This window comes from Lissotriton helveticus, chromosome 1_1, assembly GCF_964261635.1.
Source record: "Lissotriton helveticus chromosome 1_1, aLisHel1.1, whole genome shotgun sequence".
Classification (NCBI taxonomy): Eukaryota; Metazoa; Chordata; class Amphibia; order Caudata; family Salamandridae; genus Lissotriton; species Lissotriton helveticus.
This window is the reverse complement of record NC_136057.1, coordinates 519,120,095-520,269,186: the sequence shown is the minus strand read 5'-3', so window position 1 is coordinate 520,269,186 and position 1,149,092 is coordinate 519,120,095. Positions and strand designations below refer to the sequence as shown.

Here is a 1,149,092-nt window from a genome sequence, read left to right as displayed (position 1 = left end):
GGTGGTGGCTGTTCAAGTTTCCCTTTGATGCAAAACTTCTTTGAATGTGAATTGAGAATGACTCAATCCCTCTGAACTTGCGCAGCAGAGACCTCACTGCACATTTGTAAAAAACACGAGAACACAGAGCGTTCTGAGTGAGCTGTACCCCCCTTGCAACGTAAACAGGTACTGGTGTAGGGATCACGAGCCAAGTGACCAGACAGTACCTCCTGGTCTCCTGCTGCGGGGACCGCATGATCAGACATTGCCTTCTGGAGGCAATGGTGTAGCTAAGTCAGTGAGACTGTGGTGGGGGTGAGCCTCAAATTTCCCAACTAAAAAAGCAGTGGTCCCCAGGGTGAATAGGTGAGATGATTCATTCTCGGGATGGACTGTTCCATGAGGAACACAGTCAGTGTGGATTTGCATTAGGTGGGCCTCTGGGGCTGATTCAGAATTCAGCGGACAGACACTTTGTTCCAACTGTGACACAGTATCCTGTCCTCCACGCACAAAGTCTACCTGTTCGATTTTGAGTAAGGCCGGCCCCAAGTTAAATGCGGAAGAAGTAACATTTTCTCTCTCGCTGTAAAACACACAGCGATTGCCCAAGGAAGTAGGCGTTGGAGGTAAGCCGACCAACAGTCCACCCTATTAAGAATGGATGGTCGGATGATTTGTTTTTATTGTCTGTCACTGTGAGGGACTGTAAAAAATAATTGTTGGCGCTGTCCGGTTCTTGGGGGTGCATTGATTTGTAGCTCATGTGTCACATAGGCATGTGTTTAATGTTTTTGATTTGCCCGGGGTTTAGGTTAGGTTGTTGTCACCAGGGCAGGGTTCATATTTTACCTGTTCTGCTGACCCTGGAGGAGATTGGTGTACTTGCTGATCCTGCTGTTGCCCATGGTGTTTTAACCCCCAGTCACCCTGGGTACCAGTCCCTAACATGTCCCCTTGCTGACAGCACTATGGATTTCACAAAAAGCAAACATAGCAGTATAGCAATCCATGTACGCCTAGCTCCCAACATGTGATAAAGCCAAAGCCCTTCTCTCCTGTTATCACATAATTGTTCAGCAACAGCTGCGCTTTCAAGCCTGCCCATAAAAAACAAAAAATACCCCCACACTGTGGGAGGAAACGCCCATGGTGTTGAGGTCATTCGTTTTTTTATGTTTCAAAAACAAACTCCCTCTTTGGGTGTTTGTTTTTGAAAAATAAAAAAACGTTCGAAAGGATTGATGGCCATTGGCCATGTTTGACGGAACTGTTTGTCAAACTTTTCATGCACTGACAGGAGCTGCCACAGCAGCCATTACTGCCAATGTACAGTTATGTCCACATAGCTGGTGGACAAATATAAATTTGTCAGGCAGAGTAAAGGGAGAGTTGCAGACATAAAGTCGTCAACCAACATGTCTACCTTTACTCTGTCTGCTACACCCTAAGTCAGGCCCTCTCTCTAGAGTGGCACTGTGGGCAAAAAAAATGGTTCAGAATGCTAGCCCAATGAATTGACAGTGGTTAGACCATTTGCAAGTATTTGTCCCATTACCTTTTGGGAATTTGATTAGCAGTAATTTGCAAGGAAACCTGAGATTGGTGCCGTGTTCCAAGTTTACTACTGCCCATGTTTATGAATTGTAGAAAGTAGTACATTGGCATCCATTCAAGGAGTACTTCTATGGGTGCAGGTATGCTACTTTTTTGGTAAAATGTTCACTATATATATATATATATATATATTTAAGTGCCTGATAAAAAAATGAACACATTAAAATCTCTTGGTGAAATCAGGTTGATGCGAACAACTAACACAGTCATAGCAGTCCCAATTCAGGGTCCTCAGACAAAAGAGCCATGGGTGCAGGCTAGGAATGCATTTATTTGGGGGGGGGTGTAACATCCTAAATACCCTCTGAATCTACATTCCTGCCTGGAGGAGCTGTGCCTGCCTGTGGTCGGGTTAGAGAGTTTTAGAGGGATAACAGGCTGTACTGTGCTGCGTTGCACCACCCTCAAAATAGGGCGTTCATCTGCATGGTGGTTGTGTTATGAACAGATGTAAGCTGTCAGCCTTTATCATGCTGCTTGAAAAAGGGAGGGGAGATACATGTCATTGTGCAAAAATGTAAGATGAACTCGAATTCAGTCCTCACATGAGCCAATTCCTAAAAGCATTTATGAGTACAGGAAGTAGTCCTACCGATGTATGATGGAACCACGCATGCCATTACCACACATTCCATTACCACTCAGCCTTTGCCAAGCAATGCCTTTACCACATATTGCCTTTACCATGCAAGTCATTTTCATTAATACCTTGACAACGAAAATATAAGTATATCGCAGATAAACCCTGTTCTATATATATACATATAATATATATATATATATATATATATATATATATATGTATATATATATACATATATATATATATATATATATATATATATTAATGTCCCCATGATAAGGACGCTACTCCACAGAAAACGGTTTAACCAAACCTTTTATTTCAAACAGATGCTGACATCCAATTAATTCCTTTCCCAACGCGTTTCGAAGCAAACGTGCTCCTTCATCATGGGGGGGGAAGACTGGCAAACCGGAAAACACACAACTCGAATTTCCGCTATTTGCATGTGCTCCCAGGTGAGCAGCATGCCGGTAGTTGTAGTGTCCATTAAATCCTCACAGTGAGGTCCGTGATTTTGTCAGGTAAATTCATGCTTCCATTTCAATGTAATATATAGCCCTCCAGTGGGCTTCAGAAATTCAGCATCTGTTTAATTCGAAGTCCTCTGTGCTGCCATTCAGCTCGGGAAATTTTCCCAAACACGCAGGTCTGTATTTGTGTCTTTACAGATGGTGCAATCCTCTGGAGGGCTATATATTACATTGAAATGGAAGCATGAATTTACCTGACAAAATCACGGACCTCACTGTGAGGATTTAATGGACACTACAACTACCGGCATGCTGCTCACCTGGGAGCACATGCAAATAGCGGAAATTCGAGTTGTGTGTTTTCCGGTTTGCCAGTCTCCCCCCCCCATGATGAAGGAGCACGTTTGTTTCGAAACGCGTTGGGAAAGGAATTAATTGGATGTCAGCATCTGTTTGAAATAAAAGGTTTGGTTAAACCGTTTTCTGTGGAGTAGCGTCCTTGGAGCTTTGGGCATCATGGGGACATATATATATATATATTCACTGAAAAAACCATAGGTTATAGACCATATATAGTTAGGAATTAGCATTTACAAAACCTTGAAAATTCACTGAAAAAACCATAGGTTATAGGACCATATATAGTTAGGAATTAGCATTTACAAAACCTTATTTTACTCACACAAAACCATTGAAATTCGCATATATAGTTAGTTGCACTAACTATATATCGCGCACCCGCAATCCACTGCTGATCATGTCACATATTACATCATTCATGACATGGTCAGTGACATCACTGATGACATCACTGATGACATCTCAAATGACATCACTGATGACATCACTGATGACATCTCAAATGACATCACTGATGACATCACTGATGACATCTCAAATGACATCACTGATGACATCACTGATGACATCACTGATGACATCTCAAATGACATCACTGATGACATCACTGATGACATCTCATTTGACATTACTGATCACATCACTGATGACATCATTCATGTGATAATACGATGAACCTCTTCGGACTCTAATATAACCTTAGATACACTCAGTGTAAACAGACACTCACAGACTGTCACTCATCCATGGAGTTACTCACACACCTAGTCAGTCATGCAAAGAATCAATCACACCTCCATTTCCTCAACTATACAGTTATACACACCTTACTTATTCAAACATATACTAACACATATTTACTCTCTTATACAATCCCTGATACAAGTTCACAATGATCCATACAGCCACTCACACATTCACTGGCTCTTATGCACAGTTATTTATATATGTCAACTCTCACATGTACTGTGTTTTACATATGTACTTACTTTGACATGTAGCACTGAGATATCCATTCACTCACCAATACACTCATGCACACAGTCAACCGCCCATACAGCTGTTTCCACATGCACTTTTGAACCCATACATCTAGTGAATCAACTGCTCACACATCTATGCACAGAGTCATACACCTCCCAGCCACCCACACACACACTCAGTCTCCCATACAAATACTTGGGCAACCAATCAATAACCCATATAGTTACTCATATAGCTACTGATCAACACATGCAGCAGTTTACAGAACAACAGACATAATGATGCACAAATTAAGACAGTTTAGTCACTAACCCATGCACTCAGTGAGACACATTTAATCACTCACTCATACAGTCAGTCATGCACCTACTAAATCCTTCATCCAGACACTTATACATCCACTCATTCTTCAATATGTAAGACATATTTTAACTTTACAGAAACATACAGTCACTGGATGTTGTCATCAGTGATGTCATCAGTGATGTCATTTGAGATGTCATCAGTGATCTCATCAGTGATGTCACTGACCATGTCATGAATGATGTAATATGTGACATGATCAGCAGTGGATTGCGGGTGCGCGATATATAGTTAGTGCAACTAACTATATATGGAATTTCAATGGTTTTGTGTGAGTAAAATAAGGTTTTTTAAATGCTAATTCCTAACTATATATGGTCTATAACCTATGGTTTTTTCAGTGAATTTTCAAGGTTTTGTAAATGCTAATTCCTAACTATATATGGTCTATAACCTATGTTTTTTTCAGTGAATTTCAATGGTTTTTTAATAGCAAATATCATAAGCTGTCGAATGTCAAGTACGTGGTAAGTGAAAACATTTTCGTGTTTATGCACACTGATCTGCTTTGAATGGTGCCCCCCCCCCTCATTTCTATTAGGAGTACTCTCTCTTTGCAGATAGTGAAAGGTAGTTAACGCAGGCCTTTGCCCCCGTTGTAATCCGTCGTGCCTGCTTCTCTCTCCATTTGATTGATTGTTATCCAAGTATTTACTGTTTTAGAATTAGTTCTCTTTGGTTCATTCTATTTACAAACAAACACAGAGTCGCAATACTCTGTTTAGTCTTTGCAGATAACGAAAAATCGTGTAAAAAAAAAGAAAAGGAATCGAGCAAAATCAGTAGGCCACTAATGGGATCTCTTTTTGACCTCGCTAAAATAGAAACATTAGGAACAACCCCTCATGACAAATACAAAACTAGTGAGATGAACTGAACTCCACACAATGATGGCTGCAAAACAGCTCGGCTCCGCCACCCACCCCGCCCAAAATAACGATAAAGAATGGCTGCCATGATTGGTTGCGGAATGACCACGACGGAGCTACGAAATGGTGCTGCTCTCATGCTAACCCCAGCTTCAGTCTGAAACATCCAGAAACACTGTAGACTACCAATTCGATCAGTTCCGGTAGCGCCCCAATGTAACCCGGTAGAGAAGAACTAGCCCTCCCCTCTTTGACTGATGGTTCTTGTTGCCTGTCCCTTCTGTTGTCATTTAACAGAACTATTTAGCCTGCTGAAAGGGGTTGTGTTCCGACCGCTGGTTGGTGGAGACATTTTGACTATATTCTGGACCTGCGTTGTCGCGTAATGCGTCATATGACGCGCCGCGTTAGCGCATCCGGAAGTCATCCGGGGCGCGCAGCGCGTAACGTAAGCATAACAAGTCATGTGACTTGTTAATAAAACTTTTCATTGGTTCATTTTACTTTTCTTATTGTAATGATGAAAGGCTTGGTCATATGACCTAAAAATTACGCTTTTCATTACTTCCGAACATTATTTTTTCTTAAATATATGTTATAATGTTCCAGGCTAATGTACTTTCCCGGAAATTTTACAACTGTCCTGCAAGTAAAATATATTCTTTTTTCGAGAAAAAGAGCGTTTCTTCGTCCCATGACGGAGCCGTTGAGCAAAAGAGGGTCGACCTGCTGTCTTAGTCGCCGATACGCCTGAATATGAGATTCTTATCGATCACTTTATGTTGCAGGAATAGAAAACACAACAGCCCTTGACCATTTATCTTTACTGCGTTCCTTCGTATTATACCTTTTACCCTTCATGTAATTGGTCTGCTTTATTTCACTTGCCTTTTAATGATTCTAAAACAGTCACTATTATTAAAAACTTTACCAATGTATATACTACTACCATGTTTTCTTTTAAAAACCTTTATTGTGAAAATTTCATTATACAAATACGAGCCTATAACCACGTGGGCCTGCCACAGAGCAAACTGTAATCGTATATGATGAATAGACATTTACACTGTAGAGGAACGTAACGGGCGGGCCATTAGGTTGCAAGAACTAAGGTGTCTAACAGTTACGGAATCGGTGGACGTACATTTTATAATTAAAATACGACAGGGCCAGTTACAATAAAATTATCTAGATATACATTTGCGGGCAAGTACCATGGGTGACGTTAATTCGAACTTTCAACAGTACAGTAATCAATAACACATCAGCACTTAATATCAATACGGATGTCGAAATAGTCAATCAATTCTCGTCCCCGCCCGCCATGTGCTTCAAAACTGCATACGTATCTCGTGATTTCAAGGTTCTGCAACCAGTACACAACAAGGAGTTACGAGTCCCATTTATTCCGGCGCCATTTTGGGCGAGGACGGGCAGGTCCAGGATATAGTCAAAATGTCTCTACCAACCATCGACTATGATGATGTTTATATGCTGTATTTATTAGAGTAACACTCATCTGTCCACATGAAATTAATTTGCCACAATCTAAACATGTCATTTTAATCTTTCCAAAGTTCTTCTAAATATTTGGGACCGTTTCCCTTGCCTCTGAAGCTCTCAGTGCCACTTCTTTGATGAATGTACTAGCAGGTCAGGGGTTCTCCTCCAAATCTCTCTTTTATGCAGCACTATAATTAATTGGTGCCACCTCTCCATATGACGATGCATGGTATAGTTACCACAACTATATTTTTTTTCGGTTCCTCTGGAGAGTTCATCGTGGCAGATGAAGCGTGTAACGTACCGGGCATTTACCTTTTTTTGCATGTACAGGAAAGGAAAAAAAAATCGAGCGTCCGAGTTCTAAGGTGTCCCAGGGCCATTTTAGTGGACCAGGCCCAAATCCAAAGAACAGGCCGCCATTTTGAGAGTCCTCTTGCAGCCGCCTGTCGCTGTAGCATCAAGAGCAGCCGAAACTCAGCTGAATGGCAACTGAAACGGTAAAGGGGCCCCCTACTACAGCAGACGAGCCTCCACCTAGGAAGGCCCATTCACGCCGGCTCCCCCCCCCTTCGGGCACCCCACGCCGTTATTCGGAGCAGTATTGTAGGATGGCCACACCAGTGCGGCAACTTGCTAGACATCACCTCGGTGGTAACCGAATCTCAACGCCTTGTGGTGTCTTCTATTAAAAAAACATTGTTATGCTGCCTTCGACCTATTCGCCGCAAGTGCGCACACAACTCAACTGCATAGCTTGCTAGACACCACCTCGGTGCCATCCGGATCTTGGAATCTCAGCACCTTTTGGTGTCTTCTCTTCAGAAAATATTGTTGCGCTGCCTTTGGCCCCATTCGCACATCAGTCCGCTACTGACGCCATCTCACAGGCTAATGGGGCGCCCCACGCCGACTTTCAGCATTGTAGAATGACCACACCAGTACAGCAACTTGCTAGACATCACCTCGGTGCCATCCGGATCTCGGCACCCCACTGCAGATGAAGTGCCTCTCAACTATGAAACCACCACGGTGACATCCGGATCTTGGCGCGTTGTGCTGCCTTCGGCCTATTCGCACATCGGTCCGCTACTGACGCCATCTCACAGGCTAATGGGGCGACCCACGCCGAGTTTCAGCATTGTAGGATGACCACACCAGTACAGCAACTTGCTAGACATCACCTCGGTGCCATCCGAATCTTGGCATCTCAACGCCTAGTGGTATCTTCCATACAAAAAATATTGTTACGCTGCCTTTGGCCCCATTCGCACATCAGTCCGCAACTTAGACATCACCTCGGTGCCATCCGGATCTTGGCATCTCAGCGCCTTGTGGTGTCAGTCAGAAAATATTGTTGCGCTGCCTTTGGCCCCATTCGCACATCGGTCCGCTACTGACGCCATCTCACAGGCCAACGGGGCGCCCCACGCCGACTTTCAACATTGTAGGATGGCCACAGAAGTGCGACAACTTACTAGACACCACCTCGGTGCCATCCAGATCTTGGCGCGTTGTGCTGCCTTCGGCCTATTCGCACATCGGTCCGCTACTGACGCCATCTCACAGGCCAACGGGGCGCCCCACGCCGACTTTCAGCATTGTTGGATGGCCACACCAGTGCGGCAACTTACTAGACACCACCTCGGTGCCATCCGGATCTTGGCGCGTTGTGCTGCCTTTGGCCTATTCGCACATCGGTCCGCTACTGACGCAAACTCACAGGCCAACGGGGCGCCCCACGCCGACTTTCAGCATTGTAGGATGGCCACACCAGTGCTGCAACTTGCTGGACACCACCTCGGTGCCATCCGGATCTTGGCGCGTTGTATTGCCTTCGGCCTATTCGCACATCGGTCCGCTACTGACGCCGCCTCACGTGCCAACGTATTTTCTCCGCATTTTATACCCTATGCCGCATAACAGGTCATGTGACTTGTTTATAAAACTTTTCATTGGTTCATTTTACTTTTGGTTTCCTAATGATGGAAGGCTTGATCATATGACCTAAAAACAACACTTTTCATTGGATGAAAACTTTTTTTTTTTCCCAAACGATGAAAGCCCCACCTTGTTTCTGGATGTTTCAGACTAAACTGGCGTCAGCATGAGAGCACCACCATCTCGTAGCTCCGTCGTGGTCATTCCGCGAGCAATCATGGCAGCCGCTCCCCACCAGAAGCCTGCAGGAGTCGGGGCCCCCAAAACTTTTGATGAATTCTCAAGGCGGAGGGGACGCTTTCGAGAATGGGGTCCAAGACCTAGCAGACAAGCGTCCGATTTCCAAGGTGTCCCAGGGCCATTTCAGTGGACCAGGCCCAAAAAGGAAAGAGCCTGCCGCCATTTTGAGAGTCCTGTGACAGCCGCCTATCGCTGCACCGCAAGAGTGGGCGCAACTCAGCTGAATTACGGCTTTTGACACAGTGGACCAAAAACGGACGGAATGGCAACTGAAACGGTAAAGGGGCGCCCCACTACAACAGATGACACTCCACCTGGAGAGGCCCGTTCACGCCGCCTCCCCCGGGGCGCCCCACGCCGTTATTCGGAGCAGCATTGTAGGATACCAAAACCAGTGCGGCAACTTACTGGACATCACCTTGGTGCCATCGTTCTGCTGCCTTGGAACTATTCGCACAACAGTTTGCTACTGATGACCCACCCCCCGCGACGCCCCACGCCGTTATTTGCTGGGTGGCAACTTACTAGACATCACTTTCGTGTCATCTAGATTTCGGCGCGTTCTGCTGCCTTGGAACTATTCGCACAACAGTTTGCTACTGATGACCCACCCCCCGCGACGCCCCACGCCGGAAATCTGGACGTTGTGCTGCATTGGGACTATTCGCACAGCCGACCGCTACTTCATTGTTTTTCCCTAAAAATGTTTATATGTTATTACTATTTTTGTTTTCTTTTATATATTTATAAATTATTAAAGTTTTATAATCTTACTACTTTGTCGGAGTGCTATATATTTTTAATGTGACACATAATTGTAAAAACTTTGATGTACAAAGAGTCATCCCTGGAATCTTCCGCTTCACGCTCGGTCCCCTCCCCAATCACAATACAGGATGGTTTTCAGATAATAGCAACGCTTCTGCTGTGACGGATCTCATCGAGTGTGTTCCTTGATCTACTATAACTCCTTTGAAGAGGGGTGATTCTTTGCAGCTGTGGCCATAAACTACATCTGCAGGGCTAGCTGATAGCCTAGGACCGGCCTGGACAATCGGACACAGAGGAAAAGGAGTGTCAGAGGGTGCGGTAGTGAATAGGGCGAAAGGGAGGTGTCGGGCGGGCACAGGGTGTGATTCTCAGGGAAGAGCAGCGCAGATGGGGGGAGGTTTATTACCCATGCATAAGACAGAGAGCGGGGGTGACCACTGCCTGGGTGAGATGCTTGCGAGGGTGGGGAGCCATGCTAAGGATCGACAGCGTGCACAGAGTGGGTCTGGTCAAGGCATCTAAAATGGCTGCCGTGCACGACAAAAGTGTGGCATTTGAAAAAAGACAAGATGGCGCAGACAATGTTTTTCAACACTTCCTGATTTCCTTCGAATCGAACGTTAACAGACGTTGGGGCATATTACCAAAGTTAAGCGATATTTATCCCTAACGATGCATTGCAAAGATTTTTTTACCGTCAGAAATTATCGCAGATAAACCTTGCTATTATCAAGGTTTATCGCAAATACGATAAAAAACGACCGGAATGCATTAATATCGCTGAAAACTCAGCGATATTCATGCATTACCGAGCTAATGCTCTTAGCCATGTTATCCACCTCCCATTGCATAACATGGCTAAGAACTGCTCAGGGCAGCTGTTACTTTTTGGAGATATTCGCGCTTATCTCGAATATTTCCAAAAGTTGATAATAGGAGATAGCGATGTTAGCGACTGTTTCCAGTCGCTAACATCTTGGCATGCCCACTTTGCATGTCATTAGTGATAAATGTCACTCACATGCAAAGTGGGGCCCAAGATGGTCGCTATCTCCTACTAGCCGTCGCTAACTGGTGTTAGCAACAGCTAGGTAATACAGATATAATTTTATCTCCGCGAAGCAGAGCGCTGTTACAGATATATATCTTGTTTTTGAACGTTAATTTCTCAAAATGCACTGAAGCACATATATTGAGACCTAGCAAAGGCACATCGGGCTACCAGTCCCTAATATTTTACCAAGTTTCGTGCAAATCCATTCAGCCGTTCGATTATTATTATTATTTTTTTTTTTTTGCCCCGCGGGGCCCTTTTTAAACCTCCACATCAAACCTAGGGGGTCAGCGAGGATCTACTATGCCCCCTTACGGTCATTTGCCCCTTCGCTTTGGCCTCCTCTTGTCTCTCGATCCTACCGAGAGACAAGATGGCGGCCGCTACGTACTGTTTGGAATGTTTACAGACACCGGAGAGCCAATCAGCTTCGCTTCGCAAAGCTCCGTAACGCGAAAAGTACGCGAAGCGGTGCGCTGTTACAGATATATATCTTTTTTTGAACGTTAATTTCTCAAAATCCACTGAAGCACATATATTGAGACCTAGCAAAGGCACATCGGGCTACCAGTCCCTACAATTTTGCCAAGTTTCGTGCAAATCCATTCAGCCGTTCGATTATTATTATTATTTTTTTTTTTGCCCCGCGGGGCCCTTTTAAAACCTCCACATCAAACCTAGGGGGTCAGCGAGGATCTACTATTCCCCCTTATGGTCATTTGCCCCTTCGCTTTGGCCTCCTCTTGTCTCTCGATCCTACCGAGAGACAAGATGGCGGCCGCTACGGACTGTTTGGAATGTTGACAGACGCCGGAGAACCAATCAGCTTCGCTTCACAAAGCTCCGTTGCGCGAAAAGTACGCGTCCTGGGACGCTGCCTGGTCCGCTGTTACAGATATATATCTTTTTTTAAACGTTAATTTCTCAAAATCCACTGGAGCACATATATTGAGACCTACAAAAGGCACATCGGGCTACCAGTCCCTACAATTTTGCCAAGTTTCGTGCAAATCCATTCAGCCGTTCGGGCTAAAAGTGAGGCCAACCGCCCTATGGAAAACTCAATGTTAAAAACACGTTTTGGGACCCCCCTTTTTTCTCGGCCCCCCCTTGACGAACCCCCCCCAAATTTTCAAGGGCTGCTCAGAAACGAAATGTGCCATTTTCCTGAAAATTTCAGCCAATTCCGTCCACAAACGCCAAAGTTATTAGACATAGAATTTTCAAAAATCCCATAGAGAAAAAATCCTAACTATATATACCTACTGGCGACCGCCAGTAGGTAATATATATATATATATATATATATATATATATATATATATATATATATATATATATATATATATATATATATATATATATATATATAAATATATATATATATATATATATATATATATATATATATATATATATATATATATAATTTCTATGGCGAAATGAAACCCCTCATTTTGTTCCTTTTCAAATTAAATGTATTAAGTGTTACCACTTTATTCCAATCAAGATGACTTCAGGTGTGCCATACTTTTGTCATAAGTAAGACTGTTAGCGTTCTAGTTGTTCTTTAGAACACTCTGGGACATTCTGTCATTGGGCTATAGGTGGGCTACATCTGGCTGATATTTGGGCTACATTTGTTTTTTTTTGTCTCTGGTGGACATCTTTGGGCTACATTGGGCTACATTGGGCTACATTTGGGCTCTAACATATATATAGCCCAATGTAGCCCAATATATATTTTTCAAAGTTACTTTTCGTAAAAACCACTGGAGCATATTTCTTGAGACATAGCAAAGGCACATCGGGCTACCAGTCCCTACAATTTTGCCAAGTTTTGTGGAAATCCATTCAGCCGTTCGAGCTAAAAGTGAATCCAACCGCCTTATGGAAAACTCAATGTTAAAAACACGTTTTGGGACCCCCCTTTTTTCTCGGCCCCCGCTTGACGAAACCCCCCCAAACTTTCAGGGGACGCTCAGAAACAAAATGTGCCATTTTCCTGAAAATTTCACCCAATTCCGTCCATCAACGCCAAAGTTATTCAACATAGCATTTTCAGAAATCCCTATTCAAAAAAATCCTAACTATATATACCTACTGGCGACTGCCAGTAGGTAATATATATATATATATATATATATATATATATATATATATATATATATATATATATATATATATATATATAAAACATTTCTATGGCAAATTGAAACCCCTCATTTTGTTCCTTTTCAAATTAAATGTATTAAGTGTTACCACTTTATTCCAATCAAGATGACTTCAGGTGTGCCATACTTTTGTCATAAGTAAGACTGTTAGCGTTCTAGTTGTTCTTTAGAACACTCTGGGACATTGTGTCATTGGGCTATAGTTGGGCTACATCTGGCTGATATTTGGGCTACATTTGTTTTTTTTTGTCTCTGGTGGCCATCTCTGGGCTACATTGGGCTACATTGGGCTACATTGGGCTACATTTGGGCTCTAACATATATATAGCCCAATGTAGCCCAATATATATTTTTCAAAGTTAATTTTCGTAAAAACCACTGGAGCATATATCTTGAGACATAGCAAAGGCACATCGGGCTACCAGTCCCTACAATTTTGCCAAGTTTTGTGGAAATCCATTCAGCCGTTCGAGCTAAAAGTGAGTCCAACCGCCCTATGGAAAACTCAATGTTAAAAACACGTTTTGGGACCCCCTTTTTTCTCGGCCCCCGCTTGACGAAACCCCCCCAAGCTTTCAGGGGACGCTCAGAAACAAAGTGTGCCATTTTCCTGAAAATTTCAGCCAATTCCGTCCATCAACGCCAAAGTTATTCAACATAGAATTTTCAGAAATCCCTATTCAAAAAAATCCTAACTATATATACCTACTGGCGACTGCCAGTAGGTAATATATATATATATATATATATATATATATTACCTACTGGCGGTCGCCAGTAGGTATATATAGTTAGGATTTTTTCCCTATGGGATTTTTGAAAATTCTATGTCTAATAACTTTGGCGTTTGTGGACGGAATTGGCTGAAATTTTCAGGAAAATGGCACATTTTGTTTCTGAGCAGCCCCTGAAAATTTTGGGGGGGTTCGTCAAGGGGGGGCCGAGAAAAAAGGGGGGTCCCAAAACACGTTTTTCCCATGTTAATTTCCATAGGGCGGTTGGCCTCACTTTTAGCCCGAACGGCTGAATGGATTTGCACGAAACTTGGCAAAATTGTAGGGACTGGTAGCCCGATGTGCCTTTTGTAGGTCTCAATATATGTGCTCCAGTGGATTTTGAGAAATTAACGTTTAAAAAAAGATATATATCTGTAACAGCGGACCGGGCAGCGCTCCAGGACGCGTACTTTTCGCGCAACGGAGCTTTGTGAAGCGAAGCTGATTGGTTCTCCGGCGTCTGTCAACATTCCAAACAGTCCGTAGCGGCCGCCATCTTGTCTCTCGGTAGGATCGAGAGACAAGAGGAGGCCAAAGCGAAGGGGCAAATGACCATAAGGGGGCATAGTACATTGTCGCTGACCCCCTAGGTTTGATGTGGAGGTTTTAAAAGGGCCCCGCGGGGCAAAAAAAAATAAAATAATAATAATCGAACGGCTGAATGGATTTGCACGAAACTTGGCAAAATTGTAGGGACTGGTAGCCCGATGTGCCTTTGCTAGGTCTCAATATATGTGCTCCAGTGGATTTTGAGAAATTAACGTTAAAAAATAGATATATATCTGTAACAGCGCTCCGCTTCGCGTACTTTTCGCGTTACGGAGGTTTGCGAAGCTGATTGGTTTTTCGGCGTCTGTAAACATTCCAAACAGTCCGTAGCGGCCGCCATCTTGTCTCTCTGTAGCATCGAGAGACAAGAGGAGGCCAAAGCGAAGGGGCAAATGACCATAAGGGGGCATAGTATATCGTCCCTGACCCCCTAGGTTTGATGTGGAGGCTTTGAAAGGGTCTCGCAGGGCAAAAAAAAAATATACCGTTTTTTTAGTTTTTTTGCGTGGAGTGCGCCCGGTTCGCGAACCGGGAAGCGTTCTGGGGAGCGTACTTTCTTGAAAATTAGTGAAAAAAGTTAGAGTAAAATAATAATTGTGAGTGATCAGATGTAGGGTAGCTCTGAGAAGAGCTTTTGGGTTTATGGTACATTTAGGTACTTATAAGTAGGTACCAATGCACAGTCTTAAATTCAGAGTGAAAACTCTGTTGCCCTCATCTGAGAAGTGAACTCCATCTCCTCTGTAGATATCTTGCATGTAGTAACGCAAGTTATTGTTGTACAGGGAGCCCATTCCATGGTCTCTCATGTAAGCTGAAACAGATTTGTTTACATGCTTCCTCGATTTCTCAATTTGTGGACAAAATTGGTTCGACCACCTCCATTTCTGTCTTTGGCATATATTTGAATATACCAAGGCAGTCTGAGGAAAAAGTGCCATCAATTGCTCAAAGGTGTCCTTTAAAAGCATTTCCAGACCTACCCCAGTCAAAGTGCCCAAATCATTACCTCCACAGTGCACAATTAACAGGTCAGGTTTTGGCAAATGCATAAAGGTTTTCACCAATGGTATCAATTGGTGACATTTTAATCCTCTGTGGCCAAACCACTTAATTTCCACATCTTGTAAATTGAGGTTAGGTAAATTCCTGTTTTCAGCGTACCTTTGAGCCCAATAGATGTAACTATGTCCAACAATCCAGACAGAAAACATGGTGAGAGAAGCTTCTGCTGCAGTCAGATGAAGTGTGGCAATGAAATGGCAGTTGAAAAAATGAGAGTGTAAAATGAAAAAAACTGAGGAGTTTCTGTGTTAATGAAGCAGTAAGAGTGATTGGTGGATTTTGATTGCTGAAAACAGAAAGTTAGTGTGCATGGATGAGTTCGTTGAAAGATGTATTTTGAGTGGCGAAGAAAAAATCATTAAATGAAGGAATGCTCTGGATATGCAGGTGCACTGAGAGTTCAGAGTTCAATTGCAACATTGTTGTGTGAGAGGTCTTGCAAGAGGTGGTTGCTATGCAGAAAAAGCAGAGAGGGGGCAGAGGGGGGAAGGGTTTTGCTTTGAAAAAAAGTGAGGGAAGAGTTTTGATTGGGTGACATGAGAGATATGTGTGAGGAATTACAGCATTTCTGTGCTTTTGATAGCTGCAGACTCTGGAGTGCATACCTTTTGCTCTGCTGAAGACAAATTGGTGTGTTTCTGAGACTGTTTTGAAACTCAAAGTATTTGCTAAGGTGAGAAAAGATTTCTTTAATTTAGATAGAAAATAGTGTGCTTTAAGGAGAAAATTATGAAGAAAGTTGTGTTTTTCAAATGTTGCTTTGTCTCAAGTGTTTCACAAATAGATTTTGTTTCTTTGAGAAATTGTAATTGGAGAAAATGTGAAGTATTAGTACTGACAGGGCTTTTATGTGCATAGGAGCTGTGGAGTGTTTTCAAATTATGACTTGTAAATCGTTTTTGAGAAAAAGCAATGGTTTTAATATTGATGAGAAGGACATAATGGTGTCTGCTTCTTTATAAGGTAATTGAGAGTCTCTGATGTTATTTTTCCCATTTCAATGTAAGAAGTTTGTCTGTGGAGCAAATTGCTTGTAAATATGCTCCCACCTGTGCATGGCAAATTTAGATTTTGAATGTTTCCGTTACATAGGCATGTTAAAGGTGACTGAAACATGCTGCAAAGGCAATCAAAAAATGCTTTTATGTGTCTTAAGGACATTTTAAGTCATTTCCCCATGTGCAGTGTTTTCAAATTATGAGTTGAAAATCGTTTTTGAGGTAAAGGAATGTTTTCAAAATTTATGTGCGCCATATGACCCCAAATTTCTTTTTCAGGGGTGCAGCAGGGTGTTCTTGAGACACCCCTGCACCGTCGGAAAAATTCGTAATTTGCGATGAGGTAATTGCTAATCGCAAATTGCACCTTCATTCCTATGGGCCTCCTGCTGCATGGAAATGAATGGGTAATTTGTAATTAGCAAATAGGTCATCGCAAACTAGGAATGGTAAAGAATCGCTATTTATTCCTTAAAGTTCGCTATTTAGGAAATGCAAAAAACTTTGATGATACATATGGCGGTTCATCTCTAACAAGATAAGAAGCATAGGGATAGATTTATGATGACTGGCGCATCACCAGGGATGTGTTAGTCATTCTGTGCCGCTGTTCCGTCACCTATGGTGTGCTGCATTTACAATGCGGCGCATCATGGGGCAAAAACAGCACAGATGCGTGACGTATTTGTGCCGTAAAGTTGGCGCATTGCTGGAGTTGTATCGCAAGTGTGATGAAGCTCCAGTAAGGCTGAGGGGTGCCCCTGTCGCAGGGTTTCTGTTCTCACACAGAACTGTGGACAGAGGATTGGAACCTCGGCGAATTAGGGTGTCCCAAAACTCACCTTAGTAATCAAAACCCCTTAGCAAGCTAGGTACAGTGTCACATTGGATATAACAAACTCTCAATGTTTAGACAATCCAGAATATGAACTTATAGTACCTCAGGATACGTGGAACTCATGAACAGTCGGTCGTTATATATTTCTTAGAAACCAGAACATGGAGTTAAGAAGAACACATGTGTATTTGAAATGTTTATTTACTAATGCCGTCTTCTCAGGCGTAGTATCTTAGATTATACAAGTACACATATTATCAGTAGCAAAATTACCAGCATAGTCAGTAGTACATAAAAAGCGAATGGTGACAGTATGTTAACATGCTGTAAATGAATAAGAGTTAGCAACACTTATAAGCAGCCGCGGGCCGTGGAGGGAGTTACGGTGGGGCAGGGAGGCGGGGAGGGGGAGGGGCAGGGTGGAGAGGGCTCCACCCTGCCCCTCCCCCTCCCCGCCTCCCTGCCCCACCGTAACTCCCTCCACGGCCCGCGGCTGCTTATATCTCACCCTCCCTAATACACATAATATATTATTTGCTAAGAAGGTCTCTTTGTGTTGGTTTAGGGCGTGCCGATACTTTAGTGTCTTAGATTTGAAGGAATCACATCAGCATACACCAGCTCTCTCTTCATGTGAACCGCATCAAGTGTTGTGTATGTGTGTTCGGCAAAGCAATATAAAACCCGCCTCATGCCCAGAATTGGGAGAAGCTGCACTTATGTTATGAGTATGAAGTCGTGGAGATCAGACCTCATAACAATTCTGTATCGTGTTGTTCTTGAAACTTCAGCACTCGCTGTACAGATATAGTTTAAGAAGTAAAGCAGATAGTAGAGCAATAACATATTATTCTCATGTAAATCACGATGAACTATTAGGTTGAAAGCTAAAGCAACAACTAAGTGTCGTGTGCAGAAGTTGCAAAAAAGGAAAAAATGGCGTTTAAACCGGTAATGAGTCCATGCTAACTTAACACGGTGTAAAGATATCCAGGACCTAGATGACACCTCCCCATGATCCGGAAACGAACTGAATAAGATAATAGAAGTGCCATCTCATGAGAGCAGATTGCAACTTTATATGTGGACGGTCCGCAAGGTAAAACATTAAAAACTAGGAAAATTTAATGCTAAAGAAAAATAAAACAGCCAAGTACTTTATCGAGTCTTAAGCCAATAGGCAAGCTAAATAATAAAAACTTGACAAATAAGTCAATGAATTGTCAATGAAATGCTAGTACTCAGCATATCAAACATGAAAAAGGTCTATGACATAACTGTGTATGCAAAATAAGCTGCAACAGCCTCCAATAGGAAGTCACCGTCTTCATCCGAAAAGAGTTCAGCCATCCAATTTAAAAGCGGAAAAGAACATAAGTGCTCTCCCAGCACCGGATCCTCTATCAACATCAGAGGACAGCTCGGTGGGTTTTCAAGAAAGCTCTGTTCCAAGAAAGACTGTGTTGCCGCCAGTAAATTCCAGGGACCAATTAGTCCATGCATCAATGCCACAGCCATAATCCTTTCGCCAGGACAAACCAACTCGTGAGTAATGATAGGAGTCATCAGCTGATTAAAGTTGACGTCAGGAGAAACCGGTCCGCAGAGACACAAATCAATGGCCCAATCGAAATCACAGGTCAGGCAGTGAAATACAGGCTGGACACAGGTGAAGTAGGAGAATCGAAAAGATAATCCATATGCCGTGCTTAATATCGCCAACGGCATTGTGCCATAATATTCTAGCATGCGATTGCGGAACAGTGTCAGCAGCTGCAGGGCGGGAGCTTGCACAGGAGGGACATCCATATTTAAAAATGTAAAAAAGCACAAGAGCGCCCGCTGGTAATGCAAGTAAAAATGGGAATCCACGAAGCAGAGTGGAAAAAATAGAATGAAAGAAAGCAGGGATGACTCCAAAGATTTTCTCAAATGAAGTCACGAGACCACTGGTAACAACTTTAAAAAAGTGCGCCAGGCCCTTTGTGGAGGACGCGTTAGAGATAGTCCGAACCATCTTGCTGAAATGGAAAGGCGAATCTGTATTTAAAAGGGTCTGCACCTCTGTACGGGTGTTCGCTATGTGAAGCACGAAAGTTTCACGGGCCGAACTCAAGGCCACCTCTCTCTGAGACAAAAGAGCTCTTATTCTTGCCATGCCGTTGAAATGTGCTCCCAAGGTTGGTATTTGTGGCCAGATTGAAAACTCCCTATGTTCATGTGTGGGAGGAAATAGAACATTTCTGCTGCAAATAACCCGTTCATTTACTGTTACGATAAAATGAATACTTTTAATTAACCCAGAACAATCTTCATTATTGAGCATCAAATAACTACCATTTTCCAAGAACTTGAACGTGGGGATGATAGCAGGAACTGGTGTGCCTTGCAACACGCAAGCCATATTTGGTCGGTGTTTGTTGCATGAACCGTGTAACTGTATGTGCCTACACATTAGTGAATGATCTGGCGTCTCAGTGCATTCCTCTCCATTCAGATAAAGTTCTTGATCATCTTTGAAAATCTGTATTTGTATGGAAGCGACCAGACCTCATGAAGAAAACCACTACCTAAAGGTTAATAACGACCTATTGGTATATATTTCATACAATTTGAAAACTTATATAAAGCAAAAGGCAGCGTTATTAAACCGTGGATAAGGCACGTTGCCAAAGCAGTCAACCTTTTGGATTTATACTGGAAATGTTAAAGGAAGAATTACGGAGTAGGGCCTGTAAATCTTTAATGGACAACGAGTAAAATTACTCCAACCATCATATTCCTCTAACTCCGGGATAGTAGGGGTGTTTAATTTTTTAGAAGTAGCCAATCCAAAGCATTTGGTCTGGGAAATTGTTTCATTCACAAACAACATATGATTTGGGATGAGACATGCACGGTGGAAAGCCTCAGTGCCTTGTACCTGCCAGGTTCGTGAACCCCAAACTGATGTAGATCCTGGATATTTTTACTCTGTGTTACGTTAGCATGGTCTCATTACTGGTTTAAACGCCATTTTTCCTTTTTTGTAACTTCTGCACACGACACTTAGTTGTTGCTTTAGCTTTCAGCCTACCTGCGTCAAGATCTATGCCTGCTTCAAGCAGGCGCAGGGTTTTGATGTAGCTTTGTCCTATCTGATTGTAAATGCGGCACACCGTGGGTGGCAGAGCAGCGGTGCACGTTAACTGGTGCATCTCTGGGGATGTGCTAGTTAATATAAATCTGCCCCTTTACATTTAATTATGTGCAGGGGACACAGAGTAGGTGAGGTTTATCCAAGGTTAAGAAGAGATGAGTCCTGTTCAGTGAAAAATTGGAGATAGGCTTCAGTATATTATATACTTAAGTAGTGTGTTAAGTTTTTGATGACTGTTATTAATTTACTGTTGGGTAATAGTGGTTAATAACATTTTTTATTATATTTTACCACAGATTCAACTGCAGATTATTTCAAGATTTTAGGATGCCTAGCAAAGAAAGAGTGAGAAAGGCTGCAAAACGTCAAAGACAGCAGGACCATGGAATAATGCAGCAGTCCTCTAACAAAAAGATTTGTCAAGTCACCAAGAAAGCACCGGGTAAGAGTCCAAAAACAGTCATAAGAAATATGTGTAGTAAAAAAAATATTACTACAGAAAATGTTTCAGTCCAGAAAAGGAGAAAGAATTCAAATGGTAAGGAAAGGCCAATGAGAAATGTTACTGCTAGAGTAAGAGATAACTCTATGCATGAAAGTAGAAGGAAACAACAGTTTAGGGATATTCGTAAATGAATGTTCCGCAACAGGATAATTGGGAATTTGTTAAAAAATATTAAGAAAGGTCAACAGAAAGTGTTTTTTTATAAGAGAAAAAAAATAGTTGAGAAAGTTATTGATCAGGCATTTGAAATTAAACGTAAGTTATTTATTTTGACAATCAATAGAATTAGGAAGCTAAACAAGGTAATTTATGATTTCAAAAGAAATAGTAGATGGAAGAGAATAGTTAATCGTAGTCATTTTGGTGAAGTTTTTTCTGGAGAATGGATGCATAGTTCAAGCTCTGAGGCATTTTTTAATGAGGAGAGTTATTTCCAGGATAATGATTTGGTGCATGCAGTTGACACCAGTGGTCGAGCTTATGAAGTGAAAGATGGTTGTCCAGTTGAAAAAGAAAAAGTTGTGAGAACAGAGATAGAAGAGGTGTTAGGTAATGAGGTTTTAGGGAGACGTCCTAAGGGTCCTGTGTACACCTGGAAGTGTAGTAGTATTTGCAGTGTACGACAGGATTCCATCAATTTGCTTTGTGATTTTATACGGTCATTTAATAAGAAAAGTTTGAAGCAGAAAATGAAGTTCTTGCAAGAATTAGATCCTTGCAGAGTGAGAGAAGTGATAGGTTTGCATGGTCATTCACTGGCTTGTCTTTCCAGGAGAGTATGCCAGAGTGTTTTTCATCATTTCAGGATGCTAGCAGTGCATCATAATAAAGTGAGGAAATTAGTTAGAATGTTGTATTATGCTAAGAGTCCAGCAATTATGCTTAAACAATTATGCGCTGCTCTTTTGCATGGTTCTGAAATAGATGTGAAGAATATATGTGAAGAAATTGAGTTTTGTTACTTTGGAAGTAAAGAGGAGAATGTTGAAATTGACCAAGAAGAAGAGAGTAATGTGGAAAATAGTGTACAGGTTTCCAGTACAGATAATTTCCAGAGGGAAATTGCGACGTTTGAGGTGAAATCAAGCGAGAGGCCAAATTTCACTTGTGTGTGTTGTCGACGCACTTATTATAAGAATCAGACTAAGTTAGTGGATTTATATGGAAAAAGTGAAAGGGAAAATAATAGTGAATGGAAGGATTTTACAACATACTTGATGGTAGAAAATTGTTTTGATTTGGGATTGGATCAACGTGTGTGTACTTATTGTTGTAACAAATTAAATCAAAACCAGATGCCTGCTAGAGCAGTTCATAATAATCTGGAATTGGTTGAGATTCCTTCTGAATTGAAGGATTTAAATACTTATGAATCTATTTTGATTCAAAGTATCCATCCCTTTCAGGCTATTGTAAGAATGGAGCCAAAGACAGGGAAATTGCCTCCATCAGATTTACAGAGAGGATTAAAGGGAAGAGTTGTTTATTTGCCTCTAGATTTGAAGAAAAACATTAACACAATTGGAGTAGAAAAAGTGGAAGAGGAACCTCTTGTTATCTTAGTTAATGGGGTTCCGACAAAGAATAAGAAAATATGGCAAGATTTAGTAGATGTTAGGAAAGTCAAAAGGGCAACATTGTATTTGAAAAAAATTAATAAATACTATAAAAATGTATATGTTGCAGAAGAGGAAGTAAGTGAGGAAGAGGATAGCGATTTGTGTGCTGGTCAAATTGAGAAAGTAGAACCCTGTACTAGTGAAGAAATATATGAACATTATAGTGTTCATCCTTTGCATTCCAAGGAAGTCATGGGGAATGCTATTGAGTTGTTTCAAATGAAACAAGCGAAAGGGAGTCCCATTAGTGTTTGGGAGGAAAGTTTGGAAGCTCGGTGTTTCCCACAGCTTTTTCCAACAGGTCAGGGAGGAAGATATGATGAGCGACCTCATCAAATTCCTGCTTCTGAATACCGGACTTTGCGATTGTATGCAGGAGATCCTAGGTTTCGACAATGCATTCCTTATTTGTTTCATCTCCTGTTTGAAAGCGATCTGTCTGGACTGTCATATGCAGTGAACCACATCTTGAAAAGTGGTATACACATGCAAAACATCTCGGCAAGTGACTTTATGGATAAAGTCAATGTCCAAGACAGTATTTTGGATTCTCACCTGATTAATCTCATGGCGTGTCAGCGTGGTACTAATGAGTACTGGTACCGTCGTCATGGTTATTTAAAATGTATGCTGAGGAACTTAGGAACTCCCACATGGTTCCTCACTTTGAGCTGTGCTGAGTATGGCTGGGAAGACTTACTTGAATTTCTACGAGAGGCAAATGCTAACGTAGAAAACATCGAATTCAAGACACCCGGAGAACTGTGCTCTTTGGATCCAGTCAATGTATGTAGGTACTTCAATCATAGATTTGAAGGTATGATGTCTTTCATCATGAATAAGAAGAATCCACCTCTTGGAGAGGTGTTGGATTTCTTCTGGAGGAAGGAGTACCAAGCAAGAGGTGCTCCTCATATACATATGTTGCTGTGGATCAAGGATGCACCTAAATTTGGAACGGATGCAGACGACTCAGTGATGAGTTTTATAGAACAGTATTCTACGTGTGCTGTTCCAAATGCAAAGGAGAAAAAAAGCCTAAGAGAAAAAGTTCTACGTTTCCAAAGCCATCGATGTGGAAAGTACTGTCGTCGTAAATTCCGGAACAAAGACAAGTTCTACACCAAATGTCGTTTCGGCTTTCCACGATCGGTGATTTCTAAAGGAAGAGTGAACAGTTTGATGTCTTCGCTGCGACATAATGTGATGAAGAAATCACCTAAAAACACATACAATTTGAAGAGGAACGAAGAGTCTAAGTACATCAACGACTACAACCCGGTGATTTTGTCCATGTGGAATGCTAACATGGATATACAGTTTGTGGCTGATAACTGTATGGCTGTGGCTCGGTATGTGACATCTTACATCACCAAAAAAGAGAAGACAGAATTGAAGGATATGTGGGAGGACATTTCCCATGAAAAGAGCCTCAGCAAGAAGTTGTACAGTTTCAGTCTGAAGATGTTGTCGCATCGAGAAATCGGAGCTTACGAATGTTCTGACCGGTTGTCTTCAGCAAGTCTCTATGCCAAGTCCAGGAGTATCGTTTGGGCGAGTGTTGGTCTTGCTGCAACGCGTAATCGAGTTCTGAAACCTGTGCGGGAAATTGAGTATTTGGCGGAAAAGGAGCCAAACAGTACCGACATTTTGAAGAGCAACATGTTGGATACATATTATCCAAATCGAAGCAGTCACCTCGAGAATGTTTGTCTGTATGAGGTTCTTCAAAATTACATATTCAAGAGGAACATCAAAGAAGATACTGAGAAAGGAGTGTATGCTGTAATAGGAAGTGAGGGATGTCTGGTCAAGCAAAGAAAATGCCACTTGATAAACCATCGAAAATTGAGTGGCGAATCTCCTGAAAAAAAGGAGTTTTTCTATTTAGCACTTTTGCAACTTTTTAAGCCTTGGCGTGCAGAAGAGGAACTGCTTGGAGATTTCCTTTGTTACGAAGACTCATTCAATGCTGCCAAGGAGACCATAGAATGTCCTGCTTTTCCCAAATATGTAGAAATGTTGAATGTGGAAATTGAGCAGGAAGCAACGATTGCAGCCGAGATTGCCAGAGACAGTTCTCAGGACAGTCAGAGTTCTGCTTCATTGAGTCAGGATCCACTAGGAGGACCTCTTATCGAAAATGAAGCTGCCACTGCTATGAATGAAGTGGAAAGAGCCATGGCACATGCTCAGGAGGATGCGGTTAACTTAGAAGAGTTGGAAAGACAACTCAACGTTGAGCAGAGGAAAATATATGACGAACTTACCATGCAAATTGATCATGGATTAAGTCATGACAAGAAAGAGTGCTCATGTACGTCGTTGAAGCCTGTCCGACTGTACGTGAGTGGAGAAGCGGGAACTGGAAAAAGTTTCCTTATTAAAGCAATTTCATGTTATTTGCAGGAAAGGACAGAGTCATCGCTGTCTTGTGTTGTCACCGCTCCAACTGGACTGGCAGCACATAACATTAAAGGGATTACTTTACATCGTTTACTGATGCTGCCAGTGGAGCATGACAACAAATTAGAATATCACAAGCTATCTGGAGATGCTTGTTTTGAAGTTTCAAGAGTCTTGAGGAAAATGAAACTTCTTATCATTGACGAAGTAAGCATGGTTTCCAATGTCATGCTTGCCTTTGTGCATTTGAGAATGCAAGAAGTTCTCAAAACAGAGTATGATGTGTTATTTGGTGGCAAACACATCATTGTTTTCGGAGATCTTCTGCAGCTGACACCAGTGAAAGGGCAACCTGTGTTCAAAATGCTCACGCATGAAGATACCAGGAAGTGCTTAGGGAGTATTGGCAACGTCAATATATGGTTAAACTTCAATTATGCTGAACTGCATGAAAATATGCGTCAGGCAAAGGATGAAGTTTACAAGACTATTCTACAAGATGTTAGAATTGGAAAAGTGACCGAGCATGGGAAAGAAGCTTTACATGCACGATTACTGACAAATTTATATCCAGACGAAGATGTTGTGCCTGAGAATATTTTTCAGAAAGTTACTGAGAAAAAATCTGGAATATGTTTGATGCCAACTCTTGCAGAATGTGCCAAATTCAACAACAAAATGTTGCATTTAGAAAAGCAAGAGATTGTGAAATTGGAAGCTATTGACAGAGTAGAGCATATGGGATCAACAATTATTTTGTCTGAGAATCTGAAAACAAAATTGGATTCATTAGAGAAGAGTATATCTAAAACTGCGGGTTTTGAAAAGACTCTGAATGTGTGCTTGAACTGCCGTATAATTTTAAGAAGGAATTTACATGTTGAAAGAGGTCTGGTAAATGGATCAATGGGTAATGTTGTTGATTTTGTGAAATACAGAAATAGAGATGGAATTGAATTTTTAAAAATTAAATTTGATGGCATTGAGGAAGTACAGCTAATTGCTCGTTGTTCTGCTAGATTTTTGCTTGTAAAAGACTTATATGTTCGTCGTAAGCAGTTTCCTGTTTGCTTGGCATATGCGGTGACAATCCATAAATCGCAAGGTTTAAGTGTAGACTGTGCATTGGTGAATATTGGCAGTTCTGTGTTCAAGGAGGGTATGGCATATGTGGCATTGTCACGAGTTAGGACTTTATCGGGATTGTACTTGATTGAGTGTGATGTCACAAACATTTGTGCGGATCTAGATTGTGTTAAGGAATACAATAGGTTGAGAAGAGAGTATGCGCCACATTTGCCTCAGTATCCTTTGTTTGAGAAACGTGTGGTAGGCCGGAAACGAAGAAATGTGACCAATACTGGGGAGGTTGTAGCAAAAAGACGAAAAGTCGATGAACCTGAAATTATAAGCAGAAACAAAAAGGATTCTGTTGAAGATGTTGTTGGTTTTCAATTTGAAAACAGTTCTGGTGTCAACTGCTATGCTAATGTAGTGGTTAATGTTTTGTTTTCTCTAGAAAATGTAAAAGAAGAGATTGTGGTCAATTCTGATCAAAGATTTTGCAGTTTGTTAAATTCTGTGTTAGAGAAATGTAGCACTGATAGAACAAACATAGAAAGTGTGTTTGAAATTTGAAATCTGTTAGACAGATGTTCAGGCCAAACACAATTCTCTCAAAATAGTCAGCAAGATTGTCAGGAGTTTTTAATGTATATGCTTGATGTATTGCATGATGAAGGTGTAGATGTAGATCACCTGTTTGGGCTTTCTTATCAATGGCAGCATGACTGCGAGAACTGTAGGGTATCAAGTACTACTAGTGTAGACTCAGAAAGATTTATATATTTAACTTTGCCAGACAGTAAATCAGTCTCTTTTAATAAGCTAGTAAAAGCAGCTGATCACAATATGGAGTGTAGGCAATGTAAATCTGAAATGATGTCCACATTATTTATACGAACATATGGCCAGTATGTCATTTTAATGTTCCAACGATGTAGACCTGATGGAACAAAATTGACAACTTTAATTAAAAATTTTGTGGCTTCACAGTTGTCAATATCAGGAAGGACTTTTGTAACTGTAGCAATTATATATCATGATGGTCCTTCAATAACATCAGGACATTATACAGCTTATTTAAAGTGTAGAAATGGCTGGTCATTCTGCAATGATTCTGTTTTAATTTTCAAAAAAAAATTGCCATATGACCTTAAAAACTCTTACCTGGTGTTTTTAAAACCAAAATTTTAGGGAAAGAATCTCGGGATGTGCTCTGAGGAATTTCAAAAAGTTCTCATGGCTCCTACACTATTTGGCCTTGAGGATAAGTGTAGTACAGAGACATAACTTTTTACCATAACACTGGACGTCATTGAGAAATACGTGCACTTTGAATGAGTTCAGAAAAACGATTTCTTTTTATAAGCTAATTGAAGCAGCCAATCAAAACATGGAGTAGAGGGAATGTAAGTCTGCAATGCTGTCTACTGTTTTACATTGCTTTGTGATTAAAAGTGATGTAGAGAATTAAATAATTGTACTAGTCATAAAGGTAGTGTAAGTCTGCTTCATAGTAAGCAGTATCAGTGTGATAGGAAATGTAGAACATGATTGAGCAAGAAGGGGAAGATATTACTAGTCCAGGATTGTGTAAATGATCTTCAACATTTTAATTCTGAAAGTTGCGGAAATGCGAAAAGACGGGATTGGCTTACAAGAAATCCAAGAGTTATAAATGGCTTTGACAAGATTTGGCCTTGTGGAAACTTGTGGTAGAGAGCAAGAAGTCATTTATTGTATGTAACATGTTTTTGAAAACGATGGAGGTTTTCTTTCAGAAAGTGGCGGGTTGAAAGTAATAACAGCACAACAGAGTGTAAGCTGTTCATAGGACATCCTTGGCCGTCATGGAAAGTAAGTTAACTTTAAGGAGTTCTGAATTCTGATTTGTTATGTTGTATGTTTTTTTTTAAACACAATCATTTTGATTGTGTTTTTTTTCCCCGCTGTTATATGATGAATACCTTCAAGTCACTGTTTTTAGTGAAATTTGATACATTCTGAGAACAGCAAAAATAAACCATTTAACATGTATCATTAATTCTGTTCTGTTTGCATTTATGATGTACATGTAGAACTGTGTAGGAGGCATGGAGAAGGTGAGGCTTCTGTAAGTGTCAAAGTTGTTGCATACAGTGAACACATTCACACATCGGTCCACTCTTCCTTGGATGTGGTGGAGGTGGTGGGGAAGCACCAGCTGAAGCTACTAAAGAAGCCATTGCTCACTGGTAACAAAGGGTCTTTCTCTCACAATGATGAAAGTCAGAGTGAGGAAAGAAAGAGGGATTTTCATCATTTGGGAAAAACAATAGTTCTCAACCAATGAAAAGTGTTCATTTTAGATTATATGACCTAGTCTTACATCATTAGGAAACCAAAAGTGAAATGAACCAATGAAAAGTGTTATTACCAAGTCACATGACCTGCTGTGTTTATGTTACACGCTTTGCAGGGCCTTCCGGTTTGCTTCCAGAAACCTTTGCTTTGCGACTCGGTAAGCGTACCAGTTCGCTAACGTAGTACGTCATATGACGTATCACGCGACAACGCGAAACGTCATGCGGACGGGAGGCGTCACGATGTTGTTTTCTAACGCGGCAGTTGCGGTAAAGAAACGTTTACTGGCTCGCGGTCTATTTCGCGGCATCAAGGTCAGCTAACGGGAAGCTTCCCGATTCGCGAAGTGGGAACGAAGAAAAAAAAATTTAAAAAAAAAAAGTTATTAATAAACATATAAAATATATTTTGGGATTTAAAGAAGAATACATTTTACAGCTACAGATATTTGCTATTAAAAAACCATTGAAATTCACTGAAAAAACCATAGGTTATAGATTATATATAGTTAGGAATTAGCATTTACAAAACCTTGAAATTCACTGAAAAAACCATAGGTTATAGACCATATATAGTTAGGAATTAGCATTTAAAAAACCTTATTTTACTCACACAAAACCATTGAAATTCCATATATAGTTAGTTGCACTAACTATATATCGCGCACCCGCAATCCACTGCTGATGATGTCACATATTACATCATTCATGACATGGTCAGTGACATCACTTTATAAAAGTATGGTTTAAAGCAACTGCAGTAATACAAATTGTTTTGGAAAATGCAGAATGTATACATAAAGGTTCTATAAACGAATTGCCCTCAACACTAATTTACGTGTTTAGAACCGGAATTGTAGGTCACAATTTTGAAAGGGCAAATACCAACTGTATACATATATTTTTTTGTCAAACATCGGATATTATGATGGTTTGGTACAATAATATTATTGTTGCATATTCTTTTAGAGCACCAAAGTTTAAAAAAATATTTTTATCTTTATTATTATATTTTTACAATTATTCACAATGATGCCTACATTAATTTATGCATAACTTTTTTGCACAGTCCGAATGTAAAAAACTGCTATGAGTAACTTGTTGCTTTCCATGATATGATATATATATATATATATATATATATATATATATATATATATATATATATATATATATATATATTAATTGAAAAACCATAGGTTTCACACATGTTATAGTTAATTGGAGATTTCACTCATACAAAACCTTTGAAATTCCCCCGTTATAGTTAGTTCAGCTAACTATAACTCGCGCGCCCGCAATGCACTTCTGATGACCTCACATATTACATCACTCATGACATGGTCAGTGACATCACTCATGACGTCACTGATGACATCTCAAATGACATCACTGATGACATCATCCAGTGAATGTGTGTCTTTCTGAAAAATAAATATTTTTTTATATATGTATATCTAAATGTCGATGGAAGAATAAATGGGTAAATAAGTGTCTAAATGGATGTTTTTCTTTGTAAAATTGATTGGTTAACTGACTTATTAAGTGTATCTTAGTGAATACATATATTAGCGAGTAATGTTAAAATATTTAAATATATGTATCAGTGTCTCACTTTGTGTATAAGTGGCTGCATGGGTTGGTGAGTAGCTACATGAGTGTGTATATGGGTTATTAGTTGTTTTTTGAGGGGTGAACATTGAAACACTGCAGGGACTTTTGTTGGTTTTCTCCCTACCGGTTCCTCGGTGCGGGACGTTACTTGTACTTTTCCGCTGGGATTGCTGGTGCTCCTCGTTCCCCCTCCCGCCGCCGCAACAGCCATCGCGGCCGTAGAGTGGAGGTGGGGACTACAAATACCATGCTGCCCAGCGGCGGAAGCCGCCAACGATACTTCCGCGCCCGGAGACGCATTTAACCCCAGGTGAGCCCCGGCAGAGCGGGCGAACATTGAAACGCTGCGGGGACTTTTGTTGGTTTGCTCCCTACCTGTTCCTCGGTGCAGGACGCTACTTGTACTCTTCCGCTGGGATTGCTGGTGCTCCTCGTTCCCCCTCCTGCCGCCGCAACAGCCATCGCGGCGGCAGAGTGGAGGTGGGGACTACAAATCCCATGCTGCCCAGCGGGGGAAGCCGCCAACGATACTTCTGCGCCCGGAGGCTCATTTAACCCCAGGTGAGCCCCGGCAGAGCGGGCGAATATTGAAACGCTGTGGGGACTTTTGTTGGTTTGCTCCCTACCTGTTCCTCATTGTGGGACGCTACTTGTACTCTTCCGTTGGGATTGCTGGTGCTCCTCGTTCCCCCTCCCGCCGCCGCTACAGCCATCGCGGGCGCAGAGTGGAGGTGGGGACTACAAATCCCATGCTGCCCAGCGGCGGAAGCCACCAACGATACTTCCGCGCCCGAAGGCGCATTTAACCCCAGGTCAGGCCCCGCGACGCGGGACCGCACACGGGCTAAGCCCGGGCAAAGGGCGGGCCCTCTTAGGCCCTCACAGGCCAGAGGAGGCTGGGCAGGGTCACCCCCTTTGGCTCATTGCTTGTGGACTTCCTCTCACCAGGCTGACAAGTAACAACGTTCGGGGTATTCATTAAGGTTTCACTAACTTGCTGTATTAATTTTGAAGAGCCACTCCCGGAACTGTTATTGAAACCTAAACCTGTATTTGTATTCCATTATAAGTGGGGGATATAGGAAATAGCCATGCCCAAAGGGGTAACAGCGAGCAGGAAATCACTGGGAGGTGGGAGTTTCATAGTCGCTATAGATCATTTTCTGACGAAGGCGGCAAATAAGTTAGATCATGAGATTGCAGCGGCCGAACATCGCCTCTCTATGGAATCACTCTCCAACAAACGATCGTCCCTAGGCTCCCTTAAATCAGTTACCTCGCCCTCCACTCAATCTAGAGGCAATATCGTCATGAACGACCCAGGGATTCCTTTATTGTTACAAGACACCCCAGCATTCACACAACCCCTACAGGGGGATCCTACTACTATAATTAATCTTGACCAATCTCTTAACTCCCCAAGTGAGGAGTATCCTCCACTGCCAACACCTGGGAACAAAACTTGACCCAACCATCAGACACAGGTTAATCATGCACACTCTAAACAGAGGGCTACGTCAAAGAGAAAGAGGGGCGGGGACACCCATATAGGTAGGCGCGCCAAAATATCAAGACCATCTACTCTATCTAGTAAGAAGCAAGCTACGAGTGATATACACCCCGGTTTACTAAATCACTACCTGCGGGCACTTTAACTGATGGGATAATGGATGGCATTGAACATCTTATGAAATCCCTCTTGCTACCTCTTATAGAGCGAGTCAGGAGGTTGGGCGACCAAATGACCCACCTACTGGAATCTACTCACTCTAATGAAGTGGCTTTAAAACAACCCATCTCACAGAACATATTAAATACATCTCGTGGTCACACACCGGTTGCAACTAACCCCCATCGGGAATGCTCCTTATTACCATCTAGGGTCGCCCCGGTGGCTCCTAACAACGAGCAGCCCCAAAAGTTGCCCAGAGAGACACGACTAGTGGGAGCTTCAAATTTGCCAAACTTGCCTAATAGTAACAACATAGCAACAAGGAAGACTCCCCCTCCACACCTGGTTTCAAACAATAGCGGATATTACACTGACCTACCCCTGTCAGCAGCCCACTATGTGATCATACTGACAGGGGTTCCAGTACTGGGGGAAGGCAAGAAAGAAGGCCACACTAACCTCAAAAATAAAGTTATACATTGGCTGACCACCAATAGACCCTTACCCCCGAACATCAATGGGGATATACTCTCTGTTAGGAGACGAAGCTGGTTTGGTCCCCGACCTAAAGACATCGAGGGGGATGTAATAATAGTCAACGTTAGAGACCCTAGAGTTGTCTCTCATATCTCAGACTGGTTTACGGTGAGAGGTGAAGGTGGGATATCACCTCGTGATTTGACCTACTTCTATCCAAAGGCTCTGTTGACCCAGTCAAATCACATGTCATTTTCGGAAACTCGCAACACTCCTTATTGCCCTAATTGTAACTCCCGTCCCTCAAATTCCAGACCACCCTTTTCTACGATACCCTCACTCTTTCCCCCATCACGAACAGACAGGCCTACCTTCTCATATTCTAGCAAGCACCAACATCCGAATTACAACCCGCGATGGAGTATCCCTATAGGTAACCCATTCGAGCCTCTGTCCGATCTCGATGAGCTAGATTGACAGCCGATGGACACCATGCCGAGCCATTTAATTGACTCATCAATTCATACTTTTGATTATCAAACTGATCTGGGGTCTCATCCACCACCTGATAGATCTCCCAATAACACTGTATCTGGTAAAACTTCTCTCGACGGGATGTCACACTGTCCCCTAGAGAAGGATCTACCAAATCTTATAGTGGACGTTAGGACACAGCCCAAACACTCTCCTATCACTCTCCCTCCTTCCCACTTGATCGAGGTAAATCGAATTGACTCTACCTACACCACCAAAAAACTGATAATTTCCCCCCACCCAGTTCTTTCCTGGAATGTGGCAGGCCTGTCAAATAAAATTGGTCAACAGTCATGGCGGGATCTAGTCAATAACTATTCTTTTCTCTGTCTTCAGGAAACCTGGGCTGTAGACCATGTCCACTTACTGGGGTTTCAGACTTTTCATTCCCCAGCCTCGCTAAACCCTCAAGGCTGAAATAGTGGAGGTTTGTGCTCATATTACTAGCGGGCTTATCGTCTCAAGACATGTGCCCTCCGAACATTACCAGATCCTAGTGATCAAATGGAGCATTTCTATTAATATGATTTTAATTAATTTTTATAACAACGTGCCTATTGATAATTTGGAAAGAGTTATTAACAATCTAATTCACAGTGTTCCCTCCTTAAAGGAACGGATAGTTGGGGAGTTTTTTCTGGCCTGGGTAGGCGATTTTAATTGTAACGCCTGTCAGAATGGCCCGAAGGGCTTGTGCGGCCTCGGGAACCTAATTGACGACAATCCGACCCATTTCATCCATTCTAGGTCGGGTGACATTTTGAATATTTTCTTGTTTTATTTTAACTTGTCTTATATTAACGAGCTATGCTCGCCACTCACACAGTTTCAGCCAACCTATCATGGGAGGGGGTGCAACTCTATAATTGATTTTACCCTCCTCTCCAAAACACATGCCCACCTAGTAACATCATGGGAAACCCTAGATGAAATTTATGGTGATCATTATCCTATCTTATTCTAGATAAGAAAGACCGAACAAGAGCAGTCACGGAGGGACACTAGTTTTTTATATCAACAACCAATCTCCCTCGCTTGTAACAACGCTTATACCCTTAAATGGGACAGGGTTGACCCTGCCGGGCTACTAGGAAAACTATTCTTGACCATGAGGGAAGACATTTTTTCCTGCCTGTCTCCCTTTGAGGAACCATCAAAAATGTTGGGCTCCTTTCTAAAGATATTAGCCACCTTAAAATCTCTACTGACCAAACAGTATCGCTCAGATCTGAATCACCCTAAAGGTTGGTTCGATAATAATTACACCACTGCATTAATAGCCCTAAAGAAGGCACTTCATGCTTTACCTAGATCTCCGGATGAGATCCGTCAAGCAAGACGCTGCTATAGTCTAGCAATTAAAAACAGGGAAAAGTATTGAAGCAAAAGGCATGGCAGGCTTTGATCACTGCCTCCAAAAATAGGGATTCAACCGCCTTTTGGAAGGCGGTCAACGCCCCCTTCTTTCGGAATAATAATGCGCCAGCGATAGATATTGCCATAAACGGGGAAACGTGGGTCACCCATTTTCAACAGCTTTATGACATTGTAAATCCAACTGTCACTGTAACTCCCCCACTGACTACCACGCCTGATGAAAAAGGAAGCTCCTGTTTGGGAGTCTTTACACTGGGTATTTTCTTCACCTGTGACGAGGTTACCACGGCACTAAGGGAGAGCCCCACGGGTAAGGCTCCTGGCCCAGATGGCATTCCAGTTGATGTCTTTAAAAATGAAATTCATCTCTGGGCTCCTTTATTAACTAGTGCCATGAATAGTGCTAATTCCCTCGGGTTTATACCAACTTGGATGGAGGCCATTGTGGTCCCTATCTTTAAAAAGGGGGACATACAAGACCCAACCTGCTACCGGCCTATTTCCCTTCTTGATGCCTTAATGAAGGCAGCAGGCCGGATAATTCTGAAGTGAATCCAACTCTGGGCGGAGGAGGGCAACATTATATCAAACCTCCAATATGGCTTCCGCACTGGCTTGGGAACTATCGAGCAGAGCTTGAACCTGTATCTTTTATTATCCAAGTATACTCAGGCCAGGAAGCTGAATCTTTTTATTACCTGTATCGACCTGAGTTCTGCTTTCGATTGCGTGGATCACAAACAACTATGGTCGACACTATCTGACCTGGACATTGATGTAACAATACTCAATTTCATCAAGGAATTATAAAGGGGTGCCGGGGCCAGGGTGCGCATCGGTCAACGAGGTGAGTGTTCGTCAAAATTTTCCATCAACAGGGGTGTGAGACAGGGGTGCATTCTAGCCTCCTACTCTTCACCCTATATATTAACTCTATTGGCGACCACCTCATGGGCCTACAGTGTGATTATCCATCATTTCAGGGCCACCCTGTCCCCATACTCCTATATGTCGATGACGCTGCCATCATGTCACAAACCAGGCTAGGTCTGCAGAGGGCAGTCTCAAAATTTTCAAACTATATGAAAGATAAAGGATTGAAAATCAATATTACCAAAACTTACACTTTGGCTTGTGGGCACGCACCAAGAAAGTACCTTGCCCTATATTCATTGAGGGCAGAAGGATAGAGTCCATGGTCCAATTCCCCTATCTCGGTATCTCCTTTGACAGGAAATGTACTTGGCATACCGCAGTTAAATCTAGAAAGCTAGCTTTTACAAGGACGGTTGGTGCATTGCACAATTTTGCTGCAAAACTGGGTCGCAGTCCCGTTAAGGAGCTGATCTCAATATACAAGGCCAAATGTATCTCCACGGCCATTTATGGTGCAGGTATCTGGGGTATTGAAAATATAACATCGATTCAATTAATTGAAAACCAATACCTCAGATATTTGCTGGGGGTCCCTAAATCCTCTTCAAGCTACCTTGTCCACATTGAACTGGGTTTGCCTTTTATTACAGACATCATAAAGATTGCGCCCATTTTGCTGTGGCATAAGGTGTGGGTCTCCCCCGAAACAGCCTTAAACCGGAATTTAATTTCTGACTGTCTTATTTTAGACAGGGTTAGGAATAATAAATGGCTGTCCTTTGTGGAAACTCTGATGACCGAGATCGTCCACCATGAGTATTTTACAAGCCCGTCCACTATAGAAGCGATTCCTAGGAAAACTTTGAAAAAATTGGCCATGGATCACCGAGCTAACAAAAGATGGGCCATAGAAAAATAAAAGATTACAGTTTTGGCCTTTCAGCAAATCACCACTAATCCAGGGCCCCAACTGTACCTTGTAAGCGACCTAAACTGCTTTTCAAGAATGCTAATATCACGTTTCAGGTTTGGGTCCTTTTTCCATATAGTAGTTCAATCAGCTGGGAGGGTTGAGGAATCTATGTGCCCTTTTCTTTCCCCAGGGTAAGAGCAAAATTAATCAGAAGTGAAAAAGGACACTTGTAACACTTTTAACCATTGGTTGTAGGAAAAGTGATTAGAAAACCCTCAAAGAAATCAATGTAATTTGGGAGTGCGGTATATATGTTTCATCCGCCCCACATTGACATCATGGCAGTTATCATTGGGTGTTCCAATTTGTGATGGTTGCCGGCCTCAGCCAGAGGCACCTCTGGTCTCAAAGTGCAGTGTCAGAGATAGAGGATTTGTTCCCACAAAATGGTGTGAAAAACAAACTTTATGAAAAAAGGAAAAAATATTTAAAAGTGAGGAAAAACACCCAAACAATTTTAATGGGGGTGAGCTCCCACTGGTTTAAAATATATTCATACAAAGGAGATCAAGTTACTGGATCTGATGGTATTATTAAAGAATTGTCGACATGTTTCAGCTCCTTAGGCCCTAGGGGTCTGTGAAGCTTTCGTCAGGACTAACATACGTGTACTGATACTCACACAATTTGTGCAGTATTCTTCAATTGATCATTCTTTGCCAATCGTTGATGCTGGGATCAGCGCTCGTTATTTTTCTGAAAAAGAGTGATGTGTAGACATACAACAAATCGCAATAGTCAATCTATACAGTTTGTTTGAGTTGCAGCAAGTGGCGTTGTTAGAACTTCAGATTAAGTGGGAAAAATAAATGAGGGAAAGTGAGTATTTGTCATCTTCTAATAGTAAACCTTTTTATTACTATTTCTTTTCTTTTGTGTGCATTCTGCTGGATTAAAAACTAAGAAATGGCGACTTCTATGATATTGGCAGTTATTACACAGCGTGCATAGGTGGCAGAGCTCATTGTGTCTTATTATGTCAAAATCTCGTTATTATATCAAGGATGTCGGGGTAATGGGAAACCTCGTTACTCATCGCTATGTGATTGTGGTAGGACGATGTGTGGTTCCAGTACCACCAGCGTTTGTTTATTGATGCATGGGTTAACTAGTACATGATAGTATGCAAAAAGCGGGCACAGGACAATAGAGTATAACAGGGCAAGGCATAATACTCGTTTTGTATCGAATGACCTGTGAAATTATTCAAATAGCGGGCTGTGTTAAGCATGCAGTCCTATGTTAAATCTCTGTTTTTCAAAATTACTGTTTTTCAAAATTAGGGAGAAGAAAAAAGAAACTGTCCTACCTATATTAGGAGAGCGCGTTTCTTCAACGGGGATTCTGCTACTTATAGCGCAGAGCTGAGAGGGGAAGGGAGCCAAATCGTTAGGCTGTCGGCTATCGTATCGTACCAGAAAATTCTCGGTCTCACTGCGAAAGACTCCATTACCCGCGTGGAGTCTTCTCCTCGGACTGGTGCTGACTCTGCCCCCGGATATCGAAGGAGTGTCGGAAGCTACGTTTTTAAAGGGGCCTGCCGGGTTTTTCGGTCCAGTTTTTAAAGGGAACCATAGTTAGATAGAAATGTCATTGCAAGTGTTTAAGATTGCTTTTATTTGTAAGGAGTTCGTTAATCAGAAAGTAAAATTCCAAATAGTAGAATTCAAATGTGTAGACGAGAGGAATTATTACCAAGTATTGGATCAGGTGACATTAGGAAATGCTTGTCGGTGGAGTTATGCCTAACTTGCAAAATGGCAATTTGAAACACTAGAAATTCATCTTTTAGCAAACTGGTGCCATGGGACGGAATCATTCAGACCATGTTCATAAGTGACAAGTCGGTTCACCCATCTTTGTTCCTTTTCGTATAGAATTTTTTCTGGGTTATGTGACTTGTCTGTAAGCATTTCAATTACTGTCCATTGTAGATCATCACAGGAGTGGTTCTGTTCTATGAAATGAGAGGATAGTTTGGTGGTGTTCTTCTTTAGTCTAATGTTGCTTCTATGTTCCCCAATCCTAGTTTTTACTTTTCAACAGGTCATTCCTATGTATTTTTTGTTACAAGGACAGCTAACCATGTAAATAACATGGGAGGAATTGCAGTTAGTATGTTGCCTCTGTGTCCAGACCAATGTTTCTGATAGTTGCAATGTTTTTGAGGCTGTGGTTGTTTTGCACGATACACATGTGCCGCAGGGATAATGTCCCATTAGGGGTGTCATCCTAGCATCTCTCGTTATGGATAGCATTGGTTTTTTTGCGGGCCGTGTATGTACCAAGACATCTTTTAAGTTCTTAGTTCTTCGATTGGCAAATCTGGGTTTTGGCCAATCAAATCTGCCAGTGTTTAGGATGTGCCAATTCCTTTTAACCATTTTTTGTACATCATAGGAGGATGGGTTGAAGGTAGTGACACAAGTGGTTAAATCTTGGGTTGGTTCCTTTTGGTGAATTTGCAATAGACAATCTCTGGGTTGGTTACTGGCTCTTTTTTTGCACCTTCTGATAGTTTGTTCGCTGTAATCTCTGTCCTTTAGTTTGGCACTGAGTTCTTGTGCTTGGATTTTATAGTCTTCATTTCTGGTGCAATTCCTCTTAAGCCGTAAAAATTGACTATTGGGGAGATTGTCCCTAAGTGGCTTTGGGTGGTAACTTTTGTATGATAATAAGCTGTTCTTAGCTGTAGGTTTAGTGTAAGTCTTAGTTTGTAAAATGTTGTTATCTGTAAAAATTGTGCGGTCCAAGAAATCAAGTTTGCTGTTGTTGGAAGTGTGAGTGAACTTAAGCCAGGGATCTAACTCATTTAGCCAGACTGTAAATTGTTCAAGGTCTTGTTCTATGCTCCAAATTAGCAGGATGTCATCAATATATCTCTTCCAGTATAAGATACTGGAGGAGAAAGGGTTTGATTCGTGGAGTACGAATTGGTTCTCGAACTGACTCACATAGAGACCTGCCACCGAAGGAGCGAAGGCACTCCCCATGGAGGTACCATGGGTTTGTAAGTACAGCTTGTCTTCATAGGCAAAAAAAATTTCTTTTAAGACCAGTTTGCAGCACTCAAGGATAAAGTGCCTAGGTGTGTTATATTGCCAGTCTTCCATGTAAAGAACATCTTCAAGCATCTGTATCGTTTCATCTTGAGGTAAACTGGTGAAAAGTGATTCCACATCAAGGCCCACCAAAAGCATTGTTTTTGGATCAAAATGTTTGTCTGAGATTTGTATCAGCAAGTCTTGAGTATCCTTTAAGTACGTTGGTGTTTTCTGCACCAGTGGTTTGAGGAATTCATCAGCAAATTTTGATAAGGGTTCTAATACAGACCCTATTCCCGAGACTATCGGTCGTCCTGGAGGTGGGGACCTATTTTTGTGGGTTTTTGGAAGCAAATAGAAGTAGGATATTTTTGGATCACTGACAACTAAGAATTCAGCTTCTTTTTTTGATATCCACATTTTTGTCTCAGCTTCATACACCATCATTGATATGGTATTTTGAAGTCTCACTGTAGGGTCCACAATAATCCTTCTGTAGAATCTTGTGTTCCATATAATCACCTTTCCCACCTGTAACAATTGGTCGAGGGAATTGCCCACTTGCCCTTGTGACGATTTATCTCCCCAATCGAATTTACACTGTGTCTTATTTTGTAAATTTTATGTTGTCCCGAGGAGGATTATTCTGAAACCTATCCTTAAAGGGTGAGGCCACCGTTCATGCAGAATAGCTTTTGTTAGACTGCAACAGATAGAAAATGACAACGTGGCATACACAATATCCAGCTTTTTGAAATTACTGGTTAAGTTTAGGAACTCAATGAAATAATCTATTTTTAAATACTTGCATTTTTGGAATTTTTAACATTTGGTTTTATAAACTTGGAACCCCTTTTTTATTGTTTGTAATAACATTGTTTGTCTTTTTAATCTCTTGTATTCAATTGGCACTTTTTGAATGTATGTTCCTTTTAATCTGTATGCTTTTATGAATTCGCACTGAACTCGAATAAGCTTTTTTGAATTTAAGTATCAGTATGAGTGTCTGTATGGTTTGGTGGGGGTATTACTTAGCGCATAGATGCATGAATGACTGACTCACTGTTTGTATGTGTTTTGAAGACAGCATGTGTGCAGGACTGTATGGGTGGATGAGTGTGTGTATGGGTGTGTTACTGAGTGAATGACTGTCTCAATAGTATCTTTATGAGAAACTACATTTGTTTTAATCTAGTATATGTGAGTATTGATGTATATAAGGGAGTATATGTGAGAGTGAGAGATTGGAAGAGTTCCTGTTTAAATAAGTATGTGTTTCTATAAGTGACTGTTTAAGAGAGTAAGTAGATGTAAGTTTCTGTAGATGTAAGTGTGGTAGGGTGTGTATAGCTTTATATGCAAATAAATGAATGCTTGATTGTTTATTTGCATGTGTGAGTATGTGTGTGAGTAACTCTATGGATGACTGTCGGTGTGTAACAGGATGTATAGGTGTATCAGTACATATGATGAGTGAGTACATGTATGAGTGACTATATAGAACTGTTAGTGAATGAGTGGATGTGTATATAGATAGTGGAATTACTGAATAGGTTGTTGTAATTGGTATTGCTATCTCCATTTTTTTGAAACTTTTAGTTTCTATTTTTGAATGTGTGTATATCAAGGGTTATATTACGCTGAAAGGAGGTCTGCCACTCTTTCACAAGGATGATGTTATCAGTGATGTCATCAGTGATGTCATTTGAGATGTCATCAGTGATGTCATCAGTGATGTCACTGACCATGTCATGAGTAATGTAATATGTGACGTCATCAGCAGTGCATTGCGGGCGCGCGAGTTATAGTTAGCTGAACTAACTATAACAGGGAATTTCAAAGGTTTTGTATGAGTGAAATGTCCAGCTAACTATAACATGTGTGAAACCTATGGTTTTTTCAATGAATTTGCAAGGTTTTTTAAATGCTAATTCCTAACTATAACGTGTATGAAACCTATGTTTTTTTCAGTGAATTTCAAAGGTTTTGTAAATGATAATTATTAAATGTATTAATTGTTATATTTTTTATACCGATTTACTACATTATTTTAAACTATTTATTTTTAGATATTTTATTTTTTAAATTACATTACATATTTTTAATATAAATTGAAAAAAAATGTTTTAAAAAATATTTAAATTGTAATATATATATTTTTAATTTAATATTTTTTTAATTTATATATATTTTATATAGCAGGCAATAATATTCTATGGAAGGAAATTCAAGTTACTGGTAAGTACAGTTAAATTTACTTTTCAGGAATAGTAGTGAGATAGATTGGGGAATTAATTCCTCTTCAATCCTGAGGTCCCCTGTGAGCCAACTAGCCCACCAGGTACCTCCAGTATGCACCAGGCAGCTGTGTTGCAGAGAGGTGTTCAAAGGGCACGCCCCCTTTTTACAACACTCTGAAACACAGCTCTGTGGCACTTACTGGAGATACCTGTTTGACTAGTTGCCCCCTAGGGGACCTCTGGATTGAACAGGAATTAATTTCCCAACATAAAACGCGCCTCAGGGCATGTTTTCACTCACATCACCTCAAGCCCCGCCCCTACCTTCACCCACCACTGTGCTAACGCGCCCTGTAGAGTGTTCTAAGTTGGGGATTAAAGTCCCCTTACATACTGGGGGTCCCTGGGGGCCAACTAGCCCACCGGAAACATCCAGTATACACCAGGAGGCTACGTTGCAGAGAGGTGTAATGAGGCCACGCCCCTTTTACACCTCCCTGCAACACAGCCCCCGGGCACGTTTGCAGAGGGGGAACTAATTCCCATTGCATACTGGGGGTCCCTGGGGGCCAACTAGCCCACCAGGAATTTCCAGTATGCGCCAGGGGACTGCATTGCAGAGAGGTGTAATGAGGCCCCACCCCTTTTTACACCTCTCTGCAACGCAGTCCCCGGGCCCGTTTGCAGAGGGGGAACTAATTCCCCTTGCATACTGGGGGTCCCTGGGGGCCAACTAGCCCACCAGGAATCTCCAGTGTGCGCCAGGGGACTGCATTGCAGAGAGGTGTAATGAGGCCGCGCCCCTTTTTACACCTCTCTGCAATGCAGCCCCCGGGCGCATTTGCAGAGGGGGAACTAATTCCCCTTGCATTTTTTTTGCCTTAGGGGTCCTTGTGGGACCCCCTGAGCAGGCCTAGGGGGTCAGGGGGCTTCTACCCTGCCCCCTTTTTGAGTTCTAAACGTTTGTTTTTCTGCTTTCTTGTGCCTCAGTCTACCGAGGCACAAGATGGCTGCCAACAATTTCTGTTTGGAGTGTTGACAGACAGTTGACAGTCAATTAGCATTCAGCTCGTGCTCGGGAAGGTACACGTATCGTACGCGTACGGTACGCGCGCCTATATATATATATTTTTTTCCTTTTGATTTTCTCAGGAACTACTGGAGAGATTTATACAATTTGAGCAAAAGCGTGATCTGTGAATCAGACTCTACCATTTTGCCAAATTTCTTGTAATTCCGTTCAGCCGTTCGGGCTGTAGCCATGTCTAATCGTCCTATGGAAAATAACACTGGAAAACACGTTTTGGGACCCCCCTTTTTTCTCAGCCCCCACTTGGCAAATCCACCCAAAACTTTCAGGGAAGGAGCGGAGCAGAGCGGGCCATCTTCTTTGAGAAATCCGCGAAGAATCATCAACCGGCGCCAAAGTTATTCCCAATAGAATATTGCGGATTTCCTATGGAAACTAGGTCCTACTATAACTACATACTGGTGACCGCCAGTAGGTAATATATATATATATATATATATATTGGATATAAGATTACCCACAGCAAAACACCAGGAAATCATCCGGCACTCCAAGATAGCAAAAACTTATTCAGTTTATTCAAATGACAAGTTTAACATCAATGCGTTTTGGGAGTCAAGCTCCCTTGTTCACGATGTTTCACCACCATTTTTTCATGGTTAAAATACACAAAACAGGGGTAGTGGGAAGCGACAAAGGACACATTATTGTGTATTGGATTTCACTATGTCAAAGGTAGGGGCCATTTTAAAACATGTTACTTAGACCAGCATTCATGTAACAGTGCTAACCACAAACTATTTCAGATGCCAAATTTTTTCATTGAACCTCCACTAATATATATTATATATATATTCGTAAATATATATATACATATTACCTACTGGCGGTCGCCAGTAGGTATATATAGTTAGGATTTTTTCTCTATGGGATTTTTGAAAATTCTATGTCTAATAACTTTGGCGTTTGTGGACGGAATTGGCTGAAATTTTCAGGAAAATGGCACATTTTGTTTCTGAGCAGCCCTTGAAAATTTGGGGGGGTTCGTCAAGGGGGGGCCGAGAAAAAAGGGGGGTCCCAAAACGTGTTTTTAACATTGAGTTTTCCATAGGGCGGTTGGCCTCACTTTTAGCCCGAACGGCTGAATGGATTTGCACGAAACTTGGCAAAATTGTAGGGACTGGTAGCCCAATGTGCCTTTTGTAGGTCTCAATATATGTGCTACAGTGGATTTTGAGAAATTAACGTTTAAAAAAAGATATATATCTGTAACAGCGGACCGGGCAGCGCTCCAGGACGCGTACTTTTCGCGCAACGGAGCTTTGTGAAGCGAAGCTGATTGGTTCTCCGGCGTCTGTCAACATTCCAAACAGTCCGTAGCGGCCGCCATCTTGTCTCTCGGTAGGATCGAGAGACAAGAGGAGGCGAAAGCGAAGGGGCAAATGACCATAAGGGGGAATAGTAGATCCTCGCTGACCCCCTAGGTTTGATGTGGAGGTTTTAAAAGAGCCCCGCGGGGCAAAATAAATAAATAATAATAATAATCGAACGGCTGAATGGATTTGCACGAAACTTGGTAAAATATTAGGGACTGGTAGCCCGATGTGCCTTTGCTAGGTCTCAATATATGTGCTCCAGTGGATTTTGAGAAATTAACGTTCAAAAAAAGATATATATCTGTAACAGCGCTCCGCTTCGCGTAACGGAGGTTTGCGACGCTGATTGGTCATTCTGTCACTGGGCTATAGTTGGGCTACATCTGGCTGATATTTGGGCTACATTTGTTTTTTTTCGTCTCTGGCGGCCATCTTTGGGCTACATTGGGCTGCATCGGGCTTCATTGGGCTTCATTGGGCTACATTGGGCTACATTTGGGCTCCAACATATATATAGGCCAATGTAGCCCAATATATATTTTTCAAAGTTAATTTTCGTAAAAACCACTGGAGCATATATCTTGAGACATAGCAAAGGCACATCGGGCTACCAGTCCCTACAATTTTGCCAAGTTTCGTGGAAATCCATTCAGCCGTTCGAGCTAAAAGTGAGTCCAACCGCCCTATGGAAATGAAGGAAATGAATGGGTAATTTGTAATTAGCAAATAGCTCATCGCAAACTAGGAATGGTAAAGAATCGCTATTTATTCCTTAAAGTTCGCTATTTAGGAAATGCAAAAAACTTTGATGATACATATGGCGGTTCATCTCTAACAAGATAAGAAGCATAGGGATAGATTTATGATGACTGGCGCATCACCAGGGATGTGTTAGTCATTCTGTGCCGCTGTTCCGTCACCTATGGTGTGCTGCATTTACAATGCGGCGCATCATGGGGCAAAAACAGCACAGATGCGTGATGTATCTGTGCCGTAAAGGTGGCGCATTGCTGGAGTTGTATCGCAAGTGTGATGAAGCTCCAGCAAGGGTCGGGGGTGCCCCTGTCGCAGGGTTTCTGTTCTCACACAGAACTGTGGACAGAGGATTGGAACCTCGGCGAATTAGGGTGTCCCAAAACTCACCTTAGTAATCAAAAACCCCTTAGCAAGCTAGGTACAGTGTCACATTGGATATAACAAACTCTCAATGTTTAGACAATCCAGAATATGAACTTATAGTACCTCAGGATACGTGGAACTCATGAACAGTCGGTCGTTATATATTTCTTAGAAACCAGAACATGGAGTTAAGAAGAACACATGTGTATTTGAAATGTTTATTTACTAATGCCGTCTTCTCAGGCGTAGTATCTTAGATAATACAAGTACACATATTATCAGTAGCAAAATTACCAGCATAGTTACTAGTACATAAAAAGCGAATGGTGACAGTATGTTAACATGCTGTAAATGAATAAGAGTTAGCAACACTTATAAGCAGCCGCGGGCCGTGGAGGGAGTTACGGTGGGGCAGGGAGGCGGGGAGGGGGAGGGGCAGGGTGGAGAGGGCTCCACCCTGCTTCTCCCCCTCCCCGCCTCCCTGCCTCACCGTAACTCCCTCCACGGCCCGCGGCTGCTTATATCTCACCCTCCCTAATACACATATTATATTATTTGCTAAGAAGGTCTCTTTGTGTTGGTTTAGGGCGTGCCCATACTTTAGTGTCTTAGATTTGAAGGAATCACATCAGCATACACCAGCTCTCTCTTCATGTGAACCGCATCAAGTGTTGTGTATGTGTGTTCGGCAAAGCAATATAAAACCCGCCTCATGCCCAGAATTGGCAGAAGTTGCACTTATGTTATGAGTATGAAGTCGTGGAGATCAGACCTCATAACAATTCTGTATCGTGTTGTTCTTGAAACTTTAGCACTCGCTGTACAGATATAGTTTAACAAGCAAAGCAGATAGTAGAGCAATAACATATTATTCTCATGTAAACCACGATGAACTACTAGGTTGAAAGCTAAAGCAACAACTAAGTGTCGTGTGCAGAAGTTGCAAAAAAGGAAAAATGGAGTTTAAACCGGTAATGAGCCCATGCTAACTTAACACGGTGTAAAGATATCCAGGACCTAGATGACACCTCCCCATGATCCGGAAACGAACTGAATAAGATAATAGAAGTGCCATCTCATGAGAGCAGATTGCAAGTTTATATGTGGACGGTCCGCAAGGTAAAGCATTAAAAACTAGGAAAATTTAATGCTAAAGAAAAATAAAACAGCCAAGTACTTTATCGAGTCTTAAGCCAATAGGCAAGGTAAATAATAAAAACTTGACAAATAAGTCAATGAATTGTCAATGAAATGCTAGTACTCAGCATATCAAACATGAAAAAGGTCTATGACATAACTGTGTATGCAAAATAAGCTGCAACAGCCTCCAATAGGAAGTCACCGTCTTCATCCGAAAACAGTTCAGCCATCCAATTTAAAAGCGGAAAAGAACATACGTGCTCTCCCAGCACCGGATCCTCTATCACCATCAGAGGACAGCTCGGTGGGTTTTCAAGAAAGCTCTGTTCCAAGAAAGACTGTGTTGCCGCCAGTAAATTCCAGGGACCAATTAGTCCATGCATCAATGCCACAGCCATAATCCTTTCGCCAGGACAAACCAACTCGTGAGTAATGATAGGAGTCATCAGCTGATTAAAGTCGACGTCAGGAGAAACCGGTCCGCAGAGACACAAATCAATGGCCCAATCGAAATCACAGGTCAGGCAGTGAAATACAGGCTGGACACAGGTGAAGTAGGAGAATCGAAAAGATAATCCATATGCCGTGCTTAATATCGCCAACGGCATTGTGCCATAATATTCTAGCATGCGATTGCGGAACAGTGTCAGCAGCTGCAGGGCGGGAGGTTGCATAGGAGGGACATCCATATTTAAAAATGTAAAAAAGCACAAGAGCGTCCGCTGGTAATGCAAGTAAAAATGGCAATCCACGAAGCAGAGTGGAAAAAATACAATGAAAGAAAGCAGGGATGACTCCAAAGATTTTCTCAAATGAAGTCACGAGACCACTGGTAACAACTTTAAAAAAGTGCGCTAGGGCCTTTGTGGAGGATGCGTTAGAGATAGTCCGAACCATCTTGCTGAAATGGAAAGGCAAATCTGAATTGAAAAGGGTCTGCACCTCTGTACGGGTGTTCGCTATGTGAAGCACGAAAGTTTCACGGGCCGAACTCAAGGCCACCTCTCTCTGAGACAAAAGAGCTCTTATTCTTGCCATGCCGTTGAAATCTGCTCCCAAGGTTGGTATTTGTGGCGAGATTGAAAACTCCCTATGTTCATGTGTGGGAGGAAATAGAACATTTCTGCAGCAAATAACCCGTTCACTTACTGTTACGATAAAAGGAATACTTTTAATTAACCCAGAACAATCTTCATTATTGAGCATCAAATAACTACCATTTTCCAACAACTTGAACGTGGGGATGATAGCAGGAACTGGCGTGCCTTGCAACACGCAAGCCATATTTGGTCGGTGTTTGTTGCATGAACCGTGTAACTGTATGTGCCTACACATTAGTGAATGATCTGGCGTCTCAGTGCATTCCTCTCCATTCAGATAAACTTCTTGATCATCTTTGAAACATCTGTATGTGTATGGAAGCGACCAGACCTCATGAAGAAAAGCACTACCTAAAGGTTCATAACGACCTATTGGTATATATTTCATACAATTTGAAAACTTATATAAAGCAAAAGGCAGCGTTATTAAACCGTGGATAAGGCACGTTGCCAAAAAACCCGCAATCCTCTGCTGATGATGTCACTGAGCATGTCATGAATGATGTAATATGTGACATCATCAGCAGTGGATTACGGGTAATAGTATCTCTAGTTTACTCCCCTATAGCTGTCTTTCTTTTAACATAAGTGTCTGTTTCCTTCCATTATACTTACTGTTTTTGGTTCGCTTCCGGTTCGCGTACCGGCGAGCGAACTGGGAAGCGAACTAAGAGAAATAGAGGTTGGCACAGTTCCAAATATTGTACCAATTTTTTAATAACGGGGAGGTAGTTCTGAAAAGAACTTTTTTTTTAATTGTTTTTGTTGTTTTATATTTTTTTTATTATTTTTCGGAACATTTTTTTACTTTTTTTGAATTTTTCTGAACAGTTTTATATTTTTTTGGGTTTTTCTTGGAGGGGGCAATGAAAACGATTCATTGTAAAGGGCTCAACAGGAGCAACAAAACAAAAAAAAAGTATTTATTATTTTGGGCGTTTCGTACAAACTTGCATATGATAGTCAATAGCTCTGTTGATCAGAGTGATGCTTCTTTCTCCGTAGCAAATGAATCCATCGCAAAATACGCAGATGTGTTTTACTTCACCAAATTTCATTTGTATATTTGGCACCATCTCCCTGCCCTCTGGTCCCGTTACTTCCGGTACAACAGATCTTCTGGCCATAATAGGGAGATTATCTAGGTCGTTCCGAAACTGTGCAGCACTGTAGTTGTTAGGATGCCACCTAGTCATATGGCGATGCATTGTGTAGTTTCCGAAACTGTATTTTTTCTCGGTTCCTCTGGACAGTCTATCTTGACATATAAGGCAAGTTACGTATCTTGCATTTACTTTTTTCTGACCTTTGGGAATTTTAAAAAATTGCCAAATGAAGTTTTCTTTCCGGTGAGACGTCCTGGGCTGCTCAGGCAAAAACTGCCTCTCTTCGTGCTCGTCGTCCTGTTCCTCTTCTTCCTCTTCTTGTTGAATTATAACTTGAGCAGGTGGTCCACTCTTCCTTGGATGTGGTGGAGGTGGTGGGGAAGCACCAGCTGAAGCTACTAAAGAAGCCATTGCTCAGTGATCACAAAGGGTCTTTCTCTCACAATGATGAAAGTCAGAGTGAGGAAAGAAGGAGGGATTTTCATCATTTGGGAAAAACAAGAGTTCTCAACCAATGAAAAGTGTTCATTTTAGATTATATGACCTAGTCTTACATCATTAGGAAACCAAAAGTGAAATGAACCAATGAAAAGTGTTATTACCAAGTCACATGACCTGCTGTGTTTACGTTAAGCGCTTTGCAGGGCCTCCCGGTTTGCTTCCAGAAACCTGCGCTTTGCGACTCGCTTCGCGTACCAGTTCGGTAACGTAGCACGTCATATGACGTATCACGCGACAACGCGAAACGTCATGCGGACGGGAGGCGTCACGATGTTGTTTTCTAACGCGGCAGTTGCGGTAAAGAAACGTTTACCGGCTCGCGGTCTATTTCGCGGCATCAAGGTCAGCTAACGGGAAGCTTCCCGATTCGCGAAGCGGGAACGAAGAAAAAAAAATATTAAAAAAAAAAATTATTCATAAACATATAAAATATATTTTTGGATTTAAAGAAAAATACATTTTACAGCTACAGATATTAGCTGTTAAAAAACCAATGAAATTCACTGAAAAAACCATAGGTTATAGACCATATATAGTTAGGAATTAGCATTTACAAAACCTTGAAAATTCACTGAAAAAACCATAGGTTATAGACCATATATAGTTAGGAATTAGCATTTACAAAACCTTATTTTACTCACACAAAACCATTGAAATTCCATATATAGTTAGTTGCACTAACTATATATCGCGCACCCGCAATCCACTGCTGATGATGTCACATATTACATCATTCATGACATGGTCAGTGACATCACTGATGACATCACTGATGACATCTCAAATGACATCACTGATGACATCACTGATGACATCTCAAATGACATCACTGATGACATCATGACACACCAATACCAGTTACTACATACGCACTCACTGATTCCTATGTCTACACACACATTCACTCATTCACCCATACAATCACTCATACATACAGTCACTCATTATTACAACACTATCATATGCACTCATACACCTATGCAGACACTCACACACTGCCACTCATCCATGGAGTTACTCACACACCTAGTCAGTCCTGTAAAGAATCAATCACACTTCCATTTCCTCATCTATACAGTTAAACACAGAACACCATACTTCAGTGACATCACTGATGACATCACTGATGACACCTCAAATGACATCACTGATGACATCTCAAATGACATCACTGATGACATCATGACACACCAATACCAGTTACTACATACGCACTCACTGATTCCTACGTCTACACACACATTCACTCATTCACCCATACAATCACTCATACATACAGTCACTCATTATTACAACACTATCATATGCACTCATACACCTAGTCAGTCCTGTGAAGAATCAATCACACTTCGATTTTCTCATCTATACAGTTAAACACAGAACACCATACTTTTTCACACATATACTAACACATACTTACTCTCTTATACAATCAATGATACAAGTACACATTGATATGCACAGAGTCACACACCTCCCAGCCAGCCACACACACACTCAGTCTTCCATCCATCCAATCATTCTTCAATATGTAAAACGTATTTAAACTTTACAAAAACACACAGACACTAGATGATGTCATCAGTGATGTCATCAGTGATGTCACTGACCATGTCATGAATGATGTAATATGTGACATCATCAGCAGTGGATTGCGGGTGCGCGATATATAGTTAGTGCAACTAACTATATATGGAATTTCAATGGTTTTGTGTGAGTAAAATAAGGTTTTGTAAATGCTAATTCCTAACTATATATGGTCTATAACCTATGGTTTTTTCAGTGAATATATATATATACATTCACTGACAGCATGTGTGCAGGATTGTATGGGTGGATAAGTGTGTGTATGGGTTTGTTAATGAGTGAAGGACTGTCTCAATAGTGTCTTTATGAGTAAGTACATATGCTTTAAACTAGTATATGCGAGTATTGATGTATATAAGTGAGTATATGTGAGAGTGAGAGATTGCAAGAGTTCCTGTATAAATAAGTGTGTGTTTCTTTAAGTGATTGTTTAAAATAGTAAGTATGTGTACTTTTCTGTAGAAGTAAGTGTACTGGTGTGTGTATAGCTGTATATGCAAGTAAATGGATGTTTGATAGTTTATTGGCATGTGTGAGTATGTGTGTGAATAACTCTATGAATACGTGTAGGTGTGTAACAGGATGTATAGGTGTATGAGTACATATGATGAGTGAGTACATGTATGAGTGACTATATAGAACTATTGGTGAATCAGTGGATATGTATGTAGATTTGGGAATTACTGAATAGGTTGTTCTAACTGGTATTGGTATCTCCATTTTTTTGAAAATTTTAGTTTCTATTGACGAATGTGTGTATCAAGGGTTATATTAAGCTGAGAGGAGGTCCTCCACTCTCTCACAAGGATGATGTGTGAGTATGTGTGTGAGTAACTCTATGGATGACTGTTGGTGTGTAACAGGATGTCTAGGTGTATCAGTACATATGATGAGTGAGTACATGTATGAGTGACTATATAGAACTGTTAGTGAATGAGTGGATGTGTATATAGATGGTGGAATTACTGAATAGGTTGTTGTAATTGGTATTGCTATCTCCATTTTTTTGAAAATTTTAGTTTCTATTTTTGAATGTGTGTATCAAGGGTTATATTACGCTGAGAGGAGGTCTGCCACTCTTTCACAAGGATGATGTCATCAGTGATGTCATTTGAGATATCATCAGTGATGTCATAAGTGATGTCACCGATCATGTCATGAGTGATGTAATATGTGACATAATCAGCAGGGCATTGCGGGCGCGCGAGTTATAGTTAGCTGAACTAACTATAACGGGGGTATTTCAATGGTTTTGTATGAGTGAAATGTCCAGCTAACTATAACATATGTGAAACCTATGGTTTTTTCAGTGAATTTCCAAGGTTTTTTAAATGCCAATTCCTAACTATAACGTGTGTGAAACCATTGTTTTTTTGGGGGGGGATAATCTTACCATACGCGTACGGTGATCGCACTATACTTTGTACAGTAATTTACTCTGTGCATACACGTCACGAATGCGCTTTGATGTTACGCTTCACATCTATGCTTCCATGTGACGTCATGTACGGTGTCCCGTACGCGTACGGCGTGAAAGTTTCTAATTGTCCAAAAACATATATTTACGTATTTAATGTACATATTAAGGGAAGACTTCATCTGGGATAATCATGAAACTAGTTTTTTTCACTTATAAAAATTGTATATTACTTTTAAAAACAATTGCGCAAATCGCGGAAGTACGTCATTCACACTCGCATCGTAAGAGCACAGTAAACGCACCATAAGCGTACGAAAAGCCAGCTGACTTAAAAAGAAGAGATTAGATTGCTTCATAACACTTCCTATTCCAACTCTTGAAAGACCCCCCTATTTAAATCATTCTACTTTGACTTTCTGAGAAGAAGTATCTCTTCTCTGAAGCCTGTCAAATTAGAACGATGACAACACCTATGGACTCATCTTTCAGCCACTCCTCTGATGGAGAATTTACTGAAGGGGAAAAAAATGTCAATGCACCTCTTGTGACCTGTAAAAGTTGCCAAACTACACTTTCCAGGGTCAATCCTGCAAAAAAATATTCATTTGGCACTGCAAGTATGGTGCGACACGTGAAGATCTTGCACCCCAACAATTTTGCAAGAGCTGCAACACGAAGGTCGCAAAAGGACCCACCTGCTGCTGTAGCAAGTACATCAAGTGCACCACCTCTGGAAAGCAGTCCACAACCACAGATCGAACATGATTTTAGTGAAGTTAAAATCCTCTCCATTTATTGTGATGAACGTTTATGCTACGGGGAACAGACCATCGACCTCATAAAACGCAGGAAGCGTGAGCATCGCTGTCATCGTCATTACTTTTTTTTTTCACATTCCATTTTGTTCCTGTTGGACACTTTTTGAGTTCCTGTTCTATTTTTTTAGTTTGACAAAAAAAACTTGTTAAACAAATACAAAACAAATAGAAAACTAAAAACACAAAAAAACACTTCTTTTTAGAACTACCTACACTGCTCAAAGAAAGAACTACATTTCAATGTAAGTCTGTAAAAGTTCGTCAGAATGAATGTGTAGTTCATAAATGAATGAACGAATACATTACTACTGTATGGTGAATGTGAAACTGCAGAACTATAAGGAAGTGCTACAGCATAAATCTATAAGGTATTTATAGTATAGTGTAGTACTTCCGAAGCACTTGAATGTAACATATCCATATAAATATGTTACAAGTCTATGCTTCAATTTGCACTGCTAGTGAAACTACCTGGGTGAATTTGTATGTGTTAGGAACGGATTTACAATGCCCTTGTGCCTCTTTTACACATCTGTTGCATCACTTTCATGATGCAGCGGTTGTGCAAAAGATGTGCCATAGTGTGTGGTATTCACAATGACATGCATATAGAAGGTGTATCACATTGTTATGTTATGTTGTAAGCTATTTTGTAATGCGCTCAATTACTACCGGAGTATCCTGGTGCGGTATACCGCTGGGGAACCTGTCCTGGCTTTCCCTGTGGGATGGTGCCTACTGGGAGTCCCCAAGGTGAAGCCAGGCATCCCCGGTGTTGATGGGGCCGTTGTGGAGATTAGGCAAGCTAATGCCCAGAGTTGCCGAGTGGGACCCCTGGTTAGAGTTGGCAACGAGGCGAGAATTATCGAGTCCGCTGACCCTGTTACACGACCCTGCCGCGTTGGGAATTGAACCCTGGTCCCGGGCCGACTCCTGCTTCCGGGTCTGCCGCCTCTAACCAGTGAGCCACACCACACCATTGTAAAGCCCTGCGCCAGAAGGAAGCTTTCCTGCGCAGAGGGGCGGGGGTGGAGGTGTTCTGGTGCAGAACCGCCTCCTAAAAGTGACTAAGTGAAATCTATAGGATTTAATTCAGTCACTTTTATGCTTATGCTGCATCAAAACCCTCCATCTGCTTGTAACAGCTGTAAGGATTGACACAGCAATGTAAGTATAGGGCCCCAAGAACATTGCTGGAGCTGCATTATGTTTCCAACGCAAGTCAAGCAATGTGTCACCTTCACAACACAAATACATCACATATCTGTGTCGTTTTTGCCCCATAATACACCACATTGTAAATACAGTGTATCCATGGTGGTGATGTCACAGTGCACAATAACTGGCATATCTCTGGGGATGTACCACTTATTGTACATCTGCTGATTACTGTTTGAATGTAGTGAATGGATTACTACACACTGATTAATGAGTCACTACAAAACTATAACAAGAATGTCAGAGTGTTTTGTGCAAGTGTAAGGATAAAAACTGCGGAATTGAACATATAAAAGGTAAATTTGCAGGTGCATAGAACAGTGCATGCATAGTGGATAGGAGATTCAAGCAGTCCATGCCCTAAGGCCCACTTTGCACCAAGAATACTTAGGTACTACCTGCATTATTACAATTCTGCAAGCACTGTATGTGGCTGAATGCATAGCAGCTTTACTTTTACAACAATGTATAGATAAACACATACTACTATATGGTTCACTACAATACTGTTAGAACTGGGATTTCTGGTTGGCTAACGTTTACGCCAAAGCCAAGCAGAAACCACCATTCTAGTCAGGGCAAGGGAGTCACACGCCAAGATAATCCCTGCTCACCCCCTTGGTAGCTTGGCACGAGCAGACAGGCTTATCCCGGAGGCAATGTGTAAAGCATTTGCGCACGCACACGACAGCAACAACATCCTAGGCACACCACAAAAGGAACTCCACACAAGGTTATATAAAAATAACTTCTGTATTGTCAAAACACATCAGATAGTAATCACACATGTACATTGTGCCAACCGGCATGGGCAATATTCACAAGGGATTATGTACAAGACAGGGCCACCTTGACCACTGTCAGAATCAGCACTTAGCAGAAATACTGTTAGAAATAGCACTTTGAAGATCATAGAATAAGTGTGGTACAAAAGAACAATTAGAGGTAAGAACACATTACACATGATGTATCACAACATTCAGAGGTGTAGGGAAGGAAAACACATGATGCATAAAAACATTCAGAGGTGTAGGTAAGACACATAATGCATAAAACACATTCAGAGATGTCACAGGCATAATGGCATAGCACATTACGCATAACTCACATTTGGGCCTAACCGGTATAACTACAGTAGGCAATCTCCTCACTAGTCTAAACACATTAGACTCTGCCTCCTAAGAATAAATCATATTTAGGGACGTAACTCACAAAGTGAAAACATCTCACTAGCATAAACCTACATAGGTAAAATAACCTCATAATCACATTGCGCAAACATCACCTTAGGCAATTATTATCATAGCAAAATCACATTGCGCAAAAATCACATTACCAGCCCCCTGGCCAAGTGGCCATCTAATAAAGGGACTCAAAAAGCCCTGTGTCCAAAATGTCAGGGCGCGCTGCCACGCAGCGCCAGTCAGGGGTGCGCCACCGGCGCAAACCTAAACGTCGCAGCTGCCCACTAATTGCTGGGCAGCTGTAGAACAACAACAGGGCCTAAACGTTGCAGCTGTCACCAAGTGCTGCACAGCTGTAGCAGGCCTGGCACCACTGTGCCATCTCTGTACTTCCTAGGGACTCTCCAATTGCGCCTAAACGGTGCAACTGCCCACTAATTGCTGGGCAGCTGGGACAAACGGCGACAGGGGCTCTCTCTATCCCCTAGAGCAAATCTGCGCCATCTGTTGGAGCCCCACAGGCTTAACACTCTGCACACGTTGGAGCCACACAGGCTCTGATATAACACATGCCCCCAAACGTTGGAGTCCCCCCTCTGGGGACTTGTGATCAAAAGAAATGCCCCCCTGAGCATTGGAGCCACACGGGGCTCTAAACACGACAATGATCCTGGGGCCACGGGGTTGTCAAATACCACAATGCCCTTGGGGCCGCCAAATACAACAATGCCCCGCCCTTTGGGGCCATCTGTGCTCGGGAGAACGGTGGGATGGCCCACTGCAATCCGGGGCCGCCCTAACTACCATGAGCATCCTGGGCCTTCACCGGCAGCACCACTTGGCCACCCGGAGCCCCCCCCAGCCCTCTAACACTCACCGGCTGTTGCGGGGGCGGGGGCTCCTCCTCTCCACTCGGATGGCGGCATCTCGATCACGAGAGCCTCGCGGGGAACGGGCAGCAATTTCTCCGGTCTCCCTGAGCGCTGGGCCAATCACAGCGCAGGCCCTCAGTCGTGCCTCCTGCAGCGGGCCAATCACAGCGCGGCCCCTCAATTGCGCCTCCTGCAGCGGCCCAATCACTGCGTGGCCCCTTCGGTCTCCGCAGCGGACCCCGGGGCTGAGGGCGAGTTCAAGCCCCGGGCAGCGGCGGTGATATGCAACCCGGGCTAAATGAGGGGTAGGCTCCCTCGCAATCAAATGTACGTTAAGTAAAGGCAAAATAGGCGGCGTGGGCAGCAGCTGGTGAGGAATAAAAGCGCTACCAAGCGCTTTAGGGTAAAAAATCAAGCGCTCCCAAGCGCTACTGTAAAATAAAGCGCTCTCAAGCGCTAGGGGCCAAAATAAAGCGCTCCCAAGGAGCTAGAGGCATAGGCAGGCCCACAGGAACACAGGATTCAGGGACAAAGGGTCCTGGGGGCAAAGTGAAGCAAAGGGGACCCCAGACAAACAGATATCCTCCAGGCATCCAGGTCCATCAGGTATCCAGGGGCTGGGCAGGGCCCAGGGAGGCAAGCCTTCCCCTGGGCCCAAGCAGCAGCACACCCCTGGCAGGATTCAAATCAGAAACAAGAACATTTTGTAAGGGGACACAGCCCCTTGCAAGACAGAATTATCTTGTCTTGAAAGGCGTCACTGTTCAGTGACACAAACAGAATCTAAACCAATAGCAGCATACACCATAGCAGCATACACCATCGCAAACTAAGGAAAATAGGTTAGCGCAATGTCCACATCTTGCATTATTATTTGTACAAAAAATTTAAGTCTAGACTTTTTATTTCAACTAGACTTATTTAAGCAAACTGCTATCAAAATACATCTATATCATTAAATTATTCATGACTACCTATATCTTAATTATGTAGTTTGGAAATAACACAGTCATCAATGCCTCGTATGTATAATTGTAGACATAATACTTTGCACCACGCTAAGATGGCGCCGTTGTTTTTCCGATTGACACAGAGTGCCAGCGCAACTAGATATGACCTTAGTTGACACCACCAATATCGCGATATTTTACTTTTGGCGCGTATTGCAGATCCTTTTTATACCAGGCAAGAACAATAGTTACGGTTACACCAGTTACCGGTTGAAAGGCGCCGTGGATATGCCCAAGATCACGATATATGAAGTAAGTGGTAGCGTAATTGTGAAGGAGGAACTTTTTAAATAATAACGTAAGGGCTCGCGCATTTTTGTAAGCTTACATTCTGATGTGAATTCTGAATAGGTAGTTTCCCTTTGGTCGTCTAAATAATCTCGGTTCAGTAATATTAACTCACGAATCTGCCATTCATCAACACTGGCGATATGGATGGGTTTCCGCATAGTCAGTGATTGAAGGTTTCAGTAGAGAGTGGGGTGGATGTTACATAGATTCCCACAAATGGGCCGTAATGGGGTTTACGAGATTAAGTAGTACGTTGGGGTCAGTAACTGTCTTCTGCCTTCCACCGGCTTTTCATGGATTTAGGTGGGTATTAGTGGATTAAGGTAGATATGTTTTTGTGTAATAGGGTGAGTCGAGGTTAGTGTATCTAGAATCTTCGTAGAGAGAGGTTATTTGTAAATCTAGATATAGTACACTATTTATACTACATGTACCCATTATTTTCATCTTATAGGATATTCTGATACACGGACTTTGATTGAAAACACAGACATTTAGAAGAATTCCTTGCATAAACTATGACGCGATAATTAAGCGAGTACAGGTATGTCCAGGTACCAAGAAGGTTCATCTTTAATAATACTTATTTTGGACTTCAGTAACTGATGAAACGCATGTTTTTTATTATCTTCAATCGTAGTGTCATCTATGGTACCAGCAGGCATAGAACATCCTCCTCAGTATTTTCCCTTACCCTTTATTGGAAGGACATAAATAGAAGTCTCTCGAGTAAGTATATAATCAATTGAGGAGTAGTTTACAATTCATGATAAGAGAGAGTTGGCTTACAATTTTGGTATTCTCTACCTTTTGATTTATCAGATTCCTCTGTTACATACTTATCCTCTGGGAGTTCCACATACGAAAAGCTAGGGCAACTACAGATACGATATCATGCCTTCAGTAAAGTCAGTCTAACTGGACACAATTACAGGTACTATCTCAGCCCTCTAATTATTACTTAGATGGTTCCATTCATTTAGTATCTTTACTTTTCATTTTCAGATGAGGCAGCTTTTATGACTCGTGCTCATACGATCTAGTCTAATCAAACCATTCTATTCAATATTCTCTCATTGAGACTTTCTTTGACTAGCTACCAAATAGAACACAGAGCACAAGCTCGTAGAACTTTGAAATCCTCTTAATAAAGCACAATGGATTGAATACATTTTTCTGGCAGACTTGTTTAGTAGCGATCCTATCTGTAAGCATTGATCGGTTAATTTGAGTGAGCTTCATATCAATAAAGTCCATGATTTATAGTCACATGTATATAATGTATAGAATGTATAGATGAATGTAGTAATTTAGTGAGATATAAGTATGTACTGTAAATATGTATAGCAATGTATGAATATTTATAGTATCGTGATGTGAACTAAGTGAAAATGAATTGTTGGCTTAGCTAGACTGAATACATACGGTGTAAGAGAAGTCCCTTCAATAAATAAAAAACAGATAGAGATGTTAGTAATGTAAATAGTGAATATGATTAGACGTTGACATTCTCTGCAGTTCATAAATAATTTATTGTATTCATTTTTTGTTTCATAGTAACTGCTATTTCGAAAACAATACAGAATTCCTGAGGAAGGCATACGCCGAAACGCATTGAATGGGATTTTGGTTCTGTATTTGATTAATTGTTTTATGAAAAAATCTTTTTTGTATTTTGATTGCAATATTGTAACATTTATCCACATAATCATACTTGTATGAAAAGCAATTTATTCGATGTTTGTATATTTAAAAAAAGGGATAAATTAGATAAAAAGATGAAATAATATTTAATATAATATTTTCATAAAAATAAAATAGAAGATATCATGAATGTATATGGTGGTAATTAGTCCATTTGTACAACGTCTAATGTTTTCATTGAGAAATATGCACAAAACCCGGTGCTACATGTTCGTTTTTTCCTAAGCACAGCCCCTTTCTATACAGTGAATTCCTTTGTCTAAAGGTGCAGGGTGGGGGAAAAACCAGGGGCAGCTGGTTTGGGAGCCCCTTTGATGAGCTCAGCCACCCCTTCCATTCACTAGTCAGGCTAGGGTCGTCAGGGGGCGGAGCCAGAATTGTGTGGGGAAAGCCCAGCCCTATTCAGGACCCAGGTGCACCCCTCCCCTCACATCAGCATGCTAATCTCAACACTCACCACTGGGCAGACCCATCCAGACTTCCTGGAGCCAGGCTCCAGCCAATCACGTGCCAGCAGACTCACTACACACCACACCCATGTCTAAAAGTGGCACTTCCTCACTAGACACATTCATGTCACATACATCATTACGCAGCATTCAATCTCACGAGTTTGCACATACCAAACTCGACCCTGCACTTCCCACACATCAGGAACTACCATGGTCACTCATATTCCCCATGCATTCCTATGGGAGGGCAGGTCACTCACCACACATACACAGAGAGCTCACGCACTTTACACTGTACAACAGTGAAAAAGTTCTCAGAGGCCTAAAATCACCAACACCAGGTCACAGAAACAGGCTAGGCAAAAGCAAAAAGTTTCGGGGTGAACCTGCCAAAAAGGGCCGGGCCGGGTCCAACAAATACCGAAACAGTAGTATGAAAGTGTTTGCTCGAAGTGTAAGGATACAGATTGAGGAATTGAAGGTATAAAACATAAGTTTGCTGGTGCATAGAACAGTCCATGCACAGTCTATAGGGGTTTGAAACCAAAATCTCCTCAGTATGAGGCTGTTCTCTTTCCATAATTTTTCCTTTATGTTCTTGCTCCTTGTATAAAAATATAAACTGTTAATTTTATCACTTTTCGTAATATATAATACAAAACTAGCATTTTCACCTATCTATTTTGGCCTACAAAAAATATTATATAAATACCATCATCTAATAACATTCCATTAGTAGAGTTTTACTCCTTTACAAAGTTATATAAATATAATAACTTATAAGGATATCCTGTTCTTAGCTTTTCTTAAATTTTGAAACCAGTCACTTCTTATGACTATAAGAAAAGACTCAGGCTCCTATAGTAAAATACAGTACTAAAAAATGTAGAATTTGTCTATTCCCCTTACCCATTCCAAAATAGTAAATGTGTTTTAGTAAAATGCAAGAGATACTATTGATTGTCCAGAATAACTCTGTGTATCTGTGTATATTTAGACATCATTATCACACTACTTTTTGAATACTTCATGTGTTTTCACACAAATAAACTCTTAAAGACCTATCCAGTACTTACCTTTTAACATTATTAGAAAGTAGTAATTCCTTATATAAGTTGAAAATACTCACAACAACAGGTATAGAACACTGGTACTGTCAAGAACAGTAAGCCCAGAAACTCTTACCGAATACTTGCACAGGAACAGATGACGCTAGTTCCCAACTCCCCCTCCCGGATCCTCCAGAGACCAAACTTTTTAATCTAATCTCTAAAAAAAACACACGGGAGAAGGGGGATAGGAAAAAATAATAAAGAAGAAGAGACTGGCTCGCAACCTCTGCATTTCCTCCTTGGCATCTTCTCTCTGGCTGTCTTGTTTTATTCACAGACAATCGCCTTCACATGGATACATAACGGAAACTAACAAAGAACAATTATTTAATAACCTACCCTACTCTATCTCTATCCCTTATCTATAACTTAGTCTAACGCTACTAATTACCTACCCCTTGGTCTTTCAAACTAGCCTCTCCTCTAGTGTTAATCTGCAACCTTGTAGCTTGAGGTTCCTTATTTTTCTCACTGCTGATAACCTATAATTACATAACATTCATTAACCTAGGCCTCTCAGTTTATTGTCTAATTTATATATTATTAATTTCCTTGTGTTCTTCTACCAACCTTTCTTTATGCAGTTGCTTGTTATCTATTCTGTCAATCCTTGAATGTCTTGTGTTTTTCACTAATGTTCCTTCTTACTTGAACAGTCTTTCTGGTAATCCTTACTCAATGTGTTCTTTTCCCTTAAGACCTTGCTTATCATGAATTATATCATTTCTTCTTTTAGGTTAGAGAAAATACATCGACTGAGTACATTCAATATTGTCTATAATGTCAGGTAAGTTTAGTCACTCAGTAACTTGTCATACGATTATTTTCCAAGAATATACCTTTGTCAACTATAAGGTATCACTTAGGTTTCTTGTACGGTTTCTTGTTCTCTCTGCTCTTCAGGTGCCGAACATGACTGAGTCCGTCTGCCCAGAAGGAGCCGCGACGTGAAAATCAACTGCTGTGCAATGTTCGGGCTTCTTCCAACTCGGAAACTGAATTCTAGTTGCGGGCACGATAACTAAGGTAAGTTTAACCGGGAACCTTCTTTAACTCTCTCACAAACATTTGTGCTTTCTCTTCAGCAACATCTATGGAGCAATTGAAAATGGGTCTGAACTCGGGAACGTCTTAGATGAAGTGCGCACTCATTAGGGAGCGGGCGCCTCACCAAGGATTCCCCACAGGTGTGTGGTAAATGACTAGTCCACCACCGCGTCATCTTAGAATTCCTCTGTTGCGCTAAAGCACCCCAAGTATGTTTCCTTGCGGATTCTTCATCTCTCCTGCGCCAGCTAGGGTTTAGATAAGTCATTATCGTATCCACTGATTGATTACGGGTTCTGACAGGTACACTCAGTATATAATTTTTGGAAATATCTTTAAAAGATACAAACCATCTTTACACACTTATGTTCTCCATCCATGTTTTGTTACTTCAGCTCGGTTGAAGCACATTCCATCGACCATTTTTAACAGTTACTTGCACTAACCTTAACCATAATAAATAATAAAAAAATTATATATTATAAAATTACCATCTGTGGAAGACAAAACAATACAGTTACAATATCTTTTACAATACAAAATAAGTTGTAAAGTATTACATTTGCCTTTTTTGCTGTTCTCAGAATATATCGAATTTCACTAGAAACAGTGAGTTCAATAGTACTCATCACATAATAGCGGGCAAAAAAAAGACAATCAATCTTATCTTAAAAAAAAACATTCAACATTCTCAATAACAATCTAAAAAATAGAAATAAAACATATCTTAAATGTTTTTTCAAAGCGCAATTTCTTACGTGAATGAATGAATGAAAAATCTTTATTCGATTTTAAAATACATAAAATCATAAAATAAACAAATTCAATATTACACATACAATAATTCATGTAGATACATTAAGAATGTTTAACAAGAACAATTAAATTTAAAGAATATTTAAGCTTTTCCTTTTTTTTAGTATACTTTTTAAAAAACCTGTCATTACGGCCACAGTGTGTACATCATTAAGAGATAAAAGAAACAGTAGGGCCGGCCTGCATTGTCTCCATGTTCCGGACTTTTTTAGAAGTGGTTTAATCCACCTCAACCTTTCATCCGCATAAAATTTACAGAAGCAGATAACGTGCAATATAGATTGAACTGACATATTGTCACAAGGACAACTGCAAAACATCCTATCACAGTTGTCCATGTTTGGGAAAGTTACTAAACTAAAAAAGATGTTAAACCTAAATCTTGTCAATAAATAAAGATCAAAACCATTTGAGCACCAGTTTAAATAAGGTTGGATAGAATATGTCACTAGCGTTACTTGATGATGAGTCACAGATTTCTTAACAAGTTCTACTCCTGCCCTTAGGGTTTCCAAATGGTTCCAGCAAAGCAGCTTCAAGTCCTTCCTGGAAATATTACACTGTGATTCAGGTGTATGATAAAACTCAGGTCTCCCTAGATCATTAGCAAACTTACGTATATAGGTCACCCAGGGGATTCTAGTAGCCCGATCTAGGCTCATACAGTCAGTAACAATGTCTCTGTTCAGGCTGAGATCGGGTGAAGTCCATACTCGGTGCCACAGCAATAGCGGTTGCATGCTAATAAGATCACTTATATACCGAATGCCCAACTCTGCATGACAGTTAAAATTAGGTGTACTTTGGGGGACAACCAAAATAAATTTAAAAAATGCATTTTCTATCTTCTGCATGAGTGTCCGATATTCCCCAGACTCCCGCCCCATATGTAGCTGTGCTAATACACTTAGCTTGATACATTTTCAGCAATATATCTGCGGGTCTTTTCCCCATTTTTTTTGAGAATATCATCAAGGCAGATGTTGCACGTTTAAACATCAAAGACCTGGATCTAATTGCAGGCCCCCAGCTGCCCGTATCTTCTAATACAATACCCAGATAGGAAAAGGTTTTGGTAGGGGCGATCCTCTCTTTCCCTGCTAGCAAACGACACTCTCCATTCCTACGTCTACCACAGGTCATTACAAACGTCTTTCTTACATTTAGTTTCAACCCCCTCATGTCCATAAAGTTCATATATGTATTTAAGGCCGTTTGTAGTCCTCTTTGAGTTCTGGCCATGACCACAGCGTCATCAGCATACTGGAGTGAAACAATTTGATTATGTTTGACCTGGGGGAATCGCGCACCTCGGCCTTCAAATCTTTCTCTAAGTCATTGGTATATACGTTGAAAAGAAAAGGGGCGAGGACACATCCTTGCCTCACACCCCGCCGGACATGGAAGGGCTTAGTGCATTCGCCGTTAGTACCAAATCTAACTTTTGCCCTGGCTCCCACGTAAAGCTGCCTAAGGAAGGAAATTAGGGCCTCGTCCACCTTCAACTCCTTAAGGATCTTCCATAAATGACTGTGATTAACGCAGTCAAAGGCAGCGCTTAAGTCTGCAAATACAGCGTAGATTTTCCCCTCCCTAGCCTGGGTGTATTTTCCTAGGAGTAATGAGAAATTAAGAACTTGTTCGACTGTGCCCCGACCTGCCCTAAAACCATATTGGACTGGCGACAGAATTTCTGCTTCTTCTGCCCATTGCTGCAGTCGATTCAAAATTACTCTCCCAGTTATTTTCATAAAAGAGTCCAGGAGCGGTATAGGGCGATAGCAGGAAGGGTTGTTTCGGTCGCCCTTTTTGAAAATAGGGATAATTATTGAGTCTGACCATGTATCAATAAAACCCAGATTGCAACTGGCCTCAACCACACGTGTAAGGAGCGGGGACCATACCTCATTCTTATATTTAAATAAATCGATGGGTATTCCATCTGCCCCCGGAGCTTTTCCTCCCTTACTTTGATTAATAGCCTCTGTAATTTCTTTGGCAGTAATAGATAGGGACATGGGGGCAAAGCTATCCTGATTCCTCCCTATTAGTGACCCGGTGTCCACAATATTGTCTACCACCCCCGGATTGTATACTTCAGAGAAAAAGGTAATCCAAGACTTTTCGGGTATTGCCACCTCTATTTTTGCCTGGTCTCCAGGGTTAAAAAACGGTGCCCTGACTGCCACCCAGAACGCGGAACTATCCCTATTTTGAGAGGCTTTGTGTAAATTCACCCAAGCCTCATTTTTAATTTCTTGTTTACGTGCCTTCCTTGCTGTATTATACTCCTTCCTACACCTTATTATATCTGCCTTGTTTCTTGGGATTTTATGCAATTTCTTACATAAATATGAAACATCTCAAACAATCATAACATAACAAAACATTATGATTAATTTTCATACACTGTAAATAATGTTACTTACAAATATATGCTGACAAAATATACAACAAAAACTCGTTATTGGTTTCATATACTTTTCTACACGGGCAAATAGTATGCGTCAAATTCCTACTTTGGAAATTATTCAATAGTAATCCAGAGCATCTGCCTCCCAGCCTTCTGATCCGAAAGCACCGACATCATTTGCTCCATCCCGCAGTGCTCATCAATCAACTCGATGCTATTCAACATCTACATGGCCACCCTCACACAAGTAGCCCACCATCACAACCTCAACAACATCTCCCACGCCAACAACACCCAGCTCATCCTCTTCCTCACCAAGAAGCCACATACCACCAAAAGCAACCTCCGTGACACAATGAAGGACGTCACCAACTACATAAAGAGCAGCTCTCTGAACATGAACTCGCACAAAATAAAAGTGCTCATCCTCAGACCCACACCCTCAGCCTTGGACGACTCCTGCTAGCTGACTATACTGTGGACAGTACCAACACCTACCAACCATGTCCACAACCTAGGAATCAGCCTCAAATCCTCCCTCTCCATGTGTAGCAAGTCTACACCGTCTCCTCGTACTGCTATAACACCCTCCACATGCTCCGCAACATTTACAAGTGGATCCTAACCAAAAGAAGAAGAACAGTGACACAGTCCCTCATCAGGAGCAGACTACACTGTGGCAAAACACTCTACACAGGAATTCCAGCCAAACACCTACAACAACTACAACAAATCCAAAAGACCTTCACCTGAGTGATTATCAATGTCCCCTGCTGCAGCCACATCACCCACCACCTGATACACCTACACTGCCTCAATATCAACAAGAGGATCACCTTCAAGCTCCTCAACCTCACTTACAAAATACTCTACAACACCAGACTAATCTACCTTAACAGCAGTAATCCTGAAAGGCCAAATTTTGATCTTAAAATTTTGGCTTTAAAAATATTAGGTAAGAATTTGGTAACTCTTTAGGCAAATGTTGCTTAAAAACTAATTGACTATCATTACAATGTATCCAAACTTTCAGACATTTTAAATAAACAGTGTAATGTCCAGATGTTGTAGAAGGTCCATCATGAAAAATAATTGCAACAGCTAAAAAAGTTCTTCCTGATATTGAAACTTGACCAGATACATAATTTTTAATTAAAGTTTCCAATTTTCTTCCATCAGCTCTACAACGTTGCAGGATTAAAATTACATACTGTCCATATCTTTGTAAAAATTATGTTGATGACATTTCTGATTTACATTGGCTACACTCCATGTTTTGACTTGCTCCTCTAATTAGATTGTTTAAAGATACTGATTCACAGTCAGGTAAAGTCAAATATATGTATCTTTCAGTGTCTATGTTAGTGCTACATGTAAACAAACAATTTTGACAGTCATGTTTCCATTTATAAGAAAGGCCAAAAAGGTTTTCAATATCTATACTTTCATCTTCCAGTACACCAAGCATAAACATAAAAAATTCCTGACAATCTTGCTGAATATTCAGTGTAAATTGACTAGAACCAGAACATATGTCCAAAACATTTAGAATATCAGAAACACTTTGTATTTTACTTTTATCACTACTACATTTCTCATAAACAGAATACAACAATGAACAGAATCTTTCGTCCCGATTTTAACAATTTGAAGTTGCAAACTTTCAAGAACAAAAACAACATTAACAACTACATTAGCATAGCAGTTAACACCACAACTATCTTCAAACCGATAACCAACATTCTCTTCAACACTGCCCTTTTTCTTTTTGCTTGCAGGCGCAACTTCATCTTGTTTTTTTTTCTTTCTCTACAGTTTCACTACAGATATTTTCAAATCTTTTTTTTCTACCTACCACACGCTGTTCAAATACTGGATATTGACCTAAATTGGGTGCATATTCTCTTCTTAACCTATTATACTCTTTCACACAATTTGCATCTGCACTAACCTTTGTCTCATCAAAATCAATCAAGTACAATCCAGATAAAGTTCTGAATCGAGACAAAGCAACATATGCCATACCCTCTTTAAACACGGTACTTCCAATATTCACTAAAGCACTATCTACCCTTAAACCTTGAGATTTATGAATGGTCACGCATATGCCAAACAAACAGGTAACTGTTTTCTGCGTACATACAAATCTTTTACAAGCAAAAACCGAGATGAACAACGACTAAATTGTTGTACTTCAGCGATTTCATCAAATTTCATTTTCAAAAATTCAATCCCATCTCTATTTACATAATTAACAAAATCAATAATTTTACCCATTGCTCCATTTACTAAACCTTTTTCCACATTCAAATTACATCGTAAAATTACCCTACAGTTTACATATGCATACAAATTCTTTTCTAAACCAGCAGTTTTACTTATCGATTTCTCTAAAGAATCCAATTTCCTCTTCAACTTTTCAGTCAAAATAATAGTGATTCCTTCATGTTCTATTTTATCAGTAGCTTCCAATTTTATAATTTCTTCATTTTCTAACTTTAACATTTCTCCATTGAATATAGAACATTCACGTAGTGTTGGCATTAAGCAGATTACAGATTTGTTTTCTGCAATTCTCATGTATATTTTCTCTGGGACAATATTTTCATTTGGAAACAAATTGGAAAGTAATCGTCTCTGTAAAGCTTGTTTGCCATGTTCAGTAATTTTTCCAATTCCTATATCTTGAAGAATAGTTCCATAATCAGCATCATTTGCATGTCGTATATTTGTAATACGTTCCTTATACTCAAAATATGACCAAATGTTTACATTTCCAATGCTCCCCAAAGACTTTCTGGTATCTTCATGCGACAGTGTTTTAAACACTGGTTGTCCTTTTACAGGAGTAAGTTGTAGAAGATCTCCAAAAACTATGACGTGTTTTCCTCCGAATAATACGTCATAATCTTGTTAGACCTGACATCATTGGCGTGAGTCTCCCTTCCATTTTTGACGGATTGCCTCCTCTATTTTGACCTATTGTTGCTGGTTGTATGTTTTAGGCCCTGTGCCACTGCTAATCAGTGCCACAGTGCAAGTGCTCCCTATGTTAAATTGATATACTGATTGGATTCCATGATTGGCTTATTTGATCTACTGTCAGCCCCTAGTACAGTGCACCATGTGTGCTCAGGGCTTGTAGAGTAAATGCCTCTGGTGGGCTTGCAGCACTGGTTACGCCACCCACAGAAGCAGCTTGTAAAGTGTGTCTCAGGCCTGCCATTGCAAGGCCTGTGTGTAGTCTGTGACTACCATGTCGACTTGGCCAAGTGCACCCACTTGCCAGTCCCTAAACATTCTTCATATTAGACACCCCTATGGTAGGCCCAAGGGCAGGGTGCATTGTAAGTATAAGGTAGGACATGCTCTTATTTGTGTAGCATGTTCTAGTAGTATATTACAGCCATTTTCGTTTTTCACTATTGAAGGCTACCTATTCTCATAGACTAGAATGGGCAGGGAAGATTGTTACATCACTACAATCCTAACTAACTCAGGGAACATGGTAGAAATTCGAGTTTAGTATGCCTGAACTCAGAATAATAAAATACATATTTTAGTAAAGTTTATTTTAATATTCTGTTTTTGCAAATACCACTTTTAGAAAGTAGGTATTTGCTTGCCTAACCATTTGAGCCCACCTCTGCTGACTTGTGTATTCCTTGTCTGGGTTTGTGTGTGACAGGGCTGGGGAAATTCCAGGAGACAGTCTGGAACATCCCAGTGGTGAATAGGGATATTTACCTCTAGATGGGAGGGGGAGAGTGCACCTGGGACCTGAATAGGGCTGGGCCTTCCCTCCACAATGCTGGCTCCACCCCCTGTGGCTGATCTGATGTCTCTTCCCTGCACAGTGAAAGGAGAAGGGTAATCCTGTCAACAGAGTGCTCCAGAGCTGCATATTCCCTCCCCTGTGCTGGCTCCACCTCCTGTGGGGCGTCTGATGTTTCTGCCCTGTACAGTGAAAGGAAGAGAAGAGTCATGTAAACACAGTGCTCAGGAACTGGTTTGAACTAGGCAGAGAACAAAGGATTTTGGGGTATAAATATTGGGACCCAGTCTCACAGACTTTAGATCACTTCTGGAACAAGAAACCTTTCTTCCAAGGAGAAGAACCAAGGAAGCTGCAGGAGTTTGGACTGCCCCTCTGCTAGTGTGCTGTTTGCTGGGTTGGCCTGCAGTGGTTTCTTCATTGACAAGGGAAAGGAGAAGGAACTTTGTAAGGACTTTCATCTACAGAATATTCTCCAAGGGCTTGAACTGTGCTTGCCTCCTGCTGAAGTCTCAGGGCCAAAAGACTTCACCTCCAGCTCCCTCCTGAATTTCCTTGCTGGGAATTATGACTCCAGTCACTTGCGTGCCGCTGGGAGCTGGAAGCGCGACGCATCGAGAAGAAGCGTGTCGCCACCGCAGCTGAAATCATCGCAACGCCGGAGAAGCGAGAGTTCGTCGCATCTCCCTGGAAGCGTGTGTTCATCGAAGCTGTCTGCTGTCGCATCGCCGGAGAAGCACGGCGCATCAAGAGAGCTGTCATCGCATCACCGGAGAAGCGCATCGCAGGGCCTGTCGCGGCTCCAAAGTACAGAGTCATCACAAGGCTGCTAGGGTGTCATCGCATTGTCATCGCATCGCCGCATCAAGGGCACCATCTTCTCGCATCGCAACTGGATCATCGCATCGGCATTGCATCGCATCAAGGCGCCATCTTGCGCACCGCAACAGGTCGAGAATCTACGCATCACCTCCGCACTGGTAAGGCTCACGACGAGTCCCCTACTCTGCGCAAGCATTGAGGAAGGACACAACCATTCCCCCGGGTCACGGAGCCGACGCATCTCCCCTTCTGCGAGCCTTTTCTTTACTTTGCGTGCCGCATCCAATAACTTTGTGGAGAACTTTGTCGCATTTACCAACAACTTGAACTAAGAGACTTTTATCATCCTTTAAGTAACCTTTAGTATAGTATTGTGTATTTTTGTCGTTTGTGGTCTTGTGTTTAAGTCTATATAAAGAATACCTATTTTTATAAAACCTGTGTTGTGTCCATCTGTAGTGCTATCATTGTATTACTGTGTATATTCACAAATGCTTAACACACTGCCTCTGAGATAAGCCTGTCTGCTTGTGCCAAGCTACCAAGGGGGTGAGCAGGGGTTATTAAGGAGAGTAATCCCCTTGTCCTGACTTAGAAGTAAGGGTCCCTATTTGGACAAAGGTGATAACCATTGCCAACTACAGACCCCCATATCTAACAACTCTGTTTTAAGAATTTGCTGCATTCTTAAATGCACAAAAGCAAGCATTAAGTTTGATACCATGCTTACCACATCAATAATGAGAAGTTTCATTTTCCTCAAGACTCTTGAAACTTCACAACAAGCTTCTCCAGATAGCTTGTGGTATTCTAATTTGTTTTCATGCTCTACCGGTAGCATTAATAAACGATGTAAAGTAATTCCTTTAATATCGTGGGCTGCTAATCCTGTTGGAGCAGTGACCACACAAGACAAATGCGACTCAGTTGTTTTCTGTAGAAAAGTTGTAATTACTTTAATTAAAAAACTTTTGCCTGTTCCAGTTTGTCCACTCACCTACATTCAGATAGGTTCAAATGAGGAGCAAGAGCACTCGTTCTTCTCATGAAGTAAACTATGGTCAATCTGTTCTCTCACTTGCTCATATATTTCTTTCTGCTCAAGTATTAGTTGTTCTTCCAAGTTTCCTAGGATTGTTACATCTTCTTGAGAATGATACATTGCTGTTTCCACCTCTTCCATAGCAGTTGCTGCTAGTGGGTCCTGACTCAATGGAGCAGAAGTTTGACTGTCTCTAGCAATCTCAGCTGCAATTCTAGCTTCTTGCTCAATTTCGTCATTCAACATTTTCACATAATTAGCAAAAACATGACATTCTATGATATCTTTAGTTGCATTGAAGGAATCTTCATAGCTCTCGAAATCTCCAAGTAATTCCAATTCTGAACGCCATGGCTTGAAAATTTGCAAAAGAGCTAAATAGTAAAATTCCCTTTTGTCAAGTGTTTCGCAACTCAGTTTACGGTGATTAATCAAATGTCCTTTTCTTTGTTTTACCAGACATCCTTCAAAACCAACCTCGGCATATATACCATTATTGATGTTTTCTGTAATATTCCGTTTAAAAATATAGTTTTGCAGCACTTCATAGAGACAAATGTTCTCAAGATGATGACTTCTATTTGTATAATATGTATCCAACATATTTGTTTTCACAATATCTGTACTTTCCGGCTCTTTTTCAGCTAAAGAATCAATTTCTTGTACAGATTTAAGAACTCGGCTTCGAGTTGCAGCAAGATCTAGACTCACCCAAATGATTCTTCTAGATTTGGGGTATAGACTTGCAGTTGATAAGCAATCCGAGCATTCATAAGCGCCAACTTCTCGATGAGATAACATCTTCAAACTGTAAGTATATAATTTCTTACTCAGACTCTTCTCATGGGAAATCTCTTCCCACATTTCCTTCAATTCCCTCTTTTCTGATTTTGTTATGTACAATGTTACATATCGAGCAAAAGCAATGGAATTGCCTGCAACATATTGAATATCCATATTAGCATTCCACATGGACAAAATGACTGGGTTTCTTCTTCTTAAGTTGTAGGTATTTTTTGGAGACTTTCTTGCGATAGTATGTCGCAAAAGGATGTATGACATTACAACGCATGCTTTTACCACGCATGCCTTTACAACGCGGTATTTACAACGAATACCTTTACAATGCATAGTGCTTTGGGGCGCTGGATAGTGAATAGTTTAATTTACTATTCCAACTCCAGTCCCCGTGGATAGTAGGGAAGGTGTTGAATAGTAAATTAAATCTATTCCCTATCCTAGAGCGCCCCCCAGCGCAATGCGTTGTAAAGGTATTTGTTGTAAATACCGTGTTGTAAAGGCATTGCGTTGTAAAAGTTGCGTTGTAAAGGTTGTTTCCCGTCGCAAAGATGACATAAAACTGTTTACTCTTCCTTTCGATATTACTGGACGTGGAAATCCAAAACGGCATTTGGTGCAGAATTTGTCCTTAGATTTGTACTTTCGACAACAGTATTTTTCACAACGATGGCTTTGGAATCGTAAGACTTGTTGTCTTAAGTCCTTATCTTGTGTACTTTTGGGTATATCACATCTAGCATATTCTTCAATAAAAGACAACACAGTATCATCTGAGTCTGTTCCAAATTTGGGAGCATCTTTGATCAATATTAGCATGTGTATGCGAGGAGCACCTCTTGCTTGATACTCCTTTATCCAAAAGAAGTCCAGAACCTCACAAAGAGGAGGATTTATTTTATTGGTGATAAAAGACATCATAGCTTCAAGTCAAGTCAAGTCAAGTCAGAATTTATATAGCGCACTACATACCCAGAGGGTCTCAAGGCGCTTGAGGAAGGGGGGAGGATTACTTATTGAATATCCAGGTTTTAAGCTGTTTTCTGAAGGCTAGGTGGTTTTGAGTGAGGCGGAGGTGGATGGGAAGGGAATTCCAGGTTTTGGCCGCTAAGTAGGAGAAGGATCTTCCCCCCATGGTGGCTTTGTGGATGCGCGGGACGGCGGCGAGGGCTAGGTTGGACGACCGCAGCTGGTGGGTGGGGGTGTAAAAGGAAAGGCGCGTGTTGAGGCAATCCGGTCCAAGTTCGTAGAGGGCTTTGTGTGCGTGGGTGAGGAGACGGAACGTTATCCTTTTGTTGACGGGGAGCCAGTGCAGGTCTTTCAGGTGACCGGAGATGTGGTCTTTGCGAGGGATGTCTAGTATAAGTCTGGCTGAAGCATTTTGGATGCGTTGGAGTTTTTTCTGCAGTTTTGCGGTGGTACCGGCGTAGAGGGTGTTTCCGTAGTCTAGGCGGCTAGTAATCAGTGCGTGGGTGACCGTTTTTCTTGTTTCGGTGGGGATCCAGTGAAATGTTTTTTTGAGCATGCGTAGGATGTTGAAGCATGATGATGAGACGGCATTGACTTGTCTGGTCATCGAGAGTGAGGAGTCCAGGATGATGCCCAGGTTCCGTGCGTGGTCAGTCGGTATGGGGGCTTTTCCTAGGGTCGTTGGCCACCAAGAGTCATCCCAGGCGGAAGGGGATGCACCTAAGATGAGGACTTCCGTTTTGTCCGAGTTCAGTTTCAGACGGCTGTGCTTCATCCATTCGGCTACTTCTTTCATCCCTTCATGTAGATTGGTTTTGGCGGTGTTTGGGTCTTTGGTGAGTGAGAGGATCAGTTGAGTGTCATCAGCGTAGGAGATGATGTTGAGGTTGTGTTGACGTGCGATGGTTGCGAAGGGGCTCATGTAAACGTTGAAGAGGGTGGGGCTGAGTGATGATCCTTGCGGGACACCGCAGATGACTTCGGAGGCCTCTGACTTAAAAGGGGGGGAGGCGGACTCTCTGGGTTCTTCCAGCGAGGAACGAGATGATCCAGTCCAATGCTTTTCCTTGAATTCCAATGTTTCTGAGGCGTTGTATCAGGGTGCTATGGCAGACTGTGTGGAAGGCTGCAGAGAGGTCAAGGAAGATGAGGGCGACTGTGTTTCCGTTGTCCAGTAGAGTTCGGATATCGTCTGTTGCTGCGATGAGGGCGGTCTCGGTGCTGTGTTTGGCTCGGAAGCCAGACTGTGAGGAGTCGAGTGATTTGTTGGTTTCGAGGAAGGCGGCGAGTTGATTGTTGATGGCTTTCTCAATGACTTTGGCAGGGAATGGGAGGAGCGAGATGGGCCGGTAGTTTTTGAGTTCGGTGGGGTCAGCTGTGGGTTTCTTCAGAAGGGCGCTGAGTTTGGCGTGTTTCCAGCTTTCTGGGAATGTGGCGGAGTTGAGGGAGCAGTTGATCACGTCTCGGAGATGGGGTGCGATAACGAAGTTAGCTTTGTTGAAGATGTGATGGGGGCATGGGTCTGTAGGGGATCCTGAATGGATGGAGTTCTGTGGTAATTGGGTTCCAGTCAGAGAGGTTATTCGGAAGAGGCACCGGTTCGGAGGTGAGAGGGGTGGACTGGTTTACGGGTTGGTTGTCAAAGCTGTTATGAATGTCGGCGATTTTGTCATGGAAGAATGAGGCGAGGGAGTCGCAGAGGGCTTGAGAGGGGGTGATGTCGTTGGAGCTGGCGGTAGGGTTGGTGAATTCTTTGATGATGTTGAAAAGTTCCTTCCTGTTGCGAGCGTTGTTGTCTAGTCGGTCTTTGAGTGCTGATTTCTTGGCTGTCCGGATTAGTTGGTGGTGTTTGCGGGTGGCGTTTTTGAAGGCGGCTAGGGTGGTAGTGTTTGGGTCTTTTTTCCAAGTTTTCTCAAGGGAGCGACAGAGCTTCTTGGATTTCTTAAGGTCATCGTTAAACCAGGGGACGTTCTTGCTTCCTTGCTTGATTTGATGTTTTTTCAGGGGTGCTACTTTGTCGGCGGTTTGGGTTAGCCATTGTGTGAGGTTGATAGCGGCTTGGTTAGGGTTTGTTGAGTAGGCAGGGGTTTTTTGAAGAAGAGATGAGGAGATCTGGTCGATGGTGATTTTGTTCCAATTTCTTCGCAAAGTTGGTTGAGAGTGGTTATGGGTCGTGGTCTTGTTGTAAATGAAGTGGACGCAGCTGTGGTCCGTCCAGTGGAGGGGTGTAGTGTGAGTGAAGGAGATATGCTTGCTGGAAGTGAAGTATGTCCTGCGTTATGTGTTGGGCTGTTGACAAGTTGTTTGAGTCCGAGATTGGCGAGATTGTCCAGAAGGGTGGTAGTGTTACTGTTGTTGCTCTTTTCCAGGTGTAAATTGAGGTCTCCCAGTAAAATGTATTCTTCCGAGGGGAGGGCGCGTGGGGTGATGAAGTCAGCGATGTCTTCGCTGAATTTTGTACGAGGTCCTGGTGGCCTGTAGAGGAGGGTGCCTCTGATTGTGGTCTTGGGGTCGGTGTGGATCTGGAAGTGAAGGTGTTCGGCGATGGCGAGGTTGTCTTCTGAGCTGGTTGAGACGCGGATGGTGTTCTTGTGGACGATGGCGATGCCTCCTCCTGTTTGGATGGTGCGGTCCTTACGGATGATCTTGTAGCCGTCCGGGATGGCTATGGTGATGTCTGGAGCTGAGGAGGCAGTCATTCAGGTTTCTGTTAGGAAGGCTATGTCCGGAGAGATGGTGTCGAGTAGATTCCAAAGGTCGATGGCGTGTTTGTGAACCGAGCGGGTGTTGAGAAGGATGCAGTTAAGGTGGTTGGTGTTGGATATCTGTTTGGTGTTTGAGGGTTTGGTGTGGGTCTTAATGCAGGAGAATTTGCAGGAGTGGCAGGTGAAGGGTCCATGGGTGTGTCCTGGTGCTGCTTGGGTGCAGTTAGGGAGTCGGCCGGGGTTCAGTGATAGGAGGGTGGAGGCGTCGTAAGTAATGCGGGCGGGGTGGGTGACGCGGGGGCCAGGGAGTCTGGCGCTGGGCGCGGTCCAGGCGCGGACGGGCGTAGACGGGCTTACCTTTGGCGCACCTTCGGCGCGACCGCTGCGCGTGAACGCTGCGTGAAATATCATCTGTCATAAATGGATAGTGGAGGGGGCGGGGCGAGGGAGGGGCAGCTGGGAGGCGGGTGCGTGTTGTATTTCCGGCCAGGGGGGAATAACAACAACAAGAAAATGGCTGCTAGCCAAAAAGCCGAGACACGATAGGGTATGCACACAGTGGGCGCGCTGCAGACGATTAAACAGGCAGCAATACACAAGACACAACAGAGTTAGTGCGCTCTATGGCAATTTAGCGCTGCAATTCTATTCGTAATGGCAGATCTCAAAGATAATAATTTAACAGATAACGATGATCTAAATCGGCAGTCTAGCGCAGCGATGCAAAGTTAACTTCAATCAGGCTATATCGGTTCTTGTGGAGTAGCGCTACGATACCAGTCTGGGGCTTTGCAGGTAGCGTAGAGAGCAGCGTGTGAGCGTCCGCTTCTGATGGGGATCAGGGCGGTCACAGCGAACACCAGGGAGAGCGACGCATACAGGTCAGTGGGAGGGAGGGGCAGCTGGGAGGCGGGTGCGTGTTGTATTTCCGGCCAGGGGGGAACAACAACAACAAGAAAATGGCTGCTAGCCAAAAAGCCGAGACACGATAGGGTATGCACACAGTGGGCGCGCTGCAGACGATTAAACAGGCAGCAATGCACAAGACACAACAGAGTTAGTGCGCTCTATGGCAATTTAGCGCTGTAATTCTATTCATAATGGCAGATCTCAAAGATAGCTTCAAATCTATGATTGAAATACCTGCATACATTAATTGGATCCAAAGAGCACAATTCTCCAGGTGTCTTGTATTCAATATTTAGTATATTTGGATTTGCCTCTCGAAGAAATTGAAGTAAATCATCCCAAGCATATTCAGCACAGCTTAGAGTAAGGAACCATATAGGAGTTCCTAAGTTCCTTAGCATACATTTCAGTTCTCCATGACGACAGTACCAGTACTCATTAGTACCACGCTGACATGCCATGAGATTAGTCAGCTGAGATTCCAAAACATTATCTTTCTGCAGTACTTTATCCATAAATTCCTTTGCCGAAACATTTTACAGATGTACATCTGTTTTCAATATATGGTTTACTGCATAAGAAAGTCCAAAAAATCACGCTCAAACAAAAGATGATACAAATACGGAATACATTGTCGAAATCTTGGATCTTCTGCATATAATCTTGATGTCCGGTATTCAGATGCAGGAATCTGCACAGGTCGGTCATCATATCGTCCTCCTTTTCCTGTGGGAAACAACTGAGGGAAACAACGAGCTTCCAAGCTTTTTTCCCATACACTAATGGGACTTCCATTTGCTTCTTTCATTTAGAATAACTCAATAGTATTCCCCATCACTTCTTTAGAATAAAGTGGATGAACATTGTAATGTTCGTAGATTTCTTCAGTTCTGGACACATCCACTTTTTCAATTTGTCCAGATGGCAAGTCACTATCTTCTTCTACAGTTATTTCTTCTTCTCTCACATACACATTTCTGTAATATTGATTATCTTTCACCAGATACAACGTTGCCTTTTTCACTTTCCTAATATCCACTAATTCTTGGCAGATTTTCTTACTCTTAGTAGGAATGCCATTAACAAGAATAACTAAAGGTTCATCCTCTACATTTTCAACACCAATTGTTTCAATATTTTTCTTTAAATCTAGAGGCAAATATACAACTCTTCCCTTTAATCCTCCCTGTAAATCAGAAGGAGGCAATTTTCCTGTCTTAGGCTCCATACAAACAATAACCTGAAATGGATGCACACATTGAATAAGAATAGACTCATAGGTATTAAATCCATCAGTTCAGAAGGAATATTTACCAACTCAAGATTACTATGCACAGCTCTAGCAGGCATTTTGTTCTCCTCCAATTTGTTATAACAAAACTCCACAAATACGCTGATCAGAACCCAAATTAAAACAGTTCTCTACCAACAAATAAGTCACAAAATCCTTTGACTCATTATTATTTTCGTTTTCACTTTTTAAATACAAATCAACAGTCCTGGTCTGATTTTTATAATGAGTTCGTCGACAACAGATACAACACTAATTTGGCCTTTCACCTGAAATCACCTTAAACTTTGTAATTTCTTGCTCAAAATTTTCTGTACTACAATGTTGTACATTCTCTTCTACATTTCCTTCTATTAATATCTCAATTTCTGCACTGTCTTCCTCAGGACCAAAATAACTAACCTCAATTTCATCACAAACGTTCTTTACATTTGATACAGATCCATGCAACTTTTTTAACAGTAGAGCTGTACTTTTTGCATAATACAATCTTCTGACTAATTTCCTCTTTTCAGAATGATGTACTGCTAACATCCTGAAATGGTGAAAAACACTTCGACATACTTTTTTAGAAACACAAGCCAGAGAATGACCTTGCAAACCAATATTTTCTCTCACTCTGCAAGGGTCTAGTCCTTGCAACATTTTAATCTTTTGTTTAACACTTTTCCTAGTATAGTTACATAGGAAATTGTGTAATAAATCAATAGATTCTTGCCGTACACTTCAAATACTACTACAATTCCAAGTGTACACTGGAGCTTTAGGACGTCTCCCTAAAACTTCATCAGCTAACACCTCTTCTGTATTTCTAGGAACAATTTTCTCTTTCTCAATAGGACAACCATTTCTAACCTCATAAGCACGACCACTAGTGTCATGTGAAGGACATCTAACATGGTCTTTGATTGGAATTCCATAGAGCATATTTTCAAACCCATAATCTCCACTTTATCGTCAGTTTTCTGCCGATAAATCGGCGATAATTTTATCGCCTGTCTTGATAATATGCCCCATAATTCCTTAATGTACAAAGATGCACCACATACATTCCCATTCAACTTATCAACTCACCTTTCAAATTGATTTGCAGATTAAGAAGAATGCCACTTACACAGTAGATATTCTTATACAGGATCTCTAGTTCAGTGTTTCCAGCAGAACCACTAAATGGAACATTTTCCCTCTCATTTTACACATACATACATATAAACAACCAATTAAAATCCTTCACACATTAATTCAAAACGAAACACACATTTCTATTGCTTTAACATTTCAAACCTTTCCAACTGACATAACTTTCCACCCTACCCCCAACAGATCATGCAAAAGTCAACTGTCAACAGAGGTTAAAAGTTCAGCACTGTATAAAACACTGCTCCTCAACACATTAAGACTATGCATAAGCACTTACTTATAAGTACCAATAAAGAAAAAAGGTCTCATTACAAGCAACCAACATATAAACACATAAACTTGATAGAAATCTGTAAAATATATATTTCTAATTGATTTTTTCTTGCTTATGTACGCTTATGAAACGACTTTCAGAATTCGCACAGTATGCGTACACTAAATACACTGTAAAAAAAAAAATAGCATCTATCACTAATTTTTTATAATCCCCGGGGACCCCATCCCCCGGGGCTCAAATATAACATTCAGGACCGTGGGGGAAGCCCCAAAATCACCACGGTCCCAGCCGGCTCCCTACGGCACCCGTCATTGCTTTTTGTCAGAGAGACCAGCTTACATGCTGCTCTCTCAGACAAAAAGCAATCTGCTTTCCTACTTGAAAGAGAACTCTCACCCTACCATAGCAAACAGCAATGTCCCAAGAATAGGCACCCTGTAACACTACAGGAACCGGCCCTGGGAGGTGGTGGTCCCCAGGGCCATCATAGGCTCAACAAAGGCCATCAAAGATTTTGACCTTGAGGATCATTGTAAACCCCCCTAAGCAGTCCTAGGGGGACAGGAAGTCCTATAGCAAATAGCAAACTTTTCCTGTCAATCTACACGCTCAATTTGCACACATATATACAAATAAATAAAAAATCAAATTTATTCCCACATTAAATCAAAACGAAACACACTTTTATATTGCTTGAACTTTTGCACCCTTTCCAACTGACAAAACTTTCAACCATTCCCCCATTCCACAATCTGCCAGTTACCATAGAAACACTTCAGGGAACATCTAACTCAGCACACAGGTAAAAAGTTCATCATACATTGTTGCAAATTAAAACAGCAAGTATGCTTGACTTGAGAATATACCAGCTTATCTTATGTAAACAAACATTCTTTTCTATCAGTTTTTCTTAACCAATAAAACTCAGGCTTTTAAAAAACATAAACATGCATCCTAGCTTAGTGTAGAATGTTGTGGATCAACCAATCATTTCTTTTCTTTTTTCAAAACTGCATATTGTCCACCATTTTCGAAAAATCTTACTTTTCAAACTGCCATTTCATTTACAGAGACCTTCAGAGTGCATCTAGACCACTCTTCAACATGCTAAGAGTTTGGATTGTGGGACACAGCTATATTTTCTGGAGCCAAAGGTACGCACAACAGAAAAGAATTCACCAAGACCTACGTTTACCAAATGTAGACATTAAATGGATTGGACAGAGAGGATTAAAGCGGCACCAATTGATGCCATTGGTGAAATCCTTTTTACATCTCCAACACCCTGACCTCATAATTGTGCACTGTGGTGGCAATGACCTAGGCACTTTGACAGGGGTAGGTCTGAAAATGCTTATGAAGGACACCTTTGCACAACTGATGACACTTTTCCCCAAAACTGCCTTTGTCTATTCTAATATAAGCCAATGGCAGAAATGGAACTGGTCCAACCATTATTGTCAACAGAGTGAGAAAGCTTGGAAACATGTGAATAAATCTGTTTCTGCCTTTTTCCAAGACTATAGAATGGGATCCATCTACCACAACAATCTGAGTTTCAATATGCATGACATTTATAGGAGAGATGGTGTACATTTTACAGATGAGGGAAACAGAGTCTTCCTCTTGAACTTTAGACTCTGCATTGGTACTTACTTGTAGGTACTAAAATCTCCCAATAAACACAAAGGCTCATTTTAGAGCCACCAAACATCTAAACACACACACTTCATAAATATCTGAAAAATATTCTTCTTTTTCTTCCTTCAGTACGCTTATGGGACGACTTCCAATCTTCGCACAGTACGTCGTCCATACGTGCTTCGTACGTGTATGATAAATCTACCATAAAAAAATAGCCTTTAGCACAAATTTTTTATAATCCCAGAGGACCCCATTCCCCGGGACTCAAATATAACATTGCAGAACGTGGAAAGAGCCCCAACGCCTCCACGGTTCCAGCCGGCTCCCCACTTCCGGTGGGAGCCGGCATTGCTTTTCGTCACAGAGAGCAGATTACATGCTTACATTCTACTTTCAAAGATAATTTTAACAGTTATACATTTTATAAAATAATACAGTACTGCACGCTAAAGGAGAAAAGTCAGCACAATTATGATAGAATAGAAAATAGAAAAAAAATTACTTCTACACTCAACAAACTTGTAAGCAAAGTACACAGTGTAATTTAAAAACACCCTACCACAACTAGTTTTTGAAACGCATTATACAATAAAATGCATCATAAAATAGGCTACATACATGGTGACTGTATCGTAACATCACATAGAAAAAAGAAATCCACTCTTACCCTACCAGGAAAACATAACAACAGTACAAGGCCCAAATTTCCATTGTAGTGATTTCTTAGTTGCAAGTCTAGTTGTCAGATCGACACACACACTCCCTCATGGCTGGTATACACCCACACCACACCTATTCAGCGCATCCGCCTCTACACATGTGACCCTATGTATAAAAAAGACGGAGCGCACGTGTTGTACGCCATTTTAGAGTTGTTCCCAAAGCACCGAACAAGGGGCCCACTACTACATGCGTGGCCTCTTTGGTCACTGAGTTAGTGGTGCCCGAAGCACTGAGCGGGTGAACAACCTGCGATGATGATGATGATGGGAGCACAAGTATGTCGTTAGCCATAGAGATATCAAGACTCTGCACCATATATGAGACTTCTTTTTGGAGATCGGGACTACATCATGAAGAAGGTGTCTTTTCCACGAAAAGGTGAGCAGGGAGGCTTGAGTACGCATCTGAGGGAGGCAAAGGGTTGTAGCTGACAACATACAAAAATGCAAATTAGTATTTTGGACGAACGCACTCCTATATAGTGTATTAATTTACATGCACACATTTTTTCCCAATACCAGTAAAGTTTTTATAATCTCTGAAATGTCCGGAATATTACCAATACAAACAGTTCGTAGAAATGTGAGAATGAACGTGTATAAGAGCGCGATGTTATCTAACTCCAAATTAATATTGTAGCAATTACCAATCCTAACATCTTTCTTTTAATATCTTTTACATGTAGAGCTTCATGATGGATTAGGTAAGAAGTACGACGGCAATGGCACAAGGTGAGCAAAGAAGATTGTTTCCGAAATAACGACAAGTTATCTGTGAAAGGAGACAATGTGTAGTATGCAGCAGGCGTGCAAAACACACATTGGACTAACGGGGCTTCAGCTAGGATCAGATAGCTTCATGGGCCCACACACAGTCGAACCCGAGTACGTCACAAGTCTTTTAAAGACATTTTACTTGTTAATGAGACTTTGATGTCCCCCCCTTACAGCTCCTGCAGCTCCACTCTTCTGTTTCCTTGAAGTTAAGGCCCCCCCAAAAGGAGCTTGTAAATCTGCGTCTGACTTTAAAAGAAAAAATCGCAACTCCAGACTCTGCAAGACAGTTTTAATGTTGTTTTCTTTCTCTTTCTCTCTCTCACTCTCTGTGACATAATTTCTCTTTCTCTTTTAAAGTTATAGACACTGCTGTCTACTTTGACGTGTAGAAGGAAAGGTGTCTTCAAGTTGTGAACTCCGGTGGCCGCAGTGTTTGACCGCACTAAATACACAAGGTAAGCACAGCGGCCTAGATATACAATGCCTTCATTGCAATGCATTAGAAATAAGTCGGCATATTTACAATCCTGTTGTGCCACTTTTGTGTCAGTAATGCAGTAGGCACTTCCATATAGACACCACTTGAACGCAGCACTATAACAGAAGTGAAATGTACCAGGCACACTGCACACGTAAAATCGTAGTGTTACCTTGACTAGTAAAACTTCAGCTCATTTACTCACATCTACATAATTCTAAACTCAAATTTTTTGTTTTGTTTTGCAGATTACCAATTGTACGTCTTTTGTAGTCGCCTCACAATTTGTTTATAATATTGTTTTTTTAAAGTTACTTTTCTAGTTGTTTATAATATAGTTATCATTAAGTTTTGTTTACAGTTATTGCTTTAATAAAAGTTAATAAAAAAACTACATACTACTTTTTCTTTGTGGGGGGTGACGATAAACAATAAAAATAATATTTATTATGTTGAAATACTATAGTAAGATGTTCAAGAGTAGGATTGAAAAGTACCGAGTTATATTTTCTCTGGATAGACAACAACATGGTAAAGAAATCAAAGTAATACGAAACAATGTGTACCACATTTACAAACCTCTTGCGACATTTTCCCATGCAAACCTACCCCTCTACAAAATTAAGTGTGTGGGCCTCAATGATGCCCCTCAAACCACGGAAATAATCACCCCACAAAGATATCTATATTGTATAAGAGGGGCTGCGTGCCCTCCGCTTGGTGCCCTGGAGTCAGCCACGCCCAGACCCAGTTGCAGCAGTGTCCATTGGGGGAAACAGCCATTACAACATGGTCATAACCACGCGTGATAGTCACCACGTAGCCATTAGCACGCATATGGCTTTACCACGCATACCTTTAGCACGCATGCTTTTACAACTAGTAAACATTTACCACGCATAATAAAGCCATAAACATCCTAATGGCTTTGTGGTGACGGACACGGGTTGTAATGGCTGAGGCTTACGTGCTTCAAATTAGTTTTTAGGTATCTGTGTGACTAAGTCTAATAACATCAGAGGCCAAGGACAAACACCGTGGTGTCTGTGGCAGGAAATCTCATCAATCACAGAGAAGATAGGCAGAGGGTAAAATGAAAGTAACAGTTACAATAAAAATAACAGAGGAAAACTACTAAAATGGCGGTGGACAGAGTATGTAATCAACGTTTGGCACCTCGACAATACGTTTCAAATAAATATACATACAATATATTTATTAATATATTACAAAAGTATAGCAGCGGATGACACAAACAGCACGGGAAAAGAAAGCGGCAAATTTAATACCTGAAATGAGGACAGCTTTGCTTGGCGAACTTGAAGAAAAAAAAGAAACGTGGGCTTGGAAACCAAGCTGCGCATGCGTAGAGAGTACAACTGGTGCACAAACAAAACTGAAAGTTTTACATACTATCATAGAAATTTTTGACCAGTAAAGTTAGTTCTCAAAAAGACCTCTTTTTTTTAGCCGCAATGCCCCCACGATCCCAGACGGCTCCCCGTGTCCATACTCCAAAATAAAACCACAGAGGGGTGCCGTTCCCTGGTGCTCGGGGCACCTTACAAGCTCCCCATTATGGAAAAAAATTGCCCCCGGAATTTGCCACCCCGGGACCTAATGAATGAAACAGACTTCTAGCTTGTTTTCCCCTTTTCCACCGCGTACGAGTACGATACGCGTATCCCGCGATTTCTAATTTTTAAAAATAAATAAAAATTGAGCCTAAAGATCCATGTACCACCCCCTGAGCAAGCCTAGAGGGTCAGGATGTTTCTACCCTGCCCCCTTTCCTTATTTCTCAACTTTGTTTTACTGCTTTCTTGTGACTCGGTTCTAGCGACGAACAAGATGGCTGATAACACTTCCTGGTTTGGACTGTTGACAGACAGTTGACAGCCAATCAGCATGCAGCTCGTGCTCGTAAGTGTACGGATTTCCGTACGCGTGCTGTACTTCGTCTCTAGATATCGCTATGATTTTACTTGTAATTTTCTCAGAAACTACTGAACGGATTTACACCATTTAACAAAAAGCACAATCAGCGAACCAAACTCTATCTCTCTGCCAAATTTTGTATAATTCCGTTCAGTTGTTCGGGCTGTAGCCCTGGCTAAATGTCCCTATGGAATATTGCATGGGGAAAACACGTTTTGGGACCACCCTTTTATCTCGACCTCCACTTGACGAATCACCCCCAAACTTTCAGGGCAGGAGCAGAACCGAGCAGGCCATTTTCTTGGAGAAATTAGACCACCGGCGCCAAAGTTATTCCAAACAGAATGTTGTGGATATCCTATGGAAAGTAGGTCCTAACTATAACTACCTACTGGCGACCGCCAGTCGGTAATATATATATATATTCGTCAACAAACAGCCCCAAAGAGAGCGCACTTCGTATAGCAGGTGCCGATGTCGAGAACAGGCTTGTCCTTGCATTAATTATCTCACCAAGGTTCCTTTCTGTAAGGAAAACACCGCACTCCAACAAGGTCGTTATTTCAGGATTTATTTTGTGCAAGTAATTACCACTGACCACCACCAACGCGTGAGCAAGACGTATTGTATGTTGAAAAGCATTGGTGGTTGTCAGTGGTGATTACTTGCACAAAATAAATCCTGAAATATCGACCTTGTTGGAGTGCGGTGTTTTCCTTACAGAAAGGAACCTTGGTAAGATAATACTTACGGGCGATTGCCAGTAGGTAGTTATAGTTAGGACCTAGTTACCATAGGAAAATTGCAACATTCTATTCCCAATAACTTTGGCGCCGATTAAGGAATCTTCGCAAAATTTTCAAAACAAATTTTTTGTTAATATCAGCTCCTATGTTGAAAGTTTGGGGGTGATGAAAAAAGGGGGTTCCAAAACATGTTTTTGCCATGTTAATTTCCATAGGAAACTTTAGACAAGGCTACAAGTTGAACGGATGAATGGAATTACCCCAAATTTGGCAGGGAGAAGGGTCTTGGTCTAGAAAGCACGTTTTGGTTTATTTGGTGTAAATCTGTTCAGTAGTTTCTGAGAAATATCGACATTTACAGATATCGATATTTGGAAATTCTGCCATCTGAGTGGCTGAGGCATTACGAGCACGAGCTTGCTGCTTATTGGCTGCGAGCGGTGTGAACGGTTGCAACTAAGAAGTGTTGGCCGCCATTTTGTGATTGCGTTGAAGCGAGTAAGGGGAAAAAAGGGCCAAAAAAGTAGTATAGGAGGGTAGGAGCGCTGTAACCTCTGTGGGGTATTTAGGGTGTGCTATAGAGGGGGTACGAAACAAAGTATTCATTCCTATCGGTGTGAAAGTGGTGGGGTATGGAAATTAAGTGAGGTATTGCCTAGAGTCTGTTGCTTCTAAGGTGAGCTGGTGTGGGACTTGGGGATTAGAGCGTGAGCTCAAATTGTGTGTTATGCTGTGAAGTCATGAGCATTGGCCGCTGCACTATACGTGTGGAAGTAGTGTCAGCATGTGTTTATACGTATTAGGAGGAACTACTGACCCGTGCTGGTCTGAAAGTCTTGGGATATGGAAAATTGGTGAGGTATTGTCTAGAGTCTCATGGTGCTAAGCTGAGCTGCTGCCGGACTCGGGGATGAAAGCATGAGCCTAAACTGTGTGAGCTATGCTGTGAAGTCATGTGCTCTGGCCGCTGTGCCATAGCTGTCCAAGAGTTGTGAGCATGTAGTTATAGCTACTTGGATGAACTTTTGTTTCAAACATTGTATCTTGTGTATGGTGCTTAGGGGGTGTTATAGAGGGAGTGCAAAGGTAAATTCGCTTGTATCAAATCAATTTTGTATTTGTAAAGTGCAAACTACTCACTGCTACGGGTCTGATGGCGCTGGGAGCGTAAGCTGATCTACTCGGGGTAAAGCCGTTGACCTACTGACCCCTATCAGTCTGAAAGTGCGGGATATGGAAATTAAGTGAGGTATTGTCTAGAATGTCATGCTGATAAATTGCTGTAAAGTCATGTGCTCTGGGCACTGTGCCACCCCTGTCCAACTTGTATATGGTGCTTAGGTGGTGTTGTGTAGGGAGTTCGAAGGTAAATCAATACGGTATTTGTAAAGCGCAAACTACTGACCCCTATGGGTGAGTCGAGCTGGTGATCAAAGCGAGAGGTCTGTGCTGGAAAGTGAGATGGTCTGGCCGTTGTGCCATAGCTGTGTGGAGAATATATTTTGGCAAGGGTCCGGGGAGTTGCCGTTATCTGGCCCTAAAATAGTGGGCCTAAGTTGTAAGTTGTAGGGTAGCTCTAAAAAGGGCCCTTGTGTTCATTAGTTGGAGCTACATATAAGTACGGATGCACAGCTTCAAGGTATTCAGGAAAACTCGGTTTCCCTGATCTATGAAGTGTACTCCATCACTTCTGTACATATCCGCCATATCAAAATGTATATTATTGTTGTATATGGACCCCATTTTGTGGTCTCTGAGGTATGCAGAGACAGCTTTGTTGGCGCTTTGTTGGCTTTTCTCCAAGATTTTTCAATCTGAGGACAAAATTGTTTGGACCATTTCCACTTCTGTCTTTGGCATATATTGGAATATACAAAGACAGTTTGAGGTAAAAGTATCATCAATTGTACAAAGGTGTCCTTCATAAGCATTTTCAAACCTACCCCGGTCAATGGGCCTAGGTCGGTTCCACCACAGTGCACATTCACGAGGTCAGGGTGTTGGAGATGCAAACAGGTTTTAACCAAAGGCAACAACTGGTGCCACTTCACTCCCCTCTGCACTTTGCACTCCCCTCTGCATTTTGAAGGTATGGCTGGAAGGTATGGAAAGATGTCTGTAGCTCATACAGTTCCTTCGTAAGAATAGGAGATAAGTTTAAAGATGGGGAACTAGTTTCTTTTCACATACAAAACGATACCTGATTGGGAGATGAAAACATTGTTTTTTAAAAGTAGGGTGCACATTCGTTTTGTGGAAAAGCATCTTTGTGATTGGTTAAGAAAAAGCAGTTTGAACGTGGAGTATATATTATAGGATAACATTTGATCAACTCAACCACACCTGCTACTTGCGTTTTGAATGCAGTGTTCGAACTTAAAACAATCGTGAACTTTTAACCTGCATGTGCAGTTAAATGTTCGAAAAAATGTTGCAAAAAAATATTGTTAGGTTTAAAAAAAAAGGATGAACTTTTAACCTCCACTTGTAGAATGTTCTAGAAAGTGTGTTGATAGAATACGTTGCATTTCTAAGTTCTAAGTGTACTTGAATATTAAAAAAACTGTTCATATGGAAAATTAGAAAGACAGTAATAGAGAGGAGTTTTGAAAGCTAAAAGTGTCAAGGAACTATTCTAATTTGTTCTTTATTACCTACTGGCGTAGACCAGTAGGTAGTTAGAGAGTTAGGACTGCGTTTCCATAGGAAGAGTATGTTTTGTTTGCTTATAACTTTGGCGTCATTTGATGAATCTTCATGAAATTTTGAAAAACAATTTTTTGTTCATATCAGATCGTATGTTGAAAGTTTGGGGGTGATTCGTCAAGGGGGGCCGAGATAAAAGGGGGTCCCAAAACGTGTTTTCTCCATGTTAATTTCCATTGGAAACCTTACACAAGGCTACAGGTCAAACGGGTGAACAGAATTACTCCAAATTTGCCAGGGAGAATGGTTTTGGTGTAAAAAACACGCTTTTGTGTATTTGGTGTAAATCTGTTTAGTAATTTTTTAGATATATAAAAATGTACAGATATCGATATTTGGGAATTCTGCCATCTGATTGGCTGAGGCGTTACGAGCAGAGGCTTGCTGCTTATTGGGTGTGAGCGGTAGCATTTAGGAACTGTTGGCCACCATTTTGTGATTTCCTTGAAGCGAGGAAGGGGAAAAAAGGTCAAAAAAGTAGGAAAGAAGGGTAGGAGTGCTGTGAGGTTTGTAGGGTGGTTAGGGTGTGCTATATAGGGGGTGCGAAGCGAAGTAGTCACTGTTACCGGTCTGAAAGTGCGTGTTGCTCAAAGTGACTTGGTGCTGATATGATATGGTGCTACCCTCTGGTATGAAACCGAGAGCCTAAACCGTGAGGTAATTGCTCTAAAGTGATGTGGTCTGGTGTTTGTAGCATATGTGTGCAAGTAGTGTTAGTAGACGTTCATACCATGCAGGGAGTGGGAAGCAAATTACTGACCGCTATTGTGTGTTTATAGTATGCGGGAAGCGAAGTACTCACGCCTAGCGGTGTGAAGACTTGGGGATGAAATCGAGGTGATTGCTGTAAAGGGATGGGTTCTGGGCGCTGTAGTATATGTGTGCAAGTAGGGTTAGTAGGCGTTTATGCCATACAGGGAGTGGGAAGCGAACTACTGACCGGTACCGTGCATTTATACTATCCCGGAAGTTGGAAGCGAAGTACTCACGCCGACCGGTGTGAAGACTTTGGGATGAAACCAAGGTGATTGCTGTAAAGAGATGGGCTCTGGGCGCTGTAGCATACCTGTGGAAGTAGTGTTAGTTTGCGTTTATACAATATAGGGAGTGGGAAGCGAACTACTTACCCCTACCGGTCTCAAGACTCGTGGATGAAACCATGAGCTCTTTGCTGTAAAGTCATGTGCTGTGCGTTGTATTTCAATGTAAGTCATAATAGAATGTTAGTATGTAATTCTACTAGAATCTAAGTATGTAATGTTAGAATGTAGGGCTGTCACAAGGGGAACCTTGCAGGGTTTGTACATGGTGCTGGAGAAGACAGCTGCCTTGCTGTCTGCTCCTGATGGTGGATGTTTCAGGTGTCTTGTTTTCCTGTAATAAATCTACTTATTGGATCCACTGCAGTATGCCTCTTCACTACATAAGTTTGGCGAGGAGCGGGAGAAGGTAAAAATAAGGCACCACTCACCAATATTTCAAAATTGCTTGCGTTGTTCTGACGACCCGTTTTCTTTGTGTAGCTGTTTCTACTCATGCCAGGGTCATCGGCTCATTGAACTATGTTATCCGACTTCTGGTAGGATTTATCTTTTTTGATTTTGCGCTTCTTCAATACATTCTAGTCGCTGGACTACACGTGTGTAAGTAGTGTTAGTATGCTTTTATACTAACAAATGCATCATGGTCCTAGGGAGGGTGACCTCTCAGGCGCAGCTCATATTATGTCCCGGGGTGTGCATTCGCGGGACATTTGTGTTTGCTATTAGAGGACTGATGCATGGCTTCCAGCAAAAAGAATCAGTAACAACCCTGCCCGTATCATCTATAGAGGTCCTATGGAGGATCCTATGGTTCAACAAAGGGTGACGTGGAGTAGTGTCAGAGTCAGAACCACCACATAAAGCTTTAGTTTCTTTTCTTATTCATTTCTTTATTGATCATTTCATCAGAGGTTTATTCAAGTATCAAAAATCAGTCATTTAGAATAAATAGCATTACACACATTAAAATATATACAACAGATCAGAAGTAATGATGGCAGTCCCACACATACCTCAAAAATCAGAGCTCACATCACAGTCATATCATCAACAGTTGACTAACTTTCATTCATACCTTCTATCAGACATTCATACAATACAATCACAGTGGTACTTCAAAGCCTTAGTATGCAGTCAAGATGGACAATACTGCATGGATAAAGGTGAAAGAATGTGGAGCAGGAAAAGATGAAAAAGGTCATCTAAAACAGAAGATGTCCTGCCACCAACAAGAACCACGCCAACGCGCTTTTCGGTGTTGGGCCCGGGTTAGGCCGCACCTTCGTCAGGGCGATGAGGTATCACGGAGTGGGGTACAACACAACTGAAAATACAAAAGGAATATATGTACATATATACAAATATGACAAGAATGACTTTATATTTCATCTTTCACTTTACATTGTGTTATCTATCAAAATGTGTTTTGGCTCTGATAACCACTGTCACTCTGCACAAATCTAGCCATATTCAATTAGGGGGAAGGTTAACCTCCGCAGCGCGAAGGGAAACGGGAACTCAGGCATCCACTCATGGGTTGCATAGACCCATCATTCAATCATCTTACATTCATTAGCTTTCAAGCGGTAAAGGAGTCTCATATAGGGAGCCTTATCAGTAATGGGAGGAACTAAATGGAACCCCTCATGGCTTCCACCCTGTGATAGCAAATCCTTGTTTGACTACTTGAAGCGAGAGGAGGAAAACCTTGTATCGTTTTAATAGAGGGGATGCGGATGGTAAAAATGGAGATAAAAAAGAAACAAAACAAAAAAGTGGGGTGTCACCCGTTCATTTAAATGGGGCTCCTGGTGGGTAATGTTCCATGGCCAATCCAATTATTATATTGCGGGGTCTCTGTCGGACTGGGGATCTTAATGTCACATGTAAATTAGGCGTGGAACGGCACAGAGACGTTTTGCAGCCTAGGGGACAGCCACCTTCCAGGGTAATGTTTAATAATTGTTCGTGGGGTTCGAGGCCAACTGAAGTCCGGGGATCGACACACTTCGGGGCTTTATTTAAATATGTAGGGTGGGCCTCGGCAGTCCCTGAAGCCTCAGTGGTCCTAGGCAGTGCCTTACCGGTTCTGTAATCACACGGGCAGTACTCATGATGTTATAAAGTGATACACTCATAGAAGTCTTGCAGTTGTAGAAACACCCAGGCTTAATTTGTGTAATAGTCAGTTAGATTATGTTTGGTAGGTGCACTGTAATATTGGGTTTGCCCTCATATTATCCTATAAACAGATGATTTTCACAGTAAAGTATAGACAAGTGTTGTCAGAAAAAGAAGACCTTTACACTCAGTTATTTATTTGAAAAAAAGTAACCTTTATTAAAACACAAATAAGTAAAGTTTAATGGAGCAAACAGTATAATATAAAAAACATGGGTTGGACTCCAGTGGAAGCAGTATAGAAAACCTGCAAGACAAAAATGAAAAATAGGTATGTGTGCTATGTGGAACAGGTAAAGAAAGGTAGTCCAAATGAAAGGATGATGGTGAGAATGGGAGGGAAGGGCAGTGGGTGGAAGGTAGAAGGGGAGGGAGAGTCAAAAGAAGAGAGGGAGGAGGAGACAGAGCATGGGCCTACTGCACCCAGCCCTTAGTGTTTACCCTTCGTCACCCGTTTGTCTAGGATGCTGGGGTCCGCATGAAAGAGTGTGGTCCAGCAAGTCCTTAAAATGAAACACATGAGGTCAGAGATTAGGAGCCATATTATCAAGGAACGGTGATAACATTATTGATGCTTTAGCAGCAGGAAACTGCCGCCAAAGTGGCGATAAGGGGCTTGATAATATGCCCTTGTGAATTCCCACAGAAGCCCAGGTTCTGGTGTGAACCTGGCCTTCTATGGAAGTTCACAAGGGCATTTATCAAGCCCTTTGTCGCCTCTTTAGTGGCAGTTTCCTGCCGCTAAAGTGGCTATAATGTTATCGACATTATTTGACAATATGGTGTTACATTATTAGCTACAGGGAAATCGCTTGCCTGCACCTGTGCACCAAGGGTGCTGCACCCCAGCCCCTACCCCCGCACTGTGCTCAATTGTAGGTCCTGCACACTGAGGCTTCACTGCTCACCTGCCACACCGGTGTGTCCCACGACGTGCTGGTGAAAAGCTCCATGCCTGGGGTAAGTTTGTACAGTAGGAGACCAGTTCTCCGGTTGGGGACGGTGTCTTGATACCACGATGGAAGGCGTCAGAATGCTCAGGGCATCATTGCGGGGAGAGCTCCTGCTCCGCCCTTCTTGACCCAATCAATTGAATGTCTGAAAAGGAAGAAATAATTTAATGGTGGTAACATCTGGAGGTAAATGGAGGTTTATTTCAAGCTTGATAGAAAATATGAATTGAGTGTATCCTTAATTTTTGAAGTACAATCTACCAACTGTTAGTGGTAATCATGGTTCAAAGAGGAGTTGGAGTGCTCGAGAATTCACAAGGTCAAATATTAATATGTTATACGAATGTTGATATAGAAAGGAACAGAGCGCATGCTAGAAGCATAATGTGCGTGTGTAATGCACTAGAGGAAGGCTGTGTGCATGTACACTTAGTAATGAGCTCACTACAGTGCCCTAAAAGCCAATGCCACATGTCTGTAGGGCAGCGCTGGTTCAGGCCTATAGTATGGTCCAGCAGGTCCTTAAAATGAGACAGCAGTGATTGAATGATGTCAGAGAATCATTAAGCACGGCAACATCGCTTTTTCACACGTGCGCACTCAGGGTGATGCACCCCACACCACCCCCAGCACTGCGCTCAACTGGTGTCTGTAGGGCAGCGCTGCCCACTGTGTCAGGCCTACAGTGCAGTCCAGCAGGTCCTTAAAATGAGACAGACATGTGACTGAATGAAGTCAGAGATCACATCATTATTCACGGCAACATCGCTTATTCACACGTGCTCACTCGGGGTGATGAACCCCACCCCTCCAGCAGCACCGTGCTCAACAGGTGTTTGTAGAGCAGAGCTGCCCGCTGGCTCAGGCCTTCAGTGCAGTCAAGCAGGTCTTTAAAATGAGGCAGAGATGAGACTGAGTTAGGTCAGAGATCAAATCATTACACACGGCAGCATCGTTTGTCGTACCTGAGCTGCCGGGTGAGGCACCCTACCCCTCCCGCAGCACCGTGCTCAATTGGAGGCCCTGCCCACCCAGAACGCTCTGCTTACCTTCTGTCATTGTTGTGTGAGCAAACACTATGGGCAGCAGTGCTCACAATTCAGGTGGAATGATGATTTCAGGATGGTGTACACCTCATGGATCCCTTTTCGAAGACAACGGACAGTAGGGCTCACAATTTAGAGCCAGTGTTGATTGCCAGGATGGTGTATACCTCATGGATCCCTTTTTTTTAATTGTGCATTGTGATATGCAAGGTGGATGCGGCCATATCATCTGAGGCATTGTGGAAGAAGAGGGACGTGTGGCATTGTGGTTATCTTATTTATACGTACACAAAGTGGGCTGGGCTTGCATACACCAGGCCAGCATAGGGGTGTGAATAATTATTCCGGGGACCTGGTTGTTGTTCAGTTCCTGCCTGGCAGGAAGTGTACCTATTTGTGTTTCTTTTGTAGTTTTGACCTCGCAGAGTGTGCAATTTACGTTAGTGTAGCATGGTGTCGGGAGGGCAGCAACTATCGCTAATGAGATGGTGTTTGAAAAGATTGAATGGTGAACATCATATGTCGTTGTCAAGGTTGTGGATCTGCGCAGACACGTATGTCAATGGTGTGTGGTATTATTGAAAGTGTTGCTATCGCGAAGCATACACATGTGAATGTGCTCAGATGGAGGGGGGATCAGCAGTGAGACTATGTCATACACAGTGATAAAGCTTATTACAGTCAAGCAATGCATGTCAAATGTGAATCTGAAATTCTCATATATGACACACTAGTATATTGGTAAAGCCTGTCAAAAGAGCGTCCAGCAAAATAAATCTACATATTGTTGTTTACTGTTTGTGATATGTGATCTGGGATGTGCACTCTGCTCGTGGTCCTGATTCTTCTTAGAGCCACGAATATCCAGGCAGAAAGTGAGCACAATAATGTGCACAAACACACACCAGGGGCATTGTGTAACACATATTTGTTTTTTAATGTATCGTTTGAGATGCATGGTGACCACACGTGGTAGGCTAATGTACAGACCATGAATATTCATCAAGATGACCGTTGCATGTTGTGTGTAGTAGAAGATATGTGTACACAGCAAAAAAACTTTTCAAAAAAGCTCTCTAAGCAGAAGAGGTGTCTCTCATTAAACGCTGTAGAGAGAATGAGTAAAATGGGTGGGTTCGTCCAACTGTTACAATGAGAAATGTTATGAAGCAATGAACTGCTTTTTTTTAAAGTCACATGGCAATGGTTTTGTAAGGCAGAGCTCTTGAGGCGGAAAGCCGAGAGCAGGAACAATTTTAAAGATTACTTTTAAAACTTGTTGATTGTAATAACGTGTATTCTTTTAAAAAAAACGCTATTTACCTCTTGGCTCACCACATCATTCCCTCCCCGCGCAGCCGAGTCAGGCGCTGCAGCGGGTCACAGGAGAATCGCCGGGACCCCCGGTCTACGCCCACTGACACAGGCCACGCCCCCCTTCACTACTTAGAGCGCGCCTTCCCGCCAGCGCTTGTTTGTAAGGCAGAGCTCTTGAGGCGGAAAGCCGAGAGCAGGAACAATTTTAAAGATTACTTTTAAAACTTGTTGATTGTAATAACGTGTATTCTTTTTAAAAAACCGCTATTTACCTCTTGGCTCACCACGTGATTCCCTCCCCGCGCAGCCGAGTCAGGCGCTGCAGCGGGTCGCAGGAGAATCGCCGGGACCCCCGGGCTACGCCCACTGACCCAGGCCACGCCCCCTTCACTACTTAGAGCGCGCCTTCCCGCCAGCGCTTGTTTGTAAGGCAGAGCTCTTGAGGCGGAAAGCCGAGAGCAGGAACAATTTTAAAGATTACTTTTAAAACTTGTTGATTGTAATAACGTGTATTCTTTTAAAAAAAACGCTATTTACCTCTTGGCTCACCACGTGATTCCCTCCCCGCGCAGCCGAGTCAGGCGCTGCAGCGGGTCGCAGGAGAATCGCTGGGACCCCCGGGCTACGCCCACGGACACAGGCCACGCCCCCCTTCACTACTTAGAGCGCGCCTTCCCGCCAGCGCTTGTTTGTAAGGCAGAGCTCTTGAGGCGGAAAGCCGAGAGCAGGAACAATTTTAAAGATTACTTTTAAAACTTGTTGATTGTAATAACGTGTATTCTTTTTAAAAAAACGCTATTTACCTCTTGGCTCACCACGTGATTCCCTCCCCGCGCAGCTGAGTCAGGCGCTGCAGCGGGTCGCAGGAGAATCGCCGGGACCCCCGGGCTACGCCCACTGACACAGGCCACGCCCCCCTTCACTACTTAGAGCGCGCCTTCCCGCCTGCGCTTGTTTGTAAGGCAGAGCTCTTGAGGCGGAAAGCCGAGAGCAGGAACAATTTTAAAGATTACTTTTAAAACTTGTTGATTGTAATAACGTGTATTCTTTTAAAAAAAAACGCTATTTACCTCTTGGCTCACCACGTGATTCCCTCCTCCCCGCGCAGCCGAGTCAGGCGCTGCAGCGGGTCGCAGGAGAATCGGCGGGACCCCCGGGCTACGCCCACTGACACAGGCCACGCCCCCCTTCACTACTTAGAGCGCGCCTTCCCGCCAGCGCTTGTTTGTAAGGCAGAGCTCTTGAGGCGGAAAGCCGAGAGCAGGAACAATTTTAAAGATTACTTTTAAAACTTGTTGATTGTAATAACGTGTATTCTTTTTAAAAAAACGCTATTTACCTCTTGGCTCACCACGTGATTCCCTCCCCGCGCAGCCGAGTCAGGCGCTGCAGCGGGTCGCAGGAGAATCGCCGGGACCCCCGGGCTACGCCCACTGACACAGGCCACGCCCCCCTTCACTACTTAGAGCGCGCCTTCCCGCCAGCGCTTGTTTGTAAGGCAGAGCTCTTGAGGCGGAAAGCCGAGAGCAGGAACAATTTTAAAGATTACTTTTAAAACTTGTTGATTGTAATAACGTGTATTCTTTTAAAAAAAAACGCTATTTACCTCTTGGCTCACCACGTGATTCCCTCCCCGCGCAGCCGAGTCAGGCGCTGCAGCGGGTCGCAGGACAATCGGCGGGACCCCCGGGCTACGCCCACTGACACAGGCCACGCCCCCCTTCACTACTTAGAGCGCGCCTTCCCGCCAGCGCTTGTTTGTAAGGCAGAGCTCTTGAGGCGGAAAGCCGAGAGCAGGAACAATTTTAAAGATTACTTTTAAAACTTGTTGATTGTAATAACGTGTATTCTTTTTAAAAAAACGCTATTTACCTCTTGGCTCACCACGTGATTCCCTCCCCGCGCAGCCGAGTCAGGCGCTGCAGCGGGTCGCAGGAGAATCGCCGGGACCCCCGGGCTACGCCCACTGACACAGGCCACGCCCCCCTTCACTACTTAGAGCGCGCCTTCCCGCCAGCGCTTGTTTGTAAGGCAGAGCTCTTGAGGCGGAAAGCCGAGAGCAGGAACAATTTTAAAGATTACTTTTAAAACTTGTTGATTGTAATAACGTGTATTCTTTTTAAAAAAACGCTACTTACCTCTTGGCTCACCACGTGATTCCCTCCCCGCGCAGCCGAGTCAGGCGCTGCAGCGGGTCGCAGGAGAATCGCCGGGACCCCCGGGCTATGCCCACTGACACAGGCCACGCCCCCCTTCACTACTTAGAGCGCGCCTTCCCGCCAGCGCTTGTTTGTAAGGCAGAGCTCATGAGCCGGAAAGCCGAGAGCAGGAACAATTTTAAAGATTACTTTTAAAACTTGTTTATTGTAATAACGTGTATTCTTTTAAAAAAAACGCTATTTACCTCTTGGCTCACCACGTGATTCCCTCCCCGCGCAGCCGAGTCAGGCGCTGCAGCGGGTCGCAGGAGAATCGCCGGGACCCACGGGCTACGCCCACTGACACAGGCCACGCCCCCCTTCACTACTTAGAGCGCGCCTTCCCACCAGCGCTTGTTTGTAAGGCAGAGCTCTTGAGGTGGAAAGCCGAGAGCAGGAACAATTTTAAAGATTACTTTTAAAACTTGTTGATTGTAATAACGTGTGTTCTTTTTAAAAAAACGCTATTTACCTCTTGGCTCACCACGTGATTCCCTCCCCGCGCAGCCGAGTCAGGCGCTGCAGCGGGTCGCAGGAGAATCGCCGGGACCCCCGGGCTACACCCACTGACACAGGCCACGCCCCCTTCACTACTTAGAGCGCGCCTTCCCGCCAGCGCTTGTTTGTAAGGCAGAGCTCTTGAGGCGGAAAGCCGAGAGCAGGAACAATTTTAAAGATTACTTTTAAAACTTGTTGATTGTAATAACGTGTATTATTTTTAAAAAAACGCTATTTACCTCTTGGCTCACCACGTGATTCCCTCCCTGCGCAGCCGAGTCAGGCGCTGCAGCGGGTCGCAGGAGAATCGCCGGGACCCCCGGGCTACGCCCACTGACACAGGCCACGCCCCCCTTCACTACTTAGAGCGCGCCTTCCCGCCAGCGCTTGTTTGTAAGGCAGAGCTCTTGAGGCGGAAAGCCGAGAGCAGGAACAATTTTAAAGATTACTTTTAAAACTTGTTGATTGTAATAACGTGTATTCTTTTTAAAAAAACGCTATTTACCTCTTGGCTCACCACGTGATTCCCTCCCCGCGCAGCCGAGTCAGGCGCTGCAGCGGGTCGCAGGAGAATCGCCGGGACCCCCGGGCTACGCCCACTGACACAGGCCACACACCCCCTCTTCTGATATATAAGAATGTGTTGGTTTCGGAGGCGCAGCGGACGGGCGCAGCGGGCGAGCCGAAGGCGCTCCAAAGGCAAGCCCGTCTGCGCCCGTCCGCGACCACACGGGACCAGGGGCCACTACCCCTGGCTCCCACATAAACCAGGGCAAGACATACAGCGCGGCAGCCATCCACATCATAGGAAGCACAACTGCTGCTCACTGTACTCACATCTATGCACCATCGGAGCTCCCCTCTCGCTGCCCTGGCTGCAAACACTCCTTTCGCAGCACCACTCCGCCGGCCGCTCCACAGAAATACTGTATGTATGTACTAAACTGTCGATCCTTGCCGAAGCACAGCACACAAATTGCCTTGCTGCTTGAGGAGAACAAGCCAGATGCTATCTTTTTAACAGAGACATGGCTCACATCCCAATCCGACCCAGACATAGTCTCAGCCTTACCCGCTGGTTTTCAAATCCTTAGATTGGACCGGCCAGAGGGGAGAGGAGGAGGTCTGGCTATAATACTAAAAGACCAGTATCGCTGTCGGATCACAGCTGAAACCATTCCTGAGTGCGAGAGTCTTGAATTTAGCATAGATTTTAATGCGAACAGTACCTTCTCCGGCACTCTGATATACCGCCCTCCGGAGCCAGACAAACTGTTCCATAGGTCTCTTCCAGAAATCTTAGCCAAACGACTCATGACCTCCGCTAACTACACGGTCTTAGGGGACCTTAATTTCCATTTCAATTCCCCTTTAGATCACATTGCCACGGAACTAATTGATGACCTAGGAGCTCTTCAATTATCCCAGCTGGTCACAGCCCCCACTCATTAGAGGGGCAATCTACTTGATCCTATTTTTAGCAATTGCACCGACCTGATAGTGGACCAACCCACTCCCCTCCCCTGGTCGGACCATTTTTTAATCCCGCTGACCTGGGTCACCTACAAAACCCCCCTGCCGATCCCCAAAGTCACAACGAGAAGGAATTGGGCAAAACTCCCCTTGGAATCCTGGACAAACATCCTAGACTCCACCCGCCCACCTCCCTGCACAGACCCCAATGTGGCAAATAAAAATTATGAAGGTTGGATCACGAACTCTCTGGACACGATTCTCCCTTTTCGTAGATCCACCTCAAAGAGACTGCATAAATCAGCACCCTGGTTCTCAGATCCCCTAAGAGATAAAAAACGCCTCTGCAGGCAACGAGAGAGAGCGTGGCGTCTAGACTTCCTACCGGAAAAAAAGGTACAATACAAAGAGGCAATCAAGGCCTACAGAGAAGGGGTCAGGGCGGCCCAGGCTACCTATTTTTCGGACAAAATTATGGAAGCCAAATCCAAGCCCAAGGAAATTTTTCACATAATAAAACAATGTACTAAAGTGAACACAGCACCTCCTTTGACTAAAACCCAGGATCAATGCAATGAGCTTGCGGAATTTTTCCACAATAAAGTTTCCAAAATTTACTCGACCTTCCCAACAGCAGCCACAAGTCCAGATACAACCGACCTACCCTCCTCGAGACACCTTCCTTCCCCAGACCAGCCAAGACTTGAGCACTTTCCCCTACTAGACCTTGACACCCTTGGCAAAGTGGCACGCCAAGTTAAATCGGGCTCCCCTCGTGATCCAGCCCCACCGGAAACTCTGATACAAGCAAGCCAAGCCATCTTGCCTGTATTCTTGGAGCTACTAAACTCTTCCATTTCCTCCTGTACAGTGCCCACCGCTTGGAAGCGAGCTATGGTGCGAGCGTTACTAAAAAAAAACAATCTGGATCCAGACGATCACTCCAGTTACCGCCCCATCTCACTGCTCCCCTGGGCAAGCAAGGTCCTGGAGAAGTACATAAACGCCCAGCTAGTCCAGTTCCTTGAGAACAACTTACTACTAGATACGTCCCAAACAGGCTTCAGACCGAAGCACGGTACTGAAACCGCCTTGTTAGCAGTTACCGAAGAATCACGAAGGGTACTAGATCGGGGAGGATCAGTGGCAGTGATCCTCCTTGATTTAAGTGCAGCCTTCGATACGGTCAGCTATGCCACCTTGCTTAACCGTCTATATAACATCGGAGTATCAGGCGACGCATTGAGGTGGTTCGACTCCTTCCTGACCAATAGATCTTTTCAGATCTTTGACGGGGAAACAGTGTCATCCAGCAAACCACTAAATTGTGGAGTACCGCAGGGCTCCTCCTTGAGCCCTGCGTTGTTCAACGTATATATGAAACCGCTAGCTGGGGTCGTCGAACCGCACGGTATCAAAATCATATCGTATGCCGACGATACCCAGCTAGTGGTTTCGCTGGCACAAGAGAGCCACAGGCAAACTCCGGAAGGCCTGCTGAAATGTTTAGAGGACGTCAAGGAGTGGATGACCACCTCCTCCCTCAAACTAAACGGAGATAAAACGGAGCTCATGCTCCTGGGACCAGCCTCACCAGTGCCTTTCACCTCCTTATGGCCCCCCTGTCTGGGTACCCCTCCCACCCCTAAGGAGAGTGTAAAGAGTCTAGGAGTATGGCTGGACAAAAATCTTTCTTTCTCCACCCAGGCCACCAAGTTGTCGGCCACATGTTTTGGCTTACTCAGAACACTGAGGAAGGTTCTCCCGCTTCTACCATTGGAAGCCAAACAGGTGGCAGTACAAGGCCTGATCCAGTCCCGTCTAGACTCGAACAACGCCCTATATGTGGGGGCCCCTGAGATGACTCTTCGGAAGTTGCAGGTGGCACAGAACTGTGCAGCCCGTACCCTGCTACAGATTCCACGCACCCAGTCAGCCAGACCCGGACTAAGAAGTCTACATTGGTTACCAGTAAGGCAGAGAGTGACATTTAAGGCACTATGTATTGCCCATCGGGCCTTCTGGAAGACAGGCCCAGCAATCAATGACAATCTAGTCATTCCTTACCACCCGAATAGAAACCTTCGCTCCACGGAGGCTTTCCTGGCGGTGGTACCCAGAGTAAGGAGAGCTAGGGCCGGAGGCAGGATGTTCTCCCTGAACACCTCGAAGTTGTGGAACGCACTTCCTCTACAACTCTGGTCCAACTCGAACCTGCTCTCATTCCGCAAACAGCTGAAAACCTTACTGTTTGCTAAATCCACCGAGTTCTAATCTCTTCTGCACTGCCCAGCTCCGCCTACTTACTCAGCGCTTGGACGCCCTTGGGCAGCAATCGCGCTTAACAAATCCATATACAATACAATACAATACAATACAATCGCGCAATGAGTGTGCAAGGAGGCCGCACTCTACATGATTTTGGCAAATATATTTATCATAATATACGTGTTTTTACAGTTAAAAATATATAAATGTTTAAAATATTTTATATTATTGTCAGAACCCCTAGTTGATCTGTGTGTGAGGTTAACGCGGTAATTACCTATTTATACCCCAGCTGGTGCAAGAGAAAAGGAAGATCCGCAAAGAATCGCACTTGGAGTGCTTTGGTGCAGAAAAGAAATTCAAAGATGGCCGTCGCGGGGCAAGACCCGGTAGCGGTCTAGTTACTATTTACACACCTGTGTGGAGTCTTTGGTGAAGTGCGCGCTCCCTAACAAGTGCGCACTTCACCGAAGCGTTTCCCGGGTTCAGTCCTGAACTCGAGCATTCTGGTAAAATTCCGAAAAGAAACTGCCAATTGTCTTAGACTTAATTTAGAGTTACAGTTAATGTAGGCAATACCTTTCATTTCTTCGTTCCCGAGTCTGATACTCTTCCTCCGAGTCAGGAGACAGCCGAACTCCGCCCAAGTGTTTATCTTCTTGTCACAGCTCCTCCCATACCGGCGTTTCCAGTCAGACTTAACCCCTGAAGAACAAGGAGAAAAAAGTCACGAAGATAATAGGCTAAGTGACATTATTGCATGGTGAAAGATTGTACGAGGAAAAGACTTTGCATGATAAGTTAAAGAGTGAAAATACTTACCTGAAAATACTGAAAATACTGGAAAGTCTCAGTCGATTTTCTCTAGGCTGTAAATAAAAAAGAAAAGGAAAGTAGGTGATAACATTAAGAGTCATAGAGAAAAGAATATTACTGGGCAACCAACTGCACTAGTGAGTACATTCCTAAAAAGAACAGAACAGAATCAAAGTTCAAGATACCCAAGGATTTATTGAGAAAAGAAAGATTACCCTAAAACTACATAAAGAGCTGGTAGGTGAACTAGGTAAAATAAAAATCATTATAACTAGGAAAAAGGCTAAAATAAATGTTTACTGAATGTTATATCATTATAGGTTAGTAAGCACAGAGAGTATAGAAGAACAGAAAACTCCAGGTTGAAGACACTAACCACATGAAGAGAGGCTAGTTCGTAAGGACTAAGGGGTATGTAGATTCCACAAGTGTTCAGAGTGAAACTATAGATTTAGGGTAAATGTAGAGTAGGACAAGTTATTGAATAATTGTGCTCTGTTAGTTTCCTCAGGTATCATTTTCGAGAGATAGTCTGTTGAATTGACAAGACAGCAAGAAAAGGTGCTAAGAAGGGAATCCGGAGGTCTCGAGCCAGTCTCTTCTTTATTTGTTATTTTGTCCACTCCCCCTTCCCCGCTGGGGTTGTTTGGAGACTAGATTTTAATCAGTCTCTTGAGGATCCTGGAGAGGGAGTTGGTAACAAGCATCTTCTGTTCCTGTGCAAGTGTACGGTAAGGGTCTTCAGTTATCCTAGCTCTGACAGAGTGAAGTGCCCACGTTTTAAAACTTGCACCAAGACAGAAATGGCTGAGGGAATACATTTACAAACCTTGGGTTCGGTGTTAGAAGCTATACAAAAAGAGTTAGTAGCAGTTAGGGAAGATAATCAAAACCTACGACAAGAAGTAATAAGTTCTAGAAAAGAGACTGCAGAATTGGCTCAGAGATTTAGACAACCGATTGTTCTACGAAGAGAGAGTTAAAACCCACCTCCTGGAGATCCAAATAAAGTAACTACGCAAGTGATACACTCCATGTCTCCCGGTATTCCTTTAGGCCCCCCCAGAAAGATTTAGAGGAGACCCCCAAAAGGCCCAAGTTTTCATTACTCAATGTTCCCTACATTTTATGTGTCGCCCTTCAATTTTCTCTGACGCGCAATCTAAGGTAGCCTTTGTTCTGTCGTATTTGAGCGGTGATGCTGCATCATGGTCTATGCCCCTGGTATCACGCGATGATCCACTTTTACAGAAGTATGACCAGTTTAAACAAGAATTTCTTCGAATATTTGACAGATGCAGAATTTTGCAGGCAGTGGATAACGAGTTGCTCGAATTACGGCAGGGAAACAGAGAGCTAGTAGCTCATTTGGCTCAGTTTAATAAATTGGTAATGGAAACAGACTGACCAGAAAGCAAAAGAGCAGCAATATTCTATTGAGGTTTAAAAGATGAATTAAAAGACGTCCTGGCACAGATTAAAAATCGACCCACTGAGGTCTCTGCTCTTATAGACCTGGTATTAGAACTGGATTTCTGTCAAGGTGAAAGAAGAGGCGAGAAAAGGAGAGATTTCAAACCAATAGTGGGACACGATCAGAACCCGGTGGCAGAGGGCTGACGCTAGTTGTTCGTGTGGATGCCCAGTATTGTTTTTATGACTTTGTGTGTAGCAAATTAGCATTTTCAAAACCTTCTTTTCTTGCACTTCATTGTTCTACGCCCTAGCCCCGGTCCGAAGCGGCTGTGTGCCGATTGCTCGGAGGGCTTCTGGGGAGGTCAGACTCACTTCCTGTCAGGTCTGCGCTCTAGCCTATGCGCATCCTGACCTACTTAATTCCCTGCTCATGCGCACTCGCAGCGGACGCGATCAGTACCCAGTGGCAGAGGGCTGACGCTAGTTGTTCGTGTGGATGCTCAGTATTGTTTTTATGACTTTGTGTGTAGCAAATTAGCATTTTATAAACCTTCTTTTCTTGCACTTACTTATTCTACCCCCTAGCCCCGGTCCGACGCGGCTGTGTGCCGATTGCTCGGAGGGTTTCCGGGGAGGTCAGACTCACTTCCTGTCAGGTCGGCGCTCCAGCCTATGCGCATCCTGACCTACTTAATTCCCTATTCATGCGCACATGCAGTGGACGCAATCAGTACCCGGTGGCAGAGGGCTGACACTAGTTGTTCGTGTGGATGCTCAGATTTGTTTTTATGACTTTGTGTGTAGCAAATTAGCATTTTAAAAACCTTTTCTTGCACTTACTTGTTCTACCCCCTAGCCCCGGTCCGACGCGGCTGTGTGCCGATTGTTCGGAGGGCTTCCGGGGAGGTCAGACTCACTTCCTGTCAGGTCGGCGGTCTAGCGTATTCACGTCCTGACCTACTTAATTCCCTGCTCATGCGCACGCGCCAGAGGGCAGGCACTATGCCCATTTTCCTAAATATGCTTCCCAAGTACTAGTTGAGCTTTGTGGCAACTGGACTCTCTCAGACTGTACTCTCTCATGCCTCAAAGACACAGGTATTTTAAACCCCAGCCCTATCATCTCTCTCAGGCCAGCCGATTCATTCCCCGCCTCACGCTACGGCAGTTGTGCCTCCCCAGCCCCCTCCCATTCAGCCTACTTCCACGACAGTGTCAACCTACCTCCTCAACACTCACTCGGCAGTAAAACACCAGCTCGAACTTTTCACATTTTTAGACACGGTCAAACCGGACATATTGTTTCTCACTGAAACATGGTTTTCGTCTGACTCTTCGCCAGACATACTAGCAGCAATCCCTGACCCATATTATATGTTACGTTCCGACCGCCCGGAGGGGAAGGCCGGACGTGGCGTTGCAACTATCATTCACTCCAATTTCCAGTTCTTGCCCTTGCCTTTTCCAACAATTGCAGGGGTAGATTATCTTGTCATCCGCTCCACTTCTACTACGGCCCCTTTAACTTGCGTCCTTTTCTATCATCTGCCACAGTCTATGCCCCTTTTTCTTCAGGCAGTTGAGGAACTGTTGACTACATTGGTGGTAAACAACTCTCGTGCCCTGGTACTGGGCGACTTTAATTTTTGACCCTCCGACCCTCTGGAGGACCCTCACTCTAAAGAATTCACTAACTTGCTTTGCAATCTGAATCTCTCCCAGCAACTACTTTCCCTGACCCACATTCATGGTCACATCCTGGACCAGGTCTGGTCAATTAACCTGCACATCCCTGCTCCTGCCATCAGCTCATGCCCTTGGTCCGATCACTTTCTTATCTCATTTTCCTTCGACCTAGGGGAGGCTAGCCAACCTCCGCTTCCATCCAATACCTGGGCCCTGAAATTGGGGACGAATGGATATACCTCTTCTCCGCTCTTCCCTCTTATCTTCAGCCCCCAACCTACTTGACCTTTCTCCCCACGCTCAGGCTGTCGCAGTCAACAGCTGGCTCTCCTCAGCCTGCGATCAGTCGGCTCCTAAAAAACGCCGTAGTACTCGGCGATCTCATGACTCCAATAGATGGTTCACCACCGAGCTAAAATCTAAAAAGCTGTCTCTCAGGCAGGATGAGCGACATTGGAGGTTGAGTCATTGCCCGACCCTAAAATCATTGTACCTTACTTTGTTACATGACTATAAGAAATCCATCCTGCAGGCAAAATCGGACTACTTCACCTCTAAAATCCTACTCTCAGCCAATAAGCCTAAAGAAATTTTCTCTATTGTCCACGATCTATCCGCCTCTGAAAGAGTCACCCTTAAGCTGTCTTCTTCGCAAGCCCTCTGTAACTCCCTAAACGATTATTTCATCAACAAAATCACCACAATCAAAGTCAACATCCCCCTCCCTTACCCAACTTCTCCTGCCCTGATCCTCCCACAAACCCCCTCCTTCTGGAGCAGTTCCCCCAGATATCTGGGGAAACTTTTTCCTCCTTACTCACCAAAGTCAAATCTGGGTCCCCCTCTGATAGTTGCCCTGTCCATTTACTTAAAGAGATTTTCTCTGTTTGCCCGGACTCCCCGTTATTACTTCTTAACAACTCCCTCTCACAGGGGACGGTCCCTGACCTCTTCAAATCTGCTAAAATGATTCCCATTTTGAAGAAGGTAAGGGCCGACCCATCTTCTCTTTCTAACTTTCATCCTATTTCTCTGCTCCCTTTCTTGGGGAAAATCCTGGAGAGTCATGTTACAACATGTCTCAGCTCCTTCATTGAAAACACGCACTTTTTAGACCCCCATCAGGCAGGCTTTCGTCCGGCGCATTCCACAGAGTCTGTCATCCTTTCGGTGCTGGACGAGCTTAGAGGTGGTGCCGATGCCAGCTCTTCTCAGGCCCTGGTTCTCCTGGATCTGTCTGCTGCCTTTGACACGGTCGATCACACTATCTTGATCGATCGTGTCAAGGGCGCGGGCATTCGGGGATCCGCCCTGGCGTTGATCACCTCGTTCTTGGAGAATCGCCAACAGGCTGTCCAGCTGGCAGGCTTTTCTGCTGCTCCGCGCATTATCACCTGCGGTGTCCCCCAAGGGTCGTCCCTCTCTCCTCTTCTTTTTAATCTCTATATCTTTCCCCTCATCTCTACTCTCCAGAAACTGGATGTCATGGCGTTTAACTACGCCAATGACCTCCAACATATCTTAAATATCTCTTCCCTCTCCTCCTCTGCTCCTAACTTTCAATCAGTTATGACCTTTATCAGTGACTGGATGAACTCTAACCACCTTAAGCTCAACCCTGATAAGACCGAGTTAGTGCTTACTGGTGGTGTCTCCAGTCCCTGCTCGTCTTCCTTTTGGCCCCCTACCCTTGGTTCCCCTCCCTCTCCTTCTGCCTCTGTCAAAACCCTTGGTATTAGAGTTAGCAGTGATCTCTCCATGCACTCTCAAATCAGTGCGGTGGTTTCATCCTGCTTTCTTAAGTTACGTATTATAGGCAAAATCTCCCGTTTTTTCACTACTGCGGCACTGAAACTTATTCTGCTAGCCATGGTTATATCTCACCTGGATTACAGAAATGCTCTGTATTTTGGCATTCCTGCACACGAGCTCCGCCATCTCTAACTAATCCAGAACCAAGCCGCCAGGTTAGTTTATAAACTCCCCAAACACTACCATGTCACCCCACTGTTAAAAACATTACATTGGATACCGCTTTCTGAACGTTCCCGTTTCAAACTTGGATGTTTGATTTTTAATGCTCTTGCCGGCCCAGCGCCTGCCTTTACAACTTCTAAACTCAAGGCTTACATTCCTAATAGGGACCTGCGGTCCTCCTCTAAGCACCTTCTGTGCATCCCCCGTTTCAGAAGGAAGAAACATGGTAGCATGAGTTTTTTTTTTTCTGGCCCCTTCCTTTTGGAACACTCTTCCCCTTAGCATTAGGACTACTGCCTCCTATATGGATTTCCGCAGGGCCCTGAAGACTCAGCTCTTCTCACAAGCTTTTGCTGAATAGGCGGCACCCCCGTCCCCCCCTGTACTTCCGTAACTTTAACTTTAATAGTTCCACGATTCTACAGAATCAGAGTAGATTTGGGAAAGGCAGCAGAAGAATCATCGAACCCGGAGCCAATGCAGATAGAAACTATACGAGGTCCACTTTCAAAAGAAGAAAAAGATGAGAGAAGAAGCAGTAATTCATCTATGTATTGAGGCTCAAGTGGTCATTTTGTGCGAAACTGTCAGAAGAAACCAAAAAAATTCTTTCAAACCGAAGGAAAACTCTCAGCACTACCTGTAGAGGGAGTTGGACCGGTGGATGCTAATCAAAAATCAACTTCAAAAGAACATCAAGTGGCAAACACCTTGCAATCACCGGCATTTATTATTATCCATGACAACAAAGTTTCGGCAAGTTACCCTGACTGGAGTGGTAGTAATGGTGGATTCTGGGGCAACTGGAATTTTTTGTGACCTAAAATTTGCAGCCAAGGTTGGCTTGAGAGCTAATAAAAAACCCAAAAGTGAACAAGTCAGACCAGTGGATGGCACAAATCTATCTTCTGGACTCATTGTGAGCCACACGGAACTGATGCAGATGATTTCAAACGATGGGCACAGAGAAGATATCCAATTTAACCTAATAGATGCCCTACACTTTCAACTCATATTGGGTTTACCGTGGCTCACCGAGCACAATCCAGCCATTGATTGGAGTAACAGACGATAGAAATGAACTCTAAATATTGCAAAGGACACTGTTATGAGGTAAAGAGAAGTACTAAAGAAAAGAACCCATCACTCTCCTTGTGTATGGCAGAAGCTTCTGTGGGCGTTATTAGTTCTAAGGAAATACCTCAGGAGTACCAGGATTTCGAAGATGTATTCAATGAACAAGAAGCCGAGCAATTACCACCGCATCGTGTCTACAATTGTAAAATAGAATTTGAACCGAGGTCAAATATGCCTTGCAGCTGAGTCTATGCTCTGACAGAAAAAGAACACCAACACCTGAAAGAATACATAGACAAATATTCAGCAAATTTATTTATTCGTCCTTCCCAATCGCCGGTATCCTCGCCTTTGTTTTTTGTGCCCAAGAAGGAGGAAGAATTGAGAACGTGTATAGATTATCATGCAATCAACAGAATCACCAAGAAAAATCAATATCCTCTTCCTCTCATCTCCATCCTTTTGGATCAGGTTAAAGGGGCACAAATCTATACAAAATTAGACTTGAGAGGAGCCTACCATCTGATCAGAGTAATAGAGGGTGACGAGTGGAAAACGGCTTTCAGGACAAGATTTGGATTATTTGAATACCAAGTTATGCCGTATGGCCTATGCAACGCTCCAGCATGCTTTTCAGCACTTCATTAACGATGTTCTTAGCTAATTTATCGATCAATGCGCAATTGTATACATAGATGAAATTCTGATTTACTCAGCTGATCAGAGTCAACATCAAGAAAAAGTGAGGAAGGTATTACAAAATCTCAGAGAGAACCGAGTATTTGTGAAATTGGAGAAGTGCACCTTCAATGTGTCACAAGTGGAATTTCTGGGTTTTGTGATCTCTCCGTCTGGAATAAACATGGATAAGCGGAAGATCCAAGCAGTGATTGACTGGAATTCCCCAATGAGTGTCAAAGAAGTTCAAGGATTTATTCGATTTGCAAATCTCTACCAGAGGTTCGTCAGTGAGTTTTCACGAAAAATACTTCCACTTACACGCTTGCTCAAAAAGGGAGTACACTTTGAGTGGTCGATCGAAGCAGAAGAAGCCTTTAAATCCTTGAAAGAAGACTTCACCTCAGCGCCAGTTCTTTTGCATGCTGATCCAACCAAACCATACTATGTAGAGACGGATGCCTCCGATTTGGCTATGGGAAGAGTGTTGTCCCAAAGGCAAAAAGAGACCGCACAGCAGCATCCCGTTGCATATAGGTCCCGGAAGTTGACCCCTGCTGAAATCAATTATACTATAACGTAGAAAGAGTTGCTAGCAATTAAAGATACTTTCAAGGAGTGAAGACATTATTTTATGGGAGCCAACCATGTGGTAACGGTTTTTACAGATCACCGTAATTTGAAATTCTTGAAGTCGGCTAGAACCCTTACGCCTCGACAACTTTGATGGTCTCTGTACTTTGCAGATTATGACTTTGTGATTACCTATAGACCTGGAGCTCAAAACGGGAAAGTGGATGCCTTATGTCGGATTGGACTAGAAGAGGGGAAAGGTTCAACCAAAGATCAAGCAATAATTCCAGACTCCAAAATAATCTGTGCTACCACTTTGATTAATTTGAAGGAACAAATCGCTCAGGTCATGAAGGCAGAGGATATGCAAAAATGGGTCCAAGAAGAGGAAGGAAGAGAAGTTAAAAAAATGTTGCCTTATCATAAGGGAGTTCTGTACTTGCCAACGCGAGAATCACAGGAGCAAGCGCTGTCTGAGTGCAATGATAACATATTGGATGGACACAAAGGAGAGCTCAAAACGGCAGACCTGGTGAAGAGAAATTACTGGTGGCCACAAATGAACAAAGACATTGAACAATATGTTAAGACATGTGAGATTTGCGCTCAGGGAAAATCAGAACGGCAAGCCCCAAAAGGTTTACTACAACCCATGCCTACCCCCCGTTTCCATGGCACACGATCATCTTAGACTTGAGAACAGACTTACCTTCCTGCCAGGGAATTAACACAGTTTTAGTAGATGCATTTTCAAAACTGACTCATTTCTTGGCTCTGAAAGGGATCCCTACAGCAAAACAATTAGCTAGCCACTCTAGTACACAAATAGTGAAACTACATGGATTGTCAAAAGTCATTATTTCAGACTGAGGGACTCAATTCCTGTCCCTCTTTTGGAGAGCTTTCATAGAAGATTTGGGAATAGAGGCCAGACTGTCAACTAGTTATCACCCAGAAACAGACGGTCAAACCGAGACAGTGAACCAAGAGTTAGAGCAATACTTAAGACTATTCCTGCTAAAACAAGATAAAGATTAGTCAGATGAATTGTGGGCAGCAAAGTTTGCCCATAATAACGCAAAAAATGTATCCACTGGATATTCTCTGTTTTACTTGAACTATGGAAGTCATCCTAATTCGACAGTCCAACAAATTGAAATTTCAGTCCCGGCAGTTAAGGATTTAGTTTCTCACCTGAATCAAACTCATCAGACAGCTTCAAGGAACTTAGAACAAGCTAAAGAAAAGTATACAACCTATGCAGACAGGAAAAGGAGGGAGCCCCCTCCCTTAGCAGAAGGAGATGAGTTTGGTTATGCACAAAGAACCTTAGATTAAAAGGGAATCAAAAGTTTCAAACTAGGTTTATTGGGCATTACTTAATCGAGAAAAAGGTGAATCCAGTAACGTACAAATTAAAATCACCACCAAGGCTTAAAATTCATCAAATTTTCGATGTCTCTTTGTTAAAACGGTCTCCTCCAAATTTCAGAAAGGTGTTGCCCCCATAACCAATTCAACTAGAGTCAGGTGTTGAGTTTGAAGTAAAGGAAATTTGGACTCAAAAAAGGTTAAGGGAAAGCTGTACTATCTAATAGATTGGAAGGGTTACGGTCCAGAGAAGTGATCTTGGGAACTTGAATCAGATGTGCATGCTCCTAGACTGGTGAGAACCTTTCATCAAAGGTTTACTACAAAACCAAGAGCGGAAGGACCTTCCTTGTTGAGGGGTACTGTCAGAACCCCTAGTAGATCTGTGTGTGAGGTTAACGCAGTAATTACCTATTTCAACCCCATCTGGTGCAAGAGAAAAGGAAGATCCGCAAAGAAACGCACTTGGAGTGCTTTGGTGCAGAAAGGGAATTCAAAGATGGCCGTTGCGGGGCAAGACGCGGTAGCGGTCTAGTTACTATTTCCACACGTGTGTGGAGTCTTTGGTGAAGCGCGCGCTCCCTAACGAGTGCGCATTTCACTGAAGCGTTTCCCGGGTTCAGTCCTGAACTCGAGCGTTCCAGTAAAATTCCAAAAAGAAACTGCCAATTGTCTTAGACTTAATTAATTGTCTTAGACTTAATTTAGAGTTACAGTTAATGTAGGCAATACCTTTCATTTCTTCGTTCCTGAGTCCGATACTCTTCCTCCGAGTCAGGAGACAGCTGAACTCCGCCCATGGGTTTATCTTCTCGTCACAGCTCCTCCCGTACCGGCGTTTCCAGTCAGACTTAACCCCTGAAGAACAAGGAGAAAAAAGACAGGAAGATAATAAGCTAAGTGACATTATTGCATAGTGAAAGATTGTACGAGGAAAAGACTTTGCATGATAAGTTAAAGAGTGGAAATACTTAACTGAAAATACTGAAAATACTGGAAGGTCTCAGTCGATTTTCTCTAGGCTGTAAATAAAAAAGAAAAGGAAAGTTTGTGATAACATTAAGAGTCATAGAGAAAATAAATTTACTGGGCAACCAACTTCACTAGTGAGTAAATTCCTAAAAAGAAGAGAACAGAGTCAAATTTCAAGACACCCAAGGATTTATTGAGAAAAAAAAGATTACCCTAAAACTACATAAAGAGCTGGTAGGTGAACTAGGTAAAATAAAAATCATTATAACTAGGAAAAAGGCTAAAATAAATGTTTACTGAATGATATGTAATTATAGGTTAGTCAGCACAGAGAGTATAGAAGAACAGAAAACTCCGGGTTGCAGACACTAACCACATGAAGAGAGGCTAGTTCATAAGGACTGATGGGTATGTAGATTCCACAAGTGTTCAGAGTAAAACTATAGATTTAGGGTAAATGTAGAGTAGGGCAAGTTATTGAATAATTGTTCTCTGTTAGTTTCCTCAGGTATAATTTTCGAGAGATAGTCATGTTGAATTGACAAGACAGCAAGAAAAGGTGCTAATAAGGCAATCCGGAGGTCTAGAGCCAGTCTCTTCATTATTTGTTATTTTGCCCACTCCCCATTCCCCCGCTGGGGTTGTTTCGAGACTAGGGGCCATATTATCAAGAACAGGCGATAAAATTATCGCCACTTTATCGGCAGGAAACTGCCACTAAAGCGGCGATGATGGCCTTGATAATATGTCCTTGTAAATTCCCATAGCAGCACAGGTTTTTGTGTTAACCTGGGCTGCTATGGGAATTCACAAGAGCATATTATCAAGTCCATTATCGCCTGTTCTTGATAATATGCCCCTAGATTTTTAATCAGTCTCTGGAGGATCCTGTAGAGGGAGTTGGGAAGAAGCATCTTCTGTTCCTGTACAAGTGTAAGGAAAGGGTCTTCAGTTAACCTAGCTCTGACAATTATTGCTTGTTCTCTCATACTGTGTAAAGTTATTTAGATATACTTTTGAGACAAAAAAAACAAGGGAATGGCGTACCTGACGTGACACTATATGTCTATGATGTAACACAGGGCCTGGCAGCGTGTACTTGTCCCATACGCAACGCACAGTGGGAGCGACCCCATTCATACATGACATAACATGTGGCTTGGTACTGTGTACCTGTCGGATACCAAAGAAGCAGCTGGGGTGACTTCATGCGTATATGATGTTACGCGTGATGCGGTGCCACGAAGTCGTTGGATATGAAATGCGCATCATTTACGAGTTTAGCAACATGGCAGATAGGATTTGCGTGGTGATGGAGCTTGGTACGCTACATACATATTTTTTTGGGAAGATATAAAACATTACATAATATTTAAAGTTAAAAAAGTATAATAGAGTTCCAAAATATTAAAAAAAATATTTGAAAAAATATAGGTTTTAGAAACATTAAAATATGAAATTAACATTTACAAAACCATTGAAATTCACGTTATAGTTAGGAATTAGCATTTAAAAAAGCTTAGAAATTCACAAAAAAAAACATAGGCTTCAGGGACGTTATAGTTAGGTGGACATTTGACTCATATAAAACCAGAGAAATTTGCCTGTTATAGTTAGTTGAGCTAACTATAACTTGCGCGCCCGCAATGCACTGCTGATGATGTCACATATTACATTACTCATGACATGGTCAGTGACATCACTGATGACATCTCAAATGACATCACTGATGACATCACTCATGACATCATCCCATGAATGTGTGTTTCTGTAAAGGTTAAATATGTTTTATATATATATGCCAAGGTGTATTGAAGAATGAATGCATTTACAAATGCCTAAAGGGATTATTTAATGGGTGCGTGACTGGTTTGTTAAATCCTAATTCCTAACTATAATGTGCCTGAAACCTATGGGTTTTTCAGTCAATATATATATATACATATATATATATATATACACATATACATATGTATATATATATATATATATATATATTACCTACTGGCGGTTGCCAGTAGGCAGTTATAGTTAGGATTGGCTACCATAGGAAATCCGCAACATTCTATTGGGAATAACTCTGGCGCCGTTTGAGGAATTTGTGTGTAATTTTCCAAAATTTTGGCCATCTCCGCTGCGCTCCTTACCTAAAAGGTTTCGGGGGGATTCGTGAAGTGGGGGCTGAGAAAAAAGGGGGGTCCCAAAACGTGTTTTCCCCATGTTAATTTCCATAGGACGATCTGACAAGTCTACAGCCCGACCCGCTGAACGGAATTACGCCAATCTTGGCAAAATTGTAGGGACTGGTACGCAGATGTGCCTTTGCTATATTTTCAGAAAATTGCTCCAGTGTTTTTTTTTTAAATTAACTTCAAAAACACATATATATCTATAAGCGCTCTCCGAGCGCTCACAGGTGCGCATACCGGGGAGCGCACCCGGCGTGCTACGGGAGTGCACGAGCGGAAAGCTGATTGGCTGTCGGGTGTCTGTTGACATTCTAAACAGTCCGGAGAGTCCGCCATCTTGTGTCTCGGTAGAATCAAGACACAAGAGGTGAATAAGAAAGGGGGAAATAATTAAAAGGGGGCAGAGTAGACACCCCCTGACCCCCTAGGTTTTCTGAGGGGGGTCTAGAAGGACCCTGAAGGGATAAAAACCTTTTTATTTTTTTTATTTTCAAGGGGTAAGCGTTGGGTGCGCTCCCAGGTGCGCTCTCCGGTACGTGCACCCTAAGCGCACCACGGGGAAAAACAGTGTAAAAAAATAGAGTAAAAAAATTATGTAGAGTGTTTAGAGGTAAGTTACCTCTGAAAAGAGCTGTTGTGTTAAGTGGGTGTTTTTTGTACCTACAAGTAGGTACCAATGCAGAGTCTTATATTCAAGAGGAAAACTCTATTCACCTCATCTGTAAAATGCACACCATCTCTCCTATAGATGTCTTGCATGTTGTAACGCAAGTTGTTGTGGTAAATGGAACCTATACCATAGTCTCTGAGGTAAGCAGAAACAGATTTATTCACATGTTTCTTTACTTTCTCAATCTGTGGACAAAATTGGTTGGACCAGTTCAATTTTTGCCTTTGGCATATATTAGAAAATACCAAGGCAGTTTTTGGAAAAGGTGACATCAATTGCCCAAAGATGTCCTTTAAAAGCATTTCCAGACCTACACCAGTCAAAGTGCCTAAGTCATTTCCACCACAGTGCACTATTAAAAGGTCAGTGTGTGGTAAATGCATAAAGGATTTTACCAATGGTATCAATTGGTGACTCCTCAATCCTCTCTGTCCAATCCATACAACGTCCACATTTGGTAAATCAAGATTGTAAATACCTCTGTTAGCTGCGTATTTTTGACTTCAGTGGACATAGCTATGACCCACAAACCAGACGTTTGTCATTGTGAAGGTAGATGTGCTTCAAGTCAGATGAGTTGAGGAAATGAAATGGCAGTTTGATTATGAAAAAAAGTGGTTGTGAATCAGTGCAGTTGAATAACCATAAATGATTGGAGCTTTGTTAAAAATCTCCACTGAAAATTAGGGTGCATGCTTTTTTTTTGTAAGAAGTCATTTCAATGGTTGAGAAAAAGTCATTTAAAGAAACATTGCATTTCATTAGCTAGTAGATTGAGAGGTCAAACAGCCTTGAAGGATTGTTTTGCAACATAGTATGATGAACTTGTGAACTGTGTGCTGGTTTAAGAGGGAGTTACCATGGTTACAGGGTAAATGAGCACTGGGGGGATGGGTGAATGTTATGTGAGTTTCAAAGGCCTGAAATGTACAACCAATTAAAATGTGCAGTTTGGTTTTGAATTTGTGTGGGAACAATTTTTATTGGCTATGTACAAGAATATGGGTCTGAAATGAGAAAGAATCTGTGCCATTATTGAAAGGCTCCAGTGAAGGTAGCATTATTCAGGGATTCTGCTTAAGAATATCTGTTGACTGTGACTGACACTGTTTTACATCTTCCAAAGCATTTTTAAAGGTGAGTAATGATTGTTTTAAAAAAAATAGAGAGCTTAAAGATTTTTGACAAGTATCATTGTGAGTGTCTGTGTGAATTAAGGAATTATATTTTTACCTCTTTCCATAATGTTAGCTGTGTGTTTATAAGGTAGTCTTCTTTATAAATTGTTTTTTATGCTTGGATTCAATGCTGGTTTAGAAATTGTGTAATGGTTTCATTGACTTGTAAATATGCTCCTATTTTGAAGTGCCTTGTGCAACCTTTAGCATGGGTGGAAGCAGTGAATGTATGGTGAGGGATATGAATAGCAGATAGAAAACCGTATGAAATGGTATGCGAGATGCATAAAGTATTTCAGTAATGGTATCAATTGAGATGGAATATATGATAAAGAGGGGCATATTTAGAAGACTCTTGCGCAATGTTTGAAATGGGTGCAAGCAGAAAATGCATGCAGAATAATACAATTGGCACCCAGACAAGAATATGAAATGCCGTGAGAGATGTTTAAAGGTTTCTTTTAATGGCATAAATTGAGATAGAACATACAAAAAAAGAGAAGCATATTTACAAGCTGCGTGCGCAATCTTTGACATAGCTGTGTGTTTAAAAGGTAGACTTTTTTATAAAAAAAATTTATGCTTGGATTCAATGCTGGTTTAGAAATTGTGTAATGGTTTCATTGGACTTGTAAAGATGCTCCTTTTTTTGAAGCGCCTTGTGCAACCTTTAGTATGGGTGGAAGCAGTGAATGTATGGAGAGGGATAGGAATAGCAGATAGAAGACCATATGAAATGGTGTGGGAGATGCATAAAGAATTTCAGTAATGGTATCAATTGAGATGGAATATAAGATAAAGAGGGGCATATTTACAAGACTCTTGCGCAATGGTTTTACATGGGTACAAGCAGAATATGCATGCAGAATAATAAACTTGGCACCCAGACAAGAATATGAGATGCCGTGAGAGATGTTTAAAGGTTTCTTTTAATGGCATAAATTGAGATAGAATATACAAAAAAAGAGAAGCATATTTACAAGCTGCGTGCGCAATCTTTGACATAGCTGTGTGTTTATAAGGTAGACTTCTTTATAAATTGTTTTTTATGCTTGGATTCAATGCTGGTTTAGAAATTGTGTAATGGTTTCATTGGACTTGTAAAGATGCTCCTTTTTTTGAAGCGCCTTGTGCAACCTTTAGTATGGTTGGAAGCAGTGAATGTATGGAGAGGGATAGGAATAGCAGATAGAAAACCATATGAAATGGTGTGGGAGATGCATAAAGTATTTCAGTAATGGTATCAATTGAGATGGAATATAAGATAAAGAGTGGTATATTTACAAGACTCTTGCGCAATGTTTCACATGGGTACAAGCAGAATATGCATGCAGAATAATAAAATTGGCACCCAGACAAGAATATGAGATGCCGTGAGAGATGTTTAAAGGTTTCTTTTAATGGCATAAATTGAGATAGAATATACAAAAAAAGAGAAGCATATTTACAAGCTGCGTGCGCAATCTTTGACATAGCTGTGTGTTTATAAGGTAGACTTCTTTATAAATTGTTTTTTATGCTTGGATTCAATGCTGGTTTAGAAATTGTGTAATGGTTTTATTGGACTTGTAAATATGCTCCTTTTTTTGAAGCGCCTTGTGCAACCTTTAGGATGGGTGGAAGCAGTGAATGTATGGAGAGGGATAGGAATAGCAGATAGAAAACCATATGAAATGGTGTGGGAGATGCATTAAGTATTTCAGTAATGGTATCAATTGAGATGGAATATAAGATAAAGAGGGGCATATTTACAAGACTCTTGTGCAATGTTTCACATGGGTGCAAGCAGAAAATGCATGCAGAATAATAAAATTGGCACCCAGACAAGAATATGAAACGGCGTGAGAGATGTTTAAAGGTTTCTTTTAATGGCATAAATTTAGATAGAATATACAAAAAAAGAGAAGCATATTTACAAGCTGCTTGCGCAATCTTTGACATAGCTGTGTGTTTATAAGGTAGACTTCTTTATAAATTGTTTTTTATGCTTGGATTCAATGCTGGTTTAGAAATTGTGTAGTGGTTTCATTGGACTTGTAAATATGCTCCTTTTTTGAAGCGCCTTGTGCAACCTTTAGTATGGGTGGAAGCAGTGAATATATGGAGAGGGATAGGAATAGCGGATAGAAAACCATATGAAATGGTGTGGGAGATGCTTAAAGTATTTCAGTAATGGTATCAATTGAGATGGAATATAAGATAAAGAGGAGCATATTTACAAGACTCTTGCGCAATTTATAAAGAAATCTAGCTTATAAACACACAGCTATGTCAAAGATTGCGCACGCAGCTTGTAATGCTGGTCCAGAGATATGTTTAAAGGTTTCTTTTAATGGCAAATTTATAAATTAAAAAATTAAAAAAGATAAAAAATGCAATAGATCTCGCCCTCGGTGTCACACATACTGTTGGCAGAGACAGACATGGTACATTATATCTAAAATCCTATTAATATGCCTAAGACCACACTGTAAGTGAAGCTTGATTCACCCATCATTGTAATCTTAGGCAGAGTCACACATACTGTTGGCAGAGACACACATGGTACATGATATCTAACATTCTGATCATGTGCCTAAGATCACACTTTGACTGAAGCTTGATTCACCGATCACTGTGATCTTAGGGAGAGTCACACATACTGTCGGCAGGGACAGACATGGTACATTATATCTAAAATCTTATTAATCTGCCTAAGATCACACTGTCAGTGCAGCTTGATATAATGAGCAAGTAGAGGGCTAACATTCAGAATTTATGGCATATGTGTGACACATCTGAATGCTTTCTTGATGCAACTAAAGTAAACAAGCATTGAAAATGCAATAGATCTCGCCCTCAGTGTCACACATTTTGTTGGCAGAGACAGACATGGTACATTATATCTAAAATCCTATTAATCAGCCTAAGATCACACTGTAAGTGAAGCTTGATCCACCCATCATTGTAATCTTAGGCAGAGTCACACATACTGTTGGCAGAGACACACATGGTACATTATATCTAATATTCTGATCATGTGCCTAAGATCACACTGTGAGTGAAGCTTGATTCACCCATCACTGTGATCTTAGGCAGAGTCACACATACTGTTGGCAGAGACAGACATGGTACATTATATCTAATATTGCGCACACGGCTTGTAAATATGCCAATGAAACCATTACATTAGCTCTGGACCAGCTTAATGTCAAAGATTGCACACGCAGCTGGTAAATATGCCTGTCTTTTTTTGTATATTCTATCTCAATTTATGCCATTAAAAAAAACCTTTAAACATCTCTCACGGCATTTCATATTCTTGTATGTGTGCCAATTTTATTATTCTGCATGCATTTTCTGCTTGCACCCATGTGAAACATTGCATCAAGGAGGCATTCAAATGTGTCACACATATTTCTAAAATCCTATTAATCTGCCTAAGCTCACACTGTGAGTGAAGCTTGATATAATGACCAACTAGAATGCTAACATTCAGAATTCATGGCAAATGTGTGACATATCTGAATGCCTTCTTGATGGAACCAAAGTAAACAAGCATTGAAAATGCAATAGATCTCGCCCTCGGTGTCATACATACTGTTGGCAGAGACAGACATGGTACATTATATCTAAAATCCTACTAATCTGCCTAAGATCACACTGTAAGTGAAGCTTGATTCACCCATCATTGTAATCTTAGGCAGAGTCACACATACTGTTGGCAGAGACACACATGGTACATTATATTTAAAATCCTATTAATGTGCCTAAGATCACACTGTGACTGAAGCTTGATATAACGAGCAACTAGGGTGCTAACATTTAGATTTTATGGCAAATGTGTGACACATCTGAATGCCTTTTTGATGGAGCCAAAGTAAACAAGCATTGAAAATGCAATAGATTTGTTGTGATGTTATACACATGTCCACCATATTACATGTAATCTACCATCTCTTTCTCTGCAAGCAGTATGTGTGTCTTTGCTTATATTATTTCAAAGTATGTACAGGCCAAAAACAGACCACCTATATATAAACAAGACATAAAAATTAATTAGTTAATCGTTTTTGACAGAAAAGAAAGCACATGTAATGTAAATGAGCCTTTTGTTGTATACTAGTGTTTATATTGTTTACTTATTGTAATTGATGTGTAATATGTTTGTAGTGGTCTATAATATGTTATTTCTTCTTTACTACAGATTATAATCATCTATACAAACAAACAAAAAGATGCCTTCTAAAGAAAGAGGAGATAAAATTCATAAAAGAAAATTAAGGACTAAGGGAAAAGAAAATCAATAACCAACCAAAATAAAATCTTTAAAGAAAAAGAAAAATGCTCCTGGTAAGCAAACTAAACATTTTCTCAGGAAGTTATTGAAATGCCAAGAAAATTGTTTTTTTTTAGAAAGAACAATGAAATACCTGTAATTTCGAAGAAAACAGGATGTCCTTCTAAAAATGTTAGATCTGAACAAGGAGATGACATTTTGCATACCAAACGAAGAAGCAAGCAATTTTCTGAAATACGTAGACGAATGTTTTACAACAGAATAGTAACAAATTTATTAAAAAATGTAAAAAGGTATAAAAAAAGACTGCTTTTTACAAGAAAAAAAAACATAGTAAAGATCGTGGATGAAGCATTTAGATTGAAAAATAAATTATTTTGTTTAGTAATGAATAGAATTCGTACACTTGATAAGATAATCAATGTGTTCAAATCAAAATGTAAGTGGAGGAGAGTAATTAATCAAACTAATTTCTGTGATGTTTTTTATGGAAGAGGTGTGGCGCCGCGGCCAGGGCGACTGACGCTGGAATCTGGGGACCACGGTTCGATCCCCGGCTCCGGCGGCAGGTCAGCCCAGCACCATGTGACTCTGGGCAATAGCTCGCTTAATCTTCCCGACGGCCCCCCAGCGCCTAGAGACCCTTATGGGTGATTGTGCGCTTTACAAATGTGGACTTTACTTTACTTTATGGAGAATGGAAGCATAGTTCAAGTTCTGAGCCATTTTTTAATGAAGAAAGTTACTTTCAAGATAATGATTTGGTGCATGCAGTTGACACCAGTGGTCGAGCATATGAGGTGAAGGACGGTTGTCCGGTTGAAAAAGAAGTGATTGTGCCTAGAAATACAGAAGAGGTGTTAGCTGATGACGTTTTAGGGAGATGTCCTAAGGCTCCAGTATATACATGGAATTGTAGTAGTATTTGTAGTGTCAGACAGGAATCAATTGATTTGTTTCGCAATTTCTTACGGACATATACTAAAAAAAGTGTGAAACAAAAAATTAAAATTTTACAAGAGTTAGATCCTTGTAGAATGAGAGAAAAAACAGGTTTGCAAGGGCATTCACTGGCTTGTCTTTCAAGAAAAGTATGTCAGAGTGTTTTTCACCATTTTAGGATGTTAGCAGTGCATCATAATAAAGTGAGGAAATTAGTGAGAAGGTTGTACTATGTAAAAAGTCCAGCACTTAAACTAAAACAGTTAAAAAGTGCTCTTTTGCATGGAACTGAATTAGATGTCAAAAACATTTGTGATGAAATTGAGTTTTGTTACTTTGGGGAAAAAGAAAAGAGGTCAGTGCATAAATTGATACAGTAATAGAAGGTAATGTAGAAGAGAATGTAGAGATTTTAAGTACACAAAAATTTGAAAATGAAATTATAAAGTTTAAGGTTAATTCAAGTGAAAGGCCTAATTTTTCTGTGTTTGTTGTCGACGAACTCATTATAAGCATCAGACTAGATTAGTTGATTTATATGTAAAAAGCAAAAAGATAAATAATAATGAGTGGAAGGATTTTGCAACTTATTTGTTGATTGAAAATTGTTTTGATTTAGGCTCTAATCAACTTATTTGTACATATTGCTATAATAAATTAAATGAAAACAGAATGCCTGCTAGGGCTGTTCATAATAATATGGAGTTGGTAGACATTCCTTCTGAATTGATGGATTTAAATACCTATGAGTCTATTCTGATTCAATGTGTGCATCCTTTTCAGGCTATTGTTCGCATGGAACCTAAAAAAGGGAAATTGCCTCCTTCAGATTTACAGAGAGGATTAAAGGGAAGAGTTGTTTATTTGCCTCTAGATTTTAAGAAAAATATTGATACAATTGGTGTTGAAAAAGTAGAAGAGGAACCTCTGGTTATTCTAGTTAATGGTGTTCCGACAAAAAGTAAGAAAATCTGGCAAGAATTAGTGGATGTAAGGAAAGACAAAAAGGCAACGTTGTATCTGGTATAAAAATGTGTATGTGGGAGAAGAGGAAACAACTGTACAAGACGACACTGATGGCTCTACTGGGCAAATTGAAAAAGTTGATGTCTCTAGAAGTGAAGAAATTTACGAACATTATAGTGTTCATCCATTGCATTCCAAAGAAGTAATGGGGAATGCTATTGACTTGTTTCAGATGAAAAAAGCCGAAGAAAGTCCCAATAGTGTATGGGAAGAAAGTTTAGAAGCTCGTTGTTTTCCACAATTATTTCCAACAGGTGAAGGTGGACGATATGACGACCGACCTGTTCAAATTCCTGCATCTGAATACCGGACTTCAAGATTATATGCGAAGATCCAAGGTTTCGTCAATTCATTCCATATATGTTTCATCTACTGTTTGAGAGTGACTTGTCTGGACTTTCCTATGCAGTAAACCATATACTGAAAAGTGGAGCACATCTACAAAATGTTTCGGCAAGGGACTTTATGGATACAGTGAAAATGCAAGACAGTGTTTTGGAATCTCAGCTAATTAATCTCATGGCATGTCAGCGTGGTACTAATGAGTATTGGTACCGTCGTCATGGGGAATTGAAATATATGCTAAGAAACTTAGGAACTCCTACATGGTTCCTCACTCTTAGCTGTGCTGAGTATGCTTGGGAAGACGTACTTGAATTTCTACGAGAGGCAAATAAAAACATTGAAAATATTGAATACAAGACACCTGGAGAACTGTGCTCTTTGGATCCAGTTAATGTATGCAGGTATTTCAATCATAGGTTTGAAGCTATGATGTCTTTTATTACAAACAAAAAAAATCCTACGCTTGGAGAGGTGTTGGATTTCTTTTGGAGAAAGGAATATCAAGCAACAGGTGCTCCTCATATACATATGCTGCTATGGATAAAAGATGCACCAAAATTTGGAACAGATTCAGATGAGAAAGTGATGAGTTTCATTGAGCAGTATTCTACATGTGCTGTTCCGAAATGTACAGAAGAAAACAATTTAAGACATCAAGTTTTACGCTTTCAAAGCCATCGTTGTGGGAAATACTGTCGTCGAAAATACAAATCCAAGGACAAGTTCTACACGAAATGTCGTTTTGCATTTCCACGTCCAGTAACATCGAAAGGAAGAGTCAACAATTTGATGTCTTCTCTGCGACATACTGTGACAAGAAAATCACACAAAAATACATACAACCTAAGAAGAAATGAGGAATCCAAATTCATAAATGACTCCAACCCAGTCATTTTGTCCATGTGGAATGCTAACATGGATATTCAAGATGTGGCTGACAACTCTATTGCTGTGGCTCGATATGTCACATCTTACATCACAAATTCAGAAAAGACGGAACTGAAGGAAATGTGGGAGGAAATTTCACATGAAAAGAGTCTAAGCAAGAAATTATACAGTTACAGTCTGAAGATGTTGTCGCATCGAGAAATTGGAGCATATGAATGTTCTGATCGGTTGTCATCAGCAAGTCTATATGCCAAATCTAGAACCATCATTTGGGTGAGTCTAGGTCTTGCTGCAACACGAAACCGAGTTTTGAAATCTGTACAAGAAATAGAGTATTTGGCGGAGAAAGAACCAGACAGTACCTATATTTTGAAGACAAACATGTTGGATACATACTATCCAAAAAGAAGTACTCACCTTGAGAACGCTTGTCTCTATGAAGTTCTGCAAACCTACATTTTTAAAAAGAACGTCACAGAAGACATCAATAAAGGTGTATATGCTGTAATTGGATGTGAAGGTTGTCTAGTAAAACAAAGAAAAGGCCATTTGATTAATCATCGAAAATTTAGTTGTGATTCTCCAGACAAAAGGGAATTTTATTACTTAGCTCTTTTGCAACTCTTTAAGCCTTGGCGTAGAGAAGAGGAACTACTTGGAGATTTTCTTCCTTATGAAGATTTGTTCAATGCAAGCAAGCATACGATAGAATGTCCTGGTTTTTCAAATTATCTGCAAATGTTGAACGAGGAAATACAGCAAGAAGCTACAATTGCAGCAGAGATTGCTAGAGACAGTTCTCAAGATAGTCAGAGTTCTGCTTCATTGAGTCAGGATCCACTAGGAGGACCAATTATACAAAATGAAGCTGCCACTGCCATGGATGAAGTTGAAAGAGCCATGGAACAAGCTCAGGAGGATGGAGTTGACTTAGAAGATTTGGAAAAAGAACTAAACTTTGAGCAGAGACAAATATATGATCAAGTCACACAACAAATTGAGCATGGTTTATCTCATGAGAAAAAAGAGTGCTCATGTATATCATTTGCACCTATCCGACTGTATGTGAGTGGAGAAGCAGGAACTGGGAAAAGTTTCCTGATTAAAACGATTGCAACATATTTGCAGAAAACAACGGAGTCATCGATCTCTTGTGTTGTTACTGCTCCAACTGGGATTACTTTACATCGCTTATTGATGCTGCCAGTGGAGCATGATAACAAAATACAATACCACAAGCTATCTGGAGAAGCTTGTTGTGAAGTTTCAAGAGTCCTAAAGAAAATGAAACTTTCTATCATTGATGAAGTAAGCATGGTATCAAATGTAATGCTTGCTTTTGTGCATTTAAGAATGCAAGAAACTCTTAAAACAGACTATGATGTGTTATTTGGAGGCAAACACATCATTGTTTTTGGAGATCTACTGCAACTAACTCCAGTGAAAGGACAGCCAGTGTTTAAAATGCTTACGCATGAAGATACCAGGAAGTGCTTAGGAAGCATTGGAAATGTTAACATATGGCTACATTTCAAATATGCAGAACTACTTCAAAATATGCGACAGGCAAAGGATGAAGATTATTAAAATATTCTACAAGATGTAAGAATTGGGAAACTAACTGAGCATGGCAAAGAAGCTTTACATGGACGATTAATTTCAAATTTGTTTCCAAAGGAAAATATTCTCCCAGAGAATATTTTTAAGAAAATTCCTGAAAACAAATCTGTCATATGCTTGATGCCAACTCTGCAAGAATGTTCGATCTTCAACACCAAAATGTTAAAGTTGGAAAATCAAGAAATTGTGAAACTGGAAGCTATTGATAAAATAGAACATGATGAAGCAACTATTATTTTGTCAGAAAAGTTGAAATCAAAATTAGATTCTTTAGAGAAGACAATATCTAAAACTGCTGGTATGGAAAAGACTCTGTATGCATCTTTAAATTGTCGTATAATTTTACGACGTAATTTACATGTGAAAAGAGGTTTAGTAAATGGAGAAATGGGTCATGTTGTGGATTTTGTGAATTACCGAAATAGAGATGGAATTGAAATTATAAAAATTAAATTTGATGGTATTGAAGAAGTACAACAAATCAGTCGTTGTTCTGCTCATTTTTTGCTAGTGAAAGATTTATATGTCCGCAGAAAACAGTTTCCTGTTTCTTTGGCATATGCAGTAACTATTCATAAATCTCAAGGTTTAAGTGTTGATAGTGCTTTGGTGAATATTGAAAATTCTGTGTTCTGTGGCATATGTCAGAACTTTATCTGGATTGTACTTGATTGGTTTTGATGAGACAAAGATTAATGCAGATTTAAATTGTGTAAAAGAATATAATAGGTTAAGAAGAGAGTATGCTCCAAATTTACCTCAATATCCTCTGTTTGAAAAGCGTGTGGTAGGCCGAAAAAGAAGAAATGAGAAAAATTGTTGTGAAGTTGTAGCAAAAAGAAAAAAGGTAGATGAAACAGTAATTGTAAGCAGAAAGGAAATGGATTCAGTTAAAGATGTTGTTGGATTTCAATTTGAAAATAGTTCTGGTGTAAACTGCTATGCTAATGTAGTGGTTAATGTTGTTTTTTTCCCCCAAACTGTAAAAGAACAGATTGCTGAAAATCATGATCAAACACTTTGTTGTTTATTAAATTCTGTATTAGAGAAATGTAGCAGTGATAGAACAAAAATACAAAGTGTTTCTGAAATTCGAAAGGTTTTAGACATATGTTCTGGTCTAAATAAATTTTCACAGAATATTCAGCAAGATTGTCAGGAATTTCTAATGTATATGCTTGTTGTTTTGCAAGATGAAGGAGTAGATGTAGAAAATCTTTTTGGCCTTTCTTATAAATGGCAACATGACTGTGACAATTGCTCCTTTTCAAGTAGTACTACAGTAGACACTGAAAGATTTATATATTTGACTTTACCAGACTGCAAATCAGTGTCTTTTAATAATCTAGTTAGAGCAGCAAATCAAAACATGGTCTGTAGTGAATGTAAATCTGAAATGCTATAAACTTTATTTTTAATAAGATATGGACAGTAAGTTATTTTAATGTTCCAACGATGTAGACCTGATGGAACTAAATTGACAACATTATTAAAAAAAATTGTGGCTTCTCAATTATCAATTTCAGGAAGAACCTTTACAACTGCAGCAATTATTTACCATGATGGTCCTTCAACAACATCAGGATATTACACATGTTATTTAAAATGTCAAAAAGGTTGGAAGCTCTGTAATGATACTCAATTGACTTTCAAACAACGTTTGCCTTCTGACTTACTAAATTCTTACCTAGTGTTCTTACAACCGAAATTTTAGGGAAGGTAATTGGCCTATGAAGATTGCAGCAGTTAATATAACTTAGTTTGCTCTTCAAAATTACTTTCTGAATGAGAATGATGAAGATAATAAAAAACATGTAGTTCTCATAGAGATAGTATATGTTTATCATATAGTGTGTGCTGTGAGTATTATAGAAAAGTAAGCTAGAGGTGGAAGTAAAACGCTTGTTTCATAATGTAAAAGATGTTGGAGCTTTTCTTTCAGAAAGTTGGGTAAATGAGACATTAAGAATACTCTGGACTAATTTCCATAGAAAAGGACTTTCCATATACTATTTGGCCTCGTGGAAAAGTGGGTGGATCAAAAGCCCTCCACAAATATCCTGAAAGATATCCTGACTTTGACCACAGGTTCTTGCGGATGAACCTCAGCTTACACCTTGGCTGTTTTCAAAATTTCCTTTGGACTTCGGGAACCGTAGATACGCCGATCTGAGTTTTGGAGGCCTGCCCCACGGCGACACCGGAAGCTGGCACATCAAGAAGCCGGGGAGTAATTGAACAACAGCGGCCTAAGGGGTTTCCCCTGTTGCCCTGAGTTGACTTTCGGTTTTGTTTTTGAGCGGCTGCCTTCTCTGCTAGCGTGATTGCCTCGCTCCCCCATCGGGGTCCAGCCTAACTCTGCTGCCTGACTATACGCCACCTGTCCTGAGGGTTTGGGTGTCGGGCTGAGTTGCTGCTCCTGCCCTTTCAGCTCACCTTCGTTATTTGCAGTGGTCTGGTGGGTGAGCGGCCATTTTCACCAGGTCTCGTGGGGCCCCTCGGGGCTCGCCATTCAACATGACCACCAGGCCTGACAACGAGAAGCGGAAGACTAAAACGCCTCTACGCGGGGGACCGGTTCAAACCAACGTCATGGATCGCTATACCCAACCCAAGGGGTCCCCCGGTGGTGACGGTCGAGCTTTTGAGGGCCCCACTGACGATCCTACTGCGTTGGCCGAATTCACTTTGCAGGACGTCATGGGTGCCATTGCTAATCTGCAGACTTCCATTGGTCAGCAATACGAGGCTCTCGCTCTCAAAATAGACACTGTAGCAGTTGATGTTACTTTGATCAGAGCTGACTTGTCGAAGACCAACGAAAGGGTCAAGTCTCTGGACCTGAAGACTTCTAGCCTCACGACCGATGTCTCTGATCTGCAGATGGAAGTTGGACGCTTGCGCTCCTCCAACGATCTCATGGTCCATCGCCTGGAGGATTTTGAAAAAAGGGCCCGGCGCAACAACATACGCCTTATCGGGGTCCCTGAAACCTCTGGTGCATCGGCAACTGATCTTCTCGTTGAGGACATCGTCTTGAATCACCTGGCCCCCACAGGCCTGAGCAAATTCTTTGCTGTGGAGCGTGCCCATAGAGTGCCGGGCGGGAAGCCAAAGTCGGGCGCCACGCCGAGACCTATCATCGCCAGGATCTTCAATTTTAGGGACAGAGACACCATCCTACAGGCCTCGAGAGTAAGTGGCCCCGTAGAATACGAGAACACGACGGTGAGTTTCTCCCCGGACTTCACGCAACTTGTTCAGAGACAAAGGATGGGGTTTCAGGGAGTGAAACGAAGGCTGAGAGACTTGGGCCTGAAATATGCAATGCTCTTTCCAACCAGGCTGCGTGTCGAATATGATGACCGGACTTTCTTCTTCGATCGTCCTGACGGAGTTAGTGACTGGCTGGATACCCTCCCCAAACAGACTGACTCAACCGGGCATCCGGGTGGAGCCGAGGGCGGCGTATCGGAACGAGGGTGACATTATGTTTCCTGATTTCTGAACATTCACGTATTATTTGGCTGGGTTCGATATTACTTCTATTACTGTGTCTTATTGCTACGTGCCCGAGGGTAACGGGGAGAGTGGGACTCTTTCCTCCTCAGGGGTTTCTTTTCGTAGACTAGTTTAATGATGGGGCGACAGGCACACTGCAAGTTGGAGTGGCTTTTGAGTCTAACGCAGGGGTGCAGGGTGGGGGGCGTTGTAACGGGTTCTTCTTGGGGGTGGTGGGGGGTTCTTGGGTGTTTGTGGGTTTCTTTCAAGGCAACGTATTGTATTTCTTTTTGATTAGGTCATTGTGTTCGTTGTGGGGTGGACTCTGCGTATCTTTATGGGATGGGGTTTAGTAGGTTGAAACTAATGTGCTGGAATGTCAATGGGTTGGGGGACAGGATAAAGCGGGGTGTGGTGTTGCAACTACTGCGGCGCCTCTCCCCAGATGTTGTGTTGTTGCAGGAAACACATCTGGTTGGGAACACGTGCCATGCCATGAATCGGCGAGGGTATCGTCTGGTGGCACACTCTGGCTTCACCTCTGGTTCTAGGGTTGTGGGTATCCTCGTTAGGTCCTCCCTCCCCTTGGCAATCGATGATGTGCTTCTCGACGATAGGGGGCGCTATGCCGCTCTCACTGGTAGATGGGAGGGGTGGACAGTCTCATTTGTCACTCTCTATGTCCCGCCGGGTCTACAGACCTCGACTTTTGCTGATCTTGGGCATGTAGTACTGGGACTCCCTGAGGGCGTTTTGGTGATAGGCGGAGACTTCAATTCGGTTGTCTCCGGTGACATGGATCGCTACCCCCCCAGGGATCTCCCCAAGTCGCAATCATGGTTGAGTGGGTTCCTGGAGACACTTGGTCTGGTGGACTGTTGGAGGTTGCTGCACCCAGATCAGGCGCAATACACCTTCCACTCTGGAGCCCATGGCAGTCTGTCCAGACTCGACTATATTCTGCTGCCGGCGGCGCTGTCCTCCTCCGTGGGGGAGGTGAGGCACCTCGCCCGGGACATATCCGACCACTCCCCAGTTTGGCTTAGCATGGATACTACTATGAGTAATGAGGGACGGGTCGCCCCTATAAACCCCTGGTTTCTTTGCAATCCCAAGACCCGTTCCGAATTGGTGAAATCCCTTGATTGTTATTTTGTAGAAAATGTGGGGTCTGTGTCATCTGCTGTATCGTTGTGGGAGGCGTTTAAGAATGTGCTACGTGGGCAGGCTTTATCTTTGATCGCCACCGCCAAGAAAATTAAGCATGAAGAGGTGGTCCGTCTGGAGGCAGAGATAGCCGCACTGGAGAGTGACTTGGAGTGCGGAGTGTCCCATGCCAAACTTCATTCCCTCAGCCTAAAACAATTAGATTATAAGGCCCTGGTTACTGATGCTGCAAAAGTCATGAGCAGGGAACAGCAGGGTAGGTTGTATGATGTTGGGGATAAAGCGGGAAAATTGATTGCGTGGTTGGACAAGAAAGAAAGGGCGAGTCGTGTAGTTCCTGTTATTGAGAACCTGGACGGAGTGTGCGTTACTGACCCGGCTGCGATTGTTGAATGCTTTGCGGAACACTTCCGAACTGTATATGCTCCGGCCTCTGACAGACCGGAGGCTGACTCTCATTTGTTGCTTCGCGATATTACTTTGCCCTGCCTGTCTGCAGCTGACAGAGACCTGATGGACGCGGTGTTGTCAGCTGATGAGGGGGCTACCGCCATTCGTTCGATCCGCTTTGGCAAGGCCATGGGTCCAAATGGTCTGCCCATTGAACTGTATAAAATGTGCCTAGACAAACTGCCTCCATATCTTCGTGATATGTTTCTAGAGTCCCGCGTCCCACGTGACCAGCGCCTTGCTACTATCGTGGTGAGTCATAAGGAGGGGAAGCCACGGGATCGCTGTTCATCTTATAGACCGATCTCGCTTCTAAAGGCTGAACCGAAAATTCTGGCTAAGGTATTAGCTAACCGCCTGACGAACGTTATCAGCGACCTGGTCCATCCGGATCAGTCCGGTTTTATCCCACACCGTAACACGGCGCTTAACCTGCGGCGCCTGCATGGTGTTCTCGCGAGGGCGGCGTCTCTTCATGAACCGGCCATCTTGGCTTCATCGGACGCTACAATGGCCTTCGATACTCTTGAGTGGCCTTATCTTTGGGCCACTCTCATGAAATTCGGATTCGGCCCCGGGTTCATCAGCTGGGTGAAACTTTTGTATGCGTAGCCACTGGCGCAGGTAGTTGTGAATGGTCGGGTCTCAGCGTCTTTTGTTCTCGGGAGGGGCACGCAACAGGGCTGCCCATTGTCACCACTGCTTTTCGCGCTCGCCCTTGAACCGCTGGCTGCCTGGTTGTGCTGGGAGCCCTCGCTTAAGGGGATCCAGTTGTCCCCGGACTTTGAGGATCGCATCTCTCTTTACTCGAAAATCACTGAATGTTTTGTCCGATGTGCTCACTTCGTTTGGGAAAAATTCGGGCCTCGTTATCACCTGGGCTAAATCCTGTGTGTACGTGCTCTCGGGCGGTCCCCCCCCTCTTGCCTCGCAGATGTCCCATTCGGGTCTCTCCGACGGGCTTTAAGTACCTGGGGATTTTTATATCTTTAGACCCTGCGGCTCGCTACGAACATAATCTGCTCCCCCCCTTCACGATTGAGACTTGAAGTTGTGCGCTGGCGCGGGTTGCCGCTATCACCGCTCGGGCACACAGCCCTTTTTAAAATGATGGCCCTGCCGAGGTTTTTGTACGCGCTTAGAATACGTTCGATATTATTCCGGCGAGCTACTTTAGAGAGGTTGAGAGCCTGCAGAGACGGTTAATTTGGGATGGACGCTCGCGTATTTCCCTCGCTAAACTTACTCTTCCCTGGTATGATGGGGGTATAGCATTGCCGGATATTAGACGTTATTATTGGGCCTCGCAACTGAGTGCGATCAACCATGCGACATATGCGCCTGCTCCTAATCCGGCATTCGAGATGGATAAGTATTTGCTACCGGGCGGGGACTACAGGAGGGCGCTCTACTCCAAGGCAGCGGGCAAGGATTTATCTGGACCTACCAAGATTGCTGTACGCGTGTGGCATGCTGCGAATGTGTCTGTGGGATGGGAAGATCGATTGACTCGTGCGACCCCCTTGTATGCTTCTGAAAGGTTGGGATGTCTCTGTAAAACGAAGGGGTTTGAAAAATGGGATATGATTGGTGTTAGCTGCGTGGGCGATCTTTGGGTCAAAGGCAAAATCAAGACCTTTGCGGCACTACAGACAGAATATGAATTAAGCGTCAGGGAATTTTTCCAATACACACAGATTCACTATGCCTTGAGTTCGGTTCTCCCTGTGGGTGCTGTCGTCCCCGAGTCCTCCCCCCTTAAAGATAGGATCCTTGACGGCCACGTCCCCGACAGTACCATTTCCCTGATATATAAGAAGTTGATTAACACCAGAGTGGATCTGTTAGTGCGTCTGAGGGAGGTCTGGACCGGCGATGGTTTGGAGCTGGATGATGAGGATTGGCAAGCTGCATTATCCTCGCCTAAAGAAGTCGCGATTCCTGCCCGTCTCCGTTTCGTTCAGCTCAAAATCTTATACCGTGTGTATATCACTGGTCCGCACTTGATTCGCATGGGTTATTCCTCGGACGGGTTATGTAAGCGTGGCTGTGGGATGCTTGGAACTTTCCTCCATATACTTTGGGAGTGTCCGGAGGTGGTGCGGTTCTGGAATAATGTGCATGCAGTGATGAGTAGAGTCACAGGGGTGGTGCTGCAGCCCAAGGCCAGGCGATGCCTTTTGAATGTGTGGGAGCCTTTTGCCTTTTGAATGTGTGGGAGCCGAAGTGATTATAGTGTGGCCCAGACACAGTGGGCGACCCTTGGGAATATGATATCCAAAAGAGATATAGCGCAGTTGTGGGGTTCCCAGGGCCCGCCCACGGTATCGGTGTGGAAGGAGAATATGGACTGGTGTATGTTCAGAGAGAAGACTGTGTATGTGGCGCGGGGCAAACCTAGAAAATGGAATAGTATCTGGAGCCAATGGAACGCATACTGTGGAAATCTATGTGCGCCTCCGTTCGTGGACGACCCCGAAGTCCCTCTGTCCCCCTGATCCGGCATTCCATGTATTGTGTTCTCTCTGTTATCCTTAAATTTGTTCCCCCACTGGCCCCCTCCCCACACTATGTACTATGATCTATTGTATAATATTGTGCCTAGGTGTCCTCCTATGTGAACGCATGTCCGTGTACACTGTTTCCTTTTTTGCCTTGTATGTTGTTTTTTCTTCTTTTAATAAAAAAATGTAAAAGAAAAAAAAGATATGTTTTTTAAAATTTTACATTATTTAAGAAATTATTTAATGGGTTTTTTAAACACAATCATTTTGATTGTATTTTTTTTTGCCCGCTGTTATATGATGAGTACTATTGAAGTCACTGTTTTAAGTGAAATTCAATATATTCTGAGAACAGCAAAAATAAACCATTTAACACTCCTTCTCTTTCTTTCTCTGTCTTCTTACTTCTACACTCCCCTTCCCTCAATCTCTTTCTGTTAGCCTCATTCTCTCCATCCCCTTAGTCTCTCACTTCTCTTCTGTCACGCTCACTGCCTATAACTCAGCTATACTCCCACACTCACCTTCTGTCAGACCTTCTCCTTTAGTTTGCAGTTTGCTTCCTCTCTCTTTCCTTCCTTTGCTCCTTCACTCTTTTCTCTTTTCTTACTTTCTTATTCCACTGTACTAACTCCTTCTCTTACTCCTTCTGTCCTCTTATTTGTACACTCCTCTTCCCTCATTCTTTCTCTGTTAGCCTCATTCTCTCTGTCCTCTTAGTCTCTCACTCCTTTTCTATCACGCTCACTCCCTATAACTCAGCCATACTCCTACACTCACCTTCTTTCAGACCTTCTCCTTTACTTTCCTTCCTCTCTTTTCCCATCCTTTACTCCTTCACTCTTTTCCCTTACCTTACTCCTCTTTCTGCAGTTCAGTAACTGCTTCTGTCAATCCCTCTGTCCTCTAACTTACTCACTCCCCTTTTCTCACTCTCTCTGTGTTACTCCATTCTCTCCGTCCTCTTAGTCTCTCACTCCTCTTCTATCATGCTCACTCCCTATTACTGAGCCATACTCTCACACTCATCTTCTTTCAGACCTTCTCCTTTACTTTCCTTCCTCTTTCTTCCCATCCTTCGCTCTTTCACTGTTTTCCCTTCCCTTACTCTCCTTAATCCACTTCACTAATTCCTTGTCTTACTCCCTCTATTCTCTTACTTCTACACTCCCCTTACCTCATTCTCTCCCTCTTAGCCTCATTCTCTCCGTCTCTTTAGTCTCTCACTCCTCTTCTGTCACGCTCACTCCCTATAACTTAGTTATACTCACACACTCACCTTCTTTCAATCCCCCTACTTCACTTCCCTTCCCCTCTTGTCCCTTTTTTTCTCCCTCACTCATTTTCCTTTCCTCTCTCACTAAAATTAGGACTGGGGACGGCAGCTGTGGTTCTCTAATGCTCGAACAATGATCATAATACTTTGTTCCCGTAACAAAGTAGGGCATCACAATGTTTGCATTTGACGGAGGCCTCATTAAAAACAGGCTGAATATTTGGGATCAGCTGCTCTGGTCGCCCCCTCACCGATGCAGTGGTTCCTCCAGTTGAAGTAGAGGCACCATCTCTTGGAGCCTCTCGTGCCAAAGCCCTGACACTCTCCCGGGCATAGTTCTGGGGGTGCCTCCTCTGGACGTGCCGAATCATTGTTGGATTACCAAAACTGTACTTCCTTCTGGGGTCTCCTCTGGAAAGTACAGTATGGCAGATATTGCACTCCACCTTTGGAGCATTACATTTCACTGTCTTCTGAAAATACAAAAAATGGCGGCGATAGTGTACATTAGAGAGAGACAGTGAGAGAAAGAAGGCATGAGATGAAGAAGAGATGTGAAACGCACATTGGAGAAAATATAGTGGGAGAAGGGAAGTAACTGTGAGTAAACTTACCATGTAACACAGAAATGTTGCACTCCATACTATAAGTCTCACTTTATACCACAATAATTTCACTACTATCTCATAAATTACAAATAGAATACTAAAAAATGTCTCAAACAATTTATAATTTCTAAATATAAATTTATTCTTCATAATTTTCATAATTTTGAAGAACTTCTAACATTAACTGATCAGGAATCTCCTCATCAGAAGTCTCCATACATGACTCCTGGATCTCAATATAGTCCAAACATTCGATTAATTCAGCATCCAAATTCTCATCATTAAAATCCTCCATTCCATCTCCTCTCAAAAAAAGGTCTTCTTCATGGATAATGTTATCAACAGGATCATTTAAGACCTCAATAAAACTCGCCTCAACAAAAGTCGCAGAAATTTCAAAATTAATATCAACGGTGTCCTCATTCAGATCCATATTCTTTTCAAATTTCTTGCTGTAAATTGCAGAAAAAAAATCACTTTCATTTATCTTTTTTATTATTAGATAATATTAAACTAGCTTTAGCAAGTATTAAATTCCCCTTACAAATTAACAACTCACCTTTTAGAAAGCAGTAGAAGAGTTAGTACTGTGTAAATTTCACACCAGAAATAGAACACCAAAAATTCCTCACAAATGTACCTCAAAGAGTACTATCACAAAATGGCTGTGTTTCCCTCTCATTTTTCATGTATATTCATGTAGAAAACCAATGAAACTTCATCACACACAAATTCAAAACCAAAGAAACATTTTAATTGGTTGTAAATTTCAAAAGCTAATTGGCTCTTGGGTGTCTGTAAACATTCTAAATGGTCTGCATAGTCCGCCATCTTGTGACTCTGAAGAACAGAGACACAAGAGGTGAAAAATAAAAGTGGAAAACGTTGATAGGGGGCACGGTAGAGACACCCTGCCCCCCTTATGTTTTATCAGGGGGGCCTAGGAGGACTCCGAAGGGCAAAAAAACGATGCATTTTATTTTTGAAAATTTCGCGGAGTAAGCTCAGGGTTGCCGCACATGGGCGCTTACCGGTACGCGTACCCTGAGCGCACCACGGGGAAAAACAGTGTAAAGAATTAGAGTGAAAAATAATAATTTAAAGTGCTTAGACTGCTGTTCCCTTACTCTGGTTCCCTCACTACCCTTCATTCCCCATCCTTCATTCCCCTTCCCCTTACTTTCATCCCCCAGACACCTTCTCTTAGTACCTCTGCTTCAGTCCTGTTCCCCTCTGTTCCCTTCCTTCGCTCCCTCACTCATTGCCCTTCCCTCACTCACCTTACTCTGCTTCACTCACTCCTTCTGTCACTCCCTCTGTCCTGTCACATCCTCATTCTCCTTCCCTCACTACCACTGTCTTAGCCTCACTCCCTCTGTCCCCTCACTCTTTTAGTCCCCTTTCCTCATGCTCACTCCCTTTAACTCTCCCACACTCCCTTACTTACGTTTCTTTGCATACATTACACCTGACGCAGGTATAATGTGGCGCAGGGGTTTACAAAGTGACGCATCTACCTAGATGCATCACTTTGTAAATATGACTCAACATGGTGTATTTTTTACAGCACTGGTGCGTCACAAAAGGTGACGCACCGGTGGCGTAAAAGTGACGCATGGCCTCATAAATGAGGCCTTCAGTCTTCTACTCATGCGTCATATTTAATGTATGACGCATTATGTGGCAAGGAGTTACAGATACGTCAGTATTTCTGACGTATCTGTAAGCGCAAAAGTGATGCATTGCTGGAGTGTGTCACAAAAGTGATGCAACTCCAGCAATGCATCCTTTCACAAGGGGCCAGCCCCATGTGAAAGGGCCTGCTTCACTCTTACGCTTGCTGTGAGGCAGGCGCAAGATTTTGACGCAACGGTGTCCTAAAAGTGACGCAGTGAAATCTCATAGATTTCACTGCGTCACTTCTACGACCCTTTCTTGCGTCAATACGCCCCCTTTGCATACATTACACCTGACGCAGGTATAATCTGGCGCAGGGGTTTACAAAGTGACGCATCTACCTAGATGCGTCACTTTGTAAATATGAATCAACAAGGTGCATTTTTTACAGCACTGGTGCGTCACAAAAAGTGACGCACCGGTGGCGTAAAAGTGACGCATGGCCTCATAAATGAGGCCTTCAGTCTTCTACTCTTACTTTTTCTTTCACTTTCTCTGTTTCTTCACTGCCTTACTCACCTTGTCTCATACTCAATTGTCTTTATCCAGTCTGTATCTCCACTCTTTCCTAAACATCACTGCTCTTTTCTTACCCTTCCACACCACCGTTCTTTTACTACATTTTCTTCACTTATCCACATTCCCCATGTTCACTCTCCTTCTCCTCACTCTCCTTCCCCACACTCACCTTATTTCAGTCCCCCTACTTCACTTCCCTTCCCCTCTCATCCCTTTCTTTGCTTTCTCACTCATTTTCCTCTCCTCTCTCACTGCACTTCACTTCTGTTACTCTTTTTCATTTTTTTAAGAATACAGCTCTTTGATGAGAATTGGAGGTAGTTCTGAAAAGAACTTTTTTTTTCTTCTTTTTTCCTTTTTTTGAACAAAAACAAAAACAGGGAAAGGGAAACTGCTCAACAGGAGCATAAAAAAATAATCAAAATTAGGGCTGGGGACGGCAGCGGTGGTTCTCTAATGCTCGAACCATGAGCATAACACTTTGTTCCCCATAACAAAGTAGCTGATCAAATTTTCTGCATTTAATTATGGCTTCCTTAAAAGCAGGCTGAATATTAGGGATCAGCTCTTCTGGTCCCCCCCTCACCGATGTAGTTGGTCCTCCGGTTGAAGTAGAGGCACCATCCCTGGGAGCCTCTCGTGCCAGAGCCCTGACACTCTCCCGGGCATAGTTCTGGGGATGCCTTCTCTGCACGTGGCGAATCATGGTGAATTACAAAAACTGTACCTCCTTGTGGGGTCTCCTCTGGAAAGTACAGTGTGGCAGATCTTACATTCCACCTTTGGAGCATTTACTTTCTTACGTCCCTCAGGTATATCAAAACATTTCCAGATAAAATGCTCCTTAACTCTAGGCTGATGAACCTCTTCAACTATAAATCCTTCTGCACCTCCTCACACTGTAATCTAACCTTTGATACACCCAGTGTTAAATACAAACTACCATTCCTGAAATTATTGACACACCAATACCCGTAACTACATACGCACTCACTGATTCCTAGGTCTACACACACATCCACTCATTCACCAATACAATCACTCATACATACAGTCACTCATCAATAGAACACTATCATATCCACGTGTTCAGCTCTGGTGGTGTTGGGAGGACGTCAATTTGTGAATCGGAGCCTGTTAGATAAAAAGCAAGATAAAATTGTGCGTCATGCGTCTATCAAAGGAGAGAGGAGAGAGAGAGAGAGAGAGAGAGAGAGAGAGAGAGAGAGAGAGAGAATGAGAGAGTGACACTGGAGAAAATCTTCGCAGCTCACCTTTGTGTCACCAGTGTGTCTCCAACCACGTGCCGGGACATAGTGCACCCTGAAGCTCCCACATCTGAAAGATAGTACAGAATTAGTAATTTTAGGAAAGACCAGTATACAGGAATGAAAAGACAGAGACGGCAATTCTCTTGATGTGGATTAATCCTCAGAACACGTCCTGTAAGCAGCAAGTATAAAGCAAGAATGACTGAATCCCCGTTAACTTCTACCTCCCAACCTTCTCACATTCAAAACATAACATTCCCAAAGCGACGTGAGGCAGCCACGAGCTGTGTGAGGAACTACTAACTTAGTGAGAAGTGAGGCCACGTACTCTAAACTCTAAAATGGCATAGTGCACGTGCGCCCGGTCTTTTTTATTAGCAGGGTCTCATGTCCTGTGAGGTCTGAGCTGGATGGGTGTGGTGTGGGTGTATACCAGCTGTGAGAGAGTGGCTGTGGCATCAGTGTTGCCAGATTGGGCTAGATCATGCACAGCTGGGCTATATTTTTCCGGTTGTGTGGTAACATTTTGGTTTGTGCTCGTTGCCAGATTATAAATTTATATACAATGCTCCAGCAAAGTAGTATGTTAAAACGCTTTATTAGAGAAATATTTATTTGGCATACTGCTGCAACATCAATTCCAATGCATTCACTGCGTGCTTGACTGTATCCCTGCCCCTCCTTCCGTAAAGTAGCAATATTGGGCAGGTTTGGGCTACTTTTTGGTTGGCTTTGGGCTAGAGAATGCTTAAAAAACCTGACAACACTGGGTGCGGGTGTCCGTGTTGGAGTGCTACTGTCATCCGGGTTGCAAAAGCCAAAGTGTCACTCTGTGAGCCAAGTCCCACAATATGGCCAACATGGAACATAAGGGGAATTATTGACCCTATATTCATCCTTAGTTTCACACAAGAAAGATGGTGGACATGAGACATCTGTGTGGATATGAATGTTTATTGCACATTCAGTGGAGTGCTGTAGCTGTAGCAACACAGGGCCATGAAAAGTTGAAGTTTCAGTTTTTGGCACATGGAGGGCAGCCAATTAGAGACAAGGTCGCTGTAGGAGTTAGGCTGTGCCAACATACATACTTATACAATCACTCCGATGATCTTCACGCACTTATAAATTCAGTATACACTCTCCTTGCAGTACTCTAATGATGCCGTCTCTACGTACATACTTGTATAATGACAGAGACAAAGTTACATAACTAAAGTTTTCCCCCACTGTCAAAGGTAATATGGTTGCATAGCTATCCAGGGCACTATGTAATGTGGTAGGGCCTAGGGACAGAATGTTTCATACATAATGAACACACGGACACAGATAGATAGTGGAACTGGGTACGGGCACGTGCGCTCGACTCCTTTTTATTAACAGGGTCACATGTCCAGTGACATCTGTGGTGGATGCGTGTGGCATAATTATAAGCCAACCCTTCAGGAATGGTTGGTGCTGACAACAAGAACAACAGTAATCATTGGATAAGACACAGAGATTCAATCATAAAGTGTCAATGATTTGTGCTGCACTAAGGTACGGGTACCAGATATGAAATCAACCAGAAAAGATTCTATCGTAAATGGTTCATGGCTTGTGATACACTGAGGTAGGACAGCAGATGTAAAATTATACACAAAATATTGTATCAGAAAGGGTGCATGAGTTTTATTCCACTGACGTAGGGGCATCAGAAGCATTCAGCATGTGCGCAGTCAGCGATTATGCGTGGTCTGGGGGGCCACACTGGGAGCAATGTCTCTATGCTATTGGCCTGCATCATCTGCTATTGTGACTCAATGGGAATTGTGAGCCCTGCTGTTCGCAATGTAGGTGGATGGAACAAAAGATGAAACATTTATGAAATACTCTGTCCAAATATGTAGGTTTCAGGGACGTTATAGTTCAAATTGTGAGCTCCGCTGTCCGCAGTGTAGACTGCCATTCAGTGTTCGTTTGGACTTGCAAGATGAATTTGGTCATTATAGTAAAGCTGTAACTAACATAAAACAAGTTCTTGAAGCAAGGATACTAAAAGGATATTTTGTAGATTTGAGGGACGTTATACTTAGTTGGGATTTTCACCAAAAACTACTTTAAACTTTGTAATTTCTTTTTGAAACTTCACGTTGCTATTATCTTTCATCTCTTCTTCAACACGTACACTTATCAAACTGTTATTTTTCTGTAGACTTCTCTTGCCTACCAAAGAAACGCAACTCTATATCATTACAAACTTGTTTTAAATCATATATATTAAAACTCGATTTTGTGCCGCATTAAGACCTAGACTTATCCAGATGATTCCTCTTGACTTTGAATATAAACTTGCAGATGTCTATCAATGCGAACATTAGTAGGATCTAATTTCTTGATGTAAAAGCATCTTCAAGCTGAAGCTGTACAATTTTTTGCTAAGTGTCTTCACCTGCGAAATATATGACGTGAGATAGCGAGAAACAGCAATTCAGTTATCTGCAACATATTGTATGTCCATATTTGCATTCCACATCTTCAAAATCACCGGATTGTTATCGTTAATGTTCTTTGATTGTTTTGTTCTTTTTATATTATAAGTATTTTTGGGTGATTTTCAAGTGATAGTATGCCTCATTGCTGACATAAAACTGTTCACTCTTCCTTACGATGACTTATGGTGCACTGAGTTAGTAGTACCTTTGGCGCTCAGCGTGTATGTACCCTGCAATGATCCGTCGTTCAGGGGGGGGCCACACTCGGACCAATGTCTTTAGTCTATTGAATTGTGCCTTAATAAGGCCACGTGACGATGAGTTATGGTGCACTGAGTTAGTAGTACCTTTGGCTCTGAGCGTGTACGTATCCTGCGATGATGCATGGTCCGGAAGGGCCGCACTCGGAGGTTTGTTTTGTCTATTGAATTCTGCTTCAATATGTCCATGTGGCGATGACTTATGGTGCAGTGAGTTAGTAGTACCTATGGTGCTCAGCGTGTATGTACCCTACAATGATGCGTGGTCACGGGGGCCGCACTCGGTGCAATGTCTTTTGTATATTGAATACTGCCTCAATTTGATTTTCGAGTGATAGTATGCCTCACTGCTGACATAAAACTGTTTACTCTTCCTTGCGATGACTTATAGTGCACTGAGATAGTAGTACCTTTGGCGCTCAGCGTGTACGTATCCTGCGATGATGCCTGGTCCAGGGGGGCGCTCTCGGACCAATGTCTTTTGTCTATTGAATTCCGCCTCAATATGGCCATGCGGCGATGACTTATCGTGCACTGAGTTAGTAGTACCTTTGGTACTGAGCGTGTACGTAACCTGCGATGATGCGTGGGCCATGTGGGCGGCATTGGGAGCAATGTATCTTGCGTGCTGCACTGCGTCATCTGCAATCGCTACTCCATCTGAATTGTGAGGCCTGCTGTCCGCAATGTAGATCGAAGGTAGTAGTCTGTACAGACATAAGTCTGCAGTGCTGTGCCACTGGGTTTGCAGGGGGCCTGTGTCGAGGAGGCCCGTGGTCATGGCGGCAGCCACATGGCAGGTTGAGGCCCGCCGCTCTGGCAGATGCGTTGGCCTTCAAAGTTCACAAGTGAACCACGCCCGGAGCCCCGGCTTCTTCATTCATACTCTTACGCTGGAGTGGAGTACATTGGACGAGCCCAATGCGCTCCCACTTCCAGGGAAGGACAACACAGCTACATGTTCGAGATCCTCCCCACTGCCTGAGGTAACATGGATGCATGTATTGTGCACAACACTACAAGCACCAGCAGTATATATATAGATGTAGAGTTGTATGATCTGTATAGTGAGGTATGCCCAGCACATCACTGCTACAGTTGGTATTGTGTGCATTATTATTATTGATGGGTGAGTTGCGTCCTTCACACATACTTGCTTGCCATATCTAGCAACATTCAAGTATTGTGTGGCTGAGGGACCATGCCATTTTTGGAAGGTCTGCTGTCCTGTTCTGCACTGCTTCAGTGGTAGTAGGGAGGGGGGTGGTCTGGGGGGGACATCCTGAGGCTGGTGGCTGTGAGTGTTGTGGCCTTCATGGGTGTTTGAGCTGCGTGATCAGTAACTCTATGACATATGTTGCGCTTCAGATGTGATTCCGGGCTACGATCCCTTTCACATTGTATGTTGTCATCCTAGTTTACACCAGCAAAATGCAGATGTTAGATTCCTACTGCAAATGTGGCTTATTCGCTGTTTTTGGATCGCATCTCAGATTTGGCTGCTGCTTGAAAATATTGGGAACTGGTGCTTTTGTGTTAATTTATGTACGGGGATGTCTACTCTGTATATTATAACCCTTTGTTGTTGTTCTCATTTGTGACAAATTCTTTTTTGTGGAAGCTATTGCTGGAAAACTGGAGATATTGGCTGTTTTTACTAGGTTGACAATAAAGTGATAATTTAAAATCACTGAGAAAACTATAGGTTTAAAGAAGAAAATAATTAGAAATTAGCATTTAATAAAACATTGAAATTCACTGAAAAAAACCATAGGTTTCAGTGACGTTATAGTTACAAATTAGCATTTAAAAAAACCTTTAGAATTCACTGAAAAAAACATAGGTTTCAGGGACATTATAGTTACAAATTAGCATTTAAAAAACCTTGGAAATTCACTGAAAAAAAAGGTTTCAGGGACATTTAAGTTACAAATTAGCATTTAAAAAACCTTAGAAATTCACTGAAAAAAAACGTACGTTTCAGGGACGTTATACTTAGTTGGACATTTTATCTATATATATATATTTATTTTTTTTCACTGAAAAAATCATAAGTTTCAGGGACGTTATAGTTACTAATTAGCAATTAAAAAACCTTAGAAATTCATTGAACAAACCATAGGTTTCAGAGACTTTATAATTAGTTGGACATTACACTCATACAAAACCATAGAAATTCCACCGCTATAGTTAGTTGAGCTAACTATAACTCGCGTCCCCGCAATGCACTGCTGATGACGTCACATACTACATCATTCATGACATGGTCAGTGACATCGCTGATGACATCACTGATGACATTTCAAATGACATCGCTGATGACATCATCAACGTGAAAATCTGATACACCTCCTCACACTTTAATAAAACTTTTGACACACCCACTCCAAAATACAGACTACCATTTTTGAAACAATAGAGACACTAATACCAGTTACTACATACGTACTCACTGATTCCTAGGTCTACACACACATCCACTCATTAACCCATACAGTCACTCATACATTCAGTGACTCATCAATACAACACTATTATAGACACTCATACACCTATACAAACACTCACACACCGCCACTTATCCAGAGGTACTCACACATATAGTCAGTCATGCAGAGAATCAATCACACTTCTATTTACTCACCTATACAGTTACACGCACAACCTCACTTATTCATACAAATACTACACACTCATCCATACAGCTACTCTCACAATCACTGACTCTCACGTATAGTCATATATATACTCCAACTCTCACAGCTGACACCGGGAATATTGTTGCCGAATCCGCCAGCCATTGCCGTAACGCCGCCAAAGACCACACGGCCCAGGGGGCCCCGCACCAGGAGCCGCGCCTCACCTGACACGCGTGCTAGCTGGAGCATAAAGGAGGACACAGTCTCCCTCACTGCGGGAAGCTGACACCAGGAATATTGTTGCCAAATCCACCAGCCATTGCCTTAATGCCTCCAAAGACCACACGGCCCAGGGGGCCCTGCGGCAGGAACCGTGCCTCACCTTACCCGTGCGCCAGCCGGCGCATAAAGGAGGACACATTCTCCCACACCGCGGGAAGCTGACACCGGGAATGTTGTTGCCAAATCCGCCAGCTGTTGCCGTAACGCCGCCAAAGACCACAGGGCCCAGAGGGCCCATGGCAGGAGCCGTGACACACGCGCCAGCCGGTGCATAAAGGAGGCAACAGTCTCCCGCACCGTGGGACACGCGTAGGCATGCCTGTCTAAGGCCTTCAGGGCCGGGCCACCCCCTTTGGTTCTTAGACTCAGGACTCAGGAGTATCACCTATATGCAAGGTAACAAGAAGCACTCTGCTATAATTGATTCTATTGTGCTGTCTGTGGGTTTTATATGGTTATACCAAGGTCAACTGACCGTCCTTGTTGCACAATGAGTATGCAGAGAGGGGCAGCCGGATCTCTGGATGACTTTATTGTAAGGGCCGAGTCTCTGCTGATGCATGAGATTCAGAAGACAGAAAGAAGACTGTCCCTGGGCCCTGCTGCATTACAGTTACGTCTGTCGCTGGGGGGTCAAACCGATCTTAATATACCAGACACAGTAAAAATATCATCAGCAATAGCTGGCCCTAGTACTCTGAGTCCACTTTTGTCTACTCGTCACCTCTGGACCCTTTGAATACACTTGCCTTAGGTGCACCTTCTACCAATACCCGGGGGAATGCTGAAAAATCTTCCAGACATCACAAATTAGCAGAGCAACCAGCTAAAATGAGGAAAAATGCTGCTAATACTACAAACACCAAGCCTAAATCGAAACCTAAAAACATTAATAATGAGGCATCCATTAGCAGTTCGGAAGTTAACAAGACTGTGATTACAATCTCTGTTGCAACACAGACAGATGATACCCCTAAGAACAGTTGCAATGTGGCTGATATGGGTACTGCAACCTCGGATTCTATAACGGAAGGATTTGAATCAAGGCTGGAATGCATAAAGGAGGCGATTGTTAAGAACTTTGATTTGCTTTGGGGGAAATTGATGCACCTAAACTTAGATATGGATAAGCTTAGCGGGGAAAAGCCGAATAATGTTTTTACCAATGCAGGGGAGGGGAACTCAACTACATCGAAAACATCTGTAGCGGTTAGTAGCGACAGTCAGACGCAACCATTTAGTATCACCCCCCCCCACAGATACCCCCTTTTCTACCTCATGTGCATCTTGCAGGAATCGAGGTGATTGTTTAGTGTCCAACCCTGCCCCCATTGGGAGAGACAGTCAGGCTTATCAAAACTAGACAACATAAGCAATTTGAACTTGGCCATAGGGAGCACCAATTTCAATCAGCCCAGCCGGGCATTACTGTGGCCAATCGTATTAATGACACTAGAGAGCGCCTTAGAAACCCAAATATTAATCCCAATATCGATGTCTTGAACTTACCACCTGCCTCTAGTCCCTATGTACTAGTCCTGACTGGTGTTCAAAATCTAGCTGGGGGCCAGAGAGAGTCTTGGTCAGACCTTCGGAACAAACCTGTAGACTGGTTTTGTAAACATAAGAACTTCCACCCATCCTTAATGATGAAAATATTATGGTCAGGAGAGTAGGGTGGGTTGGCCAATCGAACGAGAGTATTGACCGTGCCCGTATTGTTCTCAATTTCAAAAGACCACAAATGGTCCGTCGCTTAGTAACCATCAGAGAACAATCCTTCACCACCAATACAGATATTAGTGCACTCCCCTTAGGCTAATTTTATAAACCGCCAGTAACATCAGCAAGGGTCCGGAAGCACATGTATAGACAGCTAATAGGTATCATGCACTCTCTGGCCTGGATACCCAGGACTGACTACCACTGCCAACACCCAATATACAGGTCCCCGAGGGGGATAGAGTGAGCACTAGCGCCTTAATACATAATAATATAGGTGAGGCAGTTATACCCAGAGTTAGCAGCGGGGCCGAATTAACCATCTTAAGCTGGAATTTGGCAGGGTTACGAACTAGGCTTGATAACCAGGACTGGCTACGCATAATAAAGGACCACGACATAGTCATGTTCCAGGAGACCTGGGCCACGGAAGACCGATATATTGAAGGGTTTCATTGTTTCAGTGTGGCAGCCTCAAGCCCTAAAATGGGCAGACCGTCTGGCGGTCTGTTTATTGGGATTAATGTGGCTGCTGGTGATAGTTTTAAGGTCCTTCCAACCAATAGCCAAAATTATCAAGCTGTGCTTTTTAAAAGGCAAATCTGTCTTCACTTGGTGAATTTTTATAATAACGATTTTTTTTCTGTTCCTAATAAGAATTTAATTGGGCTTTTTGATTTTATTTCAAATTTGGACACTCAGTTTAATATGAGGGGCCCTACTGGGGTTTTATTAGGGGGCGATTTTAATGCTAAATTCAGTAGTAGGGGGCTTGACGGAGGGACGGGCAATTCTGGGCCATCTGCTCGTAGGGGTGTTGAACTTGCTTTGTTCTTGAGATCATGTGATTTGGTTAATGTCATGGATCTTGTGGGCGGGCTTAATGCAATTGGCCATACACATCCAACATTTAGGGGAAGGGGTGTTGTTCAACAATAGATTTTGTTTTCATCTCCCTTCCACTCAAAGATCAACTAAAGGATGCAGAGGTCAGTGCTAAAGACCATGGGGATCATAACCCTATCAATATATTGTTGAGCTCCGTCCCCAGACCTGTGTTCCAGACAGAACACGGGGCTACGAATCTGATCACTTTGACTTACAACCTAACATTACTCTGGAAGGGGGCGATAGGGGCAAGGTGTTTATGGAACTAATTAAGGGTAATATGCATCTCATTAACACTTGCCTGTCACTGCAACCCATACACACAGAGGTAATCCAGGATTTTACTAAGCTCTGCCATGCTACAAAAACTCTTTTATCAAAACCTGTAACCCAAGTAGGAAGCAGCCCTAGATGGTTCGACCGAGAATGCACATTGGCTAATAGGAACCTACGTAGGGCCTTAACAGCCAACCGGAGGTTCGCCACTGATGTTCAGCTGGCTAGGAAGGAATATAATACAACAATTGGAAATAGGAAGAGGGTTCTCCTGACGGAACGTTGGGAAACCCTCTCTGAGGCAGCCAGTTAAAAAAAAGGCAATATCGTCTGGGCCACAGTAAGGGACCTTAGATCAATGGGCCAGTTATCAACCCTGATCAGTTGCAACATTTCCAGAGAGTCCTGGGTAAACCATTTTTCAGGAATTTATGCCACCCCACAATCAGAGAAAGAACACTATGTGTCCAGTGTGCTGGCCCCTATAGAGCTAACTGTCTCAGAAGTACAAGAGGCCATCCAGCAGAGCTTAGGGAATAAAGCTCCAGGGCCAGACAGGTTGCCAATCGATGTGATTAAATGGAAGCCAGAGTTATGGGCCCCATTGCTTTTGAATGTTTTTAATAGTCTGACTTATGCCACCTTACCTGTAACATGGGCTAAGAGTATTATAGTACCGATTTTTAAAAAAGGAGACAGGTCCCAGCCGAGCAATTACAGACCAATATCTCCAATAGACAATACCCTAAAATATTGGGGAGAGTTCTGTATAACAAAATTTTAGACTAGAGAGAAGCAAACGACATTTTAGAACCATGCCAGTTAGGCTTCCGGAGCAAGGTGGGAACAGTTGAACAATGCCTCAACCTTAATTTGGATATCGGGAAATACACCATTGCGTGGAGGTCACCGGTTTATATGGCATTTATGGATTTGTCCACAGTTTTTGACCTTGTTAACAGGGCGAAGCTGTGGACATTCCTTCTGGCAGGTGGGCTGGATGAGCCGCTGGTACACTTCTTAGCATATCTTCACAAAGACCTCCAGGCGCAGGTGACATTTGGCATGGAAGGAGAGGTTTCGGGAGTAATTGCAGTAGGAAGGGGGGTAACACAGGGTTGCGTCTTGGCCCCCCTTCTCTTCATCATTTATATTAATGGGCTGAACAGTTCTTTGAAAACTGCTACCCAAGATGTTCCCACAATTAGCGGGAAATCTCTCCCTGTGATTTTATACGCTGATGATGCGGTCCTTATAGGCCGCACTCCAAACTCCCTGCGTATTTTAATACAAAACTTTGTAAAGTATATGGATGGCCTGGACTTGCGTGTCAATTTAAAAAAATCTTTTTGGATGTGTAGCGGCCCCGGGAAGCGAGAGTTAAGCACTATCACGGTGTATGGGCAAAAATTGACATGTACGCGTTCATTTGTTTATCTTGGGTTGGTCTTTGCTGCAAATGGCTCCTGGAGTGAGCATTTAGCCCATTCCAGGAGCAAGTTCTCAAAGGCCACCAACTCAATTCTGAGTCTCCATCGCCCTAGGACCACTGGAGCTATTTTAGCCATTCAGAAAATGTATAAGCTACAGTGCACCCCTGTGGCTACATATGGGGCCGAGATTTGGGGTATTGTATATAGTTCAAGTATCCAACAAGAAAAAAACAGGTTCTGTAGGTAACTGTTGGGTATCCCTATCTTGACACCACAGTACATATGTCACAGGGAACTTAATCTCAATTTTATATCTGATTTTATTCGTGCGCGACCAGCTCTTTTTTGGCTTTCAGTATGGAAGAATCATGCTTTCCCTCACACAAGAGATAATTAGGGATTGTATAAGGTGTGATAAAGGGGTGGATATCCCTTGACTGAGGGAAGTGAAACAAAGTTTGCGTAGCATCAACAGGGAACATATCTTCTTAGATTCTAGTACAGTTGATGTTGTGTCCAAAAAGGAATTGAGAGATGCTCTCTACTCCCTATTTAACCCCTTCGACGCTCATGACGAGCCCAGCTCGTCATGGAGCTTCCATTGACTTCAATGGAAATTACATTAAAAGCCATAAAACACCTTAGCATCCAAGTGGTTAACAAAGAAAAGACCGACCTAAAATCTGTGAAACTATCCGTTCGCAACTATATGTCTATTGAACAGTATTGTCACCCAATGCATATATATCTCACCTTACCAATGAGTCATTGGAATAGGAGGCTACTTTTCCGCCTAAGAGCTGAAACCGTCAGATTCGCACTGTGTTTTCCTCTTGGTTACCACCCTATGCTTAATCAAACTCCATGTCTTTGTGATGGGAGGAGTGGTCAATCAATTATCCATTTTTTTTGTAAGTACTAATCAAATACTCTATGTGGGTTTTAAACCCTTATTTTAAAAAGAGACGGCCTATTAGTTTTGTCGAGGCCTATCTGTGTACAGTAACCCTGGATGACACAGACATGATTTTTTGTACATGCACTTTTCTTAGAATTGCTATTAGAACACATAAGTCCATGCTGGATCCCTGAGACTTTTTTATAACTGCTAAATGTTCTTTTGGTTTCAGCTTTATTCTTTCCCAATGAAATTACTTTTAACAGGCAGATTCCGATTTTAAAAATATCATGTAATATTTCTGTATATCTTACATTGTCATGTGTTTTCCAACCCCCTGATTGTTGTTTGTATTTGTCATGACTTTGTGCTTTTATGGGTACCAAAGTTTATGAACTGAACTGAACTACTCCAACTCTCACATACACTGCCTTTTACATGTGTAGTTACTTGAACATGTAGCACTGAGATATCCATTCAGTCACCAACACACCCATACACACACTCACCCACCCATACAGCTGTTTACACATGCACTCTTGAATCCATACACCCAGTGAATGAAGTACTCACACATCTATGCACAGAGACACACACCTCCCACACACACACTCAGGCACCCATATAAATACTCAGACAACCAATGAATAACCCATATAGACACTCATGTAGCTACTCACCAATCGATGCAGCAGCTTACACAGCGATACAAAAACTGATACAGACATTCACACAGTTTAGTCATCTTCAGACCACTAACACCTGAGTGGTCATCCAATTGGTGGCCTTCCTCCTTAGGCTCACCTCCCGAGCCTGTTAGCAAAGTGAGGAACTTAGGTGTCATTTTTGATGATCGTCTTACGTTTCACCCTTATGCTAACCAGATTACCTCCTCAGCCTTCTTCAAATTGAAGCTTATTAAAAAAATTCTCCCGTTTCTACCTGATAAAGCCGGTAAAACTTTGGTTACTTCCCTCGTGCTGTCCAACTTGGATTATTGCAATGCTTTGTTCCTCAATGCACAGGAAGGAGTCTTGAACAAACTGCAAATAATACAAAATTCAGCGGCAAGGCTTTTGGGAAATATTCCCAAACATCACTCTGCCTCCAATACCATCAAAGAGCTGCATTGGCTATCCATTAAAAACAGGATAAAGTTTAAGACTCTATGCATCGTGTATAAAGCATTGCATAATCAAGGACCAGCACATCTCATCCGTAACCTGATTCCCTATCGTCCGTTCAGAACACTGCGTTCATCTTGCTCAGGTGATCTTGTGGTACCCCGTACAAAAACGGTTTCATGGGGGGACAGAAGATTCTTGGTATCGGCCCCAAAATTGTGGAACACTCTGCCACACGTGATTAAAGCCAGTCCATCCTTATGGTCTTTTCGCAAACAACTTAAGACCTGGCTTTTTAATCAATAGATCCTGTTTCATTCTCTCAGGGTAAACTATTCAGATACTCAGCGCCGAGATGCCCATGGGCCTTTGTATGCGCTTTATAAATATCAAAATTAAATAAATAAATAAAATAAATAAATAAACCCATGCATTCAGTAAGACACATTTAATCACTCACTTATACAGTCAGTCATGCACCTACTACTACACCCACTCATTCTTCAATACACCTTGGCCAATATATATATAAAACATATTTAAACTTTACAGTAACACACAGTCACTGGATGATGTCATCAGTGATGTCATTTGAGATGTCAACAGTGATGTCATCAGTGATGTCACTGACCATGTCATGAATGATGTAATATGTGACATCATCAGCAGTATATTGCGGGGGCGCGAGTTATAGTTAGCTCAACTAACTATAACAGAGGAATTGCTATGGTTTTGTATGAGTGTAATGTCCAACTAATTATAAAGTCCCTGAAACCTATGGTTTGTTCAATGAATTTCTAAGGTTTTTTAATTGCTAATTTGTAACTATAACGTCCCTGAAACGTATGATTTTTTCAGTGAAAAAAAAATATATATATATAGATAGAGAGAGAGATATTTATACACGCATATATATATGCGTGTGTATATATATACTCACTGAAAAAAAACAAATGTTAAAGGGACGTTATAGTTAGGAAATAGAAAAAAACTATAGAAATTCACTGAAAAAACAAAGGTTACAGAGAGGAGGAGTTACCTCAGCTAACTGAAACTTACAATGCACTTCGTATGAATGATTTCACACATTACTTCACTCATGACATAGTCAGTAACATCATTGATGATATCTCAAATGACATTACTGCTGACATCATCAACAGAACCAGAGCTTTTAGTATTATCTGCCCTGTCCCTCATTTTCTCTTTTTAGTTCTTGGTATGACCAGTTGCATTTGGAGCAAGGAACGCAAGGGTCTGTTAGGAGAGTGCCAAATGAACAGAGTTTTTAATCTTGATGGCTAGGAAGAGTCCAATGATTTGTGAACCATGCAAAGTGTCTTAAAGCTGATACGTTTTTCAATCGGAAGTCAGTGCAGGGATTATAGTCCCTTCCTGGCAGATTGTTTTCTGGGTATATCCAGAACGAGTCTTGCCAGTGCATTCTGTAGCACTTGGAGATTATGCTGCATACCCTTATTGGCAGCCAGGTATGGTGCTTTGCAGTTGTCGAGTCTGGACAATACCAATGCCAGTGCTACCCGGATTCGTGCTGATCGTGGTGTTGTAGAGCATTTTAGGACCCTAGTGTAAATTTCCCGATTCATGCCCATATATAGGTATAAATCACCCTATACTTATATAGGCATAGAAATCATAACCATATTTAGACTTAGCCTATGCAGTCCAAATACCGCATGGCTACTTCCACTAGTTCCGAAAATCCACAACGATTTCTTGGAAAAACCCGCCTTCAGCAGTCAGGGACTTCCCCTTGCTTGAATATTGATTTGTCCAAGAACTCATGGAGTTTTCAAAGAACTGAGGCTTTGATGATGTTATTATGTCCAACCTTATGTCAAACAAGGCACCTTCAAGGTATAAATATGCTCACACTTGCCCAGCCAAACACACTGTGGTTTGGAGCAGTTTGACTATCTACCTACGCGACACAGCTCGCCGCAGCAAGTGCCAAAGGAAGCCGGCCCTCCAGCAGACGCACTGAGAGAGATGCTGTCTTTTCTCTTGTCAAGAAATCCAGCTCCAGTGTTTCCAAGCTACCCTTGCGGGTTGTTGGGAAAACGAGACCTGAGAGAGAGAGAGAGAGAGAGAGAGAGAGAGAGATACCAGACCTCCTACATTCTGAACCAAGGTGCGGAGCTGATTAGACCCTTAGATAATTCTTGGATAGATTCTTGGCAAAGAATACTAAAACTAAGCTACACCTCACTTACTTCTTCCCTCGTACTAGACCTAGGTTAGGTACACCGGGGTAGGTGTATTTTAGAAGCACCAGTTGAGTACTTTTTTGTCTTTATTTATTAATGTATGTATTCTATGTATTTTATGGATTGGAAACCATACCATGCTTTTACAGTATTATTTTATAATACTCTGCATACTGTACGCATTGTATTTTGCAACCAGTATTACGATTGTAGCTGTTCATTTCCTCTGCATGAGAAAGAAGACTGTTCAATAAATACGTTTTAGTGAAAACGCCCGTCTCTCTATTTCTCTGCATCTCTGGTGAAACGAAGCATGCAAGATTGACCAAGGGAAATATCTATCTATTGTTTCCGCGACTCTAGAGATACATTTCTTATTCTTGGGAAACAAAGTTGTCTTGTTTATGCTGTTGTCAGAAACTAATCCCTTCTCGATTATTCAAGAAAGTTTCTAGTGACCTCTGAGCTAGCTGGCACTCACAATTAAGTCTAATGTATTCGATTGAGACCTAGTAGACCTAAGTCCTACGTCAAAACTATAGTATATATTATTCCAATGCTCAGAGAATATTGGGAATATCGGAACTACACTACAGTGGGATGCGAGGGAAAATGTTTTTTAACATCCTTAAAATCCGGGAGCATGTTGAAATAGGACGGTTAATTTGCATATCAAAGTTGAATTCAATGTCCATCAGAACTCCCGAGTTCTTGGCTTTCTTGCTCGTCGCAGGGCACCCATCTAAGGATTGAGGCCAACAGTTACTATTCCACTTAGAGGACTCTGATCGAAATATTATCACTTCAGTTTTCTCCCCATTGAGTTTCAAAAAGTTAGCAGACATTCATTCTGCCACTTCAGTCATACAACCGGGGATATTTTCTGCCGTAGAGCCAGGACCTTTGTGGAAAGGACCATGATCTGTGTATCATCTGCATATGACACCACCTCCAGTCCAAATGAGTCGATCACCGTTAGCAGGGGTGACACATACAGATTAAAAAGAGTAGAGCTCAGGGATAATCCCAGTGGAACTCCACATGGTAGAATATAGGAGTCTGAGTAGAAAGATTGTGATTTCACCCTTTGGGATCTCCCTGTTAGGAATAAGGACAGGAGGGCTAGTGCTTGCTGCGAGATACCAAGACTCCCGAGTCTGTCCTACAGCAGAATAGGTGAAATGGTATCAAATGCTGCAGACAGATCCAAGAGAATCAGCACCACGCGCTGTCCTTCATCCATTGAGCGCCCGATGTAGTCTGTGACCGATATTAGAGCTGTTTCCGTCCCGTGATGCTTCCTGAATCCACACTGAGAATCATTAAGCCATGATTGTTGTTCTGCTATTTCCATAGGCTGCTTATTAAGATGCAGCTCCAGGATTTTAGCTGGAACTGGAAGAAAAGAAATCGGACAATAGTTCTTAAATCTCCTGGGTCTAAATAAGTTTTTTAGAAGAGGCCTAATGATGGCTTGTTTCCAGCTATGTGGATAGATTCCTGATAGAATGATATAATTCATGATTTTACAGAGCGGTTCCGCTATGGTATTTGCAGCCATATGGAGAATTGCCAATACAAGACTTCAAAATGCCCCCTCAGTAGGTCTGCTAGATGCTGGGGCTATGGCGTGCGCAACCAGTTGTACATCAAAACCAGTATAGATATCCATAATTTTAGTTTGAAAGAAGGTAGCCAGTTAGATGATCACAGAATACTTGTGAGATTAATGGTTCTACTATGAGTTGAGGATATGAAAGCTGTTGGATCAGCTTACATAACTCTTTCGTGGATGATGAGTTTTCAATTTTGTAAGTGCAGTATTTGGATTTATTTCCCCACTAAAGCTGGTTTAAATTCTTTAATACTAGCTTTATATGCCAATCTATCCAATTCCTCAAAGTTTGATCTCTAGGCTCGCTCCAAATGACAGCAGGCTTGATTTATTAGTCTGAGTTTGTCCTTATACCAGGGGGGGCGAAGGACGACATTTTCTCCCAGCATATACTTTCAAAGGAGCCAGTGTATTAGCTGCAGACTCTAACCATATCTAAAAGGGTTCGACACCAAGATTGCAGTCCTCTTGAATAATGAAGGAATATTATCTAAGGTGTTGCCTAAAGTGTTGACTGAAATATCTTTCCATTTTTTAGCTTTGCTAGGCGGGAAAGGGGCTCTACAGTTTACAGCTATAGCGGGGGAAGGAGATCAAAAAATACTACACTATGAGCAGATGGGTATAGTATTTTGGAAGGAAATTCTTAAGTCATTAGAGAAAATTCCATCCAGTGTGTGACCTGCTCTATGAGTCGGAGCTCTTACAAGTTGAAGTAAACCGTTGCTAGAAAGCATCTCTATTAGAGCACTTGAGTCATGGTAGTTCCTCTCCTCCAAATGAAAGTTAAAATACCCCAAAACAGTCAGACGGTGCCTCCTATAACTGGCTCTAAGAGCTGCTTCAATTCTTGAAGGAAAGGCCCTCTAGGTCCTGGGGGTCTGTAGATCAGTAGCCCTCCAAAATTGCAAGTAGCTGAGACAATAAGTTTAACATTGGTGGCCTCACACATAAGGGTATTCATGCCTGCCTCGATAATGCATTTAAATTGAGATTTAAAGAAAATTGCTAACACCCCACCCATGCATCCTACCCTATCTACCCTTTGGGTAGAGTAATTATCCGGGACGGCATCAATTAAATCAGGTCCTGAGGCAGTATTAGCCCAAGTTTCTATGATAAAGATCCAGTCAGGTTCCTAGTCTTCTACAAGTGTCTCGAGCTTAACTTTATATTTTATGAGGGAGCGAGCATTGAGCAGTAGCCCCTTATAACCCCCTGTTTTACCTACGGTATTGATCAACGGTTTTTAATATCTCCCTTTCTGTGAGCAATGGAGGTTCTTGCACAGAGTGGCATGATATATCCGCATGAAGTGCAGGAGTGAAATAAACGCTCCTGCCCACTCTCCAAGGGAAACATAACACATGCTTCATGATTATGACTCTCCCCTTACCTGATTTTCAGTAGTGCTTCCACAGTCTAGGAAATAGACTAAAGGACCTCTGCGCTAAAACGGCCAACATGTCGTGCGCCGGGCACTGTCCTGAAGAAGGCGGACGTGGGCATGTGCAGATAGGCGTGCCAGCTGCGCATCCTTGTTCCCATGTGCACTAAATAGAGGCCCTAGCCTAAAGACACGACCGCTACCCGTGTCCTGGCCCCTCCTCCCATGTAGACCTGAAGAGTACACTGCAATATGGGAAAATTATGTCTGCCCCCCTCTGCAACAATGGAGCAAAGAGAGCTTGCGGTGGAGCGTGGAGGCAGCACTACTCATCACCCCCCAGAAAAAAGACAAGAGTAAGTGCAAAATACACTAAGTTAAGAGCAAAAAAAACCTGTTAAAACAAATTAAAAGTCATGAAATACGTCAAAATCTCTTCAAGGACCTGCAATTCAGGACGGCACAGTCTCCGGTATAGTATATACGAGCCAGCTTCCTACATTGATGGATCAGCAGTGGGATCTACAGCTTTTCATTTGTTGCCATACTTAGTCAACACCCGATCATATGACTACAGTCCAAAATTGCCTTTAGGTACAACTCATGCTTTTAATTGACAATTTTAAAAGTCGTGTTAGGGCCTTGGTTAAGTCACTTGTAGTGTTTTAAAAAAAAAAAAAAGTTTAAAAGCTTACTTTAGTTTGGGAAAAAGTACTTAGAAGTTTTGTTTTAGCCCTTTTAAAAAGACCCCAAGTATTAGTAAAATAATGGATGCAGAGAATGTGATTGGGGAGCTCGTCCTAACCCCATACCTCCATCTCAAAATGACTCAGTAAACTAAAAAGAATCACAACTGGTTCCCATCCTACCAAGATTCATTTCCAGGATGTCTTGGCAGAGTATTCTCATGAGCACCCTTATGAAGAGCAAGACACCTGCAACTGAGTACTGCTTAGTTCTAGAAATAAAATAACCAACTAATTTATTTTTATTCAAACCAATTGGTCTGGATTCAGTCTTTGAGTGTGTGATATAATTTCTTGCCTGAATGTGTACAATACATACTTAACACAGCCCTCTGATAAGCGTAACTGCTCGACAACACAACCATAAATAGAGCTTTTAGTATTCTCTACTTACACCTCTCTAAGCCTTTGGGGATCCACTGGACTCTGTGCACACTATACCATACTTTGATTTAGTATGTTCAGAGCCAGCTTCTCACAGTCACACATACAGTTACTCGCCCATACAGTCACTCAATCGGCCACTTACTCACCCATACAGTTACTCACAAACCCACTCAATTACACATTCACATACTAATGCATGGACTGCCTCACCTGTACAGTCACTGACATAAGCACACACTCACCCATACAGCTACTTTTGCATTCACTCCCCTCCCTCACCCATACAGTCACTCACACACCCACTCGCTCACCCATATAGCACTTATACACCAACTCACTCACCCATGCAACCACTCACACACCTCAACACTCACCTATACAGCCTGTTACTTACCCATTCACCCATACACTACTGACACACCCACTCACTCACCAACACAGCCACACACACAGTCTCTCACTCACTTACCCATACATCGCTTACACATCAGTGCGTGGAGAAGCGTGGCTCAATGGTTAGAGCGGCAGACCCTGATGCAGAGGTCTGGCCCGGGACAAGGGTTCAATTCCGGGCTCTTGGACTCAATTTCCCCGGACCTGATAATTCTCGCCTCGGTGCCTAGTCTAATCATGGGTCCCACTCTGTGATTCTGGGCAATAGCTTGCTTAATCTCCACAATGGTATGAATACAGCGCTACGAGACCTCTGGGTAGAAGTGCGCTATATAAATACAAATACACATTTACATTAGTGCAGCAACTCACACATCCACTCACACACACATACAGCCACTCACACAGCCACTCAGACACCTACTCACACATGGATACACACAGTCACACAACCACTCACTTAGTATGCATACAAAATAGTATAACTCATTAGTAGTATACAAAGTATACTCATTTAACTTTTATAGTGTCTTAGTATATATTTGTAACACTCAGAAAACTTCAGGGAACACTCACAAGCACTGGATGATGTCACCAGTGATATTCATTTGTGATCTCATCAGTGATGTCACAGACCATGTCATGAGTGATGTAATATGGGAAGTCATAAGTAATGCATTAGGGGGACATCAGTTCTAGTTAGATGAGGTAACTATAACTGCTGAATTTCTATGGTTTGTATGAGTGAAATCTGAGCCTAACTATAACAACTATAACATCCCTGTAACCTTTGGTTTTTTTCAGTGAATCTCTAAGTTTTTTAAAATGTTATTTCCTAAGTATAGTATCCATGTAACCTTTGTTGTTTTCAGTGAATTTCTAAGGTTTAAATTTTTTTTATTTGCTATCTATAAAATCCCTGTAACCTTTGTTTTTTTGACAAAGTAAACATCTAAGGTTTTTTCATATTTTATTTTTAAACTGTAACCTGTAGCCTTTGAAAGTGAGTGTTTGAGTGAGCGCATGAGTGTCTCAGTGGGTGTGTGAGTTACTGCCTGAGTGTCTCAATGGGTGTGTGAGTGTTTGAGTGGGTCTGGGAGTGGCTGCATGTGTCTCATTCAGAACACGAGTTTTTTCTTAGTTCGAAACTCTTACATAATGCATGAGGCTTCTTGGAAACACAGCAGGACTGACAGCATGACGAACATCTCCTGTATAATATCTATGTATAAAGTTGAAGCCCAACATCATCCTTTTAGGCCAACACAGTAACACAGCAAGGTATGACCCCTGGGGAGACCTGTGGGTATATATACATCATGTCTTGCTTAGACAGACAAAGGAGACTGTGACTTCCTGGCTGACAAACTGACACACTGACCAGAGATGCTGAGGTTCCTGCATGCAGACGCTGCAGCTAGCAGTGGTCTAACATCCCTCGCGGGGTGTCCAACTCGAGACCAGGATGGGGTCCCATATTCTCCCCATACTCAGGTAATGGGGTTGACTAGACATTAGAGGGATTCTTGGCATAACGCATAACACCTACACCAATGGTAGGTACATTTAGGTACATCTAGTTAGGGAGACATCGTAGAAGTACGCACTTTCTTATCATGTGTTGTTGTATATATTCATGACTACTGCAAAATGGTAGTTCTGCTAATCATATATCTCGGCTACTGTCTAATGGTTGTTAAAGCAAATCTATTCTACACTAGAAAAACAACTGTTCAATAAATCCTTATTGAAATGCCCAGACTGTTTATTCTATGTATCTCTGAGACCAACTAAGTAAGCACGAGTGACTGAGCGAAAAGTAGTATATTGTTTCTACGATCCTGGGGGATCAGGTTTGGCATGTTCTGAGGTTGCCAGGAACTATTCTCTCCCTGATAAGAGGAGATTCTGGTGGCACTGTGAGTAGGCTTATGCAAACAGGCTAACATATTTGGTGGAGGTGCTCGGAACCAGTCTGCCACCAAACCCACAGTTTATGTTATCCGAACGCACAGATCCTGTGTAGGATATATAAGGACTACACGACATGGCGCCGCCAAGGTTGGTTGGGTACTTATTTAACAGTAGAATCTGAGTAATTCAGTCGTGCTATTCTCAGCGACCCCTACTCACAAAAGTCTAGAGACGTCAGGAGTGGGTGGGCACAAACTCTGCCACAGATGAGTAGGTGAAAAATCCTACTTATTAGCTGTTGGTTAATCAAGCTAAAGGACACGGTGTTCCTAAAATTGTGTATAAAAACCATATATTAGTTCCCTTGAACAAACTTCTTCTTTACAAAAAATGACTGAGACCAGGGATAACCCAGTAGTAAATGTACCCATTTCAGCCGGGGAAAAGGATGCAGACGCAATTCAAATTGCAGAAAAATTCAGAAATACAATCACCCTGAAACTGCTAGAGCATGGGTTAACATCTAGGGGTGGCATAGTAGCTTTCGTGATTGAGGCTCACAAATCTAACAAAACAGAGGTAATTTATTTCCCGGTTACATTCCCAGCAGCAGATGCAAGAACACAGACATTTCACTTTTACACAGAAGGATAAGCACACACGGAATATTGTCCATTTGAGGACATAGGGGTTCCGCTCACATACCAGAAACACTTATACTGGTTTAAAGGCGTCCTACACCATATAAGAGGAAGAGGAAGATTAGGCCCGCTTGGAGGAGAAGGGTCAACATGGCTGATATTAGCGGCCTACATTGAAACAATGCCACCAGGCCACTTACTCATACAACATAAAGATTTAATTAAAATCTAAAGAAACATGACACAGCTCGTAATGAGGATTTAGATAGTCCAACCAGCGATAGTTGCAACAAATGGAACTCAGTGTCAGGGTACAGCAACCCAAATCACACCACAAACATTACGTGCAGTAATGGGCAAAAAGCCCACAAAACGTGAAAAAATGACATTCTGGGTAGCTCAGAAAATAACACAGTTAGAGGCAGTATTCCCAAATACTACCCTGTATGAAGTACACAGAATGCTAACAATTTGCTTGCCCATGGGGATAACACTACAAGTAGAGGATTGTACCACTTGGGGTGCAGTATTTGCTGCCATTTATACCAGAACTTATGGTATTCCATCATTAGCGGTGATACATGATGTATTTAGACAAATACAGAACGAGTATGGAGAAGAGCCTGCTCTGAACTTAGGGATGAAGTTACTAGCTAAGTATGTCCAGGTATCAGCAATAATTTTATCTAACATAAAAGGGGAAGCAGCGTCAGTGGCTATTCGCCAACGCCTAAGGGAGTTCAGTTGTTTAGAACACAAACATGAACTGCCAAAAATAATTGAAACTGCGTATGCAGAATTAGGCAGAGAGAGTTTGGCTGGGAAAGCATTAAAACCACAACTAATGGGCATCCCTGAAAAGGACACTCCCAAGCAGACACCTGCTTCTTCTAAAAAGAAGTGGGACAATAAAAAACAACAAACATTTAAGGGAAACAGATCTCAATCCCGAGGTAGATCGCCTCCACAGGAGCCCTCTGAAAAGGGGTATAATCTCAGGAATAGGGATAATATTAGGAAACCTGACAGTTATCAGGATACTGATACACATTTCACTGCTTCCTTTCAGGGTTCATCGAAAAAATCTGAGAGGGAAGGACGGTTAGAAAGACAAGAAGAACGTACAAAGTCCAGAGACAAGCTGCATGCTCAAGATTACACTTCAAAAAAGAAGAGAAGCCAAAGCAAAAGCCACGGTTAAAAAAGAAGAAGGTTGCAGGTCTAAAGATCAGACATGCCCAGAATTCTGAGGACTCAACTACTGAACGGGGAATGGGCTCAGACAATGCTAGACACTGCGGCAGAAGTAACAATAGCTTGCCCAAACCTGATGGAATTTCTGGTGATAGCGGACTTGAATGTGTATATCACGGCAGAAACACCCGATACTAGAGTACGTGTCCCACATAAAGTATATGGAATACTGCTCCAGATGGAGGGGGACAAGTGTAGGAAAGTGAGAGGTCTCTTTTTTGAGAACCTTACATTTGGCTATGACATTTTGTTTGCTGAACGAGATTGGCTGCCAGCATTCATCATTGATCGCCCTAAAGGAGAAATGGTCATTCTACTGGCATTCTCAGATCATATTCCCAGGTATATGCAATATAAATATGCGCGGGAGTGGGCGGTAGCCCAAGCTCTAGCATTATATAAAATCCATGTTGGATGGGATGAGGATTCAACCCACCACATAATTCCTTTAAAAAATACTCCAACTGCACAGAGGCAGTATCCTATAAAGCAAGAAGCTAAAAAACAGGTCAGGGAGATCTTAGATCAACTTGAATACCAAGGGGTGATTGAAACATGCACCTCTCAAATGAACAATCCTTTAATTCCAGTCATGAAACCCGACAATTCATATTGTTTAGTTTTAGATTACAGACATTTAAACACTTGCACTAAGACATTTGCTGTTCAGAATGCACACAGTGCCACATTAATGAATAACATTGTACGGAAAAAATACAAAACAACACTAGATATCGCAAAGTGATTTTTCTGCCAAAATACAGTGCCTGAAAGCAGGTATTTAGCAGCATTCTCAGTGCTAGAGTGCCAGCGACAACTTCATTGACTCCCTCAGGTGTATAAGAACAGCCCGGGGTTGTTTTGGGCCAAAGTAACAGAGTTACTACAGAAATTGAATGAAGAGGCATTGTCCTATGTGGATGACAAATTATCTGATGGACAATGACCTAGATGAACACTTGAACAGGGTGAATACCATAATTGGGCTACAAATTTAACTTTAAAAAATCTAAAATTGTCCACCTCAGTGTCCTGTTTTGACGATATGAACTTTCAAGTAAAAGAAAAAGCCTGGCAGCCAATTTTTTAGAAAAATGCGCGATGCTCCAACCTCCAAGATCATTAAAAAATCTACAATCAATACTGGGATTCCTAATTTTTGGTAGAACATTCATTTTGGATTACACAGAAAGAGTAAAACCTTTCTACGACTGACTAAAATCTGATCTCTCAGCCGAAATTGGACACAGGTACACACAGATACACTACGTACCTTACAAGCTGACATGATAGCTTCCAAACACTTACAGACATGCGTAAACGTACACAACCTAGTGATCCGTATGATTGCGGATTAATCTGGGTACACCTATCTAACATAGAATGAAGGTGAAACGGTACCACAAGTTACATTTGTACACAAATGATGAGATGTGCTTCGCATCTACTGAAAACATTCTGACAGTGGTACAGACAGCTGTAAGAGAAAGAGCACTGGCTTAGAGGAAACGAAAAATAGTAGTGACTCTGGTTCCAGCCTTAGAGGCTGTGACAAAAGCGAAAGTTTCTAACGCAAAAGCCTTACATCAGAGATGGATACAATGGGCTAATTCTCTCACTACAACAGCTGTAGAATACAGGTGCAACCTAAATTTAAAGACAAAAGCATTCCAGCGATACAAACAAGAATATACTCTACCTAATGAAATAATGCCTCTGGATCAGTATGAATATATCATTTACACTGACGGATCTGCTCAACCGGCCATAGAAAGCAAGCAACAATATAGTGCAGCATGTGCAATTGTTAAAGGTCGCATGCGGGAAGGAAAGTTCCATCCGAGTTGCACTAAAACGAAAACTCTAGGAGACTGCATGGCACAGATGGCAGAATTAAAAGTAGTGATACTGGCGCTTGTAAGTACGGATAGAGAATTACCCATACTAATTGTGTGCCATTCCTTTTACTGTTTGTCATATAATTAATACTTGCAATACTGGTTTCAAAGATGCTAAAGGTGGCACAATCAAGCATAACATGCTATGAGAACAGGTAGTGGAGTTGAAATACAAACTACCAAGGACTCACCTGTACACAGATGAAAGGTACCACTGTGCGTGTGTCTACCGAGTCCACTACGGCCCCTTAAAAAGAGATGGGGCTAAAAAGTATATCATGGTAGCAGTGGATTCCTGCTGGAGATTCCTATGGGTGTGGCCCCAGTGCTCGGCTGATGCGCGAACTGTTATAAAAAATTTGCGAGTCTTCATAGAGACATACGCAATTGGCACATTACATTCTGACCAGGGCCCTGCATTTGGCGCTGGGGCTTACAAGGTGGCCATGGGATGTTTGAGTGTAGCATTGCGGTACTCATCTCCGTACCATCCTGAGGGAAATTTTTGGTAGTGGAGAGAAAAAAACGAGACTTAAGGCAATCTTTAACAGCTAGAGTATTAGGCACGGATGAAAGCTGAGTAAAATGTATTTATGAGGTCCAGCGGGCTCTTAATAATATGTCAAGAAGTTCTCTAGGGGGGGTCACTCCATATGAGTTCCTATTTGGGACAAGAATGTGGATACCTGATCTTGATTGTGAAGTCGCAGTGGCGGATGAAAAACCTTTTGACATCCATGAACGTCAATCTAGATTCTTGCGTAGGACCGAAGGTTACAGTATCCATAGACCAAATCCACACTATGTACAGAGAGAACATCCAGGGATAGTGACATCCTACAGTGTTGGGAAGTTGTCTTGATTGGCTTGAAACCTCAACACTCACAGAAGTGAAACAGCACTTAGCCTTACTCACCCGAGACATGGATCTTGGGGATTTTTTACTAAGTCCCAGGAAGCTACGTCAGAAATGTTTCGTATTGAAAAACTGGATAGATTACCATTTACAGTGGCAGAGTCACCATCCACAGAATGGCTAATCCATGGCCAGATAACTATACCGGTCACTACTTTTCAGTTTCAATATTTCCTTAAACAAAAGCAGGCAGGCAAATATGAAAAATTGGGTAAGGAATAAATTAAGGAATCTTGGGAATTACAGTACAGATTTTGATGCCAGAATGGGGATCGAGAAGTGTTTCTCAGTGGCACAAACTGTGAGAGGGCTTTAATTGATCGCTCATATGTCTGTCAGGATATTATGCTAGCCAGGCTTGTAATATTACTGTGGCGAACTTGCCCCGTCATCTGAGGGGTGCCCCAGCTGCCGTGATTACTCCAGCTTTCGGGCTACTTTCAAAGGGGAGTTACTTGATGCTGAACAGTCAAGGCTGCTGTGGAATGCTCCAGGGCATCGCATATCTGGTAACAGTGAGCTCCAGGGTTACTTGTTGTATGCAAGTATTGTTTCCACTGACACATACAGTCAGGAAGGGGCCGTTATGGCCTTCACTGAATGTTTCTTTAATAAGGTTTGATACTTTTGGCAGAATGAAAGCCATGCTACAGAAGGCTGTGCACTTAACCTCCGCTCGAGAGATTTTTGATCTTGAGGTCGCAAGGTCTTCAGCTGAGATACAGACACTTATCCATACAAACTACCCTTTCCATTTTGTAGAAATGGTAAATAGTATATTTAACATGTCTGATATGACTGGCATTGTCCACCTATTTAAGACCATAGGTTCTGGACTTCTAAGCACCTTTCAGACGGTACTTAGAGTTATACCAAACTTCATACACTCCGTATTCGGAAACATCTTTGGAGATCTTCCGCTGATCCTGTTTCCAATAGCAGGTATCCTGATTGTCTTCAATCTCAGCTCATGGAGCTGAAATATAGTGATCGAATGGTACAACATCTAGGCACGCCTCGAATGAGAGAACTAAGTGCATCTTGGTTCCTGTCATTTCGACCAGTCTGGATGGACTGCATCTTACCTGTCCTCCGATGCCTGTTTTGAGGAAAATAATCTTTCTTTGACACTCCCATCATGCGCGCAATCGGACGTGAATGCTCTACTGGACCCGATAATGGCCCATGTGCTGCAATGTCCTCAGCGTATTCCAATGTTGATGGAGGCATTCCTTGAGCCACCGCAGGTAGTATCTCCACCGGTTGGTATGAACACCAGCTCCTTCACTGACACCCAGGCTTTGGACGGCACTTCGGCTGCCCCAGCACCAGCTGTGTACAGCGTGGAACATCATCTGTGCTCAATCAATGTACTCTGCGAGGTGTTACAGGGGCCGACTGCTGCAGAAGCAAGCAACAAAAATGTTGTGACTACCAGCCAGTACACATAAACATTTGACTCAATTTTGGCTCATCGTGTGCTGGAAGAAATTTGCCCTTTTTAATAACAAGCTCAATTTGGAACTCAGATACAAAATTGACATTCCTTTTCATTTATTGGGCATAAATGGCTTTCAAATGCTTATTGTGGTTTGGAAACGTTTAGAGCTAGGGCCCGCAAATTTGATTTTCTCTTATTTTATGTCTTTTTAGAAATGTTTAGATGTTTTTAAACATTTCTTAACTAAAGAAATGTTTTTAATACTTTGGTATGTACCAATGTCTAGTTAGAATGGTAATACACTTATAGGTCACATATGTCGTCCAGTCAGAAGAGGAGTGGGTAGTATATTCCATATAGGTACCCTAGATAGGTGCAGGTAACACTGCTGCCTTTCACCTATATCCTTCCCTACATTTCATACATAATGGTTCATAAGGGACTGACCTTTTACCTAGATACAACCCTGCCTTCAGAACGCAGGTTTTTCCCTAATTCGAAACTCATAAATTATGCATGAGGCTTCTTGGAAGCACAGCAGGAGGAATATCTCCTGTATAATATCTATGTATAACGTTCAAGCCCGACATCATCCTTTTGGGCTGACACAGTAACACAGCAAGGTAGGTACTGCTAATCATATATCTCTGCTACTGTCTAATGGCTGTTACAACAAATCTATTCTACACTAAAAAACAACTGTTCAATAAATCCTTATTGAAACACCCAGACTGTTTATTCTGTGTATCTCTGAGACCAACCAAGTGAGCACGAGTGACTGAGCAAAAAGCTGTATATTGTTTCCACGACCCTGGGGGATCAGGGTTGTCATGTTCTGAGGTTGCCAGAAAGAGGAGATTCTAGTGGCACTGTGAGCTAGCTTATACAAACAGGCAAACATATCCAGTGAGGGTGCTCTGAACCAGTCTGCCACCAAACCCACAGCTTATGTTATACGAACGCGCAGATCCTGTATAGGATACATAGGAACTACACAACAGTGTCTCCATGAGAGTGTGAGTCAGTCTATGAGTGAATGCATGATTGTCTGCATGGGTCTGTGAGTGGGTATGTGAGTCTCTGAGTGGGTCTGTGTGTCTCTGAGTTGGTCTTTAAGTCGGTGCATGAGTCTCTCATATGGTCTGTGAGTGGGCCGATATGTGTCTGAATGGGTCTGTGAGTGGCTATGAGAGTGTCTCGTGTCTTAGTGCATCTGTGAGTGGATGCATCTGCATCTGAGTGGGTCTATCAGTGCATGTGGGAGTTTCTGAACAGGTCTGTGAGTGGGTGTATTTGTGTCTGAGTGGGTCTTTCAGTGGGTGAGTGAGTGCCTAAGTGTGTGAGTGGGTGTCTAGGTATCTGTGTGTCAGTAGCTGAGTCTGTGACTGGGCCACAACGGAATTACACCTGCCCTTTTATCAAACAAGAGTCTAACGTTTTTCACAAAATATCTACCCAAGTTGAGTTCTTTTTACTGGTTAATTACTAAGTGCTACCTCCTTGGGTATGTGTCCAGTACGTATTGTGCACTACAGCTGCGTAATGAAGCATGAGGAAATGTCACCAGTGACCTTGTGAGCGTGTTGGCAATGTGATTGTTCCTAGTTCGTCTTCATCCAGAAATATTTGTTAACATAAATCCTCCTACAGAGAAGACAATAAGACTACAAAGCGGTAAATATCCACCAAACAAGTGTCCTTCCTCTTAATTATTTGTAGTAAACGCTTCTTTGTCTGCTGGAGATTTCCTCATATTCCTCACTGTCAAGAACACCTCACCAAAATCAGTGGAAAACACACTGGGGGGCACTTGTTAAGCTGTCCATCATCATGGCAGAAGGCAGGAAGACCTTTGGAAACCTTTGGGTGTGGCCAAACAGGGAAGATTCCCAGTGATTTGCAGATTTGCATACTCCTAGCAATTTAAACGGAGATCCATGGACTCTGCTCTCACCAGTACAGGACAACAAAGAATCCACTCGCCAGTGTCACTACAGAGTACGCTCCAAATTATCAATGCATTCACCTTCACGAAGGATTTCAGATCATTTTTCAATATGGAGTTATTGAGAAAATACACTTGCTTTGCCTTCCCAAGCCCAGGAGCTAAGATCATTTGTCCTTTACAGAAGTGGAGCTCCAATGGGGCACCTGCTATGTTTATATTTGTATATGTCTCCCATTGAGGTTTCATTTGTGTGAAATGAGCATTAGGGCCAGAACAGCCCCAGAGGCTCATCCCCATGGCCCAACCATAAGTTACTTGGTGAGGGGCATCCACAGCCCCCCTCCACAGGCCAATTTTGGCCAAGCGGACCCCATCTCCAGGGTCCCGGCTGGAATTTAATGTGAGAGAGGGGTGTGTGGCCCCCTCCCTGGGCTGATTTTGGCCTTAGGGACCCCCTTTCCCTGGGCGCAGCCACATTTGAATTGGGGAGGAGGGCTACGCAGCCAAATCCCGGGCCGATTTTGGCCCAAGGCAACACACCCTCCTGGCATAAATCAATGGGGGGGGGTCTCAAGTGGCCTCCCTCTCTGGGCCGACTTCATCCCTAGAGACCCCCAGGGCAGCGTGTTTCCAAACATGGAAAGATATGAAAACTCCACTTCCTGCAAGCTGGAGCAGTTTAACAGCTGCCGCTTGCAGGGAGCAGACTGTTTGCTTTTGCTTGGCAGAAGCTGTCACTGCTTTTGCTTGGCAGAAGCTGACAGCTATGTTCCGGGGTGGGCATCCAGGGACGTAGCAGGAACTGGCCCTGGGGATTGGTGGTCCCCATGGCCGTTAATGGCTACAGGATGTGGTCCGCGTGCCCCCCTCCTTTGTTGCGCACAGGCCAACCCTTTGGAAGTGGTGGTCCCTGTGATTCTACATGGCCCTGGAGACGGGACCACATGGTCCCCCTACCAATATATAAAAAATAATTGGCCCCAGGGAGGTTGTGGCCCCCGGGGTCGTGGGTCCATGTGTACCCACTCTTTCAATGTTTATTTTAGCCCCTGGGAGGTGGTGTTCCCCAGAGCCTGGGGGGGGGTCTGTGTGGCATTCCCTATAGTATCTAATAATTTGAGCCCGGGCAGGTAGCAGTCCACACAGAAATATGAAGCCCCTTCTTTTTTTCTTAAACTAACTTGCGTGCCCTCTGGACCATCTGGAGGCTACAAATAAAACAAGAATGGGAGAAACACACTTTCTTGAACACCCTTTTTTCTCAGCCCCTGCTTGACGATTGCCCCAAAACTTTCAATGCACAACTAGAATCACAGGAACGCTTTTTTGGAAAAGTTTGTGAAGATTCGTCAACCGCTATCAGAGATAAAGGCTTGTCAAAAAAAGCATTTCTTATGGAAACATTATTTGAATTTGAATTTGAATTTAAAAACATTTGTACAGCGCACGCTTACCCAACGGTTTCATGGCGCTAGTGAAAGATCAGTGGATGGCAGCGGCAACGGATTTAGGGGAAGGCTTGAGTGAACAGGAAAGCTTTAAGATTTTTACGGAACAGGGAGTACGAAAGGGAGGTGCGTAGAGCGATTGGGAGGGAGTTCCAAAACGTTGGGGCCAGGACAGCGAATCTCACTCCGCCCGACCTCTGCTTTTTAAAGCGAGGGATGGTAAGAAGGGCCAAGTGAGCCGAGCGGAGTTCTCTGCCTGGGCAATAAGGTTTGATAAGAGAGCAGATGAATTTAGGAGCAGTGCCCGCTCTGGCTTGATAAGTAAGACAGCCGAGCTTAAACAGGGCGCGCTCTCTTATCGGGAGCCAATGCAGGGTCTTGAGTAGTGGGGTGACCCGATGATATCTGGGAAGGCCATGGATCAGACGGGCCGCCTGGTTCTGCACCAGTTGCAGACGGTGGATCATATATGCAGGGGCTCCGTTATAGACTATGTTGCCATAGTCTATCCGAGATAACACCATGGCCATCATGATGATTTTTAAGGCAGGGGGGGAAAAGAAGCGGGAGACCTTCCTAATCACTCTAAGGGAGAAGAAGGATGAGGAGACCACAGAGTTAACTTGTGGGAGAACCGAGAGCTGGGGGTTAAGAAAGATACCCAGGGTCTTCACTTTAGGAACCGGGAGTGGAGGGACACCAAGGGAAGAGGGCCAAAAGGAGGGAGACCAGGGACTGCAGCCACCTCCGGTCAAGACCAGTTCAGTCTTGTCCGGATTGAGTTTGAGGTGGCTGCAGTTCATCCAATCTTGGATAAGGGTCATGGTGGTTTGAACATTCAAAGCGGATGCAGATGAATGGGATAGATTGAAGATTAACTGGAGATCATCCGCATAATTAAATACGGTGACCTCCAGTTGCTGTAACATAAAAATGAGAGGGAAAATATAAAGGTTAAACAAAAGAGGGGAAAGTGATGAGCCTTGGGGGACCCCGCACTCTACCTTGCGGGTGGCTGCTGCAAAATCAGCCAAATGGACACTCTGTGTTCTCTCAGCCAGGAAGGACTGCAGCCAACGGAAGGCTAGGCCCTCAACCCCCGCCGCCCTGACACGGTTAAGAAGAATGGTGTGGTTCACCGTGTCAAAAGCGGCGGATAGGTCAAGGAGAATCAGAGCTTGCGGACGGTTGATGTCGATTCCGTCACGCAGCTTGTCCATGACTGAAATGACCACCTTTTCGGTAGAGTGCAGGGGGCGGAAACCAGCTTGACAGGGGGAAAGGCAGTGATTTGTCTCAATGTGAGTACTCAGCGTGGAGGTGATGTGAGTTTCGAGTACCTTAGCAAGGTAGGGGAGAAGTGAAATAGGACGGTAATTGGAAGCAGAGAGGGGATCGGCGTCCAACTTTTTCAAAATGGGGATGACAACCGCCGATTTATGTGAAATAGGAACGTGACCATGGATAAGGGAGTCATTAAGGAGGGTCAAGGGAGGGGAAGGGCAGACTGAATAAATTTCCCTGAGTATGTTAGCGGGGGCAAAATCCTGAGGCGAGCCTGATTTGACCCGTTGAAGCAGGGGAACAAGGGTATCAGTGGTAAGGAGTGGGAAGCTGGACAATTTAGCAGAGGGGGGGGGGGGAGAAGGATCCATGAAAGTGGGGGAGGGGGGGGGAATGTTATGTTTAATCTTTTTAACTTTATCTATAAAAAACTCATTGAGCGAGTCACAGAGGAGTTGGGACGGGGGAGTGGTGGACGTGACTCTGGTGGAGGAGGCAAGCTCGTGAACAGTGGAGAAGATTTCTTTCGATTGAGACTCCGCAACCAGTATCCGGTGGGTGTAATATTCAGCCTTAGCTTCCAGAATGGTCTTTTTATAGGTATGCAGAGTGGCCAAATAGATGGTTTTTAAGGCAGGATCGTAAGTTCTACGCCAGACTCTTTCAGCCCTTCTAGCAGCAAGTTTTTTCTCTTTCAGATCGGGGGTGAACCAGCGGTTGGCTGCGTGGGCCCTTTTTACTGAAAGGCGCCTGAAGGGGGCGAGTTCATCTCCAGCCCTCGTAAGCCAGTTGTTAATCGCGGCAAGTTGAAGGCCAGCTGTCAGGCCAGTAAGGACCGGGCAAGTCGTGGCCAGGGCCGAGCAGAGGGAGGGCATACTGACCTTGCCCCATTTCCGAACCCAGGTATTTTTAGGAAGGGGGGGCTTGATCGGGAGTGATAAACCAAGGGAGAAGGTGATAGTGAAATGATCTGACCAAGGGCAGGGTAAAATGGTGGGCAGAGTGGATGGAATGTTTAGTGTCCAAATTTGGTCTAACGTGTGGCCATGTTGGTGGGTGGGACTGTGGATAAGCTGTACAAAATTCAAATTTTCCATGAGGCTAGTGAATTCCTTGGACTGGGGGCTTTCGGCCGGGTCGGAGGGCCAGAAATTAAGATCCCCAAGGACAAGAACAGAGGAGTAATTTACTACCAGAGTGGCCAGCAGAGTCTGAATCTCAGGAAGGAACGAGGGAGTGAGCTGGGGGGGGCGGTATATGAGGACAAAAGTAAAAGGGGCTTGCTGGGAGGTTGAACGAGCTACAAGAAGGTCAACGTCAGCGATGGGGGGGGAGGGGAGGATATGAAAAGTGATGTCCGTGCGGGCTATTAGCGCCACTCCACCTCCCCGTTTGCCGTCAGAGCGATCCGCACGAATGGCGGAATAGGTAGATGGCAAGGCGGCAAGCACATTGGGGAGGGAGTCGGTCTTGAACCAGGTCTCCGTTAAAAACAGGAGGTCTGGTTCGTTGGTATCAAGATAACCAAATAGCTCATATTGATGATTTACAGCGGACCTGGTGTTAAGAAGGGTGGCCGAGGTGAAAGGTTGTTGAGTAGGAGGGGCAAGGAGTGACGAGGGAGCAGGAACGGGTATGGAGGCAGATGAAACAAAAAAGGATGCAAAACTAGGGGGGTGGGATGGGGGGGAACAATATAAGCCAAGATGTTGTAGGGTAGTGGTCGTGGTAAAATTTAAACAGCCGGGGGACCATAAGAGGCAAAGCTGAGACGGGGTATAGGTGGTATAACCGACAGCGTCCCGTGCCCCTAGCCCCGGCTGGCCGCGGACGGGCGCAGACGGGCTTAACTCTGGCGCGACTCCGGCGCGCCTTCGTCGCGCCCGCTGCGCCCGTCCGCTGCGCTCCCGGAAGCACATTGCGTTTTGTAGCCTGCCTCCCCGAAAGCGCTGGACCGCTAACTCCGGCCAGGCTTCCCAAACAACACAGCCCAAGATGGCGCCTCGCCCTCCACTCAATCAGCACTGTCAGCTGCGGTGGAACGGGGCGAGGGAGGCCGCAGGAGGGGCAGTAAAGTGCACAAAATGCAGTGAGTACAGTCAAAATTTAAAATTGGTGCAACAGAAGTAAAAGTGACAGTTTTTAAAAAACGAAGGTGCCGGCATCTAAATCATGCCTGCGCATTCTGAGTAGGCTCACAGCTTAACAACTAATTATCCTAACTATAACTACCTATGCTCACGATGCCACCAGATTCAAACTAGCCTGGCTGATGAGGGGTAATACCCCGAAAGTGATCTCCAGTTTCTGGTTCAGGGAGGACCTGGCTTAGCAGTTCGGGTTGGACAGTTTCCATACGGAGCTGGTTCAAAACTGATTTGCATATGGCTGGGTCTATACTGGAATGGCATGGTGAGTAAAAAAAACTATGCATTCAACTCAGATCTGTGACTAGGCTACATGGTATATTTGTTCAGCATTCAGCATATTTGTTCTTTTTGCACTTGCCATAGGGAGCAGCATTTTTAGCTGCTCCCAGAGGGCTGGAACTGTCTCGGATCTCGACAGATATGGTGAGCCAGCTGGGGCATAGGGGGCTTTAGGGCTCCCCCGTTGCCCCCAACGAGGATATGGTGGGTGGCATGTGTGAGCACCAGGAAACCTACCCTTTGTTGGTTGGGCCATGGGGGATCGGGTCCCTGTGGCTGATATCGGCCTGGGAAGGTGGACTGTGTGCTCCCTTCATGAATTGGCTGGGCACAGGGGATGGGCCTGGCAGGGGGCTGAGTGCCTCCACCACATTTTTAAAAGGTACTTGACCGTGAGGAATGAGGTCCCTATGGCTGAAATTGGCCAAGGGAGAGGGTCTGCATGCCCCCTTCTCCATAAATTTACTGGTGAGCCCTGGGGAATGGGGATCCCAGGGTAGCAATATTGGTCAGGCAGTCAGATATGTGGCCGCCCTCCCCACAAAATGTGCCAGGCCCCAGGGGATGTTGTGACCAGGCCAAAATCACCCCAAAGAGGGAGGCTTAGTGCTCCCTTCCACATGAAATATGTTGCTGGGTCGCAAGGGATGGAGTCCCGGGGCCTAAGCAGCCCAGAAATGGGGCCCCATGCCCCCTCCACCTAAAAAATGCCCCACACACGGCCAAAGGCATGCATGGCATGGGGTTTGGATGCATGCAGGAGGTACAGTCACCTCTGCTTCCACCCCCCCCCATTAATTTACAATATTTAGCCCTTGGGGTGGCTGTGAGGGATTATTTTTAATTTACATCTGTACCCTGGGGAGGTGATGGTCCCAGGGCTGCAGCGGAGGCTATAGGGCCTCCCCAGCATTATTTGTAATTTACATTAGTGGCCCGGGGAGGTTGTGCAGCTCTCTGCCTGTAAAATCAATGCCAGCTCCCGCAGGATGAAGGGAGCCGGCAGGGACCGCAGGTGCCTTGAGGCTATGCCGCAGTCCCTAACAATTGTCAATGGATGCTGTGGGTGGGATCAGGGCACCCAAAATGGAGGGCAAGCCCCGGAGGGCCACTCTACAACAAAAATAAAAATAAAAATAAAAAATGGCTCTACCCCAGGAGATGAGGTCATCAGGGCCAAAACAGGTGCCTTGATGTCCCGTCCCCTTATTTTTTTAATAAAAAAGAAAAGGAAAGCCCTTGGGTTTGGGGGTCCCCAAACCCATAAGAAGCCCAGGGAAGGGGGCCATGCGGCCCCTCACCCATTAAAAAAGGGCTGACCCTGGAGGAGAGGGCCCCCAGGACTGAAAATGGCACTGGGAAGGGGGGCACGCAGCCTCCCCTCCCTTAAAAAAAAGTCAGCAACTTGTCAGAGGCCCACACCTTTCTGCACCACAAAGTCCCCTTGGCTCTTGAGGGTCTCAGGACTAAAGTGGACTTCTCCCAACCAGTAGTGGACCAGGAGGCATGTTTGCATAGTGGTGGAGAAAAGGTACGTGGCCTCTGACCACCTCTGAGCAATCCAGCTGTGTGGGTCTTACTGGAGATAACAGGAGGGCTAGTTGCCCCCAAAGACCCTCAAAAGGCAAGGGGGGATGAATTCCGCTTTACTCCGGAGGGACCTTGGGGGCCAAGAATCACTCCTGGTACCTCCTGTAAGTCCTACACAGCGAGATTTCTGGGAGCTGGTCAGGGGCATGCCCCCTCTCTCCGTCACCCCGTAAACACATTACTACTTAAAAAAACAGAAATTCACTGAAAAATCTAAGGTTGCAGCGACGTTATAGTTAGGAAATGGAATTTAAAAATTCTTAGAAATTTACTGAAAGAGCCAAAAGGTTACAGAGACGTTATAGTTAGGCTCAGTTTTTACTCATACAAAACCAGTGTGATTCAGCAGTTTTAGTTAGCTGAACTAACTATAACTCCCACTCCCACAATGCACTGCTTATAATCTCACGTATTACATCACTTATGACACGATTTGGGCCTTGGGACCCCATCCCCCGGGGCTCGGCCTCTAGTGTGGATGCCCAGAGCACCCACTTAGTTATGTTGGGGACCACAGCCAAGGCTTCAAGGCCCCTGCGGTCCCTGCATCTACTGCAGGAGCCGGCGTGCTGAACAAGCAGATTCTTCTCTGTCAAAGCAATTGTGCTCACTTTCAACAAGCGAGAGCATTTTTTGTGCTCTCACTTGCTGAAAGCGGGCAGAGTTTGCTTTGGCTTGGAGGGAGTGGTAAAGCTCACGCCAAGCCATAGCAATCAGCCATGTCCATGGGGTGTGCACCCCAGATCATAGCAGGAGCCGCTTCCAGGGCCATCTTTGGCTCCAGGACTGGGGCAGCATGGCACCCCTCCAATCCTTACTTTCGTCCTGGGACCCCCTCCATTATATTATTTGAGCCCCAGGCGGTCACTGGGGATTCAGGGAGCAATGCTCCCCCTGCATCTCAATGTTAATTACCCCAGGAAGGTGGCGCCCCTGGGACTAGGGGGTCCACGTGGCCCCATCAATTAAAGCCCTGGTGTTGAAGTGCAACAAAGAAACAATGTCCTGAGAGGTAAGGATATATAGACAATTAAACATGCATGCATACAGCATTACTTGTAAAGAAAGAAGGAGAGTACTCGTTTGTATGAAAAAAGATAGTTAATCATCTTTATCTTATGATATTAGTTTCATGGTCGGACGTTATACAGTTAGAAGCAGCACTGCATCAAATGTATTGGTGACAACCATATAATACTTGGTGCATAGAGGTGGACAAAGTGAAAGTGGCGACGCAAGTGCAAAAGTGAACAGCGTGGACGGCGCACTGTGAACAAAGTGCAAATAATTTACAGTGAGTGGCTCAGAAACATGTGACAACGTGATATCACAGTAAACAGAGATTCTTTCAATTAGACGTAGAGCCACACAGGAGGGGTGCGCCAGTTATTGGGCTGTTAGGTCGACGGCGTTTCGATCCCCATTAGTTTGGATCGTTATCAGGACTTGGTTGTCTGAATCGGGGCGTGCTTGGGTGGAGTCCGATGGGGGGAGACGCATAATTGTTGTTAGCAAGCCTCTACGAATAGGATGGGCAGCCTGAAGTACATTTGGCTGGTCAAGTCAAGGATCATCTGGGGCCTGCATGAGGGTACTCGAAAAATCGTTGCTTTCGCCGGCCGTCTTTAGATAAGCCGTGTTCCAGCATGTAACCTGAGTAAATTGGCGTGCTGTTGCTTGAAGAAATCAAAGCGTGGCTTTTGCACTTGCATCGCCACTTTCACTTTGTACACCTCTATGCACCAAGTATTATATGGTTGTCACCAATTCATTTGATGCAGTGCTGCTTCTAACTATATAACGTCCGACCATGAAACTAATATCGTAAGATAAAGATGATTAACTATCTTTTTTCATACCAACGAGTACTCTCCTTTCTTTACAAGTAATGCTGTATGCATGCATGTTTAATTGTCTATATATCCTTACCTCTCAGGACATTGTTTCTTTGTTGCACCTTACCTACCCAGACCTGAATTGGTATATGGGTTACACTCCTGTAAATTTTACAAAACTGGTGTTGAAGTGGTCACCAGGACTGCAGGGGGTCCACACCGACCCCGATTTAATCAAATTCAAAGCCCAAGTTAGGTGGCGGCCCTTGGGGCTGCAAGGAGATCTATGCAGTTCCCCACTTTGTTCATAAAAAAAGCCCCAGGGAGTCCACAGTCCCCTAGGCTACAGGGTAGGCCATACGGGCCTCCCCCACACTCATTTAGTAAATAGCCCCGGGGAGGAGGCAGACCCGGGAGCTCCAAGAAGCCATACATCCCTTCACATCAATTTAATATTGTTTTCCCCAGGGAGGTGGCAGTTCCTGGGGCGCGGGGTGGCACATGGGTACCACCCACATAATTATAAAACACTACCCCAGGATTTGGCCCACCCGGGGACTTCCTATAAAAGAAGCGCGGGAGCCTGTGTGTCTTTTTTTGTTTACATTTTTCTGTGGATTAGGCCTGGGCGGTAAATTCCGTTCCGCTCGCGGAATTCACGGAATTTGGGTAATTTCGCGTTCCGCGGAGAACGCAAAGTTGCCCAAAATTGTGCGTTCCGCGACTTCGTGAACTTTTTTGCTTGTTCGCTTTCTCAAATGCGTGTTTGCGAGATATTTCCCCCGAGCACGCAAACAGCAATTGCGAACGGTAAAAAAGCATCGCTAACAAGCAATTATGCGTGTTCGTGGAATTTCTGCCTGTTCGCAGAGATTTTTTTAGTTTCGCGGAGATTTGCGGCACGCAATTACGCAAATTCCGCCCACCCCTACTGTGGATCCATGGGTCTGCCTGCGAATTTATGGCAAAATGGAATAAAAAACCCTGCCAATTTTTTGAAGCCAAGTCACAAAATGGCAGCTAACACTTCCTGGTTGAAGTGTTGGCAGCCAATCAAATTTCATTAGGATATGCGAGTCCACTGCAAGGACTTGCATTCCCAGCTATCAGTTTTTTCAACTTAAATATCTCTGAAACTATTGAAAGGATTTACACCAAATCACAAAAAGCACGCTTTCTGAATCAACATCGAGCTCTCTATGGAAACTTTGATCCTAACTATAACTAACTATAAATATATAAATCCCGTAGGTAGTTATAGGTAGGACATAGTTTAATAGAAATAGAGTTTTTTGGTTTGCTAATAACTTTGGTGCCGACAAATTGTCACAAAACATACCAAAAAAGTTCCCTTCTTTGCCTGTTATGGGATGGAAAGTTTTGAGGTAATCCATCAAGAAGAGGCCAAGAAAAAGGAGGGTGGTCAAAAATGAGTTTTCTTCATGTAATTTCCCATAGGCATTTTGAACATGACTACTGCCTGAACCGCTGAATAGAATTTAATCAAGTTTGGCAGAATGCTAGCCCTTGGTCAAGAAACGAACATATTTGTTATTTGGTGTAAATCTGTTCAGTAGTTTTAGAGTTATTAACAAAACAAATATTTATAGATATTTAGGGATGCGGAGGATTTGCAGATCTCATGGTGAGATCTGATTGGCTGCAAACACTACAATCAGAAAGTGTTGCAAGCCATCTTGGGACTTGTAAGTGAGCCTGAGTCCCCAAAAAAGGCACAAAAAAAAGAAAGGGGGCACAGTACGAATACTCTGACCCCTTGCCTGGTGGTGGGGTATCATAGTGGGTACCTCACTAGAGACCAAAAAATGTTGTCTAAAAAAGTTTGCAATGGAATTGTGGTGGATCCGCAAATCCACTGCAAAAAATGAAAGAAAATCAAAAGCGCAATCTCCTGCGCTTGTTTTTTAATTGGCATCGAGGGTGGGTCAAGTACTGGGGGAATTCAGTGATACATTTGGTGAGAAGGGGGGGCGCAGTTTGACCCCTCCATGGGTCGCTTTCAGCCCCAGGGACCGTGTAGTGAAGAAACTACTCAGGAGACTTCAAGTAAGGAATAAGTACCTAGTTTAATGGAGACAGCAGTATAACGGACACCTCTCAGCTGACCAAGGAGCCAACTAACAGTATAAGATTGTTCATCCTCATTACAACCTCAGAATCCAAGTACAGAATGTAAGGGAGTAGGAAACAAGGAAACTAAAGAAGGGCTAATACATAAATAATAAGTACAACAGACCGCTGCTCTACTGCTGGTATTAGACTCTGCCAGGGGTTGCCCTCCGGAGGCGTTGGCTCCAGACCTACTGAAGAGCTGAGACTGCAGGGCTAAGGCTAAGGTAGAAGCAATGACACCACCTCTGAAGCTCTATTAGCCACCTGTCTTCTTCTGACTTTCATGGCAGACAGTTACCTACCCATATCCTCTGTACAGCTCCGTATTCAGGTCAGCAATGTGCACACCTCGTGAGTATTGGGGAAGGGGTCTTATGGGAAATAAGATCTCACTGTTTCATCTGTCTCTCACCTCTCTCTCTGTCTCGGTTGCCCTTCCTGCCTTTCTGGTGCTCTATTCTGGGTGATGCAGGGTCAACCCTTTCCTCTCGCAGGAGAACAACCAAGCCTGCTGTCTCATTGTGTACTCTGCACACTGTGGGCTCTGTAGCCTGTGTTAGAGAAGAAACAGGAGGATGGGCTGATGGTAAGAGACGGGAGGATGGGGTTAAATAAAGCCTGTATTCTCCTGTCAACTTCTCGGAGAACCATTGCGGTATCTTTAACCCACACACAGCGTGTTTGTAACTACTATTATTATGTTGATCTGGCTTCATGTTTGTTGCACAATGAACATGGATCTTGACATTTTCAGGTTACAGTGAAGTCACGAGTATCACAAGAATGAAACCTATTTTAATATCAAATTAACTTTCGGAAGCAGGTGCTTTTCCTGACTAGACTTTCTAATTGGGGGTAGGGCTGTAGAAAGCATTTTACCACATGTGAGTGTCCATACTTATGGCATATTCCCCACACTTGTTTCCCTTTTCTCATATTAGTGGGTAGGCATGTGAATGTAGTGTAAATGCAAAATTTCAAAATCATTTACAAGAGGCATCTTCGGAAAGATGGTTCCCTAGGTGCATTAACAGCATTAATGAAATGAACTCAGAGGCCTCAATTAAAAATGGGTTTAGCCCTGCACTGGGATGACAGTTTCATTTGATACTTTCTGTCAGATTGATACTATTTTGCATTGTGCTTTTATTAGTTGCACTGTCATGGCGTGAGATATGTAATGGGATTTATATTGCATGGCTTGGTTAGTCCTATTATAGCACATCTCTGGCTGGTTTAAGAACTGTTCTTGGTGAGTTTTGTATCCGGGCGCATACTGACTACATGTGGTCTTTGTCCATTATTGGAATGTGACCCAATGAGGCAACCTAGCGCCTTTCAATAACTGCCAGCAATAAGCACTACCTCTAATTTCATATCTGCTGCATGTTGTATTTAGTTTTTCTTATTGCAACTGTATTAATTTTTCTTGAAATCTGAAATCCTGTTTTCTCCACATGTCTGACACTGGCTAGAATAGGAATGTATCCAGCAATCCAACCAAACATGATCACTCTGATACATACATCCAAACACATTTTCTTAAGCACAGGCATGCACACAAACACAGACACACACAGTAAATTACACACTCACACTTTCACACTCAATGGTGGCACATCAGAACGTCCAGGTCTGATGCCGTGCCCAAATTCAGGGGCGTAGTTACGATTGGTGTATCAGGTGCAGAAGCAATGGAGCCCAGAGCCCTGAACAGCCCATCACATTTGATATTTCATGTATTTACTACCCCTACCATACCTTGCTTGCAACAGAGCCCATGGAATTCTTACTACCTACTGCTAGTTTTGGGCAGTGGTGACTCCACATATAGGGGCAGATTTATGTTAACTGACGCATCCCCAGGGATGCGCCAGTTAATGTGCGCCACAGTGCGCCACAGCTCCGCCACCCATGGTGCGCCGCATTTACAATGCGGCGCACCATGGGGCAAAAACGGCACAGATGCGTGACGCATCTGTGCCGTAAAGGCGGCGCATTGCTGGAGTTGCGTCGCAAGCGCGACGCAGCTCCAGCAAGGCTCGGGGGTGCCCTATCTGACCAATGCTGCATCAAGACCTACGCCTGCTTCAAGCAGGCGCAGGGTTTTGACGCAGCATTGGCCTGAAAGTGACTGAGTGAAATCTTATAGATTTCACTCAGCCACTTTTGCGAGGCGCACCTGCCCCGGAACGCCCACCCTGCGCCGGAACGCCCACAAGCGGCGCAGGGCTTTACAACGTGACGCATCTGCCTAGATGCGTCACGTTGTAAATCGTTCGTAGGGATGCGCCACGTTTACGCCGCCATGCGTGACGCAACAGCGGCGTAAACGTGGCGCAAGGGCCTCATAAATCTGCCCCTTAGAGTCTCCTCGCACTTTTCACTCGGGGCCAGAGTACCATAATCTTACAGTATTATTAGTTTAGGAAACTCACAGTGAACAATATGAGATAATCATTGCTCACAAATCTGCCATTCTGCATCTGCAGGTAGTTTCAGTTCAATGTCTCAGGTGTGGTGTTGAAAGGAGAAGCCCTCAGGAGTGTTTTGGTGCAGTGGGGACACCCGTGTGGCCTATTTAAGTGCACAGTGATACCCTGGCAGCTTTGAATTACATCGCATCCATCCTATGGAGAGACAAAAAAGCTTGATAACAGTGGGAGCAGAAAGAACACGGGTGCATCTTCTGCTTGTCTGGAAATGATTGACCCTGGTGAGTAGGTCATAGGGCTGACGCTGCTCTTCAATAAATGATGAAGGATAAAATGTTATGGACTAAGCAAAATATTAGCTCTTTTCCACTTATGTGGAGTTGGACGCGCAATAGGGTAGGCAGGAAGTTTGATTTTTACACACGCTGCCTGTTTTGTTGTACTAGACATCATAAGGCAACTCACATACCCAGTCACACACCTGCACAGCCACTTACACACCCACTCATCGACCTATACAGCCAATCACACACCCACTAATGGACCCACACAGCCACTCACATGCCCACTCACAGACCCATACAGCCACTCACTAATCCAGTCACACACCCATACAGCTGCTCATACACCCTCCAACATACCTATACAGCCACTGACACACCAACTCACAAACCCATACTTACACTCACAAACCCACTCACACATTCACAGAACTACACACACACCCACTCACAGACCCATACAGTCATTCAAACCCCTACTCACAGACCGATACAGTCTCTCACAAATCCACTCACATGCCCACACAGCTAGCCACACACTCACAGACCCATACAGCCACTCATGCATCTACTCACAAAACACATAGTCACTCACAAACCCACTCACACACCCATACAGCTACTCACATACCCAGTCACAGACCCACACACACACTCACAGACCCAGACAACCAATCACACACCCACTCTCAAGGGCTACAGGGACATTATAGTTAGGAAATAACATTTAAAAAAATAGAAATTCATAAAAAAACAAAGGTTAAAGGGACGTTATAGTTAGTTTCAGATTTTACACACACAAACCATAGAAATTCAGCATTACAGTTACATGAGCTAACTCTAATTTGCGCCTTCGCAATGCTCTGTTTATGACCTCACATATTATAATATTCATGACAGGGTCAGTGGCATCATTGATGACATCACTGATGACAACATCTAGCAAAGTAAACTGCAATGTACTTCATAAAATACCAATTTGATTTTTTTAAAGTAAGAAGAAGACACAGGTAAGAGACATACAGCACAGAGATCACTGTAACCTTATCAACTACTACAATCACTTATGACCTAGGAGACAGTTCTCAGCATCTAGGGCCAGATGTAGGAAGCCCAATACCGGTCGGTTACGGCCGAAAATCGGTATTTTTGGCCGTTACCGACCGGTATTGAGCTTTCGGGATGTAGGAGACCAAAAATAGCCCGAGTCGGTAAATTTACCGAATCGGAAAAGTTACCGATTCGGTAAAATACCGAATCAGAAATTTTACCGAATCGCTAATTTTACCGAATCGCAACGGTTTGCGATTCGGTAAATTTACCGATTCTGTAAATTTACCAAATCGGTAGCTTTACCGATTCGGTAAAAAAAACGAATCGGTAAATAAGAATTGGTAAAAATGGAAATTGAGATGTAGGGAAGCTCTTAAATACCGAATTTGCTTCAAATTCGGTATTTAAGAGTCGGAATTTACCATGGATTGGAATCAGGTGGTAACCAGGTGCAACCTATAAAAAAGGTCCCAAAATGCAATTCTGTTTGCACAATGGCGGCATTTTATATCATTGCAAGACGACTACGGCTTCAGGAGGAAGGAGAGAGGGAATGGCAGAGAGAGGAGCAGGTCTACAGGCAGAGGGTCACCTTGTTCATGCTCACAGAGGCAGAGATACTGCAGAGGTACAGGTTGGCCCCAGACACTATCTTGGAGCTCATCAGGGACCTCCAACCAATGTTGCAGCACACTACTCCAAGGGCACATGCAATTCCACCCCATGTGCAGGTGCTGTGCAGCCTCCACCTGCTTGCCTCTGGGAGCTACCAGAGCGTGGTTGCTGCGGTAGGTGGGGTGACACAGAGCAGCCTGTCAAGGTTTTTCCACAAATTCCTTGACGCCATGTTACACAGGATGGAGCATTACATTTATTTTCCTGCTACCCATGCTGAACTGGTGCAAACAAAAGCTGACTTTTACCAGATGGCTCGATTTCCAAATATTATTGGCTGCATAGATGGCACACACATTCCCATTTGTCCCCCTGCTGACACAGAATATATCTACAGGAATAGGAAGTCAACCCACACCATCAATGTGCAGGTGATTTGCAATGCAAAGTGCACCATCACTGACATTGTGGCAAAATTCCCTGGGAGTACCCACGACTCCTATATTTTTCAAAACAGCGGCATCTATGCACGGCTGACTGCAGGGGAATTTGGTGAAGTATACCTCCTAGGTAAGACACAGTGTCTGACCCCCATAATACCTATTGCAGTAAGAAATAAATGTATGCATGTGACTAATGTATTACCTTTTCCTTTTAGGAAACAGTGCATATGCCCTCCGCTCTTTTATACTCACCCCCTACCTCAACCCCTCAACACCCAGCCAAAGGAGATATAACCGGGCCCACAAAAGCACACGAAATGTTGTTGAAAGGACCTTTGGTATCTGGAAAAGCAGGTTCAGATGCTTGCACAAGAGAGGAGGTGCAAGGCAGTATACCCCCATCACCTGCTGTAAGATAATTGCTGCCTGTGCCATGTTGCACAACCTTGCTGTTAAGAAGGATACTGAGGTGGAGTTGTCTGACTACGAGGATCATGACGACGACATTGCTGTGCCTGACACAGCACCTGCTGGAGTGACAACACCAAGTGATGGCAGATACAGATGTGAGGAGATTACACACAACTATTTCTGAGTAAGTGATGAGACACAGACAGGTTGTGAATGAGTAGAACTTCATTTAATGTTGCCACAACGTTCATGCACTGAAGTGCAACAAATTAAAGAAAAGAAAGGTGGGGACTACATGTCCTGGGTTACATCACCCACACTGGCAAAGTCATTTGCGCCTGCGCTTCCCAGAGCCACTGGGATGTTGCTCACTGCTTCCCTCATGGCCTGCAGGCTCAGCTGGGCGCCTGCTGCTCCTACGTGACTGGACCACAGCGCTTGCCAAGCTGCTGCGGCTGCTGCTGTCGTCACCCTCAGCCACATCCAGGGCAGGATCCAGTGCAGTGTTTGATATTATCATTGCCTCGAGGGCACTGGTGATCCTGGCCATGCCCCTGGTGACCTCGGCCGTGTTCTGAGTGAGGCTTTCCTGCATGTTAATGCCTCTACGGCATAGCTGTGATGTGGCAGTGGCCAGACGGTTCATGGCCCTATTGTTTACACGGGCGTCCCTGCGCCTTGTGTGCTCCAGGCTGTCCAGTTTAGAGCACAGCTGGGTTATTGAAGTGCTCATTTGCTGCATTCCTGCAGCTAGGTCAGCATTGGTTTTTGATATCTCCCTGTTGCTTTCTACCATGTCTCTGATGCCCTTCCCCATTTCTCCAATTTGTTGGTTTAGGACACGAAATTGGCGGTGGCAGGCCTGTATTGATTTCCCCTGCATGCGTTGGATGCGCACCATGCTCCCCACCAGCCCACGGAACACTGTGCCATCTCCAAGAACACCTGCACTGCTGGGCCTGCCTTTGCCGTCTGCGCGAGGTCAAAGACTGTGTGTTGGGCAGGACTCTCAGGTGCAGTGGCTGGGCCTCTCCCTCTGCTGCCTCCATCACTGGCAGTGGGGCCACGACTCGCCTCCTGGCTGGTGAGGTTGCAGGTGCAGTCTGTAACAGTGATGGGGAGGACTCAGGAGAGAAAAGCAATGTAGGGGATTGTGAGAGGTGTGGGGAGTGGGGAAACTCGGGTGTCTGGACTGTCTCCTCTTCCTGGGAGATGGCAGTTGTGTGTTCTTCCTCCTGCGTGGCATGGACATGGCTTGGCCCTTCCTCATCACTCTCCTCCCTCGCTGGTGCAGTCCCTGCTGTTGCTGAAGCTTGACTGGCTGATGTTGCCCCTAGGTATAAATAAGCGAATGTCAACTGAGTGCTACTGTGTCACAGTCACTAAAATAAATGCTTTACACATTTTACTGTCATTATTCAGCATTACTTTCACTGCCTTGCTGATGTCCGTGCAGTTACACATGGTCTAATATTAGCTGACTACATTTCCCATAATGCATTGCTCCTGTATAGTGCTAGCAGTACTGGACTGGGGTTGGCCTGTGCACAAAGGGTTAAGGGAAGCTGGTTGGTATGGGGTGTCATGCTGCGCATGCGTCTTACCTTTTCCTTTGGCTCTGGCTGAGCTGTCCACATCTCCCAGTCCCACAACACTGTCTAGCTCTATGGTTGACGCCACCAACTCCTCCAGGTCAGTCAGGGGGGGCGCTGGGTTCCTGCCTCCACCGGTGACACCAGCCTGCTTATGTAGCTCTGCCATCTTTTTCTTGGTGAGGCTCCTGATTTCATAGAAGCGTTTCTTGAGGTCATCAATGCTCCTGCTTGTCACTCCCACAGCATTGACCCTTTCTCCTATATCAAGCCACAGCTTGCGTTTTGCTGACTCTGCTACAGTGAGGGAGGGCCTGCCAAACAGTTGTTTGTGGGCTCTCACCACCTCCTCCACTAGTACTTGCAGCTCCATGCTGCTAAACTTTACTTTCCTTTTCCTCTCTGCCTTCTGGCTCTCACTGCTGCTAGCCATTTTCACTGAGGTAAAGTCACAAAAATCACTCCCTGCTGCTCTGTGTCTCTGCTCAGCTCTGACTGCCTCTCCAGAACCTTCTAATGAGTTGCAGCTGCCTGGGTAGCCACTTCCTGGTAGGGAGGGGAAGGGTGGTAGCACCTGATTGGCTGTTTTCATTGGTTTCACTTTTGCTTGCTTCCCGATTCGGAATTTACCGAATCAGTATTTACCGAATCGATATTTACCGATTCGGTATTTTCAATGCATTCCTATGGGCCTTTAGGCCCATAGGGATGAATGGGAAATACCGATTCGGTAAATACCGACTCGGTAAATACCGATTCGGTAAATTCCGAAAGTCCGATACCGACTTTTACCGAATCGGTAAAAAATACCTATTTTTTACCTACATCTCATTTACCGATTTTTGAATACCGAATCGGTAAGATTCGGTATTTAAGAATCGGTAAAATCTGATTACCTACATCTGGCCCCTAGTCCTGTCTCTTCTGAACCACTGCTTTAAACACTGCGTAATATGTCTTATCACATAGGCTACTCTATTGCAAAGCATAACAAGACATTCATGAACTTGGAAAGATGTTTTATTGCAAATGTCAAATTTTCACAAACCACTACAACATAAAACCAGTAGAGAGGTCTTTGTGGACAGGCCAATGTGTCACAATTTACTAGACAAAGTATTATTCATCCTAGACAAAGGTGTGAGCATTAAGGTGAAACTGTTGTAAATGTCTTCTTCACTTAGCCATCACCCTAGTGAAAGGTTTTAGTGAACGGTTTAATTTATTGCAATATACTTCCACAGTCATTGATCAGAAAGGAGAGAGGTCCAAGGAAACTGGTTAGGATGTCATGAAGAGATCTATACTCAGTCATCACAATCTTGATGAACAGCTTAGATTGTCGCAAAGAACTACCATACCCATACATAATCAGAGAACATGTGTAAGGTTAGAGGCTATTTTACTGAGAAGTTGTACAACTGGTTTAAAAATGGGATTATAGATCAGATAGCATATTTTCGAAATAGTATCACTAATTAGTAGTACAGAAAGAATAATGTGAGAAGGTCATCCTTTTTGCCCTGATGGCCCCGTTTTTTCTACTGATACTGTTGGTAACTGACTCTGACTGTACCCTGGGCTCTGGTAACCAGGTCCAAGACCAGTGCTCTGATGACAAATGTATATGGTAATTAGTTATAATTACAACTGGCAATGATAGACTTCTGTCAATCTCTAGTATATAAATAGGGAAGGGCGATTCACACTACCTTTAAGTCCCTAGTATATAATTTGGCAGGGAGGTTTAGAGGCCCACGAGCCTTCTTGCACTGCAGGGTGCACTGCTGTATTGCCTGCTGTCATTTTTACAGGCAGTCCAACTTTGCAGACTATCTTTGAAAGTTATATGCAAATTTGCCTTTGGAATTAAAGGTACTTCCAAAATGGTAATCTACATTATTTGTCACATATAAGTCACCCATAAGGTCTCACCTAGGTGCCCTGGGTTGGAGTGTCTTGTAACTATAAGCAGGGACATTATAAAAGATGTTTTATATGCACTGGTGAGGGAAAGCTGGCAATTTCATTTCCCCCATTGTAGATACTTAGCTCCATAAGTTAACATTGGACCATTTTATTTAATTAGAAATATTGCCAGGGAGGAGCTTAAAATGTCATTCAAGGGCTTAAAAGATTGGTAATGATAAATATAACAATTTTCCACTGTTGCATTTATCATAACTAAAACAGAAGAGAAGTTGTAGGACTTTTTTTCCATGAGCCAATATCCAGCCTTCTAGCAGCCTTGCCTATCTGCCTTAACAGGCTGAGCCATGCTGCTTTAATGAGGTGATAAGTGGCCTGCATACAGCAGAGGTTATCTGATGGGGGGAGCTCTGCAGTTGCCAGGATGGGGGAGGGGCAAATCAAATTGAACTTCAAAGAGATCAGTACAGTAAAGACTGCCAGGCCTACCCACTCTTCCTGTCCCCTCAGCCAGATGACAGGCACAGGAATGGAATTTACAGAAGGTCTGGAATGGGGGGGGTGTTAATGGAAATAAGCCATATCAGTAGGTTGATTTAGCCCTGGCTTCCTCTCCAGTAGAGAAATTCTCCAGCTTGAATTTTAAAGTGCAGTGCTTTGTGGGACAATATTAGGCCCAACTTGGGAAGAAGTTGCCAATCTTTTGGATGGCACCCTGCACCATATTGCACAGGGGTGCCACCCAGCTTGTCACAACAGATCATTGAATAACTATGTGAGAGCTGCATAGCAATGCAGATCTCGTGCCTGAAACTACAAGGAAAAGAAGGACGGCCCTGCTGGAACCCTGGTCTGCACCCTAAAGGATTGCACCTGCTACACACTTGAAACTACAGCCCTGAGGACTTTGCCTTACTTCAGAAAGGTTTAAGGAGTTAACTCCATGAAGGCAACAGGTTAAAAGAGCTTGCTTGCACCATCTCTCTTAAGAAATCCCCAGCCTGGAGGGCGTCTAGTGGACTTTTAAAGATTTAGTCAGGTGCACTGTGGACCATCTCAGAGCTTCTAGACCCCTGTATTTGTGCTTTAGACACGTTGAACCCTCAGGAGAAACTTCAAGAAGAAGTTCCAGAAATTTGGAGAAAGACTTGGAAAAAGCTGGCTATCTTCAACCACGACCTGGCCTGGATTTCATGTTTGTCCCGCTGAAAGTTCCAGAGCTCAAGACTTCCAGGAGTTGACTGGGGGCTCCCGCTGAATCAAGTTTGTGACCCCACTACGAATCCAGCCTGATGAAGTGCCTTGTTCGCTGTTGACCGGGCCTCCAGCTTAGTGTATCCGACCAGGGCTCAGTCACGGTCAGCCTACAACTTTGAATTTGTCCCAGTCAAGCGCTACCAGATGTCCCAAGTTGGCAGAATATGTTCTTGAGCACTAGAAAGTGTTTAATCTTTAAACATTCATATCTTTGGTTCCCTATATTGGATTTTGATGTCAATTTAAAGATGGAAACATTTCCTATTTTTATAAATTGGTGTGTTTTTTAATTGTGTATTGTGTCTTACTTATTTAATTTATTGGTGCTCTTAAATGCTTTACATACCTGTCTCCTGAGTTAAGCCTTCCTGCTCGCAGCTAACTACAAAGGGTACTTACCCTACTAATAATCCACATTCCAACAAATACTAATGTAACTTTTGCAGTAGCTTAGTATTTATCTATAAATCTCAAAAACCTTTACAAAAGTCTTACAGTCATTGGATGATGTCTTCAGTGATGTCATTTGAGAAGTCATCAGTGAGGTTACTGACCATGTTATGAGCGATGTAAGATGTGGAGTCCTAAGCAATGCATTGTGGGGGCGTAAGTTGTAATTAACTCAGTTAACTATAACTGCTGAATTTCTATAGTTTTGTGTGTTTAAAATCCTAACCTAACAACCTTTAACATCAATTTTGGTTAGTAAATTGAATATATTGCCAGTAGGTAGTCATTGTTCGGATGCATTTACCACAGGAAGAGCATTTTTTGAACTGACAATAGCTTTGGCGCTGTTTGACGAATCTTCGTGAAACCCAGTCACAAGACAAACTGTAAAATAAATATAAGGGTGTAGAATAGAAACACCCTGACCCCCCTAGGCCTCTTGGGAAGGGGAGTCCCACAGGAATCATCCAGGGCCCAAAAAGCTTTTTTTTTTTAAAACAAACAATTAGGCGGGTGTCATATTGGATCCGCAAATCCTGCTGAAATGTTTTTTAAAAATTACGCGCGGTCTCCTGCATTTCATTAAATAAAGGCCCCGGGGTCAGCCAGGTCCCAGGGGCAGTTTATGAGTTCATCCGGGGGTGCCTATGCAGGACCCCTGCGCCACAGTGACCACCACTTCCCCAGGGCAAACAAATTAAAGAGGTGCGGGGGGCCAGCACAGTGGCTCATATATTTTTAAAAAGTTGCATGGGAGAGTATATGGCCTCCCCCGCAGCCCCAGAGGACACCACCTCCCCAGGTCTTTAACATTTTATTATGGGGGGCCTCACAGACCCCACCCAGCCCTGGGGACCACCACCTCCCTGGGGCTTTAATATTTTAATGTTGGGGAGCCCACAGACCCCTCTAGCCCCAGGGACTACCATCACCCTGGGGCCAAACTCTATGTTTAAGAAATAGGAGGGGGCTGCGTGGCCCCCTCCCGAGCCATTTTGGGCCCCAGGGACCGCCACCTTCCCAGGGCAGGCCCCTACTCAAGGAAGGAGGTGGGCTGTGCACCCCTATCCAGGAGCCCTAGATTGCCCTTAGGTACGCCACCCCTCAGGGCCGGCTCCAGCAATGCAGGAGCAGGTCAATAAAAAATCTCAAATTGTCAACCCATGACAATACCTACATTTTAACATGTAAATGAAGATCTGTAACCAAGATATTCAAAAAACGTATATTCATTTATTTGATAATTGATTTTTCTTGCAATTTTATCATTTTATATGGATGTTTTCATGATTCGTAATATAATAACATATGAATTTTCATTATGGACAATTTATATACGGAATAGCGTTTGTAGAGAACAGTACAACCAAAACTTAGACAATTGGATGGAGGCAAAGCGGTAGATAAGACTACGCGCGTTTCGGCGTTATCGCCTTCATCAGGTCACCATCTTAATGCACTGAAAACTGATTTAGAGATGAATTTATCTGTAATGTGCTAGTAGGCAAGTAATACCACAATCCAGAGTAAGTGACAGGCTGCCACAAGTGCTGATGACAACTTTCTTTGTGTGTATGAAAAACCATGCACATAATGATCCAGAAAAACACCGTGTGTTGATAAAATCTATCAAGATGTTAATACCGATTATATTCTCAAAATTAAAAATGCTGAATGATGGAGACAGACAAAGCTGACAGATGGTAAGCGATGAGTATCAGAGGTTTGACTGTGCTGAGCAGTATGACATGACTTCAGGGCGGTAAATGTCGTTAATGATTGGTGACAAGCACCATATGCAGGATGGACTGATGGTCGATGACAGTACAACCCTAAATGCGGGAAGTATGCATGGCAACTACGGAGTCCGGCATCTATGGAGTCACGGGTGAAGGTTAATACCAGCAGCCAAGGGGACTTCATTCCCCAACCAGCAGCATACCTGGAGGTAGGTTTGCAGAGTGGTAGAGAAAGGGGCGTGGCCTATTACCAGGTTTTAAGCAATCCTGCTGTGTGGGACTTACTTGAGGTAACAGGAGGGGTAGTTGGCCTTCAAGGACATCCTTGGGGGTCAACTACCCCTCCTGTTATCTCTGATACAGCGCGATTGCTAAGAAGTCTTCCGAGGCCACGCCCCCTTTCTCCACCACTCTGCAAACGAGACTCGTGGTGCACTACAGGTTGGGGCATGACGTCGACTTTATGGCTGAGGAACTTGAGGCCTAGAAGCCCTCCTGGCACCTCCTGTATGTCCTACACAGCGAGATTTCTGAGAGCTAGCCAGAGGCCCAGCCCCCCCTTCTCCACCACTCTGCAAACATGACTACTAATTAAAAAACCGTATAATTCCATTGAAAAAAAAAAGGTGACAAGGACATTATAGTTAGCGTCAGATTTCACTTGTACAAAACAAGTGAAATTCAGCAGTTATAGTTAGCTGAGCGAACTATAACTCGTACCCCTACAATGCACTGCTTATGACCTCACATATTACATTACTCATGACATGGTCAGTGACATCACCGATTACATCACTGATGACATTTCAAATTACATCACTGATGACATCACTAATGACAGCATCCACACAATTACTAACGCACCTACTCACACCCCCATTGAACCTTTCATACACCCATTCCCACCCAACTATTCATAAACCCATTCACTGACCCATACCAGTAGTTACACATCCACTCACTGATTCATTGATCTACACACAAATCCACTCTCATCCATCCAGCTACTCAAACACCCAGCCACTCACTAATACAGCCACTGCCTTATCCACTTATACACTGAGTCCGAATTTTTTTATATAAGGCTGAAAGATGTAGACCAGGGATAATTAAGACCAAATTCACTAGTCTTAAAAAATTATCCACATTCTGTTTTAAATACACCCTAGGCCAGAAGGGAATACAGGGCATATTACCAAGCAATAGCGATAAATATTGCTATTGCTTGGTTAGAGACAAAAATTTACCGCAGAGCTGCGGCGATTTTTATCGCAGATAAACCTTGGTATTACCAAGGTTTATCGCAAATGCAAAAAAAAACGGCCGCAATTCATGAATATCGCTGAAAAGTCCGCGATATTCATGCATTACCGAGCTAATGCTCTTAGCCATGTTATCCACCTTCCATTGGATAACATGGCTAAGAACTACTCAGGGCAGGTGCTAGCTTTTGGAGATATTCGCGCTTAGCGCGAATATCTCCAAAAGTTGGTAATAGGAGATAGCGATGTTAGCGACTGTTTCCAGTCACTAACATCTTGGCACGCACACTTTGCATGTCATTAGTGATAAATATCACTGACATGCAAAGTGGGGCCCAAGATGGTCGCTATCTCCTACTAGCTGTCGCTAACTGGTGTTAGCGACAGCTCGGTAATAGGGAGATAATTTTATCTCCGCTTTCTTGGCTTTTAAAGCCAAAAAAGCGGAGATAAACCCCCTTGATAATATGCCCCTACATTCATTAACAGTTGGAATCCCAGAGGTATTTTTAACTTACACCACTTCATCACACTCACATAAAAAAAAACAGCTATACTGTTATCAGGTGTCGCAGCGCAGCTGGGTAGCATTCTGCAGGCCTGCATGCAGAGATAGATGCAGCAGTGTTGGATCCCTGCTTGGGCTGCTCATGGGGTCTGCACCACCCAGCCGCTCTGCAATACCAGTTCTGATGGCAGGCCTAAACATCCCTCTCTTCTTAGCCGATCCCAGGGCCTAGGCAGGAGTTAAACACCGCCCACTGCAGCTCTTCACAGATCTGCAGGGCCAAAGGACTATGGGCTGAGGTCTAGCACAGATAGGAGGGAGAGTACACATTCCAGAACTCTCCCTAGGGACACCTCTCTACTGGCCCCAGGAGCCCATACAGGTGAAGGAGCACCATCGATCCTCAACACAGGCTATGGGACCCGCTGGAGCTGGGGTGGCAGCAGAGACATTTTAAGGCATAGGCAAATTGAGCTCTGTCCCAGTGCCTTGGCCTTTCAGTGGGCCCACTGATACAGCCAGATCTGCTCTGTAGAGAGTCATGCCTGATGAGCTTGAATAATTTTTAAACAGATTGTTTTAAATACTGTTTTCCTGTAATTTATTTTTAATGTGGGTGATGTGTGAGAGTTTATTTACAGATATTTGGCAGAAAAATTTGGGTTTAGGTTTTTTGCAACATCCATATGAGAAATGGGAGGGTGTCACAGAGTTTATTTACACTAATATTAGTGAGCAGCTGCTTTGTTACAATATTGAACACACCCCCCAATATTGATTAATATTAGATGGTAACACGTAGAATTTCGACGAGTGTGCCTGTGCACTGTCAGTGATCTGGCCACAGAAGGCATGAAGAGCTGGAATTGGATCATGAATTCAAAGTTGTTCGGAACAGGGGCCCACAAATACATTTAGCCCCGGGCCCACAAAATCAATAAGTTGCACAGGGGTGACAAGATGCATTTCGGCTGACCTCCAGGTGTAGAAAAGCCCCCTTTGTCCAGTGCTGGGCCCCCTGATGCTCTGAGATTGGCGAGGACACAACCAGTGGTCAAAGTAGGCTGTATCGGCAGGGCACAGTATGGCCCTATTTCTTTAATTCAATAGATTCCATTGTCTAACTTTTTTATTTTAAAAAATGCGTCTCAGGATGGCAGAAATAGCACAGGCCTAAAGATAAGGCTCGACGTTCATGGCTGTTCGGGGACGGATGGATGGGCAGAGAAGGAAAAGGACTCTGTCTTTTTCTTCTTGCCCAGAAAAGACAAGGACAGCGCCCACTTCTGCTCTGCCCCCCTATCTTTCATTGTATTCCCTCTCTTTCTGTATGGCTCCTCCTCACTTACTGAAAACAATGACTTCAAGAAACGGTGCTCAACCTCTCTTTCCTCCTTTTGATTATTTGTTCCCCTGTGAAATGGATCCAAAAAGAAAAAAAACTTCTGCTAGAAATTTTGTCTTTTTCTGACATTTTTCTATTCCAAAGTGCACCCTCAGGACAGAGAGAAATAAAAGGTTCAAAAAATGAAAAATAAATAAACAACTAAATAAAACAAGACAAGAGTGGTTGCAAAGTGTCCAGAATGATTTTATTGACACAGAAATACATTAGTCACACTTTACAGAGGTGGTTGCTAGTGAATCGCTACTTTTGTATTCTCATCTTTCTGTGACCACGAATGTTTTCCCTGCGTAGGGAAGTGTACCACTCCTGGAGGAACTGCAATACCTACTTGATGGGTGCATTGGAAAACAAAATGTGTACCATGGCTCTGTGTTCCGGATGTGGTCTTGCTTACGTTTTGTAAGGATATAAGCAATGGGCATTGAAACGGGTTCTTTCTGGGCCCAGTAGTCATGTCCTTAGCTTTTCAGGAAAAAGCACTCATTGATTTCTGAATAGTGAGTGTAATGCGTTAAGGTAACCATGTTGTTCCTACTTACATTTCACATACTTTACTTCATCTTGTTTTACTTTTATAGGATGTTCTTACATTTTTTAGGCAGCATATTACTGTTGTTTAGTGCGCAATTCGAATTGAGTTGCATCTAGGTGTTTATAGTGGATCACTATTAGGTTGTAGCCGAAAGCAAGTGCAAGCTTCTCTCAGTGGGGCAGTATGGTGTTCAGTGGTTGAGAGGATGTGGCAGTATTGTCAGAGCTTCCGAATTTGGAACTGGGGAACCAGGGGGCATAATACCAACAACTAGCGATAATTATCGCTATGTTGGCTTAGCGGCAATATTTTTATCGCCGAGCTGTGGTGATTTTTATCACTTAGGAACCTTTGCTATTATCAAGCTTTATCTCCGAAGCGATAAAAATCGGCCAAAATGCATGAATATTGCTGAAAAGTCAGCGATATTCATGTATTACCGAGCTAATGCTCTTAGCCATGTTATCCACCTACCATTGGATAACATGGCTAATAACTGCTCAGGGGCAGGTGTTAGCTTTTGGGGATATTTGCGCTTAGCGCCAATATCTCCAAAAGTTGGTAATAGGAGATAGCGATGTTAGCGACTGTTTCCAGTCGCTAACATCTTGGCACGCCCACTTTGCATGTCATTAGTGATAAATTTCACTGACATGCAAAGCGGGGCCCAAGATGGTCGCTATCTCCTACTAGCTGTCGCTAACCGGTGTTAGCGACAGCTAGGTAAAAGGGAGATCATTTTATCTCCGCTTTCTTGGCTTTTAAAGCCAAAAAAGCGGAGTTAAACCCCCTTGATAATATGCCCCCAGGTTCAGCTTTCATGACCAGTCCCCCAGACCACTCTCCTGAGGGAGCACATTCCCATGCTAGAACTTAGAAGGCTCCATAAGACCTTAGAAGTCCTTGTGTCTCAGCAACAGCAGGTGTATCCTAGTAGTGGCAAGTGTGGTTAACCTCGAAGGCCTGTCCGCCACAATCGATACTGAAGTTCACCTTCAGTCTTGTGGGCAGACCTATTAGGCAGGACACCCTAGAGCAACAGTGACTCTGTCACTGAGGTCACAGTACGCTTGAGAAGGGCCGGCTCTAGGGTGGTGTGACCGGTGTGACCACACCGGACACTGGATTAGGGTGGGATCATTGTGTTTGCAAGTATATCATTGTTTTAAAAGCACTTGCTGCCTCCTTGCTGGGCTCCAGCAATTTACAGCAACAATAAAAATGTCATGATAACTCTGGTGATTAATGTTCTTCCCAGAGAGTGATCAGAGTTTTGTCTGATGGTAGTTTTCACTCATGGAAAGGTAACGCAGAGGGTTAATGTGCCTGCTACAAAGAACATGTACCATGCAGAGTACAAAGTGAACAAAATGGAAATAGATCAGTAGGTTACTGCTTTTGTCAGAGAGATCCTTGTGTTACTTGCAGTTTATCTCCTTCCATGCTCATGACGAGCTCAGCTCGTCATGAGGCACGGTGCTCGTGTGCTGGTGAGGAGCTGAGCTCGTCAGGACCACACCCATTTCTATTGACCTTCAGCACAGCAGGGGAATATCTCAATCAGCCAAGGTGTTAAAATTTAAAATCCTAACATAGTACAGTGAGCTATTAACTGTCATCTAAGAGCTGCATGTAAGCTGCAAGGTATAAAACAGAGTGTTATGGTTTTCGCTCCCGTCTTTGATTATCCTTATGTTATGAAAAGTGTTTATTTGGATAGAAATCAATTCTGATTATTAAAGAGAACCCCCAACCACGGTATTACTTTTTAAATTCTGAGTTTGTGTTTCTCCAGACCAATCACCATTAAACTATCCTGCCTAATAGTGTGGTTGTCATATGACTCCTACACCTTGTAGTCCTTTGTCTTATGTAACATTTCCTATACAGTGATTTACACACACATATGAATGATTGTCTCTGTGTAATGTGTGTGATGAAAAGTGCCCTGACACCCTACTCTGGTTTGAGTGGCACTGTAAATCAAATTAAAGGCATCTGAGAGAAAGTGTTGTTATGAAGACTTGAGGGGCACTATTAATGGGTGATAGGGAGGGAACCCATGGAGCAGTGGGTCATTGGGGGTGCACCAACAAACATTGTTGCACACAGCGCTATCAGTCCTAAAGCCAGCCCTACCCTCTAGGCCAGTTCGCCTAATGCATTGGTATCTCCCTTCACCTTGTTTTAGCAGTAGTAGGTGTAACTCACCAGGGATCGGCACACACACCAAACTAATTTTGCAAACCTCACAATCCCTCTGCTTAATGCACCAGTATGTGCTTCGTACTTTGGGGCCACTAGAATTAGGCAGCAGGGTTGACTAAACTATACTCTGCAGCAAAAAAAGGCTGCAGCATGATACAGAATATAGTTTCTGATTGTTTTTTATTTTTACATTTTTACACACACTAACGGTCTCTGAGAAGATCTTTCCTTATTAGTACCAGTGTAACATACAAATGCAACAGTGAGAAAGATGATCAGTCAACCTTTGTAAAGGGTCGTCCACTTCCCAGCAACACAAGTCACTTTTTTTGTAACTTTTGATCTGCTTGAGCTACAAACAATGTATTAGTTAAACTTGTCAGATTATGAACAGATGATGTAATATGTGGCAGAGCCATAATTATATAGAAATGATTTGTAAACTAGGTAATTTTGCCATTCAAGTTTGAACTGCTCTTGTGGAAAAAGGGAGAAGTGGTTATGACAGAAACTCCATGGCTCGTGCTTCTACTTTTAGGCGTATTTGGGACATTCTGTGATTGAAAACATATCCCACTTCGTGAATGTATTTTAATGTCAATAACCCGTATTCAACCTTAAATATTCATGTATATCCTTTGGTTGCATTAAATGACATAATGAGCTGTAACTGGTCAGTGAAATGGCAAACAAATACTCAAAATTGGGACGTTTTGTGCATTCTGGCCACACCTCTGACTCCACCTACTGATCCAGTCCTCAAGTTTATCCCGCCCTCTGATTCTCACCCCACTGTTCCCCTATTCCCCCCTCCCCCACCACTTCAACCACTGGAAACAACTACATGGGTCATCATAATAGCCACGCCCCTTCCAATATTTTTTAAGTTATCAGGTCTGCTGTTACAACTCTCTGGGAATCTGTCCCAAACAGTCTACCTTCCTACTCATGAAAGTGCAAAGATGGAAATGTCCTATTCCTACTAAATGAATATTCCCTGAATATACACATTTTACTCACATTTTCGCTTTTTGAAGCAAATTCACAAAGGCATGAGAGCCCGCTTAGAAGAAAGAGTACTACAGGAGTACTAGTTTTAATACTCGTAAATGATTTGTGACGTTGACCCATGGCTTTATTAATGACATATTCCTCCATAAAACCCTCCTCGGATTTTGCCTTCATTTGTTGTCCTGCTACGGGTAGTCTTTAGTGCAGTGCATCGAACTGGTGGCAAAGGCCACACCCACCTGTTGTGTTCAGACACTGCTGTGAGCACCAGCCTGCAGCCTGGCAGCCCAGACAGCAGTGGCAGCTCATGTACAGTGTCAGTGACAGGCGAGAGCGTCAGCCTTCCTGCTGGTGTGTTTCTGCGGGGCCAACCTCCAGCCCCCACCCTCCAGAGCTGTGTACTCAGTGCACCTGCCCATATTTTCAGTGAACTGTGTGTGCTATAGTGCCCCTCCCTGAGTCTTGGAAGGCCAACTTGATGTTTCACCCTGCCAAGATGGGCAAAGTGGTCATCACACGGTATTTACAGCGCCAAAGCACTGCAGGTGTGACATTAAGCGCTATGTAAATCATTATGGGAGCTAGCTGTGGTGCTTTAAACATCTTCAATGTTGAACTGTGAAAAAATATGGACTAATCGTAAACACATGTATGTTTTATCAAGAGTACATGATCAAACACGAATCGTAGTCCCTGTTTAAGAAGTTGAAGGAATGCAGCTCGAAAAGCTGGATGTCTAATACCGGCCAGCGAGGGGTTTTCTTGTTAGTGATCTGACGCTAGAAACCAAGGGTTAATTTCCAATCTATGCCATCACTTTCTAATCCCAGGGCAGCCTGATCCCCCATGAGTCCCGGTCATTCAAGCCGCGTTCTGCATAGTTGTGTTTTTGCTTAAGCTGTCAGTCCCAGAGGGAGACCCCGGTTGCCTCCAGAGCACTGGCATTTCCTGCTTGGAAGGATTAAATACACGCTCATTGACAAATTACAGTACAGTTCGGCATGGGAGCCTGTCGTGGGGACCGCTAATCCATAAGGCAGTTCATTAACCGGAGCAGCGTGTTCTCGGCTTGCGGTCACTGTCGCGCGCATGCCCTACGAGGCAGTGCTTCCCATCGCTATATTTAAAAGCACAGGCACCATTTATATGTGCTGTATGCAGGGAAATGAAATCTAAAGCATTTTGGGGGCCCTGGGTAAACGTATTATTGGGGTCCTGTTTGGAACAGTTTTCAATTTATGATCCACTTTCAGCTCTTTCGTGCGGTCACTGGTAGTGTACTGGCAGACTCCTCCAAATTCTAATTGTGTTTACATCTAATATTCGGGATAATGATGTGCTTTTAATATTGTAACACAGCAGCAGCTCGCTAAAATTACTGCAAACAGTCTCTGTGACACCCTCCCATATTTCATTTATGAGTTTCGGTTTTGATCTAAAAGAAAGTTTTTTTCATGGATGTTGCATAAAACAAACATTTCTCTAAAAAAAATGCTTGTAATAGACTCTCACACATCACCAACATTAGAAAAAAGTTAAAGTAAAACGGTATTTAAAAAATCTATTTAAGAAATATTTAAGGTCCCCAGGGTAGGACTCTGCAGAACCGAGCTGGCTGTATCAGTGGCCCCATGGTAGGCTGTGGCCCTTGGCCAGAGCCCACTTTGCTCATGCCTTAAAACGTCTCTGGCTGTATGTAGCCTGGAGTTATTTTTTAGTCTCCAATGGTTTTTCTGGGTCTGCTTATTTCAGAGTAGGCTGTGCCACCATGGGTCGAATCATAACTTTGAAACTGCCCTCAACGTGTAAAAGTGCCCAATGGCATATCACCCCCACCCCCCTCGCCACATGAACAAGAAGTCCCCCAAGGCTCCAGCCTCTCACCCACCTTTTCAGTTTATAGGTGGAACCCTCCCTTACCTATCTCTTGAATAAATAAAACATTTCATTCCAATTCTATGCCGACCACACTCACTACACATGAATGTGTCCTCCCCAAACTATGTAACTACACTGACCACATTGTTAAACGAATCCAAACAAGGGCCAATGACCAAACTAAACCCACAAAAATGTAATTCCTTCCTATCTCGTGTCTTTACAGTAGCACCCCTGTGCAAACCTGGCTGGACTCGTCAAACGATCCTTAAGGTAAGCCCATTTGTGTTGAGACCGCAGCAAAATGCCCGGGATTCATTCTGGACAAGAATCTAGATCATTACACCCACTTCAATTCCATAGCAAGGAGTACACAAAACCAAATCCGAATCCATTGAAAAGTCAAACACTTACAGCCTGATTAATCAAAGACCCGTTTTGCGAGTCTATAATAGCGATTCATAAGGAATCGCTATTACAGACTCGCAAAATGGGATTCATGTAGGAATCGCAAAAAGAATTGCGATTCCTACACATTCCTTATTTGCGATTAGCAAATTGCTAATCGCAATTAAGGAATAACTCCCCATTCATTCCTATGGGCCAAAAGGCCCATAGGAATGAATGGGGAGTATTCCTTATTTGCGATTAGCAATTAGCTAATCACAAATAAGATAGCGATTTAAAGGGTGCCAGGGGTGTCCAAAGGACACCCTGTAGCACCCCTTAAATGCAAATTGAAACAGGTGTTGTGCACACACATGTCCAAAGGACATGTGTGTGCGCAACATGCAACTTAGAAAAATGCTTTTAAAAGCATTTTTCTAAGTTTTCGCTATTTACCACGAGGTTTGACCTCGCGGTAAATAGCGGGCCGAAATTGCGAATTCGCAATTTTTAAATGGATGATGAATTGCATCTCAAATAGAGATTCCTTAAATGTAATTCCTCGCAAAATAGTGAAATCGCTATTACCGATTTTTGCATTTGGGATGATGAATCCCAAATGCAAAAATAGCGCTCGCAAAGGGCCAGATTCTGAGAATCTGGCCCTTTGCGAGCCAATTTCGGCTTGATGAATCAGGCTGTTAATTCCCACTGACTTGAGGACTACAACGCAATGACTAGTATTCGCAAAACCTTGCAACGGAAATGGCATTCCCAAAACACACTTAGCCCCTCTAACAGCAGCACTCAACTCCGCAGCACACTTGATATCAGGCACCAATAAACAAGACCAAATAACACCCACTCTGATCACACTGAAGTGGTTTCTGAACGAAGCCAGAAGTCAATTCAAATTAGCCTACTATCCAACAAGCAGTGCTTAATTTGAGCCAGTTGTTTGTGGTTCTCAGCACAGGCCCTTATTTAAAAACACAGCCACTTATGATAATTTGCCACAAGGTGGTGCTGTTCAAAGTGCACACCAACAGTTCTTTATTAAATCAATATACATTAAAAATCACTATTACCTGCCACCCAATCCATTATTATAGCTATGGGGACCTGGAATAGTCTGAATTGTCACACTTAGAGGAACATGATGCTTGGTAGTTGTATTGGTACTGTCATAGGTAGCCATTTGGGGGTGCAAACTGTAGTGGCCCGAGGAGGGCCTGGCACTACTTTTTTTCACAAATTAAGCAATGCCCACAAGACCCTACACAGTGGAACTCCGAACCACCTAGCCCATAAACTTATGGTCTCAGAAGGGTCCCTTTGATCAGAAGTGCGAAATCCCCGCGTCTTGAAACTACTCTACAATTACACCCACTGAACTAATCCTTCTCATGCAAAATACCTAGGATCTGGAATTCCGTCCTATGAGCCATAAACCAAACCTTATCACACCGCATGGAAGGAAGAACTCAAACACCTCCTCTTTACTGAATACTTCCAGTCATGAACTGATGACATGTGAACACTCAACATGTCTGAAGAAAAATCCATGAAGAATTAAATCACAACTCAGAGGCGTCATCGAAAGAGTCAAATTCTGCCATGCTGCAAGTAAAACTGCCCTTCGACCTTCATCACATTCATGCAAAGCAATCTGACACACAGTTGGTTCTGGTTTGCACTATATAACACTGCGAAAAAATAAATGCATAACTAAATAAATAATTTTTTAAACATTGAACACATTTTAAAACAAACATTTCCAGAAGCTAGACACAACATGTGCACTCTTCCAATTAAATGGAGATACATGGAGTTTAAATGCTATTATACTCTGTACATTTGCATACATAGCTCGAAACATGGCTTTTTTCAACTATATGTGTTTTTAGACCACATTTTGTCTGCCAAAACCATAACCCCCGCACTGTGCCCCACTCCAGAGTATATGCAAACCACCTCGGTAATCCTTGTAATGAACAAGCCAACATCCGTTTGAGATTCTAGTGGTCATTGTTGGCACCAGTTTTTATTAGGAATACATGCATATACTTTTGTCATTACTCATATGCCATTGTCATAAATCATCATAAGCGAACTGTCGTGCATGGGTCATAAATCATCAGTCTGTGTTTGCCATTCACCTTATCTGCCATAAATCATATGTTAATCATCAATTAGCAAATTGGACTGACAGTTCGTTGATCAGTTCTTTTTGTAGGCTTATCTAGTTTCTTGTCCCTTCTGGGTCATCTCCTTGCTTGGTTGGTTTTGCGCTTTCTTTGCGCGGGTGTAGCTTTCCTCCCGAAGTTAGGACCATACTCGCTACCTTGTTAGATTCTGTTGTGCCCTGCCATCCGGCGGGGGGTGGTTGCGAGTGCCGTCTCCGTTTGCTACCCCCCCTTTTGGTTTGACCAACTCATCCTGCCGTGCAACATCCCAAAGTGATTGGCCCTATTCCTACTCACCGTCCGTCGGTGTGCCTCCGTACCAACCAGTGAATCCGTAGATTTTCGTCACGCCATCAGGGAGGCTTACGTCTTTCTGCTTCTCCCCCCCCCCCTGCATCTTTTCTCCTTTTTTTTTTACTTGCAGCCTGGCAGGACCATGGCGCCCCACAGGTTGCTCCAAAACACTCTCATTCCTTCTTCTGACAGATGAACTCTGTTGTTCATGTAGAGCTCTGGTTGACCCGGGTGGATGAGCCCGTGCCTGACACTTTCCATACCATTGGTTCTGCAGAATTTGCTTGCGGCTATGTTCAGTTTCCTTCTTGAATTCTCCACTGCTTTCCTTGATTATGCTCCGCACCATTCCTGTCTGCTGATCAGCTCCGACCAGATGACGGCCATGCTCCTGAAAGACCTGGCTGCCTCCGTGAGGTGCTTCTGGATGTCGTGGAGGAGTGCCTTCCTCCCTCTGCTTGCAAGGTTGTTTCCCCCCCAGATAGATGATCAAGATGTTGGGGTGCCAAGCTGTGTCTGCTTGCACCTCCGCCAGGGTCGCTGGCAGCTGTTCCCATCTCATCCCTGGTTTTCCCAGCCACTGGATGCATGTGTCCACTGGCCTTCCTTCCTGCTTGCAGCCTCTCTGCTGCCACCACAACTGCATTCTGGATATGATTGAATGGCCCACCACAAAAAATGAGCGCTGTCTTCTCCCTGCTGAAGCAATGATCACAAATGTCAGTTCCTTGTTGGACACCTTCCGTGGGGTGGCGTCACTGAACCCCTTTCATGCCATTGGGATGTTCTACATTAGGTGAGGCCTCACGTATGCCCGGTATGCTTGAGACCGCCTTCTGCCCACTGCCTGTATCCCTGCTTCGAACATCCCGTGCTGCGCTGATGATGTGGCTGCCCCGATTCTGAAAGAGTGTGACCCAAATGATGCTGAGGGCAGACCCGCTTTGCTGAGGGCCATGCACATTAATGTCATGAATTGGAATTTGCGTAATTGGCAGCCATCCTTGTGCTTGAAAAGTGTCCCCTCTCCTGCTGGTCAGACTGCCATAAATGCCCGCAGGCAGCACACCGCACAGTACCTCTGATCATCAATGCAGTGTAGCCGTATTATAATCCGTTTGCCAGCCTGATCTGTCTTTGACTGTCTCAGCAGTATCTCTAACTGAGTTGTTTAGGGTGCTATATCCCTTGCCTGCACACAGTGCCCGGCCGGTACCTTCCCACACGCGGCCACTAGCTCGCTTAGGCAGAATGCCCCAAAGAATGCTGTGGAGAATACTGCCCTGAATAGGAGGAGTTCAAATGAATCCCTTGTTATTTCATACAGTGCTTCCATCAAGAGGCCCAGCTTTGTGAAATCTATTGGCCGCCTGATGTCTTTTTTTGTGCCTTCTGCACGCTTCCACACTCTCATGGCTGCCTTGACGTAATGGGATGCTGCAGGGTCCTGGCACGACTCCAGATTTGTGAAGCAGGCCACTGCTGACAGGTGTGCCTGCGCCCAGGACCTGGATTTTTGACAGTTGAATGCCCGCTGTATAAATGTTTTGACTGCTCTGCCTGTCACACCCACGTCCCCCAGGCTCTGGATGCCCTCTATATGCATCACTGTCCCCTTCTTTTATCGCCTGACTGCCTCCGGGGCGAAGGCTTGGTTCACCGAGAACGACAGGTCTACCCCGCCAGGCCCCACAGTTGCACAGGGAAAGGGGTTATGTTCTGCTCCATCCCTGGGGCCAGCTGCCTGAATTTATCCATCTGTGCTCTTGAGAGGGCGTCCGCCGCCTCGTTTTCCACCCCTGGCTCGTGTCGCGCTCTCAGGTCTATGGGCATGGCTTTGTCGAAATACAGCTCCCCCAACTGAAAGCCCAAAAGGTGAAAACTTGAGGGGTGGACTGGCAGTAGGCAGAACTCAAATTCTATATCCGCCTTTGCCATGAGGGCATGTTTCCCGCTGTTCTGACCAGGTCAATGGCATCATCCACTGTTGCATAACCTACGGAGCAGACCTCTGTGCTGATCCCATCATTAACAGATGACCCTTAAGGAAATGACAGGTGATGAATTAAGTGGAACTGACCTGGCTCCTTTTTGGGTACTACTCCTAAGGGTGATACCACCAGCCCTTTGTGCATGTGCCGTGGCAGGGGACCCTCTATTCTACCCAACGTTTTCTCTTTTTCCAATTTCTTAGAGACCACCCCTGGGCGTTGGAGTGCCGATTTCAGATTGTTTGCGCCGCCCAAAGGTGGGATTTCCAGTAAAAAGTATGATAAAACCTTCTTCGAAACCTTGGACTAATACTGCTGCATCTGTCCTGTTGTGGTACGTGTTAGCTAGCTTGCGTAATTGGAGTGTGTTGATGGAGGATCTGGCTAGCCTGCAATGGAGAATTCCCTTCTGTCCCCCTGCACTTTCTTTGGTTATATTACTGCTTTTTCTTCTTCTCTTTCTTATCTCCCTGTGCTCCCTTTTGCGCTTGCCCCCTGAAGCTGGGTGTCCTCTGCCACACCCAGAGCAAATGTGTTGGAATTTACATGAGGCCCCCCATGTGCATTTCTTGGACTCGAATTTCCAGCATATGGCTGCCGCCCCTCGCGGTGTTGAGGCCTTCCATGTTCTGCTCTTGTGGAAAGTCCTACCCCTCCCTTTGTGGGAAGAGCCTGAAAAGGGCTGCTCGCTCCTCCCCGCCCATGTCTTGGTCTCCTTAGCTATCATCATCTTGTGAATGAACCTGGACACATTCTCTTCATTCCATTTCATCTCTGGGTGCGTTTGCATCTTCAGGCGGACACCCTTATCATACTCTAGGTACGCATCCCCCGGGAATTGCCTTTGTGCGTTATTTATGTTGGCTTCATAGAGCCATAGATCGGCTGCGCAGCCAAATAATTTTCCCACAATTATGCATGCCATTATCCTGAATGCATCTAACCAATTATCGAAGTTTCTTTCCTTCATTTCCTTCAACCTTTCCCTTCTATCCTCATCCTTCTTTTCACAGAGCGTCAGATCTAACCCGTCCAATTGAATTTCTAGTAATGTAAAAATGTCTATAAATCTTTTTTCCATATTCTTTCTTTGACTGACAATGGTATCAGACTTGCTAGCCCTGTGGCCCTAGTTGTCAAGGACGCCAGTCCTGGTGAGGGCCGTACGTATGGCTCCTGCTCTGGGGGGGGCACTGGGTGGGCAGCTTGCTGGGCCGCCCCATGCTGCTACAGGTGACCCCATTTTCCCCTGCGCCTCTTGCGCGCCCTGGCCCCTTAAGCGTTCCTGGCGCAACCACCCTGGGTCAATCAGGTGCCATGGCAACCCTGATACCTCCCCCTCTGTTTGGGTGCATGCATTTCCTAATACCTGTGCGGTAAGCCCTTTAAGCAATAGTGGTGCCATTGTTTTGATGCATTCCTGCACAATTGAATTGATATGCTCACCACTCGTAGATGCGGTATTCATCCTGCTGCTTGGTCCTGCCGTCGCCGAGCTGTCTGCAGTCGGCAGGTTTTTCTTCTGCTGCACTTTCCTGGATTCTTCTGCCTCCACTAGCTTGGCTGAGGCCCTTCTTCATCATTTTGGCACAGGTACCACGGTCTCTTCTTGTTGCTGGCTGCTTGTTCCTTTCCCAGCGTCTTGCAACAGGTGTGGCTGCAGCCATTCGGTTCCTTGGACCTCAGATGCTGCCTGGATTTGTCTAAGCAATTCCCCCAGGTCCCCCCTTTGGATCGCCATTGGTGGTTGCTGGCACTTCCTGGCTGATTCAAAACAAGGCGGGGTGCAGCCTCCTAACCTTATGCACCAACTTTGTTTGGCCGCGTCTGACACCTGGTACCACCAGTCTTTGCGCTGGCGGGGTGCTGCCACTGGCTCCTACTGCCAGAGTCAACAAGCGGGGTGCTACCGCTCCTGTCTAACTCCTCTCATTAGTCTTTAGGCACCAATATGCCAATTGCGGGTGCTGCCTCTACCTTGTGCACCAACCTCCTCGTGGCCCTCCGACACGCTGCTTCATTGCGGGTCCTGCGAGGTGGAACTCTGGCTCAGAGAGGCTCTCTTCCCCTTCGTGCTGTGGTATCGCTGCTGAACGTGCTGCCAGGTTTGCCGCATCAGTTGGCCTGATCACGGAGGTGAGATGGGGGTTCACTTTCTCCTAGCAGCCTCCAGCTCTGCCCCCGTCTTGGCTCAGCCTCCCCCATCTGCCGGTGCCTGCTCACAGGATGCGTACCACCGATGTCCTGGCTGGAACGCATTTCAGCCTTTTGCGGAAGGAAAAGGGGGGGTTTCTGGGGCTTCCGGGGCTCGGCCCACACTCGGACGCGTCGCTGGTTTAGAGGTCGGGATGCTTCTCTCATTTCGGCCTCGGTGTGCTGTTAGCATCAGTCCCTGCCTTACCCGGCACTGAGCACTCCCCCTCTCCTTGAGGATGTTGTCCCTGGAACGAGCTTGCCTCGACTCGCGGTGCCGGTCGGCTCAAGTGCCTGCAGGGGGCTCCGCAAAAAACCTTGGCCCGACCGGATTACCAGCTATAGCAGTGGTGATCTGAGACAGTTCCTGGCGTGGAGCGATGCCTGAGAAGAGCTTCGCCTCGACAATCAGGTACGATAACGTTTTTCCAAGATTCCTTTGTGTGCCGCTGCTGTTCCCCTGCTCCTCGATAGGAGCTGCTTTGGGGAGCGGCGCTCTGCCTAGCTGACAGTCTCTTGCTATTGGGAGGTTTGTACCCCACCTAACCCCCATTGGATGGGGGGCATGGAGCCCACTTGGCGGTGCCAGCGGGGGGCACAGGGCGCTTTCCCGCTTCTTGGGCACATCAGTGCACCAAGAACCAGTTTCTTCAGGGTGCTCGGCACTGGTTATGGCGCGGGCCCTCGAAGCCCCCTTCGGGGGTGGCCTCTGTGATAATTCAAAGAGTTGAAAGTGTAAAGTAAAGTAAAATCACATTGACGAGGCTCAGTGACTGTTAAGAAAGTAGTTTCTCTGTGTTAAGTGATTGCTACAATGGCAGCCCGTGGTGGGAGTGCTGCCGGGCGCTGATGTAGAACGGTGGAGGGCAAGGGTGGGGGGGATGGGGGTTAGTAAACTCCGGAATAGTGCCGCACAGAGGTAAGTACTCAAAGAAATAAAAATAAAAAATGTGTTGCATGTGCTGCATCACCAAATGCGATGCAGTGCGAGCAACAAAACGTGTTTTATTTATTTGTTTGTGTACTTACCTCTGTATGGCCGTATTCCAGAGTTTACTACCCACCACCCTGCCCCTCCCCCGCCCCATGTCAGCGCCAGGCAGCAATCCCACCACGGGCCACTACTGGATTGCTATATGCAGTAGCAGCTGCTACGGGGCAGGGGTGTTGGATGGAGGGTACAAAAAAAAAGAAAAAAGAAAATTTCAGTTACCTGCCAGCTGCTAACTCTCCTCCTTCCTCTTCGATCATGCAGGCAGCACACAAGCTCACAGCCTCCCTTAAGCCACTTCCGACGTTGCTGTCCTCAGCATGACCGAAGCATCCTGATTGGTGCGAGCAGCCTGGTTGGGAACTCATACAGGTAGAGTAAGCCTATGCATTTTCTCCACCCTGCTGTGTAATTCAGCCGTATGGAGAACATGCTAAGTGCACTTGTCTGTTTGGCCGGTCCAAGACGGCTGGCCAAACCGTCAAGCACACTTAGAAAGTACTCACAACCCCCCCACCTGTAACTAAAAGAAAAACAACAGAGCCAATACTGAAAAATAAAACAATAACATGGTGTTATTATAATTTTATTTTTCCTGTGGGATGACATTCCTCCGCCTTAGTGGAGGAGCTGCTGCTGGCTATATGTAGTCTGTCAGGTAATAAATGGAGTTTTTCTCATGCAAATGTTGCTGTAATATGGCTATAAACCTGAAGCACAAGTTATTACTTGTGTAACGATATATCTGTAAGAGACATTAGTTAGTGATAGATTCCTTACCTTAGAATATTTCCCAGGTGTCAGACTGGATCCTGAAAGTTTTCTGCTTAGCAGTACCCCTGCGTGCCGGTAGATGGTGTTCCGCTGCTCCGCCTCCGTCACTGGAGACACGAGCACCGAAATGACATCACAGAGACTAATTAGGTGCCACCCATGCGCGCTGACGTCAGTTCTGTACACGACTTTCCGCGCCGAAAAACAGAGTCATGCAAGAGGCTGAACATTGGTGCATAAAACTAGGGCCCTAAAAAGGGGATGATCTTAACCCTAGTTAACAGTTCGCAGAACAGGGAGGATGGGTGGGGTGGTAAGGAATCTATCACTAACTAATGTCACTTTCAGATATATATAAGTAGTAACTTGTGCATCTGAAAGAGACACATTAGTGATAAATTCCTTACATTAGAATAAATACCCCAGCAATACCAACCCTGGTGGTGGGTCTGCGAACAGGATTACACCAAAAAGACACGGAGCACAGAACAGCCAAAGAAGCCGTCTCTCCAGACCTGACTGTCAAGGCAGTAGTGTTTGGTAAACATGTGCAGCGAGGCCCACGTAGCTGCCTGACGAATGTCCTGCAAGGAAACGCTGCGTTCCAAGGCAGTAGTGGCTGCAGTTACCCTGGTAGAATGGGCGCACAACCCCACAGGAGGCTCCTTCTTGGCCAAGGAGTAACAAGCTTTGATGCAAAGAATGACCTACCAGGAAATGGTCGTTTGTGCACAGCCCAACCTTTTTTGGCCCCCACGTAGCCAACAAAGAGCTGATCATCCATCCGGAATTGTTGCGTACGCTGCAGATAGAAAGCTAGCACACGTTTTGGGTCCAGACGGGGGAGCCCCTCCTCTTCCCTGGAAGGATGCGGAGGTGGAAAGAAGGTGTGCAAAGTGATGGTCTACCCGATGTGGAAGGGCGTGACAACCTTTGGCAAGAAAGAAGGACAGGTCCTCAAAACCACCTTGTCCGGATGAACAGAAAGGAAAGGAGGTTTAGAAGAAAGAGCCTGGAGCTCACTCACTCTTCTGGCAGAGGTGATAGCTACCAGGAAAGCCGTCTTTAAAGTAAGAAGACATAAAGAAAAGGTATGAAGAGGCTCAAAGGGAGCGCACATCAGAAAAGTCAACACCAAATCTAAGTGCCATTGAGGCATTATGAGAGGCATGGGAGGGAACGTGTGCGTAATGCCTTTAAGGAAACGGTTAACAACCGGGGACTTAAAAAGAGAAGGCTGATCAGGAAGCCTCAGGAAGGCAGAAATGGCAGAAAGATAACATTTGATAATGCCCAGAGCAGAGCCCTGCTGGGCCAAAGACAGAAGAAATAGAAGAACCTCAGAAAGAGGGGCCGAAAGGGGGTCTACAGCTTTTGCTGTGCACCATGCTACAAATCTATTCCATCGGCAGGCGTATACCTTCTTAGTGGAGGGATGCCTGGCTGCCAGAATAACATCACAGACTTCGGAAGGAAGATTGAAAGGTGTCAACTGCTGCCGCTCAATCTCCATGCATGTAGGTGGAGGCTGGACAGGTTTGGGTGGAGGATCGTCCCCTGCTGTTGCGACAGATAATACTCCCGAAGAGGCAGACAGATCGGGGAATCGATGCTCAGATTGAGTAGCTCGGGATACCAAACTCTTCAAACCCAGTCCGAGGCCACAAGGATGACTTGGGCCCGGTCACGCCTGATGTTCTTCATCACTCTGGGCTGAAGTGGTATTGGCGGAAAGGCGTACAATAGACCATAGCTCCACTCGAGACGAAAAGCATCTCCGAGCAAGTGCCGCCTTAGAAATTCCAACGCACAGAACTGATGACATTGCGCGTTCTCTTTTATGGTGAATAGATCTAACCAGGCTCTCCACACTGCAGAAAGAGACCTTGCGCCACGCCAGAGTTCAGATGCCATTTGTGATCCACCATGCACTGGCGACTGAGTTTGTCCGCCCTGGCGTTCATAGAACCTGCCAGGTGTTGAACCACCAAGGTAATGATTTGATGTACCAGCCATGTACAGAGGCGCAGAGCTTCCTGACAAAGGGTCCAGAACCCCATCCCGCCCTGTTTGTTGCCATCCCACATGGCGGTGGTGTTGTCTGTGAACACCTGCATGACACTTCCCAGGACAGAGGGAAGGAATGCCTTCAGTAAAAGCCAGATCGCCCGCAGCTCCAGAAGGTTGATATGGAGCCGGGACTCCGCCGCAGACCAGAGGCCGCTGATCTCCGCCTCTCCCATGTGGCCTCCCCTTCCCAGGAGGGATGCATCCGTCACCACTGCTTGCTCTGGTTGGGGAAGGGATAGGGATCTGCCACTGACCCAATCGCGGTTCATGAGCCACCACTGCAACTGTCGTGCACCGCCCTCCGAGATCAGCCCTGATGCTGTGCCCACTGTAACTTCAGGTCCCACTGCAGAGCCCGCATATGCCATCTGGCTTGCATCACCAGCAGGATTCAGGAGACCATCAGGCCCAGAAGCCGGAGGGTCATCCTGACTGAAACCCGGGACAGAGGCTGAAAGAGCAGAATCATAGCCTGAATATCCCGGACTCGCTGCTCGGGAGGATAAATCCAAAACAGCGTTGAATCCAGAACCACTCCATTGAAAGGGAGCTTCTGAGAGGGACTCAGGTGTGACTTCGGCACATTGATGGAGAACACCAGCAAATGCAGGAGGTTGGCCGAAGTTTGGAGGTGGGAGACGACCGCCTGGGGCGAGCCCGCCTTTAAGAGCCAGTTGTCAAGGTACCAGAATGAATCACCTCCTCTGAAGCTTTTCCATGCGGACCCTCTCGCTACGGGACTCGGTCAGGTTCTTTAATGCATCCATGATGAGACTTTTGCTGTGCTCCCCGAGCGCTGTTTGTAACAACGCGTATAGAGTCAGGCACATTCCGGTTCTCTGACCTCTCCTCGCTGTGCTCATTTCTCCTGCATACACCGTTTTGGGAGTTGTCGCTGCGGTGGTATGGCTCCTAAAATCATAGCTAAGACTGCAGCTGCGAGGGCGCATTCCGCCACCGCTGCCACTGCCACTGCTGCTTGTGCAAATAGCCCAGTGAAATCAACAGATGCTGCCAAAGCCTTGCATTCAGCGCGAGTAGGAGACGCCATCGGCAATGGTGCTTCGAGCAGCAACCAGGCTGCTCCCGTGGTGACGAGCGGCAAAATCAAGCAGACTGTGACTGAACCTTTCAAAAGCATCTCTTCCAAAATTAAAACACCGGCCAGTGTTCGGGAAGGTAAGCAGGCACATGCGAGCCTTCTACAAACTCTTAATGGTGCAAAGACAGTCGGAGATGAGTTAGTCCTTTTGGACTCCTCTCGGTGGGGATGATATTCTTTCCATAAATGGCGGGGCCGCGCCAATGTCTTTAAGAGAGCAAGGTCATTCTGTGAAACAGGGGCTCACTACAAAGGCCTCAGCGATGACTACCCTGGAAAATGATGCCTTAGTGAATGCCTCCCAACCTGTGCCCAGCCTCCCGGTGAACGGGATTATGGGAACTGTAGTTCAGCCAATTGAGAACAATCCAATACGGGCGCATTCTATTCCAGTTGTTAATGTCCCTGGGCATAAGGCTGTTGTTACTGGTGAATCTGATGGTGCCATCGATGGGGGTGAATCCTCTAGGGACAACTAGGTGGGGGGATACATTTTTCTCCCTATCAGAACACACTGGGTCTTCTATGGATTAATAGGATGACCAGGACAGGGATTAGACTGACGATTGCAGCGATGTTGGAGACTGGCGTTTAAATGAAGTCCTTTGCAATGAGGTCTCACCCCGCCGCCCTCTTACAGTTCTCAAAGCGAACAATCTGAAAGCTCAGGGTGCATTAAACAAGGCTATTGCTGCTTCTGGCTCCCTATCCTGGGATAGCCCACTCTCTGCGCAACTCGGCTTAGGGAAGAGTGCTTCAAGTAAAGGCCTGAATACACCATTTAACCAGAATGTGCTGCCTCCAGGAGAGATAACACTCGCTGTCATCTTTCAGACTATCATGGCGCATGATGAGGAATCTCGCCAGGAGCATGTCCGTACACAGGGGGGCCTTCCGCCGAGTCCAAAACTCCATCCGCAGAGTGGCCAAAACCTAGAATCGTTGAGGCCGAGGAGAGGATCTCTTATTTTAGTGGAGAAGTGTGGCTCACTGGTTAGAGCGGCAGACTCTGATGCAGAGGTCTGGCCCGGACCAGGGTTCAATTCCCGTCGCGGCAGGGTCTTGGGCTCAATGTCCTCGGACCCGATAATTATCTCGCCTCGGTGCCTACTCTAATCATGGGTCCCACTCTGCAACTCTGGGCAATAGCTTACTTAATCTCCACACAGGCCCTACCGCTAGGATGCCTGGCTTCACCTTGGGGTGCCCAGGAGTGGGCACCTCACAGGAACAGGCCAGGACGGGTTCCTCAGCGGCACAGCGCGAGAACACACTGGCTAGTGTAACCAGGCACTTTATAAGCTCAGTATTATTATTATTATTATTATTTAGAGGGCGCCCTCGCAATGCAGAAGGTTGCAACAGATACGATTGGCGCACAAAAAGAAGATATTCTATGGAAACTGGCATACTTAGAAAACAGGGCTAGGAGGAACAATCTTAGGATTTTAGGGGTCCCAGAAGGTCGTGAAGGAGGAGACGTCAGGAAATTTGTGGTCGAACTTTTTACCGAGGCTTTCCCTGATGTCAAGCAGTAGGATTGGCGGCTCGAGGTTCAAAGGGCACATCGATTCCCATTTAAACAGAGACAGAAATCAGGATCATCAGGGGACAAACCTCGAGCGATCTTTATATGTCCCAATAATTTCTTGGCTAGAGAGAAGATTTTTGATTTAGCTAGACCTGACAGAAAAAGAGTTGGAAAAGATTGTGAGCTTCGTTAGGCCAGATTTTTGTCCAACAACAGTTGAGCGGAGGTGGCAGCTCCGCCAACTGATATCCCAAATCCAGTCAAAAGGGGCCCAAGCTTTCTTACTCTTTCCCTCTAAATTGAAAATTATCTGCCAGGGTCAGACCAGATTCTTTCTTTCTGAAATTCCGGTCAAGGAGTTTTTGAGCACTATATAACTAAGCAGCTGTAGGTGTTGTTTTTTTTTTGTTCCTCTATATGTGTCATCCACTTATTTTCAATTCTTATTATTAAGGGGGTCTTAGGAGTAGAGTTGTGGTGAGTCGATAGCAGGGCAGGGGGGTACCCCTACCTTATTTCTTTTTTTGGCTCTTAGTTATCTTATGAAAGCAATTGTTTCTATCTTCTAGCTATTGCCATGAAGGGGTGAGGGGATTCAGGTGAGAATGCGGCACTGGCTCATCCCATCACAAGGACCTATGTCCTGTTGCCAGCCAAGTGGGTTGTAGGGGGTGGGAGGGTGGGGAAAGGGGTTGCCTAGGGGAAAGGGGCGGTCATGGGGGAAGTGGGGGGAGGGTCCGTGTCTACTTTGGTTTTGGTTATTTGTGGCTGTCGCGGCTTGAGACTTGATAAATGCTGTTATAACATGTCTAAAAATTTGGAAAATGCACAGTTAGGCTTAAACATTTTTGTGGGTGTTAATGGGGCAGGGTAAACTTATTCTAAGTTCATGGAACATTTGTGGACTTAACAATCCTAAAAATTAGCATTATTCTCTAAAATTGTTCACACTATGCAATTAGACATACTATGTATACAGGAGACTCATATACCTTGGGGGTGATGTGAGTGTTTGAAGCTGCCGGGATATGACATAATTGCCTGCTCTAAACAGACCTCTATGATTAGGGGTGTTGCTATCTTATTGAAGCGTGGAGTGGGTGTCTGTACTAAGGTCCTAGAGGAAAGGATGGGCGGATGGATTATTGCAGAAATATTAGTCGATAACAGATCTCTAACAATTTATACAATCTATTGGCCAAATTTAGATGACCCTGAAGTATTTAAATATTTAACCACTTGGATGCTAAGCATCTGGTACCACTTCAATGTAATTTCCATTGAAATCAATGGAAACTCCATGACGAGTTACCCTTGTCATTAGCACTGAAGGGGTTAAATGTTGAATTAGCTACCTGGCCGTCCCCTCTGTTTATCTGCGGGGACATGAATATTAATTTGCCCAGCAATTTTAAGCTGGTAGGCGATTCTATGTACTCCGGTAGAAAACCTAGAGTGTTCAAGGCTCTTCAGAGCCTAGTGCAAGAACACGGCGTAACTGACCTATGGCATCGGCACAATAAAGCTGAAGATGGTTATACATACTACTTTGCCATGCACAATAAAATGGTCCATTTGGATTACTTTTTTATCTCTGATCTGGTGGCCGAAACAGCCGCTATCTCTGCCCCTTATAGAATTTTGTCGGATCATAATCCATTGGTTGTGGAATGCCCCTGGATTCGTTTATCCAGAGTTCCAAGGGCCTGGACTTTTGAAAGATCACTCTTGCTGGACGAGGCCTATCAGGCTCATATGAGAAAGTGGCTAGTCGAATTCTTAGATGTTAATAGCATCCGATCATATGATTTGGGACGCATTAAAAGCGGCAGTCCGCGGTGAGACTAAGAGCTTTGCATCCTATTGTCCGAAGGTAGGACTGGAGGTGGTAACGAGCTGAATCGAGGAACTTAGGCTCGCAGAGTTAACATCTAAAATTAAGAATGAGACTAATATGGAAGAGTGTCAGCAGTCTGTTGCCATGCTAAAGTCTAAACTCTTTGGAAAAGACTTGGCTAATAAATATCTCCAATATTGTACAACGATTTTATTAGCTAAGAGGCTCTCACAGAAAAATGTGCAGGGACGTATTATTAAAATTCAGGATGAAGCTGGGAGGGTCTAGGATACTCAGGAGGGAGTTGCTGATGTGTTTCAGAAGTTCTATTTAGTTCTATACTGAAGCCATCAGGAGCACTCAGTGGGAGTCTGAGATTGAGAATTTTTTGTTGGGGTTGGATACACCTAAGATTTCTCACGAACAGAATGAATTGTTATCGGCCCCTATTTCATGGGAGGAGGTTGAGCTAGCGGTAAAAGCTTTAGCCAATGGGAAGGCCTCTGGACCGATGCTCTGCCCTTGGAATTTTACAAGACCTTTCTTGGGGAGGTCCAGCTGGATCTTTTAACTGTTCTTAGGGCAACGGAGAAAGGCATTGTCCTTGATTCATGGCGATCGGACTACAATTGTTTTGTTTAAAAAAAAAAGGGAAAGCCCGAGCTGAGCACATCATCTTTTTGATCAATCTCCCTCATAAATAGCGACAGCAAAATATATTCCAAAATTCTAGCATCTAGGTTGGTAGAGGTGATTGTCCCAATGGTTTCCCTGCACCAACATGGGTTTATCCTGGGTAGGGACACTGCGGATCACGTCTGACATGTCATCGCTCTACTGGACAGGGCCCAGGTCACTACCTTTACCCTCGGGTTGATCCTGTTGGCCGCCGAGAAGGCGTTCAACAGGGTCTCCTGGGGGTTCTTGTGGGCCGTGATCCGATGGAAGGGCTTCAGCAAGGACTTTATTCAGGTAGTCGGGCATTATATATCTCCCCTGTAGCAGCGCTGCGTATTTACGGTCAGGAGCTAGGGTATTTTAATATTAGTAGAGGCACTAGGCAAGGGTGCCCTTGTTCACCCTTGCTTTTTGCTCTGTACATTGATCCGTTTTTGAGTAAAATAGAAGGACATGCAGGCATTTTGCCCATAAGGATCAAAGGTACAGAGTATTGCGTGTTGGCTTATGCAGATGACATTGTTGTCTTGATGTGAGATGTTTCTTCCGCATTCTTGGCTCTTAAGGCGTCCGCTAAACAGATTGGATCAGTATCAGGGTACAAGTTAAATGTGGCAAAACCCAGGTAGTACAAACACCTAATATGTCGCACTCAAATGCCCCAGTGGTGAGTGAAGCAACTTATCTGGGATTTAAAATTATGGCCGCAGTAGAAACTATTCCAGACTTGAACATTTTACCGGTAGTGGAGGCCGTAAATACTAAGCTAGAATGGATGGATAACCTACATCTTTCCCTTTATGGCCGCTGCAATGTTCTTAAAATGTTGGTGCAACCAAAGTTCTTGTACCTTTTTCGGACAATCCCTCTAGAGCTCTCGCAAAAAAGTTTGGCAAAGGCCGATAGGATTTGCTATAGGTTCCTTTGGGGGTATCGCCGGTCACGTAGAGCGGCTAAGTCGATGTGTCCCCCACGTGATCGGGGGGCTGGGCTGTACCCAATCTGGTACTATACTACTGGACTGTTATGGTTCAGTATTTGGGGTTGCCATTGTTGGGGGAAAGGGCGGAGGTTCAGCCATGTAACGGACCCACTATCTTTGAGATTGGTCTCGGCACAGCCGCTGAGGGCATCCTGACGCAAGTCTTGGACCCGAGCTATTTCAAGAAGACCCAGTTCAAGGTGGCCATAGCTATGTTTTCAATATGGCTGAAAATTCGGCTGAAACTGTCTATTCCTAATGTAAACATTTATACTCCATTTAAAGCTTCTAGACTCTTACCCCGCATCTTCCAGGATCAGACCACTTTCAGATGGCAGGCATTGGGTATTCATGTTATTGGGGACTTAGTGGGGGCCTGGCAAATACTATCTTACTCCTCTCTGAGGGATAAGTTCCAGCTGAATACGCATGATTTCTTCAAATACTTACAGCTTAGAAGCTTTATTTTCAAACGCCTCATAGTGATTTATGAGTTGGTTCAAAAAAAGGCTAGAATAGGGACAGTGTACCAATACTTATTGTCTAATTTCCCGAATGACCTTGAGGCGCAAAATCTTAAGTGGGATGGTAAACTTGGCAAGACTGGTGCCGATTTAAGGCCCTCATTGGAGCTAGCTAGCAAGGTCCTGGCTTCTGGTAGTCTCCAAACCCAAAGCTACATGTCAGTGTATGATCTTTATTATACGCCTGCAAAAATAGCGAAATGGGGCTGTAGAAAGGGCGATCATTGTGCAAGATGTGGGTTGTATGCAGCGGATGCTATTCACGTGTTTAATACTTGCCCGCGAGTGCGTGATTTCCTGTGCGATGTTGAGCGATTCATTAATCTTACGCTCAATATTCCGTGTTCACTGTCTCCAGAGATGGTGATAATGGGTGTCGAAGGCTCAGCAACAGTTAGACATTCTTGGTATACTTCTGCATTTTTGTTTATAGCCATGTCCATGATCCGGCTCTGTATCACCTCACAATGGATAAGCCCTGAAGCACCTACATTTATTAACTGGAGAGCTAGGTTGTTAGCAATTTATAGTTTGGAGTCCTCAGTATTTACATGAAAGGGAATGCGTGGGCGGAAGCAAGCTTGTAAGATCTGGGCCCCAGTGGAGGGATGGTTAAAATAGTTTCTGTGCCTACTATATATAAGCTGTGTATTTTCAATTTGTCATTGTTCCATGAACTGTTTCTGTCCTTATTTCTTTTTCTCTTTCTTGATATCCTTTTCTGTTTCTCATAAATCAATCTCTGTTTTTCTAGTTTTTCTTTGATTATTTCACTGCCCTATTTGACTGTTAACTCTGTTGCATTTAATTTTTGTAGCCTATCGCTTATGAAATCTGATATATGTATTTGTTTTGATTGCCACGACTGCACTGTTAGACTTCTACAAAATAAAAAAGTATTAAAAAAAAGTATCTGCAGCACCCACTTGTCCCATGTGATTTCGCACCAGTGGCGGAGGTGGTGACGGACCCTTCCTCCTACTGGCGTGGGATTGCCCCTGAAGCTTGGATTAGGAAGGCTTGGAGGTGGAAGCAGCAGGGGTGGAGGTAGACTGACCCCGCCGCTGGTTACCCGACCCTGCGGAAGCCACGTCCGCGGCCACGCTGAGGCAGGTTCTGCACAAGCTTTGTGGAGGAGCGCGCCTGGGTGCCTTTACCCTGGCCACAAAAAGAACGAACCCCAGGTGTTGCAGCGCTTCGCGTGGAAAGAACCAAAGACTTGGTCGTGGCTCGTGAGTCTTTAAAGCACTCCAGGCCATTGACAGCCTTGTCGCCAAAGAGGCGAGAGCCATCAAAGGGCATGTCCATGAGCGAGCTCTGGACATCAAGCGAGAACCCGATAGTCTGCAACCAGGCATGGCACCGCAACGCCACAGTCGTGGAAATCGCCCTGCCCAAGGAATCAGCAGTGTCCAGACCACACCTGATGGCAAACTTCGCCGCATCCTTGCCCTCCGCAATCGCTGGGAAAGGACTGCCTGGACCTCTTCAGAGCACTGAGGCAGGACCTCTGCTACCGAATCCCACACGGTGTGGGAGTAACGGCCCAATGAGCAGGCGGTATTACCAACCGCAACCCCAAGCTGGCCGAGGAGAACAACCTCTTGCCATATTGGTCCAGCGTCTTAGAGTCCTTATCCGGCGGAGCCATGGGAAAGGCACTCTGCGAAGTTGAGGCCTGAATGACCAGGCTCTCAGGCATGGGGTGAGTGGTCAAGAAGGCCCGGTCACCAGGTGCCGGGCGATGATGCCTAGCAACGTTCTTATCCACCAATGCTCTCGACGCCGGCCACAACCAAGTGCCCAAGAGGACTTTGGTAAGGGCCTCATTGAAAGGGGGCAGAGGCTCCTACAACGCAGACGCCGTCTGGAGCACTTCCATAAGGAGGTTGGTCTTAAGGGTCACCGTATGGAGGTCGAGATGGAAAGCATCCGCAGCTCGATGCAGCACCGTAGTGTAGGAAGTGCCCTCCTCCATAGTAGGCGGAGGGGAGGCAAACCCCGGGTCAGAAGACACATCAAGTTCACCCGCATCTTGAAGGTCATCCACCCAATCCTGCTCGTAGTCACACTGCCACGCAAGGGGGTCCTCGGATCTGTCCCAGTCTTCATCCGGCTCCGGAGTAGAAGGAGCCGGCCGCGGCGGCAGGGCCAGAGGTGGAGAGGGGGCCAGCGGTGCTGGGAGCGTCGCCGGCTGGAGCAGAACCGGAGCCGCATCCCAATGTGGATCCCAGGTCGGAACGAAATGGTCTGAGAACCGGGGCAGGGGTGGGATAAATGGCACCCAGTGCGGCGCCTGTCGTGGAGCCTGGGGCGGCACTGGGACCGGAGCCAAGGGCAGCGCCGGGGCTGGAGCCAGCGGTGTTGCATCTTGTGGCACCGGGGCCGGAGCGAGGGCGCTGGATCAAGTAGCTCCGGGCCGTTGCCAGAGGCGGTGCCGCCGGGCCAACATGTGCGCCGACAGGAGCCTGAGGCTTAATAGGCGTTCCATGGCAGCATGAAACGCTTGCATCTGTTCAGGATTCACTAACAGACCCGGGTATAGCGGGTAGGCCGCAGGACTCCCAGGCACCAGAGGACCCGAAGGGGCGGAGCCCCTGTCCCCCTTGTCCACCTAAGAGGAGCGACGGGGGACATCAGAGATCAAACACACTTCTTTGACTTTTTCCTATGGCATCGCTTACCGAAATCTGAAGGTGAAGACTTAGAGCCCAAGGAGTGATGGCTTAGGCCCCGCGAGCTGTCCCACAAACAGCCCCTAGACCCGGAGCAGCAGTGAGAGGAGTACTAGACCTCCAGCAACTTCTGGCGCTGCTCCAGAAAGGCCTTCAGAGCCCTGGCACGGCAGTCCCGACAGTCACGGGAGTCATGGTCGGTCTCCAGGCAGTCATGGGGGTCCGCCACCGACATATTACGATGGCATAACCCACAAGACTTAAAGCCGGGCATCCCTACGTGTACCAGGAGACAAGAGAAGGAGACAAAAGTCGCAAAAAGTTGTCAAAAAATTACCGAGGTATGTGCCCAAACCGGGTCTGCGCTTTCAGCGCGGAAAAAGAAAGAACTGATGTCAGCGCGCATTGGTGGTGCCTAAGTAGTCTTGTGACGTCATCTCGGTGCTCACGTCACCAGTGAACGACGCGGAGCCACACAACGCCACCTACCGGCACGTAGGGGTACCGCTAAGCAGAACAATTTCCGGATCCAGTCTGACGTCTGGGGAATATTCTAAGGTAAGGAATCTATTACTACGTGTCTCTTTCAGATATTGACCATAGGCGCTCCAGTAATAAATGAGCATAAAGTAGCTTCAAATAACATGTTTTAGTGGCGCATAATATTTTTACTATATTTAGCTCATATGCAGATAAACTAAGTGATATACTATTTATTATAATTGAAGAGTGTGGGGGAGAGTTGTGATGCCTGCTCTTCTCCTTTAATGCTAGTAATAAATGGACAATTACTGTAACCTTCATTACTCCTGCTTCTAAGGGCCCTCATCTCATTAATTAATAACAAGGCGATTTGCCTCTTTATACAGGAATACTAAAAGGAGTGGCTCCTCCACTATGTTTGAGAGGCGTTGCCTAACTGCTTAGAGGCAGAAAAAGACAAATAAAATGATAATAAAACACCCTTATTATTGTCATATAGCTACTATATATCTTTATAATGCGTTAAGTTAGCATAGGCACATTACATGTTTAAACGCCATTTTTCCTTTTGCTGCTTCTGCACACGACACTTAATTGTTGATTTAGCTTTCAACCTAGTAGTTCATTGTGGTTTACATGAGAATAATATGTTATTACTCTGATATCAGCTTTGCTTAATAAACTATGTCTGTACAGAGAGTGCTGAAGCTTCAGGAACAACAAGATACTGACTTGTTATGAGGTCTGATCTTCGCGCCTTCATAGACATAACATAAGTGCAGCTTCTGCCAATTTTGGCTTTTAGGCGGGTTTTATATTGCTTTGCTACACACACAAACACACTTGATGCTGTTCGCATGCAGAGAGAGCTGGTGTATGCTGATGTGATCCCTTCATTCTAGGACACTGAGGTATGGGCCCGCCCTAATTCAACCCAAAGAGACCTTCTTAGCTATTAATATAATATGCGAGTTAGGGAGGGTGAGAAATAAGTGTTGTTAACCCTTATTAATTGACAGCATGGTAACATGCTGTCACCGTTCGCTTTCTATGGACTAGTAACTATGCTTGTAGCTTTATTGTTGTTAATATGTTTACTTGTATTATATAAGATACTGCGCCTGAGAAGACGGCATTAGTAAATAAACATTTCAAATGCTCACGTGTTCTTCTTTACTCCATGTTCTGGTTTGTAATGATTGTATAACGAAAGAGTGCTCATGTGTTCCACGTAACCTGAGGTTGGTGAGTTCATGTTCTGGTTTGTCTAAACATTGGGAGTAGGTTATGACCAATGAGACACTGTAGCTAGCTCGGTAAGGGGTTTGTTGGGTACTAAGGTGAGTTTTGGGTCACCCTAATTCGCTGAGATTCCAATCCTCTGTGCACAGTTCTGTGGGAGAACAGAAACCCTGCTACATGGCGCCCGTACGTTGGAGGCCTTATATCATGACACTCGAGTAGTATATCATTCAAACCTTAACCCCTTCACTGTCGTTTCCGGAAAACGGTGGTGTCGGTGAAACCTACCTATTTTTTTGAAATAGGTCTTTTCAAGCTTGAATCTATCTAAAACGGTTTCCTTGACTTACTACCCAGTTGTGCTACAAAGTTGACTTTGTTTTTCTGTGGTTCCGGTGAAATCATGGCTGTAGCCATTGCGCAGCATAGTCGCATTTCGGTGCGCAACCATTTACAAACTTACCAAGTCCCTTTGGAAGGCATGGCGGTGATTTTGGTGGTGTGTGCAGATCCGGCGTACCCTTTCGAGCTCTTTTACTCGTGGGTCACATTTCCGGAGGTGGACGCGAATTCTCAAGTGTTCCTCCACTACACACCCTCCCCTGTACCGGCTGAGTATACACCGTACAGGGCACTGGAAATACCTATTGATCATTGGCAGCATCGCGTTTGGTTTGATGGCGCCCTCCCCCACTCTTTGTCAGCTGTGAGGTTAGGTCCACTTTCCATTCCAGGTACAAATTGGCCTGCTTTGGGTGGATTTACCCCGCACCCGAATCACGGCTCTTGTCCCCTTGCTGATATTCGCAGACTACACGTTGTCTCGATTGCTGTGATTCGTGCATTAGTGCAATACATAGGTCGTCATCTCCCGGGTGGTCCACCCGGGGGTGCGGCCGTTCAAACGGAACGTGGCGGTTTACGCCTGAATCCGGTTATGGTAAATTCGGTTTTTGGTCAGCGTCCCGTTGATAACGATGACTTCCCTTTCTGGCTAGCCGAGAAGTTTGACCAACTGGAGGCTGTGTTTCCGAATTCTACTCCTGCTGATAAACATAGAATGTTGACGATTACTTTACCAAATGATTTAACTCCTGAGCTTGTTGACTGTGAAAGCTGGGGAAAAACTTTTGCGGCCGTTTATACGAGGAGTTTCGGCACCCCGTCTATGACCGCACTGCCTGAGATCGTTAAACGTGTTCAGGATGATCACGGACCGGAGGCAGCGGTTGAATTGGGTATGCGCCTGTGTGGTTCGTTTGAGATAGTAAGTGATCTCATACTCTCCAATATTAAAGGAGATGCGGTGAACTTTCAGGTGTCGAATGCTTTGGCTGCTCTACCCGATGCCGATAAACCCCGACAGTTAGCGAAGATAGTTGTGGCCGCCTATAAGACGATTGGCCGCACAAGTAGTGGTCTGAAATATTTTCCTGTCAAGGAGAAAAAACAACCAAAAGGACAGTCTGCTGCGGCAGATGTCCAGCCCAAGTCCAAAAAACAAAATTGGCCTAAAAAACAGACACAGGGGAAGCAACAAAAGCAGACTCAGGATTCTTTTCCTGCAACACAGGTTCCTGCGCCGACTGAAAAAGTTTATGATTTGCGCGATCGCGCGATGATTAAATCGCCTGATCGTTTTCAGGTTTCTGATCAACGCTCTCCTCGTTCCTTTCAGGACTCATCGGCCCCGAAAACCGGTGGAGGAGGAGGCGGTAGGGGACGTGGTGGCCAACAGGGACGTGGCCAGTCCCGCCAGACAGACGGCGCGGCGAAGCAGGAGGATTCTACGCCAAAAAGACCACAGTTTGCGAAAAAGAAAGTCGCGGCCTTAACAGCGCATAGATATGCCACAGATAGTGAGAACGCGGCTTCGGAATCTGACGTGGGCTCTGACCTTGCTGGACAGCGCGGCGGAGATTACCATAGTCAGAGAGGCGCTGCGTCCACTACTGAGGGTGACAGCGACTGATGTCTACGTTGTAATAGAAACAGCAGATACGAGACTTGCTCCCCCTGAAAGACTTTATGAAATTGTCCTGTTAATTGAAGGTGACATACAGCGTACCGTTAAAGGGGTATTTTGGGAAAATCTGTCTTCTACGTATGATATTTTGCTTTCGGAGGCTGACTGGCCCCCACCTTTTGTGCTCGCGGCGCCGCGAGGGGAGGAGGTAATCCTCCCCAGTTTCGCGAACACTGTCTCGAAAGAGCATGCGCAGCATTTTGCAGAAGAGTGGGCTCGGGCTCTCGCACCGGCTCTGTACCATAACCAATGTGGTTGGGATAAATTGTCGCCTTGCCACGAAATTCCGTTGCGGTCTCAGCCGCAGCCTCAACCTCAATATCCCATTCGGCGTGAAGCCAAAACTTCCGTCGCGGAAATCCTTGAACAATTAGAATATCAGGGAGTTATTGAAACTTGTGTGTCACCAATGAATAATCCTCTTTTTACTGTGACCAAGCCTGACGGATCATATCGTTTGGTATTGGATTACCGGCATTTGAACTCGCATTGCCGTAAATGTGCAGCACAGAATACTCACGGCTCTGCCCTTGTGGATAGTCTCGTGCGTAAGCGTTTTAAAACAACGCTTGACATATCCAACGGTTTTTATGCCCACAGATTGGACAGCTTTAGCTCCCAATGGACCAGTTTTACGTGCGCTGGGGTCCAAAAACAATTCCGGCATCTCCCAATGGGCTATAAGAATAGTCCTGGTATATTTACCGCTCGCATTGTCTCTATTCTGGAGGCACTCGACCCAGATGCTTGTTCGTATGTGGATGACATATATCTCACAGACGACGATATTTGGGAGCATCTGTGTCGTGTAAATTCTGTTATTTGTAACTTTGCAGACATGGGTTACAAATTTAACTTTGCAAAATCGCACATTGCTGAGCACACAGTGTTGATTTTGGGCTATGAGCTCAACAATGAAGGTAGAGGTTTGGCTCCTCACTTCTTAGAGAAGTGCGCACAGTTTCGCGCTCCTACTACACTGAAAAAATTACAGTCTTTGCTGGGTTTCTTAAATTTCGGAAGAACATACATTCCGGAATATGCCCAGCGTATCAAGCCATTGTATGCTTTGATACAACCAACTTTTTCGAAATCATGCTGGCTGCCTGAGCATTCAGCCATTTAGCAATCCTTGCAGGCTGATTTGCTCGCTTCTAAGTTCTTACTGACTCGTGACAACCATACCAACCTGGTGATAAGAATAATACCAGGGACAGTGGGTTTCACGTACCTCACTTTTAATGAAGGAGACACAGTACCTATTGCTTACAAGTCACACTTGTATACTTCGGCTGAGATGCGGTTTCCCACTGTCGAAAAGGTTTTAACAGCTGTACAGATGGCTATTCTTAAAGAACGGGCTCTGTCACAAGGGAAACGCATGTTGGTTGTAACACCCTGTCCTCACTTGGAGGCAGTCACGAAAGCCAGTGTACCAAATTCAAAAGCTTTGCACCCTCGGTGGATTCAGTGGGCTGCGTCCTTGACGTCCACGGATGTCACGTTTATTTTTTACGCCTCGTTGTGGTCGCAGGAGTACTTGCAGTATGAGTTTGTTCACCCTGCTCCTCTAGCTATGCGACCTTTGGAGGACTTCCATTGCATCATTTACACTGATGGTTCGGCGCAGGTTGCGCATGGCTCTAAACATGCCTACGTTTCCGCATGCGCCATTGTGGTCGGTGCTATGTTGAACGATGAGTTCATATCCAGGGAAGTGCACACGTTGCCGCTTGGAGATTGCACCGCACAATTAGCGGAGCTTCGTGCTCTTTTACTAGCGTTGGAGTACGCAGATCCTAGTGTTACTACTCTTATTGTAAGTGATTCTTTCTACTGTGTCCAGTCTTACAATGAAAACTTGTTCTTTTGGATTCAGAATGACTTTCGTGATTCCAAGGGTAGCACAATAAAACATAAATTGATCTGGGTTCGAGTGGCAGAGCTTAAGGCTTCGTTGCCGCTCGTTTTTGTAATTCATACTCTTGGCCATCAGCGTGTAGGAGTCCACGCTGTCGGTAACTCGCTTGCTGATGAAGCAGCGAAATCAGCAGTGTCTACATACTTAGTTGCAGCAGTTACACGGTCCAAAAGTAAGATTGATAGTGACATCTTGGCAGCTGTTGCTGCCACTGAGAAGGGAGGTAAACATCCTTCGGGGTTCCCTTCGAAGTACACATACGACTTAAGTCCCGAAAAGGTTCCTTTTGTGAAAATACCTGATGTTGGTGAACGTTTGATTCCCAACGCGGATCGCAGGGCAGACTTGATTAATGCGGCTCATGAAGGTGTGGCGTCTGCGCATGCGGGCGTCTCAGCCACTGTAACTCAATTACAACAACGTTTCTGGTGGCGGGGACTGTACAAACAGACGTGTGAATATGTCCTTCTTTGTGACATATGTCAGCAGATTAAACCTTCGACTGCTGCGCGTCCGCCACAGACTCAGTTGCACATTTCTAATAAACCACTAGGTTGTGTTTATTTAGATCACTGCGGTCCTTTTTCCTCTGATACTGCGTATAAGTACATCTTAGTTGCAGTTGATTCATGCACACGCTTTGTGTGGGTCTGGCCCCATCGCAGCGCTGATTCACGGACTGTCATTAGAGATTTGCGCATCTTTGTAGGGATTTTGCCTGTGGTACCTTCCATTCGGATCAGGGTCCGGCTTTCGCCTCTAAGGCGTATAAGGATGCCATGCATTCGATGGGGGTCCAAGTCAAGTTTTCGTCTCCCTACAGACCTGAGGGTAACAGTGTAGTGGAACGAATGAACCGTGATTTAAAGCAATCTTTGACAGCTCGAGTTATAGGCACTGGCAGAAACTGGCTAGCCCACCTCTATGGCGTGCAGCGTGCTCTTAATAATCTCCCTAGAAGGTCTCTGGGTGGGCGGACCCCATACGAAATGCTCTTTGGCATCAAGATGTACGTCCCTGACCTTGACGGTCTAGACTGTGTGGTTCGCGCCACTTCCTTTGACGCAGATGAACATTGCAATGTTTTACAGAATCTACAAAAGACCAGAGACGGTCTTGCAAAGGTACATTTGCCCTCCACGTCGGATGTTGCGTTGCAGATCCCGGTAGTCGGCTGGCTACCACAAGTTGGAGAACTGGTTCGAGAGAAGATCGATAACAAGAAAGAATTTGGTCCGTCCTATCGAGCTCCGGTTCCAGTCCTTGGAGTGAAGGGCACGAGAACAGTCATTTTACCACCGCTTCCTGGTCGTAAGGAAAACAGGTTTATTTCAATTGACAATGTCAAGATACACAGAGTGGCCGATTCTTCTTAGTATGACACCAGCAGTTTCCTGTCCTTCCATTGTGAGACATTCGGTTGTGCCCACTGCTTTTAATCATGATTCAGAAGTGGCCATTGAATTACCTGCAATTTCCAGTCCTTTGTTGAGTACTTTGCCAGGTGCGGATCAAAATGAAATAGACTATGCATATCCCACTGATTTGTCCATGCCTGACCTGCAAGCACGTTTAGCCACGGAATCCAGATTTTCATTTGACTCTGTTTCCCTTGCCTCGAAGAAACCCTCTCGTTTTGCAGTTTATGCTACCTTATTCAAAATACATTTTTTGATTCCCCCTTGGACATATATCTGGCTGGTGCTTTTTTCGATATATCTTTTTATGTCAATTGGTTTTGTGTTTTATTTTTTCCGGTTGGTAAATGGACACTATGTCGAGGAAAGAACATGCATTCGCCATCTCAATGGAACTTTGGCTCCCCTTTCCTCATCACATTCTGCACACAGACTGAAAAGAGACTTGACATTTGTTAACATCACTGCTTGGCCTGTCCTTGATGGGATCGTGTGGGATGCTGTTCGATTTCAAATTCATGGCCCTACGGAAGTTGTTAATGTCCCTAACGTGCTTAGAGTTAATATGGGGGATGTGGTGAAACAGAACATACGTTCTGATGATTGGGATGTTCAGGCCGTAGAGTCTTTATTTTCTGATTTGAAATATTATGCTGCCTTTGATGCTGAAGATTTATATTTAGAATCTGCTAATTTTGGTGATTTATTTTGCTTTCAACATTTTGGCAATCACTTCTTACATAAAACAACATCCAGAAGGAATACTGTGAATTATACACAATGGGAGCATTGTCCGGCTCCTATACAAGGCAGTTCAAGTACTTTTTTGAAAAAGTACACATATTTTACTGACTTCAATCAGTCTAATCCCGAGTCCTTTTATTTTAAAATGACGCAGAAGCCTATGTCCAAGGTTAGACTTACCGATACCAAACTATTGTATTCGAAGTCCTTTCTGGATCAGCTGGCTATTGGCGGTTATGAAGTCTGGAAGGAAATAATTGACCTAAAATCAGTTTGGGGTTCTAAGGACTGGCAGGTACAAGGCGCTGAGGCTTTGCACCGTGCGTGTCTCATCCCTAATCAGATTTTGTTTTTGAATTCTACTATTTCACAAACGACATGCTTTGGATTGGCTACTGCTAAAAAACAAAATTTTCCTTCTATCCCTGAGTTAGAGGAATATACAGGCTGGAGTAATCATACTCAATTTTCGATTAGAGAATTACAGACCCTGTTGCTGAATTCTTCCTTTAACATCTCCAGTATAGACCCAAAAGGTTGGCTGGTGTGGCACAGGAGTGCTGATTCTTGCCAGCGCCGTTTTTTGGGTTTGTCTGACGGCTTTGCTCAGCTTAAACCGAATTCACGTTTTGAAAATGAGCATTCTGTCACAACTTACTCTGTGGGTAAATTATGTCAAACCTGGCTGAAACATTCTAAATTGTCTGCAGTTAAATTACATCTTGCAAAACTAAATGATGATGTAGATTTAAATGATTTCGTAAAAGGCCCGGCTAGCGGTAGGTCGAAAAGATGGATATATGCTGTGTACAATGACATTTGGAAAACATCGCAGATTGAGGCTGCAACACGACTTAGGGCTATAGATCAGGCAAATCTAGAGAAAGTCCTTGCAGTGGTGGACAATAGTATTAACATGCTTTCTTCACGCATTTACACTTTAGATAACATTGTGTCTTCTGTAGTGGATATTGTGCATGATGAGGTATCTGTGTTGTACCATGGTCAGAATCAATTGCGTTCTATCATGCAGTTTGCATGGACCCTGCAAACACTTAAATCTGGCAAGGTGCCATGGGGATACATGAACGTGTCCTCTCTTTTTGCACCCTTTAATTTGACTGACAAACAACGCTTGCTTTCTATGCGTGATGCTTCTTTTTCTATGTTACATATTGAGAAATTGGAATCCTTGCCTTTTTCTGTGGCAGAAGCCTCAGCTGCAACGTGGCTTATCCACGGTCTGTTAACATTACCTTTTGCTTTGTATAAATGTACTAACTGTATGAAATATGTTGCCATAGGTCGCTATGAGCCTTTGGGTAGTGGTTTTCTTCATGAAGTATGGTCACTTCCTTTCACTTATAGATGTTTGAGGGACGGCCAAGAAGTTTATCTAAATGGGGAAGAATGTACAGAAACTCCAGATCATTCGTTGATGTGTAGACACATACAATTACACGGTTCTTGCAACCAGGACCGACCAAACTTGGCCTGTGTTTTAAAAGGCACTCCTGTACCAGCAATTACCCCGACTTTTACCTTGTTGGGGAACGGAAGTTATTTACTTTTGAATAATGAAGATTGTTGCGGGTTAATTAAAGGTGTAGCTTATGTGGTAACAGTAAGTGAACGTGTAGTTTGCTGCAGAAATGTCCTGTACCCACCCACACATGAAAATAGGGAGGTTTCCATTTGGCCACGCATACCAACCTTGAAGGCAGAGTTCAACGGCATGACTAGACTGAGGGCTCTATTGTCCCAGAAAGAAGTGGCCTTGAGTTCGGCTCGGGAAACTTTCGTGCTTCACATAGCTAACACACGGACCGAGGTTCAGGCCCTTTTAAAATACTGATTCACCGTTGCATTTTGGCGAAATGATACATTCTATCTTTAACGCGTCCTCGACATCTGGGCTAGCGCATTTTTTTAAAGCAGTTAGCAGCGGCCTTGTGACTTCATTTGAAAAAATAGTAATCCCTAGTTTCTTTCATTCCATTTTCTCGAGTCTGTTTGGTGGATTCCCGGTTTTACTGGCACTTGCGGCAGGCGTCCTAGTTGTTCTCTGCTTCCTTAAATATGGATGCCCCACGTGTGGAAGAAGCGGCCCAGCCTCTGCTGCCGCTGTTTCGCAACCGAATGCTTGAATATTTTGGCACACTGCCGCTTGCGATTTTAAGCACGGCATATGGATTATCGTTTCGGTTTTCCTACTTCACCTGTGTCCAACCTGTGTTTCACTGCCTGAGCTGTGATTTTGACTGGGCCTTTGATTTGTGTCTCTGCGGACCGGTTTCTCCTGACGTCGATTTTAATCAGCTGATGAGTCCTATCACTGCTCACGAGTTGGTTTGTTCTGACGAAAGGATTATGGCCATAGCAGCGGTGCATGGACTAATGGGTCCCTGGGATATATTCACGGCAGCGCAGGATTTCTTGCAACTGAGCTTTCTGGAGAATCCACGAGTTGTCCTCTGATGGTAATAGAGGCTCCGATACTTGGGGAACACGTATGTTCTTTTCCGCTTTTAAATTGGATGGCTGAACTGTTTTCTGATGAAGACGGTGATTTCATGCTGGAGGCTGTTGCTGCATATTTTGCTTATACGGTCATGTCCTAAAAACTTTTCCGTTTTTTCTTTTCCGGACATTTGACTTTCAGCTTGCATTTTTTGCGATTTTTCGTACATTGATCAATTTCCCAGGCCTATTGACTTGAGAAAAATATAAACATTTTTTACAGTTCATTCAGGCTCACAGTTCTTGAACTCTGCTTTCATGAAGTTGCCCTTATCTTATCTCATCTTATCCGTCCTCGGATCATGGGGGGCTGTAATATAGCTACTATATATCTTTATAATGCGTTAAGTTAGCATAGGCACATTACATGTTTAAACGCCATTTTTCCTTTTGCTGCTTCTGCACACGACACTTAATTGTTGATTTAGCTTTCAACATAGTAGTTCATTGTGGTTTACATGAGAATAATATGTTATTACTCTGATATCAGCTTTGCTTAATAAACTATGTCTGTACAGAGAGTGCTGAAGCTTCAGGAACAACAAGATACTGACTTGTTATGAGGTCTGATCTTCGCGCCTTCATAGACATAACATAAGTGCAGCTTCTGCCAATTTTGGCTTTTAGGCGGGTTTTATATTGCTTTGCTACACACACAAACACACTTGATGCTGTTCGCATGCAGAGAGAGCTGGTGTATGCTGATGTGATCCCTTCATTCTAGGACACTGAGGTATGGGCCCGCCCTAATTCAACCCAAAGAGACCTTCTTAGCTATTAATATAATATGCGAGTTAGGGAGGGTGAGAAATAAGTGTTGTTAACCCTTATTAATTGACAGCATGGTAACATGCTGTCACCGTTCGCTTTCTATGGACTAGTAAATATGCTTGTAGCTTTATTGTTGATAATATGTTTACTTGTATTATCTAAGATACTGCGCCTGAGAAGACGGCATTAGTAAATAAACATTTCAAATGCTCACGTGTTCTTCTTTACTCCATGTTCTGGTTTGTAATGATTGTATAATGAAAGAGTGCTCATGTGTTCCACGTAACCTGAGGTTGGTGAGTTCATGTTCTGGTTTGTCTAAACATTGGGAGTAGGTTATGACCAATGAGACACTGTAGCTAGCTCGGTAAGGGGTTTGTTGGGTACTAAGGTGAGTTTTGGGTCACCCTAATTCGCTGAGGTTCCAATCCTCTGTGCACAGTTCTGTGGGAGAACAGAAACCCTGCTACATTATAAATTTAATTTTCATTGACTCAGCCGAGTTTCTTGAGTCTGCCAAGTCTGGGGTGGGATGGGGCCTGGTCTCAGCGTCAGTCACCAGCAGGGGGTGGGTGGGAGGAGTAGTGGGCACTGAAAGTGCACATGTCAGTTTGGCCATCCTTGGCCAACATGCACACTTGGATATCTCCAGGCTATTCATTGGAGATATCTACAGGCCACAGGAGCAGGGGTCCCAGTCCCTGCTGGACCATGAATCCGGCCCGCTCTGGCCAATCCCAGTTCTTCTCTCATGCTGGGAGTAATAATATGAGATAAGTGCTGGGAGTGCGTGCTCATAGGAACTGCATTGCCGGGATCAGCAGAGCAGGGATGGGCAGTGTAGGAGCAGAAGGTAAGTGTATATTTATTTATATTTCATTTCTTTCCCACCGTGCTGTCCGCACTACCCCCGCACTTCCCCACCACTTTGAATGGGCAGCAGCCACAACTGAATACCAACAGAAAAAGGCGGCATAATTGCTCCCTCCCAACTACTGGGTGTCTTAAGGACTGACTTACCAAGTGTTTCTTCTGTTCTTACCAAGTCAACTCTTTAAGGCCATACCAGGAAGGGTGGAAGGGATGTAATGAATGAGTCAAGGACCCTTAGGACTAAGAGTAATAATGATTATCGGCAAGAAATTGGCCTTTACCTCCAGGTCCTGGGTCATTATATCCTTCATTACTAATGAGGAATACCAAAGCTATGTAACAACCTTCAACTTCTTTTTAAGATAATCATCACTACTACAGCACATAATGCTACACCATAGTGATTTATTTTATGAATAGCATATCAAGTGGAAAACTTCATTCAAGACGCCAACACCAAAAATGTTGCCTTCAGTCAAAACATTCTGTAGGCTGTACGTGATATTTCATGAAGGTATTACGAGCTGTCAACGTCGCAGCACCATAAATCTCAGACAATAATATACCCCTCATTTCCCCTGAGGAAGTAGACCTCCCTCTTGTTGAATGCTCCTGAATCCCATCAGGTATAAGAACCTATGCTATAGAGTATGCAGTGTAATTGTGGACCTATTCCACCTGCTGATAGGAACTGCAGAAGCCTTCTTCCTTGTCATTAGTGATGTGATCAATTATGTCATTTAACATTTCATGAGTGTTGTAATATATGAGGTCATTGGCAAGATATGACAGGGACGGAAGTTATGATTAGCTCAATAAATTAGAACTGGTGAATATGAGTGTTTTTTTTGTTTGCTTCTTACCTTATTTCAGCACCTACCTATAATGTCACTTTAACATTTGTTTGTTTCAGTGAATTTCTAGTGTTTTTTAAATTAGGCCTAAATCGTATACCTTCTTAATAAAAATTATATTTGTCCAACTTTTCTATTGAGCTTTTGGCCATGCACTGCAGGAAGTTGGCTACAGGGCCTGAAACCAATCCATCGCGGGAGACCAACTGTCTGCTGTGCACAGCTTCTGGCCACGTGCATCATGGGGTTGGCTGCAGAGCCTGGCCTATATCTATGCTGTGAGTCTAACCCCCCACAAGTGGCAGACCCCTTCCACGAACAGTCTTCAGCAGTAAATGGTACGGGGTTGGGGCAGGGCCTGGCCACTGCCAAGCAGACACAAAACCTAGGTGTAAGGAAGAGTGAATACCATTTTTTGTGTGTGCTTTTATGTTGTTTTTCACATTTTTGGCAGTTTTTATGAACTGATTTTGTAAATAGTTTTTATATCAGAAGGTATATTTAGCTCAGTAACTATAACCAGTGTATTTCAGTGTTCTTTGGTTTATTTACTTTATTTCAATACCTAACTACAATGTCATTTAACCTTTTTTCAGTGAATTTCTAAGATTTGTTTAACTTACTCTAAAATCATTTTGCTATATCTAACTTTAACATCACTTTTAACTTAGAGTTTTTCACTGAATTTCTGTAGTTTATTAATAGAAAGTAAGAACTTATTACCATACCTCCAGAACAGTTGGTTTTTTCTACCGCTTGTTTCTGCAACTCTTCACACACTGTGCTGTTTTGGTACATAGTCCACAGATGCTTCCACATTTCAGTGGTTTCCATTGAATACTTCTCAGTCTTCTCTCTGTGGGGCAAATTCTGGCACAAAGTGCAAGTAAACTACTGCTCACTCATTCTTGTTTATGCCAGCTGGAAGGTAAAAAAAAACTGACACACTAGTGATAACTTCACTGGCTTTGCTTCTTGTCGTGGAGAAGAAGTGCTTTTGAGAACATTGATGTCATCACTATCAGATGGAGTATTTAGCATAGGGATGGTAGACGATGCAGTTGTTGTCTACTGGTCTCCAGTTTTATCTGATGCCATGATGGCTTCAGATTGCATCCCCTGCAAACCGTCTCTGTTAAACACCAATCAGTAATGGGGGTTATCAAAATCATTTGGAGTTGTTTAATTTTGGGCTTTATTTTTGAATACTGTCTGCCGAAAAGCCAATGAAAAAGCTGCTTTATTGTTATACATATTTTCTCTCATAAGTTATCACAGTACTCCAGTGGGACCCTTTAAGCCAAAGTGAGGGTCCTGAGGGAGTCCAGTGTAGGGTTTTCTTCCTTTTCTCTTTGTAGCAGGATCTAAAACTTAAAACTTAAAACAAAAAGTTCTATTCACTACAAAGAGATAGGTTTATTAAAATGTAAAGCCTAGTAGGTTCCTCAGAGGCTCAAATGAGAAAGGCCTCTTGAACGTTTTGGTGGAACTTCTGCGTTTGTAGGTGTTGTGGTATCACAGTGCATGAAAATGGTACTGCGGTATCTGTGACAATGAGAGAAACACGATGTCATTGGCTGATATAATTTGTTTAATGTAAAGACAAGAAGTTCCCACCCTCTTACTTTTATTAGGAGGCTGCAGTTCACACTTCTTGTCCTGTGCTTATTTTTCCTTTTCAGAAAACGGCATCTGAGAAAGAGCTGCAACAGTTGGGAGTGTTTCCCAATACAATCCAGGGAAGACAATTGTGACCTGCACCCTGTGCTAGAAGCAATTTAATGGCAAGACAGGAGTCTAGCATTAGGCATAACCTTTTATTCACCACTTCTAAGCAGCACTTTAAAAGCATTCAAAGAACATCATGAAGTCATAATTAATCAGAACTCCCAAATCAACATAAGTCCACAACATTTCTGGCTCATCCTCTTTTGTTTGCTGCTTCTGAGCAGATAAGTATCCTCTTTACTTGTTACTCATTTAAGAGTATATTATTATATTAAATTGAAATTGAGTTAAATTAAATGTTTAGATTTGGTTGAATTGATGCATGTAAATAATTTGTATGTGTATGTAAAGCTGGTTTAAACCCAATCTACACGTTTTTGGAGGAGCGTTTGGGTTTTTAAAAAAATATATGGTTGATTTGAAATAAGGAGTCAAAGGATTTTTTGGTAAAAAGGAAAATTATATATATATATATGTATATATATATATATAAATATGAAGTGAGTAGTGGTTGTAATGGCACGGGGTGAGCAATGCATCATTTCAATTTGGCTGATTAGGTGGGAACATGCAGTCAGAGAACGCACAACATTAAGAAGGAGGGTGAGCCTGTTTGCAAAGCATCTGATAGAAGTGTCTACTTCTGAGGCTGGTTGGGCTTACAGAGCCTACGAATGATTTCACGCATATGAGGCACAGGGGTTGCCTAGCTACATGCATCAGATCGGCAACTGTGCCAGCTTGTGCTGACCGTTGCGGAATGAGGAGTTAAAGCATTATACGAACGAGGGAAGAAAGCAGTTGAAACAAGCAAAACATGTTTTACATGAAATATCGGTTAAAGTGAGAAGAATATTAATAAGATTAAATATAAGTGAGAATAGAGATATATGCGTCAGAAGGAAATTCAGGAGGACATTATAAAAAGATTAATAGAAAAGGAAATAGGAGACAAAGTATAGGAAACAGTAGAAAAAAGTTAATTAAAGAAGGTAACAGAAGGATAGAGGATGTGGAAGAGGAGGAGGTTTGGACCTTGTCTGAAGGAAAAGAAGGTCAAATGAGAGGACCAGGAGGGAAATGTTTGAAATAGATAAAACACATTGATAAGATATATACTAAGAGTAAAATGGAAAATAAAAAATAGAAGAGCTTCAGTTTCAGGTGCCCCAAGCGGCACAAAAGAGAGGCAGGTTATCCCTACAATGGAGAAGGGTGAATACCCCACCTGGTCAGAACAGTTGCAGAATTATGTAGATGAATATATATTGCATTTGGGCTATAATGAGGATGAGTTCTCTGATATTAATAATTCAAATAAATCTGGAGTAAGAGAAAGAAAGGATCCGTTGGGCAATCATTTATTTATTCCAGCACAAATACGGCATTCTAGAAGTTCGGAATTGTGGCCTTTAGTACATGTAGCAGAATACATAAAGCACTGGATAAGAAATGAGAAAAATTGATGTGGGCAGAGGGTTCACGGCCAGTGATTGAAGTAAAGGAAACTATGATCCCAAATTTGCATCCTGACCATATCACTTACTTATTTAAATTAGGACTTGAGCCCAGGAAGGGATTAGATTGAGCCGTAAAGCAATGCTCGGATAGATAGCTAGATATTTTGGGTTCTGAATCCAGGATCTTTGATATGTGTGAGGAATCCTATATGAATGGAACAGATCTGGAAATTAACATATTGTGAGGTTGGAGCCAAAGGGCAATATGTTTAATTGAAATGAAAATGCAGGATTAATTGCTGTAAGACATAAGGCAGCTCTTCCAGAACTAGCCCAAAATTATGAGATTTGCAAAAAAAGAGTCAAGTGACGTTTCAAAACAACTCTTGTTTGGGGAAGGACTTGTTAAGTCTTAGGGAAAACATATACAGAGCACATGTTTCTATGAAAAACGTGTTTGGAGATTGGAATTTATATGGCAGGGCCATAGGACGAGGCCAATCTTTCAGCCGCCTATATGTCATAGGCTAATTTTATCAAGCAGGAAATTCCCAAGAAGGGGGGTATTTAAAGGAACAGGATCAGTCTACTCTGGGAGTTTCTACCCCCAATGAGCGAGAGCAGGAAGGAACAGAGGAGGACAAGGAAGGTCAGAGTTCCATACAGGAATACAAGTAGGACAACAAGGTGAGTATGAGGAGAGTAACTGGTTTTATCCAGAGAAATATAGGAAGAAGACTGAGATATTTTGTGAAAAAATGGTAGAAAATACCAAGAGATATGTGGGTGCTGAAAACTGTTAAAGGGTAGATGATAGAGTCTTGGATGGAGCCATTTCAGGGAAAAGAACCAAGAGAAATGTGTTTCAGGAGAAAGTTAAAGAGATTGTGGAGCTAGAAATAGAGGACATTTTACGAAAGAAAGCAATAGTAAAGGTATCAGAAGAACATAAAGGGTTCATAAATAACCTTTTTGTTTGGGAAAAGAGAGAAATGGGTTGGAGACCAGTAACAAATCTAAGTAGGTGGATTTTTTTGTAATATACAGACATTTCAAGATGTAAGGAACCCATCTGTTAAGAGACACTTTAATTGAAAACGATTGAATGGCCAAGATAGATTTAAATGATGCTTATTTTTCAATACCAACGGCACAGGAGAGTCAATGTTATCTTCAGTTCGGATGGAGAGGTCAATTGTACCAGTTCACAGGTCTTACCCTTGCTTGGTCTATCCTCAGCACCATGGTGGTTCTCAAAGGTTTTGAGGCCAGTTGTTGGGTTTTTAAGCGAGAAAGGGGTACGTTTGATAGTTTACCTGGATGACATAATGCTGATGGATCAGAATATTGTGAGGTTGGAGGAAAATGTTGTTATGGTGCAGGATCTATTTATAGAGCTAGGATTTGTGATAAACATGGAAAAGTCGATAATAAGGCAACTCAAAAGAGAGAGTTTTGGGGTTTGCAGTGAACACAGTGACAAGAAAATTGGAATTACCAGAGAGAAAGATGACCTTGGTAAAGGGAGAAGTGAAGTTTATGGTGAGGAAAGAAGTAAATTTGAGACAGTTGGAGAAGGTAATTGGTCATCCTCAATTCAGGAATGACTTTCTGGGCCCGTACACTAGAGAGCTTTATAAAGGGTCAATCATTTGGGACTAAGAAAAGGTCTTTGGTATGGAGACAGATTGAAGCTAGATGTGGAAGTGAAGGAAGAATTGAAGTAGTGGTTGGAAAATTTACAGGCATGGAATGGTTGTGCAAGTTTTGAGCCATGTTCTGATTTTCTGTTAGAAACAGATGCAAGCAACTTAGGTTGAGGTGCAAGATTGGAAACACAGCAGATGGGGGAAGATGGAAGTTATGCGAAAGGGAAGAGGACATAAACTGCATGTAGTTGAAAGCGGGAGAATTGGCAATACGAAGTTTCAGGATTCAGATAAATGGAAGCTCAGTGTTATTGAAGAAGGACAAAATAAGTGCAGTGACGTATATAAACAAGCTAGGAGGGAGCAGGTCAAGGAAATTGTCAGAGTTAGCAGAGGATTTCTGGAAGTTTTGAATATAGTTGAAAGTGAATGTGCATGCGCGGTATTTGCCAGGGAAGGAGAATTTGGCTGCAGAACGGAATTCGAGGTATTGAGGGAATTCAGTGATTGGAAAATGGACCCGAGGATATTTCAATTACTGGAGAACAAGTTGGGTCCTTTGGAAGTAGATTTGTTTGCACCAAGGTTGATGAACCAGTTGAGGGTGTATGTGAGTTGGAGACCGGATCCGGGTGAAATAGCGGTAGATGCTTTCAATCTGGATTGGCGGGGTATGAAAGGTTATGCATGCCCGCTGTTTTTGATGATGCAAAGAGTATTAATGCAGGCGAGGAGACAGAAATGCAAAATAGTTCTAGTGACTCCATTTTGGGTAACTCAGGCTTGGTCCCTATCGGTGATGGAATTAGCCATACTGGATCCACATCTAGTTTTAGCAGAGAAATATCTTCTAGGAAATATGGATGGGACAGAACATCCTCTTGTGGAGTCAGGGTTACTCAACCTTCTAGTTTGGAGAATTTCAGGAGATCTGGAAGATTTTCAAGCTTATCAGGAGAGGCTTAAGAATAATTATATGAATCTTGGGAGCAAGGAACAAAAAAATTAATGCAAGTAGATGGAAGGTTTGGCTACCCTGGTGTGTGGAAAGGGATTTGGATCCCGTTGAGGCAGATGAGATTATATTTGCAAATTTCTTGGCAGAGTTATACAAAAAGGTTTAAGTTATAGGACTATTAACTGCTATAGGTTGGCAATTGCTGCTGGTCATTCTCTGGTTGACAGGGTGTCAGTAGGTAGAGGACAGTTGGTTTACAGGATTATGAAGGGTATTCGTTTGCAGAAATCCCCAGGTGCTAGGTACAATACGCTGTTGGATGTAAGTTTGCTTTGGAGATTGTTTGAAGGCTGGCAAATCGACACATATTTGTCCGTAGGACATTTATCTTAGAAGTTAGCTACTTTGTTGTGTTTGATCTCTCTTTGGTACTTTGTATAGAGAATTATGATTTTATTAAAGACAAGGAGGCCAGCATTATCCCACCCTCCCATCTGTTATGGTGGGAAGAAGGATTAACAGAATTAATATTGTTTGTGCATATTGTGATGGAGTAAAGATCATTTGGTAGTTATTCTTTTGGTTTTAAGTTGTTTCTGAAATGTTTTATTTAGATGGGCAGTGAACAAAGAGGAAAGAAGACAGAAGGAGAGCAGGAAGATGTTCAGGGGAAAAATAGAAACAAAAGAGGATGAGCCTGGAATGTTAGGGACTTATGCTGTATTGGGAGTTCTGATTAATTGTGACTTCATGTTGCTCTTTGGAAGCTTTTAAAGTGCTGCTCAGAAGTGGCGGAAAAAAAATTATGCATGGTGCTAGCTTCCTTGTCTTTAATAAAATCACGATTCTCTATGCAGAGACATTTCCATATGGAAGGCAGTTTTATTTTGCTAATAACTTTAGCCTCATTTAGCCTCATTTGATAAATCTGCACCAAACATTTCAAAAGACAAGTTCATTCAATTCACCTGCAGTGGATTGTGCGCAGGGCCAACTCACCACTGCACATTGCTGAAGGACGTGCACAGCAGGGGGTTGTCACCAATGGAAGCTGAGCGCCATGGAGGAATGGGCACCTGCAGTGGGTTGGCAGCAGGGCCTAGCCACAGGTCAAACCCTGCAAACAATCCTTCTTTTGTATCAGGAGTTGGCCAACTGACAGTGCGATGAGTGCAGGGCCTGATGGCAGACTAAACCATGCAGCCAACCCACGCTGCACATAATTAAAGGCCTTCAAAGATGAAGGAGTGTCAGCCACTCCTTTCCAGAGGACCCTAGTGTCCAAAAGAACATTTCTCAACAAGGAACCATGCTTGCCTAGCAGAGAGGCAAGGGAATCCAGCCTGTCCCCTGGAGAGGAGGACGTCAAGGTAAGGAGCTCGGCCTGTCAAGTAGAACCCTCACCAACTGATAGGTGAAATCAGATTTTTTATATCTTTAGTGTAAAAGTACCTTTATTCACATGTAGTTTTGGTTCCCTGAGCCAGAAATGGCTAAAGCATTTCAGCCACTCAATACACCTTCAGAAGCCAATGGGCAAATAATGGCCGGAGATCATGATATTGCTCTGAGACCTTTGTTTGAAGGGCCTGTGCAAACTGTCTGCTCCACAGAACGGTACACTTGTGTAAACTGAGCCGTATTCCTGATGTATGTGCCTGTAAAGTCTATATAGCACTGCTATCTATGGCATCCGAGTGTGAGATTTTTGTATTTCTAGTTTTACACCTTGTCCTCTTCCAAGAAGATTGTAAATCTTATCATAATTCTGACAATCTGCTGGGCAACTTGGAAACCTAAAATGAAGTGAAATAGAACAGCACAGCAAGATGCTATTAAAAAGTGATAGGTCAGTTGGTTTACATGAATGTATTGTTGTAAAATGTTCTACTTTTATTTTTTTTTATTGATGGACAATCCCCACAAACCTTCTGAAGAAGAACAGGCTTTCTCGATTGCTCCATGCACTGTAGAGCCAGTATTTATTGTATAGCAAATTTGCTTGACAGTAGTGCTATACAATTTTTTGTTTGACCCAATTTGTAAAACTGTTATTGGGGAGCACCCAATAAACCTGCCAGTGTACATCAGGCTTGCTCATTTGCTGCAATGAATTTAGAGCAGGTATGTATGCCAAACTACACTGAAAAAGCAAATTACATTTTCATTTCAGTTATATATGTTTGTATCATTTAAGTTTTGAATACTTGCAATAGTGCTGAGACCTTTGCATAGAAAAGTTACAAACTTTTTCAAACAAACAAAAATGAGTAGGTTAGCTGATGAAAGAATGGGCTGGAGGAAGTGAACTGAAGACAATAAAAAAAAGGTTAAAAGAGATTGAGTAGGCAATGACAATCAGTGTTCAAATGGAGTGTGCAGTATGTATCTGGTCTAGATTCTTCACAAAGAAACACATAGACTTGAGTGCTTTCTCTACTCATGGTCTTTTCTGAAATGGAAAGGGCAATTTGTTCGTACTAGTGCCTGTATCTCAGCTGAGGACCTTGCAACCTGAAGATCAAAAGTCTCTTGGGCTGAGGTTAAGGGCACATCCTTTTGTAAAAGCATGGCTTTCAGTCGGCTCAGAGAATCAAACCGTATCAAACCGTATAAAGGGAACATTCAACGAAGGTCATAACGCCGCCTCCCTGACTGTGCGGGTGGGTGGAAACAATACATGCATACAAGTAACCCTGGAACTTAATTGTGACTAGATATGCAATGCCTGGAAATATCCCACAACAACCTTGATCAATCAGCATTAAGTAACTTGCATTCAAGAGCAGCCTGAATACTGGATTAACCACAACAGCAGGGGATCCTTTTAAGTGACAGGATAAGTTTGCAACAGAACCATTACAGGCCCAGTGAAGCATAATATCCTGGCAAATTAGAGACCCACTTAATGAAGTCTCTCAGTCTGTACCGCTGAGAAACACTTCAGTGTCCCCATTACTGCATCTAAATCTATACGATAATTCCCATGATTCATGGATGAAAACCTTTCCCATCGCTCAATAGCTGCCTACCTGGTGGTATTCTAGGCAATACTGAAATTAGAAAGTTGTTACTGGCAATGTTATATGGCCATGAATTAACCATTCGGTGAAAGGTGACTCTGCCACTGTGAAAGGTTATTGGTCTAAATTTTCAATGTGAAGCATTGTATATTTTAAATCTCTTTGTCCCATTGTTGTCTACCTTTCTATTAAGTTCTATGCAGAGAACAAAGACTTACTGTTGGTATATCGCCAAGCCACATAACCAGAGTGCAATGATTGTACTGTCAAGTTTAATTATAGAATGGATCGTAACTGTGATTGCCCGTGCCGTATGATGGACAGATCCTGTTCCATTATATCTATTGCAGAAGACACAATGTTGCCCAGTGAATAAACCTGGATGTTAGTGAGGTCATTCCATTGTCAACCACTGCTAAAGCCTTTTCTAAGTTAACTCTGTCAAGCAATCCCGCCACAGCTTCCTGTTGACAAAGTTTCCAAATTTCATTATAGATAGTGTATAAAAACCGTTTTGATGTGGTTTCCTGGGACTTAGCAAAAAATCCCTTAAATCCATTTAATCTGAGAGTAAGGACAAGTGTTGTTTCACCTGGCACAGTGTTTAGGTTCTTAGCCAATCTAGGCATAACATTCCAACCATATGATGTCACCAACCCCGGATGTTCTCGTTGTACATAGTGTAAGTCAGGCCTATGGATACTAAACCCTTCGGTGGTACCCTTGAAACTTGACTGACACCTATTTGTGTCGATAGGCCAAACTAACCATCTCTTCAAGCTAGGGTCTGATGAATTGTATGAAACATCATGCATGATGCCATCTAGTGTCCCCTCTCTGTTTTCTATATAATTTTGCCATCCCTCAAAATGTGGAAGCAAGGGAATACGAGGCTAACCCAAGACAGGAAGTCTGTTGCACAGTGTCATTCAGGAAAATAATCTGCTGTGGTATAAGGCAAGCTCTAAATATTACCTCAGTTCCCTGAACCTGCCCTTCCTTAGTCCCCCAGACTGATTTTATGTCTATAGTGTATTTCCATTAGTTGAAACCTTGTTCAGACACAGAGTATATCTGTTTCATGTTAGTAAGCATATTCTTCTTTGCAGAAGTAGGTGCAAGTTTATAATTATATGAGCATGTATCTGCTATATTGAACCCAGAAAAATGAGAAAACCTTTGAACAAACGTCTGTGAACTACCTTTCGGTGGTGTTGGGCAATGTTGCCATTGGTGGTATGTGAACACATTATGTGGTGTATCAATACACAGTGTCAAAATCAGACGTAGCATCATACATTTCACCTCTAGAAAATGCAGCAGATTGTTCTAAATCAGAGAGCATCCTATTTACAGTTTCAAAATCCCAATCCTCAGAGTATGCACTGGAGGTGATTATATCTTTCAAAGAAATGTTAAATACATGTAGTATTTTCAAAAGTTCAGTGGGACCAAATACATCATATGAAACCCTGTCCCAAAATATTCCTTCAGGAACTGGAACTGCTGTAATGTTCACAAAGGACAGCTCTCTCTGTTCACAGTGAGATGACATATGTGGTTTTAGGACCAAGTTCACATGTGATGCTGTGGAACATTCTGGGAGATAATGTCCATTCAGTAGTAAGAAAAAGACAGTCACTAAACCTATCCAGAGTATTAGGGACAGTAGACCAAGTACTATCCAAAGCTGTTGGCAGGGCAGGGCGAAACTAGGTACGTTTTTACAGCCAAAGGTAGCAATCCTGAAGTTGTTTATTTCGGGAAACTGGAGCTGAAATAGCCAGATGCAGTTCAATCTATCTTTGGTAGCACAGCAGGTTTTGTTGAACTGGCAGATGACTCGTTTTGAGGCATACTGATGTAGATGTTGTGTTAGGCCGGAATGAAATTTGTGTTTCATTTCTGTTTGGTTGCTGTTCAAGTTCAATAGGTCAGACTTCCATAGTTGGTGACTCCATTGCTTTGTATGGAAGACTTCAAATGTTATTAGTCTTTCTGTCTGAACCTCCTGTATAGTAGCAAGAGCAGATCAGCAGCTACCCAGAAACCCATGCAGCCTGCTATTTGGTTTCAGCCATATAGTGTGGCTTAATCAGATCTATGGAGAAAAATCTCTTTTCTTTTTTACCGGCAAGAGGCGGAAGAAGTACTGTTCCTTTGACAGCCAGGACAGGTACAGGCGCTCTGTATGATGGCCCAAATTCTTTCTTGTTCACAATCTTTTCTCTGACCAGAACCCCATCTTTTGTGATCCAGGCAAGTCCTGCAGTGACTGATTTTACTTCCCCGGTGGTGGTGCGTTTTTCTTGGATGTTGCTTTGTAGTGCACGGAATTCACATAGTTCCTGTAAAACAGCCAAACTCTTATCGATGTCAAATGGTTTTTCATCTGCCCACATTCTTGTCCCAAATAGGACATCGTAAGTACGGCCTCCTAGGTAACTTCTTGGCATAATATTAAGTGACCTCTGGACCCCATATAGGTGTTTGACCCTCTACCACCTGAGCCTAGTACCCTTGCTGTTAAGGATTGCTCTAGGTCCCAGTTTTCCCTCTCCACAATCGAATTTCCCTTGGGATGATATGGAGATGAGTACCGCAATGCCATACCCAAACTTGCCATTGATTCCCTGTAAACCCAGGAGCTAAAAGCGGGGACACGGTCAGAATGTAATGTGCCAATTGCGTATGTCCCTATAAAGATTTGCGAATCCTTTATATCAGTTTGGGCATCAGCCGAGCACTGAGGCCTACCCACAAGAATCTAGAGCATGTATCCACTGCCACCAAGATATACTTACAAGCCCCATCAGATTGTAAGGGGTCGCAGTGGTCCAAATAGACACGAGCGAGAGGTCTGCCTGATATCAGTAGTGGTGTTTTTGGTGGACGTGCTACAGTGGAACTCTTCATCTGCTGACAGATGTCCTGCGTAAGGACAAATGTTTTTGTCTGTTTCATTATACCTGACCACTAATAGTGTTGTTTCAGTAGTAAAACTGTCGCAGTAATCATTGTGTGTGCTGAACCCAGACCCTCGTGTGCAGCTAGAATTAAACCTAATCTGCGATTCATGTTTGGTATGACTTTATCCCCCAATTCTGGAATTTGAGCATACAGAATATTTTGGACATCTAACTTGTAGGAGTACTTGAGTGGAAACCTTCTTGGCATGACTGAGCTACTTTTGCATGAAGCAATGACAGCTATCATTATGTCTCTGTTTATTCTTGTATCAGAACGAGTTATTGCAGCTACAGCAGCAGTTCGGACTGTTCTCTTGGCGGCTTCATCAGCCAATGATTTAGCTTCAACGCGTACGCCAACACGTTGATGACTCCACGTATGGTTCATGTGAGCCTTCAGCAAGCCTTTTTTCAGCTCTGCCTCTTTTTGCATAATCAGTTCATGCTTTATTGTGCAACGTTTTGAGTCTTTAAAACCATTCTGACCCCAGGAGTGGAGATATTCATTGTAGGACTGGACACAATAAAATAAATCGCACACAATAAGAGTGGGGAATTCTCGATCCATGGTTTTTATTGCCAGTAGTAGGGCTTTTAGTTCTGCCAGCTGAGCAGTGCAATCTCCTAGAGATTGCATCTGCAGATTGCTAGGGCGGAATTTGCCATCCCACATACAACCCTTATAAATCACACATGCGGCACTGTACTGTTGTTTACTTCCTACAGCAGGCTGAGCAGATCGGCCAGTGTAAATAATGTATTCTTACTGGAACTCTAGCTTTTATAACAGCCTATCAGGCCGGTACTGGAGTCATGACAGTTATTCAGTTTCCCTGTGCCAGTGCTATTTCTCTCACTACAGCAGTCTGTACTACTGTTAGAGTCTTTTCAGTGGATGCAAAGTTCATCTCAGCATTTGTGTACAGATGAGATTTACATGCATGGGTACAGAATGCATTAATTGAAGGTTAGGTAAGTGTACCCAAATTGATCTGCCACTACACGGATCACCAAAGTTGTAGTGTTTACACGTGTGTGTAAGTGTTTGGAAGCTATCATGTCAGCTTGAAATGAACATAGGATTTCTGTGTGTCCCTGTGTCCAATGATGGAATGAAATATCAGCTCTGATTAGGTTACAGAAAGATTTGACTTTTTCTGCGTAATCCAAAATGTATGTTCTGCCAAAATCTAGGAACCCTAAAATGGACTATCTTGTTCATAGGAGTATGCATGGAACTGGTGGCTGGTACCAACCAAGCAGGACGCTTAGGTCCAGCTCCAAATGTCTTCTTACCCCTCGCAGAATTCGCACTGCCAGAAGCTGCGGCCAATCTTTCTCCTTTCTTGCACCTGCATTCTGGAACAAACTGCCATCTCATCTCCTCTCCATCACAGACCATAAGCTTTTCCGCAATAAACAAAAAACCTGGTTGTTCGACCATCCATAACTAGCTAATCTGACTGTAAGTCTCCACAGAGTCTTTTACTAGCGCCATGAGACCCTACGGTGATTGGTGCGCTTAACAAGTTCCTCTGACTTGACTTGCATGGATGTCTTTGGGGACCCTACTTGTACCCTCATGGCCACTTTGCAGTGGCCAATGATGGATGGAGTCCCTGGTTGGGCCCCCAAAGTCCCTTTCTGATAGCCTTTTCATGGCAGTCGGACCTACATGAAAAGGCTATTGGAAAGTGACATTGTAATCCCTACTGTGGTGGCTGCCTTAGCACCACCTTTATTAAGGATCACAATTCTGACCACTGCCCCATTGGGATCACTAATTGTGGCAGAGGCGGCGGTCTTTCTCCTGAGAGATAATGGTCTGAATGCCATGCAGTAATGCAGTGGTCAGACCGGAGGGCTGTCTGTCGGTGGCCATCCCACCGACATCATAAAGGGGCCCTAAGTCAGAAGATAGAATCTTTGACCAGGACATACGTCCTTGATGTAGCTGACCAGTGCGCCATTGTGGTTGGTTTAAAATCGCACATATGTTCCAGACTCCTAAATCTTTTAAAAGTCTTATCTCCTGTTCCACTTATTGAATTTTTGTTGTTTTGATGTCATTTATTTAAATTAAAATGTCAATATTTTTATGGTGTTATTTGTTGTCCTTTTAATTGTTTTGGTACACCTAAATACTTTACAAATTGTCTCTAAGTTAAGCCTGCCTGGTCTGTGCCATTGCTAACAGAGGTTGAACTCAGGTTTAAACTATTGAACCTTGTGTTGAACCCAACATGTTGCTAACATTTTTACTTAGGGTGGACTTCCATCCAACCCATATTAATAATGAACTTTCTTGCATGTGTGTAATAGGTGACAAACATTTCTGTTACTTAACTTTAGGACATCACTTGTTACTCTTGATACAGTGTGAAAAATAAGGGGGCAAATAAGCATCCTTGTTTCACCCCGGATGTTGTTGGAAATGTTTGTATTAGGTTTCTGTTGGTGCTGTACTGCCCTGTGTGTTGTAGTTTGAGTAGAGTTCTTGTATTATATGGGCCAGGAATGGATTGGTTTGAATCCTCTAGTTTCATCCACAGTTTCCTGTTTCTCACAGGGTTAAAAATGCAATGAATAAGGTGCTTTTCTTGAGTGATGCATGGTTTTCTTTTAGCTGTTGTCAGATGAAGACATGATCCACTGTGTAAAAGCCTTTGTGAAAAACATCCAGATAGCAAAAAAATGGTGGCATGATTATCTTTATTAATGTTAGTTTTGCTACCTGGAGTAGCCCAATCGACAAGTTCTAATGCTGTGTTGTGACCACCATAAATGCACTATGTACTGTGTGTAGTATTCTGTTGATGCAATTATCCTGTTACTTTCTCTCTAATTGCTCAGCCAGTGTGAATGTGATGTGTGAAATGTTGGTGCGATTACATGAATGGAATGTTTGGGTGCCTGTGAGGTAAGGTGTGACAGTTGGAGCATGGGCTGAGCAGCAGGCAGGCTGCTCCTGGTGAGGCTCCTCTACATGGACTTTATAATTTCCAAATAAGACTGAATAAACCAACTTTAAAGTTCATCTCAGCTACTGGACTTCATCAGTACACTATGCAACAAGAAAAGGAAAATTATATGGAGTAATGAGGCACATTGTTTTATAATAATACTTGCTTATTGTGACATGTTTAAACAGGTTAACACAGTCTGGGAGAAGGTTTTAGTTCATTGGTTCCAGTTTAACTTCCAAATCTAGCAATAATCAACAGAAAGGGGAGCAGTCAACTTTTTGTAAAGGTTCTTCCACTGCATGCTACTGCATTTTTAGTAATGTTTGCTCTATTTGAGCTAGAAACAAAATAGATTTATTGTTAAAATCCGCAGGTTATGAGGCAGATGATCAATCATTCAGCAAATCTATAATTATAGGGGAAATGTTGTAGCCACAAGCTCCCATAATTCCTGTCATCTTAAGTATAGGGCCCACCATAGCAGCTTAATCTAAGGAAAAATGCTCTAAAACTCACATATGGCACTGGAGAAAATGTTCATGTGACAGCGAGAAAATTAGAAAATGATAAATTGATTCTTGAGGTATGTGCATCACTTGGGTCTGGTTCAAACCCCCATTTTCACTTATGCCTTACAGCAATTCCTAAAAGGATAAACTTTACAATGGCAGCAGTAGATATTGTTAACTGAATATCAGCAGTGTATTTTGGTTGTATATAGATCAGCAAAGTTAAGATAAGCAAATATATTTATATAAGTGTGTGCTTTATCAGGCAGCAACTTGGTACCCAAAAGTCAACCTTACAGTGGTAGGAGATGCATTTGTCAAACTACAAGGAAATTGTCTGGCACACACCAGAATTTATCAACGATAAACATTATCTGATCTATATTGATTGCAGGCACAAGGTTGGACAGTAAAACAGATAGTTCTGTTTATTATACACATGGCAGTACCTTTAGGAATAGATTATTTTCAGTGTGAGTATATAGTTTTCATAAGATAGGAGTTTTAATATCGAAACATGTCTATTCAAAGATCGCATAGAGAGTACATATACATTTCTGTTGGATGAGATGAGTAGTTGAGTGTCAAATCCAATGCAGATATGGTAGACATCAAGAACAGTTGGCGTGTTTAGTCAATAAGACTTATCATGGTTTTTTGATTTATTTTGACGAGTGAAGCATCCGAAAATACATTTAACATAACATAAAATATCTAGGCATGGGCAGTAAACTCTGCTCCATTCGTGCTGTTTGTGGGGTTTTACGCTCTCCGTGCTCTAGCTGAGTTTTTTCCTCGCTCGACAACACCAAGTTGGCGATTAAGGAAAATCTAACTCCCAGCGAGATTTCTCAATGCGGGTGGTCGTGGATGGCCCCGACTGGTCACGTTGAAAAACCTTCTGTTTTCGCTGAGAAAGGTGGCGCTCTAGTAGAAAATGTACTTATGAAGCAGAAAAGAAGCAGCCATCTTTTGCATTGCATATGGTGCCGTTCGCGCAGGTTTTATGGCGAAGGAAAAACACCCGGTGCTGAAAATCAACGTGAACTGGTGACGAAACGTACTCCACTGCTTGTGGAACTCCACGTAGAGCAGTAGTTTTTGTTGGTCCCTTTGCAGAGTTCCACATAGCAGAATTCTGCCCAGGCCTAAACATAACATGTGTTTATAAAGAACGCGTTCACCCAGAAGGGTATCATGGTGCTGAATAACAGATGTTTATTGTAAGCCAACCCAATGGTACTCATGTAAATTGATATTTTCATGATCCTTTTGTCAGGTTATCATAACGTGCCATGCTGATGTGTGAAAAGAGGTAACAAAAATTAAAAGCAGTTTCGAAAATTTCCAAGTACATTTCTAATTGGCAGAGATTACATTTATTATATCTTTGATTCTTTCAATAGCCTAAGCTCATTTATATCTCTTATCATCTATACAGATATCACTGTATCACAGCTATCATTGTTCCATATATAAATTGCCGGCACTTCAAAGACTGTTTCTCTTTTTAACTGTATTGTTGAACATAAAAGTTCTGTTCACATTGTTCTGATATGCAAAATGAATACATCTCATTTCCTAAATTCCCCATTGCACCATGATGAACTCCGTTTTCGTGCCATCATTTAAAAGTCTGTTGTATGAATGAAGAAACCTAGAGAAAATCTTTCAGGTGTCTCAGATACATGTAAGATTATTTGTTCCTAGATTAACAGAAAATGATTCTTTAGGTGTTGCTTCAAATTATCTACACATTATATGCTTGTTAGGAGACCCTGTGGCAAGGTCTTTGAAGTTTAGAAAAGAAGGAGGAGCTGCGATGGAATTAAACCAGGGGCACCATTCACTCGGCCAATCATAAAAACAAGCCATCGGTAGTGTTGTATGTCGAATTAGATTCCGTATGCATTTCCCGATTCCCGATTTTATATAGGTACATTTCACTTTGCCCTTATATAGGCATAGATATCCAGTCCTTATTTAGGCATAGTCCATGCTACCCAAATACAGGCATAGCTACTTCCATCCGTTCATCTACGTCACAACGATTTCTTGGAAAACCAGACTCTTAAGCTGTTAGGGACTTCCACTTGCTTAGATATTGATTTCTCCAAGAACTTATTTATTATGCATGAACATCTATTCCTTAGGGGTTCATTCAGGATGTTCATATGCCCGACTTTGCGTCAATGCTGCCATTCCTAAACACCTTCAAGGTATAAATATATCTTCACTTTCTACGGCAAAGCACGGTGTGGTTCGGTGCAGTTCGACTACCTACTTGCACGACGCAGCCCACCACAGCTTGTCCTGAAGGAAGCCAACTCTCCAGCTGACACACTGACCAGAAGCTGTCCTCCTCCTGCCGAGAAATCCAGCTCCAGTGTTTCTGACTCCCCTTGCGGGGTGTTAGGAAATCGAGTCCCGAGAAAGAGATACCAACCTCTCTCATTCCAAGGTATGGAGCTGATTAGAACCTAGAGAAACCTTTGGCAATTCTTGGCAGAACTAAAACTTATGCTAAGCAGCACCTACTTCTTCCCTCGTACTAGACCTAGGTTAGGTACACTGGAGTAGGCGTATTTTAGAAGCACCAGTTGAGTATTTTAGCCTTTGTTATTTATGTATGTATTTTTATATATGTCATAGCAACAGACAATTCTATTATAGTATTATTTTATATTACTGTTTACGCTGTACGCATTATACTTCGCATTCTGTCTAACAATTGTAGCAGTTCATATCTCTTGCATGAGAAATAAGACCGTTCAATAAACCCTTTTATTGAAACGCCCGTCTCTCTATTTCTATGCAACTCTGTGGAAACGAAGCATGCACGATTGACTGAGTGAAATAGTTATCTATTGTTTTCACGACTCAGAAGATATTGTTTTGATTCTTGGGGAAACAAAGTTGTCAGAAACTAATCCCTTCTTGTTTATTCGAGAAAGTTTCTAGTGACCTCCGAGTTAGCTGGCACACACACAATTAAGTGTAATATACTTGATAGAGACATACTGACCTCAGTCCTATGTCAAATCTATAGTGTATATTATTCCAATGCGCAGAGCCTATTGGGAATATAGGAACTACACTGCAGTAAAACCAACACATTCACTGGTTAATCTAGGGGATCTTTCAACCATCTATTCAGGGAAGATTCTGTTCTAGTGCCCATCTAGGGACAACCTGTATGTGTATTTGCATTAAAAAACAAGCCCAGTGCGCAGGAAACCTCACATCAATCTGCCATCAGAATGTGTGACAAATTATAATAAAAATGATAGGATGTGCCTCAAGTAAGCAACCAGCCACGATCCAATAGGCCATTTCTCAACAATTTTCTCACTTTATCATCATTGACAGCATTCCTATAAAAATGGAGTAACCAATACCCAGACAGAGTCAGAGGAATATTGTGTGTGTATGTATGTATGTATATAACACTTTCATGTACATCAAACATCACTAAACCTCTGAAGGTCCTTATACCGAAAGGAGAGAATTCTTCTTCATAAGGAAAGTAAAAAATGAGTTGTGTGTGGCAGTTAGCACTTGTCTTTAACTCCTTAAACGCGGCGTGATTCCGCCGCAGTGCGGGAGTTTTAATAAGTGTGCGGTGCCGCGTCGGCCAAGGGACGTGCGCAGCACTAGCCATCAGTGCTAAAGTGTATGATCTATGTGTAAATTGTGATTCTCAATGATTATCCGTGATAGGCATATTTGATTTACTGGTAACCCCCTAGTAAAGTGCACTGGGTGTGCCTGAGGCCTGTAAATCAAATGCTACCTGTCACTGCAGTATCTGCGTGCACAGTTTTCAATTGCCATGTCGACCTGGCAAGTACATCCACTTCTCAGGCCCTACCCTTCCCTTTTCTTACATGCAAGACACCCCTTAGATAGGCCCCAGGTACCGCCATGGGCAGGGTGCAGTATATAGTAAAGGTAGGACATGTACTGGGGTGTGTTACATGTAGTGGTTGAAGTGGGCGGGATCGGCAGGGCACGGCGGGCCCTAATACTTTTGTTGAAAAGATTCCGTTCCCCTACTTTTTCTTCTCAAAACTGTGTCCCAGGATGTCAGAGATAGATGGAAGCCTTCAGAAAAGGCTCTGCTTTCATGGCCTTTTGGGGACGGGCGGGACTGACAGAGAAGGAAAAGGACTCTGTCTCCTTCCTGCCCTGAGAAGATACTGACAATAGCCACTTCTGCTCTGTGCTGGCAGATGCCCTCCTCCCTCCTCTGTCTTCCTCTTAATCCCTTTTCTGTCTAGCAGCCCCTCCTCACTTACTGAAAACCGTGACTTGAAGAAATGGTTCACAACCTCTCTTTCCTTTTTTCATTTATTTACCACCCGGTGAAATGGATCCCAAAAAAAAAAAACACTTTTGATGGAAATGCCCTCTTTTTCTCACTTTTTACTGTTCCAAAGTGCAGCCTCAGGACAAAGAGAAATAAAAGGTTTAAAATATGAAAAATAAATTCATAACTGAAGAAAGCAAGACAAAGTGGATGCAAAGTGGCCAGATTGATTTTATTCACACCCAAATGTAGTGAAGTTCCTATAGTCCCAATAGGCTCTGCGCATTGGAATAATATCTTCAGTAGTGTAGGCGTAGGACTGAGGTTAACTAGGTCTCTACTGACTATATTAGACTTAAGTTTTTTGCCAGCTAGCTCAGAGTTCACTAGAAACTTTCTCGAATAAGCGAGGAGGAGTTTAACTTCCCTGGATAGACAAGAAGGGATTTAGTTTCTGACAACCATAAAACATGACAACTTTGCTCTCCCTGATTAAGAGTATATCTCTAGAGTCGTGTGAAAACAAAAGACAGCTATTTCACTCAGTCAATAAGTGCGTACTTAGTTTCACCAGATTGCAGAGAAAAAGAGAGACAGGCGTTTTCAATAAAAGGTGTTATTTATTGAGCAGTATCTTTCCTCATACAAGAGAAATGAATTGCTACAATTGCAATACTTATAGTTAAGTAAAGTGCATACAGTAAAAGAAGGATTATGAAATAATACTGTAAAAGCATTGATATGGTTTCTTAGCCATATGATACTTTAAAATGGATAAAATAGATACATACATATATACATTGACTAATCGTACTCAACTGGTGCTTCTAACTACCCCTACCCCGGTGTACCTGACCTAAGCCTAATACGTGGGAAGGAGTAAGTAAGTAGCAGTTTAAGTTAAGTTTGTTTTGCCAAGAATCTGACTCAAGAATTCTCTGTAAGGGTTTAGTCAGTTCAGTACCTGGGTATTAGAAGGCAGGAGGGCTGGTATCTCTCTCTCAGGACTCGGTATCCCAGTCACCCGCAAGGGTAAGCTGGAAACGCCGGAGGCTGGATTTCTCGGCGAGAGAAAAGACAGCGTCTTTCTCAGCGCGACAAAAGGGAGGGGCAGCGTCCGTGGGCTCTCGCATCAGCTGGGCTCTCGGGCAAGTAGTAGCTGCTCCAGATTCATCACCACCGTGTGTTTGCTTAAGGCAACGTTGGTATATTTATATCTGAAAGGTGCCGGGTTTGACGTAGGCTGGACATAAGACGTCAATAAAGATGTCACTAAGAACTGGTCGTTCTTACAGTGCTTTACAGGAGTTCTCGGACGAAATCAAAACAAAGCAGCGGGGATTTCCCAGGTTGCTGGAGGCTTGGATTTGTTTAAGAACTCGGTGTGCTTTCTAGGGGCTGGAGGAGTAGGCTTGCTTAATGTGACAGCATGCGCTATGCCGTTGTAGGGATATTATTGATTTATAACCGGACAAGGGCAAAGAATAGGAATATCGATTCAGTCACCTAGATAAACACACTACACCCACTCCACGAATTCATGTCCATAATTACTAAACTAAGCAATAGTAAACATATCTAACGGTGCATGTGTATACCGATCCACCCCAAAATACACTTTTTTGCATCTGAAATGGCATATGCGAAATACACGAAAAATGAGTATAGGTACAGTATTTCAAGCAGAGTAATCATTCATAAAATAGGATGCATATATATCAGCGGAATGATTTTGCGAAAATTTACACATGAAATGGCTCTTAATACAGAAAAGAAAAGTGCGAGACCATTTCATCACATATAAATACAGTTTTTTGTAAATATGCTAGAGGCTGAGGTAATATTTTGTCTCTAGAGTTCCTAAAAATAGAAGCTCTGTTCTCTAAGAATAGTTCTACTTTAAGCAGAGGATGAGTGCCAAAAAAAAGGTAAATATTTTGGAATCAGGGAAAAAATAATTTCGTTTTTCAAGGGAAGAAGTCAAAACAGTTCCAAATATTTCCAGAAGCTTTTGTTTTTCAAAGCTGAAGGCCAAATTCAGAGTTCAGGGAACGCTGAGTGCTCGTTTGCTTAAAAGTTATTCTTTTTGTTCAGGGGAGAACATCATTTTAGACAGACTTTCAAAAAAGCAGTTTACCGCTTCAGGTGAAAGTTCGACCAACTTGGAAAATGCCGCAACTGTGCAGTCGTGAGAATGATTGCTATCATCGATGTATTGATCAGCATTGCTCACAGAAGATCGTACCTGGTTGATGCTGCTCTCATCTTGCACTTCACTACTCTTTAATTGCAGTGGTGAAGTTTCAACGAATGCCGTCATCAGGATGGGTAACCGCTGGGGACAACACGATGCATGAGCCGTTACAGGACTCAGCAAAGTATCTGTATCCAATGGTACTTCTGATTGTAGTGTGAGACAGACGTCTAACACGCATTCTTCTCGGCACAGCATACATCTTAACACAGGTAAGATACAATTCTGCCAGATGGGTCTGAATGAAAGAAACCAGGTCATATTCAGATCTCTTAGCCGGGCTAATCCAAGGACTTTAGTTATGCGGTCCCGATAGCGTATAGCTAGGATCGTTTCTTCCATTGTTGCTGGAGTCTTGTCTGTGATATGGCTTGCCATAACGAAGCAGGAGTATCAAAAATAAAATGCCATGCTACGAGTCCCAACAGGAGTGGAAGGCCGCCAAAGATCGAATGGACAAAATTAGGAAAGATGCCCAGGACTGCTTTAAAAGGTGGCAACAGTCCCGAAAAAATTGTCTTAAATACACTCTGGATACCATTCGTATCTGAAATGTTTAAGATTTGGTTTAGCATTTCTGCGAAGTGTAAGGGGCAATTTGTTGATAAAGGTTATGTATCTCTGCCGTTGTCCTTGTAACTTGGAGATCATACGTTTCTTTTGATGACGTCAAGGGCACAGGCGTCTGTAGAAGAACAGACTTCATTCTGCTTAAAGTATCAATTCGAATAGAAGAGATTTTCAAACTGGGCCAAATTTTTCCCTCCCTGTCTGGAGTGTCGTTCGGATACAATACTTGCATACAACAAGTGACCATGGAAGAAACGCTTACTAGATAAGCTTTTCCTGGCACCAAGCCACAACATCTGTGGTCCACTATTAGAATGTAGCTCTCGTTCAAAAGCCGTCTAAAGAATGGCTCTATTCGAGTTGCAGGTGTGCCAAGCTGGTGACATGAAAGGTTATTTGAAGTCCCCTCACAGGCCCCATGTAGATTTATACCCTGGCACAGAAGTATACCACTTAGTGATTTTTCACAATTATTACCACTAAGAAATACATTCTGTCCTTTTTCACTATAACATGTGTGTGTGTAAGGTAATTTCCATGTTGACTTAATGTATCCTTTACCCAACCTTTCATACTGGCCTGCCTGTATATACTTTTGGCAGTATCGAAATTGGAAAGTTGTTAACGGAATAGTTATTATTCCGTGTATTATCCATTCAATGACAGGTCGTTCTGACATTGTCAATGGTAATCTCTCAAGTTTTTCAATGCTCAGAATTGTATATTCTGCTCCTTTTTGTGCCAAGCTGATTTGTATATCAGTAAGGTTAAAGATAGAGAATAGTGACGTTGTGTTGATTAAACGCCAAGGCACGTAGCCTGAACGCAGATTTTGTAACGTCCAGCCAAGCTGTACAATAGAACGCAATTGGGACTGACCATGTTGTAACATTAGTAAGTCCTGCTCTATTATATTGATTGCAGATGATACAATACTGTCCAGTGAATATATTCTGGAAGACAGAGTCATTAACCCATTGTCCACAACAGAAAGTGATTTTTCCAAATTAATACGGTCAATTTCCCGTATTTTCTCTGCTGTTTCAATTTGAGTTTCTTTCCAAGCTTCGTTATAAGCTGCATATATAGAGGCCGCTATGAAACGTTTTTGACGCTGTTTGCGTGGTCCCATAATGAAATCACGCAAGTCAGCACCTTCTTTAAGTAAAGTTAAGTGTTGCTCAATTTCTGCCAGTGTGGATGTCTGTAGCCATTCGAGGCAGAGTTTTCCTACACTGTATGTTGTTACTATCCCTGGATGTTGTCTCTGGGAGTATCTAGGGTCTGGCCTGGTCAATTTGAACCCCTGTATTTTGTTCAGGAATCTATCTTGACAGTTATTTGTGTCTGTGGGCCAGATCAACCATTTTTTCCAATCAGGATGTGTTCTGTTTTGGTTTAAAATATGGGATACGTCTATCTCAACATCTGTAGTGCTATTACTGTCAGGTGTTGGCTTTGGAATAGACGGTTTGTATAAGTCTTTAATTTTGGCTAGGCCAAGACAGGTTGTTTGTTGAATTGTGTCATTCAAAAATATAATTTGTTCTGGGATCATGCAGGCTCTGAATAATGATTCTATACCTTGGACTTGCCAATCTTTGGTACCCCAGATGGTTTTTGTTTCAATGTTATTTTTCCAAAAATCAAAACCAAATGTATTCATTTTTTCAAAAAAAAATTCTGAATAGATTAATTTTGTATTTGTCAGCATGGTTTTCATTCCTGTCTTATTTAACAGTTTGAAATAAAACGTTTCTGCTTCACTTGTGTTAAACCCTGAGAAGTATGGGAATTTCTCATAAAATGTTTTTGAACTACCTTTTGGTGGCGTTGCACAATGTTCCCATTGATTATAATTTAAAACATTTCTAGGTTGAGCAGATTTATGCAAATAATGGTTAGCATAGTGATTGTAGCAGTACATCTGTTCATAATTTGATGAACCTTATAAATAATCATGTTCTGTAAATTTTGCTGACATAACTAAGTCTGACATCATATCATTAATACTTTCAAAGTCCCAATCATCAGAGAATGTGCTCGGTTTTACAAAGTCACTTAATGAAACCTTAAATTGATGAGGATACTTCAAGAGCTCGACCGGGCCATATATTTCGTAATCTGTTTTGTCCCATGCTACCCCACCGGGTAACGGATTGGCTGTGAAGTTTACTGAAGAAAGTTCTCTTTTCTCGATGTGTGAAGACTTGTGTGGCTTTAGGACCAGGTTGATATTCTGGCTTGCTGTGTCCATTGTAATATATTTTCCCTCAATGAAGTGTCCCAAGCATAGCACCATGATGAGCCAAAGCAGGAGGAAAAGTACACCTAGCACCACCCAAAATTCAATCCATGGGGAACTCAGATAGGTTTCTTGTAGTTGATGAAAGAGTTCTTTAGTTTTGTCTTTAAAAGTTTTTGTTGTTGTTGGCTGTTCCTCAGGTTCGCTCGTATCCTCAGAAAAGTCATCGAAATTGATGAAGTAGCCTGATGCAGTTCTGTCAATTGTTGGAATTGCTTCTGGATTTTTCTTTGTTTCATTAGCATAGTCTGTGGCTACATCGTTGTAGACAGGTGTTTCTTGACGAATTGTTGCAATTTGGGTTTTAAGAGGCATAAGTTCCATGGCTTTGTTGCATAGTCCTTGTTGATTCACTGTAGGTTTATCAAATGTGATTAGTCTCTCAGTTTGAACCTCTTGATTTGTAGCAAACTTTGGTGTTCTGCTATTTCTTGGGAGTCCACTTGGCCTACTACTTATTATTGGCCACATGATTGTGGTTTAACCAGGTCGATGGATACAACTCGGTTCTCCTTTTTACCAGCAAGGGGCGGTAGTACAACTGATCTTGTTCCGTTGACAGCTAAGACAGGTACTGCTTTTCTGTAAGAAGGCCCAAATTCCTTCTTCACCGCGATTTTCTCCCTGACCAGATCCCCAATCTTTGGAATCCAGACAGGCCTTGCTGGGACAGGTGGTTTCTCTTCAGTGGCTGTTGGCTGTTGTTTCAACTTTATGTTGCTCAGGTCTTGTTTCATTTAAGTCCTGTAAAATAGCCAAACGATCTTTGATATCAAAGCATTTTCTTTCTACCACTGAAGTCTGACTATCGGGATCCTGGATATGCATTCTAGACCCGAACAATAGTTCGTACGGACTGAAACCTTTTAGAGAATTTCTTGGCAGATTGTTAAGACTACGTTGGACACTTATTAGATGTTTGACCCACCCAACCCCCGAACCTAATACCGTTGCCGTTATAGATTGCTTTATGTCTCGGTTTTTTCTTTCCACAATCCCGTTTCCCTCAGGATGGAAGGGACAAGAATGCCGCAATGCAATGCCCATGCTGGTCATAGCCTCCTTATAAGCTCGTGAGCTAAAAGCAGGACCCTGGTCAGAGTGTAGCATGCCAATTGCGTTTATGCCGCTATAGACTCGCAAATCTTTTATAACAGTTCAGACGTCAGCCGAGAGCTGGGGTCTACATTTTAAGTGAAACTAGTCTTAAATAATATTAATGGGACGCATTTTTTCTGGGTATTTCGTATTGATATTCTTGTGATATCTAAAAGAAGGGCAATGGTAATACTCCGGGCAGTTCGCCACTGCGATCTCTGTTGCAGTTTTGACAGTAAAATGCAAATTTGTAGTTTTGCAGGCTCATTCCCGGCCACCAGTATATTGATTGTAATTCTTTCAGAGATTCCTTAATCTTAAGGTGTCTTAGACCCTCACCCATATGTGTGTCTGCTATTAATAAGTTTCTCCTGTTTGTGTTTGGAATTACCCTATCCCCCACTCCAGGGATTTGAGCAAAAGGAACGGAGTTTGCATCGATTATGTATGCATAATTGAGTGGATAGTTCACGGGTAGCGCTGCACAGTCGCCTTTTGATGACGTTTTTACCGCCAGCATCGTTTCCCCGTCTACGTATTTTTCTGAACGCTTTTTTGTAGCTACAGAAGCCGGCTTAGTTGTTTCCGCTGTGGCTGTCTCAGCCAATGAATTCCCTGAAACGTGAACGCCATCACGTTGATGACTCAGTGTATGTATCACGTGAGTCTTTTGTAGTTCCTTTTGTAAAAGAACTAATTGTTCCCAAAGCGATTTTTGCTTTATTGTGGCACCTGTGTCATCTTTGTAACCGTTTTGAACCCATTTCTGCAAGTCGTTATTGTATGATTTGATGCAGTAATATGAATCGCACACTATTAGTGTCGGGAATTCACGATCGGCATTATCTAGCGCCATTTTTAACGCTATTACTTCAGTTCGTTGTTCTGAATTGTTCTCTACAGAGTGTGATATTGTTACCAGAGGTCTCAATTTTCCTCCGCGCCACACGTATTTAACAATCTCGCATGTGGCGTTATAGGCTTGTTTTCCCCAAACTGAGGGTTGTGCATATTCGTCTGTATATATTACACAGGCGTACTGTTGTATGGGCAGAATGTCGATTGGCAGAGGATATTCTCTTTCATATTCTAGATTTTTTAATCTTTTCATGTTTGGGCCAAAATAGTATTTCACTTTGTCTGTAGCAAGAGAATTTTCCCATTGTATCCATTTTGGATTTAATGCCACGGTAGTTAAATTACATGGGCTTGTTAATGCCTCAAAGGCTGATTCTGCTGTTATAACAGTAATCCGTCTGCCTTCGGCTTGGTCTCTTTCTTTTGCTACAGCTGTTTGAACCGCATGTACAATGTTTTCCTCAATACTGAATGTTTTTTCAGCTTCTGTGTACAAATGTGATTTGTATGCTATTGGTACCGTTTCTCCCTCATTAGAGGTTAGGTATGTGAATCCGCATCTTCCTGGGATGACCCGGATCACAAGGTTGCGTGTGTTATCGCGTGTTTGCAATTTTGTTTTAGCTAACATGTCTGTTTGCAATGATCTCAAAATTTCTGTGTGTTTTTGAGTCTAATTGATTGTTTTAAAATCTGGTTTTATTAGTTCATAGAGAGGTTTAACCCTCTCTGCATAATTTAGAATGTAAGTTCTTCCGAAATTCAGGAAACCTATAATTGATTGTAAGTTTTTCAGCGTTCTTGGTGCTTGGATTACAGCACATTTCTCTAAGAAATTGTCTGCCAGGCTTTTGCCTTCACTTGATAATTCATATCCTAAAAACAGGACAGTTAGATGGGCAATTTGTGACTTTTTAAAGTTGAATTTGTAACCCTCTGCTGCGAACCCAAGTATTATGGTGTTCACTCTTTTCAAGTGAGTATCCAAGTCATCATCTGTGAGATAGATGTCATCGACATAAGATAATGCCTCATCATCATACATTTGTAGTAACTCCCTTACTCTTGCTGAGAATAATCCTGGGCTGTTCTTGAACCCCTGTGGGAGTCAACAGAATTTTTCTGCGAGCCCATTATTGAGAAAGCGGTCAAATACCTGCTTTCAGGTGCTATATTTTGACAAAAGATTCCATTAGAGATGTCTAATGTTGTTTTGCATTTTTTTGCGCACAATGTTATTCATTAGTGCTGCACTATGTGAGTTTTGTACTGCAAATGTTTTGCAACATGAGTTTAGATGTCTGTAGTCCAAAACTAGACGATATGAGTCGTCTGGCTTGGAGACAGGAAACAAAGGATTGTTCATTTGTGAGGTGAAAGTTTCAATCACCCCCTGGTATTCAAGTTGATCCAAGATCTCCCTAACCTGTTTTTTAGCTTCTTGCTTAATTGGGTACTGCCTCTATGCAGTTGGTTGACATTTTAACTGGATTTTGTGAGGAAGAGAGTCCTCATCCCATCATACATGATTTTTATACAATGCAGGTACTTGGGCTACTGCCCACTTTCTTGCAAGTGTATATTTTTTATGAATTGGAATGTGATTTGAGAAGGCAGGCATAATCATTTCTTCGCCATGAGGGCACTCCCTGACAAACTCCGGTGGCCAGTCTTTTTCAGCTAAAAGGATGTCATAGCCTTTTGAGAGGTTATCCCAAAATAGACCCCTTATTTTCCTAGTCTTATCTCCCTCTATACGTAATGTTATTTCGTATATTTTATGAGGTTTGCTAACTCTGGTGTCTGCAGTTTCCACCTGAATGTATTCATTCGTGTCCACTGTCTCCAGATGATTCATCAGGATCTTGCGAGCTATGCTCACTTCTGCTGCGCTGTCTAGCATTGTCTGAGCCCACTCTCCGTATTTCAGCTGTGTCCTCAGGATCCTCGGCATGTTTGATTATTTTAATACTGGCTACCTTCTTTTTTGGAAATTGTAATTTTTTACTTTGATGAGCAGGTTCCTTGTCTTTGGACTTGACGTGCTATTCCCTGTGTTCTGACCGTCCTCTTCTTTCCGATTTCTGCGAGGAAGTCTGAAAAGATCGAGAGGGACGTGTATCAACATCTTTATATCTATCAGGTTTCTTCAAATTATCCCTATTTCTAAGGTTGTATCTTTTCTCAGAGGGCTCTTGTGTCCTTGGTCCTTGGTCCGGAGAACTTTCCTCTGGACTGGAATCTTTTTTCTTTGGGAGTGGATTGTTTATTTCCATCCCAGTTCTTTTTTGGAGTGTTTAAATTATTTTTAACAAATATTTTTTCAGGATTTTCAGTTAGTTAGGGTTTTACTGGTTTCCCACCCAAACTATCTCTTCCTAGTTCTCCATAGGATTTTTCTATGATTCTGGCCAGTTCAAATGGTTGTTCTGCTATATCTGTTTCTTTCAATTTCTGACGGATCGCCACAGATGCTGCTTCTCCTTTTATGTTAGATAATAATAAAGCTGAGACCTGCTTGAAGTCCTTCAGTAATTTCATACCCAGAGTTAAAGCAGGTTCTGGGCAGTATTCATTTTGAATCTGTCTTGGCACATCCAGTATTACCGCCATGGACGGAACACCATGTGTTTTTGTGTAAATGGAAGCAAAGACTGTGCCCCAAGTGTCACAGCCCTCCACATGTGGTGCGATCCCCATTGGAAGGCAGATAGTCAGAATTCTGTGTTTCTCAGAAGGGGTAGTATCCGGAAATACTGCCTCTATTTGAGTGATTTTTTGTGCTAACCAGAATGGAATTTGTTCCTGTTTTGCGGGTACTTTACCCAGACATGATTGTATGTTCTGTGGTGTAATTTTGTTTGTGTTCCCCTGATGAGGGGTCAACTGTGGAATGTTAATAGATGGTTGGACTGTTGAAGTCCGCATTACATATTGGACTAATTGTCTATGTATTTTAATCAGTTGTTTTAACTGTGCTAAAAGTTCTGGTACTGACATTTTTTCGATGTCGGGATGTGGTGTGTAGCTGGCTAGAACCGGCCACGTTGCTCCTGGTCTACCTAGTGGACCGAGCCTGGTGATGTGATTATTATGTTTTAGGGCGCCTTTAAACCAGAGCAGGTGCTCTTGGTATTTTAATGGGATTTCCGCCTCCTCGAAAGGGGTGTACTCATCCGGTGGTTCCTCTATTTTGTAATAGTGGAACTCATGTGTGACAGCGTTTGCTGCTGGAAAGTTTATCCATGAATAGAATACCTCTGTCTGCCGATATTCATGTGCCTCAATTACGAATATGACTGTACCACCTCTCGATGTTAGTCCATTTTCTATTAGTTTAATAATTATAGTTTTTCTTATGTTGACCGGGATGAGTATTGCATCCGGGTCAGTCTGTAGGAGACTATTGTCATCCTCTAGGAGACGAGCTGCTATTCTAGCTGTCTCCCTCTCTTCTTCAGTTTCTGACATTTTTACTGACAGAAAGGTTTTTGTTGCAGATCAAGTTTCAAGGAAACAAAGATTAGGTGCACAATATTTTGGAACACTGTATCCTTCAACGCTGAATAAACCAAAAACTATACATAGAAATCTCTTCCTACTAAGTTCTGGCGGATTTTTAACCTTTTACCCACTCCAGACGTCTTTTGGAGTATTTACGGGAAAAAGGGTCTGTGTGAAAAAGCACAACTGAGTTACTCTAACGTCTTGCATTAGATTTATCGCCTTACCAAACGTTGGGCACCATGTAGTGTAGTTCCTATAGTCCCAATAGGCTCTGCGCATTGGAATAATATCTTCAGTAGTGTAGACGTAGGACTGAGGTTAACTAGGTCTCTACTGACTATATTAGACTTAAGTTTTTTGCCAGCTAGCTCAGAGTTCACTAGAAACTTTCTCGAATAAGCGAGGAGGAGTTTAACCTTCCTGGATAGACAAGAAGGGATTTAGTTTCTGACAACCATAAAACATGACAACTTTGCTCTCCCTGATTAAGAGTATATCTCTAGAGTCGTGTGAAAACAAAAGACAGCTATTTCACTCAGTCAATAAGTGCGTACTTAGTTTCACCAGATTGCAGAGAAAAAGAGAGACGGGCGTTTTCAATAAAAGGTGTTATTTATTGAGCAGTCTCTTTCCTCATACAAGAGAAATTAATTGCTACAATTGCAATACTTATAGTTAAGTAAAGTGCATACAGTAAAAGCAGGATTATGAAATAATACTGTAAAAGCATTGATATGGTTTCTTAGCCATATGATACTTTAAAATGGATAAAATAGATACATACATATATACATTGACTAATCGTACTCAACTGCTGCTTCTAACTACGCCTACCCCGGTGTACCTGACCTAAGCCTAATACGTGGGAAGGAGTAAGTAAGTAGCAGTTTAAGTTAAGTTTGTTTTGCCAAGAATCTGACTCAAGAATTCTCTGTAAGGGTTTAGTCAGTTCAGTACCTGGGTATTAGAAGGCAGGAGGGCTGGTATCTCTCTCTCAGGACTCGGTATCCCAGTCACCCGCAAGGGTAAGCTGGAAACGCCGGAGGCTGGATTTCTCGGCAAGAGAAAAGACAGCGTCTTTCTCAGCGCGTCAAAAGGGAGGGGCAGCGTCCGTGGGCTCTCGCATCAGCTGGGCTCTCGGGCAAGTAGTAGTTGATCCAGATTCATCACCACCGTGTGTTTGCTTAAGGCAACGTTGGTATATTTATACCTGAAAGGTGCCGGGTTTGAGGTAAGGCTGGACATAAGACGTCAATAAAGATGTCACTAAGAACTGGTCGTTCTTACAGTGCTTTACAGGAGTACTCGGACGAAATCAAAACAAAGCAGCGGGGATTTCCCAGGTTGCTGGAGGCTTGGATTTGTTTAAGAACTCGGTGTGCTTTCTAGGGGGCTGGAGGAGTAGGCTTGCTTAATGTGACAGCATGCGCTATGACTGAATTATGAAAAGGGTTTCTATGCCGTTGTAGGGATATTATTGATTTATAACCGGACAAGGGCAAAGAATAGGAATATCGATTCAGGTACCTAGATAAACACACTACACTAACACATCAGGCTCACTTTTAAGAGTTTGCCAGTGAAGCACTAGTTTTGTTTTCTCGTCTTTCTTTGAAAAATATTGTTTTCCCTGGGTGCGGAAGTGCACCATTCCTGGAGGTACTGCAATACCTGGTTGATGGATGGATTGGATTACAAAATGTGTACCATGGCTTGCTGTTATTAGAAGTGGTCTTTTAAAACCAGATTACTTATGTTTTGTATGATATAAGCAATGGACATTGAATCAGGTCAAATATTTTTTCAGGATTTTCAGTTAGTTAGGGTTTTACTGGTTTCCCACCCAAACTATCTCTTCCTAGTTCTTCCTAGGATTTTTCTATGATTCTGGCCAGTTCAAATGGTTGTTCTGCTATATCTGTTTCTTTCAATTTCTGACGGATCGCCACAGATGCTGCTTCTCCTTTTATGTTAGATAATAATAAAGCTGAGACCTGCTTGAAGTCCTTCAGTAATTTCATACCCAGAGTTAAAGCAGGTTCTGGGCAGTATTCATTTTGAATCTGTCTTAGCACATCCGGTATTACCGCCATGGACGGAACACCATGTGTTTTTGTGTAAATGGAAGCAAAGACTGTGCCCCAAGTGTCACAGCCCTCCACATGTGGTGCGATCCCCATTGGAAGGCAGATAGTCAGAATTCTGTGTTTCTCAGTAGGGGTAGTATCCGGAAATACTGCCTCTATTTGAGTGATTTTTTGTGCTAACCAGAATGGAATTTGTTCCCGTTTTGCGGGTACTTTACCCAGACATGATTGTATGTTCTGTGGTGTAATTTTGTTTGTGTTCCCCTGATGAGGGGTCAGCTGTGGAATGTTAATAGCTGGTTGGACTGTTGAAGTCCGCATTACATATTGGACTAATTGTCTATGTATTTTAATCAGTTGTTTTAACTGTGCTAAAAGTTCTGGTACTGACATTTTCTCGATGTCGGGATGTGGTGTGTAGCTGGCTAGAACCGGCCACGTTGCTCCTGGTCTACCTAGTGGACCGAGCCTGGTGATGTGATTATTATGTTTTAGGGCGCCTTTAAACCAGAGCAGGTGCTCTTGGTATTTTAATGGGATTTCCGCCTCCTCGAAAGGGGTGTACTCATCCGGTGGTTCCTCTATTTTGTAATAGTGGAACTCATGTGTGACAGCGTTTGCTGCTGGAAAGTTTATCCATGAATAGAATACCTCTGTCTGCCGATATTCATGTGCCTCAATTACGAATATGACTGTACCACCTCTCGATGTTAGTCCATTTTCTATTAGTTTAATAGTTATAGTTTTTCTTATGTTGACCGGGATGAGTATTGCATCCGGGTCAGTCTGTAGGAGACTATTGTCATCCTCTAGGAGACGAGCTGCTATTCTAGCTGTCTCCCTCTCTTCTTCAGTTTCTGACATTTTTACTGACAGAAAGGTTTTTGTTGCAGATCAAGTTTCAAGGAAACAAAGATTAGGTGTACAATATTTTGGAACACTGTATCCTTCAACGCTGAATAAACCAAAAACTATACATAGAAATCTCTTCCTACTAAGTTCCGGCGGATTTTTAACCTTTTACCCACTCCAGACGTCTTTTGGAGTATTTACGGGAAAAAGGGTCTGTGTGAAAAAGCACGACTGAGTTACTCTAACGTCTTGCGTTAGATTTATCGCCTTACCAAACGTTGGGCGTCATGTAGTGTAGTTCCTATAGTCCCAATAGGCTCTGCGCATTGGAATAATATCTTCAGTAGTGTAGACGTAGGACTGAGGTTAACTAGGTCTCTACTGACTATATTAGACTTAAGTTTTTTGCCAGCTAGCTCAGAGTTCACTAGAAACTTTCTCGAATAAGCGAGGAGGAGTTTAACCTTCCTGGATAGACAAGAAGGGATTTAGTTTCTGACAACCATAAAACATGACAACTTTGCTCTCCCTGATTAAGAGTATATCTCTAGAGTCGTGTGAAAACAAAAGACAGCTATTTCACTCAGTCAATAAGTGCATACTTAGTTTCACCAGATTGCAGAGAAAAAGAGAGACGGGCGTTTTCAATAAAAGGTGTTATTTATTGAGCAGTCTCTTTCCTCATACAAGAGAAATGAATTGCTACAATTGCAATACTTATAGTTAAGTAAAGTGCATACAGTAAAAGCAGGATTATGAAATAATACTGTAAAAGCATTGATATGGTTTCTGAGCCATATGATACTTTAAAATGGATAAAATAGATACATACATATATACATTGACTAATCGTACTCAACTGGTGCTTCTAACTACGCCTACCCCGGTGTACCTGACCTAAGCCTAATACGTGGGAAGGAGTAAGTAAGTAGCAGTTTAAGTTAAGTTTGTTTTGCCAAGAATCTGACTCAAGAATTCTCTGTAAGGGTTTAGTCAGTTCAGTACCTGGGTATTAGAAGGCAGGAGGGCTGGTATCTCTCTCTCAGGACTCGGTATCCCAGTCACCTGCAAGGGTAAGCTGGAAACGCCGGAGGCTGGATTTCTCGGCAAGAGAAAAGACAGCGTCTTTCTCAGCGCGTCAAAAGGGAGGGGCAGCGTCCGTGGGCTCTCGCATCAGCTGGGCTCTCGGGCAAGTAGTAGCTGCTCCAGATTCATCACCACCGTGTGTTTGCTTAAGGCAACGTTGGTATATTTATACCTGAAAGGTGCCGGGTTTGAGGTAAGGCTGGACATAAGACGTCAATAAAGATGTCACTAAGAACTGGTCGTTCTTACAGTGCTTTACAGGAGTTCTCGGACGAAATCAAAACAAAGCAGCGGGGATTTCCCAGGTTGCTGGAGGCTTGGATTTGTTTAAGAACTCGGTGTGCTTTCTAGGGGGCTGGAGGAGTAGGCTTGCTTAATGTGACAGCATGCGCTATGACTGAATTATGAAAAGGGTTTCTATGCCGTTGTAGGGATATTATTGATTTATAACCGGACAAGGGCAAAGAATAGGAATATCGATTCAGGTACCTAGATAAACACACTACACTAACACATCAGGCTCACTTTTAAGAGTTTGCCAGTGAAGCACTAGTTTTGTTTTCTCGTCTTTCTTTGAAAAATATTGTTTTCCCTGGGTGCGGAAGTGCACCATTCCTGGAGGTACTGCAATACCTGGTTGATGGATGGATTGGATTACAAAATGTGTACCATGGCTTGCTGTTATTAGAAGTGGTCTTTTAAAACCAGATTACTTATGTTTTGTATGATATAAGCAATGGACATTGAATCAGGTCCTTTCTGGGCCCTCTAGTCATGTCCCTATTTTTTCAGGTAAAAGCATTCACTGATTTCTAAATAGTGAGTGAGAAATCGTTAAGGTAACCATGTTGCATCTGCTTACATTTCACATGCTTTACTTAATCTTGCATTTCCTATGAGTGTTTGCTTTTTCCGGGATGTTGTTTTTTTTAGGCAGCATATTACTCTTGTCTAGTGCGTAATTTGAATTGAGCTACATCCAGGTGTTTATAGCAGGGCACAATTGGGTTGTAGCTGAAGGCAGTGCGAGTTTCTCTCAGTGGGGCAGTATGGTGTTCAGTGGGGAAGAGGATGTGGCACTATGGCCAGAGCTGTGGAATCAGGTTCAGCCTTCATGACCAGTCCACCAGAACACTTTCCTGAAGGAGCATACTCCCATGCTGGACCTTGGAAGTCCCTGCTAGACCTTAGAAGCCCTGGTGTCTTAGCACCAGCAACTGGACCCTCATGGTGGCAAGTGTGGGTTAACCTTGAAGGCTTGGCCACCACAATCTATACTGAAGTTGATCTCCTACGAAGCAGCACACCCTAGAGCAACAGTGATCCAGTCACTGTGACTCTGTCACTGAGGTCACAGGAACCTTGAGCAGGTTAGGGCCGTACGAACTCTGCGACCACACCGGGCACCTATTTAAGGTGGAGGCATAGTGTTTGCAAGTATATTATGGTTTTAAAAACCTGCTGCCTCCTTCCTGGCCTCCAGCAATTTTCTGCAACAATAAAAATGTCATGATAACTCCAGTGATTAATGTTCTTCCTAGAAAGGGATTAGAGTTTTGTCTAGTGGATGGATTGACTCCTGGAAAGCTAGAGCAGAGGGTTAATGTGCCGGGTGCAAAGAATATGTACCATGCAGATCACAAAGTGCTCATAATGTTAACTAGGTGAGTGGGTTACTGCTTTTGTCAGAGAGATCCTTTTGTTACTTGCAGTTTATACGTTAAAATCCTAACATAGAACAGTGAGCTATTAAACTATACTGCCTACTAATATGGTTGTCATGTGACTTCTACACCTTGTAGTCCTTTGTCGTATGTAACATTTCCTATACAGAGATATACCAACAAACATTGTTGCACAGGATGCCACCGGCACTCTGCCCTCAAGTCCAGTCCGCCTCACCCACTGGTACCTCCTTTGGCCTTGTTTTAGCAGTAGTAGCTGCAACTCACCATGGAGCGGCAATGCAGGATTTGCACGCACACCAAACTAAGTTTGCAAACTTCACAGTCACAGTCTCTCTGCTTCATGCACAAGCACTTTTAACATGTGCCACCTGCGCTCGGGCCACTGGAATTATGCAGCAATGTTGACTAAATTATGCAGCAAAAAAAGGCCGCAGCATAATGCAATATATTTGCTTACACTTTATTATTTTGACATTTTTACACATGTTAAGTCTCTGCAAAGATTCTGCCTCATTAGTACCAGTATAACATACAAATGCAGCAGTGAGAAAGGTGATCAGTCAACCGTTGCAAAGGGCCGTCCACTTTGCAGCAACACAAGTCATGTTTTATAGTAACTTTTTATCCATTTGAGCTACAAAAATGATTAGTTAAAACTTTAGGATTATGCAGAGGATTATATAGTATTTGGCAAATATGGCAGAGCCATAATTATATAGAAAACATTTGCAAACTAGGATATTTTGCCATTCATGGTTGAACTGCTCTTGTGGAAGAAGGGAGGAGAAGTGCTGATGACAGAAACTAAATGGCCCAGTGGCAAATGGCTTGTGATTCCACTTTTAAGCGGTCTGGGACATTGTGTGATTGGAAATATATCCCACTTTGTGAATGTATTTAAATACCAATAACTCATATTAAACCTTAAATATCAAGTGTATCCATTGGTTGAATTAAATAACACAAAAAGCTGTAATTGGCCAGTGAAATGCCAAACAAATACTAAAAGTTGGGATGTTTTGCACATTCTGGCCACACCTCTGACTCTGCCCACTGATCTAATCCTTGGGTTATCCCAGCCCTCGGAGTCTCCGCCCAGAGTTCCCCAACTTTTTTTTACCCACTTCGACCACTGGTTACATGTCTTGATAGTGAAATACTGTGCATTTTGTTTTTAGTATCGTCTACTGCAATCAACAGAGAGCACTCTCTGAGCAATTATATTTTCAAATGATTTATTCCATAGATGCCAGAATGACAGAAGCGTTTTGGCACGGTTGCCTTCCTCAGTGTTTACCAAACTATTCATTGTTCATAGCGGCCATCTTGTAACGTTGTTCATACAAGCGCTGTATTAGGCAGGGTTATTTGCTAATGTATTTAATTTAACAAGTGCCTATCAACCCTTCTTTGGGCTGTCCTGCATCTCGCCCTGTATGGGCAATGTAATACCCAATGTAATACCTAGTTCAATGTCCCACTGGAACTGTAATATTACAGTTTCCATCAATCTCACCCTGGATGGGCAAAGTGACCTTTATGGACACCTGTAGTTACTGCTCAGGCTCTGAAATTAACCTATGTGAATCCACATTTCCTCTTCATTATTTAAACCTTTCGGGGCCTTGCTCTTCAACTGGATTATATATCTTGATTCTAGGGTATGGAGTTTTCTCACTGTGTCTCCACCCCTCTCTCATTTACCCACCTGGTCCAGACAGAAAAATCTCAAACAGGTTGTTGTTACTGTTGTGTGCCAGCTCAAAATGCCTGGCAACCGGATAGGCTTGGTCTTTATAACAGATCACCCGTAAATGTTCCAGGATCATTTTTTTCGTGGGATGGATGGTACTACCCACATATTGTTTCCCACATGGGCATTCTAAGCAGTACACTGTGTGGTCTGAGTAGAAGTTCAAAAACTGTTTCTCCCTGGTAGCACATATTCCCCCCTCTGGCTATTTGTACATGCTTGGCATCTGTGCAGGGAAAAAACCCTCAAATTGGATCCTTCATCCTTCCCTTTTCTAGTAAGTGACTTCTGACCAGGTGGTCTTTCAGGGAGGTGCCCCTTCTGTAGGTAACGAGTGGTGCATCTGATATGTTCCTTCCAATAGTGTTGTCAGATTTAAGGATATGCCAGTTCCTTCTTAGTATATATATGATATAGTTCTGATGCCTTCTCGTGTAGTCTGTAATTAATCTTACAGTACTGTTCTGTTATTATATGTACCTTCTTTTTCTAATGGAAGCTGACTGTGTGGCATGGCATCGATTATTTTCTCTGCTTGGTCTAAAATTGCTTTGCAATAACCTCTCTTGAGAAATCTTCGCCTTGCCTTTCAGTTAGCTGTATTGTATTCATTATGGAAAACCTCCCTAGAGAAAGTGATTGAAGAATTGAAAAAGTTGCAAGAAGAAAATTTCAATTCAAACAGAAGAAACATTTCTAAGGATCAATGGGAGGTGATCATGAATCTAAAAGAGGATGACTCCATAATTATAAAGCCCTCGGATCAGGGAAGGAATATATTAATCCTCAATCAATATCAGTAGGAGGCTCATAAACAACTTTTGGTGAGAGAGTGCTATGCTCCAATTACCAGAAAGGAATATGAAGGCAGCATCTCCGCTTTCAATGAACTCCTGAATAAATGGAAAGATAACGGTGTTCTAGAATTGGAAAATTACAGATTTATGAACTGAGAATACCCAGAATTACCACCCTTCTACCACCTTGTGGAAATTAGCCTTTTTAGGGGCTCACTGGTACAGGGGTTCACCTTTATCTGTCCACTAGTTCTTAAACCAACAAAGAAGAGATTGGCATGGAAGCTGTAATTTCAAAGAATAGATTTTATTAGCCTCTCATGAGTGGGGCTCTGTCAATACAGTACCTTCAGGCCACTGTAGGAGGTGGCCCATAGAATACAGAGGCCATGGGCCTTATATACTCAGTTTACAGCTGAGTAGCATGGAGACTCAAAGAGGAGGTACAGACATATACAGGAATAGTTATAGACTAACATGGGCATACAAATATGTCTTCATCAGCAAAGTGGGAGGGGAGACATTTCTGCTTACATCAGTTAAAACAGTCTAAGAGTTACAGTCTAAGACAGGTGCATTCTAGCAGCTCTAGGCCTTTCTGAGCATGTGCGGTGCTCCGGCTCAGTACTGAAAGAGTTAACCATAGTTGATGACTCAAGCAGAATAGAAAATCAGGCAACAGTGAGGACGGAAGAAGCACAAGGCTAACTAAAATGCATGCCACAAACAAAATTACTTTAGCTTATGCTAACAGTAATTTCTGTGATTTCCACAGATGGCCATTTTAGCAATAATTTAATTATTAGAAGCCTAGAAGTCATCCTGCATATCTATCCTCATAAATTCATTAATATCCTGATCCATTGCTAGGTGGGCATTTACATTTTGAACATATTGTTCACTGATGAGATACAACTAGAACTACATAGGGAACAGAGCATTTGGTCACATTAAATACAAAGGCAGCTGAAAAAAAGGATCGCAACAATTACATATAGGGCTGATAATAGCTTTCAGCCCCAAACGGAAAACAGTGTCCAAAACCAACCAGTCCAAGTCCATGTCCCTGAGTTCTAGTGGATTTCAGTGGCTATTTTATTCAGTTTGGAAATAGCCAACAGCATATTTCTGTTGCTCTGTCTAAATAAAAACATGTTATTGATAGACCTTCCAGTGTTCTTCTTTGTGAGGGCTAGGGTACCAATGATATGTTCGGGGAGAGCAGAGTAGTATTTATCAAAGTGTGCACAAAATAATTTTCTTGCAGAAACAACAATATTCCGAATGCGAATATTTAAGCAACTACACATATTGTCACAAAAACAATCTTTGTGTTGAGGACCAGGAAGACCAAACGGGGCCATGGCAATAAGCGCTAGGAGCCACAAAGAGCTGCTCCTCCTCAAAAATGGGATGACCAATGGGGTACATTGCTAAAAAGTACTTGGAGAATAGAAGCCGATGTACAACCAGTCAGAGGGGAGTCTTTTCCGTGTGTCCATCTGAGCCTCACAGGCAGGCTCCTATCGTTCATCAAATGTTCACTTCTCCCACAGTAGACCAGCACAACTTGCAACCCTGGAAAAACAATCACGGCCCAGGATGAGGGAAACCTTTCTTTCAGGATAGTGCAATCACCTTCCAGGGCAAACACCCTCAACGATCCTGTCCAGTGTCTCAGGCAGTGCACCAGTATTATTCACTTTATTCTAACAGGCACCAAAAACACAGCACCTGTACCCTGAACTCAAGTCCTTACCTAACTCCTGTGTTGCTCCGCTGGTGCACTGCTCTGTTGCCGGGGCCGCAGATTGTACCAAGTGTTCCCAGGCACCTCCTTATCAACAAATAAATGGGCAGGCTCACTTTCAGTTGGGGACCGGAACTCAGAGGACTGATGCTGGAGTATCAGAAGCAACCCTTGTTTCAGAGGGAGTCACCTCAGGCAAAACCTCCTTGCTCTTGTTATTGGTCTGTGCCTCTCTCAGCTAGGCATCAAAAAACTGGAACAAAGCAAATGATCAGTGCTCCATCCTGATTTCGACCCTGTCCTTCGCCCAAGAGTCGTATGGCAGTGGAAGGGGTACATGCTTCTTCCCGTCTTCCACCTTCACTGCTGTTATAGTTTCTAGCAACACCTGTGCTGGTTCCCTTCACCTTGGCTTCCAGCTGGACTGGCGCTGACTCCCCAGGCTTGATCTGATGTCCGGGCCCCTCCGGCAATGGTTGTAAGGCAGCAGATATCTGTTGGTGAACAGAACAGAAATCTTTAGACACAACATACAAATAATCAATAAAAAGAGGAAATTCTATTTCAGAAATGCCTCTATATTATTTTTCTGAAGAACCTAAAAGAAAAGGAATTCCAAAACAACTATTCTTTAGTGTTTCAGAAAGCCTGTGTTCCATACATCATATAGTTCACAACACTTCTTTACTTGTGTTTTTTTTTTCACTACTGTACAGGACTGTGGACACTTCTAGAATTATTTTCCTTACGTAAAAACAACCATGTTTTGCGCTTTATGACCATGCTCTCATATTATAGGTGTAGCGGGAAACTCTAGAATTATGAATCTTACAGAGATCCATATTACATGAATAACTGACAAATTAATTCTAACATAGTAGGTACATAAATCTCTCCAGCAGAACTTGTTGTGGCAATCAAACTCCTATAAGGCTATATTTTTCTTCAAGATGTTTGCTAAGGATCGCACGGACATTTTCCCTAGCATTGTGAACCATAGGCATCATATTTTTTTCATTATCTGGGCCATGTAATATCATATTCAGGGGAGAAACCTATTCTCCAGCTCTAACAAGGGTTGTCAGCTCAATTATATGAACTAACCAATGAGGGACTAGTGATGCCTCTGCAGCTTATGTAGTGCTGTATTAACATCAACAATAATGGTGTTGCCACCTGGGAATTTTAGAACAAAAATGACTAACATATAGTTCCCCTTAAAGGCCAAATAAGGGAACATCAGTCTATTCTACCCTTCTTTCATAATTTCATCAGTTTACAGACAGGAGGGGCAGTAACATGGCATATTTATTTATTCATATTGTTAATTCTAACAGTTTGTTCAAACAGTATTACTTAATAGCCAATTAGACATGCACTGGTGAGGTGCTTAGTCTCTTTTTATTTAGGAACATATTCACAGCATCTTGTGAAATGAATGACTAAAGTGAGCCCAACCAATTGTCTCATGGCCATTCCTAGACAGCTTAAACAGGCTCAAGAGAGAGATAGAGAAAGAGAGAAACAGCAAAGCAACAAGCTGCCCTGCGTATTTTCCACGCAGAATAGCTCACAATATTACACATAATAGGCACAAAAACCAAGAAAAGGGACAATGTGTTACTTAATTTTGCTTACCCTTAATTTGTCCAGAAGCTAGTCCCCTACCCCCCTTCAACAGTAGGTAACCTAAGCAGGTGACCTCCTGTTGACAATACACACCCCTTTTGGAAGCTGGGCAAGGACAGACTTGTAGGGGATAGATAACTAGGAGAAACCACACAAAAGAGGCCATGTCCAATATTATTGGACGGTACCACTTTTAAAATTTTGATGTACAAGCACATTGGGCTAACTAGAAAACATGAATTCAATAAACAACTACCAATTCCATTAGCTTATTGAGCTGTGTAACATAATAGCGCATTAATGCAAACTTTATTTCATGGCCTTTTTTTCTGGCCCTAGCACGACAATTTTAAGTGGAAACCATTATTTCTGTATACATGGCAGAGCTATTCTCTGCACATGGCCCACAGACGCTCCTGCCCCTTGATAATGTTACTCAGTAGGATAAACTCTACCCTTCATATCTTCTACACTGGTATTATTTCTTAAGAAAACAGTGATATCCCCATCTGCTCCTAACAGAATATGCAATATTTCCTTTAGCTAATGTTACCTAAAACAGATCTGTGGTATCCAATCTTGTTCCAGGAAGGCTTAATCAAGGCCTTATATTCATTGAAACAACTAAGTAAATTCTTCAATTTCTTAAATGTAGCTAAACTACTAAGGACGATATCCTAAATATTATTAACATGAATTGAGAATTAATTTAACCCTAATTTTCCTAGGCACATGATAGCCTCAGACATCATTAGAGCAAAGTGTACATTACCTGTAGTGTTTTATCCTGCAATGTTAGAATTAGGAAATGTAATTAACACACAGGAATTAATTTGTTAAACTACTCTACAACATTACAAGCAGGTATTATATCAATCTTTTTCCTATTTAGAACAAGTGCCACTGGAGTGTGCGCTTGCTTAACATGTGTTATTTGCTGTAGACCAAAATAGAAGCAAATCTGCTGAAAAGGAATACGTTCAATGAAATACCGCCCTGTTTATTTTTTTAATTTGTAATATTACTACAAGGGCTATACACTAAATGTACAACTTGCATTTACACAATTATATATGTAAATGTACACAGGAAGAAACGCTGTGATGCTTTCATAGTGTAATGTAGAAATCACACACTGTCACAGTGGCTAACCTCAGATAAAAAAAAATGCTCCAAAACTCCCTGCATGGATATTTTACTTTTAGTAGTGCTAGTCACTTCTAAATACAGAACTTGGCCTCTGACCCTTAAACCTGTTGTCCCCTGTCTGAGCAAGGCTATTCCCATGCAGCCTTTACAATTCAAAGTAACTCTCGAGAAGCATGACTGAAGGACATCCCTGCTCTGGGCCTGCGTGCTGATTTTGCTAAAGGTAGAATGCAACTGTTACTCTTTATATATTTGTTTTATTCTTGTGCACTGTGCATTTCTAGCACGTAAAAAATTGGCTTAGAACTTTCGTCCATTAAGGTGCGCAATGTAATTCACATGTCTGTACAGCTACTCTTTGCATGACTTTTAATAGCCTTTGTGTTTGACACTGCAGCCGTTAGGCCATACTACATTTTAAGTTTGTAACTAAGACACAGTAATATTGGCGTTATTAGGTAAACTAATATTGACCCTTTTAATTTGCTGCAACAACATATTTTAACCAGTTGGAGATAGAAATCTTAATGTGCACATTGAACTCTTAATACATACTTTGCACAGGGTAATTTTTAACCCTGGGCGGAGAACTACGCTCCGTTCGCGGAGTTTGCGAATTTTCGGCAACTTCGCACTTCGTGGCGAGCGCGAAGTTGTCGACTACTTCGCAATCAACAGCGTAGCGTAGTAGTTTTTCTTCCTCGCGCGCTCAATAGCATTCTCGCGTGGGCGGTAATGACTTACCGTGGTTCTGCGTTCGCTTTCTCGCTTTTCTCTCCCGGTCGCGTTCGCTACGATGTTTGGAATCCGGCCGCACAATCCCATGCGACTTTGAGAACGCGAATACGTCATTCGGACGCGCGAACATGTCATTGGGACGTGCGAGCCTCCTTGCAGCGCCATGTTGGTAAGATCGCATTTCCGAACACGGAGAAACTGCAATCTGGCACAGAATATCTCCCGAGCATCTTAAAATCTTCTAAAAAATGTTCATTTAATCCCTCAGATTGTGATTTGGCTGTATTTTTTTGGGCTAGGAGTCCTCTTTTTGTTTCTACTCTTTTTTTCAAGAGAAACGAAGTGCCCCGGAGTCTCCAACTTCCTGTTCCTGTCTACCAGGCTCCTCCCAGTGCTTTGTCCATGTGGTGTTGTTCACTTTCATTTGGATTTAGAGCTGGAAGGATCACTCTTTGTGTATCTCTGCTGCATCATTGCATTTAATTGGATTTATTGAGGAATTTTGGATTTGAACTTTTCTTTTACAAGTAAGTTTGAGAATTGAGAATTGGTGTACTGTAAATGTTTGTTTGGTTTGGTTTTTTTTTAACTACAGTTTTCTGTGCTTCTCAATCTTTCTTAAAAATTATTATTGAGGGAGGCCTGTACTTTCATGAGGGGCCACGTTGTATGTGTTTGAAATTTCATCCAGTACGCCTAGAGGTACCCAAGGGTCCACCCATGTTTCTGTTGTGTCTGTGGCATTGGATTTAATTGCATACTCTGTTGTAGTGGAATTTAATTTTTTTCTAAAATTAGGTAACCCTAGTAGTTCATGTAGTTAGTGTAGGCCTGCTTGAGTTCATTTACTTTCTGTGGGTGGCTTGGCCAGGTGGTGGTGGCAATTTTGTGTTTGGAGCCACTGTGTTTTTTTTTGCCATAGGCCTCCAAGCTTGTGGCCTACTCTGCCAGTAGGCCCAAGGGTACTACTAGAGTCCTCATCATGTGGGTGCATGAAAGTTGTTCAACTGATTTTGGGTGTTTAAGTTGTAAGTGTTACATCATAGGTCATGGATGGCTTTGGATTGATTACCAAAATGTTTTTTTGGTGTTGAATTGCAGGTTTTGGGTGTGTGTTGGATAATATGCGCACTAGGTAACCCTAGAATTCAGCTCGCGTAGTTTTGGTAACTTTGCACAGTGCTACAACGCGACCATACAGTTTTTGTCTTCTTCGCGCGCTCAATGTGCGTGCTCGGGCACGTAATAAAGACGTTTTGTACAGATCTCGCTGCCAAATACGCCGAATTTGCATTCTCGTGAGCTATATCTCCCGAGTTGCCTAAAACGTTCCCGAAAATGTAGATGCTGTTCATTTTGCTAAAAGAAACTCTCCAGGTTGTCATTTGCTTGTAGTTTTTGGAGCATGGATCACTTACTGTTTCTGTCCTCTATGTACTTTGTTATTATTTGAGGGTGGCCTGACCATGTGGGTGGCTTGGCGGCCATTTTGTCAAGCAGCCAACCATTGTCCTTTTGCCATATGAATGTATTGTCTGTCTTCTCTTTCTTTTCATGTTTTTGTGGGTGGCCAGGCCATGTGGGGGCGGCCATTTTGTGTTTGGAGCCACTGTGGTTTTTTTGCCATAGGCCTCCAAGCTTGTGGCCTACTCTGCCAGTAGGCCCAAGGGTACTACTAGAGTCGTCATCATGTGGGTGCATGAAAGTTGTTCAACTGATTTTGGGTGTTTAAGTTGTAAGTGTTACATCATAGGTCATGGATGGCTTTGGATTGATTAGCAAAATGTTTTTTTGGTGTTGAATTGCAGGTTTTGGGTGTGTGTTGGATAATATGCGCACTAGGTAACCCTAGAATTCAGCTCGCGTAGTTTTGGTAACTTTGCACAGTGCTACAACGCGACCATACAGTTTTTGTCTTCTTCGCGCGCTCAATGTGCGTGCTCGGGCACGTTATAAAGACGTTTTGTACAGATCGCGCTGCCGAACACGCCGAATTTGCATTCTCGTGAGCTATATCTCCCGAGTTGCCTAAAACGTTCCCGAAAATGTAGATGCTGTTCATTTTGCTAAAAGAAACTCTCCAGGTTGTCATTTGCTTGTAGTTTTTGGAGCATGGACCACTTACTGTTTCTGTCCTCTATGTACTTTGTTATTATTTGAGGGTGGCCTGACCATGTGGGTGGCTTGGCGGCCATTTTGTCAAGCAGCCAACCATTGTCCTTTTGCCATAGGAATGTATTGTCTGTCTTCTCTTTCTTTTCATGTTTTTGTGGGTGGCCAGGCCATGTGGGGGTGGCCATTTTGTGTTTGGAGCCACTGTGGTTTTTTTGCCATAGGCCTCCAAGCTTGTGGCCTACTCTGCCAGTAGGCCCAAGGGTACTACTAGAGTCGTCATCATGTGGGTGCATGAAAGTTGTTCAACTGATTTTGGGTGTTTAAGTTGTAAGTGTTACATCATAGGTCATGGATGGCTTTGGATTGATTAGCAAAATGTTTTTTTGGTGTTGAATTGCAGGTTTTGGGTGTGTGTTGGATAATATGCGCACTAGGTAACCCTAGAATTCAGCTCGCGTAGTTTTGGTAACTTTGCACAGTGCTACAACGCGACCATACAGTTTTTGTCTTCTTCGCACGCTCAATGTGCGTACTCGGGCACGCGATAAAGACGTTTTGTACAGTTCACGCTGCTGAACACGCCGAATTTGCATTCTCGCGAGCTATATCTCCCGAGTTGCCTAAAATGTTCCCGAAAATGTAGATGCTGTTAATTTTGCTAAAAGAAACTCCTCAGGCTGTCATTTGCTTGTAGTTTTTGGAGCATGGACCACTTACTGTTTCTGTCCTCTATGTACTTTGTTATTATTTGAGGGTGGCCTGACCATGTGGGCGGCTTGGCGGCCATTTTGTCAAGCAGCCAACCATTGTCCTTTTGCCATAGGAATATATTGTCTGTCTTCTCTTTCTTTTCATGTTTTTGTGGGTGGCCAGGCCATGTGGGGGCGGCCATTTTGTGTGACCTTCCATCGTGGTTTAGTTTTTTTGCCGCAGGCCTACAAACTTGTGTGATTTTTTTCTGCCAGTAGGCCTAGAGTCCCAGAGATAGTCAGCAGGATGATTGATGTAAGTGTTGTCCATTTTGTCTGTTGAATTTAACATCATTTAGAGCATGGGTGGCAATGCATTGAATTTTCAAATGTGGTGTTTGGGGTGTTATTTGTTTGGGTGAAAAAAACTCTAAATGCCTTTGTTGTTTGTGTTGTTGTGTAACTTTCAAACCTTGTAGCCATGGGGATTTTATTTTTTGCATTAAGCTGGGATGCAGGCATCCTCCTTTTTCTGGCCATATAGGGAGGGATATAGGCCTGCTTGACTTTATTGTTTTCTGGCCTTTGCCCTTTACCCATGTACCTGTGATGAGAGTGCCCATGTGGAGCTGGGGTGGTAGTAGTAGTGTGCTGTTTTGTTTTTGACAAATTGGCCTGTGTCTTGCCATTGTTCCTGTTGGCTTACTACTGTTCACATCCCCATTGCTATCTGCTGCAGGTCACTGATGCTGTACCATCCGAAATGATGCACAAATTAAGGATAACCAAGTTCCACTTCCACTACATTAGCTTTTTGGTTCTTTGCTATTCTTACTCTTACTGGTTGTACTAATACTTCTAGTAGTAATTAATATTAAAGCTAAAAAAAATCCACATTCGACTGATGTTGTTAACTAACTTCTGCCTTCTTTGCTTGTAGGTGCTGAAGAGGAGGTGTCATCATTCATCGCCTGTTCTACTGCCAGACGGACGTCCTTCTTTACTACGTCACGTGTGGTGTGACTAACCTGACCAGACATCATTCTCAGCAACTTGTGCAACTGAGTGCTGCTGCTGACATCTGAAGAAGATGGGCCCAAAGAAAGCAGGTACCAGGTCCTTCAAGACCAAGAAAGTAGCTGAGAAGAAGCAAGAACAGAAGAAGGAAGTGACACTTAAGTCTGGTGTTGACACGAAAACCTTTTTTGGGCAAAAAAAAAGTACGCCTGCAGCAGCAGTGACCGGGGTCCAAGCTGGGGCCAGCACCTCCGCATCAGTGGGCCCAAGCCACCAACCCAGGCCCAAGCAGATGAGTGGGGAAGAGGTAGCCAGCCTAATGGTGGAAAGCAGTGATACAGAGCCTGAGCTGAACTTATCGCTATCTCAAAGTAGTACACATTCCACGCAAGAGGCAACACAGCAGAAAAGTGGTGAACAACAACCAGCGCCCGCAATAGTACATGTTCAACCTGAGCCTCCACCCGCAATAGTAGTTGTTCAACAACAACCACCTCCCGCAATAGTAGATGCTCAACGAAAAGAACAACCACAACCACCGCCTGCAATAGTAGGTGTTCCACAACCACCGCCCGCAATAGTAGATGTTCAACGAAAACAACAACCACAACCACCGCCTGCAATAGTTGTTGTTCAAGAACCACCACCGGCAATAGTAGTTGTTGTTCCTCCCGAAGTCGGGGCAGTTCAGGAAATTGAGCCTGATGCTGAGCAAGAAGACGAGGCAGCACCTCATGCAGGAGATCTATTGTTTTCCAAATCCCCACCAAGGAAAAGGAGGGTTAGTCCATTGAGTTCTTCGCCAAGCATCCCTTCTGATGATCTTGATATCAATTGGGAGCCACAACAATCTCAGCATGAGAGGGAGAGACATCCCAAGAAGACCAGGCTAGGGAAAAGGAAGGTTCCAGGAAGCCTACCACTTATGGAGTGTGATGTTGAGCAGCCGGATAATGATGGTGATGATGAGTCAGACCCAGTCATCACAAGCATTACTCCCGGCCCTGAGGACATGGAGACCAACATTTTAACCCTATCAAGAATGGTGCGACTAGGGATGTAGCACGCATACCACCAACACAGGCCACACCAAAACTACCTCCCACTTCCATTTTTACACATTTGCTCTCAGCCGGCAGCGTCCTACATCCAGCACAAGTTCCACCTCAGCAGAAGTAGGTAGTGGTACTACTGCGCAGCCAAACAGTGAAATTCACCACACAACAACCTCCAGTTCATCCGGCATTGGAAGTGGTACCTCTAGCAGGAGCCAAAAGTTAAGCTCCCCAGTGTGGGACTTCTTTACAGTTAGCGCAAATGAGGAGAACATTGCTATATGCTCCATTTGTCATTCCTCTGTTAGTCGTGGTAAGCTTGGTACAAACTATGGTACCGGAGGCCAAATGACCCATATGAAAAAACACCACGCAATCAAGTGGGAGGACCACCTACGTCTCATAAAAGCAGGAACCATTATTGCTGGTGGGGAAGCAGTAGAAGGTCCACAGGTCGAACCGGAAGAAGAGGGAGACATTCTATCTGGTAGTGGTACACTAAGTATCCCTGTCCGACTCCCCAGCACTGCAGTGGTTGATCCCACATCCTCCGTATCAGCAACATCTCTGTGGCACCAGAGTAAGAGTAACCCGGAGACATCAAGGAGTACGGGTGCAAAGTCTGCGACGCGAATGACAGCATCGGGCACAACAGAAAGAAATACCAAGCAGCGGACCATTGTTAGCATGTTTAGGCAGGAGGGAAAGTATGAGCGCAATCACCCAATAGCACGTTTGTACAATGCTAAGCTTGCTAAAATGTTAGCACTGGACCTTCTCCCTTTTTCTTTTGTTGAAGGGGTGGGTTTCCTGGAATTTGTGTCAACCCTCTGCCCAAAATGGAATGTTCCCAGCCGCTACTATTTTGTTAGAGTTGCTGTTCCCGCACTACACCACGACGTGCTGGAATTGCTTGGAAAAGCCTTGCAGCAGAGTGCTGTGCATAGTATCCACCTGACAACAGACATGTGGACCAGTAGCCAAGCCACTGATTACATGTGCATCACTGCACACTGGATCTCTTTTACAGGTGTTAGAGACAAGATATCTACAGGCATTGACACTACTGAGATTTTTAATGATACTCGCAAACATGCTACTGTAGCCATGTTTGCTATGGAGACATCGCATACTGCTGGACACATTTTGGATGAGTTCAACAGCAAGGTCTTTGAATGGCTGCGACCAAGAGGCCTCAATATTGGTTTTGTTGCCACCGACAATGGCAGTAATGCAGTTAAGGCCATGGAAGATGGTGGCTATTTTAGGGTCCCGTGTTTGGCACAATGCATTAACATTGTGGTTCAAGACTTTCTGAAAAGTGAAAGCAAAGTCAGCAGCTTACTGACCCTTTGCAGAAGAATCTGCACGCATTTCAATCATTCTTTTAAAGCCCGGAAGCAGCTACGGGTCATTCAACGTGAGCATAGAATGCCAGTGAAAGCACTCATCCAGGAGGTACCAACACGTTGGAACTCTACTTATTACATGCTTGATCGGCTGTTTGAGCAGTACATACCACTTAATGCTTATGTCATGACAAGAAGATCAGGAGATCCAACTGGTGTTATTAAAGCCATGACAGTTGAGATGTCGCAATGGGACCTCATTAAATGCCTGACAGAGATGCTACTTCCTTTTGAGGTATTCACACGTACAGTCAGCAGGGAGGACTGTACTATGAGCCAAGCTATCCCATTGTTGTACATGCTGGAGCAAGAGCTGAAGGAGGTGTATGAAACATACGAAGGTGTTGAAGGAAAACTTGAAGCATGTCATTTGGCAAAGTCCTTAGCCGGCCGCTTATCTCAGAATACAAGGATTCAAAATAAGATTGTGTCGCATCAACATTACATTACTACCACAATTTTGGATCCACGGTACAAATTATTTGTGAACATTAATGCAGTAATTCCTTTTTCAGAAGGGGATGTTGCCAAGTACAAAACTGTAATAGCCGAGGAAGCCACTGATTTAGAAAATGAACGGCTCTCAATTAGAGGCCTGCCAGTGCCAGCCCAGGACAGTGCAGGTACTACTGAGCATCTTACAGAGTCACGTTCTTCTTCACAGCATGCAAGCAGTGTGTTTGCTTCCCAGCAGTCACCAACACAAACAATAACAACAACCGCACCAACAGGATCTGATTCATCAGACACAAGCAAAAAAATAGCTGCTTGGTTTCTACAGAAAGGGATGGGTAGTCCGTTGCTGTCGCAAAGCAAAAAGAGGACGAGCAAACCCGAGCACCAATGAACATTGAGCGGTTGGTCCAGGCCTATCTGGATGACACAACAGAGGTGTTCATGGAGCAAAGCCCATTGGTGTATTGGTATAGGACAAGAAGCCAATGGCCACTGCTCAGCAGGCTGGCGATAAAGTATCTAGCTTGCCCTGTTGCAAGTGTCTCTTCTGAGCATGTTTTCAGTGCTGCTGGTGCCATTATGACTGTGAAAAGGACCAGTCTCTCGCCCAAAAGCGTGGAGAGGTTACCCATGATAAAAATGAATCAGCACTTGATACCACCAGACTACAAAGTACGTGAATCAGAGCTGGAAGAGGAGAGCGAGTCGGAAGAAATAATTAGTGGGTTACAGGACCTACTTCTGTCGGAAGAACCACCAGGGTTTGAGGACGAGCTCCTCTTCCCAGACCACTAGGCTTTGCTTGCAGTGCCAAACTTAATCATCATCAATCACAGGTAAGAAGAAAAGTTTGCTAGGAGGTATAATGGAGGAGAGACTGGTAGTACAAATAGGACAAATATGACTCAGTGAGGGGTACCGAATCTATCTGTTGGCATGATGTTGTTACATGTGGTCAATTAATAATTATTTCAATCAAACACTGGCCGCTGCCCTGCATGTAGAGTAAACCTTGTGACGTACAACAGTAACCCCACCACAAAACAACATCATATGTGTACGTTGAAAATAAATAACATTTATTGATGTACATAAAAAAACATCCTCCTGGTCCTCTCCTATCCCACCCCTATCCCCACCCTAACCCCAACCAATGTCCAAGTCCAAAGAATGCCCCACAAAAATAAGTTAACCCCAACACCCAATTCCCACCCACCAACAAAAGTATTAAAAAAGGGGCAAATTAACAGAGCCCATCACAATCGGCGGGCTTTAAGGTGTTTGTCCACCAATATCTTCACACGCTCCTCTAATTGATCCTCCAACTTTGACACCCGGAGGAGAATCTTTTGCCGAAATGCACGGCACCTACATTTGCATCCATGTCGGGGGGCGGCAGATGTTGTTACATGCCAGGGGTGAGCGGATGCCTGACCACGGCGCCGTACTCCTGGAGGTGGGACCTGGCTGAGGCCTGGGGCATTGGTAGAAGCAGCAGCTGCTGCCTCTTCCTCCTCCTTGGCCTCAGCCACCAGCCGGCGGTACTCCTCAACAATGGCCTGCAGTGTCCTTTGCCAGGCCCTGGCTGCCAACTCCTTCCTTGATGGTCTGTGGGAAGGAGTATGAGTATCTATAAAAAAAGGAACAGAATTGTAACTGAAACTCTTCCAAATTAATTTAACCCATAGTGGCATAGTAGAACTACCAAGCGCAGTACATGCAAATGGTGGCAACTTTTACTATCTATCTAATCTATCCTCCTGCTTCCCCTGCCTGTAACTTTTGCTGAAGTTTTTTCTGGCATTATACTGGCCCTAGTACTATGGGTGGACTTGAGTACACAGAAGAACACCAGTTTTTTTTGTATCTCCTTTTATATTTTCAAAGTAAGACTCTGCTTCCAGTGACAGTCTCCACCTATGATGAATACAATACATTTTGGGGGAAAACAACCAATAAAAATAAATGTCTATCATTCTTTATTATCGCCTTAGCTGGTTTCACTTTCACCAACAAACACCCATGCGTCCACTCCTTCCTTGCCTTGGGTTTCATTGTCACAAACTCCGCTCATGATTCTTGCTATCCACTATACCTATGCACCCATAATGTTTTGCCCAACCAGGCATGCATCTTCTCTTTCACCTTCCAGTTCTACCCATCCTTCAACAACCCATGCATTGGATTCATATCAGCCACGTGCATTAACCTTCCAAAGTATCCTTCTATGGTCTTTCGTCCTTCCTCCTTCCTCCCTAGTTCACTTCTTTCCCTTTTTGTTCAACACATCCCTCAATGTCATCTGATCTGATTTTTTGTCTTCTCCATAACTTTCACAGCTGAGTTGGAGTCTGATAGAAGAGGCCTTGTTTACTCAACTCACGCTGGTAATGCTGCAAAGGGTGTCTTCTTCAACCATTGTATATTGTCCAGTACAATTTCAAATTCATACTTTCTTAATAAGTCTCATAGCACAGTGAGGGAAATGTTCCCCTTCCACCTAGTAATGCAAATAAGTAATGAATATAACTTACCACCGCCCACCGCTGAAGTTTCCTCCCCCACTGTTGCTACTGCAGCTGCCGCAGCCACTGTCCCCTCCTGGGTGGCATTAGTATCGCCGCTGGCCCCGTCGGCAGTGGCACTGGTCATTGGTAGTGACTGTGCACCTATAAAAGCAAGTACACCTTTTGAGATGCCTGCACAACTTCCCCTATTTTACTAGTTGTACTTCACCAGGAAGGAAGATTGAAAATACAGTTACGTACAACATAACGCATTGTAAGTGTGACTAGTCCAAATTGCGTACTACTGTACAGCAGTCATTAGACAGAGTTTAGTTTTACTTTATTAGATGATCCCTAGGGTCATCTAATCTCTACTCCTACTCTAGTCTTTGGAACGTTAGCCTGAGCCATGTAACCATTTTAGAATGATCCGGGTCTACTGTTTTGCCCATGTTGTTACCTTGCAGCTTGTTGCAGTAAGAAAGACACCTTTGAGGCCACATGAGTGTTGCATACAACTAAAGAGGTTGATTTACTTACTTACAGTATTGTTAATCCCTTTTGCTTATCCATAATGTTACACTTTTTTGGCATGACTGCTATAAACTGGCATAGTTATTCACTGTCTAACGTGAAACATTTTTCTACTAGGCAGATGAGAAGATTCCCTTCTTCGAACCAGAGATTAGCAGAGCTTTCGAAAGATACATGTGTAACCAGTATACGTTCAATGGTGAGGGGTCTCCCACAATTCCCACAGTTCTCTATCGTGCACTAGTTGTACAAAAATGTATAGTATTTAATCTTCTTTATTGTGCATGGTGGAGCTGGATGTTTTTCATGGAACAACTTACAAGTTACAACAATACAAAGCTTGTTGTTACAAAAATAAAGTTTTTGAACTTGCACATAGACTCTGTGGTATATTTTGAGTGTCTGGGTGTTGTGGACTTAAACGAGTAAGTGAGCAAAAGGGTGTTCTTCTGTTCTGAGTTGTGTAAGAAAATCATTGGGTATATCTAACTATCTTCTTGTGGGGGTCGGGACGGAGTGGGACAAATGACTATGACTGAGACACTTAGGTAGGTAGACTGTCATTGAATTGTGGGTTCTTCTGACTGAGTTCTGTGACTGGGGTGTAAGTAAGGTCCAACCTCCCTATCACCAACATCCTATTTTCCTGTGCATAGTTCTGTATGTGCCTGTGCAGAGAATAACCGCAACAGTAGTAGTAGTATAATAACCTAACAAAAATTAGTAGGCAAACATCTGGTTGCGCATTTTTGGGGTGGGAATTGACAAAGACTAGAGATTACAGATGACAACGCAAAAGACAGGAGTGGACCCAGTGGCTACAGCTATTCTATCACAGCTTTATTCCAAAGAAAAGAATACCTTAACTAAAGAGTGGCCAACAAGGCAAGCTTAGCTAAAGACAGTCTAATAGTAGTAGCACAAAGAGTCATCGGGCAGAGGCAGTTTAAAGGAATTTAAACTAGTCAGGGATGGCATTAGATTCCCAAAATTTGGAAAACAAATTGAAGACCAAAGAAGGTTTAGATAACATTTAATTAGGAAGGAGGCTTAATAGGTTTGAAACAATAAGGTGCGTTAAAAAGTTAGGGAAATATCATTCATAATAATATAAGCACTGGAGGACTTACTGGGGCCAGCAGCAGGATCCTCGGTAGAGGAGCGCTCCTCTGGTGGTTGTCCCGCCGACTCGGACCCCGTCTTCGTGCCCCTGGGTGGTGCTGATCATGTAAGAAATAATAAAGAAAGAGAAACATTGAGTGCTGTGAAACAAATACATCATTCAAAAATCCTCTCAAACATTTTAGGAAACAACAATTGCAATAAAATTTAATTCGAAGTCTAAATGACTACTGGCTTGCAGGATTCACAGACCGTCTACTTATAGAACACTACTCAAATGTTCCATAAACAATGTGATTGCAGAATATACTAACGAAGCCAGTTCCTCATGACCTACACCACCTATTCCAGAATCCAGCCGGGCCAATTGTTCAGTAAGTCGGCATTTCCATTTTATTTTTGCCCGCAAACATGCATAGATGAGATGGAGGAGTAGGACACATGCATAAATTTGTGCATACACGAAATTGTTTGTTGCTTGCGTCATATGAAGTGCTACTGACTGACGTGACAATGCTATTGCTGATAAGCCTACCACTCAGTAAACAAACTGCAAACCGGTTATATGGAGGGGTGGGATAAAAAAGAACTAACTAAGCATTCAGTGACAGAGGAGGCGCCGCGTCATGCAGACCGTTAAGAAAATATGAACTAATACTATCCATCCACCACTATTTCACTAAAGGACAATGTAAGGACTAGAATCTAGCAATAGCATTAACTAACTTGAGTTCTCTAAAGTTAACTCTAACATCAATAATCACCAGCCCAAGCTAGCGCACAGTTACACACCAGTAAGAGAAGTGGCGAGCGAGCAGCACCTGTGTCATACGGTAACAGAAGATTTTGAGACGGAATTGATCTGCAATGTAACTAAGCGCACAAGTAATCGTGTTACTTATTCGTCCAAGAATTATACACAATACTTATACTACTATATATACATATATTAATATTACTAGCTACTCACCAAGCCCCACGACCTCGACACCTAGCAGGTCCAACAGGTCCTGCTCCCTGTCCAGAATGTCTGCCCACCGGTGGGCCAGCTGCTGGTGGGTGCGCCGGATATCCCTGCGGCGGAAGACTGCCCGGCGCACCATCGCACACCGGCGGTGACACTCCTCTGGGAGGTAACCAGAGCCTGGCCTGCTGCCTGCTGCCAAGGTCAAGGGGAGGTGGCGCTGGATAAAAAAAACAAGGGCGGCCACCTCCGCCTCCCCGAAAAGATTCCGGGCCTTCACCCCTGAAGGTCGCATTCTGCCGCAAGGCAGCCGGCTCTTGGGCGCAGGCGCCTTGCCCTTCGAGCCGGTTCTGCTGCTCCCCTTTGCCATGGTTCTGGGGTGGAGGTGGAAAAGAAAGAACAAAAGGAAAAAAAGGTAGGGGGAAGAAGTAGGAGTAAAACAAAAAAGTGGAAAAGTTTAAAAAAGGTGAAAAAGTAGAAATAAAATGCAAAATATAAACTTAGGGACAGAGAGAGATAGATGATAAGTAAAAAAAGTAAGAAAAACTGTGAAAATAGGTAAAGATTGCACAGATATAAGGTGGATAGAAAACTAGGCCCAGAACCATAGCATAGAGTCTGAAAAACAAGATGGTATCGCCCATCGCGACCACGTGGGTAAGTTCGCGCGCAATTTCACGCGAACACGCACTTTGTCAGCGTGAACAAGTAGTTGTGTTCCCGAACAAGACGTGCACCGCGCGAACACGTTATACAGAAGAGGAAATAGGGGACGCAAGCGGGCAGGACAATTGAAAAAACAAGATGGCCGCGCCCATAGCCCACCACATGGGTAAGGTCGCACGCTACAATCCCCCGAACACGCAGACAGCGCCCGAACACGCATAACGCGCTCCCGAGCAAGAAAAACGGCTCGCGAACGGGACCAGCAAGCTACTACGCATGCTCACCAAGCTTGCGTAATGCGAGAACGTCTTCGCGTAGCGCTACTACGCCCAGGGTTAGTCATTTTCTACAGTGCTAAATATTATTACATTTTCAAAGTGATGTTATTAGACATTATAACGATCATGATAATGCTAAAACAATATTAGTGCAATGATTTTAAATAACTTTTTTCATGTGGTCATAATGATCACTAACCCTTTCGTTTTTTCTACATATGAAAAGCAAGCCCTATTTCTTTCCTTCTGTCTTCACTTGCATTTATTCATAAACCTTATACAACTTCCTTTGAAACTAAGCACAGAAGCTTTACTGAAACACAGAAAATGTGTTTCACTTTGTCTTTTAAAAAGCAGTAAGTATTTACCATCAGAACCACAGATGTGCTTTTTAGGAAAGCAACAAGAAAGAAAATCCTTACTCTTATCCTTTCTCTTTCATCCATAATAATGAAGCTGCATTTTCAAATTTCAAAAATTGTATTCTTTAACGCATGTGCTTTAAAACCTAGCTGCCACTGCGTCAGCTGTGTTTTATGACCTCTGTTCTGACAGACAGCTTCCTTTGGACAGAAAATTTGAGCAGGTGCTTAAAGCTCTCTTTCTGGTGCTGGGAGTAAGGCTTAGTTAAAAAACAGGCATTCCAAGCCAGTCTTAATCTATCGTTGGCAGTGTGGTAAAAGAACGTTTTTATTTTAGCAGCAACCAATTACTCATATAATGTGAATGCCTTTTAATATTTAATATAATGTATGTAAGGATAATGGAGTAACATTTTGTATTGAGTCCTAGTTGTGTAAAACACACAAATTCGTTTTTTTGTTTTCTGTGAGGCCTACTTTTTCCTATTAAGTTTTAATTCTAGTTGTTTACCATTGTGGCAATATAATAATTGAACGTTCACACATCTATACTTTGTTAATGCCTATGGGCCAGATGTAGGTCGCCCAATACCGGTCGGTAACGACCGAAATGACCGAATTTTGGCCGTTACTGACCGGTATTGGGCTTTTTAGATGTAGGTGGCATTTTTGTAGGATTCGGTATTTTACCGAATCGGTAATTTAACGATTTGGTAAAATACCGAATTCTTAACATACCGATTCGGTAAATTCCCGAATCCAGGATGTAGGGAGCACTCAAGTTAGTGCATTCCTCAGTTAAGGATTCGTTATTTACCACCAACTACAAGTTGGTGGTAAATAATGAAAACCTTTGAAAAAGCATTTTTTTTTTGCTTTTCCAACAGTGCCATGTTGCAGACATACATGCCCTTAGGGCATGTATGTCTGCAACATGTACACCCATACACAATTGAGGGGTGCAACAGGGTGTCAAAGTGACACCCTGTCACCCTTCAATGTTTTCCCCCTTTTACCAAATCGGTATTTACCGATTCGGTAATTGACATTCATTCCTATGGGCCTCCAGGCCCATAGGAATGAATGGCAATTACCGAATTTTACAGATACTGAATTTTACAGATTCGGTAAAATTTACCGAAAAATGACCTACATACTATTTACCTATTCTTAAATACCAAATCTGTATGATTCGGTATTTAAGAATAGGTAAATAGTATTTACCTACATCTGGCCCTATCTCTCTAAAGTAGCATGCAGCTGTTAACATATTTTATATAATTCATTCTTTGAAATTGAAAGTGTTATTCTCCCAATGGCATCTGCAGAACACAATGACAACAGCAAACCAAATTGAGCTCATTCCAGACATTTTCAAGAAGGAGCCACACGCTCATAACACACAACACAGCTTGCTGAGGTAAGCCATTCTTACACAAAGAGCACAGTCGCCACTCACTCAAGCAAGTACTTCACAAGTATCACCACCAGTGTCAGTCCACAATCCTTATAGACACTCAAACACTAAATCACACCACAAATCAACACTAGGACAAAAACAAGAGGCAGCCCACAGACTGTACTCAAACCAAACCAATTGTAAACCATATTTACAAACAAAAGAGCTCTGAAAAGCAGTCCAGAGACTGCACTAAGTCAAGTAAACAGCCCAAAGACTGTTCCATGTTACAAATATCATAAGGCCTTTTTCTCGTATATTCGTTCCACAGTGTACTATACATTATGGAAGAAATACAGTGTTTAATATACATAAACCTATTAGGTGTCTCCTCTAGGGGAGCCGGCTGTTTTCTAGGTCCATATTGGTACCTCCAAGACAGCAACACTTTCTAGAAAGTGTGCTCAGAGCAGGCATGCCAAAACTATCAAAACAGAATATATTATTATAACTAAAGTAGTACTTATCTCAAATATATCAAAATTAGAGACAAAACATCTCCTCATTACCTGCCTTCATATATTGCTATATACAATCAAAATCAAACCAGAATCTTGGCCAAGCAAATCCAAAACTAGGAGTGTCGCTTAAGCGGCCTTACCAAACCAAAGTCTCCAACCTCCACCTGCCAAGCTCTGGGTTGACCTATTGGTCACTGGAAAATATGTAAAACAAGGGAGATCTCGATCGGGACCGGCCAACACCTGGAGGGTCAGATCTGGAAAACTGGAAAAACACGTTCGTCTGCAAAGACAAAGGGTCTCCTCGTGCAGTATACTTCCCCAGTAGATTCCTGTCTTCCGTCAAAACCACTCCCATGGATAGCTGCCCTCCGATGAGCCTCAGGTTAGGCGCCAATTTTTGGAAATGAGCCTTCTTAGGGGCTCACTGGTGCAGGGGTTCACCCATATCTCTCCACTAGTTCTTAAACCAACAAAGACGAGATTGGCACGGAAGCTGTAATATCAAAGAATAGATTTTATTAACCTGTCATGAGTAGGACTACATCAATACAGTACCCTCAGGCCACTGTAGGAGGTAGTCCATAGAATACAGAGGCCATGGGCCTTATATACTCAGTTTACAGCTGAGTAAGCATGGAGACTCAAACAGGAGGTACAGGCATATACAGGAATAGTTATTGACTAACGTGGGCATACAAATATGTCTTGGTCAGCAAAGTGGGAGGGGAGACATTTCTGCTTATATTAGTTAAAACAGCTTGACATTTACAGTCTAAGACAGGTGCATTCTAGCAGCTACAGGCCTTTCTGAGCATGCGCAGAGCTCTGACTCAGTACTGAAAGAGTTAACTATCGTTGGTGGCTCAAGCAGAATAGAAAAGCAGGCAACAGTGAGGACGGAAAAAGCACATGGCTAACACATGGCTAACTAAAATGGATGCCACAAACAAAATGGCTTCAGCTTATGCTAACGTTAATTTCTGCGATTTCCACAACCTTCCCAAGATGCATAAGGACATTCATTTTCCACCAGGATGCCCAATAGTGTCCTCTAAGAACAGTTTGTTGGAAAACACAGCATTGAGAGTTACATTTATTTATTTATTTGTGGGTGGGAAATTTTATAATTAATTTTGTATGTTTATTTGCTTTAATTACAATGTGTTATTTGTGTAATTTTACATTTCTATATGTTGGATATACTTGTCTCCATTTAGAATTTTTTCTAATGCTGTGCTTTCAATTAATCTTTATTTCGATACAAGGTATCATAAAAGTTACAATAACAAGACAAGTATTTCAAAAATATAAAAAATCATTTCATCGTGCAAAACAATAGGTAACCATGAATACGGACATTTAGTACATCTCGAAGGGGAGACATAATCTTGCTGTGCTTTGTAATTGTTGATTTGCTGATTTTTAATTAAATACTAAGAATAATATTTTTCTTTAGCAGTCTTCTTTTCTATATGATTTTGTTAAGAGAGATATACTCGAACATATATCTGTTAAGTCAATCTTTATTACACCCATCCAACAGCACAGCCAGTCCATTGCTTCTCTTCCAGCCAACTTTCATTCTCAGTACCAAGACATCTCAAGGTTCTAGATGATGCCAGTAAGGCTCCAAGGATACATCACAGAGGAATCATAAGTAAAGAAATAAGCTTATGTAACAGCAAGGTTATAACACATTTCCCCCAACATATATTTTTCATGTTATACCTTTTATACAGTAAAACTCATAGTTGAATAATTAGAACAATAACATTCCCTATGCAAACAACTACAGTTATACAATTACTAAATATACAAATGATATTTATAATTGTTAAGACACTTTAAAATTAATTGCAGGATACATTATTATTGTATACAAATTCAAAGATAAATATGGAAATATATAATGTTACCTGCTAGGAAGAATTCAATGCATTTAACAATATGTATAACCCCACAAAGGCACTGTGGAAGTTCAAAATCCTGGAAGGTATTATCCAACCCTTTCTATAATATAATCTTTCAGATAGGTTGAGCTTCTCCTAGTTTGAGCATCCCCACAAATTCTGTCTTTAGGGTATAGTATCCTCTCACTAACTCTTGTTTGATTTTCATATTCAGCTTTGCCATAACAGGACCAGCCTTTATACCACCATTGGGTACTTCTTCTTCCACCTGTGCTGATACTTTCTCAAGTCGTGACATGCTCTACAGTTCACCATTTTCCAATACCACAACATTCCTTTTACCCTCAATCACCTTAACCCCTTCGACGCTCATGACGAGCTGGGCTCGTCATGAGGTAGCCTCCTCGCACGCTCATGACGAGCCCAGCTCGTCATGAAACATGCGGTTTTGAAAATCTCAGCGCAGGAGCGGAATTTCGCTAGCGCGCATGCGGTTAAAATGCCCCATACATGTTGATTCCCATTATGAAACCCATCTTAGCCCGTTCACATAAACATGCTCCCAACTCTCCAATTCCTGAGCACTACTTCAAAGTTGGCATCATAGCGCTCTTCATATTTCCTTTGATAATCACTTCATTTTTTAGCACTGAATCTTAAATGTCACATATTCAGTCACACATCCTTTCAACTATTAGAATGATGACATTTCAATAATGCTATTAGGTGTGGTACGATGTTCCCGGAACGTTTCTCTCCAAATCTTCCTGTGAGAACCTTTCTTCTCCACCGCTAACTGGGCACAGTTCCTTACAAAGCCATTTAAGTTTTGAAGATCATTGGCTTGTGCCGAATACAGTGCAGTACGTTGATGCTCAATGGATAACTCTTTGAGGCCTTCATTTCATTCAATACAAATTGCACCCTGATGTCAGTAATGATTACTTTTGGAATCCCTTCACATGAAAATATTTATTTTAAAAACTCAGGAACACTCCTGTTGTTATGGAAATGGTAAAGCAAGCTGTCACCCATTAAGATGTATAATCTACTAATACAGAAACATACCTCTTGCTAGCAATTAACAGGCTAAATGGCCCAACAAATCTAAACCCAGACTGCACCAAGGTTTTTCAGGTACTGTCAAAGGAGACAACGGTGCTCACCTTACTATCTTGTACTTATCACTGCTAGAACAAATTCAAAATTCTCTCACCATATCATTTGTCTACCAGTCCAGGCTTGGCCACCAATATTTCTCTCTTACCCATGCCTTAGTGAGATTTTTGTCATAATCCCCTTCAAGAGCCAGACTCATGATCTTGGCTTTTAAACTTCTTGGTGTAATCAGTCTGTCTCTTATAAAAACTCCACAATCAAGAATGTTAAGTTCCTCCTTTACTCCCCAGAATGTTATCCCCTCATCAGACAGTTCAGGCCAAACTCTCCAACTACATATTCTTTTATTTCACTCAATCAGCATCTTTTCCACATTCTTCACTCCATTCAAAACCATTCAACAGCATTTCTTTTACCCACGAAATGGCAACTTCAGACTCTGGCCACCCATGCTCTTCCAATGGCAATCTGGATAGACAGTCCGCTGCAGCATTACAATGACCTGGACTACATTCCACTTTGAAATTGAACTCCAAAACACTTTCAATTCATCTTTTAATTCTGGCTGTTGATCTTTCTATGCCAGCACATGTGAACACCTGGGTCAAAGGTGTGTGGTCAGATCTTAGGGTGAATGGTAGACCACCGAAAATAAATTGAACTGATGGATGGCCCATACACGTGCAAGTGCCTCATTTTCAATGACAGAATATCTCTTGTCTGCCCCTTTGAGAGAGTGTGAGGCAAATGCTATAACTTTTACTTCTCCATCCATAATTTGGCCTAAATCAGCTCCCTGGAGACTGGTGTCAGCGGTAAGAATTGTCCTTTTTGTTACAACAAAATGTCGTAGATTAGGCATACTTCCTATCTATTTTATCATAAAGAAAACGTTATCACATTCCATCGACCAGACAAATTTAGCCCCTTTTTTTAAAGCAACAAATTTTGAATTGTATTCCGCCCAGCCCAGAGGTGACCTAAACTCATCTTTGTCTAATGGCACTGGTGCTTTTACAGTTGACTCTGTGAGATCAACTTTAGGTCTTATGTCTTCTCCTGAAATGGTGTGTCCTAAATATGAAAGCATGCTTACTCTGAGCTTGCATTTCTTCAATTTTAGAGTTAGTCCATTGTTCTTCAATGTTTCCAAAACTTGCTTCAGAGTGACATCTTGACTGGTTCTGTCTTTACCAAAATCCCAGTATATCATCCTGTAAAAATGGCACGCTATCAATGCTATCAACATCCTCAAGGACACCTTTTAACAGTCTTCACTGAGGTTAAACCAAAAGGCATTCTTTTAGACCTGGAGGCCCCTAATGGAGTCACAAAAAATGTCAGCTGATATGAATCTTTATGCAACATCACCTGATGATATGCAGCAGAATGGTTCATGACACAAAAAATAGTGGCATCATTCAATATTTCCAAAACTTGCTTCAGAGTGACATCTTGACTGGTTCTGTCTTTACCAAAAACCAGTATATCATCCTGTAAAAATGGCATGCTATCAGAGCTATCGACGCTCTCAAGAACACCTTTTAACAGTCTTCGCTGAAGTTAAACCAAAAAGCTTTTTTTTAGACCTGCAGGCCCCTAATGGTGTCACAAAAGATGGCAGGTGACATGAATCTTTATGCAACATCACCTGATGATATGCAGCAGAATGGTTCATGACACAAAAAATTGTGGCACCATTCAATATAGACAATATTTCTGTTATATTGGGCAGAGGTTGGCAATCTACCTAAATGCACAGATTTATGTCCCTGAGGTCCACACACATCTTCAACTTAGACCCACCATCTTTAGGTGCAATGACCACAGGTGCCAACAATGTCCAAATATTTGAGTCAGTTCAATTCCTCCTTTTGGGTACCCATCATGAGATTCAGAACTTTGCGAACTTTGGGCACAATAGGTCTGACATTAGGGTCAGGTCAATCTTGTGTTCAATCCCTTTTTGCAAACCTAAATCTTCTCCACATACCTCAGGAAATTCTGTCACTACAGCTTCATTCTCACTGAGGAAAGTAATAAGCATGACTTTATCAGGAGCATTGGGATTGAGAGTGATGCCTGAATTCTGTTGGTAATACCACCCTAACAGGTTGTCCCCCCGCTTTGCCACATACACTTTTCCAAAATTCTTACAACCTTTAAAATTGATAATCATTATGGTATAGCCAATCAAATCAATTTTGGTTCCACCATAACCACCTGGTTTAATGTCGGGGACATTCACTTGTGTGTTCTCCATGCTAAAAGTGTTCTTAGAAATTCTTGTCACCTATACGAGTGTATGGGGATCACGAGTCAGTCAAAACTGTAATTTCTTTGCCTCACACCAATAGTTGGCATTCAAGTATCACAACCCAATCACCATCTACCTCGCCATCAGTCTGATTAACCACAGAATCTTCATTTTGTGATATACTTAAAATGGTCTGTTGGTGTAAATCAGGCTGAACCATTACAGTATGTACTTTCGTATTTTTACATACAAGTGCTAAATGTCCTTTCTTACCACAATTTCTGCAAGTTACATTTTTCGCATGACATGTGAGACTGTTCAAAAGATGGTAGGGATAACCACATCTGTAACATTTTACTCTGCCTTTCTCCTTGGAATATTTACCAATGGCTCTGGTGAAGCTTTTGTTATTGCAGTTGTTACCTTTAGATGTGGTGTTCCCCACTTTGTGTACAGATTTGTCATATTCCTCATCCTCCTCACAGCTCATGTGCAGGTTAGCTACCTTCGCCATTATGCCTGAAGGTTTGTCCCTGATTTCTTTAACCCAGCCTGTAGTGCATCACATGCCCTCTACTATGTGAACAGCATCCTTGAGGGTTGTGTTTTTTATCAATAACTTTTCCTGCACCCTGGGATTGTTTTTACACCATACCAATTGATCCCTTATTAGGAAATCTGTTAAATTCCCACATTCGCATGTGAGTGTGAGGCTCTTCAGTGAATCTAAGCAGTTCTCCAAATTCTCATTTTTCCCTTGAATTTGCTTGAGGAATGTATGTCTCTCCATCACCACATTAATTCTGGGACCAAAATGTATTTCCAGAATTATCATGACATCTCAAAAATAACCCTGGGGTCACCTTTCGCATTTCCTGTGGCTATTTTGTCCAAACTCTCATGTTATGTTATGTTATGTTAACAAGTATTTATTGAGCGCGCGTACACCCTAGGGTTTCATGGCGCTGAGAGGAAGGCTCTTTATGGCCAGAACGCTTAGCCAGCCGCTTACACAAATAGCCATGTTTTCAAAGATTTTCTGAAGCTGATGAGGTCTTTGCAGCTTCGGAGTGCCAGAGGCAGAGAATTCCAGAGTTTTGGAGCCAGGTGGGAAAAGCTACAGCCACCCAGACGTTTCCGTCTAAAACACGAGGTGGTAAGCAGGAGGTGGTGGGCTGAGCGTAGGCAGCACCTCGGGATGTATTTGGTAAGTCGACTGCTGATAAATTTGGGGCAGTTGCCGTGCACAGCTTTGAAGGCCAAACAGCTGGTCTTAAAGGACACTCTATGGGCCAACGGAAGCCAATGGAGTTGGGCAAGGCAAGAGCTGGCCAAAGACCACTTAGGAAGTTTGAATATCAGTCTGGCTGCTTGATTATGGACCATTTGAAGCCTTTTTAGCATACCAGCAGGGAGGCCAAGGTAGATGAGTTGGAGAAGTCAAGCCGTGAGAGTATCAATGCTATTACACCTGAATCAAGGCGGAGTGAGTAAGCAAGTGGGCAATCTTCCTTATTTTCCGTAGCTGATAGACGCTGGAAGAGATCACAGCGCCCACCTGCCCACGAAGCGAGAGGTCGGACTCAATGATGATCCCCAAACTTTTCACGGAGGAGGAGGGGACCGGGGGGAGGCCGAGTTCAGGTGGCCAAAAATGCGGGCACCAAATGAACTTACTATTTCCAGGCAGGACCAGCTCAGTCTTGCCTGGGTTAAGTTTCAAATGATTTATGTCCATCCAGGGCTGAATGTGGAGTAAGGTGGCCTGAAACTCGCTTACGGCGTTAGGGGAGCTGAGGGAGAAGATGATCTGGAGATCGTCGGCATAATTGAATAATGTGATGTTTCTGATTTTGAGTGAATGAATGATAGGTCTGAGGTAGATATTAAAAAGCAGCGGGGACAGAGAGGAGCCCTGTGGGACCCCGCAGGTGGAAGGAAGTTTAGGAGCAGTAAATTCTCCGAGCCTAACTGCCTGGGTGCGGTCTGCGAGGAAAGATTTAACCCATTCTAAGGCGGCTCCTCGCAGGCCGGCTTGCTCGACACGGTTAAGAATGATGGTATGGTTAACCATATCCAACGCGGCCGACAGATCCAGGAGCACCAGTGCTTGATGTTCGCCTCTGTCTGCGTTGGCCCTCATGGTGTCCATTACCGCTAAGATCACAGCCTCCGTGGAGTGTGCTGGGCGAAAACCAGCTTGGTTTGGTTCTAGGTAATCCGAAAGTTCAATAAAGTTGGACACACAGCTGGCCACGTGGGCTTCCAGGACTTTAGCGAGGAAGGGCAGAAGGGAGATAGATGGTAATTGATAGGGTTAGTGGGATCCGCCTCAGGCTTCGTTAGAAGGGGGACGACCGTGGCGTGCTTGAAGGCACAAGGGACCATCACTTGGGACAGGGACTCATTAAGAAAAGGAAGCACGCTCTGGGGCAAGGTGGTAAATATATCTTTGGCGATCATATACATCACGACCTCCAATACCCAGATTGCGCAGTAACACCCTGTTTTCTAGCTGGAGTTAACTTCTCTCCTCCAATTGCGATCAAATATTAGTCAAACAATTTTTTCAATTTTTCGAAGAAATATGGGACCACATGCCTCTGAAATTGCAGATGCGGAATCATGCATCCTGCTGCTGCCATGCTTAAAGATGAAGGAGTCCCAAAATAATTAAATAAAATAAAATATGAACACAAAAAAAACAACATAACAATCCAAAATTACAAATTAACATAACAAAGAATCAAACAAAGAATTACAAAAATAATTATTTTTGTTTTCTTTCTAATGTTTTCATGTAATCAATCTTGTGACTTGCTGTGCTGTATGAAACGTTCAACGATTTCAGAAGAAATATAGAAATGTACACAAATTAAATTATTCACAAGTTCCGAATTTTCTATTGATCTACACGTGGGCTGGGAGCATTTTAGCCAATCGCTGAGAGAAAAAAACTTTTCAGAAAATACGTGATGCATCCAGTTCAAGACAGAGAGTATGAAAAAAATAAAGTAGTTTGCATCTGCCAATGCAGGTAAAGTACGCGCTGAGCAGTCACCACATATGATGTGGTGCGCACATAGGTGCTGCTGCTCTCATATGTGCCAGGAAATGCGTTCACGTCTTTATGCCCTGACGTGAAACGTGCAGGTCCCACACTGAAGCCGCTGATGCTGCAAGCCACAAAGGAGTGCGAGTAAGATGATGTTGGTTGTCAATGCTTCCCTCGCGCTGATGCAGCGGCCCCGTACAGTCATGTAAAGAATGTCACAGTGAGCACACACCAGTCTTTGGCACTCGTGCTTGCAACAGCACTGCTTTCAGTGCCTGCGCCCACAAGTATAGAGACATCCCAAAACTGTTTTAAACATAGCAGAACACCTTTAGCCCTCAACTACCATACCAGGCAGCAATAAAACTCCTGATGAAAAGGTCCACAGCTGCATACTCACCGCAATGTGACCCTCCTTACCAGCTCAGAGGAGGTCACTCCCCACGCTCCCTGGCTCCTGGTATCCGGAATCGTAGCGCTATCACGCTCCCTCTGCTATTTGCTGCTGTCAGCTGATCTGCGCATCGCTCGCTTTGCAGGAATTGCCGCTTGTGATATTGTCTGTGCCTGTCAGCTAGATCGTAGCGCTGCATTAATTTCACATTGCTCCCATTGCTCACATTGTTATTAGGAGCTGCCTGGTATGATAGATAATCTGCACTGTATTTCATTGATCGCATTGCTTAATCATCCATTTGTGCCCGGTTGTGCCTCTGCCCAGTTCTTTGAGACCCCAATCTCGCCCTGTTTCGCTTTTGCTTTGCAGCCATTTTGTTGTTGTTGTGCCTCGTAGCCCGTCCCTCCGCCCCGCTCCCGCCTCCCAGCTGCTCCTCCCTCACCCCACCCCCCTCCACTATCCACTTATGACAGATGCTTTTGCGCGCAGCGTTCACGCGTTCACCGTCTACGCTAGACCCCCTGGTCCCCGCAAAATCCACTCCTCCCGCATTGCGTACGACTCTGCTACCCTCTCAGCACTCAACCCCGGCCGTCTCCCAGACTGCTACCAAGCCGCCCCAGGACACACCCATGGATCCTTCACCTGCCACTCTGGCAAATTCGACTGCATCAGAACCCACACCAAACCCACAGACTCCAAACAGAGCTCCGACGTTAACCACCTAAAGTGCATCCTACGCAACACCCGCTCGATCCACAGACACGGCATTGACCTTTGGAACCTACTCGACACCACATCGCCGGACATCGCCTTTCTTACAGAAACCTGGATGAACGCCTCATCAGCTCCCGACATCACCATAGCCATCCCGAAGGGCTACAAGATCACCCGAAAGGACCGCACCAACCAAACAGGAGGCGGCATCGCCATCGTCCATAAGAACACCATCCGCATCACGACCAGTTCCGACGATAACCTCACTACCGCCGAACACCTTCACTTCCAGATCCACACCGACCCCAAGACCACACTCAGAGGCACCCTCATCTACAGGCCACCAGGACCCCGCACACAATCCAGCGAAGACATCGCTGATTTCATCAGCCCACACGCCCTCCTCTCCAAGGACTACATTCTACTGGGAGACCTCAACTTCCACCTGGAAAAGAAAAACGACAGCAACACCACCACCCTTCTGGACAACCTGGCCAACCTCGGACTCGAACAACTTGTTGATACCCCCACTCACTATGCCGGGCACACGCTCGACCCAATCTTCACTTCCAGCAAGCACATCTCCTTCAATCACACCACAGCTCTCCATTGGACGGACCACAGCTGCGTTCACTTCAACTACAAAAAGACCACGACCCACAACCTCCCACAAACAATTCCCCAAAGAAACTGGAACAAAATTACCACCGACCAACTCCTCACATCGCTTCACCAAAACCCTCCTGCCAAATCATCGGACCCAAACCAAGCAGCCACCAACCTTACACAATAGATCACCCACAGCGCCGATGAACTAGCACCCTTGAAAAACCATCAAATCAAGCAAGGTAGCAAAAAAGCCCCCTGGTTCAACGATGACCTTAAGAAATCCAAGAAGTTCTGTCGCACCCTCGAGAAAGCCTGGTGAAAAAACCCTACCACTGACAACCTGGCCACCTTCAAGAACGCCACCCGCAAACACCACCAACTGATCCGATCCACCAAGAAATCAGCATTCAAGGATCGACTTGACAACAACGCCCACAACAGCAAGGAACTATTCAACATCGTCAAAGAATTTACCAACCCCACCGCCGGCACCAACGACATCACTCCCTCCCAAGACCTCTGCGACTCCCTAGCTTCATTCTTCCACAACAAAATCGACGACATACATAACAGCTTTGAAAAACAGTCCGGAGACCAGCCCTCTCCACCCACCTCTGAACCAAACCCCCCCCCCCGAACAACATTTGCGCCTGGAACCCAATCACCACTGAAGACACCATCCGCCTGATGAACTCCATCCACTCAGGATCGCCAACCGACCCATATCCCCACCACATTTTCAACAAAGCAGACTCCATTATCGCACCCCATCTCCGAGACGTCATCAACTGCTCCCTCAACTCCGCTACCTTCCCGAAAAGCTGGAAACATGCCGAACTCAGCGCCCTTCTGAAGAAACCCACAGCAGATCCCACTGAACTTAAGAACTACCGCCCCATCTCGCGCCTCCCATTCCCTGCCAAAGTCATTGAGAAAGCCGTCAACAGCCAGCTCACCGCCTTCCTCGAATCCAACAAATCTCTCGACCCCTCACAGTCCGGCTTCCGAGCCAAACACAGCACCGAGACCACCCTCATCGCAGCAACAGACGACATTCGAACACTACTGGACAACGGAGAAACAGTTGCCCTCATCCTACTTGACCTCTCCGCAGCCTTGCACACAGTTTGTCATAGCACCCTCATACAACGCCTCAGCAACGTCGGAATACAAGGAAAAGCATTGGACTGGATCATCTCGTTCCTCGCCGGAAGAACCCAGAGAGTCCGCCTCCCCCCTTTTAGATCAAAGGCCACAGAAGTCATCTGTGGCGTACCACAAGGATCAACACTCAGTCCCACCCTCTTCAACGTATGCATGAGTCCCCTCGCATCCATCGCGCGCCAACACAACCTCAACATCATCTCCTACGCCGACGACACCCAGCTGATCCTCTCCGTCACCAAAGACCCAAACACCTTCAAAACCAACCTACACAAAGGGATGAATGAAGTAGCCGAATGGATGAAGAACAGCCGCCTAAAACTGAACTCGGACAAAACGGAAGTCCTCATCTTAGGCTCATCCCTCTCTGCCTGGGACGACTCATGGTGGCCACCGGCCCTGGGAACCGCACCCATACCTACGGACCACGCACATAACCTGGGCTTCATCCTGGACTCCTCCCTCTCGATGACCAGACAAGTCAACGCCATCTCATCATCATACTTCAACATCCTTCGCAAGCTCAAAAAAATCTTCCATTGGATCCCCACCGAAACAAGAAAGACGGTCACCCATGCACTGATCACAAGCCGACTGGATTACGGAAACACCCTTTACGCCTGAACCACAGCCAAACTACAGAAAAAATTCCAACGCATCCAAAACGCCTCAGCCAGACTCATACTAAACATCCCCCGCCAAGCTCACATTTCCGGCCACCTGAAAGACCTCCACTGGCTCCCCGTCAACAAGAGAATAACGTTCCGTCTCCTCACCCACGCACACAAAGCCCTCTACGACCTAGGACCCGAATGCCTCAACACACGCCTGTCCTTCTACACCCCTACCCGCCAACTACAATCGTCCAACCAAGCTCTCGCCGCAATTCCGCGCTTCCATAAATCCACCATGGGGGGTAGATCCTTCTCCTACTTAGCGGCCAAAACCTGGAACTCTCACCCCACCCACCTCCGACTTACACAGAACCACCTCTCCTTCAGAAAGCAATCGAAAACTTGGATATTCGATAAGTAAAGTACCCCCCTCCCTCAAGCGCCTTGAGACCCTCTGGGTGAGTAGGGCGCTATACAAATCTCTGAACTTGAACTTGAACTTGAATGTTGCTCCAGTAAATATATTCAGCATACTTGATAAAACACGTAGTGGGTCGCACACAGGGTTTACTGGTGACATGCGGAATGGGTGCTCTGCTCATCGCCAATGCTAAGAAAGTTATACTCCAACATAAATCTGTTAGGTCCTTCTTTATTGCATCCACCCAACACCCAGGTATGTGGTGGGGGATGTCAGAGATAAATGGCTGTCTGCCTGTGAGTTAGCCCTTAGAATGCACAAGGGCCCAGTGGAGGATTGAGGAGCAAGCTTAAGGAAACACATGCCCACTGTGGGACGGGACACCCTTCCAACACTAAAGGTGTGGGATCAGATGAAGCATGCTCCTATAAAGGCCATTTTATTTGCCAAGTTTGGGCTGACCCCTAAGAACTACAAGGACAGTCTGAAATTGCCAAACCAGTCTTGGGTAGATTTCATGGATTATTATAGCAAGGCACTGAGTGGTTGAGTATGGGGGAAGAAACATGAGTGACTTTATTGGGCTGTACAATCTAATTTTGAAGGCGCACATACACAGAATCTCAACACCTGGTTAACTGACCCCAGGGATCCTGAAAAGGTGGCTGGCCTATGGATTTGTACCATAATGTCTAAGAAGGTAACTTGGGAGTGACCCCAAGAAGGGAGGTTTATCTTCACCCTATCAGATTGATGGGTAGGTAAAGGAACACTCAGACAAGTCCCAGAATAAGGTGCAGGAAAGGGTTCCCATGTCCCTTCTGAGAAAGAGAGAGGAGGTACTGGTGGGCAGTGGCCCAGGGCATCCCATTTCCAGCCCCGGTGCTTTGATTGTTCTGAGTTAGGACACTAGCAGGGGGACTGTGTCAGACTTAAGAACTAACAAACTGGTGGGAACGCTACAGGAGTGTCCAATGTGGCCTTAGGGGAAGTAGTCCCAAGGGGCACATAGAAGAACATGCCCTAGGTTCCATTAGTTGGGAGGAGGACTCAGATGGTAGACTTATGATCCCTGATGGTGAGACTTGTCAGTTCTACCAGGTCTCATTGAATGGGATCCCTGTCACTGCTGTGAGGAGACACCGAGGCCAGCCAGGACATGATAGTGGGAAGGTTGATTTCCCCAGAGCAGGTCACCAGATTGGTCCACCTACCCACACCACTACAAAAATCAAAAACGCTGTAATAATTAAGAGTTTAAATGTCAGAGAAACCAAATGACATTCAGGAAAGTTCTTACAACTTTCCTTCTCGGCTCAGCTTTCAGTACTACATTAGTATGCTCTGGGCTTTTGCAATAGCTATTATAATAGGAAAGATCCGAATGCTTTTCTGTTATGTCTTATAAAAGCTCAGTGTGAATATGATGGCACCTATGTTAACACTCATCACTGACATCAGCAGTGTTATGATGCTTATAATGATGCTTATGATTTTGTATCTGGCAAGACAGACATACCCTTCCATCTTTCAGATGCAGGTTAACTGCACACCGTTAATTTGAGTAATGGTAAAACTTTAAATAATATGTTCAAAAGTGGAAGACGTGCAGTATGAAGCGTTATATTAGGCAACAAGCTCCTATGATATATGTAGTTATGTTTTAAAAAAGGATTTGTATTGTATTTGATTATGTGTATTTTGCCACCAAACTGCTGTGCCCTGAAGCTGCCTTGTAGCAACATGTGGCACTACAAAACATTAAAATCAAATGTAAACAATAAACACAAATTCAATGTAACTGATGAAAACGGTACATGGTGGAAACCGCTCATTAAATAACTGTGAACTATTGAATAATATTGACTACATGCCAATTCAATTAACAACAATGCGAATAATAATAATAAAGATGCCTACACTACTACTATTACTCCTATTAGCTACTAGTAGCAATAACCATAAAATCCATTTGTATAGTGTTGACTACAGATGTATTCAATTCTGTTCGCTGGAAGCTAGTTAGTTGACTTTTAGGTGTGACAGGCAAGATCAATTTGTCCAAAGTCAAAGCTGGATTTTCTGATTATACACAGATTACTGCTATCGGCGTACACTCACTCCCATTCCTATCTACCACAACAAAGATACACGCCCGAGCCCCTACGCCCCCGCCCCCCAGACTTTACGTTGTTATTTTTCAGAAGCAATGTGAAGTGAAGGCGGTAAGTAGGTATAGGCTTACCCTGATATTGGATTTCCCTCTGGAAGCGCTATTTGATGAACGGCCGTCGTATCACATGTCTTTGAGACATTATTGGACATTGAGGCAGGTGCTAGGCTGATTGTTAATTACTTTCCAGGGCAAGCAGCAGCCATCTTGCTGTGGAGGGAAGTCGTTACACCGAGCCAGACCGAGTAGAAATGCGACGCAAAGTCCCTCTTTTCAGGATCGTGACCTTTCCTGACAGAACGCCTATATTTGTGATAACGAGAAAGGAAGCACACGGTAATTCTAAAGATATTATCACGACGGGACTGCACCAAGCCTGAAGTCATAACGCACACATCACGCTACACTACATGGCAAGGTAAAAATAGTGTTTCCCAATATGATGACCTGTAGATAAGAACTTCTATTCACTGCTTTTCAAAGTTCATCCTATTGTAGGTCAGGTCATGACCTCCTGACACACGCAAAACACGCAGGAGTACAATAGAAATGTGTGGCCAATGACAGGTCTTACAAGATTTTGTTCTACGACATCCGGTTTTTCAGTGCTATTTCTCAATGTTTTCCCCAGGAGCTTTCCACCAAGATCTCGGTTGCTTTTCAGCACCACTATCTCCGTTGCAGAAGCTGGAAGTAGGGGTGTAGGGGTGCTGCAGCACCCCCATGATAACTATGCAGGAGTTCAGAAGTTGAACAAATAATACGGATGCCTTTACATTTTGGGGCAGATTTACAAGCCCCTTGCGCCTCTTTTACGCCGCCGTTGCGTCACTTTTGTGACGCAGTGGCGGCGCAAAAGATGCACCATGCTGTGGGGTATTACAACGGGACCCACCTGGGAGATGAGTCACATCTCTCACTTTTGAGCCCATGCTGCGTCAAAACCCTGCACCTGCTTGAAGTAGGCGTAAGGATTGATGCAGCATTGTAAAAATAGGGCCCCCCAGAGCATTGCTGGATCTGTGTCACGCTTGCGACGCAACTCCAGCACTGCGCCGCCTTTCCGGCACAGGTGCATCATGCATCTGTGCCGTTTTTGCCCTATGGTACGCCGCATTGTAAATGCGGCGCATTCATGGTGGCGGAGGCCTGGCGCACAATAACTAGCGCATCCCTGCTGATATGCAGGGATGCGCCAGTTATTGTAAATCTGCCCCTTTTTTTTATAGTGACGAATTTGCTGTGCTCTCAAAGACAGAGTTCAAATCCATCTTCTGAAAAATATCTTAATATTCTTTTAACATGGTGATTTGTGGTGACCTTTCTTGAACTGCAAAGTTAGAACATTTTGTAACGTGAATTTTCTGACATTCTTGATGGGGTACAGGGAGTGAAAAAGCAAATGCTGTCTGATGTTGGGTTCTTTCTGACACACAGCAACATTAAAAAACCTGTGAATGAACTGTACTAATAGTCCAAAATAAATCAGCAGTTAAAAAGCACACGTGAAACACTTGTTTTTGTAATTTGGAATGGTGATGGATACAAAAACTTTAATAGGCTCTAAACAAATGAAGACACTTTACTTGGTGATGTCCAAATGATAAATATATGCTGAAAACCAAATTTAACACATTATTGTTTGTGAGCTTTAGTTTTATCAGTAACATTGCATATCAGTACCAGTGTTGTGGCCATTTCAATGGCAAATGTACTGTCTGTAAATGAGTTGCTGCCATTTCATGCATTAAAAACATATTTATGACAATATGCTCCAAAATACGCCACTGGCTACATGCCACTCTCCCGCTGTATGGGCATTGCTCACTTGCTATATTTATTCTTCGTGTGGTGCTTAGATTGTTCACAATCCCTATTACCTCAGTGATGTAAGCTGGGGGCAGCACCCCCACTCTCAAAATTGTTCCAGCATCACTGATCGTCGTATGAAGCACCACAGCATGTAATCCAGATGAGGATGGTAACTCCTGTTACTGGTCCCACTGGGATTATCCGGGGCACTTGCAATGAGGCTCTAAGAGATATGACTAGAATTACATTATTTTATTGAAGTGCTTGAGGCAGGAGTAGAGCCAAGGACCCTAATTTGGCAGTTTAGAGTAAATCACATCTCCTCTTTGTTGCAGTTGGGGTTTAGAAAACAGAACCCTCCCCACACTTTTCACTCTTAGCTACAACTAATATTTGTGAGAAATATTATAATCATTGATTGAAACACTTGTTGTGCTTCCAAGGAATGGGTGACTGCAGAAACAAGCAGGAATTGAGTCCTAGCAGTAATTTTTTGACTGGAGCTCATTCCCCGAAGCCTTACAATTTAAGGTCTCGGCCTGGTACGATATCTTTCTGCTGGTAGTAGGTGTGGTAAAAAAAGATGTTGCCAGGTCAACTTTTGAAAAGTAATGCATGTATAAATAAATTAATGTGTTAGCAGATTACTTTATTGAACCGCTGACTTTGTTTTTGGACTTGCTTGTTGTCTGCCAACGAGGCTCAGCCACTAATCCCCCAGCTGGTGAGTCCCTGGAGTTAAACCTGTCCACATCCATCCTGACTCATGTCGAGAAAAAGCGTCCATAACACTCTCTGTTAGTTTCATTACTTCTAGGTGAATTCTTCCTGGCTATTTATATCTGTTTGACAATTAATACAATGAAATAGAAAGACATGAACATCAATTGACAGACAACAGTTCCACTTTGCTTTTCTTCTTTGTCATAGACTTTACTTTCTGATGGTGAATCCCTACAACTGTTAGCAACTGTGAAAAACTGGGTTGATGTTTTAGGGGGTGAAACCGTTCTTAAGCGTCAGCCACAATCCTTTTCATGGTAAACCACAACAAGTCACTTAATTAAGCTGTGCTTAACCATCTAGTAGCTTGGCACAGAAGCAGTCACGCTTACCTTAGAGGCAATGTAAAGTATTTATGCAGCTGTCAAACAGTATTGAACCAAACACACAACACAAGAAAAATCCCACAGCAATTTAGAAACATATAGTAAAATGTAGTAAATTACTTGATATCAAACCAAAATAAATCCAGTCAGTACAACCTGAGCCATGTAGTTAGGAAGATTTAAGGTAAGAATAACCCCTAAAAGGACAAACTGCCACTTGCAGTTATGTCATTGCAAGAGACCGGGTGAATGTCACAAGTTTAGGTCAACAGTGTTGCAGTGTGGGCCAGATAAAGGAGTCTGGTTTGTCTCACTGGAAAAGTTCCCTTATTAAGTCCATCGCAAAGCGTCCACTTTGTGGTGGAGGAGGCTGTGAGCAGCAGGGAGTGTAGTGTAGTTTCTATATTCCCAATAGGCTCTGCGCATTGGAATAATATATCCAATAGATTTGACATAGGACTTAGGTCGACTAGGTCTCTATCGAATACATTAGACTTAATTGCAAGTGCCAGCTAGCTCAGAGGTCACTAGAAACATTCTCGAATAAACAAGAAGGGATTAGTTTCTGACAACCGCATAAACATGACAACTTTATTTCCCCTAGATAAAACGTATTTTCAGAGTCGTGGAAACAATAGATAGTTATTTCTCTCAGTCAATCGTGCATGCTTCGTTTCATCAGTGGTGCAGAGAAATAGGGAGACGGGCGTTTTCAATAAAAGGATTTATTGAACAGTCTTCTTTCTCATGCAAAAGAAATGAACTGCTACAATCGTAATTCTGGTTGCAAAGTATAATGCGTACAGCAAGAAGAGTATTATAAAATAATACTGTAAAAGCATGGTATGTTTTCTAAGCCATGAAATACATACATAAATAACAAACACTAAAAATACTCAACTGGTGCTTCTAAAATACGGCTACCCCGATGTACTTAACCTAAGTCTAGTACGAGGGAAGAAGTAAGTATGGTATAGCACAGGTTTAGTTTCTTTGCCAAGAATCTAACCAATATTTCTCTTAGGGTCTAATCAGCTCTGTACCTTGGTTTAGAATGAAGGAGGTCTGGTATCGCTGTCTCGGGACTCGATTTCCCAACGCCCGCAAGGGAAGCTTAGAAACACTTGAGCTGGATTCTCAGCGAGAGAAAGGCAGCCTCTCTGTCAGTGCGTCAGCTGGAGGGTCGGCTTCTTTCGGCACTTGCTGTAGCGAGCTGCGTCTGGCAAGTAGATAGTCGAACTGCTCCAAACCACTGTGTGTTTGCTATGGCAAGTGTGGGCATATTTAGCACCAAAGAACCCCCAAGGGAATGGTAGTTCTTTGAAAACACCATGATTTCTAGGACAAAACAATATTCAAGAAATGGGATGTCCCTGACTGCTGAAGCCGAGTTTTCCAAGAAATCGTTGTGGGTTTTCGGAACTAGTGGAAGTATCCATGCCTGTATTTGGACTGCATGGGCTATGTCTAAATATGGGTATGATTTCTATGCCTATATAAGGGTAGTGTGAATTATACCCATATAAGGGCATGAATCGGGAAAATTACACTAGGGTCCTAAAACGCTGTACAACACCCACTCCACTTTATTATGTTCGATATTACTAAATTCTAAGCATTAAATCATATCTAAAGCATGTGTTTACAATCCCACCCAAAATACATAAAATGCATTCGACATGGTTGTACATGAAAAATGAGCATTTGTGCTGTATATATTTAAAAGCAATATTTTCATTCAAAGCATGTAGTGTGACATCTGAAAAATGCTTATCAGAATGAGTCATTAGATAACTTTTTATGAAATGGCTCTGAAATACAGAAGAAAGGTCAAGACCATTCCATGACAGAATATATAAACTGTTTTGGTTGTGAATGTGGTCAAATATTGTCTCTTAGAAGTGTTCAAAGAATTTGTGTTCTATAAGAATAGTTCTACTTTTAGCAGATTACTTTGTGCCAAAAAAAAAAAATGTTGGGAAAAAAGTCAAATCGTTTCTAAGCCATAAAATACATACATAAATAACAAAGACTAAAAGTACTCAACTGGTGCTTCTAAAATACGGCTACCCCGATGTACCTAACCTAGGTCTAGTACGAGGGAAGAAGTAAGTATGGTGTGGCATAGGTTTAGTTTCTTTCCCAAGAATCTATCCAAGATTTCTCTTAAGGTCTAATCAGCTCTGTACCTTGGTTTAGAATGAAGGAAGTCTGGTATCTCTGTCTCGGAACTCGATTTCCCAAAACCCCGCAAGGGGAGCTTGGAAACACTAGAGCTGGATTCTCAGCAATAGAAAGGCAGCCTCTCTGTCAGTGTGTCAGCTGAAGGGTCGGCTTCCTTCGGCACTTGCTGTAGAGAGCTGCGTCGGGCAAGTAGATAGTCGAACTGCTCCAAACCACCATGTGTTTGCTAGGGCAATTGTGGGCATATTTATACCTTGAAGGTGCCTGGTTAGACGTAAAGTCGGACATAATAACGTCACCAAAAAACTCCAAGGGAATGGTAGTTCTTTGAAAACGCCATGATTTCTAGGAGAAATCAATATTCAAGAAAGGGGATGTCCCTGTCTGCTGAAGCCGAGTTTTCCAAGAAATCGTTAAGGCTTTTCGGAACTAGTGGAAATATCCATGCCTGTATTTGGACTGTATGGGTTATGTCTAAATATGGGTATGATTTATATGCCTATATAAGGGTAGTGTGAATTATACCTATATAAGGGCATGAATCGGGAAAATTACACTAGGGTCCTAAAACGGTATACAACAGGAGAGCATTATGGATGGTCATCACTGTAGTGCGAAGAGCAGGCCAGGTGTTGTGGACTGTTGTCACTGTAAACTTGTAAACTTGTAAACTTGCAGATTTGTAGAGCGCGAATTGTTGCCCGGAGGCGTCCAAGCGCCTGTACTGTAGTACAAACATCCTGCCGGGCACTGTGGATGGTCATTGCTGGATCTTTAGTACTTGTACTATGAATAATGCTACAGTAAAAAAAGGAAGAGTGATTGAAACTACTCATCCATATATCACTGCAAGTGGACCGGCCAGATTATTATGAGGCATCCCCTGGCACACACCCCCTGGCACACACTGCATCATTATGGTAGTGATGCTAGTCTAAAATTTGACACATGACGTGTACAGCTCTCCTTGTGTGCTCTTGACAATTGCTACAATACCCTGAGCCAGCACACATACAAGGAGCCGACTGTGGACCGTGCTGCCATGCTGTCCCGCTGGGGCATCCCTGCCTACCTGAAAGGAGATCCTTGCTGGGGCTGGGCTGTAGGAGAACACCAGCTTGCTCGGCGCCCCCCTGCCTGCCGCGAGGGATCCTAGGACTATGAGTCCCATCAACCCCAGGGCACGACACAGCACCGGGATCACCTGAGGCTTGTTAGCCTCACTGCTCTTAACATCTTGCAGCACCCGCTGCCGCGGGTGCCGCTGTGCCAAAGGAGCCGACTGTGGACTGTGCTGCCGTGCTGTCCCGCTGGGGCATCCCTGCCTACCTGAAAGGAGATCCTTGCTGGGGCTGGGCTGTAGGAGAACACCAGCTTGCTCGGCACCCCCCTGCCTGCCACGAGGGATCCTAGGACTACGAATCCCATCAACCCCAGGGCACGACACAGTGCCGGGATCACCTGAGGATTGTTAGCCTCACTGCTCTTAACATCTTGCAGCACCCACTGCCGCGGGTGCCGCTGTGCCAAAGGAGCCGACTGTGGACTGTGCTGCCATGCTGTCCCGCTTGGGCATCCCTGCCTACCTGAAAGGAGATCCTTGCTGGGGCTGGGCTGTAGGAGAACACCAGCTTGCTCGGCCCCCCCCTGCCTGCCGCGAGGGATCCTAGGACTACGAATCCCATCAACCCCAGGGCACGACACAGCGCAAGGGATCACTTGAGGCTTGTTAGCCTCACTGCTCTTAACATCTTGCAGCACCCACTGCCGCGGGTGCCGCTGTGCCAAAGGAGCCGACTGTTGACTGTGCTGCCGTGCTGTCCCGCTGGGGCATCCCTGCCTACCTGAAAGGAGATCCTTGCTGGGGCTCAGCTGTAGAAGAATACCAGCTTGCTTGGCACCACCCTGCCTGCCACCAGGGATCCTAGGACTACGAGTCCCATCAATCCCAGGGCATGACACAGCGCCGGGATCACCTGAGGCTCGTTTGGTCCTCCCTCCCCCGCTTTATCACTGACTACATTGTCACGCGGCGCGGGACGCGCGCGGGCGAAGCCCGGGCAAAGGGCGAGCCGTCTGTGGCTGTCAGGGGCCGGAGGAGGCCGGGCTGGGCCCCCCCTCTAATATCTGTTCTGAGGAAAGGTACTGTCCCACTTTATCTTATTTGACAAGCAATCATGGGGAAGAAGAGAACTGATGGTCACAAACCTAATGGAGGGGGAGGGCAACCCTGGATTCATATTTGGTGAAAGTAACTAGTCTGCTCAACGTGGAAATCGAAAGAACTGAAAGGCGGCTTTTTATGGAACTAGGACGTATTGTTACTGCCATGGTTCATGATATCCCAGAGGGCATCGATTTCCAGCCATTAACTCTAACCCCAGGGTTACCACGAGATTTGATAGACTTGGTTGATCCACCCTGTATGTCTACGAGTTGTAACGACCAGTCCCAAAATGTATCCCCTTTAGGTTGTACAAAAGATGACTCATCCTGTATTCCTCCGCCTCCTGTTACAATTACGAGGAGATGTACCAGGGCGGGTGGTCTGGCTCCCCTTAGCAAGGCTAAACAACAGAAGGGGGTAAGGCATTCAAAAGGTAAGTCTAAATCGACTAAACAATCACTCCCAATTAACCAGCCATCTATGGAGGACTTATCCAACTCGCTCTGGGTGACACCCAAAGAGAAATTAGATATAACTCTGGCTCCCATCATGATCAGGTTAACCTCCATTGAAGAAAGGGTTATAGCTTTGGAGCAAAATAGTGGTCTGATACCCCCGCCTAACGTCTCTTCCATAATATTAGCATCAGTACCCCAGGAGAACATTGGGCAGCTAGCTATTGCAAAGGGGCAGGAACCACAGATGCCTGTAACTAAGGGTACAACTGATTTTCCACCTATTGCGGAGGGACTAGCCACCGAGGATCTAGCTCCTGAAAGTGTTGCCCTAAAACCCAATAGTGAGTCTGTAAATCCGGAGAAAGGGGTCCCTCTTGCCACCCGCCCAATTTCCCCTTTAGACATACATAAACCCCTCCAAGAGAGAGAGGCATTCTAGTTCATACCTGAGGCCTTCCCATTAGTACTTGTTCTGGCCAACGCTCCCCCTCTGGGTCCAGGCCAAGCGGAATCAGCTGCCACATTAATTGACAAAGCACTGCACTGGCTGATCAACAACATGAAGATATCTGAAAGGAGTAGCCAGCAATTAGCTAAGGAAATTATAATAGCTAGAAGGGTGTCGTGGGTGGGATATCACAAGGAAAGATTTGAGGGTGATTGTATAGCCATGAACTTCTCTAGTCCTCCAGTGTTGTCTAATGTGTTGGCAAATTTACTTCCTCCCCAACAAAGGGGCTCTGCAATAATACCATTAACCTTAGAATTTTTCTATGATAGGACTTGGTGTTTAAAGAGTACCAGGAGTCTTAGGCCAAATCGCTCACTCGCATGCCTGCCATATGGGAGGGTGACCCCATCTCTGTTTGATGGAATTGGCCTGAGGAATCGTTTTGGTGCCCTGACCGCTATGGAGGAATGCGACTGACTACAGGGTCTCTCTAGTAACCCCTTGAGAAACACATTATCTAGTGGCCGAGTGAATGACCAATGGGTGCAAAGTAATGTGGGTATTCGCCAAGATCACATGCCACCTGTCCGTCCTTTAGCTAGTCCACCGACCAACATTGGGATTATCCATGAATCTAACACCCGCTTAGCGGTTCATTTGAATTCCATCAGAGAACGTGAATCTTGTACAACAAACAGAATCCCGTTAAGCACACCAACTCCAAAACTTACAACTGTTGAGCAAACACCAGAGAGGGAGGGTGACATTCTAGAAAGTATAGAGAGTCCTCTGAATACAAGCACAATCTTGCAAACAAAGGAAAACCTGTCCCTGCTCTCATTGAACATTGCAGGAATTAGTAACAACGTACTGTCTCCGGAATGGTGTAGATTCATAGATCAGCACGACATCTGCCTTTTCCAGGAGTCTTGGTCAGTGGCTCCTGTTTTTCGTGTGGGATTCCTTAAGTTTTATATTCCCGCAATAAAAAAATCAAAAGGCCGGCCTGCAGGTGGCCTGGTGATCTGGGTTCGCCAGAGCTTACGTTGCAAAGTGCAGCAATTCGGGTCCCCAGTAAACGATATTTTGACCGTCAAGCTAGAATGGAGCCATGGTCGTTGGGTGGCTATTTTTACTGTTTATGCCAGGGGGTTAACTGGGGGGCATACTTCTGAGGTAATAACCGCTCTTGACTCTCAGCTTGAGGCTCTCCCAACCCAGATGGTCCAGATTGTGGGTGGAAATTTTAATACTACCTATGAACCGCTTGGCCAAGAGGACCAGGATCTTACTGTACATCAGGATCGTGGATGGGGAATCCCAAAACTTGAAGTGCCAGCTGTAAAAAGATGGACAGCTGCAGCTATTCAACTAAAAGCTATGTGCTTAGAAAGAGGCCTTAGATCAGCAAATGGGCGAACCCCTTCAGACCAGCAGGGAGCGAATACATTTCATAATGGACGTAACAGCAGTCGCATAGATTATTTGTTGGTGGACATAAGACTATGGCATAGCCTAGTGGATATGGTCATCAAATCCCATTTGAAAGTGATCATAACCCCCTTTGTTCTACATTCCTAACCCAAAATGGGGATAGAGTTGAGCCACCGAGGGGAGGGATAACATCACTTGACATTGTTGCTTCAAATAATATGCGCCATATCAAATGGAATAAATTTATTGAAAAGCCAGTAAAACTGGATGCGCTCAAAGCAGAGGTCGTGAGCGAATTGGCCCAACTAAATTCCCAAACTAGAGGCTCGGATTTTCCCCAAATTATGCTAGAGACACACACCCAACTCTTCTCTAGGCTTAAATCCTTCTTTATGAAAGAATCAAATACGGAAAATAGAAGTACAAAAACTCATACGGCTAGGTGGTATAATGAGTCTTGTAAATTAGCCCGCCAAAAACTGAGTGTGGAACTAAGGTCAAAGAACGCCACTAGAGTGAGAGAGGCAAGGGACTCCTATAGATACACCCAGAGGGTCGCCAAAAGAGAGTGGGACCAAAATAGGTGGCGGGATCTTTCCAAGCAATTTTGGAATATTATCAAATGGGACAGGGGAGGACTAGCTGAACCTCCTCAAAATAATGTTGCTCAGTCCCAGTGGTTAGAATTTTTTAAGCCTCAATATGCCTGTAGCCTACTAGAGGAGGAGTGCCCTCTACCCCCTTCTATTTTTTATCAAATACATCCTTTTACTATTAAAGATGTTAGTATAGCTCTAGATTGTGTGTCAAGTGGGAGAGCTCCAGGCATGGATGGCATTCCTGCCGATGTTTTTCTATGTGATAGATCGACCTGGTGCCAGTATTTTGCTCTGTTAGCAAATTCAGTGGCCAGGGGTGCTCCCATTCCATCTTCATGGAAGGGAGCTGAAATATTCCCTGTTTCTAAAAAGGGTGACAAATCCCTCCCTAGCAACTATAGGCCCATCAGCCTAATAGACTCAGCACAAAAACTTATGGGTCGATTAGTACAAAAGAAAGTACGGTCATGGATAGAGGAACATAATATACTATCCCCATTTCAAGCTGGCTTTCGTTCCTGTACTAGTTCTATAGACAAAGTCTTCTGCTTCATCACAATTTATTGGAGGAATGTGGTCTTGACTAAAGGTACACTTTACGCTGTTGTTGTCGACCTGAAATCGGCTTTCGATTTGGTCCCCCGCTGCAAACTCTGGAGATTCCTCTCTGAATTAGGGATGGCCCCTGAGCTATTTACCCTTCTCGTCCGCTTACATGAGAACAATTTTGCCAGGATCAGATGGGGACACAGGGTGAGGTAACCAATTCATTCCCTGTTGAACGTGGTGTTCGGCAGGGTTGTGTTTTGGCCCCCACCCTGTTTTCCTTATATATTAATGGAATAGTGGACCATCTTCGTAGTTCCCCCACTGATGCCCCTGTTATAGCTGGGGTTCGTGTACCTGTTCTCATGTTCGCGGATGACACACTGATTGTCTCAAAGACTCCGAGTGGCCTGCACAAGGCTGTTAACGCCTTTGGGGAATTTTGCCATTTGCGTGAACTTGAGATCAATACTACAAAAACCAAGTTTATGTCCCTGAACCAGCATAAACCCTTCAAAGGTAGAATCCTCCTGAATGATACTCCTTTAGAGCAGGTGGAGGCTTTCACCTACCTAGGTATTCTGCTCCAGAGTAACATGGGATGGAAAAGCCACACGGATAAGGCCATTTTAAAATTCCATCAGCTTGTAGGTACTTTATCCTCCAAACATAAATCCTCCCTCACAAAGCCAATTACTCCTGCTTTGGAGATATATAACATCAAAGTGATAAGCTCTGCCCTCTATGTAGCAGAGTTATGGGGATTTAATAATTTGAGTCACCTCGCAAAAGCGGAGAACAAATTCCTACGTAGCTTAGTTGGTGTTCCCCAAAGCACACCTATCATTCCACTTTTATTAGATCTAGGCAGAAAAAATGTGGTAGATATAACGAGGCCACGGCCACTACTGTATTGGAGGCGAATCTGGACCACCCCTGAACTCACACACTACATCCAGGGTCTGAAGGATGTGATCGCGGTAGATCACTTTCATAAAATTCAGTGGCTAAAAGAGCTTAGGTCTCTTTTGATAAAGCTAGATTTAAGCCTCCTATGGGATGAACCGGATACAGCAACCTTCCTCACAAAAAACAACTGAAAGAAAATGATTGGGAAATGGTCTTGATATCATCCCATCGGTCCGGTATGAAACCTAACCTAACAGGCCGGTTTTTAGATTATAAATCTTGGCCGTCCTGCGAAGCATACTGGGATATAATTGAGAGCCCCCTAGATCGAAAATGTTACTTTCAATATAGGGTAGGCACCTTACCAGTCAGTCAGTCAGTCAAAAATACTTTATTCGGTTCATAACAAACCAAAATTCATCAGGGTCAAGACATTGAGTTAAAAAAGATGTGATGCATTGATTAATAGTCCATATATGGCGATTTCATATGCGATTTAAAAAAAGAAATATACATTATAAATACTGATAACAACAGTAAAACCAATACAAAAAGCACGTTAAAAAAGATATGACGCTGACTCCTTGGTCCTAAATACATAGCTATGCGCAAAGTATCCAGTTAATTTTCCTCCTCAATCTCAATGCTATTGTCAAAAAATTTGCTATATTAAAAATCTCCCATACATTTGACAACAGCTGTAAATATAAAAGGGCAGGTTTAATTTGTCCAAAACCCTTTTCTTTAATAAGGGGAATGATATACTTTTTACGAATAGGGCATACATGCTTACAAAAAAAGATAAAATGCATAGTATCTTTAATAGAGAAACCGTCTCAAGAACAAATCTCCAGTTCCGAGTCCTTAGTCCAACCTGGTTGTTCTGTAAGGAGAAGGTGAAATTTGTTCAATCTAAACTTAGTCAATAAAAATCGATGATTCATGTTATTGACGATTCTCAAATAAGGTTCTATGCCTCTAGTGGTTGTTAACAATTGATGAGCCCTTACAGTTGGTTTGCATAGTTCATTTTCTTCTCTAGCCAAATAAGCCAGTTGTTTATATGTGTCTTTGGCCCATTTTAGATCCCCTTTCAGCAACTTGTTTGGGCAGTTAAACAGCCTGGTCGGCCCAATCTGGTTGCTAATTTTTTTATATAATTCAACCAGGTGATAGAATGGCCATACTCCAGTGCTAAGCAGTCCTTCAGGATCTCGTGATTCAGTTCTAGATCCTGATTCAGCCAAATGGAGATCCATTTCAGTAACGGTGCTAAGGCTATGCGGTCTTCCAGGTATTTGACCCCAGACTCTTGGTGAACAATATAACCAGGTGTAGACTGGGGGACACATAACATAGATTTCAAAAATATATTCTCAGCCACCTGCAGAGCCTTTACACTTTTTAATCCTCACAGGTCCGCTCCATACATGGCTATCGATGTACACTTGGCCTCATAGGTTTTCAATACTGCCTCGATAGGCTTCACGGTGCCCCTTTTAGCAATAGTGTATTTCCCTATTAACAGTTGGAGGTTGAGGCATTGATCTATGGTGCCTCAACCTTTCCTGAATCCATATTGTAGGCATGAAATCGTATCTGTGTCCTCCAGCCAAGATGTTACTTTGCTGAGGACCACTCGCCCTAACACCTTCACTGCAGCATCAATGAGGGAGATAGGGCGGTAACAGCTAGGATCTCCCCTATTTCCCTTCTTAAAAATGGGTACAATGACCGATTTGGACCAAGTGTCCGGTATACCCGCCAAACAGACCCTATTAAAAACATTAGTTAAAATTCTAGACCAAGTCTTGACATCAGATTTAAAGAGGTCGGCTGGAACGCCGTCGGGACCCGGGGCCTTATTACTAGTCATCTTCCCGATTGCGTCAGCCACCTCAAGCTCTGTAACCGTTGAAGTATAGGTATCCGGAGTGGTGGTAGATATAGACCCCACTCCCAGATGTTCCCCTTCATAGACTGAATTAAAATGTGCACACCACGCCTGTTCTTGGATACCACAATCTAATTTGTCGTTACAGCAATTACTGAAAAAAGGTTTATTTACAACAGCCCAGAATTTAGCACTATCCCTGAGCACGTCTACAGAGGTCAGTTCTTCCCAGGCCGCCTCCCTGATCTCCCGTCTTCTCGTATCCAGGGCTTTCTTATAACTTTTCCTTAATAGGGCCACGGTAGCCCTGTTTACAGGTTTACAGTTCAATGCGGCTTTTAGTTTTTGGTGAGCTAGCGAGCAGTTATGATCAAACCACCCCAGCTCAGCGGGGTCCTTAGCTTTCCCCATTTGTGTAAGGTCTGCAGAGACCTGGGTACAGATTGTTAAATATGCCTCTAAAACCTTCTCATTCCCTGCTTCCGGGTTCAAACATGTTTCCAACTCAGGCCCTATTTTAGATATTAACTTGTCATGGAAATCTCCAGGGATAATTTTGCTCCATCTAAGTCTGCGGCCCTGATCTGTCGGATGAATATCCGATTTATCCGTTCTCTTCTGATCTATCTTGGATTTCACATTCAGATCCGAAACACTGAGGATCACTGGATTATGGTCGCTAAAATGTGACCACACGGGCTGATAACCCTGTATCCTATCCCCCAATGTTGAACTAATGAAGATATAATCGATAACAGAATTGCAACCATTCCCCTTAATGGTTGGTATCTCCTTGTCCAACATTATTGGGAGCATCAAACCATTATCTGCCAGGATTGTCTCAAGAAGACCGCCCTGTACAGAATGTTCGAAATGAGTGTCCCCTAGTTCTACAGGTCCTAGTTGATCTAAGGAGAGACACTCATCCGGACATCCATGAATATTAAAGTCTCCCATGATTATGAGGAAGCAATGAGTTTTATTAACCTCCTTATAATCAGCTAAAAACAAATTTAATGTGGCCAAGTGATCAGACGCGGTGGCTCTGTCAAAAGAGTTGTAAAAATTAACAATTAAAATCATTCCCACCCCACTCAAGCAGATTTGTACTGCCAAGCAGTTTCGTGAACCAGTATCTAGGTGAGTGTGAGTGCCAGGGATGGCAGCCGAGATTAAGGTGACCAAGCCACCCTTCGCCCTCCCCATGTTAGATTGAACTGCGGGGATGGAGTAACAAGAATAACCATCCAGACTCAGTATATTACCTGTATCCCAAGTTTCCTGCAGTCCAATTATATCGCCCCTGCTAATGAACTCTCTCCAAACTGAATCGTCTATTTTATTTTTAAGGCCAGCAACATTCCAAGTTACCAGCTTTAACATGGTGTCCCCTGGACCTTTAGCATTAGCCGTAATTGCTGCGATGGGGGCACTAACTGCAGCGACAGGGGTGATAATAGTAGTTTGGCTCCCTAGTCACTCGTTTTCACCCAAGCTAGAAAGATTATCAAATCTGTTTAGAACGGGGACGGAAAAATCATATGGCAATCTCCCTTTATATATATCTCTATTCATTTGTCTATTCTGGTGTGGTGGATAAAAAAAGGCCAGTGGGAGTAAATTCACGTAATCATTTTGAATTCTGGCTGACCCTGCCTGTCTCAATATGTCGTCAACCAGCCTGGGGGGTCTAAAGCTGATGACGACACAGTCACCCTCTAAGCTCTTTTTAGTCTTACCCACCCAAGGTACCCTTCTGACCATTTTAATATTATTTTCCAGTTGATTACCCAGGTCTGTTTTGTTTTCCAGATAATAAAGGGTTTTATTTTTTAGTGAGGTCCAGTGTTCATTTTGACCCACCTTGATTTTCGGGACATTTGCGAGAATTATCGTGTAGGGACAAGCCTCAACTGTTAAATTCAGTGGTAACTCTCTCATCTTATGGGGCTGTGTTTGTGAATTTAAACTCCCTACTGGCCCCCGAGGACCCTGTTTCTCACTCATGGCTCCAGTAACTTTTGGCACCGAAATGGCGATACTTGGTGCCAAGCTTTGTGGTATTACTAAGGGGACCAAATTCTCTATGGGACTGGGAACAGACACAGGAGGCGCAACTAAATTAGTATTACTATCCTTAGTGGAAGCAGTAGCTCCCTCTGCTGCGTCCATGTACTTGGTCAAGAGTCCACCTAGTCTGTTTACCTCAGCAGAGATCCGATCAAGTTTTGCTACTAACGGTTTAATAAAACCCTTAATCTTTAAGCCAATGAGGCTGGCTAACTGGTTGAGATGTTCATCATCCAATTTTAAAATACTAGAACCCACTGCTACATCATCCTCCTTATCTAGATTTTTGTTAGGTGTAACCGCTTTTTTTCTAATGGAGCGGGAGGCCGTGCGTTTTGACTGTGTTTTTCGACATGCTCTAACCGCTCTCAGGGCAGGGGTCGGCGGAAGCTGTACCACTGTATCTAATGAGACGTCCAGCTCAACATGTTCAGATGTATCCCTAACAAAAACCTCGGGAGTAATGGGATTGCTGCAGTCACCCAGTCCCACAGCAACCGGAGAAATACACACGGTAGGTGGTAAAGGGTCGCAGCTTAAGCCTAAAGATTGTCGTCTGTCGCTATTTATTTTATTAACCACCTTAACCAGGTAGGTATCCAGGGTACCAGAAACAGGTGGAATACTATGTTTCGACATGTTTCAAGCTACAAGCTACAATAGGGAATACCACATTGCAAATCTAATATATAACACGGTCTATGCAACTTCAATACTCGTCACTAAAAAGATGCACTAAATTAAACTTATCTCAGTATATAAACTGAAGCAAGGTATAATAAGGGGTCTCACTGTGTTTGTAGGGGGTGAAATGGAAAGGTCACCTCTGAAACCAACACCAAAGTCTATGGCCCAACCCTGCCTCGGTCTGCGCCGGACGGCCACAGGCGGTCCCGCCCTTGTATCGGGCTTCTCCTGGCGCAACCCGCGTGCGACCTCGCGAGGCAAGGGACCAGGCGTGGTTATATGCGCCTCCTGGCGCGCGATGAAGGGTCGTCCTGGTGCAAAGGATCCTGGGTGACGCAGTCCCCAGCGGTGCCGGCGGAGCCAAGCCGGGCCGGACACCAGCAGTGAGTCTGAGGTAGGATGCAGGAGGGGGGGCGGAGCAGAGCCCAGCCGCGACGGCAGCAGCGGGAGAGTCACCAGCTCGCTTCAAGCCCCAGCTCGCTTCAAGCCCCAAGCCCCAGCCAAGCACCTTACCAGCTAAAGCTTTTACCCATAAATGGGCGCCCTCTTTAGATGGAAAATGTCATAAATGTCTAGACATGGTAGAGACTATAGCCCATTTATTTTTTGTATGTCCCCTATATGCTGCCCCACGACGCAAATGGTTGAGACCCATCTGCTCTTCCTTGGGCATATAGAGCCCTTGAGGCATATAGAAGCTTTAAGGATACTAGGATCAGATTGCTCACCCCACATAGCTATTGCTGTAGCTAAATTTTTAAGGTGGGCCTAGATCATTCGCACACACACTTTATTGCCACGTGTTGCTAGCTAGTTACAATGCTCATTGTTATTAATGCTGTTTTTTTAATGAATTAATCTTAATTGGATCATATACGATTTTTACCTCCCTTTCCTAACCGACAGTAACCAAATGGAATTTAATACCTTTTTATTCTGTGTATTGTTCATGTACTATTTATTGTGTATTGTGATAGTTGTGTGTATTGTACGTGCTTTCATGACTCACTGTCGAATAAAGCTTTTTTGAAAAAAAAATAGTATGTATATATATATATATATACATTCACTGAAAAAACCATAGGTTATAGACCATATATAGTTAGGAATTAGCATTTACAAAACCTTGAAAATTCACTGAAAAAACCATAGGTTATAGACCATATATAGTTAGGAATTAGCATTTAAAAAACCTTATTTTACTCACACAAAACCATTGAAATTCCATATATAGTTAGTTGCACTAACTATATATCGCGCACCCGCAATCCACTGCTGATCATGTCACATATTACATCATTCATGACATGGTCAGTGACATCACTGATGACATCACTGATGACATCTCAAATGACATCACTGATGACATCACTGATAACAACATCCAGTGACTGTATGTTTCTGTAAAGTTAAAATATGTCTTACATATTGAAGAATGAGTGGATGTATAAGTGTCTGGATGAAGGATTTAGTAGGTGCGTGACTGACTGTATGAGTGAGTGATTAAATGTGTCTCACTGAATGCATGGGTTAGTGACTAAACTGTCTTAATTTCTGCATCATTATGTCTGTTGTTCTGTAAACTGCTGCATGTGTTGATCATTAGCTATACCAGAGGCTATATGTGTTATTAATTGGTTGCCCAAGTATTTCTATGGGAGATTGAGTTTGTGTGGGGGTGGCTGGAAGGTGTGTGACTCTATGCATAGATGTGTGAGCAGTTTATTCACTAGGTGTATGAGTTCAAGAGTTCATGTGGAAACAACTACATGGGCAGTTGACTGTGTGTATGAGTGTATTGATGAGTGAATGGATATCTCAATGCTACATGTCATAGTAAGTACATATGTAAAACACAGTACATGTGAGAGTTAGCATATATAAATAACTGTGCATGAGAGCCACTGAATGAGTGAGTGGTTGTATCGATCATTGTGAACTTGTATCAGGGATTGTATAAGAGAGTAAATATGTGTTAGTATATGTTTCAATAAGTAAGGTGTGTTTAACTGTATAGTTGAAGAAATGGAGGTGAGATTGTTTCTTTGCATGACTGACTGGGTGTGTGAGTAACTCCATGGATGAGTGGCAGTGTGTGAGTGTCTGTATACACTGAGTGTATCTAAGGTTATATTAGAGTCTGAAGAGGTTTATCGTATTAGCACAAGAATGATGTCAAATGAGATGTCATCAGTGATGTCATCAGTGATGTCATTTGAGATGTCATCAGTGATGTCATCAGTGATGTCACTGACCATGTCATGAATGATGTAATATGTGACATGATCAGCAGTGGATTGCGGGTGCGCGATATATAGTTAGTGCAACTAACTATATATGGAATTTCAATGGTTTTGTGTGAGTAAAATAAGTTTTTTTAAATGCTAATTCCTAACTATATATGGTCTATAACCTATGGTTTTTTCAGTGAATTTTCAAGGTTTTGTAAATGCTAATTCCTAACTATATATGGTCTATAACCTATGGTTTTTTCAGTGAATTTCAATGGTTTTTTAATAGCAAATATCATAAGCTGTCGAATGTCAAGTACGTGGTAAGTGAAAAATTTTTCGTGTTTATGCACACTGATCTGCTTTGAATGGTGCCCCCCCCCTCATTTCTATTAGGAGTACTCTCTCTTTGCAGATAGTGAAAGGTAGTTAACGCAGGCCTTTGCCCCCGTTGTAATCCGTCGTGCCTGCTTCTCTCTCCATTTGATTGATTGTTATCCAAGTATTTACTGTTTTAGAATTAGTTCTCTTTGGTTCATTCTCTATTTACAAACAAACACAGAGTCGCAATACTCTGTTTAGTCTTTGCAGATAACGAAAAATCGTGTAAAAAAAAAGAAAAGGAATCGAGCAAAATCAGTAGGCCACTAATGGGATCTCTTTTTGACCTCGCTAAAATAGAAACATTAGGAACAACCCCTCATGACAAATACAAAACTAGTGAGATGAACTGAACTCCACACAATGATGGCTGCAAAACAGCTCGGCTCCGCCACCCACCCCGCCCAAAATAACGATAAAGAACGGCTGCCATGATTGGTTGCGGAATGACCACGACGGAGCTACGAAATGGTGCTGCTCTCATGCTAACCCCAGCTTCAGTCTGAAACATCCAGAAACACTGTAGACTACCAATTCGATCAGTTCCGGTAGCGCCCCAATGTAACCCGGTAGAGAAGAACTAGCCCTCCCCTCTTTGACTGATGGTTCTTGTTGCCTGTCCCTTCTGTTGTCATTTAACAGAACTATTTAGCCTGCTGAAAGGGGTTGTGTTCCGACCGCTGGTTGGTGGAGACATTTTGACTATATTCTGTACCTGCGTTGTCGCCTAATGCGTCATATGACGCGCCGCGTTAGCGCATCCGGAAGTCATCCGGGGCGCGCAGCGCGTAACGTAAGCATAACAAGTCATGTGACTTGTTAATAAAACTTTTCATTGGTTCATTTTACTTTTCTTATTGTAATGATGAAAGGCTTGGTCATATGACCTAAAAATTACGCTTTTCATTACTTCCGAACATTATTTTTTCTTAAATATATGTTATAATGTTCCAGGCTAATGTACTTTCCCGGAAATTTTACAACTGTCCTGCAAGTAAAATATATTCTTTTTTCGAGAAAAAGAGCGTTTCTTCGTCCCATGACGGAGCCGTTGAGCAAAAGAGGGTCGACCTGCTGTCTTAGTCGCCGATACGCCTGAATATGAGATTCTTATCGATCACTTTATGTTGCAGGAATAGAAAACACAACAGCCCTTGACCATTTATCTTTACTGCGTTCCTTCGTATTATACCCTTTACCCTTCATGTAATTGGTCTGCTTTATTTCACTTGCCTTTTAATGATTCTAAAACAGTCACTATTATTAAAAACTTTACCAATGTATATACTACTACCATGTTTTCTTTTAAAAACCTTTATTGTGAAAATTTCATTATACAAATACGAGCCTATAACCACGTGGGCCTGCCACAGAGCAAACTGTAATCGTATATGATGAATAGACATTTACACTGTAGAGGAACGTAACGGGCGGGCCATTAGGTTGCAAGAACTAAGGTGTCTAACAGTTACGGAATCGGTGGACGTACATTTTATAATTAAAATACGACAGGGCCAGTTACAATAAAATTATCTAGATATACATTTGCGGGCAAGTACCATGGGTGACGTTAATTCGAACTTTCAACAGTACAGTAATCAATAACACATCAGAACTTAATATCAATAGGGATGTCGAAATATTCAATCAATTCTCGTCCCCGCCCGCCATGTGCTTCAAAACTGCATACGTATCTCGTGATTTCAAGGTTCTGCAACCAGTACACAACAAGGAGTTACGAGTCCCATTTATTCCGGCGCCATTTTGGGCGAGGACGGGCAGGTCCAGGATATAGTCAAAATGTCTCTACCAACCATCGACTATGATGATGTTCATATGCTGTATTTATTAGAGTAACACTCATCTGTCCACATGAAATTAATTTGCCACAATCTAAACATGTCATTTTAATCTTTCCAAAGTTCTTCTAAATATTTGGGACCGTTTCCCTTGCCTCTGAAACTCTCAGTGCCACTTCATTGATGAATGTACTAGCAGGTCAGGGGTTCTCCTCCAAATCTCTCTTTTATGCAGCACTATAATTAATTGGTGCCACCTCTCCATATGACGATGCATGGTATAGTTACCACAACTATATATTTTTTCGGTTCCTCTGGAGAGTTCATCGTGGCAGATGAAGCGTGTAACGTACCGGGCATTTACCTTTTTTTGCATGTACAGGAAAGGAAAAAAAAATCGAGCGTCCGAGTTCTAAGGTGTCCCAGGGCCATTTTAGTGGACCAGGCCCAAATCCAAAGAACAGGCCGCCATTTTGAGAGTCCTCTTGCAGCCGCCTGTCGCTGTAGCATCAAGAGCAGCCGAAACTCAGCTGAATGGCAACTGAAACGGTAAAGGGGCGCCCCACTACAGCAGACGAGCCTCCACCTAGGAAGGCCCATTCACGCCGGCTCCCCCCCCCTTCGGGCACCCCACGCCGTTATTCGGAGCAGTATTGTAGGATGGCCACACCAGTGCGGCAACTTGCTAGACATCACCTCGGTGGTAACCAAATCTCAACGCCTTGTGGTGTCTTCTATTCAAAAAACATTGTTATGCTGCCTTCGACCTATTCGCCGCAAGTGCGCACACAACTCAACTGCATAGCTTGCTAGACACCACCTCGGTGCCATCCGGATCTTGGAATGTCAGCACCTTTTGGTGTCTTCTCTTCAGAAAATATTGTTGCGCTGCCTTTGGCCCCATTCGCACATCAGTCCGCTACTGACGCCATCTCACAGGCTAATGGGGCGCCCCACGCCGACTTTCAGCATTGTAGAATGACCACACCAGTACAGCAACTTGCTAGACATCACCTCGGTGCCATCCGGATCTCGGCGCCCCACTGCAGATGAAGTGCCTCTCAACTATGAAACCACCACGGTGACATCCGGATCTTGGCGCGTTGTGCTGCTTTCGGCCTATTCGCACATCGGTCCGCTACTGACGCCATCTCACAGGCTAATGGGGCGACCCACGCCGAGTTTCAGCATTGTAGGATGACCACACCAGTACAGCAACTTGCTAGACATCACCTCGGTGCCATCCGAATCTTGGCATCTCAACGCCTAGTGGTATCTTCCATACAAAAAATATTGTTACGCTGCCTTTGGCCCCATTCGCACATCAGTCCGCAACTTAGACATCACCTCGGTGCCATCCGGATCTTGGCATCTCAGCGCCTTGTGGTGTCAGTCAGAAAATATTGTTGCGCTGCCTTTGGCCCCATTCGCACATCGGTCCGCTACTGACGCCATCTCACAGGCCAACGGGGCGCCCCACGCCGACTTTCAACATTGTAGGATGGCCACAGAAGTGCGACAACTTACTAGACACCACCTCGGTGCCATCCGGATCTTGGCGCGTTGTGCTGCCTTCGGCCTATTCGCACATCGGTCCGCTACTGACGCCATCTCACAGGCCAACGGGGCGCCCCACGCCGACTTTCAGCATTGTTGGATGGCCACACCAGTGCGGCAACTTACTAGACACCACCTCGGTGCCATCCGGATCTTGGCGCGTTGTGCTGCCTTCGGCCTATTCGCACATCGGTCCGCTACTGACGCAAACTCACAGGCCAACGGGGCGCCCCACGCCGACTTTCAGCATTGTAGGATGGCCACACCAGTGCTGCAACTTGCTGGACACCACCTCGGTGCCATCCGGATCTTGGCGCGTTGTATTGCCTTCGGCCTATTCGCACATCGGTCCGCTACTGACGCCGCCTCACGTGCCAACGTATTTTCTCCGCATTTTATACCCTATGCTGCATAACAGGTCATGTGACTTGTTTATAAAACTTTTCATTGGTTCATTTTACTTTTGGTTTCCTAATGATGGAAGGCTTGATCATATGACCTAAAAACAACACTTTTCATTGGATGAAAACTTTTTTTTTCCCAAACGATGAAAGCCCCACCTTGTTTCTGGATGTTTCAGACTAAACTGGCGTCAGCATGAGAGCACCATCATCTCGTAGCTCCGTCGTGGTCATTCCGCGAGCAATCATGGCAGCCGCTCCTTACCAGAAGCCTGCAGGAGTCGGGGCCCCCAAAACTTTTGATGAATTCTCAAGGCGGAGGGGACGCTTTCGAGAATGGGGTCCAAGACCTAGCAGACAAGCGTCCGATTTCCAAGGTGTCCCAGGGCCATTTCAGTGGACCAGGCCCAAAAAGGAAAGAGCCTGCCGCCATTTTGAGAGTCCTGTGACAGCCGCCTATCGCTGCACCGCAAGAGTGGGCGCAACTCAGCTGAATTGCGGCTTTTGACACAGTGGACCAAAAACGGACGGAATGGCAACTGAAACGGTAAAGGGGCGCCCCACTACAACAGATGACACTCCACCTGGAGAGGCCCGTTCACGCCGCCTCCCCCGGGGCGCCCCACGCCGTTATTCGGAGCAGCATTGTAGGATACCAAAACCAGTGCGGCAACTTACTGGACATCACCTTGGTGCCATCGTTCTGCTGCCTTGGAACTATTCGCACAACAGTTTGCTACTGATGACCCACCCCCCGCGACGCCCCACGCCGTTATTTGCTGGGTGGCAACTTACTAGACATCACTTTCGTGTCATCTAGATTTCGGCGCGTTCTGCTGCCTTGGAACTATTCGCACAACAGTTTGCTACTGATGACCCACCCCCCGCAACGCCCCACGCCGGAAATCTGGACGTTGTGCTGCGTTGGGACTATTCGCACAGCCGACCGCTACTTCGTTGTTTTTCCCTAAAAATGTTTATATGTTATTACTATTTTTGTTTTCTTGTATATATTTATAAATTATTAAAGTTTTATAATCTTACTACTTTGTCGGAGTGCTATATATTTTTAATGTGACACATAATTGTAAAAACTTTGATGTACAAAGAGTCATCCCTGGAATCTTCCGCTTCACGCTCGGTCCCCTCCCCAATCACAATACAGGATGGTTTTCAGATAATAGCAACGCTTCTGCTGTGACGGATCTCATCGAGTGTGGGCCTTGATCTACTATAACTCCTTTGAAGAGGGGTGATTCTTTACAGCTGTGGCCATAAACTACATCTGCAGGGCTAGCTGATAGCCTAGGACCGGCCTGGACAATCGGACACAGAGGAAAAGGAGTGTCAGAGGTTGCGGTAGTGAATAGGGTGAAAGGGAGGTGTCGGGCGGGCACAGGGTGTGATTCTCAGGGAAGAGCAGCGCAGATGGGGGGAGGTTTATTACCCATGCATAAGACAGAGAGCGGGGGTGACTACTGCCTGGGTGAGATGCTTGCGAGGGTGGGGAGCCATGCTAAGGATCGACAGCGTGCACAGAGTGGGTCTGGTCAAGGCATCTAAAATGGCTGCCGTGCACGACAAAAGTGTGGCATTTGAAAAAAGACAAGATGGCGCAGACAATGTTTTTCAACACTTCCTGATTTCCTTCGAATCGAACGTTAACAGACGTTGGGGCATATTACCAAAGTTAAGCGATATTTATCCCTAATGATGCATTGCAAAGATTTTTTTACCGTCAGAAATTATCGCAGATAAACCTTGCTATTATCAAGGTTTATCGCAAATACGATAAAAAACGACCGCAATGCATAAATATCGCTGAAAACTCCGCGATATTCATGCATTACCGAGCTAATGCTCTTAGCCATGTTATCCACCTCCCATTGGATAACATGGCTAAGAACTGCTCAGGGCAGCTGTTACTTTTTGGAGATATTCGCGCTTATCTCGAATATTTCCAAAAGTTGATAATAGGAGATAGCGATGTTAGCGACTGTTTCCAGTCGCTAACATCTTGGCATGCCCACTTTGCATGTCGTTAGTGATAAATATCACTCACATGCAAAGTGGGGCCCAAGATGGTCGCTATCTCCTACTAGCCGTCGCTAACTGGTGTTAGCAACAGCTAGGTAATACAGATATAATTTTATCTCCGCGAAGCGGAGCGCTGTTACAGATATATATCTTGTTTTTGAACGTTAATTTCTCAAAATGCACTGAAGCACATATATTGAGACCTAGCAAAGGCACATCGGGCTACCAGTCCCTAATATTTTACCAAGTTTCGTGCAAATCCATTCAGCCGTTCGATTATTATTATTATATTTTTTTTTTGCCCCGCGGGGCCCTTTTAAAACCTCCACATCAAACCTAGGGGGTCAGCGAGGATCTACTATGCCCCCTTATGGTCATTTGCCCCTTCGCTTTGGCCTCCTCTTCTCTCTCGATCCTACCGAGAGACAAGATGGCGGCCGCTACGTACTGTTTGGAATGTTTACAGACACCGGAGAGCCAATCAGCTTCGCTTCGCAAAGCTCCGTAACGCGAAAAGTACGCGAAGCGGTGCGCTGTTACAGATATATATCTTTTTTTGAACGTTAATTTCTCACAATCCACTGAAGCACATATATTGAGACCTAGCAAAGGCACATCGGGCTACCAGTCCCTACAATTTTGCCAAGTTTCGTGCAAATCCATTCCGCCGTTCGATTATTATTATTATTTTTTTTTTTTGCCCCGCGGGGCCCTTTTAAAACCTCCACATCAAACCTAGGGGGTCAGCGAGGATCTACTATTCCCCCTTATGGTCATTTGCCCCTTCGCTTTCGCCTCCTCTTGTCTCTCGATCCTACCGAGAGACAAGATGGCGGCCGCTACGGACTGTTTGGAATGTTGACAGACGCCGGAGAACCAATCAGCTTCGCTTCACAAAGCTCCGTTGCGCGAAAAGTACGCGTCCTGGAGCGCTGCCCGGTCCGCTGTTACAGATATATATCTTTTTTTAAACGTTAATTTCTCAAAATACACTGTAGCACATATATTGAGACCTACAAAAGGCACATCGGGCTACCAGTCCCTACAATTTTGCCAAGTTTCGTGCAAATCCATTCAGCCGTTCGGGCTAAAAGTGAGGCCAACCGCCCTATGGAAAACTCAATGTTAAAAACACGTTTTGGGACCCCCCTTTTTTCTCGACCCCCCTGGACGAACCCCCCCCAAATTTTCAAGGGCTGCTCAGAAACAAAATGTGCCATTTTCCTGAAAATTTCAGCCAATTCCGTCCACAAACGCCAAAGTTATTAGACATAGAATTTTCAAAAAACCCATAGAGAAAAAATCCTAACTATATATACCTACTGGCGACCGCCAGTAGGTAATATATATATATATATATATATATATATATATATATATACACACACATATCTATCTATATATATATATATATATATATACATATATATATATATATATATTCACTGAAAACAAACATAGATTTGAGGCATGAAATAGTTAGAAACTGGCATTTAAAAAACCTTTGAAATTCACTGAATAAACCATAGGTTTTAGGGGTGTTATAGTTAGGAATTAGCATTCAAAAAACCTTTGAAATTCACTGAAAAGACCATAGGTTTTAGGGGTGTTCTAGTTAGCTGGACATTTCACTCGTACAAAACTATTGAACTTCCTCCAATATAGTTAGTTGTACTAACTATAACTCGCGCGCCCGCAATCCACTGCTGATGATGTCACATATTACATCATTCATGACATGGTCAGTGACATCACTGATGACATCAACTGATGACATCTCAAATTACATCACTGATTACATCGTTGTTGACATCATCCAGTGAATGTAGTTTGGTTTGATATTTAAATAAGTATTATATATATATAGCAATGTGCATTGAAGACTGAGTGGATGTATAAGTGTCTGGATGGAGGATTTAGTAGCGCTGTGATTGACTGTCTAAGTGACTAATTTAAAGAGTTTCTCTAAATATATGGGATAGTGATTAAACAGTGTGAGTATCTATATCACTCTATCTCTTGTTGCGTAAACTACTACATATGTTGGTTACCAGCTATTTGAAAGTCTATATTACGTATTAATTAGTTAAGTAAGTATTTGTATGGGATAGTGAATGTGTGTGTAGTTGGGTGGGAGGTGTGTGACTGTCCAAAGATGTGTAAATAGTTGATTTCGTCGGTATATAAGGTTAAGGATGTATGTGGAAATAGTTGTTTGGATGAGTGAATGCCGTTATGGGTGTGGTGATGAGTGAATATATTTCTCAGTGATACATGTCCAACAAACTAGAAATATAAAAGGCAGTGTATGTGACAGTTGTAGTATATAAATACGTATACATAAGACTCAGTGATTGCATGAGTGACTGTATCAAAAACGTTATACATGCAATAGTGATTTTATAACACACTAAGTATGAGTTACTATCTGAGTTACTATATGAATAATTAAAGTGGTGTTTGTATAAGTGTGTAGCTGAGTAAATGTAAGTATGGTCAATTATTTGCATAAGTGAGTAGGATGACTGCATAAGTCAATATGATGTGTGCTGGTGTGTAATGTCGATGTATGTGTATAAGTAAATTTAATAGTGTTCTATTCATCTTTGTTAGCATGTATGAGTAAATCTATAGGTAAGTGTTTAGATATGTGTGTAGATGTAGTAATCAGTGAGTGGGTTTTTAGAAACATGTATTGGTGTGACAATGGTTTCAAATATGGTATTCCATATTTTATAATGAGTGTTGAAAGGTTATACTAGTGTATGATGAGATGTATCAGATTGTCACGTGAATGATGTCATTAGTGATGTCATGATGTCATCAGTGATGTCACTGACCATGTCATGAATGATGTAATATGTGACATCATCAGCAGTGGATTGCGGACGCGTGAGTTATAGTTAGTACAATTAACTATATTTATGGAATTTCAATGGTTTTGCACGAGTGAAACGTCCAGCTAAGTATAACACCCCTAAAACGAATGGTTTTTTCAGTGAATTTCAAAGGTTTTTTAAATGCTAATTCCTAACTATAACACCCCTAAAACCAATTCCTAATTATATCAGGCCTCAAACCTATGGTTTTTCAGTGCATTTCAAAGGTTGTTTAAATGCTAATTCCTAACTATAACATGTCTGCAACCTATGGTGTTTTTTCTGTGAATTTCAAAGGTTTTGTAAATGACTAATTTTAAATGTATTAATTGTTATATTTATTTTTTTGATACTGATTTACTACATTTGTTTACACTATTTATTTTTAGATATTACATTTTTTATAAATTACATTATAATTACATTATACATTACATAACAAAATATACCTTCTCAGAATGAATTACTTAAGTTTAAATACTTTGAAAAAAGGCAATAGACTTTTAAGTACAGTACTTACAATTTCAAATACAATGCAGCATTGAGCTCAATGTGAATTTCTAGTTAAATGCAATTAGTTACTTTATGGATTACTTTTCTAACCACAGGACTGGATCCTATATTCAGTCCTTGAACATCTCCTGTAAACAATTGAGTAAAAGCGTTTTGGTTACAGTAGTGATTTTTAAGGAATATTATTGTATTTTTCAAAAGTTGACAATTAGAAACTTTTTCATATAGAATTACCAATGTTATCCTATAGGAGGAAATTCACTTAGGAGGTAAGTAGTGTTTTCGTTACATTTTCTTACTCAGTGTTGATCCTGGATCCAGCAATGATGCATCTCCTGTAAGCAGTTGAAAGAATGCGTTTCAGTCATACAGGCGATTTTTAAGGAATATTTGTAGTTTGTGAAAATCAACACTTAGAAACTTTTCTGGTGAAAACCAGACAATGGATTGCTATGGAAGGAAATACAAGGTACTGGTAAGTACGGTTAGTATTACTTTTCAGGTTCAATGCTGGGCTAAAAGATGCAGCACTGGGTTCTCTCCTGATAACACGTGAGTAAATCGGAATTCGTTGTTCGGATGATTTTAGGTGAATATTTTAAAGTTCGAAAACTCCACACTAAAACGAATTTCCAAGTGAAACCAGTCAATGTTAGCCTATGGAAGGAAATCCAAGTTACTGGTAAGTATGGTTAGAATTACTTTTCAGGATCAGTACTGGGCTCAAAGATGCAGCACTGAGGTCTCTCCTGACAACAGGTAAGTAAATCGGAATTCGTAGTACATCCAGTAAGCGCCACAGAGCTGATTAGCAGAGAGATGTAAAAAGGGGCTTGGCCTGCACCACCTCCCTGCAACGCAGCGCAGTGGCGCTTCCTGGAAGCACCTGGTGGGCTACTTGGCCCCCACGGTCCCTCAGGATTGAAGTGGAATTTTTTCCCCAACTTAAAACGCACCACAGGGCGTGTTTGCACACATGACGTCAGGCCCCATTCCCTCCCTTCACCATTGTGTAAACACACCCTATCACTGTTCTAAGTTGAGAGATTAAGTCCCCTTTAATTCTGAGGGTCCCTAGGGTCAAACTAGCCCACTAGGTACCTCCAGTAAGCGCCACAGAGCTGCTTTGCAGAGAGGTGTAAAAAGGAGTATGGCCTCTGAACATCTGTCTGCAACACAGCTCCCTGGCACATACTGGAGATACCTGTTGGGCTATTTGGCCCTTAGGGACCCTCAGTATTGAAAAATAATTATTTCCCCAACTTAAAACACGCCAAAGGGCGCGTTTGCACAGTGGTGAAGGAAGGGGGCGCAGCCTGAGGTGATATGTCGGCAAACACGCACTGTGGCGCATTTTAAGTTAGATAATGAATTCCCACCAGGTGCCTCCAGTATGCACCAGGAGGCTGCATTGCAGAGAGGTGTTCAGAGGCCACGCCCCTTTTTACAACACTCTGCAATGCAGCTCCGTGGCACTTACTGGAGGTACCTGGTGGGCTAGTTGGCCCCCATGGACCCCCAGGATTGACAAGGAATTAATTCCCCAACTTAAACCGCGCCACAGGGTGTGTTTGCACACATGTGAACTCAGGCCCCGCCCCCTCCCTTCACCACTGTGCAAACTCGCCCTGTGGCGCGTTTTAAGTTGGGGGAATAACTCCCCTTGAATACTGAGGGTCCCTGGGGTGCAACTAGCCCACCAGCTACCTCCAGTAAGCCCCACAGAGATGCGTTGCAGAGAGGTGTAAAAAGGGGCATGGCCGCAGAACACCTCTCTGCAACGCAGCTCCCTGGCACATACTGGAGGTACCTGGTGGGCTAGTTGGCCCCCAGAGACCCTCAAGATTGAAGAGGAATTAATTCCTCAACGGGAATACGGCTGTGTGGTGCTTCAACCGTGTTTTTGAAATAAAAGATATCTAATTGCGGAATGTCATCCTTCGTGACATAGATGAAATATAGATGAACTATAGATGAAATGTTAAATGTTGTGCTGCACCCTTGCTGTTGTGGTTAATTTATTGAGTTCCTGATGGAATAAGCACTGTTGCAGTGGGTGCTACTTGGTGTGCACACGACGAGGCATTGGTAAATTAGGGGTTCTAACTTATATGTGGGGTTATTATCTGCTAGGTGCTGTTCAGAAGAAGGTTTCACTGTTAGGTCTCCGTTTCTTGAATTAATTCCTCAACTTAAAAAGCACTACAGGGCAATGGTGTTCGGGTAGTGTAGGGGGTCGTGCCAGGGGTAGTGTTTTAGGGTTTAGGGTAGCGCAGTGGTGTTTAGGTAGTGTAGGGGGTCGTGCCGGGGGTAGTGTTTTAGGGTTTAGGGTAGCGCAGTGGTGAATGGGTAGTGTAGGTGGTCATGCTGGGGTAGATTTAGGGTTTAGGGTAGTGCAGTGGTGTTTGGGTAGTGTAGGGGGCCGTGCTGGGGTAGTGTTTTAGGGTTTTGGGAAGTGCAGTGGTGTTTGTGTAATGTTGGGGTCGTGCTGGGGTTTGTGTTTTAAGGTTAAGGGTTGTGCAATGGTGTTTGTGTAGTGTAGGAGGTCGTGCTGGGGTAGATGTAGTGTTTAGGGTAGTGCAGAGGTTTTTATGTAGTGTAGGGGGTCATGCTGGGGGTAGATTTTAAAGTTTAGGGTAGTGCAGTGGTGTTTGTGTAGTGTAGGGGTCGTGCTGAGGTAGTCTTTTAGGGTAGTACAGTGGTGTTTGGGTAGTGTAAGGGGTCGTGCTGGGGTAGATGTAGGGTTTAGGGTGGTGCAATGGTGTTTGGGTAGTGTAGGGGTCGTGCTGGGGTAGTGTTTTAGGGTTTAGCGTAGTGCAGTGGTGAATGGGGAATTGTAGGAGGTCGTACTAGGGGTAGATTTAGGGTTTATGGTAGTGCAGTGGGGTTTGTGTAGTGTAGGGTGCATGCTGGGTGTAGTGTTTTAGGGTAGTGCCGTGGTGTTTGTGTAGTGTATGGGATAGTGTTTTGGGGTTTATGGTAGTGCAGTGGTGTTTAGGTAGAGTAGGGGTTTGTGCTGGGTGTTGATTTAGGATTTAGGGTAGTGCAGTGGTGTTCGGGTAAGATAGGGGTTCGTGCTGAGGTAGTGTTTTAGGGTTTAGGGTAGTACAGTGTTGTTTGTGTAGTGTAGGGGGTCGTGCTGGGGGTAGTGTTTTAGGGTTTAGGGTAGTGCAGTGGTGTTTTGGTAGTGTAGGGGGTCTTGCTGGGGGTAGTGTTTTAGGGTTTAGGGAAGTGCAGTGGTGTTTGTGTAATGTAGGGGTCGTGCTGAGGATTGTGTTTTAGGGTTTAGGGTAGTGCAATGGTGTTTGTGAAGTGTAGGGTGTCAAGCTGGGGTAGATTTAGAGTTTAGGGTAGTGCAGTGGTGTTTGTGTAGTGTAGGGGGTCATGCTGGGGTAGTGTGTTAGGGTAGTGCAATGGTGTTTGGGTAGTGTAGCGGTCAAGCGGGGTAGTGTTTTAGGGTTTAGGTTAGTGCAGTCGTGAATGGGTAGTGTAGGGGGTTGTGCTGGTGGTATAATTAGGGTTCAGGGTTGTACAGTGGTCTTTGTGTAGCGTAGGGGGTCGTGGTGGGGGTAGTGTTTTAGGGTTTAGGGTGGTGAAGTGGTGTTTGTGTAGTGTATGGGGTAGTGTTTTAGGGTTTATGGTAGTGCAGTGGTGTTTGGGTAGCGTAGGAGTAGTGTTTTAGGGTTTAGGGTAGTGCAGTGGTGTTTGTGTAGTATAGGGGGTCATGCTGGGGGTAGTGTTTAGGGTTCAGGGTAGTGCAGTGGTGTTTGTGTAATGTAGGGTATAGTGGTTTAGGGTTTAGTGTAGCGCAGTGGTGTTTGGGTAGTATAGGGTGTTGTGTTTTAGGGTTTAGGGTAGTGCAGTGGTGTTTGTGTAGTGTAAGGGCTTGTGCTGGTGGTAGTGTTTTAGGATTTAGGGTAGTGCAGTGGTGTTTGAGTATAGTAGGGGTTAGTGCTCACCAGGGAGTTTACTGGAAGTCTATTGTTGGTATTGAAAGTGATTGTTCAGTCTGCATGTCAGAATTTTCGAATTAACTGGAAGAGGATTTGAGAAATCTCTTAAAACATGCCCTAAGTTTTCTTTCTACTACACTAACCATAATTCCTATGACAAAATGAACCCCCTCATTTTGTTCCTTTTTAAATTAAATGTTTTAAGTGTTACCAGTTTATTCCAATCAAGATGGCTTCAGGTGTGCCATACTTTTGTCATTAGTAAGGCTGTTAGCGCTCTAGTTGTTCTTTAGAACACTCTGGGAAGCAGTAGTAGAACACAAAGCAATCAACTGACAGGCTGCTCCTGTTGAATAATAACAGGAAGATATTTGAGATCTCACTTAAAACATGTCCTAATTTTTCTTTCTACAGCACTAACCATAATTTCTATGACAAAATAAACCCCCTTATTTTGTTCCTTATTAAATTAAATGTTTTAAGTGTTACCAGTTTATTCCAATCAAGATGGCTTCAAGTGTGCCATAATTTTGTCAATAGTAAGGCTGTTAGTGCTCTAGTTGTTCTTTAGAACACTCTGAGAAGCTGCAGTAGAACACAAAGGAATCAACTGACAGTATATGCCCTTGTTGGATGTAAATGTTTTACTGAGAATGTCAGACTTCATTCTCACATGACTGAGAAAGACAATGTTAATTTACAGAAAATATGCTCCCATTTTAGCTTCTGTAGCACTTTATAAACCTCTATGGGAAAAGCATGAGAAAATAGGTTTCTCTCAAACATGATTCATGATATCAAGGCAGAAGGCTTTTTCACATGGTAAAATCACCTTAGAACACACCACAATTCCTAAAATAATTATGGTACCATCAACAATTGATTTATAATGTAACTAAAGTCTTAACCCCTTCGACGCTCATGACGAGCTGGGCTCGTCATGCAGTAGCCTCCTGCTACGCTGATGACGAGCCCAGCTCGTCATGAATAGTGGTATCTGTAGAATCCCAGCACAGGAGAAAAATCCCCATAGCGTTCAAGGTGTTAAATCCTTCTATTAACTGCAATGCTTTTTAATGAGGTGCTATCATGTATATTGGTCCCAAGATGGCTACCAACACGTCTTGGATGAAGTGCTGACAGCCAATCAGATCTCACAATGAGATGTGTCGTTAGGTTCTGCCCAGACATATATTTTTTTTTCCCTTTAATATCTAAAAAACTACTCAAAAGATTGACACCATTGGCACGAATCTGAACTGAGGACTACCTCGTTGCCAAATTTGGTGTAATGCCGTTTAGCAGTTCGGACTGTAGCTGCGGCTAAAGGTCCCTATGGGAAATTGCATGGGGAAAACACATTTAAGACCCCCCTTTTTCTCGGCCCCTGCTTTCCGAATCACCACAAGACTTTCAGGATAGGAGCAGAGCAGACCTGGCCATTAATTTTAGAAATTTCGCGAAGATTCGTCAACCAGCGCCAAAGTTATTCCAAATAAAATGTTGCGGATTTCCTATGGAAAATAGGTCCTAACTATATCTATCTACAGGCGAGGTAATATATATATCTATATATATCTATATATATCTATATATATATATATAGATATATATATTCACTGAAAAAACCATAGGTTATAGACCATATATAGTTAGGAATTTGCATTTACAAAACCTTGAAAATTCACTGAAAAAACCATAGGTTAGAGACCATATATAGTTAGCTGGACATTTTATTGACATAAAACCAATGAAATTCCATATATAGTTAGTTGCACTAACTATATATCGCGCACCCGCAATCCACTGCTGATGATGTCACATATTACATCATTCATGACATGGTCAGTGACATCACTGATGACATCACTGATGACATCTCAAATGACATCACTGATGACATCACTGATGACATCTCAAATGACATCACTGATGACATCATCTAGTGTCTGTGTGTTTTTGTAAAGTTTAAATATGTTTTACATATTGAAGAATGAGTGGATGTATGGAAGACTGAGTGTGTGTGTGGCTGGCTGGGAGGTGTGTGACTCTGTGCATATCAATGTGTACTTGTATCAGTGATTGTATAAGAGAGTAAGTATGTGTTAGTATATGTGTGAAAAGTATGGTGTTCTGTGTTTAACTGTATAGATGAGGAAATCGAAGTGTGATTGATTCTTCACAGGACTGACTAGGCGTATGAGTGCATATGATAGTGTTGTAATAATGAGTGACTGTATGTATGAGTGAATCAATGGGTGAATGAGTGAATGTGTGTGTAGACGTAGGAATCAGTGAGTGCGTATGTAGTAACTGGTATTGGTGTGTCATGATGTCATCAGTGATGTCATTTGAGATGTCATCAGTGATGTCATTTGAGATGTCATCAGTGATGTCATCAGTGATGTCACTGAAGTATGGTGTTCTGTGTTTAACTGTATAGATGAGGAAATGGAAGTGTGATTGATTCTTTACAGGACTGACTAGGTGTGTGAGTAACTCCATGGATGAGTGGCAGTGTGTGAGTGTCTGCATAGGTGTATGAGTGCATATGATAGTGTTGTAATAATGAGTGACTGTATGTATGAGTGATTGTATGGGTGAATGAGTGAATGTGTGTGTAGACGTAGGAATCAGTGAGTGCGTATGTAGTAACTGGTATTGGTGTGTCATGATGTCATCAGTGATGTCATTTGAGATGTCATCAGTGATGTCATCAGTGATGTCATTTGAGATGTCATCAGTGATGTCATCAGTGATGTCACTGACCATGTCATGAATGATGTAATATGTGACATCATCAGCAGTGGATTGCGGGTGCGCGATATATAGTTAGTGCAACTAACTATATATGGAATTTCATTGGTTTTATGTCAATAAAATATCCAGCTAACTATATATGGTCTCTAACCTATGGTTTTTTCAGTGAATTTTCAAGGTTTTGTAAATGCAAATTCCTAACTATATATGGTCTATAACCAATGGTTTTTTCAGTGAATTTCATTGGTTTTTTAAAAGCTAATATCTATAGCTGTAAAATATATTCTTTATTACGTGACGTATCACGTAGCCACGTGAGATGCCTCATGACGCGTCGCATAACCGTGACGTATCGGCTCTGCAGCGCAAACAAAACCCGTAACGTAAGCGTGCCGGAGCACGCTTACAGATATATATATTTTTTTTTACATTTTTTTTAATTAGACAAAATCCACACGTGCACATATCTTGAGGCCTTGCAAAGGCACATCAAACAAACAGTCCCTACAATTTTGCCAAGTTTGCTGGAAATCTATTCCCTTAATTTTTTTTTTACTGTTTCTCTTGGTTTTCCCCTTGTTACGCTTACCGGGACGCTACCCGGTACGCGAACCGGACGCTCCAAAAACACAAGATGGCGGACTCCCGTTACGCTGCCGGTTAGCTGCCCGGTTCGCGTACCGGGAAGCGCCTCTACCGCAAAAAATCGCGGGGGACTTTAATATCCCCCTCATCAATCCTAGGGGGTCAGGAGGGGTTTACCTTGCCCCCTTTCCTTCATTTCCCCCTTAGTTTTTCACCACATCTTGTCTCTCGATCGTACCGAGAGACAAGATGGCGGCCGCTCCGGACTGTTTAGAATGTTGACAGACACCGGAGAGCCAATCAGCTTCGCTTCGCGAAGTTCCGTTACGCGTCAGGTACGCGAACCGGGGCGCTAACCGGAGCGCTGTCACAAATATATATATTTATTTAAACGTTAATTTCTCAAAATCCACTGGAGCACATATATTGAGACATAGCAAAGGCATGTCGGGCAAACCATATCTACAATTTTGCCAAGTTTCATGTAAATCTATTCAGCCGTTCGAGCTAAAAGTGAGTCCAACCGCCCTATGGAAAAATGAATGGGAAAAACGTGTTTTGGGACCCCCCTTTTTTCTCGGCCCCCCCTTGAAGAAACACCCCCAAATTTTCAGGGGCTGCTCAGAAACAGAACGTGCCATTTTCCTGAAAATATCAGCCAATTCCGTCCACAAACGCCAAAGTTATTAGACATAGAATTTTCAGAAATCCCATAGAGAAAAAATCCTAACTATATATACCCACTGGCTATCGCCAGTAGGTAATATACATATATAAACATATATAATCTGCATATCTATATAAATATAAATGCATGCATACATATACATATATGCATACATATGCATGTTATTTACATGAAAGTTTTAAAAACACTAATAAAAGCAAAGCTAAAAAGCCACCTCATTACAAACAGAATGGCTTTAACTTAAACGAGGGCGAGATCTATTGCATTTTCAATGCTTGTTTACTTTGGTTCTATCAAGAAGGCATTCAGATGTGTCACACATTTGCCATAAATTCTGAATGTTAGCACTCTAGTTGCTCATTAGATCACTGTAGTAAAGCTAGTGCTCACCAGGGAAGTCTGCTGCTAATCATGGTTTGCAGCCATTTTCCCGCATTTTTTATCCCGCAGACTTTCAGTCCGCATACCATTATCCCGCAAGGTCATTGACCTCGCATACCATTATCCCGCATTTTTTCAAAACGCATGTGCATTTATCGCGCATGCCTTTACAAAGAATTACGTTTTTAAGGCATGTATGGTAAATGCATTTGTGTTGTGAAAACCACGATGACGAGAGAGGTAAGTGGGTTTGTGTTAATTTTTTCGTGGGTTAGTGATTGTGTAGTGTAGTGTTGTGTAGTGTAGTGTTGTGTTAGTGTAGTGTAGAGTTGTGGTGGTTGTTTAGTAAAGGGTCATGCTGGGGGTAGTGTTTTAGGGTTTAGTGTAGTGTTGTAGTATTTGCGTAGTGTAGGGTCATGCTGGGGGTAGTGTTTTAGGGTTTAGGGTTGTGTTGTAGTGTTTGCGTAGTGTAGAGTCATGCTGGGGCTAGTGTTTTAGGGTTTAGGGTAGTGTTGTAGTGTTTGCGTAGTGTAGGGTCACGCTGGGCGTAGTGTTTTAGGGTTTAGGATAGTGTTGTAGTGTTTGCGTAGTGTAGGGTCATGCTGGGGGTAGTGTTTTATGGTTTTGGGTAGTGTTGTAGTGTTTGCGTAGTGTAGGGTCATGCTGGGGTGTAGTATTTTAGGGTTTTGGGTAGTGTTGTAGTGTTTGCGTAGTGTAGGGTCATGCTGGGGGGTAGTGTTTTAGGGTTTTGGGTAGTGTTGTAGTGTTTGCGTAGTGTAGGGTCATGCTGGGGGTAGTGTTTTAGGGTTTTGGGTAGTGTTGTAGTGTTTGCGTAGTGTAGGGTCATGCTGGGGGTAGTGTTTTAGGGTTTAGGGTAGTGTTGTAGTGTTTGCGTAGTGTAGGGTCATGCTGGGGGTAGTGTTTTAGGGTTTAGGGTAGTGTTGTAGTGTTTGCGTAGTGTAGGGTCATGCTGGGGGTAGTGTTTTAGGGTTTAGGGTAGTGTTGTAGTGTTTGCGTAGTGTAGGGTCATGCTGGGGGTAGTGTTTTAGGGTTTAGGGTAGTGTTGTAGTGTTTGCGTAGTGTAGGGTCATGCTGGGGGTAGTGTTTTAGGGTTTAGGGTAGTGTTGTAGTGTTTGCGTAGTGTAGGGTCATGCTGGGGTGTAGTGTTTTAGGGTTTTGGGTAGTGTTGTAGTGTTTGCGTAGTGTAGGGTCACGCTGGGGGTAGTGTTTTAGGGTTTAGGGTAGTGTTGTAGTGTTTGCGTAGTGTAGGGTCATGCTGGGGTGTAGTGTTTTAGGGTTTTGGGTAGTGTTGTAGTGTTTGCGTAGTGTAGGGTCATGCTGGGGGTAGTGTTTTAGGGTTTAGGGTAGTGTTGTAGTGTTTGCGTAGTGTAGGGTCATGCTGGGGGTAGTGTTTTAGGGTTTAGGGTTGTGTTGTAGTGTTTGCGTAGTGTAGGGTCATGCTGGGGGTTGTGTTTTAGGGTTTAGGGTTGTGTTGTAGTGTTTGTGTAGTGTAGGGTCATGCTGGGGGTAGTGTTTTAGGGTTTAGGGTAGTGTTGTAGTGTTTGCGTAGTGTAGGGTCATGCTGGGGTGTAGTGTTTTAGGGTTTTGGGTAGTGTTGTAGTATTTGCGTAGTGTAGGGTCATGCTGGGGGTAGTGTTTTAGGGTTTAGGGTAGTGTTGTAGTGTTTGTGTAGTGTAGGGTCATGCTGGGGGTAGTGTTTTAGGGATTCAGGGTAGTGTTGTACTGTTTGTGTAGTGTAGGGTCATGCTGGGGGTAGTGTTTTAGGGTTTTGGGTAGTGTTGTAGTGTTTGCGTAGTGTAGGGTCATGCTGGGGTGTAGTGTTTTTTGGGTTTTGGGTAGTGTTGTAGTGTTTGCGTAGTGTAGGGTCATGCTGGGGTGTAGTGTTTTAGGGTTTTGGGTAGTGTTGTAGTGTTTGTGTAGTGTAGGGTCATGCTGGGGGTAGTGTTTTAGGGTTTTGGGTAGGGTTGTAGTGTTTGCGTAGTGTAGGGTCATGCTGGGGGTAGTGTTTTAGGGTTTTGGGTAGTGTTGTAGTGTTTGCGTAGTGTAGGGTCATGCTGGGGGTAGTGTTTTAGGGTTTTGGGTAGTGTTGTAGTGTTTGCGTAGTGTAGGGTCATGCTGGGGGTAGTGTTTTAGGGTTTAGGGTAGTGTTGTAGTGTTTGCGTAGTGTAGGGTCATGCTGGGGGTAGTGTTTTAGGGTTTAGGGTAGTGTTGTAGTGTTTGCGTAGTGTAGGGTCATGCTGGGGGTAGTGTTTTAGGGTTTAGGGTAGTGTTGTAGTGTTTGCGTAGTGTAGGGTCATGCTGGGGGTAGTGTTTTAGGGTTTAGGGTAGTGTTGTAGTGTTTGCGTAGTGTAGGGTCATGCTGGGGGTAGTGTTTTAGGGTTTAGGGTAGTGTTGTAGTGTTTGCGTAGTGTAGGGTCATGCTGGGGTGTAGTGTTTTAGGGTTTTGGGTAGTGTTGTAGTGTTTGCGTAGTGTAGGGTCACGCTGGGGGTAGTGTTTTAGGGTTTAGGGTAGTGTTGTAGTGTTTGCGTAGTGTAGGGTCATGCTGGGGTGTAGTGTTTTAGGGTTTTGGGTAGTGTTGTAGTGTTTGCGTAGTGTAGGGTCATGCTGGGGGTAGTGTTTTAGGGTTTAGGGTAGTGTTGTAGTGTTTGCGTAGTGTAGGGTCATGCTGGGGGTAGTGTTTTAGGGTTTAGGGTTGTGTTGTAGTGTTTGCGTAGTGTAGGGTCATGCTGGGGGTTGTGTTTTAGGGTTTAGGGTTGTGTTGTAGTGTTTGTGTAGTGTAGGGTCATGCTGGGGGTAGTGTTTTAGGGTTTAGGGTAGTGTTGTAGTGTTTGCGTAGTGTAGGGTCATGCTGGGGTGTAGTGTTTTAGGGTTTTGGGTAGTGTTGTAGTATTTGCGTAGTGTAGGGTCATGCTGGGGGTAGTGTTTTAGGGTTTAGGGTAGTGTTGTAGTGTTTGTGTAGTGTAGGGTCATGCTGGGGGTAGTGTTTTAGGGTTTAGGGTAGTTTAGTTGTTTAGTGTATGCTAAAGGCATATTCGTTCTAAAAGTTTTCGTTATTTTAATTTGCGGCCTAATAGTACATGCGGGATTTTTTTTGCGGACTGATGGTATGCGGGATTTCGTCATATATTCGCTAATCATACTTTCTATGGCAAAATGAACCCCCTCATTTTGTTCCTTTTTATATTAAATGTTTTAAGAGTTACCACTTTATTCCAATCAAGATGGCTTCAGGTGTGCCATACCTTTGTAATAAGTAGGACTGTTAGCACTCTAGTTGTTCTTTAGAACACTCTGGGACATTCTGTCATTGGGCTATAGTTGGGCTACATCTGGCTGATATTTGGGCTACATTTGTTTTTTTTTGTCTCTGGTGGCCATCTTTGGGCTACATTGGGCTACATTGGGCTACATTGGGCTACATTTGGGCTCCAACATATATATAGCCCAATGTAGCCCAATATATATTTTTCAAAGTTAATTTTCGTAAAAACCACTGGAGCCTATATCTTGAGACATAGCAAAGGCACATCGGGCTACCAGTCCCTACAATTTTGCCAAGTTTGGTGTAAATCCATTCAGCCGTTCAGGCTAAAAGTGAGGCCAACCGCCCTATGGAAAATTGCATGGGAAAAACACGTTTTGGGACCCCCTTTTTTCTCGGCCCCCCCTTGACGAAACCCCCCCAAATTTTCAGGGGCTGCTCAGAAACAAAATGTTCCATTTTCCTGTAAATTTCAGCCAATTCTGTCCTCAAACGCCAAAGTTATTTGACATAGAATTTTCAAAAATCCCATAGGAAAAAAATCCTAACTATATATACCTACTGGCTATCGCCAGTAGGTAATATATTTATATATATATATAATTATATAGATATATATAAATATATATTACCTACTGGCGGTCGCCAGTAGGTATATATAGTTAGGATTTTTTCCCTATGGGATTTTTGAAAATTCTATGTCTAATAACTTTGGCGTTTGTGGACGGAATTGGCTGAAATTTTCAGCAAAATGGAACATTTTGTTTCTGAGCAGCCACTGGAAATTTGGGGGGAGTTGGTCCAGGGGGGGCCGAGAAAAAAGGGGGGTCCCAAAACGTGTTTTTAACATTGAGTTTTCCATAGGGCGGTTAGCCTCATTTTTAGCCCGAACGGCTGAATGGATTTGCACGAAACTTGGCAAATTTGTAGGGACTGGTAGCCCGATGTGCCTTTTGTAGGTCTCAATATATGTGCTCCAGTGGATTTTGAGAAATTAACGTTCAAAAAAAGATATATATCTAGAGCCGCGCCTGGAGCGCTCCCACGTACGCGTACAGGGGAGCGCTCCAGGCGCGCCACGCGATCTGCGCACGGCAAGCTGATTGGTTCTCGGGTGTCTATAAACATTCGAAACAGTCCGCAGCGGCCGCCATCTTGTGTCTCGGTAGGATTGAGACACAAGAGGTGGCAAAAATCAAAGGGGGAAATGAGCAAGAGGGGGCAGGGTACACACCCCCTGACCCCCTAGGTTACATGTGGGGGCCATAAAAGGCTCCCGCGGGTGAAAAAAAAAATAAAAAAAAATTCGATTTTCGCGGGGGTGAGCGCCCGGTACGCGCACCGGGGAGCGTACGGGGGAGCGTACCATTTAGATTAAAAATGACAGACTTTAAAAAAAATAAAGCTTCTTTTTAAAAATTGGAGGTAGTTCTGAAAAGAACTTTTTTTTTCATTTTGTTGTTTTATATATATTTTTTTTTTGTTTTTTTTGTTTTATATTTTTTTAGACTTTTTAAAACAATTTTATATTTTTTTTGTATTTTTTTCAAGGGAAAAACAAAAACAAGGATTCCAAAACTGCTCAACAGGAGCAAAAAAAATTGAAAATTTAGGGACTGGAAGAGCAGCGGTGTTGCTGTTTCTTTAGGGCAATCAGTTCAACACTCTGCTCCCCATAGCAGAGCAGTTCGTCACACTCTGCGCACAAAAATTTGATGCCCGCAAACACCGGCTGAATGTTAGGGATCATTCTTCCACGGGGTGGTCCCGAAGGTGTTGCTCCACCAGTGGAGGTGCTGCCGCCATCTGTTGGTACATTCCGTGCCAGCTCTCTGACACTCTCCCTGGCAAAGTTGTTAGGGTGTCTTCTTTTGACATGCCGGATCAAATTGGCATTGCCAAAACTATATTTTTTCAGAGGATTGCCTCTGGATAAACTACTCCCACATATTTTGCATGTTACTTTGGGAGCGTTCACTTTTTTCTGTCCTTCTGGGATGTCGTAAAATTTCCAAATGAAATGGGTTTTTTTCTTTTGCTGAGGAGGGTCCTCATCCAAAAATCCCTCTGAATCACTGCTGGATGACTCTCTTGCAGCCATTGCTGGAGATCAGAAAAGTAGGAGATAGAGTAGACACAACAGCTCTTGCTCTCTCCAAGTACAAAGCAATAGTGAGAGAAATGGGTGGGTTTCACACAATTTGGAAAAAAAAAAGTTCTGAACCAATGAAAAGTGTTATTTTAAAGTCACATGGTTTGACGCGCTTACGCTACGCGCCCGGGGCGCGTCCCGGGCGTGTATCGTAAGCGCATCGGGGCGCTTACGTTGCGCGATCGTATGCGCTTCCGGGTGCGCTTACGCGGTGCGTCATAAGACGCATCTCGCGGCTACGCGATACGTGTCTTATGACGCAAGGCGTGGCGGCTACGCGATACGTCACGATGTTGTTTTCGTTCTCGACAATAGCGCTTCCGGGACGCGCATTAGTACGCGCCTCGGGGCGCGCCGCCAGATTGCGCTTACCCGTGCGTTCACCTGTCCGCGCCCCGGGAGCGCACTAAAAATAATATTAAAAAAAAATAAAAAAATTATAAAATATAAAATTAGATTTAAAATGTATTATTTTTATAAAGATTTGCTATTAAAAAACCTATGAAATTCACTGAAAAAACCATAGGTTATAGACCATATATAGTTAGGAATTAGCATTTACAAAACCTTGAAAATTCACTGAAAAAACCATAGGTTATAGACCATATATAGTTAGGAATTAGCATTTAAAAAACCTTATTTTACTCACACAAAACCATTGAAATTCCATATATAGTTAGTTGCAGTAACTATATATCGCGCACCCGCAATCCACTGCTGATCATGTCACATATTACATCATTCATGACATGGTCAGTGACATCACTGATGACATCACTGATGACATCTCAAATGACATCACTGATGACATCACTGATGACATCTCAAATGACATCAGTGATGACATCATGACACACCAATACCAGTTACTACATACGCACTCACTGATTCCTACGTCTACACACACATTCACTCATTCACCCATACAATCACTCATAAATACAGTCACTCATTATTACAACACTATCATATGCACTCATACACCTAGTCAGTCCTGTGAAGAATCAATCACACTTCGATTTCCTCATCTATACAGTTAAACACAGAACACCATACTTTTCACACATAAACTAACACATACTTACTCTCTTATACAATCACTGATACAAGTACACATTGATATGCACAGTCACACACCTCCCAGCCAGCCACACACACACTCAGTCTTCCATACATCCACTCATTCTTCAATATGTAAAACATATTTAAACTTTACAAAAACACACAGACACTAGATGATGTCATCAGTGATGTCACTGACCATGTCATGAATGATGTAATATGTGACATGATCAGCAGTGGATTGCGGGTGCGCGATATATAGTTACTGCAACTAACTATATATGGAATTTCAATGGTTTTGTGTGAGTAAAATAAGGTTTTTTAAATGCTAATTCCTAACTATATATGGTCTATAACCTATGGTTTTTTCAGTGAATTTTCAAGGTTTTGTAAATGCTAATTCCTAACTATATATGGTCTATAACCTATGGTTTTTTCAGTGAATATATATATATATATATATATATATATATATATATATATATATGTGCAAAAAAGAAGGAGAGAACAAGGACAGCACTGTACTATTCCTATGCTTAAAGACTTTGCTGTATAAATGGCAAAAGACTTTGTCATTTTCTATCTAGGCGTGGATAGCACTGTGCTAATCCTATACTTAAAAACTTTGATAGAAAAACAGACATTTGAGGTGAGCAGATCTAGAGTGTCGCTGGTGTTGAGAGTGCTCTAACAGGAGCTGCTTTCCACCTAAACTTGAGAACTACCCAGAGTTCTCTCCTTCTTTTTTGCATAATTTATGCGTCACTCTCTGCCTGAAAGGGTTTTGTTTTGACTTAATACTGGGTGCTCCCTTGTGTCTGGACAAAGCTATACCTCTCTGAAGAGCTCTAATTAGAGCGAAACACTGTGTCAGGGGCTGCTTTTACTCATTTCAGGTTGGCTTGAGTTGGTATTTTACCAATTCAAAGCTGTGATATTGTGCCTGGAGTGATAAATGGCTTTTGTCATTTTACAGCTCGGCAAGGACAGCACCTTACTAGTCCTATGCTTAAAGACTTTGCTGTATTAATGGCAAAAGACTTTGTCATTTTCTATTTCAGCGTGGATAGCACTGTGCTAATCCTATGCTTAAAAACTTTGATAGAAAAACAGACATTTGAGGTGAGCAGATCTAGAGTGTTGCTGGTGTTGAGAGTGCTCTAAAAGGAGCTGCTTTCCACCTAAACTTGAGAACTACCCAGAGTTCTCTCCTTCTTTTTTGCATAATTAATGCGTCACTCTATGCCTGAAAGGGTTTAGTTTTGACTTAATACTGGGTGCTCCCTTGTGTCTGGACAAAGCTATACCTCTCTGAAGAGCTCTAATTAGAGCGAAACACTGTGTCAGGGGTTGCTTTTACTCATTTCAGGTTGTCTTGAGTTGGTATTTTACCAATTCAAAGCTGTAATATTGTGCCTGGAGTGATAAATGGCTTTTGTCATTTCACAGCTCGGCAAGGACAGCACTGTACTAGTCCTCTGCTTAAAGACTTTGCTGTATAAATGGCAAAAGACTTTGTCATTTTCTATCTCGGCGTGGATAGCACTGTGCTAATCCTATGCTTAAAAACTTTGATAGAAAAACAGACATTTGAGGTGAGCAGATCTAGAGTGTCGCTGGTGTTGAGAGTGCTCTAACAGGAGCTGCTTTCCACCTAAACTTGAGAACTACCCAGAGTTCTCTCCTTCTTTTTTGCATAATTTATGTGTCACTCTATGCCTGAAAGGGTTTTATTTTGATATAAATATATGTATATATATATATTAGCTACTGGCGGTCACCAGTAGGTATATATAGTTAGGACCTAGTTACCATAGGAAATGGCGAACATTCTATTGGCAATAACTTTGGCGCTGATTGAGGGATCTGCCTGTAATTTTCCTTAAATTTGCCTCGCTGCGCTCCGCTCCATCCCTGAAAGTTTCGGGGGGATTCGTCAAGCGGGGGCCGAGAAAAAATGGGGGTCCCAAAACATGTTTTCCGCATGTTAATTTCCATAGGGACATTCTGACAAGGCTACAGGTCGAACGGCTGAACGGAATTACACCAAACTTGGCAAAATGGTAGAGCCTGGTATGGAGCAGTGCCTTTGGTATGTTTGGTGTAAATCCGTCCAGTAGTTTTTGAGAAAATTGAATGTGAAAATGAGTCCAATGCAATTTTGCATTGGACCTTTAGACACAGCTACAGCCCGAACAGTTGAATGGAATTACTGCAAACTTGGCAAAATTGTAAAGACTGATACGCAATAATTTATTTTGTATATTTGGTAAAAATCCCTCCAGTAATTGTTGAGAAAATTGACTTTTTTCAGATTATATATCTATAGGCGGGATACGGTGCGTGCACAGGCTTGCACCGTCCTTGCACTGTTCTTGCACGTGCGCAGACCTTAGCATGCGCACGCGGAATTCTGATTGGCTGTTGGACATCTGTCAACATTCCATTTAGTCGAAATGAGGAAGTTTTGTCCGCCATCTTGTTTTTGTGACAGATGACAGTGGTTGTAAACAGAAGTGTAATAGTTGACAAGGAGGCAGGGTAGAGATTCCTGAGCCCCCTAGGTTTTGTCATGGTGTCTGTAAAGGACACCGAAGGTTGAAAAAAATAAAAAATAAAACATTTTTAAAAAACGCGGGGTCCGCGCACCGTGCGCGGACCACGGCTCAAAAAGACAAAAAAGAAATACATTAAAATAACAAGTTTCAGTGTTTAGATGTTGGTTGAGTGCAACATTGAGTGATGACTCTTTCACCTTTGGGTTTAGGTAGGTGTTTTGTGGAGAGTTAGTATGGTAATTGGTAGAGAGCATTGGGGTAGGTTGAAGATTATGTGAGTTTGAATGTGTTGACAACTTGAACCAATTAAAATGTTTCTTTGGTTTTGATTTTGTGTGTGATGAAATGTGATTGGCTGGGTATTTGAATATGTATGAAAAATGAGAGGGAAACACAGCCATTTTGAGATTTTAGTGTTTGAGGTATACTTCTGAGGTGTGAGATTGAGACATAATTTACTGTACAAAAGTTTTCTAGAAGGTGAGTTGTTAATTTGTAAGGAGAACTCTGTTGTTCACTTTAAGTTAATAGGAAAAATGTTTTCTGTTAGTTATTTAATGTTTTTCTGTTATACTTATGGATTGTGTAGGGCAACATCAGATGCAATGCTTTATATTTCTAATTCTTGCTTGATACTATACATTGTCCAGGGAAACACGGCCATTTTGTGACTATGGTGTCTGAGGTACTTTTGTGTGGACATTTTGGTATTCAATTTCTGGTGTGAGATTTACACAGTAGTAACTCTTCTTATAGAATTTAATAGCTTTTCTCTGCCCTATCTCACTCTTACCCTGCAACATCTCACTGTCTTTTTCTTTCTTTTAATAGTACACTTACATCAATAATGGTTGAAAATGAAGAGTCATTTGACATCGTTATAGACATTTTTGTGACTCTTATTGAGGATGTTCCTGTTGATGAGAGTAATCCTGAAGGAGAGCTTTATGATGGAGGAGATGGCATGGACGATTTCTATGATGAATCCTTGGATTCAGATTTAATGGAAGCTTTGGAGTTCATTGAGTTTGAGGATTCTTTTTGGGAGATTTTCAATATTGACATTGCTGATGATGCAATCTTAGACGATCATTCCCAACAATAAATTTGAATTTAGTAAAATAAATATTGTATGAGAATTTATACTTAACTAAATGTAATTTATGAGGTAGTAGCGAACTGATAATTTTTTGTGTTACATAGTAAGTTTACTCATAAATACTTCCGTTCTTCCCCCAAATTTTCTTAAATGTGTATTTGACATCTCTTCTTCATGTCCTGCATCCTTTCTCTCACTGTCTGTCTCTGATGCAGAAGATTGCAACATAAGTAAGTTTAAAGTACAGCAAGTGTGTCTCACCAGAGCAGGAAATCATGCAATAAGCGCTGTTTCTCTTTCTTTTAATAGTACACTAACATAAAATGATGAACGAAAATGAGGAGCCTACCAACATTTTCTTTGAAATAACAGCAACGTTTACTGAGGCAACCTATTCTGAGGTGTATATTGATCCTATAGATGAAACAAATCAAGAAGAACATGATGCAGGTACTATGGCAGATTTTTTTGATGAAACACTAGATATTTAATTATTGGAATGTGTAGACGTTATCGAGTTTGACGAATCATTTTCAGAGACTTTGATGGATGAAATTTCTGATGAAGAAATCCTACAAGTTCTTTTAGATTTTGAAAATTCTGATAAATAAATTTTAATTTAGTAAATAATTTTTTTTTTTAAAATGATACTTATTTAAATGTAATTTATGAGGTAGTAGCAAAGTGATACAATTTTGTGTTCTTCATGTCCTGTATCCTTCCTGTCACTGACTGTCTCTGATGCACTAGTTTACAACATAAGTAAGTATATAGAACAGCAAGTGTGTTTCACCAGAATAGGAACTCATGATCCCCTACGCCAATTCTGACCACACATTGAGAAAGGAAGGAATTATGTGAACAAACCTGTATCTGCTTTCCTGAAAGAGTATAGTATGGATTCAATACACCACAATAACTTGCATTACAACATACAAGGTATATACAGAGGAGACGATGTCCATTTCCATTTAGTTTTTTTTCTTTCTTTTTTTTAAATTTCACTAGGTCCGCGCACCGTGAGTGCTCGGTAAATGCACGGTGCGCGAACCCTATGGCCGCCATTTTGTGGTTTCAGAAGAGAGTGAAAAATATAACTTAAAAACGTGGGAAGGGGTAGGGTAGAGTGTCCCTGACCCCTTATGCCTTCTCAGGGAGGTCGTTCAAGGACTCCTAAGGTTAAAAATAATGTGTTTTTTAAACAAAAATAACAGAAAACACGATAGGTCCACGCACGGGGAGTGCTCGGTGAGTGCTCGGTGCGCGAACCTCGGTTAAAATTTATACAAAAAATAAAGTTAAAAATTATATTCTAGTGTTACATGTTAGTTGGCTCCAAAAAGAGCCGTTGTGTTCATTGTGGTTTTTTGGGTACCTACAAGTAAGTACCAATGCAGAGTCTGATGTTACAGAGATAGACTCTGTTCCCTTCATCAGTGAAATGTACACCATCTGTCCTATAGATGCCTTGCATGTTGTAGCGCAAGTTGTTGTGGTATATACAACCCATTCCATAGTCTCTCATGTATGCAGAAACAGATTTATTTACATGTTTCCTTGCTTTCTCAATCTGTGGACAAAATTGATTGGACCAATTCCATTTGTGTCTTTGGCATATATTGGAATAGACAAAGCCAGTTTGAGGAAAAAGGGACATCATTTGTCCAAAGATGTCCTTCAATAGCATTTCCAGACCAACCCCAGTCAAAGTCCATAAGTCATTTCCACCACAGTGCACAATTATAAGGTCAGGATGTGGGAGATGCATGAAGGATTTCACCAATGGTATCAATTGGTGACATCTCAATCCTCTCTTGCCAATCCATAAAATATCCACATTTGGTAAATCAAGGTTTAAAATTCCTCTGTTTGTTGCATACCTTTTAGACCAGAATACAAAACTGTGTCCTACAAACCATACTGAAGGCATCTTCAAGGCAGGTCTGGTTGTACTCAGATGAGGGCTGTAAATGAAATGGCAGTTGGAAAGCTTGCATTGTAGAAAAAAAGAGGAGGACATTCACTGCACTTGAAGCTTAAGAAATGATTGGTGCTTTCTGAAAATGGAAAAGAGCATATTAGGGTGCATAGTTTTGTTTTTTAAAAGAAGCAATTCTCAAAAGGTCATTGAAAGGAACATTGCAGATGATTAGCTGTTATTTTGAAAGCTCTAACAACCTTGGTGGATTCATTTGCAACAAAGTATAATGAACTTTTGAACTTTTAAACTCTGTTCTTCCAGGTTGAATGAGCACTAGGGGGATGGGTGAATATTATGTGAGTTTGAAATTGTGGGAATGTAGAACCAATTGAAATGTTAGTTTAGTTTTGAAATAGTGTGGGAAGAGATTTCATTGGTTAAGACCTGAAATATGTGTGAAGAAAGAGTGGGAAAGTGTGCCATTTCTGGTTTCAGTGTCTGAGGTGCATTTCAGAGATTCTGCTTAAGAAAATCTGCTGTGTGTTTGACACTGTTCTATATTTTCAAAAGCGATTTTAAAGGTGAGTAATATTGAGAGAGTGCTGTTTGCAGTATTGGGAAGCATAACAAGCATATTGGGCTTCATTCCTGTTGTATTTTGAAAATGAGTCAGGTTTCTGCATTGTAGTGTAGTGCTCATTTAAATGGGTTGTGCTCTGTGTGTAAAATGATTTACCATGCTAAATGTTTTTTGATAACATGTGTGGCTTAAAGATTTTTGACAAGGATCACAGTGAGTGTCTGTTTGAATTAAGGATTTTTTTAACCTTTTTTTATAATGTTAGCTGTGTGTGCTTACAGTTTGTATTTTTTAGTTTATAAGGTAGACTTTTTTTTTTATTGTTTTTTATGCTTGGATTCAATGCTGGAATATAAGATAAAGAGGGGCATATTTATTATTTACAAGCCGCTTGCGCAATGTTTGACATTAATGCTGATATAGAGATAGTGTAATGGTTTCATTGGCATATTTACAAGCCCCTTGCGCAGTGTTTGACATTAATGCTGGTATAGAGATAGTGTAATGTTTTCATTGGCATATTTACAAGCCGCTTGCGCAATGTTTGGCACTAATGCTGGTATAGAGATAGTGTAATGGTTTCATTGGCATATTTAAGAGCCGCTTGCGCAATGTTTGACATTAATGCTGGTATAGAGATAGTGTAATATTTTCATTGGCATATTTACAAGCCGCTTGCTCAATGTTTGACATTAATGCTGGTATAGAGATAGTGTAATGGTTTCATTGGCATATTTACAAGCCCCTTGCGCAATGTTTGACATTAATGCTGGTATAGAGATAGTGTAATGGTTTCATTTGCATATTTACAAGCCGCTTGCGCAATGTTTGACATTAATGCTGATATAGAGATAGTGTAATAGTTTCATTGGCATATTTACAAGCCGCTTGCGCAATGTTTGACATTAATGCTGGTATAGAGATAGTGTAATGGTTTCATTGGCATATTTACAAGCCCCTTGCGCAATGTTTGACATTAATGCTGGTATAGAGATAGTGTAATATTTTCATTGGCATATTTACAAGCCCCTTGTGCAATGTTTGACATTAATGCCCACACAGCTCTCACAGCCCACACAGCTCTGACAGCTCACACAGCCCTCACAGCCCACACAGCTCACAGCCCACACAGCTCTCACAGCCCACACAGCTCTCACAGCTCACACAGCCCACACAGCTCTCACAGCCCACACAGCTCTCATAGCCCACACAGCTCTCACAGCTCTCACAGCCCACACAGCCCACACTCTCACATCCCACACAGCTCTCACAGCCCACACAGCTCTCACATCCCAAACAGCTCTCACAGCCCACACAGCTCTCACAGCTCACACTGTCCTCACAGCTCACATCCCCCACAGCTCTCACATCCCACACACCCCTCACAGCCCACACAACTCTCACAGCCCATACAGCTCTCACAGCCCACACAGCCCACACAGCTCTCACAGTCCACACAGCTCTCACAGCCCACACAGCTCTCACAGCTCTCACAGCCCACACAGCCCACACTCTCACAGCCCACTGAGCTCTCACAGCCCGCACGGCTCTCACAGCCCACACAGCTCTCACAGCCCACACAGCTCTCACAGCCCACACAGCTCTCACAGCCCACACAGCCCTCACAGCCCACACAGCTCTCTCAGCCCACACAGCTCTCACAGCCCACACAGCTCTCACAGCCCACACAGCTCTCACAGCCCACACAGCTCTCACAGCGCCCTCGCAGCCCACACACCCCTCACAGCTCACACAGCCCTCACAGCCCACACAGCTCACACAGCCCACACAGCTCACACAGCCCATACAGCTCTCACAGCCCACACAGCCCTCACAGCCCTCACAGCCTACACAGCTCACATACCACACAGCTCTCACAGCCCATACAGCTCTCACAGCCCACACAGCTCTCACAGCCCATGCAGCTCACAGCCCCCACAGCTCTCACAGGCCTCACAGCCCTCACAGCCCACACTCTCACAGCCCACACAGCTCTCACAGCTCTCACAGCCCACACAGCCCACACTCCCACAGCCCACACAGCTCTCACAGCCCATACAGCTCTCACAGCTCACACAGCCCTCACAGCTTACACAGCTCACATCCCACACAGCTCTCACAGCTCTCACAGCCCATACAGCTCTCACAGCTCTCACAGCCCATACAGCTCTCACAGCCCATACAGCTGTCACAGCCCACACAGCTCTCACAGCCCACACAGCTCTCACAGCCCACACAGCTCTCACAGTTCTCACAGTCCACACAGCCCACACTCTCACAGCCCACACAGCTCTCACAGCCCACACAGCTCTCACAGCCCACACAGCTCTCACAGCTCTCACAGCCCACACAGCCCACACCGCTCTCACAGCCTACACAGCTCTCACAGCTCACACAGCCCTCACAGCCCACACAGCTCACATCCCACACAGCTCTCACAGCCCACACAGCTCTCACAGGTCTCACAGCCCACTCAGCTCTCACAGCTCACACAGCTCTCACAGCCCACACAGCCCACACAGCTCTGGCAAAGATAATACCAGCAGCGAACAAGCACTGGCAAAGACAATAACGGCAGCAAAAAAAAACACTGGCAAAGACAATACCAGCAGTAAAGAAACACTGGCAAAGACAATAACGGCAGCATAGAAACTTTGGCGCAGATTGAGGGATCTGCCTGTAATTTTCCTTAAATTTGCTTGGCTGCGCTCCGCTCCTTCCCTGAAAGTTTTGGGGGGATTCGTCAAGCGGTGGCCGAGAAAAAAGGGGGTCCCAAAATGTGTTTTCCGGTGCGCGTACCCTCGCGATTTTCCGAGAATTTTTTTTTTACAAGACACGAATATGAAATGCTTTGAGAGATCCGTAAAGGATTTTACTAATGGCATAAATTGAGATAGAATATACAAAAAAGAGAGGCATATTTACAAGCCCCTTGCGCAATGTTTGACATGGGTGCAAGCAGAAAATGCATGCAGAGTAATAAAATTGGCACACAGACAAGAATATGGAATGCTGTGAGAGATGCGTGAAGGATTTTACTCATGGCATGAATTGAGATAGAATATACAAAAAAGAGAGGCATATCTACAAGCCCCTTGCACAATGTTTAACATTATTGCTGGTATAGAGATAGTGTAATGGTTTCATTGCCATATTTACAAGCCCCTTGTGCAATTTTTAACAATAATGCTGGTATAGAGATAGTGTAATGCCAATTTTATTACTCTGTATGCATTTTCTGCTTGCATACATGTTAAACATTGCGCAAGGGTCTTCTAAATATGCCCCTTTTTTTGTATATTCTATCTCAATTGATGCCTTTAGTAAAATCCTGTATGCATCTCTCACGGCATTTCATATTGTTTTCTATCTGCTATTCCTATCCGTCTGTATACATTTACTGCTTGCATCCATGTTAAAGGTAGCGCAAAGCGCTTGTAAAAAAAGGAGCATATTTACAAGCCCAATGAAACCATTAGCACTATCTCTATACCAGCATTGAATTCAAGCATGAGAAACACTTTAAAAAGAAGTCTACCGTATAAGGTAAAAGATACAAACTGTAAGCACACACAGCTAACATTAAGGAAAAAGATGAAAATATAATTCCTTAATTCACATACACACTCAGTGTGATGCTTGTCAAACATCTTAACCCCAGTCATTTCAGCAAAAAACATTTAGCTTGTTAAATCATTTTAGGCACAGAGAGTGAGATGACACACACACAAACAGACAGATGGTGTAGGCAGAAATTGAGATGACACACACATACAAACAGAGAGATGGTGGAAGGAGAGAGTGAGATGAGGCATGCAAAGAGGGAGATAGTGCAGGCAAAGAGTGATATGAGACACACAAAGAGAGATGTGAACTAGTGTTTATAATGTTTAGTTAATGTATTTGCTATGTTAGTAGTGGTCTATAATATGTCACATTTTTCTTTTCAACAGATTGTAAATATCTACAGAGTCATAATAGATTACGCCTACGAAAGACCGCCAAAAGAGACTTTATAAGAAAGTTTTATCGACCAAGAGGACTCAATTAGAAGATTCATGCAAAGGACAATCTTCAGAGAAAAGACAAAATGCTCCTGGTAATGCACCTGTGCTTCCTGTTGCTTCAGAAGAAGTGCTGGGAATAGAGCCCTGCTCCTCTGATGATCTTTTTATTACAGCTTTACTCCAATTGTTTGGGTGTATATTCCGGACATGTCATTCCATGCTATAAGTTCCAAAGCTGTACTGTTTCTGTGGATTCCCTCTTGAAAGTACTGTGTGACAGATTTTACATGTGACAAAAGGCGCATTTACCTTTTTCTCTTTTTCTGGGTTTTTTAAAAATTTCCGTACTATGGACTCTCTGTGTTCTAGGGGTTTTAGGAATAAACTCTTCTGAAGATGAAGTAGAAGAATCCTCAAGTTCCTTGTGCTCAGAATGCTCTTGTCCAAAGGCTATTAGTTTCTGGCAAAGAATGCATTGCATCATCAAATTGTTAAGTTCAGGTTGGATATTTGCAACCATTGATGCTTGCATTGGTGGTGCTGTTGCTTCAGAAGAAGTGCTGGGAGCAGAGCCCTGCTCCTCTGATCTTTTCATTACAGCTTTACTCCAACTGTTTGGTTGTATATTTTGGACATGGTGTTCCATGCTATAAGTTCCAAAGCTGTACTTCTTCTGTGGATCCCCTCTTGAAAGTACTGTGTCACAGATTTTACATGTGACAAAAGGCACATTTACCTTTTTCTATTTTTCTGGGTATTTAAAACATTTCCGTACTATGGACTCTCTCTCTGTTCTAGGGGTTTTTCAGGTTCCTGCTGTTCAGCCATTTCAGTAGATATTTCAAGAGCAAAGTGCTGATGAAAAAAGGTGTTGCTTCCTCGAAAGCCAAAGAAAAATGATGAAGATGGGAGGGGTCTTTCAAGAATTAGAGTAGGAAGTATTATAAACCAATAAAATCTTTTGTTATAAGGTCACATGGTTGGATGTAAGGTTACGGAGTGTTTACGGAGCGTTTACGGAATGCTCATGTAAGCTTATGTTGCGTTTACGTTTTATTTACGGAGCGCTTACGTCATCTTATGATGTGCTTACGTGGTACGCACCCTTGTGACATTTATAATTGTTTAAATAAAGTTATATATGTTGTTTAAAAGTTTAAAATAAACGTGTTCTTTATTATCTCATTTAATATGTTCCTTTATATTGTATAATGAATATGTACATATAATGATTTAGCACCCTCGTGATACTTATAATTGTTTAAATAAAGTTATATATGTTGTTTAAAACTTTAAAATAAACATGTTCTTTATTTTCCCAGGTAATGTGTTCCTTTATATTGTTCAATGAATACGCAGATATAACAATTTAAAGTTTATAAAACTTTCAGAGGTAAATAATGAATTCCTGTGTATATGCATATCTGTGCATGTACATTTGTGCCATGTGGCACACATACATGTCGTAAGACCATGTATGTGTGTGACATGGCACACAAGTCAGAATCAGGGGTGCAACAGGCTGTCAAAGTGACAACCTGTCCCCCTTGTCAATTCGGTAATTTTACCGATTCGGTATTTACTGATTCGGTAATTGCCATTGATTCCTATTGGCCTCATGACTTATAGGAATCAATGGCAATTACCAAATTGGTAAATACCGATTCGGTAAAATGACTGAATTATACAGATTCGGTTATTTCAAAAGAGAAATTACCTACATCCAAATTACCTACTCTTAAATATTGAAGTGGTATGATTTGGTATTTATGAGTAGGTAAATCGAGATTACGTACATCTGGCCCATTGAGTTGTAACATATTTATATACATATGTTACATTTCAGTGCTTTGGAAGTAGTACAGTATACTATAGGTAAACACCTTATAGGTTTATGCTGTTCCACATCCTTATAGTTTTGCACTTTGATATTCAGTATGACAAACCTTTACATACAAACATAGAAATTTAGTTCTTTTTTTAACGAGTAGAGGTAGTTGTAAAAAGAACTGTTTGGTACGCACCCTTACAAGATTTGTAATTGCTTAAATAAAGTTATATATGTTTTTTAAAAGTTGCTTAACTAAAGTTATATATGTTGTTTAAATATTAAAATAAACGTGTTCTTTATTTTCCCATAAATACCAAATCTGTAAATTCTAATGTAGGTAGCACTGTTGGTCATGCTAGAGGCGTCTAAGAATTTGTTATTTACCACTCAATACAATTGGGTGGTAAATAAGGAATTCCTGTGTACATGCACACCTGTGCCATGTGGCACACATACATACCTTAAGGGCATGTATGTGTGTCACATTGCACACAAGCCAAAAACAGGGGTGCTTCAGGGTGTCAAAGTGACACCCTCTTCCCCCTGGCAGGATTCGGTATTTACCGATTCGGTAATTACCGAATCGGTATTTGCCATTGATTCCTATGGGCTTCAAGGCCCATAGGAATCAATGGCAAATACAGATTCGGTAATTATCGAATTGGTAATTACCGAATTTCACCGAATCGGTAATTAATTCGGTAAAAATACCTACATCCCCATTGCCAGTTCTTAAATACCGAATTGGTATGATTCGGTATTTAAGAAGTGGTATTCTGGGATTACCTACATCGGGCCCTTGGTATTTATGAGTAGGTAAATCGAGATTACGTACATCTGGCCCATTGAGTTGTAACATATTTATATACACATGTTACATTTCAGTGCTTTGGAAGTACTACAGTATACTATAGGTAAACACCCTATAGATTTATGCTGTACCACATCCTTATAGTTTTGCACTTTTACATTTACTATAACAAAGTTTTACATACAAACATAGAAATATAGTTCTTTTTTTGACCAGTAGAGGTAGTTCTAAAAATAACTGGGTTTTTTTGGTATTTTTTTGGGTTACTAGAAAAACTGTGTAAAAAATGGACTGTATAACCAAAACAATTGTTCAACATGAACAAACCATGAAAAATAAAGAAAAAAATTATTTGGTGCACTTGTGGCTCCTGTTTTTCTGCAAAATAACTTCTACGGACTGTTGTCCACAGGCACCTAATTTATTGCACTGTATGCACTGCATCATTAGATTTTTCAATTCCGGCTGGATATTGGCAATCGTGGAAGCTGGCATTGGTGGTGCTGTTGAAGTACTAGGAGCAGAGCCCTGCTCTTCAGATCTACGCACCACAGCTCTAGCCCAATTGTTAGGGTGCATATTCTTAACATGGCGTTCCATGCTATAGGTTCCAAAAGAGTATTTTTTATTTGGATTGCCTCTTGACAATACTGTGTCACAGATTTTGCATGTGACATGCGGTGCATTGACTTTCTTCAAACCTTCTGGGAATGAAAAAAACTTCCAGACTATGAACTCTTTTTTAGATGGATGGGGGTCCTCTTCCACAAAGTCTTCTAAAGAAGAATGTTCTGATTCCTCATGTTCAGCCATTTCCAAACAAGCCAGGAGCTGTTGAAAGTAGATGTTGCTTCTCTGAAAGCCAAAGAAGAATGATGAACATGGGAGGGTTCTGTCTACAATTGGAGTAGGAAGTATTATAAACCAATAGAATGTCTTGTTTTCAGGTCACATGGTTAAACGTAATCTTACGGAGCGTTTACGGAGCGCTTACGTAAGCTTACACAAGCTTACGGTGCGTTTACGTATTATTTACGGAGCGGTTACGTCATCTTACGATGCGCTTACGTAATACGCACCCTCGCGAGATTTATAATTGCTTTAATAAAGTTATATATGGTCTTTAAAAGTTTAAATGAACATGTTCTTTATTATCCCAGATAATGTGTACCTTTACATTGTGCAATGAATACGTAGATATAACGATTTAAAGTTTATAAAACTTTCGGGGGTAAGAGCTCGGAGCTTTTACGTTGCGCGGACGTTGCTCTTACGTTGTGTGCACGTGCAACGCACCCTCGCGAGATTTGTTGCGACTTTAAAAAGTAATATACTGTTGTTAAAAGTTTGAAAAAAACATTTTCTACATTAAAGCAAATATTGTCTACCTTTAAAATCAAGGTTAAAAACGTAGAAATTATGATTTAGAAATTTAAAAAAATTTGTCGGGGTAAGAGCTCAGAGCGTTTACGGTGTGCTTTCGGAGCGCTCACGGTGCGCGGACCCTGTAATTATATTAAAAAAAAACTTGAAAATAAAAATATATATATATTCACTGAAAAAACTATAGGTTTGAAGCCTTACAAAGTTAGGTATTAGCAATTAAAAAACCTTGCAAATTCACTGAAAAAACCATAGGTTTCAAGTCATATATAGTTATGTATTAGCATTTAAAAAACCTTGGAAATTCACTGAAAAAACCATAGGTTTCAGGTCATATATAGTTAGGAATTAGCATTTAAAAACCGTGCAAATTCACTGAAAAAACCATAGGTTACAAGTCATATATAGTTAGGTATTAGCATTTAAAAAACCATTGAAATTGCTCCTATATAGTTAGTTGGACTAACTATATTTCACGCACCTGCAATCCACTGCTGATGATGTCACATATTACATCATTCATGTCATGGTCAGTGACATCACTGATGACATCACTGATGACATCTCAAATGACATCACTGATGACATCACTGATGACATCTCAATTGACATCACTGATGACATCATTCATGTGATAATACGATGCACCTCCTCACACTCTAATCTAACCTTTGATACACCCAGTCTTAAATACAAACTACCATTCTTGAAACCATTGACACACCAATACCAGTTACTACATACGCACTCACTGATTCCTAGGTCTACACACACATCCACTCATTCACCCATACAATCACTCATACATACAGTCACTCATCAATACAATACTATCATATGCACTTATACACCTATAGAGACACTCACACACTTTCACTCATCCATGGAGTTTCTCACACACCTAGTCAGTCATGCAAAGAATCAATCACACTCCCATTTCCTCATCTATACAGTTATACACACAACACCTTACTTATTCAAACATATACTAACACATACTTACTCTCTTAAACAATCACTGATACAAGTACACATTGATCCATACAGCCACTTGCATAATCACTGGCTCTCATGTATAGTCATTTATATATACCAACTCTCACATGCACTGTGTTTTACATGTGTACTTACTTGGACATGTAGCACTGAGCTATACATTCACTCACTAACACACCAATGCACACAGTAAACCACCCATACAGCTGTTTCCATATGCACTCTTGAACTCATACACCTATGCACAGAGTCACACACCTCCCAGTCACCCACACACACTCAGTCTCACATACAAATACTTGGGCAACCAATCAATGACCCATATAGCCACTCATATAGCTACTGATCAACACATACAGCATCTTACACAACAACAGACATACTGATGCACACATTTAGACAGTTTAGTCACTAACCCATGCATTCAGTAAGACACATTTAATCGCTCACTCATACAGTCAGTCACACGCCTACTAAATCCTTCATCCAGACACTTATACATCTACTCATTCTTCAATATGTAAAACATATTTAAACTTTACAGAAACACACAGTCACTGGATGATGTCATCAGTGATGGCAATGGAGATGTCATCAGTGATGTCATCAGTGATGTTATTTGAGATGTCATCAGTGATGTCATCAGTGATGTCACTGACCATGTCATAAATGATGTAATATGTGACATCATCAGCAGTGGATTGCGGGTGCGCGAAATATAGTTAGTCCAACTAACTATATAGGAGCAATTTCAATGGTTTTTTAAATGCTAATACCTAACTATATATGACCTGAAACCTATGGTTTTTTCAGTGAATTTGCACGGTTTTTTAAATGCTAATTCCTAACTATATATGACCTGAAACCTATGGTTTTTTCAGTGAATATATATATATATATATATATATATATATATATATATATATATATATGCAAAACAGACCACTCATTGTTCAGTGACCCAAGGACACAGCGGGGATTTGTAGAAGGAGCCCTTTATTCACTGAAGGTTGCGCAGCATAATGCATTTCGGCGTTACCGCCTTCCTCAGACGCCGCTCACAACTTGAAAGGTGCCCTTTTCCCTCCTTGAAAGTTCTACGGTGCTCCCTTTGTAGAGAGAACAGCTGACCCTGCTTAATTGAGAACAGCTGCAGTCAAGTCTGAGACTACAGCTCCCAGCATACATTATCCTGGTAAGTGCGTGAGCACGATTGAAATGTCATAATGGGCGCTGTAAATTACCATGTCAAGGGGGGCCATGTAGTGGCAGGCATCTTCCAATAATTGCAATGTCGGGGTTCCCTCAAGTCCCCAGACGCCCCATCCACGATTGCAGGATACGTCGAGCCTGGAGAGATCTGGGTTAAATCTTCTCCTCTGTGTAATTCACAGTCTGCACTCGGCAGAAACCCCTGGCGTGGCCCGGTCTCGTGGAGGTCCTGGGTATTCATTACCTTGAAAGAACAGAGTTTGTTGCCAGTAAAATCCAGGACTCTTGATAGGGCGGGACCTTGTACCGCGCTTCTGGCTGTGCGCGGAAAATATGCAAAACAGACCACTCATTGTTCAGTGACCCAAGGACACAGCGGGGATTTGTAGAAGGAGCCCTTTATTCACTGAAGGTTGCGCAGCATAATGCATTTCGGCGTTACCGCCTTCCTCAGACGCCGCTCACAACTTGAAAGGTGCCCTTTTCCCTCCTTGAAAGTTCTACGGTGCTCCCTTTGTAGAGAGAACAGCTGACCCTGCTTAATTGAGAACAGCTGCAGTCAAGTCTGAGACTACAGCTCCCAGCATACATTATCCTGGTAAGTGCGTGAGCACGATTGAAATGTCATAATGGGCGCTGTAAATTACCATGTCAAGGGGGGCCATGTAGTGGCAGGCATCTTCCATTAATTGCAATGTCGGGGTTCCCTCAAGTCCCCAGATGCCCCATCCACGATTGCAGGATACGTCGAGCCTGGAGAGATCTGGGTTAAATCTTCTCCTCTGTGTAATTCACAGTCTGCACTCGGCAGAACCCCCTGGCGTGGCCCGGTCTCGTGGAGGTCCTGGGTATTCAATACCTTGAAAGAACAGAGTTTGTTGCCAGTAAAATCCAGGACTCTTGATAGGGCGGGACCTTGTACCGCGCTTCTGGCTGTGCGCGGAAAATATGCAAAACAGACCACTCATTGTTCAGTGACCCAAGGACACAGCGGGGATTTGTAGAAGGAGCCCTTTATTCACTGAAGGTTGCGCAGCATAATGCATTTCGGCGTTACCGCCTTCCTCAGACGCCGCTCACAACTTGAAAGGTGCCCTTTTCCCTCCTTGAAAGTTCTACGGTGCTCCCTTTGTAGAGAGAACAGCTGACCCTGCTTAATTGAGAACAGCTGCAGTCAAGTCTGAGACTACAGCTCCCAGCATACATTATCCTGGTAAGTATATATATATAGTCAAAAGAGGAAACCCAGCCAATAATGAATAATGATGCAGTATGTGCATTAGGTGAGGGATGAAGAAATATTTCGGCTTGAAGCAAGCAATACATCCACTTTAAAAAACAAAGGTTACATGGACATTATAGATAGGTTCAAATTTCACTCATACAATACCAATGACATTCAGCAGTTATAGTCACCTGAGCTAACTGTAACTTACGCCCCCACAATGCACTGCTTATGAACTCACATATTACATCACTCATAACATCGTCAGTGACATCACTGATGACATCTCAAATGGCATCACTGATAACTCTCTCTGGGTGCCCTGGTCCCACTTGGGCACCAGTCTGCATGTTGGCATCACGGTGGGAACCTAAAGACCCCCGCGGTCTCAGCCTACTCTCCACCTCCTCTGGGAGCAGGCACTCCTCTTCCATGCAGGAAGCTGCTGGAAATGCAGCTCACTGAGTGCAAGAGCATTACTTTCATCTCTTTCTCTATCCGCATGTCTGCAGGCAGGGAAAGAGATTGAAACTCTGCTACCAGCAAGCGAGAGCGGTTGACAACTCCCACTTGCTGGAAGTTGAGTGTTTTCTTTTGTTTGACAGGAGCTGTCAGGTTGCCCAAAGCAAAAGCAAACAGCAATGTCCTATGGGTGGGTGCCCTGCTACATAGGAGCAGCCCGCCCTGGAGGGTGGTGATCACCAGGGCCATAACCATAATTGACTCCAAGAAGGGGGCTGTATTGTCCTCTCTTTTCTTGTGGATGGGCCAACCCTGGGGAGGTGGTGATCCTTGGGGGCCATATATGGGCCAGGAGGTGACCTAGCGACCCCCTCACTCGTTAATAAAAAGCATTTGGCTACTGGGAGGTGGTATTCCCCAGGGGTCTATACAGGCCCCCTCTTTAATGTTTATTGTAGCCCCAGGGAGGTGGTGGTCCCCAATGCTTGGAGGGATCAGCACAGCACCATATTCTTTTTTTATTTAAAGCCCAGGGAGGTGGTGGTCCCTGGGGCCTGAGGGGGGTCTGTGCCGCCCCTGCTTTAAGATTGCCATGCGCCCGAGGAGGTGGTGGTTTCCATGGCATACATAAACTCTAGGAGGGGGCCCCATCTGCCCCCCTTCTTATACATTGAAGTCAGCATGGCCCCAGAACCTGGCCCACGCGGGGGCTATATTAAAAGCGAGAGACCGCGCTTGTTTATTTTTTTTTATTCACATTGGTATTCTTGAATATTTGCAAATTTTGCCTTGAACTAAAAAAAAGATCCTTTTTTCCTGCTGAAGGCCAAGGCTACGGGGTTAAGGTATTCGTATCCTGTCCCCTTTCCTTTTTGAAGTGTTGGCAGCCAATCAGAACTCTGCAGATCTCTGCACATGCTTGTCATTATTCACAAAGGCTTCAAGACTGTAGATATACAAGATCCAGTGGTGTCCGGAATAGCAGGGGATGGGCAGTGGGAAGAATGAATGTCCCTGTATGCGGACGACGTCCTCTTGTATGCAACAGGGTCCCGCTTTACAATAAACAGGTTATTACAGATTTTTGACTTATTTGGAGGGTACTCAGGATATCAAATCAACTGGGACAAGTCACTTCTGTTTATGCTCTTTGATGGTTATGAGCTCACTCTGGGGGGGGGACAAAACTACAAGTCAAAGATAGTTTTAAACACCTGGGTATCTTCATTACTAGGACAGAAACTGGATTTACGGAAAGGAAACATGCTGCCCCAATTGGAATGCCTTCGGAGGGATGTCACCCACTGGAGGACACTGCTGATCTCTCTGATGGGTAGAGAAGTTTTGTTCAAAATGATGACACCACTGCGTCTGCTCTATGTCCTCCAAAATACTCTGTATCAAGTGCCAGATGGATACTTCAGGGAATTGAATAGCGAACTGCGGGAACTACTGTGGGATGGGGTGGGGCGAGAATTGCACTGACCAAACTTCATAGAGGGGTATACTAGGGTGACCTAGCAATACCAAATCTCCAAAAATATTACAGGATGTCACAACTAATGATAATTAACAATTGGGAAATTGCAGATAGAAACGACCCCGCATACCCGGTAGATCACTGGGTAATGGGAATTAGAGGATACCCAGGAGTGTTATATTGGAGGGGGAGAGGAAATGCACACGAAGACTGTGTTAGAGGTGTGGAAGAGGTCCAACAAATTCCTCGGGTGGGATAATAAATCGACTGAATGAACCCTGCTATGGGACAGTGTTATGCTACAGGAGGTGGGCAACCTACAGGGCTTTAGTAAGGGGAAACTGTTAGATATAGCACACCTCGGCGATGTGTGCAGAGGCCAGGTAATCATTTTGTTTGAAGATCTCCAAAGGGAATACCATTTGGCTGACTCAGAAAGAAATAGGTATATGCAGCTTGGACACACATTGCGGAGGCACATGAGAGAAGGGGAATGAATCCCTGAATATAGTCCACTATAGGACCGACTCATTCTAGACCCTATCCCAGAAAAGGCATTATCCTGCACGTACAGGAAGATCATGAATAATTCCCCCAATCCACTAAGGACCTTGCGGGAGAGCTGGGAGACTGACATTAGTTTACTAGAAGTTGATGACTGGGAAGAGGCTATACAGAGCCCAAGAGAGGTAGTAATCAGGGTGACATTCAGGGTGATATCCCACTTTATGCAAAGACTGTGGCGACTTAGCAGTGTTAATATTGCTGCACTTAGTGAACAAAAGTTGTTCTAATTTAATTTAATGGCTGTTTTGTTAAGCACTAAATTCATCTGTGCTGGCAATTGTCCATATCTAGGGCTGAGTGCACTGATGAATTTAGTGCTAACACTGCTAAGTCGCCACAGTCTTTGCATAAAGTGGGATAAAGTGGGATAAAGTGCACGCTTAAATGGATCTTTTGGCACTTAGCCACGAATTAGAACACGTTATAATTACATAGAAATGTAGACATGACAAATTTTTGTAAATACATTAATGCTAATCATGATATCATGACAACGGTGCTCGTCTTAACATTTTGTTTAAAGTTGCACAAAACTGCATATCCCATAATGCATTTGTAATCATCACACACTTAAAAACAGAAAGCAAAGTAGGACAACTGTGTAATGTTGCCGTGAGAAGGAACCATCAGGTTCGAAACGCTTAGGCTTTAACAGTTTGCTGAATAAATCTGAATATTTCTAACAAGCGGAGTGCTGGAATAATTCTTTTCGAGTGGAAATATATATATATATATATTTATATATACCAGTAGGTAGTTATAGTTAGGACCTAGTTTCCATAGGAAATCCTCAACATTCTATTTGGATTAACTTTGGCCCTGGTGGATGAATCTTTGCGAATTTCTCAAAGAAGATGGCTCGGTCCGCTGCGCTCCTGCCCTGAAAGTTTGGGGGGGATTGGTGAAGTGGGGGCTGAGATAAAAGGGGGGTCCCAAAACGTGTTTTCTCCATGTTATTTTCCATAGGACGTTTAGACACGGCTACAGGTCGAACGGCTGAATGGATTTATAAGAAATTTGGCAAAACTGTAGAGTCCGGCTCGCAGATTACGCTTTTTTTGGAATGGTGTAAATCTGTTCAGTAGTTGCTGAGAAAATTAAAGTTAAAGTCAATTATATATCTATAAGCGCGCACGGGTGCGCGCACTCAAGCGGCTGCGCGCGAGCGGAATTTTTTTTTTGCTGCGTGACGTCTGTTAACGTTCGATTCGAAGGAAATCAGGAAGTGTTGACCGCCATTTTGTCACTGCGAGTAAATATATTGTCATTTCAAAGCGTTGGAACATGGAAAGGGGAGAAGGTAGAGATTGTTTTGCTGCGTATGTTCTCTCAGGGTGTGCAGTAAGGCCCTTAAACGCGAAAATATATATATATATATTTTTTTTAAAGTTGAGGGGTGCGCGCACTCGGGCGCGCACACCTATTTACAAGAGTGTGAAAATGAAGATAAATCAGAAGTTTGAGTGCTTTGATATAAGGTGGCTCTGAAAAGAGCCCTTGTGTTAATTGAGTTTTTTCTGCATTTATAAGTAAGTACCGATGCAGAGTCTGATGTTGCAGAGGAAGATACTGTTTCCCTCATCCGTGAAATGAACACCATCTGTCCTATAGATGTCTTGCATGTGGTAACGCAAGTTGTTGTGGTAAATAGAACCCATGCTATAATCTCTGAGGAAAGCAGAAACAGATTTATTAACATGTCTCCTTGCTTTCTCAATTTGTGCACAATGTTGATTGGACCAATTCCATTTCTGTCTTTGGCATATATTGGAATATACCAAGGCAGTTCGAGGAAAAAGTGTCATCAATTGTCGAAAGGTGTCTTTTAGAAGCATTTCCAGACCTACCCCAGTCAATGTGCCTAGATCGTTCCCACCACAGTGCACAATTATAAGGTCTGGTTCTGGGAGATGCATAAAAGTTTTCACCAATGGTATTAATTGGTGACATCTTAATCCTCTTTGCCCAATCCACGTTATCTGCACATTTGGTAAATCAAGGTTGGAAATTCGTCTGCTTGCTGCATATTTTCCACTCCAGTGAATATAGCTGTGTCCTAAAAGCCAAACCTTCATTTTTAAGGCAGATGCACTCGTACTCCGATGGGTTCTGGAAGTGGAATGGCAGTTAGAAGCTGAAAGTCAGGATAAAAAAATGGATGAAGCTTGGTGTGGTTGAAAAACGAAAAATGATTGGTTGATTCTAATACGTGAAGATTGAAGACTACGTTGCATGTTAATGTTATGTAAAAGAAAAAGTAGTATTGGGTGTGAAAAAAATGACATGTAACAGAGCTGTGGATAGGCAGGTGTTTCTGGAGGGAAAACAGTGTTGTTAGTATGCTGTGGAACGTTGAGATATGAACTTTTGACCTGTGCCTTCAGCCAGGTGCAGAATGAGGTGTTACCATGGAAACAGTCAGAGATGGCAGTGGGTGATGGGTGACTTGTATGTGACATTGAAAATATTGTGAGGGACAACCAACTGAAATGTAAATTTGAATACAAAATTTTGCGGGAGGAAATATGATTGGCTGAAGAGACATATATGAGTCTGTATTGACTGGATATCTGTGCCATTGAATTTTGGTTGCAGTGATAGCAGCATAATTGAGACTTCCGTCAAACGAATATCTATTTTGTGACTGTCACTGTTGTACATCGTACAAAGCATTGGTAAAGGTAAGTCTGTAACTGTTTGTTTTGTCATGTACCGTAAAATATGGTTTACTCACAAACAATGATTGATTTTCCTCATAGTTTGAAACTGAACTCATTTTTGGCTGTCATAATGTGTTGTATTTCTAAAACTATTTTTAATTTAAATGTGAAATATGAAGTATAAAATATGTTTAATATAAAGAGTAATTATTTGTGTGATTTTGAAGCCTTTATATATAATGAGAGAAGTTGTTTATGAAGTGAAAAAATTATATTAGCAGAGAGACAGATAATGCAGATAGAGAGAGAAATGGTAAATTACATGTGATACCGTCGTGAAAAATGTTAATGGTTAATGAATTCGTAAACTTTCTGTCACACGACAAAATTAGAGTGCGGTTTCTGGACGCGGCCTGCATTGGTGGGTGTAGGGTGAGAGGGGCAGGTGGTTGAGTGAAATAAAATGAAAAGTTGGTATATTACATGTGATACCGTGTTGAAAAAGTGGTAATGTTTAATGAATTCTTAAAGTTTGTGTCAGACGACAAAATTATAGTGTGGTTTGTGGCCGCGGCCTGCGATGGTGGGCGTAGGGTGAGAAGGGCAGGTGGTCGAGTAAAATAAAATGAAAAGTTGGTACATTACATGTGATACCGTCTTGAAAAAGTGGTAATGCTTAATGAATTCTTAAACTTTCTGACAGACGACAAAATTACATTGTAGTTTGTGGCCGCGGCTTGCACTGGTGGGGTGAGAGGGGGAGGTGGTGGAGTAAAATAAAATGAAAAGTAAAATGCTAATGGTTAATGAATTCGTAAACTTTCTGTCACACGACAAAATTAGAGTGCGGTTTCTGGACGCGGCCTGCATTGGTGGGTGTAGGGTGAGAGGGGCAGGTGGTTGAGTGAAATAAAATGAAAAGTTGGTATATTACATGTGATACCGTCTTGAAAAAGTGGTAATGTTTAATGAATTCTTAAAGTTTCTGTCAGACGACAAAATTATAGTGCGGTTTGTGGCCGCGGCCTGCATTGGTGGGCGTAGGGTGAGAAGGGCAGGTGGTCGAGTAAAATAAAATGAAAAGTTGGTACATTACATGTGATATCGTCTTGAAAAAGTGGTAATGCTTAATGAATTCTTAAACTTTCTGACAGACGACAAAATTACATTGTAGTTTGTGGCCGCGGCTTGCACTGCTGGGGTGAGAGGGGGAGGTGGTCGAGTAAAATAAAATGAAAAGTTCTGACCATGAGGTTGTACACAGATTTGTGCAGTAAATGTGTTCGTAAATTGAGGTACCAAACGGAATATAAAAATATCTCTCTCACTCCTGCTGTTTGACTGCATCTTCATCTGCCTTCTGTTTTCCGTCTCCGTTGCCCTGTGTTATCTTATTGTGTGTGTGTCTGTCTGTGTCTGTGTCTGCCTTCAGTCCGGGCTGAGGAACTTTGCTGTGGAGGCACACACAGATAGTCGCATCAAAGTAGTTGGAACGTTTTCAAAAAACTATTTATATAATTGAAATGCTTTTTTGAAGCGCTAGTGAATGTTTTCTTTCAGAATTACCGCTCGGTTGCTTCCATAGAGCAGAGGGTATGTTGTATTTCACTACTTAGTGCCTCTGCATCTGCACTCTGTTCTCTGGTGGCTGGCGGAGAAGTGTTTGTTATTGTGGAGATTAAAGCGTGATAAGGAGTGAAATACGACATAGCGTCTGGTCTGTAGAAGCGTGGGAGCAGTGATTAACACTGAGTGAAGCGGAACTGCGACGGTGCTTGAGAAGAGTAATAAATTATTTTTTTACAGAGGTACAACTGTCTGCATGGTGCGCGACCTACTAAGAAAGTCTTCACGGGCTGTTATAGGCCTGTGGGTTCTAGTATGAGTAAATTAGGTCGACAAAAGAAAATATTAAGTTAGTATAGCTGAAGTTACGTGGAACACATGAATACTGTTTCAGTATACAATCATTTTAGTTGAGATTATGGATTAAAAGAGAGAACGTGTATATTTGAAATGTTTATTCAGAAATGCACTGTTTTCAAGGCAAGTTTCTAATCTAATACGAGTAGAGACATTGCAAAAACAAAGTAATCGGTATAGTCAGTAGTACATAGAATACAAACGGTATAGTTGATGAAAAATGAATATGGTTTTGCAAAATTAATTATACACTCTTATGAGGAAGTATATTATATTTTAATAAATGGAAGAAGGTCTCTGGCCTTTCAGTTTAGGAACGATACATGAAAATGCTAGTGGTTAGACATTATGTCTTTATCAATCAGCTCTCTGCATGCGAAGCACTATCAAGTTTCTGTTATGCTATTGTGTAAGGGAAAAAAAACGCGCCAAAACCGACAAAATGGCGAGATGTGCATGTATGTAATCAAAATATTTTAGTTTATGGAAAATTAAATGATCAGAGGTGTCTGAGGTGGAATTAAGCAGTTCAAATGCGAAATTGCGTTAACAGTTATAAAAAACTCATTCTATATTTACACATTAATTAGGGCACACATAGCATATATTAGCGAGTTTTGGTTCGAGTACGTTTGAAATAACATAAGATAAGATATACAATAGAATTGTTGAGATTAGACTTTAATAAAAAATAAAGTTCAAAATCGAGTAGGTGAAGAAAAAAAATTTAGTCCACATAAAAGATCAAAATTTAACCAGTAGGAAATCATAATGTCCACTGTTGGTAAAGCCAATAGGTCTGTTCATGTTAAGAAAATATCCAAGAAAACGTGAAAAAGATAGGGAGGCAAAACGAAATGTGGACGTCAATGGCTTGCATAACAGTCAACCCAGGATTGTATAGGCAAAGTAGGCAGCAACTGCTTCTAACAAGAAGTCACTGTTGTGATCCGAAAACATGTCAGCCATCCAATTGAAAAGAGGAAAGCAGCATTCATGATCTGTTATTACCGGAGCCTCTAGTACCATCAGAGGACAGCTCGGTGGGTTTTCAATGTAGCTGTCTGTCAGGAAATCTTGCGCCGCTGCGAATATATCCCAATGACCCAGAACTCCTTGTATCGCTGCAAAGGCCATAATCCCTCCGTTGCAACAAAACTGTTCATGATCAATTAACGGATTCATGAGATGATTGTAATTCACTTCAGGAGGTACCAAGTTGCAGAGACATAAGTCCAGGGCCCACATGAAATCACAGCTCAGGCAATGAAATACAAGCTGCACACAGGTGAAATAGGAATATCGAAATGATAATCGATATTCAGAGTCGAGAGTGCTAAGATGCCGTAGTAGTCAAGCATCTTCTGGCGAAATAGTTCTAAGTGTTCCGGCTTGTTTGCGAAGACAGGAGGGACATCCATTTTGAAATAAACGAGATGGGAACACAAACGTCGCAGCACTGGCAGTTCAACAGGAAGTCCACAGAAATAGGTCGCAGAGCATGGAGTGAAGAGTAGGAGAATGACTTGATATAATTTTTGGCAGTCCGGTCACTAAACCATTGCTTAGTAGTTATAAAAAAAATAGCCTGTCTTGAAGTGGAGGATGCGTTTAAAATTAAGGGAGTCACCTCAGTACATTGTAAAGGAAGGCCACTCTTTTATAAGGAATGGTGTTGTCTGTGAATATTAGCTAAGTGAAAGATATGTTCGCGAACAGATGCTACGCTAACTTCTTTTTGTGACAATAAGGCTGTTGTTCATGTCTTGTGATTCAAGGCCGGAATTTGCTGCCAGATGGAAATATCAAGGTTCACATGCGTGGGGTAGATAAACTACATTCTTAAAGGGAAGCAAATGCAGAGTGATTTTTACCGCGTAAGCTTTGTCATTTAAAAAGTCATAGTGATTTTCATTATATGTAAAAAATAATATCACTGATGAAGAATGAAAAAAAATCGTTATAATAATAGGCACTGGTGTATTTTTGGAAAGATATGCAACATTACAGGGATTCCACTTAAATAAGTCATGTAATTGAAAGTGCCTGCATGTGGACGACTAAATACATGTTTAGGCGTTTAATATGCAGCTTTGAAAAAAAACGTGCGTTTGTTTTAAAAATGAAATGTAAAGGTTTAGAGCAGGAGTTTCCAGAGCGGTCGTGGAGGGCTAGATGCATGGCAGATTAAAAAAATTACTACATGTTTTTCAATGGGGTTATCTTAAACATATGGGGGCATATTACCAAGCAATAGCGATAATTATCGCTATTGCTTGGTTAGAGACAAAAATGTACCGCTGCGGCAATTTTTATCGCAGATAAACCTTGGTATTACCAAGGTTTATCGCAAATGCGATAAAAAACGGCCGCAATGCATGAATATCGCTGAAAAGTCAGCGATATTTATGCATTACCGAGCTAATGCTCTTAGCCATGTTATCCACCTCCCATTGGATAACATGGCTAAGAACTGCTCAGGGCAGGTGTTAGCTTTTGGAGATATTCGCGCCTAGCACGAATATCTCCAAAAGTTGGTAATAGGAGATAGCGATGTTAGCGACTGTTTCCAGTCGCTAACATCTTGGCACGCCCACTTTGCATGTCATTAGTGATAAATATCACTGACATGCAAAGTGGGGCCCAACATGGTCGCTATCTCCTACTAGCTGTCGCTAACTGGTGTTAGCGACAGCTAGGTAATAGGGAGATAATTTTATCTCCGCTTTCTTGGCTTTTAAAGCCAAACAAGCGGAGATAAACCCCCTTGATAATATGCCCCTCGTTTCTTTATCTACTGTGCAGTTTTTCTGCATGTTGCCTATTCTTTGATTTTTACTGTTGCTGTGTCTTATACATTTTCCAGGGGCGGGTATAGGGTCATGGCAGCCCTGGGCAGGGAGCGTAGGTAGGGGGCTCTGTAACAGGGGGTTTGGGCGGGGCGGAGCGTGCAGCCCACTGAAGAGGGGGGGGGGTGGATCAAGGTGTTTGCAAGTGGAACAGAGGCAGAGCACGCCAAATTCCTGCCATGGTCCGCTACGCAAATATGTATGCATCCTTAAAGGATTATTATATTAAGGATATATATTAATATGGTGGCTCCTGGGGTTTGGTGGTCCTGTGCAGGTGTACTGCTTGCATATGCCCATGGTTGGCCCTGTATTTTCTGTCTATGCACTTGTTCTCCGTCACATGGGCTTTTAGTTATGAAGGCCTTGTGTCGCTGGTGCATGAGTTTTAACATGGAAAAACAGTGATATATCTGTGGCGCAATGGTTTAATAAATGATACATTTTGTATCTTATTGTAATGATAGAGAATCTTGGGGAATTTATCTGTTATGCTTGTTCTTTGCTATAATGGCTCTATGTTGTGTAAGAAATAAGTTTGTAATAAGTTAATTAAATTTTATTATTTTCTTTTTTACAGTGTTTGGTGCTGAAAAGCAACAACCTGCCTTCTGAATTACAGAATTTGAGGAATTATATTCTTTTTTTCAGGTGAGTTGGTATTTTTGCTTAGGCAATTTTTTTGGGTGCACATGAAAATAATGAAGAAGATTTTTTTAAATGTTTGTAAAATTTCATTTTGGAATATGATTTTATCTTGAATTATTCACATGGGTTGTATCTGCTTATACTAGATATGTATTTTGAGATATTCTCCACTGACAGTTGAAATTATCTTTTAATGGGCTTGGTGCATGTGTTCTTTTTGATGGAGTTCAGATTTACGGATCATTGGAGTATAATTCTTTTATGTTTCCATTACTTAAATCTTGTGAAGTGCTCATGATTTTTGAAATCTTGTTGCATTATGTTTGGCAGTTTTTCTCCTTTATTTACAAAGAGGTATTATGATATGGTTCTAGGTGTGATGGGTATCTTTCCTGCATATCTGTGATTATACTATGTATAGGCATTGTTTTACATATTCATGCAGAGGTTTATTATGAGGTTGTTCTTCATGCTTAGTATGACATTTTGTATATGCTATGACTTTTACATGGTGAGTATGCTGTTGAAACATAAAAGGAACTGTCTCTGTGGGAAGTAGTAATCTGTTAAGTGAATGCTATGGTTTGTATAGTGTGAGCCTTCTCTTCAGAGTGCATATAGTTTACATAGCTCTTTGTACTGGTGAACTGAAAAAATGGGTCTCTAAAAATTAATTCTACAGATTATCAATATTTGTGATATCTAGAAAATCTAAAAAGAAATTTTACAGTAAAATGTCTTTTAACAACAGTAATTATTTAATGGGAAAAAATATCAGTGTTAATGTCTAGGGTTATATTGCCAATTTCTTTTCAAAACAAGAGGAACGTGGTATCTTAAAATATATAGAGTTAATAAGTTAGAAATTATAAAAATATATGTAGTTTAAAAATGAGTAAAGGTACTTTTAAGTTATACATTCATGAAAAAAGATATAATTTAGTCTCTATATTTTTTTAAAAGGATACAGAAGAATAAACTGAGTCTAGTTATGGAGAATTCCTCAGAAGAGAAACAAATTCATTTTGAAATCATTAACGAAGTGATGGAGGAAATTTTAGATGCAGTCTTTGAAGAGGAAATAGATGAAAAAAATTATTTTATGGACATGTCTTTAGACTCCGCTTACTTAGAGATGGTAGAAGGAGATGAGGACTTTGGACTTGAAGAAGTCTCTGATGATATAATGGTGGAAGTTCTACAAAATTATGAAGATTTAAATAAATACATTTTTTTTTGATAGTAAAGCATTCTTGAAGACAGTTTTCGTGTCCTATTCGTCGTTGATGTGCTTTAGGAGAGTGATAAGACATGTTCTCATGAAGTGTAAAAGAAATTGTAGTAAAAAAGATTAAAACATCTACGATGACCCATAGTTCTTGAAAAAAGTGTACTGTTTGTATGCTTTAAAAATTAGAATTAAAAACTGTCTATAATGTTAAAACAGATATGGAGTGTGATAAAATTAAGAACCAACATTCACTACAGGATTTCCTACTCTGTTCAGAGACTTTCTGTTATTTTCTTTATTCTACTTAGAAAATGAATCTGTGGTTTAAATTTGTACGTTATATGCTAGTAGTCAACTATAATATTTGTTATGTTTGTGTTTTACAGATTGAGAATTTCATCAAAATCTTAAATTAAGATGCCGACTAGAACTGAAAAAAGAAAGCTCTATAAACGGACTTACAATTTGAAGAAGAAAGGAATTGAAGAAGTATCAAAAGAACATAGGACGGATAAAAAGAAGAGTGCTCCTGGTAAGCAAACCAAAAAGTTTTTGAGAGCAATATGTGGAAGGAAAAATGTTAGTATTGAAGTGCACAAGGAAAAAAGTATACCAGTATCGAGAAGGAGACATGGAACCAAAGATAAAAATGTTTCTGGAATCAGGAGACAGGAAAATCTGTACAGTAAAACTCGATGAATTAATTTAGCCAAATCAGGAAGCGTATGTTTTACAACAGAGTAGTTTCGAATTTATTACAAAAGGAGAAAGTTTCTAAAAGAAGATCTGCTTTTCTTAAGAAGAAACAATATATAGAGGGTATTGTTGAGCGCGCGTTTGAGACAAAAAGAAAATTATTTATTTTAGTACTTAATAGAATAAATACGCTAAAGAAGGCAATACGAGTTTTAAAAGCTAAAAGTAAATGGAAGAGACACATAAATAGGAGTAATTTTTGTAAAGTGTTTTCTGGGAAGTGGATGCATACTTCAACGTCTGAACCATTTTTTAATGAAGAGAGTTACTTTCAAAGTAACGATTTGTTGCATGCAGTTGCCACCAGTGGTCGAGGATACGAGGTGAAGGAGGGATGTGTAATTGAGAAAGAGAAAATTGTGGTTAGAAATGCAGAAGAGGTGATGGCTGGAGAAGCTTCAAGGGGGACGTGCTAATGTTCCTGTTTACAGTTGGAATTGTAGTAGCATTTGTAGTGTACGACAGGATTCAATTGATTTCTTTCGCAATTTCTTACGTAAGTACACTAAAGAAAGTCTTAGAAAATAATTTGTTATGTTGCAAGAATTAGATCATTGCAGAGTGCGAGAAAAAATAGGTCTGCAAGGTCATTCTCTGGCTTGTCTTTCTAAAAAAATATGCCAGAGTGTGTTTCATCACTTCAGGATGTTAGCAGTGCATCATACTAAAATGAGAAAATTGGTGAGAAAGTTGTATTATGCAAAAAGTCCAGCACTTAAACTTAAACAGTTAAATAGTGCTCTTTTGTATGGATGTGAATTAGATGTTAAGAAGATTTGTGCAGAAATTGAGGTAAGTTATTTTGGTCCAGAGGAAGGTAATGCAGAAACTGATATAATTATAGAAGGAAATGTGTTAGAAAATGTTGGACATGTTAATATTGAAAATTTTGAACAGGAAATAATAAAGTTTAAGGTAATTGCAGGTGAGAAACCAAATTTTTCTTGTGTCTGTTGTCGACGCATTCATTACAAAAGTCAAACTAGGTTAGTTGATTTATATTTAAAAAGTGAAGATGAAAGTAATGGTCAATGGAAAGATTTTGCAACTTATTTGTTGGTGGAAAACTATTTTGATTTGGGTTTTGAGCAACGTATTTGTAAATATTGTTATAATAAATTAAATGAAAATAAAATGCCTGCTAGAGCTGTTCATAATAATCTAGAGTTGATAAATATTCCATCAGAATTGATGGATTTAAATACTTATGAGACTATTCTGATCCAATGTGTACATCCTTTTCAGGCTATTGTTCGTATGGAGCCTAAGACTGGTAAATGAAATCCTTCAGATTTACAAAGAGGATTAAAGGGTAGAGTTGTATATTTGCCACTTGATTAAAAAAAAAATATGGAAACAATTGGTGTTGAAAATGTAGAAGAGGAACCTCTAGTTATTCTAGTTAATGGTGTACCTACAAAGAGTAAGAAAATCTGGCAAGATTTAGTGGATGTTAGAAAAGTCAAAAAGGCAACGTTGTATTTAGTTCAAAACAATAAGTGCTATAAAGATGTATACGTAGAAGAAGAAGATGTAAGTGAAGAAGAGGAGAGTGATTTGTCTATTGGACAAATTGAAAAAGTTGACCTATCCAGAAGTGAAGAAATTTATGAACATTACAGTGTTCATCCACTGCATTCCAAAGAAGCAATAGGGAATGCTATTGAATTATTTCAGATGAAAAAGGCGAAAGGAAATCCTATTAGTGTGTTGGAAGAAAGTTTGGAAGGTCGTTGTTTCCCACAGTTATTCCCTACAGGTGAAGGTACACGATATGATGATCGACCTATGCAGATTCCTGCATCTGAATACCGGACAACAAGATTATATGCAGAAGATCCGAGGTTTCGTCAATGCATTCCATATTTGTTTCATCTTCTGTTTGAGAGTGACTTATCTGGTCTCTCTTATGCAGTAAATCATATCTTAAAAAGTGGAGTTCATCTGCATAATATTTCAGCAAAGGAATTTATGGATAAAGTGCAACAGAAAGATAGTGTTTTGGATTCACACCTAATTAATTTAATGGCTTGTCAGCGTGGTACTAATGAGTATTGGTACCGTCGTCATGGAGATTTGAAGTGCATGCTTAGAAACTTAGGAGCACCAACATGGTTTTTAACTCTAAGCTGTGCAGAGTATGCTTGGGAAGATTTACTTGAATTTCTTCAGGAGGCGAATGCAAACATAGAAAATATAAACTACAAGACACCTGGAGAACTATGTTCGTTAGATCCGGTTAATGTTTGCAGATATTTTAATCATAGATTTGAAGCTATGATGTCTTTTCTTACAAACAAGAAAAATCCGCCTCTTGGTGAAGTACTGGATTTCTTTTGGAGAAAAGAATACCAAGCAAGAGGTGCTCCTCATATTCATATGCTGTTATGGATCAAGGATGCTCCTAAATTTGGAAGAGACTCGGATGAGACTGTACTGTCTTTTATTGAACAGTATGCCACTTGTGACATACCTAATAGTACAACTGATAAGGACTTAAGAGGAAAAGTGTTACGCTTTCAAAGTCATCGTTGTGGAAAATATTGTCGGCGAAAATTCAAATTAAAGAGTAAATTCTACACCAAATGTCGTTTTGGATTTGCACGACCGGTACTTTCAAAAGGAAGAGTCAACAATTTGATGTCATCTTTGCGACATAACATCAGAAGAAGGTCACCTAAAAATACGTACAATTTAAGAAGAGGTGAAGAATCCAAATATATAAATGACTATAACCCAGTCATTTTGTCCATGTGGAATGCTAACATGGACATACAATATGTTGCAGACAACTCTATTGCTGTGGCTCGATATGTAACGTCTTACATCACAAAATCTGAAAAGACAGAACTGAAGGAGATGTGGGAAGACATTTCTCATGAAAAGAGCCTAAGCAAGAAATTGTATACGTACAGTTTGAAGATGTTGTCTCATCGAGAAATTGGAGCATATGAATGTTGTGACCGATTATCATCAGCAAGTCTTTATGCTAAATCAAGGACTATTCTCTGTGTGTGTTTGGGTCTTGCAGAAACACGAAACCGTGTTCTAAAACCTGTGCAAGAAATTGAATATTTAGCCCAGAAAGAACCAAACAGTACAGACATTCTGAAAACAAATATGTTGGATACATACTATCCAAATAGAAGTACTCTTCTAGAAAACATTTGTCTGTATGAAATACTTCAAAACTACACTTTTAAAAGGAATGTTACAGAGAACATTGATAAAGGTGTATATGCTGTAATTGGACAAGAAGGATGTCTGGTGAAGCAAAGAAAAGGACACTTGATTAATCATCGGAAACTGAGTTGCGAAACAGCTGACAAAAGAGAATTTTACTATTTTGCTCTTTTGCAACTCTTTAAACCATGGCGTAGAGAAGAGGAACTACTTGGGGACTTTGATAGTTATGAAGATTCATTCAACGCATCTAAAAGTAGTATTGAATGTACTGTTTTTAGTAATTATCTGCAAATGTTGAATGATGAAATAGAGCAAGAAGTGACAATTGCATCGGAGATTGCTAGAGATAGTTCACAAGATAGTCAAAGTTCGGCTTCATTAAGTCAAGATCCACTGGGACAACCAATTATCCAAAATGAAGCAGCCACTGCCATGGATGAGGTGGAAAGAGCAATGCAGCAAGGTCAAGAGGAAGTAATCAACTTAGAAGAATTAAAGAAGCAATTTAATATTGAGCAAAGACAGATATATGATGAAGTTACAGAGCACATTGAGCATGGCTTTCGTCATGAGAGAAAAGATTGCTCATGTATGTCATTTGAACCTATTCGATTATATGTAAGTGGAGAAGCTGGAACTGGTAAAAGTTTCCTAATTAAAGGAATTACTACATATTTACAGCAAAGAACTCAGTCAACACTGTTGTGTGTTGTTACTGCTCCAACTGGATTGGCAGCACATAATATTAAAGGTATTACTTTACATCGTTTACTGATGCTGCCAGTTGAACATGAAAATAAATTACAATATCACAAGCTATCTGGAGAAGCTTGTTTTGAAGTTTCTAGAGTGCTTAAAAAAATGAACCTTCTTATTATTGATGAAGTAAGCATGGTATCTAATTTAATGCTTGCTTTTGTGCATTTAAGAATGCAACAGATACTTAAGACAGAGTATGATGTGTTATTTGGAGGTAAACATGTCATAGTTTTTGGAGATCTACTCCAACTAACTCCAGTGAAAGGACAACCTGTATTTGAAACTGTTACGCATGAGGAGACTAGAAAGTGCCTGGGCAGTATTGGAAATGTTAATATATGGTCACATTTCAAATATACTGAACTGATTCAAAATATGCGACAGGCAAAGGATACTAAATATGGAAATATTCTTCAAGATATCAGGATTGGAAAACTAACTGAAGATGCGAAACACGCTCTACGAACACGATTACTTTCCAAGCTGTTTCCTAATGAAGATAATGTACCTGAGAAAATATATAGTAAAGAGGTAGCAGATAAATCAGTGATATGCTTGATGCCAACTGTGAAAGAATGTTCAGTTTTTAATGAGAAAATGTTGAATTTAGAAAATCAACAAATTAGGAAACTGGAAGCTAAAGATAGAATAGAGCATGAAGGTAGTACTATTGTTTTGTCTGAAAAGTTGAAGTTAAAATTGGATTCTCTTCAAAAAAGTATATCTAAAACTGCTGGTTTAGAGAAAAATCTGTATGTATGTTTAAATTGTCGGATAATTTTAAGGAGAAATTTACATATAGAAAGAGGATTGGTAAATGGAGCAATGGGTAATGTTGTTGGTTTTGTTAATTATACAAATAGAGATGAGATTGAATTTTTAAGAATAAAACTTGATGGAATTGAGGAAGTTCAGCAAATTAGTTGCTGTTCAAATCGTTTTTTGCTTGTGAAAGACTTATATGTCCGTCGGAAGCAATTTCCAATTTGTTTGGCATATGCAGTGACTATTCACAAATCTCAAGGTTTAAGTGTAGATTGTGCTTTGGTAAATATTGGAAGCACTGTATTCAAAGAGGGTATGGCATATGTTGCTTTATCGCGAGTTAGAACTTTATGTGGACTTTATTTAATTGATTATGATGAGACAAAGATTAGTGCAGATTTAAATTGTGTGAAGGAGTATAATAGGTTAAGAAGAGAATATGCTCCAAGTTTACCTCAATATCCTTTAATTGAAAGGCGTATGGTTGGTCAGAAAAGGAAAAATGAGGAGAAATGTGCTGAAGTAGTTGAGAAACGACGAAAAAAAGATGTAGCTGTTGTTGGTAGGCATAAGAAAACGGTTAGTATTGAAGAGATTGTTGGATTTAAGTTTGAAAACAGGTCTGGTGTCAACTGTTATGCAAATGTAGTAGTTAATGTTGTTTTTTTTTCTAAAAAATGTTAGGGAACAGATTGTAGAAAATCAGGAGCAAACATTTTGCTATTCCTTAAATTCTATATTTGAAAAATGTAGTAGTGGTGAAAGTGAAGTAGGAAGTGTTTCAGAACTAAGGAATGTTTTAGACATATGTGCAGGAGTAAATCAATTTTCACAGAATATTCAGCAAGATTGTCAGGAATTTATTATGTATATGTTTACAGTTTTGGAAGATGAAGGTGTAGATATTGATAATCTTTTTGGCCTTTCTTATAAATGGGAACATAGCTGTGATAATTGTTCATTTTCAAGTAGTACTGATATACACAGTGAAAGATTTATATATTTAACATTACCAGACTGTAAAGAAGTGTCTTTTAATAAACTAGTTAAAGATGCGCATCAGAACATGGTCTGTTCTCAATGTAAGTCTGAAATGTTATCAACTTTATTTATCCATAGATATGGACAATATGTAATATTAATGTTTCAACGATGCAGAGCTGATGGGAGTAAATTGTCAACTTTAATTAAAAATGTTGTGGCTACTCAAGTATCTATTTCTAGACGAACATTTGTAACTGTAGCCATTATTTTTCATGAAGGGCCTTGCACATCATCAGGACATTATACAGCTTATTTGAAGTGTGGAAGTGGCTGGACGCTTTGCAATGATACCCAATTGACTTTTAGGAAACGTTTGCCTTTTGCCTTAACTAACTCCTATCTGCTATTTTTGGAACCCAAATTTCAGTAGAATCACTTGCTGTAGGAAGATTAATACTGTAAAGATATGAAACTTTCTTGTTTACAAATATCATGTGACTGAGGGTCTACAAATCTATAAATGAAATTTGTGTTTGGTATAGTGATAACATCAGGTAGAAATTTAGTTAATGTTTGGTGGTATAAAGCATGTTACACATTTTTACTGTAAAGGTTCACAAAAGAATAGATAAGATTAAGATTAAGAAATTTCAGACAAAAACTACTTAACTCATAGTATTTGGCCATGTGGAAAAATATGAGAGAAGAAAATGAGTACTTTAGATAATTATTTTAGAACATATATGGACGCAAGTTTTTGGGAGAGGTATTTAAAAGGTAATGAGTTAACTTATACAATTTGGCCATGCGGAAAGGTATGAGAGAAGAAAATGTATACTTAAGATAGATTTTTATAGGAGATACTTGCACGGTGTTTTTTTGAGATATATTTAAAAATAGGTCGTATAGTTTAATTAGTTTGTAACTGTGGAAGATGTAGTGTGCTTACTCAAGAAATTGCGAATTTGAGAAAAACATTTAAGATATGTTTTTTTCAGGTATTTATAATATGTATGGAGATTTTGGATGGGTTTTTTAAACACAATCATTTTGATTGTGTTTTTTTTCCCCCGCTGTTATATGATGATTAATATTGAAATCACTGTTTATAGTGAAAATCAATGTATTCTGAGGACAGCAAAAATAAACCATTTAATATGTTGTTTGAGTTATTTTGTTACATTGAATTTAGAAATATGTATTATAACATATTTTTTTACTGTCTTCCACAGATATTATATTTATAAGGTAAGTACAACTAATAACATCCGAGAGTTTTCTCTGCCTCTCTCTTATTGACTCCTACTTTTTTTTTTTTATGAAATGTACATTATAATCTTATTTTTACTTTTCTTCCACAGGTACTACGTTTTTAAAAGAAATTTACTTTATTTTTTTATTATTTTTTAGGTAAGTATGAAAAATAAAGAAACTTTTACATCACTGTGTCATTTTTTTGTCTATCCTGCTTAAAGCAATGTCATGTTTAATATAAGCACTTCCACATAGGATTGGGTGCATTGTTATAAGGCATGCTTTAAAAGTGATTTAATGAAATGAGCGACATTTCACTGAGTGAGTTCAGCAACACTGATATATGAAAACATTGGTGGGAAATGATATTAAATGTTACATGTTGTTCTTTCCAGGAGTTTAAGTTCTTTGCTGCAGTGGCAATTCTGCCACAGCATGAGGGGGCCGGGGGGCTGAGTGGTACTTCTATGCTCATGATAGAGCTACTCCTTCATGAGCCACGGTTGAGATCTGTTCATGATACAGTGGTTCTGTCATGGCTCTGCTTAGTCAATAGAACGTGTCATGGAGGCGCAATATTAGTGCTGTGCAAGCACAGCGGCAAGCCCATGACAAAACTGGTCCATCCTGAGGACAGATGAGGCAATGCTCGTGATGGAGCGGCTCTGTCATGAGCATGGAAGGACTTAACAGGTGTTAAAAAAACCTGAGGGGTCTCTTCAAAGAGAGTGTTGGTTGTAATTTAAAGGGCACTTTAAAACACACTGTGGCAGCTTTATGTTGACGTTGCGTCTCTTTGCGCCACAATTTCGTCAGTTTATTTAATACAATGACAGTGGAAATAATGTACCATATTTACAACGTTATGGATCTAGGAGATATGTCACATTCTAAAGCCCTGCACCATAAAGAAGTGTTCCTCTGAAGGAATGCGTCTTGAAAGTGGCTGACTGTAATGCATGATATTTCACTCAGTGACTTTCAGACCCATGCTGTTTCAAAACTGTGCATGTGCTTGAAGCAGGCGTAGGTATTGACGCAGTATTGTGAATATAGTGCATTGGTGAGCCTTGCTGGAGCTGCATCACACTTGCGATGCAACTCTAGTAATGTATTACTTTTTCAGCACAGATGTGTTACGCATGTATGGTGTTTTTGTACCATGGTGCGCCACATTTCAAATGTGGCACACCATGGGTAACGGAGCACTAGCATACTGTGGTGCACATTAACTGGTGCATATCTGGGTATGAAGTAGTTAACATAAATCTGCCCCATAGGTTACAAATCCGCGTTAAGTAGAGTGTTAGGCCTTTGTAGTGTTATGTTTTTTCTGTTATTCTATGTAGGTATGTAATATTGCAAAATAATTTTTGTCACGAAAAAGAAGCCATGAGTATTGGGTTTGTGAAAGATTGCAAGATTTTTAAAATTAAAAAGCAAGAACCATGGCATTGTTTAATATAGCATTGTAAATACTTATCTTTAATAATGATGAGAGAGTAAAAAAAGGTTAACCTGATGTTTTAAAGTTATTCACAGGCTTCTTTAGAGGAAGTGTTCTATATGATTGTAGCGTGGGTGTTTGACTTTTTTATAGGTAATAGAATGCATTTTGTATGCTGTAGCAGGAGGAGTACTACATACTTGAATATTCTTCAGTGCTTATTTTCATTTTGTAAGTGGTATTGAGACCGACACAGAACTTCAATGGATCGGCGGGGCTGTTCCTGTGCATCTGGACTACCAAGCCGTTGCAGCAGTGGGAGTGAGGCCTCTCACAGGGGCGTAGCGCAGCTCCTTTTGATGCTCACAATTGCAGATAACAGGGTAGAGATGGCTGTGGAATTTATAGATGGTTAGTCACACTAGAGTGTGGGCGGCGCCCCTAGCACTTCATTACGGCACACAGGGGAGCCGCGTTGCACAGTTTGAGAATCAGAGACTTAGGAGATAAACCTTCATAATAGGAAGGCTTCTAAGTGATAAAAATCGCCGGTGCTCGGCGTTAAAAATATCACTGCTATTGGTGGCTTTTTCCACGGTGTTAGTGCTTCAACAGAAATGGGAACACATATCTGATAGAAAATCCTGTAACAATCTCAGTATTTCACATTATCGCGTGAAAAGAAAGTCTTTAGAAAGATGTTGAACGTTGTTCTCTTTTGAGAGTATAAAAGATAGTGAGAGAAGTGGGTGGAGTTCTCCGTGTAAATTGCAGAATAGAAACTACTAAGAACCAATTGGAAGTGTTGTTTTCAAGTCACATGACTTCACAAGCGCGTCTCAGGACGTGTACGCGGTGACAGTATCTGGTCATGTACGCCATTTGGAAGTAGCGGTCTAATTCAGCGAAGTTTCAATACGTGAAAAGGAGTAAATCCAAACTCATCCGGATTTAATATATCTTCTGAGCTCGATTCAAGCATACAATTGTTAAAGTATAAAACCTTTTATATTTTTTTTTTAAAATACCAAGGTGTGTACATTCGGTCACGCACGAAAGTTTAAAAAGACATTCGGCTCCATTTAATGAAAATTTTCATAATAATAAAAAAGAAGCCTAGGTTTAGTGTCTTTGACGTAGTATAAGTTCTTTGATGGGTCTATGAAGAAATTTAATAAGTTGAAATTGCAAAGTTTTCACGAAATATATAGGCGGGTGCGCGCACACGGTCGCGCACGAACTAAAGGCAAAAAAGCGGAGATAAACCCCCTTTATAATATGCTCCTGGAGCTGTTTTTGGTACAATGAGTTAGTTCTGAAAAGAACTTTATTTTTTTTTATTTTTTTTTAAACAACTGTTATGTTGTTTTTGATTTTTTAAACTTGCAACAACATTTTCAAGTGTGACACAGGATCAAAATGAAATTAAGAAATGTATCTTTTCTCGGGGCATTTATGACTCTCAATTTTTAGTTTAGTAAGAATGAGGCTCTGCTCTCCGTACAGAAGAATTTCTCCACACTCGTTGCATTTCATGTGCACCTTTGCAAGATATGGTCTCAAGTCCATCACAGCACTCGATGGAGATACAGGTCGTCCACCAGAAGATGTGCTGGCCACCTCTGATGGTAATCGCGTGGCCAGGGCTCTTGTCGATGCCTTTGCAAATTCCACAGGGTGCACTTGTTTGACATGCCGCACCATGGTATGTATGGAAAAGGAATATTTTTTTCTTGGATTTCCTCTTGAGAGAACCGAATCGCATATCGTGCAGGTAACTTTTGGCGCATTCACTTTCTTTTGTTCTTCAGGATAAGTGAAAAATTGGCAAATAAAAGATTCCTTTTTTCTTTTTAAAGGTAGTCGCTCATTTCCTTCAGATTCGGAAGATGAATGCGGGGCGGCAGCCATTTCAGCAAAGTCTTCCGAAGGGTGTTGAACGTCGTTCTCTTTTGAGAGTAGAAAAGATAGTGAGAGAAGTGGGTGGAGTTCTCCGTGTAAATTGCAGAATAGAAACTACTAAGAACCAATTGGAAGTGTTGTTTTCAAGTCACATGACTTCACATGCGCGTCTCAGGACGTGTACGCGGTGATAGTATCTGGTCACGTACGCCATTTGGAAGTAGCGGTCTAATTCAGCGAAGTTTCAAAACGTGAAAAGGAGTAAATCCAAACATATCCGGATTTAATATATCTTCTGAGCTCGATTCAAGCATACAATTGTTAAAGTATAAAACCTTTTATATTTTTTTTTAAAATACCAAGGTGTGTACATTCGGTCACACACGAAAGTTTAAAAAGACATTCGGCTCTATTTAATGAAAATTTTCATAATATTAAAAAAGAAGCCTAGGTTTAGTCTCTTTGACGTAGTATAAGTTCTTTGATGGGTCTATGAAGAAATTCAATAAGTTCTGATTGCAAAGTTTTCACGAAATATATAGGCGGGTGCGCGCAGTCGGTCGCGCACGAAAGCCTGGAAATGCGCTATCCATTTTATTGAGAACTGTTGCCGAGAGTGCGCACACCGGGTCGTGCACGAAAGTTTAGAAAGGCTATTTTTATTTACAGGCAAATTTTAATGCGTTGAAAAAAAGGCAAGGTACAGACTTTCTAATTCTGTATCGCTTTACAAGGAGTCTCTATGCAACTTGAACAGTGAAGAAAACGGCTTGTTTCTGAAAAAAATATTGCCAGAACTTTATTGACAAAAGTATAGGTTGTATACACGAGATATTTCTGAATTAGCATTTTAAAAACCAATGAAATTCACTGAAAAAACCATAGGTTTTACACACGTTATAGTTAGGAAGTAGCATTTACAAAACCTATGAAATTCACTGAAAAAACCATAGGTTTGACACCAGTTATAGTTAGCTGGAAATTTTACTGATATAAAACCAATGAAATTCCACGTTATAGTTAGTTGGACTCACTATAACTTGCGCGTGTAATGCACTGCTGATGATGTCACATATTACATCACTCATGACATCACTGATGACACCATCCTTGTGACACAGTGACAGACCTCCTTTCACTGTAATCTAACCCTTGAAACGCATATTCAAAAATAGAAACTAAAATGTTCAAAAAAATGGGGATACCCATACCAGTTACAACAACCAATTCAATAATTCCACCATCTATATACACATGCACTAATTCACCAACAGTTCTATATAGTCAGTCATACATATATTCACTAATCATATGTAGTGATACACGTACACATCCTGTTACACACCGACAGTCATCCAAAAGTTATTCACACACACACTCACACATGCAAATAAACTATTGAACATCCATTTATTTGCATAAACAGCTATACACACGCTACCACTTTACTTCTAAGGAAACTTACACATACTTACTCTCTTAAAAAATCACTTATAGAAACACATACTAATTTAAACAGGAACTCTTACAATCCCTCACTCTCACATATAGTCACTTATATACGTCAATATTCACATATACTACATTAAAACATATGTAGTTACTGATAAAGACACTAATAAGACAGTCATTCACTCACTAACACAGACATATGCACACTAATCCACCCATACAGTCGTGCACATATGCTGTCTTCCAAACACATACAAACAGAGACTCAGTCATTCTTGCATCTATGTAGTAAGTAATACCCCCACCAAACCATGCAAACACTCATACTGATACCAATACCAATTCAAAGCGGCCTGTTTGGTATTTAGAGCGGTTCACCTCTTAGGCCCCATTCCACTACAAAACATGTTTGCATGGTATTCTGCCCCACGGCTTCTGCGGTCGTCATCGGCTCACCTTCTGGGGGTGCCTAGGTTTCAAAGAGTGAGGATGGGCGGCCGCTCATTTAGAGTGGCGGCAGCTAAATTGTGGAATTCTCTCCCACTCACTCTCAGGAGCTGCAAGGACTATCTTCCATTCAGGAAAGCCTTAAAAACTCATCTCTTTCCCAAGTAATGGCTGCGCGTCTGCTCTGGTCTTGTGCGGTGGGTTCTCTGATCAAAGCGCCAGGATGCCCTCTGGGTGACAGGTCTGCGCTCTAAAAGTATGCGAAATAAATAAATAAATAAATAAATAAGATACTAAGAAAAACATCTAATAACCTATATACATACACATGTACCTACTCATCAACCCATGCAGCCACTTATACACAAAGTGAAACACTAATACATATATTTAAATATTTAAGCATTACTCAGTAATATATGTATTCACTAAGATATTCAATAATATATACATATATAACACATATTTATTTTTCAGAAAGACACACATTCACTGGATGGTGTCATCAGTGACGTCATGAGTGATGTAATATGTGACGTCATCAGCAGTGCATTACACGCGCAAGTTATAGTGAGTCCAACTAACTATAACGTGGAATTTCATTGGTTTTATATCAGTAAAATTTCCAGCTAACTATAACTGGTGTCAAACCTATGGTTTTTTCAGTGAATTTCATAGGTTTTGTAAATGCTACTTCCTAACTATAACGTGTGTAAAACCTATGGTTTTTTCAGTGAATATATATATACATATATGTACAATTATCCTTGCTTCGACAAGTATGGGTTCACGACGCAATGTAGTGGCCAAATAAAATTTATTGGTACAGCTGGAAAGGACGCGTTTCGCCGGCACAGCCAGCTTGTTCACCAATAGTTTAACTACTCGCAATACGGCCATTTTAAACACTGTGTTACGGGGCTTAGTCACGTGATGAAACTACAAGCCCAGTGCATAAGACAACAGACTCATAGTTTTAACGATTTTCCCACTCATACTGCCATTAATTATCAAATGCATTACATTTACCACATTGGATCGCAACTAGAATACATATTTACATAATGAGAGTTGTGAAAATAAATATTCTTTGCTTTTTCCAAATATTTACAGATTTTACAAGGTAAAGAATGAAACCTTTGATCCCGATTTCTGTCTGTCAATAAAGTTTAAATGCTTCAAAACTTTATCTTTTCACCTGAATAACACTACCCTTAGCAATCTCAGGTAGATGCTCCATTGTTTATGTGCGCGGTCTTACTCCAACCCCAGAGGGTATTGCATTAAATCTTTTCAACTCTCATATCTTTTATCATACGCAATACATATTACTCAAATCTTGCCCAAGTGGGCGAAAATTACAAATTCAAAACTATGGTCTCCTCTAGTCATATTTATCAAAGTGCATCATGTGTAATAATATAAACCCAAGTATTACTAACAAAAATAGTTGAAACCTAATTCATGAAGCATACTCATATTCCTAACCGTTACATTTCAGTTATCAGTACCTAACACTGTACTTTTACACACCTTTATAAGTTTGTGGTCAGATCTTCCATGTTTAAGCCCATAGGGGGTTTGTTATGTTATGTTATGTTATGTTATTTATTCTTTTGTATAGCGCAACGGTGACTCAAAAAGAGTATCCCGGCGCTTTAGGTAAGGAGAACTACTTCACCATAACATAACACCGTAAAAGGAGAAAAAAACAAGACAGACACAGTAAAAAGGCTACTGAGAGGCCTACTGGGTGAACAACCAGGTTTTAAGACCTCTCCTAAAAGCAAGGAGACTGGAAGCCCCCCGAAGTGAGAGCGGAAGCGAGTTCCACATCTGTGGAGCCATCAAGCCGAAGGAACGGCCGCCCAGGCGCGCTCTCTTCACACGTGGAACAACCGCCAGGAATAAAGATTCAGACCTCAAAGAGCGAGCCGGATGGTAAAAGGCAAGTCTCTTTTGGAGGTACTTTGCTCCCACCGCGTGGAGAGCCTTATAGGCCAAAGTCATTGCCTTAAAGGCGATCCGTTTGCGGATGGGTAGCCAGTGCAGCGTCAGCAATAGACCCGAAGCGCTAGCTCGTCTATTAAGACCAAAAATGGCCCTGGCCGCCGCATTCTGCACGACTTGGAGCCGCTGCAACAAGTACTCTGGTAGGCCCAGGTACAGAATGTTGGCATAATCTAACCTGGAGCCTATCAGAGCCTGCACGGTCAGCTTCCTGTGTTCCTCCAACAACAAAGGTAAAAACCTCCGCAGCATCTTTAGTAGGCCGAAACAGGTACCAGTCACCCCGAGGATCTAGGCCTTCATCGTCAGCCCCTTGTCCATCTTAACCCCCAAGTTCTTAGCCATAAGGGAAGAACAAGACGGGGGAAACATATCGATGGGCCACCAGGCCTGCCAGCTAGGCTCCGTGTCGCACCCGAAGAAGAGTACCTCGGACTTATCGGAATTGCACTTGAGGCTGTTCAGTTGGAACCATTTAAAAATAGCCCCAAGGCAATCCCGGATACTCTCCCCATCAAAGTCTCCCCCTCTCTTGCAGGAGAAGAGGAGCTGGGTGTCGTCGGCGTAGGATACGATCCGGGCACCAAACGACTCCGCCAACGCCGCCAAGGGGGTCATGAAGATGTTAAAAAGGGTCGGGCTCAATATAGAGCCCTGAGGGACCCCGACTCCCAAAGGCGGCATCACGGCGGTGTCAGGAGATGTCCAGACCGTTTGCCGGCGGCCAGCTAGAAAGGAGGAAAACCAGCTGAGCACTGTCCCCCGAAGGCCGATCTCATAGAGTCTTGCGAGAAGGCCATCATGGGGGACGGTGTCAAAAGCCGCCGACAAGTCCAACAACACCAGCATGACTTTGCCCCCGGTATCCAACACCCCTTTGATGGTTTCAGAAACCTCAAGGAGCGCGGTCTCGGTGCTGAGATTTGAACGGAAGTCAGACTGGGTAGCATGCAGGATCTCGTGAGTCGCCAAAAAGTTGGAGAGCACTGCCTGAACGTGCTTCTCCAGAATTTTTACGAGAGCCGGCAGCAAAGAAATAGGCCTGTAATTGGCTGGGGCCTTCGGATCAAGACCCGGCTTTTTAAGCAGCGGGATGACCATTGCCTGCTTCCAGGCCGGCGGAACCACTCCCTGACTCAACGAGAGATTCAGAAGAGGGTTCGCCAGTGGATTGATCACTTCCGCGATCTTACCCAGAAGTTTGGCAGGGCAAGGGTCCAGTGGCGACCCAGATTTCAAATTGCCCATAAGCACTAGGGAGGCAGGGGCTGACAAAGAAGGAAACACAGCCAACGTAGCGCCATGCGAGGCCAGAGGGAGCATGTCAACCTCAGATTTAAACGGCCTAGCAAGTGCTCCAGATGGAAAAGAGTCCTGTATGAGTTTTATCTTGCTTGTAAAAAAACAAGCAAGATCCGCCGCCCAGGATCCTGAGGGCACCTCTTCAGATGTAATCGACCGAGGGGAGATGAATTCTCTCACTATAGTGAAAATCTCCTTGCAGGAGTTAGAGGCCGCTTCAATCCTCCCTGCAAGGTAGGCTTTTTTTCCACGGCGAATGTCCCGGTGGTAGGCCTTAACCACCGCCTTGTAGGTCAACCTGTCCACACTATCATAGTGTGCCCGCCAGGCCCTTTTGGCTACCTTACACTGCTGCCGCGTAGCCCACAGTGCAGGGGTAAACCAGGGGGCCGAGACCCGCTTCGATGTCAAGCGGGGGGGCAGCACCGGGGCAAGATCGTTAAGCCTATCGGAAAGCCATGCTTGCAGGGACTCCAGATCTCTCTCCAGATCACCAGAGAGAGGACAGGGATGATCCAAAGCGGCCTGAGCCAACATCTCCGGGGTCACTCTATTAAATGCTCTAAACACTCGTCCCCGCTGCTGTGGCACTGAGATGGACGACCTGGCAGTGCCTCTGATCGCAAATTTGGCAAGCCGGTGATCAGACCACAGAACCGGTAGGATCTCTTTCACCACAAGAGCGGATGTAGAGAAGACCTGGTCGAGAGTGTGCCCCTTGACATGGGTCGGCCCCTGCAGATAAGGGATAAGGCCCAGCGGAGTCATAGCCTCAGATAGCTTAATAGCAGCCGGGTCAGACGGATCATCCATCCGAAATTTGAAGTCCCCAGCTACTATGCAGTGTTCTGCTCTCAGGGCCAGTCCCAGCAAAACCGAATCAAGATCATCAAAAAACGTTCCAGGCGGGCCGGGAGGACGATAAATTAATAATCCCTTTACTGATTGGTGCGGCGCTAGAGCGATCGAAAAAGCGAGGGACTCAGAGCCGCGAATGTCCTCCGCAGGCAGGATGGTGCACACCGTGCCCTTCTTCACCACCAGTGCCACCCCTCCTCCCCTTCCCTTGACTCTATCCTTCCTGAAGATGTTATAATCAGGCGGGATTGCCATAGCCACATCAGGGTTAGAGGAATCTCCCCACCACGTCTCAGTCAACATTAGACAGAGTGGCTTCTCTGTATCGAGAAGCTCAAAGATGTCTTGCGCATGACAGCACGCAGATCTGGTGTTTAACAGCATGCAGGAATACTCTGCGCCAGTTCAATAATATAGCAAGACTCTAGTCTCCTAAGTTTATTTTCGCGATTGCCTCCCCGGATGTTAAGTGGGACGCAATCTATCACAAAAAAACTTAGACCTTCAGTGTTTTTGTCGTAGTGAGCTTCAAAGTGGCGTGCTACTGGATTGGCCTTACAACCATTACGAATGGCCCTCAAATGTTGCAACACCCTCTTATGTACAGGATGAATCGTGCTGCCCATGTACTGCAAGCCACAAGGGCACTGCAGCACGTAGACAGCATACTCTGTCCTGCAAGAGAGAAACCCATTGATCTTTTTCTCTCTTATAGGAAAACCAGGTGTTTAAGTATGCATATTCTTCCCATGTCCACAGGCTTTACACTTCATACACTTGATGAAGCCTTCTTTTTTCTTTAACCATGTGTTTGTCTGTGTGCTTTGTTGCTGAGGGATCATATTTCTGAATAACATTTGCTTGAAGGAGCGTGCCCTGCGAAATGTAATAGCTGGTCTTTTTTGCACTAGCTTTCCTAACAATGGATCGTTGTGTATCAGGTGCCAGTGTTTGTTTAAGATGTTCCTGGCCTGTCCATGTTGGCGGTTGAATGAAGTAACCATTCTAACCTGATTGCCTTGTGAACTTTCCTTTCTGGTCTTGCTTTTACTTTTGTTAAACAGAACATCTTCCCTGCTTCTCTTTTTTGCTTTATTAATTGAAGCTTAGATATTATCATTCCTATAACCATGGCTGTCAAACCGTGTTTGTAGGGTTTCCACTTCCTTTTCTTGGACTTCTTGGTCACTACAGTTCCTAATGGTTCGTAAACACTCACCATAGGGAATGCGTCTAATCAAATTTTGCGGGTGGAAACTTGTTGCGTGTAGTAACGTATTCCCCGCCGTTGGTTTTCTGAAAAGTTTTGTGTGTAGCTTGGAAGCTTTGACATATACAGTTAAATCTAAAAAGTTTACTTCACTTCTGCTGACTGAACTCATGAATTTTAGATTCAAAGAATTTTCCTTTATTTTCTTGAGGAAACGCTTCACTGAGTCCTCCGTCCCTCTCCATACAACGAAAAAATCGTCGTTGAAGCGACTCCACTGTAAAATGTTCTCTTCCCAGTCCTTGTGGAACTCGACTCGGATCACCTGCTCCTCCCACCAGCCCATATGCATGCACATTTGCATAGCTGGGGACAAAGCAGGTGCCCATCCCGGTTCCACAAATTTGATGGTATACATCATTATTGAAGAGAAAATAATTGTTCTTTAAACAAACAGAAACCATCATGAGTGGCAATTATGTGTGTGTCCATAGACCAATCGGACGTTCACTCAAAAATGTTTGATTGCCTGTAACCCATTGTCATGCCTAATACTGTTATATAACGTGGTCACATTGATGGTTACAAGTAGCATGTCATCCTCCCAAGGCAGGTTTTATATCTTTTTAAGAAAATCTCCAGAGTCTTGAATGTGTGAGGGGAGTGACTTCACTAGTGGGCATGGGAACTAATCAATATATTTGGAGGTATACTCTAATGCTCCGCCTATGGCGTAGATGATTGGACGCCCAGGGGGATTTTCAATATTTTTATGAACCTTGGGGATCGGATAGAACACAGGCGTGGTAGGATTAGAAATTTAAAAAATTGCAATTCTTCCCTCGTGATTAAACATTGGTTATACCAAGCATCAAGTTGCCCATTGTAGAACCTGAAGCTATTCTGCATTGGTGCCTCTGTTATCTTAACATAGTTGGACCTATTGTTAAGTTGCTTGTAAGCTTCACTCAGATATTTAGATCTAACCCATAGGACAACGTTCACACCCTTATCTGTGTTTCTCACAATACAATTGCCTTTAGCTTTCAATTTAGTGATTAATGCAGAATACTCTTTTTCATGCTGGGTGAGTTTTTTATGTTCATTTACGACTAGTTCATTAAAAATGTCCACCGAATCTCTTGCGGTCATAGGGGAAAATCTAGAAGTTGGCCTAAAGGTAGTTGGAGCATTTATCCCAATCTACACTTCCTGTTCTCTTGCCACTTTCAAAGCCTGGTTGTTTGACACCAAAGTCAACACTTCCTGTGTGCCAGGTCCTGATTCCCCTTAAAGGTCAATATTGCTGGCTGCTTGTTGAAATGTACTCTTACATCTATATAGACATTGACACATCAGCAGTCATCCTAGTCGGTTATGCAGAGATGCTACTCACTCATGAAAATAATCAATCACACTTACATTTACTCACCTACACAGTTATACACACGACACCTGATTTATACATACACATAGTAAATCATAGTTACTATGTTAAAAAATCACTATTACAATTATACACTCATTCATACAGTTACTCTCACAATCACTGACTCTTACGTATACTTATTTATATACACCAACTCTCATATACAATGCCTTTTATTTTTCTACTTTATTGGAGATGTACCACTGACACATATATTCACTTACCAACACACATATAAAAACACTCAGGCACCCAAACAACTGTTTCCATAAACACTCCTAAACCCATATGCCTAGACAATTAACCACTAATACATCTATGCATAGAGTTACAACTCCCCCACTCAACCACAAATACACTCAGTCTCCCTTACAAATACTCAGCCAACTAATCAATAACTAATATAGACACTCATGTAGTTAGTGACCAATTGATGCAGCAGGTTATACAACAACAGAGACAGTGATAAACACATTAACATAGTTTGGTTACTAACCCATATATTTAGTGAGATGACTCACTAAAACAAACAGTCAGACAGCTACTAAATCCTCCATCCAGACAGTTATATATCCACTCAATCTTCAATACAGATTGGTATATATATAATAGATATCTAAATATCAAACAAAACCACATTCACTGGATGATGTCATCAGTGATGTCATTTGAGATGTCATCAGTGATGTCACTGACCATGTCATGAATGGTGTTATATGTGACATCATCAGCAGTGCATTGCGGGCACGCGAGCTATAGTTAGCACAACTAACTATAACGGAGGAATTTCTATGGTTTTGTACGAGTGAAATGTCTAGTTAACTATAACACTCATGAAACCTATGTTTTTTTCAGAGAATATATATATATATATATATATACATATATATACATGTATATTACCTACTGGCGGTCGCCAGTAGGTATATATAGTTAGGATTTTTTCTCTATGGGATTTTTGAAACTTCTATGTCTAATAACATTGGCGTTTGTGGACGGAATTGGCTGAAATTTTCAGGAAAATGGAACATTTTGTTTCTGAGCAGCCCTTGAAAATTTGGGGGGTGTTCGTCAAGGGGGGGCTGAGAAAAAAGGGGGGTCCCAAAACGTGTTTTTAACATTGAGTTTTCCATAGGGCGGTTGGCCTCACTTTTAGCCCGAACGGCTGAATGGATTTGCATGAAACTTGGCAAAATTGTAGGGACTGGTAGCCCGATGTGCCTTTTGTAGGTCTCAATATATGTGCTACAGTGGATTTTGAGAAATTAACGTTTAAAAAAAGATATATATCTGTAACAGCGGACCGGGCAGCGCTCCAGGACGCGTACTTTTCGCGCAACGGAGCTTTGTGAAGCGAAGCTGATTGGTTCTCCGGCGTCTGTCAACATTCCAAACAGTCCGTAGCGGCCGCCATCTTGTCTCTCGGTAGGATCGAGAGACAAGAGGAGGCCAAAGCGAAGGGGCAAATGACCATAAGGGGGAATAGTAGATCCTCGCTGACCCCGTAGGTTTGATGTGGAGGTTTTAAAAGTGCCCCGCGGGGCAAAAAATAATAATAATAATAATAATCGAACGGCTGAATGGATTTGCACGAAACTTGGCAAAATTGTAGGGACTGGTAGCCCGATGTGCCTTTGCTAGGTCTCAATATATGTGCTTCAGTGGATTTTGAGAAATTAACGTTAAAAAAAGATATATATCTGTAACAGCGCACCGCTTCGCGTACTTTTCGCGTTACGGAGCTTTGCAAAGCGAAGCTGATTGGCTCTCCGGTGTCTGTAAACATTCCAAACAGTACGTAGCGGCCGCCATCTTGTCTCTCGGTAGGATCGAGAGACAAGAGGAGGCCAAAGCGAAGGGGCAAATGACCATAAGGGGGCATAGTAGATCCTCGCTGACCTCCTAAGTTTGATGTGGAGGTTTTAAAAGGGCCCCGCGGGGCAAAAAAAAGTAATAATAATAATAATCGAACGGCTGAATGGATTTGCACGAAACTTGGTAAAATATTAGGGACTGGTAGCCCGATGTGCCTTTGCTAGGTCTCAATATATGTGCTTCAGTGCATTTTGAGAAATTAACGTTCAAAAACAAGATATATATCTGTAACAGCGCTCCGCTTCGCGGAGATAAAATTATATCTGTATTACCTAGCTGTTGCTAACACCAGTTAGCGACGGCTAGTAGGAGATAGCGACCATCTTGGGCCCCACTTTGCATGTGAGTGATGTTTATCACTAATGACATGCAAAGTGGGCATGCCAAGATGTTAGCGACTGGAAACAGTCGCTAACATCGCTATCTCCTATTATCAACTTTTGGAAATATTCGAGATAAGCGCGAATATCTCCAAAAAGTAACAGCTGCCCTGAGCAGTTCTTAGCCATGTTATCCAATGGGAGGTGGATAACATGGCTAAGAGCATTAGCTCGGTAATGCATGAATATCGCGGAGTTTTCAGCGATATTAATGCATTGCGGTCGTTTTTTATCGTATTTGCGATAAACCTTGATAATAGCAAGGTTTATCTGCGATAATTTCTGACGGTAAAAACATCTTTGCAATGCATCGTTAGGGATAAATATCGTTTAACTTTGGTAACTTCTGTTAACGTTCGATTCGAAGGAAATCAGGAAGTGTTGAAAAACATTGTCTGCGCCATCTTGTCTTTTTTCAAATGCCACACTTTTGTCGTGCACGGCAGCCATTTTAGATGCCTTGACCAGACCCACTCTGTGCACGCTGTCGATCCTTAGCATGGCTCCCCACCCTCGCAAGCATCTCACCCAGGCAGTGGTCACCCCCGCTGTCTGTGTTATGCATGGGTAATAAACCTCCCCCCATCTGCGCTGCTCTTCCCTGAGAATCACACCCTGTGCCCGCCCGACACCTCCCTTTCGCCCTATTCACTACCGCACCCTCTGACACTCCTTTTCCTCTGTGTCCGATTGTCCAGGCCGGTCCTAGGCTATCAGCTAGCCCTGCAGATGTAGTTTATGGCCACAGCTGTAAAGAATCACCCCTCTTCAAAGGAGTTATAGTAGATCAAGGTCCACACTCGATGAGATCCGTCACAGCAGAAGCGTTGCTATTATCTGAAAACCATCCTGTATTGTGATTGGGGAGGGGACCGAGCGTGAAACGGAAGATTCCAGGGATGACTCTTTGTACATCAAAGTTTTTACAATTATGTGTCACATTAAAAATATATAGCACTCCGACAAAGTAGTAAGATTATAAAACTTTAATAATTTATAAATATATACAAGAAAACAAAAATAGTAATAACATATAAACATTTTAAGGGAAAAACAACGAAGTAGCGGTCGGCTGTGCGAATAGTCCCAACGCAGCACAACGTCCAGATTTCTGGCGTGGGGCGTCGCGGGGGGTGGGTCATCAGTAGCAAACTGTTATGCGAATAGTTCCAAGGCAGCAGAACGCGCCGAAATCTAGATGACACGAAAGTGATGTCTAGTAAGTTGCCACCCAGCAAATAACGGCGTGGGGCGTCGCGGGGGGTGGGTCATCAGTAGCAAACTGTTGTGCGAATAGTTCCAAGGCAGCAGAACGATGGCACCAAGGTGATGTCCAGTAAGTTGCCGCACTGGTTTTGGTATCCTACAATGCTGCTCCGAATAACGGCGTGGGGCGCCCCGGGGGAGGCGGCGTGAACGGGCCTCTCCAGGTGGAGTCTCATCTGTTGTAGTGGGGCGCCCCTTTACCGTTTCAGTTGCCATTCCGTCCGTTTTTGGTCCACTGTGTCAAAAGCCGCAATTCAGCTGAGTTGCGCCCACTCTTGCGGTGCAGCGATAGGCGGCTGTCACAGGACTCTCAAAATGGCGGCAGGCTCTTTCCTTTTTGGGCCTGGTGCACTGAAATGGCCCTGGGACACCTTGGAAATCGGACGCTTGTCTGCTAGGTCTTGGACCCCATTCTCGAAAGCGTCCCCTCCGCCTTGAGAATTCATCAAAAGTTTTGGGGGCCCGACTCCTGCAGGCTTCTGGTGGGGAGCGGCTGCCATGATTGCTCGCGGAATGACCACGACGGAGCTACGAGATGGTGGTGCTCTCATGCTGACGCCAGTTTAGTCTGAAACATCCAGAAACAAGGTGGGGCTTTCATCGTTTGGGGAAAAAAAAAAGTTTTCATCCAATGAAAAGTGTTGTTTTTAGGTCATATGATCAAGCCTTCCATCATTAGGAAACCAAAAGTAAAATGAACCAATGAAAAGTTTTATAAACAAGTCACATGACCTGTTATGCGGCATAGGGTATAAAATGCGGAGAAAATACGTTGGCACGTCAGGCGGCGTCAGTAGCGGACCGATGTGCGAATAGGCCGAAGGCAATACAACGCGTCAAGATCCGGATGGCACCGAGGTGGTGTCCAGCAAGTTGCAGCACTGGTGTGGCCATCCTACAATGCTGAAAGTCGGCGTGGGGCGCCCCGTTGGCCTGTGAGTTTGCGTCAGTAGCGGACCGATGTGCGAATAGGCCGAAGGCAGCACAACGCGCCAAGATCCGGATGGCACCGAGGTGGTGTCTAGTAAGTTGCCGCACTAGTGTGGCCATCCTACAATGTTGAAAGTCGGCGTGGGGCGCCCCGTTGGCCTGTGAGATGGCGTCAGTAGCGGACCGATGTGCGAATGGGGCCAAAGGCAGCGCAACAATATTTTCTGACTGACACCACAAGGCGCTGAGATGCCAAGATCCGGATGGCACCGAGGTGGTGTCTAGCAAGTTGTGGCACTGGTGTGGCCATCCTACAATGGTAAAAGTCGGCGTGGGGCGCCCTGTTGGCCTGTGAGATGGTGTCAGTAGCGGACTGATGTGCGAATGGGGCCAAAGGCAGCGCAACAATATTTTCTACAATATTTTCGGAGTAGAAGACACCACAAGGCGCTGAGATGCCAAGATCCGGATGGCACCGAGGTGATGTCTAAGTTGCGGACTGATGTGCGAATGGGGCCAAAGGCAGCGTAACAATATTTTTTGTATGGAAGATACCACTAGGCGTTGAGATGCCAAGATTCGGATGGCACCGAGGTGATGTCTAGCAAGTTGCTGTACTGGTGTGGTCATCCTACAATGCTGAAACTCGGCGTGGGTCGCCCCATTAGCCTGTGAGATGGCGTCAGTAGCGGACCGATGTGCGAATAGGCCGAAGGCAGCACAACGCTCCAAGATCCGGATGTCACCGTGGTGGTTTCATAGTTGAGAGGCACTTCATCTGCAGTGGAGCGCCGAGATCCGGATGGCACCGAGGTGATGTCTAGCAAGTTGCTGTACTGGTGTGGTCATTCTACAATGCTGAAAGTCGGCGTGGGGCGCCCCATTAGCCTGTGAGATGGCGTCAGTAGCGGACTGATGTGCGAATGGGGCCAAAGACAGCGCAACAATATTTTCTGAAGAGAAGACACCAAAAGGTGCTGACATTCCAAGATCCGGATGGCACCGAGGTGGTGTCTAGCAAGCTATGCAGTTGAGTTGTGTGCGCACTTGCGGAGAATAGGTCGAAGGCAGCATAACAATGTTTTCTGAATAGAAGACACCACAAGGCGTTGAGATTCGGTTACCACCGAGGTGATGTCTAGCAAGTTGCCGCACTGGTGTGGCCATCCTACAATACTGCTCCGAATAACGGCGTGGGGTGCCCGAAGGGGGGGGAGCCGGCGTGAATGGGCCTTCCTAGGTGGAGGCTCGTCTGCTGTAGTGGGGCGCCCCTTTACCGTTTCAGTTGCCATTCAGCTGAGTTTTGGCTGCTCTTGATGCTACAGCGACAGGCGGCTGCAAGAGGACTCTCAAAATGGCGGCCTGTTCTTTGGATTTGGGCCTGGTCCACTAAAATGGCCCTGGGACACCTTAGAACTCGGACGCTCGATTTTTTTTTCCTTTCCTGTACATGCAAAAAAAGGTAAATGCCCGGTACGTTACACGCTTCATCTGCCACGATGAACTCTCCAGAGGAACCGAAAAAAAATATAGTTGTGGTAACTATAACATGCATCGTCATATGGAGAGGTGGCACCAATTAATTATAGTGCTGCATAAAAGAGAGATTTGGAGGAGAACCCCTGACCTGCTAGTACATTCATCAAAGAAGTGGCACTGAGAGCTTCAGAGGCAAGGGAAACGGTCCCAAATATTTAGAAGAACTTTGGAAAGATTAAAATGACATGTTTAGATTGTGGCAAATTAATTTCATGTGGACAGATGAGTGTTACTCTAATAAATACAGCATATGAACATCATCATAGTCGATGGTTGGTAGAGACATTTTGACTATATCCTGGACCTGCCCGTCCTCGCCCAAAATGGCGCCGGAATAAATGGGACTCGTAACTCCTTGTTGTGTACTGGTTGCAGAACCTTGAAATCACGAGATACGTATGCAGTTTTGAAGCACATGGCGGGCGGGGACGAGAATTGATTGAATATTTCGACATCCCTATTGATATTAAGTTCTGATGTGTTATTGATTACTGTACTGTTGAAAGTTCGAATTAACGTCACCCATGGTACTTGCCCGCAAATGTATATCTAGATAATTTTATTGTAACTGGCCCTGTCGTATTTTAATTATAAAATGTACGTCCACCGATTCCGTAACTGTTAGACACCTTAGTTCTTGCAACCTAATGGCCCGCCCGTTACGTTCCTCTACAGTGTAAATGTCTATTCATCATATACGATTACAGTTTGCTCTGTGGCAGGCCCACGTGGTTATAGGCAAGTATTTGTATAATGAAATTTTCACAATAAAGGTTTTTAAAAGAAAACATGGTAGTAGTATATACATTGGTAAAGTTTTTAATAATAGTGACTGTTTTAGAATCATTAAAAGGCAAGTGAAATAAAGCAGACCAATTACATGAAGGGTAAAAGGTATAATACGAAGGAACGCAGTAAAGATAAATGGTCAAGGGCTGTTGTGTTTTCTATTCCTGCAACATAAAGTGATCGATAAGAATCTCATATTCAGGCGTATCGGCGACTAAGACAGCAGGTCGACCCTCTTTTGCTCAACGGCTCCGTCATGCGACGAAGAAACGCTCTTTTTCTCGAAAAAAGAATATATTTTACTTGCAGGACAGTTGTAAAATTTCCGGGAAAGTACATTAGCCTGGAACATTATAACATATATTTAAGAAAAAATAATGTTCGGAAGTAATGAAAAGCGTAATTTTTAGGTCATATGACCAAGCCTTTCATCATTACAATAAGAAAAGTAAAATGAACCAATGAAAAGTTTTATTAACAAGTCACATGACTTGTTATGCTTACGTTACGCGCTGCGCGCCCCGGATGACTTCCGGATGCGCTAACGCGGCGCGTCATATGACGCATTACGCGACAACGCAGGTACAGAATATAGTCAAAATGTCTCCACCAACCAGCGGTCGGAACACAACCCCTTTCAGCAGGCTAAATAGTTTTGTTAAATGACAACAGAAGGGACAGGCAACAAGAACCATCAGTCAAAGAGGGGAGGGCTAGTTCTTCTCTACCGGGTTACATTGGGGCGCTACCGGAACTGATCGAATTGGTAGTCTACAGTGTTTCTGGATGTTTCAGACTGAAGCTGGGGTTAGCATGAGAGCAGCACCATTTTGTAGCTCCGTCGTGGTCATTCCGCAACCAATCATGGCAGCCGTTCTTTATCGTTATTTTGGGCGGGGTGGGTGGCGGAGCCGAGCTGTTTTGCAGCCATCATTGTGTGGAGTTCAGTTCATCTCACTAGTTTTGTATTTGTCATGAGGGGTTGTTCCTAATGTTTCTATTTTAGCGAGGTCAAAAAGAGATCCCATTAGTGGCCTACTGATTTTGCTCGATTCCTTTTCTTTTTTTTTTACACGATTTTTCGTTATCTGCAAACACTAAACAGAGTATTGCGACTCTGTGTTTGTTTGTAAATAGAGAATGAACCAAAGAGAACTAATTCTAAAACAGTAAATACTTGGATAACAATCAATCAAATGGAGAGAGAAGCAGGCACGACGGATTACAACGGGGGCAAAGGCCTGCGTTAACTACCTTTCATTATCTGCAAAGAGAGAGTACTCCTAATAGAAATGAGGGGGGGGGGGCACCATTCAAAGCAGATCAGTGTGCATAAACGCGAAAATGTTTTCACTTACCACTTACTTGACATTCGACAGCTTATGATATTTGCTATTAAAAAACCATTGAAATTCACTGAAAAAACCATAGGTTATAGACCATATATAGTTAGGAATTAGCATTTACAAAACCTTGAAAATTCACTGAAAAAACCATAGGTTATAGACCATATATAGTTAGGAATTAGCATTTAAAAAACCTTATTTTACTCACACAAAACCATTGAAATTCCATATATAGTTAGTTGCACTAACTATATATCGCGCACCCGCAATCCACTGCTGATCATGTCACATATTACATCATTCATGACATGGTCAGTGACATCACTGATGACATCTCAAATGACATCATTCTTGTGCTAATACGATAAACCTCTTCAGACTCTAATATAACCTTAGATACACTCAGTGTATACAGACACTCACACACTGCCACTCATCCATGGAGTTACTCACACACCCAGTCAGTCATGCAAAGAAACAATCGCACCTCCATTTCTTCAACTATACAGTTAAACACACCTTACTTATTGAAACATATACTAACACATATTTACTCTCTTATACAATCCCTGATACAAGTTCACAATGATCGATACAACCACTCACTCATTCAGTGGCTCTCATGCACAGTTATTTATATATGCCAACTCTCACATGTACTGTGTTTTACATATGTACTTACTATGACATGTAGCATTGAGATATCCATTCACTCATGCACACAGTCAACTGCCTATGTAGCTGTTTCCACATGCACTCTTGAACTCATACACCTAGTGAATAAACTGCTCACACATCTATGCATAGAGTCACACACCTTCCAGCCACCCCCACACAAACTCAATCTCCCATATAAATACTTGGGCAACCAATTAATAACACATATAGCCTCTCGTATAGCTAATGATCAACACATGCAGCAGTTTACAGAACAACAGACATAATGATGCACAAATTAAGACAGTTTAGTCACTAACCCATGCATTCAGTGAGACACATTTAATCACTCACTCATACAGTCAGTCACGCACCTACTAAATCCTTCATCCAGACACTTATACATCCACTCATTCTTCAATATGTAAGACATATTTTAACTTTACAGAAACATACAGTCACTGGATGTTGTCATCAGTGATGTCATCAGTGATGTCATTTGAGATGTCATCAGTGATGTCATCAGTGATGTCACTGACCATGTCATGAATGATGTAATATGTGACATGATCAGCAGTGGATTGCGGGTGCACGATATATAGTTAGTGCAACTAACTATATATGGAATTTCAATGGTTTTGTGTGAGTAAAATAAGGTTTTTTAAATGCTAATTCCTAACTATATATGGTCTATAACCTATGGTTTTTTCAGTGAATATATATATATATATATATATATATATATATATATATATACACATATATATATGTAGTATTTCAAATGCCCTGAAGATTTTGTAAGAGCACTTCACCACGCCTCCGACCTTGTGTGATCCAGTATCAACTCATTGCAGCCTGCTCCTTCATTGCTGTAAGTCTTTTTCCATAAAATGCTGACACGTTTCGAGGCATCACACGCCTCTTCTTCTTGGGCAGAATATCCAGCATTGACAGCTCAACTTGGGTTACTTTGTACACGACTTTAGCGGGCGGAGCCTAGTGCAGTGTTTGGAAGGCATCTTGGGGCAAATACAATAAGATATCACGACAGCCTGGCCGTGGGAAGAGGCACCATCCGTGAAGACAAAGGCTGTGGAGCGGGACAAGCCAACTCCGTTTCCTTGCACACATTGCTGGCCCTTCATTGCTGATCCTACTAAGGAAAAGAATTGCATCAATAATCAGGACATTGAAACTACTATAGTATATCACTATTACTCACCTCGAAGGACTATAATTCCCAAGATGCCTTCCAAATATTGCACTAGGCTATGTAGGGATATCATGAATCATGTTTGAGAGAAAACTATTTTCTCTTACTTTTCCCACAGAGGTTTGGCAGGTGATCTATAAGCTAAACTGAGAGCATGTTTTCTGTAAATTCACATAATCTTTCTCAGTCATGTGAGAATGAAGTCTGACATTCTCAGTAAAACATGTACATCCAACAAGGGCAGAGATTGTCAGTTGATTCCTTTGTGTTCTACTGCAGCTTCTCAGAGTGTTCCAGGGATTGGGGAGGCAAGGGAATTTGTAGGGTTTCAGTAGGTATGGGTTTTTGGGTAGTAAGGTATTTATTTGGGTTTAGGGTGGGTGTGAGTTTTTGATTGGCAAGATATTTTGGGTGTTTCAAGGTCGGTATGGGTTTTTGGGTGTTCAATAAATGTGTTGGGTTTACCTTGGGTATAGATTTGTGGGTGGTAAGGGATTTCTTGGGATTCAGAGTGGGTATGGGTTTTTGGGTGGTAAATAACCTTTTAGGGGTTAGAGTTTCTATGGTATTTGGATGGCAAGGCCATTTTTACGGTTTCGGGTGTGTATTTGGGTGGTAAGGGATTTTTCAGGATTTAGGGTGGGCATTGGTTTTGGGTGGCAAGGGAACCTTTAGGGTGGGTATGGGTTTTTGGGCGGTAAATACTCTTTTAGGGGTCAGCGTTTGTATGGGCAAAGGAAATTTGTTGGTTTAGAATGGGCATGGGTTTTTTATGTGATAAGAATTTTTTTAGGGTTTAGGATGGGTGGATGGTTTTGGCTAGTAAGGTATTTTTTAGGATTTGGGGTGTGTACGGGTTTTCGGGTGGCAATGGAATCTTTAGCGTTTAGGGTGCATTTAAGTTTTTATGTGGTAAGGTATTTTTAGGGCTTATGATGAGTATGGGTTTTTGGGTCATAATGGTTTTTTGGGGTTTCAGGTGGGTATGGGTTTTGGGTGGCAAGGACATTTTTAGGGTTTCGGGTGGCTAAGAAATTTTTGGGGATTAAGATGGGTATGGTTTTTTACATGGCTAGGGAATATTTAGGGTTCCGCAATGGTAGGGTTTTTGGGTGGCAAGGACATTTTTAGTGTTTAGGATTGGTGTTGGTTTTTGTGTGGCAAGTGAATTTTTAGGGTTTAGGGTGGGTGTAGGTTTTTGAGTGGTAAGAGATTTTTTAGGGCTTAGGCTGGGTATGGGTTTCATCTGTGGCAATGGCATTTTTAGCATTTAGGGTGGATGTGGGATTTTTAGTGGCAAGGGATTTTGTGGGGTTTACGGTGGGTATGGGTTTTTGGGTGGGAAGGGAATTTTTAAGGTTTAGGGTGGATGTGGTTTTTTGGGTGATAGGGATTTTTTAGGGTTTAGAGTGGTTGTGTGTTTTTGGCTGGTAAGGTATTTTCTAGGTTTTATGATCTGTATGGGTTTTCGAGTGGCAAGGGAGTTTTTTTGGGTTGCGGTGGGTGTGGATTTTTTAGGTGGCAATTACATTTTAAGGTTCAGGGTGGGTATGGTTTTTGCGGGGCAAGGGACATTTTATGGTTTACGGTGGGTATAGGTTTTTGGGTGATAAGGACTTTTTCTTTGGATTTAGCATGGGTGGGTGTTTTTGGCTGGTAAGGTTTTTGTTTAGGGTTTAAGGTGTGTATGGGTTTTTGGGAGGCAAGGGACTTTTTAGGGTTCAGGGTGGATATGGGTTTATCGGTGGTAAGGTCTTTTTAGGGCTCATGGTAGGTATGGGTTTTTGGGTCATAAGGACTTTTTTAGGGTTTCAGGTGGGTATCGGTTTTGGGTGGCACGGACATTGTTGATGTTGCGGGTGGCAAGGGAATTTTTAGGGTTTGGCGTGGGTAGGGGTTCTTGGGTGGAAAGGAAATTCTTAGAGTTTAGGGTGGGTATGGGTCTTTAGGCAGCAAAGGATTTGTTAGGGTTTAGGACAGCAATTACATTTTTAGGGTTTAGGGTTGGTATGGATTCTTGATTGGCAAGGGAATTTTTAGGGCTTGGGTTTGGTATGGGTTATTCGATGGCAAGGGAATTTGTAGTGCTTTTTTGACTTGCCTATATCTTTTGCGCCAGTTGACTAATCTTCACAAACTTTCCCCAAAAACTGTGCCGGTGATTCTAACTGTGTATGGAAAGTTTTTGGGGCAAGGAAAGAGGTGGAGGTAAAGAAAAGTGGGTATCCCATGTTAATTTCCTAGAGTTTTTAGACACTCCTACAGCCCAAACCGCTTATCAGAATTACACAAAATTTGGGAGAAAGGTAGATTCTGTCCTGGAGATCATGCTTTTTCATATTTAGTGTAAGTCTGTTCAAGAGTTTCGGAGAGATTATAGGAAACCAAATTTGTATAGCTGGGCGTATGTGGTAGTTTTGTAGTACCTTAGTATATATGTTAAAAACTCATAAACATTTACAAAACACTAATAATCACCGGACGATGTCATCAGTGATGTAATTTGAGATGTCATCAGTGATGTCATGAGTAATTTCACTGACCATGAAATGTGTGATCTAATATGTGAGCTCATAAGAAGTGCATTGTGGGGGTATAAATCATAGTTAGCTCAGGTGAGTATAACTTCTGAATTAAAGTCTGAGCCTAAGTATAACATTCCTGTACACTTTGGTTCTTTTCAGTGAATTTTTTAAGTTTAAAAAAAATTATATTTCCTAAGTACAATGACTTTGTAACCTTTTTTCCAGTGAATTTCTAAGGTTTTCTGTAACATTAAGTAGGATGCCCATCGCAATACAAACTGGGGGGGTTAAACACAGGGCATGGCATTGTGCTGCCCCCACCCAAGCTTGCTGCTCCTGCACCCCCTCCTCCTTGCAAATCCATTGTCCAAGTCCATGCTCCCTCATTACAGCCTTTTGTGGCTATTGTTCTGCCGCTGCTCTAAACAGTTAGCTTGCTGCCCCATCCAGCTCCTCCCTGCCCTCTGTTGTCCAAGTCCATGCACGAGTCCCAACCCTCCTGCCCTGCATGATCTGATGTGCTGCCACTGCTCTACATTGAGCTTGATGTCCCATGCCCTCTCCTTCTGCCCTCCGTTGTCCAATTCTATGCCTCATTATTGCCCTCCTGCTTAGCCTCTGTGCTTAGGTTGCTGCCACTACTCTCTTTCTACTTGCCCTCCGATGTCTGTGTGCATGACCCCGCTCACTCCTTTCTGCCCAACATATTCCATGGATCTGCCACACTCCTATCTACTCTGAGTATTCTGTTGAGCTGCCTCTGCCTCTTCCACCTTCCTAGCATGGTCAAATGGATTTTACCTGTCCCTGCTACTTTCACCCTGCCTATTCAAGTTCCATGCCCCATCCTTGCTCTCCTGTCCTCCATGGCCCATTTTGCTGCTGCTCCCTTCTGCCCTCCATGCTCTGTTTTCCTGGAACTGCATCTTCTGCCTACACTGCGTGGTCTGTCGTGAACAGACTACTTCCCCTCCCCTCTTTTGTGTGTGTCCAGACCATACCCCTCCCTTCTATCCTTAATGGTCTTTTGTGCATGCCCCTGTCCCCTCCCTCTTGCCCCCCATGACTGCTGTGCTGCAACTACCCCTCCTGCTAGCCATGTTTGGTCTTCCGTGGTGCCACATCCCCCTCCCACCTGCCCTGTTTAATCAGTTTGTTGCCCCTGACCACCCTCCTAACTTTCCTCCAATGTCTTTGTATATGTCATTACAGTCTCACTGTTGCTCCCCATGGTGTGTTGTGCTTCCAGTGTCCATCCCTCCTTCTCTCCATGGCCAGCTTGCTGCACCTTCCCCTCCTCTTTGCCCCTGGCCTCCATTTTCCATGTCCAGAACCCCATCCCTTCCCTCATGCCTTGTCTGATTTTGTGTTGTGCCTCTGCCCACTCCCTCCTGCCCTTCAGGGTCAATTATGCTGCAACTGTCCCCTCTGTCTGTCTGATATGGTCAACTTGCTGGCCTTGCCTCTTTCTCCTCTGCTCTCTGTTGTCAATGTGCATGGCCCTGTCCCCTCCCTATTGCTTTCCATGGTCCATTGTGCTGCACTGCCACCGTGCTTTCCCTGTGTGGTGTATTTGATTTTCTCCATTGGCTCACATCAAAGGGGAGCTTTTAGGCAGGAGACAGATAAAATAAATCCCTTTTGGGCTTAAAAATGTTGGAAGTCTCCAACCTGAATCTGGCCTGTTGGCACGTATGGTTGTACTGCCACTGCCTCTTCCATCTGACCTCAATGGCCTCTTTTGCTTGTACTGTATGGTTGGTTTTCTGCCTTTGCCCCCCTTTCCTCTGCCCTCCAGGGTGCATTGTGCTGCTATTGCACCTCCTGTCAGCCCAGCGTGGTCAACCTATTGCCTCTGCACTCTCCTTCATGAGAGGATCTTATTACCAGAGAAATTTTAGTTAGTGCTCTAAACAACAAAAATGGGGGAACACATTTTCTGAGTTCTCAAATAGCGACATAGCTCTTTTAAATAATTTGCTATCTTTATTTTTTTTATATAGTTGATCACTTGATTATTTGTTACACTTAAGAGATAGTATGTGGCGTTATGGCCAGAGCTGCAGACTTTGCGACTGCCAGGTTTGACTTTCGGCGTCAGCTCAATATCCAGGGATTCTAGACAAATCACTCACTCTCCACATCCCTAAAAACAAAATGAATGTGTCTTTGAGTAATAATGCTCAAGTAATGCACTCCAATACTTCCGGATCAAGTCTTAGCTATATAATATTGCAAGCAAACAAACAAAAAAATGAAGTGTTTTGCACACTTCTGAGATTGGGCTATACTTTAGCTAAATTTGTGTGATATTTGTGCTATATTTGGGCTCTTTTTTCTCTCGGCGCCATCTTGGGAGACTTATCTGTCATGTAGCTCCCTAATTTCTTCATTTACTGTAGTATCCTCAGTAGAAAATGCTTTCAGTTTTCTACTTCCATTCTATCAAGGTGGTGTTCAGATGTGCCACACTTTTGACATAAATTCTGAATGTTAGCACTTTAGTTGCTCATTAGAAAACTATAGTAAAGCTGCTGATCACCAGGGAGTTAACTGGCAATCTGCTAGTGGTATTGAAAGTGCATGTTTCAGTCTGCATGGCAGAATGTTTTAATGAAATAGAAGAGGAAGATATTTGAGAACTCACTTAAAAACTGTCCTAAAGTTTCTTTCTGCACCACTCACCATCATTTCTATGACAAAGTGAACCCCTCATTTTGTTCCTCACTAATTTAATGTTTTAAGTACTACCAGTTTGATTCAAACAACATGGATTCAAGTGTGCCATAGTTTTGTCATAAGTAACACCGTTAGTGCTCTAGATGTTATTTAGAATACTCTGGGAGGCTGCAACAGAAGACAAGGGAATCAATTGACAGGCTTCTCCTGTTGGAAGTACATGATTTACTGGGAATGTTAGACTTCGTTTTCATGTGAATGAGAAAGATAATGTGAATATACAGAAAATATGCTCTGCATTTTAGCTTCTGGAGCACTCATGAGAAAACTGTTTTCTCTCAAACATAGTTCATAAAATCCCAGCAAAAGGCTTTTTCAAAATGTAAACTCACCTTAGAATGCACCACTATTTTAGTATGGTATTATCAACAAATGATATATTTTGTAACTAAAATATGTTATCACCATTTATACGTTCTCCTTTATGTGACACTTAAATCCTGAAATTCACTACAATCCATTTCAATACGGTGCTATCATGTATATTGGTCCCAAGATGGCTGCCAATACTTTTGGGTTAAAGTGTTGGCAGCCACTCGAATTTCAATAGCATTTCAGTAGGTTTTTGGGCTACCAGATATCTATATTTTTGAACCTTAAATATCTCTAAAACTACTGAATGGATTTACACCAAATCATAAAAAGCACTCTGGACCAACATCTAGCTATCTGTCAAATTTGGTGTAATTCTATTTAGTGGTTCGGGCTGTAATTGTGTTAAAAAAAAAGATAAATCCTGATAGAGCAAAGATGGGGAAAATGCATTTTGGGACCACCCTGTTTTCTTGACCCCCACTTGACAGGTCACCCCGAAACTTTCAAAATAGCAGCTGAACAAAAAAGGGGAAGAGTTTTGTAAATTTTGTGAAGAATCGTCAAGTGGCGCCAAAGCTATTGGCAAAAAAAAACCACTTTTCCTATGGAAACTTTGGTCCTAGCTATAACTACCTACAGGCGAATGGAAGCAGGATATATATATATATATATATATATATATATATATATATATATATATATATATATATATATATATATATATATATATATATATATATATATATACCAAAGGTTACAGGGACGTTATAGTTAGGCTGATATTTCACTCATACAAAACCAGAGAAATTCAGCAGTTATAGTTATCACACGCCCCCGCAATGCACTGCTTATGTCCTCACATATTAGATAGGCCTGGGAGGTGAACTCCACTCCGTTTGTGGAGCTTGTGGAGTTTTCTGCACTCTGCACTCTGCAGAGCGTGTGGAGTGCAGAAATCTCTGCATAGTGTAGAGCAGCAGAGTTGTTTCCCCGCTCGAGCTAGCCAACGGTAAGTTGGCGAACGTGAGCTGCCACTCCAGTAGAATTTCTACCTGAGCAGCAGGAAGATCAGCACTACAGCAGTTTGCGCCGCACTCCGCCGCTTGCGGAACTCTGTGAAGTTTTTATGACACTTCACGGAGTTCCGACTAGTGGTACTCAGCTAATGCCGCCCAGGCCTAATATTAGATTACTTATGACAAGGTTAGTCACATCACTGATGACATCCTTGATGACATCTCAAATGACATCACTGTTGACATCTGAAAGGACTCACTGATGACATCATCTAAAGTTATTGAGTGTTAAACATATATACTAGGGTAACTCACTGTGGAAGTGCCTGCATGGGCAAGGGAGTGGATGTGTAAGTGGTGAACAGAAGAGTGACTGGGTATATAATTGACTGTATACAGGACATAGTGAGTTTGTGAGTTTTTATATAGGTAAGCAAGTGGGTGCGTTAGTGCATGTATGAGTAAGTGAGTGGCTGTTTTTTTTAGAATTTCTAAAGCACAACGGTTACTCGGGGGTGTCCTGGCGCTGCTGTCTAATTCTCTGAGGAGTTTGTCAGTAGAGGATTCTATACGTTGAAAAGCCAAGTTTTTAGTTCCCTTTCGAATACGAGGAGGTCAGAGGAGTTCCTAAGTTTCCAAGGGAGGTCATTCCAGGCCTTAGCCGCGCATGTGATGAAACTTCTCCCCCCCAAGTAACTTTCTTACTGGGAGATACGATCACTAATTTGCCTCCTAGTAAGCTCAAAGTTCTTTTGGTAGTGTACCATTGAAACCATTGTTTTAAATATTCTGGACCCAGGCCATGTAAAGCCTTGAAAACTATGCCTATAGATTTTAAATGCACCAGTTTCCTGATTGGCAGCCAATGTAGTCTTTTAATTTTCTTGGAGACCAATACACATTTGGATGTACCTGTCAGAAGTATTGCTGCCCCGTTTTTCAGCATCTGCAGTTTATTGAAATAGCGCTCTTAAGTATTTAAGTAGAGCCCATTGCAGTAGTCTAGCCGTGATATAATGGGAGAAGAAATGACAGTATGTTGACTGTCTTCCGGCAGGAATGGCTTTATCTTTTTAATCAGTTTAAGAGAATGAAAAGTGGCTGAGGCCATAGCGTTTATCTGATCCCCGAAATTAAATCTGTCATCCACTATAACTCCTAGGTTTTTGGCCTTTTGCGTGGTTTTAGGGAAGGTACCCAGTTCTACGGGCCACCAGTAGGTGGTCCAGAAATTGGCCTTATTTCCAAACATGAGGATCTCAGTTTTCTCTGAGTTAAGTTTCAGGCAATTCTGTGTCATCCAGGTTTGAACTGCTTCCATGAAATCATGGAACTTCTTGCTCATCCCTGATTCTTGTCATGGCAACAGTGCCACAACGATTTGTTTCTCGTCTGCGTATGAGGTAAGACTAAAGCCAAAGCCAAAGGATCTAATCTAATCCCTACGTACACAGGGTAAAAAGGGCAGGGCTATGGGATGACCCCGGCGGCACTCCACAAGGCAGAAAAAAAGGTTTGGAGTAAACTATTTGTGTTCTATCAGTTAGAAAAGATTTTAATAACTTCCATGCCTTACCTTGAACCCCACACTCCGCCAAACGATCCATCAGGAGATCATGTTGGACCGTGTCAACAGCCGCGGAGAGATCCACCATGATTAGTGCAGTCTCACCTCTCTGATCCAGGGCTTCCCTAATTACTTCAGTTGACTTTATGAGGGCTGACTCTGTGCTGTGCCCTTCTCTAAACCCATATTGAGTGGGATCTAACACCTGATTCTCATGATGAAAGGCACTGAGCTGTGAATTCATTGCTTTCTCAACCAAGTTCACTGAGTTTGTTTATCAGTGGTTGTAAATGGTGAATCAGAGGGTGCATGAGTGGCTAACTGGGTGTTTGAGCATATACATCAGTGTCTGTATGGGCGAGTGACAGGGTACATGAATTACTATCTCAATGCATCAATGGGTGTGTAAGTGGGTGTATGGGTGGGTATATGAGTGGCTGTATGTGTGAGCGAATGGGTGTTTGAATAGTTGTATGGGTGAGTAAGTGAGTGTAAGAGAAGAATGAGAAAGTATGTTGTTCTCACAATCACTGTATAGGTGAGTGAGTATATGTATTAGTATATGTATAAGTAACTAAGTGGCCGTGCAAGTAATTGTATGGATGAGTTAGTGGCTGTGTGAATGACTATATGGGTGAGTGAGTAGGTGGGTGAGTAGGTGTATGGTTAACTCATTTACTGTATCATTAACTGTATGGGTGTATCAGTGTGTATGTAAGTGTGTCTATAGCTCTATAACTCAATCTGTGACTGGCCTTATTGTTAAGTGAGTAGGTACATGAGTGGCTGTATATTGGAGTTAGTGGTTCTGTTAGTGGCTCTATGGGTGAGTTGATGTGCTACTGGCTGTGTAAATGAGTGAAGAGATGTGTGAGTGTTTGTATAGGTTCTATGAATGAGTTTGTTACTTAGTTTGTGGGAGTAGGTGTATATTTTATGGGGGTGTAAGTGGGGGGGTCAGTGTTTCTCTGGATGATGTTATAAATGTTGTCATTTCAGATGTCATCAGTGATGTCATTTGAAATGTCATCAGTGATGTCATCAGTGACGTCACTGACTATGCCATGAGTGATGTAATAAGGGAGGTCATAAGCAGTGCATTGCAGGGGCGTGAGTTATTGTTAGCTCAAGTAACTATAATTGCTGAATGTCTCTGGTTTTGTATGAGTTAATATGTCAGCCTAACTATAATGTCCTGTACACTTTGGGTTTTTTTCAGTTAATTTCTAAGATTTTTAAATTCGGTTTCCTAACTATAACATCACTGTAGTCTTTGTTTGTTTTCAGTGGATTTCTAAGGTTTTATAAATACTAATTCCTAACTATAAAGCCCCTGCAACCTTTGTCTTTTTCAGTGAATTTCTGACTTTTGTTTTATTCTATTTCATAACTATAACGTCCCGGTATCTTTCTTCTATAATTAGATATTGAAAATTACATCTGCATGGTGCACCACTTAATGTTGTATTTGCCATCTATTTATTTAAAAAGTATATTAATCATCTTATTTAAAGATATTTTTGATTTTTGCAATGATGTTGCGATCGCCGAGGACACACCGCACATTTTCAACAAAGTGTAAAGCACATATATAGACATATGTTTCACTCCAGATGTTTAGTACTATATATATTTAACTTTCCCCTTTGTATTCATTAGTCAAAAAAAGTACATCAAAAATACATTTTCCTTGTTCACAGCGACACCAAAGGTCGTAATGACGTCAGTAGTGACAAAGTGTAATACACATTATAGACATATTTTACATTGCGTTTAAGTCTAGTTGTTTAGTAACATATTGGTTTAACTTTATTTTCACAACACATTTGTCAAAAACAACAGTTTAAAAAAATTACTTTCCATAACAGTACTCTTGAATAGCACATGACTACCAAATAAAGAAATGTCATTGGTTTACACAGTTTATTTTATGAAACAAAGTACACACCCAATTCTCCCTTCTTGAACTTTTCGGGTGCTGGCTAGTTCATTACAGGAGCTGTCCGAAACTGATTTTTAAAATTGTGCTGTTTTTTAACTTTTTTGGCTAATTCTACAAAAATAAAATTGCATCAGAAGAACAAGAGGAAGACCTACAACTGGTTAAAGTTTTTGAAGACCAGGAGGGCTCAGCCGTACATGAACATTCTTCTGATGAAGAACCACCAATAAGGAAGCAAAGCATAGCTTGTGAATTTTTCACTATTCCATCTGGTGAATCGAAGACCACAACTAAATTGGTGAGGTGCAGCATATGGGAGAAGATATTATCTCGGGACACAGCAAAAAAATATTCATGTGGTACAACAAGCATGCTGTACCACTTGAAAACAGACCGCAAGAAGCTACTTGAAATTGCACAGAGAAAAAAAAGAGTGGGATCATCAGCCTCCAAACCTTCATCCCCGGCTCCTGGCGACAAAGTACCAGCTGAAGTAGAGAGAAGATGCACTGAAATGTCACCAGAACTAAAGCATTTTGCTATCGTCTGCATGGACTGTAACACCATCGTAACAGCTGAGAAGCAATCTGTGGAGGCAATTTTCAGAATGTGAAAAACCATACTTGTTAATTATTTTTCAATTTTTATTGCAGTAGTTGAACCACTGTGAAAAAATATAATCAAAGAAAAATGCATTAGGATATCATTTTGATTATTAGGCAACTAAAACCAGATACAATGGTGAAGTGGTGAAGATACTTCTTAGATGCAACTTAAGGCTTCTGGTAATGTATTACTTCCATTTAGTTTTTATCTGCAGTAACAGAATGTAGTCATGTAATGTTTTATAAATTCCTTTCCTGCAGTTAGAAAGTTTATTTTATTTCTAACATCTTGCTATAGTCAATACCCTAATAGGCCGAATAATGTCTGACAAAACACAATTCATATACATGTCAATACAATATCACATTTTGTAATCCTAACTTGTCCTTTGCCTTCACTTCTAGGAATAGCAGATATACATTTGGTAACTTTTATGTTTCTATGTCATTGCACTCTGTCCATCCTCTTTGGCATTTTAACTGTATTGTGTAGTGTTTAGAAGTTATATTAACTATTTCATTAAATAAGATTGCTACAGTTGTGAAAGCTCTTTTGAAATGGAAATGTGTCCAAATACAAAGGTTGTAATTTCTTTTTCTGATTTAGTACCATCCTCTCTGCAATGTACTATCATAATGACATATTTTCCATACCTTTGTAGTAACAATGTAAAGCTAAGTCGAAACTGCATTTTGGACAGGTCATATCTTGATAGGTGTTTTTGTTACATTTTCAAAGGTGACAGCTTTTCAATATGGTAACTTCAAGTAGAAGAGTTGTTCCAAATTGATATACTTGAAGTGAATTCACAATGTTCACAGTTATGGTTCCATTGATAAGTGGAACCAAATAATTAATTGATAGTCACATCCTCCTCCTAGAATAGTCTTAAATTTACTGTTAAAAATGATTGAGCATCCTACTGAACATTTTGAGAAAACACTACTAATCCAGTACACTACTCTACCTTTTAGACCTTTCTGCACCTCTGTTGGATAAGAAATGACTCATAGACATTTAAACTTGAAATGGTTCCGGGATGGGAACCAGTACTAACTTGTTATGCACAGCTCTAGCTAGCTTTTTATTATACTCTAATTTAGTGTAACAGTACTTACATGTCACATGGTGGATAGAGACATTGTCGACATCACAAAGTAAGCATGGCTCGTGCAACCATGATGCTGCTTTTGCGCACATTACTACATGACTTTATTTTTGCAAGATTCTGTTTATGCCTTTCACATGAAAACTGTCAGCTGTGTTTGTTCTCTGCCTGTTCCTGGAGTTTAGTCTGAACATTGAGAGCAAGGTCGATAACCAATGCCCCTTGTTATTCTGTTCTGGTCAGATCTAGCACCTAGGCAAAACATACCACTGCAGCTGCAGCTGGAGACTCAAACTTTGTTATTATGGGGATACATGTTAAGATCACACACACTTGGAGAGGGACCTTTCCAGGGAGAAGAGCAACACCCAGCTTAGAATTAGACATCCCATCTATGCTTTAAGGTATGTGGTCTGCTGACAAAACCCAAAGATCTTCTATTATATAATAATACTCATTCCTGCCAAGGAGAGGGAGGTTAGGCCCTATAATCCTTTCTCCATTGTCTTTAGACAATTACATCTCCCTTCATAATGTATGGACTGGTTGTGATGCTAACTGTATTACTGTTATGCATTGTTCTGCTTGTTGTGGCTTGTATACTGCATGTTAGAGCAAGATAGTTAAAATTAACATTTTAAACTATATTTGTGTCTCGGTTAGATCGGTTAGACAGGATCGAGAGTGTAAGCGAAAAGGTGTGTCTTGTTACCACAATTCCTGAGAGATCCGGGAGTGTTGTGTTCTGGGTTGTCTAATCATTTACTACTCCGTGTTTGAGTAGGAGAGCAAGGGAGACCCTATAGCTTGTCTGTCATGGGCGTGTGGATCATAGGTGGTAGGAAGGCACAGCCCCTCTACACCAAGGTCCCATATTCCTGTGCATAGATCTGTGTATGTGCAGAATCCCTGCAACACTATAGTTGTGAAAGTTCTTTTGAAAAGGAAATTTGTCCAGCTACAAAGTATGCCATTGTTTTTCTAATTTAGTACCATCCTCTCTGCAGTGTAGCATCACTATGAATTTTTTTCCATACCTTTGTAGTAACAAAGTAAACCTCAGTTCTAAACTGCATTTTGGGTAGGTTATATCTTGATAGTTGTTTTTTGTTACATTTTCAAAAGAAACAGCTTTTCAATCTGGTAACATCAAGTAGAGGAATTGTTCCGAATTGATTTCAGTACAAATAAGTACACAGCAAACTTTTGCCATTTATCATTATTGTTTTTCACTTTTTAAATACAAGTCAACAGTTCATCTTTGAATCTTGCAGTAAGTCTGTCGACAAAATATACAAACATACTCTGGTTTTTCGGAGCACACTGTATTCTTTAAGTCTATCAACTATAAGACCTGTGGCCTATTCTCCAACTCCTCCTGTTATCAAAGCTTTGTTTTCCATAAAGTCCTGTTCTGGACAAAAGAAACAAAACTGCACATCATCACAAACCTTTTCTACCTCTGCCACAGTACCATGCAAAAGTGCTCTATTCATTTCTCCTAAACATAAAGCAGGAGTTTTTATTTAGTACAGCCTCTTAACTAAAGTGTGCATTGTTGAGATGTGTACAGCTTACATCCTGAAATGATGAAAGGTGCTTTGGCACACTTTCTTTGATAAACAAGCTGGTGAATGTCCCTAAAAATATGTACGCTCTCTAACCTTGCAAGGATCCAATCCTTGTAAAGTAATTATTCTGTGTTTTAAACTTTGCCTTGGAATGATATGTAGGAATGTTCTTAGTATATGAATGGATTGTTGTCGAATCCTACAAACACTACTACAAATACATTTGTATACAGGGCCTTCCCTCGACCTCTTCTGCAATAACTTGTTCTACATTTCTTGGTACCATCATCTCTTTAGCTATGGGAGTGCCATTCTTCTTTTAATAAAATTGCCCTCTTTTATCATTAGCATGAACTAATGTGTTATCCTGGAGATAACTTTCTTCATTAAAGAAATAGGTATCCATTCTTCACTAAAAACTGTACAAAGGTTACTTCTATTCACTAATCTTTTCTTCAAGTTTTGTCTCCTCATATACAGTACCATTTTGTCAAGAGTCTTAATTCTATTTATAATCAAAATGAAAAGTTTCCTCTTCAAAGCAAAGGCTGTATCAACTACTCCCTCAACTCGTTCTTTCTGTCTCAGTACCTCGCTCCCTCTTCTATACTTCTTCATATTTCTCAGTAGATTTACAATGACTCTACTATGAAAGATCCTGGCTCTAATTTCCTTAAACTACTTCTGTCTCCTGGTTAAGGTGTGTCCATCTTTGTTACATTCTTTCCTGTTTTTGTTGAGTTTGTCCACTCTTATTTTTCACATGGTTTGCTTTTTTATTTGTATTATTTTGTAATCTTTGGAGGTCTCCCCGTATATTTTTAAGAAATGACTTTGTCCTCTTACCAGTAGCTCCTTTTTCTTTCATCCCTTTTTATACATTTTGCCCCTTTTGTGTCTCAGTTCCGCATAGATACTGTAGTTGCTTCTGTTGCTTTTTGCTTCAAGCTTTCATAGGCATTCTAATGATCTGTAGTTATCTAGATACAAAAACAGTTTCTATGTTATGTTGAAGTTTTAAATCTATAGATGAACCTAGATATATAACTACATACTTTAATATACATGTATGGATAGTGCGAGCATTGGATTGTTTAAGTGCATGGATAGCACTTAGCAGATTGAATGAGTGCATGAATAATGTTCCAGTTTTTGGATGAGTACATGACTGCTGCCCATGTGTTTTTGGGTTAGTGAACAGGTAGTGCTTGGGTGATTAGATAAGTACATCGGTAGTGCCTGGATATTTGAATAAGTGCATCAGTAGTGCCTGGCTGATTAGATGAGTGCATGACTAGTGTCTGAGTGATTGCATGAGTCCATTGTTAAAGTTTGAGTGATTGGATGAAAACAAGTGTACTGCTGGGGTGATTGTATTAGTGCAAGAGTATTGCCTCAGTAATTGAATGAGTGTGTAGGTACTGGATGGATTATACGTTCACAGCAACGGTACCACCTGTGTGAATAGATGAGTGCATGAGCTGTACCACTGTATTTTGATGAGTGCATGGGTTATAAGTGGGTGTTTGGGTGAGTGCATGGGTTGTGCCTGGGTATTTGAATGACGCCTTAGGTACAGCCTTAGTGATTATATAAGTGAATTGTTAGTGCATGAGTGATTGGATGAATGCAAGGGTAGTGCTTGGGTGATTGAATAAGTGCATGGATAGTGCATGAGTGATTCAATGACCATCTGAGTAGTGGCTAGGTGATTGGATGAGTGCCTGAATAGTGCCTGGCTGACTGTGAAAGTACCTCCATTGCTATTAGATATGTAATAGTTGTCTTATGTCAGTATCAAACTACCTGTTTTAATGTATATGTCCATTTCTGCTGAGCTATATGTGAGTGAAGTCTAGATATCACACTTGATATATCATTGGATACATGGCTCTCTAGGATCATATATTGCTCTGTTACTCAGCGTGCAAATGAATCAGTAATTTTCCTAAAACTGAAAACAATTCTCACTTTTTCAAAGCACAAAACCTTTTCTAAATGGCATACCTACATAATTTCTCAAATATTTCTTGTTTCTTTAAAACATTATATTCGGAGGGGGCATGGCCAACCAAGATAGCCGTTTGGTCGTAACCCACGACGGCTCCGTCGCTGAGGCCCCATTAAGGCAGGATTGTAAAGACAAGACTTCAAAAAGATTGAAGATTCTTACCTCTTGACCCGGCGGGAATGAGGCATTTAATTCGGAGCGGGTCAGAAGGAGGAAGCTGACAGCTGATGGTGCTGGACTCCGCGAGGGCAGAGGGGAGCTGGGCCAAGGTCGGGATGTAATCTGCGGCGAGGGTGGAAATTGATGAACGAGGCAGGCATGCAGCAACATTGTTGCCTGGGACACTGACACCCCATGGAGCACCCCCATTAAGACTGTTGCCACTGGGGGTGGTGCCGATGAGTGGAAGGCGTGAATTGTGAGACGCGAATGATTGGAGGCGGCCGGTTCCCTGCCCCTGACATAAAAATAGTGCTTCCAGCGAGTGAGCCTTTGTGGAGTCTCGGACCGTTGCAACCAAACCCACTGTGGAAGCCCGAAGCAATATGCTCCAGCAATGTTCCCTGCAGAAACTCCGTGGCCCTGCCTTCGGCACCCGCTCATGATCCTGGCCCTGATTTGCCCTAATGAGACCCAGAGAGTGAGCAAAACAAGAGGTCTTGATGATTTGATAAAGCCCATGCTGAGACCTTGTGAAAAGTGACTAATGTACCACAGCAGGTAATACGAACAAATGAAGATATCTCTGCAATCATACCACTGGCCACCGAAAGCAGCGCACAATACGTAGGACAACGCCAACAAGGTACTAAAGCTAGAGACCTTGGATAGTGCTATTGCGAAGTGGACAGAGGCATCAGAGTGCTTTAGCCTCAAGGGTGAAGAGTCATATTGCACGGGGAGAGATTAGATTCCTAAACAGATCCCAGAGTGACCTCACTTTTTTAAAACAAAATTTAAACCCTTCCACCACTCTAGGTGGCAAGAAACTAGACACTAAAGGAACCATTGCTGATACAGGGCTCCACTATGCCGCCGAGAAAAACAGCAAAAAACAGAGTCTCCTCTTATTTTGCCCCAGCAGCCACCAAAGAAGCGCAGGCGTGGGCGCCCGAGGAACGCAACATAGCGCTCTCTAAGGAGGATCTCCTAACTTTACTTAGGGAATTCAAGCAAGTGCTGCGAGAGGAGCTGATGGTGGATAGGGTGAAATCAATGGACTCACTCAGGGCTGATCTCAGTGGTAGACTCAGCAGCTTGCAGCAGGATGCCGACTCAGTGGGGGCCAGAGTGCTGAACGTAGAGGCTACAACTACCAGCTTGGAACAGAAAACAGAACAGCTGACATCTCCAAACTCAACTACAAGCTGTGCTACTAAAGAGCCAAGACCTCGAAAACAGGTCAAGAAGGGAAAACATATGGATTCATAATCTGGAAGAGGGAGCGGAGGGGCCAAACCTAGAGGCCTTTGTTATTGGCCTGTTCTCTGAAGCAATGGGGAGTCCATAGAGTGGGAAGACCCAATCCAGGAGAGACTCGCAGGCCTTGTGACATTTTGGCAAAACTACACTAATTCAAGACCAAAGAGGCCATTCTACAGGCGGCAATAGTCTTTCATGCAAATTGTTCCAGGACATAGCACGAGCTACCCTGGCCTGACATCAACAACTCAGACCAGTCATGAAAAAACTCATACGGGACAACATCAGATACCAATCGACTTATCCTTTTAGTGTAGGGTTTGAATACCATAACAAAACGCACCACATGACCGAAGTCAAAGAAGCCTTCAAGGTGCTGGGCTTACCAGCAATGAAGACTACTGCGGAGGCAGGGGGCGAGGGGCAACAAGCGGGTCCCTCATGGGGAATGGGGAAGGAAGGCCATTGGCAGACTCGCCGCCTCCCCAAAACACAGAAGAAACCTGGCTCAGCTGAGATACAGTGAGAGACTAGACACCAAGAGAAAGATCGGCCCATACTCAGAAATCGCTTGGTAGACAGCAATAAAAACAGCGACAACCGAAATGGTTCCTAATAGTCAGAAAATGTAACTCCATTATACATCATCAACTAAAAATCTAGTCTAAGATATGTAATTGAAGACTCAGAGGCTGGTTAAAAGCACTGTATTGGGGCAAAACTTTTGCAAATTTCCAAACAGCAAAGTAGAACTAGTCTTTGAATTCAAGTTTACTGGGTGGACCTGGACGAAGGGCCATGGTCCAACCCGCCTCAAACACTATTCTGACAACGTAATGGTGGCTTAAATGAGGGACAGACTGTTCCATCGATCTTGCTATCCAAGAATGATGCTAGGCTTTTCTTTTACATGTCTACATGTTTTCTTGTTTCCTTTTTTTCCCTTTCTTTATGTTAAGTGCGGGGTAACAGGTAAGAGCAATGTTAATGATACTCAATGGGGACATGCGCGATGGTCATGGTCAGTTGCAGGACTTAGGGGGGGGTGGAGGAGGGAGGTGGCACTGGGGCGGGGTGGCAAGGAGAGAGTCACAGGTGAAGGAGGGTAAATATGATATAGCAAAACAGTACGTAGAGTCAAGATGGTAATCACTACACTGACATGGAACGTGATTTTCAAAAGATTTGGAAGTATTTAACCAACCAGCATTATGATTTGTTAGCCCTCCAAGAGACCCATCTTAAATGGTCAGAGAACCACAGAATCAAACACAAAGCATTCCCCTTAGTTTTTAAATCCTCCACCAATACCAAAGACAATGGAGTGGCCCTCCTCTTTCATTCCTCCCTCAAATTCCAACCAATAGACTATAAAACTGACAAGGAAGTGAGGGTGGTACTAGTAAAAGGCTGTATAGCGGGACGCTTATGTACTTTTGCTGGAACATATGTACCAAACACAAATCAAGCAACTTTCATCCATAATACATTGACCTTCCTGGAGGGCTTTACAGAGGGCGATATTGTGTAGATGGGAGATTTTAACCTGACATGGCAATCCGGGAAGGACAGCACCCACCCACATAGGGCCCACACAGGTAGCTTTCCTAAGAATCTGAAACAAGCTATTTACAACCTAGGTCTCAGAGATTGCTGGAGAGAAGCACACCCAGAAGATTAAGATTTTACATACTTCTCACACATCCAGCATACTTACCCAAGACTCGACTACATATTCACGAGCCAATCCATTAATAAATTAGTACCGGAAGCAAGCATACACACCATCATTATCTCCAATCATGCCCCAGTGGCGGTGTGGTCCTAGAGTGGCGCAGCCCTAAACCAAAGTTTACACAATGGTTTTTCCCCAACGCGGTAACACGAGACAAAGTGCTACGCGATGCCCTACGCTCCTTAATTAAGGAGTACTTTCAACTAAATGATCCTCAAGACAATTCCCCATCGAACAACTGGGTCACTTTCAAGGCCGTTATTAGGGGCCAATGCATTACACTAATGGCAGAGCTCACCAAGGAAAGAACAACAGAAAGAGACAACTTGGAGGGGATTTGAAAACACTAGAACAAACACACAAAGCCAAGCCTACCTTGAAAACACAAAGAAAGGTCACAGCCCTAAAGGGGAAACTCAACGCGATTTACTCTAACAGAGCAGAACTAACACTGCTTAGACTCAAGCAGACCTCATGCGCACAAGACAATAAAGTGGGAGCGCATCTGGCACGCCAATTGCAAATACAGAGAGAAAAAGACTTCTTTGGGGACATTCAAACACCCTCAGGTTCATTGACACATGACGACTCGGATAAAGCAAGAGCTTTCAGGAACTTTTATAACACATTGTACACAGCTGACCCACTAAATCTTCAGACACAATTCACTTATTTAGACACAGTGGAGTTCCCGCAGGTTACACAACATCAGAATACATAATTAGGGGAAGCGATCATGGAGGAAGAAGTACAAAAAGCGACCGGGTCTCTGAAATTACATAAATCTCCCAGGCCTGATGGTCTGACAACACAATTCTACAAAACCTTTAGTACAGAACGAATCCCCCAGCTAACGGCCCTTTTTAATCACATAGCAAATACCACACAAACAACCCACACCATAAGTGAAGCCCTTTTTTACTGTTATTCACAAACCTGGGAAAGACCAAAAGCACTGTGGGTCGTACCTTCCCATAGCACTTCTTAATCTAGACGCTAAACTATATTTAAAAGTTTAGCTACTCACCTAGAAAACTTGATGCCAGGCTGGATCCACCCAGATCAATCGGGATTTATTAAGGGACGGCAGACCCATGATAATGTCCGCAGAGTGATACATCTCATAGAAAAAATGAATAAGTGACAGATCCCTGCAGTCCTTCTCGGCTTAGATGCCAAGGAGGCATTCAATCAGGTTAATTGGAGTTTTCTTTCAGACACTACAAAAATTCAGCTTCTGTGAAATATTTATCAATATGATCAAAGCTATCTTTGTGACTCCCAGTACTAGAGTGATAGTCAACGGCATGGCTGCAGAATGCTGCAGACAGAGCCCTCGTGGGGCTTCCGAGGTTCTGCTCTGCTGAGAGCACCATCCGCTCGCTCCATTGGCTCCCGGTTTTACAGAGGATCTATTTTAAGACCCTCTGTTTGTCATTCAAAATTCTCAGCATGGCCTCCCCGCCGATTCTTGACAATCTTTAGAATTTTTATGTTCCTTCGCGTGCTTTGAGATCTCTGGGCCAAAACTTGTCTGTTATCCCTTGCTTCAGACTGAGCAGAGCGGGAGGTCGCTCTTTTCGAATTCTGGCGGCTAAGCTGTGGAATTCTTTACCTTCCCGCATTCGAGAAATTGATGAGCTGTTGAGGTTTTGGAAGGCCATTAAAACACATTTATTCCCTCACCCCTCTTAAAAATTCTTTTTTGTGTGCCTTGCCCACTGTTCTGATGTGTTGTGTTTGATGACCTTGCCAGAAGCGCCGGGACGCCCCTTGGCTGGGGCAGCTGTGCGCTATACAAATGTTATTAACATAACATAACATAACATAACATAACACTGTGGGTCGTACCTTCCCATAGCACTTCTTAATCTAGACGTTAAACTATATTTAAAAGTTTAGCTACTCACCTAGAAAACTTGATGCCAGGCTGGATCCACCCAGATCAATCGGGATTTATTAAGGGACGGCAGACACATGATAATGTCCGCAGCGTGATACATCTCATAGAAAAAATTAATAAGTGACAGATCCCTGCAGTCCTTCTCGGCTTAGATGCCAAGGAGGCATTCGATCAGGTTAATTGGAGTTTTCTTTCAGACACTACAAAGATTCGGCTTCTGTGAAATATTTATCAATATGATCAAAGCTATCTTTGTGACTCCCAGTGCTAGAGTGCTAGTCAACAGCATGGCTTCCGACTCCTTCCTCTTGGAACGGGGAACAAGGCAGGGCCGCCCCCTATCCCCACTCCTTTTTGCCCTTAGCATTGAACCATTAGCTGGCTGACTTAGAGACAATAGAGGGGTTAAGGCAATTCCATTTGGCCCTGACGAACACGAAATATCATTGTTTGCAGATGATATCTTACTAAACATTGCAGATCCACTTCAATCCATTATGAATATACATGACAAGCTGGAAAGCTTTGAGATCATAGCAGGATTCTGCAACAACCTTCATAAACCTTTCTCCTTAACTTAACGCTACCAGAAGCGGAGATGATGAAATTAGTGGCAGCAACTTCCTTTCAGTGGGCCAAGAAAGACAACATATCAGGGAATAAAACTAACTCCAAAGATGTCTGGTTTATTTGCAGCTAACTAGCCAACACTCCTGGGCAATCTGCGAAGGGATCTTAAAAGATGGGTGCCCCTCTACCTCTCCTGGTTAGGCAGAATACATGCAGTTAAAATGGTGGTCTTGCCAAAATTCCTCCACCTATTTCAAAGTCTGCCCATAGCAATTGAAAGAAATTGTTTACATGAGGCCCAGATACTCCTACAGACATTTATTTGGCAGAATAAGAGACCAAGGGGCATATTACCAAGCAATAGCGATAATTATCGCTATTGCTTGGTTAGAGACAAAAATTTACCGCTGAGCTGCGGCGATTTTTACCAAGGTTTATCGCAAACGCGATAAAAATCGGCCGCAATGCATGAATATCGCTGAAAAGTCAGCGATATTCATGCATTACCGAGCTAATGCTCTTAGCCATGTTATCCACCTCCCATTGGATAACATGGCTAAGAACTGCTCAGGGCAGGTGTTAGCTTTTGGAGATATTCGCGCTTAGCGCGAATATCTCCATAAGTTGGTAATAGGAGATAGCGATGTTAGCGACTGTTTCCAGTCGCTAACATCTTGGCACGCCCACTTTGCATGTCATTAGTGATAAATATCACTGACATGCAAAGTGGGGCCCAAGATGGTCGCTATCTCCTACTAGCTGTCGCTAACTGGTGTTAGCGACAGCTAGGTAATAGGGAGATAATTTTATCTCTGCTTTCTTGGCTTTTAAAGCCAAAAAAGCGGAGATAAACCCCCTTGATAATGTGCCCCCAAGACTGTTGTTTCATCTCGTCAGGAAGCCTACCAATGAGGGATGCCTGACGATGCCATATCTGAACCTCTACTACAAAGCAGCCCAATTTTGAGTGCTGGTAGAATGGTCCCAACATGGGTCAGATAAACACTGGCTACATATGGACCGAGCAATTGCGGGCAGAGTGATATGGGACTTTCTCTGGAAACCAAAGGGAGCTCGCCCGGAGAATGCATACATTAGCAAACCCACTAGGACGATGCTTAAAGTATGGGACGAAATACTAAAACCTACCCCGTCGACCACATTCCCCTCACCATTCACACCCATCCATTACAACCCTGCTTTTCCATCGGCACTACAGCCAGGTCCCTTCAACGCATGGCGGGAGGGAGGCTGCCTTACTCTAGCAAACATATTCTACAACTCGGATACTTTAACATTTGCAAACTGTCAAAGGGAATTCTACCTACCTAACACAGAACACTTTTGTTACCTTCACTTATGCCACTGGGTCCTCCAACCTGAGATTAGAGAAGGGGCAACCAGAGAACTCACACCCTTGGAGCACTATGTGAAAGGTGCCAACACAGTGAAAGGGGCAATCTCCTTCATATACTCCCTATTACTGCACACACTTCCGTCTAGGCGTCCCCGCTTCCTGGAATTCTGGGAACGCATACTTGGCCAAGATATCATGGACACTCAGTGGAAAGACCTCTGGAAGGATATAAAAGATGACTGTCACTCTCTCAGTCAACACGAAGCCCACTACAAAATAATATTTGACTAGTATATGTTCCCGGAAAAACTGAAGAAAATATTCCCCTATACTTCAGACCTTTATTGGACGGGCTGTGGCCTACTGGGCGATTTCCGACATATATGGTGGGACTGCCCTTCAATTCTTCCTTATTGGTCAGAAATGTTGGCTCAAGTCAAAGAGATATTGGTTACCCCATACCTGACTCCCTAGAATTCACACTGTTGGACCTGAGGGACCCATCCCTGAAACACCTAACCAGAGCCGACCAGGACATTATATGGTTCTGCCTGTGAGTAGCCAAAATAGTGGTAGCTGCTGCATGGAAAAATAATAAGCCCCAGCCATAACTCAATGGCATGCAAGGCTGAGCAATATTTACAGAGACGAATTTAAAAACTTTGAATTTGCTTAGGGCCCCCTAGTCAAATATTTATCCAGCGGTCTCCCATTAACCACCTGCCCCACAAGAATCAGGGCTCTCCACCTGTTCCAGTTTTAATCTAACCCACCATGAACATACGTATGAAACCACCTCAAGACAAGGCCAGATACTCCAGTCCCTCGAGACCCCACACACCCCAAGTTGTTCTTATTACCCCACTATGACTTATTCGCTCTCGCTTTTCTTATTAGAGCTCGACCTCATATTCCCCTACTCACAGCTCTAAAAAGAGAGAACTAGACCTTGGTCCCACTAGAAAAGGAGCTGAGGAGGGGGGAGGGATTAGGTAGGAAGAATGGACTGAAGATACAGAGGGTATGTTTATGTTATTGTTATCCTCTTTATTTGTTGTATCATTCAGCAATGTGGATTTGCAGTTAGTACATGAAGAAAGAACTGCGTGAGAAATGTTGCGGATTACTCGATAGAATCTGTACAGGGTAATAGATGACTGAAAGCGTTATCCGAACGCACATATAAGATGTACTGCCATACTTGTTGTATGATGCTTTGTAAAACTCAATAAGAACAAGTTTGACAAAAACATTATATTCAGCATTTTTCAAAGAGAGGTTGCACACCAAGTGAAGCTAGCACAAGCACTCTCAACAGACATTATGCACTGCTAACTCTCCTCAGTTTTAAACACAGCGTGTTTAAAGAAATACACCACCCTCACCATATACATGACATTTTCAACAGAATTAATGAACTTAGATCACCATGTAAACATATATGTGATTTTCTGCTAGATATACACCTTCAGGTTATCTTTCCAAAAATATATAGTTCTCTACATCTTTAAGTAAACTCGAGAGTCACATCGCACCTATAACTATCTGCAACCAGAAAAACCATATCTCACCATCAAAACATATGCAAACCGGTGATATAATTTAAAAACCACATTGAAAAACACATCCTAATATATACCTAACAAGTATCACTACTTTATAATTCATATACATGTGCAGCACATTTTCTTATCTTTTATTTGTGACTACACTAATCCTGTTTAGTAATGTTACTAAAAGTATTACTGTTCCCAGAATGCCAATAACATAGATATATCTATTCTGCATATAATTCTTAGACATTTAAAACATTTCTAGTTTTAAATACATTCCTCATTGTATATATGCTGCTGTTTTTCTATAATGTACTCAATGGAATAAAGGGGCACTGATTCATATTCCTCTTACTTCCCAGAACATTTGGTACTAACATCTTAAATACATACCCTCTGCCAGATAAAGTTCATCTTATATATTTTTTATATCACTGTGATACTCTTTTTTTTATCAAACTCCCATATACATCTTCTTTTCTTAAGTCAATTTTTTAAATAATAAAAAAGTTATGTACATAACAGTGAATTGAGTTAGTAGATAATATTGTTGTTTTAGTTATTTTTGAATAGTGTTGACACTGTTAGGTTTTTGTAAAACGTAAGCGCAGGAATGGTACACCACTCTCATACAAAGCAGGTACAAGATGGCAGCCTATTCAACTTTCCACTCAATGATCATGATAAAAGCAGCAAATGAAATCATGTCTTTCATGTTAGACTACTCTATCTCCATTTGTGAATGGTTAGCATCTGTTAAACGCTTTCCCTCTCTTTCAAAAAAAGATTCCTGTCTGCATGTTCATGATATTTGCACGATCATCAAACCTATATTTAGCTTCCATTTTCAAAATTTTTAATACTGCACAACAGTTTATTACATAGTCCTGACTTGGGAATTAAAATTTAACATTACTTAAATTGTGTCATAACTCCTCCACTTTAAAACAAATGTTCTGTTTCTTTATCACCCTTCTCCCCTATTCACTCTTACCTGAGTGTGTGTAGCAACCCAGTGGAACCAGTAGGTCACCAGTTCACAGAACATTTTAGAAGGACCGTGCAAATCAGATACAGCAGGTGTTGTTCACTCCACAGATTCAAAAGCATATCCATGTCTCTATTAGGGGTGGGCTGAAGTCGCGTAAGGGACTTTCGCGGAGAGGCACGGAGATTAAAACAATCTCCGTGCCTCTCCGCATATTTCCGTTACGCGGCGCCCGCCCGCCCGCTGCCTGTCTCCCACCCGCCTCCCGCCCACCTTATTATATTATATATAAAAGCTTAAAATGAAATTTAAATAAAACTTACTTTATTGCGGCTGCATCCTTGCCCACCGCGGCTTCATCTGGAAACTGCACATGCACGGGAGCTTGCGCATGCGCATTCCTCGCCAGGACTGCTCATGTGCAGGCTCCCACGCATGCGCAGTTTCCAGATGAAGCCTCAATGGGCAAGGATGCGCCCGCTATAAGGTACTGCAGGGACTAGCTCTGGCCAGGCCCTGCAGTCCACACCCTGCATACAGCCAGTCCCATGCTGCCTATGGCCTCTGTCTGTGTGCAGTGGTGGTTGACCGCAAGGCCTAGCCTACAGTCAGGCTCTGTGGCCAAACCTGTAAAGGCGTCAACCCCACACTGCACAGGGCCTTTGGTTGTGCACAGCAGGGGGTTGGCCACAGGACTTAGCCTGTGCAGCAAACCCCTGCATGCAGCCAAACCCATGCTGACCTCTGGCCATGCACCCTGGGGGGCTGGACACAAGACTTGGCCGGCAGAGAGGCCTTCTGGCCAGCCAACTTAAAGGCAGCCAACCCTTCGGGCATGTACAGCGTGTGGTTGGCCACCGGGCTTGGCTCTGGGGACCTGTTTGAAATGGGGTCTCCAGTTGGCAGAGGTTTGCACCCTGTCCATGTAGGGACCATAACTATAGTCAGGGAATGTCAGATACACACAATAAATTAACCTGTGCTCACCCCATGGTAGCTTGGCACCAAGAGGTCAGGCTTAACTTAAAAGCCAATGTATGAAGTGTTTGTGTAACACTTAAATAAAAGTAACTCAATGAAAACGCCACAAAAAGATTCCACACAGGGTAAGAAGCATAAAGAATATTTATCTGAGTAAAACAAGACCAAAATGACAAACATCCGATAAGTAAACGTTCTGATAGGAATTTTAAAAGAATAAATCAAAAATAGTGCTTAGAAGTCACTAGCCATCAAAATGTTACTTTAGTTCACAAGGAACCAGTGCGAAGTCAAAGTTCAGCCCAACCACGATGGAGGGCAAGCTGGCTACAGGACCCAGGCAGGTCCAGCTGAAGAAATACCTTGGATGGAGCTTTTGTCTATGTCAAGAGTCTACTGCGTCTTCATCGAGCCATACAGAGAGGGTCCAGCGTCATCATCCAGCTCCCTTGAAGTGAATGCAAAGCTTCGTCATCAAGCTGCCTTTGCGTCGTCATCGAGCAGCGCAGGTTGTGGATTCTTCTTTGTCGAACAGCCTCTAAACTGATATTAAAGTGGCACTGCAGCAGAAATTCTCACGCAATTGAGGCGATGTTTCGGTTTTTGCAGAAATCCGCTGTAGTTCCCACTTCTGAGGCCCAGGACTGGAGGGTGCACCTCGGGCAAGGGTAGGAATCACAGATTGCAGAGTCCTGCAGCACCAGCAGGATTGCAGGAAGACTTTTGTGTCCCTGAGACTTCAGAAACTGGAGGAAAGCCAGCTAGTCCTTGGAGTTACTCTGGGTTTAAGTGAGAGGGTCCAGTCCTTGTCTTCAGCAGGGCAGAAATCAGCAGGCAGCAGAGCAGCTCAGCAAAGCAGAGATGCAGTTCCTGAGAACAGTCAGTCACAGCAATGTTGCAATCCTTTCAGCATGTCTAATAAGTGTGGGTACATGTTCCTATGCGGAGAGGGTACAGAAAACGTTAAAGAAAAGGTGTGATTGGAATATATGGTTCCAGGGGATCTTCCTTATTTGGAAGGGCAGCCCTCACACACCCTTGTGGGTGTCATGCTTCATCACTGGGCGTTTTGCTCCTCATGGGGCCGGCACTGCAATGTTCCACAGGCCTTGCAAGAGGGCTCCTTGTCAGAAATCTATTCTGGTATCAGCCGTGATGATGCATGTTGGTGTGTGGGGTATAATGTGTAAGGTGGAGAGTGTGATCTTAAAATTACCAAAAGGAGATCACATTTTATTCAGAGACCCTTCGCTAAGGTTAAAAACTAAGATGTGGTAGTGTGCACAAGTTTATGATATGCCGCTACTCAGTGATTGTGTTGTAGTAAACTATGGAGGTTTCACTATTCAGGTCGACATGTTGGTCCAGTACTGGATCCCTAGCTTTTCTTCAGGACCAGTAAATATGTTCCCTACCCCTGAATTAGGGTGGGTATCTAGAGGCTTGTTATACCCAATCCCTGGTAGTGATACAGTAGAACCTAGGTATCAATCTCATGCTCACCCCAGTACAAATCCATAAATTAACCTGGAGGAAAGAAGAAAGATATAGGGTAAGGACTTGAAATATCCAAACAATCAATGTTTTATCATGGACAGCACATATGATGCACGTATGGTCTCTGCATATCATCGTATCATGCAGTGCCATGGTGTGTTTTTCCCGAGCTCTACTTTAGCTTTTCTACTGGTGAGTGGCACCAGTGCTTAAAGCACTCTTGAAATCACAGTGTAACAGCAAGAGTTATTAAAAAATATTACATAGAGACTACACAAAGAGGAACTCACAAAATATATTGTTATTATTACAGATAAAAATGCATTGTCATTACTGACTTCCTGGTGACATTTGTATTTCTTACCCCTAGTCATAGGCCATAATGTGCCTTGGGTCAAGGCAGGGGACCTCAAAGCAGTTTCTGTGAAGGAATAATATCAAAGGCGGAGGTGGCCAATGCATAATTTCACTGATTGCGTACACATGTGCCACTTTCTCCTCCATGATCAATATTATACTCACAGTTCCATGCGCAGTCACCGCAGCAACATCCGGTGTAAGAGCATCACAACAAAGATGTCCACACACTTTGCAAACATCAACCATGCTCCAGATGACATTAGATGGACAATACTAGAGGCAAATGACCACTAGGAACAGCGGTTGATATTCATGAAAGAACAGAGGTGGGTGTTCTGTCTGAAGAGCCATATAAATGGACTAAGTAATGCTATCCTGTGGCTTGATTCTAACATTTATAACTACATGGACACTTCTCTATGAACTCAGAGCCAGATACCAAGGTGGGGAGAACACCATGATTTAAGAGGGCTAGAGTCCCGCCATTCCACACTTCATTTCTTGAGCAAAACATCTTTACCACCACAGTCTCCTGGGGTGATCATGAGAATTTTTAATGAGTAAATAACATGGCAGCTATTGGAGGTCCCTACCACCTAGTTTCAGATACCATGGCCATTTACCTTATATAGGATAGCCTGCCACGTATACTATACCAGAAAATACTGGAGCGCTTACCTCACATGACTACCATAGACTGCATAGGTTCAGATACCACAGCCATTTCTTTATTGGGGGTAGTTTGACAATCTAAAAACTTCAATAATATTGAAGTGATCACCTCACATGCCTACCATAGACTACAATAGATCATCATCTCCTATCAACTAAATACCCAGATTGATTTAGGATTCTCCCAACTACTTTAACATGGCTGCCAATATATGGCTCCAGCCCCATAGTCACTTTTATTAGCTTGACCATATACCTTGCTGGACTTTATGCAAACCTAGTTTCCAAACACCCTTGTCTTGACCTCGCAGCAATCCAGCTTACTGGGAATAGTCAAACCAGTATTACATGGAACAAAATCGCTCAGAAGAATATGAGGCATTATTAATGCCATCACAGAAACAGCTCCCTTAGGAATAGAAAGCATGGGTTATGTGCCACACTGACCCTATAGAATACACGTTACGCATAGCATAGTCCACTATAACAATAAACCACGGATAAATGGGAAACCGTCTCAGAGAAAGCAAAGTTCTTAAAAATACTGAACATCTGTTCCAAAAATACTACGGACAGCATTAGTCTGTAGCAAACCTCTGACAGTCACGGAACCTACATTTATAAATGAAGGTGATATGAGTGGAAAGGTGGGTATTGTAAACTGTATTCACTCTATGGAGAGAGTGTACTCATATTCAAGCTGTTTGTGCACAGTCAAACTCTCATGTGAAATACAGTACAGAGTATTAAAAAGTGTCTAATAAGAACAGTGAGCTCTTTGCAACACATGGCAAAAAAGACACTATTAGATTAAAATAAGCAACATCTGAAGGTACTAAGAATTATACTACCTACAGCCTTCATACTGTGGTTAAAAGCTTACAGATACCCTATCTTCTAAAGCAAAACAAGCATGTCTAAAAAGTGTAAGTCTTTTATGTTAAGTAGAAACTGTTACACTGAGACGTTTCTGTCTAATAACACAAAGCTGCTTACAATATTTAGTATTCTGTATGTAGAAACCTTGCCCTCTTGAAAAACAATTCTGCAGAGCCTAAAAACCTGTGTGAAACATGCTGGACACAAGTTCTTGACCGGCACCTGCACACAGGGTTACTCTTCAATGCAAAAATTCATAACGTGCTCAATACCTCCACACACCTATAATGCATTAAGAGCACATCTGTTTTGTAAACACTTACACCCATTAGATGGGCACAGGATGTACAAAATTAGGTAAAACAGTAATACAGTACATGTCTAAAAAGTGTAAGTCTTTTATGTTAAGTAGAAACTGTTACACTGAGACGTTTCTGTCTAATAACACAAAGCTGCTTACAATATTTAGTATTCTGTATGTAGAAACCTTGCCCTCTTGAAAAACAATTCTGCAGAGCCTAAAAACCTGTGTGAAACATGCTGGACACAAGTTCTTGACCGGCACCTGCACACAGGGTTACTCTTCAATGCAAAAATTCATAACGTGCTCAATACCTCCACACACCTATAATGCATTAAGAGCACATCTGTTTTGTAAACACTTACACCCATTAGATGGGCACAGGATGTACAAAATTAGGTAAAACAGTAATACAGTACATGTCTAAAAAGTGTAAGTCTTTTATGTTAAGTAGAAACTGTTACACTGAGACGTTTCTGTCTAATAGCACAAAGCTGCTCACAATATTTAGTATTCTGTATGTAGAAACTTTGCCCTCTTGAAAAACAATTCTGCAGAGCCTAAAAACCTGTGTGAAACAAGCTGGACACAAGTTCTTGACTGTCACCTGCACACAGGGTTACTCTTCAATGCAAACATTCATAACATGCTCAATACCTCCATACACCTATAATGCATTAAGAGCACATCTGTTTTGTAAACACTTACACCCATCAGCTGGGCACAGGATGTACAAAATTAGGTAAAAATGTAATACAGTACCTATGCATCAGTATGTAATCTGTAAAACAAACTAACACACTCATTGGATGATGCCATCATGAATGTAATCAATGATGTAATTTTAGATGTAATCAACATGTCATAAGTGATATCATAGAACATGTCATGAGTGCTGTAATATATGAGGTCATATGAAGTGTAAGGCGGGCACCTAATTGTAGCATTACTTTAACTTTTGTTCTTTTCAATGAATTTTTACGTTTTTTTAAAAACCAAACCATATCTTTTTATCATTTCTAACTATATTGTCACTTTAACCTCTTTGTGTGTATATATATATACATCCTATTTTGCACGTAATTATGCACATGGTGTGTAAGGAACAATAAAGAACTGTTGAAAGCTTACCTGCTGCTGTGCCGTGACTTCTGCCGGAGGGGAACCAGAGGGCTAGAAGATTAAAAGCAATATATATATATATTCACAGAAAAAACCATAGGTTATAGACCATATATAGTTAGGAATTAGCATTTACAAAACCTTGAAAATTCACTGAAAAAACCATAGGTTATAGACCATATATAGTTAGGAATTAGCATTTAGAAAACCTTATTTTACTCACACAAAACCATTGAAATTCCATATATAGTTAGTTGCACTAACTATATATCGCGCACCCGCAATCCACTGCTGATGATGTCACATATTACATCATTCATGACATGGTCAGTGACATCACTGATGACATCACTGATGACATCACTGATGACATCTCAAATGACATCACTGATGACAACATCCAGTGATTATGTGTTTCTGTAAAGTTTAAATATGTTTTACATATTGAAGAATGAGTGGATGTATAAGTGTCTGAATGAAGGTTTTAGTAGGTGCGTGATTGACTGTATGAGTGAGTGATTAAATGCGTCTTACTAAATGCACGGGTTAGTGACTAAACTGTCTGAAAGTGTGCATCAGCATGTCTGTTGTTGTGCAAGCTGCTGCATGTGTTGATCAGTAGCTATATAAGTAGCTATATGGGTTATTGATTGGTTGCACAAGTATTTGTATGGGAGACTGAGTGTGTGTATGGCTGGCTGGGAGGTGTGTGACTCTGTGCAGATCAATGTGTACTTGTATCAGTGATTCTATAAGAGAGTAAGTATGTGTTAGTATATGTTTGAAAATGTAAGGTACTCTATGTTTAACTGTGTAGATTAGAAAATGGAACTGTGATTGATTCTTTACAGGACTGACTAGGTGTGTGAGTAACTCCATGGATGAGTGGCAGAGTGTGAGTGTCTGTATAGGTGTATGAGTGCATATGATAGTGTTGTAAAGATGAGTGATTGTATGTATGAATGATTGTATGGGTGAATGAGTGAATGTGTGTGTAGACGTAGGAATCAGTGAGTGCGTATGTAGTAACTAGTATTGGTGTGTCAATGGTTTCAAAAATTATACTCTGTATTTAACACTGGGTGTAACAGAGGTTATATTAAAGTGTGAGGAGATGCATTGTATTGTCACATTAATGATATCATCATTGATGTGACCATTGATGTCAAATGAGATATCATCAGTGATGTCATTTGAGATGTCATCAGTGATGTCATCAGTGATGTCACTGACCATGTCATGAATGATGTAATATGTGACATCATCAGCAGTGGATTGCGGGTGCGCGATATATAGTTAGTGCAACTAACTATATATGGAATTTCAATGGTTTTGTGTGAGTAAAATAAGGTTTTCTAAATGCTAATTCCTAACTATATATGGTCTATAACCTATGGTTTTTTCAGTGAATTTTCAAGGTTTTGTAAATGCTAATTCCTAACTATATATGGTCTATAACCTATGGTTTTTTCTGTGAATTTCATTGGTTTTTTAACAGCTAATATCTGTAGCTGTAAAATGTATTCTTCTTTAAATCCAAAAATATATTTTATATGTTTATGAATAATTTTTTTTTTTAATATTTTTTTTTCTACGTTCCCGCTTCGCGAATCGGGAAGCTTCCCGTTAGCTGACCTTGATGCCGCGAAATAGACCGCGAGCCGGTAAACGTTTCTTTACCGCAAGTGCCGCGTTAGAAAACAACATCGTGACGCCTCCCGTCCGCATGACGTTCCACGTTGTCGCGTGATACGTCATATGACGTGCTACGTTAGCGAACTGGTACGCGAAGCGAGTCGCAAAGCGCAGGTTTCTGGAAGCAAACCGTGAGGCCCTGCAAAGCGCTTAACGTAAACACAGCAAGTCATGTGACTTGGTAATAACACTTTTCATTGGTTCATTTCACTTTTGGTTTCCTAATGATGTAAGACTAGGTCATATAATCTAAAATGAACACTTTTGATTGGTTGAGAACTCTTGTTTTTCCCAAATGATGAAAATCCCTCCTTCTTTCCTCACTCTGACTTTCATCATTGTGAGAGAAAGACCCTTTGTGATCACTGAGCAATGGCTTCTTTAGTAGCTTCAGCTGGTGCTTCCCCACCACCTCCACCACATCCAAGGAAGAGTGGACCACCTGCTCAAGTTATAATTCAACAAGAAGAGGAAGAAGAGGAACAGGACGACGAGCACGAAGAGAGGCAGTTTTTGCCTGAGCAGCCCAAGACGTCTCACCGGAAAGAAAACTTCATTTGGCAATTTTTTAAAATTCCCAAAGGTCAGAAAAAAGTAAATGCAAGATACGTAACTTGCCTTATATGTCAAGATAGACTGTCCAGAGGAACCGAGAAAAAATACAGTTTCGGAAACTACACAATGCATCGCCATATGACTAGGTGGCATCCTAACAACTACAGTGCTGCACAGTTTCGGAACGACCTAGATAATCTCCCTATTATGGCCAGAAGATCTGTTGTACCGGAAGTAACGGGACCAGAGGGCAGGGAGATGGTGCCAAATATACAAATGAAATTTGGTGAAGTAAAACACACCTGCGTATTTTGCGATGGATTCATTTCCTACGGAGAAAAAAGCATCACTCTGATCAACAGAGCTATTGACTATCATATGCAAGTTTGTACGAAACGCCCAAAATAATAAATACTTCTTTTTTTGTTTTGTTGCTCCTGTTGAGCCCTTTACAATGAATCGTTTTCATTGCCCCCTCCAAGAAAAACCCAAAAAAATATAAAACCTCAGAAAAATTCAAAAAAAGTAAAAAAATGTTCCGAAAAATAATAAAAAAAATATAAAACAACAAAAACAATAAAAAAAAAAGTTCTTTTCAGAACTACCTCCCCGTTATTAAAAAATTGGTACAATATTTGGAACTGTGCCAACCTCTATTTCTCTTAGTTCGCTTCCCAGTTCGCTCGCCGGTACGCGAACTAGAAGCGAACCAAAAACAGTAAGTATAAGGGAAGGAAACAGACACTTATGTTAAAAGAAAGACAGCTATAGGGGAGTAAACTAGAGATACTATTACCCGTAATCCACTGCTGATGATGTCACATATTACATCATTCATGACATGCTCAGTGACATCATCAGCAGAGGATTGCGGGTTTTTTGGCAACGTGCCTTATCCACGGTTTAATAACGCTGCCTTTTGCTTTATATAAGTTTTCAAATTGTATGAAATATATACCAATAGGTCGTTATGAACCTTTAGGTAGTGCTTTTCTTCATGAGGTCTGGTCGCTTCCATACACATACAGATGTTTCAAAGATGATCAAGAAGTTTATCTGAATGGAGAGGAATGCACTGAGACGCCAGATCATTCACTAATGTGTAGGCACATACAGTTACACGGTTCATGCAACAAACACCGACCAAATATGGCTTGCGTGTTGCAAGGCACGCCAGTTCCTGCTATCATCCCCACGTTCAAGTTGTTGGAAAATGGTAGTTATTTGATGCTCAATAATGAAGATTGTTCTGAGTTAATTGAAAAGGGTCTGCACCTCTGTACGGGTGTTCGCTATGTGAAGCACGAAAGTTTCACGGGCCGAACTCAAGGCCACCTCTCTCTGAGACAAAAGAGCTCTTATTCTTGCCATGCCGTTGAAATCTGTCCCAAGGTTGGTATTTGTGGCCAGATTGAAAACTCCCTATGTTCATGTGTGGGAGGAAATAGAACATTTCTGCAGCAAATAACCCGTTCACTTACTGTTACGATAAAAGGAATACTTTTAATTCAGATTTGCCTTTCAATTTCAGCAAGATGGTTCCGACTATCTTTAACGCATCCTCCACAAAGACCCTGGCGCACTTTTTTAAAGTTGTTACCAGTGGTCTCGTGACTTCATTTGAGAAAATCTTTGGAGTCATCCCTGCTTCCTTTCATTCTATTTTCTCCACTCTGGTTCGTGGATTGGCATTTTTACTTGCATTACCAGCGGACGCTCTTGTGCTTTTTTACATTTTTAAATATGGATGTCCCTCCTATGCAACCTCCCACCCTGCAGCTGCTGACACTGTTCCGCAATCGCATGCTAGAATATTATGGCACAATGCCGTTGGCGATATTAAGCACGGCATATGGATTATCTTTTCGATTCTCCTACTTCACCTGTGTCCAGCCTGTATTTCACTGCCTGACCTGTGATTTCGATTGGGCCATTGATTTGTGTCTCTGCGGACCGGTTTCTCCTGACGTCGACTTTAATCAGCGGATGACTCCTATCATTACTCACGAGTTGGTTTGTCCTGGCGAAAGGATTATGGCTGTGGCATTGATGCATGGACTACTTGGTCCCTGGAATTTACTGGCGGCAGCACAGTCTTTCTTGGAACAGAGCTTTCTTGAAAACCCACTGAGCTGTCCTCTGATGGTGATAGAGGATCCGGTGCTGGGAGAGCACGTATGTTCTTTTCCGCTTTTAAATTGGATGGCTGAACTGTTTTCGGATGAAGACGGTGACTTCCTATTGGAGGCTGTTGCAGCTTATTTTGCATACACAGTTATGTCATAGACCTTTTTCATGTTTGATATGCTGAGTACTAGCATTTCATTGACAATTCATTGACTTATTTGTCAAGTTTTTATTATTTACCTTGCCTATTGGCTTAAGACTCGATAAAGTACTTGGCTGTTTTATTTTTCTTTAGCATTAAATTTTCCTAGTTTTTAATGCTTTACCTTGCGGACCGTCCACATATAAACTTGCAATCTACTCTCATGAGATGGCACTTCTATTATCTTATTCAGTTCGTTTCCGGATCATGGGGAGGTGTCATCTAGGTCCTGGATATCTTTACACCGTGTTAAGTTAGCATGGGCTCATTACCGGTTTAAACGCCATTTTTCCTTTTTTGCAACTTCTGCACACGACACTTAGTTGTTGCTTTAGCTTTCCACCTAGTAGTTCATCGTGGTTTACATGAGAATAATATGTTATTGCTCTACTATCTGCTTTGCTTGTTAAACTATATCTGTACAGCGAGTGCTAAAGTTTCAAGAACAACACGATACAGAATTGTTATGAGGTCTGATCTCCACGACTTCATACTCATAACATAAGTGCAACTTCTGCCAATTCTGGGCATGATGCGGGTTTTATATTGCTTTGCCGAACACACATACACAACAGTTGATGCGGTTCACATGAAGAGAGAGCTGGTGTATGCTGATGTGATTCCTTCAAATCTAAGACACTAAAGTATGGGCACGCCCTAAACCAACACAAAGAGACCTTCTTAGCAAATAATATAATATGTGTATTAGGGAGGGTGAGATATAAGCAGCCGCGGGCCGTGGAGGGAGTTACGGTGAGGCAGGGAGGCGGGGAGGGGGAGAAGCAGGGTGGAGCCCTCTCTACCTTGCCCCTCCCCCTCCCCGCCTCCCTGCCCCACCGTAACTCCCTCCACGGCCCGCGGCTGCTTATAAGTGTTGCTAACTCTTATTCATTTACAGCATGTTAACATACTGTCACCATTCACTTTTTATGTACTAGTAACTATGCTGGTAATTTTGCTACTGATAATATGTGTACTTGTATTCTCCACCCTGCTTCTCCCCCTCCCCGCCTCCCTGCCTCACCGTAACTCCCTCCACGGCCCGCGGCTGCTTATAAGTGTTGCTAACTCTTATTCATTTACAGCATGTTAACATACTGTCACCATTCGCTTTTTATGTACTACTGACTATGCTGGTAATTTTGCTACTGATAATATGTGTACTTGTATAATCTAAGATACTACGCCTCAGAAGACGGCATTAGTAAATAAACATTTCAAATACACATGTGTTCTTCTTAACTCCATGTTCTGGTTTCTAAGAAATATATAACGACCGACTGTTCATGAGTTCCACGTATCCTGAGGTACTATAAGTTCATATTCTGGATTGTCTAAACATTGAGAGTTTGTTATATCCAATGTGACACTGTACCTAGCTTGCTAAGGAGTTTTTGATTACTAACGTGAGTTTTGGGACACCCTAATTCGCCGAGGTTCCAATCCTCTGTCCACAGTTCTGTGTGAGAACAGAAACCCTGCGACAGGGGCACCCCCGACCCTTGCTGGAGCTTCATCACACTTGCGATACAACTCCAGCAATGCGCCACCTTTACGGCACAGATACATCACGCATCTGTGCTGTTTTTGCCCCATGATGCGCCGCATTGTAAATGCAGCACACCATAGGTGACGGAACAGCGGCACAGAATGACTAACACATCCCTGGTGATGCGCCAGTCATCATAAATGTATCCCTATGCTTCTTATCTTGTTAGAGATGAACCGCCATATGTATCATCAAAGTTTTTTGCATTTCCTAAATAGCGAACTTTAAGGAATAAATAGCGATTCTTTACCATTCCTAGTTTGCGATTAGCTATTTGCTAATTACAAATTACCCATTCATTTCCTTCATTTCCATAGGGCGGTTGGACTCACTTTTAGCTCGAACGGCTGAATGGATTTGCACGAAACTTGGCAAAATTGTAGGGACTGGTAGCCCGATGTGCCTTTTGTAGGTCTCAATATATGTGCTCCAGTGGATTTTGAGAAATTAACGTTTAAAAAAAGATATATATCTGTAACAGCGGACCGGGCAGCGGCCCAGGACGCGTACTTTTCGCGCAACGGAGCTTTGTGAAGCGAAGCTGATTGGTTCTCTGGCGTCTGTCAACATTCCAAACAGTCCGTAGCGGCCGCCATCTTGTCTCTCGGTAGGATCGAGAGACAAGAGGAGGTCAAAACAAAGGGGGAAATAACTATAAGGGGGCATAGTAGATCCTCGCTGACCCCCTAGGTTTGATGTGGAGGTTTTAAAAGGGCCCCGCGGGGCAAAAAAAAATAATAATAATAATAATTGAACGGCTGAATGGATTTGCACGAAACTTGGCAAAATATTAGGGACTGGTAGCCCGATGTGCCTTTGCTAGGTCTCAATATATGTGCTCCAGTGGATTTTGAGAAATTAACGTTCAAAAAAAGATATATATCTGTAACAGCGCTCCGCTTCGCGTAACGGAGGTTTGCGAAGCTGATTGGTCATTCTGTCACTGGGCTATAGTTGGGCTACATCTGGCTGATATTTGGGCTACATTTGTTTTTTTGTGTGTCTGGCGGCCATCTTTGGGCTACATTGGGCTACATTGGGCTTCATTGGGCTACATTCGGCTAATTAGCAAATAGCTCATCGCAAACTAGGAATGGTAAAGAATCGCTATTTATTCCTTAAAGTTCGCTATTTAGGAAATGCAAAAAACTTTGATGATATATATGGCGGTTCATCTCTAACAAGATAAGAAGCATAGGGATACATTTATGATGACTGGCGCATCACCAGGGATGTGTTAGTCATTCTGTGCCGCTGTTCCGTCACCTATGGTGTGCTGCATTTACAATGCGGCGCATCATGGGGCAAAAACAGCACAGATGCGTGATGTATCTGTGCCGTAAAGGTGGCGCATTGCTGGAGTTGTATCGCAAGTGTGATGAAGCTCCAGCAAGGGTCGGGGGTGCCCCTGTCGCAGGGTTTCTGTTGTCACACAGAACTGTGGACAGAGGATTGGAACCTCGGCGAATTAGGGTGTCCCAAAACTCACGTTAGTAATCAAAAACTCCTTAGCAAGCTAGGTACAGTGTCACATTGGATATAACAAACTCTCAATGTTTAGACAATCCAGAATATGAACTTATAGTACCTCAGGATACGTGGAACTCATGAACAGTCGGTCGTTATAGATTTCTTAGAAACCAGAACATGGAGTTAAGAAGAACAGATGTGTATTTGAAATGTTTATTTACTAATGCCGTCTTCTCAGGCGTAGTACCTTAGATAATAAAAGTACACATATTATCAGTAGCAAAATTACCAGCATAGTTACTAGTACATAAAAAGTGAATGGTGATAGTATGTTAACATGCTGTAAATGAATAAGAGTTAGCAACACTTATAAGCAGCCGCGGGCCGTGGAGGGAGTTACGGTGAGGCAGGGAGGCGGGGAGGGGGAGAAGCAGGGTGGAGAATACAAGTACACATATTATCAGTAGCAAAATTACCAGCATAGTTACTAGTACATAAAAAGCGAATGGTGACAGTATGTTAACATGTTGTAAATGAATAAGAGTTAGCAACACTTATAAGCAGCCGCGGGCCGTGGAGGGAGTTACGGTGGGGCAGGGAGGCGGGGAGGGGGAGGGGCAAGGTAGAGAGGGCTCCACCCTGCTTCTCCCTCCCCCTGCCCCATCGTAACTCCCTCCACGGCCCGCGGCTGCTTATATCTCACCCTCCCTAATACACATATTATATTATTTGCTAAGAAGGTCTCTTTGTGTTGGTTTAGGGCGTGCCCATACTTTAGTGTCTTAGATTTGAAGGAATCACATCAGCATACACCAGCTCTCTCTTCATGTGAACCGCATCAACTGTTGTGTATGTGTGTTCGGCAAAGCAATATAAAACCCGCCTCATGCCCAGAATTGGCAGAAGTTGCACTTATGTTATGAGTATGAAGTCGTGGAGATCAGACCTCATAACAATTCTGTATCGTGTTGTTCTTGAAACTTTAGCACTCGCTGTACAGATATAGTTTAACAAGTAAAGCAGATAGTAGACCAATAACATATTATTCTCATGTAAACCACGATGAACTACTAGGTGGAAAGCTAAAGCAACAACTAAGTGTCGTGTGCAGAAGTTGCAAAAAAGGAAAAATGGCGTTTAAACCGGTAATGAGCCCATGCTAACTTAACACGGTGTAAAGATATCCAGGACCTAGATGACACCTCCTCATGATCCGGAAACGAACTGAATAAGATAATAGAAGTGCCATCTCATGAGAGCAGATTGCAAGTTTATATGTGGACGGTCCGCAAGGTAAAGCATTAAAAACTAGGAAAATTTAATGCTAAAGAAAAATAAAACAGCCAAGTACTTTATCGAGTCTTAAGCCAATAGGCAAGGTAAATAATAAAAACTTGACAAATAAGTCAATGAATTGTCAATGAAATGCTAGTACTCAGCATATCAAACATGAAAAAGGTCTATGACATAACTGTGTATGCAAAATAAGCTGCAACAGCCTCCAATAGGAAGTCACCGTCTTCATCCGAAAACAGTTCAGCCATCCAATTTAAAAGCGGAAAAGAACATACGTGCTCTCCCAGCACCGGATCCTCTATCACCATCAGAGGACAGCTCGGTGGGTTTTCAAGAAAGCTCTCTTCCAAGAAAGACTGTGCTGCCGCCAGTAAATTCCAGGGACCAAGTAGTCCATGCATCAATGCCACAGCCATAATCCTTTCGCCAGGACAAACCAACTCGTGAGTAATGATAGGAGTCATCAGCTGATTAAAGTCGACGTCAGGAGAAACCGGTCCGCAGAGACACAAATCAATGGCCCAATCGAAATCACAGGTCAGGCAGTGAAATACAGGCTGGACACAGGTGAAGTAGGAGAACCGAAAAGATAATTCATATGCCGTGCTTAATATCGCCAACGGCATTGTGCCATAATATTCTAGCATGCGATTGCGGAACAGTGTCAGCAGCTGCAGGGTCGGAGGTTGCATAGGAGGGACATCCATATTTAAAAATGTAAAAAAGCACAAGAGCGTCCGCTGGTAATGCAAGTAAAAATGCCAATCCACGAACCAGAGTGCAGAAAAAACAATGAAAGGAAGCAGGGATGACTCCAAAGATTTTCTCAAATGAAGTCACGAGACCACTGGTAACAACTTTAAAAAAGTGTGTCAGGGACTTTGTGGAGGATGCGTTAAAGATAGTCGGAAACATGTTGCTGAAATTGAAAGGCAAATCTTAATTGAAAAGGGTGTGCACCTCTGTACGGGTGTTCGCTATGTGAAGTACGAAAGTTTCACGGGCCGAACTCAAGGCCACCTCTCTCTGAGACAAAAGAGCTCTTATTCTTGCCATGCCGTTGAAACGTGTCCCAAGGTTGGTATTTGTGGCCAGATTGAAAACTCCCTATGTTCATGTGTGGGAGGAAATAGAACATTTCTGCAGCAAATAACCCGTTCACTTACTGTTACGATAAAAGGAATACTTTTAATTAACTCAGAACAATCTTCATTATTGAGCATCAAATAACTACCATTTTCCAACAACTTGAACGTGGGGATGATAGCAGGAACTGGCGTGCCTTGCAACACGCAAGCCATATTTGGTCGGTGTTTGTTGCATGAACCGTGTAACTGTATGTGCCTACACATTAGTGAATGATCTGGCGTCTCAGTGCATTCCTCTCCATTCAGATAAACTTCTTGATCATCTTTGAAACATCTGTATGTGTATGGAAGCGACCAGACCTCATGAAGAAAAGCACTACCTAAAGGTTCATAACGACCTATTGGTATATATTTCATACAATTTGAAAACTTATATAAAGCAAAAGGCAGCGTTATTAAACCGTGGATAAGGCATGTTGTCAAAAAACCCGCAATCCTCTGCTGATGATGTCACTGAGCATGTCATGAATGATGTAATATGTGACATCATCAGCAGTGGATTACGGGTAATAGTATCTCTAGTTTACTCCCCTATAGCTGTCTTTATTTTAACATAAGTGTGTGTTTCCCTCCCTTATACTTACTGTTTTTGGTTCGCTTCCAGTTCGCGTACCGGCGAGCGAACTAGGAAGCGAACTAAGAGAAATAGAGGTTGGCACAGTTCCAAATATTGTACCAATTTTTTAATAACGGGGAGGTAGTTCTGAAAAGAACTTTTTTTTTTTTTTTTCTGAACATTTTTTTACTGTTTTTGAATTTTTCGGAACAGTTTTATATTTTTTTGGGTTTTTCTTGGAGGGGGCAATGAAAACGATTCATTGTAAAGGGCTCAACAGGAGCAACAAAACAAAAAAAAGAAGTATTTATTATTTTGGGCGTTTCGGACAAACTTGCATATGATAGTCAATAGCTCTGTTTATCAGAGTGATGCTTCTTTCTCCGTAGGAAATGAATCCATCGCAAAATACGCAGGTGTGTTTTACTTCACCAAATCTCATTTGTATATTTGGCACCACCTCCCTGCCCTCTGGTCCCGTTACTTCCGGTACAACAGATCTTCTGGCCATAATAGGGAGATTATCTAGGTCGTTCCGAAACTGTGCACAACTGTAGTTGTTAGGATGCCACCTAGTCATATGGCGATGCATTGTGTAGTTTCCGAAACTGTATTTTTTGTCGGTCCCTCTGGACAGTCTATCTTGACATATAAGGCAAGTTACGTATCTTGCATTTACTTTTTTCTGACCTTTGGGAATTTAAAAAAATTGCCAAATGAAGTTTTCTTTCCGGTGAGACGTCCTGGGCTGCTCAGGCAAAAACTGCCTCTCTTCGTGCTCGTCCTCCTGTTCCTCTTCTTCTTCTTCTTGTTGAATTATAACTTGAGCAGGTGGTCCACTCTTCCTTGGATGTGGTGGAGGTGGTGGGGAAGCACCAGCTGAAGCTACTAAAGAAGCCATTGCTCAGTGATCACAAAGGGTCTTTCTCTCACAATGATGAAAGTCAGAGTGAGGAAAGAAGGAGGGATTTTCATCATTTGGGAAAAACAAGAGTTCTCAACCAATCAAAAGTGTTCATTTTAGATTATATGACCTAGTCTTACATCATTAGGAAACCAAAAGTGAAATGAACCAATGAAAAGTGTTATTACCAAGTCACATGACTTGCTGTGTTTACGTTAAGCGCTTTGCAGGGCCTCCCGGTTTGCTTCCAGAAACCTGCGCTTTGCGACTCGCTTCGCGTACCAGTTCGCTAACGTAGTACGTCATATGACGTATCACGCGACAACGTGAAACGTCATGCGGACGGGAGGCGTCACGATGTTGTTTTGTAACGCGGCACTTGCGGTAAAGAAACGTTTACCGGCTCGCGGTCTATTTCGCGGCATCAAGGTCAGCTAACGGGAAGCTTCCCGATTTGCGAAGCGGGAACGAAGAAAAAAAAATATTTTAAAAAAAAATTATTCATAAACATATAAAATATATTTTTGGATTTAAAGAAGAATACATTTTACAGCTACAGATATTAGCTGTTAAAAAACCAATGAAATTCACAGAAAAAACCATAGGTTATGGACCATATATAGTTAGGAATTAGCATTTACAAAACCTTGAAAATTCACTGAAAAAAACATAGGTTATAGACCATATATAGTTAGGAATTAGCATTTACAAAACCTTGAAAATTCACTGAAAAAACCATAGGTTATAGACCATATATAGTTAGGAATTAGCATTTAAAAAACCTTATTTTACTCACACAAAACCATTGAAATTCCATATATAGTTAGTTGCACTAAGTATATATCGCGCACCCGCAATCCACTGCTGATCATGTCACATATTACATCATTCATGACATGGTCAGTGACATCACTGATGACATCACTGATGACATCTCAAATGACATCACTGATGACATCACTGATGACATCTCATTTGACATCATTCTTGTGCTAATACGATAAACCTCTTCAGACTCTAATATAACCTTAGATACACTCAGTGTATACAGACACTCACACACTGCCACTCATCCATGGAGTTACTCACACACCCAGTCAGTCATGCAAAGAAACAATCTCACCTCCATTTCTTCAACTATACAGTTAAACACACCTTACTTATTGAAACATATACTAACACATATTTACTCTCTTATACAATCCCTGATACAAGTTCACAATGATCGATACAACCACTCACTCATTCAGTGGCTCTCATGCACAGTTATTTATATATGCCAACTCTCACATGTACTGTGTTTTACATATGTACTTACTATGACATGTAGCATTGAGATATCCATTCACTCATCAATACACTCATGCACACAGTCAACTGCCCATGTAGCTGTTTCCACATGCACTCTTGAACTCATACACCTAGTGAATAAACTGCTCACACATCTATGCATAGAGTCTCACACCTTCCAGCCACCCCCACACAAACTCAATCTCCCATAGAAATACTTGGGCAACCAATTAATAACACATATAGCCTCTCGTATAGCTAATGATCAACACATGCAGCAGTTTACAGAACAACAGACATAATGATGCACAAATTAAGACAGTTTAGTCACTAACCCATGCATTCAGTGAGACACATTTAATCACTCACTCATACAGTCAGTCATGCACCTACTAAATCCTTCATCCAGACACTTATACATCCACTCAAGACATATTTTAACTTTACAGAAAAATACAGTCACTGGATGTTGTCATCAGTGATGTCATCAGTGATGTCATTTGAGATGTCATCAGTGATGTCATCAGTGATGTCACTGACCATGTCATGAATGATGTAATATGTGACATGATCAGCAGTGGATTGCGGGTGCGCGATATATACTTAGTGCAACTAACTATATATGGAATTTCAATGGTTTTGTGTGAGTAAAATAAGGTTTTTTAAATGCTAATTCCTAACTATATATGGTCTATAACCTATGGTTTTTTCAGTGAATATATATATATATATATATATATATATATATTCACTGAAAAAACCATAGGTTATAGACCATATATAGTTAGGAATTAGCACTTACAAAACCTTATTTTACTCACACAAAACCATTGAAATTCCATATATAGTTAGTTGCACTAACTATATATCACGCACCCGCAATCCACTGCTGATGATGTCACATATTACATCATTCATGACATGGTCAGTGACATCACTGATGACATCACTGATGACATCTCAAATGACATCACTGATGACATCACTGATGACATCTCATTTGACATTACTGATCACATCACTGATAACATCATTCATGTGATGATACGATGAACCTCTTCAGACTCTAATATAACCTTAGATACACTCAGAGTAAACAGACACTCACAGACTGTCACTCATCCATGGAGTTACTCACACACCTAGTCAGTCATGCAAAGAATCAATCACACCTCCATTTCATCAACTATATAGTTATACACACCTTACTTATTGAAACATATAATAACACATATTTACTCTGTTATACAATCCCTGATACAAGTTCACAATGATCCATACAGCCACTCACACATTCACTGGCTCTTATGCACAGTTATTTATATATGTCAACTCTCACATGTACTGTGTTTTACATATGTACTTACTTTGACATGTAGCACTGAGATATCCATTCACTCACCAATACACTCATGCACACAGTCAACCGCCCATACAGCTGTTTCCACATGCACTTTTGCACCCATACATCTAGTGAATCAACTGCTCACACATCTATGCACAGAGTCATACACCTCCCAGACACCCACACACACACTCAGTCTCCCATACAAATACTTGGGCAACCAATCAATAACCCATATAGTTAGTCATATAGCTATTGATCAACACATGCATCAGATTACAGAACAACAGACACAATGATGCACAATTTAAAACAGTTTACTCACTAACCCATGCACTCAGTGAGACACATTTAATCACTCACTTATACAGTCAGTCATGCACCTACTAAATCCTTCATCCAGACACTTATACATCCACTCATTCTTCAATATGTAAGACATATTTTAACTTTACAGAAACATACAGTCACTGGATGTTGTCATCAGTGATGTCATCAGTGATGTCACTGACCATGTCATGAATGATGTAATATGTGACATCATCAGCAGTGGATTGCGGGTGCGCGATATATAGTTAGTGCAACTAACTATATATGGAATTTCAATGGTTTTGTGTGAGTAAAATAAGGTTTTGTAAATGCTAATTCCTAACTATATATGGTCTATAACCTATGGTTTTTTCAGTGAATTTTCAAGGTTTTGTAAATGCTAATTCCTAACTATATATGGTCTATAACCTATGGTTTTTTCAGTGAATTTCATAGGTTTTTTAATAGCAAATTTTTATAGTTTTTAAAAATAATAATTTTTAAATCGAATTTTATATTGTATAATTATGTTATTTTATTTATTTTTATTCTTTTTGGTGCGCTCCCGGGGCGCGGACCAGTGAACGCACGGGTAAGCGCAATCTTGCGGCGCGCCCCGGGCGCGTACTGATGAGCGTCCCGATAGCGCTAATGCCGCGAACGAAAACAACATTGTGACGTATTGCGTAGCCGCCACGCCTTGCGTCATAAGCGCGTATCGCGTAGCCGCGAGATGCGTCTTATGACGCACCGCGTAAGCGCACCCGGAAGCGCATACGATCGCGCAACGTAAACGCCCTGATGCGCTTACGAAACACGCCCCGGGACGCGCCCCGGGGCGGTAGCGTAAGCGCATCAAACCATGTGACTTTAAAATAACACTTTTCATTGGTTCATAACTTTTTTTTTTCCAAATTGTGTGAAACCCACCCATTTCTCTCACTATTGCTTTGTACTTGGAGAGAGCAAGAGCTGTTCTGTGTACTGTGTTCAACTCCTACTTTTCTGATCTACAGCAATGGCTGCAATAGAGTCATCCAGCAGTGATTCCGACGGATTTTTAGATGAGGACCCTCCTCAGCAGAAGAAAAAAAAACATTTCATCTGGAAATTCTATGACATCCCTGAAGGACAAAAAAAAGTCAACGCTCCAAAGTAACCTGCAAAATATGTGGTAGTACTTTATCCAGAGGCAATCCTCTGAAAAAATATAGTTTTGGAAATGCTAATTTAATCAGGCATGTGAAAAGAAGACACCCTAACAACTTTGCCAGGGAGAGTGTCAGAGAGCTGGCACGGAATTTACCCACAGATGGCGGCAGCACCTCCACTGGTGGAGCAACACCTTCGGGACCACCCCGTGGAAGAATGGTCCCTAACATTCAGCCGGTGTTTGCAGGCATCAAATTTCTGTGCACAGAGTGTGACGAACTGCTCTGCTATGGGGAGCAGAGTGTTGAACTCATTGCCATGAAGAAACAGCAACATCGCTGCCCTGCCAGTCCAACATTTTCAAATTTTTTTGCTCCTGTTGAGCAGTTTTGGAAACCCTGTTTTTGTTTTTCCCCTGACAAAAATCCAAAAAAAATATAAAATCGTTTTAAAAAGTCTAAAAAAATATAAAACAACAAAAACAAAAAAAAGTTCTTTTCAGAACTACCTCCAATTTATAAAAAAATGCTCTTTTTTAAAAAAAAAAAAGTGTCATTTTTTATCTCCATGGTACGCTCCCCCGTACGCTCCCCGGTGCGCGTACCTGGCGCTCCCCCCGCGAAAATCGAATTTTTTTAAAAAATTTTTTTTACCCGCGGGACCCTTTAATGGCCCCCACATCAAAACTAGGGGGTCAGGGGGGTGTACCCTGCCCCCTTTTGCTCATTTCCCCCTTTGATTTTTGCCACCTCTTGTGTCTCAATCCTACCGAGACACAAGATGGCGGCCGCTGCGGACTGTTTCGAATGTTTACAGACACCCGAGAACCAATCAGCTTGCCGTGCGCAAGTCGCGTGGCGCGCCCGGAGCGCTCCCAGGTACGCGCACCGGGGCGCGGCTCTAGATATATATCTTTTTTTAAACCTAATGTACTCAAAATTCACAGGAGCACATATCTTGAGACCTAGCAAAGGCACATCGAGCAAACAATATCTACAATTTTGCAAAGTTTCGTGGAAATCCATTCAGCCGTTCGGGCTAAAAGTGAGGCCAACCGCCCTATGGAAATTAACATGGGAAAAACACGTTTTGGGACCCCCCTTTTTTCTCAGCCCCCCCTTAACAAACCCCCCCAAATTTTCAGTTGCTGCTCAGAAACAAAATGTTCCATTTTCCTGAAAATTTCAGCCAATTCCGTCCACAAACGCCAAAGTTATTAGACATAGAATTTTCAAAAATCCCATAGAGAAAAAATCCTAACTATATATACCTACTGGCGACCGCAGCTAGGGGCGTCTGAAGAAGGAATAAATCCGAAATGCATTATGCCTCAGCTGTGAATACTTCCAATAAAGAAACCCCACACGAAGTCCCTGCTCGTGGCTCCTTCCTTTAACGCTGTTGGAGGGTTCTCTGGATATTTTCGTGTCAGCCAGAGACACGTTAAGGAGCCCCCGTTTCAACAAGGGCTGCCTGCTTCACTGGTTCCTGTGTAAGCAGTCTTTGTCGTCGCCAAGGTATTGGCTACAGGCAGCCCCCTACGGAGCGTTGGAATGCGATTGATTCTGCTAGCTAGCGGACCGTCACTGCACGGAGGTGTTGGTGCAAAATAGCCAACCCACAATTTAGCAGACCTTCGCCCTGCAGGTGAAACGGTATGCGGGGACCCGAGGGGTCAGGATATTAGAACAGTGACTTCACTACGTGTGCCCAGTCTCACTAACGCCCACAAATTCCAAGATTGAACTTTGGATTTCCCACATCACGCTACACCAGGTTTACAGTACTCTGGGAGTTGGAGTTCCTCACTGGCTGCAACAGAGCGGATGGTCACATGGTTGGGGCGGCGTTAGTAGTGAACTCTACAAAGTTTGCAGACATTTGAACTGGGCGCTACGAACATGAGGCGCAGCAGCTAGGGGCGTCTGAAGAAGGAATAAATCCGAAATGCATTATGCCTCAGCTGTGAATACTTCCAATAAAGAAACCCCACACGAAGTCCCTGCTCGTGGCTCCGTCCTTTAACGCTGTTGGAGGGTTCTGTGGATATATATATATATATATATATTCACTGAAAAAACCATAGGTTATAGACCATATATAGTTAGGAATTAGCATTTACAAAACCTTGAAAATTCACTGAAAAAACCATAGGTTATAGACCATATATAGTTAGGAATTAGCATTTAAAAAACCTTATTTTACTCACACAAAACCATTGAAATTCCATATATAGTTAGTTGCACTAACTATATATCGCGCACCCGCAATCCACTGCTGATCATGTCACATATTACATCATTCATGACATGGTCAGTGACATCACTGATGACATCACTGATGACATCTCAATTGACTCCCATGCTGCCGCCAGCCTCAGTTTGAATGACTAGAATCCTGCAGACCTCAGTTCCGGTGAAAGCACAGTGTGACCCGGTAGGAAAAATTGTTGCACCCCCTCCCCTTTTTGACTGATAGTTCAAACCACCGATCCTTTCCTTTGCCCTTTTACCGGAACTATGGACTGCCTCCCCCTCTTTTACATTTTCTAGAGAAAACAAAACATTAACCACTACATTAGCATAGCAGTTGACACCAGAACTGTTTTCAAATTGAAAACTAACAACATCTTCAACAGAATCCTTTTTGTTTCTGCTGTGACCCTGCTACAGCACAGGCATTGTCCCCAGCAGTAATTCTGCAATGCCGGTAAGTATAGCTGTGGTGCCTACTGGACTCACTCACCCCCGCGGCGCCCCACGCCGTTATTTACTGGGCGGCAACTTACTAGACATCACCTTCGTGACATCCAGATTTCAGCGCTTTCTGCTGCCTTGGAACTATTCGCACAACAGACCGCTACTGACAATCCACCCCCCGGGACGCCCCACGCCGGATACCCAAATCAGTGCGGCACCCAGGCAACATCTTCTGAATTTTCATAATTTGAAAGAACTAGTAACATGTCCTCATCAGGAATTTCCTCATGAAAAGTCTGCAATGATGATTCTTGTAACTCTATGGTCTCCAAACATTCGATAAATTCGCCATCAAGAGATTGATCAAAAAAATCATTCAAGTCATCTCCTCCTTGTGAGAATATTTCATTATTGGTGCTGTCAATTTCAATAAATGTATTGGATAATTCAAAAGAAATTGCCACGGTCTCTTCGTTGTTTAAATGTTTTTACTGTTTTTGTTTTGTTGTATATATTTATATATATTTATAAGTTATTAAAGTTTTATAATCCTACTACTTTGTTGGAGTGCTATATATTTTTAATATGACACATAATTGTAAAAACTTTGATGTACAAAGAGTCATCCCTGGAATCTTCCGCTTCAGGCTCGGTCCCCTCCCCAATCACAATACAGGATGGTTTTCAGATAGTAGGAACACGTGTGGTGTGACGGATCTCATCGGGTGTGGGCCTTGATCTACTATAACTCCTTTGAAGAGGGGTGATTCTTTACAGCTGGGGCCATAAACTACATCTGCAGGGCTAGCTGATAGCCTGGACAATGGGACACAGAGGAAGAGGAGTGTCAGAGGGTGTGGTAGTGAATAGGGCGAAAGGGAGGTGTCGGGCGGGCACAGAGTGTGATTCTCAGGGAAGAGCAGCGCAGATGGGGGGAGGTTTATTGCCGATGCATAAAACAGAGAGCGGGGGTGACCAGTGCCTGGGGAAGATGCTTGCGAGGGTGGGGAGCCATGCTACGAATCGACAGCGTGCAGAGAGTGGGTCTAGTCAAGGCATCTAAAATGGCTGCCGTGCACGACAAAAGTGTGGCATTTCAAAAAAGGCAAGATGGCGCAGACAATGTTTTTCAACACTTCCTCATTTCCTTGCTATTATCAAGGTTTATCGCAAATGCGATAAAAAACGGCCGCAATGCATGAATATCGCTAAAAAGTCAGCGATATTCATGCATTACCGAGCTAATGCTCTTAGCCATGTTATCCACCTCCCATTGGATAACATGGCTAAGAACTGCTCAGGGCAGGTGTTAGTTCTTAGCGCGAATATCTCCAAAAGTTGGTAATAGGAGATAGATATCTTGCATGTTGTAATGCAAGTTATTGTGGTATATGGAACTCATACCATAATCTCTCAGGAAAGCAGAAACTGATCCTTTTGGGACCGCCTGAGAAGGCCTAGGAGGTGAGGGGTACTCTACTTTGCCCCCTTTTCACGTTCCGAACTATTTTTTTTTACTCTCTTCTGTAATTACACAAAATGGCAGCGATAAGATGCATCAGAGACAGATAGTGAGAGAAAGGAGGCCGGAGATGAAGAAGAGATGTCAAATACACATTGGAGATAATATAGTGGGAGAAGGGAAGTAAATATGAGTAAACTTACCATGTAACATAAAAATGTTGCACTCTATACTATAAGTCTCATTTTATACTACAATCACTTCGCTACAACCTCATAAATTAAAAATAAAAATGAATAATGTCTCAAACAATTTTTGATTTCTAAATATAAATTTATTCTTCTGAATTTTCAAAATTTGAAAGAACTAGTAACATATCCTCATCAGGAATTTCCTCTTCAATCATCTCATCTGGAATCTCCTCATGAAAAGTCTGCAATGATGATTCTTGTAACTCTATGGTCTCCAAACATTCAATAAATTCGCCATCAACAGATTGATCAAAAAAATCATTCTAGTCATCTCCTCCTTGTGACAATATTTCATTATTGGTGCTCTCAATTTCAATAAATGTAGTGGATAATTCAAAAGAAATTGCCACGGTCTCTTCATTGTGAGCCATTTTATTTTGAAATTGCTTGCTGTAAATTGCAGAAAAAAATAATCACTTTCATTTATCGTTTTTAGTAATACATAATATAAAACTAACTTTATCAAGTATTTAGTATAACAGAAGGACTGTAAATAAATAACAGAAAACATTTTTCAAATTATCTTCAAGTGTACAACATAGTTCCCCTTACAAATTAACAACTCACCTTTTTAAAAGTAGGAGAAGTGTTAGTACTGTGTAAATAAAACACCAGCAATTGACCACCAAAAATTCCTCACAAATGTACCTCAGACAGTAGTATCACAAAATGGCTGTGGTTTCCTCTCATTTTATATATATACATAACCAATTAACTTTCATCACACACAAATACAAAACCAAAGTAACATTTTAATTGGTTCTAAATTTCAACAATTTCAAATGTGTTTTCCCCATGCAATTTTCCATAGGACATTTAGATACGTCTACAGCCTGAATGGCTGAACGGAATTACACCAAACTTGGCAAAATGGTACATCAAACCTAAGAGGTCAGGGAGGATCTACTATGCCCCCTTATGGTCATTTGCCCCTTCGCTTTGGCCTCCTCTTGTCTCTCGATCCTACCGAGAGACAAGATGGCGGCCGCTACGGACTGTTTGGAATGTTTACAGACGCCGGAGAACCAATCAGCTTCGCAAAGCTCCGTAACGCGAAAAGTACGCGAAGCGGAGCGCTGTTACAGATTTATATCTTTTTTTGAACGTTAATTTCTCAAAATCCACTGGAGCACATATATTGAGACCTAGCAAAGGCACATCGGGCTACCAGTCCCTACAATTTTGCCAAGTTTCGTGCAAATCCATTCAGCCGTTCGATTATGATTATTTTTATTTTTTTTTGCCCCGCGGGGCCCTTTTAAAACCTCCACAACAAACCTAGGGGGTCAGGGAGGATCTACTATGCCCCCTTATGGTCATTTGCCCCTTCGCTTTGGCCTCCTCTCGTCTCTCGATCCTACCGAGAGACAAGATGGCGGCCGCTACGGACTGTTTGGAATGTTTACAGACGCCGGAGAACCAATCAGCTTCGCTTCACAAAGCTCCGTAACGCGAAAAGTACGCGAACTGGAGCGCTGCCTGGTCCGCTGTTACAGATATATATCTTTTTTTGAACGTTAATTTCTCAAAATCCACTGGAGCACATATATTGAGACCTAGCAAAGGCACATCGGGCTACCAGTCCCTACAATTTTGCCAAGTTTCGTGCAAATCCATTCAGCCGTTCAGGCTAAAAGTGAGGCCAACCGCCCTATGGAAAACTCAATGTTAAAAACACGTTTTGGGACCCCCCTTTTTTCTCGGCCCCCCCTTGACGAACCCCCCCAAATTTTCAGGGGCTGCTCAGAAACAAAATGTTCCATTTTCCTGAAAATTTCAGCCAATTCCGTCCACAAACGCCAAAGTTATTAGACATAGAATTTTCAAAAATCCCATAGAGAAAAAATCCTAACTATATATACCTACTGGCGACCGCCAGTAGGTAATATATATATATATATATATATATTTCAGTTCCTCGTATTGGTTTCGTTCCGATACATCATTCAATTAAAGTGCATGAGTAATTTAAAATGCCTCAGGACACAAGAGGACCTCATCGCCCCACCAGAAGTACACCAGAAGCAGCGTTTGCAGAGTGGTGTAAAAAGGGTTGTGGCCTCAGACAACCTCTCTGCAACGTAGCTCTGTGGCGCTTACTGGGGGTACAACGTGCCAGTGGGTGTGTTTGCACACTTGTAATATAAGGCCCCACCCCCCGCTGCACCACTTTGCAAATGCGCCCCCTGGTGCGTTGTAAATTGGGGGATATTGCCCCCTTGAGTCCTGGGGCTCCCCGGGGGCCAACTAGCCCACCATGTACCTCCAGTAAGCACCACAGAGCTGCATTACAGAGTGGTGTAAAAAGGGGGCGTGGCCTTGGACCACCTCTCTGCAACGCAGCTCCCTGGCACATACTGGAGGTTTCTGGTGGGCTAGTTGGCCCCCAGGGACCCTCAGTACTCAAGGGGAATTAATTCCCCAGCTTATAACATACCACGGGGCTCGTTTGCGGAGTGCTGCAGGGAGGGGGCAGGGCCTGATGCGCAATGCCAGGGTTTTTTTTTTTCAGAAGGGGAGCTGTGTGGTGTGGCCCCCTTCTTTTCCCATCTTTTGGGCATTGAGACCCCATCCCCACAGGGCCTAATCCCTATTTTTTTTTAAAGAAAAAAATTAATGGGAAGGGGGCTGCAAGCCCCACCCATCCCGAGGCCAATTTCAGCCCAGGTAACCCATCCCCTGGGGCATGGCTGCATATTTATTATTTTTTACATAATATTTTTTAAGGACGGGGCTGTGTGGACCCCTCTTGAGGCCTCTATTATCCCCGGGAACCCCATCCCCAAGTGCTGTGCCTCTTTTTTTATTTCTTTTTTATATTTTTATTGAGGGAGGGGGCGGTGTAGCCCCCCTCCCAGGCCACTTGTGGCCCCGCGGCCTGGTCGCTCCGTTGGGGACCGTGGGGGGAGCCCCTGCTCTCACTTCAATAGTGCATTGAAGCAGTATTTCTGCAAGTGCTAGAACATCTGAATATGTTCAAAATGTGTAGTTAGCCTGCAACACAATTGTAAAGGGATAAATACTCAAAATGTGCACTCACCAGAAGTATTTTGCAATTCTCATTTGTTTTTAGTGTTGCTCTATTTTTTCTTATGCCTCCTTGTATAATTGAGGACATTGTTCAACAGCTCCGTATATTTGTTACATCCATTTAGAACACAAGACATAGGACAGGCTTTGAAATTACTGTTCATTGGGTGCCCATTTCCAGTGAATTTATTCATCTCAAATTATTGTTGCAGTCCTGGTCTGCTCGCTCACCTTAATGTAAAGCACATATACATAATGTGGGTTGCCTGTCCACTCACAGACGAGGGTGCTCCAGGCCAGGGACTTTAGGAATAAGTAACAGTATCCGGCAAGTACTACTTAACTACCGCAGGGCCGGGTTCAAAGGCCTCAAATGACGCATTGCACCTTTCCTGCTCCGAAGGACTACCAGAGTGTCTCAGTCTGTTCTGCAGAAACATACAGATGGGCAGTACACTAATTGGTGGTGCAAAGCAGCTTTGAGTTATGGCAAAAAATTTGCTTTAAACGGTGCAGTAATACTTTTGTTATCAAATGAAAATAACAAATGGTGAAGTCCGAAAAGATTATTGTCATATTTAGCTCTATGGCCGTAACTGAATATTCCTGGAAACATTTCATGTATCCATGATTTATAATAGGAGGCTATCTCTTGCTTGCCCGAGGGTGGTTGTGGGGAATTTCGACACCCTGTCTGAGCATCTCACAAAGGCTAAAGTCAAAAGGTAATACTGGAAATATATATTTCCTAAGCTCTTCAGTGTTTATCTTTAAAGTTGTTTGCTTGCATAGCTAACGCATTAATTCATTTTTCAATCTCCCAGCTCTATGTTTTATTAACACGAACAGAGTGAAAGAAAATTAAAACCCGAGATAACATTTCACTGATCTGTCTACTTCAGAGGAGACCGCTGACATGTTATCCTGTGGTTTTATTTCCCTTCATTCTGTACTTGTTAATAAAACATTAGGCATAGTAGGGTGCTTTGCAAGACTGGGAATCGATTCTCTTAAGGTAGTGGATTGTAGCTTGTAGTCAGGGAAGGTTAGATAGTAGGTGTTAGCGCTCTCTCTGCCATTGAAAGGCCGGATGTACCAACATTTCATACTGATTTTGTTGCTGACCACGACTTTATCTAGGGAACAATATAGACAAATGTACGTTAAAATATACTCAGTGACTTATCTCCACAATAAAAGAACAGACAATAAATGTAAAGGGCTTCATGTGAACTGCAACTTCGAATGATAGGACAAGAACTGAGGAGTCTCCGGTATTCGACTAATATTTAACCAATGAATAATAAAATATTTGATAGCACCCACTTTAAACTGAATTATATCTACGTGTGAATACTCAGTGGTACTAATATTGACAAAGAGAGAAATATTAAATTGAGAGTCAGCACTCCCACTTGTGCATTATTTTTTTAACGTACGGATTAAACTTCTTAAACTAATGTCAGAGGTTACCGATATATGCATTCATGCATTCAGAACAATGCTTCAGGAAATCCTTGAGAACCCTTTGTTGCCCCAGACTCCCTAAGACTTTCACTTATCTGATCGTCCCGCACTAGGTTGCAGCACCTTCTGAGCAATATTTATGATTCCGCATAGCGCCAGGATGCTCCTTGGAGGGATAGCTGCGCTTTACAAATATTTTATACAATACAATATAGGTACATGCCTAGTCCATGAATGAATTAATGAAACTATAGTTATACAACATTGCTGTGACCTCACAGAGATATCCTTGCGCTATGATGTGATTACTGTATCAAACTTTAGCACTAATCCACAGTGGTCAATAAGACTTTCTAAGTGCAATTATCAGCCATCGGGTAAGAAAAAGAATGACCTGCCTGTATGGGTTGTTAAATCCAAGAGATACCCTGAAGGTTATCAGAGCCTGATAGAAGAGGCTTGTCTAGGGAGTAGCGATGAAAATGGGAACTTGAAAAGCAAGATACAGTAGTAGTCAAAGATGTGTGACAGTCGCACATAAATTGAGTACAATGCATTTGTGAAGAGAGATTCAGTATAAGGACCTAACATGGTTAGAAATAGATTCCCTACCATAGAGTCCAGGGACAAAGCAATGAGCCAATTTCTGAGCATCTTGCATCTTGTGGATAAGGTATTTGAGAAAGCCTAAGACTGCATTACTGTAATCAAATCTCGATAATACAAGGGTCTGAATAAAGGCCTGCTTAGATATCAGAGGGAGCAACAAAATCATTTTCTAGCTTTTCTAATAGCTAAGAAGGAGGTGGAAAATGCACAAATCTGAGGTTCAGTGGACAAATTCTAGTCTAATCCAATCTCAAGATAGCACGCCTGTGTAACCGGCACATGAGAGATGTCCGCCATAATGTGAATCATATGGAACAAGAGGTATCAAATATTTAGGCGTCTATTCACTGAAGCAATTTTGGAGTATGTAAAATTGTACTACATTATTTACTTCAAGCTGCAATTCATACACTTCACACTTGTGATCTTTACTTCAGCAGCTGCCTCTGCCTCCTCTATTGTTTCTATATCTACATCCTTGTGGCGGAGCACTCAAAACATGTATCTATAAGATTACTAGATTATAGGAGGAATAAGGGTGACAGGTTGGAAAATGGGAAATAATTACTACAAAATGTGGGCTCATTTATGGGGAATTGGCATAGGGCAGAAGCACAAATCTTCTCGCTGTGCTGTCCTACACCTATTTCAAAGGGTAGGAATGTACCTTACTCATGCAATGCGTGCATTCCTGTCCTTTCCCCTTGCACTGGCAATTGGTTGCCTATTGTCAAAGCAGGCACCCATGCATCACGGTGCTAGGGTGTCTGTGTTGGATACAGGACTGTTTTTGTGCAGAAAGGGGCACCTTCTTGCACAAAAACAATCCCGAGAGGCATTTACCACTATTGATGTGTCCTTAAGAATGCAGCACACATGGAAAGAGGAAAAAACAAGGAGAAATACAAATATATCTCTTTGTTAGGTGCTTCCCTAGGTTTACATGATTAAGTAAATTTGGAGCAGCATAAAAATTTGTTGCTGTGGCCAGCGGCGGCTGCCATAAACACAGGGTGGTGGGGGAGGTGTCATGCGGGAGGCATCACACGGGGGGCGGTGAGGTTAAAACAAGATACAAAAATATATAAAACGTACTTTTGCTGTCTTGGCCGTCCGCCGCCAGCGTTGCGTTTGCCACCTCTTCTCTTCCTGGGTCCCAGCAGCACTTGGGACCCGGACTCCCAGCCAATCCCCGTGCTGCGGAGCTGGTCTAAGCAAGCAGGGACGACGCCCTGCTCAGACCAGGGAATCTGTGGGGTATCGCCAGCCTGGCTGCTCAATGCAACTGGGCTGGAGAAAGCCTAAGAGCACATGTGTGTTGTGGTCGACTTTAGACAACCAGTCAAAACACATATGGGCACTTTGGGAGTGAAGTGCACGTAGCCCTCCTCCTCCCCCTCCCATGCCTAAGCCCCACCCCTCCCAACTCCGCTGGCAGAGCCGCCAAATGTAAAATAAAGAAATGCAAGAGCATCGTTTTGTTTGACTTTTTCTGGCTCTGAGCCAGGCAGTGTGGCGATGCTCATCCGCCATTGCGGAGGAGTGGCCACTGGGTGTTGCGAGGGAAATCCCACAGCAAAGGTCATGGAATGCCTCCGTGGCACATAGTAAGACAAGGCAGCGACTTGCCCTGCTTTTTCTTACTCCATATCTATGCGGCCATGCAAAGCCACACAAAGTGGCTTTGCATGGCCTCATAAATAAGGTTGAGATGTTTGTGCCGTCAGAGCGTAAGAAAAAGTGATGCTCCGGTGGTGCAAGCTTGTCATAAATAGGAGTCTGTGTGTGTGTTGAATTCATTTTTATTTCAGGTTTCATTCTGTGACATTTATAGGAGCTTGCATAATGTCTGAAAGCCTGATGACCTGTGCTGAACTTGAAGTGACCTTGACGCCTTTAGAAATAAAGGAAATCATGAGACTATAAGTGTACTGCCTTCTTTGCTTCTGTTACAGAACATTTCCTAAGTCAAAATCCAAATATAGCTAAATATTTGTTGTTGATTAATGATTGGATAAATGTTTAGAATGTCTCAACACCAGGTGATGCCTCATTGACTGTGTTAAGTAGACGAGATGTATGGAAAGGTATAAAAACTCTTGTGAATTATTTTGTGTTGGGTTAGCTTCCTTTGGAGGCTGTCTCCATGTTGCTGTGTTTCATAAAAGTCTTGCTTTGAGCTTTACTGCATACAATAAACTACGTTTCTTTTCTTTTTCTTTTTTCTTTATTATCCCCAAACTGTGGGTACACATTGCACGTTGTTCATTTATTGAATCTCTTATTTTTCTTATTTCGTTCAAGCACTTATGTTGGTATTAACCATTCACACGCATTCTTTGTTTCCAGCACTCGGTTCTTTATTAACATGAATACACACACCTTTTGGATAGTTTTGTGCTTGTCTAACACGTTTTGATTGTCATTAGTTCTCACATTTAACTCCACATTAAGATGACTTATCGCACACCACAGTCCTGGTGAACCTGTCCCTAATCTATGCCGTGCTTTTCGGCAAAGCTATATGCAGTAATTTTTCAAAGTTTCAGCGTTCTCGGCCGATCACCAGAGCTCGTCGAGAGCATCTTAGATCTTGCTTCTATCGTAAGTTTGGCACTAACGGTTATTTGTCACTTTTTGACGGGTCCTTCTGATCACACATTTCACCAATGTTTTATAGTTTCCTCTCTTTCACGGCACAATGTCGAGCACTTTTAGACTTATCCTCACTGTGACAAGTCTCCATATGAATAGTGGTTTGCATTGTCTAAGAGTGTATTTCGCTGGCTTTTGATCACGCATTTCACTGACGATTTGTAGATCCGTCTCTTTCACGGCACAATGTTAGGCACTTTCAGACTTATCCTCACTGTGACATGTCTTCATATGAACAGTGATTCACATTTTCTAAATGTGTATTTCGCTGGCTTTCGGTACTTATCTGTGACACCGCGCCTCAAATGTATAGCAACCTTGATTGTTTTGCACCGTGTATTTGAAGTCACGTTTTCAGCAACTTCATTTAATTCATATGTTTTTGTTGGTATGTGGCAACATTAAGGCATCAAATGTTATTTGTTCTTGCAGATAACCCCCTGAAGAAGGGTCACAGCCTGAAAGTTATAGGGATATTGTGAATTTGGAGATTATGGACTAATACAAGTTTGATGGATTACATTACAAACAGAGGATATCTGGAGAGAATGAATAACAAATCCACATGTGATTCCTAAACTTGAAGCATTGGATAATTTTTTTTTTGTTTTGTTTCTAAAGAATAACTTACCTCTTTGTGAGTAGAGACGTTGTGCCCAGGGGGCCGTCGATGAAACCAGCACCAAAGCTTATACTAATTCAAGCACCACACATCAATCACTAGTACTAAAACATGCTTCTATAGAAATCAGTGCAGACAAGCAACAATATTAATACATTCAGAAACATATAAAAGAATTTTGTTATTAAAATACAGTTAATTGATTACATAACATTTGCAATTAAACTTTTTTACATTATTTTCAAGGTAATGATTAAGTAGTTTTCTAAATTACATTTTATTGTTGTTTAGAGTATATATTCCCTGTTTAACCCATTATCTGCTGAGGGTTTTACACACCCTCCCCATAGCTGGTTTACAGCAGTGTTCGAATGCTGCACACTTACACCTCCATAATTTCTTTTCCACATAAGGTATCCACACCAAATGTGTGCCTTTTTTCCAACATCATGAGCATTCTACAGCTATCCTAGATTTGTGGATTTTCTGGAAAGAGACAGAGAAAATATACAAAATATAACTACATTTTGAGTTTTTGGGCAAAAAATAGAATAACATGCTTATCATCAACAAAAGGTTTGCTGTTGTAAAGCCACCATATTTGCTTCTTTTAGGGATATGAAGAGATGAATCCAAATACCTATTTTTTCCACAGTTCAGACATTTTTCAAAGTGGTAACCCATTTTTCCTATTTTTCATGCTTTCAACACACTGGCAGTTTGTGGGGGAATACGGATCAGGGAATCATGGGTGATCACGGACAGCTATAAATGTCTAAAAAGTAGTCAACATTTTGAATTCAGCAATAGATCATGTGTGTAGATCCCTGAAGGTTTTCCCAAATAAAGTACCTGCTGAAATAAAGACATATTGAAAATGCGTAGGAAAAAATAACCATTTGTGCAAACATTTTACCTATAACTTTTTGTCACAATATCACAATATCTGATTCACTAATGCAGTATACCATTATGTTCACTATACGCTTCTCGCTACAGAGAGACATAGGGTTTTGAGGTTGTCCAATGACCTGAGATGCCCAGAGCCAACAACCAAGCTGCACCTTACTATGGTTTGTCATTGTGTACTGAGTATAGACCAATTCATATGGTGAAATATGTAGAGTGAAAAATGTGTATCAAGAAAATGTATTTATTTCCAAAATGGACACAGACATGGATTTTAGGAGCCATGCTTATGTTTACATCTCTGAATTTGTGGGTACCCATACAAGCATTAGAAGGACATTTTTCAAAATATTTTCTTTCTTACAGACTGGTTTACACCTGGAAGACACAAATGCTGTGAAATCCATTTGGCAATTCCAAATGTTCTACATGTCTTCCGGTAAAAACTCCACTTCACTTGTGTTGGTAGGGCTACTGCCCATGACAGGAAATGGCCCTAAACCCATCATGGACATCCCCAGTGGGCTCTTCAGTTCACAAATAATTTGGACTCCTGTATACAAGTTATATGCATAAAGGTCATGGCAATTATAAATCAATCAATCAAACAATCTTCTCACAAACTCTTTAAGGGTGAAGGACAACCTGAAGGTTTTATTGCAGTGTCCTTCCCTTGTATACTCTCAGGCTAAATACATAACCAGTAGAGTTCTTGTACATCTTGATGCCATAAAGAGCTCTTTTACTTAGCATCTACTGTCTGATCAGCAGTCACCCTTTGTACATTATCAAGGACTCATCAACTGCTATATTGTTTCCTGGAGTATAAATCTCTGATAACTTGGCAGGCAAATGATCAATGACAATCCAAATTTTGAAAACCCTGCCATGCTCAGGTGGTCCAAGGGCAATGCAGGAGAATTGTCTTTGAAATGCAGCATGCGCTTTACAATCAAAAACTTGTCGCTGCTTATGACTGGTGCGAAGCAGGGTTTTCCCAACCTGCACAAATATACCTGTAGGACTGTACAGTTGGTTTGGGGACTATTCCCATCTTCTGTGTTAGGCCCATAAATTCTCCAGCTCCTCAAGTGAAGGGGAAGTCTATAGGGTTTCCCTAGAGTGAAATGCCCTCCATTCGCCCTAAACAATAAATGCAAACAAATACAACTTTATTGTCTACACAATTTCCTCAAGGAAGTCTGTATTGTGAAAAAGATGGAAATAGTCAATAGGCAAAATATTTGCTTTATCGAACTTGCATCCAGCATCTACAGTGAATGGGGAAATTGTTGTCTGAACTAAATTAGTAGTCTGCCAAGTGAATACTGTGTCTGTGCTCCATGCCGTATCTACATGCACTCTTTATTCGCCTTTACTCTCACTAGTTTTTTGCTGCACAATTTGTGCTTACAAATAGACATCACAGCTACCATGTTCACCTGAATAACTACAAGCTGATTAATAATTAATTGAAAGGAACTTTGCCTGTAAAATCACACCCAGATGGTGCTCTATAACCCTCTCCCCATGATGCTGTCTCAATGTCATAGTCTGCTTCAGAACTTTCCTCTATTAATTGAGTTAGAGCCTCAGAGGCTAAATCCAGCAAGATGCCATCTCTGCTTTCTAAGTAAAACTTTCTGACCTAGATTGAAAGCAGAGATACATGGAGACAATGTTGCTGTGTGTCTGAGTGTGGATGGTTAAGGGGTGTGCTATGAAGTGAAAGAATCTAATGCCGTGAGAATGTAGTAAAGTATAATCGCAACAACAGCATTAAACTCACACTTATCTGCCACAAAGAACATCTCTAAAGATCCAAATCTCCTCCAATGATCCAAAGCTACCAAACTTTTCTAACAAAGCTAGAAGAAAAGAAACATGCACAATAATACAAATGCACATTATGCTGCATTTGTCCCCGATGCCAGGAGAAAATTATTTGTAAGGAGTGCTCCTCCTGAAAGAGCAGAGTGTGAGTAGCACACAATGAAATTAACCATTTGCACTATGTGCCTCTTTGCTGCCTCCTACCACAGCCCACATCAGTCACTGATCAGTTTTTTTGTCATTCACACTTTACTTTTACCCATCATTGCAGAAATGTGAGAGCACACTTCAACCATTTATCAGTTACTGTGCCATTCACATTACTAGTCTACAAGGTCCGGCTGAAGTCGCTTCAGCTGCTGCTCAGTTATATATCCATACGCATTTTGCTTCCGCCCACCACAGCATTCGTCAGCCCACCCACGATGGACTTCTAAATACTGTGGCCATACCAAAATGAATGTCTGAATAGCTGATCAGTGGCCGAAATTGGATCATCACAGCCCCGTGACCTAAGCTCTGCTGGGTGGAAATACAACTTGAATGTCAGACAAATCAGTGGCTAAACTGGTACCCAGGGAAAAGGCACCTGAAAACCCCAAGACAATAGTATAAAAGAAATGGCTGCCAAAATCACCAGGAAGATATACATATAAAAAGCAGCCATATTTCCATTTCCTTGGCTGGTCGATCACACCAACCTTAGGGGCCTAATCAGTCCCTTATAGAAGGAAAAACACCCAAGTATAATTTATTGTCGATCCATGCCTACAATTTTGTTGCCTGGGGAGCACCAGAAAAGCCCTGTGCACATTAAAAATAAAAGAAAATGCTGCCATGTTTTCCTTTCTCTGTGGGGGACGGTTCAGCCCTTACCTCAGTGGCCAATGTGCCCACCCAGGGAACGGAAAACATAAATATATAATGGTGGGTTTGACCAAGCCCAGGGGGTTGACCACCTACACAAAGTAAGATGTTTGTGATGTCTAGTAGAATCCCTGCTTGTGGATCACAGTCCATTCATGATCCACAAGCAACGGTCTCAACAATGCATCAATGGATAGGGGAAACTCTCCCCTTTCTAGCAATGACGTTACACATTTTGTGCTGCCTGGGAAAGCTGGAAAGGCCCTGGGCAGCACAAAACAAAAACTATAAATGACCATCAATTTTCCCTTCCCTGAGGGAGGACAATCACGTCCCCTCTTGAGGGCTGATCAGTCTCCTCACAGGGAAGGGAAAACATAAATATTTATTTTATGGGGATGGTTGCCCCACCCACTTTCTAAATTATAACCCTGGTTTCTAGAGGAATTACTGCTCATGTATCACAATGTCATGTGGTTACATAGGCCTTGGACAGGGAACACCACCATTGTACATGTGCACATTTAAGGTTGACATCTTTCTTAAACAGTGACTCTTGACACACAATTCAATGTGTGCACATATAGGATAATATTCTCTGAAATGGATTTGCTTACATTTACACTTCTTCATAGTCTTAATATCAGGACCTTGAACATTCTGTTCCATGCTTAAGTTCACTGCGCAAAATGTTGATGTTTGTTGTTGTCTGCTCAGTGTGAGCCCTGCAAGAGTAGAATTAATAATGATGGCCTGACTAGCACTCCGACTTGGCAACATGGGTGAAGTTTATTATATAAACAACACTAATCTGTGCTTAGACAGAGGAGCATTTCGCTGCCACTGTCTAAGGCCCCATGACAGAATTCAAGGCCAGTTTAATCCTTTTTACCTTCTCGGAAGGACGATGGCTTGCTCTGCACAAGAACAGGCTCCCAGATGAAACATACCCACAGGTAGCTGGGAAGTTAAATCACCCTATGGTCTTCTGGCAGATTCGCAAACCCTAAAGCCCACTAGGTTAGGAAGCACTAAGTAGGAGTATAGATATGATTATATATGTATGAGTATAATCAATGTAACATCACAATGGTTGAATTGTTTACCATTCTCATAATGCTGACTATTATGTTCTGTTTTTTTCTATTAATCATTGCAGCACACATATTTTACACAAGCACCATAAGGTGGAACAAGAGCGTAAACTACCTAAACATATTTCAGAAACCTATCCCTCAATAGATCGCGATAATATGGGAGCAAGACCTACCAAACCACAACTTAAGGGTATTTCTGAAAAGGAAAACTTGAAACAGGCACAAGCGTCTTCTAAAGAAAAGCGCTGGGATAATCAGAAAAATAAAGAAATGACTAAACCACGGAGTGAATCTTCTCAAGAGGAGTGCACAGAGAAGCGCTATAACTTGCATAACTGTGATGCAATAAAACAGCCTGAAAGCTATCAGGATACTGATACATGTTCTTCTTGTTCCTTTCTAAAATCATCAAAAAATCGCTCTGAGAGAGGATGATGATCAGAGCACAAATCAGAGGAGTACGTTCAACCGGAGAAGAACTTACACTCTTCCGACTTCATAGTAAAAAAGTATGAAAATCCTCTAGAGAAAGATCCTCAATTTAAAAAGAAGAAGGTGGCTGGGATAAAAGTAAAATATGCCACAAATATTGAGGACTCTGCTTTGAAATGGGGAGTGGGCTCTGACTCTGCTAGACAGCACTGCCAAAGTCACAATAGTTTACAACAATCTTATTGAGTGTACGGAGGCAGTAGCAACGTGTGACTATGTCCAGGTAGTGACACAGGACCAGAAATAAAGTGCCCCAAATCAATTATTTGAATTGCGACTCCAGATGGAGGGGGATATACCACTTACTATTAATGTTCTCTTTTAGGAGAACTTGTCATTCGGCTGCAACATTGTCTTGGCTCAATAAGATTGGCCACCTGAGTTTCTTAGGATTGTCCTACCAGGAGAAACAGTAATATTACCTGCTTTTTCTGACCTCGTTCCCAAATCATTAAAACACACATATGTCAAGAAGCAGGCCTTAACAAAATCCCCAGCTCTATATTGCAACCACATGGGTTGGGATGAAGGAACCTCTCACTACATCATACCCAGAAGGTCCAGCCCACAAGCACAGCTACAATATCCTATTAAATAAAAATCAAAACAACAAGTTAGAGTAATAAACACAAGACTTGACTATCAGGGTGTAATAGAAAGTTTTACATCACCAATGAATGATCCTTTGTTTCCAGTAATGAAATCAGATCATTCATATCTCTTAATCTTATACTGCAGATAATTGAACAGTGCGATTTGCAATTTTGCGGTACAAAACATGCATGGCGCTGCACTACTGAACAATATAGTGGGTGGACAGGAAGGAGATTACTCAATTTTTTTATAGAAAAATAGTTATTCATCTACTATGACCCAACAGCCTAATTTTGACCCAACAGCCTAATTAATAGGCGCACTACTTCTTAGTGGCTCCAAGTCTAATCAATCAACTGTGCTCCTTGTGATATCACTATGTCACACGTGCCGCCTTTAGCCACTCACGGTATATAACTTGCACTTTTTCTACAGTGCGCCGACCACGCTGTTCTCTGTTCTCCTTCACTTGCGTCGCCACTTGCACTATTTATTCACGTTTGTTGCACCAAGTCTCATGTGGTTGTCCTTACATTCTATGCAGTGCTGCTCTCAACTGTATACTTCCAACCATGAAATGAATGTTATAACATAAAGATGAATAACTATTTTTCTATTAAAAAAAATTGAGTAATCTCCTTCCTGTCCACCCAAGTAATGCTATGTGCATGCTATTTATAACTGCCTACTAACTTTTACCTTTCAGGGCACTGTGTGATAATTGTATCTTAACTACCCAGTCCTGGTTTGGTCTATGGGTTATACTCCTGTCTTCTTTACAAGAACAATATAGTGGGCATAAAATATAAAACCATGTTAGACATCTGAAATGGGATTTTCTGCCAAAATATAGCACTTGAAAGTGGGTATCAGACTTCATTCTGCACCCTCGACTCTCAAAAACAATGTTTTTGATTGCCACAATAATAGCCCGAGCTGTTCTCAGCCTGTGTAACAGAACTGTTACAACATTTTGATGACCAAGCACTGTCCTATGTTGATGAAATATACTTGATGGATAAGGAGAAAATGGTACCAAAGCACACAAAAGAGTCCCAACAGTTAACTTTGGACAATGATAAGTCAATAATAATGGTCGGCAAAGTTCTCTTTTATAAGTCTCCATGTCTTTACTCTTTTCCCGATCATCGTATCACATTCAACACATCTCCAAATAGCAGCTGATGTGTTTTGTCTACAAGACTTTTTCTAGGCTGTTTGGTACTGTGAGTTCTTAATTACATGAGGTAATCAGGTCAATGTCAAGTAAAGGAATAATGTCTGTCCCTTTTAACTGTGATGCATATAATACATCCTTAAAGGCACTCTGGTAGCCTGGGTATGCTGCCACCCTAAAGTCTGCTGGTCATGTGATTGGACCACCAGGGCACTGCTTGTCACTAGATACAAAGTAACCATACACCACCTCCCAAATAGCACTGGAGGATGAGGTGTGCTTCTTAAAATGTAAATACAGCCTGAAACTGCTTATTGCCAAGGACCTCCACAGTTAGGCTTAACACAGCACCAAAAGCTTCACTCTTGTCTACCAGACTTGGAGTGCATGGTGAGGACACTTTTTGGTATTTACGTTTCAAGTCACTAGCTGATTCGTATTGTTGTGTACAGTTTTACAATGAGTATCTAGACTATAGGAGCCTGAATGGGTTCAGAGCTTCAAGGGGGTACAAAATTAAGCATAAAAATGTTATGGGAACAAGTGGCAAAACTCAAAGTGAATTTGCAGCGGCCTCATGTAATTCACACACTGAGTTACCAACATTTAGGAATACACGTTGCAGGAATTCACTGGCTGATGATGACACAAAGGTAATGGTACAAATTGTTGCCCCAGCAGCGACTTGCTCAACATGAAAATAGATGGAGTCATTATGAAGGCTGTCACGGCTTCACGCTATGGTACCCACTTACCAAAAGGTTTTCCAGTAAAATACTCCTACTATTGTGCACAAAACATTCTGTTTGCTCATCTTCGCAGGGTGGGAGATAGAATAATTCCTAATTAAGACCATAGGTTAGGATTCATACTTGCAGCACACAATGGTCTAGCATCAGCTCTTGCAGGGGTGACAGCTACAATTTCCCTATCGCACCAGGACTACTGGTGGGTAGGTCTATACAAACAGATGAAAGACTATGGGCCAGATGTACGAAAGGAAATTGCATTTCTTAAAAGACTTAATCACAATTTCAGTCCATTAAGAAATACAATACTGCCTGTCAATATGTACAAAAGCCTAGACCCAGTTGCAAAAGGCGATTTCTACCAAGTAGAAATCGCATTTTGCAATTTCCTAAAGAGGACATCACAAGTAGAGTTTTCCTATTTGCGATTTCCTAAGCACATGTACAAAGCATTTCTAAAATTCTATCAATCAATCAGGATTTGTAGAGCGCGGCTGCTTCACACCGAGGGTCTTCGAGGCACTGCAGATAATTGTGCCTGTTCTCCTATTGGTTGAGATTAGGTCTGGGTGGACTTTGCAGAGTTTCACTCTGTGGAATTCAGTGGAGTTACCAAAAAACTCTGCGAGATTCCATGGAGGAGTACTATTACAAGCTTAGTCAAAAAAACATTCCTTCCTCCCCTATCAAGCTATAGGGATACACAACGGTTCTGTACAAAATTGGGATAAACAGGAATGCCGACAAAGCAGGCTGGCCCCATGCCTGATGACATGGGGCCAGCCTGTAAATAGTCTGTAAACCCACTCGAACACTAAAGGACCTGACATAACCCTCGTGTTGTAAGGACAGTAACAGAAGGTGTCTGTGTATAATTGCTTGAAAAAAGATGATGTACTTCAACGAGCCATCGTCATCAGGGTACGCTGTGGCACCCCTCGAGAAACAAAACCTGGGGGGCTTACTCAAGTAGTGCTGTATGGGTTAATGGGTCAATGAATACATTTGGCAATTAGCTTGGCCTGCTCCCATCTCTGGTGCACCTCACAGTCAGATCTAGCAGAGAGATGCAGGCAACAACATACAAAGTGCAAACATGCAAAGTGTAATGCATGCAGAAAAAAATAAATCACAAACACCAAACAATTATAATTATGTCTATATAAACAGCATTGCAGTTTCAGGTGGTGAACAAAAATACACTGTAGATCCCCTGACACAGCAGCAAAACTGAAAACCACACATGTCATATATTGCAAGTCTTGATTCTACTATTCCCAGCACCAACTCAAGCCTTTACCTGCAGATCATGACATATCAGGAAACATGATTGAGTCATGACATATCTGGAAACATGATTGAGGATTAACACAATGTGGGACAAAAGATTAGAGATTGTGCTTATTACACCAGGTGCAACCAGAAGATCTGCCAATTACACCCCCATGTGCCCCATGCATAGCTAAACCGCTTAAATGACAGATCCAGGTCAAGGCATAACAGTCCGTCACATTCACTAGGAAAATGGCATGACACAACAACTAAACAGAGCCACCATAGGAGCCAGGGCTGCCAGAAGATGATCCTTTGTGTGAACGCAGCACTCAGACGTGGCATACAGCACTGATATTAATTTTAGGGCACATTTTATGATAAATCAAACAATGAGCATTGACTGGCCCTTCAAATCAGCAATCTCCGGGGCAAGTCTTTACTTTCACTATTTTCTGCTGGGGCATGTTGCTTATTTTGCAGTCTTGAAGCAATGGAGCAAATTCTGGACATTGACCTGGCAGCATTGGAACTTGCATTTTACTGAAATGCACCGGTCACACCAGCGTCATGGGAGCCCAGAACCAAACCCTTTACAGAGCTTAGAGTTGATAGTTACTATGGATTGAAAACAAAACTCAGAGTCACTAACTACCAAAGCATGCTAGGAATCTCTGGAACCACAAAGCGAGCGCAACTGTAAGCCACTACTCATCGATGGATTCACAAAGACAGCACATTCATGAGCTTGCGCATAAATGAAATACTTATCTTGACCTGGTAAACTCCCTGTTACAGAGCATGCCCAAAAACATGGTGTAGTTGGTCAGAAATACAATTGAGCAGCCGTACAGCTGTGAATAAAAGAAATCAGCACTACGTTTGATATATGTGATCTGGATGAAAAAGAGCAGGCTATGTATGAACCAGCAGAGGCAAAGCTACCAAATGGATACATGGTATTCGTAAGTAACACCGTTACCCAGTCCAGAAGGGTGGGTGCCTGTAAACTCCGCTCCACCGGTGTTGGCGGAATGTTTGCACAACTCCATGCTCCATGCAAACTCCACTGGCCGTGCGGAGTTTGCCACCAACCCGTAGTTGAAATGTGAAATGGGCAATTAAGAAATGCTATTACCATCAAATCCAAGTGCTTGCCATGTGCAATTAAAAAAAAGCCCAACCAAATGCATTTTTTTAAAGTGGCATGTGCATCAATTTTTTTGAAGTTAGATCAAGGGGGTCCTAGCCCTATAGACATCCTTGGTTTTACATTTCCTAATTTGGAAATGTGAAACCATTCGTCTCTATGGGCCTTTAGGTCCATAGTAAAGAATGGTTTCCCAGTTTCTAATTATCAATTTCCTAATAGCGTTTCCTCCTTTGGGGGAATTAGAAAATCTCTATTTTTGTATATTCAATTTTACATTTCCAAAATAGCGATTTATTAGGATTCACTATTTCGGAATTGCAAACTACAAGTTTTGTACATCTGGCCCTAAGTTCTTTAGCTTGACATTTGTCAACAAATAAGGGTTTCCACCACAGCTCGCCCACCAAAGACACCGCTATTGATCTCAAATAACCTCTAGCTTGCGTTTACTTTGACCAGTGCGGACTCCTACATTCTAATGGGTCTTATAAATACATCGGGGCAGATTTATGTTGGTCATGCGCCACGTTTGCGTCACGCAACTGCGGTGTAAACGTGGTGCATCCCTACGACTCATTTACAACGTGACGCATCTAGGAAGATGCGTCACGTTGTAAAGCCCTGTTCCACATGTGGGCGTTCCGGCGCAGGGTGGGCGTTCCGGGGCAGGTGCGCCTCGCAAAAGTGGCTGAGTGAAATCTATAAGATTTCACTCAGTCACTTTCAGGCCAATGCTGCGTCAAAACCCTGCGCCTGCTTGAAGCAGGCGTAAGGCTTGATGCAGCATTGGACAGATAGGGCACCCCGAGCCTTGCTGGAGCTGCGTCGCGCTTGCGATGCAACTCCAGCAATGCGCCACCTTTACGGCACAGATGCGTCACGCATCTGTGCCATTTTTGCCCGATGGTGCACCGCATTGTAAATGCGGCGCACCATTGGTGGTGGAGCTGCGGCGCAAAATAACTGGCGCATCCCTGGGGATGCGCCAGTTATCATAAATCTGCCCCATCATGTTAGCAGAGGATTCCTGCTCTAGATTCCTATGGGTTTTGCCACAGCCATCGGCTGATGCTCAGACTGTTACAAAGGACTTGCAAGTCATTATCTGCACTTATGCAATATCGCCATTCCAATCAGACCAGGGCCTAAAGTTTGCAACTAAAGCTCACTAGGATAACATGGGAACATTGGGTGTGACTGTGCTCTACTCCTCCCCTTACCATCCTGAGAGAAATGTGGTTGTGGAGAGAAAAACCATGACATAAATCAGTCTTTAACAGCTATAGTATTAGATTCAGGTCGCAGTTGGGTCCATCACCTGTATGAGGTACAGAGAGCTTTAAACAATCTGTCAAGAAGATGCTTGTGAGGTCGGACTATCTACGAGGTCCTGTTTGGGATTAAGATGTGAGTTTCAGACCTTGATAGTCACAGTACAGTGGCAGTGGAAATGCCTTTTGATATCAGTGAATGTTTAGCTGTTTTACAGGAACTAAAGTATTTCCAAGATGAGCAAAGCAATGAGGTATAGAAATATCCTGCCACTGATGAAGAAATATCCTGCACCAGAAACTCCTGGCTGAATTCCAAAAATACTGATGGAGCTGGGGAGAGAATTACAGACAAAAATGAGTTCATGCCATCTTACAGATGCCTGTGCCTGTCCTGCCTGTTGAAAGTACCATAATTGTACATTTACCACCTCTTGCTGGAAGCAAACACAAGATATTTGTTTTGGTTGATCTAATCAAGCCAAACTATGAGGTACGTACCTTCCTCCTCTCATTACCATGCAGGAAATCTTTTTACAAGCTTTAACCAATGAGAATGCATAGAATGTGGACTCCTTCTTCCTGGCCTCCTGCAATGGAAGGTTCTAGGTGCCTGAGCAGCCGCGGCCGGTAGTGGGAGTACCGGCCGGGCAGTGACGTGAGGAGGGGGAGGGGAAGGGTTGGGGGTAGTAATGTATAAATTACGGACTTTAAAAGGTAAGTAAACATAAAACTGAATAATAAGAATTTCGTTGCACACACTGCATCGCATTTGGTGATGCAGTGTGTGCAACGAAATTCGTTTTATTTATTTTTATGTTTACTTACCTTTTAAAGTCCGTAATCCATACATTACTACCCCCCACCCTGCCCCTTTCCCTCTCCTTACATCACCGCCCGGCCAGTACTCCCACTACCGGCCACGGCTGTGCCTGAGGTATAAAAAGAGTTAGGATCAACTAAAATTTACCAATTACTGTTTAACCCATTTGGACACACAGTAAAGCACAGAGTTGATTGATGGAATTAAGTATGGATTTATTACAAATTCAAACCCAAGCTGATATAAATCAGTCACAGAAACATAGTATAAAAATACAGAATCACTGAAGGATATCCGAAACAACGCACAAAAGTGATCCTCAATGACAAAAAGCAAATGAGGAATTCTGTAGCTGCAATGCAAAGAATGATAAACAAAGCCTGTTGAGTACATAAAAGTTTCGATCCTCCTGCCTATACATGATGTTGTCTATGAAAACATGCTAAACCTTATTCTAAACTAGAAATCAGGAAAACCCTATTAAGCATGAAGCCACACAACACAGATGTCTCAAAGAGATCTGTACCTCTCAGAATCTTAAGAAAATCAGACTAACCTAAAATACGATGCCCAATTACACCCATGAAAAGAACCTTTGAGAATCCCATGTCGCATGTCCCATTATTTTTCCACCTTCAAACACTAAAACTTGGCAACTACACTCAAGGATTCTTTCCTTTGGTCCACACATTAGAATGTCCTTGGAATCTTCCCCTCTCCCTATTCCAAACAGTAGTCCTCCCTTCCTTCAATAAATCTTCTTATTCTTGCCGATAAATGCAGATATATGTGAGAACTGCAACTTGTTGTTACTGTAAGGAAAACATTAATATACACACCTATGTGTCAAGATTACACAGTAGATGCACTTTCTATAACTGTTCAAGTCCACTACATTACATTAATAATGTTACACCACATGCCACCAAATATACACATATATGTGGCCCAATTAAACAAGAAAGGGTGGAGCCAAAATTACGCTGCTCCAGTCCCCCTTCTGATGGCAAATCAAACCATCACAGATTGCAATCTTATGTTATTAGATGGACCATCTAAAAATGTTCATCTAGAATCTTTCAGATGTTTGATGTCCTCATAATATTTACTCTGACTCTCCTCTAACTTCACATCTGCTCTCTTACTCTTCACTCCCCATCTAATTTGTACATACTTGTATCCCTTAAAGATCATGAATAGGATTATTACACAAAGAGCAATTGTCAGAAGATGGCACCAAAGATTCCTTTTCCCAGCCTTCTAAGCCATTAACTTTCTACAGACAATCCATTCCCTGTGGCTTCCCAAGCTTCTGTTGCTTCTACCACTTTCAAATCATTTGTCAACCCTGATATATTCTAAATATATTTCTCCAGATCCTGACTTTCATCTGGGATATAAGTACAGCATGCTGAACTTTGAGCATCATGCAGACGCCACACTCTTTTGCTAGTAAAAGGTGTAACGCAAGTGGCTTTTGTAAAATAAGAGACCTTATCTCAACCATCTCAGAATTTACAGGCAATAAAGAATTTGCAGAACTAGACCCAGTTGATCCTCTATTGTAGACAGCTTTCTCATTTACAGATCATTCAGAATTACACTTTCAGATGGGATTATAGCACTAAAAATATCACCTACTACTTTTGCTGCACTAACACCTCATCTAGCTCTAGATTTCGTTTCTCATACAGTATCATTAAAGGTTTCCACATGATAAATCTTGTAGACAACTATACCAAGATAACATGTACCATGCACTCTATAAAGTAATTTAAATATTGCATACTGTCCACAAATAAAGGACAATCCAGGAATCACATGCTCTTGTCCCTCCAAGAAAAGGTCCTTCTTCACTCTTGCCTCACAAAACATGTTCACAGTCACTCTGTCCTAAAAATACTGAGTTTACAGAACTTTGATCAACTGTATACACAGGTACCCCTTATTTTGCTCATCTAGATTCTAAGGTCAAGGCAGGTAAATTTACCTTTGCCCGATGTTCAATTTCTTCACTATTCCACATATGGTGTTTTTAAAGATCTTAATCAGTGTTAGGTTGGACTCCAACTCTCTCCTTCTGTGCTCCACCAAATTCAAGAACGTCTTCTCCACATCTGACTTGGAAGAGCTCAAATTATGTCTATGAGTGTATGTAGTGTCCAGTTATATAAGAGAAGCAAAATATTTGCCAACAAACTCTGCACCTTTGGAATAAGGATTCTTATTCAAATGTTTGAACATAGGAACTTCTGAAAGTCCCTCTACAACAGATGCAGGCAACTGGGTGCACATGTGACAATCTCTTGCATTCATAGCATCAATGTATACCTAAAGCAATCTAAAATAATAATTCAACTGTAGGCTAGTATCAGCAGAATGTGGTGTACTATGAGCAACAGTAGGCTTAACTTCTACTGACTTATTCGTAGCTGGATATACTCCTATACACACTATGATTAATACAACAACTGAAGCTATTAGTGTGCCTGCTTTAAATAATTTATGCCTAGAATTGGCTTCCATTTCTTCATTAGAATCTAAACCATGGGGTTGAATATAGCAGGTGCAGAGTTCTTGCTTTCAGTTTCCACCTGTGCAAGCAGTAAAACCAAAGCTCATGTGATGTGCAAATGAATTACGTACAAAGTCTTCATGACTCTTCTTTCTTCACTACAAAGTCTATTTAAGTGTCTCTAATAATAAGTGGTTCAAGTTCACTAACAATCAGTTCCAGATTTAGAAGTTTTATTTTATCAACTAGCCCCGGGAACTCATTGGGATACAAGAAAGGAAACTCAGACACATCCAGAATAAGATGCCTCAAGGAACTTATTTTCACTAAAAAAGAAGTTAAAAAGTAATATCAAACTGAAGATCAAGTTCCCGAATTTTCAGTTGAATTTTCACAATGGTTCCAGAATTCCCAGGAACTCATTCTCTCTGTCATTTGCAAGGAAGTGATTCCATTCAGGGAAGAGTACCTTTGGCATTGCACTCTTTCCTTCTCGATCACTCAGATCGGAATCATCATTATCCTACAGAATGACTGGGAGGTCACCTTCTCCCTGCTGGACCAGTTTCCCCCTCTCCTGACTTCTCAACCAATGTTCTCCTGCAGCTATTCATGGTTCCGCAGCATTAGTCCCTTTGTGGGGGTCCGAGTCTGGCTTAGTGACAACCAGAACAGAAGTTCTCATCCATGGACTTTTCCCCTCCACGTGGGACATCTCCTGGTGGCCTTCCACTCTTGAAAACTCACCCTCCCTTTGAACCACACTCAGAACCTCTGCATCATTCTAGACTCCTCCCTTAGCATTTCCAACCCTGATGTTCTCACATTCTCTCAATCTCATCACAAATCGGAGCTGGTGGTTCTTCTATAAAGCTTTTGTCCACTCCAAATCTACTTCATATTTCTGAACTATATCAGATCATTTATCATGAGCTTGTCTTCCTCTCCCAGTACCATCCTTGCTCATAAACAGAAGCTGATTTTGTAAATAAGTGCCTACTTGAGTCATTTCAGGAATTCCACTTATCATTTAATCTAATTCAAGGTTTAATTTAGCTACATCCACCAAATTCACTTTTAATGATGACTTGATCTTTCCTTGATTTATTGATGTGCTTCCACTTTCATTTGAGGTGGAATTGTGAACCTTCAGCTAGTACTATGGGCATTCAGTAGTAGCTCCCAAGTGAGCAAACCCAAATCTGGCATCGGCTGGAATGACCTCAGTGGTCCAAATCTGGTCTCGTTTGCTGATCAGTCTGCATTTGCACCACAATAAGAACTCCTATTCATTGGGACCAAAGGAATACACTTTATATAAGAAATTGTAGGAGCCTTCTCTGGGGTACTCAACTCGATTGGAACAGCAAATTATATGTAATACTCCTCGTGATACTGGGATTATATACAGGAACTAGAGGGCGAATGGTGACCGGAACAATGAGATCACGGGGAAAATTCAAAGCTGCAGTAACATTCAGAACTGTGGAGAGGCCAGGGGCACAAATCCTCAAACTTCTTCCCGCTGAGGTTTCATTCATATTCGCAGAGGTGGTCCCCAATATATTAGGACTCACTGTTACTGGTGCAGTGGCAATTCCAGAATGTCCAATAGTATTATCACTTCCACCCCAAACCCCCCCCCCTTTGTATGAGTCTCATTGTATGGAGGCGGACGCTCAGACAACAACACATCTAAAAGATTATAAATAGTGTCGCTATGACAGATTTCACCTCCCTCAGCAAATTCCATTGCCTCATTCCCTTTCTCTCTTTTTATCTCTATGCAGATTCTATCCCTTCCAGTCCCTCTTCCATGAACAAGTTAAATCCCCTCCAAATGGACCTACTGTGTGGGGAAGGCTTTGATCTACCTGCTTGTCAGCAGAGTAATTGAATGGGTCAAGCATGATAGTTAAAAACCTGAATCTAATTAAGGGCTAACCTGACCTGATTCAAAGTACATGAAGGACTGTACATATGGCCAAAATAATGTTACACATGAACTCTGGATACTTGTTTACCTAAGAAAGCATGTGCTAATATTCTCTCTAGGTTCAACTAACACAAAGTTGTTATTTTGGTACAGCGTTCGCCTACAGTATGAATGCAGTAAAGCATTTCAGACTTTGAGAGATGCACTAGCGATTCACATAATGCCCAGAAAGAAATAGGAACATAAGGCCTGCACATTCCATAAACAAATGTATATAAGTCCCCTTTGCAAGAAGCTACCTGTGCGCAGATACCTGACTGAGCTAGACGTTAGGCCCACTCGCTCAGCCTGCACATGAGCGCACACAAGTGTGCACACATGATTACATGTAATCAGCCCAGAGAATCCTACCGCAGCTGCATAGCAGCAGTTCTTATTTTAAAAGATGGGTACTGGTGATTAGAATTCAAGTCTATTTTACCAGAATTACTGTGAGTTAGACTCAGTTAGTGAAACTCAATTCAGAAAACCAGATGGCTCAAAATCAAAAAATCGAGGGGGGTAAATGGCTGGGGCTGCACAAATAACTGGAGCGAGATAAAAAAAAAACTTTACTTACCAACTTTCTGGTTTAATGTGTAGCTTTTCCAGAACATGCACTGATGCTGTTGCCCACTCAAGTCACTTCTCTGACTTGTAGCATAGAAGGCAATCCTATTTGGTTTTGCTGAGGAGCTGCTTCTAGTCAGTTCTAATAACCAATGGTACACATTAGAAAACATGAAGGGAGCAGCAGCTTTGCTTCTCATCTGAAGCATCTCCATGTGGCCTGAGGAACGTACACAAATATGGAGTGATTGAGGTGGTTTGAGTTTGAGTTTGAGTTTAAAATTACTTGTAAAAGCGCACATACACCTGCGGTTTCTTGGCGCTACAACTGATAAGATCCGGGGCTAAGAGACAAGGGAAGCTATTGGGAATTTAGTCAAAGGCCTTAGTGAACAGGTAAGCCTTTAGGTGTTTACGAAATTGCGTGTACAAAGTGAAGGAACGGAGTTCAAGGGGGAGGGAATTCCACAGGATCGGGGCAAGGGTAGCAAATTTCGAGCCTCCCCACTTCTTTCTCCGATAGCGGGGGATGGTGAGGAGGGACTGAGAGGAAGAGCGTAGTTCCCTGGTGGGAACATAGGGGGTGATCTCAGAAGAGATGAATGCGGGTGCCAAGCCCAGTCGAGCCAAGAAAGTGATGGAGGCGAGCTTGAATTGAACCCGAGCTCGCACAGGGAGCCAGTGTAGAGATTTCAAGAGGGGGGAGGAATGGTGAAATTTCGGAAGATTGAAGGCCAGGCGGGCCGCCTGGTTTTGTATCTGCTGCAAGCGCCGTAGACTATGTGCAGGAATACCTGCATATAGGGCGTTGCCGTAATCCAGGCGGGACACCACCATGGCCAAGATGATAAGTTTGAGAGCAGAGAAGGTAAAGAAACGGGACACCCTGCGAATAGTGCGCAATGAAAGGAAAGAAGAAGATACCACGGAACTGACCTGGGAATGAAGGGTGAGTTGAGAGTTAAGTTTTATGCCAAGGGTTTTAACAGAGGTAGTGGGTACAGGAGAGGGGCCCAGTACAGGGGGCCAAAAAAGAGAAGACCAGGGGCTGGATGAACCACCCGTCAACACCAGCTCGGTCTTATCGGGGTTGAGTTTCAGGTGATTATGGTTCATCCAGTCCCGGATGTGAAGCATAATAGTTTGGAAATTAAGAACAGAAGAGGGGGAAGAGGACAGGTTGAAGACAAGCTGGGGGTCATCCGCATAATTAAATACGGCGACCTCCATTTGTTGAAGAGAAAAAATAAGAGGGGCAACGTAAAGATTAAACAGGAGGGGGGAAAGGGAGGAACCCTGGGGAACCCCGCACTGAACTTTCCGGATGTCCGCTGTAAAGTCACCAAGGCGAACGGCCTGGGTGCGGTCGCTCAGGAAGGAGGATAACCAAACCAGAGCAGTGCCCCCGATCCCCGCCGCCTCGACACGGGAAAGTAAGATGGTATGATCCACCGTGTCAAAGGCGGCTGAGAGGTCGAGGAGCACGAGGGCCTGGCACTGGTTGGTATCCATACCCTCCCTGAGGTTGTCCAAGACCGAGATGACAACGGACTCCGTAGAGTGAGCGGGGCGGAAACTGGCCTGGCGGGGAGCAAGAGCTCCGTGCATCTCCACAAAGGAGCTCAGAGCGCAGGTGACATGGCGCTCGAGCACCTTTGCCAGAAATGGCAAAAGGGAGATGGGGCGGAAATTGGCAGGGACAGAGGGGTCTGCCCCAGGTTTTTTAAGAATTGGCACAATAACCGCAGACTTCAAGGGGTTGGGTACTACACCTTGGGCCAGGGAGCTGTTGAGGAGATGAAGGGGGGGGTCTGGGCAAGTAACAAAAATATGACGAAGGATGTGAGCAGGACAGGGGTCAAGTGGAGAGCCAGATTTAACCAAGGGTACTATGGAAGTAAAAGCTTCCTTAGATATGAGAGGGAAAGTAGTGAGTTTTCCCTTGGGAGGGGGACATTGAGGACCAACAAAGGAGGGGGAAGGGGGCGGGATATTGGCTTTGATGGTAACGATTTTGTGAATAAAGTAGTTATTGAGGGATTGGCAGAGTTCTTCGGACGGGGCGGGCTTAAGGGTTGTTCTGTCCGAGAGCGCCAGATTGTGAACAATCGAAAATATCTCCTTAGACTGGTTTGCTGCGGCAAGGATTTTAGAGGAGAAGTAGGTGGTTTTGGCCTCCAAGATGTCTTTTTTGTACTGGGTAAGGATGTTGGTATACTCCAGTCGTAAAATGGGGCAATAACTTCTCCTCCAAGCCCGCTCCGCGCGGCGTGCTGCAAGTTTGGTAGCCTTAAGCTCTGCATTGAACCACCGATTGGCATCCTTATCGCGCTTGGAGGTAATGCGTTTGAGCGGGGCAACAGAATCACTACCAGCGGAGAGCCACTGATCTATAGCCTCGACCTGGGAAAGGGTGGAAAGGCCCTGCAGGGAAGGAAGGGAGGTGGTAAGAAGGGAAAAAGTTCTTCCAGGTTGGCTCGGCCCCATGCTCGGACCCAAATGTTTTTGGGGCGAGGGGGCTTGGCTGGGGGGTGAATGGGCAGAGAAAATGAGATCAAGTGGTGATCGGACCATGTGCAAGGTGAAATAGAAAGAGATTCCACGGGACAATTCAGGGACCAGATCTGATCAAGCATGTGACCTTTGATGTGGGTGGGGGAGTGAACAAAGGAAGTGAAATTAAGGGATTGAAGGGTTTCAGAAAATTCCTTTGAGGACGGGCATTCAGCTGGGTCAGAAGGCCAGAAGTTCAAGTCGCCAAGGAGTAAGATAGAGGAATTATTGACTGTAATGGTAGCCAAGACTTCCAAGAAATCAGAAAGAAACTGTAAGGGAGATTGGGGAGGGCGGTAGGTAAGAAAACAGGTCAAAGGGGGAGAGATGGCGGTGGTACGGATAACCAGGTATTCAGTGGTTGCAATGTCAGGCAAGGACACGGTTTGAAAAGGGAGATCGCCACGCCGCCCCCAGCTCTGCCAGAAGGGCGGTCTGCCCGGTGGGCATAGTAAGTAGCCGGTAAGGTGGCCAATAGGGCGGGGAGGGAGTCATCGCCGAACCAGGTCTCCGTTAAAAAAAGAAGATCTGGGGTATAAAGATCCAGCAGGACTGAGAGTTCGTGCGTATGGGCGACAGCGGACCGGGTGTTAAGATAAAAAGCTGTTAAAGGTTTGAAGGTTGTAGGGTGAGTAGTGCATGTGGGTGAGAGAGAAGGACCAGCTATAGGAAGGGGGATGTGCGGAGGAACAGCAAGGGATAGACCAAGGTAGGAAATGCGAGAACAAATGGAGGCTGCGATGGGCCAGGGTCCCTGGAGGCGGCGTAGCTGGACCGGGATATAGGTGATAAGCGGGGCAGAGTAACGCGCCCCTAGCCCCGGTCGGCCACGGACGGGCGCAGACGGGCTTAACTTAGGCGCAACTTCGGCGTGCCTTCGTCGCGCCCGCTGCGCCCGCCCGCTGCGCCGTCTATGAGGGGAAGTTGTAATATAGGGACACATGGGAGGGGGTCTAAGAGGGGGCGTGGCAGGGGGTGGAGGGACAGAGGAGCAGCCCCGCCAACCACAGAGCAGCCCGAGATGGTGGGCACGCCCGTCCCCGCCCTCGTGACCTGCCCGTCAGAGGGTGAGGGAACGAGCAGCGTGGGGCGCTCTGGCGGCGGCTGGCAGGGGAGTCAGGAGGCGTCAGGGGGTGCGCGATGTCCAGAGCGCAGCCCCTGCAAGATGAAGGCAAGGTAATTTTAAAATAGTCTCGTGGGTTCTAAAAACAAAGTTGCGCCGCGCCTCAGCAGCGTTGTAGCTCCCGGCAGAGCCTCGGGAGATCTAATCAGTATCAGGGCCTGAACTCGCCCAGCTGAAGTAGATTGCCAGGGGGCGAGGGACAGAGGAGCAGCCCCGCCAACCACAGAGCAGCCCGAGATGGTGGGCACGCCCGTCCCCGCCCTCATGACCTGCCCGTCAGAGGGTGAGGGAACGAGCAGCGTGGGGCGCTCTGGCGGCGGCTGGCAGGGGAGTCAGGAGGCGTCAGGGGGTGCGCGATGTCCAGAGCGCAGCCCCTGCAAGATGAAGGCAAGGTAATTTTAAAATAGTCTCGTGGGTTCTAAAAACAAAGTTGCGCCGCGCCTCAGCAGCGTTGTAGCTCCCGGCAGAGCCTCGGGAGATCTAATCAGTATCAGGGCCTGAACTCGCCCAGCTGAAGTAGATTGCCAGGGGGGGAGGGACAGAGGAGCAGCCCCGCCAACCACAGAGCAGCCCGAGATGGTGGGCACGCCCGTCCCCGCCCTCGTGACCTGCCCGTCAGAGTGTGAGGGAACGAGCAGCGTGGGGCGCTCTGGCGGCGGCTGGCAGGGGAGTCAGGGGGCGTCAGGGGGTGCGCGATGTCCAGAGCGCAGCCCCTGCAAGATGAAGGCAAGGTAATTTTAAAATAGTCTCGTGGGTTCTAAAAACAAAGTTGCGCCGCGCCTCAGCAGCGTTGTAGCTCCCGGCAGAGCCTCGGGAGATCTAATCAGTATCAGGGCCTGAACTCGCCCAGCTGAAGTAGATTGCCAGGGGGGGAGGGACAGAGGAGCAGCCCCGCCAACCACAGAGCAGCCCGAGATGGTGGGCACGCCCGTCCCCGCCCTCGTGACCTGCCCGTCAGAGGGTGAGGGAACGAGCAGCGTGGGGCGCTCTGGCGGCGGCTGGCAGGGGAGTCAGGAGGCGTCAGGGGGTGCGCGATGTCCAGAGCGCAGCCCCTGCAAGATGAAGGCAAGGTAATTTTAAAATAGTCTCGTGGGTTCTAAAAACAAAGTTGCGCCGCGCCTCAGCAGCGTTGTAGCTCCCGGCAGAGCCTCGGGAGATCTAATCTGAGTAGTGACACTGAGATCAAAATGGAGCTATTAAAGTAAATAGCTCCAGGAAAATAAAAAGAGCACTGGTGACCCTAGGGCCAGAAATGATTTTGATATGATTGTACAATGTCTCCCACTATTTATTTCTTAATGTGGGGCTTTATTTTGCAGAGTCTAGATACTGGCAAAAATTGGGCTTGTCCTAGTTGTGACAAGAAAATCTAGATTTTATTAAAGGCAAAGCGGCAGAATTATATGGTCTACCCCTTTAATACCTATTCCCAGAAGAAATCAACAGTGAGCGTTACGATATCCGTGTGTATAATTGGCAGGGTCTCTTGTATCTTCCCCTTTGGATTACACAACTAAGAGTGCTTAAGTGTAAGAAAGAGTGATTGAACTGCATAAGCAAAAAATCTGATTTTTTTATCTTGAAAATCGATAATATCTGAATCAGGCATGTGAGACAGCCACAGCCAGAAGGGAAGCGTTGAATGTTTAGGTATCAAGCAGGAAGGGTTTTAAAATGGGCATTAGATGAGCAACCTTATGTCAAAGGGAAAAATGTAAAGTGGCAAAGGTAAGACTGTCCTAAGTTACTGAGGTATGGTAATCATAGCTGTGCATATACCATCTGTTAGGAAGAATCCGAAGGATGAGTACGGATATGGATATAAATTTGCCCCTTGTCATTAATAAAATCTAGAAGTCCTTTTTGCAAGCTAGGACTATCCCAATTTTATGTCACGAACAAGAAGGCATTATGAAATGGCATGTTTAAAGTCTGGCTAGTGCCTAGTTTGACACGTGTTCAATTGATTTAAAATGGAAGGTCCTAAAGGAGAAGCTTTGGCCCAGTCAATGCCCTTTCAAATATTATTCAGACTGGAAGCCATGGCTCCACAAGTAGAATGGGCATTGAAAGTGGAGATGTTGATGCCCATTTCAGAGAGAAACCAACATACCCACCGGGTCAGACAAGGGGTACTGCCCACCTGGTGAGGTTTTCTGAATGAGATCAGCAGCTGATTGGTAGATGAGGATCTAAGAAAGCTAGTATGTCTATTGTACTCTTTAAGGCTCCTGGCGACATAGAGGTGTGGATGTTCAGGATGTAAGTGTAAAGAATAGAAAGGAGGGGGTTTTGGTCTTTTTAGATATAAAGAAGAGAAATATGTTTAGAACGTAGCTGGGGAAGTGGGAGCCAATCCAGGGATTGCCAGAGTAGGGTTACAGAATACCAGTTGAGCTTGACAATGGTGAATGTAAGAAGAACACCGGAAATTGGGCAGAAGGGGAAAATCCATTACCAGGAAATGGTTCCAGTCCTGAAGAAAGTGTCCTCTGAGCAGTTGCTGAAGTAGCAAACGGGCTGGGTTACCCCGTCTGCTGTAGAGTTGGAGATACTCTGCTTTAATCGAGAGGTCCCTTTCCAGCAAAGGTTCCAACGATCTCGAGAGAAAGAGGTCAAAAACTGGACCTGGTTCTCCTAGGCTTGTTTACAGAACAGACTGCTGGGACACTGCTCATTTGAAGAAGGCCAATACAGTTTTGATGATAGTTTTCGTAAGTTGATGTTCAGATAAGAGATAGAAACATACTGATGTCATGTATTAACGAAATTATAAGTGATTAGTGTTGCCTGTTTTTTCTTGAAGGTGTGTGCTGATGTCACAACATATCTATTATAAAAAAAAACTTAGAATAACCGTTTATACATTTAGGACTGTGCCCTGTGTATAAACATTGGCATTATTGTTATTATTATTATCATTATTATTGTTAATATTATTATTATTATTATTATTATTATTATTATTAGTAGTAGTAGTAGTAGTAGTAGTAGTAGCATTAGTATTATTATTATTGTTGTTATTGTTGTTGTTATTATTATTCACATTATTATTATCATTATTATAATCATTATTTGCTACTACTATTGAAAACCGATTGCCAGAATGTAGTGGAAAGGGTCTCAGAATCGGTATGAGTTACAGCTGAACTCCCACAAATTCCAAGCAATCTGATTACTTTTGAGTAAACACGTTTCTGTGAGTAATGTCATTGGCCCTATTTAAGGCAGACGTGTTGGTGTACGATTTCCAGAGAATGTCTGTCAGTCCCAAACAGAAAAAAATAAAAATGACACCCTCATGTTTGATAGTAAACATTTTAGAGCCAAACAATCTTTAAAAGGTAGATGTTAATGTTCATCTTTTGACATGTAAACATTGGGTATTTTTCCTGTGGCTACAGTTTAGCTTCTGACTTCAAAACATTTCTGGAGGTTGACATCCATCACCAGGGCAAGGCTGGAAGCCACAGCCACAAGATGTTTTCATCGTCTTGTTGGAGCCTCAAACCTTGTGGCAAATGTCCTGCACCACTGGTTTTGATGGGTTTTTTTTTCAGACATTTGCTGCTGTCTTTTTGTTAGTATTTTGCATACTTTCCCAGTTTTAGCAAGAGGTTCAGCAGTAGGTAGACATCTCCCAGTAGGGATTATGGGCCAGATGTACAACCGTTTTTTGCATTCACAAAGGTGCATTTGGCCTGTGTGCTGCCGCAAAAAACAGATGCACAATGTACTAACCCTATTTTGCAAATCGCTAATCTATTAGCGACACGCAAAATAGGGTTTGCGACTCGAAATTAGGAAAGGACACGCCAAAGTGTCCCTTCCTAATTGTGAGTGGAAATGGCATGTATGAGTGTTTGGGACTGCATTTGGGGGTCGTAAAAAACTCGCAGTTTACCACCTACTTCAAGTAACTGGTAAACCATTCGCAAACAGGAAGGGGTACCAAAAGGACATCCTCCCCTTTGTGAATGGGTGCGCAAATATTTTTCAAGAGCGGGCAGTGGTCCCAAGGACCGCTGCCTACCCTTAAGAAATGAAACTGAAAAGTTTCTTTTTTCTTTTTTAAGTGCATCCGCTTTTCCTTTAAGGAAAACTGGATGCATTTAAAAAAAAACTGCTTTATTGACAAAGCAGTCCCAGAAATGGTGGTCTGCTGACCCTAGCAGGCCACCATCCCTGGGAGTGCTAGCCATTCCCAATGGGGTCACAAATTGCGACAGCCTCATTAATATTCATGAGGCATGCAATTTGCACCCCCATTGGGAATTGCAAACAGTGTCTGAGACACAATTGTACACTGAATTTTGTGACTTGCAAATTGCGACTCGCAATTTGTCACAATGTGCGAGTCGCAATATTCAATGATCATTTATCTGGCCCTTTGACACTGCTCCTTGAGGAGGCTAGCTGTCCTGTTTGCCAAAGTCGCATTTCAAGTCCAGAGCTCCAGGATGAAGCTGGGGAAATCACCAAGCTCTTTGACAACGCAGGTGGAAATTCTTCAGCAGATAGTCCTCTTGTCTTTTCTCATGCCCCACCCACCCCTCTTCCTTAAGGATGTTGTGCAACAGCATTGAAAGGTACTCAGCTGTAATTGGTACATTTCCCAAAGTGAATCCAGCCTAAAGTCAATCCAGCTGCTGCCTAGAGCTGAATTAATGCCAAAACAAGAACTGAATGCTTTGTCTTTCGGGAATGACAGAACCTGGTCTGGCTTCTCCCTCACTTTATCTGTCTCTCTCTTACTCAGCTCATTCAAAGGCGTATTCACTCTGGCCTCTAGAGGATCATCATCAAATAAAAGGTGCCCCTTTTCTAGCCACATCTACGTACTCCCCAACTAAAGATGTGTCATGGACATTATTGACAGGCAGGCTGTATGTGAGGGGCAGCTCCTATGACATGAAAGTCTTCAATCAGAGGACTTTGAGAATGTGAGGAGGTGCAAAAATCTGTAAATATGTGTGAGCTTTATGATGCCTAATTGAAGAGAACGAATTAAGGTCATTAACACAGACGTGTTACTTTTGGATAGATAATGTGACAAGTTCCCAAAAACCATTTCAGCAACATAGTAAAAAAATACCCATTGTGTTACGATTTATATTTTCCTTAAGTTTAATGGTTTTCCTAGGCAGCTAGCAATATTAGCTTTTAAACAAAAATGCCATTCTAACTAAGGGCACATGGGGGAGATCGATTTGCTATCCTTTTCCCTTTCTCAGCCACCATCCAGGAGGATTCTTTCAGGCTTAACAGAGATAATGAGAAGGACATCTATGTGCATAAAAAAGAAGACTTTGCCAGACAGTCATGGTTGACAAATAATTAAATCATATACATTTGTTAAATTAAGGACTAAACTACCAAAAGAGGGAACAGAAAAGAAATATACGTAGAAATGTACAGGGTGGAGGGCACATCCCTTACATAAAACCATACAAGTTTAATTACCATGACTACTAGGACAGCTAGAGAGAGGGCTGTGTTAAAGCTAACCTTTTTGCATTTTATTTAGTAATCAGCATGTAATTGAGTAATAAGCAGTTTGTTTGCAGTTGTGCTGGAGCTGGAGGTCAGTATCACTTCCAATATCCATTAGTCATACAGCAGCACAATTAAAGTGACAGGTAGCACAAAGGTGGTGTGGAGAATACAAGCAAGAAAAGGAGTATAGAGAAGCGTAGAAAAAGAAGGCCATGCATGGAATGAAGCTTTATGTACCAGGCCGGTGAGGAAAATGGTGTGTTAGTGGTGCTTAACATTGTGGGCTTGTCATTGGAGATTTACATACTAAAGCCGTAATGTGAACACTGTTACAGTCTTCACAAGTAGATAGTTGCCTGGCAATAGAGCTTTATGCACTGGAGCTCCAGTGTAGAAATGTGTAAGGCAGAGCCACTTTTATGCTAGGGGAATTGATACAGAGCTTTGCATATCTAAGACATGTGGGCAGTTGAAGGACAGTAGTACCTTATAAGTTGATGCAGGTGAGGCAGTTGGCATTGGCACACAGAGTCTATATGGAACGGTGGTGATGTGTGCCTTACATACTGAGCAATGTGGAATTTAAACTGGCATGGTAATGTGCTTTATTTGCTATGGGAAACATACTTTTTCATAGATATGGGTACTTAGCATTCTGGAGAGGTAAATGTTAATACTGGCATGCCATTTTTTTCTTTGCATTCTTGGACATCATGTTGGTGGACACATGTGGTGATAGTAAGTATCCTTCAGCTGACATGACACCCTGGGCAACAACCCTAACACCCTCAGTAATCTGCAATCCAAACCTGAACAGTGAGTGGAACTCTGCCACTGTAAGAGATCGGGGTGTTATTTGAGGGGGAGGGGAAGCAACCTCAAATAGCAAATAGAAGCCTTGTCAGAGTGAAACACAAACGTCAATAAATAAAGCTATGATTAACCTTCTGGTAGTCTGACACACTAGCAATCAAAGTTAACTTGGAGGAAATATGTAAATAATGTATGCAGTCCTCAAACAGTAATACCATGTCAAAACAACACAAGGAAACATTTGAAACCAATGTAGAAAACCAAATGAAATTTTAATAAATACAATGACACTAAAACAACATAAATCCAATCAGGAGAACTGGAGTTATGAGTTTTTCGAAATTAAGGTAAAAATAGCACCAAAAGGCGCAAAGCACCAATTTTAAGTGTCTGGTCATGCTAGACTGGGAAAAGGTCAAATGTTCAGGCCAGCCATAATTAAGTGCTGGCTAGGTATGGGACCTGGTTCGGCCCACTGGGAGTTGTACCTTCTAGTGATGGTGTGGGAGCTGAGTGGTGCTATGATGCGAGGCTCTGTGTCTCTCTGCATCTGGTCCGTTAAAGCTGGTTATCAGGAGCTGCATTGTGCTGCGATACTAGGCTCTGCATTGCTCTGCATCAGATCTGGTGAGGCTGCCTATCAGAAGCTGCATGGGGCTGTTATGGAAGGCTCTGGGCTGGTCTGTTTTGGATCAAATGAAAACGTTACCCACTGACTCCATGCAAAGGTCCAGAACCTCAAGGACACCACTTGGGGGTCAGGACTCACTCTCACAGAGTCTAGCAGAGGGAACCAGGTCAGTTCTAGTTGGGTATGGTCAGCTGGATTGCAGGAAAGGCATCAGGAAGTGTATTGCATCCAAGTAGCAGGAGGTCAGCCAACCGACACTTGAAGTCACTTCTGGGGTCCTAAGTTTAAGGCAAACAGGTCCATTTTCCTTCTTCAAACAGCAGGACCGTCCTTCTTCTGAATCTTCTCAGGTCGGGGAGTGTTCTGATTTCAAGTTCTGAGGAAGCCACTTTTATTACAAGTACAATGCAATTGGTGGGGTAATCCCTTTTGTCTAGCCCTAAAACTGGCTCTGGTCAGTTCTTCCCTTTCCCTTGGATTTGGCTTCAGCCTAGTTGGTGAAACAAAGGGCAGGCAGGCCCAGGTGTGAGCTGCATCTGCCAGTGACAGGGTAGGCTTCTTCTGAAGTCAGGATGGGCTGGATGCAACTCCTAGGATACCCTCCGAAGTGCTATCAGGGCAAGAGCATAGATTCTCCTCAGCCATCCTTTCTGGAAGACCCTCTCCTATCCACACCCTGGTTCCATTGTCCACTGTCTGGGAGGAATGTACATCACACCATGCAAAATCCATTAACAGCCAGGTGACCCTGGACATTGACAGAAAGGCACATTTGGCTTTGACACAAAAACAAAAATTCTATAAAGTGGTATTTTCAAAATAGAAATGGAAAATCCAACTTAATTATCAGAGGCCACTTTATAAATGTGGTGCACATTCCCTCTTCGCGGCATGGCACGTTGCACCTTTAAAAAGGTGTGCCGGACGCAGACAGATAAAGTGTGCCATATTACCATGAATATGCTGTCCCCAGGACAGTCGCAAACTCGTGCTGCCCTGGAGGGGGAGCATTCATGCAAAATACGGACCAGCTGCTTCAAAGCTGTTCCATGTTTTATAGTGCATGCGACAACCCACCTGTACTTTAAAGAGGAGCAGGAGATTCCTCTTGCAGGTGGGTGCACTGAGTAACTGCACCTGCCTGCAAATGAATACCTGGAGGGGGGGTCCATGGAAAACCCTTTATCCCCACCAGAGGACTGCCTTTAGACTGAAAGTGTGCCACCTTTTTGTGGCACACTTTAAGTGTACCTCCAAAAGCCATATTTGCCTGTGTACCCGCGTTCATAATACTGGCGGAGTGCAGAGGCAAATTGATTCCCTCATTTCCATCAGGCCAGCCTCATTGTTAATGAGGGAATGCCCTTTAATGATAGCGCTGGAGCGACATGTGTGCCAGTGTTATCTGCATTACAGAACGGGCTCAACAAGCGTCTTTAACTCCTTCTGTAATACCAATGTGCACAAAGTGGGTGCACTTTCCCGTTATGCGCACAGAACACTCTTTGTAATGCGGTCCCAGGTTGGATTTTAAATTCCTATTTCAATGAGTCCTTCAATCATTTTTCTAACTAGTCCCAAACTGAAGTTATATATTGTAAGGTTTTATAACATAACCCAGTGCTTTTCTATAGGAGAGCCAGCCTTGCTGCAGTGAAAAATACTCCGGAGGGCCAGTACAAGTCACATTTTAATTATACATTCCTACATTTAAAATACCAAGTAACCTGTCTTCTGAGTATTTAAAAGGCCTGACAAAAGGTTTTCTTTTGTCAGGTCTCTTTGGCAGTTTTACACAGAATGCAATGGCAGGCCTGAGATATGTTTTTCAGTAATACTAATACTTCAGTGGTGGGAGGCACAACAGGTGGAGAAACAGCCTTTACTCTGAAGTTTTTACTTCGCAGTACATTTTCCTCGCATTTTTTAGATCATAAAGACTGTTGGCATGCAAGTCTTTACATCCCACGACAAAACCACGCATTTGAGGATAATAAGAAAAAGGAGGATTGGGGGGGGTCTCCCCCCAAAAATATAACATGTTCAAATACTAGTTAATGTATACATTTTTAACAGTAGGTGGCAGTGTTACACTGTGATAGATTTTTTCAGAGGCAGTTAGCGCGGTAAAAGTATGTGTGGTAGTGGAATGCGTGGTGTAGGTGTTTGTAATGTGATTGAATGTAAATGCGTGGTAGTGGCATGCATTGTGAAATGTACGATGTAAAGACGTACGTGGCGAAGGAAGGCGTGGTGATGTCATACAACCAACAGGTGCTGCATCCCGCTAGTAGCACTTGATTTACAGGCCCTGTGTACATATACTAGGGAACTATGCGTAAATTAAATGTGCCAAATAGGTATATGCCATTTTTAACATGTTTAAAAGGGATACTACAAGCACTTTATGCCTGGTGGGCAGGGATAAAGTGCACAGAATTCTAGGGCCAGCAAATAGGTTTAGCATAGAAAGGCAAAGACAGGGTGATCCCACGCGAAAGTTGGCCCTCTCCAACAGGCAGGCACAAGGAGCAGTCCTAGTTTATTTCAGCAGTTTGGTTCGTCTTTTGAGCAGGACTATGGCACACTTGAACAGGATTCACCGGAGTTTATTATGAGCCCTATTTTAAATTGAAGTCGGAATACTACCACTAACTCCTGAAGTACTGATACAGTAAGGTCCAATAATTGCCATGTCCACCATCTTATTACAAACCTTCGGGCCATATTATCAAGAAAGGGCGGTACATTATCGCTGCTTTTATCGGCAGGAAACTGTGAATAATGCGGCGATATTCGGCTTGATAATATGCCCTTGTGAATTCACATAGAAGCCGAGGTTATGGTGTTAACCTGGGCTTCTATGGGAATTCACAAGGGCATATTATCAAGCCCATTATCGCCACTTTATCGATAAAAGCGGCGATAATGTATCTTCCTTTCTTGATAATATGGCCCTTCATCTTTCCAATTGGATATCATTGCTTACATTATTCTTTGCGCACTAATGTCCCATTTTTTCTTCTTGTTCTGGGCAATTTTCCTGTTCACAAAATGGGAAAATGATTAGCAGGTTGACACATTAAATGTACTAGCCTTAATAGCACCATTATATTTAAGCAGAATCCGAAAATGTATTTGGCAATATTCGGCTGTATTTGAAATACGTCCATAAATATTTTCGGCATGCTCACTATATATCCATGTTATGCTACTTTTTCTTGCATAGGCACTTTGAGGGACTATTAACTGACATGAGAACAATGAAAGGTCTTATGTCACGGCACAGTAGTTTGACTTTTAACTGGTATTATGTCTTCAGGCATGGGCGTTGGATGCTTTATCCCTGTGAGGCCTGGCGCTTCTCTTTTGGCACAAATAAACTTGCTTGCTCATCCTGGGCCTCATTTATGAGGCCGTGCGTCACTTTTACGCCACCGGTGCATCACTTTGTGTGATGCACCAGCAGCGTAAAAAATGTGCCTTGTTGCACCATATTTACAAAGTGATGCATCTAGGTAGATGTGTCATTTTGTAAACCCCTGCGCTTCATTATACCTACGCCAGGTATAATGTATGCAGGGTGGGCGTTCTGAAGCAAGAAAGGGTCATAGAAGTGACGCAGTGAAATCTAGATTTCACTGCGCCACTTCTAGAACACAAATGCGTCAATTTCTTACACCTGCCTCACAGCAGGCGTAAGACTGACGCAGGCCCTTTCACATGGGTCTTGCCCCATGTGAAAGGACACATTGCTGGAGTTGCGTCACTTTTGTGACACACTCCAGCAATGCGTCACTTTTGCGCCATACAGATACGTCAGAAATACTGACGTATCTGTAACTCCTTGCGCCATGATGCGTCATTCTGTAAATATGATGCATCATTGGTGTTGCAAGGAGGGTGCAGTGAAAAGTGACGCATCGCTGTTTTCACACAGCGATGCGTCACTTTTCATAAATGAGGCCCCCAGTGTTTTTATCAGGCGCCAAATCATCCGTAAGCATAATCGTGTGGCGAAATAGGGTGCCATGTTACTGTGTCTGACGGAGGCTGACCATGCAGTGTTAGCAAAAACCATCAGTTCAGATCCCGGAATACCTCTAGTACCGAGGCTTTTAAATGTTTTCAAGTACTGTGATGTGCATTATTCCTCTTGAACTCAATTTGCGCCAAAATGATCATTGTGAGGGAAGGGACCCGCCCTTCCATTCTAGGGGAATAGACCCGCCAGTCATACTGCCCAGGATATAGTCAAGTTTGGTTTCCATGGTTAGTTGTTTGAAAAGGAGGATGGTTTTAAGGATCTGACAGGGTTGTTCTTTCCCAGACAGTCCTGTTGTGCACTAACCCTTCTTCAATACAACTGAATATTAAATATTGGTGAGTCTGAAATGTCTCGATAAATCCTCCCAGTTTTCTGCATTATGGAACACCACAATTATGCAACACTATTGGCACCAGAAAACGTGATCCACATAGAATTATCTTTACCTCCTCCATGTGTTTCCTATATTAGCATTACTTCCTTCAGTTGCGATAATTATCCAATCCTGCTAAGAACCTCCTTTTAAGATGTCACCTCCAGCTTCCTTTGCATCCACAAAAGCTTGTGGCGGATAAAGGTGGGTTTCTTTGAGTGTGATTATGAGATGTATAAGGACTCCATCACAACAAACAGATGGTGGTGCATGCACCCTTTCCAGGGTTATGTGTTGTGCCTGAAATAACCCTGACTGGTGCCTCGGTGGCTGCCGCTTGACCTTGCAGATGCATTTGAACGAACAGTTGAAGGCATTCCTCGATGACAAGACTCTTGATGGCTAAGACACATGTAGAGGTCAGGTCATGTACTACAGAACAGCTCCGATTTAAGATCGTGACACTTCCCAGCACGAGCTCCCACGCCCTCGTTTTACTATACACTTGCCCCCTGTCATCCTTTTAATTGGAATATTTGTGTGGTATGGGCACTTTACAGGAATCTTGAATTTTTTCTTTTCTCGACAAAATCAGCACCTCAATATAAGAAATATGTGTGTCAGCTCTAGCAAGTATGTCCAAATTGGCTCTTTTGTACAATGTTGTGACTTTAAGAGACTAAAATTAATTTGAAGAATGTCCCAATATCACGCAGACACTTTTCACTTAATTTCAGATGACAAAAAAGGGTTTGACATCCGAAGACGACTAAAGATATCACAGACATGATGACGAGACACATTTTGTCCTTCAGGGAGTAAATGTAGGCTTTCACATTTTAGCAGCATTATCTACAAAGTGAAGGAATTTGTTATTAAGAGACAGAGAAAGATAACTCACTAATAACTGAAAGTGTTATAGGTTATGAAGCGCTTATTTTCACATCGATTCCATTGACCCTACAGAGAAGTAATCTCTTTTGGCATCATTTGTATTATTACTCTTTAACTGACTATGTCTTAGATGTGGTCAAGCACATAAAGTCCTAGAGATAGCCTAGCCAGGGTTCCTGCATGACTCTAAGAACCAAGGGGCTGATTACGATGGTGGACGGAATTCAATCCATCCGCCATTGTCTAAGGAGTGGGACCGCCCACCTACAAGGCAGCGGTCCGACAGGGGGTATTAGGATGCGACCGCGGTGGTTGCACTTACCATACTTTGCATTGCGGCAGGGGTGCTGCTGGCTGCAGCACCCATCGCAATGTAAAAACTGCAATGTTTACATTTCCCAGCAGTACGTGGCAGGCACACATGGTGAAGGGAAATGTTGGGGGGCACTGTAGGTGTCCTCCAGCCCCAAAAGAAATGGCCCCGGGTGAAGGGAGGCTCGCTACAGGCTCCCAATGTACATCCATGCTAGCCTTTAAATGGCAGGTGAACCGGCTGGCAGGGAGGCACATCCTAATCCCTACGGCGGTGCCTGGTAGGCACCCCCACCATTTTGGGGATTGGAAGGCCTTAGCCACACCGGCGGGCTAAAGGAGCCGGTCGGATGCATGGCGGTCTGATTTTCCAACCACCACGGACCCGCCCGCCATTATAATATAGCAGGCCCGAAATGGCTTCACGATGACGGTCAGTGGCGGGTTCACCACCATTGCATCAGCCCTACAAGTATGAAGAGAGTTATCAATAAATATGATATTTGACTGGCACTGCAAACGACTTGGAAAACACATGGTACGACTCTTTCAGATTGAAAATTGGTTACTTCATGAAAGATTATGCTTCACTTTAAGACATTAAGGGACAAGTGTATCAACATTTGGAATTATGATTTCTAAATTGTGATTCACACTGAATCACAGTTTTGAAATCACTATTCCTTGTGCATGACAGTTTTATTTTTTAAATAGCAGTTCCTAATGGATCGCAAATCAAGCTACCCTATAAATATTAATGAAGTAGATTGCAATTTGTTACCCACTAGGAATAACAGACATTACAGCGATGGCGGCCTCCAGGAGTGGGCAGACCACCATATCTGTGATTGCTTTTTAATGAAGCAAACTTTTTTTTAAATCCAGCCCGCTTTCCTAAAAAGAAAAACCGGATGTGTTTCAAAAAAGAAAGTGAAATGTTCAAGTTTCATTTTTCCGTGGGACCCCTGCCTGCTCTAAGAAAACATTTTGTTTAACATTCTTAAATGAGAAGGGGTCCCCTGGGAAGCCTTTCCCATTTGCGAATGAGTCACCACCAATTTTGAAATGGTGGTAAAGTATTACTGTTTTGCAGTCGGAATTTGGTTACAAAAAATTAATACATACCACTGTGATTCAAAATTTGGAAGGGTCACCCAAAACACTGCCCCATCTAAATACCAAATTAGCATTGGGTCACAATTCCCCTTTTTTTCAGTTGCAAATGACCAAGTCTGTGAATAGGGCCGTTTACGACCTCAGAAAAGCTTTGTACATCTGGCCCTAGGTTGCATACCAGCCGTGTCGTCTGTTGAAAACAATAGGTTTTAAACATGAAATTTCCTCATCTCCAATGCCCTGACAACATTGCCATGAGTGAACACCAAGATGTCAGTTTGTCATGTGTCTATGGCCAAAAACTGCTGTTATAAGTGAAGCAAAATGAAATGAAATATAGCCAAGATTTTTGTACAGCACACTTGCTGAACAAACTTTCTTCGAGGTGGTCTCAGAAAGGCTGCTCAAATAAAATAAGGCATAGTGGAGTAAAGGGATTTGCATGGAACTACGTAGCTTGGTCAAGAGGGGAAGCTGGGATTTCAACCTAGTTTTCCTGTTTACACATTGTGGTATTAAACCAACGGATGAACATCTAATTCTCTGTTCTGTGCATTCAATTATTTCGTTAGTTACATAAATACTGAAAGTTAAATAAATAAAATGATCACATTAATACAATCAGACTCTATAAATGTAAAAATTTCATTCTAAACAATATGCATAAGGGGAGGCAGAAGACTATTTTTATGATAATATAAATGGCTTCTCATGGCGTAAACAGCAAAGCGGGATATATGACTTAAACTACCCACAAGTCTTTAGCAAGACACTTGTGAATTGCAGCTCAGTGTGGCTGCAGACACAGCTGTCAGTAAAGCACTATTTTACATTTCATGAGTACAGCCGTCCTGTGTACAAACAATTGTCGTTTGAAACTGTAAAAGAGAGGAGAAATGGTGTCTGAGATACTTGACACAGCTCTATTTTCGCTCATCATTTCCTATGGGTAAATGGTCGCGCAAAGCCGGGCATTTAGCCCGAGTCATATTAGAGCCTTTTTTGGCCTCCCCACCTCTGTTATGTTTATTTGCGTTTGTTTTTGTCTTTTTGATTGTCAATGCTTTTATTTTATTTTATAAAACTGGTTTATGTCAAAGCTAAAAGTACTGCAGGCAGTATATAGCTTCCTCCATAATCCAATAATCTCAGATTACACTAGATTGTCATATCCGATATCATTATGTCCTTTAGCTGCAGCTTGAGGTTCAAGTGCGAGCCAAAATAAGAGTGGTGATGTGGGAACCCTCATCGCTTGCTATTTACAAACTGCACTTCTATAGTGACTATAGTAACAAAAAACAGAAAACAACCATAAAACTACTATATCTCAGACCAGGTGTAAGTCTAGCGCCACCCTGGTCTACTCACAGGTACGGCAGCATAGTTCAATAGAAAATATGTGTAAACACTTTAAAAAAAAACACCAAAAGCAATGTTTAAATAAGTTAATTTATTTACACTTACATATACATGTATTTTACTGTTACAAAAGTAACACATGCATTTTTTAGAAAATTATTATGTGACTGTAAAATTTTGTACCAACTTTTTAAATGTAATATAAAATTAAATACATTTAACCTAAAAAACAATTAACCAAGTTAATGCCATACATAACTTTTATTCATTTTGTACACATAGTAAGTAAATAGAAACATTTTACTGTGGGTGTTTTTCATGGTAATACATATTTTTGATTGAATGTGATATTCTTAAAGTAATTAATTATTAAATTCAAAATGAAAGTATTAGTACTCAAGCATTTATTAAATGTATTTTACATGTACAAAATACAGGTATAAAGTAATTTACATTAATGTTTGCCTTAAAAATATTTTTACAATTTTTGGTAAACTTAATAAATCTCCACTCTGATTGCCGAGGTCTCCATCCCATGTGTGGAGCATAAAATATAGTCATAATGTCACTACTAATAGTAACTCAATGCTCGTATATGATGATGTTTCGGAGGTGGAGACAATTAATTCTATACTTAGCAGTAACTTTACACTAGTAAATGGAGTACAGCTACTGCAAAGTGTAAGAGTAAGTATACACATGTAGATTTACTCATGTGTAATTTTACCATTGGGAGTAGGCCACTGCGTGTAATGATTAGCACTACAAGGCCATTTCAGTCTCACACAGATTTGGTTACAGTTGCTTGTCTTTCGAGCACATCACTAACAGAAGCTTTGTTCATGTCCAGATATGAAAGGCTGTGCAGGAGCTACTTCCCCCACCCTATCTTCATAGAGAATCATTAGGAAAAAAAGTTTAAATAAAACTGTATTTGTCATCCAAAAGATGGAGGAGTTGTCATGATTTCACCAACTTATGGTCACTGAGCAGGACTTTGAGGGTGACTCTATCGCTAGTGTGTCATAAGTCTAGCATAACAGGCCTGTCCACCACTGGTTCTATTGTCCATTTCAATCCCCACCCACAAGCAATTTCCTCCTACTAAATTCAGTTACCATTCTTTCAGGGATTATACAGAATCAGCCATCACTGTTGTCCCCTGAATTCAGACCTTTGCAAAGTGTTAATGCCCCACTTGGCACTTCAGTGTTTATTGAAGCAATCCAAATCTTGTTTACAATAAGTTTGTTGCAATAATCAATAGAAGGAAAGAAATCAGAGTAATCAGCATCATGAGAATGGTAAAAGAAATACACAATTCAATCATTGTGCTGTTACATATAATACATGCTTGTATATAAGTTCAGTGATAGTTAGGCTCCTACGTATAGCTCCCTATCCTAGTGTACCCAGGGTTGGTGAATCTGCCATAATCCCTGTACGGTGATCTAACTCCCCAGTAACCTGTGGGTGTGTTTCATCTGAGAGCCCGTCTTGGTGTAGAGCTGGGCACCATCCTTCTCAGGAGTTAAACAGTATTCCGCTGCTCTGAAATTCCAGCATGGGGTGACCTTAACAGTCTCAGCAAAATGCTCCTCTTACTAATCAAAGGAGTGATGTTGTTTATATAATAACCTTTACCCATGTTGCCATGCCGAAGTCCCAGCCAGCCTGTCATTATTGATTCTATCATTACAAAGCTGTTGCAGAGCGAACAATAACAAACATCAACATTCGCAGTGAACTTTAGCTTTCGTACAGAATGTTCAAGGCTCTGATTATATGCCTACGAGTATGTGTAAGTAAGCAAAGCTATTTTCTAGAACATTATCCATACAAGCACACAATTAAATGTGTGTCAAATGTCAACGTTCAAGAGAAGATGTCAGCTTTAACGTAAGCATGTAAAATGGTGGTGTTCCAGCTTGGGCCTAATGTAACCACATGACAACCTCCTGTATGATTCTGTAGCTGTGCGACCTGAGTCAGTGTTCAATATATGACATACAAAATCACCTTGCCCACCCAGTCCATTTTCAACTTTTCAGATTCATTTGGAGATAGCTGTAATTTCTGTACTAGAGCGACATACATATGGTTGGACACTAAATGTGATAGTATGTTCTAGTGTTTAATTTAGTGTGTAAGGCATTTCACGATAAGTGACAGAATTGGGAGGTATTTAGGCTGTAGAGGCTCTCCTCTGTGCCTTTATGGTAAGAATTACCTCTGTCTCCATAATAGATACTCCCCTTTGCCAATTATGTGAGTGTCTTCTAGGCTAGAAGCTATTATCTATTCGTGAATGCGGATCAATTGTGTCAAGAAATCCCAGAAAGCCTGGGGGGGCACAAATGGAGTAGTACAGGAAAATAAATAATGAATAAAATCACTCAAAGCAATTTTAATCCCCCAATTAAGAATTTACGGGTTTAGTCCCACCAGGGAATGATGTACTTAATCCTATTGTAGGCTGGTGGGCTCTTACTCTGCTCCTGCAACCCCTCTGGAACAAATCTAGAAACCATCACAATCCCATGTAGTTGAGAAAACCAGTGCCCATTGAAATAAATGTGTTATTGTACAAGATGATTCTGGTAATTTCAAATAACATACTGGTGTGTTCAGTGAAGTCTGCTGATCTCTTGTTCAGAAGGCATATCAATATGGGCATTTCCCATTCATGTCTAATGTTTATATAGAGTAATACTACATCCAGTGTTACTAGTGTCATTCTTTCCTCCCAGGTCGTCATTCAAAGGTGTATCTAGAATATATGATGGTAAATTAAGAACAAAAGGCCTCAGGAATATGTCAACATATTCAAAGGTTTTTGGTAACTGTATTAATGCCTGAGCAAATAGGCCTCCCTGGTGTAAAGAGTCCTTGCTTATTCATTTTATGAAGTGTATATAAGAATAGGAACCGGGGCTTGTCAACCTTTCGGTACATATATTCCTCATCATTTAAGATATCTTTGTATAACCAGTAGCTTCGTCATAATGTCTCTGAAAATTCCATAATATAGTTGTTGTTAAGCAAACGTATCATGCTGGTTCATTGTGGTGGGAAAGAATTTCATTGTCATAATCAGTCTTGCTCATAAAAACGTGACCCCATTATCTGGTTGTCTTATAATAATATTAGTGTCTTGGTTCAGTAGTTGTAAAGCTATCCTTTCTGATTTAGTTAGATTGTTTCTCTATTGGAGGGAAATATATTTGTTTTCGACGCCTGGATCATTTTTCTAAGTCAATCAATACAGCTTTGAAAAAATAAATCATGACTTCTTCCCATCCTCAACTGTGGAGTAAATCTGGACTTTGGTCGTAGCCGACTATCGTGCTCGGATCACCTGTATTCTCAAGGTCCAATATGAGTGATTTGAGAGAACTTCAGTCATTATCATGGTCTGTAATTGAGAGTATTGTCACAGTGTCATAAACATCCTGTGAGTGTTTTATCTGACAAATGAATTGCCAATCATATGCAACATTTGCCCTATTGAGTCAACTGCAGTACATGTAGCATTACTCAAGCCTGCAATTGTTGTTTGTCCAAGTTATGGTCTGCATTCCTCTTTTCTCTTTTGGATAGTCTACCCCCATCCCTTTTCCCCCTCCTGGTTTGCCTGTTGAGTCTTGATATTGGTCTCTTCATTCCCTTTATGTATTCTGTGGATTTCTTCTAAAAAAGAGACATTACCTGCTGTCTGGAACTCTGGATGGATGTCAGGCAGACAGCAATAGTGATTTATAGATAAAATATCCATAGAGGATAATGTCAATGATTGCTACGTGTAACTCAATAACAATTGCAAATGCTCATCCTGAAAGACAACACCCTTGACATTTCATTTAAAAATTGATAAGCAGCAAATTGTCACAATAGGCCACAGAGGATAAGAAAAAAACAGGTGAAGCAATTTTCACAACATTTCAGTGGCTAAGGTTGTTCAAGTCCACACGTACCTTTCACATAGGCCTGATTGTGAGTTTGACAAATGGGACTCCATCCATTAAGGTGCAGAGGACATTACCTCTGCCATCCTGATGGACTGCTGTCATTCAGATTTACGCATGTTTGTTTATAGTCTCTTGTATCATCAGGGGAATGAATCAGAACTATTTAACAAATTCGTTTTTTTAATTTGTTTTCATAAAGTATGATTGTATTGTATGGCTTTTTTTGTAAAGCTGAAACAATAAACTTGATTGATTAATTTAGAAACAAACTCCCGAAACAGGAGTTTATTTATGAAAAACAATAAAAACAATGACACATGCACTCTGAAGGATCTCTCACAGGATGGGGGAGGGGCATTTAGTTTTTTTTCAGTTCCTAACCACCCGCTTAAAAAAAAGGACATTGAGCCATCCTCCCAAAATAGGAAGGGGGTACAATGTTCCTCCTGTGATGGCCCCTAAACAGCTGGGCTGTTAGGTAAAGATTTCTATTGATGTAGCCAACAAGGGCTCTATCAATGGAAAAGTTAAGTTGTACGTGTCTTTAGATGAAGTTGGCTTACCAAAGGTTTGGAGAGTAAAAGCGACAGAGTAACCTGTCCACCAAACTCTAAATTGGATACTCGGTTTTGCTAATGACGGTGACAGTCAGGCTACAACTGTAAACTCAAGTGTGTGTGTGTTAATTAAGGCAGGGTGGAGCTGGCAGAGTTTTATCTGCAGAATTCCGTAACGTTACCAGAAACACACAATACCACCGAGTATGTTCCGTGTTGCAGAGACATAGAAAGGAATTTTCTTTATGAGTTGTAATAACTATATTAGCCACAAAGTGGCCGGAAAATACCACAAAGTCACTCACAAATAGGCATACCTGCATTTAGGAGAGAGTGGAGACAAGGTTTAAAGCATGGCATGTTGGTTTGTAATCATCACCATCACTCACCCACACGCCTTAATAACCTTTGACGGCTTCATTGTTTCCTTTTCTTCTGCGAAAGTTCAACATTTATGAATCTTGGATTTCACTTGTAAAAAAATTACAATAAGGTCAGGAATATCCTGCCGCACATATTAGATTAATTGGGAAAACGAATTCAAGCCTTGGTGCAAAGGATCAAAGGGAACCCGACCTTTCAATTCCCCTAAGTAGTGATAGAAACTATCATTGTAACTTTGCAAAAGTATAAATTCACGATATTCTTGAGGCAACTAACTATAGTTGCCTCAAGAATATCGGGAATTTATACTTTCGCAAAGTTTTTGTATGAAAATGTGGTACACTGAACTATTAAATGTGAGTTGATCACTTGTAGTGTAAATGTTTAGTTCAATATATACATATTATGAATTATTAGAAATTAAGGAGTTTACTTGTAACTCACTATGTGCAGATTTTAAATATGACATTACCCCTTTCTCTTTTCTCTTTTTTTGAATTAGGGGTTGTCATGAATTGTATATAATCTGTTGTTGTGTTTAAAATATTGTTTTTTGATGATCATTCAGGCGCTTGTATATTAAATAGGGATTAACGTTTACTAAATGTCTCTAAAATGTAAATAAATGTAAATAATGTCTTATTGTTTTGTATAATGACTTAAGTATCTTTGTATATAATTGATTTTTAATAATGGATTCCATACATAGTTTCATAGCCCTGAAGAAGTCCTCAAAGGGGGACGAAACGCGTTGGCTACTTTGGAAGAAATGAAATTTAAAAAGAGAAATTAATAAAGGAGTTTGAACAAACAAGAAGAATCTATTCTGATTGTACACTGTACATATACTTCTCTTGTGTGCTGATCAAAATCTCATGTACTTGGATTTCACATTAGCCCTTGCCCGCCTCTTTTCACGGGATCACGTCAGTCAGAAAAACGATTATATACAGCAGCAGAGTAACTTTCCTCTACCAGCCGGTCCAGGATGCACATTGGTGCATTGCTTGGAGAAGACGCTTTGATGCACGAAGATACGGCAGCCACACTGTATCTCGGGGCATCAGGTAACGCCGTCTCTCTGCTGGGTCTTGGGGAGGAATGGGATCCCTCTGTTGCTGCCCTATTCCACTATTCTAATGGCCCAATGCCATCCGATGGGCTTCAGACTGCAAGGGATGCAGCTCAAACTTCCTGCTGGATCCCTGTGCTGCTCTAAGGCTCGGCAGGGTTTGTTCCACCCCCTTCTGGTATTCTACAGACAGATTCTTGCTGACAATGACAGGAAAGAGATACAAAACAAGCCGTGTCCACAAACGAGTTTGACAGCCTGAGCAAAAACTATGCTTTTGCACCCTGCACAGGTAAATTCTGCTCCACAAGCAGTGAGCAGTGAACAGAATTTCTTTTAAGAACTCTGTGCTCTAATTGGAGCGTGGAGTGCCAAAAAACTGTGAACTGTGCCAGCGGAGTGGAGTTCACCACCAACCGTTAGTGTAAATTTGAAAAATACTATTAAAATCTCTAGAGCGCAACTAAACAAACAACCAAGCAGTTAGATATTTGTTGCAAAAACATATCACATTTTTAAAATAAAGTCATATTTAAAAAAATGCTGAAGGCCATATGAGAGACATTCTACCCTTCCTATAGTTACCCAAAACTAGAAAAAGTAAACATTTTGCCAAAATTATCTCCCTTCTGCTTATCACTTTTTACCTTGAAAAAGAGAGCAGAAGAAGGAAAAGCCAGGTTTCATTTTCATGTTTTATACTGCAGCTTTAATCATTCTGTGTCCTGCCTCTCCCTTTTGCTTGTGGCTGTGGCAGAAGTTTTTGTGACATCAGAACTCAAGTGTAATGCCTTATAACAATTGAACAGCTATATCATTTGTTTATTACAGGCAACCAGAAAACGTCGCAGGTCACCTCTGATAAGGTAATTATAGACAGCCTTGTATATGCGGATTGCAGGCTCCCATATATTATATCTCTAATAATGACATCAATGTAATTAATTTTTGGAAATGATAACTGTTCCTATATAAAACACACTACTTTAATTTAGTTTTGACGAGATTTTAATACAAGAGTGAATTTTTATAAAAGATTAGACATTGTACTCCACTGCAGCTACCACTAAATACATAGTTGAGTTGCTGGAACGGGGACATCAACAACATATTGCCCTGCCTCAGATCCTCTTAGCTGAAGTACCTTGCAGATGAAGACTCATTCTGGCTCAAGTTAGTCCTGATAGCAGAGGGGCTCTTTTCAAAAGACTAATTCCCCAGCTAATTCTGCCTCTTATGCAGTGAACTGAGGACTCTAATCCCTTAATGGTAAGTGGCGGAATCAAGTCTCAATGGGTATGGGAGGATGTGTGGTGCATGAATGATAGTTTCAAAAACAAATTCCTCATGAGTCCAATCATATTGCACTTTGCAAGGGGGTGTAAGCTTGTTTAGAGAAAGCTTAGGGTAGGACCAATTTTTTGAAGGCTTGAAATGTAGGATCATGTTGTTCCCTAATAAATACGGCAACGCAGTGACTTGTAGAACTAGATTTTAAAGAAAGTTCCTGACTCTGTAGAAGTTCTTGCCACTTCCATCAGTCTTCCCTGAACTGAATCTACCTAGCAGAGATAGGGAAGCTAGCTTTCTAATGCCAGCAAGGATGACAGCATGCACTGTCCCCTTTTGTGTTGTTGCTGTCTGCCATTTGAGCCTTAAATTCCAAGAAACCTTAAGTGATGTTAACTCGTGGAGATGTGGAGTCCCAAAGAACAGAAGGAGCCCTAAGAACCACACACAACAGCTCCTCCATGGTCAAAGCCTACATAGAAAGTACTACAGAGCTTTGGGCACATATTAGTAAATCAGGGATCTGGGCTTGATCAAAGGGTGACTATCATGCAGAGTCACACTTTATTTGCCATATTAAAAGTTCACAACTACTTGACCTTGTGACTTCTGTGAGTACCATTTCTGTTTTTGAAAATTGCCTGAAAACGGTAGTGGTACAACCTCATAGACCAGGAACTATGAGAAAGTGTCCAGCCCCAAGCACAAATCCTCTACAATCTTTGTAAATGCTTATGAGAGCAAAAAGGCTCCATTGAAGCAGTCACATGGGAAGGTTACTTCATTGGCCATAAAAACTCCACACGGCCTATCTGACCACTTAAATCCTTTGCCCTTCTCTTAAAAACACATCTTTTCTGAATTTTCATCACTTCTTCATCCAGCGCCAGGAAGCCGTTTGGTCGCAGTGCGCTTTATTAAGAACCTTCTTCATTTCATTTAATTTCATTTAATTTCTTAAAGCATGGTATTAATCTTCATATACCTGTATTGAAATAGGTATTTTAGTTGACATTGATTACAAATGGATAATTCTAAATGTATCTTTTTCTGTCATTTTTCACAATCATTTTGTAGTAGCTAACACATACATTTTAGTTTTCTTGAACTTTGCTATGTCCTTCCGTATACATGTTTCACTGCATTATTTTTAGAAGTATAGATCCTTGCACTCACAGCACTTCCTCAGAGTAAATCTGAGCATGACCCATTCTGCCTTGGGAATGACATGAAAACATTAAGAAGAGCTTTGATTTGCTTCCTGTAAGGGTTCCCGGGGGGGGGGGGGGGTGCGGGGGGGCCCTTGGACGTATTCCCAGGGGAAGGAAATGTCTCTGCAGGCACTTGTAAATCAAGATGGCCTGGAACCCTTGTTTATTTGGCATGTTTCCAGGCTGTCTTCAATTTTATGAAGCAGTTGAAGTGCCTAAAAAAGTGATTCTGGGTGCTGTGGGGTGCCGTGGGGTCCAGGTCGGTTAGCACGGTTAAAGATGTGGCTAAAAGCAGCAAAATATTCTGTAACTATTTTCGTATTTTTTTTACTTTAGGGGAATAGCGTATAAAATACCACACACGTGTTAAATGAAAAATAAATGCAAGTTTAACTGATGGTGGCAAGTGCAGTCTTTTGCACTGTTAAAACTCATTTAGCTAATGCGATCACCGCAGATGGCTGTTTGTGACCGGAGAGTCACAGAATCTAATCCCAGTTGGTGCAGTGGGAAATAGTGCCTTGTGTATTTATACTTCTACAAGGTCCCAGCCTGTGAAAGAACGGACTGTGAATACGTAAGGCATACCACACCAAAAAACATTCCTGTAAGTGCCCATTAAAAGACATACCCCAGAACTCTGCTGGTAGAACACTCACATGATCTTTCATAAAGAATACATCTTTGTCACCCTTGAACACCAAATGATTTTAAAGAAAGTTCCTGACTCTGTAGAAGTTCTTGCCGCTTCCGTCAGTCTTCCCTGAACTGAATCTACCTAGCAGAGATAGGGAAGCTAGCGTTCTAATGCCAGCAAGGATGACAGCATGCACTGTCCCCTGTTGTGTTGTTGCTGTCTGCCATTTGAGCCTTAAATTCCAAGAAACCTTAAGCCTATACTGGCTCCCAAGCAGCCTTTATATTTGGTGAATAACAATGTGCACACATTTATATTTCTTTATGGAGCAGGCAAACTGGTGAGAAGGCTTGTTTCTTGTTTAATTTTCTCTCCCTCCCTTGGCTTCACAGCACAGAAACCAACCCCCTTAACTTTCAGACAGAGGCCGCTCAAGGTCAGCCTTAATCTTTCAGGTATAGTTGTTTTTGCTTTTGTAAAAGGGTGAGTCCAGTGATAGGGTGGAGGCCAGCATGGTTGCATTCAGAAGCAGAGCCCTCATCTGTGTAAGAGGAACTGAGTCAGATCAATGGATATTGTCAAAGAGGAGGGGGGCTCATTTTTTTGTTTATAAATGGACTGAGAGGAGCTTCCACTGAGATATGTCCATAGGGAAGGGTGGTGATACATGGGTTTCTTTTTCTTTATTAAATGGCCGTCACTGTCATTAGTGCAACCTGTACTGTGGCACTGGGGCCAGGAGTGTGCGTGGCCACTGCACCTCAGTAATGGGTGTCATGCTAACTAAAAGGGGAGCCGAGGCACTTTGCTATTAATAATGCCACGTCCTGCCTGCTGGGTATGGAACAGGGCCCAAGAATCAGGTATCAGGTGGGGGTGGCGGGATGTGCGGCTTTTTTTGCTTTTTTCTTTTCTTGCACAAAGGGGCAGAGATCGTGATTTATGTCTCTAGCCTTAGGGTGATGGTCCAGTGGAGTGAGCAGAGCAGACACCCTGCTTAGCAAAGCTCTGGGTGTCATAGGCACTGCAGGTTCAGTGGCACCAGGGCAAAGTGGTATGAAGAGGCCAACTAGAACCCAATTATAGCTGTTTTACAATACATCCTTACATTTGGGCCCCGTGCACACTTGTTGTGGCATTTTTGCTTTGAGCCTCAGAGCAATGGCCCAGGGGCGGGGAAAATTGATGCAGAAGAGACACCTTAGTTTGGGCATCAAGGGGGTGGCATGGAGGAGGGTGGGCAAGATGAGGGCCCATATTTTGTAACAGAGGGCAGAGGAGACAGCACACTTCGTAAGGCAGTAGCTATCATTTGTGAAGCAGGATCAGCGGCACTGGGGTCCATGGGTCTGAAGGGCTCACTGCATCACAATTATGGCTTGCTTTCCTTAAATCTTTAAACAAGCATTTGAAATGCAATCGGTCTCGCCTTTGGAACCTTATATGTATTTAGATATGCAGCACATTAGCCTGGGTGCTGAAACATCTACTGTTCTTTAACATGGAGGGAAAGTAAGCACCAAACTGCATGTCACACCAGGCATGGGAACACATGGAGAGAAATATTGCCTTTCAGTGGGAAATGGTATACACCAAAGCTCTATTTTTAATGTAAAATCAGGGCCTTCGGGTCGTATCAGAAAAGAAGATGTGAAAAAATATTGTCTACGGGTGCTTGTGGAAGACAATTTCTATTGACTGGAATCTAGAGAATGCTAACGTTATTCTGGTATTTTACTGACCTCTGCTAGTCATTTTCTATCAAGAAAGTTAAATAGAGGTAATTGCCAGAAAAATGTAAAAAAAGAAAGTACCTCAGCAGAAAGCAATTGTGGTATTTTACTGACCTCTACTGGTCCTTTTCTATCAAGACAAATAAATAGAGGCAGTTGAACAAGCAGAAAACAATTGTGGAATTTTACTGACCTCTACTGGTCATTTTTTATCAAGACAGTTAAATAGAGGCAGTTGAACAGAAAAAAGGTCCATAAGTGGAGGCAGACAAGTCCTAGGGCTGATCTCCAGAGCCCACAAAGTACATACACATATAAGTACATACTAAAGTATATACAAGATGTCTCAAATGCTCAACCTAAAAATGGTATGGGGCTAATTTCCTTAATAACATTTGAGCTTTTGGTGAAAAGGAAGCAACAGACTGAAGCTCATGTGAGATGTGGCCTAACATTGAGAGATGCCAAATTGAGAATGGGGGAACTAAGGCAAGTCCCAGCATTGGGTCAACATTCTGTGATTCGTGGCAGATCACTTAATCTCTTATGTATAAACAATTATCTGACCTTGTGTAATGTAACTCGTACTCTTGTAAAACACTCCAATGCACCTGGCTGAGTTTACACTAAACAAAAAAGAACAATTTTAAAAAGAGGGAGAGCGTTTTTGAAGACTGGTGTGATGATCAGGCATGATGGGGAGGGGGTAAAAGAGGCAAAGGAGGTAGGATGCAACTCAGGGTGTCTGCTATCATTCCTGCAGCAAGTGCAGCTGTATTAGAGCCCAGTAGTGCACCTATTAAGGAGAGCAGTTTTTTTTTTTTCAGCTTCTATTTTTATTTGTTATGTTATGTTATGTTATGTTATTCAGAATTTGTTAATCGCACGGTCACCCGAAGGTTTCATGGCGCTGAGGGGAGACAGATGGTAAGGAAGTGGTCTAACCGTGCGCTTGCTTGAATAACCAGGTCTTCAGATCACCCCTGAATTTCACCAGGTTAGTACAGGACCGGAGAGACAGGGGGAAGCTGTTCCAGGTCTTTGGGGCAAGATAGGCGAATCGACATCCTCCAAGTCGTTTTTTCTTGTACAGTGGCAGCTTAAGGAGAGACTGATGGGCAGATCGAAGGTTCCGATTTGGTTCATATTTATTTATTAGATGATTATGAACCAGGCAGCCTACTTTAAATGTGATCCGGTACTCAATAGGGAGCCAATGAAGAGAGGCTAGCAGGGGTTTCGCCGAAGTCCTTCGATTACTCTTGAATATTAACCTCGCAGCTTGATTTTGGATGATCTGTAGTCGTCTGGATAGGGTGAGGGGGAGGCCCAGATATAATGAGTTCGAGAAATCAAGGCGAGAGAGAACCAAGGCGATCACCACTTGGATGAGGGCAGAGTGTGTCAAAAGGTGGGCAATTTTTCTGATCTTTTGAAGTTGAAAGAGGCTGGAGGAGATCACTGTTCCTACCTGATTTTTCAGGGAAAGATCGGCGTTAAGGGTGACTCCAAGGCTCTTCACCGATTGAGAAGGCTTAGGGGGGGATCCCATCGAGGGTGGCCAAAAGTGAGGGCTGAATGTGTTCTTTTATAAGTCTGAAATGAATTGTGGATTATAAAAGACATAAAACGGCTCCCTGAAATTATCTCATAATCTTCGCCGCCTGCGCTAAACCCAGACCTTCTAGCTCCCCCACTCCTTACCATAAAGTTATACAGGGAGGCCCTGACATCAAAACATTTTGCTTTGGTGGTTTCAGAGCAAAAAAGTTCGACAATCTCTGGCATGCCATATTTCATAGTATTTAGCTGGTAAAATTATTTTAGCGCTTGCAAGTGAACAACCACAGAAAAGGCCATTCGTATTACCCCTTTTCACTGATTATTTCCGGTGATACAATATATTTTAAAGATAAATTAGATGCATGAACGTCGCACATTTTTTTACATTTATCTTGAGCAACTAAGCATTCAGGGGCATATTATCAAGGGGGTTTATCTCCGCTTTTTTGGCTTTAAAAGCCAAGAAAGCGGAGATAAAATTATCTCCCTATTACCTAGCTGTCGCTAACACCAGTTAGCGACAGCTAGTAGGAGATAGCGACCATCTTGGGCCCCACTTTGCATGTCAGTGATATTTATCACTAATGACATGCAAAGTGGGCGTGCCAAGATGTTAGCGACTGGAAACAGTCGCTAACATCGCTATCTCCTATTACCAACTTATGGAGATATTCGCGCTAAGCGCGAATATCTCCAAAAGCTAACACCTGCCCTGAGCAGTTCTTAGCCATGTTATCCAATGGGAGGTGGATAACATGGCTAAGAGCATTAGCTCGATAATGCATGAATATCGCTGACTTTTCAGCGATATTCATGCTTTGCGGCAATTTTTATCGCATTTGCGATAAACCTTGGTAATACCAAGGTTTATTTGCGATAAAAATCGCCGCAGCTTTGCCGTAAATTTTTATCTCTAACCAAGCAATAGCGATAATTATCGCTATTGCTTGGTAATATGCCCCTCAGTTTTACGTGTCATGCGTTCTGTGCGTTGCATTTTATTAAATTGGGCCGTGGCTCGTTTGGAGAAAGCTCAATTTAAAATATCATCGCCACCTGTAACATGGTCTCGGTAAAAGGCAAGACAGCCTCCGCACTGCTGCATCCGTGGTCCAGGTACCGGCCGCCCTACCATTCTGTTAATTCGTTATATGTTCTTCTGGTTATTGATGAAACTTCCCTGCAGAGACGTAATCGAGGCATTTTAATTCATGAATTTATCAACATAACGTAAATCTGACAGCAGGGCCATAATCCCGAAATAACAACGGCATGCGACTGGAAAGACGGATCCTCAGAGGGATTCCACCAGCGCTCTTTCAGACTGATTGTCTTAGAGTGATTGAAGTAATTGAAAGCACCATGAGTGCAGCGGCCACTTCAAGTTCATGGTTATATCATTCGAGACGAGTTCTAATCCCCGTGGATAGAACAAAATGTATTCTACAAGCTAACACAGAAGTAATTTCCAGCTGTTTCTTTTGAAATGCGTCAAAGCGTGGATGTGCTATAAATGGGATGATAAAGTACCCCCAAACGAAACATAAGAAAGTTACTGTAAGTCACTGAGTTGGTGCCCTGACCATAAAGATACACAAAATCGCAGGGCCATTATATCGTCACCGAAAACCAGAGTTTTTGCAATATCCTTTTGAACTGAAGTTTCATTAATTCTTATGAATCTTTGAATTGGGTGATACAACGAATAAGGGCACACACGATGATGAGACTCAGATACGTATGAGAGTGTTTTATTTCCAAGTAAGTAGTGCTAATGCAAAGATTTCAAGTTTCACAAGTCCATCGGTGAATAGTGAATGCTGCACAGAATTTTATTTTGGAATATGTATTCAGGAGCCCAGATTTCATAACCGCATGGACAGCACTCCAAGGGCCACATTTATGAAATCTGTGGCGTAGGACAGCGCAGCACTGTTCTGTGTCACAGGGAAAGAGCAGAAATGTGCTGTATTTAACCACTACTGTTATCAAAGACAAGGGTCCTTAGCTTACATATTTTACAAGGAAAAAGATAAAATATAGACCATAATAGGCAACTATATGTGTCACTGTCCAGCCGGACAGGATATTTATTTTCAAAAGAATACGACTTGTAGTTCAGAGATAGTTCAACAGGCACAATCCTGTACCCAAGCAATTCAGAGAACATACAAGGTGTTCGAAAGTTTAAAGCAGGCAAAAGAAGGAAAATGAGCAAAATTGGCCACTTTTAAATCAGTGTTCAATTAAAGTAGTGCCAAAGAAGGCACCAGACACAACAGAGTTTAACATAGTAGTTTGGTTGTGAAGGTGCTTTACAAAGTCAAAGTGACTTTGTAAAGCACCTTCACAACCAAACTACTATGTTAAACTCTGTTGTGTCTGGTGCCTTCTTTGGCACTACTTTAATTGAACACTGATTTAAAAGTGGCCAATTTTGCTCATTTTCCTTCTTTTGCCTGCTTTAAACTTTCGAACACCTTGTATGTTCTCTGAATTGCTTGGGTACAGGATTGTGCCTGTTGAACTATCTCTGAACTACAAGTCGTATTATTTTGAAAATAAATATCCTGTCCGGCTGGACAGTGACACATATAGTTGCCTATTATGGTCTATATTTTATCTTTTTCCTTGTAAAATATGTAAGCTAAGGACCCTTGTCTTTGATAACAGTAACTACCCACGGTCCTCAGCAAACTAGTTGGGTCCCCTTGTGTTAATTGATAAAGTATTTAACCACTACGGCACATTCCTGTCTTTTTCCCCTGTGCTAGCACAATCTTGGCAGTCTAGCATCAACGCGGGCACCCTTGGAGCATCGTGCAAGGGTGCCTGTGTTGGAGGCATGATTGTTTTTGCGCAGGAAAGTGCTTCTTACTGCATAAAAACAATCCAGAGAGGTTTTTTCCTATTTATATGTGTGCTTCAGCATGCAGAACACATATGAAAGAGGAAAAAATTAGGACAAATAGAAATATTTCTCCTTGTTATGCCTCTCCTGGGGAGGCATAAGACTGTTGCGCATTCCAAGGTTTACAAGTCCTTGTAAATCTGAAAACCTTGTGAGTTGCGTGGGAACACCCACCCCAACACCCATGGAACAACTCCCTTATGCAGAGTAAGGGAACACAGTGATCTTCTCTGGCTTGACTTACTCCACGATTTTGGAAGCCAATCCAAGGAAAGCAAAGTGGCTTTGCGTGGCTAAATAAATAGCACTTAGAGGATTGCATCTCGTAAGAACCATGTTGATTGGTGCAAGCATGACGCAAATCACTCATAAATATACCCTAAGTATCAACATGCAAAGAAAACAAAGAAAAATAAACTGGTTACCTTTCTGTTGAGTATAGACCTGGAAAATGTAAGAGGTCTGGGAGGTCTCAGGCCACTTCTCTGTATGCCTCCAGGCACTACCAAGGTGAATCCTTGGGTCAAGTAAAGGGGATCAGAGGCTGGAGGGTTGACCATGACACAAATGAGTCGAGCAAATAGATCTTGTGCACATCATGATGCTTGCACAAGCTCCCACATCCAGGGAACAGATACAAACGAGCACCAAGAAGTCCACCAGAGAAGGAGTAAGCATGAAGGGGCTTTAAAGGTGCCACAATAGGTTCATCAGAGCCTTTTGAACGGGCCAATCAGAGCCTGTGCTGTGGTCAGTTTCAGGCAAGATCAGCCATGGAGAGTATAAGTCAAGAGAAGAACAGTGGGCAAAGAGCAATGATTTGGGTCACACGGGTATCTTGGGATTGGACGATGAAGGCGGAGTGGTCTGACTTCTCAGGGTACTGTGACTGTTATTGTAAAAGATGTTGGATGAGATCTGTCATCCACACATTTGTAAAACCACAAACACTGCTGCTCAAGCTTTATTGGTTCACTGACAGAATATCGACAACTAAAACATTCCCATACCACAATATTGAGTTATAAATATAGATGTAAAAAATATCCTCATCCTGTATATATAATGGTAAGTACAAAAATGTTGAGATTTGTTTTAATTGATGGCATGAATATAGTTGTACAAAATATCGTTTTTATATGTTATATATATATATATATATATATATTCACTGAAAAAACCATAGGTTATAGACCATATATAGTTAGGAATTAGCATTTACAAAACCTTGAAAATTCACTGAAAAAACCATAGGTTATAGACCATATATAGTTAGGAATTAGCATTTAAAAAACCTTATTTTACTCACACAAAACCATTGAAATTCCATATATAGTTAGTTGCACTAACTATATATCGCGCACCTGCAATCCACTGCTGATGATGTCACATATTACATCATTCATGACATGGTCAGTGACATCACTGATGACATCACTGATGACATCTCAAATGACATCACTGATGACATCACAGGCCTGTGAGTTTGCGTCAGTAGCGGACATCGTTCTGCTGCCAGGACTATTCGCACAGCCGACCGCTACTTCGTTGTTTTCCCCTAAAAATGTTTATATGTTATTACTGTTTTTGTTTTCTTGTATATATTTATAAGTTATTAAAGTTTTATAATCTTTGTTGGAGTGCTATATATTTTTAATGTGACACATAATTGTAAAAACTTTGATGTACAAAGAGTCATCCCTGGAATCTTCCGCTTCAGGCTCGGTCCCCTCCCCAATCACAATACAGGATGGTTTTCAGATAATAGGAACGCGTCTGCTGTGACGGATCTCATCGAGTGTGGGCCTTGATCTACTATAACTCCTTTGAAGAGGGGTGATTCTTTACAGCTGGGGCCATAAACTACATCTGCAGGGCTAGCTGATACCCTAGGACCGGCCTGGACAATCGGACACAGAGGAAAAGGAGTGTCAGAGGGTGCGGTAGTGAATAGGGCGAAAGGGAGGTGTCGGGCGGGCACAGGGTGTGATTCTCAGGGAAGAGCAGCGCAGATGGGGGGTGGTTTATTACCCATGCATAAGACAGAGAGCGGGGGTGACCACTGCCTGGGGGAGATGCTTGCGAGGGTGGGGAGTCATGCTAAGGATCGACAGCGTGCACAGAGTGGGTCTGGTCAAGGCATCTAAAATGACTGCCGTGCACCACAAAAGTGTGGCATTTGAAAAAAGGCAAGATGGCGCAGACAATGTTTTTCAACACTTCCTGATTTCCTTCGAATCGAACGTTAACAGACGTTGGGGCATATTACCAAAGTTAAGCGATATTTATCCCTAACGATGCTTAGCAACGATTTTTTTTACCGCTAAGCATCGTCAGAAATTATCGCAGATAAACCTTGCTATTATCAAGGTTTATCGCAAATACGATAAAAAACGACCGCAATGCATTAATATCGCTGAAAACTCAGCGATATTCATGCATTACCGAGCTAATGCTCTTAGCCATGTTATCCACCTCCCATTGGATAACATGCCTTAGAACTGCTCAGGGCAGGTGCTAGCTTTTGGAGATATTCGCGCTTATCGCGAATATTTCCAAAAGTTGATAATAGGAGATAGCGATGTTAGCGACTGTTTCCAGTCGCTAACATCTTGGCATGCCCACTTTGCATGTCATTAGTGATAAATATCACTCACATGCAAAGTGGGGCCCAAGATGGTCGCTATCTCCTACTAGCCGTCGCTAACTGGTGTTAGCAACAGCTAGGTAATACAGATATAATTTTATCTCCACGAAGCGGAGCGCTGTTACAGATATATATCTTTTTTTGAACGTTAAATTTTCAAAATCCACTGGAGCACATATATTGAGACCTAGCAAAGGCACATCGGACTACCAGTCCCTACAATTTTGCCAAGTTTCGTGCAAATCCATTCAGCCGTTCGATTATTATAAATTATTTATTTTTTTGCCTCGCGGGGCCCTTTTAAAACCTCCACATCAAACCTAAGAGGTCAAGGAGGATCTACTATGCCCCCTTATGGTCATTTGCCCCTTCGCTTTGGCCTCCTCTTGTCTCTCGATCCTACCGAGAGACAAGATGGCGGCCGCTACGGACTGTTTGCAATGTTTACAGACGCCGGAGAACCAATCAGCTTCGCAAACCTCCGTTACGCGAAGCGGAGCGCTGTTACAGATATATATCTTTTTTTGAACGTTAATTTCTCAAAATCCACTGGAGCACATATATTGAGACCTAGCAAAGGCACATCGGGCTACCAGTCCCTAATATTTTACCAAGTTTCGTGCAAATCCATTCAGCCGTTCGATTATTATAATTATTTTTTTTTTTTGCCCCGCGGGGCCCTTTTAAAACCTCCACATCAAACCTAGGGGGTCAGCGAGGATCTACTATGCCCCCTTATGGTCATTTGCCCCTTCGCTTTGGCCTCCTCTTGTCTCTCGATCCTACCGAGAGACAAGATGGCGGCTGCTACGGACTGTTTGGAATGTTTACAGACGCCGGAGAACCAATCAGCTTCGCTTCACAAAGCTCCGTTGCGCGAAAAGTACGCGAACTGGAGCGCTGCCCGGTCCGCTGTTACAGATATATATCTTTTTTTGAACGTTAATTTCTCAAAATCCACTGAAGCACATATATTGAGACCTACAAAAGGCACATCGGGCTACCAGTCCCTACAATTTTGCCAAGTTTCGTGCAAATCCATTCAGCCGCTCGGGCTAAAAGTGAGGCCAACCGCCCTATGGAAAACTCAATGTTAAAACACGTTTTGGGACCCCCCTTTTTTCTCGGCCCCCCCTTGACGACCCCCCCCCCAAATTTTCAAGGGCTGCTCAGAAACAAAATGTGCCATTTTCCTGAAAATTTCAGCCAATTCCGTCCACAAACGCCAAAGTTATTAGACATAGAATTTTCAAAAATCCCATAGAGAAAAAATCCTAACGTTATAATATATTCACTGAAAAAACCATAGGTTATAGACCATATATAGTTAGGAATTAGCATTTAAAAAACCTTATTTTACTCACACAAAACCATTGAAATTCCATATATAGTTAGTTGTACTAACTATATATCGCGCACCCGCAATCCACTGCTGATCATGTCACATATTACATCATTCATGACATGGTCAGTGACATCACTGATGACATCACTGATGACATCTCAAATGACATCACTGATGACATCACTGATGACATCTCAAATGACATCACTGATGACATCACTGATGACATCTCATTTGACATTACTGATCACATCACTGATGACATCATTCATGTGATAATACGATGAACCTCTTCAGACTCTAATATAACCTTAGATACACTCAGTGTAAACAGACACTCACAGACTGTCACTCATCCATGGAGTTACTTACACACCTAGTCAGTCATGCAAAGAATCAATCACACCTCCATTTTCACAACTATACAGTTATACACACCTTACTTATTCAAACATATTTACTCACTTATACAATCCTGGATACAAGTGCACAATGATCCATACAGCCACTCACACATTCACTGGCTCTTATGCACAGTTATTTATATATGTCAACTCTCACATGTACTGTATTTTACATATGTACTTACTTTGACATGTAGCACTGAGATATCTATTCACTCACCAATACAGTCATGCACACAGTCAACCGCCCATACAGCTGTTTCCACATGCACTTTTGAACCCATACATCTATGCACAGAGTCATACACCTCCCAGCCACCCACATACACACTCAGTCTCCCATACAAATGCTTGGGCAACCAATCAATAACCCATATAGTTACTCATATAGCTACTGATCAACACATGCAGCAGTTTACAGAACAACAGACATAATGATGCACAAATTAAGACAGTTTAGTCACTAACCCATGCACTCAGTGAGACACATTTAACCACTCACTCATACAGTCAGTCATGCACCTACTAAATCCTTCATCCAGACACTTATACATCCACTCATTCTTAAATATGTAAGACATATTTTAACTTTACAGAAAAATACAGTCACTGGATGTTGTCATCAGTGATGTCATCAGTGATGTCATTTGAGATGTCATCAGTGATGTCATCAGTGATGTCATTTGAGATGTCATCAGTGATGTCATCAGTGATGTCACTGACCATGTCATGAATGATGTAATATGTGACATGATCAGCAGTGGATTGCGGGTGCGCGATATATAGTTAGTACAACTAACTATATATGGAATTTCAATGGTTTTGTGTGAGTAAAATAAGGTTTTTTAAATGCTAATTCCTAACTATATATGGTCTATAACCTATGGTTTTTTCAGTGAATTTTCAAGGTTTTGTAAATGCTAATTCCTAACTATATATGGTCTATAACCTATGGTTTTTTCAATGAATTTCATTGGTTTTTTAAAAGCTAATATCTATAGCTGTAAAATGTATTCTTCTTTAAATCCAAAAATATATTTTATATGTTTATTAATAATTTTTTTAAATATTTTTTTTGTTTCGCTCCCGGTCCGCGAACCGGGAAGCTTCCCGTTAGCTCAATTTGATTCCGCGATCCGGTCCGCGAACCGGTAAGAAATCAACATAGTGACGGTATCGCGTTGCCGCGTAATGCGTCTTATGACGTACTGCGTTAGCGCACCCGGAAGTGCCCCGGGGCGCGGACCGAGGCGCGAAACGCAACTCCCCGGAAGCGATCCGCGGCGCGAAAGCGCGACGTATCGCGTTGCCGCGAAATGCGTCTTGTGACGTATCGCGTTAGCGCACCCGCAAGTGTCCCGGGGCGCGGACCGAGGCGCGAAGCGCAGCGAACCGGAAGCTAACCGGGGAGCGTTCCGCAGCGCGTAACATGAGCGTTAGAGGTCATGTGACTTGTTAATAAAACTTTTCATTGGTTCATTTCACTTTTAGTTTCATAATTATGGAAGGCTAGGTCAGGTGACCTAAAAATAACACTTTTCATTGGTTGAGAAGTATTGTTTTTTCCAAATGATGAAAACCCCTCCTTCTTTCCTCACTCTGACTTTCATTATTGTGAGAGGAAGACCTATTTTGCTTCTTGGAAGACCTATTTTGGTTGTGTGAAAATGGCTTCATTGATTGCTGCAGCTGGTGCACCCCCACCACCACCTCCACCTCCTCATGGGAAGAGAGGACCACCTCCCCAGGTGGTTACCAACACTGAGGAGGAAGATGAAGAAATGGATGAGGAGGGAGAACAACCACAATTCCTGGAAGAGTTGCCCCGGGTTTCAAGAAAGAAAGCCAGTTTCATCTGGCAGTTTTTTTCCATCCCTCCTGGCCAAAAAAAGGTCAATGCCAGGTACGCAACATGCCTCATATGCAAGGAACAATTGTCCAGAGGGACGGACAAAAAATACAGTTATGGTAATCACACCATGCATAGGCACATGACGAGGAAACATCCCCTAAATTACAGCCGGGCGGAATTAAGGGATATGATGGACAATCCTAGACCAACTCCTGTGGCGAGACCAACAACATCGGTTTCTTTAACACCAGAGGAGGCACGGGAAACTGTGCCAAATATCCAACCAAATTTTGGGCATATGATACATTTATGTATGCGCTGTCGTGCATTATTAGCTTGTGGCAACATGAGCATCAATGCACTCAACCTTGCATATGAACACCATGATTGCCCTAACCGCCCCCAGTAATTTTTTTTTGCTCCTGTTGAGCCCTTTTCAACGCCTGTTTTTTGTTGTTTCCCCCCCCCAAAAAAAACAAAAAAAATATAAAATCGTTCAAAAAATACAAAAAAAACAAAAAATGTTCAAAAAATACAAAAAAAGATAAAACAAAAATATAAAAAAAAAGTTCTTTTCAGAACTACCTTCCCTTTCAAAAAAATTGATACAATGTTTAGCACTCTGGCAAGCTCTATTTCTTTTGGTTCGCTCCCGGGTTAGCTTCCCGGTACGCGGACCGGGAGCTAACCCAAAAAATAAAAAAAATTAAAAAAAAGTGTAAGTATAAGGAAAGTAAACAGAGAGTGATGTTAAAAGAAAGACAGCTATAGGGAGTAAAGAAGAGATACTGTTTAATAGATCTATTTACCGAAGAAAAGACAGAAGAGGGTATAATTGTGAAAAACAAAATAGATAATTTAATAGTACTACTTCACGCCTGAAACCATACAGTGCCCATAGATTACTTCTCTGTTATGAACTCACAAGTACCTGTCTGAACTTAAACCCAACAGTGCCCTATCTCTACTGATATATTTATTTTTTATGCAAATTACAGCAAGAAAATGGAAGGTGAGCAGAATGTTTCCTTTGAAATTGTTCTGGAGAACAACACAGAAAAAGATATTGAGGACAATGATGACTCTGATTTCATGGATGAATCACGGGACCATGAATTAGTTCAATGTGTAGAATCTGTGGATCATTTACTTCATTATGATGACGGTCAAATGTGGGAACTTATGTTCACTCAACAAGAGGACATATCGGACAGTCAAATGCTAGACGTACTAATAAATTTTGAAAAACAATCCGAAAAATAAAATTGTATGTAATATTAAAAAATTGTTTGAGTCTTTAATCATTTTTATATGTAATTAATAAACTAGTTAAATGTTAGAAATGCTATTACATTTTCAACCACAATCACAATAATAAATAATTGCTTAAAAAAGTTAAAAAAATAAAAAATAATCAACAAAACCAACAATCAATTAACATACTGCATTTGAAAAGTCTCTCATTCATTTTTCATTGCAGTACGCTGCCCAGAACGCTTCCCGGTTCGCGGACCGGGCGCTACCCACGAAAAAAAACAAAAAAAAAATTATTGTTTTTTTGCCCCGCGGGGCCCTTTTAAAGCCTCCACATTAAACCTAGGGGGTCACGGAGGATCTACTATGCCCCCTTATGGTTATTTCCCCCTTTGTTTTGGCCTCCTCTTGTCTCTCAATCCTACCGAGAGACTAGATGGCGGCCGCTCCGGACTGTTTAGAATGTTGACAGACACCGGAAAGCCAATCAGCTTCGCTACGCGAAGTTCTGGTACGCTCCCCGGTCCGCGAACCGGGGAGCTGCCCGGTCCGCTGTTACAGATATATATCTTTTTTTAAACGGTAATTTCTCAAAATCCACTGGAGCACATATATTGAGACCTACAAAAGGCACATCGGGCTACCAGTCCCTACAATTTTGCCAAGTTTCGTGCAAATCCATTCAGCCGTTCGGGCTAAAAATGAGGCTAACCGCCCTATGGAAAAATCAATGTTAAAAACACGTTTTGGGACCCCCCTTTTTTCTCGGCCCCCCCTGGACGAACCCCCCCCAAATTTTCTGGGGCTGCTCAGAAACAAAATGTTCCATTTTCCAGAAAATTTCAGCCAATTCCGTCCACAAACGCCAAAGTTATTAGACATAGAATTTTCAAAAATCCCATAGGGAAAAAATCCTAACTATATATACCTACTGGCGACCGCCAGTAGGTAATATATATATATATATATATATATATATATATATATATATATATATATATTCACTGAAAAAACCATAGGTTTTAGACCAGTTATAGTTAGCTGGAAATTTTACTCGCATAAAACCATTGAAATTCCCACGTTATAGTTAGTTGGACTCACTATAACTTGCGCGTGCAATGCACTGCTGATGACGTCACATATTAAATCACTCATGACATGGTCAGTGACATCACTCATTACATCAATGATGACACCATCATTGTGACAGAGTGACAGACCTCCTTTCACTGAAATGTAACCCTTGAAACACATATTCAAAAATAAAAACTAACATTTTCAAAAAAATGGAGATAGCCATACCAGTTATGTAAATGTAATTGAGCTTATATAGCGCACAGCTACCCGCAGTGGGTTTCCCGGCGCTTGCTTAGGGAACCCTTCCTGGTATTCCCCTGTGAGATAGCAGGGTATCCACAAGGTGAAAGTCAGGCATCCCGCCGCGAGGGGCCGTTGTGGAGATTAAGCAAGCTATTGCCCAGAGTCTCAGAGTGTGAACCCGTGAGTCGAGGAGGCACCGGGGTGAGAATTATCGAGTCCGTGGAATTTTTAGCCCAAGACCCCGCCGAGGCGGGGAATTGAACCCTGGTCCAGTACCGATCTCAGCTTCCGGGTCTGCGGCCTCTAACCCCTGAGCCACACTTCTCCACTCCTCTTACAGCAACCAATTCAATTATTCCACCATCTATATACTCATGCACTCATTCACCAACAGTTCTATGTAGTCACTCATACATATACTCACTCATCATATATAGTGATACACCTATATATCCTGTTACACAACGACAGTCATCCAAAAGTTACTCACACACATACTCACACATGCAAATAAACTATTGAACATCCATTTATTTGCATATACAGCTATACACACACTACCACTTTACTTCTAAGGAAACTTACACATACTTACTCTCTTAAACAATCACTTATAGAAACACATAGTAATTTAAACAGGAACTCTTTGAATCCCTCACTCTCACATATACTCACTTATATACATCAATATTCACATATACTAGATTAAAACATATGTAGTTACTGATAAAGACGCTAGTGAGACAGTCATTCACTCACTAACACACATATATACACACTCATCCACCCATACAGTCCTGCACATATGCTGTCTTCAAAACACATACAAAGAGAGAGTCAGTCATTCATGCATCTATGTGCTAAGTAATACCCCCACCAAACCATACAAACACTCATACTAATACTAAGAAAAACATCTAATAACCCATATACATACACATGTAGCTACTCACAACCCATGCAGCCACTTATACACAAAGTGAAACAATAACACATATATTTAAATATTTAAACATTACTCACTATTATTTATTTTTCAGAAAGACACACATTCACTGGATGGTGTCATCAGTGATGTCATGAGTGATGTCACTGACCATGTCATGAGTGATGTAATATGTGACGTCATCACCAGTGCATTGCAAGCGCAAGTTATAGTGAGTCCAACTAACTATAACGTGGGAATTTTAATGGTTTTATGCGAGTAAAATTTCCAGCTAACTATAACTGGTGTAAAACCTATGGTTTTTTCAGTGAATTTAATAGGTTTTTTAAATGCTAATTCCTAACTATAACTGGGGTGAAACCAATGTTTTTTTCAGTGAATTTCATAGGTTTTTTAATAGCAAATCTCTATAGGTATGAAAAGTAATAATTTTTATAACGAATTTTAAATTGTGTAAATATATATTTTTTTTTTATTGTTTGCCCTGGTACCCGCCCCGGAGCGCTCCCGGGGCGCGTACCGGGGAGCGTCCCAAGAACGCTATTCCCGCGAACGAAAACAACATCATGACGTTTCGCGTAGTCGCGTGATGCGTCATATGACGCACTGCGTAAGCGCACCCGGAATCACGCGATCGCATACGATCGCGCAACGTCATGACGCGCTTACGCGACGCGCCCCGGGGCGCGTAGCGTAAACGCATCGGGTCATGTGATCTGAAAATAACACTTTTCATTGGTGCAGATCAGTTTTGGTTTCCAAATGATGAAAGCTTGGATCATGTGATTTGAAAATAACACTTTTCATTGGTCCAGAACACTTTTTTTTCCCAAATGATGAAAACCCCACCTTTTTTCCTCACTCTGACTTTCATCTTTGTGAGAGGAAGACCTGTTTCTGCTTGTTCAGTCATGGCATCTGTAGTAGCTGCAGCTAGTGGACCCCCACCAACACCACAACCACCTAGGAAGGAAGGACCACCTGATCAGTTCCTTCCAAACACAGAGGAAGAGGAAGAGGAGGTAGAGCCGAGGCAGTTCTTGCGTGAAGAGCCCCAGCAATCCCACCACATAGACAATTTTATATGGCAATTTTTTTCTTACCCTCAAGAGCAAAAAAAGGTCAATGCCCGAAACGTGACATGCCTCATTTGCAATGCAGTTCTGTCCCGAGGCACAGACAAAAAGTATAGTTTTGGAAACTATACTATGCACCGCCACATGCAGAGGTGGCATCCAATCAATTATAGCGTTGCTGAGGTGCGTCACCTCCAGGATAACCCACCAACTCCTGTGGCCAGTATATCGTCACAGGAAACTCTATCAGGACCAGAGGCGAGGGAGACGGTCCCAAGTATTAAAAAGAATTTTGTGCACCTGAAGCTAGTGTGCATTTATTCTGGTGCACTAATTTCTTATGGGGAGAGGAGTATCATTTTAATTAATAGAGCATTTGAAAACCACAAGTGCTCAAAACACCCCAAGAAATATTTTTTTTTTCTTTTTGCTCCTGTTGAGCCCTTTCTAATGCCTGTTTTTCGTTGTTCCGCCCAAAAAAAAAACAAAAAAATATAAAATTGTTAAAAAAATACAACAAAAAAAAAATGTTCAGAAAAATAAAAAAATATATAAAACAACAAAAACAATTTAAAAAAAGTTCTTTTCAGAACTACCTCCCATTTATAAAAAATTGCTAAAATGTTTAGCACTCTGGCAATCTCTTTTTTTTTTGATTCGCTCCCCAGTACGCTCCCCGGTGCGCGTACCGGGCGCTCCCCCCGCGAAAATCGAAAAAAAACCTACATTTTTTTTTTTTACCCGAGGGACCCTTTTATGGCCCCCACATCAAACCTAGAGGGTCGGGGGGTACCCTGCCCCCTTTTCATTATTTTCCCTTTTGTTTTTACCACCTCTTGTGTCTCGATCCTACAGAGACACAAGATGGCGGCCGCTGCGAACTGTTTCAAATGTTTACAGACACCCGAGAGCCAATCAGCTTCCCGTGCGCAGGTTGCGTGGCGCGCCCGGAGCGCTCCCCGGTACGCGCACCGGGGCGCGCTTACAGATATATACATTTTTTTGAACCTAAATTACTCAAAATCCTCTGGACCACATATCTTGAGACATAGCAAAGGCACATCCGGCTACCAGTCCCTACACTACAATTTTGCCAAGTTTGGTGAAAATCCATTCAGCCGTTCGAGCTAAAAGTGCGACAGACCGCCCTATGGAAATTAACATGGGGAAAACATGTTTTGGGACCCCCCTTTTATCTCGGCCCCCACTTGACGAATCCCCCCCAAACTTTCAGGGAAAGAGCGGAGCGCCGCGAGGCAAAGTTGCTGAAAACTTCAGGCTGATTCCTCAACCGGCGCCAAAGTTATTCCAAATAGAATGTTGCGATTTCCCTATGGAAATCGATCCTAACTAACCCTGGGCGAAGAACTACGCTCCGTTCGCGGAGCTTGCGGAGTTTCGGCAACTCCGCATTCCGCGGAGAACGCGTAGCTGTCGATTACTCCGCGATCCGGTGCGTAGCGTAGTTCTCGCGCGCTAAATAACATTATCGTGTGCGCGGCAATGGCTTACCTCGGTTCTGCGTTCGCTTTTTCCCGGTCGCATGTGCCACCATGTTTGTAAACCCTCCCGCACAATCCCGTGCGACTGTGCGAACGCGATAACGTCATTTGGATGCGCGATAGCGTCATAAGGACGCGCGAGGATGCCCGTCGCGACCGCGTAGGTAGGTTCGGGCGATATTTAGCGCGATCACGCACTTTTGTAGTGCGAACGAGAAGATGAGTTCCCGAACATGTCTTGCACAACCCGAACACGTGACTTGTGACCCGGAACAGGAAATAAGGGAACGCAAGCGGGCGGGACAAACCTCTTGGGTAACTTAGCGCGCTAGCCATCCCGAGCATGCAGGCGGCGCCCCGAACACGCGCACCGCGCTCCCGAAGACGAAAAACGGCGCGCGAACGGGTCTAGCAAGCAACTACGCATGTCCGCGGAGCTACGCGTAGCTCGCGGAGTGCAAGTGCGTCTTCGCGTAGCTCCGCGGAGTGCGGCTCCGCGAACTACGCCCAGGGTTAATCCTAACTATAACTACCTACTGGCGACCGCCAGTAGGTAATATATATATATATATATATATATATATATATATATATATATATATATATATATATAGTTGCTCCCACAAACTTATCACAATTTTGATGTGAATTAGAATAAGCACTCATAGGGGGGTTTATCAAAGCCAATGGATATTTATTTGGCAAACCAGCACGGACAAGACGCGTTTCCGTGCTTAGCCTTTGTCAATTGCGAGATAAAAACGCGCCGCCGTTACTTTCTAGCACATTGCAGCGGTCACATTGTGTATAGCATAGACATCAAGAAAGGACAACCTAACAATGAAATTGTCGCCATCTTTGAAAGTGCAATACTAACATGAAAACAGAATGAAATACATTTCAATGATCATGTTTGTGCGGGGAAACACAAAAATAAATTATAAATTACATATTGTAATTTGTCCCTATTTACAATATATACAATTATAATTAAGCCCAGGATGGGCATAAGTAACCCCTTAATTCCTTCAATCAAGCCCTGGATGAGCAAAGTCCTGAAATATCACACTGTATCACAAAACAATGTAAATAACTAAAATAATCAGTTCATAAAGCAAAATAAATTATCACATTAATCCATTAGAATGAGAGCAAACTATCTAAAATGTCATGAAGCCATATGTTTACATCACTATATACATTATTCAGTATCCCAAGTGAACTGCTAATTCCTCATTTGTATTGAGCCCTAGGGGACTCTTACTTTGCAAGTCTATAATGTATCGCAATTCTAGTCTTCGCAGTTTCTGTAAGCGGTCTCCACCTCGTGGGAGAGGAGGCACACTGTCTAAACAAAAATAGGCCAACAGGTCCCTGTTGTGCCCATGTGATTTGTTAAAGTGTCTCGCCACAGGATACGATTCATCTATGTTGTTAATCGCACGCATGTGCTCCAGTATACGTAGCTTGACAGGGTTGATGGTACTATCCACGTACCTTAAACCGCAGGGACATACCAGACAATAGATGGCATAAGGAGTGGTACATGTCAAAAACTTATTTATTCTCTTGGGGGATTTTAAGCCAGGAATGCTATATGTCAGAATTCTCTTACTGATTTTGCAGGCCTTGCAACGGCCACATGGGAAGAAACCATTTAAGGGTATTTTTTCTGATGCTTTGGATTTCTTCATGTGGTGACTGTGAACTAGATCATCTTTTAAGGCTCTGGCCTTCCAATATGTTATAAGTGGATTAGAGGGTAAATCTTCTCTAATGATGTTATCTGTTAATAACATATTCCAATTCTTTTTTAGTATTTTTCTCACTTGTTCTGAATTTTCAGAATAAGTGGTGATTAATCTGAAGGTACCCTTTTCTTTGGCCTTAGTTTTATTAGGTCTCAGTAAGTCACTTCTAGCTCGTTTGTTCACTTTATTAAGAGCCTGTTTAAGTACTCCTTCTTTATATCCCCGCACTCTGAACCGCTCCAGGCAAAGTTTAGCAGATTCCTGGAATCCTTTCTCTGAAGTATTGTTTCTTTTTATCCTTAAGAGCTCACCATAAGGAATACTGCTAATCAAACTCTCCGGATGACTACTAGTAGCATGTAAAGTGCAATTACCTGCTGTGGTTTTTCGAAAAAGTTTGGTATGCAGTTCTCCCTGTTCCACATAAATAGTGAGATCCAGATAGTTCACCTCAGATTCACTGATATCACCACTAAATCTGAGGTTCACATTGTTGTCATTAAGAACATCAACATACATAGCAGCTTCCTCTTTTGACCCTTCAAAGATGATAAACAAGTCATCTATGTAGCGATACCATGCTTTAATTTTCTCATTCCACAATGCATTGCTGTTATTCTACGCTGTCTGTTCCTCCCACCAGCCCACACATGAATTAGCGTAGCTGGGGGAGGAACAGGAACCCATTGCTACACCTGATACTTGTCTGTACAGTTGATCATTAAAGACGAAGATATTGTTGTATAAGCTGAAGGTCAGAAATTCTACAAGCATTTTATTATGTTCAAAATGTTCAATTTCTCTCATCTGTAGAAAACCTTGAATCGCCTTCAGCCCGTCAGTGTGTGCAATACTCGTGTATAAACTGGTGATATCCATCACCATCATACAGTATCCTTCCTGCCAGACAAAATCACCCAATTGATTCAAAAGGTGTGTGGTGTCTTTAAGATAAGATTTTAAAGCAATGACAAAAGGAAACAAAAAAGAGTCAATATACATTGAAAGATGTTCCGTGAGTCCTCCCAGAGAGGCCACAATAGGACGTCCAGGAGGATTGAGACTGTCTTTGTGGACCTTAGGGAGGTGATACAAAGTAGGTGTAATAGGATTAGAACAACGTAGAAATAGGAATTCATCACTATTCAGCATGTCTTTCTTATACCATTTAGAGATGATGTCATGATAGTCTCTGATGCTAGTTTGATAGTCTGCATTTGTGATTTTTTGATAGCAGGAAGTGTCACTTAGTTGTCGATGTGCCTCCAGTTCATACTGTGATAATGTCATAAGTACAATATTTCCTCCCTTGTAGTTTTATTTTTGTGATGTTGGGCATCGTGTCTTAACTTGATCAAGTCTTTAATAACAGCTTCAGAGAAAATGTCAATAGCATCAGTCATGGTAGGAGGCATGAAAACAGAGGCTGGTTTGAAAGAGCTGGTACCACCTTTTTGTTTGACCTCCATTTCTGAGACCATTTGTGTTTTAGTTATATTCGAGCATTCTCCTTCTATATTTTCCATACGTAGTTCTTCCATCGTAATGATGCCACTTAGATCTTTACATAATAAACCTTCAGCTATTTCACTTCGAATTTTTCTGTTAGGTTTGTTAGGCTTTGCGGCAGAAGGTCTTAATTTGAAAAATTTGTGTAGCTTTAATTTTCTCACAAATTTAAACAAGTCTATACGGGTTTGAGTAAATTCAAATTTTCTCTGTGGACAAAAAGAGAGACCTAATTTGAGTATCATTTCTTCTTCAGTTGTTAAAGTCTTGGTCGTCAAGTTGATGATAGTTAAATCATCCATAATCCTTAGTTCCTTTTGTTGTAGGTTTTTTTGCTTCTGGTCATTGGGGGTGAGCCTACCACATTTTTGGCCCCAACCCCCCCTCCTCGTCTTCCTCGTGCCGATCTTCGTTCTGGTGGTTTCCCTCTGCCGCCCTCTAACTGTTGTTTTCGCATCACTTTGAATTCCTCGTAAAAATGGGAGGAAGTGGGAGCCCCCACACCTTCCTCGATTGAGTCCTCATCAGGTGTTATTTCAGATTCTGAGGTTTCCGGCATTGTAGGCGGTGGACCTGTTTGTTTTTTCAGAATCTCTTTTCTTGGATTGTCATATTTTCTTGCAAAGGTTAATACTCTGCCCAATCTGTAATCCTTTTCATCTCTGTCGAACTTTTCCTCTTTGCGTTGTTTAATTTTTTGTTCATAAGCTTTCAGTCGTTTTTTCATTTGCTCTCGTTTTTCCTTGATAGTTTCTTGGTCCTGTTCCTTTTCTAATTCTTCCTCCAAATCTTTTATAGACGCTAGTGCTTTTTCACGATCACTCCATGCAAATCGTATTAAGATCACTAGCATTCCTTTGCTTGAGTCCGCAACATGTTCTGCCCAAGCATCTAGCAATTGAGGGTCTGGGTTTTCATAAGCAGGTATCGTATAGATTCTTAACCCTCTAGGAACACGGCTGACTTCAATATAATTCTGCAAAGATGTGGCCTCCCACCACTTATGAATTTCACGTTCATATAAGCGTTCAAGGGAGGTTAATTTCGTGTTAAGATTGGAGGTATTAGTAGTACTGTTGCTAGGACCAGCTTTATTTTCATCATAATCGCTTTGCTTTTTCTTGAACATGCCTAGCGCGGCTTCTTTGCGTTCTGTCTCGCAAAACATAGTTCGTATGTAGAATGCTGCAGCCGCAGCTCCACAAATTAAGTGTGCTCAACCCCTTCGCTCTGTGCAAGTGAAAAATGTGTAAAGTCTTTAAGAGGTACTGGAAAATCATAGACCGCTTACCGGAATATATATATATTCACTGAAAAAACCATAGGTTATAGACCATATATAGTTAGGAATTAGCATTTAAAAAACCTTATTTTACTCACACAAAACCATTGAAATTCCATATATAGTTAGTTGCACTAACTATATATCGCGCACCTGCAATCCACTGCTGATGATGTCACATATTACATCATTCATGACATGGTCAGTGACATCACTGATGACATCACTGATGACATCTCAAATGACATCACTGATGACATCACTGATGACATCTCATTTGACATCAATGACCACATCACTGATGATATCATTCATGTGACAATACAATGCATCTCCTCACATTTTAATATAACCTCTGTTTCACCCAGTGTTAAATACAGAATATAATTTTTGAAACCATTGACACACCAATACTAGTTACTACATACGCACTCACTGATTCCTACGTCTACACACACCTTCACTCATTCACCCATACTATCATTCATACATACAATCACTCATCTTTACAACACTATCATATGCACTCATACACCTATACAGACACTCACAGTCTGCCACTCATCCATGGAGTTACTCACACACCTAGTCAGTCCTGTAAAGAATCAATGACACTTCCATTTTCTTGTCTATACAGTTAAACATAGAGCACCTTACATTTTCAAACATATACTAACACATACTTACCTTGTTATACAATCATTGATACAAGTACACATTGATCTGCACAGAGTCACACACCTCCCAGCCAGCCACACACACACTCAGTCTCCCATACAAATACTTGGACAATCAATCAGTAACCCATATAGTTAATCATATAGCTACTGATCAAAACATGCAGCAGTTTACAGAACAACAGACATAATGATGCACAAATTAAGACACTTTAGTCACTAACCCATGCACTCAGTGAGACACATTTAATCACTCACTCATGCATTCAGTCATGCACCTACTAAATCCTTTGTCCAGACACTTATACTTCCACTCATTCTTCAATATGTAAGACACATTTTAACTTTACAGAAACATACAGTCACTGGATGTTGTCATCAGTGATGTCATCAGTGATGTCATTTGAGATGTCATCAGTGATGTCATCAGTGATGTCACTGACCATGTCATGAATGATGTAATATGTGACATCATCAGCAGTGGATTGCAGGTGCGCGATATATAGTTAGTGCAACTAACTATATATGGAATTTCAATGGTTTTGTGTGAGTAAAATAAGGTTTTTTAAATGCTAATTCCTAACTATATATGGTCTATAACCTATGGTTTTTTCAGTGAATTTTCAAGGTTTTGTAAATGCTAATTCCTAACTATATATGGTCTATAACCTATGGTTTTTTCAGTGAATTTCAATGGTTTTTTAATAGCAAATATCATAAGCTGTCGAATGTCAAGTACGTGGTAAGTGAAAACATTTTCGTGTTTATGCACACTGATCTGCTTTGAATGGTGCCCCCCCCCCTCATTTCTATTAGGAGTACTCTCTCTTTGCAGATAGTGAAAGGTAGTTAACGCAGGTCTTTGCCCCCATTGTAATCCGTCGTGCCTGCTTCTCTCTCCATTTGATTCATTGTTATCCAAGTATTTACTGTTTTAGAATTAGTTCTCTTTGGTTCATTCTCTATTTACAAACAAACACAGAGTCGCAATACTCTGTTTAGTCTTTGCAGATAACGAAAAATCGTGTAAAAAAAAAGAAAAGGAATCGAGCAAAATCAGTAGGCCACTAATGGGATCTCTTTTTGACCTCGCTAAAATAGAAACATTAGGAACAACCCCTCATGACAAATACAAAACTAGTGAGATGAACTGAACTCCACACAATGATGGCTGCAAAACAGCTCTGCTCCGCCACCCACCCCGCCCAAAATAACGATAAAGAACGGCTGCCATGATTGGTTGCGGAATGACCACGACGGAGCTACGAAATGGTGCTGCTCTCATGCTAACCCCAGCTTCAATCTGAAACATCCAGAAACACTGTAGACTACCAATTCGATCAGTTCCGGTAGCGCCCCAATGTAACCCGGTAGAGAAGAACTAGCCCTCCCCTCTTTGACTGATGGTTCTTGTTGCCTGTCCCTTCTGTTGTCATTTAACAGAACTATTTAGCCTGCTGAAAGGGGTTGTGTTCCGACCGCTGGTTGGTGGAGACATTTTGACTATATTCTGTACCTGCGTTGTCGCGTAATGCGTCATATGACGCGCCGCGTTAGCGCATCCGGAAGTCATCCGGGGCGCGCAGCGCGTAACGTAAGCATAACAAGTCATGTGACTTGTTAATAAAACTTTTCATTGGTTCATTTTACTTTTCTTATTGTAATGATGAAAGGCTTGATCATATGACCTAAAAATTACGCTTTTCATTACTTCCGAACATTATTTTTTCTTAAATATATGTTATAATGTTCCAGGCTAATGTACTTTCCCGGAAATTTTACAACTGTCCTGCAAGTAAAATATATTCTTTTTTCGAGAAGAAGAGCGTTTCTTCGTCCCATGACGGAGCCGTTGAGCAAAAGAGGGTCGACCTGCTGTCTTAGTCGCCGATACGCCTGAATATGAGATTCTTATCGATCACTTTATGTTGCAGGAATAGAAAACACAACAGCCCTTGACCATTTATCTTTACTGCGTTCCTTCGTATTATACCTTTTACCCTTCATGTAATTGGTCTGCTTTATTTCACTTGCCTTTTAATGATTCTAAAACAGTGACTATTATTAAAAACTTTACCAATGTATATACTACTATCATGTTTTCTTTTAAAAACCTTTATTGTGAAAATTTCATTATACAAATACGAGCCTATAACCACGTGGGCCGGCCACGGAGCAAACTGTAATCGTATATGATAAATAGACATTTACACTGTAGAGGAACGTAACGGGCGGGCCATTAGGTTGCAAGAACTAAGGTGTCTAACAGTTACGGAATCGGTGGACGTACATTTTATAATTAAAATACGACAGGGCCAGTTACAATAAAATTATCTAGATATACATTTGCGGGCAAGTACCATGGGTGACGTTAATTCGAACTTTCAACAGTACAGTAATCAATAACACATCAGAACTTAATATCAATAGGGATGTCGAAATATTCAATCAATTCTCGTCCCCGCCCGCCATGTGCTTCAAAACTGCATACGTATCTCGTGATTTCAAGGTTCTGCAACCAGTACACAACAAGGAGTTACGAGTCCCATTTATTCTGGCGCCATTTTGGGCGAGGACGGGCAGGTCCAGGATATAGTCAAAATGTCTCTACCAACCATCGACTATGATGATGTTCATATGCTGTATTTATTAGAGTAACACTCAGATGTCCACATGAAATAAATTTGCCACAATCTAAACATGTCATTTTAATCTTTCCAAATTTCTTCTAAATATTTGGGACCGTTTCCCTTGCCTCTGAAGCTCTCAGTGCCACTTCTTTGATGAATGTACTAGCAGGTCAGGGGTTCTCCTCCAAATCTCTCTTTTATGCAGCACTATAATTAATTGTTGCCACCTCTCCATATGACGATGCATGGTATAGTTACCACAACTATATTTTTTTTCGGTTCCTCTAGAGAGTTCATCGTGGCAGATGAAGCGTGTAACGTACCGGGCATTTACCTTTTTTTGCATGTACAGGAAAGGAAAAAAAAATCGAGCGTCCGAGTTCTAAGGTGTCCCAGGGCCATTTTAGTGGACCAGGCCCAAATCCAAAGAACAGGCCGCCATTTTGAGAGTCCTGTTGCAGCCGCCTGTCGCTGTAGCATCAAGAGCAGCCGAAACTCAGCTGAATGGCAACTGAAACGGTAAAGGGGCGCCCCACTACAGCAGACGAGCCAGGCCCAAATCCAAAGAACTGCTGTCTCACAGGCTAATGGGGCGACCCACGCCGAGTTTCAGCATTGTAGGATGACCACACAAGTACAGCAACTTGCTAGACATCACCTCGGTGCCATCCGGATCTCGGCGCCCCACTGCAGATGAAGTGCCTCTCAACTATGAAACCACCACGGTGACATCCGGATCTTGGCGCGTTGTGCTGCCTTCGGCCTATTCGCACATCGGTCCGCTACTGACGCCATCTCACAGGCTAATGGGGCGACCCACGCCGAGTTTCAGCATTGTAGGATGACCACACCAGTACAGCAACTTGCTAGACATCACCTCGGTGCCATCCGGATCTCGGCGCCCCACTGCAGATGAAGTGCCTCTCAACTATGAAACCACCACGGTGACATCCGGATCTTGGCGCGTTGTGCTGCCTTCGGCCTATTCGCACATCGGTCCGCTACTGACGCCATCTCACAGGCTAATGGGGCGACCCACGCCGAGTTTCAGCATTGTAGGATGACCACACCAGTACAGCAACTTGCTAGACATCACCTCGGTGCCATCCGGATCTCGGCGCCCCACTGCAGATGAAGTGCCTCTCAACTATGAAACCACCACGGTGACATCCGGATCTTGGCGCGTTGTGCTGCCTTCGGCCTATTCGCACATCGGTCCGCTACTGACGCCATCTCACAGGCTAATGGGGTGACCCACGCCGAGTTTCAGCATTGTAGGATGACCACACCAACTTGCTAGACATCACCTCAGTGCCATCCGAATCTTGGCATCTCAACGCCTAGTGGTATCTTCCATACAAAAAATATTGTTACGCTGCCTTTGGCCCCATTCGCACATCAGTCCGCAACTTAGACATCACCTCGGTGCCATCCGGATCTTGGCATCTCAGCGCCTTGTGGTGTCAGTCAGAAAATATTGTTGTGCTGCCTTCGGCCTATTCGCACATCGGTCCGCTACTGACGCCATCTCACAGGCCAACGGGGCGCCCCACGCCGACTTTCAGCATTGTAGGATGGCCACACCAGTACCACAACTTGCAAGACACCACCTCGGTGCCATCCGGATCTTGGCATCTCAGCGCCTTGTGGTCTCTTCTACACCGGAAATATAGTAGAAAATATTGTTGCGCTGCCTTTGGCCCCATTCACACATCAGTCCGCTACTGACACCATCTCACAGGCCAACGGGGCGCCCCACGCCGACTTTCAACATTGTAGGATGGCCACAGAAGTGCGACAACTTACTAGACACCACCTCGGTGCCATCCGGATCTTGGCGCGTTGTGCTGCCTTCGGCCTATTCGCACATCGGTCCGCTACTGACACAAACTCACAGGCCAACGGGGCGCCCCACGCCGACTTTCAGCATTGTAGGATGGCCACACCAGTGCGGCAACTTCCTACACACCACCTCGGTGCCATCCGGATCTTGGCGCGTAGTGAAGCTGCAGCAGCTGCAAATAAGCTTCAGACAGTGTTACAACCGCTGCTCAGAACTCTCAACTATGACACCACCTCGATGCCATCCGGATCTTGGCGCGTTGTATTGCCTTCGGCCTATTCGCACATCGGTCCGCTACTGACGCCGCCTCACGTGCCAACGTATTTTCTCCGCATTTTATACCCTATGCCGCATAACAGGTCATGTGACTTGTTTATAAAACTTTTCATTGGTTCATTTTACTTTTGGTTTCCTAATGATGGAAGGCTTGATCATATGACCTAAAAACAACACTTTTCATTGGATGAAAACTTTTTTTTTCCCCCAAACGATGAAAGCCCCACCTTGTTTCTGGATGTTTCAGACTGAAGCTGGCGTCACCATGAGAGCACCACCATCTCGTAGCTCCGTCGTGGTCATTCCGCGAGCAATCATGGCAGCCGCTCCCCACCAGAAGCCTGCAGGAGTCGGGGCCCCCAAAACTTTTGATGAATTCTCAAGGCGGAGGGGACGCTTTCGAGAATGGGGTCCAAGACCTAGCAGACAAGCGTCCGATTTCCAAGGTGTCCCAGGGCCATTTCAGTGGACCAGGCCCAAAAAGGAAACAGCCTGCCGCCATTTTGAGAGTCCTGTGACAGCCGCCTATCGCTGCACCGCAAGAGTGGGCGCAACTCAGCTGAATGGCGGATTTTGACACAGTGGACCAAAAGCGGACGGAATGGCAACTGAAACGGTAAAGGGGCGCCCCACTACAACAGACGAGACTCCACCTGGAGAGGCCCGTTCACGCCGCCTCCCCCGGGGCGCTCCACGCCGTTATTCGGAGCAGCATTGTAGGATACCAAAACCAGTGCGGCAACTTACTGGACATCACCTTGGTGCCATCGTTCTGCTGCCTTGGAACTATTCGCACAACAGTTTGCTACTGATGACCCACCCCCCGCGACGCCCCACGCCGTTATTTGCTGGGTGGCAACTTACTAGACATCACTTTTGTGTCATCTAGATTTCGGCGCGTTCTGCTGCCTTGGAACTATTCGCACAACAGTTTGCTACTGATCACCCACCCCCCGCGACGCCCCACGCCGGAAATCTGGACGTTGTGCTGCGTTGGGACTATTCGCACAGCCGACCGCTACTTCGTTGTTTTTCTCTAAAAATGTTTATATGTTATTACTATTTTTGTTTTCTTGTATATATTTATAAATTATTAAAGTTTTATAATCTTACTACTTTGTCGGAGTGCTATATATTTTTAATGTGACACATAATTGTAAAAACTTTGATGTACAAAGAGTCATCCCTGGAATCTTCCGCTTCACGCTCGGTCCCCTCCCCAATCACAATACAGAATGGTTTTCAGATAATAGCAACGCTTCTGCTGTGACGGATCTCATCGAGTGTGGGCCTTGATCTACTATAACTCCTTTGAAGACGGGTGATTCTTTACAGCTGTGGCCATAAACTACATCTGCAGGGCTAGCTGATAGCCTAGGACCGGCCTGGACAATCGGACACAGAGGAAAAGGAGTGTCAGAGGGTGCGGTAGTGAATAGGGCGAAAGGGAGGTGTCGGGCGGGCACAGGGTGTGATTCTCAGGGAAGAACAGCGCAGATGGGGGGAGGTTTATTACCCATGCATAAAACAGAGAGCGGGGGTGACCACTGCCTGGGGGAGATGCTTGCGAGGGTGGGGAGCCATGCTAAGGATCGACAGCGTTCACAGAGTGGATCTGGTCAAGGCATCTAAAATGGCTGCCGTGCACGACAAAAGTGTGGCATTTGAAAAAAGACAAGATGGCGCACACAATGTTTTTCAACAATTCCTGATTTCCTTCGAATCGAACGTTAACAGACGTTGGGGCATATTACCAAAGTTAAGCGATATTTATCCCTAACGATGCATTGCAAAGATTTTTTTACCGTCAGAAATTATCGCAGATAAACCTTGCTATTATCAAGGTTTATCGCAAATACGATAAAAAACGAGCGCAATGCATTAATGTCGCTGAAAACTCCGCGATATTCATGCATTACCGAGCTAATGCTCTTAGCCATGTTATCCACCTCCCATTGGATAACATGGCTAAGAACTGCTCAGGGCAGCTGTTACTTTTTGGAGATATTCGCGCTTATCTCGAATATTTCCAAAAGTTGATAATAGGAGATAGCGATGTTAGCGACTGTTTCCAGTCGCTAACATCTTGGCATGCCCACTTTGCATGTCATTAGTGATAAATATCACTCACATGCAAAGTGGGACCCAAGATGGTCGCTATCTCCTACTAGCCGTCGCTAACTGGTGTTAGCAACAGCTAGGTAATACACATATAATTTTATCTCCGCGAAGCGGAGCGCTGTTACAGATATATATCTTGTTTTTGAACGTTAATTTCTCAAAATGCACTGAAGCACATATATTGAGACATAGCAAAGGCACATCGGGCTACCAGTCCCTAATATTTTACCAAGTTTCGTGCAAATCCATTCAGCCGTTCGATTATTATTATTATTATTTTTTTTTGCCCCGCGGGGCCCTTTTAAAACCTCCACATCAAACCTAGGGGGTCAGCGAGGATCTACTATGCCCCCTTATGGTCATCAGCCGTTCGATTATTATTATTATTTTTTTTTTTGCCCCGCGGGGCCCTTTTAAAACCTCCACATCAAACCTAGGGGGTCAGCGAGGATCTACTATGCCCCCTTATGGTCATTTGCCCCTTCGCTTTGGCCTCCTCTTGTCTCTCGATCCTACCGAGAGACAAGATGGCGGCCGCTACGTACTGTTTGGAATGTTTACAGACACCGGAGAGCCAATCAGCTTCGCTTCGCAAAGCTCCGTAACGCGAAAAGTACGCGAAGCGGTGCGCTGTTACAGATATATATCTTTTTTTGAACGTTAATTTCTCAAAATCCACTGAAGCACATATATTGAGACCTAGCAAAGGCACATCGGGCTACCAGTCCCTACAATTTTGCCAAGTTTCGTGCAAATCCATTCAGCCGTTCGATTATTATTATTATTATTTTTTTTTGCCCCGCGGGGCCCTTTTAAAACCTCCACATCAAACCTAGGGGGTCAGCGAGGATCTACTATGCCCCCTTATAGTTATTTCCCCCTTTGTTTTGACCTCCTCTTGTCTCTCGATCCTACCGAGAGACAAGATGGCGGCCGCTACGGACTGTTTGGAATGTTGACAGACGCCGGAGAACCAATCAGCTTCGCTTCACAAAGCTCCGTTGCGCGAAAAGTCCGCGAACCAGAGCGCTAACCGGTCCGCTGTTACAGATATATATCTTTTTTTAAACGTTAATTTCTCAAAATCCACTGGAGCACATATATTGAGACCTACAAAAGGCACATCGGGCTACCAGTCCCTACAATTTTGCCAAGTTTCGTGCAAATCCATTCAGCCGTTCGGGCTAAAAGTGAGGCCAACCGCCCTATGGAAAACTCAATGTTAAAAACACGTTTTGGGACCCCCCTTTTTTCTCGGCCCCCACTGGACGAACCCCCCCCAAATTTTCAAGGGCTGCTCAGAAACAAAATGTGCCATTTTCCTGAAAATTTCAGCCGATTCCGTCCACAAACGCCAAAGTTATTAGACATAGAATTTTCAAAAAACCCATAGAGAAAAAATCCTAACTATATATACCTACTGGCGACCGCCAGTAGGTAATATATTAGCATTTAAAAAACCTTGCAAATTCACTGAAAAAACCATAGATTTCAGGCCTTATATATTTAGGAATTAGCATTTAAAAAACCTTTGAAATTCACTGAAAAAACCATAGGTTTCAGGCCTTATATAGTTAGGAATCAGCATTTAAAAAACCTTTGAAATTCACTCAAAAAACTATAAGTTTTAGGGGTGTTATAGTTAGCTGGACATTTCACTCATACAAAACCATTGAAATTGCTCCTATATAGTTAGTTGTACTAACTATATTTCGTGCACCCGCAATCCACTGCTGATGATGTCACTTATTACATCATTCATGACATGGTCAGTGACATCACTGATGACATCTCAAATGACATCACTGATGACATCACTGATAACATCATCCAGTGAATGTGGTTTGCTTCATTATTTAAATATGCATTTTCAAAATGTATTTTGAAAATGACTCAGGTTTCTGCCTTGTAATGTAGTGGTCATTTAAATGGGCTGTGCTCTGTGTCTTAAACAAATTAGTATGCTAAATGATTTTTGTCAAAATGCATGGCTTTAACATTTTTGACAAGGATCATACTGAGTGTCTGTGTGAAATAAGGAATTATATTTTCACATTTGTCAATAATGTCACCTGTGTCTGCTCACAGTTTGCATCTCTAAGCTTAAAGGGTACTTTGTGCCTGTGTCTCACCTCAGTCTGTGCCTGTGTGTCATCTCACTCTGTGTCTGCCCCATCTCTCTCTTTGTGTGTGTCATTTGCCTGTTTGCATGTGTCTCATCTCACTCTGGTAAATGTTTTATGGTAAAAAGTATGGCTTTAATATTTTTGACAAAAATCACACTGATTGTCTGTGTGAAATAAGGAATTATATTTTCACATTTTTCAATAATGTCACCTGTGTCTGTTCACAGTTTGCATCTTTTAGCTTAAAGGGTACTCTGTGCCTGTGTCTCACCTCACTCTGTGCCTGTGTGTCATCTCACTCTGTGCCTGTCCCATCTCTCTCTTTGTGTGTGTCATTTGTCTGTTTGCGTGTGTCTCATCTCACTCTGGTAAATGTTTTATGGTAAAAAGTATGGCTTTAACATTTTTGACAAGGATCACACTGAGTGTCTGTATGAAATAGGGAATTATATTTTCACATTTGTCAATAATGTCACCTGTGTCTGCTCACCTAGGGACGTGAGATGTGAAAATTATAAAAAATGTGAAAAAGTGCAAAAAAATAGGAATAAAGGATTAATTCCTAATTTACTCCTGGTTTAGGAGGCTTCAACTGATCGTTTCTGCACTTTTGAGGTGTTAAGAATAAACACCATAGGTCTCAGGAGGGGGGGTCCGGTAGAAGGGCGACGTAGGTACACTACGGGTGCCGAGCGTCGAGGGCGGTGTGCCAAATACGCTCCCACCCCCCTCCTGAGACCTATTTCACATCTCACGTCCCTAGGTAAGGGTGGGCCTTAGAGTGCCCATACCGCCAGGGTTTATCACACCCAGTCCTGAAGAATTGCCGGGTAAATTGACACTGTTTCGATGGCAAGAAACATGTTGACTACTCTATAGGATCCCACCATTCAATTAAAAGTGGACTGGATCCTTTAATACATCTTAAATTGTCTGTCTTTAGTGATCATTAATAAAATTGCTTCAGATACACTACTGACAATTTTTATAAATACCCTCATCACTCACTAATTTTCATTTTTCACTCAACACGCCCTTTATTCACCATCCAGCTCCGCAGTAATCCTGGAGTTGCAGCACACCAAAGAGACACTCGGTCTCTTTGGTGGGGCCCGATGATGAAGCATGTCATCACTAGGTGGTGAGTGAGGGCCTTCTAAAACATCCTAGTGTGGTTGTTACTGAGCTCCAAGCGTAGTTCTTCTTCCCTACTTTCTCCCAGACACTCTTCTTTTGTTTATTGATTATTGACCGGGGAACAAGAGTGTCAGATACTCTCCCTACCTCTCTTCTTGATATTTCATAATTGTAATTATACTCAATTGACCTTCAAACAATGTTTGCCGTCTGACTTACAAAATTCTTACCTAGTGTTCTTACAACCGAAATTTTACGAAAGGTAATTGGCCTATGAAGATTGGAGCAGTTAATAAAACCTAGTTTGCTGTTCAAAATTACTTTGTGAGTGGGAGTGATCAAGATAATAAAAAACTTGTAGTTGTCATAGAGGTAGTGTAAGTGTATCACATAGTGAGTGATATCAGTATTATAGGAAATGATGATCATGACTGAGCCACAGCTGGAAATATAACTATTGTTACATGATGTAAAAGATGTTTTTAGCTTTTCTTTCAGAAACTCGGGTAAATGGAAGTTTAACAGTACTATTGAGTAATTTCCAAAGAAAAAGACTTTCCATATACTATTTGGCCTCGTGGAAAAGTAAGTGGACCAGAAATGAGTTAAGATATGTTTTTTTCTAAGTTTTACATTATTTATTGAAACATTGTATGGGTTTTTTAAACACAATCTTTTTGATTGTTTTTTTTTGCCCGCTGTCATATGATGAGTAGTATTGAACTCACTGTTTTAGGTGAAATTCAATATATTCTGAGAACAGCAAAAATACAAAATAACATGTTATATGGTATAACATGTTGTACAAGTTATTTTGTATTTTGTATTATGAAATATATATTATACTCCCCTTATCTCACGCTCACTCACCTTTTTCCACCCTCTATCACCCCTCTGTACTCACCCTCACTGCCCTTCTCTCACCCTCCCTCAACCCCGTTCCCTTTCTCCACTTCCCTCACTACCCCTCATTCCCCATTCCTTCACTGCCCTTTCCCTCTCTCCCATCCTCCACTTTCCAGCTGTCAGTCACTCTACTTCACTCCCCTTCCCCTTCTTTCCTTCCTTTGCTCCCTCAGTAATTCCCCTTCCCTTATTCACCTTACTCCACTTCACTCACTCCTTCTCTCACTCCCTATGTCCTCTCACATCCTCACTTCCCTTCCCTCACTCTCTCACTCTTAGCCTCACTCTCTCCGTCCTCTCACTCTCTCACTCCTCTTCCGTCACGCTCACTCCCTATAACTCACCCACACTCCCTCACTTACCTTTCTTTGCTTCCTTACTCAGTCCTTTTCCTTCACTACCTCTATGTCCTCACTCCCTCAGTCCCCTTGTCTTACACTCACTCGCCTTTATCCACCCTCTATCACTCCTCTTTCCTCAACCTCACTGCCCTTCTCTCACCCTCCCTCACCCCGTTCTTTTACTCCGCTTTCCTCACCTTCTTTCAGTCCATCTGCTTCTCTTCCCCTCTCTTCTCTTCCTTTGCTCCCTCACTCATTCCCCATCCCTCACTCATCTTACTCCACTTCACTCACTGCTACTCTCACTCCCTCTGTCCTGTCACATCCTCATTCTCCTTAATCAATTCACCCTCACTCACTCCCCTTCTGTCATTTGTTCCTTCAGTCTCTTTCTCCCCTTCACATACATTCGTTTTTAAAAAAAAATAACAAAAAATATAAAGAATATAGCTCTATTTGGAGAATTGGAGGTAGTTCTAAAAAGAACTTTTTTTTTCTTCTTTTCTAGTTTTATTTTATTTTTTTACTTTTTCCGAACGTTTTAAAAAAAAATTGTATTTTTTTCAGAACAAAAACAAACTAGGGAATGCAAAACTGCTCAACAGGAGCAAAAAAAAGGGAAAAATTAATGGTGGGTGGAGCAGCGGTGATCTTATTTTTTACGAGCAATAACAAAGCAGTTCATCGCAGTCCATGCAGACAATTTTGATGCCTGCAAAGACCGGCTGTATATTCGGGATCAATCTTCCAGCTTGACTTCCCGAAGGTGTTGCTCCACCAGTCGAGGTGCTGCTGTCATCTGCTGGGTGATTGCGTGCCAGGTCCCTGACACTTTCCCTCGCAAAGTTATTGAGCTGCCTCCTTTCTACATGCCTTATTAAAGTGGCATTCCCAAAACTGTATTTTTTGTTTGGATTCCCTCTTGATAAGGTGGTGCCACACATCTTGCAGCACACCTTTGCCGCATTTACCTTCTTTTCTCCTTCAGGGAAGGTAAAAAACTTCCAAATGAAGTGCTCCTTGACTTTGCGCCGAGGAGGGTCCTCAGACAAAAAACCTTATTCAGAGTCACTGGAGGATGGTTGTCTTCCAGCCATTGTTCTGAAATTGTAGAGATGCTGCTGATGATCCAAAGAACACCTCTTGCTCTCTCCAAGTTCAAAGTGATAGTAAGGGAAATGGGTGGGGTCTTACAATATTTGGAAAAGAAACTATTATGAACCAATAAAAAGTGTTCTTTTAAGGTCACATGGCTTGACGCGCTTACGCTACGTGCTCCGGAGCGCTTCCGGGGGCGCTTACGCAGCACGTACGTAGGTGCTTACGAAGGCGCTTCCGGGGGCGCTTACGCGGCACGTCACAATGACGTTTTACTTGATTTTCGGAAATGTGTTTAGAGTCAAAAATACGCTTTTTAAATTTAAAAAATACTACTTTTATGAGTATACTACTGAATGTCTTGCATTATTATTTACTTTAAATACATAATTATATCTTTTTTCGCACACGGGAATAGCGCTCTCGCTACGTGTACGGGTGCGTTTACGGGTGCGTTTACGAGTGCGTTTACGGGTGTGCGTACCCTGAGCGCTCCAGGGTAAAAACATTTTTTTAAAAACACAGGAAAAATACATTGAATAATTAATGTTTGAAAAATATACATTATTGAAATAATTTAATAAAAATTATTATAATTAATAGCAATAAAATAGTTATTAAAAAAACTTAATAATTCACTTTAAAAACCATAGGTTATAAACTCGTTATAGTTAGGAATTAGCTTTTAAAAAACCTTTGAAATTTACTGAAAAAACCGTAGGTTTCACACTCGTTATAGTTAGGAATTAGCATTTAAAAAACCTTTGAAATTCACTGAAAAAACCATAGGTTTCACACCAGTTATAGTTAGCTAAACATTTTACTCGTACAAAACCATTGAAATTCCCACGTTATAGTTAGTTGGACTAACTATAACTCGCGCGCCCGCAATTCCTAACTATAACGAGTGTGAAACTTATGGTTTTTTCAGTGAATTTCAAAGGTTTTTTAAATGCTAATTCCTAACTATAACGATTGTGAAACCTATGTTTTTTTAGTGAATTTCAAAGGTTTTTTAAATGCTAATTCCTAACTATAACGTTTGTGAAACCTCTGTTTTTTTCAGTGAATTTCATAGTTTTTTTAAAAGCTAATTCCTTTGTATATCGACTTTGTAACCTACGATTTTTTTTATTAGATGTTTTTTATAACTATTAATTATATATATATTTTTTTAATACAATTATTTGTTCAATGTATACATATTTTTTTTATTATTTTTTCCTGGGGCACTCAGGGTGCGCGCACCGGTAAGCTCACCCGTATCATTTTTCTAGGAGCGCTCAGGGTGTACGCACCGGTAAGCTCTGCGTTCGTAAAAAAAAAATATGTATGAAAACTAAATGATAATGCAAGACATTCAGTACCATACTTATAAAAGCAGTATTTTTATTTTTCCGAATGAAAATGATTTTGCATTTCCGTAAAGCTACCAAAACGTCACTCAGGCGCACCGCGTAAGTGCCCCCGGAAGCGCTCCGGTGCGCGCAGCGTAAGCATGTCAAGTCATGTGACCTTAAAATAACACTTTTCATTGGTTGCTAACAGTTTTTTTACAAAGAATGAAATCCCCACCCATTTCCTTCACTTCTTCTTTCACTTTTGTGACTGCAAGACCTGTCTTTTTCCTGATTAATCTTTTTTGGATTATCATGGCTGCTAGACTCATCAGTAGCAGTGAGGACTCAGATGGGTTCATAGAGGAAGAGGCTCCTCAGCCTAGAGTAATGGAGCATTTCATATGGAAATTTTTTTCAATACCTGCAGACAAAAAATAAGTAAATGCTCCAAAGGTGGAGTGCCGAATTTGTCACACTGTCCTGTCACGGGGTGACCCTACCAGAAAATATTCATTTGGAAATTCGACCATGATTCGGCACGTCCAGAGGAGGCACCCTCAGAATTATGCCCGGGAGAGTGTCAGGGCTCTGGCACGAGAGGCTCCAGGGGATGGTGCTTCTACTTCAACTGGAGGAGCAACTGCATCGATGAGGGGGCGACCAGAACAGCTGATCCCAAATATTCAGCCTGTTTGTAATGAGGCCACAATCAAATGCAAACATTGTGATGCACTACTTTGTTACGGGGAACAAAGTATTATGAACATTGTTCGAGCAATAGAGAACCACCGCTGCTGTCCCCAGCCCTAATTTAGATTTTTTTTTTTGCTCCTGTTGAGCAGTTTCCCATTCCCTGTTTTTGTTTTTGTTGAGAAAAAAACGGAAAAAGAAGAAAAAAAAAGTTCTTTTTAGAACTACCTCCAATTCTCAAAAAAGAGCTGTATTCTTAAAAAAATAAAAAAGAGTAACTGAAGTGGAGTGCAGTGAGAGAGGAGAGGAAAATGAGTGAGAAAGCAAAGAAAGGGACGAGAGGGGAAGGGAAGTGAAGTAGGGGGACTGAAAGAAGGTGAGTGTGGGGAAGGAGAGTGAGGAGAAGGAGAGTGACAATGGGGAATGAGGATAAGTGAAGAAAATGTAGTAAAGGAACGGGGGTGTGGAAGGGTAAGAAAAGAGCAGTGATGTTTAGGAAAGAGTAGAGATACAGACTGGATAAAGACAAGTGAGTGTGAGACAAGGTGAGTAAGGGAGTGAAGAGACAGGGAAAGTGAAAGAAAAAGTGAGAGTAGAAGACTGAGGGCCTCATTTATGAGGCCATGCGCCACTTTTACGCTGCTGGTGCGTCACTTTTTGTGACGCACCAGTGGTGTAAAAAATGCACCTTGTTGAGTCATATTTACAAAGTGACGCATCTAGGTAGCTGCGTCACTTTGTAAACCCCTGCGCCACATTATACCTGCGCCAGGTATAATGTGTGCAAAGGGGGCGTATTGACGCAAGGAAGGGTCGTAGAAGTGACGCAGTGAAATCTATGAGATTTCACTGCGTCACTTTTAGGACACCGGTGCGTCAAAATCTTGCACCTGCCTCACAGCAGGCGTAAGACTTATGCAGGCCCTTTCACATGGGGCTTGCCCCATGTGAAAGGATGCATTGCTGGAGTTGCGTCACTTTTGTGACACACTCCAGCAATGCGTCACTTTTGCGCTTACAGATACGGCAGAAATACTGACGTATCTGTAACTCCTTGCGACATGATGCGTCATACATTAAATATGATGCATCAGGAATGTCGCAAGGAGAGCGCACTGAGAAGTGAGGCATCGCTGCTTTCACGCAGCGATGTGTAATTTCTCATAAATGAGGCCCTGAGTGAGAGAGGAAAGAAACATAAGAGAGGGAGTGTGACTGTGTTATAGGGAGTGAGCGTGATAGAAGAGGAGTGACAGACTAAAGGGTCAGAGAGAATGAGGCTAACAGAGAGAGAAAGAGGGAAGGGGAGTGTAGAACTAAGAGGACAGAGGGAGTAAGAGAAGGAGTTAGTGAAGTGGAGTAAGGATAGTAAGGGAAGAGAAAAGAGTGAAGGAGCAAAAGAAGGAAAGAGACAGGAAGGAAAGTAAAGGTTAAGGTCTGAAAGAAGGTGAGTGTGGGAGTATGGCTGAGTTATAGGGAGTGAGCGTGACAGAAGAGGAGTGAGAGACTAAAGGGACGGAGAGAATGAGGCTAACAGAGAGAGAATGAGGGAAGGGTAGTATAGAAGTAAGAGGACAGAAGAGAAGGAATTAGTGAAGTGGAGTAAGGAGAGTAAGGGAAGGGAAAACAGTGAAGGTGTAAAGAAAGAGAAGTGAGAGGAAGGAAAGTGAAGGAGAAGGTCTGAAAGAAGGTGAGTGTGGGAGTATGGCTCAGTTATAGGGAGTGAGTGTGATAGAAAAGGAGTGAGAGACTGAGAGGACGGAGAGAATGTGGGTAACAGAGAGAGAGTGAGAAAAGGGGAGTGAGTACGTTATGGGACAGAGGGATTGACAGAAGGAGTTACTGAAGTGCACTAAGGGGGGTAAGAGAAGGGAAAAGAGTGAAGGAGCAAAGGATGGGAAGAGAAAGGAAGGGAAGTAAAGGAGAAGGTTTCAAAGAAGGTGAGTGTGGGAGTATGGCTGAGTTATAGGGAGTGAGCGTGACAGAAGAGGAGTGAGAGACTAAAGGGACGGAGAGAATGAGGCTAACAGAGAGAGAATGAGGTAAGGGGAGTATAGAAGTAAGAGGACAGAGTGAGTAGGAAAAGGAATTAGTGAAGTGGAGTAAGGAGAGTAAGGGAAGGGAAAACAGTGAAGGAGTGAAGGAAGGGAAGAGAGAGGAAATAAAATAAAGCAGAAGGTCTGGAAGAAGGTGGGTGTGGGAGTAGGCTCAGTTAAAGGGAATGGGTGTGATAGAGAATGGGGGTAACAGAGAGAGAGAGAGAGAGAGAAGGGGAGTGAGTAAGTTAGAGGACAGAGCGAAGGAGTTACTGAAATGGAGTAAGGGGAGTAAGGGAAGGGAAAAGAGTGAAAGAACGAAGGATGGGAAGACAGATGAAGGAAAGTAAAGGAAAAGGTCTGAAAGAAGGTGAGTGTAGGAGTATGGCTGAGTTATAGGGAGTGAGCGTGATAGAAAAGGAGTGAGAGACTAAGGGGACGGAGAGAATGAGGCTAACAGAGAGAGAATGAGGGAAGGGGAGTGTAGAAGTAAGAGGACAGAAGGAGTAAGAGAAGGAGTTAATGAAGTGGAGTAAGAAACTGCACATTTTAATTGGTTGTACTTTTGAACACTTTGAAAGTCACATAACATTCACCCATCCCCCCAGTGCTCATTCCCGTGTTACCATGGTAACTTCCTCCTCACACATCACACAGTTCAGAAGTTCATCATACTATGTTGCAAATAAAAAGCAGCAAGGGTGTTTGACCACTCAATGTACCAGCTAATCATGTGCAATGTTTCTTGAAATTACTTTTCCTCAACCATTGAAAGGACTTCTTTCAAAAAACAAAAGCATGCACCCCAGTTTTCAGTGGAGAATGTTAAGAAAGCACCAATCATTTTTTGTTTTTCAAGTGCACTGAATCTCAACCACTTTTTTACATAACTCCTACTTTCAAACTGCCATTTCATTTCCACAATTCATCTGAATACAAGCACATCTACCTTCAAGATGCCAAAAGTCTGGTTTGTGGGTCATAGCTTTTTCCACTGGAGTCAAAAATCGCAGCTAACCGAGGTATTTACAACCTTCATTTACCAAATGTGGACATTGTATGGATTGGACAGAGAGCATTGAGAAGTCACCAATTGATACCATTGGTAAAATCCTTTATTCATCTACCACACCCTGACCTCATAATTGTGCACTGTGGTGGCAATGACCTGGGCACTTTGACTGGGGTAGGTCTGGAAATGCTTTTAAAGGACATCTTTGGACAATTGATGTCACTTTTTTCAAAAACTGCCTTGGTATTTTCTAATATATGCCAAAGGCAAAAATGGAATTGGTCCAACCAATTTTGTCCACAGATTGAGAAAGCAAGGAAACATGTGAATAATTCTGTTTCTGCTTTCCTCAGAGACTATGGTATGGGTTCCATTTACCACAACAACTTGCGTTACAACATGCAAGACATCTATAGGAGAGATGGTGTACATTTTACATATGAGGGTAGTAGAGTTTTCCTCTTGAATATACGACTCTGCATTGGTACCTACTTGTAGGTACAAAAAACACCCACATAACACAACAGCTCTTTTCAGAGCTACCCTACCTCTAAGCACTCTAAATTATTTTTTTACTATAATTTTTTACACTGTTTTTCCCTGTGGTGCGCTCAGGGCGCGCGTACCGGAGCGCGCACCTGGGAACGCACCCAGCGCTTACCCCGTGAAAATTTAATAAAAACTTTTTTTGCCCTTCAGGGTCCTTCTAGGCCCCCCTCAGAAAACCTATGGGGTCAGGATGTGTCTACTCTTCCCCCTTTTAATTATATCCCCCTTTCTTTTTTACCTCTTGTGTCTCGATTCTAACGAGACACAAGATGGCGGACTCTCCGGACTGTTTAGAATGTTGACAGACACCCGACAGCCAATCAGCTTCTGCTCCCATAGCGCGCCGGGTGCGCTCCCCGGTACGTGCACCTGTGAACGCTCGGAGAGCGCTTACAGATATATATGTGTTTTTGAAATTAATTTTCAAAAAAACCACTGGAGCAATTTTCAGCAAATATAGCAAAGGCACATCTGCGTACCAGTCCCTACAATTTTGCCAAGTTTGGCGTAATTCCGTTCAGCGGTTCGGGCTGTAGACTTGTCAGACCGTCCTATGGAAATTAACATGGGGAAAACACGTTTTGGGACCCCCTTTTTTCTCAGACCCCACTTCACGAATCCCCCCGAACCTTCCAGGGAAGCAGCGGAGCGGAGCTGGCCATAATTTTGTAAAATTACACACAAATTCCTCAAGCGGTGCCAGAGTTATTCCCAACAGAATGTTGCGGATTTCCTAAGGTAGCCAATCCTAACTATAACTACCTACCGACCGCCAGTAGGTAATATATATCTTCCCAAAGTTCCTCTGATCGTAAGGACGCCACTCCGCACAAGAAGGTTAACAAACCCTTTTATTAAGGCAGCTGCACACCAAACCCGGTATTAATCAAGTCCCAACGCGTTTCAAGGCAAACATGCCTCTTCTTCATGGGGCAGATAACAAATGACGAAAAGAACAACAACCATCATTTTCCAAATTGTATGCTCTCTCCAGTGAGGCATACCGGTAGTTGTAGTCCAAATTTTAACCCTCTGGTGGGGTTGTACAATTGCCACTGTTTAATTTCTGCTTTTCTATAAAATTCTACAGCCCTCCAGTGGACCCCAGACCTTTAATGCCACTGCCGCAATTCAAATTTCTCGTGCGCTGTTCACGAGCTGCAAGTTGGCAGCCATGCAGACCCGTTTCCTTTACACCGGGATCAGAGGAACTTTGGGAAGTTATGTCACGCGGTGGCCTAAGCTCCAGAGGATGCATTGCCCGCCAGTAGGTAGATATAGTTAGGACTTAGTTTCCATAGGAAATCCGCAACATTCTATTTAGAATAACTTTGGCGCCCGTTGATGAAACTTCGCGAAATTCTCCAAGAAGATGGGGCGCTCCGCTCGCTGCTATCCTGAAAGTTTCAGGGTGGTTCATTTAGTGGGGGCCATGCAATTTTCCATAGGGACCTTCAGACACGGCTACAGCCCGAACTGCTGTAAGGAAATACACCAAATTTGACAAAGAGGTAGTGTTTGGTTAGCAGATTACGCTTATTGTTAACTGGTGTAAATCCGTTCAGTTGTTCCTGGGAAAATCAAAAGTAAAATCATAGATATATCTATAGACGAAGTACTGTACACGTACCCTCCTGAGCACGAGCTTTATGCTGATTGGCTGTCAACACTCCAAACCAGGAAGAGTTGGCAGTCATCTTGTACCTTGGTAGAACCGAGGCACAAGAAAGCAGTGTAAGAAACCACGCAAAACACGCAAAGGGGGCAAGGTAGAAACAACCTGACCCCCTAGGCGTACCGTACACGTATCCCGCGATACGTACATGTATCGCGGGATACGTGTATGAATGCGGGGGGGCTCATGACCCCCCAGCAGCCCCGGGGCTTCTTTTTTTCAAATAAAAGAAACCTGTGTGGGGGGTCTCAAGCCCCCCCACATGCCCCGTGGACGGCCACCTTCCCAGGGCACTACATTTTGAAATTGGGGCACCCGTGACGGACCCTCCAGCCCTGGGGACCACCACCCCCTGGGGCTTTTAACTGTAGGCAGGAGAGCCGCGCGGCCCTCCTCCTGGAGCTTGTGATGGACCTGGGGACTGCCACCCACCAGGGCCGGCTCCTACAGTGTCTCGGGGTACCTACCCCTGGGACACTGCTGTTTGCTATGGAAGGGCAGTAGCCCAAAGCCGATTGCTTTTCTGCATGGAGAGCAGCATATTAGCTTCTCCCCATGCACAAAAGCAATGCCGGCTCCCGCAGGACGCGGGGAGCCGGCAGGGACCATGGGGGGCTTGGGGACCCCCCATGGTCCCCAACGGGGCCATAAGTTGCCCAGGAGGTGGCCACGTGGCCCCCTCCACCATTAAAGAAAAAAAAAAAGATTGGCAGGCCCTGGGGGATGGGGTCCCCGGGGCCTTAAGTGGGCATAGGAGGGGGGCTATGCAGCCCTCCTCCAGAACAATTTTACAAAAGTTGGCCATGCCCCGGGGGATGGGGTCCCCAGGACCCGGAATTGGCCATGGGAGGGGGGTCACGCGGTCCCCTTCCTGTAAAAATAAGAATAAAATTAAGAATTGGGGTGAGGTCCTGGGGGATGTGGTCCCCAGGGCCATAAAAAAATAGAAAAAGAAGGGGGGCTACACAGCCCCCCTTCTTAAAAAATAAATAAAGTAAAAAAACGGATCGGGGAGGAGGCCACGCCCCCTCATTGCACCAGTCTGCACCTGGCGCGTTTGCAGAGGGGAAACTAAGTTCCCTTGAATACTGGTGGTCCCTGGGGGCCAAGTAGCCCACCAGGAACCTCCAGTATGCGCCAGGGGGCTGCATTGCAGAGAGGTGTAATGAGGCCACGCCCCTTTTTACACCTCTCTGCAACACAGCCCCCTGGCGCATAGTGGGGGTTCCTGGTGGGCTAGTTGGCCCCCAGGGACCCCCAGTATTCAATGGAAATTACTTCCCCCTTTGCAAATGCGCCAGGGGGCGCATTTGCAGAGTGGTGCAGGGAGGGGGCGGGGCTTGAGGTGACGGATTGCACCACTCTGCAAACGCACACCCTGCCGCGTTTGCAGAGGGGGAACTAATTCCCTTTGAATACTGGGGGTCCCTGGGGGCCAACTAGCCCACCAGGAACCTTCAGTATGTGCCAGGGGGCTGCCTTCAGAGACGTGTAAAGAGGCCACACCCCTTTTTACACCTCTCTGCAATGCAGCCCCCTGGCGCATACGGGAGGCTAGTTGGCCCCCATGGACCTCCAGGATTCAAGGGGACTTAATCCCCCAACTTAGAACGCGCCACGGGGCGCGTTTGCACAGTGGTTAAGGTAGGGGGCAGGGCATGAGGTGATGTGTGTGCAAACACGCCCTGTGGTGCGTTTTAAGTTCAATCCAGAGGTCCCCTAGGGGCCAACTAGCCCACGAGGTACCTCCAGTATGTGCCACGGAGCTTCGTTGCAGACTGTTGTAAAAAGGGGCGAGGCCTCTGAACACCTCTCTGCAATGCAGCTCCCTGGCGCATACTGGAGGTACCTGGTGGGCTAGTTGGCCCACAGGGGACCTCAGGAATGAAGAGGAATTAATTCTCTAACTCAAAACGCGCCACAGGGCTTGTTTGCTGACATGTCACCTCAGGCAACGCCCTCTTCCTTCATCAGTGTGCAAACGCGCCCCGTGGTGCGTTTTAAGTTGGAGAATTAATTCTCTTTCAATACTGAGGGTCCCTGAGGGCCAAATAGCCCAACAGGTATCTCCAGTATGCGCCAGGGAGCTGTGTTGCGGAGAGGTGTCCAGAAGTCAGCCCCCTTTTTACACCTCTCTGCAACGCAGCTCTGTGGTGCTTACTGGAGGTACCTAGTGGGCTAGTTTGTCCCTATGGATCCTTAGGATTGAAGGGGACTTAATCTCTCAACTTAGAACGGTGACAGGGCACATTTACACAGTGTTGAAGGCAGGGGACGGGGCCTGATGTGATGTGTGCAAACAAGCCCTGTGGTGCATTTTAAGTTGGGGAAAAAATTCAACTTCAAACCTGAGGGACCATGGGGGCCAAGTAGTACACCAGGTGCTTCCAGGAAGCGCCACTGCGCTGCATTGCAGAGAGGTGGTGCATGCCATGCCTCTATTTACATCTCTCTGCTACGCAGCTCTGTGGTGCTTACTGGATGTAGTGCAAATTTCGATTTACTCACCTGTTATCAGGCGAGACCTCAGTGCTGCATCTTTGAGCCCAGTACTGATCTTCAAAAGTAATTCTAACCATACTTACCAGTAACTTGAATTTTGTTCCATAGGCTAACATTGACTGGTTTCTCTTGGAAATTCTTCTAAGTGTGGAGTTTTGGAACTTAATATTCACCTAAAATCATCTGAAGAATGAATTCCGATTTACTCACCTGTTATCAGGAGAGAACCCAGTGCTGCATCTTTTAGCCCAGCACTGACCCTGAAAGGTAATTCTAACCGTACTTTCAAGTAACTTGTATTTCCTTCCATGGGAATCCATTGTCTGGTTTTCAACAGAAAAGTTTCTAAGTGTCAATTTTCACAAACTAAAAATATTCCTTAAAAATCGCCTGTATGACTTGAACGCATTCTTTCAACTGTTTACAGGAGATGCACCAGTGCTGGATCCACGATCCACCACTGAGTAAGAAAATGTAATGATAACACTACTTACCTGCTAAGTGAATTTACTTCCATAGGGTAACTTTGAGTGGTTTACTTGGACATTCTTCTAAGTGTGGAGTTTTGGAACTTTAAAAAATTCCTCTAAAATCAGCCAAACTAAGAATTCCGATTTACTCACCTGTTATCAGGAGAGACCTCACTGCTGCATCTCTCAGCCCACTACTTATCCTGAAAAGTAATTCTAACCGTACTTACAGTAACTTGAACTACCTTCCATAGGCTAACATTGACTGGTTTCACTTGGAAATTCTTCTAAGTGTGTAGTTTTGGAACTTTAAAAAATCCCTCTATAATCAGCCGAACTACAAATTCCGATGTATTCACCTGTTATCAGGAGAGACCTTGGTGCTGCATCTTTCAGCCCACTACTGATCCTGAAAAGGGAATCTAACCGTACTTACAGTAACTTGAATTTCCTTCCATAGCAATCCATTGTCTGGTTTCACTTGGAAATTATTGTAAATGTGGAGATTTGCAACTTAAAAAAATCCCTCTAAAATCAGCCGAACTACGAATTCTGATTTACTCACCTGTTATCAGGAGAGACCTCAGTGCTGCATTTTACAGCCCACTACTGATCCTGAAAAGAAATTCTAACCGTACTTACAGTAACTTGAATTTCCTTCCATACGCATCCATTGTCTGGTTTCACTTGGAAATTATTCTAAGTGAGGAGTTTTGGAACTTTAAAAAATCACTCTAAAATCAGCCGAACTACGAATTCTGATTTTCTCACCTGTTATCAGGAGAGACCTCAGTGCTGCATCTTTCAACCCACTACTGATCCTGAAAAGTAAATCTAACCGTACTTACAGTAACTTGAATTTCCTTCCATAGGAATCCATTGTCTGGCCGATTTACTCACCTGTTATCAGGAGAGAACCCAGTGCTGCATCTTTTAGCCCAGCACTGACCCTGAAAGGTAATTCTAACCGTACTTTCAAGTAACTTGTATTTCCTTCCATGGGAATCCATTGTCTGGTTTTCAACAGAAAAGTTTCTAAGTGTCAATTTTCACAAACTAAAAATATTCCTTAAAAATCGCCTGTATGACTTGAACGCATTCTTTCAACTGTTTACAGGAGATGCACCAGTGCTGGATCCACGATCCACCACTGAGTAAGAAAATGTAATGATAACACTACTTACCTGCTAAGTGAATTTACTTCCATAGGGTAACTTTGAGTGGTTTACTTGGACATTCTTCTAAGTGTGGAGTTTTGGAACTTTAAAAAATTCCTCTAAAATCAGCCAAACTAAGAATTCCGATTTACTCACCTGTTATCAGGAGAGACCTCACTGCTGCATCTCTCAGCCCACTACTTATCCTGAAAAGTAATTCTAACCGTACTTACAGTAACTTGAACTACCTTCCATAGGCTAACATTGACTGGTTTCACTTGGAAATTCTTCTAAGTGTGTAGTTTTGGAACTTTAAAAAATCCCTCTATAATCAGCCGAACTACAAATTCCGATGTATTCACCTGTTATCAGGAGAGACCTTGGTGCTGCATCTTTCAGCCCACTACTGATCCTGAAAAGGGAATCTAACCGTACTTACAGTAACTTGAATTTCCTTCCATAGCAATCCATTGTCTGGTTTCACTTGGAAATTATTGTAAATGTGGAGATTTGCAACTTAAAAAAATCCCTCTAAAATCAGCCGAACTACGAATTCTGATTTACTCACCTGTTATCAGGAGAGACCTCAGTGCTGCATTTTACAGCCCACTACTGATCCTGAAAAGAAATTCTAACCGTACTTACAGTAACTTGAATTTCCTTCCATACGCATCCATTGTCTGGTTTCACTTGGAAATTATTCTAAGTGAGGAGTTTTGGAACTTTAAAAAATCACTCTAAGATCAGCCGAACTACGAATTCTGATTTTCTCACCTGTTATCAGGAGAGACCTCAGTGCTGCATCTTTCAACCCACTACTGATCCTGAAAAGTAAATCTAACCGTACTTACAGTAACTTGAATTTCCTTCCATAGGAATCCATTGTCTGGTTTCTCTTGGAAATTCTTCTAAGTGTGGAGTTTTGGAACTTTAAAAGATTCCTCAAAAATCAGCCAAACTACGAATTCTGATTTACTCACCTGTTATCAGGAGAGACCTCTGTGCTGCATCTTTCAGCCCACTACTGATCTTGAAAAGTAATTCTAACCATACTTACAGTAACTTGAATTTCCTTCCTTAGGCTAACATTGACTGGTTTCACTTGGAAATTCTTCTAAGTGTGGAGTTTTGGAACTTAAAAAAATTCCTCTAAAATTAGCCGAACTACGAATTCCGATTTACTCACATGTTATCAGGAGAGACCTCAGTGCTGCATCTATCAGCTCACTAATTATCCTGAAAAGTCATTCTAACCGTACTTACAGTAACTTGAATTACCTTCCATAGGGTAACATTGACAGGTTTCACTTGGAAATTCTTCTAAGTGTGGAGTTTTGGAACTTTAAAAAATCCCTCTAAAATCAGCCGAACTACGAATTCTGATTTACTCACCTGTTATCAGGAGAGACCTCAGTGCTGCATCTTTTAGCCCACTACTGATCCTGAAAAATAAATCTAATCGTACTTACAGTAACTTGAATTTCCTTCCATAGGAATCCATTGTCTGGTTTCACTTGGAAATTCTTCTAAGTGTGGAGTTTTGGAACTTTAAAAATTCCTAAAAAAACAGCCGAACTACGAATTCTGATTTACTCACCTGTTATCAGGAGAGACCTCTGTGCTGCTTCTTTCAGCCCACTACTGATCTTGAAAAGTAATTCTAACCATACTTACAGTAACTTGTATTTCCTTCCATAGTCTCACATTGACTGGTTTCACTTGGAAATTCTTCTAAGTGTGGAGTTCTGGAACTTAAAAGAAATTCCTCTAAAATCAGCCGAGCAATAAATTCCGATGTACTCACCTGTTATCAGGAGAGACCTCAGTGCTGCATCTATCAGCCCACTAATTATCCTGAAAAGTAATTCTAACCGTACTTACAGTAACTTGAATTACCTTCCATAGGATAACATCGACTGGTTTCACTTGGAAATTCTTCTAAGTGTGGAGTTTTGGAACTTTAAAAAATTCCTCTAAAATTAGCCGAACTACGAATTCCGATTTACTCACCTGTTATCAAGAGAGACCTCAGTGCTGCATCTTTCAGCCCAGTGCTAATCCTGAAAAGTAATTTTAACTGTACTTACCATTAACTTGAATTTCCTTCCATAGGATTTCATTGCCTGCTATATAAAATATATATAAATTGAAAAAAATATAAAATAAAAAAACAAATATTACAATTTCAATATTTTTAAACACTTTTTTTTCAATTTATATAAAAAATATGTAATGTAATTTAAAAAAATATATATCTAAAAGTAAATTGTTTAAAACAAAGTAAATCAGTATAAAAAATATATAACAAATAATACATTTAAAATTATCATTTAAAAAACCTTTGAAATTCACTGAAAAAACCATAGGTATCAGCCACGTTATAGTTAGGAATTAACATTTAAAAAACCTTAGAAATTCACTGAAAAAACCATAGGTTTCAGCCACGTTATAGTTAGGAATTAGCATTTAAAAAACCTTAGGAATTCACTGAAAAAACCATAGGTTTCACCCATGTTATAGTTAGCTGGACATTTCTCTCATATAAAACCATTGAAATTCCCCCGTTATAGTTAGTTCAGCTACCTATAACCAGCGAGGTCCAAGATGGCGGAGTGAGGACACCCTAGAGTGCAGCAGCCATTGAGGGCTCCCACTGATTCATCATTCCCGACTGTTTATGGAGTTGTAAGAAAAGATAATGCGGTCCTGGATGCTTTCTGGTATTACACGTTGGAGGATAAGTGCGTGAATCTGGTCTCGAACTACGAGTCAAGAAAACACTTACCGTTAAACCGGCTCGCTGTTGGGGGAAGAGACACCGAATGTTGTGGATCTGGGTGGCTCGGCATCTGGTGTGGTAATCGACCTCGCGCCTGACACGCCTAATCCGCGGGTCGGCGCTCGGCTGGTCGGGGCTTCAGCTCGGGCACGGGTGGACGTTACGGTCCTCGGCTGCCGGCAAGGAGAACGCTGAGCAGAAGGTGATGGCCCCCAAGAACGCGGCCAGGACTTCCCGAGCCAATAAAGCACCGGTGGCTGATCAGGCTGCCGCTTTTCCGGTTTAGGGCAGTTTAGCTACAGCAACCCTGACTTTGGCCCCGGTGAATCCTTTGGCTTCTTCTGCTAAATCATCTGCTGGAGCCACGGGTCTCAGCAAGCAGGTACTGCATCCATCAAAGCTGATTATTGCTGACACGGGCACCTCTATTGCTTCTAACACTGTTTTACCTGGGACGCATAAAGAGACAGTTATTAATGTGGATTCTGGGCCAGCTGGGAACAGTTGTAAGCTATGAGATACGGAACAAGAGAGAAATACAATTTCTATTTCATCTAAAGAAGACTCGGTCAATAATAGGGTCCAACCAGTAATTACTGAGGCAGAAGGGGTCTATGACACTGCACCCTGTGAAGCAGATGCGCCCCCAGATAAAGGAGGTGAGACTATAACTTTTAAGGGGTTGGTACCAGAACTAATGAACAACCAAGAATCTATCTCAATGATCAATCAGGCTAGCGCGACGACTGTGCTATCTTTTGCGGTGGGGGGCTGAGGAGATAGACGATGGTGGGGACTGTTCTACGGAGGATTGTTAATACGAGGAGACAGAGGAAGGAGAAGAACTAGAAAAGGGGGCTAGAACTCTCTCAGATACAGCTAAATTTATGGCAGATCGAAGGGGTAAAGCCAAACTGAAAAAGAAATCTAAAAACAAGAAAGGGAAAAAAGTGCCAACAGAAGGTTTATCAGTGATCAACACTGTTCCGTCTGTAAAGAAATATATTCATTTGGACAAAAGCCCTCTTAGAAAATGGATTCAGGCCAAGGGGCTAGTGAAAAATATGACCCTGCGACTCTCGGGTACTAGCCCACCAGTGGCTGAACTTCATAAAGATTGTTCGAGCTCACTCTTGCCCTCTACAGCTTTGGGTGCCGATTCTTCGTCTCCTCCTGGTTCTGTACCTTCGGCACCTAGTATTACACCCTACGGCCCTCCATTAGAGCAGGCAGATCACAGCTCTGCAGGGATAGAAGCCTCCCCCGTAGGCTTGGAACTATCTGGATTTGTTTCTGGCTCACCAATATGTGTATCTTTAGATAACACAAACCCCCCTTATAATTCTCTGTCAGCTGATTCTGGTAACAATGGTCCTGAACTGTCTCCTTTCGAGGTTATATTACAAACTTTAACCAGCCATCGTGTTGAGGCGCAGGATCATTTTTTACAACTATGGGAAGATAATACCAAACTCCAGAATTCTCTGACAGAAATGACCTCCAAACTGGGTGGGATGTCACAGGAAATTGAGGACCTACAGCAAAGAGTTGTCAGCGTCGAAGAGACCTCCGCTCGCACAGTATCCTCTCTGAATGAACATGATAAACAGATTCTTGCTCTACAGCTGAAGGTCGAAGACTTAGAGAATCGCCAACGTCGATCTAACCTTAGGCTCTTCGGCATACCGGAGGGCCCAGATGGGTCAGACGCTAGGGCTTATCTGGTGAAATTACTACATAAAGTCTTACCAGACCTAGCAGATTGGGACTGGGACTCTCAGGTCCAAAGAGCTCATCGCCTCCCCCCATTCCAGAAGAATCGGGAGAGTAAATTCTCTAGGCCTTTTATTATTTATTTTGGAAACTTCCTTCTGAGGCAGGCAGTGGCTTTAAAGGCACGCCCCAACTCTCCTATCATATTTGAGAATATGTCCTTATTTTTCCGGTCAGATTTGAGCAAACCTACAATGGAAAGGAGGTGGAGATTAAGGAAATTTAAAGATCCTTTTAAAGCTATTGGTGGGCAAGCATTTTTGAAGGAACCTGCCCGCCTCAAAGTTATTAAGGGAGGCCATACCTATTACTTCTCAGATGAGAAGGAAGCGGAGGCTATGCTATCGAAGCTGGGCTAAGGCATAGGCACTAAGTTTGGGGGGGTAGTGAACATCAATGTTTTTTTTTTCTCTTTCTTCCTTTTCTTTATTTGGATCTGTTTCCGGGGCCTTACATTGTCTAAAAGAAACTAATGAGATCGGGTGGTTTGGGAACTCTTAGGCTGTTTCACTCTGAGCTGCCTTTTCAATGGCAGCAGGGATGGAAGGGTCTCCCTCTTGTCCTGGGGTGAGGGAGAGGGGGGAGGAGGGTGGGCCCAGGTTCTCCGAGGGTGGGCTATCAGGGGAGGGGTAAAAAGAGTTAAAAAATCAGCATAAGGTGATAAATGCTTTCATTTGAATGAAGGTGTTGTTGTTTTTTTTTAAGAGTATACAGCATGGCGAAATTGGTCAAAAATATGTATTAAAATGTATAAATTAAAATGTTTAGCTTGGAACATATCAGGCTTAAATAGCAAGAACAAAATAAAGTTTGTCTCTGAAGAACTTAGGCTTTATAATCCTCAGTTAATTTTTTTATCCGAGACACACATTTCTTATAAGGACAGAAAGTTACTTAATCAATTGGGGTATGAGACTATAATCTGCTCTTTGCAACAGGTTTCACTTAGAGGGGTGACTATTTTAAAGGATAAACGATCCAGAATTGAAACAATTAAAACGGCCACAGATAAATCTGGTCGGTGGGTGATCGCGCAAGTTCTCATTAGTAATCATAAATATTTACTTTGTGGGATATATGGCCCTAATACGGATGAGACTTTAACTTTTGATGACTTGAACCTGGAACTTTTGAGGTGGGAGGGGGAACTTATTGTCATGGGGGATTTTAATTGTATCATGGATTACCAGCAGGATACAACTAGACAGGGCGCTTTTCAGCGCATGCGCAAAGTCCGCGCAGCCATCTTAGATATCAGTCGGGTACATAATGTAAAATATGTATGGCGCTTTCTGTATCCTGACATACAGGGTTATACGTTCTACTCAGGGCCTCATAAACTTTGTACACGTATTGATATGGCATGGGCAACTGACCAAATAATACAAAATAGCTCTATGGAAATTTGCCCTCGGGTATCCTCGGACCATAACCCCATTATATTGACATTTAATTATCCGGAGGGTCAAGCGACCTCAAGACTGTTTTCTTTCCCCCGCTATTTATTATCAGATGAAGTTTATATTTCTCAGCTGAAGCATCATCTGCGTGAATTTATGAAAATAAATATCCACTCGGCATCCCATATAATCGTTTGGGACACGTGTAAGGCCAGCATTAGAGGCCATGCACAACAATATATTTTTAGACAGAATGCTGAACGCCGAAATGCTAATAATAAACGAACATCGAAAATCACGGCACAGGAAATCCTTTTGGCCGATGCACTACGATCATGCTCCCCTGATTTGGTCGAATTGGAGCTAAAACTTGGATCTCTTAAATCGAACCTTAAAACAATTTTTGGGGAAAAGAGCGGTACTAAACTATATAAGACTAAAATTTTGCATTATGAGGGAGGGGATAAAAGGGGTAAGATGTTAGCGTACAAGGTTGCGGAGGATTGAGCTCAGACCCTGATTAAAGGCATTAAAGGCTCGAATCAAATTATTTATAATCAACCAGCGCAGACCTTGCCCCAATTTACAGAGTACTATAACACCTTGTATACCCCTGAGAGACATCCTTCCTCATCAGACATCTTAGAATACTTGGAAAACAATATTAAAGAAAAATCTAATTTACCTGGCTTAGCACATTTATCGGATGGTATTACTGAGCTACAGATACGACAAGCCATTCTTTCCGTACCCTTGAGGAAAGCCTCGGGGGAAGATTCCATTCCGGCTGAACTCTATAAAACCTGTATCGAGGAATTAACTCCTCTTTTCTTTCTAATAACTCAAGCAATTGGGGTAACCGGGAAAGCACCAAAATCTTGGAATATTGCCAAAATGATCTTTTTTCTAAAAAAGGACAAGCCAGCAGAGGAGTGTGGGTCATATAGACCCATTTCGTTGATAAACACAGATGCTAAGGTCTTTGCCAAGATTCTGGCAAATAGGCTAGCCCCGATTATCCCAGAAATTGTTAATGTGCAACAACATGGCTTTGTTTTAGGTAGGGATACAACGACTCACATTAACACTGCTATTACCGCTTTTGATATAACAGAGACAGAAACCTCCCCACTCGGCATGATCTTATTAGATGCCGAAAAGGCCTTTGACCGAGTGGGGTGGGACTATCTTTGGTCTGTGCTGTCTTTTATTGGCTTCAGGGGTAAAATTGTTAGCTGGATTCGGGCTTTATATGACCAACCCATGGCAAAAATCAGCTATGCTGGCTTGTCATCTTCCAGTTTTGCAATTTCTCAGGGCACTCGGCAGGGGTGCCCGTTGTCACCATTACTTTTTGCTCTTTCCATGGAGCCATTTCTTTCGGCACTCCAGGCCCAGCCGAGGATAAGGCCATTTCGCTCCGGGCTACAATATCTAAAAATCACTGCATATGCGGATGGTATTGTGATATATTCCACCAATGTTGCAATGGCTTTGGAGGGAATTATGATCGAAGCTGGAAGATTTGGTAGTATTTCTGGCTATAAGCTCAATGTGAACAAAACCCAAATAGTGGTAAATTATAAACCTTTGGGTGTAGTGCCAGGGATCTGTAGGGCCGCTAATTATTTAGGGGTGAAAATTTCATCCAAAATCAGGGACATAATTCCTATTAACTATGATGTGCTGTTCAAATCAACTGAGATGTTATTAAACAAATGGCATAAACTCCCCTTAAATATTATTAGCAGAATTAACTTGGTTAGGATGAAAATTCTCCCGAAATTTCTTTATCTATTTCATTTTATTCCTTTGGCACTCAATATTGTTTTTTTCAAGAAGCTCGACGGTATCCTTAGTAGCTTTATCTGGGGCTACCAGAAAGTCCGCAAGTCTCTGTCAGCACTTAAAGGATCCCCAGATTCAGGCGGACTTAATTTCCCAGACTTCAAACTGTATTTTTGGTCCACGTTTATTGGCCGCCTCCGCTCCTTGCTTAGCCCGGACCCACAACTTATTTCCATACCCTTATGTTGAATTTAGATGCTAGAATGTTTTTGTTCAGATTGAATGACCCAAATTATTACAAACGAGTTAAATTCAAGACTGCACGAGACATAGCTAAAATTTGGTTTAATATTTTGGTTTTCTGTAAAACCTCCTTTTTTCATTCAAGACTACGACTCTGGGGTAATCCGGGACTCCCTGGGATATTTAACGATGGCCGGGCAAATGTTTGGTCTACTTGCGGTATCGTAGTATTAGGTGACCTTTATGGTATTAATGGTTTTTTAGATTTTGAGGCACTAAAGAACATTTATCATCTGACCGAACCCATGAGGTATAAATACTTTCAAATACACGATTTCTTGATACGTCGGATGAAAGTTCTAACGATTTCAGAATCGGACATTTTGAAATGTCTATACTCGTCTAAAACGAAATCAGTAATAAGTGCTGGGTATAGCTGTTTAACTTCTTATATAAAACAAGACTGTTCCAAATTAGCGGAGAAGTGGAGCTCTAAACTGGGTTTACCGATTTATCCAGATCAGATTACCACTCTCTTACAAGAATTAATAATTCGGTACAATCGGCAAGCTTAAGACTGCAACAATTTAAAAACTCTTGTTTGTTATATCATACCCCTGAAGTGATTCTTCAATGGGCCCCAAATGCTTTGTATAATGAACGTACGAAATGTCCTAAATGTGACACCGTTGGAGCCAATATAGTACATATGTTATATTCTTGCCCATCGCTAAGAGAGTTCTGGCTTGCTTTGGACAAGGTTCTGAAATTGAAATTGGTAAAATCACCACAAATCTCTGCTTTAACTGTACTTCTAGATATTCATGATATTACTTTTCCTCACCAGTCTTTAATTACCATCCTACTATCATGTGCCAAACTCACTATAGCCCGCGCCTGGAATTCGTTACAACCCCCACATATTATGCAGTGGTGGTCCCTGGTAAATGAAATTCATAACATGGAGGCAGCGTTGGCTCAAATTAGGGGTCCCAGGTCTTTGCTTAAATTTGAAAAAATTTGGGGGAATTTTATTCAAAATTTTCTCTAAATCTGACCTCTCTTTTCTTTAAGGGTATGGACTTTTGGCTTATACGTTTTTATGTTGAAATAATTTTTCTGCCATCCTGTATTTGTAGAAAGTATGATGTATTTCCTCTGTTTTCACTTTTGTGCTGACAATAAAAAAAAAAATTTTTTTTTTAAAAAAGCATTTAAAAAAACCTTAAAAATTCACTGACAAAAACGTAGGTTTAACACATGTTATAGTTAGCTGGACCCATTTCACCCATAGAAAACCATTCAAATTCCCCCGTTATAGTTATTTCAGCTAACTATAATTCGCGCGCCCGCAATCCACTGCTGATGACGTCACATATTACATCACTCATGACATAGTCAGTGACATCGCTCATGACATCACTGATGACATCTCAATTGACATCACTGATGACATCATGCTTGTGAAAGAGTGGTAGACCTCCTCTCACCGTAATATAACCTTTGATACACATATTGAAAAATAGAAACTAATTTTTTCAAAACAATGGCGATACCAATACCAGTTAGAACAACCTATTCAGTAATTCCGAAATCTACATACACATCCATTCATTCACCAACCGTTCTATATAGTCACTCATACATGTACTCACTCATCATATGTACTCATACACCTATAAATCCTGTTACACACCTACACTCATACATAGAGTTACTCACACACATACTCACACATGCAAATAAATTATCAAACATCCATTTACTTGCATATACAGCTATACACACACCACTACACTTACTTCTACAGATACGTACACATACTTACTCTCTTAAACAATCACTTATAGAAACATATACTTATTTATAAAGCAACTATTCCAATCTCTCACTCGCATATATACTCACTTATACACATCAATACTCACATATACTACTTTAAAACATATATACTTACTCAATTAAAGACACTATTGAGACAGTCATTCACTCACTAACACACCCATACACACACTCATCCACCCATAAAGTCCTGCACACATGCTCTCTTCAAAAAACATACAGTGAGTCACTCATTCTTGCATCTATGCGCTAAGTAATATCTCCCACTGAACCATACAGACACTCATACTGATACTCATAAAAACAACTAATAGCTCACATAAGCACTCAAACAGCTACTCTTCAACCCATGCAGGCACTTATACACAAAGTGAGACACTGATACAGATATTTAAATATTTAAACTTTACTCGCTAATACATGTATTCAATAAGATACACTTAATAAGTCAGTTTTACAAAAAACATCCATTTAGACAATTATTTACCCATTTATTCTTCTATCGACCTTCAGATATACATATATAAAAAATATTTATTTTTCAGTAAGACACACATTCACTGGATGATGTCATCAGTGATGTCATCAGTGATGTCATTTTAGATGTCATCAGTGATGTCATTAGTGATGTCACTGACCATATCATGAGTGATGTTATATGCGACATCATCAGCAGTGGATTGCGGGCGCGCAAGTTATAGTTAGCCGAACTAACTATAACGGGGAAATTTCAATGGTTTTGTATGAGTGAAATGTCCAGCTAACTATAAGGTGTGTGAAACCTATGGTTTATTCAGTGAAAAAATAATAATATATATATATATATATATATATGAAAAACCAAGTCTTCAATTCCGCAAAACTCCTGCAACAGAAGACACGGACCCCAGGCTGCAGTAAGGTAGATTTTATTCACCTCTCAGGCGACGCGTTTCGAGCAACTAGTGCTCTTGATCACACACCATACACCTGGTCAGCACACATTTAAATAAATTTTTTTCTTTGCAGTGCTCCACCTCCTAAGTGACTCACGTGGTGCATAGACATAGACAAAATACTATTCTATGTTATTGATCACCGCACCCACCATCATTGAACCAAAAGGGCAAGGAAAACAAATATAACTGCATGAATGCAAAAATCCAAATTAGTTTCATATATCACTCTTTGTCTGTAAATTCATACAAAGATAATATTGTCGCCTCCTATAAACCATATCAAAAAAACAACAATAATGTAGATTGTTAAAACCATATATGTACACATAGAAAAATATATATATATTTCCTATATACATGTATTTACATATGATGCATCCCTATACATCTATATACAACATCTACAAATATATACATCTAAATTTTATAACTTTTATACCAAAAGAAGAATTTTAAATTATTATTGAAATTGGTCTATAGGGTGGATATACGAAAACAAATATTTAATGGATTAAATGAATTAACAGTTCCCCTAAAGCCCATAATCTAACCCTAAGTGACAACACATACTGAGTGATATAGGATGGTTAAAAAAACAACAAAGTATAAAGAACACCTTTGTGTTTAGTAAAAACAAAAAAAGTGACTATTCTCTAAATTATGCATGATTGTTGGATGAGAGTTTTACAATTTTATCCGTTCATTATCAATTTCATTGTCTTGAAAGAATTTCACAGCTAGTTCCCAATAGGTGCAGCATAATGAAGTTCATGTTCCTGTATTTCTTAAAATATTATTGAATCCAAAAGACCCTTAAAAAACAAGAAGAACAAAAATCCACATAAGGATTTATTTCATGTTTGTATATACACATTTCCTGTATACTGCGTAACACAACACTCATAATGTGAATAATTATAACAAATGATGTAAATCTTCAGTTGTATTCAGCCCATTAGGATATTTACTATCCAGCTCCACTATGTACTCTGTTTCCTTTCTCCTTAGGAGTCCCTCTCTGTCACCTCCCCGGCTAAGAGGAGCCACCACATCTATAACAAAATATGTCAACTGTGACAAATCATTGTTATGGGTTGATTTGAAGTGGCGTGCTACTGGGTATGTGTTATCGTTGTTTACTATTGCACGTAAGTGTTGCAAAATCCTGACATGCACCTGTAACTTGGTACTGCCCACATAACGCAGACCACAGGTGCATGTCAGGACGTATATTGCAAACTCACTGTGACAATTGAAATTGCCCCGAATAGCCTTACTGATGGGACAAAACGGCGTGCTGTAGTGGGTAGTATTCACACCGAACTTGCACGCCCTACATGTGGAGCATTTGAAAAAACCTTTGTATTTGAGCCAGGTACTGCCACTACCTGACTCTGGGCTGGTTTTCACTAGACTGTTGTGCATGCTGTATGATTTTTTATAGGTTATCGTTGGACTAACTTGTAATAACTCACTATAAAAACCATCTGTCATCAAAATAGGCCAATGTTTTCTGACAATAGACCTAATCTGTCTTTCCTGTTTGCTATAGGTCAGAATCAAGCGAGGAGTGTTGTTCTCAGTTGTGGGTTTTGATGCCTCAGGACTAAGTAATGATTCCCTGGATTTTTCTCGGCTTCTTCTCAAAGCATTATTCAAAACCTTATCACTGTACCCTCTGGCTTTAAGTCGATCGAGAGTATTTCGAGCTTCTCGTTCAAAAGTTTCAGGGGTACTACTTATTCGCTTGACCCGCACCAATTCTCCATATGGGACATTATTGATCACATGTTGCGGATGGTTACTACTGGCATGTAATATGCTGTTTCCAGCTGTCGGTTTACGGAAAAGAGAGGTAGTCACAGCATTATTTTCAATGATTAGATGAACATCTAAAAAGTCTGCTTGTACCTTACTGATATTGGAGGTGAAGAAAAGATTTTCTTGATTATTGTTGAGTGCATCAACAAAAACCTGAGCACTAGCCTCATCCCCTTCCCATATACAGAAAACATCATCTATAAACCGTTTCCAGTATCACACATGTTGAAATCCTGGTGTGGCACTGAGGCCACGCTCCTCCCACCAGCCTACGTGGAGACACGCATAGCTGGGGGAGAAGCATGATCCCATCGCCACACCCCGGACTTGTTTCCATATGCTTTTAGCAAACATGAAATAATTGTTGTGCAAGCACCAATGTATTAATTCACATAACATTTTGTTGTGTGCATAGTATTCACATGATCGTAGACCTAGATAATGTCTGATTGCTTCTAAACCTTTAGAATGATCTATTGACGTATGCAACGACTCTATGTCTAGAGTAAGTAGACACCAACTCTCTTGCCAAGTAATGGAGGACAGTTTCTTCAAAAAGTCCCCTGTGTCCTTGATATAACTCGGTAAGTTTTTTACAATGTCTTGTAGAAAGAAATCAATATAACTAGAAATGTTCTCTCCTACACTGTTGATGGCCGCAATGATAGGTCGGCCAGGTGTTGGAACTTTCTGTTTGTGTATTTTAGGAATCAGATATAAAATGGGTATCACTGGATATTCAACGTGTAAAAAATCAAACTCAGTTTGTGAGATCAAATTGTTTCTTTTGTATGACATCAGCATCTTTTTTACTTCATCTTTTGCTCGCTTGTATGCCATTCCATTTGATCTATCATAACAAGAGGTGTCATTTAATTGTCTCATGGCTTCTACAATGTATTCTTCCTTATTCCATAACACAATATTCCCACCTTTATCAGATTTGTTGATCACCACTTCATGATTCTGACTTAGTTTTTTCATTAATATGTTATATTGATTTACTTTGGCATTGTCTTTGTAAGTTTGAGCCTGCACTGTGCGGTTTAATTTTTTAAGATCTTCTACGACACATTCATGGTAAATGTCTACCGCATCTTTGGGCATTACAGGCAAAAACGTGCTTACCGGTTTGAACGGGCTGTCACCAGCTCCTTTCTGGCAGATGTCCATGTTGTAAAGTTCGCGTTGCGTAGATGGAGCAACACCATCCTTTGTAGTTAAATTCCCAGAATCCCCCAGATCACACAGGGTCAAAAGCAATCTGGCATCTCGTGCTGCTGGCGCTGTTACATTGCCAGCAGTGTTCATCGTTCGTTTGGCAGTCTTTTCTTTGTCTTTAATTGCCGGTTTTGAAGAAAAGAATTTCTTGAGTTTCAATTTGCGAATGAACTTAAATACATCCGCTCTGGTGTTAGTGTAGTTAAAAGAACTCTCAGGACAAAAGTTTAATCCCAGGGCTAAAAGTTGTTCTTCAGCCGCTGATAGAACCACGCTGGTGAGGTTCGTAATGGTACAGTCCCATATTGTTTCCTTTTGTTGTACCATTGCCTCTTCTTTTTTTGTGGCTGCTGCTGAGGCTTTTCGTTTTTTTCGTCTTGCGTGATGTTTGGAATTGCGCCTTTTGCATTGTGATTCTTTCACACTCTGGGTCGCAATGTTTGCAACCGGTCCTCCACTAAAAAATCAATCTCTTCCGCAAGGTTGAGGATTCTACCCATATTGCCTCCTTCTGCATTGCTGAGCTCTGAAAGCGAGGTGCTTGACGTGCTAGCCAGCGAGAGCGATTCTGCATCGGAATTCTCGCTCTGTTCATCCACTGGGTTGGCATTTGCTGCGCCGTCAACCCTGACAGTTTTCTTGGTCAGTTTGGATTGCCTCGCTTTATCGAACTTGCGGGAAAATGTATATATTTGGCCAGTTGTATAGTCATTCAAATCCCTTGCAAATTTGTGAATTTTTCTCACTTTAATGCGCTCCTCATGTTTATGGAGCCGTTCACTTATTTCCTTGCGTGATGTTGTTACCAACGATTTAGTGTCAGGATCGGTGATGGCGTCATATACATATATAAATATAAATATATATATATATATATATATATATATATATATATATATATATATATATATATATATATATATAAATAAATTTCACCAAAAGAAATGCACCGCACTCCAGGAGAATTTGTTCCTCAAATTAGATTTAGTGTGACAACACAATTGTCACCACCACCACCAACGTGTTTCAATCAAGAAATGGTCTTGCTCACTGTATCGTGAGTCTATCCTTTCCAAAACTATTTATAGTGCAGCCATATTAGCCCATTATGAGGCATTATGGGGCTAGTAGTTTATTGTTGCAATCACAGTTGATCTTTGCTGAATTGCAAGATAGTCTTTCATGGGGATGTGTGAGTCACAGGCATGTTGTTAATCATTGAATATGGCATTATCCATCTAATCAGTACCGATATATATGTTTAAGAATTGTTCATTAGTTTCATTACCTAATTTTAAGTGAATGCATGTTTTGTTCATGGTGTTGATGGTATTGTCCATCAATTGGTGTCATAATTATATATTATAATTTACTGGCATAGTGCCACTTTAATTTGTTGACTTGTATGTGAGACCAAAATCGCAAATTTTGTTCCATATTGTTTTTTCGAAGTTGAGCTCTGTACCATAAAGGTGAGCAGTCCTTTCTCACTTAAATCTCATGTTGTCATGAGTCTCCAAGTCTTGGTTGGCTACTCTTTCACAGTCAATTTCCATTCTCTGACTGAGTGCATACTGGTTTATTAGATACTATCCGTTTACCACCATATTCATGTTGTGCTCAGTGCTCAGTATGTTATATAATGTTCAAGTTCCTATGCCTCCAATGATCTCTTATAGATGAATGTATAACTCTTCGTCCCCATTCAGGCCATGCAGAGTCTTTGTTTTGAATCTAATGATCAGTCTTGATTCAAGTCTTCTCAATTTTAGGGTTCGATTGCCTCCTCTCTCACTCTTGGGTACTGTGGCAATGCCAAAGTACCTGATGACCTGCCAGTACGTATGCTGTTGAGTGTGTAGATGTTTGAGATTGCTTAGTTCATATCCTTGTTCTGAATCGCTCTTAGATGCTCTATGATTCTTTTCTTTAGGGGACAAGTTTTACTCCCTATGTAGCGTAAGCCACATGTACATTCGATGATATAGACAACATTGGACGTTTCACAGGTTATTCTCTCACTGACATTGAATGTTCTTCCTCTGAAGTCCTTAACCTCCTTCATATTTTTACCAATTCTACAAGCTTTGTATTTGTCGCAGTGTGCAAACTAAAGCCCATTTGTTGTTTCATAAGCCAGTTGGTCTGTTTATTGGTGGTAAAATGGCTTCTTACTAGTTTTTCTTTTAGTGAGGGTACTTTGCGGTAGGTTACCATAGGTCTCGTCCCTATCTTGTTTCCAATGTCTAGAACTTTGATGAGGATGTTCCGGTATTTTTTAAGAATATTTGCAATTTTATAGCTTTTCTTTGCTATAGGTCAAAATCATCCTTGTTAGCCTATCTTGTTTGTTGGTTTTCACTTCCTTGTCTTTACAACAGTGCTAGCACAAGGCATCAATCTTGCCCATTCTTACCCCTGTTTAACATCTCTCTATTTGTAGCCTCTTTTCATGAATCTTTGTTCGGTCTTGTGAAAGGTCTTTTCCACCACTGTATCATCCTAGCAGTTTCTTCTCATTCTGATAAATTTCCCATATGGGATACTTTTTTTCAATTGTGCTGAGTGGAAGCTAGAGCTGTGCAATATACTGTTGGTTGAAGTTGACTTGCAATAGACTTTTGTATGTATTTGATTGTTGTCTATATATACGGTTACAGCAAGGAAATGGATTTGCTTCCTGCTCATGTTGTAGGTGAATTTCAGTGTTATTATTTAGAATTTCACAGTATTCCTTAAACTCTTCAATGCCTCCATTCCATATTAGGAAGAGATCGTCAATATATCTTATCCACAGTTCGATCTTTATAGTGAATTTTTCATTCATTCTCCTCACTCCAAGCTAAGAACTTCTCCCACCAGCCCATAGTAAGGTTGGCATAGCTAGGAGAAACGAAACCCCCAAGGCGGTCCCTTACATTTGGGCATATACCTGATGGTTAAAGAGAAAGATGTTGTTTGTCAGGCAAAGCTCGACCATCTCCATTAGCATTTTGGTGTTTTTGAGTTCGTGAATATTCCTATGTCTGAGGAAATATCCAACAGCATTTAGCCCCACATCATGGCTAATGGATGTGTATAATGATACTACATCAAAGTTATCAGATGGAAACCATTCTGCCATCCTGTTTTGGTGAGTGTTCTCAATAATTTGCCGGTGTCTTTAATGTAGGAGCTCAGATTCATCACCATAGGTGCTAGGAAATGGTCAACATAGGTTGAAATGTTTTCATGAAGGGAATTGCAGCTAGAAATGATAGGTCTTCCTGGTGGATTGATTAAGGTCTTGTGTACCTTCGGGAAAAAGTACATAGTCTGCATCACCGGGCTGTTCTTTAGGAACAGTCCCTCCTCGTCACTCAATAGGCCTTCTTCTTGCCATGTTTTGATTTTTGTTTCCAATTCCTTGGTTAATGTTCAAATAATTTCTGTATGTTGAGTTCCTCTACTTTGGTTTTCAGTATTTCCTGATTTAGAGAAGAATTTGGCTAGTTTTAATTTCCTCACATACTTATAGATTTCAATCCCGGTCTCTACATGGTCATAGTGCTGTTCAGGACAGAAGGTAAGGCCTTTGCTTAGAACATTTGCTTCATGTCCATTTAGGAAGTAATCTGATATGTTTAATAACAAGTTGTCAGATTGTTTGATTTTCTTGTTCTGAATCAATTCTTTAGACGGTTGCGGAGAGGGTAGCCCCTCGTTTTTTCCTGTTCCTCTTTGCCTCTTTCTTCATTGCTTATATATAAAATCTATTAAAAAACATTCTATTATAAATTAAAATATTTAACTATTTAAATATCTTTAGACTTAAATTTCCCACACCAGTCAGTGCAACAATAGGGAAAGAGTTGAAAGGTGAAGGGCTAAAAATTACTATTCCCACTCCAGTGAGTGCAACAGTAGGGAAAGTGTTGGGTAGTGGAGGAGTAAAAATTACTATTCCCACTCCAATGAGTGCAACAGTAGGGAAGGTGTTGGATAGCGAAGGGATACAAATTACTATACCCACTCCAGGGAGTGCAACAGTAGGGAAAGTGTTGGATAGCGGAGGGGTAACATTTACTATTCCTTCTCCAGTCAGTGCAACAGTAGGGACAGTGTTAGATAGCGAAGGGATAACATTTACTATTCACATATCAGTCAGTGCATCAAGTATTGGATTGCGGAGGGGTAAAATGTACTATTCCCGCTCTAACAAGTGCAACAGCAGAGAAAGTGTTGGATTGCGGAGGGATACAATTTACTATTCTCACTCCAGTCAGTTCAAAATTAAAAACAAACAAAATATATTCAACAAAATAAAAATATTTAAATTATATATATATTAGTGAGCAAGGCGTCTTTCTTGATTTGCATATGCATTTCACTTGATAAAAATGAAATAAAAAAGAACCTGCAACCAGAGCGCATTGGAGTGTCCGTTTCTCATTGTACACCTGGAAAGCTGTTTGGAGTGGTAAATGATAAAAAAAATATATATATATATATATATATATATATATATATATATATATATATATATATAATTTTTTGGGGACTGACGAAGCTGTGAGGCAAAACGCGTTTGTTAGAGGGGTAGAGGGTCTGCAATAAATCACCTTGAAACCAGATACCTTTGTGCTTTCCTTTTTCAAAGCAGAAATGGCTGTTGAAGTTTGTAGGATATATGTGTATATATATATATATATATATATATATATACATATATATATATATATAAATATTTATATATATATATGTAAAAAATTAAAATACAAATATATTCATTATTACAATTAAAAAATTATAAACATACTATAATGTTAAATACATATCACAAATACCTACAAATATTATAATAAATAACAATAAAAAAATCGTAAACAAATCCATATTTTTATTTAGAAACGATTTTTTAATAAAAACATTCATTATTACACAAATTTAGTCTATTTATTTCCTACCTATAACACCACACAACTCACAATCCACATAAAAAAGTATGCTCATAATTAACATAATTCATTATCAGTTAAACAAATATTATTAATTGAAAACCAAATTACAACACATAAAATGTAAATAACGTCCCACTCTTTACACCTATAATCCCCGCAACCCACACCAAAAATTAAACTGTAAAACAATTAGCTACACAATTAGAAAAAACATTCAAGGCGGGCGTGGCTTGGATCACCACAAGATGGCAACGTTGGGTTGAGGCGCAGCGACAGAACGGAACCTCAACAATATTTGTTTCTCTGCATTGTTGACCTGTTTTCAGACGCCAGAGGTAGCGTCTGCTATTTTCTGCTTTCCTGCACGCCGCACTTCTCTCTGTCAGAGGAATACAGGTACGGACCACAGCGTGTAGATAAAGTTCAAGTGCACTTTATTGCATCCAATTTAGCAGCATTTCTTGATGGCGAGAGCCCGGCATGACGCGTTTCGAAAGTGGAACACTGTCTTGATCACATGACATGCCCCGGGCCATTCAGCAATAAATACTAGTGCAAATGGTGAAAAAAACAAATACACAATGCCCGCTTTTCTTCTCTTCCTTCCCCAAAGCATTGAAATAGAAGATAAACTTCTAACATCTTATGCATATACAATTAATATTGATTGTTTGTTGGGCCCACATTGTGCAAAATTGAAAATAAATATGTGAAACAAAGTGCAGGTGCAAAAATCATAAAATACAATCTTGATTAATCACCAGTAATTAAAACACCATAACTGTTTAAAATAATCAGTCAGAGAAACCTGTGCAATGCCTTCCATCTGTATAATGCCTCCTATTACCATATTTAGCTAGTGAACAATTCAATACATATACGGTGCAATTAGTGGGAGACAAACATACATAGTCCCAATGAATATTACTTTCGTTGATTGCCCCTAATATTTAGCACTTGCTAAAATACAATACATTCATTTAGGGGAGACCCAGTAGAAGAAACAAAGATGTCAAAAGAAAATATCTTGAATGTTTCAGTAAAAACAACTTAGGAATACTTTTTTAAAATCCCCCCACACCAATATCCCCTGCTTATGCCCCGTTAAAAAAAACTGGCAAGATCAAAGGTAGAAACTGGATTTCTCCAGATAAAATCCCTTGATAAAATCTCGTCTAAAAACCGGACTAAAAACCATGAAATAAAAATGGAGTGATAAAAAGAGAAGTACAATTTGGATACAGTTCACAATTTATACACACAATACAGTTTTAAAATTCTTCCCCAGTATTCAGACCATTGGGCATTTTAGTATCGAGTGTTAATATATAGTGCAACTCCAATTGTCTAAGCTTTTTTTCCCTGTTACCTCCCCTTAGTGATCTAGGCACTGGATCAATAACAAAATAACTCAGTTCTTTAAGTTATTGCCCTGTACATGTTTGAAGTGTCTAGCCACCGGGTAACTGGGATCACAGTTCACTATGGCTCTCAAATGCTGTAATATGCGATTAAAGGCTTGTAATTTGGTGCTGCCCACGTATCTTAGTTTGCATGAACATTCTAAAACATACACAGCAAACCCTGTACTACAAGTTAACAGCTTAGTAATCGTCGTAGGATTGGGGTCAAAGGCTGTCAATATCTCACTTGTGTTTCTACCAAATTTACATGCTCTGCATGAACTACATTTGAAAAAGCCCGTTCTATTCGATAACCAGTTTGTTGTACCTTTAACCTCTGGACTTGTTCTAACTAGTGCATCCCTCATAGAGGGTGCACGTCTAAAGGTAATCTTCGGTAATTCCGGGACATAGTTAGATCTGTTTTGATAATGGGCCAATTCTTATATATGATCTTTCTGAAATGGTACTCTTGTTGACTATATGATATATTAAGTCTTACTGTGTTGTCTGGTTTGGGAGAAACACTATTTCTACTGCTAGCAATATCAGTGTGCGTGGCAATAGCTGTTTCCTCACCGGTAGTTAGAGTATTAGCTTTATTCATGGCCACTTTTAAATCCTTCTCCTTATATCCTCGACTCCTAAACCTCTGAAATGCCTCAGTTTGACAATTCTTAAGGTCAACATCGGAATTACAGATGCCTTTTATCCTCAAGAATTCCCCATAGGGGATACTTTTTATCAGGTGCTTAGGTTGGGAACTACTGGCGTGTAACACCGCATTGCCTGCAGTACTCTTTCTGTGTAATTTCGTGTGGATAGCATTTTGTTGGATATAAATATCCACGTCCAAGAACTGTACTCTTTCCTTACTAGCTTCAGCTGTGAAATTCAGGTTGAGGTCATTATTGTTGATCATCTTAACAAACTCATATGCTCTTTCCAAAGACCCCTCCCATATAACGCATATGTCATCTATAAAGCGCCACCACTGTTTAACATGTGTTTCAAACAGTGTCTTGTGGGTGGTTCTGAGGATGTGCTCCTCTCACCAGCCAAAGTGAAGACACGCATAGCTGGGGTAAAAACATGCCCCCATCGCCACACCCCGTAGCTCTTGATACACTTCTTTATTAAAGATGAAATAATTATTGGTCAGGCATATATTAATCATAGCAAGAAACATTTCATTCTGTTGAAAGTATTCACTGGGGCGCTTTGATAAATAATGTCTGATAGCTGCTACTCCATCTTTATGTTCTATACTTGTGTAGAGTGAACTTATGTTCATGACCAACAAGATATATTCCTATTTCCATTCTATAGACTGTATTTTAGATAGAAAGTAGTCAGTGTCACGAATATAAGAAGGTAACATCTCTACATAGTCATGAGGAAAGTAATCGAAGTACTTAGAAATTGGTCTAATAATCCCTTTTGTGCCGATTTTATGGGCCTCCCTGGTACTGGAGTTGCATTTTTATGCACCTTGGGGATAAAGTACAGTACTGTGTAGTGGGGTAGTAATTCTTTAAAAATCCGAATTAATTTTTACTCAATAGCCCCATTCTTTTCCATTGTGACAGTTCTTTAAACACTGACTCTTTGAGGTTTTTGAGATCATTGAATGCAGCTTTTCTGTAGCATTCTGAGTCACCTAGATGCTTTTACGCTTCCTGCATGTAGAGCTCTCGAGGCCACAGGACTATGTTGCCCCCTTTATCAGATTTGTTAATCACAAGGTTGTCATTATTCTGCAATTTGCGCATAAGTGTAGAGTATTGCTTTTCCTTGTATTTCCTTTGTTTATCTTTTTGCAATACTGTTCTGTTGAGTTGTTTTAAATCTTCTAAAACACAGTCAATAAAAATGTCAATTGCGTCTTTCAGCATCATAGGTATAAATGATGATGGTGGCCGAAAGAGGGTTGGATTGCTTTGATTATATTGCATTCCTAGTTCCGCTAGATCTTCTTGTGTAGAGCTAGTTAGATCACTGTCTTCTTGAGCTAGGGAATGTGAAGACTGGAGTAATGGAATATCACAAACCTGAACAAATTCATCTGTTGTTGTGTGGGATTTAGGTATATTTACTGCTTCAGTCACTTTATTAGGCTTGAAGTGTTGGTGAGTTCGACATTGGATAAATTCATCACCGTTTTGTCTGGGGCCTCTGATTCACTTATTGTTGTGGCCATTTCTTGCCCTTGCCTCCCCTGCCTCTGGCTTTGGGTTTTTCTTGCCATTTTTCCTCATTGGAATGTATGAACGCAGTGTGTGGCGGCGATCTTCTATGAGAAACCACAATTCCTTAGATGGAGTATAATCAGTGGGTAATTTTGTCAGTTGATTATTTGAACTACTATCATCCGATTCATAATTGCTGCTTAAAGAGCTGGCTTCTGAGCTTGATGGACCGATATTTATTTGAGCTGTAACACTATTGGTTGTCACTTTCAGGACCAAAGCTTGCCTCTTGGCATTGTGGAATTTCTTTGAGAAAGTAAATACTCTCCCAGTTTCATAATCGGTTTTGTCCCTAGCAAATTTCCAGATTTTTCATGTCTTGATCGTGTCCTCATGTTTTTTAGTCTTAAATCAATATCTTCACAGACTTTTTTGATAAGTTCCGTTTGGTCCTGGGCATCCAATATACAATTTAGTTTTTCAATTTCTTTTACTATCTCCTGCCTATCGATCGCTAAAAATTACTATTCCCACTCCAGGGAGTGCAACAGTAGGGAAAGTGTTGGATAGTGGAGGGGTAAAATTGACTATTCCCACTCCAGTCAGTGCAACAGTAGGGAAAGTGTTGGATAGCGAAGGGATAAAATGTACTCTTCCCACATCAGTCAGTTCATCAATAGGGAAAGTGTTGGATTGCGGAGGGGTAAAATGTACTATTCCTGTTCCAACAAGTGCAACAGTAGGGAAAGTGTTGGATAGCAGAGGGATAACATTTACTATTCCCACTCCATTGAGTGCAACAGCAGGGAAAGTGTTGGATTGCGGAGAGATAAAATGTACTATTCTCACTCCAGTGAGTTCAAAATTAAAAACAAACAAAATATCAACAACAAAATAAAAATATGTAAATTAGAGATATAAATATATATATATATTTTTTTTATTTTTGACTGACAAAGCCGTGAGGTGAAACGTGTTTGTTAGAGGGGTAGAGGGTCTGCAATAAATCACCTTGAAACCGGATACCTGTGTGCTTTCCTTTTTCAATGCAGAAATTGATATATATATATTCTGCTCCAAAGACCCCTCAGTCAGGACATCATTCAGACAGGTGGTATGCAAAGCATGTATTGGTCAAAATGCAACCCCAAACAGAACACCATCATAGTTTGCTTCTTTTTCAAAGGCTTAACTGCTGTTCTTGACACACCCTCTTTTCTCCTTGAATTAGTTACCTTATACACAGCCTCTTTATTGGACGTCACTACATATGCCCCTAATCGTCAGTTGACATGAATTTTGTCTCTTCTTTTGAATGAAATCTGGCTGTGAGGTATATAATTGCCTGGCTTGCTCATTTCAATGCCTCATATTTGCATTTCTTCTTCACTTGTTTTGGAGATGATTTCCTGAGCCGAATTGAAATGTTTTCTTACCAATGTAACAGTTACCATCTTTGTATCCAGTAGCTGGAAGGTCTCCTTAAAATAGACTGCACTGGCTGCCTTGTTTTCTGCTGCTGTTTCTGCATTGAACAGACCCAACGTTTATATGGTGATTGCTACAAGTTCAATATCATTCTTTATATAAGCCTTACCTGCAGTTGCCTATTGCAATAGAGTTATCTATCTATAGGTAGTTCATAAAGGAACAGCGGTGCCTTCTTTCTTCATCGTTTCTCACAGCCTTCTACAAAAAACTATCACTGTCTGCGGGCACGCATCTTCTGGGGTCTGTAATATATTAGGTACACTATATGGAGTTCTCTTCTTCACTTGGACAGAAAGCTACTTCTGTTAGTATGTCTTCTCTCCGCAAAGATTTCAATCCCGCCGCCCCTCCAAAAGGTCACAAGAAGGAACCTAACTCTCCTACCAAGTCTCTGCTACCTATAACAATGGAAGACCTCCTCGAAGAAATAAGGGGGCATATTACCAACGACTAGCGATAATTTTTGTCTCTAACTTGTTTAGAGACAAAAATTATCGCCGCACATCGGCGATTTTTATCGCAGATAAACCTTGCTATTAGCAAGGTTTATCGCAAATGCGATAAAAAACGGCCGCAATGCATGAATATCGCTGAAAAGTCAGCGATATTCATGCATTATCGAGCAAATGCTCTTAGCCATGTTATCCACCTCCCATTGGATAACATGGTGAAGAACTGCTCAGGGCAGGTGTTAGCTTTTGGAGATGTTCGCGCTTAGCGCGAATATCTCCAAAAGTTGGTAATAGGAGATAGCGATGTTAGCGACTGTTTCCAGTCGCTAACATCTTGGCACGCCCACTTTGCATGTCATTAGTGATAAATATCACTGACATGCAAAGTGGGGCCCAAGATGGTCGCTATCTCCTATTAGCTGTCACTAACTGGTGTTAGCGACAGCTTGGTAATAGGGAGATAATTTTATCTCCGCTTTCTTGGCTTTTAAAGCCAAAAAAGCGGAGATAAACCCCCTTGATAATATGCCCCAAGGTTTCTTAAACCTTTCGTGGTAGAAACTAATGCCACCCTTCAGAAGTTGGATGAGAAATGGTACAATTTAGAATCCAGAGTGTCGGAGGTGGAACAAAAGATTAGTAATGCTCAAGATCTTATTCCTCAGGTTGCTGAAATGTCTAAAGAAATCGCTCTCCTCAAGATGCAAACAGAAGATTTAGAAAATCACAACAGGTATAATAATCTTCGTATTTACAGCATCCCTGAGGGGGAGAAGGGATCTGATATGTTTACATTCTTAAAAATCCACATTCCTAAAATTGTTGGTCTCAAGGATGGCACCACTCTCTATTTGCAGCCTGCTCATTGCATTGGTCCGAAATCTGATGCTTCTTTTACTTCTTCGATTGTCACTCACCTCAGAAGGATAATTGTCTTATTTCTGGAGTACACTGAGTTACTAATGGTCCTCTCAGTAGCAAAGTCTACAAAGCAAATGCTATGTGCTGGTCAAAAAGTTTTTTTCTCTTGCGCCACTCCTGCCCGTCACAAAGAATTTCTCTATTCCCCACCCAGTTCTTCGTTCCATGAATGCCAGATATGGTCTTGTTCACCCCAGCTTTTTTAAAGTCACATATTAAGAGAGGTCTTACGCTTTTGACCACCCTGAAGACATATGACAATTTATTTCTCGTCAGAAAGGAGATGTCATGGAATTTGGAGGGCTATGAATAATATTGTTGTAACTGCTGGCTTGATGTGTTCCCTCTCAGTTTATATGGTTCAATCCTTATGTTTGATAGGCTTCATCCTCTTTTTGGATTGTTGGTCATAGTCTCTTGTTGCAGCTTTTCCCAGTTTACTGTGGTTCTTTTGCCTTCATTGTTAGCCATTATATGTTACTGTTTTCCTCTGTCTTTTTCTACAGATGTTATCTCCTCCTGTATGAGCTCATTTCCCTGATGTTCTTCTCCTTCCTTTCATCTCATCCCCAATGCTCCTGGTTCATCCTCATGTTTGTTAAGTGGTTGAGAAAAGTATATAATGTATCCTTTTTTGTCAGTTGATTGCCTGCATTTTGACAAATATTTTGTTTAAGTATATTCCTGTTCTCCCCTGTGATGTTGTATTAATTAATGGATGGCTCCCTATTCCACATATATGTATTTGGATCGGTTCTGTTTGTTCCCAGTTTCTCTTCCTGGCTCTGCCGTCTGCTTTCTTTTTGCAGTCTCCCACCTCCCATGCTATTTTTTGTTGTCTGGTTACATATCTCATCTTTCTTGACTAAAGTCTCCCGACTTCTTGTCAACTTCTTTTGGTCTATGGTCTGTCTTCCCTTCTACTCCTCTTGTCTTTGTTTCCCTCTCTGTTTTCTTCCTCCTTTCTCCCACTTTCTTTCTTCTGACCTCAGTTCATGTATTTCCTCTTGCTTTTATATTCCTCTTTGTTTCCTGTCCTATTCCCTTTTCATATAATCTTTCCTTATTATCTTGTTCTCATCTACAAGGGGAACCCATCTAGAGATAGGAAAAATGGAGTGCTGGTAATATTTCATAAGTCCTTTTGCTTTACTGTGGAATAGAGGAGAAGGATGCAGATGGTCGTTGGCTCATTATTCACACCCTCATAAATGGTTCACATATTTCTCTCCTTAACATTTATGGCCTCACAGGCATTGACCCTCAATTCTGGCAATCCATGTCACACACACTTCGTGCTCGCTCTGACTCTAATCTTGGTGTGGGGGCGACTGCAATCAGATTCTTGATCCATTTATTGACAGCGAATCCTCCTCCAGATATATCTCTAATAAATGCAAAAAAAAATTGGTAACCACTATACATTCTAGAGGGTTGGTAGACACCGGGAGAATTTTCAATCCTAATTCTTTGGAATTTGCATTCTTTTCCGTGACTCATAATTCTACATCTCGAATTGACTATATTTTTCTGAGCCCACTTCTACTCCCCAACTTATTGCATGCTGAAATTGGTTCCATTTTGATTTCTGATCACGCTCCTGTCGTTATTAATTTAGATCTTCCACCCCAGTCTTCTAAATCCCGTCATTGGTGATTTAATAATTACCTTTTTAAGGACCCCGTGTTTATTGGGCGCTTTAAGGATATCATTTCAGAATTTTTCCTTCTCAATGTTAGTCCTGATATGCCCTTTTATACCACATGGGATGCCTTTAATGCGACCGCTAGGGGAATTATTATAGATTATGTTGCTAACAAAAAGAAACAAAATTGTAAAGAATCAGCGTCCATCTTATGTTCCATTAAGAAACTGGAACATACATACTTTTCATCCAATAATGCTGATAGCCTTAAAAATTTGGTTCTGGCAAAATTAGCTTTTAATACGAAATGTACAGAGGACGCTTCTGGAACATTACTGAAAATTACCTCAACATTTTATGGTGGCCGTAACAGAGCCCGTAAGTTGCTAGCAAACTATCTGAAGGTCAAATCCCAAAGGTCTAGAATTGTAAAGATTACTGATGAGTGTGGCATAGATCATTTCAAAGATGACGAAATATTACACTGTTTCACAGAATTTTATATGACTTTATATACCCCTGAATCCTCTCCCTCTAATGCAGCCTTAGACTCTTATTTCAACTCATTGCCTCCCCGCTCTTACCCGCTTCCAGATTGTTCTATTTTGGAAGATGACATATCCCTTTCTGAGATCAAATCAGCTTTATCTAAGCTGCCTAAAGATAAGGCTCCTGGTCCTGATAGCCTTACTGCATATTTTTATTCTTGTTTCTCCCAAATTCTTTTACCTCATCTTCTATCCCTATTTCAACACATTCTCTCTTGCAAAGAAGCTCGAGGTTCTTTTTTGGAAGCCATGATTTGTCTAATCCCTAAAAAGGATAAGGAGCCTTCCCTTTGTGCTAACTATCACCCCATCTCATGGATTAACTTAGATTGTAAAATGTTTGCCAAAAAACTAGCCCTTCATATCAATCAAGCACTCCCAGGGGTTGATCAGTCCTGAGCAGACGGGGTTTGTCAAGGGGAGGACAATAGCTGATAACTCCAGAACCTTTCTAAACATTATTCATTTAGCATCTAAGAGTTCTTCTCGCATTGCTGCCATAACCCTGGATGCAGAGAAAACATTTGACCGCGTTCATTGGCTTTTTATGATGCGTGCTCTTAAATGGCATGGTTTTGGACCCTCCATCTTATCTTTGATCAGTCTATTATATTCCTTGCCTACCACCTAATTTTTTGCTAATGGCTCCCAATCGCTAGTCAAGGATGTCCTCCTTTTCCTCTGCTTTTTATTCTTTCCCTTGAACCTTTTCTACATTATTTGAGTCATTCATTCTCCTTCCGAGGCTTTAACCATAAAGCAGTTGAAATCAAATATACGGCCTATGCAGACGATATCATGCTATATTTTTCAGATCCATCACTATCTCTACCTGCATTCTTGGATCTTCTTTCTTCCTATGCCTCCTATCTGGGTACAAATTAAATTTCTCCAAATCTGAAGTTCTTCCATTAAATAAATACTGCTTAAAGAGCATGTTTGAAGGGTTTGCCCTTAAATGGTATACTAGTAGTGTTGATGAAGCAAAGCTGCGCATAATTTGCGGCTTGCCGAAGTCAAGAACCTCGTTTATGTGTAATAAGGTAACATAAGTATGTTTTACTAACGTTTATTTTTTTTGTTTAGGCAAAGTTTATGAAGCTTGCCTACGTGTATTTCTAATACACTTACCCCGTGTACTTTAACATGGCCGCCGCTTGTATTTTAGTTACTGCGCATGCGTCAGCCACACTCACGTGTCCTGACGCGTCTGCAGAAGTGGAGGGAAATTTATGCGCATGCGTAATTCATAGCTGTGCTCATCATGTGGTACTGCTCGTGCCACTGCTCTTGTGGTCGTATCAATGTAGCTAACATTTAAAATGCATAAGTTTATTTCTTGATGATGAGTTAAAGTACAAACCCTGTGATGTGTTTTCATGATGACATTATTATGTATTAATTTGTTTTCGCTTACTTTTCATGTACCGCGGGGAATGGGAGTCCAAACTGATTGGGAGCCATATTGACGGTCTCTTCTGCGCATGACCAGGGAGCATTGAAAGGTGGCCACTTTGGACAGTGGAACTCAGCCAGCTGGCAGCCACAGTCAAGATGCGCCTGGGAAAGCCACCTCTGCGCTACGAGAACGGCGAATGTTGCTCCTCATGTGTTACAATGTTAATTTTCACTTGTATTTCTGCACAGTTTCTCATGAGAACCCCAATCTCTCTAGGCGGTACCCAAGTATGCTAATATAGGCTTGAAATGTTGAATTGTGATTGGTGTGTTACCCAAATCCTACCTTAGGACCAATCGAAATTGAGGGATTCTGACACTTTGCAACATTGGGGGGTGGTACACTGTCCCCAAACTGTATATCTACCCTGGGTTCACCTAGGGAACCGTCCGACTTGTCTGGTTTAGCTGACCTGTCACTGACTCATCGTACTCAATAGGTGACTGAAGATACAGAGCGCTGCGGAGCACTCTGTCCGAATTTGACCATAGACTAAGGTTCTACTGAACCTTAAAGTGCTGGCGAAGCACTTTGCTGGGAGTTCGCTGACCCAATCGGGGTCTTGATCGGTAGCTGCAGAGCGGGTGGAGCGCAGGCGTTGCTTCCGAACTGTGGGTTCCGGTCCTGTCCTGAGAGGTCCTGTCCTGAGGGTTTGCTGTCCTGTCCTGAGGTCCTGTCCTGATTCCTTATCCGAGGGTATCCTGTCCTACCCGGGGTGTCCATTCTGCACCTGCTGTCCTTTGAAGGGTATCCTTCCTTGAGGGTTTCCTGTCCTTAACTGACCCGTGGCCAGGGTTTGGTTTCCACACCTTTCTAGGTAAATATTGATCTGAACCTCTTAAAATCTTGCACCTTCTGAATTTCCAACTTTTGCTTTAATAAAGTTCACCATTGCATATGTTATATTTTTCCATGTCTTTCCGCAATTACTGAAAGTCAATTTACATATTTCCATAAGTTTGTTCCTATGTCTTCACACTTGTTAGAAATTATATTTTGCATTGCAGTTTGTCATTTTCTGATATGGTCTAGAACCTCATTGCCTAGATTGTTCAAAGGCCCGTTCACCTTAAGTGAAGCGTGTTACTCTTTATAGGCCCTCCTATAGTTACACATGCATAAACTGTCCATGCTTAAACATTTCTGAGATTATATAGTATTTTTCCATTTTACATTCCATATTATACTTGAATGATTACCTTGACTTTGTTTCTTTACAGCTATATCATTTACGTTATCTTGGTTATTGATTGCCTTATTTTACTGTACCTTGTACACGAAGCAAATGAACTTTAGATAAACATTTTTTAACTTCCAGTTGTCCGTGGTCATTTCAACAGTATTTTGCATGTTATTGGTTGGGTTTGTATTTTGCTGCCTTTCTTTTACAGCTAGCTCCCTGATTCATTGTGGTCATTAGGTACTCGCATCGGTGGATGGTAAGTCGGGTGCACTGAGAAATAATATTAGGGAACACACACACAAATTGGTAGAGCTCGTGAAGTCACCTGGTCGATGTATATGGTGATTTGAAAGTATATGGGCCCTGAAGCCGGAAACGGCGAAAACTATTGGTCGGGTGGCCTCGCGCGCTCTATCAGTTTTTCTGGTAAGCAGAGGATGGTTAGGGACTAGCTAAAGGTTAGGCAGGATTAGTTAGACTAGTTGAGTCGGAAGCTGCTAGTACATTAATGCTGCTATAAGAGCGGCTGTTCCGAGGGGACTGATCACTCTCTTGTGAATACGCTGCTGAAATAAATGAACTGTTTTTTCATTATTATTCTTGTTCTTATATTGTTATATGTATTAATCCATGCGTTTGTCAACCGTTTAGTTTCTTGTTGTCCGAACTCCCCGGGGAATTGAAAGGGCAAGTGGTGAATAGAATCCATTGTCCTGAGGTCACAGGCTCGAGGAAAGTTAGGTGCAGGTTAAGATAACCGGGAAGCACTAACTAGGGTTTTCTGAATACATGTGTGAATAAATGTCAGTAACGGGGTTCATTGGCAAAATTCCCATAGTGGCGTAACCTAGTAAGGGTCACATCGGAAGAGTAGCAGGTTCCTCGGAGCTAGCGTGAAAGCAGAGGGGTCCGCTGGGAAACCTTAAACTCGGAATATATCCCGGAAAGAAGTGGATGAGTTTAGGGGAATAACAGGTTCACCGATGCTAGAGTGAAGGGTAGGCGGAAGAGATCTACCCGCAGCGCGTGAAAAGTAAATGGAAGTAGTTTACTTGCAGTAAAATAATTCTTTCTCTGTCTAGACACTTGAGCACTGTGGCGAATGTGTATTTGTTGTAAAATAACCAAGCACTGAGCACTTTAAAAGAAAGAAAGTTTCCGTTACCTTGTGAAGGGAGGGAGTCAGTCGCGAAGCGCCTCTGACGTCACTCTGTGCCGCGCTGGGATTGGTAGAAGCAGCGGGCGGGTAGCGGAGCTGAGATTGTAAAGGAGGGGTGAGCGCCAGAGCGTGGGAACTGTCTCACGAAGGGGCCGCGCACCCATTGGCGGAGATTATTTAGAGTCGCGCACCCATTGGTTGCACAGATTTCTGAAGCGCGTTCTGATTGGAGGTAGTTTGTAAACAAAGTTTAGCGTAGAAGTCGTATGTGGCACTCGCAGACTACAGGAACTCGACCTGATCCAAGGCACCTAGGGTTTGAAAGGGATCAGTGGAAAACTAATAGATACGATATTATGTACGGAACAAAGAGAAAATTGTCCCTTGTAAGTAAGGTGAAAAATTATTTTAAAACGGACAAACCAATTAAATCTAGAGAAGGTGTTCTTGTCCCACCGCCCAATACTCCTGCCTCATTCATGATGTTTGACCGAGGGTACAATACCTGTGTGTGGTTGGAGAATTGGGTGAAGTACACGAAAGATGACGGAGTATTGGCTTTTCCGTTAGATGGTACTTTCAATGGTAGGATCTTATTTAATTTAAGAACTCGGATGAATGAACTGCATCCCAGACCGAGACTAACGCAGTATGAGGCATTAGAGGAATGGGAGATTGAGGCTTTTGAAAGAGAAAGACCCCGAATGGACAAGGGTTTGACCAAGTGGTACCCCAGGCTGAAACAGGAGTCCAGGGATAAAAGGATGAAACAGTGGAGGCAGAGCATGATTGTTGAGGGTCTGTTTCCCATGATGCCGGCATGTCATAACCCTGCAGCGGGTGAGAAAAGTACCGAAAAGTGTAAGCATTGGGGGGCCCCTGGGGAGTCAGATGATGAACTGATAGATGACATCTGTACCAGAAGTCCGCCACCTTATAACGAGGGAACCCGACCTTCCAGTGTAGGAGATGCTCCCCGACGCCACTTCCTCAAGGAAGAAGACAGATTCCTAGGACTGGGAGGGGGTGGTCAAGTATTGCCCTATTCTGAGAAACCCGAACCGGCGGAAACAAGGGATATATATCCCAAAGTGCCCGCAAGCCAGGAAGAAAAATATTCACGTACGAAAGTTTTCTTTCCCAGACCCTTGTATGAAAGCGAAGAGAAACCATCGAATTCAGGACTGCCTTTTGTTCAACCTCCATATGGGGAAGAGCGCAGGTCCTTTAACACTGGAACTTTATTCCCGAAACCAAATTATGGTGGGGGACCAAGTGAAACGCATCCTACTGCCCCGAGTTTTACTCCTCCCTTGACCCCACAGATATTACATGACACGACTTTAAGAAGGATACTAGTGGAAAAGGAGCAAGAGGCCCTAGCTAGACAAAGGACAGAAATAATTCAGAAAATCTCCCAGTTAAATACCAGTCCTGAGGCATTGACTATTCCAGTAACTATTGGACCAGTGGTCCCGTTATACGGAAATGGTCAGGGAAATCCGATTACTCCAGTTATGACCCCAGTCATGGCACCCCCGAGACAGGAACCGATAATCATAGATGATCAGTCCAGTGAGTGCGAGTCTGAAGTTGCGTTCTTGGACTTGCCAAACAAACCGACCGGAAAGGGAATGCAGCAGAGGCATAACCCTTTTAATGCGAAAGAAATTAAATTAGAGTCAGCAACAGGTACTAGGAGTGTCTCTCTGGTAACTCCGGATGAAATTGAGAGTTGGAGTCATGAATTAGAGAAACAGACTCCGCAAACGAAACCTTTAGACCTCTACAAACTGAGGGTAGAAATAGAAGAATTAATGGCAGGAAATGTGGGATTGGATCGATTGAATACCTACTCTGAAGAAGAATTGTCGTTTATATGTAAAAGCTTTACAAGGAACACCAGAGTACTCCACGAAAAACTGACCGAAACAGCAGTTAGCATGGGGGTAGATATCTCAAAATCCAAGCCCTTACAGAAACCGTACAGAGCAGACTTCTCAGACAAAGATATAGAGCACTTGAATGTGGCAGGAAAAAAACTGCAGATTAAAGAATTAATGGGAGTACTGCAGAAATGGGGAGATGTGGAAAGATGGAGAAGCAGGTGGGCGAAAAAGAGGGAAGAGGCTCGCTCCCGACAAGTGACTCCTGAATTTGCTTTAAGGGAGGTGGAGAAACCTGAACAGTTATGCCCCATGCGCGAAGTACCTGGAGGGAAATATGTGCATGTCCCCTGGTCTAGACAGGATATTGTGTCCTTTACGAACGATTTTCCAAAATTACGAGAGAAACCAGTAGACTGGTACAGGCAGGTGGAAAGGTTCGTGAAGGTGCAGAAATGTCTGTGGAAAGACCTGGATGGGTTTTTCGACATTGTGGTTCCGGTAGATTTATGGACCCAGTGTAAAATAGCCATAGACTGGCCCAGTGAGGAGTACCCAAGAAATAAGGAAACAGGGGAGCCATCAAAGGATGTCATGCGAAAATATGAGCAGGTAATTCAGCATTTGAAAGAAAAGGTGCCCGCAAAGGAAACTGATTGGACAAAAATAGATAGAACAACACAGGAAAGGGACGAGACAGTGCACTCCTTCTATGAGAGGTTATTGCAGGTATTTAAAACATACAGTGGTATTGATAACATCGATTTGAAGGACATGACGCACTTTATTTACAGGTTTGTAAATGGGTTAAGACCTGAAATTTGTCAGTGGATAAAGGATAATAAAATCTGTTGGCATACCAAGAAAATGGATGAGGTCCTGCGGTACGCTAAGTACTGCGAGGACGAGATGGCAGAAAAGAAAAAGGCCCTAAAGGAAAAAGTGATGTGGGCTCAAGTAAAGCTCGCAGAACAGCAGGAAAAACAATTAAGCAACATGGTTAAAAATGCAGAGAACAAAAGTCCTGGGGGAGGGGGTGGAGGAAAGCCCCGGCCCAAATTTAGCAGGGAAGAGGCTATGAAGAAATTTCCCTGCCATCAGTGCGGCGAAATTGGACACTGGCGAAACGAGTGTCCCCAATTAATAGATGATAATGCAAAAACACCTGATTTAACTCCACAGACGCAGAAAGAAAGACCAAGAAAGACTCAACCTCAGGTAAAATCAGTTCAAGTGCCTCGTGCGCCAAAGCAAGTATACAGGGGAAAACAGGGAGAGGGTGAGGAGATAGAGGTTTGGGAAAGCGGTGAGAACAGAAATACAGCAACTTTGCAGTATCTGCTAAATGATACCTTCCTTTGTAATGATCAGTACTGACGGGGCCTGAGAGGGGAGGACGAGGAGTGCGTACTTGGCGCTTCCTTGCCGGTAGACCAGTCTGGACCATACATTGAAGGAAAGGTCGACGGAAATGATGTCACCTTTCTATTGGACACTGGTGCTACCCGTTCTACTGTAAGAACAGTGGACGTTCCAAACCTACCCCTCTCGGGAGAAAACATCCAAGTAGTGGGTGTATCTAATCAATTGATTAGTACTCCTGTTACCGAACCAATGGAGATTTCAATTAGAAATTTTAAACAAATGCATAGGTTTGTCGTCTGTGACACCAGTCCAGTGAATCTACTGGGTCGTGATTTGCTGTGCAAAATGAACTGTACCATCTTTTGCACACCAAAAGGTGTTGAAATACAGACCCCGGATGAAGATGGCATTTATAAACTATTGTTACTTAGACCTGACTCAGAAATTAAAAGATTGACCCTGCAGGATTTGCCCCAAGAACTCCGGGAAGCAGTAAAGCCAGAGGTGTGGGATTTCACTGGAAAAGATGTGGGACTAATGAAAGATGTGGACCCCATACAGATAGCCATCAAGGACAATGCAGTATATCCTAACACTAAGCCCTACCGAATGAATGCTGAAGTGAAAGCAGGTGTCACTCTGGAAATACAAAAATTATTAGAAGGAGACATCATACAGGAAGTGATGACCAGCCCATGCAACTCACCGATTATGGGCATCAAGAAGCCTAGTGGCAAGTATAGGGTAGTACAAGACCTAAGAAAGGTAAACAAAATTTTAGTTCCTTGCTGCCCTATTGTCCCGAACCCAGCAGTGATATTGTACCAGATTCCTTGGGATGCTGAGTGGTTCACTGTGATTGATTTATGTCATGCCTTCTTTTCGATACCCCTGCACCCCGACAGCAAATTTCTTTTCTCATTTGCCTTCGAAGGTCACGTGTATTGCTGGAACCGGGTCCCTCAGGGGTATACAGAGAGCCCTTCTATCTTTAATCAGATCTTGAAAAAATGTTTGGAGACTTTGATCTTACCTGGGAATTCGGTCTTAGTGCAGTACATAGACGACCTTCTATTGGCGTCTAAAAGTCATAGGGACTGTGTAGTTGACACCATTGCCCTACTAAATCATCTGTGTGAGAAAGGGCATAAAGTGGCCCCTGACAAACTACAGTTCTGTGCAAAATCAGTGAAATATCTAGGACACCAGATAGAAAAGGGTGTCAGAAAAGTCACATCAGAAAGAGTGAGAATAATTCAAAAGATGCAGTTGCCCCGTACTCAAAAAGACGTCAGAATGTTCCTGGGTGTACTAGGATACTGCAGGCAGTGGATTCTGGGATTTGCAGTCTTAGCCAGGCCTTTGATAAAAATGACCACGAGAGGAATGCCAGACATTGTAGAATGGGACGATGAAAGCCTAATGGCTTTCACAAGACTGAAAAACTGTCTGTGTACAGCCCCTGCGCTGGGAATGCCAGATTATTCCAAAGAGTTTGCCCTATTCTGTGACACTCGCGATAATTGCGCATTGTCAGTCCTGACTCAAGAACATGGCACGACCAGAAGGCCTGTGGCCTATTTCTCTGCCACCTTGGACCCAGTAGCTGCTGGGTTACCAGGCTGTCTAAAAGCAGTAGCTGCTACCTGTGCAAGTTTGGAACAGAGTGAGTCCATAGTCATGGGACATCCTGTGACTGTGTATGTGTCACATGGAGTGGTAATTCTATTGACCAGAACTAAAACGCAGTATCTCACCCCTAGTCGGCTGACTAAATACGAGAGGATTCTTGTGGGTGCAGCAAATGTAAGCATTGTCAGGTGCGGTATTCTGAATCCTGCCACTTTACTCCCCGACTCCCTGGAAATGGAAGGTGGGGATGATGATGAACATGATTGCATTGATCTGACAGAGTTCAGCACAAAACCCCGCCCAGACATAAAAGAAACGCCATTGCCTGAGCATGATAAAGAGCTGTTTGTAGATGGTTCCTGTCTAAGACACGAACTAGGAGGCCTGAGTGCTGCTTATGCAGTAGTCTCTTTAACAAAAATTGAAGAAGCAGGTTACCTATATAACATCAAGTCTGCACAAGTAGCCGAATTGATTGCTATGATAAAAGCTTGCAAAATTGGGAAGAACATACGCATAACAGTGTATACTGACAGTCAGTACTGTTATGGAGTTGTGCATGACTTTGGCCAATTGTGGCTACAGAGGGAATTCCTGACTTCCTCAGGTACTCCCATTCGGAATGCAAAGGTTGTGCATGACCTTTTAGAGGCCATCCAGTTACCCAAGGAACTGGCAGTGGTAAAATGCGGTGCTCATAAGAAGAGCATGGACAAAGTATCACTGGGAAACGATTATGCTGATCGAGTGGCCCAATGGTGCGCCAGGGATCGGTATATCGTAAATCCAAAACGAGGGGGGCCAGGAACCAGCTGCCAACTTCAGGTGTTTGAGGAAGTGCCTACTTGGGATGAAGTGAGAGAATGGCAGGAGTCGGCTCCTTGGCAAGAAAGAGAGAAATGGAAAGAGGATGGGTGTAGACCGAGACGTGTGGATGGTGTCATCTTGGGCCCAACTGGTATGCCTGTATTACCCCGACACTTGCTTGGCACAATGGCAAGATTAATACACGAAGGGTCACACATTGGTAGGGATGCCATGATTCTGGTATTTCAACAGACTTGGTATAGTAAGAAGTTCAGGAAAGTAGCAGAGTCCCTCTGCCAGAGGTGCCTGTCATGTCAACAGATGAACCCAGGCAAGAGGACAATGGTTGAGCTGAGCAAAATTGGGAGATCAGGGGGTCCCTTTGTAAGGATACAGATTGATTTCATCACCATGCCCCGTTGTGAAGGGAAACGATATGTCCTTGTCATTGTTTGCGTATTTTCAAAATGGGTAGAAGCTTACCCTACTCCCCAAAGTGACGCACTGACAGTAGCGAAGTGTTTACTAAAAGAGCTGATACCTAGATTCGGGGTGCCATTCATTATTGAATCAGATAAGGGTGGACATTTCCAGAATGAAATACTGGCTGAACTCTGTAAGGCCTTTGGAATAAGGCAGAAACTACACTGTGCATATCATCCAGAGGCTTCTGGAATAGTGGAACAAGTAAATGGAACTATCAAAAACAGACTAGCAAAGCTGACTGATGCAACTGGCATGACCTGGGTGAAGGCTCTGCCCCTGGTCCTGATGGGACTGAGAAGTGTTCCTGACCGCAAGACAGGCCTAAGTCCCCATGAAATCATTATGGGAAGAGTGATGAGACAAGCATGGGTGCCAGGAAGCAAACTGTTGAGTATTACTGATGATTTGGTGCTTGAATACTGCAGAAGATTGGGTGACCAAGTGCGTTCTATCTCTCGCCAGATTGGAGACGACGGCATCCTCAATCCAACGACTCCTCTCCACAGCTTGGTTCCAGGAGACTGGGTCAAAATAAAGAAGCACACTCGATCAAGCTGTCTGGCACCAAGGTGGGGAAAGAAACGCCAAGTAATCCTGGTAACAACAACTGCAGTGAAGGTCGCAGGTGTTCCCCAGTGGATCCACGCTGGCCACACCCAGAAGGTATTGCCAGACAAGGGATTTGAAGAAGAAGAGCATCCAGCAGAGGACTCTGCAGGAGCCAGACCAGAAGTAGCTGACAATGAGCAGCCCAGCACCAGTCAGGCTGCAGGAACAGCAGACGTTGGCCCAGGAGTAGTTGACTACGAACTGCCAAGAATCCAGCCTGCTGAAGAGGTCCAGGAAGCTGAGCCAGGAGTAGCTGATGACGAGCTGCCAAGCATATGGCCAGAAGAATGGATACCGATGATTGATCTGACCGAAGATCCTATCAGAACAAGAGAACGACTTAGTGAAGGTAGAGAGTGGACTAGTCAGGAAAAGCAAGGCACAGGCGAAGAACCTCAGCCACCTGAGATTCACATCAAAACTGAGGAAGGAGAAGGTCAGACAGGGACAGAACAGGTGTTCGATACACCTCCACTAACTCCTGATGTGGATAAGGAACAGCTTAGAAATAGAGTAATAGTTCGAGCAGAAGAAAATCAAGAGATCGAAGTGCTTGAACAGGATCAGATAGGGTTAGAAGAATGGGTTCAGGAAACAGAAACAGAGACAATCGAAAGCCAAAAACAAAATATTCCTGAACAAGGCCAGATTAGTAACCAGGCAGAAGAATTTGATGCTAGCCCTGGAACTAGCGAGATAAGAGAAGAAGAAGAAGAAAGTGAAGCAGAATTGCCACAAGCTAAAGAGAACAAGAGGTTAAGAGAAGAAGGTGAAGTCCAAGTACCCACTAAGAGACTAAAGAAAAGAAACAACCTTGAGCCTAGGTTCGTAAAGAGACTAAGGCTAAGGATAAAGACGGTGGAAGAAAAACGTGCAGAAGCAAGGAGAAGTGCACGGATAGCAGAGCAAGAAGAAAACTCTTCCAAAAGAAGGAGTGAACGAATAAAAAGACAAAACAAGAAGTACAAGTCTCCTGAATGGACACTCGTTTTGGAAGAACTTGAAGATCTTGATATAACTGACGTAAGCGACGGAGAGCCCGTCCCTGAGTACTCTGCTGAAGAAGAAGACGAACCACCTTGAATTTGCACAAAGTAAGCTAGCTGTGTAAAGCCACAAAGAGGGGTCAAGAAACTTCTTCTGAGCCGAAATGTCTGATTCAACTGTGAATGGTAGACCTAGTTGCAGTCGTTTCAAGACGTGCTGCAAGGTGTGTATATGTAGTATAGTAGTACTGATAGTAATTTGGATAGGACTAACAATCTTTATACCCTTCACTGTAAGTAAAGATATTAACATTGTCCCTACTGAAATTGTAAATACAGACAGTGAGGAGTTGACAACCCAGAGTGTAGCAAGACATGAGAGAGCACTGAGACAAACAAAACGAGACTTAGAAGCATCAGATGAGGGAGGACTACATTATCATGGAATTAAGAACAGGACACACTTAAATGTTTTTGCAAACTTGTTAATACACTATGTAGAGACTATGGAAATTGAAGATTGCTATGTCTGCATGAAGCTACCTACTTCTGTGGCTGAAGGCGTGACATACCATCACTTGCCATTAACATATGGAATCTCCTGTAGCATTTTAGCTAGTTTATTTTACAAAAGAGGACCGTTACAGTACTATTACTCTAATAATGATGTAATCTTTTCTGAACTTCCTATACGTGGGAACTTGAATCCTGTACATACCAAAAGCGACACCATAAGATATATGGGAGACTACTTCTTGACTATAGGTAACATTGACATAGCTGATGCACACAGAGATAACTTGACTTGTTCTTTGCGTGAACAGGAAAAGATGTTCCTGAACATGGCAGAGAAAAGAAGAATTAAAATACAAAAGAAGGCTAATGACGAAAGTCAGAAAAAGCCAAAGTGGGCAGAGAACATGGAAGGCACCTCAAATGGTGGGGCGGGACCTGCTCTGTTGCTGGATTTTGAAAAGAAAGGCAAGCTATGTCTTCATCGCGAGAAGACTAGCTATTATAATAATGTTTTCATTGGTTCCAGTGAATGCGAACATAATTACAAGGTAATTGGAGGTTGGGGTTTCAAAAATGGGTCAGAGCCTGTGTTTCCTGGAATTTATTATATTTGTGGGGACAAGGCTTATTTCAAATTGCCGGATCACTGGTATGGAAGCTGCTATTTTGGCATTGTCTTCCCGAGAATATACCATGTGAATGGAAAAGCTGGAAGCAATGAAAATACTAATGGCTTAGTGCGTAGTAAAAGAGAAAGTATAGGTGAGATTATGGGTAGTATTTTCAGTGCACTGATACCTGGAGTGGGAGTGGTTCTGAACACTCACAGAATTTGCAAATTGTCTACTATAGTGGATGTGCTGTCTACTGAAACAGCTCATGGATTCCTGCTGGTCAATACCGAAATGGTTGCGATCAGATCAATGGTTTTGCAGAATCGACTTGCTCTTGACACCTTATTAGCGAAAGAGGGCGGAGTCTGCCGGATGTTGAAGGCGCAACATTGTTGCACTTATATTCCGGATAAAAGTGTACAGATCAAAAGATATGTGAAAAACATTACTAATTTGACAAAGGAACTCAAACCACTCGAGGTTGATAGTGCCTGGAAGAGACTGGTAGATGGTCTCTCAAATGTAGGTCATTGGCTCGCTAGTGTAGGTAAAAGCTTACTGTTCAAGATACTGATGCCAATTGGTATTATAGGTCTTATTATATTTCTCATTTTTATCTGTTGTAAATGCCGTAAGCGCACCAAGAAACACGAGGTAAATGCAAGAGGGTTGAAACGGAGTGTGGATGAGATTGAATTGGAGGAAGTGAATGATCAGATATACAAAAAGGGGAAGACTTCTCACCCTACTAAAACTGAAAGAGAAAAGTTAGAACGATTGCTGGAAGAGATAGAACTTTATAAGGTGTGAAAGAAAGTTGGCATCTGGTTCCATTTTTTGTGATGATAGTAAATATCATCAAAGAGGGGATTGATGAAGCAAAGCTGCGCATAATTTGCGGCTTGCCGAAGTCAAGAACCTCGTTTATGTGTAATAAGGTAACATAAGTATGTTTTACTAACGTTTATTTTTTTTGTTTAGGCAAAGTTTATGAAGCTTGCCTACGTGTATTTCTAATACACTTACCCCGTGTACTTTAACATGGCCGCCGCTTGTATTTTAGTTACTGCGCATGCGTCAGCCACACTCACGTGTCCTGACGCGTCTGCAGAAGTGGAGGGAAATTTATGCGCATGCGTAATTCATAGCTGTGCTCATCATGTGGTACTGCTCGTGCCACTGCTCTTGTGGTCGTATCAATGTAGCTAACATTTAAAATGCATAAGTTTATTTCTTGATGATGAGTTAAAGTACAAACCCTGTGATGTGTTTTCATGATGACATTATTATGTATTAATTTGTTTTCGCTTACTTTTCATGTACCGCGGGGAATGGGGGTCCAAACTGATTGGGAGCCATATTGACGGTCTCTTCTGCGCATGACCAGGGAGCATTGAAAGGTGGCCACTTTGGACAGTGGAACTCAGCCAGCTGGCAGCCACAGTCAAGATGCGCCTGGGAAAGCCACCTCTGCGCTACGAGAACGGCGAATGTTGCTCCTCATGTGTTACAATGTTAATTTTCACTTGTATTTCTGCACAGTTTCTCATGAGAACCCCAATCTCTCTAGGCGGTACCCAAGTATGCTAATATAGGCTTGAAATGTTGAATTGTGATTGGTGTGTTACCCAAATCCTACCTTAGGACCAATCGAAATTGAGGGATTCTGACACTTTGCAACATTGGGGGGTGGTACACTGTCCCCAAACTGTATATCTACCCTGGGTTCACCTAGGGAACCGTCCGACTTGTCTGGTTTAGCTGACCTGTCACTGACTCATCGTACTCAATAGGTGACTGAAGATACAGAGCGCTGCGGAGCACTCTGTCCGAATTTGACCATAGACTAAGGTTCTACTGAACCTTAAAGTGCTGGCGAAGCACTTTGCTGGGAGTTCGCTGACCCAATCGGGGTCTTGATCGGTAGCTGCAGAGCGGGTGGAGCGCAGGCGTTGCTTCCGAACTGTGGGTTCCGGTCCTGTCCTGAGAGGTCCTGTCCTGAGGGTTTGCTGTCCTGTCCTGAGGTCCTGTCCTGATTCCTTATCCGAGGGTATCCTGTCCTACCCGGGGTGTCCATTCTGCACCTGCTGTCCTTTGAAGGGTATCCTTCCTTGAGGGTTTCCTGTCCTTAACTGACCCGTGGCCAGGGTTTGGTTTCCACACCTTTCTAGGTAAATATTGATCTGAACCTCTTAAAATCTTGCACCTTCTGAATTTCTAACTTTTGCTTTAATAAAGTTCACCATTGCATATGTTATATTTTTCCATGTCTTTCCGCAATTACTGAAAGTCAATTTACATATTTCCATAAGTTTGTTCCTATGTCTTCACACTTGTTAGAAATTATATTTTGCATTGCAGTTTGTCATTTTCTGATATGGTCTAGAACCTCATTGCCTAGATTGTTCAAAGGCCCGTTCACCTTAAGTGAAGCGTGTTACTCTTTATAGGCCCTCCTATAGTTACACATGCATAAACTGTCCATGCTTAAACATTTCTGAGATTATATAGTATTTTTCCATTTTACATTCCATATTATACTTGAATGATTACCTTGACTTTGTTTCTTTACAGCTATATCATTTACGTTATCTTGGTTATTGATTGCCTTATTTTACTGTACCTTGTACACGAAGCAAATGAACTTTAGATAAACATTTTTTAACTTCCAGTTGTCCGTGGTCATTTCAACAGTATTTTGCATGTTATTGGTTGGGTTTGTATTTTGCTGCCTTTCTTTTACAGCTAGCTCCCTGATTCATTGTGGTCATTAGGTACTCGCATCGGTGGATGGTAAGTCGGGTGCACTGAGAAATAATATTAGGGAACACACACACAAATTGGTAGAGCTCGTGAAGTCACCTGGTCGATGTATATGGTGATTTGAAAGTATATGGGCCCTGAAGCCGGAAACGGCGAAAACTATTGGTCGGGTGGCCTCGCGCGCTCTATCAGTGTTACTTGTTTGGTTATTAAATACTCCTCTTCTGTTGCAAAAATTATCCAACGTAATATGGATGAGGTTCTTTTAAAAGTTAAAAATATGATAAACAAATTATCTCCCCTTTTCCAATCTTGGTGGGGTAGATTGGATACCATCAAAATGATGATGCTTCCTTTTATTAATTTCTATTTTTCCATGTTACCAGTTAGACTTCCTTTAAAGGTTTATAAAACTCTTAACGGGACTCTGAGTAAATTTCTCTGGAATGGACGAAAGGCCAAAATGTCTTTAGCCCTGTTATCTGCTCCTAAAGATCGGGGTGGTGTGCACTGCCCCAATTTCTGAAAATTCGTCGAATGCTACCATATTTATCTCCCTCTGAAGGGACATACAGTTCTGTTTGACACAATTTGATCGAATTGCTAATTCATCCTTTTCCTCTTTCTCTGTTGGCCAGTATCTCTACCTTTCACCCAGTTATGTGCAAGTCCCAGTCACCTCTACAAGTATTTTTAGACTCCCTTCTATGGCATAATAAACTCATTAAATGATCAAATCGTACCATTTTTTGGAAACAATGGTCTGCTAAAGGGATATTCCTTGTCAAACATTTACTTAAAGATTCTCTTTTCCTCACCTCCCAAGAAGTACAGCTTAATTTCCATGTACCAGTCTCCTCATTACCTAGATATGACTCTCTGAGATTGCTTTTAACCAATAGATTCCTCCCTCCTTTCTGGATTTTCCTCTTCTTCTTAGGACTCCTTGTTTTAACCCTTATCTACTTCTTCCTCTATTCGAGCCTCACACATCTATAAATATCTCCATTTCTCCTCTCTTGATCACCCAAAGACTAAAGTTGAACATTTACGGGAATCTGATTTGCAGCGTACCCTCTCAATTCACACGTGGAATTCTATATTGGCTCGCATACACCACACATCCTGCAATGCTTGCACCACTCAGACCCTCTATTATTTTTATCAAAGATTGTTCCTTACCCCTCTATCCCTTTCCAAGTTCAATGTAGAAGTACCCCCCAACTGCAGGTCATGTCAATATAACCCTGGCACCTTAATGGACTCCTTTTTCCATTGTCCCAACATTTTCCGTTTTTGGACTCAAGTATGTAAATCTATATCTTCCATTTGTGCAATTAACTTTCCTTTTGATTTTATTCTATATTCTTTGGAAGTAACTCTGTAATATGGATCGGTTTCGGTAAGACCGTTATCTTTGTGGATATGCTAATTGCTATTACTTTTCAGGCAATAACCTCCAATTGGAAGGATGCTTCTAAAGTTTCCTATTCTGCCTGGTGATATCTTCTCTGTTACCATTTCAGACTGGATAGAGCGTCCAACAGCACTAATTATTTATACTTGTCTGTACTTCGTAACAATGACTTTTTCATTTCTTCGCTGTTTTCTTTCTTTTGCTTTTGTAGCTTTTATTAGTCAAGGTTGGGTATGTTTTTCACATCAATGATATAATCATGTTTTCTGGTACTCTCTATATAGTTTTTGATGAGGTCATTTTTTATCTTTTTTATCTTGCCTTTCTTTGTTTTCTTCCTACTCTTCTTTCTCTGCCCCTATTCATATTTCTTTTTCTTTCTGTTTTTTCTTCTTTTTCTTTTTTTTCTCTTTCATTTCCTTTCCTCTTCTGTCTTTGCTTTCCTTGAAAAATGTAAAATGCTATAGTGTTTCACAGTGCGACCTTTCGTTATTGCTTCATACTGTGGGATACATATCACTGTTAGTTTTCCTGTACATTTTATTTACTTAACATGTTTATACTGTTCTGTTATCCTTTTGCTCTTGTCTCTTACAAACGTTTATTTGCTGTTATACCTATTCCTTTTACTTGCTTCAATAAAGCTCTTTAAACTCACAAAAGAAAAAACATTCAATTAAATAACGATAGTATTTATTAACTAATTACAAAGTAAGAAACATTTTTTAACTCCCCACCCTTCACCCTTATGCACCCAAATCCCCACACAAAAAATAGTTAAATAATTACCCTAATTATTTAATTATCAATTAATTAATTAAAATTAATTATCAATTAATTGAAAATAAATTACTTCCCGCCCTTTACCCCTAAAAACCCCAATACCCGCAACTAAACTTAATTACACAATTTCCATATTTAATTGTCAATTAATTAATATTAATTACCAACTAATTTTAATTAACAACTAATTAATTAAAAGGGGAGAGTATGTAGCCTTACAGTTAGGGTGGTTGACCTCAAAGCTGGGGAGTAGGGTTCGAGTCTCGGCAACGACACTGAACATCCTGTGATTCTGGGCAAATCACTTAATCACCCTGCGCCTAACAAAATGAATGTCTCCTTGTGTAATGAAACTTGTTCTCATGTAAAGCACTCTGATAGCCGATGTCTCAAATCTAGTTTGAGCTATATTAAAAAAAAGAAATTAATAATAATAATTAAAAAATAATTACTTTCCACCTTTTACGCCTATAAACCCCTCAACCCGCACCAAAAATTAATTAGACAATCACCATAAGTAATTGTTAATATTAATTAACAACTAATTATTAATTAATTAAAAAAAAATTACTTCACACCCTTTACCCCTATAAACCCAACAACCCACACCTAAAATTTACCCCAAATAATGTCAATTACAATTAATATTATCAAATCTCCTGTGAGCAGTGGCAACCTTGGGAGGGGCTCTCATATTAATAGTTGCTCGCCATTGGCCACATGCTCACGATTCCACAGGCCTCAACTGGATGTCATCACCGCTCAGTGAGTTTCCTGGCTTTCGCACAGTCCTGGGGCATGTTATTAATTAAGAATATTCATTAATGTATTACAATACTTACAACCCACCTTATTCCCCTATAAACCCATATCCCACTACAGAACTAAAAAAATCAAAATGTAATTAAAATAATATTAATAACTACTAAAAATGTAACACATATATTGAAAAACATAAACAATACTTACACAAGAAAATACATCACATACATTTGAAATATATACTAAAATACATAACAGTAATTAAAAAATCAATATTTTAAACAATCTTTATTTTTTTAAATTATATTAATGACTTCTATATTCTTAAAGTCGATATTCGATCTTAGTGTCAGTCGACATTTCCAACTATATATGTTGCCTCAATACCGCTTTATCGTCTCTCAATCCAGTGGTTGCATTCATGACTTTTCGACTGCCTTGGTGCCCAAGAACTGCAGCACTTTGCACGGTTCGCAGATCCTAGGCCTCTAAAGACCCAAAGTCCCCATACAATGCCCACAGCTGCAGGCTGAAGAGGTTCTCACTTTACCTGGTTACTCTCAAGTTTTGGGCCTTTGATTGCTGCTCCTTATCTCTTCAATTTCAAAAGGTCAATCTCCTCCTGAGGTTTGAAGCTGCCTTTTAAGGTGACCAGCAGCTAGTCCACTTCAGGTTTTCATTCTTTTTATTTACCTTTCCATCATGGCTGTTCCTCCATTGGTTTTTTCCTGACTTGTCAAACCATTATGTTTCCTGTCTGCGTTGTTTGATGTCTTTCCTTTTTCCTATATTTGTACTATTTAAAATTCTCAGTCCTATTCTAGAGTGTGTTGCAACAAAGCTGTGTACCTTTCATTGTACCTTCTTCTTCTACTTGCTAATCCCTACTCCTCTTTCCTGAAGAATTCCACTATCCGGATTCCTAGATTTCTTGAATACTCAGAAGTCTTAGTCCAAGAAAGAGGTTTTTAACATCATTACTTTTTTCTACCTCAGAAGGTGACAGTAACTCGAGGGCACTTGTATACTACATATTCCTGTGCATAGTGACATCATGGCTTCCAGAAACACTCACCCATAAATCAGACTTTACTCACACTTAGGAAATCTAAAACAAGTGATATACGTGACTATTTGCAAGTAATATTTGGACTAATGATGCATTATTCTACAGATGTCAGAACATGCTTCTAATAAGAAAATAATTTTCAGGATTTTATATGGGATTATACTCTCCGACCTACCATTAAGTGCTCTATATAATATTGACAACAATTAGAATGCAGGAGGACTACTGATCTCTCTCACTGTACTCTACTTCGGATGTATGTCAGTACAACGCGGTTGTTTTCAACGCGGTACTTTACTTCGCAGTTGCGTTGGAGGGTGCGGATTTCGGAATCTTATAATGTTATATTCCAACACCAGTCCCCGTAACAGCAGGGAAGGTTTTGGAATATAAAATTACAAGATTCCTTATCCCACAGCGCCATCCAGCGCAAGTCGTAGTAACAACTTGCGTTGTAAAAGACGCGTTGTAACTGCACTGCAGGGTAACACCCGCGTTGTAAAGGATGTCCCCCCTCTACTTCATTTCAGTACAGGCTTTGCTTCCACAAAATGATTACCCCTCTGTTTCCATGCCATGTGCCTTGAATTATGCCACTATACCACCCTACAAATTCTCTCTCCCTCTTATCTGAAGGCTGCTTGCTCTAGAACCAGCAGTCGCAAAAAGGTACTTGTTGGACCTGGCCCTTTTGGCAGGTTCACCCCGAGACTTTTTGCTTTTTCCTAGCCTGTTTCTAGAACCTGGTGTTGGTGACTTTAGGCCTGTGCGCACTTTTTCACTGTGGTACAGTGTAAAGTGCGTGAGCTCTCTGTGTATGTGTGGTGAGTGACCTGCCCTCCCATAGGAATGAATGGGGAATATGTATGCCCATGGTAGTTCCTGATGTGTGAGGAGTGCAGGGTCGAGTTTGATATGTGCGAACTTGTGAGATTGAATGCTGCGTAATGGTGTATGCGGCATGATTGTGTCTAGTCTAGAAGTGCCACTTTTAGAAGTTGGCATATTTGTGTAATTTGTGCCTGGCGTGTGATTGGCTGGTGAGCCTGGCCCAGGAGTGCCTGGGCCTGCTTGTGGATTGACTGTCTGGTTTGAGGATGACAGTGGCTGGGGAGCCCCAGGAGGTTGTCTGAGTCATCCCGTGGATGAAAGGCAGCATCTGTTGCCAGGGAAGTGGGAGGAGATAGCACCTGGGAGTGAATGAGGCTGTGCCTGCCTGCCACAATGCTGGCTCCACCTCCCTGCTGGGCGACTGTCACCTCTGTCCCTGATACTGAAAGGAAATCCCTATAACCAGTTCTAGCTGGTTCTCACACTGCCTGCACCCTTAAGACTTCAAAGACTTTTCTCTGTATAAGAAGGGGCTGTGTCCCCTTCCAAAATGTTCTTGTTTTTGGGACTTGAATCTGCCAGGGGCGTGCTGCTGCTTGGGCTCAGGGGAATCCCTGGGCCCTGCCCAGCCCCTGGACACCTAGTGGACTTTGATGGATCTGTGGAGACCTTTTGCTGGGTCCCCTTTGCTTCCCTTTGCTGCTGGACCTTGCTTGTAGCACTGGGGGAGTGCATTATTTGAGAAAGAGACTTTCTTTTGCCTGCTAGCGCTGGGGAGCGCTTGATTTGTCTTTCATAGCGCTTGGGAGCGCATTTTGCTTTATTGGAGCGTTTCCCCGCCCCGCATTTTGCGTGAGGAATTGCAGGTGCAACCCTGCTCTATGCCCGATATCGCTATTTTTTATGCACGGGTGCCCACCCCGTTTATGGGCGCCTTTGCGAGTGCCACCTCGCTGCTACAGTTATTTTTACAACCGAGAGTGCCCACCCCTCGTTCTGCCCCTCTGTATCATCGCCGCAGCCTGGGTTGCTGTGTAAGACATTGCCGCGGCCCGCCTGACTGTAGGAGGGGCCAGCGGGACGGAAGCAGGAGGCAGGAAGATGGCGGCTGTAGCAGGGCTCCCATGTGAGGAGAGAGCCCTGCCGGTGCAGTGAAGCCCCGGGGCCCAGGAGGGGGCCCGGGGGAAGAGGCAGCGTAACGATGCCCCAGCGAGGCTCCTGTGAGGGAAGAGGAGCCCCGCCTGCTGCCCCGGTGAAGCCGCGTGTGCTGATGGCTGGGGCGAGAAGGAGGCCACAGATCCGGTGAGTGGGGCCCGGGGCTGTGTAAAGGAGAGGGGGGGCGTCGGGGCACATTGCCGGTGCCCGCCCCCCCTCCAGTGAGAGGGCCTTTGTGGTTGAGGCCATAGGGCCTCCCTTTGAATTTGGGCTCCATCGGCAGCATTTCTCCAGAGCCTGAGAGGCTCCGACCGGGGCATAGTTGTTTTGAGAGCCCTGGGAAGGCTCTTGGGGCATAATTTAATCGAGTCCCCCAGAGGGGGGGGCTCCAACAATAGCGGCGCATTTTGGTTTCACGAGCCCAGCGAGGCTCAGGGTGCCATTGTTTTTAGAGCCCTGAGAGGCTCCCCGCCCCATGATGTTTAGAGCCCAGTGAGGCTTGGGGGACACCGGTGTTTTTAGAGCCTGTGTGGCTTCAACGGTTGTGTTAGGTCAGAGCCTGTGTAGACTCAAACCATGGGGCATGTTTTGTTTGAGCCTGCGTGGCTCTACCCTGGCCATTTGTTTTAAAGTCCCACGGAGGACTTGGGGGCATGTGTATTTATAGAGCCAGATGGCTCCAATGCCCCCCAACAGTTGCAGAGCCTGTGTGGCTCCAACGTGCGCAGAGTTTAAGAGCCTGTGAGGCTCCAACAGTTGGCGCAGTTCTGTTATAGGGTCAGTGAGGACCCTGTTGCAGTTTGTCTCCAGTTGCCCAGCAATTAGTGGGCAGCTGCACCGTTTAGGCGCAAGATGGAGAGTGAGTCCCTGAGAGGGACAGAGATGGCACAGAGGTGCCCGGCCAGTCACAGCTGCGCAGCACTTAGTGCCGGCTGCAGCGTTTAGGCCCCTGTGAGTGTTCCCAGGTGCCCAGCAAGTAGTGGGCACCTACAACATTTAGGTTTTGCGCCAGTGGCGCACCCCTGATTGGCGCTGCATGGCAGCGCGCCCTGACATTCTGGACACAGGGCTTTTTAGTCCCTTTATTAGATGGGGGCTGGTATGTGGCTCTATTTAGGCGCAATGTGATTATCTATGTGATGGTAATTGTCTAATGTGAGTTTGGCGCAATGTGATGTGGTGCTAGGAAATGTAATGCATTTAATATGATTACGCACCTTGATCTTACACCTCTGAATGTTTTTGGGCATCATGTGTTTCTGCGCTATTGAGTTATGTTCTGGCACCTCTGAATGTTTTTGTGCATCATGTGTCTTCCTGGATTTTACTCCTCTGAATGTTTTAGGCATCATGTGTTTTCTTTCCTTACACCGCTGAATGTGTTTTTATACATCATGTGTTTACCTTTTTCCCTACACCTCTGAATGTTTTAGGCATCATGTGTAATGTGTTCTTGCTGATACCCCTAAAGGTATTTTATTCTTAGGTGGTTGTTCTTTCCAGTTCAGGTGGTCCTAGTGAGGTCCTGGTCCCCTGCGTGACATTCTCCTAAGGTGTTTAGGGTTGCGTAGGTGGTACTTACCTGTTCCCAGTAGTTACTGGATGTGATTTATAACTGTTATTTTATATCCTTTTATTCTAATTTCTGACAGTATTTCTATTTCTACTAAGTGCTGATTATGACAGTGGCCCATGTGGCCCTGTCTTGTAAATAATCCCTTGTGAATATTGCCCGTGCCAGTTGGCACAATGTACATGTGTGATTTCTATCTGATGTGGTTTTGACAATACAGAAGTTATTTTTATATAACCTTGTGTGGAGTTCCTTTTGTGGTGTGCCTAGGATGTTGTTGCTGTTGTGCGCTGGCGCAAATGCTTTACACATTGCCTCAGAGTTTAGCCTTGCTGCTCGTGCCAAGCTACCAAGGTGGTGAGCAGGGGTTATCTTGGCGTGTGACTCCTTTGCCCTGCCTAGAATGGTGGTTTCGGCCTGGCTTTGGCGTCAGCCGTAGCCTACCAGAAATAGCCAGTTCTAACATTGTTGGTCAGCGGTGCAGATTTGGACTTGTGTTTGCGCAGTGCCACAGCGACAACTGGCTACATTACAAAACTCTGCATTTTTCAGATAGTCACATGTTTGGGATTATTGTTATTGATTTTGTTTTTCCTCAAGAGTGTCATTTTCAGATGGTGTTCCTGCGCTTTATGTTTAGTGGCAGATGAGAGAAAATGACAGGGCGGGATGCCAGTAAGAGGGGGAGGTTCCCATAGTTTCGGAATCCCTTGCTGGGTCCAGTGGCCAATCCCTATCCCTGTCCCTGTGTGGGTAGATGGAAGAGAGGGAGTGTGGAGGAGGAATAGCTTGCTTGGGAGGGTGGTTATCCCCTGAGTGTAGTGTGTGTGTGTCTGTATTCCCTAGTATGGTAGGATCCAGTGGTGGCAGCTAAAATATGTCCAGTGCGTGAAGTCCCATTCCCAGTTCCCAGAGTATGGTGCCTGGTGCTCAGTAAGAGGGGTACAGGTTGAGAGTCAGAGGCAGTGAGAAACTGTCTCGCCAGTCTGGAGGGGGAGTGTGTGGATGAGTGGTGTGTTGAACTGGAGGAGTTGGTGTGAGTTTTTTTTTTTTTAAAGGAGCTTGCACAGGAGGTGTACCTCTGGTGGTGTGCAGGAGGCCCTGCAGAGGCATTGGACAAGAAGGTGGATGTCTGGCGGTGTGCTAGATGTCTTGCAGAGGCATTAGGGAGTGATTCTAAAAGTAGTGGCTTGTGCATCTGATGATCCTGTGTAGGTGAAGAGGTTCATGTGTAACCCAGCTAGGTCCCAGTAGGATGGTAGGGGTGTAGGGGCTCACGTCCTGTCTCAGTGGAGGCGGAGTGAGTGTGGGACGGTGTGTCCCACGTTGGCCCGAAACCCTGTCTCTGGGCCTGGAGGGTTCCCCCGGGAGCGCCAGGTCAGGGGCCTAGGCTGTATTTACAGGTCATTTGAGGAGGATCTTCCTGTGTTTAGAGGACGGGGAGTGTCTGCAACCAGAACTCCGGCGGTCCTGGTGTTGGGTAGTACCGCTCCTAAGTGGAGGGTGCAGAACTCTGGAAGGGGGTGCAGAGGGACGGTGTACTTCTGACCCTGGTGCAACCTGAGGGTTTAGATCCTATGTTGGGAGATTGGGAAACTTCTAGGTCAAGAAGGAATCTCTGCCAAAGTGGATCAGCTGAAGAGATTGAGGGGGCTGCCCTTGCTGTGTGTTCTGGGGCCCACCTGCAGTCTGTTGTTTCTACTAAGGTGGAGTAAAGGGGATTTTGCTGTGTGCTGTGTCCCCCCACCTGCTTGAAGAGGGACTGTGCTGTTCCAGGTGGTAGACCAGTGATGGAGTGAGGTCCTGATCTGGTAGCAGAATTGTGTTCTGGTAAGTGCTTCCCTGTGAGGGTGCGGAGACCCAGAAGTAGAGGTAGGGTGGGGCATTCTTGCCGTGACCTCTGGTCAGCCTGGGGGTGTGGTCCCTAGGTTGTTGGATCCGTGGTAGTTGTAGCTACCCTGAGAGGGAGAATGGAGAGTGGCTATTGTGGCCCAGGGGTTACTTCCCCCCACTCTGTGGATTGATTAGGACCTGTGATATTTGGATGGCCTAGGGCCTGGTCCTGGCTGTGGATGACTAGTGTGTACCAGTGGGGTATCCTAGTTGGGTCAGAGAGTTCAGGTTTGGAGGTGACCAGGTGGGTTCAGAGTGGCGTAAAACCGGAAGGTGTCCCTGCCGTGCGGGCCCGTGTCCGTGTTTTGTCGCCCTAAGCAAGGAAGCCCATCAGTGGAGTGATTGGTAAATGTAAATGTAGATGTATGAAACTTATATAGCGCAGGACTTACCCTGGGGCATCTCCGCGCTTGCTTAGGGAACCCGTCCTGGTATTCCCCTGTGAGAAACCCCGGCAGGGTATCCACAAGGTGAAAGCCAGGCATCCCGCCGCGAGGGGCCGATGTGGAGATTAAGCAAGCTATTGCCCAGAGTCGCAGAGTGTGACCCCGTGAGTCGAGTAGGCACCGGAGCGAGAATTGTCGAGGCCGTGGAATTTATGAGCCCGAGACCCGCCGAGGCGGGGAATCGAACCCTGGTCCACGGTCGATCTCAGATTCCGGGTCTGCCGCCTCTAACTACTGAGCCACACTTCTCCACTCTACCCTGCGTTTTGGCTGGAAGGGGTTTGTGTTGGACCTGGCCCTTTTGGCAGGTTCACCCCGAAACTTTTTGCTTTTTCCTAACCTATTTCTAGAAACTGGTGTTGGTGATTTTAGGCCTCTGCGCACTTTTTCACTGTGGTACAGTGTAAAGTGCGTAAGCTCTCTGTGTATGTGTGGTGAGTGACTTGCCCTCCCATAGGAATGAATGGGGAATATGTATGTCCATGGTAGTTCCTGATGTGTGGGGAGTGCAGGGTCGAGTTTGATATGTGCGAACTCGTGAGATTGAATGCTGCGTAATGGTGTATGCGGCATGATTGTGTCAAGTCTAGAAGTGCCACTTTTAGAAGTTGGCATATTTGTGTAATTTGTGCCTGGCGTGTGATTTGCTGGTGAGCCTGGCCCAGGAGTGCCTGGGCCTGCTTGTGGATTGACTGTCTGGTTTGAGGATGACAGTGGCTGGGGAGCCCCAGGAAGTTGTCTGAGTCAGCCCGTGGATGAAAGGCAGCATCTGCTGCCAGGGAAGTGGGAGGAGATAGCACCTGGGAGTGAATGAGGCTGTGCCTGCCTGCCACAATGCTGGCTCCACCTCCCCGCTGGGCGACTGTCACCTCTGTCCCTGATACTGAAAGGAAGTCCCTATAACCAGTTCTAGCTGGTTCTCACACTGCCTGCACCCTTAAGACTTCAAAGACTTTTCTCTGTATAAGAAGGGGCTGTGTCCCCTTCCAAAATGTTCTTGTATTTGGGACTTGAATCTGCCAGGGGCGTGCTGCTGCTTGGCCCAGCCCCTGGACACCTGATGGACTTTGATGGATCTCTGGAGACCTTTTGCTGGGTCCCCTTTGCTTCCCTTTGCTGCTGGACCTTGCTTGTAGCACTGGGGGAGTGCTTTATTTGAGAAAGAGACTTTCTTTTGCCTGCTAGCGCTGGGGAGCGCTTGATTTGTCTTTCATAGCACTTGGGAGCGCTTTTTGCTTTATTGGAGCGTTTCCCTGCCCCGCATTTTGCGTGAGGAATTGCAGGTGCAACCCTGCTCTATGCCCGATATCGCTATTTTTTATGCACGGGTGCCCACCCCGTTTATGGGTGCCTTTGCGAGTGCCACCTCGCTGCTACAGTTATTTTTACAACCGAGGCTGCCCACCCCTCGTTCTGCCCATCTGTATCACCGCCGCAGCCCGGGTTGCTGTGCAAGACATTGCCGCGGCCCGCCTGACTGTGGGCGGGGCCAGCGGGACGGAAGCAGGAGGCAGGAAGATGGCGGCAGTAGCAGGGCTCCCATGTGAGGAGAGAGCCCTGCCGGTGCAGTGAAGCCCCGGGGCCCAGGAGGGGGCCCGGGGGAAGAGGCAGCATAACGATGCCCCAGCGAGGCTCCTGTGAGGGAAGAGGAGCCCCGCCTGCTGCCCCGGTGAAGCCGCGTGTGCTGATGGCTGGGGCGAGAAGGAGGCCACGGATCCGGTGAGTGGGGCCCGGGGCTGTGTAAAGGAGAGGGGGGCGTCGGGGCACATTGCCGGTGCCCGCCCCCCCCTCCAGTGAGAGGGCCTTTGTGGTTGAGGCCGTAGGGCCTCCCTTTGAATTTGGGCTCCATCGGCAGCATTTCTCCAGAGCCTGAAAGGCTCCGACCGAGGCATAGTTGTTTTGAGAGCCCTGGGAAGGCTCTTGGGGCATAATTTACTTCGAGTCCCCCAGAGGAGGGGGGCTCCAACAATAGCGGCGCATTTTGGTTTCACGAGCCCAGCGAGGCTCAGGGTGCCATTGTTTTTAGAGCCCTGAGAGGCTCCCTGCCCCATGATGTTTAGAGCCCAGTGAGGCTTGGGGGACACCGGTGTTTTTAGAGCCTGTGTGGCTCCAAGGGTTGTGTTAGGTCAGAGCCTGTGTAGACTCCAACCATGGGCATGTTTTGTTTGAGCCTGCGTGGCTCTACCGTGGCCATTTGTTTTAAAGTCCCACGGAGGACTTGGGGGCATGTGTATTTATAGAGCCAGATGGCTCCAACGCCCCCCAACAGTTTCAGAGCCTGTGAGGCTCCAACAGTTGGCGCAGTTCTGTTCTAGGGTCAGTGAGGACCCTGTCGCAGTTTGTCTCCAGCTGCCCAGCAATTAGTGGGCAGCTGCACCGTTTAGGCACAAGATGGAGAGTGAGTCCCTGAGAGGGACAGAGATGGCACAGAGGTGCCCGGTCAGTCACAGCTGCGCAGCACTTAGTGCCAGCTGCAGCGTTTAGGCCCTTGTGAGTGTTCCCAGGTGCCCAGCAAGTAGTGGGCACCTGCAACATTTAGGTTTTGCGCCAGTGGCGCACCCCTGACTGGCGCTGCATGGCAGCGCGCCCTGACATTCTGGACACAGGGCTTTTTAGTCCCTTTATTAGATGGGGGCTGGTATGTGGCTCTATTTAGGCGCAATGTGATTATCTATGTGGTGGTAATTGTCTATTGTGAGTTTGGCGCAATATGATGTGGTGCTAGGAAATGTAATGCATTTAATATGATTACGCACCTTGATCTTACACCTCTGAATGTTTTTGGGCATCATGTGTTTCTGTGCTATTGAGCTATGTTCTGGAACCTCTGAATGTTTTTGTGCATCATGTGTCTTCTTGGATTTTACTCCTCTGAATGTTTTAGGCATCATGTGTTTTCTTTCCTTACACCGCTGAATGTGTTTTTATACATCATGTGTTTACCTTTTTCCCTACACCTCTGAATGTTTTAGGCATCATGTGTAATGTGTTCTTGCTGATACCCCTAAAGGTATTTTATTCTTAGGTGGTTGTTCTTTCCAGTACAGGTGGTCCTAGTGAGGTCCTGGTCCCCTGCGTGACATTCTCCTAAGGTGTTTAGGGTTGCGTAGGTGGTACTTACCTGTTCCCAGTAGTTACTGGATGTGATTTATAACTGTTATTTTATATCCTTTTATTCTAATTTCTGACAGTATTTCTATTTCTACTAAGTGCTGATTATGACAGTGGCCCATGTGGCCCTGTCTTGTAAATAATCCCTTGTGAATATTGCCCGTGCCAGTTGGCACAATGTACATGTGTGATTTCTATCTGATGTGGTTTTGACAATACAGAAGTTATTTTTATATAACCTTGTGTGGAGTTCCTTTTGTGGTGTGCCTAAGATGTTGTTGCTGTTGTGCGCTGGCGTAAATGCTTTACACATTGCCTCCGAGTTTAGCCTTACTGCTCGTGCCAAGCTACCAAGGGGGTGAGCAGGGGTTATCTTGGCGTGTGACTCCTTTGCCCTGACTAGAATGGTGGTTTCTGCCTGGCTTTGGCGTCAGCCTTAGCCTACCAGAAATAGCCAGTTCTAACAGTACTCAACTGTTACGCTGAATTTATACCTCTGGAATAGTTGTTTTCTTCCCAAACGTTTTGAGACTGCACAGGTTTACTCCTAACATCACTCATCCCATAGAAAAGAGTTTAGGATGTAATTAACACCAAAATAATTGAAGAACATACTACTTCATCAACAATTTTGGTTTTAAGGAAAATTAATGTTTTCTTATACATTATTGTGCTCACAAAATGCCCAGTGCATATAAATGGGAAAGCCTTGAACTGCTTATAGATCAGGAAATCCCAAATTGAGATTTAGACTACATACAATCATAAATGTAAAATATTGTGGATTGTCAGGTTGAACAAAGAATTGATGGAAGAGTGATTTCATAGTAAAGACCTTTAATAACTTCTTTGCATAAACACTATTACCCATGAAGGTAACTTACTCTGTATAATAAGTAATAGTTTTTCCACTAGGACACACACAAATGGATGACAATAACATAATGTCTCCCTCATTTCAAGGCAGCAAATTTCTCCATTGAAAAAATACTGATTACACACAGAATGTTATTTTCTGGGCGTAAAATCTCCAGAGAATTTAAAATTAATACAGAATGAGGCATATCATACGTCATTGAGTTCTGCACATGTCTCTATCTCATATTTTGCCTCTTCCTGCCCTTTTTTCCTCATGCATGCTTCATGAAGTACTTCCAGGTGTAATCTGCACAGAGACAAATATCTGATGTGTAATAGAATACTAGTTTGCACCAGAATCACAATTTCTGCCTCCTTTCTATATCTCTGCCCAGCTGTCCTGCATTGCTCAAGCCCCCAACATGGCCTCCTGATGTCAATCACAAATTCCAAAAGGAGTGACTCAATCAATCAGAGATTTGTAGAGCACGCTAATCACCCAGAGGGGTATCGAGACATTTGCGGGAGGTGGATCTACTTGAACAGCCAGTTATTGAGTCTACTCCTGAAGTCAGCGAGGGAGGTAAATGTTTGGAGGTGGATGGGGAGGTTGATCAAGGCTTTGGTTGCAAGGTGACTTCACCTTAGTCTCAACTGCAGTGACAATTTTGACAGCCCACTATCTGATCCAGGGCCCAACCATCAGTCTTCAAGTAACCAAGCTGTGGAGTGGTAGAAGACCAGGCTGTTCATCTGCCAACGTGCACACTGCCATGGCAAACCATTAGGAGAGTGTCAATGTTTGAAAGGGGAGTAATCTATGGCAAGAATTGTGAAGATTTAGGTTAGTGACATGGGAGATCTGCAGAGAGCACTGATTCATCTACATTGCAATGTCACCTGTAGTCTGCAGGCACAGAAGTGCAAAATTCAGTCCTGGCTTTAACCTACTGAACCTAGTGAATAGGTCAATGTTCCTCTCCTTTTTCCCCTTCCACCAATCCCCTTAAACAATAGATGGCTCCAGCCATGTGTTGCCCAAATTAGGCAATAGGGCTAATAATGTAAAGTAAACCTCCTGCATTTCTCCTATTCTGACTCTATTTTACCTCTAGCACCTGCAGCAAAGTTATGGTAATGTGACTAGTATTAAAAGCTGCTAGTCATCACTTCTCCTTCAAACTTTTCCTTTTGCACAAATAAATAATGTGCCTCCACAACTTAGGCACATTCAAGGTACCTATCTTTCATAAGGTGTTCCCAAAAAATATTATCAGAAAAATATTGAAAAGCATAAATATCATGTTTTAAATTTAGTGATGTCAAACATATCATGGCTGAGAATATTGCAGGTAAGATTATTGTTTTTTAAATTCTATTATAATTGTGAAAAATATTGTTGTGTGTTATATCTTTGTAATTTAAATTGTTTTTTGGTGTGGTTGGTGTATTTTTGTGTTCTTTGCAGAAGAGAAAACAGGGACTGTTGCAAAATGTGGATAACTTTTCCCATGAGAACCTTTAGCACATTGGTTAGAGAACAGCCCAAAATCAACCCCACTTACAAAACACACCTCCTTAGAATATTTAATGGACCTGTGGAAAAACAAATGAAGTGCTACACCTTCATTGGAGTTACAAAATGTTAAGCAAGAAATCTCTAACACTCCAGAGTGCCGGTTGGACTACCTTGCTTCAAGTGTCTGGTCTGGTTGTACAGTGGTGGTAGCAGCTCCAGCGGCAACCCACATGATGTTATGGTCATGGCCAGCGGCTCTATGAGCCTTGATTAGATTGTGCCATGTTCCAAAGAATTGGTCCTGTGTGGCAAGATGCATCGTACCTTTACCAGATGTAAGTTCTGGCTCCATTGCCATCAGCAGTCCTGCTCTAATGTTCAAATATGGCACTATGGTCTGAATAGTATGTCCATTGTAACTGTTGCTGCCTATATTGTGGGTTGACTGCAAGTTCAGTACAAATGGGCCTTTGATTGTGTGCCTTTGTTTGCTCCCATCAGTGTTTGGGTCATGGAGACTATATGTCCCATCATCCTGTGAGCAGTGGCCACCTTGGGAGGGGCTCTCATATTAATAGTTGCTCGCCATTGGCCACATGCTCACGATTCCACAGGTCTCAACTGGATGTCATCACCGCTCAGGTAGTTTCCTGGCTGTCGCACAGATCGGGGGCATGTTATCCAACTAAGCTGATTCACGGAAACTTCAGGGGAAGAGATGCTCAGCGGATACTGAGATGTGGATTCCAGTAGATGAGCCATAGTCACAATAATAGATTGGTCGAATCTCTATTGGTAAGAGCGCAGTTGCGCTATACAGTTACCATGCTAGACTTTGACTTCGTCACAGAGGGATGTGCAATTGTTGCAACAGAAGCTTATTTTTTGTTTCTCTGGGTTCTATCCTACTGAGCCCATGTGGGTAGGATTTTTTTGCAGATTCTATACTTCAGCTCAGGGGCGATGGTCCTCTGATGGCTCTTTCTTTGTTGCAGTGTGGGTGAGTATTCAGGATGTCCCACTGGCAGCTACCCGATGAGGACCATAAATTGGTAGACAACTCAAAAACTGGAGATCAGGTTCAAATATATTACTCTCAGAACCATACAATGGAAATAGAGTATTGCAATTGGAAGACCCAACTTCCTAAAGAAGTTTAATCTGACAAGAATTATGCTAACCAATAGCTCTGGTAAGGCTACACAGAACCAGAGTAGAAGAACCTGATGTTCTGAAAATAATCTATGACCTTCCCTATTGTGCATTTAGAAATCAGATGATTGTAGTTTCTGTGGAATGGACATTAATACATAATAAAAGACCCAACAAAATTAAATAGTTTGTTGATCATATTAAAGATCCAACATTACTGCATATAAGTAATATTTTAAGAAGGTCAGCCTTGAGTGTTACAGTTCAAACTATATAATCATACATCTAGCCACAGTAATTCTATTACTAAATACAGCATCCATAAGAGGATGGTTCAAATCGTTAGAGGTTCCTACCACCAACAAAGACAGTAGGATGGTTTCACAAGGGTTCCCTAGCATGGGTAAGGGGATTAAGTTAAAGTCCACTATGGAAAAGTCCATGGGCATATGCAAGAGGAATGAAGCTTAAATCAGGAAAGTTCAGGTCTGGTCTCTCACCAAACTGATCCAAATCATCCATCAGGCAAGTTCATCATTAAGGGCAAAAATGCAAGGGGGCATTAAAGAGAAAGTCCAGCAGGCGGGCTGGAGGCAGGAGGCACGAAAAGTGAAGGGAAAGCTTCCCTCCTCCTAGGAAAGTCTGTTTTTATGGTTCATAATTGTCCATTGTGACATCAATAGTCACCCTACAGTGGTCTGATCATCAAGTGACCATTCTACCATTCTCCAGGTACAATTGATACTCCAGCATACTTTCCCATGCTCCTTATGAGAACTGACTGTCCATTCCATACTCACATGTTAGTTGACTACGAGCTTATTTACTTGTTGCTCTCCATGGATATAGTCGAAAGATCAGGTTCCCACCATTTATACCCAAAGAAATGCTGTAAGAAAGTCTCTTGTCGCTTAAGGAATGTTGCATGGACAAGTAGAAATAATGCAACATTTAAGGAAACATCACAATCTATTACATCAGGCTACAAAATAATCAATTCAAATAATGTTTTTAAATTTAACATTTCTTATTTAGTCAAATAAACTCCTTAATTTCAAACATAACAAAATTAATCAAACAAGTCATATATGAGCATTTTGTAAGGTTGTCAGTTATTGTTGCACAGAAATGTTCCACTCTCATAGTGGCCTACTACCAAAATTATAAAAAGTAACAACATGTAAATTATTTTCAAAAATTATTAAGATAAAATCATTTGTTTGATTAAAAGATCTTTATAATGTTAGGCACGTTTACTGAAAGTTTAAATCATATAGCACATTGTATACATGAATGGCACCATTGTTAAGTATGTTATGGCACTCTACAATGAAGTCACTATAAATGCTAAGTTTCATCATTAATTTGAATGACAGTTATGTTAAGAATATATGGTAATCAGCTACTAAACATTTAAATTTAGTATTTGATTAATCCTACTGTTTCTACGTAGTCAAGCACACTTTTACGGTGCTAATACTTCAACTTTTCTCAGTTGCATGGTTGCTTTTCTAGACGTTTGAAAAGTGCACATTTGTGTTTTCTTTGTCAAAATTGGTCTATGTGTTGTGTAAAGCATTGTCAGCTTTTATGCTGCATCACACAACATAACATGTTTCATTATAAGGGCCAGGTACTGCGCATCCATCTCTGAGAGATTTGCCCAACAGGGTATATAATTGCCCCAAAATGAGTTTGGTTATTTATCACCTATAACAATTGTGCCTGTGCTACAATGGATATAACAGGTGCTTCTCAACTATTTTCACAGACCCTCATAATAAAAGGATAACTGGTCATCATTTACAGAGCTGTCTTATGGTATATATGTATGGAGGTCACTATAATATTGCTACACTGCAAAATGATGTGATGGTGAGACTGTGCCAAGTATATTTACATGTTGGCAACTTTTTCGCAGCTCAGGGATTCCCTGGCAATTGATACAGGTGATTTTGGGTTTCACAGTCATTGTGTCTGAAGGGGGTGAGAGGGCAAGAGGGCTTTAGAAATCAGTCACAAATCCTTGTTGTTTCTCTTACACATGTCCCTTCCTGCTGCTCCTTTCCCACACATGATTTACTTTGTCTGGCCACTCCAATTGTCTGCACCATTATGGTATACAGATTTAGTGGTGCCTGGTGGTGGACCCTCTATATCATCAAGCAAGCTCTAAGGAACCGAGGCATCTTGACATGCGAGAAGCACCTTTCATCTAAAAAAGTGATAAAGTCACATTATTTTGTTAACCTCCAGACTGTCATCAGGACAATTCACTTGGACAGTTCAACCTCGGATCCATAGCAGACAGAGTGAAATTGCACCTTCGTCCCAGTCTACAGGGACTACTGACATACATTAGGTGCTTCCTTTTTTCTTGGCATTGTTCCCAATTAATTCTTCAAACATCCGGTTCCCCTTATTGTAATTTTCTTATTTTTGTGTCATTTTGCTATTAAATTTTTCTTCATTTATTTGAATAAATAGGGGTAGGATTTTTATTGTGTTGTGTTTTGACTTTTTAACTGTTTTTGTCATTTTAAATGCTGTACGAATATTCTGTAAGCCTGTCTGCTTTGCAAGATAGTAACCAGGGGTTGAGGTCAGGTTTAAATTACTGAAACCTTTGACAGTACCCGACTGGTTAATGAATTTATTACCTGTGGTGGACTACCTTCCACACCAAATTAAAATGTATCAAAAACTGATATTAAGTCACTTTCTTGCAGTGGATTTGTTCTGATACTTCCATATGCTCTTTGTTAAAGTTATAGTAGTGCCTCTGAATTGCAGGGTTTGGGTAGAATGGTAAAAATTATCCCTGGGCAGAGTTCAATGAGTTCTGCTATGTTAAACTCTGCGAAGTGCAAAAAATATTCCGCTACAGTACGCGAGCTCTGCAAGCGGCGGAGTGCGTTGGATAAATGCTGTTCACAGTGATTTTCAGTGCCAGGTGATTGTCTGCACTGTGCAATCATCACAAAAGGCACCATGCACAGCTCAAGCGGGCGTTGCTTCCTTTCTGCTGCTGGTGTACACTTTTATTCAAGCATCAGCTTTCTCAACATAAACGGACAGTTTCTCAAAGCGAGCGGTCGCAAGCATACGTGACCACTCGAAATAAGAAATCTGACTGCCTGCGTAGAGAAATTTCCCTGGGAGTTTGATTTTCCATGTTTATGCTCACCCACTTGATGTTGAGGATCACGAACGAGGGAAAAACTCACCAGGAGGTGGATTTTACTTGCTCGCACTCGCCAACTTGATGTTGATGAACACGAGCGAGGGAAAACACTCTGCTCTTTTTTCAGAACTCTGCAAGCTCCACGTAACGCAGAGTGCGGAAATTTCCCCAAACTCCACGAGCGGAGTTCACTGCCCAGACTTAGTCAAAATCATTGCCAGTATAAAATCCATGATGATTTTCTTGTGAGTTATAGTTGGGTATAGTTAGTTTTTTTTTTTTATAAGTGTTAGCATTTTATTGTAAGTTTCACTTTGTTTGTTAGGTAAATGTGCACACACTAATTGGATTTTATTGTTATTGACCATGTATGCTGTATATTTGGCTGAATGGTGGATCGCACAGCTTAAAAGTGCCATTAATCATACATGTGCTAAATTGAGTTAAGGTAAGTAAATTTGTTTTTGGTACCATAAATGATTGTTTGTATGGTTTTTGTGATTTTTACATAGTACAAAAAGGTTTTTATGTGTGATTAGGAAGTGTTGGTGTATGTATGTATCTTCATATTTGTTTAAGTCCTTCTGGTGCTTCACTGGTTTGTTAGACATATTTTGGCAATTCATATTTTTAGGTGTGATATGTCAGGGAGTTGACCTGTTCCTTTTTCAGGAATGTTTGGTATAACACATTTTAGTATCATTCTTGTTGGCCTTTTTGAGCTTCTTCTTGCCTCTTTCATGTCCTGTAAAATATTTCTAACCTCTCTTTTGTATTTGAGGGGTGGTTATGTTCCCTATCTCGTTCAACTATTTCATTTTTATTTTTAGCCCTCGCATAGAATGTGCTTGAATAATATTTGGGGCCTCCTTGGCAGTCTGACCACCAAATTACGAGCAGGGTGGTCGAACAGCTACAACACTGCCGCAACCGCCAGGATCTTAGATCCCATGGAGGTGGGGAAAGCAGCACTCCATGGCAATGGTGCCAATGCCGTCACTGCTGTGCTGTGTATGACCTGCATTTCCGCCAACCTTTTATATGGCGGGAATCCCACCATGAAAAGATCAGCAGAAAGTTAGGGAAAGGGGCCCCAAACGGCCCCCGGGCAATTTAGCATGTAGGGCATTGTGGCTGGGGGTCACGTTATGCCCCCATTCCTGCACTGTTGTGTTTTGCAACAGGGTGCGCATGACAGTGCAGGTGCTGCAGTTTGGTGGCATTGCCTTCAAGCTCTCTCTGTGAGCCAAGACATAGTGCTGCCAGACGACTGCCACTGGCACATAGCCAGCCCGGTATTAAACTCAGAATGTGGCAGTCGGGATGCTGTCAGCTTGGCGGTGTTCTCCCGATCACTGATGCCTGGTGGTCCGACCGCCAATGTTGTAATCAGGCCATTTATGTAATTCAAGAAATTCAACAAATTCTGTACAAGTTGTAAATTCATTCATTCCTCTCATGAACATTTGCAGTACAGTTTATAATCCTCGAAAGTAGAAAATAGAGTTCAATATTCTTGAGGGATGACTCTAGTAATAATGTCTAAACACAATAATTGATCTCAAGTATTATCCAAGCACTTCTCTGTGATCAACAAGTCCTTGATAATTCCAGATGAAAGTGAAATGTGCTTCAATCTCCTGGCAACAAGGGGATTTCCCAGCAAAGGAACAATCTAGTACAGGACAACCTTATTCTCTGTGGATCTAAGTTGACCACAACAATTGTAGGAGACATGTGGTGCTCTGGGAAATGTAGTTAATCTTTACTACATTTTCAGGTAAAGTGTTGTACCCACAAAGTTCACACCAAGCAACTCAAACACTCTGCATGTACTGCTGACCTACTCTGCAGCTGAAGATTTGAGCAACTTTGAAAGTTTGGAGAAACCTGTATGTTCCCGCTTAGGATATACAGATGAGCTCAAGCTGGGTAGTTAGTCAATTCCCTACCTCATTATGTTTATTGGCATTTAAGTTTCATAAAGACAATGTTACAGTCAAATGTTGCGTCAACAAAGCCGTCCCCTATTACCTTTATCCATCATCTCATCGGGTTCAGTCACCCTTCATTTTTAGCATTGCAATACATTATCTTTACAAGTCATGAGATTCGAATAGGGGGAGTCTGCATTCCCAACCGTATCCCCTCCATTGATATACACTCTAACTTGGGTATACCCCTCCCCATCGTTCTCCCCCCTCCCCTACTTTCCCAAATATAATCCAGGCTATGAGCACAAAGTTCAGCGAAGGGTTATGGGAGTGTTCAGAAAGTGGTGGCGCTCAACAGGTAGTGGTAAGACGGTAGTTCTGAGATTATGGGTGGTTGGTGCTTCTTGGTCAGAGATAACCCTAATCTCTGAGAAGAAAGAGGGGGGAGGCGAGCTCCACCTTCTATATATGTGTAAACAGAGTCAAGCGCACACAACCTGAGTTAGTTGCTAGGTACTTTATGTCTCATTTGATGAAAGGATGAGATCGAACTCCAATGTTGTTGTCTTGATTAATATTTATTTTGTCCAGTGAGAGTATATGTTTCACAAAAAAAACAGCCGACACGTGTTTCGTCAATAACGGGGTAGACCCGTGACTCTTCAGGGCTGTCGAAGTTAGTTTGAAGGCAGTATCGTCGGGCCGGTGATAATTCCAACCCGGTCCTAATCGGGTGTGCAGTGTGTTATGGACGCGTGAAGGGTTAATTACAAGCGTCGAGAAAACATAAGGGGTAGAAACGTCCGCCGCCGGATATGCGGTCGGTCAGCATGGGCAAGCCAATCCGCTTGCCCTGAAACTACGGCTCTTACCGGAGAACCCGGAGAACCTACGGACCACTCTACTCTCTATCGTAACGGCAATAAGAGCCGTAGTTTCAGGGCAAGCGGATTGGCTTGCCCATGCTGACGGACCGCATATCCGGCGGCGGACGTTTCTACCCCTTATGTTTTCTCGACGCTTGTAATTAACCCTTCACGCTTCCATAACACACTGCACACCCGATTAGGCCCGGGTTGGAATTATCACTGGCCCGACGATACTGCCTTCAAACTAACTTCGACAGCCCTGAAGAGTCACGAGTCTACCCCGTTATTGACGAAACACGTGTCGGCTGTTTTTTTTGTGAAACATATACTCTCACTGGACAAAATAAATATTAATCAAGACAACAACATTGGAGTTCGATCTCATCCTTTCATCAAATGAGACATAAAGTACCTAGCAACTAACTCAGGTTGTGTGCGCTTGACTCTGTTTACATAATCCAGGCTATAATGGACTGTGCCATGGTTGATATGTACTAATCTTTAATGTCAGTATTGCATCCTACGGTACCCTTATCCTAACTTCTCCTGTGTTGCATAGCCCCTTTCCTGTGTGTGGACTCTTAGGTCCCCGTGTCCTGCTCCCCCTTGAGATCCTGTAGCATTTGATAATATACCTGGAGGTCTTCTTCTAGCTTTTCATCTTTACAAACCATCTTCATTCATACCCTTTCCACTGTTGCCCATTCACACATGTCCTTCATCCATTCTCCTATCTATGGGGGTCTTTGACAGAGTCATACTTTTATGATTCGCCTCTTCGCCAGCACCAATCCCAGGGAAAGAAAACAACTAATGTTTTGTTTTTAGGAGCGGGTATTAGGCCGAGCAATACCTGCCGGATCTCTTTAGGAATCACCCACCCAGTAGCTCTCTGAAGGTGTGTTAGCACCGCATCACAATAGGGGCCAAACGTAGGGCATGCCCAAGTCATATGGAGGAAGTACACTGCCTGTGATCTACATCTTGGACACTCATCCCCTCGGGTTGGGTAAATCTTATATAGTCTTTGTGGGGTGAGATACACTTGGTAAACTATATTGTATTGCAGGAGTTTGAATGTTGCTTTGGAGCTGACTGTACGCACCCCTGTGGGCACCCTCTCACATTCTCTGTCTGATAGCAGCTCCTCCAATACATCATCCCTATTTTGCTTCACTGGTAGGGCCCATTAGGTAAGTCACCCTTCAGAGCTCAGTATAAGTGGGATATTAGTCGCCTTCCCCTGCCATATACAGCATCACCTTCAGAATGTTAGTGTTGGGGCGTTCCTCAGGGAAGCCTGGCCATATTTCCCAGGCAACATTGGAGATTTTCTCATATTATAAAAATTGTCCCGCCACCAGGTCGAAGAGCTCCATGGCTTTGTCTCATGTTATGAACCTCCCTTCTGTGTACAGATCTCTTATTATTTGGTACCCTCCTTCCTTCCACCTGTGTACAGACATCGAGTCTGCAATACAGGCAAATTGTTGCACCAACCGTAGAGGCATATCTGGAGCATATGGGTCGCGTTGAACCACACTGCGAACCACGAGTTCCCATATCTTGGCTAGATGCCGCACAAGGTATGGGGTTTGGAAAGTAACACCTTCCCCAAGCATTCAAGCATTAATAATTCTGGTAATGTGTATCCGACATGCGTGCCAGCCAATAGGTCGACCTCCCAATTATTTTCTGAGTCCAGCCAGTGTACCGCATGTTGGAGCTGGGACGCCATATGATACAATTCAAAGAATGGAACCTCCAGGATCTCTGCAACGTCTGTAAAAATACCCGTTGGCACCCATTACCCCACAAGAGATCTGTGAGAAGTTGGTCTAACATTCGGAAGTAGCTCCAAGAGATGATATAAAACGAGTGTTGCAGTGTATAGAGGAATAGGGGCAAAATGATCATTTTTGTTATTCCTATTCTATCCATAAGGGACATGGGTAAGTCCCGGCAGAACCTTATGTAACCCTGTCAGTCCCTCTATTACTCTGCCAATATTAAGGTCAAGGTACACGGAGGGTGTTTGTGCTAATCTCACATTAAAGCATTACGCTCCCTCCTCTCCACACAATAGTGCCTCGCTAGTGTGGCCAGGCTGCGACCTTCCTGCCACTGGCCCGATAGGGATGAGCCTGGACTTTTCTGGGATAATTCTGGACACCTCCCCAAATCTTCATAGCTCCACCAGCAACAGTGAAACCGAATTTGTGGACCTACATAAGTAAACTAGTGTATCATCGGCATATAAAGATACCACATGGTTGATATCTCCCAACTTAATTTCCCATTCTTCTAACCTGCTCCACAGTGCTGCTCCAAGCAGTTCTATAGCTACCGCAAACAATAGTAGGGAGAGTAGGCATCCCTGTCGAGTGCCCCTGTATAGTTCAAACTTTTTAAATACCAGATTTCCTATTCTGATTCGTGCCACGTGGGAGGTGTACAATAGGTTGTTCCACCTAAGAAACTCCTCACCAACACCCACATTCCTCAAACCAGCCATCAATAGTGCCATTCTACCTAGTCAAATGCCTGTTCTATGTGTAGCAGGTCCATGGCATAGTGGTCATACATCAAACATGGAGCATGCCAGATATGTGCCGCCCTACTGAGGTTGTGGTCTGTACTGCACCTAGGTATAATTCCCACCTGGTCTGGATGAATGACCCAGGGGATCCCAGGGAGAATCTGCGCCACCATAACATCACTAAAGATTTTAATATCTATAGTTAATAGAGATATCGGTCTGTAGGAGCTGGCGAGTATGGGCTCCTTGTCCGCTTTAGGTATCATTGCTATTAGTGCTTCTCTCATAGTGGGTGGAAGCTTGCCCTGCTTCAATGCCTCATTGTACACCTCCAGTAAATGGTCAGCTAGCTGGAGGTGGATCTTTGACAGAATTCTGCTGGTAGGCCGTCAGCCCCATGACTTTTAGCAGTATTCAATCTTTGGATGGTTAGCAGAACCTTCTCCTTTCAGAGGGGCATTTAACTCCTCCATCATTTCCACTTCTAATTGAAGAATCTCAATCGAGTCCAGAATGCTCTCAGTTTCTATTGTGGCACGGGCAGCTGTGCATAATTTTTGTTTGAGCTGCTCAGCTAGGATATCTGCAATTGCAGTTTGTGAAAAAAACATGGTGCCCTGTGGTTCTAAAGCTGTACTATCGGACTAACCTGAGGCTCTTGTTTAATTTACTGAGCCAACAGAGCTCCTGTTCTATACCCCTCCATATGCAGTCTTTGACGGTATGAGGTGTGTACATGCTTTTCTAATCTATGCACGTCTATCAATAGGGCCTCACTTACAGTTTGCGATTCCTCCAGCCTATAAGGGGCCCCCAGGAGGGCTCTCTCTAGATCTACCACCAGGACCTCCTGTTTGGCTATGTCTGATTTAAACTGGTGGTGCACTCCATATGATGTTTTGATACACTGCCCTCTTATTACCACTTTCATGGCCTTCCATTCAAGAGCGCATGTCGAGGCTGTCCCCCAGTTCGTCTCAAAATAACTTTTAAGGCCCGTGAGCACTGCCAACAGAGCTCCTGTTCTATACCCCTCCGTATGCAGTCTTTGACGGTATGAGGTGTGTACATGCTTCTCTAATCTCTGCTCGTCTATCAATAGGGCCTCACATGCGGTTTGCTATTCCTCGAGCCTATAAGGGGCCCCCATGAGGGCTCTCTCTAGATCTCCCACCAGGACCTCCTGTTTGGCTATGTCTGATTTCAACTGGTGGTGCACCTCATATGATGTTTTGATACACTCCCCTCTTATTACCACTTTCATGGCCTTCCATTCAAGAGCGCATGTCGAGGCTGTCCCCCAGTTTGGCTCAAAACAACGTTAAAGGCCTGTGAGCACTGCCAACCCAAATGGGGGGTCTGCTAGCACCTCCATCCAGATCCTCCACGGTGGCACCGAGGACGAGATCTTACCCCACTCACATTTAACAGTACAGGTGAGTGATCAGACAGGTATCTCAGTAAATACATTATTCGACTCACCCTAGGTTCTAGGTCTTTGGAAAGGAACCAGCAGTCTAACACTTAGAGTTCTAGACGCAGATGAATAACAGTAGAATTGTCTAGCTGTTTTATTCCGTCGGCACCACACGTCCACCAGCTGCATACTGTCCATAATGTCCCAGAGCGTTTCTGTCATCCTAGGCTTAGTTCGGAGTTTTGGGGGCTTCGGGTCCATGTTCCTATCCAGGACACAGTTAACGTACCCTGCCAACAGTACAGAGGCTCCCAGGTAGGGGGCAGCTGCCCTCATCAGGTCAGGGAAAAGGGATAGACTATCGTCATTGGAGGTGTACGCATTAATAATACACACTTCTCTACCTTGTAGCTTGCCCGCAAAATAACGTACCTTCCCTCTACCAGGTGGTGATGATGTTGGATCGGGGTCCAGAGAGCCACCCATATGATGACCCCTCTGGTGAACTCGCAATATAAGGTAGCATATACCTGTCCCCTCCAACGTTTTTTCAAACAATGTAGCAAGTCCCCCCATATATGTGTTTCCTGCAAGCAAGCTATATCCACCTTGTAGCACTTTACAAATTTAAAGACTCTTGTGTGCTTATCTAAGGTAGCTATTCCATGGACATTCCATGTTATTAATTTTTTCACGGGCCGCCATGTTTGGTATTTTTCTACTCCATCCCTCTTTGGCAGCCGTACCATACCATGTTGTGTATCACATGCAGGACATTTCCATGCCCGGTCATAGTCATTGACTCCCTGACAGCCGAGAAAATAGACCCCAGCCATAGTAAACTTCCCCCTCCCCTTGGGCAGTAGTGCATCCCCCCAGTCACGAAATAGACAAGGTGAAGTCCTGTTTTTGTTGCCTTAAACCCTATCTTACCAACAACAAAGATAGACACTTCAACTATAGTATACCATCCTTAGCTTGATTTTCAAAGTAGCTATGCATTCTGCATTATGCATGTATAACATTTCAACAGTTTTTGCATCGCTAATGGTAGACTCTCCAACAGGTTGTGAGGACACACCTCCAGCCCCCCATTAACTTGTCCACCACTTGGGGGGTTAGGCCTACCGCCAATTAACTATATATTAAATCTTGATTATGTAGTCTCTGAACCAATAACCACAATCCCTATCTCATTATCACTGTTTCTTTATGTTAAACTGTGCTAGACTGAATTGATTCTGACTACCATTTTCTAACTTCCAACAATTCCTAACTTTGGAATGCCTTGGCAATCCGAACTTCAGCTCATTCCTGCATTTTTCTGTCTCTGTGTCCATGTGAGACATTTTGCACACATTCCACCATTCTCCAAACAGCAGGACAATAAATTTGATGATCTGCAAAGTATATATTTTGTTGCCACTATGCATATGTGATCAAGGGAAGCTGTTAATTGGCACTGGTACTGCTATAGTGGAACCCCTGCTGTCAAAGGGCCAAAATGCTGCCCTTGCTAAATCTGAAATAACCCCAAATGATATCTCTCCCAAAGTCAGTACTTCAAGAAGAAAAACAACAAGTAACTTCATCCATATATTCTACCATGACATCTATCACACTAACTATGGTCTCTGAATAAATCCATTCAACAAGATATTTGGGTCAATATTTGTATTGGGTTTTAACAAAGTGAAAACAGATAAACGCAAAGATGTTTTCTTTTGTTCCTCTCCAAGAGGATTCCTAAAATAAGGGAAGTCACAAAATTAGAGCTACAGGAACAATACCAATCAGAGAGAATACAACCAAATGCAACTGGAGTGGTCAGATAAGATAGTGGTTAGCAGTGGGTGTAGGAAGGGACTGTGAACTAGGGATCAAGAGGAGAAAGCAAGGGGAATGATGATGGGCCAAATGCCTCCTGGATGAATTCCATTCACACTTTGTTCTCAAGAGTCCAATACCTTGAAGAAGGAAACTCCTAAGTATAGAACACATTGATTAGAATAGTGTTTGTGTTTTGGTCATAGAACATCCTTATCCAGTATCCACACTGGAGACATCACCGACATTTATCAAGTTGTAATGTACTAGCACTAAAAGTGGTATGTCACAGCGGTAGAAGTAGTGGCCTACCTGATACTGCATCATGGTTTATCCAGACATAGAGCCAGACAATTCCCCCATGAGGGCCTACTTCCAATGGCATACATGTTGAGATCAAGATCATAGTAGATATTACTCCATGTGCAGAGTAGGCTCCCAGATTTCGGTGAATTTCTGCAGTGGGTCATTTAGTTTATATTTGATAGTTTCATGAGCCTTAGTTGTTTCCACTGCCTCATACCATTCTGCAATTGTAAGGCTAATGACCATTGTTCTTTTACGTAGAATACATAACTTGGCAGTCTCTAATGAGGTGTTTATTTAATGTGTTGTATGATCATTAAAGATCTCAATGTCCTGTTAGTCATGGAGGAATGCTAAGACCATCAACAGAAGTATCAATACAGCACTATTTTGCGCCCTAACACCCCATACAGAGAACGGATAAATGTGCCAGATCATTGAATATGTGGCATACCTGTAAGAAAGTGCCCTCTTTTTGCATGGCTGCCCCCACATTTTGCCAAACTGCTGATGTACTTTGACTGAATGTGCCCTGGGGTCCTGCCAATCAGGTACCCAGGGCCTATGTTCTTTCCCTAAAACTGCATTAAACAAAACCCAATTGGCACTCTTTGGCCACATGTCAGTCCCTTGTAAATGGTACCATAGGTACCAAGGTCACTGTGGCCAGGAAAGGCCTATAAGGGCAGCAGTACTTATTATGACACTTTTAGAGGCCCTGGAACCTTTACACACACACACTGCCAATGCAGGCAGCATGTTTTGGTGCAGAACAAAGTGAAGAGTCGACATGGCACACATCCCTGTGTGCCATTCCTACAACCCACTGCCCTGGCACAGGTCAGCCACCCCCCTAGTTTGTTGCAATATACCTGTGGTAAGGGTACAGGTGCATGAGTCCTGTACGCCTACAGTGTCTAAACCAATTCTTAGGCATTGTATATGCAGTACCGCCATTAAGAGTTTATAGTGCTGGGAGTTTGTCAATACGGACTCCACAGCACCACAATGGCTTTACTGAAAACTGGGAAGTTTGGCATCAACATTCTCAGCAAATGAAACCCACACTGATGCCAGTGTGGGATTTAATGAAAAATGCACTCATAGATGCCCCCTCAAAACCGACTTAACACTAGTGTCCAGCTGCCACCGCCAGACATGTTTCTGGACCCCTGGGTCGAGAGCCTGCTGCTCTCAGGGATCTGAAACAATGCACATCCTGGGACGAGGTATCAAGCCTCCTCCCCCAGGATGGGCAGGGACCATGAAGGGGAAGCTTCAAAGGCTTGCTGCCTTTGTGAGCTACCCCAGGCCTTTTCTGTTTCTAGCAACTTGCCCCTACCGGTTCTGACCTCCACTTTGGGCAGGAGAATCAGTGGAAAAACCTAGTGAGGAAGGGAGATGTGCCCACCTTTGCCAACCCCACCTCTCAGATGGGGGAGGTGAGGTGAAGCACAACTCTCAGTGCTCACCATCTTGCAGATGGGGGTATCCAACCAACCAGAGTGAGGCATATGCCCCCTTCAAATGGAGAGTTGCATAATAGAGGGTGTACCCAATCCATGAAAGGGACCTATTGCTCCCAACATTTACTTACCTGTAACCCCCCTAATTCTAGTATTTAGGGGCAACCCTGTACCTTGCCTCCTCAGACAAGAACTGACAAGAAGAAGAGAAGAAGAAGGGCTGAAGAAGCTGTTCTGAAACTAAGAAGAATAGGATGCCCACTGACTTGGCCCCGGCCCTACTGGCCTGTCCATACCTCAAACCTGTTCCAGTGAAATTCTGGTGTGTACTGCAGCCAGCAGCCTTAATAACCCAAAGGACCTGCTCTGCCTTCCAAACACAAGACTTTGTTGCCTGTGAGCACCGGATTTGCTCACCCATTGACTCTGGCTCTGGCCAAAACCACGAGTCTGCGCCACTCTGCACCCGTTGCCCACAGCCCGAGTTCGAGTGGCCCAACACCACAAGGGGGTCTCCCCGACAATCCTGACCTGATATCTGGCAATCTCTGACCTGCCTCAAATCTCCAAACGATGCTGCAGTCTCTTTCTGGAGGATCGTATCGACCTTGACCGGAGCTGGTAAGAAAACTTGAAGCCTAAAGTCACCCCTGCACTCGATGTGTCAAAGCCTTGTGGGGCCCAACCGATGCTGATCCAGCATCCCCAGGAATCCCAAATCACCTCTCGAGCCGGTGGTCACCTCCAGAAGATCTTCTTCCCCGAGCCTGCAGTCTTTGTTGCAACGAGAGAATCCCCATTAAAAACAACTGGGCGCCCGACGTGCAAACAGCATTGTGTACCCAGCCAACCCTGGGGCGCTGCACGTGTTCTTTGGGTGCTACCTGGGATCCCCTTGCCCTGAACCAACACCAGGAGCTTTGCTCCCACAACCCTGTTGCCTGCTCGTGAGCAGCCACCAACCAGAGGCCCCCTCTTCCCTATTGGATAACATTGGGCCTCAGCACTCTGCACCCGGCTGCCCTAGTGCCGCTGAGGGTGTTTCAAGAGTTCATCCTTGACCCTGGGGGAACCCTGGTTGAAACCCTAGAATACCAACTCCCACAAATAAGTACTTACCTGTAAACCGATAACTCATTTTCATCCCATAGGATTGCATTGACTGTTTTTCTTGAACATTGTTGTTAGTGTGGAGTTGGTTTGTATGAAACTCGGAAAAACTGTAAATGTACAAAAACTTATTTACTTACCTTTTCTCTAGGAGATGTCCCAGTGGGATATCTAGGCATATCGCACTTAGTAGAAAAAGTAACTTAAAAAGTAATCTAAAACGTTGCGTACAAAGTAATCTGTAAAGTAACTGAAAAGTAATTTAAAACATTGATTTGATTTGATTTGATTTGATTATGGATTTGTAAAGCGCAGCGAATGCCCATGGGCATCTTGGTGCTAAGGAGATTACTTGACCGAACTGTCCAGGCTGGAGCATGACTATCCCAGACTGAATAACCAAGTTTTTATCTCTTTCCGAAATGAAAGTAGCGAGGGGCAATTCTTGATTGAAAATGGGAGATGGCTCCATGCCTTCGCTGCATGAAGCTTCTCCCTCCCCATCTTAGTTGTTTATATATAGGGACCTGGATCAGATTGAGGTTACTGGATCTCAAGGACCTGTTCGGATGGTACCTTACCAGATGGGTTTTTAGAGACTGCGAGCCTGCACCGTGCAGAGCCTTATATGCTAGACACAAGGATTTGAATTTTATTCTATTTTTCATTAGTAGCCAGTGCAGAGCTCTCAGTCCGTGGGCTATGGACTCTTGTTTGGGTATGTTCAACACGAGTCGCGCTGCTGCATTCTGTATTTGTTGAAGTTTCGTGAGATGTTGAGACTGCATCTCAGCATACAGCGCATTGCAGTAGTCTAATCTTGATAGCGCTAGCATTGTTACTACTGTTTTGCAAGATGTCAATGGGATGAAATGTAGCAGCTTCCTGATCATCTTCAGAATGAACCATATCGATGATGATAGTTTGTTCGTTTGTGCTTCATAGGACAGTTTATTGTCTAGGAGTATGCCTAAATTCTTTACCTTGTATACTGGCACAGAGCATTGCCCTAGATTGTCTGGCCAGCAGTCCCGGGACCAGGAAATCGTATCTGTGCCTAGCAGCATCACTTCGCTTTTGTCACCATTTAGCTTGAGGCAATTAGTCTGCATCCAGCAGGTGATCTTTTCCATACAGTGTTTAAATCTGGTCGCTGTCTCTTGTGTGTTGTTAGAGATTGAGACCACTATTTGTGTGTCGTCTGCATATGAAACTGGGAGAAAGCCACAGTTTCTAATAATAGCCGCCAGGGGTGCCACATAAAGATTGAAAAGGGTGGGACTTAGTGACGACCCCTGGGGTACCCCACATGGGGATCTAAAGGCTTTAGATTTAGCTTCTCCCAGTTCCACCGTAAACGACCTGTTGGATAAGAAGGATGCTAACAGGGCCTGAGCTGTCCTATGTAGTCCAGACTCATTGAGCCGGTTAAGTAGAGTGTCGTGGTTTACCGTGTCAAAGGCCGCCGAGAGATCTAACAAAATCAGGGCGGCCTTCCCCCCAGCATCCAGAACACTCCTGAGCTCCTCAGTGGCCATCAGTAGCGCGGTCTCTGTTCCGTGGCCTTCGCGGAAACCGAATTGTGAGTAATCCAGTACATTTGCTTCTGCCAGGAAACGTGACAGCTGTCTGTTAAGAAGCTTCTCTAAGACTTTCGAGGCAAATGGTATCCTCGCAATTGGCCTATAATTTCCTGGTTCTTGGGGGTCTAAATTGTATTTTTTGAGGAGGGGTAATACCGAAGCTGTCTTCCAAAATGCGGGGAACTGGTTGGTTTTAATTATATTGGTGAAAAGTAGGTATAATTGCTCACTCAAAAGGTCGTCAAATACGTCCATTATCTTCGGTGGACAGGGGTCAGATGTGCTACCCGATTTTGTTGACCCGACTACCTGAAGTATCTCTTCGTACGAGGGGGGCTGAAAAAGAAAACTGTGACCATTTATATGGAGGGAACTCTCTTCTTGTGTCTGTATTTTAATCTGCTTTTGCCTGTCCGTCTCCGATCCTTTGAAGGATTCGTAGACAGCAGATACTTTTTCGACAAAGAACTGGCCCAGTATATTACAAAAATCTGAGCTCATTTCAGTGGGCATATTGGTGTTTGTGTTAGTGAGTTTTCTAACAGTCGAGAAGAGTTCTTTATTAGAGTTTTTTGCTTCTTCAATTTTTTGTGTAAAATATTTACTTTTCTCAGCCAGTATTAATTTTTGTAGATACCTAGAGAGGCTTTGTAAACTACTTTTGGTCCCTGTTCGTATGTTGATCTCCATTTCTTCTCCAACTTTCTACAGTTCTGTTTTTGTTCTTTTAGAGCCTGCGAAAACCAAGGTTGGGATGGCGTCTTTCTCCTGTTTTTTTTATTTTTGTGGGGGACTGTTGTATCTGTAGCTAGATGTATCCAGTTAGATAATTGGTGGGTGGCAATGTTGCAGTCACTGTCCAGCATTGGAGTAGATTGGATTAGCATATTTTTCAACTTTGCAACATCAACTTTGGACCAGTCTGGGTAAGTGAGCTGTTTGTGACGTACTGCCCGTGACTCCCCATTGTTTCCTACCTCTGGAGTGAATATTATTGCCTTATGATCAGACCATGGGATTGGAAGAATCTCCGACGTCCGGATGTGTTTATTTGACGTGAAAATCCCATCAAGTGTGTGACCTGCCTTGTGGGTAGTGTGCTTTACTAATTGCTTCATATCTAGATTCAATAGTGCCTCTGATAGCTGTGTAACTTTAGGGTCAGAAAAGTTTTCTAGATGCAGGTTAAAGTCGCCTAGAATTGTGAGGTCAGCATTCCTGACGCTGTTTTCTAGGAAGGGGTTCAAAATTTGAATCAGAGGGGTCTTGGCCTTCGGGGGTCTATAAATTAGAAGGCCTCTCAAGGTAACGTTCTTGGAAATGTCAATTTGAAAATTGAGTATCTCACAATCTGAGCTGCTGTTTATATTAGTGCCCTTGGTTCTTAATTTATTTCTATATATAATTGCCAGCCCACCCCCTCTCTTAACCTTTCTATCTGCTCTGAAAATTGAGTAGCCATGTGGAATTGCCAGTGCAAGGTCAATATCTGATACTTCATCCGCCCAGGTTTCTGTTATGAAGAGAAGGCTACGTTTTTGGGATTCTACCAACTCTGCCGCCTCTGTATTGTGTTTAATAAGAGACCTTGCATTGATTAAACCTGCTCTAATAGTCGTCTTCATTGGCTCCACCTTTCATTGAGAGGTAGGGGTTATGGCTCGTGTGGTGGGAAGAAACGATTGACAGCTGTGGCAATGGTTTACTAGGCTCATGGCAGGTCTAGGAGGACAAGACAGAACTGGCCTGAGCGCAAGTATTTCCTCTCTTGAGTAGCAGAATCTCGCTGGGCCTGGCGAGACACTTACAGGGGGTATGGCCCTGGGCCCGGTCCAGGCGCGGACGGGCGCAGACGGGCTTGCCCTGCGGCGCGTCCACTGCGCGTTCGCCCTGATATTGTCTTAAATAGTCTCGTGCCTCCGGTCAACTAGACCGCTGAGCGCTCGAGTGCCGAAAATGCCCCCTGCCGGAAGTAGGAGCGTCTGTCCCCGTCTCCACCCTCCGTTCAATCGGCACTTGCCTTGACGGACCGGGGTGTGTGAGGCAGCACAGCGGCAATGGAGGGTTGAATGCAGGTAAGGAGAGCACAAGTGAAATTCTTAAAACAAGCTGCAGAAAGAAATTTTTATAAGGTAAATTGCGATCTACTCAGCGCAGCCTTACTTTCAATAGTGCAAGTAGGAGAGCACAAGTGAGTTGCTTAAAAACAAAGTGCAAGGTGCCTTTTTTAAAATGTAAAGTGCGATCTAATTCAGCCCATCCTTACTTTCAAATGTAACATAAAACCCAGGTGCATACAAATTTGAGCAGCCTTTCTCCACTCCTGCCGCCGGTCTAGTAATCAGACCAGTGCCTTTGTGGTTGGTTCTTAAATATTCTTGTGCCTCCGGTCAACTAGACCGCTGAGCGCTCGAGCGCCGGAAATGCCCCCTGCTGGAAGTAGGAGTGTCTGTCCCCGTCTCCACCCTCTGTTCAATCGGCACTTGCCATGTCGGACCGGGGTGTATGGGGCAGCGCAGCGGCAATGGAGGGTTGAATGCAGGTAAGGAGAGCACAAGTGAAATTCTTAAAACAAGATGCAGAAAGAAATTTTTAAAAGGTAAAGTGCGATCTACTCAGCGCAGCCTTACTTTCAATAGTGCAAGTAGGAGAGCACAGGTGAGTTGCTTAAAAACAAAGTGCAAGGTGCCTTTTTTAAAATGTAAAGTGCGATCTAATTCAGCACATCCTTACTTTCAAATGTAACATAAAACACAGGTGCATACAAATTTGAGCAGCCTTTCTCCACTTGTGCCGCCGGTCTAGTAATTAGACCAGTGCCTTTGTGGTTGGTTCTTAAATAGTTTCGTGCCTCCGGTCAACTAGACCGCTGAGCGTTCGAGCGCCGGAAATGCCCCCTGCCGGAAGTAGGAGCGTCTGTCCCCGTCTCCACCCTCCGTTCAATCGGCACTTGCCGTGACGGACCGGGGTGTGTGGGGCAGCACAGCGGCAATGGAGGGTTGAATGCAGGTAAGGAGAGCACAAGTGAAATTCTTAAAACAAGATGCAGAAAGAAATTTTTAAAAGGTAAAGTGCGATCTACTCAGTGCAGCCTTACTTTCAATAGTGCAAGTAGGAGAGCACAAGTGAGTTGCTTAAAAACAAAGTGCAAGGTGCCTTTTTAAAAATGTAAAGTGTGATCTAATTCAGCGCATCCTTACTTTCAAATGTAACATAAAATACAGGTGCATACAAATTTGAGCAGCCTTTCTCCACTCGTGCCGCCGGTCTAGTAATTGACTTACCTGTAATTAAATCAACTGCATTTGAACCTGCATTCAACATTGCATATGATTTTGCAAAGTATTATTTCACTTACCTGTACCAGGCTTGGCTTGGTTCTAGAAATAAATATAAACAAATTGGTCTGAGTTCAGTCTTTGAGTATGTGACAACATTTGCTGTCTGAGTGTGTACAACAAATGCTTAACAACACCCTCTGATAAAGCCTTACTGCTCACCCATTCTACCACAATTATAGGGTAAGGTGCTATCTACTTTTACCTCTTTCTACCTCGTTTTGGTATAGTATATACAAAGCCAGCTTCCTACAATGACCCGGTCGTGTTGACCATGTCTCCTGCAGTTTGGTAGGAACTAAATGTTTCTTTGTGAGGTTTAACAGTGAAAAGTGCCTGTCGTGTAGGCCTTCACACCATCTAAGTTTCAGCATGGCTTGTTTTTTGCTTTTGGCTTGAGTTTGCATTCGATAACCCCAATATTAATCATTGTATTTTTTTCGCCGAACATTTTCCTATTTAGATTCAAGTGTTCCCATTGTTGTTTTAGAGAAAGTTCTCATCTGAGGATTTCATAGAGACCTGTTATTAGCTTCCTGTATCTTCTCCATTTAAGCAGATAACCATATAATATGGAATCTGTGGTTATGCAGCTACCATGTCTGTAATCCAATGCTTCACTTGATTCTTCCTCCATTACCTGCTCTAATGCAGATCAAAGCCATGTAGGAGTGATTTGAACATTTTGTATTAGTCAATTATAAAAGAGGTCACGTAAAACTAAGATGCACTTAGAAATCCAAGGAGTCCAGTGGATAGGACTGTGAGCTATACGTATGACCAAGTTGTTTCTTATAAGAGCCAGTGAGTGGAGAGAGCCAGATAGGCACTGTTTTCTATGGATGCATTGCCAGAAATCAAGCTGTGTAGGTTAGCTGTTAGTTGCCTTGTGACCCTAAAAAGGATATGTATTCCAGCTGTAACATTTGGTATGTTGATTATATTGGTAATCAGTCAGGTATCTGAAGATCCTTAGAAAAGTAATAGGCGATTTGTGACACCTACTGGGAGGCGTTAAATAGATCTATGCTCTTAAATGGGAGGCTTCCGATGTCATTACAGCATGGAGCTTAGCTGGAGCCATTCTGGGATGCATTCCTCCCCAGATGTATTGGTTATTTGAATTGTCTCTGCTATGCAGTTGTGCCACAGGCTGAAGACATAACTAAACTTTGGGGCAACTAACCATCCATCTTTACTGTTTAGATCCTTTCCCAAAGGTATAGTTGCTGCATCTCTCAGTGACTGAAGTCATTGTGGATTTGATCTATTAGGATCTCTAAGTTATCTGGGACCACGCACAGAGGTTCTTTGCTCACTAAGATACCTAGATATTTAAGTTCCTGAGGGATCCACTTGAATGGGGGCCATTGAGTGAGTCTTTGAAGGTTGTGTTTGTCATGGGCATGGCCTTACATTTCAATGAGTTTATCTTGTAGCTGGAGAAGCTAGGAAAGGTTATGATACTGTCTGTTAAGAGTTGAACTCAAGTTGAGGAGAATATTATTGGTGTATAACACAATCTTTAGTTCTTCTGCAGTGGTGGGGATTTCATTTATGCCTGAGGCTTTTCTGATTGCAATTGCTAGAGGCTCAAGTGCTAAGAAGAGCAGTAAAGGAGAAAGGTGTCAGCCTTGTCTTGGTCTTCTCTGAATGGTGATTGGAATTGAGAGGAAGCCATTACATTTTACAATTAGAGTGGAATTACAGCCAAGACAGTTCACCTTAGTGAGGAACGTTATGCCAATGCCCACCTGCTCCATCAGGCAGACAAAATGTCCCCACTCTAATATATTTAAACAACCTTTTCAGCATTTATTTATTTATTTAATACATTTTTATGGCGCAACAGCTACCCTGGGGGTTTCCCGGCGCCTTTGATCCGAGTAATACCCGGTGGATGGAAATTAAGGTAGAAAGTGTAGTTTACTGGTTCAATAGCCATGCTTTGATGCCTTTCCGGTATTGGACGTAGCTCGGTTCGAGACGAGTGAATTCCATAGAACCGGGGCCAGGTAAGCGAAGGAGCGTCCACCCATTCGTACCAGTTTGAACCTAGGACAACAAATTTTGCCTGATGCAGTGACCGGAGGTTTCGGGAGGGTATGTGTTTAAGCGCCGGCTTACATAAGTAGGCTGGCGCTTACCCTGTGTTTATCCTGAACATGTAACATAGTGCTTTAAATTTGACTCTATTGCCTATCTTGAGCCAGTGCAGTTTTCTAAGGTGTTCAGCAACACTCGTTCGCCCCGGGATATGGAGCAGCAGCCTAGCCGCCGCATTCTGGACGACCTGGAGTCGATGCGTGATCTCTTTATTGGCTCCTAGATATAGGATATTCGCATAATCTAGTCTACAGCCAATTAAGGCCTGTATTACTGTTCTCTGCGCCCCTTCAGGGAGCTGCCATAAGATTTTTCTTAGCCATTTAAGAATGGCGAAGCAGGTTGAGGCAGTCTTGGCTGTTTGCACATGCATGGACAGTTTGTCATCGATTATCACCCCTAGGTTGCGTGCAGATTGCAACGCAACCGGGGTTGGGCCTATTTCGGTTGGCCAGAGAGTTGATCCCCAGAGCTCCATATGTTCTCCAAAGATGATTAGCTTGTTTTTTTCCCCATTTAGTTTTAGTTTCGTGGTACGCATCCAGTTAGCCATCCTCAGTAGCCCAGAGCGGAGAGAGGAGATGTTGGATTTGTTGGTTGTTGATAGGCAGAACACCAATTGTGTATCATCCGCATAGGAGTAGATTGTGAGGCCCATTTCCTCTGCAATTTTCGCCAAACGGGTAATATAAATATTAAAAAGTAGCGGACTTAATATGGATCCCTGGGGGACTCCACAGAGGGAGTTCAAGATATTGGTGGCGTTATTTTTAGAAAAAACCTGGAAAGTCCGGTGAGAGAGGAATTGTACTAACCACTCCAGCGCTTTCCCTCTTACCCCTATATCCGCTAGGGTCTGAATCAAAGTTTTATGGGAGATGGTGTCGAAAGCAGCACTCAAATCTAAGAGGATGAGTGCCACCGTGCCACCACTGTCCAGTTCCTGACGGATTGCTTCAGTTACCCATAAAATGGTGGACTCGGTAGAGTGACCAGCTCTAAAACCCGACTGAGAGGGGTGTAGTATCTTATTGGTATTGATAAAATCAGTTAGCTGTCTAATCACGTGTTTTTCCAGGATTTTGGAGAATATTGGCAGGAGCGATATTGGGCGGAAATTAGAGAAGATCTCTGGATCTCCGTTCGCCTTTTTAAGCAGAGGTACTACCATTGCGCGTTTCCAGTCTTCAGGTACTACTGCTTCATTTAGAGAGGCATTTAACAGTGTTCTAACTATATCCAAAATACAAGGATCAAGCATTGAGGGAGAGTGCTACTTTCTTACCCAAACTGAACTTCGATAGTCAAAGTAGATTTAGGAATGTTCACTTCTGAGATGGTTGTGAGGGCATCTTCCAGGAAAGAAGCCTACTAGATTTTTATGGATCAGTTTTGGGCTAACTTTCTGAACTTGTTATGGTAGAATCTGTTCCAGAATCATATTATAACAATTCAGAAGCAAAATAGGTCATTCATTGGAGCAAACTATTGGGTCTTTTTCAGTTTTAGGCATGAGTGTTCGTATGGCCTTGCTGAATTCTGACTGTGTTGGTTCCAACATTTACTTATAGACCTTTTGGAGCAAAGGAATCGCCTGGGGGAGGGGGTCAGCGGTTATGAAGAATTCAATGGGTAAATTGTTGCCTCTCAGAGCTTTCCCAGCTCTGTGTTGGTTCCAACATTTAGTTATAGACCTTTTGGAGCAAAGGAATCGCCTGGGGGAGGGGGTCAGCGGTTATGAAGAATTCAATGGGTAAATTGTTGCCTCTCAGAGCTTTCCCAGTGGGTAGTATCTTCCCAAGATGTTTCTTAATTCGTACGAAAGCCGGTGGAATTGCAGGTCCCTTAGACATTCTTTCTCCATTGTTTAAGCATCTGTGATTGTATAGAGAGTTGCGAAGAAGGATGCAAATGCATCATTTATCTCATAGAGACTGTTTAGTAGGCTGTCACCTTTCATATATAAAGCTGGTATAGTAGATTGGGCATCTCTTTGCTTTAGCTGCATTGCTAGCATCCTGCCAGATTTTTCTCTGTGTTCAAAGTGATGGCTTTATATGCGTGATAGGGCTTTTTATGCCACTAGAAAATACAGTGTGTTTAGTTCAAATTTCTTGCGGATCAGCAATCTCAATTGTGCATCTGAGAGGTGCGTCTGATAAGATTGGTATAGTAGGGCAATTTCTTTCTCAATGGTATCAATCTGTTCTCTGTCTGTGTTATGCCTGGTTGTAGTGTCTCCTCTCATCAAGCTACATATATGTAAGATTTCACTGCTGCCCATTGTAGTTGCAGGATTCCACCAACTTCTCATTAAGTCACAGATATTCTTGAAATTGTTCTGAAAATTTCTTCTTTATTCTCTGGGTTTTGGAGTTTGAGGAATTTATTCTCCATGTTCTTTGTGAGCAACTTCAAATCTAGCAATAGGAAGATAGGGGCATGGTCTGAAATCTACCCCTGTTTCAATTGTGTATCAAAGGATTTTCATTATCAAAATGTTATTGGTCATTAAGTAGTATCTGTTTGGTGAAGTTGTGTTTTGAATGTCGCTGTCTCCCTCTGTACCTATTTTAATTCTCTGCTCATGTCTGTGGTAGATTGTTCAGCCATGACCAAGAACACTGTGATGCTTTTACGTTCAATCATCAGTAAGACCAACGTGATTGGAGGCATTGTGGAAATTATATGTACTATTCTAAGTCCAGTACAACAAATATTAAAGAAATAGCATATATTTCCAGTAATCAGATTTACTATTTTAACTCCAGTCCAACTGAAATTGGAGAACATGCCTCTATTGAAGGGGGTCAAACTTGCTATTGTAACTTCAATCTAACAAATACAAGAGAAATTGCATATATTTAGGGGGGTAGGTTTACTATTCTAACTTTAGTCCAGCTAATATTGGAGAAAGAGCAAATATATAATGGGGTCCAATTTACTATTCAAACTCCCTTCTAACTAACATTGGTGATAAAGACATATATTTAGGGGTACGATTTACTATTCTAAATCAAGTCCAACTAACATTGAGAAAGTGCTTACATGTTCTAATTACCTTTGTGGTAAGTACATATAATTAGGAGAGGCTAATTTTTCTAGGTCCAGCCCTATAAACATTAGGTTATGTTCACATAGTGGGGCAGGTGGCATATTTACTACTTTAACTCTAATCTAGGCCCAGGGGGAGCCTGCGGAGTTTCACTCTGTGGAATTCAGTGGAGTTACTGGAAAACTCCGAAGAAAACTGCGGATTTCCGCGAGCAGGAGGAGCAGACAACCATAAATCTGCTACAGCACTCAAAAGCATAGCAAAGAATAACAAAGCTGGTGCTTTAGCTAAAATGTAACCTCTCAGGGAAACACTGCAGAAAAAGGGAACCCTGCAGCACTAAAAAACTGTGCACTGATCACTCAGCCAAGATAAGAATCAGGCACCTTTATTGGCAAGTCTATAGCCCATTTAAAAATGTAACACAGCGTGCCTGTCAACTAAAGGCAACTAGGCTGGGTCCAGTGAAGCTCTAATTTGCTCTGTTCCCCAACCAACAAGAAAGGTAACCCACTTAGCCGGCATTAAGCGCTTTACGCACTGAGCAGATATCCCAAAATGAGGCCCCAATGTGCCACCAAACAACAGAAAGAGGGTGGGGAGGCAAGGCAGGATCCCAAGCTGGACCACTAACGAAGAATATGCTGCTTTCACCAGGTATGTACTATCCGGGAATTGTGAGCACAGGAGCTGAGGAGAAAACAGTAACACAATTACACCAGTTCTCCTCATCTTCAATTCTACACATCAATGGCTGGGAAAGCGTTGCCAGTAATCCCAGTGCTACGAGTGCTCTGTTACAATCGGTGCCTGTGTCACACTATACCCTGCAAACTTAGACTGCACTCTGAAGAGATGAGGCTTCATCCTACCACTACACACAGTGTCCTAACATAAGAGGACACACTATGTGAAGCTGTCTGGAGCATTCAATTTTATCCCACACCAAAACACTGTCGGAGTGACTGAGGAAAGGTGGATCACTCATACGATATGACTCAACCTATGCTCCAGTTCTGCCAGAAGTCCTGACTTTCTGCCACCGACAAAGTGTCTCAAAATGCATCCTCCATTGCACTCACTGTGTCTGGTTGAGCATCTCAAACAGGAAGTCCCGTTATATGCTGACAGTCAGCATAGCTGTGTTAGACACAGAACCAAACAGCGGCTCCTCCTTGCTCAGGGCCGACAGGAAATGGAAAGGGAGTAACACAAGCAATGCACCGCCAGTCACCAGTCACAAGTAACATGCGCATTGAATAGTTCCCATTGCCTAACCGTTTTGCTTGTCCGTAGTGCGAAAGTACAAACGGAGTAGTGTGTTGATTGGACTGCTTGCCTATTTCATTGTCAAAGATCGCTGCACAGGTGAATGGCTTGGTGCTGAAAGGGGTGAGCATAGCTCATTGAGCCTGCTGCTGAAAACTCCGCTCCGCTGGTGGTTAACAGAGTTTTTTTTATGAACTCCGCTGGTGGAGCAGAGTTTGCCACCCCCAGCCTTACACTAATCCAAGAAACATTGGGGCAGGTGCACATAGTCTGGGGGAGGCATATTCACTATTCCAACTTATGTACTGTTCTAACTCCAGCCGACCCAACCTTCGGGTATTCCACAAAAAATGATGGTTTTGGACCTTAGTTGCTTTAATCATCTTCTGGCTAATAATAAATCTGGCTCTCCCTTGACTTACTCCCTATTTTCTCCTCAAGCAGCTGGACTCTTCAACACTTCTAATAATTATGGATCTTTTTAAATGCCTCCCTACAGGAGGGTTTAGTCCCGTTGGAATGGAAACATGCTATGGTGCTCCCTCTTCTAAAGAAAGCCAATGCTGATCCTGCTATACTTTCTAACTTTCATCCCATCTCATTGCTTCCAGTTTTTTTTAAAATTCTGGAAAAGCTTGTTAATGGCCAGTTGACCTCTTTTGTGGAGTCTCAACATTTATTGCACCCCTCGCAATCAGGGTTTAGAGCCGGGTTCTATACCGAAGCTACTCTCCTAGGTGTCACCGAAATGTCAAGGTACCGGTTAGATGAGGGTGAAACGGCAGCACTCATCTTGCTAGACCTCAGCACCGCATTTGACACGGTGTCTCATTTCATCTTGCTGAGGACCTTGCAGTCTCTGGGCGGGCACTGCCTTGCAGTGATTGGTTCTTTTTTTACGGACTGAGCTTTTTAGCTAGTTCCAACTCTTATCCGTCTCATTATGGTGTTCCACAGGGCTCTGTGCTGAGCCCACTGCTACTTAATGTGTATGTTCGCCCTTTGGCTGAGGTAGCTGAAGAGGCTGGTCTGTCCCCTTTTTCTTACACTGACGACACCCAGATCAATCACCTTTTCCCTCTCCTCTTCACAAGGGTCTCTGTTCTGCAGTCTGGTCTGAGTAAAGTCGCGTCCTGGTTGCAAAACAACTTGCTCAAATTAAATGGGGCAAGACTGAAGTCATGATCTTAGGAAAAAATCATGGAATTTGGGGATCTCAACACCCGATATCTGAAATGGGTGTATTACCCTGGCCGGTACATCATGTTCATAATTTGGGCTTCATCGTTGACGAACATCTATCGATGAAACAACAAGTCATCAAGGTGTCCTCCACCTCCTTTACTAATCTAAAAAGGTTGAAGAAAATGTTATGGATGATTCCTCTCTCTGCTCAGAAAACAGTTGTCCATGTCCTAGTTACTGCTAGGCTAGACTGTGGCTCTAATAAAGCAACAATGCAGAGACTACAAGTGGTGCAGAATGCGGCTGCTAGACTGCTGTGTCATGTCCCTAAGTCTTCCTCAGTGTCAGGTTTCCTTCGCGATCTACATTGGCTGACGGTGGGAAGCAGTATCAAATTTAAGCCCTGTGCTAGATTTTTAAAATCAAAACTGGCCCCGAAATATCTGCAAGATTTAGTTCAGTCCTATCAACCCCGGCACCTTTTGCGCTCTGTCCAGCAGGCTAGGTTTATTATTCCAAAAATCATACTTTCTCGCATGCTTTGTAGATCCTTTTCCTATTTAGGACCATCCCTGTGGAGCTCCCTACCTGTCCCACTACGCAATAAAACCATGTATTTTGTGTTCTACAAAAGTTTGAAGACTTGTTTTTTTTAATCTCTAATTTCCTCCTAGTTCTTTCCCTACCATGACGGCACCAGGAAACCCCTCGGGGTAGCTGTGTGCCCTACAAATTCAAGTTAATAATAATAATAATAATAATAATAATAATAATAAGAGCATATGATTGGTGGTGGGTAGCACATTTACTGTTCTAACTCTAGTCTAAGAACACTAAGATAATTCGGGATGACACAATAACAAAAACACATATCCAAAACACAAATTATTTTACACTATATTTTTAAAACGTTACTTTAAAAACTAATAATGAAATCCTGCACATAATGTTAATTTCTAAGCAGTTTAAAATGTAATAACGTAATCAATATTATTAACAAAACTACATTTAATAAGATATTTGTTCATTAAACAACAATTACTTAACATGGGAAAATATCTTTTAATTTAATTAAGCAGTATTTACTAATTCCATATGTTTGGAAATATACATGAAAATAGTTGAATATATTAATTGATTTTCAAATCAATAAAATCATATATATTCAAAATATGATAAAATGTAGATTTTGCGATTACTTTAATACTTATTTGAAACAATACCAATAGAACCAACATGTGCATTCATCCTGCTATTATTTTATTTTATATTTCAAACACTATCTAGCCAATATCCCAATAATACCCATGACCATGTAAATAAAAAATTACAATGATTATATGATAATTAAATATAAAAATGATCTAATGAATATGCATATTAATAAACATAGGTAATGAAACTAGCGCAAACATAGAAAATAAGACATTTTGCTTGAACATTACACTTCCAATGCCAAAATAATCCAACAATTTGCAAACAATAAAAACGTAAACTTTTTAAAGTATACTTTATATTATTTATAACAATATAGCTAAAAAAACGAACTAAATGCTGTTTCAAAGACAATATAACATATCTGTAATCAATATTTTGAACTTCAATATTATTGTATGACAAATTGCTATACAAACCCTGGTAGCCCCTACTTCAAAATTTTTGAAGTTGTGATATTTTGAACTTGATTTTAAGCACTGATGATATTCTGAAGTTGATAATCAGAACCTGCACCATTGGACAAATCTGCTCACCAATCCCAAAATAACCTTACAATGTTTAAACCATCAAGGCTCACTTGGAAGTGGAACTGTTTCTAGCAGTACAGTCCAAAGTCTGGGCAAAATGATATCGAAGCTTGAGTCGCATTCTCGATAATCTAGAATACCCAGCAAGTGATGGGACCAGGCCATGATGGGCTCGGAGATGTCCACAGGTGACCTTTTCTCCCCAGCTAATTTAAAACTACTAACCTTGTTTAAGGCATCTTTTCACAACTGGATGCTCTGGATTGGAGCAAAGATGATGATTGTCATTCAGTTTGTGTGTTTCTCGTTTTGTGGACAAATAATTCAGTCTAAATGCTTGTATGACTTTTATTTTGCCAGTGAGCATGGTCTCCAAAGGGAGAACTTCAGGGGGACTAAGAACCTCGGTTTATATCATAACCTTTAAGACTGGTAAACAAATGATTTCTGATGTTTACAATAAGAACACTAAACAGTCAGTTATTAAATCACACACTAAGGGTCTTAATATGATGTTGACCATTGCGGTCTCGGGACCAACAACTTCTGGTTGGCAGTCCCAATACCGCTATTACAATGCGACCACACATGGTGCGGTTGCATACTCCCATTTCTCTATGTGAGCGGTGCACCCTCAGCCCCCAACCCGAGGACACAGGGTGAAGTGGGCCCTGCTAGGGGGCCCCAAAGTTGCTTTCCAACAGGCTTTCCTTGTCAGAAAGCACAACATGGAAAGCCTGCAATAAGCAAACTGCTAAATCTGAAACACGCAATAAAAATGCCTAACAAAAATGAATGTGTCCTCATGTAACGCAACTGGTGCTCATGTAAAGCGCTCCGATACCCGATACCTTCGGGTTAAGTTTGCGCTATATAAAACGGTGAAAAAAAAAGATTCAAGCCCTTTACATTTACGTACTATGGAGGAAGTAGGCCAAATCACTGAGAGACTATCTTGTGATGACCTGTTCTTTGGCAACACTCAGCTGAAACCATTCAACCTTTAATGTGTTCTCTTAGTAATTTATAGGCAAAGAAGGGGCAAGACCCCAGTCCATGATAAAATTTCAGCTAATCAAAATAGATCTGAGTTTGTATAATGTGTGGATTTCTATCACGTATTATATCAGAATTATATACTACTTCCATGAGAAAATCAAGAGCCGCTACGACAAATTCAAAGGCCAGACACCTGGCCCCGAACCCAATCCCCGTCCAGCAAAGCCAGCCAGCCACCACCTCTTCCCGGACCCCAGTCACCACTGAAGACACTACAGCAACCACGAAAGGCATCCACTCAGGGGCCCCCACAGACCGTGCCTTCGCATATCTTCCACAGAGCTGCCGCCCCCATCGCACCAGAACTACAACGCACCATCAATGCCACCTTCAGAACCGGCAATTTCCCTGACTACTATAAAGATGCAGAAGTCAGACCCTTACTCAAGAAGCCCTCAGCAGATCCTATGGACCTCAAGAACTACCGACCCATCTCCCTCCATCCCTTTGTGGCCAAAGTCACAGAGAAGACCCTCAACACCCAACTAACGAAATTCATAGAAGAAAACTCCATCCTCTACCCATCTCAATCTGGATTCCGCAGCAACCACAGCAATGAGACCACTCTACTCACCACTACAGACGACATCCCAACCCTCCTCGCCCAAGGACACACGTGGCTCTGATACTCCTTGACCTCTCGCAGCCTTCGACACCATCTCACTTCACACTCGCAGCCAGGCTCCATAACGCTGGAGGGAACCGCCCTCGACTTGCTCCACTCCTTCCTCACCAGCAGATTCCAATGAATCGGACTTCCACCCTTCCTCTCCAAACTCACAGAGATCAGCTGCGGGGTACCCCAAGGATGCATTAGCCATTCGAGAGGTCTGAGGTCAGTTTGAACTCTGAAATGTTTTCTTGCTATACCACGGCAAGTATTAAGTGGCTCGGCCAGCTCACAAAGCAGAGGCGGAAGTCTGATAAATAGGTTTGGTGAACTATGTAAGCTAGAAACCTGTAGAAATGTGGTGTTTGCTGTCCCAATTCATGTGTTGGTTGTTTAGATTTATTTATTTATGAGATTTGTAGAGCGCGCAAATACCTGTGGGTGTCTCGGCGCTGAGGACAACAGACATGTACCCTATAGCAGAGAGCTTACTGATTGAACAGGCAGGTTGTTGTCCTTCTTCTGAAAACTAATAGAGACAGGCTGGATCTAATCTCACCTGGAGAGACATTCCAAAGTATTGCTGTGGCCACGATGAAGCGCTTGTCACCCCAAGAAGCAGTTTTTGTACGTGGGACAGTAAGCAGATTATCTGTAGAAGAGGGCAAGGACTAAGTCGGAATGTAAGCTGCTATGGCCTTGTTAAGGAACTGAGGTCCAGAGTTGCAAGAAGCTTTATAAGCAATGCATAGAGCCTTAAACTTTATCCGGTTTCTCACAGAGAGCCAGTGATATTGTCGAATGATGTGGGAAATAGACTTGTGTTTAGCAGTTCCTGATAACTTTCTGGCTGCAGCATTTTGAACAAGTTGGAGTTTATAGATGACTTTGTTTTGGGCATTCATAAGAAGTCCATCACAGTAGCCAATGGTGGACATGACCAGGGTACTGACTAATGTTTTCCCCGCATTCAGATATAGGAATGGCAGAAGCTTTTTTATCAGGTGCAACTTGTGGAATGATGATGAAACCACCAGGTTAGCATGGGGAATAAAGGACAGTCTGTCGTCGAATATGACGCCCAGATACCTAACCTTGGTCACTGGAACAGGGGGAGGACCCTGCGAAGAAGGCCAGCAGCTGGGGGACCAGGTTGGTGATAGCTAACCCAGTATCATCACCTCTGTTTTCTCAGCGTTCAATTTGAGACAATTAGTGGTCATCCAACCACTGATGGCAAGCATGACCCTCTGAAAGTTAGCTGCTACTATATTGCCATCATTATGCACTGTGAGCATCAATTGGGTAACATCGGCGTATGATGTAAGGCCCAACCCGTGTGATTTGATGATTTTAGCCAGGTCCGACACATAGATGTTAAAAAGTGTCAGACTTAAAGAAGATCCTTGTGGAACACCACACAAGAGGGCCAGTTGAGATGAGTTAAAGCGGCTGAGATTTACCGATTGGGAACGGTCAGTAAGAAAAGAAGACAGTAAGGCTCTGGCCGTCTGTTGGATGCCTATTTGTGTGACACGGTGGATCAGAATGGCATGATCGACCATGTCAAAAGCTGCTGAGATATCCAGAGGTATGAGGACAGCTGTCCCTCACTGATCGAGAATAATTCTAATGTCTTCTAATGCTTTGATGAGCGCCGTTTCTGGTTTGTAGCCTTTACGGAAGCCAAATTGAGTGTCATCCAAGAGTTAGTGATCTTCAATGTACTTGGAGAGATGGGTATTTATGACTTTTTCAAAGATTTTGACTGGGAACGGCAGACTAGCAATGTGTTTATAATTCTTAGTTTCATTTGGATCCAGATTTGTTTTTTTCAATAGGGGTTTAATAATGTTTTTTTCTAAATTCTGGGATAGATGCCTGATGTAAACATTGCATTACAGATGTTAGAAAGTGATGGTGCAACTAGGTCAGCTAGTGTTTTAGTACTGAAGGAGGGCAAGGGTCAATGGAAGAGTCGGACTTGATAGTGGCGATTAGGTTTGAAATCAGGTTGGGTTGTGCTCTCAAATTGCGCTAGGGAGGGAGAGTATTTAATGGGGTCAAGGTTTGAAGGCTGATCATTCGTTTGTATGTGAGATGAGAAATTGTTGTAAATGTCATTCACCTTTTCAAAAAAATAATTAGCCACGGAGTCGCATAATGCCTGTGATGGAGCAGGATTAGAATTTGAGGTTTGTCCTGACAGTTTGGCGACTACCTGGTAAAGCTGCTTGTTGGAGTCTTGCGCATATTCAATCTGTGCAATGTAATATTTACTTTTCTCCTGTATGATCAGCAATTTGTATTTGTTAAGTGATTCTTTGTAAAGAATTTTATCTTGACTATTGTAATTTTTACACCACTGTCTTTCACGGTTCCTGCACACTTTCTTCTGTGCTCTAAGGGGTTCAGAGAACCAGGGGGCTGATGGAGAGCAGCGATTTTTTGAGAAAGCCTTTTTAGGTACCAACAGATTAAAAGCATTTTGCAGCCAATTAGAATAGTTTGATGATGCTAAATTGGGATCTGGGAAAGCTTCTGGTTATGGGGGGCTTGAGAGGGCCCTGGGTGGCAATTTTTTATTAATATGGATATTGAATATGACCGCATGATTGTCTGTCCAGGCCAAGGGAAGAATTTTCTTTAAGGAGATGGTTTAAGAGCAGGGGAAAAGGCCATCAAGGGTGTGTCCGGCCATGTGTGTGGGGTTGCATACCTGCTGGGAGAAACCTAGCGCCTCTAGTTCTGAAAGTAACATGATCGTGTCTTTATCAGCATGATTTTCAAGATTAAAGTTGAAGTCGACTAAAATAGAGAGAGATGGTTCAGCGGCCAAGGGTTCTAACATGGTGCTCAGTGAAGAAAGAAACTGTGTCCGGGAGCCTGGGGGCCGATATGGTAAAATACCCTTAAAAGTTTGGGAGGGGGTTAGCAGGAAGGAGAAGCTCAATGCTTCACAGGTCTGAGATGGTATATTGTCTATTTTAGCTGAGAATTTACTGCGATAGATCATTGCTAACCCGCCACCCTTCTTATTGGGTCTGTCCTGTCGACAGGCTACATAACCCTTAGGGGTAGCTGCAGTAAGGTCAGGTCCTGATGAGGAGTCTGTCCATGCTTTGGTTATGAAAAGAACATCAAGGTCATGTTCTGTGACAAAATCAAGTATCTCATACTTATGTTTAACTAGAGAGCGTGCGTTTACGAGGGCCACAGTAATGATTTCATCAGTAGAATGGACAGAGCATGGCTGGGAAGTAACTAAACTGGGCTGGAAAAGTAATGGGAAATCACAGTAGGGGCAGACCTTAGAAAGGCCACTTGGGGAGGGACCTGGCTCCAGAGGAGGGCACATTATTGCAGGGCGAAGAAGTTTAAGATCGCTACTCGAGTAAGTTATTGCCTTAGAGTCTAAGGGGATTGAGCCGGGGGGGGTGGCACTGAGCCCGGTCGCCGACAGGCGCAGATGGGCTTGCCTTTGGCACGCCGCCGGCGCGCCCGCTGTGCGACAGAAAAGTCATGAACTGATATAGGCTGAGAGCACAGCTCTATTTGCGTCACTCCACCCCCAACAGCCACAGAGGAAATGCTATCTTGTCTGCACCCTCCACTGCAAGCGAGGAATCCCCAAATGGCACTCCAACGTGGACCTCATCAGAGAAGTGGCTATCTAAGGGAGTGATCTTGTCAGAAGACAGAAATCTACTGAGGAGGACAGGACAGAGGTACTCTGTGCACGGAGATTCTGGGAATTCTCTGTCTCTGCAGACCAGTATATTTCTGATCTTCCTGATTTTGATCCTCCACATGATGTTTACCGCTCCTGACTAAGAACCTTTTTGGCGTGAGTATTCTCAAAAAAGACCATTAGGTCATTCAGAACTTGGCAGTTAGAATTTGGACACCAAGTGATTGGTAAGGATTGTTTTGATGCAACGCTTGCTGTTGGTTTCGATGCCTGGGATTGGTAAGGTAGTTTAGTAACGCTTACTGTGGCTTTGGATTTGTATGATTGGCCAATATTTGTATTTGGAATTTATAATATATAAATTGCAATTTATGTAGGCAGGTAATGAGGAGAATGTTCTCTGTTTTGAATTGATTTGAATGGCACACAGTACAAGAGTACCTTAAGTGCTACCTTGGTTCTAATATTTGCATATGTTGCAATATTTTTGGCATGCCTGTTTCAAGCACACATCGAAGAATGTGTTTTTTTTTGTAAGTACCATAGTGAGATGTGCAGTGAATTAGCCGGCTCCCCTAGAGGGAATACCTAAATAGGTTTAGGTATAAAAAAACATATTTCTTCCTTGGTGACTTTGTACCCCAATGGATTTAAAATATGTCAATAATACAAACAAGGATCCTTTTCTGCGCACTTTTATAAATGGAGAAATACAGAGCGATTCTTTGGTGTTCTGCCAGATAAAGCTAGTAAATTGAGTGTATTTTGGCTTCTTGAAAATAAAACAGTCTGTTGGGCTTTTTCAGTCTTTTGGAATACTATTGAGAAGCTCATTCATGTAAATATGACTTACAACTAGTATTTACAACTGATTTGGTTTACGTACAGTCTGTGGGCTGTCCTTTGTTTCTGTCCTAAGTGTTGATCTGTGGGTTAATCATGTGTTCATGTGTTTAAGGAGCAGATGTATCAAGATTCCTATTTGCGATTCTCAAATAGCGATTTTTTGAGAATCGCTATTTAAGAATTGCAAAATGGTATGTATGTTAAAATTCGCTATTTTTTAGCAATTTCCTTAAAATCCCTTTATTGCGAATAGCAAATTGCTAATTGCAATCAAGGAATAATTTCCCATTCATGTCTATGGGCCAGGAGGCCCATAGGAAGGAACGGGAAGTTATTCTCAACTTGCGATTTGCAATTTGCTAATCGCAAATTGAGAATAATTACAAGGGTGCAAGGGTGTCTTAAGGACACCCTGCTGTACCCCTGAAATTTACATGTGTGCGCATATGGTGCACATACATGCCCTAAGGGCATGTATGAGCGCCCCATGCCACCTTTACAAATGCCAAAAAGTGCATTTGAAAAAGAATTCGCAAATTAACACCAACTACAAGTTGGTGGTAATTTGCAATTTCTTAAGGGCAAATCGCTAATTTGAAATGCATGATGCATAGCATTTAAGGAATCACAATTTGCGATTCCTTAAATGCTTACGCAAAATTAAGGAATCGCAAATTTTGTGATTCCTTAATTTTGCTATGCATTTTGCTTCATACATTCCAAATTTGGAAATTATGTGTTTTGCAATAAACAAACAATTATAAAATGTTACAACATTTTCCTTAGATACATTGTGTTAGATATAAACAGGCAAACACATCATCTGAGTAAATTGGATGTTGCTGAACTAAACACATATTGAAATGCCTCAGTTTTAAATAGACTGTCACCGTGCTTACATTTCAACACTAAAAAAGCTTTCCAACAGCTGTGCTTTAACTGCCGCTGAACAACAGCTGTTGTTTTGATTGTAGGCCACGGAGAGACAGGAATGTTGACTCAGCAAGGATTTTGTCAGTTAAACATGGGGTAATATCCTGCATTTCCGACTGCTGTTTTAAAAAGTTATAAAAATTAGGTTCATTATTTTGGATAACAGGAACACATTTAAAGTAAGGATTTCCTTTCTTAAACCCTTTTTACATAAGCACATTTGTGGTTCTGATGTTAAATAATAATTGTCTTTTTAAAAAGTGGCGCAAAACTTTTCATGTTTCAAGTTAGGCTTCTGTGCTTAGCCTTATGAATAAATGCATCTAAATATGATACGCAAGGAATGAAGATTGCTTTTCCTATGTGGAATTATCAAAATGATTGGTTTTATAAAAAATTAAAAAATAAAAATTATTTTAAAAAATTATTTAAAAAATAAGTGCTTTTAAATTAGTTTTTTAACATTTATAAAGCTTAATAATCATACTGTGAACTCCTAGCATTACAATTTGATTTAAGTTGTGTTGTACCGCATAATGAGGAAATTTGTCTATGAAATATCACTCTGCGCAGGTGTAATAAACTCATTTTTATAAGGGGATATATGATATATTTCTAATTTTTCATTCCTGGGATAGCTAGAGAACACTCTGGGGATTACTATTATGCAACAAAGAGTATAGTTTGCTTTGACATTTTGACCTCTGAAACTTTTTGAAAGACGGCAGGGGAGAAAAGGAGAAGTTTTACTTTTTTTGGCAAAAGCAAGCACTTTATGTACTCATATGATAGAAAACGATATAATAGTATATGTGAACTTTAATTAACAGATAAGCTTTGCCATATTTATATACAGCATTAATGCTTTTAGTCTGAGGATTACTGTAAAAAAGCTGAGGCAATTAAATTTAGTTTGAATTCATTCGCCCTCCTGTTTCACTTGTACATTTGCTAAAAGGATTGGGGTTTGGGTATTCATGTTTTCTTTAACTCTTTCAAAAGTGCTATGTACCGCCTATAACTTTGTTTATGCCCAGTTGCTACAAATATGGGTTGATAGTGTTGACAGAAGTGAAACCTGTTGCAGGTTTCCTACTGTCAAAATGGGGGAAGGAGGCTGCATACTCCCATTTCTCTATGGGAGCGGTGCGCCCTCAGCCCCCAACCCGAGGACACAGGGTGAAGTGGGCCCTGCTAGGGGGCCCCAAAGTTGCTTTCCAACAGGCTTTCCTTGTCGGAAAGCACAACATGGAAAGCCTGCAATAAGCAAACTGCTAAATCTGAAACACGCAATAAAAATGCCTAACAAAAATGAATGTGTCCTCATGTAACGCAACTAGTACTCATGTAAAGCGCTCCGATACCCGATACCTTCGGGTCAAGTTTGCGCTATATAAAACGGTGAAAAAAAAAGATTCAAGCCCTTTACATTTACGTACTATGGAGGAAGTAGGCCAAATCACTGAGAGACTATCTTGTGATGACCTGTTCTTTGGCAACACTCAGCTGAAACCATTCAACCTTTAATGTGTTCTCTTAGTAATTTATAGGCAAAGAAGGGGAAAGACCCCAGTCCATGATAAAATTTCAGCTAATCAAAATAGATCTGAGTCTGTATAATGTGTGGATTTCTATCACGTATTATATCAGAATTATATACTACTTCCATCAGAAAATCAAGAGCCGCTACGACAAATTCAAAGGCCAGACACCTGGCCCCGAAACCAATCCCCGTCCAGCAAAGCCAGCCAGCCACCACCTCTTCCTGGACCCCAGTCACCACTGAAGACACTACAGCAACCACGAAAGGCATCCACTCAGGGGCCCCCACAGACCGTGCCTTCGCATATCTTCCACAGAGCTGCCGCCCCCATCGCACCAGAACTACAACGCACCATCAATGCCACCTTCAGAACCGACAATTTCCCTGACTACTATAAAGATGCAGAAGTCAGACCCTTACTCAAGAAGCCCTCAGCAGATCCTATGGACCTCAAGAACTACCGACCCATCTCCCTCCATCCCTTTGTGGCCAAAGTCACAGAGAAGACCCTCAACACCCAACTAACGAAATTCATAGAAGAAAACTCTATCCTCTACCCATCTCAATCTGGATTTAGCAGCAACCACAGCAATGAGACCACTCTACTCACCACTACAGACGACATCCCAACCCTCCTCGCCCAAGGACACACGTGGCTCTGATACTCCTTGACCTCTCGCCGCCTTCGACACCATCTCACTTCACACTCGCAGCCAGGCTCCATAACGCTGGAGGGAACCGCCCTCGACTTGCTCCACTCCTTCCTCACCTGCAGAACCCAATGAATCGGACTTCCACCCTTCCTCTCCAAACTCACAGAGATCAGCTGCGGGGTACCCCAAGGATGCATTAGCCATTCGAGAGGTCTGAGGTCAGTTTGAACTCTGAAATGTTTTCTTGCTATACCACGGCAAGTATTAAGTGGCTCGGCCAGCTCACAAAGCAGAGGCGGAAGTCTGATAAAGAGGTTTGGCGAACTATGTAAACTAGAAACCTGTAGAAATGTGGTGTTTGTTGTCCCAATTCATATGTTGGTTGTTTAGATTTATTTATTTATGAGATTTGTAGAGCGCGCAAATACATGTGGGTGTCTCGGCGCTGAGGACAACAGACATGTACCCTATAGCAGAGAGCTTACTGATTGAACAGGCAGGTTGTTGTCCTTCTTCTGAAAACTAATAGAGACAGGCTGGATCTAATCTCACCTGGAGAGACATTCCAAAGTATTGCTGTGGCCACGATGAAGCGCTTGTCACCCCAAGAAGCAGTTTTTGTACGTGGGACAGTAAGCAGATTATCTGTAGAAGAGGGCAAGGACTAAGTCGGAATGTAAGCTGCTATGGCCTTGTTAAGGAACTGAGGTCCAGAGTTGCAAGAAGCTTTATAAGCAATGCATAGAGCCTTAAACTTTATCCGGTTTCTCACAGAGAGCCAGTGATATTGTCGAATGATGTGGGAAATAGACTTGTGTTTAGCAGTTCCTGATAACTTTCTGGATGCAGCATTTTGAACAAGTTGGAGTTTATAGATGACTTTGTTTTGGGCATTCATAAGAAGTCCATCACAGTAGTCAATGGTGGACATGACCAGGGTACTGACTAATGTTTTCCCCGCATTCAGATATAGGAATGGCAGAAGCTTTTTTATCAGGCGCAACTTGTGGAATGATGATGAAACCACCAGGTTAGCATGGGGAATAAAGGACAGTCTGTCGTCGAATATGACGCCCAGATACCTAACCTTGGTCACTGGAACGGGGGAGGACCCTGCGAAGAAGGCCAGCAGCTGGGGGACCAGGTTGGTGATAGCTAACCCAGTATCATCACCTCTGTTTTCTCAGCGTTCAATTTGAGACAATTAGTGGTCATCCAACCACTGATGGCAAGCATGACCCTCTGAAAGTTAGCTGCTACTATATTGCCATCATTATGCACTGTGAGCACGAATTGGGTAACATCGGCGTATGATGTAAGGCCCAACCCGTGTGATTTGATGATTTTAGCCAGGTCCGACACATAGATGTTAAAAAGTGTCAGACTTAAAGAAGATCCTTGTGGAACACCACACAAGAGGGCCAGTTGAGATGAGTTAAAGGGGCTGAGATTTACCGATTGGGAACGGTCAGTAAGAAAAGAAGACAGTAAGGCTCTGGCCGTCTGTTGGATGCCTATTTGTGTGACACGGTCGATCAGAATGGCATGATCGACCATGTCAAAAGCTGCTGAGATATCCAGAGGTATGAGGACAGCTGTCCCTCACTGATCGAGAATAATTCTAATGTCTTCTAATGCTTTGATGAGCGCCGTTTCTGGTTTGTAGCCTTTACGGAAGCCAAATTGAGTGTCATCCAAGAGTTAGTGATCTTCAATGTACTTGGAGAGATGGGTATTTATGACTTTTTCAAAGATTTTGACTGGGAACGGCAGACTAGCAATGTGTTTATAATTCTTAGTTTCATTTGGATCCAGATTTGTTTTTTTCAATAGGGGTTTAATAATGTTTTTTTCCAAATTCTGGGATAGATGCCTGATGTAAACATTGCATTACAGATGTTAGAAAGTGATGGTGCAACTAGGTCAGCTAGTGTTTTAGTACTGAAGGAGGGCAAGGGTCAATGGAAGAGTCGGACTTGATAGTGGCGATTAGGTTTGAAATCAGGTTGGGTGGTGCTCTCAAATTGCGCTAGGGAGGGAGAGTATTTAATGGGGTCAAGGTTTGAAGGCTGATCATTCGTTTGTATGTGAGATGAGAAATTGTTGTAAATGTCATTCACCTTTTCAAAAAAATAATTAGCCACTGAGTCGCATAATGCCTGTGATGGAGCAGGATTAGAATTTGAGGTTTGTCCTGACAGTTTGGCGACTACCTGGTAAAGCTGCTTGTTGGAGTCTTGCGCATATTCAATCTGTGCAATGTAATATTTACTTTTCTCCTGTATGATCAGCAATTTGTATTTGTTAAGTGATTCTTTGTAAAGAATTTTATCTTGACTATTGTAATTTTTACACCACTGTCTTTCACGGTTCCTGCACACTTTCTTCTGTGCTCTAAGGGGTTCAGAGAACCAGGGGGCTGATGGAGAGCAGCGATTTTTTGAGAAAGCCTTTTTAGGTACCAACAGATTAAAAGCATTTTGCAGCCAATTAGAATAGTTTGATGATGCTAAATTGGGATCTGGGGAAAGCTTCTGGTTATGGGGGGGCTTGAGAGGGCACTGGGTGGCAATTTTTTATTAATATGGATATTGAATATGACCGCATGATTGTCTGTCCAGGCCAAGGGAAGAATTTTCTTTAAGGAGATCGTTTAAGAGCAGGGGAAAAGGCCATCAAGGGTGTGTCCGGCCATGTGTGTGGGGTTGCATACCTGCTGGGAGAAACCTAGCGCCTCTAGTTCTGAAAGTAACATGATCGTGTCTTTATCAGCATGATTTTCAAGATTAAAGTTGAAGTCGACTAAAATAGAGAGAGATGGTTCAGCGGCCAAGGGTTCTAACATGGTGCCCAGTGAAGAAAGAAACTGTGTCCGGGAGCCTGGGGGCCGATATGGTAAAATACCCTTAAAAGTTTGGGAGGGGGTTAGCAGGAAGGAGAAGCTCAATGCTTCACAGGTCTGAGATGGTATATTGTCTATTTTAGCTGAGAATTTACTGCGATAAATCATTGCTAACCCGCCACCCTTCTTATTGGGTCTGTCCTGTCGACAGGCTACATAACCCTTAGGGGTAGCTGCAGTAAGGTCAGGTCCTGATGAGGAGTCTGTCCATGCTCTGGTTATGAAAAGAACATTAAGGTCATGTTCTGTGACAAAATCAAGTATCTCATACTTATGTTTAACTAGAGAGCGTGCATTTACGAGGGCCACAGTAATGATTTCATCAGTAGAATTGACAGAGCATGGCTGGGAAGTAACTAAACTGGGCTGGGAAAGTAATGGGATATCACAGTAGGGGCAGACCTTAGAAAGGCCACTTGGGGAGGGACCTGGCTCCAGAGGAGGGCACATTATTGCAGGGCGAAGAAGTTTAAGATCGCTACTCGAGTAAGTTATTGCCTTAGAGTCTAAGGGGATTGAGCCGGGGGGGGTGGCCCTGAGCCCGGTCCGGACGCCGACAGGCGCAGATGGGCTTGCATTTGGCACGCCGCCGGCGCGCCCGCTGTGCGACGGAAAAGTCATGGACTGATATAGGCTGCGAGCACAGCTCTATTTGCATCACTCCACCCCCAACAGCCACAGAGGAAATGCTATCTTGTCTGCACCCTCCACTGCAAGCGAGGAATCCCCAAATGGCACTCCAACGTGGACCTCATCAGAGAAGTGGCTATTTAAGGGAGTGATCTTGTCAGAAGACAGAAATCTACTGAGGAGGACAGGACAGAGGTACTCTGTGCATGGAGATTCTGGGAATTCTCTGTCTCTGCAGCCCAGTATATTTCTGATCTTCCTGATTTTGATCCTCCACATGATGTTTATCGCTCCTGACTAAGAACCTTTTTGGCGTGAGTATTCTCAAAAAAGACCATTAGGTCATTCAGAACTTGGCAGTTAGAATTTGGACACCAAGTGATTGGTAAGGGTTGTTTTGATGCAACGCTTGCTGTTGGTTTCGATGCCTGGGATTGGTAAGGTAGTTTAGTAACGCTTACTGTGGCTTTGGATTTGTATGATTGGCCAATATTTGTATTTGGAATTTATAATATATAAATTGCAATTTATGTAGGCAGGTAATGAGGAGAATGTTCTCTGTTTTGAATTGATTTGAATGGCACACAGTACAAGAGTACCTTAAGTGCTACCTTGGTTCTAATATTTGCATATGTTGCAATATTTTTGGCATGCCTGTTTCAAGCACACATCGAAGAATGTGTTTTTTTTGTAAGTACCATAGTGAGATGTGAAGTGAATTAGCCGGCTCCCCTAGAGGGAATACCTAAATAGGTTTAGGTATAAAAAACATATTTCTTCCTTGGTGACTTTGTACCCCAATGGATTTAAAATATGTCAATAATACAAACTAGGATCATTTTCTGCGCACTTTTATAAATGGAGAAATACAGAGCAATTCTTTGGTGTTCTGCCAGATAAAGCTAGTAAATTGAGTGTATTGTGGCTTCTTGAAAATAAAACAGTCTGTTGGGCTTTTTCAGTCTTTTGGAATACTATTGAGAAGCTCTTCTTGTAAATATGACTTACAACTAGTATTTACAACTGATTTGGTTTACGTACAGTCTGTGGGCTGTCCTTTGTTTCTGTCCTAAGTGTTGATCTGTGGGTTAATCATGTGTTTATGTGTTTAAGGAGCAGATGTATCAAGATACCTATTTACGATTCTCAAATAGCGATTTTTTGAGAATCGCTATTTAAGAATTGCAAAATGGTATGTATGTTAAAATTCGCTATTTTTTAGCAATTTCCTTAAAATCCCTTTATTGCAAATAGCAAATTGCTAATTGCAATCAAGGAATAATTTCCCATTCATTTCTATGGGCCAGGAGGCCCATAGGAAGGAACGGGAAGTTATTCTCAATTTGCGATTCGCAATTTGCTAATCGCAAATTGAGAATGATTACAAGGGTGCAATGGGTGTCTTAAGGACACCCTGCTGTACCCCTGAAATTTACATGTGTGCGCATATGGTCCACATACATGCCCTAAGGGCATGTATGAGCGCCCCATGGCACCTTTACAAATGTCAAAAAGTGCATTTGAAAAAGAATTCGCAAATTAACACCAACTACAAGTTGGTGGTAATTTACAATTTCTTAAGGGCAAATCGCTAATTTGAAATGCATGATGCATAGCATTTAAGGAATCACAATTTGCGATTCCTTAAATGCTTACGCAAAATTAAGGAATCGCAAATTTTGTGATTCCTTAATTTTGCTATGCATTTTGCTTCATACATTCCAAATTTGGAAATTATGTGTTTTGCAATAAACAAACAATTATAAAATGTTACAACATTTTCCTTAGATACATTGTGTTAGATATAAACAGGCAAACACATCATCTGAGTAAATTGGATGTTGCTGAACTAAACACATATTATAGAACATGCATTGAAATGCCTCAGTTTTAAATAGACTGTCACCATGCTTACATTTCAACACTAAAAAAGCTTTCCAACAGCTGTGCTTTAACTGCCGCTGAACAACAGCTGTTGTTTTGATTGTAGGCCACGGAGAGACAGGAATGTTGACTCAGCAAGGATTTTGTCAGTTAAACACGGGGTAATATCCTGCATTTCAGACTGCTGTTTTAAAAAGTTATAAAAATGAGGTTCATTATTTTAGATAACAGGAACACATTTAAAGTAAGGATTTCCTTTCTTAAACCCTTTTTACATAAGCACATTTGTGGTTCTGATGTTAAATAATAATTGTCTTTTTAAAAAGTGGCGCAAAACTTTTCATGTTTCAAGTTAGGCTTCTGTGCTTAGCCTTATGAATAAATGCATCTAAATATGATACGCAAGGAATGAAGATTGCTTTTCCTATGTGGAATTATCAAAATGATTGGTTTTATAAAAAAAAAAATAATAATTATTTAAAAAAATTATTTAAAAAATAAGTGCTTCTTAATTCGTTTTTTAACATTTATAAAGCTTAATAATCATACTGTGAACTCCTAGCATTACAATTTGATTTAAGTTGTGTTGTACCGCATAATGAGGAAATTTGTCTATGAAATATCACTCTGCGCAGGTGTAATAAAGTCATTTTTATAAGGGTATATATGATATATTTCTAATTTTTCATTCCTGGGATAGCTAGAGAACACTCTGGGGATTACTATTATGCAACAAAAAGTATAGTTTGCTTTGACATTTTGACCTCTGAAACTTTTTGAAAGACGGCAGGGGAGAAAAGGAGAAGTTTTACTTTTTTTGGCAAAAGCAAGCACTTTATGTACTCATATGATAGAAAACGATATAATAGTATATGTGAACTTTAATTAACAGATAAGCTTTGCCATATTTATATACAGCATTAATGCTTTTAGTCTGAGGATTACTGTAAAAAAGCTGAGGCAATGAAATTTAGTTTGAATTCATTTGCCCTCCTGTTTCACTTGTACATTTGCTAAAAGGATTGGGGTTTGGGTATTCATGTTTTCTTTAACTCTTTCAAAAGTGCTATGTACCGCCTATAACTTTGTTTATGCCCAGTTGCTACAAATATGGGTTGATAGTGTTGACAGAAGTGAAACCTGTTGCAGGTTTCCTACTGTCAAAATGGGGGAAGGAGGCTAGCTCCTCTACAAATTAAGGCTAGTTAAAATGTATGTTACTCTCTCTTTTTCTCAATTTGTTTTTAGCCTGTTTAAGCTGTCTGTGAAGTAGCAATGAGACATTTAATTGGATATTCAGTAATACTGTTTTAAACATTGTTAGCATTAATAAAATATGTTATGTTACTGGCCATCCTGTTTGATGAAATTATGACAGGATAAATAGTTTAGAATGTTTTTCCCTTATTTGACCGTTAAGGGGAACTAGATGTGGGTAGTTTTTGTTCTACAAGTCTTAGGTGATAACACCAATATTGTATGTTATTCTCATGCTACATAGTTTTGCAAGGGCATTGCTAGCTTTTATTAGCTAGTCCATGTAAATAAACTGACAGTCCTTATTGGAGCTGATGTTGCATAGTTTGGATCATGAAAAATAGAATGCAGGGAAGATGTCCATGTGATCCTTAGCAAAAATGTTTTGAAGGAAATATTGTTTTATAGATAAGAAACCCTTTTAAATTAGCAGTTTTCAACTTTCCTGTTGCTGCTATAACATAAGAGCATGGTCCTAAGCATACAATGTAGGTGCTTTTATTGAGAATAATGATTTTAGAAGTGTCTGCAGTACTATACAAGTAATGAAAAGTTTATGAGCAAAAGTGTAGAACATTTCCATTTTTGAGGGTTTTCAGATTAGTACACAGGACTACACCAATGTAAGGATTTAGGGTATGTCTGTGTTGTTTTTCTCTTTTCCTCTGAGTTTAGTAAATGAACACACACTTCCTTGGCTGCTTGGAATTGGGTGATGTATTACTCTTGTCAGTTCACCAAAGAGTTCCTTTTATACTTGCCAATAGGTCCAGGGTTTTTTCACTCTCACATAGATAGATGGAAGTGGTTCTTGGGTGCCTTGCTCATATATGGGGCGTCCCAAAACTAGGAAGTTTTCTGAGACTATCCTCTCGGTTTCTGAGCCTTGTCTAAAGACCTTTTATTCTGTCCACCAATAGATATTTGCTGCCTTACAACCATTGCCAGAGGGGCCCGGACATCAGATTTAGCCTGGGGAGTCAGCGTCAGCACCAGTCCAGCTTGCAGCCAAAGTGAAGGTAACCAGCACAGGCATTGCTGGCAACCAGGACCTCAGTGAAGGCGGAAGCCCTGAGATGAATTGTGTACCCCTGCCAGTGTCTTGGGTGAATGACGGGGTCACAAATCAGAAAGGAGAAATCGGGATCAAGTATTTGATGCCCAGCTGAGAGTCACAGACCGACCAGAATGGCGAGGAGGCTTTGCTTGATGTGACCACTTTTGAAACAAGGGTTGCTTCAGAGATCCTAGCAGCAGGCCTCTGAATCCTTGTCCCAAAGTGAATGCAAGTTTGCTCCTTTGTTTGTTGGTCAAGAGATACCTGGGCACACTGAATGCAATTGTGTGGCCCCAATGAATGAGTAGTGCGCCAGCAGAGCAATACAGGAGTTAGAGAAGGACTTGAGTTTAGGGTACAGGTGCTGTGTCTCTGGTGCCTGTTAGATTAAAGTGAAGAAAACTGGTGCACTGCCTGAGACACTGGACAGGATAGTTGAGAGCATTTGCCTTGTGGATGACTACCCTATCCTGAAAGAAGAGACTTTTTCCTTGAAATTGGGCTGTGATTCTTGAGTTGCGAGTTGTGCAGCTCCACCATGGAAACAACAAGAGCCTGCCTGTGATGCTCAAATGGACACAGGGAGAAGACTCCCCTCTGGTTGGCTGTACAGCGGCTTCAATTTCCCCAAGGACTTCTTCTTTTTGTCAATAATGTACCCCTTTAGATGTCCCGTTTTTGAGGAGGAGCAGCCCTTTGCAGCTCTTCGTCCTAATTCTTATGGCCCTGTGTGTTCCTCCTGGTCCCAAATATAATTGATGTTCTAGCCCTCATAAAGGGAACAATGGAAAAGTTTACTAAAAATGTTTTTTATTAGATATGTCCTGTTAGCTATTCTGAAACTGAAATGGATGGTCACTGAAATGCATAGGACCCTGAAAATGTTTTTACTAGATTGTTTTAGGATTTCCTTAGGACTAGAAAAACTGATAATTCTGGTAGTAATAGTGGTCGTTACTTTCTCCTGCAATCTGAATGTTAATTATGACCCGATGCTTTGTTCCCTTTGTATTCTTGCTTATAACTCATATATACCCGCTTAATGAAATGTTTAGAATGGAAAATGCCCCCCTAGCAATGAATTAGGATATTGATAACATTATGAAAATTAATGTGCAAATATTTTCTGTGTTCCTACTGCATCATAGGAATGTATTTAGCTCATGCTAAAAGGACCATCTGTTAAAGATTGGAAGGATCTGTTAGCATGAGCTGAAAGCCATTTTGTATTTTGGCAGCCATTTAAGTTAGCCATGTGCTGTTTCCCTCTTCAGAGCCTTGCACATGCTCAGAAGGGCCTAGCTAGTTGAATGCACCTGCTCCTAGTATACAACTGTCATGCTATTTTTGCTGCTGTATGCAGAAGTAACTCTCCTCCCACTTTGTTGAACAAGCAGATCTTGCATGCCCATATTAGGCATTTTGCATGCTTACATGCTTACATGAGCCAGGACTGCCCCTTGGTCTTATGCTGACTATGTAACCCTAAGCATATATAAGGCCCCAGTTTTCTGTACTCCTTAGACTGCCTCATACAGTTGCTAAGGGTTCTGTGTGACGTAGTCTCCCTCATTTGAGGTGAATAAATGCATTGTTTTTATATTTCAGCTTCTGTGCCAATTTCTCCTTTGTTGGTTTAAAAGGACCAAGTATCAGTGAGACCCCTGAGAAGGTTTCTATGTTCTTCACCCGTGCTGGAACCGAGGTGCGGGCGGTAAACAGAAGAGCAATGCCAGTAAGTGTGAGCATCAGCGCGAGTGAGAAAGTGAGGCTAAAAATGGTGTAACTTTTAAAAACAATGAGGCAGTGAGGAGTTAATTGTGGCTGAGCAATCTTACCCAGGCTTAAACAGTTAAGTGTCCTGCTGCAAAGTAAGCGTGTGTCATTAGCGCAATGAAAACCCCCTGGGCTGACATAGGCTGCAAGCACAGCGCTAGTCACATTGCTCCGCCCCCAACAGCCACAGAGGAAATACTATCTCGCCTGTACCCTCCACTACAAGCGGGGAATCCCCATGGTGTAACCGAGGTGCCGGCGGTAAACACAAGAGCAATGCCAGTAAGTGTGAGCATCAACGCGAGTGAGCAAGTAAGGCTACAAACGGTGTAATTTTTAAAAACAATGAGGCAGTGAGGAGTTAATTGTGGCTGAGCAATCTTACCCAGGCTTAAACAGTTAAGTGTCCTGCTGCAAAGTAAGTGCGTGTCTACAGCTCGATGAAAAACCTCTGTGCTGATATAGGCTGCAAGCACAGCGCTAGTCGTGTCGCTCCGCCCGCAACAGCCACAGAAGAAGTACTATCTCGCCTGCAACCTCCACTACAAGCAGGGAATCCCCGTGGTGGAACCGAGGTGCGGGCGGTAAACACAAGAGCAATGCTAGTAAATGTGAGCATCAGCGCAAGTGAACAAGTGAGGCTAAAAACTGTGTAATTTTTAAAAACAATGAGGCAGTGAGGAGTTAATTGTGGCTGAGCAATCTTACCCAGGCTTAAATAGTTAAGTGTCCTGCAGCAAAGTAAGTGCGTGTCCACCTGATGATATGATGAATCAAACTTTTACTACATTGCCATTCTTAAAGTTTGCTCTTATTCTCCAAATGTTTCCCTTATGTTATTCTCTGGTTTGTAGATGTAGTGTGACAATAAAATGTTTTGAAAATGGAACTTTTATTATGAGTTAAAAAAGCTAAACATTTTGATTAAAGAATCCACCCGGACATAGTTAGAAATGTGACAGTATTGATTTATGAAAGGCAAATATTGCAATCACTAATCTTTGCTAACCTTACTAGGATGTTATATCTGGTGATGATATATATGTATGTTTACAAACAGTATTCAAGCAACCAAAACATTCAGACAAAAATAAACGCTTTCTCCACATAACTTCACCAGAAATAAATAAATTGCAGTTAAAGTTAATTTTTGATAGCCAACCATAAAAAACATGCAATTTACAAGAGAATGTAAAAAACATAGCCACTAACATGTGCAATGAAAGCATTTACTAAGAGCAAAATAAATAAAAAAATCTTGGTAACTTCGAACTTTCATTCAATAATAATTCACTTGGATACATCCTAGACACCAACCTCATTCACAAAAAAACGAATTGCCAAAAAACAAACATGACCTAGTACCAGTTATTTCTTCTAAAATAATGTAAACCCTTTCTTCCAGAAAGAGATTTCAGAACTTCTGGTCAAGCTATTATTGTAACATTCTGCTCAATGGCCTTACAGACATTAAAATGTACTTTTTATGGGCATCCTGCACACCACACCTTATCTCATCCAGAGCCTGAAGAAATATGATCACATCATGCCCATTCTGAAAGAACTTAGGGCCGCATTACGATTCTGGCCGGACTTACGTCTGACTGGCACCATGGCGGAATAAGGACCCCCCAACCAGTAGTCGGCAGTCTCGCTGTGCGCATTACAATGCAACTGCCTTCAAGGCAGTCGTAATGTGTATTCTTTGTATCTCGGTGTGTGCTGTGGGCTGCAGCACATGCCAGAGTACAAAACATAAATATATTACATATCCCTGCACTATGCGGCGCCTGCCACATGGTGCCGGGAGATGCCCCAAGGCCCATATCAGAGAGCCACGGGAAAGAGGAGATTTCTACGGGCCCCCCATCTACTTTCCTCCTGTCTTTTCATGGCGGGTTAACCGCCATGAAAACAGCCAGCGGAAAGGGACATTATAATCTCTACGGCGGTGCCTGAGCAGGCACTGCCACTGCTGTAAGGATTGCAGTCCCTCCGATAAGCTCGTTGAGCCCGTTGGATGTGTGGCGGTCAGTGTCTCCGCCTGCCCTCCATCCGACCAACATCCTCATGCAACAGGCAGTACTGCAGGGTCCGATGGCTGTGGGACTGCCACCATCAGGCAGTCACGGTGGCGGTCCCAAAGCCATCATAATGGGGCCCTTAGTTGGCTCTCCTTGTTGCCCTGTACCATCCTCTAAACCAGCCGCACCATTTACAAAGCTGCCATGACAAGCATTGCTGCTTATACTGCAAACAAGCTCACCACCTCTGGTGTCTCATGGCACACCCTCAGCCAGGTCACCATTTTCCTGCATACTAAGAAGTGTAAAAAGAAAAAAGAAGGCAGCAGGTTTTTTCCATATATGCACCCTGGAAATGGAGCTTGTCACTATGTTATTGAGATAAGCAATGGAAAAATAATAAGTACCCTAGGGTGTGCTACAGCATTGGATGGAGCAAAGAAATCAGCTGTAGTTTTTTGATCACTTCAACCAGATGCAGTAACATATCCACAATTACTCCAATGAAACACAGGAGCCATTGCAGAGCCACCTGTCCTACTCACTGGTTACAGCATTGTTCTTTTGAATAGGAACAGACACTCTAGTAGATGCTTGGAGATTTTCAAGGCCAATGTGGCGGATGCACATTGTTCAGGCAAAAAACTAAAGGGCTTAAAATATTGCAGCCTCCTTCTTTCTTATCTTCTTTTTGATGGTGATCAAGCACTGTAGTTGACTCAAACACTCTCCTTAATTAGGTTTACTTGCCACTCTTTATCCTGTTGAGCGCTTAGGCTAAACAAGTTCTAGTTGTAGTATAAATTGTTGCAATCAAGCTAATCTGTCATGATCTTCGCTAGCATGGCCCCAAGTTAACACCATATCGCAATTGTCAGAATCTCTACCGTTTCTCATGCTCCCTTCTGCACACCCTGCACACAAGTTGGTGATACTCTCAGCATGCCACTCTACTTAAGGGCTCCTCGCCACCAAGCTCTTAAATCAGGCCTATAGTTATGTTAGTGAATCCTCAAGACAATTTTCAAATATAAGTGAGATAAGGTGTATGCAGTGATATATCATGGATGCCTACATTCATTCAATCAATCAATCAATCAAGAATTTATAAAACAAGCGAAGAATCTGTGAGGTGCTTAAGCTTAAGGTGAAGTGGTTGTTTGATACTTCATGGTCATCGGTTCATTTGAACAGCCAGGTCTTGAGTTCTTTCCTGAATTGCTGGATCAATGAGGTTCAGGGGCAAGTTGTTCCAAGCATTGGATGCCAAGTATAAGAAGGAGCGTCCTCTACTGTTTATTCTGGTGATAAGAACAATAAGTTCAGATCAAGGTTTTTCAAGAGGTATTGCAAAGTCACAAACACCCTGAATTTCAAGGCCTTTACCATCCTTAAAAGAGAGACTAAAAATGAAAGAGATACTGATAGCAATAAGTTAAGAAACTGGCACATTGTTTTATCTGTACTAAGTGATGAATAGCACTCAGAAAACATAGGTATTTATTACAGGTTTGCCTCTTCCCAGATGGGAACCCTCCCATAGTAACATTAGACTTGTCTTCTTAAATGCGTACAGCAGTAGGAAAAGACTGGCTATTCCTAGTAGTTTAGTGATAATAATAATATTAAAAATAGCAGAGCTTGTAAAGTACCTAGCTACTTCAATTGACGTATCCCAACTTTAAGGTCTAAACTACAGCAAATCAAGAACGCTGCAATTATCTCAGGGTCAGCCAAAGCTAAATAGCCATGTTTTAAGTTTTTTCCCAAAAACAGATTCCTACAGGGCCTGGTGGACTGAAAGGGAAAGGGAGTTTCAAATTTTGGGTGCTAAATAACTGAAGGAGCTGCCACCAAACCAAGCTCTCTTCACTTTGGGAATGCTAACCAGCTAGACCCCTACGGATTTAAGGTTCCTAGATTTTATATAGGGTTTGATAAAGGATTGTATATAAAGTAGGCCTGTGGTGGCGAATACTTATAGCAGTAGCATACATAACATGTGTATTTGTAAAGTGAACGTTCACCCAAGGGTATTTTATCGCTGAATATCAGAAGTATATTGTTACCCAACTCAATAGTACTTATTATATTGACCTCAGAATGATGAAAGACTGAGTGAACCCACCAGGATTTGAACCTGTGACCTTGAGATCAAAACAGATCTCTACAGTGGACACATTAGCCCACTAAGCCACCAGACCATAGGGCTTTAAAAGGAGATCTCTCATAAAGGTACGCTTTGGGGGACTCAACAGTAGGTGTGCCGCAGCTGGACTCTGTTCGCACAGGACTGTGACACCTCGAGGTACAGAACATTACAATAGTCCAGCCTCAATTTAATCAGGCTGTTCTTTTTTCCAACTCTGGAAAAATGCGGAAGATATTGTTTACATTCTTTAGCAGCCCGAAACATTTACCTGCAAGTGTCTTTATTTGGATATTGAAACAGAGCTTCTCATCAAACCAGGTTTATACTGTTAGACTTGGCATCTTTGGTGTGGTTTCCCCTTATTTTTTGACTCCACATCCGGTATTTTTGATGCTGTACTGGATTTCGTTTTTGTGGCTTAGATGCTATGAGCACTTTGCCACTGCTGATCAGTGTCAAAGTGCAAGTGACCCTGTGTAAATTGTTGTTACAATTAGTTCTGCCTGATTAGCATATTTGATTAACTGCTAAGCCCCTAGTAAAGTGCATTGAAGTGTGTTAGGGTCTGTAAATCAAATACTACTAATGGGCCTGCAGCACTGATTGTGCCACCCACATGAGTAGCTCTGAAAAGTTAACTCAGATCTGCCACTGCAGTATCTGTGCGCAGTTGTTAACTGCCATGTCGATTTGGCAAGTGCACCCACTTGCCAGGTCCTACCCTTCCCTTTTATTACATGTAAGGCACTCCTATGAAAGGCCAAAGGTACCCCCCTGGGAAGGTAGGGGTGTATGTGAAAGGTAGGACATGTACAGGTTTGTGACATGTCCTGATAGTGAAATACTACCAATTTAGTTTTTCACCATTAAAATGCTATCTTGCCCCATAGAATAGAATGGGAGTTTATTTATATCTTTTATAAATATAACTTCCCATTGAAACAAGATAGAGTGATAATGTTTAGCTCTTTCAACTCAGAATTTAATAACACATCTTTTTTGAAGATGGTTTTTAAATTGTGTGTTTGAAAACGCCACTTTTAGAATGTAGTCAATTTTTTGATTAACCATTATGTGTACCTCTGCCTGTTTGTGTATTGACTGTCTGGTTTTGGAGTGACAGGTTCTGGGGAGGTGCATTCTCTAAGTCAGCCAAGGGGGGTTGATGTGTGTCTTGCTTTTCCTGAATGAGTCAGAGCTGGGCAGAATAGACCTGGGCTGCATTCAAAGTAAGGGGAGGTGTTCTCACTAGCACCTGAATAGGCCCGGTGTTGGGTTCTGTTTCTTTATTGTTAGCGCACATACCACCTTGACTGTGGGTTCCATGGTAGAATGGTGGCATGTGGAATGGTCAGGAGGCAGTTGGTGTTGGTGACTGCTCTGACTGGTCGCTACCTCTGTATCTCAATAAAAGGAAGTTAACTTACCTGACGACTACTCCGCTTCCTTTCAATGGCGACGACTGGATTTGAACCCTGGACCGGCAGAGCACACCTTTTCGCTTCGGAGCTTCTTCACTCACACGTCGTCTTCTTCTAACTTCTGGATCATCCTTGGAACAGTGAGCCATATTCATGCCCTGCAACTTAGGTGTTGAGTTATAATTTCTCTGAGCCCTGCTCCATCCTCCGCTGCATTTTCTGCGACTGCTGTCTAATTTCCACAAGGTTTGTCCCTACCATTGTGGTTGCTCCTAAGCCGTCTTGCAGTTACTTTTCTCCGTATAACCAAGGCACTTCCTTGATGTCTTAGCATCACTTCACCCCCTTTCTTTTGCTTGCAAAGTGTTTCTTGGGCATTTTGGCCAGTATTTGGATTTTTGTGACATCACAGCAAACTTTTGGATCTCTCTCTCCTCAACAGTCCCCGCACCTTATCAACCAGGATACTCCTGCATGCAGCTGCTTTCATGTTGCCTTGGCAACCACCGTATCTCTACGTTTCCTCCTCTTCGGTTTCCGTGGCAACCAACTACGATTTACTTTCCGGGAGCAAACTCGACGCTCATCTACGCATTCGCCAGTTTGTGTATCAGTCATACACATATCTGCCTGCTGCACATTCAAAGTGCACGTCGGTGACGAGCACACCATTTACCTTGCCTAATTCTCTAGAGTTTCCACCAATTAAGCATTTTCTAGTGCACCTCTCTGACGTGAATACTAGATACTTTGCTTTATCTTCTTTACAGTGGCTCTGTGGCAAGTTTTCAAGTGCAAGTTGGAGATGGGGACACCAAGTACTTTCTATTTTTTAATTACTTAAATATCCTTTAGTCATTTATTTTTCTCAGCACATCGGTGATGCGCCCACCTCAGCATTTTCATGGTGTATATTCAACTGTATTTCATAATAAATGTGTTGATCATCATCATTTTTGTTTCTTTTCTGCTTTTTTTTAAACTGAATTCTGTTAATAACTTTTTAGCACACATTTTATAGCAAGTTTCATTTCCTTTGCCAGCATATTTTGCTCATTTATTTCTTTTTTGTTCTACCATTTAAGAACTTATTTACTAGTATGCACCATTCTGTACTTCCTCCATCTCATTTTCTCTCCACCCCTGGAAATACTTCCATGGAGTGGGAGTTGTGGTTAGAAGGATTTGAGGCTTATCTAGAAGCCAGCCATTTAGGCAGAAGTTTTTACGCATAATAAAAATTAGCTTTATTACGCCACTCTTTGGCCGCAGGCGGAAGAAAAGTTTCAAAACATTTACCTCCAGCTGTGGTTAATAGGGGAGGGTGACCAAGTTGATGAATATGCTTCTGCCATAGGATGATGGATTCCAGGTTTAAAAAGAAACGCAACATCACCATGGAAAGGCATAAATTCTACATGAGGAAACAATTGCCTGGCGAATCTGTTGAGGCCAATTTTTTTTTAAATAATTTTTTTATTAGAAAAAAAAATTCCAATCATCACAGATATAAATTGCAGACAGTGTGATCATGTAGCATCAGATGTTAAATATTGAACACGGTTATATATTCAATCAAGCATGCCAAAAGCCAAGAAAGCGGAGATAAAATGATCTCCCTATTACCTGGCTGTCGCTAACACCAGTTAGCGACAGCTAGTAGGAGATAGCGACCATCTTGGGCCCCACTTTGCATGTCAGTGATATTTATCACTAATGCCATGCAAAGTGGGCGTGCCAAGATGTTAGCGACTGGAAACAGTCCCTAACACCGCTATCTCCTATTACCAACTCCTACCATTTCTGGCTAAGGTGCTCGAACGCCATGTTACCAAGTCTCTGAGCACGTTTGTGGAGGAGTATGGGGTGCTGGCTCCCCGCCAGGCCGGCTTCCGCCCCGCACACTCTACGGAGTCCGTAGTACTTTCGGTCCTTGACAACCTCAGGGAGGGAATGGATACCAACCAGGCCCAGGCTTTGGTCCTCCTCGATCTCTCAGCCGCCTTTGACACGGTTGACCATACCATCTTACTCTCCCGTGTCAGGGCGGCGGGGATCGGGGGTACCGCTCTGGTATGGTTATCCTCCTTTCTGAGGGACCGCACCCAGGCTGTGCGCCTGGGTGACTTTTCTGCGGATTTCCGGAAAGTTCAGTGCGGGGTCCCCCAAGGTTCCTCCCTCTCACCTCTTTTGTTTAATCTCTACATCGCCCCCCTTATTTTTTCGTTGCAGCAAATGGAGGTCAGCGTGTATAATTATGCGGATGACCTCCAACTTGTTTTCAATCTCTCTTCTTCCTCTGCTTCCATTTCAAACTTTCAGTCTATTATGATTTTTATCTGGGACTGGATGAACTACAACCACCTGAAACTTAACCCGGACAAGACCGAGTTGGTGTTGACGGGTGGTTGCTCCAGTCCCTGGTCTCCTCTTTTTTGGCCCCCTTCCCTAGGTTCTCCCCCGGTTCCTTCTACCTCAGTTAAAACTTTAGGTATCAAACTGAATTCTCTGCTCACTCTTCACTCCCAGGTTAGTTCTGTGGTGTCCTCTTCTTTTTTGTCACTACGCACCATCCGCAAGGTATCTCGTTTTTTTTCCTTTGATGCCTTGAAACTGATCATCTTGGCGATGGTTATTTCCCGCCTGGATTATGGCAACGCCTTATATGCAGGTATTCCTGCATATTGTTTAAAGCGCCTGTAGTTGATCCAGAACCAGGCGGCACGGTTGGTGTTTAACCTTCCAAAATCCTCCCACGTAACACCCCTTCTTAAATCCCTACACTGGCTCCCTGTCCGTGAACGCGTCCAGTTTAAACTTGCTTCTATCACCTTTCAAGCACGACTGGGCGTGGCTCCGGCCTTCATCACATCTGAGATCGTTCCTATGTTCCAACTAGGGAACTACGATCATCCACCCAATCCCTGCTGTCAGTTTCCCGTTTCCGGAGGAAGAAATGGGGAGGATCGAAGTTCGCGACCCTTGCCCCGGCCCTGTGGAATTCCTTGCCTCTAGAGCTTAGATCTCTAACTTTTTACCCTCAATTCCGGAAACAACTCAAAGCCCATCTATTTGCTAAATCTTTTAACTAGGTCACTTGTTCATTTCGTTCTCTTTTTCTTATTTTTCTGTTATTCCTCCTCTGGGGATTTGTCTGTTGCAGCGCCATGAAACCGCCGGTGAAAGTGCGCTCTATAAATATTTTAAACTCAAACTCAAACTCAAACTCAAACTTAACTTTTGGAGATATTCGCGCTAAGCGCGAATATCTCCAAAAGCTAACACCTTCCCTGAGCAGTTCTTAGCCATGTTATCCAATGGGAGGTGGATAACATGGCTAAGAGCATTAGCTCGGTAATGCATGAATATCGCTGACTTTTCAGCGATATTCATGCATTGCGGCCGTTTTTTATCGCATTTGCGATAAACCTTGGTAATACCAAGGTTTATCTGCGGTAAAAATTGCCGCAGCTCAGCGGTAAAATTTTGTCTCTAACCAAGAAATAGCGATAATTATCGCTATTGCTTGGTAATATGCCCCATTGTCCCTAGACATTTCCATCTCTACAGTCAGAGATACACATAGGTTTCCACGATAAGCATTCCACCCACTTCATTTTCGGTCCCATTTTTTGTGGTATCCTCTGAATTTGAATACTTCTTTCTCAGCAAATATGCACTTATTGAGTGCAGCCACCCAATTGTTTATTGAAGGTCGCCCCGCTACCCCCACTTCATTGCAATTGATCTCTTCACCAAAACATAACCCAAAGTGACCAGTTTCTGTCCACCTCTGTAAAGTCGGTCGGTTCCCAAATATTGAGGAGCCCAAATGGTGGAGTGAGGCTAATCGTCTTGCCAAGTGCATCTTGCAGGTGTGTAGTTGCCCCCTCCCACATGTGGCGTAAAAATGGCCAATCCCATATCGTGTGGTAGAAAGTTGCCTCCCGGTGACACCCCCTTAAACAAAACGCATCCTGCCTCATCCCAATCCTAGCCAGTGTAACCCCGGTGAGGTAAGTTCTATGTAGTACTTTTAATTGGATCAGCCGGAAACGAAATGAGATGGCTGCCTCTCATGCTGACATCAGCACTGTTTACCAATCTTCGTTGTCGATGTCACCTATGTCGGCTTGCCACCGGCTATGGAGAGCTTGGAAGGGGTCAGGCAAATTGTTACACAGCTTATGATACGTTAAAGAGATAGCCTTATTAGGAAGAGGTTCAGAGAGTAATCGATCTTCTAGTGGAGATGATTCCGGGAGGCTGCCCATATCTGGGACATGGGGGCATGACGGATCTGCAGATATCTAAATGCTACCCCTGGGCCATTTCGTATTTCGCCCATAGTTCCAAGAACGATAAGAATATACACTTGTTGACAAGATGACCTATATTGGAAAGCCTGACTGCATCCGATTTGTCAAACCCCGGTTGGTAGCAAAGGAATCCTAACTTTTGGGTGTACCACAATGGAGTAGACTGAGTCCGTATAACAGTCCAGCCCAAGCGTTTGGTTGCCTGGTGCCAGAGTTGTAATGTGCATGTGGTGGGGCCCAAATACATCCCCTGTCAAACCTTTGTGTATAGGGCACCCAGGTATACTTCCGGCCCCATTTGGTACCTTATCAACATGCAGGCAGGGTTCAGCAGAGAGCGGTACAACCAGTGGTTTACCACTACAAGCTGTGATGCCCAGTAATAGAGTTGCATGTCTGGGAGGGAGATTCCTCCATCGTACCACCCTTTAAATAGTTTATGCAATGCAATACGTGGTGGTATCATAAATTGGGTATTGGCAGTTCTGAAGGACATATAAAAACCGTGGGACGGCCCGCATCTTAAATAAGGCCACCCAGCCCATCAGAGAGAGCGGCAGGGATCTCCAGGAATTAAAAACTTTTCTAAGGCTGTCTAGTTGGGCAGCCAGGTTCTTGTAATAAAAAAGGCATGGGTTGGGGCGATAAAAATCCCAAGGTATCGAAAGCCATCCGTTTGAAACCCGGGGGTAGTCGGGGTATTGGTCCGTGAAGGACGAACAGTACTGATTTCTTCCAAATATTGGCATAGCCTGAGTACTTGCCGACGTTAATACAAATATTGAGGAGGCTGTGTAAGGATGCACGGGTAGGTGCCAAATACACCAGGATATTTCCTGCATACAACAATATTCTGTCCTCATGGCCCTCGTCCCATTTCAGCCCTCTAAGGGACACATCTCCTCCTCCCCAGGAAGCTAATGGCTCCAGAATCAGGGAAAAGATAAGGGGGGATAGCTGGCAACCTGTCGGGTGCCCCTGCCAAGTGTAAGCGTTCAAGGTATATGGTTGTTAATCTTAACTTTGTCCAGCCCAGGAATTTTGTGCTGAACCCCAGGAGCGCCAGCACCTGAAAAAAGGTATGGCCATTCTATGGAGTCAAAGACCATTGAATCATCCAAAGAGAGCACCACTCCATCTCCTTCTATGCATCGCTATCGACCAGAACTATGTGGAGATGGCAGATGTTCAATGCTGTGTTCCGCCCTGGCATGAAGCCAGATTGGTCGGCATAAACTAAAGATGAAATTATTGGGATGAGACGATTGACTAGGAGTTTGGCCAGGACTTTGGCTTTGACATTGATCAAGGAGATCGGTCGATAGGAATCGCAGCTGTCTGCTGGTTTACCAGGCTTCCGATGACCACTATGGAGGAAAGCCGCTGATCATCAGGTAGAATTCACATATAAAATCTCTCAGTAAACATGCTTTTGAGGAGGGGGGTTGACTCGTGTGGCCACAGTCTTAAGAAATTCAATCTGAATGCCATTGGGCCCATTGCTTTCTTCGATTGGATACTGTCGATAGCCCGGCAGATTTCGTCATCCTTATGTTGTGTTTGTAACAATCTGGCCGGCATTTTCTCCCCGGCCAGAAATCTGTATTCCAACTGTTTGATGGCTAATTGATGAGCGGTGGCTTCACCAGGTAAACGTGCATTTTGTTCCTCCAGTTGTCGTAGTGCTGTCTCTAGATCGAGCAGTTGTTGGTTCTGTTTCTAGATATATCTTGCCCCTTCACAACCATTTTGTACACCTCCCATATGATTTGTGCCGATTCAACTGAGCCGACATGTTGAGGCCTTTTTAAGGGATCTTAGAGTTTTAGCAGCAACTTGTGAGTACAAAATGTTTGAAGATGAAATTTTGAGGGACCAGTTAGTTAAGAAAACCAATAGTAGAAAGATTCAGGAGAAACTTTTAACAACTGAAAACTTAACTCTGGACAAAGCTTTAAAGATAGCCAGGGGGGGCGTGGCTTGAGCGGCGATGTGAGCAGACGTGCCTTGTTGGGGCTCCCGCTGGCCTATATTTCCTATTATAGCGGATCGCGGGGCGTCTAAGCTCTCCCCTAAGTGCCCTGGAGGTGTGGACACGCCGTGCTTGAGTGTCCGCAAGCTGGTTTGTGACTGCGGCGCCTTGGGGGCGATCTCCAGCGCGGGCAGACAGCACAGCGCGAGCGGAGGCCGCCATTTTGGAGCGCTGCGGCTGGGGCTCGCTGATTGCCGGGTGAGCAGTACGGCTGTCGCAGGGCGACATCTACCTGCTCCCTCAAGCGCCATTGAGGGGTGGACACGCCGTGGCTGAGTGCCCAACAGCTGATTCCTGTGAGCCGTGCCTTGGGGGCGATCTCTGCAGCGAGCGGGCAGCGTATCCTGAGCGGCGCCCGCCATTTTGGACTTCCGAGGAGGCGGCCCGTTCCCCACCGAGTGCCGGGTGAGCAGTGTGACAGATGCGGAGCGGCTGACTGTGGGACGCCCTGGATGCGGACTGGTGCTGGCGTCTCCCTGCACCCCTCTTCTGTGTCGCCGGCTGGCGACCGGGTGCATCGGTGCTGACCTGGCCCTGGCGGGTGGTCCCCGGCGGCGGACACGACTTGAGGGGAGATGAGCGGCGGCGGTGTGGTGCGACCGCCATTTTGCCCACGAGGAGAGGCTGGGGCACACGGCGATCCTGTGGAGGTGGCCCGCGGAGTGTGAACTACACACAGAGAGTGGCGGAGAGGTTGGCTGAGGATCCTCCACCTGAGGCCTGTTGAGATCGGACCCTGCATGGTCAGCATCGAGCCACAGAGGAGTGTCCTGTGGCTGGCCTGGGAGTGGTGACCAGAGACAACATCCAGGTGACCCTACGCAGTGGGGCTGGGCTGCATAATGGAGGTGAGCTGCCTTGATTTTATGGGGGGAGAGGGGGCCCACTGTTGCTTTGCTGCTGCGGGGGCCTGTGGCCCAGGTCAGGGACCCTCGGGTGGCTTGGGTGTGCCTCATACCTGTGCCTCAGCCTGACTGGTGCGATTCTCCCGGTGGGCCTACCCCCCCTAACGTTGCTTGTAGTCCGAGGCTGTGTGAAAGCAGTGGTGCGACTGACCCCGACTTGCTGGTGGACCGACTCGCCTTCTAGGCGGGGAAGTGGATTTCCCCCTGGTCTGCCTGGCCAAAAGGGACGATGACGCGCTCTAATAAAGGCGCCAGGGCCGACTTGGCGGCGGCCCCTAAGAACAACACTGTGGTGGCCATGTGGGGCAAGGCCGGGGCGCCCGCAGCCGGGGAGGGCCCGTCCAGGGCGGCCGCGGAATCCCCGCCAGTCACTCAGGCATTTATGGCCGCCTTTATGACTGAACTTAAGGCGGAGATAGGATCCCTGCGGTCTGAGGTACACTCCTGCCTCACCGAGCTTAGGAAGGAGGTTTTGGAGCTTGGGGACCGAGTTGATGGCCTAGAGAAAACCATGGACACGCATACGGAGGACCAGGAACACTTATGGCAGCGCCTGTTGACCCTTGAGGAGCAGAATATCGATCTCCAGATCAAGCAAGAGGACTTGGAAAACAGGAGTCGGCGAAACAACCTCCGTATCCGGGGAATCCCGCTCGGAGAAGAAGGGGAGGACATGATGGACTACGTGGCGCAACTCCCTCATGAGGTCCGGGGAGATGAGGACCGGCCACCCCCCACACTGGACCGGGCACACCGGGTGGCAGCCCCAGTGGGGAAACCGGGCCTCTTGCCTGACATCCTGACTACGGTGCACTTTTTTGTGTAGAAAGAGGTGATATGGAAACGCGCGACCAGCCTGATCTCCAATACAAAGGCCACAGGATTCAAATCTTCCAAGAATTGGCGGCTAATACGTTGAAGAGAAGATGAGCATTCCGTCCGGTGACGGAAAAACTGTGGGGCATGAACATCCCCTACCAATGGGGGCACCCATTTGCGCTCATCTTCCAGTGGGAGGGTAAACACAGAGCTCTGAGGTCCTACACTGAAGCGGCACAACTTCTCCACCTGTCGGCATCTCCCCCGGCGAGCCCAACCCGACCTCCTACCCGAAAGGGAACGCCGGCTGGACCGGACAGGACCACGGTACAGAGACGGCGGCGCACTCCTTCTGCTGCAGAGACCACTCACAGTCAGGCTGAACAAGACATTATAGCCCACATTCGATCCCTTGAAGGAGATAAGACTGAATCGGAAGGGGGACCTCTCACACCCTGACAGCGGACTTGACCGTGCTGCATCCCTCCTGGTGTGCTGGGCCCACATCTCCTGTTACTGGCTTATGGGTCGGACTGCGGGGGAGTATGTTCAAAATGTACCCAGACCGTGGTGGCTGAGACCCGGGGCAGTGGAAGCCCCATGCCCAACTATACTTTAACATCACCACGACCCCCCTGACTTGCCCCCTGGGGAGTGACATCCCGGAGAGCGTTCAAACCTGCGGGTGTAGGATGCCCTGTAATGGGGACAGAGGACTCCGGCCCCGTTGGCCGCAATTGTTGGGTTCGAATGTCCAGCCCCTCTGGCTGACAGGTTTTTGTCTTCTTCTTTCCTTTCCTTTTCTACTCCCTTCTGTCTTCTTTTCTGTCTCTTTTCTCTTTTGCGTGGAATCTGGGGGGAGACGTTGGTGGTTGGAGGGGGGGATGGAGAGTGGGCTTGTGATTGGGGTGTGAAAGCTGACACTTGACTCTATACAAACGTGTCTCCCATGCCTCCGGATTATATTTTTTTTGGCGACGATGGTCATGGCAGTGACTTCTGATGGCCCCTGATACAGCTGGAAGCGTGCATGGCCCCCTAAAGATCCTGTCCCTCAACGTTAAGGGCCTTAACTCGCCCAATAAGCGCAAGCAGGTGTGGCACTATCATACCCGCCAGAACCCGGACATTATTTTCCTACCGGAGACCCACCTTCTCCATGCTGACACTCTGCGCATGGCACATCCAAAGTACCCTCTGCAATTCTGGGCGGCTACGGACACAAAGACAGCGGGGGTGGCGATACTGTGCAGGGCTGGCATTAGGCGGGGTGCGGACAGGCCTTTCAAAAGTGGCGATGGGCGCTTTCTTAGGGTGGGAGTGGAGGTGGGACGGAGACGCCTTACCCTATGTAACATCTATGCTCCCAATCAGGCACAGGACCGCCACCTTAGGGACCTTTTGAGGGAGCATGTGCCGCAGAACGGTTCATCGCTTGTTGTAGGAGGGGACCTGAACTTGGTTTGGGACCCAAAGCTAGATAGGAGTGAAGGCTCTTTTAGTGGAACTGGGGCGATGTCCTCGGAATTGCGTAAGCAATTCAAGGGACTGGGGCTCTTTGATTCCTGGCGCTACTTTTCCCCGGATAAAAGGGAATACTCATATTATTCCCATGCTCACCGTTCCTATTCTCGCATCGACTTCCTGTTCATATCCCCTGTTCTCTCCCGCGACGTTTTAGGAGTGGAGATGTCCGACATCTCGATCTCCGATCACGCTCACGTCGAATTGACCCTACAAGACCCGGCGGCCAGTCCCCCCAGAGAGAGGAAGTGGCATCTCCTGCCGAATATCCTGCGAGATGCGGCAGATGTGGAGAGCATCCGTGAGGCCATCCTTTCCTACTTTGAGCATAACGACATACCGGAGACGCCCTTCCCGGTGGTATGGGACGCCTTCAAGGCAACGATAGGGGGCCATATCACGTCCCTCTCGATAGCGAGGGCACGAGAGGCGCGAGCCCTGGAGGACAGATTGACGGAGGAGTTGAGGGAGGCTGAGGTGCGAGATCAGAGCGGCTCTACCCAGAAGTCAAGGAGGCACCTGGCCAACCTAAGAGGTCAGCTCCGACTGCTGCGTACCAACAGGGCCGAAACCGCCCTAGTGGCACTGAAGCAAAAGTATTACGAGGGTGGCGATAAAGTGGGGAGAATGTTAGTGAGGAGGTTGAGAGCCAGAGCTGCTAAGGCCCACAAAGCCAACGTGCAGCTACCGGACGGGCCTAGAGTTGCGGCGGCTAGAGCTAAATGCGAAGCTTTCAAAGATTACTACGAATCCCTTTACACTGAGGAGAGGCCCCCCCGGAGCTCATAGAGGAAGTGGTGGGGAACTATAGTGGCGCGACGCTTCATCCCCACTTTGCCCAACTCCTAGAAGGGGCGATCACGCAGGAGGAGATAGCGTCCGCAGTGCGGGAGCTGCACTTGGGGAAGACACCTGGACCTGACGGCCTTCCATTATCCTTCTATCGCGTTTTTCAGGCGCAGCTGGGTCCTCACCTGCTCCGGCTGTTTAACTCCTTTGCCGAAGAACGAGGCCCGTCCCTAGACATGGGGATGGCTGAGATTGCCCTGATACTGAAAACTGGGAAGAACCCGGCCATGTGCTCGTCCTACCGCCCGATTGCCTTATTAAAAAATGACTTTAAAATCTACACGAAGATATTGGCGAAACGCCTGGACCCCCACATGCCGGGCCTGGTTGACCCCGACCAAGTAGGCTTTGTTCAAGGACGACAGGGGGCTGATAACATACGAAAAGTGGCGCATCTTGTGGGCAAGGCCCACCATTGGTGGATCCCGGCCTGTCTCCTCTCCTTGGATGCTGAGAAGGCATTCGACCGCGTGGATTGGTCCTTCCTTAGAGCGGTCATCTATAAGATAGGGCTCGGTCCAAAGATGGTCGCTAGAATCATGGCACCCTACATTGCGCCACAGGCCAGGATAAGAGTGAACGGGCAACTCACGGAACCATTCGCCATAGGCAGAGGAACCAGGCAAGGGTGCCCGCTCTCGCCTCTCTTATTCGCCTTGGCGATTGAGCCGCTGGCTGATAATATTCGGTGGGCCCCTGACATCCATGGTATCCCACTAGGTGGTCTTGATCATGAAGTAGCGCTCTTTGCGGACGACCTCATCTTGACGCTCACGAGACCGCACGAATCCCTTCCGGCGCTGCATTCCGCCCTTAGCTTATTTGAACGCGTCTCGGGCTTGAAAATGAACCATGACAAGTCCTGGGCGCTCAATCTCACCATCCCTCAGACAGAAATCCCCCACCTTGAACAGATAGCGCCCTACTGCTGGACGGGCCAGCACATCCTGTACCTTGGCCTACAGCTGACTCCCTCGCTCGAGGACTGGACGCATGTTAACTGGAGATACTATAGACGAGCGGTGCTGGAGGACCTGCGGAAATGGAAGGCACTTGTGCCATCCTGGCTGGGACGAATAAATGCCATAAAGATGCCCATCCTACCCAAAATACTATACCTGTTCCAGTGCCTGCCTACCCCCATCCCACTGCACAATATCAGAGCCTTGCAAAGGGACTTAACCAATTTTGTCTGGGGAGGTAAGAGGCCTCGCTTCTCGCAGGCACTCCTCCTGGCGCCCCGAGACCGAGGGGGACTGGGGTGCCCCAACCTAGTGGAGTACTATTGGGCTGCTCATCTCCGCTACATAGTAGAGTGGGGTACCACTGAAAGTGAGAAGGGGTGGCTGCACATGGATAGAGCCGTGACTGGACACACCATATGGGATCTGGCATGGAATCATAGGGCGGGGCGCTCTCCGAGTGCTTATATGGCGGTGCCAATGAAAACGGTGCTGGACATTTGGTATCGGGTGGCAGTGCTTCGGGGCCTCACCACCTTTCCCTCGCCACATACTCCGATTGAAGGGAATCCGTGGTTCCCGCCGGCCCTCCGCACCGGAGCTTTTCGCAGATGGTCCCAAGGCGACTGCAGGGTGCTTACGGACCTTTTTGACGGGGGCACCCTAAAATCCTTCACACATTGCAGGGAGGATTTCCGATTACCGCCTAAAGCCGGAATGCAGTATATCCAACTATGACACTGGGTAATGGGAGATGAGACCTACCGGGCGGCCACCCGTGCTTTAACCCCATTCGAGAAATTGGCCCGATATTTCACCGACTCGAAAGGCTTGGCCTCAAAGATCTATCATATTCTTCAGCATCCCCAGACGCCGCCTTCCCATACCTACCAGACTCGATGGCAGTCCCTCTCGGGTGCTGACATCACGCCTATGCAATGGTGGCGGCTGTGGCGTGATATACCCAAGATCTACCGTAGCACACCGCAGCAAGAAAACGCCTACAAAATGATGACTCAGTGGTACTATACTCCGCAGCGTCTACACAAGATGTTCCCGGCTTCCTCGCCCGTGTGCTGGAAGTGTCGGTCTGCGACTGGGGACTTTTTACATATCTGGTGGACCTGCCCATCGCTAACCCTCTTCTGGAAGGAGGTCCTGAGCCATATCAGGAGGGTCTTGGGGTTTCCTCTGCCTGATGCCATTAGCACTGTTCTACTTGGGGTCAAACCATCTGGGCTCCTGGCGCTTACCCGTAATGACTGGATGATAGCGCTTCAAATGCTGGGGGCAGCCAGACAGCTCATTGCCCTTTACTGGAATAGAACGGAAGCGCCACCAGTGGCAGCATGGTTTGTGCTCCTCTGGCATGTACTGACCATGGAGCTCCTCACGGCTAGATTGCAGCCCCACGATACGCGCTTTAGCAAAGTGTGACAGCCCCTGGTGAAATACCTATGCAAAGTAGAGCACGCGCGCCATGTGCCCCCTAGGCTGCGAACCCTGCATCTGGTGGAGGATGCCCTGCTCCCTCCATAATGTGTCCGAACAACTTGCTGTGAGTGTGAGAGGGACGGTGGGCCCCGCCAGCATTGACACTAGCCGATCTTACCCCTTGGTCCTTGCTATTTCTATCCCTTGCTCGCCCTTTGATCTTTCTCCTCCTGCTTTCCCCCCTTTCTCTGTTCTTACCTGCTGATTTCTCTATCGGCATCGCACTACTGTTTGGGCCCATTTGGTCCTAAGAATTTACTAGTTTTGTTCCTAGGTTGCACCTGGCCCTTGGGGCTGAGCGATCACGGCCAGTGGCTGTTAAGTATGCAGTTACCACAGACAGCAAAGACATGAGCGGCCGGCCCTTTTTGGGTTGTAGGCACTCCAGTATGCTTGACAAATGCCTTGCTATGTGTCCCTGCTGAGTTGTCTGTGCCTTCCTTTTGACGCGGCCGGCCCGAGCAGGGTTGTAGGCTTATCGCTGTGTTTATGTCACTGACAAGATAACCCCACCTTCGGGGCCTCAATAAAAAGAATTGAACATAAAGATAGCTAAGAATATAGAAATGACAGCTGTGTACATGGGCCAAATGACTTTAGAAACCTAGGTTCATGCAGTTACTGTAGACAAGGTTGTCAATAAGAAGGACATTGAGGGTGAAAAACGCAAAATATTAGAATGTTGTAGGTGTGGAAGCAGAAATCATTTGGGGAATGCTTCTTTATGTCCTGCTGTTGATAAATATTGCGCGAAGTGCAAAAAGATGGGGCACTTTGCAAAGCTGTGCAAATCTAGACCAGCCACTGGCAAATCTTTAACAGAAAAGGTGTTGTCTGTCGATTCCATGTGCCAAGTGGATTCTAACTCAGACAGTGAGGACTGAAATCGGATCATGATTATATCTAGTGCTCATGTTGGTGAGATTTTGTCTGTTGTACATCATCCTCACAATGCCAATGATAAGGTAAGTGATGCCGGTGAAGTTATCCTCCCGTTACGGCCAAAATATTATATTGCCGGATAGAAACTGTGAAAAAGGGAATGTCCATAGATTTCAGTCCCCAAGGGTAAAACAGGTGGACCTTAGAATGGTAAGAGGTGGGAGTCAACAAAGGTCAGAGCAAGTGGGTCCCCTAACCCCTAAGGTGATAAACGAGGCAGAGGGCAACAAGTGGTTATCCTTTGAACCTGTTCAGCAATTACAGCGGGGGAAAAGAATAAGAAATATAGGGCCCTTGAATAGGTCCCAACTCTTGTTCTCATTCTCAAAATGCCAGAGTTTGAGATGAATCGGTTCAAAAGACCTGCGCCAAGTGGGTTTTAGTGTTAACTCAGAAGGGAAGGAAATCACCAGGGTGTTAGTGTATTCAAAATTGGTAAAAATAGCAATAGAAAATGCAGTGGGCAAAGTGGCAAAGGAAGGGATAAGATTAATCCCGGAAGGAGTCCAAGCATATAATATAAAATATAATGTTGAATGATCACAGCTGTTGTGGAATGATGCCAGGAATTGCCTATCTCGTTAGTGTGTCAGCCAAAGTCACTTGCTGTATGCAAGTATTGTTTCCTAAAACTAAGACAGACGAGGAGTCGCCGCTATGGCCTTCATTGAACATCTCTTCTATTCAAATTGATACTTTAAGCAGAATGAAAGCCATTCTTTTGCAAATAACTGTGCAACTGACCTCGTCCAGAGAAACATATGATCTGCAAGTTGCAAGGTCCTCTGCAGAGATACATGCCTTATTATCAACAAACTGCCCCATACATTTCGCCGAAATGTTAGGTCGTATCTTAAACATGTCTTATACCAGTGGTATTGTACATGTATTTAAGATGATTGTTTCGGGACTGTTAGCACCCTTTGAAGCAGTCCTAGGCATTCTTCCACACTTCGTGCACTCTGTGTTTGGCTGCCTGCCTCTCATCTTGGGACTCGTAGCAGGGATACTATTTTTGTTCCTTCTGCTCCAATATGGCAAGTCCAGTTACCAGCGATACCCAGATCACCATGGAGAACACTATTCTGGCAATGCAGTATCGTGAGCGCATAACACAGATTCTTGGCTTGGCTCATTTGAGAGATCTGAATACCACGTGGTCCCTATCGTTCAGACCAATCTGGCAAGATTGCATCTTACCTGTTCTATGATGCCTGCTTTGTGGAGAAGAATGAGTGTTGGATATCTGTCTAACTCTTCCATCAGCACTGCCATTGGATGTTGACGCTTTGCTTCATTCGGTAACGGCTCACGCATTGCGTTGTCCCCAGCGGCTACCAATCCTGATGACGGCATTCATTGAGGTCTCACCGGCAATTCCAGCTGAGGGTGAGATACGTGGACCAACAGGCACACAGGTACCATGTACTTCGAACATTGCTAATACGACTGACGCTGACGGCGATGCTTCTCATCTGTGTACGATTGATCTACTTAATGAAGTGGTTCAACTTTCACCTACTGTGGTAGACGATTTCTTTGCCGGCTTAGAAGATTTAATGTTTTCTCCTGACACCGAGAATGACTTCTGAAATTAGCACACAGCGTTCTATCAACTTTGAATTCGACCTTCGTTTTTTCAAAGCAAAAACTTCTATCTTTGGAACTCTATTTTTCTACGATTTGATTTGACTTTTTTCAAAAATGAACTTTGGCACAAAGTAATCTGCTTAAAGTAGAACTATTCTTAGAGAACAAGAACTCTTTGAATACTTCCTAGAAATAATATTGGCCTTATCCACAAACCAAAACAGTTTATATATTCTGCTATGGGATGGTCTTGATTTTTTTCTGTATTTAGAGCCATTTCATAAATGTCATTTTGTGATTCATTCAGTTAGCATTGCCAATATCATACTTTAAATGCGTACAGTACAAATGCTCATTTTATGTGTACATCCATTTTCAAAAGCATTTTATGCATTTTTTGGGTGGGATTGTAATCACATGCTTTAGATATGTTTTAGTGCTTACAGTTTAGTAATGTCGAACATAATAAAGTGGATGTGTTGTATAGCATTTTAGGACCCTAGTGTAATTTTCCCGATTCATGCCCTTATATAGATATAAATCACCATGTCTTTATATAGGCATAGAAATCATAACCATATTAAAACATAGCTCATGCAGTCCAAATACGGCATGGCTACTTCCACTAGTTCCGAAAATCCACAACGATTTCTTGGAAAACTCAGCTTCAGCAGTTAGGGACTTCCCCTTGCTTGAATATTGATTTGTCCAAGAACTCATGGAGTTTTCAAAGAATTGAGACTCTTTGATGACGTTATTATGTCCATCTTTGCGTCAAATTCGGCAATATATGCCCGGACTTGCCCAAGCAAACACACAGTGGCTTGGAGCAGTTCGATTATCTACTTGCCCGACGCATCTCACTACAGCAAGTGCTGAAGGAAGCCGACACTCCAGCAGACGCACTGAGAGCGACGCTGTCTTTTCTCTTGCCGAGAAATCCAGCTCCAGTGTTTCCAAGCTCCCCTTGAGGGGTGTTGGAAAATCAAGTCCTGAGACAGAGAGATACCAGAGCTCCTTCATTCTAATGCCAAGGTAAGGAGCTGATTAGACCCTAAGAGAAATCTTGGATAGATTCTTGGCAAAAGAATACTAAAACTTATGCTACACCACACTTACTTCTTCCCTCCTACTAGACTTAGGTTAGGTACATCAGGGTAGGCGTATTTTAGAAGCACCAGTTGAGTACTTTTAGTCTTTATTTATTTATGTATGTATTTTATGGCTTAGAAACCATACCATGATTTTACAGTATTATTTTATAATACTCTTCTTACTGTACGCAGTAGCAGTTCATTTCTTCTGCATGAGAAAGAAGACTGTTCAATAAATACTTTTATTGAAAACGCCCATCTCTCTATTTCTCTGCACCTCTGGTGAAACAAAGCATGCACGAATGACTGAGTAAAATATCTATCTATTGTTTCCACGACTGAAGATCAGTTTTAACTTGGGGAAACAAAGTTCTCATGTTTATGCGGTTGTCAGAAATGAATCCCTTCTTGTGAATTTGAGAAAGTTTCTAGTGACCTCTTAGTTAGCTGGCACTCACAATAAAGTTTAATATATTCGATAGAAAGTTAGTAGACATAAGCCCTATGTCACATCTATAGGATATATTATTCCAATGCGCAGAGCCTATTGGGAATATAGGAACTACACTACAGCACCTTAAGAGATGTGGAGTCCACCTACTCAGTTGTTGAGCGTGAGTTCTCGCTTGTGGGAGGGGTGTGGGTTATTTTAGGCAACATTTATGCCGTTCGGAGTTTGTCATCCGTATGAACCATAAGCATTGATTAATTATTTTCAACTAAGGGAGCCATTAATTCCACTCCCCGCATTGCCAAGTGGCATTACAGACTAATTGAATCCCATTTTCAACTGCAGTACATTCCTGGTGTGAAAAACGTTTTTGCGGATTGCTTATCCAGGCTACCTTTTCCTAATGAGCAGGGTGAGGAGCAGATGGAGGATGAATTTTGTATTGTGGCTTCTTTGAGGGATCCTAGTTTTAATTGCATTTCAGAGGAGAAGTGGAAGATTGCCGTTCGTGAGGATGAATCCATTCAACAGATTATTGGTATGTTAGGTAATGCTTGGATACCTAAGGATGCTCAAGTGAGTTCATTCACACATGTTTTTCCAGAGTTATTTGCATTCTGGCATTTTGAGAACAGATTTTTTGGTTGTGCCAATTTCATTGCAGAACAAGGTTTTGGTTCTGGCCTACGAAGGTCATGTGGGTATGAGGGCCATGAAAAGAAGAATTAGAGAAGTTTTTTGGTGGCCTGGGATGGATCGTGCAGTTGAACATTTTGTTCTAGACTGTATTGCATGAGCTGTTAGTGACAAAACTCAAGGTACGTTTCCCAGTCCCACTAAGGCAGGTCCTTTCCCTGACAAACCATGGTTCAAATTAGGGTTATGATGAGATGGACAAAACGCACTCTGATGTATCTTAAATGGGTCCAAAGTTAACAGGTGGGTAGATCCTCCTGAGTATGAGGATGGAAACCATACATTTGAGAATGCGACCCCCTGAGTTGAGGGGCGTCCCCCACTAGCACTTAAAATACGGTACCACCGGTAGTCAAAAGCTTTATGATACTTGATGAGAGTGCTCTCTTGTAGACGTTGAGTAATTGTTTTCAACAGGTGGGTGGTGCAGGTGGGTAGATCCTCCTAAGATGTATTCAATCCAACATCAAACATCTTCTTTACATTTCAAGGAAAACAATTAACCAACGCCTACACGCGAGCACTCTCATCAAATATCATAAAGCTCTCGACTACCGGTGGTACCACATATCAAGACGGACACTATTATCGATGTAATTCAAGTTGTGCATGTCATTATCACATATTCAAGCTTACCTACTCAGCGACGTTGGTCACCACTTTATTATTTTCATATTAAAAAGATGGTATATTCTTACTGAATTTACGTGTCCACCACATTGTAGATACAAAAGGGGGTGGTGATGGACGCAGCATCAGAACCAATCAAACACTCACACCCAGTCAAAAGATCTGTGTTTGATCCATCACCGTTCTTTAGTCCACTCTGCCACCTCAGTTCAGACATGGCCATATGCAAATCAGTCTGACCCTGTGCCTCATGGGAACAGTCCAGCCCGAACTGCCAAGCCATGCCTTCCCTGGACCGGAAACAAGCTTCCGAGGACCGGTTTCTGGCATTCCAGCCGTCTTCAGCCCGGCTTGCTTGAATCCAGTGGCAAAGTGAGCAAGGGACTCACGTCTGAGCATACCCTGCCACACTTATGGCGGCCAAAGCGGTACAAAAGGGGGTGGTGATGGACGGAGCATCAGAACCAATCAAACACTCACACCCAGTCAAAAGATCTGGGTTTGATACATCACCGTTCTTTAGCCCACTCTGCCACCCCAGTTCAGACATGGCCATATGCAAATCAGTCTGACCCTGTGCCTCATGGGAACAGTCCAGCCCGAACTGCCAAGCCATGCCTTCCCTGGACCGGAAACAAGCTTCCGAGGACCGGTTTCTGGCATTCCAGCCGTCTTCAGCCCGGCTTGCTTGAATCCAGTGGCAAAGTTAAATGTTAAATGTTAAATGTTGTATACTTGTAAAGCGCACAGCTGCCCCAGCAAAGGGGCGTCCCAGCGCTGTATACCGCTGGGGAACCCGTTCTGGCTTTCCCAGTGGAATGGTCCCTACTGGGAGTCCCCAAGGTGGAGCCAGGCATCCCCGGCATTGATGGGGCCGTTGTGGAGATTAGGCAAGCTAATGCCCAGAGTTGCCGAGTGAGACCCCAGGTTAGAGTAGGCACCGAGACGAGAATTGTCAAGTCCGCTGACCCTGGTCCACAACCCTGCCGCGTCGGGAATTGAACCCTGGTCCCGGGCCGACTTCTGCTCCCGGGTCTGCCACCTCTAACCAGTGAGCCACTCCACTCCAGTGAGCAAGGGACTCACGTCTGAGCATACCCTGCCACACTTATGGCGGCCAAAGCGGTACAAAAGGGGGTGGTGATGGACGGAGCATCAGAACCAATCAAACACTCACACCCAGTCAAAAGATCTGGGTTTGATCCATCACCGTTCTTTAGCCCACTCTGCCACCCCAGTTCAGACATGGCCATATGCAAATCAGTCTGACCCTGTGCCTCATGGGAACAGTCCAGCCCGAACTGCCAAGCCATGCCTTCCCTGGACCGGAAACAAGCTTCCGAGGACCGGTTTCTGGCATTCCAGCCGTCTTCAGCCCGGCTTGCTTGAATCCAGTGGTAAAGTGAGCAAGGGACTCACGTCTGAGCATACCCTGCCACACTTATGGCGGCCAAAGCGGTACAAAAGGGGGTGGTGATGGACGGAGCATCAGAACCAATCAAACACTCACACCCAATCAAAAGATCTGGGTTTGATCCATCACCGTTCTTTAGCCCACTCTGCCACCCCAGTTCAGACATGGCCATATGCAAATCAGTCTGGCCCTGTGCCTCATGGGAACAGTCCAGCCCGAACTGCCAAGCCATGCCTTCCCTGGACCGGAAACAAGCTTCCGAGGACCGGTTTCTGGCATTCCAGCCGTCTTCATCCCGGCTTGCTTGAATCCAGTGGCAAAGTGAGCAAGGGACTCACGTCTGAGCATACCCTGCCATACTTATGGCGGCCAAAGTGGTACAAAAGAGGGTTGTGATGGTCGGAGCATCAGAACCAATCAAACACTCACACCCGGTCAAAAGATCTGGGTTTGATCCATCACCGTTCAGACTTCATTGCCCGCATCCCTAAACTTCCTTGCTTGGAGTTCTGACCTGCTAGGAGGTGCCTGCGACTGTCTTGGGCCTGAAGGATATTTCTTCTGTTGGGAGCTGGAAAAGCAATGCAACTACAAGAAAATAGACTTCACCGCTCTTCTTGCTGCAGTTTTCCCGACGCAGCACCGCAGTGCGAAAAGAATCTCCGGGCATTGCCACGCAACTGCCAAAACTGATGCAGCACCTGTAGCTGCTGCAAGAACTGACACATCGAAGGATTGCGGCAGAAGAAACCAACACAGCGCCGCTTGACGCCGCCGATTCAATCACCGATGCATCCTGGATTTCCACGCATCGTACCTGTGCTCCAAGTTTTCCCGATGCATCACCTGCGTATCGGACTCACCTAGGAATTGAGGCATCGCTTTCCCCCTAGAGAACAGACCCGATGCACCGCTCTCCTGCGTACAGAAGAACTATTGCATTGCATCCTCAAGGTCTCAGGAAACAACGCATCTATTTGTTTTTTGACACCTCCCATCGCTGCTGCTGTTTGGCCTTGTGAATTTTGTCGCAACAACAGGTCTTTGAGAGAAATGACGCAGCCATAGTTTTCTATGGACCTAGTTGCTTAAAACCCTTTTTAATTCATTTTATTAATACTTCTATGTTGGGTTTTTGTCGTTTTGGTCTTTTTGTGTTTAGGTAAAGATACTTTGCTTTTTTAAATTGGTGTGGTGTTATCACTGTATTACTGTGTGTTTTGAGTACAAATACTTTACACATTGCCTTTGGGATAAGTCTGTCTGCTTGTGCGAAGCTACCCAGTGGGAGAGCAGGGGTTATCAAAAGTGTATATCCCCCTTAGCCTAACTAGAAATTTGGACAAAGATGCCTACCTCTGCCAATTAGAGATCCCCATTTCTAAAATCTACATTCTTGACATCAGGTCCAGGAAAGTGTTGTGGATCCAAGTTGTTGGGTCTCCAAGCAGTAGACCAGATGTTAAGTAGTTTGCCTAGGTTCAATACCTCGGTCTCCCCAGTATTTAACTTGAGAGAATTCAAGCCCATCCTCATGGTAACCTCTGCAAGGCATAGGCATTGAGAGGAGGCCATGTGGGAGAGTTCTGCAGGAGAATGATAATTTCATCCGCGTATGAGATGATGGAAAACCCATAGCATTCAATGGCCTCAGACCGGGGGCTCACGTAAATACTAAAGAGGGTTGGGCTCAAGGAAGAGCCACGCAGCACTCCTTTTTTAAAAAAAAATGTAAAATGGTTTTATATAGCGCTGGCTAGACCCAAAGGTATCATAGTGCTTTACAAAGGTTGGGAGTGGAGCAAATTGCAATATGACAATAATACAAAAGGGAAGGTGCAAGATAATAAGAACAAAATGCAAAGAACAATAAATAAATGGACAAAATGGTTGAGCTAGCATGGGTGGTCAGGGGAGAGGGAGGGGAGAGTATGGAGGAGGGGGGATGTGAGGCGGATGAATAGAGAGGGTATAGCGTGTAGTAGAAGACAGTGATTAAAGGAGAACTAGTGGGGGGAGGGTGGTAGTATCTGTGGGAATCAGAGGAGGGGGTAATAAGTCAGGCATAATAAGGAGGGAACATTGTAACGGTTGTGGGAAGGATGGGAACCTTGATTAGGTGGCAAAGGGAGGACCATTGACTGAAAAGTTTTTTTGTGACACCTTAAAAGAGCACCCCTGAGGGAAGGAGGTGGCCCACCTTCAGGCCTTTGTACCAATATTATAATTGATGAAAATTGAATTGCACTAATTACCAGTCAAGATACAATAACATAAAATCTCAAATCTCTTTCTCTCTCTCCCTACCCTAGATTCATGTCAGAAGCTCATGCACAAAACTTACCGAGTGGTGGACTAAGTTATATGACAATATCAACTTGAATATTGAATCACCATAATATTGTTTAACAAATGTCGTTCACCCAAATATTGTCATGTTTTACTTAGTAAGTACTAAACAATTACTGATAACCAAAATATTGTACAACTTTCTACACAACAACAATATTGAACACAAAAATATTGAATTACAACATATCAATTCATGAATTTTATGAAAAATAGCCAAAATATTGAAAACACCAATATCAACTATAAAAATATCACTTAAATTAATTTTAAAAGTATAACAATTAATTGTTTATAATTCCCATTAAGAGCCCACAAATTCACAAACCGCAGTTAAATTATTTAAAAAAATGTTTCTTAAAATATAAACAAATAGAGAATATTTAACATTTTTATTCAAAGTATATGTACTCACAACACAACTAAAACAAATATACTACAATTTAAACCGATTAAACAAATACAAAATAATGTAAACTATTACAGTAACATATTGACACAAGAAATATCAGTCCAATGTAAGCCATTTTGGGGAAGGTCTTGAACATTAAAGGGATCTGATATATTAGCCACCACTTCAATCTAACACATTTGGGAAAGGTGTCCGACATAAAAGGGGTCTGATTTACTATTCACACTCCAATTTAATCAATTTGGGAGAAGGTGTTAGGCATTTAAGGGGTTTAATTTACAATTCCCACTCCAATCTAAGCCATTTTGAGGAATGTGTTGGACATTAAGGAGTCTTATTACTATTTTCAAACAACATTAGTAATTTTGAGGATGTTGTCAGAGAATAAAGGGGGCTGATTTTCCATTCTCACTCCAATCTAAGACATTTTGGGGAAGTATTAGACATTAAAGGGTTCTGATGTACTATCTATGCCATTTTGGAGAAGGAGTTGCAGATTTGAGGGATCTGTTTTCTGTCCCCAGTAGGATCTAAGCCAATTTAGTGAAAATGTTTGATAACATAGGGTCTGGTTTACTATTCCTACCACAATTCAAGCCATAATGTTGAAGGTGTTGGACATTAAAGGGGTCTGATATACTATTCCCACTCCAATGTAAGCCATTTTGGAGAACGTTTTTTGACAATATTGGATCACATTTACTAATCCCACTCCAACCTAAGCCATTTTGGGGATGGCATTGGGCGGATTACTGACATAATATCGACGTCACAAATATCGAGATACACAAATATCGAGTGAAAAATATCGAGTGACAAAATATCGACTCCCTATCTACAAACAGGTAAGTACCAAAATATCGACTCCAAAATATCGACCTACAAAAATATAGACTGTCAAAATATCGATTTTTTTAAATGTCTTAAAATTAAGTTAAAACTAATATAGTAATATATATATATTTAATATAAACTTAGAAATAAATATTTAAAAATTTTAATTTAATAAATAATTTCTATAATTAAAAAAATTATATCACCAAAAATAATACATATATATATATATATATATATATATATGTATATATATATAAAAACATATTATTAAATAAACATATATAACATTTTTAGCGTAGCATAGAAAATGGTTAAAATTTATTGTAACAACTATAGTGAGTTCAACATTAGCAAAAGTGTTGGATAGCGTAGAGGTAAAATTTACTATTCCCACTCCAGTGGGTGCAACAGTAGGGAAAGCGCTGGATAGCGTAGGGGTTAAAATTACTATTCCCACTCCAGGGATGTATGACGTTACAACGCATACTTTTACAACACCTACCATTACATCAAGACTTTTACAACACAAAAACTTTTACAACTCATACATTTACAACACAAGATTTACAACGCATATACCTTTACAACGCATACCATTACAACATAAGTATTGGTAAGTATATAATATTATTTTTAATATAAATTAATTTAAAATATTATAATATCATTTAATTTTATTTAATTGTATTTAAATAATGTAATTTAAATGTAATTTTACTTTATTTTTACAAAGTACCCCTGTACCCCAAAAACCCTAAACTGACCCTGAACCCTAAAAATACCCCTTTACCCAAAAACTGAAAACTGACACTGAACCCTAAAAATACCCCTTTAACCAAAAACTGAAAACTGACCCTGAACCCTAAAAATACCCCTTTACCCCAGAAACTGAAAACTGACCCTGAACCCTAAAAATACCCCTTTACCCCAAAAACTGAAAACTGACCCTGAACCCTACAAATACCCCTTTACCCAAAAACTGAAAACTGACCCTGAACCCTAAAAATACCCCTTTACCCCAGAAACTGAAAACTGACCCTGAACCCTAAAAATACCCCTTTACCCAAAAACTGAAAACTGACCCTGAACCCTAAATATACCCCTTTACCCCCGAAACTGAAAACTGACCCTGAACCCTAAAAATACCCCTTTACCCAAAAACTGAAAACTGACCCTGAACCCTAAATATACCCCTTTACCCAAAAACTGAAAACTGACCCAGAACCCTAAAAATACCCCTTTACCCAAAAACTGAAAACTGACCCTGAACCCTAAAAATACCCCTTTACCCAAAAACTGAAAACTGACCCTGAACCCTAAAAATACCCCTTTACCCAAGAAACTGAAAACTGACCCTGAACCCTAAAAATACCCCTTTACCCAAAAACTGAAAACTGACCATGAAGTCTAAAAATACCCCTTTACCCAAAAACTGAAAACTGACCCTGAACCCTAAAAATACCCCTTTACCCAAAAACTGAAAACTGACCCTGAACCCTAAAAATACCCCTTTACCCAAAAACCCAAACATATAACATTTTAAAAATAATTATATACTTAGCAATACTTACGTTGTAATGGTATGCGTTGTAAAGGTATCTGCGTTGTAAAAACATGCTTTGTAAATGTATGCATTGTAAAAGTTTTTGCGTTGTAAAAGTTTCGTTGTAATGGTAGTGCATAGTAAAAGTCGCGTTGTAAACGTTGCATACCCACTCTAGTGGGTGCAACAGTAGGGAAAGTGTTGTATAGCGTAGCGGTTAAAATTACTATTCCAACTTCAGAGAGTGCAATAATAGGGAAAGTAAATACTTCACAAATAGATATAAATAACATAAATAGTAATACCAATTACAAATAAATAAAATATTTTACTTGTGTATAAAAAATATTACATATTTATTTATAAATACAAAATAAAATTATTTAATTATAAAAATTGCCTACTCATACTAATTAATTACCTATTAACAATAACTTAATTTACAATTTCAAAATTAATAAATTTATTTTAATTACCAATTATATTTTAATTAATTACCTATTAAAAATTAATTAACAATTAATTCTAAATAAATACCAATAATTTAAATGACATATTTAATTAATTATAATTAAATTACTTCCCACCCTATTCCCCTATAAACCCACAACCCGCTACAGAAAATAAATTTCTCAAATTAAAATATTTATCAATTAATCAATTATAATTAATTACCAAATATATTTTAATTAATTACCAATTAATAATTAATTAACAATTAATTCTAAATAAATATCAATAAATAAATTAACATATTTAATTAATTATAATTAAATTACTTCCCACCCTATTCCCCTATAAACCCACAACCCGCTACAGAAAATAAATTACTAAAATTAAAATATTTATCAATTAATCAATTATAATTAATTACCAATTATATTTTAATTAATTACCAATTAATAATTAATTAACAATTAATTCAAAATAAATATCAATAAATAAATTAACATATTTAATTAATTATAATTAAATTACTTCCCACCCTATTCCCCTATAAACCCACAACCCGCTACAGAAAATAAATTACTAAAATTAAAATATTTATCAATTAATCAATTATAATTAATTACCAATTATATTTTAATTAATTACCAATTAATAATTAATTACCAATTAATTCTAAATAAATATCAATAAATAAATTACCATATTTAATTAATTATAATTCAATTACTTCCCACCCTATTCCCCTATAAACCCACAACCCGCTACAGAAAATAAATTACTAAAATTAAAATATTTATCAATTAATCAATTATAATTAATTACCAATTATATTTTAATTAATTACCAATTAATAAGTAATTAACAATTAATTCTAAATAAATATCAATAAATAAATTAACATATTTAATTAATTATAATTAAATTACTTCCCACCCTATTCCCCTATAAACCCACAACCCGCTACAGACTTATATTTCACAAAAAATAAAAATTATTATTAACTTACCTTAAATTCGATATTTTTGTTGGCTATATTATGTCTAGTCGATATTATGTACATTCTATATTTTTGATTCGATATTATGTCCATTCTATTCGATATTAATTTTCTCTAGTCGATATTTTTGTTGTCTATATTATGTCTAGTCGATATTATGTCCATTCTATATTTTTTACTCGATATTCTGTCCAGTCGAAATAAAAGACTCGATATTATGACTCTTTACCGCATTGGGCATTGAAGGGGTGTTATTACTATTTCTACTCCAATTTAAGGTATTTTGGGGAACTGTTTGGGCATTGAAGGGGTCTGATTTACTATTCCCGCTCTACCCTAAGCCATTTTGTGGAAGTTGCTGAATATTAAAAGGGTCTGATTTACTATGCTCACTACAATCTAAGCCAGTTTGGGGAAGATGTTGGACAAAAAAGGGATCACATTTCACTCCAATCTAAACAATGTTTAATAAATATTTGGACCATTAAAATGTGACAAATACTATACACCTCAAAACAACAGTGGATTGAGCTTTGTATTATAATGTAATAAGACTAATGACTTTAAAAATAGTTACATATAAAATATATTTAAAAATAATCAAAATAGAAAATGCATATGTGCAAAAATAGTAGTTTTCACACTTTAAAAAAATGTAATAGACAAACATTTGCCCCTAACTAAATACATTTTTTAAATATACTTAAATTATCCATACTAATATTATAAAGAGAGAGCCCAAACCTTTGAGGCGGGTAATCTCAGTAACTACAGCACCAATCACAACACCCAATACAGCGTTGGAAAGGGCAGTTGCAGCAGAAGGACATAGGCTATGCAGACGGCCATCATATTTTTTTATTTTTTTTGCAGAGTTTTATATAGCGCGAACTTGACCCAAACTGAATCAGGTATCAGAGTGCTTTACATAGCACCAGTTACGTTACATGAGGACACACATTAATTTTTGTTAGACACGGGGAGATTAAGTGATTTGCCCAGAATCACAGGATGTTTGGCGTCGTTACCAAGACTCGAACCCAGATTCCCAGGTCCGAGGTTGATCGCCTTAGCCGTTAGGCCAACTCCTCTATACATTTAAAAGGTGAAAGAACCGTGCAAGCAAAGTAGTCCCTTGTGGGCGTGTCTGCATTGTGCTGTGGGCGTGGGATGGGGGCGTGACTAACGCTTGGGGCGTGTGGTACGGCCATCACATTGTGGGCTGTGGGTGTGTGCTGGGGCGTGACAAATGCTGGGGGCGAGACAAACGCTGGGGGCGTGTGTCCGTCCTTCATGCCATGTGAGTCGTACATACAAATGCCAATTACATTGCTACGCAGCATCAAGGGGAACGCTGGGGGCGTGAGAAACGCTGGGGGCGTGTGTCCGGCCTTCGTGCCATGTGAACACAATTGCGCCGCATCAAGGGGCACGCTGGAGGTGTGAGAAACGCTGGGGGTGTGTGCTATATTCCGCCCTTCATGCCATGTGGCTCGTACATTAATCAGAAGATCGTCTGCTGTGGCCGTGTGCTGGGGGCGTGACAAACGCGTTCACCTGGAGGCCTGCAAAGTAACGTTACTGCAGCATCTCCTGCGCGCTATTACTGAACTCTCTCATTCAACGAAATTACGCGAAATTACACCCGCCTGCTACCATCAACCAGGGCTCTACACGGGCTCAGGTGGCGGATCAGTACACTAATTACAAGCGCCTGATAACATCAACACGGGCTGCAGCTGGGCCTCAAGCAGGAGAACACGCGCCTGCTAACATCAAACAGGCCTGCATCTGGGTCTCAAGCGGGGGAACACGCAAATGAGCATGTCTGCAGGGACAATTACTGCAGTCTCTCCTACTCGCTGTCACTCAACTCTCCCATTAAACGGATTTACCCGCGGCTGATAACTCTCATTGAACGACATTATACGCACCTGCTAACATCAAGCAGGGCTGTAGCCGGGCTCAGGCGGCGGATCACTACACCAATTACACGCGCCTGCTAACATCAACCAGGGCTGCAGCTGGGACTTCTCTGTCCCTATTCTAATGAAACAAAAAATGTTGTCTACCGCGAGATTTTAAAATAAATTGCCCTTGCCAAATACACACATTATACACATTCTATTTCATACCCGACGGGCTGCTAGTAAAATATAAAAATGAATATTTATAACTTTAATTGTTAATTTAATATGTATAAAATTAACATCAAACACATTTTAAAATGTAAAAGATATTAAAATATTTTACAAACTAATAGCATACAAATTAATATGATAGTAATTATATAATAATTATATATTCTAACTTATTCCTAAATAGATTAAAAACATTAACATTATTTATTGTATCTTCATAAATTAATAAACATACTAACAATGGCAGACTTTTTTCTCACATGCGGCTCGCCAACTGTAAGTTGACAAGCACGAACGAGAATTGGCATCCCCTCTGGGGATTTTTTTGGGTGCTAGGAGGGAACCTGAAGTGATTTTCTCAACAAGGGCAGTTACGGGCAATCGCAACCATTTGCAGTGAGAAAGAAGGCGCTTAAGTAGAAATCCTACTTGAACAGCAGTAAAGAACCAAAATCGCCTGTTGCGCCATATTGTGCCAGTAGCATGGATTTTGCGGCATGAAACAAAATCCCAGTGCTAAAAATCAGCTCAAGCAGCGAGATGTGCCAGTGTTTGCCCATTCTTTGAACTCCAGGGAATCTCTCAGTTTTCATGTAGTTCCGTGGAATTCCTTGGAGTGAAATTCCATGAGTTCCACCCACTCCTAATTAAGATTTGTAAAATGGAAAGCAATTTTTAAATATGGATATAAATACATTTCTTTTTTTGTAAATATGTATTTTTAAAATCATACTGTTTACCAAATCTGCCCACCCTTTTCCCCTATAAACACATCAAATTGGTTAATTTTATTTACTACAAATAAGTAAATTAAAATAGCATTACCATACTTTTTTTAAAATTAAGACATTTTCAGAATATTCTCAAATAAAAAAGATATAAAGGCTATATAAAAATAACTATTAACAAAATATTCAACTTTTTAAACAATTAAAAAAACAATACTAGATAAAACAATAGCGGAGTAAAAAATGTGCCTCGTTGCACCATATTTACAAAGTGACGCATCTAGGTAGATACGTCACTTTGTAAACCCCTGTGCCACATTATAATGTATGCAAGGGGGGCGTTTTGACGCAAGAAAGCATCACAGAAGTGACGCAGTGACTTGCCCATGTGAAAGTACACATTGATAGAGTTGCGTCACTTTTGTGACACACTCCAGCAATGCGTCACTTTTGCGCCTACAGATACGTCAGAAATACTGACGTATCTGTAACTCCTTGCGACATGATGCGTCATACTGTAAATATGACGCATCGTTAGTGTCGCAGGGAGAGCGCAGTGAAAAGCGACGCATCGCTGTTTTCACGCAGCGATGCGTCACTTTTCATAAATGAGGCCCGAAGTGTGCATGAGAGACAAAGATAAGAAAGATAAAGAATGAGACAAAATAAGGATTTTATTTGAAAGGTTTTATATAGCGCTGGCTAGACCCAGGCGTATCAGAGCGCTTTACATGTTCAAAGACAAGATTACAGGAATTGTTCAAGAGCACAGTATAACAGTAAGTAAAGTCAAACACTCCATTGAGGTATAATAAACAGAGACACAGAAAAGCAGATCAATTTACATATAGAGTGGCAGAGGGGGCGAAGGGTTCTGGGCTGAGCTGTGAGTGAGGCAGAAATGAGAAAAGGATAGGTGAGGGGGAACAAGGTTGGGAGAGAGGGGGGAATGGTCAGGCGGCATGGGTTTGAAGAGGAAGGAGGAAAGGGCAGTGGGAGTTAGAGGAGGGGAGAGGTGGAAGGAAGAGTACAGAGAGAAGTGAGAGGAGGCAGTGAAGTAGAGTGGGATAAGGACGGAGGAAGCAGAACATTGGGTCAGAAGTCCGGTTAAGGACCCCAGAATTTGCTGAGGAGGTGAAGTTTTAGGTCTTTTTTAAAGACAGAGTAGGAGGGGTTGCCATGCAATTTCTTTGGGGGGGGCATTCCAGACGATGGGTGCATTTCCAGAGAAGAAGCGAGATTGATTGTTTTTCTTTTTGAGTGAGAGTGGGACGAGGAGGAAAGTGTTAGTGCTCCTAATCGTTCTGGACCCAAATAGAAAATAAAGAAATAACAGAAGGAAAAAGAAGGCGTGAAAGGAAGAACAGTGAAGGAAATAAAGAAAAGGTGAAAAGTGGAACTGAAGGATGAAAGATTGAATGGGTGAGAGTATGGAATGAAAGGATTGAGTGAAAAGGTGAAAAGATCCATAGATGGACAGGGAAACAGATGAGTGAAAGGGTGAATGAATGGAAGGATGAAGAATTGACAGATGGTAAGTGTGAAAGTGTGAATGGAGTGATAGTTTGATTGATGGAAAGAAGAAGGGATTGATAAATGAATGGATGAATTGATAGAAGGATGAAAGGACTGATGAATACATGGAAGGAGAATGAAAGGGTAAAGGTAAAAGGAATCCTCCCCTACAAGGTAAAGCTTGCTCACGTTGGGGCAGATTTACGTTTCCTGGTGCATCCCTGCAAATCAGCAGGGATGCACCAGGAAAGATGCGTCACGCAAGTTTACCCTTGCGCCACCACAGATGCGCCGCATTTACAATGCAACGCATCATGGCGCAAGGATAAACAGATGTGTGTTTCATCTGCCGGCGTAAGGTTGGCGCAGTGCTGGAGTTGTGTCAAGGGCAGGATGCAACTACATCACTGCTCCAACCCCGCCTATGTCCAACATGGTGCGTCAAGCCTTACGCCTACTTCAAGCAGGCACAAGGTTTTGACGCAGCGGGGTCGGAAAAATGACTGAGTGAAATCTTGTGCTCCGGAACGCCCACATCAAACCTGATGCAGGTTTTGTGTGGCGTGGGGCTTTATAACGTGACGCATCTCCCTAGATGTGTCAAGTTGTAAATACCCAGCAGCATGGCGCTGGCTTTATGCCGCCGTTGCGTCACAGAAGTGACGCAATGGCGGCACAAAAGTGGCGTACGGGGCTGCCCCTTTGAGTGCTTGGTATAGAATGGGGGGCATTTTATTTGTATGACTACTTCCTTGTGTTAAAGCACTTGTGCTCTTGAGTATCTGCATTGTACAACTAATGGCCAGTTACTGAGTACTGTAAAATAAAGACAATTTCTGTTAGTACTGTCGAAATGCTATTTTTTCATTTTCAGACATTGGAAAAAGGTTCGAAAGTCTCTGCCGAGACTCATTAAATACATTTTCTTTTTCTGACGAAACACCTTTCCACTAATGTAAGAGATTGGCCCACAAGCCTTCCTGCTGTGCTGCTCTATGGTAAAAGGAAAGGGCAGGAATGAGCACAATCTATATGATACGGCGCATACCTGTCCTTTTCCCCTGCGCCGGTACACAATGGGCAGTCATGCGCCAATGCAGGCACCATGGTACAAGGGTGCATGCGTTGCAAGGATGATTGATATTGTGCACGAAGGTGCCCTTCCTGCACAAAATCAATCCATTCAGGCCCTTTAATTTTTCTGCTGCAGAATGAAAAATGAAAGCACAAGGAGAAATGTTTTTATTTCTCTTCCTTGCTCCTCCCTAGCACCACCCCTGGGGTGGCGTTAGGTTGTGACGCATTCGGATGCATTCCCGGCTTTATGATGACTCATAAATCTCGGAATGTGTCAGGGTCCATGGGTGTTGCATGGGAACACCCAGAGCAACACCCATGGAATGCCCCTTTCACGCAGGTTTCTGGTTGAAAGGGACACATATTTATAAGGCCATGAAAAGCCACGTAGAGTGGCTTTACGTGGCCTAATAAATATGCGGTGGCACATTGCGCCACCAGAACATCAAAAAAGTGACTTTCCGGGGGCGCAAAAGTGCTGATTGGCCCTCATAAGTGAGGCCCTTGGAGCTTTTGAGCCTGCTTTGAAATACCTTTACAAAGGGATTGTCTTAACTAAACACACTAATGCTTGATAGTTGGTGTCTATTATGAAAGTTCAACGTTTTTTTCTTTTCTGAATGACTGCTAATGACTGCTAAACCCCAAAATATCTCTATGTAATTTTCCATAGTTTATTCACATTTAAGTAAACTGAGCAATACAAATGGTATGCAACCACACAGGAAGTTATTTAAAGCCTCATGTTTCTTTTTCTTTAATGATGCTAAAAATAAGTAGGCAATACTTTCTCATTGGATTCCCAATGGCAGGAAAAGGGCGGGTACATCAAAGATTTGCGTGCCCATTACTATCATAAATCCTGGTTGATTTTGTGTCATTATACAAACTTTCACTTCCCAGTGGTCCAGGACCTGATTATATTATATTGATTTCATATATTTTATTTGGATACAATGAATCAGACCAATGAGCAGTGAAGCGATGTACAGCAATTTCAGAATTGTGTAATTTAGAAACACTGAGTCAGTTATGTGTAAGGAAAACTCATACAGATGCTGTAAATTGAGGATGCCTGGGTACAATATCTAGCTAGGAGAGGTTTGTCTCACTAATGTTGCAGCGTGATTGAGGATGGGGTGAAGTGAGGTCTGTGTGGTAAATGCATGCTGCAGGTTTTGCTATTAAATGTGAGTAAGCCACATTCTCTATTTTGTTTACCCAAGTGTTTGCCTATCGAGCCCCCTATATTTGGAAGTTTACCACCAGTGTCTATCTTTTAAGATAAGGCAGCTGCGACACAGCTAGGGTAAAGGGCACTCCGCTGATTACACGTGAACACGTGCAAGTGTGTGTACACATGTGCGAGGGCTGTGCTTGTAAGCCTTCTGTCGTATACAGCCCGGTAACTATGCACAAGTACCCTAGTGCAGATGGGACTCTGCAGGATTAGATACTGTCCTGGGGTATACCTTATAATGTTAGAGTACACTCATTGGCAAAGTCAGTGTGGTTTACTATTTTGTCTGCACAGACACATTATTATACACATGCCTTATAGTGCAGTTTTGCTTAACTTTGGTCTACAAAGTCCAGTGACATATCAACCATATCAACCTGGCTTGCTTGTTAAGGGGAAATTGTGGACCAATTACTTGTACACATCACACATCTGGCACAACTAATAACCCAATTTCCTACAAACCCATTAATTTAAAGTTTCATACCTCAAAACCCTAAACATTAAAAACAGATTTACACCCTCCGACACCCCTAAAAATCAAGCAACTATTGATTTAAACATTAAACTAAAACAAATCTTCTCAATTCAACTGAAAAAGACACTACCTGGGCTACATCTTGACAAGCCACAGCAAAAAAAGCAGAAAGTCATCAAGGCTGCAGTAAGTATAACATCTAAACAGTAAAATGCATTTAAAACTGCAAATTATAATCATTTTAATTGCAAGGTACAATGTCAGAAATAAACACATACATTATCTCCCGAAAAGGTAATAAATTACTATTGTATATGGGATAGATATACAGCCAGGAGATCACAAACTCTGAAAATATACATTGGAAATCTACTAAATGCTAGGTAATGCTTGCACAGGGAGGGCTACAACTAGACATGATGTTATAATTAATACCGGGGTGCTCAATCACCCCCCCCGCCCCAAATATAACAGAAATAGAAGTAAGAAATGATTTACAAGACCTCACAGAAGCAAGCACTAGGTCCTGGGCCTGTCTACATTGCTCAATCCAAATGTGTTTCAGCCTGCAGTGGATAAACATTCACTTTAGTACAGTCGCCTAGCATCTTGACTGAAATCATATATTTGGACAGACCAGCGATGGCTGTAACTAGAGACAGGCTGTTTCAGTACTGTCTTACATTAAGTGGGAGCCAAAACTGATAATGATAGTTACTTTTCAAAGGAGGGTTGCAACATATACAGTACCCTTTTCCACAGTAGCACAATTTCTTTTACTGTTCTCACTTTCAGTATGTCATACAGACAGTATCAAATTGGCATCATTAAGATCACAACTACAGAATTATTATTAGCATGGTTCTGTCGAAGTAGCTGCAGCTCAAAAATGCATTGTGTTTTCAACATAAACATAACTCTATATGAAATCTTATGATTATTACGTGATAGTTGCGAACTATTAACATTCTTTTGTCTGCCTGTGTACTAAGATCACTCCTCAGACATTGGTTACTGAGTGAAGTTTGTTTGGTCGTGTACAATTTGGATGTGTGGGAAAGAAGCAAAAGCTTCTGGCACCAACTAAGTAGAAGTATGGCTATGTGGTGGTAGATTTAAAATTATTTTTGTAGCATTGCTTGCTCGAAGTCTATTATGATTTTTGTGAATAGTAATTGTTAGTCTTTATTTTAATTTGACTTAGTAGTTCACTGTAGGTATAGCTTTACTTGTTGGGAAGTGGAGCATAAATTAGGATTATATTACTGGTCGTAGTCGGATTTTGCTGTCCTGTTGGAAATCACCGCGTTGGAGGAGACCTGTGTGTATTGGGACCCTGGAACTGTGGCCGTTGAGCCTGAACTCTGCTGGACTGTAGGAGACCGGGACTGCGAGGCCCACCAGGCAGTGTGCTTTCTACATCTCGGGCACCTGCCGCCTCTTCCCGTGACTCCTCCCCTCAGTGCACCTTGCCCGTTAAATCACGACTCGCGGCCCCCGCTCTGCGGGGGCCGCTCGTAGTCGGATTTTGCTGTCCTGTTGGAAATCTCCGCGGTGGAGGAGACCTGTGTGTATTGGGACCCTGGAACTGTGGCCGTTGAGCCTGAACTCTGCTGGACTCTAGGAGACCGGGACTACGAGGCCCACCAGGCAGTGCGCTTTCTACATCTCGCGCACCTGCCGCCTCTTCCCGTGTTTCCTCCCCTTCCATTCCTTCCTGTATCTAAGGTGGAATTAATGCGCGATCACGGGACGCGCGCGCGGGACGTAGCCCGGAACTAAGCCCGGACAAAGGGCGGGCCCGTTTGTGCCTGATAGAGACTGGACTGGGCAAGGTCCCTGAAAACCCATTGTGTTTGTAAGTAACTCATTGAGTGTATTTACGTGCCTTTCTCTTATTACTATCAGAAAGGCAGCATTCTATCTTTCATTGGCGTTATACTGGTACAATGGCTACTCGAGGTACTAGTAGTAAAACTGCTTCGGGTGGGGAAAAGCTGATTGGGCCAATTGACAATTTTATAACTAAGGCAAACTCCTTTATTGACCAGGAGATAACTCAGTTACAACGAAGAGTTTCGCAAGATCTTGCATTTGCAAGAAGATCGTCTCTTGGTCTTATCTCAGCTGCAAAGACCCCTGATAAAGTGAAAGACAGAGCCCCCGTGCAGGCCGAAATCCATAGCGTACCGACTGAGGTAGACTTATCGGTATCACATGTTTTAACTGATTCCCAGCTAAGACTTGCCTTGAAAAAAAACCCGGACCTCTGCTTGAATTTATCTACTGAAATTAACGACAGTAGACAACCAAAGGGATCACGGGAGGGTGCAATTCCAAAGAAAAAAACTAAAAAAACGAAGAACATTGAGAAAGCTAGAGCAACACAAAAAGCGATAGATAACACTAGCAAGGAACCTGATCAACTAGTATGGTTAGGCCAACCACACTCTGAAATGATTCTGACAAAAGGGGATATAAGACCCATAAGTCCCGAGGCATCTGCTATCTCTGTGGCCGATAGCAATATTGATGAAGCCGAGGGGCGTCTACTAGCCAAATTCGATAGGCTATTTAAAACACACTTCTCCCCTTTTGAGGTTAGACTGTCTCGTGTGGAGAATCTGTTATCTGAATTACATGGTCTTGTTAAAAATGGAACACCTAAAATGTTACCCAAAAGAACGGTTGCTAAAGTAAACAGACCTCCTAAGCAATTAAGTAAAAACGCGGGGGAACCCCTGCCAACACTAAAATTACATCTACATCTGATTCACAGATAAGATCAAAGACTCCCGTAATTACAGATAACAATAAGGGAAATAACTCTAAGAATGCCATTACTCACCCTCTCCAGATCTACCACCTGAGTCAGCCCCTTATGTGGTAGTGATGACAGGAGTCCCTGAGCTAGTAGATCACAAAGAAGAATCGAACTGGTCCTTGAAAAATAAGGTCACTCACTGGCTGAATACCAACAGACCGCCACCACCAAATCATTCTAGCAGGATCTTAACGGTCCGTAGGGTACATTGGGTAGGGAAGGAAATTAAAACAACCCAGGGCGATTGCATCGTGATTAATTTTGAGGATCCATGTATGGTAGAATATATATGTTCTTGGGATTTGCATGGAGGAATAGAAGGGATTGAGACTAAAGGTCTCTCCTTCTTCTATCCCCCCATTTGGCGTCCTGGTCCCGACTATGATGCCTATGAGGACAATTGGCGCAGGGTAGGCAGACGAAATTGGGTGGGTGACTGGGGGGGCTGGAGTGGTAACCACGGATACAATAGGATGCGAGCCTTAAGAGAACCTTGGAGAGGCATTCAGACATCCAATAGATATGAATGTTTGGATATGGTTGACTGACTGGCCCCGGTCCCCGAGGGCAAGGTCCTGGAACAATCAGTACCTCCCAAACCTCCTTGCCCTTTAGCTAATGAAAACCCCAGCCTACACTCAGAATACAATGCCTCCCCCGAGCTGACTAGGGATGATAGTTTACTGACTCCGTCAGCTGCGGTCGCTCCCTCCTGCCCCTGCTCTCTCCTGCCTTCCCAGCTGAGTATCGTTTGCGCTGCTCTGCTGCTCTCACAGCGATTGTCCGTGCCTGCATCTTTTATTTGTTAATATCTTGCTGCATTGCTTGCATTGAGAATCGTGTGCCCGCGCCTGCATTGTTTTCAGTGTTTTGAACTGCATACACTGTTTTCCTGCATTATTTGTGTAACGTGCCTGCATTATCTGTGCAACTTCAGTTCGTGTGATTATTTGATCTATTTCACCAACACGGTCGGCGCTTCCGCCCCAGCCGCCATTGCTGTTGTTGTTGTTGTCCCCGGAGCACGCCCCCTCCACCACGCACCCGCCTCCCAGCTGCTCATCCCTCCCACTTAGTAACTAGCCTCCCTCTTAGGACACCGAAGCGCTGTGACCGTCCTGACTCCGTCAGCTGCGGTCGCTCCCTCCTGCCCCTGCTCTCTCCTGCCTTCCCAGCTGAGTATCGTTTGCGCTGCTCTGCTGCTCTCACAGCGATTGTCCGTGCCTGCATCTTTTATTTGTTAATATCTTGCTGCATTGCTTGCATTGAGAATCGTGTGCCCGCGCCTGCATTGTTTTCAGTGTTTTGAACTGCATACACTGTTCTCCTGCATTATTTGTGTAACGTGCCTGCATTATCTGTGCAACTTCAGTTCGTGTGATTATTTGATCTATTTCACCAACACGGTCGGCGCTTCCGCCCCAGCCGCCATTGCTGTTGTTGTTGTTGGCCCCGGAGCACGCCCCCTCCACCACGCACCCGCCTCCCAGCTGCTCATCCCTCCCACTTAGTAACTAGCCTCCCTCTTAGGACACCGAAGCGCTGTGACCGTCCTGACTCCGTCAGCTGCGGTCGCTCCCTCCTGCCCCTGCTCTCTCCTGCCTTCCCAGCTGAGTATCGTTTGCGCTGCTCTGCTGCTCTCACAGCGATTGTCCGTGCCTGCATCTTTTATTTGTTAATATCTTGCTGCATTGCTTGCATTGAGAATCGTGTGCCCGCGCCTGCATTGTTTTCAGTGTTTTGAACTGCATACACTGTTTTCCTGCATTATTTGTGTAACGTGCCTGCATTATCTGTGCAACTTCAGTTCGTGTGATTATTTGATCTATTTCACCAACACGGTCGGCGCTTCCGCCCCAGCCGCCATTGCTGTTGTTGTTGTTGGCCCCGGAGCACGCCCCCTCCACCACGCACCCGCCTCCCAGCTGCTCATCCCTCGCCCCTCCTCCCTCATCACCCTTTTATGACAGAGACATCCTCGTGCAGCAGTCACGCGCAGCGGACGCGCCCCTTGCGCGCCGAAGGTGCGCCAAAGGTAAGCCCGTCTGCGCCCGTCCGCGCCTGGACCGCGCCCAGCGCCGGTCCCCCTGCTCAATGCCGCTCCCAACCCCCCAGAGTAACGTATGATGCCGCTACTCTCCTCGCCCTCAACGCCGGACGCACCCCACTTTGCTGCAAAGCTACCCCAGGACGCACCCACGGCCCATTCTCCTGCCTCTCCTGTAAGTTCAACTGCTCCAGGACCCTCACCAAACCCACCTCCCCCACAGACAGCTCCGAACACAACAGCCTGAATTGCATCCTACTGAACACCCGCTCGGTCCACAGACATGCAACAGAACTCTGGGACCTAATCGACACTGCGTCACCTGACATCGCCTTCCTAACTGAAACATGGATGAATGCATCTTCTGCCCCCGACATCGCCATAGCCATACCGGACTCTTACAAGATCATTCGAAAAGACCGCACCGATCAAATTGGAGGAGGCATCGCCATCGTCCATAGAAACACCATCAAAATTACTACCAGCTCTGACGACAATCTTGAAACCGCCGACCACCTCCACTTTCAGATCCACACCGACCCCAGGACCACCCTTAGAGGCACCCTCATTTACAGGCCCCCAGGCACCCGATCTCAATTCAGCGACGACATCACTGACTTCGTCAGCCCGTACGCCCTCGCCTCCGAGAACTACATTCTTCTAGGAGACCTCAACTACCACCTTGACAACATTCTCGACAACAACACCACCACCCTTCTAGACAACCTGTCCAATCTCGGACTCAAACAACTTGTTGACACCCCCACTCATACAGCCGGACACACGCTCGACCCTATCTTCACCTCCAGCAAGCACATCTCCTTCGATCACACTACAGCTCTCCACTGGACGGATCACAGCTGTGTTCACTTCAGCTACAAAACAACCCTGACCCACAACTGTCCACAACCCATTCCCCGAAGAAACTGGAACAAAATCACCACCGACCAACTCCTCACATCACTCAGCCAAAACACTCCCACCCTAGCAACGGACCCAGACCAAGCGGCCACCAACCTCAGGCAATGGATTACCCACAGTGCGGACGAACTAGCACCCCTGAAAAAACACCAGTTGAAATCATCCAGCAAAAAGGCTCCCTGGTTCAATGATGACCTTAAAAAATCCAAGAAGACATGCCGCACCCTGGAGAAGAATTGGAGAAAAGAACCAACCTCAGACAACATGGCCTCCCTCAAGACAGCCACCCGCAAACACCACCAACTGATTCGATCCGCCAAGAAATCAGCATTTAAGGACCGTCTCGACAACAATTCTCACAACAGCAAGGAACTCTTCAATATCGTCAAAGAATTCACCAACCCTCCTGCAGCATCCAACAACATCACTAACTCCCAAGACCTCTGCGATGCGCTATCCTCCTTCTTCTACAACAAAATTGCCGACATCCACAACAGCTTCAAGAATACTCCAAATGACCAACTCACCCCACCCCCTTCAGATCCCACCCCTCCAACTAACAACCTCAACTCCTGGAACCCAATCACCATTGAAGACACCATTCGCCTCATGAACTCAATCCACTCTGGCTCACCTTCTGACCCCTGTCCCCACTACATCTTCAACAAAGCTGACTCCATCATCGCTCCCCAACTCCGCGATGTCATCAACTGCTCCTTCAACTCCGCCATCTTTCCAGAAATATGGAAACACGCCGAACTCAGCGCCCTTCTGAAAAAACCAACAGCAGACCCCTCAGAACTGAAAAACTACCGACCAATTTCCCTCCTCCCTTTCCCGGCCAAAGTCATCGAGAAAGCCGTCAATAGCCAACTCGCAGCCTTCATTGAATCCAACAACTCCCTGGATCCCTCACAGAACGGCTTTCGAGCCAAACACAGCACCGAAACCGCCCTCATTGCGGCGACTGACGACATCCGAGCACTCCTGGACAACGGTGAAACAGTGGCCCTCATTCTACTCGACCTCTCCGCCGCCTTCGACACTGTCTGTCACAACACCCTCATACAACGCCTCAACAACATCGGCATACAAGGAAAAGCCTTGGACTGGATCATCTCGTTCCTAGCCGGGAGAACGCAGAGAGTCCGACTCCCCCCTTTCTACTCAGAGCCCACCGAAGTCATCTGCGGCGTACCTCAAGGCTCTTCACTCAGTCCCACCCTCTTCAACGTCTACATGAATCCCCTCGCCTCCATCGCACGTCAACACAACCTCAACATCATCTCCTACGCCGACGACACCCAGCTAATCCTTTCCCTCACCAAAGACCCCAACACCGCCAAAAACAACCTTCACGAAGGTATGAAAGCAGTAGCCAAATGGATGAAACAGAGCCGCTTAAAACTCAACTCAGACAAAACGGAGGTTCTCATCCTAGGATCCTCCCCCTCAGCCTGGGACGACTCCTGGTGGCCTTCCGCTTTGGGATCACCGCCCACACCCACAGACCATGCACGTAACCTTGGCTTCATTCTAGACTCCTCTCTCTCAATGTCCAGACAAGTCAACGCCGTATCGTCCTCCTGCTTCAACGTCCTTCGCATTCTCAAAAAGATCTTCCGCTGGATCCCCCTTGAAACAAGAAAGACTGTCACCCATGCACTGGTCACGAGTCGACTGGACTATGGCAACACACTCTACGCCGGAATTACAACAAGATTGCAAAAAAAGCTCCAGCGCATCCAAAACGCATCAGCGAGACTCATATTAGACATCCCGCGCCATGAGCACATCACCGGTCACTTAAAAAACCTCCACTGGCTTCCCGTCAACAAAAGAATTACTTTCCGCCTTCTTACCCACGCACACAAGGCCCTTTATAAGCTAGGACCCGAATGCCTCAACACCCGACTATCCTTCTACTATCCCACCCGCCAACTAAGATCATCCAATCAAGCCGTCGCCGCAGTCCCGCGCATCCGAAAAACCACCATGGGTGGCAGATCCTTCTCCTTCCTGGCTGCCAAGACCTGGAACTCACTCCCCACCCACCTCCGCCTTACTGAGAACCACATCTCCTTCAGAAAAGAACTGAAAACATGGCTATTCGATAAACAGTGAACCCCCCCTCTCTCTAGCGCCTTGAGACCCTCTGGGTGAGTAGTGCGCTCTACAAATACCTGAACTTGAACTTGAACTACTACAGAGTACACCCATTGTTGAGACCTCAAGGGATGAGGTGGCGAGTTTGGCTCCCTCATCAAACCCAGCTAGTGTTCCAAATCATACCATACGCGACACAGGACTATCATGATGTGCTCAAAAGGTTAAGTTGGAGTTATTATCTTGGAACATAGCGGGACTTTCAAATAAACTTAGGGACCCAACTTTTGTGGAACTTATGGACAAGTATGGAGTAATCTGCCTGCAGGAATGTTGGGAGAAGACTGAGTCACACATAATGGGGTTTCGTACACACTTTCTTGCTACTCAACCTAACACCAAAGGGAGGTGCTCCGGGGGGCTTTGTACCTACATATCCAATAAAAGTACTATAACTAGCAATTGTTTACCCATTGGGGGAGCCCAATATTATCAAATTTTCACGTTAAGGTCAGGCGAAAACCATCCTATTCTCCTGATCAATTTTTATAATAACATCCCAAAGGAGGCCCTACAAAGGGTCCTAGAGAAACTAAATGATGCTATCCGCAGTGGATTGGGATCTGATCAAAAAGAACATCTTATCATCTTGATGGGGGATTTTAATTGCCACCTACGTCCGTATAGTGACACGGAGATATGTGGCATGGTGAACCTCAGGGGTGACCCTTGCACACATTTCGAGCATTCTCTACTCGGAAACCTCTTAAACAATCTTTTATTTGATTGGGACTTGGGCTTTGCAAACGAACTCTGTGTTCCTCCTATTAAATTTGAACCTACCTTTTGTGAGCGGGGGTCCCATACAATCATTGATTTCACATTGGTCTCTAGTAATTATCACCGCAGTGTGCTCTCGTTTACTCTAGAGCACATTGCACTTAGCGACCATTATCCAATTGGTTCTAGTTCTGAAATAGGGCAGAGAGGTAGTAAAGTAACCAATGTAGCGGAAAACATCTATTTACATAGGATTTCTCTGTTCAGAACCAATGGATATGCAATTAGATGGTGTAAAGTAAACCCAAATAGCTTTTTAGAGAATTTGGTAGTGGAACAGACAAATGATTTTATGATCTGTTTAGAAGAGAATCCTAACCCTATCAAGGTCACTGCAGCATTTCAAAGGATTCAAGCCCACATTGGCAATAAACTAACCGGATCAGACCAGAGCAGAGGGATGGTTCAATCATGAGTGTTCCAAAGCTCACTGCCATTTGATTCAGACCCTAAAAAAAGCTCAGAGAAATCAGCTGGACATTTGAGTAGCCAGAGCTTCCTATAAGGATGCCCTAAAAAAAACAGAGGATGGAATTGAAGCAGTCTGCATGGGAAGCTCTAACAAAGGCGAGTGTATTAAAAGACACTACTGCATTTTGGAATGCAGTTAACGCTCCTTTTTTTGTGGAGAGAAATGCTGATCAGATAGAGATTGTCATTGAGGAAACCCTCTGGGTTAATTATTTTACTGATTTATACAAACAAGAGACTTGCATTGGATTAACAACATTAGTGAGGGAAGATATGATTCCCACAGAATCTGATGTTCCAGATTTATTCCCCCTCAATGTAGTTTTCTCTTTAGATGAAGTTGAAACAGCACTGGCAGAGAGTTCCAACAGCAAAGCCCCAGGACCAGACGGCATCCCAATTGACATCTATAAGGATAATGTCGCCCTATGGGCACCACTCCTGACCAACGTTTTAAACAGCTGCAATACCACAGGCTTCCCAACCACTTGGCAGGAAGCTATTGTTGTCCCTATATTCAAGAAGGGGGATAGAAATGATCCCACATGCTATAGGCCTATCTCTCTTCTTGATTCACTAATGAAGGTTGCTAGCAGAATTCTTTTAAATCGTCTTCAATTATGGGCCGAGGAGAATGCCGTTTTTTCTAAATTCCAGTACGGCTTTAGGTCAGGCCTCGGTACTGTCGAACAAGGTCTAAATTTGGCCTTCATAATAGGTACATATTTGGCAGCAAAGAGGGGCAATTTATTTATGACCTTTGTAGATCTCAGCTCGGCCTTCGATTGATTGAACCACGACATCTTGTGGGCTACCCTGGCAGATCTTGATATCGATCCTAACATTCTTAATTTTTTAAAAGAGCTCTATAGAGGAGTAGGGGCGAAGGTCCGTTTTGGAAAATTGGGAGAATGTACATCCAAATTCCCGATCGAGAAAGGGGTGCGTCAGGGATGTATCCTAGCCCCTTTTCTCTTCAATTTATATATAAATGGGGTGGCAGACCATTTATCAAAACTAAAGGCGGACTACCCACAAATAGATGGTGAAAGTGTCCCTATCCTCCTGTATGCCGACGACGCGGTCATCATGGCCCGAACACAAATTGGCCTTCAAAAGGCCTTAACTAGCTTCGCGACATACATGGGTGATAGGGGCCTTAGGATCAATATTGGAAAGACTTTTACTATGTGTTGTGCTAAAAGGGTTAATACCACTTGTAATATTAACTTAGGCAAATCCAAGATAGGCTTATCTGATACTTTCTCCGATTTAGGAATTGTTTTTAATAAAAAGGGTACATGGAGATCTGCAATTACTACAAGAAATCTAGCCTTTTCACGGGCTTTAGGTGCTTTGAAGCAATTCGCAAATAAGTTGGGGGATAGGCCAGTGCGTATTTTGATTGACATATACAAAGCGAAATGTGTTTCGACGGCCACATATGGAGCTGGCATCTGGGGAGTTGCAGATTGCCATGAAATCCAAACAAAAGAAAACTGTTTTCTATGCTATCTGCTTGCTGTTCCTCGCTCCACCTCCACCTATGTCTGCCATAAAGAATTAGCGTTGTCTTTTATTTCTGATCTAATTAAAATTAGTCCTATGCTACTGTGGTATAAGATTTGGACAACAGTAGAAACTGTCTTTAACAGGGCGATTGTTGCTGACTGTACCAAACTTGAAAGCTCCAATAGGATAAAATGGTTGTCTTATGTTCTGGAAATTTCTAGAAGTATTGGGCACCCTGAATTTTATGATTCCCCCGAGCCACTGTCTTTGAACCCCAGACGGGCATTGAAAGAACTTTGTCTGGCCCATCTGGAAGATCAACGTTGGTACCTCGAGAGCAAGAAGACCTCTGTTATTCACCATCATTTTCTGCTGCAAAATACTGGGCTTCCACTTTACTTATCACCTGACCAGACTAGCTATAGCAGAATGCCTTTAGCACGTCTGAGAATTGGAAGCTTCTTCAGGATGATAACTTTTCCTGTCCAAAATGATTGGTCGTCACAGTTACCAACTTGTACGTGCGACAATCATTCCACTCAATCAACTATTCATTTTGTTTTATTTTGCAAATTCTATGAGTGGGGGCGGAAAAGATATTTACTACCTCTTCTTAAAGCTTGGAACCTAAGACAAAGCAGACCTGCGTTATTTAAATTAATGACCCTAGTCGATGAAATGACTATTATTGCTGTGTTCAGGTACCTGAAATATGTTATTAGATGCAGATTGACTGTGGTATGATTGCATTTTTATTAATTGTTGATCTATTTTTGTATTTTGGTGTAAGGGGAGTTTTTGATATCTGATACTCATGAATCATGTATAGTTTACAGCTTCCCTCAAATCAATTGTCATCATTTTATTGTATGTAATCTTTCTATCTGCTTTTATGATTTTAACGTAAAATCGAATAAACCTATCTTTGATTTGATTTGATTACTGGTCTGACATTCACCACGTATGGTGTAAATCTGTTTGAATGGTGGAGGGCACATTTTAAAAGTGTCATCCATCATCCACATGTGTGCTTGAGAAGGTTATTTTCTGTGGGATATATATTTTTCAACTATCATTATTTTTATTGCTGTAGAGGAGGGAAGGTTCTCATGTGTACAGTGGTTAGATTTTCAGGAATGTCTATATCCTCATATCTTCGGGGGCAGCTTTGGTTTTTCTTGTGGATTGTTTAGTTTTTGCTAACAATCTCTTGAAATTTGGGATTTCTGGTGAAAATTGTGGAGAGTTTATTTTTTAAGATCTTTCTGTGGGTTGCTAGGAGCTAGACTTGCAAAACAGTTGTAGCCCTTCCCTTTGCAAGCATAACCATAGTATTTAGTAGATTTCCACTGTATATTGAGTGCTTGTGCTCTCCTGGCTGTATGTCTATACCATGTACAATAGTATATTTTTTTTCCCTTCTGGGAGATGATATCTGCATATATTACTCACATTGTTTCTTCTGTTGTGAGCAGTATATATTTATTACTTTACAATTAAATTGTTTGTAATTTATGTTATGTGATCTGGCACCAAACACTTTCTTCTTGGATCTGTGTGAGAAAGCCATCTGTTCCCAATCTCCCAATGATTCGCCCCTCTGTAGCATAGGGAACAGCTAAGCAGGTGGTGCTTTAGGTGCCCCTGCCACCCACTGGCAAGTGCATTTTGTGGAGACCCAGAGGCTCCTCTAGTTAAGGGGCAACTCTCCCTGGCTCTTTCGGGTCACTAGGAATTTGTCAGTCACCTCCTACCTTTAAGGCAAAAAACTGTGCAAAATCACATCATCAACTTCAGTATCTAGGAGCTCCAGGGCACCTGCTGCATGATTCGAAAACTACACACAAGCAGTAAGGATGGCTAAGGACATCTCAGTCCCTGCTGTACTATTTCTATCAGGGTTGATTGTATTAAACACTTGGGGGAAGCTCTATCCATCTGCAACATCAGCCAAGAGCCTTCCTTTTCTTCTATTTCTTGCAGAATCTGTTTTAGCTTGAATACAGCCTCTAATACCCCTGTTGGCTGCTCTTGAATGCAGCAACTAAGCTGTTTGGGCTCTGGAATTGCCTTCCTGCCCAGTACTGGTGATTTCCTGGCTAGTATTTATCTTAGCTGCATCCTACAGGGCCCCAAAGGCAGACCACTCTCCTTCCCTTGACACCCCAGCTATCCAGGCATAATGATTCAGGTAGTGTGATGGCGAAGAACAACCTGATTCCTTAAGGCCCTGCAGAAGGAGTCCAACTGAAGTCCAAAGAAACACCTCCTTCAGGGTCCGCAGCAAGATCCCTTTCTGATGGTCCAGGGGGAAAGTTAGGAATTTGGTGTATACAAGGCAGAAATCAGTCCACATAGTTCAGAGTACTAATAAGGAGTTGATGCCCCTCTAAACTCCGGACACAGGCCTACCTCTGTTCTTTCTGGGCCTTTCAGGGCTCCTTCAGCCTTACCCTGCATTCATAGGTAGTTATGAAGGGTGGTGGAGATGTCCATGATTAATGAGGCAGCCACACAGTCTACTGGTGCTGCACAATCCCCACAGCCTTTGCTGCCACCATAGAAATCAGCCCACTGCCTTATCCACTCCTATAAATGTCAATGGGTCAAAATGACACTAAAAGCTCTTGCAAAATAAAGGCATATCATTCTCTTAGTTGGTCTCCACCTACTCAGCGCTGATTATTCAATTCAAATATCTTCAAAGTGGCCAGCTGCTTGCTAGTATAGACATGTTAGACCTGGCATCCTTAGCATTGTTTGCCCCCTCCAGACCTGCTGTTTTTGCTGACTTCATTTTTGCTGGCCTTACCACTGCTAACCAGTTCTATAGTGCTTGTGCTCTCTCCTTAAAACATGATAGATTGACTCAGGGCCTGCTTTAGCATGGGTTGCACCCTATGCGACAATGTTTGTTGGCGCCCCCCAATGACCACCTCTGCCACGGATTCCCTCACTACCAACCTTTAACAGTGGCCCTTAAGTCTCCATAACCACCCTCTTTGAGATTCATTTAGTTAGCACCACTCATATACTATGAGGTGTCAGAGCACTTTAAATCACACACACATTGCACAGAGACAATCATACATGTGTAAATCAGTGTATAGGAAATGTTATATAAGAGAGAGGACTATAAGGTGTAGGAGTCACATGTCATCCATACTGGTAGGCAGGATAGTTTAAGGATAGTTTAAGAGTCCTTAGTCTGGAAAAACACTAATTCCGAATTCAAAACCTAAAATCATGGTTGTCGGTTCTCTTTAATAATAAGAATTGATTTCTACCCAAATGAACCCTTTATGCAAGATTAGCATAATGAAAGACTGGGCAAAAAGACATATAACACTAATATATACCTTGCAGTTTGCATGCAGCTCTTTTTTGACAGTTAAAAGCTTGTTGCTCCATTTTAGGATTATAACTTATAAACTGCAAGTAACAAAGGATCTCTCTGACAAAAGCAGTAACCCACTGACCTATTTACATTTTATGCAATTTGTGATCTACTTGAATCAAAACTTCCACGAGATAAAACTCTGATCTCCCTCCAGGAAGAACATTAATTACGAGACCTTGACATATTTATTAATGCCTAAAATTTTCTGGAGGCAGTCAACGCTGCAGCAGGTGCTTTTAAAATGATAATATACTTGTGAACATGGCACTCCCACCCCAAGTCAGTGCCTGGTGCGGTGGCACCGATCGCACTGCCCTAGTCGCACTGCCCTAGAACCAGCCTTGGATTGATTTATACTTAATTGCCATATTTAATTTACTTGTAAGTCCCTAGTCTAGTGGCACTACCTGTGTTCATGGCCTGTAAATTCAATGTTACTCCTGGACCCGCAGTAATGATGTGCCGCTCGCTAGCCGTAGTGAACTGTGGATTCTTTTACCAGCAATCTTGGGACCCTGCCTGTCCCCTGTCCAGCGCTTATCTGAGGCGCTAACCTGAGGAGGAGGAGGAGGAACGCTAAGGCATTGGGGCACTGTTGTTCACCGTTGCTCACCGAGGACAGGGCCGGGACTGCGAGGCCCAGCATTCCAAGCGGCCAGGCAATCGCCGCAGCTGGAGCCTCTTCCCCGCCCCGCCTCTCAGCGCCTGAAAACGGCTCACGGCCCCTGCTTCGCGGGCGCCGCTCGCTAGCCGTAGTGAACTGTGGATTCTTTTACCAGCAATCTTGGGAGCCTGCCTGTCCCCTGTCCAGCGCTTATCTGAGGCGCTAACCTGAGGAGGAGGGGGAGGAGGAACGCTAAGGCATTGGGGCACTGTTGTTCACCGTTGCTCACCGAGGACGGGGCCGGGACTGCGAGGCCAAGAATTCCAAGCGGCCAGGCAATCGCCGCAGCTAACGGTAGCGATGCCCTAGTTATTGATTATCCTACAAATGATATCTCGGAACAATGTATACCTCCCATTGTTGACCTAGAAAATGATTCAGAAGAGCTGCCAAACATGATAGAAGAAAATTCCCCGCCCCCTGTGCCTGTAACTAGAGCAGTCAGAGCGTGTAGAAAAGGCCAGATGAAGCGCGGCGGGTCACGCTCGGGTAGAAAAAGGATAGCTTCACCACCCAAAAACATGGTAAGAAACAAAGTAAATGGGGTGGATGGTGGGAAGGTGATCATGGAAGACGAGCAACTGAAGAAACTAGTGAGCATGTTTGAATCTAAAATTAAGTGTATCATTAAACCACTGGTAGCTAAAATTGACCAGCTAACAGTAGAGGTAAACAGACTAGGAGGACTCCTAAACAAGACAGTGGAGGAGGTGGGCAACATATCAAACATAGTTTCAAGGAGGGTGGAAAGTAACAAGGAGCTCACTGGGAGTATGGAGGGGGGCGGGGAGAAAGTGGTATCGAGTCCTCTCCCCATTCAGCCCACAGTACATAATGGTGCCGAGGTAATGGAAAAAGAAGACCCCCCATTAATACCTACCGCATTGCGGCCTGATAAAGGCTCTGTCCAACTCATTGTAGAGGCTTCTCCCCTTGTTCTGGTCTTGGCCAATGTTCCCCCCTTGAAGCCAGGCCAGGTGGACGCTACATCTTCTTTGATCAGTAAAGCGGTGCATTGGCTATCGAATAATATGTTGATATCTCCTTGGGGTAAACAGCAGCTAGCTGGGGAAGTCAACAGGGCAAGAAGGGTAGACTGGATAGGGAATAGCCCGAAAATTTTTGGAGGAGATTGTGTAGTTCTGAATTTTACAGGCCCAGATGTTCTTTCTAGTGTTCTGTCAAATATATTCCCCCCACAACGTAGAAGCACTGATATAATCCCACTAACACTTGATTTTTTCTATTGCAGAGGTAGCATAGTGAATCCCAGTATATTAAGGACAAAGTGGTATTCGGTGCCAAATGGGTGGGGCAGGGGTGTCCAAACCAGCGAATGGGGAATCAGCCTTGAAAATAGGTTTGCGGCACTGTCAGACTTGAGCGAATGTGATTGACTTGGGAGGGCTGATAGTGTTGTGCTTAAAGAATTAGCTGAGCCTGTTACAATGTGTGCTCCCATAATTGAGGGGATTACTCTTACCAATGTAATGTCTACGACCCGAGTAAAAAGGGGGGGTGAATCTAATTCTACAGGGAAGAGAATAGAGAGTAAAGATCCCGAAGAGAAGATCTGCTACAATTTGCTAGAGACATGTATTACTCCTGGGTTAGAGGTACTTCCACTAGAATCATCAGGCTATCCATCTATTAATATAGAACCTGAATTGGGATTGGAGGTTGAATCCCAAGGAATGTTAACAATCAAGGAACCTTCTTGCTGCCCAGGAGCTGAGACTGGGTTGTCCTTTCTTTCTTGGAACCTTGCCGGAATTGTTAACAAGTTAACTTCCCCAGAATGGTGCAATTTTGTCGACCAATTCGACATCATTCTGTTTCAGGAAACGTGGTCATTGATCCCAGTACATCGTTCTGGGTTCCTTAACTTCCAGGTACTAGCCAAAAAAAACCCTAAAGGTCGCCCATCAGGGGGCTTGATAATTTGGATTCGCCAATCATTATGTTTTAGTATCCATTACAAAGTTCCCCATCAAATGACATTTTGTCAGTTAATATTATATGGGCTAAGGGCCAGGAGGTGGCTATTTTTAACATCTATGCTAGGGGAGTGGTGGGGGGCCAAACATCTGAAGTAATCACAGCCCTTGACCACGAGCTTGAGGGGCTCCCAACCCAGCTGTCTATCATTGTGGGGGTAGATGTAAACACTACCTTCGAACCACTTGGTCAAGAGGACGAAATTCTTGCTGCTAAAGAGGACAGCAAATGGGGCGTCCCCCAACTTGAATTACCCGCAGTTAAAAGATGGACAACAGTGGCCATCCAACTGAAGGCTCTATGTCTAGCGAGAGGCCTTAGAGCAGCTAATGGACATACTCCATCAGATCGCCAGGGGGAGAAAACATTTAATAATGGTAGGTTTTCAAGTAGAATAGATTACTTCCTGGTGGATATCAGAGAATGGCACAGGCTGATTGATATGATTGTAGAAAATAGGATGGAGAGTGACCATAACCCTCTTTGTATGGAAATCCAAGCAAAAGTGGGGTTGAGAGAACCAAAACCAGTGGGCGGCAAAGTTACCCTAGATATTGTAGCCTCGAACAATCTGCACCATATAAAATGGGGTAGATTGATTGAGAACCCGGAGAGACTGGAGGAACTTAAAAAAGTAGTGGTTGAAGAAGTGGGCAAGATAAACACACACAGTAAAAAGCAAAATTTTTCTGATATCATGCTAGAGGCTCACAGTAATTTTTTTACTAAGCTTCAAGGGTTCTTTAGGAAGGCCATAAAATTAGATAAGGCTAACAAAAACTTACCTAAGATGGGGTGGTATAACCAGTCCTGTAAAGTGGCCCACCAGAATCTTAGTAGTGAACTTAGAAGCAGGAACCTCTCAGGTGTGAGAAAAGCGAGGGATATATATAGGAGGGCCCAGAAAGAAGCCAAGAAACAGTGGGACGAGGATCACTGGCGTGATCTGAAATATGCCTGTGCATCAAAGGACCAAAGGCAATTCTGGGCTCTAGTTAAGTGGGACAGAGGAGGGATAGCACAACCCCCGCAAAATAACGTTGCTAAAAACCAGTGGGTAGACTTCTTCAAACCACAATATGCTCGTGATCTAGTTGAAGAAGAGTGCACACTACCACCTACAGTTTTTTATCAATGTCAGCTATTCACCACAAAAGACGTTAGTATAGTGCTGGATTGTGTGACAGGGGGCAGAGCCCCAGGAATGGATGGCATACCCGCTGATGTGTTTTTAAGTGATCGATTTTCTTGGTGTCAGTATTTCGAGTGGTTAGCTAATTTTGTGGCCAGGGGTGCATCAATACCGACCTCATGGAAGGGTGCCGAAATAATTCCGGTTTTTAAAAAGGGAGACAAATCACTACCTAGTAATTATAGACCTATCAGTCTTATAGACTCGGCACAAAAACTAATAGGTCGACTAGTGCAAAATAAATTACAATCATGGATAGAAGAAAAATATACTTTGTCCCCATACCAAGCTGGTTTTCGCCCCTGTACAAGTTCATTTGATCAGGTTTTCTTTTTTATAGCTCTTTACTGGAAGAACGTGGCCCTAACCAATCGGACCCTTTATGCAGTTTTTGTAGATCTAAAATCAGCTTTTGATTTAGTCCCTCGTTCTAAACTTTGGAGTGTACTTGCTGAAGCTGGGCTGGGCCCGGAAATGTTAACACTTCTTGTCCTCTTGCACAAGAACAATTATGCAAGAATTAGGTGGGGGGCTCAGGGCGAGGTGACTGACTCTTTCCCTGTTGAACGTGGTGTCCGGCAGGGGTGTGTCCTGGCACCCACACTGTTTTCTAAATACATCAATGGAATAGTAGATTACCTAAGCCACTCCCCCACTGACGCTCCTGTACTAGCAGGAGCACGCGTTCCAGTCCTCATGTTTGCGGACGACACGCTGATAGATTCTCGAACTCCGAGTGGGCTTCAGAAGGCAGTTAATGCATTCGGTGAGTTCTGTCAGACGCGTGGACTTGAGATAAACACCTCCAAAACCAAGTTCATGTGCCTGAACCAGCGGAAAACATTTAAAGGCACCATTAATTATAATGGAACTCCTTTAGAACAGGTTGAGGCCTTTACGTAACTAGGAATATCCCTTCAGTATAATATGAGATGGAAAAATCATATTGATATGGCTGTCTTAAAATTCCATCAGTTGGCGGGCGTAGTGGCACTCAAGCATAAAGCTTCACTGACTAAGCCAATCACCTCTGCTTTAGAAATTTATAACATGAAGGTGATAAGTGCCTCCCTGTACGGTTCGGAATTGTGGGGATTCTCCAATCTCAAACAGTTAACATTGGCGGAGAATAGGTTCCTACGCCGCCTAGTGGGGGTTCCCCAAAGTACTCCAACTGTCCCATTAGCATATGATCTTGGCCGGAAGAACATAGAGGATTTGGCTCGGCTACGACCTTTATTATACTGGAGACGAATCATGACAACCCCTGAACTAGCTCACTATGCCACAGCCCTGAAGGACATTATCAGGGCAGATCGCTTTCATTCCATTCTATGGCTTAAAGAACTAAGGGGTATGTTAATTAAGCTGGAACTAGATCAACTATGGATTAATCCCAATGCCTTAAGCTTTCCATCAAAGGCAACTTTGAAAAAAATGTACTGGGATATGGTCTGGTCGATTGCTTATGGTTCCGTATCCAATACCAACCTAACTGGTCGTTTTCTTGACATCAAACCTATTCCATCATGTGAGCCTTACTGGGACATTATCGAAAGGCCGTTCAATAGAAAATTGTATTTCCAATTCACAACCGGGACCCTGCTTCTAAAGGCATTTACTCACAAATGGTCACCAACCCAGGATGACAAATGCCACTATTGTAAAGATTTAATTGAGAACATTTCGTACCTACTATTCGTATGTCCCCTTTATGTAAATCCCCGTCGTAAGTGGATAAAACCAGTGTGTTTAAATTTAGGAACACGTAGGTACATTGAGGCTTTAAGATTACTTGAATCAGATTGCTCACCTTGTATGGCGATTGCCGTTGCAAAATTTTTAGTGTGGGCTTGGATTATACGCACCCGCTTTCTGCAGTTCCCAGATGCTACCCAATGATTTTTATGACACCACTTTATGTATGTTCAACTTTTCGATCAATTTCTTATTGTATTGCTTGTAATTATATTGTATAATTTGTTTTTATCTTGGAAAGTGACAGCACAATGGTTTAATGAGTTTTTAGATCAACTTTGTAGTATTTATAATGTAGTGTTAGGATGTAAAATTGCTTTTATGACATGCTGTCGAATAAAGCTTTGAAATTTGAATTTGATGTGCCACACACTGAGGTAGCACTTTAGACATGCCTCAGGCATGCCATTGCAAAGCCCGTGTGGGCAGTTTCAAATAGCCATTTATAACTGGCAAAATAAACCTTTTGCCAGGCCCAAACCTTTTTAAATGCTTGTTTGGCACCCCTAAGGTAGGTTCTTGACAGCCCAAAGGGCATGTTATAATGTATTTAAAACGATTTACATGTCCTGGTAGTGAAAAGCTCTTAAACTTGTTTTTCACTACTGCAAGGCCTGCCTCTCCCTTCTGATGATATTGAAATCTCCTTATTACATTTTGTAAGTGTAAATTCCAAATGGGAACAGGCAACCCCTTCATGTTTGTTGTCTCTGATATTGTAAAGAAAAATCCCAAATTGTGGCATGGTTGTATTTTAATGCACAATTTTCAAAATACCAATTTTAGAAAGTTGTCATTTTCTTGCCTTAGCCATATGGTGCCTGCAGCCTGTTTCTGGGTCAAAAGGTAACTCAGACCTGCCACAGCAGAATCTGCAAGCAGTTTGTTATGCCATGTTGACCTGGCAGCCTCTGGCCAGGCCCTAATCCTTCTCTTTTCTTACATTTCATTCATCCTTAAAGTAGGCCCAAAGTACCTCTGTGGGCAGGGTGCTGTGTATATGAAAGGTAGGACATGCTCTGGTGTGTGTGTGACATGTCCTAATAGTGAATTACTGCCAATTTTGTTTTTCACTATTGCAAGGCTATCTGTTCCCCAAAGGACAGAATGGGGAGTTTGTTTATAACATCTTATAAACATAACTGGCCCTGGGAACTAGGTAGGAAAATAAAGTTTAGGATGTGTGAACTCAGAATCTAAAGATGCATCTTTTAGTGAGGGTGATTTTTATATTCTGGGTTGAAAATATCACTTTTAGAAAGTAGGTCTTTTTTTGCTCAGCCATCCAGCTGGCCTCTGCTGGGTTTGACTGACTGGGTTTTGGATGACAGGGGCTGGGGAGCAGCAGAAGCTCCAGATAGTCTTGGTGTGTCACCAAATGGCTGAACAGTCCTGGGCTGCATTTAGAGTAGGGAGAGGAGATTTCCTTGTACCTGAATGGGCCTGGTCTGCCTCTGACAATGCCGTCTCCACCTCCTGCCAGGAAGCCACACCTGAGAGAACAAAACTGGTTCTGTCTGGGCACAGACACTCTCTGACTGAGAGGATACAGGATTTTGGGCTATAAAAAGTGGAGCCCATACTCCTGAACTTTAGAACTCTTTTGTATCAAGAAGACTGCCAAGAAGAAGAGCTGGAGAAGCTGTGAGGAGGAACTACCACTTTGCCGTGTGCTTTGCTGTGTTGGCTTACAGTGGCTGCTTCTGTCTTGGGCAGTGAAAGGACTCGACTTGAACTTTCTGCAAACTACTTTTGTGAGTTTCTCCAGGGACTTGAGGTAGAGCTTGGCCCCCGTTCAATAAGTCTCAGGAACAACAAAGACTTCAAGTTCTTCTGCCCTCTGCATGGGGACTGTGTGTTTTGTCCTGCAACACAAGAAAAAGCAAACCGCCGCCGTCTACGACGCCTCTGCCGACTCTGTGTCCTGAGGGTACCGCAGAGGGCACTGTCGCAATGCAGCACCGTGACCCTGCTCTTACCGACGACGCCTGCTGATGCCGCCATGAGCTGCTGCACGCACCATGACCTGTGGGCACAGCACTCCGCATAACCTCGCTTCGCTTCACAATGCCACCTTGGTATCCCCGACAACACCGCTCCACCCCAGAATCTACACCGCTGCTTGCAACGTGGTCCGAGGGCACCGCTCGTAAAACTACATGATTCACCGCCCTCATCCCATACCACAGCCTTGGCCTACCGACGCCAGTGCCATCGACTCCAGTCTGTCTGCCGGCTTCAGCAATGACGACGACACTGCCTGCACCTTGACCTACCAGCACCGCAACGAGCACCGCGTCACTTCGCACCGCGACCCTGGTCTCACCGATGCTGCCATCTGATGCCGCCACCGAGCCGCTGCTTGCACCGCGATCTGAGGGCATCACACTCCGCACCGCTGCACTTTGCAATCAGATTTTCGATCTGCAACATGTGTGACTTTGAGGGCCCAACGACAGCTACAGCGACCTCCGGAACCAACGCCTACTGACGCCGTGCTTTCAGAAGCTCAACAAGAGGTCGCCGATGCCCTGCATTTCTAAAGGTACTGTTTGCAGGTCTTGCTGACACTGTAGTTGGCCTGAGACGCCGCAGTCAGCCAGAACTGCTTGGATTTGTTTGTTCACGATGCCGCGATAGCCCTCAGAGGGACCTATCGACTTCAAGGAATTGTTTTTCAGGGTTATTTAGATAACTGAAGATTTCTAAGTAATATATTGTGGATTTTTATCGTTTTTGGTCTTGTCTTGAGTATATAAAAATAAGACTGACTTAAGACAGACTTAAGACTAAATCCATACTTAAGTCTGTCTTAAGTCTGTCTTAAGTCTGTCTTTAGACAAACTTAAGACTAAATCCTAACTTCTGTGAATACCAAAAGTAATAAGTTTAGGATTTTGTCTTAAGTTAGTTCTGTGAATCAGGCCCTTGTATTACTTTTGGTTATGTGCGAATGCTTTACACACTGCCTCTAAGACAAGCCTGACTGCTCGTGCAAGCTACCAAGGAGGTGAGCAGAGGTTATTTTAGGAGTGTAACTCCCTTATCCTGACTAGAAGGAAGGGCCCCCACTTGGACAAGGTACCTACCTCTGCCAACTAGAGACCCCCAATTCTAACATTGGTTATCAGCGGTGAGTATAGGACTTGTGTTTGCACTTGACTTACAGTGATTTGTGTGCACTACTACCATATCGCAGACCAATACATACCATATTCTGTTTTTTGGGCCTATTTTTGCCTATTCATTGGTTTTGAACTTGAATTTCCCAGGACAACATGCATAATCTGTTGCATCCTTGAAAGTGGCCTTTGAGGAGGAGGAGAGGTTAGAAACCTACAATATGAAGGCTCTCTGCAAAACCTCAAAGTCCGAATCAGGGGCCTCACTAGGAAAGCGGAGCTACAAAAAGTGCTGAGGGCCTGGGTAGCAGGCAGACATGCCACTGGGCAGTCTGGGGATCTTAGTCTGGCAGCAGAAGAGCCTATTACAAGGACAGATGTCCTTTTGGGAGGGAGGGCACCCTCTAAACCAGGCAGCAGCAGTTTGTCCCAAGAGGAGCTGGAGGACAAGTGGGAAGCAAGTAGAGTTGCAGTAGAGCTAGAGAAGCTGAAGTTAGCCATGAAGGAGAAAAGGATGATGCTAGACCATGAGATCAGGATAAAGGAGCAGAGGAATAGCTCCGGCTCAGATGGTGGCAGCAACCCGTCAGGACAGGCAGACAGAATCATGCACATCCCTAAGAATGTAGGCATGAATTCAAGAAGGGGGATGGCATACAAAGGTGGTTTCAGGGTTACAAGACAGCGATACACATGAATGGTGTCCCTGAGAAGAATTGGGGAGCAGGATTGTGGCCTCTTTTTGAGACCAAGCAAGGGATACTTTGATAGCTTTGGGTAAAGGGTGTAATCTCACCTATGCTGACATGAAGGAGGCCCTTCTCACTAAGTATGGTCTCACTCCTGAAAAGTACAGGGATCAGTTTAGGTCCAGTAAGAAATCTGATGCCAACATTTGGTTGGGATGTGTAGATTTGTTTTGCAGGTCACTGGATGGCTGGGTGAAGGGCAGTAATGTGATTTTCAGGGGCTCTGATTGCATGGGAGCACTTGTCTAGTCTAGGTTTTACAGATCTCTGCCAGCACCTAGTTGATAGTAAGCTGACTGACCCCAGGAAGCTTGCTATGAAGGTGGTGAGTACCAGGGTCCACAAGAAAGCGTTTGAGGAGACTCAGCCAAAGGTGGGCAGGGTCCCCAGCCAAAGAGTGGGGGGGACAAGGGTAAAGCACAGGAGGTCTCTAAAGGGCCCCAAACTAATACCCAGGGTAGGGGTTCCCATCCCCCAGGAGACAAGAAAGCTGTAGTCTCTTCAGGAAAGTCTGCAGAGACAGGCCCCCACACGTGTTTTGCATGTGACCAGGTAGATTACATGAAGGGGGACCCCAAGTGCCCAAAGGGGGCACAGCCACCCACAGGTGGGCAGTCCAGGGTGGTGGCCAGTGTAGGCGGGTGGGGATCCCGCAGACATGGTCCTCGTCTCACTAGGGTACACTGTGAGATGGTCCCAGAAAGCCAGGTACCCCTAACACAAGGAAATACAGCACCTGTGTGACATTCAATGGGAAAATGGTCGAGGCTCTCATAGATACTGGAGCCTGTGTGACCTCTGTGCGGTGTCACATGGTCTCTGAGGATCAGGTAGTCCCAGGGGCATTCCACCAAGTAGTTGTGGACAACTCAGAGCGCCAATGTGTGGTGGCGCAGGTTCCCTTTGAATGGACGGGTCTCAGGTACCGCGAGGGTGGTTGTGAGCCTACCATGCCTGTAGATTGTCTGCTAGGTAACGACCTGGAGCAGTCCTTGAGGAAGGATGTTGAGCTCAGGTCTTACTTGGAGATGCTTGGGTTGCCAGAGTGGGCATGCATGTCTACTCGGTCAAAGGCAACTAGGCAGGGTGATCAGAAGGACTGGAGCCTGAAACAGGGGCCCAGGTCCCTGCCAAGAGAAAGGGCAGGGGGCATGGAAAACGGGTCCCTGAAGTTTCCGCTGATCTGGAGGAGGCTGACCTTGAGGGTATGCCCCAGTCAGTAGGGGCCCGTGGTGGGAGTGCTGCCGGGTGCTGACGTGGGGCGGGGGAGGGGCAGGGTGGGGGGTAGTAAACCATGGATTGCGGCCGATTAGAGGTAAGTAAACATATAAATAAATAAAACAAATTTCGTTACACGCGCTGCATTGCATTTGGCGATGCAGCACAGGCAACTAAATTTGATTTATTTATTTATATGTTTACTTACCTCTAATCAGCCGTAATCCGTAGTTTACTGCCCCCCACTTTCCCCTCCCCCACCCCGCATCAGGGCCTGGCAGCACTCCCAACACGGGCTGCTACTGGCCCTGGTGCCTTCCAGAGAACAGGTAGCTGAACTGGGGGACATCTCTGAGCTGACCCATTGGCAGAAAAAAGGGGGTCCCACTAGGGAAGAATCTTGCAGGGAGCAGAAAGAATGCCCTTCTCTGCAGGGTCTGTGGTGGCAGGCTGCAGACCAGGCAGCTGGTGATCAGTCCGGATCACATTAGATCTACTGGAAGAATGGTCTTCTGTATAGTGAGCCTAAGGTTGCTGAGCCTGGGTCAGCCTGTGTGCTGGTGGTACCCCAGCGCTTCAGGACCTTCCTACTGGGTATGGCTCATGACGTGCCTTTGGCAGGACATTTGGGGTGGGACAAGACCTTTGACAGGCTTGTCACCCACTTCTTTTGGCCCCATATGCGAAGGCAGTCGGATGGACATTGCAGGTCTTGCGAAATTTGCCAGGCAAGTGATAAGAGTGGGAGGAAGGTCAAAGCTCCTCTCCAACCCTTTCCAGTTGTTGAACACCCTATGAGAGAGTAGGGATGGACATTGTGGAGCCACTGGATACCAAGACAGACATGGGCAACAGGTACATCCTGGTCTTGGTGGACCATGCCACCCGGCACCCAGAGGCAGTCCCTCTCAGGGCAACGATGGCGCCAGTGGTATGTCGGGCAGGAATGGGGATATTTTCCGACATGGGGGTCCCCAGAGTGGTGGTTTGTGACAGTGGTGCCAATTTCATATCTACGTATATGACATCCCTGAGGAAAGAGTGTGGTGTAACCTACAAGTTCACCACTCCTTATCACCTCCAAGGTAACGGTCTGGTGGAGAAATTCAACCAGACCTTGACGGGCAGGATTAAGGGTGTAACAGAACCCATGAGGTGCACATGGGACGTCCTCTTGCCATGCCTTCTCTTTGCATATAGGTAGGTGCCACAGAAGTATCTTGGGTTCAGTCTCTTTGAGCTTCTGTATGGTCACTCTGTGAGAACCTCTGAGTTTGGTGAAGAAATGATGGGAGGCAGATCCCAGGAAAACTCCCCAGGATGTGTTTAGTTACATGCTGGCCTTCAGAAACCAAACTGCCCGCTTCAGGAAACTCGCTCATGCGCACCTTCAAACAAGCCAGGAAGAAATGAAGTAGTGGTATGACCAGAATGCTACTGTGGTCGAATTTCAACCTGGGCAAAAACTGTGGGTCATGGCCCCAGTGGAGCCTTGTGCCTTACAGGGCAAGTGTACTGGGCTGTTTGAGGTGGTGGAGCGGAAAAGTAATGTCACCTTTCTGGTGAATTTGCATACTCCAAGGAACCCTTTGAGGGTTCTCCACGTGAGCCGCCTCAAGGCCCACTTCGAGAGGTCAGAAGTGAGCATGCTCTTGGTGACAGATGATGGGGTGGAAGAGGAGAGTGAACCTCTCCCTGACCTCCTGCCCACCAAGGAGCACGATGGGTCAGTGGAAGGTGTGATCCTCTCCCCTACTCTGACCCCAGAGCAGCAAGGGGACTTTCGCCAGTTGTAGGGACAGTTTGCCCCACTATTCTATCTGACCCCAGGTTTTACTCACTGCTGTACCCATGACATGGACATTGGTGACAGTCCTCATGTAAAACACAATATTTTCAGGTTGACTGACTGAGTCAGGGCCAGCTTCAAGGAGGAGGTCTCTAAGATGTTGGTGTTAGGGGTGATCAAGTCCTCCAACAGTCCTTGGGCCAGCCCAGTGGTCTTCGTCCCAAAGGCTGCTGCACCCGATGCCACTCCAGAACTGCGGCTAGCGGTGTGCGGTCCATTGCGATTGCTTCTACCTTGGGCTCAATGCCATTACCAGGACTGACGTGTACCCCATACCCAGAGCTGATGAGCAAATTGATCGGTTGGGAGCTGCCAGGTTCCTCAGCACGTTGGATTTAACGTCTGGGTACTGGCAGATTACCATGGAGAGGTCAACATTTTCACCCCCAGAAGGACATTACCAGTTCCGGGTGATGCCCTTTGGGTTGAAGAACTCCCCTGACACCTTTCAGAGGTTGGTCAACCAGGTGTTGGCGGGACTGGAGGATTTTAGTGCTGCCTACCTGGATGACATTGCAGTGTTCAGTTCCAGCTGGGAGGAACACTTGCAGCACCTCAAGGAAGTATTGATGGCTCTGCAAAAGGCAGGCCTCACAATCAAGGCCAGTAAGTGCAAGATCGGGCAGGGCCCTGTGGTGTACTTGGAAAAAAAGGTAGGAAGTGGCCAGGTGGTGGCCCTACAGCCTAAGATTGACACCATTCTGGCTTGGGAGCCCCACAAGACCCAGACAGAGCTGAGAGCCTTTTTAGGTTTCACTGGTTACTACAGGAGATTTGTTAAGGGCTATGACACCATTGTTGCCCCCTTAGCAGAGCTGACTTCCAGGAAGCAGCCCAAGAAGTTGATCTGGACTGAGTCCTATCAGAAAGCTTATGATGCCCTGAAGGCAGCCATGTGAAAGGAGCCCGTGCTCAAGGCACACGACTTATCCAAGGAATTAGTCAAGCAGACTGATGCTTCAGGGCATGGTGTGGGAGTGGTGCTCTCACAATTGAACGAAGAGGGCCTAGACCAGCCTGTAGTCTTCCTTAGCAGGAGACTACTCCCCAGGGAACAGAGGTGGAGTGCCAATGAAAGAGAAGCTTTTGCTGTGGTCTGGGCGCTGAAGAAGCTGAGACCATTTATTTTATTTATTTATTTATTTAGATTTATATAGCGCCTTATCACCCAGGGGTCTCTAAGCGCTTGCATACCTGTTTGGGACTCACTTCTGAGTTCAGACGGACCACAGGCCCCTCAGATGGTTGATGCAAATGAGGGCTGAGAACCCAAAACTGGTGGGATGGTTTATCTCCCTACAGGGAATGGAATTTACGGTGGAACACTGCCCTGGCACAGAATACACCAACATAGATGGTCTGTCCAGTTTCTTCCGCCTTAGTGAAGAGAACTCCTAGGAGGTTGGGTAGTTCTCCTTACTTTCAGCTGGTGGGGACATGTTTTAGACCTGACATCTTTTGGTGTGTTTCCCCTGTCTTCTTGCTTTCTGACCTCCTGGTTTTGACTCTGTTTTTGCTGGTTTAGTGTCACTGCACACTTTCTCACTGCTATTCAGTGTTAAAGTGCAAGGGTTCCCGTTGTAAATTGTATTATGGATTGGTGTTTCAATGATTGGCATATTGGTTTACTGGTAATTCCCTAGTAAAGTGCACAGAGAGTGCCAGGGCCTGTAAATCCAATGCTACTGTGGGCTCGCAGCACAGGTTGTGCCACCCACAGAAGTAGCCGGTAAAAAGGTACCTCAGACCTGCCACGCAGAGTCTGCACACAGTTTGTAACTGCCATGTCAACCTGGCAAGTGCAACTCCTTGCCAGGCCCTAAATCTTCCCTTTTCTTACATATCAGTCACCCCTAAGGTAGGCCCAAGATACCCTTGTGGGCTGGGGGCAGTGTATGTGAAAGGTAGGACATGCCCTGGTATGGTTGGCATGTCCTGATAGTGAATTCCTGAAAATTAAATTTTTCGCTATTGCAAGGCTACCTGTTCCCCATAGGACAGAATAGGGAGTTTGTTTATAAAATCTTATAAACATAACCGGCCCTGGGAACCAGGTAGGAAAATAAAGTTTAGTATGCTTGAACTCAGAATCTAAAGATGCATCTTTTAGTGAAGGTGATCTTTACATCCCGGGTTTCAAAATACAACTTTTAGAAAGTAAGTAGTTTCTTGCTCGGCCATCCAGCAGGCCTCTGCTGGGTTTGTAGATTGACTCTCTGGGTTTTAGATGACAGGGGCTGGGGAGCAGCGGAGGCTCTAGATAGTCTAGTTGGGTCAGAAAAGGGTTGAATAGACCTGGGCTGCATTTAAAGTAGGGCGAGGCCTGGTCTGCCTATGACAATGCTGTCTCTGCCTCCTGCCAGGAAGCCATACCAGAGAGGGAAGAGCTGGTTCTGGCTGGGCACAGACACTCTGCCTGAGAGGACAAAGGATTTTCGGCTACGAAAAGTGGAGCCCAAACCCCTGAACTTTAGAACTCTATTGGACTAAGAAGACTGCCAAGAAGAAGAGCTGGAGAAGCTGTGAGGAGGAACTACCACTTTGCTGTGTGCTTTGCTGTGTTGGCCAGCAGGGGCTGTTTTTGTCTTGGGCAGTGAAAGGACTGGACTTGAACTTTCTGCATTCTATTTTTGGAGTTTCTCCAAGGGCTTGAGGTAGACCTTGCCCCCTGTTGAAGAAGTCTCAGGAACAACAAAGACTTCAAGTTCTTCTACCCGTAGCACTGGGGACTGTGTGTTTTGTGCTGCAACAGAAGAAAAAGCAACTTGATGCCGTCTACGACGCCGCTGCCAACTCCGTGTCCTGAAGGCACCGCAGAGGGCACCACCGCAATGAGATTCTGGACTCACCGATGACGCCTACTGATGCCATCAACGAGCCACTGCTCGCACCGTGACCTGTGGGCACCGTACTCCGCATCGCCTCACTTCACGATGCCGCCTTGGTATCCCCGACGATGACACTCCACACCGAAATCAACGCCGTTGTTCGAGGGCCCCGCTTGTAAAACTACACGATGTACCGCCCTCATCGCGCAACGCAGCCTTGGCCTACTGACGCCGATGCCATCGACTCCAGTTCGTTAGCCGACGACAACACTTCAGCAATGACTATGCGGCTGCCTGCATCGTGACCTGCCAGGACCACGGCGAGCACCACATCACTTCGCAATGCGACCCTGGTCTCACTGACGCCACCATCTGATGCCGCCACAAGCCACTGCTCGCTCTGTGACCTGAGGGCATCGCACGCCGCACCGCTGCACTTCGCACAGCAGCAACCTCCGGAACCGACACCAGCTAACGCCTCAACAAGAGGTCGCTGACGCCCTGCATTTCTAAAGGTATTGTTTTGTGGGTCATGCCGCGGTCAGCCAGAACTGTTTGGATTTGTTTGTTAGCGACAACGTGATAGCCCCAGAGTGAGCTATCGACTTCAAGGAAATGTTTGTAAAGGTTATTTTGATAACTGAAGATTTCTAAGAACTGTATAGTGAATTTTTATCATTTTGGTCTTGTCTTGAGAATACAGAAATATTGGATATTTATCTAAACTGGTGTGGTGTCCTTTTGTAGTGCTTACACTGTTTACTGTTGGTTATGTGCAATTGTTTTACACACTGCCTCTAAGATAAGCCCGACTGCTCGTTCCAAGGTACCAAGGGGGTGAGCATTGGCTATTTTAGGAGTGTAACTCCCTTATCCTGACTAAAAGGAAGGATCCCTACTTGGACAAGGTACCTACCTCTGCCAACTAGAGACCCCCATTTCTAACAGTCACCCATAAGGTAGGCCATAGGTACCCCTAAGGGCAGGGTACTATGTACCTAAAAGGAAGAAGATGCACTTTTAAGTTTTACCAGGCCTGGTAGTGACAAACAGCGAAATTCATTTATCACTACTGTTAGGCCTACTCCTCTCATAAGCTATCATTGGGCATTCCTTAAAACAGCTTTAATTCCTGAATAGAAAAGAGTAGCTGCATCATATTTCATTTCTTGGGAATGGTAATTATAAATCCTCCTTAATGGTAAAGTTGGATGTAACATTACTACTTTAGAAATACAATTTTTAGAAGCTGGGTATTTCTATGCTATTACTGCTCTGTGTGCCTTGCAGCCTGTCTTCAATACATGTCTGGGCTGGGTGAGCTACACTTTGTACATTCCCTCTAGAAAGCCACATACACAAGAAGGTGAATCCATCTGCATACGTCGATATTCTGTACAACAAGGGGTGGTGAGGGACAGAGTCTCTGAATTAAGCAGAATACTCTCACCCAGTCAAGAGATCAGGGCTAGATCCAACACCGTTTTTTAGCTCATTGCACCATCCCAGTTTCAGAACCTGGCTGTATGCAAATTAGTCTGTTCCTGTCCCAGTGCATGATGGGAACAGGGCAAACCAAACTACAAAAGCCAATTCTTACACTGGGAAGGAAACAAGCTTCCGGGGACCGGTTTCTGGCATTACAGCCGTCTTCGGCCCGGCTTGCTTGAATCCTGATGGTGCAATGAGCAAGGGACTCATGTCTGAGTATACCCTTCCACGCTTAGGGTGGACAAAATTATTTACAACAAGGGGTGGTGAGGGACAGAGTCTCTGAATTAAGCAGAATACTCTCACCCAGTCAAGAGATCAGGGCTAGATCCAACACCGTTTTTTAGCTCATTGCACCATCCCAGTTTCAGAACCTGGCTGTATGCAAATTAGTCTGTTCCTGTCCCAGTGCATGATGGGAACAGGGCAAACCAAACTACAAAAGCCAATTCTTACACTGGGAAGGAAACAAGCTTCCGGGGACCGGTTTCTGGCATTACAGCCGTCTTCGGCCCGGCTTGCTTGAATCCTGATGGTGCAATGAGCAAGGGACTCATGTCTGAGTATACCCTTCCACGCTTAGGGTGGACAAAATTATTTACAACAAGGGGTGGTGAGGGACAGAGTCTCTGAATTAAGCAGAATACTCTCACCCAGTCAAGAGATCAGGGCTAGATCCAACACCGTTTTTTAGCTCATTGCACCATCCCAGTTTCAGAACCTGGCTGTATGCAAATTAGTCTGTTCCTGTCCCAGTGCATGATGGGAACAGGGCAAACCAAACTACAAAAGCCAATTCTTACACTGGGAAGGAAACAAGCTTCCGGGGACCGGTTTCTGGCATTACAGCCGTCTTCGGCCCGGCTTGCTTGAATCCTGATGGTGCAATGAGCAAGGGACTCATGTCTGAGTATACCCTTCCACGCTTAGGGTGGACAAAATTATTTACAACAAGGGGTGGTGAGGGACAGAGTCTCTGAATTAAGCAGAATACTCTCACCCAGTCAAGAGATCAGGGCTAGATCCAACACCGTTTTTTAGCTCATTGCACCATCCCAGTTTCAGAACCTGGCTGTATGCAAATTAGTCTGTTCCTGTCCCAGTGCATGATGGGAACAGGGCAAACCAAACTACCATCACCACCCCTTGTTGTAAATAATTTTGTCCACCCTAAGCGTGGAAGGGTATACTCAGATGTGAGTCCCTTGCTCATTGCACCATCAGGATTCAAGCAAGCCGGGCCGAAGACGCCTGAAATGGCAGAAACCGGTCCCCGGAAGCTTGTTTCCTTCCCAGTGTAAGAATTGGCTTTTGTAGTCTGGTCTGCCCTGTTCCCATGATGCACTGGGCCAGGGACAGACTAATTTGCATACAGCCAGGTTCTGAAACTGGGATGGTGCAATGAGCTAAAAAACGGTGTTGGATCTAGCCCTGATCTCTTGACTGGGTGAGAGTACTCTGCTTAATTCAGAGACTCTGTCCATCACCACCCCTTGTTGTAAATAATTTTGTCCACCCTAAGCGTGGAAGGGTATACTCAGATGTGAGTCCCTTGCTCATTGCACCATCAGGATTCAAGCAAGCCGGGCCGAAGACGCCTGAAATGGCAGAAACCGGTCCCCGGAAGCTTGTTTCCTTCCCAGTGTAAGAATTGGCTTTTGTAGTCTGGTCTGCCCTGTTCCCATGATGCACTGGGCCAGGGACAGACTAATTTGCATACAGCCAGGTTCTGAAACTGGGATGGTGCAATGAGCTAAAAAACGGTGTTGGATCTAGCCCTGATCTCTTCACTGGGTGAGAGTACTCTGCTTAATTCAGAGACTCTGTCCATCACCACCCCTTGTTGTAAATAATTTTGTCCACCCTAAGCGTGGAAGGGTATACTCAGATGTGAGTCCCTTGCTCATTGCACCATCAGGATTCAAGCAAGCCGGGCCGAAGACGCCTGAAATGGCAGAAACCGGTCCCCGGAAGCTTGTTTCCTTCCCAGTGTAAGAATTGGCTTTTGTAGTCTGGTCTGCCCTGTTCCCATGATGCACTGGGCCAGGGACAGACTAATTTGCATACAGCCAGGTTCTGAAACTGGGATGGTGCAATGAGCTAAAAAACGGTGTTGGATCTAGCCCTGATCTCTTGACTGGGTGAGAGTACTCTGCTTAATTCAGAGACTCTGTCCATCACCACCCCTTGTTGTAAATAATTTACGTCGATATTCTGGGCAGGAAGGGGGGGACCTAACACTAACATCTGAATAGGATGTGTCCTGTGTCCCACAAAAAGGACTGATTTTCCCCTCCTGGTACCCTGGCAGACGGGCATGGGATGAAAGTGGACCTCTCCACTTTAAGGGCCTGCTTTGAAGTCACCCCACTCCAAAGGCACGTTTTCATATAAGTACTGGGGCTCTGACCCTACCAAGACAGTACACCACTGGACCTGTGAAGAACTTTGCCAGGAGTAAAGACTGCTGTGCTACAAGGATTGTCACTCTGCTTTACTGAATGTTCTGAAGGAACTACTTCTCTGCTTTGCTGAACTGCTCTACTGCCTGCTCATCTCTGCCCTGCTCAGGTCAAGTGGTGGACCCATGTCACTTGAACCAAGAGTGACTCCAAGGGCTCGCTAACTGAGGGTCTTCAAAGATGTCAACAAACCTGCTGCTGCTGCTTCACTCTGTCATCTATGAGTCCTCCCTTACCTGAGGTGCAAATCCAGTCCTGGGCCTCAGGAGTGGGTTCTGTGTCTGTTTTGCTTAAAAATCGACACAGTAGCACCTTTGCACCAATCGGAAATGACGCAGTGCTCTTCAACGTTGACGCAGGGTGATCCAAGGATTTCTCTGTATGGCTCGATGGTGCAATGGGATTTAACTGCAAGGGTCGGCGATGACACAATGCCTATATTGTAAGGGGTTCAACAACAACGTGGGACCCTACTGCCAGGTTAGAAACCAATTTTTTGAGAAAATAAGTGCTGACCGTACACAGTGCTTGTGACTTCTCCTTATTTGGAGTAACAAATCAACTTTAGTTCAAGATTTGTCTGGTATTATTTATTTATACCCTTTTATTGTTTGATTTTTAAGTTAGAAAATGATGTGTACGAAAAAGACATACCATATACATTTGACATACACTTATTCAAACAACATATACTTAATCACAAAGACATCGTATATAGACAACAGAACGTGAATCTGAACATATCATATATACATTTGCACACTAGTTTGTACAACAACACAAATATTCATTATTTGCACTATCTTTCTTTAAATGAAGTGTATTTACAATCAGATGAAGCAAAAATCAGATGGAGAGAAAAAAATCAATATGGCCACTATAGGAGTGGAAGGGTATGCTCAGACATGAGTCCCTTGCTCACTGCACCATCAGGATTCAAGCAAGCCAGGCTGAAGACGGCTGCAATGCCAGAAACCGGTCCCCGGAAGCTTGTTTCCGTTCCAGTAAAGAATTGGCTTGGTAGTTTGGTCTGCCCTGTTCCCATGATGCACTGGGCCAGGGACAGACCAATTTGCATGTAGCCAGGTTCTGAACTGGGATGGTGCAGTGAGCTAAAAAACGGTGATGGATCAAGCCCTGATCTTTTGACTGGGCATGAGTGTTCTGCTTAATTCAGATGCTCTGTCCATCACCACCCCCTTTTCTGAATCGTTTTGGCCACTATAGGAGTGGAAGGGTATGCTCAGACATGAGTCCCTTGCTCACTGCACCATCAGGATTCAAGCAAGCCGGGCCGAAGACGGCTGCAATGCCAGAAACCGGTCCCCGGAAGCTTGTTTCCTTTCCAGTAAAGAATTGGCTTGGTAGTTTGGTCTGCCCTGTTCCCATGATGCACTGGGCCAGGGACAAACTAATTTGCATGTAGCCAGGTTCTGAACTGGGATGGTGCAGTGAGCTAAAAAACGGTGATGGATCAAGCCCTGATCTTTTGACTGGGTATGAGTGTTCTGCTTAATTCAGATGCTCTGTCCATCACCACCCCCTTTTCTGAATCGTTTTGGCCACTATAGGAGTGGAAGGGTATGCTCAGACATGAGTCCCTTGCTCACTGCACCATCAGGATTCAAGCAAGCCGGGCCGAAGACGGCTGCAATGCCAGAAACCGGTCCCCGGAAGCTTGTTTCCTTTCCAGTAAAGAATTGGCTTGGTAGTTTGGTCTGCCCTGTTCCCATGATGCACTGGGCCAGGGACAGACTAATTTGCATGTAGCCAGGTTCTGAACTGGGATGGTGCAGTGAGCTAAAAAACGGTGATGGATCAAGCCCTGATCTTTTGACTGGGTATGAGTGTTCTGCTTAATTCAGATGCTCTGTCCATCACCACCCCCTTTTCTGAATCGTTTTGGCCACTATAGGAGTGGAAGGGTATGCTCAGACATGAGTCTCTTGCTCACTGCACCATCAGGATTCAAGCAAGCCGGGCCGAAGACGGCTGCAATGCCAGAAACCGGTCCCCGGAAGCTTGTTTCCTTTCCAGTAAAGAATTGGCTTGGTAGTTTGGTCTGCCCTGTTCCCATGATGCACTGGGCCAGGGACAGACTAATTTGCATGTAGCCAGGTTCTGAACTGGGATGGTGCAGTGAGCTAAAAAACGGTGATGGATCAAGCCATGATCTTTTGACTGGGTATGAGTGTTCTGCTTAATTCAGATGCTCTGTTCATTACCAACCCCTTTTCTGAATCATTTTGGCCACTATAGGAGTGGAAGGGTATGCTCAGACATGAGTCCCTTGCTCACTGCACCATCAGGATTCAAGCAAGCCGGGCCGAAGACGGCTGCAATGCCAGAAACCAGTCCCCTGAAGCTTGTTTCCTTTCCAGTAAAGAATTGGCTTGGTAGTTTGGTCTGCCCTGTTCCCATGATGCACTGGGCCAGGGACAGACTAATTTGCATGTAGCCAGGTTCTGAACTGGGATGGTGCAGTGAGCTAAAAAACGATGATGGATCAAGACCTGATCTTTTGACTGGGTATGAGTGTTCTGCTTAATTCAGATGCTCTGTCCATCACCACCCCCTTTTCTGAATCGTTTTGGCCACTATAGGAGTGGAAGGGTATGCTCAGACATGAGTCCCTTGCTCACTGCACATCAGGATTCAAGCAAGCCGGGCCGAAGACGGCTGCAATGACAGAAACCGGTCCCCGGAAGCTTGTTTCCTTTCCAGTAAAGAATTGGCTTGGTAGTTTGGTCTGCCCTGTTCCCATGATGCACTGGGCCAGGGACAGACTAATTTGCATGTAGCCAGGTTCTGAACTGGGATGGTGCAGTGAGCTAAAAAACGGTGATGGATCAAGCCCTGATCTTTTGACTGGGTATGAGTGTTCTGCTTAATTCAGATGCTCTGTCCATCACCACCCCCTTTTCTGAATCGTTTTGGCCACTATAGGAGTGGAAGGGTATGCTCAGACATGAGTCCCTTGCTCACTGCACCATCAGGATTCAAGCAAGCCGGGCCAAAGACGGCTGCAATGCCAGAAACCGGTCCCCGGAAGCTTGTTTCCTTTCCAGTAAAGAATTGGCTTGGTAGTTTGGTCTGCCCTGTTCCCATGATGCACTGGGCCAGGGACAGACTAATTTGCATGTAGCCAGGTTCTGAACTGGGATGGTGCAGTGAGCTAAAAAACGGTGATGGATCAAGCCCTGATCTTTTGACTGGGTATGAGTGTTCTGCTTAATTCAGATGCTCTGTCCATCACCACCCCCTTTTCTGAATCGTTTTGGCCACTATAGGAGTGGAAGGGTATGCTCAGACATGAGTCCCTTGCTCACTGCACCATCAGGATTCAAGCAAGCCGGGCCGAAGACGGCTGCAATGCCAGAAACCGGTCCCCGGAAGCTTGTTTCCTTTCCAGTAAAGAATTGGCTTGGTAGTTTGGTCTGCCCTGTTCCCATGATGCACTGGGCCAGGGACAGACTAATTTGCATGTAGCCGGGTTCTGAACTGGGATGGTGCAGTGAGCTAAAAAACGGTGATGGATCAAGCCCTGATCATTTGACTGGGTATGAGTGTTCTGCTTAATTCAGATGCTCTGTCCATCACCACCCCCTTTTCTGAATCGTTTTGGCCACTATAGGAGTGGAAGGGTATGCTCAGACATGAGTCCCTTGCTCACTGCACCATCAGGATTCAAGCAAGCCGGGCCGAAGACGGCTGCAATGCCAGAAACCGGTCCCCGGAAGCTTGTTTCCTTTCCAGTAAAGAATTGGCTTGGTAGTTTGGTCTGCCCTGTTCCCATGATGCACTGGGCCAGGGACAAACTAATTTGCATGTAGCCAGGTTCTGAACTGGGATGGTGCAGTGAGCTAAAAAACGGTGATGGATCAAGCCCTGATCTTTTGACTGGGTATGAGTGTTCTGCTTAATTCAGATGCTCTGTCCATCACCACCACCTTTTCTGAATCGTTTTGGCCACTATAGGAGTAGAAGGGTATGCTCAGACATGAGTCCCTTGCTCACTGCACCATCAGAATTCAAGCAAGCCGGGCCGAAGACGGCTGCAATGCCAGAAACCGGTCCCCTGAAGCTTGTTTCCTTTCCAGTAAAGAATTGGCTTGGTAGTTTGGTCTGCCCTGTTCCCATGATGCACTGGGCCAGGGACAGACTAATTTGCATGTAGCCAGGTTCTGAACTGGGATGGTGCAGTGAGCTAAAAAACGGTGATGGATCAAGCCCTGATCTTTTGACTGGGTATGAGTGTTCTGCTTAATTCAGATGCTCTGTCCATCACCACCCCCTTTTCTGAATCGTTTTGGCCACTATAGGAGTGGAAGGGTATGCTCAGACATGAGTCCCTTGCTCACTGCACCATCAGGATTCAAGCAAGCCGGGCCGAAGACGGCTGCAATGCCAGTGTCACAACTTAGGCGCCTATGGGGAAACTACAGGTCCCAGAATGTCTGGTGGTTAGTCTGTTTTCTCTTTCCTCTGCTCTGTTCTTTTCCACATCTATAACTATGCCTGTGTTGAAGTCCTCGGTGCTTGTCACCTGTGTTAGCTACTTTCTTGTCCTTTGGAACTTTGCTTCGTGTTGTGCTATTGAAAGGATCTGTTGACAGCCGTGCTGTGACCCGCTCTGGAACCGAGCTAACAGCCGCGCTGTGTCTCGCTCTGTGAACCCTGCTGGGAGCCGTTTGGGAGCCGCTTGTATCCCGCACTGCAAACTCTGCTGTGACCCGCTCTGGAACCGAGCTAACAGCCGCGCTGTGTCTCGCTCTGTGAACCCTGCTGGGAGCCGTTTGGGAGCCGCTTGTATCCCGCACTGCAAACTCTGCTGTGACCCGCTCTGGAACCGAGCTAACAGCCGCGCTGTGTCTCGCTCTGTGAACCCTGCTGGGAGCGCGTTGCACATCAGGATTTTAGGGCGAGTGGATGATGTGAATCCAGCTCCCCTTTTTGCCTCGCTTGTTTTCTTGTTTCTTGCGGACATAAAAGCTAGTGGTAGACTAGCGTGTGGAAAGTACTTTTTTGTTTTGACTTACCCGCTACTTCCTGGTTGTGGATTCTGCTATTACATTGAGCTATGGAGTAACTCGGACCGGATTGTCTCCACCAATAACTCTACAGCTGACTGGGGGTTGGGTGCGTTCAAGAAGAATCCACTACGCTTCAGATAAGTAGCGTTTACATTGACTATGGGTATTCCACAGAGACTTTGTTAATCTTTTTTCCGTTTAGGGTTCATGGGCAGTTCCCTACTATTTTTGTTGGTTCCTTTATTTTTCCTACTTTTGCCCTGATGTGTGGAATGCTTGCTGGAGCCTTGACATGTAAGCATATGCTGTACCCTAGTATATAACAAGCCGAGATGCCATGTATATGAGACAGAGAGTGATTCCTGTGTGCTTGTGTCTCCTTACAGGAACCTGTACCCCGACGTAGGCGAGGTGTATCTCCTATTGTCGAGCCCTGTGGATGGTTTATGGCTGCCAGCCTTTTCTATTTTATTTCTCCATTTTTTCCCCTTCCCTGGGTGGTGTCCTCTCAGGTGAAGTTCCGCTAAGACTCGCCTGGGGTACACATCCAGAGAGGAGAGAAACTAGCTTCAACATCGCTCCCGCTGTATCTGAACAAACCAGGTTAGTCAATCTGCATAACGTGACAGAGTGACAAGCCCACGTTGTATTACGGCCTGAGCGATGGACACCAATACTGTCCTGGCTACTATGCTAGACACTCTCAACGCATTACGAGTAGAGGTAGATGCGGTGAGGGTAGAGAACCACGATATGAGGACTGAAATGACGACTCTACGACAAGAGGTAGCGGGGATGGCCCGGTCAGGACCTACTAGTGGTAGGGGAGCCCGTTACATTAGAGATGCCACGTTACCCCCTCCTCTTCAGTCCCAATCTTCTGTTGCTCAAGGAGCGCAAGGTCCTTCCACCATTAATGTTATACAACCAATGCAGTTGCCTTTGGCACCTCCCGAAAGGTTTTTAGGGGATCCTAAAAAATTCAGTACGTTTTTGGGACAGTGCAGGTTACATTTCATGTGTAAACCTGCTGTCTTTCCCGATGATCATTCCAAGACGGCTTTCATGTTATCTTATCTAGGGGGTAATGCAGCTAGTTGGTCATTTCCTCTGATTGAAAGAAATGATCCTGTTCTGAATGATTTCGAGGAATTCTGCGAAGAGATGAGGAAGTTGTTTGATCGTAAGGCACATATGCTATCCTTAGATAGAGAATTGATAACACTTAAACAAGGATCGCAAGATCTGCTGTCTTACATAACACATTTCAATCGTCTTGTTGTTGAAACTGATTGGCCACCAGCAAAAAGAGTGTCCTTGTTTTATCAAGGGTTGAAAGGAGAACTGAAGGACGTCCTTGCTCAGGTGGTGTCTTTGCCTACTACGTGTGAAGAGTTAATAGATCTCACAGTACAACTAGATCATCGACTACAATAACGGAAAGGCGACAAATATAGACATGAGTACCACTTCCCTCCTACCAAAACCAGAGCAGTGTCAGAAACCCCTTCTACTTCCGATACTACAGAACCCATGCAAATAGGAGGAATACGGGGTCCTTTGAGTGCAGAAGAGCGTACACGTAGAAGAGTGCAGAAACTCTGCATGTACTGTGGAAAACCCGGACACTTCATCAAAGACTGCAGAGCCAAGACAAAAGGGGCAAGAAATCTTTCTGCGTTGGAATATCCTGTACCTACTTCGGGAAACGAGAACGCTCAAACGAGTTCCAGACCCCTCGTTTGAGCCATGAGATCGAAAAAGAGGTCTCTCACGCTGTTGCAAACACCATGCAACCTGCTGTGCCTCATATGAACGTATGCGTCACCCTCAGATGGCCGGGAGAAACTCCTGTGATGGTACATGCCATGTTGGACAGTGGAGCTACTGGCAATTTCATCGATCGACGATATGCCAAGAGATTGGGGGTCCCATGCATCCTGAAAGAGACGCCTGAAGCGGTGAAGGCTGTGGATGGGTCTGATTTAACATCGGGTCCTGTGTTGTACCATACACGCCAAGTAATGATGCAGATAGGACAAAACCATTACGAACTGATTTCCTTCGACTTGATAGATGCCCCTCAGTTCAATATGATTTTGGGTATGCCGTGGTTAACATTACATGACCCTGTAGTGAAATGGTCTGCTCGTACCATCACCCTCAGTTCTGTCTACTGTACTGAACATTGTGCCCTGCCTTGCTTTCCTGAGGGAATCAGGATGGAAACCCCTGCAAGTACCCTAGCAAGCGGAGGGAGGACGTTGAGTGTGAATGCCATCTCGAACCTTCCTGAGGTCTACAGAAAGTACCAGGACGTTTTTAACGAAAAAGAGGCCAACAAGTTACCCCCCCACAGGGAATATGACTGTGTGATAGACTTGGAACCGGGGGCCACTATTCCATGCAGCAGAATATATGCCCTCACAGAAGCTGAAAACGTCTACCTGCAACAGTATCTGACGAAACTGTTGGCATCCGGATTCATACGCCCCTCTACCTCTCCAGCCTCGTCACCTCTGTTCTTCATACCAAAAAAGGAAGGGGGCTTGCGCACCTGTATCGATTTATAGAGCTCTCAACAGAATCACCAGAAAGAATCGATATCCTCTTCCTCTTATACCTGTCCTATTGGACCAATTAAAAGACGCCAAAATCTTTACCAAGCTTGACTTGCGTGGTGCCTATCATCTTGTGAGGGTCCGCCGTGGGGATGAATGGAAGACTGCTTTCCGCACCAAATACGGGCTCTACGAGTACCAAGTCATGCTGTTTGGCTTGTGCAATGCCCCTGCTGCATTTCAATTTTTTATGGATGAGGTGTTAAGGGGCTTGCTAGATGTGTCATGCATCGTCTATATAGATGATATACTCATCTACTCGGCCACGCAAGAAGAGCATCTTCAGCATGTGATGGAAGTTCTGGAAAGACTGCATCGACACGAACTCTTTGCCAAATTGGAGAAATGTCTCTTCCATACCAAGGAGGTTGAATTTCTAGGGTACATCATTGGTCCGGATGGGCTACGGATGGATCATAAGAAAATCCAGGCAATAATACAATGCACTACAAATTACTGCCCTCACCCTAAGGTTCGGAATCAGAGCCTGTAACGGGCGAATGAAATCCGACATACCCAGTAAAACTACCTACAATAGACTGGGGAGAGAGTCCCGTTTGGACTATGTCTTGGCCCAATTAGTGAGGTGGCCGACAATCCAGGATTTTAGGGTGATGGAAAGGACCGACAGCGACCACAACGCCCTTGAGCTCGACCTTGCTCATCCAGGCCCCCAAGCTTCAGTGCCTAAAGTGGAAGGGAACAAACCCGCGCTTCTCCTGGATAATAGCAGGAGAAGAATCAGGTGGGAGCACTTGGTTACAAGCAAGGATAAACTCCCTTTGCTTTATGCTGAGATTACTCCCATTTTGGAAATCGTGGGGAGCTATGACATCGAGGCAAACAATAGAGACTCCCAGATCAAATTGTATAAGGCCCACGAGGACCTTATAAAAGCTGCGGCACTCCATTTCACTTGTAGTTCACGAAAGCCAAGGGAGAGGCGCCAAGGGAAAACACTGTGGTACAATCTAGCATGCAGACGGGCTAAAACAGAACTTCTTGGAGTAATCAAGGAGGGCATAGGAGGGGAACGCCTTAAACAAAGCAGGGGTGCCTACAAGAAGCTTCTTGCACAGGCTAAAGCAGAATGGGAGGAAAACCAGTGGGAAGAACTCACCAAGGCTCTAGCGCTTCAAAATCAACGCCTGTTCTGGAGGACAGTGAATCGGGGGTCAGGGAGTTTACAATCGGCACTAGAGCCTAATATAGCACCTGGGGTGTGGCAGGCTCACTTTCAGTCCTTATACAGCTCTGAGCCAGGAGAACATCCTGCTGCTATTGAGGTGGACCGGCCGGGCTGCCAAGGGGAGCCAGTAACACTGGGTGAGGTCACTGCTGCCATCTCAGGTCTGGCTTCTGGGAAGGCGCCGGGACTGGACAGCCTACCGGGGGACTTGTTTAAACAGGAGCCCACTGTCTGGGCGCCCTACCTTGTTGCCCTTTTCAACAGTGTTCTCGGTGGGATGGAAATCCCTAGTACTTGGCTGGGGGCAGAGGTGGTCCCCATCTTTAAAAAGGGCTCGCCCCTCCTCCCAGCCAACTACAGACCGATTAGTCTGATAGACGTAGCACAGAAGCTCTTCGGTAGGGTTTTGCTGAACAGGCTTCAGGATTGGATGGAGGAGGTGGGAGCCCTTAGTCCCTACCAGGCGGGATTTAGGAAGGGGGTATCCACAGTGGACCAGGTTTTTAGATTGAATTTAATCTATTGGAAGACAGCAAAGTTCGAGGGCGGCAGTTTGTACACAATTTTTGTGGACTTACGGGCTGCCTTCGACCTGGTGCCCAGGGGGAAACTTTGGAGCGTCCTGGCAGAGATGGGTGTCCCCCCAGATATCCTGTCGATTTTACAGAGGCTGCACCATAGTAATTACGCTCGCGTGAGGTGTGGGAGGTCGGGGGAACTGACTGATAGATTCCCCGTTGGCCGAGGGGTAAGACAGGGCTGTGTGTTGGCGCCGACCCTGTTTTGCCTCTTTGTCAACGGGGTAATCGCCCATCTCAATGCCACCGACTATACTGACGCCCCCAAATTAAATGGCAGCAGGGTGCCCGCAATTATGTTTGCGGACGACACCCTGTTGCTATCTAAAACCCCTATGGGTATACAAAGGATACTTGATTCCTTCGTGGCTTTCTGCCTTGATAGAGGGCTAGAAATCAATGCCACAAAAACCAAATTCATGGTTTTGAACCCGAGCCAGAAACTGCGCCCGAATCCACAACTGGGAGCCGTGCGGCTCGAGAGAGTAGCCACCTTTGAATATCTTGGTGTGACCCTCAACGAAACCATGACCTGGGGATCCCACCAGAGTAGGGCAAACCTTAAACTTATACAAACTACTGGGGGCATCGCCCGGATGATGACCGGCTCGTCATACCGCCCATTGGGGGCTTTAATCCAGATATATAAGGCCCAGGCTAGGGGAGCGACTATGTACGGGGCTGAACTGTGGGGTCATACGCCCTGCCGGAGCCTGTCACTAACAGAAAATAAGTTCATAAGACAGATAGCCGCACTCCCCCCGAGTACCCCGCTCCTCCCCTTGAGGCTTGATTTAGGGTTGCGACCACTAGCTGACGAGATAAGCTTGAGACCCATAGCCTTCTGGCGTAGGCTATGGAGTAGCAATGATCTCGCAGACTATAGGGCGGAACTGATCGAATTACTGAATCACCCCAAGGTGCTCAGTATCCCCTGGGTCAAAAACATTCAATCTACCTGTATGGAATTAGGGCTCCCTGATTTATGGACTGAGCCGGCGATTGTAGCATCAAACATCTCCAAGAGTTCCCTGGCAAATTTGTACCACGAACACAAATGGGCAAGGGCCAAAGCTACCCAGCCAGACGGGTCCCTATCATCTGTGTTCTTGCAAAGCAAGGATCTCTATAGGTTTGAAAAGGCATTGGATCCTATCTACCCCATACTTGCTAGAAAGCTGTTCCTCCAATGGAGATACGGCACATTGCCCTTCCGGTCCTTTACAAGCTCCTGGTCATCGGCTTCCTCCACAAAGCACTGTCCTGTCTGTGCTGACAAGGAGGAAAACGATTTGCACGTGGTCTTTTTCTGCCCAGCCTACAAGGCAGCTAGAAAATACTGGCTCCTCCCTTTGATAAGGAATATGGGTGGCAGGGAATATGCACCAATGTACAGGATTTTAAAATCTGATGTTACCGGCCCAACTGTTTTTGACTAAGATGGGGCATTTCATTGCATTGACTAAGTTACCCACATCAGGAGAATTGGCTCTGACCTTTATGCAACATGTGGTACGTTTACACGGCATTCCTTCTGTGCTTATCACAGATAGAGGCTCACAGTTCACCTCTAAATTCTGGAAGGCTCTGTGTGAGGTTATGAAAATAGATGCGTGACTATCAACTAGTTACCACCCTCAGACAGATGGTAAAACAGAAAGACTAAATCAAACTTTAGAACAGTATCTGAGATGCTTTACACTGCAACAGGGAGAAGAATGGAGAACGTTGTTGTGGATGGCAGAATTTGCCTACAATAACACCACTCATTCTTCCTTGGGATGTTCCCCCTTCTTTTGTCTAACGGGTTATCATCCCAATTCTTTACCTTTTGACCAGCCATGTCCTTCTTCACATCCCACAATACAGCAACATCATAAGCATCTACATTCTGTTTTACATTACGCTAAAGAACAGTTGGCGGCAGCCAGAAACCGCGATAAAGCACAAGCTGACAAGAAGAGAACTCCAGAGCCGGTCTATGCAGTGGGCGATAAGGTGTGGTTGAGTACCAAACATTTGCGGCTGAAGGGGAATACACGCTTGCAACCTAAGTTTGTAGGTCCCTATCCCATCATGGCCGTGGTTAATCCAGTTGCCATGAAACTAAAATTGCCTTCCTCCTGGCATATACACCCCGTGTTCCATGTATCTCTGATGAAACCTTATGTGCAGGGCACGAGACCGGTGGTCAGACCTCGGCCCGTGGATATAGAGGGGGATGTCGAGTATGAGGTGAGAGCCGTGCTTGACTCCAGAAGGGTGAGGGGTGCCTTACAATACTTGATAGATTGGAAAGGTTACGGTCCTGAGGAACGCTCATGGGAACCTCGCTCTAGTTTGCATTGTCCTGGGTTACTGAGACGTTTCCATTCCAGATATCCTTCTAAGCCTGGAGGACCACCGGGACGTCGGTCATTGAGAGGGGGTTCTGTCACAACTTAGGCGCCTATGGGGAAACTACAGGTCCCAGAATGCCTGGTGGTTAGTCTGTTTTCTCTTTCCTCTGCTCTGTTCTTTTCCACATCTATAACTATGCCTGTGTTGAAGTCCTCGGTGCTTGTCACCTGTGTTAGCTACTTTCTTGTCCTTTGGAACTTTGCTTCGTGTTGTGCTATTGAAAGGATCTGTTGACAGCCGTGCTGTGAACCGCTCTGGAACCGAGCTAACAGCCGCGCTGTGTCTCGCTCTGTGAACCCTGCTGGGAGCCGTTTGGGAGCCGCTTGTATCCCGCACTGCAAACTCTGCTGTGACCCGCTCTGGAACCGAGCTAACAGCCGCGCTGTGTCTCGCTCTGTGAACCCTGCTGGGAGCCGTTTGGGAGCCGCTTGTATCCCGCACTGCAAACTCTGCTGTGACCCGCTCTGGAACCGAGCTAACAGCCGCGCTGTGTCTAGCTCTGTGAACCCTGCTGGGAGCGCGTTGCACATCAGGATTTTAGGGCGAGTGGATGATGTGAATCCAGCTCCCCTTTTTGCCTCGCTTGTTTTCTTGTTTCTTGCGGACATAAAAGCTAGTGGTAGACTAGCGTGTGGAAAGTACTTTTTTGTTTTGACTTACCCGCTACTTCCTGGTTGTGGATTCTGCTATTACATTGAGCTATGGAGTAGCTCGGACCGGATTGTCTCCACCAATAACTCTACAGCTGACTGGGGGTTGGTTGCATTCAAGAAGAATCCACTACGCTTCAGATAAGTAGCGTTTACATTGACTATGGGTATTCCACAGAGACTTTGTTAATCTTTTTTCCGTTTAGGGTTCATGGGCAGTTCCCTACTATTTTTGTTGGTTCCTTTATTTTTCACACTTTTGCCCTGATGTGTGGAATGCTTGCTGGAGCCTTGACATGTAAGCATATGCTGTACCCTAGTATATAACAAGCCGAGATGCCATGTATATGAGACAGAGAGTGATTCCTGTGTGCTTGTGTCTCCTTACAGGAACCTGTACCCCGACGTAGGCGAGGTGTATCTCCTATTGTCGAGCCCTGTGGATGGTTTATGGCTGCCAGCCTTTTCTATTTTATTTCTCCATTTTTTCCCCTTCCCTGGGTGGTGTCCTCTCAGGTGAAGTTCCGCTAAGACTCACCTGGGGTACACATCCAGAGAGGAGAGAAACTAGCTTCAACATCGCTCCCGCTGTATCTGAACAAACTAGGTTAGTCAATCTGCATAACGTGACAGCCAGAAACCGGTCCCCGGAAGCTTGTTTCCTTTCCAGTAAAGAATTGGCTTGGTAGTTTGGTCTGCCCTGTTCCCATGATGCACTGGGCCAGGGACAGACTAATTTGCATGTAGCCAGGTTCTGAACTGGGATGGTGCAGTGAGCTAAAAAACGGTGATGGATCAAGCCCTGATCTTTTGACTGGGTATGAGTGTTCTGCTTAATTCAGATGCTCTGTCCATCACCACCCCCTTTTCTGAATCGTTTTGAACAGTATAGGAGTGGAAGGGTATGCTCAGACATGAGTCCCTTGCTCACTGCACCATCAGGATTCAAGCAAGCCGGGCCGAAGACGGCTGCAATGCCAGAAACCGGTCCCCGGAAGCATGTTTCCTTTCCAGTAAAGAATTGGCTTGGTAGTTTGGTCTGCCCTGTTCCCATGATGCACTGGGCCAGGGACAGACTAATTTGCATGTAGCCAGGTTTCGAACTGGGATGGTGCAGTGAGCTAAAAAACGGTGATGGATCAAGCCCTGATCTTTTGACTGGGTATGAGTGTTCTGCTTAATTCAGATGCTCTGTTCATCACCACCCCCTTTTCTGAATCGTTTTGGCCACTATAGGAGTGGAAGGGTATGCTCAGACATGAGTCCCTTGCTCACTGCACCATCAGGATTCAAGCAAGCCGGGCCGAAGACGGCTGCAATGCCAGAAACCGGTCCCCGGAAGCTTGTTTCCTTTCCAGTAAAGAATTGGCTTGGTAGTTTGGTCTGCCCTGTTCCCATGATGCACTGGGCCAGGGACAGACTAATTTGCATGTAGCCAGGTTCTGAACTGGGATGGTGCAGTGAGCTAAAAAACGGTGATGGATCAAGCCCTGATCTTTTGACTGGGTATGAGTGTTCTGCTTAATTCAGATGCTCTGTCCATCACCACCCCCTTTTCTGAATCGTTTTGGCCACTATAGGAGTGGAAGGGTATGCTCAGACATGAGTCCCTTGCTCACTGCACCATCAGGATTCAAGCAAGCCGGGCCGAAGACGGCTGCAAAGCCAGAAACCGGTCCCCGGAAGCTTGTTTCCTTTCCAGTAAAGAATTGGCTTGGTAGTTTGGTCTGCCCTGTTCCCATGATGCACTGGGCCAGGGACAGACTAATTTGCATGTAGCCAGGTTCTGAACTGGGATGGTGCAGTGAGCTAAAAAACGGAGATGGATCAAGCCCTGATCTTTTGACTGGGTATGAGTGTTCTGCTTAATTCAGATGCTCTGTCCATCACCACCCCCTTTTCGGAATCGTTTTGGCCACTATAGGAGTGGAAGGGTATGCTCAGACATGAGTCCCTTGCTCACTGCACCATCAGGATTCAAGCAAGCCGGGCCGAAGACGGCTGCAATGCCAGAAACCGGTCCCCGGAAGCTTGTTTCCTTTCCAGTAAAGAATTGGCTTGGTAGTTTGGTCTGCCCTGTTCCCATGATGCACTGGGCCAGGGACAGACTAATTTGCATGTAGCCAGGTTCTGAACTGGGATGGTGCAGTGAGCTAAAAAACGGTGATGGATCAAGCCCTGATCTTTTGACTGGGTATGAGTGTTCTGCTTAATTCAGATGCTCTGTCCATCACCACCCCCTTTTCTGAATCGTTTTGGCCACTATAGGAATGGAAGGGTATGCTCAGACATGAGTCCCTTGCTCACTGCACCATCAGGATTCAAGCAAGCCGGGCCGAAGACGGCTGCAATGCCAGAAACCGGTCCCCGGAAGCTTGTTTCCTTTCCAGTAAAGAATTGGCTTGGTAGTTTGGTCTGCCCTATTCCCATGATGCACTGGGCCAGGGACAGACTAATTTGCATGTAGCCAGGTTCTGAACTGGGATGGTGCAGTGAGCTAAAAAACGGTGATGGATCAAGCCCTGATCTTTTGACTGGGTATGAGTGTTCTGCTTAATTCAGATGCTCTGTCCATCACCACCCCCTTTTCTGAATCGTTTTGGCCACTATAGGAGTGGAAGGGTATGCTCAGAAATGAGTCCCTTGCTCACTGCACCATCAGGATTCAAGCAAGCCGGGCCGAAGACGGCTGCAATGCCAGAAACCTGTCCCCGGAAGCTTGTTTCCTTTCCAGTAAAGAATTGGCTTGGTAGTTTGGTCTGCCCTGTTCCCATGATGCACTGGGCCAGGGACAGACTAATTTGCATGTAGCCAGGTACTGAACTGGGATGGTGCAGTGAGCTAAAAAACGGAGATGGATCAAGCCCTGATCTTTTGACTGGGTATGAGGGTTCTGCTTAATTCAGATGCTCTGTCCAACACCACCCCCTTTTCTGAATCGTTTTGGCCACTATAGGAGTGGAAGGGTATGCTCAGACATGAGTCCCTTGCTCACTGCACCATCAGGATTCAAGCAAGCCGGGCCGAAGACGGCTGCAATGCCAGAAACCTGTCCCCGGAAGCTTGTTTCCTTTCCAGTAAAGAATTGGCTTGGTAGTTTGGTCTGCCCTGTTCCCATGATGCACTGGGCCAGGGACAGACTAATTTGCATGTAGCCAGGTTCTGAACTGGGATGGTGCAGTGAGCTAAAAAACGGTGATGGATCAAGCCCTGATCTTTTGACTGGGTATGAGTGTTCTGCTTAATTCAGATGCTCTGTCCATCACCACCCCCTTTTCTGAATCGTTTTGGCCACTATAGGAGTGGAAGGGTATGCTCAGACATGAGTCCCTTGCTCACTGCACCATCAGGATTCAAGCAAGCCGGGCCGAAGACGGCTGCAATGCCAGAAACCGGTCCCCGGAAGCTTGTTTCCTTTCTAGTAAAGAATTGGCTTGGTAGTTTGGTCTGCCCTGTTCCCATGATGCACTGGGCCAGGGACAGACTAATTTGCATGTAGCCAGGTTCCGAACTGGGATGGTGCAGTGAGCTAAAAAACGGTGATGGATCAAGCCCTGATCTTTTGACTGGGTATGAGTGTTCTGCTTAATTCAGATGCTCTGTCCATCACCACCCCCTTTTCTGAATCGTTTTGGCCACTATAGGAGTGGAAGGGTATGCTCAGACATGAGTCCCTTGCTCACTGCACCATCAGGATTCAAGCAAGCCGGGCCGAAGACGGCTGCAATGCCAGAAACCGGTCCCCGGAAGCTTGTTTTCTTTCCAGTAAAGAATTGGCTTGGTAGTTTGGTCTGCCCTGTTCCCATGATGCACTGGGCCAGGGACAAACTAATTTGCATGTAGCCAGGTTCTGAACTGGGATGGTGCAGTGAGCTAAAAAACGGTGATGGATCAAGCCCTGATCTTTTGACTGGGTATGAGTGTTCTGCTTAATTCAGATGCTCTGTCCATCACCACCCCCTTTTCTGAATCATTTTGGCCACTATAGGAGTGGAAGGGTATGCTCAGACATGAGTCCCTTGCTCACTGCACCATCAGGATTCAAGCAAGCCGGGCCGAAGACGGCTGCAATGCCAGAAACCGGTCCCCGGAAACTTGTTTCCTTTCCAGTAAAGAATTGGCTTGGTAGTTTGGTCTGCCCTGTTCCCATGATGCACTGGGCCAGGGCCAGACTAATTTGCATGTAGCCAGGTTCTGAACTGGGATGGTGCAGTGAGCTAAAAAACGGTGATGGATCAAGCCCTGATCTTTTGACTGGGTATGAGTGTTCTGCTTAATTCAGATGCTCTGTCCATCACCACCCCCTTTTCTGAATCGTTTTGGCCACTATAGGAGTGGAAGGGTATGCTCAGACATGAGTCCCTTGCTCACTGCCCCATCAGGATTCAAGCAAGCCGGGCCGAAGACGGCTGCAATGCCAGAAACTGGTCCCCGGAAGCTTGTTTCCTTTCCAGTAAAGAATTGGCTTGGTAGTTTGGTCTGCCCTGTTCCCATGATGCACTGGGCCAGGGACAGACTAATTTGCATGTAGCCAGGTTCTGAACTGGGATGGTGCAGTGAGCTAAAAAACGGTGATGGATCAAGCCCTGATCTTTTGACTGGGTATGAGTGTTCTGCTTAATTCAGATGCTCTGTCCATCACCACCCCCTTTTCAGAATCCTATTGTATACAGGACTGTCCAATTAAAATCCATTTCTGAATGGCCCTGTTCGATAAAGTGTTGAACCATGGGTGCAGACACAACTTTATTTTTGATGCGTGATCTATGTTGTGTGATTCGAGTATTGATTTGCTGATTCGTTTTACCAATATACAGTTTATCACAACTACAAGTAATTGCATAAACTACATTCTTGGTTTTACAATTACTGAAATCCTCATTTTTCATCTTATATTCCTGTGAAGGAATTCACTGCCTTCAATTGTTGTCTCACACGATACACAATTTCCACATCTGTGGTGACCTTTGATCTGTTTCAACCCCCATACTGAGAGCAGATCATGTTTGGGTTTTTCAATCATTACATCTGCCCGAACGATCTGTTGGCCTATACTTCGTTTTTTTTTAAAAGCAAAGATTGGTCTTGGAAATGGGCATTCTAGTTCTTCTAATAGATGCCAGTTTTTAAGTATAGTTTGTCGCACCTGATGGGTATGAGGGCCAAACGTTGTGACACAAACTATTTTTTCTAATTCGTGTTTCTCTTTGCGTTCAAGAAGGCACTCACGTGGGGTGTAACGCGCCCTCTTTCGTGCATGTTTCAGCAATTTTTTGGGGTATCCCCTGGTGATCATTTCTTCACAAAACTTCTGAGAGTGCAGATCGTAATCCCTGATCTCTGAGCAGTTTCTTCTGATTCGAAGAAGCTGCCCATAGGGTAGATTGGTCCTCAGATTTCTGGGATGTGCACTCCGATGGTGAATGATGGTGTTCCTGTCTGTCTTCTTTTTAAAGAGAGACGATTTTAAACAACCATCGACACAGCTTATCTCAACATCTAAGAAGGTCATCTTTGAGTTGCTCTGCTCCATGGAGAATTTAATGTCCTGATGCTTGTTGTTCAACCAGTGGTGGAATTCTATCAATTCGGTGTGGCTCCCCTGCCACAGGAGCCACACGTCGTCAATATATCTAAGCCACTGCTTTATATGTTTTTTATAGGGATTGTTGTTCTCCACGAACTTGTTCTCATACTCTGCCATAAACAATATGGCCATCTCCGGCGCATAAGGACAGCCCATGGCTGTCCCCTTGATTTGTGCATAGAACTCATCATTGAAGTGAAAATAATTTTTCTTCAATGTTAGTTCTGCAATTTCCAGAATAAATGACGTTGGGACCCTATGAGGTCTTATCCTCATATCCAGGTACAACTCCATTACCTCAAGTGCTTCACTTTGAGGGATTTGCGTGTACAGTGATGTCACGTCCATGGTGACCATAATCTCAGTAGAAGGATTAAACTCCATGTCTTCAATTTTGACCAAAAAGTCAGTGGTGTCTTGAAGATAAGACTTCACATTATTCACAAAAGGCTTCAGGAAATAGTCAATGTACTTAGAAAGTGGTTCCAAACACGAGTCACACCCTGAGACGATTGGTCGTCCAGGGGGCTCGGCAGGGTTTTTATGTATCTTGGGGAGGAAATATAACAGTGGTACGCGGGGGAATTTTTTAAGAAGAAAATTCCTTTCTTTCTGTCCCACATAACCACCGTCAAATCCCATTTGGATCACATCAGCTATTTTAGATTGGATTTCTTTGGTTGGGTCCACTGATAGTTTCCTATACCAGGTTTGATTGTTTACCTGAGATTCTCCTTCCATCAGATATTTGTCCCTGGGCCACAAAACTGTTGCTCCGCCTTTGTCGGCTGGTTTGACTATAATTGTGTGGTCCTCACTAAGGCCTTTCAGTGCTGCCTGTTGGCCTTTACTTAAATTCGGCTTGACATAGTTGTTCTTTTTCTCAAGCTTATTTATTGAGGATAGGACCACTTGTTCGAAAGCATAAATCTGTTTTGGGATATTCTGATCAGGGATGAATGTGGACTTATTTCTCAACCCTGTTGTTTCATGGTCAATTGTTGGTGGCTGATTGTTGAAAAAGGCCTTCAGTCGTATTTTACGACAAAAGGCGATCATTTCCATTTTTATTTTTGTAAAATCCGTTCGTTTGTTGGGAACAAATTTTAATCCCAAGTTTAACACAGATTCTTCATCTGTTGTTAAAATTTTTGTCGACAAATTAACTATAGTCGATGGAACCGCTATGATTTGTAGGTGTTTTTCCGAGTGCGCATCTCCCATGGTATTTTTTGTCTGGGTTTCCCTTGCTGGCCCTTCTCTAAAAAAGAGACCTGCTTCTTGTTGTTATTGCCTCTTGCTTCAGGGCCGGACGAGTCCGATGAGGATGATGTCTCTGAAAAGGTTTTAAACCTATTTCGGGAACGTCCTTGGTAATTGTATAGGGCCCCCCTGGAATCTGCATGAGAGTAGTAATCGTCCTTCAAAAACGGATATGCTTTTTCAAGGGTAAAAGATTTAGAGTCCCTTTCGTATTGAATAGTTTTATTGTTTATAGCAGTGTCCTTGAAAGACAGAATCTCTTTTTCAATTTTTTCAAGGAGTGCTTTGGCATCAGGAACCAGCTGGCTCTCTTGGATACTTTTAGTTACTTCCTCAGTTTCTTCTAGTTCTTTCCTGCACAAACGTTGTGCTGTCTCAATTGTGTGGACCATGAGGTCCCTACTGCATTTTGTGTTTATGCAACTAAAACCCTTTTCATATTCTGCATCCTCCGTAAAAATTACTGGCACATTTTTCACCTGTAGCCCCCAAGGGATAGTACCTCCCTTCAGGTGCCTCTGAAGGAAATGGCCATGCAACTCAGTTCTAATATGTTTCTTACTTAATCTGATTAATTTATCAGATTCATTTTGTTGCTGTGCGGAGGTGCTCAGAGCGATATTCGAAAATGGAGCTGAGGCTATTAAGGACTGAATATGATTTTCAGTAAACGACAAGGTGTCTTTATCGGACATACCTAGGAGGAACGAAACGCCCCTCCACTTGATTAATCGCAGTGAGTTAAGAACACGTTCTACTTGTAGTGCCCTTTCCACTCTTGCGGGTATACACCCGCACTAAACTTTGGACAACAGGGAGATAGGTCCTGGGACGTAGGGTCAGCTGGACCATATGTAATATTTTGAGAAAATAAGTGCTGGCCGTACACAGTGCTTGTGACTTCTCCTTATTTGGAGTAACAAATCAACTTTAGTTCAAGATTTGTCTGGTATTATTTATTTATACCCTTTTATTTTTTGATTTTTAAGGTAGAAAATGATTTGTACGAAAAAGACATACCATATACATTTGACATACACTTATTCAAACAACATATACTTAATCACAAAGACATCGTATATAGACAACAGAACGTGAATCTGAACATATCATATATACATTTGCACACTAGTTTGTGCAACAACACAAATATTCATTATTTGCACTATCTTTCTTTAAATGAAGTGTATTTACAATCAGATGAAGCAAAAATCAGATGGAGAGAAAAAAATCAATATCATAAACAATGCAAGTAAGACTGAAGGACTTAATCAATATTTCAGTCATTCAAGGAGCAAATTGTTCCTAGCTGTTTCTCCAATACTTGTCTCCATTTAGCCTTATTTATTTATACCCTTTTATTTTTTGATTTTTAAGTTAGAAAATGATTTGTACGAAAAAGACATACCATATACATTTGACATACACTTATTCAAACAACATATACTTAATCACAAAGACATCGTATATAGACAACAGAACGTGAATCTGAACATATCATATATACATTTGCACACTAGTTTGTGCAACAACACAAATATTCATTATTTGCACTATCTTTCTTTAAATGAAGTGTATTTACAATCTGATGAAGCAAAAATGAGATGGAGAGAAAAAAATCAATATAATAAACAATGCAACTAAGACTGAAGGACTTATTCAATATTTCAGTCATTCATGGAGCAAATTGTTCCTAGCTGTTTCTCCAATACTTGTCTTCATTCATGCAGAGTGTGCAAATGTATATATGATATGTTCAGATTCACGTTCTGTTGTCTATATATGATGTCTTTGTGATTAAGTATATGTTGTTTGAATAAGTGTATGTCAAATGTATATGGTATGTCTTTTTCGTACAAATCATTTTCTAACTTAAAAATCAAAAAATAAAAGGGTATAAATAAATAATACCAGACAAATCTTGAACTAAAGTTGATTTGTTACTCCAAATAAGGAGAAGTCACAAGCACTGTGTACAGTCAGCACTTATTTTCTCAAAATATTACATATGGTCCAGCTGACCCTACGTCCCAGGACCTATCTCCCTGTTGCACAAAGGTTAGAAACCAAAGCAATGAGTCTTCGACGCCAATGCCTGCTCCATCCAAGGAATACTTTTTCAGTGGACCTTGTGTAGGTCTTGTATCCGGACTGCTCTCCATCGTAATTGGCCTAAACTTTGGATTTGCCCCCGTCCAGTGTGACCTCAATTAACCCCTTAGCACCATTGACTTCTAAGCACAACTTTTTTATTTCATCTTTAAAATTCATAACCCCAGCTCTACACATGGGAAGTTTGTCATGCTGGTCTTGTTTTATTCATAACATTATTCTCTATTGTTTTTAACCTGTATGGAGTCTTTTTGTGGTGTTTTTATTGTGTTACTGTGTGTGTACATGTTGCACAATTACTTTATACATTGCCTCTTTAGATAAGCCTGACTACTGTGTGCCAAGCTACCAGAGGGTGAGCATGTGTTATCTTTTAGTGTGTATCTAGCTTACCATGACAAGAGTGGTGGTTCCTGGATGTACACGGTAAATACTCTGACAACCAGAAACCACATTTCTAACATCATTGTTGCTTAGAGTTGGGGAGATCTAACAACATTTACAAACAATTTCCAAAATTAGAAGACAAACCTGTGCGATGTTACACACAGGTTGGCAGATTTGGTGATATCTCTAAAGTGTGTATCTATTTGAATACATTCTTTAATATTGTGTTTCCAAATGATTTGTGGGCCGAATGTAAGGTTGTACAGTGGCCTCAAGAAGAACCACCTGGACATGTTTGCACTAATGCACCATCTCTGGAAGTTATGGAAAATTATGAAGTAGTGATAACATTCTTGAAAGGTAAAGTTCCTCCTAATGATCTAGATTGGATAAAGATTAAGAGAACTTTGCAAGAGCCAAAAGAGTTGTTGCATGATTAGTATGAGTGGTTGCTTCAGGTTTATCAGCAGGGTATGCTCAGAAGTGAGTCCCTTGCTCACTTTGCCACTGGATTCAAGCAAGCCTGGCTGAAGACGGCTGAAATGCCAGAAACCGGTCCTAGGAAGCTTATTTCCGGTCCAGGGAAGGCCTGGCTTGGCAGTTCGGGCTGGACTGTTCCCATGAGGCACAGGGTCAGACTGATTTGCATATGGCCATGTCTGAACTTGGGTGGCAGAATGGGCTAAAGAAAGGTGATGGATTAAACCCAGATCTGTTGACTGGGTGTGAGTGTTTGATTGGTCCGGATGCTCCGTCCATCACCAGCCCCTTTTGTACCGCTTTGTTCGCCATAAGTTGGCAGGGTATGCTCAGACGTGAGTCCCTTGCTCACTTTGCCACTGGATTCAAGCAAGCCTGGCTGAAGACGGCTGAAATGCCAAAAACCGGTCCTAGGAAGCTTGTTTCTGGTCCAGGGAAGGCATGGCTTCGCAGTTCAGGCTGGACTGTTCCCATGAAGCACAGGGTCAGACTGATTTGCATATGGCCATGTCTGAACTGGGGTGGCAGAGTGGGCTAAAGAACGGTGATGGATTAAACCCAGATCTGTTAACTGGGTGTGAGTGTTTGATTGGCCCGGATGCTCCGTCCATCACCACCCCCTTTTGTACCGCTTTGTTCGCCATAAGTTGGCAGGGTATGCTCAGACGTGAGTCCCTTGCTCACTTTGCCACTGGATTCAAGCAAGCCTGGCTGAAGACAGCTGAAATGCCAGAAACCGGTCCTAGGAAGCTTGCTTCTGGTCCAGGGAAGGCATGGCTTGGAAGTTCAGCCTGGACTGTTCCCATGAGGCACAGGGTCAGACTGATTTGCATATGGCCATGTCGGAACTGGGGTGGCAGAGTGGGCTAAAGAACGGTGATGGATTAAACCCAGATCTGTTGACTGTGTGTGAGTGTTTGATTGATCCGGATGCTCCATCCATCACCACCCCCTTTTGTACCGCTTTGTTCGCCATAAGTTGGCAGGGTATGCTCCGACGTGAGTCCCTTGCTCACTTTGCCACTGGATTCAAGCAAGCCTGGCTGAAGACGGCTGAAATGCCAGAAACCGGTCCTAGGAAGCTTGTTTCCGGTCCAGGGAAAGCATGGCTTGGCAGTTCGGGCTGGACTGTTCCCATGATGCACAGGGTCGGACTGATTTGCATATGGCCATGTTTGAACTGGGGTGGCAGAGTGGGCTAAAGAACGGTGATGGATTAAACCCAGATCTGTTGACTGTGTGTGAGTGTTTGATTGATCCGGATGCTCCGTCCATCACCACCTCCTTTTGTACCACTTTGTTCGCCATAAGTTGGCAGGGTATGCTCAGACGTGAGTCCCTTGCTCACTTTGCCAATGGATTCAAGCAAGCCGGGCTGAAAACGGCTGCAATGCCAGAAACCGATCTCCGGAAGCTTGTTTCCCGTCCAGGGAAGACATGGCTTGGCAGTTCGGGCTGGACTGTTCCCATGAGGCACAGGGTCAGACTGATTTGCATATAGCCATGTCTGACCTGGGGTGGCAGAGTGGGCTAAAGAACGGTGATGGATCAAATCCAGATCTTTTGACTGGGTGTGAGTGTTTGATTGTCTCAGATGCTCCATCCATCACCACCCCCTTTTGTAGCACTTTATATATGACCCTCTCCGTGCAAGCATTTGGCAGGTCAGTCCAAATTCTAACCGGATCTGGGCTTGTGAGGTATAGGTTGGCAGGTTAAAAAGGAGTCTGTAGGCCTTTGAGATGATTATGTCTAGCAGTTTCCCATCTGTGCCTCTTAGTGCCTCACTACCATACGTGATAGATGACTCTATTTTGACTTGAGCCACGCGGAGCAGTGGCAGAAGGGTTGGACCATTCAAATTTGTCTTTAGTTATTTGAGTGTCGTAGCTATCAGCATGCCTTTCCTCTTTATGGCCTCTAGGTGATTTGAGTAGCGACCTCCTTTGTCAACTAAGATTCCAAGGTATTTGTATTCCGAGCAATTTGCGACTATCTTTGTTCCAAGTACCCAGGTGTACGGCTTTTTAGTCCCATGTTATTGACAAGACTTTGGTCTTGTCAATGTTTACTTCTAGCAGATTTTCTTTGGCATATCCGTGGAGCGTATTGATAAGATTCTGGAGACCTACTTTCGTATGGCTAACCAGGACGACATCATCTGCATAGGATATGCTGGGCAGCGCTTTGCACCCCAATTGGGGTGCATGCGCATTGCAAGCCTCTAGAGCAGGTGGCAAGTCAGCTGTAAATAAATTAAAAAGGGTGGGCGCTAAAACGCACCTTTGCTTTAGGCCTTTTGTAGTCTGAATACGCCTAGAAAGGTGTGTGCCGTTCCCGAGCTTTACCTGAACCCATGTGTTGGTGTGCAGTTCAATCAAAAGGTTTAGTAGAGGTGCAGGGATGCCCTAAGAGGCCAGTTTTCTCCAAAGGTTGCCTCGGTTTACATTGTCAAATGCCGCTTTGAAGTCCACAAAGCAAAGGTAAAGAGCCTGTTTAGTCACCCTTGCCGTGTCGATGAGTAACAATATTGCCAGGAGGTTTGTTGTTGTTCCTGTGTCTCTGCAGAATCCCGTTTGACTAGATGGAATTATGTTGCAGTTTGTTACCCATTCGCGGAGCTGGGTCAATAAGAGCCCCGCAAAGCATTTTGCCTCAAGTCCAGAAGTGCTATAAGGCGGTAATTCTTTGGTAATGTTCTGTCCCCCGCCTTATATATTGGTGAAATGATTGAGCCCTTCCATGAGGCAGGAAGCCACCCAGAATGGCTGACAGACATATAGGGGGAGGTCAGCGTTTCTACCCAATATTCCGGCTCGAGTTTAAAGAGTGCCGGAGGAATTCCGTTTGGCCCTGCTGCCCCGTCCTTTCTTCCTTTGGAGATTAGTTTCCTAAGTATAGCCGCAGTAGTTTTGATTTTAACTTTTTTACATGATGTTGTTATTTGTGGGGGTTGGCGCTTCGGAGCAGCCTGGGCCTTACTTGTTAATGGCGGCCTGTTGATTAAAATGTGTGTCTAAGAAAGATTCCCATGAGGATTTGGTTATGTAAGATGCTATTCCGCTGTGTTTGGGATTTAACAAGTTGTTTATTGTGAACCAGAACTGGGCGCTGTTGTTTTCCTTAGAGTCGTGGTGAAGTTTGGCCCAGAAATCTTCTTCATTGGATCTTTTGACCACCCATTTCAGTTTTTTGAGGTCCGCCCGGGGCTTGTGAAGCTGTGCAAGAAGAAACCTGTCGCCCGGACTTTTTCTCAACAGTCTTAAGGATTTATTGATAGCTTTCTTGTGGATTTTTTAGGCTAGTTTCTGGGTGCTTGAGGTCTTCCAAGTGACCCTGGAGCCAGAAGATGGGAAGTGCCGTACTGTTGTTGAGTATTTGTTTGCAAAGTCGGCCGTAAAATGTTCCCATCCGGCTACTGGGTTGCCCAAGGGATAAATTAAGCCATTTAGTTGAAATTTTGCTGATTGAAGTACCTCCACCGTGTTTGCAACCGAGGTTTTCATTCGTTTAAGGTTTATGGTATGACTGGCGTGTGGTCCTGTTGGGTTTGGGAGAATTAGGTCCGGAAGGGCACAAAAAGAGACTTCTTGGGGGCGATGGTCGCTATCTCCCTTGTCACCTAGGTTGAAGCCCAATACGTGATGAAAAGGTGAGAGAGAAACTAACGTGTAATCTATTGTAGAGGTTGCATTGCCTGAGTTAAACGAGGCCACAGATGGAGAGTCTTCAGGGAATCTACCATTTAGAACCCTCAGGCCCGTGTGATCATGATTCAGGGACTCATCTTGTCTAGATTGGATTTTGGAAATACCCTGTATCTGGGCGCCCCCCAGTCAACCTTAAACACATTGCAGATCATGCAGAACTGTGCGGCCCGCACAGTGCTCCAAATCCCCCATCAAATATCAGTCAGGGATGAACTGAGGAGTTTACACTGGCTGCCAGTTAGACGAAGAATTGATTTTAAATCTTTATGCACCATCCACCGAGTAATCTGGGAAACTGGCCCGCCCATCAATCGATCTCTGGCAACCCCATATTTTCCCACCAGGCAGCTCAGATCATCCAACTCATTTCTACTGACGGTCCCCAGGATTAAGAGAGCCAGATGCGGTGGCCGTGCTTTTTCTTATAACGCATCCGGCCTTTGGAACTCCCTTCCCCTCTATCTGCGTTCAGAATCTAACCTACTGGCTTTTCGTAAACAACTAAAGACCCTTCTCTTCTCAAAACTCAATTAGGTCCCCCACCCACCCCATCTGCTCACAGTGTCTGTTAGCGCTAGGACGCCTCAAGGTAACTATCGCGCTCTATAAATCGTCATTCCATTCCATTCCATTCCATTCCATTCCAGGTCTTCCAGCAGCTCCTTTGCATGCTTGGGAATTTTACCTTGGCTACTGAAGGATTGGATTGGAATGTTCCAGTTGTAAGACTGGGCCTGAATGTCACTGTTTAAGGATGACCCTAAGATACATTGATTGAAGTCTCCAGAAAGAATTAAATTGGCTGAAATTTGCGTAGTCATGACATGATATAGATGGTCCATTAGGAGTTTCCCCTCTTGTTTCTTCTTTTTTGGGTTGATGTAGGTGTTAATCAACTGAACCTCTTTCTTCTTTCCCCCAAAGTTTAATGAAATCACGACTGTATTTATAGCCGGAGAGTTGGTGGTAAGTGCCTGCACATTGCCGACAGTTGAGTTTTTGATGTAGGTTGCTAGGCCTCCTGCCAGCTGTCCTAATTTGCTTTTCCTTGTGGCTGGGGAGTGGTAGCAGGTGCAGCCTTCTATGTGAACCGGCTCCTCCAGCCATTGATCCTGGAGGAGGATGATATCGAATGATTTCACATATTGTAGGAAATCGATATCTGCTGCTTTGTTATTAAGCCCATTTAGATTCCACAAGCATAGTTCCAGATGTGGTGGGGCCGAGCGCAGGCCTGGCTCCGTTAGATTCCCTTGTCATTGAAGATTGCTTGGTGTATTGCTTATTCTGAAAAGCCGGTGATCAAGTGAGCTATACGAGTTTGCGACCGTTGAGCTGTTTTAGATCAGTGTCGCCTGAGCAGTTGTAGGGGATCGACCCAGTGTGCCCCTTAGCACAGACGTTGTCATCAAATTTGTTGTAGGTGGTCCGTGCCTAGGTCTCTCGAGCAAGGGCAACGGATATCCTATGTTGTGGTATACGGCAGATTTAATCCCCCATGTTTTAAGGAGATTTTGCTCTTCTAAGATTTTGTTTACAATTTCGGACGAAATCCATGTGCTTTTGTCGCTTTGTTGCCGTATTGCCTGTCCGTTTCTATGACTTCTATAGAAAGAAGGTCGGCTGAGGATAAGTCGTTTAAAGCTGGTATGGTGCTAAGTAGCCGAAGTAGGTTGCCTCTATTCAGAATATCGAATGGGCCCTTTGATTCGTACTCTGGAGTAAAGAGGATAATGGTAGAGTTCCTATTTGAAAATGCATATGCAAAAGCACTTGTGGAAAACACTGAGGAGAACACTAGCCATTGCTGTGTAGGTCTGGTTGATGTACAGTTTGCAGTTTCTCACCAGATTGCAGCTGCTACACAAGATCTGCATAATGGATGGTGCTACGGCTTTGGTCTGAGAGATGCTTTGGTGAAACATCTGAATCTGATCAAAGTGAAAATAAGAGTGAAAGGCCTTGGTTGAAAAAGTGCAAAAGATTAATCGTGCTTTGTCAGAGTTTCTCAGCACCTGAGTAGTTTAATTTGCATGGAAAAAGGTACGGAGTGCCACACTGTATGACCCATTCTGATGGCAAGCTGATGACAAAGAGCAAAGAAATGCTGAAACTGTCCTGTTGAATTCTCCTTTTAATATTTTAGTTACTTATTTTAAAGATGAATAACTGTTTCATGAAGCTACTTACAGAACTCTGCACTAAAATATTTCAGCTTGGCCATATATGATCTGATTACAGAGGACTTGTGTTTGCCTTAGAAATAGAAGTAAAATTGTTATATGCTCAGCTTTTGCAATGAAAAAGTCACTAGTGAAATTAAATATGTGTGATGAATTATAAATCATTGTATTATGATTTGTATCATCAGAAGGGTGGATTGATGGAGCAGATTTCATCTGCAGTCAGGCATTGTTTTATTATTGTGCTTCAGACAGACTGCATTTAAATTGCCACACACATTTTGGTGCAAGTGAAAACACATGGCACATATGACATGAAATGAGGCCTATTCAGTCTGAAATGCTTTTACTGAATAAACATGTGTTTTTGCAGTGTGGAGAAAAGTGGCCTTTTTAGCTTTGAAGATTAATAGAATGTGTTTCTCTTTTCGGAGCTCATCCTTGTAATCTAAATTCACTATTCCTGTCTTAAAAGACTTTGGCTTGTTGCATATTAAGATAAATATTTCAGTTAACAACACCTCTTTTTATAATGTGTGTGAATTAACAAATGCACCGAACACTGCACATGGGACTAAATGCTTTTTTGCATGAAAAGCTATCTAAAACATTAAAGCATGTTGCTCTGTGCGTTGTATTAACTGTGTGTGCTGTATTAACTGTGTGCTTTTACATTTTACACTAAATGCATAATAATGCTATGTTGTACATTGCACATTTTTTGCCTGTTGCACATAACCAGTCATAAAAGCTGCTTTAAACTAATAGCTTGGTTAGGTAAACATTTATAAGGGGTATTAGTATGGAGTTGGGAAACATAATGGGCTGATTTACATGAAATTAATATTCTCTTTTGTTTGGTTTGCTTTTTGGGCCTAAGAAATCATGGCTGCCTGTGAATCCATCAAGGCTATGACTTGCATTAAAGAGAAGAGAGCATGTGCAGACTGTGCCAGCTTGTCTCACGAAATGAAGGAGTCAAGGCCACTGTGAAATGTACATTCTTGTGATTGTGCCAATGTACCAGTTAGCTAAAGTATCCTTCTAGCCTGTGCTGTGACAGGAAGGAAGAGGAAAGATAGAAACATTTTTCCTAGCAAATGTTGCAAACTTATAAAATGTATTTACTCATTTATGCTTCTTTTGTTATTACTGGTATAGTCAGGATTTTAGAATGAGTCAGGATAGTGAGACCTCATGCCATCATGGCTGACCAATCACATCCTAGTTTTCCTGAAGACGAAACATTTTTGTGTAGTCTGCCAAGAATTAGAGTATAAATAATGACCTCTTTGGAGGCGTGGCTGGCTTTTTGCTCATTTAGGCTTCTAGGCTCATTAGGCTTTAGGCTCCTAAGCTTTAGGGGGGCGTGTTAGCTCTTGAGAGAAGGAACAGATTAGACCAGACATTCTATGGGTTAGGTACGAGATCGTCACGGGTGCAGCCTTGGGCGTCCGAGGAGAGTCAGGTGGGGTGTTCCCTGGTGATTTTTTCTAAAGTCCTTGCATGTCATATTTTGGCACGGCAGGACACATTCCTTTGAGGTCTGGTGAAGGAGGGTCTGTCTCACTCCTTGCTTGCTCTTTTAGACACACAGAGATGCAGAGAGCAGCAACAGATAGAAAGGCTTTTTAGATTTAGATGCTAAACTTTAAGTTTATGATTTGACTAATTAATTAGGTCTGAAAAGATGTATTTGACTTATGCATTTATTTCTCTTAATGGGAGATTTGTGCAAACTATTTTATTATTGATTAGCCTTGCAAGACTCTTTTTCTTAGAAACTCTTTAAGAGTTTCGAATTACATTTTGCGCCACATTTTCTTTTCCACGTGATGCTTATATGCAGACTGTAATATGTTCTGTATTAATGCTATTTTTCCTGTTTTCCGAATTCTGTAACCTGATTGATATTTTACTAATGAATAAAGGGTCAAAGAAAAAACTTAACTTTTGACTAGAAAATTAAGCCCTTTAAAATACTCAACAACTCTCTTCATTGGCTTAAATAATAATTGCATTTTTGACTGTTCATGTTTAGTTAAAGTCTCCTGAAGATAATACATGGTGTCAAGGGCCCAACACCTCTTCTGCTGTAAATGGAAGTAGCAGGAGGTTTTGGTATTGAGAAATTAGCAGAAGAAAATTACCGCTGCATCATACGCAAGGAGATTTTGTTCCAAAAGGAAGAGGTAGAGGTGTTCCAGTTAAACCGAATTCTGGTGTAAATATTGCAACATTGAAGAAAATGACACATGTGTCATCTTTGTAATAAAATTAGGCATTGAAAGAGGGAGTGTTGACTTAATCCAGATAAATTTAATGGGAATGTTCGAATGCATGCAGGACATCAGATGAAGATACAGAGCATATTTGTTTAGCAGATGCAAATGGCGATACAAAAACAAATATCAATGATGCAGATTTTACACACCAGAATTTCCCACAGAAAACGGGTAACCCCCAGATTTAATTTAAATCAGATGCCCATGGCAAATCGAACCCCATTTCAAAATCAGATTGCATTGCAGCTATTCCCGATGTTACACAATGACAGTTTTGGCTCTGACAATTCTCAATGATGGTGCCTGATGGGGAGGAAGATTCCGTGCTTGGTGCAGTCTTGGAGGTAGACCAAAGTGATCCATTTGTAGCAGGAGAAGTGAATGGCCACGACTTGGCATTCCTTAATAGCACAGAAGCTACCAGATCCATTGTTATAAGAGTGCAAGTTCCAGACTAACCCCTCTTGGGAAAGAAGGCACAAGTTGTAGGAGTTAAAAAAAAACAAATGATAAATCCAGTTTAAGAAAAAGTTCCAGTAAAATAGACTCATTTGAAGAAAGGTATCAATTTGTAGTCTGTGATTCAGGTCCTCTTAATGTGTGAGGTAGAGGCCTATTGTGCAAAAGAAACTGCCCTATAAACACTATTCCAAACGGTGTTTAAGTTCAGACCCATGCTGAAGATATGGAGTTTAAGGTGGCCCAAAAGGTACAGCTGTGGGGGGTTTTCCAGTGAGAACAGTGAAAGAACTACGTCTCAAGATGCAAAAAAACAGTAAACCCAGAAGTATGGGATTTTACTGGGAAATATATTGGATTGATTAAAGGCACAGAACGTTACAGAATTACAATAAACTCAAATGTCATGTAACCGAGAACACCACCATATAAATTAACCTCATAGACAATTGCAGGAATAACTCATGTGGTTGAGGATATGTTGAGGAAAGGGATCCTGAGGGAAGTAATGGGAAAATCCTTGCAACTTTCCGATCATGGATCTACAAAAACCTAATGGTAAATATTGTATTGTGCAGGATCTCCAAAAGATTCAAATATTGTTGTTCCATGTTATCCTGTGGTACCAAATCCAGCTACTATACTTTTTCAAATTCCTTGTACTGCAGAGCAGTTCACAGTTGGGGACCTCTGTCAGGCTTTCTTTTCTGTTCCATTGCATGAAGACAGCTAGTATCTGTTCTCATTTGTGTTCAGAAAGACAGTGTTGCCACGGTGCCGAGTACAAAAAGGGGGTACAGAGAGCCCATTCATTTTCAACCAGATCTTGAAAAACAATCTGGAATCTCTGCAAATACCATACAGATCAGTTCTCGTGCAATATATTGATGACCTACTTGTGGCATCAGAAACACTAGAAGCATGCAAGCAAGATAACGTTGCCCTTCTGAACCATTTGTCTTAAAATGGGCATAAAGAGTCATCTGATAAACTGCAATATTGTCAGAAAGAGGTTTAGTACTTTGTCAAGAGAGGAGCAAGAAAGGGGTCACCAGAAAAAGTGGGTATCATTTTACAGATGAGCCAACCTAGAACTCAGAGAGAAGTCAGGATGTTTCTGGGAATGGTTAGCTACTCTAGAAAGTGGATACCAAACTTTTCCCTTATGGCTAAGACTTTACTGAGATGTGACTGTTCCCCTTCAATGGGACAACAAGTGCTTAAGAGCTTTCCTAGAGGTGAGTGAAAGTCTCTGACATGCTCCGGCACCAGGAATGCAGATTACAGCAAGTTGTTTATACTATTTTGCAGTGAGAGGGGGGTGTGCTGTGTTTACACAGATGCATGAAGATCCCAGAAGACCTGTAGTATATCTCTCAATTACCCTTGACCCTGTATCTGAAGGACTGCCTTAAGGTGGTTGCTGCAGTTTAAACTAGTCAAGTGAAGTGTGAGAGCATAGTGAGGGGACATCCTTTAACTGTTATGGTCCCTCACTCCATTGACATCCTAATAAGGAAATCAAAAACCTACTACATGACCAATACTAGGCTCACCAGATATGAGCAGCAATTGTTAACCAAAGAGAATATTGTGTTAAAGCGCTTTCAGGTTTTTAATCCTTCCACCTTAATGCAAATAAACAAAGAAATTGTGGATAAAATTGAGCATGATTGTCTAGATGTCACAGATTTATTCACCAAGCCAAGACATAACATAAAAGACGAACCATTCATGAGACAGATTATGTAATATTTGTTGAGATTCATGTTTGAGAAACAATGATATTCTGAGAGCAGCTTATGCAAGCTTCAACGCTTCAGAATGTTATCTCTATTCCCCTCACGGGAGCTTGTAATCTGATGGCCCAACTGAGAGTGACTATATTCTCAGATAGTCTGTATAGATGTGGTGTTGTCCATGATTTTTAACAATTATGGTCTTAGAGAGGTTTCATGACTACTTTGGGTACCCCGATCAGAAACGGGGAACAGGTATGAAATGTGTTGGATGCAATTCAGCTACCCCCAGAAGTTGCATTAGTCAAATTTGCAGGTCATAGGAGTGGCGATGGAAATGTCATGGTTGGCCACATGTATGCTGATTAAGTTGTATAGTATTGTACACTTATGGCCTGCACATTTAAGGGAAATTACACAATGAGCTGGAGAAGGATACTGCTTTGTCAGTGTTGTCAGTAGCTGATACTTGTGAAGTACTAAAAGATTTGCACAAAAGTGTTTTAGAAGTAGAACAGTGAAATTGGATCCGACCAGGGTGTGAAAAGAATGCATATGACATATGAATATTTTCAGAGGGGAGGCCAGTGATTCCAGACAGTTTATTGTGTCCCTTTTTTTTAATTTTTTTTATTGACAAATTCATAATTAATACAGAAATTCAAAAAGAAACAAGATATAAGTATAGCAGTTGATAGCGTAGCTTAATTAACAAAACAGTTTATACAATATCAGGTGGCATAATTAGAACATACTAAAGAGTAAAAATAGCCAGATAAAACGATCCAGAATCCGAAAAGAAATGTACATTAATCATTGGCAGAATCTAATTGGCGCACCTCATTTGTGTACCATCTAGTAATGGGATCCCAAATCTGTGTTCCTATTACTTTCATTTTTCTACCCCTAGTAGCATATATTGCAATTTCTTGTTTATAGATTGAAAGAAATCGACTTAGCCACATATGAAAAGTAGGGGGGTCCGGGTCTTTCCAGCGAGCTGCCAAAATGATACGAAGTACGGCATACCCCAGGAAGACTACCGCTTGTTCCTCTTTATTATGACCCAGTGAGTCATCATGGCCTAGTATATACAGAGTTAATGAATCTCTTATCTGATGTCCAAAGACCTGGGCCCAAAACTCCAGTATCATGGTCTTTAACCTCATCAGTTCAGAGCATTCTGAGAACATATGTAGCAGATTGGCAAGTGGTTGTTTGCATCTTGGGCAGTTGTCGTCGGCCCGAAGACCCCAAGCAAATAATTTTGCAGGTGTATAGTATAGATTGTATATTATTCTATAATATTGTGCTCTTAAATTGGAGGCTATAAAGTATTTTGCAGATAGTGCTAGTGAAAGATCAATATCGACATTAGGATTTGCCAATTTTACAGCCCAAGATTGTTCTGTTTGTTCGATATCATCAGGAAAATTACCCATTAAAATCTGATACAGAGCCCCTATTCTTGTCGTTTTCTTACCAATAGCTTCCAGGAGTGGGAGTTTGTCTCGTATTATTATTGGTATAGCATTGCGGATACACGACAGTATTTGAAAATATTTAAGAAAATCCTGCGTAGGAACACAGTATTTTTCTTGAAAATATTCAAAAGATATAGGGATATTATGTCCTAGTATGTCACCAACTGTATTGATACCCAGATGTTCCCACCTCTGCGAGGTAGTATCATTAAGAAATGAGGGGATGATCTTACTATGCCACAGAGGAGTATATCTTGTAAAAGTGGGAATAGATAGGTATTTAGAGATTGCTTTCCACCCAACCCATGCGTCCAAAACTGTCTTCAATTTGATTTTTTTATAATACGAAGGCTCTACCTGTCTTAAGAAAAGCCCTTTACACTTATCACCAAGGCTAAGTTCGTAGATCGAAGGAATATATAGATCTGGGGGCGTAGGGGTATTGATTTTTTTATCAGTAAGCAGGGGATCCATAGATTGTATCAGTGTTGCCCATAGATATAATTTTAGATTAGGGATAGCTAGTCCTCCTCTATCCTGTGGAAGCGACATTAAGCGGAAGGATCTTCTTATCTTTCCGTAGCTCCATATAAATTTAGATATAGCAGACTCAATGGTCTTAATGAAGTTATCTCCCGCTAACAACGGGATCGCTCTAAAAAGGTAGAGAACCCTTGGAAAAATATTCATTTTAATATAGTTAGCCCTTCCAATTATAGATAGATGTAAGTTGTCTATTCTTTTAAGGTCTTTTTTGATTTTATCAATGAGGGGAGTATAGTTCAAATGGATAATTTTCTCCACTTTAGTAGTGAGGCGTATACCTAAGTATGTAGCTTCTTTAACTTTAAGAGCACTTTCATATTGGATATTATCAGTAGCTAACACCATGGTTTTCTCCTTATTTAAAGAGTATCCTGAATATGTACCAAAGGCCTGAGTAATTGATTCGATTTCCAGGATTGCATCCGTAGGATTGTTAGTTATAACGGCAACGTCATCCGCATATGCCATGACTTTGGTGAAATATGGCCCTACTTTGATTGGCTGTATTAAAGGAGTCGAGAGGAGTTTCTGAATAAGGGGATCTATGTATAGTGCAAATAGAATCGGGGAGCATGGGCATCCCTGTCTTGTACCTCTGTGCACCTCAATAAGCTCTGACTCATTGCCACATATAGAGATTTTTGCACTAGGATTGATATATAGGGCTTTAATGGCTCTGATGAAGTTGTTTCCAAAGTTCTTTCGTTCCAAAATGTTCCATAGAAACTGCCATGCTACTCGATCAAAAGCCTTTTCGGCATCAAGGAGAATCATCGCCATCTCGCCCCCCGTGGTGCCCATGATATCAAAAAGGGTAGTGGCTCTCCGGGTATGATCTGTAGTGCTCTTTCCGGGTATAAAGCCATGTTGCCAGGGGGATACGAGATGTTTGATAACCCCACTCAATCGGTTGGCTAGTATTTTGGAGTAGAGCTTTGAGTCAGAGTTTATCAGGGATATCGGTCTGTATGATGAGGGAAGATGAGATGGTTTTCCTTTCTTGTGGAAAATTATAATATTCGTCTGTTTCCAGGAGTCCGGTGGAGCCGAGTGATACTGCACTCCGAGAAACCAATCTAACAATAGCGGAATTATTTGTTTACCTAGGATTTTATATAGATCTAGGGGGATTTTGTCGGGGCCTGCCGCCTTACCGTTGGAGAGTTCAGATAAGGCAATCTCTACCTCAGTATAAGTGATTTCTCTATCCAGAATTATTTTAATCCTGTCATCTATCCTAGTATTTACGTCTTGATCTGGGAGCCAGTTATTCAGAAATGATGTGATATCCACATCAGAATTTGTCAGATCACTGTGATACAGTTTCTTATAATATTTTTGAAATATGTTTAGGATATCCTGCTTAGATGTGTATTCCTTGGCTTCATATTCAATCATCTTTATACTACTTTGTGATTGTTTTTGGCGTGTTCGTAATGCTAGGTGCTTACCAACATTCTCCCCTGATTCGTATAGCTTAGTTTTGTTAGCTTGATAGGTCTCGGCTGCTTTTTGGATCAAGATGTTATTAATTTCATTTTTTAATATCAGTATTTTTTTAGAGGTTTCTGATGTTGCAACACCCTGGCCTATCTGAGTGGCATGGTGTGTCTCAAGATCAGAAAGTTCTTGCATGAGCTGTGTATTAATATTGTCCTCCCTCTTCTTTTTATTGGCTACAAATGAGATAGTTTCTCCCCTTATTGCAGCTTTAAAACAGTCCCAAACCATTAATTGTGACGCACTAAAACGATTACAATCAAAAAAGCCCTGTGCCCAATTTTTCATATGCATTATGTATTCCTGATTGACCAAGAGTCTTCTGTCAAAGGTCCAGTTAGACTTTGGTTTTACCAATTCGGGAATATCGAAGACAAAGGTAAGCGCATTGTGGTCCGAAATTGTTTTAGGGGACTTAATCATATCAATCATTACCAAGCCCTCTAACGATGACATGACATAGTCGATTCGAGAATATTTATTGTGAGGGTGAGAAAAGAATGTGTAACCGTCTGTCTTTTTGCCTGACAAAACCCACATATCTAGTAAGCTATGACTTTCCATTAGTTGCCTAAGTGCGCTAAATACTTTTGGTTTGCGTCCTTTATAGTTCTGAGAAAAACCGTTGTTGATGAGTACTCCTATATCAATGTTGAAATCTCCACAAAAAATTAGTGAGCCTGTCCAGGAGGCCAGTTCTATCTCTAACTCTTGGAAAATAGTAGGATCATCCATGTTTGAGCCATAGATTGCACATATTGTAAGACCGCATTTTAGTTGAACTATGGCCCATCTGCCATTTTTATCCGCTGATCTACGAGTCGGGGGACCTATAATAGGTTTAGCTAAAATAGCTATTCCTCTAGTTTTGGAAGATTGGGTTGTGGCTACCAACAGGTTATATCCCGGTAATTTAAGTAGTTCTCTGTCAGCAGTTACAATGTGAGTTTTTTGCAGGCAAAGTATGTCTACTGGGTTCTGACGTGTTAGTTGAAATAGTTTGGCCCTTTTACTTTTATCGTTTAGGCCTGCCACATTCCATGTACATAGACTCACTCTCCCCATTTAACAAAATATACGTTCAACCCGGTTTTAATATATCGATCAAATGAGTAGTAACTAGCGTTATAATTTATAATGCCTCTTGTTTCTCTGCCATATTTGTTGTAATCCACATATAATATTTGCATATACTTTACTTTTCGAATGAATTTGTACATTTTTTTACATTTTTCCCAGCCCCCTCTCCCCCCCTCCTCCCACCCCTTTCCTGCCCTCCCCATCCCCCCCGCCACCCACCCAGTGAGGCATTTAGACTCTAGCTAGAGTCCGTTGTGATGGAGAGACATCCCTACCCAGTGCCACACATATAACCTTATGTCTTATAATGTCCTTTTGATGGGCTTAAAATAGGAGAAAATACAGGGTGAGAAGAGAGAAAAAAAACAGTGAGGAAAGTAGAACTAAAAGTGTGACCCATTATAGGACTTTATATAGAAAACTAAGAGACCCTATCTGGGAAGATCAGTATACATCAATTCTATATGTATATTGGTTATCTTTGGGTTAGGAGAGCTATATAGCCCTAAAGCTGGTTCACTAGAAATATCAATTTGTTAGTGTTTTTTAAGGATATTTAGTAGTTATTTCCCAAAATCACTATGTATTTCAGAACCTTAACTAGGTTTGTATGCAGTTTCCATCTAGTTCCTCCGCATTTAAAGCAATAGGACCTAATGTCATAGTGAAAAAAAAATATATCTCTAGTTCATGCTGTCAAGGAAGTCCTTTGCTTTAATTTCTGAGGTGAAAAACTTAGCGTGGCCCTTATAGATGACTTTAAGGGTTGCCGGGTTATTCAAGTACACCTGGGCCTTTTTCTCAAGGAAAGGCTTAATCAGTTGTCGCAGCCGCCACCTCCGCTCCACCGTGGTGTGGCAAAAGTCGGGTCTTACAAAGTAGGAAATTTCACCTCTTGTCCGATGAGCATCTGGTCTTACTTTCTCCGCAATAGCTTGACGGAGGAGGAAATTTCCAAAGTATACTAAAATAGCCCTTGGATATTTAGCCTGCGCCTTTGTGGCCCTTAAAGTAAATGGGGTTCTGTGGACGCGTTGAACCTCTAGCTCCCAGTTCCAGGTGGAAAGTTCGGGGAGCGTATCCTTGAGGAGCTGGATTACGAACGTACGCACATTTTCACCCTCAATTTTTTCCGGAATACCAAGTATTCTGAGGTTGTTGCGTCGCATACGGTTTTCCATTTCCTCCAGTTTCCACCTGACGTCTTTTAGTTCTGCATCATGAACGTCTACTTGTTCTTTTACGGCAGTGGCTTCAGCTTCATTTACTACTATGCGGTCCTCCATATCGGTCATTCGTGCATTTGATGCAGCTACTGATTTAGAAAGTTTGCGTACTACGCCCTGGACTTTATGAAGTGCTTGTTGCGCCCTGCGCCCATCTTTTGAGGTCTGTTCCCTATGGGAGGCTATCGCCTGAAGCACTGTGTCCATGACAGATGTCAAGGTGGCATTTTGCTGTTCAAAAAAAGGGGAACTATCGATCTGGGCTCTGGAGGGAGGGTCCTGCGCGTTAGTAGGTGGAGATTGGACCCAAGAATGACCACTAGCACGGTGGTGGCCTTTTTTCTTTCTTAGCACTGTGTGCCTCCTGTGTCTGCCCATAACTGCGTCAGGATCACTTTCTTGTGAGCTCGCGTTAGAGTCTGTACGGATATCTGAGTCAGATTGGGAATAAGAAAGAGAATAAGAGTCTGAATCAATGTCTTGGTCTTGAAGCAATATAGGATCCTCAGCACCTTCAGAGATGGTAAAAAACTCTGATGGTTCCTTGTCTGTGTCTGACGCTAAGCCCGTCCCCATTTTGAAATCTGTTGTAGGAGTTTCTGAACCCTGCTCATCGTTTAGATACTGCCGAGCGATGGCAATCTCCTTAATCAAGCTGGAAGTAACAGTCTCGGGGGGCATTGTATACGCCTGGGGATGCATTGGAGCTGATTCTAGAGTGTTGGGTTTGACAGAAGATACATCACTATGGAGGGTGTGCGTAGCCTGTACTGGTTGTAATACTGGTGTGGGTACAGACGCAGGCCTTACCTCCTTTTGGATCGGTGCCAAACCTTGCTGTGGTAATCCCAGCCCCGCTGATGTAGGTGCTGATTGTATTGTAGGTTTTGCGGGTATTACTTCTATGCCAGGCGCTCCAGGTGTGCCCACTGGCCCCCCATCCACTTGGATAGCACACTGTAGCTGTGTGGTGGAATCAGCTGCTTCTCTAGCTTCAGTCGCTTCAATGGTGGTCGGATCAGCTGTTTTTCTAGCTTCTGTTGCTTCAGTCGCTTTAGCACATTCTGGAGCCTCGGGGACTTCTATGGGAACAACTGCTCCGGACTCCAAGGCTGACTCTGCCGAAGGAGAGAGCAGCGAATCAGGACCGGCGAGGACCGCGGGAGCAGCGTGAGCGGCTGCAATCACCGCTCCGCTTGTTGCGTGGTGAACGGGGAAGGAAGAGACAGCCGCTCCGACGGGTATTTTCCGCAGTAGATCTACCACTGATGGCCCCGGACCAGGCCCCGGTGTGACAGGGGTTTTTGCCAACTTTGAATGCCCTCGCTCTCTCTTGTGTGGTTGCTGGTCAGGGCCGGCTCCTTCCTCCGACATAGATCCGCCAGCGCCAGCGCGCCTTGCCGCAAGCTTTTGATCACGGATAGCCTGTTTGGCCGCTCGGGTTTTGGAAGCGGCAGCAACCGATGCAGCATTTTTAGGGGCCATCTTCGCAGGAAAACAGGCGACGGCCGTCCCCAGCCCAGTGGGAAAGTTCTTCTGTACCCTGCTGCTTTCGCTCAGAGCACTCGGAGCATTTGGAAGGCGGTGCCAGGAAAGAAGTCTCAGCACTGCATAGCCGAGAACCGAGGCCACCAGATGCAGAGGTGGACGGGGCCGTTCTGTTGTTGGTGGAGGACCAGCTGCCGGGTAAGCATCACGCATATTACTTCATTTTCCACCGACGTGTAGAGGTCCTAGATTATAGCTTCCTATCCCCAACACGGATATATATCATTCTCCAAAAGACAGAACATAGCCCTTTGATTTTTCGAGACACTGGACAGAGGGTGTCTCACAGCGGTCTAGGGAGCCGCCGCCATCTTGCCTCCGTACCTAAGCTGATGTTTATTGTGTCCCATGGCACAATATTACCATGGTGCAACACACATAGGGGGAGATGCAATGCTAAAGCTGTTCAGACAGAGTTGCTTCAATCCGGCATTCAGAATGTTTGCAGATGAGCTGTACCAAGGATGTGTAATCTGTCAACAAATGAATGTTGGAAAAAGGACACCAGTAACATTGAGCCACATAGGAAGATCAGGTGGTCCTTTTAACAGGATGCAGATGGGCAATATTTAGATGCCTGTTTGCAACAGGTTGAGATATGCCCTAGTTATTGTGTGTGTTTCCTCTCGATGGGTGGAAGCATATCCAACAAGGAGAATTGATAGCCATATAAAGCACTTTATAAAAACTGTTTTCATTTCATTTCATGAGCCAGAACGGAGAACAGTGGTGATAGAACCGTCACAAGCTACAGTCACACATGTAGTAGGACAGCAGGAAGAAGAGAGAGGTGAAGAATGACAAGCAGTTTCAAACAGCCAGGTACCTGTAATAAAATGGAGTGGCATTTCTAGTCTCTGAAGAAGAAGAGGCACCAGTCCAGACTGAAGAAGCAGTTGAAATAGCACCAGAACAGTAAGAATGTTTTGGTGAAGGAACAAGTGCTGAAACAAGAAGAGACACCCAAAATGCTGAGTGGTCAAGTACTTATGATCACAGAAGGCTAAGGTCAAGTGTGTCAGTTGACTGCAAACAATCAATGAAGAGCCAGAGTCAAGCAGTTTAAGGGGCACTGAAGAAGAGCAACAACCACAGAGAAGGTCAAGGAGAGCAAGAGTGGCTTGTCAAAGGTATTCTGTGCCTGAATAGACCTACTACATAAATTAAGTGTTCACAATGCCCGTATCAGACTTGGGAGACCTGAGTACAGAACTGTATGAACCTCTATGATATCATAAGAAAGAGAAAGTCAGGAAATGTTGTTTGAAAAGATTTTCTGAAAAGCCAGAGTCAAGCAGTTTAAGGGGCACTGAAGAAGAGCAACAACCACAGAGAAGATCAAGGAGAGCAAGAGTGTCTTGTCAAAGGTATTCTGTGCCTGAATAGACCTACTACATAAATTAAGTGTTCACAATGCCCATATCAGACTTGGGAGACCTGAGTACAGAACTGTATGAACCTCTGTGATATCATAAGAAAGAGAAAGTCAGGAAATGTTGTTTGAAAAGATTTTCTGAAAAGAAACAAGAAACATTGAAAAACATTGTTATAGTGATAATTCCATCAAAGACTAAAATAACACAATATTTTTTTTATATTTTAAGAAGATTTCCCTAGGCCTAAGGCTGCAGAAGAAGAGTATGGATAACATTTAGCTGAAGACAGACTAGGGCTAAGGATGACTATAAGGAGATTGATCTAAAAATTAAAAAAAAAATGAATTGTCAATGACTGTCTTGAAAAAGAAAAAGTGATGAAAAATATTCTTAATTAAGTTACTGAATATTGCTGCTTTGCTTAAACAATCTGACTACAGACAAACATGTGTTGCTTAAATAGGAACAGGTGCAAGATTATAATGGGTTTTAAATTTTTAGTATCAGTATTAGTAATAGCAATAGTATTAGGCGGTTATTATTTTACACCAGATCAATTGATCAAATCAACATCTACTCCTGAGACAGCTACACACACAATAGAGGAGATGATATTGAAAGCTTCACTCATGAATTACAAGGCAGAATATTATTCTACTCATGTTTATTATAGGTTAGTTCAGGCATACACACATGCAATGTACACAAATGTTTGTTATTTTTGCGCCCATTTGCCTTAATCGGCTGCAGAATAGGCGACTTATCACCATCTTTCATTGTCATATGCAATATCATGCAGTATTTTGACTACATTAGTGTATAGGTGATGACATATTGAATACCAACAAGCAAAAGAGATGGACTCAGCTTGGCATTATGTTAGATCTTATTATTCAATAAATAGTGTCACGGCTTATTAAAAGTATTTGACCTGCTGAATGAGACCATTAGAAAAAGCCTTCCTGCACATAATAACAATTTGAGTGGTGTTTGGTAACTTCTATGTGTGCAGCTTAATGCAGCACACATAGAAGTTGCAAAACGGCATTTTTTTTAAACGAAAGTTTATGTGCAGGAAGGGACACCTTCCTGCACATAACCAATCAATGGCCTTTTGCTGTTTCGTTGTGTGCTACACAATGCAGCGTGCATAGAAACTGCAAAAACGAGGAGAAGTGCAAAATGTATCCTCGTTGCGCCTGTTTAAGACCAGGTTTTACCCGGTCTTAATTTTGGCTCTGTACCATGTTTAATCTGCCTGTAAATATGGGGCAGCGTCAAAAACAATGAGTGTTGCGGTGGAGCTCCCACAGCAAGACCCATGGACCACCCCTTTCATGCTAAGTATAGCGTGAAAGGGGGCCTTATTTACAAAACAGAGTTAAGTCACTTTAAGTGGCTTAACTCTGGTTTGTAAATAAGGCAAACCCCATATCGCCACAGGATCATCACTAAATGTAACACTCCTGTGGTGATAAGGGCTCATAAATATGCCCCATGCCCCTAATTTTGGCTCTGATATACTTATTGTATCCCTGAGGAAGTCATTGGTTGATGTACCTTTATATGGAAAGACGTGTTTGCTATAGAATAGAGAACACATTGCTGGATGCATGAGGAGATGAAAATAAAGAAAATATAAACATTTTGATTTTGATTCGCATTGCCAATGGTAATTGACAAAGTAAGATGTTTACTGTTATTTTTAGAGAACATATGTCACTTTGTATGGTCAGCATCTTAGTGGCACCCTCTTACAAATATATACATATTTATTTTATTCAATTCACATGTAGATTGTTCAATCTTCCTATTGGGTTTTCAGAGCAGTTAGAATAATATATACTAAATTACTTTGTTTCCATTTTTGACACAAGCCTATGCACAGATTGCTACATGGCTGTTTCCAAGACCTTGATGCAATTATTGTGCTAAATGATAGTGGAGAAAGCTTTCCCTCTAATCTGACAGTTGCAGTTTCAGTTTTAGTCATTTTGTGCCATTTGTAAACTCATTTCAGTTGACTTACACAAAGGAGGGCCAAGCTAATTTGAATATGTTAGAAATGTGGGTCTCTAGTTGCCAGAGGTAGGTACCTTTGTCCAAGTAGAGACCCTTGCTTCTAGTCAGGGTAAGGGGGATAGACACTTTAGATAACCTCCTGGGTAGCTTGGCATGAGCAGATAAACTTATCCCAAAGGCAATGTGTAAAATATTTGTACTCAAACACACAGTAATACTGAGATAACACCACAAATGAACACCAAACCAGTTTAGGAAATATAAAGTATCTTTATCTAAACTAAACAAGACCATAACAACAACAATCCAACATACATGTAATAAGAATATGACTTTTCAACGGTTTAAAACAACTGGGTCCATAGAAAACTATGGATGAGTGATTCCACAGAAAGTACCTGTAGATGGATCAAAATTCTCAAGGCCAAAAAGCCGTAGAGATGGGAAGCGTCAAAATACAAAGAGATGCGTCAGTTCCTTATACCTTGGGGAGGTGATGCAACACTTTGCTGCATGCAGGAGAAGTAATGCGTCGAATCCGGTCTGTAGGGGGAAGTGATGCGTCAACTCCAAGACGGTTCTGGTCCACCGGTGATGCGTCTGGAAAACTTGCCGCACAAGTGAAAATATGGGATGCATTGTCCATTGATGCAGCAGTGCCAAGCACCACTGAGTTGGTTTCCTCAGCAGCAATCCATGAAGCGTATGTTCTTGCAGCCGCGACAAGCACTGCATCGGCTCGGCAGTGGTCAAGCGATGCATGGAGATTCTTCTCGCACGGCAGTGCTGGTCAGGAAAAGCAGCTGCAAGAAGAGCGGTGCGTCAATTTTCTCAGTTCTTCAGGTTTCTTTTAGCTCCCACCAACAGGAGCAACCTCCAGTGGCCCAGAACTGGAACCCGCATCTCCTGGCAGGTCATAACTCTCAGAATCAGAGTTCAGGGCAGCTGGTGGTGAAGTCTTTGCATCCCTGAATCTGCAGAACAGGAGACCAGCACACACATGCCCTTGGAGATTAGGTCTTTGTCCTTTCCTTGGCAGAAACAACAACTGCAGGCCAACCCCACACAGCACACAGCAAAGGAGCAGTATGCCTCCTCACAGCTCCTCAGCTCTTCTCCTTGGCAAAGTTCTGGAGTTTTAGGCATAATACTTCTACCCCAAAGTGTCTTTGTTCTCTTTGTGCAAGGGTCTCTGAGCCCAGTCCAAACCATTTCTCTACTCACTGGTGCAGTATGACCACTGAAAGGCCGAACCAGTCCTAGGATGCTTGTTTTCAAACCATGGAGGACCTGGCCTTGCAGTTCAGGCTGAACTGTTCCCATTGGGCGCAGGGTCAAGACAGATTTGCATATGGCTGGGTCCAAACAGGAATGGTGTGATGAGCAAAAAAACAATGGATTTAGGCCCAGATCTCTGTACTGGGGTGAATGTATGACATTGTTCTGCATTCTGTCAATCAATTGTTCTTTTTGCATTTGTCACCCCGAGTGGGACAGGTATTTCGAGACGTGGGTCCTGTGCTCTCATGCCACTGGAGTCAAGCTATCCTGGCTGATGATGGCTGAAAGCGCAAACCAGTCCTAGGATGCTTGTTTCCAGTCCAGGGAGGACCTGGGTTGGCAGTTCGGGCTGGACTGTTCCCATTGGGCGCAGGGTCAAGACTAATTTGCATATGGCTGGGTCCAAACTGGAATGGCATGGTGAGCAAAAAACAATGGATTTAGGCCAGATCTCTGTACTGGGGTGAATGTATGACATTGTTCTGCATTCTGGCCATCAATTGTTCTTTTTGCGATTGTCACCCGAGTGGGACGGTATGCCCAGATGTGGGTCCCGTGGGTCCCGTGCTCTTCATGCCACTGGAGTCAAGCTATCATGGCTGATGAGGGCTGAAAGCCCACAAACGGTCCTAGTATACTTGTTTCCAGTGCAGGGAGGACCTGGCCTGGCAGTTCGGGCTGGACTGTTCCCATTGGGCGCAGGGACAAGACTAATTTTCATATGGCTGGGCCCAAATTGGAATGGCATGGTGAGCAAAAAAATTATGGATTTAGGCCCAGATCTCTGTACCGGGGTGAATGTATGACATTGTTCTGCATTCTGGCCATCAATTGTTCTTTTTGCATTTGTCACTCAAGTGGGAAGGGTATGCCCAGACATGGGTCCTGTGCTCTCCATGCCAGTGGAGTCAAACTTTCCTGGCTGAAGAGGGCTGAAAGGCTGAAAAAGAGGGCTGAAAGGCTGAAACCGGTCCTAGGATGCTTGTTTCCAGTCCGGGGAGGACCTGGACTGTTCCCATTGGAAGCAGGGTCAAGACTGATTTGCATATGGCTGGCTCCAAACTGGAATGGCATGGTGAGCAAAATGTACCGAGGTGAATGTATGACATTGTTCTGCATTCTGTCTATCAATTGTTCTTTTTACTTTCTAAAAGGGCCATTTTCAAACATAAATTAAAAACCATTTTTTAATAAAATATGTGTTATTAAATTCTGAGTTCACCAGTACATGTCCTACCTTTCACATACACTGCACCCTGCCCATGGGAGTACCTTGGGCCTACCATAAGGGTGCCTTACATGTAAGAAAAGGGAGGGTTAGGGCCTGGCAAGTGGGTGCACTTGCTAGGTCGACATGGCAGTTTAAAACTGCGCGCAGACACTGCAGTAGAAGGTCTGAGGTACCTTTTCATGGCCTTTCATGTGGGTTGCACTATCAGGGCTGCAGGCCCACTAGTAGCATTTGATTTACAGGCCCTGGCACACTTCATTTCACTTTACTAGGGACTTACCAGTAAATCAAATATGCCAATCAGGGAGAATCAATTGTAATAATTTGCACAGGGAGCACTTGCACTTTGACACTGATCAGCAGTGGCAAAGTGCCCAAAGCATCTAAGCCAGCAAAAACGAAATCCAGCACAGCATCAAGAATACAGGAGATATAGCTAAAAAGTCTGAGGAAACCAGGCCAAAGATGCCAAGTCTAAGAAAATATATAAACAATTTCCACGTTTATGGAAGCGTAACCCCCAATTGCCTAAAGTTCAACATATCAGCTCCCCACACCGCAAAAATCAAGCTACCAAAACAAAACGATTGATTGAATAAACACACCAATTTCCCAGGATGAAGGTCAAATGCGGACTACCTCACCTTATGGGATTTTGTATAGCCTAGGAGTAAAAACCTGAGCAAGCCATCTGCACTTGTGTATAGCCTCTACCCCAAAGCAGTACTATAAGGTTGTTCCATGGTGACAGGCCTCTTCTGAGAAATAGTGTTGTTTGGGCTATCCAATCTTCATTTACTCCAACAAAGCTGTCCCTATTCCACGCTAGGAAGCATCTGTCTGCACTATGTGCTCTTCTTTGCAGTGAGGTGAACTTAGCACTGCTTCAGAGAACAGCGCTTCTCTCAGGGCATCAAAGACTTCCTGGCTCTCAGCTGTTTAGTCTTGTTGTGAGCTGTTGCCGAGTACCCTCAGTGTTAAAAAAAATGTGCCTCCTAATAGGAAAACATATTTGGTCTTGCTGCTGCTTTTCAGTGCTAAATATATTTGGCGTGGCAAAGATGTTAAAACAGTGCACATAGCTTTTTTCACATGATCGCCTCGATGGGTACATCGTGGTGAGAAAGATGGGTTTCCTGAGTGCGCTTAATACATTTTCTTGGTTTTTCTAACAATTTTACTGATTTTATCTAGAAAAATATAAATGGATGAGCTAAAATGTATCGATTCGAACTTATAGATTTCACCTTGCACACAGATATCTTCTGTGGTCAGCTGATGCTCGAAGTTACTTTACTTTCTCCTGAGGTACTGCACCGCCATCTAGTGGCAAAATGCACCAAGAAAAAAACGCTTTGCAACAGTTTCGGTCAGGCAATTCCAAAATAATCAGGCTTACACGTTCTCTGTCTCTCTGCATCCTGCGTTGTGAAAATTCTTCTTTTTCAGGATCCTTAAAACTTATTTTGTAGTTGATTTTGGAGACTGACCTCTGCCTGCGTTTATTGGTTAATATAAAATATGCAAACATAAAAAATTAAACTATGGGGCATATAAAATTATCGCCACTTTAGCGGCAGAAAACTGCTGCTAAAACGGCAATAATGGGATTGATATATGCTCTTTGGAATTCCAATTGAAGCCCATGTTAAATGTGAAGGACATCTAACATGGGCTTCAATTGGAATTCCATAGAGCATATTATCAAGTCCATTATCGCCTGCCTTGATAATATGCCCCTATATTTGTTACTCAAAAAATAAAAATACACTTTAAACATTTCTTACATTTAAAAAGGATATATTTTTTAAATAAATCTACTTCAATAAGTATATACATTTTTAACACAAATTTATTTCGTAAATTATTTTCAGCAATGCATATAAAAATATACAATAAAAAAAATGTCTACATTAAATTGTATTAAATTACGTAATATCCGCAACAATATAAAAATATTTAATTAAGATATTTAATATGTCAAAATAAATAATATATATGTGTGTGTGCCCATGTATGCATACACACACATGCACATACAATAAAACACATATTCATAATTTATTTAACCATTGTAAATAAGTTAAATACTATTTTATTTATTTCATTTTTCAAAATTCTCTGTTAAATAACATAAACATCCATAAGGTAAGTATAATACCAGGCAACTACAATGCAATCATCAAAACAAAGGTACATAAAATGCTGAATCAAACTTTACTAAGTACAATTCTGCAAACCAAAAACAATTCCTAATTTGAAAGGGTTAAGATTTACTATTCTAAGTCCTGATCAACATTGGGAAAGCTCACTAATTTTGAATGGATAAAGCTTACTATTCCAACTCAATCCCCACAATCATTGTGGAAAATGAAAATTGGTGGAGAAGATCAATATTAAAGCATATTTCACAAACATTAAGGGGCATATTACCAAGCAATAGCGATCGCTATTGCTTGGTTAGAGACAAAAATGTATCACCAACCTGCGGCGATTTTTATCGCAGATAAACCTTGGTATTACCAAGGTTTATCGCAAATGCAATAAAAATCGGCCGCAATGCATGAATATCGCTGAAAAGTCAGCGATATTCAGGCATTACCGAGCTAATGCTCTTAGCCATGTTATCCACCTCCCATTGGATAAAATGGCTAAGAACTGCTCAGGGCAGGTGTTAGCTTTTGGGGATATTTGCGCTTAGGGGCTCATTAGGATGGCGGACGGAAGAGCGACCGCAGCCCTGGAGTAGGCGGAAAATGCCTTTTCCGTGTCCGCCAGCCGCGGACACTCCGTCCGCCATATCAGGATAGGAAACAGTGTCAAATTTCCGTCCGCCACGGAAAAGCACACACCGCCGCCCAACTACACCCGACCACGCGGCGGACGGAACACATCCTGAGACTCCGCCGTACGTACTGACGTCTAAGACCGTCCCCCAAATCAAGATGGCGGAAATTACACATAAAACCGCAGCGGAAAAACAACCTGCCTGAACACGGCGGATTCCCCACAGCGAAGAAAAGATACATAGCAGAGATACCCACCACAAGCTGCTCGCCACCATGGACCCAGCGCTACACGCTTTCCCGATGCTCTTCGCGATCCACCACGTCCTAGTCTTGGCCCACCATGGACGCCGACGCAGGTAAGGCACAAACCATTGGCTGCATGGAGGGGAATACCTGCAAGGGTCGTGACGTAGGGAGGGGGAGTGTCATGTTACCGAAACCACTGATGAGAAGCAAATAGAAATACACATTTGTAGTACGCAAGCATGAATGACAACGACAAACCACGAGACATGATTGACTACCTTTATTGCACATAATAGGGGTATAATCACAGTGTATGCGTGAGCATGGGCAAAGTGGGCACCAGAGCATGAACATCAGAGGCAGCAGATCAGAGGGCAGAATGCAGTATCAGAACAGCAACAGGGCATTGTGCCCAACAGAGCAGGTACATCAGAGGCAGCACGTGAGAGGGCAGAATGCAGTATCAGAACAGCAACAGGGCATTGTGCCCAACAGAGCAGGTACATCATTGGCAGTAAACGAGAGGGCAGAATGCAGTATCAGAACAGCAACAGGGCATTGTGGACAACAGAGCAGGTACATCATTGGCAGCACGTGAGAGGGCAGAATGCAGTATCAGAACAGCAACAGGGCATTGTGGACAACAGAGCAGGTACATCATTGGCAGCACGTGAGAGGGCAGAATGCAGTATCAGAACAGCAACAGGGCATTGTGCCCAACAGAGCAGGTACATCTGAGGCAGCACGTGAGAGGGCAGAATGCAGTATCAGAACAGCAACAGGGCATTGTGCCCAACAGAGCAGGTACATCATTGGCAGTAAACGAGAGGGCAGAATGCAGTATCAGAACAGCAACAGGGCATTGTGGACAACAGAGCAGGTACATCATTGGCAGCACGTGAGAGGGCAGAATGCAGTATCAGAACAGCAACAGGGCATTGTGGACAACAGAGCAGGTACATCATTGGCAGCACGTGAGAGGGCAGAATGCAGTATCAGAACAGCAACAGGGCATTGTGCTTAACAGAGCAGGTACATAAGAGGCAGTACATCAGAGGGGCTAAGTGCATCAACAGTCCATAGCACTGAACATGTCCATCAGAGGCAGCACATCAGAGGGGCTAAGTGCATCAACAGTCCATAGCACTGAACATGTCCATCAGAGGCAGCACGTGAGAGGGGTTAAGTGCATCAACAGTCCATAGCACTGAACATGTCCATCAGAGGCAGCACATCAGAGGGCAGAATGCAGTATCAGAACAGCAACAGGGCATTGTGCTTAACAGAGCAGGTACATCATTGGCAGTAAACGAGAGGGCAGAATGCAGTATCAGAACAGCAACAGGGCATTGTGGACAACAGAGCAGGTACATCATTGGCAGCACGTGAGAGGGCAGAATGCAGTGTCAGAACAGCAACAGGGCATTGTGCTTAACAGAGCAGGTACATCATTGGCAGTAAACGAGAGGGCAGAATGCAGTATCAGAACAGCAACAGGGCATTGTGTACTACAGAGCAGGTACATCAGAGGCAGCACAAGTACGTGTCCCAACCAACCCGTCCCAGGGACCACAACAGTGTAAGGCTGTTCTCAATGGACAATGGACACACCATGTGAAATAACATGTGAGTGAAGTGATCAGCACCTCACATCACAGAATCAGGTGGACTGCGTGAACTACCTGCCTCGAACACACTGCCAGCACCAGAAACAGGAGTGTGAGACACAGCCACAGCCCGAGTGACAGACACATGGGCCACAGACCCAGACACACTGCCAGCACCAGAAACAGGAATGTGAGACACAGCCACAGCCCGAGTGACAGACACATGGGCCACAGACCCAGACACACTGCCAGCACCAGAAACAGGAATGTGAGACACAGCCACAGCCCGAGTGACAGACACATGGGCCACAGACCCATACACACTGCCAGCACCAGCAACAGGAATGTGAGACACAGCCACAGATGTAGTGACTGACACGTGAGCCACTGACCCAGACAGACTGCCAGCACCAGAAACAGGAGTGTAAGACACAGCCACAGATCTACTCACTGACACATGAGCCATAGACCCAGATACACTGCCAGGACCTGCAACAGGAGAGGGCACAACTGAGACTGTGCTACTACATGATGCATGACAGCAAACAAAAGACACAGTGGCACTATCTGATACATGAGAGTCAACTGCACCTTCGCCACTGGGACCACTGAAATGATGAGCCACAGGGCTGTATGGGCCAGGAGGCAAGGGTGGCCCTGGGAGCTGGGGATAGCTGACCTTGAGCGACAACGGGGTGGGCAGGTGTCAATGGTGTGTGTCTGCGTTTCTTAGGGATATGTGAGTGCACCCTGGACAGGACAGGACTGGCAAGTGGTGGTGACTCTAAACAAATATCACCCACCATAGGTGGAGCATCTGCAGCCGGGGATCAGGTTTCTGGGGACGTGCTGGAGCCTGCTTGTCATTTGCTGTGTGCCTGCCGCCTGGACTCAGATTCATGTGTAATGGGGGATGCAACAACAGGGGACTCCCTCCTCTGCTTCTGACTGGCCTGGATGGGAGTGGAGGTATGGGGGGACTCCGCCGCGGAGACATCTGTTTGGCGTTCATTCGAAAACATCAGCCGCAGTGCAGCCAGGGGTGATGTATGCCTGTCCTTGACTGCGCCATTGTCCATGGTAGAAGCCGTGTCCGTAGGAAGTGCCTTATCCGTAGGTGGAGTGTTGTCTCTGGATTTTGCCTGTGCCTTGGTCGGTGCCCTGTTCCTGCCAGCAGACTTGGCGTCTGTGGTGTACCTGTCTCCAGTAGACACCTGCTCTCTGTGTGTGTCCCTGCCCTTGGGAGATGGACCTTGCTCTGTTGTGTGTCTGTCCTTGGGACTCTCCCTGCTCTTAGGATGAGCCTTTGTCTTTTGACTGTCCCTGTCCCTGTCCTTGGGAGTGGCCCTTTCCTCTGTTGTGGGCCTGCCCTTGGGACTCTCCCTGCTCTTAGGAGGTGCCTTTGTCTTTTGACTGTCCCTGTCCCTGTCCTTGGGAGTGGCCCTTTCCTCTGTTGTGGGCCTGCCCTTGGGACTCTCCCTGCTCTTAGGATGTGCCTTTGTCTTTTGACTGTCCCCGTCCCTGTCCTTGGGAGTGGCACTTTCCTCTGTTGTGGGCCTGCCCTTGGGACTCTCCCTGCTCTTAGGAGGTGCCTTTGTCTTTTGACTGTCCTTGTCCCTGTCCTTGGGAGTGGCCCTTTCCTCTGTTGTGGGCCTGCCCTTGGGACTCTCCCTGCTCTTAGGAGGTGCCTTTGTCTTTTGACTGTCCCTGTCTCTGTCCTTGGGAGTGGCCCTTTCCTCTGTTGTGTGCCTGCCCTTGGGACTCTCCCTGCTCTTAGGAGGTGCCTTTGTCTTTTGACTGTCCTTGTCCCTGTCCTTGGGAGTGGCACTTTCCTCTGTTGTGGGCCTGCCCTTGGGACTCTCCCTGCTCTTAGGAGGTGCCTTTGTCTTTTGACTGTCCTTGTCCCTGTCCTTGGGAGTGGCACTTTCCTCTGTTGTGGGCCTGCCCTTGGGACTCTCCCTGCTCTTAGGAGGTGCCTTTGTCTTTTGAGTGGCCTTGTCCAAGGGACTGTCCATGGACTTGTGAGTATCCCTTGCCTTGGGAGTACCTTTTGTGTCGAATGCCTGTGTAGCATGTGAAGGCATGTCCGCCAACAACACTTGTGGATCCTGTGTGTGTACTCCAGTGTATCTGACGTTGTCTTCGTGAACAGATTTTGCTGACCTAGGGGATGGTGTCTGTGCCCTCCGTGCCCTGACGTGCTGTCTGACGCTGCTTCTAGTGCAATAACCTGTATTAGAGTCCTGGTCAGAATATTCACTACCCCCTGAGACATCCAGTGGTGTAGATGGGGAAACAGAAGTAGCACCCTGTCCATGCGACTGTACTATTGCAGACGACACACTGCTTGCCAATGATTGCACTGTCCTGTGTAGACCAGCAAGATCACCATGCATCCCTTCCATGAATGCCACCACCTGCCCCAACTTCCTATCATGGTCTTGGAAAGCATTTGTCATATTGGTCTGCCCCACACACAGCTGTCGCAGCAGATCAACGGCTTCAGCACACAGTGCATTTTGGCTCACCGTGGCAGGGGCAGCGGTGCCTGCACCGAACGCCACTCTGCTCCCCCTACTCCTGCGTGCACGAACAGTACATGGTGCAGTTGGCAGAAGTGTGGGCCCTGTGTGCTGTGTTCCGACAGAAGGTGTTGATTGCCCACTCCCAGTCTGTGACAACAGTGCTGGCTCACCAAGATTTTCCTAAGATGAGGACGATGGTGTCTCCACATGCGAGTCCTCAGGGACGGTCCTGTCCCCCTCTCCGGCGCTGCCCTCCTCTGTGTCAGTCTGCGTGTGTGCGAAGTCTGACCCGGACTCATTGCCTCCACTAATCTCCTCCGTCCGTGGCTGAGTGTCCTCTGTCATAGCTGAAATGCACATAAAAGAGGTGTAAGTCATGGGCACACTCACATACAGAAGGACAAGGATTCCCTAATTCCATAGCTGACAAAATTCTTGTAGCCCCCATCCTGCACACGGCCCACCTCTACCAGTCATCCTCACATTACATAAGCGTTGGTGGCCGTGACACATGTACAGCATGCGGACAGGGCAGGAGCACGTACATCTGCACACATGTCTTGCCATGGGGCCACGGACCACTACGGCATGTGCTTCAACACTCAACTACTAAGCAAGTGGCGTGTCAACATGCCGGACCTGGATGTCAAATTACACCCACCCAATGGGACCAACATGGCATCGCAGAGATACATACGCACCACGGAACTCAATACTGTGTCTGTGCACCAATACATGCATTGCACTCCCAAGTATCCTACACAGACAGTATGCTCACCGCTAGTTTGCTGTTGATCGACACTCAGCCGTTCGGACAGGTCAGGATGCGTCACAGCAATGATACGGTGCATGAGAGGGGTCATGGAGCGATGGGCCAGACGTGGCGTCCTTGGAATCATCCCCAGTGTCACTTCCGCTACATTCTTGCTCAGCCTGGAAATGTCGTCCCAGCGTTTGTGGCAGTGTGTATGTCGTCTGTTGCACACCCCCAATGCCCGTACTTCACGTGCAATGCTCCTCCACACGTCCTTGCGAAGGTGCAGCTTGACCTACCATGATGGGAGACAAAAGGGTGTAAGTCAGTGGACAGTTGGCCTGTCACACAGATAGGGGCAACACGTATCTGTCATCCGCCATGCACAATCCAGAAAATATGTCGAGCCCACACTACACAGCTAAGATTGCAGTAGCCAGGAGTCATTGGCCCCCTCATGCACACCAACATGTCCCACACTGCACTTACCACCTGTCCGGGTGCGCCGTAGAGCCGTCCATAGTTGCGGAGCACACCGTCCACGAGGACATCAAGCTCCGCGGCGGTGAAGGGACGAGACCGGATCTCTTTGGCTCTCGACATGGCAAGATCACGGAGTATGGCACTAGAGCAGCAGTCGGTGGTCAGCTCAGCAGCAGGTCGAGGTGATGGTCACAGGCAGCAGTCGGTGGTCAGCTCAGCAGCAGCAGCAGGTTGAGGTGATGGTCACAGGCAGCAGTCGGTGGTCAGCTCAGCAGCAGAAGCAGGTCGAGGTGATGGTCACAGGCAGCAGTCGGTGGTCAGCTCAGCAGCAGCAGCAGGTCGAGGTGATGGTCACAGGCAGCAGTCGGTGGTCAGCTCAGCAGCAGCAGCAGGTCGAGGTGATGGTCACAGGCAGCAGTCGGTGGTCAGCTCAGCAGCAGCAGCAGGTCGAGGTGATGGTCACAGGCAGCAGTCGGTGGTCAGCTCAGCAGCAGCAGCAGGTCGAGGTGAACAGGCAGCACTGGTTCCCAGGGTAGGATGTGTGCTTTTTGACAACACACATATGTAGGGCCCTCAGCACGTGTCAGTGGCATACGTCACCAGCAATTGGTCAGCCCTGGATGCGTGTTCGTAAAAGGGCCAATGACTGGCCCTGGTGTTGCGGTGCACTGCTTCCGCTACTTTCGATTGGGCATACGCGGCCAGCGTCCCTCTTCCCATTGGCTGCATGTGCACGGACCGTCACGGTCACACATCGGCAACCGCACGTGCAAGCTTCAGGCACGGATGCTTCAGTTGCAACAATGTTCTATCACTGGCGCCACCATGGCGGTGCACATACTCAGCGGGGGAGGTGCAGGCCTATACAACCTTTAGATGTACTCAATGGACATGGCAGTTCATGTCCCTTCTTACAGTCACATTGCATCATCCACCGTACACCGGCCGGAGCGGCCGGGCCTAGGACGGCCGTGCCGGCCATGTCCACAACCGCCGTGCCAGCCATGTCCACAACCGCCGTGCCAGGCCAGGCCTAGGACGGCCGTGCCGGCCATGTCCACAACCGCCGTGCCAGCCATGTCCACAACCGCTGTGCCAGGCCGGGCCTAGGACGGCCGTGCCGGCCATGTCCACAACCGCCGTGCCAGCCATGTCCACAACCGCCGTGCCAGGCCGGGCCTAGGACGGCCGTGCCGGCCATGTCCACAACCGCCGTGCCAGGCCGGGCCTAGGACGGCGGTTTTGGACATGGCTGGCACGGCGGTAGTGGACATGGCTGGCACGGCGGTTGTGGACATGGCCGGCACGGCCGTCCTAGGCCCGGCCTGGCACGGCGGTTGTGGACATGGCTGGCACGGCGTTTGTGGACATGGCCGGCACGGCCGTCCTAGGCCCGGCCTGGCACGGCGGTTGTGGACATGGCTGGCACCGCGGTTGTGGACATGGCCGGCACGGCCGTCCTAGGCCCGGCCTGGCACGGCGGTTGTGGACATGGCCGGTACGGCCGTCCTAGGCCCGGCCGCTCCGGCCGGTGTACGGTGGATGATGCAATGTGACTGTAAGAGGGGACATGAACTGCCATGTCCATTGAGTACATCTAAAGGGTGTATAGGCCTGCACCTCCCCTGTTGAGTACGTGCACCGCCATGGTGGCGCCAGTGATAGAACATTGTTGCAACTGAAGCTTCCGTGCAGGAAGCTTGCACGTGCGGTTGCCGATGTGTGCCCGTGACGGTCATGCACATGCAGCCAATGGGAAGAGGGACGCTGGCCGCGTATGGCCATTGGAAAGTAGCGGAAGCTGTGCACCGCCATGGCGGCGCCAATGATTTTATCTTGTCAGACGCTGCACTGTGATGTGTTGTCTGCAGTTGCGTCATGAGGGTTGTGAGCGTGATAGGGAAACTTCATATGTCATTCACTATTCCATGTGTGTCCATACTATGCCCATCGGTGGGCACACAATGTGCAACAGATGTGCATTTTGACGTGTTGACGTCGGGTGTGACCCTACAGACGTTATTACATCTTCACAACTACACAGTACATCACGGCTCTATGGCCAAATTATGAATCTGTTGTCAGTGTGTGGTTCTGGCGAGGTGACTACAATGGTGGTGGTACACATGCATTCAGTGTATGTGTCTTGGATGTTGTGTCACCATGCATGTACTTACCGTATGCTCAACATTATTGGTGTTGGCATTGGTGCATGATGACATGGTGTGTGTGTATCATTATCGTTTGTGTGCATGCACTTGCATGTGTGTCTGTGATGTGGCTTCTAAACATTAGGGTCAAGACACACGTATTGTCAGTAATGTTCACATGTGACTAAGTTGCGTTGTACGTGTTGACACACTTCCTGTTGCAAGTGGCTGCACATTGTTAAAGGGCCACTCCGTATTGTATTAACTATCAGAGATGTCACACATATGACCATTCGCCAAAACATTTTTGTTCTTGCTAATGTTGGCTTACATGTGATGGAGTTGCACACGTATGCGTCGTTTGTAAGTTGACTCAAGTTACATCTCTCTCCCACACAGGAGGGCTCCAAATGTGCATCGGCCATACACTGTGCTGGAGGATATGGTTGACGAGGAGGTGATTAGGAAATACCGGCTGGATCGACGTCGGTTGATGGAGCTTGTTGCCCAATTGTCTCCTCATCTGCAGCCACGAAGGACGTATCCTGGTTCTATTACACCCACAGCAAAGGTTATGGCGGCACTACACTTTTTTGCTACTGGCACCTTTCAGTACACAGTTGGACATGCCGGGGGGATGTCACAGTCCATGTTCAGCATGGTACTTCGGGATGTTTTAAAAGCTATGATGCTGTACAAGGATGACTATATCCATTTCCCATGGCCGGAAGAGTTGCCAGCAGTAAAAGCAGACTTCTATGCACTGGGCCAGATACCACACGTAGTGGGTTCCATTGATGGCACACATATCGCTATCATTCCACCATGGGCACGTGAGCAGGTTTTTAGGAATCGGAAGCACTTCCATTCGCTGAACGTGCAGGTGGTGTGCCTGGCCAACTACATCATCTCCCATGTGTGTGCAAGATTTCCAGGCTCCGCACATGACGCCCACATCATGCGGAGCAGCATTGTCCCCCAACTGATGGCTAATCTGCGTCCCGGTCAAGCGTGGCTTGTTGGTGAGTCTGGCGTGGGGACTTTTATGATCTCTGTGTGGCATGGGGTACCCACCATATCTGGATGTGATATTTGTGTCTGTCATCCCCCTACATAGGCGACTCGGCGTACCCAAACTGGCCCTGGCTCCTGAGTCCCATACGTAATCCTACAACAGCAGGGAAATGCGCTACAATGATGCACATGGAAGGACACGCAGAGTGGTTGAACGTACCTTTGGACTGCTAAAGTCAAGGTTTCGGTGCCTGGATAAGACCGGAGGGGCCCTGCCTTACTCACCAGGCAAAGTATGCAGGATCGTGATTGCCTGCTGCATGCTCCACAACCTGGCCGTGCGCAATGACATTGAACTGCTCTTGGACCCTGAAGACAAACAAGTTCCTCGGCCTCCCATCCCACCCATGTCCACTGATGAGGATAGTGGTGAGGAGGAAGGTGTGGACCAGAGGCGCCAGCTCATTGATCGCTACTTCCCTTGAATGTGAGTAACTACCTGTTGTGCCGGTTGACAATGCCTCATGTATGTTTGCTGGTGTTGTGTGGATGTGGGGTGCATCAGCAGTGTGTTCTGGTATGTGCTGGTTGCATATGTGTGTGTCCATTTATTTGGACATGCAAGTCTCCATGATGTGTGTCCTTTCATCCAATGCTTTTGTGATGAGTGTAGTTTGTGGAATGTTGCTGTGCAGTGTGTTGTGATGTGTGTGATTCTGTTTCCTAACGTCTGTTTGCTGTCTCTGAATTTCCCTAGGTCACTCCCGCAGCGCCATGAATTTGTACGACTTGGATCCCTGCACCTGGTTACGTCTGTTTCTGAGGCAATCATGTGATTAAACATGGAGGCAACACATCATTGAGTGTGTAAGTGGCATTTATTTACAGGTTGTGCATTTGTGCAGGTGAATAATTACAAGTAAGTGTGTGGTGGGGGAGTTGGAGTTGAAGGTAATGGCAGATGAAATGTCCGGGCTGACACCACATTGGGTGGTGTCAGGCTAGTCCAGCAGACCTGTGGCAATGATTGTCTATGTGGGACAGGATAGTTGGCAGGGTGAATGGCTGGCTCGGGCAGTGTCTGAGTCATTGGCGGCCCCTCTTGGAGCGTGTGGATGGCGCACCCACACTGCTCTCACCCACTTCCAGCCTCGGACGGCCCCTCCGTCTTTGAGGTGGAACAGAGTCAGCTGCCGGTGCAGGTTGTTCAGGGGCCACATCCGTCGGCAGGGGCACAGGTGGTGGTGGTGGTGGCGGTGGGGGTGGCAGTGGCGGTGGCGGTGGCGTTGCTGGCCGTGGCGCCAGGACAATTGGTTGAGGGGGGTGGGGTTGTTCCGGGCAATCCATTCCCTCCACATTATTGTCTGCTGGCCCATGATGTCCACTATCTGGCCAAGGTATCTCGAAATTTCACGCAACATGTTCGTGTTGTCCATCGAGTCCTGGTGGGCACGATCTGCGTGTTCCGTGGAACGGTCGTATGAAGCCTGGCACCTGGCTAGGGATTCAAGGGACTCTGCCACAGGATGGGGTGGGTGTCCTTCCTCACTGCGGCGGAGTGTGGACCTCCTGATTGCCTGATGTGGCCCCGCCTCTCTCCTTTGTGGCCCAATCACCCTGCTTGGGTGGGGGGCCGATGGACCTGCGTCGTGCGGTGGGTTAGGCAGGGTGGCACAGGCAGGAGTGGTGGTACTGGTGGTGGTGCTGGTGGTGGTGGTGGTTACTCTGCAGATCACTGAGGCCGGTGTCGCTGGTGTTACACATGCAACGGTTGTCGGAGCCGGGAGTCCCTGTGAGCCAGATGGCCCTGGCTGTCTGCTTGGGCCCGCACCATCCTCACCACCGGAGCTGCCTGTGTCATCGTCCCCAGAGAGTCCGGTATGGGTGTGAGGCGAGTCTGGCGGCCGGGTGCTGGATTCCCCAGTCAGATTACGATCACCTGAGGGACAAGATTGTGCAGGTCAGTATCGTGGACATTACATGTTCATATCAATTTGTATACATTTCTGTGTCCTGTCGCACACAACCCACCCACCACCACCACCCTCCCTGTGGACATGGGGGCCTGGTGGGAGTTGTAGTGCTGACCTCTCACACACCCCACCCACCACCACCACCCTCCCTGTGGACATGGGGGCCTGGTGGGAGTTGTAGTGCTGACCTCTCACACACCCCACCCACCACCACCACCCTCCCTGTGGACATGGGGGCCTGGTGGGAGTTGTAGTGCTGACCTCTCACACACCCCACCCACTACCACCACCCTCCCTGTGGACATGGGGGCCTGGTGGGAGTTGTAGTGCTGACCTCTCACACACCCCACCCACCACCACCACCCTCCCTGTGGACATGGGGGCCTGGTGGGAGTTGTAGTGCTGACCTCTCACACACCCCACCCACCACCACCACCCTCCCTGTGGACATGGGGGCCTGGTGGGAGTTGTAGTGCTGACCTCTCACACACCCCACCCACCACCCTCCCTGTGGACATGGGGGCCTGGTGGGAGTTGTAGTGCTGACCTCTCACACACCCCACCCACCACCACCACCCTCCCTGTGGACATGGGGGCCTGGTGGGAGTTGTAGTGCTGACCTCTCACACACCCCACCCACCACCACCAACCTCCCTGTGGACATGGGTGCATGTTGGTAGCCATTTACATTTTGGTGTGTATGTGTACGACGTGCATGGGTTGGGGCCTGGGAGATGTGTATCCTCAGTTGTGTGAGGCTGACCATGTCGTACTCATCATGGTGGTTGGTTTGTACTTACCAGCCTCTTCTCCTTCCACAAGTCCGTCTAGGCTCTCTGGGTGAAGTATAAGCAGCACCTTCTCCTCCCAATCGGTGTAGGGTATTGGCTCCGGGGGTGTACCGCCGCCAGTGAGAATGGCTTTCGCATGGTTTTCTGCGCGGATGCCCTTCACCCTGGTTTTCAGGTCATGCCACCGCCTCTGTATTTCGTGCTTTGTCCTTGGCACGGTCCCTGAGGCATTCACTCGACTGACGATTCTGTCCCACATGTGATTCTTTTGCGCCACGGTGGTCTGCTGGACTTGGGCCCTGAATATGTGGGGCTCAACACGGATAATTTCATCGACCATTACCCTCAACTCCGTCTCCATGAATTTAGTTTTTTTTTGGGTGTCATGGTGTGTGGTGCTCAGTGTGTGGGTTGAGTGGGTTGGGGGGTGCAGGTGTGTGGTGTGTGGTGTGTAGGAATGGTGTGGTGGGTGTTTGTGTTGTGGTTGTGGTAGGGTGGTGGTTGTGTGTCTTCAATTTGAGTGTGCTGTAGATCGTATAGGGCCTCTTGCTAGCAGCAATGCTGTGATGCAAAGGATTGTGGTAGTGGGTGGGTGTCATTTTATAGTTGTGTCTCAATGGTTGTTTCCAGTCAGGTGGTGGGTGGGTGTGTTGACTAGTGTGCATTATTGGGTACTTGGGTGTTTGTCATAGTGGCTTGTGATTGGTGTTAGTGTTTCGGGTGGGGGGGGTTTGTCCTTTTTCGTGTGTTAGCTATTTAATGGCAACAAGGGGTGGTGATGGACAGAGTCTCTGAATTAAGCAGAGTACTCTCACCCAGTCAAAAGATCAGGGCTAGATCCAACACCGTTTTTTAGCTCATTGCACCATCCCAGTTTCAGAACCTGGCTGTATGCAAATTAGTCTGTCCCTGGCCCAGTGCATCATGGGAACAGGGCAGACCAGACTACAAAAGCCAATTCTTACACTGGGAAGGAAACAAGCTTCCGGGGACCGGTTTCATCACCACCCCCTTTTCTGAATCGTTTTTGGCCACTATAGGTGTGGCAGGGTATACTCAGACATGAGTCCCTTGCTCACTGCTCCATCAGGATTCAAGCAAGCCGGCCGACGACGCCTGAAATGGCAGAAACCGGTCCCCGGAAGCTTGTCTCCTTTCTGGTGAAGAATTGGCTTGGTAGTTTGGTCTGCCCTGTTCCCATGATGCACTGGGCCAGGGACAGACTAATTTGCATATAGCCAGGTTCTGAGCTAGGATGGGGCAGTGAGCTAAATAACGGTGATGGATCAAGCCCTGATCTTTGGACTGGGTAAGAGTGGTCTGCTTAATTCAGACACTCTGTTCATCACCACCCCCTTTTCTGAATCGTTTTTGGCCACTATAGGTGTGGCAGGGTATACTCAGACATGAGTCCCTTGCTCACAGCTCCATCAGGATTCAAGCAAGCCGGGCCGACGACGCCTGAAATGGCAGAAACCGGTCCCCGGAAGCTTGTCTCCTTTCTGGTGAAGAATTGGCTTGGTAGTTTGGTCTGCCCTGTTCCCATGATGCACTGGGCCAGGGACAGACTAATTTGCATATAGCCAGGTTCTGAGCTAGGATGGGGCAGTGAGCTAAATAACGGTGATGGATCAAGCCCTGATCTTTGGACTGGGTAAGAGTGGTCTGCTTAATTCAGACACTCTGTTCATCACCACCCCCTTTTCTGAATAGCTATTTAATGGCGGCACACTTTTTGACATTGGTTTGACGTTAGGGAAGTTGTATGTGTTGGCCTTCCGCAGTGATGCACTGTTTCTCGTTGCATTTTTTCCGCCGCGGACGTGGATGGCTGTGCGTACCGTGGTACTGGCGGCGTTATCCTAATTGCGGTAACGGAGTTTTCACAGGTATTGCGGTAAATGTGGCTGTTTCCGCGGTCATGTCCGTTCGCGGTGGTGGGTGTTTATTTTGGTCTGTCCGCCGCGGACGGAGTTAGATGTGTTCCGTCCACCGCGGACGGAGTTTGATGTGATCCGTCCGCCGCGGTCGGAGTTTATTGACATGAATATCCTAATCGCGACCGTGGAGTTTCCGCGGCGCTGCCGGGAGTAAATTTTCCGCGACCATGGCGGACAGTACCCGTTTCCGTCCGCCATCCTAATCGACCCCTAAGTGCGAATATCTCCAAAAGTTGGTAATAGGAGATAGCGATGTTAGCGACTGTTTCCAGTCGCTAACATCTTGGCACGCCCACTTTGCATGTCATTAGTGATACATTTCTCTGACATGCAAAGTGGGGCCCAAGATGGTCGCTATCTCCTACTAGCTGTCGCTAACTGGTGTTAGCGACAGCTAGGTAATAGGAAGATCATTTTATCTCCGCTTTCTTGGCTTTTAAAGCCAAAAAAGAGGAGATAAACCCCCTTGATAATATGCACCTAAGTGTATACATTGAAGGGAGGAGATAATTTTTTCTAACTCCAGTTCGACTAAAAAAGGGAAAGTGCATAATTGAAGGGGGTGACATTTATCTTTCCATCTCCAGTCCTGCAAACACTGGGGAAAGTGCAAAAATTGACGGGATGGCATGTAATATTCTAGCCCTAATCCATCCAAAATTAGAGAATGTGGGTATTTAAAAGGGTGAGATTGCCTATTCTAACTCCAATCCAACAATAATTGGAGAAATGGAAAAATTAAAAAGGGGGGGATGATTTACTATTCTAACACCAGTCTCACAAACATTTCAGAAAGAAATTAAAGAGAAGGGGTGAGGTTTCCTATTGTAACTTCTATTCAACGAAAATTGTGAAACACACATGAACAAAAGTGGTGAAAAAAGGTATGATATTTACTATTGTAACCCCAATCCAACAATATTTGGAGAAAGCAAATAAAAACGGCGAGATTAACTATTCTAACTCTAGTCTCTCAAGCATTATAGAAAATTCATTACTTCGAGGGGTGAGATTTACCGTACTGACTCCAGTCTAACATAAATTGGTTGAAAAGCATTATAAAATGCGTTTACATTTACTACTCTAGTTCTAGTCAAGTGCATAAAAAGTCAAGTGCATAAAAAGGTGGTGGGGGAAGATTTACTATTCCAACAGAAATCCAAGTAAAGTTGAGGAAAGTGCAGAAATGAAAGGGGTGAGATTTGCTATTCTTGCTCTGGTACAAAAAAAGTTGGGAAAAGCGAATGTTACAAAGAGGGTGAAATTTACTTTTCCAACTCTAATCTCACAATAGGGAAAGTGTATACATTTTGGGGAAGGGAGATTCATTTACTTTAATATATTGATGGTTCACACATGATACTTTAAACAAAAAAGCAAACTATAACAAAAAAGCATACTATTAGTACAGTAATATAAGAATACATTTTTAATTTAAAAGCTTTTTAAATTGAACGACCCAAATATTTAGAAAGCAAGACAATATTTAAATCAAAAACAAAATAATTTAAGTATACATAACATTAAAATGCTCCCTACCCAAGACCCAGTGTTAAACTTGATAGCCTTAGGGTGGTCTTCACACAAAACCTTATTTTTACTGCCATAGGAATATGTGCACTTCACCACTGCTAAACAGTGCTAACGTGTGTGTGCTCTCTCCTCTAAACATGGTAAAATTGTCTTGTACCCAATTTGCCCATTTCATTTGCTTCTAAATCCCAAGTGAAGTGGTGCTACATGTATCCAGGGCCTGTAAATTAAAAGCTGCTAATGGGCCTGCTGCATTTATTGTGCCACCCTGCAGCATTTGTTGTAAACCTCCTTTTTTAGATAATTACTACTGTGTTAATTACTATTGTTTTACATAAAAGTGTTTTTAATGAAATTGAAATGTATTGTTTCATAAAATTGACCACATGACATGTATTGATTGTCACGGACTTATTATAGTGTTGTGTTGCTTTTTTAACAACATTTTTTTTTTCAATAATATGAATGTAAAGAATAATGAATAAAATACATATAGTTTTTTAGACCTTCTGTTTTACTGTCTCTGTAGAGCCCTCCACACATTGTTGTCTATAATATCTTTAGTTGCCTAGGAAATGTTTATCACACAAACCTCCTTTTTGATACATGTAAGTCACCGCAAGGGCAACCTCTAAGCATCCTTTAGGGCATGGTTCAGAGTATTTAAAAAGTTGGATATGTACTTTTAACTGTTACATGTCCTGGAAGTGTAAAGCGCTTAAATTGGTTTTTCACCACTACAAAGAGACCCCAGAAGCAGCGGCATTCTTCATGCTCTTGAGCAGAGAGAAGATTGACTTAGAAGGGTTGGTGTTAACCGAGATTTTTTTAGCAATAAACTCGCCACGTGCTCTCCGAATTGATTTATGGTAATGCTTGATAGATGATCAATATTTATTTTTTCTACCAAATCATACGAGCGCCTCCAAGCTCGCTCAAGCTGTTAACAGTATTTTTTAGCTTTGGTCAGTGAATCATTGAACCAGGGTTTGGACTGCCCACGATTATTCCCACCCAATTCAGCGGGATGCAGCTATCCAAGCCCAGCGTCAACCAGTCTTGAAAATGAGAATTATCAACCTCAATGTCAGGTGGCAGCTGCGGCCTGTGGCTAGGCCAAAAAGCTGATAGATGGCTGATATTCAGTTTATGCCAAGGACGTTTTAAAACAGGAGCAGACCGGTAACAGCCCGGCTTTCCCTGCCACTGCATGGAGAACAAAACCAAAAAGTGAACTGTCCAACTCTGCGGAGCAGGAGGCTGAACCTTCAACAAAACAAGGTTAGAGAATAAAGGGTCCAGTAAGTGCCCGGCGGCATGTGTGCACTCGCGCACACACTGAGTCAGTTGGTAAGCCTCTAGATCAGCCAGAAAACTGGCAATCTCCGCCTGCCCAACATTCTCATGGTGAAGATCTAAGTCACTTAAGATGGTAAAATTCGTAGATCGACTAGCGAATGACATGACTTTGTTCAGTATATCTTCCCTAAACACACCAGATGGACCAGGGGGGTGATAGATGAGAAAGCCGGTAACAGTGCGGTAATGATTCAGCATGATTTTAAATAGGGCACTCTCACAGTCCGCCATATTCTCCCTAGTAAAACTACAGGAGTATATGTCTTTAAAGATGACTGCAATCCCGCCCCCCCCCATGACCCACTCTGTGTACACTCTTCATTACAAAACCATGTGGGAGAGACAACCAGGGTTCTGCGATGGAGTCTTGTGTAAGCCCTGTCTCCATTACAAAAAGGTCATCAGTGGATTCGTCCGCCAAAAGATCAAAAACCTCGGCATGATGTTTTGCCAACGACCGGCAATTCAGACTCTGAAACTTAAAGTCTGTATAGTCCGGGGGGCAGGACACCAACTCCTCCGCATGGAGTTGAAACAAACATAGCATACATTTAACAGGGCCATCCAAGGGAGCCCAAGATGAAGAAGGGCATTTAATCTCCAACTTCAAGAGCTCAGTCCGCGAATACCTAAGAGGATCAGCCAGAACTAGGGTAGGGGTTCTGTTGACGCGGACGGGCGCAGGCGGTCTTGCCTTTGGCGCAGTCACGTCAGTGCCTCCATTAATAGCGTCAGGGGTCTAGCAACTGTACCACTGACCTACAATTACCCCTAAGATGGCGGTCGCGCTCCCCGATCCTGGAGCGAGATACAACTTTTACCCACATTAAGCCACCTCCACCTCCACGAAGCACTATCCCGCAATGCCCCAATGTGCAGCAGTCAGGTAAAAAAGTATAACTTTCACACGGCAATATTTAAAACAATAGAGTAAAATTTACAAAGAATCACGTCCACACCAGCACTTATTGCATTTAATAAGTGATAACAATTGGGAGCAGGTAGGAAAGTCAAGTTTGCTTTCTAACGAATTGAAACTTAAAGCCCTCTTTAATGGTAAAGTCAGATTTTAAGTCTCAATTCTGAAAATGCCACTTTTAGAAAGTTTCAATTGGGAGAAGTTGGACGCACAGCAATGTTGTATGGATGTTTAATAGTTTGTGAGGTGCTCCGGGGTATCACCCTCCGATGGGGGGTGTGCGAAATATATGAGGTAGCACTATTCATGCAGTGAAAAGTGTCCCCCGTGCTCCTCGCTAGTCCTTAAATGAAGGTTTCAATAAATTCCACGATGTGTAACGTATATTCTATCAATGTTTATTTTGGAATTCTTTTCATATTCTCCTTGTTACATTCACAAGGACATTATGCTTCAAATGGCTCTTTCAATGTTCAACAATGCACTCAAATAAATCCCAATGCATTTCGGCATCATTGCCTTCTTCCTGGGGATTAACATTCTGTCAACAAAAGGAAAATAGGAATAATATGAGTAAATGTCGTCGGTGTGAAGCGTCGTGCATAATTAAAAAAGGTAAAGTGGAAATTGTGCCCATAATTCGGTTACAAGGAAAGGGTGAAGGGTTATGGAGTGAACATCGACCTGCGAAAGGAAACGCCGTACCGTGCTCAGAAAAAACGTTAAAAAAACTTCACCGTGAATAAAATTTAACTATATCAGTGCCTGCGGGACCCGCGTGCGGGAGTCCGAACGTGTAACCAGAAGTAAAGATTCGTTAATGCCGCTTGTAAACACTCACCGTCGTGTGCATGCAAAGGTGAATAGAGCAGTGCTGCATTCATTATTCCGGTCAAGACGAGTGGATAAAACCCGGAAGTATTTAATGAAAAGGGTTACCATGGTATCAATGGAATCACACGTGGCGTATTAGGAAAAGGCTAAACATAGAAACGGGACTGTCCGGGGAGGTGAGTGAACGAGGTAAAAACAACAGAAATCAGGACTGAATGGGGTGGAGACTGTAGAATCATAAATACGAGTGTGTATAAAGAATTAATTAATAACATAGCAGACGCCCCATGTAAACAGCAAGTGAAACAGACTAAAAACATGTAACAAAGGATTAAGACAAAAATATGTAAAGCTCACAATAAATAATATGAAAGAAACATTCTTGAAAAAAATCAGCTGATAAGCAATCAGAACTAGCCTGTAGACGCATGCAGGAACGATCTCAATAATTAATTACAGGTAACAATTAAATTCAACACGGTCATTGAGGCCGTGAAGTTTCATGCTAGACAATGCAAAAATCCAGTAATTTTCACGTTTTAAGAGTTCATTGTGGTTGTCTTTGCCTGGTTCTTTGATAATGGTTTCCAATGCGCAAAAACGCAATTGGCTAATTGCGTGTCCGGCTTCAAGAAAATGTTGAGCTACAGTTGATTTGAGTTGTTTGGTCCTTATATTGGACTTGTGTTCGGTTAGTCTTACTTTGAGTTTTCTCTCGGTTTGTCCAATGTAAATTTTGCCGCATGGGCACTTTAACATGTAAACAACGTTGGTTGTGTCACACGTGGCTGTAGCTCTAACCTTGATTTGGTTCCCTTTCATAGGATGGCTTATAGTTGCGCCTTTGATGACGCTGTTGCAGTGACTGCAGTTCCAACAAGGGTTTGTACCTTTGAATGATTCTTTTATCACTTTAGGGTGTTTGATCAGTTCCCCCAAATTTTTGGATCGTGAATAAGCAAAAATGGGTTCTAGCTCGAAAATCTCATTGAAATCAGGTTCCACTCTGAGTATATCCCAATGTTTTTTAATGATTTGTTTGTACTTGTGACTGGTAGTGGAATATTTTGAAACCAAGGTGATGGCGTCTGCTTTGGGTGTAATGGATGTTTTCAATAGTTCTTCCCTCGGTTTTTTGGCGCATCTCTGTTTGGCCTGCTCAAGGACTGGGTTAGGATACCCTCGGGCTTTGAAACGTGACGTGATGGTATTGGCTTCTTCATGAAATCTGTTAGGGTCTGAAATTATCCTTTTAGCTCGGATAAGTTGGCTGTATGGTAGATGATTCTTAAGGGGTTGAGGATGAAAACTTGAATAGTGTACGGTGTTGTTCCTATCTGTTTGTTTGCGGAACAAGTTTGTCTCGAATCCAGTGTGGGTGTTGGTTACTTGAACATCCAGGTATGTTATAGAATTTGATTGGATTTCAAATGTAAATTGTAACCGTGAGTCTATGGAGTTGAGGTGTTTCAGTTCTTTGAGTAGAATATCCTCTGGGCCTTGCCACATGAGAAAAATGTCATCAATGAATCTGACGAACATCTTCAGATGAGATTTCCATGATGTCTTACAAAGGATGTGATCCTGTTCGAACCTATGCATGAACATATTCGCATAGGTGGGCGCTGCTGAATTGCCCATGGAAGTTCCGGTCAGTTGTTGAAACCACTCTTCTTTCCATGTGAAATAACTGTGGAGTAAGGTGAATTCTAATAACTCCATCAAAAATAACTTCATGTCTTGATTCAATTCAGTTCTTAGTAAGCAATGTTCTGTGGCTTCTATCCCCAAGGAGTGCGGGATGGATGTATACAGTGATGTGACGTCGATTGTGCAAAGAATTAAGTTGCTGTAGTCATCAATTTGCACGGTCTTCAGCTTGTTCAAAAAATCAGTGGTGTCTCTAATGAAAGTAGGTATGGAGGTAACGATAGTTTGAAAGTACTTGTCCAAAAATTTACCCACTGGGTCATGTATGGATCCACACGTAGAGACGATCGGCCTGCATGGGGGTGTCTGTAGATTCTTATGAATTTTAGGGACCAAGAAGAATCTTGGGCTCTTGGGATGTTGAGTTGTGAGGTATCTACTGGTTTTCGGAGTTATGACTTCATCATGTTGAGCCTTACTGATGATTGAATCTAACGTTCCCTTGAATTCTGTGGTGGGATCACCTGGCAGTTTGATGTAGGTATTGGTATCCAAGAGGTGAAGGGATGCCTGTTCTTCATAATAGGTGGTATTTAAAATGACAATTGCGCCGCCCTTATCGGCTTTCACACAGGTCACTTCTTTGTTCGAGGCTATAGACTTAAGAGTGTTGATTTCTTTGGAAGTAAAGTTCCTGTGTTTGGATTTGGGTTGGCAGTTGAGTTTAGAGAGGTCATTTTTTACTAGAGTTTCAAAGTTGTCAAGGCTTTTGTGAGAGATCGGGGCAAAGAATGTACTCTTCGGGTGGAGGCCCATAAGTTGATCTGGTTCTGTATCATCCGATGTCTGAACCACGTTGTGGAAAAAGTGTCTAAGGCGAAGCTTCCTCATCAGCTTGAAAAAAGATATTTCCAATTCCAATCTGTTGGTATGAGTCGTTGGAATAAAAGAGGTCCCTCTTTGCAAAGTTTTTATGTGGGTGGTATTCAATTGGAAATCAGAGATATTGATGACTAAGTTATCTGTTGTTTCCCCTTCGTTTTGTCCTTCTTGCTGGTCACTGTTCGGGTCTGTGGTGGTTCCTTTGTTTTTTCTTTTACCCCTCCTGGGTCTTCTGCTTCTCGGCCCGCCTCTAAAAAAGACTCAAGGGATGTTGATGGGGTTTCAGAACCAACGGGAGTGGTCTGAGTGTTAGTCATGACTTTCTGGGGCGGAAGACGAGGTCTTCTGCCTTGCTGGTTATGGGTTTCTTCCTCTGATGAAGATGTCTCTGTGTTAGCTGAATATGGTTTGTTCTGTCGTCGTTTAGCGTAGATCTCGGCCCATGTGTACACTTCTCCCATCTTGTAGTCGATGGTGTCTCTCCTCAGTTTCCTTATTTTACGTTCGCTAACTTCCAAAGTATGTCTGGATAGTTGTTGGTTGATGTCTTCCATGATCTTAGCTAATTCCTCAGTAGTGTAGTTGTTCTTTAACTCTGCTTTCACTTGTGATATTTCCTTGGTTACTTCTTCCAATATGTTGGACAACTCCTCAATAATCAGCAATATCAAGTCTAAACTGCATTTATTTAAGATCGCATACCATCTGTCTTTAAACTTCTGAACGTTCTTACATAATGAAGGTTTAAGTGGTATCCTAAGTCCCCTTGGAATTCTTTGTGCCCTGTGGTATTTAACCATCGTACTTGCGTGCAGGCGTTGGTTAATTTCCTTCTTAGAGAGGTATAATAGTTGTCGAATACTTTGTTCCTTTGTGCGAGAGGTGGATAGTTCTGGGGCTTCCTCATTAATGAGTGCATAAATTCTAGCTGCTTCATCATTCGAATAGGCGAAGGTTTCTGCTCTGAAATCTGTCATATGTGTAATTTCATCCATGTTAGTAGGCGTGCTGGTCCAACAGTGTTGGACAAACAAAATATCAATTGGGAGAAGTTGGACGCACAGCAATGTTGTATGGATGTTTAATAGTTTGTGGTGTGCTCCGGGGTATCACCCTCCGATGGGGGGTGTGCGAAATATATGAGGTAGCACTATTCATGCAGTGAAAAGTGTCCCCCGTGCTCCTCGCTAGTCCTTAAATGAAGGTTTCAATAAATTCCACGATGTGTAACGTATATTCTATCAATGTTTATTTTGGAATTCTTTTCATATTCTCCTTGTTACATTCACAAGGACATTATGCTTCAAATGGCTCTTTCAATGTTCAACAATGCACTCAAATAAATCCCAATGCATTTCGGCATCATTGCCTTCTTCCTGGGGATTAACATTCTGTCAACAAAAGGAAAATAGGAATAATATGAGTAAATGTCGTCGGTGTGAAGCGTCGTGCATAATTAAAAAAGGTAAAGTGGAAATTGTGCCCATAATTCGGTTACAAGGAAAGGGTGAAGGGTTATGGAGTGAACATCGACCTGCGAAAGGAAACGCCGTACCGTGCTCAGAAAAAACGTTAAAAAAACTTCACCGTGAATAAAATTTAACTATATCAGTGCCTGCGGGACCCGCGTGCGGGAGTCCGAACGTATAACCAGAAGTAAAGATTCGTTAATGCCGCTTGTAAACACTCACCGTCGTGTGCATGCAAAGGTGAATAGAGCAGTGCTGCATTCATTATTCCGGTCAAGACGAGTGGATAAAACCCGGAAGTATTTAATGAAAAGGGTTACCATGGTATCAATGGAATCACACGTGGCGTATTAGGAAAAGGCTAAACATAGAAACGGGACTGTCCGGGGAGGTGAGTGAACGAGGTAAAAACGACAGAAATCAGGACTGAATGGGGTGGAGACTGTAGAATCATAAATACGAGTGTGTATAAAGAATTAATTAATAACATAGCAGACGCCCCATGTAAACAGCAAGTGAAACAGACTAAAAACATGTAACAAAGGATTAAGACAAAAATATGTAAAGCTCACAATAAATAATATGAAAGAAACATTCTTGAAAAAAATCAGCTGATAAGCAATCAGAACTAGCCTGTAGACGCATGCAGGAACGATCTCAATAATTAATTACAGGTAACAATTAAATTCAACACGGTCATTGAGGCCGTGAGGTTTCATGCTAGACAATGCAAAAATCCAGTAATTTTCACGTTTTAAGAGTTCATTGTGGTTGTCTTTGCCTGGTTCTTTGATAATGGTTTCCAATGCGCAAAAACGCAATTGGCTAATTGCGTGTCCGGCTTCAAGAAAATGTTGAGCTACAGTTGATTTGAGTTGTTTGGTCCTTATATTGGACTTGTGTTCGGTTAGTCTTACTTTGAGTTTTCTCTCGGTTTGTCCAATGTAAATTTTGCCGCATGGGCACTTTAACATGTAAACAACGTTGGTTGTGTCACACGTGGCTGTAGCTCTAACCTTGATTTGGTTCCCTTTCATAGGATGGCTTATAGTTGCGCCTTTGATGACGCTGTTGCAGTGACTGCAGTTCCAACAAGGGTTTGTACCTTTGAATGATTCTTTTATCACTTTAGGGTGTTTGATCAGTTCCCCCAAATTTTTGGATCGTGAATAAGCAAAAATGGGTTCTAGCTCGAAAATCTCTTTGAAATCAGGTTCCACTCTGAGTATATCCCAATGTTTTTTAATGATTTGTTTGTACTTGTGACTGGTAGTGGAATATTTTGAAACCAAGGTGATGGCGTCTGCTTTGGGTGTACCAGTTGGATGAACCAGATCAACTTATGGGCCTCCGCCCGAAGAGTACATTCTTTGCCCCGATCTCTCACAAAAGCCTTGACAACTTTGAAACTCTAGTAAAAAATGACCTCTCTAAACTCAACTGCCAACCCAAATCCAAACACAGGAACTTTACTTCCAAAGAAATCAACACTCTTAAGTCTATAGCCTCGAACAAAGAAGTGACCTGTGTGAAAGCCGATAAGGGCGGCGCAATTGTCATTTTAAATACCACCTATTATGAAGAACAGGCATCCCTTCACCTCTTGGATACCAATACCTACATCAAACTGCCAGGTGATCCCACCACAGAATTCAAGGGAACGTTAGATTCAATCATCAGTAAGGCTCAACATGATGAAGTCATAACTCCGAAAACCAGTAGATACCTCACAACTCAACATCCCAAGAGCCCAAGATTCTTCTTGGTCCCTAAAATTCATAAGAATCTACAGACACCCCCATGCAGGCCGATCGTCTCTACGTGTGGATACATACATGACCCAGTGGGTAAATTTTTGGACAAGTACTTTCAAACTATCGTTACCTCCATACCTACTTTCATTAGAGACACCACTGATTTTTTGAACAAGCTGAAGACCGTGCAAATTGATGACTACAGCAACTTAATTCTTTGCACAATCGACGTCACATCACTGTATACATCCATCCCGCACTCCTTGGGGATAGAAGCCACAGAACATTGCTTACAAAGAACTGAATTGAATCAAGACATGAAGTTATTTTTGATGGAGTTATTAGAATTCACCTTACTCCACAGTTATTTCACATGGAAAGAAGAGTGGTTTCAACAACTGACCGGAACTTCCATGGGCAATTCAGCAGCGCCCACCTATGCGAATATGTTCATGCATAGGTTCGAACAGGATCACATCCTTTGTAAGACATCATGGAAATCTCATCTGAAGATGTTCGTCAGATTCATTGATGACATTTTTCTCATGTGGCAAGGCCCAGAGGATATTCTACTCAAAGAACTGAAACACCTCAACTCCATAGACTCACGGTTACAATTTACATTTGAAATCCAATCAAATTCTATAACATACCTGGATGTTCAAGTAACCAACACCCACACTGGATTCGAGACAAACTTGTTCCGCAAACAAACAGATAGGAACAACACGGTACACTATTCAAGTTTTCATCCTCAACCCCTTAAGAATCATCTACCATACAGCCAACTTATCCGAGCTAAAAGGATAATTTCAGACCCTAACAGATTTCATGAAGAAGCCAATACCATCACGTCACGTTTCAAAGCCCGAGGGTATCCTAACCCAGTCCTTGAGCAGGCCAAACAGAGATGCGCCAAAAAACCGAGGGAAGAACTATTGAAAACATCCATTACACCCAAAGCAGACGCCATCACCTTGGTTTCAAAATATTCCACTACCAGTCACAAGTACAAACAAATCATTAAAAAACATTGGGATATACTCAGAGTGGAACCTGATTTCAATGAGATTTTCGAGCTAGAACCCATTTTTGCTTATTCACGATCCAAAAATTTGGGGGAACTGATCAAACACCCTAAAGTGATAAAAGAATCATTCAAAGGTACAAACCCTTGTTGGAACTGCAGTCACTGCAACAGCGTCATCAAAGGCGCAACTATAAGCCATCCTATGAAAGGGAACCAAATCAAGGTTAGAGCTACAGCCACGTGTGACACAACCAACGTTGTTTACATGTTAAAGTGCCCATGCGGCAAAATTTACATTGGACAAACCGAGAGAAAACTCAAAGTAAGACTAACCGAACACAAGTCCAATATAAGGACCAAACAACTCAAATCAACTGTAGCTCAACATTTTCTTGAAGCCGGACACGCAATTAGCCAATTGCGTTTTTGCGCATTGGAAACCATTATCAAAGAACCAGGCAAAGACAACCACAATGAACTCTTAAAACGTGAAAATTACTGGATTTTTGCATTGTCTAGCATGAAACCTCACGGCCTCAATGACCGTGTTGAATTTAATTGTTACCTGTAATTAATTATTGAGATCGTTCCTGCATGCGTCTACAGGCTAGTTCTGATTGCTTATCAGCTGATTTTTTTCAAGAATGTTTCTTTCATATTATTTATTGTGAGCTTTACATATTTTTGTCTTAATCCTTTGTTACATGTTTTTAGTCTGTTTCACTTGCTGTTTACATGGGGCGTCTGCTATGTTATTAATTAATTCTTTATACACACTCGTATTTATGATTCTACAGTCTCCACCCCATTCAGTCCTGATTTCTGTCGTTTTTACCTCGTTCACTCACCTCCCCGGACAGTCCCGTTTCTATGTTTAGCCTTTTCCTAATACGCCACGTGTGATTCCATTGATACCATGGTAACCCTTTTCATTAAATACTTCCGGGTTTTATCCACTCGTCTTGACCGGAATAATGAATGCAGCACTGCTCTATTCACCTTTGCATGCACACGACGGTGAGTGTTTACAAGCGGCATTAACGAATCTTTACTTCTGGTTACACGTTCGGACTCCCGCACGCGGGTCCCGCAGGCACTGATATAGTTAAATTTTATTCACGGTGAAGTTTTTTTAACGTTTTTTCTGAGCACGGTACGGCGTTTCCTTTCGCAGGTCGATGTTCACTCCATAACCCTTCACCCTTTCCTTGTAACCGAATTATGGGCACAATTTCCACTTTACCTTTTTTAATTATGCACGACGCTTCACACCGACGACATTTACTCATATTATTCCTATTTTCCTTTTGTTGACAGAATGTTAATCCCCAGGAAGAAGGCAATGATGCCGAAATGCATTGGGATTTATTTGAGTGCATTGTTGAACATTGAAAGAGCCATTTGAAGCATAATGTCCTTGTGAATGTAACAAGGAGAATATGAAAAGAATTCCAAAATAAACATTGATAGAATATACGTTACACATCGTGGAATTTATTGAAACCTTCATTTAAGGACTAGCGAGGAGCACGGGGGACACTATTCACTGCATGAATAGTGCTACCTCATACTTTTAGAAAGTTAGCACTTTATTGTCCCTTCCATTTGGTGTCTGGTGTATCCTGGGCCACATTACTAGGTGTGGCTGGCAGCGGGTATTTGTGCATTGCTCCCAATCAGAGGGTTTGACAATTGTCGATAATTACCCTAGACACACTGGGGCCAGGACAGGAAGGAAGGAAATTCGAAACACCTCCGGACCTGATGGATTGTCAGACCCAACTCTTCAGCACACCTCTAGACCTGTGGAAGACTGAGAAAGACTGCTGTGCTGCTCTGCCAGAAGAACTGCTACTCTTTTGCCACGTTGCCCTGCTGTCCTGCTGTGTAATTGAATGGACTGGACCTGCATCATGATGCCAGGACCACCAGACTGACTCCAAGGAGAAGCTGGCTGGCTTCCTGATCAGAGCCTCAGGGACAGAAAAGGCTCCAACCATATTGAACCCAGCACCTTGACTCTCTCTGCTGTGAACCTTGCCCCGCAAGTGGTTCCTCCTCAGTCCTGGACCCTTAAAAGTGGGCCTGAAGGTGCCCTGCCAGCCAGCAGTGGTCTTCTGAGCAGAACCGATGCATTGTGATGCCTCTGCTTTGGAACTACCGCAGTCCCCAATGCCAGACTTTGCATCCCAGCTTGCAGTCTCCTCAGAACTGTTGCTGCGCAGCAAATCCTTGATGCAGGCCTTCGCATTCAAAGCCCCCTGTCAATGGCATTCGCGACTGCGATGCAGGATTTTCCATCACAACCCCACAGCTTCTTCAGAACCACCAGTGCATACCTCATCTTCGGCGCAGGACTTCACATCGCAGGTCCCTCATCAACGGCATCCTCGATGATGGCACAAGACCCTGCATCACAGCCTCTCAGCTCCTTGAAACCACAACTACACGATGTACCTTGACGCAGGGTCTCACAATGCTCCGCAACTAGAATTTAAGGTACTTTGCAAAGTAGGCATAACCTGGTCCCTGTATTCAGCCCACCCTTCATTGAATTCAGCCTGAATTTGTGACCACAGTTAGCGATTTGAGCTTCTAGGTACTATTTTCCCTTAAAATTTAAAAATTGCATATCTCCAGTTCTACGGATTGGATTTTTTTCATTTTGATCGCAGATAATTTATTAAATGTTTCTCAATTTTTGTTTTACTTAGTGTGGGATGTTCTTGTGATGTGAGGCCTGCTCAAGTAATAGGTCTACAAGACATATGGTACCTAAGCAGAGCAGTACAAGGTCTACTCAGAGGAGGTGGTATGGACTAGTAATCATCATTCTTAACACCCAATAAATGATTGTCCATTCAGTGCTTCTTCATTTATGACACACACCACTAAACTCTATGTACTAAATTACTAATATATACATAAGGCAGATTAAAAATACCTTAGATGACAGTATGAAATCACATTTGATCCCCATAATCACTTGTACCAAAATAAGACATCACAATATGGGGGGGTCATTTTAAATAAAACAGAACTATTGGATTCATCAAGAGGCCACCATATTACAAGAACAAGAAACCACATGATAAAAACACCATCATTTTGTGTGTACATGTGATCATCAACAATTACCATGGGTGAAGGCATTTAATAATGAAATTAAGCATATCAACCATTAATCAGTAATCACTGTCATTATATCAATAAAGCACTTTAAAATGAATATATGTGTCTGGGTGCTTTTTATATATTTTTAAGCCAAATATAATGCACTCATAAACACAACCCCGAGAAGGCACCGTTTCTTGATCACATCAAAAACAACCTTAGAACCAGCCTCTAAAGAGCGCTTCATTTCATGTATCTTTCTTATATATCTGCAGGTTACGTCAAATGTAGTCATAGAACCAGACCCTAAAGGACACCGCATTCCCAGCAATAAAATCAAATGCTTCAGCTATAAGAGTGCTTTAAAAACTTGCAAAAATCGCAGAAGGTCATAGATTTGTTGACCCAGCAAAGGTAGTGTCAGTTTTCATATTTTACTCCTGGGGAGTACTGTCACTCCTGTAGGTCCCCACAACACTTTCTAACTCCATTGGTGGTGCCCCTGTTGTGAAGGGGCCACCAAATGGCAAGGGAAAAATGCAAATTAGCAAGCCCAGCCAGCTACCACCATGACTGGCTTCATTCTAGCTGGCAGTCTCCCTTTCCCTTCCCACTCTGTGTTGGCAAGGTGCAGTGTCCTGCGGTGGCCGCCCTGCTCCCACAGGCACAAGCATGGGGAGCCGGGGCGAGGCCATCGCCATTGGGGGGATGGGTGCAACAGTGCTCCCCCATCCTCTTTTGCTTTGGGGGCCAGATATGTGGTATCAGCCCACTTTTCTATATATACGACCCGGTGGATTTGATCCCAGAGCCAATAGAGAGTCTGATGATAGGGCCCTATGCATGACTCTTCCCTGAATAAATTAATCTTGCATTGACCCTCAGACCCTGACCTCCACTGGTGGTATTTGAAGGAGATGTGGCTGAGCCCAAAACGCTGTGGACCTTGATAAAGGTCAAAGGTTGCCAAGCTTTAAATGGCCATAACCTGGGCCCTGTTGAACTGATTTGGGTGATCTTGGGCTCATGTTGCTTCAGGAGCAGTACTAGCAGACCCTCTCTACAGGAAACTGGTTCTGCTGACTCACTTTGCCAGCTTCATTCTGGTATTTCTCTCTCGGCAAGAAGTCCAAATCATCCCTCCAACTGGCCCTCAGGGTTTCTAAGGGGCCACCCTCACTGGTCCTTCGAGAGACCTACTGGTCTTGAGGTGAACTCGGTCAGAGTTCTAAGTCTTTTTTGGGATTCATGGCGTTCTCCTTCCAGTTATCCATGGCTGTCGCATTCCCAAGGACTCACCCCCTTGCTCAAGAGTTTTTAAAGGGGGTAGAAGGTTTATAAATCCAGGCACCGTAGTGAATCCTGGGATGCCAGATCACCTCTCCACCCCCGTCCCAACCCTCTTGGACAGCTTTCTGGGACAGTTCAAGATGGTGTCATCTAGGAGTCACTGGTCACCTCTACTCCTGGGATCACAGCTCTGCCCCTCCCTGAAATCACTGCCAGGGCCTTTCCCACCAACATCCAAAAAGGATCCTCCTCTTGGGTTGGCTCTAGTCGTCTGGGCTTCCTCCTCTGTTCAGTGGTCCTAGGCTGTCTCGTGCTCTGGTGCAGTGTGGCAAGTAATTAACAAATGCCTATTTTTTATCCACACCCTTTCCTGCTTAGGAGCTGTTGGGAGCACTGGTAATTACATTTGTTGTGTGGGGTGACCTTTATTCCTGCTGGTGGAAAGTAATATAATTAACTTGGCACAGCAGGGTGACAAAAGGACTGGGTTCTGATCCTGAACTGAGCCAAAGAAATATGACAATCCTGGATGACCAATACGTTGTACAGATATCCTGTTGGAGCTCTTAGATTTAGTTTTCTCACACATGTTCCAACCCATTTTAATACGCCACTGGACTTTGCAGGCCACAGGGAAGCAAAACTGCACTCTAAGGCAGTTTTCCTCCTATGTGTGCAATAAAGAGTCACTGTAGACAAGACAGTAACCCCCCCTGACTTTTTATGAGTATACACAAACACTATAAGGCCTACCCCAGTCAATATCTAATCCTTCATAGTCCACTCTGTGCCAGGCTACTTGTGCGCAGTTACCGGACTGCACATGACCGTAGTCTCACATGCACAGCCCGCACATGTGTGTGCACATATGTTCACGTGTAACAGCCAAGTGCCCCTCACATGATCTGTGTCAGTGGCTTTAGCTTAACAGACAGACACTGGCAGTAAATGCATGCAGTCCATTTGCAATGTGATTACTGTGGGTGAGACACCTGTAGTGAGACACACCCACAGTAAGAAGTCCAAAACCGGGTTATCCTGAAAGGAAAATATTCCAGGAGTACTGAATGGGGGGAACCGAATGCAACAATTACTATTGGAAATGCTGGGTAAATACTTTACACACTGTCTCTAAGTTAAGCCTGACTGATTTGTACCAAGCTACCAGAGGGTTTAGCACAGGCTAATTTGGTGTTTGCTTATATCTCATCCTGACAAGAATTGTGGTTGTTGCTTACATAGGGGTTCACCCCCTCAACCAAAAAACAATTTGCAACACCAAGTAAACCAAAGTTAAACAGCCCAAAATAAATAAACCCCAAGACTGAAAAATATATATTTTTAAATATTTATATTAAACAAATGTATTACATATTACATTAGGCTGCTGGACCTATCTAACAAAAAAAAACTTTTGCTAAAAGCCAAAATATATTTTAGTCTCAAAAAGCATACATTGCCATAAGAGTCCTTAGTACTTGAACAAACTACTTTGTATGTATATGTGCCCCTTGTGAAAGCACAGAATGTAATCACTCAAAATGAAGTTAGAAAATGGCTGAAGTGGACTGATTATTTGCCCTGTGATGTATGCAGCAGTGTTTCAATGACATTGATTTTGTCTTTAACAGGAGTGTAACCAATAAACCAAGCCGGGATTTGGGTAGGTACGTTAAACAACAGTATTTCAACAGGTATCGTTAGAAAGGACGGTTAGGCATGCATGTACAATACATTACACGAAAGGAAAAAGGGAGACTCTCAGCTGAGTTTTTGAAATGTACTTTTGGCATCATATATTTAAGATCAGATTTGAGAAAAAATAACAAATGGGTCCAATTTACAAAGAATGCAGAAAATATACACTTGAAGATTTACACCTACATGTCATTTAAGACTTACTACTTTCTGGTATTCACAACAATTCCCAGCAATTCACATAGTAAGCTTTGCCAATTCACAAGATTTCATGTGGATTCACTGGAAGGTCATTTGATATTCCAATCGTGTTCTCAAGTGGAGAACTCTGCACAGGAACTATAAGATCAATTGTGCAAACGCACACTTCTTTTTCTCCACCAGGAAAATGTTTTTTCCAATTGGGAAAGCTCTTCTCCTACACCCTAACCAAATGTGGGAGTGATTCATCCCCCTAAAAACCTGGAAAGGGATTTATGCTAGCACTTTCAAGGCTAGCCATGCCATGGAACACATTGTTTCGTCCATAATTCCACCCCTTGAGTGGGATTTATGGGTGCAAAGAACTCGTGACAGGGGGCTGCACACATGAAAACAGGCTACGGATCCTTGACATGCATACGAAATAGGTAAATATGGTTCTAAAAACAAGTTTACAACCAAATGTAGCTTTTTTTCAGAAGTCTAAGATCAGCAGCACAGCGGATTGTTGAACCACATCTGGTTGTGTTACCTGGGCAAAATTGCAATTATACCGACATAATTTGCACAATTTGGGGAATTTCTTGCTATGCCTGTTATGTGACATTCCCATGTATCCAGTCATGAGACAGCCTGCAGGAGCACGTTTTCAGGTACCATGTGACAGTGTGGACAAACATCTTACACAGCCTACTTTTTCTACCGGTGTGTCCCATCCCATCAAATCGCCATGAGGAGATGGATGCCAACATAGGTGGGAAAGCAGGGTGTAAACTTCGAAGACGAGAACAATAGTGTATTTCCCCATTTTTTTGTAAAATGCATGATCCTTAGTGTGAGAAGTTGGCCTGATATGCAGTGCTCACTATTCTAGTGATCACTATGTATCAGTCCAAACGACCCTTATTGATGATTGGTTGTAAGTCAACCTGATAGACCAGCTATCCTAGTAGCATGGACAAGAGCAGTCTTTAGGCTAAACTCTAGAGGGCGTGTTAAGCCAGCTGTTTTACCATCACATTTACCCCTTGAACACCAAGTGAAAGGACACCACACAAGTTGTTATGAAAAATAAAGTATATTTATTTATAACAAGACTACCCTGAACTCTTTATGAGTCAGGGAGCTAAGCACAATACAAAACTCTTAAAGAAATACTGAAAGTCGCACAATTTACACAAATGCCCGAGGGGCACGAAAAACCATATACTACAAAAGTGGAATGCGAATTACTAGCAGGTAAGTAACTATTCTCAGAGGCTTTGGGATCGCTAGGACTAGACTACTGAACCTTTAGATTACGAGCAGGAGGCCTAGGGAGATCGGGTGCAGAGTGTGCACTCTCACGCGGGATGCGGAACAAAGTCTATGGAGGCTAGTAAATGCAAAGTTAGTGTTATCGGACGAATCCGACTAGGTAGAGCTGAAACGAAAAAGGATCTGGACACTTAGATAGTTAAGCTATGCTGGAGCACCGAAATGCTCAGGTTACCTAGCCCAGGGGCTGCGGCTGCATAGGTCTGAAAAGACGTCGGAAATCCTCGTTACAGTCTATGGAGCCTGAAAGAAGAAGTTGCTGGCAGGCGACCAGTGATGAAGTTCGATGTGATCCAAGCCTGGATCGATGAAGATGGAGACCTGTAAGCAGAGGGGACCAAGTCCTGAATCACTAGCCAGTGATTAGGTGGGCACCAGGATGGCACCGGGCGAAGTCACCTCGACCAGGTGAGTGGGCGACGCTGGGCTCTGCAGTCTCTCGGACCAGGAGGCGTTGTCGGCGACCAGGATGGAGGTGCGAGCTGTCCCACGGTGGTATCTGCTGTCGACGTCGCTGGACCCAGGATTGGAGCAACAACTCTTGGCAAATGCAAGCCCACGCAGTGGACTCAAAATGGCGTCTGGAGTGGACCAGGAGGGCCCGGGGTGCTCCTCTGTTGGAGGGGAGCAAGGGCCAGTCTGGAGCAACCAGACCAGCGGTGTTGTCGTCGTGGTTCGTCGTCAGAAGGGCCACTAGCCAACGGGCAAGTGTCCTGGACAACGCGGTGAGCAGCAAAGAGCAGAAGGGCCCCACGCTGGACTTCGGTGCTGGAGCTGCTCAGGGTTGGGGCTTCTCAAACCCCAAAGCACTCACTCAAGGATACCTCGGTGGTCGTGCTGGGCAAGCATCGTGCAGTCTTGAAGATGGCCGGTCCCTCGAGGTCTCGTCACACCCACGAATCTCAGCTGGGCTGATGATGCAGGTAGAGGTCAGAGGTGCCAGGGAAGCCAGTTCTCGTCGAGCTGGGCAGTCTTGATCCGGAGGAGAGACTTACAGCAAACCGCGATGCTTGGATGGTGCCTGCGGGTGCAGGGTGACTACTCCTTAGTCACAAGGGAGAAATCCTAGGAAGAAGTCTTGAGTTCCTTTCGTAGAAAGTAGTTTCAGGATTCAAAGATGATCTGATTTGGAAGGGGGCCTGCTCCTACCTTTATCCTGAGAAAAGGGGCTGGCACGCGACTAAGTCCTGCCCTATGGGTGGGACTAGGAGGGGGGTGGTTACACCCCTCTCCTTTGTCCGGTCTCTCCCCAGCTCAGGGGCTGGTGTGCCCCAGGAACTGGTTTGAGCCGGCATATGCACAGTGAGCACCGGGGTGCCACTTGCAGTCACCTTCCTCTATAGCCCTGCCTACCTGGGATACACAAAACCCTGTCTGGGATGGTGCTAGCACCGCCCCTGACAGGAAACCCTTTGTCCAAGCACTCCTCGCTGGAAGGACTCCCAGCAGCAGGAGGTCAGACTTGTGTCTCGGTGGCAGCATCCATTTTGTGGAGCTGAGGCTATGTTCAACTTTAACCGGGGTTACAGGCTACCAACATGTCTTCTCCCTCTAGAGGGGTGGAATGCTACCCCCGTCGCCAGAACTGGTGAGGGGGTAGTATTCCAAAGCGTATGACACCTTACACGACATGTTTAGATATTGTCAGACCAAAGTTACCATAACCGCGAGGATTATAAGGCACTTAAGAGTATATGGTCTGACGCTATCATGGAAACGGCTAAGGGATAGATCCCGAAAGCCGCAGACAGGCTCAGCTCATGCCAGAGCACCATCTCACACGATTCCAAGCACTCTGCCTTCAGGATTGTTAAGGCCTGCCATAGGAGTGACTGATATGAGATCTGTGTGCCCATTCTAGGTTTAGATATAGGTATACTATATCTAAAGCAAAGGGTGATTACACCACCTTGCCCCCAGCTGTCAAGCAGCCAGTTGTGTCAGTTTAGGATGGCCAGCCAGGGGTGGCATAATACATGCTTCAGCCCCTGGTAGGCCCTGGGTACACCTATGCCCTGGATACCTAAGGTATACTGTACAGGGACTGATAAGGTGACTCAGTATCCAATTGGATATGTACCTAGGGTACATGGAATCCATTTTAACAGAGAGAGCAGTGGGCCTGGGGTCCTGAATAGCAGGGCCTCAGGTCAACTAAGTCAGAAAACCAGCAAAACACCAGGCAAAAAGTTGGGGGCAACCATAGTCAGGGATCTACCTTCCTACACTTAGTGTCTTTTAAATGTTTTTAATATTATGGTGCTTGACTACAGGGCCACACTCATTGATCTCCTCCATGGGGGCTACCCTAGTCTAGCTTAGGGTACGTGAAGAAGTTTTTGATGAGATATTATGAGCATGTCATTCTGCTATAACCATCCGCACAAACTGAACACCAATGTGCAGTGTGCCATGAAGTGTTCACTAGTGTCCTGTCATTAATGTGCTTTTCACACATTTGCATTGAACAACACAAAATATCCATGTGTGTAGCATGAACCTTTACATTCAACTGGAACCCAGCCGACTTTTGAGGGCACTGCCTCCTAATGATACTTCTTTTGTTTGTCTTTGTTTGTTGATTAAAAATTGTCTTTTTATTATATGTTACCACAGGGCCTGCCAAAGACATGCTGACAAAGTGCTCCTTCAATTTAGCTGGATACAATGAAACATATACCAGATGGTTTTGTGTGAATGGCTTGCATGCCTGCTGTGTGTGTGAATTAGTTTATATCAGCAACTTAGGGAAAGCGGGATCCCTGGTCATGACGAAATCCATGGATCCCTTAAGGGGTCAATGGCTGGTACATATTTAGCAGGAGAAATCAAACATATACCAGAAGGTATTGTGTGAATGCATGCCCTCTGTGTGTGTGTGACTTAGTTAATAACAGCAACCTAGGAAAAGAAGGATGCCTAGTCCTGACAAAAGCCACGGACCCCTCATGGGGCAAACAGCTGAAACATGTTGACCCACAGATGCAATCAATCAATCAATCAGAGTACTTGTAGAGCGTGCTACTTACCTGTGGGGGTCTCATGGCGCTGAGGGGAGGGGGTGAGGTGCTGCTACGGCTCGAAGAGCCAGGTCTTGAAGAGTCTTCTGAAGGCGAGTAGGTCTTGGTTCTGCCTTATGTGGGTGGGGAGGGTGTTCCAGTTCTTGGGGGCGAGGTAGGAGAAGGATCTGCCACAGGAGGTCATTCGTTGGATGCGGGGGACAGCAGCGAGTGCGCGGCTGGCAGAACGGAGTTGGCGGGTGGGGGTGTAGAAGCTGAGTCTGCTGTTAAGGTAGGCTGGTCCGGCGTTGTGGAGTGCTTTGTGTGCATGGGTGAGGAGCTTGAAGGTGATCCTCTTGTCGACAGGGAGCCAGTGTAGGTCTCTCAGGTGGGGGGTGATGTGGCTGCGACATGGGACATTGACGATCAGTCGGGCGGAGGCGTTTTGGATGCGTTGTAGTCCTCGTAGGTGTTTGGCTGGGATTCCTGCGTAAAGTGCGTTGCCGTAGACCAGTCTGCTGCTGAGGAGGGCCTGTGTCACCATTTTTCTTGTTTCAGTTGGGATCCACTTGTAGATCCTGCGAAGCATGCAGAGGGTGCTGTAGCACGAGGAGACGGCGTTGACCTGCTTAGCCATGGAGAGGGAGGAGTCGAGGATGAATCCTAGGTTGCGTGCATGGTCGGTGGGTGTTGGTGCTATTCCTAGTGTGGTCGGCCACCATGAGTCATCCCAGGCTGAGGGGGTGGGTCCGAGGATGAGTACCTCCGTCTAGTCTGAGTTCAGCTTCAGACGGTTGTTCCTCATCCAGTCGGTGACGGCCTTCAATCCCTCGTGGAGGTTGGTTTTGGTGGTGAGTGGGTCCTTGCTGAAGGAGAGGATGAGCTGGGTGTCATCGGCGTAAGAGATGATGTTGAGGTTGTGCTGGCGGACCACTTGTGCGAGGGGGGCCATGTAGATGTTGAACAGCGTCGGGCTGAGGGATGAGCCCTGGGGGACTCACAGATGATGTCGGTGGCTTCGGATCGGAAGGGTGGGAGGCGAACGCTCTGGATTCTGCGGGAGAGGAAGGACGTGGTCCAGTCAATGGCCTTCTCTTGGATTCCGGCTTCTAGGAGGCGTGTCTTTAGAGTGCGATGGCAGACCGTGTCGAAGGTGGCCGACAGGTCCAGGAGGATGAGGTCTGATGTTTCGCCGTTGTCTAGTTGGCGCCTGATGTCATCTGTGGCAGGCGATGAGGGCTGTCTCGGTGCTGTGGTTTCATCTGAATCCGGACTGGGATGTTTCCAAGATGTTGTTGTCTTCCAGGTGGCGGGACAATTGCCTGTTGACGATTTTCTCGATGACTTGTGCTGGGAACAGGAGCAAGAAGATGGGTCGGAAGTTCTTGAGGTCCTTGGGCTTCTTGAGGAGGGCGTTGATTTTGGCGTGCTTCCAGCTTTCCGGGAATGTCGCTGTTTCAAAGGAGATGTTGATAACCTTCCTTAGTTGGGGTGCGATGGCTGTATCTACTTTGTTGAATACGTCGTGTGGGCTCGGGTCTGACAGAGATCCTGAGTGTATGGAGTTCATGACCTTGCGTGTGTTGTCGTCGTTGATGTTGGACCAGGAGTTCAGGCGGATGTCGCTGGTGGTGTTCACAGGGGAGGTGGGGTCTGGTGTAGTCGGGGCGGTTGTGGTGTTGAAGCTGTCGTGGATGTGAGCGATCTTGGGGTGGAAGAAGATGGCTAGTGAATCGCACAGTTCTTGTGCGGGCGGAATGTCGTTGGCGTTGCCACTGGGGTTGGAGAGTTCCTTTACGATGCTGAAGAGTTCTTTGCTGTCGTGTGCGTTGTTGCCCAAGCGGTCTTTGAAGGAGGATCTCTTGGCTAATCTGATGAGGTGGTGATGTCTGCGGGTGGCGTCCTTGTGGGCTGCATGGTTCTTCGGTGTGTGTTCGTGGAGCCATATTTTCTCCAGTTTCAGGCATGCGCGTTTGGAGGTCTGGAGCTCGTCGGTGAACCAGGTGGCTCTCTTGCTGGCGTGGCTGTTGGAGGTTTCTTTAGTGGGGCGAGAGTGTTGGCGCAGTCATCGATCAACTGTCTGAGGTTGCGAGCTGTGGCATCTGCTTTGGTGGAATCGGTGGGTGGGTTCTGGGCGAGGGTGGTGATCAGCCAGTCTTCGGTGACTTTGCTCCAGCAGCGGCGAGGTAGCTGTTGGGTGCGGTGGTGCGTGATTGATTTCTTGAAGGTGAAATGAATGCAGCGGTGGTCTGTCCAGTGGAGTTCGGTGGTGTGGTCGAAGGCAACGTGGGTGCCTGTGGAGAAGACGGGGTCCAGCGTGTGGCCGGCGGCATGGGTGGGTGCGGTGATGAGTTGTTTGAGGCCGAGGTTGGCGAGGTTGGTGATCAGGGTGGCGGAGTTGGCGTTGTTGCTGTTCTCGAGGTGGAAGTTCAGGTCCCCGAGGAGGATGTAGTCCGTGGAAGTGTGTGCGTGTGTGCTGGCAAAGTTGGCGATGGAGTCGCTGAACCGAGCCTGGGGTCCGGGGGGTCTGTAGATGAGTGTTCCTCTGAGCGTGGTGTTGGGGTCGGTGTGGATCCGGAAGTGCAGGTGTTCGGTTGTGTTGAGGGTGTCGTCTGCGTGGGTGGCAACCTTGAGGGTGGCCTAGTGGACAATGGCTATTCCTCCTCTGGTTCCGTTGGCGCGATCCCTGCAGGTGATTTTGTAGCCTTCCGGGATGGCTACAGCGATGTCGGGCGCCGAGGAGTCGTTCCACCAGTTCTCGGTCAGGAAGGCAACGTCTGGGGCTGAGGTGTCGAGCAGATTCCAGAGCTTGACGGCATGTTTGCGTGCGGAATGGGTGTTGAGGAGTATGCAGCAGAGGTGGTTGGGTGCAGTACTTGGAGATTTGGGGGTTCTGTCACAGGTGAAGCTGCAGGTGTGGCAAGAGAAGGGTCTGTTGGTCAGTTTCGGGGTGGCCTGAAAGCAGGTGTGGTTTTGGCCGGCGTTGAGTGGGTGGAGGCTGCTGGTGTCGTACTGGAGTCTGGTGTTGTGGCATCCGCGGGGTCCAGGAGTTCTTGCGCCATTAAAGGGGGAGCTGGGAGGGAGGAGCAGCTGGGAGGCAGGAGGCGGAAGGCAGGGGATCGAATTGGCACGGGGGAATGGGGCTGCAGGGGCAGCAGTGGCAGGAAAGAGAGTAGTGGCACAGGGGGGGTGAGGAAAACAGCACCCAGGAATGGGCAGCAAAACCAGGATGCAGGGCACAGGCGCTGGTGGATCTGCAGCACAGGAGTAATCATGACTCCTAGATATTGCTGTAGCTTTTAACCATCTTGTTTCCTCGAGAACAGAATAAAGGTAGTACCTCACAGAAGGTCATCAAGATTTTTAGCACTTGCAATCATGGATCTCAACCCCAACTTTCATCCACTAGTCCCATAGGTGAGCAAACCCACAACTAGAAAAAATACTCTGGGAAGCAAGGATGGCTGATGATGAAGCATGACACCCAGGGTACTGTGAGACCATACCTTTCAACTGTTTTTTTTTACTGCAAGAGCACAATAGAGAAACAATATGTTTAAGGCCCTATCTTGACAAACAATAGAAAAACTATTGTTTGGTCTTCAAAAAGAGGGGAAATTCCTGTTGTTGACCTCTTATTTGCCTTGCAGTGTTTGTGTATTCCTGAATGTTAGAAACTGAGGTTTCTGGTTGGCAGAGAATACACCATGTCCAGGCAGAGGCCACAGTCCTAGTCAGGGTAAGTCATATGCACAACCTGAATTAACTTGTGCTTACCCTCTGGTAGCCAGGCACAGATCAGTCAGTCTTAACTTAAGAGGCAATATGTCAAGCATGTCTGCACCCTTTAATTACACTAACACAGTGAAAATACCTAACAAATACTTCACACCAGTTTAGAAATAGAATCTACACTGGGCCTCTTGGAAAAAGTACCTTGTATTGAGCAAAGAATCAATGTTGATGTAGGATGCATTTGTCTTTTCTACAACCCTTGACCCTGTCTTCAGGCAGGTCGCTCCCCACGCCGCGCAGCTCCACCTGACTGCGCCCGTGCCCCTGTGCTCCCGTTCCCGCTGCTGACTTTGTTCTGTGGGTGTTCGAGGCACGCCTCCAACCGCAGCCTACCACCTGCATCTCATCCCTGGTGGCCAGTGGGCCTTAGGTATGTAGTTGCCACCTGTACTTGTGCCCCCAGTACTCTTTTGTGACCGTCTGTATTTGTGTCCCCAGTTTTTGTGACCGCTTGCTTCTGTGACCGTTTTCTGCTTCTGTACTTCAGTGCTTGTTGCTGCTTTGCCTTAGCTTGGGCTTGTTTTCCTTCCTGTTATGCCCGTTCCCTCTTCTCGCCGCTGCGTCCCCTGTGGCCCCGCCCCCCTGCCACGATTGGCTCCCTCCCCCTCCCAACTGCTCCTCCCTCCCCCCCTCTTACCGCGGCCACTGTGTGGCCGCATCGCTGGCGTGCCAAAGGCAAGCCCGTCTGCGCCCGTCCGCGGGGTGACCGCGCCCAGCACCAGAACCCCTGGACCCCTAAGCCGCCACAACACCAGACTGCACTACAACTCCCGCCCCCTCCACGCACTCAAACCAGGACGAGAACAAACCTGCTACCGGGCCACCCCGAAGCACACCCAGGGGCCCTTCACCTGCGGAACTGCAGCTTCACCAGCACCCGACCTACCAAACCATCAACCTGAGAACCCAATCACCTCCGATGCATCCTCCTCAACACCCGCTCCGCTCGCAAGCACGCCATCGAACTCTGGGACCTCCTAGACTCAACCACCCCCGACGTCGCCTTCCTGACGGAGACCTGGCTGGACACCACCTCGGCACCAGACATCGCCATAGCCATCCCAGAAGGATACAAGATTTCCCGCAGAGACCGCACCAACGGAGTTGGAGGGGGAATCGCCATCATCCACAAGAACACCCTCCGAGTCTCGACCAACACCGACGAAACCCTCACCACCGCCGAGCACATGCACTTCCAGATCCACACCGACCCCAACACCACCCTCAGAGGTACACTCGTCTACAGACCACCCGGACTCTGACCAAAGTTCAGCGACACCATCGCCGACCTCATCAGCACCCACGCCCTCTCCTCCACGGACTACATCCTCCTCGGGGACCTGTACTTCCACCTCGAGAACAACAACAACGCCAACTCCACCACCCTGATCGACAACCTCGCCAACCTCGCCAACCTCAGACTCAAACAGCTCGCAATGACACCCACCCACGCCGCTGGACACACACTGGACCCCATTCTCTCTGCAAGTCCCCACATCTCCTTCAACCACACCACGAACCCCACTGGACCGACCACAGATGCGTCCACTTCACCTTCAGGAAACCCACCACACACCACCGCACTCAACAGATGCCAAGCCGCTGCTGGGGCAAGGTCACCGAGGACCAACTGACCACCACCCTCACCTTGGGACCACCCGCCGACCCCACCGACCCCGACACCGCCGCCATCAACCTCAAACAGTGGATCAACGACTGTGCCGACACCCACGCCCCACTCAGGACCCCCACCACCAATCACACCAACAAGCACAACTGTCGGAAGCTGGAGAAGAACTGGCTCCGCAACCGAACACCAGACAGCTACACAGCCAACAAGAACGCCACCCGTGGACACCACCAACTCATCAGAACCTCCAAGAGGACCGCCTTCAAGGACCGCCTAGACAGCAACGCACATAACAGCAAAGAGCTCTTCAACATCGTGAAAGAACTCTCCAAACCCAGCTCCAACACCAACGACATTCCCTCATCGCAAGACCTGTGTGACTCACTGGCCACCTTCTTTCATCGCAAGATCACCGACATCCACAACAGCTTCAACACTGTCACCCCCACATCCACCGCCGAGACCACCACCCCTGCGACAACCACCCGCACCAGTCGCCTGACCGCCTGGTCCAACGTCAGCGACGAAACACCATCAAGACCATGTTATGTTATGTTATGTTATTTATTTTGTAGAGCGCACGGTTACCCGGGTGTCCTGGCGCTAGATACTGACTGCCTGAGAAGGAGAATGGTTTTACTGAGAAAAGTGCAGAGTTTTCAAACCTTTACGGAAGGACAGGAGGTCCGGGGCATTCCTGAGCATAAATGGCAGATCATTCCAGGCTCTAGATGCACAAAAAATAAAACCTCTACCTCCCCAGTTGTTTTTTTTAAAGGAGGCCACTTGTACTTGCTTAGGACTTGAAGATCTTAAGTTCCTGCCTGGAATATACCATTGCAGCCTACGTCTAAGGAACTCTGGACCAATTCCATTTACTGCTTTAAAAACGATACAGAGAGCTTTAAAGCGAGTTCTGAGTCTCACTGGGAGCCAGTGTAATTTTTTCGGTTCGTTTCTAATGGAGACAAACTTGGGAGTATCAGTCAGCAGTCTTGCCGCTGCATTCTGGACCAGTTGAAGTCTGTTCAGATGTTGTTCTTGAGCATTGAGGTATAGGCCATTACAATAGTCCAGGGGCCTCATTTATGAAAAGTGACGCATCGCTGCGTGAAAACAGCGATGCGTCACTTTTCACTGCGTCCTCCGTGCAACACCAATAATGCGTCATATTTACAGTATGACGCATCATGACGCAAGGAGTTACAGATACGTTAGTATTTCTGACGTATCTGTAAGCGCAAAAGTCACGCATTGCTGGGGTGTGTCACAAAAGTGACGCAACTCCAGCAATGCATCCTTTCACATGGGGAAAGCCCCATGTGAAAGGGCTTGCGTCAGTCTTACGCCTGCTGTGAGGCAGGCGCAAGATTTTGACGCAACAGCGTCCTAAAAGTGACACAGTGAAATCTCATAGATTTCACTGCGTCACTATTACGAGGCTTTTTGCGGGGGAACGCCCCCTCTGCATACATTATACCTGATGCAGGTATATTGTAGCACAGGGGTTTACAAAGTGACGCATCTGCTTAGATGCGTCACTTTGTAAATAGTGCGCAACAGGAGGCATGTTTTCCGCCGCCGATGCTTCACAAAAAGTGACGCATCGGAAGCGCAAAACTGACGCAAGGCCTCATAAATGAGGCCCCAGGTGTGACAGTATGAGAGCTGTCACTACTGTCCTTAGCTTGTTTTTAGTCAGATAAGCCTTGATCCTTCTAATTATCCTTAGAACCATAAAGCAGGCTGAGGATACCATACTCACCTGGTCTCCCATTGAGAGCCTAGTGTCCACCAGAACCCCCAGGTTTGTAGCTTTCCTAACCTGTTCAGGCCATTTACCCAGGTCCTCAGGCCACCACTCTGGGGTCCAGACCCGGGGATTGTCCCCAAATTTCAAGACCTCGGTCTTAGAGGAATTTAACTTTAAGCAGTTAGAAGACATCCAGATTGATATTGCCCTCAAACAGTCGTGGAAACAGGACGCAGTCTCATTTTCAGCTCCCTCTGTTAGCGATCACACAATCTGAGTGTCATCTGCGTAGGAGGTGAGCTGAAAACCAAAGGACCTAATTACTTCCGCCAGTGGTGCCACATCAATATTCAATAAGGTCGGACTAAGTGATGAACCTTGTGGCACCCCACATGGAAGCATAAAAGGTTTCGAGGCCATCCCATCGAGAACAACGGTCTGCAACCTATTAGATAGGAAGGATTGTATGAGGTTCCACGCAGACCCTTTAACACCAGCTTCCGACAACCGGTACATCAATATTTTGTGATGGACCATGTCGAAAGCCGCGGATAGATCCAACAGGATAAGAACCTCCTGTCCTCCTCTATCCATGGTTTCTTGTATTTCCTCTGTAGACTTTAACAGAGCCAACTCGGTGCTATGGTAGGCTCTAAAACCATATTGTGATATATCCAGAGAGTTGTTAAGATGGATAAAATCACAAAGTTGGGAGTTCATAACCTTTTCGAGTATCTTATCCGGAAAAGGGAGCCTTGAAATTGGTCTGTAATTATTGGGGTCCTTAGGGTCCAAACTATTCTTTTTTAGAAGGGGAAGGACAGATACCTTTTTCCAAGCATTTGGGAAAACACCTGCGGACATAATAGCATTCAGTAATGGAGTTAATGCTGTGCTTATGGTTTCGGAAATTTGTTTTATTATTCACAAGGGACAGGGGTCGCTAGGTGCTCCGCATTTAAACATATTAAATGACAGTTGGGATCCAGAATTTCCCGTATCTATTACTTTTGTGTGATTTGGTTTTTTGTGGCCGTCTCAGAGAAAGATATAAAAATATTGTCCATTTTTTGTTTAAAAAAGCCTGCTATTTCATTACAAAATTCAGAGTGGGCATGACTTTTGGCAAAGGTTGGGGTAGATAGTTTAATAATCGTTTTTAAAAGTTCTTTAACATCAGATTTAGCCAGCTCAATTTGCTTTGAGCAGTACTCCTTCTTTACTGCCAACAATAGATGTTTGTAGTCTGTGATGCAGATTTTATATTTTGTCTTGGCCTCCTTGTTATAGTATTTACGCCATGTCCTTTCGGCTTGTTTACACGCCAGCTTCTTGGCTTTAAGTTCATCCGAGTACCAAGGAGCAGTGGGTAGTGCTCGTTTGGGAATCCATTTTTTTATAGGAATAAATGCGCCACTGGTCTTAATTAACAAGTCATTGTACATCTCCGTTACCTCATCCACATCTGGAAGGGGGTTCACCAATGAATTTAGGAGAAAGTTATCAAAATTTGCAATGTCTAATTTTGTCCAGGCCCTAGTGGCAATCTCTTGCATCGATTTTGCGGTAGTAGGGTGAACCTAATAATTATTCAAATCGAACTGGATAGCACAGTGATCTGACCACGGAATCGGGATAACTGAAATATTCCCTATATCTTTGTTATTAGAAAAAATCCCATCCAATGTATGGCCTTTCTCATGCGTGAGGATTCCACCAATTGTGTGAGGCCTCCAGCCTCCATGATTTGTTTTCCCCGAACTCCATCCACTCCGGATCCCCATCAGACCCATGCCCACACCACGTTTTCAACAAAGCCAGCACAGCCATCGCACCCCATCTCCGGAAAATAATCAACATCTCCGTCGAGACAGCAACCTTCCCGGAGAGCTGGAAGCACGCAGAGATCAGCGCCCTACTGAAGAAACCGAAGGCGGACCCCAAGGACCTCAAGAACTTCCGGCCCATCTCCCTGCTCCCTTTCCCGGTGAAAGTCACAGAGAAGATCGTCAACAGAAAGCTGACCCGCTACCTCGAAGACAACAACATCCTGGACCCATCCCAGTCTGGCTTCCACAGCAACCACAGCACCGATACCGCCCTCATCGCCGCCACTGATGACATCAGGATCCTTATGGTCAAAGGAGAAACAGCCGCCCTCTTCCTTCTGGACCTATCAGCCATTTTCGACACGGTCTGCCACCGCATCCTAACAGCATGCCTCCACAACGCCGGAATCCAAGAGAAGGCCCTGGCCTGGACCACATCCTTCCTCTCCGGCAGAACCCAGAGCGTCTGCCTCCCACCCTTCCGCTCCAAGACCACGAGATCATCTGCGGCGTTCCACAGGGATCATCCCTCAGCCCAACGCTGTTCAATATCTACATGGCACCACTCACCAACGTCGCCCGACAGCATAGCCTCAACATCATCTCCTGTGCCGACGACACCCAGCTGATCATCTCCCTCACAGAAGAGCCCCGCACCGCCAATGCCAACCTCCACAGAGTAAAGAAGGCTGTCGCCGAATGGATGAAGGATAGCAGGTTGAAGCTGAATTCAGACAAGATGGAGGTCCTCATCCTCGGCTCCACCCCCTCAGCCTGGGACGACTCCTGGTGGCCTACATCGCTAGGAACAGCCTCAGGGTCCACCGACCATGCACACAACCTGGGGGTCATCCTCGACTCCGACCTCTCCATGACCGAGCAGGTCAACGCCATCTCCGCTTCCTGCTTCAACACCCTCCAAATGCTTCACAAGATCTTCAAGTGGATCCCCTCCGACACGAGAAAAACCGTCACCCAGGCCCTCGTCGCCAGCAGACTGGACTACGGGAACACCCTCTACGCAGGAACAACAACCAAGCTCCTGAGACGGCTGCAACGCATCCAGAACGCCTTGGCCCGTCTGGTCCTCGACATCCCCCGAAGCAGCCACATCACACCCCAGCTGAGAGACCTGCATTGGCTCCCCGTAAACAAGAGGATCACCTTCAAACTCCTCATCCATGCACACAAAGCCCTACACAACGCCGGACCAACATACCTCAATGGTCGACTCAGCTTCTACACCCCCACCCGCAGCCTCCGCTCAGCCAACCTCTCCCTCGCCACAGTTCCACGCATCAGGAAAACCACCACCCGCGGCAGATATTTCTCCTACCTCGCCGCCAAGACCTGGAACACTCTCCCTACCGACCTACGACTGACCCAGGACCTGCTGGCCTTCAGAAGGCTTCTCAAGACCTGGCTTTTCGACCAATAGCAGCCCCCCTCTCAGTCCCCCCCAAACCCTCCCAGTGCCTTGAGACCCTCACAGGTATGTAGCGCACTCTACAAATGATTGATTGATTGATTGATTGATTGACATAGCTGGGTTGTGTGTCAGAGTAGAGCCTCGCAGACGGTGTGGAAGGATCATCTCTGTGACATCATCACACCTCACAGGCGGTGTTGAAGTTTCGGTGCTGCGTCATGGTTGAACCTGCAGTCGGGACTTACATAATCATCAAATCGGCAATGTGTCAGCATCGTAGGGAACTGCATTGGTTCTGATTCTCAAAAAGGGGCCTTTGCATTGATTTTTTAAGAAAACAGCTACAGAACCCACTTTTGAGGTTCAGGACTGGAATGGTCACCTTAGGCAAGGGTAGGACTCACAGACTGCAGAGTACAGCAGCACCAGAAAAATTGCAGTACATTTTTTGTGTCATTGAGACTTCAAATAAAAGGTGGCATGCCAACCATCCCTTGGAAAAAACTGGGTCTCACTGCCCAGCAAGAAGCAGCAGTCCAGCCTGAACTGCCGAGCCATGTCTTCCCAATCACTTTGTTTGCCCTACGTTGGCAGGGTATGCCCAGACGTGGGTCCCTTGCTCACTCTAACACTGGATTCAAGATAGCCTGGCTGATGAGGATTATGAATCCGAAACCGGTCCCGGGATGCTTGTTTTCGTTCCACGGAAGACATGGCTTGGCAGTTCGGGCTGGACTGTTCCCATGAGGCACAGGGTCAGACTGATTTGCATATGACCATGTCTGAACTGGGGTGGTGGAGTAAGCTAAAGAATGGTGATGGATTAAACCCAGATCAGTTTACTGGGGGTGAGTGTTTGATTTGCTCAAATGCTCAGTCCATCATCCTCTTTGATATCGCCTAGTACATAATAGGGCAGGGGGATTAAAACTACCTCTAAGTCAGAGGTGCAGAAAGAGACAAGAGAAGTGCAGAAAGAAGCAACAGAGGTGCCAAACGAGGCAAGAGAGGTGCAGAAAGAAGCAAGTGAAATGCAGAAAATTCCAGGGAAAGCAAGATGGCAACTGCTTGAGACGGTCACACAGCAGCTCCCACATTGCTGATGCAAGCAAAAGTACTGGACAACAGCATGACGGAAATTGGAGGAAACCCCTGAGAAGTAAATAATAATGAAATACAATAAGGAAAAACTGAATGTAAGCCACGTCTTCCTACCTACAGTTCTGCCCCAGTTCCTCTACGTGCGGAACTGCCATCTGCTGTGTGGTTCTCATCAAGGCACTGCTGCGTCTTTGGATGGCACTCGTGCGCAGCGAGGAGCGAAGAGGCTGCCGAAGTTATCTGGGGTGCCGGGAAACTATGGCACCAAAAATCCCTGTCAGGGGAGGTGCAAAAGGGAAAACACGGTTCCGTCTTACTACCGCTCCCTCTCCGAAGTCTATAACATCATTGGACCCTCGTGGGGCTGCGGAGCTGGGAAGCAAGGTGACAGGCGGAGGAAAGAAACAGCCCACAGGGAGCTGGGTAAACCGGATGGAGAATGTGGATGAGAGAAAGGGGAAAGGCGGGGCTCCGACCCAGCAATATGCGCTTGAGCCCTCCATCCTGGAACTACTGAGAGCGGCACCAGGAGAAAATTGGGCAGTAGAACAATAACCATGAGGAGAAGGTGAGTGGAGCCAAGGGGGGAGTTACAAGGCCAGCATGGATGATTTCGTAATTGGCTGTTCAAGACCTGAGACTGAACTAACAATAGGCAAGGAGGTAACTGTGCCCCGCTCAGATTCTATGGAGACAGTGACAGTGGAGACAGTGCCAGGGGTTGACTGTGGGAGAATGGCAGTCGGGTCTGGGGGTCATCAATTGGACCAGATAGGGGTTTTGACAAAAGCAGCACCTAAAGAAATGACTTTGGAAACCATTCCTTTACATCACCAACAGGGAAACATCCAGATCAAAAAGCAGACTACCTCCTCAAATCTTAGTGAACGAGACACGGAAGGCAATCACTGATACTTCTCCCTCTCAGATGGGGTTTAGTCAGGGTCAGACTCTCTAGGTGACTCTAGCAAGGAGGCATCAGATATTGATAAAAGTGACCCAACTGCCACAATGCTTAAAGTGATAAGAGGAGCAGGCAGTTCTAACCCACATAAAAAAAATCTAAAATGGGATCATTCAGGGGTTGAGTTACTTAGCAGCACTACAACACCATCCCCCCAAGATGATATCACATATCCCTCATTACCCCCAACCATAGACACTGTTCTACAATGTATACTCTAACACAGTGAAGAGACCCACCAGGATAGTAGGCGAGTACAGTCAGTCATGCCAAAGATTCAAGGGACTGTAAGAAAAGTCGCATAATCCTGCACTATAATCGGCGAGCGCTTGACCACCCTTGAAACTAGAACAGAGGTTCTGGAGACAGAGTTGGCAGACACACGTACTAACACCAAGGCACATGAAGCACAATTGACTGACATACAATGGAAGCTGGAGGACCAAGAAAATTGGCGACGCCGAAATAACCTGCGGGTGTTGGGAGTTCCAGAGGGAAAAGAAGGGTCAGATGCTCAGTCATATATGGGTGATATGTTGGCCAAGGCATTCCCAGATTTGGAAGGATGGAACTGGTCGCTGGAAGTGCAGAGGCACATCGGGTTCCATTCAACCTTAAGTAACCAGTGAAATCAGATGCAAAACCCCATTCTATTTTGGTCTATTTTGGTAATTTTCTTTTGTGACAGTCTATTTATAAAAAGGCCAGGCCAGAGGCAAAGCGAAACAGTGGTGAGTATTTTTTTTTTGTTCTGTCGGGTTTCCGCCATTTCACGGTAGAGCGATGATGGTGTTTACGCCAGATGATAAAACCTTTTCAAGATCAGGGGGGGGCAAGCCTTCCTGTTATATCCTGCTTGCTTGAAAATAATTAGGGTGATCATACTAATTTTTTTACTTCAGATGTTAAGGCTAAGGAATACCTGGAGGGATTGGGCTCGAAGTTTAGACAGATAAACGCAATAGGGGGGAAGAATATGAACTACAAAAATTTAAGGGAAAGAAATGTTAATAAAAAATCTATTCACCTCATGTAGGCTGATAGCTTTAACTTTTTAATTTTCTTTTAGGTTGTTATCTATCTCGGTCTCCCTCTCTTTTATCTTTTACCTTCATCACAGTGGTTCAGCAGGAGTATTTATTTATTGCTTAATGCTGTCATAAAATTGAACATATCGATCAGGAAGCAGCAATCATCATTACAGACTTAGTTCAGTCTGGATGCTTTTCAATATGGGATAGGGTGGGGGAGGGCAATGAGGGCACGGTGGGGTGGTGCGGGGACAGAGTGGGAGGGGAAAAGGGGGATTAGTGTTTTCAGGGGGGTATGGGAACACGAGGAAGGGAAGTAAAAAATTGGAGAGAATTAGAGAGAATACCAATCAGTGATCCGAGGAACGGAATTGATCAAGAAAGAGGGGGAAAGAAGGAAGAACAATTAAGGGTGAGAAAATCGAACTATGTAAATGGGTAAAATAAGTATATGCTCAATCAATGTAGGGAGTCGAAATGATAAAATGAAATGTATTAGGGTTGCAAGGCTTTAAGAATGCAGAAGGCTTATATAATATGTCAACAAGAAATGCATATTCCTAGGGGGATGTTATTCAAAAACAATAGTCTCCAACTATTATTTTTACTCAACACAGATAAATCATGTAATTATTCAAGCTTTCTCTTAGTCATGGGTCATGTCCAACAGATCAGCCCAGTCCATTCAATGTTATTTTTATACACAAAAACAAAAAGCAACAGCAATAATTTGGAATTCTGGGGAAATTTTAATTCATTGCATTCATGGCTATCTCAATATAAAAGCGTTTTGGTTACCCAAAGAGAAGTGTGCAGAAAATGGAAATGTAAAGTGCTTATTAGAAAAGGAAGAGGAAAGCATAGAGTAATATTTACAACTTTATATACAAGCAATAGATTTTCACAATGTACAATTTCTCAATGACCCTGGTGTGTATTATGAATTCTAAACACAGTTTGCATTTGATGGAGACATTGCTTCCAAACTTATATTGCACAAAAAATGTGTTACACCATCCAGGACAAAATATTAAAGCGTCGACGTTTCGACTCGTCTTGGGGCCTTTAGGTAAATTAGACCGTGGCCATGCGAGTCTTCATCAGGACTACGGATTTGGGCAACCAGAGGAGCAGCACAAGCCCTAAAACAGAATGAATGTATATATCAAGCTGTTGCATTAAAATTGCGATCTAGCAAGTATCGCAATCAACTATGATAAGGAATTTGGCTTACCCAATGGTAGTAGAAGACGATAATGTCTTTACTCTTGTCCCACGGATAAGTGAATATATGCCTAAAGATATAACAGAGTGGTCATTAGGCTGATTCCGTGATACCTTGTAATCACTGTTCCAGCCTAGTATGTATATGTCATTACCTTATATATGGAGCGGGACTGGTATTTTTCCAGATCAGGCAGGCTTACATTCTCTGCATATACAATCTCCATAAAGATTAGGATCGGTCCTATATTGTAAAGAAGAACCAATAGTGTTTTAATACCAAGGGGGGGGGGTCCCAACACTTAATGTGCAAATTGATATCTCAAAAAAAGGAACTTACCAGTAGTATACCGGCAGGTCCTTAACTAAATCGGCTGCAAGGCTGTAATTGATTCAGCCCCATCAGTTTCTAAGGCGCACGACTCCCTACAAGTGAGACAGAGTGAGGGTAACTACATGGCGCATACTTAAATATCAGAGTGCAAAAGAAGTTAACTCGATCGTACCGAACGCACTCACCAAGTTAGTCAATAGTTCCCACACGCGTTCGGCATTCAACTCAGAGCGGTATCCACACGCTCGATTCAAACCATCATCAATATGGAAAACGGACTATATACACGGCATGCCGGGAATGGGAGGACTAGGTGCCCGAAAATGGAGAGAGACTTATAGCGAAGTTATATTTGGTTGTTAAAATATAAAATCCAAGCATTACTGGAAATGCTTTATTGAAAATGCACATTAATTGATGTTTTAGGGTAAAGCCTTACCCACTCGAAAACATGTCGGCCATTTTGGATTGGGGACACGATCGAAGTGGCTTTCCAAATAAAATATTCATATTACAGCAATCTCTGATGGAAAAAAAGGGGGGGGAGAAGTTGACATTCCTTCGTAATATCATGGCAGCCATGTAAAACATTTATACATATGTGTCAAAGAACTCCCATAATTCATAGTGCTTATCTGTATGAAGGTGTCCGATGCATACAGAACCCACAAACTCAAATGATCATTGAAAACCGGTTGTACAGATTCCAAGACAGGCACATTTACATATACATTTGTGTGTCATCGATGGCAACCCAGAGTTCATGTGTCATATCTTATCACAACCGTACATTTACATGATTCAGATCAGGGCAAAAAGCCTTGCATTCATATTACTAAACTCTCAGGAGAGACACCTGTCTATTTATCTCCTCCTGTTCGTTTAGTCCTTGATTGACAGTATTAAGGGAGTATAGCCAATTACACTCTCTTAAATTTAATAGATTTCCAAAATCGCCACCCCGAACATTAGTGGCAACTTTCTCTATCACCCACCAGCGAAGGCTATTACAGTCTTGTCCGAAAGAGGTAAAGTGTTCAACTAAGGGTGCACCGGGTGTTTTGCAACTAATGCGACTGCAATGCTGTAGGATTCTGCATTTAACTCTTTGTGTCGTTTGACCCACATACAAGAAACCACAGGGGCATAAGATGGCATAAATGACCCCTGTGGTATTACAGTTACTGTGTTGTGTCAGAGTATGAGTTTTGTTATTGTAGTTAAATGTGGTGCACTCATTTGTTAAAGGGCATGCACGGAATGAGCCACATTTCGTGTGTCCCTTAATCGGGGGAAGATCCCAAAGTGTTGTCTGTCCCAAGATTTGATTTGTAGGTAACAGTGATCGGACCAAATGGTCCCTCACATTCATCCCCTTATGGAATGCATGTAGTGGTGGAGGTAGGCCCCCTAATTCCTCACTCAACAAATGCCAATGGCGGTTGATAGATTTCTTTATGGCACTACTCTTAGTGTTAAAGGTAGTGACACACACAAGGCGATCTTCACCTTGCTTTTTCGGGTTGGAAACCAATAGATTCTCACGTTGGTTATACCATGCCCTCTTACGGGCTTTTTTTAAAAGGCGCATCGGGTAATCTCGTTCATGAAGCCTAACAATAATCAAGGACGACTCATCAAAGTAGTCCTCCTTTTTGGTACAATTCCTCCGCAGCCTCAGAAATTGGACAAACGGCAAATTATCTCTGAGGTTGCGGGGGTGATGACTCGTATACCTCAATAAAGTGTTTCGCTCAGTGCTCTTCCGATAGAGAGTGGTATACAATTTGCCTTCATCTGATTTGATCTGAATATCCAGGAAGTTAATTGAGACCCTATCGTTTTTCAAGGTAAACTGAATATCATCTGAGCAGGTGTTAAGCCCCTTGTGGAATTCCGTCAGTTGTTCACTACTTCCTTGCCAAATTAAAAGTACATCATCAATGTACCGAGCCCATAGGGCAATATGACTGTAGTACAGGTTTTGCTGGTTGAGGACAAACCGATGTTCAAACTCACTCATGTATATTATAGCTAGATTGGGGGCAAAGCTAGCCCCCATCGCTACACCTTTTGTCTGCATGTAAAATTGGCCCAAAAACATAAAAAAGTTTTGTGTCATCGCTACTGTGAGCAGTTGGATGATAAAATCAGTCGGGACACGATGGGGTGTAGGTCTCTCATTCAAGACGTTCTCCATACACGTTAGTGCGGCTTGCTGAGGAATGTTCGTATAGAGAGCCATTATGTCCATAGTGGCCAATATACTAGTCGCAGGGTCATATATGCGCCCATCCACTAACTGGATCACATTCATAGTGTCTCTCAAATATGTAGGAGTTGATGTGGTGATGGGTTTTAAAAATATGTCAATGTATTTAAAGAGAGGCTCCAATAGTGAGCCACACCCTGAAATGATCGGTCTTCCAGGGGGGTCCTCCATCCGTTTATGGACTTTGGGCAGAGTGTAGATTGTGGGCATGCGTGGGTACTTATTATTCAAAAATTTATATTCCTGTTTGGTAATTATACCATCCTCATATGCCCGAGCGGTGATTCTATTGATTGATGTACTGATACTTTTTGTAGGGTCAGATTTTAAAGGAGTATAATTACCTGCCACAGATAGTTGAGACAATATTTCATTCTTGTATTTATCGAAGCTCTGGACAACGATAGCACCACCCTTGTCTGCGGGTTTTATCACAATATTACTATTGTTTTTCAAAGTCCCCAAGGCTTCTCTCTCCGTTTTTGTAATATTATAGGTGACGTAGCGTCTTTCTGCAAGAATTTTATCTACGTCGCGTAGTACCACCTGTTCATATGTTCTAATCTTGTGGTCAATCAGATGTGTAGGAGGGTTGAACTTGGAAGGTGGTCTCAGGCCACTTCCCGAAAACACAGGTTTAAACGGAATTTTAAGGAAGTAATGTTTTAATCTAACCTTCCTGAAGAACTGTTGGAGTTCCATCCTAAGGGTGAAGTTATCGGGCATGGAGGTAGGGACAAAGACCCCTTGCATAGGATTTGGTGTTCACTTGTGTTTAGTACATAATCAGATATGTTAATGATGGGATTTTCAGGGGCATATCTTACCACCTGTAGACCTGGCGTCTTGTTTGAATCTCGCCATGGGAGTCCTGATGGAACTGTACTTGTTTGTTCCCCCTCCCTGCACCTCGGTTCCAGCGAGCAGAGCGTTGGCCCACGGGTCTGCCCCAGGGGCGTCCCCTCCCTCGTGGGCCCCACCATTGGTCCTCCACTAAAAAAGTCTGTTGATCTAGGGGATTGTGCTCAGAATTACTTGTGGCCCCACCTGAACTGGTTCCAGGGCGTTCTGAATCACTGTCTGAACTGCTGGTGTACGAAGAACCTGAGAAGGTGTTAAATCTCTTATATCCACCCCTCCCTCTGCTGGTTATACCACCCCGTTGATCTCTGGTATAGTAGCCTTCTTGAAGGTAAGGGTATGTGACTTTTTTGTCATATGTTTTTATATCCTTCGCAACTTTGTCCAACTTGGTACCTTGTGTGTATAGATCGAATTCCCTTATTGTTTTCTCAAGTCTCTCCAGCGCCTCTTTGGCATTAGATAGAGCTTTATCCTCGATGATCTCTTTCTAAGGTCAGCAATTTCCTTAGTTAACCGTTCGACCTCTTCCAACGCAGTTTCAATACCCAACACCATCCAGTGTCTTGAACAGGTGTTGGATATGAAGCTGAAATTGTCCTTAAATTTAGGATTTTCAAGGAAGATAGCCGGTTCGTTACGAACCTGTAGTCCAACCGGTATTACGTTGGATCTCAAGTATTTAGCTAACGTATGGCCATGAAGCCTAGTTCTTATAAGTTTCTTCTCCAAGCGTTCTAATTTGGAGACTTTTTCATTCAAGGTCAGATTGCCAATAGATATGTTATCAGCCAGGAAAGTACCCCCTCCTTCCTCTTGTAGGAGTTTTTCGATATAGTCCTCACTATAAGAGAGGGTCTCTTTGTCCCGACATTCCTAGCGTTTAAATCATTACACATACAGTTTACATTGTTTCTTAATGGTATTCCTAGGGGGAAGCAGGACACTTTAATTATTAAAGGATATACCCTTGTAGAATGTTCCAAGCAAACTTTTACTATTAGGGGGTGGCGATCCATGTAGAGAATAGTATTGGCCCAGCTAAACGTGTCTTGGAAGATAAATGGGGAGAGAGGGGCTATCATACTGCTTCCCGTAGAATTGACAGTCTGCATGATATACGGATCGAATCAGGACGATCCAAAATGTTTTAATGATCTTGAAATTAAGTTAGCACTATCGCCAGGTCCACTAATAATATGTGGAGATATGAATATCAATTATGAGGCAAATAGAGATCCAACACAAAGATATCTGGGAAGAAAGCCATATGTCCACAAGGCCTATCCGCTTTTATGACTAGTCATGACTTGACAGATGTATAGGCGGCAAAACATCCTGCTGACCCAGGATATACATACTTCTCATGCCCTCATATGAAGTCTGTAAGATTAGACTATTTTCTGGCTATCTGAACATAACCCACTAAATATGGATCTAGCACTTGAAGGGAGGGACCATGCTCAAAGCAAATGGACATTTGATAGAATGTTATTGACTAATGAGCGGTATGTGAAGTATATTAGACAGTGGGTGATACAATATTTTGAGATGAATCGTTATAGTTCATCACGATGTATGGTATGGGATAGTTTTAAGGCGGGTTTGCGGGGGGAAACAATCACTTTTGTAGGTCAGGCCAGGAAACAAGAGAAAGAGGAAATTAATGGTTTGATTGAAAGGCTGGGAATATTAGAAAAAAAGTACACGTTCACCATTAGGCAAAAGCAGGAAGCTGTCGAGATATCACTATGGCAGAAAATAGCAATAGTGAAAGCCGAGATTAATAGTTATTATAGTAAGAGGGGAGTGGCATGTTTTCAGGCATATACAAATGAGAGCTATGAGTACTGTGAATCTGTTGGCTAACTGTTGGCTTTGCGCACTAAGCAGATGGGCGCTAGGAATAACCTAGCTGAGGTTAAAGGACATGATGGTCCACAGGTTACAGACCTAAAAAATATCATAAAAGTTTTTGAGACGTTTTATCAAGATTAATACCAGCAAGATAATATTGACCCTATCTTATCCTGTGAAAAGGAAACAGTTATGGGGGATCAACGTAGGGTAAGTGAAGAAATGAGGCAGGAGATGGAAAGAGAGATAACAATAGACAAGGTCCTACCAGCCCTACAGTACAAGGCCTCAGGAAAAGCGGCAGGCCCTGGCAGAGATACCTCTGAATTTTTATAAAGCCATTCAGGAGGAGATTGCTCCATTACTTCTGGACCTTTTTCTAAGAGTACAATACAGTGTGGTCCCCCCAGAATCCTGGCAAGGAGCAGATATTGTGATTTTTCCCAAAAAGTTGATGCCCCCGACAACCCCATAACTTATCAGCCCATATCCCTTAATCCCTTATGAATGTGGATACCAAACTTTACTCAAACATTCTCGCGTCTCGGTTAGGGAGGATCATAACTCTTCTAGTCTCATAATGGCAACATGGGTTAATACAGGGAAGAGGCACAACAGACCATATTAGACGTGCTATAGCCGTATTCGATATAACTGAGAAAAGATGGCTATGATCCTCCTGGAAGCAGAGAAGGCATTCGACCGAGTCTCATGGTATTATCTAAACTCTAATATGGCACAGAAAGGGTTTGGGCCAAGCTTTATAACTGCTATACGGGCAATGTACTTTAGACCACATGCAAGACTTCAAATAATGGGACAAGAGTCAAGCCATATCGATATCGCCAGGGGGACAAGACTGGGCTGCACATGTTCCCCTATCTTATTTGCCCTATATATTGATATATTGATTCAACAAATCCTTCAAGATCAGATAGTTAAACCAGTCTGCTGTAATGGCTTTGAAACCAAGATAATGGCCTTTGCCGACGATATCGTGGTAGTGACCACAAATCCAGATACAGCAATGACTGGCGAAAATGGCCGGAATTTAGGCTACCTATTGAACACATGGAAAACACAAATCATATGTAACTCTAAAACTCCTTGTAATGACCCCCGAAGGCAGGATGAAGTAGTTTACCTTGGGATAAAGATCAGTAGCAATGTAGAGTCTATCTGGAAAATTAATCTGTCGCCCATGATAAATTTATTTATTTATAATTACATTTATTGAGCGCGCAGCTACCCGGAGGTTTCCCGGCGCTAAAGCAAGCTGAACAGTATGAGGAATGCGAGGAATGTCAGACTAGGAGATTAGGCGTCAAAAAGCCAAGTTTTAATTCCATTACGGAATTTCAGAAAGCACAGTTCAGAGCGCAAAGATTGAGGTAGGGAATTCCATAAAGAGGGTGCCAACAGGGAAAACGAGCGTCCTCCCATTTTGGCTCTGTTGACACGGGGAGTCCTGAATTTGTTCTGAGTGGAAGACCTAAGTGTACGGGGTGGAATGTATTGCTGAACCAAAGCAGAAAGGTAATGAGGGGCTCTTCCTGTCATAATCTTGTGCATATAGCAAAGTGCTTTGAATTTAGTTCTACTCTCGATGCATAACCAGTGCAGTTTACGCCTATGCTGTGTGACCGAGGATCTAGCAGGAAGGTGACAGATAACGCGGACTGCCATATTCTGTACCACCTGAAACTTCCTGGTCACTTCCTTGCAGGCACCCAGGAGTAGGATGTTCCCATAGTCCAGGCGTGAGGTGACAAGAGCCTGGACTACAGTTCTCAGGGTGTCGGCAGGCAGCATCCACGTGATTTTTCTCAGCCACCTGATGATGGTGGTACAGGTGGCGGAGACTTTCACCACGTGTTGTTTAAATGATAGTTGGTTATCGAAGATAACCCCTAGATTCCGAGCTGACACGGTGGGAGTAGGTAAAGGGCCCATCTCTGGAGGCCAATGTTGTGGGCCCCAGAGCGAGGTGTCTGAGCCAAACAGGAGCAGTTCTGTTTTGTCCCCGTTTAATTTTAATTTGTGCTTCAACATCCAGTCTGATATTTGTTTCAGCCCGGATTGAAGAGAAGAAGAGGGGAGGTTTTTATTGGTGGACAGTGAGTAGATGACTTGAGTGTCATCAGCATAGGAATAAATTGTGAGACCAGCCTGTTCTGCCAAAAAAGCAAGAGGTCTCACATACAGGTTAAAAAAAAGGGGACTAAGGATAGACCCTTGGGGAACACCGTGAGTGGAGGGGAGTATGGATGAAACAGATGTGGAAGAAAAAACTTGGAACGTGCGATCAGAAAGAAAATTAGCAATCCAGGCCAGGGCGGAACCTCCGACGCCAACAGCCTTCAAGGTGGACAACAGGATGGAATGGGAGACGGTGTCGAATGCGGCACTCAAGTCAAGAAAGATGAGTGCCACCGTCTCCCCATTGTCCACCTGACGTCTGATGGTCTCTGACACACCAAGCAGAGTGGTTTCCGTAGAAAAACCAGCCCTGAACCCGGATTGAGAACCATGTAAAAAATTGGAGGTTTCAACATATGAATTGAGCAGGGAGTTAACATGTTTCTCCAAAATCTTGGAAAAACATGAAAGCAAAGAAATGGGGCGAAAATTAGATGGGTTGTTGGGATCTGCGTTAGCCTTTTTTAGTAGTGGGACCACCATAGCGTGCTTCCATTCGTTTGGAACAATAGCTTCTGTTAGCGAAGCTTTCAAGACATCCAAAATAATATGGAGTGGGGCTGGGTCCAATGAACTCAGAACTTGCGGGGGCATTGGGTCGAGGGGGGAACCAGATTTGATGTCTTGAAGATACTTTTTTAGGAGCACAATGGAAATGGGATCCCACGCTTGGAGTAGGGGAGTCACGGGCTCAGAGCAGGGGATGGGAATAGGGGAATAGGGGGCAGCACAGACCTAAGATACATGGACAGACTTCATCTGTCAGTTATAGGAAGATGCAGCGTACGTAAAATGGGGATTTTTCCTAAGATCCTATATATGTTCAGATCTATCCCATTAGGAATGTAAGACCGACTCTTAAAGAAATTGGACTCCATTTTCAGTAACTTTATCTGGAGATACAAAAAATCTGGTGCGCACTTAAATTCCTAACACTACCACAAAATTGCGGAGGTTAGTCCGCCCCTAATCTTAGATTTTACTATATTATCACGTTCTTGCAAAAGATTACATTTGTAGCCTCATTAGGAAATGGATATATGACTTCCCGGAACCATACGAACTGGCCATAGGGAAGGCAGCGCAGGGAGTACTCCTTCAACAAGTGGAGGCCAGCTACTATAAGAAGACACAGTTTGAGGTGATAATAGCAATTTGGAAAATTTGGAGCAAACAGTAGGATTTATGCAAATTCAGAAGTAGATATACACCTTTGTGGCAATCTCCTTTATTTCCCACATAAATGTATGATAATTTGGGTAGGCAATGGGAGGGAAAGGGTATTATTAAGCTTGGGGATCTTTTTTTAACTGATCAGAGGCTTTCATTTATAGAGCTGCAGCAAAGATATGGAATAATGGTTGGGACTTATTTTAAGTATAGGCAGATCACCAGTTTTTTAAATCAAATAAGTAGGGAAAAGATCTCCACAATAGAAATCCTCTAATGGAGGTCATGTCTCACTCCCAGATCAGAATTAAACATATATATAAAATATTAATAGATACACTTTCTGATGATTTGGAAGCAATAGAAACCAAATGGGCCACCAAATTGGGAAATCCCAACTCTGATCTATACCAGTCAGTTGCATTAGGTAAGGGAACATTTCTCTCAGCCAATTTAAAAGCCCAACATTATTATACCATCTTTGATCTCTATTTTGCTTCTGCAAAGCTTTTTCGCGGGGTAAAAGAGTGGATGACAAATGTTCACAATGCGATCAAAAGGGGGCAGACATAATGCATATGTTTTCTGGGTGTGAGAGATTGAGGGGTATATTCACAAGAACGTGTGCTAAGCAGCACCAAAAATGCTGATGCAACTTTACACATCGCAGCCGATCGCGGGAAAATAACCCTGTGTTAACGTGGAATTCACAACACCGCGGTACGATGCGATAGTCTTCCGAAACTGCGGTCAATGTCCGCGATACAACCACATCAACAGAGATAAAAACACAAACCTCGACGTGAATAAACATGCGATGGGCCAGAGCGCAATGAGGAAATCAGCGATAAGCAGCACCAGGCCTGCAATACACACATGGCAGGTGGGAAAAATCACAATAGAAGTAGAAAAAACACAAAAACACAAACTGACCAACACCCAAGCAACATGGAGGCAGCCGGAGCAGACGCAGTGGACGAACACAACCCCGCAAGCATCCCAGACGACCAGCATGGGACCTTGGGGACAGGGAAGGGCAAGGACAAGAAGAAGAGGAAGACAAAGTTCAGTCTGTAGTAAAACAGGATCCTGATCAAGGAGGTGATGGAACACCATTCACCAACTGTTTGTCACCTCCAACGGGTCATTGGGCACCAAAAAAGGGATATGACGGGACATCATGGACAATGTGAATGCCGTCGGAGAGGACAAGAAGTCAATGGACGAGGCCAAAAGGCGATGGATTGACATCAAGCGGAAGACCAAGGAGAAACTCGGAGCCAACCAGAAGGCAGCAATGCAGACTGGAGGTGGGAGCCCAGCGCCACAGCTGGAGCTGGATGACATGGAGGAGCTGGTGTCGACAGTCATCAGTGTGGAGACTGTGGCCGGAGTTGGGGGAACGGACACTGCCCGATAGAACACAACACAACCGCAACAGGGTGAGTGACCACCAGGTACTGAGGGGACGGATGGAGAGGCCGACAATGGCACACATGCACAATCAAGCAGAGCACAGTGCACACCCACAATGACTCTGGGTCATGGCCCTGATCTACACACTGTCACAATGTACAATGCCATGCTGTCTGAATGTCAACATGTTCCATGCGGCCATATACATGTGGACACATGGTAATACACCATCTCCCCTTCACATTGCAGCGGCACCATCAACACCCCCTGCACAGGAGTCCCAGCCACTCTTCACTGATGGCGAGGATGACAACCTCAGCATCGACACCCAAGCCCTCCAAAACATCATGGACATGATCTTTTACGTAGAAACCTATGTAAATGATCTTTGTAGAGTATATACTATAATAAATGTGTGTGTATATTTTGGCAATGGGCGTCATCGTGCACTTTTTGTAGCTCTTGTGTCGTGCAGGGTATGTGTATGTCTGGGAGGGAAATCCAGGGGGGCTTGGGGGTGGTGGCGGGGGATGTTGTGGCCCTCATGGGTATTGGTGCTGCATGGTTGTTATCTCCATGGCATCTGTGGGTCTTCAGGTGTGGCTCGAGGCTGGGGTCACTTTCATGCTGTGGATAATTGTCCTGCTTAGCACCAGCAAAAGGCAGGTGTTAAATCCCTGGTGCTATCGCGGCTTATCACCTGTTTTTGTGGCGCTTCGCAGATCTGGAATTTAGCTGTGAAAGTGGTGTTGTGGTTTTTTCGTGTGTTTTTGCATCTCATTAGGGTTAGTTGGTGGTGTCCACCATGGAGATAACGTTTGGGGCAGTTATCGCAGGAATACTGACGATGTCCGCAGTTTGTACCAGCTGGTGAAAGGGGTGTTGAATCTATCTCCGCTTTTGATGCGGTAAGATGGGGATAAATCAGAGTTACGTCCTTGCGAATATACCCCTGAGACCTCTAAAAGAGGTAATATAGAAATTGATTTTAGCTGCACCAGTAGGAATAGTTCGTATAACCCCTACATTGATGCTATTAGGATGTGATGAGAAGGAACAACATGACATACGGCAAAATAAGTTTGTTTTCGTCACAGTCGCCGTAGCTCGGCTACTTATTGCCACACAATGGAAGGATGCTGATCAGCCTAAGTATCATGCCTGGCTGGGTCGCTTGTTGGCCATATATAATCTTGAAAGGTCATTGTATAACTGTAAAGGCCACTGTGCTAGTAGGAGAGGCAGGACAATTTGGGCTCCAAATAATTTTTGGCTTACAAGACACAATGCAGGGAGGGAATGGTTGGCCTAGGTTGGAGAAGTCACTGAATGGGGCATTATTCTTCTGTTCCTTCATCTCTTATACTTTCTATTCTCTTTTTGATTGTGTTATCTGCTTTATATTGTCTGAATGGACTGTTTGCAGATTTTAGGTGTTGTATTAATATGAAATAAGGAATTGTATGAAATTGTATTTGTATCTATGAACAACTATTTCTATTTTGTATACTCTCTCCAAATAATTTAAAAAAATGTTATGTTCCATGTTAAGAAATAATTAAAACTATTTACTTTTCTATCTAAACAAAAAGAGGAGCCGTATATTCATATGCTATGTGACTACCCAATATATCAGTTACAGCTTTCCACTTTCAAAAATATTTGAAATTTATGAGATGCAATTACTAGACTCTTTTGTGCGTGGCCCAAATTACATAGCAATGCGCATAAACACTGTACAAGTTGGATACATGTGTTACTTTACTATTTAAGTGTAATCAGCTTTATTAAAATAATCCATCATAAAAGTGGATTACAATAACAATAAATGTATAGATTTAAACAAAAACAAAAAAGAAGAATGGGTGGGTGTATAAGTGTCTGAAGGGATTATTTAGTAGGTTTGTGACTAACTGTAAAAGTGAGTGATTAAATGTGTCTTACTGAATTCATGGGCTGGTGACTAAACTGTGTGAATGTCAGTTGGTGTGTAAGAGGCTGCATGGGTTGGTGAGTAGCTACATGAGTGTCTAAAAGGGTTATTGATTAGTTGTCTGAGTATCTGTATGGGTGCCTGAGTGTCTGTGTGGGTGGGTGGGGGTATGACTCTGTGCATAGATGTGTGAGTGGGTGATTCACTGGGTGTATGGGTTCAAGAGTGCATCTGTGAAGGGCTGTATGGGTGGGTGAGTGTGCGTATGGGTATGTTGGTGATTAAATGGATGTCTCAATGGTGCATGTGTGAGTAACTACATATGTAAAAGGCAGTATATGTGAATGTTGGAATATATACATGACTATATGTGAGAGTGAGTGATTTTGAGAGTGGCTGTATGGATGGTTGTGTGCTTGTATCAGTGATTGTATAAGAGCCTAAGTCTGTGTTAGTATATGTATGAATAAGTGAGGTGGTGTGTGTATAACTGTATGGGTGAGTAAATGGGAATGTGATTGATTCTTTGCATGACTGACTAGGTGTGTGAGTAACTCTATGGATGAGTGGTGGTGTGCGAGTATCTATATAGGTGTATGAGTGAGAAGTGTGGCTCACTGGTTAGAGGAGGCAGACCTGGAAGCAGAGGTCAGCCCGGGACCAGGGTTCAATTCCCGGCTCGGCGGCGTCTTGAGTCTTAAAAAATGTCCATGGACTTGACAATTCTCGCTCCGGTGCCTACTCAATTCACGGGTTCACACTCTGCGACTCTGGGCAATAGCTTGCTTAGTCTCCACAACGGCCCCTCGCGGTGGGATGCCTGGCTTTCACCTTGCGGATTCCCTGCTGGGGTTATCTCACAGGGGAATACCAGGACGGGTTCCCTAAGCAAGCGCTTAGAAACCGCTCGGTGATTTGCGCTATATAAATTCCTGTACATTTACATTTACATTTACATGAGTGCCTATGATAGTGCTCTATTGATGAGTGAATGTATGTATGAGTGACTGTATGGGTGAATGAGTGTATGTGTGTATAGACCTAGGAATCTGTGAGTGGGTATGTAGTAACTGGTGTTGGTGTGTCTATAATTTCAAAAATGTCAGTCTGTATTTGAGAGTGGGTTTATCAAAGGTTATATTAGGGTATGAGGAGGTACATCAGAATATCACATGGATGATGTAATCAGTGATGTCATCAGTGATGTTACTGAACATGTCATGAATGATGTGATATCATCAGCAGTGCATTGCGGGGATGAGAGTTATTGTTAGCTCAACTAACTATAATGGCTGAATTTCTCTGGTTTTGTATGAGTGACATGTCCAACTAACTATAACATCCCTGAAACCTGTGTTTTTTTCAGTGAATTTCTAAGGTTTTTTAAATGCTTATTTCTAATGATCTCGTCCCTGAAACCTATGTTTTTTTCAGTGAATTTGAAAGGTTTTTTAAATGCTAATTTCTAAATATAACGTCCCTGAAATCTATGGTCTTTTCAGTGGATTTCAAAGGTTTTTTAAATGCTAATTTCTAACTATAACGCCACTAAAAGCTTTGGTTGTTTCAGTGAATTTCATAGGTTTTTAAAATGCTTATTTCTAACTTTGCCTATAGAGGTCTGACATGTGCAGAAAGACGAAGAAAAGCACAGAAAGAAGCAAGAAAAAGGCAGAAAGAGGCAACAGAAATCCAGAAAGACGAAGAAAGGTGGAGAAAGAAGCAATAGATATGCAGAAAGAACCAACAGAGGTGCAGAAAGAGGACTTGTTGCAAAGTCATCCTGTGCCCCCAATTTTCTGCTGACTGGTACTGTGGTAACTGACTCTGAAAAACCAGGTTCTGAGCCAGTGCCACGCTGTAAGTCACTTAGAATACAGTGAAAACGCCTACATACACTAGGGTACACTATGGGTTGGGGTACCCCTGTGATTGGCATGACTTCTCCAGTAAAGCCCTAGTACATAATAGGGCAGGGGGAATAAAACTAACTCTACATCAGAGGTGCAAAAAGAGGCAGGAGAATTGCAGTAAGAAGCAACAGAGGTGCTGAAAGAGGCAAGAGAGGTGCGGAAAGAAGCAAGTGAAGTACAGAAAGACGCAAGAGAGGTGTGGAAAAAAGCGGTAGAAGTGCAGAAAGTGGCAAGAAAATTGAAGCAACAGAGGTGTAAAAAGAAGCAAGAGAAGCGTAGAAAGAGGCAAGTGAGCTGAAGAAAGAAGCAAAAGAAGTGTAGAAAAGGGCAAGAAAATTGCTGGCAGAAGCTGTGATGTATTCCTATAGGTTCTGAATCGATCCCCCTATTCCTGACCCTATTCTGGTTAAACAAACCAACAAGTTAACTAGCAGTCAGCCCATGAGGCAGAAAACCCCCATGATGCAGATACCGTTATCTGACGCAGTCACACTACGGCACAGGAACGTGTTATCTGATTAGGTCATAACGCTTGCGATCTAATTAGACAAGCGATATTCCTCCAGCCCCTGATAAGGCATACGGAGTTCTCATAACAAATCAAACCTATGACAACCTGGGCAAAACCCTGCGGCCATTGTTTTGATTTCACCGAGAACTTCAGTAAAAGAATGTGCTAACGAGCAAGTCGTATGACATCCTTATTGACGTATCTATGTCCATCCTTACGTCAATCTCGGCACCTTAAAGGTATAAATATTACCGATATTGCCCTATGCAAACACACGCGTGGTGACGAGACGGAGCAGCCATGCTTGCCGAAGCGAAGAGCAGAGCAGACCCCGCTGGCGCAGCCCCGCCTTCCTGACGCGCTGAGAGAAGCTGCTTTCTCCTGCCGAGAAATCCAGCACCGGCGTTTCTGGGTAGCCCTCGCAGGCAGCCTGGAATATCGAGACCAGAGACGAGAGATACCATCCCTCATTCAACCTAGATTCCAGGTACAGAACTGAATAACCCCTCACAGAGAATTCTTTAGTTATTCACTTGGCAAAAACAAACTTAACTTAAACTGTATCTTTCTATTCCCGCCCACGTATTAGACTTAGGTCAGGTACACGGGGTAGGCGTATTTAGAAACACCAGTTGAGTACGTTTAGTCAAATGTATATGTGTATGTAATATATTTTATTCATTTTAAACATCTTATGGCTTAGAAACCATATCAATGTTTTTACAGTATTATTTTATACTATTGCTTTTAATGTATGCACTTTACTTAACTATAAGTATTGCAATAATATCGATCCATTTCTCTTGTATGAGAAAAGAGACTGATCAATAAATAACACCTTTTTATTGAACACGCCCGTCTCTTCCTTTTCTCTACAATCTGATGAGACTAAGAATGCACGTACTGACTGAGTAAAATAAATTGCCTTTTGTTCACACGACTCTCGAGATATACTCTTGATTAGGGGAGAGCAAAGTTGTCATGTTCTTATGGTTGTCAGAAACTAAATCCCTTCTTGTCTAATCAGGGAAGTTAAGCCCTCCTTGAACATTCGAGAAAGTTTCTAGTGAACTCTGAGCTAAGCTGGCAAACCCAAAACTTTAAGTCTAGTATCGACAGTAGTAGACCTAGTTAACGTCTGGTCTAGGCCTTTACTGCTGTAGGTATTATTCCAATGCGCAGAGCCTATTGGGATGATAGGAACTACACTACATGGCGCCCAACGCGTTTGGAAAGGGCGATAAAACTAACGTAAGACATTTAGAGTAACTCAGTCGTGCTTTCTCATTCAGACCCCTTTTCCCAAATACTCCAAAGACGTCTGGAGTGGGTGAAAGGTTATATCCGCCAGACCTCGCAGGAGGGAACTCCTATGTATGGTTCTTGGTACAAGTCAACGTTGAAGGATACACGGTTCCAAAATATTGTGCATCTAATCTTTGTTTCCATAAGAAACCTGATCTGCAAACAAAAGAAAAAACCTTCTGGACAGTAAAATGTCAGACAATGAGGATGAAAGAGAGGCAGTTAGATTAGCAACTGAACTCGCAGCAGCTGATGCTACCATGCAGGCAGCAGACGAGGATATAATACTCATCCCGGTCATTAAAAGGAAATCTATAACCATAAAACTTATAGAAAATGGACTGACACCTAGAGGTGGTACAGTCATATTCGTAATTGAGACACACGAATATCGGCAGACAGAGGTATACTATTCATGGATAAATTTTCCAGCAGCAAATCCTGTAACAAAGTACTTCCACTACTACAAAATAGAGGAACCTCCTGAAACGTACACTCCTTTCGAGGAGGGGAAGTACCACTCAAATTTCAAGAGCATTTGCTCTTATTTGATGGCGCCCTAAAACACAATAATCACATCACCAGGCTCGGTCCTTTAGGTAGACCAGGAGCAACGTGGCCGGTCCTAGCCGGATACACACCACATCCAGACATCGATGGGATGTCTGCACCAAACCTTTTAACACAGCTAAAACAACTAATAAAAATACACAGACAATTAGTCCAATATGTGATGCGGACTTCAACAATTCAGCCAGCGATTAAACTCCCACAGCTGACCCCTCACCAGGGGAACACAAATAAAATTACACCACAGAACATCCAGTCCTGCCTAGGTAAAGTACCGGCTAAACGGGAACAAATACCATTCTGGCTAGCGCAGAAAATCACCCAAATAGAGGCGGTGTTTCCAGACACCACCCCGCTAGAAAAGCACAGGATTCTGACTATCTGTCTTCCAATGGGAATCGCACCACACATTGAGGACTGTGACACTTGGGGTACAGTCTTTGCTTCCATCTACACAAAAACGCACGGTGTTCCATCCATTTCGGTAATACCAGATGTGCTAAAACAAATTCAAGATGAATATGGTCCTGAACCCGCTTTAACTCTTGGTATGAAACTACTAAAAGACTTCAAGCAGGTCTCGGCTATATTATTAGCCAACATAAAAGGAGAAGCAGCAAACGTGGCGATCCGCCAGAGGTTAAAAGAGACAGATATAGCAGACCAACCAGCTGAAATTGCCAGAATCATAGAAAAATCCTATGAGGAACTAGGTAGAGATAGTTTAGGTGGAATACCAGTAAAACCGCAACTAATTGAAAGTCCTGAAAAAATATTTTTTAATAATAATTCTACATCACCAAAAAAGAACTGGGATGGAAACAAACAATCCAATCCTAAAGAAAAGAAATTCCAGTCCCGAGGAAGGTCTCCTAGGCGAAGAGAAAAATCTCCGAACCAAAGACACAGGTCACCTCAGAGTGACCCCTCTGGGAAAAGATATAACCTTAGAAATAGGGATAATATTAAAAAGCCTGATAGATATCAAGACATTGATACACGTCCCTCTCAATCTTTTCAGACTTCCTCGCAGAAATCGGAAAGAAGAGGACGATCAGAACAAAGAGAAGAGCACACCAAGTCCAAAGACAAGGAACCTGCTCAGCTAAAAAAGAAATTACAATTTCCAAAAAAGAAGGTAGCCAGTATCAAGGTAGTTAACAATGCCGAGAATACTGAGGACACAACTGAAAAACGGAGAATGGGCTCAGACAATGCTAGACAGCGCAGCAGAAGTGAGCATAGCTCGCAAAGTCCTTATGAATCATCTGGAGACAGTGGACACGAATGAATATCTTCAAGTGGAAACTGCGGACACCAGAGTTAGCAAACCTCACAAAATATACGAAATAACATTGCGTATAGAGGGAGATAAGACTAGGAAAATAAGGGGACTATTTTGGGATAATCTCTCCAAGGGCTATGATATCCTTCTAGCTGAAAAAGACTGGCCACCAGAGTTTGTCAGGGAGTGCCCTCATGGCGAAGAAGTAATTATGCCTGCCTTCTCAAATCATATCCCAATTCATAAAAAATACACACTTGCCAGAAAGTGGGCAGTAGCTCTAGCTCCTGCTTTATATAAAAATCACGTGGGATGGGATGAGGACTCTCCTCCTCACAAAATCCAGTTAAAATCACAACCTACTGCACAAAGGCAGTACCCAATTAAGCAAGAAGCTAAAAAACAGGTAAATGAAATACTAGATCAGCTAGAATACCAGGGGGTGATTAAAACTTGCACCTCACAAATGAACAACCCTTTGTTTCCGGTCTCCAAACCAGACAATTCATATCGTCTAGTTTTGGATTACCGACACCTTAACACATGTTGCAAAACTTTTGCAGTGCAAAACTCACATAGTGCTGCACTAATGAATAACATAGTGCGCAAAAAATACAAAACAACATTAGACATCTCTAATGGATTCTTTTGTCAAAACATAGCACCAGAGAGCAGATATTTAACTGCATTCTCAATAAATGGCACTCAAAAACAATTCTGTCGGTTAGCCCAGGGGTACAAGAACAGCCCGGGAGTATTCTCAGCGAGAGTAACAGAATTACTACAAATATATGATGATGAAGCATTATCTTATGTCGATGACATTTACTTAACAGATGATGACTTGGAGACTCACTTGAAAAGAGTGAACACCATAATACTTGGGTTCGCTGCAGAGGGTTACAAATTCAACTTTAAAAAATCCAGAATTGCCCATCTGACAGTCCTGTTCGTAGGATATGAATTATCAAGTGCAGCCTGGCTTACAATCTTCCAGAACTAGAAGAATTAAAAAATCTAGAATATGAAAAAACATATCCTCTGCCAATCGATATTCTGCCTTTACGACATTACGCCTGTGTAATTTATACAGACGGACATGCTCAACCCCCCGTTTGGGGCGAACAGGCATACAACCCCACATGTGGGATTACAAAAGAAGTGTGGCGCGGGGGTAAACTAAAACCTCTATTAACAAAAACACACTCAGTAGAAACTAATTCAGAACAACAAACTGAAATATTAGCTTTGAAAATGGCGCTAGATAATGCGGATCGCGAATTCCCGACACTTATAGTGTCAGATTCATATTACTGCGTCAAATCATATAACAAGGATTTGCAGACATGGATTCGAAACGGTTACAAAGATGACACAGATGCACCAATAAAGCAGAAACTGCTCTGGGAACAAATAGCTCTTTTACAAAAAGAACTACCAAAGACTCACGTGACACACTCACTGAGTCATCAGCGTGATGGCGTTCACGTTGCAGGGAATTCATTGGCTGAGACAGCCACAGCGGCAGCCACTAAATCGGCTCCCGTAGATCGAAAAAAGCGTACATTAAAATACATTGACGGTGAAACAGTGCTGGCAGTGAAAACGTCATCAAAAGGCGACTGCTCAGCGTTACCGATCAACTATCCACTCAATTATACATACATAATCGATGCAAACTCCGTCCCTTTTGCTCGAATCCCTGGAGTGGGGGATAGGGTGATTCCAAACATGGACAGGAGAAACTTGTTAATCGCAGACGCACATATGGGCGAGGGTCTCAGACACCTCAAACTAAAAGATTCTCTGGAAGAATTACAATCACGGTACTGGTGGCCAGGCATGAGCCTGCGTCACACCATGTTTGTAAAAAACTGCCCAAACTGCAACAGAGATCGCAGTGGGGAGAGAAACAGTTTAATACCTCGTCGGTTTACTCCAGGAAAAATCAGGAGTAAAAAGGAAGGGTTGCGATTAACATATACAGGCTAGTTCCACTTATAATGTAGATCACCAGCACTCGGCTGACGTCTGGACTGTTATACAAAGATTTGCGAGTCTAAATGGCATATACGCTAAGAGCATGCTACGTTTGACCATTGTCTTCACTCTAGCCCAACAGCCTGAGGGGAAACATGACCAAATGAGCATAGCCCAGCGGGAATCTTCTCACTTCCTTCCTGAGGGTACGGGATGGTGTAAAGAAAAAACCAAGGCATAAAGAAATCTATAGCGGAAAGGATATTAGGTTCGGGAGCTGGGTGGGTCAAACATCTAATAAGTGTCCAACGTAGTCTAAATAACTTGCCAAGAAATTCTCTGAAGGGATTCAGTGCGTACGAATTATTATTTGGAACTAGGATGTTGATCTCTGACATTGATAGTCAGACTTCAGTGGTAGAAGAAAAAAGCTTTGATATCAAAGACCGTTTGGCTATTTTGCAGGACTTAACCAAAACAAGAAAAGACCTGAGCAACATAAAGTTGAAACAACAGCCAACAACCACTGAAGAACCACCACCTGTCCCAGCAAGACCTGTCTGGATTCCAAAAGTCGGGGATCTAGTCAGGGAAAAGATCGCGGTAAAGAAGGAATTTGGGCCTTCTTATAGAAAAGCAGTTCCTGTCTTGTCTGTCAACGGGACAAGATCAGTTGTACTACCGCCACTTGCTGGAAAAAAGGAGAACCGAGTTGTATCCATCGACCTGGTAAAACCACAACATGTGGCCGATAACAAACAGTAGGCCAAGTGGACTCCCAATAAGTAGCAGAACACCAAGGTTTGCTACCAGTACAGAGGTCCTAACGAAGAGGCTCATCACATTCGAAACGCCTACAGAAGAACAACAAGGACTATGCAACAATGCAATAGAACTCAGACCTCTGAAAACCCAAATAAAAACATTTAGCAGAGACACACCAATCTATAATGAAGTACCAAGTGAAAATGCAAGAAACAGTAATCCTGAAGCAATTGGAACAATTGACAGAACAGCATCCGGCTACTTCATAAACTTCGATGAATCCTCTGAAGGCTTCAGTGAATCAAAGACACAGCCATCATCAAAAACCTTTAAAGATAAAGCTAAAGAACTTTTGAAACAACTGAAAGAAACATATCTGATTTCCCCATGGATTGAATTTTGGGTGGGTTTTGGTGCATTTATCCTCATACTTTGGCTCATCATGATACTAACTTTGGGACGCTTCATTGAGGGAAAATATGCAAAAATGGACACAGCAAGTCAGAAAATCAACTTGATCCTCAAACCACACACATCTTCACACATCGAGAAAAGAGAACTTTCTTCAGTCAACTTCACAGCCAATCCGATACCGGGTGGGGTAGCCTGGGACAACACTGACTATGAAATTTATGGTCCGGTCGAAATCCTGAAATATCCACACCAAATTAAGATCTCCTTGAGTGACTTTGTAAAACCAAGCTCATTTGCTGATGATTGGGACTTCGAAAGCATTAATAATATGATGTCTGACTTAGTAATGTCTGCTAAATTTACCAAACATGATTATTTGCAGGGTTCTACAAATTATGATAGTATGTACTGTTATAACCACTATGGTAACCATTTTTTACATAGATCTGCCCAACCTAGAAATGTTTTAAATTATAATCAATGGGAACATTGTGCAACCCCTCCAAAAGGAAGCTCAAGGACCTTCTATGACAAATATTCATACTTTTCAGGTTTTAACACAAGTAATTCTGAAGCATTCTATTTTAAATTGTCAAACAAGACAGGGACAAAGACCATGATAACCAACACAAAATTGATATATTCAGACTCATTTTTTGAACAAATGAATACTTTTGGTTTTGATTATTGGGACAAAAATGTTGAATTGAAAAGTGTTTGGGGTACAAAAGAATGGCAAGTGCAGGGTATAGAATCTTTGTTTAGAGCCTGCATGATCCCAGAACAAATGATATTTTTAAATGACACTGTTCAACAAACTACCTGTCTTGGCCTAGCCAAAATCAAAGACTTAAATAAACCGTCTATTCCAAAGCCAACAATGCTCAGCAATAGCTCTACAGATGAAGAGATAGACGTAAATTATGTATTAAACCAAAGCAGAACACATCCTGATTGGAAACAATGGTTGATCTGGCCCACAGATACTAATAACTGTCAAGACAGATTCCTGAATAAAACACAGGGGTTCAAAATGACCAGGCCAGACCCTAGATATCCTCAAAGACATCACCCAGGGATAATAACAACCTACAGTGTGGGCAAATTATGCCTTCAATGGCTACAAACTTCCACACTGACAGAAATTAAACAACACCTAACTTTACTTACTGATGGTGCTGACTTGCGTGATTTCATTATGGGACCGCGCAAACAGCGTCAAAAACGTTTCATAACAGCCTCTGTATATGCAGCATACAATGAGGCCTGGAAGGTTACTCAAATTGAAACAGCAGAGAGAATACGGGAAATTGACCGTATTAATTTGGAAAAATCACTTTCTGTAGTGGACAATGGGTTAATGACTCTGTCCTCCAGAATTTTTTCTTTGGACAGCATTGTGTCTTCAGCAATCGACATATTGTCGCAAGACTTACTGTTATTACAACACGGTCAGTCACAATTGCGCTCTATTGTACAGCTTGGCTGGACGTTACAAAATCTACGTTCAGGCTATGTGCCTTGGCGTTTAATCAACACAACGTCACTATTCCAAATCTTTAACCTTACTGATAGACAAATCAGTATGGCACAAAAGGGTACTGATTATACAATCTTGAGCATTGAAAAACTCGAAAGATTACCAGTGACAATGTCAGAACGACCTGTCAGTGAATGGATAATACATGGGATAATAAATATTCCAATCTCAATCTTCAGGTTTCAATACTGCCAAAAATATATACAGGCTGGCATGTACGAGAAATTGGGAAAGGGGTACCTTAAAACAACATGGAACCTGCCCTATTCACATGCATGTGTCAGTAATAAAGGACAGAAAGTGTTTCTTAGTGGCAACAATTGTGCGATGTCACTAAGTGGCACACTTCTGTGTAACGGAATTAGTTTGCATGGAGCCTGTGAAGGGAATTCATACAACCTTTCATGTCACCAGCAAGGCGCACCTGCAACAGAAATAGAACCATTCTTTCAAAGACTCTATAATGGGAGTTACATTCTAATTGTAGACCGCAGATGTTGTAGTCTTATGCCCGGGACTCCTTATCTAGTAACTACGACTGCGAAGGTCAAGTGCTGTGGACGCTCATTGTTCCCCAGCTCCTTTCCAGACAGGGAGGCAAGGCCATGGCCCAATTTGAAAATTACTTCTATTCGAATAGATACTTTAAGCAGAATGAAAACAGTGCTTCTTCAGACGCCTACAAGGCTCACGTCATCAAAAGAAACGTATGATCTACAAGTCGCAAGGACGACTGCAGAGATACATTCATTGTTATCAACTAATTCCCCCATACATTTCGCGGAAATTCTAAACGAAATCTTAAATATTTCTGATACCAATGGGGTCTCAAAGGTATTTAAGACAGTATTTTCGATGGCATTAACACCATTCAAAGCCATACTGGGTATTTTTCCAGATTTCGTCCATTCGATTTTTGGCGGACTTCCCCTGATCTTGGGACTAATTGCAGGAATCCTATTCTTAGTCCTTATTTTTTGTTATGGCAACCCATGTCACAGACAAAACTCTTGCGACAAGGGAAGAAACAATCCTAGCCATTGGATACCGGGACCGGATATCAAAAATCCTGGGACTCTCCCGGCTTAGAGACCTGAACATGACTTGGTTTCTATCATTTCGACCAATGTGGCAAAGATGTGTTTTACCTGTATTAAGGTGTCTGCTATGCGGAGAAGAATGCGTGTTAGACACCTGTCTGACGCTACAATGGGATGCGCCAATGGATGCAGAAACATTGTTGAGCCCGATCAAGGTTCATGCTTTGTGCTGCCCTCAAAGGCTACCAATCCTGATGACGGCATTCGTGGAAGCTTCACCACTACGATTGATGGGTAGTGAAGTTCAAGATGAAAGCAGCATCGATCAGGTACGACCTTTTGTAAGCAATGTGAATCAGAATGTCAATGGAGACAATCATGCGCACGAATGCATGATTACACCTATATCCGAGTTAGTGGAACTTTCCCAGGAAGCTGTTGACAGTTTTTTCGAAAGCCTAAATGATATGATGTTCTCGCCAGAACAGAAATAGAGACTTTTGAACAAGCTCGCACACGGCGTTCCCTGAATTCGGCCTTCAACTTTAAAAATAAAGTCACATGAACAATTTTCCCTCCAGTTCACGGACAGCAATTTTTCAGCAGCCCCAGAATATTTTTTCATTATTTTTCGGGACACTATCTTCTGCTTAAAGTAAGAACTATTCTTAGAGAACTAAGGTTTCTAAATTTTAGATAGCTTATAGACATTAGCTGCCCGCTGGTATGTTCATTGTTATTATATTCTGTGATGAAATGGTCTCGAACTTTTCTTCTGTATTAAGAGCCATTTCATGTGTAATTCTCATATACAAAATAGCAATAATGCATACAAATGCGATTACTTTGGCATTATTCTACAGCTTGAGTGCATACAATACATATGACTGCAATTTTTCCGTATATTTGAAAATTTCAAAATGCATTTATGTATTTTGGGGTGGTAAGGTATACACTATACTCTATAGTATGTTGTACTATGTTATACTATGCATAGATTAGTAAATATGACCATAGTTAGCGTGGAGTGGGTGTGATGTATTCCTATAGGTTCTGAATCGATCCCCCTATTCCTGACCCTATTCTGGTTAAACAAACCAACAAGTTAACTAGCAGTCAGCCCATGAGGCAGAAAACCCCCATGATGCAGATACCGTTATCTGACGCAGTCACACTACGGCACAGGAACGTGTTATCTGATTAGGTCATAACGCTTGCGATCTAATTAGACAAGCGATATTCCTCCAGCCCCTGATAAGGCATACAGAGTTCTCATAACAAATCAAACCTATGACAACCTGGGCAAAACCCTGCGGCCATTGTTTTGATTTCACCGAGAACTTCAGTAAAAGAATGTGCTAACGAGCAAGTCGTATGACATCCTTATTGACGTATCTATGTCCATCCTTACGTCAATCTCGGCACCTTAAAGGTATAAATATTACCGATATTGCCCTATGCAAACACACGCGTGGTGACGAGACGGAGCAGCCATACTTGCCGAAGCGAAGAGCAGAGCAGACCCCGCTGGCGCAGCCCCGCCTTCCTGACGCGCTGAGAGAAGCTGCTTTCTCCTGCCGAGAAATCCAGCACCGGCGTTTCTGGGTAGCCCTCGCAGGCAGCCTGGAATATCGAGACCAGAGACGAGAGATACCATCCCTCATTCAACCTAGATTCCAGGTACAGAACTGAATAACCCCTCACAGAGAATTCTTTAGTTATTCACTTGGCAAAAACAAACATAACTTAAACTGTAACTTTCTATTCCCGCCCACGTATTAGACTTAGGTCAGGTACACGGGGTAGGCGTATTTAGAAACACCAGTTGAGTACGTTTAGTCAAATGTATATGTGTATGTAATATATTTTATTCATTTTAAACATCTTATGGCTTAGAAACCATATCAATGTTTTTACAGTATTATTTTATACTATTGCTTTTAATGTGTGCACTTTACTTAACTATAAGTATTGCAATAATATCGATCCATTTCTCTTGTATGAGAAAAGAGACTGATCAATAAATAACACCTTTTTATTGAACACGCCCGTCTCTTCCTTTTCTCTACAATCTGATGAGACTAAGAATGCACGTACTGACTGAGTAAAATAAATTGCCTTTTGTTCACACGACTCTCGAGATATACTCTTGATTAGGGGAGAGCAAAGTTGTCATGTTCTATGGTTGTCAGAAACTAAATCCCTTCTTGTCTAATCAGGGAAGTTAAGTCCTCCTTGAACATTCGAGAAAGTTTCTAGTGAACTCTGAGCTAAGCTGGCAAACCCAAAACTTTAAGTCTAGTATCGACAGTAGTAGACCTAGTTAACGTCTGGTCTAGGCCTTTACTGCTATAGGTATTATTCCAATGCGCAGAGCCTATTGGGATGATAGGAACTACACTACAAAGCAACAGAGGTGTAAAAAGAAGCAAGAGAAGTGTAGAAATAGGCAAGTAAGTTGCAGAAAGAAGCAAGAGCAGTGAAGAAAGAACCAACAGAGGTGCAAAAAGAGGCAAGACGGTGGGCAGAAAGAGGTAGGAGAGTTGCACAAAGAGGCAAACGAGGAAAAACAAGGAGGCAGGAGGGGTACAGTAAGAATGAAGAGAAGTGCAGAAAGAGGTATGAGAATTGCTGGAAGAAGCATCAGAGGTGTAGAAAGAAGCAAGAGAAGTACAGAAAGAGGCAGGTGAGGTGCAGAAAGAAGCGTGAGCACTGCATAAAGAAACAACATAGGTGCAAAATGAGGCTAGAGGGGTGCAGGAAAAGGTAAAAGGGGTGCACAAAGAGGCAAGAGAGGAGCAGAAAGAGGCAAGAGAGGCATAGAAAGAAGCAAAAGAAGTACAGAAAGAGGCAAGTGAGGTACAGAAAGAGGCAAGAGTGGTGCGAGAAGAGGCTAGAAAAGTGCAGAAAGAGGCAAGAGATCTGTAGAAAGAAGCAAAAGAGGAGCTGAAAGAGGCAAGAGAACTGCAGAGAAAGGCAAGAGAGGTACAGAAAGAGGAAGGAGTGGTGAACAAAGACGCAAAAGAGGGTACAGAAAGAGGCAAGAGGGGTGCAGAAAGAAGCAACAGAGATGCTGAAAGAGGCCAAAGGCATGTAGAAAGAAGCAAGATAGGTGCAGAAAGAAGCAAACGAGGTACAGAAAGGCAAGAGAGGTGGAGAAACCGGCAGGAAAGGTACAGAAAGAAGGAACAGGGATGCAGAAAGAGGCAAGAGAAGTGCAGAAAGAGGCAGGTGAGGTACAGACAGAAACTAGAGCAATGCAGAAAGAACCAACATAGGTGCAAAAAGAGGCAAGAGGTGTGCAGGAAAAGGTAAGAGGGGTGCACAAAGAGGCAAGAGAGGTACAGAAAGAGGCTGGAGGGGATTCAGGAATACGGAAGAGACGTGCAGAAAGAAGCAACATGGGTAATGAAAGAGGCAAATGAGGTACAGAAAGAGGCAGGAGAGGTGCCGAAAATGGTAAGAGAACTGAAGAAAGAGGTAAGAGGGATGCAGAAAAAGAAAAGAGGGGTACAGAAAGAGGCAAGAGGGGTGCAGAAAGATGCAAGAGAAGTGCAAAAAGAGGCAAGAGAAATGCACAAAGAGGCAAGAGAGGAGCAGAAAGAGGCAAGAGAGGTGTGGAAAGAAGCAAGAGAAGTGCATAAAGAGGCAAGAGATCTATAGAAAGAAGCAAAAGAGGTTCAGAAAGAGTCAAGAAACTACAGAGAAAGGCAAAAGAGAGGCAGAAAGAGGAAGGAGAGGTGAACAAAGAAGCAAGAGAGGATACAGAAACAGGCAAGAGGGGTACAGAAAGAAGCAACAGAAGTGAGGAAAGAAGCAACAGAGGTGCTGAAAGGCATGAGAGGTACGTAAAGGTGGAGAAAAAAGAAACAAGGGTGCAGAACGAGGCAATAGGGATACAAAAATCTGCAAAAGAGGTGAGAAAGAAGCAAGTGCAGTGCAAAAAGAAGCAACAGAGGTGCAGAAAGAGGCTAGAGAGGTGCAGAAAGGGCAAGACAAGTACAGAAAGAAGCAAGAGAGGTGGAGAAAGAGGCAACAGGTACAGAAAGATGCAAGAGAGGTGCAGAAACAAGCAAGAGAAGTGCATTATGAGGCAAGATAATTGCTGAAAGAAGCAACAGAGGTGTAAAAAGAAGCAAGAGAAGTATAGAAAGAGGCAAGTAAGTTACAGAAAGAAGCAAGAGCAGTAAAGAAAGAACCAACAGAGGTGCAAAAAGAGGCAAGAGGGTGAGAAAGAGGTAGACTAGGTGTACAAAGAGGCAAGCAAGGTGCAGAAAGAGGCAGGAGGGGTCCAGAAAGAAAGAAGAGAAGTGCAGAAAGAGGCAAGAGAATTGCTGGAAGAAGCAACAGAGGTGTAGAAAGAAGCGAGAGAAGTGCAGAAAGAGGCAGGTGAGGTACAGAAAGTAGCAAAAGCAGTGCAGAAATAACCAACATAGGTGTCAAAAGAGACAAGAGGGGTGCAGAAAAAGGTAAGGGGGTGCACAAAGAGACAAGAGAGGTATAGAAAGAGGCAGGAGGGTTGGAGAAATAAGGAAGAGAAGTGCAGAAAGAAGCAACAGAGGTGCTGAAAGAGGTGCTAACGGGTGCAGAAAGAGCAAGAGAAGTGCAGAAAGAAGCGACAGAGGTACAGAACGAGGCAAGTTTAGGCACAGAAAGAGGCAGGATAGGTGTAGAAAATGGCAAGGGAACTGCAGAAAGAGGCAAAGGGATGCAGAAAGAGAAAAAAGGGGTGCAGAAAGAGGCAAGAGGGATACAAAAATTTGCAGAAGAGGTTAGAAAGAAGCAAGTGCAGTGCAGAAAGAAGCCACAGAGGTGAAGAAAGAGGATAGCGGGGTGCAGAAAGAGACAAGACAAGTACAGAAAGAAGCAAGAGAGATGGAGAACGAGGCAACAGAGGTACAGAAAGACGCAAGAGAGGTGCAGAAACAAGCAAGAAAAGTGCATTATGAGGCAAGATAATTGCTGAAAGAAGCAACAGAGGTGTAAAAAGAAGCAAGAGAAGTGTAGAAAGAGGCAAGTAAGGTACAGAAAGAAGCACGAGCAGTAAAGAAAGAACCAACAGAGGTGCAAAAAGAGGCAAGAGGGGGCAGAAAGAGGTAGGAGAGGTGTACAAAGAGGCAAGCAAGGTGCAGAAAGAGGCAGGAGGGGTCCAGGAAGAAAGAAGAGAAGTGCAGAAAGAGGCAAGAGAATTGCTGGAAGAAGCAACAGAGGTGTAGAAAGAAGCAAGAGAAGTGCAGAAAGAGGCAGGTGAGGTACAGAAAGTAGCAAGAGCAGTGCAGAAAGAACCAACATAGGTGTCAAAACAGGCAAGAGGGATGGAGAAAAGGGTAAGAGGGGTGCACAAAGAGGCAAGAGAGGTATTGAAAGAGGCAGGAGGGTTGGTGAAATAAGGAAGAGAAGTGCAGAAAGAAGCAACAGAGGGACTGAAAGAGGTGAAAACGGATGCAGAAAGAGCAAGAGAAGTGCAGAAAGAAGCGAAAGAGGTACAGAAAGAGGCAAGTGAGGCACAGAAAGAAGCAGGAGAGGTGTAGAAAATGGCAAGGGAACTGCAGAAAGAGGTAAGAAGGATGCAGAAAGAGAAAAGGGGGTGCAGAAAGAGGCAAGAGGGATACAAAAATATACAAAAGAGGTGAGAAAGAAGCAAGTGCATTGCAGAAAGAAGCAACAGAGGATAAGAAAGAGGCTAGCGGGGTGCAGAAAGAGGCAAGACAAGTACAGAAGAAGCAAGAGAGGTGGAGAAAGAGGCAACAGAGGTACCGAAAGATGCAAGAGAGGTGCAGAAACAAGCAAAAAAAGTACATTATGAGGCAAGATAATTGCTGAAAGAAGCAACAGAGGTGTAAAAAGAAGCAAGAGAAGTGTAGAAAGAGGCAAGTAAGGTACAGAAAGAAGCATGAGCAGTAAAGAAAGAACCAACAGAGGTGCAAAAAGAGGCAAGAGGGGGCAGAAAGAGGTAGGAGAGGTGTACAAGAGGCAAGCGAGGTGCAGAAAGAGGCAGGAGGGGTCCAGGAAGAAAGAAGAGAAGTGCAGAAAGAGGCAAGAGAATTGCTGGAAGAAGCAACAGAGGTGTAGAAAGAAGCAAGAGAAGTTCAGAAAGAGGCAGGTAAGGTACAGAAAGTAGCAAGAGCAGTGCAGAAAGAACCAACAGTGTGTCAAAAGAGGCAAGAGGGATTCAGAAAAAGGTAAGAGGGGTGCACAAAGAGGCAAGAGAGGTATTTAAATAGGCAGGAGGGTTGGAGAAATAAGGAAGAGAAGTGCAGAAAGAAGCAACAGAGGTGCTGAGAGAGGTGCAAACGGGTGCAGAAAGAGCAAGAAAAGTGCACAAAGAAGCAACAGAGGTACAGAAAGAGGCAAGTGAGGCACAGAAAGAGGCAGGAGAGGTGTAGAAAATGGCAAGGGAACTGCAGAAAGAGGCAAGAGGGATGCAGAAAGAGAAAAGAGGGGTGCAGAAAGAGGCATGAGGGGTACACAAAGAAGCAAGAGAGGAGCATAAAGAGGGAAGAGAGGTGTAAAAAGAAGCAAGAGAAGTATAGAAAGAGGCAAGTGAGGTACAGAAAGAGGCAAGAGATCTGCTTAAAGAAGCAAAAGGGGTGCAGAAAGAGGCAAGAGAACTGCAGAAAAAGGCAAGAGAGTTACAGAAAGAGGAAGAAGAGGTGTACAAAGATGCAGGAGGGAGTACAGAAAGAGGAGAGAGGGGTGCAGAAAGAAGCATCAGGAGTGCAGAAAGAAGCAGCAGAGGTCCTGATAGAGGTAAGAGGGGTGTATAAAGAGGCAAGAGTAGTGCAGAAAGACGGAGGTACAGAAAGGCAAGAGAGGTGCAGAAACGGGCAGGAAAGGTACAGAAAGAAAAACAGGAGTTGCAGAACGAGGCAAGAGGGATACGGAAATTTCCAAAAGAAATGAGAAAGAAGCAAGAGCATTGCAGAAAGAACCAGCAGAGGTGCAGAAAGAGGCTAGAGAGGTGCAGAAAGAGGCAAGACAAGTGCAGAGAGAAGCAACAGAGATGCAGAAGGAGGCAAAAGAACTGCAGAAAGATTCAAGAGAGTTGCAGAAACAGGCAAAAGGGATACAGAAAAAGGAAACAGGTGTGGAGACAGAGGTAAGAGTGATGTAGAAAGACAAAAGAGGGGTGCGAAAGAGGCAAGAGCAGTGCAGAATGAACCAACAGTGGTAGAGAGAGAGGCAAGAGTGGTACTGAAAGAGGCAAGAGAAGTGCAGAAAGTAGTAAGTGAGGTACAGAAAGAGGCAAGAGAGGTACAGAATGAGGCTCGAGAAGTGTAGAAAGAGGCAAACTATGTGAAGAAAGAGGCAAGAGAGGTGCAGTATGAAGAGAGTAAAGGGCAGAAAGAGGCAAGAGAGGTGAAGAAGAGGCAAGAGAGGTACAGAAAGAAGCAAAAGAGATGCAGAAGAGGCAAGAGATCTCCAGAAAAAAGAAACAGAGGTGCAGAAAAAGGCAAGTGAATTGCAGATAAAAGACAGTGAGGTGCAGAAAGAGGAAGAAAGGTGCAGAAAGAAGCAAGTGAAATGCAGAAAGAAGAGAGATTTGTGCACCATTAGTACCAGTTTAACACCTACATTTTGTAATAAGTAACACATGACCATTCCAGCTTTGCAAAGGGCCTTCCACCATACTGTAACACTTGACGCTGCATTTTTGGAAATATTTGAGCCGTTTGAGTTAGAAACAAGGCTTTTTTTGTTCAAACCAGCAGATTAGGCAGCAGATAATGGAATATTTGGCAAATGCTGAAAATTTTTAATTATGTGAAAATTGGTGCAGCCGAACAGTCACATAATTCCAGTGGACCTGCTCAGACCTCCGACTGGGTCCTGAAGTGCTCCTCAGTGGTTCCTTCTGTTTTTTGTGTCTCATTGAGTTTATAGTTTAGCTTCTATGAAAATGAGGAAGACTAAACCTGAGGTTACCACTCCACAACACAGACTACAATACCACATAATTACTCTCCAAAACACATAATCCCACTCCACATAATTCCTATACACTAAATACCACATACTTACCATTCACATAATTTCACTGCACAACATACCACATAATTTCACTCCACACAATGTACATCCACTCTACACCCAAAAACATTAGTAAAACATCTTTTACATTTACAACGCCAATAGGTCTAACTCTTGCGAATGCAAGACCTATTACATTACAAATGCTTCTTTAACAGTCACGTTTGCAGAGTGGTGCAGAAATGGGCTGGGCCTCTGACCAGCGCTCAGGAATTCTGCTGCGTATGACTTACAGGCGGTACCAGGAGGGCTTCTTGGCCCCCAAAATCCCTCAGGAGTAAAGTAGACTTCACCCCCCAACCAGTACTGTGCCAGGAAGTGTGTTTGCTGTGATGGAGAAAGGGGAGGGGGGTGCATGGCCTCCGAAGACCTCTTAGCAATCCCACTGTGTGGGACTTAGTGGCGGTAATAGGAGAGGTAGTTGGCCCCCAAGGACACCCTTGGAGGCCAAATACCACTCCTATTACCTCCAGTAAGTCCCACACAGTGGGAATGCTAAGTTGTAATAGCAGGCCATGCCCCCTTTTACCACCACTCTGCAAACACACTCCCTGGCACGCGCTTGGTTGGGGATTAAAGTCCCCTTCACTGCTGGGGGGTCCTCAGGGGCCAACCAGCCTACCTGATACCTCCAGTATGCCCCAGATAGTGGGATTGCTGCTAGGTGTGCATGGGCCATGCCCCCTTTGACCACCACTCTCCAAACGCGCCTCCTGGCGCATTCTAAGATGGCACAATAAGTCCCCTTCATTCCTAAGGGTCCCTGTGGGCTAACTAGCCCAACAGGGACCCCCAGTAAGCCCCACACAGCTGGATTGCTGAGAGTGGTTTGAGGTCATGCCCCCTTTTACACCAATCTGCAAACGTGCCTCCTGGCACACTGTTGCTTATGGGATGAAGTCCACTTGCGTCCTGAGGGAGACCGTGCTTCGCGGGAGACCGCACTTCGTTTTTTTCTATTTTCGGCCGGATTCACGTACCCAGCACAAATTCGGCTACTTAAAAAAAAAAAAAAAAAATGCTTTTTTTTGGCCCTGCTTGGCACCAACACTTAATTGGTTTCTGGTGCTTGGCACTGTTCCTTAATTAGCAACACCACACTTTTGACAGTTTACCACATGGTGCGCTGCTCATTTAATTTAGAGATGAGCAGAACAAGGGTTGTTTATGAATACAATATACATTAAAAACTACATATACCTGTCTCACCCAGTCATTCCTTTAGCTTTGGGGACCTGGATTAATTTGAACTGTCACACTTGCAGGTGAGAGAGATGGTTAGTGTTTGTTTTGGCTGCAATGGCAGGGACGATGGGTAGTGCAAGATGTAGTGGCCTCCTGGTCAGAGCCCGCAAACTTATTATTTTACAAATTAAGCACTGGAAACCCATGGTGACAGACTAGTTGAAGGCTCAATAATGTCATGCTTAAGCAACAATTCAAGTTCTTTTTCAACAGCTCCTTATAAATAAAAAGCGACTCATATATGTCTCTGAGCAACAGGACGAATATCTTCATTAATATGTAACTTTACTTTCATAGTCTTAAGCTTTCCAAAACCACAAAATAACAAAGACAATTGACTGGGGGGAGTGGTGTGGAATCGAGGCCAGGGCGACTGACGCTGAAATCTGGGGATCATGGTTCGATCCCTGGTGCCAGCGGCAGATTAGCCCAGCACCATGTGACTCTGGGCAATAGCTTGCTTAATCTTCCCGAGGACCTTACGGGTGATTGTTCGCACTTTACAAATGTGGATTATTATTATTACTTACTATTTCATGGTGAACATTCATGTTGTAATTCATACAAATCAGTCGCATGTCAGCAGCAGTACTGAAACTAAGTAGACAGGCACTTGCCACTGTACCTTGGAGCACATGGATGGGTGCTTGCACCTTCGTTTTCATTTCAGTGTCACTACAAAGGAACCATAAAATTTGATGGGCGTCAATGCAACCCAGGTGTACACCTTGGTTTTCAATGGCATAAGCCGGCACAATGGAGACACTTCATTGTGTTTCTCTTCAGGCATTATGTTTAGCGATTCACCACTGTTGATGATGAAAGGTACTGAGCAGTCATTTATTTATAATGTAATTTTTGGACAATTTTTGTGACTGGTGCTTTGGCATGTCAACTTTCCTTTGATTGACGTTTTTTCTCACATGCACCCAGTTTGACGTGCACACGTTTCTCTGAGGTAAACATCGACACGGCACAACCATCTTCCACACTTTCACTTGATATTGAGGCAGACGAATTGTTTGATGATGATTTGAGTGCATCGATAAAATCTTCAAATGTCTATATCCAGGCAGTCCATCTATTGTCTATCTTTTGCTTTTTGGTGGGATTGAAAGGTGGTAGTGTTTTCAGAAAAGCAGCAGCGTTGTAGGTCAGTGTGGAACTTATTGGCACCTTGGGTGGATCCCTGTGACTTGGTGTATACAGCTCATCTGTGAGAACTTGCTGCATGCTGGACAATGACTCATCTTCAATGATAGCTGGAAACCTGACTTTCTTTGCAGCCAACTGAAAAATTTCACTATTATGAGAGTCTCTCTTGGCCTCTTATTTTCCAAAGACCTGTAAAGTTGTTCTGAGCCCCACTCAGCAACTTTGTGAACAAACCACTTTGGGCATGGACGGCTCTATAAGCACAACCCTGAACACCTTTACTTGAGTTAACTTCACTTAGCTCTGTAGTATAAGGACTCTCTTTTGTGTATTCGGTAAGTAATTTATTTATTTCTTCTAAATGCCATTTTTCCTTTTCTAACACCTAGTTGATCTCATCTCCACCTTGCAGCGCTTTTGTTTGCAGCGTTATTTTGCAAGATATGATTATCAGTGGCTGTGCTACATAAACCAGTTTGAATCTGCTTTCAGAGTTAACACTCCATATACTGTATCATTTTATCTTGCGTGGCAGCACTGTGCCTTTATGTATGGCTCAACCAGCCAATTCTCGACCTTCAACTTGTAGATTTTTGCAATGCCTCTGTTGTCTTCACTTGCTTTACAGCGGCTAGAGTTGTGCTATGACTCAACATGCATGAAGCATCAATACCGTTCTTCGACAGTAACACATGTGCCATGCACGAGCAGTTTGCTTGAACCATGGCAAACTCTCTAGAAAAGGACAGTCATTCTTATGGTTACTTATCCTTTATCTCGTCAACATTTATAGTGTCCTACCCAGCCTGGGTACCCGCCAATGACCATGTTACACACAGAGTTTAGTGTTACTTGTCTTTATTCTGCTGCATAAAACTGTGAACTCAACATTCTAAAACAAGCTTTCATGGCATTGTGCACTGACACCTACATCACAGCTCTATGGAGTACGTTAGGAGCCAAAATGGCTCTGTCATAAAACATTACAAGACACTACACTACTGTGAGAAACCAGGACTTTTTGCAGTGTCTCCCACTTGTTCTCCCAGTTTGGCTACTAGATGCTGGTTTTCTGATTCAGATTGTGCCATTGGCTCTGCAAACCAGACCCAGGGCCTCGGCTCTCATTAACAGTACATGGTAATTAGGTATAATTACAATTGGTACTGACAACCTACCTTTAAGTCCCTAGTATATAGTAGGGTATGAAGGTTTAAAGACCCAGTTTAATGCAAAGAGTGCACTGCTGTATTTCCTGCTGCCTTTTTTGATTTTCAGGATGCTTTTAAAGTAAAATGATATGCTAATTTGACTTTGGAATTAAAGGTACTTCAAAACCCTTAAACTACCTTATTTTTTACATATGTCACCCCTAAGGTTTCCACTAAGTGTCCCAGGGGTAGGGTGCCTTGTAACTATATGCCCTGGTGCGGGAAAATCTGCCAATTTAATTTTTCCCATAGTAGCACAATGGCTCTATAGGATAAGATGGGAATACTTTAATAAAACTATTGATAGGAGTGAGCTAAACATATAATTCAAAGTATAAAAATGACAGAATAAATCCCAAAACTTGCCAAGATTAGGTTTATTATAACTATCACAGAAAATAAGTTATAGCATTTGCTTTTCTAACTAACCAGAATCCAGCCTTCCAGCAGCCTCTCCTGAGTGGCCAGCCTTTGACAGGCTGAGCCAAACTGATCTGATGAGGTGTGAAGTGGCCTGCATAGAGACAAAAGACATCTGGTGGGAGGAGATCTGCAGCTACAGAGCTAAAGAGCTAAAGACAGGATGGGGATGGAGTAGCCAAATGGGTCCTCAAAGAGTGAATGGCAAGTACAACAAAACACAGGCAGATAGGCAGATAGGAGGCCCCAGTAATTGAATTAGCAGAGGGGCTAGAAGGGGAGTGTTAGGGAAACTTAGCCAGGCCAGTGGGTTGGCTTAGCCAGATCCTAACCCCCAGGAGAGAGTGTCTCCATTTTGGATTTTAAAGGAATGGTGCTTTCTGGGACACTCTGAAGAAATTTGTCATACCTCAGGGTGGCAAACTGCACCCTATTGGCAGGTAGGTCCCCCTGCTTGTCACCCAAGAATACTGGATAAATACGGGAGAGCTGCCCAGAAACTCAGATCCCTGCCTTGAAACTACAAGGAGAAGGGCCGCCCTCCTGGAACCTTGGATCGCACATGAGATGACTGCACTCATAAGGACTGCACCTGCTGTACACTTTGGTCTTCAGCCAAAAAAGGACTTGGCCTTGCTCTGAAAGTTGAAGGAGTGGACTTTTGGAATGCAGCAGGTTAAAAGAGGTCCACCTGCATCATCTGCACCAAGAAGAACCCAGCTAAACAGCGTTTAGTGGACTTTTAAGGATTTTGCCTGGTACATTGTGGGTCTTATAGTCCCAACTTCCCAAGGAGCAACTCAGAGATTCTGGAACATTGGATTGGTGTTTTGGTCACTCAAACGCCAGAAAGAAGCAGCTGGGGAAGCACTCATAAGGACTGCACCTGCTGCACTTACAAGGCTTCACAACAAAAGAACTTTGCCTGTCTTAAAGGATAGGGAGTAGACTCCATGATCAGCTACAGGTAGAAAAGTGCTGGAAGGACTACCTGTAACATCAACAACAAGGACAACAACATCTGACAAGCTTCACCTAGGTTTTGCTTGGATTGACCTGGTGCATTGCGGTATTTGTAGTCCAGGACCCCAAGGGGCAAACCAGAGCTTCTGAACCCTTGGCTGGTACTGTTTACCTCTTTCCTGCATCAAAAGACACTTCTGGAAGTAAGTGTAATAGTGTTACATAGTGGGTGGCCTGATCTCTTGACTTTGTCCCAGTCCAGCATGACCTTCGTGACCCTTTGATCGCTATTTGTTTCTAAACACTAGTTCTACTTTTAAACACTAAGCATTCATATCTCTTGCTACCTACATTGGACCTTTGTTTTGTTGGTGTCATTTTAATCAAAAAAGTTTTCTATTATTATAAATTGGTGTTGAAGTTGTATTGTGTGTTCTGACTTACTTATTTAGAGTATTTGTGTTTTTAAATGCTCTACACACCTATCTCCCAAGTAAGCCTGCCTGCTTGCAGCCAGCTACCAAGGATTGAGTAAGGGCATAATTTATTGTGACCGTGACTGGACCTAATATTGTTATTGAGGCCTTATTGCTAGTGGTAGGTACCTACTCACCCCTTCTAATAAACCACATTCCAACAACTACGCTTGCTATACACGCACACAACTATCTGATATATTGCTTCAGAAATAAGGGGATCTGACTTCATGTGAATTCAAGTTAAAGTTTGTCTGAAATTGAAGACTTAAAATTGTGAAGGTATAATAGTGACTCATTATTTGAGAGAAGCATCTGTATCATCCCCACTGCTATGAGAGCTGACAATCAGTTCTGTATTGCAACACTGGAGGTGGATGAAGAGACGAGCAGAAAATTCATTTTACCTACATTAGTAGTCAAGTAATTTGCTGACATTCAAATATCTCCTTGCCCAGCAGGTGGAAAGATCTTCTTCTGGTAAGAGCTTATGTTATGGTTGGATGCTGTCTACATTTTGGTGTATTCTTAAATACTAGCTTTAAATTAGGCCTCTCATGGTCTTCTTGTAAATATTGGACTGAGTGAGGGCAACAATTGATACTTGAGACATTTCATGAGTCACTGGTTCCTAGTCTTTAAGTTTTACAATTTGCATCTGGTTTTACAAAAAAGTAATGAACAATTTGAGTTTATTACAATATATCATCAAAAGGGGTTTCATAGCGCTCAGGAGTGTCTTATGGCCTACTGAGCTGAATGAAATGGAGAGATCAATTGGGATAAGTAATCATTCTCTGACGTTCATCAGCATCTGCAGTGCATTATCTGAGATCTTCAGGTTCCCCGTTTCAGGGTTTCAGTAATGAATGATACTCAAGTGGTATTCACCTAAAAAGTACCTTTGTTGCAATATATCTCGGTATTCTATTTTTCCTCAGTGAGAGGCCAGTGATTTCGTTGAAGTACTTATAATCAACTTGGTGTGATGCTGTTGTTTTTCTTGTAGGAAGCTTTAGGATAAGATTTTTGTTATATATTACCTTTACACGGCAGTCCCCTATCGTTTGCAAATGTTTTAATTTTCAAAGTGACTGATATTGGTTCTGTGGGGCGTGTAATTTGAAAGATGTAAAGAACTTATTGTTGGATTCTAATGGTTATGGATTGATATCCAGTTAGATCATTGAGGAGTTTCTCTTTGGGATTCAGAAACCTTCAATTTGTTTGGTACATCATTCAGGGTGTTGATTTATAGGTATATATGACTCTCTCAAACTATCACTTGGGTTTTCTTTGAGTTCTTCAGTATGCATCTTAAAATAACTTTTATTGGCATTGATTTCGTTGGTGTTGTATTGTATTTTTGCTTCTTCTACAATGGTAAATAGGTCTTGTATTGGTACTAATTACTTTCTAATGTTTTTATGCATTTTGTTTGTGCATTTAGCTCCACTAAGATCAAAGAAGCATACATTCAGGTATTGCCATTTTTCAGGATAATCACATGAGGTTGTTTGTCTTGTACCAGAGGATACATATTTTCAAAGAAATATGCATATACAGGTTCCCAACGTGCACATAGACAAAAACCCCTATGAGGTCCTGCACAGCTTGTAAAATCGGTGATGAGAGTAAGTTGTACCTTGCATTGTCTCCTCTTTTGTATTAGATTGGCAGCACTAAATGTCTGCTGAGCCAACATCCTCTTAAGTTTCTAAACCTTAAAAAAGAAATTCAAGTATTGTTTAGGAATGCTCTGCTGTCAGATCTGAGATAACCCAAATTCGGGAAGCATACCTATTTTCTTTAATCGATATCAGAATTGACATGATCTTTATCCAAATTGTAAGTTCATAAAAAGATGAAAAATGGTTGCTTTTGAACAATTCGAGTTACCAAGTTGAACAGAACAAATTAATTCATAAATAGCCACTTTGGGAAACGCTGGTCTGAGGAGACATAACAAAAGGAAGTGAGGGATATGTACAAAATCTGCCGCTAACTAACGCTAATGCTAGTTAGTGGCAGTTTTCTTAACACGGCCTATCACCAAAAACTATCGCCCTGTCAGCGATGCATTTACAATACATGGCTACATGGCAATAGTTACAGGTTGTTGCATGAAAAGTGCCATTAACACTACCTTGAAGGCAATACAAATTAGTGGGTGAAAACTGACAAAAGGACAATTTAGGGTAAAAAACTCACGTTAGTCAGCCCAGAGTAACTCTTTTTGCCTCTCGAGGCAAAAATAGCCTATAAGTCCTCCCCCAATGAAAAACAGGTAACAAAACCAAAGAAATGCAGATTGGAGCAGCCAGGGCCAAGTGCAGCACAGATCAACAACAAATCCAAACACCCCAACAGCCAGGATAACCATCCAGAGTCCCAGGGAAGAGGAACACCTGGGCACTATCATGAAAAGAGGCGCATTGCTGGGTAAAACTAGTGATGCATCACTTATCATTGCACACTCCTTGCAACACCATGGCATCTAAAACCTTAAAAGCGCAGAGAGTCCCCGGGGCCCAAAGGTCTTGCTGGGCCTGCCTCTAGGCCCTGGAGTGGGATGCGGGTATGCTGTGGAGTGGCTGGCATGTGGTGGTACACATTGAGGCATTGATGATCACCCTTACCTAGTGGTGAAGTCTGCCAGGTCTCATGGAGCGATGTTGCTAACCTGTGTGAGAAGACCGCTTGGTGCCACTTGAAGCTTTGAATGGTAGAGGCGCTCCTGCGCACCAATGTAGGGAGGTCTACATTGCATACCATGCACTACCACTACACCAGGGTGCACGGAGGAGATTACCAATGGTGGGTCATGCCTCTCTGCATCACAGCCCGGATGATGTGTGCTGGCCAGACACTGTGGAGTGTGAGGCCCCTGAGCTGCACCAAACTTGTGTAGCGGGAGTCCTGCAACTTCATGCCTAAGGGGGACCTGCATCTGGTGATTCCCCAGCAGAATTGATGTTGACTGCTGTACCCTGGCTCGTGAAATTCTGCCTGGCAAAGGCTCCTGCTGGCTGAGTCCCAAATTTGGAGAGAGTGCAGGGGATCGCGCCACAGTGTCAATGCCCAGGTAACGAGAAGGTGGGACGCATAGTGGAGTAGGCCCAGGGGGTCGAGGCAGGTCTAGGCTTAGCACATGTGGGTGATGCACCCCTAGTGGTGGCTCATCCGCTGTGGCGGAAGAGCTTCACCCCACTGCTTTCAAGCAGTGCAAGAAGAGGAAACATAACATGATGATAACTTACTGATGTACTCATGCTATGTTTCCTTTGTGGAGAGGAGGGTGGTTGGGGCTGCACTACCCATGGAGCAGGGCAGGAGCAGAGTGGTAAGCCCGCTCAAGTGTGCAATGACTGTTCGGCCCTCTCAGGCCACCCAAAGAAGGTATTTCCACATCCCTGTTTGCAATGAAGATGCATTACAGCCTGCATGGAGAACATGCCCACCCCTCCAGCCTCTGGCTGAACACCTTGGCACAGCTCTCAAGAATAATCATTGCAGAGTTTTGAATTGCTTGCCTGGCTACTTGCTTGCTGTTCCTGGAAGCAGATTCAGGAGAGCAGGAGCACAGAAAACACGGTACCCCGCCACGAGGTATGAATTTTAAAAATATATTTACAGTAACCACCCCATCCAGGGTCCTTTCTAGCCTTTCCCACCTCCCAGCTGTCCAGTCCCCTCGCAGCACTACATAATGGCAGCCGCTGTGCTGCCATGCACAGGGGGCATACCACTGGTGTCCCAAAGGTAAGCCTGTTTGCGTCTGTCTGCCCCTGGACTGTGCCCAGCTCCAAGGACCCTTCCTCTTGGACGCTTCACCGCTACGACGCCAGCACTTTCCTTGCCATCAACCCTGCACGCCACACTGCCTGCCATCTAGCAACACTGTAGAATTTTCTTGCACCCTGCGCCTGACAAAACTGCAAATGCACCTTCTGTGACATCAGTACACAAGCGCCTCCTGCCGCCCAGCTGAACAACAGTGCAGCCGACTGGCTCAACTGCATCCTCGTCAATGTGCGGTCCCTCCATAAACAAATAACAGAAATATGGGACTTCCTCAACGCCACCTCTTCAAACATCGCCTTCTTCATGGACACCTGCACCAGCCTTTGCTCCAGACCAGACATCGCCATCACCATCCAAGACGTCTACAAATTCACTTGCGCAGATCACTCAGGCGGCCAGGAGGAGGCATTGCCATTGTTTGGAAAAGGTACACTCCGACTGACCACATACTCAAATTACTAGGCCTGGGCGGTGAACTTCGCTCCTTTTGTGGAGTTTTCTGCACTTTGCACTCCGCAGAGTTCGCGGAGTGCAGAAAACTCACTCAATTACCCAAGCGGCAGAAATACCAGCACAAATTGCAGTTCGCACTGCACTCCACCACTTGGGCACTTCGCGGAGGTGTTTTGTAACTTCACAGAGTTTCACGTAGCAAAACTCCACGAACTACTCCCAGGCCTGCTAATTACCCCACGGTGACTATGGAACACCTCCACTTCCAGATCCAGACCAAGCCCAACATCACCCTCTGCTTCACCTTCATCTACAAGCCCCCCGGGCAATGAACACCCATTCACTAATCCCATTGTAGACCTCATCGCACCCCACGCTCTCCAATCCTCCAACTAAATCCTACTCAGTGACCTCAAGTTCCACCTGGACAGCCCCAGTGACCAGAACACCATCCCCCTCTTTGGGAACCTCACCAATATCGGACTCAAGCAGCTAGTCACCACACCAACCCATATAGCCTTACACATGCTCGAGCCCATCTTCTCCACCAGCGGGAACTTCTACTCCAACCACACCACAAGACTCTCCTGTACCTACCATCATGGTTTACCTCATGCCTCACCACGACGACCGTACACCATCGCCATCATTGCACCCCCGTCGCATGTTGATCAAGGCCACCGAAAAACTTCCAGTCCACTCCCTCAGCACCACCACTCCGCCAACGCTAACAGACGCCAACACCGCAGCGCACAACCTCTACCGATGGATCTCCAACTGTGTCAACACCCTGGCACCCCCCAAGCAAAGACCAGGCAAGCAACACTCAAAGTAGGCCAACTGGTTCACTACTGCCCTCTACTAGGGAGCTCTGTTTAATGCTCTGGGAGGACTTCAGGCGGAATATTTTCATTTTGAAGGCGGCAGTCTAGTTGCTCCGCCCTCCACGCTCACCACTCCTCTTAAGGAGCAAGTGATGCGCCAAAGGCAAGCTCATCTGCGCCCGTCCGCGACCGACCGGGACCCAGGGCCAGATCCCCTGGTTCTTCCTCCTCAGGTAAATTAGCGTACCCCTCTCACCAATTGCTTTCCATTAGAGAGTCTCTATCTTCTAAATGCTGTCATACATTACTACCAGATACCAGCTAGAGCAAATGTCTTCACTGTCCCTTTGAGTTTAACTCATTAAACATTACCCCAGTGGGAAAAATCACTAACAAAAATCTCAAGAGGCTTCTCCTGAATTGCCGTTCACTACCCAGGCATTGAATTGAACTCCATCTACTCCTGGAGGAACATAATCCTGATGCCATGTTTCGTACAGAAACATGGCTCTCCAGTACTGCAGACCCAGCGATTGTCCAACCTCTGCCTCCCGGGTTCTTGATCCAGAGACAAGATCGAGAACTGGGCAGAGGAGGGGGTCTAGCTGTCATCTATAAAGATACTTTTAACTGTAGGCTCTCTGCCAGCACAAATCCCAGCTGTGAAAGCTGCTTTTTCACACTCGGTTTTTCACCCACATGCACCTTTTCTGGAGTACTTACATATCGTCCCCCCGGCCCAATTGGCCTTTTTAGCAGAGAGCTTCCAGAGATTATAGCCATTCCACTGAGCACCTCTGCCAACTTCTCAGTATTAGGGGACCTGAATGGCCATTTTGACCTGACATCCTCACCAGAGGCTATAACAGATAACCTGGATGCTTTGGCCCTGAAGCTTAAAGTTACAGACCCTACCCATCAAAAGGGTCACCTTTTGGACCTTCTTTTCTCCAACATTGATAGTCTGACAGTGGAAAAACATATTCCTCTGCCATGGTCAGATCACTTTTTAGTTCCTTTTGTCTGGGCCCTATCGGAGGGTTGCCAGCCACAGGAAAGGGTAAAAACGTGGAATAGGAACTGGGACAAATTATCCCCAGAGTCCTGGGCAGCGTTTCTAAACAATACGAGGCCGGCTCTCGGAAGTGACCCGGAATCTGCTAGCATCAAGGTCAATCAGTGGCTGGAGTCCTCCCTAGATACCATAATCCCCAAAAAATGGATATCAAGCAAAAAAGTAGAACATTGTGCGCCATGGTATTCCCCCAAACTTAGGGAAATGAAACAAGTGTGTAAGCGCTTGGAGAGAAATTGGAGAAGGGGTTTCTCCACAACAGAAAAAATTAAATATAGAGCTTCATTGAGAGCCTGCAAGACAGAAATCAGACCTGCTCAATCGGACTACTACGGAAAGAAAATTCTTTCTGCTGTCAACTCCCCTCGAGAAATTTTTTAAATCACTCAGTCCCTCTTAAAACCACCAGCACCCCCTTTACCCCCAGAGGATAAAGGTGAAAGATGTAAAAATCTAGCACTGTTCTTTCATAGGAAAATTGAAGACATTTATTCCACCTTTCCTCCTTGAGCAATTCCAACATGGCCTGATGTGTCTGAACACTTAAGCGAACTCCCTGTTTCCGCTATCAACATAATACCCCCCATGGATATAAAAATTTTAAAAATGTATTTTACCCAATTGAAATCGGGCTCCCCACGTGACAGTGACCCCCCCACTATCCTTTATAAGGTTTTTGATGCTATTGCTCCTGTTATCCTGGAACTTATTAATACCTCTTTTTCGACCGGGATGGTTCCATCTTCTTGGGAAAGGGCTATGGTCAGAGCCCTGCTGAAAAAACCATCCATGGACCCTGAGGTCCTTGTGAAATAACGCCCAATCTCACTCTTGCCTGGGATAGCCAAAATTAGCGAGAAATACATTAATTCTGTTCTTTCTACATTTCTTGAACAAAACAATTGTTTACACCCCTCGCAAACTGGCTTCCGACCCTCCCAAGGCACAGAGATGGCCTTACTAATGGTCATTGAGGAGTCACGGAAAATCCTGGATGCCGGAGGGTCCGCAGCTATTACACTACTCGACCTTAGCGCGGCCTTCGACACGGTCAACCACCAACTCTTTGTATTAAGATTAAGAGAATGTGGGGTGACGGGTACGCTCCTGAATTGGCTGGAGTCATTCCTTACTGAGAGGTCCTTTCAGGTCTTTGAGGATAATGTTGTGTCAGATAGGATGCCTTTGAGATGTGGGGTGCCTCAGGGCTCCTCTCTTAGCCCCACGCTTTTTAATGTCTATATGCGCGCCTTGGCCAACGTAGCCAAGCCCTTTGGAGTGGGGATTGTTACCTATGCTGATGACACTCAGCTGGTGGTGTCCCTTAACCCCTCAAACAGTTATTGTGCCAGCCTGGCAAATTGCCTGGAAAGAGTGTTCGCATGGATGGATAGCTCCTTTTTAAAACTGAATGCTTCTAAAGCGGAGCTTATGTTTTTGGGGAAACATATTAACTTTGACCCCGAAACCTTTTGACCAAACTGCTTAGGCGCTATGCCTCCCCCCAAAGACCATAACCAAAGTCTTGGGGTTTGGTTGGACAACAACTTGAATTTTGGGATACAGGCGAGTAAAGTAGCAGGCGCCTGCTACGGTATCCTTAAAATGATAAGAAAGGTTTTACCACTTCTGCCTTTCAATGCCAGGAAACTGCTGGTACAAGCCTTGATTCTTTCTCGGCTGAACTATGCCGGGAAAAATGCTGTCAACTGCGGTTAGCGGCAACTTGTAAATACGGCGATTAAAATAAAGCTGCCGTAACGTAAAAAATGTTACTCTACAGCGGTGTTAACTCCTTGTACATATGCCCCAGTAAATGTAAAGGTATAAGGTGTAAATAAGCCTAAATTTTAATATGCGGATGACACAGCCATGATGCACCACATGAGGGTGGGCCTACAGAGAACTCATAATCTGTTGAATCAATTCAACAAAGATAACAACCTTATAGTAAACCAAGGGAAAACTAAGGTCATCATTTTTGGGAGCTACCACCGGAAAAAGAAAGCGCAGTGGCTAATGGGAGATGTGCAAATCAGTACATTAGCAGAGTATAACTACCTAGGGGTTTGGTTTACGGAACGTGCCAAGGCAAATGTCCATCTGAAATAGCAGTCGTCCAAGGCCAATAAGGTGATATTCCTGTTAAAGCAACTGAGCTTACACCTGATAAGTCCCACGGCAGGACCAATGTTAACCGCCTTAAAAGCAAAATTACTGCCAGCCATTAGCTATGGCCACCAGGCTTTTCCGGGGTCGCAGGATGCCCTTCTTACCGTAATCCAAGCCAAAGCATATAAATCAGTCTTTTCTATCCCAAGGTCGGCAAGGAAGTCAAGACTAAGATTGGAGCTAGGTCTGGTAAAGCCAGACTTGAAGTTCCAAGGGGAGATCATAAAACTATACTTAAGAATTATAAATGCCACAACAAACTCCTTAAGACACCAATTGAGAACCATCTTTGAGGGGCCAAGATCAGCATGGCACACCAGTCTTGGCAAAGCACTCAAGACCTTAAAGATCAAGGGAAAGAGCACACCACTGCCAGAAATCCCACTAAATGCATGGAAAAAAGCCATAAACAGACAAGTCCTCAAAATCTGATTTCTTCTGGATCTTAAATCCCTTCGCTATAGCCCCCACCTAGACCTGCTCAACAGCTCCTACACGGTAGGCAAGGCATAACCCTACCTGAATTAGGCCCTGACACGTCAAGCCAGAACCAAAATCCTCTCCATGAGACTGTGTACTCTAGGAATCACCGAATTAAACCCGGCATGGGCTCGCAAGGGGGAAATTACAAGCTGCAGACTGTGCCCCTACACAAGAGAATCCTGGCTTCACCTTTTATGCTGCTGCCTCTCCCTCACGAACGAATGTCGCCGACTTCTTCGCCCAGTCTGCATCACCAAGACATGCCGTGAAGCATCAGCCTTGTGCTTTTCTAGAATACCCACAATGATCTTGGCATGTCTTGGGAAATTCATTTATCTGATTAGAATGACCTTAAAGGCAGCAAACGATCACAAACAAACCAGAGCCACCAGCGAGGTATCATAAGGGGGAAAATGCAGCCTCCCCTCAAATGAGGGAAGAGCCATGATCCTATTCACCCGTCCTACAGAGACCACACTACATCAATGGCTCGAAATGGAAGGGACAAGGAGAAAAAACCACAGACTGCTGTAGCACAAAACTGCTAAGGCCTACACAGCTGTCTTAGAAACTCTGTTTAAGGACTTATGATAAAGAGCGGGTGCAGCGGAGAGGGGATATAATACTTGAACAAAAATCTTTTTAAGCAGCAGGCTTTATAGTTTCAACATGATCAATTTTTCACTTACCAGTTTTATACTTTTTACTGTAATGATTTTAATTAATTGAACAGTTAATAATAAATAAATAAATAAATAAATGGCACTGAATATTGTTCTAAGGAGAACCAGCGACAGACCACTGGGACAAACACAGCAAGTGATTTATTTCCTCCGACAGAGACAGACGTGACTTTGAAATGAACTTGTCTCAGTAAGCAAAGCCCTGGGTCACCTTAGCATTCCGAAGAAGTGTGGGACATGAACCTAACAGACACAAAGCAAATGCTTCCAGAGTTTGGCCGGCTACACTGCTGGAAGGCATGTGGAAATCACCTCAGAGATAGGTTTGGCTGTGTACTGAGAATTTGGAAATCTCACCAAAGAGATTAGACGTTTACTTTATAAAAAAAATTTCAAGCATTGCTCACAAATATTATATCATATTAGGAGAAGATTTAACTCTGTCACCGATGTCAAAAATCAGAAACACTATTCTCACTTGGAAATTCGTCCCTTTTAGCCTTGCCCATTATGGCTGGAAAAGCTTGCTTCCAAATTTACTCCACGTGCATTCTGGCATTTTCTATCAGCTGCTTTTGCGTTGCTTGCCTCCTATAAAGCCCCAAGGTCAAATACTATGGTTGTGGTCAAATCTGTATAGACTTGGAGAAAAGAGGAGTCGAATGCTGTGTAGATGTAGCTATGTGCACCTAACACACTTCCTGCTGAATGCCTAGGGTCAGCACAGAGCAGACATATTCAGTAGCGTTGATACACATTGGCTAACTGTTATGGTGTGAACTGGTCATAAGTCAGCCAGTTTGAAGGTTTCCGGTGCCCACCATTCAAAACCCATTAATGTTTCAAGAGACTCAAAAACATATGTGCGCTGCCCACTTGTCTTGACTTTTACTCAGGTACATAGGTAGTATTTGACCCCCAACACATGCCTCCAAGACCATAATATTACACCTTTATTTTGTCATCATCCAGTCCACGATGGCATCAATTACGTGGTCTGGAATAAGTTACTCAGTAACAGTTCTAATCAGTCAACCAAAAAAGCTTCATTTCACTCCATTTCTGTGGCATTAAAGCACAAAAAGCAATCATTACAATAAAAAAAATACAAGAATAAAGCCTATCATATTACATCTTATGCAACACGGAATGAAAAGTGTGTATAAAATCTACAATACAATACTCAGACTTGCAGCAAAGATAATAAAATACATGAGATAGCAGCAGTTCAAGGAAGATAAATAGCATGTCACGTTGCATCCTGGCTTATCATAGATTAAAAAAAAGACCATGGAAAACATACACACAATATCAAATCAAGTAGCAGCATCAAACTTAAAAATCGGTGGGCATCATTTTTCAGTGAATTGCTCGCTTTCATAATTGTAATGACTGCCAAAGAAACAAGGCAACTGCGTAACATATTCCAAGGATATGTAGGTTTTGTAAAAACAGGTGGGCAGACAGAATATTGAATAAAAAATTTCGAGTTGCACAAATATCGAGTAAAAAATATCGTGGTTCAGAAATATCGACAGCAAGAATATCGTGTCAATATTATTGACTTAAGGTAAGTAATATCGACTTTAAATTGTTTGCAAAAATATAGATGTAAAAAATATAATTTTTTTAATTAATGTTATGTATTTCAGTAACTATTTCCTATGTATGTGATGTATGTTTTTTTGTATAAAATATATTTGTATTTTTAATATTTGTATAAAAATGTTAATAGTTTCCATTTGTATTTTTTATGTTGTGTTTTTAGTTCTGTAGCTGCTTGTGGGTTTATAGGGGAATATGGTGGGAAGTGATTTAATTATATTAAATTGATTGATTCATTTGTATTTATTAATATTTGTTTAGTTGAGATATAGTTTTAAATGTGTAAAGTAATTTATTAATAATTAATTCATACTTGTTTGTTAATTAATCTTAATTAATTAATTATGGTAATTGTGTAATTAATTTTAGTTGTGTGTTGTGCTGTTTATAGGTGTAAAGGGTGGAAAGCAATTTATTTTAAATTTATGAATTAATAATTGGTTATTAATTAATGTTAATTAATTAATTGGTAATTAATTATGGTAATTGTGTAATTAATTTTAGGTGTGTGTCTTGGGGTTAACAGTGGTAAAGGGTGTTAAGTAATTTATTTATTTTTTGTTAGTCATTTTTTGTTAATTGAAATTAAAATATATTATTCAAAATGTTATCATGGTAATTGTGTAAAGGCTGGGAAGTAATTTGTGTTTAATTAATGAATTTATAGTTGTTAATTATTGATAATTATTTGATATTTATTTTGGGCAATTGTTCATTTTCTTTGTGTTGTTTTTCCTTTTAAAGGGGTAAAGGTTGGGTATTAAATATATTTTAATTACTTTATTATTAGTTGTTAATAGTCATAGTTTTTAATTTATATATAACTTTAATTGTGTTTTATTATTTTATAGTTTAATTTAAGTGTGTGTTGTGGATATTATATTGTTAAACTGTGTGTAGCCATTTAATGCTTATTAGCTTCTTTAATTAATAATAGTTTTAATTGATTAATAATTATGTTAATTATGGAAGTAAATTTAATTTAAAATGTTGAATTGTTTAGTTTTTAGTGTGGTGTTATAGGGCAGGAAATAAAATAAATACATGTATGTATTGATTACGTGTTTTTATGTTTGTAAATATTTTCTAGTTTAAAAGATATCTTTTTTCTATTTATTAATTTATTTTATATAATATTTGCATATTTTTGTAATATGTATTTAACATTATGATATGTTTTCTTTTTATATATTTAACATATTATTTTTGTATTTTATATTTTTTAGCTGTTTGATTGTGAATAATAATTTTTGTCTCTCCGCTATCTGACACTTTTCCTAATGTTGCACTCACTGGAGTGGGAATAGTAAGTTTGACCTCTCCGCTATCCAGCACTTTCCCTACTGTTGTACTCACCTGAGTGGGAATAGTAGTTTATAGTCCTCCTCTATACAACACTATCCCTACTGTTGCACTCACTGGAGTTGGAATAGTAATTTTACCCCACCGCTATAAAGCACTTTCCCTACTGTTGCACTCACTGGAGTGGGAATAGTTAATTTTACCCCTCCGCTATCCAACACTTTCCCTACAGTTGCACTCACTAGAGTTGGAATAGTATTTTTTACCCCTCCACTATTGAACATCTTCCCTCTGTTGCACTCACTGCAGTGGGAATAGTTAAATTGACCCCTCCGCCATCCAGCACTTTCCCTACTGTTGCACTCACTGGAGTGGGAATAGTTAATTTTACCCCTCCGCTATCCAACACTTTCCCTACTGTTGCACTCATTGGAATTGGAATAGTATTTTTTACCCCTCCGCTATAGAACATCTTCCCTCTGTTGAACTCACTGGATAGGGAATAGTTAAATGTACCCCTCCCCCATCCAACACTTACCCTACTTTTGCATTCACTGGAGTGGGAATAGTTATTTTTACCATTTTGCTATACAACGCTTTCCCCACTGTTGCATTGATTGTATTTTGAAATTTAAGTTAAAATATTGTGTCATCGTTTAATGTTTTAATTTATTAAAGATTGTTGTTTTTTATATTTTAAATCATTAATATGTATTTTTAGTTTTTATATTATTTTAACCTTTTAAAATAAATTAAAAATAATAGTTCATTAATTGTTTTAAAGTAAATATACAAGTATAAAATATTGTGTTTGTGTGTTTATCTTTTTTATTAAGTTTATTTGTTATCTTTTATTAAAATGTATATTAAATGTATTATATTTTGTTAACATATTTAATATGTAATATATTTAATATATATTATTGCATTTTATATTTATATAAAAGTCAATATTTTATACTTTTTTACATCAATATTTGTATTTAATATTTTTTACTTAACAGTTTAAGTTTAGGAGACAATATTTATGTTGTCTATATTTTTTACTCGATATTTTTAACATCAATATTTTTTACATCGATGTGTCAGTGCACCATAAAAACAGCAACACCAGTCTACACTGACTGAATTCATGTTCTCTAAGAATGGGGATTATAAATTGTTTCCTAGGAGATACATAACATTTACAGAAAAATGGTATATGCAAAGTGGATTGAATGGAATCACAATCAAGGGGGCACGAAATCAAGTCATCAAAAGAGAAACACTTTGCTGGATAGCCAATCATAAAAGGTAAAACGTTGAAACAGAATCTTCTTAGTACATAAGGGTGTTGTATATTCTGATCTTGCAATAAATATGATGGATGACCCTCTTGCGAATGTAAAAGTAATATGCAACTACTGAAGATTTCATATTATCCCTCACAGACCTTTTTGATTATGACTTATTCAAATATGTCTGCTCTAACGAAAACGTAGTAATTTTCAAACAAGAACTCGGATCACTATACAGATTGGGGCATCCAAGCTATGGGCTTCGTGATTTTATGTAAGTGAACCATGGAATTTTCTGGGCCGCGTGCCATTGGAGACAATCCTTTACGATCAGTTTATTTAAATGCAGTTTCCTCCCTTCTCCATAAAGAGTGCCAGAGTAGCAGGGGTGCCATATTATTTGTATCTGTTATATAAGCGTCCTTCAGTTCATCGTTAATTACGGTATTGGAGCAGCTTAGCTGTACAGCCAAAAGGTTTTTCATGAACTCGTTTTCTACTGACTGGATACCTATTACCTTCCAGAAACCCCAAATACCAGCCCCACAAGAGGCGATTGTTATACATGTAAATGCATACATTTTTTACATTTCTTTAATTGGTTTTGAGACAGTTTTCACGAATCCTTGTATACCGTGAATGGAATATTCAAAGAGGGACAACCTATTGGTGATGATGGGTTTCCAGGTATCCATAGCTGCCAGGGTTCCAGATTGCTGTGTGTCACATTTTCAGAATTTCAGTGTAATTATGAGTTACATTCAACGACTATGAGTGACACTTTCTCGCAAGCAAAATCAAGCCATGAAGACGAGGGAAACATATTTGGAAGGGCACCAATCTAGTATCCTTGTGAACTGATCGTACAGTAAAAGAATTGTGCAAAACGTACCACAGTAGTTGGGTTTGGGTTTGCTAATCAAAATACATTTCTAACCAAATTAATCCCTTTTAACAACAGTGAGTTCTATGATATGCATGATGCACGTTCTTTACAGCAGGCACATTAACCCTTTAAGCTACTGGTGAGTCAACTTGAACGGGGAAAATCTCTATTCTCTCCCAGGAGGAACATTAAACTAACCCTGGGCGTAGTGAGCGTAGTGGGGCTTCGCGAAGCTACGCAAAGTGGGCGAGAAACTACGCCCACCTGCGCACTTCGCGTAGCCCCACTACGCACCACCCGCCTCCCTCCCGCCCTCAGTAAATACCCCCTTCAATGTTTAAATAAGTTTAAAACCACTTACCTGGTCCGCGCGCGTCCCGGGGCTCCCTCGTCTCTTTCAGTGCCCGCGTCTTGAACCCTAATGCGCATGCGTGGCCACCCGCGCATGCGCATTTCTAGCGAGAAATGCGCATGCGCGGGCGGCCACGCATGCGCATTAGGGTTCAAGACGCGCACTGAAAAAGACAAGGGAGCCCCGGGACGCGCGCGGACCAGGTAAGTGGTTTTAAACTTATTTAAACATTGAAGGGGGTATTTACTGAGGGCGGGAGGGAGGCGGGTGGCGGGCCAGCTACGCTCGTCCACGGAGCATGCGTAGTGCCGGCTACTACGACCGCACCGCAAAATGCGTAGCAGACGGCACTACGCATGCTCCGTGGACGGAGCGTAGCTGCCCGCCCACCCCTACATTAAACCCCATGTTCTCTTTGACTTAACAATGGAGTCAGTGCTGGGAAAATAACTTCTGCTGCTCGGCTTGTGCACTGTAGCTGCAGTCTGTGGAGTCACTCTCGCTGCAGACAGCTGCTTAGACTGCCACTGGCCGCGCGACGCGAAGGGGAGCTAAGCGAAGACAGCATCTTAGTCCCACATTCCGCGCGCACGCCAGCACTGATCCGCCCCTTTCCGCGCTCAGCCTATGGACGCAAGCCTCAGGTGTGGGGGGCGGCCCTGAAGGAGTTCAAAACCAGCGCGGCAGCGAGGCTCGGCCTTTCCTGCCGTCGCTCCGGGCTGCTCTGCGCTTCTGGTCTTCTTCATGCTACACGAGATACTCGATGCAACAGCCAGTAAGGGGAAAGGACTAACGGCGGCGGAAGCAAAGCTGTAGCAGGTAATACTCGCACGGGCGTGCGTCGGGAGTGCAGTCAGCGTGGTCGGACTGGCAAAGAGGGTTTGTGCTTGAATAACGCAGTGTTGTATTACAGATCCCGGCCAGGACCGCGGGAGGGGACAGACAGCGCTGCCTTGAGGGAGCATTGCGTTGCCAGGATCACGAGCAAGGATTAGCACCGCTATCTGGGAGGGAGCAACAGGTAAAACATGGTGGTGGGGCCGTCGGAGAAAGTTGCAGCGGGTAACACGGTTCCTTGCAGGTGACGGCTCGGAATAAGTCTCGACGAGTGGGTTTTAAGACTCGTGTACTTTCTCATCCGTAGGTTATCATAAGGCAGGAGCAGTCGCGATGAGTTCCCACGGTGCTGCGTTGCCACAGGAGGGGCTATGGGCAGAATTCTTGGCAATTGCGCAGGCTAAGGGGCCAGCTTGGGCTCAAGGCTTCATCGAGGGGCGCCGGCTCGAAGAGGCGGGCGGGCCTGTGACACCCGAAGACGCCCCTGGCACGTCTGGGGAGGCAACTCGACGGTCCACCCGCAAACGGAAGGGCACACGAAAGGAGCTCCCAGCCACCCCGACACGCGGTAGTAAGACTAACAATTCCGCTCCAGCCAGGCCGGCCGGGCCGCCGGTGGAGACTGCCGCCGTACCCACCGTGGTACATGAAACAGTTTCAGGAATGACGGACTTAGCCCTAATGGGTAAGACAATGGATGATATGTTGGGGTTGATGAATTTATTTCAGAAGCGTTTAGACACCATGGCGGCTGCACAGGAAGGGTTGGTCCCACGGCTCGTGCCTGCAGCAAGGGATCCGGTGAGTCAGGTATGGGCCCAGTCGGGGCCGTCATCGTTAATGGGGCCGCCACCACCGGTCGGACCGCCAACAGGGGCAACCCCAAACAGTGTATATGTTTCTACCACACTGAGCGCTCCGCCAGCTGGGCAGCAGAGCACGGCAAATAATGTTTCCACAAATGTAGCCCCAATGCTCACGGTCACACCGCAGATTGTGAACACTTTTAATTCGCAGAATGTTTCAGCAGTCGCCCAGCTGACTGGGACTCCGGCAGTGCATCAGGGAATGGTCACCGGCCACTCAGCGGTTGCCCCGCAAATTGTCAACTCGCAGAATGCACAAGGCGTGTCAGCAGACGGCCACCAAAGCATAGCTCCCGTAAGTGTGGCCCACACAGTTCCTGTGAGCGCGCCGCCCATCAATCTCCTAGGTGCACCACAAGTCCCAAACCAGACCGCAGCGTCCAACACACAGGCAGCAGGGCTTACACCGGCTGGGCAAGGGATAGGGAACGTTACAGGTGGTGCAGTGGCTGGGCCCACTCCAGTCCCAGCTGTGGTAGCACAGCCAGGGGCATCAGCAGCGCAGGGCATCAAAACAGGAGGGGGATGCTCTTTGTCTAGACAAGTTCCGCAAGCTGCAAAGGAAGGTATATGGAGAAGGGAATACATAGACATCCTGACATTATTAATGCATGACAGTGCGGGGGCGGACACTAGGAGGATGGGAAAGAAGGAGGAAGACAAAGTGCGCTTCCAGCGCTGGCCAGAAAAGACAATAGAAAACTGGACGGAGGCATTCAATATACTGGCGGCTATTGTGGTGCAGAAGGACCCTGCTCAGAGCGAGCCCCTCATGGAATACTCGAACTCCATCCAACAAGGTGCAAGGGAGTCCGGGGGGACGGGTTGGTTCACATACGACCAAGAATTTAGAAAGTCCATGGCCAGTTGTCCCGAAATAGGGTGGGATCACACCAACATACAGCTATGGTTCAAGCACATGTGCAGGAATGGGAGCAACAGGAGGGATACACCACAGAGAACACAGAGTGAGGGTCCAGAGGCCAAAAGGTGGGAATCAGATCAAAGATGGGAACAGTATCCCAGGCGACCCTCTCAACAGCCCTTTCGGGGGGGGAGGGGAAGGGGTCACGGAGCAGGTACAAGGCGATTTAATTCAGAGACATGCAGGCTGTTTAACAACGGGGCATGTTCATGGGGGAGGGCCTGCAAATTCGCCCACGAATGTAGCAAGTGCGGTGCACAACATGCGGCAATATCCTGCACCAACAGCCAACTCCCAACCACCACTTCAGCACAAGGGTCAGAGGGCGCACGGCAATAGGCCTCAGGGAGGTCTGAGCGGACGGGTTGAACAGGACAACGAGACTTTTTGCATCCCCCCCCGGCAGCATATGGAGCACGAGGCAGCCACCTGTGGCCACGGGACTACCTTAGACCAGGGCGAGGGTCTTCCGTTCTGCCACAAGCAGACCATTCACTCCAAAGGTCCATCTCCCATAGTGCTGCAGAACATCCTACCGTTGCTCAGGATCTACCCACTCGTTAAAGAGCGGGAGACACTGGTCGACGGATTCGTTGACGGCTTTAGGATCCCATACAAGGGCCCCCTGGGCCCCAGGGATGCCCGGAACTTGAAGTCGGCAAGGGATCTGCACCAGGTAGTCAGTGTTAAGATCAGGAAGGAAGTTGACCTGGGGAGGGTGGCTGGACCGTTCCCTTCCCCCCCCCTCCAGAATTTCTTAGTTTCCCCACTAGGCGTGGTCCCGAAAAAGATCCAAGGGGCTTTCAGACTCATTCACCACCTATCATATCCAGAAGGCAACTCAGTTAACCACTGGTTGGAGGAAGGGGCATGTTCGGTCTCATACTGCTCACTGGACATGGCCATTGATCTAATCAGGAGGACAGGCAAAGGAGCTTGGCTGGCCAAGGCAGACATCGAGTCAGCGTTCCGCCTCCTGCCCGTTCACCCTGACAGTCAGCACCTGTTGGGTTTCAAGTGGGAGGGGGCATTCTTTTTCGATCGCTGCATGCCTATGGGTTGTGCGGTCTCATGTGCCTACTTCGAGGCATTCAGCTCCTTCTTGCAGTGGGCCCTCACGAACAGACATGGCATTTCACAGGTAACTCACTATCTAGACGATTTCCTGTTCTTTGGCAGGGATAGTTCCAACGAATGCTCCAATGCATTGCGGGCCTTCGAAGCCTTGTCAGAGCATCTGGGGGTCCCCTTGGCACCAGGGAAGACAGAAGGGCCCTCACAAGTCCTCACATTCTTGGGCATAGAACTTGATACGGTGAAAGGTGAGTCCAGGCTTCCAACAGAAAAGGTACACGAATTGCGAGGGGACATCAGCGCAATCTGTGGTAAGGGCAGTGCCACGCTGGAAGTTGTACAGAGCCTATTGGGGAAATTGAACTTTGCTGCAAGGGTCATTCCAGCGGGCAAGGTTTTTTCTCGCAGGTTGGCAAAGGCCACGGCGGGGGTGAAGAAAAAGCATCATCTAGTTCGCCTGGGACCAGGCCTGAGATCAGACTTGTGCATGTGGGACGAATTCCTAAAGAACTTCAACGGTACAGTAATATGGAGGGCCCCATGGGAGAGCAGCCAGGGCTTATGCCTTTTTTCAGATGCTTCTGGTAAGGTTGGCTTCGGGGTCATCTTCAGGGAAAAGTGGTGTGCAATGAAGTGGCCAAACGCCTGGCGCAAGAAGGGTGTGACGGCAAATATCACGGTACTGGAGCTGTTCCCCATTGTGGTGGCACTACACATCTGGCCAGTCTGTTTAGGCAACAAAAAAGTGGTGTTCTGGTCCGACAACCTAGCCGTGGTCCAGGCAATCAATGGGTCGACTGCTAACTGCCCGCTAGTTTTAAGCCTGCTGAGGGAACTGGTCAGGGCTGGGCTTCGTAACAACATTGAGTTCAGGGCTAGACATGTAGAGGGTGTCAAGAATGTGGCAGCTGACGCTCTCTCTCGCTTTCAGCTGTCACGATTCCGGGAAGCTTGGCCGCAGGCTGTGGAGGAAATGACACCGTTCCCGGCGGCGTTATGGCGACTACTTCGGTGGGGGAGCGGCTGAAGAGAATGGGCCAACGCTCACTGGCTCAGTCAACCAGGAGAAGATACGAGGCCCAACTAACGACAGTCCGAACAGTAATACAGGCATTGGGAGCAGCAGCGTTGAGTACAAAGGACCAAGTTGAGGGTTTTGTTGTTTGGGCTAGGGAGACGGGCAAGTCCCACTCCTGGGTATCCAGCCACCTGGCAGCGCTCAAGCACGACACACGTCTAAACGGCGAACAGGACACCACTGGGGAGTTCAGGATAAGGGCCGCACTCAAGGGGTGGGCCAGGGACGAGGGCAGGTCCCCTGACAAGAGAGCGGGGATCGAGTTCCCTGCATTACAACGCATGGTTGACGCACTGCCATCGGTAACAAGCTCAGCGTTCGAGACACAACTTTTTGCAACAGCCTTCTGTTTAGCGTTTTTTGGTGCCTTCCGGGCCAGTGAGCTGGTGGCGAAATCCAAGGAGGATAGGTCGGGGAGGGCACTGGATATGATAGATGTTTGTGCCAGGGATTCGCTAGGGCTGTGGTTGCGCAAGTCCAAAACGGATCAAGCTGGCAAAGGTGTGGCGATAACACTGCATGCATTCGAGGACCCCAGATACTGCCCAGTCTCCTTGGTTAGGGAGTACTTGAAGATAAGGCCCTTGCTAGCGGGCGCCTTCTTAATCCACGCCGATGGCACGCCATTAACACAGTTCCAATTTCAGCGAGTTATGGCAAAGGTGTTGGTCAAAGCGGGCTTGGCGCAGACCGAGGGCGACAAAAAATTTTCGAGCCATTCCTTCAGAATAGGGGCAGCCACGGCGGCTTTTAGGGCTGGGTTGGGTGAAGAAGGGGTCATGAGAGTGGGGAGGTGGTCCTCCTCTTGCTACCAGCGTTATGTGCGCCCTTGATGTGCGGGTCGCTAGAGAACTGGGGCGTGGGTTAACAATGTCATACTAAGACTGGTCCACTGGGGCCAGTACAAGTCAGTAAAAGGTCCAATAGTCTAGGCCAACGACAGACAGTCAATGAGTGTTGATGTGCGGTTTGTGTCAATATACGAAGGAAAGAAAAGGTCAAAGTAAAATAAGTGGCTTGTCGCTGTGCTATGTTGTAAATAAAAGGTAAAGTTAAGACGGGTCTGTTACTAGGACAGATTTAGGCCAACGGTGGGCCAACAGGTTAAGTTCTTGTGTGCAGTGTTATGTAAGTTTAAGTTCTTTGTGTGCAGTGTTTTGATATGTTACAAATAAAGGAAGACGATGAAGCATGTTAAGTTGTTTGCTTGCTGTGGTTGGATAAATAAAAGGTAATACAAGTTGAGTTGCTGGTGTGCCGCGTGATGTGATTATAAAGGTTAACACCCATGGTGTCTTTCTTGCAGCCAAATGTCGCGTGTGGGTGATGGGCCATTCATATGTCAACAGGCTCGAACAGTGGGCGTCATACCGGAAATGGGGTGCGACCTTAGCGGGAACCCAGATTCTATGGTTGGGTTGCCCGGGCATGAGATGGGTACAGCTGAGGCGCAGGATCGATCAATGTGTGACATCGCAGGGGGGGCCTCCCAACATCCTCATCATCCATCTGGGCGGTAACGACCTTGTGACCATGGGAAGGAGAGCGCTGTTAGAGGCAATGCAGAGGGACACCATTGCGATAACGAACAAACTGGGGGCCACAGAAATAATATGGTCGGAGATTATTCCCCGCAGGGTTTGGATGGGAGCGCGGTCTGCAGTCGCCATTGAGCAGGGCAGGAAGAGGGTGAACAGGGCCATGCAGAAATTCATGGAGAGGAGGGGCCTGGGGTTCATCAGGCATGCTTTGATTCAGGATAAGACGGTGGGCTATTACGAAAAGGACGGGGTGCACTTGTCGGGGTTGGGCATGGATGTCTTCCTCTTGGACCTGGGGGAATGCCTAACAGCAGCAGGATGCCAGTGACCTGGCCGACAGGGACCAGGGCAGCAGCAGGGCACTATAAGTACAAGTGGAAAACTGTAAGAAGGAAAGGTGGTGGGGGGCTCTGTCATCGACGGGGGCCTCCTCCAGAGCTGTGGCGGAGTACAGGGCGATCTGGAGGCAGATGGACAGTAAGGGTACCTCTGCGGCAGAAGGACACAAGCAATACCTCTGCCTGGCACAGTAGGGGTGCCCGAGCCAAGAACCTGGAGCCGAGGGGGTTCCAGCGAACAGCGTCGGCGCCCCGTTAGTCCTTCGGGCGGTCGGGGGGCCTGAACCGACCGGGGGTGTGCCTCATCGCTCCGCCCTGACAGGGGGGGCGGGAGTGAACAAAAGAAAGTAAAAAGGGACTGCACCGTCAGAGCATCGACTCGCCGTGCAAGAATGGCTCATTAGGCATGCGGGACAGCGAGGGGCTGCCGTATTGGATCGCCCGTAAGATGACCCACCTTATTTCCACTTGTTGTGCAAAATAAAGCCTGCACCACGGTTTTCCCACTAAATTGTTTCATGGTTTTCTTGGTATGGGAGTTGAATGTGCGCAGAAGGGAGTGAGCGCTGGGAGTGTGGGCACTATGCCGCTGGCCGCGCGACGCGAAGGGGAGCTAAGCGAAGACAGCATCTTAGTCCCACATTCCGCGCGCACGCCAGCACTGATCCGCCCCTTTCCGCGCTCAGCCTATGGACGCAAGCCTCAGGTGTGGGGGGCGGCCCTGAAGGAGTTCAAAACCAGCGCGGCAGCGAGGCTCGGCCTTTCCTGCCGTCGCTCCGGGCTGCTCTGCGCTTCTCCCGCCCTGACCCAAACCCAGCGGCAGAGCGGCAGGCAGGCTTGTTGGAACTGTTAATGGTCTGATTTTGTGTTGCAGGCGGAGTCACAGGGCGATCTGGAGGCAGATGGACAGTAAGGGTACCTCTGCGGCAGAAGGACACAAGCAATACCTCTGCCTGGCACAGTAGGGGTGCCCGAGCCAAGAACCTGGAGCCGAGGGGGTTCCAGCGAACAGCGTCGGCGCCCCGTTAGTCCTTCGGGCGGTCGGGGGGCCTGAACCGACCGGGGGTGTGCCTCATCGCTCCGCCCTGACAGGGGGGGCGGGAGTGAACAAAAGAAAGTAAAAAGGGACTGCACCGTCAGAGCATCGACTCGCCGTGCAAGAATGGCTCATTAGGCATGCGGGACAGCGAGGGGCTGCCGTATTGGATCGCCCGTAAGATGACCCACCTTATTTCCACTTGTTGTGCAAAATAAAGCCTGCACCACGGTTTTCCCACTAAATTGTTTCATGGTTTTCTTGGTATGGGAGTTGAATGTGCGCAGAAGGGAGTGAGCGCTGGGAGTGTGGGCACTATGGGCAGTTCTGTGATGTGCTGCAGACAGTTGCCAGTCCGAAAAGGGCAGGCTAGCACAGTGACATTCAGACGCTCCTCTCCTCATACTATAGAGAACTACGTTGTATCTAATCTGCACCAGTAGTTAGTGATTTTTTTTAAACCAGGAACAGCATGCTTTTTAGAAGGGTCTGAATTTCAAGGTGTAACTCATTCATTGTTAAGCATTACTCTGCCTCTTCGGAACGGATTAAATAGGGAGAATGGTACCCTGCCTCGCATCCTATTTTGCCACATGTCAGCTGTGTGTGTCTCTTCTACTGTTCAACATTTTTTTATATCTGCGTAACGAGACAACCTCGAAACACAGTCAACCCGATCTCCTTGTAATAACTATAGGAGCTGATCCGAGCTCCTTTAGGCCTCTGCAACAGTGGGAGCGAAGATGTGAACAATGTATGCTCTGATCCTTGACCAGAATCTCTTAGAGATTTTTCTTTGTTTAAAATAGAATTCCATTTTAGCACAAACTGAAACAAATCAACGCAGGATCCACAATTTAATCTTCGAATGTTTTTCTTTTTTTAGGCAAAATTAACAGGTGTTCAGGGGAAGCACTGTATTATAGCGCTATGTGTTGGCTCTTTTCTGCCGCGGCCCGTGGAGGGAGTTCCGGTGGGGCTGACAGGTGGGGTGGGGGAGGGGCAGGGTGGGGGTCATAAACACCGGAATATGGATGATTGCAGGTAAGTAAACAATTAAATTAATAAAACGAATTTTATAGCGCGTCCTGCATCGCATTTTGCGATGCAGGGCACGGAACGAAATTCGTTTTATTGAAATATTTGTTCACTTACCTGCAATCATCCATATTGCGGTGTTTATCACCCCTACCCTGCCCCGCCTGCCTGCCCTAGGGCCACGGTTGGCTCTTTTATCTTAAAAAGTGATCAGAAATCAAAAGTGAAATACTCACCCCCACGCAGTCTTCAGAGCCTTCAGGCCCTGCCTCTGCACGTTATCTTACCGTAATAGCCCCTGGAGAACACTCCCTCCCCTCTTGCCCTCCCCTTCCCCCTTCCCCTTCCAGTAGGGGTAGGGGCACGTGTCAAGGAGGACTCCCCTGTCCTTCTGTTTAATTCTGACACTACATGGACCACCTGGTACTAGTAAACTTTGCTGTGTTGAGCAGGCCATACGGCTGCACGCATGTGCGTACTATAAGGACCAATTAGTGCTGTGGGAGGTTGGCAGGTCAGCCTACCTACCTAATACAAGCAAAACACGGTCCAATCGGGGTGAACCATCAAAAACATAGCCGAACTCTCATAGGCTGCTGTGCTCCGTCTGCTTTGTGTTTCTGTACCCCAACGAAATATCAGACTCTACAAACTATAAAAAACGGTAATGCACTCAACTTTTAATTATGCTGATTTGCGTGACAATCATGTCACATGCAGTAATGCGATAATGTAACTTAAAACTTGGCAGGGCTGGGTATATTTATTATCAAATAAAATTCCAAGATACAGTAATATTGCAGTCACCATCACTCTACTATTTCTAATTTTTAATAAATGTAATTGTTCACTGCATTACCTTCGGGCCAAGAAAGATGTTGAATCCGCCAAATTTCTCCTGCTTGCTTCTCCTGCACACTACCCAGAGACAATATAATTAGTTAATGAAACAGCAAGAACTAAAGTAGCCCAACAATCCTCCTGCTTTGTGTTTCCATAAGTAGCTTGTCTCATACTACGTCTGTCTTGACTTTCAATGATTGCACATTTTCGGTCCTCTGATGTAACTGTGGGCCACAATAAAGAATACAAAACCCCACTCAAAAACCTTCCCTCAAATGTGCTCCTATCTTTCAATAGGGGGTCTTTTTCAACCACAGATGAATAGCTTTCCCTTAAATTGGAGTATTGGCAAATATGCTCCTCACTGAGGTGAATTATTATCACCTATGATGCCAATGTGTGGACAATATAGCACAAGGCATTAAACTGTGCAGTTTATCATTTAATGACATGTAAGTATGATGTATTGTATTCCCATACTATATATTTTTTTAAGTTTGAAAAGCTTTATTGAATTAAATAAGACAATGTAAAACATCAGTACAACAGCATAAATAAAGAGCAGCATGAATCAAAATAATTATGAAGAATAATGTGCCATCATAACAAGAAAAGCCCCAAAGGGGGAAAACACTATACAAATGAAAAAATGCTTTTATAGCTTTTCATTTTGTGGGGAGAAGAAAGAAAGAAAAAGAGAAAAGACGGGAAAAAGGGGGGGGAAGGGGAACAGCAGTAAAAAAAAAGAATATAAATGGTAAACAGAGTAGAGAGGTATAAGATAATAAAAGTACATAATAATAGTAAAAACAGTAATACCAATACTAACAATAACAGGTGATCATGAGGCACTTTTAGATAAAAAGTCTGTTAAAGGGGACCAAAGTAAATCACGTTTAATCAACATTGGAATGGAAGAAGCGCATGCACGATCTAATCTGTGATGATGGCAGAGTAAATTCCACCAGGCATTATAAACCACATTTTTGGTATCTTTCCAGTTAGTTGTTATGATTTGAAAAGCAATAGCAATGCAAAGGTCAATAAATTTACGAGTATGAAGCGGGACATCCCAAACTGGGGCCAAACCACCCAGAAATACAGTAGAAAGAAGAAAAGGAATATTAGTTGATAAAATCTTGTTAAGTGTAGACCAAATGTGGGACCACATAAGTTGGACCTTAGGACAAAGAAAGAACATGTGAACCAAATCACCAGAAGTGCATGAACAAGACCAACACTTCTTAGCATCTATCAATTTAAATTTGAACAAGTCACAGGGAGTATAAAATAATCTATTATAAAAAAAGTAAAGGGTTTGTGTGGTACTAGCGGACCGAGAGGTGGAATGAAGTTTGGACCAAATAGAATCCCAGGTAAGTTATTATTATTAAAAAATGTATAGAGCGCGTAGTCACCCTAAGGTATCCCAGCGCTAAAGATCCCTACTTCTGTGGGTTCGGCAGCAGAGACGGGAGAGGACAAGTTTCAGAAGGGGAGAGTTAAAATTAAGGAAACAGGTGAGCTTTGAGCCGTTTCCTGAAACGTAAGTAGTTGGGTTCTTTTCTCAAGTCTCGGGGGAGAGCATTCCAGAGGCGTGCGGTGTGGACCGAGAAGCGTCTTCCGCCCGAGCGGGCTTTCTTGAATCTGGGCATGATGATAAGGGACTCATTGTCTGAACGAAGGGATCTTGGGGCTTTATAAGGTTTTATGAATTTCCTAAGAATAGGAGGGCCTTGATTCTGCAGTAGCTTATGCGCTAGGCATAGGACTTTGAAAATCACACGTTCCCTCACTGGGATCCAGTGAAGGAGCTTCAGAGCGGGTTTGGCTGAAGCTCTTGCCGGGGTATTGGTGAGGATCCGGGCCGCCGCATTCTGGATTTTCTGAAGTTTATTTAAGGTTGCTTCAGGTGCACCCAGGTAGATTGCATTACTATAGTCGAGCCTGGAAAGTATGAGGCCTTGGATAAGAAGTCTTTGTGATATGGGGGGAAGTAGGGGCAGGATCTTTCTCATAGATTTCAGTAGTCCGAAGCAGATACCGGCTACTTTTTTGGCCTGCGTGGTGAATGAAAGATTAGTTTCGATCCATACTCCCAGGCTTTTTACTTCCTGTTTTGGGTCTGGGGGAGGACCCAGACAGGGTGGCCAGGTGTCCAGGGGGAAGGTGAGTCCTTTCGGACCCAGAAGGAGGATATCCGTCTTTGATCCATTCAGCTTTAAATCTGAGTTATTCATCCACCCTTGTATCTGCGTCAAGCAGTTGAATAAGTCCGCCGGTTGTTTACTAGGGTGGGATAGGGAGACGACTAGTTGTGTGTCGTCCGCATAACTGACGATGCTCACTCCGAACGGGGTGACGACCTCCTACAATGGAGCCATGTAAATGTTAAACAATGTGGGGCTCAGGGAGGAGCCCTGGGGCACCCCACATCGGAGGAGCAGGTGTTATTTTCCCAAATCTGAAAGGAGCGTTGGGCCAGAAAGGAGGAAAGCCAGGATAGTGCAGTACCTTCTACTCCTACCTTTTTAAGCCGTTTGATCAGGAGTTGGTGGTTGACGGTGTCGAAGGCCGCACTCAGGTCGAGGAGGATCACTGCCACTGATCCTCCTTCGTCTAAGAGTGCCCTGGCCTCCTCCACCGCCGCCAGGAGGGCGATGTCAGTGCCCTGTCCTGGACGAAAACCAGTCTGCGAATTTTTTAGCAGATTATTCGATTCCAGAAACTGGGAAAGTTTCTCGTTCACCAGTTTCTCGGCGATCTTGCTGGTCCCAGGGAGGAGGGATATTGGTCTATAATTAGCCAATTCTGCTGGGTCCAAGGAGGGTTTCTTTAGGAGCGCTTTAACAACTGCCGCGTTCCAACTAGGGGGGACGAATCCCTGTTGAAAAGACGCGTTAATCAGATGGGTGAGGGGGGGGATGATGATGAGGGCTACTTCCTTGAGGATCCACAGCGGTGCAGGGTCCCTAGGGGATCCGCTTTTGATGGTTTTTAGCGTGTTCTCGACTTCTTCGACAGTTATTTTCCCCCAAGAAGTAAGATTAGGGGAGATCGAAGTGTCGAGTGGATCGCCAGTGTCGCTTGGATTAGAGGGAGGGATGGAGTTCAGGATTTTTTGAATTTTTTCTTGGAAAAAGCTAGCGAGCTGATGGCATTTTTCCTGGTCTGCTTTGGGGTCTGGGGGGTTTCTCGGGGTGGGATCGGGGACATTGAGAAGGTCCTTCAAGATGTTTCTTTACTCGAGCAGGCGGCTTTTTCAATTCTTTCCTGAAAGAATAGGCTTTTTGTCTTGCTGATGGAAGATTTATATACTGATAAAGAGGTGAGATAGGCATCCTTATTAGTATTAGACTTCTCCATCCGCCAGGAACGTTCAGCTCTTTTGCAGTTCTGCCGAAGCGATTTGAGCTCTGGAGTATACCACGGGGCCGGTGGTATTCGTTTGGTGTGTTTGAGGGTGGTGGTTTTGGGGAGGAGTGTATCCAAAGAGGATGTGATCCAGGAGCTGAATTGTTTGTCGGCAGTAATAGCATCAGGGGAAAACAATGGGATGGAGTTAGAAAGAATGGCGGACCATTCGGAAGGTAGGAGTTTATGCCAGCGTCTGTCGGTGACTTTGATTTTCGCGGACTGGGTGATGCAAGTAGGAGACTTCCAGGAAATGGGGACTAAAAAATGATCGGTCCAGGGCAGTGGCAAAGAAGGACTCGTGGTGATATTGGCGTCGTTAGTAAGGACGGGATCTAAAATGTGTCCCTTATCGTGGGTGGGCTCGTTATTCACCAATCGAATGTTGAGTGACATAAGGTCCACTAGTAGGTCGGAGGCAGACCGGTCAGCGGGATCTGTAAAATGGAGGTTAAGGTCACCTACAATAAGAAAGTTAGAAACAGAGGCGGCCAATTGAGCGGTCGTTTTGGTAACTGCGTTAAGGAATTTCCCAAGAGTACCCGGGGGACGGTAAATAAGCAGTCCCGAGATGGAGTGCGTCGGGGAGGTTAGGAGGGAGAAGTGGCAGCTTTCTGCATCTTCAATATTGGCGTCGTTAATTCTACAGCTGAGGTGATCGTGGTAGATTATGGCCAACCCACCTCCTCTACCTCTGGGTCTGTGGCGGGTTTGAATGAGATAGCCTGGGGGAAGGGCGATGACAATGTCCGCGTCAGTGCTATCAGAAAGCCAAGTTTCTGTTAAAAACAGTACATCCAAGCCTTGGTCTTGGATCAGCCCATTGATTTCGAGTGCGTGCTTGGGGAGGGAGCGACAGTTGAGAAGACCGAGTTGTAGTCTGGAATTGACTGGGATCTGAGTGGCTGCATCACAGCGCGTACAGCTTGTAAAGGGTTTACCTACGTCGTGAGTGTAGAGACAACCTAGGCTTTTTTCGGGTCGGAGGTCCCGAAGCGTGTCTGCTGAATACATCAGGCGACTAGGGGGTGAGTCTGGCAGAGCCCCTGGGCCCGGGTCTGTCCGGGCCCGGACGGGCCCAGACGGGCTTGCCTTAGGCGCGCCTTCGGCGCGCAAACGGCGCTCCCGCTGCGCTCGTCCGCTGCGCTTGCGCGGGAGGCACATTTAGGGCGAGAGGGTGTGGGCGTGGCCTGTCAGGTGGGCGTGGCCTCGCGTGTGCAGCAATGGCGCCCTGAACAACAATGTCCCAAAACAGCGCTAATTCCGCTGAATTGTGATTGAGCCTGCTAGGCGCTTTAGCCCAGAAGAGAACAGAGGTGAGAATATAAGTTGTAAAATAAACAAACACAGAGGATCAACAATTTTAAAAAAGTAGCGAGTTTCTCCTCCGGCTTCCGCCTCAGAGGTTAGGGTTCAATTGGTCGCGCTAGTGATCAGCGCTGTTGTCATAGGCGGAGGGTGTGGGCGTGGCCTGTCAGGTGGGCGTGGCCTCGCGTGTGCAGCGATGGCGTCCCTGAACAACAATGTCCCAAAACAGCGCTAATTCCGCTGAATTGTGATTGAGCCTGCTAGGCGCTTTAGCCCAGAAGAGAGCAGAGGTGAGAATATAAGTTTTAAAATAAACAAACACAGAGGATCAACAATTTTAAAAAAGTAGCGAGTTTCTACTCCGGCTTCCGCCTCAGAGGTTAGGGTTCAATTGGTCGCGCTAGTGATCAGCGCTGTTGTTATAGGCGGAGGGTGTGGGCGTGGCCTATCAGGTGGGCGTGGCCTCGCGTGTGCAGCGATGGCGTCCCTGAACAACAATGTCCCAAAACAGCGCTAATTCTGCTGAATTGTGATTGAGCCTGCTAGGCGCTTTAGCCCAGAAGATAGCAGAGGTGAGAATATAAGTTTTAAAATAAACAAACACAGAGGATCAACAATTTTAAAAAAGTAGCGAGTTTCTCCTCCAGCTTCCGCCTCAGAGGTTAGGGTTCAAAAGTGAGTGAGGGAAAAGTTTGATTGAGGTCCAATTCCCAGATAAGTTCTAGGTTAGTTTTAGGCTTATCAGTAGGTGAGGGAGAAAGTAGTCTATAAATAGCAGAGGACTTAAGGGGAACCTGAAAGTTTGGTGGAGAAGCAAGGAGGGGAGATGAAGAAGGTGGAGGGATGTGTTGCAGGATAATAGTGGATAGTTTAGGTAGAAGTTCGTGAAAATGTGCACAGTAATTGTTAGAGATACCAAAGGAGTCACGGAGTGCTGGAAAGATTAATAAGGAATTGTTAGAAATGAGGTGTCTATAAGTGAGAATGCCTTTGTCGATCCATTCCTTCCAAAAGAGCGCCCGAATGCGTAGTTTAAGAGATTTATTATACCAAAGTGGGGTATTCAAATGAAGAGTAGATGGAGCAGAGAATGAGCGAAAAAGAGCAAGTGTTAAAGCTTTGGAGTGTTTAAAAATAGGTGAAGGCAGCTTAGGAGGTGGTTGAGTGAGATTGGAGGCAAGAAGAAAGGAGAAGGGGTGAAGTAGAGCCAATTCCAGAGAACTCCAAGCCGTAGTAGGAGGAGATGAAGTTTCGAGAAGGAAAGGCCAAATTTGCTTGAGAGAAAAAGCAGAGTGAAAGCGTGAGATGTTGGGGAAGTTAACACCACCAAGATGTTTAGGTTGCTGAAGACGGAGGAGAGAGACTCTAGCCTTACGCTTATTCCACAAAAATTTGGAAAAAAGACTATTGATGGACTTAAAAAAGAAATAGGGGAGAGAGATAGGAAGCATGGAAAGACAGAAGTTCACGATAGGAAGGAGCATCATTTTAATAGTGGAAAGACGACCCCACCAGGAAAGAAAAAGAGGGGACCAACGTTCTATAAGAGAAGAGAGCTTTTTAAGTATATCGGAATGATTAATTCTGATAGTTTCTCTAATGGTGTTAGCATATAAAACACCAAGACATTTAATAGAGCCAGAATTCCATTGGAAACCGGAGCCCTGAAACATGTGAGGAAGACAGAATTTATTGAGGGGAAGGACTTCTGTTTTATCAATATTTAATTTATAACCAGAAACTGAGGAATAATCATGTAATAAAGAAAAGAAAGCAGGAAGAGCAACAGCAGGGTTGGAAATGTAAAGCAGAATATCGTCGGCGTAAGCAGTAAACTTAATCTCCACATCTTTATAAAGAAAGCCAGAATAGGAAGGGGATTGACAAATTTTCTCAATGAAATGTTCGAGAGCCAAAATAAAGAGGAGGGGGAGAGTGGACAGCCTTGTCTGGTACCTCTATGAAGGGGAAAATAATCAGATTGCATACCATTAATCCATATAGAGGTAGAAGGAGCGGAAAAAAGCAATTGAATGAATTTAAGAAAAGTGGGACTGAAACCGTGCCAGCGCAGGGCACCAAACATAAAAATCCCAGTTGACACGATCAAATGCCTTCTCGGCGTCTAGAGTAATGGCCGCCAAAGGACTGTCCATTTTAGCAGAGAGATGAATGATATTAAGAAGGGTCCTAGAATTGTCTGTAATGGATCTTCCCTTAACAAAGCCGGATTGATGAATGTTGACCAAATCAGGGATGATGGAATTAATCCGTAGAGCCAAAAGTTTCGCATATAATATACAATCAGTATTAATTAGGGAGATGGGTCGGTAGTTTTTACACAGGGAAGGGTCCTTATCTTTTTTGGGGAGAAGAACAAGCATAGCCTGCGTGAAAGAGCCTTTGGATTCACCAGAGGAGAGAAAGTGGTTAATTAACTGGAGCAAATGAGGAATCAGTACAGATTTAAATTGTAGAAAGAAACGAACAGTAAAGCCGTCGGGGCCAGCTGTCTTATCTTTGGGGAGAAGAGAGAGGGCAGCAAGAATTTCTTTTTCTGAAATCGGGGCATCAAGAGAAGAGAAATCCACCAAAGGGGAAGGAGGTTTAGGGACAGAATTAAAGAAAGAATCTAATTGACTCAGGGGTATAAAGAGAAGAATACAATTGAACAAAGCAATCCAGAATTTTGGCATCAGAAGATTGGGGCGAGCCTTGTGAATCTTTAATCAAGACTATTTTCGATTTTTGTTTCTTAATTTTGAGGTAATTTGCCAGAGCTCTACCAGCTTTATTGCGACCACCATATATCTTCGCAATAAATTGAAGAAGCTGATTGGAGGCCGATTCCCAAGAATGTTTATTAAATTGCATTTTAGCAGTAATGAGAGAGGATAAAGAATCCGGAGAGTTGGAAGTATAATAAAGATGCTCAAGTTCTTTGATGCGAGTAAGATAAGAAGACGCCTGGGAAAGCGCTTTCTTTTTTTTACGGGACACAAAATCAATAATACAACCCCGAGCAGTGGCCTTAAAAGCATCCCAGAGAAAGTGAAAGTCAGAGGAAGAGTTGGAGTTAGTAGTGAAAAAGTCGTCCATGAAATGAGTGAAATGTTCAATGAATGCAGGATCAAGTAAAAGGGAGTTGTTAAGGCGCCATCTGCGGGCCTGAGGCGAGGGAGAGGGGTAGTCCATATCTAAAATAACCGGGGCATGATCTGATATGAGGATAGAGCCAATTTCTGAGTTGGACATAAATTGAAAAGCATGGTGGGAGAGAAAAATATAATTAATACGGAGAGGGAATTATGCACAGGAGAAAAAAATGAAAATTCCAGAGAGTCGGGATTTGATAATCTCCATGAATCTATAAGGCCTCTGGAGGAAATGGATCTATGAAAGGACTTTTGCATTTTATTGGGAATGTAACGAGCTTGTGATTTGCGGTCCAAAAAGAGGTCCATCAATTGATTACAATCCCCCCAACAATCAAATCTTCATTAGCATTGGAAGAGAGAAGGGAGGAGAAATCATTCCAAAAAGAAGAATCAATGCCATTCGGACCATAGACATTACAAAGAGAGAGATGAACATCATTAACAATACAATCAAGGAACAGCCACCTGCCATTAGTATCAACAGTTTCATTTAGAATTTGAACAGACAATGCTTTATGAAATAAAATAACAACAGCATTTTTGTGATTAATAGCAGGAGAGCAGAAAACATCTCCCACCCATTGTCTACGTAACAACGATAACTCCTGTGTAGAAAGATGTGTTTCTTGTAAAAAGGCAATTTGACATTTTAAACGAGCAAGATGAGACAATACACGTTGTTTCTTGATAGGGTTACGAAGACCCTTAACATTCCAGGAAATGAGTCGAAAACCTTTCATATGAGGAGATTAAAGGAAAAGTAGAAAGAAAGAGTAATACAGGTAAAAAGAGAGAATATATAGAAAGATTGGCAAGGAGAGATGGAGACAAGCCAAATATAATAAAAAGAGGAACAATGGAAATAGTAAAGAAACCCAAGTAGAGAGAGCGAAAGGAAAAAGAGCAAGGCCATCATGGGAAGGTAAGATGAGAAGAAGTGAAGAGATATAAATGGAGGAGAAAAAGAAGAAATAACTAATACCACAGTGCCAAAAGGGAGATGGAAAGAAAAGCAAGAATAAGGTAGGTAAAGTAGAAAAAAACGAAAAAGGCAAAAAAAGGAAGGGGTAAAATGCTGAGGTGAGTAAGAAGGAGAGAGGTAGAGGAAAAAAGGGGAGCAAATAGAAGGAAGAAGGGAGACAAAAGCAACCCTAAAGAAGACAGCAAGCAGAAGGATGGCAAGAAGAACCAAAACGATTCTAGCCATACAGACACGTAACAGAAAAAACAATGAAGTGAGAGCGGGAGCAGCGGTACAAGACGACCGCACGAGAGGGAAAAAAGGAGTCGAGAACACAGTCCGAGGAACAAAAAAGACAAGAAGAGAAGGGGAAAATATAAAGAGAACCTGGGACCGAGCACGACCAAGAACCAATGAAGGAGACTTACCAAACAAGTATGCAGGGATATCAGCGTACTGGGATGACGGAGACGGATGATAAAACAATACAATGAAGAGGAAGACAATCGAAACAACAGGAGACGAACCTAAGGGACAAGTAAAACAAGAGAGTGAGGTAATGAAAGGCGAAAAAACAAGTCAACATTGTAGACAATAAAAGAAACATAGAGATGAAAAAATATAAAAACTAGGAGCCACTTTGTTCCATGGAATCTTCTCTGTGGGAATGAATGAATCTGCGGAGATCAGCCGGATCCTCGAAGCTGTAAGACCGTTCCTTGTATGTAACCTTGAAGAAACAAGGATGAATCAGACCATATCTGGCGTTCATGGAGCGAAGCGTAGGCCGCATATCCAGGAATTCTTTTCGACGCGTCGCAGTCTGTTTAGATACATCCTGAGAGCAAAAAAGTTTATTTCATGACCAAAAAAGTTGCTTGTGTTGCTTGGCAGAATGTAGAATAGTCATGAGGTCAGAGTAGAGAAGAAAATAAGCAATAATGCCTCGAAGTTTTGCGGAGGTAGAGGAGTTTTTGGGACCAAGACGGTGCGCTCGTTGAATATTGACATCCACATGTTTTGGCAGGCCAACAATTGGTAGGACCTGTGTCTTCAAAAATAGGATGATGTCGGACCCTTCAGAATTCTCAGGAACACCATAAATACGTAGATTGTTACGTCTATTACGATTTTCCAAATCTTCAGACGTTTTCTTGAGGACAAGAACCTCCTTGGTAAGACTGTCCAGTTTAGCGGCGACATCTTGGACGTCACTGATTGTTTGTTCAACATCAGTAACCCTTTTGTTGAGATTAGACCACTTATCATCCAGTCTCTGCAGGGTAGCAGTAGTATCCGCAATAAAGGGGCGAATAAGTCGAAGTTCTTCCATGAGGTCCTCCAGGGTGACAGGAGGCGGAGATTTGGAAGGATATGGTGGATCCTTCTTGAGGCGTTTGCCTGCAGTTATGGAGTCCTTGCGTGAGGCTGGAGCAGCATTGGGGGCTTTGCTGGTATGCCCGTGCTCCATGATGGTAGTGTCGTGTATTTCTATAGGTTCTGAATCAGTCCCCCTATTCCTGACCCTATTCTGGTTAAACTAACTATCAAGTTAACTAACAGTCAGCCCATGAGGCAAGAAATCCCCCATGATGCAGATACCGTTATCTGACGCAGTCACACTACGGCACAGGAACGTGTTATCTGATTAGGTCATAACGCTTGAGATCTAATTAGACAAGCGACATTCCTCCAGCCCCTGATAAGGCATACGACGTTCTCATAACAAATCAAACCTATGACAACCTGGATAATCCGTGCGGCCATTGTTTTGATTTCACAGAGAACTTTTGCAAAAGAATGTGCTAACGAGCAAGTCGTATGACATCTTTATTGACGTACCTATGTCCATCCTTACGTCAATCTCGGCACCTTTAAGGTATAAATATTGCCGACCTTGCCCTATGCAAACACACGCGTGGTGACAAGACGGAGCAGCCATACTTGCCGAAGCCGAGAGCAGAAGCAGACCCCGCTGGCAGCAGCCCCGCCTTCCTGACGCGCTGAGAGACGCGCTGCTATCTCAAGCCGAGAGACCCAGCACCGGCGCTTCTGGGCAGCCCTCGCAGGCAGCCTGGAATATCGAGAGCAGAGAAAGAGATACCATTCCTCATCCATCCTAAATTCCAGGTACAGAACTGAATAACCCCTCACAGAGAATTCTTTAGTTATTCACTTGGCAAAAACAAACTTAACTTAAACTGTAACTTTCTATTCCCGCCCACGCATTAGACTTAGGTCAGGTACACGGGGTAGGCGTATTTAGAAACACCAGTTGAGTACGTTTAGTCAAATGTATATGTGTATGTAAATATATTTTAATCATTTTAAACATCATATGGCTCAGAAACCATATCAATGTTTTTACAGTATTATTTTATACTATTGCTTTTAATGTATGCACTTTACTTAACTATAAGTATTGCAATAATATCGATCCATTTCTCTTGTACGAGAAAAGAGACTGATCAATAAATAACACCTTTTTATTGAACACGCCCGTCTCTTCCTTTTCTCTACATTCTGATGAGACTAAGAATGCACGTACTGACTGAGTAAAATAATTGCCTTGTGCTCACACGACTCTCGAGATTGACTCTTGATTAGGGGAGAGCAAAGTTGTCATGTTCTATGGTTGTCAGAAACTAAATCCCTTCTTGTCTAATCAGGGGAGTTAATCCCTTCCTTGAACATTCGAGAAAGTTTCTAGCGAACTCTGAGCTTAGCTGGCAAACCCAAAAATTAAGTCTAGTATCGACAGTAGTAGACCTAGTTAACGTCTGGCCTAGGCCTTTACTGCTGTAGGTACTATTCCAATGCGCAGAGCCTATTGGGAAGATAGGAGCTACACTACATGGCGCCCAACGCGTTTGGAAAGGGCGATAAAACTAACGTAAGACATTTAGAGTAACTCAGTCGTGCTTTCTCACTCAGACCCCTTTTCCCAAATACTCCAAAGACGTCTGGAGTGGGTGAAAGGTTATATCCTCCAAAACCTCGCAGGAGGGAACTCCGATGTATGGTTCTTGGTCAAGTCAACGTTGAAGGATAAAAACAGTTCCATAATATTGTGCATCTAATCTTTGTTCCATAAAGAAACCTGATCTGCAAATAGACATAATATCATCCTGTCTGTAAAATGGGAGACAGTGATGAAGAAAGAGAGGCAGTTAGATTAGCAGCTGAAATAGCAGCAGCAGATACTGCACTAAAGGATGCAGACGCGGATATAATACTCATTCCGGTCAGCAAAAGAAGATCTATAACCTTAAAACTTATAGAAAATGGACTGACACCTAGAGGTGGCACAGTTATATTCGTAATTGAGGCACATGAATATCGGCAGACAGAGGTATACTATACATGGATACATTTTCCAGCAGCAAATGCTGTAACAAAGTACTTCCACTATTACAAAATAGAGGTTCCACCCGACATTTACACTCCTTTCGAAGAGGTGGAAGTACCACTCAAATTCCAAGAGCATTTGCTCTTATTTGATGGCGCCCTAATACATAACAATCACATTACAAGGCTCGGTCCTTTAGGAAGACCAGGAGCAACGTGGCCGGTCTTAGCCGGATACACACCACATCCAGACATCGAAAGAATGCCTGCAGCAGAGCTATTAATACAGCTAAAACAACTACTAAAAATTCATAGACAATTAGTTCAGTATGTAATGCGGACTTCAACAATTCAGCCAGCGATTAAACTTCCACAGCTGACCCCTCACCAGGGGAACACAAATAAAATTACTCCACAGAACATCCAATCCTGCCTAGGTAAAGTTCCAGCTAAACGGGAACAAATACCATTCTGGTTGGCACAGAAAATCACCCAAATAGAGGCGGTGTTTCCTGACACCACCCCGCTGGAAAAACACAGGATTCTGACTATATGTCTCCCAATGGGAATCGCACCACACATTGAGGACTGTGACACTTGGGGTACAGTCTTTGCTTCCATCTACACAAAAACGCACGGTGTCCCATCCATTTCGGTGATACCAGATGTGCTAAAACAAATTCAAGATGAATACGGTCCAGAACCTGCTTTAACTCTTGGTATGAAATTACTAAAAGACTTCAAACAGGTTTCGGCTATATTACTAGCCAACATAAAAGGTGAAGCAGCAAACGTGGCGATCCGCCAGAGGTTAAAAGAGACAGATATAGCAGACCAACCAGCTGAAATAGCCAGAATCATAGAAAAATCCTATGAAGAACTAGGCAGAGATAGTCTAGGTGGAATACCAGTAAAACCGCAACTGACTACAAGTCCAGAAAAAATATTTTTTAATAATAATAATTCACCAAAAAAGAACTGGGATGGAAACAAACAATCCAATCCTAAAGAAAAGAAATTCCAGTCCAGAGGAAGGTCTCCTAGGCGAAGAGAGAAATCTCCAAACCAAAGACAGAGGTCACCGCAGAGTGACCCCTCTGGGAATAGATATAACCTTAGAAATAGGGATAATATTAAAAAACCTGATAGATATCAAGACATTGATACACGTCCCTCTCAATCTTTTCAGACTTCCTCGCAGAAATCGGAAAGAAGAGGACGATCAGAAGAGCACGCCAAGTCCAAAGACAAGGAACCTGCTCAACTTAAAAAGAAATTACAATTTCCAAAAAAGAAGGTAGCCAGTATCAAGGTAGTTAAAAATGCCGAGAATACTGAGGACACAACTGAAAAACGGAGAATGGGCTCAGACAATGCTAGACAGCGCAGCAGAGGTGAGCATAGCTCGCAAAGTCCTTATGAATCATCTGGAGACAGTGGACACGAATGAATACCTTCAAGTGGAAACTGCAGACACCAGAGTTAGCAAGCCCCACAAGATATACGAGATAACATTACGTATAGAGGGAGATAAGACTAGGAAAATAAGGGGACTATTTTGGGATAACCTCTCCAAAGGCTATGACATCCTTCTAGCTGAAAAAGACTGGCCACCAGAGTTTGTCAGGGAGTGCCCTCATGGCGAAGAAGTAATTATGCCTGCCTTCTCGAATCAAATCCCGATTCATAAAAAATATACACTTGCCAGAAAGTGGGCAGTGGCCTTAGCACCTGCTTTATATAAAAATCATGTAGGATGGGATGAGGATTCTCCTCCTCACAAAATCCAGTTAAAATCACAACCAACTGCACAAAGGCAGTACCCAATTAAGCAAGAAGCTAAAAAACAAGTAAATGAAATACTAGATCAGCTAGAATACCAGGGGGTGATTGAAACTTGCACCTCACAAATGAACAATCCTTTGTTTCCGGTCTCCAAACCAGACAATTCGTACCGTCTAGTTTTGGATTACCGACACCTTAACACATGTTGCAAAACCTTTGCAGTGCAAAACTCACACAGTGCTGCACTAATGAATAACATAGTGCGCAAAAAATACAAAACAACCTTGGACATCTCCAATGGATTCTTTTGTCAAAACATAGCACCAGAGAGCAGATCTTTAACTGCATTCTCAGTAAATGGCACTCAAAAACAATTCTGTCGGTTAGCCCAGGGGTACAAGAACAGCCCGGGGGTATTCTCAGCGAGAGTAACAGAATTACTACAACTATATGATGATGAGGCATTATCTTATGTTGATGACATTTACTTAACAGATGATGACTTGGAGACTCACTTGAAAAGGGTGAACACCATAATACTTGGGTTCGCTGCAGAGGGTTACAAATTCAACTTCAAAAAGTCCAGAATTGCCCATCTGACGGTCCTATTCTTAGGATATGAGTTATCAAGTGAAGGTAAAAGCCTGGCAGACAATTTCCTAGAGAAATGTGCCGTAATCCAAGCTCCAAAAACACTAAAAAACCTACAGTCAATTCTAGGCTTCCTAAATTTCGGAAGAACATACATTGCAAATTACGCAGAAAGGGTCAAACCCCTTTATGATCTAATTAAACCAGACTTTAAAAGATCCAGTTGGACTCAAACACACACAGAAATTTTGAGATCCTTACAAACAGACATGCTAATTAAAACAAAATTAGAAACCCGTGATAATACACGCAACCTTGTGATCCGAGTCATCCCAGGGAGATGCGGATTCACATACCTGACCTCTAATGAGGGAGATAAGGTACCAATTGCATTCAAATCACACTTGTACACTAAGGCTGAAATGAAATTTAGCCCGACGGAAAAAATTCTTACAGCAACACAGACAGCTATAGCAAAAGAACGAGCCCTGGCACAAGGTAAACGAATAATAATCGTGACACCAATACCAGCCTTAGAGGCGGTAACAAAGGCAAGCATTCCAAATGCTAAAGCACTCCATCCGAGATGGATACAATGGGCTAATTCTCTTGCTGCAACAGACGTGGTGTACGAATTTGATCCTTACTTAAAAACACAAGAATTTCTCCAATATGAATTTGAATGTCCTCCGCCAACCGAAATTCTGCCTCTAGACCAATACGGCTGTATAATATATACAGACGGATCAGCACAACCCGCAGTAGGGGGTAAACAAGCTTACAGTGCTGCGTGCGCGATTGTTAAAGGTCGTTGGCATGAAGGGAAATTTAAACCAACCCTCACTAAAACCCAATCTCTAGGAGATTGCACAGCTCAGCGAGCTGAATTACTAGCATTTAAGATGGCGCTTGAAAATACCGATCGAGAATTCCCCACACTCATAGTGTGCGATTCGTATTATTGCGTTCAATCTTATAATGAATACTTGCAGATCTGGCTTCAAAACGGTTTCAAGGATGCAAAAGGTGGCACAATCAAGCATAAAATGCTATGGGAACAAGTAGCTCTTTTACAAAAAGAACTACCAAAGACTCACGTGATACATACACTGAGTCATCAACGTGATGGCGTTCACGTTGCAGGGAATTCATTGGCTGATGAGGCCGCGAAGGCAGCTGTGCAAACGGCTTCCGTAGCTGCCGTCACCCGGTCAAAAACAAAAATAGACAGCGAAATATTACAAGCTGTCAGCGCTTCAGAAAAGGATTCGATAGAACCACTCCCTAAAGGCTTTCCAGTAAAATATTCATACATAACTGATGCAAACAATGTTCCTTTTGCTCGAATCCCTGGAGTGGGGGATAGGGCAATTTCAAACATGGAACATAGGTTAGGACTAATAATAGCGGCACACGAAGGGCTTGCTTCTACCCATGCTGGCGTCTCAGCCACTGTATCATTATTAAAACAAAGATACTGGTGGCCACAAATGAGAAGACAAACAAGGAACTATGTTCTAGCATGTGAAATATGTCAAAAAATGAAAGTATCAACTGTGAGACGTCCAGCACAGACGCCCCTTCTAATCTCGGATAAACCATTAGCCTGTGTTTATCTAGACCACTGCGGTCCCTTACAAAGGGATGGTAACTATAAATATATCTTGGTCGCAGTGGACTCATGCACGAGATTCATATGAATGTGGCCCCAGCGAACGGCTGACGCCAGAACTGTTATAAAAGATTTGCGGGTCTTTATCGGCACATACGCAATTGGCATTCTACATTCGGACAATGGTCCTGATTTTAGCTCTCGGGCTTATAAGGAGGCCATGGTCAGCATGGGCGTGCAATTGCGGTACTCTTGTCCATTTCACCCTGAGGGGAACGGAATTGTTGAAAGAAAAAACCGTGACATAAAGCAATCTATAACGGCAAAGGTATTAGGTTCGGGAGCTGGGTGGGTCAAACATCTAATAAGTGTCCAACGTTGTCTAAATAACTTGCCAAGAAATTCTCTGAAGGGATTCAGTCCGTACGAATTATTATTCGGAACTAGGATGTTGATCTCTGACCTTGATAGTCAGACTTCAGTGGTGATAGAAAAAACCTTTGATGTCAAAGACCGTTTGGCTATTTTGCAGGACTTAAACAAAACAAGAAAAGACCTGAGCAACATACAGTTGAAACAACAGCCAACGACCACTGAGGAATCACCACCTGTCCCAGCAAGACCTGTCTGGATTCCAAAAGTCGGGGATCTAGTCAGGGAGAAGATCGCGGTAAAGAAGGAATTTGGGCCTTCTTACAGAAAAGCAGTTCCTGTCTTGTCTGTCAACGGGACAAGATCAGTTGTACTACCGCCACTTGCTGGTAAAAAGGAGAACCGAGTTGTATCCATCGACCTGGTAAAACCACAACATGTGGCCGATAACAAACAGTAGGCCAAGTGGACTCCCAATAAGTAGCAGAACACCAAGGTTTGCTACCAGTACAGAGGTCCTAACAAAGAGGCTCATCACATTCGAAACGCCTACAGAAGAACAACAAGGACTATGCAACAATGCAATAGAACTAAGACCTCTGAAAACCCAAATAAAAACATTTAGCAGAGACACACCAATCTATACTGAAGTACCAAGTGACAATGCAAAAAACAAAAATCCTGAACCAATTGGAACAATTGACAGAACTGCATCTGGTTACTTCATCAACTTCGATGATTCCTCTGAAGGCTTCAGTGAACCAAAGACACAGCCATCATCAAAATCCTTTAAAGACAAAGCTAAGGAACTTTTGAAACAACTGAAAGAAACATATCTGGTTTCTCCATGGATTGAATTTTGGGTGGGTTTTGGTGCATTTATCCTCATACTTTGGCTCATCATGGTATTTACTTTGGGACGCTTCATTGAGGGAAAATATGCTAAAATGGACACAGCAAGTCAGAACATCAACTTGGTCCTCAAACCACACACATCTTCACACGTCGAGAAAAGAGAACTTTCTCCAGAACTTTCTTCAGCCAACTTCACAGCCAATCCGATACCTGGTGGGGTAGCCTGGGACAACACTGACTATGAAATTTATGGTCCGGTCGAGATCCTGAAATATCCACACCAAATCAAGATCTCCTTGAGTGACTTTGCAAAACCAAACTCATTTGCTGATGATTGGGACTTTGAAAGTATTAACAATATGATGTCTGACTTAGTAATGTCTGCTAAATTTACAAAACATGATTATTTGCAAGGTTCTACAAATTATGATAGTATGTATTGCTATAACCATTATGGTAACCATTTCTTGCATAAATCTGCACAACCTAGAAATGTTTTAAATTATAATCAATGGGAACATTGTGCTACACCTCCAAAAGGGAGCTCTAGAACCGTTTATGACAAATATTCATATTTTTCAGGTTTTAACATAACTAATGCTGAAACATTTTATTACAAATTGTCAAACAAGACAGGGATGAAAACCATGATAACCAACACAAAATTGATATATTCAGATTCATTCTTTGAAAAAATGAATACTTTTGGATTTGATTATTGGGACAAAAATGTTGATTTGAAAAGTGTTTGGGGTACAAAAGAATGGCAAGTACAGGGTTTAGAAGCTTTGTTTAGAGCCTGCATGATCCCAGAACAAATGATATTTTTAAATGACACTGTTCAACAAACCACCTGTCTTGGCTTAGCCAAAATCAAAGATTTAAATAACCCGTCTATTCCAAAGCCAACAATGTTTAGCAATAACTCTGATACAGATGAAGGAATAGACATAAACCATATACTTAACCAAAACAGAACACATCCTGATTGGAAACAATGGTTGATCTGGCCCACAGATACAAATAACTGTCAAGATAGATTCCTGAATAAAACACAGGGTTTCAAAATGACCAGGCCAGACCCTAGATATCCCCAAAGACATCACCCAGGGATAATAACAACCTACAGTGTGGGCAAATTATGCCTTCAATGGCTACAGACTTCCACACTGCCTGAAATTAAGCAACACCTAACTTTACTTACTGATGGTGCTGACTTGCGTGATTTCATACTGGGACCACGCAAACAGCGTCAAAAGCGTTTCATAGCAGCCTCTGTATATGCAGCATACAATGAGGCCTGGAAGGTTACTCAAATTGAAACAGCAGAAAGAATACGGGAAATTGACCGTATTCATTTGGAAAAATCACTTTCTGTAGTGGACAATGGGTTAATGACTCTGTCCTCCAGAATTTTTTCATTGGACAGCATTGTGTCTTCAGCAATCGATATATTATCGCAAGACTTACTGTTATTACAACATGGTCAGTCACAATTGCGTTCCATTGTACAGCTTGGCTGGACGTTACAAAATCTGCGTTCAGGCTATGTGCCTTGGCGTTTAATCAACACAACGTCACTATTCCAAATCTTTAACCTTACTGATAGACAAATCGGTATGGCGCAAAAGGGTGCTGATTATACAATCTTGAGCATTGAAAAACTAGAAAGATTACCGTTGACAATGTCAGAACGACCTGTCAGTGAATGGATAATCCACGGAATCATAAATATTCCAATCTCAACCTTCAGGTTTCAATACTGCCAAAAATATATACAGGCTGGCATGTACGAGAAATTGGGAAAGGGGTACCTTAAAACAACTTGGAACCTGCCCTATTCACATGCATGTGTCAGTAATAAAGGACAGAAAGTGTTTCTTAGTGGCAACAATTGTGCTATGTCACTAAGCAGCACGCTTCTGTGTAACGGTATTAGTTTGCACGGAGCCTGTGAAGGGAATTCATACAACCTTTCATGTCACCAGCAAGGCGCACCTGCAACTGAAATAGAACCATTCTTTCAAAGACTCTATAATGGGAGTTACATTCTTATTGTAGACCGCAGATGTTGCAGTCTTATGCCCGGGACTCCTTATCTAGTAACTACAACAGCGAAGGTCAAGTGCTGTGGACGTTCTTTGTTCCCCAGCTCCTTTCCAGACAGGGAGGCAAGGGCATGGCCCAGTTTGAAAATTACTTCTATTCGAATAGACACTTTAAGCAGAATGAAAACAGTGCTTCTTCAGACGCCTACAAGGCTCACGTCATCAAAAGAAACGTATGATCTACAAGTCGCAAGGACGACTGCAGAGATACATACATTATTATCAACTAATTCCCCCGTACATTTCGCGGAAATCCTAAGCGAAATCTTAAATATTTCTGATACCACTGGGGTCTCAAAGGTATTTAAGACAGTATTTTCGATGGCATTAACACCATTCAAAGCCATACTGGGTATTTTTCCAGATTTCGTCCATTCGATTTTTGGCGGACTTCCCCTGATCCTGGGACTAATTGCAGGAATCCTATTCCTAGTCCTTATTTTTCGTTATGGCAACCCATGTCACAGATCAAACTCTCGCGACAATGGAAGATACGATCCTAGCCATTGGATACCGGGACCGGATATCAAAAATCCTGGGACTTTCCCGGCTTAGAGACCTAAACATGACTTGGTTTCTATCATTTCGACCAATGTGGCAAAGGTGTGTTTTACCTGTACTAAGGTGTCTGCTATGCGGAGAAGAATGCGTGTTAGACACCTGTCTGACGCTACAATCGGATGCGCCGGTGGATGCAGATACACTGTTGGTTCCTACCAAGGTTCACGCTTTGTGCTGCCCTCAAAGGCTGCCAATCCTGATGACGGCATTCCTGGAATCTTCACCACTACGATTGAAGAGTAGTGAAGTTCAAGATGAAAGCAACATCGAACAGGTACGACCTTCTGTCAGCAATGCAAATCAGAATGTCAATGGAGACAATCATGCGCATGAATGCATGGTTACCCCTATTTCCGACTTAGTGGAACTTTCCCATGAAGCTGTTGACAGTTTTTTCGAAAGCCTGAATGATATGATGTTCTCTCCGGAACAGAAATAGAGACTTTTGAGTAAACTCGCACACGGCGTTCCCTGAATTCGGCCTTCAACTTTAAAAATAAAGTCACATGAACAATTACCATCCAGTTCACGGACAGCAATTTTTTCAGCATGCCCCTTAAAATATTTTTCTACATATTTTTTCCCGGGACACTGATCTTCTGCTTAAAGTAAGAAACTATTCCTAGAGAAATAAGATTTCTATTTTTAGATACTTTATATAGACTTTAGCTGCCCGCTGGTAGGTTCACAAATATTTTATTATGTGATGAAATGGTCTCGGACTTCCTTTCTGTATAGCCATATTAAGAGCCATTTCATGTGTATTTCTCATATACCAAAAAGCAATAATGCATAACAATGCGTGTTTACTTTTGCATTTAATTCATAGCTTAAGTGCATACAATATATATGACTGCAATTTTTCAGTATATTTGAAAATTTCGAAATGCATTTATGTATTTTGGGGTGGTAAGGTATACACTATACTCTATAGTATGTTGTACTATGTTATACTATGCATAGATTAGTAGATATGACCATAGTTAGCGTGGAGTGGGTGTCGTGTATTTCTATAGGTTCTGAATCAGTCCCCCTATTCCTGACCCTATTCTGGTTAAACTAACTATCAAGTTAACTAACAGTCAGCCCATGAGGCAAGAAATCCCCCATGATGCAGATACCGTTATCTGACGCAGTCACACTACGGCACAGGAACGTGTTATCTGATTAGGTCATAACGCTTGAGATCTAATTAGACAAGCGACATTCCTCCAGCCCCTGATAAGGCATACGACGTTCTCATAACAAATCAAACCTATGACAACCTGGATAATCCGTGCGGCCATTGTTTTGATTTCACAGAGAACTTTTGCAAAAGAATGTGCTAACGAGCAAGTCGTATGACATCTTTATTGACGTACCTATGTCCATCCTTACGTCAATCTCGGCACCTTTAAGGTATAAATATTGCCGACCTTGCCCTATGCAAACACACGCGTGGTGACAAGACGGAGCAGCCATACTTGCCGAAGCCGAGAGCAGAAGCAGACCCCGCTGGCAGCAGCCCCGCCTTCCTGACGCGCTGAGAGACGCGCTGCTATCTCAAGCCGAGAGACCCAGCACCGGCGCTTCTGGGCAGCCCTCGCAGGCAGCCTGGAATATCGAGAGCAGAGAAAGAGATACCATTCCTCATCCATCCTAAATTCCAGGTACAGAACTGAATAACCCCTCACAGAGAATTCTTTAGTTATTCACTTGGCAAAAACAAACTTAACTTAAACTGTAACTTTCTATTCCCGCCCACGCATTAGACTTAGGTCAGGTACACGGGGTAGGCGTATTTAGAAACACCAGTTGAGTACGTTTAGTCAAATGTATATGTGTATGTAAATATATTTTAATCATTTTAAACATCATATGGCTCAGAAACCATATCAATGTTTTTACAGTATTATTTTATACTATTGCTTTTAATCTATGCACTTTACTTAACTATAAGTATTGCAATAATATCGATCCATTTCTCTTGTACGAGAAAAGAGACTGATCAATAAATAACACCTTTTTATTGAACACGCCCGTCTCTTCCTTTTCTCTACATTCTGATGAGACTAAGAATGCACGTACTGACTGAGTAAAATAATTGCCTTGTGCTCACACGACTCTCGAGATTGACTCTTGATTAGGGGAGAGCAAAGTTGTCATGTTCTATGGTTGTCAGAAACTAAATCCCTTCTTGTCTAATCAGGGGAGTTAATCCCTTCCTTGAACATTCGAGAAAGTTTCTAGCGAACTCTGAGCTTAGCTGGCAAACCCAAAAATTAAGTCTAGTATCGACAGTAGTAGACCTAGTTAACGTCTGGCCTAGGCCTTTACTGCTGTAGGTACTATTCCAATGCGCAGAGCCTATTGGGAAGATAGGAGCTACACTACAGTAGAGCCAGAGAAAGGAGCAGCGTGACGCAAAAGATGAGCAGCGGAGTGTGGAATGAGGGCTGCAAAATCCCAACAAAGGCAATGAAGCACAAATCAGGAAAACCTCACGCAAAAATAATGAGCAACTCAGATTCAACAGAGCGCAGAAAAGAAGAAGTTATAATGGTCCCAAGTAGTGCAGAACTCCAGCCGAACACTATCGAGGCAAATGATGAGGTGAAAAGTGGAGACGAAGGTCCGTCGACAAAGAGAAGGCAGAAACGACACAAAATGCCTCAATAAAGTTCAAATGACTGATGAAAATCATTGCAATGTTGAAAAAAACAAAGCCATTGGGCAATGAAGAGCAAAAAGGCACCAGAGAGAAGGTTTAGAAGAAAAAAGAAAAAAAAACGATGAAGAAAAAAAAAAAAATAGCGGCTGTTTCCGAGGTGAATGCATTTATGCAAATTATACCCTCAAAAAGACCTGGAAAGCGTACTGAAACATACCCACATATTGGGCGGCAGTTCCGACGCCAGAAACAGCCGTTTCCGCCAAGAAACGCCGACTGAAAGCGGGTCCTTCATTTAAAATGTGCCGCCGAAATCGTGGAGCTCAAGGGGGCGCGGCCATCTTGTTCGCCGCGTCGCGCGCCCTCCCCCCATACTAGATTTTAAACAGAATATATTCGCTCTTCTCTTAAGTTTTAGGTGCATTAGACAAATTACTGTCCTATTGAGACTCGACAAATAGAATAGGATAGAAACTTTAACACCGTCTATCTTCGCATGTCTCATGACTCGCATACGCCTATGTTATGTTATGTCATGTTATGGGTAGTTTTGTAGCGCGCCCAATACTCATGAGTATCCTGGCGCGTAAAAGGCAAAGAGGCATCAGAAAAGAGGAGGAATTTAGACTGTCATTTTAAAGAGGTGGGTTTTAAGTGCTTTCTTAAACAGATTGAAGTTCTGAGTGGCACGCCTCGCCGGAGGGAGAGAATTCCAAACAATAGCCGCCTTAACAGCAATCGAGTGTCCACCAAGGCGCGTGCGTTTAAAGCGGGGAATAACCAGCAGATGATGGAAAGCTGATGGCTCTATGGACAAAAGTAAGAGATTTCAACAGAATCCGCAGGGCTACAGGAAGCCAATGGAGGTCACGCAGATGTTGGCGGACACTGGACTTCTGTGAGATGTTAAACAGAAGTCTGGCTGCTGTGTTCTGAATAATTTGAAGACGATTGGTTAAGTAGGCTGGGATGCCAATAAACAGGGCATTAGCGTAGTCAATTCGGGAAAGAATGAGAGCCCTAGCCAATGTTTCTCTGGCCGTCTTTGGAAGTAAGGGGAAAAATCTCCGGAGAGCTTTAAGAGTGCCGAAGCATCCACCAGTGAGTTTTTTTTTGTGCTCATTGAATATTAAGTTTTCCCCAAACCAAACCCCTAAATTCTTAGCAGGTTTGCCCTCAGAATTGGGGGGGGAAGCCCGACGCCCACAAAGATTCTCTAAAGTTGGGGGGAACTATCCACAGAGTAAAATTTCCGAATTATCTTCATTGCACTTTAATTGGGCAAGAGCAAGCCAGCTGAAGACTGAGGAAAGGCAGGTCTGGACCCGTGAAGTGTCCAGGTCCTTGCCAGGCCAGGTGAAAAGCAGCTGCGTATTGTCGGCATAGGCAATTATGTTAGCACCCAGTCCTTCCGCCAAAGAGATCAAGGGGGTCAAGTATATGTTAAATAGCAGAGGGCTTAAAGTAGACCCCTGCGGCACCCCAGTCGTAAGTAGTTTAGCTGAAGAGGAATAGGGGGGTAGCCACACCTGCTGAGTCCGGTTATTCAGAAACGAGGTCAGCCATTTTAGAGCAGAGCCAGTGATACCAATAACTGCCAGGCGAGTGAGAAGAAACTGATGGGGTACCGTATCGATAGCGGCAGAGAGGTCTAACATTATCAGAGCCGCTCTGCCGCCAGCGTCCAGACATTCTCTGATGGCCTCGGATATTTCGACCAGGGCCGACTCAGTGCTGTACTCAGCATGAAACCCAGATTGAGCGGGATGAAGAGCATGTGTCGCTTCAACAAAAGCGTCAAGCTGGCGAAATGCAATCTTCTCGCATACTTTAGCTAGCACTGGCAGCAGGGAGATGGGCCGATAATTGGCAGGGACTGCAGAATCTAGACTGGCCGTGGTATCGTTACTGCAGCTCTTTGCCCACAACTACTTACACATTTATTTGCCAGCGCTATCTGCTTTATTTATTGCTGTGTGCTCTGACCGCCGAATTGCATTTATTTCACGTTAGTCTGCCTGCGTTATCGTCATAGTTTCATATTTGTGTGTTCTGACCGCCGCTCTGCATTTCTTCCACGTGTATTTGCCAGCGCTATCTGCATTGTTTATTTTCAGCCTAATTCTTCCCAGCATTTGCGTTCTCCCCAAGCGCTATCGGCGCCCAGACCCCTCCGCCTCCATTTTGATGATTGTTGTCCTCCGTAGCAAGCCCGCCCCGCCTCCCAGCTGAGACGCCCTCGCCCCTCCCCCTCCACTATCCATATATGACAGTAGTTCCCGCGCGCAGCGTTCACGCGCAGCGTCCGCGCCCAACCCGCGCCGAAGGTGCGCCAAAGGTAAGCCCGTCTACGCCCGTCCGCGCCTGGACCGCGCCCAGCGCCAGACCCCCTGCCCCCCGCGCAGCCCAGCCCCCCCGCATTACCTACGATGCCGCCGCCCTCCTAGCCCTTAACACCGGGCGCGCCCCCAACTGCGTCCAAGCCGCTCCTGGACACACCCATGGACCTTTCTCATGCTACTCCTGCAAATTCAGCGGCACCAACAACATCTCCGCTACGACCACAACACAGATTCCCGACCCCAACCACCTACAATGCATCCTTCTCAACACCCGCTCGGTCCACAGGCACGCCATTGACCTTTGGAACCTACTAGACACCATCTCTCCTGACGTCGCCTTCCTAACGGAAACATGGATGAACGCTTCCTCCGCCCCTGACATCGCCACCGCTATCCCTGATGACTATAAGATCACACGCAAGGACCGCACCGACCATACAGGAGGAGGTATCGCTATCGTCCATAAAAAATCCATCCGCATCTCTACCAGCTCCGACGCCAACCTCGCTAACTCCGAACACCTTCACTTCCAGATCCACACCGACCCCAAGACAACTCTCAGAGGCACCCTCCTCTACAGACCACCAGGACCCCGCGCAAAATTCAGTGAAGACATCACGGACTTCATCACCCCACACGCGCTCCCCTCCAAAGACTACATCCTTCTGGGAGACCTCAACTTCCACCTTGAAAAGATCAACGACCGCAACTCCGCCACCCTCTTGGACAACCTCGCCAACCTCGGACTTAAACAACTGGTCACTTCCCCCACCCACATCGCAGGTCACACACTCGACCCCATCTTCACCTCCAGCAACCATGTCTCCTTCAGCCACACTACGAATCTCCTCTGGACTGACCACAGCTGCGTTCACTTCACCTACAACAAGCCAAAACCCATCATCCACTTCAAACCAACTCTACAAAGAAACTGGAACAAAATCACCACGGATCAGATCTCCACATCGCTCCTTCGAACCTCCCCAGCCCTCTCTTCTAACGCCAACGAAGCCGCCTCCAACCTCACCCTTTGGTTATCCAACACCGCCGACACCTTAGCACCACTGAAAAAACGTCAACACAAATCTGGCAACAAGAAGGCCTCATGGTTCAACGATGATCTCAAGAAGTCCAAGAAACTGTGCCGCTCCCTTGAAAAGGCCTGGAAAAAAGACCCATCCACCAGCAACAAGGACGCCTTCAAATGCGCCACCCGTACTCACCACCAACTGATCCGAAAAGCCAAGAAAACAGCATTCAAGGATCGACTTGACAACAACGCCCACAACAGCAAGGAGCTCTTCAACATCGTCAAGGAATTTTCCAACCCCTCGGCCAACTCCAACGACATCACCCCCTCTCAAACCCTCTGCGACTCCCTAGCCTCTTTTTTCCACAACAAGATTGCTGACATCCACAACAGCTTTGACAACCAACCCGGAAGCCAACCCACCCTACCATCTGCTGACCATCTTCCCCCCGTAAACACCCTTAACACCTGGAACCCAATCTCCACTGAGGACACCATCCGCCTGATGAACTCCATCCACTCTGGATCCCCCACAGACCCATGCCCTCACCACATCTTCAACAAAGCAGACTCAGTCATAGCTCCGCACCTCCGAGACGTCATCAACTGCTCCTTCAACTCCGCTACCTTCCCAGAAGACTGGAAACACGCTGAACTCACCGCCCTTCTGAAAAAACCAACAGCAGACCCCACCGAACTCAAAAACTACCGCCCCATCTCGCTTCTTCCATTCCCGGCCAAAGTCATCGAGAAAGCTGTCAACAACCAGCTCGCCGCCTTCCTCGAAGCCAACAAATCACTCGACCCCTCACAATCTGGTTTCCGCGCCAAACACAGCACTGAGACCGCCCTCATCGCAGCTACAGACGACATTCGAACTCTACTGGACAATGGAGACACAGTCGCCCTCATCCTCCTCGACCTCTCTGCAGCCTTCGACACAGTCTGCCACATCACCCTTCTACAACGCCTCAGAAACATCGGAATCCAAGGAAAAGCACTGGAATGGATCACCTCGTTCCTCACCGGAAGAACCCAGAGAGTCCGCCTCCCACCATTCAAGTCCGAGGCCTCTGAAATCATCTGCGGAGTACCTCAAGGATCCTCACTCAGTCCCACCCTCTTCAACGTATACATGAGCCCCCTCGCGGCCATCGCCCGCCAACACAATCTCAACATCATCTCCTACGCGGATGATACTCAACTGATCCTTTCTCTCACCAAGGACCCCAGCACCGCTAAAACTAACCTACACGAAGGAATGAAAGAAGTCGCCGAATGGATGAAACAAAGCCGTCTGAAACTGAACTCAGACAAAACAGAAGTCCTCATCCTAGGTACTTCCCCCTCAGCATGGGACGACTCCTGGTGGCCGGAAGCCCTCGGAAAAGCACCCATCCCGACGGACCATGCACGAAACCTTGGCGTCATCCTGGATTCCTCACTCTCAATGAACAGACAAGTCAGCGCCGTATCCTCTTCCTGCTTTAACATCCTTCGCATGCTCAGAAAAACATTTCGCTGGATCCCATCCGAAACAAGGAAAACAGTCACCCACGCTCTAGTCACGAGCCGACTGGACTACGGAAACACCCTCTACGCAGGTACCACCGCTAAACTCCAGAAGAAACTACAACAAATCCAAAACGCCTCAGCCAGGCTCATATTAGACATCCCACGCAACGAACACATCTCTGGCCACCTTAAAGACCTCCACTGGCTACCCGTCAATAAGAGGATCACTTTCCGACTGCTTACCCACGCACACAAATCACTCTACAACATCGGACCAGATTGCCTCAACTCTCGACTGTCCTTCTACACCCCCTCCCGCCAACTTCGCTCTTCCAGCCAAGCCTTCGCCACTGTACCTCGCATCAACAAGACCACCATGGGAGGCAGATCCTTTTCATACCTGGCTGCCAAAACATGGAACTCACTCCCCGCTCACCTTCGCCTCACCCAGAATCACCTAGCGTTCAGAAAGCAGCTTAAAACGTGGATATTTGACAAATAATCCTCCTCCCCTTCCTAAGCGCCTTGAAACCCTCTGGGTATGTAGTGCGCTATACAAATTTTATGACTTGACTTGACTTGACTTGACTTGAGTTTAGCTTGCTTCCAGCAATCGGGAACTGTGGCCGTTTGAAAGGAGAGACTAATAATCTCCGACACCTCGGCACAAACTACTTCAGCCACCTCCCCAAGAACACGGGCGGGACAGGGGTCAGCAGGTGACCCTGACTTCATGGATATCAGAACAGCTAAGGTGTCTGTCTCAGTAGGGGGGGAGAAATCTTTGAAAGACTGAGAGGGAGAGAGAGGAGATTGAGGGTAGGCCATACCCTTGATGCTCCGCCCGCAGCTAGTGGAGCGAAGATTAGCCTGTATCTCAGCTATTTTATTTATGAAAAAAGAGGACAGGTTCTCACACCATTGTGCAGAGGAGGGGACCAATGGTTGTTAGGCGCAAGGGGAGAGAAAGCTCTTAACAATAGTGAAGATTTCATTACTGTTATTATTAGCCCTGGCAATCCTACCAGCGTAGTGGTCACCCTTGGCCGCTCTTATGGCGGCATAATATTCCTTCTGAGCCGCACACAACGCCCCCTTAGCCGTGGGGCAGTAGGCGCGTCTTCAGTCCCTTTCAAGTTTTTTGCAACCTAGCTTCAGTTCCTTCAGAGCGTGCGAGTACCAGGGTTTGGAGGGCATAGAGCGTTTGATGGAACGATCGCCCTGTTTCACAGAGGCTGCAACCCCTGTGCTAATCCAGATGTTAAAGCGCTGCACAGCCACGGGGAGCTCAGAGCCCAACGCTGGACGCCCCTGGTGGAGGGCATTTATCAAAGCGGGAAGATTAATTTTCGGATGGCATATATTAGGGGGAAAAACCCCAGATGGCTTCTCTAACAACCAAGAGAACCTAATCATCCTATGATCTGACCAGGTAAGGATTTCTGGATCTAGTGCCGTTAAAGCAAAGTTGGAACAGACTACATCCAAAAGGCGACCCCCCGAGTGCGTGGGCAGCTTAACCCACTGTGTTAGCTGGGCCAAATTTAAAGATTCCGGCAAGCTGATTGAGTCCGATGACTCACCAATGTCCACGTGGATGTTAAGGTCGCCCAAAAAAGAAATTTAGGGAACCTCAAGGCTCGAGGTACAATCACGTCCTCCAGATCCCTGAGGAATGATCCAGAAGGGCCCGGAGGGCGGTAGACCAATGTTCCGCCCAGCGTGAAATGGGGTGAAAGGATAAATGAGAAGTGGAGAACCTACCAAACACCCAATTCACTGGAGGGCTCGCTGTGAAAAGACCAGATGTCTCTAAACACAGCAGCGGACCCTCCACCTCTCCCCGCTGCGCGATCTGCCCTAATGATTTTGAAACCCCTCGGGATGGCCAGTTCAACCACCGGTGCACAGGAATTATTGAGCCACGTCTCAGTGATCAACAGGATGTCAAGACAGCCATCAGACAGAAGCTCAAACTAATATGGATGGGGGTGTCTAGCAGATACCGCCCCCATATTAAACCCTTTTCTGCCCGGTCGACTCGTTGACCGGGAGGAAAAGCGGTGGAAGGTCTTCCCGTCCGCCGCGGTACCCCCGCCATACTAACATGGCGGGCGTAAAGGGGTGGCGGACGGGCGGGGAAGGATGTAGGGTAGATCACCACTGCCATGCTGGTGGTGGTAATCCGCCCTACATCCTAATGGCCCCTAAGTGTCTATGTATATTCCTGTACACATGATCATATTTACTAGCGCTGCATTAGTGTTTCACAGTATATTATGCACTCAAATACTTTTCCAATGAATAACGGTGTCAGAAACTAAAAGAAGAGCATTTTGATTTATTTCACTCTAGAATGAAATCTTGTTTTGTTATGATAATCCAGACATGCCAAAGGAACATAAATGAGAGATTATATTACTTACTAGGCCGTTGCCTAAAAGAGTTCATTGTGACAATTGTATGAGTATATTCATTTACACTAAGCCCTGTGGACATATATAGGTTGTGTTTGTTTTGAATAGCCACCGTTGTTCATGTTCAGGTAAATGTGACCTAAAGTTGGTGCACTATTAACAGAGATGCCTGCTCTTAGCACTTCATTCTCCATAAGTAAGGTGGTCCAAATTGCCATCCAAACTGCCACCTTGCCGCTTCAAATCCCTTCAAATCCCTTGTTACTCTCCATGCAATCAGTTGTCTATCCTCTTCTGCTGCAGTCCCCTTGGGTGACATCAGAACAAGTGCTTAATTAGCACCCTAGTTTCCAGTGGTCGGCACCTGCACTTAATTGTCAACACCGGCACCTATGACAGTCTACCACATGATGGCACTGTTTATCTTATTTAGAGATGAGCACAAAAGCAGTTGTTTATAAATTCAATATGCTTTAAAAATTACTAATACCAGCTTCCCAAACCTTCTAATAGCTTAGGGGTCCTGGAATAGTCTGAATTGTCACACTTGAAGGAGTATGATAGTTAGAAGATGTGTATGTGTTTTCATCAGCATGCTGGGAGGCGCTATTACTACTACTACTGGGTACTGGCATGTGCGAGGTAAAGTGATTGTATATACGAAATATAATATCTCTACCTTTCAAAGTTTCAAACATTGTTTCCACTAGTTGACGTTTGCATACCACTCCCAATTGTTACACGACTTGCATCATGCCTCGTTTTAACAATTTCTTGTAATTTTCACATAATGATTATTGTAAAATTATGCAAAGCAGGTGATGTGCAGAATAGGGAACCTTAGCTAGATTTGTGTATTGACTTCTGCTGATAAAAAATCACTAGTTCAGACATAAGTCAATGACCCACGTGCCTTTTTCACATGTTCAGAATTAGATTTTATGAGTAGGCTGTCACTGTTACACAGTTGCTTTCTTGATAAGCGTCGCTGCAGCTGGTGTGTTATTCACTGAAGGTATTATATAGCGCAGTTGAACAGTAGACTATGGTGAAAGAAAGAAATTAAAGCTGATGCCAGTTTTCCGAGAAATATGTCTAGAATTTCTGCTGCCAATCTGGAGAAAATTGAAAAGAGTAGCATGTTTTGCAAACATGTTTCAAAAGCCTGCCAATTATCACATTAAAAACAGCAGTGCCAAAGAATATTTACTTTATGTTAAACTCCCGAAGTCAGCTTTGAGAGGTAAAAATAGAAAATCAAACATCAACAGAGAGCGTTGTTTTTTTCAAGTCTTCCTTTTGCTGCTTATAATTCCTGTGTGAATAGATAACGTTGGGCATTTTCAGTTTCTTGTGAACATTATGGGGACGATTCACAAAGGCTTGTAAGAGTACGTAAAAGAGTACTCCTGTAGTACTACTTCCAACGGTGGCTCCTCCTTTATGGCGGAGGAGCTTGGCCCTACTGCCTTAGCCAGCAGACAATACATGTAACATAAAATGATAATAAAGTAATTAATAAAACTGCTATATTATCATTTTGTTTTGCAATATGGAACTGGATCAGAGTCTTGAGGGCGGGGCTTGACAGCAGCAGAATGAGTGGTGGGCACTGTTCACTTCAAGTGCGAATAACAGTTTGTCTTAAGACGGCATAACTGACATGCACACTTAGCTATCTCCAAGTTGGTGCATGGAGAGCAGGAGTCCGAGGCTCCCAGTCCTTGCTGGAGCATAAAGCCAGTCCACGCTGCCCAATCCCTGTGCTTGTGTCATGCTGGGTAATACCAGCATGAGTGCACCATCTGGATTAGCAGAGGGGAGTGTGGGAGCCTCTTCATTGGAAGCCGAAGAGCACTGAGGTGATGAGGCGGCAGGTACATTTTCCTTTTTTCTTTTATTGTTGACCTTGTGCTGCCCCACTACTTTGCCTTGCTATGAGCTGCCACTGACTACTTCCCCTACTCATGAATGCTTTTGTGAATTGGCCCAAAGTATTTTGGAAAACAAATAACATTTGGCAAGTGGCTCATGGGGCAATTTCAAACTAATGCAAGTCATTGCCTGACATCAAAGTCGCTTGAAGAAAGAAATCCCTTGTAGCCTTTTTGGATTTGTCTACAGGGAGCTCTAGCTGTACAACCGCATAGCATCAGTTTTTCAAAAAGCAACGTTGCAGTTTCAGCTATGTGGAGATGTCATGTTATCAATTTTTCAAAGAGGTTCACCAAGAAGTAGTGCAATGCTGAAGTAGTCTTTGGGTGAGTCCCATTGAGCCATTGGCTTGCATGTGGCTTTTACTGTTTGCTTTCCTCATTGGGCGTTTCATCATGGGAATGACTTTTGAAGGACGGGCACATTATTCCATTTTATTGCCAAAGGGATGGAGCATCAAATTGTTTTTTTGTTGAGGTTATACTGTGGCATGTAAATGAATACACACCTTCATCGGCAGAGGCTGCAAATCCACAATTGACTTCATAATAGTTCCAAATCGCTACGCTTCTTGGTTTGGAAACTTCGAAACTCTCCCTAACGTGCTGAGTGACCACCTACCCCTAAGTATTAAGTTAATCTTACCTAAGTGGGGGGTTCATTCTAGTATAAACAGTCTGGCTTGGACCCAGAATATTGCCCTAACCCGCCAAAACGGTTACCCCTCTGAAGAGGCATGAAAGATCCAGAGGAGCTTAATAAACAGATCATCACGAAAGCTTAAATGAAAACACTTCTGATGACACACTGAGGGCTTTTGCTCAAATTACCACTGTGGTCCAACATTCACTTACAGCGAGGAATAAAGGGAGGCCTTATTAAGGAAAAAGGCTGGTTCGATTCAAACTGTACTAGGAGTTACACAAGACTGAAAATGCACTCCATAGAATGGTGAAAGATCAGGGGGAGATCAGAGAATGTAGGAAGGCATAAAAGTGGCCAGAAAGGTACGAATGAAAGAGCTAAAAGATCAGGTTTGAGATACCCTCTATGAAGCATCATTACGTAGGGATTGTAACTCCTTCTGGCAGGCAGTAAACGCCTCTGAACCTCACCATGGGGAAGGCTCTGATGATTTCCTGCCTATAGATTTTCAGATAACACATGAGGAGGTGCTGACAGCCATTAACGCTAGTAAAGGAGGCAAGGCACTGAGTTCCGATGGGGTGCCGATGGACTTATTTAAATCCATCCCATCCCTGTGGTCCCCGTAGTTAACTCGGGTCCTTGAAGCTTGCTGTGCAAGGGGGTTTATCAGGACTTGGTTGGTATCTGTGATCATACCGATCTTTAAAAGGGGGGATCGGAATCACCTTGCCTGCTACGGACCAATATCGCTTTTAGATGCCTTGGTGAAGGTAGCAGGAAGGATTGTTCTGAACAGACTACAAACATGGGCTGAGGATAACAATATACTGAGCGTGGTACAATATGGTTTTAGGCAGGGGCTTGGGACTAATGAGCAGGTTTTACATTTAAGCTTAATAATGGGGAAGTATATACAAGCTAAGGCTGGCAAATCATATGTAGCTTTTGTAGACCTTATGGCCGCATTCGACTGTGTTATTCATATCAGACTGTGGCAAATTCTGACAAAGTAGAAGGTCGATCCAGCCCTGGTACAATTTTTAAGACAGCTATATGCGAGGGCTAGTGCCAAGGTGAGGTATGGGCCAAAGGGAGAATGCACGGCACCATTCAGCATGGAGAGGGGAGTGAGACAATGTTGAGGCTTTGCCCCATTCCTATTCTCTTTAAATACCAATGCTTTAGGGGAGAAACTGGTGGCGGGGTGTGAGACCCTCCACAAATTAACAACAAGTCATTAGTATCTCTTCTCTACACGGATGACGCGGTGCTAATGTCCAGAACACAATTGGGACCACAGCGAGCCCTCGCCACATACATTAGCTTCATAGACAGTCAGGGATTAAAACTAAATGTTAAAATAACTTTTGTAATGTCATGTGGAAAGGGGAAAAGCAAATGTAGCAGTCTGTCAGTTGGGAAAGACAGGATAGATTCTACTAGTACGTTCACCTATCTGGGTGTTGTATTCAAGCGTACGTGTTCACGGGGAGTGGTGATTAAGAGTCAGTGTCTCCTCTTCAAGAAGTCAGTGATGGCAGTGATTAACTTTGCAAATAAATTGGGCAGAAGGCCCCCGGATATTCTCCTCAAAATTTATCAAGCAAAGTGCATGAGTATTGCAATGTTTGGGTCAGGAATCTGGGGTTTCCACGATGTCTACCCAATTCAAGTAATTGAAAATACTTTTTTAAGATTTATTTTAGCAGTCCCACAGAGCTCCCCGGTTTTTGATGGTCATAATGAATTTCATATATCTCGGATGGATGTATGACGTTACAACTCATACTTTTACAACGCATACCATTACAACGAAATTTTTACAACGCAAAAACTATTACAACGCATGTATTTACAACACATGTTTTTACAACGCAGGTACCTTTACAATGCATACCATTACAATGTAAGTATTGGTAAGTATATATTAATTTTTTTTATTTAAATTAAATGAAATTAATATAATTTATTTTAATTTAATTTAATGTAATTTAATTTAATTTATTTTCATTTAATTAATTTAATTTAAATTTAATTTTATTTTATTTTTACCCTGTACCCCTGTACCCCAAAAACCCAAACTGACCCTAAACTCTAAAAATACCCCTGTACCCCAAAAACCCAAAACTGACCCTGAACCCTTAAAATACCCCTTTACCCAAAAACCCAAAACTGACCCTGATCCCTAAAAATACCCTTTTACCCAAAAACCCAAAACTGACCCTGAACACTAAAAATACCCCTGTACCCCAAAAACCCAAAACTGACCCTGAACCCTAAAAATACCCCTTTACCCAAAAACACAAAACGACCCTGAACCCTAAAAATACCCTTTTACCCAAAAACCCAAAACTGACCCTGAACCCTAAAAATACCCCTGTACCCAAAAACTGAAAACTGACCCTGAACCCTAAAAAATACCCCTTTACCCAAAAACTGAAAACTGACCCTGAACCCTAAAAATACCCCTTTACCCAAAAACTGAAAACTGACCCTGAACCCTTAAAAATACCCCTTTACCCAAAAACTGAAAACTGACCCAGAACCCTTAAAAATACCCCTTTACCCAAAAACTGAAAACTGAACCTGAACCCTAAAAATACCCCTTTACCCAAAAACTGAAAATTGACCCTGAACCCTTAAAAATACCCCTAAAAAAACCCAAACATATAACATTTTAAATATAATTATATACTTACCAATACTTACGTTGTAATGGTACGCGTTGTAAAGGTACCTGCGTTGTAAAAACATGCGTTGTAAATACATGCGTTGTAATGGTTTTTGCGTTGTAAAAATTTCGTTGTAATGGTAGTGCGTTGTAAAAGTTGCGTTGTAAATGTTGTTTCCCATCTCGGATATGATTAGGATACAACCTCATTTACCATGGCATCGAGTCTGGACGGGGACCTACCTTTACAACGCAACCATTACAACGCAGTACTATTACAACGCAACTATTACAACGCAAATAATATTACAACGCATGTTTTTACAACGCATGCTTTTACAACGCAAATGCTGTTACAACGCATGCTTTTACATCGTAAAAATATGTATTTTTAAGTTATATTTGTTTTTTAATTTTTATTTACTAAATATTTGATTTAATTAAATTTATTTAATGTAGTAGAAAAAAAAAATTGATTTAATATTTATGAAATAATTAATTAAATTTAAGGTTGGTTAATTTAAAAAAAAAAAATTTTAATTACAAGAATTAATACTCAGGTATATATAGTGACTATTTTAAATTTAAATTTAAATATTTAATTAATTAAATTTAATGTTGGATAAATGTTAGAAAAAAGATTTTAATTACAAGAATTAATAATCAGGTATATTTTAAGAAAATGTAAATGTTTTAAATAGATGTAGTGACTATTTTAAATTTTTAATTAATTAATTAATTAATTAAATTTAATGTTGGATAAATTATAGAAAAATGATTTTAATTACAAAAATTAATACTCAGGTATCTTTTTAGAAAATGTAAATGTTTTAACTATATGTAGTATTTTTTTTATTTTAATTAATGACTTTAATTACAAAAATTAATACTCAGGTATCTTTTAAGAAAATGTAAATGTTTTAAATATATCTTTTAATTATTTTTAAATAATTTAATAATTAAAATTGATGTTGGATAAATGTTGGAAAAATGATGTCAATTACAAGAATTAATAATCAGGTATATTTTAAGTAAATGTAAATGTTTTAACAATATGTAGTGACCATTTTAAATTTAATTTTAAATAATTAATTAAATTTAATGTTGGATAAATGTTAGAAAAATGATTTTAATTACAAGAATTAATACTCAGGTATCTTATAAGAAAATGTAAATGTTTTAACTATATGTAGTGACTAATTTTTTAAAGATGATTATTTAAATTAAAATTTTAAATAAAATAAATATTATTAAATATTAGTTATATGAAGGAAAATATTATTAATAAAAAGTATATTTATATATAAATTATTTATTTTAAATATATATCATTTTTTAAAAATGATATAAATATAATAAGAAACATTATTGAAAATTTTCCCACGGTTTAACATTCATTCCAATGGAAGGTTTAGTCCTTCGTTTATTACAATGACCGCTCTATAGTAACCCACGCAATGGAATAGTAAGGTCAAAAAAGAACAGAAGGAGGAGAGAGAAGATGGAAACAAGACCAGCATACAGGTTAGTGAATAAAAACATAATTTATGGTAGTCAATACATAATTTTTAAAGTAAATTTAATGAAGTATAAAAGTATAAAGACAATGACGTTTTCTTTTTTTTTGGTTTAATTTTATTTTAAAAATATTTTTAAAAAATGTACATTTTTATTAACATTCTCCATATTTTAAAAAAATGTAAAGATAAAAAATAACATTTTTAATAAATTAATATATTTTATATATAAATGTTTATTAAATAGTCCTTTGTTTATCTTGGTAGATTTTGATCACGTCGTTACGTTGACGTCGACGTTAGCGGCCATCTTGGATACCATCGATTGCTGGAAGCAGCTGGAAGCTGATCTGCGCTCAGGTAGGAAACTTAAAAAACTTTATTTACATAAAAAAAAAAAAGAATATGTATATATATATATTGTAATGAAGGGATAAGGAGAGGTTGCGGTAGTTATAAAAAGATGTTTAGAGTTTGTTTACAGCATGTCGCCGAACATATTACTTGTATATGTCTACGTCGGGTTATGTAACGAATAATGTAATGTCAAAAGAATGAAAAATTATTAAGTGTTTAATTAATTGAAAACATTTTGAACGTTTAATGTTTTGTGTAGAGATACAACTGTTTTGCGATTGAAAATAGGAAGAAGTGAAATAGGATAGTTTGGTTGTTTTTCCAAAATGATTGCTTCTCATTAGGTAGTTGAAAAATTAAACTGTTTCTTTGAATTGCAAGAGAAAAAAAGAAGGGAGATGAATTTTGTTTTAATTGTTCTACTTTTCGTTTTGGATCTTTGATTTGTTGTATTGGTTTAATTTTTATTGGTTCTGGAATTCAAAGACATTTCTTTGCGTGTTGTTTATTGGAAAAATTGGAATGAGAGATGATATGATTTAGTTAGTGAGAAAAAAAAGTAGTTAGGATGTGATGTTTGATAACTGAAAAAATTAATTTACAGGTTGGAAACTTGAAATTTTACAGCATGGGATCTTTGTAAAAAAGAAGAATGTTAAAGATTCGTGCAACGAAGACGGATTTGTTTTAAAGAACGAATATTTTCTGTTTGAAAAAGTACAGAAAATATATAAAAAATTGGAGCTACTAAGTAAGGAAAATTATGGTATTTTATGGAATTCAAAAAAAATTTTGTTTGAGAAGTAGAATGCATTAATCAGGAAATGCGTTACTTTATCCATTAATAAATAAGATTAAGATAAAAAAACGATCTGATATTTAGTAATTGATACATATTCAGATCAGTTTTGGTAATTTTAAAATAATAACTTTAGGAGATTACCAAAATATTTTATATTTGACAATTTCTAAAAGTATGTCAAATACTGTACAAAAAACTTGCATTAAATAACCAGTTTAATATAAAAAATGTAATGTCATAAAAAGCATCACTTTGGAAAAAATAAGTGGTGAGAAAGGAAAGATTATATTTAAAATATCGTTCAAAATGTTTTCAAAAAAATAATATTCCATTTTAAATGCAATGGATATCATAATCTTATTTGGGAATAAAAGAAGGTTAAGAGTGACTTATCTTTGGATTGTAAGGGTTTTTAAAAGGAAAATTTTACTAATGGATTTGTCTTCATGAAAAAATAGTGGAACAGAAAAAAAGAAGACTTCTTAAGGTAAGGGAACCCGACGAAATTTTTAAAAAAAAATGTTAAAAAAAAATGCCAATTAAATTAAATGTGTAAAAAATAATTGAGGGTCAAAGCAGGAAAGTAATTTTGTGAGAATTGATTAAAAATGTAATATGTTAGCAACATTTTCAAGATAGTCTAATGCCACACTCAACGAAAATTGTTGAAGTACTCCCAATAGTCTCTCGGACATTTCCTTAGCTTGCTTAGATGGTCGTGGATTTAGGCTACCTGTTAATGCTTGTGCAAGTCTCATTTCTTGAAAACTTTGCTCCTTCTTTAAAGTTTTCAAAAAAGAGTAGAAATTTGGATGATGTTTCCCAATTGTATGACTGAAGGAGTTGTGCCATCCCTCTATGGCATTGTTTGTTTTTGAACCTCCTTCTAAACAGGTTGAGTAGCAGTTCCACCACTCCACATGGAAACGTGGCTTCCTCCTGCGACCTGATCTGCTTAGATGCCCAATCCATGTGTCCTCAAAGTAATTTAACAAGGGTGCCAATTTTTCTTCATTTTCGACATAATATTCTGATTCAGAAATTGCAGTGTAGTACTCGTCTACACTTTCAGGAGGTACAAAACAAAGTGCTGTTAATTTTTTTAATTCAAATTGTAGTTTACTATCTGAGCAGTAATCTGTAACCAGGGATGTTTTTTGTAATTTACGCCAATATGCCTGGGAAAAATGAAAAAAAAATCCCTGAATTTGGGTATCCACGTACAATTTGCTGATCACATTGATCATAGTCAATTCGAAATCTATAATGATTTTCCGAGGACTTTTTCCAGATGTTTTCTCTTTAATCACTGACAAAAATTCAGTGTAGGTTGCAGATTGCTTATCTGGTAGTAAACTATACACTAAGGGAACTAAATTTTTGTTAATTTGTGCATGAATGCTGTAAATTTGGGTGAATGGATGGGGTGTACATTTAAACGTCCCATCCATCATCCAAATTTCAGTATTCTCTAACTTAAAAAGGTTGCGGGGAGTGCTAAATATTAAAATACGTTTAAGAGGGTTTTGGTTGTCATAGAGTAAGAAAGGTTCATTGGAGAAAGATAGAGTAAGGTCATGAGGAATATTTATGTCTGCAAAAGTTTGAGGGGTAACTGTGTGAGTGTTACTTGCCTGCTTTTTACGCTGGATAATTCTACGCAAATTGGGTATATTAGGCATATTAAAAGCAATATGACCAGGGACATGCTGTGCAACCTCTCTTAAAATTGAACCAGGAGTTTCATTGGAGGTGGATGCAATATCTTTCATTTCATTTATGGTTTCACGTATTTCTATCTCCATTGCAGAGGCAGAGTGGTTATGTTCAGTTGTTTTTATTATGTTGTCACCAACAGTAACCGCTCTGCCGCTGCAACGGGAAGAATAATATTGCACACACCTCCAATGTCTCCTTGGTTCACTTATCCTTTCATTACAATATATATATCCACAATGTTGGAGAAGTATGTTTCCTTTCCTGGATTTAATGTAAGATGCTGTGGCCTGGCTTGACATTATCTGTAGAAAAAATTGGAAATAGAAAAAGAAATTACTATGTTTTTCTATGTTTTTGTTTTATCTTTTAGAAATGTACAACTTTTTCCATATTCATACAAGTTTAAGGAGTTAGAATAGGAAGTGTAACCCATACACTATCCAGCACATACCCTACTGATGCACTTTCATGGAGTTAGATTAGTAAATAGAACCCCTACACTATCCAGCACTTAACTTACTGATGCACTTTCATGGAGTTAGAATAGTAAGTGATACATCTACACTATCCAGCACTTACCTTACTGATGCACATTCATGGAGTTAGATTAGTAAATGGAACACCTACACTATCCAGCACTTACCCTACTAATGCACTTTATTGAAGTTAGAATAGTCACTGGCACCTCTACACTATCCAGCACTTACCATACTGATGCACTTTCATGGAGTTAGAATAGTAAGTGGCACACTTACACTATCCAGCACTTACCCTACTGATGCACTTTCATGGAGTTAGAATAGTAAGTTACACCCCTACACTATCCAGAACTTACCCCACTGATGCACTTTCTTGGAGTTAGAATAGTAAGTGGCACCCCTACACTATCCAGCACTTACCCTACTGCTGCACTTTCTTGGAGTTAGAATAGTCAGTGGCACCTCTACACTATCCAGCACTTATCCTACTGATGCACTTTCATGGAGTTAGATTAGTAAATGGAACCCCTACACTATCCAGCACTTACACTACTGATGCACTTTCATGAAGTTAGAATAGTAAGTGGCACCCCTACACTATCCAGCACTTACTCTACTGATGCACTTTCAAGGAGTTAGAATAGTAAGTGATACATCTACACTATCCAGCACTTACCATACTGATGCACTTTCATGGAGTTAGATTAGTAAGTGGCACCCCTACACTATCCAGCACTTACCCTACTGCTGCACTTTCTTGGAGTTAGAATAGCAAGTGTAACCCATACACTATCAAGCACTTACCCTACTGATGCACTTTCATGGAGTTAGATTAGTAAATAGAACCCCTACACTATCCAGCACTTAACTTACTGATGCACTTTCATGGAGTTAGAATAGTAAGTGATACACCTACACTATCCAGCACTTACCTTACTGATGCACATTCATGGAGTTAGATTAGTAAAAAGAACACCTACAATATCCAGCACTTACCCTACTGATGCACTTTATTGGAGTTAGAATAGTCACTGGCACCCCTACACTATCCAGCACTTACCCTACTGATGCACTTTCATGGAGGTAGAATAGTAAGTGGCACACTTACACTATCCAGCACTTACCCTACTGATGCACTTTCATGGAGTTAGAATAGTAAGTGGCACACTTACACTATCCAGCACTTACCCTACTGATGCACTTTCATGGAGTTAGAATAGTAAGTGGCACCCCTACACTATCCAGCACTTACCCTACTCATGCACTTTCTTGGAGTTAGAATAGTAAGTGTAACCCCTACACTATCCAGCACTTACCCTACTGATGCACTTTCATGGAGTTAGAATAGTAAGTCGCACCCCTACACTATCCAGCACTTACCCTACTGCTACACTTTCTTGGAGTTAGAATAGTAAGTGGCACACTTACACTATCCAGCACTTAACCTACTGATGCACTCTCATGGAGTTAGATTAGTAAATGGCACCCCTACACTATCCAGCACTTACCCTATTCATGCACTTACTTGGAGTTAGAATAGTAAGTGTAACCCCTACACTATCCAGCACTTACCCTACTGATGCACTTTCATGGAGTTAGAATAGTAAATGGCACCCTTACACTATCCAGCACTTACCATACTGCTGCACGTTCTTGGAGTTAGAATAGTAAATAGAACCCCTACACTATCCAGCACTTAACTTACTGATGCACTTTCATGGAGTTAGAATAGTAAGTGATACACCTACACTATCCAGCACTTACTTTACTGATGCACTTTCATGGAGTTAGATTAGTAAGTGGCACACATACACTATCCAGCAATTACCCTACTGATGCACTTTCATGGTGTAAGAATTGGAAGTGGCTCATTTATATTATACAGCACTTACTTTACTGACGCTAATTGTTTGTTTTTTATAAAGTTGATAAATCTACTTTTGGTACTTATTGTGTGGTTTAGATGTGTTTATTTTTATAAATTACCTTTGGTTATTAGAGTTTGCTTCTTGATTTTCTTCCTGGTCTTCTAATTTCTTTTTGATTGGGATTCTTGTTGATTGCTTTTTTAACTTTTGCTTTTCACGCTGAGCTCTAAAAAAACATTTGGAGAATGTTGTAAATGTATTATAAATGTTTCAAGTAAATTACTTTTTAGAAGTTTTTGAAGGTGTGTCAATTTTCAAAATGATTGTTTTTCAATTTTCTATAAAAAAATGTATTTACACTGTTTAAATATTTTACAACTGCTTCATATTTCTGGAATTAGAGTACTCATTGACACACCTACACTATTCAACACTTAATCTACCGATGCACTTTATTGGAGTTAGAATAGTCAGTGGCACCTCTACACTATCCAGCACTTACCCTACTGCTGCACTTTCTTGGAGTTAGAATAGTCAGTGGCACCTCTACACTATCCAGCACTTATCCTACTGATGCACTTTCATGGAGTTAGATTAGTAAATGGAACCCCTACACTATCCAGCACTTACCCTATTGATGCACTTTCATGGAGTTAGAATAGTAAGTGACACCCCTACACTATCCAGCACTTACCCTACTGATGCACTTTCATGGACTTAGATTAGTAAGTGGCACCCCTACACTATTAAGCACTTACCTTACTACTGCACTTTCATGAAGTTATAATAGTAAATTAAAAATAAAATCTATTCAGTAATTACTCGACTGATGTATTTTTCAAAAGTTAGAGAAATAATAGTAAGTGGCATATTTACACTATCCAGCACTTACCTTACTAATAAATTTAGTCTTTTTGATGATTTTCTTTGTGTTTCTTTGTGGAGTGATATTCCCACTTTTTTTCTCGTTTGGAGGGCTTCAAAAGATAAATTTGAGTATCTAAAATGTATTTAAAAATTTTTAGAAAAGTAAAAATCGATTAATTATGATCTAATGATAACTGACAAGTATTAATTCGACTCTTGATTTCTGTATTGTATACTTTTTTCAAACGTAAAAAAATGTACCTTCTTTAAATGTATTTGTTTCTATTTCGAAAATGAATGGCTTTCTTCTTAAACCAAGTTGGTTTTTCTGTGTGAAAAAAATAAAATATAGCTATGGATTAATAATTAAGAAATTATGTAAAATAATTTCTCATGTGTGTATGCAAGGTAAGTGACAACCCTGCCCCTACAAAATACACTACTCCCACCCCTACAATACCCCTAACCGAAAAACACTACCACACTACACTACCAACACTACTCCCACCCCTACACTACCCTAAACCCTAAAACACTACTACGCTACCCACACTACTCCCACCCCTACACTACTACGCTACCCACACTACTCCCACCCATACACTACCCTAAACCCTAAAACACTACCACACTACTACACTACTAACACTACTCACACCCCTACACTACCCCTAACCCAAAAACACTACCACACTACTACACTACCCACGCTACTCCCACCCCTACAATACCCTAAACCCTAAAACACTACTACGCTACCCACACTACTCCCACCCCTACACTACCCTAAACCCTAAAACACTACTACGCTACCCACACTACTCCCACCCCTACACTACCCCAACCCAAATACACTACCACACTACTACACTACCTACACTGCTCCCACCCCCACGCTACCCTAAACCCTAAAACACTACTACGCTACCCACACTACTCCCACCCCTACACTACCTTAAACCCTAAAACACTACTACGCTACCCACACTACTCACACCCCTACACTACTCCAACCCAAAACAACTACCACACTACTACACTACCCACACTACTCACACACCCTACACTACCCTAAACCCTAAAACACTACTACGCTACCCACACTACTCCCACCCCTACACTACTACGCTACCCACACTACTCCCACCCATACACTACCCTAAACCCTAAAACACTACCACACTACTACACTACTCACACTACTCCCACCCCTACACTACCCCTAACCCAAAAACACTACCACACTACTACACTACCCACGCTACTCCCACCCCTACAATACCCTAAGCCCTAAAACACTACTACGCTACCCACACTACTCCTACCCCTACACTACCCTAAACCCTAAAACACTACTACGCTACCCACACTACTCCCACCCCTACACTACCCCAACCCAAAAACACTACCACACTACTACACTACCTACACTGCTCCCACCCCCACGCTACCCTAAACCCTAAAACACTACTACGCTACCCACACTACTCCCACCCCTACACTACCTTAAACCCTAAAACACTACTACGCTACCCACACTACTCCCACCCCTACACTATTCCAACCCAAAACCACTACCACACTACTACACTACCCACACTACTCACACACCCTACACTACCCTAAACCCTAAAACACTACTACGCTACCCACACTACTCCCACCCCTACTAAAAAAAAAAGTAAAAAGTACCTTAATTTAACTCCTGCTGAGTTATGTTGATCTGTAGAAAAATAGCTTTTTTTACAGAAAGCTTGTTTATTGGTCTCACTTGTTTGGAGAACTGTTTTAGGAAGAAATAAATAATTATCGTTTCTTAAAATAATTTATATTATTTTTCTCAAATGAATACTATCTGTTTAAATATTTTGAACGAGTTTAAAACAATTACATTTATATTTTAATTGGATTATTTAGAGATATTTTTAAATATATTAAGGTATTTTATTACTTAAAGGTTAATGTAGTATTATTAATAGTATTTAGAAAATAAAAATATATAATTTATTGCTGCTTAAATGTTCTACATAAACATTTGTTTACTTCGTTTTTATTACTTACTTGAATGTCTTTGAATAAACGCTTTAAAGTTGGCTACAGCTGATATCTCGTTGAAGAGGTCAGAGAGTCACCTTTTGATGTCTGCTTACTCTGGGAGTTGATAATCAACTGAATTTAAAATGGTGTCTTGCTCCTATTTATATCTTTTTGTCAGTAGCATCATTAATTTTTTACTTTACACCGTTAGTTTTCTAATTTTAATTTAAGACATATAATGTGGAAACGTATAATTTAAAATGTTTAGTTTTCAAGTGATGATTTGATACTTTCGTTCCGTTTTGGCATCCATTTTGAGACTACTGTTTATCTTTAATGTCATGGAAATGGTTGATGGACTTCTTTTTAAACCTCAGTACTTAAAATGGCGGTTCTATATATATATGCAATATATTTCTGTTTATATAAAAAGTTTGTTTGTCATTTAATTAATTGTTTCTATGTTTTTAAGAAAAGAAAATTTTTGTCTCTGTGAAATTTGTGAATTTTGATAAATGCGAGTACTAAATTTGTTACTCGAGTATTAATTTTGTTACTCGAGTATTTATTTTAAAAATTCATTAATTTCTAAGTATTTTCGTGCAGTTTGTCACCAAATTTTAAAACACTTCCCCACCCAAAACCCCTAATTTCCCTGCATCCCGTGCCAGATTTTATATTTCCTAATAAAAAAATTAAAAAATGTGTTACTCGAGTATTAATTTTGTTACTCGAGTATTTATTTTAAAAATTCGGTAATTTCTGAGCATTTCCGTACAGTTTTTCAAAACATTTTAAAACACTTCCCCACCCAAAACCCCTAATTTCCCTGTATCCCGTGCCAGATTTTATATATCTTAAATAAAAAAATCATTTAAATGCGTTGTAAAAGTATGCGTTGTAAAAGATTTCGTTGTAATAGTACTTTTCTATTACTTACTCTATAATGCGTTGTAATAGTATTCATTGTAAAGTATTGCGTTGTAGTATACTATGCGTTGTAAAAAATGAGTTGTAAAAGCATGCGTTGTTATAGTATGCGTTGTAACGTCATACATCCAGTCTGGACATCTACCAGCACAGGACTGAACATAGATATCATTAGGAACACAATGAAATTGGATAATGTCTCTAGGCTAAACTGGATGAATTACATTAGGACATTTTTATTGGATATTGATCATTATGATTTTTATACCTCTCCTGAAACTATGATTTCTATTTCAAGGAAAGATTTAAAACATTATGTATGACACACTTAGACTCCATGAGAGCTGTACAGGAAATGAATAAAAGCACGGCGATCCAGCACCAATTGACATTGGTAACCTATAATATACAACAATAACTGGTTTGGTGCACAGGAGAGTACAAAAGATATGGTCTTACAAGGTTTAGTTTTGATTGTTTCCATCATTTGGTCAGCTTTCCTGAGGTCAATGACTGGTCGAGAAATTTATGTCACTGTCTGTGTGATAATATTTCAACTCAATCAACGATCCACGTGATTCTTTTTTGTAAATTGAATTTTAATGAAAGAGCTAGATGGATTCTTCCATTTTTTAAACAAGGGGGTTGGAGGCAATGTCGTCTGGCCTTTTTATATTTACAATTACTGGAAAATGTGTTTTGTATGTCCATCATGACTGGCTTTCTGAAAAGTATAATAAGGAAAAGAAAGAGCATAACCTTGTAAAAATGTGTAGTAATATGTTTAAACTTTTAGACAGATGGATGAAAACTTGATGGAAATGCCTCAAAATAGAACCAGTCCATATAATTTTGTTCAATGAATTCTCAAATTTTAATGAATGCTTAAACTGTGACGTTTATGATTTTAACAAGTTTTGAAATCGAATAAAGTATATTCTGATTCTGATTCTGAATACTAATATATGTTCTTTGATGCATTCTCTGGCTAACACAACAACATTTTAATAGCTGGTTTATGGTGTTTTGATTTAGTAAGGGCTTACTGTTTGGTTGTCTTCGCATGTCATAAACACTGTGCTATTCTCTAATAAATCTTGCACACCCATTCATCTATTTTACTCACATGATATGTTAGATTTACTCTTTCTTTTCAACAAGCAAAGAAGTGTGCACTAATAGGCTTTCTTAAAAATGCAGCAAAAGTATGTCCCTTTGTTGAATGCCTCTACTATGCAATATTTTACTGCATATATCTTTAGGTTCATCATTTACAATAAAAACTTCATTTTTTACCGTTGTTTATAACACTTATTTTGAGGGTTAATCAAAGGGGCCCTACTCCCAGCTTCTACATTGTTATAGCTCAAGATGTTGATTCAATATGTGACTATTTCTATGACATGTAGAGGCAACACAAAGTCTCCCACCACTTACTGTATCAAAAAGCTAGACCTATTGACTTTACCAATGCTTGTTACTAAAATATTTGGGGGCCGTGGCTCTCTTTCTGCTGTTGCCGAACCTGTGGTTCAGCCTGGTAATCATGAGCCCTGATCTGGGCCCTTTGAAGTTAGAGGCTGCGTGACACTTGGCCCCTTACTACCAAGGGGCTAGCAACTGAAGACTGAGCCACTGAGTGGCCACTAAATATAGGGGCCTGTTGGGCTTGGAGCAGGGGCCCAGATCTTCAGCACTTTGAGTGCCCACGATGCACACTCACACTGAGAAGACATACTTCCCCCTAGACCAGGGCAACATCACTCAAGTGGCTGCTTTGGCTCTGTCTGCACTGGGAACACAGCCATGTTTTCAGCCATGGATAAGAAGGATCAATCTCTCCGTGATATGCTGCTGAAGCATACTGGGGGCCATATGGGGACAGGGCATCTACGGTGGGCTCGGAACACCCTCCAGAGACTGACAACAGAGGGTCGGGAGACCCATTCTTTTCTAGAAACTTTGTTTGCATCTTTACATGATGACCTGCAGGTGGTAAAAAAAGGTCCGTGAAGACCTGGAGGAGTTTGAAGAGAGGCTCTCCGCTCTTGAGGAGAAGTAATCCAGTCATACAGAAGAGGTTGAGTGGATGCAGCAGGAGGTGCAATGGCTTCAGGAACAACAAATCAATTTCCAAGCCCACGCCGAAGACCTAGAAAAACGCTTGAGGCGTAATAGTGTCAGCATCAACGGAGTGCTGACGAATGCTGAAGGGGCTGACTTTGGAGAATACATTGGAGATCTCTCACCACATTTTAGGGGCCTCAGATGAACTGGAGATAAAAATGGACCGGTGCACCATGTGGGGCCGCCAAAACTGAAGAAAGGCCCTCCAATGGACATATTAGTATGTCCATGAAGTTCTGCTGAAGGAGAGCATTCTGTGCAAGGCCAGTGAAATCCACCCGCTCCAATTCAGAGGCCACACACCTTTGATGTAGCAAGATCTAGTGACCATTATTTTTCAGAAGCAGCATGATTTATATCTAATCACAGCCCATCTGAAGAACGCTGGCATCTCCCACTCCGTTGGCCATTTGTTCCGGATCATCTTCCAATTCAAAGGCTAGCTCCACCAACTTAGGTTCCTCAGTGAGGCCTGCCAAGTGCTGGTCATCAGACTCCCTCCATAAGGGGACCACAGACTTGTCCACATGGCCAGATGGTGCTGAGGCGCCCACACTGACAAAGGTCAAAACACGTACCTGAAACACTGCATCCTGATTCAGAGACCATGGTGAAGGAAAGCAAGTCTGTATTGAACACGTTGACTAGAGACATTTGAGACACTGACAAGGTCGACGCTTCTTGAGCCTGGGACCTCCGGGTGAAAAGTATTTTCTGCTGGAAGGTGGGGCTGTGGGAGGAGGGCATGTGGCCCAGAAAACCTGTAGCCTTTTACTGGTTCAATGGACTCTTCTTTGATGGGATGTTTCTTCCCCTAAACACTTACCCCTGGTTTTGGCCTTGACCACCAGGCCCACCTTTCACTTTATATTTCCATTGTTGATGCTTTACTTTGCTGTCTGTCTTCATAATTGGTTTGTTAAGGTTGGTTTTTTTGCTTCTTCTTCTAGCTTGGTCTACTCTTGGCTACTCAGCTTGCACTGCAATGGTCCACTGTGGAGGAAGATTTCCCAATGTTCCATTCCCTACTAGTTCTCTATGAGAGTTTATTTAGCACTCTGCCCCCATGCCTTGATTTCCAGGAACCTAAGGTTAATAGCCTCCAGGTGCAAGGCCTTGACAATCCCACAAAAAAGTCAGAAGTCCTTTCAGTTCTTGAACAATCTGGTAGTGACATTTATCTCCTGCAGGAAACCAACTTGAACTCCAAGGATGTCCATAGAATGCCATTCTGCTGGTTCCTGCTCCAGTTCTGGTTCTCATGAAGAATGACGGGTTGCCATTCTCGTCTCTGGGTTTGAAAGGAGAAATCCTATCCACAATAGCGAATGTCAAGGGACGCCGCCTAGCACTTTGACTTAGGGTAGGCATCTTGCACTTCACCTTAGTGAACATCTATGCCTCTAACAAACACCAGGAATCCTTCCTGACAAGTTACCTGGCCCCTGTGCCTCAGACTCGTGATGCAGCTGTCTTGTAGGTGGGGACCTGAACTTGGTTATGGACACTGACATGGACCACTCCACATCACGCTCTGACCAAATTGGGGCTTTCTCAGCTGCAGGGCTACATTGGTGCAGGGACTGTGGGCTGCAGGATGTCTGGTACCGAATACACCCCATTGGTAGAGATTGCACGTATTATTCAGCTGCACATAAAACATATGCACATATTGATCATTTTCTGGTGACACCAGCCCTGCTAGACTTTATACCCGATTTGTATATTGCTCCACGTTCGCTCTTCGACTATGCCCCTGTCATGCCGTGTCATATCCCTGTGTCTCAGACTGTCTGTAACCCAATTTAGGAATTCCACTTGGCATCTTCAGGATGCCTTGCTACAGGCCCAAATTGCAGTAGGCTCCCTTTGGAAAGTTTTTGTGGACTTTCTCCAAGCTAACCATATCAAGGAAACCTCCTTGGCCTCTGATTTTGAAGCCTCGACACTGGTGGTGTGCGGGAAGCTTATAGCCATTTCTGCTGCAGAGAATAGTCACCGTCGAGAAAACCAGCACAGCTTAGAAAGGATTGTCTTGAACCTCGAGCCCATATTTAGAAGGCAGGGGCCACTAGGGTGTTGGCGGAGCTGGAGAAAGCTTGGCTCATTCTCAAATGTCTTTACTAGGACAGGGCGGAATATACTTTGGCGCTCCTTAAGCATACATTTTACTTAGGGAGTAATTGTTGTGGGCACATGTTGACACAAGGCCGTGGACCCCACTTTTGAGAGATGGATTATCCTTAAATCTGCCGACACACGCCTTATTGCTGAACATTATGCCTTGCTGAGAAGGGAATTGTCCCAGACTAAATCCAAAGAGCCATTGCGTTGGGAGGGGGAAGTCTCTCTGTTAATGAATGGGGGGACATTTTTGTATTGATCACCACACGCTGCATACCATGGCCAGTACAGAAATTGCATGTAAAATGGACTCTTACCGGTATCTTCCCCCAGTGAAACTTCCAAAATGGAATGCAGGGTGTTCAAAGGTGTGATGGCGGGTGTTTGGGGACACAACAATGCTGCTCCACATTGCATGGCATTGCCTGAAATGTATGCAATAGTGGGAACACGTTCAGAAGGATATCAATTCTGCCTTCAATACTTCCATCCCGAGATTACTGGCTTACACCATCCTGCTTCTACCAAACCCCTTGACTTACCGGTTATGCTATAAGAAACGGAGGCATACAACTTTGTAACTGGGTAGAGCCCACCAGGTAAAACTCTCTTTGTAGGTCACCAATAGGATTCCAGACCACCCCTCCTGGCTGCACAAGCTGTGGTTTACCCTGGGGATGGAGAAGCTGTCCTTGTCCACAGTCCCAGGCCTTTTCTTCCTATCCTGACATGTTGGCACCTTTTACCCAAATTCTTTCCTCTGAGTCCTGAGAACTGACATGCCCATCCTATTTGAGGCTACCATGTTTGATTCCTAACACGAGTCCTAGGCAACATTTGTAGCTATTACATCTTCAATATCTACACTCTGACCTATCATGCGGCCATCATAATTGAGCTACTGTACAAAAGGAGATTTTGGGGAGAGGGAGTTTGTGTTTGAATATCTGCCTAACTTACGCTGCCAGCCCCAGGGTTGTATGTAGAATGCTGTGCTCAGTAACTTATTCGATTTTCTGACCGCAGCCGGCACTCTGGGTTGTAGGCGATTTGCTGTGTACTTTCTGGATTTGGTTGTCATAAACAGAATTGTTCCATTAATGAGAACCAGATTACACTACACATTTTTTGTTGGTTTTCAGCATAAGGAGATTAAGTGATTTGTCAAGAACCACAGAATGTGGAGCCGAGGCAGTGACTCAAACCTGCTTCCCGTGTTCCAAAATTGACAGCTGCAACTGTTAGGCCACATCTCCTTCAGGATCGTGCTTTAAAAAAATGTTTTCCTAAGATTACTGAAGCTGACTTTAGGAACTTGACTGTTTTTCACACAATTCAACAGTTGGATAATGTGCCACTAAAACATATAAACAGAACATGTATTCAAAATTAGTGGGGAAAAAAACAGAAGCACATAGATCAATGTTAGTTACAGGTCAAAAAGACTTCAGTTGAATCTTAGAAAATATTTAAACTCAGCGGGAAACCACCACTTATTTGTCTTCCACCAGCCACAGTTCTCACAGCAGTTGCATGTTAAAGAAAAAACCTCCATTTGTGGAATAGGAGCTAACTCATATCCCTGTGGTAGAAGACATTTCACTGCCAGATGAGTTTCGGGATTTTCTACTGATACAAACTGAAGAACTTTCAGTTTCCATCAAACTCTAATTCAGTCCCCAAATGTATTTTATTGTTACTGAATTGCTCTGAGAAGATATGAGCCCAGGTTCAGTCTGGACTGTGCTAGATGGGTTCCCCTGTTTCTATCTCATCACCATCTTTATGTTCGTAAATAGTCTTTGCCAAAGGGAAATTTCAAGTAAACTTGAAATCTTACTGCACAAACCTTTCTACAGGTTGGACAGACTTTTGCTCATTATTAATTAATTATTCTTCAAGCAGGCGCAAGGTTTTGATGCAGCAGCGTCGTAAAAAAACGGAGTGAAATCTTGTACATTTCACTCAGACACTTTTCTGAGGCGTTGCTGCGACGGAACGCCCACTCTGCGCCAGAACGCCTACATGAAACCTGACGCAGGTCTCATGTGGCGCAGGGCTTTACAACGTGACGCATCTTCCTAGATGTGTCACGTTGTAAATAGGGCGCAACGTGGCGCATGGTTTACGCCGCAGCTGCATCACAAAAGTGATGCAACGGCTGCACAAATGTGGCGCACTGGGCTCATAAATCTGCCCCAGAGTGTAGGAACACAGGCTTTCACAATTGTTTGCCGCCAACATTAATGCGTACTTCTTAAGTGTGTATCTTCAAATCAAGTAAATCATCCAAATGAGTCATATTCCACATGGATTTTTTTTTTAAAAGGGCCAGATTCGCAAATACATTTACCCACCTAAGTAGAAATAGACAAATTTTCCTTTCTGAAAATATGACTTTACATGCAGTTGATACATTTTTTTCACATTTATATACACCCCTTTTGTAAAGCTTTTGCCACTCTCTTATTGTGTCACTACCACATTAGAACTCTGAAAAGACGCCAAAGGAATGTTGGGAATTGGCTTTCGGTGCTTTGAGATTTACTAATAAACATTCTCCAGCTTTTTGCCTCAGCTATATCTTTGAGGCTTAGCAACAGCATGGTAAACGTTGCAGCCATGGAACAACATAATCACATAATGTATTCATGAAAGGTCAACAAAACCTAAACATTCTAAATTAAATGAGTTTGCATTAGCAAAAATAAAAGTTTTTACAACAAGAGAGGAATGCAATAACAGGAACACCTGAATAACCCCAGAAACCAAGAGGTGATCAATATGATAACTGTTCGACCTTTTGGCCTTAGGGTAGTCTTCCCCAAAAGGTTTTTCCTTAGTTCTCCATTTTTACTGATCTCATTTTTGCTGGTCTTAGGACTCTGAGTACTTTATCACTACTAACCAGTGCTAAAGTGCATGTGCTCACTCACTAACACATGGCAACATTGGCTTATCCCAAATGGCATATTAAATTTACTTATAAGTCCCTATTAAAGTGGGGCTATATGTATCCAGGGCCTACATATTACAGGCTACAAGTGTGCCTGCAACATTTATTAGTGTTTAAACATGTCTTAGGCCTGCCATTGCAGCCTAAGTGAATTTTTAAACTGCCATTTTGACCTTGTAAAATAAGTATTTGCCAGGCCCAAACCTTCCTGTTTAATGTATATAGAGTACCCCTGGGGTAGGCCCTGGACAGCCCATATGGCAGGGTGCAGTGTATTTAAAAAACTGGACATGTACTTTTAAATTGTACATGTCCTGATAGTGACAAACTCTATCTTTGTTTTTCACTACTGCAAGGCTTACCTTTTTACATTGGATAACATTGGCGTTACCGTATCATATAAGCTGTAATTTCCAAATTGGAGCAGGTAACCAGTTCATGTTTGGTGTCTTTGGAATTGTAACGAAAACTCCTAACTTAGGATGAAGTCTGATTTTACATTACAATTTTAAAAATCCCACTCTTAGAAAGTACTGTAGCAACAAATGATGGACGCAATGCTCAGTGAATTAAACATTCACCCCCAGGCGTTAAATCCGTTGTTCTTTTGCTCCCTACGCTACTCCAGTTAGGACCAAGCCATAGGCAAATCAGTCTTGACCTTGCTCCTCATGGGAATAGTCCATCCCAAACTGCCAAGCCGGGTCCTCCCTTGACTGCAAACAAAAGCATCCTGGGACCGGTTTCAGGGTTGCATCCCTCATCAGCCTGGCTAGCTTAAATCCAGTGTTACAGCGAGAAACAGACTCTGTCTTGCCTCCTCACAAAGGGCTGCATACCCCCTGTAGTTAGTCTTGATCCAGGACAAGGAAGGCAGGGTTCCTGGGGACTTCAAAGAGGCACCTCTAGAAGCTTCTCCCCCACTTCAAAGGCTCATCTTGGTATACGTACTGGACCTCAGACACCAACTACTCAGTTCACTTATGGTTTTCACCGTGGGTCTGCAGACTGAGTAGCATACTCGCCTGCCCTTTACAGATCACCAGGAGGAGTACTCACCCTGGGCAGAGCCTCACTCGGCTCTCATTTGTTCATATGCTGCATATCCTTGCCTATGTGTTCTGAGTAACACTCCATAGTTCATTATTACAAGTCTGTTAGACCTCGCATCTTACGCGTGGCTTCCCCTGACTTTTTGCCTCTACCTCCTGTATTTTTGACGCTGTGCTGGGTTTCGTTTTTGCTTGTTTAGATGCTTTGGGCACTTTGCCACTGCTGATCAGTGTCAAAGTGCAAGTGCTCCCTAGGTAAATTGTTATTGTGATTGGTTATCCATGATTGGCATATTTGTTTTACCAGTAGGTCCCTAGTAAAGTGCACAGTGTGCCAGGGCTGGTGATTCAAATGCTACTAGTGGGCCTGCAGCACTGATTGTGCCACCCACAGAAGTAGCCCTAAAATGGTGTCTCAGGCCTGCCACCGCAGTGCCCTTGTGCAGTTGCTAACCGCCATGCTGACCTGACCAGTGTCCACACTGGCCAGGCCTAACCCTTTCCTTTCTGTACACATTGGACACCCCTATGGAAGGCCCGAGGTACCCCCCTGGGCAGGGTGCAGTGTATGTGAAAGGTAGAGTATGTACTAGTGTGGGTGACATGCTCTACTAGTGAATTACAGCCATTTTTGGTTTTTCAATATTGAAAGGCTATCTTGCCCATAGGCTATAATGGGGAATGCTGTGTATAATGTTTACCTGCATATCTTCCCATAGGAGCATCATAGAAAATTAAAGTCTGGTATCCCTGAACTCAGAATTCAATGACGCATCTTTTAGGAAGGATGGTTTTTAAATCCTGTGTTTAAAAACAGTACTTTTAGAAAGTGGCTGTTTTCTTGTCTGACCCTTCTGTGTGCCTTGGCCTGTTTGTGAATTGACTGTCTAGTTTGTGAGTGACAGGGGCTGGGGTGGCTCCTAGAGGCTGAGTTAGTCATCCCTATGCTGAATAGCTCCATCTGCATCTTGAGTGGTGGGAGGGGATAGCACCTGGGCCTGAATAGGGCTGTGCCTGCCTTCCACAATGCTGGCTCCACCTCCTGCTGGGCGGCTGACGACCCTGCCCCTGTCTTTCAAAGGAAAGAAGAAGTCAAGTAAAAAAAGTGTTCCAGGACTGACCAGAACTGGTTCTGACTAGGCCAAGGCCTCTCTGCCCTCAGAGTACAAAGGAAATATTGGTAAAAAAAGGGCTACCCAGACTTCAGAAAATTAGATCATCCTGGAATCAAGAAGGAACCTCTGCCACGGAGAAATCTGGAAGACTGAAGAGGAAGGACTGTCCTGCTGTGTGTTTGTGAGCTGACCTGCAGTTGTTTGCTGCCAATGAGAGGGGAAGGACTTTGCTGTTGCTGTGTCCCCTTGCTTGAAGAGATCTCCAAGGGCCTGAGGAGAGCTGGCCCCCTGTTAAGAAGTCCCAGGAACAAAAGGACTTCACCCCCAGCTTCCCCCTGAACTCTGCTGAGTGAGCTCTGCCCTTCGTAGAGTGCATGATCCAAGTGTGGAGCCTTAAGGAAGTTGTTGCCTGCTGTTTGGGGAGCTAGACAAGAAGAAAAGAAGATCTACAATTTGCACGCATCGCTCGCTTGCAGAGCGCCTCGTCGACAGTGCGAGTAAAATTCCTGTTGCCGTGAAGATCGTCCCAGTGCCTGTTGCCGCTGCAAGAACCAATGCATCGTTCGCTTGCGGAGCGCAACGCCCCTGTGCAGGAAGATTCCTGTTGCTGAAGGCATTGTCGCAGAGCCTGTCGTCGCTGTGAGAAACCGTCGCACCGCTTGCTTGCAGATCGCATCCCGTCGCTGCACACATCTTCGCAGAGCCAATGCATCAAGGGGCCGCGAGAGGAGAAGATCAATGCTGCAGCGGAGACCGTCGGCGTCCCGAATATCATCGCATCGTGCCTGTGCGAGACGCTTCCTACCGAACCTGCACACTGGAATCCATACAAGGTACTGCATCCCTCCCCATACAGACCCGATTCGTCACAACACGCCCGCTGCATGCAGCAGGGTTGTCGCATTGCCTCCCCAGGGTCTCAGGAGTGAGCCATCGATTGTTTTCCAACGCTGCAGCTTCCCTTGGAAATTTTGATGCAACTACAGGTATTTTGGGCTTGGAGTGACGCAACTGTAGATTATTTTGATGCAAACCCTTGAACTCTTTTTAAAGACTTATTCTTGAACTGTGTATGTCAGATTTTTGTAGTTTTGGTCTTGTGTAGTTTAGATAAAGATACTTTATTTTTCTAAACTGGTGTGGAGTCCATTTGTGGTGTTTTCACTGTGTTACTGTGAGTGTTGGTACAAATACTTTACACATTGCCTTTGTTAAGCCTGTCTGCTCGTGCCAAGCCAGCAAGGGGGTGAGCAGGGGTTATCTAAAGAGTGTATCCCCCTTACCCTGACAAGAAGCAAGGGTCCCTATTTGAACATTGGTACCTACCTCTGCCAACTAGAGATCCCCAGATCTAACAGAGTCCATTCATCGTTTTTCATTCTACCTTGAGAATTTACTCATTCCTTAATCAGCCGGGACGGAAGTAAAACCAGCAGAGAGATCAATCAACTTTCACTTATTTCGCCTAATAGCCCTGAGGAGGTCATGAGTTTGTACCCTGACGAAACAAGTGTTGGCTGGGCAATCGATCTTCATTAAATACAGAGCACGCAAGATACTTGGAGTGTTCTTCCTGTGTATTACTTGTTTGACTATTTACTGTGGTGATTTGCCTTATATTTCATGAAGTTATAGACGCAGAACTTGCTCTGCAGTTCACAACAACATGTGCACAGGCATCTGGTATAGAACTACTAAGTACACATCTGGACCAGTGGATACTCTGCCAGGAAGAAGGAGTGTTGTGCTGCTGAAACACCTACCACTCTGCTGACTGACTGACTGACTGAAACATTTGTAAAGCGCTCGAATGCCGCGGCGTCTTGGCGCTGAGGTGCAAAGAAAGACGGTGTGAACCAGAGTCTACTGTAGAGAGAAAAGCCAGGTTTTCAGTGCCTTTCTGAAGCACATTTTGGATTTTTCAGAGCGCAGTGCAGGGGGCAGAGAGTTCCACAAACTAGAGGCTTGGTAGGCAAAAGATTTCCCGCCCCAACGAGCTCTCCTAATTCTGGGTTGGCAGATTAAGTCTTGGTTGGCTGATCTCAAAGTTCGAGCCGGCAAGTACCGGGGAAGGAGTTTGGTAAGGTCATCAGGTCCCTTGCCATACAGGGATCTGTGAACCAGGCAGAGGGCTTTGAACTTTATTCTGCTTCTAATAGGTAGCCAATGAAGCTCGCGTATGGCTTTAGAGGTTGGATGGGGACGCGGTAGGTTCAACAGGACCCTGGCTGCGGCATTTTGTATTGCCTGCAATTTGGTCAGCTGCTTTTCTCCAGTGCCCAGGTAGAGTGCGTTGCAATAGTCCACTCGGGACATTACCAGGGCCCCCATCACCGTCTTTTTTAGTACTGACGGAATGTATGGTAGCACTTTCCTGAGGATTTTGATGGTGTGAAAGCAGGTGGAAGTTACCTGATTAATTTGCGCCTTGCACGAAAGATCTTTGTCCAGCATAAAACCGAGGTTCCTGACCTTATCTGCAGGGTCAGGACAAGAGCCCGCCTCTGGGGGCCACCAAAGGTCACTCCAAATGGAAGGTTTTTGGCCGAACTCGATTATCTCGGTTTTAACCGTGTTTAATTTTAGAAAATTTCCGCTCATCCAATTTTTTACACTAATGAGGCAAGTTTTAAAGCGCTCGGCTGTTGCTTCGATTGATTGGGATATTGACACTACAATTTGAGTGCTGGACTGCTACTCTGAAGGACTGCTGCTGTGCTGTAAGGGCCTGATGTCCTCTTGCCTGGATGAGAAGGAATTGTCCTGCATCTCTTGAACCTAGAACTCTGGAGTGATTCCTAGGGCTAGTTGGCCAGCTTTCTGCTCCAAAGCCTCAGGGACACAACAGCCTTCCAACAACCCTGCACCTGCACCTGGACTCTGTCATTTGTGAGTCTACCCAGCCAGCGGGACCCACACATCTCCTCTGCTATGCGGTGCAATCCGGAGCAGAACCGATGCATTGCCGCAGCTTTGTGGATTGAAACCATTGTCAATACTTGCATCGCAGTGCAGTCCATCGCCTCATCAGAGCAGCTGCTGTGCAACACATCGTCAGCACAGGGTCATGCATCTCTCATTGCCGGCCACATCTACGATGACCTTGAAGCACCACGGAACTGGTGAATCGCCCTAAATGTGGGACACAGCCTCAATACCGGATTTACAATTGCAAGCCCTCGTTGTCAGGATCTTCAATAATTCAGGACCCCACACCACAAACTTGAGGCATCGCTTTGTCTGGACAGCACATCTTTTACGCGGATCTTTGCAATGCTCTGCAAACCAGGATTTAAGTTACTCTTTCCAGCTGGCCTAACTGGGTCCCTGTAGCCGGACCACACTCTGAGGTCACAGCTTGAACTTGTGACCTCAGACCATTGAAGCCTGTGTGTGCAATTTTAAACTGCCATTTCGGCCTGCCAGGCCAAAACCTTCCGTTTTGTTACATATAAGTCACCCCAAGGGTAGACGCTGGACAGCCGAGAAGCCACTGTGCAGTACATTTTCAAAAATGAACATGTCCCGGTAGTGAAAAACTCTTACATTTGTTTTTCTCTACCGCAAGGGCTACCACTCCCATAGAATAACATTGGGTTAACCTATCACATTTAATAAGTGATAGCTTTCAATTCGGAGTGGGTAGGAATGTCAAGTGTAGTGTCTAAAGAATTGTAATTTAAAGCTCTCTTTAACGGTAAAGTCAAATTTTAAGTTACAATTCTGAAAATGCCACTTTTAGAAAGCCTGTACCCTGGGTCACATGGTGTAGCTGGCAGTTGGTCTTTGTGTATTGCTCCCAGTCACTGTAAGTCAGTCAGTCAAAAAGTTAGCTTATTTAGACCGTAGTCTATAAATACATCCTGAAATAATACATAAGGTAAAAATTTCTAAAATAAACATATCTGACAATAATGCATACAGTAATGTAAGAGTAAATAAACTGATGGAGGGTCTCATATAAAATCCACCAAATCTATTACAAATTACCCGACAAGCCTTTAAAATCTCCTGTGTTGTGATTAATAATCCTGGGCGAACTACTACGCTACGCTCCTGTAGTTTGCGAAGTTTGCGCTACTTCGCAGTACGCGAATTGCACATAGCACAGTGCAAACACGGGTAGGTGTAGTGGTCAGTTTTTGCTTGCTCGCGGACCTCAACATCAAGTTGGCGACCACGTGCGAGCAAAATGACATCCCGGTGAGACGTTTTCCTCGTTCATGATCAGCAACATCAAGTTACCGATCGCGAGCATGGAAAATAAACCTCCCAGCGAGATTCTCAACACGGGGAGGTCAGGTTTCTCATTGCGAGTAGTCGCCTATGCTCGCAACCACTCGCAATGGGAAACTATCAGACCGCGTTAAGAAAGCTGCCGCTCGAGTAGAAATCTACTCGAATGGCAGAAAACGTCCGCTTGCACAGTGTAAGATGCGGTTTCAACTGATTGCACAGTGAGGACAAGCATCTGGCAATGTGCAATCAGTACAAACAGCATTTTGCACAGTGCACCACACAATTGGAGAAGGCGCGGAAAGGCATGGGACGGGCCACCATTATGGCGGGTGCCCTGGTCCCCGGACTTCACATACAAGGGGAGGGTCCGTGTCATCAATGACGCAGACCCTACCCAGAGCAGCAGCCAATAGGCGCCCGCCTTCCCTGGGGTGACCCGGAAGCACTTCAAGTGCTTCCGGGTTACATGTCACTTCCGCCCATCCGGACGAATCCCGAGGCATAACCCTTAAAAGGGGGAGCCGGCGGGCAGAGCAACCTCTTTGCTCCAGGTGTCCCCTCAGGTTAATGTCCATGGGCGACGCCAGGTCCGTTAACCAATTTTTGTTTATATTTTTCAGGCGGGGATTTCCTTGGAATCGTTACGGTACGGCGGTCATCGGAAGCAAGGATCCGGACCGGTGTGGTGGGCTGGAGAGTGTCGATGGCTGGAGCTTCGCTGGGGGAGCAGCACGATTTCTGACGCACGCAACCCTGTGTTTTATCTCACTACAGGTTACAGCATGCGCGTCATGCTGGGCGAGGAGCGGAGACTGCCGATCGTTGGGGGAGCATCGGAGGAGCTGCGCGATCAAAGGGCCGCTCACGCAACCTCGTGTTCTTTCTTCTGCAGGTTTCAGCATGCGCGGCTTACAATCTGCCGACGGGTGATCTCAGGTGTGGCGTGCTGTTGCAGCTCTCCCCGGTTGCGCCTGCGGGCCTGCGGCTGCTTCTGGGCCACTCCCTGTGAATTTGAGGGGACTTTTAGTGCACTTCTCTTGCCTATCCCGTAGCTGCAGAGGGTGAAGGGGCTCAAAGCGGGGGGCTCCTTTTTTGTTGTAAAAGGTAGAGGGATCGGGAGGCTCTGGGCAATCAGTGTCCCCAGAGGGAGCAGTACTCAGCGTGTGACTTGTGCATTGATTGTGTGCCGCGAGGAGCGAGTGAGTAACTTGATCAGTTGGGCACAGCCAGTGGAATTAAGGACATAAAGGGGGGAAGGTCTTTACTGTAACTGTGGGCACGACATTTACTTTTGGGCCATTGGAAAGCTGGTGTAAGGCGGTGCTGCGAAACTACTGTTGATTATTTTCCTTTCAGCGGCAACACAAGGCTGGGGTTGACGTCACTTCCCGGTGCAGTGTTGGTGATCACAGGAGGCCTCGGTCAGCCAGCAGTACATCGCTTCTGGGAGCCATAGAGGGTTTGAGCGGGTGGGTCTTGGCTCTGGTTGCGTGACTGCAGAGGTTGACTGAGGCACGCTACAACATAATGGTAACTGGTGTAACCATCTCCTGAGGGAAAATTCACGCGTGGTCAGGGGGGGCACAGCTAGGTGCTTTATGACGTCGGTCCACGCCATGGCCCCTAAGGCACGGCGGCCCAGCAAGCGTTCTCATACTGAGGTGATGCTGGAGACCCTAATGCGTGAAATGCAGGCCATGGGGCAGACCCTTAACAGGTTACAGGACAAGCTGGAAGCGCCGGAAGCAACAGCGGGGAGACACAGAAGGCCTGTGGTTCCGCCAAGGAACTATTCTCCCCCACCACCGAAGCAGAGCAGGCGTAAGCCCAGTAGTAAAGGGAGAGGGGGGGATGCAAACACACCAATGTCTCCGGTCCAAATAATTTCCTCAGACGCTTCTATTCCTGGGGGGCAAGTGGCGGATGGAGCAACACCTAACATCTCCACGCAGCCAGATATTACCGCTACCCTGGCAGCAGTATTGCCGTGGCTGGAGACTGTAGGGAATTGGTCTCATGCTGCACGGGCTTCTGCAGGGGGGCATAATATGGTTGATAGGGCAAAGAAATTGCTGGCAGAGCTAGGGCCCGGGAAACCAAAGGAGGTGACGGCATTTCCGGTTGGGAATGCGTCACAGGCGCCCACGATACTTCTCGCTAACAGCGTCGTTCATGGGGCAGCACTTCCGGACGCACTATCGGCCACTGGGGGCGAGGGCATTCCAGGCTCAAGCAGCAGCACGAGGGAGCTGGAGGTGCACAAGAAAGCGAATGCTACAGCACCGTCAGGTACAAATCAGCAATTGACGCAACTCGGGGTGGGGGAAATGCACTCAGAGAGGGAACAATTGGGGCGGCATCCATCTAAGGAGATGAAAGAAAAGATATGGAAAGGGGAATACATTAATATGTTTTTTCTCTGGATTGATGAGGCTGAAAGGGAAGAGGCTAGAAAAAATAAGGAGTGGACACAGCCTAGGGAATGGTCCACCATCTTATTAAAGTACAGGGTCGAGGAGAACCTGGCCAACTGGATTCAGGGGTTTTCCACATACATGTCCGTCATGCTTGAACGTTTCCCAGAAGTAGGGCCACAGATGGCAATTTACCAAAATAGGTTTACTCTCGCCCACACAGCCAAAGACGGCGACGGGTGGAAGGATTATGATAAAGCTTTTAGAGGGCAAAGGCTCAGGACCCATCTTTGAGGTGGTTTCGCCAGAGGACATGAGGGGACCGGTCACAGACACTCCGAGGTTTCAGCCCTTTAAGGCAGGCCCCGCTGGGAACGCGGGGGGAAGTACGCCCAGAACTGGAACAGGTGGAAAGAAAAGGGTTTGCTTTGACTATAACAAACGGTCCTGTTCCAGGGCACCCGGCACGTGTACGTTTAAACACTCCTGTGGGTATTGCGGTTATGCCTCTCACCCAGAATCCAAGTGCAACAAAAAAGCAAGGGACAAAGGGGGTAGAAAACAAGATCAGTAAGGGACGGTTAGGTACGGCTGGATGTCCTGTGAACGTTGGAGCAATGATACCATGGCTGGAGCAGGACAATTGTGCTGAATCAGCAAGGGTCATCAGATCAGGTTTTGTTGATGGTTTCAGGATACCAGTACAAGGGGACAGCGGGGTTTCACACTGTAGGAATCAGATGTCTGTTAGATCCAATATGGACATTGTAAGGGCAAAAATTCAAAAGGAATTGAACCTGGGAAGGGTGGCTGGACCATTTGAGGACGTCCCGATGCCGAATTTTTTGTGCTCACCCCTAGGGGTAGTAACAAAGAAGGTACCGGGGGAGTTCAGATTGATCCACAACCTCTCCGCACCTAGGGGCAGTTCAGTGAATGACGCCATCGCAGACACTCTGTATAGCGTAAAGTACGCCTCTTTTGACCAGGTCGTGACCATGCTGAGAAGCTTAGGGCAAGGGGCAATGCTGGCAAAGTCTGACATTGAATCGGCGTTCCGTCTACTGCCAGTTCACCCAGATGATTATCACCTCCTAGGTTTCCAGTTTGAGGAAAAGTACTGTGTTGACATGCGCATGCCTATGGGCTGCTCTGTGTCATGCGCTTATTTTGAAAAATTCAGTTCCTTTCTAGAATGGCCTTTCAGGAAGAAGTCAGGGCACCAGTGGGTCCTCCATTATCTGGATGACTTCCTCATTTTGGGGGCATCAGGCTCTAATGAATGCAGGGCGGCACTGCAGGAATTTTGCACACTCATGCAGGAATTTGGGGTACCGTTGGCTCCCGATAAGACGGTGGGTCCAACTACCACCATTGAATTCTTGGGAATTAAATTAGATTCTATTCAAGGGGTGTCCAGGCTACCAAGTGACAAGGTCAGGGAATTTGGGCTCGCCCTGGAATGCTGCCTTGACAGAGAGAAAGTGACATTACACCAGTTGCAGCGAGTAGTGGGCCAGTTGAACTTTGCGTTACGCATCATACCAATGGCGCGCCCCTTTTCCCGCACCATTGCTCACGCCATGTCCGGCCTCAAAGAGAAGCATCATCACACCAGATTGTCCAGAGAGGTCATGCAGGATATGCAGATATGGAGGGCCTTCCTGCGGGACTTTAATGGCAAAGTAGTTTGGCCCAGTCCGCTCGTGTCTAACTCTGAGCTGGGTTTGATGACCGACGCTGCAGGCAGCGAAGGTTTCGGTGCCATCCTGGGGAATGACTGGGTGGCAGAGCACTGGCCTGAATGGTGGAAAAGTTCAGGGCTCACCAGTAACATAAGCTTCCTCGAGCTCTTCCCAATCCTGGTGGCTTTGGTCGTCCGGGCAGAGGCATTAAGGGACCAATCTGTCATTTTTTGGTCTGATAACATGGCCGTGGTGGAATGCATAAATAGTCAGTCAGCAATATGCGGGATGTTGCTCCGCCTACTGAAGGAGATAGTGTTGCAGTGCATGAAGTTGAATGTATTGTTCAGAGCAAAACATGTTCCTGGGGTACTGAAACATGCAGCTGACACATTGTCTCGTTTCAAAATGCAGGCATTCAGGGCACATATCCCAGAGGCAGTGGTCCACCCGACACCTTTCCCAGAACGACTTTGGCAACTTGGAGCCCCAGAGTATCGCACCTCGTGGCTGCAAGCTTAGCACCTAGAACAAGGAGTGCTTACAAAGGGGCGTTTGGTTCTTTTTGTCTTTTTCTGGAGGATCAGTGGGTTGACAAATGGCTGGATCATGAGTCGGTTGTGGGGTTCCTCACCTTCATGTGGGAACAGGGCCGCACAGTGGCGGCAGCAAGGAGACATGTAAGAGCTATCTCTTGTTTTGCCAAATTATATGGGAAGGGCGACCCCACCAGGCATTTTATGATCCGCCAGTTCCTGAAACGGTGGCAACGTTTGCAAGGGAGCCAGCCAGATTTCAGGAGGGTTAGAAACCCTGGGGAGGATAGTAGTGGCTCTACCACAGGTATGTACGTCACCTGGTGAGGCAGTCCTTTTCCAGACTGCTTTCTGCTTAGCATTTTACGGTGCCTTCAGGGGGGGGAGTTAGTCGCGAGAAATATGCAAGATTGGCTGGGGGGACTCCAGGCAGGGCATGTGAAGCTAGGTGAGGGTTCAGTGAGGATCTCCATCGCCAAATCAAAAACCGACCAAGCAGGCAGGGGGGAAGGCGTAGTCTTACACAGGGCAGGGAACACCGCATGTTGCCCGGTCACTAGGTGAGAGGCTTTCATGGCCCAGAGGGCGCAGAGCGTAGGTGGACCATTCTTTACACATAAGGACGGAACACCACTGATAGTATTTCAGTTCAAGAGAGTTATGCTCAAGGCACTAGAAGTGGCAGGGTTAGACTCCAGTGATTTCGGGACTCACTCCTTCAGAATAGGTGCAACCACTGAAGCTGCGGCAAGGGGTCTCGGGGGGGTCAAGAATATCGGCAGGTGGTCTTCAGACTGCTACAAAAGGTATGTGCGGCTGCACATGCTCTAGAACCAGGGTCTTAATGAGCATTTAGACCCAGTAGGGCCCCTTATCCTTGTGACTCAAGAGTGAGGGGAGCGTTGTTTGTCACAGAAGTAAGTCATAACGGACGTTGTTGTAGTTGTCGCAGGAATTGCCGGCGCAACGATGCACTGACCCTGCCTTTCTTTCTAATTATTTGCAGCTTCTTCACCCTGTGACTCAGGGAAGAGACGTGCGTCCATTCAAGAGGCGGCTGTTAACAGCAAAGACAACACCACGGTGACGCAAGTTTACTCTTCGCACCAGAAGAATCAAGAAATTTGGATGATAGGACACTCATATGTTCGCCGTCTGAAGACTTTCTTTACAGGATCCGTCAAAGATAGGGTGACAAAGTTAGGAGCCAAAATGTCCTTTGTGAATCGAGGTGGTTTGTGCGTGAGGCAATTCAGGGAGCTGGTGAACCATGCTTTATGCACAAGCTCGGGACCACCAGCAATCTGGATCCTGCACTTAGGAGGCAACGATCTGGCAAAGTTAGGTAGGAGAGTGTTAGTTGAAGAGTTACTTACAGAAGTTGGGTGGCTAGCGAAGCAGTGCCCTCAGTTCATCACAGCTTGGTCTCACATGATACCCAGGTTCCAGTGGAGGGGTGGCGAATCAGTCAGGGCGTTGAATCATGCGGTAAAGCGGCTCAATCACAAATTTGATAAATTATTTAAGACTCCTAGGTTGAGGACCATAACGCACAGGTTCATCAGGGGTGATCAGTTTTTTCTGCAGGACGGGGTGCACCTCTCACATAAATGGAAAGGTGCCTTTATGGAGGACATCATATCTTGGCTGGAGGGTTTGATACATAGTGCGGGACCTTCCGAATGGAGGGTAGGGGCCCGATAGTCGGTCAAATATGCTGGCCAGTGGCGGTAAGGTCAACAGTGGTAAGCCTAGTCTGCAGTCTTAGCGGTCAGCAGCATGTAACTCCGGGGGTTGAGACAGCTGGTAAGTAGGCTGTTGGGGTGCAGGGGCCGGGGGAGTATCCTTCCCAGTGGGCCTGGGGCCACCTCTGCATGCGCAGCAAGTCTGCAGCCCCTAATGGAGTCAAGGCCAGGGCGTAGGGGGGACCTGGGGGAAACATCTCCGTCTGATAAGCTGTACCCCTGCGCAAACTTACTCCGGGAGTAGTAGTTGGAGACCCTGGGACAAAAGGGGGGAGAAGCTGCCAGACGTTGACTTTGCCGTAGGCTCTAGAAGGGACACGCAGAAAGTAATATCATGCATTGTTAGATTTCAGGTAGGAGTGCCTTCTGTATTAGATTGTGTTAAGGATAGCTCTTGCAACATGTGTCTACCAATGCATCTGTACTTTCTGCGTAATTTTGTATAAAATTAAAGTTTTTGAATATTGTTTTATTTGTTAATAAATATGGCCGGGGGGGGGGTCACTCCCCCCCTATTGCAAAAACTTACAACAAACTGGTGTGGTTTCCCCAATCCTGTGCGCCTGGGGGAGGGGGCGCCATCCTATAACCAGGAACAGAAGGTAGGGGTGAGAGGGGACATAGGTAAATACCAGACCATATTGCGTAGCTACGCAAAGCTCACGTAGTGCGAAATGTGCTTCGTGTAGCTACACGCAGCACTACTACGCAAACTATGCCCAGGGTTAGCGTTTAACAATCACCCAATTGGACATGCGACATTTAAAAATCTCATATTTACTCACAGGCAAAATACTTGATCCTGATTTGTGATTCCATAGTTGATAAAAGTAGGTTTTAACCATATTTTCCGCTCATCTAACCATAAACAGTCCAATAAAATATGTCCCTGTTACATTTTTCCTTCAAGCCACAAGTACACATACCCTGCTCATCTCTCATTTCTACTTTTGTCTTCATATCTACGTGACATGAGTTTATTCCTACACAGAATTTTAGCACAGCATTCCTGAGCTTGGGATTTAGTAGGGCCTCAATATATTCCAACCCAGAATTGTAGCACAGCAATCCTGAGCCTGGGATTTAGTAGGTCCTTAATCTATGCAAATCTGTTGTCAATGTTTCAACCCTTAACCAGAAATTGAATAGATGGTTTACCCCTCAGATATAGCAGTTCCTCATCACTAGCACATTTGGTTGCAACAGTGCATAGCTCCTGCTTGGGAATCTGTAGCCCTTTCTTCCACTCGTCCAGCTTTATTGACAACTTGGCACAGAGCTCACTCTTTATATGTCTTACTGGAGTAGCCCAATTCAATTAGTTGTTCTCTTTCTCCACTTTGCAGAGATGCAGTATTTTTTTAGTTTTATCTCTATTCAATCTCTGCCAGAATTTCAGTGTGGCTAAAACCTCCAAATAGCTTCAAGCCATAAGTTGACATTCTATCATTATGCTTCGGAACATATTAGATTGTGTTAAGGATAGCTCTTGCAACATGTGTCTACCAATGTACTTTCTGCGTAATTTTGTATAAAACGAAAGATTTTGAATATTGTTTTATTTGTTAATAAATACGGCCGGGGAGGTCACTCCCCCCTATTCCAAAAACTTACAACAAACTGGTGTGGTTTCCCCAATCCTGTGCGCTTGGAGAGTGGAGGGGGCGCCATTCCAAAAAACCAGGGGCAGAGGGTCGGGGTGAGAGGGGACCTAGGTAAGTACCAGACCATATGGAGAAGGCACGGAACAGCATGGGATGGGCCGCCATTATGACGGCCGCCCTGGTCCCCGGACTTCACATCCAAGGGGAGGGTCCGCGTTAGCAATGACGCGGACCCTACCCCTGAGCAGCAGCCAATAGGCCCTCCACTTCAAGTGCTTCCGGGTTACACGTCACTTCTGCCCATCCGGACGAATCCTGAGGCATAACTCTTAAAAGGGGGAGCCGGCGGGCAGAGCAACCTCTATGCTCCAGGTGTCCCCTCAGGTTAACGTCGCCAGGCCGTTATCAGGTTAACGTCGCCAGGCCGTTAACCAATTTCTGCCCAGCCACCATCCCCTAAAGCAGGAGTTCTATGTGAATTTAGTGACTATCATATGAATATTGATTAGCATGTTAATGAGTTTATTTGCAGGTTGGAACATTGAATGTGATGTGATACATTGATTGTGAATTTAATGATTGATCGAAATTTGCTTACTAATAGGTTTTTCACAGTTATAGTCTTAAATCATGATAATATACATTAAAATATAAGTAGTTGTGGTAATTAGTTATTGTCGTATTTAGGTGTCTCTGGTCTCTGGTCAGGCGGTAAGGTCAACAGTGGTAAGCCTAGTCTGTGGTCTTGGCGGTCAGCAGCATGTAACTCCGGGGTAGTGACAGCTGGTAAGTAGGCTGTCGGGGTGCAGGGGCCGGGGGAGTATCCTTCCCAGTAGGCCTGGGGCCACCCCTGCACGCGCATGCCTGCAGCCCCTAATGGAGTCAAGGCCAGGGCATAGGGGGGGCCCAGGGGAAACATCTCCGTCCGATAAGCTGTACCCCCTGCGCAAACTTACTCCGGGAGTAGTAGTTGGAGACCCTGGGACAAAAGGGGGGGAGAAGCTGCCAGACGTTGACTTTGCCGTAGGCTCTAGAAGGGACACGCAGAAAGTAATATCATGTATTGTTAGATTTAAGGTAGGAGTGCCTTCTGTATTAGATTGTGTTAAGGATAGCTCTTGCAAAATGTGTCTACCAATGTATCTGTACTTTCTGCGTAAATTTGTATAAAATGAAAGTTTTTGAATATTGTTTTATTTGTTAATAAATACGGCCCGGGAGGGGTTACTCCCCCCTATTCCAAAAACTTACAACAAACTGGTGTGGTTTCCCCAATCCTGTGCGCCTGGGGGGTGGAGGGGGCACCATCCTAGAACCAGGGGTAGAGGGTAGGGGTGAGAGGGCCATATTGCACAGCTACGCAAAGCTCGCGTAGTGCGAAGTGTGCTTCGTGTAGCTACACGTAGCACTACTACGCGAACTATGCCCAGGGTTAGCGTTTAACAATCACCCAATTGCACATGCGACATTTCAATTAGTTGTTCTCTATCTCCACTTTGCAGAGATGCAGTATTTTTTGAGTTTTATCTCTATTCAATCTCTGCCAGAATTTCAGTGTGGCTAAAACCTCCAAATAGCTCCAAGCCATAAGTTGACATTCTATCATTATGCCTCGGAACATAGTTGTAGGTGGCAATACAAGGAGCCTTTTCACACATTTACCCTCATCAGGGTTCCAGTACAATTTTCCACCTAGGGTTAGCACTTCCACCCCATATTAAAATTGCGAGTGACCATTGCATTAAAGTCAGACAATATGGCGTGAAGGGATGGCCCTCCATCCTTCCTGCAAAACTGTATTAGGCCCCATAGCAAGGACAATGCAGTTGTTTTTAGTGATTCAACATGAACTCTCTAGTTTGCCTTGGTATCAAAACACATACACAAGTATTTATATTAGTCAACCACTTCCACTTTATTCCCACTCAGATGCCAATTAATCCCACCCTCCTTCCTTTAACCAACACCATTAACTTGGTCCTATTTAAATTAACCGTAAGTCATTTACTTAAACAATAGTCATGGAAGACATCCAGTTTAATTTGTATTTACACTTATGCGATGTCTACTATCACCAAATCTTCGGCATGTAGTAGGCATTAGACATGGGGCTGGGGCAAACGCCACTTACTTTATTTAATGTATTTGGTATATCGGCCACAAATTAAGTGACTAATACTGGAGCCAGGAAATAACCCTAATGTAAGCCATTTTTTTATCTGTAATCTCTTCAATAGTGTCCCTCTGGTGTCTAAGATCACTTGAGCCCAATTCTAACTATGTAGTTCCTAGATAAGCAAGAGCAGCTCCTTGTTGATGCCAAGTTGCCTCAAGATATTCCACAACAACTTACGGCTGACCAGGTTGAAGGCGCACAGAAATCAGCAAAACAACTAAATAATCATCCCTTTAACTCAAATGAATATTTTGCCATTGCCCATAGACTAAGGCCATGTTTTATTGTTAAGTGGCCTTCCATGAAGATACCTTGTTCCACCCAAATGATTATTAAGCCTAGCAAAACTTTGGAGAATACCTTCTCCAACACATCCGTTGGGCCAATTTGGCAGAAAGTCTTAGGCAGCGTGGCATCATCCTAATTATACGTTGGCGGCCTGATATTCACACCTTGTCCACTCTCTGGAAAACACCCAGATGCAAAGACCTTTTGAAAGATGACATGAAAAGAACTTGCCTACCAATCCACATTATTTTTTATTAATAATTGCTTGGAGGTTGTCTGGGCCTGCCGCCTTAGTTAAATTGAGTGCCTGAATGGTTTCTTTTGTCCTCTGAAATGAAAGTAAGACCAGATATCCTCCTCCACTTCAACATTGTTCTTCAGGCCCTCATCATTACTACCATATCAATTACTCAAGTGAATGACCCAATCATCTTCTACCTACTAGACATCCATGGAAACTCATTTGGGAGTGTCAAAGCTGTGACTTCTATCTTGTTCCTCGCTACTCCTGGCACTTCCTTTGCAACCCCTGGCCTCATGGAGGGCAACGGTTAGCCCACTCTGAGGCCATAGGTCGGGAAGCATATGCCAGAACTAACAGGGAGCAAGCTAGAGGTCACAGCTGTGACTCCTGACTACCCCCAAATGATGTCCATGTAAACACCTAGAGGCAGATTTACGTTGCCTGACGCATCTCTGCAAATCGGCAGAGATGCGCCAGGAAAGATACGGCACGCAAGTTCATCCTTGCGCCACCCATGATGCGCCGCATTTATAAAGCGGCGCACCATGGCGCAGGAATGAACAGATGCGTGTCGCACTTGGGCGTAAAGTTGGCGCAGTGCTGAAGTTGTGTTGCGTGCGGCACGCAACTCCGGCACTTTTCCAACCTGCCCTATCTTTAACGTGGTGCGTCAAGCCTTACGCCTGCTTCAAGCAGGTGCACGGTTTTGACGCATCAGCGTTGGGAAAGTGACTCAATGAAATCTTGTAGATTTCACTTAGTCACTTTTCAGGGGCGTTCCTGCGACGGAATGCCCCCCCTGCACCAGAACGCCTACATGAAACCAGACGCAGGTTTCATGTGGTGCAGGGCCTTACACCGTGACACATCTCCATAGATGCGTCACGTTGTAAAAGTCTCATAGGGATGCGCCACGTTTACACCGCCTTGCGTGATGTAACAGCGGCGTAAACGTGGCGTAAAGGGCTTGTAAATCTGCCCCCTAATTTTCTACTCCTCTCTCCCATCACATACCAGTTGCCCAAACTTCCTGATGATATTTGTACCTATCACCTCGAACATAGTTTGCCAATTTTTATTTATAAACTCCTTTTTTCTTTCCCTCAACATATTTTTGTATCTAAGTTTTGCCAAGTGGAGCTTGCCACCTATTACTGGGTCATCCTTTTTCCTAAACAGTCGCTCCCATTTTGGTACCCTTAATTTTAACCTCCAACAGTCAACATTAAACCAGCCATTTCTCTTGCCCTGAGTATCATACCCTTATTCTGGGCTCCCAAGCTAAATCAGGGAATTGTGAAGGGTGCTACTCACCCGTGAGGGTCTCAAGGTGCTGGCGGGAAGCAGCTCTGGGTTAGCCGAAGAGCCAGGTCTTGAGGCTCTTCCCGAAGGTGTGCAGAGTAGCGTAGCGTCTGATGTTGACTGTGAGCTCGTTCCAGGCTTTGGCCTCAACGCAGGAGAAGGTTCTTCCACCCGCTCTGGTTCTGTGGATGCGCGGGGTTTCTGCTAAGGCGAATTTGGCGGATCGGAGGTTTCTTTTGGGTATGTGGAAGGAGACTCTTTTTTAGAGGTATGTGGGTCCGGTGTTGTGGAGAGGTTTGGAGTTGTGGGTGAGTAGGTTGAAGGTTACTCTCTTCTTGACATGGAGCCAGTGGAGGTTTCGCTGGTATTGGGTGATGTGCGCATATCGTGGGGTGCCAAGGACAAGTCTGGCCACGGTGTTCTGGATGTTCCGCAGTTTGTGTAACATGAATTTGTTGATTCCAGCGTAGAGGGCGTTTCTGTAGTCCAGTCTGCATGCTATGAGTGCATGGGTGACCGTCTTTCTGGCTTTGGGGGGACCCACTTAATGCGGAGTATGTTGAAGCAGGTGGAGGAGACGGCATTACATTTGAAAGGTCATGGTGAGGGAGGAGTTAAGTATGATGCTGAGGTTCCGTGCTAGGTCCGTGGGGTTTGGGGGGTTGCTGAGGGTGGTGGGCCACCGGGTGTTGTCCCAAGCTGAGGGGGTGGGCCCAAGGACGAGGACTTCCGTCTTCTCCCACTTGAGCTTCAGACAGCTGCTGCTTATCCAGGCTGCAAAGTCTTTCATTCCTTCCTGGAAGCTGACTCTGGTGGCTTTGGGGTCCTTCGTGAGGGAGAGGATGAGCTGGGAGTCGTTGGCATAGGATACTATGCTGAGTCCATGCTGTCTGATCATGGCGGCGAGGGGGGCCATGTAGATGTTGAAGAGTGAGCAATGATCCTTGGGGTACTCCGCTGCTGATCTCTGTCGGTCCGGAGAGGAAAGGCAGGAGTCTGATCCTTTGGGTTTTGCTGGCGAGGAAGGAGCGGAGCCAGTCGAGGGCGCTCCCCTGTTTGCCAGCGTCATGGAGTCTGGCTGCGAGAGTGAGGTGGGAGCCAGTGAGGAAGGCTGCAGAGACGTCTAGGATGATGAGTGTCGCGGTGTGGCCTTTGTCGAAGAGCATGTTGATGTCATCTGTGGCAGAAAGGAAGGCGGTCTTGGTGCTGTGGTTACTGCGTAGTCCAGACTCGGAAGACTCCAGGATGGCATTTTCTTTGATGAAGTTGGTCAGCTGGGCGTTGACGATCTTCTCGGTGACTTTGGCTGTGAAGGGAAGGAGAGAGATAGGTCGGTGGTTTTTCAGGTCCATCGGGTCTGCAGAGAGTTTCTTGAGAAGTGGCCGACTTCTGCACATTTCCACTCATTGGGGAAAGTGCCAGATTCGAAGATGGTGTTGATGGTGCATCTTACCTCTGGTGCTATGGCGGCGGCTCTGTGGGAGATGTACGGTAGTCAGGGGTCCGTGGGGGCTCCTGAATGAGTGCTCTTCATGGTTGTGGAGGTATCTTCGGTGGTGAGTGGGTCCAGGTGGTGTTGGTGGGTTGGGTGTCGTTCCTAGAGGAAAAAGTGGTTTCTGGAGTCTGTTTGCTGAAGTTGTCGTAGAGGTCCTTGATTTTCAGGTGGAAGTAGGAGTCGAGCATGTTGCCGAGGTCCTGGGAGGGTGTGAAGTCAGTGGCTTCGCTGGGGGTTTGGTGAATTGCTGGATGATGCGGGAGAGTTCCTTTGAGTCGCTGGAGTTGGTGAGGACTTTGTTCCAGATGAAGGTCCTTTTGATGGATCTTATGAGTTGGTGCTATTCAGTCATGGCGTTCTTGTAGGTAGTGTGGTCTTCAGTGGTGGTGCTGTTCCGCCATCATTTTTTGAGGTGTCTGCATGTGCATCTGGATTCTTGGAGGTCGGAGGCCTTCAAGGCGTGTTTTCTGTCGGGTTGCGGAGGGGTGCGAGCTTGTCTGAGCAGTTGGTGATCCACCGGTGTAGTTCATTGTCTGCAGAGTTGGAGTTGGTCGAGACGGGGGGTCGTGGAGTTGCGGTGCTCCTCTGTGACCTTGCTTCAGTTCCTTCACGGTGGGCATGGAGTGGGTTTGTGAGCGATGGCAGTGTTGAACGAGAAATGGATGCAGTGGTGGTATGTCCAGAGGGGCTGCGTGGAGCTGTTCCCTCCTGCAAAGATGGGGTTGAGGGTGTGTCCTGCCTTGTGGTTAGGGGTGGAGACGTGCTGTTTCAGTCTGATGTTGGCCAGGTTGTCCAGAATGGCGGTGGAGTTGAGGTTGCTGAGGTTGTCGAGGTAGAAGTTCAGGTCTCCGATGAGTATGTAGTCCATGGAGGTGATGGCTTGGGGTGCGATTAGGTCGGTGATTTTAGTGGTGAATGAAGCCCGGGCCCGGGAGGTCTGTAGGCGAGGGTGCCGTGAAGCATTGTTCTGGGGCTGGTCTGGATCTGGAAGTGAAGGTGTTCGATGGTGGAAAGGGGAGTCGCTCTTGCTGGACGAAGAGAGCTCTTGTGTGTGATGGCAAGTCCTCCTCCTGGGTTTTTGGGGCAGTCCTTCTTCTCAATCTTGTATCCGTCAGGAATGGCAGTGGCGATGCCAGGGGCGGAGGAGGTGTTGGTCCAGGTTTCCGTGAAGAAGGCAACGTCTGGCGAGAGGGTGTCGAGGAGGTCCCAGATCTCTACAGCATGTCTGTGCAGTGAGCGCACATTGAGGAGGATGCACTTCAGGGCTTCGGTGGTGCTGACATCCGGCGTGGGTGCAGCTATTGTGGTGGTGCAGAGGACAGTGAAGGATTGTCATCAGTGTCGGCAGGAGAACTAGCCGTGGGTGCATTTTGGCATAGACAGCTGCCAGTTGTTGTTCCTTTGGGGGTTGAGTGACAATATCAAACCTGCTCTATTATTTGATCATACCATGTTAGAGTATCAATTTGGTCCTCTGGTACTACAAGTACAGTATAATCTATCATCAAGTCATTGAGCATCTTTAAACTTTCCTCTGTTATATGGGTTGTTATAAGTGTAGCATATTCTACTTGCAGATGGGCAACTTTATCTCTTTGCTCACACTGTCCTATAATAAACTTTACCAGTAAAGGCCTTTGATCACTGCCCTCAGTGTGTATCACTTCAAACCCCTCCACCGAGAAGTGCCAAGCATTAATACAAATATAATCAAATGAGCAGACCTGATTACCTGTGCGTAGAGTCTGGCCAGTCCATTTTTACACAAAACAACCCTATAAACCCTAGGAACTACACTAGGGCTTCATTTCGCACTGAGCTACAGGATCTTGGGAAGATAGCCATTTGAGAGACAAAGGTCTAGGTTTGGGTAGGCAATATCTGTTCCTACTTAGGATGATCTTTTGGGCAGTGTGCATGAACTTGATTAACTCCAAAGAGGCCTCCCTATCAGAAGCAACTGTTAGTTGACACCTGGGAAGATCCGTTCAAAGTCGACAGACTCCAATCGCCATGAGAAGGGAACTACCATCAGAACTGGTTTGAAGTGACTACAGAGAAGGGGTTCCTCATTTTCCCGGCTAAATTCTGCACAAGGAGAGAAGGGTTTTGCCATTTTGGATTTGGGCTGAAAGGACACTGTAATATTGTTGACAGTAGGGCACACAGGACATGCTGGAAAAGTGAGTAGGGTGACCCCTGGAACATGTTGCCCTATTGGTTAGTGAAGATTCAGGAGTCACTAACATGCAAAGGCTGGTGCCAGGTATACATTTGGCATCCATAACACCCTCATCAGAACACTCTGGACTTGTGGAAGAACAGAAGAGGATTGCACCTGCGGTCTGAGAGCTGTGAGTGGACCACAATGACTGGACCTGCTCCCACTTGTATCCAGAACACAAAGGTTGACTCCAGGAGTCAGTTAGCTTCCTTGAAGTTAGGATAAAGTGCTACAAAAAGCTGTAATAGGCTTTTCCTGAAGAGCCCAGTAGACCAGTTCCAAATTAATTTGCCCAGGACTCTATTGGTGGATTATTCTGGAGTGTGTCTTGACCATCAAGTGCTGTTCATGAGGTCATGAGACCTGTGGACGTGTCCTGAAAATCCTGGGACTTAGAAACTATTTTGACTGCAAAGACCTCCAGAAGACAGGGAGAAACCTGCCAAGTTGATCTGACTAATGTTTTTTGTGCTGGGCTGAAGATTCAGGTTTTTCCAACTTAGAGCTTTTTCACAGCAGCAAATCTGTTTCAGCAGAATGCAGAAGTCATCCAGCCTTGTGGAGCTACAGTTGGATGCCTTGCCGCACTGGAGGAATCCAAGCTCCATAAACGTCAGACATAGAAACCCTGACTGTGAAAAAGTATCCTGCTGGTGAGAGGCCTTCCCTGCCATCTGGGTGGCAGGGCACACATATCAGCCTGGACTCAAGCATGGCTCCTATTGCCCACTTGCCTGCAGTTGTTCATAGGAACGATTACCTTCTTATCCTTTATGTCCCTCTGACATTAGGAGAACAGCTGTTCAGACCCTTGAGAAGCACTTCCAGCTTTTGGGTAGGAGGTGAAGGCATGCCTGTCCTCATTCTTCATCAAAGGCGATGCAGGTTCTCCTGAATCTGATTTTCGGCATGTCAGTCATGTTCTGAGATGCTGGTACTGGTGAAGCATTTCTTGCTGTGGCCACTAGCCAGTGATTGTTGAGAGGTCTAAACCTATTAACTGAATGCTCCCACAGTCAAGCCAGCCCTCGTTCTCAGCACTACCTATCACTTTACTTTAAACCCATCCAACACCAACCTACTCTGGGTGTCTTTAAAGAGAACAAGACACGGTTTCTGTGTTAAGTTGCTTGTCTCCATCCAGGGACTATCCTAATAAAATAATGAAACTATCATTGAAAACCAAAGCAGTCTGATTCTGAGCCCTTCGTGGATAGCTTAAGGCTGCTATAAAAGATGAGCCTCACACCAGTGCGTTATTTACTGTAAACATGTCACCCTGGGAGCTCCTACCTAGCCCTTTTGTGGAGACCATCAGTCGCCCCTCTCCCTTCCTGGACTAAAAAAATCATTGTCGTTTTGCTGTTTCCATTGTTGCGGGGATTCTGCTCATGCACAGAACTATGCGCAGGAAACCAGGACCTCAGTGAATTGTGGTGTACCAAAAACTCACCTCAGTACCCAGAACCCCTTTCTGACTAGCATCAGTGTCTCATTCGTTCTCAGTCCTACCAGAGACCATTCAAAAGAACAATCCAGGCAATGGAACACAGGCTGAACGCAAGTAAAGTATGAGAACCAGAAAGATAATCCATATGCCACACTTAAAGATGCCAGAGGTAGTGTTCCATAGAATTCAAGCATCCTGTTGTGAAGCTGGAACAGCCGGGGGAGGCTGTCTCATGAAAGAGATAGTGCAGGCATTTTAGAGCAAGCAAATCAACAGCAGTACACCGGCAGCAAAGGCGAGAATTAAAGGTAACCCACCGGAGATGCTGAAAAAAATAGAATGAAAAAATGCTGGTATCACACCAAATATTGTTTGGAACGAGGTCACAAGGCCAGAACCCACAACTGTAAAAAACTGTGCCAAGCCAGTTGCCGTAGAGGCATTGAATATGGTGTGGATCACGGCGCGGAAATGAAGTGGGAGATCAGTATTTAAAAGATCGTGCACCTCTGTATGGGTGTTAGCCACGTGAAGGACAAATTTTTCATGAGAAGAAGTAAGCGTGACTTCTTTTTTGGACAATAGAGCCCTTATTCTACTCATCTTGTTGAACTCTGATTTCAAGGTCAGATTGGAAGGCCAGATGGATACATCGAGTCTCCCATGCGGGTGCAGGAAAGCACATTTTTGCAGCAAATTACATGTTGGGAGACCGTTACAATGTACGGAATCCCTGCTAGCATCCCTCAGCACGCTTCATTATTTAAAAGTAAATAACTACTGTTAGCTAGTAATGTGAAAGTTGGTGTTATTGCCGGTAATGGAGTACCTTATAAAATGCAAGCTAAATTGGGAGTTTCCATGTTACACGCTCCGTGCAATTGTATATTTGTGCACACCAGTGAGTGATCTGGCGTGGAAGCTCACTTCTCGCCTTTCAAATAAACTTCTCTACAATCGCGCAAGCACCTGTATTTGAATGGCAGAGACCAAACTTCATTGAGAAAAGCACTACCCAGTGCTTCATATATGCCTAGGGCATAATGTTTCATACATGAACTAAATTTAAACAAGGGGAAAAGCAGTGTGATTAATCCATGAATAAGCCATAGATCAGAATTAGATTCAGCAACAAAAAATGGTAAGGGTTCCAATTTTTCTATATGCAAAAGTGAGAATGTTGCATCCTTCATGGATATGAACTGTTGTTTTTCAGTCAAATTAAATGGTAAAAACAAAGATGAGGTATTCCTGTAGTCCCAGGGAACTTTACCAGATTTCAAGGTTTGCAAAGTCCAAGTGAACTGCATTATCGAACGCAATTGATTTTGACCATGGAACAAAACAGAAACGTCATCTTGCACTATATCCACAACAGATGAAATATTATTATCTAAAGTGTAAATTCTGGGAGAAAGAGTATTCATGCTATTATCAATGACTGCAAGCACTTTTTCTAAATTAGCTTAATCAATAGCCCTTAATCTTCAATTTGAGACAATTTTCAAACTTCGTAGTAAATAGCATAAACCCATCTTTTTTACCTGCCTACTACAGGGCCTTTAGCAAAGTCATTAAAATCAGCATTGTCAGTTAATTGTGATAGGTGTTGTTTAACTGACGCTAAGTTGGAATGTTTAAGCCAATTTTGACACAATTTGCCTACGGAATAGTTAGTAACCGAATGGGAGTTTTCAAAACGGGGGTCCACCCTAACTTGTGTATAGCCCGGGGCCAGACTCAGAAAATGATGTTGGCATGAATCAGAACTTTTTTGCCAAATCAACCAACCTTGTGTATTCAAGCTGGAAATACTAAAGGAGGTATTAGTAAGTAGGGACTGCAATTCATCAATTGACATATCTGTGTGATTGTCCCATGTAGGATAAGCACCTAGATCTGGAATGGTAGGGACATTCATCTTTTTAGAAGTAGCCAATCCAAAGCAAGTGGTTTGAAAAATAGTCGAATTTAAAAAGAACATGTGGGCTGGGATGAGGCACACGTGATGTAAAGCTTCTGTGCATTGTACCTGCCAGGTTTTAGAACCCCAAACAGATTTGAGATCAATGGTATCTTTCCACAGGTCATAGCCACCTATAGCTAACTGATCCATAAAGGCCTTTGAGTACAATAATTTGGTGTGAGTGAGTCTAACTTTGGAAGAGGACTTAGTAGCTATTTTAAAATAAAAGGCTTCCGGATTGGATTGACTAAAATCAGTGAAATATGTAAACAAATTTTAAAGAGTTTTCGAACTGCCTTCAATGGGGGCTGGACAATGTTCCCATTGTGTATAATTAACCATATTTCTAAATGTATTTGCCTTATGTAAGAAATGATTGCCATAGTATTGATAACAAAATAACTGCATAATTTGCAAAGTCCAAATACAAATCTTCAGCATCAAATGCAGCATAATATTTCAAATCAGAACAAAGAGCCTCAACGGCTTGGACATCCCAATCATCAAAGCATATGTTTTGTTTTACAGCGTCCCCCATAGAAACACGAAAGTACATTGGGGACATTTATCACCTCTGTGGGGCCATAAATTTGAAATTTTACAGCATCCCATACAATCCCATCTACAACAGGCCTGGCAGTGATATTAACAAAAGTCTTGTCTCTCTTCATTCTGTGTGATGAGGAGTGGGGTGCCAAAGTTCGATCAATTAACCTAATTGTAGATCTTTTGGTAAGGTAATGTCCATTAATTGAACGAAAGAAGAAAACCACAAATTGACAATTGACATGAACAAACAAATCAAGATGAGCACCAACCAGATGTGAGTCCAAGGGGGTATCAAAAAAATTCTTTTAAACCAAACAGAAAAAATTGAAATTTTCGATGGGGCTCTTGATGTTGTAGAGCTAGAGACTGAAAAACGTGACTGGTCGACTGCACTTGTTTGCACACCAGGCAACGACACATCAGTATCTTCATAGGGATCAACAGTCGGTGGATTCAATAATGAATTAGTAACTGTTTGCATCTCAGGCCTGTTCGTATTTGCCGGGGCCAAAACAGAAACTCTCAGCATTGATGGACAAGAGACCGCTGGAGTCATACTAAGAAGAATCGGCCACTCGCTGTAGTTTGACATTGTCAATGGAGATGTACCTGTTATCCTTGTGACCAAGAAGTGGAGGTAAAATGACAGTTCTTGTACCCTGCAAGCCTAGCATTGGAACTGGAGCCCAATAAGAGGGGCCGAATTCCTTCTTGTTCTCCACTTTCTCACGGACCAGGTCACCGACTCGAGGTAGCCAGCCAACTACCGGAATCTGTAGTGCAGCATCAGTTGTGGAGGGCAAATGTTCCTTTGCAAGACTGTCGCGAGTCTCTTGTAGGTTCTGTAACACAGCAGAATGACGCCGCCATGTCTAGACCATCACGGTCCGGGACCAACATGTTTATGCCAAAGAGCATTTTGTATGGGGTCTGCCCACACAGAGAACTTCTAGGGAGATTATTAAGTGCACGTGTACGCTATACAAATGGGCAAACCAGTTCCTGCCAGTGACTAAAACCCTAGCTGTCTAGGATTAGTTTAAGTCACGGTTCATTCGCTCCACAACAGAATTGCCCTCAGGCCGGTATGGAGATGAAAATTTAACTTGGACCCCCAAAGACCTCATGGCTTCCTTGTACGCCTTAGAGGCGAATGCTTGACCTTGGTCAGACTGGAAGGTACAAAAACACAGGAGAAACCTCTTATTATGACCTGAATATCATTCAACACTTTTAGCAGTTAAGTCAATTATTTGTACATAGGATGCATCTCATGACAAAATAGACTTTTCACATATTTGTTATTTTTTAAATTTTATTCATCATTATACAAAAATATATACTTTTTAAAATTTTTCTACAGTTTTCTTTCACATAAAAAACATAATAAATATAACTAATTACCAATTAGCGTACGTTTGTTGAGGTGCAACATATTAACTGAAGTTGTTGTTCTAGATAGAACCCCTCATTATTCATTTATGTACAGATATGAGCATTCATCCTAGCATCCATACTTACACTTACTCACATACAAACAACAGTGACAAAAATACATAAATGTTTCCAAACTTTGTGGTAATGTATTATCAGCGTCCAATACAAGATTCCTCGTAGTATGGTTTCAGTCTATCTTAAATCATGAACCAATCTATATATTCTTGTTGTAATCTCGATTTGGATTTATTTTCCAATTTTAGTTCTTATGATCTTTCAGTTTGTCCTACGCATACAAAGACCCTCGAATAGGACAAACTGAAAGATCATAAGAACTAAAATTGGAAAATAAATCCAAATCGAGATTACAACAAGAATATATAGATTGGTTCATGATTTAAGATAGACTGAAACCATACTACGAGGAATCTTGCATTGGACACTGATAATACATTACCACAAAGTTTGGAAACATTTATGTATTTTTGTCACTGTTGTTTGTATGTGAGTAAGTGTAAGTATGGATGCTAGGATGAATGCTCATATCTGTACATAAATGAATAATGAGGGGTTCTATCTAGAACAACAACTTCAGTTAATATGTTGCACCTCAACAAACGTACGCTAATTGGTAATTAGTTATATTTATTATGTTTTTTATGTGAAAGAAAACTGTAGAAAAATTTAAAAAAGTATATATTTTTGTATAATGATGAATAAAATTTAAAAAAATAACAAATATGTGAAAAGTCTATTGTGTCATGAGATGCATCCTATGTACAAATAATTGACTTAACTGCTAAAAGTGTTGAATGATATTCAGGTCATAATAAGAGGTTTCTCCTGTGTTTTTGTACTATTTGTTACTCCCACCTCTTGACCACAAACAACATATGGAGTACCCCTGTTCTTATTGCTCAGACTGGAAGGTACCACATGCAAAAATTCCCACAAAGACACGCAAATCCCTGATGACAGTTCGAGCATCAGCGCTGTGGCCAGATCCATAGAAAGCGTGTGCACGAATCCACTGCAATTAAGATGAACTTATACGCAGTATCAGAGGAAAAAGGACCGCAGTGATCCAAATAAACACATCCAAGTGACTTATTAGATATGTACAACTGTGTTTGCGGTGGAAGCGCAGCAGTTGAAGGTTTAATCTGCTGGCAAATGTCACAAGGGAGGACATAATCACATGTTTGTTTGTATAGTCCGCGCCACCAGTAACGTTGCTACAAGATAGTGACAGTCGCTGAAACGCCTGCATGAGCCAAGGCCATACCCTCGTGAGGGGCTGTTATCAAGACTTGTCTGTGGTCTGCGTTGGCAATCAATCTGTCACCAACGTTGTTAATTGTCACATAGGGAACTTTATCAGGACTTAAATAATAAGAGCACTTTGATGGTAAACCTCTAGGGTAATTTTCACCCTTCTCTGTAGCAGCGATAGCCGCCAAGATGTCATCATCAATCTTACTTTTGGATCTTGTAAATGCTGCTACGAAGTATGTCGCCATTGCTGTCTTCGCTGCTTTGTCAGCTAGACTGTTACCAACAGCATGTACTCCTACGCGCTGGTGACCAAGATTATGAATTACAATCACGAGAGGCAGATGCTCTTGAAGTTCTGCGACTCAAACCCAAAGAATTTTATGCTTGATTGTGCTACCTTTGGAATCACAATAGTCATTCTGAGTCCAAAAGAATAAATTGTTGTTGTAAGACTGAACACGGTAGTAAGAGTCACTTATAATTAAAGTAGTCACATGGGGTCAGCAAACTCTAGTGCAAGCACCAGAGCACGTAGCTCTGCCAACTAGGTGGTACAGTACCCTGACTGCGTGTGCACAACATCAGACTTGAATTCACCATTCAATATGGTACCAACCACTATTGCGCAGGCCGCCGAATAAGAATGCTTAGAACCCATCGCCGGTCGCGCTGAACCGTCTGAGTAAATGATATAATGGTAATCCTCAAGCAGGCGCATGGACAAAGGAGCAGGATGAACAAATTCATACTGTAAAAACTCCTGAGTTTGCAATGAGGAATAAAAGATAAACGTGACATCCAGAGATGTCAGTGAAGTGGCCTATTGTATCCAACACGGATGTAAAGCTTTGGAATTAGGTACAGTGGCTCTCGTCAATGCCTCAAGGGCAGGATACGGTGTAACAACCAACATCCATTTCCCCTGCGACAGCTCTCTTTCCTTTAGAATGGCCATCTGCACTGCTGTCAAATCTTTTTCGACAGTTGAAAAGTGCATTTCAGCCGAAGTGTACAAGTGTGACTTGTAAGCAATAGGGACTGTGTCTCCTTCATTAAACGTCAAGTATGTGAAACCCACTGCACCTGGCACAATTCTTATTACCAGGATTTTGTGGTTGTTATGTGTCAGTAAGTATTTGGATTCAAGAAGATCAGACTGCAAGGATTGCAGTATATCTCAATGTTCAGGAATCCAGCAAGATTTGGTAAAAGTAGGTTGTATCAAGGCATATAGCGGCTTGATACCCTGGCCATAATCGGGAATGTAAGTACGCCCAAAATTAAAAAACCCAATAAAGATTGTAACTTTTTCAGAGGTGTCGGAGCGCGCAAATATGCGCATTTCTCCAGGAAGTGAGGTGCTAAACTTCAACCTTCGTTGTTGAGCTCATAGCCCAGAAACAATACTGTATACTCTGCAATATGAGATTTTGCAAAGTTAAATTTGTAACTGAAGTCCGCGAACATGACAATGATGTGGCCAACACGACACATATGTGGTCATAATTTGTTGTCTGTGAGATACATTTCATCAACATACAAGTACGCATCAGTGTCAATGCCATTTAACAAAGAGTCGACACGGGCGGCAAATACGCCGGGGCTGTTTTTGTAGCCCGTGGCTAATCTTTTGAACTGTTTTTGTTTGCCGCCAGAAGTAAATGCTGTCCATTGCCTACAGAGAGACGACAGGTTATGACTAAAAAAGCGATAGGAAATATGGTAATGTCCAGTGTGGTTTTAAACCTTTTAAGCAAAAGACTATCCCCGCGTGCAGAACTGTGGGTGTTCTGTACCACACATGTACGGCAATGAGAATTCAAATGCTGATAATCCAAAACCAGGCAGTACGACCCATCAGGATTGGTTACAGTGAAAAGAGGATTATTTATGGGTGACACACATGTCTCAATTACACCTTGATATCACAATTGTTCAGGGATTTTGGCCACAGGAGTCTTCGCTTCCCGCCGCATTTGATATTGGGATTGTGGCTGTGGCATAGACCGCAATGTAATCTCATGGCTGGGCGAAAGTTTATCCCATCTCACCTGAGTATGGTACAAGGCCGGTGCAAGCACCAGAGCCCACTCTTCTGCACAGTGTCTGTGAAACTAGAGAGGATTACCTCCTCCCTTCTCGGAGCTGCCAAAACAAAGGTCGGGGGCCAGTCTGCTAACAAAATGTCATATGTAGAAGTCAGACCTAAGCCACGTTCACCTCCACCGGCTAGTGAGCCTGATGTTTCCTGTGAAGAACGAGGAGAACTTTGATTAGGAACCTGAAATTTATCAGGAGACATAATTTTCGTGCGGTCGCACAAATCATATGTGCGCTCAGTAGACACTGTAGCAGGTGATGCAGGTGGTGACCCTTGTTTCTATTACTGCTTCCCCTGCATTTTACTTTGCCAATTCTGTTTTGGGAGATTTGGACGGTCGTCTTTAGTAGACTTAGCCGTCTGAGTTCGCGGTTGAGCTGCTGTTTTAGCAAAAGGCTTAACACCCAAACTATTGCAACGGTCTTATAAGCTTTCGCAACGATTTTCGGTAAAGCTCTGAGTTTCTTGGCGTCCGGGAGAAGGTGCAAAGCATTAGACACCTGAAAGTTAACTGCATCCCCCTTGACATTTGCAAGGATTAGATCAGAAACTACTTCAAACATTCCGACAAGTCTCATTCCTAACTCGACAGCCGCCTCCGGACCGTGTTGATCCTGAAAACACTTGATCACAGAGGGCAGCACAGTCATAGACTGTGGGCCGAAGCACGTCGTAAATACTGCTGCAAATATTTGTCCCCAATTCTCACAATCGGTTACCTCTGGCACTAAGTCTTTCTGTAAACCAATAGGTAGGATCCTGTGTTTTTCCAAAGGTGTTGTATTCGGAAATATTGCTTCCAGTTGGTCAAATTTCTCAGCAAATCAATAAGGCATATCGTCCTTATATTGGGGGCGCTTGCCCATAACCGAATTAACCATGACGGGACTAATCTCCATCCCGGCTGGTCCAACTGGTTGCGCCGCATTCACAGGTGCCCCCATCTGAAGGTTGCGAGAAACGTATTGCACTAAAGCCCTATGAACCCCAACAAAGGAGGTATAAAGTTGACGCAAATCATCAACAGGAGTATTTAGATAACGAGGATGAGGTGTGGTCCCAGGGATTGACAACTGACCTAACCGAGCTAGAGCCACATTGTGGGGAAAGGCGCCATTAAACCAAATTCGATGCTGCCATGCTGAAATCGGAATCTCTAGAGTCATATATGGAGTATAATTCACTGGTACGGCAGTGTGAGTGTATATATGGAATGTATTATCATCCACATTTACTGCAGGAAACGTAACCCAAGAGTAGAAAAGCTCGAAGGGCAACGCTACATCGGCACTCATCACAAAGATTACTGCCATACCATTGTCAGGCACCCCAAACTGCGTTAGATGACGCCGGAGCACTGAGCGACTATGCTGAGCTATGTCAATATCACCCATAAGGACACAGAGAAGAAAAACAATGTATATAAATTGTAGCACAAAAAGGGTAGTAATTCAAAATGTGAACCTTTCTAATTTCTCAAGCTTGAATTAACCTATAATCTATCCGAATAGGTAGGTTAATCCGTTACTTCTGTCAACTGGAAACAGGAGTTTGGGTGTTGTGGACAAAGATAAGTACTAACTACTAAAGTGTCTTGAATATAAGACCAAACGTTAGGTGTGCCATGTTGCGGGGATTTTGCTCATGCACAGAACTATGCGAAAGGAAACCAGGACCTCAGTGAATTGTGGTGTACCAAAAACTCACCTCAGTACCCAGAACCCCTATCCGACTAGCATCAGTGTCTCATTCATTCTCCGTCCTTCTGCAAAGCTACCAATGATTTGACAACCCAGAACAAGCAACTTAGGATACTCTCAGGAAAAGTGGGAATTAAGAACACTCTTTTGTTTCTATTCTCATACAAATTCACAACATGAGTAATCAGAGACACAATAAAGTTTAAAATGTTTATTTTAACTACGTGCTCTAAGGTGCAGTGTTTGGCTAACATAAGAAGCATTGTTATAATTCCATAAAACACAAAGGGAGAAATCATGTTATAATGATAGTGGAAAAGGGTCTTATAGCGCTTTGTGTACCACCCTCCCCTGGCTCGGGGCTAGTTTTATAATAATAGAAGGTCTAAACGGGGAACCCCATACATCCAGAGCACCCATATCCACTGAAGAATTACTTCATACACGGATAGTGCAGGGGATCTCTAATCTCCTAGACCCTTCTTTGCAAAAATTGTGCCAAATATAGGAAAGACTCACAAAATTAGAGCAGGCTATGTCCCTCCCCACACCAATCTGTGCTGGAGCACGGTTGGATGTTGAGGCCAGCACCACCCAGGGGGTAGGCGGGGAGAATAGGGGGTACATCACCAAGGCCCGGACTCCCACCAAACTAGCCCATATTGCCAATCCCTGTGCACCCTCAACTCAGGGTAGCATCAGTACTCAGGGGCTGCAGTGAGATATGAGAGAAACACGCATACGCACATGCTCCCCCAATCGATTGTGCATGGAAGGGGCACAGGGTGCCCCTAACCACTTGCATTTACCACCGGGAGCAGCCCCCTACATTGTAGTTTTAGGTAATGTTACCGGGCTTGCCCCACAGGCAAATGAGGATTGGTCCACCCTGAGAAATAGGGCTCTCCATCTACTGAGTACAAGGACGGGGATCAAGGATCGATTATTTCATGAATTTAAAATGGCCCGCAGAATACCCTGGGTAAGAAAGTCCGCAAAGTCACTCAGGGGTGACTGTGTGGTATTGAGCTTCCGGACACCTGGTTTAGTCCGTCAAATTTTGGAGAGAGCTGGAAATTTTGATGTTGGGGACAATATCTGTTCTCCCCTTGGGCTATTTTTATCGACCCTGTAATGTTCCCTGTATGGTTGGAAGGAGCGGGTTTTCACATACATCTGGGCACCCTGTTTATCCAGTTTCCCTTAATAACTGTTTTGATGTTCTCACCTCCTTAGAAGACATTGATTGACTTACTAAGTCCAACTGTTTGGTCCCAACTGGGTCCACCTTGTCTAGGGAGCCTGAGGCCGCTTGTAATTGCACCCCCACATGCCTGCCTCTGTACTCCCCAATAGAAATACAGGTTGATATGGCAGAGGAGGATGCCCCATGTAACAATTTAAGCCAGCTCGGAGGAGGGTGCCTCCCGCAAGGGAAACATAGAACGGAAGGGTGGGATGACTTGGGCCATGTCCACTCAGCAGTTGTGGCCATACATGTTGGGTGAGACAGCAACAGGGGCATAGGTACAAGATGGTGTCTATAGATAGTCCAGACATAATGGTATTACGGTTAGGCACGGATCATGACTGAGTCACACTGATAATTAACATTTATGCCAGAGGACAACCTGGAGGGAGGCGTTCAGACACAGTTGCACTTTTAGATAGCTTCATAGATAGTCAGAGGGCTGGGTGTTCTTTGATTATCTAGAGGGATTTTAACTGCACTTTCGAACCGCTTGATCAGGAGGACGGTAATTTAAGCTCCAGTGAGGATTTGCAGTGGCATGTCCTCAACTGGCAATTTTATTCTTAGTTCCCATGCTTTCACTACCGACTTCCATCTTGTTGTCTATGCCCTATGAAAAAAAAGACGGAAGCTGCCCTGCAACTTAAGGGGCTATGCCTGGAAAGGGGGGGCGAGCGGTTAACAGGTGGTCTCAATCTGATAGGGATGGTGACCACACATTAAACAATGGGCTGAGGAGTAGCCGTATTGATTTTATTATGCTTGACATCGAATCATTTTGTAAATCTATGGAGATAGGTCCTTCAGGGCATGGAGTAGGCTGGACCTTATTTTGAGAAAAAACGAAATTGCCTCCACCCTTATTCATAATTTACTTCAAAAATCAAACTATACTTTATTTAGTTTGATAAGGTATTTTTATTTATACCAACCATTTTTATGTTTTCGAATTATTTTTTAAAGATTCATAAATGCAAAAAAAAGACCACTGTACATTGATCTATTTACAACACTATACATTATCATTGGAAATATACATATAACAAAGAAAACAAATCAAAATCAATTAATCAATATCAATCATTCATCCCGAACAAAAACAATTCTAAACAAAACAACACATTATGTACAATTCAAATGTCAAAAATGGATAGACAAAGTGAGACAATGAGGAGTTCAATTAATGAAAACAATATATCTACAAATCAGATATTATTCATTGATATTGTGATAGATTATTTACTCCTCCCGTTTGCCGTTTGACATTGAATCATGGCATTCCCTTCTCGACATGAAGGTCCAGAAACACACTGAAAGTGACCATGATCGCCTTATTATGACAATTAAGGCCCCAGGCACGTTAAACATCCCTAACAAGACTGAGGTAGACATACAATCTGAAATCCTGCTTTCTAATGATATGAGGCGTGTCAGATGGCCCTGATTTATTCAGAAGGAAGGGGATCTGGGTGCTATGAAGGCTTTGGTAGCCCATTCAATAACGCGCCTTCAAAGCTGTTCCTCACAGGAAGATATAAATCAGATTATTCCCCAGGTTCATAATGATCTGTTTACAAACCTCAAAACCTTTTTTATCAAGTCTAGTAAAAAGAAGACAAAGGATGGGGTCCCGATGGCATCCTGGTGTAATAAAACTTGGAGAGAGGCATACCGAGTATTGGCAAAGGTGATTAGGTTGAAGATTTGGGGAACATTAAATATGTCAGGATCAACTATAAATCAACCCAAATGATAGCAAAAAGGGAGTGGGATAACAACAGCTGGCAAGACCTGCTTTTGACAAGTAATGATAAAAAATGGCCAATTTTTGGCAGCTTGTGAAGCGGGGAAGTGGTGGGCCACCTAATTCACTCATAAATGTTGTCCCGTCGGATCAGTGGGCCCAATATTTTAAAGCCCAATTCTCCTCTCCCGTTAACAACCTGGAAGCTTTTAAAATATCCACACCAATACCCACTCTAACATTTAAAGAAACGGAGGTAGCCCCAAATGGAAGGCCCCCGGGCCATGACTGTGTTCCTGTGGATTTATTCGCCCATGATAAAGATAACTGGGTTACTTACATTACTTATCTAGCAAATGCCATTGCTAGTGGTGGGAGTCTTCCTGCTACCTGGTCTGTTGCTCTTATAGTTCCGGTGTATAAGAAGGGGGACCGTGCATTACCCGGTAACAACAGGCCCATTAGCCTCATAGACTCTATCCAGAAAATATTTGCGAGGCTAGTACTGAGCCGAGTACAGCAGTGGATAGAGGAATTCAACATATTACCACCTATGCAGGCAGGGTTTCAACCTCATACCAGCACAATCAATCAAGGGCTTAGATTTGTAATGATATTCTGGCAGGTTGTTACCTTAGGTGACGGTATGCTATATGCGGCAATCATTGACTTGAAGTCTGCATTCGACCTTGTCCCTCGTAACAAAATGCGGCGAGCTTTTTTGGAGGTAGGGATGTCGACGTGATGCAGCGCCTCTCCAGAAATGATTTCTAAAATCCTCATCACCCTTCCCTGAAGTCACATTTACCACATTTACTCGTCAGTGGGGCCCATATCACTGACATCACTTTATGCACTTTCTCTCTACTTCATGGATTGGTGTGATTCAAAGGAGAGCGGCTGGATCATAGCGGAGTGTCTAAATTCAGCTAAACTATTTACAAAATATACATCTGCAGTTTAATCTCTTCTACCATGGTTCTAGTATTTTGTCAACTTATTCAGACACACCACCATCAGTTTGATGGATCTGGCTAGTAAAAAATTAGACTAAGGATGAACAAGTCCAGCTTAATTCTTCATTTATCTAATTTTTATTTAGGAAAGATTCTTTATCATGACTTATTTTATTAGCGCAAAATGAAAGCATACGGAATTCAAGTTATCAATCATAAATCTCAAACAAGTAATTTATTAAATATAAACTCAGAAATAAACAATTATTTGAGTTCAAAGGACACTGTTATTTAGAAAAGAAAGCATGATAGTTCCCAAATTCATCATTCTATTTCCCTAACTGTCAGCCTCACCTAAAGACTCCATTCCCATTCAGGTTAAGTTCAAAATCACAAGAAAAACGAAAGTTCTTACGCATCAGGAATCGATCAGCATTCCGACAGCATGTCAGGATATATTCAGGAAAGAAGTTATTAACCTCCTCGGAACGCCTTCTTTTATACCCTTTTTACTAACTAAACGATCTACATTTCTGAAACATTTGGGGTCTCGAGTGTCTCTGATTGGTCCATACAAGGGGTGGATGAGGTCAACCCCATATCTATTTCCGCAGTTTCAGTACTTTTCAATATGGTCATTGTCTTTTGTAAATGTTCATGTCATTCGTGTCCTCAACTGGCAATTTTACTCTTACTTACCATGATTTCAGTACCGACTTCCATCTTATTGGCAGCCATTCAGGGTTCCAGGGCGAGTTGCCCTTGACCCATCTCCTTCGGCTAGAGGCTTTGCAAGCTTCGTCTGCAGTTTTCATTCATAGCTCAGCGCATGCGTAATACACCTCATACTCGATTTCATGCAGGCATCCATTTTTATACAGGCTGCAGAGGCCCATACGGAAACTATCATAGAAACAAACACAAATAGCTATTAATTATTGAATTAAAACCCATTCTGTTTACCTCCCCCTTTACTAAGGTATCCCCGTTAGTTGTTACCTGGCAAAAAAAAGCACAATTATGCGTGATTTTCTTACCCATCTTCCTGTTTCTGCCACAAATGGACAAACAAAAAGCTCATTCATGCCGCTTTTGAATTAATTTAAATCTGCTTGTTAGTTTAGGACACAACAAAATCACTTTATTAGTTAATTATGGTTGCAACATAGGCAAATTTAGTTTCCCATGTGTACTTGTGTAGATGCAATTTTACTCTAAGTAGTATTTCAAACCATTAAATTAGTTACTGTTACTGTTATGGGAAAGAGACTTCACGAGGGGTATACACAATTTTGTTTATACCTTCGCTCCATCAGAAGGAGCTGCTAGCTATTATAGTTAAATTGCATGATCATAACTATGCCCTGGTCCAATGGAGTACAAACGGAGAAGTTACAGATTGATTCCCGGTAACCAAGGGTGTTCGCCAGGTTGGTGTCCTTGCCCCTACCCTGTTTTCACTATTTATTGATAGGGTGGTACAGTATTATTATTACACATGCCCCACTGACGCTCCAAGTTTGGGGGGCCTGAAAACACCCCTGCTCATGTTCGCGTACAACACCCTGATTTTATCTAAGACCCAATCTGGCTTACAGGTAGCTCTGCCGCGATCATGAGTTGGTAGTCAACGTGGACAAGACAAAGTTTAAGGTGCTCCACTCCAAAAAGGTTATGAGGGGCAGGGTCCATATGAATAATGTTCTTTTAGAGCAGACTGAGATATTTACCTATCTGGGGGTTACTTTAAAAAGCAAATTGCATTGGAAGCCCCAAATCGATTTGCACGCTGAAACATGCGCAGCTGGCAGGTGCTCTTTTAAAAGAGCATAGGCTTTCCTTCAGTAAACCCCTAGCTCCCGCACTAAAAATATATAATTCCAAGGTTACGAGCACAAGTCTATGTGGCGCAGAATTGTGGGGCCATGAAGACATTACACCTATAATCACAGCCCAAAACAAATGTATGCGGGCACTGACACGCTTGCCGCAATCCACCCCTGGTGCCCCTGTTTTTGGACTTGGGATGTTTTAGTATCAACGATCAGGCCCGATTTAGGCCGATAGCACTGTGGAGAAGGCTGTGGGCTAAACCCGAGCTGTCCTTGTATGCTAACTCCCCATTGGACTTAATGGGCGTTGGGTGCCTAAGCAAGATTAAGTGGCTTCGGCATATAAAAAATACTTTGATAGATATGGAGATGGGTACACTGTGGGAGAATCCAGAAGCATCACCCCTTCCGTCAAAAAATGAGCTTAAAGCAGCCTATATGGACATGGTGAAGTCCAAACGGTTTTCCTCTACTACTAGGCCTACCTTGACTAGGGATTTTTTGTCATTGAAACATGAGGCTGGCTTTGAACAGTATTGGGACACCATCTTAAAACCTTTGGATAGGAAGCTTTACCACCAGTTTAGGGTAGGTTCCCTACCTACCAGAGTTTTTCTGGCAAATGGCTTAAACCAATGTCCGATCTATGCCTGCTGTGTTTAGGCCAGCCAGAATCAGTTGCCCATATTTCATTTGTATGTCCAACTTATACGCCACCGAGGTTGAAATGGCTTAAACCCATTTGTTCCAACTTAGGCACAAAAGATTCTGCAGTTGCTTTAAGGATCCTATAGACCTGCACACAGGAACCCATCGTCATTGCTATGGCAAAATTCTGGAGTTGGGCTTGGGTGATACGGGTATGGCAGGGAGAGGCACACAATATCGCTTGTTTAGACATGGGCAACGCATTGCTCAATGAAAATCAACCTTATGACCCATAGTAACAAGGTAACCAAGGAGGCTTCTCCTCATGGTTAATCACGCGATGCACGCTAACGCGCGAATTCTTTATCCACACAAACTGTTTTTAATCGCATCACCTACTTGAATAAATAATCACGCGATGCATGATTTCACTCATGATTAAAGACCCAAAAGTTACCGTAAGGGCAAGGACCACTTTGTAGGCCTAAAAAATTATCCACAATATGCATGCTCAGACATTATTCTGCCACGCCCAAACTGAAGTCAACCACACTCCACACAGGATGTAACACAGGCGCTCGCGGTACACAATTGTGGTAATTTAGGCTATATCCTCTGACTAACAGAGTACCTCACATCCTTTTTCAGATTGAGAAAACAACGCTATGTCCAAATTACCAAGCTGTTTGATTAATCAATACAGAGGTATGTACAAATCATAGGACAGCACCAAGAAAATTGTGAGTAGCTAGAACTAAGCTTCATTAATGCGTGAGGAGTAACCATCACACTTTGATTATAGATCTAAGGATTATCCAGATATTGGCTGAGTCGGCGGACCACCAAATATTTCTTATACAGGACCAGGTATCCAAGAGAAGCCGAGGTTCGCAGAAGGCGAGCATTTACAGTGCTCTCACCTATAATTGCACATCCCCATTGGCCAACCACTGACACATGTTCATTATATTCATAGGCTGTCCCACATCTGCACAGTCCTGATGAAGACCCGCCCCTGATTCGCACAACCAGCGTATCGCCCCCCAGGGTCGAAACGTCTACACAATCCTTTATTCTATGAATCAACTATATAAAATCTACTAGGACCCAAGAATCAATTGATGTACCGATTAGATTATTGCATATATAGTTGACTTCGCTAAATACTTCTGTGATTTAACATTTTTGTATGTTGTTTTAAATATATATCAGTCTTACACACAATGTATGTGGTTTATAAGTTTTATGTTTGTTTGGATAGCAAGACTAAAGTTTTAATACAATTCAGATAAAGCATGACTAAAACTCTGCTATAACTTACATTGTGGTCAGTGTGTTTTGTGCATATTGGTATAAGTACCATTGTCGTTGTACTCTCATAGGGACGGATGATTGTAAATAACACAAAACGGAAATACTATATAACTGTGTATTTCGGTCTGACAGAACCATTATTATCTGTTTTAATACCCACCCCGGTTCTGAGGGTTACAGGGTCGCCCCATTACATTTAATGGAGTTGAGTTTAAGGCAATTGTATTTCATACAGCTAGCTCTTTGGTCATGGCATTGCTGAATTTGGTTCTGGTGGTGGCGATGTCTTCAGTGAGTGGGAGGATAGGTTGAGTGTTGTTTGCGTATGAAATTATGTTGAGGCAGTGAGATCTGACAATGGCTGTGAGGGTAGTCATGTAGGCTGCCTCACTTCACCTCCGAATTTAAATGTGGTTTTATGCACACCACCAAGTTTATCATGAAAGAGATGGTAAATGTTGGAAATGACTATGTTTGGCATGGTACTCCCCCAAATGTTGTCTTCTTTCTCAAATCATTTTTTTGCTGGCCGGCGGACTCTCCACATTTTTTCCTGCTAATCAGTGGTAAAGTGCTTGTGCTTTCCTTTCAAAACATGTTAGAATTGCCATACCCCAACTTCGCAATTTTAAATTGCTTGCAAGTCTCTGGTGTTTGGCACCACTAGTACCCAGGGCTTGTAAACTGAATGTTACTTGTGGGTTGCATCACTCTTTTGTGCCGTCTACTAAAGCAGCACCATAAAACTGTCTCCGGCCTGCCACTACAACCTATGTGTGCAGCCGTAAACTGCCATTTTGACCTCAAAAACAAAACTTTTAACAATCCCATTCCAACTTTCTTAATACTTCTAAGACACCCCTAATGTAAGCCTTAAAAGACACCACAGGCTGGGTGAACAGTATTAAAAAAAGAAGACATGCATTTTTTATGTTTTACATGTCCTGACAGTAAAATCCTTATAGGTTGGTTTCACTGTGACTAAGCTGACTCTCACATCTGTTAACACTGGTTTATACTATTACTTTTAATAAGTGCTAATTTCATTTTGGTAACAGCTAGAAAAAATTATTCACAAACTAATTCCAATAGTAATGTAAAATCTAAATAAATGAGGAAGTTAGTCTTTACATAACTATTTTGATGATGACACTTTTGGAAAGTTGTCCTTTTCTTGTCTGAAACCAAAATCATTTTCTGCAGTACCCAGCTGTCACATGACCCCAAATGACGACTCTACAGTGAGATGTGTACTGCTCAAAGAAAGGGGACAAAGGGTTGTGAGTGAGGGGAGTGGGTCTTCTTCCTTGACAGGGTGGCCTGGGGGGCAGTGCCCACCCCCTTCCTGAGATTCAAAGTGTGCACACCTTTTCACTGACAGATGCAGAGTGCACCCATACATAGTCCTCCTTTTGTCTCTCTAGCCAGGCTGACACCAAACATTGTGGGTGGGAGGGAAGGAACTGGCCAGAACTGGTTTAGGGGTTGGACAAAGGCTTGCCATCCACCCACAGGCTGGCACTGAACATAAAGTTGGGCTCCACAGACATCTCCTCAGGACACTACCTGGACCGTGAAGAATTAGAAGGACTGCCATGCTGCCCGAGAAACCTGAAGGAAAACTGAATCAGATTGCCTTGAACACAAGTTTGGTATGGCATATGTAGTGAGCGATGCGAGCAAGCCTTATGGGCAATTGTAGGGTTCAGGATGGGTCCTCCTTCAGAAATTGTTTAAGGCAATGGTGCATATTTAAGCAAATTAATTTATTGATAAAGCTGAGTTTTCAATAGTATTGATTCCTGTGGAAGGAGTTTTGGTGTTCAGTTATGTGCCCTTTATGCTAGAAATGTATGCCCTTTTTCTCTGAATTTCTCGTCCATCTGCACATCTTCAACCACCTCTTTCCTTTTCAGCACCCTCTTTTCACCCTTCCCCGAATGCACTTCCTCGCATCTCGCTCACCACACCACTTCCAAACATACTCACTCACATTTAGGCAATTTATTTCCTATTGCCCTGTAAATATTTTGCAATCTGTGCACCCCTTAACACACATTTCCACAGAATTGTAATTGCAAAAGAATGTCCATTGTTCTGTGTGCTCTGCTAAGAGGCCATCCCACTGACAGGCACTTTGGCTTCAGCGTCAGCCTCAGAGCTCTCAATCAAAGCCCCTCATAAACACCTGGCATGGCTTAAAATATCCATGGGAAAACCCCAGAAACACAACATGATTAAATAGCTAACTTTTGAGGAAGGCAAGATTAAGTAAAATGTGAAATAAGAGAGGAACAACATTTTAAACACTCTTTGTTCATAAATCAATCCATGTTTTTTGCCATTAATGTTGTTAAGGGCATGGAGATAGGGACAGTTTTAATGTAATAGAGCAGAAAACTGTCTACTCTGAGCACATATATTTCTCTTTGCACTTGACTTGGATATTTGGATCAACTTCAGATATTTGATCAATTTCGTAGGGGAACAAATGTAGCATATCCACTTCTAACAGGGCTTGCGACATGTAGACAGAGCCTGGGGTGTCACAGTGGGGAAGGTTAGCGTAGCATGGGGTCTGAGCGCAATATACATAACACAAGATTGACATTATTATAACACTTACCACTACAGAGAACAAGGTACCAAAACACGTGCTTGCATCCACCCACTCCGACATTTGATGAATAGGAAAGGGTGGGATCTATGGCTCTGAATGATGGATGGCTGCTCTCACCCAGGAACGGAGACTCCATTGCCCAAAATCATAATGATTAAAGGGTCACTGATCTATAATGGATAGTGCCGTAGACTACAATAGCAATGAAGGGCTTTAGAACAGTAAGTCCTGCATCACAGTTCATAAAGTTGGTTTACTGCCTGGCTTCCGATTCCTGCTTCATAGCCAGACGGGGAAGACAGCCTGGGACAGACAGCCCAGACTTAAATACATCAATTTGTTTGGAGATACATCTCTAAACAAATCAATCTATTTAATATTTGTACATGAATGTGTAGGAATTTCAGGGATCGCAGACCCAGAGCCCTAATGATGAAACCATCCCTGCTCCTCCTATCCATGAACTACAAGAAGTAGGACTTCAAAACTTTTTTTCCAACTTTCTGCCTGAAGGACTAACAGAGACCAGGATTACTATCAAAGCTGCAGCTATTGATGTTGAATCTCCCGTTGCCATCAACTTGCCAGTTTGTCCTGCTGAAGACGGTCCTGCTCCCAGAAAAATGTCTATGTCCGAACGTAGAGGGTTTCACCAGGACTGACGCCAAACAGCATCCAATTGATTTTGAGGGCTTTTTAGGAATGGACTTTACCCACTTGGTGCCTTCCCACCTTCATCAATAAATGCAGTAGGAGGACTCCCTCTTCAGCAACCTGCTGCCGTCAAGCCCCGCTTCAGGTTCCAGCTTGTAAGTAGCACTTGTGGGTGACCACTTTTGGTCCTTAAAGGTTTCTAAGTTAGAAGGCAAACTTTCCACTGAGACAACCCCACTCCCTGTATCTGACTCCAAATCTTTCACAGCCATCCTTAAATTTTGAATTTGACCAGGTCTTCCTTTGTGCCACTATTTTCAATTCAAAATTAAAAATGTATCTCTCTAGTGCTACATGTTGGATTTTTGTCATTTTGGATTGATTTTATTTATTAAAAATTCATTATTTTTCAAAATTGGTTTGAGATTTTATGTGTAGTGCTTTCCCTTCATTATTATTTTTGAGTACTGCATTAATGCTTTATACATTGCATTCCAAGTTAGGACTGACTGATTTGTGCCAGGCTACCTGAGGGTTAATCACAGGTTAATTTAGTGACTTTAGAAGTTCACCCTGACAATAACTGGGATTATTATTTGAGGTGAGTTCACACTCCCCTCAAGTAATGTTTCCATTTCCTAAAGTAAAGTGTGTGAAGTAAAAATGTAACTCACTTTTACCTCACATTTTATTGATGAGGATTGGTATTGATAGTATCACGTATACTTTAAGAAGATTCTTATTGTTTTCAGTGCAGAAAACGACCCGTGATCCTGCTAGTAAGATAGAACGCCTTTATCTTTTTTCTAAATACCCTATGTGCATTCTTTCTCATCTTGGTCTTCTTGTTCAGTCAATGGAGTAAAGTGTGTACATAGTGTCTTTTACGGATACACAGCAAGCAGAGTAGATTCTACAGAGCAGATCAAGTGTTTTTTAGAATATGGAAAGTATGAAAGGATGTCCAATCTAATCTTTCAGCGCTTTCCAAGAATTAACCAGACATGTTAAAAATATCCGGGGCTGACTGATGTCTCCAGCAGTAAAAGAAGTTGTGCACCCGCAGTTTCCCACCGTAGGGAGTGGTAACTAGTAGTTTGTGAATTGAAGTGCAGCCTTACTTCTTCAGGATGATATGCTATTCTTAGTTAGAGGTTGTTGGATACATGAAAAAGTTGACGTTGTTCAGTGGATATTTTCACTCTTCAGACTCTCTCATTTTGAGGTTTATGATCAGGAATACCCCACCTTAATTGAAAAGTTGGCAGAGGACTTTACCTCCTGATACTAAATGCCTAAATATTGTATTCAGCTCGATAATGGCACAAAAAATGTGAGCAATTTTTAATAAAAATACATTAAAGTATTTGGCTGGCCAAAAACTTACGTGAAGATTTACAAAACCTAGCTGTCAATTATTGAATTGTTTCATGGATGTAATTTAAATAATTAGGGAAAAACACAATAATTTATTACACACACAGCGTTCTATTGGCCTGTTAGTTCTAATGTCTTCCGCTAGAGGGTGGTGATGTCCAATACATTTTTCCAAATACGTTTTTACACTACAGCGATATAACATTTTGTTACGCCAGTGATCGGTTCACTGATTTATCTAATGCATATTGAACATATTCATTGTTACTTAAACAATTCGATGAAGTGAGGGACTGAAGATTAAATGCATGCGAGAAATTTATTTCAAAAACAGGTGTTAAACACTAACGTGTGTTTTCAAGATACCCAGAGTTGCTGTTTAATGCCAGCCTAGTTCACATAACAAGGTACATTTCATTGTAATGTAAAACCAGGCCTATATTTTTCTATTTATTCATTTTCTTGCACTATCTATATTATGGTGGTAGGCACTCTGTAGTTATAGTTAGCGTGACCAGAGATAGGGATTTTTCGTATTTGTCTTCCTTAATAAATTTGCACCCATCTAACGAATGTCCGTGAAGCTTTTCAGACCTGCTGCTCCCGTTTCATTCCTGGAGTTCTGAAAGCTTCCCTTCATTATGTCATGGGAGTGCAAAGAAAAAAAGAGGTGAGGGGGAGCACAAATGTATTTCACAGAAACGTTCGTATTTTGCGTGGCGCGAAAACCGTCAGTTGGATTTTGATGGAAATTTGAAGGATTATATACTATGGTGCGCAGATGATTCTGTGGTGTACAGCACGTAAGTAGGGTAAACATTTCATAATTTTTAACTGTTTTAATTTAGATATATATGTGGCCGCTGCAATGCCGCAGTACTCCCGAGGTATATAGCGCTTGGCTAATGACTGCCTTTACTAAAGTGAAAGGCAGCCTCATTGTTTTCAGCTCAAGTTTCCCTGTGTTCTGCGTTACGCCATTCAATGTAGGTAAGTATTAGGGGGCAGATTTACAAGCCCCTTGCGCCACTTTCGCGTCACTTTTAACATGGGAAACGTGACACAGAGTGGCGCAAGGGGCTTGTAAATCTGCCCCTAGGTTTGGTATTTTTCACATACCTATTACCACCATTAGTAAAGTGATAATAGGTAAGGAAAAATATACATAAGTTTATAGATATATTTTTTTTTAAATTTGAAGTACTGCATTTTAATATTATAATGTGCTTGTTTCCGGTCCAGGGAAGACCTGGCTTGGCAGTTCGGGCTTGACTGTTCCCATAAGCAAAAGGGTAAAGACTAATTTGCATATGGCTTGGTCTGAACTTGGGTGGCAAAGTGATTCAACCCAGATATGTAACTGGGGGTAAGTGTCTGAAAAGTTTCAGCACTCCGTCCATCATCTCCTTGTGTTTGCCTTGTTTGCCCTAATTTGGCAGGGTATGCCCAGACGTGGGTCCCTTGCTCACTTTGCTAGCCTGGCTGATGAGGGGTGTTACCCCAAAACCAGTTTCAGAAGGCTTGTTTCTGGTCCAGGGAAGACCTGGCTTCGAAGTTCAGGCTGGACTGGGTCACGACTGATTTGCAAATGGCTGGGTCTGAACTGGGGTGGCAAAGTGAGCTAAAGAACGATGATGGATTCAACCCAGATCAGTGACTGAGGTGAGTGTCTGAAAAGTTTCAGCACTCTGTCCATCATCTCCTTGTGTTTGCCTTTTCCAACACAACAGTCATGGATTTTGACACTGCCCCAGATTTACAAGATCATGTAACCCTGGGGAAAAACCAAATCCTTATGCCTCCAGAGGGGAGGCCTAACAAGGAGAAATGACTTGATTTCTCCTCATTTGTTCCTCTCTCTATGAGTGCTGCATTCTGCAGTACACATACAAGGAGGAAAATGTATCTTAGAAATGGTTTTGTCCAGCAAGGTGTCCCTTTCTGCACAAAAACAATCCTGCCGACAACACAGGCAACCTTGCACCGTGGTGCAAGGGTGCCTGTGCTGGCACTAGGCTGCCTAAATGGCTTCAGTGCAGGGGGAAAGGGCATGGATGCACCGTATTGCATAAATACGGTGCATTCCTGCCCTTTCACTTTAGAGTGGGGCAGCACAGCAAGTTGTCTTGCTGCACTGCCCTGTGCCAAACCTTCGTAAATGAGGACCCCAATTTCTTTTTTTATGTTTGAGAGCTTTATTGAAGTAAAATAGTCAATACAAGAAGGTGACAACAGCAGAGCAAAATGAGAAGGGGGCAGGCATGGGATAAATAGAAACATAGTCAGCTGGTGGCACAATGAAAAAATCAAAGCATTTTTTAAAAGTTTGTTTTTTGAAGGGGGGGAAGGGAGGAGAAGGGAAGGGAGGGGATTAGAAACAATGCTAATACATTGAAGAATAAAGTATAAAATATAAATAAGCATGCTAATTGTCGGCAATAAAGTACAGCAAATGCACAGATAACTAGAAGATATGTGGAATAACAACGTTATCAAAACATGAGTAAAGAAAAGAAACTACATTAGTGAAATCTAAAACATGAAACTACAAGCAGGAGTACAACTGGTCAAGGAGGCTTAAAATTGTCAGAGGAGAGCGGAGTGTATGTCTTTTTGGCGGATTGATCTAAATATAGGGTAAGAGGCAACCAATAGAATTCAACATTGCGAGAAGGTTTGCAGGTGGAAGCAAAGGCAACATCCAAGCGATGAGAATGACATAATAGGTTCCACCAGCAAATTATGGAGATCTTGGTCAAAGACTTCCAATTGGAGGCGATATGTTAGAGTGCAAGGGCTAGCATAAGGTCAAGAAGACCATGTGAATGCGGAGGGAGGTCCAAAGACTCGGAAAGGCTACCCAAAAACACCAAAGAAGTAGAAAAAGAAATAGAGAAATTAAAAATACGGGAAATGCGAGACCATACCTGTGTCCAGAAAAGTCGGACTGGAGGACAGAGAAAAAAAAGATGAAAGAGGTCAGCAGTAGGCGTGTTACAGGTCCAGCAATTATAAGTAGAAGAAAGAAAACGAGAAAGAGAAAGGGGAGAAAGGTAGAGTCTGTGATAGAAAAAAAATAGGGATTGAGTGAGAGATGCAGTACGGGAAGTCTTCAAGGACTTAGCCCAGATTTTGTCCCAGAGAGAGGTCGGCCATGAGCAACCAAAATCTTTTTCCCAAGAGAGTTCTATTTTTGATTTGGGACGAGCAGGATCAGGAACTGAAAAATATCGATAAATAAGAGAAGCTTTCGGAATAGTAGAGACAATGGTAAGTAGAGAGGAAGGCGAGGTGGGTATGACATCCGACGTTAGAGAATAGTATCGATCAAGAACTGTTTCCATAAGGAGGTAGTATTTCTTTGCGAACGAGAGAGGACATTGAAATTGGGATTGAAAGTGAGGAAAGGAACAAGGAGATAAACCGTCAAACAGGTGATGAACCCAGATGATACCCTTCGATCTCCACGATGCCCAAGCAATAGGTCTATTTCGTATTAGAATGAGTGAGTTATACCAAATGGGTGACAATAAAAAGGATTCGCAAGAGACAGGAACTGTGGATACCAAGGACCGCAAAAGAGAAGAAGTGTGTTTGAATAAGGGGGGATTAAGACATGGTGCCTTAGTAGTGAAGCGGATTACATCCTGAAAAGAGTAAGGGAGCAATAAGTCACGTTCAACAGAGAGCCAAAGGGGAGAAAAAGGGGCTATGTCCTGTGATAGCCAGCGAGAAGCTTGACGAAGAGAGAAAGACTTATGGTAAAGACGGAAATCTGGAAAATTAACCCCACCATTTGACTTAGATTTACGAAGGGCTGAGAGAGATATACGAGCCTTCTTCTGCTTCCAGAGAAACTTAGACAAAACAGAGTCAATACGACGGAAGTATAGGGCTGGGATATTGTCTGGGAGCATAGAAAGTAAATAAATCAAGATCGGAGCAATCATCATCTTGACCGAGTCAAGACGACCCCACCAGGAAAGGTATAGGGGGTTCCAAGAAGAGAGCAGAGAGTCAATTCTAGAGAGGACTGCATTCATGTAAAGTTGGATAGATGATGAAATAGAGTTAGAGAAGAAAACACCAAGATATTTTATTTTCTTACTATTCCAAGCAAAGCCAGTGGAAGCAAAGAAATGTGGAAGGCAAAACTTAGTTATAGGAAGAATCTCCGTCTTATCCGAATTTATTTTATATCCTGAAACCAGGGAAAATTTCTCAAATTCATCTAATAAGGAAGGAACAGAGATAACTGGGTCTGAAATAAATAAAAGTATATCATCTGCATAGGCAGATAGTTTGAGTTGATGAGCACCGTACGGAAAACCAGAAATGGAAGAATTGTTACGACTAGAGGATATGAAGGGTTCAAGTGCTAAAATAAAAAGAAGGGGGGAAAGAGGACAGCCCTGACGTACTCCACGTTTAAGTGTGAAAGGGGAGGTTAGTTGACCGTTAACGAGGACGGATGCTTTGGGCATAGAATATATTAAAGAAATGTACGAAATAAATTTCGGACCAAAGCCATGCCATTTCAACGAAGCTATCAAAAAGGACCAATCAACCCTGTCAAAGGCTTTTTCAGCATCAACCGAGATAGCCGCAAGGGGAATAGAAAGAGAGGCGGCTTTATTTAGAACATTGAGGAGAAGTCTGGAGTTGTCTGATGTAAGGCGGCCCTTAACAAAACCACATTGTTCCTTCCCAATGAGAGATGGCATGAGTGGATCAAGACGAAGAGCCAATCATTTTGCAAAAATTTTATAATCCACATTAACTAAAGATATTGGCCGATAATTCTTACAGAATTTGGGATCCCGCCCCTCTTTAGGGATGAGGCATATGGTAGCATCTTGAAATGAGCCTTGAGCCAGACCAGCGGAACAAAAAGACTGAAAAAGAAAGAGAAGTTTGGGCAAGAGAAGATCGGAAAAGTGTAAATAAAATTCAACTGGAAATCCGTCAGGCCCCGGAGTCTTACCCTTGGTGAGAGAAGACAGAGCAGTGGATAACTCAGAAAGGGTAAGATCTGAGTCCATGGTCGAGAAATTAAGTTGGGAGGTGTCTGGTTTAGGCAAATTCTCAAAATATGTTTGGAGAAGGTCTGGGGTAGGGGGGTTCTCAGGAGAGTACAAAGACTCATAAAAGGATTGAAACTGCTCCAAAATTTCTTTATCTGTGTGTAAGAGGACATTAGAAGGGGAATAGATAGAGTCTATGAGAGTCCGCTCTTTATGTGATTTTAGATAGTTAGCAAGCAATCTGCATAGTACCGTGCACTACTCCGAAGAAGGAAGGAAGAGGCTGAATCCGTAGTAAGTTTGTTAAATGCAATTTTCGCTTGAAGAAGTTCAGGAGACATATGGTTAGGAGAGGAGATGTAAAATTGGTGTTCTAATGACTTAGTATGTGCAAAAGCAACCTTACGTTTTTGGAGAAACTTTTTCTTTTTTTTTTAAACAAAGTCAATAATAAATCCACGGGCTGTGGCCTTGAAAGAATCCCAAAGAACATGGGGAGGAGTATCAGGAGCAGAGTTAAGTTGAAAGAATTCAGAGGTGAAAGAGCGAAAAGAGGAAGAGAAAATAGGATCTGTGAGGAGAGAAGAGTTAAAGCGCCAGCGAGAGGATTTAGGAGTAGGAGGAAGAAGATCAAAATCAGTGATAATAGGGGCATGGTCAGAGATGACAATAGGTTCAATAGAAGAAGATATAAGAGCCTGAGATAAAGAGGAAGAAAGAAAGATATAGTCTAAACAAGAGAAAGAAGCATGTGGGGGAGAGAAAAAAGAAAAATCTACAGTGTCCGGGTGGGTAAGCCTCCATGAATCCACAAGATGAACCTGTGTAATATTATCAAGGAACTGTTTATGGGGTTTGTGAGGGGTGAAACGAACAGAGGATTTACGATCTAGAAAAGGATCGATGATCTGATTACAATCTCCACCTAATAGGAAGGAATCATCTTTATGTTGGATACATTTTGCAGTAATCGAGGGCCAAAAAGAGGAATCAAAGCCTGTAGGACCATAAACATTGAACAAGGTAAGTGGGATGGCATTAATAAGCAACTTGGCCAGAATCCAACGACCCTCATCATCCTTTTCCTCAAGAATTACCTTACATTTGAGACGTTTGTGGATTAAAATAGCAACACCATTCTTTTTATGAGAGGCTGGAGAAAACAAAACAGTGCCAACCCATAGTCTTTTTAGTTTCAAAGATTCAATATCCGAAAGATGGGTTTCCTGAAGGAGAACAATATCAGGATTGTAAGAAGAGAGGTGGGAAGTACTCTCTGCCACTTAATCGGATGGTTAAAACCTTTCACATTCCATGAAACAACTTTGAAGATCAAAACATATTAAACTGTTCAAAATCGAAGAGTGCAAAAACATACTGTACAAGTAATAAGCTATTCAGTAAAGAATAGAAGAGAAGCCAACCATGAAAAGAATAGAAGGAAGAATAGGGGAAAAGGGAAGTAGAAAGGGAAAAAGGAGAAGGAATAGGGAAAAGGGAAGGAAAAAGAGTAAAGGAAAAGGAAAAGGAACTGCAAAGGGAAGAGAAGAAAGAATAGAGATAATGCATAGAAGACAGTACAAATCCATAAGGATGACTGCAAAAAACATACCTGAAGGGGAAGATACACAAGGGAGATGGGGAAGTGGTGATGCGCAACAAGACGGGTAGACTAGGACCAGAAGTACAACCGCACCGAAACCTCAAAGAATTACAAGGGATGACACATGGTGAGGGGAATAACCGAGACACATCTGCATAAGGGAAGAAAGAAAACAAGTAATTAAGAAACGTATGACATACACTCTATTTACCATAAAACAAGACATAAGTATTATATGAATCAAATATTGAGAAGGTCAGTTGAGAACACGTGCCAATGACAGAGAAGAAACAAAGAAAGAGAGAGAAAAGCCGAGTTGACAAAGGAAAGCAGTGACAAAGAGCGAGAAAAAAACCCAGAACAAATGGAACAATACATCAAGACATACAGAAAAGGAAAATAAAAGAAAAACATCTAAAGATCATTTCGAGAGTAAAACAATAACATTTTCTCAAGAACAATAACAGTAACTATCAGCCACTATTTGAAGGCGAAGAATCCATTCCATCGTGGTTGTGCAGAAGAAGGAAATTACGGAGTTCGCCAGGTTCTTGAAAAGACCCAGACTTGTTTTGATGAGTGACTCTGAAGGTACAGGGGTGGAACAAGCCATATCGTGCCCCTAGAGAATGCAAAGAGGGTCGAAGAGCCAGGAATTCCTTACGCCTAGAAGCAGTGGCATGAGAGACATCTTGGGATATGTAGATGCGTTGACCCTGCCAAGATAATTGTCGTTTGGCTCTAGCTGCAGAAAGAATGGACAACAGATCCGTGAATTTCAAAAAAAGGATGATAACACCACGGGGTTTCGTAGAAGTGGACGAGCGTGATCCAAGTCTGTGTGCCCTTTGAATGCTGATGGACGTGGAAGATGGCATGTCCAATAGTTTTGGAAGGAAAGATGTAAAGAAAGTGACTGGGTCTTCACCCTCAAGAGTTTCCGGCAAACCATAAACACGAAGGTTGTTCCTTCTATTTCGATTTTCCAAATCCTCAGTGTGGCGTTGCAAAGATACAACAGTCTTCTCTAAAGATTCAATACGTTGCGTGTTGGAGTGGACCTCAGGAATTTGTTGTTCTATGGAGGAGATGCGAGTATCCATGACCTCCCACTTGTCTTTCAAAAGTTGCATATCCCTGCTTGTTTCCTCAATGAATGGACGTAACGCACGGATCTCTTCCAGAATTAAATCAATGGAAGGCGAAGGAGAAGAGTCTGGTGAAGGAGAGTTCTGTTTTAACCTTTTGCTAGATGACGCAGAGGGCGATGTCTTATTTGATGGTGGATTACTGGAAGAGGAGCGCTGAGAGGAGAAGGTCGCCATCTTGATAGATTGTGAGGAGGGACCCAAGTTAGAGGATCTCACCGGAGTCTTCATAGAGGGGGTAAAGACAAATTTGGGCTTGCGCAGCTTTCCCATAGAAGAGATCAGGCCAGTAAGAGCACAGTTGGCAAAGGCACAAATGTAGAACTCCTCACAGTAAGATTAGAGAGCTCGAGCCACCTCTAATGTAATGGTGCTGGTTACACTGAATGAACTGCCTAGAGTATCCTATATAGAGCCTTTAAAAAGTCACTACATTGCACTTCCTTTCAATTGTGGCTGGTAAGTGCTATACCAGTATCATGGTCGTGTGTTCACTGAATTCCCTTTGTGTCTGACCAGAATAAACAACCGCTCTGAAAATACCAATCAGGTGATGGTTTTAGCTTGACATGGAGCGGCAGTATGAGAAAGTAGTACCAAGAATAGGGTCATGGAATTGGCTGCGATAGCGTTACTGTAGTGACAAATCCATTGCAGAGGCCAGAAACGGGTACACAAGTACTTCAGTTGAAAAGTATGGGCCCATATAGAGTACTATATGCTAATAATGCATGGGAAGGGCAGGCAGCAGAATGAAACATAAGGCGGTAGAGAGCATAGGAATATTGCGGGGAACCACAAATGTGTGGAAAACAAGAACCGCGGCTCTTTAGATCAGCCGCGGTAATTGTAAAATGGCGGCTGCATAACCACAAGTCGGAAATACGACCTGAGGAGAAAGCAGGGTGCAGACAGTCTTGAAATGGCCCCCAAAGCTCCCCTCCAAGGTCCGTTGATTAAGTATGGATGGTGGTGTGAAGGAAACGCCGCCAAAACAAAAAGAAGAAAAACGGCAGACAAAAATCCGTTGAAGAGCCGTTAGTGCTGAGGTGAATCACAAAATGGCGGGTCTCGGCAGCTCGATGTTAGCAACAAGGATAAAAGTCTCCGAAACAGTCAGGAAAAGCCGCAAAGACGCTCACTCTGCTCACGGCATGCTCCGGTTTCGAAAACCGATGATTTGCTGCAGATACGAACCCCTTCACCGCTGGTAAGCCATACGGAAGTAAATCGGCACGGAGGAGCTCCTCGCCTAGGCGTCCATCTTGCGCGGCACCTAAGCCACGCCCCCCGAGGACCCCAATTTCTAAAATTGGTGAGCAGCAGTGAGGATAGAACTTGCGTTTGTGCAGTGCCATCCAGTGATTTGGTGTGCACTACTATACCACATCCAATACCTATTTAAATTTTTTATTTTCCCTAATTGGCATTTCTTTTTCCTTCAAAATCATGTCTCTGGATGCTGGATCTGCAAACACAAGAAGGAAATCTGACCTGGCTAACATAAAGGTATACACTATGGCCCAGCTCAAAGACTACTACAAGAAGGCTGGGTCTCATGCTAAAAGTGCCACCAGTAAGGTGAAGCTGGAATGGCACTGAGGGACTGGGCAGAAGCTCACACTGTGCTAAATAAAACCATTGCTGAGGTTGATGGGCTGGGTGATGGCCCTATTGAGGAATCACTTGCATCAGATGAGGATGAGGAGACCCCTGAATTGGAGCTTCCTGTTAGGGCAGGGAGCAGTGTCTCTTCCTGCAGCCTTTCCCCAGAGCAACTGGTAAAGAGGAGAGAGAATTCCAGCAGCACATTGCTAAATAAAAAATGGGGGAGTAACTTACTTTGAAAAGGTTGGCTCATGAAAGGACCCTGAAAGACCTGGAACTGAGGGCAAGTCAATCAGATTCCTGCAATGATGGCAGCATACATGCAGTACCTGAAGGCAAGAAAAGGGTTTGCGTATCCAAGAATTTGTGGCCCACTTATGTGGTGGGAGATGACATAGACAAATAGTTTTCTGCACATCAAGTTGCAATGAGGGTTCACAAGGTTCCTGGAGAGCACTGTGGGGTGGTCTGTGGAAATGCATGCCTACTGTGAAGAGGGAAACTCGTCTGACATTAGAGGCTGGGGACCGAGCGAAGTATACTCCCATGAAGGCTATTTTACTTGCCAAATGTGGGCAGACCCCTGAGAAGTATCTCCAAAGATTCAGGGCCAGCCAAAATCTCCCCAACAAATCAGGGATAGATTTTGTGGACTACTAGAGCAAGGCACTGAACGAGTGGGTGCCGGCAGCAAAGTAAGTGATTATGTTGGGGTGTACAATTTGATTAGGAGAGAGCACATGCTCAGTGTTTGCTTTACCGTCTTGATCCAGTACCTAGTTGACAGTATGCTTACTGATCCCAGTAAGCTTGCTGACAAATCAGATCTCTAAGCTAGCACAAGAGTTTCCAAAAAGGTATTGGGGTGGGGGGGGATCCCACAAAGATGCTTAGGGTTCCAACCAGTGGAAAGAGGGGGGAGAAAAAACTAAAAGTAAGGAGTTCTCTAAAGGCCCCAAAATCATTCTCAAGGGAGGAGTGACAATCAGTCCCTGTCTGATCCTAAAAAGAAGGGGTTCTTTGATCACAAGACAGGGAGGAGGTTTGCACACGAATGTACTGAATGCTACAACCATGGGATTACTAAAGGCGACTCCAAATGTCCAAGAGGTCCCAGCTCACCATCGGTGGGTCGAAACCTGGGTTGACCAGTGTAGTGCTCAGGAGGGAGATCGTCCCCGTTAGCTTTGGAGAACAGATAGAGGTAACCCTAGTGTACCTGGGGAGAGATGGTGCCAAAAGCCAACATTCTAACTAATACTTCCAAATATAGGCAGTGGGTCACCATTAGTGGGCAATGGGTGGAGGCTCTGCGAGGCACAGGAGCCAGCATGATTACTGTCTAAAGTCAGCTGATGTTAGCAGAGCAGGTCCTACCAAACACATTCTACTAAGTCATAGTCCTCAACAATCGTGACAGCCATCTACTGGTGGCTCTGGTTCCCTTTGAGTGGAGGGGGTCCCAGATTCTCTGAAAGTAGCTGTGAGCTCTGCATTGCCTTTAAATTTTCTGTTAGGCAACAACTTAGATCGCACTACGTGAAGGTAGGTAGAGCACAGGTCACACTTGGAGATGACGGGATTGCCTGAGTCGTTCTGTGTGACTACATGGTCCCTGGCTGCCAGAGAAGAGAGTCAAGGCCCAGACAGCTGCCAGGAAGAGGGGAAACGGGTGTGGGAAACCAGCCCCTGATTTTCCCACAGTGGAGGTTGACGGGGTCTGTGAGGAGGAAGTCCGGAGCCAACCGGGGAGGACAAGGTCGCCTTAGGTGACCTACCTGAGCTTTCTGACCAGCAATTTTAGGGTGGAAGGAGAAATTCTGCAAAGTGCAGAAGGAGTGTACTACTCTTGAGGCGGCAGGCCTCAGTCCATGCATCAGGAGAAGCATTTGGGCATCACATAATCAACTGGAAGGATGATCTACTCCATACCGAGCCTAAAGCTCCTGGTGCTGGGGAAGCCCATGTGCTGGTGGTCCCCCAGTGTTAAAGGACCTTCCTACTGGGTTTGGATCATGCTTGCCTCCTATCAGAACATTTAGGGCCTGACAAGTCCTTCACCAGGCTTGCCTCCCACTTTTATTGGCCCAAAATGAAGACAGCCTCAGCTGTATTCTGCAGTTCCTGTCCCACCTGCTAGGCCAGTGGAAAATCAGAAACAAAAATTAAAAAACTTCTCTGATCCCATCACCAGTCATTGGCCACCCCTTTGAAAGGGTGTGCATCAACATCATTGGAGCCTTGGACCACAAGATAGCCTTAGGCAACAGGGTTGTCCTGGTCTTGATGGACCATACCACTGTTACCCAGGAGCCATCCCTTTGAGGTCAGTGACTGCACCCATGGTGGCTAGAGCTCTGATAGGGATTTTTACCCATGATGGGTACACCAACATGTTACACCACACCCTATCAACCTCAAACCAATGGTCTTGTGGAGAGATTCAATAAGACCTTGATAGGCATGATTATGGGCATGAGTGAGCCCAGGAGTTGCAAGTGGTAAGTCCTCTTGCTATGCCTTCTCTTTGCCTACAGGAAGGTACCACAGAAAGGAGTATGGTACCTCACCTTTGAATTCCTCCATGGCCACCCTGTTAGGGGACATCTGAGCATACCAGAGTCGGGTTTGAGCAAGCTCCCAAGAACCCCCCCAGGATGTGGTCAGCTACATGATGGCCCTCCGCAACCAGAGGCATTGCTTCTGGAAGCAGGCTAAAAGCAATCTTGAGGTCATACAAGAAGTCATGAAGTGCTGGTATGACCAGAAGGCCACTTTGGTGGAGTTCCCACTTGGCCAGAAAGTATGGGTCATGTAGCCAGTAGAACCCAGGGCTCTCCACGAATGATGGACCAGCCTATATGAAATAAAGGAGGGGAAGGGGCAGTCCACCTACCTGGTGGATCTTCAGACCCCTAAGAACTCCTAAGTGTGCTCCAAGTCAACAGACTCAATCTTCACTTTGAGAGTTCTGAAGTGTGCATGCTTCTTGTGACAGCTGAGGGAGTGGAAGAGGAAAGTAAATCTCCCCCTAACCTCCTCTCTGCACAGGAACATGGTGGGTCAGTGGTGGGTGTCACTCTCTCTTCCACCCTGACCCCACAACTGCAGAGTGACTGATAGCAGTTGCTGGGAAAGTTTGCCTCCCTGGACTCACACTTCTGTGTCCACAATAGTGACACTGGAGACATCTTGCCACGAAGAATAACATTTATAGGTTGTCAGACTGGGTGACGGCCAGCATCAAGGGGAAGGCGTGACACAAAACAAGGGGAAAGTGTTCATAAAGAGAACATATCTGCCTTTAACTTTTGCAAAGCCAATGGTTACCTAATTACCTAATGATTTTTGTTAACTATGTTCCATGATCCTACCGCAAAATACCCCCACATATTTGCAAACATTCAGCAAACACAAATATTGCTAACTTTTAATGCATGAAAACATTTAACGTAATTATATAACATACCTTCACTACACAAAATAAACATGTAAGCACCATGATATTACTACTTCATGCAAATGGTACATTGGTTATTAACTAAAATAACATTTAAAAATTATCTAAATGTTACACTCTAACCCAGAGCTCAGCAAAATATTGACCACACAATAATGCAAATTTGTCATAAAAATAACATGGCTGGTTTTTACATTTGGTGAACACAGCCATCAACCAATCACTTCCCCATTTTTTAGCCCCTTGTACTGTGGTATACCAGGTATAACATGAACTTTGCACGCTATACCACAGCACAATATATAACTACATTTTATACACCGTATACGTTTACAATTACTCACACTATTTATATCTGCAGCCCGAAATTTAACATTTAGATGTTAAAAATACATTTTTTGATATAACGTTCAAATTCTTTCATATCATTTTACAGTACCTTTAATTTTATTTACACACTTCACTTTACGTCACTCCAGTGTATGAGTTGATTTTACACCACTACACTCTACGCTATTTACAGTATGCCACTCCACTTTATGACACTCCAGTATATGCCATTAAATTGTGCGCTAATCCATTGTATGTTCCTCCACTCTACTCCACCCAACTCCACTGTACACCCCTCCAGTCTACACCACTTTCATGTATGCTAGTTGACGGGTCAACTCTGCACTGTACTGCTCACAACTGTTTACAATTCCGCTAAATTCAACTCCACTTTACATTATTCCACTATATGTCTTTCCACTATGCCCCACTTTATAGTACACTACTGGAGTGCACACTATTCCAGTGTATGCTACTCTACTTTATTGCACTCAATTTGACGAAAATGCAGTATACGTCACTGCAGTATACTACAATGTACTGTATGCCATTTCACTTTAAAAAAAACTACATTCTGCGCCACTCCACTAAACGACGCATCAGTGTGCGTTGTTACGCTTCTATAATTAAGCCCATTGAATTGTATGACACTCTACTGTACGATACTCCACTATTTGCCACTCTAAGGTGCGTCTCAAGACTTAATGCCAGCATACTCTACCTTATTACAGTAAACACTACTTAATTGTATGCCACTTGACTGTATGGCACTACACTTTAGGCTACTTGAGTATACGTCATGGCACTGTACCCTATTGCACTGTCCGCCTCTGCAGTGTATGCTATTCTACTGTGCATCATTGCACTGTACCCACTCCAATGTACGCCACCCCACGTTACGCAATTGCACTTTAAAACACTACAATGTAATAAAACTTGAGTTTACGTTAGCCCACCGCAGACCACTCTTATGTATGCCACTCCACTGTATGACACTCCACTGTGTCCCTACTACAGTGGAATGCCATTCCAGTTGATTCCACTCCAGTGTGCCACACTTCACTATATGCCACTTCACTCTATGCTATTTTAATATACGATGCTCCAATATATGCCCCAACACTATACAACCTTCTACTCTACAGCACCCCGCTGTACGCCACTACAGTCTACAGGAATACACTCTAAAATATGTACAGGAAGTCCCTACGCTTTACAACACTCCGCTCTATGCTGTCCCACTGTATACCACTACACAGTACTTCACTACATTCTATGTCACTGCAATATAATCCACTGCGTGCAACTCCACTCTACACCACTCAGCGGCATGCCATTTCAGTGTATGAAACTCCTAGTATACCTTAATCCATTTTATTCCACTCCAGTATACCAAAATATACCGCACCACAGTACACTTTACAACACTATCCTCCACTATATTCTATGACACTCTACTTAATAACACTCCACTATTAAACATTTGTTACTAACATTATAAACAATATGGGAATTCACAAAATAACCAAAGGTTAAAGATAAGTTATAGTTAGGAAAACGTCCTTTATATCTCGTATAGAAACCCAGCCTAAATTAAACAAACATTAGAAATTCTACAATTATAGGGATATGTTTAATGTATCATTTATCATTTAAGCACCCATTTCAAAGCAATATAAGTTATACTTATAACTCACATTTATACTAATGCACCACCTTAAAATTCAGATAACTCATGCACCTCTGTACAAAGTTTTCTCACCTGAATCGCCACACTACAGGCATAATATATATATAAATCTATAGCTAATCTCTGGTCTAACAAAGAGTTATTTAAGCACACAGTGAAAAAATTAAAATTCAAACTTTATCTTCTCAAAAATTAAAACAATTCAGTTCCATTACTCCAACAGGAAATTAGTCAATATGGATCATTTCATTCTCAGTGCATATCAATTTGTGGATGCTCTCCCCAAAAACATCACTAATCTCTCCAATCAATTTATTATGTACATATGTCTGTATATGGTATTTCTATAGTGGGAACATATCCATAGGACAGTGGAGAACTGTACATTGTCAAACAAAGCCTAAAGTAGTTGCCTAAGTATGCTGAGTTGTGGACAGTTAAAGCACTGCGATATAGTGTAATTTAAAGAAGTGGGGGGCATATTAGCAAGAACCTCGTTAAAATGATCGCCATTTTAGCGGCAGGAAACTGCTGTTGAAACTGCGATACTTGGCTTGCTAATATGCTAATATGCGTCAGAGAATTCCAATAGAAGCCCAGGTTAGATGTGCAAAACATGGTATAGAACTTTTCTTGGGCTGCTGTGATGAGCTGTCTGTGTGACTGGGGAGGGCTTTCAATACCAAGAGGTCATTATGAAATCGTTTTTCTGCCATTTTCTTCTCTGTCTGTGAATGGATCATTGATGGTCATAAAGGTCATTAGAATACCGTGGTGGTAAAGGATTTGGCTTGCATGTGTGCAATCTAATTGGGGTGTGGACATTCAAATAGTTTTCATATTATTGTTAAACCTGTTTAAGAGAGTGATGGTATCAGAAGTGGAGTAGATGGGCTGAGAGATGAGGTCAAGCATTATTGTGTATCAAGAAGTCTTTGAAGGATCTGAAGGTGTGATCTTCTCTTTTGTGTTGGCTTGGTTTGTTGGTTCACACTGATTAGGGAAACAGGGATAGAAGAGTTGTGAGTTGTTGGAATCTACAGTCCCAGTCCCCCACTGCTGTCACCAAGTGAGAGACCCAGGGCTCCTCAATCAACTTTAGGCCAAGTAAGGACACTGTTTGAAATTGCCCTGCTCACCCCCTTAGTAGCTTGACACGAGCAGCCAGGCCTAGCTCCAAGGCATGAGTGTTCAGTACGTGCAACCAAGCCTAAAGCAACCCCCTGGTGACAACACAAATGGACTCCACACAAGTTTGATAAAACAAGTATAAACTCTATACAAAAAGATAAACAATCAGAGCACACGATACATAAGTCAACATAGAATAAAAGGTAATATTTTTTCTGGCTTGCTGGTAAGTTCAAATCCCAACGACTGCTTTTAAAATGCTATGCTGGTCGCAATGCTAGAATCACACACATTGTAATGGGCAAACAATAGTGCACTGCGTAACAATATAATCGCGGCTGGACAAAGGAGAAATATAACAATGCGTGATGATACACCCCGGTACCTGCAATGGGAGAATTAATGCAATGCATACTGCTACATTTATGTACTGCGCAATGAAGGAATAATGTAATGTGTTACTCTCCAATCACGTACTTTGCAATGAAGAAATAATGCAATGCGGGCCGCTAAAATCATGTACTTTGCAATCAAGGAATAATGCAATGCGTAACGACAATCATGTACTTTGCAATGAAGAAATAATGCAAAACGGGCCGCTACAATCATGTACCTGGCAAGGGAGAAATAATGCAATGCGTAGCTCTACAATCGTGTACTTCGTTATGCAATAATAATGTCAGGCATCATAAGACAGTCTGGCAGTTTGTTAGGAGCAACATTGGCAATGTGTTTTGCGACAATCAGCCTCATCGATAACAGTTGCCCCCACACGGTTCAATGAGGACACAGAGTACAGCTAATTACTCTGGCCCCTGTACTACCACTCCTTTCGTCTGTCGGGCACCACTCTGAGCCAAAGCAAAGGCTCACGTCATCAGAAGGACTGAGAGGACGAGAGAGTGTCCCTCGGTGCCCGCACCGCCGCCCAGGTAAATCCATGTTACCTGGGGACACGACCCCACTCTCCTCCTTCTTTGAACTGGGCCTTCCATGCAGAACTCTCTGAAAGGGCCTCAGCAGCTCGGCCTGGCAGCTCAGGTCTTCTGGGGCTGCCGGGCCGGGCAGCGACTGTTAGGAAGGTCTCAGACGGCCGCAGGGCACACGTATGCCACACCACTGAGATTGCTTTTACTCCGGGTGCACCTTCACCACCGCACCCTCCAGGTCTCCTCTGGCAAGAAGCCACACAAACAACGCTGATGGGACTTCACGTCGATACGAGTGCACGCTCACCAAGCACTCTCATTTGGCACTAAGACACGCTCATTACCTTGCAGAGACTCACTTTCTTCCGTTGGACACACGATGATCAGCTGTTCACCTCTACAGTCCCAAGTTGCACCAAAGCACACACGCTGCTTCACTGAGACTTACTCCAACTCCGGTGCCCCGATATCCAGGCGCTCTTCACCAACGCCTTCGGCCACACCTTGACACGCTCACCGTGTCCGAGCATCACTTCTCCTCCAGTGCACTTGATGACCAGTCGGTCTTCACCAATGCCTTAGATACACCCCGACACACACCCTGCGCGTCTGAGACTCACTCCACTTCTGATGCACACGTTGGTCAGGCACTCCTTACCAATGCTTCCTGTGCACCATGACACGCACCCTGCGCATCTGCGACTCAGTCCACCTTCGATGCACACGCCAACCAGATGCTCCTCACTAGTGCCTGCGGTGCACCACGACACGCACCCTGTTCATCCGAGTCTCACTCCAACTTTGGTGCATCTGCTGACCAGGCGCTCTTCACTAACGCCTGCGGTGCACCACAACACGCACCAAGCGCGTCCAAGACTCACTTCAGCTTTGGTGCACACGTTGACCAGGCACCCTTCACTAACGCCTCCTGGTCCTGGTCACCACGAAACGCACAAAGCGCGTCTTAGTCTCAGTTCTCCTCCGTGTGTCCAAGATCACAGGGCACACCTTCAGAGGGTCTCAAGCTGTCACAGCACGCACCCACCGCGTCCCTAGAAACGTCTCTGGACACTTTTATGTTCTGTGTTTCCAAACAGGGAGCCAGCTCAACTTGCGCCCTTGGGGTTACAAGACACAGCACAAAGCACAGTATTCGTCAAGCAGGGGGACCCAGCGCCTCCAAGCACAGTCCCAACAGCCTCTTCCTTGGTTATAACAGCAAACTGCGGACCAGCCCCAGATCACGAAGCAAGGATTGGCTTTCCCTAGCAGTCTCTTCAGTTGCTCTTTCCTTAGCAGAGGTTCCTCTTGACCACGAAATGGGTCCAAGCCTGTTCAGTCTCAATCAATTTCTGTTTCATTCCAATGTTCAGGGGTTTCAGCTCTCATAGTTATACCCCTTAATGTCTTTGAAGCTGTTGTGCTCAGGGGTCCTTGACCCCTCCCTAAATCAGTTATGGGTATTTCCCTCCCAGTGTCACCTTTCTCCCTTTGATACTGGGGTTGTGGATTCTTAATCACTCAGCAGGTGACGGGTCAATTGGTTTATAGCAGCAGCCCAGGCCTTTTCACCTCCCGGGGCTTCTCCTTGCCTACTCTCCAGATGCAGCCTGCTGCCATCTCAACCCCTCCCTTGGGTCCAGACCTCCCCCAGCTCCTCTCACCTCTCAGATCCAGACAGTCAATCCACATTCAGCACACAAACAGAATTGCTTAAAACACAAAACTCAGCCACTTTCTCAAAGAGAGGTACTTGAACACAGTGACTAAACCACTTTCATAGAAAGATGTGTTATGACACTGTGAGTTCATACATTCTAAACTTCACCTCTCCATTATAAACTTACAAGAAACTAGGCTACCAAAACACAATACTCAGCCTCCCCCATTCTGTCCTACGGACAGAATGGCCTTTCACCAGTGAAAACGAAATGGAGTGTTTTTCACTGTCAAGACACAGCACACACCTCAGTATATGTCCTGCCTTTTACCGACACTGCACCCTGCCCAGGGGTTACCCAGGACCTATCACAGGGGTGCCCAATGTGTATACAAAAGAGAAAGTAAGGCCTAACAAGTGGTTGCACCTGTCAGGACAACATGCTAACTTAGCAAACGGCGCGCAGGCCCTACACTGCAAGCCTGAGTTCCCTTCTCCGCGCAAATTTGCATTACTAGCCCTGACACACACAGTGCACATCACTAGGGTCTTTACTAGTAAGGCAAACATACCAATCATGGTCAACCAATTACCATTACACTTTACATAGGGAACACTTGTACTTTGATGCAACACAAAAAGATGATGGACGGAATGTTGGACATTGTCAAACATTAAGCCTTTGGACTTTGGAAACTTAAGCCAAAAGGCTAAGTCCTACATGAGACCACTCCAAGCGTAGTTTGCTTTGTTTTGTTGGTGTCGATGAGAAGTGAGGATTTGGGCTTGGGAGTGTCTCTAATTTTGGAGCTTGTATTATCTTGGAGGTTGAAGTCTCCCAAAAGGGAGGTGTTGACATTTCGGAAGGATGATATGGTGAGGAGAAATGAGAATTCATCAATGTAGTCATGGTTCTGCCTGGAAAACCATTAGATGAGATGAAATGTTGCAGCCTGAGTTGCAGAGAGGCAAATGAAGTGTGAGGAACTCCATGGATTTCAGTATTACTTGCTAGCCTAATGTACAGGACCAGGAGGACTTCTGGATAACAGTGACAACTACTTCCGTCTTATGTCTGTGGTCTACCTGGTGGTGTCTGTAGCCTGTGGCAGGAAGGATATCTAGAATGTGCAAAGAAGTGAAATGAACCATGTTTCTGTGATGAGAAAGGCACTGAGTTTGTGGGAAGTAATGTCATCTGCCATGTCTGGTACATGGAGTACAGCAGAGTGAACATTAATAAGAATAACTTGGCATGTGTGTTCTGTAGTTTAAAGGGGTGTGGTACTTAGCGGGATGTATCTTAGGTAAGGTTTATGTATTGTGCAAATGCTATGTGAGTCTCTGAGTTGTCTACATCTAAGTATGATCATGGGGACTGGCAGTATGTAGTGCTGAGTGAGCATATGATTATAATCTTACCTTGTGGGTTTCAATGAAACAAGGGGTTTCAAGAAAGGTACTTCCAGGCCTAACAGGCCCACACAAGTAATTCTCTTGTCTGTGTCCGCCCCTTGCTCTCTTGTCTATGATGCCTATGTGATGGGATGCCCTGAAGAGTTGTTTGAAGTAGGGAGAAGGCAGAACTTCATGTCACTTGTGAAGATCAAAGATCTTGCCTTGAGACCCTCACGGGTGAGTAGCACGCTTACAATTTCCGGATTGATGGTAATTTCAGTGATATCTCTTACTATGCAGATGGATGTTGGGAAATGAGTTCATCTTGCTTACCTTCTTCTTTGAAAGATAGTTTTGGCAGGACACCAGTGATGTTACTTCCTGTGTTGATGGATGATGGTAAATCCAGTGATGTTACTTTCTTGCAGATGGGTGAGGGGGTCGTGCAGTGATGTCCCATCCTGTGCAGGTGGATGATGGGAAATTAAGTCCTCTTGCTTGGCATCCTTTAAAATAGTTTTGGTGGAAAACCGATGATGTCACTTCCTTTGCAGATGGATGATGGAGCTGAATTCCTCTTGTTGGACTTGAATTATTAGAGATGATTTAGGTGGAAAACAGTGATGCAATCCTTGTTTGGCACTCTTTCTCTTTTTGGTCTTCTGATTCCTGTCTTCTCAGAATATCTCTCATTCTGTTAAAAAATGCTCTCTGCTGCCAGAATAGTTTCCTCATACTTAATCAAATGCCTGTTTATGAGATATTGAGTATGTGTAGGGGTTACTAATGTCTTTACTGAATATGGAACTAACACAACAAGTCTGTCCCCCAGCACAATTGCCTCTGTTTGAACTATTACTTAAGAAGTAGCTGCAATGCTCTCTATGCAACAGGTAATGGTGGTGGTCACTAGATCTAAAGTTGCTAAAAAGTATGCAATGGGCTTTTTCCCATCTCTGTGTTGCTGTGTAAGAATGGAAAGCGTGCACCCTTCTATTTCATGGCAAAATAAATAAATATCTTTCTTGTAATTTGCCATACCTAGAGCAGGGGTGTCCAACAAAAGTCTTCTGAGCCTTAGGAAGGTGTGCATGCATTCATCATTCCAAGGTACCAGGCCCTTTACTTTACTGTGAGCTACCCTCTGTAAAGGCTTTGCAGTCAGGGAAAAGTTTGAAATCCACTTAAGAAAGTAGCCAACCATTTACAAAAACATCCTTACTTTTCTCTGTTTTGTTTGTGGGTTCAGTCTCAAAATTGTAGATAAACATTCTTTGGACAATGTGAGAAATTGTGTTATTGATTAAGAGGGCTGTGAGCCCTTTTCAAGCATCAGCCACAATCCTTGTCAATGTGAAACATAAAAGTCACTAAATTAACCTGTGCTGAACCCTCTGGCAGCTTCGAACAAAAGCAGTTAGGCTTAACCTAGACACAATGTGATAAGTATTTATGCAGCACGCAAGCAGTAATAAAGGGAGAACACAACACAAGACAAATACAACACCTATGTAGAAAAATAGAATAAAATGAAAGTTGTTTGACACAAAAGTGGCAAAAATCCAATCAGCAGAACTGAACATAGGCAATTTAAAAGATTTAAGTCAGTGTAGCACCTTAAAGCACAAAGTACCACTCACGGTCATCTGGTCATGCCAGAAGGGAGGAAAGTCACAAGTTCAGGCTGACAGCGACGAAGGGTAGGCCGAATAGAGGAACAAGGTTTGTCCCACTGAAATAGTTAACTTCTTGAGGTCAGGTATGAAGTGTCCAGCTCGCAAAGGAGTAGGCCCTGAGGAGCGGAGAGAGCATTTTGGATGGGTATTGCTGTAGCACGAAGAGCAGGACGATATCACAGATGGTTGTTGTTATAGTACGAAGATAAAGTGAGGCGTTGTATACAATCATTGTTGGAAGTTCACATTGGCATTCTCCATGGACTGCCAATGCTGTAGCATGAAGTGCAGATCTCACGTTGCCAGTTATCGCTGACAGTCACTGTAGCATGAAGATCATGTTCACCGGAGCATTGCATTTGCAGGCAGCAAGATCTTGGCACAAACTGGCTCATTTATGTTCAGTTTAAGCCCAAAACCTTACAATACTCTATTTTCTTCTAGGAGGAGCTCAACTGATGCAAAATCAATGGACCAGGACCTGAGAGGCACCTCTTAGGGATCAGGAACTCACTTCAACAGAGGCCAGCAGGGCTCTAGAAGAAAGTTGCAGTCCCAGTGCAGCACGTCAGCCAGGCAGTTGCAAGGATGCTTCTGGAGCTTATGTCCCTGTAGCTCTGAACAGGATGTCAATCAGCTGACCCTTGGAGTCACTACAGTGTAGCCTGGTATGAAGGAAGCACGTCCAACCTTCTTTCTCAGACAGCAAGGCAGGCCTCTGGCAGCATGTACTATCCACAGGTTCAGGAGTGTACTTTAGAGTCTATCCTAATGGGATTCTACACCAGAGGAGAACGCTATTTTGGCATCTGAATGCAAAAAGATACTGACTATCCTCATGAAAAGGAATGTAGAAAAATGCTGGACATAAGTCTACCACAAGAAACCCCTCAGTTTCTATGGAAATCTAAAACAATATTATTGCAGTATTCGGTACTATAGGACAACCTGGTATCATTATATCACAAATTTTTCACACGTCTTGTAAAATGCACCATATTTTGATTGCATTTCCTTTAGAAAGCCTGTTTAACCGTTTTATCAATACCAGGTGACATTCCCTCCTCTGCTATACAGGTACGCCTGAATTGAGCAGGACTTGGATACCCTGCATTCAGTTTCACTGAGATCTGCACTGGCCCTGCACTTTTAATTAGCCCAATGTTTGTTCCTGCTAAATCCCAAACCGCCTTATTCATAGTATATCTTAAATTAAGATGTAGATCTTCTGTAGTGAGGACTAGAAGCATTGTAATCTTTGTCTCTTTTGATTTTATTTTAAAATTAAAACTTGTCATCCTGTGTTTGGCTACTGACACCATCCAATGTACAATAAATCACATTACATACTTTGCGCAATAAAACATGGCCCAACCAATTAACTGGACTTGTCTCGCTGATTACACATTTATGGTTATTCACAGCAGAACTAATTTTCACCAGGACGTTGGCTGACAACTTATTAGTCTCATATAAAATATCTACAACTTGGATTTCTCATCCCTAAAGGGGTATGTTGGGAACCTCCACTGGCTGAACAGTGGACAGTTAGAACATATATCAATTAGAAATTATACTGGTTGGCATTCACATTACTTCCACCAAAGGACCATCCTGTTCTTCCTCTAAGAGTGCACCAAGCATGCAATCTTTCTGCCCCCTCAGGTTCCTTCCATATGTCTGACTCGGTCCTGTCCCAGAACTCAGAGTGCAGCTGCAAATTGTAGAAAATTATTAATCACTTATGGATTTTGTTGAAAATTAAAACTGTGTTGCATAATTGGTGCTGAGGCATATTCCAATTAAACTACCTTGAATTCTGCATCTTCTGCACAGAGGCCGGCACGGCTGGAGTTATTGACTCTGCCAACTGATTTATACACTGCTACATTCGGGGAATCATTAGTGATTAATTTTGGAATCTATTAGGACTAAATGTGCACTCCTAATTTCAGTGTCCTTTACCACAGACGAGGCAAGGGCCACTTTTCATCCATGCATTGTTAATACCAATTAGGTAAGGCATGTTATTAGTAAAGCCTTTTCCTCTGCCACGAGGGCCACCATTCTCACCTTGCACAAATTGGCCACCATTTCATTGTATTCCAACAATGTTACCTGCATAAAAGCCAGGCGGTATATTATTGAGAACGGCGATAAAATTATCACCGCTTTAGCGGCAGGAAACTGCCACTAAAACGGCGATAATGGGCTTGATAATATGTCCTTGTGAATTCCCATAGCAGCCCAGGTTCTGGTGTTTACGCCGTTCTTGATAATATGCCCCCAGGCGCTTAAAAAACACCTCACCCACCCTTTTGAAAGAAGTTTGTCTGAGCCACTGTCAACTTCTCCTTAATCATTTTCTTTTTATCATTGCAAAAATCACTACTATATCCTACATTGACAAGAATAGAGTCTAACGATTTCACTTGTCCCCACATCACATTTTGCTGAATGTTAGAATACAAAAAATCCTCACCTGGAGATGGACATATCCCCTTTCCCAGAGAACTGTGGCGATATCTGCATCCTTGGTAATGATTTTCGGTGATGAGTGAAAAGGGATCATGTGTGTGCACTCTGACCTAGTCCTGTCTCAATAACTGGTCTCTGCTTAGACCAAAAAGGGCACCCAAAGCATTACCTTCAGGAGGTTTAAGGCTACTGTTTTCACCTGAACTTAAGTAAAATGAGTGCAGTGGTGGCAGCATACCATATTTCTACTAATTAATAGAGTTAATAGGTTAACTTTGCCACTAGTGTGGTGTGTCCTGGCCCACCCTAGTAAAGTTCTACTGCTGTGTGCTTAACTCAACCCTTGGCCTGCATTGCGTTGTGTGTGCAGTGCAGGGCTATACATGTGCCTGAGAGATGGTACAGTGCAGGAGAAATAGAGTGATCAGTGGCACTTACGCATGTGTATGTATGTGTGCCTGATGGATGGTACGATACAGAACAAAAACATTGTTTGCAGCTGTGTGTGTGCATGAGGATCTGCATGTGCCTTTAGGAATGGACAGCACGCAGGACTTGGCACATAATGTGGTTTCAGAGTGCTACAATATATGTGTGCCCAGGAAGAGGTACAATACCTTGGAGACTGCACGGTCTGAATGCATGTGCCTGCAGGAGTTGTGTGTGGACTTGTGAAGAGTGCAATACACGGAAAACATTGGATTCCATTTTGTGAGACCTAGGGCTTGCTGGAGGAGCAGGGAAAAGTGGAGGTTTGCACAAGACAGATTTGTGGAGTGCTGCTTTTTAGAGAGGTGGCGGGATGCTCATTGGAGGAAGTACAAGCTTGGCTCTGCAGTGCACATGAATAGGAGCTCCTTGACACTGGTCAAAGGGGCCTGGGCACATCTAAGGAAGGAGATGGGGCTGACAAACTAATCATCATGAATAGGGATGGGGCCTTTTGGTAATGTTTTGAAGCACATATAACTGAAACTGATATCCAGGTGTGAACCTCTAGTCACTCACTTAGCCTGTGTTTGGGGCTATTAGGATTGGAGATGGTACTGCTGTGATAGGCTACTCTCTGAAAGTAGTGCTCATAAAAGTATTGAGTACTTCAAAGTCAGCAACCCCCTGAACATGAACTTCAAATGCAGAGACACTAAACCACAAGTGTGTCTGGAAATGTATTGCAAAAAGGTGAGATTGAGACTCCCATATTAATAATAATAATAATACTGGCATTTATAAAAGCGCGAACAGCTACCTCACATGGAGGTGTCCCGGCGCTAAAAAGAAACCGCAGCCACAGAGAGGAAGGCAGGAAAAGATGCTAGACTATCTGCGCAAAGAGCCAGGTCTTTAGGAGTTTCCTAAAGATGGCTTCTGACGAGGCAGATTGGATGACAGAGGGGAGGGAGTTCCAGAGCTTCGCAGTGCCTACCGAGAAAGATCTGCCTCCGAGTCTCGCCCTACACACTCGGGGTATGGCCAGTAGGGTCTGCGAGTTCGAGCGCAGGTGTCTCTCTTGATGGTAGCGGGGGAGTCGGAGTTTGAGATACTTAGGACAGTTCCCTTTTTGTGCTCTGTACGCTAGAGTGAGTACTTTGAATTTAACTCTGCTAGCCACTGGGAGCCAATGCAATGCGTGAAGATGCGGAGAGATATGATGTTTGAAAGGCACATGTTTTATCAATCTCGCAGCCGCATTCTGCACGCTCTGCAGGCGTTGTGTCAGATATTTCGGGAGGCCCAGATAGAGGCCGTTTGAATAGTCCAGTCTGGATGTGACCGTCGCATGGACCACCGATTTGCGACAGTCAGTAGGTAGAAGAGAGAGGAATTTCCTGAGATTGCGGAGTTTATAGTGGCAGCTAGAGGTAATATGTTGTATGTGAGAGGAGAAGGAGAGCGTCTCGTCCCACCAGACACCCAGATTTTTTGCCTTGGAACCAGGGGTGGGGGCAGGACCCATTTCGGTAGGCCACCAAAGGTCAGGGGAGGGAGGGGTACTTTTCCCAAAGAATAGTACCTCGGTTTTGCTAGCATTCAATTTTAACTTGTTGGTGTTCATCCATCTGGCAACGTCACGAAGACAGCCTTTTATTTTACTGAACGCTGTTTCTGACATCTCAACGTATGGGAAGACTAGTTGCGTGTCATCCGCATACGAGATCGCCTTGACCCCCCATTTAGAGATCAAGGTAAAAAGTGGGGCCAGATAAACATTAAAAAGCAGCGGGCTAAGGGCAGACCCTTGCGGGACGCCACACCACAGTTGTTTAGGTTCAGAGGAAAAAGCACCCAGAGCAACTTTCTGAGAACGATTCGTCAGGTAGGATTTCAGCCAGCTCAGTGCCATGTCCTCTAAGCCAATGTCCTTCAATCTAAGCAGCAATCTACCGTGGTCCACAGTATCGAAGGCGGCAGATAGATCCAGGAGCACCAGCATAGCCGATGCTCCTGAATCCAGCGACCACCTGATGGACTCAGCAACCTCAATAAGGGCAGTTTCAGTGCTGTAGCCAGCCCTGAAACCGGACTGTGTTTCGTGTAATATGCCTCTTCTCTCGATGAAACTATTAAGTTGGCGCTGGATGAGTTTTTTGAGCATTTTACCCGGGGCTGCTAGTAGGGAGATGGGGCGGAGATTGCTCAAATCATCGGGGGCGCCATTGGGTTTTTTTTTCAAAGGGAGAAGAGTAGCATGTTTCCAACAGTCGGGGAACGTGCCAGTCTCGATGGACAAGTTCCAGATATGTAAAAGTGGCTCCACCGTAACATCCGACATTCTTTTCCATAGTTTGGGAGGACAAGGATCATCAGGAGCCCCTGATTTGCATTTGAGGAGTTCTTTCAGTGCATCCTCGTAGGTGATTGGGAGGAACTGAGTTAAGGGAGGGGTAGATATCTCAGAGATATCATGATCTGCCATATTTGTTGGCTCAGAGGGGGTGAAGGAATTGTAGACCTTCAGGATTTTATGGTCAAAGAAATCCGAGATATCCTGACACAGCTTACTGGAGGGAATAATTTCGGTATCGATGGCCTTGGGTTTGAAGAAGGACTGAACTATTTTAAAAATCTCTTTACTGGGTTGTTCCGCTTGTTCAATAGAAGATGTGAAGAATAGTTTTTTTGCTTTTTTTATAGAGCGATGAAGGCTATGTAGGGCTTTTTTATAGCAACTTTTAGCAGGTTCGGAATAGCTAGCCCGCCACTGACGTTCTAGTCTTTTGCATTTGCTTTTTTCCGCTATCAGTTCTGCAGAGAACCAAGGCGCAGACGGAGAATCTCTTCGAGAAGTGGCTATTTTGGGTGGAGCAATAGAATCTACTGTGCTACCAATCCAGTGATTCAGTCGTATTGCATCAGAATTCACATCTGTGGATAGTAAAGGAAGGGCGGCTGCTAGCGCTGGACATAGGGTCTCGGTGGACAGGTTATCCCAGTTCCTTCGCACATACGTGCGTTTTCCTGATGTACGAGAGCAAGCGGGGAAAGAGATAAGGAAGGGGACGAGGAAATGATCTGTCCATAGAAGTGGTAGGGGGGGTTTAGTTGTAGTATCCGGAATGTTAGAAAAAATGAGGTCCAGCATATGACCTGCCTGATGCGTGGAACCGGAGGTAATTAGAGCTAGATTTGCTGATTGAAGTGTGTTAATGAGTTGGGAAGCCAGTGGGCAGTCCGATCTGTCAGCATGAACATTAAAGTCACCCACTACTATAAAGTGTTGGTGAGAGAGAGTGTTTTGGACTATGAAGTCCATAAGTTCATGAGTATGAGATAGAGGGCAGTCTGGGGGTCTATAAATGACCAGGCCAGCAAGGGACGTTTGAGGGTTGATTTGGAGGCAGAAGTGTAGACCCTCTATGCCGGCGAGGGTGGTAGGAGTGGAAGAAGACAGGGTATATTTATCTTTAAGGATAATCGCAACTCCGCCACCTCTTTTGTTCTTCTCTCTATTTGAGAGGCTTAAAGTGAAGCCGAGCGGGACAGCTAGAGCAATGGAGGCAAGGTTACCTTCGTTAAGCCACGTTTCGGTGAGAAATAGGGCGTCCCACTCGGCGTCAACTAGCAGTAGGTTAATATCGTCTGCATGTTTCGGCAAAGATCTGCAATTCAGTAGCCCTGCAATAAAGGGGGAGGACGGAGTATTAGCCGAACGAATGAGGGATGTTTTTGGGCAGGAGTTTGGTGAGACTGAAACGCCACATAGTGGCTTGTTGCATTGCAAGCAGAAGGGGGGGAGGTTCAGCGTGGAAAGGTCAGGCCTGGGAGCCTGGCAGTGGTTAGCAGGGTTAAGTAATAAGAGTTCTCTACTAGACCAAACTATCCTTCTTGTGTCGGAGAGGTCAAGAGCAGCGTGACCGGCGCCGGGCGCAGACCGGTCGCGGACGGGCGCAGACGGGCTTGCCTTAGGCGCGCCTTTGGCGCGCAAACGGCGCGCCCGCTGCGCTCGTCCGCTGCGCTTCCGGGGTAGACACATATTAGTACAGGGAAGAGGGCATGGCCAGGTGGGGTGGGCGTGAACGCAATAGACTCCCCTCAGCTGGCGTCAGCGCTGAGAACCGCTGAGCAGGAGAAGGGCAGCTCGTTTTACAAGTACACAGTATCAATCACAGGTAAAATTTTAAAACATCAGAGTTAAAACACAGTTTCTCCCGGCTTCCGCCTCAGGAGCATGCAATTTCTCAAAGACGCGCTAGTGTCTCAGCGCGAGGTTAAATACTTTTGCAAGGGGGCGTGGCCAGGTGGGGTGGGCGTGAACGCAATAGACTCCCCTCAGCCGGCGTCAGCGCTGAGAACCGCTGAGCAGGAGAAGGGCAGCTCGTTTTACAAGTACACAGTATCAATCACAGGTAAAATTTTAAAACATCAGAGTTAAAACACAGTTTCTCCCGGCTTCCGCCTCAGGAGCATGCAATTTCTCAAAGACGCGCTAGTGTCTCAGCGCGAGGTTAAATACTTTTGCAAGGGGGCGTGGCCAGGTGGGGTGGGCATGAACGCAATAGACTCCCCTCAGCTGGCGTCAGCGCTGAGAACCGCTGAGCAGGAGAAGGGCAGCTCGTTTTACAAGTACACAGTATCAATCACAGGTAAAATTTTAAAACATCAGAGTTAAAACACAGTTTCTCCCGGCTTCCGCCTCAGGAGCATGCAATTTCTCAAAGACGCGCTAGTGTCTCAGCGCGAGGTTAAATACTTTTGCAAGGGGGCGTGGCCAGGTGGGGTGGGCGTGAACGCAATAGACTCCCCTCAGCTGTCATATTGTCAAATGGAGCTGCACATCAATGTGGAGAAGCTTAGCATGAGGTCTGCCCATTGTGCCAAATGCTGGGGACTAAGGATTGGCCAGTTTCCCATGCTGGGTGAGGGGACATCAGTCAGGAGGATCAGGAACCTGGAGCCTTTAGCTCAAGCTTCTGGCTCACCCTAGACTAGTGGGTCCTATGAGGTGAAGGGGGTCATTTGGAGGGAGATCGGGCCAGTGGGGATCATATTGCATGGATCCCGGTAGTAGAGTGTGAGTTTCTGGTCTGTCTGAACTGCTGCACCGATCAGGCTGCCAGCCCAAATACCAAAGTCTGTGAACCCTTTGCCAGGTGGGAGCCACAGTGAGGAATAATAGTTACCACCTTTTGCACTGCGCTGCAAGAGAATTAGGGCCATTTTCCAACACAGCACTGTGAACTAAATAGGGCGGTCACCTTGTTTGGGACTCAAATAGGGCTGTCACCTTGTTGGTGCCGCTGGCAACTCCTTTATGCCAGCCTGGAGTTGTAGTGAAGAGAGAGGGCAATAGCACTATATGTGCTGCTGTGACCCTACCTGTGTTTCAGGAGGAATGGGCCATTAAACAAGAAAAGGGTGTCACCTTGATCCCATGTGCAGTGGAGAAGACACATGGAGAGTAACAGCAATGACTTCAACTCCCTTGTCTGGGAGAATGAGAGACCTGACACCGGATCCCAGGAAAGGCTGCTGTGACCATAGCTTCCTGTCATCCAGGCACAGCCAGGCTGTCAAGAGGCACCTGGGGACTCTTAACCGTCACTGTGCTGGAGAGGGTAAGATTGACTAATGGGCCGCCAGGCTGCGGGGAACTTGCTCTGGACTGCTGCTCTCCAGTGCAGTGACTCAAGTATCTATCTAAGCAGCCACCATAGAACTTCTGAGACTTAAACGTCTTAGTAGGGCCTACCTTGGATGTCACCACACGTGAATGGTAATAACCATCAGCCATAAATAAGGAAGTGGGACAGGAAAGATGACTTGGGTAATACTAGGGGGCTTGATCAAGAAGGATGTGTATATTATTTGCAGCGTATTGTATTGAACTTTGTATTAGTTGACAAATACTCCTTTTTGCATAATAGCAAATATTAGACTGGTCAATTGCTGGACATATTTTGAGTTGGGTGTCGGTGCCCACCTTACACTCACCTCCTTCCCTAGAAGCCTTGAACTGCTTGACCTGAGCGACCACTGAGAGTCAAGTGCTGAAGGAGAACTTGGCACAGTTGCTCAAAGCCTAGAGGAGTCCGGGCCAAGGGACACCAGGAGTAAAAGTCTGTAATCATCACAGTTGGGCCCAGTATTTTCCTGCTTAACCCATAGCTCGCTGCAAGTGATACTGACACTGAATATGAGCACTAATCTCCAGATGCAAGCACAACACAAATGCAGAGGCAAATCCTGAAATGCCCCCTGTCACAGGGTCTTCAACTCTACTGTCTATAAATATGCAGTCATTTCTCTTAATGTGCATGAACTGGCATATAGATTTTGTGCTTATCTTGGGATTTTTGGCCAAAATATTCTTTATAAGTAACCTTTGTTTTCAAGTGCTAAATAAGCAATCAAAATAACCTGATTATATCTCTACATAACAAATGGGGAAGGATTAGTATGAGTTTCTCCGTTTTAGTCACTGTACACTCAGTCCACAAATCTCGAGGCACAACAATCGAAAATAAAGCTTCCAAATCTGTCCAGAAGCAACTCTGAAATAGTCTCAATCTTTTCCACCTCTGTAAACCACTTCTCAGGCTCCTCTCTGAGCTTTGGAAAAATCTTTATAAATGTGTGCGATCACTTCTTGCACATGCACATATGCCCCTTCTTGTACTTCTCTCAATGGAAACCCTCTTTCAACAATCACTTCATATTCAGAAGTGCCTAAACCCACATTTGTTTTCACTTTACTCTTTTTCAGAACTCTAGGCATATAAGGAGACCCCATCCACTCTTCTCAACAATTTGCCACATCTTCACATTCTCTAATAGTGTCTAATAACTGTGAGATTTTCCCTAGGCCAGGGCGAAATTTAAATTACATCGGATTAATTGGTGTAATTTTGGTATTACATGAAAATCCCATGATTACACCATCATACCACGTTGTGTAATTTTGGAGAGAAATTTTAAGAAGGGGTGAACCATTCAGGCAATCTTTGCATACGCTCACAATTTCAGGTAGATTTATTTACCCGAGTGAACCGTTCTAATAATTTTTTGTGAGAAACTACTAATTTGAACACGAACGGTAGTGTTCTGTATGAAAATTTTCAGGTAGATTTTTGTTACCTGAGGCGTACATTCTGGAAGTTTTTGAGGGCAAAACGGCAAATCTGACTGTGAGTTGCAGTATTTTGAATGCAGGTAACCAGAAATTTCACATAATTTTGCATAAATGTGCTGCACAAAATTAGGCAAGTTATGCCCTCTCCTAATTTTCTTATAATGTTCTAGGATTCTGATTCATTCATTTGCTTTCAGTCAACCCTATCTTAATTGGCTCACAAATTCACTTTTGTTTCAAATCCATCTTTAATTCTTTAGCCAATTTCTCAAGTTTCTGGAATGCAGTATGAGTATGACTTCCTGCATCTGATGGCCCCTGGCACTCCCCAACCAAAACCAGCCAGAGTCCGTGGAGTCTCACAGCCAGCCACATCCAAGTCCCCCACACCTGTCCTGGACATCACCATCACCCTGGCACCTCAGTGCCCATACGTCCTGTTGTATAACATTTTAGGACCCTATTGTAATTTTCCCGATTCATGCCCTTATATAGGTATGAATCACAATATCTTTATATTGGAATAGAAATCATAACCATATTTAGATATAGCTCATGCAGTCCAAATACGGCAGGGCTACTTCCACGAGTTCCGAAAATCCACAAGGATTTCTTGGAAAACTCGGCTTCAGTGGCTAGGGACTTCCCCTTGCTCGTATACTGACTTGTCCAAGAAGTCATGGAGGTTTCAAAGAACTGAGACTCTTTGATGACGTTATTATGTCCACCTTCGTGTCAATCTCGGTACCATCAAGGTATAAATATGCCCACACTTGCCATAGCAAATACACTGTGGTTTGAAGCAGTTCGACTATCTACGTGCCCAACGCATCCTGCTACAGCAGACGCACTGAGAGAGACGCTGTCTTTTCTCTTGCCGAGAAATCCAGCTCCAGTGTTTCCAAACTACCCTTGCGGTTTGTTGGGAAATCGAGTCTGAGAATGACCGTCTTCATTCTACACCAAGGTACGGAGCTGATTAGACCCTTAGAGAAATCTTGGATAGATTCTTGCAAAAAGATACTAAGCTTATGCTACACCTCACTTACTCCTTCCCTCGTACTAAGCTTAGGTTAGGTACATCGGGGTAGGCGTATTTTAGACGCACCAGTCAGGTACTTTTTTAGCCTCTGTTATTTATGTATGTATTTATCTATGGTCTAGGAACCATACAATGCTCTTACAGTATTATTTTATTCTACTCTTTTTACTGTATGCATTATATTTTACAACCAGTATAACAATTGTAGCAGTTCACTTCTTATGCTTGAGAAAGAAGAATGTTCAATAAATACCTTTTTATTGAAAACGCCCGTCTCTCTACTTTTCTGCAACTCTGTTGAAACGAAGCATGCACAAATGACTGAGTAAAATTTCTATCTATTGTTTCCACGACTCTAAAGATACGTTTTATCTTGGGGAAACAAAGTTGTCATGTTTATGCGGTTGTCAGAAACTAAGGGGCATATTATCAAGGGGGTTTATCTCCTCTTTTTTGGCTTTAAAAGCCAAGAAAGCGGAGATTAAATTATCTCCCTATTACCTAGCTGTCGCTAACACCAGTTAGCGACAGCTAGTAGGAGATAGCGACCATCTTGGGCCCCACTTTGCATGTCAGTGATATTTATCACTAATGACATGCAAAGTGGGCGTGCCAAGATGTTAGCGACTGGAAACAGTCGCTAACATCGCTATCTCCTATTACCAACTTTTGGAGATTTTCGCACTAAGCGCGAATATCTCCAAAAGCTTACACCTGCCCTGAGCAGTTCTTAGCCATGTTATCCAATGGGAGGTGGATAACATGGCTAAGAGCATTAGCTCGGTAATGCATGAATATCGCTGACTTTTCAACGATATTCATGCATTGCGGCCGTTTTTATCGCATTTGCGATAAACCTTGGTAATACCAAGGTTTATCTGCGATAAAAATCACCGCAGCTCAGCAGTAAACTTTTGTCTCTAACCAAGCAATAGCGATAATTATCGCTATTGCTTGGTAATATGCCCCTCAATCCCTTCTTGTGAACTCCAGAAAGTTTCTAGTGACCTCTGAGCTAGCTGGCACTCACAATTAGGTCTAATATTCAATAGAGACCTAGGAGACATAAGTCCTACGTCACATCTCTAGGATATATTATTCCAATGCACAGAGCCTATTGGGAATATAGGAACTACACTACATGGCACCCAACGTTTGGTAAGGCACTAATTTAACGCTAGATACTAGAGTAACTCAGTTGTGCTTTTCACAGAGACCATTTTATCCCGTAAAATACTCCAATAGACGCCTTGAGTGGGTTAAAGGATAAAATATCCGCCGTTACTGAATAGGACGAAAAATCCTATATTTTAGTTTTTGGTTTGTTCAACGTTGAAGGATACAGTGTTCCAAAATATTGTGCACCTTATCTTTATTTCCTTGAAACTTGTTCTGCAAGACTTTAAACAAAATGTTGGATACCGACGAGGATAATCCCAGGGAAAGTGGAAGTGCAGTAAATGCAAACCAAACAGGTCTTGACGTTACAGGTTTCCGACATGAAGATGCGTATGCTATAAACATCCTGGAAAATGTGCGGGAAACTATAGCTATAAAGCTCATAGAAAATGGCATATCAGCAAGAGGTGGTAGGGTAATTTTTGTCATAGAGTCACATGAATATTGGCAGACAGTGATATTCTATTCATGGATTATCTTTCCACAAGCAAATCCAACAACACATGTGTTCCACTTCTATAAAATAGAGGAACATCCAGCGGAATACTTTCCTTTCGAGGACATTGAAATTCTACTAACTTACCAAGAGCATCAGCTCTGGTTTAAAGGTGCCCTACAACATCAAAATCACATTACCATGCTCGGTCCATAGGTAGACCAGGAGCAACATGGCTGGTACTAGCTAGCTATACACCACACCCTGCCATTGAACAAATGACAGGTCCAGAACTATTAGCTCAGCTAAAACAATTAATTAAAATCCGCAGATAATTGGTACAATATGTCATGTGGACACTAACAGTCCAACCTGCTATAAGAATTCCACAGCACACCCCTCATCAGGGGAACACAAATACAATTACACCACAGACTATACAATCAGTCATCGGTAAATTACCCACAAAAAGGGAACAAATTCCATTCTGGTTAGCTCTCAAAATTACTTAGATCGAGGCAGTATTTCCCGATAGTACACTTCATGCGAAACACAGTATTCTTACAATCTGTTTACCAATGGGGATTGCACTACACCTGGAAGACTTTGACACCTGGGGTACAGTCTTTGTTGCAATCTACACAAAAACACATGGTGTTCCGTACATGGCGGTGATACCAGACATCCTGAAACAGATTCAAAATGAATACGGGGCAGAACCTGCTTTAAATCTCAGTATGAAGTTACTAAAGGATTTCAAACAGGTCTCAGCTATAATATTAGCAAATATTAAAGGTGAAGCAGCATCCGTGGCAATCCGCCAAAAACTAAAGGAACTTGATGTAACTGAGCAACCATATGAACTGGCCAGAATAATAGAAAAATCCTATGAATAACTAGGAAGAGATAGTTTGGGAGGGAGACCAGTAAAGCATGAACTAACAGAAAATCCTGATAAAGTTTTTATTAAAAACACTCTCACTACTCCTAAAAAGAAGTGGGAAAATAAAATACTAGACAGACACTTCCTAAAGAGAAGCGTTCTCAATCAAGAGGTAGGTCTCCTCAAAAGGAGCCCTCTGCAAAGAGGTATAACCTCAGAAACGGGGATAATTTGAGAATACCTGGTAGATATCAAGATACTGATGCACGCTCCTCTCGTACCTTCCAGACTTCCTCACAGAAATCCGAAAGAAAAGGACGATCAGAACATAGGGAAGAACGCGTGAAGTCCAAAGGCGATCAACACGTTCCAAAAAATAAGAAAACTCAATTCACCAAAAAGAAGGTAGCAAGTCTAAATATCAGACATGCCTAGAATCTTGAGTACTCAACTCAAGAATGAGGAGTGGGCCCAGACAATGCTGGACAGCGAATGAATGCATTCAGGTTGAAACTGCAGATACCAGGGTTAGTGTACCACATATGTTATATGAAGTAACACTCTGAATAGAGGGGGACATAACTAAGAAAATAAAAGCATTTTGGCAATGCAGTATCGTGAACGCATAACACAGATCCTTGGCCAAGCTCGTTTCAGAGATCTGAATACCACATGGTTCCTGTCATTCAGACCAATCTGGCAAGATTGTATCTTACCTGTTCTACGATGCCTGCTTTGCGGAGAGGAATGCGTGTTGGATATCTGTCTAACACGTCCATCAGCTATACCAACGGATGTTGGCGCATTACTGGGTCCCGTAACGGCTCATGTATTGTGTTGCCCCCAACAGCTACCAATCCTGATGATGGCATTCATTGAGATCTCAATGGTAATTCCAGCTGAGGGTGAGATATGCGGACCAACAGGCACACAGGTACCATCAACTGCGAACATTGCTAATGCGACTGACGCTGACGGCGATGCTTCTCATCTGTGTACGATTGACCTACTTAATGAAGCGGTTCAACTTTCAGCTACTGTGGTAGAAGATTCATTTGCCAGCCTAGACAAAATAATGTTTGCTCCTGACACCGAGAATAACTTTTGAAGTTAGCACACAGCGTTCTTCCAACTCTGAAATTCGACCTTCACTTTTTTAAAACAAAGAACACTATTTTTTCAAAACACAATAAACTTTGGCACAAAGCAATCTGCTTAAAGTGGAACTATTCTTAGAGAACGAGAATTCTTTGAACACTTCCTAGAAACAATATGGAGATAAATTGGCAAACAAAAACAACTTGTATGTTCTGCTATTGGATGGTCTCGATTTTTCTTCTGTAACTAAGAGCCATTTCATGAATGTAATTTTGTGATTCATTCGGTCAGCATTCCCAATATGATATTATGTGCTTACGATGAAATCATTGCTTTTAAATAGGTTCAGTACAAATGCTCATTTTTTCGTGTGCAACCATTTCAAATGCATTGTTTATGTATCTTGGGGTGGGATTGTAAACACATGCTTTAGATTATATGTTTTAGTGCTTGAACTTGGTTGAACATGAACACGTGGAGTGGGTGTTGTATAAAATGTTAGGACCCTATTGTAATTTTCCAGATTCATGCCCTTATGTAGGTGTAAATCACAATATTCCTATATAGGCATAGAAATCATAACCATATTTATACATAGCTCATGCAGTCCAAATACGGGAGGGCTACTTTCACTAGTTCTGAAAATCCAAAACGATTTCTTGGAAAACTCGGCTTCAGCAGCTAGGGAGTTCCCCTTGCTTAAATACTGACTTGTCCAAGAATTCATGGAGTTTTTACAGAACTGAGACTCTTTGATGACGTTATTATGTCCACCTTCACGCGACTCTCGGTACCTTCAAGGTATAAAACTGCCATAGCAAACACACAGTGGTTTGGAGCAGTTCGACTATCTACTTGCCCGACGCATCCTGCTACAGCAAGTGCCGAAGGAAGCTGACCCTCCAGCAGACGCACTGAGAGAGACGCTGTCTTTTCTCTTGCTGGGAAATCGAGTCCTGAGACTGACCGTCTTCATTCTACACTAAGGTATGGAGTTGATTAGACCCTTAGAGAAATCTTGGCTAGATTCTTGGCAAAAAGATACTACACTTATGCTACACCTCACTTACTCCTTCCCTCGTACTAAGCTTAGGTTAGGTACATCGGGATAGGGGTATTTTAGACGCACCAGTTGAGTACTTTTTTAGCCTCTGTTATTTATTCTCCCCAACTGTGTTGAATCGAAGCATGCACGAATGACTGAGTAAAATTTCTATCTATTGTTTCCACGACTCTGAAGATACGTTTTATTTTGGAGAAACAAAATTGTCATGTTTATGCGGTTGTCAGAAACTAAATCCCTTCTTGTGAACTCGAGAAAGTTTCTAGTGACCTCTGAGCTAGCTGGCACTCACAATTAAGTCTAATATATTCGATAGAGACCTAGTAGACATAAGTCCTACGTCACATCTTTAGGATATATTATTCAAATGCGCAGAGCCTATTGGGAATATAGAAACTACACTACAGTCCAACACAATGCGCAGGAACCGCTGGAGACCAAGCATGGACCATACGCCATAGCCGGATGCACGCACGTGTTGGGGGCAATCCACTGCACATATGTCTCACCTGTGCCCGCTGGTGACACAGCACACAATCAGCACAACAGGAAGCACTAGTCACACATCAATGTGCAGGCAACATCAGAACACTGTGGGACCTTCACCAATGAGGCGTCCAAATACACAGCCAGTGTGCATGATCCCTTCACCCTCCGACAGTCCATCAGCAAACAGCGTTCCCAGGATGGCACCAAGGGAAATGCAAAGCCCCTTGGCAAGTGCCAAATTAACACCCCATTCACCTCAAATCCACAACCATGCAATCCACAACTCTGGCAATGCACACGTCACAAAATCACAACCAACATGCACAAGAACATGCCCACCCACTAGACACAATAGAACAACTTACAATGGTAACCTGGTCAAGCCATGAACATGATCAATCAACAGCATGGCACCTCAGCCACACAATAGCCGGATGTAAGGATAGGTGGCAACCAGGCATGTGTGAAGGATGCAGTAGAACCATGATTGGGAAAGTACACAATGCCAAGAATGGCGGCGATGTGCTGGATAGACCGCTGTATGCAGAACACTCCCATATCCATGGCGACATACACCTGTGGTGTATGGAGTGTAGTGGACAGTGGACGCAACCATGTCACCCCAGCCAGTGGGTGGCCTCATGGAAATGTTGCATGTTACGCCCCCCGTAAACACGAGCAGAGTGTGATGGCCTGGCATATGCCAGGCCAGCATAGGGGTGTGAATAAAAAAGCACATAGCCCTGGACGTGGTCCTCTTCCGGAAAGCCCAACATCTCTGCCAGGGTGGTGCCTCCCACCCCGCCATGAGGCTGACTCTGTCCTCGGTTGAGGATTGCCTGCTATCCTGTGCACCTGCCATACCACGAACTCGTCAGGCCCGACCCTGCTCAGCCAGGCCACACTGATCAGCATCCGACACTGGCATGTGTCAAGGAGGGACCACCACATGCCTGTGTAAGCTCTGAACCTGAGGCCCGCGACCCTGCCAGCCTCTCAGACCATCGGTGCCCCCCCCGACGCTGGCCCACATTACTCCTTCCTCATTTACATATTCCACCGGCGTCCTCTGCGGCCCAGTAAGACCCATATGTGAAACTGTGTGCTGGCTTCTGAAAGGCAGTGACCCCCAAATCCGGGCCAGCAGCCACAGCACCGGCCCCCCTCTATCAGTGAGGCATAGTTCCATATGGGCATCTTGTGACATGTGGTGCCACTTACCCTGTTTAACACCAGCCAGCATCACGTACTGCCAAAAACCCTGTTCAATGCCAGCCGGCGACACGCACTGCCACAAACCCTGTTCAATGCCAGCTGGCGATCAGTGCTGCCACAACCCCTGTTCAATGCCAGCCAGCGACAAGTGCTGCCACAAACCCTGTTCAATGCCAGTCGGCGACATGTGCTGCCACAAACCCTGTTCGAGAAAAGACAACAGGAGTATAACCCATAGACCAGATTGAGATCTGGGTGCATATGTGTAAAGCACAACAATATCTCAACTGGATTTAATTTGATAACAGAAACATTTGTATGTTCAAAACATTACAAAAGATCTGGACATAAAAGAGAGACGCGAGATTTCAATTGATTTAGAAGTGCATGTAGCATCATATATTTAGAAACATATTTTCATCAAAGCAATTTTGGAAACAGTTTTGCAAAAAACAGTTTGAAGAAAACAGCACCGGAGACATTAAGGGCCCGATGTAGGTCGCCAATTACCGGTCGGTAACGGCAGATTTCGGCCGTTACCGACCGGTATTTGAGAATTGACATATAGGTGGCATTTAAGTTACAGAATCAGTATATTTATTGATTCGGTAAATTTACCGAATCTGTAAAATATCGAATCGGTAAATTTACCGAATCGGTAAATACAGATGTAGGTGGCACTGAAAACAGTGCCACAGGCCATTACCTAATCGTTATTTACCATGGAATACTATTCCATGGTAGATAACAAATTCCAGGGCCATGTGGCACACGGACATGCCCTAAGGGCATGTCTGTGTGTCACATGGCACACAAGCCAGAAACAGGGGTGCAACAGGGTGTCAAAGTGACACCCTGTCCCCCTTGTAAAATCGGTAATTTTACCGATTCGGTAATTACCGAATCGGTATTTGCTATTGAATCCTATGGGCTTCAAGGCCCATAGGAATCAATGGCAAATACTGATTCGGTAATTACCGAATCGGTAATTACCGAATCTTACCGAATCGGTATTTTTACCGAATTTTTTACCTACATAGCAATTACCGAATAGTAAATACCGAATCAGTAAAATTCGGTATTTACCATTCGGTAAATTGCTATTACCTACATCTAGGCCATAATGTTTAAGGCAAACCAATGGGGCTTAGTGTGCAACGTGATTGTGAGACAAACGGTGATGGCGCAAGTGACATATGGGTGAGATAACAGTATGGTTGATTTTAGCTGTCATTATCCCTTTTAGATATGATTTTGAGAAGTTACAATCCAATGTGACTAAGAATGAGTTCACCTGCCACATAGGTGTAGAGGAGTAATGGGGTACAATAGATGGTTTGGCTTTTCTACCCTATTCCAAATGTTTAAAAAAAAACTGCCCTCTGCCACCCTCCACACCACCTTCTGTACCTTCTTTCCCCCTTTCTATCCCTCCCATGAAACTTTCTGCGCTCCAGTGCTGCACTGATAGGCTCTCATAGAGCCCTGCCATAGCACCCTGGGGGTCTTTCATTACTTACCCAGGATGTAACAACAGTGGGTAACCTGATTTAGAATCTGGTATTCAGAATAGTTGCCCTCTTTAATAGCCCTACACTGCAAAATGTTTATTATTACTAATAAATTACTGTTAAGTGTACTGTGAGCCGGTTCTCTGCCAAGGGCCCTTCCTCATGTTTTTTTAAGACTGGGTTTACAACAGTAATGTTTTAGTCACACAGCAACAAAGCCACTACAGCACTAACACCAATGACACAGTATTTGTTAATTCCTATGTAGTGAGGAGTCCTATGTCCAGGATTTTTGCATAGATCTTTGCTGTAAATGTTACAATACTGAAATTAGAATAATATTTCATGCAACACCAGAATAATTCTGGGCAGAGACTAACAACATCTTTCAGGAAATGCTGAATCAAAATATTTTATGGAAAAAAAACTAAGGGGTCGATTTTGATGGTGGAAGGACCACCACCGCCGGGCCGGCAGTGGCGGTCCTTCCGCCATCGCACAGGATTTTGCCATCACCCAATTAGGATGGTGATGGGTACCACAGCGGACGAAAAGTCTGTCCACCACTTCACTGCCAAAGGCAATCGGTCTGATTGCCTGGCAGATGTTGCAGGGTGTCCAAGATGGTGGCGGTGCCTTGCAGGCACCGTCACGGCTGACGTCAAGGCTGATTTACATATGGCCATGTCTCATGCTTGATTCCGGTCCAGGGAAGACATGGCTTGGCAGTTCGGGCTGGACTGTTCCCATGAGGCACAGGGTCAAGGCTGATTTGCATATGGCCATGTCTGAACTGGAATGGTGTGGTGAGCAAAAAAATTATGGATTTAGGCCCAGATCTCTGTACTGGGGTGAATGTATGACAGTGTTCTGCATTCTGTCCATCAACTGTTGTTTTTGCATTTGTCACCCCAAGTGGGACGGGTATGCTCAGACGTGAGTCCCGTGCTCTCCACACCACTGGAGTCAAGCTATCCTGGCTGAAGACGGCTGATAGCCAGAAACCGGTCCTAGGATGCTTGATTCCGGTCAGGGGAAGACATGGCTTGGCAGTTCAGGCTGGACTGTTCCCATGAGGCACAGGGTCAAGGCTGATTTGCATATGGCCATGTCTGAACTGGGATGGTGTGGTGAGCAAGAAAATGATGGATTTAAGCCCAGATCTCTGTACTGGGGTGAATGTATGACAGTGTTCTGCATTCTGTCCATCAACTGTTGTTTTCGCACTTGTCACCCCAAGTGGGACGGGTATGCTCAGACGTGAGTCCCATGCTCTCCACACAACGGGAGTCAAGTTATCCTGGCTGAAGACAGCTGATAGCCAGAAACTGGTCCTAGGATGCTTGATTCCGGTCAAGGGAAAACATGGTTTGGCAGTTCAGGCTGGACTGTTCCCATGAGGCACAGGGTCAAGGCTGATTTGCATATGGCCATGTCTGAACTGGGATGGTGTGTTGAGCAAAACAATGATGGATTTAGGCCCAGATCTCTGTACTGGGGTGAATGTATGACAGTGTTCTGCATTCTGTCCATCAACTGTTGTTTTTGCATTTGTCACCCCGAGTGGGACGGGTATGCTCAGACGTGAGTCCCGTGCTCTACACACCACTGGAGTCAAGCTATCCTGGCATGTATGTATGACAGTGTTCTGCATTCTGTCCATCAAATGTTGTTTTTGCACAGAAGAAGAAGGGGCAGGAGGCAAGAAGAAGGGCAGGGCTGTGGGCCCCCTGAGTCGGACCCTTTGAAGTGTCACCGCAGGGCTGGAATGAAGTGAGAGGGAAGAAGGGAGGGCTAGTGTTCAGGAGCTGGATGATTTATTTAAAGTGGGGCAGAGGTGGGCTGAGAGTATGTTGGGGGTAAGAAGGAAGAGGAGAAGGGACATTATTTAGGCCCAGCACACCACACCAGTCCTTTATGTTTCAGGTGGAGGAGCAATGTAGAGGTGCGGACTTTGCAGAGCTGAGAGCGGCTCATGGGTGCCGAGGAGAAGGGTGGACGGAGCCTCATGCAGCTCACCTAGTACAGGCAGAGGATCCCGTTGCAGCTGGCATATGTAGGCCTGAGCGGTCTCGCTCTCCCAAACACCCGGCAGACCTCAGCAGTCCTCAGAGCAACAAGGACACAGGAATATGCAGATGAAGGGTGCAGGGGAATACCGGCAGGTGCAGTCAGCGCACCCCAAAGTGTCACAATTGCCGCAAGAAGTTAGATTATGATGAAGAAAGCCTTGAGGAAGGCGAATTAAGAGAGGAAGATGAAGGGGAAAGGGGGGTCAGAGTAACGTGTCTCATAGTATGTTGTAGGTTACATGACGTCGGAGCCTGCAGGGAGGACACCAAAGGCGGTACAGACCACGGGCCCCATGGCAAGGCGGATAGCAGCTACACGGGCACCTTCCTTAGAGCCAGCTAAAGCACAAGAGAAAAGGGGAAAGCAAACAATGGTATTAGTAGGGATAGAGAGGATGAGAAGGGGAGGTGGGCTGATTAAGGAGGTATGTATTGGATATAAGCATGGGCGGATTTTGCGAATTGGTAATTCGCGAAATTGCGTATTTATGGATTCGCAATCCACAAAATCCGCGAACTCGCGCGAATTTTGCGGATTCCTTTTTTTTTGTGTTCACAAGTGTTTCTGCCATTTCGCGAGGATTTTTTACCAGTTCGCAAACGCGAACTTACTTGTCAGGTAGCAACGGTCGCGACCATGTTGTTATACATCTGGTTCATCACAGCACCCTCTGTTTCACCACTGCCACCCTCTGTTTCACCACTGCCACCCTCTGGCTCACCCATGCCACCCTCTGGCTCACCCATGCCACCCTCTTGTTCATCACTGTAGATTTAAGGGGAAAAAATCACACCTGCCCTGCCTCAACTGACATGAAGGAATTAGGGGCTGATTAATGTGTCACTGAATTTGAACTTCCAGGCTGGCACATGCTTCCTTATCTGTAATTGCTTTCTGTTGCAGTGTAATTTTTTTAACAGGACCTTTGTTGTATACTTGTAGCTATTCTCTGAGCCTGCCTTGAGGGTCAGAGCAGGGTCATAGAATAGTTGCAAGTAGGCAACTGAACTCTGAAGGGGCCCCTCAGGAAGCACTACAGGGAATGGTTACTAATTATAAGATTGAACTTTTGCACCTGCTGAGTGCTTTCAGTTTTGCAAAAATCCAAATATCCAGCAGCATCCACAAAAAGTAATCATTCCAGGTCAAGATCCAAATCAAAGCACATGAAGAAAGCACTGGGAGGAGCCTGCTGGACAGGAACAGCAAGTTGGAGACTGTGGGGCAGGCAAATGTCAACCTGAGGAGTTATTCTGATAAAAATCATAATTTTCAAGGTTTATGCTGCTGCTGGTGGATTTCTTGTGCGAAATTGATAATTTTGCAATCTCGCAATAGCGAGATTGTAGCTGCCCGCCGCATCTACGTGTTCGCAAGTGTTTACTCCCGCGAAATTGTATAGTATTCTAGTTGGCAAGTGCGATCAAGCAAAAAATCCGCTTCGCACGGATTTACGAATTTTCGGCAAGTTCGCGGAAAAGTCAAAAGCAAGGAACTGAAAATTAAAAAATTACCTTATATGGGGGTAACTAAACCACTGGGAGCGCATTTAATATTGGCTACTAACGAGCGCATCTGGAAGGAAGAGTATGTGGAAATGCTCGAAAGTTTGCATAGGGAGGTGCGCACAAAATGAGAATCAAAAGAAGAGGAGTATGACTTAGCCAAGAGGCCAAGGGTTACCCTAACTGTCCTAAGAATTCTACCAGAAATTGAGTTTGACATGGATTTGGATTTACTCGTCTCATTCGGCGTGGAATCCCTCTATACTTCGATACCACAGACGGAGACGTTGGAAGTAATAGAGGGCCTTTTATCCACTAGAGAACTCGATTCCATCACACCAGTTAGTCTGATTATGACACTGGCAACGATTGCAATGACTGAACATTTTTTCAGTTTGAAGATTCCTTTTATTTGCAGGTTAGCGGGACCAGTATGGGCAGCGTTTTTGCCCCCAGTCTCGCTAACCTGTATGTACATAGATTTGAACAAGAGTATGTTCTCCATGAAAACAACCCTTACCGCAGTAAACTGCGGGTATGGAGACGTTACATAGACGACGTCCTGGTGGTGTGGGGTGGCACAGAAAGAGATTTAGAAAGCTTTCATATCTGGCTGAATGAAAGGAATCGTTTTCTACGATTCACTGTGGAACACAGTAGACATCCGCTAGCCTTTTTAGACTTGCTCATTACATCTACTGCCTCTGGCTTACAGTCAGAGTTGTATCGCAAGCCAATGGCTAGAAACTCTTTATTGAGTTATCAAAGTTGCCATCCAAATGCCCTACGGGATAATTTGCCATTTGGGCAATTTTTAAGGATACAACGTAACTGCTCAACCAAATCTCTGTTTGAGAAACATGCCAAGAGTCTAGAGGCTAATCTGGTTGCCAAGAACTATCCCAGAAATCTGATTCACAGGTCAAAAAAGAGAGCCTCCAATAATAATCGAGAGAGCCTGCTAGAAATATGTCCCCCTAAGGAAAAGGAGATCGACTAACCTGTGTTAACACATTTTCCACGCAATCTAACAAGGTTCAGCAAATTGTGAGAAAGCATTGGGCAATCCTTAATACTGAGGCTGACAAGCTCCGTCCACCTTTGTTTGCCTGGAAAAGGGGTCAGAACCTGAAGGACCAATTGGTCCATACGAGACCAAAAACGGTATTGCCCCGAGCAGTGGGAACACTATGGGACATGCTGGCAGTCAAGGTTCATCATCCTTGTGGGAACTGTGCTGCGTGCCCTCAAACTTCTAAAACCACGAGCATCGATATAGGCACTGACGATCCTTGGTTACAGCTAAAGTTCACCAACTGTAACTGTGCCAATCTACTGTACCTTATCACATGACCCTGCAATATGAGATACGTAGGGATGACCACAAGGAAAATAAAGACTCGCATCTCGGAGCATAAATTAGATGCCACGACAAGCAACGAAGATGACGAATCATTTTCTAGAAGTAGGTCATGGTCCTACTGATCTTAAGTGGACTGTGATTGAGCAGCCAGTGATCCCAGACCATGTATCCGACATAACGATGTTTCTGTTCAGGCTTGAGCAGAAATGGGTGTATAAGCTGAATTCGGATAAAGTGGGATTAAATGAGGACATCCCTTGGATGTCATTATGAGAACTGTGTTCTGTCATTGAGATACATATATATTTTTTTGTCCGCCCTAAATATGCCATGCTGAAATTCTATTTGAATATGATAGCATAAGAACGGCTTTCACGGACACATCGAAGAGAGTCTTTTTACATGAGAAGCAATAACTACTCTTATTTCCAGACTCCGCATGGTATATTAAAGGAAGGTGATACATAAACTACATCGTATCCCCCACTACGTTAGTATGATAACATCTGATTGGCCCTCGGTGACTGTTTTTATAGGAGCAGTAGCTCAACAGTTTGCCTAATCTTCACAACTTGGGTCTTTATGAAAATCGTATTCTAGTTGGAGAACGTTTCATAGAGCAATAACTATTCGTATTTCCAGACTCCCCGTGATGTATTAAAGAAAAGGTGATACATAAATTACATCTTATCCACCACCATACTAGTTTTATAACATACGATTGGCCCTCGCTGACAATGTTGTTGGGAGCAGTAGCGCAACAGTTTGCTTAATCTTTTTACAACATGGGTCCTTATAAAAATCGGACTCTAGTTGAAAATCGTTGTATAGAACTTTTTTGGTTTTTATAATATTCTTAAGATAGGATTGAACTAGACATGTTGTTTAGGAATGTTCACTTATTAGGATACATTACAGCAGTAACGATCTAGTCGTAGTTTATAACACAATAACTACATTTCCCAGAATTCCCTAGGTGAGTCGCGCGGACGTGACGCATCTCACGCGACAGACTAGGGTGGGGACCGTGTATGTATACGCGAGGGCTGCCCCGGTCGGTACCTCCCCGAGACAGCCCAGAAGGACGTCCGGAGTACCGACCGGAAGGTGAGTGGGCGCATTTATAGACCGTTATTGAAAGTCTCAACATGACCGTGAGTAATCTGTCCCAGGCTCAGCTTTATTTGCGTATAGAGTGATTATGCACTAACACGAGGCGGCTCGTGTGGAGTACTAACGTACGCAGTTCCCCTGTGGCACTAACGAACGCTATTAGTCGAAAAAACAACGAGACTAAAGCAACAGATTGAATTAAGGTATTAAATAAAGATTTTGAGACAAAACTTCACAAGCAAAAATTAGCGCACAAAGAGCTTGTTGTGTCTAAAGTAGATGGAAGCAAGCATCAGGATACTAATCAAACACGAATGTATAGCAATACGATGCCTTGATTTTAAGAAAAGCGACAACAGGCAAATAGAATTGACAATTTAGTAGAACTTGAGAGTAGACCACCGTGCTGTTTACTACCTTGAGGTGGTGTTATGAAGTCAGTTTGACTGACATGTTGAAGTAACCCCTCTTTTTAATCTGTTTTTTTGCTCACTAGTGCGGGGCTCCATGTACCTGCGCTGTGGCCAGGTGGGGTGGAGCGTTACTCTCCTCTGAATGAGGTAAGTGAGAGTGGCCACTTTATGGTGATGAAAGTGGGGTGTCATTGAGAGGCACTAGATTGGGATTTTGAAATCCAATCACTGATACACATCACTAATGGAAAGTGTAACCAAACTGACTGGTTGTTGTTATGGTTGTCTGTCTCCCTTTTATGTTTCTGTCTGAACGTCCTCCCCCTGCCATGACGATCTGGAAATCAAAATTAAGAGGAGAATGAAGATCTACTGAAATACCCAGGTGATAGTTTTCCTTTTTTTACACTCTTTTTGAGCAGTCGCGATTATGGTCCTGAAGAAAGCAGCAGGATACCTTTAGGCTCCAATTAAGTCTGCAGAAACATGTCGACTACACATAAGTACTAGTGGTTATTTGTTGAAACCACTACTATCGCACGCATTTTAATGATTTGGGAGTATTAAGGTGTTAATAAAGTTCCTATCCTTTCTACTACCCAATTTTATCCGTTCATTTCACAGTTCACTTTCTTTTCACTTCTCACTTGCACTGCTCTACAGTTGTCCATTCACACCCTGATACTAGTTGATATCCACAGGGTTCCACTGTAATGACAACAGCTTTGTCCCCAGTGGTTATAAAAAACCTATCTTCCTGGTATGGAAGAACCCAGATGATGAACAGGGCGTCAAGGATCGGCAACTGATGGGTATTTTTCCACACAAGAAAGATACTCCATACTAAGACAGCGTATTTTTACGTAGTTCTGAGGTTAGGTCTCCTTAGGTGAGTGCTACGTTTTCCAGACACATATTTTTGAGATGGTTAGTTCATGACCCACTGCTACTCTGTGTTTGTTTACTGTTAAATTAAGGGGCTCTAGCAGTGTTGGGTCTCTAAACATCCCCTTGGGCCCTCCTTTCCCTTGTTGTTTATATGTTTATATTCAATGAAAAATAGATTATTTTTACTTTTATTGCTCATCCGATTGAATCCTGCAATGGAAAATTTTGAAAATAAACAGAGACAACAATAGCCCAAAACATTTATTGATCCAACAAACCACACATGAACCTTAGGTGTGTCTCAAAAAAGAGGCTCCGTTATTTAATATTCACTTAAAAAATGATCATCATGGTTATTCAAAGTACAATTTATACATCTGAAACAGGGGGTTACTATCAAGTAGCGTGCAAAGGATATAGTGAAGGTAAGTGCTGTTGTGAGTAAAAAGACCAAGAAGGTCTGAAAAGGTGAAATAGGAACCTAATAGAGTCTTTGCTTTAGTAGGTCTAAGGTTGATGAATCCTTAGCAAAAACAATGAGCCTGCCCTAACAATATCATTCGCAAAAAATGTTATTCTTCCTTGCTGTACCACAGTGGGAAGTTCATCCGTGTTCTCGTTTTTAGGGAAGAGGGGAGGGGGCAGACAAAAGGTGCAGGCTCGGGGAGAAAGTCGTTGACGTTTCGACCCAACGATAAGCAGGGTAAATGATATCCTCATGGACGGGTCTTCATCAGGACGGAGGGGGTGGTAAGTGAGACTTAGTTACAAGGAAAGCAAGTAACCCCAACAGTATGGGTGGGCACCCTTTAATGGTGTGCCACTGGTGTGAACTCAATTTGCTGTATAAAGCCGTCCAAACGTGCTCATCAGTACCACGCAGTATGTAACAGAGGGAGAAACTCCAGTAAATTATTCAATAATCCCAAAGGTTATCTCAAGTTTCACAAAGCGTGAGCCGTCAAGGTGGCTCTGTCTTCATAGACCACCCTATGAAGACGGAGCCACGTTGATGGAGGGGAAAAGGGGGAATGCTATGGAAGGAACTTATGCATTGCCTGAATGGTTCACTGGTTGCAAGTAGGTGTCCAGATATTTTGGTCCTTCCTTTAGGTGAAACTTATCTGGTTAAGGAGAAGGGGATAGTACTAATAAGGAGTATGAAAAAGGATCTGTCCCTGATCAAAAAACAGTGGCTCAGGTGTTCAGTTATTTGGAAAGAGTTTGTCCCCCGTTCGGATGGCGGGAGCCATTGATCCTGGGTCAGTGGAGAGAGCTCGGAGGAAGCTCAACACAGAGATGTTTCATTTTTTCAGAGAGCTGGATTTTTGTAGGATTTCCCACAGGGAAATTTGTTTTGACATGGTTGAGTTTTTCATGGAGGACGGGGTTCACCTTTTGTGAATGCTCATGGACCTGTATCTCTTGAAAATCAGGGAAGTTTTAGCCAGGTCTCTGAATGTTCAAAGCCACTGAGAAAGTTAGACCCTTTGAGGAAGGGGGGGGGGGCAGAAAGAAGGTGAGGCAGCAAAGCCAGCCTTCCCCCCGTTTTCCTGGGTGGCGGGGTTTTCAAAAGTTGGCCAGTATTGGCAGACGTTATTGGTTAAGTGTTGGAGGTTTGTGAGCAGTGGCAAGGAAAGCGTAGGCAGGTAGGCTAAGTTTCAGAGTAGCCGTTTGTTAGTTACAGTTGCAGAAAGGCAGGTAGGGGATTTAGGTTTTATTGGAGGGCATAAGTTTTAACTGCACTACTGTGTAATGTTGTTGTTATGCGAACGGCAGGGTTGGGGAATGGCTGAGGGGATCGTGGGGAGGGGGAGCAGGGGGTCAGTTTATTTGATGTATAGTGAGTTTTTAGTTTTGTTAGGCGGTTGTGAGTGTTTTTAATTTGATATGCACCTGTTTCAATAAAGTGGCCCTTTACACATAAAAATTTGGTCGCAGTTTGGCTTGCCCCACTCCCTCCCAAGCGTGTTTTCTAAGCTTCCATACAAGCTTGCTGAATTTAATTCGCTGGCATCAGCTACCCAGCTTCGCTGATTAATCTAAGCCAGTGCTATTAGAGTCTGACAGCCTATTTCCTGTTTGTGGGGCTATTGTTGTAGGACTGTGAGAGGAACTGTAGATCTCAAAGCAAATATAGTTTACCTGATGGCCTAGAACAAAATGGCTTTTTTTAGGCTTTTTTCAGTAGCTTATCACCACTGCTGTGTGCCACTTTCAGGCTGCATTATTACCTCCTCTTAGGGAAACAACTATTGTGTTTGCCGCATGCCTGGCCATAAATGCAACAGGGGTAGAGCACTTCTAGCAAAAAGCAGTCCTTCTAGACTGTAGATTGCTTTGCATTCTAGTTGTCACGTCTGCAATCTTCTGCCATAGGGTCACTCACCTTTCTGCTTCTGGGGCACTGTCACATCACGTTCTTCACCTCCTGTGTGGTTTCTACTTGTTGGCTTCTCCTCGCCATTCTCGGCATCCTCCATTGCATTTGCCCTGCTCCGGCTCCATTTTCAAAGGGTTCCTGCATAAAAAGCAAGATGTAATGTAAAAAAACCTTTAAATGATCAAAAGGCTACCCAGAACAATGGTGGTAACGTGCTCTGTACTAATGCAATAATTATTGCAATATATATGTGCACATATTTTCCTAACATGTTCTTCTTGATTGCAAAGATTCCACTTTTGCCACAGTGATACTTATTCTGAAAAATTCAAGATAAAGAAAAGAAAACGTCAATTCAATGTTTCTGCCATGCTAAGAAACGTACTAGAATTACAAAAAAGGTTGTACACATTTTTGGTGTTAGTTTTGTTTTTGACTATGTTACTAGTGTTGAAAACACAAGAGGACATTGGATAATTATATTTTCTCCAGGCTTTGGATAGTCTATGTTTGCTGCAGTTCAACGTTGCAATTAAACCCTATTTATTGCTTGCCACAGAAAGCTTTTAGGTATGCATATAACCACACACATGTACATAGGAGTAATGGTTTTATAGATAACCTGTCTCTCTCTGAAAACCTATACTTGGTCTTTCTTTTCATAGATTGTATACCACTCCAGTGTATGCTGTCACTTACCTAATTTATAGAGGAGGGATTCTTACAGGTATTTCTATATATGCGTGAATTCATGTTAGAACAGTTGTATGATATATATAGGGATTACACTAAGGCTGATTCCCCTGTTATCTTCTTTATATACAGGCGACATATAGAGAATTCTGGGCACCGAATATTAATCTGCTCTGCCTCCGTGTGACCTCTTCCCATCCCCTCTTCCCCCATCCTCGAATAGCATTGACTTAGTTGTGTGGTCTTCGTAGTTGGTGAAAGTTGGGACCTTGTTTCACTCCCTTCCTATCACTCCTGAGGAAACACAGGTGAGATTTGACAACAACAGCTAGTCACTTTCATTGCCTATTGCTGAACTGACTCCTTAGGCCACAGCTGTGTATTTAATTGAGTACAGAACTTGGAACTCATTACACCACTCAAGGCATACTACTCACACAAAATAACATTTATGTTCCATTAAATAACTCATATTATAACAAATACTGTCAGAGCTGAGTCTCCAGCATCCAGAATCTCAAACTATGCTGAGTCTATCATCATCAGCATCCGCATTCTTGTGGCATTGCCTTCAATATGTAAAACACGTCTAAGGGAAGAGAGTTTCTAATAACCCATTCTTTCACCTCCCTGAAGAAATAATAAAAACACCGTGTGAACGCTAGTTTGCACTAATAAAGTCGGCTGCTCAGTAACAAAGCTCCCGAGGTTAGAGTCAATACCCATTAAATTCATCCATTTCAGAGCTGCATATCAACTTGGAAATATAATGTCCTGACCTGCTCCACACCGTGGAAGCCTGTGTAATGACTGGTGGGATTGTGAAGGTGTCTGCACCGGAAGTGGAGCCAGAGGAAACACTGTGGCTGGCAGCCACTGGGAGACATAATGCCACCCTGGAGTTGCGTCATGGACCTTGCTATCTGAGGGCCGGACATGTAGTTGGATGCTAAGCATGATAAGGTGCTCATGGAGTCCCCAAACCCCAGTCCGCAGCAGCTAGAGGATGCAGGGCCCGGCCCTCAGCTCTACAGTGCTGTAGCAGCTGCATAGCTGAGTTTTACCCATTTGGGCACCACTAGATGCCCACATGGGGTGTGAGCCATGAGGGAGTTGAGAGCTGCCAGATAGAGAACCTCTGCACAAAGATACTGATTTGCTGGATGGTGTACAGCTCCCGGTGTTGAAGTATGTTCCGCAATGAGGGAAGACAGCGTAATTACTACTAATTGTCTGTATTATTCTATGCTGCGCTCCAATGGATCCTTTGCATGAATCCAGCTGCGAGGGACAACTTGTATTGCCTGCCTTTGGGCCCCCGGTGACAGCTGTGCCTCGAGGTCTGCTTGGGATTGCAGATTTCTGAACTTGGACAGATGTGCAGCATTGTGCCCATGCATCACCAGTAAAGAGCAGTCTGATACCAAGTGCCATGGCATCCTCGATTAATGATTGCTTATTTAGCAGTCTAATACACTCATATGTGACAACTAAGGCCCCAATTACGAGTTTGACGGTGTGGTGGTGGGACCGCCCCATCACCGCACCACCAAACCCACGTAAGAGCTGCCTGCCGTGTTTTTACTTTTTTAGTAATTGGCAGGCGGTTCCTTTGGCACTCCCATGGCGGTGCCTATAAAATAGGCACCACAATTGGAATGCCAAAGGAAGTTCCAGCACGGCATGGACTTTGAAGTCCAAGTGATGCTGGAACTAGTGGTGCATGCACACAGGGGGGCACATCTGGGGCCCCCTGTGTGCACCCATATGGAGTGAGGTACAAGAGGACCCTTTCTTTCCTTACTGCCATTGTTTTCACGGAGGAAAGACCTCCATGAAATCAGTGGCGGTGAGGAAAGTTGTAATATGCTTGGTGGGACCGCAGTGGTCCTGCCAGGCATATTACTACCTCAAGAACGCCGCGCCACATGGTGGTTCCCTGGTGGAGTTGGTGGTCCCCCGGCGACACGACTGCCAGTGTCGTAATGTGGCAGTCAGGAGACCGCCACCATCGCACTGCTACTAGTCTGGCTATCCAAGAACTGCCGGACTCGTAATTAGGCCCTGAGTGTTTGGCAGTTTCACAACGGACTGCTTGGCCTACTCACATGAACTGTGAGATACTTGTGGCCATATCGGGAGGTACAAGCTAGATGAGCACAACCTTTTAGTATACTGCCTGTGACTTTCTGTGCACTGGATTGAGTTAACTGGGAGCTGTGGGTGCCCCAGTGTGCAAAGCTTTGTGAGTTGGTTTTGGTGCCTTATAAGAGTGCCCATCATCTTGAAGAATCACCACCTTTGGTCCTGGGTCTGAGACCAGTGCACGATGCTCCTTCTACCGACCAGCCCTTTCTTTGCTGTGATTCACCACATTCAAGATCTGTTTCACAGGTGAAGCTTGCCTTGGAGGCTGCCAAAAAAAGACCTCAGCAAAAGGAAATGGGCTAGGTAGCTGTGACAGGGAGTAACCCCAGAACTGACATGAAAGAATTACCAGACGTAAAAATGACCCTGTTAGAAATGAGAGCTAGCCTGGTGGCTATTGATTTCCAAAATTAATTCACTGACTAAGAGACTAAATGATATGAAAGACAGATTGGACAAACAACATGTGAGAATCAATATAGCTGAAAGACACATTTCTAATATTAAAGACAGCACATAGCCGCAATTCAAGGAACAACATTAAATCAAGACTATATTAGAAAAGGTCATGGTCAAGAACAAAGATCTTGAAACTAGGCCCAGAAGAAGCAATCTATGCATAGTTGGAGTTCTTGAAACTATCAATATAGGTTGAGTTGAACACTATATAGAAAAATTGTTGATAGATATATTTGGCAGTGATAGCCTTTCTCCGGTCTTTATAGTTGAGCGTTCACATAGGACATTCATCAAAAGTTCAGCTCCGGGTGCACCACTCTTCCCAATTATAGCAAAACATAATTATAAAGATTGCAATAAAATCCTATAAATGGCAAGAGACAGAAATGGTATCCAGCATGAGGGCAAATCAATCACGTTCGATCTGGATTTGACATAGTCTGTACAAGACGCTAGACGGAAATTCATCCTAAGTAAGCAGAAATCGTGAGATACGAATATGTAATATGCCATGCAGTACCCAGCCAGATTTTAATAACAACGATAAATATAAATCCCATTTAGAAGAACAAAAACGGAAGGGTGCTGCACTTGCTTTTGCAATTGGTTCAATTCAGAAGAAACTACAAGGCCCAACTTTCGCACCAACAATACAGGTTGCACATGCAAAAATCATCCCTACTCTAACCTATGGCAGCGAAGTCCTAAAAGGTCTGGACAGCGGCCAATTGGACAAAATCATTACAAAAATATATAGATCTGTATTCAAGCTACCAACCCAAACATCACCGGCACAAATAAGTTTGGAATTGGGAATTTACCATCAACCACTTGCCAGGGCTATGACTTTTCTTGTTTGTTGTCACAAACTGAGGTCATCAAAGAAAGGCAGTCTTGGACATCACTTGTGGTCCACCCTCGAAACGAACTCATGGCGAGCAGGCCATGACTACTGGTTAAAAGGGCTAGCAATCCTATGCCTAAAGGATCTTTGGAGCATGTATGTAACCCAGAAGGAATTCAAAAGACTGGCGAAAATAAGCACTAAACAGCTCTCAATAGTCGAAGGCACGCTTAGCCAAAAGAAGTCACGGGTGGTTGACTCTGCAATCGTATTCCTTGTTGATCCCACAGCAGTATCTAACCGTATCCTTCACTGCACGAACGAAATTAAGCTTTTTAAAATTGAGACTGGGAGTTTTTAATTTGTTGGTTCATTTGCCAAGATGGAAAAGAGAGCAAGGACGAGACTCATGCCGACTTTGCGGGGAGTATAAAGAAGACATAATACATATCATTTGTCTTTGCCCCCAGCTGCTGACTGAAAGACGGGCCCTCTTCAAGTATCTCTGGAATACAAAAATGATAAGAACATGTAGGGCAGCAGTCCTAGCTTGCTTCGATCCGAGGAACACTAAATTAAACTGTGCCCTTGTAAGATTTATGGATCACGCAGCGAAAAAACTTTTTGTGTCTGTGGTCAATCGTTAGTATAATGACTTGGCATGCCTCACCGTCTTTTTTACCCATATCGGATATTACTTACCCACACTGAATATTACTTATCCCCCTTTTTTTTTAAACAAACTTTTAAATGTATTTTAAATGAAACTTTTTGATACCTTCTAAATCCTGTACTTGCAATGGGTTTTTAAATCACGCAATAAAGTTATTATGAATATATGATTTTTCCACGAAGACAAGTTCCACGCATGGCATTACCACGCGAACTTTAGTTCGCATGTGTCTTCACCACGCAGCATTTGACAACGCATGTTTTTACTCCGCAAAATGAACGTTACGAAACATCTCACGTCTCATTTAAATTTACATAACGATGCTGATAGGCTACATGCAGTACGAAGGAAAAGATCGATGTTTTAAACAATTAAAAACAACAGATTCCCTTACATTTTATTTTTATTTTTTTCATAATGCGCTTAAATAATACCTTAATTAATAAAGTTTAGATTCTTATCTGACCCCTGTACGTCTTTCCCCATCAGCCCTTTCTTCCACCGACCACGGAAACAAGCGTCAAAACACGTCTATCAAAACTGTGAAAGGACTTCAATTATGACGTACACGTCTCCTTGTTGGTGAGGCTATTTCCTTGTTCGTTTTTTAAGTTTTCTTATTTATTTATTGTTATCCGCTTGTTTTTTTTTGGGGGGGGAGACCCCCCCAACCCCCCCTAGCCCCCCCCCCAACTCCCCCTAGCCCCCCCAGCCCCCCCCCCCAAGCCCACGCAGATCGTACAGGCAGAACGACACGAAGGAATACCACTCGCGTGGTAAAGACGGACGTTGAAAGCATACGCGTGGAAAAGACCTTTTCGTGGTGAGTGACGCGTGGTAAACGTTATGCGGGGTAATTCCTTCGTAGTAAATGATGTTTCCCGTTATTATCAATGGTACCCAGCCAGATTACATTTTTCAACCAAGAGTAAAGTCAATGTTATGCAACTCCTGTGCAGGCGAATTATTTTATAAACAAACCGGCCATGTCTGGAAGAAATACTGTGAAACTTTCGTCTAGCTCCCCTATGGCCCACCTAAGTGACACGGAGTGACTTGATACCCCCTTCCATTAATGGCTTCTTGAATAATAATCCCTGGGATTTCTGGCAAGGCTCTGATATAGAGGTTACATATAAATTATTACTGGATCTAACATAATCTGTTGTTATAGATAATACCTGTTTACAATGTTAAGTTACCATCTGATTTACCAACTGCAAGCTAGTTAGAACGAGTTATTCTGTGTCCTTGTCGAAATAGATAGCAGGCTTCCAGTGACAAATATGGGCATAAGATAGATATTATGGTCATTTGAAAATGGCACAGCCACTGCGGTCTCACAACCTAAATGCTTGAGTTTGCTACTGCCATACTGTAATAGTGTTAACTGTTTAGATTATGTTTTATTTTGCAATGAAGGTATCCTAAGGGGTTCCATTGATGTGGGTGGGGTGGCTTTTTGGGGATAGGAGGCACTAGTGTTTCACATCAGCAGGGCAGTTTGTACAAGTTGCACAGATCTATCTTCACATCATTGGGCCAGAAATAGGGAAATTATGACTATGATGCATGCTGATAAACTGTTAGTGCACTAAGGCTGATCGTACTATTAGATTAATGAGATAGAATGGTTGGTAGAAGTAAAACATGGTGTATGAGGCTCAACAGGTGCTTGCACGTATCAATATGCATCAAATTGACATTGTACTAGTTCAACAGATCCACATAGCACCTGTGAATAATGACCTGTTTGCCAAGCGGTGGGCATCATAGTCATACTGCTCCTCATACTCCTCATATCATTCTTCTCCTTTTCATCCTTCCTAAAAGGCATGGCAGTCTTTGTGAGAAGAGATGTACCGGTTCAGCCCCTGGGTGTAGCGTGGGAACAGAGATCAGATTCCGGCACATGCAGGACATTGTTTGCGCTACACATATTTACCTTATAAACACAGATAGCCCAATGGTTGACAGCCCTGGCGAAACACTTAACATTGCTATCCCACATACGATTTTATGTGCAGGTGATTTTATTATTACGCTGAGGCCTGAGCTGGACAACGCAGATGGCGGTAATGCCCACCATTCTAGGGCGCAAGAGGCCATGTGGGATATCACCTTCCAAGATGAACTGCTGGACATTGAAGCCAACCTCTAGATAATACACACTTCATTCAGCTGACCACAATTCATCCTCATGGATTGACAACTGGCTGGGATATAGTGATAGGTTGGTAAATTTTTAAATCGGACCACTCACCTGTGATCTAGGCCTAACTATACCTGATAGCACTCACAGCATGCACCCCACTGAACATAAGGATTCTGCCTTTCTAACTGATATATGGCACGTAATACCACATTTTCGGACAAAAACCTCGGGTCGGTGGCAACATATAGTAATATTATGGGAGGCTCTTAAATCAGCAGTGAGAGGGGAATGCATATCAAAAGGGAATGGAATACTCAGGTTGTTACGCAAACAATTTGATTAAATGGAACCAGAGAGATAAGAATTAGAACATATTAAAAACTTCCAAACTGATATGGCAGCCCATGCTTAATTAAATGAAAAAGATAACATTTTTGAGAAAAGTGATATTGAATTTTAGATTTTGCTATGGCTCGTAAATACCAGGATGATAATAGACCAGAATGCAACCTGACTGGAGTGATCCATGCTGCCAGGGCCTCTTCGGTCATGGTACAAACTAAAAAGTGGTTTGGGGAGTTTGCAACACCAATGTGGGCATTCTTCACACACTTACTGACTTCTGCACAGAGCTATATTCCTCTAAGACTGACTTGACCTCACGATCTGAATGAATATTTAAACAGGGTGACCCTGGCATGGCTTGAGGTTCACCAGAATGAGTTGCTGTGCTCCCCTGTAATGTATGAGGAAATTAAAGCAGTAAGCAGTAATATAATCCTGGAAGAAGGGCTCAGCCCATGGGGAGGACACTCTTTGTGCCCCCTTTCTGTATGTAGTATATAAGGAATTTTTACATATTGGATGTTGCTTACAACTATGTGTGAGATGATGGTAATTACGAACCGACCTCCACAGAAATATGACTCATACCCCCCACTGTCACTTGTAAATATTGACAACAAAATGTTGGCTAAAATACTTGCCAATAGACTTCTCCCACTGCCTCCGTGGCTGGTACGTCCAGACCAATCCATAAGTATCCTGGGTCGCTCGTCTGCAAAAAAATTACGCACACTGTTTTCTGTCACTCACCAGATTGACCCTAAAATAGAAGCTGTGTAACCTTTCTCTATGCCACTAAGGCATTTTATCTATTATATGCTAATTGCATTTGTAATAGACATGTGGTTGAACCCCTAGTTAGCATTCTAAATGAATACCACCATCAGAGGGGTCCTAAGATTGGATTGCGTAAATCATTCTCTCTGTATGTTAATGACATTCTCCAACTGGTGAAGGAGGCTTAAAGCAATCTCATTCCTAATATTGAAGAAATAACACTGCTTGGCATAAAGTCTGGTTTGAAAATAAACTGGGCAAAGGGCCATATTACAAGTTCTGGGGTCCAATGGACTGCTAAACCCACATTGGCCCACTGTATTAGGACTGTGTCGGTTGGACCATCAATGGACCACTGCTGCCGCCAGGATTCTAGGATCTCTGGTGGTGGCGTAGAAGTCTGAGGCTCCTAATATGATGGCAGTGCTGTTGTTATGTTATGTTATGTTATTTTAATCTTATAAAGCACACAGCTACCCAAGTGTTTCCCGGCGCCGCCTGATAGGAACAAAACGAGAAAGGAAGCGCCCTACATATTAAACAACTCTTTAAACACTTACGAAAATATATTAGTTTCAGTCCAAAGCGACATAGAGAGGGAGTTCCATAGAGAGGGACCTAGACAAGAGAAGGACCGGCCGCCCGTACGCGACAATCTGGTCCTAGCCACCATAAATTTAGCCTGAGTGGCGGAACATAAGAGACGTGATGGAAGGTAAGGATGAACTAAAGCATTTAAATATTGGGGTGCCTTACCAACTTTGATTTTGAACATATAGCTCAGGGCTTTGAATTTGATACGATTCTCAACCCTGAGCCAATGAAGATCCCAAAGAGAGCCTGAGATGGAAACTGTTTTAGGAACCTTACAAAGTAGCACATCCTTTTATGTGGCACATGCTTATTGACTCGTAGATACAGAATATTTCTGTAGTCCAGTCTAGAAGTGACAAGAGCCTTGACCACGGTACATTGCGTAGACAAAGGCAGCATCCAAAGGATTTTCCTGAGCCATTTGAGGATAGTGAAACAGATTGAAGAAACTTTCACCGCTTGTTGCTTCATTGATATCTGGTTATCAATTAAAACACCTAAATTCTGGACCTGAAGATTAGGCTGGGGCAGAGCGCCCAATTCAGGCGGCCAGTGTTGCGCTTCCCATAGGTCTTTTTCCTTACCCAAATTCAGCAACTCGGTCTTTTCACCATTGAGTTTGAGCAGGTTGGCTTGCACCCAGCCTGCTATGTTCCTCAGCCCAGACTGAAGGGATGATGATTTTGACGCCCTTTCAGCAGAAAGGGAGAAAACAATCTGGTTGTCATCGGCATGCGAGTAAAGGGACAACCCTGCATCTTCAGCAATCGTTGCCAGAGGCCTGACATAGATGTTGAACAAAAGAGGGCTAAGGATGGACCCTTGAGGAACCCCATGAGGTGATAAATGATTATTGGGGCTGGCTGTGGGACAAAAACCTAGAACGTGCGGTCAGTCAGAAAATCAGCAAGCCAGTTGAGTGCAGAACCAGTTATCCTAAAGATTCCAGAGCATGAAATAGCATGGTAAGAGAGACGTTTCAAAAGCGGCATGGAGTATGAGTGCCACAGTGTCCCCAGAGTCAACACGGTTACATACCATTTCTCTCACTCCAAGCAGAATAGTTTCAGTTGAGAAGCCTGGTCTAAAACCAGACTGTGACAGTGCACAAAATTTTGGGATTCAACAACTGACGTCAGTTGAAGATTAATGTGCTTTTCCAAAATTTTGGAAAAGGCCGGGAGCAAGGAGAGTGACCAGAAATTAGACAGTTGCGCGGGTCGGCATTAAGGGGCACATGCATCAATATTGCATTTTGTGATTCCTTAAGTGCGAAAAATAAGGAATCGCAATTAAGGAATTGCAAACTGCAATGCATCAAGAAATCGCTTTAAAAATAGCGATTTCTTAAAATTCCTTAATTGCGATTCTCTAATTGAGAATCGCAATTAAGGAATACCTCCCCATCCATTCCTATGGGCCTAGAGGCCCATAGGAATGAATGAAAAGACATTCTTAATTTGAAATTCACCATTAGAAATTCGCAAATTAAGAATGCAATTTCAAGGGTGCAGGGGTGTCCAAAGGACAACCTGTTGCCCCCCTGAAATCTGCTTAGAAGTACATTTTGCGCACTTACATGCCCCAAGGGCATGTGTGTGTGTAAAATGGAACTTTGAAAAATGCACTTTAGTGCATTTTTCAAAGTTTTCGCAAATTACCATGAAGGTCATTTTCATGGTAATTTCCTCCCCTTATCTGCGAATTCGCAAATTTTTAGAGTTTGATGCATTGCATTTAAGGAATCTCAATTTGAGATTCCTTAAATTCAATCGCAATTTAAGAAATCGCAATTTTGCGATTTCTTAAATTGCGAAAATTACAAAAATGTTAATGCATCCCAAAAATGGGAATTGCATTCGCAAACGGCCGAATTTTGCGATTCGCACCATTTGCGAATGCAATTCCCTTTGATGCATGTGCCCCCAACTTTTTTAGAAGTGGGAGAACCATTGCATGCTTCCATGCTGACGGAACCATTGCTTCCTTTATGGAGGCTTTGAGCAACTCCATAATTAGCAACAGGGAGGACTGTTTGAGTTTCTGAAGCACAGTGATGGGAATAGGGTCACTGGGAGAACCAGGTCTAAGGCAATCCAAAATCTGCCTGAAAGAGGTACTATCCAGGAGCTCCCAAGTTTCTAATTTGTTGGTAGGTACAGAGGGCACACACACCTGCGGTTCCATACTTCTAATTAACTGAGAAGGAATCGTAGTTTGCAGTGTGGCATTGCTAGGCTTGGACTCATTGAGTGAGAAATCTTCAGGCAGGTCGCTCCCCCACACCGCACAGCTCCACCAGACGGACGGTGTGTCCCTGCTGCTTTCACCGCCACAGGTTCAAGGCCCCTCTGCCTCGGTAGGGAGGTACTGCTGCATTCTTGTCTTCTGTTGCATTTTTTTCTTACTGCTCATAATTTAGTTTGCTGACCTGTGTATTGTATTGTTGCATTCGTGTCTTACTGTTCCTTATTTTGTTGCTGCCCTGTGTATTGTCTCCCTAGTTTTTCTCTGCTACCCCTGTTCCCCCTGTTTTGCCTTCTGTAAACCCCTGCCTCACCTATTTTCCCACCGCTGCGTCGCCTGTGGCCCCGCCCTCTTGCTCGCCCATTCACCTCCCCGCTCCGCCTCCAAGCCGCTCCTCCCTTCCACCTCCCTTTATATGGCGACCGCAGCACAGCTGTGCAGCGGACGAGCGCAGCGGGCACCCCGCTGTCACTCCAAAGATGTGCCTAAGGCAAGCCTGTCTGCGCCCATCCATGCCTGGACCACGCCCAGTGCCAGACCCCCTGGCCCCCACGAACACTACAACACCTGATGCCGCTACGGCGCCAACACCCTCCACGCACTCAACACCTGACTACCAACCTGCTTCCTGGCCATCCCAAAGCACCCCAAAGGACCCTTCTCCTGCAGGAGCTGCAACTTCACAAGCCACCAAGCCACCAAACCGCCCACCATGACAGGATGCAACCATATCATATGCATACTTCTGAACACCCACTCCGCACGCAAACACACCGTCGAACTCTAGGACCTGCTCGACACATCCTCCCCGGACGTCGCCTTCCTGACAGAGACCTGGATGAACGCCTCCTCGGCACCCGACATCGCTATGTCATCCTGGACGGCTACAAGATCACCCGCAGGGACTGCACCAACGGAGTAGGAGGTGGAATCGCCATCATCCACAAGAACACCCTCAGGGTATCGACCAGCCCCGATGACACCCTAAACATTGCCGAACACCTGCACTTCCAGATCCCCACCGATCCCAACACCACCCTCAGAGGAACCTCCTGTCCCCGGCCTTAGTTCAGCAACTCCATCGCCGACTTCGTCAGCACACACACCCTTGCCTCCACAGACTACATCCTCCTCGGAGACCTGAACTTCCACCTTGAGAACAACAACGACACCAACTCCACCACCCTGATTGACAACCTCGACAACCTCAGACTCAGACAGCTCATCACAACACCCACCCACTCCGCCGGCCATACGCTTGATACCATCTTATCACCTTCAGCCACACCTCTGAACTCCACTGGACCGACCATCGCTGCATCCACTTCACCTTCAGAAAACCCACCATGCACCACCGCACTCTACAGATCCCCCGCCGCAGCTGGAGCAATATCACCGAAGACCACCTAAACACCACCCTTGCCCGAAGCCCACCCACCGACCCCAACAACAGCACCGTCCGCAACCTCAGATGTTGGATTGACAACTGCGCCAACACTCTCGCCCCATTCAAGAAACCCTCCAACAGACACACTAACAAGAAAGCCAGCTGGTTCACCGCAGACCTCCTGGCCTCCAAGCAAACCTGCCAAGCACTAGAGAATAAATGGCACCGCGAACAGATACCAGAAAGCTACGCTGCCCACAAGAACACCATCCACAGATACCATCACCTCATTAAATCCGACAAAAGGGCCTCCTTCAAGGACTGACTCGACAACAATGCACACAACAGCAAAGAGCTCTTCAACATCGTGAAGGAACTCTTCAACCCCAGCTCCAACACCAACGACATCCCACCATCACAAGACCTGTGCGCCTCCCTCGCCACCTTCTTCCATTGCAAGATCATAGACATCCACGACAGCTTCAACAACCTGACCACTCCAACAATCACCGACACCTCAAACTCCATGGCCTCCACCCACACCGATCCCCTACTCACCTGGACCAGCATAAACAGCGACAAAACCATCAAAATCATTAACACCATCCACTCGGCTCTCCATCAGACCCATGCCCACACTACATCTTCAACAAAGCTAGCGCCACCATCGCACTGCATGTCCGCAAGGCCATCAACATCTCCTTCAAGACCAAAACATTTCCGGAGAGCTGGAAGCACGCCGAGATCAACGCCCTACTGAAGAAACCCAAGGTGGATCCGAGGGACCTCAAGAACATCCGGCCCATCTCTCTGCTCCTGTTCCCGGCAAAGGTCATCGAGAAGACCGTCAACAGACAGCTGACCCCTACCTCAAGGAGAACAACACGCTGGACCAGTCCCAGTTCGGGTTCTGCAGCAACCACAGTACCGAGACTGCCATCATTGCCGCCAACGATGACATCAGGGCCCTGCCCTCATCCCCCTGGACCTATCAGCTGCCTTCGACACTGTTTGCCTCCGCACCCTACGTACACGCCTCGACAATGCAGGGATCTGAGACAAGGCTCTGAAATGGACCATCTCCTTTCTCTGCGGCAGAACCCATAGCGTCTGCCTCCTGCCTTTCCATTCCGAAGCCTCCAAGATCATCTGTGGCACACCCCAAGGATCATTCCTCGGCCTGACACTGTTCAACATCTACCTGGCGCCACCCGCCTACGTCGCCTGACTGCAAGACCTCAACATCATCTCCTAAGCCGACAACACCCAGCTGATCCTCTCCCTCACCAAGAACCCCCTCACCGCCAAAACCAACCTCCAGGAAGGAATGAAAGCCGTCGCCGAGGGGATAAAGAACAGCCATCTGAAGCTGAACTCGAACAAGACAGAGATCCTCATCCTCGGCTCCACCCCCTCAGCCTGGGACAACTCCTGGTGGCCGTCCGCTCTGGGAGCAGCACCGACACCCACCGACCATGCACGCAACCTGGGGTTTATCCTCAAATTCAACACTCTCCATGACCAAGCAAGTCAACGCTGGCTCGTCCTCCTGCTTTAACACCCTCTGCATGCTCCGCAAGATCTACAGGCGGATCCCCACCGAAAGAAAAAGAATAGTCACCCAGGCCCTCGTCAGCAGCAGGCTGGACTACGGAAACGCCCTCTACGCAGGAGCATCGGCCAAACTCCTGAAACGTCTACAACGCATACAGAACACCTCTGCTCTTCTGATCCTCGACATCCCACACCACAGCCACATCACACCGCACCTGACAGACCTGCATTGGATTCCCATCAACAAGAGGAACCCCTTCAAGCTCCTCACCCATGCACACAAGGCACTCCACAACACCGGACTAGCATACCTCAACAGACACCTCACCTTCTACACCCCAAACCGACAGCTCTGCTCCGCCGACCTTGCCCTCGCCACCATCCCCCTTGTCTGAAGAGCGACCACCTGCGGCAGATTGTTCTCCCACCATGCCCCCAAGACGTAGAACACCCTCTCCATCCTCCTACGGCAGACCCAGGACCTACTAACCTTCAGGAGGCTTCTCAAAACCTGGCTATTCGAGCAGTAGCAGCACCCCTCCCCCTCACAGTGCCTTGAGACCCTCACGGGTGAGTAGTGCGCTCTATAAATGTACTAATTGATTGATATATCTTTTCAACTTCGCTAGATCTTCACATTGCAATTCAGGGGATTTGGGTTGGCATGTCACGCCAGACAGGTCTTTGACAAGCTAAACAACATCTTGAAGTTATTCTGTGCCTTGGAAATGGTAAAAGTTGCATGCTCTGAACGTGCAACTTTACAGAGTTTGGCGTCTGAAGCGCAATTCTTTCTCCAGCGTCTCAGAAGTGCTTTGCATTTGCTTTTCTCCACTTTTAGCCTCTCGGTAAACCAGGGGGCAGGTGGCCAGTGATTATTCACCATCTTGACAGATGCCAGGAGGCAAACATCAATAGAGTTAAGGATCCATTTATGTATGGCATCCACTTCTGCTACAGTAATTGGGCTAAATCTGGGTACAGTCCTGGATAGGAGCTTATTAAAAGCTTCGATATCTAATTTTCCCCAATTTCTAGATTTGGACTTAAGGCCGGGAGCGATTGAGGATAAACTAGAAAGATCTTTTTTGACCCGAAAGCCCACCAAGAAGTGATCCAAACAGAGTACTGGAAGAGCTGGGGGCATCAAATGTTAGGCAGATTGGAAAAAATAGGGTCAAATAAGTGGCCAGCAGCGCGAGTTACAAAGCAGAATGTTCATTGCTGCTAGATCTGAGATAAGTGCAGCGCTAATAGTACATGTCGGGTCATCAAAATGCAGGTTCAGGTCACCCAGGATAGTAAAATTAGCAGTGTCCAAGTGGTAGGGATTGATTAAATCAGGAAGTGAAACAGCTCATGACGCAGCAGGCCCAGGAGGGCGACAGAGCAGAATACCTAAAAGAGTGCACTGGGGGGTTATGGCAAGTTTGAATAACGCAGCATTACAACCTGCAAAAGATAGATCTTCAAATTTGCATGTGTAGGAGTTTTTATAAATGACTGCAATGCCTCCCCCCATTTTGATTCCTCTGTCTCTCCTAACTATTGCGCAATTACTTGGTAAAGCAATTGCAATATCAGGGCCTGAGCTCCCATGCAGCCATATTTCTGTGAGAGAAATAGCATCCGGCTGCTTATTTGTCAAAAGGTCAAAAATATATGACTTATGCTTAGTGAGTGAATGACAATTTATATTGAAGAAAGTAAGTTATTTATCAAAAACATTGCTGGGTTTTGAAAAAGCATTACCTTGTGCATTCTTAGTCCATAGGGGAGTAATAAAAGAGCTACATCCTTTGCATGAGTGTGTCAAATATAAAGCTACAACAGGGGCAGCTAGAATCCGTGATCTCTGGATTCAATGACACACAGTCCGAATGTGGCCCACTATTGAGGTCTACCAACTGTTTGTGGGAATAGCTTATAGTAATCTTCTTAGTTGCACTAGGGGTCATGGCCCCTGACCCCAGTCGGACGCGGACGGGCGCAGACAGGCTGAGCGCATCCGCTGCACGTCTGATCCATGTCCATTGAGCAGAGTAATGGCAGGATGGCATGGAAAGACTGGAGGGCTGACCAGCGAAAAACGTGTGGCAAAAGCAAGATGGCTGCCCAAAACGAGCAGCCTCGACTAATCAGGTAAAAGAGGAGTATAACACACTCCAAAAGCAGGAATTTAATTTTAAAAGCCCTTCAATAGTGTAAAATCTGCAATTCACTTTGAACCCCCCCCCAATAGTGTAAAATCAGGTAAACTTGTAGGACACAAGTCAAACAGAGCAGTTATTAATCATTGGTAGAGAACATTACAGGTGCTGTGAGTCTGATCCATGTCCATTAAATAGAGTAATGGCAGTACGGCGTGCAATGACTGGAGCGCTAACCAGCAAAAAATGTGTGGCAAAATTAAGATGGCCGCCCAAAATGAGCAGCCTAGATTAATCAGGTAAAAAATCAGTATAACACACTCCCAAACCAGCAATTCAATTTTTAAAGCCCCTCAGTAGTGTAAAATCAGCAATTCAATTTTAACCCCCCCCCTAATAGTGTAAAATCAGGTAAACTTGTAAAACGGAGTATAACACACTCCGAAATACAGAAATTCAAATGTAATTTTAAAAAACCCCAATAGTGCAGAGTAGATTCAGGACACAAGTCAAACAGAGCAGTTATTAATCAATGGGAGAAAACCTTACAGGCACTGCCAACCATATTAGCAGTCTCCTTACTCCCGAACTTTTCATGGCAGTGCTACCACCATTAAGGCCTCATTGTACCGCAGCGACATGGTGTGCATGCAGTGGGAAAGATGGTGTGCCACCCTGTCTGCATACACCCCAATGTTAATGGTCGGAAAAATGCACAACATTGTGCATTTCGATCCGTGCAGGAACATGGTTTGACCCTCCCGTTAAGGTGCCTGTTTCAAAGGGAATGCCAAAAAAATTCCCGCCAGTGATTTACATAGTTGTAATCTAATGGGCGGTCTGTTTTGATGGTGCAGGAGCTGGGTAGCAGCATGGTGGCTCCGCTCCCACACCTCTGATAGAGCGCCATGTTGTTTGAAAAATTGTAGGGGTGCATCATATCCACCCTTAGTCAGCACTCGCATATTTAGAGGGCCATGTTATTGTGTGATTTTATTATTTGTAGTATTAGGCCAGGATCAGTGCAATATGTTGAATTATGCTTATATCATTTATCGATTAATGCAGTGTTTATTTGAGAAAATCATGCCTTAATTAATTTAGAATTAATTGCTTTGTGTGTAAATTGTAACTTAGAACATGCAGAGGGATTGTTTCTCATGCATTTCTTTTGCAGGTGCAAGGCCATGTAGCTCGTTAGGTAGAATGAGCCATTGTTTAGAAGTTAGGCTGGTAGGAGTAGAGACGAAGGAGTCTACAGGAATGTGCAGTTGCAACTTTTGGTGGAGAAGGTGCCTGGGATCCAAGGACACAGCAACTTTTTCTGGAAGAAGAAGGTTCAACGCTGGAAAAGTACGAGGGGCTGCACCTGCCTGAAGGAGTAGTGTCATGGGCGTCTCCATTGTTTTCGGGATTTTGTATTAGGGAAAGTGCCCCGAGGGTGGAGAGTCAGTTGCTATTGAAGCTAGGGTTAGAGTCAGTTGAGTTTAGACTGGGTCCTGTCTAAGGCAGTCCAATTGGATATGCAGTTAGACATGGGTCTTAGTTTGGACTAGGCAGGAGAAACTAAGGAGCATCTTAGAAGGACCTCGGTAGTTTAGGCTATTTACTTGGAAAAGTGAATGTGCTTCTTAGGGAGCCTTCACAGCTGACACCTTTTCTCTTGCCGCCTGGGAGGTATGTTAAGTAGAGATGTCACTTTAGAATTAGTGTAGGGACAGACTAATCTTTTTCTTTTCCATTGGAGCAGATGCAGTCGAGTTTTCCAGTGGGCACAGTTATTGCATGCCTGATGCTTCTTGAATTAACCTTGCTCTTTATTTTGAGTCGTCTGAGACTCCTGCGTAGGATTATGTTTGTATTAGTGCCAGTTTATTTTTTGAACCTCTTGTTGAGGTGCTTGCATCTTCAGTTGTTTTTGGCTTTGTAATAACATTTTAAACTTTTCCTCTGAGTTAGTGGTCCTTCAGATTAAAATGCGTTGATTTAAGGAATGTGTCAAAAAGGTACAACATTTAAAGAACTTCCTTCACATTTCCATGCATACTAAAGAGCTCTGTCTACCAGGGATTATTTTGATTGGTAAGGTGGAAATCTAGAAGAGAATCCCAGCGTCAACACCTCCAAAGTCATACTGAGGCCCAAAGTCAGTACTGCTCCTATTTACCAGAGATATTACAAACCCTGCTTCACAGATCCAATTAAAATGGAACTTAATACCTGAGAATTCAATGCCCTTGGGGCTTGACTGGCACAATTAGAGAAAACTGTGGGTGTTGCATGTCCAATATTTCTTATTTGATTGGTGGAGCAATGGATTAAATTACCACTTTTTGTTGCAGGCAGAATCTTACTAAGGAAAACGGCTCTACTTTTAAAGTTTTTACATCTATTTCAAAATATCCCGATCCCACTGAGTTCGGTCACCAGCCCAGAACAGCCAGGCATAAACTGATATTGCCTTTTTATAAAAGTGGTTTCGCAGACTCCAACTTTGAAGTCTTCTACCTGGTGACCCAGGCCCAGTTTGCACACGTGTTGCTCTTCGATGAACCAAGGAAAACACTGACTCTATTGTAGATGTGATGTAGTAGTAAAATGCATCAATTACATTGTAATTATCATAAATACGCCGCAGTGGCCTAGGTTGCTGCATTGAATTAGCATTGTTCTGATGTGTTGTATCTCAAAGATTTTTACGAATGCTGATTGCATTTTTTAAATAGAACAAAACGTCAATGGAGATTGTGTTTTAGCATAAAATGCATCCTTGCTCTTATTGTTGAAAGCGAGCCCACATTTTGTTCTAAAAATAAATAAATAACAAAATTGCTTTGCAATGATCAACAGCCATTTGTGTTCTGTCCATTCATAGTGTTCCATGCACCCCGGTACGACCTTTACGCAAACGGAATCGAAATTACGTGCCATAGCTTGGTGGGATCATTTCGGGTGCTTCCCACTTGAAAAGCGTAATGCAAAACATGAGATTAACCGCTATATGTATCAACAAACCATTTTGCATTTCCTAAATAGCGAATTTTAAGGAATCGCTATTTAGGAAATGCAAAACGGTATGTATGTACAAAATCGCTTTCCAATAGCGATTCCTTAGCATTCCTTAATTTGAGATTAGCAAATTGTCAATCGCAAATTACCCCTTCATTTCCATGGGCCAGGAGGCCCATAGGAATGAAAGTGCAATTTGCAATTAGCACTTTGCTGATCGCAAATTAGGGATGTTTCCAAGGGTGCAGGGGTGTCTCAAGAACACCCTGCTGCACCCCTGAAAAAGACATTTGGGGGCATATGGCGCACATACATGCCCTAAGGGCATGTATGGGCGTCATATGGCACCTTTGGTTTTTATCAAAAAAGATTTTTGATAAGAATTCGCAAATTACCACCAACTAGAAGTTGGTGGTAATTTGCTACTCCTTAATGGCATTTTTTGCATTTTATTTGTTTGATACATTGCATTTAAGGAATCGCAAAATTTGCAATTCCTTAAGTGCAATCGCAAAATAAGGATTAGCAAATTTTGCTAATCCTTATTTTGCATCAAACTTGTTTGATACATTCCATTTGTCTATTTAGCATTCGCAAAGGCCGAAATTCGCAGAATTTCGGCCTTTGCGAATGCTAAATAGCTTGATACATATAGCGGTAAGCCGGGTAAACGAAATTTCTCCTCGGTCTAATTTGTAACCTTTAGATCACACCCTGACTGAATGCTTCTGCATGGACGCTCGATTCACAGCCAATTAGAAGTTTGAAATTACTCTTTGCCATAGTGCATAGAAAATCGTCCTAGAATTAAAGCCTTCATGCGGTCATGGCTTCAATTCCTTGAATTAATGGTGTCCGGGTATTGATGTCATATCCCTGACACTCCCACTGGGAGGGAATGTGCTGCGTGTCGTAGCACGCATGACATCCTCTTGAGCTGGTTTTCTACGTCGGCAAGGCTGTACCTTGGAGTGGACGTGAAAGAAATATTTAGCGTTATTTACTCGTCATTACCTACTGACTCTTGAATTTAATAATTCGCTATGGCGTTTGTTTCGTGAACTGCAAAGTGTTTTAAAATGTAAGAACTATGGGGCATATTATCAAAAACGGCGATAACATTATCGCCGCTTTGGTGGCAGGAAACTGCCGCTAAAATAGTGATAATAGGCTTGATAATATGTCCTTGTGAATTCCCTTAGCAGCCCAGGTTCTGGTGTTAACCTGGGCTGCTATGGGAATTCCCAAGGGCGCAGGCCGGACTGAGTACCAGCAGTTTGGAATTCTGCTGAGGTGGGGGCTGAGTTTACTGCAGTGAGGGCTGATTTTGTTCATGGAGACTTGCGTGTGCTTCGAAATAATTAAAGCAAAACGAATTTCGTTAAGCACACACAGGTGTCCGTGAACGAAATCAGCCCCTACCTCAGCAGCATTCCAAACTGCCCGGTAGCCAGTCCGGCCCTGCAAGGGCATATTATCAAGCCCATTATCGCTGTTTTAGCTGCAGTTTCCTGTCACTAAAGCGGCGATAATTTTATCGCCGTTATTAATATGCCCCCTCATTGACACATTGCAATTATTTTGTGCACAGATGCAACCCTACTACCCTTATGTGGACATGCATTAATGCAAAGCTATCAGATATGTAGCAGCAGCTGTCCTTTTAGTGAAGAGTTCGGTATGCAGAATAATGTCTAGCAAAGGTACACCTCTTTTTGCTTGCAAGGTGATGAGACATTACCAAGGCCAATGCTTCCTCTTCTTACAAATACAAGTGGCGCGGCACTCGTAGCTTTCATTTAGGCTCGTGGGTCACAGTTCAAGAAGGCGGCATTCCGTTCTTACATTCCAGGAAGAGTGCGGGGCCTTCAAGGCATGGCTTGTCAGCAGGGTCGGCCGAGCATGGGGTGTCAGCATACAGTGCCCCGGGAATGCCCTGAGCTTTTAATAGTCGCTTTTTTGTCCTGTACACATTTACTATGTACATTACTTTCAGTTTGTGACATGACCTTGACATAAAGTGCCACAGTTCAGAAACGTCAAGTACTTCGGCAAGATTTATGATGTTGGCATTTGCTCATTGGTAAAGACGATCGGTCTCCACTAATATTTAGTTTGAAAATAACCAGCACGGGACACTAAGGGGGCATATTAACAAGGAAGAGGGAAAATTAACGCTACGGGTGCTTAGCGTTCATTTTTTTAACACCTGCTATCGCTGGATAATATCGCCTGGTTATCGCGTTATTAACAACGCTAACCGCCTAGGTGATAAAAAATCCAGCAATAGCGGCATTTTGGGAGGTTATCGTAGGTAATGCAGCAATAAAACTACAAGGATAGGGATATCCTTGTTGATAGCCCATGGAGGATGTATCCATGTAATCTACCTCCCATTGGATTACATGGCTAAGTCTGAAAATTAGCAGACATAAAAAAGAAGCGTTAACCGTGGTTAGCGCTGCTTTTTTGTGTCTCTAAAAGGGTTAGCGTGAAGCTTGATAATAGGAGAAATGTCGCTTAGCGACCTTTCTCCTATTATTTTGCACTGGAACTCCGATTTTGCATGTCATTAGAGATGCAAAGGGAAGCGTAGTGAAAAAGGGTGCTAACATGCGATTTTACATGTTAGCACCCTGTTGTTGATAGGGCGATATTTTTATCTCCGCTTCTTTGGCTTTTAATCCCTTCCGTGCTCCCGTCGGCCATTGGCCGTCGCAAACACTACCTGGCTGGTGCTGCGAACAGCTAACAGCCGACGTGGCCCCGCCCACTCCTTAGAACGCCTGCACTGCACCAAAATAACGGCCGCTGTAAACGGGTTAAAGCCAAAAAAGCAGAGATAAAGCTTATGCCCCTAATTTCCTACCAGGCAGATCAGCCATCGCAACCCACCTTGGACAGATAATTGGAAGAGTTCAAAGACAGTAGCGTAGGTATTGTACGTGGAGTGTCCCTGGGGCTAAGGAGAGTTCGGGGCCCAATTTTCATCCAAACTTGCTGACAATATGGGCTCATTTTCTCTGCTTACATCAGGATCCCTTGCTCCCTTTCTCTGTTCAATCCAAGTCTTTTTTAGGTCAGGGCTTTAGACATCACATGCACTGTCTCAAAGAGACATGTTGTACATACTTTGAGGGCCCATAGGCTTCCTATTTGCTGGGTCCACCGTCGCTCTTCTATTCTTTCTTTCCATTAGCCCATGGAATGCATTCATAATGCCTCATCCTGTATTTAGCCCTTCCTCAGAGCAGGGACCAATTACTACTATTCATCCATGTCTCACATTTAATTTCCATTTTAGGAATTTATTTTTTCTTTTTTTAACAGCCCTCATCAGGAACACTCATGTTTTTAATTGCTCTAGGCGCCTTTGTAAACAGGACTGTAAATCATGTTGTTATCTCATCACATTGCTGAGCATTCAAATACTGAGAAGATGTTCACAGAGGGCGCCTGTTCCATGCCCCAACCCCACCCGCTTCACCGCTTGACCAGTCGCCCCTCCTCATTACCACCATAAATTGTAAATATAGCTATCACTGCCCAAAATCCCCAACCTTTACCTAGATACTCTAATTCTTATTTTGGATGCACCACTATACTCCAGATCACACTTCCTTGCCCCCTTCCTCGAGGCTCTGGAAGCTCCATCCCAGGAGCATATGTAGGAAAATGATCAGAAGTGTGATGAACAGTAGAAGTCAGTAGCTACTGCACCAGTGCGCGGTCCGCCATCTCCAAATGTTGCTGCTTTGTGGTGCGCGTATGTACTGGTACTACGGTTGTCACGGACATAAATGACAAACTATATGGCACATCGGGTTACAGCATGTAGTCGGTCACCGTTAAGACAACTAGGATGCGCGTGTGAGCTCAATATAAAAGTGGAGTTTACAAGAAGGTACGGATCACTCAAAACAAGGGAGTGCTGTCCAAGGTTCCATATGAGATTGGATATATTACTACTCTCTAACTATCTGTGCAATACTCAGAGGCAGAACTCTAAAAAATGTGCTTATTCAACCACCTGACTCGTAAGCCCTTCTCAAGATGGCTGCAATCACTGCTCCGAGGTCTATGCACCGACTGCAAAATTCAAAGTGTTAGAAGTAATCGCTCGTATTAGTCAGGCTATAGTTTTCAGAATTTTTCAAATCTGAGCTAACCACATTATATGTTCTGAAACCATTTTTTCAAACATCTTTCTTTATAAAGTTTTATTGTTAACATTGAGACAAGCAGTGTGGAATACATTGCGTCGCCTACAACCCTGGCCGGGCCGGCTGCATATTCATGAATAATAGATCAAAGAAAGGAGTACAAGTGACACACAGCAAGTCGCCTACAACCACATTGGGCCAGCCACGTTGGTATAGAAAATACAGCATTGAAAGCGATTCGCTAGGAGACATCAGTTTATATGGAACATCCAATATTCCCTCGCCTTGACTGACAAAAATATATAAGAAATGCCCTAAACCTCTTGGGCATATGGTGGTAGGTCCCAGAAGCTATGTCACAGCCCGTCACCCAACCATGAGAACTAGATTGGTATTACAATAATTTTAACTTTACAGCCTGATATGTGGAGCCATTTAAAATACTGGTGAGGCTTGTGAACTAATGAAAAACATCCAACAAATTAACTTCCTACAGGTCAAAGAGAGTATGTCTATGTGATGGTGGTGATGCGCAATAGATCGGGCAATGGGCAGGGGGGATGGGGCCCAGGCACCGGCAGCACACGCTGGAGGTCCCAGGACAACTGAGGAAGGTCGTAGGTCGCTTGGGTCCAAAAAGCTGAAGGGCTCGAAGTTTGGGGGGGTTGAAGCCTGTGAATTCTATGCCTGTTAGATAGTGTTTAAGGGGCTGCCATATCCGTTGAAACTTCTTATCGGTGTTAGCTAGGTTGTGTGACAGCCGTTCCATCACCAGAAGGTGTCACCTCCTAGCGAACCATGTGCCACTGAGAGGGGTGACCTTCGTCTCCAAGCACATGTGATGAGCTGCCGCACAGCTAGTAGCAGATGACTCACTAATACCCATTCGGCGTTGGTCATAGCAGCAATGCCGGGTGGGCGCAGGCCGAAGACCGTTGTGCATAGCATGCTTGGGAGCTGGAAGCCCAAAATGCCCTTAATGGGGCTCAAGATCTCCTTCCAAAAGGTTGTAAACACCTTGCAGGACCACCACATGTGGCAAAGAGTACCACCTTCCTGCCCGCAGCGCCAACAGACATTAGGGATCATGCGGTAGATAGTTGATAGACGGGCGGGCACATGATACCCCTTGAACATCAATGTATATGCAGTTTTGCGAGCCCCGAGACTGCGCTAGATTTTAGGGACATCTTGCCATAGTGTTTTCCAATGTTTAGCATTTATCCCCCAAGAGCATCATCTTGCCATGGAACCTGATAGTGATGCGTAAGGCCTGAGGTTGAAGCACATGATAAGTTATAGAGATCAGCCCTTTAGAACCAGCAAAGGCAAGCACTAGCTTCTCCAAAGGGGTGAGGGGGTGTGTTGCTGCTGCGTATATCCCAGTATGTGTCGCCCAATGATACTGCTGGAGGTATTGGTGGTGGGTCGTGGCAGGGAGAGCAAACTCCGCCCTACAGTTCTCAAACGGCTTGATGGTGCCTCCCACAAACAAGTCACTGAGTGTCCGGTAGTCCCCCTCCACCGCAGGCGGAAAGTGAGTGTCGGGGAAGGCCGGATTACGTGTTATGGGTGTGTTGTGAGATGGAAAGGAAGTAAGTCCCCTTTTCAACGCAAATCCATCCCAGATGTCTAATACCATCCTGGTCGGAGCTGCACCATAGACACTGGGTGAGGGGGCTAATTTGGGTAGCCAGGCTAGGTCCCACAGGGGCCAGCACACTACCGCCTGGTCCATGTGGAACGAGTGATTCTCACTTTCGCGCACCACCAGCTCAGAGATGTACCTCAAGTGTGTCACCCAGTAGTACTCCAATAGGTTTGGACACGCCAGTCCACCCATGTCACAGGACCGCATCAGTAGTGAGCTATGCAGGGACGCTTCCCATTCCATATAAATGTGCGTAGATCATTCTGAAGGTGTTGAATGTCCTCCTGTGGTATCAACTTGGGAAGTGTTTGAAAGAGGTATAGAACCCTTGGGAGTATGTTTACTTTATTAGTGTTATTACGCCCCAACCAGGAGATATAGAGGGGTTTCCACCTCTGTAGGTCTGCCAGAATCGAGCAATGGAGGGGTACCAATTAGCACTAGACCATGTGGAAAGATTGGGGGTAATATGAAGACCCAAATACTTGATGAGTCAGATTACCATTGGAAGGGAGTTGTGTCCTGTACTGCCTTAGGGTAAGGTTGAGAACAAAAGACTTAGTCATGTTGACCTTGAAACCAGAGATAGCTGTAAAGGACTGTAAGTTTTCTATGACATTGGGGAGCAAGGCCGCTGGTTGAGCAGTGGTGAGAAGGCATTTGTCAGCGAATTGATTGATCTTATGCTCCTGCCCCCCAAAGGAGATGCCCTTGATCCCTTCCGAAGCCCAAATGTGGATAGCCTATGGTTCTACTTCCAAGGCAAAGAGCAGGGATGAAAACAGGCACCCTGCCGCGTGCCGTGACCTAGGGGATCAGGCTCATAGACCTCCCATTCACTTGAAGGTGAGTGGTCGGAACTATATAGGAAGCTAAGATTTTGGAGATAAAGGTCTGTCCCTATCCAATCTTGTGGAGCACCGCAAGGAGATATGTCCTGTCCACCTTGTCAAATGCCTTCTCCACGTCACGGGAGAGAAGACAAGCAGGTATGTCACGTCCCCAAACATTCTCTGTCAAGAGGGGTAATGTGCCGTATGTTATTGGCCCCCTGTCGCTGGTGGAAAAAACACACTTGGTCAGGATTGATGAGGCTTGATAAATACTGGTCAAGACGTGTTTCAGAGACTTTATTAAAAGGTTTGACATCCGTGTTACGGAGGGCTATTGGGCGATATTAGGAGCATTGTGCAGGGTCCTTCCCTGCCTTGGGGAATGAGTGAGATCTCTGCATTTGCCATTGTGGGGGTGAGTCCAGCGTCTTGCAAAAAGGAGTTAAATAGGGTCAGGAGGTGGTACTGTAGCTTAGGAAGGAACAGGCAGTAAAAGAGAATGGGAAGCCCGTATGGCCTGGGGGCCTTGCTGAGTGGAAGGGCTCGGGCTGCATCATGCAGCTCGTCTGCAGTGAAGGGGGAGTCCAGGGGACCTGAGTGGTGTGAGGATAGGGGTTTCTACTCGCATTCAGTAAGGTATGTGTGAAGCCACGTAGGGCAGGGGTCCTCACTGGAATACAGTTGCTGGTAATAGGATCGAAGGCCTCCAACTTATCTCTCTCCGATGTTACCCAACCCGCGTCACCCACCCACACTTTAGCAATATGAGACATAGCATGCTGGTGGCGTAGTTTATGCACCAAAAGCTTCCCCGTTTTATCGCCCCCCTTGTAGTATCTTTGGCTTAGGGACAAAAGGGCACGCTAAACTCTGCCTGTGTGTTGGGCATGTAATTGGCCGTGTAATAGTCCCAGCTGTCTCTTGGTGCGGTGGGTGCTGCCTTATCCAGGCACTTCAGCTGCTTAATCTCTGCTGCAAGTTTAGTTTCTACCAACCATGCCTACCGGCCTCACGCTATAGCTATGGTCATGATTGTTCCCCTGAAAGTAGCTTTAAAGGCATCCCAAAGTGTACATAGGGAGATTTCAGGCAGAGCATTAAGAAGAAAATATTCTACTATGTCCTTGCCTACTTCTGCTACATCCACGGGGTCACGCAAAAGGTGTGGGGGCAGGCGCCAGCGCGGGTGTTGTCATGACGGGTACTGGCATCCCAGATGAGGGTGGTCAGATATAGAGGTATCCAAGATCCCTACTGTGTGAAGGCAGCGCAGAATGGAAGAGATGATAAAAGCATAATCAGTGCAGCAGTAGGAGGTGTGTACGTTTGAGTAGGAGTAATCCCTCATGCCAGGGTGCGTATATCGCAACGCTTCTATAAGTCTGTAGCCTTCGATATCCCTTTTAAGATTTGCAGACATCGCACCTGGTTATGGAATGTCGCAGCACTTCTATCCAGAGAAGAGTCCCAGACCAAGTTTAAAACCCCGCAAACTATGATGTCTCCTTCTACCTCCCCCAATTGTTCCTGTAAGATACATCTAATAAATGCATCTTGGGAGGTGTTGGGTGTGTATGTGTTGAGCAGCATGAATGACTGTTGTACCCGGAGCAACTGAAGAGATAAAAAACGTACGTCCCTCCCTGTCCTGTGTCTCCTTGACCACAGTGGTGTAAAAGGTGGCTTTGCATAAGATGCGTACTCCTAGGGTTTTGGAGGTGGCATAAGCCTAGTGCTGTCTGGGGTACTTGGGATGTGTCATGCGATGTAGATCCGCCTTTGGAAAATGGGTCTCTTGGAGCATAATACAAAAGAGGCATTGGACTGCACCAGGAGCAAAACTAGGAAGTTCATATTGTTCTGAAAAAAAGAGGCCATCCCTGTCTCCCGCACTCCATGCCCCTATCAGGTTCAGCCCCTGTGCCAATAACTTGCTCAGTTGGAACCCACATCTGCCCCCTCACCAAACGCTGAGCCGCCATCTATGTCCCTCGATCCCACCCCCACCACATGCAGCCACCAATGTCTCTTCGCCTTGGGCCTGTGTTACCTAATGTCCGACCTGCAGGGAAAAACAAAGACAAACAGGTGACAACAAGAGATCAACCGGGTCTAAGTACGACTTCTTCTATATGCGGACACAGGCGTTAAGATGCTCCATTCCTGCTAGATGAGTCACCCTCTACAAGAATAAGTCAGTGGGGGGTGGCCATCAGCAACTCAAAGGGAACAACAAGATCTTTTCCACAGAGCTCCCCGGTTACCCCCGGGACCCACCTCCAGTGGCGATAGTGCAGTGCGTGGAAGATGCAGCTAAGATGCAAGTTTGAGTCTGTCTTTGGACTATCATGCTTTCATATAGAGCCAGCGGTAGAATGAGCAGGAGCGACCTCTCTGACAAGTGCTCTGAGGTGATTAATTATGTCCTGCTTGGGATCCTGAGATGAGTGACCAGCATGCTATTTGTTGGTGCGACATTGGGGGACTGTTACCCGTTTGGTTTTGAGATTGAGTTGCAGTGAACCAGGTCAGGGCAGACCTTTGCGGGCCGAAGATTCCTCTGGCAGCCCCAGTAGCGCCATGGCCTCAGCCAACGAATGTAGTGAGCAGCATCTGCCCTCCCTCTGGAACAGGAGAGTGAAAGGGTGGCCCCACCGGTAGCGTATTCCCTGGATGCGTAGCTTGTCCGTAACAGGCTTGAAGTCGCTGCGTTTCTGGAGAGTGACCGGGGAGAGGTCTTGGTAGAGTTGGATTGTGTGGCCTTGGAAAGTTAGTTTTGTCTTGGTTCTAGCCGCTTGCATGATTGCCTCTTTTTCAGTGAAAAAGTGCACCCAGGTTAACATGTCAGGTCCGCTGTCAGTTCTCCTTGTTCTCGGGGAGACTCAATGTGCCCGATCTAGGGCAGAAGGGAATGCGTCATCATCTCCATGGACAGTCTGCAGGAGCTCAGCTGTAAAGGCCATAATGTCAGTGCCCTCCGCCCCCAGTGGGACACGCCAGATGCGGATGTTGTTGTGGGGGCTCCTATTTTTTAAGTCCTCCTGCTTGGTTTGTAGCTCAATATGCTGGTCCTCCAGTGCATTGATGCACCGCCACAGTATCTCCTTATCCTCAGCTCAAGCATCAACCCTATCGCCGATTTCTGACATCTCTTTTCGGATGTCCCGGATGCCAGCTTTGAAGTCCTCTTTGAGCGAAGATATGTCAGCTCGTATCTCCTGTAGAAAGCGGTCTATATATCCTTGGGTGATTTGGGCTAAGCCTCTCCCCCCGCAGGCACACCCGAAGGCATTGTGGGGTGTGATGATGCCTCCTGCTGTGAGGTTTTTCCCAGAGGGACATTACTGAAGTGTCTTTAGTCGCCTTGGAGCGAGGCACGGCAAATGGGGGTTCTACTGGGTTCACTGTAGGGTGCCAACCCTCCACTCAGTTCACTAGAATGCAGGTCCACACCAGCTGGTTCCTCCCGGATCCCGACAAGGTAGCTGGAGAAGGAGGAGGGCTCAGTCACTTGTGCGCTGCTCCAAATCTCTTTACTAATGAGCAAGCCAACGTTCTGGGAAGGAACCCCAAAGAGCAGCTGGGGCCAGCACCAGGCAAGCACCACTGGGAGGACCACCACAATCCGCACTCCCGCTGTCTAATCCCAGCCAGGGGCCATTCGCCCAGGGTACTGTCCAAATCACAGGCCCCCTCAACGAGTTCTGTATGTTCCACAGGCCCAGTGGGGGATTGCTGCATGGGCTGTTGTGCACCAGTTGGAGGGGTCTGCCGCTCTACCTGCCCCCCAGGTGCCCACTGACATTCAAGAGTTCCCCATGCTGCCCCTGTGTATCAGCCACGCACACCAAGAGCGGCCCCCTCAGGTGGTGTCCCAGTTTCCAGTTAGCGCTGCTCACTTACGAGTGTGGAGGTGGTCTTGGAGGAATCAGGTCCGACTCTGCTTCGCAGGAGGCAGCCTCCCTGCCAGGTCTCTGTGCAGGCCTCCGTAGCTCTGGTGAGCCAAGTCACTTCTCCCAGGCCCAGGGTGCCCGTGAGGGTTGCGTTGTGGGGTGCTCACCGCTTCCCTGGCCCCGGTCCGCTTTGTAAGTAAGCGAGAGGGCAGAGGAAATCCCGGGCAATACCCAGCAGGAGGCAACGGTGTCAGGGCCCATCCCAGGGACCACTAACAGAGCAGCACAGCTGCGGCTTCTCTCCACCACAGACAGCCGCAGCGGGATCAGGAGTTGCACCAGTCGTCCTCCTCAGCAGCGGGGGGGGGGGGGCTCTGGGATATAACAGGCACGTTCCAAGTACACCAGTCAGGTGCAGATGAGTTTCCCCTCATCGTGAGGTGCAGTGGGTGCGAGGCAGCCTCCGGAGTCAAGATGGCAGCCACCAACCATCACCAAAAGTCCCAGCACTTACCGTGGCTCTAACTTCTGTATATCAGAGCGATGGGTGCTTGAACACTCGACCACCAAGCTCTGATAGCCGTCAGGAGCAAGCAGGAGCTCCCTGGATCTGCTGTAAGGACTCCAGTGCAGTAAGTAGCAGTGCAGCAGGCCCCGGGAGGTCGGAGCGCAAGGGAGTTGCATCCTACTCCATTGCCTTCTTGGCCACGCCCCTTCTAAAACAATTTTTTTAATTGTAAAAACTTCTGATAATATCGTTAGTTCCAGTGAATTTTAAGAAACTATGGTTGGCAACTCCAGAAATACAAATTGTATGTTGTTTCACTTTCTCTTGGCTTCCCATTCGCATTGGCTCCCTAACACTAAAAAGTGCACTCATTGTGATCTCCGGCTCTAGCTGTTAGAAGTGTCATCAGTCCATCACTTTATTTAGGAGTTCTGGCAAGGACGTTTTTTTTCCCTTTTGTGCAAGTTTGCTTCTGAAAAGGTGGGCACATTCCAGGGCTGTACAGTTATTATGAGATGCAGTGTGAGTGGTAACGTCTGGTGTCTGCCTCTTGGGACAGGGACTGAGATTGTGCAAGGTCTGGAATGGCAAGTGTCTAGAGCAAATAAGATCTTAACATGTCTTTGAATTCTCCTGAACAAACGATTATTGTTCCATTCTTTAATTTCTTGTATTACCAAGTGCATGGCAAGATATGATGCTGGGCTGCTTAGTGTGCTTTTCATGCATAAGAGAACTTATGCAGGATCAAGTATGACTGACTTATTTTTAATATAGTTGTGCTTGTTACTTCATTTATCATTACAAGGACAAAGCATGTTTCTTTTTTCATGGCCTGGCTTAATGTCTCATAGTAGACTTGTAAAATGGCATGTTCATCAATGCAAACTTGGTGTCAAAGTACTTAAATTGTTTCACAATAAACATCTTGGAATTTAAAGTCTAGGGTAGGCTGTCTGATTACCCTTTAATTTTGCAACGCAGTACCTGCCACGGGGCTAGTCAAGTTTATGGAAGATCTAGATCTTTTTCCAATGCAAATGAGGTGGCTTTGTTCATAATTCACAAACAAAGAATATATATCAAGTAGGGAATGGAGAGAGAAGTAACCCTGGGCAATGAAATACTTAAGCATTCCATGAAAAAAACATAGTCAGGGAACAAATCCGCTCAACCACGTAGCGGAGTCAGCTTCTAAACTGCACCCACAAATGCTTTGATAAAGCAACTTACATGTTAAAAAGCATATAACCAATTCACAAAAGTTAACTTTGAAATTGAAAAATATCAGGCAATGTGAGAGGTGATAATTTTGGGGTCCCTCCTAACCTAGGGGGAGGACCAAGCAGATGCCTTGAACACAAAGAGCATATCATGCTGAACGATTCAGTGGTGGTCCCTTCCTCTTAGGACCAACCCCAAGCACAGTTGTTTGACTTGTGAGGGACATCCAGTCCTTAAATGTTTTATGAGGGTTTATATCCATATACTGCATCTTATTTGTATTGATCTCAAGGTCTCTTTCACTACAATATGTTTGGAATGTATTTAGTAAACATTGTAGACCCTTCGGTGTTTGCTATACTAGTATAGTATAGTATCGTCTGCCAAAGGGAGGGCTGGTATTCTTTCACCCCTCAATTTTGGTGCATCATTTTTACAACTCTCCAGAAAATATGGAATATCGTTGACAAATAAGGAAAACGATGTAGGCGCCAACACGCAGCCTTGGCGTACTCCCCTCTTTATGGGGATTTGCCTTGTTAGTTTGTCACCCGGGCCCCACCTAACGTTAGAGCAATTATTATCATTCATCCTCATAATCTGTTCTAAAAGGTTTGCTGGTAGGCCTAGGGGCTAAGGGCCTTATTTATGAAGGACTTGCACCACCGGTGCCTCACTTTTAACATGGGGAAAAGTGACGCACCGGTGGCGCAAGGCTATCATAAATGAGGCCCTAAGTGTTTTCCACAGTAAATTTCGAGGGACAAGGTCAAACGCAGCCCTAATTTTGTAAGAATTGCTTTTTCCTCAATCCAAATGTTTATGCGGTTTAAAACATGCCTTGCATAAATCTTTTGTAAAATATCAATTAAACTAATAGGGCGATAGTTTGCAGGATCACTCCTATCGCCCTTTTTAAGAATTTTAATGATTTCAGCCCCTCTCCATGTCTCCGGAAGATCTGCATCACATGGGTTACACTGTTACTCTCAGTTGTACTAAGCAACATCCTACTGTGGAAAACAAACTCTCTACTCTTGGCATAATGTTTAAATCTACTGCATATGACCAAATGTCAAAAGATAAAATTATATAATCAATTTTACTTTGGGACTTATTTCTACAGAAAGTTGGGGCCTTAGATACATCAGATGGTAAACGTCCATTGCATGCTCTCAGGCCATGTCAAACCGTTAATATCATGATTTGGAGTGCTAGCACGGTGCACGGAACCATCTTAGGATTGTGCATTAAAGGAATCTTATTAGCACTCTCTTCCTCTTCTAAAATATTTCCAAGCCCTATAATAGGTTCATTGTTACAATTAAGATCACCACCTATTACTATACTTATCTTTGTGTCTAGTAAATTTAGAATGGAGTCCAATTGCTCTATGATCACAGACTCTTTAGAAACCGGGCAAGGTCTATTGTAGATGTTATATAGGTGCAGCACCCTTCTAACCTTGGTTACTATTTTTATTGCAAGTATACTAATGAATCGATACTTAATTGAGTGACTCTAATATCAAGGGTCACTTTTACCCATATAGATAGGCCTCCAGAGGGCCTTCCTCTCGCAGATGGGACTGCAGCCATATGAAAAGTTTTATACCCAACCCTGTGTGGAATCTTCAATGCCCAGGTCTCCTGCAGCATACAAATATCACTCATTTCAATATAATCATTCCACTCAGGATCACTAACATTCCTTCCTAAACCGGCTATGTTCCATGAAATAATTTTTAGTTCTGTCTGTCCCTTGGAGCCTGCAACTCTCGTGGAACCATCTCTTGTCATGTTATCTATGTTATTATCCCCCCTTGCCTGTATGCTCTCACCAATCTCACTTACTATAAAAGTGGATAATGCAGTTTCTCTCACACCACGCTCTTCACCTACTTCCATTTCTTCACAGTAATTACTAAGTGATACCATCTTTACTCCCCCTGGTTTCTTCTGTACAAGTACTTCCTGAATACCTTTTGGTATAACTTTTGTCGAATGCAGTCAATCAACCCCCTCTAATGATGATAACTCTTGGAACCTATTGGAAATCTCCACAAGCGCGAAGTTATTGCGGTTATAACGTGTTGCTAATTCAGCAGGTTTATATAAAAAACTAATGGTAGGGTACAAATATTAGTACTCTGTGTTGATTTCTCCTCGTGTGCTCTCAGCAAGTTGAGAGCTATAAAAGGAAACTTGAAGTTTATAACAATACAGTCTCCTTGTATATCCTTTGGAGAATTTCCCACCCACCCTACCCTGTGCACCATAAGAAGTTCATTCAATTTGTGGGGATTAAACTTTTTATACTTGGAGAGCCAATCTACAACTTTATTCCTTAGATTAAACCACAATTCAGTTTGTTCCCTTCTCAGGGCTGGCACACCAGCTAATACTAGAACATAGGGGCATGCAGCAGGGGGTAACTTCAGGACATCAGAGTTGGGTATCAAATCAGTCCCCTTTGGACTGTACACTACTTCCCTATAGCTGTCTCTTACCAATTGAGTTATTTTATTATCAGCTTGAGTATCAATCTTCCTCTGCAACTCATTGTATCTTGACTCTTCCACTCCTCTCCCCATTCCAGCACTATTTACAGATTCCATTCTGGGTTGTTTAGGGATTTGTTCATTTCCACTAACTTCCTTACTTTCCTTTCGTGTTGTCCTAAGATCTGCTAGTAATCTAGCCCCTTCTTCAATTATTCTACGTCCATCCCCCATCATGGTACCTAACTTGGCTATGGTGAAGTTTAACTGATCAATTTTACTGTCCATAGCCTTCATTTTAGCATCCATACATTTGTTTATTTGGGTCTGAACTGAATCTAAAGCACCTTTAAAGATATCCACTACTACTAATTCTATTGCTCTGACAGCCTCATTCTCCTTTCCTAAGCTTGAGAAGTTGTCATCATCAGTTTGCACCCCAAACGATCTACATGTGACCTCCTCGTTTTCCGGCACATTAGTATCCCCTGTATATGTTGTCACAGTACTCCCAATTCCCAATTTTCCCTTTCTTTTCACCAATTCTTTTTCCTTTCTGCAAATGTTTAGTTTTTTCCTTTATCAGTCCCACTGTTGTTTGGGCTCGTAATCGTGAAGATATCCCGGGAGTCACTGGTACATTTGCGTTTAAAGACTATAATTTGAATTGGTTCTATTACAGGGTTATATGAAACAGATTGGGGGGTTTCAGTACAACTATCCACATTCAATTGTAAAGGATTCGTTGGCAAAAGTGTGCCGGTTTGTCTATAGGTTGACAGCATGGAGGGGTCAAATGATAGCCTTCTTTGTGCTAATTCGATTTCATGGTATAATACTGATTATGCTCTTATTATAAAATCATCCAATGTGCCAGCAGCACCCTTCCGTTTACTTATAATTATTTATATCTCCTATGTGCTTGCTGGGTTCCCTAAAAATGGCCCTAATCAATAGTAAGAAGTTATAACAAGTTGAGGCTGCTACAACATAATAAGAATAAGAATACCTAATTCCTCACCCCCCCAATACAGCTCCAACAGGAGTATGACCAGGGCTTATTTCAATATAGTGGCCCAAATCAACCAAAATTGGGTTTTGTAAAAGACGTATCAAATGTCCGATCTGCTCAATCCATACGACAACCCAACTCAAAAAAATAAATAAAGTATTTTTGTCCACTACAGTTTTAGCAACTTGACCCAGTTCACAACATAGTTCTTAATATATTCCAGCAGAGTCAGGAGTCAGGAAGAAATTGCGAAGGGAATAAGCCAAGGAAAGTTATTGCAGTAGTGAGATTTACAACAGATTATTGAAGAAAATGTTGTCACATATACCTTGCACAGGCAGCCAAGAGAGGTAGCCCTGCCCGGCCTCCTTCGGCCTCTGACGGCCTAAGACGGTCCCGCCCTTGTCCCGGGCTTCTCCTGGCGCCGCCCGCACGCATCCCCCAACGCAGGGCTTGATGCTCCTTATGTGCGCCTCCCGGCGCCTCTCCAACGTGGTGGCGTCGTGCGCGTCACAAGTGTTACTGGGAACTGTGGTCCCGCTGACTCGTGACTCATGGCGGTGGCGGCTCCCCCAGAACCCTGGCAGCATCAACACCAATCTGGCAGGTAAGGTCAGCAATACTAAATGAGGCTGTATCCTGGAATGAAGTTTGAAACAGAGCTCTAGATCCTGCTGGGGCTTGATGTTCCTTATGTGCGCCTCCCGGCGCCTCTCCAATGCCGTGGCATTGTGCGCACCGCAAGTGTTACTGGGAATTGTGGTCCCGCTGACTCGTGCCAGTGGCGGCTCCCCCGGAACCTCTGCAGCATCAACACCAATCTGGCAGGTAAGGTCAGCAATACTAAATGAGGCTGTATCCTGGAAAGAAGTTTGAAACAGAGCTCCCGCTCCTGCTGGGGCTTGATGCTCCTTATGTGCGCCTCCTGGCGCCTCTCCAACGCGGTGGCGTTGTGCGTGCCGCAAGGGTTACTCGGAACTGTGGGCCCCCTGACTCATGGCGGTGGCGGCTCCCCCAGAACCCTGGCAGCATCAACACTAATCTGGCAGGTAAGGTCAGCAATACTAAATGAGGCTGTATCCTGCTTTTAGAGTAGTGGTTGGTCTATCCAAGCAGCTAGGAGAGAGCTGGAACCAGGTCTCGGCTAGACGTGCGGTCCGCAAGTTTCCGTGATGATATCACTGATGACATTATTGATGACATCATCCAATGAGTCTACTATTTTGTTTTACAGTTTACATAGTGGCAGGTAACTACTGTACTACTTTTCTACCTAATTTAGTTTAGCTTGGGTTCAGCTTATGGGTGTAAGTGTTTACAAAACCTATGTGCTCCTAATACACCATGGCTGTTCTCCTCACACCTTTTTGGTTCTACAGAAAACATTTCCAATAGGAGAAAGATTCTATGTAGTATGCTAATTTTTGTATGCAGGCTTGAGTTATTGGAGCGAATCGTGTCACCATGATAATTTATGCTTAACATAGAAGAGTGCATGCACCAGGTACTAACCTATGTATGTGTGCTTATTTTGCCTCCAAAGATGGGCTCGCTGCAATGCTTTCTCCAATAGAAAGAAGGGTGCAAGTAGTATGATCATTAGTACCTTCAGATCTTGTTTTTTTTAGCAAATAGTATCTTTATTGACAACTGTTGCATAGAATATACACTGTTATGAGTAGATTCTTTTCAATACTATGTGGTGTATTTATCATGGAAGTTTTACTGTTTGCAAACAGTGTGCTAAGAATGAAATCTCGCCATAGTGTAATAAATGTTAACAGTACTTAGTTCTGAACAGATTTCAACTTAATTCCTTTATCTAACTTGGATGTGTGCCAGCAGTTTGATAGAGATAAAAGCTGTCCATGGCAGAGCATTTGTTTTACAATTAGCATTCAGTATTTTGGCTTTCTCTGAACAGTTGCATACAGAATGAATACCGTACTGAATGAGGGCTTCCCATATATCTGTGGCTGATAGTTAATGCAAACTATGCCAGCTGTAAAGTGTATGGTATAGGGTTAATGTTGCACAAAATGCATCCTTTCTACACCTAAGGAAGTTGTATCTGTGATGATAGCTAATATTACCTTGAGCTATATTGTACTCATTGTCAGGCCTCTAGGACCCTATAAGCATATAGACCAATAGGTGGGAAGGTGAAGTCAGGATGATGTGATCAATGATCTTATCAATTTTGTCATTTGAGATTTCATCAGTCATATAGTATGCCATAGAACATGTCATGATAGATCTCATGTGAGGTTTAAGCAGTGTACGGCAGGGCGAAGGTTATAGTATTGCTGCTATCTATAATTGGTGAATTTCCGTTTTCTTTTTTGGTTCAAAATGTTAATGTTGTCATTGACAAATTCACCTAACTATAACGTTACTTTAATCAGCGCTTTTTGTGTGAACAGGATAATACTTATTAAAGTGTGTCAGCCCCATCCATTCTTCCCTCTCAGGAAGACCCATCAGAATGCTGATGAGGGCTCAGAATGCAGATGAGCCACATCTTCCTGTGTTTGCTGCTGTCTAGAGGGAATGCCCAAAGTGTAGCTGTCAGCCACCCAGTTATGTATTGGAGACAAGCCGTCAGGCACATAAAGCAGTAAGGACGTAAGGACTTTACAAAAGGGGCATTTCTAAAACAGTAATGTTGAATCCAACTTCATCAGTAAGGAGAATTTATCATTACCATTCTAAAGATATGAAACATGAAAAAGCTACAAGCTAAAAGCTATAAGGAATTCCCAATGCTGGCTTATGAGAGGGGTAGGCCCCACAGCAGTGAAAAATGAAATAGGCTGTTTATCACTACCAGTACATGCCAAACATAAAAGTACATGTCCTGCCTTCTACATACAAGGCACCCTGCCCTTAGGGTTACTTAGGGCTTGCCTTGGGGTAACTTGTATGTAATTAAAGGGGAGTTTAAGGCCTGGCAAGTATTTTTTAAATGCAAAGTCGAAGTGGCAGTAAATTGCTAACAGGCGCATGCAGTGGCAGGCCTGAAACGGGTTTGAAAGGCTACTTCTGTAGGTGGCACAATCAGTGCTGGAGCCTACTAGTACCATTTGAAGTACAGGCCCAGGGTGCATGTCATACAACTTTACAAGTTGACTATTCAGTACAACAAATATGGCAATCAGGGATACACTAATGTTATCATGTTTTAGGGGAGAAGCAAATGACTTGTGCACTAGTTAGCAGGGGTAAAGTGCTCGGAGTCCTAAAGCCAACAAAAAGAATCAGCAAAAATGGGAGACAAAAGGCAAAATCTCTGGGGAAAGACCACCCTATGGATGACAGATCTAACACGTATCGCCCCTACTGCAAATGGAGGGATTCTACCCAACCAGTAAGGAGTTCTCATCACTAAGGATGAAAAACCTAGAGAGACCATCAACATTGGCATGGTCTACCCCAGGTCTGTGTTCCTGAAGTCCATACCCCATAGTGAAATGGACCACTTCAACAGTTTTGGGATTCTCACCCCTCATTTGCATGGTCCACCTGAGGGGCCTGTGATCAGCTCGAATCAGAAAATGATTCACAAATAGGTATGGCCTCAACTTCTTCAGTTCCCAGACCACAGCAAAGGTTTCTCACTCAATAGCACTCCATCTCCTGGAGATGAAGGCTACAGGTTGGTCAAGGCCCTTCTCATTAAGATGCGATGCTCTGAGGCATCTGTATGAAAGATAAACTCAATGGAGAAATCAGGGGCCTTGTGCACCGGAGTTGTGCACATGGCTTGCCTCAGGGAGTCAAATGCAGTTTGGCATGCCTTTGTCCAAATCACATTCCTGGGCTGGTGCTCCTGAGAATTATAAAAGAGCTAGGTGGCTCTCAGGGCTCTCATCCTACTGCTGCTGGGAGCCCTGGGAACAAAGCATGACATTGTGCCTGACAGAGTGGGTACAGGAAATGGATCAATGTTTCCAGCACAAAGAGATGGTTGCACTGAGGAATATAAAAGTATGGGAACCTTGGTGGCTACCCTTTTTGCACAACATTATTACATGGCTTTCAACTATTCACCTATCCTGCATTTCACTGTGGTACATGGTTCATATGTCTTAATTCCACGTAATATCAACTGAATATACTGCTTACATGTATTCAAAGGTCGGTGTGCACCAGCATATTCTATTTGTTAAAAAAAAAAAAACTTAGTTATAAAAAAACGGAAGTGTGTTTGAAGTGTTTTCATGTCTCTAAAGTACAGCATCTGTTTCACAAAATGAAGATTTCAAGATGTACTCTAAGACGCTCTTTAAAGTAAAAGCATTAGCAGAATAGCTGCCTACATTTTACAAATAACTTAAACAAAGACTGGTGACTGGGTATTGTCAGAGCACACAAACCCAAGTATCTCAAATATTTCTCACGACAATCTTCTATCCAATCAATACAATCACTTGAAAATAAATTATATGATAAGCGGATGCTTCAGCGAGAGGAAATGTCACCCAGAGTTCCTCAAAGAGGACAATCTGGATATAATTATAAGACAATACCGAGCACTCCACAGAGATTATTTCCAAGGTCAGAAGCCTTCCTAGTATTATAATCACAAATCATTGGACATCTCCAGCTTGGCATTCTTGTTTTCATATATTTCTTCACATAAATGAAACATCTAGTCCTTGATGTGCAGGTTGTTTCACACCTCTAGTCAAAACATGATTCGTCGCTGGACAAATCCTTTCCAAACGACTTCCACAGGGCTGTTAGAAATAGAGAAATTCAAATTGCTATTCTCAGAAAAAAACATTATGTCCATTTTCTTTTATGTAGATTAGAACATATTGAAGGAAATCGTCATACATTGTGTATAAATTGTATTTAAAAGGGAGAGTACGTTGCGTTATATATCGAATCTCCGTGTATGGCAATGTGATAAATAACCTTCACGGGATGACTGCTTAAAATAGGTCTTTCTATATATTTATGCAGTTAAATAGTACCTACTGTACCTCTTGTGCCTGGGCTCCTGCCACTGTGCAGTCACTTGTAAACTGGCAAAATGCTGCCACTCACAATGCATAGCGCGTTTAAGACTTAGGTCCTGCTTACGATCTTGTTTAATGGGATACTCCTCACATACCTGATGGATATCCCGTCCACCCTACTACAAGTTCCATAGGATATAATGGAATTGTAATTAGGACAGGATATCTGCCACCTTTTAAAGTAACCCTGTCAGTCAAGATCTTATTCAGGCCCTTAACCCCTTGCCTGCGGGGCTGATTCCCCCTGCTGTGCTGGGGGGAGGCGGGGTGCGCACAGCGCCCCTGTGCTCGTGACGAGCTCAGCTGAGTTATGAGCCACGGTGGTCATGTGCTCACGGCCACACCCGTTTCTGTAAGATGCTCGCACAGCAGGGGAATTAGCGAATGACGAGCTCAGCTCGTCATGAGCATGGGAGGGGTTAATCATTGTCCTGTGGATTGACCAAAGATGTGGTTGACAATAGCACCAAAGCTATTAGCTAAAGAAAGCCAACGCAGATCCCTCTCTGTTTGCAAGAACTGTGGCCTGAAAAAGAATGTATTTATTAATTTATGTATTTATTTATTTATGTATGTATTTATTTATTTAGTAATGCATATTTACATAGCTTGGACATTACAGTAGACATTTCAGTACATGACAATTGCAGCTGGTTTAAAGTTACCAAATGCTACCATGAATAATTACTGAGGTCAAGAATTACAAAATGGTAGATCATTACAGTAAAAACTTAATGTGCCAGAGTTATATGCAGCAATGAAAAGGTTGTAATCGCCTATGAGACAGAGGTATCATAAATGTCTGTGCCAAGATCAATTGTAATGTCTTAGCTAAAATATTGATGAAGGCAAAAGGATTTTCAGGTCCGTTTTGAAAGTCACTAGCGAGGTGGTTGGGCATGGATTTTGAGGTAATGAGCTCCAAATTCTGAATGTGCTACCCGAGGATTGCGCCAGGAGTTGTTTCTTTGTAAAGGAAGAGCATTCTACCAGTATTGCTTAGGCATTTTACAATGGTCTAATGGGGAATGGATGTGTGAAGAGCTTTATTGGTGATACAAACAATCTTTAAATAGGTCTGGCTTCTATTAGCAACCGGATGAGTGTGACTAGTGTAGGTGTAATATGGTCATTCAAATTCAAATTTCAAATTCAAATTTCTTTATTCGGTACTTAAAAAGATACCATTAAAGAGCATGAAAATACATACAGACAATGATTATTAAAAACATTTAAAAAACCATTTACAAAATTTCGATTAAAAGGTAAAGTTTGTAAGGGGAGAGTAATACATCGTTCATATTACATCATTAGAGGTCTCCTACTGTCTTTTGTTCATTTTATGAGATGATAGGGTGGACACTTATTTCCCTGGTATTCCTGAGTCTTATGGCAACCTTAATGAAGCTTATAACACATAACAAAGTATATGGATCTGGTACTTTTTGTAAAAAAAGAAGGGCTACTTTCGCATGTTTCAGTCTTTGGTTTTTCAAGATCCTTACTAAAAACTTCCTTCTAGGCTCTGAGTAAAAAGGACATAATAAAACAAAGTGAAGGGTATCCTGCGGAGACCTAGAGTCGCAGCCGCAGGTACCCTTCAGCTCTACAGAGCGTGTAAATCCTGCGGGAACAGACAACAAATGATGAAGGAGATTTAGACGGAACCTGGTCATATAGAATCTTTCCTGCGCGTTGTACATTGCTGCTAGGTATGGTTCCATTCTGTGATTTGTAGTTGTTAATACGCCGTGGGCCACCACGGATATTTTCCTATTTTCAGAGTGGGCCCTTCTGGCTGTTGCCCATTCACTAAATAGTTTTTTGGCCAGGGTTTTATTCCGGGCGGACATCAACTCCGGCTCAGAGAACAGGTTCTTGCAGCCAATGTGTTCCATGGTGTCCTTTACGTATTTGAGCCATGGAATCTGCCCCCCTTTAGCCCGGCTCAGGCAGTCCTTGATGATCTGTCTGCTAAGGCCAGATCTTAATACAGGCCAGGATGGGTCGAACCATGATTTTGTCCTCGATATATGGCTCGCCCAGTTCCATATGTGTTATGTGTGAGGGGGTGCTTTGAGGAACTTTTAGTAGTTTTTTAAAGAATTTGTTTTCCTCAGCTTGTATCTGGTGTACTTGGTTAGTTTTACAACCCCAGACTTCTGCTCCATATGACACCCTTGCGCAGGAGACCGCCCTATACAGGTTCAGTATCTGTTCTGGTGACCATCTGCCTAGCCTCCTTCCATAAGCCATCATGGCGCCCGTTGAGGCCACCAATTTAATTGCATGTTTTTCCACCAGGTTCTTAAATTCCAGTTTCTCATCGAAGAGAACGCCTAGGTAAGAGAAGGACTTGACTCTTCCTAACCTGTGAGAGCCTATGCTATGCAAGAAGGGCTTTTTTAGATTTAAGCCTGTGGACATGACAAAAGACTTATCCAAATTTGCTGAGAGGTCCAATGAGTTCATAAAATTGACAAAACCATCGATTAATTTTTGCAAACCCAATGGAGTGCGGGCTAACAGCACCGCATCGTCCGCGTACAAAAGGACGGGTACAGAACGCTGGCCAATCTTAGGGGAATCCACTCCCAGCTTTATGAGTTCATGATCCAAATTGTTAATATATAAGGAAAATAAAAAAGGCGCTAAAATGCAGCCTTGCCGCGCGCCACTTGTACAGGGGAATGGCTCTGTCTTCATTCCTTCTTTATTGTAGCGAACTGCAGCTGTGGTCTCCCAATGTAGTGCCTTAAGTGTGTCCACCAACCCATGATCCACCCCCAGATCGGTCATCAGTGCCCATAACTTCTGTCTGTTGACGCAATCAAAGGCCGCAGAGAGGTCCATAAACCCCATGTGAATGGTCCCCTTAGCGGCAATGGTGTATTTGGTGGTGAGGAGGTACAGGTTTAGACACTGGTCAGTTGTAGATCTCCCTTCTCTGAACCCGTACTGTACATCTGTTAAAATATGATTGTCCTCCGCCCAGGTTTGTAGACGATTTAAAATCACCCGTCCCAGAACTTTAGCCGTGACGTCTATTAATGAAATAGGGCGGTAACATTGGGGATCGTCCCGGCTACCCTTTTTGTGAATTGGAACGATGGTTGCCGAGGACCAGGAGCGGGGCAGTCCTGCCACTACTGCCTCGTTCAGGACTCTAGTAAGAATAGGTGCCCATAGGTCAGTGTTACTCAGGTAAAGGTCGGGGGGATGCCATTAGGGCCAGGTGCTTTGTTCTTTGAAAGTCTTTGGATAGCTGATTTTATTTCACCCAACGAGAATTCTAGACTTGCGGATACTGCTGGTTTTGTACCTTCTTCTTGTGATGCTATCCCAGTGTGGTATATAGATCGCGATAGTGTTTATACCATTGATCGGGTAGAATGGCGTTCACTATGTCTGGCCCCCTTGGATCTTTAAAACATGGGTCATTTATGACTCTCCAGAAAGCCGTCATATCACCCCTTTCTGCTGCTTCCCTTAGATCCTCCCATGCTTGATTTTGTATAGTTTTTTTGCACATTTTCAGAGGTTTTTTTTTATTTATTTTTATGGTCATTCATTTTGAACCTGCAGACGAGCTGTGGTGCAGAGTGTAGGATCGATATCAGGGGGTACATGGGTTTTGAGGAGACCAGTCAAGAAAGAGTTACCATAGTCAATTTTAGAGGGCTCCAGTGTATGAGCAAGAGATTTGAGATTTGCTCTGGAATGTAATGGCGAATTCCCCACAGAAGACATAGCTGATAGCGCATGTTTCTGTCCATGGTGCTGAATTAAGAATGTAGGTTGAGCCTTTTGTCTAAGATGATTCCTAGAGATTTGGCACTGTCAACAATGATGGGTTTACTGTTAAGAATGCCTGTGTCCATCCAGTACTGCAGCAGAAGTGTTGATATTGAATGGAAGATAAGGAGGAATTCAGTTTTGGATAGGTTTTGTTTTGGTGATGAGAGGTTATCCAGTCATTAACAGAGCTAAGGGTGATGACGTGTCATCTGCATATTAATGATAGAAAATCCCTGCTTCTTAACGGGACCCCAAGATGCTCTATGTATAGGTTGAATATGGTCGGGTGCAGAGAGACTCCTTATGAACCCCTTGTTCTCCAGTCCAGTCCAAGTCACTGCAACTGCGAGGAAGCTGTTGTGGGTCTGGGAGGTAGCAGCAGTCATAGGGGAGGGATTTGCGCCTTCTGGTGATAGCCCAGCCAACAGGGCTCCTCGGATTGTTCCTAGAAGTTGGCCATCTTCCTGCTGCTTAATGTGAATGACACTTCAATAGAACAATAGCTGAAAGATCACAACCTAAAACTCTTTTATGTATTATTGTACACTGAATTTAAAACACCTTGCAACACAGCTAAAGTGCGTGTTTTGCCAGATCTAAAATGAACAGAATTGCCCAAGAGTCAATATCAATATATGGGTTAATGCGTATTCAAGGAAGGAAGTAGGCTTTTCTTTTTCTTTAAAGTACAGCATTAAAAAGACTTTCCCATGACAGATCACACAGAAATTAACCTTCTTCTCATAGAGCATCTTGTATGTCACACGTTCATGATAACCAGGCTTACCGTGTTGGCATTCAATATCTTCTCAGTGATATATAAACATTTGTATAACCAATTAATATAATATCTTATAAAGTTGTAAAACTGGAAGGGAGACAATACAGTCATTATTGCCTGAAATCACTTTAAATAGCTGTAAAAATCTAGTTTGCAAAATGTTACCTGAAATGATATGCTGTTATTAATTGTAGGAAAGCTTGCAAACAGACCAGGTTGCACAAGTGAGTTTGTTATTTTATTCATAATTGTTAACTAAATATAATTTGTCCCATTCCATGATTTCATGCACTAGTCCTACGGGATATGGCGAATGATGTTATATTCGATTTATTTTTGCTCTCCACCAGGGATTTTTTGTATACGGTTGTAGCTGTTTGCCAACTGGCCAGGAGGTGGCACTGGGCTTGATGTTGTGACCCAGTTGAAAATCACAGGCTTCACGAATGGTTGGTGCAGAGTGAAGAATTACTGTGAAGTTGTGTGGACAAATTGAAGGGAGAAGACCAGATCGGATTGCCTCTGATAAAATGTGCTCGCGTAGGTGTCAAATGTGATTGCAAGCATGATTGTAGCACTTTGAAGGTGGAACCAAACACAAAGTGGAGTTTAAAGAAATAAGAACTGAAGGGATTTCAATTGCCATCCAAAGCAACAGAGTTTTTGAAACTGCCAGACGTCTTGTGAGGTCGTTGCGCACTCCTGCTCTTACAATTAATTACAACTTAACTTTGACTTATAAAATAGGTGAGCAAGAACAGTCCACAGCTGTCCCCTACGAGCATTATTATTTTCGCACCTGGCGTTCTATGAGGGGATGTTTCAAATGTCAGTGACCACAGGCGTTTGGACATAATGCATACTCTGAGTTCAAAGACATATTAAGATGCCTTCTATTTCCTGTAAAATTTAAACTTCTTCCAGAACAAAGAGAAAACAGACGAATGCAGTAAAACAGTAATTAGTAAACTTGAGGAATCAAATGAACCAATTAAGCGAAAGATGTAGATAAATCTGTCAGCTTGTGCAGGCGGGTTAACACCATGGGTCTGAACTGTATGTTCGTGATATAATTAGGCCTGTGGAACATTGCAATTGACATGGCTCTAGAGAAACCGATCACAGATATGAAAACCGAGTACAGCGTGAGACTCCTCTGTGCCTCCCTACATTACTGTCTGGGAAGTTACGAATGATGTATGGGAGATGTGGTTCTTAAGAAAGTCTCTCCATCACTTATTCTGCAACAGCTCCTTATCACTTCTTCGTGGAGGATGAGATATAATTTCTAGTTTAAAAGGTCAAACAGTATGACTAATACAAACGAAAGAAAAGGGATTTTTTTTCAGCACATTCAAAGAATACAGCCACACACCAGCCTAGTAAGTGAGACTGATAAATGAACCACAAGGCTGGGTATCAAGTTGTTCAGGTAATGAAAACAGTCATCCTTATTTACATACTTCTTTATTTACAGTTTTAGAACGTGCATCAGGTTCACATGCTTCCAGTTTAGAATGCTTTGTTGCGCCATGCATACATTATACATTAGTATGCCACACCTAAACACTTTGCTAAGGGGATTAACTCGCTGTAATTTAGGTTAAACTCCTGTAACTTTCTTTAAGTGTATATGGATTATGGGCGTATGAATCTTTAATGCGCCAATGGATTACGCATTAGAGTGAGCAGTATGCATGGAATGGGTTGATGAGCTGTGAAATATATCACCCACATGTAGTTGAAATATGGCACCCGATGCTATCAGTGCCCTTTAGTTGGAATATGTGTATTACCAGGTCAAGATCGACATTTGGTTCACTAGCCAGGTTTCATCAGTTGTTGCGTTTCATTAGACCATAATATGCTTTTATCCAAGGTCTGAAACTCGTCCTCACTTTGGACTTAATGCGATCAAATTATTCAGACTCATATGTATGTTAGATATTATTGAACCACCTAATTTCTAAGTGTGTCAGGCGATGTTTTCAGCATGCTTGTGATACCAGGTTAGTAAATGGCAGTGGACCAAGAAGTTTGTTTATGTCATATGCTGCATGTCGGAGAAGGGAGCGGGAAATCGAGCAAGGATGCAAGGGTTTTATCAATTTGCAGTTTTTGATTTCATTCATAGAAAGGACACAGGGAATTTAATAAGGAATGCTTTTCCACAGAGTTGCTGTATGAAACTGGATTGATACTCAATGATAGAGAGAGGCAGCAGTTTTCATGTGCAGAGACTGAGCTCAACAAGCAAAACAATCAAATTCCCTTTAATTACATGGCTGCTAAGCCTTTTCTAGCCCAGATTTTGAATTCAGCAAGGCTCGGCTGCCACCCAGAGAAACCTACTATACCAGACACTTCCAAACACCCAGAAGCGTCCAGGGGGCTGGCTTTCATTGATCCTACTATGTTTTCTTACCCACAATGCCCTGGAACCTCAACCTTTGCTTAAAATCACACATTTCCCTCATATTTCTGTCAAGGAAAATTCCAGAATTTGTGGTGAATCAAAAAATTCTCTATCACCCAGCGTTCCCACACTTCTTCCAGTAAAAACTGGACCAAGCTGTGGGTGTGGCAGGAAACCCCCCAACACGTAACATTAAGATAAAATATTTTTAACATAGAAAATACTCTTTTTGGAGATGTGGGCTGCTGCAAAATCTGCACCCAGGCTCAGTCACCATCCAGGGCAACATGTAAAAACCAGAAAATTTCGTATTACTAGACACCCAGTGAGTCCAGTGTAGTGTGACATGTGTGGATCCCACTGCGTTTTCGTTCCAGAATGTCTTGGAAACTTCCAACTTTTACTAAAATCATGAATTTTCTTTACATTTTTGTAAGGGAAAGTTCCGGAATCTACAGGGATCCACATGCTTCCCACCATCTAGTGTTCATCCATTTATGATAAAAAACGGCATCCCACTTGTGTGGGTCAAATGTACCAAAAAATCCAACTTACCACCAAATTTGCTTTATACTATGCTGGGGAAAACACTGCCTTCAATCTCAACTCCAGAGCTCTCAATTTGTGCCTCACCACGAACACCTGGAGGCAACTCAGTTCACAGTATCCACTAGACAATTGTCACATGTGGCATGAAAGAGCACTGAAAGATATCATCAGGAAAAAGTAAACATTTTTAGGGCAAGCAGGATGATGTAAAGAGTGATATTTTGTCTCATTTCATGAACACCTGCTGTCTAATTGCCAGAGTAGATGAATCTTAATCTGGGGAAGAGAATTAGGAAGACCTTCTACTTTACAGCTTCCCCTAAATTGTATGGGTGGGTGGGCTCTGAATGTTCGAATGGAGTGAGTCATGCAGTAGTACTACGAAGGACAGTGTTTAGCCAAGCTAAAGCCTTTTGTCCATTAGCCTCAATACTATGATGTTTTTTCAGTATATATTCATAAATTATACGCCAAAGATGGTGTATATACCAACGTTCCATCTTGGGCAAAGTGTGCCCTTTGATGATGATGATGGGTGAGTGAGCCCACCCACTCATACATTTTACGGGAAGCCCTAAAGTATAAGGCCTTCCCACTTCTGGTCCTGACGAAGACCATAGCCCTGTAGGCGCTGTTCCAGGTACAAACATGTCATCTCGACCCCTTGTTGTTGTGGACTAGTGCCTTTACCACATAACACCTCCATATTTTTTGTCTGACTCCTATCCTAATTCTCTTCCCCGAATAAAGATTCACCTACAGGAAAGGAGGTAATTTTAATCCACTCACTTCTGTCAACATCCAGACAGTCTTCCTCCTGGTGGAGGTCTAGATGTTACTTGGAGAATGACACTCGAGTGACAGACCCAATGATGACATTATCCACCAAACCACACTAAGCATAGATAATATATACTGCAGACTGTGGGCGTGTGGTTGAGGATCTCTAAAACAACATTCCTGAGATTCTGGCATTGTTGTGGTTCATTTTCCCCTCCCTTTTGAAAAAAAATTAGTACTGTCTGAATGAATGAACCTCTGCTTCTTCCTCCCTCCATTTTCGATTTGAACCATCATGAACACCCACTACAACCTGATCACTGGAGGCAACGAATTTCACAGTTTATACTTTGCAATAGTCAAATGTGGCAAGAAACCGTACAGAAACACTCCATCTGAAAAAGCAAACACTTATGCGGACTGAAGCAGTGTGTGAAATATTGTTCCAAGTTATAAATTACCACCCACGTACTGACCACTGGAGTCAATTCAGCATCAGTATTCACTTCACAATCACTATATATGGCATGAAACAGTACTAACATACATTATTTGGAAACAGCACACCATTTTAGGGAAGGTAGAATGATGTAAAGTGTGACATTTTCTACCCCATCATGAACACCCACCTACAACCTGAACACTGAAGGCAAAGTAGTTCATAGTATCCACCATACAAGGGTCAATTGTGACAAGAAACAGCTTGGAGACTCACAATCTTGTGGACTATTATCAAAAACCACCCTTAACCTGACCACTGGAGACACCTCAGTTCACAGTATCCACTACTCAGGAGTCATATGTGGCATGAAACCATACTCCAAGATACAAGCAGGAACAAAACACCTTTAGAGCATTTCGGGTGATTTAGAGTGTGAAATTGTGTGTCCCATCATGAACACCCACCCAGAAACCGAGAACTGTAGGCAATGTAGTAAACAGTATCCGTTATAGAAGAATCAATTGTAGAATGAAACAGTCTATCTGGATAAAAGCAAATACTTTTAAGGAAATTACATTTATATAATTTAGTAAAACATTAACAGGGTCTGCTTCACTTTTTATTTTTTTAATGGGGCCCTTCAGTACCTGGAAAGAACAAAGAGTGTAGTTAAAATTAAAAAACAATTATGAGGTTGGGGTATATTTTCCCCATTCATTGGTATTCATATGGGGACAATTTCAGGCAGGAAAAAGCTAAAATAAAGGCATTTTTGGGCTGAAGAAATTGGGAGTCTCCCACCTGAATAGGGTCTGTTGGCTCAGTTAAAGAACACCCACCTGTCTTCCAGAAATGCGAGGAATACATCAATGCATTCCTTTATGTGCTCAATAATACGTTTGCCAGGAGGAAACCAAGCTGTTCCATGTAAACCATGTTACTCATGAGTGAAGTAAGATGATTTAACAGTATTCTATCTAAACGTTTATCACCTATGTTCAAGAAGAAGTCTAGGTGTGTGACCAGCAGGTGGCTGGAATAGCCACCCATCACCAGAAATTGCAGTTCAGAGCAGTGTCATGGCGTGGTAAAGTTTGTGGCACACCAACAAAGGTTGATCTCGCTGAGGGAGGTGATGTGCAGGCACCCTGGACTGAGGGGGAAGACATGCACCTCCAGGGATGTCCATAAGTAGCCCACAGAGTTAGCATTACAGCACCAACCATGACAGCCATCTTGGTTTGGGCTGGCTGACTCTTGTGGCCATTGAAGGAGATAGCAAATCAATTGAGAACTGGACATCAATGCCACATTGAGACCCCCGGAGGTGGCTATGAGACAGCTGTTGCCACTTGTGGCCACATCAGAATCCCAGCTGCTGTGGTGGGGAAACCACAAGAAGTGGATGGCAAAACAAGCCCAGCTACTGCTTAAAAAGCTCGAGACGTGGGTGTGCTTGAGAATTTAATGGGAAAGCCAGGGGATTATTATTTCTTCATAGACCTTGTAAGGTTAGGGTCATCTTTAAAAAAATACCTCTGGGTTCCTTGGAGAGAACTGCTGCACTCCTGCAGCTCCACCACCCTCTCTTTCTCTTGCTGATGGGGCCCCTGCCGTCCCAGGACACCACAAAACAGTCAGTAACTTGGTCAGTTTCAAGCCCCACAGGGCATTATGGGGTGCTCCCTCTGCATCCATGAATATTTTGTAAGCAGCGCTCCTACTTCTTCAGGAACAGCACTGTTCCCAGCTTCCTCAATGCCAGAGCAGCCTTCTCCTTGCTGTCACGGGAGCTGGCAGCTGGTCTCCTCGTTTCTGTCCTGCAGGTAGGGTGTGGTTTGTTTTGGTGGCCGCCCTGCTCCCCCAGACATGTGGAGTGGGGACGGGCTTACCACAGCTGGGAAAGTGCGATGGTTCTCCCCCATAGATCCTTGGGCCCAGTGATGGGGCCTGGGCCGCTCCTCCTCCTCTTCTTGGGGGACCATGATGATGCTCCCCCATCCTCTTGCATCAACCCCTAGGGAGATTGGGGCCCCCAGGCTCTGGCTCAACCCAGGAGTATTTTCAGGAAATGCGGCAGACCCCCATATGCTCCTTTTCTCTGAAAAAGGTACCAAGGGTCACCAAAATTACAAAGGCCCTATATTAGGGCACAGTTCAGCCATTTTTCATGATGCTGGACTTGATTACTCCCGGTGGCAAGCTCTAATCACCAGAAGCAGTACCAGCTTGCCTCCTGGACTTAAAAGCAAAGTACCTGGCAAGGAACTGGGCCAACTTTCCTCCTGGTCTTCCATCTGGGTGCAGAAGTCCAGAGCTTTTCCCCAAATAGTCCTCAGGCGCAATAAGGGAGCCATCGTCACTGAGCCTATGAGAGACCCACTGGTCCTGGGGTTAATTGGGGGGCAGAGCCCTTAGCCATTTTGGACATCAGAGGGCTTGTCCTTCCAGTTGCCCATGGCTGTCACAGTCCCAGGGTCAAGCAGCAAAAAAACACAAAAGCATCAACAGCCCTTTCTCTCACTTGTGCAAGAGTTTTTTTAAGGGGGTTGAAAGGTTCTAGAAGCCAGGCACACTGGCAAAACCTAGTGTGCCACATCACCTCTCCACCTGAGTTGCAACCCTCCTGCACATTATCCTGGGACAGTTGGAGCCATCCAAAATTCATTGGTCACATCTGCTCTTGGTGCCTCAGCTCTGTCTCACACTGGCACTACTTGCAGGGCCCTTCCCATCAAAACTTAAAAGAGAATCCCACTCTTGTGTTTGATCCAGTTGTCTGGCCTCCACACTTTGTTCAGTGGCACTAGGCTGTTGTTCATGGCTGTCACAGTCCCAGGGTCCATTAGCAAAAAGCACCAACAGCCCTTTCTCTCACTTGTGCAAGAGCTTTTAAAAGGGGGTTGGAAGGTTCTAGAAGCCAGGCACACCTGGCCAATCCTAGGGTGCCACATTACCTCTCCACCCCAGTTACAACCCTCCTGCACAGCATGCTGGGACAATTCAAGCCATCTAGATGTCACTAGTCCCATCTGCTCTCGGTGCCCCAGCTTCACCCCTCACTGGCATCACTGCAAGGGCCTTCCACATCAAAACCTCAAAGAGAAGCTCACTCTTGTGTTCGATCCAGTTGTCTGAGCTCCCCCCTTAGTTGAGTCGGCCTCGGCCCAGCCCTGGTATAGTTTGACAGGTAATTAGCAGTTGCGGATTTGTAACAGCTGTGTTACTGTGACATTATTGCGACACGCCACATGCCACACTATGCTCTGTTGTAATAGTGCCTTAGTGCCATAGTGCCATAGACTGGTCTTGCTTCCACTTGTCTGCTCTCTAAAAGAGAAAGACACGTACCTGTACAACGAACTGGGACGTACGAGGTCGGGGAAGTAGTGGTTGCCTTTCCCTCCCAATAAGAAAAAAAAACCTACAATCCTCAGCAATTTTAAACAAAATGAAAATTAAACAAGCAGGGGAAAATCAGTCTTTCAAATCACCTACGGTTCACATATTTGGGAAACCAACAAAGTTTGACTTCATAAAAGACCCAACTGGAGCTATTCTGATGTTACAAACTAATTCATGAGTATTACAAACCCCAATTTAACCAATGAGTGAATTAAGTGTAATATCCTAAAATCAGGGAGTAAGGGAGTCAGACCAATATGAAATGGAGCTAACGTCAAGATCAACCAAGGAACCATGCAACTAATGGGGTCAAATAACTGATTTAGAGATGTTAACCATACCCCTAACTACACACCTGCAACAAGAGGTCCCAAGGTGTGTGGGTCTACTATTGGGGGTGGGGTCGCACACTACTCACACACCAGCGGTATCGTCCCTAAGGACTGTGGTCAATGTAGTTACGTGTTCCGCGATGCATCTTCTTTCGATTATCTGCTATCTTCGCTATCTTCGCCATCCCTGGACACGTGTTTCGGGGTATCACCCCTCGTCAGCAGGGACAGGCCATGTTCTGGGGTTGCCGGTGGCTGCCAAATATCTGCCAGGTTTAGTACCACTCAGGCGCGCAGGTGCGGAGTCCCAGGCTCGTCAGCCAACTGCTCGAGGGAGCTTTAACATTACAATTGGGGGTGGAGTCGCACTCTACTCACACACCAGCGGTATCGCCCCTAAGGACTGTGGTCAATGTAGTTACGTGTTCCGCGATGCATCTTCTTACGATTATCTGCTATCTTCGCTATCTTCGCCATCCCTGGATACTGATGGGAGATTCTCAAAAACTACTAGTAATGGGGTTGCCAATACCAATTGAAGTGCAAGTAAATGTAAAAAAAGTTAATATAGTAGGGGATCCAAAGTGTCTGGTTCAAATAAGCTAGCCTCAACACGATTCTTCAAACAAAATGACAATCGGACCATAACTTCAAGAGACATTATAACCTTTCCCAAGCTTCAGGAAACTGACATCAATTTGACTTCAAGGAACACAGAGCAAAAGCTGGATTAGGAGAACTCTAAGCAGAATAACGGATTCCAAAATAATAAGGATGACTATATCATGAAATCTGAAAACCTACAGCGTTGGAGTACACCCTATCAAAAGGATGAACATAACAACAGGTTACAATTTACTGGCTTAGGTAATAAAGATGAAGAACAGCAAAGCCCTGAATGTGGAGCCAACAAAAAACACTCTTCTATAAATGGCCAAAGCCCGGAGTACAAGCCTCCGGAAACTAGGACTCAGGGTCAATCTGGGACCTATTCTTTAGAACCTCGCAACTAACACTAGAAGCTATAACGTATCAGTCAAACAAAATGGAAGTACAAATAGGTCTTCTTAGTGCCATGGCATCCTAAGTAGCAGGAATTGATCAGAAGATAGCTACATTAAACAATCTGGTAATAAGGGCACAAGCAAAACCAATATCTTCATATACAGATTGCAATTGTGCCCCACTGATCAACGAACTGCCCACAATTCCTGATGTATTAAATACAATAATTGAAGATCTAAGAGGAAATGTATTCGACCTTGGAAACAAAGCCTATCAGAGTTAGTGTATAATTGAAGAAACAACAACAATTAATACTATCTTAAATGAGGAAAGTAGGAAGGAAACAACAGATAAAAAGAAGAAAGATGAAATAGAGGAATTCCCACTTTCTTCACAAATAATACCATTAGAAGCATCTCTTGAATATCATTTATCAGAAAGAAAGAGGAAAAAACAACGGAAAGCAAGAAGCAAAGTTTCAAAAGTAATAACAAAAGTTCCTACACTGGAATTAGAGATAATAAAAACAGGAAATAATCCAGAACAAGTAACAAACGCAACCCAGAAACAAGCAGAAGATGTTATAGTGCTAACAAAACCATTCTATCATTTGTTTAATAAAAAACTGATAGAAGTACGTAATGTTGTAGAAAATAAAATCATCATGGAGTCAATAGCTCATACAAAATAGGTCAAACAGAAACAAAACAGCAAACGGATGTGCCAGGTGCTGAGGAAAACAACAAGAATGTGGCAATTGATTTACTGCAACCAGAAAAGAAAAGAATAAAAACAGAGAGATCTAGAGTGGTTCTGACAACATTGGCTCATTAGAGGAAAGTAAGACATCACAAGATTGGGTAATAGGGGGATGAAAAAAACATAATATGGCATATTGATTAATGTATGATAAGCAAATACTTAAACAACCAATATGGTCTAAGGAAGTATGTAAACACAACGGCAAGCCCCAAGAGCAGGAGCTACCCAATTACCTTAACCCCCAACATCAAACCAAGATAAAAAACCAAGGTCAAAAAGAGGGAGGAACACAAGTAATTTTTAAGCCAGAATATAAATCCAGGGGTCGCAATGATGTCTTGAATCGTGGAAACATCTTAAAATTGTGCAAAGCAATACCTTTGCTAAAAGGGATCAGAAGTACTGATATAGAATCAATTGACTTCTTAGCAAATAATAGCACCAATCAACACTGGTATCCTGGTCTACATCCACCTCAGCTGACCTTATTACGCAAGAACATAATCTGGACTGGGGAATAAAAGTAACACGGCCTCTTCAAATCTTCGTGTCCGAGTCCTTTTATTTCCCCAGAACTAGAAACTAAATGGCGGTAGGGATCGGAATAAAATCAGATATTCTCAATATAAAAAATCCAATAGGTATGACAAATGGCCAAACCTCTAGATTTTTAGTTGAGAATAAAAGAGAACCATAGAGGTGTTAAAGGTTGGCTGGTTAACTGCAGCTCTATATTGTGTAAAAGAGGATTGACGAATCCCAAAAGATGGTCCTAAGATGAGGACAACAGCCCAATTGGTAGGATTAGAATATGCTCCTGGAATATAAAAGGCTCCCAATCAAAGATACAAAATGAGCAACTGCCATTAATGTTGGATCATTTTCAAATTATATGCCTACAAGAGATATGGGCAACTGACCCCTTTAGATTAGACTGTTTTAATGGCTACTATAACCTGCCACGAAAACAAGCAAATGTTGCAGATCTTGTGGGGGTATGGCTACCTTTATCTCAACAGAACTAAGTGACTGCCTAATTGTCAAAATACATTAGAAAGAAAAAAAAGATAATTAAATCTCTCTTATTTACTAACGTATAAATACACCCAGACACCAGCTCATGAAGAGCAATGGTCAGCAGCTTGACAACTATAATATTGCAGCATTTGGAAAAGGACTACCAACCTGAGGTTATCATTTGGTGTGACTTTAACATGAATATGATGTGGTTTTACGTTAGAGATGCTGAAGTTCAACAACAGATCTATCTATAGCCAATCCCCGGACACCCACTTACATCAGATATTATCGGAGGAACAAAAGGGAAAATTGGTAAGAATTTTTCAAAAGACCTAGAATCTTTAGGTCTAAGCGTTCTAAATGGGCGATTTCAGCAAGATTCACCACCCGACTGGACTTATCAAGCATTGGGTAATGAATCGCAAATAGACTATACAATAGCATTGTTGAACTTATTTCAAAAGATCTCCTCTTACCAGATTGGAGGAGCAAATGGGAGTTATCATAATCAACAAATAATAGAGTTAAGCCTAAATGGTCTAAGGCATGGAAAATATATGACAATGCCGGGAGATTTAACAACGGTAAACTATAAGAAACTTTACTGGTCAGAAACCTACGAAGAAGTAATCATAGCAATGGCGCAAGCAACGGTTGAAATTTATTTTAAAGGAGATTTCTCTAATGCTATTGAAAAATGGTCCCTTTTACAAAAAAGTTAATCACAGGCCAGATTCAAAAAGATGTAAATAAAGGGCTGCAAGAAAAAAAATCACTGCATTGGTTAAATTATCCTCTGAATGTCATCTATTAAAAAAAGAGCGTGAGAGAATCTTAAGATTGGTTAGGAAGCACCCAGGTAATCAAATCTATGGAGAAAAACTAAAGAAGATAAATGCAGATGTGAGGAAACTGACTTGGAACGATAAAATGCAAGCAAAACAATTGCTCTGGGCAAAAGCTTTATTTAGCAGTAAAAAGAATAATGCAAGAGAATTCTGGACATAAGTCAACAGCGTGAATAGATCTAGCAGGACAACTACTTCTTCTACAGTAACTGAATCAGAATGGGCTACGTTTCTACACTCACACTTATTATAGCCCAGCCATGGTTATGAAGCCCGTCACTGACAACATAAGTTGCACAGAGGACAACAGGAATACTGGCATATCTATAACCAATAGTCGAGTATGCAAACTCATTAAGAAACAGAGAACTAATGGTGCCCCTGGCCCAAACGAGATTCCAGCTGATTTATATAAGGAGAATGAGTTAATTTAGTCCAGTTATCTAACACCAGTATTCAATGAAGCATTGCAAACATTGACCATCCCTGAGTCCTGGAAGGGTTCCATAATTTCACCCATCTATAAAAGAGGTGCGTGGTCCCTTTCGGCTAACCACAGATTGATTCGCTGCAAGTCATTGAAGCTAAGCTCTTTGCATCAATTCTCCTGAAAGAATTAACAGAGTGAGCAACAGAAAAGCACTTAATCCCGCCAAACCAATCAGGTTTTATACAAGGCCAGGGGACGGCAACGAATATTTTAAAACAGGGAATATTACTAGAAAAATATCAAATGAAAAAATAACCGCTATACCTATGTTTTGTGGATTTTAAATCAGCTTTTGACTGTGTGGATAGGCAAATTTTATTGAGGAAATTGGATAACTATGGTCTTTTAAAAGCAATCCAATTACTATACACTGAGATTTGGACCAGGGTTCGACTAGGTAATGGCTCACGGCTTTCAATAAAGATTAATATATCCCAAGGCTTAAAGCTAGGTTGTGTTTTAGCACAGTATTTATTCAATTTATTTTTTATCTGACCTTATGAAAGCATTGGAAAACATGTTGGCTCACTCACCGAAATTGACAGATGAAAAAAATTTCAAATCTACTATATATGCCGACGATGTTGTTTTGCTTTGTCAGACAAAGACAGGGCTGCAGCAACATATAAATAAAATATCAATGTATTCAGTTAAGAACAAGATGGTAGTAAATGAAACAAAAACAAAGGTAATGGAAGTTAGCAATAGGGTATCGACCCAGAGCAAACATAAATGGTATCTTCAAAATCGGCAGTTAGAAAAAGTGAAATTCTATAAATACCTTGGTATACTGTTTGACGGGAATGGCTCATTTTCACAACATAAATCAGAGCTGATAAAACAAAGTAACTGTTTATGAGGGGCCTTTCGTTCACTTCATAGCTCTCTGGGTGGCCCAACCTATTTGCCACTAGTAAAGGTTATAAAAGCGAAATTGCTCCCTAGTCTTACATACTGTAGCGAAGTTCTTTGCGGTATAGACTTTACGCTATTGAATAAAGCTATAAAAAACTTTCAAATATTTGTTTCAACTTCGAGCTAATGCATTGGCAGCCCAGATCAGCTGGAATTTGGCTTCTGCAACCAGAAAACTGCAAGGATGGGTCAGTATTTAAAGGTATGGAAGCAAATAAAACCAATACTTTTAATCTAAGGAGCGTTCTTCTTTGGCAAGAGTTGCAACGGAATCAAACTTCCAACTTTTATAAATATTTTCATATAGCACTGAAAGAGTTGTCAATACACAAGATCTGGGAAATGTCGCTAACACCACAATCTTTAAAAAATAATTTTATAGATCAACAAAACATCTATCCCTTCTGAAAGATAAAGAATTATTTATTAAGCAAACACATGCCTGGAGGATAGTTCACGAATATACTACTCTTAAAGTTCAGCCATATCTAGAAATACCTTGGACAGTACAAACCAAAAATATATTTATGAAAGCAAGATTTGGCAACTTGCCAGGACTAATGCATGCTATGCCTTGGCTGAGACCAACCAAGCTGATTCCCTGTAGATTATGTAATCAGTGGGAAGAAAATACTATTAATTTTGTTTGCATCTGTACATCAATGAAGGTTGAAAGAATGAGATACTTGAAGAATTGTTTTATAGATAGAGGTGTAGGAACATGTAGAGAAGCTGTGGTAGTTTGTTTTAAACCAATGGACATAATAATGAACGCTAATTTTACCAAATTTCTGATACTTGCACAAAAGAAACTGGAAGTCAGTGAGTCGAGCATAATACATTTGAAAGTTATTAATAGCTAGAGACGAATTCTGTATTGCACATGCAAATTTGCACACAAGTAATGAATTTATAACTGTTAATATTTTCTATTGTAATAATAATATTTGTCCCATTGTCTTGCAAAAACGATTAACTAAATTAATGTATATAATGTACTCTCTATTATTCACTGTGGAAATTGTCTGGTTAAGGATTTATGGATTTTAGATTTTAGATTTATTGAAAAGTTTTAATGGGTGTGTATTGAAGATTTCTGCTAATTGTAAGATTTTAATTAATCATGCAATAAAGTTATTATTATTATTATTACTCCAATTAACTTCACCCAGCAGGGCGACAAAAGGCCTGGTCTCTGATCCTGAGCTGAGCCTGACATATAGGACAACTCTGAATGACCCATAAAATGTCTCCTCTGCCTCCAGGCCCCTCTATTGCTTAAGTAGAACAAATAAACTCCCTAAACATTAAGACATTTCTAAATTAAAATCTACATTCAAAAATAAGTACTACCTGCACATCCCATATTAGACCCAGGTTTTAAAAAAACAACATTCACAAACCACATTCTAACCAACCTTAACATTAACCAATCAAACTTATAATATTTAAGTTTTCTAGTTTGATGTGAGCAACTGGGAACCTGCTTCAGCCATCTTTGATGTCAACAATGTAATAACTTGGAGAAATGTCCATTCACTAGATTTTAAGATCTTAAGCAAAAACAAAATGGTGGCAAAATAGAAAAAAACTTTAAATACAGTTACATTGGAGTCAATGGAAAATTAGTTTGGTTTTCTGTTCATTCTAAAAATGATACTACAATGTTTTAACAATTTTCACAAAGATTACTACATGTTTGAATGTATTCAGAAGTATTTCAAAAAATGTATGTTAAATAATAATGGAAATTTAAAGTCTGTGAGCATTTTTATTTTTAAACTATAAAACACAGGATCTGATTTAATAAGGTAACTTACACTTTTGAGTAATTTGCACTTTTTAGTGAGTTTACAATTTGTTTGCCTAATCACAAAGTGCAAAGTGCAAGTGCAATTTACAAACAGTAGTAAGTACATCATCACAAATAGCCAACCACTGGCATTTCAACATCATAATTTAGGAAAATAATGTAGGTAAGGAAATAAAATACAACCTTATAGAAAACACAGTGTTACATTAAATTAACAGTTAAAAATATAAGTACATATAATGTAATCATTTAAATATATTGAAAAGTAGTATCTATTCATAATTTAATATTTAATGACAAAATATTTGTAACACAATATTTTAAAATTAAAAAATAATGTAAATACAATTTTAATTAAAATACAACTAAAATAATGTCAATTAAATCTATAATCACTCTTGATTCATTATTAGAGTATAATATTTGTTCTTCCTTTAGATTTACATTTTTCATTGAAATTTCAGAACACTAATTTAATGTAAAGTAATATATTTCGATTATTTAAAGGCTTATTTAAAAATTAAGTTATTGAAATATAGCATTTTAATTCTTTTTTTCTTTTAAAATAAATATATAAAATTAGTTTATATTAATATTCAATATAACAATATTGTAATTCTTATTTTTGATTTACATTTTGTGTTTAAATATTACTTATACTTTACCATCGGGTGACTCCTCAATCGGGGTTGAGATTTCTGCATGGTGTGCTTTTGGTGCTTTTTACATTGTTGGAATTTGGGGCACTAGTAGGAGGGGTATTTACCCTCAGCTAGTAATAATACCACAATCACTAATAGATCCAGATTACGAGGCAGCCTGAATCTGGAAGGAGCCTTAAAGATCCCATGGGTTAAGTTTGTGCAAGAGCTTATGAGAGACTTAGATAATCCGGAATATTTTACTAACCCAAGCTCCATCCAGTCGATTACTAGAAAGAATTTAAGAAAGGAGGGTCTTCAGATGTTGTACATGTTAAGATTGACTGGGGAGACATTGAAGCCCAGTGTTCAGCAGCATCAGATGGTTTTAACCACTTTTAGTATGCAGCCATAGTTAACACTTGTACCTGGTGGAAATGATAGACTATTAACTAGGTTCAGATTGGGGATTGTCCATAGATTTGTCTCTTTCCCAAAAATTAACGATTGGGCTCGTGAATTACAATTATGCCCCTGTGACAATCACTTGGTCTAATCAACTATCCATTTAGTTTTATTTTGCATATTTTAGATGCAGTTAAGAAATGTGTGGCTGGTTCCTCTTTTAAAGTCTTCGGGAGTGAGGCAATCCCACCCGGCACTAAGTAAGCTGCAGTTTTTAGAGAATGGGTATATAGCTTGGAGAATATGCATGTATTTGAAGAAAGTGTTCTGCCAAAGGAATAGCATGGTGATATAAGGAGCGTGACTATTTGGGCACTCTGTCACTTTATCACTTTCTGTTCTTAACTATGCCGAATTGTATATCACTTTTTAAGCTGTTTTTAAATGTTTATTGTTCTTTTATCTTTTTGTAAGCTGAAAGCTTTGTACTTTTTTTATTATGTGTTTTTATGATTGTTAAAAAATCATTTGAATAAAGCTTTCCTTGACTTGAATAGATCCAGTCTAGTCTCAGTCAACTAGTCCTTGCTCAACCCTTGGTATCTTAGCAAATGAGCAGTCAGGCTTAAAATAGGAGACCAGTATGTGTAAAGCATTTAATATCAACACAAAACACTAAATAAGTAAAAGGCACAACACAAAATCAAATCCAGCACCAGTTTATAAAAATAGTAAATATTCTTATCTTTAAAACAACACCCAAAAATATTTTTAAAATCCAATATAGGAAACCGAGAATATATATTTCTAAAGATTTAGGTAAAAATAGCATCAAATGGCCCAAAGTGCCAACTGAGGATATCTGGTAGTGCTGGAGTGGGAAAAAGTTACAATTTCAGGCCACTCATGATGGAACGCAGGCCAGGCACAGGGGCAAGTTAAACCAGCTGAGTATTGTTCCTTATGTATTTGGTGCACAGTCTGCGTGGCACTGTTTGCGAGGCTTTGCGTCATCTAGTGTTGGTTCCAAGGAGTTGGAAGGGCTACCATGCAATGTCCTGCATCATGTCAGGTCATGCTGCATCCATTCCGATCGAGCGGTGCGGCGAAGCTTTGCAAGGATTTTACGTCAACTGGCATAGGTTCTGTTGAAGCTGGCGAGGCTTCTTGTTATCTCGCTTCAGTTCAAGCTGGAAGCTGAGCAGCAAGGCTTTGCGAGGCTTTGCTTTGTTTCGCATTGGTTTGGATTGGTTCCAATGAGGCTGCCAGCTGGTTCTTGGTTCCTTTTGAGGGGATACGTGTCCGCTTGCATTGGCCAAGTGTTCAGAGGCTCTGGATTGCCACTTGGGAGCTAGGACTCAATCTCCCACAATGCACATGTGCAGTCCAGGACACACCCTCTTACAATTGGTCAGCTGGGGTGTCCTCTTTTTGGCTTTGCAACTGACTACTTCAGCATTTTTGTACTTGTTGCTAGTCAGGCAGCCCACTTCTTTCCTATTAGAGTCAGGCACAGTCCTTTCTCTGTGGAGCCTTGTGAGTGCAGCAGGTGCAGTTTTTTTTTCACAGTGCCCTCCTCTGTTTGGAGCAGTCCAGGGGTCTAGCAGGCTTAGTCCTTATTTTCATCTTTTCCAGGCAGTGTTCTGGTGAGCTCCTGCAGCTCTTCCATATTTATCCTCCATTTTGGAGGGAGTGATACTCTAACCAATAGGGTTAAAAGTACCTCTCCTTGTTATGACCACTTCCTGAAAAGTGTGGCATATTTTTGACTCACAACTATTCTGCAAAAAATTGAAATGGAGAAAATCGCTCCTTGGTATGTGTGTGCCTTTGAAAGCCATCTAAAGTTGTGGATAATAACTGATTACACTCTCCTTCCAGTTGCTCTCCTAATCTAATTAGTGGGGTACCGTCTGGCTGGGGATCAACAAAGTGGAAGCTGGCCTAGGTCCCATGATAACTGTTCCCTGCCTTTGATGCCCAGCTTTTCTCCCCAGCCTCTATTACCTCCCTGGCTTCTACAGGAAGCACGTCTTCTCTCACCAAAAGTCTGTACTGTTGCAGCCTCAGGCCTCTTCATGCCTACTCAGGGGACAGGTTGTCATAGGCTGACCAATCAGATGAGGCTTCTATAGGGCTGTTTTAGATATCTTCAGGATACTGAGTTCTAAAACGACTTCCTTAAATAGTTTTAAATCCATCTTTGGCAAATTGCTGGATTTATTTAAGGTTTTGTAAAGCGCGTAGTAACCCGTAAGCATGCCAGCGCTAAGATCCGGACACTAAAGAGGATAAAGTAAGGGAGGAGATCAGGGGAAAAGGTGGGTTTTCAGAGATTTTCTGAACCGGAGGTAATCTGGCTCCATCCTAAGTTTGGGGGGGAGGGCATTCCACAAGCGGGCCGCGTTCACCGAAAAGCGCCGTCCGCCAGTGCGTGCCCTCTTCACTCTGAAAGTAGTAATAAGGTGTTTGTGGTCAGAGCGAAGGGATCTTGCGGCTTTGTAGGGTCTGATGAATTTCTTGAGGATGGGGGACCTTTGTCCTGCAGGAGTTTATGGGACAGGCAGAGAGCCTTGAATTCGACTCGCTCTCTCACTGGGAGCCAGTGGAGATACTTCAGAGCTGGTCTGGCCGATGATCTAGCCGGAGTGTTGGTAAGGATCCGTGCCGCGGCGTTCTGGAACCTTTGCAATTTATTGAAGGTTGCTTCGGGGGCCCCCAGATATATGGCATTGCTATAGTCCAGCCTTGAGAGGATGAGGCCATGGATGAGCAGTTTTTGGGAGGCGGGAGGGAGCAGGGGCAAGATTTTCCTGATAGATTTAAGCAGCCCGAAGCAGATCCCAGTGGTTTTTTTGGCCTGGGTCTTGAAGGACAGATCTTTTTCTAACCAGATACCCAGGCTTTTGATCTCAGCTTTGGGGGCTGGAGGTTCACCCAGACAGGGGGGCCAGATGTTGGGGGGAAGGGAGGTCCCCTTTTGGCCAAGGATTAGGATATCTGTTTTTGATCCGTTGAGTTTCAGTGACGAACAGTTCATCCATCCCTGGATTTCTGAAAGACAGCTACAGAGGTTAGATGGTTCGTGGTTGGGATGAGACAGAGACACCACTAATTGCGTGTCATCCGCGTAGCTGATGATTTTGACTCCGAACGGGATGACCACCTCCTCCAGTGTGGACATGTAGACATTAAACAATGTCGGGCTAAGTGACGAGCCCTGGGGCACTCCACACTGGAGGGGGGTTGCGGGGGAGCGGGAGTCGTTCTCCCAAACCTGGAAGGAGTGGTGGTCTAGAAATGATGCGAACCATGCCAGGGCAGTACCATCCACACCGATGTTTTTAAGTCGCTGGATTAAGACCCGGTGTTTAACAGTGTCGAAGGCCGCACTGAGGTCCAGGAGGATCACTGCCATCGATCCTCCTGCGTCCAGGATGATTCTGGCCTCCTCCACTGCCGCGAGCAGGGCGATGTCTGTGCCCTGACCTGGGCGAAATCCAGTTTGCGAGTTCCTGAGCAATTTGTTGGACTTGAGGAACTGCGATAGCTTTTTGTTGACTAGCTTGTCAGTAATTTTACTGATTCCAGGGAGGAGGGAGATTGGCCTATAATTGGCCAAGTCAAGGGGGTCAAGTGAAGGTTTTTTGAGGAGCGCCTTGACAACAGCCGCTTTCCAGCTGGGGGGGACTATTCCCTGGAGCAGTGATGAATTGATAAGGTCCGTGAGGGGAGGGGCGTTCGTAGGGGCCACTTTTTTTAGAATACGTAGGGGCACCGGGTCACTGGGGGAGCCGCTTTTGATTGTAGCTAGCGTTGTTGTAACCTCTTCGATAGTTACTGGGCCAAGGGAATTTAGGTGGGGGATGACTAGGTCCTGATTGGCTTAGCTTTCATTGTTGAGACTGAGGTCGACAGGAGGTAGGGAGGTGAGAATTTTTTGAATTTTCTCATCGAAGAATTTGGCTAAATTGAGGCATTTCTCTTCCGAGGTTTGTGGGTCTGGAAGTTTCTCAAGTCGTGGCTCTGGGGATTTGAGTAATTCCTTTAAAATGATGAAGGTTTCCCTGGCAGAACAGGAGGAGTTTTTTATCCTTTCATCATAAAAAGTGCTTTTGGCATTGCGAAGGGCGAGTTTGTAATTTTGTAAGGAGGTGCGAAAAGCAGCTTTTTTACTTGTGGATTTATCCCTTCTCCATAAGCGTTCTGTTCTTTTGCACTCCTTACGTAAAAGGTTGAGATCGGGAGTATACCAGGGGGCCGGGTTCACTCTTTTGACTCGTTTTAAACTGGTGGTTTTAGGGAGGAGATCGTCCAGTGAATGAGTAAGCCAGGTGTTGAACTGACTATCCGCAGTAACTGGGTCGGAGGCCGGGGGGGAAGAGCGGCCCTGAGAGTAGTGGTCCATTCTTCTGGCGAAAGTTTGTGCCAACGCCGATCGGTGACCCGGGTTTTCGGCGGAAGGACGGGTGGGACAGGGACATACCAATGAATGGGTATAAAGAAATGATCGGTCCATGGAAGGGGAAGGGGAGTGTGGGTTTTGAGGTCAAGGATGTTGGTGAAGATGGGGTCAAGGAGATGTCCTTTTTCATGGGTGGGCTCTGAGTTCACTAGTCGGATGTCATAGGACATAAGGTCGAGGAGGAGATCAGAGGCAATTATATCCTTGGGGTCAAGTAGGTGGAGGTTCAGGTCCCCCAGGATTAAAAAATTGGGAGTAGTGGTTGCCATCTGGATGACTGTGTCGGCAAGAGCGCTGGGTAATTTGGCTGGGGGTCCCGGCGGACGGTATATCAGTAAACCAGAGAGGGAGGATACAGGGGATATCTGTAAGGTAACGTGGCAGCTTTCACAGTTATCTATATTGCCGTCACAATTGATAAAGGGGTTTTTCTCCTGTATGGGTGTAGTTACACTTAGTGTTTTTCAGTGGGTTAAGTGCAAGGAGCCTGTCTCTGGGGTAGGAGAGGCGACCAGCAGGAGAATTGGGCATAGTGCCTGGGCCTGAGGCCGGCTGGGCCCGGACGGGCCCAGACGGGCTTGCCTTAGGCTTGCCTTCGGGGCGCTGACGGCGCGTCCGCTGCGCCCGTCCGCTGCGTGTACGTGGAAAGCACATTACTTATAGGTGGTATTAGGGGCGTGGCCTAATGCACCTGGGCGTGGCCTGCGATCAGGCTGAGTGGTGGCGCCAGAGGCGATTAACGTTCTCCTGCGGCAGCGTTTTACTCGGCTGCGCGGGGGTCCAAGGGGGAGAGGAGAAGCTCAGGAGAGCACTGGTCAGGTAGGCAGATTAGTCAATTTTTAAAAGCATACAGTGACACAATTTTAAAAACAGCTTAAAGTAAACACAAACACAAACTCCCGGCTGAGCCTCAGGAGTGCCGCGATCTACAGGCGGGCTCGTAGTCAGTCCGCTTTATGTAGTCGGGGGGGCGTGGCCTAATGCACCTGGCTGTGGCCTGCGATCAGGCTGGGTGGTGGCGCCAGAGGCGATTAACGTTCTCCCGCAGCAGCGTTTTACTCGGCTGCGCGGGGGTCCAAGGGGGAGAGGAGAAGTTCAGGAGAGCACTGGTCAGGTAGGCAGATTAGTCAATTTTTAAAAGCATACAGTGACACAATTTTAAAAACAGCTTAAAGTAAACACAAACACAAACTCCCGGCTGAGCCTCAGGAGTGACCATTGATACAATTAATGTTATTGCTAGCTAGCTCCAATGCAAAGATGGACTATATTAAATTTAATGTAGCCTTACCCATGTTGACCTATGAGGCTAGCAGCAATACTATGGGAACTATTGATCACTACTATTAGGAACTATTGATTACTACTATTTGAAACTCATGATCACTGGCACTTTAAAACATTGCACTAAGTAGGAAACCTGGTATCTTTTCGCTGTTGATGTGATAATTTAAAAAGGGTGTACTTAAACTGCCACCAAGCTTGACTATGATTAAAGTTCGCGGGAACCGAAATGCGTTATGCTTTTTACAATTTTATTCTTGCCTGGAATAAATAATTTTTCAGTGAAGCACGTGTGGTGGGCCTGATTAGGCAGCACTGAAGTGGTGTGTGTTTTTCTTTTGGAATATATGAGGTTGAGGAATCCCAGCAATAATTACACATTTGTCAGCTAACTCTGGTATTTTTATCGCTCTGGAGATAAGCGTCGCTGATAGCATGCTATCCCCGCGATAAAAACAAGTGATATTCATCCTAGCGCTAAGTGCGCTTAGCGATGATTATCGCCGGTTGTTGATGATATGCCCCAACACTTGCATAAAACTACCCGATGCAGATAATAAAAACATTCACTGTCTCAATGAGTCATCCTTGAAAACGAATTTGGAACTATTGATTACTGCCACTTTAAAACATTGCACTGAGCAGGAAACCTGGTCCCTTTTCGTTGTTGATGTGATACTTTAAAAAGGGTCAAATTAAACTGCAACCAAGTTTGCATATGATTAAGGTTCGCTGGAACCGAAACGCGTGATGCTTTTAACAATTATAATCTTGCCTGGAATACAGCACTTTTTCAGTGAAGCACATGTGATGGGCTTGATTACGCAGCCCTGAACTGGTGCGTGTTTTCCGTTTTTATATATATATATATCTATATATATATATATTGTATATATATATATATATATATATATATATGAAAAACCCAAGTCTTCAACACCGCAAAACTCCTGCAATAGAAGACACGGACCCCAGGCTGCAGTAAGGTAGATTTTATTCTCCTCTCAGGCGACGCGTTTCGAGCAACTAGTGCTCTTGATCACACCAATATATATATATAGTTTTTTTTGTAGTTCTGCAGTATCAGGAAAAATCCTTTCCTGAATAAGAAGCACTTGCGGGTGAGTTTCAAATTTTATTCAATCGTGCAAACCAAATGCGTTTCGGCAGTCGCCTTCTTCGGTGTCATCAGGCACGCCGAAAACGATCAGGATTTTAACATTCAATTTCATTAACATTGAAAATGGACCACTTTGAAACTCCTTGTTTTATACGGTCAAAAGGTAGCACCATCATGGTGCAATACAATGCCTAATTCATTTAATTGTTGCCATATATTCATTACAATTATTCAGTGGTTGTATTAGCCATAATATCTATGTCGCCTTGAATGGGCCTTGTCATTCGTATTGTGACTATTACTCACTCACTGTCCTTCAAAATAAGGACTTTTGAAATACCGCCCTGGATGGGCTAGAATAGCAAAGATATAGTGGTATTAATCACATCCCACATTGATCCATAAAGACAAGTAAATATTTCTCCGACAATTTCATTAATGTAAAATCATCATTAATTACTAGTGCATAAAGGAGAGAAAATCAAGATGGTCTAACATAAAAAGAAGAAGAGAGAGAAAGAATATAGCATAGAGAAATAATCACATAGAAAAATAGAAGAAGAGGAATACAGAAAATTCTACTTGATTCATTTCATATACAAGTTTGTGTAGTCGTTGCATATGGATTTGTAGGTCAATGCAACATACATCATAAATCATACGGTGCATTGCATGTTATTGGCCCATATGAACTGCTGTTCATCCCATGTGGAAATTTGGTTTGTACATGTAATATGTAACGTGATTCTAACCTCAATTTGAGCGTTCTATCAACTCCACTGGGTTTGTCTGGTACATGATCCATACAAAAGAAGGTTAAAAGGTCCCTATTTCTGTTATGCTACTTATTAAAGTGTCTAGCAACAGGATATGTGGCATCTCCGTTGGTAATCGCCCTCATGTTTTCTAAAATACGGACCCTAGTCGGGTGGATCGTACTCCCTATGTACCTTAATCTGTAGGGGCATGTAAGGCAGTAAACCATGTATGATGTTGTGGAAGTCATGAATTCCCTGATATTTTTAGGTCTATCGATCCCAGGAATTTTAAAGGAAAGAGTTTTTTTACTATTGCTACAGGCCTTACACTTCCTACAAGGGAAGAGGCCATTTAATGTTTTAAAGATGGAACCTACAGCCTCTTCATAAGAATGACTGTGGACCAAGTAATTGTTATCTTGCTATACTGAAAGTTAGTAAAGGACACAATGGAATGTCTTGGCCGATGAAAACATCAGTTTTAAGAATATGCCAATTTTTAGCATGATTCTTCTTAATTCATTGGCATTGGCCAAAAATGATGTTATCATTCTGAACATGCCGATGCCATTGTCTTTTTCGATACATCCTTCAGCATATCTGACTTGGGCAGAAAGTTGACCTGTCTCAAAGATTCTACCAAGGTATGGTTGTTATAACCCCTTGCCCTAAATCTGGCCATGCTTTCTTTTGCTTCTATTTGGAAATCCCTGTCTTTTGTGTATTTTATTTTAATCTACAGAACTCCCCATTATGGATGTTGTTGATAGGTTTATGTGGATGATTGCTGTTGGTTTGCAATATTGAATTTCCCACAGTAGGTTTGCTATATAGCGTGGTGCAAAGTACCCTTCAGACACATAGGGCAAGATGTAGGTAAATCTATTTTACCACTTCTTAAATACCGAATTTTACCGATTCGGTATTTAAGAAGTGGTAAAATAGAGGGGGGGAGATGTAGGTAATTCCAGATGTGGAATTACCGATTCGGTAATATACGGTATTTACCGATTCGGTAAATACCGAATCGGTATTTCCTATTGATTCCTATGGGCTGTGAAGCCCATAGGAATCAATGGGAAATACCGATTCTGTAATTACCGAATTGGTAAATACCGAATACTGCAAGGGTGCAGGGGGTGTCACTTTGACACCCTCTGGCACCCCAAAAATTGACATGTGCGCCATGTGGCACACAGACATGTCCTAAGGGCATGTCTGTCTGTCACATGGCATAGGTGTGCATGCACACATGTGCATGCACACCTGAATTCGGTATTTTAACACCCAATTGGATTGGGTGGTAAAATACCGAATTTGTAGGGCCTTTGGGACTCAGAAGAGTCCCACCTACATCTGAGATTTACCGAATCGGTAAAAATACCGATTCGGTATTTTACAGAATCGGTAAATTTACCGAATCCGTAAATTTACCGATTCTGTAAAAATGTGCCTCTACATACCGAAAACCCATTTACCGGTCGGTAAATGGCTCCTACATCTGACCCATAGACTTTTAAATCCAGAAAATTCACAGACGATGCGCTTACTTCCACTGTGATATATATATTTAGAACGTTCACTTTAAAAACATTCAAAGGTTACAGGGGCGTTATAGTTAGGCTCATATTTCACTCATACAAAACCAGTGAAATTCTTTAGTTATAGTTACCTGAGCCGGCTATAAATTATGCCCCAGCAACACACTGCTTATCAACTCACATATTACATCACTCATGTCATGGTCAGTGACATCACTGATGACATCTCAAATGACATCACTGATTACATCATCCAGTGATTGAGAGTGATTACCAAAAGTTTATGAGTAGTAAGCATATATGCAAGGTACAACCCCTGACTGTGTCAGTGGCTGTGTGTGTAAGTGAGTGGCTCTGTGAGTGTCTCTGTGGATTAGTAGGTGGGCGGTATGAGAGCTTATAATGGTAGGTCAGTAGTGTATGAGAGGTTGTGTGAGGATGTGAGTGGGTGTGTGAGTGGTTCTGTGGAGGATGCCCTCAATGATGTCATTTGAGATGTCATCAGTGATGTCATCAGTTATGTCATTCCCATGTATTAAGTGATGTAATATGTGAGGTCATAAGCAGAGCATTGCGAGGGCATACGTTATAGTCACTCGGGTAACTATAACTACAGAATTTCACTGGTTTTGTACAAGTGAAATGTGAGAACTATAATATCCCTGTAACCTTTGTTTTTTTCAGTGAATTTCTAAGGTATTTTTTAATTTTATTTCCGAACTATAATAGTCTGTAACCATTGTTTTTTTCAGTGAATTTCTAAGGTTTTTTAATGTTATTTGCTAACTATAACACTTTTGTCACCCTTGTTTTCCTTAGTAAATTTCTATGTTTTTTAAATTGTTTTTTCTAACTATAATGTCCCTGTGACCTTTGGTATTTTAAGTGAATTTCTAAGGTCTTTTTAATGTTATTTCCTAACTGTAACCTGTAACCTTTAAGAGTGAGTGTGTGAGTGAGTGCATGAGTGTCTCAGCGGATGTGTGAGCGGGTGTGTGAATGTCAAAATTGTTATGTGAGTGGGTGTGTTAATATCTTGGTGGGTCTGGGATTGGCTGCATAAGTGTCTAGTTGGGTGTGTGACTGGGTGTGTGAGTGTCTGAGTGGGTCTGCCATTGGGTGCATGAGTGGGTTTGTGTGTGGGTCCATGAGTGGATCCGTGAGTGGGTTTGCTAGTGGCTCCATCACTGTGTGAGTAAGCTGTAAGTGAGTGTATGAGTGTCTGAGTGGGTCTGTGAGTTGGTGTGTGAGTCTCTGAGTGGGTCGGTGAGTGGGTGTGTGAGTCTCTGAGTGGGTCTGTGAGTCAGTATGTGAGTCTCGGAGCAAGTCTGTGAGTGAGTGTGAGAGAGTATGAGTGGGTCTGTATTGCAATGTAGAATATTATGTGGTATGGCTGGGAGGTCTTACCATGGAATTTTCTCACAATACACATAGCTGATCATAGGATTCACCAACAATAATCCTTAGCTCAGTCCTGGTAGTATGGCAAAGAGCAGTCAGGCAGTGCTGGAGGAACATGTGTTAAGCGTTTTACATGCCATTATGGTGCTTAAGTAATTGAGACTCAAAAGAAATCCAACACCAAATTTATAAAAATAGAATGTATATTTAGAAAAATATAGACACCAAAATGAACTTTGTTTCATGCATACAACCCGAGTTGTGGATTTTGAAAGTGTTCAAAAATAAATGCAGTAAATCTGTGACCGAGTGTTACCTGTGTGGGAAAACACAGGTGACACTCGGTCACTTGCAGGGCGAGTTCAAAGGAACCATCTTGTGGATAAGGTCATGCGGGTCCCTAGACCAAGTTCCAACAGTCGTTACTTTGTTACCTAGCCCAAGGAGTCTGGGTGCAGAGGTGACTTGGCTGTCCATGGCACTGAGCGTGATCCACAGAAGCTGTCAAACTTGCAGCACTTGACAAAACCACATTAAGAGATGGAGTTCCTCTCTACTCATGAAGCGGAAGGGCTTTTGGGGACCTAGGAATAGGATTCAACAGATGGATTTCTTGTACCTTGCTCAGCAGTACCGGGTACAGAGGTAGCTGGCAGCTGTCAATCACCGGACCAGTCCACGCCAAAGATGATTTAACACAGACTTGATGACTCCTATTCCAGGATGCATGAACACAGCAGCGGCGTTGTTGCTGAAGTTGGTTATTGTCGCTGTGAGTTGCTTTTGGGCTGGAGATGTCACTCAAGGTGTCAATCACCCAACTTGCGATCACCGAGCCTTGGCTGCAACAAATGTAATCTACGGTTACTTCGGCAGCTGGAGGTTGACTGGACTAAAGTAGAGGTTTGAAACTTGGTGAAAGCTTAGCTACTACTCCGGGCTTGCAGGACACCACTTTTTCTTTGGGCTCACTCTTGACAGGCACATCCCACCAGGAGGGTAAACTCTTGTCTTGGCAGGAAACAGCTTGGGGAAGCCAGCCAAAGCACTGGGTCACTGAATCTTATGGGCGCACCCACTCAGGGCAGCTCACCCTCAACATAAGAATCATGTTGGGGGGGGAAAACCACAGTGTTTGACACCAAACATGACACAATTAGTTTGTTACACAATAGAGCAGGCTATCTCGAGTTTTCTAGGTAGCCAGCCCATGTTACTATATGGACCGCCGGTCACTTACAGTAAAACCTTGATTTACAGGGTTACTGTAGAGATATATTTGTGTGTGCAGAGTCACTCTTGAGCAGACAGGCTGCTCGTGCAGGGCTGCAATGGCAGACCTGCAAGCACACTTTTAATTGGGTCACAAAGGATTGCACAACTAGTGCTGCAGCCCTGGTGACCCCTTTATCATTCTTGCTCTGGGTACCACTTGGACCGTTTATTATAGGGACATATAAGGGGGCAAAGTACCTTGCGAATTGGGTGTACCAACTCACATCACTTTTAGGGAAATCATCGTAGGCACTAGGGCCTGGTTAGCAGGCACCAGTGCGCTATCAGAGTAAACAAACAGCACCTAGCAGTTCTAGTGGGGACACACATTGGGGGGCAGCAGCAAAGAAGCCCAGTTTCCAACATTCTGTGTGTGGGTACATGAGTGTCTGAATGGGTCTGTGAGTGGGTGCATGAGTATCTGACTGGGGCTGTGAGTGGCTGTAAGAGTGATTGAGTTGATCTATTAGTGGGTGCATGTTGTGCCTGAGTATGTCTGTGAGTGGGTACATGAGTGTCTGAGTGGATCTATGAGTGGGTCATACATCATTGAATGGGTCTGTGAGTGGGTGCATAAGCATCTGGTTGAATCTATGAGTGGCTGAATGGGTCTGAATAGGTCTGTGAGTGGAAGCATGAGTCTCTAAGTAAGTCTGTTGGTAAGAGCATTAGTCTCTGAGTGAGTTTGTGAGTGAATGTGTGATTCCCTGAGTGGCTGCATGAGTCTCCGAGTTGGTCTGTGAGTGGGTGTGTGAGTGTCTGAGTAAGTCGGTCAATCGGTGAATGAGTCTCTGAGTGTATCTGTGTGTAGGTGCAGATGTGTAGGTCTCTGACTGAGAATGTGAGTGGGTGCATGACTTTCTGAGTGGGTCTCTTAATGGATGTGTGGGTCTCCGAGTGAATGGATTAGTGTTTGAGCGGGACTATAAGTGGATATTTAAGTCTCTGAGTAGGTCTATGACTGGGCACAATTCTCTAAGATAGTGTGTGAGTGAGTTTGTGAGTGTCAGAGTGGGTCTGACACTGGGTGCATGAGTCTCTGAGTGGGTCTGTGAGTGGATGTGGGGGGCTATGAGTGGGTGGGTCAGTGTTTGAGTGGGTGTGTGAGTGGGTGCATGTGTCTCTGATTGGTCTGTGAGTGGGTGTGTGGGTCTCTGAGTGGATACATGAGTTTCTGAATGGGCCCATGAGTGGGTGTGTGTCTGGTTTGGTCTGTGAGTGGATGTGTGAGTCTCTGAGTGGGTCAGTGAGCAGGTGTGTTGGTCTCTGAGTGGGTCTATGAGTGGGTGCATGAGTGTCTGAGTGGGTCTGTGAAGGAGTGTATGGTTCTGTGAGTATGTCTGTGAGTGGGTATGTGGGTCTCTGTTTGAGACTGTGAGTGGGTGCATGAGTCTCTCTGTTGATCTGGGAGGGTGTGCATGAGTTTCTGAGTGGGTCTCTTTCACAGTGGGACATTAAATGAGTGCAACAGTCTCTGAATGGGTTTGTTAGTGGGTGGGTGAGTATCTCAGTAGGTCTCTCTAAGTGTCTAAGTGGGACCGTGAGTGGGTGAGTGAGTGTCTCAGTGAGTCTGTGATTGGGTGTGTGAATATGCATATATATTATTTTTAATTTGTTCAGTGATATTCACAAATTGTTGTGGCATATTTTCATAAATGCATCGCAACGTTACATGGGGGCTACACTGATGGATGGGAAGAGTTAGCGAATATTGCATGTGGATAAAAATGGTTCTCAACATATTATACACATCAAGGGTCCCTCAAACACCCCTATATTCCAGCAATGATGTCGGGTCACATCCAACATGACCCCATTTGCCACTTTCTATAATTTTGTTTCAGTCCCAGGGACTGTTCTGATGATTTAAAATTATGGCCATAACTCTCTGCTCAATTTGCGGCTAGTCAATCATGTCATTGATGTTGGCGCATGCATTTACGATTAATTGTGAAATCGTCAAGAATTAGCAGAGATCATAGATATACAAATGTGAATTTCCTTAAATTTCTCACCAACTACTGAATGGATTAACGCCAAATAACTGAAAATATAATCTGCGAACCATATTCTACCCTTCTGCCAATTATGATGCAATTCTGTCCAGCGGTTTGGGCTGCAGGCGTGTCTAAAGACTCTTTTGGAATTAACATGGGAAACACACTTTTTTGACTCCCCTGTTTTTCTCAGCCTTTTCTTGATGGATCATAGGTTAGAGACGTTATAGTTAGGGAAATTGAATTTAAAAAACTTTAGAAATTCACTGAAAAAACCAAAGGTTATAGGGACCTTATAGTTAGCCTCAGGTTTCACTGGTACAAAATCAGTGAAATTCCGCAGTTATAGTTAGGTGAGCTAACTATACCTTGCTCCCCTGCAAAGCAATGCAATGCACTGCCAGGAGGCGTTTTTTTCAGAGTGGTAGAGAAAGGGAGACAAAAAGCCCTCCTGTTACCTCAAATAAGGCCCACACAACGGGATTGCTGAGAGGTCTTTGGAGGCCTGCCCCCTTTCTCCACCACTCAGCGAACGTACCTCCTGGCACACTGCTGGCTGGGGGATGAGGTCCCCTTGACTCCAGATGGGCTATGGGGGCCAACTACCCCTCATGTTACCACCAATAAGTCCCACACAGCTGTATTGCTGTGGGTTCTTCAGAGGCCATGCCCCCTTTCTCCACAACTCTGCAACCCCTATAATTTAATGAAAACGCCGTAGGGAGTTGGCGGTCCCTGGGGCTTTAAGGCTCCAAGGAGGGGGGCCTCATGCACCCCTTCCTATATATTTTACACATGCCCCCGGGACCTGACCCACTTGGGGGCTGATTACAGACAAAGTGCGGCAGCCCACGTTTCGTTAAAACAAAATTTGTCAGGAGCCATGTATCCAGAATGACTCCCACCACAACGTTTAAAAAAAATGTTTCTTTGGCCAGCAGTGTCCCTGTGGAACCCCCCAGCCCTCCCACCACTCTCCCCCTGCAAGAGTCCTTGGGGATAAGGGTGTTTCTACCTTGCCCCCTTTTCTTTTTTTAAACATTTTTATGCTGTCACAAGATGGCTATCAACACTTCCTGGTTTGAGGTGTTGACTGCCACCAATCAGATCTCAGCACGAGTCCCCAATTGTATATCCCTCTCATCTTCACTCAGCCACCTGCCTTAAAGAATTTTGCAAACACCTGAAAATATATTTATGTCAGTCCTCATAAAGTTTGATCACTGCTTTTCTCTTTACTGTTAGTTAATTTATTTCATTCATTTGTCCAATCCCCTTTCCCCCACTCTTGAATGCCATTTGTCCCTTGATACTTCATGGCAGTACTCTGCAGTGAGTGAGGGAGTGGTGGATCAAGGTCTCTCCTACATGTCTAACACCAGCATATATGTTAGTGCATGTCACCCCAGACACATCGTCAATCCCCAGCATAGTTGAATGGAAGTTGTTCAGACTGATTTTGTTTATACAGTCACCATAGTTCTGCCCTGCAGCTATTAAAACACATTTGGAGTCCTTTAGCAATGCTGTTTTTAAAGTCGGTAATGCATTCTGCATTTGAAAGGAAGGCCGAGATCCCCCTGAAGACGAATGCAACGAATGGCTTACTCACCTACAGAGGCCCCTCTGACCCCATTTTATGAGGCGTACTAGAGGAGTGTACTGACTGTGTTACTTTAATATGATGCACAGTCAGTGTGCCCCCTGACAGATCCTTTGCTTTGGTGCCCACTTCTGTATTATGACAAGGGCACAGAGGTAAAAGGTTTCCTCCTTTCCATGGAGTCACATACCATGCAAACAAAGCAATGCCCCCTGAGATCACTCTGTCACACATGTAGCAACAGCATAATGTGTGCAAATGTCTGCGGCTCCTTATGTAATACCAATGTTCCCAAAGGGCTCAGGAGCAGACGTACATGTCCTTTGTTCCCCCAAGAAAAATTCTGCAACAAGGCCCCTCAAATCCCAAATTTGTTACCCAATAATTTTTCAAGATTATCTTCTCCAAGTGGCTAGAAACCGATTAATACACTGACTGATTGACTTACATCTCTAAATGAAGATTTGTATCTTGAAGATGGATTCTACTTTAAGGGTGAAGCTATCAAGAAACATTCATGACTGGAAAGTAATATTCACCTTATGATAATGTTGCCTGTTGATGGAAGATTCTTGTACTGGAAATATGTACCTGATATTTTGCCTCCTCCACATTATCATTTCTTCCCCTCTTTGCTTTGTCCAACTGCCTTAGCCCATGCTTCCTCTCCATGCTGGGGGGCAAGGAGCGGGTCGGGAGAGAGTGGGGGCAAGAGAGCACCTCCTGCGCTCTCCCAGGCTTTTATCCCATTACTGGCCCGGGGGGCTGACCAGCTCTTGCTTGGCCCGTCCCTCCGGCCCCTCCCCTTTGCCCCGGAAGCGATCCTATTGTGATCCGGGACCAATCGTTGGTGGGGCGCCCCCGCCGCTTCATCAAGACGCGGCGCACAAAGGGGGGGCACGCCCCATCACCGAGGACAAGGGGGGAGGGGCAGCCGGCGCCCTGCCATACGTGCGTGGGGGCCGAGCGCCCCCCCTTTTCTAACGCAGCGCTTACCTGAGCGGTCAGGCTGAGAGGCAAGCAGCGCTGTTTTTCAATGTTGTCACCATGCTTTATATCGCTTTCCAAACCCACGTGTTGCTGATGACAGGGCTCCTCCTAGACACTCTGCTGCACTCTGAGTCAGTTAGTTCCTGTTTGCCCCTTCATGAATACGGCCCGCACAGCTGAAGGCAATCATTGCACTTTATAGCGCTCTCCAAGTACAGATGTTGCAGATGACAAGGCTCCTCCTGGGCTCCCCTCTGCACTTTGGAACAGGTTGTCCCTGTTTGCCCTTTCATGTAAATGGCTCGTGCAGCGGCATGTAGTCACCGCAATCTAAAGTGCACCCAAAGCACAGGTATTGCTGATGACAGGGCTATTCTCGGAGGACCACTTTAAGCAGATTGTTTAACGAATGGTATTAGAGACCAGCCGCGGACGGCGGCATGCTCACGGGAGGGGAGGAGCATGGGGGAATAAAAATAAACAGAGAAATAAACGTAACTTACCAATCAGACTGAGGGTCCCCGCTGGTGTCCCACCGGCCGCTGCTGCAGATTCAGCCGGTTCCCGTCATCTGTGCGTGGTACTAGTGAACACGAGGTGTGTCTGTCGCGACAAAGAGGCTCAGTCTGACATCACGCTTGCTCCTGGCTGGCTGGCAGCTTGGCAAGTACGGTACCGCCTACGTCTCAGCCAATCCAGGCGCTGTTCTAGTTGCAGCGCCAGGATTGGCTTAAGCAGTAGTGCGCATGTTCTGTTTAGGGTTTAAAAATGTTTGCAACCTGCCCGAACATGCACACTAGACTGCACATCAGAAGAGCGACATGGAACAACCCTCGCACTTCTAATGAGCAGCCCTAGTGCGCATTTTCGGGCTGGTTGCAAACATTTTTAAGCCCTAAACAGACCAGCTGTGCGCTCCGCCGACCACCTGATAGATTTATCATTGATGCATATGCATTTCCACTTAACTCCTGCTTCCCTGCCCCCTTCTGAGCTGACTGTCTCCGGCGGCCTGAAATTGTAATCAATGTGAGTGAGAGAGTGATGGCAACTGCCCGCACGCTTGTTACTCAGTCAACTCCACTCATGCCTCAAATTAATCAGTGGGGCAACGCCCAAGCGCCCTAATGGACGCACCGCCCTTGCATATATGTGAGTGTGTAATATTTTTTTTTCCTTTTAAGAGATTTCTGGATTGCTGATATTAAACTTCTACATGTTTAGATTGTATGGTGGTGCGCTAAAATGCATTTAATGCAGTGCATTCGCAAGAAATTAGTGAGAATGAATCATATGCTTGTTCAATACTTTCTTTATAAATTGTGACTGGTTATAATTTTTGGTTAATAATACATGTATTAGTTTATTGTGCTACATACAAGAGTACAGTAACATTTATTGGATTATATGTAGGTTGTAAAATTAATATGCATTTAAACAAAACTGGTAAGCTAGCATGGTTGCGACCCTTAAGCTTACAGTTGAGACATTTAATACTAACATGAAACTTTTTATTTCTGCATGTCTTCTCCTTTACAGGTGCAGTCCAAAGGCATTCGTTATTAAGAAAGAGGCACATTGTATTTCAGAGATAGTAAGGCGGGGAAGAACTGGCAAGGTCATATATTTAATGAAGAACAAAGGGAGTGTTACCAGTTGGTACTATCAGACAAAGAAAGGAATCCAAGGACACCTTGGATGCGGAGTCTGAAAAATGGGTGTAGTGTCCAAGGTGCCAGATTCTTTCTTGGGAACTGGAAAAGTACCATGATGCGTATGAGGTCATATTTCTCAAAAGTTCTTTGTGCATTTTAATTAGTGAACTAACCTTGGGTTTAGTTAGATTCCCTTAGCTTGGAGGGTTACAGACCTCTAATGTCATCTCTGATTATGTGGCTTCAAGCTATGCATGACTCCATACCTATAGAACTTCTACAGAGGTTCTGATGCTGACACCTTTCTTACTTACTTGATTCAATGGTTTCCCCTATCTTTAGTTTAGTTTAGGGCTAGTAAATGTTGTAAATCTTTTCCAATATGGGGAGAAGGATCGAAAACATTAATCTAGTCATCAAATCACTTTCCTTATTTTTTGCATTGCTGCCACAGAAATTCTTCCATGTTCCTTGCTGTTGAGGGCCAATATTATACGACGGTCTGGTCTTCCTTTGATCATTTTATATTTTTATAGAATGTTCGTGATTTATATTAGTCCGGTTTTGAGTTTGTAATAAACCTTCAAGCTTCAAGTTTACTGACTCAGGCTTTTATTGTGTGGTCCTAATGGTCACACTTTACCGTAAGATTTAAATTGTTTTTAACCTCTTTTCTCCTCAGGCTACTAAAAATGTCTATTGACCAGTGTCAAACTTCAAGGAACAGCCCAGAGTGTTCTCAGATGGTAGAAGAGGCCAGTTAGCATGTGAAGTAGAGGGGTTAGAAAACTGTTACTTTAAATTAGTTCGGATCCAATTTCAGTTCCTAGTGTCCCTGTTTCGACTTGGAGAATTTGTAGTGCTCCAATGGGTTAAGAGCAAGTTGTAACAGCGGAGGAGTGAGTATTAATAGGGTTGTATATAAGTGGCTTATGCTTAGCTTGCGGTGTTTGTGGCAATTGTGTGGTAACTTGCGGATTTTGTGTGATACGGTGTACTAATGTTTTAGATGACCGATTTAGCCCTTATTGTGGAGAAGTTGCTATTGTTTCTGCCGTGGCCTAAGCTCCGAGATAATACTAAAAAGTGTAGAAGACACTGTATTGTGATTGTATGCTGGGGTTTTGTTGTGGGAATTCTTCAATGAATGTATGACGTTACAACACATACATTTATAATGCATGCCTTTACAACACAGTTTTTACATCGCAACATCCTTTACAACACATTCTTTTACATAGCATGCCATTAAATCGCATTTTCATAAACTACCTTTCCAACGCATTCCATTACATCGCATTATACATTTACAACGCATACCAATACAATACATCCCATTACATTGCATTTAAGGTAAGTTTTGTATAGTATAGGGGTAATAATTACTACTCTAACTCCAGTGAGTGCAACAGTAGGGTAAGTGGGATAGTGTAGGGGTAAAAATTACAATTCTAGCTCCAGTGAGTGCAACAGTAGGGTAAGTGTTGGATAGTGTAAGGGCACTATGCGTTGTAATGGTATGCATTGTAATGACTTGTGATGTAATGCCTGCGTTGTAGTGACATGCGTTGTATTGACATGCGTTGTATTGACATGTAATGTAATGACTGTGTTGTAATGACATGCAATGTAAAGGATGTAGCGATGTAATGACTGCTATGTAAAGGTAGTGCGATGTAATGACTGCGTTGTAAAGGTTGTTTCCCTTCGTCAACAGCTCAATCGAAATAGGGACATTCATATTTTGTGTGAGAACGAGGTATAATTAGTGTGGTGGACCTTTTGCGCAGAGGAAAGCTGCACTGATCAGAGTATTTCCTGCAAGACAAGGTTTCATTGTGTGTTACTTTTGTATGATTGATTTATGTTGATTCTTTAGTAAAGCAGACAATTGTTACCAGCTGCTATTGCATTGTATTTAGTTGTATGCGTGTTTCTGAAAAGAGTGCGTTTATGAAAATTGTTAAGGAAGGTGAGCTGCTTTGAGGTGCAATATTGTTGTCACAGCGTACCGTGCTGGGATAGGTTGATTGGTGTGAACCCACGCTGTTATTGGATGTCTACATCAGAAGGTGCTGCTGTGTTATTGGATGATGAGTTAGAACAAAATTATTAATTAAAATACTGATTTTTGTGTTGAAACAAAATACATTTTAATTGAAAATCAAACATTTTATAGTTGTATGAGATTTGTTTAGAGGAAATGTCCAGATACCTCTTAGAGGGGTGAAAAACCCAGCCCGAAAACATTGCAGGTCATTATATGGTGAGAAAACGTAGGGTTACACACATGTATTTGGCTAAAACAATGGCAAAAGATCATTGAGAAAGAAGGTGCACTTGCGTTTCCACATGATGGCACATTTAATCTGAGAATTAATGAAAATTTGAGGAGAATTCTATATGAGATGAAACCACAACATAGACCCACACAATTTGAAGTGCTTAACGCTTGGGAGCATGCGGCTTACGTGCGGAAAAAAAAGAGTTATGAGGGACAAGAGAAAAAGGCAGAGTGGTGGAGAACTGACATAATAAAAGGAAAGACATTATATATCCATTATTGCAAAGTGGAAAAGGGGAAATGGACCCAAAAGAGAAAGGAGGATAAAATAAGACAATCCAGAGAGAAAGATGAACATAGCGATAGTGCTACTAGTGACAATCTTTTAGATGTATTAATCTCTAAGCGACCACCTCCTTATAATGAGATTTGAATTGGGGGAGTTGGGAATGAGATTGCAGGTGGGAATACCAGAATGCCTACTGTACCAGTACGTTCGAGCACTGGTATGATAGAGATTTCTCTTGTACAAAAGGACCAGAGCGTGATGGGGACTATTGGAGTGAATCAAAATATGAAAGGAGGAAATCCAGGGACTTGTGTTCCTGGGACCTCACTGTCTGTACAGTCCCAGATGCACTTATAGTTCCTGTTACCATTGGACCAGTGGTTTCTATATATAAACCTGGTTCTGGGGAAAATGGGATTTAAATCTCAGCTGTCCCTGTTCAATAAGAGGCATCAGAAATTACACCCATGAGTCCGAAGGTGGGAGAATTAGTTCCTTTAAGTTCGATTAATGCAAGTTTTCCTTACGGTGCAAGTGCAGACCCATCTGTGCATCAGATTGGATTTGGACCTTTGATGTTGATGAGAGAAGGTTGTGAAGTGGCACAGACAAGTTGAGCAGTTTGTGAAACTTTTGAAGGATTTGTGGACTTATTTGAATACCTTCTTTGGTGTTGTGGTCCCAAATGATTTGTGGACGGCGTGCAAAATAGCCATAGAGTGTCCCGAGAGAGATCCTGTGACTCCTGGTCCTTTAACTATAGTGTTGAGGAAGTATGATCAGTTAATGAGCAGTAAATCTTGAGCAGGTAGCTCGGAGTCAACTCTGAATTCCTGGAATCTAATAATCGATTCCATGACTCCCAATCTGGCTTTAGAGCAGAATACAGCACAGAGACTGCACTCTTGGAAGTTGCAGAGAGTGTTTGTGAAACCACAGACCAGGGCAACGCAGCAATGCTAGTGTTGCTTGACCTGTCTGCTGCTTTCGTTACTGTGGCACATCCGATTCTCCTGGAAAGACTTAAACATCTGGGAGTTCTGGGCACTGCTCTGTCTTGGCTCCGGTCCTTCCTGGAGAACCGTTCACAACAAGTTTTTTTGCACCCCTTTGTCTCCTCCCAGAAGCCCCTTGAATGCGGGGTCCCAAGGGATCAGCACTGAGTCTGCTACTTGTACACCTCACCCTACTTGCAACCTTAGTTGAGACTTTCGGGATGAAAATGATCTCATATGCTGATGACACCCAGCTGATATTCTCTTTTAAAGAACAATCAGAGGTTGCTTTTGTCAACTTTAGACGCTGCCTAAGAACATCTTGGCTTGGATGACCCAAAATTGCCTAAAGTTGAATTCAGAGAAAACTGATGGGCTCTTCTTCAATCAACCAGTCCATCCACCCACTAAGCTCTGGTGGCCACCGGAACGGAATGCCCCCACCGGATCCAGTGGATTCAGGGAGAAATCTAGGTTTAAATTCGATAATGCTCTCTCTTGTAAGACCCAGATTCATCAAGTCTCCTCCTCAAGCTTCTGAAAATTGCGAGCGAGCCTTGAGGAAATTCCTCCCCTTTCTCCCACTGGACTGCAGAAGGACGGTAGTTCATGCCTTGGTCACATCTCGCTTGGACTACTCTAACAGTCTCTTCTTAGGACTTCCAGCATATTTGATCCACAGACTACAAATAGTTTAAAACGTGGCAGTCAGACTGATCTGTAAGGTGGCTTTTCATCATTCAATTTCTCCCCATTTGCGGAGCCTTCACTTGGTGCCCGTCAGAAGGAGTATTGAATTTAAGGCACTTACTCTGGGTTACAGAGCCATCAGCGGAGGGGCCCAGCATACCTGAGTCTTAGATTGCAAAGTTACCAACATGACCAGGTCCTGAGATCAATTCACATGAAATTGCTCACTACTCCCCGCTATTGTAAGGCCAGGGTAGGTGGCAGAGCATTTGCAGTCCGAACCGCAAAGCTCTGGAATGCCATGCCTTTTTATCTCCGATTGATGGGACCAGAATCAGCCTTCAGGAGAGCTCTAAAAACTTGGCTTTTCAACTGTACTTAGTTCTTCACTGTGTGAATCAGCTGCCTTAGCTCGGGGACACCTCCATGGGAGGTAGCTGTTTCAACAACAAAAAAATGACATGGTTCAAGTCTAATGTGCCACCCCATAATATTGGCTGGGTCAAGATCGATCGAACGAACGACCATGAAAGAGATGATTCAAGCAAATTATGAGGGATTGTTACAGGCATTCAAACAGTATAGCAGAATGGAAACATTGGAGCCTAAAGATATGGAACATTTTGTGTCCAGGTTTGTGACAGAATTGAGGCCTGAGATTAGCATGATGATTCAACAGCATTTGATTTGTTGGCAGAATAAGTCAGTTGCCGAGATTTTCCAATATGCTAAATATTGCAGCAATGATATTGAAATGAGGCAGAAAAAGTTAAAGGAGAAATTGATGGTGGTACAAATGAAGGCTTCTCAGATGGAAACTCTACCGTTTGCAGAGAATGCCCCTTCAATGCATGGAGTGTACCAACAGGGAGCTCTGACGGTGCAGGGTGGAGTTGGATTTAAGTCAAACGGTAGAGGTCGGTTTGTCCCTATTGATCTGAATACTGGAATTAGTGTGGCTACCTTTAAGAAGTCTAATGTATTCCTGTACTGCAATAGGCTGGGGCAGTGGAAGAAAGACTGTCATCTTAATCCCACATACCAGTGTCAAAATCCAGGTTAGTACCACTTCAGAACAGCGATTACATTCAGCAAAAGAATATACCAATACCTAGATCTCAGAATTATTACTGACAAATTTCTTAAGCTTAAGACTCCTCACAAACTTGAAAAGATCAATTTTGGAATCACAGATGTCACCTTCTCCTGTAGGGTGGTAACTTAAACCCCTCTCCCTGAGGTAGATCATATCTCTGGTAAGTGTCTTGGAAGAGAGATTGATAACCTGCACCCCTTTTTCTGCACTATTCAGTTGTTCCTCTCGTCTCCCGATCTCAACTTCTTTTTGTAATCCTCTTTGCCCTGCCCTCTTACATCTGCGGGTCTTATGTCCTGATCTCCTCGTTTAATGTTTTTCTGTTTGAGAGGCAATGGTACAGGCAGAAAAGGGGTGTCGCCATGGGCTCTAAAATTTCACCATCCTTTGCAAACCTTTTTATGGGCAGCCTAGAGGAGGAGTGTATCTGAGGCCTGAAAGGTAGCCAATTCAATGACTCCTTTATTTTCTGGGGTTGTTACATTGATGACTGCCTACTTATTTGGTCTGGAACACATGAAAAACTAGAACGGTTTTGCACTTATTTTAATACAAACACTTATGACATCAAGTTCACCCACCGTATCAGTGAGGTTAGCATGATCTTTTTTGGATGTACAATTGTACATTAAAGAGAACACACTAAATAGTCACCACTTTCGCAAGGATACTGCTTGCAATGCAATTCTGCATGTTACAAGTGCCCACCCGTCACACCAGATGAGAGCCATTCCCTAGGCGGAATTTACAAGGGCTAGGAGGAATTGCAGCAGTGAGGATGACTTTGAGGCATGCCTCTCAGCCATGATATCTAGATTTAATAACAGAGGATACACACAGCCCAACCAGGAGAGATCCAAGGCAAGAATAGGGAGAGAAGGTAGAGATGAAACTCTGACAAACAAGGCACACAAGACGGATCTTACACATCTTGTGAGATGAATCACAGACTACAATGATCTCAGTGAGATTTTAACCAAAATCCTGAACAGACACTGGAATCTATTAACAGCCGATGCATCCCTGAATGATCACATCACTAGACATCCTCAAATCACATATAGGAAGGGGAGAACGCTTAGAACAGGGCTCAGTCCTAGCTTTCCAAGAGTACAGCATAAAATGACCTGGCTTTAACAATACTCAGTAGGTTTTCACAAATGTGGTTCCCATGGTGTGTGCCGTTGGGCAGCTAACAACAAAAAAGAGTTCACTGGCCTAAACAGGAAGTATGTGATTAGGGTCAACATCACCTGCAACACCAACTTCGTGGTGTCTGTTTTAGAATATGAATGCAAACAACAACATGTAGGTAGCACCATCAGAACCCTCAGAGAAAGAATTGGTGAACATGTGAGAGCTCTCAAAAAGCAGGACGCCGGGTACCCCATAGCGTTGCATGCTGTGGAGTGACCATCCCAGGGCCCCCACAAGTCTTTTTCTTTCTTTGGTATTGATATAATTGAACCTAACCCAAGGCGTGGCAATAGGGAGTTATGACTTAGACGCACAGAAGCAACATGGATAATGCGTCCTAAAATGGTGGAGCTAGGACTCAAGTGTGATCATGAGATGCAATATTTTCTGGGTGATTTATGTGTGATTTTGCAACATCAGCCCTCACTGTTTTTCTTCATATTGTCTTCATGTTTCTCTTACTTCTACAACCCGCTGAGGTTATACGTGGTCTTTTGTGCATGAATATCATGACACTCTTTCGCACACAGATAATATGTGATGAAACTCAATATGGATTGCTGATGGTCTGATGATGAGCAAGGAATGATCTCATATGTGTTAAGTCAGTACTGTTAGCTCACATCCTTCTACCACCATTTATCTCCCCCTTTTTCCTTTTCTGTACGCCCACAGTGGCTGTGATGCACAAACCAACACTAACCATTCTGTCTGTGTACTTTATTGACAGTCACCACAAAACTCAAATTGCTGCAATGATTAAATTCTTGTATCAAACGTCCCTTTGAGGGTCTTACCTACTGAGCCTCACTCTGAATCGCCTGTTACACTGTTGTTCTTATGCTTACTTTACTCACTATTTTACTGTGCACAACATGCGATGTGCATTCCATCATAAAATGCCTCTGTGACCTTAATGATTATCAGCTATGTCTCTGTATATTCCTCCGTCTTCAACTTTGGTTTTACTCATGCTCCAATCTACCCATCTTCACCATGATCAAAGCTATATGGTGGTTTATATATTAATCAACTTAAATTGCCTGAATGGACTTAAAATGTCAGACGTGCAGGTTTACAAATGCGCTAAATTTTCTTTTGATCCTTATTGCCTCAAGGTAGTATATGCACTGTCAACATGCGACATGCTTCTATGGACATAGAAACAAACATGTAACGTATTCGAATTTTATTATATATTTTTGTGCCCTCTCATGTATTTTGTACGTACCCTTTGTAAGGGTGTCAATTTTACCAAATTAAACGCTATATTCTAGTGAGGTTTCACTGTGTATTTATTGTCATACAGCAGGAGAGCGCCGGGACACGTCAGGACCTCTCCGTGACTGAGACGCGAGTCGGCACCTAAAATGACCGCTGCGTGTGACGTCACCGCGTCGCGCTCAATAACTAGAGCGCGATGCTACATATCTCCCTTCTTTACATAACAGTGAATAATTATAAAGTCCATCTCTCGATAATACTTATCTCCCAAGTCAAAGTCTCTGTACCTTCACTTCCAGATCCACACCGACCCCAAAACGACACTCAGAGGCACCCTCCTCTACCGACCTCCAGGACCCCGTGCACAATTCAGCGACAACATCACTAACTTTATCACCCCACACGCCCTCCCCTCTGAGGAATACATTCTATTGGGAGACCTCAATTTTCACCTGGAAAAGAGCTATGACAACAACGCCACCTCCCTTCTGGACAATCTCGCCAACCTCGGACTCAAACAACTCGTCACTACGCCCCCCCACATCGCAGGTCACACACTCGACCCTATCTTCACCTCCAGCAAACATGTCTCCTTCAGTCACACCACAACTCTCCATTGGACGGACCACAGCTGCGTTCACTTTATCTACAATAAGACCACAACTCACATCCATTCTCAACCTACTCTGCAAAGAAACTGGAAGAAAATCACCACCGACCAAATCTCCTCATCGCTTCTTCAAAACCCCCCTGCCCACTCCTCAAACCCCGACCAAGCAGCCATTAACCTCACCCAATGGCTATCCAACAGCGCCGACATCCTAGCACCGTTGGAAAAACGCCAAATCAAACTAGGCAGCAAAAACGCCTCCTGGTTCAACGATGATCTTAAGAAATCGAAGAAACTCTGTCGCTCCCTCGAGAAGGCCTGGAAAAAAGACCCAAACACCAGCACCAGGGACGCCTTCAAAAACGCCACCCGCATACACCACCAACTGATCCGATCTGCCAAGAAAGCCGCATTCAAAGACCGACTAGACAACAACGCCCACAACAGCAAGGAATTATTCAACATCATCAAAGAATTCACCAACCCCTCAGCCAACTCCAACGACATCACCCCCTCTCAAGCCCTCTGCGACTCCCTAGCTTCGTTCTTCCACAACAAAATCGCAGACATCCACAATAGCTTCGACAACCGACCCGGAGACCAACCCACCCAACCTTCTGCAGGACCTTCACCCCCCTTGAACATCCTTAATGACTGGAACCCAATCTACACTGAGGACACCATCCGCCTGATGAACTCCATCCACTCAGGATCCCCCACAGACCCATGCCCTCACCACATCTTCAACAAAGCAGACTCCATCATAGCACCACACCTCCGAGACGTCATCAACTGCTCCCTCAACTCCGCCACCTTCCCGGAAAGCTGGAAACACGCAGAACTTAGCGCCCTCCTTACAAAACCCACAGCTGACCCCACCGAACTCAAAAACTACCGCCCCATCTCGCTCCTTCCATTCCCGGCCAAAGTCATCGAGAAAGCTGTTAACAACCAGCTCGCCGCCTTCCTCTAAACCAACAAATCCCTCGACTCCTCACAGTCCGGCTTCCGAGCCAAACACAGCACTGAGACCGCCCTCATCGCAGCAACAGACGACATTCGAACTCTACTGGACAACGGAGACACAGTCGCCCTCATCCTCCTCGACCTCTCCGCAGCCTTCGACACAGTCTGCCATAGCACCCTATTACAGCGCCTCAGAAACATCGGAATCCAAGGAAAAGCACTGGAATGGATCACCTCGTTCCTCACCGGAAGAACCCAGAGAGTCCGCCTCCCACCATTCAAGTCAGAAGCCACTGAAGTCATCTGCGGCGTACCACAAGGATCTTCACTCAGCCCCACCCTCTTCAACGTATACATGAGCCCCCTCGCGGCCATCGTACGCCAACACAATCTCAACATCATCTCCTACGCTGACGACACTCAACTGATCCTCTCACTCACCAAAGACCCTAACACCGCCAAAACCAACCTACATGAAGGAATGAAAGAAGTAGCCGAGTGGATGAAGCACAGCCGTCTGAAACTGAACTCAGACAAAACAGAAATCCTTATCTTAGGTACCTCCCCCTCCGCTTGGGATGACTCTTGGTGGCCAGAGGCCCTTGGAAAAGCACCCATCCCGACGGACCACACACGGAACCTGGGCGTCATCCTGGACTCCTCACTCTCTATGAACAGACAAGTCAACGCCGTTTCATCATCTTGCTTCGCATGCTCAAAAAAACATTTAGCTGGATCCCCACCGAAACCAGAAAAACGGTCACCCATGCACTGGTTACAAGCCGCCTGGACTACGGAAACACCCTATACGCCGGTACCACCGCAAAACTCCAGAAAAAACTCCAACGCATCCAGAACGCATCAGCCAGACTCATACTAGACATCCCGCGTAAAGACCACATCTCCAGTCACCTGAAAAACCTCCACTGGCTCCCCGTCAATAAGAGGATTACTTTCCGCCTCCTAACCCACGCACACAAAGCACTTTACGAACTTGGACCCGAATGCCTCAACACACGACTTTCCTTCTACACCCCCTCCCGCCAGCTACGATCCTCCAACCAAGCCCTTGCTACCGTACCTCGCATCAACAAAACCCCCATGGGAGGTAGATCCTTCTCCTACCTGGCAGCTAAAACCTGGAACTCACTCCCCACTCACCTTCGTCTCACTCAGAACCACCTAGCATTCAGAAAGCAACTTAAAACTTGGATATTCCACAAGTAATTCCCCACCCTTCTTCAAGCGCCTTGAGACCCTTTGGGTATGTAGCGCGCTATATAAATCATTTGACTTGACTTGACTTGACTATCTGGAGAGCTTCATGACTGTTCTTCCCGCCCTAGTACGTCTTACCGGAGTGGTGTGGACTTTCCCAGGGTAGGTGTCTGTCAGGTTCGCCGGCCGGCCTTCCTTTATCAGAGGGTCTTCTCTTCCCGAAGTCTCTTCCGCTCCTTCTAGATATTCTCCTGCCATGATGTTGTCTCCTGCCTCGGACTCCGTGCTGCTCCCTCCAGTCCCTGGGTCCTCTTTTCCTCCACCACTTACTTCTTTGTCATTGAGTGGGGTTTGGTCTTGTGCGGGTTCTAGTCCTTATTCATTGATCCATTTCAGAATCTTGATGCATTTGGACATGCGATCTTGGGACCAGAGGTTTCCATCATTAAGCAGAGCTGCCCTGTCGTACACCTCCTTTACCTGCATGGGTGGGCTGTATTTGCTGTCTCCTTTCCTTCTCAGCAGGGCTAGTTTGACTCTCACCCATTCTCCTCTTTCTACAGAAACTCTCTTCACATTGCGTCTCTTATTGTAGTGTTCAGTGTATATTCTTTGTGCTTTCTCCAAATTATGCTGCATTACTGCTGGAGACCATTTGCTAGTGACAGTCTTCTCCTTCCACGCCGTATTGTCCTTAATGAATGGGTCACGCCCTTTCAGGATCCGGAATGGACTATACCCTGTGCTAGTGATTGTGATTCGATAAGCCCATAACATGCTCTGCACTTCTTTTTCCCAGTCCTTGCCCATCGTGATGGCAGCTTGTATAGAGCCCATGATGACCCGGTTAAACCTTTCCACGAGGCCGTTGCCGGTTGGGTGGTATATGGCTGTATGTTTCATCTTGATCCCATTTCTTTCCATGTATCTGTGCCATTTTTCCGAGGTGAATTGCGGTCCATTGTCACTCAAGATGGACCGGGGTATTCCTTCTCTGAGGAATGTAGCGGTGAGAAATCGAAGGACTGTTTCCGTGTCCATCTCCTCTTGTATGTGCACTTCAGGCCACTTCGAATACCTGTCTATGAGGACACATACATACTTCGGGGTGCCCTGGCTATCTAACATGGGTCCTAGGATGTCTATGGACACTTCTTCCCAAGGATTCAAAGGGTTGGTGAATTTTGCCAATGCTGGTCTCAAGGGTGTTTGGGTCTTGTCCGCTCTCTGGTACTGGTCACATTCCCTTACATGTCTATCGATCTGGATGTCCATTCCAGGCCACCAGTACATCTGTTTCGTTCTCATCTTCGTTTTCACGATACCCAGGTGTCCTTCATGCATTATCGCTACCAGGTGAGGTTTCAGAGTCATTGGAGGAATCACTTTGTCTCCTCTGAACAGGAAGGTCCCCTGGTCTTCAATGGACAACTCCTAGCGCACCTTGTTGAATTTCCTGAGTGCTGCCCGTAGACGTCTCTTTTCTGGCCATCCTTGTAGCAGGAATCCCTTGACCTCTCCAAGCTCGGGGTCTTCCTCATAGGCTTTTGTCCACTCTTGGTTATTTATCACTTTCTCCAGGTCCTCTGTGAATGCCACCAGGACTTCTCTCTCGTCCGGGCCTGCTGGGGCTTCCTCCATCGCAGAGGCTCTACTGAGGTAGTCGGCTACCTTATTCTTCGTCCCTTGGATATATTCCACGTCATACCTGTAGTCTAACAGTTCAGAGTCATCTTGGCGATGCGGGGTGTTGCGTGGGCATGGCCACTTGATGTGAGTACTTTGACCAGGGGTTTGTGGTCTATTTTGAGCTTGATCCTCGTGCCCCACAAGAATTGGCGGAACTTCCCCATGGCCCATACAGCTGCCAGCATCTCCTTTTCTATGACGCTGAATTTCTGTTCAATTAGGGACAGGGACCTGGATGCAAAGCTGAGGGTCGCCACTTCTCCGTTCTTCCTTTCCTGCATAAGACTGCCCCCAGTCCTTTTTCACTGGCGTCTGTAGTTAATACGGCTTGCCCCTGAGGATGGTATCCTTGAAGGGGTACTGCCTTGCTGATGTCTTCCTTTATTATGTTGAAGTCCTTTTGTGCTTCTTCGGTCCATGTAAATGATGTTTTATCCCGTATGAGCTGCCTCAGGTGGTGCGTCTTGGTGGCAAAGTGTTGCACGAATTTGCTGTAATATTCGGCCATCCCCAAGAAGTACCTCACCTCTTGTTTATTCTTGGGTGCTGGTGCGTAGCATATCGCCTTGATGTTGGCTTGTTTGGGCACTATGCCTTGCTTCCCAATCTCGTGATCCAGATAAGTGCCATTCCAAACCGGCACTTATCCCATACTGCTGTGAGGCTACTATCTTCCAGGACTTGGAGCACCTTGGCCAGCTTCTTGTGGTGGTCTGTTTGGTCTTTGCCCATCACTATGTCTTTAAACAATTTGTGCATCAGTTTTTGAAACACTGCCGCTGCTGAAGCTAGACCGAAGGGCATGCGGCAGAACTGGTAGCATCCGAAGGGTGTTATAAAGAACGTCAGCTTCCGGCTCGAAGGGTGTAGTGCTATATGGTGATAGGCAGAGGTGAGATCGATGGTGGAGAACCATTTTATCCCCTTTGTCTTGGCCAGCATTTCTTCTATCCACGGCAACGGGAATTTCTCCACTTTTATGCCCTTGTTCAACTCGCAGAGGTCCACGCATAGACGGACTTTGCCATTAGGTTTCATGGCCACTACCAATGGAGCTAGCCACTCCGAGCAGTTAATGGGTTCAATTATCCCGTTTTCCTCCAGTCTTTGTAGCTCCTGTTGTACCGCTTCTCTGACCGCTATGGGTATGTTCCTCACTTTGTGGGCTACCGGCATGGTGTTCTCTTTAAGATCTATCCTATGCGTGAATTTCACTAGTTTGCCCACTGTTCCTCCGAACACCTCGGGGAATTCACTTCTCATCTTCTCAAAGTTGGGTTGACGCACTGCGCTGGTCATCAGCACCTGTGTGTCTTCCACTGGGTTTACTTGTATGCCGAGATCACCTTGATCCATCCATCCTAGGACTGAGAGGCCCTTCTCCACCATGTACAGCCTGCACTCCGCGCTGCGCCCTTTGAACTCGAACTTCAAGACTCAGTATCCTACCATCGGAATGGGCTCTCCCGTGAATGTGAATGATTCATGACCAGGCCAAAGGGATAGACGAGCATATTCAAAATAAGGGGGAAATATTAATATATAAAACGCCAGACATAGAGGATAAAAATATAACATTTACTCCTGGCAGATATACCTCTAATGTTCCCTCGCAATGTTGGCTGGTCGATCTGGCAAATCAATCATTAGCCCATTCCAATCTTAGGTCAACTGCTAACTTAACGAATACACTAATCCCCCCTAATCTTAATCCACCTATTCCTCAAGTACATTTCACATATTGGAATATAGCCGGTTTGTTTGCTAAACAGACAAACCCTAACTTCCTGAATCAGGTTAATTTGAGTAACATCATCTGCCTTCAGGAAACTTGGGCTACTGACCCAATACACATAATAGGGTATAAGACTTTTTTCTCTGCAGCCAAAAAATCTTCTTCTGGAAGAAGCAAGGGTGGTCTAGTCACCTATATTGCAAATACTTTACACAGAGAGGACATTCTCCCCCTAAAACTGGATGAGAACTATCAGTTAATAGTCCTAAAGAAAACTAAACAAAATGTATGTTATAGTAAATTTTTATAACAATCTGAATACAGACGACCTGACCAACCTTCTTTGAGAGATTTCCCTAGCCCTCCAAGATCTTCGAGTACAGTACATTAAGCAGTCATGTACAATAGTGTGGGGTGGTGACTTCAACCTCCATCTATGTACAACTAACAACATTGATAGAACTAACAACATTGATAGATGTGGAATCAAAGAGGACGACGGCAATGGTATAACACACTTTTTACATTCGATTGAGGGCGAGAAAATGAATGAGATTATGACAGAATTGGAACTGGGCTTCGCTAATGAGATAAAGACCTCCCCAGTAGCCTTCTCGCCAACATTCAACGGCAGAGGTTTGACAAGCCTGATAGATTATGTTCTGATTTCAACATGCAAAGGCCCTAACATCGAATCATTTGAAGTAATCAAAAATCCATTGAGTGATCACTTTGCAAATACCATCGCACTATGCGAATCAAAATCTCATAAAAAGCCCGATTTAATGAATATCTTAGACCAGCAGGAGCTCAAATTAGGATCTTTGATCGGTTACACACTAAAATGGGGAAATATTGATAAAGGAGCTGCAACTGTAAAAATAGTCAGGCAAAATCAGACAGATATAATAAACTGTCTTAACTCAAGGACAAAATCCAGAGAAGTTCTGGCTAGCTTTAATATTATTTCCCAAAATATAAAGAAAGAACTTACTAGATCATGTAAGCAAAAAATTCAGGCGAAAAAAGGTTGGTTTAGCCCGGCCTGTACAAAAGCTTATTCGAAATTGAAGGAAGCCTTAAGTAGGGAACAGAGAGACAGAGGGGGGGTTATTAGATTAAGAAAAGAATATGCCTTAGTTTTAAAAACCAGAAAACAAGAGCTAAAAGCTGACCTATGGGAGCGCCTAAGTAGAAGTTCAGAATTAAAAGATAGTGCAACTTTCTGGCAAACAGTTAGATCTCCCTTTTTAACAGACAGAGAGGACTTACCATCCATTGACGTTGCAATTAGCGACAGTGAATGGGTAAGTTATTTTTCTAAAGTTTTTAGTGACGGGAACATACGGGGCATGGATTATATAGATCCCCTGACCGAGGTTATTTACCCAATAAAATTGCATTTTTTACACGACAAGGTACAAAAAGCACTTAAATCCTCGAAAACAGGCAAAGCCCCAGGCCCAGACGGGGTTCCAGTGGACATTTTTAAATATGCAGCAGATCTTTGGTCCCCGTTATTGACTAATGTCCTAAACCCCACCATAGATGAGGGCTTAATAGATACTTGGAAAACTTTGATACTGGTCCCTATATTTAAAAAAGGGGACCGAAATAGCCCATCTTGTTATAGACCTATTTCGCTCCTGGACTCGCTCGGGAAGATGGCAGGTCGGATTCTTCTCGACCGACTCCAGGAGTGGACAACTACCCAGAACATCATTTCGGAAATACAATATGGCTTCCGAGAGGGGCTAGGTACAGTAGACCAAGCATTAAACCTGTCTTTATTGGCAGGAAAATACGTGGAGGCAAAGGGAACAGCGCTGCATATGGTGTATGTTGATTTATCCGCAGCGTTCGATTGTGTAGTACACTGGACGCTGTGGAAAATCATTTTAACAATGGGTGTCGACCCTCCGGTTGTGGATTTCCTTCGGGAATTATACACTGGAACAACAGGAAGAGTAAGATTCTGGACCAAAGGACAGCTCACGGAAAGCTTTAGGGTAGAAAAGGGGGTCAGACAGGGATGTGTGCTGGCCCCCTTTTTATTTACCCTGTATACAAATGGGCTAGAGGCCGCCATGCTGGAAGGAAGTAAAGATCTCCCCTTAATTGGTCGTTGGCAGAAACCAGCCCTGTTATATGCCGACGACGCGGTTATCCTAGCAAGAACTCCTGTCGAGCTGCAGCGAGCACTAGATAGATACTGTGCCTTTATGTCGAGTCTAAACCTGACCCTTAATGTAAAAAAAACATACACCATGCACGCAGGGAAAAAAACTACAAAGACAAGAAGCCTGTATGTAAAAGGCGAGGCACTGGACAGGACTGTAACATACCCATATTTGGGAATTGTAATTGATGAAAAATTCAAATGGAAGGCAGCGATTAATGCAAGGAAATTGGCCTTCCTAAGAGCTACAACAGCACTAAAATCGTTTGCACAAAGACTGGGTCAAAGACCACCATTAGAACTGTTAAAAATATATAACGCAAAATGTGTCAGTACTGCCACGTACGGAGCTGGGATATGGGGTCTTGCGAATGTGGACGAACTGCAAAAAATAGAAAATTATTTTGCAAGATACTTACTTGGAGTACCGAAGAGCTCTTCCACATATGCCTGTCATTTAGAGCTGGGCATAGACCACATATCAGATACTATAAAAATTCAACCAGTAATGCTGTGGCGCCGAATTTGGGTAACCGAACAATGTCATCTAACAAGATCAATTATACAAGACATCCAGACACTTGATCATTGTGGAAAAATAAAATGGTTAGCATATGTCAAAGTTTTACTAACAGATCTAGGATTTGAAATGTTTTTTGCAGAGCCCTTAACAATAACTGAGATCTCAAAGGCGGATCTAAAAAAAGCATGCCTGGCACATTTGGGCCAGGTACGCCTGTTAAAAGAGATAGAGAAAACCTCTGTTCAACAGGGCTTATTAGCTCAGACTGTGTTTTCCATTGAACCCTATTTGATGTACAGAATAACTCAATTCGAAAAATTGTTGCTGACACGTTTCAGATTTAATATGTTTCATTTAATGGTCTCTTTTCCCTCGCAAAAGGGCTGGTCATCAAAATCAATTCCATGTCCTTGTGACTCTGTCTCGACACAATCAACCATACATACAATCCTCTTCTGCAAATTTTATACAACACCACGAACCCGCTGGTTATTGCCCATACTGAAAAACTGGGGCCTGCGCCAATGCCGTCCAGCATATCTGGCGCTCCAATACCTCGAAGACGAAATAATTGCAAAAATGATGGCCCGTTTCCTTAAATTTTTTATTCGTCATCGTTTAAATCTTTGACAAAGACGAGTCATCTTGTTTGTATAATAGAGGGCTGATGAATCCACTGTAACGAATGCATGTTGTGGTCATAATTTCATGAACTGTAATTTTATGAACTGTGATTTCTATGAAAATTGCTTTTATTGCATAGTAACAACTAAATTTTAACTGATCCTCTTTTAACTGAGATAATTGTACAAAATGCATATTTATTAACTTTTATGGTATTTCTACAATTATGAAAAACCGAATAAAGTTGGTTTTGATTTTGATTTTGAATGGTCTTATGTCCGGTGGTTCCAGGTGTGGCCCAATACTGGGTTTGAAGTTGTCGCTCCACACTGTTCTTTGGACTATGGTGTACAGGGAGCCCGGGTCCGCAACCATTTTAATGGGTATCCTTCCTACCACCATGTCGCATAGTGGTTTCCTGGAGCATCTGCAGTCAATGCCTAGCACGTGTTCTTCGATGCACAGAACGTTGTCCTCTTCGTCCTGTTCTCTCTCACCTTCTTCCTCCTGTTCTTGTGTCACATATTTCACCGTTGGTCTCTTCGTCTTACGGCGACACACTTTTTCGTAATGTCCTACTATCCCGCAGTGGGACTGGCTTCCACACCTGTAGCACGCATTTGCGTTTTCTTTGTTCTGCCTTCTTTGCTGTGTGGGTCTTACTGTCCCCCTATTTGTTGCTTTCCCTTCTGTTTCTGTGGCTTTGCTTCTCTTTGTGGGTTCTTCTTCATCGACTTTGTTGACCATGGACTCTGGGTGGATTCTCTTTTTGCTGCGTCAGCGAATCTTTTGGATAGTTCAGCCTTCTTTACCATGGCGATGACTTCCTTTAGTGTTGCGTCTCCATTCACCCATAGTTTGTCTTGGACTGCTTTGTTTGTTGTGTGCATGAAAATTTCGTCTTTTATAAATTTGTCATGTAATACTCCAAATGTGCATGTGATCGCCAGTTTCCTTAGTGCAGCCACATAGTCGTCTATCAATTCGCCCGTTTCTTGTTTCGTTTGTTGGAAATTATATCTGTGTATGGACGTGCACACCGCTGGCCGATAGTGATTGTTCAGGTCTTCTATCGCGTGACGGAACACGTCATCATCTGCAGCTTGTCTTGGGGTGGGTACTAAATTCTGATCCCTTCTGGGCCCAAGCTGTATAGCAGTATACTTCTCTTCCTTACGCTAGGGTAGGGTTCTCCACTCTCATCCTCCAAAGCTTCTATATAATTCATGAAGTATTCTCTCCAGTCCTCCCACTTCAGTAAGGGTTCACCTGGTTTGGGTAGGAAGGGGATCGGCATCGTGAGTGAGGATGCTTGCGCACTCATTTTGGCGCGTCTTGCTGGCTCTGACTCTTATCCCCTTGGGCAGCCTGGCGCGCTTGTGCTCTCCCGGTGCGTCTGGGTCATTTGGGGCGCTGTGGTACCCCCATCTCCGTGTTGCGCTAATTCCGCCAGGGCCTCTGGTGTCTACTGGGTGCCTGCGACTGGAGACGGTCTTCTGGTGGGGTGTCCTCCCCTTTCTGTCGCCCCCTTACTGTTGCCTGTGGGAGTTCCTGCACGGCTGCTTCCTTGTGCTGCTTGTAGTGCCTGGTGGAGCTTCCCTCCCTGGTTGCCTGCACTTCTTGATACTGCCCTCTGCCACGCTCTCTTGCTGTTTTTCTAATTAGCTGCTCCCACGTGGTGCCTCCACTGTGCTCTTTTGGGCAGACTGTCTTTAGATGGGTATAACTGACTCTTGTTTTTTTTTTTTCGTTTTTTTAAGGATCCCAGCTCGTCGCCACTGTAAGGTTGTCAATTTTATCAAATGAAACGCTATATTCTAGTGAGGTTTCACTGTGCTTATTGTCATACAGCAGGAGAGCGCCGGGACATGTCCGGACCTCTCCGTGACTGAGACGTGAGTCGGCACCCAAAATGGCCGCTGCGTGTGACGTCACCGCGTCGCGCTCAACAACTAGAGCGCGACGCTACACCCTTCAATTTGTTTGTGAATTGAATTTTATTACTATTTTCTTCCACTTTTCTTAAATTTACCTCCAATGCATCTGTATATACGTAGAAATTCCAGAGTTGTGCACTCACAACTCTATCCAGATATCGTACAATGCTATTGTCCACTGGTGGAGGATTACACTTTTTTTGTTTTAACCATGGGGCACATGTCCAATGGATGATCATATCGAAACAAAGGCATGACTTTGCCAGTGCACTCCTTTCACTACATCACGCTCCTATCATGCACTGAAATGATCAGCGGTTCCAATGACTTACGTTCTCGCCTCACAGAGAGTTGGCGGTCTAGTGTATTCACTTGCATTTGGTACATAAGCATTTCCAGGGCAAGTGTCCAACCACCTCTGGTTGGAACGCAGTCCCGGCAGAGATAGAAATTCTTCAGCGTACTCGCTTCAGGTAAACGCCCCTAGTTTTCTATTAATATACCAGCGGACTAACTTGGTTTTAAGTTGGTAGTGATAGCGCCAAGAGTTGTACTGCTTTGGCTCCCTTTTCTAATTGTACTTTCAGATTACTTGTTGGCTTACTTCGGCCTGTTGTATTGTAACGTCAAGCCCAAAATCTTGAAATCACACCGTTAGGTAAGGCGCCACATATTCCTGTTCATTTTGGAACATTAGGGTGATTGTCCCTCTCAAATTTAGGAAAATAATAATATGGAAACATTTTACTTTATTTTCTAGAATATTGGCTTACTTTTAATTTGGATCGAATACCTTGTCAATTGTTCACTGACCGGGTCTGAAGCATAACCGGTCTTTAGGTGAGGCTTGCATTACTAATACTGCCCTTTTACCATTCACCACGTTTCCACATATACCAAGAGTCCGATTAATTAAATGTATTTATTTATTTTATAACACTTATAAGGCGCACAGCTACCCACAAAGGGTTTCCCGGCGCCGAACCAGCAAAACACAAAACACATCTGGAGAGAGGACAGTCAAGCACTTATTTGTCGAACAACCAGGTTTTTACGCTTTTTCTGAATTTCATATAACTTTCCTCCTTGCGTATATGAATGGGCAGTGTGTTCCACAAAATTGGGCCCAGATAGGAGAAAGATCTCCCGCCCATTCTGGCCCGTTTAAACCTCGGAATCGCAAAGTTCGCAGCTGTGCCCGAACGAAGACTGCGATTGGGGAGGTAGGGCTTAGCAAGGTCCTGTAGGTATTTGGGAGCAGTGCCAGCTTTGATTTTGAATAAATAGTTCAGGGTTTTAAAACGAATCCGGTTTTCAACCCTGAGCCAATGCAGGTCCCTAAGATGTTTAGTGATCCTAGCGGATCTCGGGATTCTGCAAAGCAATCTGGCAGCAGCGTTTTGCACCAGTTGCAGACGTTTTATTACTGCTTTGTTTGAGCCCAGGTACAAGATGTTACCGTAATCAAGCCGAGATGTCACTAAGGCATTGACTACGGTCTTCTGGGTAGATGATGGTAACATCCAGACAATTTTGCGTAGCCATTTAAGAATGGCAAAACATATGCCTGCCACTTTATTGGCTTGCTGAGTCATAGATAAATTGTCATCTATGATGACCCAAAGGTTTCTAACCTGAGAGGCTGGAGGTGGAAGTTTACCTAATGATGATGGCCAGTGGGGATCACTCCAGAGGTCTTTGCTGTTCCCTAAAAGAAGGACCTCTGTTTTCTCCCCATTTAATTTAAGTTGGTTGGCTGACATCCAACTAAATATTTCCTGAAGGCCTATTTTTAATGCAGATGGAGCAGATGATTCAGATTTGGAGAGTGAAAACAGAATTTGCGAATCATCTGCGTAGGTCATCAAAATGAGACCAAAATTTTCTGCCAGATTGGCCAACGGCCGCAGGTACAAATTAAAAAACAAAGGGCTCAGGATCGATCCCTGTGGCACACCATGAGGAGAATAAAATACTGTTTCACTTTAGACTCGTGGTGTAACTTACTTTCTATTAGAATGGATAGTATGGAGTAATATTAACCCACCGGGTCGGAATTATAACTGTTTGTTGGGTGAGACCAGTGCTTCTAATATTGGGGTTGTGCCCTGTCCTGAGCATACATTACTGACCTGATTTGGTCGGTACTGAACCTACAATAATCCAGATTGGTGTTTATAATTTCTGGTCAAGAATACCTTTCTTTCGAGACAGGTATGCTTTTGTTCTCAGTTCTATGGCCTGCCCCTTTTACTTGGTACAATTACACCAGTCACTGAACCCCTTGAACCATTTCCATTTCACAACATAGACGCCTGCCCTCCACACCACCATGTCCCCTTGAAAGTCACGTTTTTGTCAGAATAATTAAGAGGATGTATAGTGTATATAGTGTACACTACTTGGGTGATAATACCTAACACCATTGTCATTCAGTTCGCATCCGGGCTTGTAACACTATTTTCACCTTAGCTCATTTGGTCACATTTCCCTACATTGGTTGTGTTTTATGTCACACCTCTTTTTTGTTATGGAATGTCAAGCACCACTGAATACTGTTTAAACCTACACATATTAATATGATTTCCATTTGTATTATTTCCAGCCCTGAAGAAGTCGAGGGTCACTACCCTAATGACGTGTTGGCTGGACCTTGTGGTTTTGTTGTTTGAATAAAATAACAAAGAAAATCCATCAGGAGACATTACTTCAAACTATTCCACTACGTCAAGCGAACTTTCACATTACTTGTATGCGTGTGCATAGGAATTGACATATGACTGAAGACTTGCCTTTAGATCTTAGAGATTCAGTGAGACTAAAAGTTTGGGATTTCTCAGGAAAGGGCATTGGACTCATTAAAGGAGTTGAGCCTGTCCATATTCAGATAAAGCCGAATGTGGAATGCCCCAGAACACTGCAGTATAGTTTGACCGCTAAAACGGTTGATTGAATAACCCCAGTGATCAAGACAATGATTCAACAAGGTATACTAATGGAGATCATGGGAGTCCATGTAATTCACCTATTATGGGCCTGCAGAAGCCTTGCAGTAAGTACCCCTTAGTGTAGGCCCTCCACAAAATCAATAACATTGTGATTCCCTGTTGCCCTGTGGTACCGAATCCTGCTGTAATATTGTTTCAAATTCCATGTTAGACTGAGTGGTTTACTGTTAATGATTTGTGCAAGGCGCTCTTTCCCATAACCTTGCACGAGGACGGTGAGTACCTCTTTGCCTTCAGGCTCGGGAACCACGTTTTGGCATGGTGCCCAGTCCCACAGGGGGATACGGAGAGCCCTTCTATTTTTAACCAGATCCTTAATAGAAATTTGGAGTATCTCATTATGCCCTGTAACTCTGTCTTGGTCCAGTATATTGATGACCTTATGGTTGTGTCAAAACTTTGTGAATCATGCAAATCTGGCACTATTACCTTGTCAAGCCACTTGGTTGAGAATGGACATAAGGTGTCCCAAATAAAGTTACAGAATTGTTTGAGAGACGCCCTAAAGCTTGGTCATCATATCAAGAAAGGTGCAAGAAGGGTGTGAGAAGAGAGAATTTCGGCGATCATACAAATGAATCCGCCAACAACACAGAAAGAAGTAAGGATGATTTTGGGACTGGTGGCCAACTGTCATCAGTGGATACCCTGCTTTTTACTAGTGACCAAGCCTTTAGAAAGCCTGACACACAAGGATGTGTCAGATCCAGTGCCTTGGTACAATGGCTCTGCTTTTAAAAAAATGTAATCTCTTTATTGCATTAAAACAAGATCAAAGATGCATCAGATGCCAGCGTCACAACAGGATGTTGACACATTAAATTATCCTGGCAATACGATGAGAGTTGATTAGAAAGAAATACTGTAGGTTCAAAGTGCGACAGGGCTACACACCAAGCTGTTATCAACAGCGCAAATGATAGAGCAGTATATCATGTCAGAATCCCATTGGGATAGCGCAGGTAGAGGGCCCCTTAACCAGCAAATGGCCACCCTTCGCTTTGCCATGAGTAATCCATGTCAACCAACCTGCGCAGCCCCTTAGGCAAAGGTTTCAAGAAGCCCAGGAGAGCCAGAGCCGGGTCCGGTTGAGGCTCATGCCCAGTTATAGCTGACAATTCCAAGAACACCTTTCTCGAAAACTCAGCCACCCCCGGGCAGAGCCACACTAGATGTGCAAAATCAGCTACTTGCTCACTACATTGAGCACAACCGATCTCTTGCAAAGTCCATATCTACATAGTCTTTTGGGAGCATAATAGACCCTATTAAGAAACCTAAAGTGAATTAGACGGTGTCTACCATTAAGGGAAACTCGTTTTATATTTTGGCAGCAGTATAACCACATGTTATCGTCTATTTGCGTAGACAGGTTGAATTGCCAGGCTAAGCGGGCTTTAGTGTAGTGGTTACCTCTATATCACATAGCTTGTTTGCAAATTTTAGAGACCATTCCTGTCGTGGCTTGCGTCTTTATGATCAAGACGAGAGCGGTCACCTCCAGCGGTTCAGTCAGCTCAGTGTCTAGCTGTTGCAACAATGCGTGTCTTGTCCTATGATATTGAAATTTAGTTAGAAGTGAGGGCACCTCTTCCCCCACAATAACAGAGTCCCAGTCTTTCATTATTCCATCAACAAACAAGTCGCCTATAGTATGGCCCGCAAAGGAATTCAGCGTGCGGATAACGCTACCATCCCTATATGGCAACAACCAGTGGCACCACTCAAGAGGCACCAAAGGTGAATACAGTAGGGCCCCAGCCTGCAACTTCAGAAGATGGTGCCAGGCGTGATTAGTTGTGTTGATTGAATCTAGATTGCCTGTCCTGAGATCTGTGAGTGCGAAAAGCAACATAGGGAGCGGGCTCTGGGCAGAAACCGTCCGCTCTATGCGTAGGTGAGGGATATCAGGAGAGCTGTGCATCCAGAGCTGAGCATGGGTGAATTTTGCGGCTCTATATTAAAGGTCAAAGTCCGCCGCTCCCAGTCCACCCATGTGGTATGGTAGGGTGAGAATTTGCCATTTGACTCTTGGCTGCTTGCCCGCCCATGCTAACTATACCATCAGTGTCGTGAGTGTTTTGAAGAATGTGCCGGGGAGGACCATCGGAATGTTCGGAAAAAGGAACAGGATTCGAGGGAGAGTTACCATTTAATTATTATTGAAATCCTACCTAACAGCTTCAATGATAATCGAATCCAATGATCTATATCGTCTTCCAGCTTGCTTACCAATACTCCATAATTATCTCTAAAGACCACCTCCAAGTCAGAGTGCACTTGTA

General features: G+C 43.5%; 1 long non-coding RNA gene across 5 annotated transcripts; it reads right to left on the bottom strand.

Annotated features, from left to right (window-relative positions):
• Positions 1-415,630: 415,630 nt before the first annotated feature.
• LOC144770046 (uncharacterized) lies at positions 415,631-1,046,350 on the bottom strand. Of its 5 annotated transcripts, none has more exons than XR_013598779.1 (7): positions 1,046,216-1,046,344; positions 897,809-897,867; positions 704,439-704,501; positions 465,217-465,316; positions 464,840-464,947; positions 419,933-420,066; positions 415,631-416,388 (listed from the first exon to the last, which is right to left on the bottom strand). It is a non-coding gene; the product is annotated as an uncharacterized LOC144770046 (long non-coding RNA). The 5 variants fall into 5 exon arrangements; XR_013598781.1 differs by lacking the exon at positions 897,809-897,867 and adding an exon at positions 436,447-436,488; XR_013598780.1 differs by lacking the exon at positions 704,439-704,501.
• Between the last annotated feature and the right edge of the window lie 102,742 nt (positions 1,046,351-1,149,092).